General features: G+C 42.1%; 8 protein-coding genes, 3 long non-coding RNA genes, 5 other non-coding genes and 3 pseudogenes across 36 annotated transcripts; 8 read left to right on the forward strand and 11 right to left on the reverse strand.

Annotated features, from left to right (window-relative positions):
- Window positions 1-71,006: 71,006 nt before the first annotated feature.
- Tbx4 (T-box transcription factor 4) lies at window positions 71,007-101,827 on the reverse strand. Of its 3 annotated transcripts, XM_070027076.1 has the most exons (10): window positions 101,699-101,827; window positions 97,867-98,067; window positions 97,062-97,156; window positions 89,066-89,185; window positions 86,809-86,956; window positions 75,752-75,904; window positions 74,972-75,060; window positions 74,644-74,879; window positions 72,285-72,709; window positions 71,007-71,292 (listed from the first exon to the last, which is right to left on the reverse strand). In XM_070027076.1, exons 2-10 carry the CDS (start codon window positions 98,062-98,064, stop codon window positions 71,248-71,250), a joined length of 1,509 nt encoding a protein of 502 aa, XP_069883177.1. In that variant the 5' UTR covers window positions 98,065-98,067; window positions 101,699-101,827; the 3' UTR covers window positions 71,007-71,247. The 3 variants fall into 3 exon arrangements, with proteins under 3 accessions (XP_069883177.1, XP_069883176.1, XP_069883175.1); XM_070027075.1 differs by having other exon boundaries at window positions 71,007-72,706; XM_070027074.1 differs by having other exon boundaries at window positions 71,007-72,709.
- A 32,947-nt stretch (window positions 101,828-134,774) lies between these two features.
- Window positions 134,775-144,783, reverse strand: Tbx2 (T-box transcription factor 2). The gene is made up of 7 exons (XM_070027078.1): window positions 143,913-144,783; window positions 142,541-142,808; window positions 141,409-141,555; window positions 140,003-140,079; window positions 139,752-139,915; window positions 138,633-139,270; window positions 134,775-136,206 (listed from the first exon to the last, which is right to left on the reverse strand). The coding sequence occupies exons 1-7, from the start codon at window positions 144,305-144,307 to the stop codon at window positions 135,754-135,756; spliced, it is 2,142 nt and encodes a 713-aa protein (XP_069883179.1). The 5' UTR covers window positions 144,308-144,783; the 3' UTR covers window positions 134,775-135,753.
- Window positions 144,784-145,285: 502 nt separating this feature from the next.
- On the forward strand, window positions 145,286-183,252 carry LOC138830619 (uncharacterized). The gene is made up of 6 exons (XR_011373042.1): window positions 145,286-146,002; window positions 168,260-168,421; window positions 176,245-176,410; window positions 178,064-178,218; window positions 180,785-181,006; window positions 181,816-183,252. It is a non-coding gene; the product is annotated as an uncharacterized lncRNA (long non-coding RNA).
- Bcas3 (BCAS3 microtubule associated cell migration factor) lies at window positions 151,536-677,010 on the reverse strand. 13 transcript variants are annotated; one of them, XM_070027080.1, is made up of 27 exons: window positions 676,943-677,010; window positions 675,321-675,408; window positions 670,977-671,031; window positions 660,389-660,464; window positions 658,089-658,195; window positions 619,110-619,191; window positions 607,096-607,168; window positions 577,783-577,890; window positions 574,345-574,421; window positions 568,187-568,263; window positions 564,368-564,451; window positions 555,145-555,315; window positions 548,866-548,959; window positions 530,621-530,754; window positions 514,288-514,552; window positions 493,418-493,568; window positions 492,715-492,822; window positions 474,626-474,750; window positions 470,649-470,814; window positions 468,675-468,775; window positions 448,129-448,229; window positions 444,754-444,950; window positions 440,731-440,828; window positions 178,055-178,222; window positions 164,654-164,719; window positions 156,422-156,512; window positions 152,224-152,359 (listed from the first exon to the last, which is right to left on the reverse strand). In XM_070027080.1, exons 2-27 carry the CDS (start codon window positions 675,401-675,403, stop codon window positions 152,323-152,325), a joined length of 2,895 nt encoding a protein of 964 aa, XP_069883181.1. In that variant the 5' UTR covers window positions 675,404-675,408; window positions 676,943-677,010; the 3' UTR covers window positions 152,224-152,322. The 13 variants fall into 13 exon arrangements, with proteins under 13 accessions (XP_069883182.1, XP_069883180.1, XP_069883185.1 ...); XM_070027081.1 differs by lacking the exons at window positions 156,422-156,512; window positions 492,715-492,822 and adding an exon at window positions 483,190-483,234 and having other exon boundaries at window positions 151,536-152,359; XM_070027079.1 differs by lacking the exon at window positions 156,422-156,512 and having other exon boundaries at window positions 151,536-152,359.
- On the forward strand, window positions 259,896-260,215 carry LOC138830333 (peptidyl-prolyl cis-trans isomerase A pseudogene; annotated as a pseudogene).
- On the forward strand, window positions 470,783-483,984 carry LOC138830620 (uncharacterized). The gene is made up of 3 exons (XR_011373043.1): window positions 470,783-470,842; window positions 482,457-482,522; window positions 483,776-483,984. It is a non-coding gene; the product is annotated as an uncharacterized lncRNA (long non-coding RNA).
- A 7,395-nt stretch (window positions 677,011-684,405) lies between the features above and the next one.
- On the reverse strand, window positions 684,406-729,296 carry Ppm1d (protein phosphatase, Mg2+/Mn2+ dependent 1D). Its single transcript, XM_070027093.1, has 6 exons — window positions 728,583-729,296; window positions 718,405-718,633; window positions 711,965-712,089; window positions 701,218-701,408; window positions 694,533-694,775; window positions 684,406-685,072 (listed from the first exon to the last, which is right to left on the reverse strand). The coding sequence occupies exons 1-6, from the start codon at window positions 729,055-729,057 to the stop codon at window positions 684,515-684,517; spliced, it is 1,821 nt and encodes a 606-aa protein (XP_069883194.1). The 5' UTR covers window positions 729,058-729,296; the 3' UTR covers window positions 684,406-684,514.
- Window positions 696,401-697,025, reverse strand: LOC138830622 (high mobility group protein B1 pseudogene; annotated as a pseudogene).
- Window positions 729,297-746,824: 17,528 nt separating the features above from the next.
- On the reverse strand, window positions 746,825-746,952 carry LOC138831179 (small nucleolar RNA SNORA70; annotated as a pseudogene).
- Window positions 746,953-779,619: 32,667 nt separating this feature from the next.
- Window positions 779,620-835,069, forward strand: Appbp2 (amyloid beta precursor protein binding protein 2). Its single transcript, XM_070027095.1, has 13 exons — window positions 779,620-780,105; window positions 791,857-791,945; window positions 796,377-796,528; window positions 803,023-803,146; window positions 808,007-808,175; window positions 812,979-813,068; window positions 814,488-814,555; window positions 814,636-814,741; window positions 819,346-819,470; window positions 823,582-823,667; window positions 827,391-827,581; window positions 829,103-829,268; window positions 834,465-835,069. Exons 1-13 carry the CDS (start codon window positions 779,968-779,970, stop codon window positions 834,716-834,718), a joined length of 1,758 nt encoding a protein of 585 aa, XP_069883196.1. The 5' UTR covers window positions 779,620-779,967; the 3' UTR covers window positions 834,719-835,069.
- On the forward strand, window positions 803,445-803,551 carry LOC138831229 (U6 spliceosomal RNA). Its single transcript, XR_011373175.1, has one exon. It is a non-coding gene; the product is annotated as a U6 spliceosomal RNA (small nuclear RNA).
- A 13,705-nt stretch (window positions 835,070-848,774) lies between the features above and the next one.
- Window positions 848,775-862,238, reverse strand: Chct1 (CHD1 helical C-terminal domain containing 1). The gene is made up of 6 exons (XM_070026730.1): window positions 862,084-862,238; window positions 858,959-859,060; window positions 858,523-858,698; window positions 858,063-858,162; window positions 855,111-855,306; window positions 848,775-849,048 (listed from the first exon to the last, which is right to left on the reverse strand). The coding sequence occupies exons 1-6, from the start codon at window positions 862,156-862,158 to the stop codon at window positions 848,963-848,965; spliced, it is 735 nt and encodes a 244-aa protein (XP_069882831.1). The 5' UTR covers window positions 862,159-862,238; the 3' UTR covers window positions 848,775-848,962.
- A 92-nt stretch (window positions 862,239-862,330) lies between these two features.
- Window positions 862,331-885,074, forward strand: LOC138830355 (uncharacterized). The gene is made up of 4 exons (XR_011373008.1): window positions 862,331-862,481; window positions 882,044-882,218; window positions 883,376-883,594; window positions 884,811-885,074. It is a non-coding gene; the product is annotated as an uncharacterized lncRNA (long non-coding RNA).
- Window positions 879,759-879,879, reverse strand: LOC138831193 (small nucleolar RNA SNORA26). The gene has a single exon (XR_011373144.1). It is a non-coding gene; the product is annotated as a small nucleolar RNA SNORA26 (small nucleolar RNA).
- A 567-nt stretch (window positions 885,075-885,641) lies between the features above and the next one.
- On the forward strand, window positions 885,642-1,051,344 carry Usp32 (ubiquitin specific peptidase 32). 6 transcript variants are annotated; one of them, XM_070027096.1, is made up of 36 exons: window positions 885,696-885,882; window positions 928,683-928,723; window positions 929,985-930,114; window positions 931,059-931,186; window positions 942,060-942,165; window positions 948,024-948,142; window positions 951,555-951,714; window positions 963,111-963,242; window positions 966,041-966,148; window positions 970,688-970,803; window positions 971,419-971,481; window positions 978,995-979,078; window positions 982,976-983,037; window positions 988,074-988,176; window positions 990,681-990,873; window positions 992,776-992,951; window positions 993,692-993,832; window positions 996,647-996,806; window positions 1,003,143-1,003,297; window positions 1,005,617-1,005,698; window positions 1,007,936-1,008,010; window positions 1,009,279-1,009,417; window positions 1,009,671-1,009,776; window positions 1,010,662-1,010,835; window positions 1,012,779-1,012,953; window positions 1,013,549-1,013,700; window positions 1,015,429-1,015,540; window positions 1,019,694-1,019,905; window positions 1,020,691-1,020,875; window positions 1,027,496-1,027,582; window positions 1,029,985-1,030,105; window positions 1,039,731-1,039,922; window positions 1,041,989-1,042,274; window positions 1,045,597-1,046,021; window positions 1,047,524-1,047,616; window positions 1,049,086-1,051,344. In XM_070027096.1, exons 1-36 carry the CDS (start codon window positions 885,825-885,827, stop codon window positions 1,049,257-1,049,259), a joined length of 5,025 nt encoding a protein of 1,674 aa, XP_069883197.1. In that variant the 5' UTR covers window positions 885,696-885,824; the 3' UTR covers window positions 1,049,260-1,051,344. The 6 variants fall into 6 exon arrangements, with proteins under 6 accessions (XP_069883201.1, XP_069883197.1, XP_069883198.1 ...); XM_070027097.1 differs by having other exon boundaries at window positions 992,800-992,951; XM_070027098.1 differs by having other exon boundaries at window positions 885,697-885,882; window positions 996,647-996,764.
- On the reverse strand, window positions 906,862-906,992 carry LOC138831189 (small nucleolar RNA SNORA51). The gene has a single exon (XR_011373140.1). It is a non-coding gene; the product is annotated as a small nucleolar RNA SNORA51 (small nucleolar RNA).
- On the reverse strand, window positions 980,665-980,791 carry LOC138831191 (small nucleolar RNA SNORA40). The gene has a single exon (XR_011373142.1). It is a non-coding gene; the product is annotated as a small nucleolar RNA SNORA40 (small nucleolar RNA).
- Window positions 987,016-987,122, forward strand: LOC138831225 (U6 spliceosomal RNA). The gene has a single exon (XR_011373172.1). It is a non-coding gene; the product is annotated as a U6 spliceosomal RNA (small nuclear RNA).
- A 17,930-nt stretch (window positions 1,051,345-1,069,274) lies between the features above and the next one.
- Window positions 1,069,275-1,078,295, reverse strand: Ca4 (carbonic anhydrase 4). Of its 2 annotated transcripts, XM_070027104.1 has the most exons (9): window positions 1,078,161-1,078,295; window positions 1,072,576-1,072,638; window positions 1,071,563-1,071,718; window positions 1,070,900-1,071,045; window positions 1,070,676-1,070,765; window positions 1,070,407-1,070,473; window positions 1,070,171-1,070,334; window positions 1,069,665-1,069,707; window positions 1,069,493-1,069,580 (listed from the first exon to the last, which is right to left on the reverse strand). In XM_070027104.1, exons 1-8 carry the CDS (start codon window positions 1,078,216-1,078,218, stop codon window positions 1,069,699-1,069,701), a joined length of 753 nt encoding a protein of 250 aa, XP_069883205.1. In that variant the 5' UTR covers window positions 1,078,219-1,078,295; the 3' UTR covers window positions 1,069,493-1,069,580; window positions 1,069,665-1,069,698. The 2 variants fall into 2 exon arrangements, with proteins under 2 accessions (XP_069883203.1, XP_069883205.1); XM_070027102.1 differs by lacking the exon at window positions 1,069,665-1,069,707 and having other exon boundaries at window positions 1,069,275-1,069,580; window positions 1,078,161-1,078,294.
- Between the last annotated feature and the right edge of the window lie 37,383 nt (window positions 1,078,296-1,115,678).

Genomic DNA, 1,115,678 nt, shown 5'->3' on the forward strand with positions numbered 1-1,115,678 from the left:
ATGATAACCTCCTTTGCTCAGTGAAGCAATTTGAAAAATTAAACTGTGTCCATGGATGAGACTGAACTTTTCATTATTAATATGTCATTATTTTATCAAGGCTGTAGATGGCAGTATCATACCTAGGCATCCTTTGTAAACCTCCCATGGCCAACTGGTGAGAAAGATATTAAAGGCTTCTTTGGGGCCTGGCATATTCTGTCCATTGCTAGAAAAACAATCATACCTTTTTTTCTCCTCCTCCTCCTCCTCTTCTTTTTCCTCCTCTTTCTCCTCTTCCTCCCTCTTCCCTCCTCCCTCCTCCACCTCCTGCTTATATTGGAGCTTGAACTCAGGGCTTTGTGTTCTTTGCTTAGCATTTTCTGTTCAGGAAATGGCACTCTACCACTTTAGCTATGCTCCATGTCTGGCTTTTTGCTGGCTAATTAGAGATGTGAGTCTCTCAGATTTGTCTGCTTGGACTGGCTTCAAACTGTGAACCTCAGATCTCAGCCTCCTGAGTAGCTAGGGTTACAAGTGTGAGCTCCCAGCTGCCCCACCACCATGCTCTTGTTTGCTGAGTGAAAGATTCAGCTGACTCCATCTTTAGAGTCATGGTGACAGCTTGCCGTGGTCCCCCAGCTGAGGTTTGGGGGACACCAGGAATGTGTGCTGACTGAGGGCTTTGGAAAATACCAACAGCAGGCCTGGAGAACGGATTTGTCAGCATTTCACATTAATGGGTCTTTTATTTGTTTGTTTTTCTTCCTGATTTATAGACAGTGCCCCATTATAGAGGTAATATATTTTCATTTAAATAACTCTCAGGTTATTTATGACTGGTAGTGACTTTGAGGCTGGAGTGTTTTACTTTGTTTTATTTTGGTTAACAGGTTCATTCTGGTGCTAGCGATAGCAGTGTAGCCTAAAATAAAAGGCAGTTTAACCAAGTTCTCTGGATGAATGAAAGCATCTGAGTTAATTGCATGACAGATCTAAGGTTTTCGTGAACAGTCCTCTTTCATTTCCAGCTAATTTTGAGCTTAAATTTATAACAAAAAGAAATAATGACCAACACATGAGGAAAACTCACGACAGAGAACATATAAGGCGCTTTTATGACTGTCTTCATTTTCCCCATGCTAAGGGCTCGTTATTCTTAGTTTGCCTATGAAGAAGCCAAGGCCAAGGGATTCACTGACTTGCCAGAATATCAAAGTTTACTGTGGTAGATTCAGGCTGAAATGCAGTCTTCCCGCCTACCCAGTAAAGTACCGGGACTTGAACTTGAGCCTCTTGCTCTTGCTTGCCTTTTTTGCTCAAGATTGGTGCTCTACTGTTTTCACCTTTGTGCTGATTAATTAGAGATAAGAGTCTCACAGGCATTCCTGCCTAGGCTAGCTTCCAGCCTCAATCCCAAAACAGATCGCTGCCTCCTGAGTAGCTAGGATTATAGGCATGAGCCACCCGCCCCTGGCTGAAATGAAGGTTTTCAAATTGTAAGATGAATTCCCTCATGGCCACTTTATTACAGCTGCTTCTGTGAGGAAAACGGCAGCTCGTAAGTGAAACATGGGAAACATGAAAGACCAGAATATCTATCTGCAAACACTTGGGATGTGTGTGGTTACTTTAAAAAAAAAAAAAAAAAAAAAAAAAAAGCAGACACCGGTGGCTCACACCTGTAATCCTAGCAACTCAGGAAGCTGAGATCTGAGGATCATGGTTCAAAGCCAGCCAGGGCAAGAAAGTTTGTGAGACTGTGATCTCCAGTTAATCATAGAAAACCCCAGAAGTGGCTCTGTGGCTCAAGTGGTAGAGCACTAGCCTTGAGCAAAAAGGAGCTCAGGGATAGTGCTCAGGCCCAGAGCTCAATCCTTGGGACTGGGAAGAAAAAGAAAAGAAAAAAAGAAAAGTATTTCTTCATTTATTCAGCAACTAAAGTGTTTCTTAAATACACTATGTTCTTTTCCCCCAAACTCTACTTTCCAGCCTACTCTATCTGACCAAACCCAATTTATCATTTTCTTTTTCTTTTCTTCTTTCTTTCCTTTTTTTTTTCTTTGTACTAGGCCTGAGCACTGTCCCTGAATTGTTGGGTTTTTTTTCCTCTCAAGACTGATCCTTTATTACTTGACCCACAGCTCCATTTCCAGCTTTTTTGATAGTTAATTGGAGATTGGAGTTTCTCTCAGATTTTCCTACCCAGGCTGACTTCAAACTGTGATCCTCAGATCTCAGCCTCCTGAACAGCTAGGATTACAAGCATGAGCCACTGGCATTCAGCTTCATCTTTTTCTTCTTCATGAGTGAACGCAAACTCTCCAACAATGGGTTTCTCGAGGCCTAGTTTAAGTATCTTCCACCTCAGTGAGATCTTCTCCTATCTCTTTGGATTAGATCCATACACCCTTCTTTATGCACCTACAAAATTATTTTTACCTTTATTCATGCACTTGTCATACAAACTTCCTTTAACAAAATAGCACAAAAATAGTGGAGTCAGAGAGGCATTTCCTATTAAGAGGTACACCGTGAGAAGTACTTTTATGTTGTACCTTGTCATAAGCACACACAGGTGTGCTGAACAGAGTTCCAGCTCTGAAGAATGCAGTTCTTGCATGGTGAAGATGTGAACGCTCCCCACGCATTCACTGAACACTTCTACATACATACATGAAGTTCAGAGATGATTTCATCAGTTCCCAGATACATTCCTTATTGCTGATGTTTTGAACATGGTTGTCTAAGTAGAAGGAAGTACACATCTCACTCCTGTGTCAACAACCTACACTGTTGGATACCAATGACCTCCACAGCTCTGCAGATGTTAGATGAGTTTGCAGTTAGATGAGTCTGGAAGTTTCTCTGGGCATCATGACATTGTGGATATGACTACTACTTAGAAAAGTATTTGTCCAAGTAGTGGATTCGTTTGTGGCTGTCCTGCCACAAGCAGCATGGCTTAAATGACAAGAGCACAGAGAACAGGGAGAGCAGTCAGCACGCGGGCTTCCAAACAGGGCACTGACGCCACAGAGACCATCATCTAGTTTTATACATAGATAGCTGTCTGGAAGTTGTGACTGCTTGAGAGTGGGGCACACCTCTAACCCTAGCTACTTGGGAGGCTGAGAATGGGAGGTTCCTGGTTGGAGGCCAGCCTGGGTGGAAAAGTTGATGAGCTACCTTGTACATTCATAGCTGGGGACAGTGCTTATGTGACTGCCATGCTGGAGAGAACTGTGGTTCCAGGTTGGCATGGGCAGGAAAGACTGTGAGACTCCATGTCAATGGAAGGAAGTTGGACATGATGGCATGTGCCTGTGATCCCAGCAATATTGAGGAAGACCAAAATAGGCAGAATGTGGACCAGGCACATGTCCGGGCAGGAAGTGGGACCTATCTCAAAAATAGCCATTGCAAAATGGGGTGGGGGTTGGGAGAGTGCCTGCCTAGCAATCACAAGGCGGTGAGTTTAAACCCCAGTAATACACATGCACACACATGCGCACACACACACGTACGCACACATACACATACATACACACACACACACACAGATCTCACAAATGTCTTCTAACTTTCTCTCTCTTTAGTGCCCTCTGCTTTACAAGCAGCCTCATTTAACAATGTCAGCACTCAATTATAATAATACCACATTGATTATTATAATGACACAAAAGGTATATGACATAAAAGGTAATTCAAGCTGGGCATCAGTGGCTCACACCTAGCTACTCAGCAGGCTGAGATCTGAGCATTGCAGTTCAAAGCCAGACCGGGCAGGAGACTTAGCTCCAATTAACCACCAGAAAGCTGGAAATACAGATATGGCTCAAGTGGTAGAGCACTAGCCTTGAGCAATAAGGCTCAGGGATGGTGCTCAGGCCCTGAGTTTAAGTCCCAGGACTGGCACAAAATAAAAAGTCATCAATAGTACAAAAACATAGTCTCACTGTCTTCTAGGTATTTCCTGTTAAAACTAGAATTGCAGAGTTTAAGCTGTATCATGTAACAAGTTTACATGTTAATGTGCAAAACACTTAGAGGAAATCAAATCATGATTACAAGATAACAGTCAGTACTGAGGAATCTTTGTTTAATTATATGCAAAATCCTGGCAAATAGTTAGCAAAATACACACATAATATATACATAATATATTAATATTTCATTGATTTATTAATATTGTGTTAACATTAATATGCTGATATTAATGTTAACACAATATTAATAATATATTGTTGTATAATAATATTTTGTTTTACATATTGTATATTATATATTTTTATATATTATACATAATCCAACTATATATAATACAAGTACATTCCAGCTATTTAAATAGGGGAATAAAACTGTATAGATAACCAATAAAGTTAAAAGTATAGGCTGCATCATGGTCATATTTAGTATCTACACATAGCTTTCAGAACTGGCAATGTTTGTATTCTCAGACCAATTCTTACCCTTCAACTCTATTTGAAATGTTCATTTTATCAGCTTCCATGTTCCATGGCTTTGTACATTCTTTAGGTCCTCGGGACCCTAACCTGCCCCACCAGTGTCTTTCCTTTTCATAACCTATATACATAACAAAAGCAACCTCTCCTATGACTCAAGCTAAGTATATGCTCTGACCTGGCATGTGATACTTATCCCTGATCCTCTCCTGCCCTCTGCTAACTCTCCCTCTGGCTCCAATTGTCAGCCATCAGTGCTCAGAGGTAACGAGTGGTTTGGCAGGAATTAATTAATATCCCCTGGCACATCCTACCAATAGGTTGGCGATTCATGTATAACTCTTTCTGGCCCAGTGCTCCTCCTGAGCTCACTCAGGAACAGTATCTTCCTGGGTGGTACAGTATTTTTGGTTGTTGATCTCCACGCTTAAAATGTGGCTTCTTCTTTCTCTCTCTGAATCATTACTTCAACATAGGTGTGGTTGAGTAGGTAAACACAGGGGTGAATGAGCTGAATCTGAACCTGTAGAAACATTCTATCTCCAGTGTTTACAGTAAATGACTTGCATGTTTCTAGTATTTCTTTCTAGCTTCTTTCCATAGTGGGTATTGAGTCTAAAGAGACGTATTTACATATATATGAATATATAGGGAGGGAGGAGCATGAATGTATATTCACATATATGTTTATGTAAATATGTAAATATGTATATATGTTTATGTTTATGTGAATATATGTGTGTGCCTATCTATACATAACCTCAGAGTTACGTGGAGAGTGCTTCCTACAAAATCTCAAGACCTCTAAAACAAAGATTGGCTTTTGAGTAACTAAAAAACACCTAAAAGAAAGTTAATGCCTATTACCTATATTTCTAGCTACTTGGGAGGCTGCGATCTGAGGATTGATGTTCAAAGACAGCCCTCGTAGGCATATTGTAGAGACTCATCTCCAACTAACAAGCAAAATCAGAAGTGGAGGCATGGCTCAAGTGGTAAAGTGCTATCTTTGAGAGGAAAAAAAAGCTAAGAGCACAAGGTCCTGAGTTCAGGCCCTATTACCAGCACAATTTAAAAAAGAAGAAAAAGAAAAGGAAGGAAGCTACCTAATAGATCTCAGGTATAATTAACCACCAAAAAAGAGCTTTGTTTGTAGTACTTTGCAAAGTGGTTCTCCTCTTTGAACCTTTCTCTGAAATCTAATCTAATTCACAGGTAGATCTAATTCACACTAGATCCATCCACACAAAGGGGTGGAGAAGTCAATTTCAATGTTAATTGTCTGAAAACAGCTTTTACTTTACAAAATATTTTTTATTATATAAGTGATGTACAGAAGGGTTACAGCTACTTAAGTCAGGTAATGAATACATGTCTCTTTGGACAATGTCACCCCTTCCCTTGCTCCTTCTCAGTTTTTCCCTCCCATCCTCACACACAGTAGTATAGTTCATTTTCAACATAGTGTCTAGTGAGTCCCACAGCTGCCAGTATTCACCCTTTGTCCCGTTTAGCATTTACCTTTAAAGTTCTTTTAAGTACCCAACCTCCTCAGCTCTGTAGAAAAAAAGGTGTTTGTTAAGGAACTTCTGGGCCTGTTTCTTTTCTTTTCAGTGTGTGTTTACAGAAACAATAGTTTCTAGCCAGAATTGTTGTTTCCAGAGAGCAGAAGCTTAAGGCGTTTGAAATTTGGGGTTTTTTTTGTTTGTTTTTGAATGAGCTCAAACAATGCCTGCATGTGTAGGATGTGGTCCATTCATTCTGTGCTGTCTGTAATCCAGGCCAGGAGCACTATGACTGGATCATTGTTCCCACGTCAGGTACAGGATTAATGCTGCTGCTAGATAATACCTTGCACTTTAAAGTGTCTTCAGTGTTTACTTATCATCTGCTTTTCATGCAGTAGAAACATAAAAGAATGTTCACCAGGCCCATCTTTTGAGTTACACCCATTAACACAAAAGTTGTAATGTTTTCTCAGATGCCTGCCTTTAATTACCAGTTACTCTGAACTTTTCACAAGTTACATCAGGAGTGAGTCATTTACTTACCCAACCGTGTGTTCCATAGAACAAAGGAATGCGGAGAAAGAGGTTTCAGCCTCTAGGACAAATGTAAGAATTTTCAAAAGGTACAAAGAAATCACTTTTAATCAACTTCCCACCCAATGGAAGAACTGCAAATAAAAATAATGAAGACAGAAGTCAGCGCCATGTAAGCATCAATAGAAAACAAATAATTCAGCAGGTGTGTATATGGCTTTGTACATTGAACACAGGAATCCTTTGATCATGTCTCCAAAAGGTTTTCTTTTTCAGATGTGTGTCAGTAACATTTCTTAAAGGTGTATCTCCTTCTCTGGAAATTGCATTTTCTGGGTTTTTATTTATTATTGGTGCCAGTACTATGGCTTGAACTCAGGGTGCTGTCCCTTTGCTTTTTCTACTACCACTTGAGCCACACCTCCACTCTTGGCTTTTTTGCGGTTAATTGGAGATGAGTCTCTCAGACTTTCCTGCTGAGGCTGGCTATGAACTGAGATCCTATGATCTCAGCCTCCACAGTAGCTAGGATTATGGATATGAACCATCAGCTACTGACTTGGGAATTGCTTTATGTACTTATTAGGTTGTTGATGATGATGATTTTGGTGCTGGTTCTGGGGCTTGAACTTAGAGCCTGCCTGCTCTCTCTGGGATTCTTTTTCTCAAGGCTAGCGCTCTACCACTTGAGCCACAATGCCACTTGCAGCCTTTTCTGCTTATGTGGTGCTGAGGAATCGAACCTAGGGCCTCATGCATGCAAGGCAAACACTCTACCACTGAACCACCTTCCCAACTCAGAATATTTCTTTCACCTATAGAAGTTCTCCAGTCTAAGGGACAAAGGGTGAACAAAAGCAGCAGTGGTACTCATTGGACACTATGATGAAAATGAACTGTACAACTAATGGGGACAGGAGGGAGCAAGGGAAGGGATGACATTATGCAAAAAGAAATGTATTTTTGTCAGGCGGTGGCTCACGCCTGTAATCTAGCTATTCAGGAGACTGAGATCTGAGGATCATGGTTCAAAGCCAGCCCGGGCAGAAAAGTCTGTGAGACTTTTATCTCTAATTAACCACCAGAAAACCGGAAGTGGGGCTGTGGCTCAAGCGGTAGTGTTCACCTTGAGCTGAAGAGCGCAGGGATAGCACTCAAGCCCAGAGTTCAAGCCCCACGACCGACAAAAAAAAAGAAAAAGAAAAAGAAATGTATTCTTTACCTGAATTATGTAATTGTAATCCCTTAGTACCTCATTTTTATAATAACCATAACAAATTCTCCAGTTTAGATTTTAAAATTTTGTGCCAATATTGGGGCTTGAACATGGGGCCTCATGTTCTCACTTGACTTTTTTGCTCAAGGCTGACACTCTACTATTTGAGCCACTCCTCCATTTTTCTAGATAAATTTAGTAATCACTTCTTATCATGTCATAAACTTACATTAAGATTCATTATAATGAGAATTATACTTTTGCTGGAGAGATTATATTGTATTAGGTATAAAAATTAAAAATCGATCATTAACAAGTATTTATTATAGACCTATTCCACATCCAAGTTGGGGTTATACACTGTGTTACCTAAACAGACGAAAGGTACGGCCAACAAGGAGCTTATAGTCTAGCTTACTGAATGATACTGAAATGTGTTGATAGAAGTTTATAAGATTAAAGATCTACATGATGCCAAGCGCTGTGGCACATGCCTGTAATCCTAGTTACTGAGGAGGCTGAGATCTAAAAACCAGTGGCTCATACCTATAATCTGAGCTCAGCCAGAGGCTGAGATCTGAGGATTGAGATTTGAGGTTTGGTGCCAGCCTGGGCAGACAAATCCTTGAGACTCTTATCTCCAATTAACTAGCAAAAAGCTGGAAGTAGAGGCATGACTCCGTGATGGAGTGCCAGCTGATGGTGTGCCTGCATGCACACACATGCGTACACACACACACACACACACACACACTCAACTCACTCACACTGGGTAACTTGCAATAAAACATGAGGAAGTCTTCCATAGGCCCTGATAAAATTGTTCTCCCATTTCCAACTTACCAATTAGAAACATAATTTTTTTCTCTTAAAGAAACTGATTCTCACACCACGATTCTCGAGCACTTTGTGCGATTTGATGTTGAATTGTAAGTGCTTTCATTCCTGTTCTTGTACATTACAGGGAAATAATGGATAAAGCCTCTGCTGAGACCAGCTGGGCTTAAACAGCCCATGTGACTCCTTTGTAATTTATTAACAAGATCCCAGCCTATAGCTTGGAGTTGTGTAGAATTTGGTTCTGTGGGGTGGAGAGTCCTTTGCATTGATTTAGGATACTTAGATTCAGACTGAAACTTTCCAGACTCTAGGGTGTTCACATTTTCATAGCTTAATTGTAAATCAGTTTTCATTTAGAAGATTTAAAGACAGCCTTAAAAGCTAAATCTTTTCAGGGGCCTTCCTCACGGGAAAAGGGCTTTTGATGACTTTGGGCATGTTTTGTTGTTGTTGTTGTTGTTTTCCTAATGGATGAGACCAGTTTGACAACATTCAGGGAGAGCAAATCTTTGCACAAAGGAAACACCATTTTCCTGCAAGAGTTAAATGTAAAATGAGACGTCATTACTGGACACTTGAAAGGTTTGGGAGCATGTAGCCCTGGCAGGCCAAAACCGCCGGGCTGTAATGGGCAGTAAATGAAAACCAGAGTGGCCCGCTTGTTGTGTCCATGTTTGTTTTGCTTCGTTCCGCTCGATGATTTTGGCAAAGCCGAGCTGCAATGGCAGTGCTCTCTAAAGTTCTATAAATTTAAGCTTTTAATTGAGTCAAAGGCTCTTGCAGCTCTTGTGACGGGCTCAGTTTGTGCATGGAATGCTTTCTTCCTTCCCGTGGAATGTGTGGCAGAGAGTGGTGGTCCTCTCAGCTGAGCACTCCTGCAGTCACATACAGCCCCGGTGGGACTGCGGTCTGTCCACGCCCATGCTTCTGGAGGTGCCAGGACGCATGCTCCAGCATCTCTGGGCTTTGCTGTTTGTCCTCGGCCATTGTGACGGATGAAAATGGCTTATAAAGGTTTTAAAGTTGTTTAGTTTAGTACTACCTATAAATGGTAAGTTGTCCTCAGAAGCTAGTGTTTGCTACTTTTTCACTCATATTTTCTCAAACATCTAACTGATTTGCCCATGATTTTTTTATCTGTGGGATTTTGGTGGTGGTGGTGACTGTGGGGGGGGGGGGGGCGCATGCGCACGCAAATGCGCACATGAGAGCATGCCCATACTGGGGCTTGAACTCAGGGAGATTTTTTTCAAAAGGTTTTCTCCACCAGGCACTGGTGGCTAATGGAACTTGAGGTTGAGATCTGAGGGCTGCAGTTCAAAGTCAGCCTGGGAAGGAAAGTCTGTGAGACTGTTATTTCTAATTAACCACCAAAGAAGTTGGAAGTAGAGCAATACCAGCCTTGAGCAGAAAAGTTAAGGGACAGCATCCAAGCCCAGTACCCTCCCCTTCTCCTCAAAAAAAGACTTGTCTTGGGCTGGGGATGTGGCATAGTGGTAGAGTACTTGCCTACCATGCATAAGGCCCTGGGATCAATTCCTCAGTACCACAAAAAAATTATAATAAAATTATTTTAAAAATATTTTTCTCAAATAACCACTCATTTGAGATTGTGTGTGTGCACGTGCATGTGCACGTGGGTGTGTGCATTGGTCCTAGGACTTGAATTCAGGACCTACATGCCATCCCTTAGCTTTATCACTCAAGGCTGGCAGTCTAACACTGGTGCAACGTCTCCACTTCTTATTGCTCTGGTTTTAACTAAAAAAGAAACAAGAGGGGCTGGGAAGGTGGCTCAGTGGTAGAGCGCTTGCCTTGCATGCCTGAGGCCCTGGGTTCGATTCCTCAGCACCACATAAGCAAAAAGAAAAAAGCCGGCAGTGGCACTGTGGCTCAAGTGGTAGAGTGCTAGCCTTGAGCTGAAGAGCTGAGGGACAGCACCCAGGCCCAGAGTTCAGGCCCCACGACCGGACCCAAAAAAAAAAAAAAAAAAAAAAAAAAGAAACAAGACCAAAAACAGTTATCAAAGATGCTACAAAGTCTTGAGCAGTGTATGTGTGTTTAAGAAAAAGTTTTATAGTCCTGAATTGATTCTTTTATTTGGGTAAAATTATTTCTTTTTTTAAATTTATTTTTCTGTATGTATCCCTACTAGGGCTTGAACTCAGGGCTTGGTCCTTTGTTTTAGCTTTTTCTTTCAAAGCTGGTATTGTACCACTTGAGACATAGCTCCACTTTCCTGCCCAGGCTGACTTCAAGCCATGATCCTCAGATCTCAGTAGTTAGGACTAGTTAGGTGTGAGCCACAGAACCTGGTAGATAAAACAATGTTGAAATAATATCCTCACATGCTAGCGCTTTCAGAGGTTAGAGGTTCCTTATAAGAAATGTGTCTGAAGAATGTAAGATTGAAGAAGGAAACCTGGTTTAGAATCAAATATGCTGTCTTATGTGTAAAAAAGTCAGTCACTCAGGACCTGGGCACTGTCCCTGAGCTCTTTTTTTTGCTCAAATCTAATACTCTGCCACTGTGAGCCACAATTCCACTTCTGGTTTTCTGGTGGTTAATTGGAGACAAAGTCTTACAGACTTTCTTATCCAGGTTGGCTTTCAACCTGTGGTCCTCAGATCTCAACCTCCTGAGTAGCTAGGATTACAGGTGTGAGCCACCAGTGCCCAGCCACTCATAAGTTTTTATTTTAGTTAGGGGAAGTCTCTGAATTAGTTTCCTTTAGAAATGTATTGTTTATTAATTACTATCCAGAGTTAGAGGCTATTTGTTTTCAGTTAGGCGCTGATCTACTTTTTACCTGGAATGTAATATTTATGGACATTACATTTTTTTAAAGCTACTCTTATAGAAAGGAACCATTAAGAATGTCTCTAGAAATGACTTGCCACCCACTTTTTCTTGTGCAGCTGGTGTATGAGTAGGTTTGTGATCTCTGGTGTTATTTTTGTCAATGTTTAGTTTCCTGCCATGAAGTGACACTTCATGTTTTGACATCTCTATCATTGAACCCGCGGATGACAATCACGGTTGTCTGTTCTTTCCTCCTTACACAGGCTGGATTTGGGATGGTATTTGTCAGGAAGGGGAGGACTTGAACTCAGGGCCTGGGTGCTGTCCCTGAGCTGTTTTATTCATGGCTAGCACGCCACCACTTGAGCCATAGCTGCACTTCCCACTTTTTGCTGATTAATTGGACATAACGGTATCATGGATTTTTCCTGCCCAGCCTGGCTTTGATCCAAGATCCTCAGATCTCAGCCTCCTGAGTAGCTAAGATTACAGGCATGAGCCACAGGTTTAAGATGGGTTTTTACAGCCCAAGTTTGCAAGTCGGTTCTTTAGTCAGGTAAGCATCTTTCCTTGCAAACATGTTGGCTGCCCCTAATCAGCAGTGTTGCCAGGACTGTAGCTGATGCATCTCTTCCTTATCTGACAAGCTGGAGGGGTTTGAGATGATGAATAGCTGGCTGTCTTAAAGGGGCTGCCTCCCACCTTCCCGCCTCCCTGCTGCCTGCAGTACTGCCCTGCCCGTGTGCTCATGGCCGTACGACTTGGTTTAGGTGACACTGATTTAAGGAAGAGTGTAAACTTTTTGTTGTTGTCATCATTTTTTTGCCTGTCCTGGGACTTGAATTCAGGGCCTATGCCACTGTCCCTGAGCCTCTTTGTGCTCAAGGCTAGGGGGCTCTACCACTTGAACAACAGCATCACTTTGATTTTTTTCTGAGTGGTTTATTGACCATAAGTCTCACTGCTTTCCTGCCCAGACAGGTTTCCAACTACGATCCTCAGATCTCAGCCTCCTGAGTAGCTAGGATTGCAAGCATATGCCAATGGTTCCCAGTGAATAGAAAGTTTTATGTGTGTTTTTTCCTCCCTTTGGAGAACAAGGCATATTTGTTAAGAGCATCATATGCAGAACTAGCAGCACTGTGTTTAGAGAACTTGTCCTAGGCACCACAATAGCCACTGGCATAATATAAGCAAATGATGGTCCCTGAGCTATCCTTCTTCCCTTCCCCCTTCTCTTCCTCTCACTTTCTCTCCTCTTCCTTCCTCCCTTCACTCCCCTTCCCCCTCCCCCCCTCCCTCCCTCTTTCTTTCACATTTCTTTTCTTTCATCTTTTGTGTCAGTATTAAGGCTTGAACTCTGGCTTTGGCTGATGTTCTACCACTTAAGACAGACCTCCAGTTACAGCTTTTTGTTAATTGGAGATTAAAGTCTCAAAAACTTTCCCGCCCAGGTTGGCTTTGAACCAGGATCCTCAGATCTCAGCCTCCTAAGTAGCTGGGATTACAGATGTGAGCCACCAGCACACCCAGCTCCTGATCTGATTTCTGTTCCTTCGCCCACTATTCCATCCATCAGACGCAGCTCTGTCTTCATTGTTCAAAGGGAATAAGAACTCTCACTTCTTTTTTCTTGGAAAGTACTCAGTACATGTGCCAGGGAGGTGCTCTACCATCTGAGCTACGCCCTAGCCATCTTTTGCTGTGGTTGTTTTTCAGATAGCGCCTTCCATGATCCTTCTATCTTTGTCTCCCGTTTAACTGGGATTACCAGAGCACTCCATTTTTATATTTTACCCCAAGTATTATAATAACACAATCTCCTGGCAATGAGAAAATATATCTATATATTTAACAATATAGCACAATAACAAAAGTATAATAGGAAGACCTCTCCTTTATTTTTTATTATACTTTTATTATTTTTAAGTAGTTGTACAAAGGAGTTGCTGATTAACAAGCCTGTTTAAGAGTACCATGCATCTTGATTGATGTCACCCCTTTTTATCATCCTGTGACCTAATTTTTGAGTCCTCAAAGATAAGGCATGAGAGCTGTTTGACTTTGTCCAAATGTGCATTGTTTGCTGCGACTGGCTGAGAGGTTGGGGCCTTCTTCATACACTAGCATCAGTTTCTCTTTCTTTACAACTTCCATAGGATCTTTTTATCAGCCCTCTGTAGCAAATCTCACAGTTCACATAAGTATGATCATGGAGTTGACTTAACTCATTTGTTATTCTATAAAATTCTTTATACAAAACAGGTTATGTCGTTGATATTTGGTACCCAGCCAAGCCCTTAACACCTCTGGTCAGCATCTACCTTAAGATCAGTATCTTTTCTTTGTTAAAAACGCAGTCTAATAAAGACAAGCATTTAGTTTGACTCACATTTGGCTTGAACATATATTCTTATTACTATATTTTTTTGTCGGTTGTGGGGCTTGAACTCTGGGCCTAAGTGCTGTCCCTAAGCTCTTCAGCTCAAGGCGAGCACTCTACCACTTGAGCCACAGCGCCACTTCTGGTTTTCTGGTAGTTAATTGGAGATAAAGATCTCATGGACTTTCTTGCCCGGTCTGGCTTGGAACCGAGATTCCCCAGATCTCAGCCTCTTGTGTAGCTAGGATTACAGGTGGGAGCTGGCTTGAACATATATGATTGACAAAGGACCCCATACAAACCTATATTTTAAGCAAGATATTTCTCATTTTGATAATTTAATGCATTCTTTGTAAAGGGAAGGGAAAGTGAAGAAAGAGAACCTAGCTGCTTTGAGCATTTGTGTTGTGCTGTCTCGATACTATATGCTTTCACAGATCTTAGTTAAACCTCAAAACCATGAAAAGAGACATTATTTCCTCTATGCGAAAAGAAGCAAACAGAGCTGAAGTAACAAACTAATAAAGAGCAGGGTCCAAATTCAAGCCCTAGAGTGTCTGACAGTTATTGGCCAAGCTACACTTGGAGAGACCCTGGATCAATGTAACTGCTATTAATGAGGGTCATGGAAACTAGCCTTTAGTCTCCCTTATGAGGCATTACTTACTATTAAATAAAAGCACAAAGTAAGATTTCCCCAGCCCTAGATCTCATGGCATTTAAGAAATTTCTCCCAAAGACCTCACTGTAAGGGTATCTGTAAGCTGGTGCTAGTGGTTCACATCAATCCTAGCTACTCAGGAATCTTAAATCTGAGGATCATGGTTTCAAGCCAGTCTAGGGAATGAAAGTCCATGAGACTCTTATCTCCAATTGACCACCAAAAAACTGGAGTGGAGGGGCTGGGAAGGTGGCTCAGTGGTAGAACGTCTTGCCTTGCATGCCTGAGGCCCTGGGTTCGATTCCTCAGCACCACATAAGCAAAAAGAAAAAAAGCCAGAAGTGGCGCTGTGGCTCAAGTGGTAGAGCGCTAGCCTTGAGCTGAAGAGCTGAGGGACAGTGCCCAGGCCCAGAGTTCAGGCTCCACGACCGGACCAAAAAAAACAAAAACAAAAAACAAAAAACTGGAGTGGAGTTATGGCTTAAGTGGTGAGCACCAGCCTATAGTGAAAAAGCTAAGGGAGGACAGTTCCTAGTCCCTGAGTTTAAGCCCTAGTACTGGCAAGCACATGCATGCACACGCGCACATGCACACACACACACAATAACTACTGCTTAAACATCTTCTGAGATAACTGTAAAACTCAAGGAGAACTTGTATCCTTCCCCTAAAGATGTGACCGATCAAACCTCCTTTGCATACAGATTTTATAAGAGAGTAAAGTATAAGAAAAGGCGCTGGTGGCTCATGCCTATAATTCTAGCTACTCAGGAGGCTGAAAATCTGAAGATCACAGTTCAAAGCCAGCCCAGGCAGGAAGTCCATGAGACTCTGATCTCCAATTAACCAATAGAAAAATGGAAGTGGCGCTGTGGCTCAAGTGAAGGACTCAGGGACAGTTCAAGCCCCATGACAGACAGACAGACAGACAGACAGAAAGAAAGAAAGAAAGAAGAAAGAAAGAAGCTGAGTAGACTAGAAAACCAAAGTAAGCCCAGTTCAAACTTAAGCAAGGAGACAGCCATACTGAACATCTGTTGTAAGCATAGACCAGAGGCATAAGGGGTCCAAGGCCTACCTTATAAGCCCTTCTGCCTAGAATCCAGCGACTCAGCCATTTGTGCCCCTGAAAATCACTTCCCAACTTTGGGCAGGTCAAGATTGCTATGACTGCTTCACGTTGGTCAGAATATTTAATCTTCACAGTGAAGCTATTCATATTCTCACCACTAGGCGTCCTCAGTACCACAGTACTTAGGATGCTGACCAATTCTCCCAGGCCAATTATTAGCATTTATAGCTAGATCTTGTCATTTATGGGTATAAATTGTCTATTTTATACCATTAGTAAGTGAAAAATTAGTTCTCATTGTCTGAACTTGGCTGAAAATCTCACAATCTCTTATAACAGCTGAAATAATGTGTCAAAAATGAGTTGATTTGACAGTGAAGTATTTGGGGAGGAAAGAAACAACAGCATATTCTCTTAAAGTTTTTGAATAAAGCCGGGTGCCAGTGGCTCACACTTGTAATCCTAGCTACTCAGGAGGCTGAGATCTGAGGATCGCAGTTCAAAGCCAGCCCAGGCAGGAAAGTCCGTGAGACTCTTATCTCCAATAAACATCTCAGAAAACCGAAAATGGAACTGTGGTTCAAGTGGTAGAGTGTTAACTTTGAGCTGAAGAGCTGAGGGACAGCTCCCAGGCCCAGAGTTCAAACCTCATGACTGACCAAAAAAAAAAAAGTTTTTGAATAAAAAGACCATGAGAAAATGTTTAGAGAAGATTTCAAAGTTTTTCATAATGGAGAAAAACAATGATTCTTGGTAGGGAGAATAGACATTCTGGTTTTCTGAAAACTTGTCAATTTACTCATTGTTTATTGTGTTTACAACTATGATGCTACAAGATACTTGTGGTTTTTGTTTTGTTTTGATTTTTTTGTCCCAAGAATTTGTATTTGAATTCCTGCCTGAAAGTACTAAGAAAACTCCTCTCTCTCTCTCTCTCTCTCTCTCTCTCTCTTTCTCTCTCCCCCCCACCTCTTTTTCTCTCTCTCATCAGAATTCGAGGATGTCCTTCGATCCTCCCAAGTCTTTCCATATAAGTCATCACTGAACTGTATCAGCTCTGCCTTCTGTGACCATACTCCACATCTAGTCTCTGCTGTCCTTATCTGGTAAGTCCTTGACTTACCTGTTTTAACTATCTTCCAACCAATCCTTCCATTTCAGTCTCATTTCTCTCATAACGATTCACAGGATATTTATAAAGCCACCTTTCTAAAATACTTCCAGTGGCTTGCCATTACTACTGAAGGACGCGCACATTTCTTAGCATATCCTGCACGTTCCCTTCCTCCCTTGTCCATAACCACCCTTCAGTTTATTGCTCCCTCCTTCCTTTCCCACAGCCCTCAGCTCTACGTTCCAGCCACACACTGCACTCAACTACTGAGTGTTCCCTAAGTGCATCGAAGACTTTCAGCCTTTCCGTCTCTGTACACTGTTTGTGTGTGGTTTTTTTAATATTGCAGTTCTTTCTTCTCTTTTTTTTTTTGTTTCTCTACTCAATGCCTAACTGCTCCTGTAAGATACAGACCCGGCTAGGCGCAGATGGCTCAAGTTTGTAATCCTAGCTTCTCAAGAGGCTGAGATCTGAGGGTCTGGGTTTGAAGCAAGTCCATGAGTCTCTTAGCTCCAATTTAACCACCCCAGTGTTGGAAGTGGAGTTATGCAAGGGGAGAAGTGGTAAAGCACCACCTCGTGTGAAAAAAAACTAAGGGACAGTGCTCAGGCATAGAAAACTCTCTCTCTCTCTCTCTCTCTCTCTCTCTCTCTCTCTCTCTCTCTCTCCCTCTCCCTCTCCCTCTCCCTCTCTCTCTCTCTCTCCCTCTCTCCCTCCCCTCATCTGCTTGATGAAACCTTTAACCTCAGGTTAAAGGCTAGCACAGCCTTTGTGTGTCAGTATTGTACTATGTAGATCCTCTTGCCCACTGTCATTTACCCCATGTTGTTCTAGTTCTTTCTCCTGCCAGGCCAGTGATTCTAAGTGGCAGAGGGGGAGGGAGGGAAGGAAGGAGAGTCAGGCCTGCCCATGTGGGTACATTGGCCAGTGCTGTGCACACATTTGATTGTTCCTGTGGGTGTGGGGATGTCACTAGCACCCACTGGGAGAGGCTAGAGATGTGGCTACACAGCCCATCACACCTGGACAGCCTCCCATAGCAAAGACATTTCCAGGCAAAATCGCAGTACTGAAGTTGAGAAAGTCTGTACCAAACTGTAAGCTGGTGTTTGTTGGTTTTTCAGCTTTGGATCTTTAGTCCCAAAATATGATGTTAAGCAAAAGTTAGATGCTAATTAAATATTGGTTAAATAAGTTTTTAAAATATGCATAGTAGGGCTTGGGAATGTGGCTTAGCGGTAGAGTGCTTGCCTAGCATGCATGAAGCCCTGGGTTCAGTTCCTCAGTACCATATACCAGAAAAAGCTAGAAGTGGTGCTGGGGCTCAAGTGGTAGAGTGCTAGCCTTGAGCACAGAGAGGCTCAAGGACAGGGCTCAAGGACAGAGTTCAAGCTCTAGGACCAGCAAAAAATAAAATAAAATAAAATAAAAAATAAAAAGTACAGGATTCTCTGAAGGAAATCCAGCTAAGGAGAATGCTACAGAGCCAAAATATTCAAAGATGCAGTTTGAAATTTGTTTTTAAACCTCCTTAATATTGAATAGATTAGATTAACATTGGGATCTAATTATATGCATATTTTCCCCGAAAGTTGTAAGATGTCAAAAAATGTGACATTAGGGAAAAAAAGTGAGATTATATTGTTTGAAGAACTGAAGGAGAGCCCAGAAAATGGGAAGAAATAATTGATAAAATAATAAAAGATAATTTCCCAAATCCAAAACAAGGCAGGAGCCTTCAGAGAGCAAAGGCTCACCTTATGAGAGTACCAAGGACAAAGAGGGACAACAAATTTATATTGAGATGAAATAGTATCTCAATATTATAAGGAAATATTATATTAAAGCTAAAATCTTATTCCAGGCAAATTAATATTTAAGACAAATGTAAATGTTATTTAAAAATTAAGATATTTTTTCGCCGGGCACCTGTGGCTCACGCCTGTAATCCTAGCTACTCAGGAGGCTGAGATCTGAGAATCGAGGTTCAAAGCCAGCCCGGGCAGGAAAGACTGTGAGACTCCTATCTCCAATAAACCACTAGAAAACCGGAAGTGGTGCTGTAACTCAAGTGGTAGAGCGCTCGCCTTGAGCTGAAGAGCTGAGGGACAGCGCCCAGGCCCAGAGTTCAAGCCTCATGACCGACAAAAAAAATAAAATAAAATAAATAAAAAATTAAGATATTTTCAAGCACAGCAAGACTTGGAAACTTGTTGCCCACAAACTTTGTCTCTACCTCCCTCCCCCCCCCAAAAAATTCGGAGGAATATGAGTAAGAAAACAAGTGACTCCAGGCACCAGTGGCTCACATCTGTAATCCTAGCTATTCAGGAGGCTGAGATTTGAGGATTGAGGTTCAAAGCCCAGGACAAATCCAAGAACTTCTTCCCTCCAATTAACCAGAAAAAAAGCTAGAAGTTGATGTGTAGAGTACTAGCCTTGACTGAAAAAGCTTAGCTAGTGCAAGAGGCCCTGAGTTCAATCTCCAGTACCAGCATTAGAAAGAAAAAGATGAGAAAAGAAACAAGACCTAAAATAAGTCTAATGACTCTGCATATGAGAAATAATCAACAATAACCTGGAACCGAAATACCAGATGATTTCACTATGGCAGGAAAAAAAAAAAAGAAAGATGAAAATAGAAGTGGGAGAATACTTGCTAAAACTCTGTTGGGAGGAAAAGTTGTAAGGATATATGCATGAATGATAGAGAACTAAATCAATCCAGCAAATGACAGTGAAGACAGAAGAACAACAGAAAACATAAAAGTGGCTAACTATAATATACTAGTAGTTACAAAGAATATATAGGTTAAACTCTCCAATTAAGGATTTTTCAAAGTTTTTTCAATATGCTGTTTATATGACATTTAAAATTTAAATATATGACATATATGTATATGTCATATAATTAAAATAGATATAATTCAAATATATGACATGTAAAAGGATAAAAGAGGGTTTTTTTTTTTTAGGGTTTGAATTCAAGACCTCAAACTTCCTGAGCGAGTGCTATGCCACTTGAGTCATGCCTCCAGCCTGGATTTTTGCTGGTTGTTTTTGGATATGGAGTCTCATAGGCTTTTCTGCCTACATTTGGCTCTGAGTCTCAGCCTCCTGAATAGATAGGATTACAGGTGGGAGCCACTGGCGCTCAGCAAGAAAAATTTATAGAAATATGCCATTTAAATGCTAAGAAAACCAAGGCAGTACTAACTTCAGACAACATAATCATTGTAGTCTTGAAATGTAAAAAAACAACAGAAAAGGCCCTAAAAGAATTTCTTCCTTTTGCTAAAAGGCACAATACATCAAGAAGAAATAAGATTTTGGAATTTTTATGGACTAAAACCTTTGAAATGTACAGTATTGAGTAAAAAAAACCCAGAATTACAAGAAACTGACAAATCCACAATTGGAGCAGAAGATTTTGACAACCCTTTCTCAGACATCAGATCATCAAACACACACCCACACCCACATGCACAGAATAAAGATATAGAGGATTTACATGAGCTACTAAGCAAATCTGATCAAATAAAATACACACAAAACATTATACCTAACAAAGATAAAATATGTCTGAATATAAATAACCATAGGAGATCTTGAAAATTCAACCATATATTAAATTTCAAGGGAAATTTTAATATCAGAAAAACATGACATGAAATGTGATCATAAAAAAGAAACAGAACCCAGGGGCTAGGAAGGTGGTTCAGTGGTAGAGTGCTTGCCTTGCATGCATGAGGCCCTGGGTTCGATTCCTCAGTACCACATAAGCAGAAAAAGCCAGAAGTGGCGCTGTGGCTCAAGTGGTAGAGCACTAGCCTTGAGCTGAAGAGCTGAGGGACAGTGCCTGGGCCCAGAGTTCAGGCCCCATGACTGGCAAAAGAAAAAAGAAAAAAAGAAAACCCACAAAGGAAGAGATTTAAAGTTGGATGCACCTACTAATAAATTTGAAAATCTAATTGAAAAGACTTTCTAGCAATGTATAACTTAAAGCCTACAAGATAAACAATTTAATATAGAAAAGTAATTTAAAATTTTTAAGAATTGGAAGAAGGCATCAAGCCTTCTTATTTATTTATTTCTTCTTATTTATTATCGTTTTTACTTATTTTTTTCTAGTCCTGGGCTTGAACTCTCGGCCTGGGCGCTGTCCCTGAGCTTCTTTTGCTCAAGGCTAGCACTACCACTTGAGCCATAGCACCACTTCCAGATTTTTTTTTTTAGTAGTTTATTGCAGATCAGAGTCTCGTGGGCTTTCCTGCCTGAGCTGGCTTTGAAAATTGCAACCCTCAGATCTCAGCCTCCTGAGTAGCGAGGCTTACAGATGTGAGCCACCAGCACCTGGCAAGTCTGGTTTTTTACATATGAACTCTACAAAACTTTGAAGAATAACTACTTCTATTGCTAGATAAAGTGTTCCAGAATAAGCAGGGCACTAGTGGCTCACACCTGTACCCTAGCTACTAAGGAGGCTGAGATCTGAGAATCATGGATCAAAGCCAGCCGGCCCAGGAAAGTCCGTGAGACTCTTATCCAATTAACCACCAGAAAACTGGAAGTGGCACCGTGGCTTAAGTGGTTAGAGCGTTTTCCTTGAGCTGAAGAGCTCAAGGACATTGTCTAGGCCCAGAGATCAAGCCCCACAACTGACAAAAATAAAATAAAATAAAATTCCAGAATATAGCCAAGGTTTTAAAGTTTTCAAACTCAGCTTTATAGGCTGGCAACAAAGTTAGACGAGGGCAGCCTAACTCATATGTAAATGCCATTTATGGAAGCTCCAGACACTTAAGAAATTCACAAATTTGTACTATCAAATAAACATGTCTGTATACATATGTATATATGTGTTATATATACACACATATAAATGCACACACATCAGAAAGGCAGAGATGATTCGTTATTCTACAGATTATCAGCTTATGAAAGTCTGATTTGAAAAAACCAACATCTCTAAGAAATAGGAGAATTTTGCAAAGTAGCTGCTATAATTGGTTTTTCCTAAAGTTGGTGGGGGTGGAAAATGAATCTCCTGTTGAGCAACCATGAGGGATGAGACCTTGCGGAGGTGTTGGGTCATGAGGTCTCTTCCCTCTGGATGGACTGATGGCAGTATTATAGGAGCAGGTTCCTGATGAAGGAATGGGCTCCCCCCCATCACCTCTCACCGAGGAGAAAGGCCCTCACCAGGAGTGGCGCCTTGGTCTTGGACTTGCCAAGAAACCCGAATTAAGTAAGTTGCTGTTCATTCTAAGTTAACCCAATCTGTGGTGTTCCTTGATGCCACATAGTATGGGCTACATCAGTAGTACGCTGAAACTTAATGCAGAAAAAAGAAAGAAAGAAAACCAATGAATTTTTGTGTGGCTCAGTAAGAACATGAAATATATTAATTCCTAAGGATAAAACTTAACAACAAATGTGTATTACCTTTATAGAAAGTAAACTGTTGAACTTCAGTGAAAGTTTTAAAAGATGAATCAATAGAGATAAATATGTTTTTGGATTACAAGACCCAACATTGTGCATTCTCAGATTACTCATAAATTTAGTGCAGTCTGAAATAAAAATCCCAGTATTTCTCAGCTGATTCTCAATTATTTGCCGAAAAGAAACTGAATGAGACCATAAAAGAACTACTTGATAAAGGAGACTGGGGGAAAATTGCCTTACCAAATCTGAAAACTCACCATAAAGTAGGACAATAAAAACATCATTTAAGCCGGGCACTGATGGCTCATGCCTGTAATCCTCGCTACTCAGGAGGCTAAGATCGGAGGATCCTGGTTTTAATGCCAACCCAGGCAAGAAAGTCCATAAGACTCTTATTTCCAGTTAACCAGCAAAAAGCCAGAAGTGAAGTTATGGCAAAGCTAAGGGACAGTGCCTGGGTCCTGAGTTCAAGCCCCAGAACCAGTGCAAAACTAAAATGCAATACCATTTATTGGTGCCACCCAAACAGAATGTTTTAAGTATGTATATATCTAACAAAATATGTGCCAGGTCTACAAAATTCTAACGAAGGAAACCAAATAATTTAGTACATGGAGAGATATCCCATGTTCATGGATAGGAAGATCAATATTATCATGACATCACCTCTTCTCAACATGATCTGTAGGTTCTTTGCAATCTCAGTTAGTATTCCAGCAAGTTACTTTGTGGCTATCTGTCTACAAGCTGGTCCTAAAATGTGTATGGAAAGGCAAAAGCACAGAAGGAAAGTGAAGTTGGAGAACTGACAAGACATACTATAAAGCTATCATAATAAAAATGATGTGGTATTGGCAAAGAAGAGACAAATCTCGCAGTGGAACCAGATGTATAGAAGAAATAGATCCACAATAAATATCACCAACTGATTTTCTTTCCACCAGTCCTGGGCTTGAGCTCAAGATCAGAGCACTGTCCCTGAGCTGCTTTTGCTCAAAGCTAGTACTGTACCACTTGAGCCATAGCGCCACTTCTGGCTTTTTCTCTTTATGTGCTACTGAGAAATTGAACCCATGTCTTCATACATTTCATTCATGCTAGGCAAGCACCCTAACACTAAGCTACATTCCTGGCCCCAATTGATTTTTTTTTTTTTTTTTTTTTTTTTTGCCAGTCCTAGGGCTTGAACTCAGTCCCTGAGCTGCTTTTGTTCAAGGTTAGCACTCTACCACTTGAGCCACAGCGCCACTTCTGGCTTTTTCTGTTTATGTGGTACTGAGGAATTAAACCCAGGGCTTTATGCATGCTAGGCAAGCACTGTACCACTAAGCCACATTCCCAGCCTAGCCCAACTGATTTTTGATGAGGAACAAAAGCAAAACAACAGGGAAGAGTCATCAGAGTAAGTAGTGCTGGAACAACTGGCTATATACAGAGAAAATCTAGAACAGACTTTACACTGCTCACAAGAAATTAGCTCAAGCCAGGTGCTGGTGGCTCAAGTCTGTAATCCTAGCTACTCAGATTGTGGTTTGAAGCCAGCCTGAACAAGAAAGCCCTTAAAACTCTTAAAACTGGAAGTACAACTATGGCTAAAGTGGTAGAGCACTAGCCTCCAGCAAAATGCTAAAAGATAGTGCCCAGGCCTTGAGTTCAAGCTCTAGCACTGACACAAAGTAACAAATACAAGTATATGCAGCACTGGGGACATAGCTCAGGGGTAGAGCGTTTGCCTAGCGCGGGGATGACTCTGGCTTCAATCTTCACAAACAAACATACATGAATAATTACATAAGAAGTAAACAGCATCTATTCTGTATTCTTTCATGTGTTCAGTAAATGCTGGGGATACAATCTCAAGTAAAAGTATAATGTTTTTAACCAGCCTTCTATTTGCTACTTTTAGATTTTCCCTAATGTCTTAATATTAAACTTAGTACTAAATATTGGTGTAAATAAAATCTTGTAGATATTTCCTGAGACAGGTTTATCATAATCCTAGGATTGTTATTGCTGAGCCAGAGATAAGGTGCATTTTCTAGGCCTTTCAGATTTGTTTCCAAAAGCTCTTCACAAAACAACTACTAATTATTCCAGGTTCCCAGAGCCCTGACCAACATTGGAGATGATGCGCTAATAACACTTAATACGTAAAATCTGGCATTTCACTTTTATTTATATTTATATCCTTTAATTATGAATGAAACTTAAAATGCGGAGATTAACCCTTTGGTGTATGTTGCAAACACACATACGCTTTCTACCCTCCAACCATAAACTGAGATTATATTTGATTAGCTTTGAGGAGCTCAAGAATATTAGTTGCTTAAGCATGCTAAACATGTATCATACATTTTGGATATATATGAAATTCATAATTCTACATACAAAAAGTATAATTTTTGGCTTGTGACACATGTATTTCCCTAGAGAAAATTAATCTATTTTTCAATGAGTTCATGGTTTTAGAAATAAAAATGAAAATTGTTTTCTTGAAAAGTCCATTCTTTCAGAGAGCTTTCTGAGTGATTAAAATCTGCTTTTGAGTTTTGCGTGGATTAAGTTTTAAATTAACATAGAAGAATAACAATATGAATCAATTTGATCAAAGAAAAAGTGTCACTAATTATTTAAACGAGACACTTACAACAGGGATTTAAAGGCAAAGCAGCCGTTTCCCTTGCATGTGGATCAAATCAGAAGTATCCCATAATTGACTCTTTACAAGACCCCGCTTTAGTATAATGGACTAGATATTAAAGCTTTAAGTATTTAAAGCTAGTTTCCGTCTTTCTCTAAATGGAGGCCTGCCACTAAGAGCTCTTTTACAAGTCTGACACATTAGCTGCATCGTGGGGAAATACACTGGCTCTGCTTCTATCGTCCGGAATTTCAAGTGCTTTCAATAGTTCCATGGTGTGAAAATGGGTAACATTGAACCTGTAAGGAGCAGTGAGCGTCTTCCGAAATAAATTCCAGATGAGAAAATGGATGGGAACGGATATAGATACTGTAATGGTTCTTTTTCAATAAATTAATTCAAAAGAAAAAGAGCTCATACTTTTATTTATTTATTTTTTAGCCAACTTATCTGTGCATGATTTGGGGGGGGGGGGAGTACTTTTTCCTCCTATTATTTAACATGGTTTGGGAACAAAGAAGGTTTTGTAAACCCTTACTGTCAGATCAAACACAGGAGTAGAATGAGAGGAGTCATGCAAGGGGTGTTTTATAACTTTCTTACAGCAGTGAAGTCAAAAGGGTCAGGCCTAGACCGCAGCGCTCCCTTACAGTGCTGGGTTAAACCAAATAACCTCCTCTTTCTCTAGCATTCTCACTGCAGAATGGAATTGCTGGTTATCCAGCATAATAATAATAATTGTTCAGGGAAACCTAAGGCTGCATCTTGAAGCACCTGGATGTTTTTTTTTTTAATCTCATCTTTAGAAGTTCAAAACAAAATAAGGATTTTAAGACTTGATTTGATGTGAATTCAGATCCCAAGTCCTAGACCTGGACACCACATCTCTCAGAGACTCATTTCTCTGTTATAAAAGAAGGATAAGAGTCTTATCTTTAGGAATATTAAGAAGAAATTGTCATTCGATGTCTGAAAAGCCACAGTGGCTAACTGTAAGCCCTGGAGAATCAGAGCTATTATTTTTCATCATAAGTACTTGTGGAATTCAGTTTCTTCTCCTTTTCTTTTTCTCCAATAGTCATATTAGCCTAAGTGGTACCAAAAGGTTGCCCTATACTCTTTTCTTTCTGTTTTCTTTTTTTGTGCCATTCTTGGGGCTTGATTTCAAGGCCCAGTCACTGTCCCTTAGCTTTTGCACTCAAGCCTGGTGCTCTATCACTTGAGCCACAGCCCCCTTTTTGGCTTTCTGGTGGTTAACTGGAAGTAAGAGTCTCATGGACTTTCCCACCTTGGCTGGCTTGAAACTGCCATCATCAGATCTCAGCCCTGAGTAGCAAGGATTACAGGCATGAACCACAGGTACATAGCCAAGATGCCCTATTCTGACACTCAAAGTCTGGTTGCTTTTTTTTTTTTTTTTTTTTTTTTTTGAGCCAATTCTGGGGCTTGAACTCTGGACCTGCGCACTGTCCCTTATCTTTTTCACTCAAGCCTGGTACTCTACCACTTGAGCCACAGCTCCATTAATTGGAGATAAGCATCTTACAGACTTTTCAGCCTGTGCTGGCTTCAAACCACAATCCTTGGATCTCAGTCTCCTGATTAGCTAGGGTTACAGGCGTGACTCACTGGTGCGCATCTCTTTTTCTTACACAGAACACAGAATGTGGAGAAATAGGTATCTGCTTCTACCACTGATTAAAACAAGTGGAATTGGGTCTTTGAAATCCCACCGGTCCAACTGTCACACCTGACATCCCCAAGACCCAGCATTCCTGTTAGCAGGAGGGTCACAGGGCCTCTCTGGAGGGTCAGGAGAGCCAGCTGGCCCTGACTCTAAACTTCTCTTCATTTTCATTACCAACTCCCTTTTTATGGTTTAGGTCTTGGCTTTAGTAAACTCCAGATTGAAACGACGCCTCAAATACACATCTGAGACCAGCGTTTAGCCTTAAGTAGCCATCAAGTTGCCTACAGATGCATTTTTTTTTGAAATGGGGCATAGAAGGTTTAAAAAAAAATGTCAGGCGTCAAATAGGCTCACAAATCATTTTTACGTGGCTTCCTGGACCTTTGTCTTTAGCAAATCCCTTAACGGGGGATTGACTCATTTGGGTATTTCTTCAAAGAAAGGGGTTTGCCGGTAGCTCTTCATGTGGCCTGCTGCCTTCCCAGGATTTGAGAAAAAGAGGTTTAAAAGAGTAGATATGTTTATTCTGGGGAAGACATTGTTTGGTACCTGTGGCCATTAGCTCGGCAATGTGGCAATCTCTAGAGCAAGAGGGCCTGTCTGTGATGTCCAGTAAAGCCAGCACTGCAGGTCTGCTGTCCCAGTTGTGGCCTGCAGGCCAGCCTATTAGCCCTCTAAATAAACAGCCATACTTCCATGCTAACCTGGGCCCATGGAGCCTTCATTTACAAACAGGAACTCCATCACACAACCGTCCACTGTGAAAGCCTTTTGAAAAAGCAAAGCTTTCCAAAATGTCCTGAAATGATTTTTGTCCCTCTGTGTGATGCTTTTGAAATTAAAAATATACATGTGGGTAATTTAGGTGGCGTGTGCCTCTTAACTAAGTTAAAACATAAGCAAATCTACTTAGCCCCCAAACCAAATTTATTCTCCTTTTATTAGGCAGGTGGTGTACATATTAGATGATTTCCCTCTCGGGTTTTACATTTATTTCATGTGTTTTTCTCCAAAGAACAGGAGTTATTCTGTCAAACATAGGGAGGTGAAACCTGGGTTAAGGGAATACTGCAAATTCTACCCTTTCAGCAGAAGTAATTTATAGTTTCATAATATGCCAGGGTTTCTCTTTGTCTTTTACATGGCAATTTATGGCCCAAGTATTTTCGTGTTTCCCTTGCTCCTTGCAACAACCCTGAACAAATAAACTGTGCATACACGCATGCCACTTAACTAAGAGCGGCCTTGCTTTTCCCTCGCTGTCCCTCACGTGACATAAGCTGAATTCTGTATCGCATTCATTTGTATCCACTGGCACAGAATGTGAACCTTAACTGGCAAGAATGAGCTTTTGGGTTATTTTGTCTGAAAAATGTGCCTGACAGTAATCCAACTGTTTAAGAAAAAATTCTAAATGGAGAAAAAAATATTCTTGGCTGCCCAGAAGGGGAAAATATATATGTATACTTTGGTGTACTTAAAGGGGTGACTTTTATTATAAGATATTTTTCCTTGAGTTAAAAAAATTCATTTATTGTGGCATGCCCCAAATTGTGTAAAAAAAAAATAGTGCAGCCAACATCTCTCTGCCCAACTTCAGAAATTAAACATTAATAATAAATTCAAAGCCTCTCTTTCTGCAACCTTCCCCCCTCCCCCACCCCACCCCCGTATTCTAACCTGGTGTTAGTCATTTCCAGATATTTCTATCTGTTAGACATTATGGGTGCAGTCCTAAGCAATGCAAAGATTTAATGCCTATTTGTGAAACCTTCATCAAAGTGATGTTATGTTCTATGATGCCTTATGAAATTTGCTTCCCCTCCCCACCCCCCCCCACAACATTTTGCATCTGAGATTTGACCACATTGATGTGTGTGGATCTGACTCAGTAGTTTTCCCCATGGTGTGATATTACATTGTGTAGTTAGATGACAATCTATGCATGAATTCCCTCTTGATGAACCTTTGGCCTGTTGTTTATTTTATTTTTGCTACTAGGAATGTTGCTCCTATGAGTTTGTGTACATGTTTAGAAGTGTCTCTGGGGCAATCCCAAAAGTAGAATGAGTGGGTCATGCCACATCTGCATATCTACTTCTGTTAACTACATTTCTTTCTCAAAGAGGGGTGAACCAATGATGCTCTCGTCCTCAGATTCTGTGTATTCATCAACACCTACTTTCACCAGAACACTGACTGTCAATTGGATAAACATGCAATGTCTCATCTCCCCATTTGCTGAGTGAGGATTTCTTTCCTTTTGCTCACCACCCATGTTTCCTCTTCTGTGAAGAACAAGTTTATATCGTTTGTGCCTGCTGGGACATTGCCGGCTGCATACACATCTGTAAAGATTCTGTGTATGTCCTGAGCACTGTCTTTTGTTGGTTCTACATATTTCAGATGAGATGAGCGTGTGCAGGCTGCTCGTGGCATAGACTGGCTCTGTAGATTTCAAGTAGCAATACGTATCTTTTTGCCTTCTCTATTTGTGTGTTGTTGGATAAATACAAATCTTAATGTTTGGAATCAAGTTACCTTTTCTTCATAGTTTTTGTGTCTTAATTACCATTGCTTTAAAAATAAATCTTAATTTTTGGTGGGACAAATTCTCCCACTTTGTGGGAACTGGATTTTGAAAATTACTCCTTATACTTATTCCTGGCTTTCCTTGTAATATGACTTCACTTTGTACATCGGCTTCTAGCCATCTGATGATTTCCACAGATGGGCTGAAGTATCTTTCCAGAGTTCCTTCTAGAATAGTCTCCTCCCCTACTCCATCTCCATTACAGCTTCTCCAATTACCAGAGATGTATAAAAAAATATTTATCTCTACATAAATTATTTAATAAATGAGTCAAGAATTATAAACTTAATTTTTTAAATTGTAGTACTAGGACCCAAACCCAATGAATACTAGGCAAGTGCTCTACCACTGAGCCACACTGCTACCCCATAAACTCTTAAAATTTAATGCTAAGAGGGATAAAAGAGATCATTGACTAAACCCATGCATACATGATATAAATATGAGATAATTTTTTACTAAATCAAAATTCCAGAGTAATAGAAAACTAGCCCATACTCAAAAGAGCATATTCTAAAAAAAATAAAATATTTAGGATTAACCAAAGATGTAAACAAACTATTTAATGAAAACTATAAAAACTTAAAGAGATTACAGAGGACACCAAGAAATGGAAAGACCTTCCATGTTCTTGGATAGGCAGACTTAATATAGTGAAAAGGCCATACTGCCAAAATTAATATACAAATTCAGCACAATTCCTATTAAAATCTCAATGACAGACATTACTGAAATACAGAAAACAGTCCAAAAATTCATATGGAACAACAAAAGACCTAGAATAGCCAAAACAATTCTAGGCAAAAAAGATAACATGGGAGGATCTTAATGCCAGACTTCAAACTCTACTAAAGAGCCATAATAACAAAGACAGCCTGGTACTGGCACAAAAACAGACCCAACGACCAATGGAATAGAATGGAAGATCCAGAAATAAAACCACAGGCCTACAGCCAGCTGATATTTGACAAAGGAGCCAAAGACATCAGTGGAAGAAGCACAGCCTCTTCAACCACTGGTGCTGGGAAAACTGGGCGGCCACATACAGAAAACTAAAAGTGGACCTAAAGTAAGCCAATGACAAATGCTGGCAGGGATGCGGAGAAAGAGGAACCCTGCTGGTGGGAAGGTACACTGATACAGCCACTTTGGAAAGCAGTCTGGAGGGTCCTCAGAAAGCTAAATATTGACCTCCTCTGTGACCCAGCCATACCACTCCTAGGCATCTACCCTGAACAACAGGAACCAGGATACAAGGACATATGCACTTCCATGTTCATTGCAGCACTGTTCACAATAGCCAAGATATGGAATCAACCCAGATGCCCCAACTACAGCTGAATGGATCCAAAAATCGTGGTATCTATACACAATGGAATATTATGCAGCCATTTTAGAAAGGGCAAAATAATGGCATTCGCAAGGAAATGGATGGAACTAGGAGAAATCATGTTGAGTGAGGTAAGCCAAGAGCAAAGAGAAAATGGCACATGATTCCCTGATAAGTAGATGTTAAATCCAAAATGTAATAAGGTGATTCGACAAAGTAAACAAGACTTGAGAAACAAAGGATCTCCACTCATCTGGTCGAATCATTACTAAATGATCCCATGCTACTGATCACATATATGATATATATGGCACATCGGAGGGAAACTAGGAGGAGGACACAGAACTAGAGGGAAACGGGAAAACATACAACAGCGGGACCCATCAGCTGCACTGGACATAGATCAAAACAAACTAAGCAACTCAATGGCAGCGATGGGAGGGAGGGAATGAGCGGTAAAGAGGAAACAGTTGACACTAAGCTAAAGGAAAGAAATGTATGTATCACCCAATTTGGAAGAAATAACTGTATTGTCAAAGCTCATAGAACTCATAAATTTTATAGACCACGATAGACAATTTGCCCCAGGAAGGTTAAAATGTGTTTGTGACTTTAAGCATCACTATCCCACAATACTATGAAATTTGTGAAATTATGTAATCACTTAATCACAATAAAAAATTTGCAAAAGAGCATATGCTTTTGAACCAATCAAGCAAGCAATTCTTATTAAATTTTCTGTTCAAACTCTCCAAACTCTAATTTCCTCATCTTTAAAGTTGTCTCACAAAGTTTTTGTGAGTACTAAATAGTATGTGTAATCTGTTTTCTTATCAAAGTCATTGAATCATACATTGAATATCTTATAAGATACTGAAGTAGCCACGCACTGTTGGTTCATACCTGTAATCCTAGTTACTCAGGAGGCTGAGATCTGAGAATTGCAATTCAAAACCAGCCTGGAAAAGAAACTCTGTGGGAGTCTTATCACCAATTAACCACACAGTCACACTCACACACAAAGCCTGAAGTAGAGCTGTGGCTCAAGTGATAGAGTACAAGCCTTGAGTATAATAGCTCAAGGATAGCGCCCAGGCCTTGAGTTCAAGCACCAGTACCACCCTGCCCATCCCTCCAGAACAAACCACCCCTGAAATATAGTATGCCCTAAATATTGCTTCCCACTTCCCCTTGGCCCTGGTCCACAATGGGAAGGCCAGCACTGTGGTAATTTGAGGATTTCTATATTTGAGAAACTTGAAGGCTTCAGAGCAACTGTAGGTAGGGAGTGTCAACGAACATCGTAGGTGCAAGGAACAAGGTGCATTTGGGAATTCAGAGTCCAAGTAACCCACTGGAGGGTGGGGGAAGAAGGCAGCCCTGAGGTTCTGTGAAGTGGGTGATGAGGTAGAGGAAGAGACTGCCCTTCTCAGAGTGTTCGGGACCTGAATTTCTTGGACAGCATTTTGGTTGGTTGGGAGCGAGGTGGCACAAAGTAATGGATCTTAAGGGGTCGTCCATTGGGGTTCCCACATGCTTCAGGGGCCCTCCAAGAGGGTTTTCTTAATAATACTAAGAAGAGGCTGGGAATGTGGCTTAGTGGTAGGGTGCTTCTCTATCATGCATTAAGCCCTGGGTTCCATTCCTCAATACCATATACACAGAAAAGGCTAGAAGTGGTGCTGAGGCTCAAGTGGTAGAGTGCTAGCAAAAGAAGCTCAGGGACAGTGCCCAGGCCCCAAGACTGGCAGACAATATAATAATAACAATAATAATAATACACTATTTGCTGCTTTTTTTCTATTTTGCCATTTGTACTGAGGGTTGGACATGGGAGGAAAGTCTGGTCAAAGTCATTGTATTCTTCATCACCATGACTCACGTTCAGCAAACCCAAAATGATACATAAGCACAGCCAGATTTGTTCTTCAACAATTATTACTAAATTTGAACTCTTGTTGCAGGGCTTCTTTGTGTGTTGTACTGATATTCGAACTCAGGGCCTTCTGTGCCCCAGTAGAGCGCTGTATGACTGGCCACATCCCAGCAAGATCAGGATTATTTAGTCCCGTGTCACAAAATGGGAAGTGCACATATGAAGCACCTGCTGCGTACCAAAATACAATGCCACCTCAAGGAAAATTGTTGTGCAGTTGCTTGAGTTCAACAAGCTATCCCTGGCTAACTTTCTTCCCCAAACTTAAGTTTCCCTTAAAATATGATTGGCAAAGATAAGTTTCCTTAGATTGGGAAATTTCCTCAATAATAAAAGTAATGAATGCTAACTACTACTTCAACTAATGGAGTATTTGTGGCCAAGGATAAAAGTCCAGTTCTAGCCCTAGTACCTGCACAAAAACATAAAGAAGAAGCATATTAACAGATAATAGGCTGGTCAACGTTCTTTTCAAATGAACTAATAAGTGTGGCTTTACTTCTTTTCTCTCCTCAATGTTAGTTTCTAGTACAGTAGCAAATACTGACAGATACAATACTCATATAGAAGAACAAATGCCTAGCAGGGTCCTGGGTTTGATTCCTAGTACTAGGGAGGAAGAAACTATTTGGAAGTTATTAATAATTTTTAAGAGTGAAAATCTGAGGTCAAAAAGTTTGATGATGTTAATATAAAGGAGGAAGAAACTCTGAGAGTAATAAAATTAAGAGTAATGACTAGATGCTGATGTTTCATGCCTGTAATCCTAGGTACTCAAGAAGATGAGATCTGAGGATCATGGTTCAAAACCATCCTGGAAAGTCTGTGAGACTCTTACATCCAGTTAAGCATTAAAAAGGATGGGGGTAGATCTATGGCTCAAGTGGTAGAGTGCTAGCCTTGACAGCTCAGGGACAGCACCCAGGCCCTGAGTTCAAGCCCAAGGACAGGAACAAAGGAAGAAAGGGGGGGGGGAAGGGAAGGGAGGAAAGGAAGGAGAAGGAGGAGGAGGAGGAGGAGGAAAGGAATGAAGGGAAGGAAGGAAGGAAGGAAGGATGGATGGATGGATGGATAATGGATCCAGAGTTAGAGATGGGGTGAATTATTCTGGAGGATGGGTTGTGTTGGATCAGGACAATGGTGCAGGGAAGGAAACTTCATGGAATAAAACTCACTGGAGTCAGAACTAACTTCTAATTCTGCCATAAAGCCACAGTTACTTGAAGTCCACAAACTAGAAGTCACTTCCTTTCAGGGTTGCCAGCTTTAGCAAATAAAAATGGAGAACGCCCATTAAATTTGAATTTCAGATAAAAACAAATTATTACTTATATAAGTATGTCTCCAATATTTCGTGAGCTTCAAATTTAACTGGGTGTCCTGTATTTTATCTGGCAGCCCTGCTTCCTTTTCCAGGTCTTAATTTTCTCCTGAGTAAAATAGAGGTGGAGGCAAATTCCTATATGTTTATCCTTGTTCTAAGGCTGTGGTCTGTGATGATAGGAAGAGAAAAATCAGGAAAATACAGTGTGTCTCTGTGTGTGCATGTTGACAGAAAGTTAAAAAATGGTCCTTTTGAGAAGGAGTATCATTTATTTTGAGGTTTGTCCTGCCTCTTTGAAATTATAATATCCTTCTGTCATGAGAGAAGAGTCTTTTCCTAATGCCCTTTTTTCTTCTTTTAATGCTGGTATTAAAACTTAAACTTGGGCCCTCTCTTGCTTAGCTTTTTCACTCAAGGCTGGTGCTCTACCACTTGAGCCACAACTCCACTTCTAGCTTTTTTTGTGGTTAATTGAAGTCTCACAGACTTTCCTGTCCAGACTAGCTTCAAATTGTGATCGTCAGATCTCAGCCTCCTGAGTAGCCAAGATTACAGATGTGAGCCACTATAGCCCAGTTCTAATGTCTGTGTGTGTGCATATGTGTGTACGTGTGTGGGTAGGGATGTATGTGTGCTGGGCTTGAACTCAAGGCCTGGTATGTCCCTGAGATTTTTTTTGTCCAAGCCAGCACTCTACCACTTGAGCCACAGCTCCATTTCTAACTTTTTCTTTTGGTGGTTAATTGGAGCTAAGAGTCTTAAGGGCTTTCCTGCCCAGGCTGGCTTCAAACTGTGATTCTCAGATCTCAGCCTCCTGAGTAGCTAGGATTACAGACTTGAGACATCCGTGCCCAGCCTGTTTTGAAATTTTGTTCGAATATAAAAATCTAGATGACTGGAAACCACCACAGTAGATGGTATCTAAGTATGCTCCTAACTCAAGTTCTGTGGTCGTTATCTTGAAAACTAGGGGACACAAGAGGTATGGGACTGTTTTCACCTCCCTGGCAACTGTAACATAATTTCTTTCTAGTTCAATCTGGTCCAGAGAGAACAGCTTTTGCCCACTGTCGCTCTTGTACTGCTTGTTACTGGGAAAGTGAATGAAGTCATGTCTGGAAAGAATTTGAGCTCTTCAGAGAAGGATCTAGAAGGGGAGGAATTTATTTATTTATGTTTTAGGAATAGCTGGGTTTTTAGGACAAACTGAAAAGCTGAGAGAATGGTGAAAGTCTTGTTTTTTTTTTTTTATTTGCACATCTTCAGTTTGATCTTTAACAACATACTTGCTGTGTTCCAGGAATTTTGTGATCTTAGTTCAGTGTTGACATTTTACATCCTTCTCAGGACTCTAAGTACTCTTTAAGGAATGTGTGGTTAATGTAGTAGAGAGAAAAAATCCAAAATCACACAGAGTCTGCAAGCCAAAAAAATCCAGCTTTTTTTTATTGGCTTCCAATATTGGCCTTAAATAAACATGACTCTTTTTTTCTGGAAACACCTGTCCACTTGTAACACACAACAAGGGCAAAGCCAGGATCTTTCGAGGTTCCTTGACTCAGACAGACATCACTTCTAGTCTTCTGAAGATTGTAATAGTTTGGTGTCTTTCCCCACACCATTTCTTAGAGTAGCCTTTCAAGAAAAAAAAAAAAAAAAAAGTACAATTCATCATGGGCAGAGAATTCTTGGTTTGAAGCTACGCAGATTACCTGATTTGATTATTCCACACACTCTGTATTCTCAACCAAAATAGAATTCTTTTTCAAGAGAATCCAATTTCCAATGGGTTTAACCTAGAAAAACAGGGGGGAAACAGGCAGCTAATAAAAACTTGGAGGCTGGTCCAAAGAAAGCAGTGGGGCTGCCTCTTGTTTGGAGTTCTGATCCAGCAGTGAGGTTTGGAATAACTGCCAGTTTCTCTAGTAAATTTGCTGTTCTTTGGGATACGAATGGGGCATCTGGTAGACTTCTAGTAGAATTTTAACCAGGAAGAAATTACCCATGACTGTTTTTCTGGGTTGCCCAAACATGGACTCATTGAGATCGTGTAGTTTTTGCACAGCCTTCATCTTTGGAAAGGCAGAGTGAATAAATGAAGGATGACTTTCATACCCTCTTTGTCACCCCATTCGAGATTGTACCCATATTTCTGTGGTATAGTGGAGAGCCCAATTCCTTTAGAGAAACAGTTTAAATGCTTGGAGCATTGCCTGCCTCTCCTCTCCCTGTCCATTCCCACACCCAGGATGTTCAGGTATTTTTCCCCAGGAGATAGAACCTACCATCATCATTCATTCTTCTGGAATCAGTAGCTGGTGGGCTTGGCAAACAGCAGATATTCCCTGCCCCAACATTCATAGGATCTCTGAATCTGGTGCTTGGCTAAAGTGCTTATGTATTTTTGCGGTGCTGGGGGGCAAATCCAGGGTTTCTTGCCTACTAACCATGTGCTGTTCCATTAAACTCCATTTCCCACCCTGTGCTAAGTTCTGCTGGGTGGTAGATCTTATACCTACATTTATTTGCATATTATATGCTCTGATGCGTAATTTCTCTCTTCTGTCCTTTTTTGGGGGGGAGAGGTATTGCCAGTATTGGGGCTTGAACTCAGGGACTTGTGCTCTTACTTAGCTGAAAGCTTTGAACCATACCCCTTCTTTCAACCTTTTGCTGGTTAATTGTAGATAAAAGTTCCGTGGACTTTCCTATTTGAACTGACTTTGAAATGTGATCCTCGGATCTCAGCTTCCTGTGTAACTAGGATTATAGGCGTGAGCCACTAGCGCCCAGATCGCTTTCTTTCTTTCTGGGTTTCAATTCCTTTTGTTTTCCCTTAGCTCAAACATGCTCTAAAGACAAGGCGGTTATACAAAAATGATTCCTGGTGCAGCGCAGCTAAAATGAGAAGTGTTTGGGGGTGGCTGTAGGGTCCAGTGGGTGCCGAGGCCTCCTGAAACACCACATTTCATTGGCTCCTCTTCCACAGTGTAGAATTGGTGGCTTAGAGCTAGATGAGAGGTTTTTACCTAGTGAGGAATCATAAAAGAAACAATTACAAAACATCGCGGAAGAAAGTAGCACAAAACAGTAAATAGTACTCTTGATTTTTATTTATTTATTCATTTATTTTTGGTGTAGATCCTGGGACTTGAACTTGGGGGCTGGGTACCATCCCTGAGCATTTTCACTCAAGGCTAGCACTCTACCACTGGAGCCACAGCTCCACTTCTGGCTTTTTTTTTTTTTTAACTTGGACATTGAGGTTCACATTGTTGCTACCATGCGCTGTCTCACGTCTAGTATATTGTGTAGCTGGTGGCTTTGGAGAGCAAATCCAAGTAGAGAAATTTTTATACTGGATGAACTCAGCCTATTCGTTTTTCTAACTGATTCATAATCACAGCGTCCAGCACATCACCATTTCCAAAATCACCAGCAAAAAGCAGGACTGGAGGCATGGTTCACCTGGTAGAATATTAACCAAGTGAACAACCAGAACAAGTGTGAGGTCTGTCCTGAGTTTAAGTCCTAGTACTGGTTAAAAAAAAAAAAAGAAAGAAAGAAAAAGAAAAAAGGTCTTCTAAACTGATCATCTTTATAGTTTGAACTTTTGTCTTCCCTGTAGTGTATCTATGCCATATATTTTCTTAATCTGTGGTATTTCTCTTCTAATGAACTTTTCTATATTAAAGAAAGCATAAAATAAACTGCTCCTCTCTATATACATAGAGGATCATATTTCCTTCTTAGAGAAGGAAAGTAGACCTTCTAAGACTGGTAAGTAAAAAGCTAGAGTTAGAACCCAGTTGAATGGTGATTTTTCTATCATGTTCAGTTTCTTAGCAGGGCACTGGTAGCTCATGTCCGTAATTCTAGCTACGTGGGAGGCTGAGATCTGAGGATTTCAGTTCAAAGCGAGGCAGGAAAGTCCATGTCTTTTTTTTTTTTGGTCCATTATGGGGCTTGAACTCTGGGCCTGAGCACTGTCCCTCAGCTCTTCAGCTCAAGACTAGCGCTCTACCACTTGAACCACAGCGCCCACTTCCGGCTTTTTCTGTTTATGTGGTGCTGAGGAATTGAATCCAGGGCCTCATGCAAGCACTTAGGGCCTGGGCACTGTCCCTGAGCTTCTTTTGCTCAAGGCTAGCACTCTACCACTTGAGCCAAAGCTTCTTTTGTTCAAGGCAAGCACTCTACCACTGAGCCACCTTCCCAGCTCCCATATCTTTTAGCTGCAGTTAACCACCAAAAAGTCAAAAGTGGAGGTGTGTCTTGAGAGGTAGCCATGAGCATAAAACAAGCCCTGAGGGCTGGGAATGTGGCTTAGTAGTAGAGTGCTTGCCATGCATGGTGCCCTGGGTTCAATTCCCCAGTACCACATAAACAGGAAAAAAAAAAAAAGCTGGAGGTGGCACTGTGGCTCAAGTGGTAGAATGCTAGCCTTGAGCAAAAGAAGCTTTGACTCAAGTGTTAAGAGTGCTAGCCTTGAGCAAAAGAAGCTCAGGGACAGTGCCCAGGCCCTGAGTTCAAGCCCCAAACCCCTAGTATAGGAACACACACACACACACACACACACACACACACGCACGCACGCACGCACGCACGCACACACACCAGAGAAATAATAAATAAGTTTAGCAAGGTTTCAGAATACACAAGTAGAAAAAATTTATCTCTATATGCTTGCAGTGAAAATTTGCATAGAAAAAATTGAAAAAAAATTTTTAATAATTTAAGGGACCTAGCACAGTGATTCCCAGCTGCTTGTGAGGCAGACATCAGGAGGACCGTGGTTTGAGGCAAAAAGTTAACAAGACTCCTCATGTCAACTAATGAGTCAAGTGTGGTGGTGCATACCTATTATTCTAGGAGGCAGTAGATGGGAGGATCATGTTTCATGGTCAGCTGGAGTAAAAATGTGAGACCATATTTGAAAAATAAGTACAAAAAGAGGACTGGAGATGTGGCTTTAGTGGCAGATCACCTACCAAGTGAACAGGAGACTGAGTTCAAATCTAATACTGCCAAAAAATTATTTTATTGAAAATAGCAATTCAGAAAGACTGAATATAGGCGGATAGCTCACTTGCAGAGTATTTGCCTCAAATTCAAGTTTGAGAGTCTCGATAACAAAATAACAAAAGAGCTGGAGGCCCCTAGCTCAGGGAGTTCAGCATTTACTAGCAAGCATAAGACCCTGAGTTCCTTCTCCAGTATCACACAAAAAAAACAGCAACTAAAACATTAAGTAAAGCAATTAGAAATAGACATCTGGTAGAGCACTTGCCTGACATGCACAACTTCTCCCCTTTGCCCTCCCCCCCCCCCCCGCCTCTCCCCACACACACACAAGGAATCTAGGACAACTGAACAGCCACATGGAAAAGAAGGAAGTAAGCCTTTATCCCACTATGTATTCACAAATACAAAGACCTAAAAACTGGAACACACTGGGCTGGGAAATGTGGCTCAGTGGTAGAGTGCTTGCCTAGCATGCATAAAGCCCTGGGTTCAATTCCTCAGTACCACATAAAAAGGAAACGCCAGAAGTGGTGCTATGGCTCAAGTGGTAGAGTGCTACCTGAGCAAAAGAAGCTCAGGGGCAATGCCCAGGCCCTGAGTTCAGCCCCAGGACTGGAAAGAAAGAAAGAGGGGAGGGGGCGGAGGAAGGGAGGGAGGGAAAAGAAAAGAGGAAAAAACTGGAACATGCTTACAAGAAAGCATAGGGATAAACTTTCCTGACCTCAGACCTGACAACCTGTTCTTAGATTCAATACCAAAAGTATATATGCTACCAAAGAAAAAGGAGATTAATTGGAATTCATCACCATGAACAGTGTTGTGCTTTGGGAAATGGTCCCAGAAGTAAAGAGGTAACCACAGGTTTGAGATCCTATGCAGTCACATTTCTTAGAAGGACTTTGTAGCTAGAATATATAATGAATTCTAATAACTCAATAAGAAAAAGGTAAATAACCCAGTGTGTTTGTTGGGCAAAGTATCTCAGTAGAGATGGCTACAAAGAAGATAAACTAGCAGCCAAGAAACACAAGAGAAGATGGTGGTATCAGGAAGTCCTTGGGGAAATGCAAGTCAGACCAGGGGAACACCCTTTCTAGGAGTAAGACAGAAGAGCAACAGAGGGTGAGATTTGGGTTACTGACATTGGGGAGAAACAGGAGCCCCTGCACACTGCTGGTGGAAATGGTGTGGCCACTTTGGCAAACTATTGGGCAGTTCCTTAGATGCTTGCCAAAGCTAACACATGGCCCAGAATTCCTCTGTCTCTGCCCAACACAAATGGAAACCTATGTCCGCAGGAAGATGCGTACTTACCAAAGATGGAGCTCAGTGGTGAAGAACTTGTCCAGCACCTACAAGGTCCCAAGTTCCATCCCCAGCGTGCTTACATATGCACACATTTGCACACTTACACACACACACATTTTAACTTAAGTTTTGAAATTGTGCTTGAATGTTTATATCAGTATTATTCATGATAGCTAAAAAGTAGAAATGAGGGGGCTGGGAAGGTGGCTCAGTGGTAGAGTGCTTGCCTTGCAGACATGAGGCCCTGGGATCGATTCCTCAGCACAACATAAGCAGAAAAGGCCAGAAGTGGTGCTGTGGCTCACTCAAGTGGTAGAGCCACTAGCCTTGAGCTTAAGAGCTGAGGGACAGTGCCCAGACCCAGAGTTCAGGCCTTACAACTGACAAAAAAAAAAAAAAAGAAATTATTCAAATGTGTGTTAACTGATAAGTGTACAAATGTAGTACCTGCTTACAATGGAATATTATTTGATCACACACACACACAAAAAAGATAAAGTAGCTGGGTGCCAGTGGCTGACGCCTATAAGCCTATTACTCAGTAGGCTGAGGTCTGTAGATCACAGTTTTTGAAGCCAGTCTGAGCAGAAAAGTCCAAAAAGTTCATGAAACTCTTATCTCCAATAAATTACATAGAAAAAGTTGAAAGTGGCACTGTGGCTCAAGTGGTAGAGCACTAGCCTTGAGCTGAAGAGCTGAGGGACTGCGCCCAGGCCCAGAGTTCAGGCCCCACGACTGGACCAAAAAAAAAAAAAGAAGGAGGCAGATGTGGTTAGGATGTGTGGTGAATGACAGGGGCTTGGGGGTGGGGGGGCAATATAGCCAAAGGGTATGGGATTTCTTTGAAGGTAATGAAAATTTCTAAATTGATCGTGATGGTGGTTATGCAATTCTGTGAAGAAACTAAGAGTCATTTACAATGCTGAACTGTGTGGTATATGAATTGTATCAGTAAAGCTGTTATAAAATGCACATGATGGACAATATTAGTGCAAAACCAGACTGGAAGCACCAAATCAAATTTATCCAAAGGTGGGGGGGTGGGCAGGGACGAGGAGAGAAAGAAAGGGAAGGGAGAAGGTAGGAAGGAAAGGGTGAGGGAGGGAAAGGAGGGAGGGAGGGAAGAAAAAAGGGAGGAAGGGAGAAAGGAAAAGAGGGAAGGAAGAAAGGAAGGAAGGAGTTTAGGAGGGAAAAAAGGAAGCTGCAAATCTGAGAGCTCACTGAGTGAGCACAGCATGGCTGTAGTCACATCACCCATCCATTGGCTTCCTTTCAAGCCTTGCTTTCTTCACTTCCCTTTTTTTTGTTTGTCAGTTGTGGGACCTGAACTCCGGGCGCTGTCCCTGAGCTCTTCAGCTCAAGGCTAGCGCTCTACACTTGAGCCACAGTGCCACTTCCAATTTTTACTGCTTATGGTGCTGAGGAATCGAACCCAGTGTCTCATGCATGCTAGGCAAGCACTCTACCACTGAGCCACCTTCCCAGCCCCTTCCCTTATATTTTTAGGTTTAAGCTATATATCGTGGTTCAAATTTTGTCATCACAGCACTCAGGGCTAAGGCAGGAAGATTGTGAGTTTGAGGCCAGCCTGGGCTATGTAGCAAGATCCTGACTCAAGAAAATAGGGAAAGGAGGATTAGTTCATGATAATGAGAGAAGAGAACGAATTCTTTTTCTGTAGTAGTAGTGATATGGTGTTAAAACACAGATTAGCTAGGAAGGTGGCTCAGTGGTAGAGTGTTTACCTTGCATGCATGAGGCTCTGGGTTCAATTCCTCAGCACCACATAAGCAGAAAAAGCCAGAAGTGTTGCTGTGGCTCAAGTGATAGGGCGCTAACCTTGAGTTGAAGAGCTGAAGGACAGCACCCAGGCTCAGAGTTTAGGCCCCATGACTGGCAAAAAAATAATAATAATAATAAAATTCAGAACTTTCTACCTGTTTTTGTGTGAGTTTTCATGCTAGACATTATAAGGAAAACAAAAATAAATAAAAGGTTTATTTTTCTCCTGAGGGATTTATAGACTTCAGGGAGAAATTTGACAAGTGGGTGAAGATGCATTTGGGCCTTCAAAGGGATAGGGTAGAGGGGAATATATTTACCCTGAAATTCCATGGTAAATTTTTCATGTTTTACAAGGTTAAAAGAACTGAAAACATCTGGCTAGGTGCAGATGGCTGTATTTCTATAATCCTGGCTACTCAGGAGATAAGATTGGGAAAATTGTAGTTTGAGACCAGCCTAAGCAAAAAAGAAGGAGAAGGAGAAGAGGAGGAGGAGGAGTTCACAAGAACCCCCATCTCAACATTAAAAAGCTGGGTTCAGTGGTGTACACCTTTCATTCCAGCTATTATGGAAAACATTAGGAGGATCACAATTCATCTAGACTAGGAATGAGTATTGACAAATATTTTTGAGAACTTATCTCAGAAATAATCCACAACAAAGCTCTACACCAATAATCCAAAGTACTCAGGAGGCTGAGATTAAAGGATTGTGTTCTGAAGCCAGCTTGGTCAACAAAGCCCTCAAGATTCTGTCTCGAGGGCTGGGAATGTGGCTTAGTGGTAGAGTGTTTGCCTAGCATGCATGAAGCCCTGGGTTTGATTCCTCAGTACTACATAAACAGAATAAAGCTGGAAGTGGCACTGTGGCTCCAGTGGTAGAGTACTAGCCTTAAGCAAAAAGAAACTCAAGAACAGTGCTCAGGCTCTGAGTTCAAGTCCCAGGACTGGCCAAAAAGAAAAAAAAAAGATTTTGTCTCTAGCCAGCAAAATACTGGCCAGGAGGCAAGTGATAGAACTCCTGTTGTGAGCTAAATAAATAAATAAAAATAAAAAACAGCCGTGCCAGAGTTTAAAGCCCTGAGTTCAAGCCCTGGTACCTTCGAACCACCCTGGTACATGGTTCAGGAGTAGAGTTCTGGCTTGTGTAAAACCCTGAGTTGAAACCCCAGTACTAAAAAACAACAACAACTAAAAGTGTTTTTGAAGAACTGAAAACTTCTAATCCAGTTGGTTAGGTTCATGGCAGTATAGCAGATGGCTTGTCACTGCTCTGATCAGGACAAGCTAAAGCTTTCAGAGTTCGGAGTTGCCACCAAATGGGAAAAATCCTCCTTCCTTTTCTTCATCATGTGTTGATTTTCCCACATCTACGTGGAAGGCGCAGAGCAGAGCACTTCCTGTCCTGATCCTATCTAGTCCTCATCTAGCCAGCACAACAATCTTCCCCTTGGAGCCTCCAATTGGCCACTTGTTAACACACAGGCTGTTGCCTTTTTTTTTTTTTTAATAGAGCCAGTAATGTTCTGGATGAGTCTGCGGTTAATTCTGGCCTGACCCTGAATCTCAGTAGTTTTATTAGCTGTGTGTTTGGTTCTGGGATCTTCCCCCTTAGTTATTGTCATTATTAAGACTATTTGTGTCTCCAGCGAAGCTCCCCTAAATCCCTGGCTGTTATCTGGCCACATGCATGTCTAGGAAGCGAGTGCATTCTTGTCTGAAGTATGTCCTGGCTGTCTGTGATAGGAGCCACCGCTGACCTCACTTCCCTAGGAGCTCAGATTGATACGATGGAGATTAATGAGGTCTGCTTGCAGTCATGAACCTACTGGATAAACGTATATACGCCCATTGAGTTCTGAAAATGCCGAGTAACCACTTACCTTTCAACCTTTAAGGGGATTTCAAGACTGATTTACAATGATTTTCCTCCTCCCCTGCTATCATTAGGAATATTTCTGAGAGTTTCTCTCTCTCTCTCTCTCTTTTTTTTTTTTTTTGCTTCAGCAACCCACAAATTATGGTTTATAAAAGTACATATGCTCTAAGGAATAATCCATAAATTTATGTGTCTGAGTGGATTCTACTAATGTGTCATGGTTCAATAAAGTCATTGGCACAGAGGCAGACGGCATTTACCCAAACTGGAAAATTCTACCACTCTTAGGATTCCTTGTGAGAAAAATCTTTCCTGAATTGGATTTTTTTTCTAACCGCCCACTTAGATGACCGCAGAATGTCATCTCCAAGAAAGAGACAAGACAATTACAAACTTACAGGAATGGAAGGAAAGCGGGGAAAGATGTCAGGATTTCGTTCAGCAGCTCCTCTATTGTTTTCTTTTGTTGTTGTTAGTTCTAGTTTTTGTTGTTGTGGTTGTGCCAGTCCCAGGGCTTGAACTCAGGGCCTTGGTGCTGTCCCTGAGCTTTTTTGCTCAAGGCTGGTACTCTACCAGTTGAGCCACAGCTCCATTTCTGACTCTTTTTTTGGTAGTTAATAGGAGAGAAGAGTCTTACAGACTTCCCTGCCCAGGCTGGCTTTGAATTATGATCCTCAGATTTCAGCCTCCTTGAGTATCTAGGATTACAGGCATGAGCCACCAGGTCCCAGCCTTCTGTCGCCTCTCAAATAATGATGAATTAACTTTCTCTTAATGACCTGGTGGGGAAAATGCGCTCTGAAGTCAGCAGATATGCCTCAGTGCCAGCCCCCCTGCCCATCACTCTGTGAGCTTATATCAACTTCTTGTTTTTGATTTCCAACTTCTCGTCTATGAAATGGGAATGATAGAGTCACACTTTACTGTGTTGATATCTGTCATTTTTAATAAACTCTTCACAAAATTCCTCTTATAAATAAAATCCTGTGTAGTGTCTCATTGTGGACAAATGGAAATCGGAATCTCTGAGATTTTTGTATCATGTCATCTAGTCCAGAGCTGGGAAGTTAATAGGTGAAACTTGAATGATCACAGTTATTAATTTTAGCATCACTGAATATGAAGCTTTTATTCATTTTTGTGCTTTTAGTCTTTAGTCTGCTTTTGATGTGGTTTTCTGTTTTACTATCAAACTGTCATCTGTCTCTCTTCACTGGAATCAGTGTGTTTGCCCACAAAAAGGCCTCTCCAGTCTTTGAACTTGTTACTTCTTTCTAAATCATCCCTGGGCCTGAAAAATGACAACCACGAATTAGAATTAGAGGTAAAACAAGAGCAACCAACTTCCATCTGCTTTCTACTCACCCTGTAAGAAAAACTCCTCCAGTGGTGCTGGAATTATATTTCTTTCACTTTACAATGTGGTATGGAAGCAGTACGCATTAGAAATGGTACATCAGGCTGGGTGCTAGTGCTCATGCCTGAAATCCTAGCTACTTAAGAGGCTGAGATCTAAGGATCATGGTTTGAAGCCCATCTGCACAGAAAAGTCCATGAGAAAAGCCCATGGAGCTATGGCTCAAGTGGTAGAGTGCCAGCCATGAGTGGAAAATCTAAGGGACAACATCCAGGCCTCAAATTCAAGCTCTAGTATCTGCAGAGGAAACAAAAGAAGGGCTGGGAAGGTGGCTCAGTGGTAGAATGCTTGCCTTGCATGCATGAGGCCCTGGATTCGATTCCTCAGCACCACATAAGCAGAAAAAGCCAGAAGCAGCCCTGTGGCTCAAGTGGTAGAGCACTAGCTTTGAGCTGAAGAGCTGAGGAACAGTGCCCAGGCCCAGAGTTCTGGCCCCATGACCGACACACACACACAAAAAGGAAAACGAAAGAAGGGGGAGGGAGGAAAGAAGGAAGGGAAGGAGGGAAGGAAAGAGAAGAAAAGAAAGGGGAGGAAGGAAAGAAGGAAGGAAAGAGAAAGAAAAGAGGAGAGAGAGAAGAGAGAAAAAGAAAGGGAATTGCAGAGCTAGCTACCGCTTCTCCTGACCAGTGGCCTTTTGACCTTGGGAGGAGGATCCAATACTCTCTAGTGGCTTGGGTTTTTTTTAATACAAGTATTGAATAAAGTACATATATAAAGTAATGTCATTGGCTTTGCCCAACTAAAAGCTCATGTGAGTGTTCTGAGGCCCTCTGAGGTTGGCTAGTAGAAGCTCTGATAACTGATAGGTTGGGTGCATTAAATGCATTCTCTCTCTCTCTCTCTCTCTCTCTCTCTCTCTCTCTCTCTCTCTCTCTCTCTCTCTCTCTCTCTCTCTCTCTCTCTCTCTCATTCTCTTTCTCTTTCTCTTTCTTTCTTTGTTGTTGTTGGTTGTAGGGAGTGAACTCTGGGCCTGGGCCTTGTCTCTCAGCTCTTCAGCTCAAGGCTAGTACTCTATCACTTGAGCCACAGCGCCACTTCCAGTTTTCTAGCGGTTTATTAGAGATGAGTCTCACAGATGTTCCAGCCAGGTCTGTCTTTGAACCATGATCCTCTGGTCTCAGCCTCCTGAGCAGCTAGGATTACAGGCGTGTGCCACTGATGCCTGGCTATTGAATGCATTTTCAACTTGTAGAATTTTCAACTTAAAATAACTACGCTTTTTTGAGAGTAGTCCCATTGTAAGTCAAGGACATTTTATACATCACTATAATATATACATCACTATAATATATACAGTTTCCCTGCCCAACCACTTCTCTGAGCCATTTATCTTGTCTGCCAGCTTCTGACATCAAAATCTCAACTCTCATTGTGAGCTGGAATTCATTTGGTTCAAGTATCATCAATAAAAGAGTTTATCTGTTTGAACTCAGAACTTCATAAAGACTTTTAAAAGGATCTCCCTAATCCTTTTAATGGATACACTGGATGTTAATGACTGAATGAATATGATAGAATAAACTATACTTTATCAAAGAGTTCGTTTAACCAGATCTGTAAACAGAAGTACAATAATAAAGACTGCACTTCTGATATCTCCTGCCAGTCATCTTTGCCTGTAGTCCTGCAGGGATGTCTCCTTCCTGGTGCCCTGACCTTCTTTCTCTGTGTGGCAGGACACTGGGTCCTGACCTTCTGTGTCCCCTCCATCTTCTGGTCCTCTCTGGTCAACTTTCTCCAATTGCTTTCACCAGCAGGAAAAGGCTGTCAGCTCTTCCATCTACAATGGCTCCATGTTTAGTATTTAATTCTGGACTATTTCCAGAGCTTGAGCAACATCCATTGGCCACTTAACCTATACTGCTAACAGATGTGATGTGGGGAGCTCTCTCCATGGCACCTCCCCTCCCTTTCCCTCTCCTCCCTCTTCCCCTTCTTGAGAAATGAATGGTTACAGCTGGGCATAGTGGAGCATGCCTTTAATCCCAGCTATTCATGAGGCAAAGGGATCAAGAGTTCAAGAATAGCCTAGGATTACAATGCAAGATCCCTGTCCCCCAAACCAAAAATAGCAACAGTTCAAATCTCATGACCAAAAACCAAACAAAACATCCCCTCTCCCCCCCCCAAAAAAAACCCAAAACAAAAAAAAAAAACCAAAACAAAAAAAGTGAAGAAAGGTAAAGAGAAAGGAAATTTTTCAGGTAGGCAGAATGAAAAACAGTAGTTCTGTGTCATGCTCTACTTCGTTTGGGACTGAAGAAAACTAGAATTTCATGATTTAACTTTTTATAGCTTAGTAATTTCTACTGGATTGTGGAAAAAAGGTTTCCTTCTTTTGTTTCACTGTATTGTGTTCCAAGGCCTTGGACTGAAAGGGTTTATAAGATAATCTGAAGCAAAGGAAATTACAGAAGCTAACATTGGAGACAGTATAAAAGAAAGACAAATTAAGTGGGAAAATGTCATTCAATCTTAAAACTAATATGCTTTCCTTAAGCATATTAGGGCACTTGTCTAGAACGGACAAGGCCCTGGGTTTGATCTCACACACACACACACACCCCTACCTTCCTTGGACAAGGCCCTGGGTTTGAAAACACACACACACACACACACACACACACACACCACACACACACACACACACACACACACACACACACACACACACACACACACGATACTTTCTGGTGTTGTCAGTGATCGAGGTCTGGAATACTTTCTTTAGACACTGAGCCTTTTTTGTTGTTTTGTCAGCTGTGGAGCTTAAACTAAGGACCTGGTACTGTCCTTAAGCTTTTTTGCTCAAGGTTATCACTCTACCACTTTGAGCCACAGCTCCACTTCTGGTTTTCTGGTGGTTAATTGGAGATAAGAACTCATGGACCTTCCTGCCTGGGATAGCTTTGAACTGCGATCCTCAGATCTCAGCCTCCTGAGTAGGCAGGGTTACAGGTGTGAGCCACTGCCCTGAGTTTAAAATTTTAGTTTAGTTTTGTTTTAGGGGCCAGTACTAAGGCTTGAACTCCGGATTTCATACTCTCGCTTGGCTCTTTTGCTCAAGGCTTGTGTTCTACCACTAGAGCCATACTTCCACGTCTGGCTTTTGGGTAGCTAAGTGGAGATAAGAGTCTCACAGTCTTTTATTGCCTAGCTTGGCTTCAAACTTGGATCCTCAGTTCTCAGCCTCCTGAGTAGCTAGGACTATAAAAGATAGCCAATAGTATCTAACGGAAATGTTGCTTTGGTTATCAGCTTCTGTTCCTCTCTCCCTTTTCCTCCTGCATAAGCCTCCCAGAGGCGGTCCCCTCGGCTCCACCTCTCGTTTCAAAGCAGAGGATCCTCCAAGCCCCCTTACTCCCTTGCGTTGATCAACTCATCCGTGCCATGGTTTCGCTCATTGCTAATAATTAGTATACGTCTAGGACAATTTTATCAGATAAGCAGAAAAGCTCAAAAGCTATGTAGATGACCATCTAAGATGATGCTAAGCGAAATGAACCCCAAGATATGGACATAAGAGATTTCATCTTCGTTGTTGTTGTTGTTGTTTTTAATGTACTATGTGATTCTTTTTTTGTTTGTTTGTTTCCTTTGTTCTTCCCCCTGTGGTATATCCCCTCCTATTACTGTACTTGATTTTTTTTTTTGGGGTCCAGTTGTGGGGCTTGAACTCTGGGCCTGGGCGCTGTCCCTCAGCTCTTCAGCTCAAGGCTAGCACTCTACCACTTGAGCTACAGTGCCACTTCCGGCTTTTTTTCTTTTTGCTTATGTGGTGCTGAGGAATCGAACCCAGGGCCTCAAGCATGCAAGGCAAGCGCTCTACCACTGAGCCACCTTCCCAGCCCCTGTACTTGATTTTGGTATCCTGCATCTTGTATATACATTTCTCCTAATTTGGGGAGGGGAAAGGGGAATAACAAACATCTGAAACAAGGACACAGGATGACCCCTTGCAACAATGAGACTCACAAGACACTATGTTAGAAATGAACTTTACAACTTGGGGGCGGGGGGAGTGAGGGAGGTTGGGGAGGAAAGGGATAATGGAAGAACAACAAAGGAGGGGGTAACAATGCTCGACAAGAAATTGCTCATTACTCATGGAACTGTAACCCTCTGTACAGCATCTGTACAATAAAATAACAGTTTTTTAAAAAGTCCAGTGGCAGAGGCACTGTAAAAAATTGAGTCCAAGCCATCTGACTCAAAGTCTCCATGCTTGAAGCTCTACCAATTCAGAGGGAGTCCCAAGCTTCAGTAGATACTGCCACTTCACTGTGGTAAAGGAAAAAGTTTCGAATGGAGGCTTTCCTTCCAGAAGGATGCAAATGCAGCACCAGCCAAGAGCCAACAGCAAGTCCACCCTGGATGCCTCTGGAATGGCTGAGGGGGAGGGGCTTCTAGGACGGGGATGGCTGGTCCAGAAGGAAGATGGCCACGGTGTGGTGTCTGTCCTGCACTGGGAAGGGTTTGAGGCAGGAGGGCCGAGGCCACAGCACCAGAGAGCTTTGAAGCCAGTGAGGGCTCTGCAGGCTGAGCTTCGCAGCCAGCCCAGGCCTCACACTGAATGTCTCCACACGCGCCTGGGTCAGAGCTGCCTTTTCGTTCTTTCTCTTTTTCTTTTTCCTTTTTCTCTCTCCTGTCTCTGTCTCCATCTCTGTCTCCCCTCCCTCCCTCTTTCTCTTTCTCTCTCTTCCTGGTTCTAGGGCTTAAACTCAGGGTCTGGGCACTGTCATGAGCTTTTTCACTCCAGGCTGGCACTCTACCACTTGAGCCACAGCTCCACTTCTAGCTTTTTGGTGGCTAATTGGAGATACTAGTCTCATAGACTTCCCTGCCCAGGCTGACTTCAAATCATAATCCTCAGATCTCAGCCTCATGAGTAGCTAGGATTACAGGTGTGAGTACCCAGCACCCAGCCTGAGCTGCTTTTTCTAGCCAGGTCGGAGTCAGGCCTGAAGAGATCTGAGAGAAGAAACAGAGCCACCTACCCCCACCCCCATCCCCCACCCCCCTACCCCAAGAACGCTGGACAGGAAGCTTCTCTGCACAGCAGGCACGTCCCTCACCAGCGCTGACATTCTACCAAGTGCAAAGATTGTGTCAGCATTTCCACTTTAAACCCCTAATTTCATAGGTTATACAGCTCAAGTCATAAAAATTCACTCTGAACTGAAGCTCTGCCTCCAGTCTCTTAGCTGATTTTAAGCTATGATTTAAAAGGACAGTCATTTCCAGCTTCAGATATTTGGGCGATTCTAGAAACACTTTTGAAGTTTTGTAGCTTTGGTTTTGGAAGGAAGGAAGGGAAGGAAGGAAGGAAGGGAAGGAAGGAAGGAAGGAAGGAAGGGAGGAAGGAAGGGAGGGAGGGAAGGAAAGAAGGATGGAAGGAAGGGAGGGAGGGAAGGAAGGAAAGAAGGAAGGGAAGGAAGGAAGGAAAGAAGGAAGGGAAGGAAGGAAGGGGGCTGGGAAGGGGGCTTAGTGGTAGAATACTTGCCTTGCATGCATGAGGCCCTGGGTTCGATTCCTCAGCACCACATAAGCAGAAAAAAAAAAAAAAAAGGAAAGAAGGAAGAAAGAAAAAGTTTCTAAACTGTTGGTCTGTAATCCAGAAAGTCCTACCTCAAAAAAAATGTCTTTTGACTTTTTTTTAGTTTTTTTATGCCAGTACTATGGCTTGAATTCTGAGCCTGGGCAATGTCCCCAAGATTTTTCACTCTAAGCTGGTGCTGTACCACTTGAACCACAGTTCCACTTCCCAATTGTTCCTGGTTAATTAGAGATAAGAGTCTCTTGGACTTTTTTTGCCCAGACTGGCTTTGAACCATGATCCTCAGCCTCCTGAGTGGCTAGGATTACAGGCATGAGCTACCAGCACCCAGCAGAAATGTGTTTTGAAAAAGTAACATTGTCCTGCCATAAGTACAGATTTCTCCACACAGCACTGGGGAGGTGCAGCAGTCATGTGACAGTCATGTGATATTCTGTGCACTGGCCATCTGAGTCCTCAGCCCAGGGCAGCCTTGCAAGAGAGCTGCAGTCTACAACTGATTCTGTCCTATAGCTTGTATGACCTTGTGCAATAGGGGTTTGCACATCTGTTTCTTTTGTTCACTGGGTTGTTATAAATAGAAAAGATCCTATATGTCAACATGGCCTTACTTGCTGCAGGTAACTCAGAGACCTAGCCAGTGAGGCCCTTGCTACCTTCATTGCGGACGTCTGCCCCTTCAATGCTTCTTTTGTAGCTCCCCAGCCAGTGAGGCTAGTAATGACATTCAAAATATTCCTTAGCTTCATGGTCAGAGGCAAATGGCTCACGCCTGTAATCCAAGCTACTCAGGAGACTGAGATCCAAAGCCAGCCTGGGCAGGAAAGTCTGTGACACTCTAATTTACCAGTAAAACCAAAAAGTGAAGCTATGATGCAAGTGGCAGAGTGCCAGCCTTGAAAGAAAAAGCTAAGGGACAGTGTCAAGGCCCTGTGTTCAAGTCCTACTGCACACACACATGACAAAGAACTCTGTGTGTGTGTGTGTGTGTGTATGTGCGCACACGCGCCTTGGCACTGTCCCTGAGCTTTTGCTCAAGGCTAGCACTCTACCACTTGAGCCACAGCACCACTTCTTGCCTTTTCTGTTTATGTGGTACTAAGGAATTGAACCAGGGCTTTATGCATGGTAGGCAAGCACTCTACCACTAAGCCACATTCCCAACCCTCTTTGTCTTTTTCTTATGAGTTTGTGGAAGTTCTTTATATGTGGTATGTTGTCAGTTCATGGGTTGCACAAATGTTACTGATTTATTTATGCCAGTTTTTCATATGCAGAAGTTTTAATACAATTTATTACTATCTTCGTTCTTTTCCTTGAATAATTGTTTCTTATAGAAGGAAAAATAAGCTGAGTTTTAGTTCACTCTCAGCAGCTCCCCTGGTCCCTTTTGAATGTCATTGGTTATATGGAATCTGAAGTTGATTCTGTTTCTTTTACCCATGAATATAATTCTTTTTCAAAGCAGGAGTCTGTCTCTAGAGGCCTCCAAAAAAAAAAAACGTACAGGCTTTTTTTGATAACTTTCAATTGTTCTAGAGTATGCTGATTAGTGTTTAAATATCCATCAGCGACTCAAAAAGACTTTTGTTCTTGAGAATGGATTAAAAAACCAAAATTGTAAAAAAAAGAAAAAAGAAAAAGGAATCCTTGACTTTACTCGAGGCTTGTGGTGGTGTGGAAACACAGACAAAACAGGGTTCTAAATCCTCTCTCATGGAGGTTCTCAACCCGCCGTCTCCTCCAGGTGTTAAGGGGAAATAATTGTGCTTGTCTCAGTCCTTTGAGATGAATAGAGCTGAACTACCACTACTCAAATATTCTTCACCTTAGGGACGGGTGCTTCCATAGCCCTTAGGGTCTGTGACCTCACAAAGCACCCTGGGCCACGCCCCCTAGACTCCCATCTGCACTTTCCACCCCTGTGAAGAACATTGTAGAGAAATAATTGCTTGCTCTGTAAGTGCTCAGGAATTTTAGCATCACGTGCATAACCATCCTAACTTCTTGTGCCACATTCTATATCTTTGTCATAGGAAGTCTTCTTTTTTTTTTTTTTTAACAGTGCTGGGACTGGAACCCAGAGCCTTGTTCATGCTCAGTGTATACATCACCCCTAAGCTACAACCCCAGCCCAAGTTCATATTAGTTGTATGTGACTGTGTGTGTCTGTATATGCATGCTTGAACACATGGCCTGGATGCCCTCTCTCAGCTTTCAACACTAGAAATCTACCACTTTGGTCACAACTCCGCTTCTGGCTTTTTACTGTTTAATCAGAACTAAATATCTCACGGACTTTTCTGCCCAGGCTATAGCTTTGAACCACAATCCTCACATCTCAGCTTCCTAAGTAGGATTACTGGCATGAGCCACCAGTTCCAGGCTCCATATACTTTAAAAAAATTTTATTGTTACTATAGTGGTGGGTTACAGTTACATAAGTCAGGTAAAGAGTACATTTCTTTTTGGACAGTGTCATTCATATGCTTTTTACAAGTACAAAATCTTACAATCACTTAGAACAAAGTACAATTGACCATTCAATCATTTAGTTTCACTCACAAATGCCACCTAGACACTCTCTCCTTCCTCCTGTCTCCCTCCTTCTCCATCTCTCTCTCCTCTATCTCTCTCCTTAACCCCCCCCACACACAAATTTTTGCACAGATACTTCTGAGTTACCCTGATCTCCTCAGTGTAGATTGGAGTGAGCCAGGAGGTGTTTGCAGTGGTGTGGTTCAGAGTCTCTAATTCAATTCACTGCTGTTACTGCAGAACGCGAGAAATGTGTGCAGGCTTCCCCTGTAGTCAGTCTGTCACAGTTGATGGCCTGAACTACACCAGGATTCCTAATGGTTATAAAGAACTTAGCTTTCCTAACATCTTCCTGCTCATTCAATGTTATGTTTTAGTAAATCTGTCCATTAGAGATCTCAAATATTCCTTTTTCTGCTGGTAGTGGGGCTTGAACTTAGGTCCTGGGTACTGTCCCTTAGCTTGTTTACTCATGTATGTGCATGCATGCACACACACACACATGCTTTTCCATTTCATTGTAATTCATTCACCTCATTGCTGCACCATAATCCAATGTGAAAACGTATACCACTATTTCTTATCCTTTCTATTAACAGTGGCATTTGGATCATTCCTACTTGAGGAATTAATACTAATTAATAATATACTAATTAATGCTCTGTTAGCTTTGCATTGAAGCTATTTTGTTACTATACCTATGCCTTTCTTTTTTATTTTTTATTGTAAAAATACTATACAGAGGGGTTACAATTACATGAGCAAGGTAATGAGTAAATTTCTTATCAAGCATTGTTGCCTCCTCCTTTGTTTCCCCTTCCCATCCCTTCCCATCTTCCTCCCCCCCACACCCCCACCCCCTAACTATGCCTTTCTTGAGGGGCATTTACTTACAGAGGATATTGCCTAGGCATGGGGCATGTTCCTATGTTTCTACAAAAGACAGATATAAAGCCAGACACCAGTAGCTCATACCTGTAATCCTAGCTACTCAAGAGGTTAAGATCTGAGGATTACAGTCTGAAGCCACCCTGAGCAAGAAAATGTGTGAAACTCCAATTAACCACCCAAAAGCCAAGCACTCAAGTTAGAGTGCTAATCTTGAGCAAAAAAGCTTAGAGCTAGTGCATAGGCTCTGAGTTCAAGCCTCAGGACCAGCACAAAGAGAAAAAAAAAGACAGTTGTAGACGCTGCCAGCTTAGGAGACATTGCCATTTAAATTCCCAGCAGCTGTGTAAGGAAGTGCTACCAAAGCTCACCACTGCCTTCCTCACTTTAGTTTTTCTGGTAGGGTTTTATGTACTGCACTAGAGTTTGAATTTGCATATTCCTAATAAGTATTCAAGTTGATTATCTTTTCATATGTTTCTGTTTTTTATAATTTTTTATTGTGATTAAATGATTACATAAATTTCACAGTATTGGATATAGTGATACTTAAAGTCACAAACACATTCTAACCTTCATGAGGCAAATTGTCATTATCATGGTCTATAAAGTTTGTGAATTCTATGAGCTTTGACAAATTTCTTAACAATTTGGGTGTCCTCTGTTGCAAACCGCCTGTACAAGTATTTTACCCATTTTTCTTTTTTTCTCACCCTAATTGATTAAGTCATTCTAACTTCAAGTCTATATATAGATATGGATATATCCATTTATATATGCATATGTATATATAAATTTTTCAATATCTTATATACTTGGGTTTATCATCTTAGTGGTATATTTGGAGAGAGAGAGAGAAAGAGAGAGAGAGAGAGAGAGAGAGAGTAATAGATACCAACCGATCATTTTCTTTAGTGCTTGTTGGATTTAGGGTAGATTTGTGTCTCTACTGAGTCTAAGGTCATAAAACTTTCTCTCTCTCTCTCTTTCTCTCTCTCTCTTTCTCTCCCTCCCTCCCTCATACCAGTACTGGGACTTGAACTAAAGGCCTGCGTGCTGTTCCTTAGCATTTTCCCCACAAAGCTGGTACTCTACCATTTTAGTCACCTCTCTACTTCTGGGCTTTTTTGTGATTAATTAGAGATAAGAGTTGTGGACTTGGGGCTGGGAAGGTGGCTCAGTGGTAGAGCACTTGCCTTGCAGCATGAGGCCCTGGGTTCAATTCCTCAGTACCACATAAGAAAAAAGAAAAAAAAAGCCAGAAGTGGCGCTATGGCTCAAGTGATAGAGCCCTAGCCTTGAGCTGAAGAGCTGAGGGACAGCGCCCAGGCCCAGAGTTCAGGCCCCATGACGGGACCCAAAAAAAAAAAAAGTTGTGGACTTTCCTGCCTGGGCTGGCTGTGAACTGCAGTTCTTAGGCCTCAGCCTTCTGAGTGGCTAGGATTATAGGCATGAGTCACTGGTGCCCAGTTCCTTTTGGTCCATGTGGATAACAGCAGGCCCAGAATCACCCTTTTTCTACCACAGTGCCATCTTTATCATCTTTATCATCACTTCGGTTTCATACATGTGTGTCTGTTTCTAGATTTTGTTTTATTCGATGGCCAATGTACTTACTTTGCCCTCATAGCAAACTGTCCTAATTGCTAGAGTTTTGCACTAGATCTCCTTTTCCAGTTTTACTTTTCTTCAAGATTGTCAGGTTGATATATTTTTAAATGACATATAAAGATGGGGAAATAGAGGAGTTGATATCAAGACTCATAAAACCAAAGGAAAAATATTCCTACCCAACACAATCTAAAGAAATTTGTCCTTTGCTGAGTTTGAGGTTGATTTTTATACTTCGTAAACAGTCTTATAATTTCCAAGCTGAAAAAAAATCAACATAAGATTTATTTTCTAAAGCAAACAAAACTGTTTTAAAAGGCTCTAACAAGAAGTAAAGCCTGGCTTAGGATGAGTTCTAAAGAGTTATAAAATACTAGAAGAAAAAATATACTGTGAAATATTAGTAGAAACAATATATGGCAGGCATAGTTCATCTACCTATTAAAAACCTCAGATAGTAGAATCATCTAGATTTAATTAGTTAATTTGTTTTGCAGTACTAGAGATTGAACCCAAGGCCTCACACGTATTAGTCAATCATTCTAACACTGAAGCCTCACCTTTAGCCCTACATATTATTTTTTTATTGTGTGTGTGTGTGTGTGTGTGTGTGTGTGTGCTAGTACAGGGACTAGAACTGAGGGCCTCACACTCTCACTTGGCTTTTTTTGGCTCAAAGCTGGCACTCTATCACTTGAGCCACAGCTCAGCTTCTGGCACACACACACACACACACACACACACACACACATACACACACACACACACATTACCTTATGCTAAAGGTAATTGTGTGTGTGTGTGTGTGTGTGAGAGTGTGAGAGTGTGAGTATGCTGCTACTGGAGCTTGAACTCTGAGCCTGGGTGCTGTCCTTCAGCTCTTTTTTCTCAAGGCTAGCACTCTATAACAGCTCTACTTCTGGCTTTTTGTGGTTAATTGGAGATAAGAGTCTCAGGGATTTTTCCTGCTCAGACTGGCTTGTGAACCACAATCCTCAGATCTCAGCCTCCTGAGTAGCTAAGATTATAGGCGTGAGCCACCAGCACCCTGCTAACTGTGCCATTTTTATTGAGACAGCACCAGTGCTCCAAGACAACCCAGCAAAGTAGAAGTGTGCTGAGCTTCCTAGTGGCTAAGCAATCTGCATCGGAGAACTTTTTTTTTTTTTTCAATTGTCAGCTAAACAGAGTGAGCCCCATCTGGCCTGGCTCAGGATTAGGTTGCATTGTGGCAGCTGCCATAATTCTCCATATTTAATTTTCAACACTTTCCCTTCCCCCCCCACCCCACCCCCGGTCTGGACAGTGAAGCCAGTACAGGGTTTGTGAGAGGGATCTGGATCCACATTCCAGTTCTATATCACTTATTGCAGCATCTGACTGGGAGTTGGCACTAGGTACTAAGGCCTCTGGCCTCCTCCCACCTCCATCTACCCCCTTCATACCTCTTCCTGTTCTGTGCCTCTGCCCATCTGTGTCCTAAGGACCCTCATAAAATAGCAAAGGAGCTACCAGTGCCAGCTAGGGCACTGTATGTTCAGCACACCCCCTGGTCTCTATAGCAACCCTGAGATGTATGCATATATACACACATACACAGCTCCCCATATTGTGCGTGTGCATGTGTGTGTGTGTGTGTGTGTGTGCGTGCGCGCACGCGCGCGCCAGTTCTGGAGATTAAACTGAGGTTCTGGGTGCTGTGCCTGAGCCTTTTTTCTTTTTGGCCCAAGGCTAGCACTCTACCACTTGAGCCACAGCTTCACTTTGAACTTTTTGGTGATTAATTGGAGATAAGAATCTCATGGACTTCCCTGCCTGGGTTAGCTTTGAACCACAATCCTCAGCTCTCAGCCTCACCAGTACCTAGGATTATAGATGTGAGCTAGTGGCTCTAATTTTTTTTTTTTAATTCAAGGTTGGTGGTCTGCCACTCGAGCCACAGCTGCACTTCTGGCTTTTGCTGGTTAATTGGAGAAAATAAGAATCTTGGGCATTTTTCTGCCCAGGTTAGCTTTTAACCTTGATCTTCAAGTCTCAGCCTCCTGAATAGCAAGGATTACAGGCGTGAGCCATCAGTACCAGGCTATCGTTCTCCATGTTTAACTGAACAGACTAAGACTATTTGTTTCTAGGCGGCTGGTTTGTTTTTGCCCAAGATCACACACTCAATTGTGTCTGAAATGACATTTGAACCTGTGTCCCCTGACCTTCATATGCAGTCCACATTTTCAGCTTCCTTCTGAAGTGACCATTTATTTTTCATAAAAGTGTACACACTGGCAAGTAAACAGCGGAGCTCAGCTGATTTCCTTCCCAAGGGCCCTGTGGCCCACGTGACCACCTTGGTGCTGCCCTGGCCCAGCTGCTTCCCTCCCGAGGTGAGTCCCTGCCTGCTCTTCCGTAACTCCCAAGGCTCAGCACAGCCTTTAGTTGGTGCCGCCTTCAAAGCCAAGGCAGCCATCTGAGAGGATGGAAGAAATCTGTAAAAGATGGGCTTCTTAGGAGCCATCCCAGGTAGAGCTGTTATTTTTCTGCAGCAGCACATTTGTGGAGCACACTGAAATTTGCTCCGAAGGGCAGTTCTTGAATACAAGAGGAGCTCAGTTCTTTTGAGTAAACAAGAAGAGCCCGGGTCTGAATGTAATTCCAACGGCATCAAGGTCATTTTAGAGCTCGTGGAGTTCTATTTGTCTTAGGAAATCTCGAAAACTTTTATAGGGAATTCGGAAAATATTTTCGGCCAGCAGGAAAGATAAAATCCCTGCACACAAAGTCCAGGCATGGACCCAGAGACGAAACAGACAGACCGCTGTAAAACCCCTGTTTAATAAGGCATTAAAATGCCATCGACCTGGACACATTAAAAAAAAGAGAGAGAGCTATGAAAACAAATACCATTCAAATAATTAGGATCTTATGCCTGAGGCCAGCCTTGATGCCAGGCAGGGACTTCCCTGCAAGAGAGAGCTGAGTCTGATCTGGAGAAGAGAAGGGAGAGAAGAGCAGGAGGGGAAGGGAAAGAGGAGAAGGGGGGGAGGGGAAGGAGAGAGGGAGGGAAATAGGAGGGAGAAGCAGGGAAGAGGGGAAGAAGGGAAGGGAGAGGGAAAGGGAAGGGAAGGAGAAGGGGAGAGAAAGAAAGGAAGGGAAAGGAAAGGAGAATGGGCCAAGACAAAGGCCGCTCCCTTGAACTGGGCCTTCCTTCCCCAGCCGCCCTCCTGCCTGCCTCTTCCGTGCTGAGGCCATGCATTGGGAGTTTTTTGTCTTCTTCAACATTGTTGGAGTCCAGGAGCTCAAGTGGGCCCAGAGGGTACCAGCCTCCATGGTGGGTGCTTGTCCCTTTCTGCTCCATCAAGGACAAGGAGGCATTTGAAAGCCAACTCCAGCAAGTAAATAAGTGCCAAACTGGAGTACGGGTTGGAAAGGGAACATTTGTTTGTGCACATAGCTATAAGGGGGGGAAAAAGATGTCTTTTCACTAGCTGTGGAAGCTGCTGCAGAGCCATTTCCTGCTGCTTTAGCTTCTGAATGATTGGAGGCCAGGTGTGCAGGGTATTTCTTCCCCCTCCCCACCCCCAACACACACATAGGGCACTTTCCAACAAGGGCTCAGTCCTAGAAGTTTAAAAAATAATTAATCCTTTCATTATTTCAGGAGTGGTCACTTGTTTGCAGACATCAGTAAGATGCAGGTAGTATCCATGTTCAACAGGCCTAAGGGAAAATTAAATTTTATTTATTATTTTATTTAGTTTTGTGCCAGTACTGGGTGCTATCCCTTACTTAGTTTTTCTTTTTTCTTTTCTTTTCTTTTTTTTGCTCAAGGCTAGTGCTCTACCACTTGAGCCACAGCTCCATTTTCAGATTTCTGGTGGTGAACTAGAGCTAATAGTCTCACAGACTTTCTTGCCCTGGCTGGCTTTGAACCACAATCCTCAGATCTCAGCCTCCAGAAGTAGCTAGGATTACACGTGTAAGCCAGCAATGCTTGGCTGTAACATTGAATTTTAAATTGGACTATGTCTCAGGTGCATCTTGAAGAGTCTTGTATTTTTGCCTTCTCATTTTTCTCGCAGTATCCTCATAACAATGATTCCATAAGGAACCCTGGAGAGGAATGTGTGACTATCTGAATATTTGTCTCGTGTTTTACTTCTTCCTGTTGTTCTCTCAATTCCATTCCAGCCAGATTTGAACATGAGAGCATGGAGAAAGGAGGTCAGAAATTAAAAAAAAAAAAAAAAGTGACGGAAACATCATTAAAATCTCTGCATTTTTCTGAGGTTAATTTGAATTGGGCCAGTTGGTTTCATTTTGCAATACAAAAGAAAATTTCAGGCCTTAGGGCCTAAAGACTTTCATTAAATTCAGCTTTGGTGAGTTCTAATAATACAGCGGTTTATTAAAAGCGTGAAAAATGTCATTGCCGGGCCTTCCCTCCCAGCCGCTCACCTCCCGCTATGACTCACACTTCCTCCATGGCCGCCTGGGCCGTAAAGTTGTGGGCAGTATATTTAAGGTCCAGTGAACAGACTCCTTGAATCTTTCTCACCATTTGGCTGGGCTCGCGGCCCAATTAGCGATCTTGCCATACAGAGCAGTAGCTGGACTGGCAAAAGTAAGAGAGGGGCCGGGTGCTTTGGGCTGTTGTAAATGATTAGACCAAAAAAGAGTAGCACACAGCTTAGAACCTAGTCTTGGGCAGGAGTGTGCTGGAGGAAATGAAAGGGATCAGCAGCAGGAGAGCACTGAGGCCGATTGTTCCCAACCACAGCCACAGGCTGTGCTGTGTGCACCGGAAATTGACCTCCAGAGAGCTGAGGATGCAGGCGGCCTGAGGATAATGATAAGGCAGGTAATGATGCTAAATCATCCACTTCTCAGAGCTGAGGAGATCGCTCCCTGCCTTGACAACCACTTCCCCCTGCTTAGGCTCTAAAAAAAGTGGTGGTGTTTTGTTTGTTTGTTTTCCAGGAAGATGCAGAAGCGATCAAAGGACTGGCACTAATTAATTAGACCCAGAAGCTTCGTAGTTAGAACCCTTTTCATTTCTTCCTAAGTGTTTTTATTCAGAAGCATCTCATTTGGTCCATGAACCAAGCCTCAGAGTTTGGCAACACAGAGATTACTCATCCCTTTTTTTTTTATAACTAAGGAAATTGAGACCAAGGAAGACTGAGAGACTTGCCCATGGCCTCCATGGCAGCAAAGCTGGGATTTTTCCTTCAACAATAGATTTCTTTCCCAGTTCCCTGACTTTGGCAGGGTAGCAAAGCCCCCAAGCAGTCCTTCCTAGACGGCTGGGGACAGTGCTGGTGGCAAGCAAACTCTTCCTTTCCCTTCCTTTCCCTTCCCTCTCTCTTTTTCTTTTTCTCTTTCTTTCTTTCTTTCTTTTTCTTCTTTGTGTGTGTATGTATCTGTGTGTATGTCAGTCCTAGGGCTTGGAGTCAGGTGCTGTCCCTGAGCTTCTTTTGCTCAGTGTTGTCACTCTGCCACTTGAGCCATAGCTCCACTTCCAGTCTTTTGGTGGTTGATTGAAGATGAGAGTCTCATGGACTTTCCTGCCAGTACTGACTTCATATGACAGTCCTCAGATCTCAGCCTCCTGAGTTGCTAGGATTATAGGCATGAGCCATCAGCACCAGCCCCTCAATGTTGTTAACATTGTTCCACATCCGGGATGTATTCTGGATGCACCCCAAACCCTGAAGGGTGAGGTGCTCAGAAGATTGGAAAGACTAAGCAGGATCCTATCCAGCATTGCCCTCCTGTTGCCTGCAGTTGGCACTGTGCACCTAACTGCACATAGATCCAGGCTTTGGCATCTGGTGAAGAGACTTAACTGTGAGACAGGAGAACCCATAAAGTCCTAAAAAGCAATAATAGAATTTTTCCAGAAAAAGCCTCACATTTTTTTAAAGCATTGAAAATGAAACCTATGACTGGTGCCGGTGGCTCATGCCTGTAAGCTTAGCTACTCAAGAGACTGAGATCTGAGGATTGTGGTTCAAAGCCAGCCCTGGCAGGAAAGTCCATGAGACTGTTACGTCTAATGAATCACCAAAAAGCTGAAAGTGGAGATGTAGCTTAAGTGGTAGAGTTCCAGCCTCAAGGGGAAAAAAAGCTTAGAGACAGTGCTTATGTCCTGACTTCAAGCCCCAGTATTGGAGAAAAGAAGAAAAAGAGAAAGAAAGAGAGGGAGGAAGGAAGGGAGGGAGGAAAGGAGGGACGGAAGGAGAGAAGGAAGGAAAGGAAAAGAAAAGGAAAATCCAAAATTGCAGATACATATGGAATCGAGGTCCTGTAGTGCTCCCAGGGATGTGAGGAGCTGTGTGTGTGTGTGTGTGTGTGTGTAGGAAAGGAAAGGAGGCTCAGAAAGGGGACAAGTCACACAGCCAACACATGACAGTCCTGAGACCCAGCTGCGTCGCCTCACATCCCTCCCCAAGCGCCTCGCTGCCCTCCATGTTTACAACAAGAAGCCAGATGTGCTGTTTTGGAATTTGTGTTTTATTGTGCTGGTACTGGGGCTTGAACTTAGGGCCTTGAGCTCTTCATTTGCTTTCTCTACACAAGACTGGTGCTCTACCACTTGAGCCACACCTCCAGTTCCAAGTTTATCTTCTTAGGTCACAAAATGACCTTCATCCCAATGTGACAGGCCTGTGTTTAATGGCCCAGCCTGCCATGCAGGGTCTGGAGTACATTGAGGTCCAGCCAGTGCCCTGAGGAGACACTGTGGCTTTCCAGTCCCCCTGCAAGCCTGTGGACCAGGCCACCAGCACGTGGGGCAGAGGAAGAAGGAAGACTGCTATGCTGCATTTCGTGCTATTAAAAGCAGCCTGCATAGTTTCCATCATCTCTAACAGAGCTATGCCATTTACAGTCCCCGTCCTGGCTTCAGGCGTGCAGCTAGGAATTGTGGGAGTCAAAGAAAAATGATTCCCAATCAAGTCCCTTCCAGATCCTTCCAAGGAAGCATTTTGTGACCAGGAAAGGAAAGAACGCCCTTGTGGCCTTCTCCGAATACTATTGCTTTCCCAGTTGTTTAGGAAGTACTGGAATGATTTTCTGAGCCTGCTAGCTTGCACCAAGCTGGCATCATGTGGACACAGTGAGAGCTAGGGAGCCACAGGTAACCCAAGTTCAAGGCCCAGGGGTGGTGGGCAGTTGGGAATGGTGGCAGTTGACAGTGAAATGGTCACCCAGAAGGTGACACTGCCATTGTGGAGCCTTTAAGTCATAAAAGGATTTTCAGCAGCATGCTTGTTTTCTTTTTGTTAATGAACTCAGAATCTTTTTTTTAATCCCCATCTATTGGATGTGGTGGAAGGTGACAGAATGAAGGCATTGTTGTAGGAAAGGGAACATTTTAGAAGAAGAAAAATGACTTTGACTTAGAAAGACCTGGGATTGAAATCATTCCTACTCAGTAGCCATTCACCTAGAGTAAGTTTCTCCAACTTCCTCAGCTTCCTCCTCTGTGAGTGAAGGTGATCAGGACCCCACTGAGTTGTTAGAGCTGGAGGACACGCCTCTCAGTGGTAAGCCCAGTGCCTGATAACAGATTGTTCACCAGCTCAGTGGAAAATATTACTTTTCTGTCTAAAACTAAACTCCAGAGTGTTCAGATCCAGCCCTCCTTTTCTAAAATTGAAAGCAGTGCCCCTTCAATTAAGAGAGCAGGGGATTGGCATCTGTTGAGCACCTATTAATGAATGTCAAAATATCAAAGGCAGAGACTGCAGCAGGCCCTTTCACATAGGGGAAATCTTTACAATCAGACTAGAGTGGTGACATCTGCCTTCAATCCCAGCACTCAGGAGGCTCAGGCAGAAATTCAAGGCCAGCCTAAGCTATCGTGCATATATCTATGTCTCAAAAAAGGAAAAGGAAGAAGTCTCCTTAATTGTTTTAGAATAGATTTCTACAAATTTATCCTTCGAAGAAAAGGGTATTTGTTAGGCATTAGCATCTCTGATGTGTTGACATACACAGAAATGCATTGTTTCAAAGGCACAAATCAGAGGTTGACAGGGCCAAGTGCTAAATTCAGGTTTTCTGGCTGATGGTTAAATTTACCTTACTACCCAAAGACACTTTACTTACTCTAGGGTAGAAAAGAAGCAACAATAAAACAGGGCTTAAATTCCTAAGTCAGAAAACAGATCTAGAGAATACCCAGGCAGGTAGGCGCTGGTGGCTCACATCTGTAATCCAGGTACTCAGGAGGCTGAGATCTGAGGATCGAGGTTCAAAGCCAGCCTGGACAGGAAAGTCCATGAGACTCTGGTCTCTTAATAACCTACTCAGAAAAGGCGGGAAGTGGCACTGTGGCTCAAACGGTAGAACTCTAGCCTTGAGTCAAAGAAGCTCAGTGACAGTGTCCAGGCCCTGAGTTCAAGCCCCAGGACTGGCACCAAAAAGAAAAGAAAAGAATACCCAGCCCATAGCTAGGGGCTTGGCTCAAGTGGTCAAGTGTTAGAGCACCTGTCTAGCAGGAACTGAGTTCAAACCTCATAATACTCCCCCCACAAAAAAAGAGACTATCTGGCCTCATCTTCTCCAAGGTGCTAGGGTGCCTCCCATAGCCTCACCAACTGAGCCTGCAAAGACCAGCGTTGATTCCTTACTCCTGATCAGAGTCAGATTCCCAAGAGCCCCACATGGAATTCAGTCTGGTCTGGAAAATAGAAACACCCACTGTATGTGTATCCCTCAAACCAGAAGGTCTCAGCTCTCCCTGGGAGAGCCTTCCTCCAGCTGGATGTTTTTCTGCAATAAAGTATTTGTCCAGTCAGACACAGGAGTAGAACTTTCCACCTGCCAAATGAAAGGAACGCAGGCTGGGAGGTAGCTCAAGGCAAAGCGCTTACCTAGCAAGGGAAACGTCTGGGTTTGATCCACAGTACCAAAAGAGAAGAATAAAAAATATATATATACAGTTAAAAAATCCAAACAGGCTGGGAATGTGGCTTAGTGGTAGAGTGCTTGCCTAGCATGCATGAAGCCCTGGGTTTGATTCCTCAGTACAGAAAAAAGCTGGAAGTGGCACTGTGGCTCAAGTGGTAGAGCACTAGCCTTGAGCAAAAGAAGCTTGGGGACAGTACCCAGGCCCTGAGTTCAAGCCTCAGGACTGGCCAAAAAAAAAAAATTTTTTTTTTAATCCAACAGCCCTCCATACTGCAAAGTACTCTCTGGATTTGCCTGAAATCTCCCAGTTCTTTAGACCCAAAGCCATGGATTCAGAGAGAGCCTGCAGAGGAACAAATTAGCCCAGTCTGCTGCATCCCTAGCCCATTCAGGTGCCTGCTAGGATGGGAGGAGAGCTGGGGTGTACAGGGAGCAAAGAGCACTTGTCATTTCCTGGGGCTGTCCCCTCTGCCAGGCCCTGTTATAGGTTCTTCAGCTAGGGAGCTATATCCCTGAGGCTTCTCATTTTTGCACAGAGAAAGAGACGTGGTTAATGGCACTTTGGCATAGACTGAGGGTGATTTCCCCCGGGGAGGGTTTAACAGAGGAGACAGTTTGGGATCCCTGAAGGAGAGATGTGGATAGGAGAATACTGGAAACAGCCCCGATCTAGTACTCTCGGGCCCCACTTCCTCCTAGGGGAGCAACAGAATAAAAGGACAGCTGGAGGTGAGAGTGGTACTCTGGGTGCAGGCCTCTGGGGACAGAAAGGTGTTTGAGAGCCTGTGACCCTGAAGATGAGCTACAGAGATATCTCACTTCCCTACCCCATGCCCATGGTGGGTTCCAGGCAGAAAGCAGGGACACCTTTGAAGGCAACATTCCTATTAAAGCAGCCCCATGATGAGACAGATCCCTGCTCCCACATATCTGAGCCCAAAGCTCAAACTGTGGGCAGAGGACAGCCTACACTCTAGGTCCTGCCAGCAGTGCAGACACTGCCAGACACAGTGGGAAGAGATGCGCACAGACTAGATAGTGAGAGCTCAGGAGGTAGAATCTAGAGTTTGGGAGTGAACTGGTAGGGAGTGAGGGAGTCAGCACCAAGCCCTGGTCTCTGACTTAAGCAGGTGTTGGTGCAGTTTATGAAAACGTAGGCAGCATGGATGGAGACTCTGGTCCAGGTCCAGACATGCAAAGAGTAAGTGGGAGGTCCTGACATCTCCTAAGCAGAATTATGTGCAGGTGGCAGTGGCAGGAGTGAGAAGGGAAAGGAGACTTGGGGTTCATGGGCACATATGGGTGTAAGAGGCCATGGGAATAGATAGCATTTCACAGGGGGAGAAACAAAGGGAGAGCCCCAGATCATAAGCAGTCTTAAAGTCTGGGCAGGAGAGAGCCAGCCAGTCAGGAGGAAAACAAGGCAGCAGCCACGACTTCTTGCTGTTGCTGCTGTAAAGCATGCAGCCAGTTTCTTTCAGATTTCCTGCTTTGTCATCAGGGACTTTTTCTTTTGTGTGTGCTGGTGCTGGGCCTTGAACTCGGCCTCACTCTCTCTCTCTCTCACATGGCTTTTTTGCTCAAGGCTGGTGCTCTGCCACTTGAGCCACAGCTCCACTTCAAGCTCTTTGCTGGTTAATTGGAAATTAGAATCTCATAGGCTTTCTTACCCAAGCTGGCTTTGAATCAAGAACCTTAGATATCAGCCTCCTTAGTAACTACTAGGATTACTAGGTATGAGCCACCAACCTGGATTTCTATAATCACAACTATTTTTCTTTGTTCTTTAATTGCAGTTTTTAATTATAGAAGAGATGCATGCTCAGCGTCAGAGGGAACCTTTGTCACTACATAATGATATTGGAGAAGAAACCATAAACAGTTCCTTCTGAATCATGGGATCCTCATATGCTACATGCTTGCCCATGCTCATTTTCCACATATACACGTGTGCCCATACACCAGGCATATACACCATATACACACATGTACACACACTGAGGCTTGATTTTTGTTTTATACACAAATTGGAGACCATATTAGTCACAAGTTTTTCTTTCATGGATACGTGTGTTTTATTCTCTTTTAATTGCTATTTAATTATATTTTGTCTACACCAGTCCCTTTTTTCCAGTTCAAATGTTCTTAGATCATATTCTATGTTATGATTCACTTTTTTACTTAGTTTTAAGTCAATTACTATGTCATTAAAGGCTTTGTCATAATTACATTAATTAAATCAAATTCCAGAATATATCATAATTTGCCTTTTTACTTTCTACCATTTCAAGGCTTAAAAATAATACCACAAATAAACCCTATAGAGCGTTAAACTAAATCCATATTTCTGGTTGTTCTTTAGGATATGACTACTTTTAGAAACTTTGTCCAGGCTACTAAATTGCTTCTTTTTTCTCCAGAAAAACTAACCTTCTGCTACCAACCATGAGGAAAGGCTCCCACATCTTTTCTTCAGTTTTCACTGATCTGCGAGACAAACGTGGCCTGTTAACACTTAGTTTGTGCTTTATGAGTGAGGCTCGTTTTGTCTAGGTTAATCATCTAGCAAAGCACGTATACCCCTTGCTCTGGTTTTCTAGTCATCCCTGAACCCGCACCTCCAGGCCAGCTCTGAGACCCGCCCCAGGTGTTTATACCCTACCCTTGGCTCCAAAATGGCCTTTTTAGCCCTGTGAGCACCAGTGGCTCACACCTGTAATCCTAGCTATTCAGGAGACTAAGGACGGCAATTCAAAGCCAGCCTGCGCAGGAAAGTCTGTAGGACTCTTATCTCCAGTGAACCACAGCACACGGCTGGAACTGGATGGCTCAAGTGGTAGAATGCTAGCCTCGAGTGGAAAAGCTTGAACCCAGGCCCTGAGTTCGAACCCCAGTGTGCCAGCACAAAAACAAAACGACCTCTCCCTCATGCTTCTGCATTCCTTGCCTTGGCTCCCAGGCTTCTCCGTCCCTCCACCATCCCACTGGTTTTCCACACTTTCTTTTTTTTTTTTTTGTCTTTTTTTTGGTACTGGGGATCGAACCCAGGACGTTGCACTTGCTAGGCAAGCGCTTTGCCACTGAGCTACATCCCAGCCCATCCACACTTTCTTGTCTGCAAGCATCTAGCGGCCGCAACCCTGTGGCCTCCATACCCAGGAGCATAACACAACGAGCCTGAGCCCACAATTTCCCAGCGGGCTGCCTGGGGTTGACAGGCCACAGACACAGCAAGGGTCCTGGCTGTTCAGCAAAGACCAGAGGAGCCCAGGCATTACCTGCTGGGACTTTGCACCATCTTCTCCTCTTTGCCATTCCCATTTTTCTCCTCTCTCCGTCATCCTGACTTAGCTTTAATTTTCACAAATGATACAGCTTATTGGTCTAGGGTTTCTGCAGGGAAATGTCTATGATCCTCTGAGCTCCAGGGCCTGTTTGCCCTTGTTGGAGTAGAGGGGCTCTGGAGGCTGTGCAGACCGGAGGCTGTGGTCGCTGGCAGGGGCTGTTAGAGCTGCAGGCCCTGAGCCTGGTCCTCCTTCCTGAGACTTTGCAGAAATCCCACTGGAGATTTTTTTTCTGCCCCTGCCCTGTCTACTTTCTTTCATAATGATAAATGGCTTAAAAGAAAACTATCTAATCTCTAAACTGCGGGCTCCCCCCCCCCCAACCCTTAGTCTTTCTTCAAGGAGAGAAGGACAAACACAGTCACATAAAACAGAGTCGTTCATCGCCCGCTTCTCAGGAGACAGTTCTTTCCCTTTTCATCCCAGGGCCTGTTTCTGATCTGCGATGGGCTTACATTGAAAGTTCCAGCCCAGGCTTCTCTAATCAGCTGCGACAGATGCTGCCATTTCTTGGGCTGCCCATGGACATTGAATTGATTACCCGGCCCCTCTGCCATTTTGTTCTGCGCACAATTGCTTAATAGCTGTCACCTTGGCTTTCAGTCGCAGCCGGCTTGGGGCTGACTGGTTCCCATTACTCAGGATGGCCAGTGCAAGTTCATCACCTTTACAGGATATCACTGATTGATTCCGTATGCCTTGGAGACCTGTAATCTATTTGCATAGGGGTTGGTGGGGAGGGTGTGGGGTGTGGAATAGAAACCTCGGGACTGTGGGGCTTGCCATATTAGAATCATTACTGGCACTTCTTGTCAGTAGTCTGGCCTCTACTGACATGGCTGCTAATGAATTTGTAAATTAAAAAAAAAAAAAAAAAAAAAAAAAAACCCAGCCTGTTCTAACCTTGGCTGTCGCCACCTGCCACCTGAGCGAAAACGGTGAGCAGAAACTGGGCTTTTTTTTTTTCTTCTTCTTCTTCTTCTTCCCTTAGCCTGAGCTTATGCAGGTCTTTGAAATGACAACCTCTCTCCCTCCTCACCCCCTTCCCCAGGCCCCATGAGTGAGCCCAGAGAGCCCCCAGCTCGGAGGGAGACATCTTTCAAGTGAAATCCTTTGCACTGGGAACTACTTCAATTAGACAGCAGGGAGAATGTTAACATGCCCTCCGGCCTTTTAAGTGGGTTTTAATTTTATGTTGTAAGATAAGACACTGCAAGGCCAGGCTGCTACTCCTCCAGCAGGCTCCATTAGTCGGGGGGAGCCGAGGCCTCTTGACCCTTTGAGGCCCAGCTCTAGACTGGGAAGTTGGGTTGGTTTTTTTTAACAATTTGTCAGTCTGACCCAATTTCTCTTCTTCTTTCTCTGGTGTGATTGCAGGCTCTTCTGCCGTTCAGGGACGTTGGGTGGCTGAGCCGTGGCTAAGCGGCCCAGGCTCAGCCCTGGGCTGAAGCAGAGCCCTGGAGGCCACCTGCCCACGGCCTGGAGGCTGCATGGTAATCGAGGTTTTCCCAGGCAGGGCACAGCAGAAGCAGACACTTGTCATGTGGCAGGCTTCTGGGCCGATGATGTATGACCTGCTGGCGCTACTGAATAGTGCCCTTTGTTCCAGGAGATCCCATGTGCCCCCTTTTTATTGAGTTGTTGATTCAGAGGGGCAGGAAAGTTCCACAAATCCCACTGCGGGGCCCCATTCTCACCATACCCAGGTGGGGTAGGCCGAGGACCTCATACTTCCCAGAAAGTTTGGTAGGAAGCAGTGGGCTGCTTCAAAGCAAAATACTCCTTAAGGAGCAGCTTTCTTCAACTCTGCCAGCTCTTGAGAGGAGAGGCGGAAGGGAGCGGAGGGGGGAGATCCTGGGACCTTACCTATATAGCCCAGTGCCTGCGTTCTAGAAGGTGTGGAGTAACTTGTCTATAGAAAGGGAAGAGCCTCCTATCCTGAGCCAAGCTCATTTAAGTTTTTCTCTGTGACTAAAAAGCCCAAGGAGAGGAAATCAACAGATAAAGGAGGAAGCTTGGGGCTGGGAAGGTGGCTCAGTGGTAGAGTGCTTGCCTAGCATGCATGAAGCCCTGGGTTCGAAACCTCAGTACTACATAAATAGAAAACTCCAGAAATGGTACTGTGGCTCAAGAGGTAGGGTGCTAGCCTTGAGCAAAAGAAGCTCAGGGACAGTGCCCAGGCCCTGAGCTCAAGCCCACGACTGGCTTAAAAAAAAAAAAAAAAAAAAAAAAAAAAGGAATCTTGCCATCCTCAACAGGTAAGCTCAGCTCCTTCTCAGTCTGTAGGAGAAAGCCCAGCCAGTACCCTCTGAGGGCCCTGGAAATGGGAGAAGGTTGACCACTTACCCAGCAGGGAACTTCAGTGTTTAATGGAGATGGTGAGTAGAGGTGAGGTGGAGGTGACGGGCAACAGGAAGGGGGTGTCAACAAGGGAGGCATCTGCTAGGGGTGAACCTAGACTGGGTTTTATCTCTTCCCCCCCCTTTACATCTTGTAGTCAATCCACCTTTGGGGATCTGGCAAAGGAGTGAGCAGGAGGAGGGCTTTGCCAAGCTTTGCTTCATCCATTGCTCAAGTGAATGTGGCTGATGAACTCATATCCGGCAACTCCAAGAAGCTAGCTTGCTCTTCAGTTCCTTCTCTGAAGCAGCTGAATGAATCCCACCAAAAATTCTCTCCTTCTGAGACTACTTCCCCCAGATTACTGAGCTTTACTGCTAAAAGGTAACAGATCTTTTTACTGCCCCCACCCCGCCCTTGCCCTTCTGGGGTCTTTGTGGGTCCTGGAATCTTGGCCCATAGTCTGGGAAATAGCATGGTATGAGAGGTACTCTTGAATCTACTTCACTTGGAGCTGAGAGGCACTGAGGGCCCTACAGGGGGAGGAGGGAGGCTAAAGGGGAGGCAGACACCACAGCTGGGCCACAAAACAACAAGCCAGTAAAAAAGAACATCCACACGCTTCACAGTTGTAAGATGGCTTTATGTTCCGATATGTAAAGTAAAATGTCCATGCTATATAACAAGACACTTCACATTCCACATCACCTGTTAGCTAATGTGTTTTCTAATAGAGCTTTATTTGTAGTGTGTGTTTATATAATATAATATATATATACGTTTTATCTAAACCATTCTTAGTTTTTAACATCAAACAGGTAATAAAAATTTAAATAGATGTCTTTCCAAATACTCCCTCCAGCGTTCATTTTTATTAAGTTTATTCATTTGTTTAAAAAAAAAAAAGCAAAGCTGAATTTGACATGTGGCTCGCATTTGTGAGATATATATATTTATATATTTATATATTTATTTATATAATATATAAATAGCTAGTCGGCATGCAAAGAAGTCTTGTGATTTCCCAAATCTGATTTAGTTTCACACCAACCACTCCAATGGTCTGATGACATTCAATGCTAGCGAACGGGGCTGAGGACTGAACTCACCCCACTTGAGAAGAATTGTCTGTGCTCACTGGCTGAACTTTCTGGAAGAAATGAAAATTTTCTCAATTATCTATTTCCTATCACCTCTCTTTCTCTCCCAAGGTTTATATTTTCTGGGAACAGAATAGGCCCCGGAGATCCCTGCCATCAGCTCTGGTCTCCAGGGGACACTGCCAGGTGAGGTGCATTTAATCTCAGCCTGACAGGCTGAGTTTTATACATAAGAGAGAATGGTATGCTGGGGACCCAGAGGGAAGGGCTTTTTACTATATGACAAAACCTGAATGATGACATGGCACCAGACCCTTTCTGAAAGTCGACCCTCTGCCCTCCAGGCCTCTAACCGAGGCCCCCTCTACTCTCACAGAATCTCCAGATGCCAAAGGAGGGGGCTCCTGCTCCCCATAAGACATGCAGCTCCTCTTACAAGGGGAAAGCTAAGGAATACTTAAGATGTGCACAGAGACCCTGGACCCCAATTTAAGATAATCTTTCCCTGTGGCAGAGACCTTACCTGGCCCCTGAGGAACTCACATGAACCCTGACTCCTCTCCCATCCACCAGGATGGCAAGAAGTATCAGGTAACAATGGACCCAACTGGTACAGCCAAAATCACTTCTTAAGACAGTTGGGGGTGTTTGTTTTTTTGTGGGGTTTTTTGTTCCTTGTCTCAGTGGTGTGTCAGAAGACACTCTCCAAATAAATGCACGCATGCAGAAGCACACAGGCGTACACACACCCTCTGAAATACCTTCCTGTGTTCCTTGGTAGTGCTGGCCATTACAGGGGTCAATACTGAATTGACAAGGTCCTGGGGCTGTCCAGGAGACTGGCCAGTCATCCGTCAGTCCAGTTCTCCACGGTCCCCATTCCCGAGTGGTACGGTAAGGTAGATTCCCGGGTCAAGGAGAAGCTTTGGGAGTAGAGGAACTCATTGGGGGCGTTCAGGTGTGGGGAGGGGGGCTTCCTCTCACACACTGCCGGGAGGCCCCGCTCCCTTGGGAAGGAGGCCGTGGGCCCCCGCTCACGGACCTGAGATTGTGAGAGCTGATTGTAGACACTGAAGTGAGCGTTTCCTGGAGGCTGGGAGCTCTGGGCAGAGATGGTGGGCAGCCGAGGCATCATGGTGGTGGCGGTGAAGTGTGCGGGGAAGGGCTGGTAAGGCACAGTGTCCATGGCCTGCACGCTGTAGCTGGTGTACGGTGACACCGAGGTCCACATGTTACAGCTCAGCGGGGGTGGGGGCAAGTCGTCCACCCCAGACACCCCTGCGATCTCAGGCCCTGATCCTGAGTACATACAGGCTTCTCTAGGGGTCACCTCGCTGCAATAGGAGGGGCTCAGCATCTGTTGATCGTAGGGAGGGGGGGAACGGAAGTAGTGATCGTCCCCCACCGACGAGGAAGCTTCCAGATATGGCCGCTTGCAAGGTAAGTCCAGGTGGCGGGCGCTGTCTGCTGGGAAACAAAGAAATAGGCAGCCGGCTTCAGAAGGCATCATTTCCACCACCTGCCCAGGGCAGCCCGCCCCCCCCCCCCCACACACACACTGGATGCCAGGATAGCCCAGCCTGTGGCTCAGCCCCTGCTTTTGCCAGGGATTGCTATGGCACTACCAGACCCATTTTAATTAGCTACAGCTAAGTAAAAGTAGATTATTATCCCCCTGTGGGGGGACACCACAGCACTGGGCCTGGAGAGATGCACTAAGCCAGGAAGCACACAGCTTTCATCCCGGGCCAGCCTGACTCTTAGGATGCTTAGAGGCCCTGATGCACTCCCAGGCTGGGTCAGCCCTGGCTCAGGAGAGAGGTGGTAAATGCCAGTCCTAACCAGTCCCAGGGACCACATCTGTCTGAAGTGCTTCTACCCAGATTCTCAGCTCCCAAGGAGGAGTAAGCCAAAGCTACTCAAAGGTAAGTGGCTGGTGTGTCCGCACACACACCAGTACTGAGGCTTGAAGTCAAAGCTTGCTCTCTACCACTTGAGCCACAGTTCCACTTCTACCCTTTTTTTTTTTTTTAATGGTTAATTGGAGGTAAGAGTCTCATGGACTTTCTTGCTGGGGCTGGCTTTGAACCACGAACCACAGATCTCAACTTCCTGAGTAGCTTGGATTACAGGCGTGAGGCACCTGGCTTGCTGTTGTTTTTAGAAGAGAACATGGAGCCCTGCTGTGCTCCTAGAAGTGGCAGCTATGCTGACCTGAAGGAGTGGTAAGATGCTCTGTGGAAAGGTGACATTCACAAACTAAGCCTGTAGCTTCCAACATCTTCAACTGAGAGGCTTTAACCATGCGGAGTGACATGTCCTCCCCTGGGTCCCAGGAATGGGCCAAGTCTGAGGGCTGGGGGAGCGGTCCACTCGAGGAGTTTATGAACACTTCTCTGTGGCTGATCTTGGCTTCTTCCCTTGTGTTTTCTCCAGGGATTCGCTTGCAGGGCTGTGGGCCCTCAGAAGACAGGGCCTACTTTGAAGCCTCCACTCTCCTCACCCTTTGGGCCCCCTCAGCAGGCAGCTTCCCTGCCCCGGAGGAACACGCTCCTCCCCCCGCCACCCCTCCTCTCCAGAGTCCTTTTTCCCTGCACTAACCACGTGGATTTGGCAGGTGGCCCACTCGCTCCAGTCAGGAAGGAACAAGGGCCAGATAGTAAATAGTTTAGGCTTTGTGGGCTGTCCAGTGTACGTCACAATTACTCTACTCTACCACTGCCCCGTGAAGGGGCCCTGGATGTAAACATGTGAGTGTGGATGTGCTCTCTAAGCTGTAAGTGATACTAAAATTTGAATTTTATGTAGTGTTTAAATATCAGGAAATAATCTCTTGACTCTTTTCAACTATTTAAAAATGAAAAAAAAAAAAAAAATACTGGCAGCAAGCTGGATTTGGCCTGAGGGCCACAGTTGGCTTGTTCCTGCGTTCTAAATGGGACTTGTACTTGGGGATACTTAGAACTCTGCCAGCCTGGTCCCCAGAACAGGGCCGAGAGGACAGTCTGGATACTGAAAGTCTCCAAACTTACTCGCAAGAGAATCCCAGTGGCCTGCTAAGTCCACTTGTGCGGGGGTGAAAGGGGGAAAACACTAATCACCATGACTCTGACCATGGAGAAACGGAGGCCCGGCTCTCCTTTGCAAGTGACAGCACTGCGCCTGTCTTCCTGGCCCCCATTCTGCCTTGGCCCCTGTGCAGATCCTGCTGGGCTGAGAGCCATACCCAGGACTTTTAAGTCCTCCCTGCTCCGGTAAGTGACAGCCCCAGTCTAAAACTGTAAAAGCAAGAACCAGAATTCTTGCACGGAAGAGGCCTGCCTGTGTGCCCGAGCCCTCAGGCTGTGCCCATGCGTAGTGAGGAGACGCCCCCCACCCCACCCCACCCCCACCAGTAGTACCTCGTCTCTTCAGGCAGTGGTAGAAGAGGCTGGAGTCCCGCTGTGAGGGGAAGGTGTTGAGGGGCAGGTCCTGAGGCTCGGTGGGGGCAAATTGCATGTGGGCCCCATTTTCGTACTGGTAATGCTGCAGGGCCTGGTGGGCGCCGTGCAGGGGGCTGACATCAGGCTTGGCTGCGAGCTGGCTGGACACCAGCCTCTGCCTCATGATGCTTTTGGAAATCACAGGATACTCTTTGCTGAAGGGGTGGGAAAGGAAGGGACGGGAGAGAGTGAAGATGCTTTGAGGGCCCCTCAACTGCCCGCCTCACCCGCGCCGGGGCAACCCCACCTCTGCAGCCGGGCCACGCGGAGGTCACTGTCGTCGCTGCCTCGGAATCCCTTGGCAAAAGGGTTGTTCTCAATTTTCAGCTGTGTGATCTGTCAGGAAAGGACACACCGTAGAGAGGGCCGGGAGGAGAGAGGATGGACTCCCGGCCCTCCCTCCTCCAGCCCAGGCCTGTTGAGAACTCAGGTCTGGGGAAGCCGTGCCCCAGTTCTAAGCCAGCTGAGAGCCCTGGTGAGTCAGTCCCTCTCCGCTTCGCCATTCACCTCTGGCTTGTTCCTGGCTCTGCTCCCCCCGACCCTTCCTCCTGCACCTCCTGTCTGCTGCCTCCATCGCTTTTCCCCGTCACAGACTCCTGCATGGGTCACCCCTGTCCCAGGCAGCTGCAACCTCAGATGTGAGAAACTATTCTAAATTCTAAACTACTGCCCCCTGGGTCTTGTCTAACGGCCCCTGGCCAGTCCTAGTGCCAAGAAGGACCCTGGAAAGGCCTTTCTCTCCCCCTCTAGCAGCAGGCCCAGAATCCTACCTTTGGATGCACCAGGAGGAGCAAGATTAGAGAAGAAAAGTTGCCTAACAGCCCAACCCCAAGGCAGACTCCATGCTCCTCAGTTTTCGCGTGCGTGCGTGCGTGCGTGCGTGCGTGCGTGTGTGTGTGTGTGTGTCTGCTCCCACCCACTCTGCATGCAGGTTTCTGAGGTCCACACCGGCCTGCCTCAGACCTGCAGCTCACACTCACAAGGGCAGGAGTGTCGTTGCTTGGCGGGGTGGGGGTGGGGGGCGTACCTTGTGATTCTGGTAGGAGGTCACAGAGATGAAGGAGGTCTCTGGGAACACGTGCGTGCAGAAAGCTGTGTTTTTGGAGCCAAAAGCATTGTTCTCATCAGCCTTAACGATGTGCAGCCTTGGCTGGTACTTGTGCATGGAGTTGAGAATGATCTGGAAGAGAACAGGCCCACACTGAGCCCTGCGTGTCCACACTGCTGCTCCTGAGCTTGGCGAGCTGAGCCAGAACTGGCTGTCATCCTCCGAAAAGCCCAGGGCCTGCCTCGCCAGCCTGAACCCTGGGGAGGAGGCTGAAGCTTCCAGAACCCAGACTCCTGGGTCCTCTGTTCCCCCAGACCTATTTGGGCCCCAGCACAAGGGCCTGCGTGGGACTGCCCTGGTGTGACAGGCTATTTTTCCTCAGGAAAAATCCTTTACAGTTTAAAAAGCTCCCGTGAGCTCAGCGCTCTTCAGTCAGGGTAGTGGGGGATTCTGATGGCCTCAAGGAAGTCACTCAACTTCTCTGAGCCTCACTGATAAATGTACACAATAGATCATAGTATCCCCTGGGTGTCCCACGCTAGATTCCCACACACATACCCCAGGCCCCTTGCCTGAGACCTGCCTTTTCTAGAAATGCTGCCAGTGCTCAGCCCTCTCCTCTCCCAGTGATCAGCACCCAAGGCGGTTCCAGAGGCCCAGGGCTGGCAGGGCGGGAGCTGGGGAAATGTCAGCATTCACAGCCGAGGATGGAGTCAGGCTGCCTGCTGCCCTGAAGCTCCCACCCACAGCTCCATGTACCAAGGTAGAAGACAGCCACAGGTCAACATCAGGGAAGGCCAAGACCCTAACCCTCAAGGACCAAGAGCTGGAGGTGCCCGAGTCACGCCAGCAGGACAAAGCATAGAGCCTGAAAGGTGCAGCACAGGGCCCCGGTGGCCACACAGTAGTCCCGCCCCAAACCTGCTTCACGTAGCCGTGCCCCACGGTAGCTGTACATCATGTGCCATTAAGATGTATTTTTTATGGTTGACATTTGCCAGATGCCCTCCCCACTGCAGGCAGAACCAGGAATTTGGGGCGTTTTATCAGCACGGCTGCATCTGTTAACCCTTTGGTTTCTGGCCCAGTGAGACCAGCCTTCAGGTCGTGTTCCTCTTCGAGCCCTTTCTTTGAATTGGCCCGGCTGACTCCCACCCCTCAGGGTTCCCAGGGGCCTGGAGGAGCAGAGTGAACAATTTTTAACTCTTGGATGACCAGGATGGTAAGAGAAAAGAGCCAGGCTCTTCTGTGAGGAGCCTCGTGGAAGTATGGGGGAACCAGCCAGCTGAGGAACCGGTGGGCCATGGGCTGTGGCCGTCCCTAAGCCCCTCAGTTTGGCCAGGTCACTGTAGCCAGCGGAAGCCAGCCTTTCTATTTTCTGCAGTCCACCCTCCCTCTCCTCCCTTCCCCCCCACCCCGCCCCAAATTACAAACCTCTGCATCCTTTTGGGGGCAAGTACAGGGTTTCCCAAACCAAGTCCTATACCTGGGGACCCAGAGTAAAACAGGGACACAGTGCTAACCAGTGAGCCTTGACACTCCTTTCCCTAGAATGTCCCCTTAAAAAGAGGGGCTGTGTCTTGTCAGCCTCCTTCTAGTCCCTGTGAGTTACTCTGTCACCTGCTCCATGCACTAAGCCGCTGGAGCCCCAGAAGGAGCTAAGTTCCCAGAAGTCCTGCCAACTGAGCTCCTCTCCTCGGAGTTGGCCTTAATGTCTCCCTGAATGCCCAGATCCTAGCCTCCTGCTCTGAATTTTCCCTCCCTGAGTTCTTTCCCTATCTAAGTCCATCTTCAGAAGACCCTTCAGGAAAGCCTTTCCAGGCCCTCCGCGGCTCTGAACTCCCAGCTCTGAAGCCTCCTCCCAATGTATGTGCCTAGCTGGCCCCTTAGCGAAATGATAAATCTCTCCAGCACTGGGGTGGCGGGTACCCCAGCACTGCAAAAAGTCAAACTCCCCCAGCAAAAGGACTGCTCTCCAAATGTAGGACCAGCCTCTGGTCACTAATGGCTCCCCTAGGATTTGGCAGCAGAAGGAAAGATGACATTGTGCTGACAGATCCCCACACGGGGGCCAGAGGCCCAGTGCCAGATCCTTAGGACAGATGATAACAGCACCCCTGCTCCTATGACAGCTAGCCAGTCGCACGCTGTCACAGTCCAGTCACAGCCGTAGGCACCGTCATCAACCCCCTTTCTCCTCAATGTCACCACCTCCAGATCTATTCAGTGGCCAAGTCCTAGTGATTCTGTCTGCAAAGCAGAAGCTATACCTTGGTCCTGTCTCGGGCTGGGCTGCTACTACAACCTCCTCCCCATCTCCACCTACTTCCTGTTCATAACCACCCGCTGTGCCTCCAGTCAAGAAACTCTCCTGTTTAGAATCTTATGCGGGCACCCAGGAAAATGACACCCTGCCTGGAAGCAAGCACCCTCCACATCCTCTCGTCCTATTCCCGTAACCACAGCCCTCCTTGAGCCACACGTGGCTCACTCAGGGCCTCTTATTCAGAAGGGCCTCGGATGGCTCCCTTTTGTCCTTGAAATAAAAGCCTAACACTTCAGCCTCTGAGACACTGGCCCTAGTGACTAAGGGTGGAGAGACTGCCAAAGACATCTTCTAGGGAAGGAGCCAGACCGGCTGGCAGAGACATCAGAAACTGCTGGACCTGTAGCATCAGGTAGGAGCCACTAGGGGGTGCAGTGTCAGCTACAAAGCACTCCAGAAGCTGCTGTATCTCTACTCATCACCAAGTCCTGAGCAAACTCTTCCCCTCCAAGCCAATGAGGTTCTCATCTGTAAAATGGGAGCCTTTGACCACGTGGGTCCAAACACCCCTTCCACCTTTGATTGTCTGGAATCTGCATGGGGTCTAGAAGAAAGCCCCTACCCACTGAACCCAGGCAGATACAAACTTGAACCTCAGTCTCTTGAGTCTCAGAGAATGCGGAACCAACGAGGTGACTCACATACCTGGCTTTGCTCGGAAGTTCCTCAGGCACCACATCCAACTACTTTGCCAGAGTATCTAATTTATATTGGTTGCAAAGGAGATTGGGCCAAATGGGCCAGCCACGTCAGCAACCCCGCTACATGACAGGTCCCGTCATCATTGTTCTACAGAAATGGGATTCATTATATTCTGGCTACAGTTCAGAAGCCTGTTCTGTTTTAACAACTGCATCAGCGTCAAATATCCCTCTCCTCCAGAGTGCGCCACAGCGTGCTCAGCCACGGGGGGACCACGGTCCTCTCCTCAGGCGCCCACGACGTCAGGGCATGGAGAGGTAGAATGTCGAGATCACTCGAATCCAACCCCCACATTTTACATATGAGAAATAGGAAGCCTAGAGTGGAAACGTGACTTGCCCAAGGACACACAGCTGGTTGGAGACAGTCCTCAGCAGATTCCAGATGGTGTCTGAGAGAGCACATGCTGCTTTCCACAGCTTCATGACTGAGGATAGAGTGTCGAGCCAGTCCCGTGAGGGACATGGGGCCCCCAAGGCCCTATGCCCACCCTAGAACACAACGTGTCCGGCTGCCAGCCTTATGACAGTATGGCTAACTGGTCCATTTGCCATATATTAAAACCAGATTCCATTTTTAGTGGTATTGGGGTTTGAATTTGGGTCCTTGAGCTTGCTCGGCAGGCACTCTTCCTGCTGGGTCCCTGGTGCAGTATAAGCCTGTACATGCCACAACTTCCTGCTCCTCATTTAGAAGGGATCTCATGAAGTTTCCTACCTAGGCTGCTAGGATCACAGACAGGGTGCCATCAGCACCCAGTCATAACTTTATTTTCTAAGACTACTTCTCTGTCATCCTTTTTTTTTTGGGGGGGGGTCTGGTCGTGGGGCCTGAACTCTGGGCCTGGGCGCTGTCCCTCAGCTCTTCAGCTCAAGGCTAGCGCTCTACCACTGGAGCCACAGCGCCACTTCCGGCTTTTTTCTTTTTGCTTATGTGGTGCTGAGGAATGGAATCCAGGGCCTCATGCATGCAAGGCAAGCGCTCTACCACTGAGCCACCTTCCCAGCCCTTCTCTGTCATCCTTTAACCTCCTTCCCTAGCTTTGTGAAGAGGCTAGGACATACAAGACTGTAGCTTGCAAAGAAAAAGAAAGGGAAAGGAAGACACCAGAGGGAAGGAGGAAGGGAAGGCGTAACTGAGACCAAGAGATGTGACTGACTGGTCCATGAAATATCCACATTAGAGCAGAGCCAGGTTACTCAGGAGGCCTTGGCCAGATAGGCCTTAGACTTTACTCCCAGGGCAGAAACCCTGAGGTCCTCCATGAGGCTCAAAACATTGTTTTCCTCTCACAGAAGCAGCAATGACAGTCATGGCTCACAGGCTAGATGTATTATTCGTTACCATAATTAATCCTTACAAAGTAGCCATCATTTTATTCTCGTGAGCACCAGGGAGAAGAAGGCATTCGCCAAACATCAGACAGTGGGTCTGAGGCAGAGCGAGAATGGGCACTAAGCTGGGTGCCAACAGCTCACGCTTATAATCCTAGCTACTCAGGAGGCTGAAATCTGAGGATCATGGTTCAAAGCCAGCCCAGGCAGGAAAGTCCAAGAAACTCTTATCTCCAGTTAGCAACAAAAAGCCAGAAGTGGAGCTTTAGCTCGAGTTGTAGAGTGCTAGCTTTGAGCACAAAAGCTTCAAGACAGAGCCTAGGCCCTGAGTTCAAGCCACAGGATTGGCACAGAAAATAAAAATGGAGAATGGGTATTAAATTGCAAGCCTGCTCTCTTTACCTGGCTAATGAGGTGAAGGTAGGAAAGGGGGGGGGAGAGGTGTGAGGTGCTATAGCTTCCAAAGCACCAGCAAGGGCTCGGCACACTATCGGGGCTCAGAAAATATGGGTGAGAAAGGAAGATGCAAAGCTATGGGTCCCCACTGGCAAGTTAATAGCACAAACTTTGGGGGGAGGTAGACATCAACCTCTAGCAGAAGAAATACATCCTCTGTCTGAAGCACCCTTCCCTGGGCTCATTATTCACATGCTGTCACCAGCACCCACTGTGTTGCTATCCTCGTGCTCAGCATGGAGCAAGGGGAATAAACACTTTGAACTTTATGATCTAATCAGGAACCACACAGTCATCCAAAAAATAATAAGTGGGGAGAAGGTATAGAGGGAGAAAGTCGGAACCTCTCCTGAGAACACCCAGGATGGCACACTGATGAATTCAAAGAGGACTTCCTCAAAGAGACGCAAAGTAAATTCATAGTTTAAAAGAATTCCAATAAAAAGGCAACTATGTTTCTTTTGTGGCATTACAAGCTGTTTCATACAGTTTATATGAAAAAATACATATGACTAGCCAAGAAAACGCTGAAAAAAAAAGTAGAGTTGGGGGGACAAGCTTCACCAAACACTAAACCATCACAATGTCTCAACAGTTACAGTGCTGGCATATGAACAGACACAGATTCACCCAGGCATTAAGCATGCAGGAAAAACCCTTGGGGAGGTCCCCATCCAGAGAGCAAAGAAGACTCTTCAGTTACTTGTGTTGGGACAATTGCTAGTTCTCTAAGGGACAGACAGACAAAATTATGTAGGCACTTCATATCAAATGCTAGGATAGTTTCCTTAAGGATCAATATTTAAAGGTAAAAATTCACAAACTACTAGATGTTAAGCATGGTAGTGCACACTTGTAATCCTAACAGAAGACTGAGGCAGAGGACCATTTCAAGGGAAGCTTGAACTACATGATGCATAGTGACACTCTTGCTCATATACATACATATATATATATATATTACATATTGAAGATATATATTTTTTTTGTTGGTGGTGGAGCTTAAACTCTGGGCCTAGATGCTGTCCCTCAGCTCTTCAGCTCAAGGCTAGCACTCTACCACTTGAGCCACAGTGCCACTTCCAGTTTTCTGGTGTTTAACTGGAGATAAGAGTCTCATGGGGGCTGGGAAGGTGGCTCAGTGGTAGAGCGCTTGCCTTGCATGCATGAGGCTCTGGGTTCCATTCCTCAGCACCACATAAGCAAAAAGGAAAAAGTCCGAAGTGGTGCTGTGGCTCAAGTGGTAGAGCGCTAGCCTTGAACTGAAGAGTTGTGGGACAGCGCCCAAGCCCCGAGTTCAAGCCCCACGACCAACCAAAAAAAAAAAAAAAGAGTCTCATGGACTTTACTGCCCAGACTGGCTTTGAACCATGATCCTGAGATCCCAGCCTCCTGAGTAGCTAGGATTACAGGCATGAGCCACCAATGCCCAGCTTGAAAATATATTTTTGAGGGATGGGAAGGTGGCTCAGTGGTAGAGCGCTTGCCTTGCATGCATGAGGCCCTGGGTTTGATTCCTCAGCACCACATAAGCAAAAAGAAAAAAGCTTGAAGTGGCACTGTGGCTCAAGTGGTAGAGTGCTAGCCTTGAGCTGAAGAGCTGAGGGACAGCGCCCAGGCCCAGAGTTCAGGCCCCACTACTGGACCCCCCCCAAAAAAAAAGAAAATTTATTTTTGAGACATAAAATTTCTCCTAGTATATGTATATACACACACATAGCTATTAGAAGAAAGTTCTCATGTATGTGTGTATATAAACCACACAACAAAGCTGTATGCAGCTATAGCAAAGGAAGGAAGGAATACTGAGAATGGGATGATCTCAACGATATATCGTTTACAAAAGGCATGTCTAGGGCTGGGAAGGTGGCTCAGTGGTAGAGTGCTTGCCTTGCATGCATGAGGCCCTGGGTTCAATTCCTCAGCACCACATAAACAGAAAAAGCCGGAAGTGGCGCTGTGGCTCAAGTGGTAGAGCACTAGCCTTGAGCTGAAGAGCTGAGGGACAGTGCCCAGGCCCAGAGAGCTCAGGCCAGGCCCCTCGACCAACCAAAAAAAAAAAAAAAGCATTTCTACAGTATGGGGCCTTTTGTATATAAAAGAGGGACTTGAGATTGTATTTTTAGTTTATATGTGCTAATGCTGAGAGAACTATATGTGCTAATGCTGGTTTCTGGGGGTGGGGAGGGGTGCAAGAAACTGGATGGATGGGGAGTGAGAAGCTGGAGGTGTGACGCTGAGGACATTTTGATGTATGGGGCTGTGTGTGAAACCCTGTGGAAGTAGTACATTCAGGAGACGGGGGAGTTGTACCAGCAAGGGTTAAGTCAGCCTCGCGGCACAGCCAGCCCTGCCTCCCCAGCTTGGCTCACATGCAGGCATGGATCTCCCTCCCTCCAGATGAACAGAAAAATAAGACCCACATGCCAGCCGCCTCTATGCCTTACTGAGAACACGGCCCTACCTAGCCACACTGCAGCCTCCCTGGGCTCCCTGGTTAGAATGTTAGGGGGGGAGGAGGGGGCGGGGCGGGGAAGATCAGCTTCTCTCTCCACCACTTGGTCATCGTGCTCAGGACCTTGCAGGGTGGGAGGAGGTAGGAGGGGGTGGTAAGTAAGGACACAGCTTTTTTTTTTTTTTTTTTTTTTTCCTGATCGTGGGGCCTGGACTCTGGGCCTGGGCGCTGTCCCTCAGCTCTTCAGCTCAAGGCTAGCGCTCTACCCCTTGAGCCACAGCGCCACTTCCGGTTTTTTCTGCTTATGTGGTGCTGAGGAATCGAACCCAGGGCCTCATGCATGCAAGGCAAGCGCTCTACCACTAAGCCACCTTCCCAGCCCAGGACACAGCTTTTGTAGACATCAGAGGTGGGGCTGAAGGCATGCCATGGGAGGCTGTGCCATCTTGCCCTTGCTCATGGGAGCAAGGATCCTTTCTGCCTCTCCTGCCTGCCCCACCTCTGGCTGTAAGCTTACTTCCAACACCCAGTGGTCACACCCTGACCCTGTCTTTCATGATTCTGACTAGAAATATCCCTGTGGGTCTTGGCTGCAAAAGCCATGTTTTTCCAGTCAGAACTCAGCCTTGTCCTTTGGGAACATGGCTAAATGGTCTGAGAGGTCCCCATTCCAGAGAGCCACCTACTACCTACCACTAAAGCCCTCACCTGGACCCTGGGTCATCAAAAGAAAAACAGCAGGCTGAGGGTAGAGCACTTGCTTACTGAGCATGCATAACAAGCTGGGTTTGATTCTGAGCCTGAGAGAGGAAGGAGGCAGGGAGGGAGACATTTGTGGAGGGAGGAAGTCTTGAGAGACAAGGAAACTAGTAAAACTCGGACCATCCCAAAATGGTTGCACTTCCCCCCACCCTCCATAACCACAACTCTGTAAGCTTTTATGTACTGGTAAATACAGGGCCTGTCAGCCATCCCCGAAATGAGGAAACGGGGTGAGCTGAACTTGAACCTTTCTAACCTAAGACACTGAGTCCACTTGGTAGACCCCAAGATGACACTACAACCACTCAAACTGCTTCCCAATTTCACCACGCTGGTGACAGACCCAGCTCACACTGAGCCCAGCCCCCTTCCCAAGACAGGTCCCAGCCGCACAGGTGAGCATTGTAGGAGAAGATCGCATGGGTGGTAACTGTTAAAGCCCCTGGGACAGTGTGAGGATCCCAGGGTGGGGAATGGCTGGAGGAAGCCCCTTGAAGCCTAGAAGCTTTTGGGGGGAAATATGGAGGTGAGTGGTGCAGAAGGAAGGGCATGTTTGGGGCAAGTTCATGGTACAAGATGATTTTCCCATGCTCCTGGATCTAGAAGCCAAGAAAGATGACTTCTTTGCCATCCTATGGGAGTTCACCGTCCCTCTGGCAACCCTGATTTGGCTAGGAAGCTGGCATTCTCTCCGTCACCTTTGTCTGCGTGGCCAGAGATTCTCCCACTTCAAATAGCTGAAAACAAGACAGCCACGGCCCTGGGTCCAGAAAGACAGATGACAGGGCTGAAAGGGAGTGGGCCTGGGAAGCGGGAGGGGACCCAAGGGCCTGCTTCCTCCCAGCTCCTGAGACAACCCCTCCGGCCCCCAAGATCTACCACACAGCTGTGTGCTAGCCATGCTGTGACAGCGTGACAAATATGCTCTGCTCCCCATCCCTCAAGGGGAACCCCCCCCCTGCCCAATACCAAGGCACACAGGACCAAACACAGCCAGGGTGCCTCACAGCCTAACAAGCCCCACTGGTTCAGACTTAAGGCTGTAAGCTGAGTTGTCAATGAACACCTTGGAGAACTAGGTTCAGCGATCCAAAATATAAGGCAGGTTGGGAAAACCTTCTGGGTTGTGAAGGCCAGAGCACTTGCATGCTTGTACGCGTTCTGTCTCTGCCTGCCTCTCTCTCCTAGAGAATGTCTAACTTTTCAACCCTAGACTCCCTCCCCTTCCATTTTCTGCATCAGCTGGAGAAGTGAAAGCATGCTCAGAAGCACCCCTGCAGCTAGTCTACCTGAAATCCAATCTAGAGCCTTATTGCTTGGGTACTTCTCACACCCACAGGCAACTCCTGACAAGTTCTAGACTCACTGTATGGTCTGCCTCCTGGAGTCTGCACAGAGATTACCTGTGTCCAGGTTCCTTACTCCATCACGGGGGTCCACTCTATCTTTTGAGACTGATAACATACTCCAGCCAAGCACAAGAGTCAAAGTGGGACCAAGACCAAGGTGTTGGCCAGAAAGACCAGGTGGCTTCTCTCCTCTCAGCGGAGAGGCTTTGGGAGACTGGGGCTTGGCTTTGGGTTGCCATCTACCTGCTGGGCATAGAAACACTATATGGAGGGGCTGGGAATGTGGCTTAGTGGTAGAGTGCTTGCCTAGCATGCATGAAGCCCTGGGTTCGATTCCTCAGCATGACATGCACAGAAAAATCCAAAAGTGGCACTGTGGCACTAGAGTGCTGGCCTTGAGTAAAAGAAGCTTAGGGACAGGGCCCAGGCCCTTAGTTCAAGCCCCACGTCTGGCAAAAAGAGAGGGGAAAGGGGAAGGGAAGGAGGGAGGAAAGGAAAGGAGGAAGGAAAACAAATCCCATATAGTGACTTGAAAAGCAGGTAAGTCAAGAGTTAATTAGTAAGCATTTCCCTAGCTGTTCATTTATACATCATTGATGGAGAACTGAATAGATCCTAAGAAACAAACTAGGAACTGCATACCAGCTAACGAGAAATGAAGCACTGTGAGCATTTTTCCACGAAGAACCATTGTTGACAGGATCCTCATTTGCACGCAGCTCCCTAGAAGCTGAAGGAAGGCAGTAGAGGGACATACCTGTCCCACCGCATTCCGCCATCCACACCCTGCGCGTTATGTGTGGAGCACCACGAAGGCATCCAGAACCTCTACCGCCCTGCACCCTGCAGTGCCTCTGCCCCCTGCTTCCACAGTAACCATGGCAGTCCTCAGAGGCAGGGCCTGAGCCCTGGCAGATGGTACCAGCTGCCAGGCTTCTGTTCGCTCCACACTTGAGCTAAATATTTCCACATAAAATGCTCCTTGTTGTGGGCCTGCCAGCACCAGACGGGGAAAGAATGAGCATCCACCAGGCTGGATGGGCGGCGGCAGCAATGACATCCCTGGGGCCTCAGAATCCCATGATCGCCAGATCCCAGCCAGAAGCACACCCAGGAGCCAAATGGAGGTCTTCTCTTCCAGAGACCAGGAAGATAGAACATACCAAAAAGGGGCTTCAGAGTCCATCCTCAGGTCTTGGGTGATGCTCCAGCAAGATCAGAGTTTGGAAAAGTGAAGCTGAGAGATTTGGCCCATCATCAACAACAACATCAACATCATCATCATCATCATCATCATCATCATCATCATCATCATCATCATCATCACTCTCTGCAAGATGCTTTCTGTGTATCATTCCAGTTAAACCTCACTACCATGAACAACATACTTAGGGTCATTTCCACTGTCTCCACAGGAAACCAAGGCTCTAAAAGTCTCACTGAGACACTTGCTCACAGTCATTAGCCAGAAAGTGGGATGTGAGGTATACAGCTGTCTATGAGAGCAGAGGCCTGTGCTCCCTCTGTAAAGACCCCCCCACACACACACACAAGTGCCAAGGCCCAGGTCACACTCTGAGGGGATTCTCCCTGCCCCGCCCCTGCCAGTCCCCAGGACTTGCCTCCCAAGGCCCGGAAGACCCCATTCTTACATGGCCAAAGGGATCCAGGTGGTTGTTTGTCAGCTTCAGCTTCTGGAAAGAGACCAACTGCCGCATCCAGTGGGCCCCTGTGGCAGGAGAATCAGGGTGGACGTAGAGCCTTCCTGGCATGGCCGGCTCAGCCTTTCCTGCCACCATCCTACCAATAGAGCAAATGGAGGGAGGAGTTGAGTGCACCGGGGTCCTGCTCCCCTCTGAGAGCCAACCCCAGTGCCAAGAGGAAAACACTCTGCTGTTCCCATCACACCGCTGGATGGGTCAGGAAAGGAGGCAGGGCAGAGCAGGGGGCTGGGGAGCAGACAGCAGTTCTAAACCGCTTCACTCCAGGAGGAAGTGGCAGATGATGCTAAGTGTGACTTAGATCTGAAGGACTGAGGCTCATCACATAGATTGCATGGCACTTCTGTATATGTAGTATATTTAGAATTCTTACTTTTTCTTGGCAGTACTGGGGATCAAACCCAGAGCCTCATATATGCTAAATACTATTAAGCTATACTCCAGACACTATACATTTATACATATATTTTATTTATTTTTACTTCTTTTGGATTGGTCCTGAGGCTTGATCTCTGGACCTGGATGTTGTCCCTAAGCTCTTATGCTCAATGCTAGCACTCTACCACTTGAGACACAGCTCTACTCCTGGCTTTTTTTGGATTGAAGAGTTTCACAAACTTTCCTGGGCTGGCTTTGAACCCCGATCCTCAGATCTCAAGTTTCCTTAGTAGCTGGGATTATAGGCATGAGCCACTGGTGATGGGCTCTATACTTACAATTTTAAAATGTTATAAAATTGTACTATTGGAGGGAACTTATCAAAGAACCTAAACAACTTTTAAATTGTTTGCCCCCCCAATAAAAAGGTATGAAATTAATTGGCAGCTGGACCCTTTGCTAGAGTCAGCTCTGAGTTCTAATCTAATGTGCAGAGAGAATAGAAACATAGCCAGTACCTTGCCACCAAATCTGTCCCCATTTCTGTCCCCATGGAGCCCAGGACCTTAGCTTGCTTGCTTATTTAAGATTATTTGTTTTTGTCAGTCATGGGGCTTGAACTCTGGGCCTGGGCACTGTCCCTCAGCTCTTCAGCTCAAAGCTTGCACTCTACCACTTTGAGCCACAGCACCACTTCTGGTTTTCTGGTGGTTAATTGGAGATAAGAGTCTGTCAGACTTACCTGCCCGGGCTGGCTTTAAACTGTGATCCTCAGATCTCAGCCTCCTGAGTAGCTAGGATTACAGGCATGAGCCACGGGCACCCAGCTAGCCTGCTTTCAAGCAGACATAGCTTTGAACTCCAGGGGTGGACAAGATCCTATAGAGTTGGCCTCCTGAAAAGCAGCCCATCCCTCACTTACCTGGACCCCAGGTTGGTTTGGCCAATTTGCCAACCTCCCTGGGCCCTTGCCAAAAAGTCTACCACCCACCCCCAGACAGCAGCCTCACTCCATGTGAATGTGGAAGTTGAACCTGAGAGGGGAACACTGCAGGCAGCGGACATGAGGGGAAAACCAGAAGGCAGCCACCACAGGCTAGACAACAAACCATTAAAGTCCCAAGAGAGGGGCTGGGAAGGTGGCTCAGTGGTAGAGCGCTTGCCTTGCATGCCTGAAGCCCTGGGTTTGATTCCTCAGCACCACATAAGCAAAAAGAAAAAAGCCGGGGGCTGGAACAGTGGCTCAGTGGTAGAGCACTTGCCTTGCATGCCTGAGGCCCTGGTTTTGATTCCTCAGCACCACATAAGCAAAAAGAAAAAAGCTGGAAGTGGCGCTGTGGCTCCAGTAGTAGAGTGCTAGCCTTGAGCTGAAGAGCTGAGGGACAGCGCCTAAGCCCAGAGTTCAGGCCCCATGACTGGACGCCCCCCCCCAAAAAAAAGTCCCCAGAGAAAACAGCCCACACCCTTCTTCCTAGTGAGCCACCAACAGAGTCTAAATCCACCAGGTGTTCCTGTTTACAACCCTCTAACACACAGTCATCAAGGCCTGATTGTCCACCACTTGGGGAGAGTGAAGACCTATGAAATCCAACAAACACTGAGCGCCAGAGCTTGTTTTCAGTCCCAACCCACCTGCTTCAGGTGGACAGACTATGGTCAATTCTCAGCCCCTATAGTCTTAGGTGAAGGCAGCAGACCTTAGTGAAGAGCTGGCAATCACTTAGGCTGATTAGGAACTCCCCTTATGGCCTTATGGAGCACCAGGTGTTTTCTTTGGGGGGTAGGGAGGGAATTGAGGGAAGGCTCTTACCATTTGTTGTCACAAAACTTATAGCGATGGTCATCTGCAGGGACGATGTCAATAAGCAGGATATACTTGGTCTTGGGGTTCATGCCTGTGACTTTAACCTTGTAACTGGGGAACATCCTCCTGAAGGAGCCCAGGGGTTGGGGGTGGGCAGAGCACCAGGAGAAATAGCACAGAGTTAGTGAGGCGGCAGACCAGAGCCCTTTAAGCAAGAGGTAGCTGTGGTTTGCACAGCCTACTTCTCCCTCTGCCCTCGCTGTCATTCTGAGCCCCTATCACCCAGCAGTCTTGTCCAGAAAAGCAGTTTACACCTTGTCCCAAATTCCTGTCCCCTAAGATTGGCTGTGAGCCACTGGAACAGAAGAGACCCTGGTCAGGATTGTGAGAGAGTTTTCAATTCTTGCCTCAATTCCTCTTCTGTCCTTGGCTACCATACACAGCATATAATGTGCCAGCCCCTGCCAGCTGCCCCCAGATGCCACAAGATGCCACCTTGGGGTCATGTTCAGATGGAAACCGTTAGACTTTTAACCAACTCACAGACAACCAGAAGAATGCTGCTGAAAACCTTGCTAGGTTTGGATTCTTCAAGCAAGCTTCCTATGGGGGAATGCCTCCCTTGGGCTGAGCACCCTAATTGGAAATCCAAGTCAGTCCAGGAGCCCCACAGACAACAATGTAAAGGATTCTGAAACCACCCTGCTGTGGTCCACAGTCTAGCCCCACCTCTGACCAGCTTGAGGCCTTGGGCAACTTGCTCAGGTCTCTGCCTTGGTTTCCCTTGCTCCAAAGTGAAGAAAATACCATTAGCTCTCAGAGATTGCTAGAAGGGTTAAATAAGATTTATGACCATTGCCACAGTCCCTGCTGAGTTCCACTCCCACAAGTCAGAGCTATAGCCTACTTTGATGCAAATGATTCACCACCACCAAGGACAATAACAACAAAAAACACCTTTTTGGAATCCCACCCTGAAACTATCCAAGACTTCAAGGCTTGAAAACCTTCTAGAAAAAGGCATCCCCCCCTCAGCAGATAGGGACAACCATGCAGCCATGTGTTTAAGCTTGCCTAGCTCCCTTCCCTGCTCACCAAGTCCCAACACTGGACTTGACCAGTGGAGGAGAGACAGAATTTACAGACCTCCTCAGCCTCCAACCACCTCTGACTCAAACCTGACTGAAGCCACCAGAAAAACCATAACCAACCCTCTGAGCTGGTCTATGATCAGCCAGTCCACTCCAAGAAAGCTATCTGCTCTCAGCCAAGACACCACCTCAGACAGATCTGAGTTCCTCCTTTTGTGGATAGGGAACACCAGCTTACCTGGATATAGGAAGGGCTTCTAGAAAGAATCAAGGCCTCCAGAAGCTGGCAGACCCTACAGCAAACCCCCTCCAGGACCCTGAGGCGGAAGGTGAGCTCACTGCAGAGTGGAAGTAGGGTGGTGTGTAGGCCTGGGCTCCCAGGCGCATGTGCGTATGCGTGCACACGTGGTGCCAGTGCGCATGTGTGCATGTGTGCGTGCCTGGAGGGCGGGGGAGTTCTAACTGCAAGTCTAGGGACTTATAAACCGTGTGGAAGAATTTGTCTCAGATGTCAATTGAAAGCATTTTCAAATATCTCCCCACCCCCTCTCTATGGGGGAAGTGAGAAGGCTCGGAACTGAGTCCTGCCTGCCTCCTCCAGCTCACCAGCCCCTGCCTGGCTGAGGGCACAGCTGGAGCCTGCACCACCCTCTTTCCTGGCCCTGCTGTTCTCCTGGGGGGCCTAAAGCTGAAGCAGGGAGAGCAACAGCTGCCTTCCCCCTCCCTGGGGGAAGGCCAGGAATCCTGTCCCCTCCAGGCCACCATTTTGTAGCTACTACAGAAACAGCCACAAAATGGGGAGGCCCTGGCTGAGCTGGAGCTGGCACGGGGGGGGGGGGGGGGGGGCGCTGCACTTTGTCTGTCCTATAGTCCATCATTCCAGGTAGAGCAGCAGAGGGCAGGCTGGAGTCCACAAAGGCAGGGTGGGGGGTCAGGATGAAATGCTGGCCACCACTTCACCTATCTGCCCAAGTGAGGTGCTGAGGGATTTTTGTCCTTGCGCTCCTCTTCCATTCACTTCAGAAGCCCCAAAGGCCGGGCAGAAGTTAAGTGCTTCCTAGAAGCCTTCTCAGGGGCCTGTGCTCTGCAAACATAGCTGGTGTCTTGTCATTTGGCCCCTCCTTGAACCCCAAGCTGGACCAGATCCCTCCCAAGAACAGGTGTGCAAGAAAAAGAGAGCGCGTGCAAGCTCTGCCCCGTCTGCCCACTGCGTCCTAGGCAGGGCACCCAGGGAATCCGGTCTGGGTGAGAAGTTCAGGGGTTCTCTACTAAAGGTTGAACTGGCTGAGGGAGGGGGGCAGCGCTCCCCTCCCCCTCCCCCGTGATCATGGAGACAAATGGCCCGATGGGACTGCGGCAGTCCAGTTGGGGGAATTCCAGCCTGGGCGGCTGCAGGAGGTTCACACGGAGGAAAGACAGGCCTCCCCCTACCCTCTGAGAACCCCGAGCGCTCAGGTTGGAGCCCCAAGAGTTACTCATCAGGTCAGGCGGCCACAGAGGCCTGGGGAGGTGAAAGGGGCGACTTCCTGGGGGGCTCTGCTGGCAAACCACAGGTCCTCACTAACGCAGCAGAGGAAACCCGGCGTGAGCGGTGGGTTCCGTCTCTAACTGAAGTCGGGAAACGTACCTGAGACCCCACCACCCTATGGGGGAAAGCAACGCCTCCGCGGGCTGGGGAGGGAGGGAGGAGCAAGAAGGGAGGAGGCCCCGACGGCGCCGTCCGTGCGTGCAGGCTGAGCGGACTCCGGCAGCGGAACCCCCGGCTCCCAGCGGGCTCGGCGGGCGCCCCAGGCCCCTGCTCCCCTCCAGTCCCCGGGCCTCCGCCCTTGCGCAGCGCCCCCACACCCTTGGCGCCGTCCCACGCGCCGGCTGGCCGCGCCACGCGCCCCCCGCGCGCGGTCCGGGCTCCCCCGCGCCGCCGCAGACGCAGGGAGCGCGGAAACGGCTCCGCCGCCCGCCGGGCACCCGCGGCAAGCCCCGCGGCCCCTCGGATCCGGGGGAGCCATTTGGGAAGATTGCGGGCCCCGGGAGCCCCGTGTCGCCTTCTGAGTACTCAGAAGTGGGTTTAGCAGGAACTGCGGAGCCTCTTCCAGTGGCCGTCTGTGTCCGAGGCTGGCTCGGCCCAAGCAAGGAATCGGGGCGTTTTGATTTGGGCCACAAATCTGTAAATGCGAGCTCGGTGCTAAGAGGAGACGCGCGGTGATGGCTGGGCGCCCCAGAATTGTCCAATTCAGGGCGCTGACTTTTACACCACCTCCAGCCCTGGAGGACTAGAATAGCGACCCCAGGGGTCTGCTTAGATTTCTTTTTGTTGTTGTTGTTTCTGCGTGGAGAAGCCCCAAATCCCAATCCCACTGTAGCCCCAATCGGGAGAGGACGCTCCAGAAACGACTACACACGTGCATTCCCTTACAAGCAGGTGGTAGAAAAAGCACTCTCCGGATGTCCCACCAACCCTAAGGGGTGGGAAGTCTGGAGACTTTGGGGGCGCAGTGGTGAGTGGAGGGCGCACCGGAGGAAAACAAGGAGACTGATGCTATTCTCTTCCTTTAGAAGTGGACCCGTGCTTACACCATGAACACCATGTGTTCATTTTGCGAAAGTCTATGGAGTTGTAAAACTAAGATTTGTGTGCTCTTCTGCAGAAATATTCAACTTCAATAAAACCTACATGGAAAAGTATACATGCTCTCTCTCTCTCTCTCTCTCTCTCTCTCTCTCTCTCTCTCTCTCTCTCTCTCACACACACACACACACACACACACACACACACACACACACACACACACACACACACACGGGGGCATGCTTTGGAGCGCAGAGTCTGAAGAGAAACAAAATGAGATACAGGAAAAAGTCTGGGGTCCACCGGAAACCCCACCCATCTTTCCAACTCTAATGTCTCTGAGCCCAATAAGGTTAGGTTAGCGTAGGGCTGCGGGTGCTGCTCATACTAAGCCCAAACCCATTGTAGCCAAATGATTTCTGAGAGCAGTAGTTCTCAATAGATTCCCACTTCACACACACACACACACACACACACACACACACACACACACACACACACACACACACTGGGGGGAGGGGGTAGTTCTAATCCACCCAAAGCATTTTAAGAAATATTTTCCCTAAGGGGAGGGGCAGGGGAGGGTGTGTGGAATGGATGTTGTTTGGGAAGGTCAATTGCTTCCCTCTTTCTTTTTTTAAAGGCACTTCCTTCTGATAGACTTTTGCTTTCAGAAAATACTTTGAGAAGAGATCAAAGCACTCTCTCCCCAACCCACTTTCCCAGTGTCTTCAACCCTTACTTCTCTTATCATCCACGCCACTGGGCTCTGACGCTCTGTATACAGAGCAAGGGCAATTGGCTTTGAAGCCCCGGATTAAGCCGGGCCAAATCCTTGCCTCAGAATAACAAACAATACAGGTTCAACAGGAGTTCTCATCGGTAGTTCATTTTTCAAACGCAAATTCACTGTCACTAACACAAGCAACATTGAACTCAACAGGCTCTGAAGGCTGATAGCGGAGATTTATCTGGTGTAAAAACCATGACCTAGGAGTAGGGCAGTCAGACAGTTAGGAAATTTTCCTTTGGGGAGGTTTATATTTAAATTTTTGTGGAGCTCACTTTTATCTGTGTTTGGGAGAAAATGCAGTTTCTCACACAGATCAGGCTTGGCAGGGATCTGAGGAGAGAGTTCTGCTCGCTGCAGTCACCAGTATGAGGGCCCTGGGTGCAGAGGACTTAGAAGACAAGAGGCTGGCTGGGGAGGATTTGACCCTCATTTTATACCTAACATCCGGGGCTCCAGTGCATTCAGGAATGGATTAACCAGATGGAATCAGTCATTCAAAGACTACCTAAGGAGAGAGACTCTTCTCTCTTTTACCTCCAGATTTTCAATGACCCAGTGGTCTAAGACAGGAGGCTTGTGACCAAAGAACTCAAATTGGCCTGAGACTATTTATTATGACTGGCTCCTCTTCTCCAGAGTCCCCTCTTCCCTCAACCAGACAGCAGTTTTCATGTTCCTAACTAGTCAGCATCCTTAGGGCCAGATAGCAAACCCATTCTAAAGAGAGCCCTGAAATATTTTTTTAAAAAAAATCAAAGGGGTCTCTCCAAGTTAGGGTCTTGTTCTGGGAGTAGGGTACACTGGCTACTTGGTTATGTAGACCTGGTAATCGCTTCACATGCCTTCTCTGGGGTTTGGTTTCTGTTCTTTCAGACTCCTAGCTCTTTTATAGTCTATGAATCAATGATCAAAACTCAGAAGAAAGGTCCAAGCCATTAGCTGAGAAAGGAGACCATACCAGGAAGGTTCTGGTAGAGACACAGAGCTTTTAGGGGAACTAGGAGAGGCACTGGACAGTGTTGAAGAGCCGCAGGCTTGTACAAAGCAAAGGCCAAAGGGGGGCTGCGTCCAGTAGCTGCCCTGGCTTAATGAGCAAGGCAAAGAAAGTGGCATCTAAGTTGGGAAGAGGTAGTTTAGTGATAGCAGCTGGAGGAGGACCTGGATCCCCAGCAATAAGGAAAAAGGGAAGAGGGAAGGAGGGAAGGGGTGGGGGGGGGAAAGGGGGAGGAAGACAGGAAAGAAAGAGAAGGCAGTAGACAGGTTTGCAGTGGAAGCAGTGTCTATAAGAACTATGAAGCAAGCCAGGCAACTCATGTCTGTAATCCCAGCTACTCAAGAGGCTGAGATCTGAAGGTCTGATTCAAAGTCAGCCTGCTCAAGGAAGTCTGTGAGATTCTTATCTCCAATGAACAGTCAAAAAGCTGGAAGTCTGGTGGTAGAATGCCAGCCTTGAGCAGAAAAAAAAAAAAAAGAAGGTACAGCACCCAAGTCTCGAGTTTAAGATTCAATGATGTTGTCATGAACAAACAAAACTAGGGCATGAGGATGGGTAGTGACTCTCGGAAGGACTGGACTAGATGTCCTCCTTCCAAAGAAATGAAAGGCTATTCACCACTGCCATTTAAAAAGAATTATCATTCCCAGAGACTCATCTCTAAGACTCCATTAAGAGCCGACACAAACATCAGCTTAAAACGGATTGCCTCTCCTGTGGGGTACTGAGCGCCAATAAGGAAGATAACCATGCAGGTGCAGGGAACCCACCAAGGAAAGCCACAAATGCCTTTTGTTTAAAATAGCAGAAGGCAGGTATGCCCAGAGAACACACGCTGGCCATCGATTTTCAAGAGACAAGGTGGTTTCTACTGCCTACACATGGAATTTCTGGATTGCTCTTTCTTTCCTTTCCTCTGTCCCAGCAGGCACAAGAAATAAATCCGCCTCTTCACACCTGTGGACCACCTGCCATTTTACCCAGCACCACTCATCTGTTCCCCTGGTTTGAGTCTCAAAGTAACTGGGAAGGGAAAGGGCATCAGGTAAATCTGCAGTTAGCATTCAGCTGACAGCATAGCTACAGGGGGTTAGTGACTTGGCCAACTGCACCCCGCTTGGGAGAGGCAGAGCTGGTGTCATCTGTCCCCCTCTGTCCCCAATGGTGGTTGCATAGGACACTTTCCCACCAGTCTCGGTCCCCTGAATACAGAAACTCTGGCCCTGAAACCAGTCTTGCTCCTTCCTTGATAGAGGATCCTGGAGGGCCATGCCATCTCCCAAGTCAATGAGGGTGGCCAAGTGTCCAGGCCGCCACCCTCAACAAAATAAGGGAAACTTTGCAAGGCAGGCCAGCGAGCAGCCGGGAAGGAGCACAGCACCCCTACACGACACACAGCAGACCACCAGCTTTGGTTTCTTTTGAAGCACATGGTGCTAAGTGCTTTATGGACAACTGTACAAAGCAGCGCCTTTTCTTTTACAGATGGAATGGGAAGGGAGTGGGAAGGGGGCAGAGACCCTTAAGTCCCCAGTCTGAGGGTTGCACAGATGGAAATAGCCTCGTTGGAACTGGAACAGTCCTCTCTCCCTAGCTTTTGATGGTTCACCACTTATTTCTCCAAAAACCTCAGTTATGGGCGTATAGCCAGACAAAGGGACATTTTCTCAACCTGTCCCTAAGGACCAAAATCAAATGTGGGCATGTGGGGCGGGAGGGGGGGGAGTTATACATGTGCACATGTCCTGAACATGAACTTTACCATGTCCCCAGCAATCCCCCAGGTGAGAACTGTGCTGGAGCTGTTCAGGCTGCACCCCCAGACACCCTCCTTAGGGTGCCTCTGTCATCCACCCTGTCCTGCGTGCAGTCTGCATCTTCCTCCTCTCGCCTTCTCCTCCCTGGTCTCTCCCACAGACACCAGTGCATTTTAAAGATGTTTCCACTTTATAAATCACCCCTCTCTGGCAGCAGCTGGGGAGAGCTGCCCCTTCCCCACCCCAGACAACAACAACAACACACACACACACACACACACACACACACACACACACACACACAGCCTTCAACACACACAGCACGCCTTCCCATTGGCAGAGGTGGAGTCTGCTCTTAAGAGGGGAGACCTGGGTTTCTTGCTGTTACCCAAATTGAAAAATGTAGTCATACCTACTATCATCTGAGGGGCAACTCTGGGTCCCCAATCCCACCAATCCGGAAAACCGACCCCCTAGTCCTCAAAGAGAGGCGGGCCAAGCAGCTCTGCCAAAAGAGCTGGTGCTGCGCTGTGGGGCGTGGCCACTCTGGTTTGCATGTCATTTACATAGCATTGCCCCTCCCCTCCAGCCTCCAGACCACTTTCCCTTCAGCCTCAGCGGCTGGGAGATGTGGTGGTGAGATTTGAAGCGGCTGATCCTGACTCTCCTTAGGCCCCTCAGGCCAGGAACCCACAGGACTGTTCGGCGCCCCTTGGAGATGACCCTCAGGTCCTACCTGGTCATCTTCAGCACCCCCAGCCACACACCCACACCCACACACGTAAATCTCCCAGCGCTGACCTGCCCGCCTTGGTGATGATCATCTCGGTGCCCGCCTCGTGGAATTTCTTCCAGAGCTCCTTCTCATGCAACCCCACCTTGATGTTCTCGATGGTCTGGGGACAGGAGGAAGGAGGAACACATGTCTGTCCGGCCCACGGCTCCAAGGAAAGGAGAACACAGGCCGGAAGAAGATGGAGAAAAGGGTGCCATTCCAGGAGCCCACGTTTGGAGATCTCGTTTCACAAGATTCTCTTGAACCATTAGTGAATGTTTTTAAAAAAAAAAAAATGCCATCGGCGGCTCAACGCTCCCTGCTTTGGGTCTGCGCCCACAGACGAGCCCGCAGAGGAAACTCCAGTATCGCGGTGGGGGGGGGAGGAGAAGAGGGGGACACACTCTTGCACGAACATGAATGCTTCACGTGGCTAGCACAAGCCTGTGGACAGACCCTCGGCCACCGGGAGAGGCGCGCACGCGCGCGGGCGGGAGCGCACCCGCAGCAGCCCGGGCTGACGCAGACGCACACAGGCTCCATTTGGGGATTGTGGATGACCCCGCAGCCCCACAGCAACTCCACCAGCTTGCACCCCCCCCCCAGCCTTCGCCCTGCCCCCAGGAGTCTCCCTTCGCTCCCCTGCCCTTGACTTTCTCCCCAAGGCTCGAAGCTGAGAACACGAAACACGCCCAGTGATAACAAACTCGGCTGATCATTCCAGACCCAGCCGGGCCGCCCTACCCGGGAGTTCTATCTCGATCAGACCAAATGACCCGCCACACACAAACCCGCACCCGCTGTCTTCCCCGACGGCTGGGCCAGCCCTACCTGCTCGGCGGTGGTAGCGGTGGCGACGGCATCGGCGCCGGGGCCCGGGGGGCTGCCCAGCGCGGCTCCGCTGAGGCCAGGCGCGGCCAGCGCGGGCTCGGGGGCGTTGGCGTTGGTGGCCGCACTGGCCTCGCCGAGCGCTGGGCCCGGGGCCCGAAAGGCCTCCTCGCTCTCCGACAGACCCTTATCCTGAAGCATCTCCTGCGGACACAGCGAGCGCCCAGTCACTCCTCAGATCCACACTCGCCAGAGGCCCGGGTGGCCCGGCCTGGTGGAGCTGGGGGCTTGGAGGTGGGCGCAGGGGCCTCCCCGCCGCACGTGGACCCCGCCCCCTCCGGAGCTGGGGGAGGGCGCGTGTGGGGAGCTCGAGGTGCTCACCTCCTCCCTCCAGGCTTTGAACCCGAGAGGGTCTGCGCGCTCTGGGCAAGGTCTGCGTGTCCCGGGGTGTGGGGCTGCGTGGTGAGTAGGTCTGGGGAAAAGAACCGCCTTCTCGGCATAGCCCCAGCTGCACCCCCAGACCCCCCTCCTGCTGGGCTCCCAGGCCTGGGTCTTGTGGGTCCCGTCCTCATTTTATTTTGGGGTGTGTGTGGGAGGGGGGGTCTGGGGCAGCCAGGACAACTCCCTGGACTGGTGGGAGGGGAGACCTAGGCCTAGAGGCTGCTCCTGAAGCTCCATTCCTACAGAGGGCCTGAGCTGGGTGGCCCTCGGGACCCGGACAGGTCTCCTTCCTCCCCTCCACCCTCAGGCAAGAGTCGGGTGGAGACTTCCTGGCCACTGGGGTATTTGCTCCTATTCATTCCCTGGGGTCCTAGCACTCTCCCACACCATCCTGCTCCTCCCCTCCCCAAAAGCTGCCCCCTCCTAGCCGCCCTCCAACCCAGGCCTCCTCCACACGAGCTGCTCACCCACTCACACTTTCCTTCCAAAGGGCTCTGCTTTGGGCCAAAGGACCCAGACCCTTCTTGGCCGAAAGAAAAAAAAATCAGGCCAGTGGAGAGTCTCCACTGCACCTACACAGCCTCGTCCAGCCTCAGGCCCAGAGTCTGGGCCTGTTTACCCTCCTTCCCCTGTGCCCACTACCTGCCTGCAGCTGGCCCTGAGACTCCAGAGGACAGCTCAGCTTGCCCAGTGTCCCGACCAGGCGCATCATACACCCATCGGAGGTGCGACCATTCCCATTCCCTCCGTGTGTGTGTGTGTGTGTGTGTGTGTGTGTGTGTGTGTGTGTGTGTGTTCTGCTGGGGTGTGAGTCTAAGGTTTTATGCAGGAATCTCTCCTTTCTCTCCTAGTCTTTCTGTTCTATCCTTGGTCTCCCAGACGCAGGCCTCTAACTCACCCTCTTCACGAGTCTCCCTATCCCAGGCTTAGACTTCGGGCTCCCAGGGCCTCGGAAAAAATAAACAAGCCAAGTGCAACCGAGGAGATAAAAAGGGGCCCGGAGCAGCCGGGGCTGGGAAAAGCCCATAAAGATAAAGCTGACAGTCCCGTGGATCCTAGGCCACAGCCGGGGGGGGGTGAACAAGTCTGGCTGGACGTGGCTGGGGCACCCAGCACCCGCCTTGCTTGACGTCCGTGTCCTCAGTTGAGCTTCGAAACCCCAAGGGTCTCCAAAGAGGGCAGTTGTGCGCCCGAGTCTAGGTACTGGTTCTTCCTGTATGTTGGGGTCCAGCCAGGACTGGCCCCGAGCACCGGCATCGGGCGGCTCCAGGAGAGGAGGGGCTGCCTAGGGCGTCGCCGAGATCTCCTGGGGGCGTCGGCACACCGGTGCTGGCGGTGTTGGGCTTCCCAGCCCCGCACTCTCAACCCGCCCGGCGCCTTGTGCTGCCCGAGCGCGCGACGCAGGTCGGCGGCGCTGACTGCGCGGCGCTCCATTCCCTTCTTGGACTTCGAAGCCTCCTTTTCTCCATCGCGGGGCTGAATTCTGACCGCAGCTCGGCTGCCCAATCTGAGACACCCCTCAATTTTTGGGGGTGGTGGTGGTGTTGTTCCTGTGGGGCTGGCCCCCAGCCCCGACCCCGCAGGCCGCTCGGCTTACTGGCGTGGCGGGTCTCACGGCGGATCCCGCGCCCCCACTGGGTCCTCGGCCCGCGTCACCCCTCCACAGGCGCAGACCGCGACCTATGGGCTTGGGCTCGTCGGGTTTGGCAGCCTCAGTTTCCAAAGAAGGCAGCACTTTTCTTTCCACATCCAGATGATTAGTGATTTTTTTTTTCTTCCCGCTGCACTGGAGAAATCTTTACCATTTTGTACTATTTTAATATTTTATATTAAATACAGACTTGTATTTTGATCAGTTCAGTAACATTTTTTTTACCCTTCCACGTGAATCATTTGCACCTTCATCTCTACCACTGCATGGTTAAAGCACTAGTTTAATCATGAGTTAGATTATTATTAAATACGTTGTTGCTTTTCTGTCATGGCGTCAGAATTCCAGGGCCTTCCAGCGCATTTGTAATAGGGTTGTCAATATCTTAGTCATTAGATACAATGTTCCAAGAGGTCCTATTAATGTGCCATTATTTGACTTTATCCTGTGTCCCTAAAATGTTTCCATTTCTAGCTCTTCACTCCAGGTCTAGACTTTGAGAGTTTCAGCAGATTTTTATTCAACATAACTTGAAATACTGTTCTCAATATTAATATTCGTTTACTCTGCATCTTTACTTTCCTTATGATCTTGCCATCATTTGTTTTGCTGAGAATGTTCACTTTACTCCAGGTGTTACTGTCCGTCATATCATTATAATATCTTACTTTGTCATTTTTTTGTAATGGTAAAGATCAAATTGGCTAGTTATTTTTCCTCACATCATTATTTCTCCTTACTTTGGCGTAATATGGAATATTGCTTCAGCCCTCCATACTCTTGATTATGTTTCATCACATTCGTACAGTTATTCTTATTACTCAACCATTATTTGTAATGTTATTGTGACTATTAATACCTTGGCTATAAATTATCATATTACTTCTGTAATCCTCCTTACTATGTCCTTATGTTAATATTGCTCTTAAGATTTTGGTTTAATAGTTCACTACAGGACATTAGACGATCATATTCTGTCAGTGTTAACAATAGTATTTTCCTTAAAAGTGTTTTTCATCATTCATTTTTTGCTTCGTTGTCCGCGAGTTTAGGCATTTGTTACATCATTACTATTTGTTATCAACGATCGCCTATTGATTTTAATATACTTATCATTTCTATATTTGCAGTAACTTTATCTTTGATCCTTTCAAAGCTCTAGTTATTATTTTCATTTGATTGCGAAAGAATTTTTACTGTAAAATCCAAGTGTTTTTAATCAGTTCTGCCGCTCAGCCTTGTTTTTTTGATAACTGCTCACATTGATAATTTTGACCACCTATCGTTACTTGTGTATAACATTTATTTAGTCTTGACGAGTCTGTTGCATGAAAGATCCTGAAGTCCAGTGTGATCATTCACATTTCTGCATGGATTTCCGATTTTCGCTCCAGGACTCGAGTCCCCTTTGGCCTTTCTTATTTGGGGAACACCAATTTCAAGGCCACGGATCCCCCAGTCCACCTTAACTTCAGTCCTGTGGTTGCTATGGCGCTGGCTCGGTGGTGCACACGCTCTGGGGTCCCTAGACCCAATTCGCTCCGTTACTTGGAAAGCGGGGCTGGCGCCCCAGTTGCCTGCTTTTGGGCCGAGCCACCCGGCTGGAACCAGGCGCTCGCGCCGGGAGTTTCTTCTCGCCCCGTTCCAATTTATCCTCCTCCACCTCGCAGCCTAACCGGGGCTCCGGCTGCCCCCAGCCCCCGAACTCCCACCCGTCAGCATCCCACTGACACCCACACTCACCCTAACTGCGCTGCCGCATGCGGAGGCGCCTGCAGCCCGGGATCCACGGCCGGCTCGGACGCGGGGAGCAGCCGGGGCTCCCACTCCCGCCGCTGGGTCAGGGTCCCACTGCCCGCCGCGCCCTCGGGGCTGGACACATCCCGGCTGTGGAGCGGGCCCTTGATCTCCGAGGCTGCACTTTGGGGCCTCAACTCCCTCCTCCTCCTCCCCCTCCCTCCCTCCCTTCCTCCCTCCCTCCCTCCAGGGCCACCCCCCCCCTTGCTCTGACGTCGCCGCTGTCAATCAGTCTGCACCCGCCGCCCCCCGGGGAGGGAGGTTCTAGGGTCCTGGGACTCCATGGTCCGCAGGTCCCCAAACTCTGCTCGGGCTGCAAGGTCCTCCGCCGGCGCGGCCTGGTGCTCTCGCTGCGGCCCTAGGGCGGGGGTGAGGGGGGTGAGGGGGTGAGGAGGGGGGGTGGCTCGGGCCGAGTGGGAGCCAGGAACCCCGCATGGTTTAGATTAAAGAGGCTGGAGGGGAAGAGAAGACCCGCAGCCGGGGCAGACCAAGGCCGAGGTCCGGCTCCCACCCGAGACTTGAGGACGAGGACGCGTGCCCAGGGGCGCACGGCATCCACGGCTGGGCCTGACCTCCGCCGGGTCATCGCTGCCAGCCACCTCCACCCGCTTCCCCGCCGGTGGAGCCCATCTCTCCGTGGCTGGGGGAGGGGGCCCACGCGCCTTTCAACCCTCCCCTCCCTGCGTGTCGTTTCCCAACCGTGCCCACCCCGTCCTCACACCTGCGGGGCCCCTTGCTTCCTTGCTTTGGGCACCGCCCGGCTGCTTTCCAGCTCTTCTTAGTCCCGGCCGGGGAGGTCACCGGTGAAGGCTGGCCCTGCGGGAGCAGCAGCGGGCTCTGGGACACTGCGGAGAGGCTAGGCCGGCCTTCGTGACAGCTCAGGCCCAGGTGAGATCCAAGCCCTTTTGGGGAAGCGTAATGAATGGAAGGCCAGCAGGTCCCCAAGATCCTGAAGAACACAATTCCTGCTCCAGTCTAGGAAGCCCAGATGGAGGAGCAGCCTGCTACAAAGGAGCTTGCTTGAGGCCTGCGGGGGCCCGCCCAGACCTCCCCAGCCCGCCTGCCACCTTCTAGGTCCTTGATTTCTCTCCAGCCGTGTCCCCGGAAGCCCTCCTCACAGCCTGCCACATGCCCAGGATTCAGAGACAAGCATAAGCGCGCCCATCCATTCTCAAAGATTCTAGAATCCTCTGCCAATCCAAGTCCTACATTAGACCCTCAGTTCTCAGCATGAGCTGCATCCCCCCCCCCCGTATTTGCTGGGGTTTCCAACCACCCCCAATTGGCCACTTTCCTGATTCGGATTCTCTAAAGGAAAATTCCTGGGTGAGTGCGAGTCTTTCCTAACTAACGCTGGGAAAATGGAAAGCCAGTAGCTCTACCCCTTCACCTCCTGCATTCATGAAGACGCAAAACACCAACTCACAAAAGCCATCTGCTGCAGCCAGAAGCCAGAGATCCCGCTCCACAATGGGTGTGCTGCTTAACAACCCCTGTCACCCCCCACCTGTACCACAGAGCTCAACCCCAAATTACCTTCAGGAATCCTCTCAGGGGGCCCCAAAGCAGAGAGAACAAGTAAGATCTAAGAGGGGGTGCAGGAGCTTAATCTTCCCCAGATCCTGCCTTCTCCTGGAATGGACAAAGAGAAGGTTCTGGTGTTTCAGAAGATGCCTTGGGGGAGTCATGTTTCCTGTGTTGGGGAGAACTGGATGACATATCTCAACTTTGCTACCAAGCCCCCTCCCATGCCCTCTCCTGCGGCCTGCAGGGAAATCCTTGCAGATAAATAATGGCCAGGCGAACCAACCAACTACTGTGTGGGATGGTGACAGGGCGGTCAGAGAATAGGCAGGTACTGTACAAAGACTGAGTTAGGCAGACTCTGGAAAGAATTTGTTGACAGTCATTGGAAGAAGTTCATCATGAGACTTTGGAGCGTAGCACTTTAAATTAAAAAAAAAAAAACTGGACTGGAGACTTCCTATAAGTGCAAGTCTTTCCAGAGACTCACAGGAGACAGTCAAAATCGTTATCAACTGGTTCATGATGATGTGGAGAAGTGAGATGTGGAAGACACAGGCACAGTCTTGGCATTGAAAATGAAGCAGCAAACCTGGAAGCAAGTCGGAGAGAAAGACAGGGGACTTGCACACGTTCTCCATTACAAGAACGGAATACCTCATTTCCTTAGTTCTAAAACACCCCTCTCACATCTTAACACCTCTGAAACTGAGATGTACCTTATAATCAATGGCGTGTTGAAGTTTGATTAGCAGGTTTTTTTTTTCTTCTTAATGATAAAGTCATAAGTAGCTTAAAACTGATGAAATCTAATACTTGCTTAAGAATGGCATGTAGAGAAGAGGAAAAGACTTTTCTTTTCTCCTCTAAAAGTACTTTGATGAGGTCAAAGTATAACAATCCCCTCAACTCGCTAAACAAATAAAACTCTAACCAAGTTTGCACCATACTAATTTGAGTTGGCTTAGGGGAAAGTCTTCAGGTTTGGTTTTCGTCTGATCTTGTCTGAAACTGGGCTCTGATCACACCATTTAGCATTGATGTAATCTTAGGCAAGTCCATGAACATGTGCATCAAATGGGGATAATCACACACACACTGTTAGTTTATTGGAAGGGTCGGCTGAGTTAATGCATATAAATGCCTGGCACATGCTAAGGTGGTCAGTGAAGGTATTTATTCTGCTCCTCCCAAAAAGAGGCTGGAGGTGCTTTGTAACCAAAATAAGCTAATAAAATACAAATAGGAAGACAAATTAGGTCCAAGGCAAAGAAGAAAGCAGATATGCTATGGCTGAGTGCTGACAACGGCGCTATAATTGAAAGCAAATCTAACTTGCCGGCAGCAGGACAAAACACTGTTTCTCCATTTCAACAATGTGAAAGCAGTAATTCTTTGGTGAAGGATGGGGGAACAAACTTTCCTTGGCTTGAAAATTGGAAATCAATTTCTCATGTAAATTTTCATTCTTTTATTTGTTCAGGGGTTAGTAAAAAAAATGTTTTACAAAGTAGTTTTTGCAGCTTCTCTTATTTGATGCTGCATTAATGCCAGTGTGTCTGTGTTGCATGGATTTATTCATCCAAATACATACTTATTTACTAAGTGCCAGACACATAAATAAGAGGAAAGATGAACTAAATGTTCGTTCTATTAGTTAGCCAACTGATTGACTAATCAGTACTACCTGAAGATCCACTAATAAATGGATGATAGGTTAAACTAGGGAAGTCAGGTCAGCACAGTAAGGTGGCTTGCATTGAGCCTTGGGTGGATTTTTCTTAAGTTGGCACCATAGTATAGTGAGAAGCAATTACAATGAAAAAAAACCCACCTAGGTTTTGGGAGCATTTATAAACACCAATGCCAAGACCAGCCCAGACCAGACCAACTGAGTCAGAATCTCTGAGAATAGGGCCAAGGTTGACAGCCACCACTCTGATGCCAGCCATGGAAATCCTGGTCCCTGGTCTCCCTGGTCTCCTTGCAGCCAGAAATCATCACATGATCCAGTGTTGGCCAATAACACCTAAGCAAAAGACTGGAGGGGAGGCAGGTTGTGGGAAGTGTTTTGCTTGTTTCTTGATAGAGGGAAAGACACAGTCTTTCTTTCCCCCATGGAAGTGATCCTAGGAATTCTCACCCTTTAGAAACCTAAGACAGGAAGAATGAAAGCCAAAGATGCTCAGCATATCATAGCTCGAGAGAGAGAGAGAGAGAGAGAGAGAGAGAGAGAGAGAGAGAGAGAGAGAGAGAGAGAGAGAGAGAGAGAGAGAGAGAGAGAGAGAGAGAGAGAGAGAGAGAGAGAGAGAGAGAGAGAGAGAGAGAGAGAGAGAGAGAGAGAGAGAGAGAGAGAGAGAGAGAGAGAGAGCCTAGTGGAATCACTGAGCAGGTAAGCCAGTCCCAGCTATTGCTTATACTGTGGTCTTAGTCTGGATCTGTGTCTTACAGCCAAAAAACGTTCTGAAACATCCACACAGGTCCCAGCACAGAGCTGGGTAGGTTTATTAGGCATTCATAGGGAAAGACGCACGGCATAGGGTCTATGTGTGTGTCTAATAGCCTCCTCACCCACAGCCATGAAAACAAAGCCCTCTGCTTCCTTCCCAGCTATTTTTATTCTGTGTGTTGTGGTCTAAAGCCTATGATCTTTCATTAGTGTCCAAAGGGAGAAGATGGGCCAGAACGTAGAGAATATACCTGTCCCCTGTGGCTTTATTGTCTCCCAGTAGCCCCAAATCTTAGCTCCAGATTCCCCAGTCCACCTCCCTCTGGGATTAGTGAGCTCAGGCACCTGGGGTGGGGGCCGCCTACTCTAGGAGGCTGGCTGGGGGTGGGGGGGCGGTTGGGAAGGAGGTGGAAGCAGCTGCTGCTGCAGGTGCTTCCCCTTATACCCAGATGAGGGCTGCTCACCTGACCTTCCCTTCCCCTCCCTTGCTAACCTCCCCAGCCTCTTTCCACCATGGACAAGTAGGAAAATTCCAGTTAGAAGGAACTGGAAGCCAGGCACCGGTGGCTCATGCCTATAATCCTAGCTACTCAGGAGGCTGATATCTGAGGATCACGGTTCAAAGCTGGTTCAAAGCCAGCCGGGCAGGAAAGTCTGTGAGACTCTTGTCTCCAAAAAACCACTAGAAAACCTGAAGTAGCGCTTTGGCTCAAGCGGTAGAGCGCTTGCCTTGAGCTGAAAAGCACAGGGGACAGCACCCAGGCCCAGAGTTCAAGCCCCAACAACAACAAAAAAAAAGGAACTGGGTACTGAGCTGTCCTGATCTCTGGTCTGGATAACTCAGGCAGGGCGAGGGCCCTTCCCATCCAAGGACAGACAGTAATTCTCCATCCGCACAGATAAGATCGCTTCTGCCACTCAAACTGAGACTCCTAGGCATGCAACAATTCTGCAATCGGGATGTAAGTAACCTGGGTCGCAATGTAGACCTCCTGTTCCAGAACCTTCGTCTGTAGACAGAGGAGCTGCCCCTACCCCAATAAAACCACCATTCCTGAACTGTCACTTCTTTTCTGATTCCCCCAGAAAAGCATTCTCTGAAATATACACTGATTTTACTCTCTGAGAAATGTATACCTGCTAAGGGTTGTGTTAAGTGAAAACAGAGTCAGAGAAATTATTTATCTTCTCCCCCTTTTGCTTTCTCCTATTTTTTCCAAAGCCAATCTGAAATCAGCTTTAATTTGTCTCCTTTCTGAATGAAGTTATGGAAACAAAATTCAAGAGTGAGAGAGTGTGTGGGTTATCAGAAAGCCCTTGGAGTTGGAATTTTAAAATCTGAATTCAGAGCTGACACCAAATAAGTGCCAAAGCAGGTAGCTTGAATGTAGTTAGGAATCTGAGACCAGCATGAGCAATAGGTGAAAACTCTAGACTCACAAAACAAAAGCAAAACAAAACACACACACACACACACACAAACCTCAGGAGTGGGGCCAGTTTCTTAACCATCAAATAAATTTAACTATAACAGCCACCTCATAGAACAGAAGAAGAAGGAACCAAGTGATACAGATAAAAGACTTTTGAGGCAGGCACCAGTGGTTCACACCTGTAATCCTAGCTACTCAGGAGGCTGAGGTCTGAGGCTCATGGTTCGAAGCCAGACTGGGCAGGAAAGTCCACAAGACTCTTATCTCCAATTAATCACAGAAAAAATCAGAAGTGGCATTGTGGTTCAAGTGGCATAGTGTTAGCCTTGGCAAAAGGAGCTCAGGGATAGTTCCCAGACTCAGGACTGGTGAGAGAGAGAGAGAGAGAGAGTGTTAGAGTTCTCACAAAAATAGCTACAATTTTGTTGTGCACATACAATATGGCAGAATTCTAAGAACCTGTGTGCATCATCTCAGTTCAACCTCACTACCCTATCAGGCTGGCTGTTATCAATTCAATCTTACAGATAAAGAAAATTGAGATCAAATAATTTTCTTAGGATCAGACCATCAGGAAGTGAATTCAGGATCTGAAACCGATTAGTCTGGATCCTCAGCACCTTGCTTTAAAATGTACTCACTGTGGTCACTGTTATGATTTGAATATAGAAGTATAGTCCCCAAAAGGGTGATGCATTGATAGCTTGGAGATCGGATCATGAGGGCTCTGAGCTGATCAATGGATTATCCCTTGATGGAGTCATAATATGATGGAATTTTTAGGAAGTGGCTGAAATTCTTAGAGGTGGGACCTAGTTGGAAGAAATATGTTCTTTGGAGCTATATCAGGTCTCAGGTTCTCTGTCTCTCTTTTCTGCTTCCTGGCTTCCATGAGGCAAACAACTTTGCTCTACTACATGTTCTCCACCATGATGCTCTGCCTCACCACAGACCCTGAAACAATGGCACCAGGGTCCCCTGAAACCATGAGCCAGAATGAATCTCTTTTTCCTCTTAAGTTGTTTATCTCAGGTATTCTATCAAAGCAATGAAAAACCATCACCACTTAACCTAAGTGGGTTTTAGTTATTAAACAGCGATTAACAGTGCCTCCCTTGCAGTGTTGTATGAGTAACACGTCTGTAGTCCCAATTACTTAAGAGGTTGATGTAGAAAGATCACTTGAGCCCAGGAGTTCAAGGTCAGTCTGGGCAGCATCAGGAGGCCTCATCTTTTTTCTTTTCTTTTTGTCAGTAGTGGGGCTTAAACTCAGGGTCTGGGCACTGTCCCGAACTCTTCAGCTGAAGGCAAGCCCTCTGCCACTTGAGCCACAGTGTCACTTCTGGTTTTCTGGTGGTTTATTAAAGATAAGAGTCTCACAGAGCCGGGCGCTGGTGGCTCACGCCTGTAATCCTAGCTACTCAGGAGGCTGAGATCTGAGGATTGCGGTTCAAAGCCAGCCCGGGCAGGAGAGACCATGAGACTCCTATCTCCAATAAACCACCAGAAAACCGGAAGTGGCGCTGTAGCTCAAGTGGTAGAGCGCTCGCCTTGAGCTGAAGAGCTGAGGGACAGTGCCCAGGCCCAGAGTTCAAGCCCCACGGCCGACCAAAAAAAAAAAAAAAGTCTCACAGACTTTCCTGCCTGGACTGGCTTTGAACTGTGATCCTCAGATCTCAGCCTCCTGAGTAGCTAGGATTACAGGTGTGAGCCACCAACCCTTGGATAACCTCATCCCTTAAAAAGAAAAAAGAAAAGCCAGGCACTAGTTGCTCATGCCTGTAATCCTCTCTACTCAGAAGGCTGAGATCTGAGAATTGTGATTCTAAACCAGCCCAGGAAGAAAAGTCCACGAGACTCTATTCTTCTTCCTCTTCCTCCTCTTCCTCTTCTTCTTCCTCCTCTTCCTCTTCTTCTTCTTCTTCTTCTTCTTCTTCTTCTTCTTCTTCTTCTTCTTCTTCTTCTTCTTCTTCTTCTTCTTCTTCTTCTTCTTCTTCTTCTTCTTCTTCTCCTTCTTCTCCTTCTTCTCCTTCTTCTCCTTCTTCTCCTTCTCCTTCTTCTCCTCCTCCTTCTCCTCCTCCTCCTCCTCCTCCTCCTCCTCCTCCTCCTCCTCCTCCTCCTTCCCTTCCTTCTCCTTCTTTTTCTGGTCCTGGGGCTTGAACTCTCAGCTTATGCACAGTCCCTGAGATTCTTTTGCTCAAGGCTAGTGCTCTACCACTTTGAGCCACAGCACCACTCCTGGCTTGAGTACTTTATTGCAGAATATCATGGATTTTCCTGCCTGGGCTTTGAGCCTCAATCCTCAGATCTCAACCTCCCGAGTAGCTAGGATTACAGGTGTGAGCCACTGGCATCCAGCTTCCATGAGACTCTTATCTGCAATAAAGTACTCAAAAAAGCCAGAAGTGGTGCTGTGGCTCAAGTGGTAGAGTGCCACTCTTGAACAAAAATGCTAAGAGACAGCACCCAGATCCTTAGTTCAAGCCTAGGTATGAGTACACACACATGCATGCATACACACATGGAAGGAAGGAAGGAAGGAAGGAAGGAAGGAAGGAAGGAAGGAAGGAAGGAAGGAAACATAGTAACACTCAAATATTAGTATCACTATTCTAAATAGGACTTGCTCAAGTTCTGACAATAAGAGAGGTCATTAGATTTACCATAGTCTACAACTCAAGATCCTAATCTATTAAGCTGCAATTATTGTGTGGCTTTTGTGGTGGTTTTATTTGCAGTGCTAGGGACCAGACCTTCTATATGCTAAATTTTCTTTACAAAAATCACCAGAGATCTAATCATCATGCACATCAGACTCCCAAAAGAGAGCCACTTCCAGCTTTGGAACTTCATGGTTTCAAGAATACCATTCTCTGACTCTCATGGCCCTCGCTGAGCTAGTGACCCCATGAGCATGCCCACTGCTCCTTGGCTAGGACATGTTTTGAAGGAAGGAGTGCACTTGTACACACACAGTCTACTCTAAACTTTCCATGGGCAAGTATGGCCCCTTTCAAGCTGGAAACACAGCCGTGGCCAAAAAAGGCAAATTCTTGACTGTACCAAACACAAACAAAGATGGGGAAAAAAAATGTGCTTTCATGTGGAATAAAATCTTTTGTAACAAGGCACTGGCAAGTGAACTTCTACTCGATCCCAATGTACATCTCATATTCTTGGGCACAAACCCACACCCAGAGGTAACCCAGCCCTGGAAGTGGAAGGACACAGTAAGGTTTGTACAGTGGGCTCAGAACACCAGCCTGTCTCTCCATCCTCCAGTCTCGTTTATTATTACCAATGTGCCCTACAAACATGAGGCCTAGGCTATCAGAGGCTGAATGTTTGCCAAATGCAACTCCTCAAGACACATCCTTGGATGTCTTTCCATCTCTCCATATTATCCCAGAGCCCTCTTGTTATTTTATGCCAAGCTTAAGCCTCTTTTCTATTCAGTCTCAAAAAGCCTGTGGCCTGGAGTTTTCTGAGTGCCCCCCTTACCACAACCCTCTCCTTCAGATATTAGTGCTCTCCCCAGAAGCCTTGGACCCCATTCACCTCAGCTGCTTTCTCTGCTTCATTCAAGTACTTTGTAATCCCCACTTCTAAGGGGACGGTTCAAAGGAGGCTTGATGTGAGAGAAAGTGGAAAAGACCTTTCCATTCAGTGCTTTCCATAGCGCATTTCATGGTGAGAAGATGATGCACTGGAGACATAGGGGAAATATTCCTACTTCCAAAGTCCATAAGCTTCCACCATCCATCTCATGTTTGGGAAGTGCTTGCTGACATCGAGCTTCAACCCCTCTTGCTGCAGTTTATCCTTTCTCTAAGGAATCAGAGGCATGCTGGGGCTCTGCTAACTGTTGGACGTCCAGAGTAAGAGTTTCCATTCCCTCATTCCATCTCCAAAGCTGGGTGGATGGAGCTGTCCAAGGAGCGTTGGGCCCTGGAGTTAGGCCGACTCTGGCACCGCATGCCCAGGATACATACAGGAGTCTGCGCGTTCCTGGGGAACCAAGCCCGGGGTAGGGGGCTCGTCCAGGAGTCAACAGGCCCTAGAAATTCCCTAACCCCACCTGGGGCATTTTCTGAAATTTCTTCTTTGAACCCGTTCCTGTATTTATTGCACCTCATTTAACCTCAGCCACGTCCTCCTGGGACCATTTATTTGGTGACTGTCACTCAGCCTGCTCTGGCCTGAACCTCGTAATCCTATGGTTTCCTATAAGCCAGTTGGGGGGTTCCTCTATCTTCTTCCTGGTGGGGTAAAGACTGATTCACAGTCATACCAAAGAGGACACCCCTAGATGGGGAACAGACCTGCCCAGAGATCGGTCCAGGGGTTCCTCGCTCTCACTCTTCCCCATCCCAGCCCTTAAGGGCGTAGATTTTTTGAGGCTGCCTCCGCTGCTTAAGTCCAAGGTAAAGGTGAGTGAGCGCAGCCACCACCCCCACCGTGAGGAACTCCCTGAGTGGCTACTGAGGCTGTCCTTCAGGTCAGAGAGTCTGAACTCCACCAATCAGAGCTCTGACTGGCCCAGAGCCCCGCCTAGCACCTCCATCTTGGATTCTGAGGGCCTGGGGGCCCAATCACAGAAGGGAAACTGGAAAAGGGTGGGGCTAAGGCCCAGACTTGTGACCACGTGGTCGCCGGGCCAGTGCCTTCCCGCCACCTGCGGCTGGTAGCCTGGCCCCTGTCGGGCTGCAGCTGCAGCCCCCAGACACCACCCCAGCCCGTCGCCAGGGGATTAGTGGCCGTCTGTTGGTTGGGACAGCCTCAGTGGGGGTTGTCCTGGTCCAGACAAGGGCCTCCATTTCGCCCTTCTCCAGGATTTCCTGGCCCTTCCTGTCCCCAATCCCCCCTCCCCCATCCCTCTGGACCAGCAATGGGCAGGGGGATTTGTTTCAGGGTTCCTGACTGCTTAGGGGTGCTGATCTCTCCCAGGGCTAAAGTGTGGGGTGATCGGAGTCCCCCTCCCTGCCAAGCCTGAGCCACATGTGCTGGGAAGTTCATTTCCCCTGTTTTGCAGACCCGGCTCTGGGATTGACCCCGGGAGTGACCCCAGTGTCAGGAGGCATTAATGATCTCCATACGGGCAATAAACAGGCAGACCGGCTGGCTTGGTGGAGAGGGATCCTGAAATGGGGCCGCCTTATTAGCCCCACATTCACTCTTGGGTAGAGGCTTAATTAGCAAGGGCTCCCTTATTGAGCTCCTCCCCCCCCGCCCCCCCCCCCAAGAATCTTTCATGGGAACATGGTTTGAGACACTGGAGTCTTCTAGCTAGTTCCTCTGCTTCTCATGGACTTCCTCAAGAGATGGCCTATTTGAAGTCATTTGCCCACCTTTACCAGGACTTACCAGGACTTCTGCCTGGTCCTGATAAAGTCTATCTTGTTTTTGTTTTTGTTTTTGTTTTTTTAAGCCTCCAGTAGCCAGGTTCACCAGGCCAGACCCAGAGACCAGAAGATCTTCTTCTCAGTTAACTTCTTTCCTAACCACTTCAGTTCTAGCCTGTTGAGTCTCATTTTCCTTCAAAAGCAAAGGAAGATTGCTGGTTACTACCCTTTATTCCAAATAGGCAGTGCCCAGATGAGTGCAAATCATAACATGACCTATCACAGTTCACTCTAAATCCATGTCCATCTGGAAACTTACTTGTCCCTAAGTGTGTAGCTTAGCTTCTCTGGGCTTCAGTTTCCTTGTCTGTACCCATTCATTTAAAGATCACCAAACACTACAGTGCTCTATAAAGAATAAGCACTAGTGGAGTGAAGACTGACTTGGGTATTTCTACTCTAGTGGAAGAGACAGATCTGTAAACAAGTGACAGTGGAGAAACATGCATACAGAGTACAAAACTTAGATAAGAGTAGGAAAAAAGGCAATAAGAATACAAAAGTTGGATTGATTCATTCGTCCTGCCTGTGGAGGAAGGTTCCATGAGAGTTGACATCTAAGTCTATGTCGTCAAGGTGGCATCCATGGGATCCTGTGAGATAGAAAATCGGGAAAAGAGAAAGAAGGTGTACCAAGGCATAGAGAGAGGAACTGTTTATGGAGCTCGAGGGGTAGAAAATGAAGGCATGTAGAAGGGTAAGGTTTGGGAAAGGCCTTGTTATCCAGGGTAAGAACTTTAAGGCAATCGGGATGCAAATCTGATCAGATTTGTACTTAAGGGTAATGATGGGACGGCAGGTGTATGCACACAGGGACAGACAGCAAGACGTTATGAGGGCAGGCAAATTATGGGAAAGATATTTGTGAGAAATGGAGTATGACAAGGCAGAAGTGAAGGATGTCTCTGGACGGGCATATGATACGATCTGTGGCTTTGGAGTCCATTGTAGATTTGGAATCCGAGTTCAGTTTTAGAAAAAGAAATTGGGCAACGCCTTGGTAGCTCACAGCTGTCATCTCAGGAGCTACTCAGGAGGCTGAGATCTGAGGATCAATGTTGTTCAAAGCCAGCCCAGACCGAAAAGTTTGTGAGACTCTCATCTCCAATTGACCAACAAAAAGCAGGCAATCGAGGTATGGCTCAAGTGGTAAAGTGCCAGCCTCGAGTAGAGAAAAGCCAAGTGAGTATCAGGCCCTAAATTCAATTTTCAATGCTGCCAAGCATACACACATGTGTGCACACGCATCCACACACAGACACACAGACACACACAAATCACGTACTGATACTGAGTTTGAGCCCTGGTCTCAGACTGGGTGGGGAAAAAAAAAACCTAGAAAAGAAATAATCAACCTTTTAAGGGCTTGGGGGCATGGCTCAGTTGTAGAATGCTAGCCAATGAGCAAAAGCATTAGGTACCAAATTCCTGTCCCAGTCTTGGTCCAAAAAAAAAAAAGGTACAGTCAAGATCAAGATTGTAATCTTGTGTACTGTGGCAGATAGAAGAGATAAAAGTGGTGTCTCAGGGCTGGGAAGGTGGCTCAGTGGTAGAGCGCTTGCCTTGCATGCATGAGGCCCTGGGTTTGATTCCTCAGCACCACATAGGCAGAAAAAGCCAGAAGTGGCGCTGTGGCTCAAGTGGAAGAGCTCTAGCCTTGAGCTGAAGAGCTGAGGGACAGTGCCCAGGCCCAGAGTTCAGGCCCCACGATCGGCAAAAAAAAAAAAAAAAAAGTGGTGTCATTCTCTCTAGGGTTCCCCTTCCTTATCTTTATAGTTCAGGTCAGGAAGTTCAACACATACTACATGGTAGGTAACATTCTTCTATTATATTCTTCGATCTTTATGTCCTAAAGAAATCATTTGCCTGCAGGGCACTGGTGGCCCATGCCTGTAATCCTAGCTACTCAGGAGGCTGAGATCTGAGAATCAGGGTTCAAAGCCAGCCCAGACAGGAAAGTCCATGAAAGCTGGAAGTGGCGCTAAGACTTAAGTGGTAGAGCTGAAGAGGCTGAGGGTCAGCATCCAGGCTCAGAGTTCAAAGCCCCACTACTAACAAAAGAAAGAAAGAAAAAAGAAAAGAAAAGAAAGAGGAAGATAGAAAGACAGAGAGACAGAGAGACAGAGAAAGAAAAGGAAGGAAGGAAGGAAGGAAGGAAGGAAGGAAGGAAGGAAGGAAGGACACCTAGCTACTTAGGAGGCTGAGATCTGAAGATCGAGGTTCAAAGCCAGCCGGGGTAGGAAAGTCTGTAAGACTCTTATCTCCAATAAAAACCACTAGAAAACCTGAAGTGGCGCTGTGGTTCAAGCGGTAGAGCACTCGCTTTGAGCTGAAGAGCTGAGGGACAGCACCTAGGCCCAGAGTTCAAGCCCCACCACCGACAGAAAGAAAAAGAAAGAAAGAAAGAAAGAGAGAGAGAAAGAAAGAAAGAAAAAAAGAAAGAAAGAAAGAAAGAAAGAAAGAAAGAAAGAAAGAAAGAAAGAAAGAAAGAAAGAAAAATCATTCACCTGTATGCACTGGTCAACTCCCCTCAGCTGCTCTGGCCTCCATTATTTCTGAGTCTGGATCTTCACCTTCCTTCAAGTCAATGAGTTGCCCCATATTTCCAATCTCTCTACTAAGGCCAATCAGGGACATTTCTACAGCGTCAACAGCACGACCCTACCTAGGCGTGATGACATTAAGTGAGAGGAGCGGCAGTGGTTGTGGGCAGAGATAAATTTAGTTTTAGTCATGATGAGACTAAAATTAGAAGTACAGGGGCTAGAGATCCCAATTTGAGACACATAAGTACACGGTAAGGCTTCCTACTGGTAGTTGATGAGGCCACTAGGGGAGAATTCGTAGAAAGAGAAAAAGGATACCAAGAATAGACCTTGGAGGATGTGGGGAAGAAGAAAGGAAGCAACCAAGTGACTCAAAAAAAAAAACAGTTGAAAGATTGGCTGAGTACTAGTAGAAAAAGATAACTCTGTGTGTGTGTGTGTGTGTGTGTGTGTGTGTGTGTGTGTACACGTGTGTGCACTAATAGGAACAATCTGAATGGCAATGTTTTATGCATTGCTTAAATCAATTATGGCCACTGACCAAATTGTGTAGATGGTATGGCCCAAATTTTATTTAAAAAATTAATTTGACCTCTGTAGGGATCCACAGCAAGGTGTGATGAGCAGGACTTGGTTAGATACATCTAGAGCTTCCAGAATCCCTTTCACAAGAAATTAAAAACAGTACTAATTTAGCAGGATACGGGTGGCTCACGCCTGTTATCCTAATTATTCATGAGGCTGAGATCTGAGGATCATGGTTCAAAGCCAGCCCAAGCAGAAAAGTCCATGAGAGTTTTATCTCCAGTTACACCACCAAAAAAACAGGGAGCTGTGGTTCAAGTGGTCCAGTGCCAGCCTTGAGCTAAAAAGCTCAGGGACAACACCCCAGCCCTGAGTTCAAGCCTTAGTACTAGCTCACATGCATGCACACATGTGCATGCGCGCACACACACATGCACACACACACATACACATACACACACAAAAACTAATCGTTCTTTTTGTTTGTTTGGTCAGTTGTGGAGTTTGAGCTCATGGGCTGGGCATGATCCCTGAGGTTTTTTCTGCTAAAGGTGAGCTCTACCACTTTGAGCCACAATGCCACTCCCAGTTTTCGGGTAATTAAGAGGAATTAAGAGTTTCATGGACTTTCCTGCCCGAGCTGGCTTCAAACCACAATCCTCAGATCTCAGTCTCCTGAGTAACTAGGATTACAGGTGCAAGCCACCAGTGCCCAACAAAGCTAATACTTTTATTTATTTGGTTGTTTTTTTGCCAGTCCTGGTGCTTGAACTCAGGGCATGTGCACTGTTCCTGAGCCTCTGTGCTCAAGGCTAGCACTCTACCACTTGAGCCACAGAACCACATCTGGCTTTTTCTGTGTATGTGGTACTGAGGAATCAAACCCAGGGCTTCGTGCATGATAGGTGAACACTCTACCACTAAGCCACATTCCCAACCAAAGCTAATCTTTTAAAACCAGCTGAGCCGGATGCTGGTAGCTCATGCCTGTAATCCTACCTACTCAGGAGGCTGACATCTGAGGATTGCAGTTCAAAGCCAGCCCGGGAAGGGAAGGAAAGTCCATGAGACTCTTATCTCCAATTAGCATTGTGGGTCAAGTGGTAGAATGCTCACTTTGAGCTGAAAAGCTAAGGGAGAGTGCCTAGGCCTAGAGTTCAAGCCCCACAACTGATAAAAAATAAATAAATAATTAAAAAATAAAATATATAAAAAATAAAAATGAAATAGCAGCTGAAAGCATTATTCTTTTTTTTGGGGGGGGAGGGGTTCCGGTCGTGGGGCCTGAACTCTGGGTCTGGGTGCTGTCCCTCAGCTCTTCAGCTCAAGGCTAGTGCTCTACCACTTGAGCCGCAGCACTACTTCGGCTTTTTCTGCTTATGTGGTGCTGAGGATTCGAACCCAGGGCCTCATGCATGCAAGGCAAGCACTCTACCACTGAGCCACCTTCCCAGCCCGAAAGCATTATTCTCTAGCATTCACAATTCCAGGTTGTTCAGCAACCTGTTTGGCTCATGCCCAGGCATCTGCACCCGTCCCTCTCCTCACCAGCACCTCCTGCCCCCTCTGTCTGGAAGCCACAAGAGGAAGCAGCATCCCCAAGTGTGGGGCTCCAGCAGCTACTCAGCCTCCTCTGTGCTCAGGTCACACTCGGTTGTTTGAAGGTCTCTGTCACTACATAGCCATGGGTTAACCTGTGCTCTCTCCATCCAGAACTGCCCTCTCCCACCTGCCAGGCCGCCTAGGAAACTCCTGAGTCAACACACTGCGAGGATGTCATTGCTACTGGACCTTTGTGCTTTTTGCCCTCACCACGGTCATCATCTGACCCTGTGAGGTAGGTAAAGACCCCCTGCCCATTGTACACAAGTGGAGCTGAGGCCCACAGATGAAATGACCAGGCTGGCAGCAGAACCAACCTCTCTCTCTCAGTCCTCCTCCCAGGCTAAGTGTGGTTGCTGCTCTGGTCTCTTGGGTAAGACATACACTCTCAGGACCTCACCAGGCCGGACTGGCCACCTCTCCAGCCGCAGCTTTCTAATTGCAGATGCCAACAAAAGAAACAAAGCAACAGATAGCTAAGCGGGGTGGAGGGAGTCAGGCTCCCCAGGGCAACATCAAAAACAGAAGCCAAGCAAGTCTGAAGAAAAAGCAATGCCAAGACTCATGCCCGGGGCCTGCGCGCAGCGGCTGACAGCCAAAGGCAGGTGTCTCATTGCTGAGAGTTGGGGGGTGGGGGGTAACACAGTGAGATCGGGGACCTCCAACCACATCCTGAACATTGTGGAGGGTTCAACACCATCCCTGGCCTCTGCCCAGAAGCAGCCTCTGTCCCGGCCTGTGAGAATCTAAAGGCTCTCTAAACATGACCCAATGTCCATTAGGAACCCAATCCCCTTCATTCAGAACACTGGCCTAGATTTTTCAGAGTAGTCTCTGCCTAAAATTCGTTCTTTCCCAGGAATACAATTGTGTTCAATATCGACTATGATTTGACTGGATACAGTTGTTCCATGGTGTCTGGGGGTGGGTGGCTGGGCACTGAGCGGCTCACACCTGCAATCCTAGCTAGTCTGGAGGTTGAGATCTGAGGATTTTGGCCTGAAGACAGGCCAGGGAGGAAAGTTTGTGACATGCTTATTTCCAATGAACTACTAAAAAGTCAGAAATGGAACTATGTAGAGCACTAGCCTTGAGCACAAAAGCTCAGAGGCAGCACCCAAGCCCAGCCCTGAGTTCAAACTCCAGGACAGGCACCCCCCCCCATACTCACACCTGTAGGGACAGGTGCTCAGGTTCCTTATATAAAATGAAATAGGAGCCAAGCACTGGTGACTCATGCCTGTAATCCTAGCTACCCAGGAGGCTGAGATCTGAGGATGGCAGTTCAAAGCCAGCCTGGGCAGGAAAGTCATGAGACTCTTATTCCAATAAACCACTCACAAAACTGGAAGTGGCGCTGTGGTTCAAGTGGTAGAGCGCTCTCCTTGACCTGAATAGCTGAGGGATAGTACCCAGGCCCAGAGTTCAAGCCCCACAACTGACCAAAAATTTAAAAAATAGCCCCAATACTAGCTTTTTTGTATGACAACAACAACAACAAAAACCACCAAAAGCCAACTCTGGCTGAGTGCCAATAGTACACACCTGTAATCCTAGCTAATCAGAAGGCTGAGATCTGAGGATTATGGTTTGAAGCCAGCCTGGACAGGAAAGCCCATGAGACTCTTACCTCCAACAAACTACTAAAAAGCTGAAAGCGAACTGTGACGGATGCAAAGTAGTAAAATGTTAACTTTGCATAAAAGAAGCTCAGGAACAATGCTCAGGACTTGAGTTCAAGCCCCAGGCCTGGTACAGAACAAACCCAAAAACCTATAGGACAGAGATTTAAAAAAAATACTATGTAGTAGCAATTCACCTTTTGCAGTGGGTTGAATCATATCTCCTCAGAAAGACCTATGGAAGTCCTCACTGCTGGTACTTGTGAATGTATCTGGAGCTAGAGACTGCAGATATAGTTAAAGACCTCAAGAGAACAAAGTCCTCGATTCAAGTGGGACCCAAGCCAAATAGCTGTTGTCCTTGAAAGAGAAGGGCACAGATAGGCCCTGTGGGGAGACTGAGGCAGAGATGGGCTATGTTGCCACAGCCAAAGAACTGAACCCACTGGGAACAGGATGGGAGAAAGAAGGGAAGATTTTCCCCAAAAGTTTTCAGAGGAGTAGGACTCTACTGGCATTTTACTTCCAAATCTGCACAGCTGTGAGAATAAATTGCTGTTGTTTTAAGTCACCAAATTTGTGTATGTCTGTGTGTGTGTGTGTGCGCGCGCGCACACACGTGTGTTTCGGTGCCAGTATTGAGACTTGAACAACTCAGAACGTGGTGCTGTCCCTTAGCTTTCTCACTCAAGGCTGGTGCTCTACCACTTGAGCCACAGCCCTATTTCCAGCTTTTTTGGTGGTTAACTGGAGATAAGAGTCTCATGGGCTGCTCTGCCCAGGCTGGCTTTGAGCTGCAATCCTCCAGTTCTCAGCCTCTTAAGTAGCCAGGATTACAGGCATGAAGCACCGGTACTCAGCTGAAGTCACCAAGTTTTGATCATTCTTTATGGCAGCCCTGGGAGACGAACCCACCTCTGTGAGCAGGCGCCCTGTCCTGGCAGGGCGGTCCTGAGGTTTGCTCTCCCTGCTGGTGGACAGACACTCCCATTCTCAGAGAAATCGACTGTGGGGCTAGGAAGTTGGCTCAGTGGTAGAGCGCTTGCCTTGCATGCCTGAGGCCCTGGGTTCCATTCCTCAGCACCACATAAGCAAAAAGAAAAAAGCCAGAAGTGGCGCTGTGGCTCACGTGGTAGAGCGCTAGCCTTGAGCTGAAGAGCTGAGGGACAGCGCCCAGGCCCAGAGTTCAGGCCCCATGTCTGGACCCCCCCAAAAAAATCGACTGTGGTGTTAAAGGGGGGGGGATAATTTAGTTAAAAAGTCTTTCCCTCTGAGCCAGTAAATACTTGTAAACACATTCAAGATGGAGCTGTCTGATACTCTCCTAACCCCGCCTCCCCCGCTGCCAGCTCTTGTGCCCTGGTTCTGACCATCCTGCGGTGGGCAGAGATCCTCTGTTCCAGTGTTCTCTGCCCACACAGCAAGCCTCACAGGTTGTAGTCCTAATACATAGTTACTGACTTCATGAATGAAGATTTTTGTTTTGTTTTGATGTCCTCAGTGCAGGCTACCTCTACCCCCGTGCTAGAAAATACTGTGAGAAATAAAAACATTGGCCCTCACAAAGACTTGTAAACAACTGTTTATAGATTTTATTCACAACCGCCAAAAATCTACTGCCTAGCGACAGGTGAATGAATAAACACATTCTGGCAAAGTGTAGCCATGGAACAGAATATTACTCAGGAATAAGACAGGCTGATATACCCAGTAGTATGAATGAATGAATCTTTATGCTGGCCGGGTGTGGTGGTACACACCTGGAATCCCAGCATTCTGGAGACAGAGGCAGGAAAATTAAGAGTCCAATGCCAGCTTAGATTACAAAGCAAGACCCTATCTTAAAACCACCACAACAAATCATTATGTGGAATGAAAAGAGCCAGACATAAAATAATATATAATGTATACGTGCTTATATAATTCTAGAACATTTGAATTCGTGAATAGAAGGAGGTCAGAGATTGGGGCAAAAAAGACAGGAGGTCATTTTCTTTGGAGGTGATGGAACTATTCTGAATCTCGATTGTGGCTATGCTCTGCCATGACCTTGATGTACTTTGCCAGAGCTTCTCCTGTTGATATTTTAAATGGAGGCAGTTCATTATACACATAGTTGATCCAAAAGAAGAAAACTATATAAAATCTTGGACCCTAAATACTCTATCCTCTATTTCAGTTAAAATAGGATGGCAGTGTAACACGTGTACACAGCATAAGCAGTGTTGGTGTGCCTGGTGGTGGTATGCTGTGAAGTAGAGGAGGGGCATATTGAAAATCTCTGCTGCTTTCTCTCAGTTTTACTATCAAACTAAAAGTGCTCTAAAACAAATCCTTGAATTATGTTTCTTATTTTAAAAAAGAAGATATGCATTTGTGTGTGTGTGTGTGTGTGTGTGTGTGTGTGTGTGTGTGTGTGTGTGTGTGTGTGTGTGTGTGTGTACATGGGCCTGGGTGCTGTTCCTTAGCATTTTCACTCAAGGCTAATACTCTACCAGTTGAACCACCACAACTCCACTTCTGGGTTTTTGGAAGTTGATTGGTGATAAGCGTCTCACCAACTTTCTTGCCAGGGTTGGCTTAGAACCTAGACCCTCAGATCTCAGCCTCCTGAATAGTAGGATTACAGGTGTGAGTCACCAGTACAGATAGATAGATAGATAGATAGATAGATAGATAGATAGATAGATAGATAGATAGATAGATAGATAGATAGATAGATAGATAGCATGCTTTGAGGTCTATCTGACAACTTATTTGTTCATGAATTTGTAATGAACACCAGTGCAGGGAAGGCTCTGGTTGGCATTGGCAGGGGTATGGATAATGCAAGGTGGCTGATTGGCAGGGTTGCAGCAGAGCTTAAATTCTCATAAAGAGAGGGAGCTGTGGGGACAAAGATATGCCAAAGGCAAAGAGTATGAATTTGCCATCTCAGCCTTCCTAAACTTACCCAAGGTACTTGTTGACAAAGTATGAAAAAGGCCAGGCACAGTAGCCCTGCAGCCCTAGATACTTTTTTTTTTGTTGTTTTGTTTTGTTTTTTTGGTCCGGTTGTGGGGCCTGAACTCTGGGCCTGGGCGCTGTCCCTCAGCTCTTCAGCTCAAGGCTAGCGCTCTACCACTTGAGCCACAGCGCCACTTCCGGCTTTTTTCTTTTTCTTATGTGGTGCTGAGGAATCGAACCCAGGGCCTCAGGCATGCAAGGCAAGTGCTCTACCACTGAGCCACCTTCCCAGCCCAGCCCTAGATACTTTGGAGGCAGAGATAGGGAATCATGGTTGGAGGCCAACCCCAGGCAAAGAATGTCTGCATCTCAACCAACGACTGGGACAGTGGCACACACCTGTTATCCCCTAATAAAACTGGGAAGCACAAGTAGGAGGATGGCCCCTAAGCTGGCCTGAGCATACAGTGATGCTCTACTTGGAAAATAATGCCAAAAGGGACTGGAGGAGCGGCTCAAATAGTAGCACCTACCTACCAAGTGTTAGAACCTGAGACAAACCCTCATATAGCACCCCCCAAAAAAAGAAGAAAGAAAAAAAGTGAAAAATATCTACTATGACTCATGACTTATGAAGCCCAAAAGGTTTTCCTGGGTCTCCACTGAAGAGGCCTGAATGAGAATTGCTGTCCAAAGCCAAATCAAGGACTTCGAATTAGAAGGGAGTGGGAAGGGTCAGCTGTCCGTCCACCTGCCTCTGGCCAATGAGAATCCGTCAACTCCCACCCTCCCTTCTCCCATGCAAGGCTCTGCCCTTGTTCTCAGCAGAGCTGCCTAGTCTAGTTAAATTTCTTTCCTTTTTGGGGGGCCAGGGAGTGTCCAGGGGGAGCTCCTCCTGACTTCCAGTCCATAGTGAGAGAAATAGAAAATAGCTCTTCCCTCATTTGAAATTGTGAGATGATTTTAAGTATACAAGGGAAAATATATGGGCTATATGAAATACTATTTCTTTTTTGCTTTTCTTCTTCCTCCTCCTCCTCCTCCTCCTCCTCCTCCTCCTCCTCCTCCTCCTCCTCCTCCTCCTCCTCCTCCTCCTCCTTCTTCTTCTTTTTTGTCGGTCGTGGGGCTTGAACTCTGGGCCTGGGCGCTGTCCCTCAGCTCTTCAGCTAAAGGCGAGCGCTCTACCACTTGAAAGACAGCGCTACTTTCGGTTTTCTGGTGGTTTATTGGAAATAAAAGTCTCAGACTTTCCTGCCTGGGCTGGCTTTGAACCGCCATCCTCAGATCTCAGCCTTCTGAGTAGCTAGGATTACAGGCGTGAGCCACTGGCGCCGGCTACTATTGGGACTTTTTATCAAGCAGTGGTTCAGCACCTAGCATGTGTGAAAGTTTGATTCCTAGTTTTAAAAATAGTGCCAATATTATTTTTTCATATTTTTATTTTTGGCCATACTGGGGTTTGAACTTCGTCTTTTCATTGTTAGGCTGGGACTCTAGCCCTTGAGCAACTCCTCCACTGTTTGAGCTTTTTGCTGGTTATCTTGGAGACAGATTCTCGTAGACTTTTCTGTCCCAGGCTGGCTTTGAACTGTGATCCTCCTGTCCTCAATCTCCTGAGTACTAGGATTACAGGCATGAGCCACCTGGATTGTTTCTTATTCCAGGGATACAACCAGGGTAAATGGAAGGAGAACAGTCCTACCTTCAAAGTGTCAGCTAACAGCCAGTGCAAATCTGGCATGATGCCTCCATCCAGAGGCCCCAGGGCTCTGCCTGGTTTGACCTCAGTCACATGGAAGGTGGCATGGAGAAGGGATGACCACATAGAGCAACGGAAGGAGAACCCAAGATGCTCCCATAGACCATAAACAGACATAACAGCTGCTGCAAAGGCTGCTGGGAATAGTGTGGCTGCCATCAGGAGTCTACTTCTTCAATTGATGTTTTAACTCAGCATTGTAAAGGGAGGCAGGTAATGTTCTAGAAACACCTGACAGACCTGGATTCAGATCCCAACGTCGCCTTTAGCTCGATGGTCCCCGTGAGTTGCCTTCTCCATGCTTCACTCATCTGTATAAAGGGAAAGTCAGACCAGATTGTTTTAGGCAACCTGTCTGCCCCTTGCTGTCCAGGCGGGCTTACTCACACAGCTCTGCCCCATCCGGAGGACACGTGACCCAGCCTGGACAATGCTACCCACCACGGGAACCATTCAGTGTCCCCAGGGAGTATGTTCTCTGCGTGGAGACCAGGCATTCCCTGGGGACTGGGGCCTCCAGAAGATCATCTAGGAACTCAGGTGATATAAACACCTGTGGCCCAGTATTCAGGAGGCTAAGACAGTAAGACTAAGCACAGGAGGCCAGCCTGGGCTACATAGTGAGACCTCATCTCAAACCAAAAGACAAACATGCCAGCCTAGGCTGGCTTGGATACTCCTCCACCCCACCCCCACCCCACCCACCTGAGAGTCCAGGTAAGAAGCAGAGTTATGAGAGATAGTCTAGACTTCTTTGGTCCCCTAGATCTAGCCATGCCTAAAGTCTACTTCTGCTGTGTGTGTGTGTGTGTTGGGCCTGGGGCTTGAACTCAGGTCCTGGGCACTGTCCTTGAGCTTTTTTTTTGTTCAAGGCTAGCGTTCTACCACTTGACCCACCGTGCCACTTTCAGGTTTCTGGTGGTCCATTGGAGATTTAGAGTCTCACAGACTTTCCTGCCTGGTCTGGCTTCCGATTATGATCCTCAGATCTCAACCTTCCAAGTAGCTAGGATTACAGGTGTGAGCCACCAGTGTCCAACATACTCCTGCTTTTTTATCAATTATGTAGAAAAATTAATTCCTTTTGGGGGCTTAAGCTCATTGCATTGTGCTGGCTGCTGTGTTTCTCTGCAGGGCATCCTTGTGCATTCAAAGACATCATCACAGGAAGTACCCTGCACTCAGCCTGCTTTTGTGATGGCCCCATCACCCAGGCAGTGGAGGACAGGAGGGTGGGCTGAGTGGCCCTGTGGGCCCATCAGGGTACTTGTCTGGGATTGCTCCAAGGGCAGCCTTAGACCTTTTTCCTTGGGCCACTCAGCTGGATTTCAGTGGCCCACAGCTGCTGCAGGCCAGCTCCTTGTCATGTGAAGAAGCTGTCTGTAATACAAGAGAATGATGTCAACCCAGAAGGAAAGGAAATGGAGAATCAGGGCACCAGTGATCATGCCTATCATCTGAGCTACTCAGGAGGCTGAGATCTAAGGATCAGGGTTCCAAGCCAGCCAGGGCAGAAAAGTCTAGGAGACAATTATTTTTTCAGTCTTGGGGCTTGAACTCTGGGCCTGGGCACTGTCCCCAAGCTCTTTTGCTTAGAGCTAGTGTGTTACCACATTGAACCACAGCACTACTTCTGGTTTTCTGGTAGTTAATTGGAGATAAGAGTCTCGGGGACTTTCCTGCTCAGGCTTGCTTTGAACCGCAATCCTCAGATCTCAGTCTCCTGGAGTAGCTAGGATTACAGGCATGAGCCACCAGTGCCAGCTATGGGAGACTCTTGCAGCTAATGAAGTAGAGCTGTGGCTCAAGCAGTAGAGTGCTAGCCTTGAGGAGAGAAAATGCTCAGAGACAGCATCTAGGCAGAAGATACATTCCTGGTGGTCCAGGATCAGCAACCGGCAGCAGGTCAAGGTTGCTTTGTGGGGGTGAAAAAAATGTTCTGGAATTGGACAGTGGTAAAAGCATGGAAGTAGCCCCTCATGGGCATCCCTGTAGTCCAAGCTACTAGGGACACTGAGGCAGGATGATGAGCCCAAGAGTTTGAGGCCAGGCTGGACAGCACGGTGAGCCCCTGTGCCTGTAGTAGCGGGAGCGCTACACTCACTGACGTATACAAAAAGTGTGGCTTGTGGATAATATCGCATGTCATATTTTGGAAAAAGAAAGAACCAGCACGTGGAGCAGAGCGTCCAAGGAATAAGAATGCATGCCACCTGGCACACCTGCCCTCCTGCCCAGGCCCAGGGCTTGGCGCTCCCAGCTACCCGCACCCCACTGGTTCTGCTCCTGCTGCCCCTTCCTGGCAGGACTGCTCATCCTAAACAGCTCATGCGTTTCCTAGAGCTGGGATGGCCCCTCCTCCTCCGCGACCCCCAATATCTTGCCCTTGGGTGCTGGGAATGTTCCCCCATCTTTTCCTGTCTCCTCTCCCACCACGTCTTGCTCATCTGATGGCCAGGAGACACGTGCCAAGGCCTGCCCCAGGAGCTGGGGCCAGCAGAGAGGAACATTCCAGCGCCTTGGGGGCCTGGGGGTTGGAGGGAGGGGTCCCCAGGCCGCTGGGGACCCTGTGGAGGGTCCGTTGGTTTCTACCCTGCTGTCACCCAGCGAGAGGAGTAGGGGGCTGTGGGCAAGGGGTGGGGAGGAAGGCGGGAGGGAGCAGATGGAAACTCCTGGGAAGAGCAGCCCCCAGATGGGCGGAGATCAGACACCTCCTGCCCTCTGCAAGGCTGTTTTATACCCACGTGGTCAAAGCCAGGGACCTAAATTAGTGCAGCTGGGATCTGAACCCAGGTCTCTTCGGTTGTCATTCACTTCCCTCCGCGTATTGGCTGAAGCACCGACAGCTGACCGGATCCCAGGATCCCCTGGATGCCCCGATCCCCGGGTCCCCCTCCTCCCCACATCCCCAGGTGGCCAACACTAGCCTGAACCAGCTTGCGGCCCGGCCCGGGGGACCGGGACTGCAGGACTGGACGACCCCAGACCCCCACCTAGTGGTAGAAGGGCGTCACTGCACCGCCCGTGCAGTCAGGAGAGGGGGGAAGGGGGGCTGGGGAAGGGGGGGGGGTCGCTCTCGGCGCATGCACAGGACGTTCCTCGGCCTCCGTTTCCCCGGCAGCTGCTCAGGGGGTGTGAGTTCGGGCTCAGCAGGACACACAGATGTTTGCCGACACCCCAAGTCTAGGCCAGATTCCTGGGACTCGGGTGTGGCAGCCTGGGCTCCGCCCAGAAGGTAGCGCGCCCCCTCGTGGCCCGAGCCGCGCCTCGCACCTTCCTCTGATGGAATCCACCGAGTGGCTGCAGTGGGCCTGGGGGAATGGATCCATCCTAGATGGAGACTCTGGCGTCCTGAATCTCAGGGAAGGGACAGGGCCCCCTCCCGAGGCGGAAAGCAGCGTTTGCAAGCGACAGCGTCACCTAGCAATGTACTCCACCAAGGTCTCAGTCACTAACGCTTAAGTACAGAGCAAGTGGCTGGGCCCCCAAACCGCAGGGGACAGAAGGCCTGGAGCCAGAGTCACCCAGAGCTGGGCAGCAGGGGTGGAGCGACAGTCTGAACAGCCTGGAATCCACCCCAGCGCCTCGGGGAGCCTTTGAAGGGCTGGAAGCAGGGCAACCATTTATGGCATCCCAGCTGCTTTCAACGCAGTCCTCTGCCCTGAAGAGAAGACTGGAGGGCAGCCATGCTGGGAAGCTCCCCAAAAGCCCCAGACAGAGGGGCTTGGCCTGGCCTGGGGAGGAGGGGAAGCAAGGTTGTCATTCCCACGCCCAAATGTGCCAGACCTCCTACAGAGCAGAGAATGCCCAGCCCTGCTGGAGGAAGGGGAGGGGGTGCTACAAGTGCCAGCTGGTGAATAACCAGATGGAGCCCTGGCAGAGACCCACGCATTCTTGGCCTTTGGGTTTTTTGTTTTGGTATCTTTTTTTTTCATACTGGGTTTTGAATGCTGGGCTCTCTAACACTCTCTTCCTCCCTCCCTCCCTCCCCCCTCTTTCTCACCCCACCACCCCCCTCTAGTTATTTTTCATATAGGTTCATGAGTTTCTTGCCCAGGCCAGCATCAGTTGGGATCCTCTTACCTACATCACCTCCTACTTGGCTGGCATTACAAGCATGTACCACACCACACCCAGTTTCTTTGTTGAGATGGATCTCAATAATTGTTTCTTAGGCTGGCTTCAAATCTCATCCCTCACGTTTCCCACCCCTCAAGTAACTGGAATTACAAGTATGAATCACCTTGTCTGAACTCTGCCTCAGTTTCTCAGGAGAGGGAGGAGGCTAGGACTGAGATCTGACGCCCTTTGGAGTTCTCTCTGTAACCCATTTCAAATGAACTTGGAACCAAAAATTCTGAACCAGGGATTGCTTAAGGATATCCTGGAGGAAATCAGTGTACTGTATTCTGCTTCTGGAGGGTACCATTCATTCATTCATTTGTTCGTTCTGTAAATGTTTTATGTGCTCCTCCCTCCTCCCTCTCTCTCTTTCTCAATCTCTCTCTTTCTTTCTTCCTTCCTTCCTTTCTGCAGTCATGGGGCTTGAACTTAGGGCCTGAGCACTGTCCCTCAACTCTTCAGCTCAAAGTTAGCGCTTTACCACTTGAACCACAGTGCCACTTCTGGCTTTTTCTGAGTAGTTTATTGGAGATAAGAGTTCTACAGACTTTCCTGCCTGGGCTGGCTTCAAACCACAATCCTCAGATCTCAGCCTCTTTAGTAGCTAGGATTACACAGGTGTGAGCCACCTGCATGTGGCTGCCTTTATTTCTCTATAGCAACCACCTCCACAAGCCATCTTCACTTGTTTGCATAAAGACCATGTTTCCATGTGTGGGCATGCTGCGTCTGTGTGTTCAAAGCCCACACATGTATCTGTGTGCAAGTATCTGGGTGTCTTTTATTTATTTTTTTACTTTGAGACAGGGTCTCAACTATGTTACCCAGGCTGAACTGGACTATTCCATCCTGGCACCTCAGTTTCCCCAGGGGCAGAGATTACACCCAGACATCTGTTTCTGAGTATGTTTCTCTGTAGATGCACATGCAGGGCATACATCTCTGCGTTCCTGCCTGCACGCATGTATGTCTGTGGGGATCTCTCAAGGAAAGTGGGATGGTGACCTACTGGATGACTTGCTCAGAACTTAGAATATTCCAGAGCACAGGACAGCAGGACTGAGACCAGAAATGTGGGCAAACTAGGACAGTTATGGAGGGAGGGGGCAAAGCCCCTGTGAGAAGAGTCAGAGCTGGAATTTCCCGGCTAAAGGAAATCCAGTCCTGAGGGCTGGGACCAGTGGGCAGTGGAGGGGAGGGGAGACTTGGAGGCCCCAGAACTGCAGAGCTGGAATTTGGGGGACTTTGGGATCAGCCAGGGCTTGGTTGACCCCATAACCTGCCTCCTGACCCTTCTGGTTTTGCTAAGGTCCAAGCTTGGGGCTCTCCTTGTGTGAAATGAGTGGAAATGGCCATCCCAAGAGTTTGCAGTTGGGAATCATGAAGGAAATGGCAGCAGGCTCACGCCTGTAATCCTAGCTACTCAGGCCGCTGAGATCTGAGGATTGCGGTTCAAAGCCAGCCCGGGCAGGAAAGTCGGTGAAACTCATCTCCAATAGGCGCTGTGGCTCAGTGGTAGAGCGCTTGCCTTGCATGCCTGAGGCCCTGGGTTCGATTCCTCAGCACCACATAAGCAAAAAGAAAAAAGCCGGAAGTGGCGCTGTGGCTCAAGTGGTAGAGCACTAGCCTTGAGCTGAAGAGCTGAGGGACAGCGCCCAGGCCCAGAATTCAAGCTCCATGATCAACCAAAACAAGAAGAAGGAGGAGGAGGAGGAGGGGGAGGGGGATGGGGAGGAGGAGGAGGAGGATGTGGCATTGCTCATGCGTGTTGTGCCCTAGCTCTTCCTGTGGGGCTGGGGAGCAATGTCTTGGGGCCATAAGACAAACAGCCTGTTCTCTTTGGGAAAGAAATCATCTTGAAGAGGGCATGGGCTGGCACGAGCAGTACAACTAACTATCCCAGTGGCCTGATCCTCACTTTCACCAGGCATCCCTGGCCAGTCTCGCCTCCAGGCTGCCCTTCCCTCCACCCCTGACCTGGCTCTGTGCCTGGCCTCTTCTCCCAGGACCCAGCATCCGGCCAGAGAGGGCACTGGCCGGCTGAGCTCCTGCAGCAGGCTGCCTCTTACCCTGTCACCTCATCAGCTCCGTCCCTAAGAGCCTGGCCCCAGGGGTTGTGAAAGAGCCCTGTTCTTGCACCTCACTTCCCTGCTCTGAACCCCATGTCTGTGTGTGGGACAGAGACTCATAGTCTCTGTCCTGCCTGCCATGGCTCACTGAAGGTCATGAAAAAAAGCACTTTGAGTGCCACAAGCTTTTCACCAGGTAAGTGGGTGAGCCAGTGGCTCACACCTGTAATCCCACCTACTCAAGAGATTGAGTCTGAGGACTGCTGTAGTTCAAAATCAGCCTGTGCAGGAAAGTCCATGATGAGACTATCTCCAATTGACAAAATAAAATAAAAGCCAAGAGCGGAGCTGTGGCTCAAGTGCGAGAGCATCAGCTTTGAGTAAAACAGCTCAAGGACAGTATTCAGGCCTGGAGTTCAAGCCCTGGGACTTGCATACAGGAAGGAAGGAAGGAAGGAAGGAGGGAGGGAAAGAAAGAGAAAGAAAGGAGAGAGAGATAGAGAGAGAGAGAGAGAGAGAGAGAGAGAGAGAGAGAGAGAGAGAGAGAGAGAGAGAGAGAGAGATTGGCCTGTGGAGTATTCCAGCTCTTGGAGACACCCATACACAGTTACCTGCTGTCTTCCATTGCTATCCCTTCCTGTCTTGTTTTGTTTTGTTGTTTTTGTCAGTTGTGGGGCCTGAATTCTGGTGCTGTCCCTCAGCTCTTCAGTTCCAGGCTAGCACTCTACCACTTAAGCCAAAGCATCACTTCTGGCTTTTTCTGCTTATGTGGTACTGAGGAATCGAACCCAGGGCCTCATGCATGCAAGGCAAGCGCTCTACCACGGAGCCACTTTCCCAGCCCTCCCTTCCTGTCTTTGAAGAGAAGTCACATGCTAGTGCCACACCAAGAGTCAGCTCCCTGCAGCCCCACCAGTACTTGCCTGTGGGCCTGCAGCTTGCTGTGGGGTGGAAGGCATGGGGGGGGGGGGGAAACTGCCACATTCCCCAGGGAGGAGAGGCAGCTGGAGCCAGCCGGTTCTCCTGGGGCTTTCAGGACCTGGAATGTGATTTCCTAATTGGGAATTCATCTGGGCCACCAGCCCTGCTGCCACCCCCCAAGAATCTTAGCCTTAGCTAAGCCCCCCCCCCAAGGTCTAGGATTGGCCCTGTCTACCCACTGGTCAAGCTCAGGCTCCCCAAGTGCTCTGTGGAAAAGTGAAAGCCTTGTGTCTTTCTGAAACAGATGGGGGGGGGGGAGCCTGGAAAGTGGGCTATGTGTGGCCAACAGGTCATTTATGGATCAATTTAATGCGACTTATTTTGCAGGTGAAGATTCTGAAGCCCTGAGAAGAAATTCATGTTAACCAGCTTTTCCCAGCTGGAGGCAGAGTTTGACCTTGTGCTTCGGTGCCATGCAGTTGTGCTTCCCAACAAGCCACTAGCACCCACATGGGCATGTAGACAATGAGTCAATCACCTAACATAAGATGCAGGAAAGGGGTGGGAAAAGATGGGCTGGGAACGTAGCTTAGTGGTAAAATGCTTGCTTAGCATGCACAAAGCCCTGGGTTCAATTCCTCAGTACACATAAACAGAAAAAGTGGGAAATGGTGCTGTGGTTCAAGTGGTAGAGCTCTAGCCTTGAGCAAAAGAATCTTAGGAACAGTGCCCAAGCGGTGAGTTCAAGTCTCCCCCCTGCGCCCCCAAAAAAGAGATGCGAAATGTGTGTAATCTCTTCCGGGTGCCAGCACCAATCTCCAGGTGGGCATGGAGGGCCCACTGGAACCAAACTTCCAAGTCCTGGCAGTCACTCCAAACCTAGTCTTGAGTCCACCCAGCTATTCCTGCCCCATTCAAAGCTAACCCAGAAGCATGGTGGCTTTCAATCCAAGGAGAGATTCTCCTGTGCTCAACGGGATCCTCCCCTCCTCCTCCTGCTGGAATCACACAGCCTCTGCTGGGCCTCCTGCACTGGGCGCCTGCTGGAAGGGCAGGCAGGTGAGCAGCTCCACAGGGCCTCTCTTTCCAGCCTGGCTCCACCCTGGGAACCGGGGTGGGGCTGGTGGAGAGGAGGAGGCGGGATCACTGGACTGGATCCCTGCCCCCCATTAAAAGCAGCCTCAACCTCCCACGCCACCTCCAAGCTGGTACTGTAGAGCTGGCAGCTCAGCAATAGGCCAAAGAGGTACCTTCTCCCTTGCGTCCCCAACCATAACTCCCCTTCCGAGAGGCCATGAAGGGCGTCAGGACGCAGGCGGTTTCTGGGCACCAGCCCACGGGTCCTGGTTGGCAGCCTGGCATGTGTGGGGAGCCTGCACTGCAGGGTGGCCCCAAGGAGAAGATCCCATCCCGAGATTGCATGTCCGCAGCAGCCGTGCTTGGGAGCCAAGACCAGTGTGAATTTGGGAGCGGGGATCTGCACCAGTGCACGGCTGGCTGCGTCTCCGTGTGGGAGTCAAGATCGCCTCCTCCAGCTCCAGCCCCCCCCCCCCCCCACCTCCTAGCCGGCCGCCTGGACCCCGGGCCGGCCCCTGGCCTGGAGCGCCATCTTGTGGGCAGATGGGGCGTTACCACAGCCCGTGGACTGTGCGGGCGCCGCGGTGGCACCCCGCCGGGGGCGCACCCCGCCGGGAGCTGTGCCCGGCACAGCTCGGAAAACAAACCAGCTTCGGGGCCCGAAGCTCTAAGAGCCAAGTGCCTTCGAAAGTGGGCCCAGAGCTCTGGACCTCAATGGCAGACATGCATCTCCTGAGAGCCCCCAGAGAGCTCAGGGCAGAGCAATCCCAGGGTGCTCCAGCCCGCAGCCCCGAGGGGCTCCCCTGAGTGTGCCCGTGAACCTGGGGTTCACGCTCCCTCGGGCCCCCCATCCCGGCACACACAAGACAGGAGAGGATCGGGCGAGGCGAGGATCGGGGCCTCTAGCCGGGGTGTTCGAGAGCCGATGTCCCCCGGGGGCGAAGCAGGACGCGCTCCTGCGGCCCCAGGGAGGTCCCTGCTCGAGGGGCAGGGGGAGGGGAACTGCACCCCACTTCTACGCGCTTCCGGGGGGCGGGGCCGGGCCCCAGGATCTTCTTGGCCACATCAGAAAGGCAGCGATGGATGAGTCAAGGGCTCGGAAGACCGCTCACCCCCCAGAGGGAGATTCCCCCAGAGCCTGCGATCCCGCGGCTGGCCGCTAGGGGTCCCACGCCCGCTCCCCACGCGCGCCACCCTCACCCCGTCCCCGCGCTGCCAGCGGGGGCCCCGAGGCTAGGTCAGCACCGGGCCTGGGCGACCCCTCAAGCCGCAGCAATCCTGCCCAGGCCCGCCCGCAGCCCTGCGGCCCGAGCCCGCGGTGGCGGCAGCCAGGCAGGCCCGGAAGGGTTAAAAGGAGGCCCCGGGGCCTGGGCGCGGCGGGCACGCGGGGCGCCGGGGCTAATTGGCGACACCGGGGACAATGAGGCTGGGAGGCCGGGAAGGCGGGAGGCTTAATTGGGCCTGGGAGTGGCCTGGCCTTTGTCTGGGCGCGGGGCTCGCCGCCGGCCGCAGGTTCGCGTGGCTCCCAGCTGGGGCAGCGCTGGGTGGGCAACTCCAGCAGGGGACGGGTGTGGCCGAAGGCGGGGTGTCCCCAGACTGCACCCCCCCCCCCATCCCGAAGTACCGTCACCCCCCCCCCCGTCGCCGGGGCCACCGCCCCGCCCGGCCCGGCGCCTCCGGGGGGTGCTGCCCCCTGCTGACCGCAGCCCGCGCCGCGAACCCGCAGCCGCGCCCGGCGAGCCTTCCAAGAAGCGCTCGGAGCCGACGTGTCCTCCTCCCTCGCTCTAGGAACTTTCGAGGCGATCTTCGGGCAACACACTGTCCCCAGCGGAACAGGGGCCTCGGGGTCCCGCCCGCCGGGCCCTCCGACCCTGCCCGAGCTGAGCCCCCTCACCCCGACGCCCCCCCCCGTTACCGCACAGCCTGGGAGCCGCTCCCCCCAACGCCTTCCTCGGAAGTGGGTGGACCCACGAAGGTGTCCTGGGCGCTGGGAGACCCCGAAACTGCCCATCCCACCTCTTGCCCTCACCATCCCACACTGGGCCATTCAAGGAAACCCGGGGCTTAAAGTGCCTGTGAGACACGTGCCAAGGAGGTTGGGGTGCTCGGGGACCCACAAACCCCGGGGCAGGTTGATGGCCCGGTCTCCCAGCCTCTCCCCACCCCCACGCCAGACCCCCGCCGGCGGGGCGGCGTTGGGGACCAGAGACAGCGGTCCTGGACCGAGAGGGTGTGGGGAAGGGCGTCCACCACAGCCAAACCCCCCGAGGCCCAGACCACTGTGGGAGGAAAGGGAGGATGCCCCCCCCCTCCACCCCCAGAAGGGATGGAGAAGAGTTCGTTACGAGGAGAACTTTCTAGGCCAGCCTTTGCCACTCCCGAGCAGTCCGGCCGCAGTGCTTCTCTCTGGGGTTCCAAAGGCTCCAGCGTCGCCCCCCCTGTAATCCTCGCGACTTTCAGAGGCTGAGATCCAGAGGTTCCATGTTCGGAGGCAGCCCAGGGCAGAAAAGTCCAAAGGCCTCCATCTCCAATCAACCAGCAAAAAAAAAGCTGGACTGGAGGCATGACGCAAGTGATCCAAGTTCCAACCCAGCGAGCAAGCCAGCCAAGCAAGCGAGAGGTCCTGAGTTCAAATCCCGATACATCAACCAGGGCGGACTCTAGATGGGATTTTTCTCCCTCGGGGGTCCAAGCCAGACCCTTCCCCAAAGGGAGAGCCCCATTTTCCAGTCTCCCTCCCCTTCTCCCCCCACTACCGCCATGGAGAAGCGAGGCAGAGAATGCGCCTTCTCCCACGGAGCAATGGGAAGGGAGTCCGGGTCCGAGCGGGGGTGGGGGGCACTGGAGGCGAGTGGCCAGCAGAGGGCGCCCCGCTCTGGGTGGGGCACACTGTGCGCTGCAGGGAAGTGGGGGGCGCTGAGGGGGGTGGGGGTGGGATGTGGGGGGGGCCTTGGTCCCCCTCGCGAGTCCTTCCAGCGCCCCAGCCCCGCGCGGCCCACAGAGCGCACAGCCGCCTTCACGTGGCATGGTCGCGTTTTATTGTTTGCTCGTGGGTTTGGATGTTGGGGGGGTGTTTTTTGGGGGGAGGGGGGTTGGTTTTTAGGGTCCTCGTTTCATTCTCGCTCGGGAGCGAGAAACAAGCGGCCGGTGGGGCCTTCTCCCCCACGCCCTGCACGCTACAGCTGCGCCTCCCTCTCCCTCTGCGTGTGCATGCGCGTGTGCACAGCCGTGCACACCTTTCAATAATACCGATGTGCATCTCTGGGACCCTTCAAGCTTATGTACACAATTACCATTTATTTCATAAATATCCCCCCCACCGCCACCCTGGGGACTGAAGGCAGAAAGGAGTGCAACTCTCTCCACCAACCCAGGAGTGGGTGGGGCGCCTGTCTTTGGAGGGGGGAAGGGCTAAAATGACAGGTTCCCCTGCCCCCCCATACACACACGCACCCCAGCTCGGCTACGCTTCCTTCAGCCTTCCTGGGCCCCAGCATCCCCCCACCCCTACCCAGGGGCCGCGCGGGAGCTGTGTGCGCATAGCTCCCACCCGTGCGCGCGCGCACCTCCTGCTTCCCAAGGGCCCTACGGGGCCAGGCAGGGGTGGGGAGGGGGGGAGCGAGAAACCCCTCGCCTCTTTCCCCCCTCCTTCCCCCCCACCCCAGTCCCCCAGCGCTGGGAGGCCGGAGGCCCTCTCCACAGATGTAACTTTGCCTTTGGAGCGGGTCTGGACGGAAGCCCGTGGCTTCCAGCGTGTTCTCTGGCCGCTCCGGCTTGAGGCCCAGGGAAGTGTGGTAGACCCCGGCTTAGCAGAAGAGGCTCTATATTCTGGCTGCTGCAGCCCGCGGTTTGTTGTTTGTTTTGTTTTTGTTTTTGTTTTTTTTTTTTTGCTCCTTTATTTAAATAAATACCCATTCTGTGCTGTTTGTGTCCCAAGCAGCAGGAGGGGGGCGGGCAGGCAACCCGGAGGCCTGCGTGGCGGAGGCGGCCCGGGAGCCCCTCGCTCACTTGGGCGACTCCCGGCCGGGAGAGAGGGCGCGCTGGCTCTCCAGCCCACTCACCAGTCTCTGGATACTCTGCAGTTCACTGGCCGCCTCTTTGGCTGAGCCGCTGGGCGACAGGGCCCCGCGGGAGGAGCCCCCCACTTTGCGGAGAGCCAACTCGGGCAGGGGGCTGGGCTCACGACTGTTGCCACCGGCGGCCTTGGCGCCCTCGGCCGGCAGCCCGGTGGTGAGGAGGCTGGCGCTGGGCGGGATGGTCACGGGGATCTGGTAGGGGCTGAAGCGCAGGCGGGGCCGGGCACTGCCCAGGAAGGGGCTCCGGGACAGGGAGCCGGCGGCGGCGGCGGCGGCGGCGGCGCTGGTGGCCGGCAGCGCGGAGGCGGCGGCGGCGGCCGCGGCCGCCATGTAGGTGTACGGGTAGGGGAAGAGGCCTCCGAACGTGGGCATCGGGATTCCCTGGAAGAGAAGGGGAGGAGACAGGGTTAGGCAGCCCGCCTGTGGTGTCTGTGGGACGGCCTGGATGCTGCGCTGGAGCATCGGAGCCCTCCCCTGTCCGGACATATAAATCCAGAGGTCGTAGGGTGCCCATGGCCAAACCCAGTGGAGAAGCGCACCCATACTCGGGGTAGGGTGCAAGCTCTGCGCTCAGCGTTCTGGTAGGGGTAAGGGAAAGGACGCCCAGGTGGCCGAACTGGCACAGCAAAGGCCTAGAGGGAAGGAAGGCAGCGCGGTAGGCACGGGGCCAGGTGGTAGGCAGGCAGCTGTGGCTGTCAGGGGGTTCTGCCCATTTCCAACAGCCCTCCTACCCCCACATCCCTCCCCCCACCCCGTGTGTGCCCAAGGCCGGGGAGCACAGGCTGGGGGAGGAGCTTGCTAAGGTCTCCCGCCTGCTCACCTGCCCGCCCCTCCCGCCTTGGCCAAGAGCAGGGCACAAATGACAACCAGTTCATAAACTGGTCCGAATATTCCGTAGAGAACTGGCAGCCCCTCCTCAGCAGCTGAGAGGGAATGCAAATGCTGCCCGCAGAGCGCAGGGCAGCCAGGAACCCCTTGGCAAACCTGAACTCACCAGGCCGGGGCTGGAGATTATGTGACCTTTGAGATAATGGCTCACTCCCCCAGGGCAGGAGGGCAGAGGGGTGACCTAGCTAAGTACCTGAGGAGCCTGGTGCAGGCTCCAGCAAGAAGCAGAGGCAGCTCAGTCAGGAGGGGGGGAATGCCCTTTCCGAGTGGGTCAAGACACACAGAACATTTCAGATCTGGCCTCTCAGGTCAGGAGAGAGGAAGGCTCTGGATCTCTCAAGATGCTGTTCTGTCACTCAAGACCTGATGCACTGGCCAGCAGCTATACCAAAGGACCCCTGCCGAATGCTGTGCACCCCCCCCCCCATTCTGGTTTTGCACCTGTTGACCAGGATGTGACTAGAAGTCTTGACTTCCCTATGACCTCTATAATGCCCAAGGTCATCATCAGAGCTTAGGGGAGAGTCATCAGTGCAGATTAACTCTCCAAGCCCTGGACTCTGTTCTCTAGAAACTTGTCTCCAGCCCAGACAACCATGTGATATTGGTGCCTCAAATCCTGCACATACTCTGATGCTGAGCTCTGCTTAAAACCTGAGGGTGGAGATGGGGGAGGGGAGAATAGGTGAGAACGAAAGAAAGGGTGATGTTGACCAAGAAGCCTTGTAACTGACTTGTGGAACTGTAACCCTATTTGTATAACTAGTAATAAAAACTCATTTCATACCCCCTCCACACACACTCACACCCAAGACTTTAAACATATTAGCTCCCGAACCCAAAGGAACTTTCTTAGACCTGAACTCCTATTTTCCTTCTCTTGCGATAAGATCTCAAGGGCTTAATTTGCCAGAAACCTCAGAGGGAAGAAAATGAATGAAGGGATTCCAAACCTTTCCACGGGGAATATTCCACCCAAGTAACCAAAGAGGCCACCCTCCCCATGGGATCTCCTGGCCACATTTTCATAAACTCTCTCCTGGGAGCTCAGAGTTTCAACAAGGATCTGGGGAATTCAGTCATCTTTCCTGGGAGAATTGAGGGGATTCAGTGTGTGTGTGTGTGTGTGTGTGTGTGTGTGTGTGTGTGTGTGACAGAAAGAGAGAAAGAGAGAGAGAGAGAGAGAGAGAGAGAGAGAGAGAGAGAGAGAGAGAGGATTTCCTAGAGGTCCTAAAAGAGGCAAGGGATGTGTGGGAGATGGATCGTTTTGGAGGTCAATTGTCCTGACAATAATGTGAATATTCCTTCTCCATTTGTCCAGTCACCCTAGCCTTTCAGCTCTGATGGCAAGACAAGTGTCTGAGCCAGAAGGGTGAATGACATAAAAGAAACCCACTAATGGGAATCTGTGTAAGTTTTGTTTTTTTTGTTTTTGTCATTTTTGGTTTTTTTGCTGGTCTGTAGAGGGGTCTGAACTCTGGGCCTGGGCACTGTCCCTCAGCTCTTCAGCTCTAGAGCTCTACCATTTGAGCCACAGCACCACTTCTAGCTTTTTCTGCTTATGTGGTGCTGAGGAATGGAACCCAGGGCCTCATGCATGCAAGGCAAGCACTCTACCACTGAGCCACCTTCCCAGCCCAAGTCCAGAGTTACTTTGACTGCTGCGCTCACTCCTGACTGGGGGATATGGGGAAGGAAAGAGGCCCAGGGAGAGTAGATCAAGCACTTGGCCAAGGCCACACGGGAGTGAGAAGCAACTCCTCCCGGCCAGATCATAGACGTGAGTCTCCCTGAACCTAGGTATCCCGGAGAGCGACCTTCCGCTCTTCCCCACGAGGAAGCTCTGGCCTCCTGGAGGGTCTGGCGCCCCTCACACCCTCTGCCCACCTCCACCCAGCCCAGCAGCTCACCGGCCTTACCTGAGATGCCAGCATGTGCTGGGAGAGGTGGAACGGGAAGGGCGCGGCGGAGCTTGCTGCACTGGCCCCGGGCCCCAGCCCGCCTGCGTCCAGCCCCGCGGCCGTCCCGGGCCCCGCGCCTCCGCCACCGCCGCCACCGCCTGCCACCGAGGCCAGCAGATGACCCATGCCCATGGCCGAGAAGGCGCCCGGGCCCATGGCGAACTGTCCTGGGTGCAGGAAGAGCGGCTGGCCGGCTCCCAGAGGCCCAAAGAACTGCTGGCCGTGCAGGTGGCTGGAGAAGGCCAGGCCGGGCAGGTGTCCCGCGCCCAGCGGGGACGCACTGTCCGTCTGAACTACCAGTGGCGCCAAGCCCGGCTCCTTGGCCTCGGCCGCCTCCTTGCGCCCCTCGTCCTTCCTCCTGCTTTCGGCGCGCTCCTTCTCCAGGCTCCGCAGCCCAAACGGGCCGTCCCCGCCGCTCTCCGCCGCTTCTTTGCCCCTCTCAGGACTGCGCCGCTCCCGGGAGCGTTCGGGTTCGGCCAATCGAGGGGGGCTGGTGCTGTCCCCCGTCGGGCTGCGGCCTAGAGCCGCGCTGGCGCGCTCGTCGCTCAGCCGCTCGGGCTCGGGGTCGCTGTCTGCGGCGCAGGGCTTGTCCTCGGCTGCGGGGACAGAGGCGCGCGGTTACCGGGGCTTGGGCCCAGGTGCGAGGGAGGCCCGCTCTCGGTGCCTGGGCCCCGCAGGCGTTAGGGAGCCGGCTCTGGGGAGATCCGATCGCAGAAACTTCTGGAGGCAGCGAGGGGCAGCTGCAGGACATCTAATCCAAGATCTCAACGCTGACAGTGGAGGAAACTGAGTCCCGCAGAGGCAACCTCGTAGCCAGAGTCTCAGCCCACAAGGGGCCAAGCTCACCATCCAGCCGGCCGCCTGGCTACCGAGAGCCGCCCTCCATGGGCGTCCATCCAGGTTGACGGCCCCTTCCAGGCACACCCCGGCCGCCTCGCCCCAGGCCATTCAACGAAGCAGATCGCCAGCAAAAGGCCAGCTGGGCGCGCCAAGGCCCCTCCACCCCCTGCCCCGACTCTGCACTTCCTCCCCCGCCGCCCCCCCCCCCCCCGATTCTGGACCAACCGCACAACTCACCTCGGGCCCGGTGCAGGCGCAGGGGACTGGGCGCCGCGCCCGGCGAGGGCGGCGGTTCCCGCGCAGGTGGAGGGTCGCAGGACGACGCGTCCGACTCGGCGCCGTCGCGCTCCGGCTTGCAGTGCTCCTCGTATAGGCGCAGGGTGGGCAGCGTGAGCTGCTTCCTGGGATGGACACCGGGCATCAGCGCGCCAATCCTCCGCCCGCTCCCCCCGGCATGCGCCACCCGCCCTTTGGGGCTCAGCCCTCACCTTTTTTCCCGACGGCCATTCCCCGTGTCCCGGAACCCCTTGGCAAACGGGTTGTTGTCGATCTTCAGCTGTGTAATCTGTGGGGACCAAGGAGGCGGCGCTAGGTCAGGACCTGGCTCTTGCAGCCTGACCCGAGGGCACCCCAGGTCAGCCGCTGCGGGGAGGTCGAGAGGGGGACCTAGAATGGAGACCTGAGGGTTTGTGCGAGCCAGCCTGACCGGGGGACAGCACCCAGGCGAGGCCAGCAGGTGGGCATTGGAGGGAATTGACCAGTATCTCTGCTCCTCCAAAAACGTTTAAGAAATGAATTCTTCAACCACGCACACAGGCCCCAAGCTGTGCGCGCAGCGGCCAAACCCGCCCAGGCAAGCAAACAGGCCAGTGCAGTCACGCAGGTTAAGCGGCTCCGCACCCTGGGCAGGCTCTGTGCGCAGCCCCAGCGGCGGCCACGCAAGCCCGCAGGTCCGGGCAAGGGCAATCAATCCCTTACAACCCCAGGGCTGCACACAGTCAAGTACACACAGAATAAACAAGTGCTCACGGGGAATCAAACAACTTCACACGCTTCCACCCAAATCTAAGGCACTCCAAATGGTGTGTGTGCATAGCTGGATGTGATGTGTATGCGGGCTCACAAAGACACAGCGGCTGCTGTGGACATTGGGAGCTTCTCCTTCACTGGACACTAATACATATGCTACAGGCCTGCTATTATCTCTCTCTCTCTCTCTCTCTCTCTCTCTCTCTCTCTCTCTCTCTCTCTCTCTCTCTCTCTCTCTCTCTCTCTCTCTCTCTGTCTGTCTGTGTGTGTGTGTGTGTGTGCACTTCACTAGAGAAAAGGGATAGAGGGCAGCTAGTAGGAAAAAGACAACCCTTTTACTTGATGCTGAGTTTTCTCAGTATCTCTCAAGAGGTCTGGGGCCTGGAGTGACCCAGACAAGTCGCTGGGGAGGAGGTGGCGGTGGTCGTAGTGGATTTTCAGGCTCTGTGTCACCTGTCCCCGTCTCTGGCTTCCCTGAGGACGCTAAGCTGGGCCCAGAGTTCCTAGCTTGGGAAGATTGCCTCAGGCGCCCTCTTTCCATTTAAATTTCCATCTCTGAGCCAAGAAATAAACGAATAAAATGTAAAAATGTCAGCACGGGCTGGAGTCTCTACTAATTGCTAAGTAAACATCTCCGCCCCAAAGACTGCCAGCTGTTAGGGCACCCCGGGGGAGCATGTGTGTACGTGTAGGGCTTTGGAAAAGGGAGCCTTGGTGTGGGGGTGGGTCTGTGGGTGCTGGGAAACTTGGTGATCCTGAGTAGGTGGTGAGCGAAGGGAGAGAGGCTGCGTTAGGGTGGGTAGGCTTGCGATAGGGAGTTGGAAAGTGTGGGTGCTGGACTGAGCCCCCTTCCCACCCCGCACACCTTGTCGTTCTGGTAGGCAGTGACAGCGATGAAGTCGGTCTCAGGGAACACATAGGTGCGGAAGGTGCTGTACGGCAGCTTCAAGATGTCGTTAGCTCGAACGATGTGAAAGCGTGGCTGGTACTTGTGCATGGAGTTCAGGATCGTCTGTGGGAATGGCACCAGTGAGCTGGCACACCCCAGCCCTTGTCTCCAGTGGTTTTTAATTTTCACTCCCTGGGGACCTGACCCCCATCTCCTTCTATCTATATTTTGTTGCTGCTTCCCCCCCCCCGCTTTTCTCTCACCTATATTTTCTCTTCTTCTTGTTCCTCATCAATTACTTTCTTTTAACTTCTCCTTTCTCTGTGAACTCTCCACCCCTCCCCCCAACCATACACACAGATTGGAAACAAAACTAGAGCAGAAAAGAAAAGAAAAGAAAAAACAAGCCAACTTCACTTTGAACTTTCCTTCCTTTGGCGTTACTCAGGCCCAGAAATGACACATCGAGAATTTTGACCTGGGAGTGACCTGCCTAGTCTGTAGCCCCCTTTTTTTGCCTCATAGAATCTCCTCTTCCCAACAGTTGCTGAGACCTTGGCTCAAGAAGAAATAGAGAGTCACTATACCCCCTCTAGATTGGGCACAACTGCCTGTAAGAGGAAGGAGGGTACCCCAGGATATTTGGGGTGGGGGCTGATTGAACATTCAAATCCTCTAGTCTTGGGGAAGGGCGAGGGCAGGTCAGGAGTAGATCTTCCAAGCTCAGCACCTAGAGGTGCCAACTAGGATGCCCTTCCAAGGACCTGGGTTGCTGTACTCAGTCCGGGTGTCATCTACCTTTGGCTTGACTGGGGGCAGGGGTTCCCTCCAAGGCCTAACCAAACTGAAATTGTGGGCAATCTGGAGCTCATCCAACCCACCTATCCTTCCCTAGATCGGTAGGCAGGATCTAGCCTTCTGCAAGCTTGGAGAGCAGAGCTGTGGAGGCCGGGGGGCCCAGATGGCCTCAGCCACAAGACTGGGACATGGGGGGGGGGGCGGGGAGAAGCAGGAGCGGTTGGCTAGTGCTTCCCTGACCGAATCCCAGGGCCCAGCTGCTGAGGGAGCGCTGGCTTTCTCAATCCCATTCTGTTCTGCCCTCACTCACAAAGCCATGCTTGTCGGAGATGTTGTTGGTCAGCTTCAGCTTATGGAAAGCCACCGGCTTGGCCATCCACTGCTCCCCCGTGGCGGGACTGTCCGGGTGAATGTACATGCGTTTGGGCATCTCTGGGTCGGCCTTGCCAGCCACCATCCAGCGCGAGTTGTGGAACTTGTAGCGGCAATCATCAGCAGCCACAATGTCCATCAGCAAAATGTACTTGGCCTTCTTGTCCAGGCCGCTGACTCTCACCTTGAAAGGGGGGAACATCCGCCTTGGAAGGGAGGGAAGGGGGAAGACGCCATTGGGACCCAGCTCTCCCATATCAGAGGGTTCCTGTGTCCCTTTCCTTCTCCCCTCAAGTACCCCATTGCCTATGGGTTCCCTGATTGCCTTCTTCCTTGCCCCTGGCTGCCTGGGCCCCTCACTCGCTCTGCCCAATCTGCAGTTGTTACTTCTATTTCTGCCAATATGAATCTCTCTTATGAGGCCTTTCACTTAAATCTTCACGCTCTCCCTCCCCCCCCCATCTAAGATGAAAGCTGATGCACAGGAAAGAGGTCTAGGCCCTCTAGAAAGACAGTTTCTTCTAAATCTTCCTTTATTTCAGGGAAAATACATGTATGGGGATATGTATGCATGCGTGCATGCATGTATGTGTTTCAGGAAAAGAATACATACTTGTCACAAAATTTTCTAGAAATAAATTTGGAAGGTGTTTGTTTGGGGGACTGGTTATAGTCCCTACCAGATCCTGGCTAACGCTGCCTTTCGGGGGAACAGGGTGAGCCTGAGGCCTGGATTCCAGTGGCTAAATCAAGAGTGGAAGTGTTCAAGACTGGGGCTTTTTTTTTTTTTTTTTTTTTTTTTTGGCTTTAAGGCCTGGGGAAACCGGTGTGTCCCGAGCTCTGAGCCCCACAGACTCCCAGGCCCCCCGGGATCCAGTACTGGAACCGGCAGTCGGCCTGAGGATAGCAAGATTCGAGTCCCACTGTGGATTTCAAGGCCGGAGCAGAAAAGCAGGGAAACGCTGCATCTCCCTGGAACTTGGAGGCCGACAAGGGGGGAGGGGGGGCAGAAAGGCGAGATCGCAGGGCTATGGAGACCCGCCAGGGCCGAGCTGCGGGGCCTCCTCGGCTTCGAAACTGAGAACGGTTGGGATTATTCTTTAGGACCGTTTTTTCGTTTTATTTCATTTTGCGGATTTGTTAAAAAAAATTTTTTTTTTTGCTCCGGTGCCAAACAAGAAAAGTCAACTTAGAGCGAAGCAGTGGCTCCGGGGGCGCAGGGGGGAGCCGAGCGCACGGGCTCGGCGCTGGTGGGTGCTGTCCTGTTCCCCAGCCCGCCCGCCTGCCGGCCTGCCTGCCGGCCGCCCTACCTCCCCGACTTGGTGATGACCATCTCCGTGCCCAGCTTGTGGAACTGGTCCCACAGCTCCTTGGCCTCCAGCGTCACCTTGGGGTCGTCCTCCACCTCGTCCTCGGGCTCCAGGCTCTTGAGTGAGCGCAGATGCGCGGCGGGCGGGTGCGGGCCGAGGGCCGAGACGTGCAGCCCCGCCTCGGCCGCTGCTGCTGCCGCTGCGGCCGCGGCCGCCGCCCCCGCCAGGCCCGGGTCAGGCAGAGGCTTGGCCAGCGCGCTGGGCGGCAGCGCGAGCGCCGGGAAGAAGGAAGGTTGCGCTGCCGCCAGGAAGGCGGACATGGGGAAGTCGGCGGGCCGTGGCGCGTGGAACGGGTGGTAAGCCATGGCGCTGGCTGCCAGCGCCGGCTCTCTCATCGGGACATCCGGCCCAGGCGCTCGGGGGCCAGGGCCGGGGGCGCGCGGCTCGGACCCCCGGCCCGGGCGGCGGCGCGCGCGGAGGACGGACGGCCGGGGCGGCCGGCGCGGCAGCGGCTCCTCCCGGCTCCCAATCCCGCGCGCACCTCAAGGGGCGCGGGGGGCTTGGGGCGCGGGGGCGGAGGGGGCTCTGTACGAGGCTGGGCTGGGCTGGCCGGCTCCGGCGCCGGGGACCACGCGCGACTGGTTAGATCTTGTCGTGATCTCTGGAAAACTGTGACTATCTCACATGTCCTGCCCTGCTCGGATCCCCTGCGCTAACGAGCCAGGCCCCCCTTGATTGCTGATTTTACGCTTTTTGGACCAATTGTGGGTCTCCGGGGGCGGGGTTTTGACAGCTCAGGCCAAGCTCTGGCCGGGAGGGGGGGCCGGGGAGAAGGTGTCGGAAGCCTCAGCAGTAAGAAAACATGTCAACAGAATAAAATATTAACCAATGACGGGCCGGCGGGCCCCGAGACCCCTCCCCCTGGCCTGGCCCCCACCCCGCCGCCCGCGCCCGCGGCAGCTTGCGCGAGGACTGGAAAGCGTGGAGGGACGACCTGACCCGCCGAAAGGGCCTGAGGCGGGGGGCGCCCGGATCCCCAGGCCTTTGGGAAGGCCCCCCTGGCCGCATGCTGGCCCCAAGTGCAAAGCATTGACACGTTCCCGAGAGGAGAGGGGGCGCCCTCCTTTTCCTGGCCCGGAGGCCCGGCCGCTCTGGCCTGCGCCCCAGCCTGGCCTCCGACCCGGCTCCAGGTCGCCGCCCCGGGTCTCTGCGTTCCGGAGGGAGGCTGCGGGCGCTGGAAAGCCCGGCCGGTGGGCGGGCAAGTCGGGAGGCTCGGGAGGCTGAGGTCCCGGAGCCGAACCCAGGTAGCGGGAGCCGGTGAGTGGAGCCAAGGCAGAGCCCTGCTGGGGACCGGACCGGGCGGGAGCGGGGACGCGGCCTGGCGTTGGGGGAAATGTGGGGACCCCTCCGGCCTGTGCCATCTCTCACAGGAAGGCTCAAGCGGGACCTGCAGTTCCTAGCAGGCCTTGGACGCAGCCCAGAGCCCGTGGGTCTGTGTCCACCACCCAGCCCGGGATCCTCCGGCGGCCGGGAGAGCGGGTCCTCGGGGGCCGGGGAGGTGAGCGCACCTTCCGCGGGGCACTGGGGGGGCACCGCCCCGGCGCATCCCGGAGGAAGGATTTTTTTCCCACCCGCGACCGAACGAATTTTCGCTGCATCCGGTACTTCCTAAACACCGGCATGCCCTTTGCTGCCAGACACTTCTCGAGTTGGTGTCCGTCTTGGGGACACGCAGGTGTCCCAAATGCAGGAATGCTGAGTAACGAGTGCGGGATTCGGGGTGTCTGCCAGAGCACCTGTGGTTGACGCCCCCCACCTCCGCAATCAGCCTGCGTTTTCTGCCCAGCCTGCCCGTCTGTGTGTGTGTGTGTGTGTGTGTGTGTGTGTGTGTGTGTGTTTCGCCCAGTGTGGTGCCGTGTACATCGAAGGCCATAACTCCAGGTGTGCCGGGGAAAGCTAAGCGATCGCACACCTGCCACGAACTGGGCTCGGGCGCGGACCCTTGGCCGTTCCTGGAGGTCGCGTTTCGAAGGATAATACGGAGTACGCTCCAGCCACGATGGATGCTTCCACCTGCACAACCAATACAAGTGAGTTCCGTCCGCCCCGGCCCTACGGACGCGTGCTGAGCCGCACACACCCCACCTCCAACGGGGACCCACCCGATCTCGCGGGGCGCCGCTCACTGAGCCATCCATAGATTGGCGCGTAAAGACCGGTCGCCCCCAACGGTGCGGGGGTCGAGAGCAGCAGGGGCAGTTTGGCCTCGGAGACCTTTTCCTACATTTTTTTTTTTTTGAGCCAGTACCTTGGCTCCCGTAATTGTTCCTAGCGGTGCATTAGTGGGCGCCAGCCCCGAGGGGTTTTGATCTTGGTTAGTTCACTCTCGGTACCTTCTCTGCCCAGAGTCAACTCTTCAGTTCCGCGCTGCGCTGTCGGTCCGTGCAGTGGGATCAATGGCAGCTTTGCATAATTCCAGCTTCGGCTCTTAGGGGAGGGCTGTGCATGGACACACCTGCACACAGTCGGCGAGGCGATTTGTTGAAGTGAACAAATAGCCAGGGAAGTTTTTCTTAGCCAGTTAATCCAAGTACGGAACCAGGAGACCCAGAGAATACATTGCAAAATCGTGTGTTTGCGCGCGTGTGTGGACAGGTACTTTCCTACTTGTAAGAATGTGAGTACATTGAAGTGTGCATTTTGGACGTCTTCCTGGGCCGAGAACATAGCTGGTGTAGCGGTCCGGGCCTGGGTGATTTGCCCAGGGAATCCTGCAGCGTTGGCGCAGAGGCTATATTTTGGAGACCTCAATCCCACCTACAAAGCCGAGGACCATCCGCCCCGCCCCACCATCTTGTAATCATCCCCAGGGTCTGCTGCAAACGCTCTGTGCATTGATTTCCTCCCCTTCCCTGCCGCCCCCTCTTCCCTCCCTCATCCCCGTCAAACTCCAGCTAGGAATATTCTCGGATCATCGAAGACTGGCGCTGGGGCGGCCCCAGCAGCCTCTCGAGCGGCGCCTAGCAGCTCGCAGCTCTTGCTCCTCCCATCCCCCCCTCAACCCCCCCACCAGCTTGGATCTTCCCCCCCCTCTCTTCCTAGGAACGGGCACCCCCGGGGGACTCCCCAGGGCTGAGTGTGCGTGTCTCTTTAAGAGGCCCCGGGGGGCGCCTCGCGGGCCGCCCGGGGCTGTAGGGGGAGGGCGCGGGCGGGGGCGGCTGGCGCCAGGCGGCCGAGGCTCCACAACAAAGCTCCGGCCCCTGTCACTTCGCATCGGGCCGGCCCCGCAGACGGGCGGGGGACGCGCGCGCTCGGCCGCCCCTCCCTCTCCGAGGCGGTGCTGGGCGGGGGCGTCGGGCGGGCGTCGGGGCCCCTGGCGCTCCGTCCGGACTTTCTGCGTTTCCCGCAACAATGAAATGGGGCGCGGCTGCCCAGGCCCCGGTGGGACCGCAGTCCCGAGCCTGGCTGGGCCGCGCGCGCGCGTCTTTTAGCCCGGTAGCCTTTTGCAGAGTTCAGAGACACGGCTGGAGCCTGGTCCTCCGGGAGGGGGAGGGGCGTCCCCGCGGGAGTCGCGCTCGCGGTGACCGGACGAGCCCTGAGCCCGCGTGGAGGGCATGGCGGGAACGCTCGGGGATGGTCGTGTGGCACAGGGGGACGGACGCGTACAAATCACTGGGCATCTATGGCGCTGGTGGCATCCCCTGGCGCCCGGGCAAAGCTGGCGTGCCTTGTGTGTGGCCCTATGAAGATGACTGGTTAAGTGAGGGGTGCCTCGGGAGGCGTCCATCCCGTCTGGACAGGGTGCGTGCGCGCGCGCGCGTGGACGCTGCGGACGCAGTCGCTTCCCATCCCCGGCTTCTCCGCCGGACCCTCGCCTCCCGGAGCCTTGGCGCCAGCCAGCCCGGTTTAGCGGTCCGGCTGGGCTCCCCCGCGGTCCCTGGGCTGGCCGGGCTGGGGGCCGCGGCCTCGGTGACCCCAGCCCACAGCGGCCCGGCCTGTCCCGTCCACTTAAACAAATTGCGGCTGACAGGCGCGCAGTCTCTCTGGAGCCACCGCCCGCCCCAATTACCCCGCTCAGGGTCGAGCCAACTGGCTGGGCTGGGGCGGGGGATGCGGCCGACCCCCTCCGTGTCTGCGGTCTGGTGCCTGGGCCCGGCTGCGGGACAACGTCCTTCCGTTAGGCCTGGAGAAGCGCTGGGGCAGGCGCGGCCTGTGTGGCCCGCGGTCTCCTGGCCCAAGCGAAGGCGGGGTGGGGGTAGGGGCAGCCTGGCCACTTGGAGCCCAGGATGGACGTAGTCCTCGAGGGGAGCCTCTGTATCTGAGATCACGAGTCTGGGGAGCGGAGCCCATGGTCCTGGTGGACTTTTGGACGAGTTTCCCCAGGGTTTGGGGTGAGTGGGTGAGATGATCTCATAACCATGAGTCGCAAACTACTCAGGGCTTTGGGGCTGCAGGTTCTAGGGGCGCAGCCGTCCTCAGGGGGTCCACAAAGTGGTGTGTCCTCGACCTGCGTGTACGTGGATGTGTGGGGACCTCACATAGGTGTCTGATAACAGAGCATGACGTAAACACTCGGCTGAGAGGCTTATGGGAGGCAGAACACATGGAGGATCCCTAGGAGGGGCCCTTCGGCAGGGCTGGCCCACACGCTCAGGTCTGGGATTCTCTGGAGGAGCTGCCAGGAATCCTGCCACAATATAGGCTCCAGCTGCGCCTACTTGGCATCCCCCAAGTGCCAAGCAGCTACCTGGCCCACCGAGTCAGCCTCGAGATTTTTGCCTTAAGATCTGCAACTTCTCCTTGGCCCTCTTTAGCCAGATTATTAGTGCTTCCCTCTTCCTATATCCTGAAGCTCTGGCCCAGCAGTAATTCATCCAAGGCTATTGGTGGCACAGCTGGAATGGGACCTTAGAAGAGTCTAGATGTCAATGGTGATGCCATTGCTGTCCTCAGAAATGGCACAGACACTTCATGCCTTCACTTTTCAATGAGTTCTTGATTTGAATACAAGGTATCTGGGATCTCCCCTCTACCTCTTTACTCTCTTCCATCCACCCTCCCTCCCTCCCTCTCCCACACCTCTCTTTTTGTGTCTCAGGGTTAGTGGGATGAGTCCTGGATTGTGTGGGACAGAGAGGGCAACTCAGCTTCAGGCCCTTGTAAGTGAACTGGCTGGAGCACAGGAAGTAGCAAGGTGCAGACAGGGGTCAGTTGACTAGCTATGTGACTCCATGACCTTGGACAAAGCCCTGCCCTTCTGTGAGGCTCAGGCTTGTCATCTGCAAAAGGAGGATGGACGTGTGTAAGACACCATCTACTCTGCAAAAAACAAAACAAAAAAACCCATTAAGACAGTATTCTCAGCCTCAGCCTTGCCTTGGTGGCTTGGCCTGGCCTCTGGATGTCTCTGGAGGAGTTGCTCGGGTGTCTGTACTTATGTGCTTGAATCTGTCTTGGGACCCCTGACAGAGCTGTTCCATTTGAGTTGCCATCGCAGCTCCCATTCACCTCTCTCCAAATTATAAAGGTTATTTTTTTCCCATCAGATTGAGAGGCAGCCCACAGTATTTTACCCATTGAACAGGTAGTACTGTGAGAATTGGGGACATCGCATGTCTTGCCTAGCTTGGTCACAACTAGATCATGTTCTGATGACCTTTCAGGTGATGCTATCAGTTGTGCTGGGAAAGCTGGTAGCTGTGGAGGTTGCCCAGGATGTTATCAGCAGAGGGCAGGAGGCTGGCTGTTCTAGGGAGGGTGGACAATAAGGTCCTCTGCCGTAGGGCCCGCCTCTCACCTCCAGCTGATTACAGGCTGTGGCAGGGTCCCTAACCTCTCCAATTAGCCAGAGGCCAGGCCCAGAGCCTTTCTGATAACCTGAGCAGCGGTGGCAGCCGCCCTGGGGCCAGCTTATCTGGGCTCTCTGATCCTTCCCCTTCCCCCACATGCTCAGAGTTGCCCTGTGAGCAGATGAATAACCAGATTGTCCTGCAAGCTCAGCCAGCAAGTCCAGCCCTCCACCCACCACTTTCCCTGACTGGAGGAGGCCACAGCTGTTTGCCCCCACTAGAGGGGAAGGGCCTGGCTAGGGAGAAAGCCTGACTCCAGGCCACCAGCCAAGTCTGTGTATGGCTGAGAGTGTACCTGAGAGCAAAAATTTTGCCTCATTCCATGTTGTGTCCTAGAGGGGTACAGAGAGGCTCATGGCTCCTGGAGTTTCTGGGGCCCTCCCCAGACGGCCAGGCTCTGGGCAGTATGCACAGGCCGCAGGCTAGTACCCTCCTCCCTGTCCCCTTCTGCCTGGAATGCTGCTGTAGTTGAGAGCGGAGGATGCAGCAGGCACTCCAATGTCCAATGCTGCTAAAATGAGGAAAAGCAGTTGCTTCAGGATCCTGCCTTCCCCTCCCCTCCATGTCTAGTACTTGATGTGTTCCCATCATGCCTCACTCTGCCAGAGGTTTTCTCATTCCACAGGAGCTCAGGCAAGAGGGACCCATCTCCTGAGCCTATAGGGCCTAGTGTGATTCAGACCTCTTCTCCCCACATGCCCACCTGATCTGGTGGAGGGGACTGAAGATTAAATCTCTTCTTGAACACCAAGGATGGTATGAGAGTCCAGCATCTGCTTCAGTTCTAGTTGGATACTTGGGTGGGAAGACGGTGAATTCAATGTTTCTGTGACTGTTGCATTAAACTTTACCTCAAAACATACCTGGCTCAGTGGGTTTCCTTCAAAGCCTCCCTGGGATTGCAGAGAAGTGTGGCCAGCAAGGAGGGTAGGGGCTAGGACTAGCATTAATATCCTTCCTGTTCAACATTCCTTCTTGTTGCCCAGCTCCTATCTCCTTGTCAACGGGAGGAGGGAAAGATCAAAATCAGGAACTTGTCACCTGATGTTCTGCCCAGCCAGAAAAGGGGGCAAATTCCGAGGTATTCTGAAGACCAGGCCAGGGGTGTGCCAAACTCTTCTTTTAGTCACCACCCATGCCAGGCTAAGTCTGGCCTTGATGGTCAGCAGTAAGAAAGATCCAGGGCTGGAGACATGGCTCCAGGAGAGTACAAGCTGAGCAAGCAAGCGGAGTGCAATGCCCTGAGTTCAAACCCTAGTACCACAAAAGGAAAAACAAAACCAAAACAAACAACAACAAAAACCCAGAGGGTCCAAGCCCGAAGTCACTAGCTCTGTTAGACAGGCAATAAACTTGGAGAATTATGCCACGCTGCTGCTGACTCATGCCTGTAATCTTACTCAGGAGACTGAGATCTGAGGATGGAAGTTCAAAGCTAGCTTGGACACAAAGTCCATGAGACTCTTAGCTCCAATTAACCACCAGAAAACCGGAAGTGGTGCTGTGGCTCAAAGGGGTAGAGTGCTAGCCTTGAAATAAAAAGAGCTCAGCCCCATGGCTGACCAAAAAAAAGAAAAAAAGAAAAAAAGTTGGAGAATTGATTTAAACCAGGCCCTACCTAAGTTTGAGAACAGATTTTCCTTCCTTTTCTTCTGTCACAAGCTCCCCACTTATGTGCACAAAGGTAGGTGGGTGTCAGAAGCTGAGGCACAAGTCAGGCTCATAGGACTCTGCTCAGCGTTTGCACAGAACTCTGACCCCAGCAACTCAGGGATAGACACCAATTGCAGCGTGATTTATTGAACAAGACGTGCACTTTTCGACAGGACCTCAGGAACCAAGGTTTCCTTCACTAAACAGCACAGGACCAGGGTACAAGGGCTTGAAGATAAGAAAAAGTCTTTCCATGAGCCAGCAGGGAAGCAAGAGGGAAGGGGAGGGCTCTCCTTCCGTTTTCCTTCCCTAGTACACTGGGCCTCATTTTACCCCACGCTGGGGAGGCTGTGCAAGGGAAGCTGGCGGGGAGGCAGTGTGGCCCACAGCCACAGTGGGGTTGAGACTGTCTGTCCACAAAGGGCTACCTTCCCCCCACCCAGGCTCCAAGATCTGGTCACTGTTCCAGGCTCCCTGGGTGGGGAGGGGTATAGTTAGGAAATACAAAAGCGGATCCAATACAGGACATCATGTGCAAATGGAGGAGGGGACTGAGCTTCTGCAGTCTTTCTGGCCGCAGCCCTCACGGACAGGAGCAGCAGAGGCAGGGTGCGCGAGGTGCTTTGAAGGGTCTCTTCTCATCCAGGATGGGTGGCTGTTGTCACTAAGCTTAGGGAAGGTAGTGGATGAAAGAGGAGCAGAGGCTGAAGGGGGAGACTTGGGGGGGGGAGTGGGGGGTCTCCCCCTCCCTCTAGTGAGTGAGTAGGCCAGCCAGTCAGAAGCAGGTTGCTGGTACCTAAGGGAAGCCGGTGGGGAAGAGGCTGAGGGGCTGGCTCTCATTGATGGGGAGTGGAGACCGGTAGCCGTCAAAGTTTCTTGGGATGCTGCCGCTGGTGGAGCCTGAACTGTTACTCAGAGTCTCGATGCTTCCCTCTCGCTGAAGTTCTGCAAGACAGAGGACAGGGCCAGGCCTGGTCAGATGGGCATGGGAATGGAGGTATGACCTGGGCCACGCAGCTCATCATGAAGTGCACTTCTACGTCTGCTTACATCCGTTCACAGGGGCTTCTCACTTGCTCCCAGAGGAGCCAGGTGGCAACTCAGGTCACAGGAAGGCTCAGCCAGGGGAGGAAGAGGCCCCCTTGGATAGCATACTTTCCATCCCATGGGAATCCCTAGAAACCAGGGTTATGGCCACTGCTGATCCGTTTGTTCATGGGACTCACCCTTGCATGCATGCATGTATACACACACACACACACACACACACACACACACACACACACACACACACACACACACACACACACACACACACACACACACACACACACACACACACACACACACACACACACACACACACACACACACACACACACACACCCCTCCAGTGTGTGCTGTCCTGGATCTGCTGATGAGGCAGCTGGGGAGAGCCAGGGCCGGAGGACACAGCTTGTTGGCCTGATGTGCTCTACCTTTCCTCTCCTGCCCCACCCGTCCCTGGATTTCTGCCCCCAGCTCAGCCACCGACTTGTCACTTGTGTCACTTACACGGCCCGCCTGCTGGCCAGGCACTCAGCCTTGGTACATTCTGGAAACGTTTTGTTTCCTTGTAATAGGGAATGCTTTTTGGGTGGTGGGAGAGAGGGGAGTATTCGGAGAGGGGGTTCCTATTTGCCTGAATGCTTTCTTTCTCCCTTCTCTTAGCTCCAAATCTTCTGGAGCCCACAGAATGAACACATTGAGAGCTGACCCATAAAGTAGGCTGCAAGACCTACTGGGCATGCTGGCTGCTGCCCATTCATGCCGCCATCTTGGATATGGCAGCCTGACCGGTCTTCTTTAGCAATGGATACCTTAACTGCCCCACTATCTCTCCATCCCACATAGAAACTGGGGCAAGGGATTTGGAACAGGATCCCTGGCTTGTGGAATATAAGGATGAAGGGAACACTTCTCAGCTTTCTGAAGGTGTCTAGTTCCTGTCCCTGTCAGCCCTTCCCTCTGACTCTGGGAACATACATTCTTAAGTAGTCTCTGGAGTTTTTTCTAAGCCAAGATGTAGGAGCCTGAAGCTTAGCATTGGCCCAAGGTGAGCCTGCTTGGAACTGTGGCCTTTTGCCTTTCCAGCTCAGGAGTGCAGAACCTTAAAGCAGTTACCTGAAACAGCAAAGTGTGTACACCATTCCATGCTAGCCCCTGCCACCACACACACAGTACCGGTGACCCCTGGGCTGGCCACCCAACAGCTGGCTAGGAACTGACTATTGACCCCCACACCATGCAGGCCACCCCCAAGGCACTCAGTCCGCTCCATAGCAGTCACAGAACAGAGCAGGGGAAAGGAAGGCACCTAGACTGGGGAAGGGGCTGAGGCTGCAGTGGCCATGGCTGGGTCTGGACCCAGGCTGGATGCGTACACCGGGACACCAGAGCCTCCCAGCAGATTGCACACAATGGAAGGAGGGGGACTGCGGACATCAGCGGAGGGTCTGGTTGTGGTACCTGATCTCCCAAAGACACTGGTCACTGATGGGGCCTTGATTCTGGAAAAAGTCCAAAGATATTTGGGTATGGATAGAAAACAAGGCAGGAGGGTGCTGGGTAGGATCTCTTCCTCTTGCTCATTATTCAGTATCACCCTAATTTGGGGGCAGGGGTTGTACAGGTCATTGTGCCAGGAGAGGGAAAGTCTAGGAAAGCAAAGACTAGGCTCTGGGCACTCTATGTGGAAGTGGAAGTCTCCAAGAGAGCACGCTCCCTCCCCTTCTTTTCCCATAAGCAAGCCAAAGGGTTGGGTTGGGGGAGGGGAAGACCTGTGAGGCCCCCACTTTGTTTCAGAAGCTTTTGCCCACCAGCACAGCCAACCTGGCACTAGGGGGCGCTGACAGCAGGGCCAGGAGGGCAGGAGAGGAGCAGGCAGTAGCAAGAAACGCAGGGGCCTCCTCAGGATCCGGATGGGAAGCCCCAGATGAAGCAGTGGGAAAGGCCACCAGAACAGAGACAACCCCAACCATCTTGATGCAAAATGCGACACATCCACACTGCCAAGGAAGCCAAGGAAACCAGAGCCTGGGCCCAAGCGGGGTATCCCACCATCCCTTGGTGCAGGGCCCAGCAACACCCCAGCCGCCTTAGCAACCCCATCACACAAGTCTGACTGGATACGCCCCATCCATCATGTGACAGTGTAGGACAGTTAGTGTTGCTCTTGGGGCCAGGCATCACCTGGGATGCTTGTTCACGTTTTCTTTTGCCTTTTCTTTTTGTGTGGCAATACTGGAGTTTCAACTCAGAATCTCATGCTTGCTAGGCAGGTGCTCTACTATGGAGCCATGCCCTAGCCTTTTTTGGCCCTGGTTATTTTTGAGATAGGGTCCTGCTTCCTTCCCATTGTAGCTAGCATGACAGACATGTGACCATCATGCTCAGCTTCTTTCTGTGAAGATGGAATCTTGTGAACTTTTCGGCCTGGGCTAGCCTGGAACCATCATCTTCCTAATCTTATCTTTTCATGTAGCTTGGAATGTCAGACGTAGTCCAACTCCTCTTGCTACAGGTTGAGAGAAGGGATTGTTCGCATTTCTCTCTTTACTGTGTAGACCTGAGTAAGATGGGTGGGCAGGATTCTTTTTGCCCTCATGTCCCAGGGTACTCAAGGCTCTTCTGACTCTGTCTCCTGGATGTTTCTTGCCCTGACTACCTTGCCCTGCCACCTGGGCCCCCTCACTTCCAGATTCTTCCACCTCATCTTGCTTTTCCTCTCCTTAGCTCACTCAGGATCAAAATCTTAATTGCCCAGCACTACCAAAAAAGCCTTCTTTTCAGGCCTGGCTCGCTCATGTGCTCCTCAGCTAAGGAATCTGTGCAGATAGCTTTAGGCTCTAGGTTCATGGATCTGGGCTCATGCAACTTTCTATGCCTGAAGGTCTGCCAGACTTCCTGCGCTCCAGAACACAGTCCATCTTCCCAAGCTTTGCAAAGCTCCATGCTGACTTCTAGCCAGGCTCTTGAATTCCCAAGTGTGCCTCCCCAGGAAGAGCGGTCCCTGCAGAGAGGGGATGCCTTATCTATATTCCCAGTGGTAATTAATCCCTGGCCTGAAAATAAGTGTTCAACAATCATGTCCTGAATGAATGAATGAATGAATGATGTGGCAAGAGGAAGGCTTTCTCCAGCATGGAGAAACCGTAAAAGAACCAGGAGTCTTGCTGGCTCTGGGACAGCCTCTTGGGTACTTCTCTTTTTCATTTTCTTTATTTTGGCAGTACTGGGACCATATACTTACTAAGCGGAAATCTATCATTTGAGCCATGCTCCAGCCCTTCTGGGTACTTAATTTTAATTAATTGATATTTTGTGCCAGTCTTAGGGCTTGAACTCAGGGCTGGGATGCTGTCCTTAAGCTTCTTTTGCTCAAGGTTAGCACTCTACCACTGGAGCCACAGCTCCACTTCCAGCTTTTTTTTTTTTTTTTTTTTTTTTTGTCAGTCATGGGGCCTGAACTCTGGGCCTAAGTGCTGTCCCGCAGCTCTTCAGCTCAAGGCTAGCGCTCTACCACTTGAGCCACAGCGACACTTCTGGTTTTCTAGAGATAAGAGTTTCAAGGCTTTTCCTCCCGAGGCTGGCTTATAACTGTGATCCTCAGATCTTAGCCTCCTGAGGAGCTAGGATTACAGGCATGAGCCACTGGCACCTGGCCCAGCTTTTTTTTTCTTTTTTTTTTAAAATTTATTGGAGATAAGAGTCTCATGGACTTTCTTGCCCTGACTGGTTTCGAACCTGAGTAGCTAGGATTACAGGCATGAGCCATCAGTGCCTTGCTTCTTGGGGGCTTTTCTATGTGCCTGCTCTCTAGGTTGTACCCCCTCTCCCAACATGGAAAAAAGTAAGAGTGGGTGGGACCTGATTGTGGAGGAGGGGAGCACACAGGAATCCCTACTTCAAGTCATCCCAGCTGCCCAGCCCTAGGAGCAAGCAGCAAATGGAAATGTGTGGCCTTACCTTCCTCCATCCCGAATGCATGCTTTGTTACTGTTGGGTTGTTCACGGACGCTGGGCTGTTGGCATTGTTTTTTTTTTCCTTTTTTTTTTCCTTTTGGAAAGAAAAGCATTGAGGAATCTTTTTGGAAAAGATATGGACAATGATTGAGAAGTACACTGATCTCTGCAAGCAGTGGAAAGGGTGAAGGAGGTGCGGGGTGTCACACCAGGAGGAGGGTAAGCTTGCTGTGGAATCCTGAAGTCACGGACACGGACATGCATGTGGAGGTGGTTGCAGACTGACCAGTCTCGGGAGTCCCAGAGATGCAAATGTTGTGACTCGTTCCGCATTGGGGCAGGGGAAAAGGAATCACACAGTAAGCATGAGGACAGCTTTAGGAGGGGTAGCGGCAGGGACCTATGGCCCATGCAGTGCCAGATGAGTCCCCATGCAGGTAGTTTGCTGGGGGGTGGGGAGAGAGGGGGGGAAGGGAAAGGAGACAGGTGCACAGTTGTTGGGGAGACTCGGATGTTGTAGTTTAGTACCCCCACTCTTGGTTGTGGCCCTCCTCCCCACTCCCAGTGGCCCCCCCCCCCAACTCTACAGTTCTGCTGTAGAGACACACTTATATGCAAAACCCACTAGAAACAAGCCAGGGCCCTGGACAATGCCAGGGACTGTGTGACCTGGGAAAAGTCCCCAACCAGTTCCTCTACCTCCTAGAGGCCTGGGAATTTGGGCTCGTGGTAAAATTCGCTCTAAGAGAGCTTGTGGTCTAGATCCTCGCATAGGACAGAAGATGAAAACTAGCCCCTAGGAAAATGGCTAGTGGTTCCACATTCTCTAAGGACATCCAGCCCCATGGGAGTGTATATCCTGTGTCTCCAACTGGCTCTGAGTTTCTCACCTCCGGAGGGAAAAGTGGAGTGAGTGAAGGCCATCATGCCCGCCACTGGCTGTGTTCCTCTATTCCCTGCTGGAAACACGCCTGACACCCACAGCCTGTTTTTTGTGGCACAGTCTGGGGTATAAGGCCATACGAGGTAGGGAGTAATGGAAGGGGCAGTAAGTAATCTTATAAAATACAATAAGGGAGGAACACCCTCCATCTCAACACCACATATGCCCATCAAAGTCCAAAGGTGTTGGAGATGCTGAGAGACGAGGAAGGGATTTGGATTGGATGCTCGGGGAGACACAGGGAAGAGTCTATGCGAGGAGATAGGGTATGGCTGCCACTAAAAGGTGCCCCTGTCCCTTAGTGGGTACCCCAGCCCTTTGGCCAAGGGGGAGCAGAAAGTCTGGCTCCTCAGAGCTGTGGGCTGGACTGGATGAGGTGTTTGTTTTTCACACTCCAACACCATGATGTCTAGTTCCTCCATTCCTTGGGAAGGAGATGAACTGCCCAGGGTCGCAGGCCTGGGAGAACGCTGGAGACTAGCCAGGGAAGCCTAAGTGCATGGGGACCTCAGCAGAGGGCCAGGAGTGAACCTTACTTTGGGCTGAGTGCTGTCTGAGTCTGGCCAGTCCAGGACTGTGGGGGCATCTTTGATTTTGGTAGGTGATTTATGCAGAGCACAAGTCTTAACGACCCCGAGGGAGCCTAAGGTGGACCCAACATGGGTCAGGGAGGGCACTGCTGTGCATGTTTGAGGGCAGGGAGCCCATGTCCCAGCCTTCAAGGGTAGCCCTGGCACTTCCGCCCACTACAAAAAGGAGTGCAGCCCCCCTGGCTTCCTCTCAGGCTCCAGCCAGCCTTGCTCTGCGTGAGCATCAAGGGGCTGCTCATTAAAGGGATTAGCAGAGCACTTTTATTGGGCCCTGGCTGCAGCCACAACTCTAGTTCTAAGTTAACCACCCAAGCTGCCTGGTGGGAGTGGGATTAGACCTGATGGGAGGAGTCTGCCTCCGCATGGGCCCCACCCACTTCTGGAGCTACCCAGAGGTAGCTCCCCTCAACCCTGCCCAGCCTCAGCCTGAGAAGGCCGGTGGGGCTGGCTGGCATGGCTAGATGGCTGGAAGTAGTCTAGGGCAGGGATCATAAGCACAGCCGGATTACTCAAACCTGTATGCCTCAGGTTCCTGAGCATGAGGATAACAATGTCTGTTTCATAGCCTGGTTGTAAGAATGAAATTAAATAATGCATGGGGAGCGCATCACAAAGTGCTTAAAGCTTCCAGTCAGCAAATGTGAGTTACTATTATTGTGGCAATTGAATTAGTCATTGTGATTATCCCCAGGACTTCAGCATCCTCCTCCAGTCTCTTTCTCCAGCAGGTGCCTCTGCCCGCCCCCCCCAGCTCCCTCCCCACTGGAGCCTGGGAAAGAGTCTTTTTAATCAAGAAATGGCTTAGGGAAGAAGATGGCAGGTATTGTGTTTACAGCTTTTCACTTTCCTCTCATTTCAAAGAGGTGCTTGCCTCTCTGCAAACACCTTCCGAGACAGAAAATAAATCTCCAGCCCTGTTGACAAGCACCCACTCACTCCTCCCACTACCATATCCGCCTCCCAGGTCTCCCACGTTAGCAAGGGCCGGAGAGGACACCTTGCCTGGGGTGGACTTGGTGGCAGCCCAGGCCGGTGGATGGAAACAGTGCAAAGCAACTGAACAAACTGCCCTGTCTTGCCCCGTGCTTGGCTCAGGGGAACATTGTGACAAATATTCACACACTTCAGCTCCCTTCTGCTTGAGGGTGGGGAGGCAGAGATGTGTGTGTGTGTTTTTGTGTGTGTGTGTGGGTGGGTGTCCCTCTCATTAAAAGATTGGAAATGTCAGCATTTTTCCTTGGTGGAGAATACCTACATATACACACCCCTATGTAGTGAGGAGACCAGGAAACCCCAGGACTGTTACAAATGGTGTCTCTGTGTGGTGTCTACACTGGGAGACCAGCTTTGCAAAATGGCCCGGCAGTGAGAGGCTCGGGGGCTGGGAGGCTTCACTATCTCCGGGTGCTAATAAGCAGGGTTGGCAGCTTCCTGAGGCCAGAACCTAGAGAGCTGACCCAAATGCCAAGTAGGAGGTGGCCCTGGCAGACATGACTTGTCTTATACCAGCCCAGGGCCTGTTCGGTGAGGTGGAGCTGGAGCCGGAGTGCTAAACCTTAATAGCACTGTTAAGACCACTCTCAGCACCAGAGCCAGCGACCAGGGCGCTTTTTTTTTTTTTTTAAATACTCAACTTGTGCCTTGAACTTTGGGCCTGGGCACTGTCCCTAAGCAACTTTTGCTCAAGTCCAGCACTCTACCACTTAGCCATAGTGCCACTTCCAGCTTTTTCTGTGATTAACTGGAGAGAAGAGTCACATGGACTTTCCTGCCTAGGCTGGCTTTGAACCACGATCCTCAGATCTCAGCTTCCTGGGTAGCAAGGATTACAGGTGTGAGCCACCAGCACTGGCAAGCCAGGGCACTTTTTAGGAGGATAAAGGTACAGCTGTTCAGGGAGGACTTGCTTTCCCCTCATTCTGCCCGCCTTCCCTCTGCCCACCCCTCTAGGCTTCTCCCTAGGTCCTGCTGTGAGGTTCCAGAGTTTGCAGAGGTCCCAACAGACAGGGAATGTCTTTGCTCACTCTGGGGGTGGCTTTGGAAGGCGGGGGCCAAGATGAGTGTGTCTGAGGGAGGAGCCCCCTTTCTCTTCCTTCCTCTCTCAGTAGGGCGCTCTGATTCCTGGGCCAGGCTGAGGACCAAGTTGTTCCTCCTCCTATTCCCATCAGGGAGCCCTGGTTTAGAGTGCTGGCGCTGTGAGGCTGTGGAGCAGGTCGGCTCCAGCCTGCCCTTCTCTCTGAGGTTAGCACGGATGAGTGAGTCCACTCCCCTGGCTGGCCAGTGCCACAGACTTGTGTTCCCACACAGGGGTCCCTGCCACCAGCCTAAGTGGCTGCAGCTCGGGCCACCTCCAGGGCAGGGGTCTCCTTCAGCCCATAGGCTGCCATGATACCCACGTCCTTCCCCCTGCCCAGCTTTTTTTCCTGACTCCTTCAGGCACTGACACCCAGATCATCATGGCAACAGGTTGCGGCCCAGGCTCTGTGGCCTCTCCTGCCCCCACCCGTACTCTCTGCCGCCAAGGGTGAAGGTAAATCTTAGGCGCTCTTGACTCAGGATGCCTGTGCCACAGGGGCCATGAATGGGCTCCTCGGAGCCTCAGTGGGGCCTGCTGGGAGGCCGCTGATGCTCCTGGCTGTCCACGGCCCCCACAATGTGAGAGTGTGGCTAGAGCCTCTCTGCGGAGGTTTCCACCCAGGGAACTGGGCAAAGGGCACAATGCATTCCTCTGCCCCCCACCCTCCCTCTGGCAGACCCTCAGGTGCCTGGGACACCTGCTGCTGCTGCTGGAAGTCCAGTATGGCCTTGAGATAGGGGGTTCCAAACCTCCTGTGGTCCCAGTAAAGACAGGGCCTTTATGAGCATGATGGAATATTGGAAAGGGAGAAAAAAGCAGGAAAGAAAAGGAGAGAGGAAAGAGTAAGGAATGGATTTGAGAGCCTTGACCCATTTCAACAGGTCTGATCCTTTGTCTCCACCCCGGGATTCTCCTTCATGGCCTTTGGTATACTGAGGAGCAGTAGGTACTGAGCTTGAGGGGTGCTGGCTGGAGGCTGAAACCTTGTCCTAGGTGCCTGCCTACAGCCATGCTGTACCAACTCCAGGCTGGGTAAGACTTGAACCAGCCCCAAGAAACCCACACCACCCAGGCACTTCCAAGGGGAAGCTAGAAGGATCAGCTGGGACCCCAAGCCCCGCATCTACCATACTCATAGAACTTGAAACCCTCAGCAAGGGAGACTCCCCCTTGTCACAGCACACTAAACACAGGGACAGAAAAGGCTGAGCCAACTTGACATTTGAGGACTGAACAAAGTTGGGCTTCATGTTGGCCAGAGGGCAGAGCCCTGACTGGACTCTTTGTTCATGTCTAGGAGAAAGAAAGCTGCACCAACGCCAGGCAGAGAAAGACTTGACCAGGGTTGCTACACTAATTGGGCCCTTGTGCTGCCATGGACATGCTGAGTGACTTGGGCCAAGTACTTGCTTCTCAGTTGCTTTAGCATCTGTCAACCAGGAGGGGTGGGTGTGCTTCAGGGACCTTACTGCATGTGTAAGGCTCTAATGAGAAAGGGGTACACAGGAGTCCCAAGAGGCAGAACAGTGTAAGAGACATTGGTTAGGAGACACTGGCCTCATTATCAGGCTGACCTCGGGGCAAGCTGAAGTATCTTCATTTAGCTCTGGTTGTGGGTACAGTGCTGGGGGCAGAGCCTCAGCAGATGTATAAGGTGGACCCAGAACTCAGCTGGGGGCCATGGCACGACTTCTGTGCATGTATGGGTGCTCCTGAGGCATGCAGGCCTACTTCCCATGGCAGGAGGAGACAGGACTTGAAACTCTTGCTGGGAACCAGGTACCCGGCAGCTGGCCTTGACCTACTTGTCTCCTGAAGTTTAGCCACAAAGCTTGGAAACCCCCCACCCCAGCTTGAAAGCAAGGGGACTTCCCGAGCTAGCCTGCAGCCTGATGAGCTAGCACAGGGCCTGCCGATCACAGGAGAGACACTACACTTTGAACACGCCTGGCCAGCGGGGCCAGAGCCACATCTGGTTCTCATTCAAATGTCCAAGTGTAATTAAATTCTCTACGACTCAGCCGAAGGGTTTGGTAAGATGTGGCTTTTCCCCCTTTCCATCAAGGTTAAAAAATCACAGCCCCTCATTCCACTGCAGACGCACTCACTCTTCCCTGTCATGGTCTCCTAGACTGCGAAGGCCTCTGTGCTTATCTGCTTTTCTTTTCTTTTTTCTTTTGTTGGTTGTGGGCCTGAACTCTGGGCCTGCGCACTGTCCCTCAGCTCTTCAGCTTAAGGTTAGCCCTCTATCACTTGAGCCACAGTACCACTTACGGCTTTTTCTGCTTATGTGGTGCTTAAGAATCGAACCCAGGGCCTCATGTATGCAAGGCAAGCACTCTACCACTGAGCCACCTTCCCAGCCCTCTGTTTCTTTTTCTTTTCTTTTTTTGTTTCCTTCCCTCCCTCCCTCCCTTCCTCCCTTCCTTCCCTTCTTCCTTCCAAGACAGGGCCTTATCATGTCTTGGAGTCCTGCCGTGGGCACTGTAGAAAGGCCAGTGCCACTGCTGCTCTGATTCTCCCACAGCCCTGAGAAGACATTCAGGTGCCTAGGCTCACTTCAGTGCCACTTGTTTGCATTCACTGCTGAGATATGGGGTATCCTGTAATATCTACCAAGAAAATCCCTTCTTCCAAGCTCCTCACAAGAAGAACATTTGGGAGTTAAGTTTCTGGCCTGGCCCTGTAGCCAACTACAAGAGACTACAGTTTGTGGTTCCCACACTTCCTACCTCCACCCTGTGGCTGCAAACCTGCTGCATGGAGGCACCCCTACCCCTTCTCTCCCCACCCCATGCAGGAAGAGGATATCATCGAACAGCAAAGGCAAGAATGGCATCTGAGCCCAAAGAATCCTGGGATTGCATCTCAGGATTGCTGGTCATTTTTGGCTAGAAGGACTCAGAAGAATAGGGTCAGTGGGGTCCGAGGTTCAGTCCTTTGTGAGAAGGGGCATGTCCCGCTCAGTAGGAAGGACACATGATCTCAGGCTCTAGGGCCTCTCCTCCATGGCCTCTTGTTCAGGACTTTTCCACTTCAGGCAGAACATTCCTGAGGCAGCTGCCTTCCCAGTTTCCCTGCCCACCGAGCATCTTCAGCGTATAGTTTCTTTTCACATAGCGGTTTATATGACTTTCATGCTAATGGGTTCCATTCTGTTTCCTCCATGCCTATATTTCTCATAGGCTCTTATGAGATTTTCTTAATAAGCGGTGGGATGTTTCTTTTTGGAACACACTTCCTTGTGAGTTAGTGACTTATTGTGGGTGTGGATGCTACCCAGAGACAGCTGGGAGCTGGGGAGAGGCTTGACCAGGACAGGGGTAGAGCATGCTGCAATCTCTTTAAGACTCCTGTGTAAGAATCACACTTACTGCTTGTAAGGGAGAGCTAGCAAGATGCACAGGCACATGTGGCATCTGGGTGGCAAAGAATATTGACGTGGGAGGCAGGCACATATCCACACAGGCTGGTGTGAATCAATCATTCCAATATCACTGACCTAGTTCACACTAGGTAGAGTGTTTTGTAAACTTGAATTTAGTAAAGGAACTAATCTTTTGGTATTTAGCATGAGGCCCACATATCTGGTGGTCTTTACAGTGAATTAGATCTTAAGGAAATAAACCCAATTCTTAGTCCATTGTCCTACATCAAGCCTGGCACAAGGCATAGTGTTAGGTCAAGGTCAAGGTCTCTGTGGCCCCCTTTGGATCTCAACCTGCGTTCTGGTTGGCGTTCTTGTGCTACAACAGGAGAGAACTGTAGTCTCCTGAACTGCAGTGAGCCTACCTGTCCATTTGCCTGTCTGTCTGCAGGAAGCAGGCTGGGCTGATGCAGCTCAGCCTTTGTGTTCACAGACTGGCTGCTGGTGCCGGGGCCCTATTCATTATTCAATTCAGCCAGCTCAGACGAGCCTTTCCATTTGTTCCTCCAGGAGGAATAACAAATCTAGAAATGCAATTCCACTTTGGTGTATTAAGATATTGATTTGCCTGTCGAGCAGAAGTGCATTTGCTCTGCCAGCCCTCCCGTGGGGAGGAAGGGGTTAACCAAATGTTTATCACAAGGCTGGCTTCAGAGTTGAAAGTAATGTGATCAGTAATGAATTTTGTGTTACATTAGGTTGTATAAATGGACAGACAAGCGCAGACAACAAGTGGCCAGGAGTCGGGGCTAATCTAATGATGTAAAAATAGAGACAGCACCAATTATACTAGGGGCCAGCTCCAGGCTCCTGCAGGGACTGCAAATGAATAGGTACAAATCAAATTACTCACTAATAGACGCACTACAAGAGGGGCAGTCAATGGTAAATGCATTAGAGCCTAGTGACCTCTCTCCTCTGCACAGCAGAATCCGAAAATTTGACTTCCATCTTCAGAGTGGGGGGCTGGGAGTGGTGTTCTCAAAGAAACTCTTGTTGGGTGCAAGATAGCAAAGTGCCCCCCCCCTCACCCCAAACCAGCCCCTTGTAGAAGTGACCTCCTGTCCAAGCTGACCTCTTGCCTTCACTCCAGGCCTCCTGAAGTCTGAGCATCAGGGGTAGGAGGCACCCACTTGAGGGACAAAGGGAAGAGTGAGACGAAGCCTTCTGTGTAAGGCAAAGACAGGAGGTTACATACCAAAACACTTCACAGCCATGTGTCTCTCAGGGGTGATGTTTGTTACTGCTACGTCAAGGGCTGTGTCTGCATTGGAAATAAAATATTTCTTTAAAGAAGATCACACAATGGACCTTTAAGAGCACAGCAAGAACTGAGATCAGCTTGAGTGGATATCCAGATCGGGTTTGACCACTGAGGGCTCTGCAAGGCTGCTCCTAGATTTCTCACCAGCCCGGCTAGCCCTCCTCCCTGCCCTCGCCCCTCCTCGCCAGCCCACCCGCTGCGGCAAGAGGATGGGATGGGGAGGGATCTTTTGGGTTACCCCTCAAGTTTTTTTTTCTGCCTCTTTAGGTTCCATGGCCTGAAGTTCAGAGCCACTTGGCCATGAGGCTGGGCTGCCCAGGGAACCACTGCAGGGACATGCTCGGATGCGTCCGCCGTGTGCTCATATGAATAAAATATGACACCAAAGAAGCTCCAAGCCTTCCAAGGAGCAGCCTGTGTTCAGTGGAGGCAGGGTCCCGGGAGGCTTGGCTCACACTCTCCCCCAACCCACCCTAAGGCCAGCACCACACAGTCACACACACATCAAAGTGGAGAAGGCCCGCCGGCACTGGCCAGCCGAGGCCTGGAGACCATGGGCCCGTGCCAGCTCCCATGAGCACGGCGGGGGGCGGGAGGGGATGCACAGAATGGAAAAAGTCATCCTGAACAAATGAAGCAAGTGGATGGTGAGGTCCCCCAAAGTCACTGAAGCATACAGAGGGGTGACACTGCAAGCTACTGAGCTACACATAGGGGAAACTGCAGAGGGCTGGGCAGCCACTCTGCCAGCAGACTTAAACATATATTAGGCAGGGGGTTTGCAGGTACCTGGGAGCAGTGGTTGGGGAGGAAGAGAAATCTCCCCAAACGTATGTCCACTGTTCCATGTGACCAGAATGGCACGATTTGGCCTTCTTGTTCTCTCTCTCTTTTTCTTTTTGGGTCTAGTCGAGGGCCTGAACTCTGGGCCTGGGCGCTGTCCCTCAGCTCTTCAGCTCAAGGCTAGCGCTCTACCACTTGAGCCACACAATGCCACTTCTGGCTTTTTTTTTTTTTTTCGGCCTATGCGGTGCTGAGGAATCGAACCCAGGGCCTCATGAATGCAAGGCAAGCGCTCTACCACTGAGCCACCTTCCCAGCCCTCTCTTTTTTTTTTTTTTTTTTTTTGTCGGTCGTGGGGCTTGAACTCTGGGCCTGGGCGCTGTCCCTCAGCTCTTCAGCTCAAGGCAAGCGCTCTACCACTTGAGCTACAGCGCCACTTCCGGTTTTCGGGTGGTTTATTGGAGATAGGAGTCTCATGGTCTCTCCTGCCCGGGCTGGCTTTGAACCGCGATCCTCAGATCTCAGCCTCCTGAGTAGCTAGGATTACAGGCGTGAGCCACCAGTGCCCGGCTCTTTTTTTTTTTTTTTAAATCTAAATAGTCAGAGGGTTATTTCCAACATTCCTGTGTGTGTGTGTGTGTGTGTGTGTGTGTGTGTGTGTGTGTGTGTGTGTGTGTGTATGTGTGGTGTGTCTTTCCCTCCTCCCAGCCAGCATTCCCAGCAGCTGGTCTGCATGCCTCCCACCACCTTTTGAGAAGGCAGAGGCAGAAGAACAGGGTGGGCAGTAACCCACCCATGACTTAGCTCTACTTGGCTCAGATCTCACATCTCACATAAGGGCCAACAACTAAAGGTGACTTCTCTGGCAGAGGAGGCACTGAGAAAAATCCTCCCTTTAGTTAACCATTTACCTAAGCTAAGGCTTCCAGAGCAGAACCCTGCTCTGGGGTCCACAGCCCTCCTCCACCCTCTGTCCAGCTACCATGTTTTCTTTCATCTTTCTTTGTGTGTGTGCGTGCCAGTACTTGGGGCATTTTCTCTCAGTGCTATCTGTTGGCATTTTCACACAAGCCTAGCACTCTACCACCTGAGCCACAGCTTCATTTCTGGCTTTTTTCCTGGATAATTGGAATTAAGAGTCTCACACTTTATTGCCTGGGCTGGTTTAGAACCACGATCCCCAGATCTCAGCCCCCTGAGCAGATATGGGCCACCAGTACCCAGCTCTACCATCACTTTTCTATGTTGGGACAACACCTGGGAACAGGGCTTTCAAGGTCACTCAGGGGTCACACTGACACTTCCTCTTTGTTGGCAACTATCAGTGTGCCTCTGTTACTGTTGAAAATAGACTTTAGGCAACTTGGAAAAGTACAGAGGAATTTTACAGCCCTGAACTCCTACTGTAGCCCTGCCCTTTGGCTGGAGCTTCCAGAAGGAGAAGAGAGGGTGTGGAAGGGAGAAAATGACCTACCTGGAATCTGATCTGAGACCTATCCCAGAACTAACAAGTGTCCTTTCTAAGTATAATCACTATTCCCATTGCATTGGCTGGCTTTCATTTACCTCCTAGAGGCCACAAAAACCCAGCCAGTCATTCAACAAACATTAACTGAAGCTTAACTTGGCTCTGATCCCAGTGCTGGATCCTGAGCAGAGAGAATGCTGATGGCTAGATGAATGGGACTGGTCCAAGGAATTAGAATGGGGTCATGGCACTATGTATGTATGTATGTATGTGTGTGTGGGTGGTAAATGAAGGGACTACAGAGCTGGTCCTTCCCCCAATGGTACAAGAATGGAGTCCACTATAGGTAGTTATTGGGAAAGGCAGCAAGCATTATTTGCCAAGGGCCAAGAATCCTGTGAGTAGGTGGTGTAGACATTTAGAGAGACTCATGTAGCTGTGAGCTGGGGGTATCTTAGGGGAGGGAAAGTGAGCTTGATAGGAAAGGAGATGACTGGACAGAGGACAGGGAAGTGGTCATTTTAAGGCAGATCACTGAGTCAACCCAGATTAGGGAGCGGCACCAGTGCTGGAGGGGTGTGTGTGTCCTATGTTTGTATGAGGGGGTAGTCAGGATGGGGGAAAGGAATTAGGTTGGAGAGAAGGGTGGGGAAGGCCAGTAAAAGACAGAATATCCCAGCAAGGAGGCCGGGTGGGCATGTGGTGGTACTGGACACTTTTTCGAGTCAAGGGATTAAAAGTGAGGCCACGTATCAGTGGCTCACACCTGTAATCTTTGGGTAATCCTACCCAAGAGCCTGAGATCTAAGGATTGTGGTTCTAAGTCAGCTGAGACAGGAAAGTCTGTGAGACTTTTTATCTCCAATCAACTACGAAAAAAGCAGGAAGTGGTAGAGCACTAGCTTTGAGCAAAAAAATCTCAGGGACAGTACCTAGACACTGAGTTCAAGCCCCAGGACCAACACACACACACACACACACGCACGCACGCACGCGCGCACGCGCGCGCCTAAAAGTGGGCCTTCTCTTCCTTTTCTGGGGACTTCACGTCTTCTTTTTGAAAGTATTGGGCTTGAACTGAGGGATTTGTGATTAGTAGACAGGTATGCTACCACTTGAGCTATGCCTTCGACCCTACTCCTTTACTTTTGACTAAAGGGCAGGTCACCTTCTGACCAGGTAAGATTAGCAGGATGTTTAGAACTGGACATTCTTCTGAGGTTTTATCTAATCTCATATTTATTTTCTATTTTTAATCTCATGTTGAGTCTTTGATTTCATCTTTGAAGCTGAAGAGAGGAATATCTAACTACCTGGCAGTCGTATGATGATTCGAGACCATCACGTGGTGTGTAGTCTCAAGTACAGAAGCCCCTTGGGTGGCCACTGCTACCATTTCAAGAAATAATCCAGAAGCAGCAGGCCAGAGGCCAGCACTTCGCAGGGAGAAGGTAAACATTGGCCCCATTTACTGTTCTTTCCCACTGTCTAAGAGAGAGGGAAACTGAACCCCTGGAGGGAAAGGCCTAGGTCACAAGCTTCCTTCATATCTTGATGACAACTTCCAAATCACACCAGAAAGGAAACACAAACATTCTTCCCAGTGGCAGCGGCTGGTGTTGGGAACTGAGAGGGCTCTCAGATTTGCCCTTTCCTCCCAATGGAAAATAGCTAGGAATAGGCAATCTGACAACTGACCTGAGACACAAATAGCAACACCCACAATGCCAGGCCCTGCTGCAGCCTTCCTATCCCACAGTCTCATGGCAGCTGTCCCTCCCCCACTGGGAAGGACCTTCCACCTGCTGCTGGGTCTGGGCTCCCTCCCTGCCTTTAGGGGTGTATGCCCTCCTCCCAGCCTCAGCAATTAGGCATCGATTGTTGAAAGTTCACAGTTTTGTCTTTGCAATCTCTTATGGCTTCAATATGAAATGCTCCCTCCCCACCCCCCCACCCTGAACTCATAAGCTGAGAACTCATGTACAGGATGCATGTACTGAAAGCTTGGTTCCAGCTGACAGTGCTATTTTGGAAGCTAGTGGAAATTTTGGGAAGTGGGGCTTAGTTGCAGGAAATGGGTCACTGGGGGTGTCTCTCTGAAGGGCATATGTTGTTCTGGCCTCCCTCTTCTCTTCTTCCAACCTCTCCCTTTCTTTCTTCTCTTCTCCTTTCCCTTTTGTTTCCCCTGCCCTCTCCTTCTCTCTCTTCCCTTGCTTTCTCTCTGCTTCCTGTCTCCCATGAGGTAAAGAAGCTCCTGCTACCAGATGTCTAGGCATCCATGGGATGAATCAGCTGTGGACTAAAACCTCTGAAAGAAAATCCTTCCTCTCTTAAGTTATTCTCTCTAGGGCCCATTTAGGTAGAGCAGAGGAAAGGTCCCAGCTGCCTGACCAAATTTCCCTGAAAGAACAGTGTTGGCCAAGGAGCTTGGTACAAAGGAGTGAGGAGCCATTTAAGAGCAGGAGTCCATCAGGGACATTAGCTGGAAAATCCTAGAGTCCTGGATAAGAGAGCCAGACTGAGATATGGCTTAGGAAAGTGAGAACAGCTGGTCAAATGGATCAGCCTCTCCTATTTCAAGAAGATGGGAAGGTAAGACCAGGAAAAATAAAGATACTCATATATCGTGAAGAGGAGAGATATTCTTACTCTCAAGAGGCCTTTTCCAGGAAATCTGGGGTAAACACCACTTCAACTAAGAGGAGAGCGAGGATTCCATTAGAAAGATCAGAGCAGCTTCATGGCAGTGGGGTAAAAAGTAGGACCCCAAGGTTGTGACCCACACTAGCCCATGAAAGCAGCATTTCAACCCACAGGAAGCCTGATTAACTTAGTGTAGGAACGGGATAGCTGTCACAGGATCAGTGAGGGGCCTGTCCTTTAGTTAGAAAATTTCATCCCTAGGAAAGAGACTTGAGGGGCCCACACAAGCTACACTACTGCTCCTACAGCTAAGGTCTTGTAAAACAACAAAACAAAAAACCTGAATGCCAGGGTCATCTGTGACTTGCATGTTTTTCATCTGAAGTATGGAGAAAATTCTTTCTTTCTTTTTTTGAAGTCAGGCTCTGGGCACTGTCCCTAAGCTGCTTTTGCTCAAGGCTAGGGCTCTACCACTTAAAGCCATAGTACCACCACTTCAGTTTTCTGGTGGTTAATTGGAGGTAAGAGTCTCATGGACTTTCCTGCCAGGGCTGGCTTTAAACCACAATCCTCACATCTCAGCCTCCTGAGTAGCTAGGATTACAGTGCCTGGTGTGGGGAAAATTCTAACACGGACACATCTTCTGAAATGTCTGCCAAGTCCAATGTGGTCAACTAGCTTCTACAGAGAACACTGACAATTCAATTGCCTGTTTGAATAGGGGCTAGCCAACAAGTAGGAGTATCTAAAAGATCAGAGAATGAGTTCACTGCTCTTGTGGTTGTAATTATTGTCACCTGATGAGGTGGTACCTTGCAATGGGAAAGGGTTAATAGAAATGCAAGAAAAGGTTCCCAGCCCTCAGCAGTAGGAAAGAAAGGAGTTCCAAGATCTATCAGCATTGCTAATCTTAGAGGTCGAACAACAGGTCCAATACACTCAGTTATCTGGATCGGGGTACACATTTGATCAAGTTATCCCCAGAGTTCCCATTAGTTGTTGAGATTTTACTCTCTGGAGCCATGAAATAAAGGGTATTAGTAGTGCACACATGCATGAACACACATACACACACACACAAACATTTTTACATTATCTTTTATAAAGCATAGCCAATCAACGGCTTGGTTATTTTTAATTAACTTACTGTAATGATTTAAAAACTGTGATGTTTAGAATGTGATTTTCATGTTAAGAAGGAAAAAAACCCCATAGTCTTTTTAATAAATAAAAGTTACTTGAAATTAATCTTTTTTGCGGAATAAATAATATATACTGACAGGGAAATTCAGAGGATTTATCAGAACAAGCTAGAGCATGGTTTTCAAACTGCAGATCACAATTCAACAAATATTATAAAATCAAATTACTGTGTTATGACAAGAGCATACTAAAAAATGAAATGAACTAGAAAGTACTGATATATGTTGTCTGTAAGATTGTGTTGTGAAGGTTTGAGTGTCTGTTAAACTGAGCCAGAAAGCAAAATGTATTCATGACAGAAAAGTAAGAGGCAGAGATTGAACCAACCACAGGGTTAATTCTTGCTAAGAATAGCATCACTGGATTAGGAGAGAGACTGTTCTAGAGATAGAGCCTCTTGGGCTGGAGGCAAGATTCATTGGTAGAGTGTCTACTGAGCAAGTGTGAGGCCCTGAGTTCAAATCTCAGTACTAAAAAAAAGAAAAAGAAAAAAAGCATGCTCCTACCTTGAATAGTTAAAAGATTTAAACAAAGTAACAGTGCACTCAGGACTATAGGAAGCAACAGTCACCAGAAAGCAACAATCACTTTTTTTGGTGGCAGTTGTAGAGCTTGAACTCAGGGCCTGGGAACAGTCCCTGAGCTCTTTTGCTCAAGGCTAGTACTCTACCACTTTGAGCCATGCCTCCACTTCCAGCTTTTGAGTGGGTAACTGGAGCTAAGAGTGTCCTGGACATTCCTCTCTGGGCTAGCTTTGAACCGTAATCCTCAGATCTCAGCCTCCTGAGTAGCTAGGTTTACAGGAGTGAGCCACCACCACCAGCTGTCAATTGTTCTTGACCTCAAGACCTGACTTTGTGAGCTCTTAGGAATCGACAGCAGCAAAAAGAGGCTTCTTACAGCTTCCTACTCACAGCACATTAGCCCGGAGATCAGGACTGTGCATGAGGCCTCGGCCTGGGCTTTTGATTTGATTTGATTTGATATATGGGAAAAGGCAAAAAGAAAGACAAGGTTCAACTGGTGACTGAAAGAACGAACGTTTATAGGGAAAAACATATTTTATAGAGAAAATGTATTTTTCCAGGTGTTTCTTTAGAAACCTTTTATTTTGGTATTGTTATATCTTTACCTAGACATAAAACAATTGGAAGAAGTCAAGGTTTTATTTGAGAAATGCTATTTTTCTTGCAAAGGCAATATTGAAAAGAATGTCTGCTAAGCAGGAATTAGTTGAGTTATTCTGAGGGGGATGACAGGGAGGGCAGGGGGCTTTGGGAAACAGACTTCTAGGCAAAAGGAAAGTATGTGCAGAGAGAGGCCTATGTGCACACTATGTGGCCGTGTGCTTAGGACCGGGAGTTTCAGCTTAGCTGGAGGTGGCTGGCACAAGGCAGCAAGGGCGGACTCTGGACAGAGGGTCATGGCTGGTCCTGAATGCGGTTGTTCACACCGGATGGGAGAACCCATAACAAAAAAAGGGTTAGGGGAGTGCAGTTTAGTTTTTGGAAATATGTATGTGTCAGTAGGTAACTGGATAGGTGTTTCTAGAGATAAGAAGAGATGCCAGGGCTGGGAAGGTGGCTCAGTGGTAGAGCGCTTGCCTTGCATGCTCGGGGCCCTGGGTTCGATTCCTCATCACCATATAAGCAAAAAGAAAAAAGCCGGAAGTGGCGATGTGGCTCCAGTGGTAGAGCGCTAGCCTTGAGCTGAAGAGCTGAGGGACAGTGCCCAGACCCAGAGTTCAGGCCCCACGACCGGACCCCCCCCCAAAAAAAGAAGAGATGCCAGCCTGAAAGTTATTTGGAAGTCATCAGGTGATGGTGGCAGTTAAAGTGTGAAAGCAGAGGGGCCTTGTACAAGGGAGAAGAGAAGGGTCTTGAGAAATACACTTATGACAACAGAGTAAGAAAACCCTGAGAAGAGAATGAGAGAGCCAGAGGCAGAGGAAAACACAAGAGAATGGGAAGTAGGCCCTAGGGAGAGAGCTTCAGGAAGTATGGGGCCCATGTGGAGGGACCCAAATGTCCAGGAGGTAACTCTGGGAAGTCAGTTGTGATGGGGTGAGCCAGGGCAGGGGCTGCTCCTTTTCTATGACAGTTGGCACAGGGAGGGACACTGAGGATCTGGATGGCGGGCAAGTGGAGATGCTTCTCAAAGGCCACGCACCCTTTCTTTCACTTTGAGGAATGAGAGACAAGACAGTTTGGTAAGAGATTTGGTAAGAAGATTGAAGCAGCATCTCTGCAGAAGGAAAGAGACTAACTTCAAGGTGAGGGACAGGGCACCTACATCATATTAAATAGCAAATAGGGAAATTAAAAGAAAAACATCAAGAATAAAATACATTGCTGGGCTCCAGTAGCTCATGTCTATAGTCCTAGATATTCAGGAGGCTGAGATCTGAGGATCATGGCTCAAAGTCAGTCCAGGCAGGAAAGTCCATCATACTCTTACCTCCAGTAAACTACTCAGAAATAGCTGGAAGTGGTACTATGGCTCAAGTGGTAGAGTCTAGTCTTGAGCAAAAAAAAGCTCAGGGACAGAGCCCAGGTCCAGAGTTCAAGCCCCAGGACTGGCAATCAATCAATCAATAATAAAATGCATACTGTTGGTGGACCAGAGATCTGGGGATCTGGGGGTTCTCTGAGAGTATGAAAATAGGTCAGAAGCCTCAGCAGCCCCAACAGGTGGGGCTATGCAAAACTTTGGCACCCAGGTGGCATACAGACCTTGGTCAGTAAATAGTTGGCACCCAAGTAGAGAGCAGAGGATATCACTAACCAGTTGGTACCCAGTAAGAGATCAGATGACCTCAGTCAATAAACAGCTGCTGTGCATTTTCTGCCTGCTGGACTCTGTTCTAGGCACTGGCTACTGCTGCAAAGATGGTTGCAAACTAAGAGCAAGAGAGGTTGCCAGTAAATAACCAGAATGGCTGAAAGCCACCACATATTTGTAGATGTGGCAATCAGAACAGTTGGTGAATTTTCTTCAGCAACCCAGCTCTAAGCAGAGTGAGGGGTGAGGCGTGGCAGGACCATTAGCGAAAAAAGCAATTCAGCCAGTTATGTTAGAGCTGGACTTGCAAATCACAGATTTAAACTAATTAGACCAATTAGTTAGTGCTCACCACAGAAGACTGAACTAATAAATACCTTGGTGACAGGTGAATCATGTTTTAAAATAGATCTTCTTAAACTTTAATATGCATGGGGTGTCTTATTAAAATGTAGATGCTGGGGGTAGAACTCAGAGGTAGCATGTTTGCCTAGCAAGAGTTCTATCCTCTGCACTGGAAGAAAGAGAAATCAAATGCAGATGTGGAAAGATGATGGTGGGGTCCAAGACCGTACTTTTTTCCCTTTGTTTTATGCTGGAGATGGAACACAAGATTCATTGAACAACAATTCCAACCAACTCTACATTTCTTCTTTCTTTCTTTTCTTTTCTTTTCCTTTCCTTTTCCTTCCTTCCTTCCTTCCTTCTTTCCTTCCTTCCTTCCTTCTTTCCTTCCTTCCTTCCTTCCTTCCTTCCTTCCTTCCTTCCTTCCTTCCTTCCTTCCTTCCTTCCTTCCTTCTTTCCTTCCTTCCTTCCTTCCTTCTTTCCTTCCTTCTTTCCTTCCTGTTGTTGGGTTTGACCTTGGAGCCTGGGCACTGTCCCTGAGCTCTTTTGCTCTAGACTAGCACTCTATCTCTTTAACCCACAGTTTCACTTCTGGTTTTCTGGTGGTTAACTGGAGAGAAGAGTCTCAGAGACTTTCTTTCCTAGCTGGCTTTGAACTGCGATTCTCAGATCTCAGCCTCCTGAGTAGCTAGGATTACAGGAGTGAGCCACCAGTTCCTGTCTGTAACTTTACATTTCTAATCAGTTCCTGGATAGTTTTACTGGCCTGCAAACTATTAAAAAAAAAAAAAAATGAAACAAAGGAGGAGGCTGCAATGCTTGGTAAGAAATGTACGCATTATCCTGCCCATGTAATTGTAACTCCTCTGTACAGTATGTTCACAAATAAAATAAAATTAAATTAAAAAAAAACAATTTTCAGTTAGCAAATAAAAATTCTCTATATTTATTGTGTATAACATGTTCTGAAACATTTATTGCGGAGTGGCTAAATTGAGTTAATGTACACAATATTTTACATACCTTATTTTTTTTGGTAGGGAGAACACTTAAATGTGTTTGCTCAGCCATTTTCAAGTACATTGTTACTAATTACAGTCACCAATTTGTACAAAAGATCCGAAACGTACTCTTCTAATCAAAGTTGTCTATCTTTTGACCAGCAGCTCCTCATCTCCCTTGCTTCATATAAATGGGTTTTGCTGGGGAGAGCTTATTTGTTCAGTGAGGGGCTGGAGGCAGCCAACTATCAGTCTTTAGGAATTTGGGGAGCTGTCTGTTGTGTTGATAGCTTGAAATTGGCAATGACAGGAGTTTTTACACTACTGAAATCCACAAGCCAGGGCTTTCTTGCTTCTCTCTGGAGAGCTGGTTGCAGCACTATCTACAACTCCTTCGTAGTGAGCCAGGCTGTACAGAGTATCCTGGGAGCAAGGTCTGACTGGGCCTCTGAGCTTCAGCCGTATTTTGATAGGGAAACCCCAGCCCTGGCTGCTCTGTCACATGACACATCTGCTAGGAAGACATTAGGAACTGACTTATCTCAGGAACATCAGAGTATCCACCTGAGACAATTACTTGGTGCCACCCCATCTGTTTGTCTTATGAGCCCCCAAGAGAAGTAGGGCTGTGGGAAGAGATGGACAGAAGTGCTATCTGCAGATTGGCTTACTGGAAGTTTTCCCTATAATACTCAGCTATCTTTGAACAGGGATGTCCTTGGCACTGTCGTGCTATGCTGTGCTACTGGGCTAATACTTTACCTCTAGTTGAAAAATATGACAAATGAATCACAAGCCGGGCTCTGGTGATTCACATCTACAATCCTAGCTGTACAGCAGGATGGGGCTTGAGGATCTTGGTTCAAAGCCAGCTGAGGCAGAAAAGTCCATGAGACTCTTATCACCAATTAACCACCAGCTGGAAGTGAAGCTGTGGCTCAGGTGGTAGAGTATTAGCCCCGAGTGAAAAAGTTAGGGGACAGCATGAGGGCCCTGAGTTCAAGCCCTAGTACTGGCATTAAAAAGAAGAAGAATCACACAATGGAGAAGAAAACTGATTAACTTCCACCAGCTTTATTTACTGGTTTTTCAAATAGAAGTAGACATCTAAATAAAGTACACCTCTAATATGGTCAAATAAAGAATTTCTTTTGGTGACAGTTTGAGGAAGAAAATGAAAACCCTCTGCTGAAAAAGGGAGTCTCCCATTTTCTGACCTGTGGGTCATGCCATTTTAATTTCCTCTTTCATTCTTTTTTTGTTGTTGTTCTCTTTTTTAATTTCACAAACCTGCTTGAAGGTCTCAAAGCCTCTCGAGTCCCTCAGCTGTCTGGCAGATGACTTGCTGCCAGCTTTGCTCAGGTTCCTGTCTCTGCCACACTGACGCTCGCTGCCTGTGACGACGTGCACCTGCAATCTGCCTGCCGGATGATGCCAGGGCATCTGACAAGGCAACTACAGATGAGGTAAAGCAGCAGCAGCAGGAGGAGGAGAAGGTTCCTGGGGGTGGGGGTGGGGGCGAGCCCAGAGACTCCAGGCTATGGCTGGACAAAAGAGAAGGCTGGCCCACAGGCAAGCTCAGAATAAGAAAAGCCCCCGTGCTGTACTCCAGCCCAGGGAGGGGTAGAGGCGCTCCTCTCTATGCAAGTGACAGAGCAGTGGCCTGATGATGGAGCATCCCCAAGGCTGAGGTGTGACGATGGGGCTCACAATGGCTGTGACAATGATGGTGTGTCTGTGGCTTTTATGGCCCCTGGTGTGTGGGGAATGTGACGAGGTCGCTGCAGCTTGCTGAGGCCCACACCTTTATTCTTTCCAGAGAAGATGAAGGTAGATGGGGGTTCTAGAGATAGGTCTCCCCATGGGCCCAGCAGGAGCTTCTCTCTCTTTAGCCAAGCTCCTGTCCCTTTGCAACCGCCTCCCCCAGTCTGTTCACTTGCTGATGATTACATGGGCATCAGGGACTGGTCACTATGTGGGTACTGTAGACGTGAGACATCTCTTCCTCCTAGGGAGGGACTGGCCTGGGGAAGGAGAAGAGAGGGAAAGCCCAATTGTGGACCCCAATATCTAAAGACCTAGAGGACCTGTGGGACAGTGAGATGGAGTGATGAACTCAGGCACGCCAGGCTGAGCCAAAACTGCTCTGACTTCATCTTGCTGATTAGACCCCCATGCCAAGGGCTCTCATTTCTCCTTCCTGGGATCGTCTTCCCAGGTAGCATGTGGAGCTGGGTGGAATGATTAAGCAAAAAAGTCACAGCCTAGTATAGATTCAGGCAAGCAAGAGAGAGAAGGCATCTAGCAGGGATCTGCTCCACTCAATCAAAAATCCCCAGTAGTCTCAGCAAGCCAGGAAAAGGCTGTCAGGCAGGTACAAAGGCAGGGCAGAGCACGAACAGTAGAATTAGAGAGAGGCAGAGGCAGCCTGTATTATATTGCTTGGATGGAAGAACTCTGTATGTGTGTGTGTGTCTATGTGTGTGTGTCTGTGTGTGTGTATGTGTGTGTGTGTGTGTGTGTGTGTGTGTGTGTGTGTGTGTGTGCATGTACCTGTACATGTTAGCCTAGAGTCCAGATCTCTCCTCATCTACCCTAAAGGTACAAGAAGCTACGGGGATCCAGCTGCTAGATTCTCTTAGTAGCAAGAACAGAGAGTGAGAGGAAGCATAAGGAAGGAACTGCCTGGGGGCTGGAGCCAGCCCTGCTTGCTTCTTGCTCGCTCCTTCTGACTGGCAGGTCTCTGCCACCTGCCAGTCTACAAAGCCTTGAGCATGACTGTGAACGGGCTGCCTTAGGCCTGGATGCCCAAGTGCTGCTGGGAGATTTGTAGCCTCCCCTTCCCTTGGAGGTGTCCATCTGGAGCAACTTCTACAGCACCACTGTGTTTCTCATTGTAGTTCCATGAAGGAGGGGGAGGGTACACCGGAAACTCCCTTGACACAGGATTTCCTAACACCAGAGGCTTCTACAAATGACAGTCCCTAGAGCACTGCCTGCAGAACCAGATGGCAAAAATGAATACACGCCTTCTCCCTTGCCAAAGCAGCTTACCATCCATGGGTGCCAATCACAACCAAGTCAGGCAAGAAGTCTGATGACACCTTTACCTGTTCCAGATCCTACGACATCCCGGCTGGGGGACTCTGCCATGGCGTCTGCAAGCCGCTCCCGGAGGCCCTCCTCCGTGTGCTCCAGGGAGGACATGTGCCGCAGCCCGAAGCCCTCCGGCCAGCTCCCGCACACCTCCAGCAGCGTCACGCTCCGGTCAAAGGTACCTGTGGCACACAGGGACATGTGACTTTCAGAGGCAGGCCTTTCTGCCCACCTACCCACCCTCAAACCCACAGTGTTTGGGGCCTCTCTAGACCTTACACAGGATGGAAGAAGAGTGGATGCTGTGGAGCCAGGACGCACAGCACAGAATAACACAGCACAGGCCAATATATGTGTGAAGACCTCTGAGAATGATCTCCATGTCACAGAGACAGTTTCAAACCTGAGTCTCAGGAGTGCCTGGTGCTGGTGGCTTAGGTCCTATCTACTCAGGAGGCTGAGATGGAAGGATGATGGTTCAAAGTTCGCACAGGCAGAACATTTCAAAAGACTTTCTTTTCTTTTCTTTCTTTTTCTCTCTCTTTTTGTGCCAGTCCTAGGGCTTGAGCTCAGGGACTGAGCACTGTCCCTGAGCTTTTTTTGTTTTTGCTTAAGGCTGTGCTCTACCACTTAAGCCACTGGTCCACTGATGGCCTTTTGAGTAGTTTACTGGAGATAAGAGTCTCACAGACTTTCCTGCTTGGGCTGGCTTCCAACTGTGATCCACACATCTCAGCCTCCTGAGTAGGTAGGATTAGAAGCGTGAGCCTGGTTACCCGGTGCTCTATTTCTAATTAACCAGCAAAAGAGCCAGGCTGAAGACATGGATCAAGTGGCAGAATTCCAACAGTGAGTGAAAAAGGCAAGGAAGAGTGGCAGGCAGTGAGCGCGAGCCCTGGTACTGGCCTAAGACAAACAAAACAACACAACAAAAACCCAGAGTCTCAGGAGTGACAGAGCTTCTCTAGTCTCCAGGGACCATTTCAAGAATGGAACAGAGCCCTCTGGGTACTGGTGGCTTACATCTGAACTTCTAGCTAACTCAGGAGGCTGAGAACAGAGGATCATGGTTCAAAGCCAGCCATGACAGGAACGTCTGTGAGTCTCTTGTTTCTAATTAATCACCAGAGAAACGGAAGTGGAGCTGTGGCTCAAAGCAGTACAGTGCTAGCCTTGATTGAAAAAGCTCAAGGACAGAGTCCAAGCCCCAAGCTCAAGCCCCACAACTGACAAAAAAAAGAATGGGACAAGACAAGGGAATAAGTTCAACCCTAATATCTCTGCTCTTCCCTCTTTATTACAATGGGGCTCCACCTAAAGCTTAATGTAAAGAAGGGGATACATAGTCTAAATTAAAAATCAAAACCACAAAGCTTTTCTAAACCATTGTGTCTTTTAATTTTTACATCATCTCTTTTACAGTTGAGGTTGGGACACATTATGGTTTAGGAATAAATAGCAGATGTAGTATAGGAACTCAGCTGAGGGAACTCGTTCTGTCCCATAGTTCCTGGTCCCCCCAACCTCCTAGAGACATGACCATGACTGGGGTACAATTTCAGGAACTCTAGCGATACATCTGAGTGATAGCATCTCCAGTAAGGATTCTTCCTTAATCTAAAGCTGCTCCCCGATTCAAAAAAGTACACCATGTCCTGCTAAGTGCCAAGATTAGATTTTACATGCAAGATCACTTCAAAGTCCACATTTAAATGATTCGACTTTATTCTATGGCAAGTCTACTGTGAAAGCTTATTTTATCCCCTCTCTCTTGGAAGGAGATTATAGTCATGCCCTGTTGCTTTAAGCACATACCATGTCCCCAGCGATTAGGTAACTGAATCCACTACATTTATTGGGTTGGTTCCTGCCAGCACCAGGAAGATGAGGAAAAAATGCAAATGCCAATGTTTCCCAAAGTTAAAAGTACATGCAACACACACTCTTTATCAGGCCCTGCTTCTCCTCTTTGATCAGCCGTCAGAAACTATCTTCTCCCAGCGGGCAGGACTGGGCAGTGTCAGCACACACTCTCTGCCAATGACAGGTGGTAATAGAGAGGGTGCGAGCCCCAGCCCCCGGCAGGCGGCCTTGCCTCTGATAATGGCCCAAGCACGGAGGTGATAACCGCTGGTAAACACTCCGAGAGCTGGTGCCTCCATCCATCAGCAAAGTGGGCCAGATAATCCTGAACTCTCCTGACCAGACAAAGGCCCTTGGCCAGCCTGCTGGGATTTATATGTGTGGCAAGGGTCACTGTTGGCTCCTGAATTTCATCAGGCAACTTTGGCTTTGATTTATTTTTTACCTAATTGTAGAGTCAATTCCTGGCACTGCAAGGCCAGCGTATACCAATGTGCCTCCCTCCCCCTGCCCCAAGAAGAGGCCACCTTGGGAGTGGGCCGCCTTTGGGACCAGCTTGTCTAGTGGGCCTCTAAAAGGGGAATCTGTCCTGCCTCCTCTCCTCTTCTCTCCTATCAGGTAGGGTCACGATATAGGTCTGGGGCGCTAGGTGCTAGGAAGTCGGGGTGGGGTGCTGAGTGTCAGTCAGGGACCCTCCAGGGCTTGCACTAAGCCAGAGACAACACAGTCCACATTAGCAATGACTCCCAGGAGCTCAGCTCCCCCAAAGACATCCAGATCGAGGACAGGAACTAAGCTTTGGGTTTAGTGCCTATTCACTAAGTGATGTTAGACAAGTCCGTCTATCTCTTTCTTCCCTCCTCTCTGTACACACAATCCAGGCGGTTTCCATACAATCCTAGGAGGGTGAGAGTCTGCGCCTGCGGAGTGAGTGAACACTCTCACATCCCCCACGCAGAGTACCTGCCTCTAAAAGGAGCTCGGTCAGTCTTGCTGCATGCTGGGCCTGGAGGTCAGGCCCCGGGAAGCTAGCAGGAGAGGAGGAACAAGAAACAAGAGGAGGATCGGCAGGACAAAAGCAAAAACATCAGGAAAAAGTTGTGGTAAGAAGAGTTTGGGTGAGAAAGGCCAGTCCATGACAGATGGTCAAAGGCCAGGGGAGTCCCACTCTGTTTTGATTTTTGAGACTGGTCTCACTGTATAGCCAGGCTGGCCTGAAACTATCCTCCTACGTTTACCTCCCAGGGTATGGGATTGTAGGTGTGCGCCACCACATCCAGCTACTGTGGAATATTTTAAGAGACAAAACCATGGTACGTAGCAGAAAAGAACTGGAATTAGGGTAATGGTGGAGAATGGCACTAGACCTGGTTTATTATATAAAGGTTACCTCATATTAGCTGCATAACTCTAGGCCTGAGGGTCTGATTTCTGAAAACTGAAAAAACAATGCAACTGTGACTGCACTGGTTTAGTGTTCTGTTCATAACGGGAATGCTCAAGTATAATGTCACAGTATGGTAGGCTGGGGTGTGGTTTGGTGATAGAGTTCTTATCTATCAAATGTGAATCCGGGGTTTGATCCCTAGTACCATAAAACAATAAGTACGTATGCTTTCTCCTACTTGAGGCAGCACTATAAATTTGACAATTAAGGTACAGCTTCAATGCGCAGAGGAGGAACTAGAAACTCAGAACAATTAAGTGACATGTTCAAAGTGTGTAAGTGACAGATCTGGACCATGGCTCCTCATCCTTGGCTTGAGGCTCATTTGTCAGTTCCTGCACTATCCCCGTTGGCAGTACTGCTGTGGAAAGCTGTTTTGCACAGAAACTGTCTCTTTCCTGATGTACTTTTGAACTCCTGTCACTTTCAATAATGCCTTAAAAAAACTTTCCTACTCTTACCCAGCCCAGTCCCTGGCAGCATCATGGCATCCCATTTCAGAAGCTGGGCACCTCGGCAAAGGGTCACGTGATCATCTCTACTGTCCTGAGAAGCTGCAGAGGTCCCACTCAGGAGTCCTAGCCTGCTGCCTGTCCCCCTGCCCATGGCAATCCCTTGACTAATGCACTGACTACAGGAGCCTGCCCGTCATGGAGCTGGAACAAGGCTGTATGTGCATGTGGATTGGCAGGCGCCAGGTGAAGAGGCCAAGCCTTTGCAAGGCAAGGTCACTTCTGGCACTTAGGAAACAGCACATCTTGTCAGTGATGACGCCACAGCTATCATACATCTGGTCAACCCAGAGACATTCCCTCAGATAGGGGCCCTGTGTGCTCCTCAACAAGGAAGGCTTGTTTCAGGAGGCAGAAGGTGCTCATCCAATACAGGCTGTTGGCAAAGCACGGGACACAAAGATTTTTCTGGAAGCAATAAATACTCTGCTACGTACAAACTCCTCTCATGCTGAGTATTTCAGTTAACTTACACATTCAGCAAATACTGATCAGTGTCCACTTTGATACAAGTCAAGCACCAAGCATTGTACTAAAGTACGGAGAAACTCTGTGTGTGTGTGTGTGTGTGTGTGTGTGTGTGTGAGAGAGAGAGAGAGAGAGAGAGAGAGAGAGAGAGAGAGAGGAAATGCGATGTGCTAGGTGGGGGTTAGAGGTGAGGGCAGAGACAGGAAGTAGCTCATGGTCTTTTTTTGTTGTTGTTGTTGGTCATAGGTTTTGAACTCTGGGCCTGGGCACTGTCCCTGAGCTCTTTAGTTCAAGGTAAGTACTCTACCACTTGAGCCACAATGCCACTTCCAGTTTTCTGGTGGCTAATTAGAGATAAGAGTCTCACGGAGTTTCCTGCCTGGGCTAGCCTTGAACCATGATCCTCAGATCTCAGCCTCCTAAGTAGCTAGGATTATAGGCATGAACCACCAGTGCCCTGTGAGCTCATGGTCTTTTACAGAACACTGGGAAGTAGAGATCGCCACTGTCTCACAGAAATTTTCCTGTCCAAATTTGAGAGAAGAAAGTCCATCAGTTCTAAATACAATGATCTTCCCACAATTCCTCTTGGGAATTCCCTTAAGGCCTGCCTCCCACCCAGCTACTCGCTGAACTCCATTTTCCAAGACTGAGTTTAAGTCTGACCTGCTCAGTGAAATTCTGAGCAACAACCGAAGATTTATAACAAATCTTCTGTCAAAACTCTGACAGTTACAAACATTTATTTACCTGTTGGAGTAAATTTGGTGAAAACTATGAATATATTCATGAAAATGTGTGCTTGTAAGGGACAGGGGGTATGGCTCAGTGGTACAGCTCTTGGCTAGCATGTGTGAGGTGCTGGGTTCAATCCCTAGTGCTACAAAAAGATTTTTTAAAAAGTGTGTTTTTAATGTTCAAGAGGAAGTGGAAGTGTACTCATTACCTCACTCATGTAACTGTAACCCTCTGTATAGTATCTTTACAATTAAAAAAAAATAAAAAAAAATAAATAAAAAGTGTGTTTTTACATGAACAAAATTATGCAGCAATTTCAGGGTGTTTAGGGATGCTTCTGAAGCCCCTCTGTAAATCCAAGCTAATCCCATAGATCATTCCTCTGATGATATTCTCTAGTTCCTTGTGTGTGTGTATGTGTATATGTGTGTGTATGCATGTACATGTGCATGCACATGTGTGCCACTCCTGAGGTTTGAACTCAAGGCCTTGTGTTCTTGCCTGGCTTTTTGCTCAAGGCTCTACCACTGGGCCCTTAGCTCTGCTTCCCTCTGGTTGCCTTATACAGCACACACCATCTGGTTTTGTCTCAAGAACATAACTTCCGCCAAGAGGGAAATCAGGATGGGACTCTGTCCATCATCACTGATTGATTCTGATCACCTGAGAAATGTGACAGTCACTGTGGACTCCACAGTGTCTGGATAAAGAGCCAGTGCCGGAACATCTAGGGCTAGGATTGGCAGAAAATGGAATTAAAATCAAATAAGAGAAAGGAAGAAGATGGTAAACAAGAAGAAAACAATGTCACAATCTCACTTTACCGCCTTTTGTGCACTTGTTTTAGATTTGGAAATTTCTGGGAATTGGACAGAACAAAATAGTCTTCTTGGGATGGCACAGAGAGTTGGTACACAAGTGACTTCCTGAGTCACTTGTATATCTAGCTAGCTGATACTCTCCCCAGAGAAGAAATGGGTCGGATTTCACAAACCCATCACAGGCATGCTGTGATAGCGAGTAGGCTGGCAGCTCCCTAGGAGGTGTGCGGGCATGCATGTGCTCTGCCTTTGTGTGCCATTGTCAGAGGGGCCCCGAAGAGCAGGGGTATAGGAAGAGCAAGTAAGCAGGATGCTCCCTTTCACTGATAGTGTCTAATCACATACCCTGGCTATTCAGGAAGCTGTGGTTCAGCCTCCACGTGGTGTCAATTAGATTCAGCCAGGGTTTGGACTTGGTGCAAGCCTGTTGATCAGATTTCTAGCCACCAGGGACGACAGATACTAAAAACAAACTCTGTATTAAGCAATGCCTTTTTGCAAAGCCCTTCTAGGTGAGGGATCATTGTAATAATCATGTCTATGACAACTAAGTCATGATCCTAGGCATAGCCTAGGCAAACATTGCGAGACTCTCTACCTGGATCAACAAAGTACTGGCCCGACAGCACTGAAGACTGGAGCTGGGATGAATACTGCTGTCCCCACCCTGCAAACTGGTCCATGTGACACAGGCTGAGACTATTAACTTCATCTGGAACAACAGTCAATTTTATGTGGGCTGAATATAACAAAATCGGGGTGGAAGGGAAATTTTATTCTGTCTGAGCTGGGCCATTATCTTTTCCTGCCCTTGGAAATGGGTGCTCCTTGTCTTCAGGTCTCTAGACTCAGCCTGGTTCTCAGGCTGAGACCTATGTGTGAAGTGACACATAATAGACTTTGGACTTGGACCAGGACTTACTCAACCAGAGATTCTGGTCAACAGGTCTCTACCTGAACCACATCACTGCTGTTCCTGGTTTTCCAGCTTGCAGACACTGGGTAAGAGTGAGACTTCTCAGCTTCAATTATCATGTGAATCAATTCCCACAATAAGTCTCTGTCTGTCTGTCTGTCTACTTATCTGGTCTCCTATTGACTCTGTTTCTCTGGAGAAACTTGATTAATATATTTGGTCTTCAGGTGTGACCACAGCATATTTCATTATGTCAATGTACACAATGTCAGAACCAAAAGATTGTCTCACTAGCTGGGCACCAGTGACCATCTGTAATCCTGGCTACTCAGGAGGCTGAGATCTGAGGATTGTGGTTTGAAGGCAGCCTGGGCAGGGAAAGTCTCATCTCCAAATAACCACCACAGAGCTGGAAGTGGAGCTGTGGCTCAAGCGGTAGAACCCTAGATTTGAGCACAAAAGCTCAGGGACAGTGCCCAGGCTCTGAGTTCAAGCATAAAAAACAAACAGATTGTAGGAGGGGATATAAGGGGAGAGACTATGAGGATGCCATCTTTTCCTCTCAATTTTTCAAAGAATAATTACAATCCTATAATCTTATGGTCTACCATCTTACGTGTTAGTCCTCCGAATAACTGCATGATGCAATATGTGGGATGTGGTCCCTAGATTATAAGAGCTGGAAATTCCTACCGCCTAGTGCTGTGATGCCACAGTCATCATAATATCACAGTGCTGTATGTTGTGTGCATGTGTGGTGATGTGTAAGCACACCTACTGTGCTGCCAGTCAGACAAAAGCATAGCACACACACATTAGGTACAGCCTAGGTTAACAACATCTAGGCAATAACTGGGGTTCTCGTAATTTTTCTGGCTCCTAATCCCCTCTCAGTCTTGCTGTGTGGAATATAAATGAATGATTCCCTTTATGGGGTTCACATCGGCACTAATGGTTTCAATGTAATTGACAATAATACACTAACAGAGTAACGGTGAAATGATGGTCGAGGTATCCTAGGGTAAAAGCTACCAAATTTCATTTTCTACAAACCAGATAATATAATCAAGCAGTAATATTATAAAAGTCTTGTTCTTACCTAATTAAAGGCATATGATAAGCAGGAGACCTGGGTTCAAATGCCAATTCCTGTTACTTTCTCACTGTATGATCTAGGGGAAGTCACTTCCCTTCTTTGGATGCTCCTTTCCTTGCTCACTATGGTGGCTGAGTGGTGTCCCCTTAACGGATATGTCCTGCTGCCAACTCCAGATGTGTCTTTATTTGGGAATAGAGTCTTTCTTGGCAGAGGTAATCAAGGATCATAAAATGATATCACTCTGGATTTAGGGTATGACTGCTATCCTTCTAAGAGAAAGGGAATAAACATGAGGGAATTGGCCATGTGGAGATGAAGATCGATATTTGAGTTATGTCTCACAAGCTCAGAGATGCCAGTAGCCAAGGAAGTTAGAAGTGGAAAGAGAATGTTCTCCCTAGAGGTTTTGGAGGGAATGTGATCCTATTGACATCTTGATTTTGAACATCTGACCCCTAGAAATATAAGAGAATACATTTGTTTCAAGTCACCAGCTTTATAGTAATCTGTTAGAAAGCCCTTGGAGAATCATACACCTGTGAAAGAGGAAAATGAATATTTGTCTCTTAGAGTTGATGATATGAGAGTATATGAGGGCTGGTAATGTAGCTTAGTGGTAGAGCGCTTGCCTAGCATGCATGAAGCCCTGGGTTCGATTCCTCAGCACCACATAAACAGAAAAAAGTGGAAGTGGTGCTGTGGCACAAGTGGAAGAGTGCTAACTTTGAGCAAAAGAAGCTCAGGGATAGTGCCCAGGACTGATGAAAAAAAAAAGAGTATATTAAGTATATTAGACAAAATCTATGGGAGGCTATTGTTTTGGACTATGTCTGGACTAGGCCCCCAAAGTCCAGCCCAAATAAAAAATGGAGCCACTCATGCTAAAGGCCATGTAATCAAACTAAAATTGTGTGTGTGTGTGTGTGTGTGTGTGTGTGTGTGTGTGCGCATGTGTATGCGCGTGTGTGTGCGTGTGTGTGTGTGTGTGTGTGTGTGCCAGTACTGGGGCTTGAACTCAGGGTATGGGCATTTTCCTTGAGCTCTTTTGCTCAAGGCTAGTGGTCTACCACTTTGAACCACAGCTCTACTTCTGGCTTTCTAGTTAACTGGAGATAAGAGTCTCTCAGACTTTGCTGCCGGGGTGGGCTTTGAATGGTGATCTTTAGATTGTAGCCTCATGACTAGTTAGGATTACAGATGTGAGCCACCAGTGCCCAGTTTTGAACTGAAGTTGTACAGAAGCAGATAGATCTCTAAACAGACCAGTTTTTTCCTTCTAAAATAGAAGATTTGTCCATCTAAGTCAGCCATAGGAAGCAAGAGAAGGAGGGCCTGGCCTTGCGGAGCTGCCTCCCTGTCAATTGCTACACCTGGCTTTGACTGAGCTGGGGACAAATGAGTCTGCAGCAAATGGCCCAGGTTTGACTCTTCTCCTAGTAGCCGTGGCTGGCTGCACGCAATATTGACTCATCCCTGTGTATATATGACATATTTCTTTTTAAAAGTGTATCAGGAATGTGCACCAACTTGCGTGTGAAAAATGGCAGAAACAATTCTACCTCTGTACAAATTCCATACATCAGATCAGAAAGGATTAGAACAACAACTCTGGGTCTGAGGGTGTGTCACAAGTGGTAGAGTACCTGCTTAGCAAGTGAGAGGCCTTGAGTTCAAACCCAGTGCCACTAAAATAATAATAATTTAAACAGTCATTTTACTTGGCTCCTTTGTTCCCTTTGTATCTAACTCCCTCCCCCATCCTTTGGATAAGCAGGACACAGCTTCCAAGGAGACACCAGTTCAAGATTGTCAAGGAATGTCTAAGCCCTTCACATATCACAGGGGCACTAAGCAGGCCCCTGCTGTCTGCTGTGAGCCTAAGAGATCCATCATCACTGTAAGTCCCAGTACAGTGGATTTCAACTATTCAACTGGCTGGCTGTATATTCAAAACAGCTTCACAACTGCTGCACAGAACAAGAGAGCTTTATAGGCTGGCCAGACACTGGTATTCCCCAGACTGGATCCCTCAGGCTCTTTCTTTCTTTCTTTCTTTCTTTCTTTCTTTCTTTCTTTCTTTCTTTCTTTCTCTTTCTTTCTTTCTTTCTTTCTTTCTTTCTTTCTTTCTTTCTTTCTTTCTTTCTTTCTTTCTTTCTTTCTTTCTTTCCTTCCTTCCTTCCTTTCCTTCCTTCCTTCCTTCCTTCCTTTCTTTTCTTTCTCTTTCCCTCCTCCTCTTCCTCCTCTTCCTCCTCTTATTCCTCTTCCTCTTCTTCCTCCTCCTCCTCTTCTTCCTCCTCTTTCTCCTTCTCCTTCTCCTCCACCTCTTCCTTTTCTTCCTTTGTATTAGTTCTTGGGCTTAAATACAGGGCCTGGACTCTGTCTCTGAACTTAAATTTTTTTTTTCTCAAGGCTAGTAGTCTATCACTTTAGACACAGTTCCACTTTTGGCTTTTTGGTTGAGAGAATAGGCTCATGGAGCTGAGTGCCAGTGGCTCACACCTGTAATCTCAGCTACTCAGGAGGCTGGGATCCCAGGATCAGGGTTTAAAGCCAGCTGAGGCAGGAAAGTCCGTGAGACTCTTATTTCCAATAAACCACCAGAAAACCGGAAGTGGCGCTGTGGCTCAAGTGGTAGAGTGCTTGCCTTGAGCTGAAGAGCACAGGGACAGCGCCCAGGCCCAGAGTTCAAGCCCCATGACCAACAACAAAAGGAAGGAAGGAAGGCAAAAGGAAGGAAGGAAGGAAGGAAGGAAGAAAGGAAGGAAGGAAGGAAGAAAGGAAGGAAGGAAGGAAGGAAGAAAGAAAGAAAGCGTCTCATGGACTTTTCCTGCCCAGGATGGTGGCCTCAAACTGTGATCCTCAGATTTCAGCTTCCTGAGTTGCTGGGATTACAGGTATGAGCCACAGGTACCCAGCAAGGTGTTTATTTCTCTGCTTGAGCCCAGCCCAATCCTGATTTCTACTCCTCCAAGTGGGAAGCAAGAATCAAAAAATCTTTCTGCAGCAGATATTTCTTTCAGGACACTCAGTTGTAGAGATAGTCAGCAGAGCACCATGGTGTAGGGTCCTATAGCCACTCAGAAACACTGCAGGACATACTGTAGCCTTAGCAGCCTATCTACTGTTTGAAAGGAAAGCCTTTGAGCAATGATATCCCTCTCAGCATCAAGCATGACAAAGGCTGGTGTTTCTAGGACAGTTGATTTCAAGTAATCAGGTCTGGGGTCCAATGAGGCATCAGGAAAGGAAGATAACTAACATTTGCTGAGTGTCTTTTGTGCTCCAGGGATATTAGCCACTTGTTAAATAATGCTGTGTGGGTATTGTTATGATCCCCAGTTTATACAAGAAAAAAAATGAAATTTTCCACTCACGATGACAATATCAAGGGTATAGTCAGGATTCAGATTCCAAGTTCATCTGGCTCTACACGAAATGTGTGCTTTTTTTTTTTTTTTTTTGGTCATTGGTTGTGGGGCTTGAACTCTGGGCCTGGGCGCTGTCCCTCAGTTCTTCAGCTCAAGGCTAGCGCTCTACCACTTGAGCCATAGTGCCACTTCTGGTTTTCTGGTGGTTAATTGGAGATGTAAGTCCCATGGACTTTCCTGCCCAGGCTGGCTTTGAACTGCAATCCTCAGATCTCAGCCTCCTAAGATGGTGTGAACCACCTCCATCCAGCCTAAAATTTGATTTTTATTATATATACTGGTGATATAAAGTGGTGCTGCTGGAGGTCTAGGCAAGGTGCTCTACCACCAAGCTACACACACTTAGTCTTTAGCTCCAGAATGTTTTTTTTTTTTTTGTCGGTCGCGGGGCCTGAACTCTAGGCCTGGGCACTGTCCCTCAGCTCTTCAGCTGTAGATCAGCGCTCTATCACTTGAGCCACAATGCCACTTCTGGCCTTTTCTGCTTATGTGGTGCTGAGGAATCGAACCGAGGGCCTCATGCATGCAAGGCAAGCGCTCTACTACTGAGCCACCTTCCCAGCCCCAAGCTCCAGAATTTTAAGGTGGTTCTTACAGTAGGCAGGGGATGGAGGTGCAATGCAATCATAGCCCTATGATTTCTGTGTTCCATAGAGAAGCCAAATGGCAGTTTTTCACTGAAGAGAACATTGAAGTCTGAGACCTGGGCTCAGAAGTCTTTTTATTAATCAAAGAAGAGTTCAGTGGTTTATATTAGATTTCTGATGTGAAACCCCATACATACATAGACATGAGTAGCTTGTCCTTTTGGATTATTTTTAACCCTTGCCTCTCTAAGGACCTGTGCTTCCAGTATGAGACCTTTCTGTTTCCCCAGCTAAGCTAGGTGTCAGCTCAGGTTGCTGCCTGACTTGGTGATTTGAAAGGCCCAAGGAAGGAAAGGGAGGGTCCTGAATGTTCTAGATGTGACTGGTTTGAGGCCCAGTTATTTTTTGTTATGTTGAGTAGTTGCTTAATTATTTCATTCATTCATTCTTCTTCCTCCTTCCCCTTTTTAATGAGATTTTTGTTACATTGCCTAGACCTTGAACTTCTGGGCCTAAGCAGTCTTCCTGCCTCAGCCTCCCCTAAAGAGCTGGGAAGCAGAGCGACATTATTTTACTTGCAGTATGCTTGGCCTTCTACCTCCCTCTGCCATCTAAACCCATCAGTTGTCCCCTCCAGTGAGCCAGATTTTCAGCAGCAGAATGGGTTCAGGATGAAGATCTGGGGCTGGCCTGCTCTGTAGACATGGGCGACCAGCATACCGCAGTTTCCTCATTTCCAGGCCTTTACACCCAGCGCTGGGGCACTGCCTGGACAGTGGAGGGGGCACTTCCTGGAGCTAAGTCCAGATAGAGGACTGTGCCCCATGTGGGCCAGTGTGAGCACAAAGGCAGGAGGCTCCGCAGGCTGTGAGAAGAGGCCCCACGGAGCAGAGGCTGCTCAGAACACACACCACTACTAGGTTTGCATGTCGTGATTTCATTTTGACTATGGGGATCCCAGCAACTGGCAACACAGGCAGAACACGCTGCCAGCTCCACTGCCTGGGCCAGGAGACTGAAGCTTTCCCTCTGTCAGCTTGCAGACCGTGGCTAGGTAGCCATCTGTGATGGTGTCAGTGAACACATGAACCTACTACTATGCAAACGACATCAGGGCCCAGGAAGTAAGGGTGCAAGTGGGCTCACTGTGTGGACAGTGTCTGGCTGAAAACTTGATAGGTACTTGAGCAAAAACCTCTGTTCTGGCAAAGACGCCTTGACTTTCAGCCTCCTTTCCTGGGCTTGCGGCCTGGAGGGTTCAGTCTGGTATCACTTGAATTTATCACACAAGGTGTGTTTGGGGTGCACTCCGTACCTCAAACAGCAGGGGCCTGGGAACTGTCATTCCCTGCCCCAACATGTCCCCTGTATTTTGGCTGGTCACACTGACTCAGCTCTCCAGGCATGGCAACAGACGCCAGGGAGGATGTAGAGAAAAGTTGAGAAGCTGAGAAACACACAAGGTGAGCAACCAGGCGTGGAAATGTGAACAATGACCATAATCCCTCACGCAGCTCGCTCCCTGCACGGCCTTCCCAGACAGCATGTGTGCACAGCCCTTGGCTCTTTAGTTCTCACAACACCCCCAGGAAGGGACAGAAGGTGACTCCCACCTGACCCAACCTCACAGCTGAGGGAGGTGCAGAGGAGTGAAGCCATGTCTCATGGCAGAGCGGAGGTGGAGCAGCTGATCTGTGCTCTCGCCTTTGCTAGTCAAAGCATGGTCCACCCCGGGCAGCAGCGGGCAACACCCAGGAGGCTTGGGAGAAGCCACCTGGAGGCCCCACCCACACCAAACGCAGCTGTATAGCATCTAGAAAGATCCCGGGGGTACCTGGAGCACCCTACAGCTGGCTATAACTCCTAGAGTCCCAGAGTCCGCCTCTGGCCCCTGGAGCATTTGTTAGCTGGTGGTCTAGCTCCTCCTTACACAAACAAGGAAATTGAGGCCCAGGGAGGAGACAAGACAGGTTCATGACAGAAGCTGGACCAGACAGAACCTTGGTCTTACAAATCAGCAACTTTCCTCTCCTCTTCCTCTCTCCTCAGCCCAGTTCAAGCATCAAGTCCCTCACCGCTGGTCCCTGGGCCTCTCTGCTCTGTACCAGCCCCATGTTAACACATGGTCTGGGGATGAGGTTAACATGTAGTTAAGCAAACTAGAGAAATTCAGACCTCCCCCACACAGGGGCTAGGAGTCTGTGGATGCATGGAGAGCCAGGTGTCTTCTCTGCATGGCTAGGTCGGGCAGGCCCAGGCCTGGGTTGTCTCTGCTCTTTCCCTCCCAGGTCATAGTAGTGGGCAGGGGAAAACCTTGCTAGCCTGTACATAGCCCTGCTTAGGCCTTGTTAAAAGCCCACTTCATTAATACATGTGAAAATGCCCAAATAACTGCGTTAATCTGGTTATGATTTTCCCTCAACCTACGGGCCTCATCGTGTGCCAAGTTTGGCGCCCGCACATCAGGATTTCTAGGCCACGGTTGGAACTGAAGGCCAGGCTCCCGGCCCCGCCTCCCCCTTTTCCTCCCACTTCTCCTCCGCTGAGGCCAATCAGGATGTTATTCATTTCCCCAGCTAAGAAGCAAGTTCAAAAAGGCCAGAGGAGCCTCCTCTCACCCCTTCCTTGTTAAAGAAATGCCAAGCCCTCCCATGAGGAGGAAGCCACAGATTTTGTTTCTGCTACACTCAGGCAAAGAGCAGATTTATAGCCAGCACAGAATGACTGGGTTGGAGTGTACACAGAAACTTGTCTTTTTATCTTTAGACCTAAGATCTATCATGGATTAAAGGAAAGACAGAATTCATCCAGAAGGAGAGTGGGAAAAGTAAAAACCAAACAACTTCCAGCCCTTCAAACTCCAGACACCAAGAAAGGGCCTGGAGACCCCATGTTCTTACGTCACACAGACGTGACTTGCCATGTAAACTTTGAATTAAGGGTAACAGCTGAATGAAGAAACTTCTTATTGTTTGAGTTTTAGACATGCTTTTAGGGTTGAAAAGCTACTAAAATAGCTTTCTTTCCATATCGCTCAGACTACTTAAACAAAACACATAGGGGCTGGGAATATAGCTTAGTAGAGTGCTCGGTAGATTGCTTGCCTAGCGTGCATGAAGCCCTGGGTTTGATTCCTCAGTACTACATGAACAGAAAAAGCTGGAAGTGGCCCTGTGGTTCAAGTGGTAGAGTGCTAGCCTTGAGCAAAAGCAGCTCAGGGCAGTGCCCAGGCCCTGAGTGCCAGCCCCAGGACTGGCAAACAAAACAAAACAAAACCCCATAGAAATAAGTAACAGCAGTGTCTGTTGTAGAAATAGCTACAGACAGCTCAATGAACTTGTCTTCCCAGGAAAGTCATTAATCCAATGGAGGCCCCTCTTTAATGAAGGGACTTGGACATGTGCTCTGTAACCCTGTGACGCAGGAGGCAGCTTTCAAGATGGGTGACAAACCATCCTGCTTCCTTCCCTCCCACCTTGGGGTCAACCTCCAGCCCAGCAGCAGCAGCTGGATCCCTTGAATCCAGCTACAACCTCATCTCTTCATCTTTACCTTCTTTGGTCTTACTTTTTTATTATTTTGCCAGTCCTGGGGCTTGAACTCTGGGCCTGGGCGCTGTCCCTCAGCTCTTCAGCTCAAGGCTAGCGCCCTACCACTTGAGCCACAGCGCCACTTCCGGCTTTTTTCTTTTTGCTTATGTGGTGCTGAGGAATCGAACCCAGGGCCTCATGCATGCTAGGCAAGCGCTCTACCATTGAGCCACACCCCCAGCCCTATTGGTTTTTACTCACAGATGTGAGATGGCCTCAGGTGGTTCCTGTAAGAGATACTCAACTGAAGTTATTCTGATGTCCCAGAGAAATCCAAGCACCAAGGAAGATCCCAACACAGAAACTGCCCCAAATTACGTGACTAATAAACGTTTATTGCATGAATTGATGAAAATACAATTTTTTTCTGTCGTTTTACCTAAAGCAGGTAGCATAGACCTAAAAAGGGTCTCATTAGCGTATCTCTCAGCCACTCTCTTATTGCTAGGCAGTAAGTTCCTCAAGTATCTCATTCTAAATTAACTCCAAGCTGTGGCAAATGCAGGCTCTCTTTTTCTAAGGTTGAATAATATTCCAATATTTGGTGTGTGCATATATATATATATATTTATATATGTATGTATGTATGCATCCCCATAGCTGCACATACCAGATTCTATATCCTTTTATCCATCAACCCAAATTTTGTCTCTATACCTGGCTACTATGAGCAACATTGCAATGTAGATGGGTGTGCAAATATCATGGGAGGTGCTAATTTCATGTTCTTTGGGCATAATGTATACAATAAAATTATTTTTTAAAACACAATAATTTCCACAAAGGAGAAGTCCCTAGGCTCTTTAGAGGCACAGCCCTGACTTTTCTGCTCAGTAGGTCCCTTTCTTTCTACAATATCAAATGTAATTTATGTTTCCATTTATCTTGGAAAGACCTTGTCCCAAAGCCAATTGTCTAGGGGGGATTATTTATCTTCAATATTCATTATTAAATGACAATGTTTGAATTTCACAAATTTGTAATTTCTCACCAGGGGCACAGGCCCTCTGAACCACTTTTATGCCTAATAAATACCTTTCATAGAGACAAAGGTTTTATTTGCAAAATTACTCCTTAGAGTCACTGTATTAGGCATACTTCATGAAGTTCACTGCTGGAGACGTTAAGTGGTGTTAGGCCTTAAACATATAAACAAGCCGAGCCGGTTTTTTCCATGGCAATAACCCAAAAATGTCCTTTGTCTACATATGGTACCTCTTCCACACTTCTTAGTCAGCTTTTAAACACATGGTCTTTTTATTCTTTTAAATGTTGGATTACATTCAGGGCCATTATTATACAGAACGGGGTGGGCAACGGGGCTGTCTACAGCAGAGGGCAGCGAGGGGCTCTAGTCTAAACATTGTCAGAGAAAAGAGCTGGACCAGTTATCTGCCAACCATCAGATTCCTGACCATTCGGTTGCTCAGAAACTCACTTTAGGTCACTGGGTTGGCATTTCCACCTCCCCTCCCCCAGTGCCCAAAAGACTCAAGACAGTCCAGCCAGTTAACACTGACTCAAACCATGGGGGTTCTCACAAACCTCTGGTCAGGAGGGGTCTGTGTGCAGGATGGATAGTAGGGGTCTGGTTGGCAAGAGCCCCTAGGTTATTAGGAAATGAATCTGGTCTGGAATATCATTCGCAGACCTCTCAAATGAGGAATCAGAAGGATGCTTACTTGAACATATTAGGCCTTCCTAAATAGCCCAAGGCCCAAGGTCATGGTTCTGAGTCAGGAGTCAGGTTTTTTTGTTTTTTGTTTTTTTGTTTTTTTTTGGTCGGTCATGGGGGCTGAACTGTGGGCCTGGGCGCTGTCCCTCAGCTCTTCAGCTCAAGTCTAGTGCCCTACCACTTGAACCAAAGTGCCACTTCCTGCTTTTTTCTACTTATGTGGTGCTGAGGAATTGAACCCAGGGTCTCATGCATGCGAGGCAAGCACTCTACCACTGAGCCAACTTCCTAGCCCCAGGGTCAGATTCTTAAGATTTTTTTTTTTTTTTTTTGATACTGGGGATTGAACCCAGGACGTTGCGCTTGCTAGCCAAGCGCTTTGCCACTGAGCTACATCCCAGCCCCAGATTCTTAAGATTTTAAGAACCATTTCTCTAGAGCAGCAGGTCCTCAAATCTAATTATAAAAATCTCTTCTTGCCAGAGTTGGTGGCTCATGCCTGTAATCCTAGCTACTCTAGAGGCTGAGATCTGAGGATCACAGTTCAAAGCCAGCCTGGGCAGGAAATTCCATGAGACGCTTACCTCCAATAAACCACTCAGAAAACTGGTAGTGCTGCTGTGGCTCAAGTGGTAGAGCACTCACCTTGAGCTAAAGGGCTGAGGGACAGAGCCCAGGCCCAGAGTTCAAGCCCCGTGACTGACAAACAAAACAAAAAACAACAGCAAAAAAAAAAAAAAAAAGTCTTCCTAAAGGGAGGGAGGAAGGGCGAACAAATGTAATCATAGTATTCAGTAGACACTATGTAGAAAATGAACTATGCAACTTGTGGGCAGGGACAGGAGGAGGAAACTGGGTGGAGGAGGAGGAAGGGGTGACATTGTCCAAAAAAAGAAATGTGCTTATCACTTCACTTATAAGATCGTAACCCTTTGTACAATACTTTAACAATAACAATAAAATGATATTTTAAAAATATAAAAGAAAAGTGAACAACAGCAACAAAAATCTTTGGTGTGGCTCATGAGTGTAATCCTAGCTACTCAGTAGGCTGAGATCTGAGGATTGCGGTTCACAGACAGCCCACGAAGACAAATCCAAGAGATGAATCTCCAGTTAGCCAGCAAAAAATCCAGCAATGGTAGAGCACCAGCCTTAAGTAAAAAAGCTAAGCAAGAGTAGGAAGCCCTGAGTTCAAGCTCCAGTTCTGGGGGAGGGGGAATCTCTGCCTAAGATTTGAAACTGTCTTCTTGTGGTCATGGCAGCTAGGGTAGAAAAACATGGTCCCTGTGGGCAACACAACTGGCAAGGAAATGCTGACTTCACTGGAAAATTGGTGCCCACTCCATCCTTCCTTTCCTTTGGTTTTCTTCTACCACTCTGTCTGCCTCCAGGTCTCTCCCAGGCCCTCACTTTACTTTGCCTGCAATTCAAATTTTAGTAGTTCTCAGGGATCCAACCTCATTTCTTTCTCTGCACACATTCCCTGTGTGATTTCATCCACTGGAATAGTTAAGAATACCACCGCACATGACCGACTTCCACATTCATATTGCTAACTCAGTTCTTGCTTAGGCTTCAACTGCATCTGTGTTAGACCAAATGCCTTCATGTGGATGTCCCACAGCCACCAACAGCTCAACCCAAAAGCAATTCATTACCTCCTCAAAAAACTAAACATAGACCTTCCCTACAACCCAGCCATACCACTCCTAGGCATCTACCCTGAGCATCATGAGCCAGGATATGGTAAGGACACCTGCACAGCCATCTTCTTCACTGCTGTACTATTCATAATAGCCAAGATACAGAAATAGCCCAGATGCCCCACAATAGGTGAGTGGATCCAAAAAATGTGGTACTTACATACAATGGAATTTTACACAGCCATTAGAAAGAATAAAATAATGTCATTTGCAGGGAAATGGATGGAACTAGAACAAATCATGTTAAGTGAGGTAAGCCAAGATCAGAGAGACAAATGGCCTATGTTCTCCCTTGTATGTAGAAGTTACATGTAAAACACAATGGGACATGACAAAATAGACAAAATTACAGAAAGACCAAAAGAGGATAGTCTTAGGAGAAAATAAAAAAGATGCTATACCCAAGTGTCCCCCCGATCCACATGTACAATTAAGACACATACTGAAATGAACTCCAAAGATATGGAAACAAAGGATTAAATTGTTTTTTTCTTTTCTGCCAGTCTTGGGGCTTGAACTATGGATCTGGGTGAGCTTCTTTTGCTCAAAGCAAGCACTCTACCACTTGAGCCACAGCACCACTTCCAGTTTTATTTTTTGGGGGGGGGGTGTCTGGTTGTGGGGCCTGAACTCTGGGCCTGGGCGCTGTCCCTCAGCTCTTCAGCTCAAGGCTAGCGCTCTACCACTTGAGCTACAGCGCCACTTCTGGCTTTTTTCTTTTTGCTTATGTGGTGCTGAGGAATCGAACCCAGGGCCTCATGCATGCAAGGCAAGTGCTCTACCACTGAGCCACCTTCCCAGCCCAACTTCCAGCTTTTTTGAGTAGCTTTATTGGAGATAATAAGAGCCTTGGAAAACTGGGTGTGGTGGCTCAGGTCTGTAATACTAGCTACTCAGGAGGCTGAGATCTGAGGATCACGGTTCAAAGCCAGCCAGGGCAGGAAAGTCCGTGAGACTTTTTTTTTTTTCTCGTGAGACTCTTATCTCCAATAAACCACTCAGAAAACCAGAAGTGGTGCTGTGGCTCAAATTGTAGAATGCTTGTCTTGAGCTGAAGAACTAAGGAACAGTGTCTAGCCTCAGAGTTCAAGCCCCATGACCAACCAAAAAAAAAAAAAAGAGCCTCAGAGTTTCATGTCCTAGCTGACTTCAAACTTCAGTCCTCAGATCTCAACCTCCTGAGTCTCTAGGATTACAGGTGTGAGCCACCAATGCCCAGCTTAAATTGTTTTTTTTTTTCCCTTTTTTTTTTCCATCAGACTCTGTATTCTTTACCTTATATATGGTACATTCATGTGTACATCTGTGGGAAGGTGGGGAAAGGGCACAGGATCAGAGGAAAAAGGGTGGAAAAGTGCAGCAGTAGAGCGCATGGGACACTGATGAATGTGAACTATGCAAATTGTAGGTAAAGATGGGAGGGAGGGAATGGGAGAGAATGAGGGAACAGATGACAGTATGCAGAAGGGAATGTACTTATTACCTGGCATATGTAGAGGTAACCCCGCTGTATATCACCTCAAAAACAACAATAAAATAAATTAGGAAAAGAAACAAGCAAGAAAAGAAAAAAAAGAAGAGGAAATTCATTCCGTTCCTTCCCTGTTTCCTGTTTCCTACCTAGGTCAAGGGCTGCACTCTCCAGATGTTCCTGCCAGGCCCAGCTTTTCCCTTCCCTGGCCACCTGGCTGGTCACTGAGCACTGTGATTTCACTTCCTAGGCCCTCTTGAGTTGGTCTCCTGCTCTTCGGAGATTTTTCACTGGGATCATTCCACCAGTCAACAGCTTTCCTGCTGCCTAATAGGATGTCCCCTCTCTTCATTCTACGTGTGACTAGAGTAACCTTTTCTACAATGCAAATCTCAATGTTTGACTCCTGTTCATCATGAACTTGGGCCCTACCAGCCCTCCAGATTCTGTCCCACATCGACACTTGTCCCCTTGCCTGTGCGTTGTAGGCCAAGTCCTATTCATCCTTGATGGGGTGGATCAGCTGAAGCTTACCACTGTCAACAGCCTTCTATATCTTACTGCAGTTTAATCACAAAATCACAGGGGGTAAAGTGCTCCAGCCACTAGGATGGCTGCTGGGGATTTGGGTAAAGGGACAAGAACAATAAAATACTGCTCTATCCTTCCTATGAGACTGTGAGTTCTGGAAGGCAGCATCCATTTAAAAAAATATCTTTTTAAAGCTGGGTGCTGGTGGCTTATTCCTGTAATCCTAGCTATCAGGAGGCTGAAAGATGAGGATCATGGTACGAAGCCAGCCTAGGCAGGAAAGTCCACAAGACTGTTATCTCCAATTAATCACCAGAAAACTAAAGTGGCTCTGTGACTCAAAGTGGTAGAGAGCTAGCTTTGAACAAAAGAGGTGAGGGACAGTGCCCAGGTCTTGAGTTCAAGCCCTGTGATCGGAGATTATATATATATATATATATATAAATCTGTGTTCCCGGTGCATAGCACATGACTTGGTTCCTTGCAGGAAGAAGAGAAGGAAGACATTGAGGCTGTTTAATATGGAGAAGAGAGAGGTCTGGATACTACTATTCAAATATTTGAAGAGCAGCTTTAGGAAAAGGGAATTGATTCTTTTTTTGCATCCCCAAGGATGAAAAGGACATGGAGGGAGAAGACAATGACCTGGTACATTTCAGGCCAGCATAAGAAGTGGTACAGCGTCACCCCACAAATGTCTCCTGCAGGCTCAAGACTCATCCCAAGTGGGAGCTCCTCTGTGAAACATCCCAGAAGTCTCCTGGGTGGGAAATGGTCCCTCTGTGCCATCCACACTGGCTGCCCTTGACAAGGAAGAATTGTACACGCAGAATGATAGGGAAGTCGCTTGTACTCATATGTCTTCAACCTAGCGTTGTATTTAAGAAATCTAACCAAGACACTATAAGAAATGGTGGAAGGCTCATGCCTTGGGCAAAGCATTTACCTTTACTGGCTCACTTTACACATCTGTAAAATGGGAAAACCAAAATACTCAAGTTTAACTGCATATGCTCAGCACCGTGCCTGGCGAACAGTAACTGCTTCATTGTGCTATTTCCCCACAAACCTGTGTGTGCAATACTCCTCTGTTTCAGAAACAAGTTGAGATATGAAGAAATCTTGTGTTTGGCCACAGTGCTGGGCCCAGGACGTTAGACATCTCATAAAGTATTCCTTTCAGCCTCCCTGATTTTTCAATCATGCTAAAATGACCTTACAATAAAAGAAAGTATTTCCTTTCTCCATGGGAATACAAATGATTTCTGCTAATGACATCACCGCGCAGAGCTCACAAGCCCCACAGAGAACAGCCCCTCATCATCACGACTGGGCTCTGCTCCTCCTAAGTTCAGCCCTTGACTTTAGTGAGGATTACAGCACCTATACCGTTGGCATCTTAAATGATGGGCCAGTGTGGCACTAGGGCACATGACCCACCAAAACCCTTGGCCTAGAAATGCACTGCCATCCACACACCAAAGACTTTTGCCTTCAATCCAGCTAGCTGCTTGCCAAGTCTTGACATGGTACAACTGGTACATTTAGTATTTTAAACTTAGAGATGTTACATTTCACCACAAAACTTTCATTTGTCTATCTCTCCCCATATATGTATATATATATACCTTCTGTGTAACTGGAATGACAGGCACACACCATCATGTCAGGCTTCTCATGAAGATGTGGTTTTGCTAACCTTTTGCCCAGACTTGGTTTAAACCATGCTCCTCCTGATCGTTGCCTCCCAAGTATCTGGGACGACAGGCAGGAGCTTCTCTGCCTGGCCCTGCCCATCCTTAATCTTACTAATAATGCTCCTTGACCTCCTTGAGCCTGGAGTCCTCCCCTCCATTATCCCAATCAACTGGTTCTCTCCCGATGAAACCCTTTTACTGCCCACCCAGATATTCAGGACTCCTCTCAGACCCCCACCCCCACCCCCTGTCACTGCTTCCCCTGGTCTGTCTGCCATTCTTGCCTAGCTAGGCCCAGCCAGAATGCTCCAGCCAAACATTGAATTCCTCTGTCCCTGTTCCTGGAGCACTGGGCTGCGCTAGAGAAAACTGCACACTTATGTCAGCTGGCACCATCACAAATTTATCATCCAGCCCCTCCTTGCTTCTCAACCTTTATCTTTCCATTTGCTCCTGCTCCGTTCCCTCTTGTATTCCCCCTCTTCTCAAGCTCCCCAAATCTGTCACTACTCTCCTCTCATTCTTGGCAGCTGACCTGCCAACTAACTGCCTTTGGGATTTTCTTTCTAGTTCTTTCTTTTAAAGATTCAGAAGTCCATGCATCTTAAAAGCGACCCAGTGTTGGAGTGACAAGTACAGAACACAGCCCCCGAAGAATCACCTGGCAGCCAGTCAGGCAGAGGGAAGTGGAGCTACTGCTGCTCTGCTGAGAGTACACGTGTGTGTGTGTGTGTGTGTGTGTGTGTGTGTGTGTGTGTGTGTGTGTGTGTGTGTGTGTGTGTGTGTGTGTGTGTGTGTGTGTGTGTGTGTGTGTGTGTGTGTGTGTGTGTGTGTGTGTGTGTGTGTGTGTGTGTGAGAGAGAGAGAGAGAGAGAGAGACTGGGACCAAGAGGATGACTCCTCCTGTCTTTCATTTTCCACTGCACACATTCTACAGGGTTTCTGACTTTGTCCTTGTCACTTCTATTCTTCATCAGAGAGCTGGTGCTGTGTGAGGCTCAATGGTGTCAGCCTATGAGCCCTTGCCCTAGGTGAAGATTCAGAAGGTAGATTTCTCCTTTAAGTGAGAAGGGGCAATGCAGCTATGGTTCCTGTGAGGTATGTGTACATACATATGCACACACACACACACGTGTGCATACATGTGCAATATACCCTTGTATTTTAAAAGTTTCAAAAGTATCCAGTGATTAGAACACACTCATCCATGATGGCAGATGAGGGGCTAGAGTGGCATCTCAACTCTGCCATGGTGGCCAGGTCCCCTTGATGGCCTGGAACCTGCCACTCCTCCAGGCTTATTTCTCTCCCATCCTTCCCTTTGGGAAGCCTCAGTGAACCTCCTTTAGTTCCTCCAAGATACTAGGCTTCCTTTCACCTCTGGGCCTTTATAGCTTTGCCTGACTTCCTTTGATCATGCTTTGAGCAGATTTGTTTTATTTTCCGAGACGCATTCTCTGACCCTCCTTAGGTTAAATCAGGTGTCCTATAAACCCCTTGTGGGCAGAAATACACTTTGTTCTGTGTGGCATCCTTAAAACTTAGGACCCACCTTCTTTATATCTGTCCATTCATCCCAGTGAATTAAAGATGCCAGATGCAACAAAACACTAATATCAGTGCACAGAGGGAGCAAAGTGCAAATGCAGTTGGACCCAGGGGATCCAGAATCAACCACTGCTGCTTTCACTGGGTGGCAGCTGCCGTCCTCAGTACAGGGTCTTATATGAAGAGGCCCTGGTCTTTGACAAAGGAGAAGCATCTAGTTAGAAATAGCCCTTTAGTTGGCTGCCAGTGGTTCACACCTGGAATCCTAGCTACTCAGGAGGCTAAACTCTGAGGATCAAGGTTCAGAGCCAACCTCAGCAGGAAAGTCCATGAGACTCTTTTCTCCAATTAACCACCAAAAAGCTGGAAGTAGAGCTGTGGCTCAAGTGGTAGAGCACCAGTTGCAGAGTCTTGGACGTCTCCTTCACAGGAGGAGAAGGATGCGGTGGAGAGGTCGAGCAGACAGGGTGGCCCATGGAGGCTAAATTGAGCATGGAACACTGACACAGATTTGCTTTTCTCTTTCTAGGCAAAATGCCCAACTGGCTCTGTTTTTAGAGGCATTAAGCTGCTTTTGCCTCAGACAGAGGATAATCACAAGTTCCTGGAGGATAATACTGAGAAAGGAATTTGTCAGGAGAGACAGCTGATCATGCATAGATCTGGGAGAGGAACGGCAGTGGGATGTTAGTTATCTCGCCAGCCAGTTGCACTTGTACAATCAGAACTTCTTGTATGTCATGTTATTTTTGTTTCATTTTGAAGTATTTTGAATTGAACTCAGGGTCCTATGCTTGGTAAGCTACACCTCAAGCCCCTTCAACTAGTACTTCTCAAATGGAGCTATGCATAACTAGTAAACTTTTCAAAAATATGGAGCACAAGATTGGTTCCTGAGCCCCTATGTCTATAAAGAGCTCACCATATCCAACAGGGTGCTCAGTGGAAAGCTATGGCCAGATCCGCTCCTAGTATGGCACCAGACTTGGTCAGTAAACTCAGGAAAGATCATGGTGGAAAGGGCTGACTTGATAGATTCTGTGCCAACTCTTGGAGGATGGACTCACTTTGGGGTGGCAAAGAAGGCCACCTCGCCTAGAATGAGGTGGCAAATAAAACTATTCCCTGAAGTATACAGAAATACTCTTACTTAAAAAAAAAATCTCTTGGCCAGGTGCTGGTAGCTCACAACTGTAATCCTAGCTACTCAAGAGGCTGAGATCATGCTGGGAATGTGTGCTTGCTTAGCATGTATGAAGCTCTGGGTTCGATTTTGCAGTACCACATAAACAGAAAGAGCCAGAAGTGGTGCTGTCAGGGACAGTGCCCAGGCCCTGAGTTCAAGTCCCAGGATTGGCAATAAAAAAGATTGAAGTTCGAAGACAGCCTGGGCAGGAAAGTCCAAGAGACTCTTATCTCCCAATGAACCACCAGAAACCTGGAAGTGGCCCTGTGGCTCAAAGTGGTTGAAATACTAGCCCTGGGGAAAAAAGTTCAGGGACAACCTTCAGGCCTTGAGTTCAAACCCTACAACCACCACCACCACCAACAAATAACTTAAAAAAAATCTCACACTGGGAGAAGCAACGCCTAGCATGGGAGAGGCCTTAGATTCAATTCTCAGTACAAAAGACAGAAAGAGGAGGGAAGGAAGGAAGAGGGATCAAAAGGGAGGGAGGGAGAGAGAAAGGGAGGGAGGGAGGGAGATAGACAGATGCCCATATTCTCTTCATCTGTGTTCATTTGTTGTTGTTGTTTTTTTTTTTTTTTGGTCTGGTCGTGGGGCCTGAACTCTGGGCCTGGGCGCTGTCCCTCAGCTCTTCAGCTCAAGGCTAGCGCTCTACCACTGAGCCACCTTCCCAGCCCAACTGTGTTCATTTGTGTACTAGGTACTGCTGACATGAACAATGGAGGCCTCTTCATGCTTGGGCTCTCTCTACAGATAGAAATAGCTATCCCAGGGAGAGGGGTGGGGTGAGTACAGCAGTTAAAAGAGTCCTAAATTGCCATACTGCTCTCCCTGCTATGCCTGAGACCAAGAGGGAAACCAAATTCCAAGATTCTTAAAATCTGAGCCCTGGATCCCCAACCTAAATTTCATGACTTCAGGCATAGATAGCCAACTGCCGGTCCACATCTAAGATTTCCATTTCTGTCAAGTGTAGCTACAAGTCTATGGCTTAAGCATGCACCCACACCCAAGTTCCTCAAAATTGAAATGCTGCATTATTTCTACTTAAGAATGGTTATCCAATTATCCCTGAAAGAGAAAGGCTATTCACATCCTACTACTTGGCTATTCAGTTTAAGATATCTAGGTGAGCTGGGTACCAGTAGCTTAAGCCTATAATCCTAGCTACTCAGAAGGCTGAGATCTGAGGATCATGGTTCAAAGCAAGCCTGGGCAAGAAAGTCCATGAGACTCTTTGTCTCCAATTAAGCACTAGAAAACTGGAAGTGGTACTGTGGTTCAAGTGGTAGAGCACCTGCCTTGAACTGAAGAGCTCAGGGACAGTGTCCAGGTCCAGAGTTCAAGCTCCACAACCCCCCCCCCCAAAAAAAAAAAAGGTATTTGAGAGATTACAGGAATGACCACTAATATCTAGGTAGTTCAGAGACTACATCAAATGACTGCCAGTTCTCTGAACCTGTCCCCCTCAAACTCATGCTATCAAGTAAGTGATGCTCCAGCAAGAATGATTTTAAGCTAGACACTGGTGGCTCATGCTTATAATTCTACCTACTCAGGAGGCTGGGAGATCTGAGGATCATGGTTGGAAGAATCTGTGAGACTCTTATCTCCCATTAACCACCAAAAAGCTACAAGTGGATCTATGACTCTAGTGGTAGAGGACTAGCCTTGAGCACAAAAGTTTAGGGACAGTGCTCAGGCCCTGAGATCAAAGCCCGGGGACCAGCACATATATACACATTAAAAACAGATTTTAAACTGCAACTTTGAACTGGTGTGTTCTGAGTACGATGGAAGGAGTGCTGGCCCCATTAGGAAGGCAGGAGGATGCTGTGAGAAAATATTGGACTTGGGAGTCAAAAGACCTGAATCCATCGCCAACTAGCTGGTATCACTGCATCTCTAGTTCATCTGCAAGCCTCAGGATCCTGCAAAGAACAGCACTAACACTGGCACCTGCCCGCCCTACATGAAAGGCGGGAAGCATCAAGTAAAACAGCAAGTACATGTTTTCTCTAGCTGTGTGAATTGTATAGTGATGCACTTTGAAAATCATCAACTGGCAGCAGTTCCCTTCCTGTGGTGGATCATTTCATCCCCCGCTTTGTCAGGCCCCCGCAAGTGTCTTCTTGTTCCTTACTCAAGCAGACTTTTCTACTTTACTTCATAAAACCCAACTTGGACTCTACCCCTTCTGGTCACAATCTAGTTCTTGTACCAGTCTCCAGGCCCCTGGCCCAATCACACTCCATATCCCTTAAGATCTGAGCCCTGGGTGGTTCCCTGGCACTCTGTCATAGTACCACTACACCAATCCTGTCCCAAGTAACATAGACAATCTTCCCATTAGCCTGGCTTCTCAGTTCCAGGGCCCTTCTCTTTTTATCTCTCCATTCACTGCGTCAGCTGTTCCTTTGATGTAGTGGACAATAACTGCCCCCCAAAATACTTTAGTCTCAATCTCTAATAGTTCACAAGGGCCTCCACCTCTTGCCTTTCTGGTTCTCTGCCTTTAGGTACACTGTATATAGTCCATCCATTCTGCCTGCTTTTCACTGTCTCTCCAGGTATTCTCTTGAATTGCTCTGATCTGTCCCTTGCATATGCTCTTGGCTTCTGCATCCCTTTTTCCCCTTGTTATCTCTGCCTGGTGAAACCACCACCTTGTTAAATCCAACACACTACTTCTTCCTTGGCTCCCATATGGCTACTCAAGCTGGGAGAAAAAGCACACCATGCTAAGGGTTCTTACCTTCAACTGATAATCCCTAGCTTCAACAGACCCCAAATGCTGACTCTAACTAACATTTCCTCAGTCCACTCACTAGTCTACTCTCTGAGATGATTACTTAACATTTTCTCTTCTACAAAAACTCCTAGTTTCTCTCCATCATTCTTACTTCCGAAGAGGAGCTTAGATTATGACCTCATGATGAAGAAGAAGCAATTAGGGATTTAAAATCCCCCATAGCTGGGTACCAGAGGCTCACACTTGTAATCCTAGCTACTCAGGAGGCTGAGATCTGAGGATTGTGGTCCAAAGCTGGGCCAGGTAGGAAAGAATAATGGAGACCATTCATGAGACTATCTCCAGTTAACCACTGGAAGTGGAGCTGTGGCTCAAAGTGGTAGAAGGCTAGCCTTGAGCAAAAGAGCTCAGGGACAGTGCCCAGGCCTTGAGTTCAAGCCCCATGACTGAAAAGAAAAATAGGATCTGAGACCATACAGGCTCCTTCCCTCCCCCAAGACATATCCTCCATCTCTGAAGTGCCTTTCCTCCATGCCATCAACATGTTAGTATTTTTCCCAAGGGGGAATATGGTCTGAGTGCGTGACTCAAGTGGGTGATTTCCTATATAGCAAATTTAATGGTCAAATTCCAGTACCACCTAAATGAATGAATGAATGAACAAATAAATACCTGAGATCCTGCGTTAGGGCCCATTTTCTATTCAAGAACTAGGTTCCCAAGAGAGGGAGGGAAGAAGGGAGGAAGGGAAGAAGTAGGAGGAGGAGGAAGAAAAAAAAAAGAAAAGGAAGCCTTTCTTGATTTGTTTGTTTGAGTCTCACTGTGTACCTTACATTGGCCTCAAACTAGTGATCCTCCTGCCTCAATCTTCTGAGTGCTGGAACTCCAGGCTTTTGTTGTCATGCCTGACAGAAGGACCCTGTCGATCCTATTTCTTCCTCCTCTAGCTTCATCCTCATTTCTTTTTTTTTTGGGGGGGGGAGGGGGGGTCCGGTCGTGGGGCCTGAACTCTGGGCCTGGGCACTGTCTCTCAGCTCTTCAGCTCAAGGCTAGCGCTCTACCACTTGAGCCACAGCGCCACTTCTGGCTTTTTTCTTTTTGCTTATGTGGTGCTGAGGAATCGAACCCAGGGCCTCAGGCATACAAGGCAAGCGCTCTACCACTGAGCCACCTTCCCAGCCCCATCCTCATTTCTTCTCTTTCCCTAATCAACACTCCTCGAGGGAGAGGTCTGGAATTGCTTTCCCCCTTTTCTCTCTTTGAGTCCACTCCAATCAGAGATCTCTGTTCTGAAACTGCTCTCCCAAAGTTGATGACACTCCATTATTAAATTCCACCTCCACATTTCCTTAGTCACCATCTGGCCTGACTGGTCAATAGGTCAGTGTATATTTGAGAGCTCACTCAACAGCACATAAACTTGTTTTCTCTCCTATCTTTCTGGTTACTACTTCTCTGTTTTTTTTTTTTAATGTGGTGCTGAGGAATCAAACCCAGGGCCTCATGCATGCTAGGCAAGCGCCCTATCACTGAGCCAGTGGCCCATTGTGGGCTTGGGTGCTGTCCCTTAGCTCTTCAGCTCAAGGCTAGCACTCTATCACTTGAGCTACAGCATTACTTCCGGCTTAAATTGAACCCAGGGCCTCGTGCATGCAAGTCAAGCACTCTGCTTGAACTATCTTCCCAGACCCTACTTCTCAGTTTTTTTAAACCCTTTTTTGTGTGTGCTGATCCTGGAGCTTGAACTCAGGGCCTGATAGCTGTCCCTGAGCATTTTTGTTCAGGATGGCACTCTTCTACTTGTGCTACAGCATCATTTCCAGCTTTTTTGGTAGTTAGTTAACTGGAGATAAGAGTCTCATGTAATTTCATGCCAGAGCTTGCTTTAAACTGTGATCCTCAGATCTCAGCCTCCTGAGTAACTAGGATTACAGACATGAGCCATCAGCACCTGACCTCTTTCTTAGTCTTTTAACACTCAACTCCTTTATCTATCTATCTATCTATCTATCTATCTATCTATCTATCTATCTATCTATCTATCTATCTGTCTGTCTGTCTGTCTGTCTGTCTGTCTGTCTGTCTGTCTGTCTCTGTCTGTCTATCCGTCTATCTATCTATCTATCTATCTATCTATCTATCTATCTATCTATCTATCTATCTATCTATCTAATCTATCTATCTATCTATCTATCTATCTATCTATCTATCTATCTATCTATCTATCTGTCTATCTATCTATCTATCTATCTATCTATCTATCTATCTATCTATCTATCTATCTATCTATCTATCCACCCATTTATTCATATCTACCAGATACCATATTCTGAGGTTGTCTCCATCCAGCCAATAACAGGACCAACTTTGCTTTTCAATATTACACAATTTTAGGCACATTCAGAGGGTAAGAGCTAGCAAATTCTTTTTTTTTTTTTTTGCTAGTCCTAGGGCTTGAACTCTGGGCCTGGGCACTGTCCCTGAGCTTTGTGCTCAAGGGCAGTACTCTACAACTTGAGCCACAGCTCCATTTCAGCAATTTTTGTAGTTTATTGGAGATAAGAGTTCTGCAGACTTTCCTGTCTGGTCTGGCTTCAAACCATGATCCTCAGATCTCAGCCTCCTGAGTAACTAGGATTACAAGCATGAGCCATCAGTGCCTGGCTAAGAAGTCAATCTTTAAATGCTATGGTTTCCAAGTTCATATGCCAAATCATCTGGTGGAGAAAGGATTGGAATGCTAAGGGAAGTCCTTGTCAGATATGCCCTTGGGATGGAGGAAAGGTAGACACCAGGAGCGAGGTAGTAAAACAGACAAAGGGCCAGGGATAACTGTCAGTGTCAGAGCCTGTGCAGAGCTGTGGAAGATGATTTGCCTTTTGTAACCTCCATAGGGAAAGCTTCCCGGGGGACCTCAAGTCTAAGAATTCCAAAGAACACAGGAAAATGGGAGAATCAGATGGTGTTTTTGCAACTAATTTTTTTTGAAATAGATATGTGAAGCAATGTCTTCCTGAGAAATGAGGTATGAAGAGGGATGTGATCACCATGAAGAGGAGAACTAAAGGCCTCATTTTATTTGCGGCTTTTGGTTTCTAACTACCTTTTCTATTTATTTATTGTTTCTTATTATTTTTGGTAAGGGCATCAGACTGGCATCTCATTTTGAGAATTTGCCTTGCAACACACACACACACACACACACACACACACACACACACACACACACACACACACACACACACACACACACACACACACACACACACACACAGAGGAGCTTCTCAGCCTGGGGTGGGGGGATGTATTCTTCCTGAGAAGTGGAAAAGGTATTAGGGTGAGGGGAGGAGAGCAGGGGCATGCTCCCATACAGCCCAGGTTTACCAGGTCCACGGTCAGGGGTGGGCTCCTACCTTGCCCCTGGGAAGAATTGGTTGAGCCTGACTCACAACAGCTCCCAAAGCCCCTACTCAGCAAACAATGTCAGAAAAACATCTGCTACCCCTAACCCTCCAACTTCCCCCAAAGAAATGATTAAAAAGTTAAAGAAACACTTCCATATGGAAGAATCCAATCCCAACAGGTCACCACAAAGATACTTCAAACATAATAAAACAGGAAGAGCTAAAAAAAGCAGAGAAGTTCACAGAACCCACACGATCTTTTACATAAGAAAAAAAAAATCACAAAAAGCCACCTTGGGTAACTTCACACGGTTCACAACACCCTTTGGCAGTGAAGTATATCCTTAATCTGCCCAATTTGCTTATTATAGTAAAGGCTTAGAAAAATTTGAGAGTGGTAGCCCAAAATACTAGATAATCTCTATTTCTAAAGTAAACTTACAAACTGAGTTAACATCTTCAACTGAAATATTTCAAAGTTGAAAGTACCCCCTGCACAGAGATCGGCCACAGGAAAGACAGGCTCACAATGACTGGAGTATATTTGCGGTTTTTGTTTTTGTTTTTTTTAATCCCACAACCATTCCTAGACACCTGTGGTAAGAAGGTCTACAACCAGTCACCAGAATGCAACATTACTGGGTACCAATCTATCTTTGGAGTTCTTACAAGATAGATCAGAGCTAACAAGGCAAGGAGGGACTGAATGCCGGCTCAGGGGTTAAGGGTAGGGGAAGAATACCCACAAAGAGCCCAGGCTTGGGAGTCAAAGACAGACTGGCAGGGCTGGGAAGTTGGCTCAGTGGTAGAGCACTTGCCTTGAATGCATGAGGCCCTGGGTTCGATTCCTCAGCACCACATAAGCAAAAAGAAAAAAGCCGGAAGTGGCGCTGTGGCTCAAGTGGTAGAGCGCTAGCCTTGAGCTAAAGAGCTGAGGGACAGTGCTCAGGCCCAGAGTTCAGGCCCCACGACCGGACCCCCCCCCCAAAAAAATGACAGACTGGCTACTGCTTAAGTCTTAGTTCTACTATTGTACCTCACAGAGCCTCAGTTTCTGCAACTTATAAAATGGAAACAGAACTATCTTCCTTGCTGGGCTGCAGTAAGAAGTCACAGAAGTATTCATGGGCATGCCAACTGTTGGTACCCAGAACTCATCCTCTCCCCCCCCCACAAAGGCCCTTTCAGCACTGTGAAAGGCTATAAAATTTTACCTATGAACCTTGTGGACATTTGAAAGCCAGAGGAAAAGCGAGAGAGAGAGAGAGTGGGCCAAAGAACAACCTTTAAGGAGTAAGAGCAAAAAGAAAAAAAAATACCAACCATATCAACAAAAAAAAAAATCCACCAGTCTTGAGGTGAACTAGAAATATTCATTCTCTTTGGAGAGTAACATAAACAGAGCCAGTTCACACAGAGTTTGGCAAATCAAAGGCCAGGGGAAGCCTGTCACGAGCTGGCAGATAGATGACTGGGAGCACTTTGTTGCTCCAGGGGGAAGACCTGGGGCCATGGGCTGCAGGCGAAGCTGAGCTTCCCATCCAGGAGGCTGTGAGCTGCCTTCTCTGGCTGCCTCCCTGGGGCCTTAAATTGCTTCCTGAGGCGAGGACCCTAGCTAATGGTTTATTTACAACAGGAAGAAGCAATTACCTCAGAGAACACTGAGTCATATGCCCCACCATTAGCCAGGACACCAGTACTCTCCACCAATAACCCCAAGATATATGAACCCACACAGGCTCTTTAAAGACGCTGCCAGCTTTGCTTTCCTATTCTGCTCAGGTGAGGGATTTAAAATAAAGCCTAAGAAAGCAGATGTCAGCCTTGAGTCCAATGGGTATAAAGTGATCTTTGGTTTAGCTGTGATGCTGTGTACACAGGCGTGTGCACGTGTGTGCAAGCACGCATGTGCACCCCCACCTTCCACCCAGTACTGGGATTTAACTAGGGCCTTGTACTCTTACCTGTCTTTTCGGCTCATAGCTAGTTCTCTACCAATTGAACCATACCTCCCCTTCTATCCTTTGTTGTTGTTTGCTAGTTAACCAGAAAAAAAAAAAAGTCTCTTGGACTTGTCAGCTTGGGCTGGCTGTAAACCACAATCCTCAGATCTCAGCCTCCTGGGTAGTTAGGATTACAGGTGTGAACCACCAGCGCCCAGCTTCCAATGCCATTCTTGTGTAACACTGGGCAAGTTTATTGCCCTCTCTGGAAAAATGACATATTGATGCCCTCAAATCTAGCTTCCATAGAGAATGTTGTCAGTGATTTAAGTAAATAAAACAATAGACGCAGAAAACCTTTATGGATGAATGAAAGTGAGCACCAATTCCAAGTACCACATACTGTACCTTCCCAGCTGGAAAGTCAGACACCTGTTGGACGAAAGCCACCAACGCTGATGCCAGGGTAGCTGGGCTGAGGGTTAGACACAGGAGAGTAAGGTTTCTAGAAAGATCCATAGAGAAGAGTAGAAAACCCCAAGGCTCTTGATGGAGGAGGATGACAAAGACACCGAGAAAGAAGCCTAAGAGAATTCAGGCTGTCTATTCTGATACTTAATGTCTAGGAACTAACAGCAGAAGAAGTGCAAAAAGCTTAATAGTATTTGTAGTTCAAATTAAAGTGTTCAAAGCCCCGTTATAGAGCAGGGTAATGTATGCAATGACATCTGGGACTGTAATCAGCAAAGCACTTTCAAGAGCTGCCAAAGCAAACAGCCAAATAACAAATCCACTTTACAGATCATCAATCCGGTCCTGGACTTGCCAAGGTAAATAGTAAAAGCTGAAGTTTGCTTTTCGAAACAGGGAACTGGGAGTTCAATAAGGCCTTGATCCAGAGTAGCACCACTGGGGCAGGGCCTCTGGAGCTTCAGGCGTGAAAGAAAGGCCAGTCCTCAATCGGCATGGAAGCACCCAAGAGCGACTGGCTGGACTGGTCCCCAAGATAGACTGGTGGCCCTGGGGAAGATCTGAAGACAGCCATGGATCCAGCAGGCAGTGAGGGCTGCCAGGCTGGACAGGGCCCTCATGGGTCCCCAGCCTCCAAGCTAGACACTGTGCTTTGTTTTCTTGGCCAGACTGGAGTTTGTGGATTTCCGAGAAGAAAATACAGTCCAAAGTTCCTTTCTCTTCATTGTTTCCAGTCTTTGTGAAAGGTAATTAATTCTCCAGGCAGGAAAGGCATTTTTTTTTTTTCTCAGAGGTCGGTCAGCATCCAGAGAAGGTGCAGGCTGGATGCTAGACACACTCCAGCCAAACCAGACACACAGAGGCCAATGTCCTGCCAGTCTGAGTCTGGGGCAGCCCAGCGATGAGTGTGAGGTCATTGCTGAGAGCCTTGCCATAAGAAGGAAGGAGCCAGATCTATTGGTCAGCCCCAGCAGCCAGAACATCACTGTTGGGAGTGAGAGAAGAGGAGATAACTTTGGGAAATAAGGTGCCTTGGCTAATCACACACAGAAACACTCCTGTGGAGAAGGGTGTGTGTGTGTGTGTGTGTGTGTGTGTGTGTGTGTGTGTGTGTGTGTGTGTGTGTGTGTGTGTGTGTGTGTGTGTGTGTGTGTGTGTGTGTGTGTGTGTGTGTGTGTGTGTGTGTGTGTGTGTGTGTGTGTGTGTGTGTGTGTGTGTGTGTGTGTGTGTGTGTGTGTGTGTGTGTGTGTGTGTGTGTGTGTGTGTGAAGGTCCCCTATATATCCCTGGAAGAAACTGAAGCATTGAGCTTGCAGAGCCCACCAATGGAGACAGATGTGAGTAAAAGGGCCTTAACTTGGTTAGAAAGAGGAATGAAATGAAAATGACTATGACTCAAAGTGGGGCCATGATGTACGTACGAAGTAAGGAACACTTTGGCCGCTGTAGGTGCCCTAGGATAACATCAGCACAGAGTCAGCAGAGCAGCTCTGCTGGCGGCTGAGGTCCTGAGCTGGCTCCAGGGTTCAGGTTCTCCGGCTTCTCATCAGAAAGCCCACAACGGAGGAGGCCCAGCCTCAAGGCATTGGGCCAAGACACACAAAAAGGCTAGGGATTTAGTGGGTACTAATAAATGCTAGTTGCTATTATACAAAGCTGCGACTTAATTTTCCAAACTGAAACAAAATTCATTTTTCTTTTGAGGCTCAATGGCTAAATTTAATATTATCTTTACAAGTTAACTGTGTAATAGAGGTGTTTACCATCCCATTTTGTAGATAAACTGAGGCTTAAAGGGGTCATGAGACTTACCCAAGGTTGTCTAGCTCATACCTGTCTTCTACAAGCTTCTCTGTGAGTGTAAAGGAATGAAATATTGATCTCTACATCCTCTTTTTCTCAACAGCCCTCCAGGGAGCTAGTGTTGACATGAGCTGGGAAAACTCTTTGTTGATGTTCCTACTGTAGCATGATCCTCTGCTTACACATCTGTCTCCCTTGCTAGACTGCAAACATCTGGAGGGCCAAGGTTATGTCTGATGACCTTTCTGCATCTCCAGAGCTTCTATTGGGAACTCATCAAATTCAATGTTAGATGCATATGACTTGATGAATGCATACTGCAGGCTGACTCATCTCTCAACCGGCAAAACAAAGAACCAGAAAAGCCAAGAACTTGATGAAGCTACATAGCTAGTATGGTGGCCAAAAAAGTGGATCTTAGGTTAGGGAGCAGCCAGGCCTGGCATGTATAGAATGGGCAAGGATGGGGTGGTGCCAGAGTGGGTCTGAGAGGAAGGTATCTATTGTGTTGATGATTAAGAGCCTGACTACTTCACCATGTCCCCATTCTGTCCTAGGCCTAGCTTGAGGTCATAGATGGATGGGCACTGGTGCCCTCTAAGATTATGAGTGGTACCTGAGTGCCAGTGGCTCACACCTATAATCCTAGCAAGTCAGGAGGCTGAGATCTGAGGACTGAGGTTTGCAAGCCAACCTGGGAAGACAAAAGCGTGAGACTCTTCTCCAAATAATTAGCAAAAGGCGCTGGGAAGGTGGATCAGTGGTAGAGTGCTTGCCTTGCATGACCCTTGGTTCGATTCCTTAGCACCACATAAGCAGAAAAAGCCGGAAGTAGGGCTGAGGCTCAAGTAGTAGAGCATGGGTCTACAGCTGAAGAGCTGGGGGACAGCACCCAGGCCCAGAGTTCAGGCCACATAACCAACAAAAACATAATAATAATTAGCAAAAAAGCAGCAAGTAGAGGTGTAGTTCAACTGGTAAAGCATCAGCCATGGGTAAACTAGCAAAGGGACAGCATGAGACCTAGGCACAGATGCCTCTGAAGGTAGAGGTATTTTAAGACCCACAGCCCTGGCAATGGTGACTATGAAGTCTGAGGACTAGCTTTCCTTCAGTGGCGACTGCCCTTGTTCCTCCCCCAGGTGTCCCCTCTGACCTATATGTCATGAGGACCAGAGAGCAGCTACTGGAGATAGGAAGGGCCTCCATGGAGACTTCAGGACAGAGCCATGGACCCGCGAGGCTGTAGCAGGATCAGTTTGGGGAGGGATGGAATTTAGGAAAACCAGGACATATTCCTGCTTTCCCCCCTTACTTGCAATACAATTTCTCTCTTCCTTTCTCACCTCCCCTTTAAGAAGTGGATCATTTTCACTTCACAGGGTAGTGTGGAACTTAACAGACATTTGAAAGAACTTTGTCAAATTGTAAGTCTCTTCAGATGAGATTTCGATTTCATACTCTCAATATGGAGCCATAAAACCTGCCAATGAACTATTTACCCCTTGTAAACACAGTGTGCAGGGATCTCATGAGTAAAGAAGCTGATCTCTCGATGGTGAGGAAGGGGAGGGGGATAGTAGAAGTTCATGGCTTTGTAGACCTCTCAGCTAGACCTGGACGCCTCAGAGCCCTACTGCCCTAGAAAGACAAGATGGGGTCACCCCAGTGTGTATGTTCAAAGAATGCTTTCCTCTGCCCACAAAGCTCCAAAGAGAACTCATCCGGGCACTTCTCCACAGAGCCTTTGTAGAAACAGAGGCCTGGAGAGGCAGCTTTCTCCTTCAGAGAGCGGCCAGTGGCTCAGCTCCAGAATCGGGCAGGCTGGGCGGCAACTCCGCACTTGTCTGAGGAGCCTCGCCCTGCTCATGGGAGGTCAGGACCCGCATGCCAAACCAGACACACATATGGAAGCGATTAGCCCAAACATGCAAAAGAGACCAGCACAGGATGATACATGGAAAAGGCTGCTTTGGTACAAACAAAAAAAAAATGCCACCCAAAGTATAGCACCAAGGGCTCAATTATAGGCATAGACTCCCTCAGCCCTAGTAATGGGGTGAGGATTTGGAGGGCTAGGCCCACCAGGTCTGCCATATGGCTATGTATCCACAATGACAAACCCACACTGGACTCAGATGACACCAAAACGTGTTGCTTATGGACTTTGCAAGAATTCTGTCTCCTGCCATCACCTCTAGGAGTGAGAAGAGGGGTATTATTATTCAATCATGGCTCACTCCACAAGATCCTTTCCTCTGCCCAGGCCAGCAGCCAGCATTCTCTAGAATAACAAGATGGAGCCTCAGGCTGCTTCCTAACCCTTTCCCTCCTTCTAAGGAAAATGCCAGAAGCATCAGTGTTCATACCATTGTCTAAAGCTGGTTCAGAGAACAGAATATTCTGGAAGAAGCAAGGCAACAGGGCTGGTCACACACACCTCATGAAAGGGTAAGCTATATGAAGGGATCAGCAGGGATTTTGAAAACTCAGTCAAAAAAAAAAAAAAACCTACCTCTAATCCTAGCCAACCACTCCCACCCCAGCAGCCCCCTAATAACTTCCACCCTCTCCACCCTTTGCTCTAGGATTGCTACCATTGCAGAAGTTTACTCCTGTCTTTTCAAGAAAAGAGGCTTCTGGGAGACAGGACACGGCCTCTACACCATCTAGCACCGGCAGCAGGGCTTTAATAGGGGTTGTATTTTGGTTACAAACCAACACGTGTAGAGTACCTGCTGTGCCAGGCCTTCCTGCCAGCCCTCAGAGATCATTTCTAACCCAGAGAGGTGTTTGGGAGGGTTGGGTGGGAAGGGAAGGGGTTAGGCTCCACTGGATCCTCCAGGGAGCTGGCAAAAAAAATGTCTTTCCATCACCATAAGAGGCCAAAGCTGGCAGAGACCATCTCTTGATTTGGAAAATGAAGAAACCAAGTAAGTTGTTCTAGGTGAGGGATGAGCAGAGTGGTAAGCAGTAGAATTGGGTCTCCTCCCTCCCAGGCAGTGCTGCATGAGTCCTGTGGGTACTTCCTGGGTCTCATGTGCGCTCCACAGCCTTGGTTGGTGATGTCTTGATGAGTGTGTGACGAGAGGACAGGATTCTGGATTATCCTCAGCTTATTCAACTAGCTACAGATCACTGCTGGCTTCCTCCATGAAAACTGCTCCAGGGAAGGGCAGCCTGCTGGTGAGTGGAGGAAGGCCCGCACTTGCCGGCTCTGGGTAATGAAGGAGTGAAGACTGTGGAGAATAAGAAACTACTCAGAGAGCCCTCCTTCCACCCTATGAGGAAGAGGACCTTCTTCATTAGACTTAACTCTGTACTACAATCATTTGTTTACTTGACATTTTCTGTCACAGAGTCTCACTATGTAGCCCAGGCTGGCTTTGAACTCCTAATCCTCTTGCTTCAGTCCTCTAAGTGTTTCTTTCTTACTTTCCTATTTGCCTGTGTTTGATGAAAGGAAATTCTTTGCAAGTGCTCAGGAAACAAATACACAGACCTGGAAAACCTGAACTAGCATGCTAGAAGGGTGGCCTGTAAGCTGGCTAGTCCAGTGGGTAAGCATGGAGGAGAAGATGGAGTAGGGGCAGGTGTCTTTCTATTTCTCTCCTCTTCAGTGTTACCACAGTGTCTCCACAGCCAGAGAAATTTCTGCTCATTTGCTTTTTTTTTTTTTTTTTTTGCCAGTCCTGGGGCTTGAACTCAGGGCTCAGGGCTTGAGCACTGTCTCTGAGTAGCTTCTTTGGCTCAAGGCTAGAACTCTACCACTAAGCCACATTCCCAGCAGTTCCTTTGATTTTGTTCTACTTGAAAGTGTTACTTCTGGCCAGGCACAGATGCTCATACCTGCAACCCCAGCTACTTGGAAGGTAGAAAGATAGTAATGCCAGGCTAGACCAGGCAGAATGTTAGTGAGACACCCCTCCTCCCCCAATTCAGTCAATAAGCTAGGTGTCGTGACAATGCATTCTGATACAAGACCAGCCCAGGCAAAAATTCAAAAGCCTCTGAAACATAAGAAAAGAAAAGAGGGGTGAGCCAGGCGCCGGTGGCTCACACCTGTAATCCTAGCTACCTAGGAGGCTGAAATCTAAGGATCGAGGTTCAAAGCCAGCCCAGGCAGGAAAGTCTGTGAGACTCTTATCTCCAATAAACCACCAGAAAACTAGAAGTGGTACTGTGGCTCAAGTGGTAGAGCACTAGCCTTGAGCTGAAGAGCTGAGGGACAGCGCCCAGGCCCAGAGTTCAAGCCCCACCATTGACCAAAAAAAAAAAAAAAAAGAAAGAAAGAAAGAAAAGAAGAAGAAAGAAAAAAGGGGTGGGGACACGGTTCAAGTGGTTAGAATGCCTGCCTAGCAAGCACAAAGCCTTGAGTTCAGATCTCAGTGCCATCAAATAATAACTGTTATTTCTGATTAGAAAAGTGATGTTTTGGTGTGTAAAGGTGAGACTTCTGGCGGTGATTAGTGATGGGGCTGGAGTCCTCTCCTCCTGAAGGGCATGCCCACAGACAGCTTGCTTCTTCACTTTGCTCTCTGCTATAGGATGACACGCACACACACACAAGACAGTCAGCTGTAGCTTGGACTATGCTCCTCCTATTTATACTTCCCACATAGCTTGGATGACAGGTTTTATTTGCTAGCTTTTTTATTAGTTAAGATGGAGTCTAACTGTTTTTTCTAGCCTGTCCTAAACTACAATCTTCCCAAGTTCCACCCTCAGAGTAGCTGGGATTGCATTTTTTTTTTTTTGGGTCCGGTCGTGGGGCCTGAACTCTAGGCCTGGGCACTGTCCCTCAGCTCTTCAGCTCAAGGCTAGTGCTCTACCACTTGAGCCATAGCGCCACTTCCGGCTTTTTTCTTTTTGCTTATGTGGTGCTGAGGAATTGAACCCAGGGCCTCATGCATGCAAGGCAAGCACTCTACCACTGAGCCACCTTCCCAGCCCCTGCATTTTTTTTTAATTTGGAATATTTACATTCACTTTAACAAGTTGAGTATTCTTAATTCAAAAATCTGAAATCCAAATCTTTTCTAGGCTTCAGATTTTTGGATTCAGGATGCTCAATCTGTATAACAGTGATTTCACCAACTTTAATACTTTTACATACATTTGTATAGGACAAATTCCTAGAAGATAAATCACCAGGACAAAGTCTGAAATGCTTGGTGTAGTGGTGCATAGTTGTAGTTCCAGCACTCTGGAGGCTAAGGCAGGGAGACTATGAGTTAGAGACCAGTCTGAGCTACAGAAAGTTTGACACCAGCCTAGGATACATAGTGAGACTCTATCTCAAATGAAACAAAATGAAACAAAATACCCTTAAAAAAACAAACAATAAAAATTAACTATTACTACATAATGGTTACTATGAAATTGCTGCATTCTAAAAAGTGTGCCAATTTACAACCCTCCAACAAGAACCCTTCTCCTCCAACCCCTCAAAACACTACAAACTTAAAAGTGAAGTCACACCTTCTGCTAACTTGCTGTTGACTGAACGTCACCTTTGTACAGGCTCACTGTTCAGATCTGCCTGATTTTCTTTTTTTCTTTTGTTTGCTGGTCCTTGGGCTTGAACTCAGGGACTGGGCTCTGTCCCTGAGCCTCTCTGTGCTCAAGGCTAGCACCCTACCACTTGAGCCACAACACCACTTCCATATTTTTCTTAGTGGTTTATTGGAGATAAGAGTCTCATGGACTTTCCTGCCTGGGCTGGCTTTGAACATGATCCTCAGATCTCAGCCTCCTGAATAGCTAGGATTACAGATGTGAGCCACAGGTGCCTGGCCTGGCTTATCTTCTATTTGTTCCAGTTCCTCATCTTATACACTTTGTTGTCATCTAATTTGCAAAACAAACTCATAACACGTCTATAAAATCCTAGATAGTTGCAATTACTACATTAGTTGTAAATAATGTAAATGTGTCCCTACTCCGTAGTTCTGCTGCCTTTACAAATAGATTTTGAGCTGTCTAAAAAAAAAGATTGTCTATCTATTTATGTATCAATGTATCTATGTATCAATGTCTGTCTGTATGTGTGTATCTATCTATCTATCTATCTATCTATCTATCTATCTATCTATCTATCTATCTTTGGGTTAGGGTCTTAATATATTATAGTTCAGGCTGGTTTTAAACTCTTCTGCCTCAGCCTCCTGACTTCTAGGAATAATCATTCTTTTTTATCATCTCCCATTCTTATTTTCTCCTAGGAGAGACTGTAGATCCAGTGGTTGGTTCGTCATCTTGGCATCTCCACTGGAAAATCAGTATGTCCAAGCCTCCTTCTTTATATGACTGGTAACTCTCAGTGAAGAAAGAGAAATCAATTAAGTAGGCAAGGAAACTGAAGACTATGCTCCAGTGATCATATGTTCCTCCTTTACAAACCATCTCCCTTCTACCACAGAGTCCTACTGAATTTACCTCTTGATGTCACTCCTCTCTACCTACTTCGGTTTGCTACTGATGACAGTCCAAACCCTACTATCATCTTCTGCTGGACTTCTAAAATAATCCGTCTTCCATACTGTTGCCCGAGAGATCTTCTCAAAGCTCATGATTATATCATTCTCTACCTAAAACATGTTTTTCTACTGCTGTGAGTTTAAGACTAAGATTCAAATGGGCAGCAAAACCACATGGTCTCAGCCTCTATTGTTTTATCTTCCCCCTTCTGTCCCCTTGGCTGACTTAATTTACCTATTAGAGCTTAACCCACATGTGACCTCCTTAAGGGAAATTCTTGAATAACCACCTTTCCAGATGCTATAGACCACACAGTTTTTCCTTCACAATACTTCACACAATTTGTAATGATGTTTATTTGTAAGGTTATTTGAATAATTCCTTCTCCCCTCCTTTGGCCCCAGTCTCTACAAGTTCCACTGTTTCTGAGCCCAGTGTAATGGCAGTACACAGAGTGGCACTTGATAGATGTTGAACTTATGAATGGTGGGTGTTCAAAATGCATGACATGATTTTTCCCTTCTTTTTCTGCCAAGGCTTCCTTGCTGGGGATTTTAGACAGATTTAGTGTGGATCTGGATACCACGAACTTTTGGTCGGAGAGGCATTCAGCATGGCTGGGGTGCTGATGACAGCTCCTATGGTTCACCCTATCCTGTTTATCCTTTAGAGAAGAAATGGAGACACTCTTTTCACAAACACCTCCTTAAGAGAGCCCCTGCCTGTGGAGCTGGCCCATCTCACTCTTGCGAGTCATCATGAGGCCTGTTAACTTCTGGAAGCCAGCCAATCATTCTTTGTAAAGCAACCTCTGTCACTTTAAGATTTGAGTCCCTTGCTTGGGCCATATATCAATGCTCCCTGCAGCAATGGCTATGCTGCCTGCTGCTCAAATTTGTCCAATTAGACACAGCCCCATGGGGTGGAATTCAGTGTGAAATATGCCTGCCACTGACCAAGAATGAATTGGTGTGGAAAGCCCTCAGGGAGGGCCAACACAGGTCTATTGGGAAAGGCTCATCACCCTCTGGCCAGTGCCCAGGTCCCTGAGGCACAGGGTCACCAGGCAACCCTGATGAGAACTGATAACTGCCCATGACAGGCCCCAAAAGGCTGCCTCAACTGTGTGTGGGACAATGTGAGGTGTGAGAGTCAGCGCCCATGGATATGGAAAAGTCAAGGGCTTGAGCGTACGCTGGGCAGTGACTTGGACTTGAAGTGATCTCTACCAGCCACACAAATACTCTGGAAGCAAAATGTGATAGAGGCTATGGATTGAGAAGTTTAGAGACAGCCAAACACTCAGAAGTTGTCAACCAATAACTCAGCTGGCACAGTGGAGGAAGAAAGATGCTTTAAAAGCACAGGGAAACACAGAACATTTTTTTTTTTTTGAGGGGGTGATTTCTGTTTTCTTTCTTTCTCTCTTTGTTTCTTTCTTCCTTCCTTCCTTCCTATCTTTCTTTCTTTCTTCCTTTTTGCCAGTCCTGGGACTTGAACTTAGGGTCTGGGCACTGTCCCTGAGCTTTTTTTGCTCAAGGCTAGCACTCTACCACTTGAGCCACAGCACCACTTCTGGCTTTTTCTGTTTATATGGTACAGAGGAATCGAACCCAGGGCTTCATGCATGCTAGGCAAGCACTCCTACCACTAAGCCATATTCCCAGCCCCTCTGTTTTGTTTTTAATTTTCGATAGTATGTGTTTGTTTTTGTTTTTTGTGGGGTTTTTTTTTGTGCCAGTACTGGAGCTTGAATTAAGTTCTCATGCTCGTCTCTTTTGCTTATGGTTGGCACTCTATCACTTGAGTCATGCCTCTAGTTCCAGCTTTTTGCTAGTTAAATGGAGCTAAGAATCTCACAGATCTGTCTGCCTGGCCTAGTTTCAAATCACGATCCTTAGATCTCAGCCTCCAGAGTAGCTAGGTTTATAGGCCTGAGTCACCAGGGTCACACTGCAATAACTCTCTTATTCATCGAGTGTGTTTTATTCTTCCTCAAGCAGCTCAATCACATTTTATTGTTGAGTACACAGAACCAAGATACCATGTGATCTATAATCCTTATTTTACAAATGAAGCAAATGAGATGAGGGCAGGCGGGGAGGGGGAAGGGAGAGATCTAACCCAAACCAAACAGCCTGTTACTGGCAGAGTTGGACTCCATGTCTGACTCTTGTTTTATTGTTCAGGGTTGCCTTCCTTCCTTGTCATGAACTTTTTTCTTCTCCTCCCCCCACCCCAGTACTGGCATTTGAACTCAGGACTTCCTACTTGCTAGGCAGGGGTTCTACTGTCAGCATTTTTTGTTGTTGTTGGTGGTGGTGGTCCTGGGGCCTGAACTCTGGGCCTGGGCACTGTCCTTCAACACTTCAGCTCAAGGCTAGCGTTCTGCCACTTGAGTCACAGCACCACTTCTAACTTTTTCCATTTATGTGGTGCTAAGAAATCGAACCTAGGGTCTCATACATGTGAAGCAAGCACTCTACCACTGAGCCACCTTCCCAGCCCAGCATTTTTTTTTTTTTAAGCTCATAGCCAACTGAAAGCAGGATAAATGATAGGCAAATAGACTAAAGTCAGATTCCAGAGCTAGGAGATAAATGGCTTTTCTAGTTTTCTCTATGTGATCAATGCACACTTCAGCTGTGGACTTCAGTTTTGCCGCTGTGTACAAATGTAGAAAGCCGGATTCCTTTCATCTTTATTCACTCATTGATTATCAGCTACTTAGCCTGCATCCCATTGGGATTACAAAGAAAATGACCTGCAGAGTCTCAGCTCCAGGAGGAGTTCTCAGCCTGCTGGGAGGGTGCTCATAATGCTGTTTGCTAAGCTTTCATGGTGAGGCTTGGAGAGAGAGCTCTGGGAACCAAACAGGGAGACAATGCCACCTGAGTGGAGGATTCTGCCTGGGAGCTTGGTGAGTGCTCTGAACACTGACAATTCTCTCTTGCCTTCTCTCCCCAATAACCTCTGAAAATGAGCCCTGCCTTTCCCCCAAGAAGAATAGGCAAAAGAGAAGAAAGAATGTGTCTGGGAAAAAGAAGAAAGGAAAAACCAAGAGACCCATGCAGGACCAATGGACTCTGTGGCTTTTTTTGTTGTTGGTGGTTGTGGGGGCTGAACTCTGGGCCTGGGCACTGTCCCTCAGCAATTCAGCTCAAGGCTAGTGCCCTACCACTTGAGCCATAGCGCCACTTCCGGCTTTTTTCTACTTATGTGGTGCTGAAGAATAGAACCCAGGGCCTTATGCATTATGAGGCAAGCACTCTACCACTGAGCCAACTTCCCAGCCCTCTGTGGCTTCTTGTGTCTGTTGGATAGCTTATGAGCACTTGCTCATAAGTCAGGCCACTTGCTTCCTGGGGACCAGTGATGAATAGTCTCTGAGTCCTTAGAGGAAGTAGGGCCTACTAGGGAAACAGACACCCACCCACCTTTTGACTGAGATGCCACATGGAGAAAAGAGTTGGGTGAGTTAGTCACTAATTCCAGACCCAAATTTTCTCCCTCACTGAATCTCCAACATTGTAATTTTGAGAACACCTAAGATACTTCTCAAGGCAATTTTACATTGTCAAGCAACTTTCTCTTCCAAACCAATCCTTCTAGGAAACAAAGATTAGAGCTACTACTGCCTTTTATTTTGTTTTATCTTATTTTTGTGCCTGTCCTGGGGCTTGAACTCAGGGTCTGGGCTCTGTTGTTGAGCCTCTCTGTGCTCAAGGCTAGCGCTCTACCACTTAAGCCGCAGCACCGCTTCCTGCTTTTTCTGAGTAGTTTATTGGAGATCAGAGACTCATGGACTTTCCTGCTCAGGCTGGTTTTGAACAGTGATCCTCAGATCTAAGCCGCCTAAGTAGATGGATTACAGGCATGAGTCACTGTGCCTGGCTACTACTGCCTCATTTTACAGGGCAGAAAGTTAAACCCTAGGGTTTTCAGGGCCATCCTAGCTTACTAGGGAGTGTCACAACCAAGACTGGAACTAAGACCTTTCACATCCCTTTTGCACAGCACCATTTATTTCCATGGTGTAGCTGAGTGCTTCATGTAAATGCAAATTCAACTAGTGAGTTTTAAGAGGAAAATAATCATCGGAATGGGTTATAAATGAATCCTTCCCTTGGGGGAAAGTTTGGGCTCTAGACAAAAGTCTTCTCTTCTTTAAAAGACTCCCCTTTGTAAAGTGAACAATCTGGCCCGTGGTCATCAGCTGTCTAAAAAGACTGCTGAGTTACAGCGAGTTTCCCCATGTGATGCTAAATCCATGTGACCGTTATCCTTTCTCTTTCTTTCATTTTTTTTAAACAGCTAAATGCTTAGCAGTTCAATCAAATTAATTGTAGTGCTTCCAAAAGGCATCAAAATAGCCACAACACTCCCTCCAAAAAAAAAAAAGGGCCAGGCGCCTTTTTTTTTTTTTTTTTTAAGGAAAAGATATAAAGTCCTTACCCAAGGGGCCCTAAGCAGATATTCATTCCATGACAAACCCTTCCTTTCTCCCAGACTTTTTTTTTTTTTTTGAGGCTTAAAAATATCAACCCCAATGCTTACTTCTGGCCAAATTTTATTTTCAGCTTTGAGTAACTGGGTGTTCTTTATGGTCAAGGACAAAAAAACCAAGAGGCTGGAAAAAAGCTCATTAAAAAAACCAACTAACACAACTCAGTTGTTTGAAATGAAGTAGAGGGTGGAAAAGGGTGGAAAAAGGAGGAGGAAGCTAGAGGCAGGGTTCTTGGCTAGCCTCAGGCCTGAAGAAATGTCACAGCTAAATAGTGGCCACGTGACAATCTTGCTCCTAAGAAGATGGTGGAAGGTTTGGCCTTTCAGGACAGATGTGAATCATGGGCAACACTGCTCCTCACCAAGACTGAAGAGAGAAAAGAACTCTTCCTGTTCTTAAAAACTGCTCAGTTTATAGCGAGGCACCAGTGGCTCATGCCTGTAATACTAGCTACTCAGGAGGCTGATCTGAGGAGATGGTTCAAAGCCAGCCCAAGCAGGAAACTCTGTGAGACACTTATCTCCAGTTAACCATCTAAAACTGAAAGTGGCGCCGTGGCTTAAGTGGTAGAGCTTGCTTGAGCTGAAGAGCTCAGGTATAGGGCCCAATTCCTGAGTTCAAGCCCCACAACCTATAAAAACAAACAAAAATCTGCTCAGTTTAGCAGTTCATCTAAAACAGTCTTAAGCTGGGGGTGGAGCTCAGAGGTAAAGCAAGCTTGCGTAGAGTGCTCGAAGCCCTGGGCTCAATTTCCAGCACTATACAGACACACACTGAAACAGTCTCTCAGAACATCTTCCTCACAGTGAGACCCTTGCACTGGAGCAATGAACAAAGTGCCTATGTCCATAGACTCATTCTAGCCTCAAAATACCAAGCTGAGGAAGTGGTGAAAGGTGCTGATACCCAATTTTACTAAGAAAGAAACAAAGCTGAAAGTCAGAGAGGTCAAAGAACTTGCTCAAGGTCATGCAGACTGAAGGACTAAACTCCTGCTTTTCTCTTTTTTGGGGGGGTCCGGTCGTGGGGCCTGAACTCTGGGCCTGGGCGCTGTCCCTCAGCTCTTCAGCTCAAGGCTAGCACTCTACCACTTGAGCCACATCGCCACTTCTGGCTTTTTTCTTTTTGCTTATGTGGTGCTGAGGAATCGCACCCAGGGCCTCATGCATGCAAGGCAAGCGCTCTACCACTGAGCCATCCTCCGAGTCCCCCCTGCTTTTCTCGTGTCATGCCAACAGAGCATTGCCATCCTGCCAGCCACTGTGTCAGTCTGATTATGAGTCTAGAGCAGCCACAGAACCATGTGGTAGTCCTTCTCCTACATTTGCTCTAGTGTGAAGAATTCCTGATGCTAAGGATCAAAGGTCAATCTCAGTGACAGTCAACAGCACAAGGCTCCCTAAAAGTAAAGGAATAAGGGCCTAAGGAATCTAGTGGCCTGCAAGGCAATACAGACAACTTTTGACCACCTCTGCTCTGAGGCCATAGGCCACTCATTAGCCCTAATTTTGCTCATGTGTTTCCTCCTGGCCCAGGATGACAGCCACGCTCTGTGAAAACAAGTCAGGAGCTTCCCCTAGAAGCCAGGGGATGGATGCTTAAAGAAGAGACGGGTAGCTGGGCGCTGGTGACTCACGCCTGTAATCTTAGCTACTCAGGAGACTGAGATCTGAGGATCACAGTTCAAAGCCAGCCAGTGCAGGAAAATCCGTGAGACTCTTATCTCCAATAAACCACTAGAAAACTGAAAGTGGCGCTGTAGAGCGCTCGCCTTGAGCCCAAGAGCTGAGGGACAGCGCCCAGGCCGAGTTCAAGCCCCATGACCAACAAAAAAAAAAAAAAAAAGAAGAGAGAGGTTAGGGTAGGAGGCTAGAGGCTGTGTGCATTTCAGTCAGACCTAACAGGGAGATTTCCCCTTTTACTCCTGCTCTGTCCTTCCTTGGGCTAATAAGATGCTAGTATTTTGTTTCACATCATATCTAGCTGGAAGATTGGGTGCTAGAGAGAAAATGAGCACCTTCCCTAAACATGTGAAGGTGAACATAAATCTTTAATTATAAAAATATTAAATATAAAAAATATTAAAAGAAGACAGGAGAACAAAAGAGAGTAGATGAAGGATGAAGAAGATATGGTTCTATTCTCAGCTTTATTACTTACTTATAGGATATTTAAAAATTCTTAAATTCTCTGGACCTCTTTTTTTAAAAAAAATCTGCAAAATGAACTAATAGTCATAATCCCTGCCTTAATCACAGCACACTTTGAGGATCATCTGAGATAATGTGTTTGAAAACCCTTTGTAAATATTAAAGCATTACACACACATGATACATTATGATGACAGTGAAGAGATGATTATACATGTTTCAGGCAGCCTGAAGAAACCCTCTTATGCCAATTAAGAAAATATAAGAAACACTTGAAGAAAATATTAGAAAGTCTCATTGTACCCTTTGAGGCCTGTCATTAAATAATTTGTTGCTTATGATATGCAGACAAGAAATGAGCTAGAAGAAAAAAGAAGTTCAGCTGAGTATGGTGGCTCATGCCTGTAATCTTAGCTACTCAGGAGGCTGAGATTTGAGGATCACAGTTCAAAGCCAGCTCAGGCAGGAAAGTTTATGAGACTCTTATATCCAATAAACCATCAGAAAACTGGAAGTGGTGCTGTGGCTCAAGTGGTAGAGCACTAGCCTTGATCTGAAGAGCTGAGGGACAGTGCTCAGGCCCAGAGTTCAAGTCCTACGACCAACGACAACAACAACAACAAAAAACAACAAAAAAATGAAGTTCAATATATTCTCTCACCAGTACTCGCAGAGTCCAGGAGATAAACGAGAAACCCAAGGCCTTTGGTTCATGGTGAAGCTATCTTGGAATGTACTACCTGGTACAGAAGGAAAATCAGGCTTCTGAGGAAAGAAGACCAAGTTCTAATTCCATTGCAACATTTGCTAATATATGCACATAAAAATGTACATCTTTTTAAGTGTGTGTGTGTGTGTGTGTGTGTGTGTGTGTGTGTGTGTGTGTGTGTGTGTGTGTGTGTGTGTGTGTGTGTGTGTGTGTGTGTGTGTGTGTGTGTGTGTGTGTGTTCCCTGGTCCTCGGGCTTTTACTCAGGGCCTGGGCACTATCCCTAAGCTTTTGTGCTCAAGGCTGGCACTCTACCACTTGAGCCACACCTCCACTTCCAGCTTTTTGGTGGTCAATTGGAGATAAGAGTCTCATGGACTTTCCTTCCCAGGCTGGCTTAGAAGTGCTATCCTCAGATCTTAGCCTTCTGAGCAGCAAGGATTATAGGTGTGAAGAATCAGTGCCCAGTAAAACTGGGAGTTTTATGCAGAAAAAAGAACTTGAAACTCTACCTTCAAAGATATATACCACTTTTCCTTTCAGTGTCATTATAGCTATTTAGTCTGACCAAAGGCTAAGAGAGATCGTGTACTACACTGGAGAGAAGGCATTGATTTTAGTCAATGTCAAAATGACAAGCCATCAAAAAATTGTGGTTTATTCAGAAAAAAAAAATCTCTTAGACCTAGATGGCCTGGCAAACTTTTGAATTTAATCTTGTGATATACTGTAACAACAAAGGACTCTACAGCATATCAAGCAAATTTATAAGGATATGATCAATACATTTTGACATATTATTTAATTATAATCTTCAGTGACAGAGAAAATATGAAAGCCTAGCATCCACATTCTGACAATAGAATAAATAAATAGATATAATTATTCATCATACTAATCCTAGCAGAATTGCACAGTATAAAGACAGACAGTAGACTGTGAATTCTAGGGTTTCCTTAATATGATAGAGGTTGAGGTCAAGGAGTATCATATTGGCAATTCTAATGCCCTTTATTAGAATGAAAAGGCCTCTGAGGATTTCAATTTCAAATGTTCAGAATAACTCCATGTTCTCTGCATATATCTAGTGCAGATCCTCCAGACCCAGGCTAGCTACTGGGACAAGCACCTGGAGAAGCTCTGCAGGAAGAGGCGTGGAACCCAGGCAGAGGAGGAAATGGGAGCTGAGAAGAACTGTGTGCTCTGAATCTTGAGATGACAGACTTAGATCTGGAAAGGCTTTAGAGATCTTTCCCTCTTTACCCAGCATTTTACAGAGCAGGAAACTGAGGATCAGAGAAGAGAAAGGACATGGGCGAGGTCACATGGCTTCATAGCAGAACTGGGTCAAGACCCAAGTTTCATGATGCACAGCACAAAGCTCTTTCTATATCACTACGGGAGCAAAAGCAATCGCTGAGGTGGTCAGCCAGAACACAGCCAATGTAACTTTGGCTATTATCATACCAAGAGGAAGGAATGCACTCTCCAGCAAGGGCCAAGAGAAATTATAGTTAACATTTAACATTATGGAACCAACTTCAAAGACACTCCAGCTGGACTCTAATAATGGGAGGTGAAACTGCTAGCACCAGCAGAAAGCTGCAGGTGGATGGCTCCGGCTAGAAATAGGACACGTCCTCAGAGGAGGGGCGCTCTTCAAATGCAGGCTGCTCTCACCGCAGGGCGGAGGAGTATGGGAATGAGCTTCAGTCTGCTTGTGGCTCAACATGCTATTAAGCTGTACATCCCTTGGTACTTCTATAATACACTTGCCAATGGCCACATATGCCATTTGGGGGACAGTGTGGCTGCAATGGTAAGGCAAGGGAGATGGTGCTGTTTGGGTGGGCTTCAGGAAGGACTGAGAAAGGCAGGATGTGGAGCAGAGCCCTTTCTCTTAAAAGACTGGTGAGGAAATGTAGAAATTAATAAAATACCTGGGGGAGGGAGCAAAATATAATGGATGTGATATATAATTGCTCTTCGACATAGACAGGGCCTTGATTCCAGTTCCTGATACAGATGCTTTAAGACCCTTGCATGTAACCTTGCATGTATCTTCCCATTTACGCCAAACCAGCTCTAGAAGACTTCTAACATGGATACAATGCAAAGTCCATGTGAACTGTTGCTTAAGGAGTAATGATTTAAAAAAAGAAAGGAAAAAAAGTCTCTAGATGTTTTATACAGATGAATAACCGCCCTCCCCTGGAATATCTATAGTTGGCTGAATCCACAGTTGGGAAACGACAAGAATAGAGGTCCAACTGTATACCATGAATCAAATTGGGGGGGGGGGAGGTGCTGTTTTTTAGAAACCTAGGATTTTTAAGATGACAAAGCAGTGAAGACAAATTGTATATGTGCCACACCCATGTCATAACTGTGCAGAGGGGTCTCCCAAACTGTAATGGTACTGCTCGAGTGTGATGTGGAAAAAGAAGTTTGGATCCTATAAGAGCGGTTTCACAAAAGGACTGGCAAGGGCTGGGAATGTGGCCTAGTGGTAGAGTGCTTGCCTAGCATGCATGAAGTCCTAGTACCACGTGCAGAAAAAGCTGGAAGTGGCACTGTGGCTGGAGGGTAGAGTGCTAGCCTTGAGCTGAAGAGCTCAGGGACAGAGCCCAGGCCCAGAGTTCAAGCCCTATGACAAAAAAAAAAAAAAAAAAAAAAAAAAAAAGACTGGCAAGTACTAGAGTTAGTTTCTTGCACAAATCGATTGAACACATAAGGAATTCCTTAGGGGAAAAATAGGCTAAACATAATTTAAGTTGAAACTGTTAATTTAATAAACCTAAATGGCAGAACTGTTGTACATTACCGGGAGGAACCTAACACATAGCCTCACACATCAATCTGAGCAGATGTATGCCTAAAGGGCCATGCTATTCAAGGGGCACGGCTCTCCTGTTGGAAAATACACCTCTCTTTTCCATGCGTTTTCCCTCCTTCTCTCTATCAAATATTAATGACACATGGCCCAATAGACACCCTATGATTAGAATTTCTACTGCTTACACCTCTTCTCAATCATCATCTATTTACAGAGCACTGACTCGTTGTAAGACATTCTTTTTCTTTTCTTTTCTTTTCAGTGCCAGTAATGTGGCTGGAATTCTGAGCTTCATGCTCTTCGTTAGCTCTTTTTGCTCAAGGCTTTTTGCTGGGTCATTGGAGATATAAGTTTCTTGGATTTGTCTGCCTAGGATGGTTTTGAACTGTCATCTTCAGAGTGCAGATTCCTGAGTAGCTAGGATCACAAGCAAGAGCCACTGGTCTGGGCTATCCAACACTATTCTAGGCACTGAAGAATGGCAAATGAATAGGTAAAGTCCTGACCCTGAAGAAGTGGAACAGATATATAGAGGTGGACAATGGAAGAGGGTGGAATACTAGCCATGGGATCCTGTGCACCTGCCGTAGGGCAAAGGAAGAGCTGCTGCTACTTGAGGTGACACTTGAAGGAGGGGTAGGCAGCATCTGGCAGATGGGAGGGAACATATGAGATGAGGGGTATTGCAGGAGACATTTCAGAGACTAGTATGAGCAAAGACGTGGGGCCCAAAACAAGGCTAGGTAAGATGTAGGGAGCTGAGGGCTTAGCCTGGAAAATTGTCAAGTCAGGCAGAAGGCCACGCAGGGTCACAGGCGCGCCCCCCTGGCCTATCATCCTGCTCTGCCACTAGCCAGCAACACTATGCTGCCTCTTCCACAGGCTGCTTGTTCTCTGGGAAGTTCGCAGCTTGGAGGTGAGAGCCAAGGCCCCACAGCCGAGGGTCAGAGGCACCCCAGCGAGGGCGTGCTGTGCTGAGCTGGGCAGGCGTGCAGAAGGGCTGGCCACTGGAATGTTTGGGAGAGGATTAAAGGCATTTCTCGAGCAAACGGTTCCTCAGATGCGGGAAGAAGAGTTCCAACAACAGGCAGATGCAGTTATTACTAATAGCATTCAAATTTGGAATTCCCTCCGAGGTGCAAATCAGCATTTCTTGCAAAGGAAACGTGGACAAGTATGATCTGGGAAGAATACCCCCTACTCCCTGTGTACAATTTATTGGCCCCGAATATCAGGTTAGCGAGCTGAAATAATTAAACATCAGGCCAGCTGTTTCAAGCAATTAGGTAACATTTTTCATTTCGGAGACCACACAACAGAGAGGAGAGAAGGAGATAAGACCTATGTTTTGATTTACTAAGTCTCCGTTGCAGATAAAGCCCAGCTTTTTGGAAGCCTTCAGGCAATTACTATTTCAGGCTTGGCAAGAACTAGAGTCCAAAAGTAACTATTGGGCCTGTCTTGGCAAGACTCAAAGTCCCTGTAGTTGTTAGGCCATCCTAGGCAGCGGTAGAGGGGAGGCAGTGGTCAGAGGAAGCCAGGGACCGTAGAGCCATTAGGAGGGCTGCTGCAGGCTTGGAGCTCACAAGAGGCCAAATTCCATCCTCCCCCACGTTCTTAGAGAGGAGTGTGGTCAGAGGGTGAAGGCCCAGCCTGCTTGCTGGGATTCTGTGGTTCTCTTCCTGGCATCTGCCCTTGAGAGTTCTGTGGGTACCCTCCATCCCTTCCCTGCCTTAGTATCTTTTCCTGTAAAAGAGGAAGAATCAAGAGCCTGGGGGAGCAGAGAAAAGAGGGGTGGGTGACTGGCAGAGTGCCAATGGCACTGGCTTTAGCTTAGCACACAAGCAGAGCTGAGGATCCAGAGGAGGTAAACCTCAGACGATGGGAGCGTTAATCCTCCTCCTGCCCCTAACGGACAAGGCCACACTTGGCTCGAGTCTCTTCCCCTGAAATGGGCCTCCATTTCCGTGGCATTAAACTGGGCTAGCCTATGTGATCTCTAAGGAATCTTTTAGTTCTGATGCTCTCCTATCCTGAGATGTCCAACAAGATGACTCGGTGGCCTGAAGACAAGCAGGGTTCTCTTTGACTGGAAAAGAGAAAAAGGTCCGCATGTAGCTGGCTGACTTGCCCCATGCAATTCAGGAGCCAGCACTAAGTATGGGGCCAGGGGAGCAGGCGAGCGAGGAGACAGCAGGCCGCGTGTGGTCATGGGCTCTCCCGTCTTGATACTTCTCTTTGCCTGAGCTCTTCCACTTAATTGGGAGCTTGCCTTTCCAGTTGTGTATTTTTATCCTGTGCCCTGGAACCCAAACCTTGAGGTTTGTAGCCAGAGGCTGCTTTGCTTCTTGTTTTGTCGTTAACTGCCTCAGCAGTGGGGTGCTCTACCCCAGCAGGAAGTCCTCACCCAGATGCTGGAGCTGCTCAGCAAGCAGGACTCAAGGGAGGATGCGGAGCTGCCTTGGAATCCAAGGTCGGTCCTCCAACGTTGGAAATAAATCCCCCACATTGTCTGGCCCACACAAATCCCAGTTCAGCCAGGCCTCTCCTATGGGATTATTCTGGTAACAAAATGCTTGAGATCAGCAATTCTTTTCTACTCTTACCCACTCTCACAGAGGAGCCAACGGGGCTATTCCTTAGGCTCCACTTTCCATGTCTGAAATGTGGTTGAAAACTAATATTCCAGATGTTTCCTCAGATTTTAAGTGGAACCACAGATTCAGCTTCCTATAGGAAGACAGTATGGCACGATGAAGGGAGGACAAGTCTTTGGAGTCAGACAGGCGTTTAAATTGTGGCTCCACCCTTGATTAGCCACATAGCCTCAAGGAAGCACTGATTTCTCAAGAAAGTACAGTTCCTTCTTCTGTCAAAATAAGAGCATTCACATTTTCTACCTGGCAGTGACCTCCAAGAATCCGATGGCTGTTTTGCTCATCACTGTGTGATCTAAGCCTAACACAGTTGGTTTCTCGATTAGTGCCACTGAGTCAAAGATTACAAACCTCACAGGATGTGGGTGAGGTCGACAGGACTAAAGATGGGAGGGTCTAACCTTGAATTTGGCACTTTGCAAAGTGCTTCTTCACTGGCTCGTAGGTCAGAGACATTCTTCTTCTGAGTGAGGCGGAGATTCTAAGAGGAATACAAGTCCTTGAGTTTGCCCACTTAAGTTACAAAGAGGCCACCCAGTGGGAGAGCAGACAGATATTTCGAGAGCTCTTTGATTTGGGGGGTATTTTCCAACACTATCAGTGTTGACCCTGAAGTTATTACAGAAGCTCACTGTAGGGCAGTGGAAAAAGAAGCCAATCAAGATACAAAGTCACTGATGTCACTGTTGATGGTAGGAGGTCCTTCAATAAGACCAGTGGCTTCCTGGCCTTAGGGTCTTAGAAAGAGCATCTAAAACTAGACTTGGGCAGCTTCTTGAGCTTCTTGAGGGCCCTTGGCACACTAGGCTATTGTTCCAAGACAGAAGCAACTCAGATCAAAACGATGAGTGGGATTTTCCTTGCATTGGCCACAATACATATGTTTGTTCAAGAAAAAAATGTTGGAGCAAGAAGGCATTAATGTCTGCTGCTAAAGAAAAGCCTGTTTGTGCCAGCCACAGTGGTGAGATTGTTCAGGGAGTTCATCCTGAAAAGCCCAATGACCCAACAGCATGGGCCAAGGTCAGTGTCAATGTGCGGTGTGCCAGCCCCGCCAGCAGCAGATGTGCATCTATGTGCTCTTTAGGAGAATTGGTGTCTATGGGTCTTGCTGACATCCCCCTTCTCCTTGCTCCCTTCCACTTCCTTGGACAGACCTGTATAATGGGCACCTCTGAAGTTACCAGTTAACTATAACCTGCAGCTCTGGGACTTCTTGATTGAGAGTTGGGAACTGCTATTATCAAGGTGGTGAGCCAAGAGTACAGCATGACCTGGCAAGGGCCACCACCTTTCAGCAATGACCCAGGGACCACACTTTAGGAGCAAGAGATCAAAAGATTCTCGCCCCCTGTCTCCTTTCTAACAGTACACCCAGAAACCACAAGAATTGGCAGAATAGTCTTATAAGGCAGGGATGTGAAGTGACCTATTTACCTTACAATTGACTTAAAAATATGCCTGCCAGACAGACACAGGATGCCGATTTCCCTTCCCTTGGTGTATATTTTAGAGAGAATGAGGAGCAACACTTTGACCCATGAGTTCAAGAAGCCTAAAAAGCAGTACACACACAAGCTGGGTGCCGGTGGCTCACGCCTGTAATCCTAGCTACTCAGGAAACTGAGATCTGAGGATCAAGGTTCTAAGCCAGCCTGGGCAGGAAAGTCTGTGAGACTCTTATCTCCAATTAACCACCAGAAAACCAGAAGTGGTGCTGTGGCTCAAGTGGTAGAATGCTTGCCTTGAGCTGAAGAACTGAGGGACAGCGCCCAGGACCAGAGTTCAAGCCCCAGGATGGACAAAAAAAACCAACAAAAAAAGCATATTATTCCCTCTATAATATGTCCTAAATGAGATTTAAAAAACAAATATGAAACATTTTCACAAACCTATCAGCTTGCTGGGCTTCAGTGGCTCACACTTAGGAGGTTAAGATAAGAGGATGGCAGTTCAAAGCCAGGAGGAAAGTCTGTGAGACGCTCATCATTCACCAACAGAAAGCCGGAAGTGGAGCTACTGCTCAAGTTGCAAATTGCCAATCTTGAGAGAAGAAGCTCAGGGACAGTGCCCAGGCCCTGAGTTCAAGCCCTAAGCATACAAACAAACTAGCTTGCAGAGAGGTCCTAAATCTGGACTGTGAAAGATGCACCCCATCAACCACAGCAAGCGCCAACTTTGGAGAGGTATCATCATACAGAATTTGTAATCTCTGCTGTGGTGGGTTGTTAATTGCTTCAAAATGAAGTGGATTTAAAAACCAATGTCTTAAGGTAAATCTCTACTTGTTGATAAGGAAAACTCTTTGTATAGTATGAAATCAAACAAAGGAGAAAGGAGATGCATATCACATTATTATACACTCACAAAATATATGTAAAAATATATCTGATAGTAAGATAGCACTTACTGCCAATTACTGTTCCACGTGGTAAGTAGGCAGTACTTTGTAAGCATTTTGCACACATCAACGCATTGAATTCTCAACCACCACCTTAGGTATATAAGTATACTATTTTACAGAGGAAGAAACTGAGGTACAGAGAGGTTAAGTAACTTCCTAAGGTAACACAGCTATGAAGAGGCAGACTCAGTCATCTCCAGAATACATAAAGAACTCAAGCAATCAAAACCAAAGCCAAATAAACCAATTAAAATAAAATGGGCAAATCATTGGACTAGATGTTTCTCAAAAGAAAACACACAAATGGCTAACAAGGACATGATAAAAAAAAAAAAGCTAGACATCTCTAATCAGCAGGGGGAAATGCAAGGCAAAACCACAATGATAATATCATCTTCCGCCAGTTTGAATGGCTATTATCAAAAAATAAACGTTGATAGGGATTTTGGGGGGGGGAAGGAATTCACATATACTGTGGAGATGTAAATTAGTACAACTATTATGGAAAGTAATAGGAAGGTTCCTCAAAAGCCTAAGAATAGAATTTCCATATGGCCCTCTGATCCCACGACTGGGTATACACTCAAAGGATATAAAGCCACTATATTCAGAGGACAGCTGCACTCTCATGCTGAATGAAGCACTATTCATAATGGCCAAGATATGGAATCCACCAAGGTGTCTGTTGATGGATAAATGGACAAAGAAAATGTGACATGTGCACACACACAATGGAATATTAATTCAGCTATAAAAAGAATAAACTTGTGTCAATTGTAGTAACATGGCTGGTTAGTGAAATAAGCAGTAACAGAAAGGCAAGTACCATGTAGAAGGCAAAAAAGCTGATCTTAAAGAAGAGTAAAGGTCACTAGAACCCACAAAGAGGAGGAGTCAGAGAAGATAGTGTGGTGCTAATGGGGACCAAAAGATAGTTAGATAGGAGGAACTAGTTTTGGAATTCTGTAACATTATAGCCTAACTACAGTCTTCAAAAATATTAGAAAGAAGCCCAAAGGCCACTGACACTAAGAAATGATCAATGTGTGGGGGCAAATGGGGCGCTGGTGGCTCATGCCTGTAATCCTACCTAGTAAGGCAGCTGAGATCTGAGGATCACAGTTTGAAGCCAGCCTTGACAAGAACAACGTTCCTGAAATTCTTATCTCCAAGAAACTATTTAGAGAAAGCCAGAAGTGGTGCTGTGGCTCAAGTGGTAGAGTGCTAGCCTTGAGCACAAAGAGGCTCAGGGAAAGTACCAACGCCCTGAGTTCAAGCCCTAGGACTGGCAAAATAAAATAAAGAAAAAATTTTAAAAATGTAACTGTCCTAAGTTGATCACAATGCAGTAAATGTACGGACGAAATTAATTACCATTTTTATTTTTATTTTATTTTTGGGGTCTGGTTGTGGGGCCTGAACTCTGGCCTGGGCGCTGTCCCTCAGCTCTTCAGCTCAAGGCTAGCGCTCTACCACTTGAGCCACAGCGCCACTTCCGGCTTTTTTCTTTTTGCTTATGTGGTGCTGAGGAATCGAACCCAGGGCCTCAGGCATGCAAGGCAAGCACTCTACCACTGAGCCACCTTCCCAGCCCATTAATTACCATTTTTTACCCCATATGTTGTACAAATATCACATGTCAATTAAGAAAAGGCAGAGCTGGGATTTGAAGTGAAAGTGAATTGCTCTAGGGTTCAGTTCCTATCTACTGAGCTAGGCTGTAGCTCATGACCTAGAAGATCCTTCTAGGCTACTTGGAACATAGCCTAGGGATCCCTGTGATATCCCTCCCACCACCCAGTGGCCTACCACACACACAGGCCAACAGCCTCAGGAGTCCTTTCTCTGTCATAGTTGATCACTGCTAGGCTTCCTTCTAGACCTAGACTGTGAGCTCCTGGTGGGCCGGGCACTGAGGCCTATTCTGTGAGTTGCTCCCCTCTCTCATTTTTGATTCATAGCTTGGCTAAATACCTGAGCTCAAGGGGAAATACTCATTCCTGAGAGATGATTCACATGCAGTCGAGAGAGAGGCTTGAGAGTTCTTCATGGTTTTGTTCCAGATTTTTCAAAGGATCTCTCAAAATGGGGTTAGTGGGCCAAAGGGCTAAAAGCTCACTACATGACAGCATCGCAGCGAGGGAGGGCTGGAAAGATGGATGCTAAGAGAGAGCTTCCGGCCCTCCCCTTCTTGATCCATCCACCTGGCAATTCCCGCCAATTCATTAAGCTCTAAATTTTCTTACATTTATTATTAACCATACGAAGAGCAATGACTAACTCCTGCCACATGGCTGGGGTATGGCTTCTTTATTAAGCATTTAGGCTGTCATTTTTAAAGAGAAAACTGCATTAAACGTACGCTTTCCTGTAACCGTACAAGCGTATCTTCAGCCTTGTTGGCTGGCAGACCTCACTTCCTTACACATTTTCTTCTCACAAAGGTGTCTATATTGTCCTGTAACCAGACCAACGGCTTTTCCACTGTGGCCCCTTCACAGTCGCTAAGCACCTGGGGTCACCTCTTTAGCTCTGAGCTCACTCACCTGTTTGGGAGGGAGGCAACACCTACATGCTTCTTGCGGCCAAAGGCATGGAAATGTCCTTTCATGCTCTGGTACATAAGGAAAGGTAGGAGAGGCAGGGAAGGGAACGGGCCACACGCCAAGCCACAGCCCCCCTCAGAGTGGGTCCCTGCTGCCTCTTGAACAGAAGGGCAGTTTGGTACTCCAGCGCTCTCATCAGCCCACACTTCCTCCAAAACATCACCACTACCCTTTTTTATCCAAGAGAGAGAATGGGGAGGAGAAAAGGGGGACTGGAGATCTTTTCCATCTTGAAACTTCTGGGCGATGTTTCCAAACCAGTAGAGAGTTAGCCAGCTCCCTTCTCCTCACGCAGGCGAAGGTTGTTTAAATGCTAGACTGAGAAAAGCTTTACTTCTGGTGCTGTGGGAAGGAGGGGGTGGGGGGGAGAGAATCCTGGAATCCAAAGGAAATGCGATCCCAGGCTGAGAACACTCTGAGGATGGGACAGACAGGTCCTAGGAGTCGGCGAGAGGCCACATGGCGGGACGGAGGAGACACACATAATACTTCCCCAACCTACTTGGGTACATAAACTTTATAAGTATAATGTTGGCAGATTTTAGTGCATTAAAAAAAAAGTAGCTGAAAAAACTCAAGCCATAAATAATGCCAAGTAATAAAGGAGGTGAATGTTTCTGTTATTAGATTCTTTCATTGTATAAATCTGTTTAATAAGCTGGTTCGGAATCACTGATAGAAAACAGACTTAGTATGGTGTTACAGACCAATCCGCTCTAAAAGGCTAGCATGGGAACTCATGCCAAGTTATACTTTTCTGTTCTTAACCAATGCAACTTAAAATGTAATTGTTGTTTCCTTGTTCAGAGATGGAAAATGTCTTAGGAGGCTGTGTGAAGGGAGAAAGCACGTCTGGTGTCACAGAGCTGGCTCCCGCCACTCCCCCCTCCCTTCCCTCCCTCCTTCCGCAACTGCTTCCCCCCCCCCCACTCCCACACACCGCAGTCGCATCCTTCCAAGGCGCTTTACTGTATTTATAGATCATGCTGCCTTTTGTCTTACTCACCAAGAGGGGCTGGGGGCTCTGTATGCCTCCTGCTTTTTTAGAGTGCTATTTCTCAACATTTCTTGTGCATGTGTTTAGAAAAGTCCCTCCAAATATCCTCCTTTGACCCAAGGCTCATAACAACCACTTGGGCTAGAGAAATGCACTGAGCAGGGGAAGAGGTGGGGAGAGGGGAGCGGGATGGGATGGGGGGGATGGAATGGAGGTCCCTGGGGTCACATTCATCTTCCAACACTATGGTTTCTAACGGCTTGTTGATGTTTTGCTGGGGTCGGTTACTATCATCATAATGGGCTGTAAAATGAAATGCTATAAACTAGCCGAAGGCTTCAGTAGAAATATTTGCCAAATGGCATAAACAACAACACCAGGAGTCCCCACATCCTCAGCCACACTTACAGGCTTTGGCCATTTGTACCCACACTGTTGTTTACAGGACTGAGACACATGAACTCCATTGCCTGGCCATTCCAGTCCCTAACCCCAATCCCTTTTTAAAGAGGCCCACACAGCTTTCTTCTTGGCTTTGCTAAATAGATGAAACAAAAGGTAATTGGATAAAACAGCTTATTTATCTGCTCCATTTAATTAGTACTTGGAAAATCCAAGTTTCAACCGTATAAAGATACATTATTTGAAGTTACTCCTAACATGATTTCGGTACCTATCAGCTAATTTGCTTTGCATTTTACACAGGTCATAGGAAAGTATCCAACAGAAGGTACTTTAAAAAATTGGTCCAAAGTTTGGATTAAATACTTTTAATTTGGTATTTCCTGAATTGGTCATTAAGTCCTCATTCAGAATCACTTGGGAAAAAGTAACTCAGTGTTGCACACTTGGCTGTGGGATTAGTTAGAGGCCCCTCCCCAGCTTCTCAGAATTACACAGTTTCTTGTATTTCTGAATACAGTACTAATTTATTTTGGCACAATCCCATTGAGGAAGACCAGGATTATTTCTATTTTACACAAGTAGACAGATACCAAACACAAGAAGGCGAAGTTCAAAAGGGTCTGCTTACATCTTAGCTAGAGGCTAAAGAAAGGCAATTCAGCTTTTATTAGGCTCACAGCTGTGTGTGGTAAGGGCAGTGGGAGAAGGAAGGGCAGGGGAGACGGTTCACAAGAAAATCAAGAGAAATCTTAGTGCACCCAGGGAAATGTCAGGAGAAAGCGGAAGAGCATTAGGTATAATCCTTGGTTCCCCAAAGGAAATGTTTCCCTTTGGGGAGCCATCCCAGAGAAAATCTCACAGCTAAGTGCATTTTGTGGCTGGACAGATGGAAACAGTCAGCTAGTGGTAGCTCATGGCAGCACTGGGCTAGACTCTGGCTTTGTCCCTGTTTTTCCAATTCAGTGGCACGTGAGAAGAGAAGTGGAAGAACGTCGAAGAAGGACTCAGGTCAACCTCATAGGTCTTTGAGAGAATTGCTAAAGCTGGGCTCCCAGGCCACAATGACCCAGGAGAACTCGCGCTGCCCATAGAAAGATCTGATGCCAGAAGAATCAGAGTTAGAAATAACCATTTTACTTAAGCCTGGGGAAAATCCCAAAGTTCTATTAAGGAAGTATTAATAATAATGAAGATTAAAAGGTACCTATGAGCTCATTTGCACATAAATTTTTTCCAAGAAAAGTTCTGAAATTATATATACATACATATATATATATATATATATATATATATATATATATATATTTTTTTTTTTTTTTTTTTTTTGGTCCGGTTGTGGGGCCTGAACTCTGGGCCTGGGCGCTGTCCCTCAGCTCTTCAGCTCAAGGTTAGCGCTCTACCACTTCAGCCACAACGCCACTTCCAGCTTTTTTTTTCTTTTTGCTTATGTGGTGCTGAGGAATCGAACCCAGGGCCTCAGGCATGCAAGGCAAGCGCTCTATCACTGAGCCACCTTCCCAGCCCCTGAAATTGTATTTTAAGATTCCTATTTGGTACTAGTATGTTCTATGTCTTAAGGTAAATTTTGTTTTCATTTAAAAACCAAACCTGGTATTCTCTTTTTAACAATTATATATTTCACCCTGTAGTCTAATGGTTACAACCAAATCACAACTCTATTGCCAGAGTACTTCAACTGTAAGCTAAGTCCACAGAATCAACTCAGGCCAAATTCAATGGAATGAGGTAGAGGCCCATAGGCCCCAAGGAATACACCTGGTTTCACTGGACAATGGCTTCCTGCAGAAGGATCCAGACAGGGAAAATAGTAAATGCAACCACCATTACTGATCACTGTCTACACACTAGAACTCTCTGAAGCATACACTATTACATAATCTCACCAAACCCTTCCCATGATTCAGTGTGTTAGGGACTGTGCACATTTAACAGATGAGGACTAGAATTCAAGACCTTTCCCAGGGAAGTGGCAAAACCAATGGCTTTGAACCCAGGCTTGTGAATCCTTGAAGGTCAATATCACAAGTCAGATAAATGAAAGCCAAAGGACAAGTAGGAAGGCCAGATCCTTGTGGCAATGAGGCAATGCACTAGGTAACAGTAAAGAGGGATGCCAAGGAGAAAGGTCACATTTAAGAACTAATCAGGAGAAAAAGCATCAGGGTCTGGTGACTGGTTGAGGTAGAGCATTAAGGAAAAGGAGGTTGTGGTGAGGATGACTCACGTTTCTAGTTTTGTTGACAAGGGCAGACAGTTGTGCATCAGCCCAGATTGGGATCCAGGCAAAAATAGATTGAGAAATGATGCCTACCCTTCATTCTCCATTGAAGACCTACTAAGTGCCGGTTGCAGAACTTTGTCTGGCATCACAGGAGACCTTTTGGCTTTATTTCTAGGAGCTTAGGGTCCAGGAGGAGATCAGAGACGTAAGCAGAAAACATCAGTGCAAGATGATCAAGGACAACTCAGAGGGAACGAGAGGGAGGGGAAACCTGGATGGTTCGAGCTGCGCGGAGCCAGAAATAAAAGGCTATGGAGAGAGTGTGAGCTGACTGGTACCTGTACCTTCTTCCTGCAGGATGACCACGCCTCATGGTACCCACTCCCCTAAAAAGAAGTCAGGGGTAGTAATGAGAAATGACAGCAGGAGGAGAAAGCACCAAAGTCCAATTAACAACAGGTGGTAAGGCTGTCAGTTCAAATCACCATCCCGAGACTGAGCAGAGACGGGGCCAAATGTAGAGCAGCACTCAAACACCATTAGACCCACAGCACTAATTGCTCAGAGAGGCCCATGTGTTCCTTCTCACCCACTGGATGTTTCTCTGGCAGTTCAGAAGTTCCAGTTCATAGGCTCTTGTTTACATTCTTTCCCTTCGGTTGTAGATGAGGGACTATTTTCTCTTATTTAAGGCAGCTCAGAAGATGCGCACAAGCCAGGCCGGCAGCAATGAAGTGCAACTCTGGCTCTCCATCCATCTACCTTATTTTATCTCAGTCAAAGGACATTCTAATACTATCTGAATGATCAATACCCCTACCCACCCATTCTCAAAGGTTCCATTGTCCAGCAAGCCTTTGCTTTTATCTACTAGCCAGAAAGGCCAGCTGGTTGCAGGTTAGGTTGTTTCAAATATCCTAGAACTACAGATGGTCACATGGCCCTGAGGTGGCCTCATAGTGGATCTTTAATCCATAATAGAGAAACTTAGAAGGGGATCTAGACACTGGAACCCCTTGCATGTAATGACCAGAACCCTTCCATCTTACTGACTTACTCTACAAATCTTAAACTATTGCAAGATTCTCTTAGAAGCCAGGCACCGGTGGTTTACGCCTCTAATCCTAGCTACACAGGAGGCAGAGATCTGAGGATCATGGTTCAAAGCCAGTCTGGGCAGGAAAGTCCGTGAGACCCTTATCTCCAATTAACCACCAGAAAACTGGAAGTGGTGCTGTGGCTCAATAGGTAGAGCACTAGCCTTGAGGTGAACAGCTCAGGGAGAGCATCCAGGCCAAGAGTTCAAGCCACATGACCAGAAAAAAAAAAAGAAAAAAATATAAAGATTCTCTTAGAAAAAAAATAAAAATAAAAATAAAAAACAATCAAGCTCTGGTGGCTCACACCTGTAATCCTAGCTACTCGGGAGGCTGAGATCCGAGAATCATGGTTCAAAGCCAGCTCAGGCAGGAAAGTCTGAAAGACTCTTATCTCCAATAAACCACCAGAAAACTGGAAGTGGCGCTGTGGCTCAAGTGGTAGGGTGTTCACCTTGAGCTGAAGAGTGCAGGGACAGTGCCCAGGCCCAGAGTTCAAGCCCCACGACCAACCAAAAAGAAAAAAAAAAAAACAAAATCAAACTGAAAACACACCCAGCGGTCTACAGATGATCTTTTTTTTTTGGGGGGGGGGGGTCCAGTTGTGGGACCTGAACTCTGGGCCTGGGCGCTGTCCCTCAGCTCTTCAGCTCAAGGCTAGCGCTCTACCACTTGAGTCACAGCGCCACTTCTGGCTTATTTCTTTTTGCTTATGTGGTGCTGAGGAATCGAACCTAGGGCCTCATGCATGCAAGGCAAGCACTCTACCACTGAGCCACCTTCCCAGCCCCTACAGATGATCTTGTAAATAAATAATCAGATGAAGTAAGGTTACCTTTACCCCTGTAACTAGGAGCAGGTGAGGATATACGAATTCTAGAATCCTGTCACTCATCCATGTAATCGAAACTCTTTACATCTTAATTTTCTTTGGCAGTCTAAAATGGGAATTAATGATATGGACCTTGCTTATTAAGTAAGATAGGCTCTAGGTACAGATTCTGTACTGTAGTTTGGATGATGAATACGGGCTCAAAGCGGGGCTTCACTGTAGCAGGTGGCACTATTGGGAGATGGTAGAACCTTCAGAGTGCTCTATATAGTTGTTTTTTTTTTTTTTTTTTTTTTTTTTGTCGGTCGTGGGGCTTGAACTCTGGGCCTGGGCGTTGTCCCTCAGCTCTTCAACTCAAGGCGAGCACTCTACCACTTGAGCTACAGCGCCACTATGGTAGAACCTTCAGGAAGAGGAACCTTGCTGGAGGAGTTTCCTAGGTCATTATAGGAAAGCCCTTAAAGGGGATTTTACGATTCTAAACCCTTTTAAACTCTTTGCTGCCTGCATCCCGAGGTAAGTAGTTTTGCTCCTCGACACTATCCTTTCCCTGTGGCCTAACCACAGGCTCAAAGCAATGGCACCAACTCAACATGGACTAGAACCTCAAAAACTGTGACCCAGAAGAGATTTTTTTTTCTCTCTATAAATTATTTACCTCAGGCATTTCCCTGCAGTGATGGAAAAGGCTCACTAACACATGGTCTAAAACTAGTGGAAGGACACTCTGCCACTTAACTTTCGGTTTTCAATTCATAATGAGGAGAACATTCCATTACTCAAGAGTCTAAAAAAGAACAGAAAAATTTGCATTTCATTATGGAATGGTGTGGTTAGCATGCTGAAGATTCTATTAAATGGTACCAATTTTCACATTAAGTGGACATGAGTTATTGCTGAAGACTAGAAGCTTTCTCAGGGGAGTAAGACATCTTAGCCACATAAATAGCAAAGGCAGGTCCTGTGGTATGTCTGGATGTGACATTAAGAGACAAGATGAGAAAAGTCAAGTTATATGCCAGAGAGAACAGGAGAGGCTTGAGAATGGGGGAGGAGAAATTCTGACTCTTTCCTCCTGACAGGCCAAGAATGATGGGCAGCAATAATAAGCATATTGTCTGTGCAGAGAATCTCAAGTTCTTCTGGGCACTAGCAGACAGAACTAGATGATCTCCAGCAAGACCCTGGGTCTTTGCAGCATGGAAATAAGAGTACAAGGTAGCTCGGATTCACCTAATTGTAGGGATAGTCTGACTTTTCATTATTACCCAAAGATTCCTTAATACATTTGTGAGACAGATAGAAAGGACACAGAGTTTTCACACTGGAGGATTTTCCTTTAAATTGCAATCCTATTCAGAAGTTACTAATTCAGGGATCTTGCCATTTCATGAATAGAATTCAGGGACTCTGTGGATCTGGATGGAAAACAAATTTCACCTTTATTTTCACTAACTTCTAACTGAAATTTAGCACTTCCATCAATGATGAATGCAGGCTACAACAGCAGGAATTACTGTCAGGAATAGAAATTAGTATGCTTAATACATACTACTATTGTTTCAGTTTAAACAAGGGACTGGGAAATTTTTCCTGTAAGGGGCCAGATGGCAAATGTTTTAGAGTTGGAGGGTGTTGTGATCTTAAGCCAGTTCTCTAACTCTGCTCTTATAAGATGGAAGCTGGCATAGACAATAGGTATATGAATAAGCATGGCTGTGTTTCACTAAAACTTTATTTATAAAAACAACTGATGATCCCTTGTGTATACATGTTATGACTTTTCAACTACAGTTACAATCCATTCTGGTATATTTAATGTATTCACAATAAGCAATTAGCTTACTATATCACAAATGTGTGGTTATTACAGTATTTAATAATTCTATTTCCATACATTTTATGTTAGTCATTAAAATATTCAGAGAAGGGGTCCATTGGTTTTCTTGAGATTGCCAGTAGTACAAACACAGAGATTAACATGCTCTGTCCTAGCTTGTTTACAAATGACTCCTGGTGAAAGCAATGAGGAAGAGGAGAGCTGGTGAAACAAAACTAGAATGGAATGGTAGTAGACACTGTCAATGGAAGCTAATCATACATGGGCTTTCTATGGCAGTAGATAGACAAGTGAAAAGCATTCTTCCCTTTTCCCCTCTCAGAATTCCAAGTTCTCTACATCTCTCATTGTTTAGACAGTGGTTCACCTACGCCATCTTCCCCTCTCATGCCATTACTTCTTACTGCTGGTTCACAGCGCTCACAGTGACCATTCCTTAGTAGAGTGTGCTGCCAGAGTTTAAATTCAAACTTGCCCTGCTGATGATTTCCTTCCCTGAGTGTCGCCAGCACTCTCCCATTTTTCTCTTTGAGAGTAGGAGTTGCAGCAGAGCAAAGCAGATATGGGGACCAGACTCAGTCACCCCAAAGCCCTATAAAAATATCCTTAGGGATTGAGGACAGCAAACCCAACTAGGGTCATAACTACCACGTTCCACCTAGAAGACCTGCTGTTTTGTCCTTCAAGTGTAGCTGTATTTACTTGTAAAAGTGGAATGGCAAAATATATTGTGAGGAGAAAGCACCTTCTGCCTCCAACTATACTAAACGGCTCTGGGTTACATTTACCATTTTAATAAACTGATTTGTCAAAACTGTCAGAATCAAGGGAGGTCATCTGGATACCAGATGAACAAAAATATCTGTAATTATAAGTTGTCCATTTTTCTCTTTCATCTTCTGTACATGTATCTGTGAGCAGCCACATATTTTCATGCACATATATACACATAAATTTTCGAGCGTTTTTTTTTAAACCTGCCATAATAGAATTCAGGAAAGTAGAAAATACAGTTCTCTAGGGACAGAAATGGGGCTGAAGGCTAAGCTGCACTCTCCATCTCAGGACCAACATCCTTTTCCTGAACTATGTTGTCAGAGCCAAAACATTTCAGTTTTGTTACCACTTGGATTGTTCTTAATCCTTTGCTGATTACTAGTTGTGTGACCACAGGCCAGTAACTCAACTTCTCTGGATTTCTGATATGTGTGTATGAAATGAACATTTTGATACATCTTAATGATTCCATATGAGTGGCAATTAGTAAGACTTTTTTGTGAAGAATCCTGAGCCCTCTAAAGACTGATCATGTGTTGTCATGAACAAATTCAAATACGCTATCTCAATCCTACTCAGAATTCTATCTTTTGCAATATAAGCGTATATTATGCTGAAGGTAGCCTACATTTGGGGGCACTGAACTCTGTTACCGTAGCAGCAGTGTGTGGGAAACTGCTGGAACATAGGTACCAGCTCACAGATTATTCTGTTTCTTTGTTGTTGTTGTTGTTCTGTTGTGTTGTGTTGTGATTTTGCTGGTCCTGGAGGTTGAACTCAGGGCTTGGGGGCTGTCTCTGAGCCTCTTTGTGCTCAAGGCTAGCACACTTGAGCCAAAGTGCCACTTGCAGCTCTTTCTAAGTTGTTTATTCCAGGTAAAGTTTCAGCTGGTTGCTGCTTGCCCACTTCTGTAATCCTAGCTACTCAGGAGACTGAGATCTGAGGATTGCGGTTCAAAAGCCAGGAAAAGTCTGTGAGACTCTTATCTCCAATTAACCAGCAGAAAAAGCCAGAAGTGGTGCTGTGGCTCAAGTGGTAGAGTACCAAGAGCTTAGGGACAATGCCCAGGCCCAAAGTTCAAGCCCCATGACACCCTCCACCCTGCCCCCTACAAATTTCATGGACTTTCCTGCCTGGGCTAGCTTCAAATGATGAGAACAATGATCTTCAGATCTCAGCTTCCTGAGTAGCTAGGATTACAGGTGTGAGCCACCAGCGCCCAGCTACAGGTCATTTTTTTTTTTCTTTTTGTGAGTCTTGGGGCTTGAACTCTGGGCTTGGGTGCTGTCCCTGTGCTCTTCAGCTCAAGGCAAGCGCTCTACCTCTTGAACCACAGTGCCACTTCCAGTTTTCTAGTGGTTTTTATTGGAGATAAGAGTCTCACAGACTTTCCTGCCCAAGCTGGCTTTGAACTGTGATTCTCAGATCTCAGCCTCCTGAGGAGCTAGGATTACAGGCATGAGCCACTGCCGCTTGGCAAGGTCACTTTTTATATTCAGTGGTCAAGCCAGAACCTAATATCCTATTCCTACCTACTATAGAGTGGATCCCATATGCCACAAACCCTCGTGCAATCCCTGAACATTTTTTCACGTTAGCAACTCTTCTCCATTCCTAACAGCACCTCCTTACTTCAGGCATTCATCACCGTCCACATATATCAATACAATTTGTACCTGATAGCTTCCCTGGATTTAGTCTCACCTTATTCAATCCATTTTCCACACTGTAGCTAAAGCAGTTTTTCCGAAACACATATCTGATCATATTACCCTGCTTCAACTTCCATGTGGGTTTCCATAATCAGCCTTTCTACCCTGATGCGTATCCTCCTCATGAAAGCCTTTTATTTTTCCTTCCTTCCTTCCCTCCCTCCCGCCCTCTCATCCTCCCTCCCTCCCTTTCTTCCTTGCTTTCATGAAACCTTTGAGGAAGGTTTGAACCTAGGGTTTCATGAGTGCCAGGTAGGCACTCTGCATCTTATGTCATGTCTCATGCCCTTTTTGCTCTGCTTATTTTTGTCTTTGTCTTCCCTTTGTGGCTGGGATGACAGACGTACATCACCACACCCAGTTTTTTCTGCTAAGTTCTCATGAATCTGAGGTGAAGCATGGTCCCCAGCCAGGTGTCATCACTAAGAAAGGGCTATTTAGAAGGCTCTTCTCCTTCATAGAGAGCCAAATTCTCCCTTCAGCCATAGTCTTAAACAGTGATGGCATGACTTTGGTCATGTGAATAGAGGCAATTTTTTTTATTACTAAGGAGACTGAATTCATAACTGACCTACCATATTGAAAGCACAGGAGGAGCAGAGAATATTGATTTAGGAGCAAAGGCCTCCAAAGTAAGAAGGAAGCAGAAGATTCCAGGGGAACTGCCTTATGTTTGGAAGCAAGTGATCTCATCCCACAAACCAGCTGCATCAAAAGCATGCTAAATCCTATAGACTGGGTTTGGATAGCTCCTGCTTTATTGTGTTTCAACAGTGTTTAAAGAATCTTTGGCAGATCCAGAGATAGGAGAGACAGACAGAAGAGTACCCAATGGGACCAGCCATTGTTGCCATCCAGACTAGGCCTGAGTACCATCTGTTTTACTCAAGGCCTTTCAAGGCCAGTTTGCCCACCAACACCTGAAGCAGTTCATTAAAACAGCACTAGACAAAAGCTCTATTTCTTATCCCTGCTCAGGCTTCCTGAACCCAAACGACCAGTGTGGAATTTTTTAATAACAAAAGGAATTCCAAATACCATGCTGTAGCTAGCATAACTCGGCTTGTTCCTTGTATGGCTTAATCAAATGTTTAAAGATACTTGGGATGGGTGAGTCGTCTAAGGAGGATGCAAAGTTCCCTGTCCTTCAAGAGGCGAAGCACCTGTGGGGACATCTGAGTACCCCTACATACCTGTGGGCCTAGAACAAACACATAAACCATTACATTTCAGATCTCTTTTCAAATATAATGAGCAACTCCATTAAGTTTATAGTAGTTAGCCCAGGCTGGTCTCCAGCTCAGGATCCTTCTGTGTCTGCCTCCAGAGTAGTGGGATTTCAGGTACAAACCATTATGCCTGACTCATTTGTTGTCTTTTTCTTTTTTTTCTTTTTGCCAGTCCTGGGGTTTGAGCTCTGGGCCTGGGTGCTGTCTCTGAGTGTCTTTTGCTCAAAGTGAGTGCTCTACCACTTGAACCACAGTGCCACTTCTGGATATTTCTGAGTAGTTGACTGGAGAAAAAGTCTCACAGACTTTCCTGCTAGGACTGGCTTTGAACAGTGATCCTCAGATCTCAGCCTCCTGAGTAGCTAGGATTACAGGTGTGAGCCACCACACTGGCTCATTTGTTGTCTTTTAAAATAAGAATTTAATTTTGGTAATGGGGGACACAAGAATGGAATGCTGTACTGAATTCCATAAGTACTTTCAGCAAAGAGATAATCACCAACTTTGCAGCAAAAATGAGATGCTATTTCCAGGCAATCTGTGAATCCTGTTGCACACGATGGAATTAAAGCACTTGGCCACGTGTGGCTCTTCATTGGATGGCACCATAGTCTTCTCTTTTTTGCACTTGATTGTCAGTGCCTCATCATGTGACAGCTACATGAATGCTATGATTTAATATCTTGCACATGCCTGATTCCATATAGCTGTCACTTCAAGTGACAGAATAGAAATAAGACTTTTTTCCCCTTCATTTTAACATTACCTGAGCTATACAAAAACTTCCTATGAGTAAGAGTGTGTATGCTTTTTTGATTTTTTCAGTTGTGGAGCTTGAATTCTGGGCCTGCGCGCTGTCCCTCAGCTCTTCAGCTTAAGGCTAGTGCTCTACCACTTGAGTCACAGTGTTACATCCAGTTTTCTGGTGGTTTATTGGAGATCTTACAGACTTTCCTGCCCAGGCTGGCTTTGAACTGTGATCCTCAGATCTCAGCCTCCTGAGTAGCTAGGATTACAGGTGTGAGCCACCAGCACCCAAGCTGTGAGTATGCTTGTTAAATTGGAGTAAGGAGAGAGAGGGAGAAAGAAAGAGAAGAGAGAAAGAGAAAGTAAAGGGAGAAAAGAAGGAAGGGAGGGAGGGAAGAAGGGAAGGACAGAAGGAAGGAAAAAAAATTAGCAGACTCTCGGGTCTGGAGGGACAGCAGAGTTTTCTCAAGGTATACATGAGATTTCCACATGGAAGCATTCCTTCTTTTGTTGTTGTTGTTTTTGCTGCTGTTTTTGTGGTACTGAGAATTAGATTAAGAAACGTATGCTTGCTAGGCAGATGCTCTGCCACTTGAGCCACACCCCAAAGCCCAAACTAAAGGATTTCTACTATTCCTTCTAACTGTGAGACCATGACTATCACTGTTCCCATTGCCAGTCCCCCCCTCCCCAGTTTGTCCCCCAGTGAGGTTGGAGCCACATCTCTTTTACGATTATGTCAGTAATCATTTTTACTGACACACTTCTGGTTTCTGAGCCTGCTCACAGAATCTGAGTGCACAGAAACTCTCCCAGTTGCCAATTTTCAGCAGCAATTGGCATTTAAACGTGGAAAAAAATTCTTATCAAATTTTTATACACATATCAAATAATATATTTGTCAAGACAAACCTCTCATAAATGACTTCTTTTCTGGCTTATATGAATACTGGTTGTTGCTCAAGTTCGTATGATTTAATTGGAGATATTTAAAGTTGAAGGGTTCAACTTTGCAAATATTCTCTATGTATTGATGAAAACCAGACATCCCAGGTAGATATTTAAAAATGAAATTCATGTACTTTTGCTTGAAGACAATAGGCAATAGGCAGTAGTCTGTGAACTATGCTTACAGTTGATTAAGTGCAAGCACTGGGGGTAAGATTGGGGCCCCCTTATATTCTCCCACCCTGGCCTCCCCTGCTCAATCCCCAAGCATACATGATCCCTCATTTCTCTTCAATTCAAACTAGCAGACTGTCTTCTCTTAGTTTTCTGCAAACCTATGTGAAAAAGGAAGGAAAACACAAGGCTTGCTGCCATGAAGGTTCAGGGGCGAGCAAGGAGGGGTGGGGGAGGGACTGGAACTTATCTAAAGAAAACACTGGGGTGATCCTAGAATCCTATCAGGCTAGGCTGGGTGGGTGGATGGCAAATTCTGCATTTCTCCTAAATGATCTCAGCAGCTGCAGTGCGTTACATGTGGCAACTCTTCTAGGATCTCAAAGGGTTTCAAAGTCATGCTGGCAGCTGCCTCCTGTCGCCCCACTCCGTAATGATTGAACCTCTTGTTCCTTTTATAGAGTTGTTCTCTCCTAATAAAACACTAAATGCTGGTCTGAGCAACTGTTCCAGGATCACTAGATGTAACTAACCCTCCCACCCTCCCTCTTCCTCCTCACCCTACACGCCTCGTATTTGCTATCACAATGGGCCCCTGTGTAAATGCTTGTCACCGACACAGTCGCCAAAGCATGCACACAGGCTTGAAAGTGTGTGTGTGTGTGTGTGTGTGTGTGTGTGAGCGCTCTCACACACACACACACACACACACATCACCAAGTCCCTTTTAACCAAACCTGAACTCTGTGTCCATTTCCAGCTATTTTAAGAGCTGCTACTTTAAAACTGGGCAGCCATCCTAAACACATGAAAGCATACACGAAGCACAAACTGCCATAAACGAAGAACCGCAATTCAGTGTCAGGAATCTGCAGAGGTGATACCTTCAAGCTGTTTGTCAGAAGAAAAGGCTGCGACTTGTCAGCTTTTGGATGGGAAGCTCTGCAAAACAAGTTATTTTTTTCCCCTGGCAAATATGAACCACATTTGTAAGGTGTGAACTCTTTCCAAAACTTCAAAATGCAGATGGAAACAACACCATACCAATGCAAGAATCAGCTCACCAACCGTTCCTTCCTCATCTCAAATCTCAGTCTTTCTCTGAGTCACAATCTGGGAGCTACAGAAAGAAAGTTCCGTACCCTTCCTGGTACATCAAGTATAACAAGATTTAAATGTGTGACCCTTACTTTGAAGGTTTCATGCTTATTTAATATTTAATTTACATTCTTATATTTCCATTAAAGAATATGAGGCGGGGTGATTTGCTTTCTTATTGCTACAGTAAGCAACTTGCTTGATGGAACAGTAGGTGTAGGTCACATATTGGCCAAATAAACAAACAAAATTTTTTAAAAAGTGGACTTGGCTTATGAGTACTTGGCCCAAAGAGGCAAACTGAAAAAGTCCCTTGAACACATTTCTCTGATTTTGAAGGTCTTTTTGCTGGGCTTTTAATGAGGAATTCCACCCTCTTGAAATAATTCTGCTAAAGTAATTGCCATTTGACTATTAAGGAAAAACACAAAGAAGCTTTAGGCACTAATGAGTAGTAGAAAATTAGAGGGGACCACATTCTCTGTGCAGTTCTTCTTTATCTTGAGATCTCTTGGAAAGTATAACATAAAATGCTATAGTTAGTCATCTAATATTGTTAGCTTACATTATTTTTGAAACTAAGTGCAAGGCACATTAATTAAACTGATTTATTTTTCATTAAAATATGTAAGCGAATTTTATAATGAACTCCATATATCCATCATTAGCTTTAATAATTATCAGGTTATGGCCACTCTTCATCTATAATATACAAATTTTAACTCAAGTTTTGTGACCATCAGATGTGCTTCCCAATTAGTTTATAATTACTACCAACTTCTTCATTTTGAGAAACCTCCCACTCAGAAGGTGGAAGTTTTGAGCCAAAATATGACATTTGACATGGGCGCAGCTGCCTAAAATATGTCTTCATTAAAGTCAGATGAAGGCGATAAGCTTTTGTCTTGCCCTTGAATGGAACACAAAGTTTACATTTTTTCTTTTAAGTATAAAAGTGCAACTCTTTCCATCACTACATTCCCTCTTGACTCCTTTTCTTGTTCTTCCTCCCTCTCTCCTTTTTTCACTCTTACACACACACACACACACACACACACACACACACACACACGCACACAGAAACAGACATACAGATGCACACATGTAAATATCTTAATTTTGGAAAATCTTAGACCAGAGCACATTTTCCAGACTTGTTCTTTTGGTCATTAGCTCCTACACTACTTTTCTAGTGTCTCTGTTCACACTTTGAAGGAAACTGTAAGGCAAGGACACAGGGCAAAATAAACTCCCAAACAAATAGATTCTTAAGAACAGGTCTTTATACTTCTTTTTCTTTTTTTTTTAATGGCTTAAGATGGTGCAAAAATGTTACTTACTCCCCAAACAGTTATTAGTCTCTGTAATGTAACATAGCAGATACTTTCTAAATCCTTTTAGCCTTCTCCCCCTTACTGGAAAGATCATCATTTTTTTTTTTATTTCAAAGTGGATTTAATAAAGAAAAGGAGTGCTGTTAAAGTAATACGTGAGGCTTTGACATTAAGCAGTGCAAGCCTGCGGAGTCGGCAAGAACAGGGTCTCTAATCTCCAGTGATTTATAGAGGCTCTTCCTTCATCTCTGTACTTGGGGAGGGCCAAAAAGTTTAGAGACAGCCTGGCGTCCCTCTTACTCCACACCACTAACTCCTGCTGGCCAGTCTGCCTGCTAAAACTTTAACCCTGTAGCTGCCACTTGACAGCATGCCCATTAAAGCCAGTTTATTTGCTTTCAGAGGATAGAGTGGTTTCATATTGCAGTAATGCACATGTAAGTAAATGTCTATGTCTGATGTTGAGGAATTGTAAGCACAGAGCACAAAGGGAGCTGAAAAACCCAATGGAGCTCATTTGAAGATGTTTGGAGATGGTGAGCAGCGATGTCCCTTTGCAGGAGTGAGAATCAACAGGGTCAGCAACCGCATGCCCAACGCATGCCACTCACTCAGTCATGGTGGCACACTTTGTCCTGTAAAACATTTAGTACTTGGAAATAAAACTCAAGGTCAAAGTCCAAAGTTTCAGAATAAGATGTGGAAGGACCAGAGACATAAGAAGTCTGAAAAAATCATTCTGACAAGTGGAATGTTGGGAAAGAAGGTACGCTTGCACTCAGCTCTACCCAAGAGGAAATAAATGTGCCATGGCTGGGGCCTGTGTGGTCCTTCCAGAATGGAGGGGCTAATGGATAATTTTATATGTTTCACTTATTGATGGATGAATATTATGCACATTTTTCTTACTCTCCACCACCACCCTCCAAAACCCAAATCTCTGGGTACAGGTTCTCTTTAATACCAAGATCCCTGCAAAATGCCAGCAATCATTTGGGCCTAACCAGGATTTGATGTTTGGCAATACAGCACCCCCCCCCCGCAGCCCCCCCCCCCCCCCCCGCCCCGAGGTTGAGTACAGTGCTTGCTGTGGGGATTGGGACTTGGGAGTCATAATTTCAAACTGTCAGAGAAACTTCTAGGTCTTCTGGCTGGCCACACTATGTGGTTGCTGCACACCTGGGCTCCTGATCTTTTCTGAGACAGGGTCTTGCTATGTAGCCCAGTCTAATTTGGAACTCATGGTCCTCCTGCCTCAGCCTCCCAAGCACTGGGATTACAGATATACGCCACCATGCCTGGAAAGGAGTGATTCACGACTAATTATGACAGACATGTGTGGCTCTTTGTCTATTGGGCAGATTAGGGATCACTCTTCCTAAGCCATGAAGAATGAAAGATTTTCCTGAGTGAAGGTCATAGGTGGAACTGCATCTCTGAAAAGCTCAGAGCACCACATTTGCCCACAAACTCAGGATCTGAAGTAGGAGGTGTGTGCTGATCTGAGACTAGGCCACTCTGTAGCAGAAATGGCCCCAGGACAAAGCCCTTGTACTTGATAACCTTGGGCCCTGGCTGCCCAGTCTACTCCTGACAAGGAAAGATACAAAGCCCTATTTTAAGAGGCTTTCTGGAATCAAGTACACAGGTCAAGAAGGCTAGCAAAGATCAATACTGCATACTTTAGGCCTGGCAGGTGGCAAGTCAAGGTCAAAAAATTTACAGCTGACAGTACCAACAGCAGACAGTCAAATACCGTAATTTTTGCAATGCACAGATCATACCTCATTTGCTGATGGAGCTAGAAGAGGGAACTGAGGTAGAAGCAGAAAGTGGATTGCTCAATAGCATACAGCTAGCTCATGAGAAAGTACCAGAGCCCAAGGATGTCCATTACTCTTTGATGCTGAGTGCCAGGAGTTATGAAGTAGAGCTGTGTAGATATCAGACCTGAGTTCAAGTCTGGGTTCTTCCACATCTGTAAGATCTTTGGAAAGTTACTCAATATTTCCAAGTATCATCTTACTCCTCTTCAAAGAGAATAATGTTATTCTCTAATGCATCCAGGATGATGCGGAAGAATAAACAAAAGCATGAAGATTGGTACCGGATATCTGGTGCTTACTGAGGAAATACTAATCTTTTCCTAGTTTTATGACTTTCTCTTCAGAAATTCATGTGCTGGCGCTACTCATGGACTTAGCAGCATGTGGCCCTGGAGCTGAGTGGACTGCAGGCTGCAGCATGGCAGACATTCTTTCCCATGGCCACTCACTACCATCTGCTTCCATTCCTGCCTCAGCAGAGACCACACCCAGGTGTCACTGATCTCTACAGAGATCTGTGCCCCGGGAGCAGGAGCTCTGCAGGGTGCTGCTCTCTGAATGGCTCCATCTCATGGGGGACAAACTCCAAGCTGTAGGGCTCACATCTGACTTATTTAGTGGCCTCCAAATGGCTACTGAGTGAAGAAATGAGAGAATGTAGTTTGGCCTAGAAAGTATTCTTTGTCTTTCCCCTCGTCCTAGCTAGAGATCTACAATGGAACCTGTCTATATATACTGCCTATTCAGTCTGTTAAGTCAAGGGCAGAATTTAGAGGCCGAGCCTATTTACAGTTCAACAGGGGAAGGTGATAAGCTCCAGGAGCCCCTCTGGCTGCTCGGGGAGCTACTTTCACAGAGAGTGTGAAGTTGAGTAGTGGATACACCCCTCCCAGCAGCATTCCCACACATCCGGGCACACTGTTAGCACTGTCTGGTGGTATGAAAATCCCTATTACCTCATGTTATTTTTTGGCCCTATATCAAGCAGCAGCATGCTAATGTGAGAAAATGTGGAGTAACCTCATCTAGGTCTTATTATCTACTGGCCTTTAGGGTCATAAACACCATGTTGCTTTCTGATGTCACTGCCCATTTTCCAGTTCTACCACTCAGAGGCCTCTCTGGGTGCCAGTCATTCTCAGCACCAATACACAACCAGCTGCTGCTGCTGCTTCTGGGTGCAGTGACTTTCAAATGCAAGTTCGGAGAAGGTGGGAAAGAGAACTTATGTCCGATTCCCTCCAACACAGGCACCCCAAGGAACAATTACAAAGACCTACCCTTAGATAAGCACAAAGCCATCCAGGAGGATGGAGGATGTGTGTGCAGAATGAAGCTGCTTTGTAGCCATCTGTTGGTTCACAGCACACACTGGGAACTCTTCTGGAGCAAACTTCCCACCAGTTGTTGTTTTTATGAAATGTTTCTGGATCCTCACTAACAAAGATATCGCGATATTCTGACAGCCAAAGCTGGTTTTAGGTCTGAAGTTTCCTAAGGCAGACTCTAATGTTACATGAATTTATTTTTAAAGACAAGATTCCCAAGTCTAGAAAGATCAAAGAACAGTTGGTAGAGTAAAATGTAAAGGCGAAAGTTGACTCACACAAAAGAGAGGCCAGATCTGGAAAGGAGGATGTTAGAAGCGGGGAATCTCTGCAGCAGGCAGCTTTACCTTTGGGAAACTACAGATCTCAGTTCCCAGCTCTTAGCCAAGGCGTCCTGGATAAACAAGCCTTATCGGCCACCCACAGCACTTCAGTTAGTAAAAGGGCTTAGGAATGTAAATCTCACTGGAGTGAAGTGTGATCCTAATTTGCACTTAATCAAAGCCAATTAGAGGTACATTATTTACACAAAGCCCATGCATCTCAATTATGCCAAGCACAACCCAAGACAGTTTTCAGTTCAGCCCTTAATTCTGCTTAATGATAGAAGTAAACATTTTCACTGAGTCAATCCCCTAAGTCCCGTCCAGAGCCTATGGGGAAAGCAAACGCTGCAGGCCGCGCTTTTCACTTAGAGCCAAGAAAAGTGTAATTGACACCTGTTGAAAATGTGTAGAAAACAAAGATAAGTATTTAGACTTGGGGCTACCTTGGCTGGCAAAGCAGACTCTCTCTCTCTCTCTCTCTCTCTCTCTCTCTCTCTCTCTCTCTCTCTCTCTCTCTCTCTCTCTCTCGCAAATACACACATCAGCACCTATTCTGCAATGAAGAAAACATTAACATTTGGTTATTTTTCTCCATTACAGGGAATGCAATAGACCTCTTTAACTGTGATACACTTTTCACTTCCCTGGTTCAAGCAGTCCCAGGTCTCCTAGGAGACACAAAGGGTAGCTGGTTTGAATCACTAGGGGGCAGAAGAAGCTCCAAGGTCAGCATCAGTCTGTAGGCTACAGGATAGCAGGTCAGTTTGTGTAGAGATTGAGGACAGGAATGGAGGACAGAAAAGCTTTAGGAAAGCCAGGCGCTGGTGGCTCATGCCTGTAATCCTAGCTACTCAGGAGGCTGAGATCTGAGGATGGCGGTTCAAAGCCAGCCCGGGTAGGAAAGTCCATGAGACTCTTATCTCCAATAAACCACTAGAAAAACTGGAAGTGGCTCAGCGGTAGAGTGCTCGCCTTGAGCTGAAGAGCGCAGGGACAGTGCCCAGGCCCAGAATTTAAGCCCCACGACCGACAAAAAGAAAAGAAAAGAAGAGCTTTAGGAAGCCAACAGACCAGCAGCCAGGAAGGGACCTGGCTAACAACTTGCTTGAGAACTTGACCAACCCACCTACTTGACAAATAAATGCTGGCTGTTAGCTAGTGTTGTGCAAGCTACAACTGCCCCTTCTAAAGAACAGTCTATGGAAATTACTGCAGGACATCCAGCCACATTTGGGCCAGTTTTGTCCTGACTGGTAAGTGGGCACACGTCCAGCAGAGACCCTAGCAGCTCTCCTGAGGCTTCTTCTTCTCCATCTTTGAAGCAATCAGCCTCAAACAAGCTGGTTGATAAGTCATTGACCTGAGTATAACATGCAGAGGAAAGAAGCAAAGCAAATAGCAAGGAGTCCAGCAGCAGCAGGACTCAACAAGTCTTCAAATCCTAACCCCAGAGATATAATGTAAGCCGTCCATGGAGTTAGTTCCTATTCTCACTGCTTTAAAAATCAGTTTGTTTCCCACCACATTTTGATACAAATATCTTCTAAATTCATTTAGTCATCTCTTTGTAACCTCTGTCTCCTCCCAAGTAGGGAAACAGGGAAGAATGAAAATAATATAAAGTACCTGGCAAGGATGGGGTGCTTAGTCAGTGTCGGGTGGATCAACTGTAGGAAACCAAGACTAATTGGAACCAATGTACTTTTCTAGCACCCCTGAAAGTCCTGGCTCTTTAACTGCCTCTAATACACAAAAAAGAAAGAGTTGAGTGAAAAACCCCCATCATGACACTTCTAGCATTACAACAGCACACTGTTACTTAGAAGGAAGAAGGCTTGGGTTATAATTTTTAAAGGGGAACATCAGATAGACTTCCAATTGTAGCAGAAAAAAACTCCAACATCCCTTATTTAATTACACATTTAAGAGATGTGTATATTTCACTGTGAAAAATTTATCAACAAAAATGTACTAGATACATATTTTAGGTATGAATACATATTTTAGGGATGAATAATTTGCCCAACTCATTAAAATAGGATAGAAATGAAAGCAATTGTGTCTGATTCTTCCAAAGTGAGGTACAAAGACTTTTCTGTAAGTTTGGCCTATAATGTCCTGTATTGATATCCTTTTTTCTTCATTCAACCCAGCTCCTCTACTTTATTGACAAAGACGAGTCCAAGCATAACTTTCTTGGGAGTTCAACATGTCCTTGGAGCCGCAGTAGGTCAAGTTAGGGAATTTTCCCTGGCTGACACAGGAAGTCACATCTGCCTAAGAGTAAACCAACTTCTCAAATGATTTTGCCTTTGAACTTTTTCAGCACAACAACAGTGAATGGAGCTCTTAGTTCTGGAATGGTCTTCTAATATCCCACACACTTTTTCCAGTCATCCAATTCTTAGAATGTACTCACTTGGACATGTGGAGAACGTCTTACTAGAGATTCATTTTTCCTCTTATTATTTAGCTCCTAAGACTCAAGAAAGTCTTTGCACCAGTTAACTATTATTCCCAAAGAGGCAATAAAGGAAATTTCACATTTACGAGGTTTCCTTTTCTCTAGAGAAACTTCGTTTTAAACCTGATACCAATTATAGAGAAAAATAGCAAAAGTATATATGTATGTGTACACTGAAAAAAAATACACTAAAATAAATACTTGAAAAACTCTCCCTACTCAAGAGACTCAGATCTGAGGATCACAGTTCAAAGCCAGTTCAAGCCAAAAAGTCCATGAGACTCTTACCTGTATTTAACCAGCAAAAAACCTGGAAGTAAAGAGCGCTGTAGATTATCAGTCTACAGTGAAAAAGCAAAGGGAGAACACAAGGGCTTGAGTTCAAGCCTCAGTACTGGTACAAACCAACCTCTCCCTCTCTTCTAAAATGATTTGGTTATAAGGGTTCTTGCTTTCACAGAAATTTTCAGGGTTCATGTGCCAGGGTAGTAACTTCATACCATCATGGCACTGGTGGCCAAGACCATCTATGAAGAGAAGTTTGACAAGGAGAACTTCACCCTGAAGCATACAGGTCCTGGAATCTTACCCATGGCAAACTGTACCAAACATAAACAAATCTGAGTTTCTCGTCTGCACTAGCAAGGATGAGTAGCTGTATGGCAAGCACGTGGCCTCTGGGAAGGTGAAAGAGATCATGAACATCATGGAAGCCATGGAGAACTTTGGGTCCAGGAACAGAAAACCAGCAAGAAGATCACCTTGCCTACTGTGGATAGCACTAATTTGACGTGACTGCATCATAACCACCGGACCATTCCTTCTGTAGTTCAGGAGAGCACCCCTCTACTCTTCTGCGCACCATATCTTCTACCTCTATGCTCTTGCTGCAGTTCAGGTTCCATGTTTTCCTTACTTCCTTCCAAGTCTAGCTCAGTTGCAGAATGAAGTTTAGGATTATGATGAAAAACTGAATAGCCAAACAATACTCTCTCCTGTAGTAATCCATTTGATCCATTTATTACACAGGCACAGAAATCTAAGAGGCAAGTTTCCCAGTTGCTGTTTGTGTTTGTTTCACAACAAAAACAGCCTAAATTGAAATTGTTATTAAGGAAAAAAAAAACCTCTTGAACATTTACCATGTGTATAATATTCTTGTAAAGAAGAAGTGACAGAGAAGGAAATAAAGGCTGGGCACAGAAACACATTATTTTTTTCAGAAACAAATTTTTAAACCATCAAAAAATGAATAAAATTATTTGAAGTATGATATGAACCTAAGAAATCATTTATAACACTGATAGACTTAAACACATTTTAAACATTTTAAAATGTTTAAAATACTGAATGGGAAAATATTGTATTGTGCAAATACCACAAATATGTTAGATGGTAATGGCAAATTTGAGAGAATATTTGTGTATATATATATATATATATGTATATATATACACACACACATAGAGAGAGAGATAGACTGATCAAATAAAGACATAATTTGTCTAGTTAATAGAAAACTCCTCCAAATAAATATGAGTAAGACTAATAACCCACTAAAAATGGGCAAAGAAACATAAAGAGAGAATGTAATGATGATGGCATTCAAATATGTGAAAGGATGTGGAATAAGTCTAAAACCGCAATGAAATAACAGACTGAATCAATCAGCAACGACCAAATATCTGATAACACTGCATTGGCCAAGTTACAGCAATAAACACTGTGGTATATTCTTCATGAGAGAATAGGTTAGTCTACCTGCCATGATGGGAAATTTGACATCATATGATAAAATTGCAAAAAAAAAAAAAAAATCTGAGATCACCTATCTTTTTATCTGGGAATTCTACTGGTAGGAACTAATTGTACAATTGTTTAACTGTGTAACATTTGGTTGTTGTAAACATTACACTAATGTCTAGAGATGTAAAATTTAACTTTAGTACTGTTTATAATGATTAAAGGTTAAAAACTGTTTTAGTTGGGTGCTAGTAGCTCATATCTGTAATCCTAGCTATTCAGGAGTCTGAGATGTGAGGATCGTAGTTTAAAGCCAGCCCAGGCAAGTAAGCATGTGAGTCTCTTATTATAAATTAACCTCCAAAAAGCCAAAAGTGGAGCTGTGGCTCAAGTGGCAGAATACCAGTCTTGAGTGAAAAAGCTAAGGGACAGTGTCTAAGCCCTGAGTTCAAGCCCCAGTACATGAATAAAAATGAAAACAAAACAAAACAAAATAATATTTATCAAAATGAACTCTAGGAAATGAAAACAAGAGGTTTCTTTCTTCATTAGCTGTTTTTCTTTTCTTTCTTTATTTATTTTTGGTTTGTTATAGGGCTTGAACTTTGGGCCTGGGCTGTCCCTCAGCTTTTCAGCTCAAGGCTAATGCTCTACCACTTGAGCCATAGCACCACTTTTGGTTTATTGGAGGTAAGAGTCTCAGGAACTTTCCTGCCCAGGCTGACTTTGAACCACAATCCTCAGATCTCAGTTTCTTGAGTAGCTAGGATTATAGGTGTGAATCACTGGTGCCTGGCACTGTTTTTCTTTTGTCTTGTTTTTTCATTATCTATCTATGGGAGGGAAGGGAAAAACAGAAATGGGGGGGACAAAGGGTGAACAAATGCAGCAGTGGTATTCACTACAACACTATGTTGAAAATGAACTATATAACTTGTGGGTGGGGACAAGAGGGAAAAAATTGGGAGAGAGTGAAAGAAGGGGTGACAATGTACCAATTACCTGACTTATGTAACTGTAACTCCTCTGCATATAACCTATATAATAACAATAAAAACAAACTTTAAAAACGTGTTTATCTAACTATAGGAGTTGCTAAGTAAATTTGGAAAGGGTCAGAGTCTAAAAATGAGATTGAACTATTTTATCTACAAGATATATTGACAAAGAAACAGAGGGTGCAGAGCAGGTCTCCTTTGGTGGGAAAAGGATTCACAGAAGACTGGTAACCATGCTTACCTCCAGGGAGGTCCTGGGAAATAGGAGAGGTGTTTGCTTGTTCATTGTATACCACTTTGTACCTATTTCTCTCTCTCTCTCTCTCTCTCTCTCTCTCTCTCTCTCTCTCTCTCTCTCTCTCATTTGTTCACTGTATACCACTTTGTACCTATTTCTCTCTCTCTTCCTCTTATACACTCTCTCTCCTCTCTCTCTCTCTCTCTCTCTCTCTCTCTCTCTCTCTCTCTCTCTCTCTCTCTCTCTCTCTCTCTCTCTCTTTCAGTTGTGAGGTTGAACTCAGGGCCTGGACACTGTCCCTGAGCTCTTCTGCTCAGCTCAATACCAGTGCTTTACCATTTTGAGCCACAGCTCCCCTTCTGGTTTAAGGGGATTAATTGGAGATAAAAGAGTTTCATGAACTTTCTTGCCCAAGGTTGGCTTCCACTAGAGATCCTTAGATCTCAGCCTCCTGAGTAGGTAGGATTACAGGCAGGAGTCACTAGCACCTGACTTACTTTCCCCCTTTTTAGCCATATGATATGGAATACTTATTCAGAAAGCTGTGGAACTATGGGAATAAAGTAAGCTTATAAGAAGGGGAGTTGCTAAAGAAAGCCCTCAACCTACAGAGCCAAATATGTCCAGATAACTCCATCTTTGCTCTCCAAAATGAACAAGCATATATGAGAAGTGGCCCAACTCTCTGGCACACTCACTTATGAACTAATCTGTCATAAGATTACCCTTGGAGGGGCCACCTCTTGCTGAGCATATGAACACACACAACAGTACCCAATTTTTCATGCCTCGGTTCAACTAACAAGAAGCTTTTATGCTAATACATTCAAAATCTATATAACCACATCCAATAGTCTACTACCATTCCTTTTGTTACTCAGTGTACCTGGAGGCACAGAAAAGTTTTAGGAAAACTTAGGAAATCTTTTAGTGTAGAGTAGATCCTGACTCCAAATTTTCCTTATTCTTTGTATCAGGTTAGCTACCTCACATTCTTTCCCAAAGACAAGTCTGTTCAGTCCTCTGTAAGATGGAACCAGGGGCATCCAACAGCCCCTTAGGCTTAAACAGACTATATCAGCCTTTGAGATGTGCTTTTGCTTATCCTTTGTCCCTATTACATGGTGAACTGAATACGCTCATGTTCCTGCTTCTTTTTTTTTTGTTTTTGGTCAGTCATGGGGCTTGAACTCTGGGCCTGGGGACTGTCCACCTCAGCTGTTCAGTTCAAGGTTAGTGCTCTACCACTTGAGCCACAGTGCCACTTCTGGTTTTCTGGTGGTTAATTGGAGATCAAGAGTCTCACAGACATTCCTGCCCAGGCTGGCTTTGAACAGTGCTCCTCAGATCTCAGTCTCCTGTGTAGCTAGAATTACAGGCTTGAACCAATGGCACCCTGCTTCTTAATGCAATGTATATAATTTCTTCACTCAGAAATGTAAAATTGGAGGGGGTATAGCTTAGTGGCAGAGCACATGCCTGGACTGGCTTCCAAGACCCCCCCCCATTAAAGAATATTAAGAGCTGGGCACTAGTGGCTCATACCTGTAATCCTAGCTGCTCAAGAAGTAAGATCTGAGGATCCCAATTTGAAGCCAGTCCAGGCAGGAAAGTTTATGAGACTTATCTCCAATTAAACAGCAAAAAAACCCAGCTGTGACTCATAGTGGTAGAGTGCTAGCTTTGAGCGTGTGCACTCATACACACACACACACACACACACACACACACACACACACACACATACACACACACACACACACACACACACACACACACACACACACACAGAAAGAAAAACTTAGGAACAGCACCCAAGCCTTGAGTTCAAGCCCCAGTACTGGCACAAAAAAATATTGAGAAGTAAGAGCTGGAAAGAAAAGGAGAAACAAAAGTAAAATGAGTAGAAAATACGCCCTTATACAATAGGGAGAAAAGAAGTCACAACACTGACCAAGAAGTAGGGAGAAAACAGAGCCGGCACCAGCCCCCTACCCTAACTTGCCACCGTATTTCTGTCTAGGCATCAGGGTCTCCAGGTGCAAAGCAGGGGGTTTCTGAGTCCCTTAGAGTTCTGTGACAGTGGACAGAGAATTAGTGGAGAGATGAACATATAACTGAAGGAAGTTCTCAGCTCTGGAGCCAAGCTAAATACAGAGTTAATGGAGAGAGAGACACAGAGGGAGAGAGTTAGCCAAAGGAGGCTTAGCAAAGCTTGCTTGCATTGCCATAGTTATCCAGGAAGTCCAAAGCAGCCAAACCCAACTTGGCTTGTGGTTACCTGCCTGGCTCTTTTTATTTTTTTTAATCTTTATTTATTTATTTATTTTTTTACTTAAGCAGAGGGACCAGTGCCACCTCACCATGGAGGCCCACTATTTTAAACATGGTTTGTGGTTTATACTAGAATGGAGTGAACAACTCTGTGTTCTCTGAGAGATTAAGACTGAATGTAACATATGTTTGGCCAATAGTAAGTGATGGGGGCTAATGAACACTGGGCCACATAAAAATGAGACCCATAGTTTTTCCAAAAATATCCTCTGCTAAGGCACCAGGGAAAAGTTTGCAAAATATGAAGTGGCTCATGAATCTCTTAGCCATTAAAGGCCAGGCTGAAACAGTGACTCAAGAAAAACCCAAATGGTAGGGAATGGGATGGAACTCCTTGCCTGCCCACAAAAGGGAATTACTTGAAAAGCAAAGAAAGAAGCGAAGCTTCTAGTCTGTTATGTGAGTCAATCCTAAATTGCCTTACAGAAACATAGGCATAGATTTATTGAGATATAATTCGCCTACAATACACTTTGCCCATTTAAAGGTACAACTCAATGGCTTTTAATGTATACTGTCACTGTATTATTGAGCTATAGTTCTTTATATATTCGTCTCTTTCCAACTGTATGACTTGCTATATATATATATATACATATATATATATATATATATATATATATATATATATATATATAGAGAGAGAGAGAGAGAGAGAGAGAGAGAGAGAGCGAGAGAGAGAGAGTCAGTTGTGGGCTGGCCTGGGCACTGCTCCTGAATTCTTTCACTTAAGGCTAGCACTCTACCAGTTTGAACCACAGTTCCACTTCTGGTTTTCTAGCGGTTAACTGAAGATAAGAGTCTCATGGACTTTTCTGCCCCTGTCCAGGCTGGCTTTAAAGAGTGATCCTTAGATCTCAGCCTCCCTGAATAGCTAGGATTACAATCATGAGCCATTAGTGCATGGTTAGTTTTTCAGTTTTGACAATATCCAGTTTAGATAAAGTCTAACTTTTGACTTGATGTCAGAATCAATGCAAGCCAGAATAGCTTTTGCATAGATGGACATTTTCAAACTAACAAAAGCCAAGAGAGTCTAGCCAGCCTACTGAAGTTTTAAGAAAATATGAAAGAAAATCTTCAGGTTGAAGGAAAATAATAAAAACAGAAAATGAGATTTATAGAAAGGAATAAAAATGATGAGGAATGGATGTTCCAGGAGGGTGCAGACTACCACAAGGAGGAAGAAAGCCATGAAAGAATATATGGAATTCAGGAAAACATAGGAGATTTAATAGAAGAGTGAGCCAAAAGGAGTTTCTACCATAATAATAAAGGGGGATCTTAAATAATACTCTGTCTCAGGCACATAGAGCCACAAATAGAGACTTACAGCAGATATCTAGACATAAAGCAAAACTGATAAGAAATTTAATGTGTCTGAAGTGTGTATGTGTGGGAGGGTAGGTCTAGTTTTAGGTAGCCTGAAACTTAGCCCACATGAGGGGTTCCCATTGAGAATAACAAAACTAAAAGACAAAATTAAGACACAAATTTAGTATGAATGTAATTTTTACTTAAAATGAGGAAAGATCATTATAATTATATATTTTTAAAAGCCAACAAAGCAATAAATATCTTTTTTTTTTTTTTGCCAGTCCTGGGGCTTGAACTCAACACTGTCCCTAAGCTTCTTTTGCTCAAGGCTAGCACTCTACCACAGGAGCCATAGCACCACTTCTGGCCTTTTCTGTTTCTGAGGAATCGAACCCAGGGCCTCATGAATGCTAGATAATCACTCTATCACTAAGCCACATTCCAAGCCCAGCAATAAATATCTGAAATGTTGAAAAATAACCTAATGTTTTTATTAATTATGCAACAAAACTCCATAACTCACTTTTCCTATAATTTTGGTTGCATATTCATTTATTGTTTGTATATAATAATATTATAACAATTTTCTGCAAAAGAGAAAAGAATCTGAGGAAAATTTCTTCAACCAACGGTGCTGGGAAAACTGGACAGCTATATGCAAAAGAAATTTGCTTCTTACTATGTATAATTATCAGCTGAAAACATTACATGTCTTTATATTACTGTAGAACTTTTCGAAAAACACAGGAGAGAAGCTTCACATGACTGGATTCAGAAAATGACATCAAAGCAGAGTGAACAAAAACAAAAACAAACTGGGCACTGGTGGCTCACACTTGTATCCAAGTTCAAAGCTAGTCCAGACAAGAATGTCCAAGAGACATTTATCTCCAATCAACCATCAAAAAGCTCAAGTAGTAGAGCACTAGCCTTGAGCAAAAAAAAGCTCACAGGCAGCTTCTAGACAGCTTCTAGGCCCTGAGTTCAAGCACCAGGACCAGAATACACACACACACACACACACACACACACACACACACACATATACACACACACACACACATACACACACACACACACACACACACACGCAAGAATATAGTTAGGACTTCATGTGAACAGGGCAGCAAAGGAAATAATGATGAAAAGGCAACTTAAGCAATGGGAGAAAATATTTGTAACTCATATACCTGATGCTATCCAGAATATGTAAAGAACCCTTACCATTCAACAAGAACACCCAAATAATTCTATTAAAGAATGAACAAAATATTCAAATAGATATTCATCGAAAGAGTAGTAATAAATGGCCAACAAACTTATGTAAAGGTGTTCAACACCACTAATTATTGAGAAATATAAAGCAAAACCACATAGACCAATCAATTCATACTCATTAGGGGTATCAACAAGCAAACAAAAAACAGTAAGCAAAAAGTGCTGGTAAGGAAGTGAAGAAACTGGAACCCTTGTGCATTAATGTTGGGAACGTAAAATGGTCCAGCCACTATGAAAAACAGTATGGAGGTTTCTCAAAAAAATTAAAAATAGAAACATCATATGGCCCAGCAAACCCATGACTAAATTTTTCTTAGCTATCCAGGAGAATTGAAATAGAATTTTCATGTTCATGGAATTTGCCATGTTCATGGCAGAATTACTCATAATAGCCAAGGTATGAAACAACTGAAATACCTATCCATGGATAAATATAAAGAAAATGTGGCAAGCCTGGTAAGTAGCTCAGAGCTATTCAAGAAGCTGAGATCAGGAGGCTGAGATCTGGAGGATCAAAGTCAGCCTGAACAAAAAGTTCGTGAGAACCCCATCTCAACTAACAAAATCCTGGTGGGGAGCGGGGGGGTGCCTGACTTCCCAGATCTGCAAGAAATATAAATAGGAGGATTGTGGTGTAGTCTGGCCCAGGCAAAAAAGTGAGACTTCAGATATAGTCTTGCTGGGCACTGATGGCTCATACCTATAATCCTAGCTACTCATGAGGCTGAGATCTGAGGATCATGGTTCAAAGCAAGCCTGGGCAGGAAAGTCCTAAAAACTCTTATCTCCAATTAACCACCAGAAAACTGGAAGTGATGCTGTGGCTCAAGTGGTAGAGTGCTTGCCTTGAGCTAAAGTGCCCAGGCTCAGAGTTCAAGCCTCACGACTGAACAACAACAACTATATATACATATATATATATATGCATATATATACATATCCATATATATGTATATATACACATACACACATATATGTATATATACATAGTAAGACTATATATATATACTATATATATAGTCTTACTCATTTTCAATCTGAGTGGGTAGCCAAGTGAATCTTTATCTTAGAGAAAATAGTGGATGACTACAGGAGTGAGTAACAAATACAAAGCAGACAAGGGTGGAAGATTCAGAGGTAGAAAGAGTCTTCAAAAATAAGCTACACCTATTACACTGCTGGTGGGAATGTACACTCATACAACCACTTTGGAAAGCAGTCTGGAGGGTCCTTAGAAAGCTAAAGATTGACCTCCCTTACGACCCAGTCATACCACTTCTAGGCATCTACCCTGAACAACAGGAACCAATATACAAGGACACGTGCACCTCCATGTTTATTGCAGCACTGTTCGCAATAGCTAGGATATGGAAACAACCTAGATGCCCCACCACAGATGAATGGATCCAAAAATTGTGGTATCTATACACAATGGAATATTATGCAGCCATTAGAAATGACAAAGTAATGGCATTTGCAGGGAAATGGATGGAGCTAGAAGGAATCATGTTGAGCGAGGTAAGCCAAGAACGAAGAGACAAACAGTACATGGTCTCCCTGATAAGTGGATGCTGAATCCAAAATGTTAGGCGATATGACAAAACTAACAGGACTTAAGAAACAAAGAACTCCCACTCATCTGGTTGAACCACTACCAAATATCCCCATGCTGCTGATCACATATATGGTATATAACATGTGAGCACCGTTATATATTACAGACTGTGATAGACAATTTGCTCCAGGAAAGTTAGAATGAACTTGTGACTTTAAATGAGCATCATTATTCCACAATACTGTGAATTTCCGGAAATTAAGTAATCACTTAATCACAATCAAAAAAAAAAAAAAAAGAACCTTGGGGAAGGGAGGGAGGGAGGGGATGGTAGGGGGAAAACAATGGAGGGGGTAACAATGTTCAAGAGGAAGTGTACTCATTACCTCATTCATGTAACTGTAACCCTCTGTATAGTATCTTTACAATAAAAAAATTAAAAAAAAATAAGCTACACCTAAAATCTTAGCACTTGGGAAGCAGAGGCAGGAGAGTCTGAGGCCAGCCTGGGCTACCTAAGAAGTTCCTGGCCAGCTTGGGCTGCACAGCAAGAACCATTCTCAAAACAAAACACAAGATCTGATATGATGAAGGATACTGTCATTCAGCCAATGACAGCATTCCTGTGTCCTAAGTGACATCTACAAGGAAGTAACAGTTTCTTTCCAGAGATAAAGGATGGGTTTTTGTAGGGTACAGTGTGGATTTTCAGTTAGCACATACAGATCTATATAGGGAGAATAAAACAAGTGAGCAGTCTTTTACCCTCTGGTCATGTTTCAGGTCAAATGTTCCTCTCCTATGTAGTCCCTGCTCTGGAAAATTCCATGTTTCGCCTCCTTACTACTTCCCCTTGGGCTCTGCTTCAGTAGGTGAGCTAAGAATCCTCTCATGTTCCAGGATCACAATTTCTTGCCCCCCAGCATTCATTAATTGATTTATTCACTTTTTCGCCCACCAATTTGTAGCTACCTGTTGGAAATTCAAAGATGAGGAAGACATAGTCCCGTTCAATCATTTGGTTTTTTTTCCCCAAAGAAGTAAAGACTCTGATGTTAACTACCAACCACTCTCCTAATCCTAATGGAAAGAGGATAACAAGCAAAGGACCTTGCTTTTGGAATTCTGGCTCTAGAAAGAAAACATGGAGGGTCCCCTTTTGAATGCATCTCTGGCTGGAGACAGTTCGTCTTTGGCAAAGGAGAAGTGTGCGTGTGTGAGGACACTGTTTATTCTGGCCCTTCTGCAATTTACAAACTGAAACAAATAACAGTGGAGACATTTGCAACTATGGAAAAAGGGTGTTTACAGAAGGGGAGAAAATAGACTAAATAGGCTTAGATTACAGAAAATTTCTAACATGGCATGGGATGGACTGTCCAGCAGCAGAGGTGCAAAGGGTGATGAGTCAGCCTTACTGTAGCAATTAGGCCTTCAAAAACATTTCCTAAATATGTCAGCTTCGGAAGAGAGCATCTACATGTAAGGTCATCTTGGTAAGGCCTGAGGACACTAGGCGGAAGAATTTTCCAAGGCCTCTGGTTTCATCTCTCCAGTCTTAGATATAGCTTCTCAGATACCACCTCTGAGCTGAATGTTAAATCATTCAGGCCCAGGGTGCTTCTCACACTTACCTTTGGAAACTATTTCTCCTTTCCCAAACCCTTCCTCAAATGAAATTGCTTGGCTTAGCTTCTTTTGCATGAGCAAAGACAATCTTGCTTTTAATATCCACACACCAGCAATTTTTTTTGTCCACGAATGTGTGCGTGCATGTGTGTGTGTGTGTGTGTGTGTGTGTGTGTGTGTGTGTGTGTGTGTGTGTGTGTTCCTCTTTTAAATGTCTATCTCTTCCACACATTACATGGCATCTCTTTTCTTTTTTTTTTTTTTTTTTTTTTTTTTTTGGTCCGGTCGTGGGGCCTGAACTCTGGGCCTGGGCGCTGTCCCTCAGCTCTTCAGCTCAAGGCTAGCGCTCTACCACTTGAGCCACAGCGCCACTTCCGGCTTTTTGCTTATGTGGTGCTGAGGAATCGAACCCAGGGCCTCATGCATGCAAGGCAAGCACTCTACAACTGGGCCACCTTCCCAGCCCATGGCATCTCTTTTCAGCACTGAATGGCATATCTAACTCTCCAAGTACTGAAGTAAAATGAGGTCAAATGCTAAAAACACAATCCTTTATTTGCTAACTTGGTGGTTGCAGAAGTACTCATGTGAAAAGTATCAAATTGCTTGTTAATGATCAAAGAAGTGTGCCTACAATAGATATTATTTAAACAACAATGAGGACATGATTCCCTCACCTAGAGAGGGACCCAAACTACAAAGGCCTTCAGTTTTCATAGTTTTACAAAACCTATAATCAAATAGCAACTCTTGTTCCAGCTGAGGAAAGGAAATATTCTGTATCCATGAAAGGTAGCACTGGATTTTAGTGAAGAGTTTGTCTTTTAAAGGGGAGGGAGTAGGAGAATTATTAGAAAAGTAAGTATAAATTCTTAACAAATGGTAGAGTCAAACATTTTCAAGCTAACGCTAAAGCATGGTTACTGGATCTGTCTTATACAGAAGCCAAGACAACACGGTACACCGAAACACTGGAGAGTAATGCTACCTTGTGGAAAAAGAAAGATGGTTTTATAGAGTGAGATCCTGAAGTTCACGTCTTTGTCAAGCAAGCTTGTTTCTCTAAATTCAGGCGTGCATCAGCAGGAAGGGAAGATGAGATACGATTGTAGACAACAGGTTCACAGAAACAGATATTTGCTCTGGAAAAGGGAAATTCTGATTACCTTTTCTTCTTTGTACCAGAAGGAAAAAGAATGTTATAGGTGGGGCACCCTGTACTGGAGATCCTCTCTGCTTCTTCAAAGTTAACTTCTACCCTTTGCCACTCTGATCTTGGAGGCTGGGAGACTCATCTCCTGGGTCTTTCTTCCTAGATTCAGCTAGTGGGAGTCTATGGTAGGGGAATTAAGGGCAAAGGGAGAAACAGGCCAAGGTATTTTTCCCTAGGCTCCCTCACCACTGCGGCCAGGTCAGAGGAGCTGTGCCTCTTGAGAGGCAGCTGGGAGCTGCTCCAGCAGCTAGTCACCACACGGTCAGACCCACTTTCCCCACCTCAGTCCAGGCCCAGGGCTGAAGCTGAAGGCTTCTTGTATTTGCTCACTTAGGCTAAGTGAGCTTTGTTTACTTCTGTTCTAAGTGTCTTGGTTTCCCTAAGGCTTCTCCATACCTTTACATTGTCCGTAAGGAAAACACTTCAGTGTGTGTCACTAGTTTCCTGCCAGGACTCTACTAAAGTCCAAACCTTATTACAGTACTTGTCAAGCATGCTGCAGGCCCTGGGTTCAATACCCAGCACCACAACAAACAAACAAAAAACATAACAAAACCCAGCACTACTAAAAACTTACTATAGTTTTCATAAGATTTAATAATTAATCATTTTGGGACTGGGAAGGTGGTGGAGTGTTTGCCTTGCATGCACGAGGCACTGGGTTTGATTCCTCAGCACCACATAAGCAGAAAAAGCTGGAAGTGGTGCTCTGGTTCAAGTGGTAGAGCGCTAGCCTTGAGCTGAAGAGCTGAGGGACAGCGCCCAGGCCCAGAGTTCAGGCTCCATGACTGACAAAAAAAAAAATTAATAATTTTAAAATATTGTCATTTATTCTTTGTTATTCTCATTTATTTAGGAATTCTTTCATTTCTTCAACTCTGTCTTACAGACTTCTTATAAAGGTTTTGCATGTTTTATAAAGATTATTCTTAGTCTTGTTGATATTATTACAAGTGAAACATTTTCTTTTTCTTTTTTTACTTTAGTCTTTTGTTCCTAACGGGTTATTGTTGCCGTGTAGAACCAATACCTAACAATCTTACCTTGCTGAATTATTTTATTAATATTAATAACTTCTTGATCCTCCTGGATTTTTTCTTCAGGACAGGGAATTGAACTCAGGTCCTTCCTGCGAAAGGCCAGTGCTCTGCCACTGAGTGTACTCCCAGCTCTAATTCTCTTGGATTTCTAAGTGGCAAATCAGATCAGCCATGAAAGGGCCCAGAATCCCAGCATTCAGGGATCTGAGGCAGGAAAGTCAAGTTCAAAGATAGTTTGAGCAAGACCCTGACTGTCTCACCACAAGATCTCCTGAAGAAAAAAGGTCATGTGTGTGTCTTTGTTTCTAATTCTTATCTCTCGTTCTGAAGCCATTGCACTGGCTGGTACTTCCAGCACAGTGCTGAGTGGATGTGGTGGTACTGGTGCGCAGCCTTGACTCATTTGTTTTCTTTTTTTCTTTTTTTTTCTTTTTTTGGGTCCGGTCGTGGGGCCTGAACTCTGGGCCTGGGCGCTGTCCCTCAGCTCTTCAGCTCAAGGCTAGCGCTCTACCACTTGAGCCACAGTGCCACTTCCGGCTTTTTTTCTTTTTGTTCATGTGGTGCTGAGGAATCGAACCCAGGGCCTCATGCATGCAAGGCAAGCACTCTACCACTGAGCCACCTTCCCAGCCCCTTTTCTTTTTTTCTTTAGCTTCTTTTGTACAACATAAGCTGTACAAAATAATGAATTTCATTATGTCCTTATCTCATTTTTCTTAGCTTCATATTTATTAAAAAAAACACTCTAAATCCAAAGCCTCTGCTTTAAATAATTATTTTCAAATAAATGTGTTCAAGAATCATAATACCCACACATTTGCCATATTACTATTATGTGCCCCAAAATAATGACACAAGAGAAATAAGTCTTAACAATCTTAACCTACAGAGAAACATGTTATGAGCCCTGACTTGGGAATAGCAGATTTAAACAATGAGGTTCAGCAAATTTCTACATACAGGGGTCAATTAAAAAAATCAATTCATGGGGAGGTGGGGAGGGAAGGGATGGTAGGGGAAAAAACAAAGGAGGAAGCAACAATGCTTGATAGGAAATGTACTCATTACCCTACTCATGTAACTGTAACCCCTTTGTACAGTATTTTTACAATAAAAATATATATGGAAAAGAAAAAAATCAATTCATATACTCCAAATCATGAAGATGGTCACATCAAACAGCCTATGATTTACCATTTTAGCTTTGAAACTGGGGGGAAAATATGCAGAAGAGAAACAGCTTTTTTTTTTTTTTAATGAATGTAATAACAGAAGAGTAATGAGGTTGGAAAACAGATGTGAACAAAAGGAAGCTCATGCTACAGTGTGGCCCACACAATCTGGAGAGGAATGATAAAAAAAAAACACACACACAACACACAACTTTACAAGCTGTTTTGAGTCTTGAATTAAAAGGAGTAATCAAGCAAGGCTGACTTATAAAGGGTCAGGGGGTAGCATCCTGCAGCAGAGACTAAACAGAACTCTTTTTCCTTAACTGTCCCCTGCTCAGCTAGGTCTGGGAAGAAACATTTTCTTGGATAGCAGCCTCTCTGAACATATTTTTGATTCAGTGTTTAATAACTGCCATCTAACCTCCTTTCCTTGCCCGCTTGCTCCCCAGGGAGGTACTTCCCTAATGGGTTGGTTCTTTTTAGTCTGGTTTGAAGTCTCTGGCTCTTTATATTCTTATGGGGGCACCTCAGTCTATTTCTATGACTTCCAGGCAAAATGTGTCAAATTAGATAAATGTGTTCAGGACTGGTTTGGGAGCACACTCACGCTTTAAATGACTTCTTCCCACAGCCCTTTCACCATGTCTGCCTCCTACAGTCAATCCAATGTAGAAAAAAAAAAAAATTCCAACCTAAATCCTCACCCAGAGTTGTTTTTGAACTGTAACAGCACAGGCACAAGCAACACCGAGATGTCAATGTACAGTATTGGTAAACAGAAGATAAAACCTGATCCCGTTTCTAAGATTACCCACACTAAGATGGCTTTCTTCTGCTCTCACAGGTATGGGTGTGAGTGGTAGAATCGTCAGACCTTCTATCAGTTTACCAAACTATGTTAGTCTGTACAAAGTGTCTCCCGAAGTGTGGCTGTGAGAAAGAAGCCTGCTGCAGTTTGACTGGGCCCCTGAAAGCTTTCAAACTCAACTACTGAAGGCCAGCCAGCGTCTAATTTTACCCGTGAGTTCCAGGAGAGAGAAAAGCTGGTGGGAAGATTACAGAGTTCCTTGAAGCTCTGACCTACAACAGGAAGAGGGTTGTCAGCCTTCATGTCTCTCACCCTAAATCCCAAGGAAAACAACAGTGGCAAGGCGTTTTATAACACGTTCCCATTGTAAAATTGCATATTTCAGAAACATGATGCTGGCTCCCTCATTTTCCATAGACCTCATGTCAGTGTAAACAGATGATCTTAAACTGAATATTTTTACTTAAGCTTCTCGATTCCAATTTGTCTAATGTACTTGGGGTTTGTTTTTGTGTGTGTGTGTGTTTTTCCCCCCCCTGGGTTTCCTTGTAAAACTGTGGCAACCTACTATTTTTCAGATTGGCTAATACTTCCACAAATTTGGCTCAGATCACTGAATTAATGTCCTGGGAATCTCTTGTCACATTAGTGTGAAATACCACAGTGATTTCAGGGCTTCCAGAGTAGAGAAAATAGGGTTTTAAAGTCTTGATTTGGGGTAAGTTACTTAATTTCTCCCACACTTATTTTGTGAAATGGGTGTAGTAAGATGGGGAAGGGCTGCTGTGGGGATTAATGACAATCTATGATAGGCAACCTATCCAGTGTTTAATTCACACAGCCGTTCAATAAATAGTGCTATTGTTACTAACAAGTCAAGTTCAAAGCATAATCCCTTACTTCTATTTGGTAAGATGCCATAAAGTGACATTCCTAGGGTAAAAGATGACCTCAGGTACCCCTGCAAACCTCTCAGAGGATCAGCCAACAGAAGGGCATAAATAATAGCCAGTGTGTAGTGTTCAGGGAGATCTCCAACATGATTGTCCTAAGCCAGGAATGGACAAGTGCCCATTCTAAGGTGCCCTCGATGCAGAACATTAGCCTCTTCTTGGAAGTAAGCTGATGGAAGAGAATCAAAACCAAGAGAAGCAGCTCCCATGGCTGGAAAACTTAAATGGCTTCATTAACATTCTTCGGCTGACCAGCTTGCTTTGCTGCCAGTAACCTAAGGAAAGGACCATGACTTAGACCACCTCAGCCTCTCCAGTCTTCAGAGGATCAACTGGTGATGTCCTCAAGGCTGGTGGACAGGAACTGGCAACTACCGTGCTCTGAAACTCAGAGGTAGATTTTAATAAGAAAGAACAAAGCACAAACCACAGCGGAACATTCACCATAACTCTGGGTCGTTATCTGGCTCAATTTTAGTCTTCTCAAATTGTGTGTGCCTTGAAAAGAGAGATCAACACAGATTAGTTCTCTGAGCTCCGCTTCTTCTCCCCAGGCTCTTTCAAAATTAAGACTAAGTAAATGAAAGTAAGGCATAGACTAACTACTACCTAAGCACCTATTATGTTTCCAGTACTAGTGCTAAACTATCCCCAGACTCCTCTGCTGTGTACAAGAATATTTTTGAAAGGGCTCAGATTCTGCAAAGCGCCTTTAGTATCCAATAGAGAATAACAAGTTTACTTCTGACATTCAGACAAGATGTTTAGGAGAGAAAGACAGCCATAGACTTTACTTAGGCCATCAGGTTTAAGACGGAAACTCATCTTTTAATCAGAAATGAAACAAGAATCCCCAAGAGCTCAAGGCTCACTGCAACATCTGTCAGTTTAGAATGGATTAATAAAATTAAGAGGGACAGTAAAACCTTATCTTGAGAGAATTACAAATACAAATCCATATGCTACCATAGGATGGGATAGTTGTGTTTGTGGTTCTTCTATAAAGTAACACCTGGCTTCCTAAATCAATTACAGCAGTATGTACTAGTCCCTGACCCATCACATGAAGCCACTGAAATTTATTAGTAACAATTCCCCTCTTAAGAAACTCATGGCATCAGCAGGGATCATCCTTCTATATTGTATTCTGATCAAGGGAGGGAGTGGATTTAGGAAAAGTATACATGAACACAAAGGTGGGAAGGAAAAAGTGAAAAGACAAAAATATAGTGACATGGTCAAAATGTGCTATTTTTTATTTTTATTTTAAGTTTTGTGGATGTGGGGCTTGAACTCCCGGCCTGGGAGCTATCCTTGAGCTCTTCAGCTCAAGGCTAGTGCTCTACCACTTGAGCCTCAGCCCCACTTTTGGCTTTTTCTGCTTATGTGGTGCTGAGGAATGGAACCCAGGGCCTCATGCAATCAAGGCAAGCACTCTACCACTGAGCCACCTTCCCAGCCCCACCCTTGTCACTTTTTAATTATTTTTCTTACCTTTGCTAACTGTGAGCTTCCTACTCTCTGCTTCCCACATAGCTGGGCTTACAAGCACATACTACCACACCCAAGCTTGTTCTTTGAAGTAACTTTTTGCTTCACTGGCCTCAAACCACAATCTTCCTACCTTGATTTCCCCAACAGTTGGGATTACATGCATGATTAGGCACCGTACCGGGCTCTTCCATAGGTTTAGATTTGTATTGTTTCTTTTACTTTTTATTTTTTAATTCTTTTCCAGAGGGCAAGTAGTAGTTGGATTTGCACTCAAAACCTTGTGCTCTCTAGGCAGGTGGTTTACCACTTGAGTCATGTCTTTAGCCCTTTTCAAGCTTAGATTTAAAAGGAAATGGTACGGATGGAAATGTTCTGTAAGTATAAAAACAATGTAAAATGTTTTGCAAATTCCCCAAATCTTGATTTCAGTAAAGAAACTATCTCAAAGCGAACCAAGTTCTCCCCTTCATGGCCATGCCTGCAGGTGGGACTAAGGCCCACCCTTAACATGTAGGTTGCTCCAATAAAATCTGTAGGAGCAGAATTTGAGTCCTCAGGTAACTTTGGGTTCTTGTACCATGTACTACAAACAGACCCCAAACTTTCTGGTCCCTTTTGAAATGGTTATTTTTGGCTGGCCTCCATCTCCAGTTCACCCCATGATGACCACCCTCTCTGGCCCTATAATTCAATGGCTTCAAAGACAAGAAGTAGGCATCAACCTTCAACATAAAGTATTCCATGGCTGAGGACAACTGAACCAAACCAAGCAAGCTGAAAAGTGGCTAGTTCTTGGCCTGAAGCGTGATGGCCTTTGTAATCTGCTCCAAGTCAGGATAACTTTAAAGATAAACAGTATTTTTTTTTTGGTTGTTAAAAAGGAAGCCTCAGCTCCATAAAGATATTCGACCATTTATCCTATGACTACCAGTAGAGATTAACAGAGGTAGGCAACATATATATACTATGAGGAAGTGGCACTGTGGCTCAAGTGGTAGAGCGCTAGCCTTGAGCTGAAGAGCTGAGGGACAGCGCCCAGGCCCAGAGGTCAAGCCCCACGATCGACCAAAAAAACCAAAATAAAACAAAACATATATATCCTATGAAAGGTAAAAATAACATAAAAAAATAGGGCTGGGAGTGTGGCTCAGTGGTAGTGTGCTTGACTAGCATACATGAAGCCCTAGGTTAGATTCCTCAATACTACATAAATAGAAAAAGCTGGAAGTGGTGCTGTGGCTCAAGTGGTAGAGGGCTAGCCTTGAACAAAAGAAGCATAAGGACAGTGTCAGGCCCTGAGTTCAAGCCCCAGGACTGGCAAAAAATATATACACAAATAAATTTTAAAAAAATGTAACAACAAAGTCAGAGTATAGAAAAGACATTGGAGTTTCCAAAAAACCTAAGTTTGACCAGATTCAATTTTCAAAGAAAAAGAGAAGCATGGCCTCTTTCATCCCTCAAGTCTAGGAGCAGACTTGTGTACAGCAGCATGCCAGGAAAACCATCAAGAACCCAAGGCGCCTGAGACTCAAACCCCATTCACTTAATCCAATAATAAGGTATCACTCACTGTGCATCTAAACAAATTGCTAGGATGTCACCACAAACAGCTCAGGGAAAAGAACGCTGTGGTAAGGTTATCCGCAGGGACAGCTACGCCAGAAATCGCTTCAGTTTCCAAGCCCTCCACACAGTATGGCCGAAAAGAGAATAAGAAGACCTCCAAAGAACAAATCCCCTGGTGGAAAGACTTACAGCCCTAAAGATGTCTGGAAGTCTGCCCAATTGGTAGTCAACCCAGTTCCCTGTGATGCTTTTGAGCACTATCACAGGAAGAAATGCGGGAGAATGGAATGTGGAAACCCAAAATGATACATTCTGTGGATTTTGTGGAAGGTATATGTGAAAAGAAGCCTTGACACATTGTTCTAGTCTGTCTCTCCGCCTGCCCCCCCCCCATTCTGTCTCATATTCTTGGTTACTGCTGAGACAGAGTCTTGCTACAAAGCTTAGGTTGGCCTCCTGTCTCAGCCTCTTAAGTATAGGGATTAGACCTTGTGCTACCACATTTAGTCTCAGTTTCTCTTCTCACCTGGCTAGTGACTCTGAGGTGAGTAGTTATCTCTTGAAGTAACCTATTGCTCTGTTCTCCAGCAATTCATCACTGAGAACAGTAACTTTTCTTTACAAGCAAAAGAGAAGAAAAACGGTAATATTTTCATCTGACTGAGGTGGAAGAATCTGTTCCAATCTCTGGTAGCTCTGAAAAGAGCAACATATGAAACTTCAATAAGTCATTGTGCTCTTTCTACGACAATTACAGTCCTTTGAAAATCTGCCTGGGTGCCTTCAGAACAAGTAGAGATTAATGAAACTAAAGGCTCACAGAGGAAGGTACCAGAAAAAAAGAAAGTGAGATGACACAAGGGCCAGTTCAATGTAACCAGACAATTCCAGAACTGAGCAGTTGAAAAGGAAAAGGTAACATTGACTGACGTTCAGATAAATTTATGGTAGACTTTTCTAGGTCAATAATGATTTAGTTGTAGCTTTGCTCTTAGTACATATAAAAGATCTTCCCAGCAACTGAATACAACTTACCAGCTATTTAAAACTGTATACATTTTCTAGTCTTAAATCTGATCAAACATTTTAGAAAAACAGGAAAACTGGACTCCACCGTAAAGCAAAGAGAGGCCAGAGCCCAAGGGATGACTACGCACCAGCGGAGACAGAGCTTGTACTTTTTCTAAGCCACTGAGGCTCAGAGTCGTGTGCTTGGCCCGGCTATCTGTACAGCCTGGAATTAAGTCCAAGCCTCACCAGCTTTCTGAGGGCAAGGCAGCAGCGGCCCAGCAGGGTTAAATCTCTCCAAGGTTTCAAATAAAAAACATCTACTTAACTTTTATAGGGGATTGTTCTCAAATAACACCCAAGGAAAGGGGCTGGCTCTCTTGATTTTTCTCCTTAGGGTTGTCTCTCTGATGATGGAGGAACAAGGTCACTATTGGGGTTTGAACAGTGTCCCAGTGGGCCAGAAGAAGAAAGCCTAAAGGAGTTAGGTCTTCTTTAAGCTTTCTTCTCCAGTGTTCCTTTGATATGCAAATTAGACAAACTCTCCATTCAATTACTGAGTTGGCAAGCACTATCTTTCCCAGCCTCAGTTTTCTCACAAGGAAATTGAGGAGACAGAACTTAACTAAAAGCTGGGTATAAAATGAAGTTAAAAGCAAAACAAAACAAAAACAAAGGGCAAGCAGAAAGCCACTTCAGCTGGAATGTGATGACAGGATTTGGTGACTCACCATCCCCAGGACCCGTTTCTATGCTGGGTCTGACAGTCTACTAGTGATAGACTCACCCCAAATTCCTGAGGGTGACTCCTTTCATGTAGCCACTGCAGACAGAACAGGGGCAGTAATAATAAAAACACAAATGATAGGCCGGGCGCCAGTGGCTCACACTTATAATCCGCTGCTCAAGAGACTGAGACCAGGAGGATAGAAGAGAGTCTGGGCAGAAAAGTCAGAAACACTCCATCTCCAACTAGCAAGCAAAAATTCCCCAAAACCTAAAAACAAAACCCAAAAACAAAAAAACAAGCTGGAATGGAGGTATGGCTCAAATGGTAAATTGGTAGAACACCAGCCATGAGCAAGAAAATTGAGACTCTGAGTTGAAATCCCAACAGCAATAGAAAGAATACACACACACATACACACACACACACAAACACACACACATATACACATCAAATAATAGTATAATCAGAGAACATTATTGAGTTCTTGTACAACCCAACCTTGTAATTGTTAGAGAATCAGTACTTATAACAGCTCTTGGAGGTGGATACTGATAGTATCTCTGTTTTGCAGATGAAGAATCTAAGGCTGAAACACAGCAGTTAGAGTAGTACAAATGGTTCAGCAAGACATCATTGGAGTCTCCTAGAGTCAAACCCTAAGCTTTGGAGACCCTCAAACACTGGAGCAGCCCCTAAGGAGGACAGGATGGAAGTCCTTAGATACGAGGCTGAACCCAGTGAGGTAGAAGGCAGTAGGTGTGGTGGGCGGGACTGAGAGAGGACAAGTGGGCCCTCTGTCACACCACACTCCAGGAACGGATGGAGACCAGGTGACCAGGGCAGAGGATGAGAGAGAAGCTTTAAGACAACTAACTTTCACCTCCAACATGCTACTTGAGGGACCAGTTCCATAAGTATTCAGCAACTGTTTAATTCCCAGGCTTTTGTTGTTGTTGTTGTTGAAGTTCTTTATTTCTATTTAAGAAAAAAAAAATGCATGTTCCCGTGGCCCTGGAATGCCTGCCTCTGGCCCCTCTGGAGCCCTGGGTTATGTGAAAGCAGCCGTGCCAAGCTGGGCCATGGGCGGGGTTGAGTCTTCCTGGCTGGCTTGTGACATGTTCCTGACGTACTGTGTGGTCAAGGAGCTGGAACTGGGGGGGCTGAATAAGGGCCAAGCCTTGCACTTCAGCTTCCTGACCTGGCAGCCATTCAGAGAGACCCTGCTAAGTGCTATTTCCTAAATACACTCTCTTTTCATAACAATCTTACCACATTGCTTTCCTTTACAAGCGCTCTTAAAAAAGGGAACTGGACTCCTTCTGGTTAATCTACACAGACTACATTTGGAAACCATCAGAAACTGAACTCTAAACAAAACGTTATTAATGTGTTGTAATCTGCCCTCTATGTTGCAGATGAAAAGAAAATGTTTTATAGTTTCAGAGCATACGTTTTAATTGCCTTTTAAGAGTGCATATACTTTTAGTACTTCATGTTATAAAACTGTAGTATCTGTTTCTTGATAACTGTTGAGTGATCTCAGCTATTTTTATTACTTTTTCCCCCTCCTTATCCTTTTCTCCCTTTCTCTCCTAAACTGCCACCCATGTAAAGTTCTGTTAGATCAAGCTATTGATATGAAGTTCACATATTTGGGGGTCTTCATTATAAATAGCTCCTTTACAACCTCCACCTCACTATAAAACACGTGTGCCTGAAAATGAGTTCTATAAACAAAGATGGAGTGGGTGGCTTTGTCTAATAATCCAGTATAGCTGGAAACCTAGAAGTCTAGCCTTTTCCCAGTTGCTATTGCTTTTTTTATGGGGGCCAGATGACCTGCAGAGATCTGATGCTCTCGCTACTTTTCTCAACTGTACAGCCCTGTCCCAAGAGACTAACATATCAGTCATCAACCCGGAGGTTTCCAGGGCAGAGACTTGGATGCGCCCGGGTCCAGTCTTCTTCCAGCAATGAAGCCCAACTTCATTAGAATCAGGCCTACAGTTAAGAGACTCTCCATTAGCTTCTCACTAGGCCAACACATCATTGGAAAGCCAGGTCACTTGACAGGCTGAGCAGTTGCTGAGGGCTCCATTGTTTGAACTTCCAAGTTGGGCCAACAGTGCCCAGCTCCCATAGCAATGATCTAAGACTGGCTCACAGGAAATCAAATGTCCTTTCTGGGCTAAGTGTTTCCTGGGACTGGGCCAGAGGAATGAGGGTAATTGGTCATCTGAATGCGTGGTAGGAGGTAGGAGTGGGATTGCATGTTGGTTTCCAGAGTGGCTCATGATAGTAGGAGCTCCCATTCTTTTGAAGCAAACCAAAAGCAGCCAGAGTAATGAAAACATTTCTGAGTTCATCCAATATAGGTCCAAATCAGATTCACAGTCTTCTTGGACCAGAGGGGCCTCCTAGAGATTCTACTATTATGACTCACTTCTGGGTAAGGAAGCATCAGAGGTTGGCTTCCACACCAACCTCTACTGCTTTTCACCAAAGCTACCATATGTAGATCAGTGGAATGCTTTTTCACCTGTCTGAAAAAATGGAAACCTGTCCCTTTAATTTCACTTTCTTTATAGAGATAATCATCTTGCTTATCTCAAACATGAACCCAAGTATTTGTAGTGATGTCTCCAGTGCTTCCCTAATGCTTTCATGACTCACCGGCTAGCTATTATGGCTTGATCCCATACAGAGAGGTTCTCCTTTAGAATCTTGGTCTCTAAAGCAGTGTTTAGGGAAAAAATGAGCATTTCTCTCCGCCCCCTTTCCAGCTCACACACCCACTCACCACCATTCTTCCAATGGCTCAGCAGGCCCTATACTCACCAGACAGCAGGATCCACTCTGTGTGCAGAAGGTGCTTATAAACCTCAAGCTACAAATCATATTTTCAGTTTTCTTTTCTTTTCTTTTCTTTTTTTTGGCGGGGGGGTCCAGTTGTGGGGCCTGAACTCTGGGCCTGGGCGCTGTCCCTCAGCTCTTCAGCTCAAGGCTAGCACTCTACCACTTGAGCTACAGCACCACTTTCGGCTTTTTTTGATTTTTCTGCTAAGGAATTGAACCCAGGGCCTCATGCATGCAAGGCAAGCGCTCTACCACTGAGCTACCTTCCCAGTCCCTTTCAGTTTTATTTTCTTCACTATCCTTTTACTAACCTTTTCCTTCCTACGTAGGCTGAACTGGAAGCATCATATGATCATTAGGGTCATCACTGGGTCCAAGGTATTAACTTCTCCTAAACGTGCCCCTATTGGCACCAAGGAATTGACCCTCCCTAGAGAAAAAAAGTAAGACCCTGTCATAATCTTCTCTGGCTCCACAATGGCTATTGCTGTCTTATGCTAGTTTTGTTTTCCTTTTTGTTTGGATCCTTTCCAAGCTTGCCTCAGTAATTTCTGAGTATCTTTGGGGTAGGAAACATTTTTCTACCTAGGAAATCATCCCAGAGAAAGCTTTTAGAAACTTCAAATGTAGTTGGAATACTACTTTTTCTTTTTTCTTTTTCTTTTTTTTTTCTGATCCTGGGCTTTGAACTCTGGGCTTGGGGGCTGTCCCTAAGCTCCTTGTGCTTAAAGCTAATGCTTTAAAGCCACTTGATGTACCACACCATATCTGGCTTTTTCTGTGATTAATTGGACATTAAGAGTCTCACGGACTTTCCTGCCCAGGCTGGCTTCAAACCAAGATCCTCAGATCTCAGCCTCCTGAGTAGCTAGGATTACAGGCATGAACCACCAGTGCCCAGCTTAGAACACTACATTTTTGTTTTCTATTTGTCTATCAGCTACATACAATATTTCACTCTTTTGGTGGATAACAGATTATAAGAAAATCTTGGGGGCTGGGAAGGTGGCTCAGTGGTAGAGCGCTTGCCTTGCATGCTCGAGGCCCTGGGTTCGATTTCTCAGCACCACATAAGCAAAAAGGAAAAAGCCAGAAGTGGCGCTGTGGCTCAAGTGGTAGAGCACTAGCCTTGAGCTGAAGAGCTGAGGGACAGCGCCCAGGCCCGAGTTCAGGCCCCATGACCGGACCCAAAAAAACAAAACAAAACAAAAAAAAAAAAAAAAGAAAATCTTGGGGAGGGAACAGTTAGCTAAACATCATTGAAAATGACTCTTGCTATCATCACTCTACAAACTTAAAGAATTTTCAAGAATTCTCTTGTGTCTGAGCTCTAGTGGCTCATGCTTTGTCCTTCTAGCTACTCAGGAGGCTGAGATCTGGAGGATTGTGGTTAAGTCAGCCGAGGTAGAAAAATCCACTAGAGGGTCTGGGAAGGTGGCTCAGTGGTAGAGCGCTTGCCTTGCATGCATGAGGCCCTGGGTTCGATTCCTCAGCACCACATAAGCAAAAAAAGAAAAAAGCCGGAAGTGGCGCTGTGGCTCAAGTGATAGAACGCTAGCCTTGAGCTGAAGAGCTGAGGGACAGCACCCAGGCCCAGAGTTCAGGCCCCACGACTGGAACCAAACAAAAAGAAAAATCCACTAGACTCTATCTCCAATTAAACAGCAAAGAGGAGGGCTGGAGGCATGGCTCCAGTGGTAAAGCTCCTGCTGAGCAATCGTGAGACTCTGAATTCCATTCTCAGTACTGGAATTACCTACTGAGATTCCTGACATCACATTACAAGAACAAAAAGCTTTACCCTAGACCAATAATGAGAAAAACCCTTCTATCCCATAACTTTTGTATTATTTTGGTGCTTTAAAGCAAACTGAGTCACATAATTCTATGCTAAGAAACTAAAATATATTTCTGATGCTAAGAGCTCTCTGCTTAAGATTTCAGTAATACTTTTTTGTTGTTGGGTGTGTGTCATGACCTTTTGTGCTAGTAAATAAGCCTTTGGAGGGTTAAAATTAACTTTTCTCATCCTAGTTTAAGGAGTGCTCTGCTCTGGGAACATAACAAAAAGACTGAGCCAAATACCAGCCTCTTCATGTTGCTTTCAAGGCTCTTATTTTAAAAAACAAATTTTTGCAGAATAGTGGAAGAAGTAGGGATATATATATATATATATATATATATATATATATATATATATACATATACATGTATATATATATGTATGTATATATGTATGTATATATATATATATATATATATTCATCTAAATGAGGTCCTATGTAGAATCAAAGAAGAATGAAGCTTCACACTCCTAATATTTGTAAGTGTATTTCTTCCTCAGAGTGAGTACACAGCTTCAAACTTTATTTTATTTTATTTTTTTTGCTGGTCGTGGGGCCTGAACTCTGGGCCTGGGCGCTGTCCCTCAGCTCTTCAGCTCAAGGCTAGCGCTCTACCACTTGAGCCATAGTGCCACTTCCAGCTTTTTCTGCTTATGTGGTGCTGAGGAATCGAACCCAGAGCCTCATGCATGCAAGGCAAGCACTCTACCACTGAGCCACTTTCCCAGCCCCAGCTTCAAACTTTATGATCTAGAGAAGTCACCCACCTTACCCTATGTCCCTAATATGGACCCCATAGAATGTTCAATTAGGTCTTGGTACCATATGTACTAGGAGTCTGGCTATCAGGATTGGATATCTGCCTGCCACAGAGCTGGCAGGATCATTTCCCACAGTGACAAACTCCTGAACTACCATTCAGACTGAAGCCACTGCTATTTCTTCCTGCTGAGACAAGGCAAATTCTCACCACACCGCCGTTGCCTTCTGATCTTACGTCTTACTCTTCCTCCCAAGGCCTGAGGCTCTGTAAGAATTCATGCCAGGCTGGCACTTAGACCCTCGACTGTTAATATCTTTATAAGTCATTTTCTTTTAAAGGTCCTGGGAAATAGGCTGTGACCATTACAGGAATGAGCCTTTAGACATATATATGTGTGTGTGTGTGTGTATGTGTGTGTGTATGTATATATGTATATATATATATATATACACACACATGTATATGCATACACACATATGTATACACACACACACACACACACACACAAGCATCAACTATAACTCATACAACTGTTCCTTCATCTAAGAATAAGGAACGTAGAGCCATGATGTAAAATCATCCAATTCAACTCAGAAGCAAAATCAGACCTTTAAGAACTTTAGTCTTTAAAAGGACTCAGAAATGGTCCTATCCAAAGAGAGGCCTTGATGGGGAAAAGATTCTAGAGGTGCCCAGAAAGGAAGAAAGAACTCCAAGAGAAGCTAATTCAAAAGAGGTTTCCAAATCAACATCCAAACCAAAGAGATGTGGAAAAATTCAGAAAAGCATCCTAACAAAACATCCCAACAAAGCACCCTAACTCCTTTTAGTAAACCCACAACTGGGAGGCGCAAAGTTCCAACATGACAGCCTTTTAAAGCAGCAAGTTTGCAACCACAAGTCTGGTTGTTCCTCCAGCATTATTTTCTTGGGGAAAATCAATGGGTGGGTAGGACGCACACCCAAGAGGCCTACAGTTTACAAGCTCCAGGGTCTACACAGTAAGTGTAGGGAACCCATAGGTGGGCAGGACTAGAGAAATGCAACTCTATTGTACAAAGTGAAGAAGGACTCTAGACATTCCTCAGGTAGGATAGGCCAGCTCTACATTTGCAAAACTGCTCAATAAAATTTTACTGCCAAGGCAAAAGGAGAAACATCTGCTCTGCTCAAGAGCAGCTGTGGTCAGCAGTAAGGCAGTTGGCACTTGGTCAAGGCTGCTCTTGCTGGTAGGTGGTATTGTGGTCACCAGTAATTACTTTGGAGAATTTCATGGAGTCAAGGATAACTAAATAGACAAAGAACATTTTATTTTACTTTCTATCTTTAGGCCAGAAGTAAAAAAAAAAAAAAATCACAAAATGTTGTACAAAAATCAGAAGCTCAATGCAGTCCATATTTTTCATGGCAGAACTTTTTATGTCAAAGACAAAAAATTCCTAAATATCGGTTTTTCAAGTAATATGTACTTGGCAAGTTACCTCTTTGCTCATCATTTCTGATTGGACAGTTCCTGTAGAATGCATTATTTTTTTAAAATGTTTTCCTTCTGAGAACTGTTATAGACTACTAGGAAGAAACCATGAGAGTCATATTTAGCAAACCAATAAATGGTTCAAATTTTTTAAAAAACTTCACTTTCGAATTTATGTAACATATTCAATGTTAAAATATTCTGTACTGAGTGGGAACTGGAGTGTAAAAAATCCTGCTTAGGCAGGGTGCCAGTGGCTCATGCCTGTAATCCTAGCTACTCAGGAGGCTGAGATCTGAGGATCATGCAGGAAATTACATGAGACTCTTATCTATCTCTAATAAACCACTAGAAAACCGAAGTGGCACTGTAGCTCAAGTGGTAGAGCGCTAGCCTTGAGCTGAAGAGCTGAGGGATATCCTCCAAGCCCAGACTTCAAGTCCCACAAAAAAAAAAAGTCCTGCTTAATGTATTGAGTTGTAGTATTTCATGGAATGATGAATGTCAAAAAGTAGCAGCAGTTTGATTAATGTATATTGTGCTTAAAAAATTGAACACTTGGGAAGTAACCTTTTCAGCCACTGGAACATGACAAAGTCTAAGACATTTCAATCAAGTTAATTTTGGTTTCAAAGCAATGCATTTCTTCCCATCAGAAACTATACGAAGTAAAAAAAAAAAATGAATTAAACAAAATGGCTCTCAGAATGACGGCATTAACATCAGGCTCAGGAAAAATCTCACGAATGTTCGTCAGGTTATTTCACACACAGTCTTAGAGTAGACATTTTAAATTATGTCAAAGTAGAATGGTTATAGTTGCATTAAAATAAAAGCATGACTTTCAATTTATTTATTTACTTTTTTGTCAGTTGTGGGGCTTGAACTCTGGGACTAAGTGCTGTCCCTGAGATCTTCAGCTCAAGGCTAACACTCTACCACTTAAGGCACTTCTGGTTTTCTGGTGATTAATTGGAGATAAGAGTCACAGGGACTTTTCTGCTTGGGCTGGCTTTGAACCATGATCCTCAGATTTCAGCCTCCTGATTAGCTAGGATTACAGGTGTGAGCCACCAGCACCGGCATGACTTTCAATTTTAAAAAAGAAAAAGTAGATAGAGCACAATGGTAGATGCTATAATCTCAGCACTTTGGAGACTGATGTAGGGGAGGCTCATACGTTTGAAGCTAGCCTGCCTGGCGTATAGAGTGATCTTGTGGGGTTGTGCCAGCTTTGAATTCTACCACTTGAGCCATAGCTTTACTTCTGCTGTTTTGGTGGTTAACGAGAAATAACAGTTGCACAGCTTTCCTGCTTTCAAGGATGGCACTCTACAACTTGAGCCACACCTCTACTTCTAGCCTTTCTGGTATCTAACTGGAGAAAAGAGTCTCACTGATATTCCAGAGCAGGCTGGCTTGGAACCTTCAGATCTCAGCTGAGTAGCTAGGATTACAGGCATGAGTCACCCGGGAACCTGGCTAAGACAGTGTCTCACTATACTAGGCTGGTCTTAAACATCTGGGCTTACATGTGACTCCTTGAGTATCTGGGACTACCGGCCTGTACTACTGCATGTGGCTCAGAAATCCTCAAGAGGGCTAACTGGCAGCAATCAGTCTAATTTGGGCATACAGGTGTCGAGAGGCCAGAGCAGGCCACGTCCAGAATGGGTTGGACTCTGCTCTTCCTTGCCTGTCTTGGAACCAAGGAGTTCCTAGAACATTCTAGGGGTAGTTTTGAAAGTCAAAAGAGAAACCCAGGAGAATAATGGAAATCTATTTTAAACCTATTCCTGACTTGGCCACCTGTAGAACGTCACCTTAGGCAGATCAGTTCTGGAGTCAAGTAGCTACAGGGCTCTCCCAGAACAGAAAAGAATCATGGCAGTGGGGCAGGCCACATCTGGGTGTTAGGAAGCCCGAACTCCTTGCCCCAGCCCTCACATCACTGTAGACCCTTGGGTCATGGGAACTCTCAGGGTTTCTCACATATCAGGAGGAGGAAGCCTTCTAGGTTTAACCTTACAGAGAGCCCACAAAGACTGTTCTCTAGACCCCAGAGAGCAACAAACCCCAGACACTAGCCATATCAGCTCCCAGCCCTTACGACTTCACCCCCAGGCACTTAAGCATGTAATGGTGTCCTATTGTTTCACTTTCAATAGGACCTTCCCTTCTCTGAAACAGAAATCTGACATTAGGTGTTCCCTTAGGAACTGCTTTTATATGAGAGCCCTGCATCTCACCATTGTTAGGCTGACATCTACCATCTGAAACCACTGAATGCTGAGCAGAAAGGTACTCTATAATTTTGACTTATACACAGAAATTTTTTTACCAGACAGAAAAACTGATTGACACCAGATTGTTTGGGGACAACCTTTTTTTTTTTTTTTTAACTTTTTAAAGTAAGAAATTTTATAGGGATCAATAATATTTTATTAAATACTTCCTCAAATTATGGTCCATTGCATCACATACAGAGAGACAAGAAGTTACAAACTATGCAATTTCAGTGAAGCCTAAAAACCAACTATACCATTAAAAAGAATATAGAAGAAATGAAGAATAAATGTGGAATAAAGGAAGAGTAGGAGAATCAGGCAGTTTTAAGAGTAAAGTAAAACAATCTTCTGAGCTTTCTAATTGCTTTACTTTTGTGACATATACTTTTATTAACTTTAGTCATTCTGTTTTCAAACTCATTTCTTTCCTCATCTTATTTCCTTAAGAGACTTTCTTAATTATTACTTTTAATCTATGAAAACTTTACTTCTTTGTCTTTTTTTTTTTTTTAAAGCAGTACTGGTGTTTGAACACAGGCCCAATTTCTTTGTCTTTTCAAGACACTACCTTGTAAAAGATTGGCAGAATGAATTAGATGGGAGAGTATGTTAATGAGCTTGTAAAGCGGTGGTTAACTAGGGGTAATGAAATTATAAGTAATTTTAATTTCCTCTCCTTTTTGCCCCTACATTTTTTCTTAGTTTTCCTGTAATAAATAAATGTTGAGTTAAAAAAAGAGATTTAAAAATGCTTTAAATTGACATTATTTTTTTTTAAAAAGACTTCAAGTAATGAGCATGTTAAAACTCACCCCTTGGCTACATAAAATAGTTTCAGGTTATTATTTTCCCTAAAGTTTTTGGTAGATGGATGTCTCAGCATGGCATAGTGCTAGAGCAAGTAATACAGGCAATTGAACCTGAAGGTACTTTACACTAGATTTACCAACTGGCACTCAGAACTAAGTCTTCCTAAATTGTCTTTAGATGTTCTTGAGAGAAAATTGTGGGAAAAGTCCCAGTTATTATGACAAACTGCATTGAAACTAGAATTCATGTCTCTAAATCTAGAACGCGGTTTCCATTCCTGGTTGTTTTTTCATTGTGTAGAATTCCATATCTACTAAGCAGTTTATGCTGAGCATGGTGGTATACATCCATAATCCCAGCTAAGAGGGAGAGAGAGGTAGAAAGATTTCAGAGGCTTCCCCAGACAAAGAGGCTACCTGAAAAATAAACTAAAGCAAAAAGAAAAGGCTCAAGTGTTAGAGCTCTTACCTAGCAAATGTGGGGTTCTGAATTCAAACCCAAATAGCACCAAAAAAAAAAAAAAAGACTTCATCAATGAATATTTATTTTTACTAATACAAAAAAATAATGGCAGGAGATTTGAGATCAAAGTGAAGCTTGCAATAAGAATAAAGTTGAATCTTTATTTTGTGCCATATGCAAAAATCAATTCCAAGTATAAAACATAAACCTGAAACATAAAATTCTTAGAAGGAAACACAAGGAAAAAGCTTCCTGGGGCTCAGAATGTAGCTTAGTGGTAGAGTGCTTGTCTCGCATGCATAAACCCCTGGGTTTGATTCCTCAGTACCACATACACAGAAAAAGCCAGAAATGGTGCTGTGGCTCAAGTGGTAGAGTGCTAGCCTTGAGCAAAAGAAACCCAGGGACAATGCCAGGCCCTGGAGTTCAAGCCCCAGGACTGGCAAAAAAGGAAAGCAAGAAAGCAAGAAAGAAAGAAGGAAAGAAGTAAAGAAGATAAGAAGGAAAGAAGAAAAGAAGATAAGAAGGAAAGAAAGAAAGAAGGCAAGGAAGAAAGAGAAAAGGCTTCCTGACAGTCACCTTGGTAAGTATTTCTTGGCTATGACACCAAAAGCACAGGCAGCAGAAGCACAAATAGACAATTTGAAAATCATTGTAATAAGTGTTATGGTTTCATTAAAAAGAAAAAAACAAAACAAAAAAGCAAAACCCCCCAAAAAACAGTGTCACTATGTGGCCCAGGTGGGGCTCACATTCTTCTTCCTACCTCTTCCTCTAGAGAGCTAGCATTCCAGGCATGGGCTGCCATGCACAGCCCTCAGTGATGTCCTTCTAACTAAAGAAAAGTCTAGGAATCACAGCGAGGAAGCTCTTGTCTTTAAGCATCCCAATATGATAAGACGAGGGCTAGCGTTCTAGCAATGTTGACCAAATATGGATCTAGTATGAAATAGACTTTCACGTTTCTGAAACATCACAAAGCACATTTTAAGGTAAAATGATTTGGCAAAAGCAACCAGGACTCATGTAAAGGTCTCCTGTGGGTCAGTTCCTGATTCTTACTGTCTGCTTCATGGTGTTTCTTTCTCTTCGATCACAAGAACCATTTCTGTTCCTAGATTTACTTAGCACTGGAAAATGATTCCCCTTTCGTAAACAAACAAACAAAAATGGACTCTTACTTCATTATTATGAGAGGTTTTAGGTTTCTCAGAAAAATGAAGCATTTAGTTAATAAGCTTTTTTTTCTGTGCATTAGTGAGGGGGAAAGTATAATTTTCAAACTGGTTTTATGTCTGAGCTATTGCTTTATTAGGCTTATTTACTCTTACTTGTCTTCTATCACTAGTACAAACAGTTGGCTAAGCTGTTGTTGTGAGCGTGTTTTCAATTGTGGCACGAAACAAATAAAGAGCTGCAGGGCCAAAGCAAGACACGAAGCTGCCGAAGCTGCTGGGTGGCCAAAGAGGCTCACTCACTGGCTCCAACACTCACTAAGCTGCATGCCAACCTACCAATCAGTAGTAGTAACAAATCCCTCATTGACTTTTAAAATCACATTCAATAGTCAAACCTCCAATATTAAATCTACCAGTTCACCATGCTGTGGGTCCCAGGAAAAGCAAAGCTTAATTTGAGCTGTAACTTGGTTGAATTCTTCTGAAGGGCAAAAGATGGGGAGTGAGAACTGAGGGGGAGGGAAACAGATTTCTCATGCAAGAATCCTTTCATGCCCAAAGCAAAGTTCCCAAGCGAAGAGTGACATCTTGAAATCTAATCAAATTCCTTAACTACTTTTGCCTTTAACTTCACAAAAATCATTTTAAGAAAAACAACCCTTGGTACCATTTAAGAATGCTTCTTTTCTTGGGGGAAAGGTTTTAGTTAAGATAGACTTCATTGTGTTTGAAATCAATTTAAAAGAAATGGACCTTTAGTTACGGAGCTCAATAACTTAGGTAAATAAATGCTTTGTAGTGAATAAGATAAAATCTGTTTTGATGTTCTCAAAGTATTTACACTAGTCATTTTTTTGTTTATTTGTTCTTTTGTTTGTTTAAAACAGGGTTTCCCTGTGTTGTACAAGCTGCCTCCCCAAAACTATTGGGCTCAAATAATCCTCCTATCTGAGCCTATTGAGTAGTTGGAGCTGCAGGCTTATTCCACCATGCTCACCAAAGTCAGTAAGTTTTAAGTGAGTATAAACTTCAATTTGGTACAGTGAAAAGAACATGGATTTAAGTTGGAGGAACCTGGCTTCAAAGCCTGTCCCTACCAATTATCTTCACATAGGCCCAACTTTTTCATCTGAGAAATAAAAGGACTGCTCTACCTAGTGGAACTATTGTAAGGGTAAAAAAAAACCCTACAATTTGTAAGCATTTACAAGAATGCCCATTGTATAGCAAGCACTCAATAAGTGGTGACCCCTCCTGTATTCACTGTATACACAGATCTTAAAGCCCCAGAGGGTATTCATGTCTACCCCAGAATGCCTGCTACTAGGAGACTGTGTATACCAGGAAAAAGCCATTATACCACAGTTCCTCAAAACAAAACATATTTTAGGGCTGGGAAGGTGGCTCAGTGGTAGAGCGCTTGCCTTGCATGCTCAAGGCCCTGGGTTCGATTCCTCAGCACCACATAAGCAAAAAGAAAAAAAAAGCCGGAAGTGGCGCTGTGGCTCAAGTGGTAGAGCACTAGCCCTGAGCTGAAGAGCTGAGGGACAGCGCTCAGGCCCAGAGTTCAGGCCCCACGACCGGACCCCCAAAAAAAAAACAAAACATATTTTATACACATTGCTGTTTTTTTTTTTTTTTGCCTGTCCTGGGGCTTGAACTCAAGGCCTGGTCACCGTCCCTGGGCTTCTTTTGCTCAAGGCTAGTGCTCTACCACTTGAGCCACAGCACCACTTCTAGCTTTTTCTGTGTATGTGGTACTGAGGAATTGAACCCAGGGCTTCATGCATGCTAGGCAAGCATTCTATCACTAGGCCACATTCCCAGCCCCTACACACACATTTGAAATTTAAGTACAAGTTTTCAGGGCTGTGAGCTTCCAACACAACAGTTATGACTTCACATGCCTGAGTGTTCTTTTTAAAATATATATTCACTTTTAAAAGGTCAAGTTGTAAAGCCATTTGATTAAAATAGTAATAAAAGAGTAAACATTAACTCACAATTTCTCCCTTGGTCTTTACTAGTCTCACAAGTATCAGTCCTAGAATAAGTTGCACCTTAAGACATTTTAGGATTATCTTGATTAAAATCTTTGAGTTCTTAATTTTAAGTAGGGAAAAGCTAATCTCTGAAAGCCAAGTTTAATACTTTTAGCATGATCAAGATCTTAACAGTTACTTTATCCTCTGCTACACCCAAAACAGTGACACACAGGAACAGGATCGCCCAGAGTAAACCAAGTCTTCTTTTTATATTACTCTTAAAGCCACTGATAAAATGCAAATGACTAATACTAGAAAGGGAGAACTTACTCATCATTAGACCAGCAAATTTCCAAAGCATCAGGAGACATAGAAAGTCTATGTCTAGAATTTCAAGTTTCTTCACAGATTTGGCTATCTGCTCAAAGTTCAAAGCTGTGCAAATGGAATATAACAAAAACAAAACCCCTAAACCAGAACCTGGAAGTCTTCAGAGCTACCGTCAGTATTTCAAATGCAGGCTTTCCTCTGGTAGAACATTATATCTTTGATGAAACTATCACTGAAACATATCTGTTCTCCAAATTCAAGATGCAGAAAATTGTCTTAGTCTACCTAAGTTAAATAAAGACGCTGGTGCCAATTAACTCCCACTGTCTATCCCACTATAACCTTCTATTTTATGTGATTGTGCTTTTGAGATTCAAAAAGTAAGAGGACTCAATCAGCTTCAATGGACTATACACATCAGACTATCTACTATACAGACAAGAAGCTGGCAGAGCTAGGCTAGGTTGCTTCTATTGCTAAAATTATCCACAAATAAATTTGAAAACCTTAAGTTTCCAAGCATTTGGACTTATTTGCTTGTCTGGACTATCTGCAATATTCATTTCGATTTTTGCTATTTCTAGCGTGAAGCCATCACAGGAGCTTGGCCTCTGGGCCCTGGAAGGAAATCTGGCTTCCAGCTCTGGGACACACGTTTCAGTGCTTATGTCTGCCTGACCCTGCCAATTCACCCCTCCCAGAAGCCACAAGCCAGGCTTACAATAACAGAGTATATCAAAGAGGACAGGAAAGAAAACAAGACAGTGGCAAGGTCAGCAGAGGATAAGAATATGGTAAGATACCCTGTGGAAATCAGGAAATGGAGAATCCTATATGAGTGCCATCAAACAGGCTTCTCACAAGATGCAATGCCACAAAGGTGTCAGATCTGCCAAAGGTAGATCTGTCCTATTATAATAATCACTGTTTTAAGTAAACAGGAGAGCAGGTTGTATTTTTATGATGGTATTGGTCAAAAAGAAGTGCCTTTGTCCCTGGAGCTTACTGTAACCCAGATGTTTAGACCAACTCAGGGTAGCAATTAACAGTGTTTTCTCCAGCATAATGATCCAACTAAGGAACAGTGATGAGCCACCAGAGTGGAACTTCTGCCTCCATACATGCCAACCTAATCCACTCTGCATTTTCAACATCAGCTCACAAATTTCAAAGAAACAGAGAGTAGTATTAAAAAGCAGGGGACAATATTCAGTCTGGGATTGAAATACCACTTATAGGATATGTGGACTGGTAAAGTTACTTTGTTTCTCAGAGTCTCTGTTTTGTTATAAAATGATTGTGAGGATTTAATGTTCTGATACATGGTAAACCTTCAATAGTTAATAATTTATGAAGACAGTTGTGTAAAAAAGAAAAGTAACTTTTAATGACTTCTTGTTTTGAAAAATACCATTCTCTTATGTCTGGCATTCTTAGGCCTCGACACATAGTGGCAATCTACCTTTATATCTCTTCCTACTGTTATCCACCTGTCTTGTCTGGGTTCCTTTGCTATTGCTGAGACCTTGCACAAAATCACTTTTAGAGCCACCTGTAAATATTTAACCCTACCTTCCATTCCAGTTAGCTTGAATGATACCTTCTCCAAATGTGTTCATGTTCTCTATCACCCCACTGTAAGATTTTTATAATTTGTTATTATATATTATCTATTGTAAACATTTCTAGAATACAGAATATCTCATATAAGACTCTCCATAGGAGCACTTACCAAATGTAGTTAAAAAAGAATAAATGAATACAAAGGTGCAATGCCTATGTGCATCTGATCATATTATCAAAATGAACTAAAGGAACTGGAAACAAGAAGTTTTTTCCTTGTTGCTGTTTTTCTTCTCTTTTCTTTTTGTCTTGCTTGTTCTTTATCTGTCTTTAAGAGGGTAAGAGTGATACAGAAATAGAGGGCCAAAAGATGAACAAATGCAGCAGCGGTACTCACTAGACACTGTCAAAAATAATGTTTTCAAAAAGGAATAAATACGTAACAGTGATTCTCTCTCCAATGTAAGATCTAAGGAAAAGAGTAACTTGCCTTTGCCCTCCCACTTTCCTGCTCCATTCCCATTGGCAGGACAGGATGCACAAGCTGCCAGCCATCTGAGCGAAGAGAGTTGGCACTTTTCTCTTTGCACCCAAGGAGTTAAATGGAGTTGTGGGGAGATAAAAATCTCTGGTTTTATTGTTTAGCAAGGCTGCCTGACAAACGAAGATCCAGCTGCAATTGGAACATTCCAAGTTCATAAGGCGCCAAGTTTTACTAACTATAATTTAACTGGTCCAACTGCTGCAGTCCAAATTCTTGTTTGGATAATCAGTCTTTGTTTGAATATGTTCACAAACAGTACAGGCTAGCATTAGCCTCTGGGTATGTCATGTGAGCTGATTACCCTGTGGCTCCCAGTAGCAGAAACTCATACACAGAGGAGGATTATTTTCTTGGTATTACTGTTATGCTAACATATAATCAGTCCAGTCCTTCTCCCCCTGGTCTGCATAGCATCTCTCTTCCACAGCTCCCCCAACCTTATTTTGGTCCCCCCCCCACACTTTTTTTTTCTTTAACAATTCAAAACTCTTTCAAGTTCAAAGAAAGTTTAAAGGTGAAAAGGTCAAGAAAGTTTCATGACTGCGACTGTTTAAAAAGAGGTAGGACTAGTTGGGGTCTCTCACTCAGCCTCCACGAAAGACTCAAGACTCATATTTCACTGTACTTCGGCAGTGCAGTTGCCTTGACACAATCTGTTTGGAATGAAATTAAGCCCTTGTTAATAAATTTTAACATAATAGAATAATAACTCCACCTGCCAAATAGTCATAGGCATCCACAAGCAGCTCAAGAGGTTCATTCGTCAATAATAATAATAATAAAACCCAAAGCACAATCCTCCAAATTCTCAAAACTGTATACTTTAAATAAAAGAGACTCCTTTGGGATATTCTCAAATGGTGTGCAAATCTTGTCTGCAAGTCACTGGCTATAACTAGACAGGAAGGATTTGGGAAACTTTGCACCTATCCTGTCCTTCCTTCCGCCTTTGCTTGGACATTCAAAGAGCTAAAAGGAGTTAACTTATTTAAAATGGCCAAGACTAAAGGCTAAAAGTATTTGCTATTGTTACTTTTAGAGGTGGGAAGGGGGAGGAGAGAGAAATACTGAGCCACAGGTGTGGTCCTTACAATCAGAGAAAGGACTGAAACATGAGGCCCAGGTACACTGTAGAGAAAACTGCAGGGAGAGCACTAAGCTGGTCTGGAATTATAGGTGTTAATCTGCTCTTGGCACCTTCTGCATGGCTACTGGGCGCCCAGGAGAGGAGAAAGAAACTCCTCTCCTAGGGAGGGAGAGTTGTTGATTCTGCAAGGGACAGCAGCAAAGGAAGATGTTCTGAATTTTTTTCCTGAAAGGCTCAGAAATTAATCTCATACTGTAAGTAGTTCCATATTGAATCAGGACGTGTGGAAATCAGCTCTTTGGACCTAGTGCCACTAGAGAGAGGGACATGGGGAACCAAGAAAAGACCATCTAAGTTAAAATCCCAAACTTCTCTGTAGTTGTGCAGTAATCTAGGATTTCAGAGAACCAGGAAGAAAGGAAGAAGACTAGAAACTTCCTGGCAAGTGTTCAAGAAGGTTTATCATTTACTTCCATTCTCATTCCATCCATTTTGGAACAAGAACAGGTGTGTGTGTGTGTGTGTGTGTGTGTGTGTGTGTGTGTGTGTGTGTATGTGTGTGCGCGCGCACATGCATGTGTGTGTGTAAGTTCTCCTGTGAATTGCCATAACTTCCAAGAGTCATATGCCAAAATCAACAATAGTTCTGTGTATGTCTGTGTATGGTGTGTGTGTATGTACGTATACATACATGCATGTACCAGTACTGAGGCTTGAACTCAGGATCTGGAGTGCTATCCTTTTGCTTTATCATTCAAACTGGTGCTCTACTGCTCAAATGGTAGAGCTTTTTGGTTTTTTTCCCAACTTCAATTTATTTATTTTATTTTTTACTTATTTTTGTAAAGGTGATATACAGAGGGGTTGCAGTTATGTAAGTCAGGTAATGAGTACATTTCCTTTTGAACAGTGTCACCTCTTCCCCCGTTTTATCCCAGTTTTTTCCCTTCCGACTCCCTTCCTCCACAAGTTGTATAGTTCATTTGCAATGTAGTGTCTAGTGTATGTGATTGCTGCATTTGTTCATCCTTTGTCCCACCATTTCCTTTCTTTCTTTTCATTTCGTTCTTTCTTTTTTTTTTGGTCGGTCATGGGGCTTGAACTCTGGACCTGGGTGCTGTCCCTGAGCTGTTCAGCTCAAGGCTAGCACTCTACCACTTTGAGCCACAGCACCACTTCTGGTTTTCTGAGTTTCATGGACTTTACTTCCTGGGCTGGCTTTGAACCTCAATCCTCAGATCTCAGCCTCCTAAGTAGCTAGGATTACAGGCGTGAGCCACTGGTGCCTGGCTGTCCCACCATTTCTGTGCTCCTCTTACCCTCCCCAAAACACATAAACTCAAAAGGTACAGAAATCAAAAACAGCCAGGAAAGAAGAAAAAAAAACCACCAAAACAAAAACACCTCTTCCTTCCATTTCTTGGAGTTCATTTTGATAAACATCATTTTATTTTATTTATTTTTTTGGTCAGTCGTGGGCTTGAACTCTGGGCTTGGGCGCTGTCCCTCAGCTCTCAGCGCAAGGTGAGCGCTCTACCACTTAAGCCACAGTACCACTTCCAGTTTTCTAGTGGTTTATTGGAGATAAAAGTCTCACAGACTTTCCTTGCCCAGGCTGGCTTTGAACTGTGATCCTCAGATCTCAGCCTCCGGAGTAGCTAGGATTACAGGCGTGAGCCACCGGCACCCGGCAAAACATCATTTTATATGATCACATGCACATAGCTATTGAGCCTTTGTAATCCTCTCCTAAGAATATCTTCCTTTGGTTTCATAATGTGAATGCTTATAGCTTGTTTAATTTATCACGTCCAAGTGCAATTTTTTGTATTTTACCATCCATTGTATTTACTTGTCCATTTCTGGCTTTTTAGGGGTCAATTGGAGATAAATGTCTCACAGACTTTCCTGCTTAGGTTGGCTTTGAACTGCAATCCTCATATCTCAGCCTCCAGAATTAATAAGTAGGATTATATGAGCTGCTACTGGCTCCCAGTTTAATACACACACACACACACACACACACACACACACACACACACACACACACACACACACTTATGCCACAATTCAAGACCATTTTTTTCTTTCTGATGGGGGTAACAGATTAAAAAAAAACAACCAAATCTGCTATTTATAGCAGTCAATCTACACTAATTAGTATTATGGAATGCCACAGATGTAAGAGCTTTTAAAAAATATGCAAATAAACCAGACCAGAAGCAAAACCAAGAAGGATTCTCCCCATACCTTCCATTATCCAAAGCATCATCACTTGTATCAATTTTAGATATTGGAGTCCTAGATAAAGATTTATTAGGGAGCTGGGAAGGTGGCTCAGTGGTAGAGCGCTTGCCTTGCATGCCTGAGGCCCTGGGTTCGATTCCCCAGCACCACATAAGCAAAAAGAAAAAAGCCAGAAGTGGCGCTGTGGCTCAAGTGGTAGAGTGCTAGCCTTGAGCTGAAGAGCTGACGGACAGCGCTCAGGCTCAGAGTACAGGCCCCACGACCGGACACCCCCCCAAAAAAAAAAATTACTTGAAAGATTTATTAGAAAATGGATCTACAATTGGGAGGGTCAGGATTAAAATGCAGTTTTCAAAAACCAACGAGCTATTCCCATCCTTATGTTTTAAAATGAATGTGGGAGAGAAAGGCTGTGACTTGTCCAAGGCCTTCACTGAATTGGGAGGGGTTAAGAGTCATTCTCTGGCTTTCTAGTTGGGTATATGCTTCAGGTCCACACTGAGTGGGCTTACTCCACACTTTAGGAAAGCCTCCAGCGACTGTGTTTGTAAATAGAAACATTACTAATATTTAACTAGCACAGTAAGTCACAGCAATAACCATTTTTAGATCTAGACATGAACTAAGACAAGCCTAGTTGATGGTCATCTTTAGCTGTAAAATCACTTCTGCAAAAGCCATTAGCCACACAGTATTCTGGGAAGTGCAGTTTGTTTGGTTTTTTTTTTTTAACTAGGAAACCGGTAAAAGCCTGGGGTCAAAACTCTTCCCTGGGGCTCAAAGGTGTGAAGCTTCCGAAATGAAATTTAGGTACTTAGAACCTTCCCTATCAGCTCTAATCTTCACCACCTTTTCATCATTCCTGGAAGACTGTAGCTAGATAATAGCTAGAGGGAGGAAAAGAAGTATTTTTAGAACCTTCTTAAGTGGAAACAAAGTTTATCACACTTCTACTCAAATTATTCACACAGGTTAGTACCAAGGGACTGCAGTCTGGCTACAGATCATTGCAAAGGAATGACTTCTTGGAGGCCTAAAACTAACACTTAGGCACAGGGTTCCATCTGGAAATACAGTCAAATAGAAGCAAATTCCATGAAATTCCCAACTGAGGCAGGCAACATCATTTTGTATCTTACAATACTAGCAGAGTATAGCTGCAGTGATCTGAAAAATAGATACAGGATTCTCAAATAGTGGTGAAGAGAACAGTTATTTTAACAATGATAGTGCACAATCATAAGGACCCAAGATGTGAATAAAAAGCAGCAACAGAGAAGAGAGCTCCACTGAGATAAAGACATAAAGACGGGACTTGCAAATAGTTTCCATTTTGATACTTTTTCTTCTTAAAAAACAAAACATTAATTCTAACTTTTAGAAGGAAACTGAAATTTGAAGGCTGTTTTTGTTTTTTAATGTAGAAGGCACAGGGTAAAAGGTTATATCCCCAAAACTCTCTTAGACTCTAGTTGTATGTACCCAAAAGGAAAACAACCCAGATAATGGTTTTGAGGAAAACCACCCTCTACAGTCCCTTCTGTCAAAGTGTATCTAACGATGAAACATTACTGGTACCCACAGTTACATATAACACGCTTCTAGCCAAAATTAATTGCTTCTAGACTCAAGAGGAACAGCACACTGCATGAATATCACACAGCCACTAATTTTGTGCAATGTTTTTAGCCTGCCTTCTCATTTCTCTGAAGGTAGGATTCCTCCATGCTCAGCTTGGTTTGACATTATTAATTTGGAACTCAAGAAAGGAATGGGTTAGAAACAGCTTTGCCATGTAAACCAGCCTGACCTGAAACTTACCAAACCTGTTTCTTTTCTGTGAAATAGAGATAAAAGAAAGAAAGAAAAACAAAATAAGGACCTCTACCAATGTTTTCTGAGGTGATGATGGGCCAGGAAGAGTAGTTTTGATGAAAAGATTTAGGGAGGAAATAGAGCTGTGGTTCAAGTGGTAGAGCACTAGCCTTAAGAGGAAAATGCTAAGCAAGAGAGTGAGGCCCTGAGTTCAAGCATACACACACAGACACACAGACACACAGACAGATACACAGATACAGACACAGCACACACACACACACACACACACACACACACACACACACACACACACACACACACACACACACACACACACACACACACACACACACACACACGGTCAAGGGTCAAGACCTCAAAGTAAAATAATAAAGGGCTGCCCAATTGTAAAAAGCCAGGCCATACTAGCTAAGGAAGCACAGCAGTCCTACTGTCTATACCTGCAGGACGCAAACCTTGCAGGGTTGGAAATCAGAAAGGACTGTTTCCCAGTGGGAAGGGACTGAACCATGAAATTCATGGCTAAGCTTTTTGCTGTCCTGGGGCTTTTTCACTCCTTCAAACTAGGAAAAGTACTGTAACCCAGTCTCCTCAGGCTCACAGACTTGCAAACTCCCTTTCTACACAAGACATTTTTGCCAACTTGAAATAAACAAGAAAAGAGGGGTAGAAAGTCATTAGAGAAAAACAAACAGTACAAAATGTTGATGCCCAAGCACAAGTTTCTGACTTGTCATCATCAGAGTACCAAGAACTTTGCTAAATTCAGGGCAGTGTGCTCTGACCTAAGTACTGACATGATACACAAGACCTGCGCCTGACTTCTGGCTTCTTGGCTTCTGATCCTTCTCTCAGCCATGGGCTCTAGGGTACAGAAGGTCTCCCCGGCATCTAGCACAGCTCTGCCTTCTACTTGCTTGCCTCACCTCATTCAAGAGCAAACATGAGCTTTTCCCAATGCCAGAGCCATTTTTGGTTTCGAGTCTCTCCATTCCTCAGGGTTTCTGGTCCTTAATTATTAACGTGTCTGGTCTTAGAAACACATTTAGATTTCAATAGTATTATTGATAAACATTTTACAGAGGTCAAATGAAGTATTTTATTCTGGGTCAAGGATGGATTTCAGAGGCATCCAAATCCCCGCCACTGCCCCCAAAGTATATGCAACACTGTCTGTACATTTTTATTCTGGAGAGGATTCTTAAATTTTTCAAAGCAGTGTGTGAGATTGTTTTCTAGAACAGTCTGAGAGAATTCTCAATCGAAATCATCCTCATTACCAGTATAAGATCAGCTTAACTAAGTAAGGGGTAACCATCATCTCTCTGGACGGAGCATCAACCCAAATAAAACATACCTCTTATACCTTCAAACAGGATCTCTTCCTCCAGTCCTAACGATCATTTCCCCTAGGGTCTTAATCAGGAAGATATACCTCATTGCTTTATTTGCCACCTAGAATTCTGGTCCTCAAGATGACATACAAATAGTAGTAAGAACAAACTATGTCTCTAAGCCTCAGTTTCCATCATTCCATCACATGTAATCTGATGTAGTAACAATTATCTCATAGGATCATTTGAAGAATTATAAATAAAGAGGAAGTTATTAGCCCCGATGGCAAAAATGAAATAAGAATGACAGGAAAAATATATGCTACTAACTAGAGATAATCTGCATCTGAGCCAAGAATATGATGTAGTTTAAAAAAAAAAAAAACCCAGACTCAACCTATCAGACCTTTCATACTGAATATTCATTTTTTATTTTTATTTTTTTTGGTCCGGTCGTGGGGCCTGAACTCTGGGCCTGGGCGCTGTCCCTCAGCTCTTCAGCTCAAGGCTAGCGCTCTACCACTTGAGCCACAGCGCCACTTCCGGCTTTTTTCTTTTTGCTTATGGTGCTGAGGAATGGAACCCAGGGCCTCAGGCACGCAAGGCAAGCCTCTACCACTGGGCCACCTTCCCAGCCCTCATACTGAATATTCATAATGAACTATTCAAGACATTCTAACCAATAAGAACTGAATGTCTGTTATGGGATAGGACCTGTCCTAGATGGAAGTGTTTGTGATACATTCTGTTTTAAGAACTAATCTAGTCTGGGTGGGGGGGCATGCCTGCCTCAAAAACCCAAAACAAAACAAAAGCTTGCCATTTCTCTTAAAGGTGTACCCTGTTTCTTTCTCCCTAATAAATGCCTTGCTTTGCCACACAAATAAAAAGAGTAACCAAAACATGAAATTCACTTACATGCTATGAACATGGGGTTAAAACATTTAAAAATTATAGCTTCTTCTCCAATTATGCAAGAAAAGATGAACTGTTAACATAATTTAATTTCTTCAAATATTACATGTCTTTCTCTCCCTCCAAACTGGAGTTTCCTGAAAAATGGCTACCACAGGACAAATATTTCCATAACATTTTAGACATGACAAGAATGTGAAAATGTGTCCTACAGGCACCCTGTGGCAGGAACACCCTGTGTTCTTGAACGCAGAGCATTATCAAATTAGAAGTAGCATGTCAGACAGAAAACAAAGTTTAACTTTAAAGTGCAATCACACATTCTATAGCCAAGAATATGGATTATCTCCATAATATCACGTGTAATGCTAGTTATTCAAGAATCTGAGACCTGAGAATAATGGTGGAAAGCCAGGCTGGCCAGGTTAAGTCTGAGAAGTCCACTAAAAAAGTGAAAGTGGTGCTGTGGCTCAAGTGGTAGAGCACAAAAGCTAAAGTAAAGTGTATAGGCCTTGGGTCAACACCAGAACCAGCACCAAAAAGCAAGCAAGCAAGCAAACAAAACCAGACCCCCAAACAATGGATCCTTTGAACAATCACCAACAAGCTCTGCTCTCCAGACCTTGTTTATATCCAACAGAATCACAACACTAGGTCAAGCTAAGCTTTTAGATAGAAAAAAAAACACACACACAAAAAACCACCTAAGCATTTCTGAATTAAAGGGATAAGATGCTCTGGGCTTACTACTGCTTCTTGATCCAAAGAGATTTAAGGATCTGTTTTCAATTAGGCGCTTTAAGCTGGTAAAACTACAGCCTGAAAGACACACTTACAGAAGAACTTAAAACTAAGATAATTAAGGAACTGCAGAAACTGATGAATTGGTCCTTTCCCTTCTTTTTCTTTGTCTCTCACCTGCTATTTATTTGTAAGAAGATAAGGCCTTATGATCTTATAATTTTATACCAATGGAAGCAAATTAAGTAAGCTAAAATAGAAAGACTATTATGCATCTTTGGGGTGGCAGTGTTCAAGTTCATGACCTCTGACTTAGTTGCCACTGGCTAAAACCAACACAAGTGTAAAAGATAAACTTTAGAAACAATTGGAATTAGATCAGTGCTGGGAATTCAGGTCACTTAGTAAACTGGGGTGTGGGGGGGGGGGAGAATGTATTAGATTTAGCACATAGTTGTCAGAAACAAGTACAAAGGCAGACATGGTCAGAAAAGGAAAAAGGAGAGATGAGTCTTATTATTTAGAAAGAATGCTTCAGTAAAACATGCATATTCACAAGAACGGGCTTGCTACTGGTAATTGGTTTCTTTGTATATAATTTTTGACAAAAACCCTTATAGCTAACTGAGACCAAAATTTGTTGGGCATAAATTACCTTCTGGTATTTCAGAAACACCTGCAAGTGGTAACTATAGATGTGAGTGTGGACTTATTTTGGGAGGTCCATGTTTCTATAAGTTCATAAAAGCAACAGCTGGAGAACAGAGAGTTAAGTTCAAGTGTTCTTTCTGGTTCTGTACTACTCAGTATAGCAGCTAATACTATGCTGAGTGGCCACTGAGCATCTGAAGAGCACTGTGCTATAAGTACAAAATATACGGTAGAGGGTGAAAAAATATAAATTATTCTATTAATTCCTTTTATATTGATTAAATCTTGACATGGTAACATTTTAGACATACCATGTTAAATGAAATACATTGTGTGTGTGTGTGTGTGTGTACATGCGTGTGCGTACATGCGTGTGCACATGCACGCCAGTCCTGGGGCTGAACTTGGAGCCTGCTTGCTATCTCTGGGCTTTTTCACTAAGGCTAGGACTCTACTACTTAAGCTACAACTCCTAAGTCAAGATTTTTGGTGATTAATTGGAGATAAGAGTCTCCTGGACTTTCCTGTCTGGGCTGGCTCTGAACTTGGATCATCAGATCTCATGAGCCATCAGTGCCCAGCTGAAATGCATTCTTATCACTGATGTATAAAGATGATTAGAAATAAGCTCAAGGTCACTCTGGGAAGAAGTGACATAAGTGAGATCCAAATCCCCACTCAGCAACAGACTGCAGATGTAAGGAAAATGCTGTAAAGTCTTCAAAACTCAACAACGCCTTAGTTCAACTTGCTTTTCAAACCTCATCTCCTTCGCTTGTCCTTGTCACCTGCTTTTCCTGCCTACCACAGTTTTTAGGTTAAGCTGCCATTCCAGTTAGTTCAGCTGACTCCAACTTCAAATCTCCAGAGGAAAAGTCTAAATGTTCCTACACAGTCTTTTATAGTAACCATGGTTAGAGTCACCATTTTCCTTGAACACTGAACAAATGATGGCTATCATAGGGAAATGCATGAGAATGGTGAGAGACAGAACTCAGGGCAGGCAGCAGAGTGATGAGGTTGACAGATGGCAAGCCCTCTAGGACCTAAGATAGCTCTCTTTACTTACTTTTTAAATATTCTGAGTATTTACTTTAAAAAAACACCCACAACCTAGATCTGCATCCTGTTACATATTGAAAGTGAAATTAATATTAGCAGGAAATGAACTTCACAACTGTCGATTCTAGTTGTAAAAAAGAAAGGGAGACTGTAAATTTTAACCTTGGAGAATTAGTTTGAGAACAAAGAAACTGAGCAAGAAGGGAAAAGTCTGTTGTAGTAGGATATTACCACTGAGAGAAAATGAGAGGATCAGATCCTATTTGGGCAATAATGATAATCCTCCTCTTTTGGAAAGGGAACACGTATGAAAGCAAAAAAGAAACCACACAAAGCTTATTGAGGCAAAGGTGAAAGATTGTAACCCTAACTCTGAAGCAAAATACACACACACACACACACACACACACACACACACACACACACACACACAACCTACACACACACACACACACACACACACACACACACACACACACACACACACACACACACACACACACACACACACACACACACACACACACACACACACACAACCTAAGATCCAGAAGACAAATTAATCTGTGGCCAGAGGGGCCTTACCCTAAAACTCCTACTCACCACATGATAGGTGTTACCCAATCAATAAACAGAATAAATTAATCATGTTAAGTTGCTGCTAAGCTACAAAGACATGGATGGAGCAGGAGTCAAACTTCACAGAAAGAAGTATCAGGGGACATGAGCAGAACATCTGTACCTAAGGCAAAATACAGCGGAGCTATTGTGAAAAGAGGAATGCTAGACCTCTTTTCCTCCTTAAATAGGTTCTGTAGGATTTTATACCAGAAGACAGCCCTGGAAACCTGCTATCTAACTCTCATTTTAAAGAGAAAACTGAGGCCTAGAGTTTTCTGTGCAACTTCCTGCAGTTTTCTTTATACAAAGCCTTGCAAAAGGCCCCAAGTATGAGGGTAGTTGGGGGTAAAGGTCACCAGCAACAGGAGCTTGAGGAATGGCACCTAGCTGAATGAGAAGGGAAAGGCAGATGAGCCTGAGCCTTCCCACCAAGCACTTTCAGAATGAAGGCATCCCAGAGGTGTACAGGCTCCATTTTTCTTCCAACCTTGATAATCAGATTTATCTCTTAATAGCTAAAGTCCTGCCACTTTGGTGACAAGAAGTTAAGAATCTTAAATCTCTGAAGGACAGATGATAACCCAGCACTATCAGTTGGGCCTGGGAGGAGAAGGCTGTGAAATGGCCCTAAGTGTCTGATAGGAGATTTTTTTTTTCCTTGTCAGACAGCTTGAAAACACTGTGGAGAGTGATAATGATTAAAAAAAAAAGTCTAAGTAGGTAGAAGTTGAAGTGAGTTGAAGTGAAGGAAATCTCTTCTGTGACGTTAGAAGAGAGTATTCTTGGATCTCGTTTAAAAAGAGCCAGGCAAACTACTGTTTTCGGTAACTGAGAAGGCACAACGGTGCAAGAAAACAGTGACAACTGCCCGGGCCTGTGGAGGCACTTCCAAACAAGGGAATTCTACCGTGAATTACACTTTCTAGATGGAAAACAGACAGCTTTGCTTTCAGAGGCTCCTCTTGATTAGATTAAGGCCTTTCTTCCCTCCCTCTTTCCCTGCAGGAGAGCATTAAATCCAGGGCCTCACCCACACTAAGCAAGTCCTCTACCACTTGAGTCACTTCCCCCTAACCCTGTCCTAAATTTTGGTATTTTTACTGCTATCCCTTCCTTCCATTCTTACCACCAGTTCCTTTTTGGATACCCTGTTGTTCCTGGGTAAAAAAGAACTTGTCTTTGGGATGGAGAATCAACATAGTATCAGACTTACATCTTACTTTACTATTCACTGTTTTAGTAAAGACAATTCCAGAAGGAGTGGCAATCCATCTTCCTCAATTGTTAGGAAGTCAGTTTACTTTATTGATATGGATGATAATGGAATCAATGCACACAAAGTAGCATTAATTCACTGTGCTCTCTCTCTCTCTCTCTCTCTTTTTTTTTTTTTTTGGTCGGTCATGGGGCTTGAACTCTGGGCCTGGGCACTGTCCCTGAGCTCTTCAGCTCAAGGTGAATGTTCTACAACTTGAGCCACAGCACTACTTCTAGTTTTCTAGTGGTTAATTGGAGATAAGAGTCTCACAGTCTTTCCTTATCTGGGCTGGCTTTGAACCATGATTCTCAGATCGCAGCCTCTTGAGTAGCTGGGATTACAGGTGTGAGCCACCAGTGCCCGGACTCTTACTTTTTTGTTGTTGTTTGGTCCCTGCCAACTATTAATAGAACTCTAAACGTATAAACTAGAAAAAAGGGGCTTTGGCTATGACCTTTTGCAAACAGATGTCTGTGAGTCCATCAAAGAAGGGAATGTTAGTTTTAATGACATACAGGATTTGTCTCTGTAAGGTTCTGGGAATGGCAAACTTATTTCTAGTCAGACCCTCTTTCTTGCCCTACACCCCTCCCTCCCCATAACCCGCCTTGTTTTTCCTGCCCCCAACAGGATGGGAAGAAAACGTCCTTACAAGACCTTTCCTTTTTTATATTACACAATCTCATCTCTGGAATTCAAGTCCTAGTCCTGCTCAGCCCAAATAAGAAGTGCTTGTCACCAGGAAGGCGGCCATCTAAACAAGCAGCAGCTGGATGAGAAAGGAGGGCACGTCAGCCCAGAGAAGCAGAGAGGGTTTCTCACGGCAGCTATTTGCAACCCTCCAAGGAGCTACGGAGGCTGCCCATTAAAACCCTGTTAAAACACTTCTGATGTTGTCAGCAGCAGAAAGCTGAAATAGCACAGCGATCTCTGAGATGCTATCTGCCTCCAGCAATCCAGTGGTACTGTCAATACTATGAGCAAGAAGGTACAAGATAAGCAACAACCTAATTTCTGCATCAAAATTTCATAAACTCCCTGAGCTGGCAGCTTTAATAATGTGGGCACACAGAGACCAAATCAATGAGCCACCTTGGGGAGAGAAAGGCCCTAAAGTCCTGAACCTGTATACAGAGTGATGCCCTCAAACTCCCTAGAAAACATGCCCACAAAAGAATTACTGGAATGTTCCTCTCCAGGGCATGGCTAGGTACTACTTAAGGTCCAGTATTTGTGAATAGGGTTCTTTCCCAGAAATAGCATGTCCAGAAGACAATGTGCTTGAGTATCTTCTACTCATCACCCCTACAGAAAGTCAAATATTATTGAAAAGTTTATAGAACCTACTTGGTTTTGTACTTCATTGCTCTGTTTTAGATTTTCTATAAAAGTTTTAGTTACAGGGCTCAGAATGCTCTTTCTCAATAATCTTTCAGCTGGGTGCTGGTGGATCACGCCTATAATCCTAGCTACTCAGGAGGCTGAAATCTGAGGATCACGGTTCAAAGCCAACCGAGGCAGGGAAGTCCGTGAGCCTCTTATCTCCAATAAACCACTAGAAAGCCAGAAGTGGCACTGTGGCTCAAACAGTGAGCGCTCACCTTGAGCTGAAGCACGGAGGGACAATATCCAAGCCCAGAGTTCAAGCCCCACGACTGACAAAAAAAAAAAAAAGAAGAAAGAAAAAGAAAAAGAAAAAAAGAATCTTCCTTCGCTAGTAAACAAAGAATGAATGACAAGGCATTGGTGACCCAACACCCCCCCCCCCTTGCCATAATCCTAGCTCCTCAGGAGGCTGAGATTTGAGGACTAAGTTCCAAGCCAGCCTGGGTAGACAGATCTGTGAGACTCATATCCAATTAGCCAGCAAAAATTCTTGAAGTGGGAGTGTGGCTCAAGTGCTAGATTTGACTGAAAAAGCCAACAAGGAATGTGAGGCCCTGAGTTCCAGCACAGTACTGCCACCAAAAACAGAAAAAAAGAATGAAGATGTGTTATAGTGTTTTGGCTTTTGTTATTGTTGTCCATGACACCCTATTTATACTGAAAACAAAAAGACAAGCAAGTTAATTCTAATATTTTAGAAGCATAGATACTGGTGTTATTCCATTTATAATAGGAGTTATTTCTTTTGGCTCCCTATGTCTATGTAAGGGTGACAAGCAAGATGACTATCTTCCAAATTGGTATACTTTTGAGGATAAAATGAGTATTAGGGCTGGGAAGATGGCTCAGTGGTAGAATGCTTGCCTTGCCTTGTATCCATGAGGACCTGGGTTCAATTCCTTAGCACCACATAAGCAGAAAAATCCAGAAGTGGTGCTGTGGCTCAAGTGGTAGAACACTAGCCTTGAGCTGAAGAGCTGAGGGACAGCATCCAGGCCCAGAGTTCAGGCCCCATGACCGATTTAAAAAAAAAAAAAAAAGAGTATTAATGAATGAAATCAAGACTTAGGCAAATTGGGACCTAAGGTAATCCTAGCCAAGTACCTGTACTCACAGAAAATGGAGACTTCAAATAAGTGGCTAACTAAACAGGAAGATGAAGATGTTCATCAGATAGATGTCTTGTTTGATTAACAACCAATAGAAAGCTATTTGAACCACATTGTTCATCTAGCATACTCACCTGACTCTTTCTAATGAGAGGAAATAATTACAATGCAGTTGTAATTACTCACTGTAGTGTTATATGGTATCACAGACAGGATCCTGTATTCATGGAATTATAACTGACACCAAGAATAAACAGGCTAAAACATTTTTCTCTTCAGGCTGGGGATGTAACTCAGTGGTACAGCAACAGGCCCGTACCTGTGAGGCCCTAGGCTTGATCCTAGCATTGTAAAACCTTTTTATTTTTCTGGTTCAAGACTAGACTTTAGCACAGATTAGAGTTTGGGTGTTTTCCACTTGGATAGAATAATTTAAGGCAATCCCAACAATCTATGGAGAATCCCCCCCCCCACCCCCGACCTTTCATTTTAACTAGGACATGACCTAATCTTCTAGAGTCTCCTAATCACTGGGTACATAGCAATGGAGCAAGAAGGAAAGAATTTGACTGAGAAAGTCAGTACAACTAGTTCCATGAGGAGAGACTAATAACAAAGTGCTAAATTTTAATTTCTCAGTATTCAACAATTAGAATTTGTTCCTTTAGCTGTCCCAGGTCACTTTGTTCTAGATGAATCAACAGTGTGATATCATGTCAGACTAGAAACACAACAATATAAAATGAAGAGCTACTTAGAGGCCAGATAGTCTAAAGAATACTGGTGGTAACCAGTCCACCTAAATTCTCAGACACCACTTACTGGAGCACTCATCCAAAGGTGTGAAAGGCTCTCAGAGGATCTATAAGTCTTCCACCCAGACACTTTTAGAGAAGCTGATGCTTTTACTTTGTGCTTGGCATCAGAATTTTTTTTAAAAAAAAATCACTTTGAGGAAGGAGGAAATACAGGCTAAGCAGTATGAGAAAAATACTCGCACAAATGCATAAAACAGAGCAATCTGTTAACGATACCAGATCTTTAAAACCGAGCAAAATAAAAAAGGCAGAATTCTGGAGTGTGCCTGGGTCCTGGGAATATGCCCTCCATTTATTTGCCCATTCCTTTAATAGCTCAAAGTAACCATGAGAGGGCGGGGGTGGGAAAGATTTTTGCTCTTAGATCCATCTTTTTCAAAAAAAGTATTTCCTATAATTTAAATTACTGAGGCAACAAGCCAAACTAAGCCACAATGATTGGGGGGGGGGGGGAGGGCACAATATTCCTATTACATGGTTCCAAACTATTGTAAGGACTGGAAGTAATCCAGGTAGAAAAAATATCTATTCTTTTCAGGAATCAAAATTTTCTCTCTCACAAAAGTAGAAGCTATTGTTACCGAAAAACTAGTGCCAACTAGGCTACACATAGTGACATGCCTGTAATCTCATCTACTCAGGAAGAGGAGATCAGGATTATAGTTCTAGGCCAGTTTGGGCAAAAAGCAAAATCTTAACAAAAATGCTAGACCTGGTAGTACTTGTCTATAATTACAGCTACAAAGGAAGCATAGGTAGGAGGACTGTGGTCCAGCCAGCCCAGGCAAAAGTCATGAAACCCTATCTGAAAAATTAACTGAAGTGGGGCTTGAGGCATGGCTCAGATGGTAGCGCCAATGAGTGAAAATGTCAGATCGAGTTCAAATTCCAGGGGGGTGGGAGATGGGAAGGGATGGGAAGGGGAAACAAAGGAGGAGGCAACAATGATTGATAAGAAATGTACTCATGGGGCTGGGAAGGTGGCTCAGTGGTAGAGCGCTTGCCTTGCATGCCTGAGGCCCTGGGTTCGATTCCTCAGCACCACGTAAGCAAAAAGAAAAAAGCCAGAAGTGGTACTGTGGCTCAAGTGGTAGAGCGCTAGCCTTGAGCTGATCTGCTGAGGGACAGCGCCCAGGCCCAGAGTTCAGGCCCCACGACCGGACCCAAAAAAAAAAAAAAAAAAAAGAAAGAAAGAAAGAAAGAAAGAAATGTACTCATTACCTTGCCCATGTAATTGTAACCCCTCTGTACAGTATTTTCACAATAAAAAAAAAAAAGAGTTCAAATTCCAATCTTGAACAAATAGCAATTAAACTAAAAAAGGGCTGGGGCCATGGTTCAAGTGAGACAGTACTTGTCTTGCAAGTACACAACCCTAGTCCCACCACAGAACAAACAAACAGAAAACAATCGGTGTTAACTTTAAACTATACATGGTAGGCAAATCAATATATAGACTGATGACTTAAAATTTATATACCTATAAGAAAGTATTGTTTTTTATTTAAATTCTGTATCATGATGGAAATAGTATAATTTTAAGATTATCTCTCTTGGGGCTGGGAAGGTGGCTCAGTGGTAGAGTGCTTGCCTTGCATGCATGAGGCCCTGGGTTCGATTCCTCAGCACCACATAAACAAAAAGAAAAAAGCCGGAAGTGGTGCTGTGGCTCAAGTGGTAGAGCGCTAGCCTTGAGCTGAAGAGCTGAGGGACAGTGCCCAGGCTCAGAGTTCAGGCACCATGACTGGCAAAAAAAAAAAAAAAAAAGAAAGATTATCTCTCTTATGAAATGAACAAATGGGAGCTCTTTATTTGGGAGCATGTAATATATGGAACTTCTCTATTAATTATATATAAATTCATATCAACACCACCCTAAAACCACTGTGTCTGGTTCAACTTCTTTTTTTTTTTTTTTGGTCCAGTCGTGGGGCCTGAACTCTGGGCCTGGTGTGCTGTCCCTCAGCTCTTCAGCTCAAGGCTAGCACTCTACCACTTGATCTCATGGTACACTAAAGAATTTCTGGGTGACAGATGCCCCTCAGTAGATGAATGGATCAAGAAAATGTGATATATAGATATAGATATGAGAGAGACAGAGAGAGAGAGAGGAATTCTATGCCTCCATCAGAAAGAATGACATCACCCCATTTCTTAGGAAATGGAAAGACTTGGAAAAAAATTGTATTAAGTGAAGTAAGCCAGGCCCAAATAAACATAGGTCCCATGGCTTCCCTTATTTGCAATAACTAGTATATGTCTGGGACAAGTAGAAAAGGTCAAAAGCTATATACATATGACCAGATAAGATGAAGTTAAGTGAAGTGAATCCCAAGATAGGGACACAAGTGGTTTTTTTCTTTCTTGCTATTGTTTCTAATGTACTTATAAGGTACCATATGATTTTTTTTGTTGCTTTGTATGTCCCTCCCCCACGGTATAACCGCTGTTTTCACTGTATTTGATGTTGGTATAATTTGGGGAGGGGAAGGGAAAACATGTTTAAATAGGGATACAGGCTGACCCATTGCAACAATGAGATGCGGTAGACACTATGTTGAAAAATGAACTTTACAATTTAGGTGGTAGGGGGAGTGCAGTTGTGGAGGTGGGAGGGAAGGATGGTAGGGGAAAAATAAAGGAGGAGGCAACAATGCTTGATAAGAAATGTACTCATTACCTTGCTCATATGTACAGTATTTTCACAGTAAAAAACTTTTTGAGGATTTTTTTTTTTTTGTCGGTCATGGGGCTTGAACTCTGGGCCTGGGCACTGTCCCTCAGCTCTTCAGCTCAAGGCGAGCACTCTATCACATGAGCTACAGCACCACTTCCGGTTTTCTGGTGGTTTATTGGAGATAGGAGTCTCACGGTCTCTCCTGCCCGGGCTGGCTTTGAACAGCGATCCTCAGATCTCAGCCTCCTGAGTAGCTAGGATTACAGGCGTGAGCCACCAGCGCCCGGCTTGAGGATTTATTTTTTAAAAGTTTGGTCTTATATCTCATATTAAGAGGTGAAATTAATATTTCACAAAATGAATTCACTACTGCCAATTGCAATTATAAGAAGGGATGCCTATGGCTATGAAGGAAATTATTTGAAACAAGTATCCAGTCATTAAAATGTTTATTAAAGCACTCTGAAATATGAGAGATCGATGACCAGGGGAAGCAGTCTATGGAGGTGTTTGGAGGCAGGTGTTGAAGATCTCCATTTAGATGTTGCCTGCATTTCTTAAGCGATACATCGAAAGAATTACTACAGCTCTAGAGACACGTTAGGAATCACCTAGTTTGAATGTTTCACAAAACATGAAACTTAAGCACAAAGAGGAAGTGTAAGGCACAGTGACTGATGGCTGTAGTTTCAGCTACACAGGAGGCTGAGGCAGGAGTGGTTGCTTCAGCCCAGGAAGTCAAAGACAGCTGGGCAACATAGCAAAACCCTTGCTATAAACACACATGCACGTGTGCACGCGCGCGTGCGTGCACACACACACACAACTAATTATGTACAGCCATAAAAATATAAGAACTAAAGAACAACATACAAGCTAAGAGTAAAAAGAAAAAAGCTATTTAATTACAGAGAGAAGTAAAAACTAAGATTTCCAGGTTTCCTATCCATCCAGAGTAAGATACAATGAAGCAAGTTATTGTATTTGGCCCTATTCTGCTAGTTACTCCAGAATTATCTTCTCAAACCTTTGGGTTTCAAAAGAGATCTATCTGTTCTTATCTCAAAAGAGGTAAAGTATTAGTTATAGGAGAATTGTATACTTGAAGCTGGCTCACTAATCTGTAAAGAATTAGATCAACCCAAGGAGTAGACTGGGAAAAACTGTAATATCCAGTATGTGAAATTAATCCTGGTTAGTTATATTTTCTGTTTATCTGCTCCATTTATCAAAAGATCCTGGTTAATTCCTTAAGTTATAGCTGTCTAGTGGGTATAAGAGACACCACTGAGGCAGTCTATGTCTTAACTACATGTATGTAGAAAGTTTTCTTTTCTTTTTTTTTTTTTTTGGGGTCCGGTCATGGGGCCTGAACTCTGGGCCTGGGCGCTGTCCCTCAGCTCTTCAGCTGTAGGCTAGCGCTCTACCACTTGAGCCACAGCGCCACTTCTGGCTTTTTTGTTTTTGCTTATGTGGTGCTGAGGAATCGAACCCAGGGCCTCAGGCATGCAAGGCAAGCGCTCTACCACTGAGCCACCTTCCCAGCCCCTGTATGTAGAAAGTTTTCTAAGATGAAACCAACAAGCTCATTATCCTACATATTATATTCCTAGACAAAACATACATTTCTTTTTTCTTTTTGCAGAACTGAGGATTGAACACAGGGGTTCCTGCTTGACAAGTGAGGCCTCTAACCTTGATTCTCTTAACCTCCACCTCTGAAGTAGCTAGGATTACAGGAGTGGGCCACCAGCACTTGGCTCAGACATACACTTTTGAATAGCTGTCTCTGAGGATTGTCACAAAATGTCACTGATTTGTGGATCAATGTATTCCTAAAGTTGGAATGAGCTTTGGTGCCAGCTATACAAGCAGTCTTGAGAGGCTAGGCAGGTTGTTAGCTTACTAAGAAATCAAGCAATCATCCACAGCACCACCCTCTTGCCTTTCCCTCTCAAAGGTCTTACTGTAATTCCTTACTACTCTTCCCTTTGCATTTGTAATTCCTTACTACTCTTCCCTTTGCATATACTACATAACCCTTTCTCTACCCTGGGAAAATGTATACGTATTTTATTTCTACTATACTATATAATATTATGTACCTATCTAAATATATACATAAAAACTATCCCAAATCTTTTAATATAGATGGGCTCTCTGAAGACATACTTTCTTTTCCCTCCCTCCCTCCCTTCCTCCTTTCCTTCCCTGTTCTTTTCTTTGTTGTGTGTGTGTGTGTGTGTGTGTGTGTGTGTGTGTGTGTGTGTGTGTGTGTGTGTGTGTGTGTGTGTGTGTGTGTGTGTGTGTGTGTGTGTGTGTGTGTGTGTGTGTGTGTGTGTGTGTGTGTGTGTGTGTGTGTATGTGCCAGTACTAGGAACTGAACTCAGGTCCTCACAACCTCATTAGGCTTCTTTTGTTCTACTGCTTGAACCAACCAACCCTTCATGTCCAGCTTTATGCTGGTTAACTGGAGCTAAAAATCTCATGGACTTTCCTGCCCCAGCTGGCTTCGATCCTCAGATCTCAGCATCCAAAATAGCTAGGATTACAGGTATGAACCACCAGATCACAGTCTTTCTTTTGTACAAAGAATTTATGGCTTACTAATATCTTATTTTAAAACTACTTGAGCCTCAAAAGAGAAGATCCTTCCAATAGAACAGATCTTTTCACAGACAAGCATTTGTATAATCTCAAGGAGCAAGCTGAGGATATAAATCTGTCACGTCTACATAGAATATTTCTACTGAATTTTCTAAGTGATAGAAAACAACAGTGTAGCAGTTCTTTCTAACATTAGTCGCTTTGTTCCTCCACACAGCCTTAGAGAAAAGATTATTTGCAAGTCTTTACATCCTTACCAAAAGTATTCAGACTCTTGAATGAAATGAGTTTCCCACATTGTGGAAACACCCACACAGCAAACTGCAGTAGTGAATGAAATGGATTATAGTCAGATCTTTGGCCACGTTAACTCTATACGAAGGTCCTGCTCTGGGTGGGTAGATTTGTCTCCAAATTTATGCCTGAATACTTTTTCCCCCAGTAAACATACTCAGAACCTTCAGATGAGCTGTTGAGTAGTGGCTTGAGTCATAGCATTTCATGTGTGGGAACAGACTGGTACAAGTACAATGGTGACTAAAATGTCACAGGCATTTGTTGTTTTTGTTGTTGTTTTTTACATAGACCAATGCCCAGATGCAGAGATCTATAGTCTAATACTGCCACATTCCCACCTGACCAATGCACATCTGCAACACCCACCTCTGGAGAGCCTGCCACTCTTTCTCAGCTGCTCCTGCTGTTCAAAGCAGTCTTTCCAGCCAACAGTTCTAATGTGGAGAAACACTCACTTCAAATCAGCTTTAGAGAACTACTCATGCAAGGGAGGCCAACTCAAAAGGACTCAAACTGGACTCCAAGAAACCTGCAGCTAAAGGCATGATGAGAGAGGGCCAAGGAAGCACAGCCCCTTGGTGGCCAACCGGATCATTCCTGAACGAGGGGGACACTAGTTACTGTCTGCCAAAGTGACAGTTGCTGCTTTGGGTTAAGCTTCACTTCAAAGAATCCTTTTGGTAGTGCTGACTGAGGAGTACACATTCCTGTATTTCCCTGTAATAATCTCTACCTACCAGCAAAGAAAATGCCTTGGATTTCCAAAAACATGGATTCTCTTTCCCCATAGCACCACAGAAGGGTAATAGCAATAGAAAAGGTCCTTCTTTTGCTCTCTCATTCAATGTGTTATTACTCAAGGGTTAGGAAGCACCTCAGAGCTACTCCATTATGTCTGCCAGGAGGTCCACTAGTATTGTTACTACAATTGTTCTGGTCACAGAGCAATGTCAGTTATGGGTCCTAGACAGATTTAGTGAACCTTGCTGATACAATCATACTTAGTCACTAGGCATAAACTAAAGAAGAAATTCAGAACCCTCCTTTTTAATTTCCTTGAGACAAGGTCTGGCTATGTAGCTGAGGCTAGCCTTGAGCCTGTGATCTTCCTATTTCAACTCCTAAGTAGCTGGGACTACAGGCATGTTCCACTACTTTCAGCTAGAACCTTTAGTGTGTGTGTGTGTGTGTGTGTGTGTGTGTGTGTGTGTGTGTGTGTGTGTGTGTGTGTGTGTGTGAGAACCTTTAGTGTGTGTGTGTGTGTGTGTGTGTGTGTGTGTGTGTGTGTGTGTGTGTGTGTCCTGGGGCTTGAACTTAGAGCCCGGATGTTGTCCCTAAGCTTTCTGGCTCAAAGGCTGGTGATTTAGAGCTTGAGCCATACCTCCATTAATGGCTTTTTGGTGGTTATTTGGAGATAAGAGTCTCACATAGGCCTCTTGGCTCATGCCTGTAATCCTAAGTACACAGGAGGTTGAAATAGGAGGTTGAGATCCAAGGATCGTGGTTCGAGCTAGCCCAAGCAGGAAAGTCCATGAGAATTATCTCCAATTAAATACCAGAAAACCAGAAGTGGCGGTAGTGTGCTAGCCTTGAGCAAAAGAACCGAAAGATGGTGCCCATGCCTTGAGTTCAAGCCCATGACCCACAATTAAAAAAAAAAAAAGTTTGCACAGATACCAAGTGCGGGTGGGTTATGCTGGTCATCCTAGCTATTCAGAAGGCTGAGATCTGAGGATTGCCATTGAAAGTCAGTCTGAGATTCTTACCTTCAATGAATGCCAGAAGTAAAGCTGTAGCTCAAGTGGTAGAGTGCTAGCTTTGACTAGTACAAAAAATAAAAATAACTATAAAAGTGTCTCTCACAGGCTTTCCTGCTCAGGCTGGCTTCAAATTGTGATCCTCAGATTTCAACCTCTTGAATAGCTAGGTTTACAGTCCTGAGCCACTGCTGCCTGCAAGTGGCTTTACTTGTTCTATCTTTCAAAAATTGACTCTAATATTAACTCCTTTAGGAATTCTGGATATGATTTAGTGAACTCTATGGGTAAATTATTTTTTGGGGGGTTGGTCATAAGGCTTGAACTCTGGGCCTGGGCGCTGTCCCTCAGCTCTTCAGCTCAAGGCTAGCGCTCTACCACTTGAGCCACAGCGCCACTTTGAGCCTTTTCTGTTTATGTGGTGCTGAGGAATCAAACCCAGGGCCTCATGCATGCAAGGCAAGCACTCTACCACTGAGCCCCTTCCCAGCCCCATATGGGTAAAGTTTTAAATGGTTCCAAAAGGTGCCCTCAGAGTTAACAAACCTCTTTACCAGAGAATCTACAAATGTCATTGTAGAACAGGACAAAAACCCTTGGGTTCTTTTACCTTCTTTTACCTTCCAGAAGGTAAACCAGTCATCTATATGATAAGGTGACTCTAACGCCCACCATAGTGCTGATGTAAGCATACCGCATGCCAGTAGGTGCCAATAATTCTGATGAAAAAGAGATGAATTGTAACCTTCTTTAGAGCCTAGACTTGTTGTAAAAGCAGACACATTCCCTCTGAAGCTGATGGAATCAATTCCAGCCCTGGTGAGACTCAAGTGTAATGAAAGCACTCTCCAGACCTGTTCTGCATCAGCCGAAGGCTGGACCAGTCAGCAGGGTCTCTGCTCAGCCTCTTTAAGAAGGAGAGGCAGGAGCTGTCCTACAAAATGGTTCAGAGACGCCACCTAAAAGGGTGGGTGATCTTCATAAATGGACAGGAAACAGAAAAGATGAATATTGGGCGGATGACAGATCCCTTCACTGGCCTTCCAGATACAAGCTGTTCTATTAAACATAGGGCCATTATGCTGGCTGGCCATCCACTTTAAACCCCGGAGTGATTAAAATGCTGGCAGGAAATGAAAGCTCTCTATTGAAGGTCCTTCCCCGAGGTCCTAATTTCAAACCAAATTTTACAGCACCGCACAGGAACAAAGGAAGCCCAGTCTTCCAAGTCTTCTTTTTGTCACTTTGGACAAAGACGCCCCCTCATACTTCTCAAAGAACAATGGCTTCTGTAGAGACATAGCCACGCCAAGAATGGGCACAAGCCATACAGAAACACATTTTAAAAATACATTTTACACTGCCCTTGACATTTCAGATAAATAGAAACCACTGCACTGAAATTCCAAATATTCCATCCTTCCCCTCCACCCCTTGCCTTTATAATGAGAATTTTCCTATTTTCCCAATCGACTTGATCTTTGACATTTTGGCCTCTGTGAATGGAGGACACAGTAGAGTAGCCAAATAAATTAATTATTCAAATAATCACATTTTATTAAATGATCACTGTGACTGAGACAATTGAACGGTTTTCACCAGCAGAGGACAAGGTTGCCCACAAATCTGTTAAAACTGGAACAATGTTAGGGCTATTAAGTCCCCCCCCCCCCCAGCACATGAAACAATAATCCCGACAGGGAAACCTGGTATCAGCATCTCTAACTATGGTGTCAGGGTGGCCTTTTCCCCTTCTTCTTCAGCAACAACAGCTTTTATGTTTTTACTGAACCACTTTAGATGCACTCTTCCGCACAGTGGATGTTTACTTGGATTTGGCAGGCTGAAAACAGCTGGTTGTTTCCTAACGAATGCAACATGAGACCATATGTTTCAACATTTTAGCAATTGTGGACCAGAGGTATTACTCAGAGTATCCTTTCTTGAAACTATATATTAAATACTCAATACTCCTATATCTGTATATAGGAGAAGCATAGGTTTCTCTGTTACCTTTTTTTTTTTTTTTTTTTTTTTTTATAGCACTTTTCCCTTACCAGCAAAACCACTCCTACATCTTTTCTAACGCAGAGGTGTGCCACAAGTTATAGAGAACCCTGGTGAGCTGGTGGATACTCATCTTTAGGGACAGCAGTATTTTAAACAGGATAGCTAAGCCAACCTTTTCCTTATAAAATGTATCTGAAGCCATCACAAAGGTCCTCTTGGTGGACCATCAAGAATGTAGATTCTTCCTTGCTCCACAGAAGCAGGGACCTCAGAGATTTATAAAAGGGAGTCTCTGGTTTTAGCATTTAGGGTAACCATGCATTTCTGTTTCCTTCTCTAGATTTCAGAACAACTGAAAATGAAGCTGGGCTAATGAGATTGAAGTTGAAGTAGAAGAAGTGTCTGGAATAGATGGGCATGGTGGAGCCTCTGTAATCCCAGCATTGGGGAAGTAGAAGAATATCTTGAGTTTCAGGCTACCTGGGACTATCAGCCTTTGTCTCAGAAAGTAAAAGTACCCAGAATAAAGGAAAAATCCTGGGTTCTTTTTGGGAATTTACTACTCCATTTCTTTTTTTTTTTTTTTTTTTTTTGGGTCCGGTCGTGGGGCCTGAACTCTGGGCCTGGGCTCTGTCCCTCAGCTCTTTCAGCTCAAGGCTAGCGCTCTACCACTTGAGCCACAGCGCCATGTCTGGCTTTTTTCTTTTTGCTTATGTGGTGCTGAGGAATCGAACCCAGGGCCTCATGCATGCAAGGCAAGCGCTCTACCACTGAGCCACCTTCCCAGCCCCTACTCTGTTTCTTTTATTTGATGCTTTAGTATTAATAATTAATAATGTTAGAAAATGAAACCAGAGATTCAAAGTCAGGCTGAGTCAGAGTGTTTCAAAGTGCTGCAGAACATCAAGAGGAAAGGAAGAAGAGCCCAGCTGTGGAAGAAATGAAGTGCAGTGCAGGCAATCCTACCTAAGCTGGCAATTCAAACCCTGAAGCACCACGCACAGGAAAACAGAACTAAAAGTCACCAGGCTCTCGAGATTTCAATAAACTCCTATCCTTAAGTTAGATTACAAAGTAAGTTAAAGCCAGTATTACCTAGATCATTTTCTAGATGATTAAACAAGAGTCATTTATGAAGATGTAATAAGTAAGAAACAGGTTAATGTAGTTTATTTCCACCTAAGACTGAGTGAGGGCTTTTTCTTTGGAATGTTTTTGAATTGTTAACTGTCCCTGACTTAATAAGGTTCTGAATTTAGAGGATTTAAAAACAAGATGGGTGCTGGTGGCTTTCACCTCTAATACTAACTACTCAGGAAGCTGAGATCCGAGGATCATGGTCCAAAGCCAACCCAGGCAGGAAAGTAAGTCTGTGAGCCTCTTATCACTATTAGAAGTGAAAAGTAGAGCTGTGGTTCAAGTGGTAGAGGGCTAGCTCTAAGCAAAAAATGCCCAGAGACTGTGCCTAGGTTCTGAGTTCAAGCCCTAAAACACACACACACACACACACACACACACACACACACACACACACACACACACACACACACACACACACACACACACACACACACACACACCCTCTACAATGGCTGCATTTATTATTATACACATTACAGATAACTGAAAATAGTGATCAATAAGCCTTTCTATTTTCTCTTAGGTTTTTTTTTTGGGTCTGGTTGTGGGGCCTGAACTCTGGGCCTGGGCGCTGTCCCTCAGCTCTTCAGCTCAAGGCTGGCGCTCTACCACTTGAGCCACAGCGCCACTAACGGCTTTTTTCTTATGTGGTGCTGAGGAATCGAACCCAGGGCCTCAGGCATGCAAGGCAAGCACTCTACCACTGAGCCACCTTCCCAGCCTAGTCTCTTAGGTTCATATATGAAAGCAGGAGTAACAGGACTATTTTTCCCTGTGGCTCCATGTAGGTACAAGGATCTCACTGTGCATTTTACAAAGCTGACACTTCTAGCTATGATATTAAAACTTATTTCTTCCCACCACTTCTCACTAAGCAAAACGTATCTACATTATTTCAGCCTTAGTTTAAGTCAATCAAATCTAAGAAAACTGAAAAGGGACCCCTTGGCCTGCTTAATTTCCTGGGGCCGTATGTGAGGGCAAATGTTCCCCTCCTCTGGGTTCTCAGCCACACAGGGCCTGCTCAAAGTGGGGGGAAAGGAGCAGTTAAAAGCAAGGCTTTTTAACATGTTATAAGTATATAAGAGTTGATATACAAGAAAATACAAGGATGCTCACTACAGCTTTGATTAACTTTGCTGCCCAGGCTGACTTTAACTATGATCTTTAGATCTCAGCTTCCCAAGTAGCTAGGATTACAGGCATGAGCCACCAGCGCTGGGATTAACCATACATTAATGGGCAGACAGCAAGGGCAAGATGGATGTTATCCAAAGTATTTCTGGGAAAACGATGGCTACCATGTGCACTTTGGGAGAGAGGAACACAGGCCGGAGATCAGCTAATATAGTAGAAAAAGGACAGAGGAGGAAAACTGGACTTGTGTACTTTTTGCAAATTGCTGATAAAACCTTAAAACCTATAAAAGTTAAAGGAACATTTCAGTGGTGCATAAAAGACACTATAAGAGTTTATATGAAGGTACTAAAAACAATACTGGATATTCAAATAATGATGTCCTTAAAATTTGCTTCTTTCTATAGTTACTTGTTCTCCCTACCACCACCCCCACCCCCACCCCCACCCCCACCCCTACCACCACCCCCACCCCTACCCCCACCCCCACCCCACCCCCACCTCCTCCACCTTCTCCTCCTCCTCCTCCTCCCCCACTTCCTCTGCCTCCTCCTCCTTCTTCTTATTCTAGTCCTGAAGCTTGAACTCAGGGCCTGGACACTGTCCTTGAGCCTGTCTGTGCTCAAGGTTAGTGCTGTACCACTTGAGCCACAGTACCACTTCCAGCTTTATCGTTTATGTGGTACTGAAGAATTGAACCCAGGGCTTCAAGCAGGCTAGGCAAGCACTCTACCACTAAGCTGCATTCCTAGCCCCCACCTCTTCTTTCAACTGGAAATTATTTTGGATTTATATAGATTTTCACATAAAAAATACCACAACACTTTAATTAGGCTCAGATAGTTCAGTTTTGTAATTCTAGCTACACAGGAGACTGAGATCTGAGGATCATGGTTTGAGGTAAGTCTGAGTAGTACAGTTCATGAGATTCTTCAATTAACCTCCAAAAAGCCACAAATAGAGCTATGGCTTAAGTGGTGATGCACTATCCATGAGTGAAAATGCTCAGGGACAGGGTCCAGATCATGAATTCAAACCTCAGTACCAGTGTGCATATATGTGCATGCGTGTGCACATGCACACACATGCACAAAAACACAAAACTACCTTGGCAGAACCAAATTAAAACCCAAAACATTCTCATGGGAAAAAAATTCCTCACAATATAAAAATACAGTCTTAGGTGGCTGGGAAGGTGGCTCAGTGGTATAGTACTTGCCTTGCATGCATGAGGCCCTGGGTCTGATTCCTCAGCACCACATAAGCAGAAAAAGGTGGAAGTGGCACTGTGTCTCAAGTGGTGGAGAGCTAGCCTTGAGCTGAAGAGCTGAGGGACAGTGCTCAGGCCCAGAGTTCAGGCCCCACAACCAACAAAATAAATAAATAAATAAATAAATAAATAAATAAAAACACAGTTTAGTTCACTTAGAAAATATACAAACTAAGAAAAAAGTATGGTCTGACTTATGTAAAACAATAGTCGCTTACTTCACAATGAAGAATGTGGGCAGCTGTGATTCTGAAGGGGGGAATCGCCACAGACATGATGAACAGAAAGGGCCCCGGAGGTCCTGTTTTCCAATGATTGGTTTGTCTAGTCATATGCCACTTTATGGGTCATATCATGTGCATGTGCATATATCACTGCCAGAGATAAGGTATCAATTTTGGGCTGAAAATCATTTTAAGGCCCTGTTTCAGAAGCAACAATTTGTGTTTAGTCGGGGTTTGGCTAAAATGATGTCTTATCCTACCCACCTTGAACTGTATAGAATTCAGTCTTTCAATTATTCAACAAACATTGAGAAATTACTCCAAACTAGGGTGCTATAAAAAAGGACCTGGTGGGTGCGGGTGACTCACACCTGTAATCCTAGCTCAGGAGGCTGAGAGCTAAGGATTGCAGTTCAAAGCCAGCTTGGGTAGGAAAGTTCATGAGACTCATCTCCACTAAACTGGAAGCTGGAAGTGGAGCTGTGGCTCAAGTGGTAGAGTGCTACCACTGAGCAGAAGCAGCTCAGGGACAGCACTCAAGCCCTGAGTTCAAGTCTCAGGACTGACAAACAAAAGGGGTGGGGGGAGAGGGGAACCTATACCAACACTGGTTAAGCTTTCTGTTCCCCACATACAGGTAAAATGCCACGACATGTAAAAAAGACCTAGCAATTGGGATTACATTAACTGTTTATCTCAGATGACTCTAGATAGGGAAAAAACTTTAAATTCTACTCATCTGATGCACAGAGACATCTACAATAGCTTTGGGGAAAGCAGAAGGGCTGTCTCTATGGTTGAGTCTGCCCCATCCTCTGCTCCCGAACTTTTAAAAAGATTATTCATATTCAGTACTTAGGTAAAATCAGGTATGTTCCACAGCTCCTACAAGATCTAGGACACTTTAAATCATTTTAATCCTAAACAGAGTGGGATAAGGATAAAGTGGACAGGGCCCAAAGAACATGAACAAAAAGATATTCTCTGATGAGGAGCCCTTTCTCCTGCCCTTCACTCAGGACCGGTGGCAGGGTTAGAAGGTACTACCGCATGTGTTAGTAATCACAAAGACCAATTTGTTGCTAGGATGTCAAGGTCAATGACATTATGGCTAAGGAGACTGTCTTGAGCGCTGGAAGTCTGTAACAGTTCCTGAATGTCACACAGGATCACCTATGGTGTTTGTTTGCCATTTCCTCCACACTTCCCCTCTCAGCAGCTCCCTTCCTTGCAGAATTATTGAGATGCAGGCCTCACTCGGAGACCTTCTGTTGGTCAACAAATGTGTATTGATGTTGACAATGTGGGAGGCCCACCAGGAAGTCCAGCTGGGATTTGTTGAAATAAAACAATTTTTTTTCTTCCTAAAACACATTTTATCAGCAAACCAGCCTCTGCTGTATCCAATTTAGGATAGCTCTAAAGACAGAAAAGGAGGAAGAAAATGATTCTTGGTTTTCTTTCTCCTTTCAGTGTAATTCCTACAAGTAAAAAAGAGGAAGCATAAACTTTAAAAAATTTCCCAGATATATAAATGCCACAGAAAGCTACTTTATAATAATAATAATAACTATAATAATAACTTTATAATAATAAGTTATTATTATTATTATTTTAATCAACCCTAACACTGCTTTGCTTTTAACTGTGGCCAGGAAAGATAACCAGAATTGGGTTAATCCACAGCAGAATTAATAGTACTTATTATTTAATTTCTTCTATGTGGACCACATGTTAACCTCTGATTATAGATGAAGTCAGCATTCCTAATGTTCTATTTATCATTCTCATTTTTATCCAGACTTTTCTAAGTGTTTAATATGTTTCAAGGCATTGTTTTCTCAGCCAGTGGAAAGGCTAAGCAATATAATTGGAATTATATTGCGTTAAATATTTTTAAAAAGTCCACTATATTTTCAAGTGCAATTACATTCTAGAAATATTTAACGCAAGGCTATAAATTCTGTTTTAAAGAAAGTCACAGGGATGAAAGCGACAACAAATTTTGTTATTTTTAACATGGGTATTTTCGGTTAAAAAGATTCCACTCCATGTTTCCCAAATTCAATTTTTCACATAATGCTCCATCTCATGAATGTGGGAAAAAGAGACAAATCCAAACATGGAATATTATTTTGCAAAAATATTGGACTAAACGTAAAGGTCCTGTAAAAATGTGATATCTAGATGTTTCTGAATTTGTTCACATGACCTCCATTCTATTTATAGAGATGCAGCAATTCCCATTTGAATATAGAGCGATACCTTGTAGGAGAATTTGGTTTAGCACAAATAAACTAAAGGAGAGTGTTGACTTAAAAATAAAACAGTGGAAGAGGAGGGAGGGTTTTTCTCCCTCTGTGAAAATTTCCGGCAAAGCTGTAAACAAAGGCAGGTTTGGCTGAGAGACCGAGGGGCTCTGGTGAGTAGGGGACGGAGAGTATATCAAACCTCCCAGAGTGAGGAAATGTTTGTAAAACAGTTAGTAAATCACAGGCGGCCAGGGTCGCCATGCTGTACAGCCAGAGGGAAAGGCTGCCAAAACCCCAGCTGCGAAAGAAGGGGCCAGTTGTGGCTTCACAGCTTGAACCCCATTTTGCATGATCTCTTGTTTCTAATCTCTGTCCTTTCCCCGTGTCAGAGTCCTGATGGCTGCTGGATTAATTAGCTCTGAGCCACAAGGCAGCACACTGGCCTTCCCCAATGCCAGTATGAGGACCCCAGGACACTGACACAGCTCTATGCAGAGTGATGCTGACTGTGCCTTTGGTCCTAGGGGCAAAGTTCCAGCTGTAAAGATAAAGAGAGGAAAAATGTGCAGCTGGAAGTTTCCATGAATTTTAAGCTAGCATTGAAAATGCTATTTAATCCCTCTTTTCCTTACCTTTCTATGATACTTTGGCTAATGATTCACTTTTGATCACTGCCAGAGATGGCAACGTGTAATCTGTGAAGCTCTTCAGAGGCTTGCCTGTCCCCCAGAAGTCAAGAAAGCAAAAACAAAATAAAATAAAGATAGTAATGGAAAACTGCTGAAGGAGAGATGAGGCAAGAAGGATACATCTCGAAAAGATTCAATTATTCCAGACAACGTTCTTCCCGATGGGAGTAATTTTAGTTCTCTTAAACTTTTTTTATGTTTTAAAAGGTGATTGCTTTTTGGGGTGTCAATACTGGGGTTGGAACTTCAGGGCCTTGTGTTCTCACTTGGCTATTTCACTCAAGGCTGGCTCTTAACCACTTGAGCTATACGTCCAGTTCCTAAAATGATTTTTTTTTTCATTTTCTTTTTTGCCAGTCTTGGGGCTTGAACTCAGGGCCTGGGCACTGGCCCTGAGCTTCTTTTGTTCAAGGCTAGCACTCTACCACTTGAGCCACAGTGCCATTTCTGGCCTTTTCTATTTATGTGGTACTGAGGAAACGAACCCAGGGCTTCATACATGTTAGGCATGCACTCTACCACTAAGCCACATTCCAAGCCCTAAAATGTTTTTTTTTTGAAAACCACATTCTTACTCTGTAACAAACTCAGTCTGCTCCAATAGCGAATGTTAATTGAGGGCATGAATGAATGATGTTTAACATGCTGAAAATGAGAAGTTTAGTGATGGATGAAAATGTGTAGTTTAAAATATGAAATAAAGCTGGGGGCCGGTGGCTCACGCCTGTCATCCTAGCTACTCAGGAGGCTAGGATCTGAGGATCATGGTTCAAAGCCAGCCTGAGCAGGAAAAGTCTGTGAGACTCTTATCTCCAATGAACCACTCAGAAAACTGGAAGTGGGGCTGTGGCTCAAGTGGTAGAGCACTAGCCTTGAGCTGAACAGCTGAGGGACAGTGCCCAGGCCAGAGTTCAAGTCCAGCAACCACCACCACCGTGTGTGTGTGTGTGTGTGTGTGTGTGTGTGTATGTGTGTGTGTATGTGTGTGTTTAATAAAAACAAGGTAAAAGAGATAAAAGCACATATCCCCTGACTATCACAAAGGAAAGAATAAAGGAAAGGAAGAAGAAGGGAAGGACAAAGGGAAGGAAGAAAACAAGGAATCTCCTTGCAATTGTGGGGAAAAATCATTATTCTTCAAGTTTTAGGAGAGAGCTTCCCCTTAAAAGCTGCCATGGTAGTTCATGTTTGTAATCCAAGCTATTCCAGAGGTAGGTGAAAGCAGAAGGAGTATGAGTTCAAGACCAGCCCAGGAACCATGAGAGAAATCTTAATTCCACAACAAATGATTGAAAAGAACTGAGGACATGGGTCAAGTTGTAGAGCACTTCACTAGAAAGCACAAGGTCAAAAGTTGTCTCCACTATATATACATATGCATATATATAAATATATTCATATAAAGTGAAGGTCACTTTAATCAAAATACTGATACTATAAACATAAACCCACTCAGTACCTTAGTTATCCACATTGAAACAAAATAAACACATAAGGTAATATTCATTGTTGGAAAGCTCTTAACTTAGTAGATGAGTTATTTTTATTATTGATGGATTGCTTTTTTTTTCATTGAATGTTTACATCATATAGAGCAAGAAGGTGTATGCTTCTGGGTCAGTTTGATGATTAGCCTTGGATCAGACACTCTTAGGCTTTTATACTCTGAGGACAATGGCAGGCTAATGATGATGCCTTATAATTTTCAGTTTATCTTTGCAAAAGCTTACTTGATCTACCCAGAATAAAGACAAGATTCAGGGTCCAATGGCAACATGGTTTAACCAATGGGGTATTAGTTCAGGTAACAATGATGGGAGATAAACAGGAAATTAAGAAGGAAAGTTAACTTGTCAATTAAAAGATTAAACAGAAACCAGGTGCTGGTGGTTACAGGTAATCCTAGCTACTCAGGAGGCTGAGATCTGAGGATTGTGGTTTGAAGCCAGCCCAGGCAGGAAGGGTCATGAGACTCTTATCTCCAATTAACCACCCAATAAACCTAAAGTGGAGCTGTGGGTCACAGTGGTAGACTGATCAAACATAAAGGCCTGAGTTCAAACACTTGTACTAGTAATAATAACAATAAATAAATGAAATTCGTATTTTTTTCAATAGCGGGTAGAGAGAGAAACAGTATTCTAATAAAGGCTTTGAGTAATGTTTCAATGTAGTTGAGAATAGCATGTGTTTTTTGGGGGGACAGATCAAATCCTTAACTCAACCATATTAGTTGCAAATCATTTTAGCAATCCTTAGTCTCTTCATCTACAAAACGAGGATAAAAACCACTACCTATTAAAATAGTTAACTGAATGAAAGAGTACAAGAGAGTACAAGGGGTGGCATGTAGTAAATAAGAGTCTCAAAAATGTCAGCTTCTTGGAAGTGGAGATGTGGATCAAGTGGTAGAGAGCCAGCCTTGAGCAAAAAACCAGGCAAGAACATGAGGCCCTGAGTTCAAGCCCCTATAGCAGCACCATAAAGAGAAAGTCATTCTTTATACATTCATAGATTTTTTTCAGTTGAACATGGAATATACTTCATGAAAGAAACAACACTCCCCTCTCTCACCATTAACCACAGCCTACACAAACTCTCTCACCTCCTCCAGCACCACATTTGTAACAAAGTCAAAAGGACTCTTTAAATCCTTAAAGAGGAGGGTGAACACTCTCAAACATAGGCACATGATTCAAACTTTGGACATTGCACTATTTAAACATGTTGCTCACAGCTCATGTTCCCAGCTTCAGGAATTCCCTCTTGGATCCTTCCTACAGTGACAATGGATGATTTCCACATTACATTCTTTGTCCCCTTCTTCAGCTGGCAAACCAGATAAAATACGAAGTCAGCACCCTTTTGTGCACTTGTGAGTCAGAAAGTGGATGTCAATGTAGGATGAAGGATGATCACACACAGGTTTACCTCATTCTGACTTGGCTACTAGCAGATGACTTATAGATGCCAGGAAGTTTGCATTTGAGAAGAAATACCAAGAGGTTGCAAAGGATGGGGAAGCAGGGGACAAGCCTTCCACATTGGTTTGGCCATGGATTTACTGAATGGCCTTGTACAAACAGAGAATCTTTTCTGAACCTCAGGTTTCTCTGTTATGAATGGAAGATAATAATCTTCCTCTCGCTGGGCGCTGGTGGCTCACGCCTGTAATCCAAGCTACTCAGAAGACTGAGATCTGAGGATCACGGTTCAAAGCCAGCCCAGGCAGGAGAGACTGTGAGACTCCTATCTCCAATAAACCACCAGAAAACCGGAAGTGGCACTGTAGCTCTAGTGGTAGAGCGCTCGCCTTGAGCTGAAGAGCTGAGGGACAGCGCCCAGGCCCAGAGTTCAAGCCCCATGACCGACAAAAAAAAAAAAAAATCTTCCTCTCACTAAGATGCTATGGCTATAAAGCAATACATGTGATTATACTTGTCAAAATCAAGTACAAGAATCACAGGCTAGGCATCTCATGGCTTAATCCACTTCTCATTCATTTAGGTGACTCTGACTCCCTCGAATGTCTCAAGCAAGTTACCTTTTTTTTTTCATTTTTCATTACTAAGTCAGAAGTAGGAAGTAGCTTTTAATTCGTTTGCTTGTTTTGTAAAGAGAGGGTCAAAAAATGAAGGGTCTCAACTTCAAACTGGTTCAGACAGGAAGCTGAAGTTAATTTTGTTCAATTTTTGCCAAGCATGTTTCTATTTAAAATCATCTTTCTGCATTATTCTGGAAGAGAAGTTAAACTTATCACATTCAAATTGGTGTTTCCAATTTCCTTATATAACAAGACTTGAATGTGGAGGAGGAAGTAGACAAAAAACGAAGGAACCAAGAAAGATCAAAAGGCATAGACCTATAACCTGTTAGGTTAAGAGGTTATGACCCCAGGGCCCAAAGTAAGGTGGATGGCTAGAAAGATGTTTTCAGGTAGTATTAGGCAAGCTAACTTTATCGGGCTTAGATAGAGATAGGATCTAATCCTGAGGAGGCCATTATTGGCATGAATAGATTTACGGAGATCATAGGGATTCTATCAAAATTAAGCTGTCACTGTTGTGTGAGAGGGGGACTATGGCATTAGTAATTCACTGCCCTTTGAGTTCACTGTTTAAAATTAACTTTTGCCTGCACTGAAATTTCTTTTGATTTGTTGTATTTCTTTTGACTTGTTCATCGTAGCTATTCTAGTCCTAAACTTTTGACAAAGTGAAGTCAGGCTATAATTTAGGGGAAAAAAACTCCTGTGATTAGATAATTACAATGAATAGAAGAACCCACCTAAAGAATGATGTCAATCACTTCCTAAATTTGGTTGTGATAGATACCACTGGCCTTTAAAATAAGGGAGGGAAGTTGCAGTCAGTATAATGTTCAATTGTTACTCATGTAAAACCACATGCTAGGTTCCTACTTCTGTTTTCCCAATGTCTGACATGGTAGCAGCCAGAGGGGCGGCAGTGGGGAACAGGAAAGATGAATGAGGCTGGTATCATATATATTCTATACATTCTACAGTCTATAGAACTGTTAGAAACACACATATTTTGTGGTTGTAAATGGTACGCAGGAAGCTAAGAAGAGGGTGAGGAAATGCGCAGGGAAAAACATCCTGGTATAAACCAGCAAGACCATAAATGTATTTTGGACTGAGAAAGATTAAGAAACATAAAAATAAGATGTTAGAGATGCTTTATCTAAGCTCAGCAAGGTTGAATTCTACCGGATAGTTTTTTTTTTCACTATGGATCCCAAGATATGGAAAATGTTTGATTCAGTTAAATATTTCTGGTAATCAGAGTATGGAAAGGCATATTAAAAGTTTTGTAGATTGTAAATATTAAAGGCATTAGTTTTCAGGGAAGTATCAGTGATTTCTAAGCATCATTATCTTAAAAGCTTTAGAAACATGCACCTTTCAAGCATCCAATTATGCTAAACTAATCTACATCAATCTAAGGAAACATTTGGACTCTGTGTCAGGAAATTAAGCAGCTAGTTCTTAAAATTCTGAACACACTTCAAAGCCTCTATTTTTGCACTTGAAGTTTGTAGATAAATGCCAAGAAAGTGTTTTGAGACAAACACTGACCACTAGTCAGAAACATCTTTGCCGACTCTTACTCTCCTGAAAATTTACTGACTGATGATATAAACTGAGGTAATGGAAAGTGCCCACCGTGGGCACGGTTGGCTCATGCATGCAATCTTAGCTACTCAGAAGGCTGAGATCTGAGGACTGTGATTTAAAGCCAACCTGGGCAGGAAAGCCTGAGATTTAAGTTGCAAAAAGCCAGAGTTAGAGCTGTGGTTTAAATGGTAGGCTACCTGTCTTGAGGAAAAAGCTATAGGAGAGTGCCCAGGCCTTGAGTTCAAACTCCAGTACCGGCATGAAAATAAATGTACCGATGCCCAACTACAGATGAATGGATCAAAAAATTGTGGTATCTATATACAATGGAATATTATGCAGCCATTTTAGAAAGGACAGATTAATGGCATTTGCAGGGAAATGGATGGAACTAGAAGAAACCATGTTGAGTGAGGTAAGCCAAGAGCAAAGAGACAAAACCACACATGGTCTCCCAGATAAGTGGATGTTAAATCCAAAATGTAAGGTGATACAACTCAAAGAACCTCCACTCATCTGGTTGAATCATTACTAAATGACCCCATGCTGCTGACCGCATATATGGTATATATGTGCACATTGGAGGGAAACTAGGAGGAGGACACAGAAACAGGGAAACAAGGGAAAACATACAACAGTGGGACCCATCAGCTGCACTGGACATTGATCAAAACAAACTAAGCAACTCAATGGCAGCAAAGGGAGGGAGGGAATGAGCCGGAAAGAGGGAACAGCTGATACTAAACAAAAGGAAAGAAATGTAATATCACCCAATGTGGAAGAAATAACTGTATTGTCAAAGCTCCACAACTATGTTTATTGCAGCATTTATTTACCATAGCTAAGATATGGAACCAACCCAGATGTCCCTCAGTAGATGAATGGATCAAGAAAATGTGGTATATATACACAATGAAATTCTTTTTTTTTTTTTTTTTTTTTTTTGGGTCTGGTCGTGGGGTCTGAACTCTGGGCCTGGGCACTGTCCCTCAGCTCTTCAGCTCAAGGCTAGGGCTCTCCCACTTGAGCTGCAGCGCCACTTCCGGCTTTTTTTCTTTTTGCTTATGTGGTGCTGAGAAATCAAACCCAGGGCCTCATGCATGCAAGGCAAGCCCTCTACAACTGAGCCACCTTCCCAGCCCTACACAATGAAATACTATGTCTCCATCAGAAAGAATGACATTGCCCCATTTGTTAGGAAGTGGAAAGACTTGGAAAAAATTATATTAAGTGAAGTAAGCCAGGCCCAAAGAAACATAGGTCCCAAGGTTTCCCTTATTTGCAATAACTAGTATATGTCTGAGTCAAGCAGAAAAGGTCAGATAAGTTGATGTTAGGGGAATTAACCCCAAGATAAGTATTCAAATGTTTTTTGTTTCCTTTCATGCAATTGTTTCTAACATATTTATAAGATGATTTCTATGTTGCTTTGTATGTCCCTCCCCCATGATATAACCCATGCTTTCACTGTATTTGATGTTTATATAATCTGTGGAGGGGAAGGGAAAAAACAAATTGTTTAACTAGGGATACAGGTGGACCCATTGCAACAATGAGATGTACAAGTCGTTATGTCGAAAAATGAACTTTACAACTTTGGTGGGAGGTGGGGAAGGACCGGGTGGGGAGGGGGGAGTATGGGAAGGGATGGGAAGGGGAAACAAAGGAGGAGGCTGCAATGCTTGGTAAGAAATGTATGCATTATCCTGCCCATGTAATTGTAACCCCTCTGTACAGTATGTTCACAAATAAAAGAAAAAAAAGAAAAAAAAAAGAAATGTACTCATTATCTTGCCCATGTAATTGTAACTCCTCTGTACGATATTCTCACAATAATAAAAAAAAAAAGCTCATAGAACTCTTTATAGACCACGATAGACAATTTAGCCCATGAAGTTTAGAATGTGTTTGTGACTTTAAGTATCACTATTCCGCAATACTGTGAAAGTTGTGAAATTTATGTAATCAGTCACAATAAAAAAAATTGTAAGAAAAGAGAAATGTACTCATTGTCAAATTTGTGTAACTCTAACCTCTCTGTATATCACCTTTTTTTTTTTTTTTTTGTCGGTCGTGGGGCTTGAACTCTGGGCCTGGGCACTGTCCCTCAGCTCTTCAGCTCAAGGCGAGCGCTCTACCACTTGAGCTACAGCGCCACTTCCGGTTTTCTGGTGGTTTATTGGAGATAGGAGTCTCACGGTCTTTTCCTGCCCGGGCTGGCTTTGAACCTCGATCCTCAGATCTCAGCCTCCTGAGTAGCTAGGATTACAGGCGTGAGCCACCAGCGCCCGGCCTGTATATCACCTTTACAATAAAATTTAAATAAAAAATAAAAGTTGATATCCACAAAAAGAAAAGAAAAGCAATGTACCCACAGCCTGGCTTATGCCTATAATTTTAGCTATGCAAGAGGCTGAGTAGCTGAGACTGAGGGCAATAGTTCAAAGCCAGCCAGAAAAGTCTGAGAGGTTTTTTCTCCAGTTTACTAGCAAAAAAGCTCCTAAAGATGTGGCTTTAAGTGGTAGAGCATTATCCATGAGTGAGAGTATGAGGCTCTGAATATAAACCCTGGTACTGATATAAATAGTATCTACACTCGGAAGAAATTTTTGACAATCATTATAGCAGTTAAAGAAGATGCTACTTACATGAGTAAATGAAAATCAGCATTTCCTGCATGTTAATTGTACACTAGCAAACATCCTCTATCTCACTACTCAGTGGATACAAATATCAAGAGCTAATGTTCTTGCTTCCTTCTTTGAATCTCAGAAAAGAATAAAATCCCGAACTACACAGAGGAGATAGACTCTCAGAGCTAACACTTTCTTTTTTTCTTTTTTTTTTTGGGTCCGGTCGTGGGGCCTGAACTCTGGGCCTGGGCACTGTTCCTCAGCTCTTCAGCTCAAGGCTAGCGCTATACCACTTGAGCCACAGAGCCACTTGCGGCTTTTTTTTTCTTTTTGCTTATGTGGTGCTGGGGAATCGAACCTAGGGCCTCAGGCATGCAAGGCAAGTGCTCTAGAGCCAACACTTTCATCTTAAGACTTTTTCATGGGAATGAATATCTATCTGACCAAAGCATAATTCAGATACCATCAGAATTTCTATCAAAATGTTGACCTTGAGCAACTCTTGCTATGATACTAAGAGTCACAGAACAAAGTAAGGTTAAAAGCAAATACATTTGAATGATAAACCTGAATGTGCCAGGGATCGGTAGGTCCAAGAAGAGCTTGGCATGGTGCTGTTTGGTCTCCTGTACTCTGTTGGAAGATGAATACCTGACTTAGGAGTCCACATCATCATTCAGATGCTTATTTTATCTTTCTAACCGTGCTACTATGGAGTAAGATGAGTGTAAAGTACTCTGAGATGATCACTACTATTCCTTCTTGTCTTGACATTCTGTGAGGAAAGCCAAATTATTTGTTTCAGGCAGATCATTTCAGGAGGAAAAAGTTCATTATCTAACTTCTCTGTCAGACTAGCACAGTTTCTATAACGATGTCTCAGTTTTGGCATGAGACCCTATTTTGTGTCTCTTTATGGATTCCAGTATCATGAGCTCATCCTACACCTATAAGTGTATTCATTATGTAAGCTTTCCTTTAAGCAAATACATGGTTGGAGAGGAGCAAAGTGCTGTTTGCCATTCAATTTGGCTGCAGCAAGAAATTTGTTCTGGGGAAGAGGCTTCTCATTTCTAGATAATGAGAACAAATTTTCCAACATCACTGTGGTGACTTACATTTCACTATGTCAACTCTGCAAGAGTTTGAAAGTCACCAGCTCTCCACCTTTGCCTCTTGCAACATCAACAGGTTACACAAATAATACTTTGCCTTGTGGTATGCAACCTTACTTTGAACCTAGGAAAATGATATTCGTAATTCTCTTGGATATATTAGATGTGCAATAACGACGTATTATAAAGTAAATCAAATTGCAAAAATGATCCCCTATCCCTCGGATAAAATTTTGGGAGGGAGCCAACACCACAATTATTATCTTCTCTAGGATTGAATGTTCTACGTAAGTGTTTGGAAGATGTAAACAGGACATAAATCTAAGATTGGTTCTTCAATCTGTCTACAAATAACCATGACATTATATATAAACTATACTTTGGAGCATATATGCTTTCTGTTTAAGCAGCTAAGAAGTATATTAGACACTATGATAAACAGAAGGAAAAAAAAAACCCGGAGCGTGAATACCGATAAATGCAAGCCTTCCGTCTCGGAAAGTCTTCACTTATTTGATTAAGTTAGGTGAAAAACAGAGCAGTCATGCTTGTAGCCTTTCTTCCTTTTCCCTTTCCTCTCCTCTTTTCATTTCTAATGCGAATCGGAAGTCTATGTGGAGCAGTCTGGCTAGCCCCAGTCTAACCTCCCCATCTGGAAGGGGACTAACCAGCCTTGGGGCTACTTCCAACCCTTCCCAGCTGTTGGGTTGGGGTTTTTTGTTTTTGTGGGCTTGAGAAAGCATATTTATATAAATGATTGCCATATCCTTTGCCAGCTGTTGACCCTGCTCTTGTCCCAGTTGGGGCATGGTTTTCATTTTTAGCGGCCACAGACTGGAACTGACCCTGATAGAGTTAGCACGCTATGCAAACAGCTTTCCGCGCGATTCCTGGGACAGTGCAGACAATGGGCGCACAGTACAATCCATGGGACCGGTGTTTCCCTTTGGGCAAATGTCACCGAATCCAAAGCTGGAAGTATCAGTTGAAAAAATAAATTCTGAGATCTTCTGTGTTATGGAATAGATTCTCTTCAGTAGTTCAGACTACACTGATTGTAGCTAGGTTCAGGGCAAGAATTTGTCAGCAGGAACAAATAAGACTTCCAAGGGAAGGAACCTGAAAAGTGCTCAGGATGCGTTTGGAGAGGCAGCTGCTTCTCCTGTTAGAAGAGAGGTTATAAAAAAAAGTTGTATTTTCAGTTTTAAAGCTATGTGTATATGCTTCTGATGTCAGTGTCCTTGAAGAAAAAAAATAGGTCTTTTTATCTTAATTGGGACAAAAAGATAAAAATCAGTCTGAGCTTTTGATCATTCCTTTAGCCTACAAACAATCGATTGTATGGATAGCCAGTTAGGTCATTGCTTACGCTTATTACCGACCAGAGTAAAGCTATGTTTAACCTGAGGATAGCTGGAGTCACAGTGAATTAGAAAATTTAGAAATGGCTTTTAGAGAGTACAGTTGAAGGGAGGGAGGATTCACAGAGATGGAGAGGAAGAATGTAATAAACATTCCATTAGAATGATTTAACCTAGACAAGCTTTGTTTTATCTGCAGTTAAATAGACATAAAAGAGTAAAGAGGAAATTTTCACAAGTTTCCTTTATTGCATCAAGTACTTTTGGTCACAAGTAGCATATGTGAAGAATGAAGAAATTTAATTGAAATAAATGGACCATTAATGCTTAAAGTGAAATACCTACCCTCACACAAAGACTTATGATATTTGATAACCTGCAGGACTGTTTAGTTACTAAAAGTCAACTGTAAAATGGAAGCAGTAGGATGACATGTCAAACGAAGGCTCTTTCCTTCTGTCTCCAAGCCTACAGGCTGACAAGCTCTGGCAGACGGCAACTACCATATACAAAAGTAATTAAAAGGTGAGCCCTGTTTTAGAGGTCAGGACAGAAACAGCTGACAAACAGGGGAGCTGGAAGGTGGAAAGAAAAGGTATTTCCTGACATAGGCATTTTCAGTCTTTGAAAAACAGTCCAAAAGGAAATTCAGCCTATGAGTTTAAGAGTTGAATGCTTAGTATATCGTTAAAACCTCTTGGAAGTTTGAGGTCTGGAATTGCTTTAAAGGCAGCTCAGAATATCAGTTAGTTTTCACTTGGAATGAAAATCTCATCTGCTGGAGGAAGTAACTGATGGAATCTTTGAGGCCTCTAAGAACTCCGATTAACTAATGAAAAGAAACTGGTGAAATTACAAGGCCCTATTTTCATCCTTTAATTCCATATGTCTGCTTCTAGTAGAACCTAATTTAAAAACTCCCTATCATTGACACAAGCTGAGGACATAATTTACAGATTATTTTTGATCATATTCAGGATATTTAAATATTCTAAAATATATCCCCTTTAGTTTGATTATTGATCTATTTGGAATTATTTTAGTCATTTTATATATGATCTTTCCTTTTATTGCATCCATAGTTTTCTCTAAATCTTGCCTATGTTTGCAAGCCATAGTTTATACTCTCCTTAACTGTTTGTTATAACATACTTTATAAATTTCCCCAGGTTACTTCAGTGTGTAAATATCTGTCCTGAATATGCTTAATTCACAAATGAGCATCCCCACATCCTCCTTGCCATTATTGTCTGGGGTTTAGTAAACTATAGTGTACAAAGGGCTGTGGTTCTAGTGTTATAACATATAAAGTTAATTACCAACATAACTCTGTATCTTTCATAACACTCTTTTCCTTTACATTTCTTTCTTTCTTTCTTTCTTTCTTTTTGCCAGTCATGGGGCCTGAAACTCTGGGCCTGGGCACTGTCCCTCAGCTCTTCAGCTCAAGGCAAGCACTCTACCACTTGAGCCACAATGCCACTTGTGGCTTTTTCTGCTTATATAGTGTTGAGGAATTGAACCCAGGGCCTCATGCATGCAAGGCAAGCACTCTACCACTGAGCCACCTTCCCAGCCCTTCCTTTACATTTCTATTTTTTTTTTTTTGGGGGGGGTGTCCAGTCGTGGGGCCTGAACTCTGGGCCTGGGCACTGTCCCTCAGCTCTTCAGCTCAAGGCTAGCACTCTACCACTTGAGCCACAGCGCCACTTCTGGCTTTTTTCTTTTTGCTTATGTGGTGCTGAGGAATTGAACCCAGGGCCTCATGCATGCAAGGCAAGCGCTCTGAGCCACCTTCCCAGCCCCTACATTTCTATTTTTGTGGAGAAATACATCTTGAAAAAATTTTTAGCCTAGTACAGGGGACATGCCTATAGTTAGTCCCACCTACTCAGGAGGCCAAGGTGGGAGGATCACTTGAGCCCAGGAGTTGAAAATGGCCTGGGCATTTTTTTTTTTTTAACATTTTTCAACACAAGTAGAAAAAGTAGCAAATTATTCCTCTCTATGTGAAAGTACTAAACAATTATGGCTGAGAAATAATTATAAGAATTATTTAGGCCCATATACTTCAGTATGTTATTCCATTGCCTTCTGACATCCATAAGCCTGATGGCACACGCTTATAATACCAGCACTGAGGAGGCTGAAATGGGAGGAGCACTTGAGATCACAAGTTCAAGACCAGTCTAAGAAACACAGCCAGGCCCAAGCATGCACACAAAGGTGTATTATCAACCTTTTTTATTCTGGTGCCACTACTAAGGCTTGAACACAGGGCCTGGGTATTGTCCCTTAGTTTGTTTATTTACCATTAATACTCTACATCTGAGTCCTAGCTCCACGTGTAGCTTTGTGCTGGTTAATGGAGATTAAGACTCTCAAGACTAGCTGGGTGCTGGTGTCTTATGCCTGTAATTCTAGCTACTCAGGAGGCTGAGATCTGAGGATCACAGTTCAAAGCCAGCCCAGGCAGGAAAGTTCATGAGACTCTTATCTTCAGTAAACCAGCAGAAAACCAGAAGTGGCGCTATGGCTCAAGTGGTAGAGTGCTAGCCTTGAGCTGAATTGCTGAGGGACAGAGCCCAGGCCCAGATTTTAAGCCCCACAACTGGAAGAAAAAAAAAAGTCTCAGGACTTTCTTGCATGGCCTTGCTTTGAATCATAATCCCCAGATCTCAGCCTCCTGAGTAGTTAGGATTACAGATGTGAGCTACCAGGGCCCAGCTAACTCACATTTTAGTGCATTAGTTTATTTTTCTTAGCAAAATATAGTGTAGTCTAAAGTCATTTAAAAAATGTAATGTGCTCATTATTTTATTGCTAATATATTGGATGTTTTGGTCTTGTTTCATTTTGGCTGATTTTCATTCTGTAACTTCTTTTATAAAATTATTCCCCTGCCCCTTTGAGGATTTTAAATATAAACTCTTTCATAAGATCATGTTATTTTCCTTTCATCTGCATGATTCCATCTTTCACTTGCTTACTTTGTCATCTGCTTTTCTTGGTATTAAAGTATTACTTTATATTAAAGATCATGACATTGCATTTGCAAGCTCCTCTTAACAGGGAGTTATACTGAACTTTTTGCTTTCTTCACAAGCAGACCACTCCCTATCTTACAGTCAACAATGACCTAAATAGTAGCCCTGGAACTCCAGGCCATAATATGGTCTTTTCTGGCAATAAGGGGATGTAATACAAGAAAAGGACACCTTACCCTAAGCTTTTCAGGCTGCCTTTCCCTTTTTTTTTCTTCTTTAAGCACCAAGTTTCACAGAGACCAGAGAACTTGGCAGTAGCTAGCTAAACTTCTGAAGACATTACTTGGCTCCAAAGGGGAGACTCTTAGTCCTGTAAATCCTGAAAAGCCTAACTCCCAGCCACTTGAGCTAGCTTTCAGATGTTAAGTCCCATAATCTCTATCTCACAACTCTGTATTTTGGTTCCAGTTTGAATCCATAGAGACATTTAGGCTATACAGTTAGCTTATATTTGTCTTCTAAAATTTCTTTTTTTTATCCTTTTATGCTTATTCTGACATACTTTAGATCAATTTACCTTTTGATTTTCTGCTACTTCTCAAACACGTACACGTAGATAAAAAGGCTAAGCATTTTTTATATTCAAATGAGCTTTTCTGTGTGTGCCAACACTAGAGCGCTTCAACTCTGGGACCAGAGCTTGGCTTTTTTGTCCATGACTGGTGCTCTACCTACTACTTAAGGAACACCTCCAGGTAAACATTTTTGTTGGTTAAGTGGAGATACTGTCTTGAGGACTTTTCTCCCTGAGCTAGCATCCTACTATGATATCCTCAGATCTAATCCTCTTGAGTAGCTAGGATTATAGCTACTCAAAGCCAGCAAGGGCAGGAAAGTCCCTGAGACCCTCATCTCCAATTAACCACTAGAAAGCCAGAAGTGGCACAGTGGCTCAAGTAGTAGAGTTCTTGCCTTGAGCTGAAGAGCTCAGGGACAGCGCCCAGGCCCAGTGTTCAAGCCCTATGACACTCCCCCCGCCCCCCCCCCCCAAAGCCAGAAATAATAGTACATGGTGTAATCTCAGCTACCCAGGAGGCAGAAAGAGGGTAACATTCCAAGGCCAACCCAGGGAAAATCCCGGGATGCTGATAAACTACAGCTAAAAGGGCTGAAGGTGTGGCTCAAGTGGTAGAATGCTGTAAGTGCCAGTCCCTGAGTTCAAACTCCAGTACAAAAAAAACCCCAAAATTAAAACAAAACCAAATAAATAAATGGGTATACCTGTATATTGGGTTAATAAAAGATGGTATTCATGTCCAGAGAGGACAAGAAAATCATTCACATATACTGAATATGGGAGTATAAGCACTTTTGGAAAGTAATTTTGCAATTCACATCAAAAGCCCTCATATCAATTGGTTTAATTCTACTTCCACAAATTTATCCTAAGGAAGTAATAACATAAATATACCAATAATGTACAAGGAAGGGCTTGTGACAGCAAAACACAAAAACACTAAGCCAGCAAGAGAAAAATAAAAGTGAAGGAACTAACAAAATGTTAATTACTAAGAATTTGTTAAAATAATTTACAGAATAATATATAGTCACTTAAAAATATACATACATATATCTGAAAAGTGAAAGGTTATATGAAAATATTATCCCTAGAAAAATGTCACATACAGCCGGGTACCGGTGGCTCATGCCTAAAATCCTAGCTACTCAGGAGGCTGAGATCTGAAGACTGGGGTTCAAAGCCAGCCCAGGCAGCAAAGTCCTTGAGACTCATATCTCCAATTAACCACTGGAAAAAAAAATGGAAGAGTTGTGGCTCAAAGAGATTCAGTGCTAGCCTTGAGCAAAAAAACTCAGGGATAGCACCTAAGCTCTGAGTTCAAACACCACAACATACACATACATACATACATACACACACACACGTCACATGCACATGTTTAAAATTATAGTATTAAATTTTTTATTGCTACAGAGGTCAGCAGATATATACTTGCAAGCAGGGTAGGAGGAATAATTCTCGATAACATGACCTTGAGGCTAATCAACTTAATGCCTCAAGAGATTACTGGTAAATGTAAAATATACCCCAACTACCTTTAGTTTCTTCCTATTATGAAAATCAGAGATTCTGTTCTTTCTTCTTCTGTTTTTCCTTTGACAGTTGTGGGGCTTTACCTCAGGACTTACGTGTTGTCCCTGAGCTCTTTTGCTCTAGGCCTGTGCTCTACCATTGCGCCACAGTTCCACTTCCAGTTTGAACTGTGATCTTCAGAGCTGAGCCTCCTCAGTAGCTAGGATTACAGGTGTGAGCCACCAATGCTAGCTTCCATTCAACTTAAGGTCTCACTATCCCACTCTCTTCCTCATACCCAGAGTCATCTGCCCTTAAGCACTTAATCTGTCTTCATTTCCAGTTTATCTCTCCTTTTCACATTCACCCTTTAGACAATAAGTATATTCAGTTTAAATCTTTTTAAAAAAATCTCTTTTGAAAACAACAAAGGTCTATCCTATGCCTCTATTTTTACACATAAGTCATTTCTATTCACTCTAACTTGTATTGATGTGGTTTTCCTTTATACTAGTGCACCCCAATTGTTCTTGTTATATACCTCTAATGACTTGCTAGTTACTGAATACCAATGGCTACTTCTGTCCTCGTAATACATACATACATACATACATACATACTAGGGACTCCATCTCTTAAATTTAAAAATATTTAGATTAATAAATATTAACAAATATGCATTAAAATAAATGAGATAAATCTTGCTGTGGTGCCCAGTCTGACCTCAAGTTGCCAGGTTCCATCAATTCTCCTGTATCAGTCTTTTGAACAGCTAAACTATGGGTGTGTGCCACCATACCCAACATATTATTCAATAATCATGACATTCCTGGTTGAAACTCACTCCCTTATGATTCTGGTGATCCAGGACATTTCAGTTCTGGTTCTTGCTTCTTTGATAGCTCCTTCTGAACAACTTCTGAACAACTAGGTCTGTAAATTTTGTTATCGTGACTAACTTTTCTTATTTTTCACTTCTACAGTTAAATTTTAAGTCCCAACACTTGTACTCAGGACGGCACAATCTTCCCTCAGTGAACCTATAGGAACATCAAAATCAATGTTACAAAAACCAAGTCGTGGGCTAGGAAGGTGGCTCAAGGGCAGAGTGCCTACCTTGCATGCATTTTAGGCCCCGGGTTCGATTCCTCAGCACCACATAAGCAGAAAGGTGGCGCTGTGGCTCAAGTGGTAGAGCACTAGCCTTGAGCTGAAGAGCTGAGGGACAGCGCCCAGGCCCAGAGTTAGGCCCCATGGCCAACAACAAACAAACAAACAAAAAACCCAAGTAGCTTAGCAAACTGTTTTATAGACTTTCTCCTAATTAGTAAAGACATAATCCTGGGATTCATAGTAAACCCTACTGTCTGATACCCCCCAATCACCAGCTATCCATGATGATTTTTGCTTGGAGACACTTGTCACCTTTTTACTCCTTTCCATTCTTCCCCTTCCATTAACCCTTGCCCTAAGTTAGGTCAATACATTAAGTGGTCTCTGACTCCAGTCAACCTTCCTTCAAATGTGCTCTCTTTACAGCTACCAAACTGCACTTAAAAAGCAACTCTATGTCATGACTCTGCTAAAAAAAAAAAAAAAAAAAAAAAAAAAAAAAAAAAAACCTTTCTCTTTTGCTTACAGGAAGAAGTCTGAGTTCCTTAACTGACACACACCACTCTAGATTCCTCCTTATGACTTCCTGCTATAACTTTCTATCATCCCATACATGACCCCGCTATGAGACATGTGAATAGATCTTGTCTTTTCTTGCTCCTGTGCCCTCACTTAAGCTTATCTGCTTAGCTGGATTATTGCCAATCTTCTCTAGAAAAGCTTTCTGTAAAGATTTTCAACCTTCTAAAACTCCCCCCACAGCAATGAAGCTTAGCAATGGGACTACCCCCTTTGAAATCTGTTATTATGTACAATATAATATGATTTGAAATTCAAGTAGTTCTTAAGCTATAGCTTACATAGGTTAAACAAACTAAATTTTTTTATGGGGGATGTGGGTATAGTTCAATGCTAAGGGGGCTTGCCTTATATGCATAAGACCTTAGGTTTGCTCTCAGCACCAGAAACAACAACAACATATTCTTTATCGTTCATGCTGCAAAGTGCATTAGGAACATTTTCTTGTTTTTTGCACCCATACTATACTCTTTATATGATTGTTCACAAGCTAAGACCTACTGTTAAGTTTAGAGACAAAAAACTACCAATAACAATATTTAAAGCACAAAAATCTCCGTTTAGTAATGAGAGAAGATTTAGGAGGAAGAATGTTGGGCCGGGTGTAGGTGGCTCATCTCTGTAATTCTAGCGACTCAGAAGGCTGAGATTTGAGGATAATTGTTTAAAGTCAGACCTGGCAGAAAAGCCCTCAAGATTCTCATCTCTAATGGTTTAACCACCAAAAAACTGGAAGTGGAGGATGTAGCTCAAGTGGTAAAGCTCCAGCTCCAAAAGGGAATGTCCAGGCCCTGAGTTCATATAACCAGTACTAAATAAACAAATGAATGAACAAATAAATACATAAATGAAAAATGGCATAAAAAACCTAAAATTTTCTTAAAATCCAATTTGTTAGGAGAATGCTTATTCTCCTACTTTAGAAATAAATACAAAGTAGTCATTGTGTAGAAATTCTCTTGTGAGGAAAGTACTCAGCAATCAGTAGTTGCAAAGTCCCTTTTTATTTACAGTTTCTAAGGATGACGGATGAAACTGTATCTCCATAGGTGAGACTTTTTTTGCTGCAGAGCAGAAAGAGGTTTCAGATATCAAGGAACAAACTAAATACATTCTGGAAGTGAAACAATAACAGCAAAACTTGCTAGTTCAAGAATTGGAAATGGTTTACTAACAAGAGCAAGGAGATATACAGTCTCGGGGAAGATATACAATCAAAACCCCCAAGGGGGCTGGGAAGGTGGCTCAGTGGTAGAGCGCTTGCCTCGCATGCATGAGGCCCTGGGTTCAATTCCTCAGCACCACATAAGCAGATAAAAGCTGGAAATGGCGCTGTGGCTTAAGTGGTAGAGAGTTAGCCGAGAGCTGAGGGACAGAGCCCAGGCCCAGAGTTCAGACCCCACGACCAGATCAAAACAAACAAACAAACAAACAAAAAAACAAAACCCAAATCTGCTCTGCATTGGCTATTTAGAAGTATATCTACATGCAAAATCCTCAAAAGTGCAAAGAGTATGGAAATTATTAACTATATTGTACATTAGGAGACAGATGTTACAAAAATGACATTTTGTAATTTTTTAAAAAAAGTTAACATTGCTTCTAGGTCAAGGGATGGGCTAGAAAAAGATCTAGAGAGGAAAAAATGACCTAAACATTGAATTAAATAAATGCAGATGATAGAAAAGAAGTCTGTTAAAACTAAGCAAGATTATGTTGGCATTTTACATGAATAAGAAAATCTGTTAAAAAAGAAAAAACAATAGTAATAACAGAACCCCACAATTCTTAGCTGCTAATCTTAGGTTAATAGCAAATGACCCCATCTACTCTTAACCTCAAAGTCTGACCTCTTGACCCACAGCCAGTGGCCCTGTTCAGAAACATGTTGCCAACAGAGTAAATAAAGAGAACATAATGTGCTGAAATTGTTACTACTGACAAGTGACAGTGACTTTATACAGCCAAGGAGCAAAATCGCCAATAAATTATAGCCCTAAACATGTTTGCCAATATTATAGCCCTAAACATGTTTGCCAATATTATAACCCTAAACATGTTTGCCAATATTATAGCTTCCTGTCCTATATTTTAAAATTATATTAATTAATTTATTTATTACAGGGGCAAAAGGGAAAATATTCTTTTGAACTCCAAGTTTTCAAAGAGGAAAAATTTAAAATATAGACTATAAAAGTAAGGGGAGAGGGTGAGGAAACATGAGGAGCTGTGTTGGTAATCAGTGCTACTCAATAATTCATATCCACGCTCCCTTTTATCAGCTTGGGCCATACAAATGACAAAAGAGTTGTACAGATGTACCAGAAAAATACCAGAGAACACGTGTCACAGAGACTGAGAGTCCAGAGAATGGAAACAGAAAGGCTGAGAAAGTATTCTGACTGGGTTAGGATCTCTTACTGAAGATCCATTTTGATGCTCTGATAATTCTTAAAAATCTTAAGAATTGGTTTGTGTTGGCAAGTTGATGGTACAAGAATCAATGTAGAGGAAGTTTGAATAAGTAAAGCTTGCTTCATTTTCTCCTTTATAAATATATATTGCATAAAATATTTCTGGGTAAAAATCACAAAGATAACAAACTGTCAGCCTATCTATGACCAAATTTAGAAGGCAGGATAACTCTTATTTGAATAAGTATGAAAGATGGTATGAATGGCAAATGGAAAGCAAGCTCTACGTGAAGCATTATAAATCTGCATAGGTATTTAGTGAAAATAGAGGTAAGATGTAGATACAAATAACTGATTTCAGTAATAAACCTTACAATACAAATTAAGTTATTTTATAGTATACTCATAAATTCATCATATAGCAAATAACACTTCTGTGCACTGGAAAGAGAAAGGATGATGTATTTTTCCAAAGGAGTAACTATTAGGTGAAAAAGAACTACATTTCCTCTTCCCTCTTATTCCCTCCCACTACTCATAAGGAATACTATTTAGTAGATGATATAAGGAAACCAAATGTGTAAATGCAATTGAGAACCATGTGTTCTCTTTTGGCATTTCCATTTAAAGACAAAATAAAAATTAGAGACTTATTTTTAACACAAAGCAAAAATCTGTAGCCAAACAAGAGCATATAAAACAAAAATGTCACAATTCTCACAATTATCAGAGATAACATTTACTTACATTTAACTGTAAAAGATAACCATATTTTTCCCTCAAAATTTTGCCTCTACAAAACATTTTCTATGCTAAAGTTGCTCAAGAGTAAAGATGCTTTGACATGCTTTTAATTGATTCGTTTTACACTCAGAAGGAGGATAACAGTGATTTGTGAAAGAACTTTTTTCCATCCTGCACACATCTCTCATTTGTCCATCTTAATTCAATTAAAGGAAATAAGGACAGTTTGACCGATGAATGAACCATATTTTAACGGAGGACACTTCTATTTAAACTGGAGTGTATCAACCACTGCAATTGTCAGTTAGTTACTTCCGATCTCTAACTTTTGTTTTGAGAGGTCACAGCATGGTCATGGACAGAGGAACATAGCAGAAAATGGATAAGTATAAACCATTAGCCCATTAGCAATTCAAAGACAGAAAAAATTTTAATTATTACTGTCTTACATGTTAATATCCCAACCCTGATAATAGCTTTTGCTGAGCAAAAGGCCCATAAACTCAAATAAAAATAAAACTTTCCTTATTTTCAAGATGAAAGAGTAGGCATTGAGGTTGAGGAGGTTTTTTAGTGAATATGGCATAAAACCATCATCACAAGAAAGATGCATGATACTCCTAGGCGCTCCCCTCCCCCATAAAGGCTTGAACTCAGGGCATTGTGTTCCCTTTGTTTTTTACTGCTCATGGATGGCATCCCATCAAATTTCTAGTCTAGCTTGTGTGTGTGTGTGTGTGTGTGTGTGTGTGTGTGAGAGAGAGAGAGAGAGAGAGAGAGAGAGAGAGAGAGTGTCGGTTGTGGGACTTGAACTCTAGGCCTGGGCTCTGTCCCCAAGCTCTTCAGCTCAAGGCTAGCACTCTACCACTTGAGCCATAGCACCACTTCTGGTTTTCTGGTGGTTTATTGGAGATAAGAGTCTCATGACTTTCCTGTATGGGCTGGCTTTGAACCTTGATCCTCAGATCTCAGCTTCCTAAGTAGCTAGGATTACAGGCGTGAGCCACTGGCACCGGGCTTAGTCTAGCTTTTTGCTGGTTAATTGGAGAACAGATTTTTCTGCTCAGGCTGGGTTTGAACTGGGTTTGATATCCTTGGATATCAGACTCCTGAGTACTTAAGAGTGCACAAGTTGGTAAGATCTTCCCAGCAAGCAAAAGCATATTTCCATCACTGCAAAAAGCCCTCTGTGCCCCACTGAAATCATCCCTTTTCTCCCAATGTATATCCCTGGCAGTCACCAATTTATATTACACCAGTATAGTTTTGCTTTGTCTAAAATTCTTTATAGGGGCTGGGAAGTTGGCTCAGTGGTAGAGTGCTTGCCTTCCATGCTTGAGGCCCTGGGTTCGATTCCTCAGAACCAAATAAGTAGAAAAAAGCCAGAAGTGGCGATGTGGCTAAAGTGGTAGAGCGCTAGCCTTGAGCTGAAGAGCTGAGGGACAGTTCCCCGACCCAGAGTTCAGGTCCCACAACCGACCAAAAAAAAAAAAGGAACCTATATTTTTTTTGCCAGTGGTGCTGTGGCTCAAGTGGTAGAGCACTGGCTTTGAGCTAGCTGAAGAGCTCAGGAAGAGTGCCCAGGCCCAGAGTTCAAGCCCCACGAATGACAAACAAAAAAATCCTAACTACCTAGTAAAATTCTTTATAAATTAAATCATACATTTTATGTTCTTTTATGGCTGTCTTTTTTCAGTTAGTGTAATGCTTCTGAAATTCATTTATGCTTCTGTGTATATCAATAATTTCTTCTCTTTTATTGATAAGTAGGGATGTAATACAGTTTGTTTATCCCTTTACCAACTGATAAACATTTGGTTTATATTCAGGTTTGGGTATTATAAATGAAGCTACAATGGACATTCATCTAAATGTTTGTGTAAAATTTTATCATTAAAAAAATATATAAGAAGTATAAAAATGCTTTTTAAAAATGAATATACCCTTTTGCATTCCCAACACCTAACTTAAAAGAATTCTGTACTTTCTCTATTTTAATACCAAGTATTGGTATTACCACTTTTTAATTTTAGCCATGCTAGTGGTATAGAGTATCATTTTCTTCTTCTTCTTTTTTTTTCTTTTCTTTTTTTACGGTCCGGTCGTGGGGCCTAGGCACTGTCCCTCAGCTCTTCAGCTCAAGGCTAGCACTCTACCATTTGACCCAGCGCCACTTCTGGCTTTTTTTTCTTTTTGCTTATGTGGTGCTGAGGAATCGAACCCAGGGCCTCAGGCATGCAAGGCAAGCGCTCTACCACTGAGCCACCTTCCCAGCCCCTGGAGTATCATTTTCTAAATGACTAATAATAACAGTATATCCAAATATAACTTGTTCAACATTTTAGAATATTCTGTGATGTCTGCTCAATTGCCTCCCCCCCTTTTTTTTTGGTCAGTCCTTTTTTTTTTTTTTTTTTTTGGTGGTTGTGGGGTCTGAACTCTGTGCCTGGGTGCTGTCCCTCAGCTCTTCAGTGGAAGGCTAATGCTCTACCACTTGAGCCACAGAACAACTTCCAGCTTTTTTTGCTTTTGTGGTGCTGAGAAATAGAACTCAGGGTTTCATGAATGCAAGGCAAGCACTCTACCACTGAGCCAACTTCTCAGCCCCCCATTTTTTATGAGTTGTTTTCTGATTAAGTTATAAGTTCTTTCTTATTTTGCACATATTTTCCATATTAGATACAGTCAATTACTATTACTTGAAGTATTGTGTTTTATAAAATCACCATGAAAAATGAATTAGTAAATACTGAAATTTTCTATGAAAAAAACCTACATTGGTTCCTGTAAGACTGGTAACAACACTCTAATAAACTAACATGCTATTGACATTATACAAATTCATTTGCTGAGATCTGATCAGTATTAGGCACAATATAGTCTCAACAAATTTAAAAACGTGCTCTTGCAAATAGCCTAAGCCTATGCAACACTGAGATGAAACTTTAAAAATCTTTCCACATTTGGAGAACCTGCCTGGCCTGTAAAGCTTAGCATTTTTTCACACCATATTTCCTTTGGAGATGTTTGTGCCTACCAGAACTAGCTGAGAATGGTATAGTATTTTCCAGACCCTGAGTTATATAACTATAAATAACTTTAAAATGCTATTCATTATGCTTTTTTTTTTGCAAAAAGTTGTCACATCATGAATCTATATATTTAATTGCTTTTTTACTTTCACCTACAGCTTCATCAAGTCTTATGTTTGTTACCCTAACATTTTCCCAGTCTTAAGTATGCTACCCTAACATTTTCCCAGTCTCATGTATGTTACCCTAACATTTTCCCAAACAGCCTCTTATACAGATTGGCAAATTTGTGGATTCTATAACATAGAATTATTGGCCAACAGCACTTAATTCCTAACTAAAGTTCATATTAGCACATATAATACCTCAGCACCTCACGGTCTTCTTGAATGAAGAAACAGTAGACAGGAGTCACCATAATCTAAATGTGGGGCTATTAAAACACGTCAGTAGAAAACATGCAGAAAAATACAGTAGCAGACATTTATGAGTTCATGGTATAATATTTACCTTGAAGCATTAAGAATTGAAATAATGTATTGATTAGGTTTAGAGCCTTTTCTAATGAAACCCCCTGCCCCCCCAAAAAAGACAAGATCTTGCTATGTAGCCCAAACTCACAATCTTCCTGCCTCTGACCTCTGTGAGTTAGGATTTCAGCTATTACACGTGGCTGGATAATGAATTTTCTGTTGGTTGACAACAGCAGTATCGATGGAATAATGAATTTTATTTATTTATTTATTTATGTCAGTCGTGGGAGCTGAACTCTGGGCCTGGGCGCTGTCCCTCAGCTCTTCAGCTCTAGTCAAGCATCCTACCATTTGAGCCACAACGCCATTTCTGGCTTTTTTCTGCTTATGTGGTGCTGAGGAATTGAACCCAGGGTCTCATGCATGCGAGGCAAGCACTCTACCACTGAGCCAACTTTCCAGCCCAATAATGAATTTGTTTTTTGGTTGGTTGTGGGGCCTGAACTCTGGGCTTGGACGCTGTCCCTCAGCTCTTCAGCTTCAAGGCTAGCACTCTACTACTTGAGTCACAGCACCACTTCTAGCTTTTTTTGCTTATGTGGTGCTGAGGAATTGAACCTAGGGCCTCTTGCATGCGAGGCAAGCACTCTACAACTGAGCCACCTTCCCAGCCCCAATAATGAATTTTAAAGTAATGTTTTCTAGACAGGTGCTGACAGCTCATGTCTATAACCCTAGCTACTCGAGAAGCTGAGTTCTGAAGATCACAGTTTGAAGCTGGCTAGGGCAGAAAAAGTCTTCAAGACACTACCAACACAAAATAAAGTTTTCTATTAGGTGTAGTATCACACACCTATAATCTCTGCCTTCAGAAAGCTAAGGCAGGAGAACTGAGAGTTTGAGGCCATCCTGGACTATTCAGTGAAACCTTGTAAATAAAAGTAAGCTGGAAGCTCATACCTCTAACCCAACTAGTTAAGAGTCTGAGATGTGAGGATTTTGGTTCAAAGCCAGCCAGCATTGGAAAGTCTGTGAGACTTTTATGTCCAATTAATCAGAAAACTGGGAGTGGAGCTGTGGCTCAAAATGGCAGAGTGCTAGCCTGGAGCAAAAAACAGCTCAGGGACAGTGCCTAGGATCTAAGTTCAAGCCTTACAACTGATCAAAAAAAAAAAAAAAGTGGTAGCTACTCAGGAGGCTGAGATATGAGGATTGCGGTTCAAATCCAGCAGGCAGGAAAGTCCATGAGCCTCTTATCTCCAAATAACCACCAGAAAACTGGAAGTGGCACAGTGGCTCAAGTGGTAGAGCACTCACCTTGAGCTGAAGAGTGCAGGGACAGCACCCAAGCCCAGAGTTCAAGCCCTATAACTGACAAAAAACAAAACAAACAAACAAAAAAAAACAAAAACAAGTGGTAGTGGTAGTAGTAGTAATGGTTTATTTTCTAAAAGCAAGAAACTAAAAAAATTACATGAAAGGAATGTCTTTTTGGAAAAGTTTAAAAGTTTATTAAAGAGATATTTTCAGCCAGGTTCCTTGGCTTATGCCTGCAATCCTAGCTACTTGTGAGGCTGAAACTATGTGGAACATGATTCCAGGAAAAAAAAAAAGTTTTGTCCATGAACCTCTATTTCAGACAATGAAAAGGTAGATATAATTGCATACACCTGTGACATCAGCTACTTATAAAGAATGAATAGTCAGGCTGGCCTGGGCATAAATGCAAAACCCAATTCAGAAAATAAACAAACAGGGCTGGGATTGTGGCTCAAGTGGGGAAGCAAGGCCTTGAGCTCAAACTCCAGTAATGCTAAAAAAAGAGGGGGGCATTTCCTCGAACAACTTAACAACCAGCATGAATACATAGCACATATTAGTTCATCGAAATAAGAGACAACTATAGTAACTTCTCTCTTTTTTTTCTTTTCTTTTTTTTTTTTTGTCGTGAGTGAGGCCTGCATTCTGAGCTTGGGCTCTGTCCCTCAGCTCTTCAGCTCAATGCTAGCACTCTACCACTTGAGCCACAGCACCACTTCTGGCTTTTTCTGCTTATGTGGTGCTGAGGAATTGAACCCAGGGCCTCACGTATGCAAGGCAAGCATTCTACCACTGAGCCACCTTCCCCGCGCAGTAACTACTTTTCCTTATAAAATGACACTGAAATAAACAGACAAATTACTAGTAGAGAGGCCACGATTTGATACATGATAAAGACTACTTTTTCTTATAGTCAGAAGCCTATCTATTGTATGATACCATTTGTATAATATGTCTGGAAAATATCCAGAATGACAAATACATAGACACAAATCAACTCAGTGACTGCTCAGGGCTGGGGTGTATATGTTAAAGAACATATGGGAATGTGGGATAACAAGAATGTCCTACAACACTGCTACAGTGTTGGTTGCATAACTCTAGAAATGTACTAAAAAAGCAATAAATTGTACACTTATAATGGATATAATTTAGGATCATTTTAAGCAAAGGAATTAAAACTCATAGTGAGTCCTCAGATATATAACCATCTATCATTTCTGAAGTTATCATTAATAAGGTTTACCAATGGCTGTGAAAGAGGCCGGGGAACTTCACGGAAGTACAGTTAAGGCTGGGGAACTTTATGGAAGAAGAAACAAATAATGCTAAGGAAAAAAAAGTTTGGAAAATATAACAAAGGACACTGGGTCCTTCATGAAGGACCAATCTGAGAAAATACTTCCAAGTATATGAAACAATGTGCTTATACTCTCAGTATATATAAATCAAACAAATTCAAGAAAGGGCAAACTGTTCAATAAAAAGAATGGGGAGCTGGGTACTAATGGCTCATGCCTGTAATCCTAGCTACTCAGGAGGCTGACATCTAAGAACTGGGTTTCAAAGCCAGTGAAATAAGAAAGTCCATGAGACTAATTTACATTTAAGCACACATACAAAAAAGCCAGAGGTAAAGGTGTGGTTCAAGTATTAGAGCAATAGTCATGCAGAAAAAAGCTAAGGAACAGTACCCCAGCTCTGAGTTCAAGGCTCACTAAAACAATGTACAGCTACAGGCAGCTCACAAAGAGATACAGAGCCACATGCAGTGGTGTGAACCTGTAGTGTGAGCTTGCTCAGAGGCTGGTACAAGAGTGAGAGGCACTTAAGTTAAAGACTAGTTTAGGTTACAAAGAGACTTGTCTCAACAACAAACAAAGCAAACAAAACAGAACAAGAAGTTAGACAAATTATTGCCGAAGTTTGACAAGAAACAGACACCACCAGATTTTAGGGAGCATACATGAAAAAAAAATCTTAGTTCCCAGGAATATAGTTAGGTTTGTTTCTGAGTGTCAGTTTGGTAAGCTGCAGACATATGAAATCATCGAGTCAACAAGAATATCTCTAAGAATGTATCTTATAGATATAAGCATATTATGTACAAATGTAGCAGAAAAGACTTCCCAGCTGAGCAATGGCGGCACATGCCTTGTAATCCTAGCTATTCAGGAGGTTGAGATCTGAGGATCATGTTTCAAAGCCAACCTGGGCAGGAAAGTCTGTGAGTCTCTTATCTCCAAATAACCACCAGAAAACTGGAAGTAGTGCTGTGGCACCAAGTTGTAGAATGCTAGCCTCAAGCAAAAGAACTCAGGGACAATGCCCAGGCCCTGAGTTCAAGCTCTACTATTGATAATAAATAAATGAATAAATAGATAGATATAGATTTCCAAATTTCCAAATTTCTAGGGAATGGGTTGGGAATTATAACATTCTTTATACTGAGTTTTCAATGATTAATATATTGTATTCATATAAATAGGAAACAGTTGACGCTATTCATATTGGGGAGAGTAAAAAAGGAAGAAACAAATTCATCGAACACCAATTCTTTCCCTCCTTTCTAGCCCTCCACTGTCTCCATTTTTCTTTTGTTCTTTTCCCAACTACAACCTGAAATTTGTATCTCTCAGACTGGCAGACTGTCTACTGATTGATCTTGTAGTTTGTTACCTGCTTTAGCACTATTTGGCAACTTAGAAAGAATAAACAATTTGCAGATATTTTTTCAAATCAAAAGACATGACTTCAACTAGTACAACCACTCTGGAAGATGGTTTTGAGATCCCTCAAAAAACTAAATATAGAACTTCCCTATGACCCAGCCATACCATTCTTGGGCATCTACACAGATCATTACAAGTCAGGATATGATAAAGACACTTGCACATACATGTTCACTGCTGCATTATTCACAATAGCCAAGTTGTGGAAACAGACCAGGTACCCTGCAACAGATGAGTAGATCAATGAAATGTGGTATATATTCATAATGAAATGTTACTCATTTATTGGAAGGAATAAGACTATGTCATTTACAGGAAAATGGATGGACCTAGAACAAATCATGCTAAGTAAGATAAGCAAAGCTCAGAGAGACAAATGGCACATGCTTTCTCTCATCTGTAGAAGCTTGATATAAAATATAATTGGACATGATAACTTAAACAGGACTCTAGGCATTTACACACACAAACATACTAAAGGAGAATCTTTATTGGAAGAACCCAAAGGTTGAACTTCTCCGAACATTTAAAATACTATTTATCAAAACAAACTCTAGAAAATGGAAACAGGGTTTTAAAAAATATTGTTACTGTTGGAGGTGGTGTTTGTTTTTGTTTTGGGCTTTTTTCTTGGGGGGGAGCAAAGATGGGTCACAAAAAGAGAGGGAGGAAGGGTAAACAAATGCAATCATGGTATTCAGTATACACTATGTGTAAAATGATCACTGTAACTTGTAGACAAGAATGGGAAGGGGAAAACTGGGGCAAAGTGAAGGAAGAGGAAACATTGTCCAAAAAAAGAAATGTGTTCATTACCTGACTTATGAAATGGTAACCCCTCTGTAAAACACCTTAATAATAACAATAAAATTATATTTTAAAAAAGAAGTGACTTTAAACCATTGAAGATATTACTAGAATATTCAAAGGCTTTTGTTGTGTATGTACATAAATGATTGTTTCTGGCTGTATTCATCCACATTTGTGAGCTAAGGTTCAAATATAATAGGACACAAACAATGAGTAACTTTTCAGTTCTCTGAGTGGCTATCTCACCCTGACTTTGTTCAGATCTGCTTAGAATGTTACACGTGATGACCACAACTACCTGTAGTCTGGTGAAGTTAAGCATGGATTCAGGCAAGGATTGAATCATCCATCTCTTGTCATATGAACTGTTCTGTGAATTAATATACTAAAAAATTTAGTCAGGTTGCATCATCTGCCAGAAATGACTGCACTGCTAGTGATGTATAACAGAAGACAAGATCCTATTCTCATGCAGTTAACCTTCCATTTTTGTACTACCAGGTCACCTGATTCCCCCATCATTCCAAGCACTGCATTGTTAAGGTAAGTTTACACTGTGCCTGAAGCAGGAAGCCTACTACAGGCAATGCCGTAAGCCATCTGTGAGATCTGCCTGTGGCTTTTAGTTTCACTTCAGACAAACAGGATGGGTCTGAGTAAGGTAGCACACTTAAGCCTCAGTTGCCATCAGGTTTGACATCAGGTTCTGAGTTATCTCCCCACGGTTGGTGGTCACCTCTTCTTCAGCTGACTTGACTATTAACTTTGAAATGCCCTGGGGGCAAGTGAGAATTCTTTTGTTTCTCTCACATCCTTTGATAAGTCAAATGTAAGCCACATTATTTCTACCTATTGGCTCCAGTTTAACATTTATTGGCTCAGTGTTTATTTATTGCAGCGTGTTGGCTGAATAGTTTAATCTTTATCCATAGTCATAACCATTTTGTCTTTGTGTTCCAAGATTTTTAAAAAATGAAAGACTACATCATCTTCCCAGACTCCTCATTAGAAAGAGAAAAGAGAATATTGGAAAGCTCTTGGGATTAATATAAAAATGTACAAGGGCTTCTCTGAGCTTTTAATCGGCCCTTCACAACAAGTCCTCTACACTAATGACTTAATGATGTTTGGCAAAACAGAGAGCACTCAATCTGGTCTGAATCTAGAATATCTCAGGACTGAGAATTAATTACATGGCAAATCTGTGTATGTGCCTCCAAAAAGGAAAAGGGAAAAGGGAAGAGAAAATCCCAGATAGCTACAGTTTGTGCACGTGTTTTTATGAAATATTAGAGAAAAAAAATAAGTCTCCATAATCCACAACTTAAGTGTCTAGTGAGCTGTTACTCAGAATGATGCCACCACAAAGACACGTCACCTGCTGTTTTCTAGGAAGCACAGATATTGCTTCCTGCCTTATGGAGGAACTAAGGTTATTCTCCTGTTAATGACCACACATAGCAGACAGATCCAATCTTGCTGCTTTTCTCTCTTGGAGAATGATTTCCCTAAAGCCAATGATGGGCAAAATGCCACTAATACAGTCACAAAGCCCCGCAGTGCTTGAAGGGAGAAACAAGAGATAGAGGGTTAGGAGGTAATCAAGCTTACAGATTAAGCCTCACTAAAGCTACAAGATGAGGACAGCTCTTGGTGTTTATTAACTCTTCTCGCACTGACCATTCCTCCCCCAAACTTAAGGCAGATAGCACAGAGGTCCTTTCATCAATGGAGCTCAAAGGCTGGCCTACTTAAACTTTAAGCTTCCAAGAACACTGGGCTTCATTTTGGGTGTCTAGCACAATTAGATGACAGCTTTTGTTTTCCACATGACATTAAATTTATCCACATATACAGACAATGAAATTTTTCTACTCATGCACTAACATATGTGAGGGTGAAATACTAGTATATTTTAGAGTTAGAAAAAAAAAGAAAAGTTAGTCTTTTTCTGTGACAACAGGGGTGTGAAGTAGGAATAAAATGAATTTTGAGGGCAAAGAAAACAAGTTTTCCTTCTTACAGAGTCAATATCATTCTACCAGGACCTTTTATACTAATCTACATTGATGATGCTTTTAAAGAACTGACTTTTTTCATTTATTAAAATATGCCAGTGTTCCCCAAGCCCAGAAAAACAACCATACCATTTTGAACAGTGTAAAACTGTGGAAAATCTATACTAATCTGAAGCTTATTACTATTTTTATGTAGGTGACTGGAAGCTTTGTTCATTATTTTTACATTTAATGACAATTTAAAGAGCTAATAATCTGGTGGTTAAATTTGGGAATACAAATTCCTGAGAGATAGATAGGGGAGAGGGAGGGAGAAAAAGAGGGAGAGAGGGAGGGAGGAAGAAAGGGAAAAAGAGAGAGAAAGAGAGAGAACTATATACTATCTATATACTATTATCTATAGAGAGATATATCTATTTGAAGAATTATATTCCTGTACCCCACAACAAACTTAAAAATTATGCAAATTACCCAGATGAACAATTCTGTATCACAAACTTGTAACAAATTTATATTGTAACATTGCTAAATGAATTAGAAAACAATGAATTAGATAACAATGACAACAGCTCTCCAATCATAGCTTGAGACAGATAAATCTGTACTCTATTGATAGCAGGAACAGATAGCACTAATCACTAAACGCCAGCACAGTCTGGTTTCTGTTGGGTAATGACCCATCTCTACATTCATAATAACAATCTCATTCATCATAATTCACATTAGAAAAAAGAAGAAGAACTCTAGTCAAGCTAATGGAGGAAACGTGTGAAAAGTGATTGGATGGGTAAAACTCTGTATGCAGCTGGCTGGTCCTAATTGATTATATTGTGCTGCAGCTCAGCCTTCTGCCTTGTACATCAGATCTTTATCTAACTACATTTCAATTGATTTTCACTGATAGTCTTTCTTTTTTATGTCTAAGGCATAAAGTACTAAACCAATAAAGGGATAAAAGACTTGGCAATACAGATTTTGAAATACAATGTCCAAGCAAAATTTCCATAGAATATAATAGCAGGTTGGGTATGCATCAAGCCAGACTCCATGAATTTTGGAAGGTTATTTTTTGAAAAAGATTAGGATTTGAATTTGTATTTGAACAGTGCAAAGACAAATACAAACATAAACAATCACCGTTGCATCTACTGTTCATTTTATGATAGTATGTAGAAATATAGGACAAATGAATGACCATTTAGTAAATGATACCTGTGGACTTTTTCAGTGTATATATGTGTATGTATGTATATGTGTATGTATTTTCTTAATTATCTATCTACCTATCTTCCTGGTACTAGGGCTTGAACTTCTGTCCTCATGCTCTTGTTTTTTTTTTTTTTTTTTTCTTGTTCTGATTTTACAGCTCACTGTAGGAGCTCTACTACTTGAGCCATAGCTCTACTTCTGGCTTTTTGCTGGTAAATTAGACTCAAGAGTGTCTGGCTTCCCAGGCTGGCTTTAAACTACAATTCTCAGATCTCAGCTTCCTAAGTATCTCGGATTATAGGTGAGAGCCAACAGTGTCTGACTTCTTTGTTTTTTAACTATGGCGTTTCATTCACCATGTACCACAATCTGGCCTGAAAATTACTACATAGCCCACGCTGACCTCAAACTTCCTGTCTCAGCCTGTCAAATGCTGAATGCTGGATTAACAGGTATGTAACAACTTTTTTTTTTGGGTCTGGTCGTGGGGCCTGAACTCTGGGACTGGGCGCTGTCCTTCAGCTCTTCAGCTCAAGGCTAGTGCTCTACCACTTGAGCCACAGCGCCACTTCCAGCTTTTTTCTTTTTGCTTATGTGGTGCTGAGGAATCAAACCCAGGGCCTCATGCATGCAAGGCAAGTGCTCTACCACTGAGCCACCTTCCCAGCCCTGTAACAACTTTTATATAGTGTGCCTATATAAATGATTTTGTCCAAGATTAAAATTGTCAGTTCTCTAACTAGTGATGGTTTTGGAAAAAAGTCAAGTACAATGACTAGATACTACCAGTTCAAAAACATAATGGTTTAGTACATTATACCTGAAAATCTCAAAATAGCAGTATTAAATAGTTTAAAGTTAAAGTACAAATCACTATCCTTGAAAATTTAACAGTTTGACACATAAGCTCTACAATTAAATTAAGCCATACAATGGACAAGTTTTGACATATGTTTATAACTCATGGAACCATCACCCCAATCAAAATAATGAGTCAGGCCCTTGGTTATCCCTCACACATCTACCTAACCTCTCATCCAGAAAAGTGTTCATTCATTCTTATTATCACAGACTAGTTAGCATCTTCTAGCATTTTACAAACATGTGATCATATAGTAGGTATGATATGACTCTGAGATCCACCTACATTATCTTATTTATAAAGCACCCACTTTTTATTGCTGTGTACTATTCCATTTTATTGAGATATCAATTTGTTTACCTGCTAATGGACATTTATTTGGTTGCTTATAGTTATGGTTATACAAATGTAATATAGTGAACTTTATGTATAACTCTTTGTATGTACAAAATTGCTTTAATTTCTCATGGTTATAAACTTAGGAGAGGAATGTCTAGATCGTATGAAATGGACAGGTTTAATGTTTTAGAGAACTATGCAGGTGCTCGGATGATGCTTTATGTTTGCACAAGGCCCTGGGTTCAGTCCCCATCCATCCATCTATCCATCCACCCATCTATCCATCCAGTTATCAGTGCATTCATGAATAAGCAAGTAAATAAAAGACTGGAGGTATATTACATCATTTTTAACCATTCAGAAATATAAACAAATTACTAACAATAGGAGAGATATATCTTGGATTAACTAGGATTATTTTGTATGTTTTTTTAACTTTTGATGTCAGGAGATTAAAAAGTAAAAATTGGTCAGTAAGTGAAAACAGAAACAAGAATAAAATGACCTGAATTAATACCTTTTCTTGCATTTAATATCTTTTTCCTTTTACTGTCAACTTTTTTTGGTGGGATTATTCTTTTTAAATTTGTCTTCATGGATATTATAAAGGTTACATACAGAGGGATTATAATTACGAGTCAGGTCATGAATACATTTCCTTTCATACAGTGTCTTCCTTCCCCTCCCGGCCTCCACTCATGAAGTGTACAGTTCACTTTCATCAGTGTCCAGTGAGCTCCACTGCTGTACTCCTGTCCCCTCTGGATCTGTACCATCCTCCCTACCTTCTGGAAGATATACACGTGAATACACTATCTAGAAAGAAATGGGCCAACATTTTAACTTTGTTTTTTTCAAATGTTCAATTCTGTATTATTATAAACATAGAGTTACCTGCTTCTTCATTTCTGATTTTGAGCATTTATTTATTTATTTATTTATTTATTTTGGGGGGGGGGTGTCTGGCCGTGAGGCCTGAACTCTGGGCCTGGGCGCTGTCCCTCAGCTCTTCAGCTCAAGGCTAGCACTCTACCACTTGAGCCACAGCGCCACTTCCGGCTTTTTTCTTTTTTGCTTATGTGGTGCTGAGGAATCGAACCCAGGGCCTCAGGCATGCAAGGCAAGCGCTCTACCACTGAGCCACCTTCCCAGCCCCTGATTTTGAGCATTTATATATTCATATATTCTGGAAATACAGGTTTAGCAGATATATTATTTGAAAAGATTTTCAAGGATGTTTTCCCAGGAAATTATGGCAGTCTTTCCGTAGGAATGTAAATTAGTACACTCATGGAAAAGAGTTTTGAAACACCTCAAAAACTGTTATGTACTTCTGAAATGATTCCAAACACATTTGCTACTTGAGTGACATACTAGTTTGCTATGATAGGTACATGGACTGAAGTGTGCCACCCTGTGAGTGTTCCATCACAAACTCTTGGACTATTAGGTGAGTTGCTGACTATAATCACTGGCTTCAAAAACATATAAACCCAAGATTTTGATAGAAAGGTCAGGTTGCAGAGAGGCTACTCCATAACCCTTTCATCTATTCTCCAAACTATCCAGGAACCTTCTATTTGGGAAATCATTCTATACATCAAATTGTCTGCTTTAGAACCTACAGTAGAAAGGTAGACCTCAAACTTGTAATTAGTCCTTACAGCTACATCCATTTGTTTCCACCTTGATTCTAAATTAAATTACTAAGTGAAACTGGAACTCACTCTATGTACCTAATTATGGAGATCGTCTTCAAGCGTAGTCCCTGTAAGATATGTTCCTGTCTTTCTCCCTCTCTTTGAACACTGTGAAGAAAAAGAAAACTCTTCTTATGACAATAAGCTGTACTTTGATCATATTTTAAATGCACAAAACATGGGCAATACCATTACTGAACAAATATTCAAAGGAAATAAAATTAGCATGTCAAAGACGTATCTGTACTACCAAGTTTACTGAAGCACTATGTCCAACAGCTAAGTCATAGAATCAACTTAAGTGTCCATTAATGGAGGAGCAATAAAGATAAAGTTGTGTGTGTTTGTGTATCTGTCAGTCCATCTGTCTGAATACTACTGAGTCTTAAAAAGAAGAAAATCCTTCTATTTTCACCAACATCAAAGACAGGAAACACATCATCTTAAGTTAAATAAGTCAGACAGAGAAGGACAAGTCCTACATAGTCTCATTTACATATAGAATTGATCTATAGCTATCGTGCTCATAGAAGCAGAGTATACTAGTGTTTACCAGTGCCTGAGGAGTGGAGGTAATAAAGAGATTCCTCAGAGAGTACAAAGTTTCAGTTATGAGGAATACACTTTCAAAGACTAACTGGAGATTACTGTATAGTGTATAATGTATAGTGAAATTTCTAGTATAATTCAAATGTCTCACAAAACACATGAAAAAATCAAATTATATATAATAAGTACATGCAATATCTATTCCTCCATTGAAAAATAACTTTTTTGGCCAGGGACTGGTGGCTCATACCAGTAATTTGAGCTACTCAGAAAGCTGAGCTCTAAGGATTGAAACTCATGAGAAAAATTAACATTTTTTATTTCAATGAAGTTCAATTTCTCTTTCTTTTCTGGAGGCCTGGAGTTTGAGCTCAGGGTTTTGTGCACGCTACATAAACGCTCTACCAAACTTGGCTCTACCAACCTCAATTTTACAAGTGGATCACACAATTGATATTAAGAAACTGCTTTATTAATTTTCTGTTTTTGTTTTTATTTAAATGGTTTCTATTTTGATCTTTATTCTAGCTTTTTTGGTTTAGAGATTGAACCCAGGGCCTCACATGTACTAAGAACACTCTACAATTGAGCTACACCCTCTGGCCATTATTCTAGTTTTGAGGTCAGAGAGTTAGACTTTCTTTTTCTTTTCCTAATATAGGTATTCAATGCTATAAATTTTCCTCTTAGTCCTGTTTTAGTGTATCCTCCAAATTTTGATATATTTTGTCTTAACTTGCATTCAGGTTTTTAAAATTTTCTAACTTCTCAGATGTCTTCAGTTCATGATTTGTTTAGTTTTAGGATGCAAATATTTAGAGATTTCCTATTTTAATTCCATTGTGGTCAAAGAATACATCATATGATTCAAATCCTTTCGATATACTGGGGCTTGCTTTATGGCTCAGAATATGGAACACTGCAGATAACAGTTTGTATGTCCTGGAAAAGAAGGTGGTTCTGTTGGTAGTAGTCAAGTTTGTTGTTTCCAAATGTATGTCAATTATATTGGGTTGTTATTAGAATTATCTAAATATTCTCCCTCGTTAATACTTTGCGTCTATCCATTGACTGAGAAAGGGATGCTGAAATCATTAACTATGACTGTGCAGGTCTATCAGTTTTGTTTAATGTATTTTGAAACTCTATAATCAGGGAATAAATGGTTTCATTTTTAGAAAACTTATAGAAATTAGAATGAACAAAATGTATTTTAAGCAAGATAAACTGGTATAATATACATTAAAATTACTAGCTTAAAAAAACTCAAATACGAGTACTTTTACAATAAAAATCTTGTTAAAGAAAAACTCAGGCTGGGAACTTGGCTTAGTGGTAGAGCGCTTTCCTTACATGCATGAGGCCCTGGGTTCAATTCCTCAGCACCACATAAGCAGAAAAAAAAAAAAGCTGAAGAGGCACTATGGCTCAAGTGGTAGAGTACTAGCTTTGAGTTGAAGAGCTGAAGGACAGTGCCCAGGCTCAGAATTCAGGCCTCACGACCGGACCAAAAAACAAAAACAAAAACAAAAAAACTCAAATGCAACCATAGTCTGGTTCACCAGCCTTGGGTGAAAAAGCTAAGCAAGAATATGAGGCGCTGAGTTCAAGCCCCACCACCAGAAAAATAAAACAAACTAATCTTAAATACATTTTCTTATCACCAACAGCAATATCTGCTACTCAAATGATCCTCGATATATGTATATAATTTAACAAATAAAAATGTATATTCTTCTTTTTCAGATTTTTTTAATTTATGAAGGTATAAGGAAAACTTCTAATGTACATTGAGATGAACATAGTACAATTAGGTGATTCATGTACAAAGTGTCAAAACAAGTTATTATAATTCTGTGTAAAGGACTGATAATATATAGATTTTTCTTCATTGTACATTTAAAACACTGTTAAGTTTAAAACAATTTGTCAACTTCCAAATGAAATACTTTAAAAGTCATTCAAAAATAGGCTTATTAGCAAATACAATCAAAATAATTTATGGTACTATTTGAGCATAGGATCAAAATGAAGTATTACAATTGTCGAGAAGACATATGTCTTGATGGCATGCTGTTAATTTTTTTTAAAATGCATTTCAATTTAAAATAATATGTTAGCTGCAAACACAGTGGGAATTGCTCTACATTGTACTTCATGACAGATGGTAATTTTGGATGACAAGGTGAGAAACAAAACCTGACTAACCTTAGCAAGGAGGAGTGCATTTTTTTCCACACTTACACCTTTGGAGTGAGATTGTTCCAGTTGTGGGCCACAGGAAAGGAGGTAAAATGGATAGACATCAGGTTATGCTACTCTAGAATGCTCAGTATCCTACATTATACTCTTGGACATGACTGGAGGCAACATAAGTCATTCCATAACTGCTATATTGTAATGGCAATGAGGTTTGAGCAGTTATATTCACAATGACTCTAAGTCTTCAGAAGTTAATGAACTGAGACTCGCCTTGATCACTGACTCCAATCCTCCAGCACAGGGCAGTACCTGCTCCCTCTCCCACATTTGCCAACCTTTGCTACAGAAGTAATCAATTTGCTGTCTTGATCTCTCAAGCATATCATACATTTTTTGATCTACCATGAAGCCTCAACCTTGTGGCCTAATTAAATTAGTGAGAAAAAAACACCCTGGAATTCTAGAGTGGAGAGAGGGTAAATGAGATATAAATACTTGAAAAAGGGAGAAAATTAAGACCTAATCTCCATATGTTCAAAGTCACTCCTAAAAAGGAATTAACTTTCACTTTATTGCATTTCTTAAAGCAGAAAAGGATATGAGCCCATCTTATGGCTTGGCAATTAAATACCAAATACAAAATGTAAGAGAAGGGAGAAATGGGAGAGGTACTAGGAACAGGATAGGCTCACACAATATAGAGTTAGTGTCAAAGGGTCATCAAAAACTCCTTCCAGAGTGTGAGAGTTATGGAGGAGAAACTGGAAGGGTAGAAAAGTTTTGAGTTAGATAAATGAAAAACAGAAGGACAGAGAGAGACAGGGGGGTAGAAGGGGTAAGAGGATCAAGCCTGACCTAGCAAATGAATAAGTGAAATGTTTTGTCAGGGGGCATAAAAATCATTTGTTTCCAAACAGTGATAAAAGCCAATAAAATGAATTCTACATAAAGAGGCAAGCAGTGCTATATTATACCAAATGAGGAGGGGGAGTAAGTCTATAGTCACAAATATAAAAACACAAGCTTTGGAACCAGGCATGGTGGTACATGCCTATAATCCCAGAGGACAGAGAGGCCAACATGAAAGGATCATGGTCCAAGATTGACCTGGGTAAAATCCCCAAACCCTATCTCACAACACTGATGACTATCTAAAACAAAAGAACTAATTGTATGGTTCAAGTAGGAGGACCTGAAATCAAATTTCAGTACTGAGGATAAAAAAGGTAAATTTTAGCAGCAAGTATGCAAGCATTTAAGTTGTTAAACACACACACACACACACAAAACACATGTGGGACAGAGAGCAGATTAGTAAAGGAAAGTAAATCATTGAACTTCCTTTTGTATAGAATGCACTTCCCAAGTTGCCTTGCTCATATCTATTTCCTCAGAAGCTCTAGTCCCAATGTTTCTCCTCCATTTCTGTGCTTCTATCTAAATTTATGTGTCCTCTGTGGCAAATGCACAGAGGCATGTGCACGCACGCACTCTCTCTCTCTCTCTCTCTCTCTCTCTCTCTCTCACACACACACACACACACACACACACACATATATTATTGGACTTTAAGTTGAAATGGGGTGTTGTCTCTTACAGTACTGGCTGGGCATGGCGAGAGGTTCTACAAATACACATTAGGTCATGTTAAGAGCTTAAAAAATATTACTAGTGAGATTTCATTAAATGCTTACAAATCTAAGTGCCTACAGGTCAGGAAGAAAGTGTAGTTCTTAGAAAGACAGCATTTCAATTCTAGACCCAACAATGTCTTCTTGCTCTATAACTTTAAGTTTCTATGTTGTTCTGAGTTTTTGCCTTCTCTTTAGAAAGTAGGGGTACCAGTAATTAACCAGGGACCCTACCTGCATTACAATTCCAAGAGTATAATTCTCTCTTCCTTGAATGCAAAGCATTTACTATTGGACCATTAATTTAGCAATAAATCATATAGTGTCTTGGGACACTTCTTCATCATTTAAGTAATTTAAATGCCTTTATGCCTCATCTTTTCCAATGAAAACTCTTTGAATTGAGAAAAGAAAGTAGGGGGAAAACAAAGTAGGAGGCAACAATGCTGGATAGGAAATGTACTCATTACTATGCTCATGTATTTTTTTTTTTTTTTTTTGGTTTGGTCGTGGAGTCTGAACTCTGGGCCTGGGCGCTGTCCCTCAGCTCTTCAGCTCAAGGCTAGCATTCTACCACTTGAGCCACAGTGCCACTTCCGGCTTTTTTTTTCTTTTTTCTTTATGTGGTGCTGAGGAATCGAACCCAGGGCCTCATGCATGCAAGGCAAGTGCTCTACCGCTGAGCCACCTTCCCAGCCCTGCTCATGTATTTTTACAATAAAAAAACATAGAAAAAGAAGAAAAGAACCAAGTTTTCTCATCTCCCATAATGCTGAACGCACATTAAGCATTCAATAAATATTTACCTATTCTACAAAATGAATGTATTCTTTAAGAAAATACTTATAGGGCTATAAGCTAGCAATAGTATGTCTTGCTATGAACTTCCTTTTTACTAGTAGTTGGGAGGGCAGACTGACAAAGATATCAGTTACTGAAGCTACTTTATAGGGCAAAAATATGACAGGAGGGAATTCAAGGGCTGGTTGTTGATATTCTGCCAAAAGGAGCTTGAGGAAAGGTATTTTGTTTTGCAAAGAATAAACTAGCCATAATGGGGAGAAATTTATCATGAGGTTTAGTTTTCTTAGCTCATTTAGAAGCTGAAAATACAATTAACTACTCTAGCTGTGATCATGACCATCCTAAGAATGATACTGTCACGTGGTAGAAAAATATAGTTAGGTTTCACAAAACCTAAGCTTGACTCTCAGTTCTGTCAGTCATTCTGTTGAAATTACTTAGTGTCTCTAAGCTTCTCTTTCCTTAGCCTCGAGGTACAAAATAGTATCTCCTGCCTACTCAAGTTAATTTAAGTATTATTTGAGGTAATGTTACAAAAGTCTTTAACATGTTAGAATAATTTTTTAAATAATATATTTTTTGCTGAAATAAGGACACAGGATGACCCATTGTAACATGAGACTCACAAGACACTATGTTGGAAATGAATTTTACAATTTGGTGGGTTGGGGGGAAGAGTAGGGAAGGTGGGGGAGAAAAGGGATAATAGGAGAAAAACAAAGGAGGGGGTAACAATGCTTGACAAGAATGTATATATTACCTTGCTCATGTAACTATAACCCCTCTGTAAAGCATCTTTGCAATAACATATTGCAAAAAATATATTTTTATATTTAACATTTTACTTTTAAATGCCCTCAGAATGCATGACAATACTGAAATGTATGTGGTCAGGTGCAATAGGGCATGAAGTCATTTTCTGGAGAGAAAATAGCTTCTTAGGTGAGTTTGTTCTAATTCTTTTGGCCCCAAGGCTCCCTTTTTTAGGAGGAAGAAGAGAAGACTGTAATTTAGGTATGATTGTTCTTTTTTTTTAATTTAATTTAATTTTATTTGTGAACATACTGTACAGAGGAGTTACAATTACATGGGCAGGATAATGCGTACATTTCTTACCAAGCATTGCAGCCTCCTCCTGTGTTTACCCTTCACATCCCATGATTGTTCTTAATAGAGCTTACTTTCAAACATACCACATACGTGTAGGAGCTACTGAGCATGGACAGGACCCACAAAGGAGAAGGAATCTCAAGGTAGAACGTTGTGACTGCACACACTCTCCAGGCAGGCCTTCCAGACACTCTCCGTCCCTGACAAACACTGTTATGGAGATGCAACTAGATCATCACCTTTTCCACCTCAATGCTCTGGCCAGGACGTTTGGTAAAAGACCATCAGAGTACTCTAACCAGGATGTAACAGGTTCAAGTTAAAAGAACTTTCTTATTCATGAAGAGGTATCTTATCTATTTGGTATGGATGCCAACTTATAAAGAAAAAAGGATATTATGAACTGTATTCAATAAAATTAACATTGAACATAGTTTAATAGTTTGTAAATGATTCAGAACTGTTCAACATCATGCCACTGATTAAAAATCTGCCAACATGAGTCCACAGTCCCTCTATTAAAGCTTTTATGAATATTCCATTATTGATGTGTCCTCTCAAGTCATATCATTATCTACTTTTTAAAAAAAATTTTCTTCCTGCCTAGCCTAATAATATGGTGGCTTCAATTAAATCTTTGATGTGTTTTTTATTTGGTAAATTTCTTTCCTTTGAGACAGTGTCTGGCTATGTGGTCCATGCTGGCCATAAAATCATTCCATAGCCAAGGGGGTTCAAACTAGTGATCCTCCTGCCTTGGCTTCCTGAGTATTAGGATTACAGATAAGTAACACCTTGCTTATCTTTTCTGACTCTTGGATAAATGGATACTACTACTTCATCCATATTTCAGAAAGGACTCTGAAATACAACTTTTAATCTTAACTAAATATTGACTCTACAGAGCATTGCACTGGCAAGGCATACTGTAATTATACTTTCAATCATAACATATCACAATCATTCAAGTGTTAAGAGAATAGAAGCTACCCAATCTCCTAATAGTTGAGAAGAACTGATCTGCTAAGTTTTAGTGTAAAAGGAAATGTTTTATTGAATATTATTTATCATGTGTAGCACACATTCATATAATGTAAATAATATCTACTCTGGTAAATCCATCCTACCTAGTTACTCTTCCTGTGCATAATAGTTGCTCAACAAAAATTGGTTGAATGATGTCTTGATCTTTTCAAAAGTATCACTAAACTTACAGAAATACCTTGAAGAGGGCTGGGAAGATGGCTCAGTGGTAGAATGCTTGCCTCACATGCGTGAAGCCCTGGGTTTGATTCCTCAGCATCACATAAACAGAAAAAGGTGGAAGTGTTGTTGTGGCTTAAGTGGTAGAGCATTAGCCTTGAGCTGAAGAGCTGAGGGACAGTGCCCAGGCTCAGAGTTTAAGCCCCATGACCGCCCCCCTTCCCCCCACCCCCCGCAAAGAAATACCTTGAAGAAGATGCTTGTATGTATTATTTTTAAGAAAAAAATTCTAACACCTTGTTGGTTCACTTGAAAATCCCAAATAAACAAGACAGAAACATGTAAATTACAGATTCTTTCTCAGGTCCTGGGCCTGCCTATAAATATTGTTCCTCCCCAAGAAGGACACTAAGACATGGAATTAGTTTCAGAAAGAAATATATCCCTGAACTGGTTTACTTATTATTGGTGTTTCCAACACAAAAAGCTGAAAACTGCAAAATGCTATCAGAGAAGTCTGCTAAAATAAATGCAGAGTCCAAAAAACTCAGTGAACCATAACAACAAGGTTTATTCCTGGGATCACCTTGCTCTTACTGCTGGACAACAGACTGTAGCATGGGAAAAGGTCATGAGAAATTCTGTCAGGACATCTCCAAATAAAATATGGCATGTGAACCTGCCCCTTCTCTCTATATATGATAGGAGAAATATATTCCTTCAATGGAGACAAACACATCTGAAAATTTCATTTATTCAAAATAAAAAAAAATATGGCTAGCAGAACATTTCTTTAATAGCATTTGTGAATGTTTCCTCGCCTAAGAAAGGATCCTTTCCCTTGCCATGTCCTCCAGTGGGTCAAGAATGGTGATGGGTTTCCTCTTCCCACAAGAAACACACTTCAGTGAAGAGTTGTAGCTCAATTCCCATCTCAACCTCTGTGTTTAACTCACTCATGGCATTTTCCAATAGAGGATATTCACTTTCTATCTAAATGGTGTAGGACCAGGATATGCGCATTATAGTTAATATGGAAATATGCTCCACATACAAATCAAACTTTCTAGTCTAACAACCAAATCCACAGCCAGTTTATTAATATGAATCAACTCTACATTGCCTTGGCTAATGAATACAAATTTAGGATTTCTTAGTGAAGGAATATATTTACTTATAGCATTAAATGCAGCCATATATATATATATATATATATATATATATATATATATATAAATTCTCTTCATCACAGCAGATCACTGATGCTCATCTTTGTGTAGCAATCATGTTATAAAGGCCAAAGAAGGCAATACAGATAGTTTTCAAGCACATGCTACTAGTTAAATATCAGCTGAGGAGGATGAGTTCAACCAACCAGACAGCAACTCAGGCACCATGAAACTGGATTTGTGGAGGCTGATGTGTGTGCTGGAGAGGAGGGGTGGGGGTGGCTGATGACCCTGTGCCAGACACTACCCTTGCCCCTCACTGACGTCACTTTTCCAGATGGCCTCAACCATTACCAGATTGTCTAAACTGAGGCTGTCGTCTAACTTTTCATTCAGAAATGTATACACTAAGGTTTCATGAAAGAAGAAAAAGAGACTCTGATAGAATTTACCCATGATCAATGGAATATTGCACAGACACATTGGCACATTTTGTGATACTGTCTTTTAAAGAATAAGCTGAAAAAATACTCTGTCTTAATGAAATAAGGACACTGCTTTAAGTTAAATGCAACCATTGTACAACGATCAAAATCTACCCCAGGTCATTTTAAACTCCACATGCAAGTATAACTCCTCTTGAGCTATATTTGCTAAGAAATGTGTAACACTTTTCATAAATTTCCTGTAATTATACATTTCTAACAAAATGTGAATTGACTTGACAGCTGAACCAAACTGTTTCTTTCTGCCCTTAGATTACAATCCTTTCTGCTGAAATACAGCACACTAAAAATGAAATAAAGTATTTATTTTAATGTGGTTATTATAAGCTTCCTGCTAGGCAGCAATCAAATTGAGACTTTCTGATGTGAGTTTTCAAAAAGACTTGCTATCCGTTATCATCTGTACAATATTTTAGCTACAGATTTCTGACACTCTTCTCAAAGTTGACAGAGGGAGAGAAGTGGAGAAGGAAGAGGAAAGCCACTTTATCAAAGTCAATGGAAATACAAGGAATTAATTATGTTAAATGAAGAAATATGGGCATTTGGTTACTTTTGTGGGTCAGAAATACTTTAATCTACCGCTGCCAGGCAGCTTGCCTCTCCCAGACACCTTCCCCTCCATTTATATCAGCTGCAGGAGCACATCAAAGCTCCAGAAAGTGAGGAAAGAGCCACCCGCACCAGAAACCTCCTTCAAGTTCACAGTTTAACTAAAGAGATCCCACTGTTACCTACTACAATCAGTAATAAGGCCACTTTAGTTTTTGGACACACTAATGTTAAAACCATTGAAAAATCCTCAGCCTATGGCAATTAAAAAAAAGCCCTAATGAATGGAAAATAAGATGTTTGTGATATTTAGAAAACAAATGGTATACTCAATTGTTCCCAGTCAGAGCAGAATTGGATCACACAGATGTCGCTGACTTAAAAAAATGTTTTTATTAGCTTACATTAGATACACAGGGGCAAAGGAATTTCACTGTTAGATTTCCACGCATGTTTACAATGTATTCTAACCAATCTCACCCCCTCTATCGCTCTCCCTGATGCAGCTGACTTTTGAGCTTTGCTAAGTCTGCCAAGTATGCTACGCAGGAACATGGTAACAGGGCAGGACACAGGCTTGCTCCGCCATGATACCTGAGCAAGTTTTATTAAAGTAATGATCAGAAACTCAGTAGGGTAACCACCATCAAGCAAGCCATGCTAAGGGCTTAAGTGGAACAGTAACTATATTAGAAGGACTTTTACAAAGTCGCCTAGACTAAAAACACTGTAGTCACAGTATTTTTAATATAGGTTTTCTGATCAAAGAAGAGATACTATGTTAAGAGGTTAAGTCACTATAACCTGCAGCAATTCTGCAAAAAAAGGTGTGTGTGTGTGTGTGTGTGTGTGTGTGTGTGTGTGTGTTTAAAAGCAATGTTAACAAATTTTCTGGAAATCAATTTAAAAATTTTGAGTCTACTTGCATATAAAGATTTTGGACAACTATATTTATAGGCGACATTGCTATTTACATAAGGTAACTATCACATACTTCCTTTTATTCAAGTTCAGAAAATCCTCATTGGGATTAGAGCACAAAGTGATAAAAAAAAAAAAAAGAATCTAACACACAGGTAAACAGTATCCATTCTAGGATTGAATTTCATGAGTTCTTAGGGTAGTTTTTGACAGACAGTATTCACAACAAATAAATCACATCTGTCTGGAACAGTACATTACATCTCAGATAAAGAAGAATAACCAACAGAACATAAAGCAAAACACACATGGATCAAGGGAAAAGACAAAGAGCCCCCCTCTCCAGGGCTCTGTTAAGAAAGGGGTGAAGTCAGAGCTTCTGCAGTACTGAGGAGGTCTGGCACCTAATGAACTAACTATGCTGTAGTGCAGCCCTCACCATCTACCTCCTCAAGGATGTTAACACTACAGGATTTCTGTATATATTATAGAGCTGCACATAGTTTTTGTAATCCTAACAATTTAATAAAAATACATATATAATGGCCCGGGTTTACCAATGGGTTTAAAATCAGAATGAAACAATTTAGAAACATGTTCTCTTGAAATCACATCACAATTGACTCCTCACTGCATGTACTATTTATCAGGGAGAAAAAAAAAAGGAAATGTTATTTTTTGTTGGTAACCAATTTTTGTTGGGGTAATATCTACCTGCACAAGGAATTGAAAATAAACCCAAGAGAAACTTTCAAAGCGGATACTATTATCAAACCATAGAAAAATTTAATTCTGAAAATAAGCAGAAGTAAACATATTGATTTTGTTTCTCTGTGTAATTCTTATTGAGTAATCAAAGGCTAAAAGAATTTCTAGATGAGAAGGAAGTCTATAACTATTCTTAGCCTTTAAGGAGTCAAAATTTATGAATATATATGAACTCATAAGCTTGTGTTTAAAAATGGCAAGAATTATGGTTATTTTCATTTTACTTATTGATGTTAAATTGTGTCAGAAAATATGCAGGCTGATTTTTCTTTATATATACATGAGACACTTCTTACAATAAAATGTGAACCTTATTAAATACCTGAGCATGTTTAGTTATATTTTATTCTTTTTTTTAAAGTATAAGATTGTTATTCTAAACAAGTATAGTCAGACGAGGCTAGTTTTTCTTCTGGAATCTAATAGGATTCCTTTATAGGAGAAACCTCAATGCTTGGGTGGATGAGTCCTCTACTTCTTTAAACAAATAGCAGTATCAGTTAACTGGCTCTTTGTGTGACTTGTGTTTTATTGTTAAGACATAAGTGTTAAAATTTTTGAAAAGTCTGGATGAGAATAACCTGACATTTGATATAATATAATCTGTTTAATGTCAAAGATTCACTAGCTAAATTGCCACAATTTTAATAGCAACATGAATTCAGTAAAAACACTTTTGAAAAAAGGTACTAGGTCTAATTTGATTTTTAAAAATGAGTCAGAGATTTAATGTAACTACATTAAAGTGGTCGATATTGGGTTAAAGAAAAAAAAAACACCAAAAGTCATGCATAAATTCTATCATTCTTCCTGAAATGTGATTGAACACTTGAGAAAAATGTGGTATATAAAGGTACAATTAATAATATCACAAGACCTTGGGTGGTAGGTCAGGGAAAGAATAAGATACCATCTCATATCAGGGGAAAAAAAAAAACACCCAAATTGTCCCATGAATTTTTAAAGAAAAAAATCAGAGTAGAAACAAAATACCCATGATTAAATAAAAGTTTAGGTGATCAAAACTGAATAGCATTTGATGCTAATGGTTCATCACAGTCTTATTTGCATGTTTAACAGATCCTATTAAAAAGAAAAAACAAGAGCTATAGGCAGGAAGGAGAGCAAATGGACAACTAAAGTCATACATGGTAAGGAATAGAAATAGAGAGATATCAAATCAGTCAGAAATGTACAACCACAGTTTCCAACACTGGGTCAGGAAATAAGGTAGTTAAGAGAAAAGTTTGCAATCTAAAGAGAAAACACTTTTAGGAAATGGCAAAATTAAAACAGAAGTAGATATGTAAAATAGATGAATGGAGACAAGGTCTTCCTGCACCAAGGGAGTTGTTTAGGAGAAACAGTGTCCGTTTGTGGCCAGCGATAATACTTTCCATTCAATAGAGTTTGCAGCTTGCTGATTCATATGATTGCAGGCTGGCGCCCTGCTGGCGAGCCTCTCCACTGAAATTAAATCCACTCTCTTCAGTTATAAATTATAATGCTCTATAAACAACACTCCCATTGGGAATGGGGGAGAGAGAGAGAGAGGAAGAGAAGGAGAGGGAAGAGTGAACAAAAGAGGGAGGGAGGGAAGGAAAGAAAGAAAGAGACGAAAGGGAGAGCATTTCTGCATAGTCCACTCACTGTTTAATGTTCTGCTCTTCTGCAACAAACAAGGGGAGGAAGTCTCCTCAGACAGCACTCCTGCTGTAATTCATACACTGTTTGATGTAGAGCCCAGAAAGGAAAGTGGGGTAGTAATGCGAGTCTAAGAGGAAAAGCACTTAGAAATCAATGAGTATGCAAGAAGAAGACAGAGAATAGATTTCATACATGGTTTTTCCAAATATATTATTGAATAAATCTTTGGAGTCTCCAGGGAGAACCAAAATGAAATAAAATTCTTGAATTCTATTTAGATAAATTAGATCTAGACATTGCGCATCCTTTGATATCCAAATCAACCAGAGACATTCCCCCCAAGATGCACTGGGAAAGCAAAGGAACAGAAAAGCTAAGTTAAAAATAATCAGTCCCAAACGGCTGTGAATAGGGCGTCCAGAGTAGAGAAAATTCAGTGATTTGACTCTGTAACACCCAGAGAAGAACATGCTTGTTTTGTTGTGAATTCCTATTTCAGAATTTAGTGCATAGTTTACAAGAATGAAGTCTCAGTCACTAAATGCTGGAGAATCTGATTTTAATGAGGTGGTTTCAAAAAGGAAAAAAAAAACTACAAATATTCAGTTTTGTCAACCAGTTCATTTTTTTGTGAGTCTATCATTGAACATTGTATATATCAATTTCAAGTCATAAATTTATACCCATATTCCAGGCTTCTTTTGTGCATGGATCTTTTTTACAAGGTTATCATGGCCCAACCTACAACACTTACTGTTATATGCCAATTAGTATTGCAAAGACTCACATGAATAGGTTACTGGTCAACTACAGACATGATTCCATTAAAAGCGAAAAGCAAACAAAAAAAACATATTTCCTGACATAGACTTGTACATGAAAGAGGAGGCAGGAGAAGGAGACAGAGAGGCCTAACCCATTCAAACCCAGGTGTGAAAATGATTTTTAGGAAAGGCAACAAACTACAAACCCAATGGGGATCCAGGGTGAGCAGGGAAGCCCAGAAAAATAATCACCCACAAATCCCACACTTCCATTTCTCTGTCTCATGTTGGCACACCAAATATTGCTTTTAAGTTTTCCCACAAAGAAACAAGAGGAAAGAAAAGCCACACTTCTCCTGAAGCCATGGGATGAATGGGGAAAGGAAGGGTGACCGAGGTTCTAGGTTCAGACTGGAAATAATTTTACCAAGCTAAGTTTGAAACCCTGAAAAGAAGACTCTAAATTTAATTCATTGACCCCAACTTTAATCAGAGAATTAGGCTTAATAACAACCTGGATTTTACTCCCCATCTTCCTAATGTGTCTGGCTGACTGTCTGTCTCTCTGCCTTGGGTTGTGGTGCATACCAAATAAATTATTTGCTGATAGGTGAATCTCAGCAAATGCTTTTCTTCCTTTGAATGCCTGGTGAGCTTGTTGGGAAAAGTCATTTAAGTCACTTAAAACAATCCCATGAAAAGTAAAACTCAATTCTGAAATAAGAGTATAACTTAGAGCTTAAAAATAAATTAAATAAAGGAAACATTAAAAGATAAATGGAGCAGGATGCTCTGTGGCTGAGGTAATCTGAGTGGAGAGGGAAGAAGGAGGGTTACGTTAATAAATGATTAAAAGGCCTTAACAAGGGCCTATCAGGTTGACCAGGAAAGCATTCCTCTTCTCTGCTCCTCCTTGAGACCACCTTTTTTACATTTGTTCTCAATGCAGATCAATATGGTTTTCATTTGCTGATTTCCATAATGCCATATGTGATCTGCCAGCCTGACATAATGAAGCTAGAAAGAGCTGAAGTCATTTGAACATTCTCGCTTGCAAGACTGTCGCCAGTTCACCAAATGCCTGTTATCTGAGAGCCAATATCTTTTTTTTGCTTATTGACAAATACCAGAGAAGTTTGCTTCTAGACAGACCTAAAAATTCAGGCTTGGTGGCAAGTTTAAGTTAAAACTTGCTCTAAAGCTACATTCTCCACCCTACCCCATCACTCCAACCTGCAATTTAAGCTTCATCGAATAAGTCAAAACAAGACTTAGGTGTGAATTATTTGTGAACACCAATGTTCCCTTTTGTTAATAAAACAATAAGTCAAAAACTAAAGTACAAATAACATTTATAGCACAAAGACTTGGGACATGTTTACTGTACCCCGTTCAGATTTCCCCACAAACATATCACTTGACTTGGCCCACTACTATTTGCTTTTCATAACTTTCATCATTTTTTTTTGTCAGTTATGGGGCTTGAACTCTGGGCACTGTCCCTCAGCTCTAGAGCTCAAGGTAAGCGCTCTACCACTTGAGCCACAGCACCACTTCTGGTTTTCTGAGTGGTTTATTGGAGATAACAGTGTTACAGAGTTTCCTGTCAGGCTGGCTTTGAACCTTGATCCTTAGATCTCAGCGTGCCTGGCTCACCAAAATTATCATGAGGTATACTTATTGGAATGGAGAGATGGCTGAGTGGTAGACTGCCTGCCTTTCAAGCAGGAGACCCAAAAAACATACATGCACATGCATATGCATATGCACACACACACACACACACACGCACACACACACACACACACACAAAATACATTCATTAACCTTTCACTATATGCTAAGTTTATTTAACACATGTTCTAGCAAGGAGAAATACTGCATATAATTATATATAACAATCATATTACAAGCAAGCTCCTGCAGTTCTTTTCACTATACAATAAAATGGGTTTGTTGATACTAGCTCATGAGTCAGGATGCCTGATATCTTATTAAAAATTCTCTGTATTGAGCTGGGTGCTGGTGGCTCATTCCTATAATCCCAAGTAACTAGGAGGCTGAGATCAGAGGGTCAAAGTTCAAAGCAAGTCTGAGCAGGAAGACTGGGAGACTCAACTCCAATTAACCACCAAAAAACTGGAAGTGGAACTTAGGTACACAGAGACAGCATACAGTCCCCAAGTTCAAGCCCAAGGAGCAGCACCACTGCACTATATGGAGATAATTTTCTAGAATTTCAAGAAAATGTGCAGAGATGACAACATTTCTGAAATGCTGTCTTTTGTCCTTGGCAAGCTAAAACCCAAACTTAAATAATACTAGGTCCATTGGATCAAAATGATGCATCAATGTTGTACTTTATTTTTATTTTTGTTGGTTGTGGGGCTTGAACACTGGGCCTAGGTGCTGTCCCTGAGCTCTCTACCCCTTGAGCCACAGCTCCATTTGCAATTTTCTGGTGGTTAATTGGAGATAACAGTCTCAAGGACTTTCCTTGTCCAGGCTGTCTTTGATCTGAGGTCCTCAGATCTCAGCCTCCTGAGTAGCTGGGATTATAGGTGTGAGCCACTGGTGCCTGGCTATTCTTGTACTTAAAAAAAGAAAGATTCAAGCCAGGCTCCGGTGGCTCATGCCTGTAATCCTAGCTACTCAGGAGGCAGAGATCTGAGGATCTCAGATCAAAGCCAGCCGGGGCAAGAAAGTCTGTTAGACTCTTATCTCCAATAAACCACCAGAAAACCAGAAGTGGTGCTGTGTGGTAGAGCACTAGCCTTGAGCTGAAGAGCTGAGGGACAGTGTCCATAAATAAATAAAAGAAAGAAAAAGAAAGATCCAGGAATTGGAGGCACGGTTCAAGTGATTCAAGCTCCAACATAGAAATAATATATTTACTGCTAATATGTTTACTATATAATGTTTTCTTTCTTTTTACAGTAAATACATTAAATACTAAGTATTCTGATGATTAAATAAAGTCATGTTTTAGTTCTCAAGAATCTTAAAGCCAGCTAGGTGTCAGTGGCTCACATCTGTAATCCTAGTTACTCAGGAGGCTGAGATCTGAGGATTACAGTTAAAAGCCAGCCCAGGCAGTAAAGGCCATAAGATTATCTCCAATAAACCACTCAGAAAACCGGAAGTCGCTCTCTGGCTCAAGTAGTAGAGCGTTAGCCTTGAGCTGAAGAGCTGAAAGACAGTATCCAGGCCCAGAGTTTAAGCCCCACAACCGAAAAAGAAAAAATCTGAAAGCCTGTAGTGACAGTTTCATTCTAAAACTATTATAACTAAGTCACAGAAATATGTTAAAAAAAATTCCAGAAAAGAGGAATGTGTCATATCTGGGTAAGCACACAAAGTTTTTAAACAGTTATATCTTGAAATACTGTATTTGCACAAACTCTCAACTCATAATTTCCTTCCATACTTCTTTTTTTTCTTCCTCCTCTCATCTTTTCTCCCTTCCCCTCCCAGTAAAGCAAAGCAGGTTGAAAACAAACCAAAGGGAACAGAAAAAAAAGAGAAGGCAGCAGTATGACAGGTGTCTAATGGGAAGGTCCTTCAAGAGAACTAGGTGGTATTGAAGAAGTAAACAACTCTAAAAGAATAGATTGAAGGATTTAATTTTTTGACTTATAAGTATATTTTAGATAGGAGACCCTTGTCCGTTGTACAGCTAGTGAAGATCTTCTCCTATCTGAGGGCTTTCTATTGATCTTGCTATGTCCTTTGCCATGCAGAAGCTCTGCAGTTTTATACAATCCCATTTGTCCAACCTTTCTTTTATTTGTTGTGTTTCTGGTTCTTTATTAAGAAAATATCAGCCTGTCCCAAGGAACCCTAGAGTTTCTCCTATTGCTTCCTGTAATGTTTTCAGGGTGTCTGCTTTGACTTTGAGGTCTTTGATCCATTTGGAGTTGATTCTGGTACAGGGTGATATATAAGGATCTAGCTTTAGTTTTCAACAGGTGTTTAATTAATTTTGCCAGAACCATTTATTGAAGAGGCTGTCTTTCTTCCATTCTATTTTTAGCTCTCTTATTGAAGAATAGGTGGCTCTAGGTCTGTGGGTTCATTTCTGGCTCTTCAGTTCTATTTCATTGGTCCTCAGGTCTGTTCTTAACGCCAGTACCAAGCTGTTTTTATCACTATGGCTTTGTAGTAGAGTTTGAAGTTTGGTATTGGTATTCCTCCAGCACTGTTCTTTCTGTTAAGGATTGTTTTTGCTAATCGGGGCCATTTATTGTTCCATATAAATTTTTGGTTGCTTCTTCTAATTCATTGGGGAAAAACAAAGCCTCAAAGAAATAACTGCCCAATTAATAAGTGGACTAAAGACTTAAAGAAAGACTTCTCTGAAGAGGAAATAAAAATGGCCAATTGACACATGGAGAAATGTTCAACTTCTCTAGCCATAAAAGAAATGCAAATCAAAACAACATTGAGATTCCACCTCACCCCAGTTAGAATGGCTATAATCACGAACTCTAATAACAACAGATGCTGGAGGAGATGTGGCCAGAAGGGAACCCTACTGCATTGCTGGTGGGAGGTAAACTTATTTAATCACTTTGGAAAGCAGTATGGAAGTTCCTCAAAAGACACCACATAGAGCTCCCCTATGATCCAGCAATCCCACTTTTGGGCATTTACCCAAACGATCACAAACAAGGCCATACTAAAGCTACCAGCACAACTTTGTTTACTGCAGTGTTATTCACCATAGCTAAGATATGGAACCAACCCAGATGCCCCTCAGTAGATGAATGGATCAAGAAAATATGGTTTATATATGCAATGGAATTCTATGCCTCCATCAGAAAGAATGGCACTGCCCCATTTGTTAGGAAATGGAAAGATTTGGAGAAAATTATATTAAGGGGAAAAAAAGCCAGGCCCAAAGAAACATAGGTCCCATGGTTTTCCTTATCTGCAGTAACTAGTATATATTTAGGACAAGCAGAAAAGGTCAAAAGCTATGTATACATGACCATGTAAGATGATGCTAAGTGAAATGTACCCCAAGATAGGGACAGGAAAGGTTTTATCTTTCTTGCTGTTGTTATTAATGTACTTACAATGTACTATGTGATGTTTTTGTTTCTTTTGTATGTTCTTCCCCCATGGGATTATTCCCCCACCCCCATTTTCACTGTATTTAATTCTGGTGCCCTACATCTTGTATATACATTTTTCTAATTTGGGGAGAGGAAGGGAAATAAGAAAATGCTGAAATAAGGATACAGGTTGACCCATTGTAACAATGAGATGTACAAGACACTATGTTAAAATGAACTTTACAATATGGGGTGGGGAGGGAGGAGTTGGGGAGGTAGAGTGGGAAGGGATGGTAGGGGAAAAACAAATGAGGGGGGGTAACAATGCTCAACAGGAAATGTACTCATTACCTTACTCATGTAACCTCTCTGTACAGCATCTTTACAAAAAATATATATTAAAAAATTAAAAAAGAATAGATTGAGGTCTTATGAACAGACAAAGGAGAGTAAAATCAAGAGACATTCTAGAATTTTCTTTTTTGGGGGGGAAGGGGGTCCGGTCGTGGGGCCTGAACTCTGGGCCTGGGCGCTGTCCCTCAGCTGTTCAGCTCAAGGCTAGCGCTCTACCACTTGAGCCACAGCACCACTTCTGGCTTTTTCCTTTTTGCTTCTGTGTTGCTGAGGAATCGAACCCAGGGCCTCATGCATGCAAGGCAAGCACTCTACCACTGAACCACCTTCCCAGCCCCATTCTAGAATTTTCTAAAATCTAGGAGACATGGCCAGTTTCAGAACACGGATTGTCCATTGTTGGTGGTGGTGGCGGGGTGGAGGTAGTGGTGATGCTGCTTGTTAGGTCCTTTGGAAAACAGTAACACATTCTACAACCTCCAGCCAAAAAAATAAACATTTACATATTATCACATCATGAAAAAACAATCTTACTATGACCTCTGATATGAAAGTTGGTAATGAATAGTGAAGTTCAGGAAAATAAACTATATCTATCTATCTACCTAACTATCTACCTATCTATCTATCTACCTACCTATCTATCTATCTATCTATCTATCTATCTATCTATCTATCTATCTATCTATCTATCTATCTATCTATCTATCTATATCAATGCAAAGATTCTAAAGGCACTCACTAGGCTGAGGGAGGACAATGAAGAGTTCAAGGATAGCCTAAGCCACACAAGATCTGGTCTCAAAGGGAAAAAAAATTATACAAATGGTGGAGAGTGCATTTCTAAGGCCTCTCTGGAATCCAGATTATTGGATTATGACAAATCAGAGAATGGTTTGTTTAAAAGTAATGATACCATCTCTAATTTAGTAAATAGGAAATGTTACATTACATTGGGATTTGTAATACTGGAGAGATTATGAGCAAAACATTTTTAAAGCACATATCAGGGTAGTAAGAAAAAGGCTTCAAGCATAAACAACACATATTCTCTGTCCAGCAGGCAATGGGTCCTTGCTAAAATGTCCCTCCGGACTCCCAATGGTGGTGCCCAGTGTGTTTTCATGCAATATATGGAAAACTTGCCAATCCATTTCAATGTGTCCTATAATTAAACACTCAGGAAATTCTTTTTTAAAGAAAGGTAAGAGAACAACAGAGAAAAAAGGTAATCTGGCAGTGGATGACCTGTAGACTTAGTGTCTAACATTTAGCTTTATAAACTTGACCTATAATTACCACACTGAAAGACAAGTCAGACTAGCACACCCCACCTCACCACATTATGGTAACAAATGGTTAGCTGGAATAATTGAAAAGAATTGCAAAAGGTGATATTATAGTCAGAAAAGGCTTCCAAAGTGAGGTGATGGGGTAGCTTAGAAAAGGTCATTTCTCTTAAGTGGAAAAAACTACAGGGAGAGAAAGGCAGACCCTTCCATCTATAGTCATCAGATGGAAGAAAATGACCAAGGTTATTTTGCACTTTAGTGAGGTCAGAAGGACAAGAAAAGTAGAGAGTTCATATAGTATAATAGTAAATGTTGAGTTTTATTTTTGATTGTTTTTATTTCACTCTGCAGCCCAGACAGACCTCCAAACTCACAATCCTCATGCTCCAGCCTCCTGACTGCTGGAATTACAAATGTGCCTTAACATGCTTGGATAGTAATTTTTTTCGCTGGTCGTGTGGGGGATAGAATGCAGGGCCTCACATAGGCAAATACTCTACCAGTGAACAATATCACTGGTCAGCCATTTAGAAAGTGTTTTTTGGTTTTTTTTTTAATATTTTTTTGGAGGTGGGATGGTAGTCATGGAGCTTGAACTCACTTCAAGGGTTTTGGTGATTAACTGGAAAGAAGAGTCTCATGGACTTGCCTGGGTAGGCTGGCACTGAACCTTGATCCTCAGATTTCCTGGGTGAGGTCATTGGCCTGAGCCATCAGTACTTGGCTTAGAAAGTATTTTATAAATGAAGAAATGTATGATCTCCTACATAGTCCAGACAGTAGTAAAAATAATAAGAGTCAAACCATAATTAGCTCCCTTAAAGAAAGAAAATCTTTGGGAAGCTTCAAGTCTTACCCCAGTTGAGGAAAGAGTATCTTTCACTACTTGGGAGAGAGATAAGGAAGGAAGGAACTTGTGATCTCAGGGAAGCCATGGGATTGTTCTTTTCTTTCTTTTGGAAAAACAGTCTCAAGATTGTATTCACAATTAGAAAAAGGAAACAACTCAAGTATGGGGTCCTGAGGAGTGTGGCTCAGTGGTAGAGCACTTGGCCTGGGTTCAATCCTTGGCACAATCTAATCAAATCAAAACCAATGAAGCTTGGAACTAGATTGTTGGCCATTTCTCTGCTTAGCCACTCCCCGTGCTAATGCTTGCATCACTCCATGCCCAGCATGCTCTTAGATCTGTGGCTGAGCTCAATGCAGTCAACCTGCAGCAACTTTTATCTTCTGCACAGTGGACCCCTGTACTTCCTGTCCTAACACTTTTTTGCCCCCCTCAGCGTACAGGGACCCTTGTCCTTTTATTGTGGCACTTTGTGGGGTTGTGCTGAGTCCATTTCTTCCAGAAAAAAATGGTATGTTTGGAGAACATTTCCCAAGCTTGCAGGAACATATGGAAGGCAAATGGCCCACCCCATTGGAACTGCTCCTATAGCTCTAGTGAGAAGTCCCACATACAACAGCCACTCAAAACACAAATGCTGAATGATGGGGATCTTCAGATGCCATGAGAGCATCCACTCAAGTACTTAACAATAATATAAGCAAAAAAAAAAAAAAAAAAAAGGAGGAAGTAGTATTAGCAGCAGTAATGGTTGTAGTAGCTGTCACTGTGATTTTAACTAGTTGGAAGTGTGAGATCCAGTTGTGTAAATGTGGCTTTCTAAGCTCTCGAGATTTACTTCCCTCCTACTCAGCTCCCAGGGAACTCTGAACTACAAAAGAAGGTTTGAACAGAGGGGAAAATCAGGATCAAGAGTAACGGAAGGATTTATAGTCGTGTTCAGCAAGTGAGAAATGAACTGATGAGGTAAGGACCTTATTAGTAATGCTTAGGTCAGGATGGGTTAAGATAATAAGAGTCTTGTCACAGTCCAGAGGCAGCCTGGTTGGTTGAAGGCATTTTAGACCTGGCCTAAGGTCCTTAACTGTAAGCATATCAGCAACCTAATGTAATTATTAGAAGATACACAAAAGCAAATTGAAATGTAATCAATTAGTGGGACTTACTGAAGGGTTGAAATACATGTCAGGTAAAGAGAGCCACAAGACAGACCATATTATTTCTTGATCTTTTGTAAGATCACACCGGTGACTAGAATGTCCATTTCTAGAACAGATAAGGTTCTGTCACTTCTTGTATGGATGGACCCCCACCTTTCAGTCCACGTGGGTGGTAGTTATTATTTTTAATGTATCTCTACTTCAGTAAGTCATAAATAAGCTTACCTACTCAAATGACCACAATAAATGATGAGAAATAGCACACTGACCCATAAGCAGCAAAGACCCAGAAGGCAACACTTAAAACATAAACTGCCAACAGTAACCTGATTCAGGTTTCATAAATCAGGGTACCAATGGCCTAAAGAGTGGGAATGAGAGCTCCAGTAATTGCAGCCTTCTGTCTGGGAGCATACTGTAAAAACAGCCACAGTAAGCAATACGCCTGACCAATCAATAGACTCCTATTAACCTCTTGGCCAATTACAGGATGATTGGCTAAGCAAACAAAGAATTATTGGCTGTTTAGTTGGGACTTTATTCAGGCCCCTTCTCTCCCCTGTTTTTCATTCTGTTCTGCCTCTCTTCCCTACCCCCTTTCCTGTTAGGAAAAAAAACATCTGCAAACACCTGATATTCATCTAAGTCAAGGCAGTTGTACAGTCTTGTTAAATTGTTACCACCTTTTCCACAAGCAGTTTTGGCAATTAACCTCATGGCCAGACACTTCAAAGAAAACAACTGTTGAGTTTAACCTCTCTGAGCTACCATAGATTCTTTTATGATTTTTCCTGAAACACTTTCATCCATGGAGGGAAAATGCAGACTGATAAAATTAATGTTTATTTTAATATTTGCTTAATTTATTAAGAAGACAAACACCTTACACATTTGCCTCAACCGGGCATTCCTCATTTCTCAAAGTCTCCACAGAGTGGGGTTTTATTTTAATTTACATTCCCAACACGTGTGTGCACCTCACCACTCTTCCACAAATCCTACATTTGCTGGAATCCAAGGATTTGATACATTTGACCCTCTCTTGCCCTTGTTCACAAATCTCTCATATGTTTCTCAAAACTGCTTAAAAGTTCAGAATGAAAAATGCATGTAAAATTAATGCTAAGAACCAAAGCTGCCATTAAAAATCTATTTTCATTTTATATTTTTACCCTCACAGATATGCTTTTTTACATTAAAAGCAAGGCTAATCTCCGACTCTCGTGAGAATAAACTACTAGCAATAAAGACCAAAATATATGACCAAGCAAGCAATACAATTCTTCTGGAGTAATCTTGTGGCCTAAGCATTGCAGTGCAATTTATGCTATGTAACCAGCTCTTTACAGCTGTATATAATAATGATCATGAGCCCGATCCTACCAGCCAAGGCAGGTTTGTGGAGGTGTTTTAACTCCTTCAGGCCACACAGTTCACTTAGGATTTTAATAAAAGCGATTAAATATTTAGTAGATCCTGAAAACTACCGAATTCTCCTTTCTCGCTTACCAGGTTAGGCCTTGTAAAATTGCCACTAATACATGGACCACTCTTTGTGAAACTTGAAGAACTCTGCAAACAATTTAGAGTATTTGTGTAGCTTTTTGAGAATTACCAAAGAGTTGAAGTGATAAATTGGCAGCCAAGTTAACAGACTTTTGGTTTGATATTTACGGTCTTCAGTACCTTCATGTTATAATGAATTCCATAAAACTTATGAATAATTGCTATCCCAAGGATGACACTCTGCACTATAGTACCATATGGTTTGATAATTTTGTGAAGGGCCAAACAGCACATTTCTATCAACAGTGAAGGAGAGAAGAGAGAAGAGAGCGAAGCCCAGCTACACCATATTTGGAGGGAGACATATGGAGAGTATATTCCCACTGTTGCTCCCCTTCAGCTGTGTAAAGAATGAGCAAGTACAAATAATTAAACCTAACCTGCCGGGAGAGGGGAAAAGGCATAGAGTATCTATGTTCTGAACTATTGGAGCTAACCTTCACTTTAAAAAACTGGGGTGGGGAGGGGGGATCTATAAACATGAGGATTTCCTGTCTCTCGACTAAATGGAAGAAGGTCTGGCAAAGCTGAGCCCAACTTTCTGTAGGGTTGACATGGAATAGAGGAGCAGGTAACCCACTAGAATCCCTGCTTCTCCTGACAAAAATGGCACTGGGGTGTGTGACCCCCACCATGAAACAGTTCAATGAAGTATTTAGAAGTATCTTATACATAGAGGTTGGAATATAGTAAGCCCTCAATAAAAAAGTCCTGTAAGAACTACTATAGCACCAAATAAAACCAGGAGGTTGCATAGATATGGCAGCTAAACATTTTATCAGGCAGAGAATAAGCAAAGTGTTAAAATCTTCTGGGTGTCTCTTTTCTAAAAATCTCTCTAGCGTTTTTCTCTGATGGCATATTTTTTATTTTGAATTTTTGAAATTATCTTTATGTTGTTGTACAAAGGGGTTTCAATTCATCGTGATCCATGTCACTCCTCCCATCATTCTCCCCCATCTCTCCAATCACTACCCATTCCCTCAGGCTACCTCGTTCCATTTGTCTTTCTTTTTTTAAATAGTGTGGCAGATGAATCCAAGGCTTGGTGCATACAAGGCAAGTGCTCTACCGTTCAGCCACACTTCCAGCCCTTTATAAATATCTTGTATTGATATTTGGTAATATCTAACCAATTTATAAAATCAAGTGTGTTGCAATGGAATTCTATGCTTCCATAAGAAAGAATGACATCACCCCATTTGTAAGGAAATGGAAAGACTTGGAAAAAATCATATTAAGTGAAGTAAGCCAGACCCAAAAAGACATAGGCTCCATGGCTTCCCTCATTTGTACTAATTAGTATATGTCTAGGATGATGCTAAGTGAAATGAACTCCAATATAGGGAAGCAAGAAGTTTTGCTTTGTTGTGGCTGTTTTTAATATACTGTGTGAAGTTATTTTTTTTTCTTTCATTTTTTCCCTTTGGTTTATCTCCTGTTGTCACTGTATTTGATTTTGGTGTCCTGTATCTTGTGTGTGTGTGTGTGTGTGTGTGTGTGTGTGTGTGTGTGTGAGAGAGAGAGAGAGAGAGAGAGAGAGAGAGAGAGAGAGAGAGAGAGAGAGAGAGAGAGAGAGTGTAATCTGAATTGGGGAAGGGAAGGGAAAAAACAAAATGGTGAGACAAAGGACAAAGGACAAACCAATGTAACAGTGACACTCAAAAGACAATATGTTGGAAATGAACTTTACAACTGGAAGGGAAGATGGAAGGGGGAGAGAAAGTGGGAAAAAAATGAGGGAGTACCTTTGTTCAACAAGAAATGTACTCATTACCTCATGTATGTAATTGTAACCCCTCTGTACATCACCTTGACAATAAAATTAAATTTAAAAAAATCAAGTGTGTTGAGACTATAAAAATGCCTATATGCAGACAGTTAGGAAAACTGTCAGCTGAAACAAGGAAACAGGCAAGTTATACTAAAGATACCTGGGAAGTAGAAATCCACTAGCTGGATGGTTCAAAGCCAGTGCAGGAAGAAAAGTCCATGAGACTTAACCAGAGCTGGAACTGTGGCTCAAAGTGGTAGAGTACTGGCCTTGAGCAAAAAAGCTCAGGAACAGTGCCTAGACCCAGAGTTCAAGACTTACCATTGAAAAAAAAAAGTTTCTTAAGCATACATTCTGAATGTGTGGGATCCAAAGTAGTGCTTGATTATAAATGATCACTACAGCAATACCTAGAATTCACCTTACCTTCAGGATACTTTTTTTGTTGTTGTTGGTTGTGGGGCTTGAACTATGGGCCTAGGTGCTGTCCCTCAGTTCTTTAACTCAAGAAAAGCACTCTACCACCTGAGCCACAGTGCCACTTCCAGTTTTCTGGTGGTTTATTGGAGATAAAGAGTCTCATGGACTTTCCTGCCCAAGCTGGCTTTGAACTGTGATCCTCAGATCTCAGCCTCCTGATTAGCTAGGATTACAGCATGAGCAACCAGTGCTGGCATTACCTCAGGATTCTTTTACCTTAATTTTGTTTCCATTTTGAAAACCATGAAATTATTTACCAAGTTGATTAGGTTGTTTTAGACAAATGATAGGTAGCATATAGAAGCACATCTAAGAGTGCTAAGCACTACTAAGCACTACTACATCACTTTTTATTATTCCTACTACATTGGGGTAGAACTTGGGTTTGAACTCAGGGCCATGTGCTTGCTAAGTAGTTGCTCTACCAATTGAACCATGCTTTCAGCCTGTCTTGCTTTAGTTATTTATCAGGTAGAATCGTACACTTTTGCCCATGGCTGTCCTCAGATGGTGCTTCATCTACCTATACCTCCTGGGTAACTGGGACCATTCACGTACTCAACTTTGTCCAGCTTATTAGTTGAAATGGTGGCCCTATTAATAGCCCCCAGCTTCTAACAGCTATCTCCTCAATGTATGCTTCAGGAGTAGCTGGGATCCCAGGCTTGTGCCACCACACCTGGCCAGGCCTAGTCATTTTAAACAGTATGTATTTGAAAGCTTTCAAAGGGCCCAAGTGGCACATGAGTGAGGGATGCTGTGCTGGGATTGTGCCAGCTATCTGGGGTAGATCATGCCATGGGGGTTAGGGGAATGTGAGTCCTCAAGGAGGAGAGAAGGGCTGTGGGGGAAAGGACAAAAACATCGCTAACAGAAGGTAAAAGGTAATCTCAGCTTCCAGGAGATTCTAGGAAACAGACAAGGATGATTTTTTAGTTTCTGCAAACAGACGGCCTGGGTTGAAATATGTGAGAGGACAAAAAGTGAAATATGTCATATAGACTACGTTCACAACCAACCTAAAACTTCCTCTGTCCACTCCTGGTAAGCTTTCATAATCAACAGAACTCTCCAGAGAGCAAAAGGATTTCTGGTCATTCTTGTTCCAAGGTTAAGGTATTCCACTATAATTCTTATTTTCTTGATCAATTTTGGTAAAGGGGGAGGGCTCTTTGTGCTGAACATTTAAGCCCGATTTTCAAAAGTAACATTAAATAATACAAGGGCCTGGTGCTATGCTGCATAGTTCGGTGCTGAACTCCTGCACAGATCAGCAAGATGGTTGGAAATGCCTCTTTCTGTCTGTTTTCCATCTCTACAATCTGTGTACTCAGTAGAGTGTGAAGAGAGCTTCTCTTCTCCTCCCAACATTCTCCCCATGGTCCTCACAGATCCACCCCCCACCCCACCCCCGCCTTCTCTCCATAGCCCTGCAGCAGAGCACAGGAACTAGAGCAAATGCTTTTGTGAATTAAGAGATCTTGTGAGCGTAAATTTGGTCAGGCTGCTCCTTTCTGCAGGCCAGACCCTGCTGCTGCCTCAGGATGTGAACTGTCAGTTTGCATAGCTGGTGATGAGTTGCAGAACCATCAGCAAAGGTGAAGACGGCAGAAACAAGAAAGATTCAAGACTGGTGGAAATCATTTCACAAGGAAAATTTCAGCCATCAGTGGGAGGAAGCTTTGAAAAATGCTGCCATTTCCGAGTCAGAATGAAGGAAAAATTAAATTACTGCCGGTGAGGCGAGCCAAAGTTGCATCTCCCTCCAGGGAGAGTTTTGATAATGGTAAACATTTGACAGCTGGCCTGGAGTTGTTATCTTGTTCTAACAGTTGTTATGGTCTAAATGAATATTTCTGATAAGGAAACAGAAAGAAAAATTTAAACACTTTTATATTTTTACATTTTAAAATTTACAGTGGTAAGCCAAGCAGGTTTAGAGCAATTTGTCACTGAGGGCCTACCCAAATGTTAGAATAATCCCAATCTGGGAATTTTACCAGTATCATCATTTCTATATGGAGTAATTTTTGATGTAAATCAACTTACTAAGAAAATACCTTTAACCTTTGGCTCTTTCAACAGCCAGTAAAAACAGTCCCAACAGCTGAAGTCAAGAAAATAAAGTTAAAGACATATATGATGAGCTAGGGAACCTGCAGAAAAATACTGTGCTTTTAGATGACTATGTTTTAAAGTTATTGTCGGTCAACAATTATAAAATTTCAGACTTTCACATATTCAATTTTTTAATATATTAATCCAAACCTTCCAAAAAGGTAATGAGATAGAGAACACAGCATTTAGTCTACAAATAAGCACGTTATGGGTGTCTGAGAATCTTGCAATACCAAAAGATGTAGAATGCCTGAAGGGATATTTCATTATGAAAACACTTGTTCCGGCTGGGAAGGTGGCTCAGTGGTAGAGTGCTTGTCTAGCATGCTTGAGGCCCAGGGTTCAATTCCTCAGCACCACATAACCAAAAAAGGCCGGAAGTAGTGCTGTGGCTCAAGTGGTAGAGTGCTAGCATTGAGCTGAAGAGCTGACGGACAGCGCCCAGGCCCAGAGTTCAAGCCCCACAACTACCACCGACAACAAAAAAAGTCTAACAAAAACAATTGTTCAATTCCTAGATACAGCCTAAGAAAATAAGTCTGGGTGATTGTCTGAAGTGTTCCAGATCTTTACATAGGATCTGGACATACATGTAGAAGCTCCAGAAGAGATAAGCAAGAGTCCCTTGCCTTACATGGATTTGCTGATTCTTATGTCTTCAGAGAGAGGGGCAAATTTCTGAGACTCCTATATCATGCACAACCCACCTACAAAAGACTATCAGTACTCCTAAATTTACTTCCTCTTACAGCTCACTAAAGAGTATATAACCAGTGACACAAAAAGGAAACAGACAAAAGCAAAGAGAAGGAAAAAGTCAGGAAACTATACTGTGGAATGGACAAAAACTCAGAGCTAATATTTTCCAAGAAAAATTTTACAAATTTTGGGCACCACTGGTCTAAAATGTAATTGGTGTAAAGTTGTGGGAATTTATTGTATAGTATACAGAAAACAAACAAACAAACAAAAAAAAACACTGCTCAAAAACCACCTACTATTGAATGCTATGAAGCATTCAATCTCTATCCTCAAGAAGTAGTGGGTGCATCCTTCTCCCCCACAGCAAATCTCAAACCAAATTGGTAGACAGCTCACCTTTCTGTAATTTTCATTACAGAATGTATATGCAAGAATGCTGCCCTAACCAAAGGAAAAGTATACAAAATATTTCCCAGATATTCCTTACACACACACACACACACACACACACACACACACACACACACACACACACACACACACACACACACACACACACACACACACACACACACACACACACACACACACACACACACACACACACACACACACACACACACACACACACACCCCAAAATCAGAAGATCTACCTTTATCCTTTATTTGTGGGAAGTAAGAATTTCATTATTTTCCCCCCCTAGAGACTTGGCCCTGCCTTAATATGAAAGTATATAAATTGATATTAAAGTATGGTATTTTGAGAATGTTTCAAAGTAAGGTCAAACTGGTGTTAAAAACCCTACTAGTGAAGGCTAAAATAACAGTCTGGCTGAGCAGTCTTAACTGCAGCTGACTCCAATTACTAAGTACATCCTAGTGATGATTTTTACTAAAAGAAACAATACAAGCAAGTATTTGAGTTAAAAAGTAAAGTCAAAGACAACTTACTCCTAAGCAAAAAGGAATAAATCCTATATTGGCAGCTGGCAATCAACTTCACTTTTTACCACTGAAAAAGTAATCAGAAAAAAAAATGAGAGGAATTTTAAGAGAATAAATGCTATGAAGATAATGTTTCTTTTGACAAAAAACATCCATAATAAATTGTAAGAAATTGGGACTGACAGAATGGCTCCATTGGTAGGTATCTGCTAGGCAAGCACAGGACACTGAGTTCAAACTCCAGTACAAACACACACACAAAACATGAAAGAAATACACGGGGAAAATAAGTATGGAAACGGTGCTTTTAAATACATAAACTTACAATTGAAATTTTCAGAGTGTTACACAAAAAATGAAAGATATTGTAAAATTTACAACCACAAGAACCATCACACCAGGCCAAACTTGCTCCATTCACACACACACATTCCCTATTCCAAATCCCAGATGCCATCTATGATATTTTGATCAGACACATATAGGACACGGAGAAGAATAGATCTTCCAAGTGAATTATTCCATACCGACTGCCTCCTTCTGCTTTACCTGTTTCCCGGAATCTTCTTTCTTTCTCTTTCTCTCTCTCTCTCTCTCTCTCTCTCTCTCTCTCTCTCTCTCTCTCTCTCTCTCTCTCTCTCTCTTTCTTTTTGTCGGTTGTGTGGCCTGAACTCTGGGCCTGGGCACTGTCCCTCAGCTCTTTAGCTCAAGGCTAGTGCTCTACCACTTGAGCCACAGCACCACTTCTGGCTTTTTCTGCTTATATGGTGCTGAGGAATGGACCCCAGGGCCTCATGCATGCAAGGCAGGCACTCTACCACTGAGCCACCTTCCCAGCCCCCAAATCCACTTTCTGATGACAAATCTCTGCACTGTTATCACTAGTAGTTGTATTCCCTAGGAACTCTAGAAATCTAGTAAAACAGAGGGCATTAATTAGTTACACAGAATTGTTATTCTAAATGAGGACTGATGACCTCCATATAGCCTATCATTTTTAACATTCTCTGATTCCTCTATGCAAATGTCTTCTGAGAAATGTTCAAAACTGCAGTTGTAACATCATTCAGTGTCCAGGAGAGCCACACCTAACAGTGGTTAAGACATCTGCTTTGGTCATAGGAATCTGAAGTTAAATATAGCCCTGGCAATGAATCTTTGTCATTGGTTAATGAATTACTCTTTCTAAGTCCCTGTCTCCCTGCCTCTAAAACTTAGCTAAACTCTACCTTATGGAATTGTCAACAAGATTAAATGAGATAATGTACAAAAATCACATAGCCAATATTCTAACTCATAGTTAGACCTAATTTTTTTCCAAGCAACTACAATCTTTTGTGTAATGAATATTAAGAAAAAAAAAAGCAGAGGTGTCTGAAGGAGGAAGAAAGAGAGAAAATGTTATGGCATTTTTCTTTCAGGATGTTGAGTATCATCTCTGTGATTGTTAATGAAACTTCCATAATAAACTCAATCTGGAAAAATGAATGATTCATGAATGTCCAAAACATTTAAGCAACCCATTTCCCCCACCCCAAATGTCAAGGACCTTGCTTGTACAATGTAATGCTTATATATTGGTTTAAGTATTAAAGGTCAATAAACCAGTCATGTCAGTTGTACAGGTGAATCAGGTAAAGACAAGAGGTAGTATTGATAATAAAAAGGAGCTCTGGCAATGGATCCACCTCACCTCTTCATGCATGCACCATTTCATTTGATACTGAAAAAAACAAACACTCAAAGAAACAATGGGCCCTGGGTAACATGCCTCTTACTTGCCTAACATTTGTCAACGCACTTGCAGAGTAAGACTAAATCATGCAAAAATCAAATCACTGTCCTACAGCCTGGAATGTGCCCAATGTTACACAGCCATTCTATAAGGAAAAGAATGGACATGAAAGCTTTCTCTAAGAACTGTCTACCTATTTAGTAATTTGTCTCAAGCTAGAAGCTTTCTGCTGACTTTACAGTGAAAGTATTTTTTTTCCTTTTTCTTTTACATTCCCAAGTTATGGAGAGAGACTATTCAAGGATGTCAAAAGATCAGAAAATGAAATATTTCTCCAGAAAGCAAAATATTAAAAAGATTACCAATTTTATTTTAATGTGGCTTCACAAAGTATGCTTTGGTGGCTGTGATTGCTTGGTAAATGTTTAACTATGCTAACCTCTTAATGGAGTTACTTTGCTTAGTCTTTCCCACATCTATGCAATCTGCTGCTAGAATAATCTTCCCCAGCTAAAAACTCTCCAATAGTATGCAGTTCCAACTCTTCCTCCAGCACTTTTTTTTCAGTCTGGTCCTAACCTCCCTTGACAGTTGGATCCTCCACAACTTCCCCTCATGTATCTTTGCTATATATTCAAAGCAGATTCCTGTTCTCCCAAATTAGTCCAGCATGTGTGTGCCTTTGTGCCTTTGTGTCTTGCCAATAGGATACCTTTTCCTCAATCTTCACCTGTCAACATTTCACCTATTCCTAAAAGTGAAGCTCAAATGACATTTTCCCCCCAGGAGACTCTCTGATCATCTGTTATAACTAACCTTTCCCTCCTCTGTGCCCTGAGAGAACTCCATTTGCCCTGTTCTACGGTCACCAGGGTTTTATTGTTATCAGCCGAATTCCAAGTCTGTAAGGGTGAGAAGACAGGCCTTCTTCACTTTTTGTTACCCTCTTTAGTAAGAAACACAGTTCTTTAAATCAACCTGAACCAGGCTACATATAGCAGAGCTAGGAAACCATCAAATAACAGCATCTGCACCTCTTCTCTTAGGTAGGAGATTGTATAAAGGAATTCTTTAAAGGAATTTTCTAAATTAGCTTTACTAATATGTGGCCATTATGGTTTCTACTATAGACAAAGCTTGCATTGAGCTCACATGATATGTGCCCAGAATACAAAGGGAGTGGCTGTTCCTGTTCCCTGCTCAAGTCTTGACAGAAAGAAAAACCAAAGACACATGTATAAGGGCAAACAACCAAATAATAAATTTATAAACAGTATTTTTATACCTTATAAAAAGAGCAAATCATAAGTGAGAAGGGGAAAATATTTTTGTACTTTTTTCCTCAAGATCTTTAAAACTGTAGATTAGATCATTTAAAACTTTAAGGAAAAAGGGCTGGGAAGGTGGCTCAGTGGTAGAGCGCTTGCCTTGCATATATGAGGCCCTGGGTTTGATTCCTCAGCACACATAAGCAGAAAAAAAAGCCGGAAGTGGTGCTGTGGCTCAAGTGGTAGAGTGCTAGCCTTGAGCTGAAGAGCTGAGGGACAGCGACTGGACCAAAAAAAAAAAAAACAACTTTAAGGAAAAATGTACAAAGGAGGAGTCCTCAATGCTTGATAAGAAATGTACTCATTATCTTGCCCATGTAATTGTAACCCCTCTGTATAGTATTTTCACAATAAAAAATAAATAAAAATTAAAAAAATGAAAAATGCAAAATCCTTGATCATACATACACACACATACATATCTTTAATTCAGAACTTGAACCACTAGTGATTCAGGGCAAGTACAATTGGAAATAAATAACCTCTTTGTAAAACTACTTAATAATAATTTTAAAGTTAATTTATTCCTGAAAAACAAAAAGTTGGAAATATACTTCTATTTCCATTATACATGAGTTGCTTTTTTTCTTTTTATTTATTTATTTATTTATTTATTTATTTATTTATTTATTTATTTATTTGGGTCAGGTCGTGGGGCCTGAACTCTGGGCCTGGGCACTGTCCCTCAGCTCTTCAGCTCAAGGCTAGCGCTCTACCACTTGAGCCACAGCGTCACTTCCGGCTTTTTGCTTATGTGGTGCTGAGGAATCGAACTCAGGGCCTCAGGCATGCAAGGCAAGCGCTCTACCACTGAGGCACCTTCCCAGCCCTGAGTTGCTTTTTTTCTAGATCTAATAGATGTAAAGAAATAAAAATATAAAGTAAGTTTAAACATAACTCATCAAATAAATTAAGATGCCATTTCATATAGAATATTTCTTTTGTAAAGAATGTATCCCAAATGAAAGCATATCAACTTATTGTGAGTTTTCTACTTTATCTTGATAAATTATTAGGGGATGGAAAGAATAATAAAAAAATATGGAATCTTTTAAGAATACTAAAAAAAATGCCCAAATCTAAAAAAAAAAAAGTTAATATACCTAAATGTAGCTGTCATATGGTCCAAGAGCCTCCAAAAATGTTCTCATTAAATAGTAGGATTTCAGTAAGGCAAAATTTTCTATGCCAACAATATTTCTTAAAGACTTAAAGCATTCAGATCTAGCACATTATTAATGTTTTTCCTCAATGTCTCAACACTGACTTGTAAGCAGGTCAATTATTTTGTCAGGTCAACAACAACAACAACAAGCAAAATTGCTTAATGTAAGAGTTTCAGAAACATTGAAGAAACTCTAGAATACTTTGCCACCACCAGAGTAACCATGTCCAAGAACATAACCATACACATAAGCAAGGTGTAACGGTGATTTTTAAATGTGTAAACAGTCCTTACTTTCTATATATGAAAGTGATTGAATCTGAAACTGAGGTCTTTGGCTCTGACAGGGTTTGCCGGGTTTGTGGTTTGGTCAAAGCTAAGATTTGTAAAGCTGTGCTGTCTAATATGAGAGCCTTCAGTCCACATGGCTACTTAAATTTAAGTTAATTCAGTTCCTTCCTCACAATAACCACATTTCCACTGCTCAGTACACACATACTGTAAATCACAGATAGAACTCCTTTCCATCATTACAGGAAGTTCTATTCTATAGTGCCATTCTAAAGACAACTGTCTTATCTAAGAGGTTGTATTTGTATAGGGCCACTGTTCCTTGATTCTGTGTAAAAGACAGAAATGATAAGGCAATGGATATACTTTTGGATATGGTAAGCTGAAGATTAACTGTTCACAATAATTCAATAATGCCTACCACCTCAGGTTACAGAAAACTAACTACCATAAAACAACAACAAATCTTTACTGTAATAGTATGCATGTTGTATGCCCCCCCCCCAAACCCATTAGTTCAAGGCTTGGTCCCCAGGATAGTATCAATGGGAAGCAGGGGAACCTTTAAGAGGTTAAGTCTTGTGGGAGGTCCTTAGGGAGGTACCTTGCAAGGGGATGTGCCTCTTTAGCACTGCTACATGTTCTGGCCATGTGTTCTGCCTTACCCAAAGCAAAAAGGCAAATCAATTGTGAAATGGAACCTCCCAAACTGTGAGTCAAAATAAACCTTTTCTCTTTGTAAGTTATCTGGTTGAGTATTTTGTTCCAATCATGGAAAACTGACTAATACATTGTCCAGAAACTATGTGGGCTGTTTTATGGATAAACAGTATTTCACATTTTGGGGAGAAAAATACTTCCCATTCTTTCTTTTTTTTTTTTTTTGGTCGCTCATAGGGCCTGAACTCTGGGCCTGGGCACTGTCCCTCAGCTCTTCACCTCAAGGCTAGCACTCTACCACTTGAGCCACAGCGCCACTTCAGGGCCTCATGCATGTAAGGCAAGCACTCTACCACTAAGCCCCCTTCCCAGTTCCCCTCCTCCCATTATTTCAAAATTGCCTTTACCTACTATATACACATATATCTTTGTAACATACAGATATTTTTACCTAGCAAGAAAGTTGGGTGGCATATAACTGCTTATAGAAGCACTGTGGTCAGGTGTTTTGGACACAGACTTGAGAACACACAACAGTTGAGTTTTAGCTCACTAGACACTTGCTCGTGATATGATGATTGAACAATCTAATGAATTGTCTACATTTCCCCTAAAGTAAGAACTAATAATCAGTCAGGTCACTTTCCTAGTCTTGAAGTGAGTATTGAGTAACAATGTTTATTTGACATCAACCAGGATAGTAACAGTAGCAACAACTAGGAAAACAAACAAAAGCAATAATCATTCCACTAACAATAACTAATAGCAAACCAAGTTTAAAAAATTGTTGGTGAGAAATGAGACATAACACATACATTTGAAGTATATAATTCAATGTGATTCAGGTGTCTTAATTCTCAACTCAACCTTTTCTCAGTAACTGGTGGTTTCCAGGGGAATGGTTCTCAAATGGAAACCACTTTACCTACCAAGGGATATTTGGCAATGTACAAGCCAAAGGATGTAAGACATCTATAATGTATGTGTCAGCCTCAAATAAAGAATAATTCAGTCAAAAATAGAAATCAGGCTTAGGTTGATTAGTCCTGTTCCAGTGGTATAAAGATGAACAAAAGACTAGCTGTCTTGAAAAACTTAAGTGCCTGGTGAAGCAGGGCAATATAGAAACACAACTGTTGGGCTGGGAGGGTGGCTCAGTGGTAGAGTGCTTGCCTAGCATGCATGAGACCCTGGGTTCAATTCCTCAGCACCACATAAACAGAAAAAGCTGGAAGTGGTGCTGTGGCTCAAGTGGTAGAGCGCTAGTCTTGAGCTGAAGAACTGAGGAACAGCGCCCAGGCCCAGAGTCAAGCCCCAGGACCAACAAAATAAATAAATAAATAGAATGAAACACATCTGTGTCCAGGAGGCTAAGAAGGGCAGCAGAGTAGAAGAGGGAAGCTTCAGTCAAATTATTAAAGTCAAACGCACATTTTCCAGGGATACTTGGGATAGGACGTTGTCTTTTTATTTAGGTAGCTAGAGCATCATGATATATACAAAATACTCTGGAGTCTACAAAGTCCACTAGATGGCATAGGTAGCAATGAAGGAAGGAGGGGTCGGAAGAAAGATGAGATAATAGAGAAGAGTGAGGCTGACAGGAGGGATTCATAGACTTTGTTTGCCATGCTACAAGTATTTTCTGTAAAGAGCCAGACAGTAAGAATCTTTTGGGCATATGGTCTCTGCTACAATTGTGCAATTTTGCTATCAGAGTTGGGACAATCAACACATAAATGAAGGACCATGACTATATTCCTTTAAGACTTAATTAGTGCCCATGTAATTGTAACCCTTCTGGTACGGTATTTTTCACAATAAAAAAATTAGTACTAAAACTGAATGTCATAGAAATTTCAGGCTTTGGAAAATATCACTCTTGATTTTCTTCCCCTACCACTTAATGTAAAAACTGATATTAGCCCACGGACTATATATGAACAGGTGGTGGCAGCAGTCTGCCAGCCGTGTTGTGATACATACACAGGGCCTCAAGGTGACAACTTAGCTGATGAAATTGAGGCAGAACATTTCCTTTTTCAGATCTCTAGAAGTACTGACCATCTTTCTAGCTATTTCCTGCTAAGGAGCTAATGTACTTGGATTTAAAGGTTTGTTCTTCATTTCTTCATATACTAGTTTCAATAAGATGGTATGTTAACTCAAAGAAATAAAAAGCTTAGTTCAGGCCACTGTGGTGAAATGACATTTACCTAATGCAGATACAAATTTCGTATTAATTAGTGGGCACTTGACATTGATGCAATCTGATTAGTGTAGCAGCTTCAGCCTTAAACTAACTTCCCAGAACAGAACATGTCCTTGAATTAAGAGAATTAGGGTAAGTGACAGAAAGTGCCACCAAGTAAGAAACCATTTATATTCACCTATTAAAACTGAAGACAAGCCAGGTGCTGGTGGCTCACACCTGTAATCCTAGCTACTCAGGAGGCTGAGATCTGAGGATCATGGTTCAAAGCCAGACAGGGCAGGAAAGTCAGTGAGACTCTTATCTTCAATAAACCACCAGAAAACCAGAAGTGGCGCTATAGCTCAAGTGGTAGAGCACTAGCCTTGAGCTGAAGAGCTGAGGGACAGCACTCAGGCCCAGAATTCAAGCCCCACAACCAACAACAACAAAAAAAATTGAAGACAATACTAAACACTGCACAGAATTTTCAGAGACAAGAAACAGGGCACCTGACTTCAGGCTCTCACTGTACCCTACGGTCCTGATTTGATCTCAAGTCAGATTCTGGAGACTTCAAGCTACTTGTGTGTTTAATTTGCTACTATTTTCGACAGAGGAGTATGGGCCAGGTGCTAGCTTTAATCCTAGCTACTTGAGAGACAGAGATAGGAAGGACTGCATTCCAAGGCTAGCCCAAGTAATAGTTGACCACATGCTGGGAAGCATAGGCTGGGGGCAGAGGTCCATATCTCCAGGTAACAAGCACAAGAACCTAATTTTAAAAATCCCCTAAAATGAAAAGGTCTGGCTGGAGGTGTGGCCCCAGTGATGGATCACTTGCCTACACGTGGTACTCCCTGAACTCCAACTAATATTGCAAAGAAAATAGACAGAGGGAGACAAGAAAGAAAGAGACAGAGAGAGAAGTAGAGAGAGAGACTGAGACTGATCATATAAACTAGAATTCTGAAGAAAAAATATTGCTTTTACTAAACAAACAACAACAACAAAAAAAAAAGTTTTTGAGACTGGATCTACATTGCAGAGGCTGGCCTAGAAAGTGCTATGTGATCCAGGCTGGCCTCAAATTTATGATCCTCCCTCTTCTGCCTTTTGGCTTGCTTTTTACTGAGTTTTTAAAACTATCTTTTATTAAAGAAACTATGAGAAAAGCAAAGCACTAATCTGGGAAACAGTTCTTTCAAAACTTGCTACATTATGATTCTTTTTTTTTTTTTTTTACCTTTGGAAGAGCCATGTATGGGACCCCATTATTACTAATGCCATTTGAAATCTTAAAAAAAATTAGGGATACTTAATATTCTTTTTATGAACAGATTGAGATGTATTAATCTTTCTTAGGGGAAATATGATGTCAAAATGAGGATTAAATATACTTGTAAGTGATACCTGTGTAGTATACGCTCAATATTAGCCATCATTAACTTGAAATATCACTATAATCACCATTTTTAATTGTTTCTATAATGTTTTACCATGACAGAGTCCTCCCAATCTTTAAATACTTCCCTATAATTCTGCCAACTTATCACGTTGTCAAAAACTTCAACTTCCTCATCTATAAAATGGGAATGAAATATGACAATATTCATAAAGTACTGAGTGTAATACCTAACAGATTTTTTTTAAGCCAATACATGTTATTAATGGTCTATACTTTTTTTGAGGGGGGGGGGTCGGTTGTGGGACTTGAACTCTGGGCCTGGGCCCTGTTCCTCAGCTCTTCAGCTCCAGGCTAGTGCTCTACCACTTGAGCTACAGCACCTCTTCCAACACAGCAAACTTTACCTCCCCTTTACAGAAAACACCCTTCCAATTTATCTGTTTAAAGGGGCCAAGGAAATAATCCATTTCCTTTTCCCTCTTTTCTATCTAGTTTTTCTTACATGTTCCCAAATCCTCAAAGAAAGATTAGTATGTTCATGAAATCTCAATATGCCTTTTGGACACCAACAAAAACAAAGACCAGTATTGTTAGTATTTCAAATTGGGAAATACTTAAGAGTGAAACAGACTCTGAAAAATTACTGTCTTTCTCCCTCTGTTAACAGAAAAGTAATATTAACAGCTTAAATTTGCATGGAATTCTATTGCCCTAGAGTATATTCCTGAAGGAATCCCAGAAACTTGGTCATTAGTCCAGCAGTCTCACCCTTCACCTTTTGGCAGATGAGCTGTAGCAGATTTTGGCTTTTTCTACAGAACTTGTACTTGACATCATTTAGACTCCGAACCTAAGGGACCCATCCTCAGTAGAAACAACATAATTGTGAAAGGCCTTGCCCAGCTTTTTTCTCAAAGCATGCTCTTAAATCTTTAATCTTGGATTTGTTTTTGTTTTGTGCTGGTACTGGGACATGAACTCAGGGCCTGGTCACTGTTCTTTATAGCTTTTTTACTTTAGGCTAGCATGTTACCACATGAACCACAACTTCACTTCTGACTTTTTGCTGGTTAAGTGGAGGTTAAGAGTCTCAAGGACTTTCCTGCCTAGGCTAGGTTTGAACCTTAATTCTCAATCTAGCTTCCTGAGTACACAGTACTACAGGTGTGAACCACCAGCACCCAGCTTGATCTTATTAGCTAGCACTTTACCAACTGAGCCCTGCTTCTTCCCCCATAATTTCGTATGTTTTTCAGAACAAGGTAATTTCCAATACTTCTTTATATCTGAGAAATGTTAAATTCATCATCATCAGTTCCTTGTATTCTTTTGTTTTATGAATGGTTTTGTTTTAAAGCTTTTGCTTTGTTTTGGTAGAGACAGAGGTAAAAATTCACAGACCTAACTTTGTCTTTGGAATTCAAATCTTTCAGTAAGTCCATCATGACACTTTATGATCTTTGCTTGGTTTCTTTTATATCTTCCTATTAATCCACATGCACATCTGGTTAGGAGCTTCTCATTCATGACAAATGGGTGATAGCCTCATCTTGTCCTTCTTTGTCTTCATGTTGTGTCCTCAGCATTTAGTAAAGCATGAAGGATACAAAACAACAGAACATGTAGGGTATGGACAGTGACTTAATCTTACTTAACCACCTCATGGCTTTCAAGGTATCTTTTTTCCCCAAGTGTTCTCAATTTGGTATTTAGAACAATGTATTTCAGAGATTCATTGTGTAAATCTATCATAACTAATCTACAACTTGAGTATTTATTCCAATCTTACAGAACCATCTGAAGGAAAATAGAATTTGGGTTAAGTTGGTGAATAAATAGGGGCATCTCAGCCTACTGATATTGAAACCACTGATTTGAGAGATGACCAAAGCCCATGTTCAAACACTGCTACTTCTCTGTAAAGTTCCCACTTCCATTTAAGCAGTTTGGGAATGGTATCTTCAGTTATGGACAAACATTAGCTGTGAAACTTAGACCTAGTTGTGAATTGGTTTTTCCTAATGACATTCTGTCTTGTAAAAATACGAAGGGAAGGTGATTATAGGTACCTAACATCCAATTTAGTCAAAATCACTGAAAAAAAAACAAACAACAAAACAGAAGTGTGATTTAATGATCTGAGAAATTAGGCAAAAGTGTCAAGTCTGAAGAATTTAAAAATGGTTATAGGTCAAAGCATTAAAAACTTCTTTGGAGATGGAGTAGCTATAAGGGGAGCATGGTGAGGTATCTGCCTGGGGTTAATTGCAACGCTGCATGAAAAGCAGTTAACAAGTGAGAATTAGAACACCCAGGAGGAAAAGAAAAATGTTTCCAGTGCCATGAGAAATAAACAACAAAGAAGAAATATTTCCTTTGGCTACCACTACCTCCTTTTCAAAAGCTCAGAGGAGCTGCAGGGAATGCCAAGGACTGGTTTTCTCTCAACTCCCTCTGAAACATTTGTCTTCATTACCACTCTTTTTAATCAGGGTTCCTTCATGAGTGTTTCTGCTCAGCCCCTTAGGGGCAGCTCTGGTCTGCGATAAATCAGAATCCACACCGCAAGTCACTAATCAGCACTCTCAAGGAAAGAAAAACAGAGAAGTGCAGACCACTACAGGCTGAAAAGGCCTGGGGGCATACAGGCCTCAAGGAAGAAAGGCCTTTATGCAGACATAAGTTGGCAAAGGTGGAATGACACTCAAATGTTAAGCATAAATTGTTCATACTTGATGGGTGAGTTTGGAATATAACTTTTTTCTTGATGGTGGTACTGACATATGAAATTTAACATGTTAGATGAAGATCAACATAGCTGATTAGTATCACAGTTTACTCTGGAACCTACGATTCTTCTACACATTTTCTACACCCATGTTCTGCATGGGTCAAATATTAAATAATACCAAAGAAGGTAGCTAGGCCTCCACAATTAATTGACTTACCTCAACTGAAGTCAGAAGTGTAATTTTAAAAAAATTGTTATTATAAAAGTGATATACAAAGGGGTTACAGTTACATAATGCAATTTCTTTATCTGTAAAATATGATTCACATTAAGAAATACATAGGAGCTGGGCAGCTCATGCACCTAATCCTAACTATTCAAGAGGCTGAGATCTGAGGATCATGGTTCAAAGCCAGCCAAGGCAGGAAAGTCCATGAAACTCTTATCTCCAATTAACCACCAGAAAACCGGAAGTGGTGCTGTGGCTCAAATGGTAGAGTATCTGCCTTAAGCTGAAGAGCTGAGGGACAGGAGTTCAAGCCCCATGACCAACAACAACAAAAAAGAAATATATAGGACTTATACATAGGATTGAGTTACTAAAATTTCCCCCCAAAATCCAAGAAAATATTACAAATTGTGCTCGCTTCGGCAGCACATATACTAAAATTGGAATGAAAATATTACAAATTATTTTTCTGAGTATATTAATGTGTTAAAGAGCTAATAGAATTTATGGAAATGAGAAAAATTAATTTTTCAAAGGAAGAGAGATCTCGATTATGGCAAGTCCTTCCACAACTCATGAACATAGGCTCCATGTAGAATCTATCCAGAGAGAGAAAAACAGTTCCTAGCCAATTATGCAAAGGAGCAAGTCCATGAGTTCAAAACTTGATGTTAACTTTCCTAATGAAAAATTCTAAAACCCTCTTTATTCAGCCTTTGAAAAATATGTGCATGGCACAGAATCAAGAAAGAGAGCACAAATAGCACTTAGCCCAACACATACCGCTCTGAGGCAGTAACATCATCATACTCTGCTCAGCAGCCAAGAGCTACTGATGTTCCAACTTCATTGGCATTAGACTGTGCTGTCTGCCGAAGCTGGTGGCTTGAACAATGTATCTCACCATAGCCTGGACCTTGTTATCTACAGTGAGAAGCTGAATCTAAGACAGACTTACAGTAGTCAAGAAACACCAGTGTTCCCTTTACTACAGTTTGATTAATAAAACTTCGAAGTATCAACTGGCCACTTTCTGAATCTAGATAAAACCATTTTCCTTTGCTTTGTCTGTATTTTGGTTTTTGTTTGTTTGTTTGCCAGTCCTGGGGTTGAACTCAGGGCCTGGTCACTATCCCTGATTCTTTTGCTCAAGGCTAGCATTCTACCACTGGAGCCACAGTGACACTTCAGGCCTTTTCTGTTTATATGGTACTGGAGAATCGAACTTGGGACTTTATACATGCTAGGTAAGCACTCTACCACTAAGCCACATTCCCAGCCCCATGATTTCCCTGTTTTTATAGAACCTGTGTTTCTTAGGACCCTGACATGAAACACTCTCAGAAGAAGGTAGGAGAGAAGTATTTCTTGCAGCTGTTTTTAGAAGGTGAGATCAGAACTACATAGAGCCCAACTAAAATACAAGAAAATCCATTTTACTAGAGTAAGGCTGCTTAATGCTGTAAAATGGGATATAATTAAATATTCTGGAGAATAGGAGCATCATAACAGGAGTATTTTAGGAAGGATATCAGTAAGGACTCAGTAGCTTAGTATGACAAAGTTCTGGGTTCTATCTCAGAAGTGAAAAAAAAAAGTAACAAAGTTTCTATAGTTATTATACATAGGTAAAATGGTTTCTGTAGACCTTTGAGAGAGGCCCAACTAAAGATATAAATTATAGTTTGCAAAATATGGACAACCAAAGACATTAAGTCCCTGGAAAAGTAATGAATAAAAGGAGTAAACAAGCTCATGCCTGTAGTCCTAGCTATGCAGGTGGATAAAATCTGAGGATCATCTTTCAAAGCCAATCCCAGGCAGAAAAGTCTGTGAGACTCATCTCCAATGAACCAGCAAAAAGCCAAAAGTGGAGATGCAGCTCAAATGGTAGAACACTTGAGCAAAAACGTTCAGAAAATGGTGCCAGGTCCTCCAAAACTGGAGGGGAAAAAAAAAGTAAAACAGGCTCTAAAACCAGGTTCTGTATTTCCTTTAAAAGGAAATGCATTTCATATAAGAGTAACATAGACCCTCTTCTATGTTTCCAAAGTGCTTTAGGGATGCTGAAGGCACTAGAAGTTGAAAATCCAATCTGGCTGCTATAAAGCAGCCCAACACAGACATATTCTCATTCCTGACAAATACCCACCCACCAGCAGAACTGGGAAACACATGGCAACCAGAGGAAATTGTCAAAACTGATCATCATAAAATGTCCATCTTCCAAAAGTATAACCTTTGCTCTATGCGATGTTTGCCTTGGATGAGCACTCTTTTGAAAGCTATAAAAGAAAAAAAAATGGTTAGTAGTCTATACTAACCATCACATTAAAAATGGAAAGGTGAATACTGATGGTGGAATGTTTCATGAAAGAACAAACAACAACAAAGGAATGCATCAATTAGGTTCCTCCACTTCAAAGAAATTCATAAGTTTTAGCACTGCTCTTCAAAAAGTTCTCTGACTCTCCTTTAATTTCCTTTCTCATATTCTATACCCTGAGGTCCCCAGCCGGGTGCTACATGGCCTAGGCTACATAGAAAGTTCACAGCTATTTGCCTGATCTCATGATCCTCTATCAAAACAGCACTTTCAAAAGTGTTTCCTGTCTAGCTCTGCACTTGCGTGAGTGTTTCCTTGGCTGGATCAGCTGCCAAATTAAATCCCTTTGGTAGAAAACTGGAGTGAACTCAGTATAGGGCCCTGTCCCCCTCTCTACCTTAGGACTGACATCCGGAAGTGACTTAGGAAGTACTCTAATGGTTACCAAACTTTTGGTAACTGATTTAACTTTTCTGGGCTAACCATGTGTTTAGGAGAGACTGAATCACTAATCATCACTTGACCTTGTGACAGACCAAAAGTTGCTGATTTTTTTTTCCTGAAAGAAAAAAAAATCTACCATCTAGCACAATGATGTAAATGCAAAATCATGTTCTGAGAGGTCTGCAAACATGCTGGTTTCCAGATGTTTGACAAGACAGTGTAGAAACACAACAAAGGAGAACTAACAGTTTCTGGCACAAACTCTGCTGGTTACTTGCTTTCACCCTGTCTCTACATCTCTTTTATAAATGCTGTGGATTTTATATGGAAGAAAAACTGAAAATCTGTGCATCACCCCTCAAACTGTCTTTGAAAAAAACAAACAGAAAAGTTTCCAAATATATCACTGTGTTCAGCAGTGACTGACTTTGTGACTGACTGGGATAAATATCCATTAGTGCCTTCATGTCATCCTTCATTTAATTAAGTCTGTACCTCCACTAAATAAAGATAGAACCTGAATGGAACTCTGCACATTGCACTAAGTAGACCCTCTGCCCATCAGCCACAGATAAAATCTGATTTAAGTCAAAACCCAGCATTGCTCAGGCTGCTCTTACTGCATAGGCTTTATTTTTATGTACTCATCCTTGACTTACACGATCACTGGTGGAAGGTTTCCAAAAGAAAACCAGATTTAGTTGTCAGATTTACAGTGTATCAAGGAATCTCTAAAGCGAATGAGTTCTTTAAAAGAAAAGCCAAACTTTGGGTAATTACATTCAAATTCCTTAATCACATTTTCTGAGCTCAGTGGGAATTGTGGTATTTCTTTGTTGAATATCTTCTCCAAAGACACACAAATGCTGCACAGATTCTACTTTCAAAAGGATATTTAACAAAAAGACATCCCTTTTGGCAGAATGTGATTTCCAAGTGTACACTCCTTAAGTTACACTTTTCAAGCAGGTAGAAGCAGTTTAGTCTATGTGTAGACATGTGCATATTTCCTTCCAATTTTGTGGGACCCTTCCTCTTACAATATAAAAGGAAAGAAAGAAGGGAAGGAAGGAAGAAGTGTGACAGGGAAGGAAGGAACATCTTAGAAGCAACTGGGACCAGAGGTATTTCTGATTTTGGAATATTTACATAGATTTGATTGAATATTCCTGATCCAAATTACTTACAAATCCAAAATGTTCTGAGCATCATGTTGGCACATCAATTTTTCAGATTATGGATGCTCCAGCTATTTTGTAGTTTGCTGTTTTTTTTGCCTTTCACATCTCTGAGAAGGTAACTATATTTCCAAATCTGCATACAATTCTGTTCTAGTAAATCTCCAAAAGAGCTTTTGACAATGTTCAATGTCATGTGCTGCCCAAGATGATCATGTAGGATTAATGCAACTGAGGAAATGAATTACAAGTGGAAACAGAAAAAATGTAGTCAATGGTTACTATGTCGGACAGCACACTTCTAGCCCAGGAGGTGTGAATAGAAAAGGCCACTGAGACAACATCCAGTGATAAAGACATCATTAACTTAGGTAGTGTTGAGTAGAAATATCTGAGAGCAGATATCCCTACAACCCACAATGTACAATATATAGCAATAAGCCAGAGAAGTCAGTAAATGTGTAAGAAAGAAAATAAAACAAATACTAATTGTTGTGAAGACCATGCAGATAGACCAAATATGTATTAGCCATTAAAATGTCAAGAAGCTCTTTCTTATTCAGGTTGCAGAGGAATAAGAGAGGGAGACAAAGCAGTGCAGATTGAACTATTTTCAAATTTGTATTACATATAATATAATATCTAAGTGACTGTGATATGGAGGATATCTTTGGTGGCTTAACTATCTGCTTAGAAAAATAACCACCCCCCAAAGTCTTAACACATATTATATTTTTGTTACCATGTAAGTAACACAATCCCCTATCCAAAAGAGTAATGACATGTTTATATGTAACAGTTCCCACAAAAAAATCCTCTAGTCATGAAAGAGTTAAAAGAACCCCAAATTAGACACAGTTCATGTTAAAGGTTAGAAGAATAATCAGTCACTTGAAAAACACTACATAAACATTTTTCCGGATGCAATTTTCAGTCCAAGGATACATTTCCCAGTAGAAATCAGCAGCTAAAAAGGAAATCATTTCGTCTCCATAAGTGCCAAATTGTATCCTGATTTTTCCTGGTCTGGCTCAACTTTCAAAACTAGTGGTTCAACTTCTGCAATCTTTCACCCAATGACTATATAAACACATCTTTACAAGACAGACATAATCCTTGGGTGGGCCAATTTATGTTGGATTATGAAAATACTTAAAACACAAAATCGTATAATGACTGTTGTCCTTTGGTTTTCACTAAAAGGAAAGAAAAAAGCCATTTAACATAGGCCGTGGTTCGTGTGAAGATAACATAACCTATGTTCATTGCTTTCTCCCCTACCAACATGTTAGAAAATAAATATTGCTGATAATTCAGGGGAAAAGATTCCTTCATATTTTGAAAGGTGAGATTTAAGTTAAAAATTTGCAAATATACTTCTGATGTAGCCACATGCCACACAACAGACCATGCAATTGGGGTGAAGTAAACTTCTCACAACAGGCAAAGAAAAATCCTCACCCTTGGAAGTATTTGGATCTTCTGTATTTGGTCAGAGGTTATAGAAACATTAGTTTTAAAGACAAAGTAATCTTAAATAAGAAGCAAAAGATTCATTCAGAATTTATTACTCCTCCAATTCATATACATCTCACATTCTACAGAATCTCCCCTAACACAATTCAAGCAAAATCTCAACCCCATACCTAGAACAAATCGTAAATTTTAAGTCTTCACGGCAAAGTAAACTCTGTTTTTTCACTTCTTCCTTGAAATTCTAGAGCTTTTATAGTCAATGACAAAAGGCATCATGAAAAGCCTATCTGCAGCCTTTACTATGTGGAAGGAAGAATTTTAACTTTTCCTCCAATGGATAAAGTTATGTGAAAGAAGACATCTTAGGAGTCTGTGGAGAATGCAGCATAAATCACAGCTGTAAGATCTGTGAGTTTGGTTGCACATTAAGAGATTTGCACATCTGTGCCTATACATTCCTGCCTTGGGAATAATCTATCTCCAAAATGATTCACGGAAAATACTGATAAGTTCTCCATCCTTCAGTAAGCAAAACTCAGAGCTGCATTTGCAGATAGTGCATTTCCATATGCTTTTGAGAATTACATCAAAGATCCATAAACTGATACTGATAAAAACTATTGTTGCCAAAACTGATGAGCGACCAAAAGCAAAGCAATAATGATCTAGTTTTAAAGAAAATTTATAGCTTGGTGAATATTTTTCTGATACCTACATTAGTTTCATCTTCGTTTCCGAGAAAACAAATTATTATCATGGAAGTAATACGACATGTCTAAAGAAATTCACCCAGAAAACTAACACATTTCCTTTGTTTTATTTCTCTAATTCACAAAATTTTAACTTGAGTACAGGGCATATTAGAAATGCATTTTTCTGCTCAAGTGAATAACTCTGACCAAAGCAGCATGAAATATTTAATTAAATATTTTTATTTAAATGTAATGGATTCAAGGCCAGCCTAGGCAGCATAGTGAGATACTCTCCCAAAGGGAAAAGGAAAAACAGTAATGGAAACATAAAACTTTTAAGTTGTTTGCCAAAATCAGAAAACCTTTAGCTCTGTTAACAAGAACAAACATCTATATACATTGACATTCAAAATGAAAATTAAAGGCTGATTATTTAAAACTACTCTTTTTTAGTTCAAATATTTTAGATTCCTTTCTGATTTAAAACACTCTCCTATGAAAGCCACCATTATTTATAAGTGAAGAAAGAAGAGGGAATTTGTCTTACTTCTTCCCACTCCTCACTGCCATTGTCACCTGTATCTGTTTCCAGGAAGCCAATATTCATTAGGGTTAATCTGCCTACTAAATGAATAAACAAAGGATTTCTCTGTCACTAAGAGGCCAGGTGAGCCGATAGCATCTTCTAACACAGAAAATTATCTGTACCATACTGTTCAGGAAATTACCTGCTGCAACCCCACACCTGGGATCATTTGGCAGGCAGATCCCTAATGTTGAGTAATAGACAGAAAATAGACTTAAACCACTTTTCAAAACACAGAACAACGTCCATAACTTTTGAACTGATGCGTATTTCTGTGTAAGTAACTAGTAACTCACCAAAGTAACCTAGAGAATATACAGAAAAAATATACCAACACCTTTTCACACTCTTTAGACCCTTAAAAAAATACCGTGACTTACAAGAACTGGTGCAAAAATACCAACATTTTATATAATATAGAAAACTGATACACAAATATTAGTATTGCTGTAACTTTTCAAGATCTGGAACAGCCTGCAGTTAAAAATAAAAAAGAAGGATGTGCTATTATATTACAAGCATTGCTGTTATAAGGAGATAAATTCAGACCAAATAAACTATAGGATGCTAGTGGCTAAAAATGTCAGTAAAAAGTGTCCAAGTATCAAATATTTGGAGTGTTTGTTAGTTTGTGCCAGTCCTGGGATTTGAATTGAAGTCCTGGATGATGCCAGATTTTTTACTCAACGCTGGTGCTTAATCACTTGAGCCACAGCTTCACTTCCAACTTTTTGCTGGTTAATTGGAGATAAGAGTCTCACAGACTTAAAAAAAAAAAAAAAAGAGTCTCACAGACTTCCCTGTCCTTGCTGGCTTTGAACCATGATTCTCCAATCTCAGCATCTTGAGTAGCAAGGGTTACAGATGTGAGCAACTGGTGCCCAGGTCAACTATTTGTTAATATACTAAAGAGATAATAAGACTACCCCATGTTTCATCTTCCGCAGCAGAATCCTAGAAATAATTTTTTTCTAGCTAAATAACTCAGTAAGAAACTACTGGTGCTAAATAAGCAAATATATAAAAAAGAAACAAGCCTTTTCACATGTAAAAAGGCAAGAAAAGAAATATATCCTACACTAGTTTTAATTAATATTTGATAGATTGTGTAAACACAGAAATTAATTGGAAAACTGACGATCACATGTGACAAAATTTAGTCAATATGAAAACAAATAAGATTAGGGTAATTATCTTCTGAAAATTATGTTCAGTTATCTAGGAGGGCCTGGATACGATAGAACAAGAAATAAAATGAGATGTATTAGCATATATGTCAATCAAACAGAATTCTATTTCTTTCTTGTTTTGGAGCCAGTACTGAGGCTTGAACTCAGGGCCTGGGCACAGTTCCTTCTTTGCTATGGTTAGTGCTCTACCCCTTGAGCCACAATTCCACTCCTGCCTTTTGTTGAAGAGTCTCACAGACTTTTCTGCCCAGACTGGTTTCAAGCCCCCTGTGTAGCCAGAACTTTTCAACTAAAGTATTAGCCAGTAGCACAGCACAGACCATCCATGCCAAGGACAGCTCTGGCCAGAGATAGGCAAAGAAATATTGTATTGTAAGAGAGAACTTCCAGTAAGCTACTCTGCATAGAGTATCTCTACCCCTTTTCTTCTCACAGCCCTACTCACCAGCACCAGACATCAAAATGCTATTTTTCCTTTTTTAAAAAAATGCCATTTTCTTATTCAACTTTTAATAAAAGTGGCAGAGAAAATAAGCCAAACTACTGGGCAGATGATGAATTCTCCAGAGGGGTGGGAACTGGGGAATCAAAAGAAACAGGGTCAGTCGGCATTTAATGAGCGATTACTGTATGTTAGCCCCATATGGAATGGACTGGCTGCTCAGGAGTGACAGAAAACAGATACAGTGTTCCTACAGAGCATACACCATCATTATTATTGAAGGCATAAGTTTTTGCTTGACAAGGGCACCCTGGTTGTTTTTTTGTTTTGTTTTGTGTTGCTGGGCCTGGGGCACAAACTCTGGGTGTGGGTGTTGTCCTTGGGCTCCTTCTGCTCAAGGCTAGCATTCTACCACTTGAGCCACAGCACCACTTTGGGATTTTCTGTGATTAATTGGAAGTAAGAGTCTCATGGACTTGCCTGCCCAGGTTGGCTTCCAACTGCAATCCTCAGATTTCAGCCTCCTGAATAGCTAGGATTACAAATTTGAACCACCAGCGCCCAGGCCCCCTGGTTGTTTTTATAACTCAATATATACTGAATATGCCAGACCTGTTTAAGATACTACAAAACTGTTGAGATGTGAATGCAGCTGGAGGAGGAGTGCTAGCAACTGTGAAGATGTGGAGAGGAGAGAAACCAAGTCATGTGTACACTGTATACAGCAAATGCAGAGTAGAGAAATAAAAGGACTCACCTAAAATATGAGATCTTTCATAGCCTCTATCTGTTGGGCCAGGTTCTCTGAGATAATCTATTTAAACATAAATCAAAGTAAATAAAAACTGTATGTGAATTCCAACAGCCATCAGCTGACTTTGTTGGATTGACAACAGATGCTAAGTATATGATGAGGGTCATAGATGCTTAAATTTATTTTTGAGAGTCTGTGTGTGTGTGTGCGCATACACATGCACTCTTGTGTGTATGTGGGAAAATTCAGCATGTCAGTTTAAGGAATTGCTATGATTTCCCTTTTAAGACCCTAAAAAAACATATGGGAGCACGATAATGTCTGTCCTGACCTGCCAAAATCCTGTGGAGATCATCTCCAATCCACATCACATTCCTGAGCCCTAATGCTCACCGCTGGGGCTTTTGCATTAGCAGATGTGTGAAAACGCATGTACTCAGAGAAGTCCCTGGTGGCTTCACATCTGAAGATACTCCGCTGCAATAGCTATTTCAGCCAAAAGCGAAATGACATTGCCAAGTGAAGAATACCTTCATCTAAGCTAGTGTCTGGACAGAAAAATTCAACCAAAAGGTTTGTTACCTGGCTCACAACCAACAGGAGTCTGAGTGAATACTGGGCTTCAGCAGTTCTATGGTTTAGATCTAATTCTCAGGTCACATTAGAGATATTAGAGACATTTTCTTCACTCTATCCCCAAAATTTTCCATTTTAAAAGAATCAATAGTAGATTTATATGCATGAGGTGAGTGGTGATTAAAATCAAGGAAGAATATATTCAGTGATGTCCTTTATTTTAGTTGTGTAAAAGAATATGCTAGCCAGCTGTGGTGGCCTAACTTAGTCAAAAAAAAAAAAAATTAACAAAACCCAGTTGGGCACTAGTGGTTCCTGTTTATAATCCTATCTACTCAGGAGGCTGAGATCTAAGGATCACAGTTGGAAGTCAGCAAGAGCAGAAAAGTCCAACTAACCACCAAAAATCTGGAAGTGAAGCTGTGGCTCAAGTAGTAGAGCAATAGCCTTGCACACAAAAGCTCAGGGACAGTCCCCAGGTCCTAAGTACAAGCCTCAGAACCGGCACAAACAAAGTCCATAAACTCCAATCTGAACCTATGAACTGGTAAATGGAATGGAAATAGAAGGACTGAAGAATAAAATTGAAATACTACAGGTCCAGAATAAAATTGAATCCTACTGAAAAATAGCGAAAAGCTAGGTGCTGGGGGCTCACGCCTGTAATCCTAGCTACTCAGGAAGCTGAGATCTGAGGATCACAGTTCCAAGCCAGCCCAGGCAGAAAAATCTGTGAGACTTTTCAATTAACTGCCAGAAAACCAGAAGTGGCAATGTGGATCAAATTGGTAGAGCACTAGCTTTGAATAAAAAAGCTAGGAGACAGCACCTAGACACTGAGTTTAAGCTCAATGGCCAACAAGAGAAAAAAAGCAAAAGCAAAATAGGCTGGAGGAGTGGCCCACATGGTAGAGCACTTTTATATACAATGGAATTTACATAGCCATTAGAAAGAATATTATGTCATTTGCAGGGAAACGGATAGACTTAGAACAATTCATATTAAGTGAGGTAAGCAGAGCTCAGAGAGAGAAATGGAGTATGTTTCTCTCATATTCAGACGTTAGATCTAAAATACACAGAAGTTAGATCTAAAATACACTGGGACATAATAAGTTATACAGGTCTTAGGCTGGAAATGTAATTTAGGGAAAGAGTGCTTGCGTAGAATGCATGAAGCCCTGGTTCAATTCCTCAGTACCACATAAACAAAAAAAGCCGGAACTGGTGCTGAGGTTCAAGTGGTAGAGTGCTAGCCTTGAATAAAAGAAGCTCAGGGACAGTGCCCAGGCACTGAATTCAAGCCGCAGGACTGGCAAAAATATTAATAATAATAAATTATACAGGTTCCTAGGCATTAACACATAATGAGACCAAAACATGACATTCTTAGGAAAGGAACAGAAAGGCACAATGCCTATGTCCATCTGACCATAGAAAATAATATAAACTGAAATGAACTCAAGGAAATGGAAACAAGAGGTTTTTTCTTCTTTTCCTGATTTTGTTTTCTTTTCATCTTGTTTGTCAATATGTCTTTTGGAGTATAAAGGAAGACACAGAAATGGAGGGACAAAGGGCAAACAAATGAAGCAGTTGTACTAACTAGAGAATATGTTGAAAATGTACTAAACTTGTGGGTGGAATGAGTGGGGAAAAACATTTCCAAAAGGAAATGTACACTGCCTGTTTTTAGCATTTGTAAATTATAATAAAAAATAAACCCTGTAACTGCCAGATAAATAAAATTCTTAAAATATTGTCATGGAAACGTCTTGCATAATTTACAAAGTTCAAACCCAAGTACCACTAAATGAATGAATGAGTGAATATACCACAATCCTCATATCTCAGCCTGATGAATGGCTAGCATTACAGGTGTGAGCCACAAATGCCTGGATAAACCTATCAATATTGATGTGTTACTTTTTAGTTTTTCATGAATATCTATACATAAACATGATAAATTTTAATATGTCCATGACTGTATCATTTTAAAACAAAACTTGGTAGTTTTGTGCCATTCTAACTTTACTATAATGCAAGGCAGTGAACACAATTTTAAATAGACAAGAAGCATTAAACAAGGGTGAACACAGGCTAAAAATGTAAAAAAGGAATATTTTATTGTAAATAATACCATGATAGCTCTGAATGTCCACATATCAAATAAAGTAATGCTGATAGGCCCCATGACTGGCCCCCCCCCCCAAAAAAGAAAAGTAGAGATATGTAAGGAAAGAAGGAAAATATTAGTAACATGGCAGCATAATATTTTGCTGTTTTTAGACATACGGTAGCACTATATAGGGCTAGTGCCATATACTGGAATGGCCACAGGTGCCACGGTATCCAGCTTACTTCACAAATGGACCACATGACATAGTATGTGGGTGTGTGTTAATGTATGTACACACATGTAGGCATACAACAAAGAAACTGGTATGGTAATAACTAAAATTTTTTTAGAGGACTTATTTAAGAGGAAGAATTTATATAGGTCAGCAGCTACTATTAATAGTAAAGATAGGTCTTAAGATTGATTTATTATCTTTAAATTTCTATTCCACATAGGGTGTCACAAAATGTTAGCATATTGAAAATCTATTAAGGTATTTTCTGTACTATAATTTTGGAGGATGGTCTCAGAATATGGGATTTGGGAACAGTCACAAATTTTAACATACTCGGTCTCCTTTTTTAAAACATATTACATAGACACAACATATTTACATGTCTGGACTCTTTTTTTGGTCGTGGGGCTTGAACTCTGGGCCTGGGTGTTGTCCCTGAGCTCTTCAGCTGAAGTCAAGCTCTTCCACTTGCCACAGTGCCAATTCTGGTTTTTTGGTGGTTAATTGGAGATACGAGTCTCACAGACTTTCCTGCCTAGGCTGGCTTTGAACCATAATCCTCAGATCTCAAGGTTCCTGAATAGCTAGGATTACAGGTGAGAGCCATTTTTTAATCTTACTTTTCGTTGTTTTGTTGTGGGTTTTGTTTTTTTTTTTGAGACAAGTTCTTACTATAATGCCCCATTTAGCCTCCAACTCACTTTGTAGCCCATGCTGGCCCTGAACTAATGATCCTCCTTCCTCAACCTTCTGAGTTAACTAAGATTACACACATGTATTACTCTGCCTTTCTCTTCTTTGCAATACTGAGGAATGAACTCAGGTACTCATGGTTGCAAAGCAGGTATGTTGTTTTGTTTTGTTTTTGCTTTAGTTATTTTTCCAAATAGGATGTTGCACTTTGAACTCGGGAGAGTTCTGATCTCGCCTCAGAGTGGGTACAATTATAGGGAAATTATCTATCTCAACATAACCTTTCTCAACACCTTAATAACAATAACATTTTAAAAATTATGTTTTCTGCTACTATCATGATAGTATTATCCTAAAGATTAGATCATTTCATTTTTATTTTCATATAGGAAAACTGTGGATGTTTTGCATATTTGCCTAATATAATACTCAACAATTTCTTTAAATGCTGAATTCTTTCCATGCCTTTGATTTTTTTTGTTCTGTTTCCTCTGCTTTATCCTCAACTCCTGATATTGTTTTCAATTTCATTTCTTCAACTGCTTCATGTCAATTTTCATGTTCTTTATTGACATTTTCATGGTGTCTCCTTGTTAATTTTGTCTTTTGTTTCCTTCATTGAGATGTGTAGTTTCTGTCATCTTATTGATGTTGTCTTAAATGCCCTGCATTTTCTTCATTTCCTCCCTGTATTCTTCCACTTTATGGATCTGCCCTTTTATTTAATTTACCAATTCTCATTATTTCTTGAATGATTCTTTAGCTCTTCCTCTGTGCCTTGCTCTTAATAGAGCTAACCCCTGAGTTGTTGGTTTTTAAGAGTAGCATGTTGTCTTGGTTTGTTCATGCATTTTGTAATCTTTCACTGTGGTGAGAACATCTGGGTTCAGGATTTGCAGGGGCCATTAAGACTAGGTTATTAGATTCGGTGGTAATGGACTGTGGTTTACTATATTTCTTATGGGAGCTGTATCAATACTGTCACACACAGTGAGGTGTGGAGAGGCTTTTGGGTCCAGCTGGGTGTTATCCTGGTCACTCTGTCCAATGGTGTCCCAGGTGAGAATGCACAGGTAGGATTTGGGGGCTCAGTACGCTACAGACCCTGGTGCTGCAGGGAGATAGTGATGTCCTACATACAAATACATGGACAGGCATTTGGACCTGGCTGGGTGCAAACATCATCCTCACCCCAACCCCCCCCCAACATTGTGGGCAACAATTGATATCCCAAGAAGGGACGCACAGGCGGGCTCTTGGGGCTGGCTAGGTGGAAGGCCCTGGAACTGTGGGCAGTGGTGTCCTAAGCAGGGGTGCATGGGCAGGTTTTTGGGCCCAGTCAGATGAGGTTAAAAAAATGTTTATATATCTATATAGATATATATATGTATACACACACACACACACACACATATATATATATATACACTCATTGCCTGACTTTTGAAATGGTGACACCCCTTACAGAGCCTTAATAATAACAATAAAATTATTTTTAAAGCTAATTGTTTGAACTCTCTAGAACTGCCTATAAATGAAGATTTTATAGTTATATCTTTGTTGTTTTATGTATTATCACATTTTCTAGACCATCCAGAGTAAATATGATCTTTAGGTTTTGGTTTAAGATAAAGATTATTTATTATATAAAGAATATATCTGTGGCAGGAAATTCTATGAGACTGTTATCTCCAATTAACCATAAAAATGCTGGAAGTGGAGCTATGGCTCAACTGGTAGAGTTCTAGTCTTAAATGTAAAAGTTTAGGGACAGTACTCAGGCCCAGAGGAAGTCAAGCCCTAGGAACCAAAAAAAGGAGGGAAAGGAACACATTTTTAAAAACCGTTTTTCATAGCCTCAGAATAAACTTTCCCATTCACAGTTGTCTTCAAATAACTTCCTTTTACTATTAAGCAAGATTGTTGTTTTCTTACTGGACCAACTACTACAAAATGTTACAATGACAAATTTCATAGTATGAGAGAAATCATATTTCATCACAATTGATGATTTTTTTTATTATAATATTCAACTTGGTATGTGAGCCTTGTGCTTGCTTGGGACTTCTGGATGTGAATTCATATGAAAGATTGATGCAGGGCTCTCCTTTTTGTATGCCATGCTTGTTAGTATTAAGCCATTCATTTTTAAAAGCCTTGCTTAGGGGGACTTGAAAAACCCTGTTCTCAATAGGTGTTAAAAAGTTCCTTAATGCTAATTCTGTTTATTATGAAATAGACAAAGGAGACAGTCTATGAGCAAAAAGGTGCGATAATGGCTTCTGCCTCACTGAGCTGTCAGCCTCAGTTAGCAGGATGCACTGTGTCTAGAGAATCCAAGCAAGTCTCATTTAAGAATAGATGGAAGACCAAAGAAGCTGACAGAAAGGGGAATGGTTAACATTTGGGATACAATTTCGAAGCCAAAGGGATTTTTTTTGTAGTATTCATATAGAAGAAATAAAAAGATAAACAGATTAGAAAACTATATACATCAAACAGTAGTAGCACTATGATTCAAGTGGTAGACCGTTAGCCTTGAGCTGAAGAGCTGAGGGATAGAGCCCAAGCCTAGGACCGACACAGAAAAAAAAAAAAAGAAAAAAGAAAAGAAATTAAAAGAATATATTTTTGAAAATCAAACTGAGGCCAGGAGTCATGGCTTCAACTATAATGTGTGGTAAAAATTCAGAAGACTGAAGTTTGAGGCTAGTTTATCAAGAAGTTAGAAAGACACCATATCTCACTAAGCCAGGGTTGGTAAAATACCCTTGTAAGTTAAATGTGTGAGAAGGACAGGTAGGACTGTGGGCTGATGCTGATCTTGGATAAAAAGTATGAGACCCTATCCGAACATCACTAAAGCATAAAGGGCTGGAGGTATGGCTCAATGGAAAGAGTGTTTGTCCAGCAAGAACCCAGGACTCAAAAATAATGGAATTTTAGACCTGAAAAAATACAATAACCAAAACAAAAAGCTAACTGAGTTGATCATAATGGTGGTATACACCAATACTCAAAACTATTTGGAAGGCTGAAGTAGGAGGATCACTTGAGGACAGCCTGGGTAACATAAGGAGAGGGCCTTAAACAACAAAAACCTAACATGGGGTATTTAAATAGCAGTATAGAATAACAGTGGAAAAATTAGTAAACTGAAACACAGGACAGTAGAAATTTCCCAATCTGAGATTAAGGCAGAAAGATGAATAATTTGAGGTCAGCCTGGGCTATATAATGAGACACTGTCTCAAAAAAACAAAACAAAACAAAACAAAAAACAAAAGCAAAACCATCTTAACACAGAGAGAAAACTGGCACTCAAAAAAAATTCAGAATCTAAGAAATAGATGTGATTGTAATGTAATACACCTAACACATCTGCAGGTTTAGGTCTAAAATGGAGAAAATAAATGCTGTAACTTGAAAAGGTAGCAGTAACTGACCACTACCCAAATTTTGCAACAGATAAGAATCTATACATTAAAGAATCTGAGTGGACACTAACCAGGAACCCCCAAGAAAGAAACCTAGTAGAAGCCACAACAGAATTAAACTTTCCCCCAGTCCAGGAGATGATGAACATTTTATCACTGAACTACATCCTCAATCCAGGACCAAATTTCGGAAAATGAAAGACTTTAAAAAAGTTTTGAAGGCAGTGAAAGACAAATGACTCTTTACCAATAAGGTCAAACACAGCACAACACTAGTGTCCTCAAAATAAATATAATACAGAAGATTAAATACAACGTATATTTTATTTTTAAAAATTTATTGTTATTACAACGGTAATATACAGATGGGTTAAAATTTTATAGGTCAGATAAAGAGTACATTTCTTTTTGGACAATATCCCAAGCCATTTTTGTTTTTTGTTTTTTGTTTTTTTGCGAGTCCTAGGGCTTGAAATCAGGGCCTGGGCACTGTCCCTGAGCTCTACCATTTGAGACAAAGTACCACTTCAGGCTTTTTCTATCTATGTGCTACTAAGGAATTGAGCCTAGGGCTTCATGTATGCCAGGCAAGCACTCTACCACTAAAGCACATTCCCAGCACCACAATATATGTTAATGTTTTTATTTTTTTTTTATTTTTTTTATTTTTTATTTTTTGTCAGTCGTGGGGCTTGAACTCTGGGCCTGGGCACTGTCCCTCAGCTCTTCAGCTCAAGGCGAGCGCTCTACCACTTGAGCTACAGCGCCACTTCCGGTTTTCTGGTGGTTTATTGGAGATAGGAGTCTCACGGTCTCTCCTGCCCGGGCTGGCTTTGAACCGCGATCCTCAGATCTCAGCCTCCTGAGTAGCTAGGATTACAGGCGTGAGCCACCAGCGCCCAGCTCAATGTTTTTATTTTTAATGGACATATCATTAAAATATTTATGTGATACTGTGTGATATTTCACTACAAAACACAATTATCTATGAATGATGAAAGAGCATGTTATTCTATGATTCCAAATGTAGAAAGAAATGAAGAAAGGACTAAAACAGAAGAAAGATTTACTCAGTTGGGAGAATGGAAAACTATGAGAAACTATAAATATTATATATATATACATATATAACATATATACTGTGTAGCATATATTAAGATATATTATAAATCCTATATATAACATTACATATATCTCATAGGCTTTATTATGAATAAGCTATGTACAGTATATTATAAGATATAATATAGGGCTGGGAAGGTGGCTCAGTGGTAGAATGCTTGCCTTGCATGCCTGAGGCCCTGGGTTCAATTCCTCAGCACCACAAAAGAAAAAAAAAAGCCGGAAGTGGCGCTGTGGCTCAAGTGGTAGAGCACTAGCCTTGAGCTGATCTGCTGAGGGACAGCGCCCAGGCCCAGAGTTCAGAACAGCACGACTGGACCCCCCCAAAAAAAGATATAATATATACTATATATAAGATATATATTATATAAGATATATATAAGACATATTTTTAAAACACTGGAAAGATATATCTTTCAAACATACATAAAAGAATAGATGTGTAAATATCAGATAAACTTAACATTAGAGGAAAGGAAAACTTTCAGAGAGCAGGGAGACATTACAAAATGATAATGAAGCAAAATTGGACAATTGAAAGAACAAGTGTGTACTCCATTACTGCCAGAGTTTGCAATAAGCTTCTCAAGAAGTGGATGTCTCACATACTGCTGCTGGGAATAGAAAGTGATATAGCAATTATGTAAAAATGTTTGACAGTTTCTTGAAAATTTAAACATGTATTTACAATGTGACCTCAGGCAAATGAAAACTCATCCAAAAAGAAAAAACCTGGACAATTTCATTTGAAATTGCTATAAACTAGAAACAAATATGTTCAACAACTTTAAATTTGAACATTTAAATTAACTGTGGTACATCCATATAATAAGGAGGGGGGTTACAAAGTGGACCTAATGCTTCACACATGCTAAACAGGTGCTTAACCACTAAGCTGTACCCCAGGGACACTATTAATACATCCAAAGGGAAACAATACTTCCAACAACTTGGATGCACCTCAAGGGCATTATGATCAATTTCAAAAGGTGATATCAAAAGGCCACATATGGTATAATTTCATTTATTTAACACTGGCAATATGACAAATTTATAAAGATGGAGTGGAGACTAGTAGCTACACCCGGGTTAGAGAGGGCAGTAAGAAGGGAAGAGCATGTAGCTATTATGGAGCTGGTACAAACAAGGGGTTTGTAGCAATGTAATAGTTCCTACTTTGATTGTATTAGTGACTATATGAATTTATACAGGTGCTAACTGATGAAGAAGTGTACATTTTAGCCAAATGCCAGTTTCCTGTCACTTCTGTAAAATGTAGCAGATTAAAGTAAGCACTAATGCTGCTGGTGGGCAGTCTTAGAAACCTAACCCAATTACTTTCTGCCCGCTTCATTTAGATGACACAGTTCAATAAAGAGCACAAAGATTTCTGCAGCCATATTGAAGTATAAATAGCCGCTTCTTAAGAAGCAGTGGGGTTTGACTGAAGAAGCTGAAGCTGGTGTTGAAGGAGGTGGGAACCCGACTGCCCACTTTCCAGACGCTAAATGTGAGATCCTGGAGGGTGGGAGGTGGTGAAGGGAAGTGAAACACAATCTCCTTGAGTCTCAGCTTTGCATGCCTGGGAGGATCTCTGAGTGGGGAAACCCTTCACCAAATGTAGTCCTTCCAAGCCAGATATCATGTCTTCTGGGAAGGCTATGATGGTGAGGTGCTTGGAGTGTATGTGTGCGTGCGCGCGCGTGTGTGTGTGTGTGCGTGTGTGTGTGTGTGTGTGTGTGTGTGTGTGTGTGTGTGTGTGTGTGTGTGTGTGTGTGTGTGTGTGTGTGTGTGTGTGTGTGTGTGTGTATAAAACAGGTTGTTTTTCTTTTGGTTTCTGATTTACCTAATTTAGAATAATTGGTCTAAAGCTCTTCTAAAACATGTATTTAAATATTCATCTTAATGTTTCTTTCCTTCCTTCTCCTTTTTTTTCCCTGTCCCTTCCCTTCTTTCATCCTTCAACTCAGGGCCAGAGGCTGGTGCTCTATCACTTGACCCTCATCTTCACTTACATTGTTTCTAGTTAATTGGAGATAAGAGTCTCACAGACTTTCCTGCACTCTACACCATCCTCAATTATCAGCCTCTGAGTAGCTAGGTAATTCCTCATGATATAGGTAGATAAATTATTCATCTATTGACTAATAATGGAATATTTTCCATTTTGGCCACTGTAGATTATATTCCAACTATGTTGTAAAAGCAATTTTTTCAATCATGTCGATTATTTGTTAGTTGAACTGTTGCGTTGTATGAAATTGTTTAGTTTTAGAGGAACTGCTAAACTGTATACAGCACCCATAACATTTTATGTTCCCAAACAGTTTGTAAGAAGATAGTCACTTTTTTTTGTCTACAAAATTGAAGTCTATGAGAACAAAAATAAGCCTCGCTTTAATAAAAGAAAGAGGAAGGCAGAAAATGGGCAAAAGTGCACAAATTGGAACAGTGTGACTAAGGGTAATGGGACAGTATGTAAAGATAAAATAACTTAAATATACACATTTGGTCCTAGTATTTCCCCTTTCAGAATTTATCCTAAATAAATAGTTAAAGATGACCACAAATATTTGTATGGTAACAAAAACTAAAAATACAAACAACTTAAGGGATAATGATAGAAAACTAGAAAAATAAATGATTGAGCCCAATGAAAATATCTATTTTCAAAATTCTCTAAAGCCATGAAGGGAATCTGCTGATAATGTGAGGAAGTTTCCAAATATTATATTGTCAAGTTAAGAAAACATAAGTTGTATATCATTAGGTTGGTTATATTATAGAATGAAACATGAATAATTAGATCTGTGAGGTTAAACTTTTTGTGTGCCCATTTTGGGACTTGAACTCAGGGCTTGGCACTGTTCCTGAGCTTTTGTGCTCAAGGCTAGAACCCTACCACTTGAACCATGGTTCCACTTCCAGGTTTTTGGAGTTACCTGGGGATAAGATTCTCACAGACTTTCCTGCAGGCTGGCTTTCAACTGTGATTCTCAAATCTCAGCTCCTGAGTAGCTAGGGACGACAGGATTGAACCACCAATGTCGGAATAAACTCGTTATTAAGTTTTATTCTTTATGCTCTTTTGTATTTTCCAAAGCTTCCAGATTTACTTTGAGACATTTTATAAATAAAACACTGATGTGTGACAAATGAATTGAACAAAATCAGTCTGGCTCTTTTCTTTCTCTAAGTTCAGCATTACAGCTCTACAGTTTTTCCACCTTGTTCCTTCACCCCAGGCCACCTTGCCCCATACTGAACAAATAATCCTGAAAAAATAATTGAGGTGTAAAGATTAGATTTTAAATTATTTTCTCACTGTCAGCTACTCACAGCTTTCCACAGAGCTAGTTTCTTTGCCACATTCCCGTTAAGTTCTACTGAAAACCTCACAAAACTAGGCCTGTCCCAAGTTTTCTGTGATCATTTGGTTTAAAGAAAAGCAAAGGAAAGTCTGGCTTTTGGGGTAAACCACCTGGGTAAAAAAAGGGCTGGCACTAGGTTACTACTGAAAGAGCTATAGCTGCGGTAGGTTCTTTTCAATAAACGTAAGTACAGAATATTTAAATAGCACCCTATTTACCTTTAATTCTCATAAAAAGAAAAGGATTGAAAAGAGATGGAGGTGGAGATTTGGGCTCCATTAAAAGCCACAACTGAGCCCAGCCACAGAGGTTACCTGAAGTACATATTACAGACTGTGGGAAGAAAACTCTCACAACTTTAGTATTTTTCAGCTATTCTTGGCTTTCTAAAACAACCTAGTAGAAATCTTTATATATTTATGGACTCATCTGAAGATTTGGGTGATAGGGATTACTTTAAGCATGTTCTTCTCTAGGGCTGGCCAAATTATCCTAGTAACTAAAGCAGAACAGAAGTTTTAAGTGACTTTCTTTTCATTAAGGGAGGGGGGCAGTATCTGTTTTAAATTCTAGGCTTCACACTTGCTAGATAGGCACTCAACAACTGGAACAATGTCTCAATAACTTTTTGTTTGAATTACCTTGAGCTGCCCTGGACCACAATCCTCCTGTTTACATTTCCCATCATGACTGGGATGACAGGAATACACCTATGAACCTAGTCTTCTCTGGTGAGATGGAGGTAGCACAAAATTTTGGCTTGGGCTGGCCTCAAACTTAACTCTACAGATACTAGTTTATTTTTTGTTTTGGGACAATTGTGAGGTACCCAGATTTGAATCAGGGTCTTATGCATGTTAGGTAGGTACACTACTACTTGAAATAATTTGCCAATCCCTCTTTTGTATTGGCTATTTTCAAGATATGGTCTTGCTTTAACGTCAACACTGACATGGACTGTGATATTCCTATTTGTGCTTCCATTTTTTGCACTCAGCTAGCAGTTGAAAGGAGTCTCATGAAGCTTTACACCTGATAAGGCCTTGAATTGTGATGACTTTATCTTCATCTCCCAGGTAGCTAGAATTACAAGGCTTGAGCCACCGTACCTGGCTAGTATATTTTTTGTTAATAGAGATAAAGTATAACTTTCACTTTCTTTTACTATTTTTAGTTATTATTAAGGTGTTGTAAAGGAGTTATTGTTTCTAAGTCAGACAATGAGTACATTTCTTTTTGGACAATGCTATCCATTTTCCCCCTCCTGTCCCTGCCTGCCACTTGCATAGGGATGCAGACGGAACAAATGCAGCTATAGTACTCAGTAGAAACTATGTTGAAAATGAACAATAATGTCTTTTAAAGGAGAGTAGAGGGGCTGGGAAGGTGGCTCAGTGGTAGAGCGCTTGCCTTGCATGACTGAGGCCCTGGATTTGATTCCCAAGCAACACATAAGCAAAAAGAAAAAAAGCCAGAAGTGGCGCTGTGGCTCAAGTGGTAGAGCGCTAGCCTTGAGCTGTAGAGCTGAGGGACAGCACCCAGGCCCAAAGTTCAGGCCCCACGACCAGACCCAAAAACAAAACAAAACAAAAAACAAAAAAAAAGGAGAGTCAACAGAAGCAATGCAGAGAATCTCTTACAAGTAACCCTTATTCAAGCTGAAGGTACTAACATGGATCCTAAATAATGACTGCAAGTTGACCCAATAAATGATGAAGAATATAACTAAGTGCAGCTCTCAAGGTAGTCTCAAATAGATGCTACTGATGATAAAGCATTCACATTATGTTCTACCAAGAAACAAATACTGGAAGACAATCTAATGATATCTCACTATTTCTTTTCTTATTTACTGTTGGTATCATTTTGAACTCAGGGCCATGGGATTGCTAGGCAAACACTCTACCCCTTCATTTATGCACTCAGCCCCTTTCATTTTATTTTTCAGACAGAGTGTCACTTGCCCTGTTTAGCTTAAGACAGCAATCTTTCTATATACAGCTATTGTATAACTGGAATTACAGGTGTACCACCAGTATATCGCTTGATCTTGTGAGACAGTGCCTTACTCTACTTTTGCTGGGGCTAGTTTTGAACCTCAATCCTTCTAACCTTTGCCTGCCAAGCAGCTTGGAATATAGGTGTATGCCACTACATTTGGTTCTTTTCATTTGAATAGAAGAAGTTTCATTATGCAAGAAGAACTTCTATAGAACTTTATTATGTTTCTTTATATATATAAAAGCAGAAATGTGTGACTTCATCACTAACTGGTTAGTGTCTTGTGTCCATTAAGCATAGAGTAAAGCTCACAGCATATTTGCTGACCTGTGTGTGGGTGAGGAGGTGAAGTGGGAGAGAGACATCAAGCCCACCCAACTCCTGGAATTTCTACAGGAAAGACAGAACTTTCCAAGTGAAATAGTTATTTGGGTAAATGAAACCATTTGTAACTTTACAGAAGTTTTTTCTTTCATTCCAAGGTATCATAAGAAAAATCCACACTGTGCTGTAAAAAGCTATACAGCTTGGGTTTAGAGAAGGATCAACAAGAGCTAAAACCATTAATACCATACTTGAAGGAGCAAACACAGAGCCCAGTGATGCCTTAACACTTCCAGGCTCCCAGTGAAAAGTTTCATACAGTCTAAAAGACCATGTGCCAAGTTTTATAACCAAGTGAGAAAAAACTGTGTACAGAGGACCATAAGAAAAATATGACACATTCAGCATCCTTGAACATAATCTTTCCTTGACAGAGATGGGGATCAAAATAGGAAAGAGACAGTAAGAGACAGAATCCAAATTGAAAGAAAGTTAGAAGACATAGATTCAGATAGTGAAAACCAATGCAATCAGCCAGTCTGCTACCGTCAGGAGAGTTGCTTGGGCAAACATAAGGGCTAAATTTTAGACCAACAACAATAAAAAAGCATTCACCTGTAAAAAAAAAAAAAAAAAAAACACGTATGATTTAACTCAAATCCATTTAGGCCAATATAGTTTGAGATTTTTTTTTTCAAGTGAAGAGACTTGAGAGTTAATTCCTTCCTTGGTCCAGATTCAACACTTATTAACTGGTCAGTTTAAAATCCAACATATTCCCTTAAAATGATTTCCTATTTCTTTTTTTTCTTTGGTCTGGTCGAGGGGCCTGAACTCTGGGCCTGGGTGCTGGCCCACAGCTCTTCAGCTCAAGGCTAGCGCTCTACCACTTGAGCCACAGCGCCACTTCCGGTTTTTTTCATATGTGGTGCTGAGGAATTGAACCCAGTGCCTCAAGCATGCAAGGCAAGTGCTCTACCACTGAGCCACCTTCCCAGCCCGATTTCCTATTTCTTTAAAAAGTTCTTAGGTGGGCTGGGAAGGTGGCTCAGTGGTAGAGCACTTGCCTCACATGCATGAGGCCCTGGGTTTGATTCCTCAGCACCACATAAGCAAAAAGAAAACAGTCGGAAGTGGGGCTGTGGCTCAAGTGGTAGAGCGCTAGCCTTGAGCTGAAAAGCTGAGGGACAGCACCCAGGCCCAGAGTTCAGGCCTCATGACCGGACACACACACACACACACACACACACACACACACACACACACACACAAAGTTCTTAGTTGCTATGAGTACTGAAAATGTATCCAAATGACATAGGAGCAAAGATTTTTACTGTGAATATCTATTATAATAAACTTATTCCAGGTGTCAACTGAATCAGGGGAAATTGTCTTCTTGCTATCATCTAATATAGATGTTTCAGGGACAGAAAGAGGAAGATAATTCCTGGGATTTTGATTCAAGACAGAAGTATCAGAATCTAGTTTGTCATTACTGAAATATTATCTTATTAATTCATACAATAATGCAAGGTTTGTAATACTATGGACTAGGATTCATCCTAAAATCTGCTTTCTAAACTCTAAGATGGAACAATAGTATAACCTATTATGTAAGGTGATCATGAGGAAAAAGCAACACATGTAACATAATATATAAACAAAATTTGGGGACATAGAAACAATTATTATTGTGGAAAGAAGGTAAGGAGAAAGTAACATTTAATGTGTCCTTTTATATACTTGAACTGTGATGAGGATCGTTACATATGCTATTTCTACTCAAAATATGAGGTGGGTGGTTTTATATTCTTGTGGTAGACAAAAAAGTTCAATGTTGGTTATAGATAATTAAAATAACTGACCTCAAAGGTCTCCTCTACATTTAAAAAAAAGGATTTATTAAAAATATAAGATAGTTAGGCTCATGCTGATAATTCTAGCTACTCAGGAGACTAGGATCTGAGGATTGTAGTTAAAAGTCAATCCAGGAAGGAAAATCCATGAGACTCACTTATCTCCAACTAACTGAAAGTAGAACTGTGGCTAAAGGGGTAGAATGCTAGCTTGAGAGAAAAGCTAAGGGCCAGCACACAGTCCCCAAGTTCAAGTCCCAGGACACACACACAGACACACACACACAGACACACACACAGACACACACACACACACATACATACACACACACACACACACACACACGAGAGACAAATAACTATATAAAACCTGTTAATGACAAGAAATTCAAGCATCTTTACATTTCGCTGCCATAGTAGGAGTTAGTATACTATACTTAATTTCAGTGTATCTGAAAAAAATAACTATAGCAATACTTTTATCTCCCAGATTTTGTGAAAAATAAAGGACACAATATATGTAAAATGCCTAACATAGTGTATTTAGGCTATTAAATGTTACCTTCTTAATCAGTTCAATATGCAAAGCATAAAACAGCATAGATACTGTATGTTTACATATGGTTTAAAAGTAAACATATGCTAAATATCCTATTTATTTCCTTCTAAACTTATAAACTCCTAAGAATAAGCCAGCTCAGGATTTTGGTAAGTATACACATAATAAAATTGTCCATTCTTTTGGGGCTGGGAAGGTGGCCCAGTGGTAGAGCACTTGCCTTGCATGCATGAGGCCCTGGGTTCCATTCCTCAGCACTACATAAGCAAAAAGAAAAAAAACCGGAAGTGGCGCTGTGGTTCAAGTGGTAGAGCGCTAGCCTTGAGCTGAAGAGCTGAGGGACAGTGCCCAGGCCCAGAGTTCAGGCCCCACAACCGGACCCCCCAAAAAAATTGTCCAATCATATAAATTTTCATGATAATCTCAAAATAATTTTGTTTCAACTATATAGCTATTTTTGTAAATGAATGTACTGTTTTCAGATTCTTAAGTAATTTATTTTTATTATTAGAATATTACATGATCAGAAGTAAGAGCTGATAACATTATCAATTCAGGCTTTTCTGACTTACTAGCAATTTGATCTTATCAACCAAATAGTTATCATATTGCAAATAAAATCTAGAGGCTAAAATTGGCCAGAAGTAGGCATGTAGGGCCACACATTTAATGGTCATGAAAAGGAAATACATTATCTTCCAGGTATGCTTTCATATCTGAGTTCTTAAATTTTACTGAAAAGTCAAATATCACTTTAGATTCTGAAAGTAAGGTAGAGCGGTATTCCTGAATATATTATATAACAAAATAAAAAAGAATTATTTTTCAATAGAAATTCACCAGTCCAGGGACAGAAGCCAAAGAGCTCTTACAAGTTTCCAACTGGCTAAGAGCTCTTAGATCTTTATAGTAATAAATATTGTAGTGTGTGGAGGTCCACTGGGAATCCTTGCTCATATGTTATTTGATGGCTGGAGAGCAAGGTGTCAGCTCCATTTAAAATCAGTAGTGAGTTTTTGTCTTTTTTAAGCGTTAGCAAGTATTCTGAAAAAAGTAATTAATATTTCTAAGGGAAATATAACCACTTCCCTCAGGTAAAATGAGTTGTGAATTACAAATAGGAGTACTTGTTTAGTTTGCAATATCCCACAAAGTAGATAGAAAAGAAATATGACTTGTGCAATCACAGTTCTTTAGTGGAAAGCCTTTTGCAGCTGAAGAAACCATTACCTGATTAACAGTAGCTTTCCTAGCAAAAATAACTGTTTACCTTAAAGGGTAAAAGTCTCTCTGTGACCTGCATGGAAACCTAAAGGAGCCATGAATACAAGAGCTTCACTCATTAAAATTGCATCCCTCAGGTATATTAAAGATAATAAAAATATAATTAAAAAAAACTTCATCACAGGCTAGGAATGTGTGTTAGAGTGCTTGCCTAGCATACATGAGGCCTGGGTTCAATTCCTCAGTATCACATAAACAGAAAAGGCTGGAAGTGGTGCTGTGGTAGAGTACTAGCCTTGACCAAAAGAAGCTCAGGACAGTGCCCAGGCCCTGAGTACAAGCCCCAGGACTGGCAAAACAAAACAAAAAACTTAATCAAAGGGAGGAGGCATAGCTAAGTAGAAGACCACTTTCCTATCAAGTGTGAGGCCCTGAGTCCAGACCACACACCACCTCCACACACATAAAGACAGAGAGACAAAGAGAGAAACACAATCATTAAAGATTACTAGGCTGTAATCCCAGCTTCTTGAAAGATGGAGATCAAGAGGTTTATGGTTGGTGGCCCGCACAAGACAAGAATTAGAATGATCCCCTTCAAAAAAGCTGGGTATGGTGATATACACCTGTCATCTTATCTCTGTTGCAAGCACAGGTAGAAGACCAGCCATGGGCAAAAAAGTCTGAAAAGAACCTAAATTTAAAAAGGTATAGCTAAAGGGGCTGGGAAGGTGGCTCAGTGGTAGAGTGCTTGCCTTGCATGCATGAGGCCCTGGGTTCGATTCCTCAGCACCACATAAGCAGAAAAAAAAAAGCCAGAAGTGGTGCTGTGGCTCAAGTGGTAGAGCGCTAGCCTTGAGCTGAAGAGCTGAGGAACAGTGCCCAGGCCCAGAGTTCAGGCCTCATGACTGGACCAAAAAAAAAAAAAAAGTATAGCTAAAGAGGTAGAGCACTTGCTTAGCAAGGCTTTGAATTCAAACCCCAACCTAATACTTCCAAGTTGGGGGAAAGATATTCTAGGTTTAATTGTGACAATGGAGGCACAAACTCAGTATCACCAACTTTTAATCACTTGATAACATAAAGCCTTGTGCCTCTTCAGGAATCAACAATGTAAATAATAATGATTACCTGATCTGTGGCAGGTAGATAACTGTTCTCAAGGAGCTCTTTATTACAAAGTAATCCTTTATCCACATTTCCAAAGCTATTCTAGTAAAGACAACAACCAGACATGTCAAAAGCAAAATTATGACAGGAATCTGGATACATGCCTACTATTAAAATATTTTATGCCTCTAATTTTACAATTTTCATCAGGTAATATAACCTCAATCATAATAAACCTGAACATATTGGTAGGGAATGGAACAAGCAACAGCAATGCCATCTCCCTGCACATGCTGCTACCCATGGGTCATGCCACAGAATCTACTTACCCAATTCATTTTTCTCAGCCTACCACTTAGCTACCAAGAAAAACAAAAACCTCAAATGTGTTATTATTTAAAACCTCACTTCAAATCTAGGCATTTAGGTCAATAAAATTCTACCTTGATATTAAAAAAAAATCACATTCACAAGCAGCAGATTGAACATTCAAGTCACAGACTTAACTGTTTAAATACTGTGAAAAATGGAAACCAAGACAAAGCCCCTATTTTCTCATTTCGATGCACTACTTTGTCCTATTGTTCTGAATATAAGCACTTACTGTACCAAAAAAACTACCTTTCTAATGTCCAAATAATTATAGGCTTGGGTCAAGAACTGAAGACCATATTGATTACATCTCCATGGAAGAAGGAGCCTCCAGCACTGTTGCACCCACTATAACAGAAAGAGCTTTTAAGTATCTGTGACACTAAGAATTTTCAGTCCTATCAATGCCAGAAATGGGAAGCCAATGACCAGTCAGGCCTGTCAGTTGTTGCCTGAAGCCACAAGGACAAGACAGAAATTCATCACACTGGAACATCATCGGCCAGCTGCACTCACACATTTTCACCACTTGAATAGTTGATTCTCGTGAGTTCCCACATGGCTCATTTCTGCACACACTGTTTGGAAATGAATATTTGATCAGGCAGGGTAGACAGAGACTTGGGCTTATCTGAGGTGTCACCATAATGCACTTTAAGTAATTCTAAGTATCAGGAACTAGGTGTCCTAGGTCTTATTCTTTGAATATTTCTGAAATGGACCTGTGATCCTAATTAAGTAAGATTCAATGAGATAAGACAAGTAAAACCACCTGACACAGTTTTGAGTTGAGTTCCTTGCCATTTATATAACTTTCTTTATGTTTGGACTTTTCACATTGTGTAAAACGCCTCTGTATGGTTGTCTGTTTTGGAACCTTAAATTGATGTCTCTCATTAATGTTGGAGAATTCTCAACATTTCCTACTTTTTTTTTAACCCATTCCTATTCTTTTCTTCCATATCTATAACACTTGGAAAGTTGCTATTTATCCTGCTACTCCCTCAGAATCTGTGTATTTTTTTTCCCCCATTACCTTGACTCTGGTAAATCTTTCTTTTTTTTCTTCTTCTTTTTTTTTTTTACCAATGACACTAAGATTTGAACTTCTGCTTGTCAGGCCGGTACTCTATTATTTGAGCAATCCCTCCAGGCCATTTTGCTTCTAATATTGCTGCTTTTTGTCAGAGAAACCTTTACCTCTTATTTGAGTGGCTGGAATGACAAGCACTCATCACCATTCCCAGATTTTTTAAGGTTTGATTAGTTTCCCCCACTTGGAATCATAAGTTGAATCTAAACTCCTGGGCTGAAATAATCTTCCTGCCTCAGCATCCAGTGTAGCTAAAGCTACAGGTACGAGATAGTATGAGTATTTTAAAGCTGAAATAACATCTGAGAGAAGAAATGATTAAGCTGATTATTCAGTATGGATGTATGGATGGATGTACATAAACATATATATATATATATATAAATATATATTTACATATGTGGAGAGAGAGACAGAGACAAAGAGAGAGCTTAAAGAATCCTCAAAGAGCTTTGGTTTATATGAACTGTATCTGTCAATGTTCATAAGAATTACCTATTAAATAAAAAGATCTCCAAACCAGAAAGAAAACTTTTAACTCTATATTACACAATACCTGTTTAGGGACTATGACTCAAATGGTAGAGGCCTGCTTACCAAGTGTAAGGCCTTGAGTTCAAATGTTAGTACCACAAATTCCTAGAATCAAATTAGCCTCCTGCTTCAGATTCTCAAATAGCTGGGAAGTCAGGCATCTACTGCACCTAGGAAAGGCATTAAGTTTTGAAACAATGTACAACCAGGAATTCAGTTACAAGCAGAGCTGAGACTAGAACCAAAGATTTGTGCTAATGGTCCCACTCTATCCATTACATCAAGCTTCAAGAACAAGACATTTCTTTGGGAAAAAAAAATATTTTCACTTTGATTATTTACCTAAGTTTTTTCTGTGACAGTTCTCAACAATAACCAGGGAAATATCAGAATCTCTGGTTCCAAGTAGTTGGGCAAATGAGGTCTCCATCTGTTCACAATTGCCCATTGAATGTGCTATCCAAGGGAGAGGGATTTTCTGTTTGTTTCTAAGTTTACAGATGGCACCTATATGTATAAGCTTCTCAGGCTCTGGGACACAATTTAAAATAGTGTGGCACTAACAGTTTGAAACTCATGTCATAAAGACAAATGGAATTCCCGGTTTAGACTTAAACAGTTCCTAATACAGCCCCCAACATTGTCACCATTCCACCACTTTCTCTGGCAACTCACTGCACAAACAGCTTAGCCTTATATTGAGCATATAGCAATAAATACATGAAAGCAAAAACATGCTTCTTTTAGTCAAAAATGTCCCTTGTAAATATGTGATACTCTGCTATATTAATGGGGGTAGGGAGAGTATCAATTACTTTTCATATTTACTAGCACAAACTTAAAGAGTCATGTCAAAGACTTGTAATAGAGAAAGCAATGCATCATCAGTAGAAACTTTCCAACAGTTTCTTTTGTTTATTGTAATACATCTTAAATTGGGAAAGCCTTCATTCTTAATTGTTCTGAGCTAAGATTTTCTATACTAACAAGTTGACTTTAATTTGCAAATAGCCTTTAAGTATACCAAAGAAGATTGAAAGGAATATTAAATTCATAAGATGAGAGTTGTAGCTTTAACACTTTCCTTATAGGGAAATCAGGGTTTTTTTTCCCTCTCTCTATGTGCTTAATCTCTAAAACTTACTTTTGATTTAATAGGTGTTCAAAAGATTAGAGCTGGTTTAATGCATATACTTTGTCATTTCTAGTTTTTAAAAAGTCAATCTTAATAGCTGAGTTTGAATATTTTTCTCCTCTGAGGGATTGTTCACAGGTCATTACAGAGCCTTCTTTTAATTTTACCCTTATCCTTAATCCTCTTACTGATCCACACAAGGCTTCAAATTTGCAAAATAAAAGTCTGGAGTTTTCATCACTTATAATCACAAATAATATCTCAAACTGTATTGATTAAATACATATCACTTACTCAAAGAAATACCTGAATATTACTAAAAAAAATTGTGCCACTTATACGTGGGGATTATTTTAGTAAAATATTTGAAAACATCTGTTCCAACAAAGGTTAAATAAAATTCTGCATAATAAATCTTAACTTCTAGATAGAGAAAACAATGATTAAGTGAGAAAAATGACTTAATGAAGTTTAGCAAAAAAGTTCAAGACCATGATTTTAAGAGTCAGTTACTATCCCAGTTCTAGTTTTCTGATCACAAAGGCGTCACCATGGAAGACTACATCCTACAACCAGCATCTCTGTGTCTTTGGTGGTTTAAAATATAATGGCTAAGGCTATCTGCTGTAGACTGAAACACCAATTGCAGATACAGTAATAAATACCTAATTCTTAGGAATACTCTTCCACATCTGCATCAGAAAAATCTCTGTAATATAAAAGCAAGTTCCTAAGAATATCCCTGAAGCATATATCTGATGGTAAAATAGAAAAAAAATAATCAAATAATCTCCTTGTCACATGGTCATACTTCTCTAAGCTTTACTGTTGTTTGGATGAAAAGTTTTGGACACTGTGACTGACCGGTGGCCTTATGCATACTAATCACAGGATCAAAAACTGATAGTAACTTTCCCTCCTTCTTTCCTTCCTTCCTTCCTTCTCTTTTCTTCTCTTCTCTTCTCTTTTCTTTCTTTTCAGGATGGAGAGCAAATCTAGGGTATTTCACTTACTAGTCTCTACACTAAACAGCATTCTCATTCCCCAATTTGTTTTTCTTCCTTGAATTCAGGGCTTGGGCACTCTCCTTTAGCTTTTTGGAATATTAAGAAAACTGGAGCTTAAAAATAATTTCCTAATGTAATTTTTAATTTCTTAGCAAATTAAGGTTCCATAATTTGTACAACAAAAGTATATTTTTCTAATGTAAAGAAAAACAAACGAAAAAATCCACACCTGCCACATTGTCTCCATGTATATTTTCTCCAATCCTGTTCTGAAGGGTAAGAATTCATTTTACTTACCTATCATAGCAATCCTCCTCCTGTATGTATATTCTTTATAAGAATATACATAAATTCTGATCTTTGTACTTTCTATAACTTTTCTTTTTGGTGATACTGAGTCTTGAACCTCAGGGCCTTGTTCTTTTTAGACAGGCATCGTATCATTTAAGTTATGCCCCCAGTCCTAACTTTTCTTTATAAAAGTTTTACATTATTAGAGTTTGAAAAGCTGATACTACTTCATGCAAGTTAGGCACATTTGTCCTTGTTGGTAAAATCAATCTTCATAGTCAAAGACAAACCAGACAAACCAATGAACCAACCAACCAGGCAAACAAACAAAACAAAGGGATCTATATTCTTACCTCCTTCCTTCTGTGCTAGGGATTGAACACAGGACTGTGTATATATGCAAGTTTTCTACCACTGAAATATCTCTCCAGCGCCTTTATACGGTTTTTGATTTGGTGACTCCCCACCAAAGTTTCTCAGTATAGCTACAGCAGTAAAGAATATGAGAAGCAAAGCTCAAAACCTTCGCAGCTACCTATCTTTACTTTCTCCTTAGAAATCTTAGACTTTTACTAAAATAAGAGAATATATTATATGGGATAAGCACTGAAATTCTTAGATATGTAAAAAAGAATTTTTAGTAAAAATAATTATGAAATTATTCCAAGTCTTTGTCTTAAATAATGTTTTAGTTGAATGTGGGATAGATTGAACTTCTGTCTCATGACCTTATGTAGTGTCTATTTTCAGAATAATCCTTTTCTTATCTAAGAATGGTCTATATCACAAATATCTACCCCCAGGTTTTACAAAGTACAGTATTTTAGCATCACCAAAGCGATGTGAGAATAAAAGCCAAGTGTCAAGCACTTGTAGAGCAACTAAGCAACTACAAGATACTTATTCATAGAAAGATAGCAAGAAATTAGTACCAATATTTAAAGTCAATGAATGTATTTATTCCCAAATAACTGAAGTTATTAAGCAAAAATAAGTATTTTTGGGGGGGTTCAGTTGTGGGGCCTGAACTCTGGGCCTGAGTGCTGTCCCCTAGCTCTTCAGCTCAAGGCTAGCGCTCTACCACTTGAGCTACAGCACAACTTCCGGGTTTTTTCTTTTTGCTTATGTGGTACTGAGGAACTGAACCAAGGGCCTAATGCATGCAAGGCAAGCGCTCTACCACTGAGCCACCTTCCCAGCCCCCAAAATAAGTATTTTAGAGAATGAGTTTCTACTTGAAGGAAAGAAACTGATTACTACAGAAAAAATAAATTGCAGTAAAAAGATATTAGCAGAAGTAGAAGAAACATTTCTCTGAAATAGAATATCCTGCTTATTTCTTTTGGTTGTAAGAGCATATTGGTGCTATATTAAACATTGACATCTAAATATAAACTGTAAATCCAAGACTGAAATATTTTCAAAAAGAAAACTGCTACAATTTTCAAGGAATTTTGGCATTTCACATTAAATTCTGTTTCTATTCCTCTAAAAAAGTGGTTATACAAAAAGAGAGTACACCACATCTAGGAGAGACAGAGGAAGTGCTGTCACTAAAAATGATGAATAATTATAAAATATAGTAACCATGAAAAAGTCAGTAAGGCTGGACACCAGTGGCTTATGCCTATAATCCTAGCTACTCACACAGTTGAGATCAGACGATTGTGATTCAAGGCCAGCCCTAGCAGAAAAGTATGTGAGACCCTTATCTCCAATAAACTACTAAGAAAAAGACAGAAGCAGCACTGTGGTTCAAGTGGTAGAGCTCTAGCCTTGAGCACAGAAAGGCTCCGGGAAAATGCCCAGGTCCTAAGTTCAAGCCCAATGACAGGCAAAAAAAAAAAAAAAAAAAAGAAAAAGAAAAAGAAAGAAAAAAGAAAAGAGAAGAGAAGAGAAAAAAGGCAATAATCATTCCCATAAAATACTGAAGAAAATATAAAACAATGAAACCCAATGGAGACACCACACTGCAATAGGTAGTCAACCAGTCTCCATGGAAAGTACCTTCCTAAAATGTACTGAATTCTAATGCATGGGTCATAATGAGAGAAGTACTTACTGGTTCAGGAGCAATTATAAAAATTTATTATACTCTTTTTAATAGAAAAAAATAAATTAGAATTTCTTTTCACAAAGAAGTTCAATCATTTAGCCTAATTTTGTTAAACATCAGTAAAACAATTAATTATGTTAACTACAGTGATCCAATTAGATAAAGTAGATGGAGGTTTCAAAACAAAACATTATTTGCTAAAAAATGTGCTAGACAACACACACTCCTTATTCAAAAGGGATCCAGACCATTGGAGAGTTATTCATAAAAGTCCAATTCCTCATCTACAGGGCATCTTTAGTTCAAATCTAAGGAAAGCAGTGCACACGAGTCATCATCCTGGCTGCGTCAGAAATGAACCATGGGTTTCTGGAGGGAAAATAAGCCTAGAAAAAATAATAATAGAGCTTAGCCACTAATAAATCTTTTCCCTATCAAAAAAAAAGTTGGCAGTTTCCGGAAGAGGCAATAGAGAAATATCCTACAAACTCCTCAGATGTATAATTGATGACACTGAAAATAAACTAAGAGCAAAGATTAAAATTGTATTTAAAAGTCAACATGAATGTTTTTTGTCCAGAGGTAAATAAAACTATACATACAACTATTCTGTGCCATTTCTCCTAATTCATGAGACAATTTCACATAGAGCTAAAATTATATAATATCTAAGGAATACTGCTTCAGACTATAGATTACAACCACATGGTAACCGCTTAGGCAACTTAAGTTCCAGGTAGCTAATCACTTTGGTAATAAAGCATTAATAAGATGATAGCTTAAGAAAATTTTAAAAGTCCAAGTAATGTCTACTTTTATAATCTTAAAAAATACTTCAGGTTAAAATATATAGTATTCCCAGGATTGTAAATATAATTCCAGACCAGCATGACTTTTTTTTATAGCACAGTCAGATTGAGACTATCAAAAAGACCTTTTTCCCACCAACAAAACCATTTCAGCGGGGCTGGGAAGGTGGCTCAGTGGTAGAGCACTTGCTCTAGGCTCTGGGTTCGATTCCTCAGCACCACATAAGAAAAAAACCGGAAGTGGCACTGTGGCGCAAGTAGTAGAGTGCTAGCCTTAAGCTGAAGAGCTGAGGGACAGCACCCAGGCCCAGAGTTCAGGCCCCACTACCGGACCCCAAAAAAAAAAAAAAAAAAAAAAAAAAGACGTCACTTATCTCAACTTCTTTTTAATACAGGGAAGCAAGGACATACGTTACCTATTTCTGTATTTGTTTCTGCCAAGAAGCATCATCTAAACAAATAGTCTACATTAATAACTAAGGTGTAGCCTTGAATGTAGACAGCTCAACAAGACAAAGTATAATCTACTGAACAAAAAGACAGAAAGCTAAGAAAACCATTAGCTTTAAATTTAAAAATACAGAGAGACAGAATCACAAATCAGTTTTGTGATGGTTTCCATTTTCTTTCACAGTTTAAGCCTCAATCAAATCAGCAGTCTCCAGGGATTTTGAAATCACACAGATTAAAATCCTCCCTGACTCAACTGTTCGACTAATGCCGAGTATTTAATAATTCTACTTGTGAGGGACTTTTTTGGACAAAATCCTGCTGTGTGCTATCTTCAGATGTTCCCCAGCTAGATATCACTGTTCCTGCTTCCTTTTTCACCCATCTTAGAGATGAGACATTATTACAAATAGTACAATTAGAAAGAAGAAAACATTTTATAACATTAATGTGGCAGCTGTCATCTACAGAGGCAAAAGTCTCCCTCAAAGTATTAATGATAGAGTCATAGATTAATTCCAAAGATTGGACATTAGTAACTGACAGACCAGAGTTAAGTTAATGAATTTCTAAACTTTACACTTTCAATAATAAAACTATTCAAACTATATCATTCAGACTCTTTCTGCTTCCACAGATCAGGCACTTTGATACTCCACAGGTTGAGTAAATTGAATCCATATATTGTATTTACATGCTCTGTCAAGGTTGCTGCTCTACATTTCGGTGATCAAAGGCAAAACAGTCATCAACCCTGTAGCCCTCAATACTATGTTCATTACATTTAATCAAGTGCCAACTCTACCACATCATTCACCAACTTTAAGAATGTTCAAATGCATGGCATTGTTTAGAAACAAACAGAGGCATGGTGCTGTATTAAAACAGACAACCCCAAAAAGAAAAGACAAAAGGGAAAACAAATACATACTATCCTCTACACTGTGCCAGAAAATAAATGCAAGATGCACAGAATGGTCCAGCAAACATTTGGGAAGAAGATTTTTACCTGAGGCAGCATCAATCACTGTGGAAACTCCCCTTCGATCAGAGACTGGACGGGATGACCCTGGCATGCTGACTGGGTCAGAGCGAACTGGCTGGATCCTGCAATGCAATTTAATTTAATTCACATATGTTACTGGCATGAAAACTGTCACTTACTACAACAGACCTTAAATCAATAAGGTTAGAATAGCTCAATCCATTAAAGAACAATTCATTCTAACCAGACAAAAAAGGGAGCTGCACAAAGGTAAAGCAGGCTATTGTTTCCACTCTAAGGCCCTCCTATCTTACTTTTGTATGTTGTTCAACAGATTTTTAAAGAAATTGACAGAATAGCTGACATTAAATAAAGCGACAAAATGGGTAGAGTGGGAAAGGAAACAAAATATTTTATATGACCACTGATATTTGCAAGGGACACATGGGAAACTCCAAGACATTGCAAATTCCTGAATGAAAGCAGAGTTAGTAATCAGTTGGTAAAAGACAGTAAAGCATGATTTCAAATTTTAGGAAAACTCCCATATAATCATCAATGAACTTTATATAGGATTAAAAGAATAAGATCACAAAGTCTTGAGTTGGCTGTCAAGGTTGACTAGGATCACCATTAATTAACCTCCCCCAAATTAGCAATAAGCATATAAAAATCAACTAGAACCTCAGCAAAACTGCAATTGACTAAAAACAAGTGGTTTAAGAATAACCATCGTATAAATAAATTCCAAGGGTCTCTATTCACTTGCAATAGTATAAATGTTATCACCATAAACATATCTCTACTAATAAAAGTTCAGATGTTTCAGGCAACTTAAAGGAAGACTTTGTTAAAGTAATAGATACATGCATTTATAGCATCTGATAGAGTGAGTGTATACTGCATATCAGCGTTATTTTAAGGATAAGAAGAAACAAAACACTGTACAGGGGCTAGGAAGGTGTCTCAGTGGTAGATTGCTTTCCTTGAATACATGAGGCCCTGGGTTCAATTCCTCAACCCCACATAAGCAGAAAAGGCCAGAAGTGGTAGGGCACTAGCCTGGTGCTAAAGAGCTGAGGGACAGTGCCTGGGCCCAGAGTTCAGACCCCAAAACCAACCAAAAAAAAAAAAAAAACACTGTACACAAGGTTTAAATACAGTTATATAACATTACATACAAGCATTCATGAATTGATGGTAGAGAAAACTAACATTCAAAATGAGAAGATGACGTAATAAAAGCTCAGCGTGGGCTGGGAAGGTGGCTCAGTGGTAGAGCGCTTGCATTGCATGCATGAGGCCCTGGGTTCGATTCCTCAGCACCACATAAGCAAAAAGAAAAATGCCGGAAGTGGCGCTGTGGCTCAAGTGGTAGAGCCTTGAGTCTTCAGCCTTGAGCTGAAGAGTTGAGGGACAGCGCCTAGGCCCAGAGGTCAGGCCCCACAATCGGACCCCCCCAAAAAATAAATAAATAAAAAATAAAAGCTCAGGATGAGAAAATGGAAAAACACAGAAATGCAATCATGATGGTTAGATAAGATTATATTTCCCAGTAACATTGTAGCTTGAACTGGGACTTGAACTCAGGGCCTGGGTGATACTCCTGAGCTTCTTTTGCTCAGGGGTAGCGCTATACTACTTGAACTAGAGTTCTCCTCTAACTTTTGGTAGATGATTGGAGATAATGGTCTTGCAGACTTTCCTACCCAGGCTGGCTTCAAATCATGACCTTAAGATCTCAGCCTCCTGAGCGAGGACAGCAGGTGGGAGGCAATGGCACCCAGATAAATAAAAAAAAGTCTTTTGATATAGCCAATTAAACTACTAAGCAAATATTAGACAGTGATTAATATTAAAATATATTTCATTTTAAAATGAGTAATAACAGATATGGTGGCACATACATATAATGTCAGCACTCAGGAAGGTTGGATACAAGAGGATGAGTAGTGCAAAGCTGGCCTAAGCTACACAGACCCTTTATACATGCACCTATGCCAGGATTCTGTTACAGACTGAAAAAATATAACTATAAAAACATAAATGACCAATCACAGATTCATTTATACTAACATTCCAATTGAAAACCTTTCTACAATCTAAAAGGAGGAGATAAAGGGTTAGATGAAAATCACACATTAAATTTAATTGGAATGTGACTACTTCAGAAGGCAGAGGTATTCAGACTTTAACTCTAGATGCTTAAAACATTTAGAAATCTGAGCAGATCATAAAGTGGATGGGTTATAAGCATATTGAGTGCTACATTTAAAGAATACATTCTGAAACACTAATTTATTTGCTACTTCATTTTATTTATTTGAGAGATGCCAGTCCTGAGGCTTGAACACAGGGCCTGGTTACTGTCCCTGAGCTTTTTTGCTTATAGCTAGGGCTCTACCACTTGAGGCACAACTCTTTTATTTTTGGTCAGTCGTGGGGATTGAACTCTGTACCTGGGCGCTGTCCTTGAGCTCTTCAACTCAAAGTGAGCACTCTACCACTTGAGCCACAGCGCCACTTCTGGTTTACTGGTGGTTAATTGGAGATAGAGTCTCACAGACTTTCCTGCCTAGGCTGGCCTTCAAACCACGAGTTTCAGGTCTCGGCTTCCTGAGTATCTAGGATTACAGGTGTGAGCCACCAGGATCTGTCTTATTTTTATTTAAAAAATATTTATTTTTGGTTAGGTTCACACTAAAGCTATCAGCACGACTATGTTTATTGCAGCATTATTTACCGTAGCTAAGATATGGAACCAACCCAGATGCCCCTCAGTAGATGAATGGAACAAGAAAATGTGGTATATATACACAATGGAATTCTATGTCTCCATCAGAAAGAATGACATTGCCCCATTTGTTAAGAAATGGAAAGACTTGGAAAAAATTATATTAAGTGAAGTAAGCCAGGCCCAAAGAAACATAGGTCCCATGGTTTCCCTTATTTGCAATAACTAGTATATGTCTGAGTCAAGCAGAAAAGGTCAGATAAGTTGATGTTAGGGAAATGAACCCTAAGATATGTATTCAAATGTTTTTTTTTCTTTAATTCAATTGTTTCTAACACATTTATAAGATTATTTCTTTGTTGCTTTGTATGTCCCTCCCGCACCGTATAACCCCTGTTTTCACTGTATTTGATGTCAGCATAATTTGTGGAAGGGAAGGGAAAAAACAAATCATTTAAATAGGGATATAGGTGGACCCTTGCAACAATGAGACCTATAAGTCGTTACAACTTTACAACTTTGGGGGGGGGGGTGGAGGATTGGGTGGGGGGAGGCAGGGAGAGGACGGGAAAGGATGGGAAGGGGAAACAAAGGAGGAGGCTACAATGCTTGATAAGAAATGTACTCATTATCTTGCCCATGTAATTGTAACCCCTCTGTACAGTATTTTCATAATTAAAAAAAAATAAATTCAAAAATTGGTAGCTAATGTAGAGTTGAAAAAAAAATCAGTCTTTCCATGTCAAACCCTGAACATTGGAAGATGTTTAATGTAGTTTTCAAATAAACACTGTTATCAAATCCAAAAAAATATTTACTTTTGGTATCAATGGGGAACTCAGGGTGTTAGGTTTGCTAGGCAGATGCACTACCACCTGAGCCATGCCTCAAGTTCTTTTGCTCTGGATATTTTGTGATAAGGTCTTGGTTTTTACCTAGGATAACCTAGAGCACAATCCTTCTATGTAATATTATGATAAGTATATACTACTATGCCCAGCTATGGGCTAAGACTGGGTCTTGCAAACTTTTGCTTGGGCTAGACTTTAACAGCAATCCTCCTGACCACCACCTGCAAGTAGCTAGATTCTGTAGTTGAAACACTTATAGCTGAAACACATGAACAGCTAAAACACTAATATTTATTGCATGCAACCAGACCCTAAGTGACCACAGTGGATCATACATAAAAACACATGTAGTTAGCTACATATACTGTGCCAGGAGGAGAAAGCTGCATATTGCAAAGAACGTTCAGATCAAATGAAAATATAAATTCTGTGATTCAAATAACTCTAGTTTTTATTTCATACCTGAGACTGTTGAGATCAAGATCATCCGTATCAAAATCCAAAAGTGGCTGTGGAGTGTCACTGGGACCATGAGATTGCAACACAGATGAACTAGATGATATTACGGTGGTTTGTCCTGAGGGATGGATGGTTTTGAACTGGAACTGTGGGCCCATCCACAGGCGTCTGTGGGGTCCAGTGTGTGTTACAATTTCAACCTGGAAAAGAAATGGACTCATGTTAAATGTATTCTGACCCTCTTATTTGCAAGCCATTCCCCAGCTCTGAATCCTTTAATACCCAATCATTGGTAGTACTGGAGGTCAATCTCAGGGCCTTCCTTGCCTATGCTAGTCAGATGCTTTATGACTTGAGTCATACAACTGGTTCTTTAATTTTAGTTAATTTGGGGACAGGGTCTTGTGTTTAAGCCCAGATTAGCCTGAATGTCCGATGTATATTTCCTACATAGCTGGGATTACAGGCAAACACCATCACACCTAAGTAGGTACTGGTTGTGATGGAGTCTTACTACTCTCCCGGACAGGCCTCAAACCATGTGATTCTCCCGATCTCTACCTCCTAAGTAACTAGGATTATAAGCATGAGCCACATCATCCTGACAGAGAAGCATGTTAATGGGAGAGGGTTAGAATATATACCCTCAAAATGTGATCACAATCATAGCCTACACAGATATTCACTGTAATCCTCTCCCGATTATTATGAACATTAAAATGAAAATTGTGTATACATATATTCAGAGTATACACAATGTAGAAATCATATATATAACACAAAAATTATATTAAAGTAAAAGATTTGGTTGTCTGCCTCATGCTGCTACCAGAGGTTCCCTAGACTACCATTTTCATTAGTTCTAGAGAGTACTTGTCATGTTGTGGACACATACTGAATACTACAGCTATTAATCTAAAGAATGAAAGTAATTCCTTCACTGAGAATCAGACTCATAAAAATCCTCTAGTTGGGCTGGGAAGTTGGCATAGTGGTACAGTGCCTACCTAGCATGAATGAAGCCCTGGATTCAATTCCTTAGTACCACATAAGCAGGAAAAGCCAGAAGTGGCACTGTGGCTCAAGAGCAAAAGAAGCTCAGGGATAGTACCCAGGCACTGAATTCACACCCCAGAACCGGGAAAAATAAATAAATAAATAAATAAATAAATAAATAAATAAATAAATAAATAAATAAATAAATAAATAAATCCTGAAATTGTTCTTTGACTATCTAAGGAAAAAAAGGGTCTTAAGTAATTTTAACACTCAGTTTCCTTACATTTAATTTGATTTCAAAATCCCCTCAAATTGACCTTACTTTCTCTTCATAAATTTTTTTTTGGTCAGTTCTGGGGCACAAGGGGCTCACTCATGTAATCCTAACTACTCAGGAGGCTAAGATCTGAGGATAAAGCTTTGAAGCCAGCACAGGCAGAAAAGTCTGTGAGGCTCCTGTCTCCACTATACTACATTTAAAAGGCAGCAAGTAGATCTATGGCTCAAGGGGTAGAGCCCTACCCTTGAGCACAAAGGGGTAGCACCCAGGCCCAAAGTTCAAGCCCCAGGAGCTGCAAAACAAACACTTTTACTTAATCTGACTGCTTTCTAAAATGCTAAAAACACAATATAGGGTTATATGTACAAAACAAACATAATACAAAAACTCTATAAATTTCCTGTCCTGTGGAAGGGGAAGGAGATATCATCGCTATATTAAATGCTGTGAAGGAAAAGCAAATGTAGAAAACATTTGGGGAATAGCCCCAATTGTCCATTATTTCAGGATTTTACAAATGACATGCAAATCTTCAGTGAAAAGCAACTCTTTCTTAAAATCTTCTCATTGCTATTTCAATACATGTCCACTTTAAAGACATAGGTTGGCCTTCATTCCTTTCTAATTAATCACATTTCTGATTTGGCTGATTAGCTCATAAAAATAGCAACAACAACAAATAAATTAATAAACTGCAAAGTTTCACAGACTGTAGCTCTGTTGAGTCTGGGAGGACAAAGCCATCATGGTCTTGGAGCAATAATTGCATTCCCACTAATCACAGAGAAAGAAGCACTCAGATTGAGGACAGTGATTTCTGATTCAAGTCGTATTCAGCAATGTAAATTAGGCCACAGATAAAGCATTCTGTGTATTTTAAGCTCAAAACCATCAGTGTCACAGAGCCGAGAGGTAAACAGATGCCTGTGCAATTTCACTGAGGCGATGGCCAGATGTTCCTATATTCACTCTCCTGTTGTGTGCAGGACAAACATATTGTAAATATTTTCACACTGAGAGCACACATTACCCCTTGTTCTAATCAAAAGGCTGAAGTGGAAGGCAGTGGTTTCTTTGCCAGAATTCTTGGACATCTTTTTTGGAAAAAGGATACACATGTTCGGTTTTCTTTATCTAAGTGTCATCAAGGCAGGATGAACCTCCACATGTCAGAGGCTCATTCAAGGAGCTTCCCATGAGTATTTTTGATGTAATAAAACAAATACATGTCATGTAGAAACTGACTCTCTAATTTCCAGATTCACTGTAGTTTCTCAGATTATACTCCCTGAGAGGGTGATGAAACTACAAAGGATCTCACATTTTCAGAGGCACCTGTTGGATGAAAAGCTGCCAGATCGGTAATCTAAGACAAGTCATTAACTTCACCAAATGATGTCAGACTAGAGGGAGATATAACAGCATTTGTAATGAAGTCATTTGTAATCTGTCCATTGTGAAATCTGCCTGAGTATCTTTTATTTCAAAGCTTAGAAGATGAAGACAGCTTCATCTGGCAAAGTAAAGAGGGGTCATTTAAAGCTGTTACAGGTCTGGTGTGGAAACATTAGAACCAGCACTGCCCAACCTCAGTCAGGAAAGAAAATGTAGTTTTGAACCATCAGAACTGTGTCCAGAGCACTGATAAACTTTCATAATAAAAGTATGAGCCCATCATCAGAAAATGTGAGCTCTACAAAACAAATCACAAACACTACTAAGTGGATTTGCTGTTTAAGAAAACACCCTCTCATTTTAAACCTAATGAAACTGGGTCTCACAATCTGCCCACAAATCAAGGCTTTATGAGTGCTGTTTGAAAAATAAGCACATAACATCCTCCATATTAAAGCAAATATTGTACATATGTGCACATATGTATTTTCAATGAAACTTACATATATTAATGTAAAATACCTATATAAAATGTGTATACCTGCAACAATAATTGTGAGAAATTCTCAAAATAGAAATATCAGTGAATAATAATTTGTAATTCAACAAAGAATGACCAATATTCCACGTTTTCTTCTAATAGAGAAAGATAAAAATGAAAGGAGATTTCTGTTTTCTTTAATAATATTATATCATAGTTCTACCTGGGAAAGCCACTCTTCATCTTCCTGTCCACTATGGTCTGAAGCTAAACTGTCATAGGACCCATGTCGAGTAATGGGGCCCGGACTTCCAGGGGGAGCCACTGTAAGACAAGAAAACACATTAAACTACTTTAAATGGAACTGAACACAATCAGCACAAATACTGTGGTACTTTATAAGGCAAAATGTGACATTTACAACATAAACACAAAATATACACAATTACTGAAGAAAGCAAGACTAAAATTCCTAGAAATAGGAAAGATCTCCAATTATGAGTACTTAATTTTAAGCCGGGTCCTGGAGCTCACATCTGTAATTGTAGAGACTTCGGACACTGAGATCTGAGGATCACGGTTCCAAGTGAGGAAAGGCTGTAAGACTATATCTATAGTAAATTACTAAAAAAAAAAAGTGACAGAATTCCAGGGACAGCACCCAGGTCCTGAGTTCATATATTCATTAAATTAAATTACAGGCCTGTAATTCAAATCTGCAGAAGGCAGAGAAAGGAGGATCAAAAGTTCAAGGCCAGCACAAAAGAAAATGAGATTTTCTTCCCAACAACAAAAAGCACAAATTTAATAATAATATCATCACATTATAAAAAAATAAACAAATAACTGCTTTGTTAACACCAAAGAAGATTGAGAAGCAGTACAAATCCATTCACTGGGGGGTTACAATGAGTACTAGGGTTTGAATTCAGAGTAGGATTTGGTAGGCAGCATCTCTGAATTCTATTTAGAATTTATTTCACCGTATGAAAATTGTTTAGAGAAAAGACTTGGATTTGAAAACAAACTAGATGCTTAAAAGAGATTGTGGTCATCAATAAAAGTGTCCTCATATTTGCATCTTAAATTATGTAATTATTATTTTTTAATTCTATGTTTTTGTTATATTTATTATATTTATTTATGTTGCTGTCATTGTTGCTTTCATTTATTTTTTTCAGATACTTTCATGCTTTTGCTGGGAACAGAAATCATATTATAAGACTTTTTCTACCTAGCTGAGATTACAAGTATAAGTCATCATGCCCAGCTTATTTTATGAGTTAGTATCACTAATTTTTTCCATGCAGGCCGCAAACCAGGATCTTCCTGTTTCCACCTCTTACAAAGTTGGTATTATAGGACTATGCCACCAAGCCCCAGCCTATAATGAGATTCTATAGAAGAGCTTACACAATAAATTTCATGTAAACTCCACATACAAAAAATACTGATTGACTGAATGGAAAAAGTTTTACTTGAGGAAAAAAAAAACCATTCATCCAAAAAATAAGTCATTTACTTGGATAATTCAACAGTTTCCCTTGATTCTTAAGTACCATAACATAATCAAAATATACTTTTCTCACACAAAGAATCTTTTGCTAGGTGAAGACAATAAAATCATTTAAGAAATATTTATCTTTTATAATAAATCAAACACTATAATACCAAAATTTTAGCTTCTATTTGGGGAGAACACTATCTAATTATCTATCTATACAAGCTGGCCCCCAGCTTGTATTAGTTTTTATACTGAGATAAATCAAGGACTGAAATAATGGGGAACCAGAAAAAGAAAAAGGCTTTGGGGCAGAAAAGAGAAATAGGAGGGAAAGGAGGAGGTGAGTATTAGAGAAATGTGGCTAAACAGAAAAGAATAAGAAAACAATACTATCATTTCAACATTTGTATACATATCTACACCCTATTTCTGGAGGCTATGTTCCTAAAATGAAATCAGAGGACATGAGCATTTTAAAATTTCTTAATGCATATTCTCAGAAAGAACTATACACTTCCATGAATAGTAAAGGAGAAAATGCCACCAATCTAATCCCCTCTTGCCGTAACAAGGTACTTAGAATTAAATCTTTGTGAAACAGATACAAATGAAGCTGACCAAGTATAACCCAGAGCAAGATTTTAAGACACAAGCTCACAAAAAGATTACTTTAACTTGCTGCAAGAAAGGAAATGGGGCCTAATTCAGTCAATTACTGAACAGACACAAATACACTACTGACTTACATATAAGATTTGTAGCAGGGCTAGGAAGGTGGTTCAGTGGTAGAGTGCTTGCCTTGCATACCTGAGGCCCTGGGTTCGATTCCTCAGCACCACATAATCAAAAAAGAAAAAAGCCAGAAGTGGCGCTATAGCTCAAGTGGTAGAGTGCTAGCCTTGAGCTGATATGTACGTCAATAGTGTATTTGTGGTTATTCAAAAACATAGCTCATTAATAGAAAATCATGTTGGTATTTGGCATACACAAAAAGGCCAAAAAAGCTTATATATAACTTTTTTTTTGTGATAATGCATATTATTAAAAATAGAATATAGAATATCATAATAATTACCAATTATTACTTAAGCATTCATTTGGAAACAATTCTGATATATCAAATCATTTATTACCCTTATAACATGTTTGATATTACACTCATTATTTTTAGGTCGGTTGTGAGGTTTGAACTCAGGGCCTGGAAGCTGTCCATGAATTTCTTTGTGCTCCAGCCTGGCTCTCTACCACTTGAGCCACAGTACTACTATCAGTTTTTTGAGTAGTTAATTGGAGATAAGACTCTCAAGGGTATTTTTCTTGTAGGGCTGCCTTCAAAACAAGATCCTCATATCTCAGCCTCCTGAGTAGCTAGATTACAAGAGAAAGTCACCAGTACTCATTGATATTATATTCTTTTTTTTTTGGGTCCGGTCGTGGGGCCTGAACTCTGGGCCTGTGTGCTGTCCCTCAGTTCTTCAGCTCAAGGCTAGCGCTCTACCACTTGAGCCACAGCGCCACTTCCGGCTTTTTTCTGTTTGCTTATGTGGTGCTAAGGAATCGAACCCAGGGCCTCGAGCATGCAAGGTAAGCGCTCTACCACTGAGCCACCTTCCCAGCCCCTGATATTATATTCTTAATATAGGTAATGACCTACCAACATACCCCTATCAAATCCATATTACCTAAATAACTAGGCAAAAAGCTGAATATGCAAAATAACTAGAAGATACAATATATTTTAGAAATCGATGAAGGTCTTCAAGAAGTGAGTATTTTATTAAGTGCTGGCAGGCAGCTGTGGCTGGGTACAGTGAGATACAGTATTGAATGGAAGGTGACAAGCAGAGAAGGAACAGGGTGAAAGAGATTTTTGGTATATGTATAAAAGGGGGGTAAAATGAAGCTAAGATAGTACAACATTGTACATTGAAAAGCTTTAAGTGAAAAACCACCTTTCTGCAAGTACATACAACCAAATTAGGACATTTCCAAATCTATGTTATGTCCTATGCCTACTGAATCTGGATGAATCATCTGTTACAGAATAAACATACAGTAAGTATTAAGTGAAAGTTTCACATTCTAGACAAAGTAATGGAGACAAAATAGTAGGACACATTATTTATCTGCCATCAGAACTGAAGTAATATGATGTCTGGCTAGGCAGAGATGGAGGTGGAGAGTAGCATTATAGGTGGACAAGACTAGCCAAGGGTCAATCACTGTTGAAAGGAACTGATAGGTGCCAGCAGGTTTACTGCACTATTATTATCTAGGTTTGTATACGTTAGGAATTTCCCACAGTGAAAAGTGGGCAGGAAATGAAACAGTATGAAGAAGGATCTTGTCTATCCTCATCTGCTTTTCAAAGGTAGTAGTAAATATTCCAAATATACATCTAGGAACTTCTAAATAGAGATTAAATGAAAGGCTTTCCTGACTTCTATTCACTTGTTTCTAATTAAGGATGCTTCTAAAACCATTAGAAGATGGACAGTGTAAGAACATAAATTTGTGGGAAAAAGGACAATATGAAATAAAAACACTTCCTTCTCTCCTTTTTTGACTTAATTCTAACATCACTTCAATGGAAATAGGAAAAACATTCTGTTTACTGCCTCAGGAAAAACACCACAAGGTCACAAGGAGATTGAAAATTTGAAACCTAGAATAAGAAAAAACTTCAAAACAAAAGTATGGTGAAAGCAGATTTTGCATGCTCTCTGCTACTCAATTATTAGAAATGATACTCTGAAACTGGAGCAAAAGTATCATGAGTAAGTATTGAGGGACCATCAGCTATAGAATGGTGCATAATTCTTTGACAGAGTTCAGAAAAGTATTAAGAGAAACACATAGTAAAAAGTACCTACAAGTTCATGTGCATAGCCACATCTATGACAACTTAGCAATGGTCACCATGGACTGAGGTTGTGAACACATAGGTCTTCTCTATGACAAAGACATACTCCAGACAACTGTCAAGATATGACATAGAAGTTGAGACCTTTATGAACCAATCATCTATAATTTAATTGCAATGTTGATAATGAAGATAAAATATCCACAAACAGGGAATCACTAAAGAATTTAGATGCAATGTAGGAGGAAGGGTATAAATAACTGAAATTAACTTTATATTTCTTATATAGTAGGTAATAAAAAAGGATGTTCTGAAGATTGCTGTGTGTGTGTGTGTGTGTGTGTGTGTGTGTGTGTGTGTGTGTGTGTGTGTACACTAGCATTTATCTTAAGCGTAGGGTCTTTTGCTTGGCTTTCTTGCTCACAACTGGAAAATTACCACTTGAACCATGCCTCCGGCCAATGTAACTTTCTCAAGTGTCTACATGACAAAAGATAAAAGTAATATATCTTGCAGACCAAACCTCAATGGGTCAAGATACATACCAGCTATGTAAAAAAGTCTTCAACTATTGTTAGTTAATAAAATCAGTACAAGAAAAGGATAAGGAATTTTAAGACACAAACCTTGCCATTTCCTCCTTTACTTTTAAAGTACAGTTATAATACACCCTATCCAATTAAGCACAAAGGATGTTCTATCAATTCAGTTTAATACACAACTTCAAAAATACTGTCTCTACAAACAGACATTTGATAAATAAGCAAGGACAGGATGACTAGATCATTATGAGGTAACTATGAGCCAGACTGTTTATACTATGTTCTCAGGAAAACAAAGCATGCCTGCAGTGAGTAAATAAGAGCTAAAAAAAATCATTATGTGTATTTTGCTGTCATATAGTGATCTATGTTTATGTATGTTGCTAAATATAAAATATATTTCTATATTTTACATGTGTTTATGTGAAAGTAAAACAAAATAATTTACCTCAAGTCTATTCTTTGATTTAAAAAAAGTCCTATAAAACTTAGATAAATATTTCAAACATATTAGAAGAACATAAGCAATATTATAAAGAAAAAATTAAATTCAATGATTTCTATAAGATTCTCACGTAACAAAATCTTCTATATTCCAAAAATCCAATTCATAATGTAACTTGAAATCTAGATAAAAAACTTGAACAAATTCTACTTTTATGTTTAAGATATATTCTGTAACACAAGTATAAATATATACAGAACTTTTTTTAAAATGCTCACAGGAAACAAGGTACTTAAGAGTATGAAAAAGTTAAAAGTACTGTTTAACATGCTGTTAAACTACAGGTACAAAGAATTAGCCTATGCAAATAATTATTAAACAGTCTCACAAATATATTACCAGGAAACTAAATTCCTGGTAAAAAGTTTCTTTAAATGTCACTTAAGTTTCTTTAAATATTTTCCTATTAAACACTAAGATAGGTTAGGAGATGTGAATCTGAATCAGAATTTGAAGAATGAGGATTACTACTGCTGAAGAAATTTAAACATCTTGATATATCAAGGTTCATTATTTTTTTCCTCCAAAAGAACAAGAATAAAACCTGAATTTTAAGGAATCAAATGCTTTCTAAAATATCACCCTTGAATAAAACCCCACCAAAACAGACAGACCTCCACAAATCTATTCCTCAATAAAGAAAAAATTCAAAGTGATTTATAAATGAAGCATCAATGATTTGGAGGAGAATGAACAAAGATATACTGGCAGATGAATTTTACAGAGAATAACATATCCTTCTAACTTCGGACCAAGGAGTATTTGTTTCCACCTACTATCACTACCATTCTTCTCCAGAAATAATAAAATCCCACATCAGGCTAGTATTAGTGGGAACTTGAGAGGTAAATAATGTGCATTTTTCAGCCTTTTGGGTTATTTTAGGGAACAACATCCCTTTTTCGAGCAACACAGAAAATTGTGAGCTAAATGACATCACGCAGCCTTGAATGAAACAGCTCAAGCTCAAAGTTCACCCAAAGGCCAGTGTGATAAACTCACACTCAAGGACAAACTTCAATGTATTTTTGGACTTTATTAAAGGCAGCATCTGTATAGCAGTTGTGCAACAACAGAGGGCTCTTTCCCCAAACTCTGTTTCTGATCAAAAAACACTCAGGAGTTAAGGAAGAAACTGCTAGGGAAAGTAATTTCTTAGCATACAAATGAAAAGTAGTTATACAAAAAGAAATGCTCTGAAAACAAAATTGACAAAGCAGCTCCCAATGATCAAGCAATTCACAGAAGAAACACAACCACCAAGAAATGTATGTAAATACAGACTTGCTTTCTATAAGAACATATATATGCAGAACATCACTAAACATATAAAACATACTCAAGTGACATCTGTGGAGGGAATCAACTGAATAAGCACTGGTACTAGCTAGAAATGGAATGTTTCTCAGCATAATATACATTTGTCTACTAACAAAAAAAATTAAGCTTAGGGGCAAAGTACTAGAGATTTAAAACCTAAATAAGGGCTGGGAAAGGGGCTCAATGGTAGAGTGCTTGGCTTGCATGCATGAGGCCCTGGGTTTGATTCCTCAGCAGCACGTAAGCAGAAAAAGCCTGAAGTGGCACTGAGGCTCAAGTGGTAGAGCACTAGCCTTGAGCTGAAGAGCTGAGGGACAGCGCCCAGGCCCAGTATTCAAGCCCCATAACCGACAAAAAAAAAAAAACAAACCAACTTAAATAAAACCAGAAACTCACTGTCAAAAAACATGCAGATCTATAAATTTAAATGTTATCATTCCACAATTATCAAAGTGGCTAAAATTAGTCCTTATGGCTAAAAATTGTAGGCAGTTTCTCAGGGTAAAACAGCATAGCTACAATAACTTAAGAAAGGGATAGCATTAAAAATCATTTATTTATATGATATTGAAATTTAAGTATAAAGTCATTCACTAAATTTCATACACAAAGTAGTTATATGTTGCTGGCTATTTATTAGCAACCATTCCTTCACCAGCATAAAAACTGGTTATAATGCATAACATGGAACACGCTTTACCTGTTATATATTAAACAAATCAATGATCTTTCTAGCACCCTGACCCTTTGGTACCATAGATGTTCTCTAATTAATAATTAAAGTTTCTAACAGTCATTGTACATCTAGGGTTTCACTTTCCTTTTATTCTACACTCCCAGAAGAACAGACCCAGGCAATAAATAATTAGAAAAGTGGCATGTCCTGTTAGTCTTGAGATGACAAACGTCTGCCTGTGAATAGTAGATAATGGTGGGTGCACCTATTTTTTGTCTCTCTAGTCTAGTCGTCCATTTCCAATATCCCAACACATCAAATAACTAAAGGATCTTTAAATGTTCATTCTATTTACTTAAAGGTCATATGACATTTAGTATTTGGACAAATTATACCAAGAGGTAGCCTGGCAGATTGCCCAACTTAGTTTAGCTATTCAGCATGATGGTAAATATCACATCAAATGACAGAAGAAAAAAAAAAAAGAATGCATGGAGTGATGCTATCAACCAATTCAGCAACTCCACTGAGGAAAATTGTCAAAGAATCCTAATATGCTTGTAAGAACTGAATATACTATAACAATATCTTTAAAACAACCACAATTAAGAAAGTGGAAGTTGGTCATCATTAGCTCACACCCGTAATCTTAACTACTCAGAAGGCTCAGATCTGAGGATCAAGGTTGGAAGCCAACTTTGGGAGGAAAGTTCTCAACTCTTTATCCAATTAAATATCAAAAAGCTCTAAATGGAAGTGTGGCCCAAGAGGTAGTGTGGTAGGCTTGAGCTAAAAAGCTCAGGGACAGCACCCAGACCTTGAGTTCAAGCCCCAGGAGAGGCAAAAAACAAAACAAAACAAAAAACACTACATTAGTGTTCATTTTCACAAGTAGAAGACAAGACATTAACATCGTTACTTAGGAAATGCAGATAGCTAGGGGACAGAGGGGACTTATTTTCTACTAAATAGTCTTTGGTACATATTAACTTGTATATACCATATAGCTATTTGAAAATTATAATGAATATAAATTTCTGGAATAAGAACTGTACAACAGATATTGTTAGTAAAGTAAGTGTCAGAAATGAAAATAAACAAATCAAATATGTATCAAGGAATGATTGACACTGATATGCCAAGCAAAAGATGACTCTCTTGCATATTTGGCTATATGTACCACTCCCATTTTATCAGGTCAGTGATATTTACTTGCAAGAGACAGGGAGTTACTTCAATCTGTAACACTCTTCATACATATTACTTATCATTATTTCAATATTCATATAAATAAGTACAAAATATAAGACCAATTTCATCAAATAATTCAATACTTGATAGTGATTTTATTTAGAGGAATGACTTCTTGCTGTAAGTTAGAATCACCCAAGTCAAAATTCTATGTAGAATCATTAGCCATTCTGATAGCCAAGACTAGATGCATTTCTCTCAGAAAGAATCAAATCTCTACCTAAAATTCAAAGAAAACTGTAAAATATAGTATTCTTTATAAGATACTAAGATGACTAAAAGATTTGCGGAATCTACTGTAAATTGAGGTAATAAGGTTAAAGAAACATTGGGTTTTGGTAGTAAACAATGCTGGGTCTTCAAAGTACCAACACACACACACACACACACACACACACACACACACACACACACACACACACACACACACACACACACACACACACACACACACACACACACACACACACACACACACACACACACACACACACACACACACACACACACACACACACACACACACACACACACACACACTTCTTGTGAAAAGAATTAAAGCAGCTTCTCCCATGCTTCTCTTAATACTATATTCTAGGAAAGTATAGAATTAAATGCTGGGCAGGGAAGGTGACTCAATGGTAGAATGCTTGCCTCGCAGGCATGAGCCCTGGGTTTGATTCTTCAGCACTACATAAACTGAAAAAGCTGGAAATGGCACTGAGGCTCAAGAGGTAGAGCATTAGGCTTGAGCTGAAGAGCTGAGGGACAGCACCAAGGCCCAGACTTCAAATCCCCACAATCGACCAAAAAAAAAAAAAAAAGGAATTAAATGCTGATTTTTTTTTCTTGACAAAGCAAAAGAAGCATGGAATGATATAAAATATTTTAGGCCTGGAAGACATTAACATTTCAACCAAAACATAAGAACAATTTTAAAAAATTTCCAAAGAATTAATAAGGATCCATGATATGTTCCTTATTTTAACTCCAACTAAATCAGAAAATTCACAGTGTCAAGAAGACTTAGGTAGAAATGGGACAGGAAAAATGAGCATATAACTACTATAAGGATTTTACCCCTACCTTTCCAAAAGCAAGAGGGCATTTTCTAAGGCTTTATCTTCCTTCACTATTCTACAATGTGAAACTCCCTGAAAGGATCATGTCCCAAAAAGCTACTATATCTCTGTGCATATGTATGTGATATGTACATGTGTGAGTATATGTGTGTATATGTAGTTTAACTTAACAATAGATGTACATTAAAGTTTTTAATAGGAAAAACGATAACATAGTAGGTAGCTTTCTTGTAATAATTTGCCCTTCTACAGGTAAATAGTATTTAAGGGAATGAAAAAAGAAAGAAGTAGGAAGATTCTTAAATAATTTATTGTAATAAAAAAAACACAGTATTTCTCCCTCTTCCTTCTTTATTCCTGCCCTCCCTTGCTTCCATCTATCCATACATCCTTAAGCTAGACAAACGCTCTTTCACTAAACTACATCTCTGCCCTAAAATATTTCTAAAATTGTCTTACAAAGACTTGAAAAATGCTGAACCACCATTTCTAGGCCTGCAGACTGAGTAAATCTGGGATGTGGGATGTGTGAATTATTCAGAAGTATTCAGTGAAACATAATTGAAGTAAGTCACTAATGTTTTGCTAAAGACTACTTTTGCTGGACATTCATTGCTGTGCAGCATTTCATTTTAATCCTCTAAAACAAATTGAAGCAATTCTTAATTCCTCTTTTCTCGCTTTTCCTTCCTTCCTTGCCCACTCTTCCCCTTTCACTTTCACATTCTTTATCTCCTCTACACATTTATTCTTTACTTCATGCCTTTCTAAAAATTTTCTTTGGAAAACTAAACTATCAATTTGAACATGTTAATTGCTAATTTTAAAGAATGCAGAATAATAGAAGACTTTTTCATTCCCCTCACACAATAATGATAACATCAATAATCTAATCTAATCAAATATACATCTTGAATTTCAGAATTTTAATATTAAGAATCTTAATGAAAGCCCGACACTGGTGGCCACCCTTGTGTGAGTAGCCTATTAAGATTAAAAAAAAAATACGATCTACTAAAAATACATTCTCCTCAAAACTTTTGGTTCACAACAAAGTACCTTTGGCTGTGATGCTAGTCATCTGTCACAAAGTACCTAGAACTCTGAGTGGAAAGAAGACTTCATAGTAGAACAAGAAAACTAATTCTGCAATCATGACTGAAAAGCAAAAGCTGTATTTAGCAAGTTTGGCATTTTTTTTCTTCCTCCCAATCCAAGGTACTGAATGAAGCTTTTTGGAAGAGAAATCTTATCTAATCTAGCAATGATCTATCTATAAGGTAGGATTCATTAATTCCAGAAAAGAGAAGGGCCCAGTTAGAAAGTAATTAAAATAGATTTCAAATTCTATGCTATACACTCCAAAGACCATATTATTTTTCAAAAAAGTATTTTTAAATTAATCCTCCTTCAGATTCTTTGAGAAAGCATTCTTCTAGAGGGAAATTTCTCAAATTTTAACCCAACATTTGACCTTCCACATATTTGGGGTTGTTTCTGTCTATAACAACTCTCAATTTTTAAAAATTAATTTCAGAGACCATTTTTTTAGTTTAAGTTGTTGTATAAAAGGGATTCAATTAAACAAGTCAGATTATGAAATCATATTCATTTTTTTTTCTTTTCTTTTTGCCAGTCCTGGAGCTTGAACTCAGGGGCCCGGCACATTCCCTGAGCTTCTTTTGCTCAAGGCTAGCTAGCACTCTACCGCTTGAAATATAATGCTACTTTTGGCTTTTTCTGTTTATGTGGTACTGAGGAATTGAACCCAAGGCTTCATGCATGCTAGGCAAGCACTCTATCACTAAGCCACTTTCGCAACTCCCATGAGATCATATTCTTAAGTAAAATTGGCTCAATTCATCATTTCTTTACTTGCCAAGAATAATCATTTATCATTTTAGTACATAAATATGTATAATTCAGAACAGAGATATGCTATATTGTGATCAAATGACAGAAAAAAATTTTTCTTGATCAGAAGTCACAACATAAAGAAATAATTACCCTCAAGTTTCTTTCTATTTTAACCTGGCTGAGATCTGAGTTTTTCATCAATTTCAGGACAAGTTATAAGACTGTAAAGCAATCTATGATATCATCCACGGACTTGGATCACCCAGACTCTTAAAGCAGCAAAGGATTTTTAATGGTTTAATTATAGAAAAGAGGAAACTGAGGAATAGAAAGCAATGACTAATTTAACGTAACAATGTTTTAAAAAAGGCAGAAACAGTTATTTCTACCTGTTTGCTAAGTAAAGTCATCATCATATATAAAAAATTATATAAGGGCAGTCAAAAATTTGTAAGGGAATTTGTGAAATAATACAAATAGTTAAATACAAGATCGATAAACCAACGTATAATTAAGTATTGACAAAAAATTGAATTATAAGGTTTCCGTTGTATTTTTTGGATTACTTAAAAACAACTATGCTATCAAAAGAGCTTGGACTACAGCTTTTACATAGAAGCAAAATTTTAAGTTATGTAAACAATAATAAGCTAGAGCAGTTGTCCTATTAACAGCAATAGGTGTACCTATATGCATAAGAAACACTACTATGAAGAAAAAAGTTACACTTCCTGTAGTTGAGAGTAGTTATAATAGTTTTCTCTCCTTTTCTTAATGCAGCCATTTGTCAATTAAAATACAGAATGGCCAATCAATTTTGATGTACTTAGTAAGCAATTTGTCAAGTGGTGCTATAATCCAGCTAATATATTATTTCTTGTCATGGAGAGGACTAAAAACTATTAGGTTTTCTGTAACTAATTGGAGAGAAAATTTGTGGTTTGACTCAATTGTTATTCTTATGGTGATAACACCTCTGTGTCCCAAGATCTGACTGCATGAAGTAGCACAATATGTGAAGAAAGTACTACTTTGTTGAAATAAAATCCCTAGGTCTTATACACAAGGGGGTTGCTAATTTATTGTAACAATCTGGTTTTGTTTCATGTGTTTTTATAAACATATCAATATATGTGACAATGAATACACAATGAATTTCTATGTGACAGCTTTATTAACATAAATTATGCATTAAAAACAATTTTTTTTTTTGGTTGGTGGTAGGGCCTGAATTCTGGGCATGGGTGCTGTCCCTCAGCTCTTCAGCTCAAGGCTAGCGCTCTACCACTTCAGCCACAGTCCCATTTCTGGCTTTTTCTGCTTATGTGGTGCTGAGGAATCGAACCCAGGGCCTCATGCATGCAAGGCAAGCACTCTACCACTGAGCCACCTTGCCAGCCCAAAAACAATATAGAATTTTTATACATTACCAAAGAAATTTAAATGGTTTAGTTAAAATAACCTATAAGTTAAAACTTATACTCTTAAAATTTTCTTCAAATGATCTGTTTTAAAAAGTGGTTCTCAATCTTTTATTTTTCCTATTGGAACATACTTCAGGTAAATGACTGATTTCTACTGTATATACATACACAGACACTATATGTCCAACAGACACACAATTAGATAGAACTCCAACTCTTGGAAGGCTGTCCTTCAGCTTCTATCATTCAAAGTTCTAGATATAAGATATTTCAGTCATTAATCACCATTCTCCACTTTTTCTGTGTCTATCTTACTAACGGGAAAGTACACACTAGGTCAGTAGACATGGAGAGCTTTCTGTCAAATGTCCAAACTTTTACTGTAGTAACAAAGGCAGAGCCAAATGGTTTCCCCAGCTCTTCAGGGGAGACTTAGTAATAGCAGTTGGGGCAAACCAAAAAGCTTAAGACAGAATCTTAACCTATCACAAATAACCCTGAAACCTCTCCTGAAAAAAATTGACAAACACTTTCCAAAGATGATAACTCTGTCCATCTATATTCAAGATTTCCCATAGTTATCTATTTTGAAAGGCAAAAATTAGAGTTAGAGAAAAAACATTTCTAGGAAACAAAAAAGTAAAGTACAGCAAAAAACTTAAATTACAACAAGCAGAAATGGAACACTAAATTCATTTCTCAGATATTAAGCTCCCATTGGCCTAATTGAGAACCATGTATGAGCAAGGAAAAAACAATTTGCCAGATTGATCTGGCACAAGGCTGTGTATGTATACTATCCTGCAGACTACCAGACATCCCATTGTTTTATATCTGCTAAGAAAGGTGCCCTGTGTGTCAGAAAAGCGCACTGAATATTTTCAATGACCCAAGGGGCAGAGGTCACTTATTATAAATGGATAATGAGACCTAATGCAGTGCTCTGAGTATGGACAAAGAAAGTATCTATCCATAGCCCCTGGTGGATTGGTCATTCAGGCTTTTATTTCCTCTGTACACTTAATGGAGTCAAACAATTGACAGAAATTCTATAGAGAAGGTTGAAACTCAGAGAAATGACTATATTCTAACTCTGATAGACACATACAAATAGTGACCCTGAAATGGCGCCATAATTCCTGTTACCATTAACATAGCCGACAGCTGTAGCATTCCTCCAAAATCGCACTTAGTCATTCATTACCAATTAACCTTACTGATGTAAGTGATGGCACATCAAACTATGATATCCTGCCAATACCAAACCTTGTATTAATGAAGGTAAGCAGAGTCAGACACTTCTATTATAGCCCCTCATTTCGGGAGAAAAGGACAAACATATTACCTATATCCTGGGTCCTCTTATCCCCACTATCCAATTGCCAGAGTTGATAATAGTATCTATGTGTAAAAAACTTAAATGCAAGTTCAATACAGTAAATGCCATGAGATGCACAGGTACTGAGGATCTGTAGACTTTTGACCAATAGATTATTTTTCTCTAGTCTCAATCAATGTCCAGTTTTCTTGGACACTGATGCTAGTAATGATATCAATTTAAAAAAACAAAAAAAAAGGCCTACTCTCAACAATACCAAATAAAAAGCAGGCTATAAATAAGGAAATGTCCACCTTGCAGACCTAATCTGCGACCTAGATGGCAGTACCTGCCCAGGTGAGGCACCCCCACTTCTGGCCCCCAAGGACATAAAAGGGGTCTCCAAGGAGCTAGACAGCACCATTTTCTCCCTTTCCTCATGAGAACTTGGCCTTGTCAGCTCTGCTGGCAATAAATCTTTTCTCCTACTTGACTTCTGTCCACGTGGTCTTTGGGTTACTTTCTGCAGGTTACATTTTCTTTTCACTATAAAAAATGTGAATGAATAATATGATACAAAAAGTTTCTAAAAATAAGGAAGGCAAAAGTCCTTTCTACAATTTTCCTTTTGTTTCATTTTGGTGTCAAGAACTATAATAAGAAGAAGGTGGTTTCATGCACAAAATGTCAAGACATAGAAATATGGAAGTATAAGCCGGGCACCAGTGGCTCACGCCTGTAATCCTAGCTACTCAGGAGGCTGAGATCTGAGGATCACAGTTCAAAGCCACCCTGGGCAGGAAACTCCTTGAGACTCTTATCTCCAATAAACCACTAGAAAACCAGAAGTGGCCCTGTGGCTCAAGCAGTAGAGCACTCGCCTTGAGCTGAAGAGCACAGGGACAGAATTCAGGCCCAGAGTTCAAGCCACACCAGTGACAAAAAAAGAAAAGAAAAGAAAAGAAAAAGAAATATGAAAGTGTATGTACTACAACTGTAAAGCCTGATCTAACCCTAACTTTCAAGTACATAATTAATCAAGTGTACAGATGATTGATGATACTTTCACTGACTTCACATTATTTTATTTAAAAAATCTTAAATTTGATAATCTTCCCCCAAGTATGTAACATATATACTACATATAATAGACTAATACTATGAGCCTCGTAGTTTCTTTCAGAAAATCATAACTATAAGATATAGCATATGCCAATTAATAAGTTTATGAAAGCAGATAAGTAAGATCATCAAATATATTTCAATATTAATATTAATATAGTTTCCTAACTAGGTCAGATAGTCAAACTAGATCCAGCAGTATGCCACACCCCATGACCAACAATAGACTAAAAATAATCTAAATAAGTCCTACCTTACAAGTTTCCTCTACTAGAGAAAAACATTTCTTTATTCTTCTCCCTCTCTATCCACACTTGGGCAAATATTTATTATGGACAATGCAAGGAAATAATATTGTTGAGTACCTCTATCATACTTGGTACATACCACAATAGCAATGCAATCCAGGATGTTAGGTTAAATTTACTGAGACATTTGAGAAGAAGCAGCTCATAAGAAAATTTTTGCCTATTTAATTGCTTTTTGGTAGCATGGACAATATCAATGAAAGAGATATTTTTTTATTTGTGTATCATTTTCCTTTGTGCAAGCAGAAGGAACTGGAAGGTAGTACTTCTAATATGAATGAAGTACATTACCATTGGAATACAAAACCAGTGAAACAATGAATAATAGGATGATAAAATTTTCTAAATGAGTTCAACCTAGGACCAAACATATGACTTAATATTAGAATGAAAAATATAGATGCCTCTTAATCTCTTGATTTTAAGTGGCAAGCCAGCAGTACAAAAACTTAGAATCCCAGGATTCTAAGTTTAATATCAGTGCTGACTCCTAATTTTAGCTTATTTTAGTTTATAAAGACCAAGATGATAAATGTTGATATCTAAAAGATAAAAACTGCAAAACCAATAGAAGCCTATCTATTAAAAAAAAAAAAAGCAAAAGATTTGTCATTTTAACATAATAAAACTAAGGTTTTGTCAAACTTAACAGGGTCAGGTGACCTCCTTGATAACATTCTAGCTAATCATTCTGTGTAATCACTTCCTTTTATTTCTCATCTGCTACCTTCTAACATGCCTTGTTGTATAGGGTTCCATAATTTTCCAGATGGTCAAACAAGTATATAATGAAAAAGGAAATGGAAGTTATTCTAAATGACCCAAAGAGAAATTAGGCACAGGTGGCTCATGCCTGTAATATTAGCTTCCCAGTAGGCTGAGATTTGAAGACCTTGGTTCAAAGCCAGATCAGAGAACTTTTATCTCAAACTAGCAAAATGCTGGAACTGAATGTTGTAGAACATCAGCCTGGGGCTGAGAAAATCTTAAGTTCAAGCCCCTGAAACAGCACATATACATACAAAAAGACCCAAAGATAATTATCTAGAGATAAAATGAATCTGATATGAAAAGTGTACTGAATGAAAATATCAGCCAAAAACCCAGAAGAATTAAGATACTTAATTATTAATTGAAATCTTAAGACACAGAAGTAAAATCTATTTTTAACAAATCAAACAAAAATAAGACAGAAATGGAAAAATTGAGTGAGCTATAAAAGTATCAAATAGTCAACATAAATAAAACTGTTCAAAGAGAGAGACAGAAAAAATATGGGATAGAATTGATGAGCTATCAAATTTGAAAAGGACTATAAACCCATGTATTCCACAAATCTCAATCAGAAGAAAATATTAAAATGAATTTATTTATTGTCTATTTTATTTTATTTTATTTTTTGCCAGTCATGGGGCTGAACTCTGGGCCCGGACACTGTCTCTCAGCTCTTCGGCTCAAAGATAGCGCTCTACCACTTCAGCCACAGTGCCACTTCCAGCTTTTTCTGCTTATGTAGTGCTGAGGAATCGAACTCAGGGCCTCATGCATGCAAAGCAAGCACTATCACTGAGCCACCTTCCCAGCCCCTCATTGTCTCTATTTTTATGTATTCAGTTTCACTGGTTTATATACATTCTTATTTACTAGTTTCCTTCTTTTCTGAGACATTCTATCATTTAATATAAGAAGGAGATACCATAACATAGGGACATGGATTAAGTGGTATAGTATCTGCCAGTCAAGTTCAAAAGAAAAAAAAACTAAAATGGAATTTGGAGCTTCTATTTATGTCACCTTGCAGGAAGGAAGATAGGAAGTCTTCATTGTTTGGGGCAGGTTTCCCCATGTTCCCAACAGCAATCCTTGTGCCCACATCTCCATAGTATATTTATTATAATTAAAGGACTGAATGAAGAGAAGATTCCTCCAACTCTCATCTCCCTGAAATGAAGTATTATTTCCTATTTCTATTGAAATCATTCTTTGTATTTTATTATTGTAATTTACTAAGTCTGTACAAGTCAGCCTTACTTGATCCACAAAGACTCAAATGCAAAAAAAGAAAATGTTTCTATTAGACTTTTGGAGTTCTCCATGGAGTAATAAAGATTTTTTTCCATGGTGTTCAAGGTGGGAATAGAAGGATGATTTTTTTGTTCATCCGTGTGGGTTTCTTGATATAGAGTCTAACTATGTAGCTGGCTTCCCAGATGTTGGGATTAGACGTTTTTATCAAGTGCTCTGCTTTTTCCTCCTATCCTCCAACCCATAGTTCTGGAGATTGCATCTAGGGTCTCATATACTAGACAAGTGCTCTACCATTGATCTATGTCTCAAGACAAAACAAAAACCCTTCAGCAACTATGCTATATTTTAAGTAGAATCTTGTCAAATAGCCCCAGTGAGGGACTATGCTAGGCTTACAAAATCATCTTCGTGAAGCTCTGACTTGCAGGAGAGGCACTCTGTTTAAACTGGCACCAGTGCCTCTTACCAATTAGATTTCAGGCTCTTATTTCTCAAATGCCTACATTTTGCATAGTTAATAGCCTCATTCATCTAATAACATTGGCATTCTCAAAACTCTCAATCACATACCCTATTTTCAATAGGAAAGCTTCACTTTAAAAATACAATCTAGTTCTGTACCTATGCTTTCAATGTAAGGAAACAATTTAATACTTTATGCAGAATTAATACTTTGATGCAGAATTACCTTCCTCTTAATTTACATATTTAATTTTACATATTAAATTATGTATATTGTATATGATACGTGAATATATATTAATTACAAGTACTATTTACATAGATCATATATAGTACAAAATAATTTTCATAGCTATTTTGGCATTAAAACTATACATTAAACATTACTGAAGTCCCACAAATCTATTATATATATACTCCTATAATAAACACAAAAGCTTATAAGAATACTTTAATGAACAAACAATATTACATTATTACCTGGGCCAACATTATACCTTTACAATACAAGTAAATTATAGCTATCAAATTACTACAATGTAGTCTACAATGGAACCAAGCCCTTCTTTCTTTTACCAATGTTACTCCATATTCCAAACTTAAACAACATTTTTCATCCCAAGTATTCAATATCCACAGTTTTGTACAGTCTTAACTATGACAGTCTCAATCAAACTCTCATCTTACTTCTTTATCATAAGCATCCATTCTCTTCCCCTGCACTTCTGTTGTAAGGCTACTTATGGAGGAACTTTTTAGAATGCAGTTCTGGGGGGTCTATGGATAGAAGTCAGTGGTACAATGCTTGCCTCATTAGTATGTGCAAGAACCTGAGCTCAGTCCCCAATCAGCAGCTACTTGAATGCTGTCACTCCTACACTTGAAAATATTTGACAGCTTGCCATCACCAATACTGTTTCTGGGGACTTGTTTAATTGTAAAAAGGCATTCAGGATAACTAAAATCAAGTTTTAACCATATTTAATCATCAGAATGAAACTATATTGAAAATTTTTATTCTCTCTACCACTCAAATATTCTGGACTTGAAACTGCTTTGTCTACTAAACAGACCAAAAACAGTATTAACTCTGATAAAGCTAATGGTGCGTAACTTGATAATTAGGCCACATCAAAAGGTGCCACATGATATGATGTACATATCATGTTTTACCTAATTCACATGATAAATACAAGCCTTTAAAACTTTAAACTTAACATGTATCTACTCCACTTCTTGAAGAAATCTGAAAAAAACATTTTACCTAATTGATACCTTTGGCAAATGATGTCACCAATCTCATATTTAAATGTGTAACTCACCTCGCTACTAACTCATCTCATTATAATTTACATATTTTTAAACAACTGTGTCTGGATTAGGCAGTGAATGAATTATGGAGAGAACAATATACAGCACACTTTTAAGCCACAAGAGCCTGACACAGAAGAGACCTTGATTATGTGCTAGAAGAAGCAATGAGTTCAACTCCAGCAGAAAACAAGATTGCCAACTATTTGATGGAGTTGTGGTGTTTCATAAATGCAGTGTAAAGCCTATAAAATTTTTCTGATTCCAGAATAATACATAACACATTACAAAAATGAAATAAAATAGCTCTAGAAGGATTTTACCTCATACTATAATTACTAGGCAAGATAATAAGTTCAGTGTAACAAATCTCCAATGAATATATTCCAGTGTCAATTTAAGGAAGGTATATAAAAACATGCAGTATTCAGAGTCATCAGGATTCAGTTCACACTACAAAACTGAATCATAATTATAAAGAAGTTTGAATTCTATAAACACAAACAACAATACGTATTGTTTTTTCATGCTTCTCATATAAAAAAGTCTTTCTATCTAGTTAGATGAATTCTGTTCAGTCTCTACAAACTAATTAGGGTTTAGACATGAAAGTAAATACAAAACGAACTAGTGATAAAACACTTGCCCAATAAGTATAAGGCCTTACATTCGCCCAACAAAGAAAACCTAATGAGAGTTAAAAATCCCTTCTTAGAACTGGCAGCTTCCTGGTGGAAAATATTAACTTGTTTTGACTTGAGAAACTGATTCCAAACTTTTCCAAATTATTTACTGGATACTCACATTATGAGATTTTTAAAATTAAATTTTGAGCCCACTAGATACTTGTACAGGGATAATTCTTCAGAAAGTACCACAGTCAAGGGACATATTTCATGTGTGCTGAGGTTCATGGATTACCTTTGTAGGAAATATTGTATCCACCTTAGTGTGATTGTTTAAGGGCCTATGTTAATACCCACGTATGTTTTAAATGTCAGCATTTAAACTGGGACACAAAGAGGGAAGGGGTGACATTGTCCAAAAAGAAATGTACTCTTTACCTGACTTATGTAACTGTAACCCCTCTGTACATCATCTTTATAATAACAATAATTTCTTTTCTAAAGTCAGCATTTAAGACAGAATCTGAAAGGACCACATTAAAAAAAAAAACAACAATCATAACTACTTACAGCCAGCAAGCAGGAACTGGTAATACTGTACTGCATCTGCAGCAAGGAGCAGGGGATGGTTTGCATTGAATGGTGGTTGTAATTCATTCCACTGAGGCGTTCTAAGGAAACAACAGAATATTAATATTTAAGCTTAATATGTTTGATGTAAATCACTAAGACTGTCATAGACGATGATATAAACTCACAATATTTTTAATCATTGAAATGAACATACAATCATTATAATGAATGTGCTAAAATCTGAAACTCAAGGCCATATATTTAAGAATAAAAAGGTAGCAACATGTCAAATAAGTAATAGGAGCCAATATTCACTTATCTGCAATATGCTATGCAATAGGATAATTAAGACATTCCGAAGACAAAATAGATAAAAAGCAGAGAACTTAAATACCACAGCTATAGGTCTAATTTTATGTAATTTTGGAATGTCATTAGAGATCTCTGGTCTTAGAATATGTGTACATTTTAACATGAAATGAAACAAGCATAAGTGGTTTAAAAAAAAAGCTGTGTAAATAGATTACTTGTTATAGATCTAATTAGAATTTGATTTTCAAAATAAACCACTATTTCAATGATGATACTGCAGTAACTTTAATTAGATCTGTCCAATTTTATAAACAAGTTTGATAAATCAGATATTGATCAGATCAATCCAGCATACTAAAGGAGGAGTAAAGAATGCTGGAGCCTCCAAAAATCAATATAAGAATATTTTAAAATGTCAAAGAGTAGTCATTTTCATATCTATTTTGGTCTGTTTCCTTCCATACATATCAGTACAGAATTTTTTTCCTTCTCATGGATAATCCACTACATTAAGAAGGTTTTATTCTGCATTCCAGTTTTTGTTCTTTGTGCTATCTTACTTTCTTATCCTTATGTACTTCTTGAGGTTAGTTCTAATTCTTAATAAACATTTATATAGCGCCAAACTATTGAATCAATTTAAAGGAAACCATAAAATCTGAAATAGTTCCTATTTCCCTAAACAGCTATCTCAGTACTACTCCTTGTTTTCAATAAGCATGAAACTACAAACAGGAGAAGTACAAGTCTAAGAAAAGGTAACACAAAGAAGCAAGGAGCAGGAGCTCAAATGGAGGTATCTCAAATATATATCTAAGACAATTAAACATGTATGTTGGCACAAAAATTCATACTTGAATGTTCACAGCAATATTTCAGTGATAGTTAAAATGTGCAAATGTCTACTTGCTAGCAAATGCAAAACAAAATGTGGCATATCCAGATAATAGAAAATAATATAGGTGAAAATAGGAATGAGGTTCTCGTATATTGCCACAACATAATGGTCCTTGACAATGTACTAAATGGAAGAAGCCAGATACAAAAGATAGCATGTTATATGATTCCACTATTGCTAAAAGAACAGAGTAGGAAATTCCATACACACATAAAATGAATGAATACTTGACTTGGGCCAAAGGGTTAGGGGAGAAATGGAAATTTCAGAGTTTGTTTATCTGGAAGTGAAAGCTGTAGTGTTGGGAACACAGCCTACTATCAATGTCTGAAAGTGTATGGTAGGTAAATAAGTTAAACAAAAATGTAATGGACTATAGATTTGCTAGATAAGAAGCCAGACCAAAAAAAATTTAAGTGAATATAATAAAATTCCATTTCCATGGAATTCTAGTGACAAAAAGAGGAAAAAATTTTAGATGAGATGGGGGAGAGGAGAAATTGGAAGGTGGGGAAGAAAGGGATGGTAGTGGAAAAACAAAGGAAGGGGTAACAATGCTCAATAGGAAATGTACTCATTATTCATGTAACTAACTTCTTTGTAAAGTATCTTTACAATAAAAAAATTAAAATTTTAGATGAGAATAAACTTACATTTGTGATGGAATACATTTACTCTATTAACTGTGATTATTTCACAGTATAGCACATTTGTAATCTTTCATACCTCAAAAAGGAAGAAAGACAAAAAGAAGGAACTACCTAACCAGCGTCCAGCTGGCTCGAGGTGATGTCATCATCTCCAGTGGGGTGTCATCACTTATCTTAGGAGCAGTACTGAGGGGCCGGGGCTCCATCATGTGTTCCACTAAGGTGCCATAGCAACTGATAATGTACAGAGATTCAACTACAACTTGCTTTGACTGATCTGCAAATGGAGAAACAGAAACTAAATTGTGAGTAAGGAAAAGAATGACTGTTACACATTATTGACCTTGTCGATCTGCTCCAGAGCTTACTAAGAAAAAGTGAAAAAGTTTCTAAAGTTTACCTGAACACCATACAGAAATTTCTTTTGGCAAATTTGATAGTTATTGATATATACCTGTTAAACTGACGACAGACATAACTCATAATTCCCCAGAAACCGTACTTGTTTACAGTATCTAAGGTTTTGCCTCCTCTGTTTTGGCTTTGCTGGTTATAAAGGTTTGGATTGGATAGGGCTCACTGGATCTGGATCACTGGATTCAAATCATGAGATGAATTATAAGGATTCATGGAGCAGGATCATAGTACCAGGAACATAGGAGTGGATTTCTGCCCCCAATCAAATCACATTCATGTGGATTTTTTTTTGTTTAATGTAATTGGCTATTCCAAAGAGTTTTTTTTCCTATTTTTGATGATTAGAGCCCCAAAAATATATGATGGACTTGTGTTTTGCATTTTTTGGTAAAAGGAGCAAAGCGAGGACCTGGAGATAATTTGCTGGAGAAAACTCCTTAGAAGAATTCAGTACAAGTAGATGGTAAATATTTAAAGGAAAGGAGGGTTTGTTTAAAATAGCAAATCAGTAACTCATTTTAAATTTAAAGAAAACAAATTGGGGTTGAAGAATGAATAGGTTTCCAATTGGCTATTACCCTTTTTCTTTGTAAATATTTTTTTAAAAAGAAAAAAACTTTGTCTATAGTACATGCTCTTTTTGAAGGCTGCCAATGAATGTAAAAAAATCTCCATGATAGCAAATATTCTAAAATTCTATAATTGAAGACTAATATAACTATGATAAACAGTCCAATATGCTAAATACCTATTTTGTCTACTACATAAATAATCCCACATTTTGAAAAATGACAGATCTCAAGTAAGAAAGGGAAGTATTCACTGAAAAGCTATACTCTATACACTAAGATTTAGTTATAATGGATGTGTCATTTTTCACAAAAGGTTAATTATATGTCCAAATAAGTATACTGAACCTTGCACTTTTGCTGAAAAAACTCAAATTTCTAGATCAAAACAAAACAACAAGGACAAAAAAAAAGAAATACCATGATGTCAATATATGTCCATCAATTGAAGTAAATGCCCCATTCTGGTGGGGGATCCTGATATTGGAGGAAAATATCCAAGAAAAAAAATATAATGTAGTTCTCTATACAGTTTTCTCAATTTTCCTATGAACAGAAACTCTTAGAAAAAATAATGTCTATCCCCACCAAATCCCTACTTCATTTTTCTCAGTGGGATCCTGGGTTCCATAAGCTAAATGAATGTCAACCACACTTTGAGAAGTCAGGGTCTGAATATGGATCTAATCAAATGACTTTATAAGAAATACACATGTACTCATGCCAAAACAGGTTTAGGGCTCAATTTCAAGTTTTACAGTAAGCCAAGGAGCATTTAAAAAAAAAAAAATCACTCATGAATGCTGAGTAGGTCATCTTATCTCTGTGTCAGACGAATCAATTACAGATGATTTGAGAAAATGACTAATGATCAGCCAGTGGGTCACAAAGGAGGAGCAAGTGAAAAGGGTAATTAGGACAGAAGAGAGAAGCATTTGAAATCGAGCTTCACAGGAGGTTTTAACTAGTCACAAAAAGTTGGGTTGATAGCATCACTAAACCAAAGGAGGTAACAAAAAAATAAAGATGGGATAAGGAAATAGAAGGCTTGCATACTTTACAGTATCCTCTCCACTTAGGTAAGGAACCCCCTGTGCTGAGATCCTATTACTAAGGAAAGGGTCACTGAAAGGCAGTAACAAGGCACAGAACAATGTCTGACTGCCAGGATTAGCATAAAGGAGAGCCATATTGCCAAGAATAATACAGACTGTGGGACTCACTAAAAGGAGCACCATTGTTTGTGACCTAATTTAGCAACAAAAAATAATAAAGAAAGCTGGGTGCCAGTGGCTCACACCTGTAATCCTAGCTACTCAGGAGACTGAGATCTGAGGATCAAGGATCAAAGCCAGCCTGAGGCAGGAAAATCCTTGAGACTCCTATCTCCAATAAACCACTCAGAAAACTGAAAGTTGTGCTGTGGCTCAAGTGCACTGAAGAGCTGAGGGACAGCACCCAAAGCCTAGGTGCTGTGCCTGAGCCTTTTTGGTAGCCACACCTTCACTTCTGGGATATGTTTTGTTTTTGTTTTTGTTTGGGGGGAGGGAGAGTGAGGAGCTGGTGGTTAACTGAAGATAAGAATTTCAGACTGGGCTGGGAAGGTAGCTCAGTGGTAGAGTACTTGCCTTGCATGTATGAGGCCCTAGGTTCAATTCCTCAGCACCATATAAGCAGAAAAGCTCAGAAGTGGTGCTGTGCTGTGGCACAAGTGGTAGAGTGCTAGCCTTAAGCTGAAGAGCTGAGAAATAGCACCCAGGCCCAGAGTTCAGGCCCCACGAGAGAGAGAGAGAGAGAGAGAGAGAGAGAGAGAGAGAGAGAGAGAGAGAGAGAATTAGAGAGAGAGAGAGAGAGAATTAGAGAGAGAGAATTAGAGAGAGAGAGAGAGAGAGAGAGAGAGAGAGAGAGAGAGAGAGAGAGAGAGAGAGAGAGAGAGAGAGAGAGAGAGAGAGAGAGAGAATTTCAGACTGTTCTGCTCAGGAAAGTTTTTGCACCCCAGTCCACAGGTCTCAGCCTCCTGAGTGGCATGAGCCACTAGCAACTGTTCAGGTTGAGTTTTTTGGGTTATTTTTTAAAATATTCTGCAATCCTCATGTTCTAAAAAAAATGGCATGGGTTCAAGTGGTTGAGAACCTATCTAGCAAGTATAAAGATCTGAGTAAAACAGCAGTTATTCCAAAAGGAAAAAAAAAATTTAAGGTAGAATAGTTGCAGATAATCAAGATTCAGCATTAGAAAAAGGATTTCAAACTCTGTCATCATCACATACTAAAATAGGGATGTGTGACTGGGAATGTGGCTTAGTGGTAGAGTACTTGAGTTCAATTCCTCAGTACCACATAAACAGAAAAAGCTGGAAGTAATGCTGTGGCTCAAGTGGTAGAGTGCTAGCATCTCAAATGGTAAGAAAGGGGATCAGGGACAGAGACCAGGCCCTGAGTTCAAGCCCTAGGACTGGGAAAGTAAATAAATATAATAGGGATTTTATGCTAAACTTGTTTAAAGAGGGAAAATTTCCATGGCCATGCATTTCCATGAGTCATTGGCAAAAAGCAAATTAGCTTATAAAAACATAAAAGTTATGGAATGGATACAGAATTGAAATAACCTGTAGACTGTCAACAAGAAAATAATACAAGCCAGGTGCTACAAAGGAGGAGGCTGAGATCTGAGGATTGTGGTTCAAATCCAGCCCAGGCAGGAACGTCTGTGAGACTCTTATCTCCAATTAACCACCAGAGAACTGGAAGTGGTGCTGTGGCTCAAGTGGTAGAGAGCTAGCCTTGAGCTAAAGAGCTGAGAGACAGCACCCAGGCCCAGATTTCAAGCCACAGGAACCGCCCCCCTCCCCTCCCCACACACAAATGTAACTCATTGGGGAGTCATTTCACACTTATAAGAAAGAACTGTTTTATTTCTTGACTATTCTTCAGAAGTTGAGAACCATGCTAATGGAATGGGAAAAGTTGAAATACCTTTCTTATAATAAATGTTAAAACATTTTGCCACACAATTATTCTAGAAAAATTCCTATAAATTTTCTTTAACAAGCAAAGTTAAAGTTATAGTTGGAAAGTTTCAGCTTCAGGAAAGAATACATACCTTTTTCTCTTTTCAGACCAGCATTATTTGCAAACCATGACCTGGATGTCCCAAAGATAGCAGCCACACAAAATTCTCCGCCCATCGATTTGCTGGGTGAAATTTGTGGAGGTGGTTTAACTTTGCTTAAAAAAAAAAAAGTAAATTAAAAAATGACCATGACAAAGTGGCAGGTCTAGAGCATAAAAGATTTTCCTTCAGATCCCACCCTAAGGGTTCAAATGCTACAAAAATAACATGCATTTCTCCTGAAGTAGTAACTTGTGATGTGACAACTATGATCTGGAGCAAAATTTAAGCTACTTCAAGGTTAGAGAGCCTTGTCAAGAGAACAATCAACATAGACAAATTTTTTAGCCAGGGAGCAGTGGTACATGTCTTGTAGTCCCAGCTAGTTGGGAGGCTGAGGCAGGAGGACCATTTATGCCAGGATCTGCCTGGGCAACGTATTAAGAACAAAATACAAAATACTTTCAAGTATGAGCAAGGAAAATCCAAGTTATTTCTTTTCAGATAGATAATATTCTATGGAGATTTTAGAACAACATAAAGCATAAAAACCTCTCCATAATAAAAATGATTAGCATTTCATTGTTACATGTAAGATCTAAGATTAACAATAATATAGATAATGGAGACAATATGTATGAAAATGAGATGACGAAGAATGGAAACTTGAAATCTCTGACCTAGAATGTGATCCATTGCAGCTTTACTCACTGACCTTCCCTTCAAATCTGTTCTTTTTCTTTATAGATTTATGAGAGTAACCTATGATTGCTCAGCTTCTCAGATTTGTTCTTTTTTTCCCCAATGTCTGAAGAAACATTTAGAAAAACACTTAACATCCTAAAAATTTCATACCCTCACTTTCTAATATCCATGCCTCATTTTGTTTCAGATCCTGTGTTCTTACTCTTTTTGACTTGTCAAATATTCCCCAAAGTTCATTGACAACTTAGCCAACTGCCTTAGAAAAATTATCTTCTCTAATTTATAGGCTAGAAAACAATCTCAAAGCCTTTAAAGGATAAGATGAACAATGGAACTTTGGTCTTCCAACACCTTAAGTTAGCTCCTATTGGAAAATGTATTGCTATGTTCCTTTGCTCATTTTCCTTTATCCTATAATCTTTTTATATCCTGTACTGAGATTTTAAACTGAGGGTTTCATACCTGGTACGCAAGTGCTGGATCATTTGGACTAACCCCTCAGCCATATTTACTGTTTGTTTGGGTTTTTTTTTTTCTGATATAGATCAAAGGTTTTGGTTAAGGCCAACCTTAGATTATAATTCCGCTCTCTATGCCTCTTTTTTTTTTTTTTTTTTGTCTTTTCTTTTTTGGTACTGGGGATCAAACCCAGAACGTTACACTTGCTAGGCAAGCACTTTGCCACTGAGCTACATCCCAGCCCTCTCTATGCCTCTTGCATAGTTGACAAGTGTACATCGCCACAATGGACTTGTTTGTTCAGCAGGGATCTTGCCAACTTTTATAGCCCCAGCTGGCTTTGAACTGTGATCCTCCAGATTTCTACTCAAGCAGCCTGGATTGTGGAAGTATAACACAACTGCCCCTATCCGATTATCCTTTAAAACAGAAACTGAATATCAATCCTAAATCTGTGTCACTTTTGGCCAACTTATCTTACCACTCAGAGTTCAAATTACTAATATGTAAAATACAACTATTAATGCCTACCATACACAGTAAAAGGCTTTATTTATTCCCAAAGTCTGGTCCTTGGCTGATAGTACCACCTGGGAAATCCTGAGACTTAAAGGGAAATACTCATCAGACCCAAGATTTTATAAATCAATATTTCTAGGGGTTGGGAAAAAGTAATTGTAAATTTTTAAACAAAGCACACTAGTAAACTCTTCAGTATGCTCAAGTTTGAAGAACAGTGCACTAGAAAAAGCAAGTAACACTCCCATACTGTTTTCCCATATCACAGCTCTGCACAAATGCTCTGTCCTTAATTTCAAATAAAAAAGAAAAATCAAATTGCTTTAGCAATCTCTATTCCTCAGTTCTTACAACACTTGAATTATGGTTTCAGATATCTTACATCCCTGAGCTTCTGTAATGACATCTTTCCTCTAAGAAATGTAAAATGTCTGGACCCCATATTACTATCATTGTTCTCATTATTCTGCTTTGAACCAGGGCATGTATGAGAATGATCACTGCTACGGGAAAAAACAATTTCAATTACTGTTTGCTGACCATTTCACATCTCCAAACCAATCACATACACGTCTAAAATAATAACAAACTACACTTCATTTGAGAAGGAAAAAAAGATTATGAAACTAACCCTACAGTTCCTTTCTTCACATTTTCATCTGCCACAACCACAATACTCCAGAAAAGAAGCTTCCCTATTTACCTTGCACCTAAACAAACCCATCTCCCCTGTAACTTGAATCACAGACATCAGAAGAGTTCTTTCTGCTTATGACATACATTTTCCTCAGAATAATTCCTTCTATCACTGAGCAAATAAACTCCAGTAACTATCATTTGTAAAGTGTCATTGTTTACTACACTACAATGAACCAATAAGCTTCACAAGGAGAAACCCAAATTTTCAAAGTATTGAGGGAGATTGTTGTATTTTAAATTCTGCAATAAAAATTGAGAATGCCATTTCTTTTTTTTTTAATAATGTCATCTTTATTTTGTATATTTTTAAATTTTTTTTCTTTTGGCTTATGTGGTGCTAAGGAATTGAACCCAGGGCCTCAGGCATGCAAGGCAAGCGCAAGACCACTGAGCCACCTTCCCAGCCTCGAGAATGCCATTTCTTAAGAGCAAATACAGCAAATAGGGTTCCTCAAATGTATACACTAAAACAGACTTGATCCTGGATCAGATAGCTATTTTTCTAACATAATCATAAAAAGTAAAAAAAAAAAAAAAGTCATGGAACATTAATTTAGTCTTTGGATCTACAAAATCATATTCTATATAAGTTTAATAGCTTAATCTAATAAGCCTTGTCAAAACAAAAAATTCTTATAATTGTATATCTTTTTTTACTTAAAAACACAGAAGTAAAAATTATCAACATGGTGTCATAGTTAACAAATTCATCTACTATGAAAAATAAGTATTTATGGGTATACTTTATATTTTATATATATGTATGTGTATATGTGTTATATACGTATATATTTATATGTATGTATATATGCAAATACACACATATGTAATGATTTTATATTTTATCATTTCTTCTTTATCCTTGGATAGAGCCTTAATAAACATTATTACTAAAAATTCAAGTCTAATAAAGAACCAAAGCCAGGCGCCAGTGGCTCACGCCCTGTAATCCTAGCTACTCAGGAGGCTGAGATCTGAGGTTCAAAGCCAGCCCAGGCAGGAAAGTTCGTGAGACTCTTCCAGAAGTGGTGCTGTGGCTCAAGCGGTAGAGCACTCGCCTTGAGCTGAAGAGCACAAGGACAGCGCCCAAGCCCAGACCAAAAAAAAAAAAAAAAAAAAGAACCAAGAGTTTTCATTCCTAAAAATAACTTGCTATAAAACAGTGATATAAATTGGGGATACTGGGTAAATATATTCCATCCCCAATAGCAGCACTTACATTAAGTTATTTCTATCAGTAGTCTATATCTAGAGTAATTTTAGTATTTAAGAAAAATAGGAATATAAAAACATGTACATTATATGGAAAAATCATGCAGAGGAATAAGAGGAAAAATAATGAGTGAAAATAACATCATTAATAAAATATTTTCTAAATGATATACCCAAAGTGAGAATTGTGATGAACACATTTTCCTAAGTTTTATAAAGACTGTCCAGAAACTCTTCAAGCATCCTAGAAACACAATAATTTTTCCTCTAACTTGTGTCAGGCAAGAGACTAATTAACTTTTCCACAATGAATATTCCCAGAATATTTCTATCAAAAATAACATTTTGTTGACAGACCTTTTTTCTTGTTATTCTCTCAAGACCTCTCCTCTCAAAGGGTCTTAACAAATCCCATTCCAGAACATGTTTAAGGTTAGAAAGAATTTCTGTGGGTGTTTACAGGGCTTCTCTTTATTCATTTATGTAATTGATAAATCAGTGATATATAAAAATAGCATTTCTTTCTTTCTTTCTTTTTTGGTCAGTTGTGGGCCTGAACTCTAGGCCTGGGTGCTGTCCCTCAGCTCTTCAGTTCAAGGCTAATGTTCTTCCACTTGAACCACAGCGCCACTTCTGGCTTTTTCTGCTTATATGGTACTGAGAAATCGAACCCAGGGCCTCATGCGTGCAAGGCAAGCACTCTACCACTGAGCCACCTTCCCAGCCCCCCTGCCCCTGCAAAAAAAATAACATTTCAATGCACATTGGTGAGCAGGAGTTTTAACTAGAGTATGTGAATTCATGCATTGCTGAAAATGGTCACACAGGAGAACAACATGTACTAGAGTCCTGATGGACTATCTTTTACTTAATACTACCTTTAGTGTTTCATGAATAAAACCATGTTTTAAAACATTTTTCTTAGCTGGGTGCCAGTGACTCAAATGTGAAATCCTAGCTATGCAGAAGGCTGAGATCTGAGGCTCACAGTTCTAAGGAAGCCTAGGCAAGAAAGTCCATAAGACTTAATCTCCAATTAATTAATCTCCAGTTAATCATTTTAAAAAGCAGTGGTAGAACACTAGCCTTGAGCAAGGAAGCTCATGGATAAGCACCTAGGTCCTGAGTTCAAGCTCCAGAACTCCTAGCAAAACTAAACCAAAAAGAGCGAGCAAAACAACAGTGAAATAAATCCAAGATTCATCCTATAAATAAAAATGACTATCAATTATAACACAAATGAAGACACTCAAGAGAAAGACAAACATTCAAACAAAAACAAAGTATTAATTAGATTGAAAAAAAAAACTGTTTAACTCAGTCAATTCTTCTGAGAATAGGCTTAACTGGAACTACAGAACATGCATCACATTACTACCAACACAAGTGTAGGGAAATTAACATGGATAGGATATCAAATATATTAGAGGCGACTGAAGTCACCCATCTTTTTCCCATTGGGTTACTGTGTTAATTCATCCAGTCAGATTAGCATACTGAATTTCTCTAAGCTGCTTTTTATCCACACTCAACAAGACAAAAGAAGAAGAGGAGGAGGAGGAGGAGGAGGAGGAAGAAAACAACAACACTGTCCAGGTATCAGCCTAAAAATGTATAGGTAAATTTACTATGCACTGCGAATGGGATGCGTGGTGAGACAGGAGTGGCGTGATGTGCAGCAAGGTGTTCCAGTACTCAGAACACAGAGGAGACAGCAGCACCAGGTCATTCCTTTATGAAGACATTAAGTGAGGACTAAATATTTGAGTTTAAATTAAAACAAAACACTAAAAAATTTAAGTTGTATAATGACTTTCTTAAAGGCCCAGTAGTTTTATGTCAACTACCTCAAACAAAATCTAAGTTTTATTTGACCATTACATATGTCCTCTATATACACAGTAGCTTTTAAAACTGAAATTATAATGTCTTTAAAAATTCTAAGATCAATTTATAGAAACCACTTATATCAAGGTTCTTTGGGGAGTGCTAATTAAAACAATAAATATAACTTGATATGTATAAATTTAGAATGTTTTAAATTATCCTTAAACAATACAAAGATAATTTATGAGTAAGAAATATATTATCATATGCACTGCCTTTGTCCATTTGCCATAAATATTAGAGATTTTTAAAGATATTTCTTGAATATTTAAAAATATTTCTTGAATATTAAAAAATACAGTAGCTTAAACAATATTACAAGTTTAATACTCATGTTAATATATACCCTAAATAAAATGGAGGGTAAAAAATGGTAGGAAAATATAAACTAACTAAAATGATTGGCAGGATGGTTGAAGTTTATGTCCCAACAAGCCTATTTCAAAGGGAAAAGCACTAAAGGACTCATCTGGAACTTAGGAATGTAAAGACCTAAACCCCTTGAGTGAAGAATAAAGAATAACTCGGAATTGTGACATATAAGAGCAAAATCTTAACTAAGCACAAATGCTGCAAGTTGAATATAATAAAATCTGCAAATCTACACTGTAAAAGAACCTGCAGAACTTCATTTTCATCCAAAATGTGTACATTAAAACTGGAGGAACTGAAACATATTTATCATCATGTTTAATCTTAGAATAGTAAATTAAAAATTCTCAAACTGAATGTTAAACATCATTGAAAAATATAAAAACTATTTAAACAAAGAAGCTCTTATAAACAACATTGAAGAAGTTGTCAAATATATATTCATTTTGCTGCCTTAATTTGAAGTTTCATTAAGATCTTAATGGAAAAAACATGCAACCCCTGGTAAAATAATGTATTTTAAAGGAGAACCTTTTAGTCTAGTGTAAGTGACTAAAAACGAGTTTCTTGTGAGCTAACGATGGGCATCAAACAAACCACAAAGCCGTCTTCTAAAAGACAGGCAATGATTTAAAAGTCTACTATATTTCATAGATCCCTTTCTTTAATCTGGCTCTTTTAATCTTGTTTCAACCTCAAATCATTTCTGGTTGACAAGTGCTTTTGCTTAAATGTGAGGAGCACATAAGCTGTGGGAATGGACTTTCTTACTTAACATACAACATTTGTTACTGCATCTTTAGTTCTATGTGAAAACTTCAATCTTTATTAACATACTAAAACTCTTTTCTTTGTACTTAGAATACGGAATTTATCATGAGATGAGATTTATTTCTAAGTTTAGCATGCAAAGGAATTTCATCGTGTTGAAATGTGACACTTAAAATTCTCTGTTAACTACAAGCTCATGAATTAAAATCTGTGTATATTGTTTATTTACAAAAGATATCTGAAATGGAGAGAACACGGGAAGGGGTGAGATTGTCCAAGAGAAATGAAATCTTCACTTGACTTACTCTAAATATAACCCCTCTGAACAACACCTTTAAAATAACAATAAATACATTTTTAAAAATTAAAAAAATATGGATAAAAAAATAAAGGTTGAAGGGCTGGGACTTGGATCAGTGGTAGAGAGCTTATAAAATATGCTCAAAGACATGCGTTCAATCTCAGCACTACAAACAAAGAATAAAAATCAACCTTAAGAGGATTTATATTTATGTGTACCCATAATTTGTTAAAAACAGTTTGGGGAATTCTGTCCCAATTATGATGCTAAATGCTGCAAGCATGTTCATCATAGTGATGCCTATACATGGATTACCAACTTGTGATATATGAATACTGACTGTAGTCTATGTCAAATTATACCCAACTTTAAACTAGCTAAGCTTGATTCTGGGGAAAATCTTGTTTCTAATATACTAGGAAACAATGTAGTAATTGTGAAAATTGTGAAAATTACAAAGCCTAATTTAAGTATGCTAATTTAATAAATATACCTTATTCTTCTCAAAACATCCTTGTGGCTCGCATGTTCTTAAAAGCTAAGAAGTATCTTTTCAAACTGAAGAGGCAAGGGAAGAGACAACAGTAGTGGCTAACATTTAATGAGTGGGTGGGTAATATCTTAGGCACTGTTATTATATTCTGATATGTGTATGCCATCAGCATATGCTAGGCAATTTAATTATTTAACAATGAATCAATAAGGAAGGTGTTACAACAACTTTCATTTCATAGATAAGGAAAATAAGAAATCGATTTTCACATACTTTCCAGTTAATTACTGTACAAGTGGAGTAGTTTCTGATGCTAGATATTTTATATCAATTTTTTCTTTTTCCCTTTCTTCCTCCTTCTCCTCATCTCAATTCACTTCTTTTCTTCTAATTTTAAAATATAGGCTTTTACTGGCCTCTGTAGCCCATGCTGACTTTGAACTTGCCTCAGCTTCCCAAGTGCTGCGATTGTAAGTATGTACAGCCTTGCCTATTTATTATAGATCAGTATTTACATCTAATTCTAATTTACAGCTTCAGTATACTATATTTCATTTCTATATTCATCATGCCTAAAACTGATAAAGCTATCATCTATGCAATGTTATAAAAGAATTTACTAAATACATTAAGATGAATAGGTATTAATAATTCAAAATAGTAAATAGCTAGCAATTTAATGGGAAATACATTCTGCTATTACATACCTTCTCTTCTTTAATATGTAATCTATTTAAAATAGAACTTGAAAGTATAATAAAAGTGTATTGGGCATTTTTAGTGTATCTTAAAGATATTGATATTTCAAAATAATTCATATTGTAAGCATGATATATAAGAAACATATACTGTAAAATCCAAAGCTCTAAATTTGGGGATTAGACATATAATAAAGATACCTTCTACTTTATATATATAAACATATATATACATATTTTTAAAAATTCTTCAAATAAGGTAAAAGCAAGAAAACTACATCTTCATGTTTATATCAACATTCATGTCTTATCTACAAATTAGCCAACAATTTGGTGCATCTGTGATCAGGTCATGCAACTGAAAACAAAAGTATGAACAGAGTCACTTGTTGAGAGGACAGCAAATAAATTAGGCATGCGGGATTGAACTGGAACTCACCATGGAGCTTTTATGGAAAAACAGCCCGCTCCAAAGAGATAAGGCCTTTGTGGAAAAGGGGGGAAAATGCACAAAAAAATTAGAGGAAAACTCACTTAACATTGACAAATACATGTATAACACACTGTTATAGATGTTGGATTAGAATAACTAAAAATCATAAATCATTTGCAATTTTTCTTTGCATACTGTGTGATATAACCTATAAACAGGATGCTGTAGAGTAACAAGGTCCTTAATTTTTATAGTTAGGGATTTGAAATGGTTATATTTTCCCCCTTTTCTGGAGCACCCCTGTAGCATTTCTGAAAACAAAATATCTGCTGCTGAAGCCAAGTACAAATTAAATAGAATAATCTGATGGAAAAGGGCAACCAATGTATGGTTGTGTGAAACAAAATATTCAAAATTAGCCAAAGATGACTGGGTACAAAATTTGACATGACAATGTTTGCTGTTCACTGATTGCAGTCTCACAGCCATGCAAATGAAAGCACATATTTTGCAAGCTGTTTATTTGAACTGCATATTGTTGGCAGTTCAAAAGAACAAATATTAAGTGCAATAATTTTGTGCTTCTTTATAGTGAAAACAGAGGATAACCTGCTCTACCTAGCCTGTACTGGCCTGGCTGGAATACAACAAGCTAAAGTCACAACTGTATGTCTAACAGAACTGGGGATGCAAAATCAGACTTCAATAGAACACATATTTCAACATCAAATTCCATTCCTGGTATTTAAGACATCCTACATAAAAAGAAGACTCAGTGATTTAATTATATATAAAATGAAATTTTACTGTGGTGACATTGAGAAGACAATGAATGCAGCAAAATATGCATCAGTTAAAATTAGTTATTTCTTTCTTCAAATTTGTTACTTGTAACTTTAAGGCGAAAGATCCCTGCTAATTAGAAGTCATTTCCCAGTAAATTCAGTACCTCTGACTTGAAAAATAGTTGAACTGGGAAAAATGTTTCTAGAACACTTGGTGTAAATCTGAGGCTTGAAGCACACTAGATACAAAGAAGGAATAGAGTCACACAAGAATAATTAGAGGAGAGCAAGATAAAAGAAACAGATACAGGGGAAAAATAATTTTTTAACTTTTATTATCAAGGCAAAGAAAGGAAAGCTCTCTCACAATGTTAAAAAACACAACCAGGAATATGTCATCCCTCACATCAAAGCTGTGAGTAATTGTCTTTAAACAAAAAAATGCCCATCATCAAGAGAAAAAAGATTTTAAGAGCCAGGCTACCTGGTATTTCCTGAGTGTTTGATTAAAATAATTTGAAAAATAATGGTCTTTTTTTATAATGTAGGTCTGTTTTCTCACAGTGGGTCAGGCTGTGGTCTGAGATTGTTCATTTCCAAAAGCTCAGAAATAAAATCAACACTGCTGACCTACCCAAGGTAGTAGCAAATTTGCATTTCATTCTTATCTTGGTCATTAAAGAAAAAAATATTGGTCATACATCTTTACCTGATTTCAAAACTTACAAAGTAAACATTGAAACATTTTGTACTTAGTGAGTTGTTCAAAACACAGATTTAAATAAGAGGACACCAGGTGTCCAATCTGTCTAGAGCATAGTCATCCACAGAAATGATCAGAAAACGAAAGGATCAAGCTATGTCTATATACCCAGAAATTTCTCCAAAATGAAGTGTTTTTTTACTTGTTGGCATATAATGTTCAACTGCTTTTGTTCTATTTCAATTGATAAGATACTTGAAACAATCAAGTAGCCCAAATAATTCTGGTAGAAATGCGTAAAATCTAAAAGAACCATGCTGCTATTTTAATGCATATGATAGCACCTCTGAATGGCATCCTATTTGATTTTAAATATCAAGGTGGATAATTTTAAAGATTTAACTTCAAGATTCCCCACTAACACCAAAACCAAACAAACAAAAACTATGTTTGTTTCTACAAAGCCAGAAAATCCTCTAAGTTTACTGATTTATAAAATGAAAACATGTCAGCAAAAGATTTTTTTAAAAAATCAAGAAAGTTTATCAGATTTTCTTTCCAATCAGTTATCGGCAAGATTTCTGCAGTATTTCCTTGCCTCATAATAACAGTATGTACTGTGACTACCCAACACTGCCATCTTCAACAACACTGCCATCTTCAATAAAAACAAAGCGTCACTATTCCCATAACTTATGGTATTAGTTATGCTATTCTACTTCAATCAACTAAGGATCCACTAGCTAAAAGGTGAGAAACTAGTTTAGAATTATACATCCAACCTCCATTTACCCATTGTGTGCTTAGTCCTACCAATTGGACTCCTGCCACATACATGTGAAAGATCTACAGATTTCAAAGAATTACAGTGACTGATGTAATTACTGACTTTGTAAGGGTAGTGTCAGCTGTTCTTTTGAAATGAGTCTGTTTAATCTTTCCTCAGTAGCAAAAGAATGAAAATATGAAGTCACAAAGTACATGTCCATGATCCAGCTGTCTTCACTATGACTCCCTTTCCCCCTTCAAAAGTCCACAGCTGTACATTTGCATAGAGTGGGTGGTAGGTAGGAAGAAAAGAAGAGTATGTGGGTGAGAGCAGAGGCTGCATTAAAGATTGTTCATATTAACAAATAGAAGTATGTATTTTCCAATTATAAACAAGCCTCCTCAGGCGTAACAACCCTGACATATAAAACTTCTTAACTATATCATAATTATGTTACTTTGAGTTGAATTTCAACATAAAACCTTAAGTAAAACTAGTCAAGACAAAAAAAAAACAGCAATATTTATGAGAGAATTATTTATAGACCACTGTGAAAAGATCTAGCCATTAGTTCTCAGAGAAAATCTACTGGGACTCTCAGAAGGTAGCAAAGAATTATGTTAGAATTACATGATATATGCAGTGATACATAAATTAATTCTATGTAAGTCACTAAACTTTCCATCATTTTGTTAAAGAATAAAAAACACCACAAAGCCTTTGGTTTTGCAAGTGGCGAAAAAAAATAAAGATTTCCTTAAGCATAAAGAAAGATATGAAACCACAATAGATTTGAAGATACTTAACACCTCAATAATGTTTTTCTACAGCTAAAAGATTCTTAATAGCTATCTATTCAAAAATTTTCTTAGCTGAAGAATATTTGTGGTCCAAAAGACAAACTCTATAAACATACTCTATGAATTCTATTTTCTATTATGCACATAAGCAAGTAATCCTTACAATGCAGATATAATAATGAGCACATATAGCATCATTAACAGGATTCTATTGCCAACATGCATGCTATTTCTTAAAGCATATGGTGCAGGGAGTATGTTACAGCAGATGACATTGATTGGAATACCATATAATTGATATAAATAGATACTGAAATAAACAGAAAAAAAGAATGAGCTCATGTAAGTTAAAAAGTACAATAAAGAGACAAAAAGGTACTCAATATTATAGGTAAAACACTCAAGTGAAGCTCTATTTTCTTAAAAGTAAAACCTATAGACTATACTGCCTTTTACATTGCATGTGCTTTCTCTTACATAACAACTGAAGTAAACTCTAATTCCCCTCCCAAATTATTCCTGTCATTTTCAACTTCTATTTTTAAATTTTTCATTAATCTAATTTTAATTGCTCCCTATTAAAGAGACCTATGGCATCCTTAGTTTTAAATCTACTGATTTGTAGGGCAAACTGAAGCTGAAACAGTTGTCTAATTGGAGACATATTCGACATGCCAATTTAAGTTACAAACTCAAGATGTAAAAGATTTTCATTAGAAAAACACAGATAATGCTCAGATTCTGCCATATGCGACAGAAAAGAGAATAGCATAAATAATGTTAAACTTCTGTAGAAAGTTTTATGCCTGTTGACTTTTAATATGGTATATAGTAGATTTCATCAAAAACAAAAAAAACTCTCAGGTTTACAGTGAAATATTATAAACTATGGTATGGTTTAAGTACTCTACTTATTTAGCACAAAAACTACAGTAAATATATTACACATGTAGAGCTAAGTCTACATCCAAATGAAACTACAACGTTGATTATCTTATTTCTGGTACCAAACATTCACAACCTAGATGGAAGTTGGAGAATGACCATCTGCTACCATGTCTGATGGGTTTTTCTCCCAATATTTCCCATTTAATTCTCAGAATTCTGTATATAAGGTTTACGGACAGGTCACCCTCAGACCTCAAACTTTTTTTTAAGGATACTTTATGCCAAGATCATTTACTCAGGAAGCAAGATCTAATGATAGACTGATTTTACAAAATCAAGAGGGGACTTTCAAATAACTGCTGTTAATTGGTTCTACTTCTAGAAAACCAAGCATCTATGTTTTTTTTCTTAAAGGAGATTAATGTTTAGTGCTATTCTAGTGCAGTTTTGAGACAAGGGAATCAAGCAACAGTTGGGTACTCACACTTGGTAAGAAAAAGATTATAACACCAATTGGTAAATAAATTGGTATATAAAAATGGTTAATTTTGCTGGATGCTGATGGCTCACGCCTGTAATCCCAGCTACATAGGAAGCTGAGATCTGAGGATTGCAGCTCAATGCCAGCCTGGGTAGGAAAGTCCCTGAGATTCTCATCTCCAATTAACCACCAGAAAAGGGGAAGTGGCGCTGTGGCTCAATTGGTAGAACACTAGCCTTGAGCTGAAGAGCACAAGGACAGCACCCAAGCCCATAGTTCAAGCCCCATGACTGACCCCTCCCCCAAAAAGTTAATTTTTAGATGAGGAAAATTACCTAGGACACATTGGTAAAATGTGGCAGAACAACAGGAGAAGCAAGGCCTTCCTACTCCTGAGAAGTCCTTTCATTCTACTTTATGCCTTCTGTTTTTATATACTAGCTACCCCTAAGTACTCATGAAGACATAAATATAGTCTGCTGGAGTTAAGGCTCAGAGTTATAGAGTTGTACATCGCAAACTCAAGGCCCTGAGTTCGAGTCCTAGCACCACAGAAGAAGAAAGGAAGGAATCTGAAAGAAGAAAGAAGAGAGAAGAAAGAAGAGGAAGAAGGGAAGGAATAGGGGAGAGGAAAGAGGAGGGGAGGGTAAAATAATGAATTTTTTAAAGGTAAGAAAAATAGGAAGAAGCTACTTCACTTTAAAGAAAAGTGTGCCTATGAAGAAATATATCACACTATGTTTACTCCTAAAAATGTTTTACTAGGTAAGAACAAGGAAGTAACTTTATTCTTGACCTCTGCATTTTTTTATTCCCATGAAACCTGTATGACAGTAAGTGTTCTTTGATTGTGCGTGTATACTTACATTTCAAACACATAAAATTAAGAACACTAATGAAAAAATCTCAGGGAGCATTTAAAAATAAATCCCAACATGTTTGCAATACTAATTAATAGCACAACAATAAAGGCCCAACACCTGGGACAAATCCTTAGTAACAAGGACAGATTTTCCTTATAGATAAGAACACAGTGAGGTGATAAGCTTGGCTTTCCACTCCTGTAGCCTTAGATGATCAGAAAATGGATTCTATTTGAATGGGTGACTGCTGAAGTCAAATAATTCCTAGTGCTTTCTTGGCCTTCCTTTGTGTATGCCATCTGAGAAATCAGCAGCTGTTGTCAACAGAGGCCTTCTCTCCTTCAAGAGATGCTTCAAGGTACAGAATAAGAAGGTGCAAAAACATCTGTCTTCTGCCATTTGTAGTTTTACTGGATTCATTTATCTGGGAGGGAAACAGATGGTCTCTGACACTGCCCAAGGTTGCAAAGACATACATTGGTAAAAATGAGAGGACAGATGTTAAATATGGTAAGCATACATTTTGTCCCCTGAAGGGGTAAGCTGAGGCTTCCATTTAAATTTGGATGTTTAAATATTAGACCATAGGCAATTTTTAGAAATCTCTATACAAATGTAAAATTTTGTGGTTCTTTTATGTATGTACACAAAATTACTAGGACATGAATAGAAGAAAAATGACTTAAGTAAATTATTATTGAGTATCTTAAAGATAGTAATAAAATTTGTATGTTTGAAATGGGTGAGCTCTATGTCTTCTTTCTACATATCACTTGTCAAATACTCAGTTAATTATATTTTAAAAGCACTGGGACAGGGCTGGGAAGTTGGCTCAGTGGTAGAGCGCTTGCCTTGCATGCCTGAGGCCCTGGGTTTGATTCCTCAGCACCACATAAAGAAAAAGAAAAAAGCCGGAAGTGACGCTGTGGCTCAAGTGGTAGAGTGCTAGCCTTGAGCTGAAGAGCTGAGGGACAGCACCCAGGGCCAGAGTTCAGGCCCCACAACCGGACCCCCCCAAAAAAAAATAATAAAATAAAAAATAAATAAAAGCACTGGGACAGAGTTTCACAAAATTAGAATACAAGTTAAAAATTTTCCAAAATGACCTGGGAAATAAAAACTTTATTTCAATTTCACATTGGTATCTGAAGAAGAATATCAAGTTTCTCAGTAATTAGCTGCAGTGTTAAGAATTGGTCAAAGTTTTTAAATGTTTCAGTAAAATATACATAGTCCTTAAATTCTAACAAGATGAGATCTAAAGCGATGAAATATTGGAACTTGCTTTTGTAACTTAGCATATAGCAAAATTGGAAACTCAGAAAATATTTTCTTCTTACAAGTCAAATATAAGACTTGACAAAGAAAAACATATGAAGTTTAATGAAAAGTGTTCATTAAGATTACAAAATTTGGAGCCACTGTATGAGAAAGAATAGTAACAATAGGAATTTCTGAGTATAATCAACAAAAACTTCAGAAAATAGCTGTTAAGCCAGGTTTGGTGGTATAAAACCATATGGCCAGCACTCAGGAGACTGAAGCAGGAGGACTACAACATTGAGGCCAGTCTGGGTTATTAGCAAGTTCAATCCAAGATGGACTGGGAAACACTGTCTCCAAAAAAGAAAGAAAAAGCTGGCCCTGATCATCCTTGAAATCCCAGATACTCAGGCGACTAAGATATGAGGATTGGAAGTTCAAATCCAGTCCAGGCAGGAAAGTACATGAAATTCTTATCTCCAATTACATACCAAAAAGCTGAAGTGGAGCTGTGATTCAAGTAGTAGAGCACTAACATTGAGCAAAAAAGCTCAGGAATAGCACCCAGGCCCTGAGTTCCAATGCCATACTGGCACAGGAAAGAAGGAAGGAAAGAAGGAGGGAGGGAGGACAGCTGAGGAAGAAAGGGAGGGGAGGGAAGGGAGAGAGGGAGGGAGGGCAGCTGAGAAAGGGAGGGGAGGAAGTGAAGGAAGGGAGGGAAGCCAAGGAGGGCAGGAAAGTTCCTTAAATGCTTAAGTACATTAAATCTTGTAATCCAGAAGTGTAATGATCAAATTTAAGTTAGAATCAGGTTTATCAGTCACTTTAAAATGTGTTAAGTGGAAGGGGTAAGAAGAACAGTGGTTGGGAAGGACAGACAAGCAGTTAGGATAATTTTTTGTTGAACTCATGCTCCATCACAAATATTCATTACAGACAATAACTATACAAAGCAAAAAGGAAAACTGAATGAAAAAAAACTTGTTTTAAATTCTGACTTTGGACAATTATAGTGTGCAAAAATCACTCTCTTTAGATCTGTGCTAAGAAGATTAAGTAATACAAGGATATTAAGTCTGCAAGTTACTCTGCAACAATGGGGCAAACAATGGTTTACTGGTGTGCTTACAGGAAGAGTAAGACAAGGCAAATATTGACTGAGCAAATAGTTCAAGCTCAACATAGTGGAAATGTAGACATACAGGAATTCTTATTTCTAGTCTTACAATGCTTTGTCAATCTGAAATTTTCTCAAAAATCTAAAACCAAATACTACTTTTAAGACTGTATGAATTATTCTCTCCAAACACTTGAACAGAAGACCTTGAAAACAAATTTTTAAACTTAGCAGAAATAAAATAACTTGAAAACTGATGAGGAAAAAAATCCGCTCAGCAAGTATCATACATTATGCATTTCAAAAGAGATAGTAAAACTAAAATCCACTTTTATCATTAATATATATGAAAGTGTATATAATAAGAAAGGAGCAGAGTATAAAAGCTCCAAAATAAACAAAAGCAATTACAGTCCAGACCTGAACATACATATTTTAATTAAATTCTAACATGATATCATTTTATGCATAACTTCAGTAATAATCTCTCAGAATCATTGTGGAAAACAACTACAGAGTACTAATTCTGTGTATTATAAGACATAGGGCTTATAAATCTTATGCTGAAAACAACAAAAAGAAACATATATCAGAAACACAACACAAGAAAATGCTCGTCTCCAAGAAACTTCAGAAACAAAATTCTTATATTACCCTTGATCTCAATGTAAAATTAAGTTATAGACAATTAAATTACAACCACTTTGAAGATGCTTAAACTTAGATTCAGGAATGACAAAAAACTGGTAGAACTGTACAATCCTGGGATGAATAAAAGAATACAACTTACTAACTACAGCAAGTAACAGAACTTGACAGTTCAGTATGGGGATTTAGAACCTCTGATTCTACAACTAGGGAATACATCATTATACAAAATGAAAAGATAAGCTTATAATCACAATGAAAGCTAATCCTTTCCTAATCCATAACTATCATAATCAACACAATTTAAAATATACCAGAAGAAAAGAAGGTAAACATTCTATTTAAAATTAAATTTCTAATAAACCCAATGATATAAAAGATGTACAAGCAACTAGACTGATATACAATATGATTTGGGATATACCATGTCAGTATATGCAAAATCATTTTTCATACAGCCATGGGACTATATTATATACAAATTCCTAGGCTTAGGCTTAATTTCTATTATACCTGGATTTCAAAAAACTTGTTGAGAAGGCTGAGCATTTTTCTCATACAAGAGACTTCTATGAACACTTTTAACATTAGCACTAGATTTAAAAAGTATCAACAAATAGTTGAATCTATTTATATCATTGGGAAGATCTCACAGGTTATATGAAGCCCAAACAGGGCTTTCTCCTGACTATTTTAATAAAGGATTTTAATGTTCAATTTGTTAAATTTCTAATCTCATTGAATATCAAAATTGTTTACTAAGGAAAACAAGTAATCTAGCTATTGACATATAGGTATAACATACTAAAATGCTGATTTTTCAGAGTTATTCATAAATAGCTACCCGGTGACTTATAATTATATCAGAAAATAATAACTTTATAATCCTAACAGGTAGAAATTTTCCTTCTGATGGTCCTGGGGTTTGAATACAGGGCCTCACACCTGGCAAGACAGGCACTGCTCGTAAGCTATGACATATATATATAAATATATATACACCACACATACATATACATACACACATATATATATATTGCTTTAGTTAATTTCCACATAGACTTTCACAGTTTTTTAAATTATATTTGTTTGTGTTTATTTGTGGCCTAGGCAGAGCTGGACCTTGATTCTCCTACCTATGGCCTCCAAATAGCTGGGATTACAGACATAAATTACCATGCCTGGCTTCTGAGTTGAGATGGGGTCACACTAACTTTTTGCCTGGGCTGGCCTCGAACTGTGATCCTCCTGATCTCCGCCTCAAGGTAGTTGGGTTTATAGGCATGAGCCAACATGCCTGGCCGAGAAAATTTTTTAAATAGCTAAAATAAGCACAAAAAAATCAAGTGAGTTATTAAGTCTTTAAGGATCTTAAGGAGCCATCATGAAAAAAGCCCAAATCTTAGAAACCAAGTTTTGAATATCATTGTCTTCACACTGACAAAAGATATAGTAATATAAGTATGTAGAGGTAAATATACACATTGAATTTCAACATGAGTTTTATAAAGTACTTGAAACATGGTTGTCATTTAGAGTTCTTTCCTATTACTTGTGTCTGTCAAAATTTGTAAGTCATATTAAATCCCAATCATGTTGGTAAGAGCCAAGAAAATCAAACTACTATCAGGCATAGAATGAGCAAGCAAAAGACTGAGTCAATGGATCTGGTTTTTATTAGCAATACTAGTTTTCACAACTTGTCACTGCTTTGTTTTTTTTTCTGTGGGTGGGTGTACATGGCTGTGTTTGAGTATGTTTGTGCTCGTTCTATACTTTGTACTTAATCTGCTGCCATTAAGGCTCATATGGGCTAGAAACGAAAAACATAATCAAAACCATACAAAGAAAAAGTAGGTTTCATTTTTATTCAACCCTCCAAAACAGCTGTGAAAAAAAAGCACCAAGAGACCTTACCCTGTTCGCTTGGTGATGGTCCCCAATGTCATTGGCTGCTTGATTTGTGCAAGAGGCATCACTACCATCAAGCTGGGAAGAGGAGAAAGCCGAGGATTGCCGGGATTGTTGTTGGTAAAATTATTGTAAGAGTCTTGGCTGTTCAATTTCCCTACCAAGAGAAAGACAAAGACAAGTATCATGAATAGAAACTTCCCTACCTCTGGTCAGGATTTCACTAACTCCATTAGGTAAAGGTCATCAGTTAAAAGTAGCAAATACAGCACTGATACCAAGAGAAAGTTACATGGATTGGAAGAAACAAAGTATTCTGGTAACAAATGTGACTTGCTTACAGATTTCAGTCTCAGCAAGCAAAGGATGAATTCCTTATGTTTCTAAAACCAGTCATGGTTAGTCTTCATCTCAGATGGATCACCACATCAACAAAACTGACTGCTTTCATCTACACTCTGTCAATTTCTGAAAAAGAACCTAATTGGCCTTTTGATGGGTATTTTGTGGCATCTATAAATAAATTTAGGGAAGTACAGGCAACCATCCTTACCCAGGACTAGGAACTGAGAAATAAAGAAGGGAAAGTGAGTACACAGTGGCTCACATCTGTGATCTTAGCTACTCAGGAGTTAGAGATTCCAAAGATGGCAGTTCAAGGCTAAACCAGGTAAAATATTAGTGAGACTCTATGTCAACTAATAGAGAGCTGTATGTGGAGATGTAGATGTGTCATTGAAGCTATGAAGAAGTATACATAGGATTACAGTTAGGCTAGGCAAAAAATAAAAGACTTTCTCCAAAAAATAAACTAAAAGAAAGATCTGGGGTGTGTAGCTTAAGTGGTATACTATCTTCCTAGAAAAAGCAACAACCCCAGTGGTTCTGGGATATAGAAACACACACACACACACACACACACACACACAAACACACACACACAAACACACACACACAGAGTGGGAACTAAAAATAAAGTTATCTGTTGAGAAATTCTAAATACGGTGGTTTACAATAATCACTCCTCACTCTAATCTCAAAATAGGATATGGGGTAGCATACACAGTAGTTGAGACCGTTCAATCTAGCCAGATAGTATATTCTCAATCAATACTTGAGAGTTTGTCCTCTATACTCTTATGGTCTGTGTTTATGTGTTAGTTTCTGTCTAGAACACAGTACACATCAGAGAAAGTAAAGTATGTTTGTGCAGATTTTATGCTCATGGTTATATTTACAGGGGCATTATCCGACATATATTATAATTTTGGCAAGCAGTTTATAAACATCACTTCAAAAAAATTCAGCATTATGGATCAACCTAGGAAACTAAACATGCTATATAAGCACTCTGCCAGTGAGTTATATAGCCAAGCCTAACCATAACCTCAATGAAAAAAGTATAAATGTGATCTAAAAAATCACTATCATTTTTATTCATTCATAGAAAATTGTCTAACAGAGAGCAAAAAAATGCCTATAAAAATACTAAGGAATAAATATAACCGAAGAAGTGAAAAAAATCTATGAGAGGCCTTGAGTTCAAAACTCAGTACCACTGAAAAGAAGAAAGGAAGGGCGAACACAAGAGAAGAATGATAGGGAAAAAAAATCAAAAGACACAGAAAAGTGGAAAGACATTATATGCTCATAGATTGGAAGATTCAATATTATTAAAATATTTTACCCTATTAAAATACCAATGCTATTATTATGAAAATAGAATACTACAAATGTTTTATGGATGGATGGACACACACACAGACAAAACCCACCAATGAACCATCTTGAGTAGAAAGAATGAAGTAGAAGGCCTTACACTGGCAAGGATGTGAAGAAGAGAAATCTTTGATCTGTTTGTGGAGTCAGAAATTACTACAGCCATTATAGAAAATGGCATAGGAAAAAAATCAAAACTGAGCTATAAAAATGTTGGTGTACACCTGTAATCTGAATGCTGACATTACTTAGGCGGTTAGTTTGAGGCCAGCCTGTACTACATAGCAAGGTTCAGTCACATAACTTTATAATAACAACAAACAGAACTTTTAATTGGTCCAGAAATCTCATTTGTAGTTATAGATATTAAAGGAAATAATGTGAGAGAGACATTTCCACTCCCATGTTTACTACAGCTGTTTTTGCAATGGCCAGAAATAAAAATAATCTAGAATGTCTATCAACTGACGAATGTGACAGTTTATGAAATGGAATACTATTCAGACATATAAAATAATGAAATCCTTTCATTTGGTCTAACATGAATGAAAACAGATGATTACGTTAACTTAAATAAGACAAAAACAAGTAGTACATGATCTTACTCGATAAACGTTGCTGTCATAGTTGACCATATGAGGCTGAGAGAGATGGGGGAAATTTACTCAGCAAGGAATTAAGTTCTCTTTAAAAGAATAAGAATAATTTTTTTTAAAATAATGGAAGTGGGATTGGGAAGGATGAATGAGAATATTAAAAGGAGTGACACTGAACAAGATATACTATACTCATAAACCTCTTCTTTATAACTCCTTTATAAAAACCCATGATAATAAAACTATTTTAAAAAACAAAAAAGGATAAGAATCTCATGATATACTGTATATTTCAAAATTCTAGAAGAGTTCGTTTCAATATTTTCACCACAATGAAAGCAGGAATGAACAGACAGTCACATGAAACCTCCAGTATATACATGTGAAAATATTACATGATACCTAATGTGTATTTGTAATGTTATACACATTTAAAATTTTTAAGTATGCTAATTAAATGGTCAATGGAAAATTTAGTAAGCAAATAGCTACTAAATTTGGTAGTCCTTAATAAAAAATAATTATGGGGAAGGGGCCTGGAATTGGGGCTGAGTGCTTGCCTAGCATGCATGAACCCTTGGGTTTGATTCCTCAGTACCACATAAACAGAAAAAGCAAGAAGCAGTGCTTAGGCTCAAGTGGTAGAATGCTAGCCATGAGCAAAAGAAGCTCAGGAACAGTGCCTAGGCCTTGAGTTTAAGACCCAGGACTGGCCCAAAAAAGACGAAGAGGAAGACAAAGACAAAGACGAAGAAGAGGATGAGGAGCAGCAGCAGCAGCAACAGCAGCAGCAGGAAGAGGAAGAAGAGGAAAAAGAAGAAGGAGGAAGAGAAGGAGGAGGAGGAGAAGAAGAAATAATAATAATATGGGGAATGATGGAGGTGATTGCTCTAGTACAGAGATGTAAAGCATAGGACTGAGGGAAGATATAAGAAATGAGAGATTATACCAATCAAAGGTTTCGATCAACAGGGGTTGGTAAGGACAAAGCTCTATTATGAATTTGGAATGAGTAAGTCCATGGACCTACAAAGATTTTATAATATAAGAGGGAATAACAGATTAACAAAAATAAAAATCATAAAATAGTCTATAATGACAGGTACATACCAGACTACACAGCCACAGGCAAACAATAGTATTGTGAACATTTTTTTAAAATGTTTTTTGAGGGACTGGGGGATTTAGCTCAAGTACTTGCCTGGCAAGTGCAAGGCCCTGAGTTTGGACCTCAGCTCATATATATATATATATAAGCTTGGTGCCAGTGGCTCATACCTGTAATCCTAGCTACTCAGAAGGCTGAGATCTGAGGATCATGGTTCAAAGCCAGCCTAGGAAAGGAAGTCTATGAGACTCATCTCCAAGAAAAGGGTGGAAGTAGTGCTGTGGCTCAAGTGGGAGCATTAGCCTTGAGCACAAAGAGGCTCAGGAAGAGTGCCCAGACAAGTTCAAGCCTCAAAAAAAAAAAATTTTTTTTAAAGAAAGAAAAAAATTGGCCTGAGCTAATAAGAATATCATAAAAATGTTTCAGAGAAAAAGACAAAGCATTTGTCTTTATTATTGTTTTAAAGGAAACCTTGAAAAGAAAAAACACATAAATATGAGCATGCAGTAACAAACTCGTATCTTCCGGTTTTTGCTACAAATAAATAAAGAACAAATAGAAAAATTTATGAAGCCTGGCACAAGTGACTCTTAACTATAATCCAAGCTATACAGGAGGCTGATATCTGAGGATCACAGTCTGAAGCCAGCCCAAGCAGGAAAGTCCATGAAACTTTCCAGCAAAAGCTGGAAGTAGAGGAGTGGCTCAAATGGTAGAACACCAACCTTAAGTGAAAAAGCTAATGGACAACACCCAGGCCCAGAGTTCAAGCCCTAGTATGGGCACAGATAAAAAAGAAAGAGAAAAAGAAAAAGAGAGAGAACCAAAGAGAGAAAAAGGAACAGAGGAGAGAGAGAATAAGAGAAAGGATGAGTAAGAAAGAGACAAAGAAAAAAGAGAAAGAACGAAAGAAAGAAAAGAAGGAAGGAACAATTATATCCAGAGTTAGTAAAATGAGGGGCCTAGTATACACAAGAAATATCACTTGTAGACATATAATAATTAATAATTCAATAAATGTTTGCTAAATGAATTGAATACGTAACCATGAAATCTCCTATGTAGAACTAATATAAACCAGTAAGAGAAAAATATAGCTGTAGGATCTATAAAAAAAATTTTCAGGACACTCAAAGTATTTCAAAAGGGTCCATGTTGGTAGTACATACTTGTAATCCCAGTACACTGGAGGTTGAGGCAGTAATGGCTACCCAGTAATACTTTGTCTTTAAAAAAAAAAAAAGATTCATAATTGTAATCCCACATACTCAGGAAATAGGAAGGACTGCTGTCTGAGGCCAGCCAAGGAAAGTTATCAAGACCCAATCTCAACAAAATGAGTAGGGGAGCCAGGCGCAAGTGGCTCACACCTGAAATCCTAGCTACTCAGGAGGCTGAGATACGGGGATCACGGTTCAAAGCCAGCCAAGGTAGGAAAAGTCTGTAATACTCTTATCTCCCATAAACCACCCAGAAAACCGGAAGTGATGCTGTGGCTCAAGTGGTAGAGCACTAGCCTTGAGCTGAAGAGCTGAGAGACAGCTCCCAGGCCCTGAGTTCAAGCCCCATGACTGCCCCCCCAAAAAAAAAAAATGAGTGGGGGATGTTAGCACACACAGGTAAGGATTATGGTCCGATGCCTGCTCAGGCAAAAAGTAAAGGAAAATATATGTAAAATAACTAAGACAAGAAGTGTTGAAAGCCTAGCTCAAGTGGTAGTGAAGGGTCCCGAGTTCAGACTCTTAAAGCACAGGAGTGGGTGCAGTAAATAAATAGAAAACCAAATGACTAGAGTCTTTTTCTTTTATTGCCCAGCTTAGTCTTGTATTGATTAGGCGAACGAGCCTCAAACTTGACAGCTTCCCTGGGGTTAAAATCTAGCCAAAATTTTCTATTGCAGGACATTTCATTAAACCACAAGCTCCAAGCTTCAGCAGGAAGAAACCTGTAGTGACCGTCTTACATTTGAAGTAAAGTCTTTCCCTATTTTCCATCTTCATTGTGCTTTCTCTCAGGACTATATGATAGTAATGATGAAGTAAACAGAATCAGGAAAAAAATAGATCACCTCCTCTAATCCTCTTATCTTTACTATTGTCACTAGAATGGACATAGCAGAGGATGTTAAATTGCCATTTTAGGAGTAGACTTCATGAAGCCTTAAGATACATAAAATATTTCACACACCATTATACTTTCCAACTCCAGCTGGGACAAGGACCTATAAGTGACAAATGCCATGAGAATGGATATTCTCACAGTATTTCTGGCACAACCAGACAGAGGAAGTCCCAAAACTCTCATGAGAAAATAAGCTCTTCTAAGACTCTCATCCCAGTTTTTAGGGGGTTGAGTCCACATAGATAAACTTGCATTAGCCTTCAAGCTTTGAGTCTTTATCCAAATCCATTGGATCTTTGATCCTTCAGAGGGCAACCAATCCTTATGATAGATGGGCTCTTCTTAAGGGGGGGAAAAATCCCAAATTCAAAATTACTTCTCATTAAACTAAAGATTCTATTTGAAAACTGAGTATCATTTAAAAATCAGGATTTCATAAAACACTCCTTGATCACGAATGCAATGATATTTTGGGTTTGTTCTATTTTCAGGTTGTGGTGGCTGTTATTATTTTTCATGTTATATATGGAATACTAAGCCAGAATAGTTCAGATGGAGCTCAAACACTGGTTTTCTGTGTTGATTGTGAACAAATTTGCATCCTGGAATAAGCAATTAAGACAACATCTGTTCTCTCCCACTACTCTCACTACCTTTAGGAAAAGGAATACCTGTAGGTATTCTAGTATTCTACATATCTCCACACTAACATACAATCCTGCCATTCACAAAGGTGAGACGGACATGGTGTAAACTGTTCACTAAAAGTTTTGTTAATTTCTAAATGCCACTTTTATTTATGCACTGTCACAGATTACATTTTCTCAGACCATTTATGCTATAAAAGCAGAGGAAAATGAATTGAGGATAAAAGTGAACAGAGAAAATAACAATGGGCTTTGTTGCTGCACTGGGAGAACAGCCTGTCAGGTCAGCTTTGCAGAAAAGCATATTCCCAAACCAGTCATCATTAACAGACTCACTTCCACAGGAGAAAAAAAAAAGACAGAGTCTGAAAACTCCGGACAAAAGAAATCCCTGCAGACAAAGTAAAAACAAATTAAAAGACCCATTATAAAACACAGATGCTACAAGGAAAATAAACTTTCCAAGATTTACTGGGCTTTGACAAACTTGGACATTTGTGGAAAAGACATCAGCAGCAGCTCCCAGGTAATGTGGCTGGAAAGCTAGATTCCTTCTGTTTTATCTTTACCCTCTGTGCAGAAGCTGCCAGGTTGGTATTCTTAGCTTCTGAATGCAGTGATGTGAGAACATGCAAACGTGGCAAACTGCCAACTGCAAGAAACTTCTAAAGCAAGCAAGACCCTGATATGGACCAACATTTCACATTATGCTAAATACTTAAGGTACCTTAAGTACATATTTTGAGTACATATGTATGAATTTATATGTTCTTCAATACAAACAAGAGGAAAAAGAAAATTAAATTATATGTCCCTTCTCAAATTTGTAAAAAAAAAAAAATTTCACTATTCTATCATACTATGAAACAAGAATACTCCAATAAAAATAACATTAAGAAATCAAAGGATGATAGTTTTAGATCAGAAATTACCTTAAAAGAGAGCATATCAATGAGATTAGATAAAATGTTGTTATATGTCTTTGGAGGAATAAGCTAAAGGTTGCTGCCAATGGGTTCAAGGAAGACTCTTAAAGAATGAAGAAGAAAGTAATAAACACAGTAATGGAATAACATGGGCCAAACAGAGCATACTATCATTCATTGAGTATTTCAGGAAAAATAGCTTCAGAAATGCTAAAGATCCATTTGCAAAGGCGCAAAAGGAAAGAAAGAGGCAGTATTATTGGCGCCCTCTGAGTGAACACTATTACAAGAGTCCTTCCCATCAGGGACACAGATTTGATTCCCTCCAAGAACTCCACTTTTCAGAAGGCTTAGGATAGACAGACAGTCCTATCACTCAGTGTACTAGACTGCCTTCAACTGTATCAAATTCTAGTCTTATCACCTCTCTACACACTTATCAAAAAGATCCACTGTTGTTCTATGATATAAGATTCCTAGTCAGTGGCCTACAATTGGATTAATGAGGCCCATGAAATCCAATATCAATGAGGATCCCTGGCACCCCAGAGGAGAAAAACCTACAGAAACAACCCCATTCACAAGTATTTCTATTATCTTTGTCCTTTCAAACATTCCCTAATCTAGCATGTATAAAAACTTCATTCCCTATAATCTATTATTCCAACACAAAAACTGAGTAACAAGATCTATATAAGGGCTGTGTGTGAACATTATACATTCCACCAAAAACCAAAACTTTCAGTCTGCTCTTAATATCCTCTATGGAATCATAGAGATGCAAAACTTACCAAGAAGTTAAAGCTAGTTCTGTAGTTGAAAAGCTTTTACTTCTTTACTCAGTCAAAGAAGTATAATGGTAGCATGTTCTGAAACAATCACTGTATATTTAGGCTCCATAAAGTTAAAAACACTGCTGAGTTCTTGCTCTCCATCTAATTTAACATGAAAGCTTCTTCAATATAACTCTGAATACTTATTTAATCAAAACCAAATAAAGCCTTTGAGAACTCATACAAAGTACCCAGTGCAAGTAGGAATTTCCTGCATGTAGGTTGTTTTTGGTTGGATGGGAGCCTCTATCTCCCACTTCCCCTTTCCTAGATGAGAACGACAAGCTTCCCAGCTGCAGTTCCAGGACTTTCACCCTCCTTTTTGACCTTTTCTCAGGCATGTTCCAGTATAATCTGTAATCTGCTAGAGTAGGAAAAGGAAACAGCAGCGCCCTGGTGAGAAACAGTGCCTTCTGACCTACATAGCAAGCTGGGCGGAAGCAATGCTTGTTCACAGGAGCCAAGGAGAAGAGAACACACAATTAAAAGAGAAGGAATGTTATATACATGTAGGCACACACCCATATTTTAGAACACTAGTAAGAAAACAAATAGGAGACATAATTAAAGACAAAATGTTCAAGGGCAATTTTGATTTGATTTGTTCTTGCTAATAATTATTTTGGAGGCACAAAGTAAAAACATGGCAATTTATATGTATCACAAAAACACTTGTTGTTCTTTCCAAGTAACTTTTCATTTCACCACAGACATTATTCTTGAGTACTTCAGGAAAAAAGAGAACTGTTGGAAGATAAATTGCCAACAAAACAGGCTTTTTAAAAAAAATTGAATTTCTTTACAAGATGGGGAATTGGGTTATTAATAACACTGTCATTACTTCATTCTACTAAATACAAAGTAGCCTGAGTAATAGACAGGAGAGGGACTTAATAACTGCGACAAGAATTAAAACAAATGATTTTGTAGTAATTATTTTTAAATTACTGAGAAAATTCTAAGTAAGAAGTAATTATTTGTGAGGGTGTCCTTTCCTATGGAAAAGGAATTTATTCTTACCTGATCGTTATTCCTCCCTAATACAACATGTAAGCTTAAGTATTTTTCTGTTCTTAAAGCTAACACAAATTCAACCAGTTAAAGACTTGAGACATAGAAGCAAAAGCACTAAAGAAATAAGCATTACTTCCAACTGCATATGTAGACCAAGTATAGTTTCCACTCTACCAAAAGGGCAGTGAGTCTCAAAAACCAAGGTGGAAAGAGGTAAGATTAGCATACAAGATGAGTTAAGAACTGGAATAATTATAAAAAGCAACCACACAAAATGGGATAACGTTTACAAAACAAAGAAAATGGGTGAAAATATAGAAAGTATCACATAACTGAACCTTAATCGGCTTTATTTATAAGCCTGAATAGAACCAAATCTTAATGAATAAAATATTCTACCTAAAAACAGGAAGTTCATCAACCTTGTTTTAGAAGAATCTGGGATTAAAAAAAATATTTAAGAGCTGATGTTCTTAATATTTTGGAAACATTAATAATGTTTAACTCATTTTAGATATTAAGTATAGTTTTAAATAGAAAAAAGTAAAAACACCAGAAAATATAACATATATATATATATATCTCAACATAACCCTATTTGAGGTCAGGGGACCTCAATCTATGTACAAATAAATGTAATGAGTGGAAAGATCATTGTAATATCCAAACTACTACCAAACCATGCATACTGAAACACTCTCAAATTCCTCACTCCTCTAAACTAAGCTCACGTACAGTACTGAAACTTGAGAGAAGATAGTCAGGGGTGAGGGAAGTTGGGGGGAGCTTTGAGCAAAATTCAAACACCATATAGCCAATTTAGGACACAATTAGCTCCCTAGCATAACACCTCACTAAACTTATTTCTCAACAATACTTTCCACTCCCATCTTTATCTCACAATTAACATTATATCATAACAGAACACACAATGTACACACACACACACACACACACACACACACACACACACACACGGGGGAGATTATATAATTTATGCATTATATACATCAAAAGATTTATATAAACTATCAATGTACAAATAATTTATTCAGAAATTAAAGTAATTTTACTATCATAAGATAAACCGAACTAATTGCAATATATTAAGCATATTTCCTTATGCATGGATAATACAAAAATAATCTAACAGTAATAGAACTATAAGGATTACATTAATCACCATATACTTGTGAAACAATTAAATGTTAAAACCAAAGTACTGACTGTACTAAATAACAAATAAAGCAATGAAATGTCAGCAACTCTCCTAATAATCAAGGAGATAAAAACTAAAATAGCAAGAACTCTCTTCTCCCCTCAACCTCCAGTTTGTCAAGTCCACCCTCCCCCCAACTCACTAACGGAAGCTTTCCTTCTTATTACCCATGACTGTTAAGAATATTTTCTGGCTCTATTTCAGCATCATGACTCAGGTCATGAGAAGTGTCAAAGATGCATTTCCTTCAGATGGGAAAGTGCAACAGATTTTAACAACCATACAAAGATGGGAGTATAGTGTGAAAAGGCCAAATCAGCATTTTTGATTTAAAAAAAGGGTCTAAGATAAATCCCTTTATATTAACATTTTATTTCCAGTTTCCAAATATTGAAGTACTTTCTACCAAAATATGTTTACAACTTCCTCTCATCAGGAAACAATACTTAATTTTGCTGCCCCAAATTATCAACAATTTATTTTAAAAGTTGCTCAAAAAAAAAAGAATTCAAAGTTGGTATATCTAATAAAATAATGTGAACTTGCAATTTTACTTCTGCAAAACCACAGCCATGAATTTACTTATATCCGTAAGCACTCCTTGTTGGGAAAGTTCTCGAGCACTAGCACCAGACAATGTGATACCCCACAATTTGGAACAAATAACTCCTGAGATACAGTGACTCTTCACTCCCTGTAATTCTCTACTCTAAGCAGAGGATTATTAATTATGGTTTATCATTATCACTTATCAGTACTATCATCTTGGATTTTTCTTCATTTAATTTTATGAAATATGAACTCATTTCAAACCATATCAAATCTAGACAGAAGTAAATTATTATTAAACAGTATTTAGTACTCTTAGCAGGGTAAGTTCTCTACTCTGAAAATGAAATAGCCTATCCCTTCTGAAGCCACCATTAGGAACAATGCCTACATTAATCCCTCTGTCCATCTGAAGTACTTTCTCTCTGGTGTGTCTCATTGTAGCTCCAATATTCTCACCTGCAAAAACACATCAACCAATGTGAATAACTCTTTCAATGAACCTTAAATCCTTTTCCAGTCCTTGTCCAAATTCAAAATGTCATTCGCCCTCTTAAGGCAAAAACCATCATAGCTTCTATGTCTCAATTTACACACACTGTCATAGCACCGACCCAAGTATTTTTTAAAATCATTTTGTAGATTACAACTATCAACAACAGACTTCTAACTCCAACTGAGATTTTAAACCACTAAACTATACCTGTCAGCTACCCTCAAGAACAATAATCTGAAATTTCTTTGTTTGGATTTATCATTAAGGCACTATTACAGATTCTAAGAAAGCTGACACATACTCTTCAATCAAACATTGAAAAAAATGTTTCAGATCTCCCTTTTGATAGGCACATAAATATTCAGACCCTTCTCCAAAATTATTGATAATTGATTTTTATGTTTTTTTCCACTTCAACAATTAAAAATCGTGTCTCTATGTTTCCATACAAAAATCCTACAGCAAAAAAACCAGGAGAATTCTTAGTTAACTATTCCCTTGCTGAAAAGGAGCAAACAATATGCAAAAAAATTATCCAAATCTTGATTTTGTTTTTAAAATCACCAAGCTAAAACAATGTAACTCCTTCAACTCCTTGAAAACCAACTTCAAAGTTTCTTGCCAGACAGTCTTAGTTCCCCCTAGCACAAACACCCTGAACAAAAGATAGAATTCCTTTATGAGCAAGCTGACCAACCTGAGACAAAGTACCTACAAGTAGTAACTATTGAAAGTACCTTTATAAAATCACCAGCTCTGCTAGGTCATTAGGACCTATAAATTAATATGCCATTCCTTAATTCAAGGAGTTTCAATTACTTTCTTAGTGCTAAATTTGTTGAGTAGAATAAAATTACACAAACAAGATGAATAATAAATAATAATGATCAAACAAAAGTTGAAGTCACTATTTTGGTCTAATCAAGCTGACGAAACTAAGACATCAATATTTTATTTAATGTATCCAATTAAGCTATAATGTAGTCAAGAAAAGAAATATGTTCCAATATGAAAATAAAAGATCAGTTACAAAATAAAACAAAAACTGGGAGATAAATACCTTGAGAAAATGGAGATAATAAAGGAGTAAAAGCAGATGTAAAAAAAATTTAAGTGTCTCTTAGAGATTAAATGACATCTAAGAAAAAGATGTGATAATTAAGGAAAAGCTTATTAAAAATATATAGCATAAAATAGAAACATAATAAGAAGAAATTAAAACTAACGATATTCTCATGATTTAAAAAGGCAAAAGAAAAAGAAGTTAAGGCTTCAGTATAGGATATCTATTAACAAGATCTGCAGAAGCAGGTAAAAACAAACCAGAAAGGTTAGAATGAGATGAAAGAGGTACAGGGTAAAAGTCTTTTTCATCATAAAATTATGGCATAACTACTTGTATAATCAATTTATCTCTTACATAAGAATAAAATTAGTATTATAAAAGGAAACAATAATAAATGTCCATGTTGACAGCGATTAGCTACTAGATTAGCCAATAGTGGAATCTTATCACTTTGGTACATTAAATTGTACCGATAAAAAGGTCCTTAAGTCACAGGATATATTCAATAAAAGAAATAAAATTTTAGAACACACTAAGAATACTGAAATTATACAACTCATTTTTGAATATAAAGTATCAAGATACAGTACTAAAAAAAGGGATATAAACTGATAGCACTGTATTTCCAAAGTCCAATTCTCTACAAAGACTATAAGGAATAAATCATAGATCACATAATGAAAAGAAAGAAGGATTATATAAGAACTAACAAGACATTAGCACCCACAGAACCCCAAGTTCATACCAGGGTTACCTTGACTTAATTATTGAAAACTTGAGAAAATATTGCCCTCTAGAGGCATTTCTCATTAATCATTTAAAAATAAAACTTTCAAAACATAAGAGTTTATGATTTGCCAATGTTAAAAAGAAAAAAAAACACAAAACTGTGAAAAAAGAAAAGATTTCATCAGTCGTAAAAAATAAAAACAAAAAATCTGTTTTCCTAAAAGTCTGATGACTTTAACTGGTATCCATTTTAAAGGGTTTTTTTTAAATAAAAAAAAAACATAAATAGCATTTGATTATACATTTAAAAATGATTCCTTTTTATAGAATTATATTTCAAAAGTATACTTTAGAAGGACTAAGCTGTCTGGAATGTTCTTAAGATTCATCCCCGGTTTTTATTAATTTTCCTAAACAATAATAGTAGCCATACTAATTGCTCAATGTGTATTGAATGCAAAACTGCTCTAACAAAATCCATTACAGAATAGGTACTGTTCTTTAATAGCACCTTCAACTAATGGTTCTCAAATGACATTTGACTCCTAGAATAGTGACACTGCTTGTCTCCATGCACTTCCATAAAGAACTCATGTGCTATCTCTGATAAACTACAGAAAATGGTTTGGGATATTTAAATGAGTTAGGTGTATAGTAAATTTCAGAACTGCCATACTTCAATAGTAACATTTTAGAAAAATGATTAAAAACTGACAAGGGGAGAAACTTTGTAAGAAAAAGACATATTTAAAAACAAGAAACCATCTCAGGTAAGGAAAGAACGAAAGCACAAGGGATAGGCAAAACCCAAGTAGTAAAGTCTCCCAAAAGAAGACATTTTCCCCCATGTCCCATGTATTCACTATTTATATTCTCTTGTGATATGAGGCATAAAATTTAAAACAGAGCTACAGTACACATGATTGATTGTTTTGGCAAAAATGAAAACAAATTATGGGAATCTTTATTCTACAAGTAAACAGGGATATGGAAGCATCACATTATTACTGATTTTCTTAAGTAGGTGAAACTATAAAAGGCTGAATGAAATGTGTCGTTAGTCTCTATTTACAATTGTGATGTTGTCTATATCAAGAAAACTCCTGATCACCAAAAGTAAATAATTACAATAAGCCATCAAATGAAGTCTATAAACAGACTCTTGGTGGTAAAAATGAATACTTCATACAGATGCTGAAAAGAAAATTGATACTGCCAGTTTTGGGTAGAGGTGGTAGTGGTGGTAGTGGTGATGGTGGTGGTAGTGGTGGTTTGATACAAGGAAAGTAAAAGTCCAAGAAAAAGAGGCTACTCCAAAAGCCTCATCTTATGAACAACTTCCATTTGGAAAAAGCATAATTTGGAATTTAGATGCCAAATGTAGTAACTTGAATACAAGTCTTGTTATGTCAACAAATGAGTTAAGAAGAAAATAGGAACTTCCAAGAACAAGAAAATGAAAGAAGTCAGCACGAACCCCTTCTTCAAATTCATATCCTCTATGTCATGGTAAACTCTATATTCTTGAACCAAACAGGGAAATTTTCTAAAATGAAGAACTGACAAAACAAAACAAAAAGTATATTCATTTAAGGGACTATAATGTGATGCTTCAAGTTGAAATGAGAAAAAATAGATTATTACTTTCAGTTTTATATTGGTGTCTTTTCAATTCAGAAACATTACCACAAATTAAGGTAAATTTTGAGCCCAATTTTACTACAAACATTAGTAAAGAATTCTGGCTCAGAATTCTAATGCATCCATTCATTACTTGAATTACTTATTTAATAGTTACTAAACTAAAAACATGAAAAATGAATCAGTCCTTACACTGTCAAATTAACATCAATATTCCTAAAGATACTCACAGTATAGGTAGTTTTTACTAAATATTTGATACGTGCAAAGCGTTATTCCTAGTGCTTTATCTACTTGTCATCCATGTGATGCTGTTGATATTACATTTACTTTACAGATAGGAATATGAAAATGAGGTTGATGAAACAATTTGTCTAATATTACAGTTCAAAAGTCAGAGAATGGACTCTAGATTCTCCAATTGTCTTAGAGTTAGTTACTTACAGCTTAGTAATGAGAGACGTTCACAAATCATGAATAGAGAGTGGCAAGAAAGGAGTTACAGATAAAAGTTAAATAAAAACAGAAAAATCAATAGTATTTTAACAGAAAAAAGACTATTATTAATTGGGATGGAAAGATGAGGTTAAATGGACATATGAAAAATAAAACAGGAAAGCAGTACAGACCTAGAAACCTGATGTTAGCACTTGAATATGCTTCAGGAATTAATTTACTCAGGGGCATAAACAACACCTTACAAATCATGAATGGAATGCCATCTCTCCTAGAGGACTCTGCCTCTTTCTTGGCTTCCTATTTTTGGAGGAATAGATTCAGTCCCCAATTTTCCACTCCTTCTTACACTGGTGCTCGTTAATACATACAGATGCCAATTTCTTACTAAAAATTTCTTGCTATTTTTTACTACTGTTACCAAAGCTTAAATTTTTTATCTTGTGTCAATCATTTCTCGAGTTTTTGTCTTCATAAAGCAATAACAATAATTTAACAATACTTATTGCTTTCTCCCTGAAAAAGTTTCTCATAGGGCCTCTCCACGTTTGGTTTTCCTTTTTAGGTTATTTATTGAAGAACATTTCTTACTTATGGTTCTCAAACAACCTAGAGTTCTTTTCTTGTATTTGACTTGAAATATTGTTCATGCCTTACAGACCATACAAATAAGTTAGCCCTTTCTGGTCAGCTCCAGAACCATATAACCAACAGTCAGTCATAGGAGAGCAATGACCCACACTCGGACCTGTCTTATGCAGAGCATTCTTCACTTAAATGACAACAACCTATTCCTCTAGTTGTTCAAGCCAAAATTCTAATTACCAGACTTGTCTGTTCTAACGTATCTGCCATAAAATACATTGTTCACACAGATTTTCGCTTGAATCAGGCTGAAACATAGTCAACCTAACTCTTAAAATCCTCCATATCCTTGCCGTGGAACTATGACCAGTCAAAGGCTGAGTGATCTGGCCTCCCTAACCCATCACCTATTTTACATCTGGCCTCTAGGTTTCACATACCCTCACCACCTTATCATTCTTGGACCAGGCTCCTTCTCATTTTAAGGTTTTACTCTGGCCATTCCATTCTGTGACTATCCCCTGATTCCCATCAAGTCAAGTCTCAAATATCACCTTCTCAATAAGGTATAGAGACAAGACAATAGCTTAACATTGTAATCATCTCTAGGCATTTCCTATTCTCCTGGCATTCTCTAATTTTTCCCATAGTTGCAAGAGAACAAGGATGTTCCTGCTTTGTTCAGTGCTGGGACCATAGAGCCCAGAGCAGTGCTAGACAAGTGAAAAACTAACTCATAGTCGTTGAATGAAGTAAAGCAACTGACATATATTATTCAGAAATGCAGTGTCACCAGGAATAACAATCTCTTCATTCCAGCAAATAATGACTTAAATATAAATTTATTTTCTTGAACAAATTCTAAAGATGTTAAAAATCTTATAATATAAATTTTACCAACTAATATACAAAATGACCAGAAATACAAGCAATTTTTCTTTTTGGAGGCCAGTGTAATAAGGATAAAATCATTTCTACACAAGAGATTATTTGGACCATCTGGGGAGGTTGTGCTTGTTAGAAAAATAATTACAAATACACTGAGTAAAGTGATTTGAGTAGAGTAACAAATATATTTAAAAGAATCTGGTTTTTCAGTGAAATGAAATAGTAATGCTACTATATAATCATGCATAATTTAAAAGCCATGATGAAAAAACAATATCTGAAGATGTACATAATATTTCAAGATATTTCAACTGTATTTTATATCAGTTTTCATATGCATGATGAAAGTTAAGATTGACTTTAGGTTAAAGGGTAGTGAATATTCTGGGTCATGGATCTCAACCTAAGAACTCCTCCCATACTAAGGTTTAGACAAGACAGGAAGTGAAAGAAATATTTAGAAAGAATATATTTCAAAAACTAAACATCTAAAAAGGAAAGGGGAAGGGAAGAAGAGTGGCGGGCAAGGAGGGAAGGGATGGAGGAGAAGTGGGGAGAGGAAAAGAGGGGCAGAAACAGAGAGGAAGAGAGGGGGAAAGGAGGGTTGGGAAAGATGAGAGAGAAGTAGAGGAGGAGAGGGGAACAAAAGGGAGGGGGAGAGAAAACCTCCTATCCTAAACTGGATTGGCTCCAAGAAGTAAAAAGGAAATAACTCCTATATCAACTGTTATTTAACAGTTTCCTATACTTAGCTAAAAAGAGCAAAGACAAACAAGGGTAATACCGCCAAAACATGATTCATTTTCAAGATGAATCCCTCCCTGTTCAAAGGTTTACATTGTTTTAACCAGCATGAGACTGTTTACCCACATGAACTGTAAATACATCATTTTTAGAACTAACCAACACAATGCCGATTTGTTTTGTCTTGGAAGATACAAAAAGAAAATGAAAAATGATCATCACTCTAATGTCTATGTTCCAAAATGAGGAAGCAACATGGAATGATGGTGAAATTCTAAGATAATCACATTTTACCACATGTATATAAGAGGAAAATACCTCTAAAATTCATTGCTTTTGAAAAGGGATCCAGTGTAATCGAAAAGTGTGGAATCTCGTTGAGATTTCCAGAAAAGCAGGAGAGCTATGAAAGCATTAAAGGTATAGTATTAATCTTCAACTACAATCCTTTCATAAATAATAAAATCCTTGTCTGATACTTTCCATCTTAACCAAAAACACACTGACATGAAGTCCTTTCAGTTATTTAATCACTCCCTACACTTTGATGTAGAAGATATATGAGAGCAGGGATGACCTGAATATTACCAGGTTATGTCCAAAGTTTGACAAAGAAGGCTATAAAGGTGGCTCCGTAGTAGAGTGCTTGCCTTGCATGCATGAGGCCCTGGGTTCAATTCCTCAGCACTACATAAGCCAGAAGTGGCGTTGTGGTTCAAGTGGTAGAGCGCTAGCCTTGAGACGAAGAGCTGAGGGACAGCTCCCAGGCACAGAGTTCGGGCCCCACAGCCAACAACAACAACAAAAAAAAGTATGTGCAGTTTTATTAGTAAAGAAGGAAGAACAGAAAGATGAACCCTAAATTTATCAACAAATGTGCTTTTTCCTTGTCCACCTAGCACACTGTATATGTGAACTAACTCTTCCAGAGTCTTTGGTGGTATTTTGTTCAAGTTGAAAACAAAGAGAAAAGCCCTGAAATCATATATATTATACCCTTCTATCTATATCATATACCAAAATATACTCCAAAAGTAAGTTAATGGTCACATGGCAGTGGCTCACATCCTAGCTATTCAGGAGACTGAGATCTTAGGATCTTGGTTCAAAGACAGCCAGGGTAGGAAAATCTAAAGGTTCTTATCTCCAATAGACTACTCAGAAAAAGCTAAAAGTGGCAATGTGGCTCAAGTGGGAGAGCACTAGCCTTGTGCCCAGGGATAATACACAGAGACTGAGTTTAAGCCCCAGAGCCAGCAAAAAAAAAAAAAAAAAAAAAAAAGTAAGTAATAACTTAGGTCTAAAATAAAATGCTTTGCAAATGGCAGACAAGATTGACATCTTATACCAGACTGGCCTCAAACTATCAACCATCCTTCCTCTGTATAGGTATAGACTACCATATTCAGCAAAAGTTCCCATATTTTGCTGGTTGTTTAAAGATTCTCATGGATTTGTTGGTTAGGCTAATGCTAAACCATGACCCTCAGACCTCACACTCCTGAGTAACTAGAATTATAAACATGAGCCACTAGAAGTTGGCAAACCATACGTATACACATACATATATAAGCATATACATATATATACAAATATACATGTATACATATATAAAAGTTCTGATTACATTTTAAATTAGTTTTCATCTAGAACTGATTCTCAAAAACATTTAATCCTAAAAACCTGTCAACCTTGAAGTACACAAGTCATCAGTAAAGCACATAAGAACAATACCTGCTCTTATAAAAATAATAGCAAAATAATATTAATAAAACTAAAATAAGCAAGAGAAAAAAGATTATTTTTCTTCTTTATAGAGGCTCTTCCCAGAACACATATTGTTTTCCGTCTATCCTAAAACTTGTATAGAAAATACATACATACATCTGCCATAGGTTACATTGTCAGTACAGAAGCTAAGACATAGACAAATATGCAATAGAGTTGTAAGGAAGTACTCAAACAAAAATACAATCACAGACAATTCCTAACAGCCAAAAGTTAGAAGCAAACAAAGTGCCTTCCAGGTTTGAAGGTATGCAAGAGAATGTGTTCATACAAAGAAGTACAATATAACCATAAAAATAAAAAGAATGAAGTACTGATATACACTACAATGTGGAAGAACACCAGTGGCTCATGCCTCTAATCCTAGCTACTCAGGAGTCTGAGATCTGAGGACCACGGTTCAAAGCCAGCCCAGGCAGGAAAGTCCGTGAGACTCTCATCTCCAATAAACCACCAGAAAACCAAAAGTGGTGCTGTAGCTCAAGTGGTAGGGTGCTAGCCTTGAGCTGAAGAGCTGAGGGACAGCGCCTAAGACCTGAGTTCAAGCCCCACAACTGATCAAAAAAAAAAAGGGGGGGGGGGAATCATTCTTATCAGAATTAGTTTAGGGTTATCTAACAAATTAAAATACACATTATGACCCAAAATTTCCACTGAAAAAAGAGAAGGCCAGGCAGAGTGGCTCAAGGGTCATGTACCAGTTTCTCATGCCAGTAATCAGGAGGCATAGACTAGATTGGAAGTATTTACAGTTCGAAGCCAGACCAGGCTTACATTTAAGATGCCCTCTCAGCCAAGAGCTACACTGTGGGGTTTTACAGCCTAGCTACATGAGAGGCAGATATTGGGAAGCTCACAGTTCCAGGCCAGAACAGGCAGAAAAGTCCATGAAGCTCCAACTAAACAGAAAAAGCCAAAACATAATGTATACATCTCAACCATGGTGGCAAGCTATGTTCCAATTATTTACCTAGGCTAGAAGTAAGACACGATCTTAAAAATAATCAGTTAAGAAGTGCTTGGGCAACATAGCATTGCCAGCAAGAGTAAGGCCCCAAGATCAAATCCCAAAACCACCAAAAGAAAAAATAGTAAAAACTGAAGATACATAAAGAATACACCACTCATGATTATTAACTCTGAAATAAGGAATATTTCTTAATAAACTTAGCCCTAGTCCATTGGACACAAAATGTTTTGGAAGAAATAAGTGGAAATGGGACTCATTCCTAAAGTTATATAAACAGTGTTAAACTTTATATGCTTAAATGATACCAAATATCCTTATATAATAAAAAAAAAAAAGTATTGCACAATATTGCCAGGTGCAGGTGGGTCACACCTGTAATCCTAGATACTCAGGAGGCTGAGATCTGAGGATTGCCATTTGAAGCTAGCTTAGGCAAGAAAGTCCCTGAGACTCTATCTCCAATTAAATACTAAGAAGCTAGCAGATGGGCTGTAACTAAAAGTGGTAGAGCACTAGCCTTGAGCAAATAAGTTCAGGGACAGTACCCAAGACAGACAAAAAAAAATACTATTTTTATAATTGTATATTGTCTCAAATGTACTACATTTCTATATTGTCTCAAATTTGTTACAAGGTTTAATAAATGAAAGTGTGTTAAATGAGCTGATAATCTTATTATACGCACATTAAAAGCAGTTTGTTAACTGTTTTATCCCTAGAATTAAGGACAGTAGGAACCAAGACTGCAGGAGGCAGTGAGGAGAGACAAAATAAGGTTTACCATGCAGAGGTGAGCCAGACGGACTGCTTGATAGACCTGGAACAGGGCTACAGCGTCCTCCTTGCTTTGACGTCAGCTCTTGTTCAATCTCTTCCAGCCCAGCACTTTTCTGGAAACGGCTCATGCGATTCACTACTCGTGGTGACATGTGTGTGCGAACACATGGCTGGCCACCATAAGGGTTGATGGGGAACACGTGAGAAGTACCTCGGAGCGTACTGACTACAACCCAGCGACAGTCATGGCTGAAGCAGATGTCCTGCACCTAGAAACAGGACAAGGAAAGTTGGTTATTAATACATGAAATCATTCATTGAGTTCCATACAGCAACAAAAAGAAATGGAATTAATTGCTTCATTAAATTTGCTTTAAATATTAATATTTTTACTTTATAGATGAGAGCTTCTCAATGAATTTTGTTCAATAAATGTCAGAAATCTGTCACAATTTAGGGAATTCTGTTCATTGTCACAGAGTACCAAGTCATAAAACATGACCTAAATAAACAGTGTTATCCTATTGAAATGCAACACAAAATAAATAAGTCAGGCTTATTTTCCTATAGCATTTTCTAAAGGAAGCCCTATTTATTTTTTATTTTCTTTTATTTTTATTTTTATTTTTTGGTCCGGTTGTGGGGCCTGAACTCTGGGCCTGGCCACTGTCCCTCAGCTCTTCAGCTCAAGCCTAGTGCCCTACCACTTGAGCCACAGCGCCACTTCCGGCTTTTTTCTTTTTGCTTATGTGGTGCTGAGGAATCAAACCCAGGGCCTCAGGCATGCAAGGCAAGCGCTCTACCACTAAGCCAACTTCCCAGCCCATCCTATAGCATTTTCTAATAAGCATGTAATAGACAAAATGTAAAAGTACCCTACATAATTAAGTCAAAAATTAATTAAAGCTGTCATTTAAATATTCTGATGTACCACTGCAATATGCTAGGAATAAAGAGATAAATAATAAACCCTTTGAAGTCTTGGACTACTGGGAGGAAAGTACATAGGAAATTTACTAAAATAGAATGGGAGAAGTAAAATGGCTGTCTATACACAAGCAAAGTGGTTAAAATATTAAAAAGGAAAGACATCATAGAGACTGCCTCTCTGAGCAGATATCCAATCTCCTCCTTTCAGAGATGATGGAGGGAAAGAAAGCATGAGTAGTAAATAAGAAAGAGTACTGTCAGACATAAGAATGTGTACAAAATAAAACAGAAAAAGAATACGATTTAGATTATTTGGATATTCCATTTTAAATATAAATGAGAAAGAAATGGAGGGCAAGTTGTACTAGATGTCAGAATCTCATTAAGAGACAAAGAAGGCCAAAGTGTTGGATATTATTGAAAAAATAGTGGAGAGATTTCAATTTTGAAAAGATTGTTCTGCAAGTAAACTTTTAGTAGACTGATGAGTAGCAATAAAAAAATTTAGATAGGAATTTATTCCAATATTCAGGGATATATATAATCTAAACAGAAGTGCAATGTAAAAGAAAGGTCTTACACACATACACACACACACACACACACACACACAATTTATATAGCTGCAGATGCCTGATTTCTTTAAATTAAGGAGCCACTCAAAATTGCATAGCATAGTCTCAATTTTACTGGCAATGCAAACACAGAAAATATGTAAAGGAATGAGCCATGTTTTTAAAATAAACACCATTTACAAAAGTAAGTGGTAGTCACAGATTTAATCCAGACAAACTAGTCACAACACTGCTCTTTCAACATCAATTTGAAATAGTTTGAATTCACTAGTTTTATCATGAGACCAATCTGATGAGGACAAAAACATCTCCAATTTACTTTTTTCATAAAAAGAAAGTCAAGTAAAATTTAATTGTGATCTAAGCTTTATATTTTTCCTCTTGGGGGCCATGAATTCACACCAGAGCCTCACACATATGAAGCATGCATTGTTAACTGAGCCACAGCCCCATCTCAACTCTATTTAGACATAGCTTCTAACAATAAACCAGATAACACATATTTTATTTACTTTTTAGCTTGTATCAGTTTTATTGGGAAGGGGAAAATGCAAAGTTATATCTCCACGTGTTTATATTGTATGAAGTGTGTGGCAACACATACTTTAAGAATCTTACTACAATAACTAAATTAATTTTTCATCACACAGAAAATATTGCTTAAAAAATTCAGGCATTACAAAAATAAAAGCACAATAAAATGAGGAGGTCTTTGTGAAGAATAAGGTTTAACTTTTAAAATGCACATGTCGGTGTATGAGTTTGAAGTGTGTTAGCTTTTATTATATATAACAACATGAATTGCGTTAAATGCCTCGGATAAAGAAGAACTTTCTAATGTACGAGAGCTTCAAATAAATCTAAATTCAACTGGATGCAGGTGACTCATTGTAACTGTAGCTATTCCAGAGGCTAAGATCAGAGAATACAGCTCTGGCTGCCTTGACACCAATTTTGGATTTGTTAAATTGTAAGTTTTCAAGATCGCCTGAAATTAAGTTGTAATACCAGCACAGGAGGCTGAGACCAGAGGATAATGAATTTGAGACCTGGATGGCCTACATTGTGATACTCTGTATATGCTGGGAGGCAAGGGACCAGTACTTCACTGCTACCTTACTGCTTGACAAACATTAATGCCTGGGCAGACACAAAGTACAAACATGTCTACCCATCTTTATTCTTCTGAAATACCCAAATGATATTTGAGTGTTAAAATTTAAGACCACCCTGAAAGCTGACAAATATAAACTGTTTTCCATAAATATTTAACTCTGTAAGTTGCCTAGATTACTTTTGGCTTCACTGTCTTTTCTGAATGTAGTGAAGATTTTAGTGGAAGAGTGTTTGTGGGAGGAGAGAGAAAAACTTACAAGAAACAGAAAACCTGCAATAGCCAAGGCCACAGAAGAGAAACATAGGGCCATCAGAATCTCCTGTCATAATATCACGCTTATTTCCTCCTGCCACAACCAAAGCAAGGAAAAATATCCTTAAGCTTATTATTGAGCTTATTATAGATGGGCTCTCCTCAGTAGAACTGAAGCTTGTTATCAGAATTCTTTTCCCAAAACACATACAATCAGGATCACTTTCCACTCTGTCAATGAAAAAAAGAGATTCCTTCTTTCACTTGAAGAATGCTTGTGATATGAAGTGGCTTTCACAATCACTATCAAGACAGGAAGACAGAATTCTATCCAATGCTTACTTAGAAATCTGCTATTAGAAAAAGATTCTTCTCTATGACCTTGAAGACACATCAACACATATAAATGAGCAGAGAACAATTGGAAAAGATATTAGCTGTCAAACAAATAAGAGAAATTTCAATCTTTTAAACATAGCAAAATCAGCAATCTATAAAATACAAAATGATGTGTCTGTTAGTATTAAAGATCTAGTTGGGCTGCTATTCACACATAAAAAACAACATACTAAAGCAGGGCCCTGGTAGTTCATACCTGTAATCCTAGCTACTCAGGAGGCTGAGATCTTAGGATCAAAGCCAGGCCAGGCAGGAAAGTCCATGAGACTCTTATCTCCAATTAACTATCAAAAAATCAGAAGTGGAGCTGTGGTTCAAGTGGTAGAGCACTAGCATTGACCTGAAGGGCTCAAGGACAGGGCCCAGGCCCAGAGCTCAAGCCCCACAACCAACGAAAAAAAAAAAAGAGAAAATACTAAAGTATGCTGAAAATCTAGTAAGTACAATCATCTCATATAAATGTATTATTGTATTAAATAGTATATTAAACTATACTATTTAATGCTTATATATTATATTTAATGTATTTATCATAATACATCTAATATATAATATTAGAATACAAGTTTTTCATACATATTTATATATTATATATTTTTAAGCTATGTTTGTACACTATAATAAATTTACCTATTATAATATATAATAGTAGATATATGTATTACCTATATTTATGTAAAGACAATCTAATAAAAAATGATGACATCATCACATGACTTTGACCTCAATTTGGAACACTCTCTCCTCTTAACTCAGAAGACCTGATGGGAGTTGGTCGTGATCATCAGTTTCACGGCAAGCACAGATTAACACAATTTACAGTTAAAGGCACTCTCAAACTTCTTTGAAAGAAGAAAAAAAACCTGAACATTCACAAACCACTACTCTGAACTCAGGAACTAAGCACTTGTGTTTCAAGAGATAAATTGTATGTGCTTCTATGCTCCCCATTTCAAAATGCGGACTCAAGGGAATATTTTTTTCCCCAGTCCTGGGACTTAAAACCCTGGGCTTCTTTTGCTCAAGGGTAAAACTCTACTATAAGCCACAGCACCACTTCCAGATTTTTCTGTTTATGTGGTACTGAGGAATCGAACACAGGGCTTCATGCATACTAGGCAAACACTACCTGTATACCACATTCCCAGTTCTAGGAACATTTCTTTTTTTAACAACATTTTTTTTTTGGTGGGGGTCTCCAAAAACAACATAATTTAGTTTAAAAATTCTCACCAGCATACTCATTCTCAGTGTAGGCTTTTAAAATAAGACTCAAATTAATCATTATTCATTCAATTTACTATTCTTTCAGAGTTTCCTGTATCTCTCCACTTATTTCTTATTGTGGTGCTATGAAACTGGATTATCACAAACCAACGAGGTTCCAGAAAGCTAATATATTCTTTCCTTACTAGATACTATAATCATATTGCAGTAATTTTGACAAAGGCAAATGACTTATGGCAATATGACTGGCTCATTTTATGTATCTCATTAAGAATCAAATAGTAGGCCATCAAAATCTAATGTAGCAGACATAGTTACGTGGAACATGACATTTTTAAGTGACTTCAGTTATGTCTGATATTTTATCTGAACTTTAAAGATCTATATATTTAATTGAAAAAGCAGGTTAAATTCAAAGTGCATATAAAACAAAAGAATTCAGGTACTAAAATGAAGTGTTGCAACATTTTAGCATCCAAGATACAGAAATGGCCATCTCATACACCTCCAAAATTATGCTCAAATTAATTCCTCAAACCTTATTAACAACCTCTGTTTATAGGAACAATAAAATTTTCAGTTATTTTGATATTCTAAAATCTGAACTTGAGGTTTGCAAACTTTAGATAGAAGAAATCTGAGAGCTAGTAGTAGCTCTGGTCAAGTGTTTTCATAAGTAAGACCTTGTGATCAATCCCCAACATGGGACTGGGGAGGGTAGTATTTCAGGGGTGGAAGGAAGGATAAACGACCAAATAATTTGTAAGAAATGCAGGTCCTGAGGTGAAACTTTACTGATTATGATTCAGTAGATATTAGCATAGGGACAGAAACAATAAAGAAATCTACATTTTAGATCACTTGATAATGACCTTAATATTAACCTAAAGTCTGTCATACTGAGTTACCAAATAAAGAATTTAAGGGGGCGAATACCAGAAATCACCCAATTTTTTCTCTTCTTACACTCTAACTTAGATGAATAGTTAGTAACTGGGTGTTTGAGAAAATATGGCAGGAGGGTTCACTAGGGCTCTACAGGCCGAATTACCTCAGGATGACTTACCTTCTACTATCCTACTATCTAAAATAAGCTTCTTTTGTTTAGGTTTATTGTATTTTGCATTTGTGAATTTCAAGATGTTCATAAAGGAATAGTTCAAGATTTGTGCAAAATGTATGCAGGTCTTTCAGTAAGTTTAAGTAATTTTTTAAAATCCCCCCCCTTTAAAGAGAGAGGGGAGGAAGGAAGGAAGGAACGCATGCAGGCAGGCAGGCAAACAAATGAAACAGAATTATTTTCAAGTCTATATTGAACTCTTACAAATTATGAGATTATTTTCTTTTGGTGGAACTTGGGTTTGAACTCTTGAGGTTTAAACTACCTTTGCTTGCATGCTTGTTTGTTTCTTTAGTTGGGAATGTACCACTCAAGTCACACCCCCAGCACTGCTTTTTGTTTCTTTCTATTTTTGCTGATCCTGGGGCCTGAACTCTGGGCCTGAGGGCTGTCCTTCAGTTCTTCAGCTCAAGGCTAGCACTCTATAACTTGAACCACAGAACCATTTCCCGCTTTTTCTACTTATATGGTGCTGAGGAATCGAACCCCAGGGCCTCATTCATGTAAGGCAAGCACTCTACCACTGAGCCACCTTACCAGCCTGTGACTATTTTTTAAGACAGAGTCTCACAGACTTCTCTGTCTAAGCTAATTTCAAACTGTGATACGGTGGATGTCAGACTCTAGAGAAGCCTGAATTACACTCATGAGCCACTGGAGTCTACAGGAGGAACTATTGCTAAGGATAACATTCTGAGTCCTTTAAAGTACAGATAGGTAGGTAGGTAGATAGATAGATAGATAGATAGATAGATAGATAGATAGATAGATAGATAGATAGATAGATAGATAGATAGAAACATAGATAGAAACATAGATAGAAACATAGAAACATAGATAGAAACAGACTATATACTTTATATAATGTATACAAAACTATGATTATATAATTAACAATTCAATGATATAATGTATATATAAATACATTATTTAGTACTTTAGTACTAGAATTTAGTATTGTAGTATGTAGTTTTATACAAATCAACACACAAAAAAAGTACTACATTTATCCCCAATGCAGAATCTCTCAACAAAAGCAAATGGAGAATGAAGGAATCTGGGTATAGATGTGGTATCTTGATAAAAAGAAATTAGCATCTTTGTTGCTCACATTACTTCTCATATTATTGCCTTGAACTTTGAAATGATATCTACAAATTGCACTAATAAAAATTATCATGTGGAAAGAGGCAAAAAAAAAACCCACCAAGGCATTGTTGCCCACTTGTAAAACAGACATCTTGAATCATGATAAAAAATTAAGTGTGTTTTCACCTCTAGCTATGATATGCCGATTAACTGAAATAACTACAATCTCCATTCAGTTAAGAAAAAAGTGAGGGCTGGGAAGGTGGCTCAGTGGTAGAACGCTTGCCTTGCAAGCCTGAGGCCCTGGGTTCGATTCCTCAGCACCATATAAGCAAAAAGAAAAAAGCCGGAAGTGGCACTGTGGCTCAAGTGGTAGAGCGCTTGCCTTGAGCTGAAGAGCTGAGGGACAGTGCCCAGGCCCAGAGTTCAGGCCACACGACCGGACCAAAATAAAAAAAAAAAGTGAAAGGAGAAACAGATAGGGACTAAGGAGGGAATAACAGAAAGGGGAAGGGAGTTAGGGAAGACAGGAGAAGAGGGAAAGAGGGAAAGAAAATAATTGGATAAAATATCTGAAAAGAGTACTAAATTTCCAGAGTACTAAAAAGATAATAGATAATGGTCAATAGCAATAACTAACAAGCCATTATAAGAAATTATGTTGAATAAAGATATTTGGAAATTTCAAAAGGGAAATATTTGCCCACGAATTAAAAAATAGTCTGGAGTTATGTCTCAAGCAGTAGAGCAGACCATCTACCTAACAAGACCAATGGCCTGGCTTAAGAACCTAAATAAATAAATAAAATAGTGATAATAAATATAAATTTTTTAAAGAATTAAAATGCAAGCTCTAGATATTTTCAGAGACACACATTCACAATTCTAATCCTTCAAAGTCAATAAAACAATTTTCATGGAAAATGATTTATCTTAAGACTAGCAGAATGGCACAAAAGCTAGAATGCCTGCTATGCAAGCTCTATGCCCTGAATTCAAATCCTACTACTACAAAGGAAAAAAGGAAAAGTAATAAAGTTAACTGAGAAATATTTGTCAACAATTATAATTAGGTTAATATTAGCAAAACTTTGCTTAGAATAAATGTCATATTAATTTATATGCTCCATAAATAATGGTGGAAAGCCTACTAAATGATTTGTAAACTTTTAAGTTTCAAAGTTTAAAAATCACCTAAAATTATCAACCTAGAAATGGAGAGAGGGGAAAATGGTAGTATGATTAAGACCAAGGAAACCTGCTCCTCTTTTATGCTTTTTTTCAAAGGATCAAGAACCAAAATTTCTGTCCCAGTGCCAGCCACTCATACCTGTAAACCTAGCTATTAAGGAGACTGAGCTCTGAGTTACCAATCTATGAGAGTCTCATCTCCAATTAACTGATTTTAAAAAAAAAGTCAGAAGTAGAAATTTTGCTCACATAATAAAGTGTAGTCTTGAGCAAAAAAAAGCTCAGAGACAGCACTTGAACCTGAGTTCAAGTACCAGGACTGGCATTAAAAAAAAAAAAAAAAAGAACAAAAATTCACCAGGCCCTGAGTTCAAGTACCAGGACTGGCATTGAAAAAAAAAAAAAAAGAACAAAATTTTGAATGAATAACCTATCTAAACTTTCATATCACATAAAGAATTTGGTAAAGACTAAATGACTAAATATGTACAAAGCAAACAGAATTGGCATGTAGCATATCATAAATGGTTTAGCTATGAGCTAGTGTTGTAATGGTAAAAAAACATGTAAGACATGAAGTTCAAGCTATTCTTCACAACTAACAACAGTATTATAAACTGTTCCTTGCAAATAGAATAGTTCAATTTTTAACAGCATAAAGAAATCAGAATGTCTGGAGATCTTAATTCTCATTTGTTGTTCTGAATAAGCATTAATTAATGCTAAAAAGAAGAATTTATTTTTGTAAGTAGCTATTTTGTCTTAATGAAATATGTATGTAAAAATCAAGGAAGGACTTAAGATAGTATTCAAAAGGCAATAGAAAAACATGAGAAAACAAGTAGGAATGCCTAAGGAAAAACAATTTTAATATGCTAAAGATGAAGCTTTAAATTTTAGCTATTCTATTTCTAAAGTTGGCGATATAAACACTTTAAGCACTCAAGGATGTTTTCAGCTTTCAATAGTTCCCCATTATAGTAAATAGTAAGACTCTATATAGCAAGACTCAAAAAGGTTAAGTCTCCATCAAGATTAGTAAAAAATAAAAAATCAAGACAAAAATATACAAATGGGCAGGGAATGTGGCTTAGTGGTAGAGAGCTTGCATTGCATGCACGAAGCCCTGGGTTCAATTTTTCGGTATTACATAAACAGAAAAAGCTGGAAGTGGAGCTGTGGCTCAAAGTGGTAGAGTGCTAGCCTTGAGCAAAAGAAGCTCAGGGACAGTAGAAAGAAAGAAAGAAAGAAAGAAAGAAAGAAAGAAAGAAAGAAAGAAAGAAAGAAAGAAAGAAAGAAAGAAAGAAAGAAAGAAAGAAAGAAAGAAAGGAAGGAAGGAAGGAAGGAAGGAAGGAAGGAAGGAAGGAAGGAAGGAAGGAAGGAAGGAAGGAAGGAAGGGAAGGAAAGAAAGAAAGAAAAGGAAGGAAAGAAAAAAGAAAAGGAAGGAAAGAAAAAAGAAAAGGAAGGAAAGAAAAAAGAAAAGGAAGGAAGGAAGGCAGGCAGGCAGAGAAAGAAGAAAAGAAAGAAAGAGAAAGAGAAAAGAAAGAAAGGAAGGAAGGAAAGAAAGAGAACTCATTTATTAAAACCCAAAACTCAAGACGAACAATAAAGGGCAACATAAAGCTCTGCTACCATTAATTGCACAGGGCCAGTAGTCCTTGTAGAAGTGAGCTTTGCTGTAACTTGTCACAGCTTTACAAGAGATGAACACACTTCTGTCCAGACATGCCCAGAACTAGCGGGTGAAATGTGCTAAAGATGGAGGAAGTAGGTTTCAGTAGGCAAAGAATATCTGGACATACACTAGATGCTGAAAAGTAGCACTACTGTACATGGGGGAGTCAATCAGTATGGATCTAAGGATACAGTGAGAAAGGGTGCCTCTGACCATATCCACAAGTTTAACCTCTTCTCACCCAGTTGGGGGAAAACCTTATGGCACAACAGTTGTCATTGGAACAAAAAACAATGCTCACACTAAATATATTATTGAATGTTTTAATTGGGGAAATGTGATGAAAATCTTGTAAAAATGTGGTATCCTTCCATTCACTTCAGTGTACTATCACTGCAGCTTATATACACTAAAAAAAACTAATGTCATGTGAATGTACTTAAGTTTAAATGCTTGTAAGATTACCTGAGTACCTCAGTCACATATACTAGTGACAGTGAGACCAATTTGCAATGGACCAACTTCCAGGTGTCTAGTTCCATTCTGTATATGTAGCATAAACACCACCAAATCCCAGGAGGAAACTAGGTGAGGAATTAATGGCTGATGAAGTACTAGGTGTTAACTCAGTACAACATCGCCACCTGCCTGATACAGCAACCAAGTACACTTCCTTTTGTAGAAGTTTGCCAGTAACCTATTACTATTTTAATCAACAACTTACAAATGGAATCCTTTGACATCACAGATAAACCATGGGAAGGGTAAACCTGAAGATTAACAAGTTGCAAGGGTCCAAATGGGAACCTTACCTCTCATTCCACTGAACAGCTTACAGGCTCTTTTAAATATCTAGGCCTGGATCACTGAGGGCTCAGCAAAGAAAATAAGATGGTGTCACTGGGCCACCCAGGTGTAAAACCCACAACTCTGAAGGCAATCTAAGTAAGAAGCATTCAGTCCAGGAATATAATGGAAAAACATTGACCCTACATTTACCCTACATTAGGCAAACTATGGCATTGGCCTAATATGCCTATTTATGTATGTTTTGATGAATTGTTTAGGGATGATTTTGTCAATAAAATAAATGAGTTCAAGAGCCGAGATGTGAGCAGCTAGGCAAAGAGAAAAGAGCCAAGACTCTTCCCACAAAAAATGGATCTACAGTATAAGAAGGCTAAGCTTCAAGCCACAAAGGAAATAATTCTTGACTAGTACTCAAGACTAGTACTCTACCAATTGAGCCACAGTGCCACTTGTGGTTTTGTGAGTGGTTTATTGAAGATAAGAATTTCATGGACTTTCCTGCCCAGGTTAGCTTTGAAACACAATCCTCAGATCTCAGAGTCCTGAGAAGCTAGGATTACAGGCATGAGCCACTGGATTGCGACCTAATGGTTTCTTTCAACAAGAAAATTATGTTTCATTTTGATAAACTATAATCTATAAATTTTGTTTTAATGAATTTTCTATTAGTATCACATTTTTTTAAATCTGTGCCTAACCCAAGACACATTACATTTCTAAAAAAATCTGTGCCTAACCCAAGACAAGTTACATTTCTTCATTAAAGCTATATAATTGTGGTTTGTAAATTTATCTCTATCATCAAATTTGGGTAAAAATGTTGACATGACTAACCTTTCCTTACTCTATATCTAAACACTCTTGTCAAAAGTTAACTGTCTTTGTGCAGAACTCCCTACTAATAATGTGGATTTAACTGATAATCAGGTAGAAGCATCTTTCAACTTTATTCGTATTTTTTTTATTTTGAAAATACTGTACAGAGGAGTTACAATTACATGAGCAAGATGTTCATATTTTTTTAAAGTCCAATGTATTTTCAAGTGAATTTTAAACACATCTTGTTAATTTCTATTTTAGTTTCTCCTGGGAATTTGATAGAAATTATACTAAATCCAAAAATAAATTTAAACAGAAGTTATATAACATTATTCACAACAGTTCAACTCTTCATTTTTTTGGATCTTTATTTACTAACTAGAATGCTTTCTAGTCTTTCAATTGCATATCTTACCTATGATGCTGTAGTGTTCTTATTTCCTAACATTTAAAATTCTAACTTGAAAATTATATGTGTTAGTATATAGAAAACTTCAATTGATACTTCTCTACTGATCTATGTCCTATGTTACTGTTACACTCATTTCCTTTTTTTTTTAAAGAAAAAGCTTGTCATTATATGACTTCTTTTTTTCTGGTCCAAGGACTCTAGGCCTGGGAACTGTCCCTGAAGTCCATTTGCTCAAGCATATCACTCCACCACCAGAGCTACAACACAGCTTCAGGCTTTTTCCATGATTAATTGGAGATAAAAGTTTCACTAACTTTCTTATCTGGGCTACCTTCCAAGAATGATCCTCAGATTTCAACCTCCTGAGTAGCTATGGTTACAGTCCTAAGACACCAGTGCCTGGCAATCATATGACATTTTGGATCCTGTTTTAATCACTTGCCAGTATATGATAACCATTTAATTAATTAATTCATTTTCATTCATTCATTTTATTTACCTTTATCATTTGTTTATTTATTGCAGTTCAATGGCTTGAACTCAGGGCCCGTGCGTGCGTGCGTGCGTGCGTGCGTGCGTGCGTGCGTGCGTGCCTGCGTGCCTGCGTGCCTGCGTGCGTGCGTGCGTGTGTGTGGTGGAACTTGAACTCTGGGCTCTTCAGCTCAAGTCAAATGCTCTACTGCTTGAGCGACAGCACCATTCTGGTTTTCTAGTGGTTTATTGGAGATAAAAGTCTCACAGACTTTCTTGCCCAGGCTGGCTTTGAACCATGAACCTCAGATCTCAGCCTCCTAAATAGCTGGGATTACAGGCCTGAGCCACTGGCACCGGGCTGGGCCTTGTGTTCTTGCTTGGCTTTTTCCACTCACTGCAAGAGCTCTACAATCAAGCTTCCAGCTTTCACTTCTTTTTTATAGAGTCAGATTTTTTACACAGCCAATCATATCTACCATGAATACCTTTCCAACTAAAGGTGGTTCTTTCCACATTCTACAATGTTCCCTATTAATCTCTAGGATTCTCTCTAACTGCAGCTTTCATCTGTTTTGTACTATGTTTTCACAATCTATGTCCTTAGACTCCCATACTTTTTGCAGTGTCTCAGCAACTTAGTGATAATACCAGTACCACCCTTGTTTCCCTCTTCCTATACTGTGAAAAGGAAATGCAATGAAAGCATTAAGCTGGGAAAATAATAGGCCTCTTCTCATTTGTTTTCCATCTGTCAGGATCACCATACTTGAACATATAACATGAGTGCTAGAAAAGCCACTATATAAAGCATTTAGTTGTTTCAAAACTAGTCCTAGTGAAGGAACCTGATATTGACAGTTTAGCACTCACTGTCACAGTTTTGTATTTGGAGAGAGGGGATAGATGGAAGACACTGAAATGACCACAGTGTCATAGAGTTGTCAAGTTTAGAAAAATGAAAACAAGCTGAAAACTGGAAGCTCACCCTTGTAATCTAGCTACTCAGGAGGCTAAGAACAGAGAATCACAGTTTCTCTGTAGGACAGTTTATGAGATTCTTATCTCCAACCAACCTCAAAAAAAACAAAACAAAACAAAAAAAACATTTGGAGCTGTGGCTCCTTTATCAAAAAAGCTAAGAGAGTACCTAGGCCCTGAGTTCAAGTTTCAGTACTGAAACGTACATACATGCATGCATGCATGTGCATGTAACCCCCACATACACATCCACACATCCACAGAAAGAGTTCAATTTGAATATCAGTATAATCATGACTGGGTAGATGAGATATTCTCATAATAAAAATTATCTAAAATGATTTCCTAATAGTATCAATTAATACTATGAAATTGACTATTTGCTCCTTGACAAAGATACTAATTTGTAGGACTTTTTTTTTTTTTGGGGGGGGGGATCCGGTCATGGGGCCTGAACTCTGGGCCTAGGCACTGTTCCTCAGCTCCTCAGCTCAAGGCTAGCGCTCTATCACTTGAGCCACAGCGCCACTTCTGGCTTTTTTCTTTTTGCTTATGTGGTGCTGAGGAATCGAACACAGGGCCTCATGAATGCAAGGCAAGCATTCTACCACTGAGCCACCTTCCCAGCCCCTTATAGCACTATTTTAAGATGATAAAATTTACACTTATCTGACACACAGATGTTTCTAAAGCAAATGTGCTATTTGCCAAAATTAGCATATTGTGTAAAAAAGTGACTTGACTCTGCTTGAATAAGACATTATAGAAGTATACTAACAAAATCCTTGTGAAGTTTATACTTACTGTGGCAACAAGGACTGTTTTGTAATGCATGTGTGCTTTGTGAGGAAAATTATTGTCAGATGCAGAGGATATCCCAAGTCAAATACCACAAAACAACTTAATTCAACATAATTAGATCCACATACTTTTTCCCCTTGCCTGATTAAAGTACACTCAGAATTCTTGGAAGAATTCAAAATAATATGATTCTGAAGTACTCAAAGATGACTAGATAGATCATGTGCCATATGGAATTCATGACTGGTATTAAATTTTATCAGTTCAAAACATTTTCAGTAGAAACTTACAAAGACTAATTTTATGATCAACTGAGGTCCTCACATCTAAAATATTAATGGTTAGACATTAAAAGATGCACCTAGAGCAAAATCATTCCTTTTTACTTGCCTACCTGTTAAAAACAGGAATATCATTAGCAGATCCAAATATATCTAAAAAGAATATATGCGGTAATATTCTAGCAATGATTACTGTAGACCAAAAGTTCTATTTCTAGGGAATAAGCATGCTAGTATATGGTGGTACATGGTGCTACTCAGGAGGAAGAGGTAGGAAGATCTTTATCCAAGGCCAGCCTAGACAAAGGTAGTGCAAAAGTCCTTATCTAAAATACAAACTAAAAAACAAAAGGACCAGAGATGTGACTAAAGTTGTAGACCTATATTAATTTTATCTAGAGCTCTCATTACACAATCATTACACAAATGATTCTGTAACACACTAATATCTAGCTAATCCACTTTAGTAATGTTAATACTCAACAGATAAAACCAAAAGGGTATAATTATGTTGGAATTTGTATATTTATTTTATGTTGGAAAGCATGCCTTCATCAATTATTTGATTATCTTATTAAATGGATGAGAGGTGATATAACACTGGATGCTTTATCAATTTTCACAACTAAATTAATGTCCAATGTATTTTAATTATAATTATGAACTTTTTATTTTTATTATAGTCATTTGTTTCAGTAAAAATATAAGAGAAACCACCCTTTAAAATGGGTTGGACTGTTCAAAGAATAGCATAGAATTATCTCCAAAGAAACAGTTGGCACACTGGTAAAGCCATAACCATAAGTTCTGTGAAATAAAAGCTATTTGTAAGTTTAGGCTCCTGAGATAATGCATGTTATCTAGCATTTGATGTTCAGAATATTAAAAACATATAAAACATCATGCCATACCATGATAACTAAAGCAATATTTAATAATATATGTGTATATGTTGGGGCTGGGAGGTTGGCTCAGTGGTAGAGTGCTTGCCTTGCATGCATGAAGATCTGGGTTCAATTCCTCAGCACCACATAAGCAGAAAAAAGCCGGAAATGGCACTGTAGTGCAAGTGGAAGAGTGCTACCCTTAAGCTGAAGAACTGCGGTACAGGGCCCAAGCCAGAGTTCAGCCACCACAACCAACAACAACAAAAAAAATGTGTGTGTATATTTGTGTTATCTGATAACAAGAACATTAACAAAGTTGTTTATATAAATGTTTAAAAACTAACTATGTTGAAGGGTAAACAAAGGAGGAGGCTGCAATGCTTGGTAAGAAATGTATGCATTATCCTGCCCATGTAATTGTAGCCCCTCTGTACAGTATGTTCTCAAATAAAATAAAATAATATTAAAAAAAAAAAACTAACTATGTGAACAAAAAAAATGCCCACCCCTGTAAATTTCTATTTACTACTTTCTATCATCAGGGAGGATAATTTCATATTACCAAGGTGAAATCAGTAAATGTAGTAATGGTGGGAGAGGTGCATAATTAATTCTCACTAGCAATTGAAAACTGCCTCCAAGTTATAATATACCCAATTCTATTTTGAGAACTGTGTTTATATATATATGTAAATGTGTGTCTATAGGACCAAGTGTGAGCAGGTAAGTGTGTACATAGAGACATAAGTAGACTCATTGTTCCTAGTAAAAGATAAGGAGGTCAGATATCTATCCACTGAGTGATCAAGGTTTTTTTCTGGAGCTAAAAATGGGGTAGGACTAAAGAGTGAAATGACCAACTAACATAAAAATTACCGAATTTTTAACAGTAAAGTTTCAACTTATTGTTTTTATCTTTATTTGCTCAAATGAGTATGATATGCTATCATACTCAAAGAATAAAGTTTTCTCAAAAACAAAGTTTCAGCTGGCCCTCAGTAGCTCACCTCTATAATCCTAGCTACACAGGAGGATGAGATCTGAGAATTGTGGTTCCAAGCCAGCCTAGGCAAAAAAAAGTCTAGGAAACAATTATCTCCAATTAAATCACAGAAAAAGCTGAAAGTAAGGCTGTGGCTCAAGTGGTAGAGTGCTAGCCTTGAGCAAAAGGAGCACTGGGACAGCACAGAGTTCAGGCCTCAGGACCAGTTTTAAAAAAAAAAAGTTTCAATTAGGTATAAATGACCCATTAGATTAGATATCACAGCACACAAAGAAATAAATTCTAAATACTACTTACTTTGGCTTCTGTTTCACCCCTGTGTAGAGTATACAGATGATGGACAGCACTTTGGGATGAGGACCAAGGATGAGTCAAAATTTGGAAAACATGGAAGTCATGCCCAAGGGTGTCCGTTGTGACTAAAAGCATCCCTAGAAGAAAAAGCAAGGTATAAAAATTCAAATGATTATGTGCACAGATGAAATAATTAAAAATTGATTGGAATATTTTAAAATAATACTAAATAAAAAATTCCCCTAACTTATAAAAACTAGTTTTCAAAATAAGAAAGCTAAGATAAAATATCTACTTCCAGATTCACTCATATCTAGCTACTCAGAAGGTTGAGATCAAGGGGCTGGGAAGGTAGCTCAGTGGTACAGCGCTTGCCTTGCATGCCTGAGGTCCTGGGTTCAATTCCTCAGTACCACATAAGCAAAAAGCTGGAAGTGGTGCTGTGGCTCAAGTGGTAGAGTGCTAGCCTTGAGCTGAATTGAGGGACAGCGCCCAGGCCCAGAGTTCAGGCCCCACGACCAGATCCAAAAAAAAAAAAAAAAAAAAAAAAAAAGAAGGTTGAGATCAATATCAAAGCCAGACCAGGCAAGAAAGTCAAAGAAAATCTAATCTCCAATAAACTAATCAGAAAGGCCAGAAATTGCCACCTAAAATCCAGAAATGGAGCTGTGGCTCAAATGGTAGATATCTCTAGCAAAAAAAGAAAGAAAGAAAGAAAGAAAGAAAGAAAGAAAGAAAGAAAGAAAGAAAGAAAGGAAGGAAGGAAGCAAGGAAGGAAGGAAGGAAGGAAGGAACGAAGAAAGAAAGAAAGAAAGAAAGACAGCAAGCTCAGAGACAGCAGCACCATATCCTCAGTTCCAGTCCCAGGACAGGAATCAAAAGAAAAAAAAATTTCATATAAAATACAAACATAACATAACACCACTAGTAAACTAGCAAAAAGCAACTACTAGATGTGAAGATATTATGATGCACTGTATGACTAAGAGAAAAATCTTATACTCGTCAAGTAAAGTTCACAGACATGTTCAAATTCAAGGGTATAAAAATGTCTGATCAGAGCTGAGGGCAGTGGCTCATGCCTGTAATCCTAGCTACTCAGGAGGCTGAGATCTGAGGATCACAGTTCAAAGCCAACCTGAGCAGGAAAGTCCATAAGACTCTGATCTCTAATAAACTAATCAGAAAAAAAAAAGGGGGGAAATAAAGCTGTTGCTCAAGTACTAGACTGCTAGCCTTGAGCTCAAAGAGGCTCAGGGTTAAAACCCCAGGACTGGGGAAGGGGGAGGAAAGACTGGCCAGAGTTAAAACGTGATTGCTAAATTTATAAAACCTGAATGCTAAGTTCAAAAAATGTATTCAGCAATACTGAACCAATATTGATTCCTCCACTTAGTAATTCTACAGCTTAAAATTTGTCTACATTCATCTGGACAACATGTCTATATTCCCAACTAACTATGGAGGTGAATGCAGGGGGACTTTGTGAGCCATAAATTGGGTAACACAGGGACAAGAGGCACCAAAAAGTGATGCATTACACACATACACACACACACACACACACAATTTTTTGTTGTTGTTGTTCAGTCGTGGGACTTGAATTCTGGGCTTGGGCACTGTCCCTGCACTCTTCAGCTCAAGATGAGCCCTCTACCACTTGAGCCATAGCACACTTCCGGTTTTCTAGTGGTTTATTGGAGATAAGAGTCTCACGGACTTTCCTGCCCAGGCTGGCTTTGAACCATGATCCTCAGATCTCAAGCCTCCTGAGCAACTAGGATTATAGGCGTGAGCCACTGGCACCCGGTGATGATATTTTTTCTACTCTAGGACAATATTAATTGAAACTGTCAACAATGCATTCAATGAAGATCTTCATTTAGTTAAGACAATATGACTATGAGTGTCAACTAAAAAGATAATATACCTACGTTTCCAGAATTCTGGAGACTGCTTGTTAACTCACAGCAGAAATCTGTCATAGCACTCTGTAATCTCACCTTGTATATGGGATTTTGTTTTTGCTTTGTTATTTTTCATTTTATTTTCCAGGAATGTCATTAGACTATACATCTGCAGCCTCTTGGAAATAAAATAGACCCTTCCCAACAAGTAGTTTGAAAACCTCTGATCCGGACTTCCATAAGCATAAAGAAGGCTAAGAGCCACTCACTTTGTATGCAAATTCAGGCTGTGGTTGGTCTGGCTCCCAAGACAACAGGGATGCTACAGAGCTGCCTTTTCTCCTGTGGGGGCATAGTCTGACCATCAGGAGGAGGGCGGAGCCTGTGTATTATGAGGCAGGGTGTCTGCAGAAGACAGGATTAGGGAGAGGGAGTGGGATGTGGAAGAGGGGTATGACAGGGGCATCACTGTGATCTTGCATTTTAAGATGCCTACCAGAGGGAAACATGCTTTTCACATTTTTTAAAAATTATAGGGAGAGCCAGGCACTGGTGGCTCAGGACTGTAATCCTAGCTACTCAAGATGCTGAGATCTGAGGATCACGATTCAAAGCCAGCCTAGGCAATAAAGTCTCTACCACTTGAGCCAGAATGCCACTTCTGGCTTTTTCTGCTTATGTGGTGCTTATGTCTCTCTCCGAGAGACAGGCTGACAGAGACAGAGAGACAGTGAGTCAGAAAGACAGAGAAATCACCTAATTTCCAGAAATGTCCAGAACATTATTGTCATCTAAAGATGTTTGTTATTGTTATTTTCTATTAAAAAAGACATGAGATTGCTATTGTTTTACTTTAAATATGTCGTAGAATTTTAAACTCAAAAAAAAACTTCATAGGCCTGAATTTAAGGATTTTAACTACAGTTTAATATCCCTTATCCAAAATGATTGAGATAAGAAGGGTTTCACATATTGGATTCTACAGGAATAGCCATATACATGAAATGAAGCACCCTTTGTACAGTTTCAGGAAATTTATAAAATGTTCTTCATGTGTCTATATTTTGCCTACAAGACTCAGGAGGTGAGAATGTCATGTCTGTGATTTTTTTTAATTAGATTTTTTTTTGGGGGGGGGTCGGTCGTAGGACTTGAACTCTGGACTTGAGCTCTTCAGCTTATGGTGAGCCCTCTACTGCTTGAGCCACAGTTCCACTTCTGGCTTTCTAGCGGTTTATTGGAGATAAGAGTCTCACAGACTTTTCTGCCTGGGCTGGCTTTGAACCGTGATCCTCAGATCTCAGCCTCCTGAGTAGCTAGGATTACAAGTATGAACCACCGGCACCCAGCAATTAGATTTTTTTTTTTAAAGAGAGAAAATGCCATTTTACTAATGGAAGTTCCCATTAGTCTATAAAAGTATACGTTAAATAGCATTCTATTCTAATTTGGCTTAACAGTATGATACAACAGTCTTTCTATTTTAGTCACATGATTTTTCTATATTTCTAATGCTGTAGTAGCATTATATTATTATTCAAGGATCAATAGGAAAACAGGAACAAGCAAAAAGCAAGGACAACCTGACAGTTTTCAATAAACAGCGAGTACACAAAAAAATATTCTGCTCCCATAGAAATATCTGGAGCATACTGAGAATATAACAAGCCACCATTTCTCATTAAACAAGATTTATCAAATATCAAAACTATTTATAATGCGGTTTGGAGCAGGGTTTGGAGAAGAGTGAATACTCAAGTGGTTGGTTGAAAAGTAAAATGAAACAAGCTTTATGTCACAAATTTTATTATCTTTAGAGTTGTACAAAAATTTTGAAAAGTGTTAACTGTCAATTTTCTATAGGAATTAAAATTAGATTTTAAAGCATTTCAACTTTCACATTTTCACATTTTTAGTAATGTTTATGATTTTAAATTTTGTCTGGTATTAGTGGCTCACGTCTATTCCTGGGGAGGCTGAGATCTGAGGATCATGGTCTGAAGCTAGCCAGGGCAGGAAAATCTGAGAGACTCTTACCTCCACTGAACTACCAAAAAAAGCCAGAGTGGAGCTGTGGCTCAATTGGTAGAGTGTTAGACTTGAACAAAAAGAAGCTCAGGGACAGCACTTGAACCCTGAATTCAAGCCCCTGGAACAGCAAAACAAAAAACAAAACAAAAAACCCATCATTTAAATTTCTTTCTCTAAATGAAGGAATTAATCCTTTTTCACATATAAGGTATTTAGTGATATAGATATTATCTGCCAGAATAACGATAGTTTCTGTTTTCTTTTTTCCTTCATCAATACATCTAAGATTTTTATTTTCCAGGTAACTTGTTTAATGATTTTAATTTTCTTTTTAATTTTATTAATTTCTAGCCTATCTTGTTCTCTGCTTTATTTTTCTAGTTTTAAGTTCATTTGTTCATCTTTCGTATTTCTTAAGTTCCAGAGTAAGAATGTATCAGTCAACGTTCTCCTCTAAGTCTTCCTTCAATTCTACAGATACTAAAATGTAGTACTTTCAATTACACTCAACTGTAAATGTTTTCTAGAGACTTCCATTGTGACAACTGGTTATTTAAAGTGTTTCTTTAGTTTCAAATATTTTAGTATTTTTCAGATTTTTTTTAGCATACTATCATAATGACAAAGGATTATTAGTTCGCTTTATGGCTCCAAATACTATATACCTGGATAAATGTTACATGTATATTTTTTAAACCTGCAGTATTCTATTAAAACTAATTAATTTAAGCCTATCATTAGGTTTAACTAAATGTTCGCTCCTTACTGATTCACCTGCTTATCAGTCCCCTATCTTATCATTGTTTTCTACAATGAGTTTGCTATTATAATCTGTTTTAAAACTTTCCTTTGTTGAGAGAAATCATGAAAACATATTAAGTATCACTGAAGAAACAAGACAGTGATTGAAGTGGAAAAATGGCTTTGCTATTGCCTTGGCAAAGGTATAGCTCAAGCTACTACATTATTATCAGCTGCCACTGACCTATGTTAAAGAGAATACATTTTAGGTGATAAATTTTTATAAATAGCTTAATACTACACCATTTAATACTATATTACTTTCCTTCAAATTATGTGCCATGAGGCATTGATACTTTACTAACTTTCCTAATTGTTACACAAACAAGAAAATTACAAGCTTAATAACAAATTGGGAAAATAATTTGCAACTCTTCCTACTTTTTTTCTGAATTTTAATACATTTTAGTAATCAAAATACCACTCCTATCTTCTGATAACAACTCTTCAAAAGAAAGTAAGATAGTCTTGGTTATAATAAATGTATGTTCCCCATGTACCACAAATAAATTCACTCCATTTCTTTAAAAGTCACTTCAACATTCTATTGTTGGGAGTCTGTACTTCACACCTATGAGCCTACTATTCAAGAGGCTGAGATGTGAGTGAGACTACAGGTTCAAACCCTCTATCTCAAAACCCAGGAGGGAGAAAACACAACTGAACAGGAAATGTGGCACAAGTGACAGAGCCTAACCTCAGACTGTGTATGAAAGCCTTATGTTTAAACACCAGTACCGAAAACTAAATTCATTTTTTATTTTACTTTTGTAATTACGAAGTAGTAGAAAGGAGTTATAATTCTGTGAGTCAGCTAACAAGTACAGATAATTAATAAATTTCAGCATGTTCTAGGTTTACAAATTGGCATCCAAATTTTCAGAGGAAAATAAAATTTTAACCTTGTTATTATCTATGTGTCTTATATCACACATTTTTTTCCCACTACTTCATGCACACTTAGCTTCTTCGATTCATGAATGAGGTTTTTGGTTTTTTTTTACAAAACTTAAAATAATATAAAAGTTAAAGGAACAGGGAGAAAAGGGAGAAATTGCTAGAGTAGGTCTGCATAATCATGTGTTTTCTTTTAATTTACAATATCCTCTTATTGAACACGTTCTGCTGAGGAAATACTAAGGCCTTTTTTTCTAGAAAACAAGTTTAAAAGCACATATACATAAAAGGAAAAACTCATACAGAGTAGACTGTGGCTTGAGAACTATTTATGCAGCATCAGAAGACTAAACCAGACTCTGGCTTGGCCATAAACTAAACCCACGCCCCAAATGAGGTGCCAAGCCACAAAAAGCATTTGCGTCATCTGGGAATACAAGGAAAAGGAGGACTTCTAATTATAGGGCCTGGAAGCGGAAGCCTAGAGTGATTAGCTGTTTAGGCACTGCTGTATGTTTATCTGGAAGCTTCCTCTCCCTCACTCTCAGCCTCAAGTTTGATAGATGAACATTAGTGTTGGAAGGTGGGGACTGGAGCTGCTGATGGTACACAGAGTTCTCCAAAATCCAAGGAAGGTAGAGAATGAACATTAAGGCTTTTGTGGCCTCATAAGAACATAAGTCTTTTCAACTGGGCGTCAGCTGGTTAGACCAAAAAGCAAAATTAAAGAGTAGCGAAGCTGCAGTGGGCATACACTATAAAATCTTGGAAACATGAGGAGGTTAGTCTTTTTTCCCATATCCTATTTATAACACCTATCTAATTGTGCGGTTCTTTATCATGTGCACACATGTGAACTGGAAGACTCAAATTATCAACTATTCACACTCTCCTAAAATGAGGTGGAACCACTGATAATGCCAGGTCAAACAGAAGACTACAGAAAATCAGACTGTATCATTAATAAAAGAATTTCAAAAAAAAAAAAAAGAATTTCAGGGACAGCGCCCAAGCCCAGAGTTCAAGCCCCACGAATGACAAAAAAAAAAAAAAAAAAAAAAAATAGAATTGTATATTTTAGTGTCCAACCTTGTAATGTCATCGTTGCAAACAATACTGGCAATGTTTGTAAACACGAAAGCAAAAAAAAAAAAAAAAAAGATTCTCAGTACTGACAGAAATCTTTGTCCTGAGGTTCCACAAAACATTAGTGTTATTGCAGTCAATTAAACCCTTTAACTAAATTTTCAAAATGAATGTGGATATTTAAAAACAATAGTCTCAGAGTTCACAGAAGCATATCCGTTTCTAAATACTTCAGCACATTTCTCAAGGGGCTTAAATACACTTATAGTTGAACTCATCAATGGAGAAGTACACATCAGGAGGCCAGAAATCAGTAAATTTTTATTAAAAATGATATATAAAATCCAGCTAAGACAATGATTTAAATTCAACAAAGTAAAATAAGGGACATGTATCCACAACCAACATAAAAAAAAGTGGCTTTATATGTTGCATTTGGAAAAAACAATAATTGGTAACTATTTTCTAGTTCATATATATTATTCTAATTCACCTTCAATTTTATAATTTTTAGGCCACATTAAATAACTTTTGACTATATTATTCCAAGGCTTTCAACATTAATTACTGTAATGTTTATTACAGTAAATAGTTTTATATGTATATATTATTTAATAAAGTGGCATTTGCTTATGTACTATTGTTTTTCTACATGTTTGAATATATATATAATCCTTGCCATGTCAGGACACTGTACATTTTTTAACCATTGTTATGAATTCACTTATTTGAAGTGCTAATATTAAATGATTCTAACAAGTAAATATGCCTATGTGTATACTAAACAAGATAGAGCAACATCATGAAAAGTTCCCAAGCATTCCTTGAATTCATTTTCTGCCTATTTATCTGCTTCCAATCACTGATCATAATGAATTACTACTTCTTGTTTTTGATTTACAGTAAATGCCATCACACAAGATTTTTCTGAGCCTATTTACTAGAAATAACAGTAGCTTATTCATTTATTTATATTAATGAAAAGAATATGCTACATTTCTGCATCCATTCTCAACAAGAGTGAGAAATGAAATTCACAGTGTGAAATCTAACTAGAAGTATAGGGATGAAACAACCATTATGTTTTAATATGTACCAACACAATATTTGTTACTCATGATCTATACCTACCTACATGCTAATATGTGATATGCCTGATGCCAAGGAACTCTTACAGTTATACGCATAATAATGCTGAATTTATTTCACAAATAATAATTGGCAAGCATACATGGTAAAGCAGAATTTAAATGGAGCTTAGCAGGAAATTTGGTAGAGAGAAAAAACAATAAATGAAAACATTACTAACAACAATCATAAGAAGAAGAAATAAGGGGCTTGAAAGGTGGCTCAGTGGTAGAGCGCTTGCCTTGCATCCCTGAGGCCCTGGGTTCGATTCCTCAGCACCACATAAGCAAAAAGAAAAAAGCCGGAAGTGGTGCTGTGGCTCAAGTGGTAGAGTGCTAGCCTTGAGCAGAAGAGCTGAGGGACAGCACCCAGGCCCAGAGATCAGGACCCACGACTGGACCCAAAAAATAAAAATAAAAATTAAAAGAAGCAGAAATAAGCAAAGAGAAATGATACACAACATTTTATTTCAAGAAAATATTGTATGTAATAAAACTAAAAAATATCATTTAAGAAATAAATTTATAAATTTGGGAATTTCTAAAAGAATAGAACTGGTGTATTTCATATACATGAAATGAATCATTTAGGTTTTTTTGCACATTGCTTATAGACACAGGGTTGTTTGTGATGGTGGCAGTGGTGGTAATAGTACATGTCTGTCTAAATGCAAGCTAAACACTTTAAATTTTTCCTGATTTTATATTATATAAGGTATACCTAAATAAAACTCAAGGTTGACAAAAAAAATACTAAAGACAAAGGATGAGATAAGCTAGATGGTTTTCTATAAAATAAATGCAGAAAGGAAAAAAATATGTAGCAGTGGTATTACTTGACACTTGTGTGGGAATGGGAAGGGAAAACTGGGAGAGAGTGAGAGAAGGGGTGACATTGTCCAAAAGGAAATGTACTCATTACCTGACTTATATAACCCTCTCTGTATCAACTTTATGATAACCATTTTTTAATAAAGAAAAAAAGAGACCAGTTATAAAGTCACTTCAAGAGCTAGCACACCTCATGAAAAAAAAAAGTTTGAAAACTCAGAATACAGTAGGCAGAGCTATATAAAAGATACAGATAAATGATGAGGGGAGTCCCACCTGTAATCCTAGCTACTCAGGAAGCTGAGATCTGAAAATCACAGTTCAAAAGCCAGCCCAGGCAGACAAGTCCCTGAGACTCTTATCTTGGATTAACCAGCAGAAAACTGGAAGTAGTGCTGTGGCTCAAGTAGTAGAGCACTTGTCCTAAGCTGAAGATCACAGGGACAGTGCCCAAGCCCAGAGTTCAAGCCCCCAAACCAAACCAAAAAAAAAAAAAAAAAAGATGAGGGGGTCAAAAGGAAAATAATGAATCTTAAATGTATAACCTGGCCAAAAGGAGGGAAAGCATCATGAATCCTGAATGCCACAGAACACACAGAAAAACACAAAAGACATATGTCACAGTTGTAGCATAGGAAAACAAACACTATATACTTGATAATGCTTACATGTAAGTTAAAATATCTACCAATTACTCTATTCCAACTGTATCATCAGCTAACACATACACTTTTGGTTTGTGAACAAATGCACAGAGATTTGTAATTACAACATGAAATTAGAATTACATTTGAAAACCTACATGAAAATAAAAATTAGAAGTGTATTTGAAAGTTTAAAAAAAAAACAGAACTCAAGCAGTAAAGCAAGTCTTAAGTTGGCTAGGGAGGCCCTGAGTTCAAACTACAGTACCAAAACACACACACACACACACACACACACACACACACACACACACACACACACACACACACACACACACACACACACACACACACACACACACACACACATACACATATGTATAAAAAGAATGGCATATGGATGGAAGGCATTCTTTGTTTAACTGACATGTTTGCTTACTTTTTACAAATTAAGAAAGCTTAAAAAACCCATTATACATACACAAATACATACATACATACATACATGCACATACTTACATTCGTACACATTAGTTTCTGATCATTTTGATCATACTTATAAACTACAATGATTAATTCACCAAATGAATTAGTATATATGGATTTCTCTTTTTTAGCTCTATAGATGTAAAGCTTGTTGGACTTCAGGTATATGCAAGAATTCATCCTACTCTTCATGTCATCAACACTAGGGAATGAAAAGACTAGCTTTTTCTTTTGACTTTTAAAAAAATGCTTTATGGAGATTAAGTGATTACATAGATTTCACAATATTGTGGGATAGTGATAATTAGTTAAAGTCACAAACACATTTTAACCTTCACAAGGTGAATTGTCATTATCATGGCCTATAAAAGCTCGTGAACTGTACAAACTTTAACAACACAACTATTTCTTCCAAATCAGGTGATATGTACATTTGTTTCCTTTGGCTTAGTGTAAGCTGTTCCCTCTCTCCCTCTCATTCCCTCCTTCACATCGCTATCTTTGAGTTGCTTATTTCACTTTCATTAATGTCCAGTGAAGCTAATGGACTTTCTGTATATTTTATCATGTTTCCTTCTCATTCTGTTCCCTCCTCCTAGCTTCCCTCATATGTGTGCATATGTATATACCATATGTGGGGTAAAGAAGAATCATCTAAAAACAACTGACAAATTAAGAAGAGGTCTTTTGTTTCTCCTATGACTTTTTTTTGTCGGTCATGGGCTTGAACTCTGGGCCTGGGCTCTGTTCCTCAGCTCTTCAGCTCAAGGCAAGTGTTCTACCACTTGAGCCACAGCACCACTTCTGGTTTTCTGAGTTAAGAGTCTCATGGACTTTCCTGCCCAGGCTGCCTGTGAACCATGATCCTCAGATCTCAGCCTCCTGAGTAACTAGGATTATAGGCGTGAGCCACTAGCACCTGGCTCTCTCCTATGACTTTTACCTTTTCCTCTGCTCTTCCATTTCTGCCTCAGCTCCTCTACTGATACCAAGCTAGGTTCCCCCCTACTTGTACCAAATAGGTTCCAATCTATATGATAAATTTCCGTTGAAACATATGTTTTTTGGGCTATTTTGAGAGTAATGTTCAAAATACTTACTGTATGGTAAAGAAAACAAGCCCCAACGTAGAGGTAAGCCAGATATTACATATCCAAGGCAAAGGGACAAGTATTCAAGTATATGTTAATTAATAGGGCTCAACTGCTAGCAAAAAGTTTAAATAAAACTTGTTTTCTGCATGGGTATGCTTAACTACATATATCTTTCTTCATTACAGCTCGTGCCTGTAATCCTAGCTACTCAGGAGGCTGAGATCTGAGAAATGTGGCTCAAAGCCAGATCAGGCTGGTAAATTCTGGCTATCTCCAATTAAGCACCAAAATAAGCAAGATGTGGAGCTGTGGCTCCATTGGTGAAGTGTTAGTCTTGAGCAAAAGTAAAAGCTTAGGGACAGTGTGTAGGCCCTGATTTCAAGCCCCAGGATTGGACCCACATAGAAGAAAAAAATCAAAAATGAATTCATACAAATTTATGTATTTTGTTATCTCTATTCTAGATAGCTATAGTTACAGATACAGATATTGGCTTCACATTTCTATACAATATTACAATGTATGTTTGTATGTTTTCATATCTTTCATTGATTCATTCTATACTCATTGGTACATTTGTTCCATTAAATGGGAATGACAGGGGGGAAGGGAGACAGAGGCAGGATTGCTGACTTATTGGTGGAAATCTAGGACCCAGAGTTGAATTAGGACTTACACAGCTCCTACATAGTTTTGCCCTTTGGATGCTCTCTCTCAAGAAAAATTATTTCACAAATGCATTATAGTTTATTACTTCATTCCATTAAAGTGAAACATACTTCTTTTGCTTTAAAATAAATTAAGACAGCCCCAGCACCAGTGGTTAACACCAACTCAGAAAGCTGAGATCTCAGGAACAGTGACGAGGTACAGAGGTCAAGCCCCACAACCAACCAGGAAAAAAAAAAAGGAAATAAAGAAACTAGCACATTATTGTATGTGAACCATAGACACTATACTTACTATATCTAGCTCAAGTTTTCACACAGTTACAGTGCAACAGTGAACAAGAACAAAGAGAGGAATCCATGAAATGAGTAAAATACACACAGGTGAGACTACAAAGTATACAAACCTATAATGGAATCAATTCTTTATAAGAAAAATAAAAAGCAGGGGTTGGGAAAGTGGCTCAGTGGTAGAGCGCTTGCCTTGCATGCATGAGGCCCTGGGTTCGATTCCTCTGCACCACATAAGCAAAAAAAAAAAAAAACGCCAGAAGTGGCATTGTGGCTCAAGTGGTAGAGCGCTAGCCTTGAGCTGAAGAGCTGAGGGACAGCGCCCAGGCCCAGAGTTCAGGCCCAAGACCAGACCCATTAAAAAAAAAAAAAAAAAGCAATAAGTTTTTCAACCATTTTGCTTTACAGTATTGGTGATTAGCAGTGACAGACCAGAAGCTGTCAAACAAATGAATCTCAAATCAATTATTGTGTAAATTTGAGAGGCATTTCAGATGTTACAAAGAAATCAAGGCAAAGTATTTTTCTGATGTCTTGCTATGATCAATGAGATCTGCATTTATTTTTTTAATTCCAATTTAAATATCTTTATAATTCCAATTTAAATATCTTTACATATTAAGCTCAAATTACTATCACCTTTCAAAATAAAGCATTTAAGTAACTAGAAAAATGTCAATTCTGCTAAAGATGCAGTCAGGCATCACAAGGTACATGTTTAAACTGCTTTACTAGAGACTCAACATTCATTTTCCTCTTATTAAAGGATGGAAATTTCCCTCCCAAGGAGAAGGTAACAATTTAAAATGTAGATAGGTCACACTTCACAGCTCTCAGCCCTTAAGCAGGCATAAGTAACACCTCTGGGAAGCAGACCAATTATTTACTGAATTAAAGACATCAAGTCAGCCAAGCCCTGGTGGTTTACATCTGCAATCCTAGCTACTCAGGAGGCTTAGATGTAAGGATCATGGTATGAATCCAGCCCAGGTGGGAAAGTCCATGAGACTCTTCATTCCAGTTAACAACCAAAAGGCCAGAAACAGAGCTATGTCTCAAGCTGAAGAGCACTAAATTTGTGCAAAAATGCTCAGGGACAGCAACTAGGTCCTAAGTTCAAGCCCCAGGAATGGCGAAAAAGAAAAGGAAGGAGGGTTGGGAAGACTACATGCCACAATGTATGTATGTATTATGCATGTATGTATGAATGTGTATATGTACAAATAATCTGACTAAAGTATGTAATAGAAACACCAAAATGAAATCCTTTTAAAAAACAGACACTTTGAAGCCAGGCGATGGCTCACGCCTGTAATCCTAGCTAATCAGGAGGCTGAGATCTGAGGATCTCGGTTCAAAGCCAGCAGGGGCAGGAGAGACCGTGAGACTCCTATCTCCAATAAACAACCAGAAAACCGGAAGTGGCACTGTGGCTCAAGTGGTAGAGCGCTCGCCTTGAACTGAAGAACTGAGGGACAGTGCCCAAGCCCAGAGTTCAAGCCCCACGACCGAACAAAAAAAAACAAAAAACAAAAAAACACACTTTGAAAAACTAGAAAAGAGAATTAAGAAGTAGAAATATTTTTGTCTAATAGGGGAAAAACAAAGGAGGAGGTAGCAATGCTCGATAAAAAATTTATTAAAAGTGAAATATTCTTGTCTAGAATGAAAGCATTTGTGGAAAGGGGGCAGGGAAATAGGAAGGCAGGGAAATACAAACAAAATACTGATTTCTATATGTGAAAATTAAACCAGACTAATTTGAGAAAGAGAGAAGGAAAGAAAATGTTAGAGTAGTAATTATGCTGAAGTAGTACTGCATACATAATTAACTTGTTAAAAATTTTTTAAAGAAGGGCTTTAAAGTTTCAAATTTGACGAAAATTATTTAGGACTATGACTATAAAGTAATATATTACAATAGCAAATATGTACTGCATTTTGTGAAAACAATGTACAGTGTTCAACACCGTGAGTGGACCAAATTGAAACTGTGGGCAATGAGTGGTAATGATATGTGGAACATGTTCATCCACTGTTTAATGGCAGTGGTAAGGAAAATTGTGCATTCCTAGGGGAATTGTGCAATGGGAACTCTGTACTTGTTACTCCATTTTGTTGTAAAACAAAAACTGCTCCAAAAAATAGTCTCAATACAAAAGTTCTCAAAATTATTGTTCATTTTGTACCTAAATAATTGAAAACAACTGATATATACCACCCATAATGAATTTACCAAGACGTAGCAAGGAGACCAATCTGGCGCTTGTAAACAAATCATAAATACTACCATTAAAATATTTGTTTTCATTCTGGACTCAGAATCACAGCTAATAAACAAGTGTGGGAATGAGAAATTAAAAAACAAACAGAATGCAGCTGCTGACCTAGAAATTTCACAACTCTATTTAATGAGACACTTGATTTCCTTTCTGAATAGGTCTCACAGAAGACAGAAATGCACAATACAAAGTAAACCAATCTACAATTTCTCCTTAATTAAGGTTGCAATATTATTCCATCAAGTTTATTTTGCATGATTTTTAAAATATTTCCCAGCAGGTTACAATGGGTCTACCTTTTTCCTTGACTTTTGTTGTCCAGGATATTTTTTTAACCCTGTTCTTTAAAAATATGCCTCTCCATTAGATAAAATTATTTTAGTATATAAGTGCAATGACTTGAGGCAGATGAGCTTGAAAAAGAGAAACACAATTATCTGCTTAAAAGTATGTTTTTTTTTATTCTAAATGAACAAGTTTGCAAACTAGTAAAAACTAGTCTAATACTACTTAACCCTAACACTGTTTAATCTCTGTAAGAGAGGACTTGGAAAATGACATGAGATAAAGGTGTGGTTCAAGTGGTTTGGGCCTTCACAGCAAGCTTGGAGATCTGACAAACCACAGTACCACTCCACAAAATGGGGGAGGAGCGGTAGATTTGTTGCTAAATAACAGGTATGAATACATGTCCCAATACAGTAAAGTAACTAAATTCTAAAATAACTCTAGGAAACATCAATGAGAAATGGACAGAAAAATGAGGACAGAATAAGGAAACATATGAATTGAATTGACCTAACACTTTTATTTTCGCTGTGGGAAAAACCATACCTTACCACGGTGCCACGGATGGCTGGGAACAGATTTAAAACAATCCATTCAGTAAGTTTTGATAAGTTTCTTACTACAGTGAGGCACCATGCAGAATATTGGTAAATGACATCTAATAAATGACATCTAATCCCTAAGGAAACTAAAGACTCACAAAGGAAAGAAATACTTCATTATCAGGAAACAAATTATACCATACTTTTATAAACCTAGTGCTTTCTGGACATAGAAATATTATGTATAAATGTTGCTATTTTTGCCTTATCATGTAAGTTCAAACAAAAAAGATCAAACAAATTATAAAATGACCATTAAAAATGAAGTCATTTTTATAAAAACTGATAGTTGGCAATGACAGAGGAAACCATGATCTTTACATTATATGTTTTCTATATAAAATGAAGTCCTACCAGGAAAAATTGTAACTTGGAATACTAGAGGTATTCCAATGGGGGTTAAATGAAATATACACTAACGTAGAGGAAGTCTGACATGATGAATGGAATTTAATTGGGTCACATTGCTTACCCTAAATGGGAGACTGCAAAGATGATACTTTCAGAGTGTTTCTTCAATTCTCTTCATAACAACAAAATTCAGAAAATACGTATTTGTCTTTACTAATTAAATCAATCCCCATGGTCACCAATCACTACAAAAATATCTCCATAAAAAAATTACAAAGACCAAAATGGAGATTATTCTGAATGTTCTCATTATCATTACTGATTTACAAGGATGAAAGGAAAGTAAAATAGATGAAACTTTTTATAATCAATTCTAAAAAGATGGTCATTTCTAAAAAATAATATAATAACAGCATACTCCTTAGTACATAAATCAAATGGATAAAATCTGAAAAGACTATAAATTTATAAAGGCTAGATAGCTCTGAAAAAAAAGAACAGTTCTATTCTTCATTTAAAGACATGTAATTTTTAAAATTGTACAAACTGAAAGTTTTACTAAGAAAATTGATAACTAATGAAAAATAAAGAATTAATTATTTATCCTTTCCACAAGAATATACAAAAGGAGGCCAGAAGGTGGCTCAGTGGTAGAGTGCTTGCCCTGCATGCATGAGGCCCTGGGTTCTATTCCTCATAAACAGAAAAGGCCAGAAGTGGTGCTATGGCTCAAGTGGTAGAAAGAATGCTAGCCTTGAGCTGAAGAGCAGAGGGACAGCTCCCAGGCCCAGAGTTCAAGATCCAGACAGACAGACCAAAAAAAAAAAAAAAAAAAAAAAAAAAAAAAAAAAAAAAAATATATATATATATATATATATATATATATATATATATATATATATATACACACACACACACAAATACACACAGAAGAATTACTATCTCTTGATTAAGGACATTTTAACAGAATATTAGTAGTTAAAAAGCAAAGCTGGTACCAGTGGTTCACCCCTGTAATCCTAGTCACTCAGGAGGAGTGATTGGAGATTTTTATCTCCAATCAACTACAAAAAAAAAGCTATATAAAGAGCTGTAGCGCCGGGCGCTGGTGGCTCACGCCTGTAATCCTAGCTACTCAGGAGGCTGAGATCTGAGGATCGCGGTTCAAAGCCAGCCCGGGCAGGAGAGACCGTGAGACTCCTATCTCCAATAAACCACCAGAAAACCGGAAGTGGCGCTGTAGCTCAAGTGGTAGAGCGCTCGCCTTGAGCTGAAGAGCGGAGGGACAGCGCCCAAGCCCAGAGTTCAAGCCCCACGACCGACAAAAAAAAAAAAAAAAAAAAAAGAGCTGTAGCTCTCGTAGTAGAATGTTAGTTTTGAGCACAGAAGCTCGGAGACAATGCCCTGGCCCTGAGTTCAATCCCCAGGACTGGCACAAAACAAAAACAAACAAACAAAAAAAAAACAGGAATCATGACAAATTTTTAAAAGCCATCAGCCTACAATCTTCTGCAACATAAGTTTATATTTGTACATTTCAAACCTGCTGTCAAAATAACACTCCCTAGGACATTCACCCATCTTCACAAGAAAACACTAACATATATACAATTGCTGATCACTATATTAACCATGTGATCACAGATCATTTCACAAACAAGGACATAACTTCATATGATGTCTCATATTATTTGTCTCTTAGTAAGATAATATGGTAAACACAGATATATTAGTGCAGCTTAAAAGCAAAAAATAAACAAAAAACAACCCAAAACACTAGTAAGTCTGTGAGGTGTTATGCTACACACCCCTAATTGCAGAACTTGGGAAATGGAAGCAGAAAGAAGAAAGAGAAAGAATTTTAAAAGAAATACACAGGGTAAAGGGTAAGCCTGAAATAAACCTCCGGTTACTGTTGTTGCTTTGATTGGGTTTCTTAGGTGGCTTAGGGGTCTCAGCTCAGGAGTTCTCTCTTATTAGGCAGACTCTAGACCTTGGTTAGACACAGTTATAGAACACTTCTCAAAACTGATTTTGGAAAATATTAAGTTATGAATGATATTGAAATTTATATAAAGTGGGACTTTTCTAATTGAAAATATAAATTATTTATGTAAAAAAGGTTCCCTATTTTAAGGAAATATTTGGTTAATTGGACTGGAATAAAGGTTAGACATGTATATCTAGTAGGATTCAAATGTTTCAGGAAAACATGCTTTTCCACCCACGTGTGCACACACACACACACACCTGGTAAATTAAAATTATGCATTCACCGCTTTTTTTTTAGTTACTTTTTATGTTTGAATCATTTTGTATTGCCATAATAGGTCTCATCAAAGGCCTTAAATACAAGCAGAACAACAGCGCATCACCAAAGTAAGTAAATAAGCTAATAAAATGTTAGGTTGCAAACAAAATCACAAGTATTAATAATTCTAGGTTGGAATATGAATAGTGTGGCATAATTATAATACAAAAATTAATGCACCTAAACTGCACAGTTTACCTGTTGCTTCTGTTCAATAATCATTTTACTGACAGTAAAACTGTTTTAGATAAATCAAAATTGATTTGTAAATTGATTCATTAATCAATGAGCATCATTAGCATTACTTTTTGGGAGCAGGGGTTGTTTTTGTTAGCAGAGTCCTAATATGTAGTCCTGCTGGCCTTCAACCCAAGATCCTTCTGCCTCAGCAAGCCCAAATGCTGAGATTACAGGTCTGGCCCATTAGAACTAGCTTAACATTTCTTATAAACATACTAATAATGAAGATGAGTCACATTCCACATTAGATGTTCTCAATTTCCAAAATACTTGATTGGAAAATGCATGAGATAAATGTCAAAAGAACTTACCACTTGTATTAAAAGCCATACAGCACACTGGCTTCTCATGGGCAGGGAAGTGGGCCACAATGCCATTGCTGTCAGAGTCTTCGCTCACAAGCACCTTAAGTAAAGGAAAAAAGGAGGATATTATTTTCTCACCAATAGCATGAAAACTATACCAGCTACTGCTCAATTCTTCTCAACCTATAACATGTTTTGACCATATTGGAAGGTTATTATAACTGTAAATATAAAGTAATAACTGGAAGTGGGGTTGTGCTCAAAGTGATAAAGCCACTAGCCATGAGCAAAAGAGCTCAGGGACACCTAGGTCTTGAGTTCAAGCCCCACAATCACCCTATCCCACCCCACCCCCCAAAATTCACATTTCTACACAGGCATCTGTTGCTGACTTACACCTATAATATTAGCTACTCAAGAGATCTGAGATCAGAAGATTATGATTTGTAGCCAGCCCAGGCAGGAAAGTCTATGAGACTCTTATCTCTAACCACAAAAAGCTAGATGTGGTTCAAGTGGTAGAGTACCAACTTAAGTGAAAAAGCTAAGGAAGAGTACCCTGGCCTGAGTTGAAGGCCACTACCAGCACCAAAAACAAAACACAAAAAAGTCCTATTTCTTTCATATATAGTAACCCTACACCCTATTTATATTAATTAGCATTGAGTACTTCAATTTGATGACAGGAATAAAGTCAGAAGGCACCAGATAAAAAGAATGTTTTAGTTTATAGCAAAACCTCAAAATATTACATAAGTTTCTTTGTTTCTTCTATTTATAAAACCCATAAATTCAAATATCCAGATACTTAGAGAAGGCCTCTATTGCATCATCATATTGGTTAAAACATGCTCAACACTTATCTAAGCAGAATGAGCCTCTTTTATTAACAACTTGACAATATTAAACAACAGAAAGTATTTAATTGGTACAAGGTAGATGAGCCTTCATCATAAGAACAAAACACTTCAGGAATCATTAAAATAACATTTGTTCACATGTCAAGATAAAGCTCTGGATTTTGGTATCATTCTGGGGTATTTTATTTCTGTTACAGATTTTGCCACATTGCTACCTTCAATTGCATAAATGTGTAAAAGGCAAATCAAAGCACTTAACTTAGTCAAGAAATGCTCTTAAATAAAACATGAAAGTAACAGATGAAAATGGACACAAAGTCAATTAAATCCATTCCTCTTTAATGCAGTTACCACACAATGATCCCATCACCGTAAAATCAAAGCAACCAATACAGCAACTCAAAGATTGGGCAAACCAGATGTAACATAGAAGCACAATCCACAATTAACATGAAAATACCTTTATAGCAGTCTAGTGGATTTAAATAGCAAAGATAATATAATGTTATCTGTAGCTTCTGAGATACATATGAAAAATGAAAATATTTCAGCTATGATTAAACACAAATGGAATAGGGTAAACCTGATAAATTTACTATGACTACTATAGCCTTTAATATAATCTTTGCCTGCAGTCCAATTGAATGATTTACTGCAGAAAAGATGCCCAAACAAAAAAACAAAAAATAACAACAAAAACAGATTCAGAAAAAAAGACAAAAAGTATTTGCAATGCTTAAATTTTTTGGCTTTGATAGGACAATTCTTTTAGATATACTGAAAGAAATCCACTTCAAATCATGGCATAGGTGCGATATTATGGGTCCCAGAAAAAAACAAAACTTCAATTACTTTTTGTCACTTATTTTTGCAGGGGAAATACTGGAATTCAAAACTCATGACCACCACTTGTTAGGCAAGAGCCTAACCTAGCTGTTTTTGCTTCATTTTTCAGATATGGTCTTTCTCTCTAGGCCAGCTTCAGACTATGATCTTAGAACCCATATTTCCCACATAGCTAAGATAACAGGCGTCAAGAAAAGATTCTTCATGTTGAGCAGTTGTAAAATTTGCCTCTTAACGTAGAATTTCAAATGTTACCTTTCTATATATCACGAATATACAAATGTGTCGCAACTTCACATCTATAATCTGTGTCTATAAAAGAGAGCAAACATTCCTTTGTTTCCACAGATTCTTGGTCATATTATGCTTCCTTGAGCTCAAGGAATCCTCATGTGTCAGCCTCCTGAGTAGCAATTGGGAATTACAAACTCAACAAACTGGCTTCTTTCTTTTCTCCTTTTCTTCCTCCTTCCCTAACTTCCCTTTCCCATTATTTCTTTTTTTGGGGAGGCGGTGGGGGTTCCACTCGTGGGGCCTGAACTCTGGGCCTGGGCCCTGTCCCTCAGCTCTTCAGCTCAAGGCTAGCGCTCTACAACTTGAGCCACAGTGCCACTTCCGGCTTTTTTTCTTTTTGCTTATGTGGTGCTGAGGAATTGAACCCAGAGCCTCAGGCATGCAAGGCAAGCGCTCTACCACTAAGCAACCTTCCCAGCCCCTTTCCCATTATTTCCTGATGTTGGGTATCAAACCTAGGCTATCTGTACTATCACCACTGAGCCACATCTCAGACCAAGATTTCGTTATTTTTCTGCCATTATTTTAGGAATTTTATTTTTTGTTTGGGCTTTTTTTTTTTTTTTTTGGGGGGGGGGTCCAGTCGTTGGGCCTGAACTCTGGGCCTAGGCACTGTCCCTCAGCTCTTCAGCTCAAGGCTAGCGCTCTACCACTTGAGCCACAGTGCCACTTCCCACTTTTTTGTTTTTGCTTATGTGGTCCTGAGGAATCGAACCCAGGGCCCCCTGCATGCAAGGCAAGCGCTCTACCACTGAGCCACCTTCCCAACCCTGGGCTTTTTTTTTTTTTTTTATGCAAGGGTTTTCACTTGGAATCTTGAGTTTGCTAGGTGGGTACTATACCACTTAAAGTATTTTAGCCCAAAAATTGAATTCCTTTAGGTTTTTATTGGGGGGGGGGGTTGTTTTGTTTTGTTTTTTGCTGGTCTTGGGGCCTGAACTCTGGGCCTGGGACAGCCCTCAGCTCTTCAGCTCAAGGCTAGCACTCTACCACTTGAGCCACAGCACCACTTCTGGCTTTTTCTGCTTATGTGTTGCTGAGGAATGGAACCCAGGGCCTCATGCATGCAAGGCAAGCACTCTACCACTGATTCACCTTCCCAGCCCTCCTTCAGTTTTTAATTCATAAAAAGGAAATGAAAATTGTGAAGAGAAAAATTAAGGCATAATGTAACATAATATAACATAATCCCAAATGTTGAATTTTCAGGTCCCTATATTTACTATAATAAGTATACAAGTTACACCTCAATTTAATTAAAAAAATATTCAGATGACATTTTCTACTTTCATTTGACCACAAATCTGTCAACAAATGTTAGATCTTCAACACATTTATGATCCTAGACAATGTTGAGGAGAGCTGTTATTACCTAATAAATGTGGGTGGCCTTGTAGATGAATTAACATTCGTAAAGCAAAATGGAAAAATTTTATAACACTAAAAATAACAAAGGTTTATATATTTAATTGCACTTTTAAAAGAGAACATCTGTATGTGTGTATCTGCATCAGGTAACATACACACACGCACATATACAGAGAGAAAAAGGCATTATAGTCCACTGAAAATTTGCTAGCACTTCATTAAACAAAAACAATTCAAGCCTATAATGTATTTGGTTAACCACAAAGTTATGATGGAAGAGGAAGAAAATTGTATTGTTACTTACATTTTAAATAAAATATATCATCCATATTTAATAACCCAGAATTTCAAAGATTTTTTGTTTTAATTGTGGCAAACTCCACTTTTGCTTTAAGTGCCATTTGATCTTACTACAGGAAACAACATATGAGTAGCTGCCAAATGTAATATTTCATCAAGATGTTGGCCCATATATAGTGGGAACAGCCTCTCTTAAAAGAACATGCAATATTAAAGGTTAATACTTTAAAGACTCACATACTTTTTAGGCATTTTGTCTGAAAACAGATATGAATTTTACGTGAAAAATACATTTCATAAACCTTCTACTATCCTATTCTAGAAATTGATTTGAGATGAAGTCAGTTATAAAAATGATTATAAACTATTAAGACAAAAACACACATTTCAGAAATATGTTTGGAAAGGGAAAACTATGATACAAAACAAAATAAAGTTTGAGTGCACAGGGAAGGGAAAAATGGGGACTTCTTGCCAGAACTATCTTATCAGTAAGATGAAGAAGGACAAAATACTTCCTATGTTTATAATTACCCCTTCAAAGTGTTTCTGGACCTACATTTAAAAACTAACTGCTGCCCAGCACCAATGGCTGATGCCTATAATCCTAACTATTCAGTAGGCTGAGATCTGAAGATCTCAGTTCAAAGCCAGCCTGGTCAGAAAAGTCCCTGTGAGGAACCAATATACAAGGACACGTGCACCTCCATGTTTATTGCAGCACTGTTCACAATAGCTAGAATATGGAAACAACCCAGATGCCCCACCACAGATATATGGATCCAAAAATTGTGGTACCTATTCACAATGGAATATTATAATGGCATTTGCAGGGAAATGAATGGAGCTAGAAGGAATCATGTTGAGCGAGGTAAGCCAAGAGCAAAGAGACAAACGGTACATGGTCTCCCTGATAAGTGGATGCTAAATCCAAAATGTTAGGTGATCGACAAAATTAACAGGACTTCAGAAACAAAGAACTCCCACTCATCTGGTCGAACCACTACTAAATATTCCCATGCTGCTGATCATATGTATGTTGCATATGTTATAGACTGTGATAGACAATTTGCTCCAGGAAAGTAAGAATGAACTTGTGACTTTAAATGAGCATCATTATTCCACAATATTGTGAAATTTGGGAAATTATGTAATCACTTAATCACAATTAAAAAAAAAAAAAAAAGAACCTGGGGAAAGTAGGGAAGGAAGGGTTGGTAGGGGGAAAACAATGGAGAAGGTAACAATGCTCAACAGGAAGTGTACTCATTACCTTGCTCGTGTAACTATAACCCTCTGTATAGTATCTTTACAATAAAAAATTTAAAAAAAAAACATTAAAAAAATTTAAAAAAGCCTTTATTTTCTGAGAAGGAAACTACTGAATGTAAAAAAAAACTATACTTATAAAGTTAATTATGGATCATATAAAAAACCTGTACTCATTGCCTTACTCATGTAACTGTAACCCCTTTGTACAGCATCTTCTGCGAGACGCTTACCTCCAATGAACTACCTGAAAACCAGTGGTAGAGTGCTTGCCTTGCATGCATGAGGCCCTGGGTTCGATTCCCCAGCACCACATAAGCAAAAAGAAAAAAGCCGGAAGTGGCGCTGTGGCTCAAGTGGTAGAGCGCTAGCCTTGAGCTGAAGAGCTGAGGGACAGTGCTGAGGCCCATAGTTCAGGCCCCAGGACCGAACCCCCCCCCCCCCAAATAAAAAAGAACACTAGAGAGGAGCACAAAGAGGCTCAGGGACCCAGGACCTGAGATCAAGCCCCACAACTGAATAAATACAGACAGACATACTACTGCTGAGAACCAGTGGCTAAAGTCTATAATACTAGCTACTCAGGAGGCTAAAATGTGAGGATTCAAGTTTGAAGGGAGACCAGACAGAAAAGTCTGTGAGACTAACTACCAATGGAGCCAGAAGTGAGGCTGTGGCTCTAGTGGTAGAGGGAGTCTGGAGCACAAAGTTCAGGAACAACACCCAGGCCCTAAGTTCAAGCCCCATGGCTGGCACACTGGCGTTCACGCACACACATGTGTACGTACACACACACACACACACACACACACACACACACACACACATATGCACACACACAATAGCTGAAGAAACAGGATTTTAAAACAAGCTATTTCTATTTTCATGTTATTTTAAATGTTCATGTATTATTTTTTATATTTTAAAAGAAATATGCTGGACACCAGTGGCTCATGCCCTATAATCCTATCTCTTCAGGAGACTGAGATCAAGATTTGAAGCAGTCCAGGTAGACAAATTTTTGAATCTCCAATTAACCAGAAAAAGATGACTAGAGATAGTGACAGAAACTAGTTGTGAGCAAAAAAGGGGTGCCACTATGTAAAGCCTGAGTTCAAACACCAGTATCAGAAGGAAAAAAACAAAAACAGGCTTCTCCTAATATCACCATAAGTTAAAATTAAAAACAAAACAATAAAATAATAACAGGCTTGTTACTTTCATTTTCAAAATAAGACCTTAAATACAGTTTCTAAAATTCTAAACTATTAATCTCCTTAAATCTCATCTATTCTTGATCCTAGCACAATCTACAAGTAGTACAATCTTCATGCACCAAAGTTCTTACCTGGCCTTCTCTAACGGTTTCAGTGTCAATAACTGTAATGATGCCCGGAACCAAAGGACTCCGTCTTGAGTTACTGTGGATGGTAACATCATCTTCTGTCACACCTGAGGGCAGTGTGCCTGTCAGCTGAGTCACCACTTTCCCAACCATTGTCAGGCCACTTTTCAATGTCTATACAATGGAAGATAAAAAGAACAATTTTAAATAAACACATGTATTTTCAAATATTTCATAATATATAGAAACATGCATGTTAATTCATTTTTAAATTGCTTATTTTCTTTCAATACTATATAACAACAAATTGTCCTGAATAACAGGTCTAACTTTCAAAATGATCTTGAAGTTTTGTTAATAAATCAGTACTTGTTCAGAGGAACATAATTTAAAAACACCAAAGTCAGCATTGTATAAACACACCCATAATTAAGTTATCACGATTATAGTTAAAAAGTTCTGTATCATATAAGTGTAAAATTATACTTTTATTAAAGTATGTAACATATTCACTCACATTAATTTGTATACCTTCAAAATATATAATTTGAATGAAAATTATTTAGTAATATGGGGTTGTTTTTTAAAAATATATGGAATATGGTGTCTATCTTCTAAAGTATAATATAGAGGCATTGTTAAAATATCTATGAGGCAAATGACAACAAATCTAAAATAAATCCATTGTTTTCTGTTATAAAATGCTTTTCACAGTCTTCAGTCGTTCAAATTGCTAGAGGAAATATCACATAACTAGCTAAAAGGATTCTCTTCAATCTAGTGAAAGAAATGACTTCATGCGGCTGGGAAGGTAGCTCAGTAGAAGAGTGCTTGCCTTGCATGCATGAGGCCATGGGTTCCATTCCTCAGCACCACATAAGCAGAAAAGGCCAGAAGTGGTGCTGCGGCTCAAGTGTTAGAGCCCTAGCCTTGGGCTGAAGAGCTGCTGAGGGACAGTGCCCAGGCCCAGAGTTCAGGCCCATGACCGACCAAAAAAAAAAAAAAAAAAACGAAGAAAGAAATGATGCAGTATGCTTCTAATATATTATTTCAATTAGAGATGAGGATGTTTCATGGTTACATTTAATTCTAGTCATTCAAAGCATATAAAGGTAATTCATATCTACTTTTTTCATTCACTATATTTACCTGACAGTAGAGATATGTGTAAATGAAAATGTTTTTAAAGTAATAGCACATTTTCCCAATTCTCATGTTGTAAGGAATATTTGAATTAAAATATTTCAAATTAATATTCAACAAGGTGACTTCTAAAATAGTTATGAGGAAAATACTCTCACCTATATTCTGCATATAATATAGCTTACTTGTTCAGTTATTTCAAATTGTTATATCAAACCAGTATGTTTAGAAATAAATATGATATTTTCAACAACTGCATTAAAATTATAAAAGGGAAAAACGTTTATAATGATATTTTTCATTATAAACTAACAATGTCAATCATGCTATTCAGTATACATTATGTAGAAAATGACCTTTATTTGGAATGGGAGAGAGAAACATGGGGAAAGCAAAAGAAGGGGGTGCCAATGTCCAAATTACAGAAATGTATTCATTACATGACTTATGAAATGGTAACCCTTCTGTATAATGACCTCTATAAAATTGCTCATTGATACAGAAAAATGAAGCTTGAAAAGTTAAGTAAAATGACAGCTTAAACAGCTAACCAATGACTAACCAAAATTCAAATATAGGACTGTCTCCACAACTTGGTTCTTAACCACTACCCAATCATATCTAGCCTCATAATCTATCACTGGTACTATCTGTGATCTCACAGTTCATGAGTACAAAGCTACTGGCTGAATTCAAGCAAAATGATATAATTCACAGCAGGCTGAAACCAAGACAAAAACCACAAATCAATTGTAAATGTTTTGTTTAGTGCTAAGAACTCAAATTGCAGTGATTATAAAACACATTAGTGTTCCTCAATTAGCAGCCAAACATTTGTTTCAATAATTCACAAGAAATGACTTACACAAAGTCTGTAAGAGTATTGTCACGTAAACCTCTGAAGGACCAGGAGAATCAGGCGCCAGTGTATTGATGTCAAGAGCTGGCCAGGAAGCCTGATTAACCTCTGAGATACCTCAGCTGACATACTAACTTCACTCCATTAATGTTAATGGAATTACTCCCACTTAGAAGTAGAAGTAGATATGCCTTTATCAAAGGAATGCCTTTTAGTTTTAAAGTCTTCACTTGTATATATACTCTACAATTGCCCTGAGCCTTTTGGTTAATCAATTATACCACTAAATAAGAATAAAACTAAAAACTGAAACACATACAAAGAGGAAAATATTGTAGTAGAGCAAACTACAAGGTAACAGTAAAGGTCCATATAAGGAGAGAAAAACAGTTTATTTCATAGAGGATATTTTTTTTTTGGGGGGGGGGGTCCAGTCATGGGGCCTGAACTCTGGGCTTGGGCACTGTCCCTCAGCTCTTCAGCTCAAGGCTAGTGCTCTGCCACTTGAGCCACAGCGCCACTTCCGGCTTTTTTTCTTTTTTGCTTGTGTGGTGCTGGGGAATGGAACCCAGGGCCTCATGCATGCAAGGCAAGCGCTCTACCACTGAGCCACCTTCCCAGCCCCTAGAGGATTATTTTGAATGGTGATTTCTTAACATTTCTTAGGAAAAACTATGACTATTGATAGATTCATACTGGTGAACAAGAATCTGAGCTTCAATCTTAATATTCACCAAATCTGCAATTATTATATTAAAAAGATAGAATAGGGGCTGGGAAGGTGGCTCAGTGGTAGAGTGCTTGACTTGCATGCATGAGGCCCCGGGTTCAATTCCTCAGCATCACATACACAGAAAAAGCCGGAAGTGGCTCTGTAGCTCAAGTGGTAGAGCCTTGAGCTGGAGAGCTGAGGGACAGTACCCAGGCCCAGAGTTCACACCCCACGACCACCACCACCAAAAAAAAAAAGATAGCATAATTTGCCTTGGCAAATTAACTACTAGCTATGAGAGAAGGGGAGGCAAGGGTATGGAAAGTTTTCCTGCATTACTAGAGACCTTTGCTTTCTGAATAAATTTATTTCCTATTGGAATCAAGCACAACTATGAGCACCTTTATGTCATAATTTAACCTTTCTCACATAATTGTTTTTGGATATCTTAATTGCATCACCATAATTTGTATTTGATTTTGGTACCTACCACAGTATGTCCATACCTGCCAACTTCCTCAAATCTATACTAAAAAATGAAGGAGGATAAGCACAGATTGGAGAATATTTCATCAAATAGAGATGAAAAGTACAGTAAGCATCCTCACAATCTAAATCTATACTTAAAAATTCAATACATCCCTGATTAATCTTTACAAAAGTATTTAAAGAACAAAACTATAGCTCCAGGTTATTATAACAAGTGTTTAAAAATCTATTATGAGCCATAATTCAAATGAACTTGCTGTATGTTCTGTTACTACTCATCTTTAACCTTTCTGGTGCAGTATCAGTTAGTTGTACTCCCTAATGATTAGCCCTAATGGTGTTGCTCTCTCAAAACTGTTAGCTATCATTAAGAAATTATCAAGTAAGTGGTGCTGTGGCTCAAGTGGTACAGTGCTAGTCTTGAGTTGAAGAGCTGAAGGACAGCATTCAAACCCAAAGTTCAAGCCCCATGACCGACAAAAACAAAAAACAAGAAATTATCAAGTAGCAAGAAATACCAAAGGCATTTTGATTAGAACTGACTACACTACAGCTAAAACACATTAAAATAAACTTAAAAATATAAAACATGATTTAACAAATATACCAAATATACAAATATACAAATATTATATTTTTCCATTCACTTCATACATTCTTTCCAAGGACAGTCATAATGAGAAAATTCTAAAAGTATGCAGATTAAGTATTCTTTGGAAATATAAAAAAATCCAAAAAAGATGGTAACTTTGAAGTTTCCAGTGTACATGCATTAAATATATTTATATTCACAATTGCATAAGATAAAAAAATCAAAAATAGTGCTGGCATATAGGTCTATAATCATAGATACTAGATGATCATATTTCAAGGCTAGACTGAAGACCACCCCATTTTCCCTCTAAACAGAAAGCTGGGCATGAACCCAACCCCATAACTCCAGGTATGCTAAAAGCCTAAGTACAGGAATCAAAGTCCCAGATGGCCCCAGGCAAGAAAATTATGAGGAACCCATCCAAATATAACTAAAGCATAAAGAAATGGAGATGTGGCTCAAGTGGTAAAGCACCTGTTTAACAAGGCCAAGGTCAAATCTTAGCACCTCTAAATAAATTAACAATTAAAACTTTAATTCTTTCACGAAAGAAAGTAGGTTTAAAAAAAAAAGAAACTCTACAAAGCCTCAGAGGAAGATATAAGAAAAATAGCAACTTTTCTCTCAAGAAAACGACTTAACAATGAAATAAATGTTAATTTATTTTAACATAGGTGTTTATTGTTGTTGTTGTTTTTTTTTGTCAGTCATGGGGCTTGAACTCTGAGCCTGGGCGCTGTCCCTCAGCTCTTCAGCTCAAGGCTAGTGCTCTAGCCCTTGAGCCACAGCACTACTTCCGGCTTTTTCTGCTTATGTGGTGCTGAGGAATCAAACCCATGGCCTCATGCATGCAAGGCAAGCACTCTACCACTGTGCCACCTTTCCCAGCTGATACATATATACTTTATTATTTTTATTAAGGTTTTGTAAGGGGGAGGAGTTACTGTTTCATAAGGTAGTTTTAATAGTCCTATGTTGTAGAATCATTCCTTACTGAATTTCCTATCTATTAATTTTTATGCTAATAAAATTTTATACAGTAAGCCTATACTCACAAATAAGAACTAATTCATGCTTGATTTTTCATAATTTTTTTTTTACACTTTTTGCCAGTTGTGAGGCTTAAACTCTGTGCCTGAATGCTGTTCCTGAACATCTCTTGCTCAGGGCTAGCACTACCACTTGATCCATAATGCTACTTGCCGCTTTTTCTGTGATTAATTGGAGATAAAGAGTCCCACAGACTTTCCTGCCCAAGCTGGCTTCCAACAATTATCCTAAGATCTCAGCCTCCTGAGTAGCTAGGATGACAGCCATGAGCCACTGGTCTTGGCTTATTTTTCATAATTTCTTATTAAGTTTTATAACATAGTAATTTGCCATCAAAAAACAACATTAGATATTTTAGGCTCTTCTTGCTCTCTGAAGGATTATTCCATTGTCATTGTATCTGGGACTACAATTGTGAACCACCACCATGCTTGGCTCATCACTGTTCATTCTTAAATCCTGAATACAATTCTCTAGAAAGATTGCCATGGCTAAAAATACCTTTGCAAGATTTATTTTAAAGTAAACTTTACATCCCTTGAAACAGAAAAAAATATACTGGCTATACATAGTGAATTTTCACACTAACTGGAGTATAACATATTATAGTAGAGAAATTATTCTAAAAGAAATTAAAAGTTATTTATTCCCCCAAAGGTCAATCTAGTATAATATCCAACACCTTGCCAAAGAAATTACCATTTGGAGGGAAAAAAATCATTTAAACTTTCTAATCTTTTCTATATTAAAATAAAACACTATGTCAATAGAAAGCCCACGGATTGGGAGAAGATCTTTACTAGCCATACAACGGACAAGGGTCTCATATCTAAAATATACTTGGAACTCAAAAAATTAAACCCCCCAACAACAAATCCTCAAAGAAACAACTGCCCAATAAATAAGTGGGCGAAAGACTTAAAGAGAAACTTCTCTGAAGAAGAAAGAAGGATGGCCAATAGACACATGAAGAAATGTTCAACATCCCTAGCCATAAAAGAAATGCAAATCAAAACAACATTGAGATATCACCTCACTCCAGTTAGAACGGCAAAAATCAAGAACTCTAACAACAACAGATGCTGGAGGGGATGTGGACAGAAAGGAATCTTACTTCATTGTTGGTGGGAATGTAAACTTGTTCAACCACTTTGGAAAGCAGTATGGAGGTTCCTCAAAAGACTTCACATAGAACTCCCCTATGGCCCAGCAATCCCACTTTTGGGCATTTACCCAAATGTTTACAAACAAGACCACACTAAAGCTACCAGCACAACTATGTTTATTGCAGCATTATTTACCATAGCTAAGATATGGAACCAACCCAGATGCCCCTCAGTAGATGAATGGATCAAGAAAATGTGGTATATATACACAATGGAATTCTATGCCTCCATCAGAAAGAATGACATTGCCCCATTTGTTAGGAAATGGAAAAACTTGGAAAAAATTATATTAAGTGAAGTAAGCCAGGCCCAAAGAAACATAGGTCCCATGGTTTCCCTTATTTGTAGTATCTAATAGATGTATGAGTCAAGTGGAAAAGGTCAGATAATGTGATGTCAGGAAAATTAACCCTTAGATATGTATTTTAATGTTTTTTTCTTTTATGCATGTGTTTCTAACGCATTTATAAGATTATCTCTTTGTTGCTTTTTATGGTCCTCCCCCACAGTATAACCCCTGCTTTCACTATATTTGATGTCAGTATAACTTGTGGAGGAGATGGGGAAAAACCGGTTGTTTAAGGATACAGGTGGACCTGTTGCAACAATGAGAAGTACAAGTTGTCATGTCCAAAAACGAGCTTTACAACGTCGGTGCCGGGGGGGGGGGGGGGGGGGGGGGGGGAGGAGGGGAAGGGGGTGAAGGAGAAGGATTGGGATTGGGGGGGAGGGGGGAGGCTGGGAAGGGATGTGAAGGGTAAACAAAGGAGGAGGCTGCAATGCTTAGTAAGAAATGTACGCATTATCCTGCCCATGTAATTGTAACTCCTCTGTACAGTATGTTCACAAATAAAATTAAATTTAAAAAAAATAAAACACTATGGAAGTAAAATGAAGTGATACTCTATGTCTAATAGCAATCTGAACAAAATAATTTACCAATAATTCCAAGGAAATTTCAAAGTATTCATATTCTTAGACTTGATTCCAATATAAAGAGGTATTATGTGGACATTTAAAAAAAATCTTTTTGTCTGCCAGACACCAATGGCTCACACCTGTAATCCTAGGTACCCAGGAGGCTGAGATCTGAGGATCATGGTTCAAAGCCAGGTTGGGCAGGAAAGTCAGTAAGATTCTAATCTCCAATAAACCACCAGAAAACCAGAAATGGCACTGTGGCTCTAATAGTAGAGCGCTCCGAGGACCTGAGTTCAAGCCCCAGGATTGACAAATAAAAATAAAAATAAAACTCTAAAGGAGTCCTAACTTTCTCTTTAGGGTGATGTAAATATTCTAAAAACAATTTTGATGAGCTATACAACTCTGTAAATATGCTCTAAGTCACATATAACTATAAAAGCAGAAGAACAAAATTTTGGCAACAGAAATTCAGTCAAGCTGAGGAGCTCAGGGGCAGAGCCCAGGCCCTGAGTTCAAGACCCGCAACCCCCCCCCCAAAAAAAATCTTTTTGTATTTAATGACATTTCAGTGAGCTATAATTACAACATAGAGGACAGATCCAACATAAAATTGGATTGAAAGTGTTCATTAAAAAATTAAGACAGCTGAGCGCTGGTGGCTCACACCTGTAATCCTAGCTACTCAGGAGGCTGAGATCTGAGGATCGCGGTTCAAAGCCAGCCCAGGCAGGAGAGACCCAGAGACTCCTATCTCCAATAAACCACCAGAAAACCAGAAGTGGCGCTGTAGCTCAAGTGGTAGAGCACTTGCCTTGAGCTGAAGAGCTGAGGGACAGCGCCCAGGCCCAGAGTTCAAGCCCCCACAGCCGACCAAAAAAAAAAAAAAAAATTAAGACATACAAGGCATTTTACATACTGGGAAGTGTAATATCATTATTCCAATGGTAACCAGGTCTACTGAAAAATTGGCTTAAGATGTTACTACAAAATAATTTCTCAAAGTATAAATAAGAAGGATTCAAGATATGCCTTAAAATTACCATCCTGAGGTGTGCCAAAGTGAGTTCAGATTTGTTGTTTTCAAATTATACTAAACTTAGCCTTGTCCCAGAAAGCCCATAGAAGAACAGTTATAAAAAGGAGATCTCTTTTCTTTTACATAAGAATGAGATAGATAACAACAACAACAAAAAAGCTGAATAAGTTATCTTCCACTCAATAAGTGAACTTTCTTCAAAATTACAACAAGGAGCTATCCTGATACAAGTATGTGAGATAAGTGTAAAAGGAGTCTAACACAGGAGACATGGGTCTCGTTACATCATACAAAAAACCAGAATAACACTGAGGATTCTTCCTAATTACTGTCTTAGACAATTCTTTTTGAAATAACCATCATTACTTCTGCATAAACAATGGAGAAAATCTGGCATTCTTTATAAAGATGTCTGAATTATAAATATATACTGCTACAGGCAAAAAACTTATTCATTATTTCCCTTTTTAGCAAAATATAGTAATGTTTCTCTCATCAGACCAAGGGACACATTCTAAAGCACATCATGTAAGCATTTGTGATCAGTCTGGAAGTATTTTTGTATTTGTTTAACATAAAACAGTGTGACCTTTGATTCCCTCCCTGTGGTTTACTTTAAACTGTTGTTCTCTTCTGAATAGTTGTGCTTTTTATTACATGCTGTCATGTAGATTCACTCTGTCATCCCTATTATTAGAATTGTTTTGTTGTATACTTCACAATTCAAAAGGATAGTGGTTATAAGAATACCTTATAATCAGCATAAAGTTTACCAGGCATCATCAAAATTAACCCTCACACACACAAAAAAAAGAAACACGTGACAAACATGAAGGACTAGTCCTTGATATGAAAGAATCTATGAATGTGCCAGGGGATTAACTTAAGTCTCCGTGAGGAATTTTTGATGTCACAAAGACTCAGTAATGTTCAAAGATGCTCAGGGATCCCAGTGTAGGTAAAATTATGGAAATAACAGAAAAGAAAATACTTACCAGGCTTTAAACCACTTAACATACTTTTTTATTTTACATGGGTAAGTAGGAATCCTACAATCATTAAAGTAGAAAATTGTTAACCTTCAACTATTAAATTACAATTCACTAACTCACAGCACAATATTCTACTTTAAATCTTATGTTTATTTCACAATTATGAATGAAAATGTAAGAAAACATGTAACACAATTCAGGGGAGATCCTGGTAGTGACTTTGCCTAATCACATCTCCCCAGCAGCACTGCGGTACTCACTTTGGCAGCACTAATGACTGTGGCCGTGTAAGACTGAATGTTGTCTCCACAGGCTCCACCGCGAGACTGATGACACCGAATCAACTGAGGTTGAAGAGAAAACCAGAGTCATTTTCTATTAAACTGTTTTAACTCTAGTATTACACAGCACTTACTCATGATACATAATAATGATGGTGAGTGGGAATGCCTGTATGAGACTATTTCAGACAAAACAACTAAAAGCCAAACTGAGACATTTTTACTCCTTTTTATAATCTACTGGTGCCACTCAGGCAGTTTCATGCTAAACCAGAGTTTTAATTAGTAGATGAATGGTCTTTAAGAATTGATAAACTCTGAAACAAGAGGATTTGGGGTCTGGCAGCCTTTATACAAATAAATTTTAAAAACATAATTAACACATAACTTCTTAAAATTAAGTATTTGACATGCTGTAAAATTGGATGTTTTCTTCTCTTAATTCCTCTACAAAGATTATAAAAGAAAACAAAAACCAGACAAAAGGTTTTGCAATATTTGCATTTTTCAACTGTATCACAATAAAAATGGCACAAATTATGCATAAAGCAATACATGCACTAGAGAGCTTACTACTATTACCATCAGAAAGTAAAAGAAATACCCTTATTTATGCCTGACAATAACAACTAAACTTGCCAACTGTTAATTTGAGTAATTATTTTGATATGCACAATTTTCACATTCCAAGCAATAAATCAGGATTGAGTTCTTCAATGAACCTTCACTCGCCATACTTAGCAACAAGGAAGAATTATTACCAATATTCGTATGTTTAAACTGCTTTAAAATTCTGAATAAGAAATAATAGAGATTGGGTAAGTTTGAGCAAACTACATCATGTGCAAGCTCTAAATGTTATAATAAATTTATGCTAATAAAAATTTAAAAAAAATAAAATGACTATAATATAGTGTTAGAACAGACTATGTTATAGCATGAGTTTTTTAAAAGCAGTGCAAATGCCATAAAAATCTACACCTAAAAGTACTTCATATAACCTAAAACTACGTCCTTTTTGTGAAGACATATAATGATGACAAGTTATCTTTTCATGCTTTTTCCTGAGGTGCTAGTAATTGTAGCATTCTACCACAGAACTACATTCCCAGCTGTAATCTTTTTATTAATTCAAATTTCATTACTCACATTGTTCCTCAAAGCAATATTAAAATGATAAAAAGAAACACATTTAAAAATCTGCAATGAAGCTTCATCTACATAATTTCTGCCATGAACACTGAACAGACGTCATTTTTAGGTGACTGTTCAGTATCTGTAGCTGCACATGCAGTAAAATGTAGATTTAGAAAGTGATTATCTTTGCTAATAAAAGAATCTGTCAAGACTGGTGCTGGTGGCTCCCACCTATAATCCTAGCTACTCAGGAACCTGAGATCTGAGGATCTCAGTTCAAAGCTAGCCTGGGCAGGAAAGTCATGAGACTCTTATCTCCAATAAACCACTGGTAAAACAGGATGTGGCACTGTGGCTTAAGTGGTACAGCACTCCCCTTGAGCTGAAGAACTCAGGGACAGGGCCCAGGCCCAGAGTTCAAGCCCCCAACTTCCAAAAATAAAAAATAAAAATAAAATAAAGAATCTTGTCACTCCTTCATTCATCCCCAAAACACAATTAAGAGATTATAAAGATTATCCCTCTGCTGCCTCCTGCTGCACAAACAAAGGAAAGAACACTCTGCAAAGGCTATCACCTATTCCCCCCACAGGCACAAAGAACATTCAAGGACAAACAAGTAAGCAACACTCTTACCTTTTCAATTTTGACTACAAATGAGCCAGAATTTGTACATGAAAATTTGGTCTGACACAGAGACACACCCCAAAATTACATCTGTTATCTTTGCTCCACAAAATTAAAGGTGAGAAGAAATTCTCCAATGCAATACTCTACATCAAATGGACTAATTTCCAGGGAATATTGTTAAGCAAAGAAAGCAATGTAATCTATTATGGAAGGGAAACACATAACATGTAATATATGTACATAAAAATAAAACAAAATCATAAAGAAATATAACCAACTATATATCAAATAAAAACTTGAAGGAAGAAAGGGAGGGATTTTTTTTATGAAGTTATCTTATCAAACTAAAAATAAAACTCATTCAAAGCCAGCATCAAAAGCTCATGTCTGCAACATTAACTACTCCATACACTGAGATCAAGAAGATTCTTCTAGGAATAGCATAGGCACAAAGTTTATGAAACTGGAGGATGAGATAGGAAGGAGGCAGAGAGAGGGAAGGAGCAAGCGAATTTGGGAGGGAGAAAAGGAGAAAGAAAAGAGAGAAGGTGAGGAATAAAAGAGGGAGGGAGAGAGGCACAGAGGGAATAAAAAAAACACTTGACCTGAGGAATGGCAGATTAAAGATGAATGGTAAAGTGTTTTATCAAAAGTAAAGTGACAAAATTGACGTATCTAGGGATGTGTGCAAGTCACTGTGAAATAGTTCAGAAGAAGCAGCTTTGTGCTATTTCTATCAAAATTATTCTTCCAAGTTTTCCAAGTTAAAAGTATACTTTAAAATACGAGAAACTGGTATAGAAAGGTAACAATCAAATTAAAAAACCCCAGCCGGGCGCTGGTGGCTCACGCCTGTAATCCTAGCTACTCAGGAGGCTGAGATCTGAGGATCGCGGTTCAAAGCCAGCCCGGGCAGGAGAGACCGTGAGACTCCTATCTCCAATAAACCACCAGAAAACCGGAAGTGGTGCTGTAGCTCAAGTGGTAGAGTGCTCGCCTTGAGCTGAAGAGCTGAGGGACAGCTCCCAGGCCCAGAGTTCAAGCCCCACGACCGACAAAAAAAAAAAAAAAAAAACCCACTGTACAACTAATGTAAGCTAATGAGAGAGAAACTGAAAAGTATATCAAGTGGAAATGTAGTTCAGTGGTAGTGCTTATCAAACATGTGCAAGTCACCTAGAACCACCAAAAAAAAAAAAGAGAGCACTATTAAGAAACTCATTCTAAAATATAACTCACAATTGTAATTCTATGCTTCTCCCAAAAAATCTAAAAGGATAAGAAACTGCCAATATAGACTAGCTCATTTAGAAATTTTTCTAAGTGCCAATTAATATAGCTACTGTCCTGTTTGAAAAGAGTACTTTGAAAAAAGCAATTTTATTATATATATGGTAAAATTAAGAGTAGAAACTAAATGAAACATAGAGTATTCAGCTGAACGCAAAATATCTTAATATTCACCAACAGACTTTTGGATAAGGAATTAAAGAACTCACCTAAAAAATTATTTTCATTAGAAGTTGTTTGATTTTTGCACATTCCACAGGCTACTGACTTACTAGTTCTTTGGCTTTGCTAAATACTTCCTTTACTTACCACATCCAGATTTTGTCAAAAACTATTTAATACTCTTCAACAATACTCTCAAGATACATTCATTATGCTAACAACAAAAATACTAATCTTTATAAAGTCTGCAATATTTTTTTGTATTTCATTCTACCTTCATACACCGAGTGCTAAAAGACATAAATACAACTCAAATTGATGGTTAACACTATAAAATACATAAAAGGTCTAAGTGCATAAACGTCTTCCTTTACTATGAAGACTTCAGTAAATCAACTTAATAGCTAAAAAAAAGACCACATCTGAACTTATGTGATTTAATTATTCACATAAATGACAGTACAAGAAGCAGCAGTAAGACGATCATTCAATATGGGTTACTGCCAACAGAACATATGCTATGGAGGAACCTAAAATCTTGCTTCATTCCACATAACACAATCATGCATCATGGCTTACCTTGTTTTCAGCATAAGCAAGCCAGCGGCTCCCAAGAGCAATAGGATTCATGTTTGGACCAGGACAAGGATAACAACCTAAAAATTTTAAACAAAAATATTCAGAAATTTCCTAATAACTTATAGTTGATGCTACGTAGCTTGATGCCACAAAAATAGAATAATTAAATGCTAGTATTTTTCCAAGTCTCATAAAATTCCCTGAACTGCAGTTTCAATAGTTGAATGAGGTACATTTTTGTTCATTCTGATTTTAAATCTGCTCTAGGAATCACTTATTCCAGTAATTGGGCATATCTCAACAAGAAAATGAAGATAGGTGAAATGACTTTAAATTCCTAAGTCTGAACATCATAAATAAAAGGAGAGAGGAGAAAGAAAGCCTATGGTATGTTCAGGAAGTGAAGGGCAAAAGACATACCTATACAAGGGCAAAAGATTACACCTTTACATTAACAAATAGACATAAAAGAATGGACGCTGCAATGATGTGGGTAGGAAAAGAGCACACACTAAGGTGTAAGCCAGTGAGGAAAAGAAACTGGCCAAGGACTCCTCAACAGACAGCTTTTGGGACTATTGATATATTTATAGTAACTACTGGCTTCATTCTTCTAGCTTCCAGTGTCAACCAATAACAACAGGAGAGGGTCATATGATATTTGGCTTTTGTTTACCCGTTTTATATTAGTCCTTTGATCAGAAGTATATGTGGGCAAGGATTTGTTCCTCTTGACTCTACTAAATCTTCACTGCATAAAAGAGTATCTTACTCATAGCACACTCATAGCTACTATTCATGTAAGCATTATCCATAATAATCCAAGTGTCTATCTAAACCAAATGGCTGTCAACTGACAGAGAATATGCGGAGAATCCACACATTAATATTATTCAACAAGGAAGACCTGATGAAAAGAAACCAGACAAAAAGAACCACACTACAAATACTATGAATACACCAGAAAAACAACAAACACACAAAATAATATATAGCACTCCATAGATTCATTTACCTAGAACATAAATGATTACTGACCATTTTAAGATTTAAAAAACTTGGAGATAAATTGTTTTGTTGTTGTTTTTCATAAAAATGAAACATATCATGAGGTTCAGAGTATGGCCAGGCTGAGGGGTCAATACTGTTATTGAATCTTATGTGCAGATAACAGAAAATTTATGATAATATTCACTGCACCTCTATTCACTATTTATTGTATACAGGAAGCTTGTCCCAGCCATGAAAACATCATGGCAGCCTCTCTACCTTATGTAGAACCTAAAAGCAAAGGGTTAAGTTTAACTTTTAATTTAAACTTGACTTGGATCTCACATGAACTTACCAATCACTCTGTATGTTACAAACATATTACTTAACATAAAAAAGCTTTTAACCCAAAAAATTTTAACTCTGCATTTTAAAACTACTTTAAATCCATTTACATTTGTTTCATGTGTTACTCATTATTAACATAAATGAAGAACACACATACCAATGCTAATAACTAAGTCTGTGAGAAAAAAAATTTTCCTCTTCAAAGTAAAAACAAGACAATGCAGACAGGTTGCCTACTGGACACTCCTAGTCTCCCTGGAGACTTCCTATCTGCTTTCAATTTAAAAGGACATTTAAAATGACTACTAATGACATCTATCAATCTTTGTCTTTTGTTTTCCTAATCACACCTGGGTTTTGGATTTCCACATTAGACAGCTGCTTAAGGCCAACTTTTCTATGCTTTCAAATACAAAGGTGTCTCCTTTCTCATCACACTGGATTTGTTCTGTGAAGAATTCTCTAGTGGTTCTCTTTACCTGTGCCATCCACCCTTTGGTACAAATTGCCCTGATGCTTGCTCAGATGGATACAACTGTCTCTACTTATCTTACAATACTTTCATTGTATTCATATATAACTAAGTCACCCAACTAAGAATGCACTGTATGAGTTTTTCAGATTACTTTAGAAGTTAACTGTTTCCATGATCAAAACAACATTCTCATTAAACAGAGATTTTTGTCATTCTACATGGGTTTTGATCCTACTTCTTTAACAAGCAAGGAGTACCAATCAATAGAGAAAAGCTATGCCTTACTGTCAAATGAGCTACCACAAAAGTACACAGGTATAACCTGTCCTACCTGCTCCCCAGTACCCAGTCAAAAGGCAAAACTGCCTTATATTCATAGGATAGCATAAACCCAAACAGAAAAATGCAAATAATTTATACCAAGTTTCAGTATGTATAAAGAAAATGGGAGGTAAATGAAAGACAGCAAAGCAGAGAGAATGAAGAAATTGGAGAAAATTTAGCTTCTTTCAAGTTATAAAGGGGTATGCTTTGTGCCTTGATTTAATATTTTGACATATCTTTGTTCCAAATATTTTTTTTTGTCAGTTGTGGGGATTGAACTCTGGGCTTGGGCACTTCTGCCACTTGTGGTTTTCTGGTGATTAGTTGGAGATAAGAGTCTCACAGACTTTCCTGCCCAGGCTGACTGTGAACTACGATCTGCAGATCTCAAGCTCCTGAGAAGCTAGGATTACAGGCTTGAGCCACTGGCAACCAGGTTGTTCAAAATTTTTATATAAAATCACTCTAGAGTGGCAAAGGTGAAATTCCTTAATTCAAATACTTACTAAATATCACCAATCTTACCAAGCTAAAATCATATTCCTAAACTTGATCCCTGGAATTTTCAAGTTAAGAATTTGTAACTACAAACAAAACATTTCATAATATAAATGTGAATGAGCTATATTAGCATTCTTGGCAAGGTTATTTGCAAATGAAGGTTAGATAGAACTGTAGTGAAATGCTACTGTAAATAGAGTGGTATCCGTCTAAACTCTGTTTTTGATATAAAATATTAGTGAAGCAAATCATTAATTAATACCAATTATTTGATTAAATGTAATGTATACTAACAAATATTTTAAGGCAATGTATCAATGGTACTTTGAGAGTGACTTAAATCCTCATAGGTCAGAAGACAAGCCACTTGACTAGAGCTTAGTTATATAGTGAATACTACCTTAAAATTAAATGACTACACTATCAGAAATACTGTTAAGACTTCCAGATCTCTACTTTTTATTATGAGTAATTCACATAATAAGAGATTAATACATCCAGAGTACCTTTAAGACACTTAGGAATACATAAAATATATGACTAAGAAGAAAGACTGGGCTACATTAAGAAAAAGAGCTAGCCAAGTGAAGTGCATGCCTACATTCTTAGCTCCAAGGAGGCTGAGGCAAGAGGATAGAAAATTCAAAGACAATCTGGGCAATCTTTCAAGACCTAGTCTAAAAGAGAGGCTGATAAACACAAAGGGAGGGAGGAAAGAAAACAAATACTAAGAAATGCTAATAGCAACACAAAATATACTCATATGCAGAGTAAATCATCAAATATTTCTATAGTATCTTATCCAAAGTGATATTGAATCAACCAAAGCATTAAAACCATTCTATTCTGCTAAGTGAACACTCTACCACTAAGACATCCCTGGTCTACAGTTATTTTAAGTTATTATAATGAAGCTACTTTTTCCTTTTAAATTTCTAAGATGGATATTAAATGAATTATGAGAAATACATGTTGACTTTCCAACTAAAAAATGAGAAAATGTTCAATAAGATAACTTACAATCATTGTTCCAATATTATATTTTACTACTTTTTTGTGTACATGCCAGTCCTGAGGCTTGAATTCAGGGCCTGGGAGCTTATGCTATCCTTGAGCTTTTATGCTCAAGGCTAGTGTTCCACCACTTGTGTCATAGCTCCAAATCTGGCTGTTTTTTGGAGGGGAGTGGTTAAATGGAGATAAGAGAGAATATCACTGAGTATGCACAGGCTGGCTTTGAACCACAAATCTCAGATGGTGAGCTGTCTCCAAATCACAATCCTCAACTCTCAAGACTCTTCAATAGATAAGGATTACAGGTATGACCCACCTGTATCTGGCCTTTACTACTTAACATAAAGAAACTGACAACTCTTTCATGCATGTGTTTCTAACGCATTTATAAGATTATTTCTTTGTTGCTTTGTATGTCCCTCCCCCACAGTGTAACCCCCGCTGTCACTATATTTGATGTCAGTATAACATGTGGAGGAGATGGGGACAAACAAGTCGTTTAAGGATTCAGGTGGACCTGTTGCAACAATGAGAAGTACAAAATGTCATGTCAAAACCAGCTTTACAATGTCGGTGTGTGGGGGGGAGGGGGGTATGATTGGGTGGGGGGGGGGGCTGGGAAGGGAGGTGAAGGGTAAACAAAGGAGGAGGCTGCAATGCTTGGTAAGAAATGTATGCATTATCCTGCCCATGTAATTGTAACCCCTCTGTACAGTATGTTCTCAAATAAAATAAAATTAAATTAAAAAAAAAAAAAAAGAAACTGACAACTATTGAAAATTACTATTTCCAATATACACCAGAAGATAATTTTTAAAATAGGGATAATATTTCAACAAAACATAGTTTATCATTTAAATAATTACCTTAGCAATTTTGGGTTATTTTCTCTAATTTTATTCTATACTTTCAACTTGATAGAAAAGTTACAACCAAAAAATATAGCATAAATTTAAAAAGCAATCACAGAAGAGGCTCCTAACATTGAAATGGCCTTTACACAGGTATTTCTGATTAGCAAAAACAGAAAAAAGCTATTGATGAAATGAACCATTAAGTGCTCAAGAAAATAAGGCATCTGACACTGATAAGTTTTATTCTATTTTGACTCCCTCTTCTGTACCCTGACCTAAAAAGATGAATGAATAAAACCATATGTGATTCCAATTCTCTAATTATTTTATTACAAATACATTAATTATTATGCATGGTATAATAAAATACTATAAACTACTAATGCATAACAGCTACACAATGCAGCAAAAAAAGATTGTAAGCCTGAATGGGTGAGCTACTCTATTGTATCTTGATGGTCTAGAAAATTGTATTAGTGTTATATTGAAATTTTATATTATGTACACATAACAATAATTTTATCTGGGGCTGGGAAGATGGCTCAGTGGTAGAGTGCTTGCCTTGCATGCATGAGGCCCTGGGTTCGATTCCTCAGCACCACATAAGCAAAAAGAAAAAAAGCCAGAAGTGGTGCTGTGGCTCAAGTGGTAGAGTGCTAGCCTTGAGCTGAAGAGCTGAGGGACAGTGCCCAGGCCCAGAGTTCAGGCCCCACGACCAGATCAAAAAATAAAAAATAAAAAAACAAAAATTTTATCAAAGAAAATGCTCTTGGGTGATGTAACAAAGTCTACTAACCAATCATTGCTACATAGAAAATATTCAGTGAGCATTTGTATAAATAGATGTTGTATTTTAACATCTACAAGTATAATTGGGATTCCCAGTCTTTTCAAAATTGAGCTCCATTAAACTATTTCTGCAGAGTACACAGTGTCTCTGGGAAAATTCAGCTATGCTTTCCCTGTCAGTTGTGAAAGGTGAAATACAGAAGACAAAGACAACTATTTACCAGAATCCAGAGAAGACAGATTAAAAAAAATTCTTTCCTCAGACTTACATAGGACTCAAAACTCCCATACTGACTCCTGCTAGAATTTCTAGCTTACCATCCTGTCCAGAAAATGTCAGTCTTGACAGGCCAACTATTCCATGGGGCAATTTCCTCAAAACTAACCATGCTTCCTATTTTCCTTTCCTCTTCCTATCTCCTGCCACTCCCTTCCTTTACAAAATTTGCATATGTAATTTCATAAGTGTATAAATTTAGTTAATAGTTATGTGTATTGAAGTATACAATTAACAACCAGATTGTAGGCCTATTTCTGAACTTCTGAACATTGATATAAGTGGTAAGAGTAAAGAAAAGATAGAGAAAGGAATAATAGAAAGACTGAGCTGTTTCTCTGATTTTCAAATCTCACATATAGGATAATCTTGGTAACTGCACTGGAAAAGTTGGAGCAATATAAAACAAATGTGATGAGAATAATATGTTGGCAAAGTTAAGGTTTCATAAAATTATACCATTGAGTAAGGACACCTACTAAATTACAGGAAGATCATCACTACTGAAACCCTACTGCAGACTTTATCAAACACATAGTATAAACATAAATACCTATCACAGGATATAAAATTATCTGGTACATACTTGTGACAAAAAATTTTTTTGTGAAAGTACAGCTATCAAATGCAGCAATTTTCTCTTGCAAGACTACAACGAGGATCCTGAAATTAGAGGTGGAAAAAAAACAGGACAAAAGTGAATGTAAAATTCTATGATTCAATCACAAGTAAGTTGTCATGTTAATTTAAAAACAAAACATCTCATAATTGTATCAATATATAAAAATACAAGCAATGAAACTTTTCCACCAGCAACAGAGATAACTAGAATACACAGAAAAAAGAAACTTACCAACTATTACCACAAAAAGTATCTATTAACATAATTTCACTTTAATTCAAATTAAACAGAACAAATTGAGAATGGATCGCATCAATAAACTGGTTACTATTTACTAAAAGGACTTTTGCAAAGATATTTCAAAGTAATATAGTTAGATGTATTTATATAGGCTACCACTTAAATTATTGCTGAACTTTCTCATATGTATATACCAAAAAATCCTAAGATAATTACTTCAGTGTAAATTTACTAAGAATCTGCATAAATATTATTACTAATTTACAAAGAGAAAGATTTATAAGAATCAGAAAATTAATTTGAAAATTATAGTGATAATTATAATTTAGTTAACATATTTAAAGTAATATTCCAAAAATATCAAGAATATTACTTTGTAATTTCAAAAATCTCTAACATACGATTGTAAATGTTGTTAATTAACAATGTAATTTTTTCCAAATTGTAGAAATGTAAATCTAACCAAAGATATTAAAAATTGATAAAGAAAATAATGGAACTATTTAAAATGCAAGATTTTGTTGATTTGCTAAAACAATTTAATTTTCAGATAAAGAATAAATTCTAATGAGTACTATTACATCATTAGAATTTTTTCTCCTGGTTATGCTAAAATATCTCTATTTTTTCACTGGATTGCTATGCAATTGCTAATAAATAATTTGCAATGTGTAATACAAAAGTATACTTTTTAATATATGATAATCAACCAAACAGAAAGATAAATTGATACATAAGAAATACCCAATAAAAAAAAAACTCCAAGCCGGGCGCTGGTGGCTCACCCCTGTAATCCTAGCTACTCAGGAAGCTGAGATCTGAGGATCACGGTTCAAAGCCAGCCCGGGCAGGAAAGACCGTGAGACTCCTATCTCCAATAAACCACCAGAAAACCGGAAGTGGCGCTGTAGCTCAAGTGGTAGAGCGCTCGCCTTGAGCTGAAGAGCTAAGGGAAAGCACTCAGGCCCAGAGTTCAAGCCCCATGACTGACAAAAAAACAAAAACAAAAACTCCACTTCTCTAAGACTGCCTCCCCCCAAACACACACACACACACACACACACACACACACACACACACACACACACACACACGAGTACCCAAAGAACACTTTACACTTTATACACCTCATCAATTCAAGGCATTCTTAACAATTTGATCTAAGAAGTAGCATTTCTATATGCAAATTAAATATCTGTATTTTACTTTAACATAGACAATAGAATAAAGAAACACATAAAAGAAAATATGTCTCATGGGCTGGGAAGGTGGCTCAGTGGTAGAGTGCTTGCCTTGCATGCATGAGGCCCTGGTTTTGTTTCCTCAGCACCACATAAGCAAAAGGAAAAAAACCTGGAAGTGGCGCTGTGGCTCAAGTGATAGAGCGCTAGCCTTGAGCTGAAGAGCTGAGAGACAGTGCCCAGGTCCAGAGTTCAGGCCCCACAACCGGACCCCCCCCCAAAAAAAAAAATATATATATACATATATATATGTCTCACTATTAATAATCAATAGAAACTTGCTAAATGAGGTGAGGCACACATAAAATACTAGCACGGGGGAAGCTGAAAGAAAGAGATGGAGGAAGATCATGAGTTTGTGGCTAGCTTGAGCTACAAGATAAGATCCCGTCTCAAAAGTAAAAACAAAAAAAAATCAACAATACAAAATAAAGATATGACATATATGGTATGTGTTTATATAAAAACACAAGCAAACTATTCTCATTACTTGTCATAATTTCTTTTTAAGGAGAACTTGTTTTGTGCTGGGGATCAAACCCACCATGTAGCAAGCCAAGAACATGTTCCACCACTGATCTCATAATTTGCTTTTAAAAACTTAGAATGGAAGCCTTTAACCTCAGTTGCTGTGTGAGAGAAGCAGAGAATGTTTTTCTCTTTTTCTATTTCTTTGTACTTCAATCCAGTTATACTGAAATAAATCTTTGATAAAAATTACTAAGAAACTATCATACTACATTTGATCAATTTAAATTATGTCTTTACCAACATTAAAAAACACAAGAAGCTTAAAATTAAAAAGAAGAAAAACATATATACCATGTATATAACAATGATAAGAGTTCACATGGATATATTATTAAAAGATAAAAGACAGCTGGGCACAAGTGCCTCATGCCTGTAAACCTGCCTACTGAGGAGGCTAAGATCTGAGGATTGCAGTTAGCTCAGGCAGGAAAAACTGTGAAACTCTTATCTCTAGGAAATCACAGAAAAAGCCAGAGATGGGCCTGTGGCTCAAGTGGTAGAATGAAAGCCTTGAGCAAAAGAATCTCAGGGAGAGTGCCCAGGCCCTGAGTTCAAACCCCAGGACTGGCACCAAAAAAAAAAAAAAAGATAAATATTAAGACTGAACTCCTCATTCATTATACTATATGCCATTATTGACAAAAGCAGTTCAAACAGATTAAAGAGTCACATTGCAAGAAAATATAATGATCAATGAGCACTAAGGACTCAATATAAAATTTGAGCTAATCAGTAACCTTAGATTATTAGAATCTAGACTTGAGGAACACAGAAAAAGACCCTTTCCCAAAAATGAGATGGACAAGGAGATGTGTGCTGGTTATCCTAGCTACAAGGAAGCTTAACATGAAAGGACTATATCCACATGTGGACCCACTCTGGAAGGAAGACAGACTACATTTCAAAAATAGGCACAATTGCTGAGTGCTGATGGTTCATGCCTGTAATCCTACCTACATAGGAGGCTGAGATCTGAGGATTGTGCTTCAAAGCCAGCCTGGAAGGAAATTCCGTAAGAAACTTATCTCCAATGTACCACAAAAAGCCAGTATTAGAAATGTGGCTCAAGTCATAGAGTCTAGCCCTTGAGCAAACAAAGATGAGTCATGTCACCCCAGTGCTGAGTTCAAGACAAAGTCAGAACAAGCACAAAACAGTAATAACAATAACCACCAATAATCCAAACTAGAGGTGAAAGAATACACCCATACATATTTACAAAACAACTATTAAGGGTAGGTATACCCAATAAAGCAAATCTTAAAGCAAATTCACTAAACAGAATTTTTCTTGATGTAATAAAGAAATAAATCGAAGTCATCAAATTGGCTGAGCTCCTCTCTACATGGCCAGGAGTTATATTACACTCTAAGAGAAGAAACATGCTTACCTCTTGTTGCAGTGGAGATCATAAATAGATGTTTTGAACTGAATAGACTTGACAACCTCTCCAGTACGAAGTGAATGTAGATCCACAAAACAGTAAGGTGTGGCTGGGCTAAGAAATAAAAGAAATTATGTTTTTAAGGAAAATTCTAGCTGCCATTATGTTTTCTGAAATACATTAACACATTTCCCATATGTTTTTATTTGTTCTGTTTTCTCTTTGGAAAAGCCTTAGCCATTTCCATGTGACAGAAAGACAACACTGATTTTTCTTTTGCGTAGGCCGATGACAACAGGAATATGTAACACAGAAATACAGTCTTGAAGCTTCTACATGCCACACTATCCACCACAGACATGGCATATAAAATAGTGCCACAAATCTCAATGTGATTTATACACAGCTCAAACAATTAACATTTCAAAAGTTTTTGCTTGATATCTTAAAATAAGAGTCATGACTTCACATTTAAGATTAAGGCAAGCAATGATGGCTCACACCTATACTTCTAGTCATTCAGAAGTCTGAGCTCTGAGGATCATTGTTCAAAGCCACCTTAGCAGAAAAGTCAGTGAGATCCTCACCTCCAATTAATCACCAAAAAAAACAAAAGTGGAGCTGTGGCTCAAAGTGGTAGAGGCCTAACCTTGAGCAAAACTCAGCTCAGAGACAATGCCAAAGCCCGGAGTTCAAGTCTAACAACAAACAAAAAAGATAAAGCACCAGAAGTTCTCATAAAAAATTCAGAGTCAAGGAGCTCAGAAGGTGGCTCAGTGGTAGAGCGCTTGCCTTGCATACATGAGGCCCTGGGTTCAATTCCTCAGCACCACATCAGCAGAAAAAGAAAAAAAAAGCTGGAGGTGGCACTGTGGCTCAAGTGGTAGAGTGCTAGCCTTTAGCTGAAGAGCTGAGGGACAGCGCTCAGGCCCAGAGTTCAGGCAACCATGACCGGACCCAAAACAAAACAAAACAAAAAAATGCCATTTTTACCTTTCCTCTGAATTGTACAGAAGTAGCTGTTTCTTTTAACACATGCTCATGATGAATACAGAAATGAAGACAAACTTCCCTTAATTAACCTTTCATCTAAGTAACTATTGTGAACACAGAGCATGTGTCTTGAAATTTTTATCTGAACATTGGGTTACCTGAAGTACTTCTAAGGCAAACCAATAAACAAAGTTTTAGAGAAGTCATTATTTTAACAATTATAAAACCCCAAGGGATAAATTTTATTAATTCCCTTCAGTCAAGAGATTTATGCCAAGTATTTAAAGAACAAGTGTTTTTAATATTTTATTTTTTGAAAATGTAATTGTAAATAAGGAACTATGAACCATAAAACAAAAAAATTAATCTAGACTTACTAAAGAAAAAAACAGAAAATATCACAAATAAAGCAGGCAAGAATCAGTAAGAAATCACTGAACATTTTCATCAAATCTTTAGTAATAAAAAATACTGGTGAAACTTATTATACTTATCTAAATCCTAAATAATACTATACATCATAAATTCAGGGTTGATTCAGAACTGCACATTAAATTCTGAAAATCTATCACCCAATGCCCAGAAAATTTCCAAGTCCACCCTATAGATAGGAAGCTGAGCTCCCAATACAACCTATATAACCAAATATTGAAGCATGGGCATTTATTATGTAAAGGAATGAGAAACATCACAGATCACTACAATCAGGACCATTAAGTAATTAGTCCAGAAGAATCAAAAATACTATTTTATTGGTGAAGGACGAGTATTAAGATTTTAACTTTTGGGCTTATGCTTGCCAAGAAATACTTTTAACTAACCTCAGATGTGACTTCAAATGGATCAGCACAAATATTACATTATACAGATTATCCAAATGCATAATTAGACCTGGAGAAATTAAATAAGCACTAAAAGATACCACCACAAACATATCAAACTCAATGAAAATAAATGATAAGATTGAGGAGAAAAATCATTGACCCTTTGTTGGTGAAATAAAATACAGTCATAGGGACAACAGTTTAAGAGTTTCTTATAAGGTAAATTAGGAAATACATACAGTAAAGCAAATGAAATCTAAACCACCTCAAACCAACAGTTACAAGACATGGTGAGAGCTGCAGTGCTCTCCATGTTACCACGGAATTTATAGCTACAAATGCCTATACTAACAAAGTTCTCAAGTCACTAATATAACTTTATTACTTAAGACCCAAGTAAGTTCTATGCAGGTTAAAAAAAAACCTAACTAGCTTAACATAAAGAAGATACAAATAATTAACATCAGATGTGGAAATAAGAACATTAGCATTGAAAGATGCTATGAGCATCAATAGATGAATGGATCAAGAAAATGTGGTATATATACACAATGGGATTCTATGCCTCCATCAGAAAGAAAGACATTGCCCCATTTGTTAGGAAATGGAAAGCCTTGGAAAAAATTATATTAAGTGAAGTAAGCCAGGCCCAAAGAAAAATAGGTCCCATGGTTCACCTTATTTGCAATAACTAGTGTATGTCTGAGTCAAGCAGAAAAGGTCAGATAAGCTGATGTTAGGGGAATGAACCCCAAGATAAGTATTCAAATGTTTTTGGGTTTTTTTCCTTTCATGCAATATTGTTTCTAACATATTTATAAGATGATTTCTATGTTGCTTTGTACCTCCCCCACGGTATAACCCATGCTTTCACTGTATTTGATATTGGTATAATTTGTGGAGGGGAAGGGAAAAAACAAATCATTTAACTATGGATACAGGTGGACCCATTGCAACAATGAGATGTACAAGTCCTTGTGTCGAAAAATGAACTTTACAACTGTGTTGGGGAATGGGGGGTGGGAGGAGGATGGGAAGGGATGGGAAAGGGAAACAAAGAGGAGGCAACAATGCTTGAAAAGAAATGTACTCATTATCTTGCCCATGTAATTGTAACTCCTCTGTACGGTACTCTCACAATAAAAAAAAGAAAGAAAAAAAAAAGAAAGATGCTATGAGTGATTTATGTCAATAACCTATTGAAAATTAACATTAAATAAACCTATTTCATTAAATGAAATGGAAAAGCTTCTAGAAAAATAACTCATTCAGTAACAAGAAAATAATTAGTACTCAAAAACCTCAAAAAAAATGAGTCTAGGACCAGTTGCTTAACTAATGAAGATACCAAGCTAAAAAAGAATTAATATCAATCTTTTTCCAACTCTTCCAAACAAAAACTTCCAAATTCAGTGAGAAAAGCAATACTCTGATATCAAAGCTAGAATATACAAGAAAAAAAAAAGCTGAAGACCAATGTCCCTGAGAAATACAGATTTTAAAAATTAACAACACAGAAGCAAACTAAATGTCAATGTATAGCATAACTCAATCCCATGAAAGGATGAGTCAAAATAATATCAATCAATACACATACCACTCACATGATCACCTAAACTGATAGAATAAGCACTTGTTCAACATTCTGTCATGATAAAATCTACAAAAACTGAAAATGGAAAGGAATTTCTGAACATAATAAGGAGGGGTTCCAGAAAAAGCTCATATATACCATCACACTCCATGGAAAAAATGTCAATCTCAAGATAAATCATATTCATAAACTGCTTTGTTAAATGGCAGCTCCTTTGTACAACTACTTAAAGGTAAATTAAAAACTGGAAGAAGAAAAAAACAAAGGAAGATGACCAAGACAAGAACATCTGAATCCAAGGTTGCCTGACCACTCATCATTACAGTGAAGTATATACCAACAGCAATCAAGCACCAAAAATAAAAGGCATCCATACTGGGAAAGAGTACAGGTGATAAGATCCTGTAACAGAAAATCCCAAAGAATCCACAGAAAACTAGTAAGTTCAACAAGGCTACAAGGTACAAGATTAACATAAGAAACCTAAAAATGAATGATGCAATTTAAAAGGATCATTCCACTCACTTACAAGAGCAATACAATGGCTACTAAAATTTCAGTGCCCCTTTCTTTAAAAGCAAATTGAGAAAAGCAAAGTCCTAAAAGCAAATTGAGAACTGGCCATATAGTTCAATGGTAGAGCACTTGTCTAGCATTTATAAGGCCTTAGGTTTGATTCCAAGTACTCTTTAAAAATGAAATTGTGCTGGGTGCCGGTGGCTAATGCCTATAATCCTAGCTACACAGAATGAGATCTGAGGATCATGGTTCAGAGCCAGCCCATGCAGGAAAGTCCGTGAGACTCTTATCTCCAATAAACCCCTCAGAAAACCAGAAGTGGTGCTGTGGCTCAAGTGGTAGAGTGCTAGCCTTGAGCTGAAGAGCTGAGGGACAGTGTTCAGGCCCAGAGTTCAAGCCCCATGGCTGACCAAAAATAAAAAATAAAATTACAAGAAGCCAAAATAATATAGGGGAAAAAGAACAGTTAGAGATAAATATATGTCAAATGCTAGTGGGTCACACCTGCAATCCAAGCTGTTCAGGAGGATGACATTTAAGGAACAAGATTCAAAGCCAGACTGTGTAGGAAAGAGTCCATGAGACTCTTATCTCCAAATAATCACAAGGAAAGGGAAAGGGAAAGGGAAAGAGAAAGGGAAAGGAAAGAAAAAATGAAAGGAAATAGAAAAAGAAAGAATAAGATCCATATACATTTTATAACTTTCAAGTTTTGGAAAACTTCATTGATGAAAATATTGTGACAATTGAAATAACATCAGATGTACAGATGAGCAAAACAGAATTTATAACTTTTTTAAAATGTGCCATAAAGTGAGGGAAGGAAATAAAAAATTTTGCTGCAACAATTAAATATTAACAAGCAAGAGCAAATGTGAAGTGAAAGAAACAGACACAAACATCTCACATGGTAGGATTTTACTTCTATAAAATATCCACAAAGAGCTAGGAATATGGCTTAGTAGTATAGTGCTTTCCTACCATGCATGAAGCCCTGGATTCGATTCCTCATACCACATAAATAGATAAAAAGGGAAGTGGCACTGTGGCTCAAGTGTAGCAAAAGCAGCTCAGGGACAGTGCCCAGACCCTTAGAGTTCAAGCCCCAGGACTGGGGGGAAAAAAATCCTCAGAACAGGCAATCAACAGAAACAGGAAGTGCAATGCTGATTGCCAGTGGCTACAGAGAAGAGGAAATAGGAGGTGACTGGGTAATGAGCCTGAGGTTTCCTCTGGGTAAGAGGAAAATGTTGGGAACTAGATGCAGGTAGCAGTTACACATTTTCATTCACTAATGCTACTGAATTGCACTCTTTAAACACTTACATTTTATATTGTGTAAATTCACCTCATTTCCAAAATGAATGATAGCAGGAATGCAAAAAATTATAGCTAAGAAAACTGTTAGAGAAAGAAAATAGACTGAAAAAAAAGCTCAATAAACCAGGAATACTATTTGTCATGATAGGCACAGTTGTATAAAAGATAATAGGGTGCCTGTGGCTCACACCTATAATCCTAGCTACTCAAAAGGCCAAGATGCAAGGATTATGTCTCCAAGCCAGCTGAGCCAGGAAAGTCTGTGACTTTCATCTTCAATTAATCAAAAAGACCAGTAGAGCTGTGGCAAAGGTGTGGAACACAAGCCTTAAGCGCAAATACTTAGGAAAAGTGCCTAGGCCCTGAGTTCAATCCTCAGGATAACACAAAAAATACTAATAAAGTAGGGGGAAAAAAAGGGTGCCACTTTTTCAAGGGAATGGGGATGTGACATCATCTTAACTAGAAAAAGGCAAAAACGTATTTTTTAAAAACATAAAAATACCAGGCTATGGGTGATATCTTAGTGGGAGAGTATTTGTGTAGAATGCACAGGACCTGGGTTCAATCACAAGCAACATGGAGGGGGAGGGATAAGGGTTGGAGAAGAAGTTATACTGATATTATATAAAGCAATAGTACTCAGAAGAAACACAAATAGTTAATAGTAACATGAGCAATCCATATTCTTAGGTGTAAAGGAAATGCAAATCAAAATCACCAACACTCCATCTTAGAAAGAATGGTCATTATCACAAAAACAAACAATAACAAGTACAGGCAATTATATGAGGAAAATAGGACCTGTCCTACACTATTTCTAGTAAAGTAACCACTACGGAAATCAGTATGGAAGTTTCTCAAAATGCTAACATTTTATTTTCAAGTGATATAACCCTACCACAATTGGGTTCTTTGAAAGAGTATAAATCAACATATAAGAAATAAGTTGAGCATTAGCGACTCATATTTGTAATCATAGCTACTGAGGAGCTACTGAGATCTGAGGATGGTTTTAGCTAGCCCGGCCAGGCAGAAAAGTCTTATCTCCAATTAACTACCAAAAAGCAAGAAGTGGAGCTGTGGCTGAGGGAAAAGCAAAAGAACAACCACAAGCAAAGGAAAAAGGAGAAGGGAAAGGGGCAAGGGGAAAAGGAAAAGAGGAAAGGAGAAAGGAGAAAGGGGAAAGGGGGGAAAGGAAAAGGAGGAAAAGGGCTGTGAAGGTGGCTCAGGGGTAGAGCCTTGCATGCATGAGGCCCTGGGTTCGATTCCTCAGCACCACATAAAAAAAAGAAAAAAGCCCAAAGTGGCACTGTGGCTCAAGTGGTAGAGCGCTAGCCTTGAGCTGAAGAGCTAAGGGACAGCGCCCAGGCCCAGAGTTCAGGCCCCACCACTGGACCCAAAAAAAAAGAAACAAGGAAATGGAGGAAAAGAAAAAGGGAAAGGGGGGAAGAAGAAAGGAGAAAGGAAAGGGGGAGGGGAAGGGGAAGAGGAAAAAGAGGAAGGGAAAGGAAAGGAAAAACAGGAGGAGGGAAGGGAGGAGACTGGGGAGAAGGGGAGCAAGAAAGGAAGAAAAAATAGCCAAACTCAGGCATTTTTTCCTTGCAAGTTACTAACAACTAATAAACTAATTTAAAAAAAAAAAAAATAAGCTGGGTGTCACATGCTGTACTCCTAGCTACTCAGGAAGCTGAGGTCTGAAGATCACAGTTCAAAGTCAGCCCAAGCAGGAAGGTCTGTGAAACTCTTATCTCCAATTTACCGCCAAAATTGCCAAAAGTAGGGCTAAGAATCAAGTGGTAAAGCATTAGCCTTGATCACAAAAATTCAGGGACAGCACTCAGGTCCTAAATTCAAACCCAACGAACAGCACAAAAAAGAAGTTAATTTAATTTTAAAAATAGAAAATAAATTTACTATTTAACAAAAAAAAAGAATGCATTAAATGCCTAGGCAACTGAATCACCCAAAGGATGAATAGTAACAAAAAAAGAGAGTAAGATTTTTTAGTTACGTGCATTCATGTATTGCTACATGCATGTGTAGATGTGAACATGTATTTATATATAAATAATCCTATACCATTAAAACCACACATCAAGTTCTTTTGCTTTAGTTTGTTTTTCAGATATGGTAGTGTTTAATTTGCTGGGCTGGCCTATCTCTGACTCTAGAGGAGCTAAGATTACAAATGTGGTCTACCACACCCAGTGTAACGATACTTTTCTATGGAAAAACTAATAATCCACTTTCTATGTCATAACTAGGCTTTTATTATCAATAAAACAAGGAATGATTTACATGCCTTGGACTTTTTTGGGAATACAAAGTACTATGATGGATACTTTTGCATTTATTATTATAATACATGGGGGTAGGACATAGCAATCTCATACTATATCTTTGAAGATTATTTTAAAAGGGGCAGTTAGATGCAAAAGGATCTATTATGCTTGCTGGAAATTAAGAATTGCAACTAATTTGATAAAAAATTTAATTTCTAAACACAATATAATATTTAATTCTGACTCTTGGTTGTACTTTTAATTTTTTAGAAGTATGTTTCCCTACATTCAAATATTTTATCAGACTAATAGCCATTTTCTAATATGGACAGTGTTTTTAGAAAAGATTTTTTTTAGTGGAACACAATGACCATCACTTTAAAGCAATCGGAAATACAGCTCTTATAATTTCACATTCTAAACATTAATATATTTCCCTTTACAAAGACTTTTATTGTTTTCACCCATGATATTTAACAGATTGAACAAAATTATGAAAAGTGAAACAAAGTGTTTGAGAAAGTGACATTTTCCAAAAATGTGCATGTATAAGTGGAACATGAAATAACAAAGACATTTAAAATCTACCACAAATTGAAAGAAGCATGGAAACACTTATTTTTTAAATGAAAAAAGGCTGCACAACCTTCAACATGTGTTGCTAAGTCTAATCCTTTAAATATAAGAGGAAAATTTTGATAGTATTAAATTATTTGTATTCTTATTCAGTGCCTAAAGAACAAAAGCAAATTGGTCTCACTTTTTATTACATAGTTAAAAGGAAAAAGCAAAAAAAAAAAAAAAATGGAAACAACTGTATTAAAGTTTTAATTTGTGATTAGCCTAGTTAAGTTTTTATTCAGTATTTTTTCTGTTGCAGAATTCTCAATAAACACTGGGTAACTATACCTTTTAATATTCCAATTTGAATAACTGAATGGAGCAGGCAAAAATGAGAAATCTCACAAAATTAAGAAATTATATTAGAATTGTGGCTAGAATCAGATATTCTTCTTAAATCATAACACATACTACATAAAATGTAGCCAGAGGCACAATACATTCTATAGAACAAAATAAGCTTATTTATTTGTAATCAACATAATTATAAAATAGAAATACTCTCTGCTTTCAAAGAGCTTTTGAAATAATTATAAGCTGAGCATCTAATTCTACAACGTGGAATCCAAATTGCTCTTTGGATACTGATACTTGTCCTACACTGAGTTCATACCACAAATGGAAATTTTCACACTCTGCCACATATGACATACTGTCATAAAAAAATGACATATATTTTAGCAAGGCACAGGTAGTTCACACCTGTTATCCTAGCTACTCAGGTGGCTGAGATCTGAGGATTGTGGTTCAAAGCCAGGCAAGGTAGGAAAGTCTGTGAGACTCTTATCTCCAATAAATGACCAGAAAACCGGAAGTGGTGCTTTGGTTCAAGAGGTAGAGGGCTAGCCTTGAACTAAAGAGCTGAGGGACAGCTACTAGGACCAGATTCAAACCCCACGACCAAAAAAAAAAAAAAAAAAAAGTCAAATATTTTTAAAGTAATGTAGAAATATAGCTGCAAGCTATGTGTCTGACATGTATATGAAACTTAAATCAATATCCTTTTTTAGATTTGAGTCCCATACTAGAGATATTATATAGATATGAATATTCAAATACATTTTTAAAATTTTAAATAAAAAATATACCAAATCCATGCATTTTTGGATAAGACGAATTCTTGTGATTTTCTTATAGAAAAATAAGAGAATCCATGACTCTCTGATATTCTTCAATGAAAAGCAAATGTGACTGAAATTCAAATTATGGAAAAGATACCATAGGGAATAAAAATATCCAGTTAACATATATGATTCTGTTTTATACATATAGTTTTCCCCTACTAGAAATGAAAGTAAGTGTAGAACTGATTAAGACACTGCTTTAAATTTTATTTAGTAAAAACTTTCAAAAAGGCCAGTTTTATAAAAATAAGTCACAATGCATAGAATCCAGCCCTTAACTCTATTTTTGTAATTAAAGTTTAGAGTTGACTGACTTTCATTTTTTGAGATAGAAAAATCACTATGTAGTAGACTGGCCTCAAATTCAAGATCCTCTTTCTTCACCTCCCCAGTTACTAGGATTACAGAAACGTATGCAGTGTAAATAGATTTACTCAAACACAAACACAACCATTTACTTCTTTATTTTCAGAAACTACATGGTCTAAGGTTATTTCCTATACCAGGAAAACATTTGCTGACTTGCAGGGAATCTTTCCACTTTTTTTTTTTTCCCAGTCTTGGGGTATAAACTCTGTCCCTGAGCAACTTTACCTTTACCACTTGAGCCCCACTTCTGGCTTTTTCTCTCATTGGAGGTAAGAGTCTCATGAACCTTCCTTTCCAGACTGGCTTTGAACCAAGATCCTCAGATCACAGCTTCCTGATTATAGATAGGATTACAGGTGTGAGCCACTAGAGCCCAGTCTCTTGTCATTCTTTATCAAGAGTCTTACAGTATTTAATCCAGTAGTGGAAATCCTTGGCTTAACTGTGACTCAACCTTATTAAAATTCCTATGATGCATCTTGACCATATTGACCATATTGAGCTAGAGCTTCATTGTGCTCTTTTATTATACCAACCATGTCACTACACCATCTTACAATTGAAAATTATTTCCCTGGCATTACTTTCATTTTCTTATACTTAGGAGCTACATATATGTAATATTCTCCCCCATTTCTTTCAATGCCTTATTTAGATCTATTCTCAATGTATGCCATCAAATTTCATTGTCATTTCATTATGAGGGAGGGTCCTTTTTCCCTGGTCATATGTAAGCTTCTCTCTTAACATGTCAAGTTGGAGTTCTTATATTACTACTTTGCAATCTTCTTCCATAAGAAAATAAAAGTGAAAAATATTTGCTTACAATTCTAAACTGTTCCATACAAATGTGACTCCACCAATTTTTGTACACTTGTCAGTTATTTTTCACTGACTTAGGTTTTCTATTTGTGTATTTCATGTAAGTCATCCAATTTGTAAAACTAATTACCTTTAACCAACTATAAAATCTTACCCAGGTGGTGGTGGCTCATGCCTGTGATGCTAGCTACTCAAGAGGCTGAAATCTGAGGATCATGGTTGGAAACCAGCCCGGGAAAGGAAGTCTGTGAGACCCAAGTGGTGCAAGTGGTGTGTACCTCAAGTGGTATAGAATGCTAGCCTTGAATAAAAGGAGCTTAAGGGGGGCTAGGAAGGTGGCTCAGTGGTAGAGCACTTGCCTTGCATGCTCAAGGCCCTGGGTTCAATGACTCAGCACCACATAAGCAGAAAAAAAAAAAGCCGGAAGTGGCGCTGTGGCTCAAGTGGTAGAGCGCTAGCCTTGAGCTGAAGAGCTGAGGGACAGTGCCCAGGCCCAGAGTTCAAGCCCCATGACCGGACCCCCCCCCAAAAAAAAAAAAGAAGCTTAGGGACAGCAGCCATTGTTCAAGACCAAGGATGGCAAATAATTAAATAAATAAAATCTAAACTTCTTTTGTTTTTTAATTTTTTTTTCTTTTGGTGCCAGTATAGAGCTTGAACTCAGAGGGCTGTGGCTCTTATGTGGCTTTTTCACTCAAGGGTCTTTTTTTTTTGGGGGGGGGGGTCCAAATTTGTTTGTGGTACCTTCTTCCTAGGCAGGGGTCTCTCATTTGAGTCAAATCTAGTTAATGCCATTTGTACATTTCCAAGATCTATAGATCTTGGAAAAGAATTATAAACTACCATGGGGCACTTTGCTGAACATAGTTTTACTTGTTAAAATGAAGACTTGGGATTGGAGGCATTGTGCAGTTGATAAAGCTCTAGCCAATGAATGGAAGTGTTAGGAAACAAGTTCAAATTCTGGTCTTAACAGATAAAATAAGAGAAAAAGGAAGGCACTGGTGGCTATGCGTACAATCCTAGCTACTCAAAAGCTGAGATGTGAGGACAGAGATACAAAGCCAGCCACAGCAGGAAACTCTGTGAGCCTCTTATCTAATTAATCATCAATTGGAAGTAAAGGCTACAGTGGGGAAAAAAAAAAAAAAAAAAACTAGCCTTGAGCCAAGAAGCCCAGGGACCAAGCCCTGGCTCTGAGTTCAAACCCAAGGCTGATAATGAATGAGAGGAGAGGGGAGGGGGGGAGGGGAGGGGAGGGGAGAGGGGAGGGGAGAGGGGAGGGGAGGGGAAGGGAAGAAAGAATTAGAAACCAGAGACATAGTTGAAGTGGTACAGCACCAGCAGGAGACAAAAAAGGTGAGTGAGGGGTCAAGTTCAAGCCCCAGAACAAGTGCATGCAAACAGCACACACACAGTTGTCATTAAGTTTCCCTAAAAATTATTGTATAACAACCTTAAAATTTACCACTGCTTAATTTGCAGGCAGTATGACTGAACATAAGAAATCAACCTATGATTTATTCAAAATGTCAAAGAAGGGCTGGGATTGTGGATTAGTGGTAGAGTGCTTGCCTAGCATGCATGAAGCCCTGGGTTCAATTCCCCAGTACCACATAAACAGAAAAGGCTAGGAATGGCCTTGTGGCCTCAAGTAGTAGAGAATTAGCCTTGAGCAAAAAAAGCCTCAGGGATAGTGCCAGGTGCTGAGTTCAAGCCCCAGGACTGGGGGGAAAAAGAGAAACGAAAAAGAAAAATGTCAAAGAAACCAAATATATATCATATATTTGGATTATCAAGAAAATAAAGCTAAAATTAATAAATTACACTTAAAATTACTTCTCAATAATTATATAATATCTTGTTATAAAAGATTTGTGTCCCAGGCACTGGTGGCTCATGCCTTTAATTCTAGCTACTCAGGAGGCTGAGATCTGAGGATCGCAGTTCAAAACCAGCCCAGGCAAGAAAGTCCATGAGACTCATCTGCAATAAACCATTCAGAAAACTGGAAATGGCACTGTGGCTCCAGTGGCAGAGCACTAGGCTTTGAGCTGAAGAGCTGAGGGACAGCGCCCAGGCCCAGTATTCAAGTCCCAGGACTGGCCAAAAAAAAAAAAAAAAAAAGTGTTAAGCCAGGTGCTGGTGGCTCACCCCTGTAATCCTAGCAACTCAGGAGGCTGAGATCTGAGCATAGGCAGGAAAGTCCATAAGACTCTTATCTCCAATAAACCACTCAGAAAACAGAAAATGGCCCTATGGCTCTAGTGGTAGAGAGCTGGACTGGAGCTGAAGAGCTGAGGGACAGTGTTCAGGCCAAGAGTTCAAGCTCCACAACTGACAAAAAATAAACAAAAAAAATAAAAGATATGTGTAATAATTAGTTGTAAGTTATCTCTTCAAAAAACATTTTGAGGGCTAGGAAGTTGGCTCAGTGGTAGCACCACATAAGCAGAAAAAAAAGCAAGAAGTGGCACTGTGGCTCAAGTGGTAGAGTGCTAGCCTTAAGCTAAAGAACTGAGGGACAGTGCCCAGGCCCAGAGTTCAGGCCCCACAACCGGACCCAAAAAAGAAAACAACAAAACAAAACAAAAAAACATTTTTAAGATTTATGATACAGCATGTGGACTACAGTTAGAAAAATTGCACTGCATATTTAAAGTTAGTTTAAAGGTTACATTTTAAATGTCCTTACCACAAAGAAATAATAATATTTGGGATGGATGTTAGCTTGATTTGATTATTCTATTATATATATATACATATATATACATATATATACATATATATATATAAACATTAGCTTTGTACTTGAGAATACATCCATAGATACGCCAAATTAAAAAAAAAAAAAATTGTCCTGGTCCTGGGGGCTTTTTAAACCCAGAGCCTGAGTGAGCAATGGCCCTGAGGTTTTTATGTGTTCAAGAATATCTCTCTACCACTTGAGCTACTCTTATCCACACCTGATACACACTTATCTCCAATTAACCACCAAAAAGTCAAAAGTGGAACTGTGGCTCAAATGGTAAAATGCTGGTCTTGAGCACAAAGAGGCTCAGAGACAGCAACCAAGCCCTGAGTTCAATCCCAAGGACCCAGGCAAAAAAGTAGGTTTTTTTCTTTTTATCTTTATCTTGTTTTATAAAAGCAGGTAGAATAGAGAAGAAACTCAAAGGGAGTCAAAGCAAAATACAGTGATATATATTCATTAAATCTATTGAAAAAGAAAACAATAGTAATAATTTAGTAATGAATTAGTCTATGTATTACAGAAAATTAATTATTTACAAATAACTTCCAAATTGTAACTTGAAAAGATAACCCCAGTTTACAAATAAAATTATTGTGGCATGCACGGTCATAGACAATGGAAATGTATAAGTACAAAATACAAAATAGTAAAATTGTATTGGAGCAATTTATAACCACAACTTAATTATAACATGATGTGAACTTCCAACAATCTTGAAAAAAAATTTATTTATTTCATTAAGTGAAATAAGTTTTCTTTACTGTATAGCAAAAAAAAAAAAAAACAACTCATGATCCACCTTCAAAAATTAATGCTATTCCTATAAGACACCAGACTCCAAATTGTGGTTTTATCTGCCCTTCACACTTTCAGAGTTTTTTAAGAATTACCTAAAAAGTCCTTCTCAAACATTAGGAATGGGATGGAAGTAGATGCACAGCTTAGCACAGACACACAGACACCAGGGCAGACCATCGAAAATGTGCGTTCTTGGATGTATAAAATTAGTTATCAGCTGGGCACTGATAGCTCATGCCTGTAATCCTAGCTACTCAGGAGGCTGAGATCTGAGGATCATGGTTCAAAGCCAGCCTGGGCAGGAAAGTTGGTGAGACAATTATCACCAATAAATCACTCGAAAAACGAAGTGGCACTGTGCCTCAAGCGGTAGAGTGCTTGCCTTGAGCTGAAGAGCTGAGGGACAGGGCCCAGGCTCAGAGATCAAGGCCCACAACCAACAGAAAAAAAAAATTAGTGATCAGTGTATATAGACTATGCACAATATAGAAATGCCCTTTTTAAGAATAGAGAATGAAAAAAATAGAGCATGAAAAGCCAATGGGATACAAAGAACCTTTATTTTCAAAATTGAATACAATGGGCTGGGAATGTGGCTTAGTGGTAGAGTGCTTGCCTAGCATGCATGAAGCCCTGGGTTCAATTCCTGTGGCTCAAATGATAGAGTGCTATCCTTGAGCAAAAAAAAAAAAAAAGGGGAAGGGACAGTGCCCAGGCCCTGAGTTCAAGTACCAAGATACACACACACACACACACACACACACACACACACACACACACACACACACACACACAAACACAAACGCACACATATACACACACAAGGCATACAAAAAGCCAGAAATTTCTGAATCTATAAAAGAATGCTTAGTATTTTCAAAGAGCTCAAAGGGAGAAGTGTGTTAGGTTGTAGTCCCAATTAGAGGCCTAAGAAAATGGAATCTGCAGACTCCCACTTCTTCTTATAAGGTTAAGCAATTGGATAGTTACCATTAGATTTTGAAAAGTATACTTTTCAGTAAAATTGGTAAAAATGTTTCTTCTCAATTATCAAAAATAACATCTTTACATTTTGAACTTAAAATTTAAAGGACAAACCTTAAAAGGGGTGGGCGCCCTACCTCAGGAAAGCTTCAGTTCACTGGATCTATGTCACATTGATTTATAACAGTTATTTCTTAGGGGGGAAAAAAGAACACACAGATGCAAACAATTACTCTATTTTTGTAGGCAACAAGTGAGGTGGGTGGTAACTGAGAAATTTTTTTTTAATCCTGTCACAATATTCTGCTTTTTCTTAAGAAACCCTCCTCACACAACAAACGTTTGCCACATCAGAGAATTTCCAGGGCCTGAAGCATCACTTTGATTCCAGACCGCTGCAGGCATTAGCAGGAGGTAATTAGGGTAAAAAGTTCAGCCACAGTTCTATGTCTAGAGTCCTGCCAGAAATAAATTTCCTCTCTATTCACTGGTTTCTACTGTACCCTCCCTACAAATCATATTGAAAACACATTTATCTTTGTAGAGTTTGTTCCTCTTCTAATTAAGTTTATGGAGTTTACAGCATTTAATAATTTAAAATGGTCCAATCACAGAAGTTTTTTCTTTAATAGTGGAGAGGTGTGTTATCATTTTCCTTACATTGATGATCTGTTTGACAAGTGACTCAGAGTATGTACCACAGCAGTTTGCATGCTACTCTCTAGTCATTATAAATGCTCCGCTTATTTCCTTCTCTAAAGCATATAAAATTTACAATGTGTTCTTGTAAATTTTTCCAAAAAATAAAAAAGCAAAGAAGATGAACCAGAAAATAAAGTTTAGAATAATAAGAGTCAAAATAACATTTTGGGCTTCATTTTATCCAGAGAGAAAAAAAATATGAACTGCTACATCTAAATAGGTGGTAAAAATCTAAATACATTACACACTGTAGTGTTAATAAGTTAAAAAAAAACACACAGACACTCAAAAAAATATCATGTCTTGCGGTGCATCACCACCTCTACAAGCATGTTCACCCACACCCAGACAGGACATAAAAATATCATACTACTTAAGCCTTTGTATACAGTGTTTCAAAAACAAGATGTTAATAAAATTATGTGACTACAAACAAAAAACACTTGTTCGCATAATTGGTTTTTAACAAAGGATAAGAATCAGTTGCAATAAAAATGTAAGTAATCCATCAACCTTTTTTTATCTTTTTTTTACAAAAAAACAAATCTTGCCTCAAGATACAATAGCAGCTATGACAAGCATGCTTTTGAATTCATAAATCTCATTTTCAATACTATTAATATTACTATTTCCATGATCATAGAACAATACTTCAAATGGCTCCTAATTTTTAATCTTTGTAAGCAAAGAGCAACAGCAAAAGAAGTTTTTGCTTTATTTTCAATTTGTAGGAATCCTAAGCTTTATGCATAAAAATAAAGGGGGAGGTGATTACTTTGCCCTATACCATTTTGCCCAGAATACAAAACTTAGAGCTTTTTTTTTTTTTTTTTTTTGCCAGTCCCAGAACTTGAACCCCGTGCCTGGGCACTGTCCCTGAGCACTAGAAGCTTTTGTTCGGGGCTAGCACTCTATCACTTGAGCCAAAGGGCAGCTTTTTCTGTTTATATGGTACTGAGGAATCAAACCCAGGATTTCATGCATGCTATGCAAGCACTCTATCACTAAGCCACATTCCCAGCCCTTCTTAGAACCTTTTTACAGAAAAAGAATTTCTTCTACTATTTCACACAAATGACCTTTTCTACAAAGTAACTACTGAAGGCTTTACTATTTGACCTTTTTTTCTCTCAGGGTCTGACTGACATCAAGGATTTTTGCTGCGTTCCAGAGAGTATTCTAACTAGGCTTGTGGAACAGTTTCTTGTTTTGCATTATTACATCTCTCAGTCAGAAAGAAACACGCTTTTATAATGCTTACTAACTAGAATACTCAGAGCCGAATATGGTGGTACCTGGCTATTATCAAAGCACACAGGAGACTGAGGCAAAAGGATTAAAAATTCAAAGCCAATCTGGGGTACATAACAAGAGCTTCTCATACACATACACACAGACATAATCACACAGAAATACATACTAAGAAAAAAATAGAAAACAAAGATGTGCAATAAAAGACCACAAATAGAGAAAATGTATACCGACAATTTCAAATTCTGATTTTTTTTACGTAGTTTAAAAGAACCCAAAATACTTATCAACAGAAAATAACACTGTTCTAGTTATACTATAATTCCCTATCTTGATAATAAGCAAAGGTTCATGCAATAATGAAATCTACTTGGAAATATCTAAAAAATGCACTTTTGACGCAGCAAATTCACTCCTAGTTACATTTATCAAACCGAAGTGAACCACCAGAAAAATGTACAAAAATATTCACATCAGAATCAAACAACAAGTTACACAAATGTCCTAAAACAAATATCACTGTTCTGTCTAGAATTATAAAGTCACCACTACTATTTTTAACATAAAGCTTATCATATAGTATATATTTTCTTTGTTTATTGATATTGTCTTCAAGGTAGAATGTTAGCTATAGTAGTGCATAGATTTTTGTCTTTCTTTTTTTTTTTTTTTTTTTGGCCAGTCCTAGGGCTTGAACTCAGGGCCTGGGCACTGTCCCTGAGCTTCTTTTGCTCAAGGTTAGCACTCTACCACCTGAGCCAGCACCACTCCCAACTTTTTTCTGTTTATATGACACTGAGGAATTGAGCCCAGGGCTTCATGCATGCTAGGCAAGTACTCTACTACTAAGCCACCTTCCCAGCCCAACTTTGATCCTATCAACTTTATGGGCTAGGTAAGTCCTTACTGTCAAGGACTGATCTGTACATTATATAATATTTATCAGCATCACTGACTTGATATAGTAATTCTTCCCTGCTTTATAATAACAACTAAAACTGTCTAGAGATTAGCAAACAACCACTGAGGACACCCTTCTATTCTTCCCCTATCAGTGCCTGTATCTGACACAAATCAAGCACCCCTAAATATTCATTGCAAGAATACAAGGCCTTCCTTCAAATAAAGAGATGGAAGAATTCCAATCAGGCAGTTGAGATTTCTATCTAAATGGTAAGCTAGCTGATCTGTAGAAACATTTTAAAATCATACATACAATGTATGTTCAACCCAGTAGCAGACAAGAATTCCTTAGACTTTATGGAGTCTGTGTTATAATTTACTCAGTAATTTACCTCCATAAAGTCTTTGATTATAACAGATTTAAATGTTAAAACAAATTACATTTCTCAAGTCCCAATACTTTGATACAAGAAAGTAGAAGTAACACAACTACTGGTTGTGTTACCAAGGACCTGGTATTCAATAAAATATCTTGCCAGCATAGCAATCCCATGTTTGCAGTTTCAACTACTCAGGAAGCTGAGCAGGAAGATCACTTGAATCCATGAGTTTGAGACAATCCTGGACAACATAAAGAGGCTCTGTCTCAACAACACCAAAAAAAAAAAAACCTTCCAAATTATGCCTCAAAAACAAGTCATTTGGAAACCGTCATGGTTCTCCATAATGAATTGCCTGTCTACCTCAATTGCATCTTTAAGATAATCACAACACAACAGTGATCCTTTTCAGGGTTATTCATTGTGCACATGCCCTGTTCCACAAGGAGAATAAGCGTGCCTGTATGGAATTCCACAAAGTCAGAACCTATGCAGATGTTCTTTCCCCTTTGGTTTTCCTTTAATTTGCAAATCTTGTAATCTAAGCCTGAAGTTGACTGAACCAACATTTAAACCAGTATAGCAATATCAGCCAAAAACTCAATCTGTTTTCTATTTATATGTCAAGACTGCATCCTTTTTGGTGGCTTAAAAAACTGTTGTTTTGAAATGATTACACAGTGAAATGGCAAGCTCTTTAGTACTTTTATGAACTGGTTCTAGACGGAAAAGGTTTGCTTTTTAAAAGGTTGTCAAGTTGCACAGCAGAAGAAAAACCTAAAATTCTTATTTTTGTATTCTAATTCTATAACGAAGTTACTTGAAGCTAGAAGATAAAGAATCTCAAAGTTTATTACAAGTTGATAATTTCAGTTACTCAGACTTATTATATTCAAACACATTTCTCTTATTGAGAGAGAGACAAGGACACATTACAACAAGGCCTGAGAAAACTATTGTGGGTGATGGATATGCTCATTATCTTGATTGGAGTGATGGCTTCATGGCTATATACAGATATCAAAATTTATCAAACTGTACTCTTTAAGTATGTACAGTTAATCATGTTTCAATTATGCCTCAATAAAGATATGGGCACATCTTTGTCTGCAGAAACTGGAAATATATATATATATATATATATATATATATATATATATATATATATATATATACACACACACACACAAATATACATATATATATATGTTAACTGTACACACACATACATATGAGGTTCTAGGAAATATAAACTACCATTCCCCAATAAAATAACAATACTTAGGTACAGTACTATATTAAGATATTAGATTAAAAATAGTAACTAGTGAAAATATACCTTTATAACAGTGCTACATGAAACATATACAATAGAAAATGGCTAGAGATATTCCCATTTAAATAAATGTATAGCCAATTTGTTCTTAACAAATTTAGACTAAATAATATAAAAGAAAACTGTCACAAATACTTTCTTATTTTTTTACTAGCTGCTATGGTTTAAAAACATTCTTAAAATTTCTATTTTGAAATCTAATCACGAGTGCTAGTATTAAAAGAAGTGTTACTTGTTCTTTTTTGACAATACCGAGGTTACAAACTCAGGAACCATGTCCCCAATCCTCTTTGCTTTAAGTTATTTATCACAAGGAGTCTCTTGTGTTGTTTTTGTTTTGGACCTGGGAAGGCCTCAGATCATTATACTCCTAACCTTCATTTCATATCCCACTCCTAGTTGGTAAAGGCTGGAATTACAGGTAAGCACCACCACATTCCACATTCTTTGGAAGGGTATGAAGTCCTGATGACAGAGCCCTCAAAATAGGATTAAGTCTTGTGACTCAGTAGTAGAACATTTGGTAGAGTAGCAGAGACTCTCTAAAGTCAGAGAGGACAACTCTGGGCCTTGCTGGAAATAAGAGGCAATGATACCAGGCTCCCAGCAGACACAGAACATACCACCACCTTGACTTTGGAATTTGCTACCTGTGGACTGTAAAAATTGTCTCATTTGTGATATTTTGTGATAGTAACAAGCTATGACATGACCATTCTCTGATATAAAACCTAAGGCTGAAACTAAGATTTTGACATCTGTTAACAGCAGATGATAACTGACCTAAGCTTTCAGCTCTCTCTATGATTGTATAAAAATGTGGGCCAGGTATGGAGCCATGATCCTGTATCCTAGCGACTCAGAAGGTTGAAGCAAAATAAAAGCCCAGGTTGACACCTAATGAAAGTTCAAGGCCGGTCTAGGAAACATGATCTCTCTGTCTGTCTGTCTGTCTGTCTGTCTCTCTCTCTCTCTCTCTCTCTATATATATATATATATGCATATACACACACATATATATAAATAATGTGCATAAGGTGGCCATCAATATTCAGCTAAATAAAACCATACATAATGCATTCTGTAATTGTAGCTACTCAGAAGGCTGAGACTTGAGGATCAGGATTTGAAGCCAGCCCTAGCAGAAAATTCCTCTGAGATTCTCATCTCAAATTAACCATTCAAAAACTGGAAGTACAGGGAGGGTTGGAAAAAAAAAACAAACTGGAAGTGGAGTTGTGACTCAAAGTTCATTAGCCTTGAGCAAAAGAGGTCAGGGACAGTGCCCAGGCTCTGAGTTCAATCCTGACAACCACCAAAAGATTAACTAATTAAAACTAGAAGAAAACAAGCAGAGTCCACATAATTACAACAAGCCTACCTGTATTAACAAATTTTTGTGCATGTAAATAGCACATATCAAGGGAAGAAACTGGAATCGCGCCTATGTAACGCCATAGTAAAATTGGAAGAGATAAAGGCCACTAACTTTAAATGATATTTATTTAGGGTATGAGAGGTACTGATTGTAAAATGAAAAAGTGATTTAAATTTGGATAAACAGAAAAAGTGTTTAAATTTGTGTAGTAGGAATCACATTGGCTTAAAATAATAACAACACTTTACTTTTCACATTTTATGGACTGGATGGATGGTGGTGCTGATATTCTGAGTTTATTCATAAAGCTATATAGTTGTTCTGGACTGGCCAGGGAGTGGCTTCCATGTACAAAGTAAAGTTGCTTGGCTCCATTTCTGTGTTACCTTTACCCTCAAATTACAATGACAACAGTAATATAACTAACAGAGACAGCTCCAACACAAAAATATTTATCAGACATATATTTCCCAGTCCTTCAGAGCACCTTCACCTTATAGGCTAAGATCAATCTTTGATGCACTAGTACATTTATGAGTATTAACATTTCATTTTTAATGTACTAATTTTGTATTTGAATTACTGGTCTAATTATAACATGCATAAATTTTTAACAAAACTATGTGTCAGTTTTAGTATAAAATTTGGTAGAACAATGTACTCAGCATTTTCTACAATCATTCATTTCCTTGGGAGATGACCATGTGGACAAAATCACTGGCTTTTTTCAACCTGCAGAATGCAGTCCTTTGGCCAGCTCTGGAAGCTCACGCTTGTAATCCTAGCTACTCAGGCAGCTGAGATCTGAGGATGATACTTCAGAGCCAGCCCTGGCAGGAAATTCCATGACACTCTTATCTCCAATAAACCACCAGAAAAACCCAAAGTTGTGCTGTGGCTCAAGTGGTAGAGTGCTCACCTTGAGGTGAAGAGCATAGGGACACACTCAGGCCCAGAGTTCAAGACCCACGACCAACTAAAAAAAAAAAAAATGCAGCCCTTGGCTTCTGGCTATGTTTAACCCTTGGAAGGCATGCAGAAAAATGAGAACATGTTTGCAAAACCCTTACTAACTTCAAGTACACCGAATCTACCAGAAGTCATAGTGACATCTTTTTTTGGGGGGTTGGGGGAGTGGGGGATTTGGTTGTGGGGCCTGAACTCTGGGCCTGGGCACTGTCCCTCAGCTCTTCAGCTCAAGGCTAGCGCTCTACCACTTGAGCCACAGCACCACTTCTGGCTTTTTTCTTTTTGCTTATGTGGTGCTGAGGAATCAAACCCAGGGCCTCATGCATGCAAGGCACGCGCTCTACCACTGAGCCACCTTCTCAACCCCCATAGTGACATCTTTTATGTGAGTCATAGTTCTGTTGACATTTCTTGCTCCCAAATAACATTCCAGCTCCTACACATTTTATTATGTATAGACTCTTATCAAATTACTCAGTTTGATAACATTATATGATTCCATCCAGGACATTAACAGCATAGATTTTCAGGAATTCTTGTATCCTATTATAGTAAATAATGCATTCCTTAAAATATAAAACTAACATTCTTTCTGTTTGGTGACCAACATGTAATTGGTAGGCCATTTGTGCATACCACATAAATATGTCCACAATTCAAAATTTATATTTTAAACAAACATGTAAACAAGATTCCCATGTCTTAATTTTATAATAACAGTATAGATATTAGTTTCTGTTAGCACATCAATTTTGCCTCCTATTAAGACTTGTCTCCTGCATGTTTTAAAATTACACTAAATGTAAGACAAGTATGTAATGTGCTGGCTTTCTACCATAGTCCCACATTAAAAATAAAAAATTGTCATAAGTGACTAACTAAGTAAGATTGGTTAAAAACAAAAGTGCTACATACACATCCTAGTGGCACTTGGTGACTAAAATCAGTGTTGATCTTGAGATAAGTCAAGACTATCTCTGCCAGGCGCCAATGGCTCTCACCTGTAATCCTAGCTACTCAGGAGACTGAGATCTGAGGATCACAGTTCAAAGCCAGCCTGGGCAGGAAAAGTCCATGAGAATCTTATCTCCAATAAGAGAAGTGGCACTATGGCTCAAGTGGTAGAGCCCTAGCCTTGAGCTGAAAAGCTGAGGAACAGTGCTGAAGCCCAGAGATCAAGCCCCATTAACAAACAAACAAGCAAACAAAAAAAGACTATCACTAAGCCACATAAGAAAAAAAAATAGTAAGGAATTAATAGTAATGTCATCTTATTTCATTAAGATTTCCCTAGAGTATCCCTTATCCAAAATGCTTGGACCTGGGGCTGGGAAGGTGGCTCAGTGATAGAGTGCTTGCCTTGCATGCCTGAGGCCCTGGGTTCGATTCCTCAGCACCACATAAGCAAAAAGAAAAAAGCCGAAAGTGGCACTGTGGCTCAAGTGGTAGAGCGCTAGCCTTGAGCTGAAGAGCTGAGGGACAGCGCCCAGGCCCAGAGTTCAGGCCCCATGACCAGACCCAAAAAAAAAAAAAAAAAATTCTTGGATCTAGAAATATTTCAGATTCACATTGGATCACCTAATATGTTGCCCTAACTCATTAAAAACCTTTATACGAATTTGGCCTCCCTCAGAATAAATTCTATACCCAAGATATATAAACCCATCCTTTAAAAAGCCAAGGACCATGCTTTAAGAAGATCCAGAATACCAACAAAATGCCTGGAACATAACAGAGGGAAGGTCAAGCACAAGATTTGATACTTGAATTGCATGGCAAGAAACTACTGGAAAAGCTCTTATCTGAGAGCAGAAAAACTTGGTAGAATGGCATGGCTCATTTTGGCTGATGACTGCAGAAGTAGTACTAGTCTAGTCTGTGATTCCATAAGACTACACAAATACAACATAATAAAAATCAGCCAAAATTGAACATGCAAGGAAATCCATGTTAGGACTACAGTATATTTCATGACAAAGAAAAGCCATATAACCTATTATCTAATTAATGAACATAATTAAACTTTAGACAAAAGTTTAAAGCTTGTTCACTCCCTCTACAGAACCAAAACACTGTGTTTATCCACCACCTGAAAAACTACAGCTTTGGCTGGGATATACCTCAGTGGCAGAGCATGTACACAGCCCTGGGCTCATCCCTGTTATCCCAAATATCAGTCTACACATAGTCTGTGTCCCATACTATAGGTGGTTTATATCAATAAGAGAAAATAACTGTGTTCAATTGAATGAATAGCCTTTAATTTTGATATTAAATACTTACTCATATTTAGCTATTAAAATTGGTTTGTTCCCACCAGGAGCATTTAAGCTTATTGTTTAATGGTCACTTATTATTTTAGTATTTACCAATGAAAGACCCCCGACAGGGTGGGGTGCCTTTCGATCTAGAGAGACCCTCTCCCAAGGAACAACGAGACCACTTGTGCGGATGCAATCAGCAAGAGGTTTATTCGGGCATGCCCAGGCTCCCAGGTGCACAGGACCTCGAGATCCACAAGGTTCGGGTCGGTGGCTGAGAACCTGTCCGGACACACGGGTACCCGGGGCGACAAGTCTATCGGGAGACTTGCGCGCTGGGGCACATGAAAGCACCCTCTTTTATGGGCAGCAGAAGCAAGGTTACAGAAGCGAGATGCCTGGTTACAGGGTGTTGATTGGTTAATTTTGAATCATGCTTAAGGAGGGGATTGGTCAGGTTGAGTCAGGCCAGCGGGTTAGCTGACATGCCTGGACTTGCCCCTTTTGATGGGGGCTTAGTTTTACGGGAAGGGAGGGGTTGGCCAGCAGGTTGGGTGGCCTAGGGACGACACAATGCCTGCCCCACAGGCAATGACTCAGAGGCCTGTCGTTTTATTTAGCGGCCTGACCACTGACCGTCGTAACCTGCCTCACCCTTCTTGGCATAGTTTCGCGGGGGATGGGTGGCAGCTGTCCTAGTGGGCAAGCATGAACTGGGGTCTTTCACCAATTTGACAAAAATAACTTTTCTGATTCTTAAAATTCAAAAGCTAAACTGGGCGCCACTGATTCACACATGCATTCCCACATAGAAGGCTGACATTTGAGGATCAAAATTTGAAGCTAGGGCTGGGAAGGTGGCTCAGTGGTAGAGCGCTTGCCTCTCATGCATGAAGCCCTGGGTTCGATTCCTCAGCACCACATAAGCAAAACAATACAAAACAAAAAAAAAAAAGCTGGAAGTGGCACTCTGAGAGCGCTAGCCTTGAGTTGAAGAGCTGAGGGACAGCGCCCAGGCCCAGAGTTCAGGCCCCCGGACCGTCAAAATTTGAAGCTAGACTGGGAAGGAAAAATCCTCAAAACTAAATCTTCAATTAACTAGTGAAGGGAAAAAAAAGTGTGGTTCAAGTGGTAGAGCACAAGCTATGAGCAAAAAGCCAAGTGAGAGCTCAAGGCACTGAGCTCAAGTACCAGTACGAACCCTATGCCAAAATAAACGTCAAATTAATTACTTTTATCAATGCCTAGGTTTTATATTTCAGGTTAAGTAAAACTTGTTAACTTCTAAGGATAAAATAGGAGGCACTGGGGCTGGGAAGATGGCTCAGTGGTAGAGTGCTTGCCTTGAATGCCTGAGGCCCTGGGTTCAATTTCTCAGCACCAATAAGCAGAAAAAGGCAGAAGTAGTACAACGCTAGACTTGAGCTGAAGAGCTGAGGGATAGCACCCAAGCCTAGAGTTCAGGCCCTGAAGGACTAAGCTAACTCCATTCTAAAAGCAAGTCATCATCTCCTGTAAAACTGACTGCAGGTTAAACTTAAGGGACAAAAACACTTATTGGAAAAAACAGTTTCTAGAAAAGTTCTCGAAAAACCCACAATCGAAACTCCAATTATAACCCCTCGCAACCCAGTTAGATAAGGGTTGAGAAACATGACCCCAATTACTGGAAAATGGACAGGTTGGTCAAATTCCTGGAAAAAACAGCTGTAGGGTCATAAACAGCTAAAAAATATATTGTTGCCTGCATTCCTATGGTTAGTCTTATGTATCCTAACCAATGATCTGCTTGCTATGTATGATTTAACCAATCCTCTAACTACTAAGTAGGAAAGCCCCTACCCTTATTGGAAATGATTATGCCCCTAACCAATGAGCTTACCCTGAAATTTGCCCGCGAAATGCTGACCAATTGCTGACCAATTATGTAGAAGTCCGCAAACCTTCAATCTCCTCCTATTTGCTGGAAACCCTAAAAGAACCCTACTGAACATGTGGTCGGGGCTACAACTCTGACACGCTGTGTCACCAGTGAGGATTGTGGGTCCAGGCTCAAGCTTGCAAATAAACAACTCTTTTGGTGTTTGCATTGGTCGTAGTCTCTGGGGGTCGCTCGGGGGGCCTCAAATTCGAGCCTAACAGCCCCACAACCCATTAAAAAAAAAAAAGGAAGAACTGGAATTCTTTTCAAACCAATTTATCCCTCCTTTCATAAGGCAGTATTGGGTTTATTAAAGTAAAACTTTACATATTACAATAAAATCTTAAGTTCTCAAAATACTTTGACTTTTTTTTCCCCCAGGCCTAAGGCTTGAGCTCTGGGCCTGGGCGCTGTCCCTGGGCATTTGTGCTCAAGGCAAGCACTCTACCACTTGAGCCTCAGCTCAATTTCTGACTCTTAGTGCTTAATGAGAGACAAGAGACTCACCAACTTTCCTACCCAGGCCTGGTTTCAATCCATGATCCTCAGATCTCAGCCTCCTGAGTAGCTAGGATTACAAGCATGAGCCACCAGTGCATGGCTCATGTTTATTTTTTACATTACATACTTTTGGTTTCAGTAACATTCTTATTCCTTGGGAGAAAGGAATCTGATTTTCATGCTTTTAAATCCTTAGCCCAAAGCTGGCATGGTCCTCTATACATAGCAAATTCTCTTAACAAATACCTACCTCCAAGCAAAAACTTACACCTGGGAGAAATGTATTTCAAACAAGAATTCATGATCTAAACATACCATATCATTAACACATTTTCCCCCTTTCCAAAGTCCCATGATCTCAATGAAATAGAAACAATGAAAGCATTTGGCAGAGTATTAGATACCAGCCCAATACACATTTTGTTCACCTGCCTTACTAATAAAACCGTATCATTTGTAAAATGTTCCTTGGAGCTAAGATTTCAAGAAAAGGAGATGAACTAACTATAACCATTTGAGATCTCAAATTCTTGTCCTAAAGAAAATGGAGTTACATTGAAAGGATGCCATAAACAGGAACCTTGGACTGCTGTTCCACCAACTGCAAATTACATGACTTATATAGACCATTGTGATGTTACTAGAAGGTAAACATAACAAAGAAAAGAGCGGTGGGGGGCGGGGGAAGGGAACACTAACAAAGAAAAGAGCGGTGGGGGGCGGGGGAAGGGAACACTAACAACTTGATTGACTAATTCAATATAAGCCATTCAGAATAATTTTAATCTGGTTTTATATAAGGAGAAAGTAAAGAAAACATCTGACATCATGGCAAATTATAATGCCTCCTCTTAGTCTACGGCCAACTCAAAAGTACAAAAGTAAAGCCGGGCGCTGGTGGCTCACGCCTGTAATCCTAGCTACTCAGGAAGGTGAGATCTGAGGATCGAGGTTCAAAGCCAGCCCAGGCAGGAGAGACCATGAGACTCCCATCTCCAATAAAACCACCAGAAAACCGGAAGTGGCACAGTAGCTCAAGTGGTAGAGTGCTCGCCTTGAGCTGAAGAGCTGAGGGACAGCGCCCAGGCCCAGAGTTCAAGCCCCATGGCCGACAAAAAAAAAAAGTACAAAAGTAGCCAGAATGGAATTAAGAATATGGCTGCTTGGGTTTGAATCCACAACTACACTCTTTCTACTTAGATTTTCTAATATGAGAAGAGTACTTCTTCATACTATTATAATAAGGGATAAAAGATATCCATGTAATATTTTGTACAAGTCTCAAATACATACATGCTATAGTATCAATACTTGCATACTACTAACAAAAATTTTTGTTAAATGATGAAATAACATCACTGTCACAAACAGTAATAACTTCCAATCTAAAGTTTAAAAAAATCATAAGTTACTATAGAAACACATAAACTAAAAAAGACTTCTCACAATGAAAATAGTCATTTTTACATTTTTTTTTTTTTTTGGTTGGTTGTGGGGCTTGAACTCTGGGCTTGGATGCTGTCCCTGGGCTCTTCAGCTCAAGGTGAGCTCTCTACCACTTAAGCCACAGCACCACTTCTGGTTTCAATTGGAGAAAAGAGTCTCACGAACTTTCCTGCCTGTGCTGGCTTTAAATGGCGATCCTCAGATCTCAGCCTCCTGAGTAGCTAGGATTACAGTTTTGAGCCACTAGGGCCTGGGTGCCTTTTCTTTAAAATGTGTGTGTGTGCATGTGTGTGTGCATGCATGTGCACATGGGTATATGTGAATGCCAGTGCTAGGAACTAAACTCCAGACCTTGCATTCTTGCTCAGCTTTTTTGCTCATAACTGGTGCCAATCTGAGCCCACCTCCAATTCTGGCAATTTTTTTGGTTAAGTGGATATAAAGGTCTTGAGGATTTGGTTCTCCTTGATCCTCTGATCTCAGCTTCCTGAGTAGCTATGGGAACCCAGCACAATAATAGTAATTCAAGGAAACATTGTTATCTACTCCTAGATTTTTTTTTTTGTAGGTAGTGGTGTTTGAACTCATGGCCTAGAAGCTGTCCCTAAGCCTCTGTGCTCAAGAGTAACATGCTAGTAACACTTGAGCCACAACACCACTTCCATTTTTTATGTGGTTAACTGGAGGAGAGTCTCAAGAGAACTTTTCTGCCAGGGCCTGCTTCAAATCAAGATTTTCAAACCTCAGCCTCTTAACGAGTTAGGATTACAGGTGTGAGCCACCTGAGCTGGCTTCCAAGATCTATTTGCCTTCTGCTATCATTCTGAATATGAAAAGACAGTGGCAGAAATTAAAATTTAGGAACATGATACAGAAAACGCTTAATTCCTTTTTTCTCTATGAAAGTACAATATTACATCTACATAGATTTTTTTTTTTTTTTTTTTTTTGTCGGTCGTGGGGCTTGAACTCTGGGCCTAGGCGCTGTCCCTCAGCTCTTCAGCTCAAGGCAAGTGCTCTACCACTTGAGCTACAGCGCCACTTCCGGTTTTCTGGTGGTTTATTGGAGATAGGAGTCTCATGGTCTTTCCTGCCCGGGCTGGCTTTTGAACCTCGATCCTCAGATCTCAGCCTCCTGAGTAGCTAGGATTACAGGCGTGAGCCACCAGCGCCCGGCTTACATCTACATAGATTTGAAGATACCAATTTTCTCCATCTGGAATGTTACAAATCTGTAATAGATGATTCAGTGAATTTCCTTACCCTGAAGATCCAGCACTCTTACAAACACCAAGAAGAGGTCTTTTTTCTGCAAAACTATCACACTTTTGAGCACCTGTTAGAGAACATAAAACAAAATGTAAATTTTGAGAAGTTTTTTTGTATATCTCACATTATTTTCAATTTTCAAATTACTTACAACAGGGCTGGTGGTGCTAAGTGGTATAGCATACGCAATGCCCTGGGAGCAAGCATCAGTGTTGTGTGTGTGTGTGTGTGTGTGTGTGTGTGTGTGTGTGTGTGTGTGTGTGTGTGTGTGTGTGTGTGTGTGTGTGTGTGTGTGTGTGTGTGTGTGTGTGTGTGTGTGTGTGTGTGTGTGTGTGTGTGTGTGTGTGTGTGTGTGTGTGTGTGTATCTATATATACACACACATATATATATACTTTCTATATATACAAAAATATGTGTATACAGGAGAAATTCATTCACTATTTTTAACAGTTAAGTGAATAAGAAAGTTAAAAATTAAAATAACTATTATAAACATTAAGCACACTAAACTAACATTAGAAAAAATTTTCAGTCTCTATGTGATCAACAACAAAAGCAACATGCTCTCTTGCAAACTAATTAGGTAAAGTAAATGTAGCTTAAGATACATAGATACTGATAGCTCACATCTTTAATCCTAGCTACTCAGGAGCTGAGAGGTGAAGAATTGTGGCTCAAGGTAACACCTAGGAAGAAAAGTCCATGAGACCCTGTCTTTAATAAGAGAGACTTTTATCTTTAATTAATCACCAAAAACTAAATTAAAAAAAAATAGGTGGAGCTATGGTTCAAGTGACAGAGTGCCAGACTTTATCAGAAAAAAGCTAAGGGATAGAGCCCAAACCTTGAGTTCAAGCCACAGTACAGGTGCACATGCACACACACACACACACACACACACACACACACACACACACACACACACACACACACACACACAAAGAATGTTCAAGATCAAAAGGAAAGCAACTCAGTAAAGTAAAAAGAACATGTTTGTTCAAACATACTTTAATACTGTTTGCATGTTGCTACCCCAGCTATAAATCCAATTTCACAATTAACAATATGACTTTTGATCCAAGCACAAGTTAAAAATTAACTTGCCTAACGCTGATAATATTTATGTTCCAAATTAATTATAATTGAACTTCATCTATGCAAGTCCAATTCTTCATTCTACATATTTCACCTTCACCTTTAACAATACCAGTTTCCTTCTACTTCCTGGTCTTTACAAGGTCTCTATGGTTTGTGCCTGTATATGACATATCAATCTGATATTTTAATGAATGAAACTTCAAGTTTTTAAAATGCAATTAATACTAACAATAATGGCTTGATTGTTTGGCTCTTCTCAAAGCTAAATGAAGAACTCCATTACTTTCTACTAACTGTTCCTGCAGATTTTACTGGTAGGTCGGCCACAGGAACTTCCTAAAAACTTAAACTAGATATTCATAAAAGCAAATTTTGAAAACAAAAGACAGAAACCCCACCTAGACAAAAATATACCTTGGAAGTGCTGCTGTGGCTCAAGCGGTAGAGCGCGCTCACCTTGAGCTGAAGAGTGCAGGGACTGCGCCCAAGCCCAGAGTTCAAGCTGCACGACCGACCAAAATAAATAAATAAATAAAAATACCTACTACAAAAATTCATGTAAGCCTGAAAGACAGAGTTTATAATGAAGAAATATTACCAAACCCTACATTTTATTTGAGGCATGCTCCCTCACAATACAGAATATTGTAATTTCAGAGTAGGAAAACAGTGTTCAAATTTAACCTCCTTTAAATAATTTTATTGGGGATGGTCTGCCTAAATACAATTCTTCAAGTATGATTATAAAAAACTGTACAATCTCATAAATAGTGTAGCTATTAACTTGCTCTTTAATGCAGTATAAATAGTAGCACATACTCTTCATGATGCCTAATGGAGTCATCACCCTCCTATAATGTAATCCTCCAAATTGTAGAGGATTAACTTTTTATATATAAAATTGTGTGTTTATTTGCATGTACAATAGAGAGAATGACGTTATACACACCTGTTCTACAGCATTTAACAGAATGTACCATGATGATTGAAATGAAAAGCGGCTAGCCAAATCCATCAAATATAAAAACTATTTCAATCCTGTTGCAAAGTCCTTTTGTTAAACTCCTTTTATTCTAAATCCTTTTAATTCTGTCCTATAACACTAAAACATTTATAAAAAGCTTAAAATCCTAATAAATCACACAATTAAAGTAATGAAAATGGGCTTGTCCACCAAGTCACCAACTCCTCTACCACTCAACAAAATTCAAAACAGTTTGGTTGTCAGAAAATGTTAAATAATATCCCTCACTATACACAACATTGTAAAGTCATTTAAACCAAACCGCTTAAGCTCATAAATCTGCCTCAACAATTTTAAGATGTCAAATAGAAACAGCTTCAACATAGGTCCAAGAGCAGATCCAGAAGCAAATACAAATCCATCTGATTATGAAATTTTCTCCTTCTACTCTTTTGAAGTTGAGAATAGCGCCTTGGATATGAACACTTCACACAAGCATACTCTTCTTATTAATAAATTTTTACTGAGAAAATTCTTTCCAGAAGGATTCCACTGAAAAACTAAATTTAAACTATTGTTTCATCTTTTTACTAATATTCTTTATAATAGGTTTGGACAGTTTCTCCATTTTGCTAATAAATTTCCTCAAGGTATAGTCAAAATTATGTGTCTAAATCTTACCCAGAAAGTTTGGTTTATAATATCAATAAATTTTGTATGTAGAATTTTATATTCTCAATTCTTTACATGCTATAAAATTCTGTTTTTCTCACTGAATTACCTATAAAATAATCTTCATTATGAATTGAATAGTCCACTCATTTGTTCTTACCCAAACAGGAAAATATAGGCTGATCTTTGAAACAGAAAAGACAGGAATGTAGTAGACAAGGAGATGAGAAAGAAGAAATAAGAAAATACACAGGCTGCAGAAAGTACCAAAAAACCACAAGAAAAAAGGTCAAGATCTTACTACTCTGAACAACTGGACCTAAAAATGATCAAAGAGCGGACTAAAGCATGGGATAAATATATCCTTTTGAAAAATTCAAACAAAGACTTCAAGGAAAAAAAAGGAAAAAGCATTAGACAGAAACTTGAAGAAACAGGATTTTGCATATGATGGAGAAATACTTTCAAGAGGAAGACAGTCTGGGAAGGTGGAACAGTGGTACAGCGCTTGCCTTGCATGCATGAGGCCCTGGGTTCGATTCCTCAGCACCACATAAGCAGAAAAAAAGCCGGAAGTAGAGCTGTGGCACAAGTGGTAGAGCGCCAGCCTTGAGCTGAAGAGCTGAGGGACAGTGCCCAGGCCCAGAGTTCAGGCCCCATGACCAGACCTCCCCCCCCCCCACCAAAAAAAGAGGACGACAGTCAAAGGTTTCAGGAGTCAGCATAAACAATGGATTAGGCTGAGGCAAACTTTTGAAAAGTGAATGACATATGAATAGAGTATAAGGATGAGAAATGACCTGTTTGTTTTGGGCTTCTCATGGTGATTCAGTTAAACAAGGATATGGAACTTAAGGAACTTAGTAGGCCTGTTCTTGGTGGCAATGTTTACTGGGCTTGTTTTTTATTTTTGTTTTTGTCTTTTGGTCAGTCAGGCAGACAGAACTCAAAACATGGGGGCTGTCCCTGATCTGTTTTGCTCAAGGCTTGAACTCAGGACCAGCGCCCTGTCCCTGAGCAATTTTGCACAGGGTAGCTCTCTACCACTTTGAGTCACAGCTCCCCTTCTGGTTTTTGAGTAGTTAACTGGAGATAATAGTCTCAAGGTGGGGCTGGGAAGGTGGCTCAGTGGTAGAGTACTTGCCTTGCATGCCTGAGGCCCAGGGTTCGATTCCTCAGCACCACATAAACAGAAAAAGCCGGAAGTGGCGCTGTGGCTCAAGCGGTAGAGCGTTCGCCTTGAGCTGAAAAGCTTAGGGACAGCAGCGCCTAGGCCCAGAGTTCGGGTCCACGACCGGCATAAAAAAAAAAATAGTCTCAAGGTGGACTGGAAGGTAGCTCAGTGGTACAGTGCTTGCCTTGCATGCATGAGGCCATGGGCTCGAGTGCTGAGGAGCACCACATAAACAGAAAAAGCCGGAAGTGGTTCTGTGGCTCTGTGGCTCAAGTGGAAGAACACTAGCGGTGAGCTTAAGAGGTGAGGGACAGAGACCAGGTCCAGAGTTCAGGTCCTATGAATGACCAAAAAAAAAAAAAAGTCTCAAGGACTTTCCTGACTGGGCTGACCTTAAACCACAGTCCTCAGATCTCAGTCTTTTGAGTATCTAGTATTATAGACATTAGCTACCAGTACTTGGCTAGCAATGTTTTTGTTTTCTAGCAGAGTGAGGGAAGGGGATAGAACTAAAGTTGGTAAAACACCATGAATTCTTGAGACATTTCCTTTCTCTGCCAAGAGGTAGAGTTCCCCTTATTGACATTTGCTGATTTTAGCTTCTTTATGAATGAAAATTACAAACTATGAAGTACTTTGGTCCTAAAAATAATTCTACAAGGTAAATGGAAAAGACCCCTTAAATTTGACAACATGTGTAAATGTGTAAACTTTAGATGACTAACATGAAATCATGTCAGATGACTAAAGACAATGCTTTCTCAAAACAAAGAGTAAAAATACTCACAAGTAGATAGTAGCTCTATATACAAAGTGATTCTTGTTAGAAAAAACATACACACACAAGCACCCATACATGCGCACACAAAGGATTGTCTTAATAATACTGAAATGGGCTGGGAATATAGGTCAGTGAGAGAGCACTTTCAATGTGGCCTGAGGCTGGATCCTCGACATTGTGAAATTCAAAATAAAAACAATAAATATAGCATGTTGGACTCAAGTCTACAATCCTAGCCACTCAGGAGCCTGAGATCTTAAGATAATGGTTCAAAGCCAGCCAGAGCAGAAAAGTCCCTTTGAGACTCTTATCTCCAATTAACCACTCAAAAACAGAAATGGAGCTATGGTTCAAAGTGGTAGGGTTCTAGCCTTGAGCAAAAGAGCTCAGGGACAGAGCCCAGGCCCTCACAACCAAACTAAATAAATAAATAAAAACTGAATAAATATTACTGAATTTAAAATATTAGCATGGATAGGGATGTACCCGGAGACCTTGCATTCAAACACAAGCACTAAAATAATAAAATAACAACAAACACTGTACATTAAACAAAGTTACACAGGGCACAAAGAAACAAAGAAAATGACTCCTTCTAAACTTGACTCAATACTTTATTTCTAATTTATAATCCACTCCTTTTTTTTTCTTTTTGTCAGTAATTAGTTTTGAACTCAGGGCCTTGTGTGCTTGCTAAGCAGATCCTCTCACCTTGAGCTATACTCCTCAGCCTATGTAAGTCACATATGAATCTCAAATCCTACAAAGGCTTAAATCTTCCTCTTCTATACCTTTAGCACTGAATATACAACTTTACACCATTAATAACCTTAAGAGTAGTTTCTCTTCAATAGTAAGTGCATGGAACTCATATTCATATTGTAGTAAGATAATAGGCACTTATAAACCCATGATCCCTAGCAATATATACTCCAAATAATTTCCACTTATTTACATAGACTGATCACACATCCTAAATCCTGTTATCTTTTATATCAGGTAGTAACCAAGCTACATCTAGTACTTACACATACACACACACAGAGTTTTTGTTTCCTCTTTTCAAATTAGGTTTATAAGATAATGTATCCTGTTGCTACTAACTATATTGCTTGGTAAAGTTACATGACTGAAATTAAATTGGAATTCCAATAGATTCCCCAAATAAGCATATCTGTATAAAGTGAAAAATAAAAGAAGCAAGAGGAAAAGAAATTCAATGAAGCTAGTATTAATTATAAAAATGAAGGCCTGCAGCTCTTGTTTTTGAGACTAAAAGCATAGGGGGATGGGGGGATGCCATCCTCTGAAACACAAGAATCATAGAGGTCCCCTGATAATAGTTAAGAGAGGAGAGAAAGTTAAAGATTCCATTACCTATTCATTAGATCAAAGGAAAAAAAGGAATCCCTTGGTATTTCTATCATTTTCTTTTGCTAACATCTACCAGCAAAGACAGAGAGCCACAATGAATGCAAAATTTTCAAAAAAAATAAAAAACTAACATCTCCCAAAAGGTCCAAAGCCATAAAACTGTACCATAAATAAAGTCTAATTCCAATTGTATTTACATTATTTATATACAAAACTTTGGTTTTATACTGTATGTCAGGCGCTTTCCTAAGAAACAAAAGGAAAATTAACCAAAACATGAAAGTAAACCAAATACTGAACTCCTGCATCCAGCCATATGGGTTAACATAGAACAAACTTTCCTTTCTGCCAAAAAACTTGTCAGACAGACAAAATTAATAAAAATAGAGTTGACTGACATCTGAAAAACAAGCATCCAAGACAACGATTCTTAAGTCAAGGGAGAATAATATTGAGTTCTATGAATGCCATAACTTGCTGTCCATTCACTGAAATATTGTCAATAACTGTTTTTGGTTTTTTGTAGTTGTTTTGGGTTTTTGCCATTCTTGGGACTTGAACTCAAGGCCTGGGAACTATCCCTGAGTATTTGTGCTCAAGGCTAACACTCTACCACTTGAGCCACAGCTCCTCTTCTGGAGCTCCACTCTTGCCTGGGCAGGCTTCGAACCTCTGATCTAGCCTCTTGAGTAGCTAGGATTACAGGTATGAGCTACTGGCTATCATACCCTATCATATTTAATGATCTAGGCAGAAGTATCTGAAGATACTTATTATAGACTACCAACCATTCAACATATATGGAACAAAGAATCAAAGTAAGTGCTTCAATAATCAAAGTTCTGTCAAGCAATTTAAAGGTGTCAAAGGAAAACACTTAAAGGACTGGAAAAAAACACTTAAAGGAATGCAAACAGCACAAAGCAATATAAAATACAAAATGTATGGCATTCACAGAAAACTTTCAAGGCATACAAAGCAGAAAAATAGGACTTAAATTAAGAATAAAGATTTAGGGTACGGTAGGAACAGATGGGAAAGAGTGATAAAAAAAAGGGTGACAATGACCAAGATGAACTGCACCAATTGGTGGTTCATGCCTATAATCCAAGTTACTCTGGAAGCAGAGACCTGAGAATCTCAGTACAAAGGCAACCTGGGCAGAAAAGTCCCCAACATTTTATCTCCAAAAAACTGAAAGTGATCTGCAGTTCAAATGGTAGAGTGTCAATCTTGAGCAAAAATGCTATGAAACACTACCCTGACCCTGAGTTTTAGCCCCCAGTATTAGCAAAAAAGATCCATGAGTAGCTAGGATTATGTTGTGAGCTACCAGCAAACAGCTTGTTGTTTTTTAATAAACCAGTGCAAAAAAGCATAAAACTCAATATGAATTATAGAGAGAACAAAGACAACATAGAAAAAATCATGAGGGCTGGGAAGGTGGCTCATTGGTAGAGTGCTTGCCTTGCATGCATGAGGCCCTGGGTTCGATTCCTCAGCACCACATAAGCAAAAAGGAAAAAAAGCTGAAAGTAGCGCTGTGCCTCAAGTGTTGGAGTGCTAGCCTTGAGCTGAAGAGCTGAGGGACAGCGCCCAGGCCCAGAGTTCAGGCCCACGACCAGACCCAAAAGAAAAAGAAAGAAAGGAAGAAAGAATCATGAATATGAATTGAGCACATTTTCCAACTGTACCATGACTTGTACATCCACAATGAATGGACAAAGGACAAGGTATAAACAAATAAGGCAAATAAAGAAAGAAAAAAACATAAAGGGGTTCCAAAAAGAGAAAGAAGTAGTAAAACTACCCATCTTTGCAGATGACCTGACAATACATTTAAAGAACCCCATAGATTCTTTACCAAATTTACTTGAGTTGATCCAAAACTTTGGTAAAGTAGCAAGGTATAAAATTAACCCACAAAAATCAGTAGCTTGCCGGACACAGGTAGCTCACGCCTATAATCCTAGCTACTCAGGAGGCTGAGATCTGAGGATCCAAGTTCTAAGTCAGCCTGGGCAAGAAAGTCCAAGTCCGAGACACTCTTTTATCTCCAATTAACCATCAGAAAACCACTGGGCACTGTGGCTCAAGTGGTAGCACACTAGCATTGACCTGAAGAGCTCAGGGACATCACCCAGGTCCCTCAACTGACAAAAACAAAAAACAAAGTCAGTAGCTTTTCTGTATGTCAACAATGAGAAGATTAAGACTGAAAGCAACTTCTGTCAGAAAAAAAAATTACACCACTCCTAAGTAAATGGAAAGACATAGAAAAAATTATATTAAGCGAAATAAGCCAGACCCAAAGAAAGATGGGCGGCATGGTTTCCCTCATTTCGGGCAATTACAATGCACCTATAAATCTACAAGTAAACACAATGGACGATAAAAGACAAAAACTTGGACATGATAAATTATACAGGACTCTAGACATTCACACAGTGACACCAGAGGATATTCTTTTTTTTGGTCCGGTTGTGGGGCCTGAACTCTGGGCCTGAGCACTGTCCCTCAGCTCTTCAGCTCAAGGCTAGTGCCCTACCACTTGAGCCAAACCGCCACTTCCGGCTTTTTGCTTATGTGGTGCTGAGGAATCAAACCCAGGGCCTCAGGCATGCAAGGCAAGCGCTATTACCATTGAGCCAACTTCCCAGCCCTACCAGAGGATATTCTTAAGAGAGGATCACAAAGTCTCAATAGCTTTGTGCATACGATCATATGAAATGAAATTTATTGAAACGAACTCCAAACAAAGGAAACAAGAGGCTCTTTTTGTTATGTTGCTTTTGGTTTTGCTTTTGGTTTTTTTGTTTTTTTCTCCTTTGTTGCTATTTTTTATTTCTATACTTTCTATGTTGTGTGAAAGTTTATCTGTTTTGGGGAGAGTAAGGGGGAGCATAGAAATGGTAAGACAAGGGCTGGGAAGGTGGATCAGGGATAGAGTGCTTGCATTGCATGCATGAGGCCCTGGGTTCATTCAATTCCTCAGCATCATATAAACTGGAAAAAGCTGAAAGTGGTGCTTTGGCTCAAGTGGTAGAGTGCTTACCTTGAGCCGAAGAGCTCAGAGACAGTGCCCAGTCCCAGAGTTCAAGCCCCATGACTGACAAAAAAGGAGGAGGAGGAGGAGGAGGAGGAAGGAGAGGAGGAAGAGGAGGAGGAAGAGGAGGAGGAGGAGGAATGGTGAGACAAAGGGTGAACAAATGCAATACAGGTGAACTATGTTGAAAATTAATTGCACAACTTGTGGGGGTGAGGGTCCAGGAGGAAAAACAGAGAGAATATGAGGGAAGACATGACACTGTTCATAAAGAAATGTACCCGTGGGGCTGGGAAGGTGGGTCAGTGGTAGAGCACTTGCCTTGCATACCTGAGGCCCTGGGTTCGATTCCTCAGCACCACATAAGCAAAAAGAAAAAAGCCGGAAGTGGCGTTGTGGCTCAAGTGGTAGAGCGCTAGCCTTGACCTGAAGAGCTGAGGGACAGCGCCCAGGCCCAGAGTTCAGGCCCCATGACCGGACCCAAAAAAACAAACAAACAAAAAAAAAATGTACCCGTTCCTGACTTATGTAATTGTAACCCTTCTGTACCATAAAAATAAATGTTTTTAAACTAAAATTTAAAAAGACAACATTGCAAAGTTCCTAAACCTGAGTAACAAAGCCAATATTCTATGGGCAACCAGAAAGAATAACAAGATACATATGAAGAAAAAGATGTCAAAGTGCTGTAGACTCTTACACATAAGACTAGGCCAATACCTTCAAAATTATGAAGCAACTTGATTGGAAACAAATAGCTATTACTCAGCCAAATTATCAAAGATTAGGGGAGAATAATGCTATCTTCAGAAAGACAAGATCTCTCTTAGGTAGGTCTTATTCAAGACTTCTTTAAGGACTTCTACAAAAATGAAGAAATACAACACAATGGATAAAAGAGCCATAGACTATCATTATTTCTATTTTCTATTACAAATTTTCACAGCATCGTTACAGCATGTATATTTAATAAATACAAATCTTAAAAATTAACCAAATGGAATTAAATTTCTAATATTTTTAAAAACTCAGATCATTGAGCCATATGAAATTATGCTTCAAATCTATAGTATTCATAGAAGATGAGTATTATAGTGGAAGAAATATATTTTACATAGGAAAGTAAAGTGACTTTTAAATGAAATCACATAACTTGATAATTTATTGAATATTTCTTTTTTTTTTTTTTTTTGGGTCCGGTTGTGGGGCCTGAACTCTGGGCCTGGGCGCTGTCCCTCAGCTCTTCAGCTCAAGTCTAACACTCTACTAGTTGAGCCACAGCGCCACTTCCAGGTTTTTTTCTTTTTGCTTATATGGTGTTGAGGAATCAAACCCAGGGCCTCATGCATGCAAGGCAAGCGCTCTACCACTGAGCCACCTTCCCAGCCCAAGAAGATCTGAACAGCTCAGGGACAGCACCCAGGCCCAGTGAAGTTCAAGTCTCATTACCAAAAAAAAAACAAAAACTGTGTGGCATGTAACAATGACACCCTCCACCTGTATGACATACCAAAATAAAGTTGAACATAATATTTTACACACAAAAGAACTTTATGAAGAAAATAAAAGGAATAATCCGCCTCTGAGAGTTAGATACAAAAGAAACAAACACAGATTAGAGTCCTTCAGTACTAAAATTCTTGATGCCAGTCAACCAAAAGTAAGGCTAATTATTCAAAAAAACAAAAATCTGAAGATATCTAGAATCTTCTTTATCAAATTATTTCACGAAAATGCAAATGCAACACAGAGAGGACAAGGAAGAGAACATGACTGTAAGGTTGGGGAAGACAGGCTAAGAAAGACTGAATAAGAAAGACAGGTACAGAACCTAAGTCTACATATATCAAAGACACTACAAGGGAGAAAATCCCATGACTGCGGGACTTTGTTGATGTATTATGCCTCTTCCCTTTCCATTTCATTTTAAGCTGATTTAATTATTAAATTAATCCCTAAAATTACATTTGCACAACCACATTTTCCTTAAGATTTAGCAAACATCATTTTTACCAGTTTAAATTTTAGAGAATTAATTGTTATAACCAAGTCTTAGGAGGTTTTTCACTTCAGGATAATCTGTTAAAATAATACAATTAAATTATTTTAATATCCTCTTTGTAAAAAGACCTTGTGCTGTCCAAACATGATTGACATGATTATGTTTTTGAGCATGCAAGACATTTCTGAGTAAACACAGGATATATGTTAATAAGAAAATACAGCCTTTCATAGCTGCTATTTAGTCATTCAAATAGCAGATTTGACATAACCATACATTTTAACTTTCTATGTAAGTATAAAATCATACATATTATGTAAACACAACACTGTTTTCACATTAAATCCAAGTTGTTAAGAGCCCAGAAGACCAATTCTGACACAGTAGAAAGAGACATAGCTAGATAAAGTCATCTGTAACCTAGATAATGGTGAAAACCAAGCTCTCCAAAGCAGTGAGTATAACTGAGAAGAAGGGCAAAGGCATGTGAACAGAGACTTGGGGAATACCCAGGGAAGAAAATTAAGCCAGAAGCATAACAAAGACAGTACAGTGAGCAAAGAAGTGATCTGGGAAGAACGATGCCATGAAAACCAAGAGAGAAGAGGACTTCAAGAAAGAGCTAGCAAAGGTAGAGGCTAACCTGAGATCAAAGAGGATGAAGATAAATCAAAACCACAGCAGAAAGTGAATAGCCATATTGAATTGGTTAAGATTACCTATTTCCATCTCAACTGACAAAAATAAAAGTTTATCTTGGAGGGAGGAGCATAAAGAGAATGGACACTTGGAGAAAAACAGACTTTAGTTATCATTCTTGCTGTCTATAGTCCTAGATCAACAAAAATGCATGCTTTGGTTTGTTCGTTGTTTTTTTTTTAAGGGGTACACTCACCAAACTGTGGAGCAGGCAAAATTCTAGCTGCTCGAACTGGGCCACGGCGAACAGAGTATAGTTCCTGTGCTTCACCACTAATCTGTATAAAAGAAGATAAAAAAAAAAAACAATTAAATATAGAATAAAAAAACAAGACTCCTGAATTTTATCATAATATGTCTACAATATTCATGCATAATATGCCTCACATATATACATATAGCCGTACTCATTTTAGGCTGATTATATCTTTTGAACTTATTGATATCCTAAATTATCCTACATGTTTAGAAAAATTTTAGAGCCCAAACTTGGTATACACTTGGAAAAATATTCTGGGGCTGGGAAGTTGGCTCAGTGGTAGAGTGCTTGCCTTGTATGCATGAGGCCCTGGGTTCGATTCCTCAGTACCATATAAGAGAAAAAACTGAGCCGGGCGCTGGTGGCTCACGCCTGTAATCCTAGCTACTCAGGAAGCTGAGATCTGAGGATCGCGGTTCAAAGCCAGCCCGGGCAGGAGAGACCGTGAGACTCCTATCTCCAATAAACCACCAGAAAACCGGAAGTGGCGCTGTAGCTCAAGTGGTAGAGCGCTCGCCTTGAGCTGAAGAGCTGAGGGACAGCGCCCAAGCCCAGAGTTCAAGCCCCACGACCGACAAAAAAAAAAAAAAGAGAAAAAACTGGAAGTGGTAGGGCACTAGCCTTGAGCTGAAGTGCTGAGGGACAGCACCCAGGCCCAGAGTTCAGGTCCCACAAATGGAAGGAAGGAAGGAAGGAAGGAAGGAAGGAAGGAAGGAAGAAAGAAAGAAAGAAAGAAAGAAAGAAAGAAAGAAAGAAAGAAAGAAAGAAAGAAAGAAAGAAAGAAAGAAAGAAAGAAAGAAAGGAGGGAGGGAGGGAGGGAGGGAGGGAGGGAGGGAGGGAGGGAGGGAGGGAGGGAGGGAGGAAGGAAGGAAGGAAGGAGAGAAGAAAAGAAAAATAGTCTGTTCTGTAAATCTATAAGTTTTGCCTTACTAACCTATAGAAATATGCCCAGTTCCTGCACAACAGCTTTCTATTTCAGAGCACCTATGGTGAATTTATTAGAAATACTTGTTTTAAGAACTATCTGGCCAGGCACTAGTGGCTCACGCCTGTAATCCTAGCTATTCAGATGGCTGAGATCTGAGGATCATGGTTCAAAGCTAACCCAGGCACTATAGTCTGTGAGACTCTAATCTCCAATAAACCACTAGAAAACCAGAAGTGGTGCTGTGGCTCAAGTGCTAGAGCGCTGGCCTTGAGCTGAATTTCTCAGGGACAGCCCCTAAGCCCAGAGTTCAAGCCCCATGACCAACAACAACAACAAAAAAAAATAGCTACGCAGCCAGCCACTGCCTATAATCCTAGTTATTCAGGAGACTGAGATCTGAGGATCACAGTTGGAACCCAGTCTGGGCAGGAAAGTCTATGAAACTATCTACAGTTAACCACCAAAAAAGCCAGAAATAGAACTGTGGCTCAAGTGGTAAAGTTCCAGCCTAAAGCAAAAAAGCACAAAGATAGCACCAAGACTGAGTTCATGCCAGGGCTGGCACCAAAAAAAAAAAAACTTGAGTGGAGGGGTAGGTGGAGAGAGATGGGGAAGAATGATGAAAGGGTAACAACCAATTAACACACATTACATTCATAAAGTGATTTGTTGAATGGTAACACCTCTGTACAACTACTTAGGGATTATATTTAAAAAGTAAAAATTAAAAAAAAATCAGAGAAGGGCTGGGAAGGTGGCTCAGTGGTAGAGCACTTGCTCTGCATGCATAAGGCCCTGGGTTCGATTCCTCAGCACCACATTAAAAAAAAAAAAGCTGGAAGTGGCGCAGTGGCTCAAGTGGTGGAGCGCTAGTCTTGAGCTGAAGAGCTGAGGGACAGCGCCCAGGCCCAGAGTTCAGGCCCCACGACTGGACCCAAAAAAAAAAAAAAAAAAAAAATCAGAGAAGCAAGGTACTGGTGGCTCACACTTGTAATCCTAGCTCTCAGGAGGCTCCAATCTCAGGACCACAATCCAAAGCCAATCAAGGCAGGAAAGGCCATGAGACTCTTATGTTCAATTAACCACCAGACTACCAGAAAACTGGAAGTAGCTGTGGGCTCAAAGTGGTAGGGCACCAGCCTTGAGCAAAGAAGCTTGGGAATAGTGCATAGGTCTTGAGTTCAAGCCCCATGACCAAACGGAAAAAAAAAAAAAAGTAGAGAAAACAATGTTATAAAACTAATTTTTAAAAAATCTAAGAACTTAGATGCAATAAAGGTTGAAAAAAAAATTCAATAGTGAGGGAAGCTAGGAAGATGGCACAGGATCAGAGGGAAACAGAGAAAAATATACAACAGAGGGGTGCCTATCAGCTGCACTGGACATTGATGAAAACAAACTAAGCAACTCAAGGGCAGCAATAGGGGGGAGGAATGAGAGGAAAAGAGGGAACACTAAGCAAAAGGAAAGAAATGTACATATCACTCAATGTGGAAGAAATTAGTTGTATTGTCAAAACTCATAGAATTCACAAACATTATAGATCATGTAAATGACAACTTGCCTTGTGAAGGTTAAAATGTGTTTGTGACTGTATCACTATCTCACAATATTTTGAAATTTATGTAATCACTTAATCCCAATAAAAAATTATTTTTAAAAAAGTTCAATAGAGGGCTGGGAAGGTGGCTCAGTGGTAGAGTGCTCGCCTTGCATGCCTGAGGCCCTGGGTTCGATTCCTCAGCACCACATAAGCAGGAAAAAAAAAGCCAGAAGTGGTGCTGTGGCTCAAGTGGTAGAGCGCTAGCCTTGAGCTGAAGAGCTGAGGGACAGCGCCCAGGCCCAGAGTTCAAGCCCCACGACTGGACCCCCCCCAAAAAAAAAAAGTTCAATAGAAGATACTGAGATATTTTAAGTCTTGCTCAACGAGTGGTATACAACAACAAAAATACACATTAATCTTTCAGCTTCTTTTCTATATGAATTTAATAGGTGAAAACAATGTTTTCTTCTCTATAAATACTCATTTTGCTTGTGACAATTATTACAAGTGCTTTATTGGTTACAACAACAAATCCTCCTGTACACTTAGGATGAAGAACATGTGAGGAATGCCAGGACCAACTGTGTTACAATAGCACCACCTATCATCAATGAAACATAAAAGCTGTAAACTAAACAGCAGCTAGGAACTTACCTGCAATCATTTATGGCCATTGTATTCTACCACTCTTAAGTATACATTCGTTCATTTTAACATAGTTTAAATTTTAGAAAAGTCATAAATGATTAATTATGTTGTTCAATCTTCTGCCAAATGCATTAACTGTACTTTTTTTTTTTTGGGGGGGGGGGGATTCCGGTCGTGGGGCCTGAACTCTGGGCCTGGGCACTGTCCCTCAGCTCTTCAGCTCAAGGCTAGCACTCTACCACTTGAGCCACAGTGCCACTTCTGGCTTTTTTCTTTCTGTTTATGTGGTGCTGAGGAATCGAGCCCAGGGCCTCATGCATGCAAGGCAAGCACTCTACCACTGAGCCACCTTCCCAGCCCCTAACTGTACATTGTCTAAAATCTAAAAATAACTATCTCTTTCATTACTGAACTCACATATACAAAAGGGCAAAATCTAATGTAATCTATTGAATAGCATTAATTTGCTATTTCCATATACCTACTGTTTGGAATTTTACTGGACTAAAAATAAAAATTTTGGAAAAAATAAACATTTTAAAACATCATATTTTTTTTAATAAAGTATTTACTAGGCAAAAGGTAAGTATAGTCTTTTCTAACATTTTTATTAAGAAAATGAAAAATAAAAAGACAGTATACAAACTTCAACATTGAAATTTTACCTAAGAATAATGGAAAATATTGCTGAGATTTGTACTTGAAATGCTTTAGAGTATTTGAATATAAAATCTATGGCCCTGTACTGTTTTTTTCATGTGACATGTCTGCCATTTTGCTTTTATGTCAAAGACTCAATGTTAAAAAAAAAAAAAAAGTGAAACTATTTAACTGAGCCTCTATACTCAATTTGCCTTCACATACAACAAAAAGTTTATTACTATACAAATACACAAAAGCTTGATTTCACATAGAAAAACATTTAGAAATCTTAACACACTAAAATCCAGGGAAACAGCTTTTGAAACAAACCGAAAAACTCTTATTTTTACTTTCTATTCTAATCCTTTTCTTTATGTACAGCAACAGATAAGAAAAAATGGAAATAATTAAAAATGAGAATTCACATTCCTTGTGTATTCTTTACTGCTTCTAAGTTACTTCCCTAGAATCCTAACATATAGACTAGGAAGGGAGAAAGGGGAAAGAGACATTATATATGCTTACAGATATTTGTAAATATATTAAAATCACAATTATACAACATATTGAATCCAGAAGCATGTAAACTATTTTATGTGAGGCACAAATAATCTTCCCAGAAGAAAAAATCTCTAAATCGGATATGAAAATTCTACATTAGAATATCATGTTAGAACACAATAGTACTATCTGTGTACATACAGAGAGCTTTTGTACATTTCAGAAAAGACACAGAGAAGATAGATAGCCTTACAGGATCAGCTTCAGCTACCATTCTAAAATGCCTCTAATACTTTTATCCAGTATGTTCACTGATAATTTGGCTTTCAAGTAGATATCAAACATTTTTGAAAGCTGTCAGAGTAGCTCAAGTGGTAAAACCCTGATTTCAGTATCTCTGATACTGAGATAAATTAAAATTTTTTAAACTTAAGTTTTCAAAATGACTTTCAAAATTCCTAAATAAAGCTCTTCAAAAACAGCAAGGAAACTTAGGGGAGGACTTTATAGGTCCTGAAAAGAAATATAAGGAGCTATGTGAACATTTTCAAGCCATCAATAACAACAAAAACTAGAACTAAAAAGCAGGAATATACCAAGCAATATTCCAACTTCCTGGCAATTGTGGTCACTTGGGGAGAAGAGCAAACAGAGAGGAAACCTCTCCAAGAGCTCTGCATGGTCTCTGCCTTTGTTCTTGCTGGCATTTTAATTTCTGATGACAGACTTTTGTTGTTTGGGGCATAAACCGGACGTACCAGTTTGGAAGCACAATAAGGAGAACAAAGAATGATTTGTTCACACTGTAGAAAAAAATCTTCTCCAACCATAGAAAATAGCTTTCGCATGGTGAAAATATGCAAATTACATACCAAACCCAAAAGGAGGCGGGGAATACAAGTTTAGAAGCTCACAACTCAATCTATGGCAAAAGGAAATTGCAACAGCCGAGACAATAATACACATACAGAAAAGTTCTGGGAGAACTATAAGTGCTTTCAGAGAATTCCAAAAGCAAATGAAGGTCAGCAAGCCCTAAGAAACAAACTTGTTTCTAAATTGCTGATGCATGACTGACTTAAAAAATAAAATCTCAACCTGATACCAATAGTAATAAAGATAAAGCTCAATCACACCATGAACTATATACAGCATTAAAATTCAAGGATTGTAGTTTGCAAAATATTTTTGGCAAATCTTATTGAAAAATCTGTAACTAAGCATTAAAACTGCACAAATTAAGCAGTAGCAGTTGCTCACACCAGTAATCCTAGCTACAAGAGACTGAGATCTGAAGATGGCACTTCTAGGTCAGTTCAGAAAGGAGTCTGTGAGACTCTTATCTATATTTAGCTACCAAAAAGCCAGGAGTAGAGTGAGGCTCAAGCATTAGTGTTGAGCAGAAACACTCAGAGAAAGTACATAAGCCCTAAGTTTAAGCCTCAATACTAGAAAGACGAAAAAAAGTACAAATTGCCAGACCTGTAATCTTAGGAGGCTGAGATCTCAGGATTTCAGTTCAAACCCAACCTGGACAACAAAGTCCAGAAGATTAATGACTTAACTAAATAACCAGCAAAAAGCCAAAAGTAGACTTGTAGCTGCTGATATGGTACAACACTAGCCTGTACTTCGCAAAAGTTCAGGGACAGCATCCAGGCCTTGATTCAAGCCAACACCAAATTGGGGAGGGGGGGCATTAAAATAATATTTCTCAATCATTTTACTATTAGAGGACTGAGTTGTTTCCACTTTGGGGTTCCTAAGATGTCAAGAAGATTCAAATGTGGGTGCATGCCTCCAATTCACTGACTATGACAAGTTCAAAGACAGATGGGACTGCACAGAGAGATCCTGTCTCCAAAAAAAAGTCATAAAAACTGGGGGAAAATTTTGAAATGGAAAAATTACTGTGTTCTTTCAATGTACTACCAAGAGTTCTTTAGAGGGTCATATGGTGATATCTGATTCCACAGGAACCTTCACTTCTTTTCTTTCTTTATTGTACTTACTAGTTAAATTACCACAATATCAGTTGTAGAAAACTGCATATAATGAAAATTGATTTGTATGTGAATGCAAAGGTGAGTAAAGAGCTGGAGAAAAAAACCTAGGGCATTGAATATACTAAGCAACTGCTCTACCACTTAGTTATATCCTCAGCCCTGAAATTTAAACACTGAAATCCAAGAGAATTTTGCTTGGGATAAAAAAATATATATAGTTGAGGGGCTGGGAAGGTGGCTCAGTGGTAGAGCGCTTGCCTTGCATGCATGAGGCCCTGGGTTCGATTCCTCAGCACCACATAACCAGAAAAAAAAGAGCCGGAAGTGGCATTATGGCTCAAGTAGTAGAGTGCTAGCTTTGAGCTGAAGAGCTGAGGGACAGCGCCCAGGCCCAGAGTTCAGGCCCTTGACCATACCCCCAAAAAAAAAAAAAAAAAAAAAAAAAATACAGTTGAGGCTGAGAAGGTGGCTCATTGGTAGAGTGCTTGCCTTGCATGTATGAGGCCCTGGGTTTGATTCCTCAGCACCACATAAGCAGAAAAGGTCAGAAGTGGCACTGTGGCTCAAATGGTAGAGCACTGGCCTTGAGCTAAAGAGCTGAGAGACAGTGCCCAGGCCCAGAGTTCAAGCCCCATGACCGACATACATACATACATACATACATATATACATACATACATAAAGTTGACTGGGAGAGAGCAAGGGAAGGGGCAACATTGTACAAAAAGAAATGTCCTCTTTACCTGACTTATGTAACTGTTATCCCTCAATTTCTCAAAAAATAGATACAGTTGAAAACCGGGTACAAGTGGCTACTAGTACTACTACTACTAGCTACTCTGGAGGAAGAGATCTGAAGATCACAATTGAAAGCCAGTCTGGGCAAGAAAGTCCACGAGACTCCAATTAACTACCAAAAAGCCAGAAACAAAGCTATGACTCAAGTGATAAGAGACTAGCACTGAGTAGAAAAAAATTCAGAGACAGTGCCCAAGCTCTGAGTTCAAGCACCAATACCAGTGCGTGCATGCAAACACACACGCATGTGCGCGCGCACACACACACGCACACACACACACACACACACATGCATGCGCACATGCACACACAAATACAGTTGAATTATACATTGCAGAAACATGATTCTAAGCTAGGCACTATAATACACATCTGAAGTCCCAGTACTCAGGAGGCTGACACAAGTTTAAGCAACATAGTAAACTCCTACATCAAAACAAACAAAAAGGGCTGGGAAGGTGGCTCAGTGGTAGAGCACTTGCCTTACATGCCTGAGGCCCTGGGTTCGATTCCTCAGGACCACATAAGCAAAAAGAAAAAAGCTGGAAGTGGTGCTGTGGCTCAAGTGGTAGAGCACTAGCCTTGAGCTGAAGAGCTAAGGGACAGCACCCAGGCCCAGAGTTCAGGCCCCATGACTGGACCCCCCCCCAAAAAAAAATTAACTTTACAACTTTGGTAGCAAGGGTTGAGAGGGGATAGGAGTGTGGGAAGTGGGGGAGATAAATTTAAAAAAAAAATGTGTGCAGTTGCTTATGCCTGTCATCCCAACTACTCAGGAGATGGAGAAAGGGGAGCATTGTGGTAGGAGGTAGAGAGTGCAAAAAACAAGTTAAAAGTCTATCTAAAATTCCATCTTACAAAATTAAGCAGAAACAAACAAACATACAGTACAGTAGAATGGAATAAAATAAGACATTAATAGAAAAAAAAATCACTGAGCCCAAAAGCTGGTTTTTCCACAGGACTATTAAAAATTATTAAGACTGAGGCTGGGAAGGTGGTTCAGTTTGCTTGCCTTGCATGCAGGAGGGCCTGTGTTCTATTCCTCAGCACGACATAAGCAGAAAAAGCCAGAAGCGGCTCTGTGGCTCAAATCGGACAAAAAAGCAAAAAATTATTAAAACTCTATACAGGTTGACAAAGAGAGAGAAGATACAATTTAATAAATAAAACAGAAAAAAATCATTAAAGACTACATAGACATGAAAGAAATAATGAAGAAAGGTACACTCATTTGATAACCTGCATGAAATAGATTAATTCTGTGAAAGGTATGATCTGCTAAAATTCACACGAGAATCTGAGAACCATTTCCCTCTCCCATTTTTTTTTTTTTTTTTTTTTTGCTGGTCGTGGGGCTTGAACTCTGGGCCTGGGCAATGTCCCTCCGCTCTTCAGCTCAAGATGAGTGCGCTACCCCTTGAGCCACAACACCACTCCCTGTTTTCTACTGGTTTATTGGACATAAGAGTCTCAGGGATGTTCCTGCCCATGCTGGCTTTGAACTGAGATCCTCAGATCTCAGCCTCCTGAATTGATAAGATTACAGGCCTGAGCCTTTTATTATGTAACCTAGGCTAGTTTCCAACTCTCTGTTCACCCTCCTCTGCCTCCAGGTTTATAGGGGTGCCACAATGCACAGGTCTGACAATAATCTAAATAGGCATCCATCCATAAAATTGAATCAGATATGATTCTATGATGCTTACACTGCCTTAATATAAAATCACAAACAAAGCCTTACTAAAAAACTATGGACTACTATGAACATAGATATAAAAATGCTCAGCAAGGGCTGGGAAGGTGACTCAGTGGTAGAGTGCTTGCCTTGCATGCGTGAGGCCCTGGGTTCGATTCCTCAGCACCACATAAGCAAAAAAAAAAAGCCAGAAGTGGCGCTGTGGCTCAAGTGGTAGAGCGCTAGCCTTGAGCTGAAGAGCTGAGGGACAGCACCCAGGCCCAGAGTTCAGGCCCCATGACCGGATCCAAAAAAAAAAAGAAAAAATGCTCAGCAAGCATTAGCAAGCCAGCCAGGGTTGGTGGCTCACACCTGTAATCCTAGTTACTAAGGAAGCTGGAAGTGGAGGTGTGGCTCAAGTGGCACTAGCCTCTAGCACAAAAGCTCATGAGACAGCACCCATGCTCTGAGTTCAAACTCCTGGATTTAAGCCCAGGACCAGCATTATATATATATGTATATATACACACACACACATACACATACACATACACATATACATACACATACATATACAGAGAGAGAAAAAAAAGAGGGGGAGGAGACCAAGTAAGATTTATACCAGATATGTAAATACGGTTCAACAGTCAAAAAATAAAAAAGTCATAATACAAGACAATCACATCAACAAAATAAAAAGAAAAATAACATGCAAGATTTATACCAGGTATGTAAATACGGTTCAACATTCAAAAAATGAAAAAGACATACTACAAGACAATTACATCAACAAAATAAAAAGAAAAATAACATGGTAATAACAATGTGTACAGAAATAATGTACAACAAAACTCAATACTTGGTTCACGAAAAAAAAATACCCTCTCGATTAGGTAACAAGATATACAAAAACAAGACTTTCCTCAACCTCAAACATTGATCTACAGAACTTGTACTGTTAACATTTTCTTAAAGATAAACATGAAACCTTCCCCACAGCATCAGAAATAATACAAGGATGTTAGTCTCACAACTTCCTTTTTTTGTGTTTTGTTTTGTCTTGTTTTGTTTTGAGATAGTTTCATTACCTAGCTCAAATGGGCCTCAAAGTGGCAATCCTCCTGTCTGCCTCCCAAATTCTGAGATTACATACTTGCACTACCATATCTTTTTAACATTTTCCTACCTAATACAAAAAGACAAAAAAAAAAAAAATAGATTGAGCATCCTTAAACCAAAAACCCAAAGAGCTCAAAAATCTGTACATGAAATAAATGGGTATTTTCCTTAAAATTAGGCTCCATTCCCAAGTTATTATCTCATTTGGCATGTATAAATATCTGAAAATCCAAACACTTCTAGAACCAAACATTATGGATAAGTAATTCTCAACCTATAAACTGTATATTGATTGGAAAGTAGGAAATAAAACTATGTTCACAAGAACATGATTATTTACATATAAAAAAGACAAAGAACCAACTATAAAAAAGCTAGAGAAACTAATATGCAATTATAGAAAATTTTCAGGATGAAATTTCCTACATACCAGAAATAAACAAGTAACTTTAAAGTGTACAATAGACTATATTAGCAAACTCTAAAATGAAATATTTAAGTATTAATATAATAAATTATATGTAACATCTACATGAGTAAAACAAAAAAACTCGTGAACAATAAATATCAAGAAAAACTAAAGCTGGGAGGGTTGGTTCACGTTCATCCCAGCTATTCAGGAGGCAAAGATCAGGAGAATCATATTTTTCAAGCCTTAGCTGGGTCCTCATCTCAACCAATAAGCCAGACACTGTAGACTGCAGCTGTGATTCCAGGTAGGCAACAGGATTAAATTTAAGAATCACTGTCCAAGTTGTAGCAGGCATAAATGTAATACCATATTCAAAAAAAAAAATGGTGGGGACATGATCAAGTGCTGGAGTACCTGCTTATCAAGAACTGGGCCCTGAGGGGCTGGGAAGGTGGCTCAGTGGTAGAGCACTTGCCTTGCATGCCTGAGGCCCTGGGTTCGATTCCTCAGCACCACATAAGCACAAAAAAGAAAAAAGCCGGAAGTGGCACTGTGGCTCAAGTGGTAGAATGCTAGCCTTGAGCTGAAGAGTTGAGGGACAGCGCCCAGGCCCAGAGTTCAGGCACCACGACTGGACCCAAAAAAAAAAAAAAGAATTGGGCCCTGAGATTAAAGCCCTATAACATAAAGCACAAAGGCAAGCCACAGACTCAAAGAATTTGCAAAAGGCATATCTGATAAGGTACTAGTAAACAAAATATACAAAGATTTAAAATAGAACACAAACTTGTTACAACTCATTTAAAGAAGGCTAAGAAAGAGTAATGTAGGGGTACATTTAATCAAAATAGCATACATGTATGGAAATAACAATATGTGCTAACAAAAAAAGCATTTATTTTTATTTATATATATATATTTTTTTGGGGGGGGGTCCGGTCGTGGGACCCGAACTCTGGGCCTGGGTGCTGCCCCTCAGCTCTTCAGCTCAAGGCTAGCGCTCTACCACTTGAGCCACAGCGCCACTTCCGGCTTTTTTCTTTTTTGCTTATGTGGTGCTGAGGAATTGAACCCAGGGCCTCAGGCATGCAAGGCAAACGCTCTACCACTGAGCTACCTTCCCAGCCCCCAAAAAAGCATTTTTAAAAAGAAGAAACAAACCAGCTTCTTAATGAGCCACCAGACATAGAAGACAATAGGAAAAAGTATTTCTGGGTTTTGTCTTAAAATGCCATTCATGTCAATACCAGTCAAAAATATGATTCTTAGGCTGAGAATGTGGCTTAATGGTAGAGTGCTTGCCTAGCATGCATGAAGCCCTGGGTTCAATTCCTCAGTACCACATAAAAAGAAAAAGCCAGACGTGGCACTGTGGCACAAATGGTAGATTCCTAGCCTGGAGCAAAAGCAGCTCAGGGAAGTGCCCAGGCCCTGGGTTCAATCACCAAGACTGGCAAAAAAAAAGCTTCGGGGACAGTGCCCAGGCCTTGAATTCAAGTCCCAGGACCAGACACACATATACAAAAATTTCATATCAATCTCCTGGATAAGTACAGCTCTACATGTACCATGAAAAATTAACAGCAATAGCAGTTACTGGGGCTTGAATAGGCTTTTTTTTCTGCTCCCAACTGGTACTCTACCACTTAACCTACACTTGTATTTCCAGCTTTTTGCCTAGTTAATTGGAAATACCAGTCTTAAGAATCTGCCTTCCTTGGCTGGCTCTGAACCTCTGTTCTCACACTTCAGCCTTCTAAGTAGCTAGGATTATAGGTGTGAGCCACTACCATCTTGCCTGATCTTGGAATTTCTTACTCCTCCTCCTCCTCCTCCTCCTCCTCCTCCTCCTCCTCCTCCTCCTCCTCCTCCTCCTCCTCCTCCTCTTCTTCTTTTTTTTTTTGGCCGGTCATGGGGTCTGAACTCTAGGCCTGGGCACTGTCCCTCAGCTATTCAGCTAAAGGCTAGCGCTCTACCACTACAGCCATAGCACCACTTCTGGCTTTTTCTGCTTATGTGGTGCTGAGGAATCAAACCCATGGCCTCATGCATCTTCCCAGCCCTTCTTAATCTTCTTTTGTTTGTTTGGTCAGTCATGGGGCTTGAACTCCGGGCTTGGGCGCTGTTTCTGTGCTCTTCAGCTCAAGGCTAGCACTCTACCACTTGAGCCACAGCACCACTTCCAGTTTTCTAATGGTTTATTAGAGATAAGAGTTTCATGGACTTTCCTGCCCCAGCTGGCTTTGAACCGCAATCCTCAGATCTCAGCCTTGTGAGTAGCTAGGATTACAATTATGAGCCATGAACACAGAATAGACCTTGCTTCTAGGTGATTGTTCAGTATCTGTAGCTGCACATGCAGTAAAATGTAGATTTGGAAAGTGATTATCTTTGCCAATAAAAGAATCTGTCAAGAAGGATGTTGGTGGCTCATGCCTATAATCTTAGTTACCCAGGTGTAAGGTCAGCTCCAGGATGGCGAGCAGACTCCACCCTCCTCGCAGCAAAGTCTCCGCCCAGTTACCTGCATTACCTAGGCAACTGGCACACCTGGAAGAGGTCACATCTGCATCCACTGAGGTCACATCTGAATTTGATGTGGCCACACCTTTCTCCGCCAATACCCTAGATAAGGCCTAGCCCAGGCCCAGATGCTCTTTTTTCTAGCTCTTTTCTCTTTTTCCCAGCTCTCTCTTTTCCACCTCTCTTTCCCAGCTCTTTCCCACCTCTCTCTTTCCCACATCTTTCCCAGCTCTTTCCTCTCTTTTCTAGCTTTTTTCTCTCTCTTTCCCAGCTCTCTCTCTTTCCCAGTTCTCCCAGTTCTCTTTCCCAGGCCTTTCCCCACCACATGGAGGACCAAGATGGCCTGGTGCCCCTTACCTGAATACCACGTGTATGGTGCTGTTCTTACTCAGCTACCTCTTTTTAAAAACCTAACACCAGGAAGCTGAGATCTGAGGATCTAACCACCAGAAAACCAAAGTGGTGCTGTGGCTCAAATGGTAGAGTGCTCGCCGGGAGATGCAGAGCTCAGGGACAGTGCCCAGGCTAGAGTTCAAGCCCTATAACTGACCAAAAAAAAAAAAAAAAAAAAAAGAACACATATCTATATCCATCCAATTTATACAGAATTGTAGTTATTCTTTTCTAATTGTTTCAGCTGTATTAACCATACCGACATAACCTAAGTTCCTTACAGCACAGACTATTACATTCATTTTATTTATTTTTTATTTTTTTTATTTGGGGGGAAGGGTGGAAAGGGGGAGAAGAGAAAGGAAAGAGAGAGAAGGAAGGAGGAAAGACAGGAAAGAGGAGAGAGAGGGGGAAGGAGGAAGGAGGGGAGAGGGCGGAGGGAGGAGAGGGAAGGAGGAAGGAAGGAAGAGCACATTCATTTTAAACTTGAAAACTGACAACAACAAAAACTTACTACTGAAAAAATAGGTAATAATGAAACCTTATTTCAAAGAGACTACATTTATGCAAGATAATAATGGGATTGGTGTAAGGGTTGATATATAAGGTTGGTATAAGAAAATAAATGGGGCTGGAGAGGTGGCTCAGTGGTAGAGCACTTGCCTTGCATGCATGAGGCCCTGGGTTCCATTCCTCAGCACGACATAAGAAAAAAGAAAAAAGCCCGAAGTGGCTCTGTGGCTCAAGTGGTAGAGTGCTAGCCTTGAGCTGAAGAGCTGAGGGACAGCACCCAGGCCCAGAGTTCAAGCCCCACAACCGGACCCCCAAAAAAAAAAAAAAAAAGAAAGAAAGAAAGAAAAAGAAAAGAAATGATCACTTAACTTACAGTTTTTGTGTAAATCTAAAACTTCACAAAAAAGATTAAAAATGTAAATATTTACACAACACATAAAAAATACTGTAAGTAAATGTTTAAAACCTTATAAATAAATGTTAATTTCCCTATATCAAAAAGAAGAGATAAAAAGTAAAAAGGGAACAGCTGATGCTATGCAAAAGGAAAGAAATGTACGTATCACCCGATGTGGAAGAAATAACTTTATTGTCAAAGCTCATAGAACTCATAAATTTTATAAACCACGATAGACAATTTGCCCAATGAAAATTAGAATGTGTTTGTGACTTTAACTAAGCATTCACTATTCCACAATACTATGAAATTTGCAATCACTTAATTACAATAAAGAATTTACAAAAAAAATTAAAAATATAGAGATGAACGGAAGAATGGACTTAGGTACCCATTAAGCAAGGAAAAAATGACATAATGTAACCTATGTAAACATATAAGGCTCTTTAAGCTTACAAGTAAATAATTATCAAATTTGAGAAGTTTCACAACTACTAATTATACCAAAACAACAAACTGACTGACACTGCATATAGAGTTTCATTACAGTTTTTAACTTAAAAAGTAACAATTCTTGTGTCTATGTGGGGGGTGGGGAGGGTGTGTGTGTGTGTGTGTGTGTGTGTGTGTGTGTGTGCGTGCGCGTGTGTGTGTGTGTGTGCGCGTGCGCGTGTGTGCGTGTGTGCGTGTGTGTGCGCGCGCGCGCACTGGTTGAGGGATTTGAATTCAGTTCCTAGGGCTGTCTCTGAGCTTTTGTGCTGAAAGCTAGTGCTCTTCCACTTGAGCCACAAGTCCACTTTCAGCTTTTTTGTTGGTTAGAAATAAAAATCTCGGGTCTGGGAAGGTGGCTCAGTGGTAGAGCGCATGCCTTGCATGCCTGAGACCCTGGGTTTGATTCCTTAGCACCACATAAGCAAAAAGAAAAAAGCCGGAAGTGGCGCTGTGGCTCAAATGGTAGAGTGCTAGCCTTGAGCTGAAGAGCTGAGGGACAGCGCCCAGGCCCAGAGTTCAGGCCCCATGACCGGACCCAAAAAAAAAAAAAAAAAAGAAAAGAAATAAAAATCTCAGACCTTCCAATCAGGGGTAGCTTTGAACCAGATCTCAGCCTCTTGAGCCTCTAGGACTACAGACTTGAGCCACCCCTACCGAGTGATAATTCATTTTTAATTGGAGCGAAAAGATGATAATATGAAAAGAATAGGGTAAAGAATCACAGATATCATCTTATACAAAGGAATTCAGATAAGAAACAACAAAGAATCAAGGTATTGTGGTATATACTGTAATACCAGCCCTTGCCAGGTGGAGGAGCATTATGAAAGGAGAATAAGAATGCAGCTAGAGATGGGGGGGGGGGAGGGGAGGGGCAGGGGAAGGGAGAAGGAGGAGCAGAAGGAGGAGGAGGAGGAGGAAGAATAGCAGTAGCAAAGAGACCTTAACTAGCTATGTAAGTGGCCATTACTGCCACAAAGCAAACTCTACTACAAGCTAAGGGCCTTAAATCACCCTGGCAGCTAATTTGGTGATAATCAATGTCCATGGATTCTACCAACTGTGGATTCAACAGAAGATCAAGCATACTGAACAGCAAGGGAGAGCAGAAAGGGGACTTGTACTCAATGAACATATAGACTGTTTATTCTTGTCATGATTATGTAAACACTACATATGATAACCACAGCATTTATTGTCTTGTATTAACAACAGTAACCTAGAGATAATTTAAGGTAGATATGATGTGGAAAGTGTGGTGGTGAACACCTGTAATTCCAGCATACCAGAGGCTGAGGCACAAAGACTGAAGGTTTGAGGCCAGCCTAGAATACACAGTGAGTTCCAGATAAAAGTGAACTATACATTGAGATTCTGTCTCAAAATAAAGAGGGAAAGAGGAAGGAGGGAGGGAGGAAGGGAAATCTAGGAGGATATCTGCTGCAAATAATACATGACTTAATAAAGGGACTAAGCATTTAGGGATCTGAATATATTTGGGTAAAGTATTTTGTGTCTTGGAACCAATCCCCTATGAATAGAGTAATTTCATTTCATAAAAAAGTAATCGAAGACTATCCAGCCTTACAAGGCATCAGAATCTCCTATACTTCTTAGTTGAGCATGGAGGGATACACCATTTGTAATCCTAGCTAAGGTGGATCACTTGAACTCAAAAGCAGAAAATCAGCATGAACAACATAAAGGCAGCCTACCTTGAAAGGAAGGAAGGAAGGAAGGAAAAAAGGAAGGAAGGAAGGAAGGCGGCAGGGAGGGAAGGAAGGAAGGAAGCTCTCAAACTCAGGTATTTTTTTTTTCTCTAGTAAGTTACTGATGGGATTTTATTCTATGATACAATTCTGTCTCAACAATCTTTTTTTTTTTTTTTTTTTTGTGGGTGGAAGGGCTTGAACTCTGTGTCTGGGTGCTGTCCCTCAGTTCTTCAGCTCAAGGCTAGCGCTCTATTACTTGAGCCACAGTGCCACAATCAAACCTAGGGCTTCATGCATACCAGGCAAGTACTCTACCACTGAGCCACCTTCCCAGCCCCAAAAGTCTGGAATTGACAGTTTTTACTTTTTATTCATTTCATGTTTAAGTTTTATTTTAATTTTTCTTCTTCTGCTTTTTTTTTTTTTTTTTGTCAGTTGTGGGGCTTGAACTCTGGGCCTGAGTGCTGTCCCTCAACTCATCAGCTCAAGGCTAGGGCTCTACCACTTTAGCCACAGTGCCACTTCCTGTCTCAACAATCTTAAAAAAAAAGTTTAGCACTGTTTAGAGGAGTGTATTCCTAATAGTTAAGAACAATTTTTTGAAAGCTCCTAAAATTAGGAGGAACAAGGGAACAAGTTTTTGTTTTATTTTTGCCTTCCTAACCACAAATGATTCAGTTAATGTCAGTATGTCAGTGTCTCTGTAACCTACACTGTATACCATCAAGGAAAAAAAATGCAAACCACAAAACCCACCTAAAATGCATATTTGAGAGGACTAACAACTTATAGAACAGATATTTGCTAACCACATAAAGGAGACTGAAGCTCAGTTTTTATTTTTGCATTGACATTAAATATAAAATACAAAACTTGAAGCAAGAAGGAAGTGAGTTTCAAGAACAATATGAAAAACCACAGAACATAAATAATGAATGGAACTTGTAATCATATTTTCATACTTCCAAATTTTAAACACACACTCACTAAGTATTTTAAGGCAACTTTAACCTCTTCCCTTCAGCCTGATTTTCTGAAGGAAGATCAAAGAAGAGCGGTTTGAACTCACACGTTCCTTCAGTTATCCAACACGGATTTAGACATTACACTTCAAAACTCCAGCCATTACTTCAGCACCCACCAATTCAAATATCGTAACAGTCCTTTGAAGCTGCTCTAATGGTATCTCCCATTTGCAACTAACACTTCTGTAGTCAAAAGATCTTACTTGGGGTGGATGTTAATGTAAAACCACTCAGACTAGGCTGACACACACGCCTGGACGCAGACTGGAAGGTGTTCAGAAGTCAATGTAACACCATTAGAGAAAGTGTTGGCCTAGCAGCTGTCATAAACACGTCACAATCACTCAGGCATATAAGCTGAATTGTCTTTTAATTCATTACTTTATTACATGAATAGGGTAATACCTTATCACATGCTGAATAGGATAAATCTAAAATATTCACTGAGCAAAAGATAGACACAAAGGACTATATATTGTGTGTACCGATTTATATGTTTATTTAACATATGCAAAACTAATCTGTCATCAGAACAGTGGCTATCTTGCCCTGGTGAAAATGAATGCTAATTGCAGAACCTTAATGGTAAGAAATAGTACTTATACTTTCTCCCAAGGAGGTTACATTTCCTGTATATGGACTCAGATATACGCATACACACTTAAACTGAACTTCTTCCACACACTCACATGTACACATACAATGACAAAACATTAGACTTAGGATGTGTGCATTTTATAGTATGTATGTTATAATTACTACTCCATATAACAATTATTTAGCATTAAAATCTATAAGCTATTATTCCATGAAAAGACATGGGTCCTTAAATGCGTATTACTAAGAAAATTTGAAATGACTATCTCTAAATATATGACATTTTGGAAAAGCCAAAACAATGGAAAGGAGGAGGAGGAGGAAGAGGAGGAGGAGGAGGAGGAGGAGGAGGTGGTGGTGGTGGTAGTGGGCCAGGCACTGATGTCTCACAACTAATGATTCTATGACTCTAGATGAAATAGGGATGATCTCAGTTCCAAGTCAGCACAGGCATATACCCAATTCTTCTCCACCAATAAAAGGATGAAGAAGCATAAACCTGTGGGAAGCATAAATAGGCAAATAAAGATTTAGGAAGATCACACCTGGAAAGAATGCAAGACCTCGCCTCAAAAATAACAGGAGGCCAGGTGCCAGTGGCTCATGCCTGTAATCCTAACTACTCAGGAGGCTGAGATCTGAGGATCATGGTTCAAAGCCAGCCCAAGCAGGCAAAGCTGTGAAACTCTTATCTCCAATAAACTGCTCAGAAGTAGTTCTGTGGGTCAAGAGGTAGAGCACCAGCCTTGACCTGAAGACCTGAGGGACAGCACAGAGGCTCAGAGTTCAAGCCTCACCACTGACTAATAATAACAACAAAAGGTACAAGCACTGGTAGCTCACACCTGTAACCCTAGCTACTCAGGAGGCTGAGATCTGAGGATCATGGTTCAAAGCCAGCTCAGGCAGGAAAGTCCTTGAGACTCTTATCTCTAATTAACCACCAGAAAACTGGAAATGGCACTGTGGTTCAAGTGGTAGAGCAGCCACCTTGAGCTGAAGAGTTCAGGGACAGCCCCCAGGCCCAGAGTTCAAGCCTCACTACTTAAAAATAAAACAGGTGCAAACTGGGAGTGTGGCTTAGTGGTAGAGTGCTTGCATAGCATGCATGAGGCCCTAGGTTAGATTCCTTAGTACCACATAAACAGAAAAAGCCAGAAGTGGAACTGTGGCTCAAGTGGTAGAGTACTAGCCTTGAGCAAAAAGCAGTTCAAGGACAGTGCCTAGGCACTGAATTCAAGCCCAAGGACTGGAAAAAAAAAGTAACAGGAACAATGGAAACTGGTGGCTCACGCCTAATAATCCTAGCTACTCAGGAAGCTGAGATCCAAGGATCACAGTTCAAAGTCAGCCTCAGCAGTAAAGTTTGTGAGATTCTTATACCCAATTAAACACCAAAAAGCAGGAAGTAGAGCTGTAGCTCAAGTGATAGAGCACCAGCCTGGAAAATAAGCTCAGGAACAGAACCTAGGCCCTGATTTCAAGCCCCAGGAAATGCACACACACACACACACACACACACACACACACACACACACACACACACACACACACACACACACACACACACACTTTATTATTATTATTATTATTATTAATAAAATATTGGATGCAAAAGGTTTGGAGGTATGCTCAATGACAGAGCACCTAGCAAGTACACTGTAGCACAAGGGAGGCTTGAATAAGCAAAGCAAGAGTGTTTTTAGCACTCTGTATGACAAAATGATGGTGATACATGTCTTTAATACTTTGTCAAAACCCAAAAATGAACCCTAAACTATGGACTTGTGTATCCAAGATATATAAGAACTCTCTGTACTTTTTACTTGATTTTGTTTTGTTGTAAATCTAAAACTTCTCTAGTTTCAAAAAGATATCTATTAAAGAACCTGATCTGGTTAAATGATTCTTATTTTTCCATTTATAAAATAAGACTATCACTAACCAGTAAAATTGACATGAAATAATGATATACAATGCATCTAAAATAATGAGTTCTGCTCTAAATATTGAAATTATAGCAATAGTTATTTATATTAATCCTGTTTTATGAGGCATTATAAGACTAAAACTGCCTAGGTACACCAACTCTATTTGTACCTCTATGGTAACACTGATCAGCACTACTGGTGATTTGGACTGTACGTTTCTCATTGTGGGAGGCTGTTCTGTACATCCTTTGATGGGTAGCAACACCCCTAGCCTAAAATTCCCAATGGTGGCAATAAAAAATAGTCCAATGTCCCTTAGGTATAAAATTACTTCCACTGAAGGCAGAAAGTATTGAGTGATAGCTCTGCCAATTAGAATATGATCTCCTAAAGGCAAGTGCACTGAGGACTTAGGTAAATTTTTATCTCCTACCATTTCATAGACACAGCAAGTGTGGTGCAAGTAACTAAAAAAAGTAAGCATGTAAGGAAGAAAGAATAGACTACAAATAAAAGGTTCTCAGGGAGCAAAGATCAAAAGCTTACTAAACTTTGAGTTACTCAACCTGCCTTCTAGCACACATCTATGAAAAGATAAGTTTCAGAATACTAATTACTCATCAGAAGAGTAAGACAAATGAACACTGACAAAAGGCTATGCTTAAACCAGGTGCTGATGACTCATATCTGTAATCCTACTCAGGAAACTAAGGCCTGGGATATCTCCATTCAAAGCTAGCCACAATGGAAAAGTCTGTGCAACTTCCCAATGAAACAACACAATACTATATTGGAAGGGTGATTCAAATTGTAGGACACCAGCCAGTTGAACAAGACCATGAGGCTGAGATCAAGCTTTGGTACAAATGTACACAAACATACACATGCGCACACATACAAAGACCTACATACACAAAAAAAGGTTATGTTTAGAAATAACCTATTTAAAGTATTACTCTCCCCAGAGCACAGGATGATTTTAGTACTAAAATGTTCAAATACAGTTTTGGATTTTTATACTAAAAAAACTAGAAACAAAGTCAATCATGGGACAGATTTTATAGAAAAATAATTGTGTTCATAATAGAATGACAAACAGCAAAAAAAGAACAAGTGAATGTTATACATACTAACATGAAAGAAGTACTTCACTATCATAATGTTAAAAGAGAAGACAGATCTAGCCCCCATCCAAAAAAAAAGAGACTTGGTTTTCTAGTGGTTTTATTGGAGATAAGAATCTCACGGACTTTTCTGCCTGGCCTGGCTTTGAACCATGATCCTTAGATCTCAGCCTCCTGAGTAACTAGGATTACAGGTGTGAACCACCAGCACCCAGCTTGTCTCCTTTTTTTTGGGTCCGGTCATGGGGCCTGAACTCTGGGCCTGGGCGCTGTCCCTCAGCTCTTCAGCTCACGGCTAGCACTCTACCACTTGAGCCACAGCGCCACTTCCGGCTTTTTTCTTTTTGCTTATGTGGTGCTGAGGAATCGAACCCAGGGCCTCATGCATGCAAGGCAAGCGCTCTACCACTGAGCCACCTTCCCAGCCCCGCTGAAATGGTTTTGTTGGTGGGAAAAAGGTCTAAGACAGGGTCTAAGCCAGGCTGGTCTGCTCTTGAACTCATACTACCTGCAATGCTTCCAGAGTGACGGGATTGCAAGTGTACACTACCACACCCAGCAATTCTATACCTTATACTAGGTGACAATGAGAAGGCTATTACATATACATACATACATACATATATATGTATATATATACACACACACACATATGGCATGTATATAAAATTCATTTTATATGATTGTACTTTACTACATTTGATGGAATTTAACAACAAATAAAATTCCCTCCACAGATTTGTAATTCAGGCTACATTCAAGTAATATTCTCTTCGCCTAATGTAATGGAGTACATCTGTAGCTGTTGTTGTTATATAGAGTTAAAAAAAAAAAACCTCTAAAATAATTCAAACAAAGCCAGGTGCTCAGACCTAGAATTCTAGCTAGCCAGGAGGCTGAAACTTGATAAAAGTGGTTTGAAGCCAGACCAAGTAGACAAATGTGTGAGACTCTTACTTCCAATTAACTAGCAAGAAGCCAAAACTGCAGCTATGACTCAAATGGTAGAGAGGCAGCTATGAGTGAAAAAGTCAAACACTGTACCAGAAAAAAGTTTTTTTTTCAAACAAAAAAGATTTCAAATTCATGAAATGGCTAATCAAAAATTTTCATAAGGGGCTGGGAAGGTGGCTCAGTGGTAGAGCGCTTGCCTTGCATGCATGAGGCTCTGGGTTTGATTCCTCAGCACCACATACGCAAAAAGAAAAAAGCCGGAAGTGGTGCTGTGGCTCATGTGGTAGAGCTCTAGCCTTGAGCTGAAGAGCTGAGGGACAGCACCCAGGCCCAGAGTTCAGGCCCCATGACCGGACCCAAAAAAAAAAATTTTTCATAATACCACAATTAGAACATAGAAAAAATTGTTTTACATCTAAGATTTCATTTCTCTTAAATGATACCATTAAGAAATACACTATAGGATTGGGAATGTGGCTTAGTGTAGAGTGCTTGTCTAGCATGCATGAAGCCCTAGTTCAATTCCTCAGTACCACATAAACAGAAAAAGCCAGAAGTGCTGGGCGCTAGTGGCTCACACCTGCAATCCTACCTACCTAGAAAGCTGAGATCTGAGAATAGCAGTTCAAAGACAGCCCAGGCAGGAAAGTCCGTGAGACTCTTATCTCCAATTAACCACCTGAAAACTGCGAATGGTGCTGTGGCTCAAGTGGTAGACTCATCTCCAATTAACCACCTGAAAACCAGAAGTGGTGCTGTGGTTCAAATGGTAGATCACTCACCTTGAGCTGAAGAGCTTGGGGACAGTGACCAGGCCCAGAGCTCAAGCCCCACAACCATCAAAAAAAGAGAGAGAGAGCCGCGCACTGGTGTCTCACGCCAGTAATCCTAGCTACTCAGGAGGCTGAGATCTGAGGATCACAGTTCAAAGCCAAGCCGGGCAGGAAAGTCCGAGAGACTCTTATCTTCAATAAACCACTAGAAAACCGGAAGTAGCATTGAGGCTCAAATTGAGGAGCACTCACCTTGAACTGAAGAGCTGAGGGATAGCACCCAAGTCCAGAGTTCAAGCCCCAAAACCGACCAAAAAAAAAAAAAAAAAAGAGAGAGAGAAAGAGAAAGAGAGGAAGGAAGGAAGGAAGGAAGGAAGGAAGGAAGGAAGGAAGGAAGGAAGGAAGGAAGGAAGGAAAAGAAAGAAAGAAAGACAGACGAACAAGCCAGAAGTGGCACTGTGCTCAAGGGGTAGAAGCCTTGTGCAAAAGAAGCTCAGCCATATGGTGCCCCATCCCTGAGCTCAAGTTCCAGGACAGACAATAAAAAGGCGGCGGGGGGCGGGGGGGGAGAAATACACTATAGGAAAAATATTTTTGCCACTGTTAATGAGCCTCTCAGTTCTATTTGTGGGGGGGAGGGGGGGGGCGGAGTAGGTATATTGGTCCTAGGGACATGAACTCCAGGCCTGGGCAGTTTCTGAGCATTTCTGTTCATGGCTAGAGCTCTACCACTTCAGCCACAACTCCACTTCCTCAGTTCTGGTGTTTAATCACTCCATGACACCAAGTGCTTCCACAGCAGATGAGTAAACAACTACCCATTACTTCTCTTACCAGTAAGAAGAGAATGGAACAAACAAAATAAGGCTGAATTCTTAACAAAGGCAATATTTAGATTGAGCACCAACTCTTCTCTGCTTCCCAGTATACTCAAATCATTGTATACTATTCCCAAAATTAAACTATAAATTATTGTTACCTGGCTAACAATTTTAACATGGCAAGGTCTGATGGTAACCAACTTCTAATAAATGATAGGCTAATTGGTATTTATCTCAAATATGCCATCGCATGTTTGTTCTAAAGCTTATAGTGTGTAAAACCTATTCTAAAAGCTTTAGGGTAAATATTTCCTTTCCAAGAATTGTTTCTCCTTTCTTATATCAGTGTGCTAGCGACACCTAGTGTCACATCTTTGAAAACATGATAAATGTTCAGTTTTGAAGCTAAAACACACTATTTCATACAACTACCATCTTTCAAATGCTACGATGATTATATTCTCATCTAAAAATTAAGTATTTCAAAGTAGATATGAAGCCTGAAGAGATATCTAAATAAAATGCACAGGAAAATATACAAAGACTTACAAAAGTAAAATACTGGATTTTTTTTCTTTTTTGAGACAGGCTATTGTTATGTAGTAAAATCATCCTGCCTTAGACTCCCCAAGGATCTAGATTACAGGGCTGCATCATCACAACAACAACTAGAGCCCTTCTTAGGCTTTTATCCACTGGCAAAAAAAAACAAAAACAAAACTGGATCTTTCTGTTTCACCTTCCCTTCCCAAATAAATGGGACTGCAGGCTTGTGCCACCATTCCTGGCTCTTTACTGAAAAAAGATTTTTTTTTGGTCATGGGGCTTGAACTCTGGGCCTGGGTGCTGTCCCTAAGCTCTTCAGCTCAAAGCAAGCTCTGTACCATTTGAGCCACAGCACCACTTCCCGTTTTCTGGTAGGTAATTGGAAATAAGAGTCTCATCCACTGGCTTGGAACAGTGATCCTCAGATCTCAGCTTCCTGAGTAGCTAGGATCACAAGCATGAGCCAACCATGGCTGGCTTCACTGAAATTTTTAAGTGAGATCCCTTTATTACTCATAAGATAATACACTGCAGTGCATTCTTCTTTTATGTAAGTTTTATCATATAAACTAAATGATCAAATTCTACTTGTTAAAAATTATGTCATGCAAGCCGGGCACTGGTGGCTCACGCCTGTAATCCTAGCTACTCAGGAGGCTGAGATCTGAGGATCGCGGTTCAAAGCCATCCCGGGCAGGAGAGACCGTGAGACTCCTATCTCCAATAAACCACCAGAAAACCGGAAGTGGCGCTGTAGCTCAAGTGGTAGAGCGCTAGCCTTGAGCTGAAGAGCTGAGGGACAGCGCCCAGGCCCAGAGTTCAAGCCCCACGGCCGACAAAAAAAAAAAAAAAAAAATTATGTCATGCACATACCAGCAAAAGACATTTTTCACTCTCTTCTAAATCTCTTTCATTTTGTCATCCTTTTATAACAAATTTACTTTATGCACTTAGCATTTAACATTCAGACAATAGGGAAATTTTAAGTAGTCTCTAAAGCCTTTAATTTCTCCTTATTTTCTAACCATAACACTGCCAGATGAATCTTTATTCATTTTTAATGAGTTCTATGAGTTCACTCATTCACATTCATATTCTATTTGAACCTCCTCTGATAAATTATTTATTCTGTTTTCATAAGCATATAACTTCAATTTTTTTAATAAACATAAGGATGATTATGATTCCAGTCCCCAAAAAAAGGAACAGAAAGAAACCCAAGACTTTGAATGTTTCCTCATACATTTTTCTGTTTGGATATCTACACAGGTTTTTACATTATCAAAACTAACAAACTAAGGCAAAGGGTTGTATATATTTGGCATGCACAAGGTTGGATCAAACCCCAGTACTCAGAATCATAATACATGATTGCACAAATATTTGGAACATACTCATTGACACCAAGACTCCCTCATCTGTTAAAATTGTTTTCAAACTATTTTTATTGGACCAATTAATTTAAAATTGTGTTATTTGCAATCTAACTCAGATTCTGTGTATAGTACAAGCACTGGTGATGTAAACTGCAATGGTATCTTAGCCACAATTCTGAAAGCCTACATTCAACTTTCTGTACTTACCCTATTTTAACTAACAGTTCATTTACCACTTAATACATGGTCAACACATTATCACTCAAATTGCTCCTCCCATAATTTTTTTATTTTTAGAATCAATATTTCTTTTTTTTTTTTTTTTGTCGGTTGTGGGCTTGAACTCTGGGCCTGAGCGCTGTCCCTCAGCTCTTCAGCTCAAGGCGAGCGCTCTACCACTTGAGCTACAGCGCCACTTCTGGTTTTCTGGTGGTTTATTGGAGATAGGAGTCTCTGGGTCTCTCCTGCCTGCGCTGGCTTTGAACCGCGATCCTCAGATCTCAGCCTCCTGAGTAGCTAGGATTACAGGCGTGAGCCACCAGCGCACGGCTCAATATTTCTTTTTTTTTGGTTGTGGGGCCTGTAGTCTGGGCCTGGGCGCTGTCCCTCAGCTCTTCAGCTCAAGGCTAGCACTCTACCACTTGAGGCACAGCACCACTTTTGGCTTTTTTCTTTTTGCTTATGTTGTGCTGAGGATTCGAACCCAGGACCTCATGCATGCAAGGCAAGCGCTCTACCACTGAGCCACCTTCCCAGCCCCTAGAAGCAATATTTCTGTCCATGTCTGTTCGAAATTCATTTTCTTCTAAAATTCAAGTTGGAAAGGGATGTAGATTACTGGTAGAAAAAAAAATTTAATGTGCAAAAAGTTGTACAGCCAGATGATAGTGGTTCATGCCTGTAATCCTCGCTACTCGGGAGGCTGAGATCTGAGTGTAGTGGTTCAATGTCAGCCTAGATAGGTAAGTCTGAGAAACTCTCATCTCCAATTAACCACCAAAAACAAAAAACTCACAACAACAACAAAAGTTGAGCTAGGACTCAAGTGGTAGAATGGTAGCCTTGAGTGCAAAAGCAGACTGCACCTAGACCCAGAGTTCAAGCTAACCACATTCCAACTCTCTGAATAAGCAATTCCACTTGTAGGTGTTTATGGGACAGAAATGAATGCATGTTTACAAAAGCTGCATTGATAACAAAAGCTGAAAAATCAATGAGGGAAATGAACGGACATATTTACATACGGGAAAACCAATAATAAAAAAACACAATTGAACCTCATAAACATACTGAGAGAGTGAAGTCCCACACGAAAAACACTATATTCTGGGGCTGGGAAGGTGGCTCAGTGGTAGAGCACTTGCCTTGCAAGCCTGAGGCCCTGGGTTCAATTCCTCAGCACCACATAAGCAAAAAGAAAAAAGCCGGAAGTGGCTCTGTGGCTCAAGTGGTAGAGCACTAGCCTTGAGCTGAAGAGCTGAGGGACAGCGCCCAGGCCCAGAGTTCAGGCCCCACGACCAGACCCAAAAACAAAACAAAACAAAACAAAAAAGACTATATTCTGTAAAATGATACGGGAATGTCTAGAACAAGTGAAGCATATTCTACAATATGGTGGAGACATGAGATCATTAGTTGGTTATAGACAGCATAAAGACAAAATTAACTGGGAATAAACAGAAATTTCTTGAGTGGTAATAATGCTCTATATTATAAGGATTTGTTTTCTGATCTTATAAAGGTTCAGAAAATTTATAATAAAGATTTATGGCCTGACACAGTGGGTCATTCTGTAATATGATATACTCAGGAGGCTGATATTGGGAAGATCATGCTTTGAGGGCAACCCAGGGCCAAAAAAAAAAAAAAAAAAATCATAAAACTTCATCCCAATTAAAAAAAAAAACTGGGCATATTTGGCATATACCAGACATCCTAGTTACATCAGGAAACATAAATAGAAAAATGGCAGTTCAGGCCAATCTGGGGACAAAGAAAAACTCTATCACAAAAATGACTAAAGCAAGCCAGGCACCATTGGCTCACACCTGTAATCCTAGCTACTCAGGAGGCTGAGATCTGAGGATCACAGTTCAAAGCCAGCCTGGGAAGAAAAGTCCATGAGACTCTTATCTCCAATAAACCACTAGAAAACCAGAAGTGGCGCTGTGACTCCAGCAGTAGAGCGCTCTTGAAAAGCACAGGGACAGCGCCCATGCCCAGAGTTTAAGCCCCACAACCGACCAAAAAAAAAAAAAAAAAAAAAAAATGACTAAAGCATAAAGAGCTGGAGTTGCAAGTTTAGCAGTAGTAGCCCTAAGTTGAAACACCCGTACCGCTATTAAAAAAAAAAATGTGGCTTAGCAGTAAAGTGCTTGTCTAGCATGTATGAAGCCCTGTGTTCAATTCCTCAGTACAACATAAACAGAAAAAGCCAGAAATGGCACTATGGCTCATGTGGTTGAGCAAAAGAAGCTCAGGGACACCAGCGAGGTTCTAAATTCAAGCCCCAGGACCAGCACGCACACACACACACAAAAAAATGTAGTCATTTGTGTAGTTGTACATGCCTATCATCCCAACAGGTAAAATAGGAGTATTTCTGGATTTTCTGGCCAATCTAATGTACACAACAAGACCCTGTGTCAAAAGCATAACAGCCAGGGATATAGATCAATTGCGGAGCACTTTGATTAGAAGGGGCAATTTTCAATCTTTGTAACTCTGCATCACAAAAAGACATGTAACAGTGCATCACACTGCATACCATATAATCCCCATTACATGGAAACTAAGACAAGAGAGCTGGGAGCTCCAAAGTATCTACTTATTAAAACTTCATCTCAAAGGAGATTTATGACAGGCTTGGTTAGTTCAATCCTATAATCCTAGCTACTCAGGAAGCTGACCTCTGAGGATTGTGGTTCAAAGCTAGCCAAGCAGGAAATTCATGAGACTCTAATTTCCAATTAACACCAAAAAGCTGGAAGTGGAGCTGTGGTTTAAGTAGTAGAGTGCTAGCCTTGAGCACCAAGCTCAGTGACAGCACCCAGGCCCTGAGTTCAGGCCCCAATATCAGCATACCAAAAAAAAAAAAAAGAGGAGGAGACACTGGGAGACAGTGAGGGAAGGGGAGAGGTTGTCCAAAAAGAACTGTACTCATGGGGCTGGGAAGGTGGCTCAGTGGTAGAGTGTTTGCCTTGCATGCACAGGCCCTTGGTTCCATTCCTTAGCATCACATCAGCAGAAAAGGCTGGAAGTGGTGTCATGGCTCAAGTGGTATAGCGCTGGCCTTGAGCTGAAGAACTGAGGGACAGAACCCAGACCCAGAGTTCAGACCCCACAATGGACAGCGGGGAATTTACTCATTACCTGACTTATTTAACTGTAACCCCTCTGTTCATCACCTTTATAATAATAATTTAAAATATTTTTAACTAAAAAGAGAGAGTCGTGTAAGGTGTAAGAGATTTGTGTAAGGCTGGAAAGTCCATGGGACTCTCATCTCCAATAAACCACCAGAAAACTGGAAATGGCACTGTGATTCAAGTGGTAGAGCACTTGCCTTGAGCTGAAGAGCTAAGGGACAGAGCCCAGGCCCAAAATTCCAGTCCCAAGACTGACTCCAAAAAAAAAAAAGGAATTAGATGAAAGCAAGCTGATGGCAACATCAACTTTGAAGTGTTCTGTCTGAATAAGACTGATAAATCAGATAGTGTATGCATAGTAAATTTTAATCACACAACCTCAGTGGTATGTATACAATTTCACCGTAAAACTGTTTCATTACGCCTTTATATTCAAATTTAGTCTTAACTAGTGATCACTGCTTGAACACAATCACTTCTTTTTTTTCTTTTTTGGAGGGGAGGAATTAATAGAGGATTGAGACAAGGTGTTATTACTATGTAGCCCAGGCTTGTCTGACTTCACAAATCCTTCTCCTTCAGTTGTAAGTCAGCATTACAGATGTAGTCTACCATATCCAGCCCATAATCTATTATTTGTTATCTTGTCTACACAGCTCTAGTTCAACTGCATCTTTGCTGTTCTTTAATATGGAAACACATTCCCACAAGAGGGTTTGTACTATCTTTGAATACTCCTCCTTCATAACCACATGGGGAAGTAAATGTGTGTCTCAAGTCGTAGAGTGCCAGCCTTAAGCCAAAAAGCTAAATGAGAGGACAAGCTCAGAATTCAAACACCAGTACTGGAACAAAACAAATTTAAAGACTAATACCCATATGAATCACTCGTTTGCACGTCTTCTATGTTGGGTCTCATTCTTCTTTTAACAATATGGAGGGTTTGAATTCCCAGCCTTGTTCTTATTAACAAGGTGATCTACCACTTGAGCCATGCTTCCAGCCTACAATTTGGTTTTTAATATACACATGTATATGGTTTTTAATATAGGCACAATTTCTATTTTAATTAAAAATTTTAATAAAACCGGTCTCTATTTGCTTTGTCCCCATCCCCCCAAAAAAGGCACAAAAATATGAGGAATAAAGGGAAAAAGCCTGTTTATCTAGAACATCAACGTAAGAAATACACATTCTAGCCGGGCGCTGGTGGCTCACGCCTGTAATCCTAGCTACTCAGGAGGCTGAGATCTGAGGATCGCGGTTCAAAGCCAGCCCGGGCAGGAAAGACCGTGAGACTCCTATCTCCAATAAACCACCAGGAAACCGGAAGTGGCGCTGTAGCTCAAGTGGTAGAGCGCTCGCCTTGAGCTGAAGAGCTGAGGGACAGCGCCCAGGCCCAGAGTTCAAGCCCCACAACCGACAAAAAAAAAAAAAAAAGAAATACACATTCTATCATGGTGGTACCCACCCACCTTTTTTGAATTGGCTATTTTGCAATAGGGTCTTACTTGAAGCCCAGGCCTGATTAAACTGCAATGTTCCCCTATTTGTGCTTCCCCATGTGGCTGGGGATGACAGGTAGGCATCACTGTATTTAGTTACTATAGATCCCTCATAGCTGGGATAATCAGTGTACACCACATTTTGCCATTGGTTGAGCCTGAATCACATAAACTTTTTGCTGGAGCTGGCCTCCAACCCTGGTCCTCCAATTTCCACCTCTCAAGTAGCTAGGGTTACAGGCTTGAACCATAACACCTGGCTTCATTCTTATTGAAAGAGGTCTGACAGCCTGAGAAAGCTAGAAAAGCTGGGATTTTCCTGCAGTTCTCATATACAAAATACTAGGGACTGGACAACAACAACTGAATAGCTCTGTTCCATTGATACTTCTAATTGACAATATTCTTCAACAGCATCTAAGTTTTATTCATGGGTGCTTCATAAATAACTATTTTGGGGCTGGGAATGTGGCTTAGTGGTAGAGTGCTTGCCTAGCATGCATGAAGACTTGGGTTCAATTTCTCAGTACCACATTAACAGAAAACTCCAGAAGTAGCACTATGGCGCAAATGGTAGAGCACTAGCCTTGAGCAAAAGCAGCTTGTGGACAGTGTCTTAGCCCTGAGTTCAAGCCCCATGACTGGCAATAAATAAATAAATAAAATTTAAAATGATGTTCAAATGGAATGCTTTTATACAAGTTCACAGACTCAAGCATACCAAGCATGCTCTACCACAGAGCTACATCTCTAGCTTCTATTTATTCTCTTTAATCTGAGACTAAGATGGGATAATTATATAAAATCAATAAACTGGGTCAATGTTGTAGCTCAGTGGTTTAGGGCTTGCCTAGCATGCATGTATGAAGCTCTGAGTTCGTCCCTAGCACTACAAAATAGTAACAATTTAATTAAAATAAACCTGTAGGGCTAGGAAGGTGGCTGGGTGGTACTTGCCTTGCATGCAAGAGGCCCTGGGTTCGATTCCTCAGCACCACATAAGCAGAAAAGGCCAGAAGTAGCACTGTGGCTCAAGTGGTAGAGCACTAGCCTTGAGATGAAGTGCTCAGGGACAGCGCCCAGGCCCAGAGTTCAGGCCCCACAATGGACAAAAAAAAAAAAAAAAAGTCATAGAAGCAAAAATTGACTTACTGAAAAGCATTATGATTTAAATCCGCAGATTTATTAGAAACATTTTTTTTTTCAAAGTTAACTAACACAAGGTTCCTACCACTGTCTACAAAATGGACTGCTGGACAAATGTTTAGGGGCCAAATTCAGAAAGGTTTAGTGCAATAGCTTGACAGTCACAGTAGCCTATGAGCTATTGAAGTAATGTCCTGACATTTTACAGACAAACAAAAACTAAACTATCAAACATATAATGAATCCCAACACACATGGCAAGAAATGAAGGAAAGCCAGGCCCTGGTGGCTCAATCCTTAGCTAATCTAAACGCTGCAATCTGAGGATCTCAGTTCAGAGTCAGCTTGTGGAGGAAAGCTGGAAGACTCTATCTAATCTCCAATCAAACAACAACAAGAAAAAAGCCAGATGTGAAGCTGTAGTTCAAGTGGTAGAGCTCTAGCCTTAAGCAAAGAAAGCTCAGGAATTGTGCCCATCCTAAGTTCAAGTGAAGTAAGGAAGTCAGGTCTGGCCGGCCCCATATTGGCCACATGTGGATTGTAGAGTCTGGCATCTTGTCTTCATGCTGGGGGAAGGAAAAGCCCCTGCCTATCTCCTGCCTCCCAGGTGATAGGCTTGGCCTTATCACTGGACACAGGGGTGGGCACTTGGCTGATAGGTCCTGTGCCTAGGACTGGGAATTTCCTGTGGATCTGCCCCCTTATGCAGACCCTAGTTAGGCCTGAACCAGCCCTACTCCCAGGATACTCTGCCATGTGTATGTTTGTGATCAAGTCTCCTGGCTGTCTCTAGTCATCAGTGTCCCAATTCAGCTCTCCACTGGAGCTGAATTGGCTTGTTGGGATTGTTCCTGTTATTTCTTTCCAGTTTAGCATGTTTTTTTTTTTTGGGGGGGGGGAGGGGGTCCGGTCGTGGGGCCTGAACTCTGGGCCTGGGTGCTGTCCCTCAGCTCTTCAGCTCAAGGCTAGCACTCTACCACTTGAGTCACAGCGCCACTTCCGGCTTTTTTGTTTTTGTGTATGTGGTGCTGAGGAATCGAACCCAGGGCCTCTGGCATGCAAGGCAAGCGCTCTACCACTGAGCCACCTTCCCAGCCCCTTTAGCATGTTTCTTAACTGTGTTGTGTATTTGCATGCTGCAGGCCTTTGTAACAACTGGTACAGCCTGTTAACTGTATAATAAAGACTCCAATATTCTATTTTTAAAATGTGGCTTCTGGGATGATTTACCTTACAACACAAGCAGGAGGGAGAGGGGTGAGCCAGGTGGTAGTGGCTCAAGCCTCTAATCCTAGCTACTGAGGCTGAGATCTGAGGATCACACTTCAAGGCTAGTCAGGGCAGGAAAGTCCCTGGAAGTCTTATCTCCAATTAATTACCAGAAAACAGGAAGTGGAGCAGAGGCTTCAAGCTGGGAAGTGCTAGCCTGGAGCAAAGGAGCTCAGGAACAATACACAGGCCTGGAGTTCCAGTCCCAAGACTAATAGGGGGGAAAAAAAGGGGAAATGAAATATAGCTTTGAGGGGGGGAAAGGGGTGAGGGATATGGGAAGGGATAGGAAAGGAAAACAAAGGAGGAGGCTGTAAGGTCCGCTCCTGGATGGCTAGCAGACTCCACCCTCCTCGCAGCAAAGTCTCCACCCAGTACCTGAGTTACCTAGGCAACTGGGACACCTGGAAGAGGTCACATCTGCATCCGCTGAGGTCACATCTGAATTTGATGTGGCCACACCTTTCTCCGCCCATACCCTAGATAAGGCCTAGCCCAGGCCCAGACACTCTTTTTTTTTTTTTTTTGGTCAGTCGTGGGGCTTGAACTCTGGGCCTGGGCGCTGTCCCTCAGCTCCTCAGCTCTTCAGCTCAAGGCGAGCGCTCTACCACTTGAGCTACAGCGCCACTTCCGGTTTTCTGGTGGTTTATTGGAGATAGGAGTCTCACGGTCTTTCCTGCCCGGGCTGGCTTTGAACCACGATTCTCAGATCTCAGCCTCCTGAGTAGCTAGGATTACAGGCGTGAGCCACCGGCGCCCGGCTTGACCCAGACATTCTTGCTGCTCTTTTCTTGCTCTCTCTGCCTTTTTCTAGCTCTCTCTCGCTCTCGTTCTCAGTTCTTTTCTGCTCTCTCTCTCTGCTCTCTTGCTCTTTTCTAGCTCTTTCTGCTAACTAGCTCTCTCTGTTCTAGTCTAGCTCTCTCTCTCTGTTCTTACCTCTCTCTGCTCTTTTCTAGCTCTTTCCTCTCTCTTTCCTCTCTTTCCCAGCTCTCTCTCATTCCCAGGCCTTTCCCAGCCACGTGGAGTGCCAACCTTGCCTGGTCCCAGCAGGTCTACTGAATAAACCTACCCCTTACCTGAATACCACGTGCGTGCTGGTGCTGTTCTTACTCGGCTACCTCTTTTTAAAAACCTAACAGAGGCAACAATGCTTGATAAGAAATTTACCGGTAGCCGGGTGCCTGTGGCTGACAACTGTAATCCTAGCTACTCAGGAGGCTGAGATCTGAGGATGGAGGTGCAAAGCCAGCCCAGGCAGGAAAGTCTGTGAAACTCTAATCTCCAATAAGCCACCAGAAAACCGGAAGTAGCAGCGCTGTAGCTCCAGTTGTAGAGTACTAGCCTTAAGCTAAGGAGCTGAGGGACAGTGCTCAGGCCCAGAGTTCAAGGCCCACGGCAGACAAAAAAAAAATCTACACAGTGAAGTGGGACCTGAGAGTTGAGCTGGTACAGCTTCTTTCCAGGCTTTGCCTCTGTTTTAGGGATTTTAGGGAAAAAACCAAAACAAAAAAACCTCTAAACAAGGTTAACTCCAATCAGCCCAGTTCTTGGAATGGAAAGAATGCCTCTAGGTCCCCCACCCCTTAACAACCTAACCCACCTTGATTGACTGACCCATAAAACAGATGGGTTGTAATCTGGCTCCAACTGGTGACTCTACTTATTGGCTACCTGTGTGTGGTGTGGTATGACCATACAATCCTTTGTGACCTGCTTGTGACCAGGCTCGACCTTGTGAATTTTGCCTTTAAAAACCTAAGTATGTGGGCTGCTTGGGGTCGCAGTATCAGCTCCCGAGCCTGTGCTGCGGCCCTGGCCGGTAAGTGTAGGAACCTTCTCAATAAAGTTGCTTCTTTATTAACAACTTTGTTGCGGTAGGCTCTGTCACTCCGAACGACTAGGTGGGCTTGCCTGCCTGGGTAGGGGTCTTCCTACTACACTCATTATCTTGCCCATGTAATTGTAACTCTTTTGTATAGTATTTTCATAATAAAAAAATTTTTTAAGCAATATAGCTTTGAATTGGACTATTTGAATTCAACCCCACCTAGGTTTAAATTTGAGTTCTGCCTCTCTAAGTAGTGCAATCTGCCACCTGTACAACAGAGTAATTTCAATCTCACAGAATATATTAGGCAAGAATATATATGCAGCCGGGTGCTGGTGGCTCATGCCTGTAATCCTAGCTACTCAGGAGGCTGAGATCTGAGGGTCTGGGTTCAAAGCCACCCTGCCAGGAAAGTCTCTGAAACTCTTATCTCCAATAAACCAGAAAACCGGAAGTGGCACTGCAGAGCTCAAGAGGTAGAGCGCTAGCCTTGAGCTGAAGAGCTGAGGGAAAGCGCTCAGGCCCAGAGTTCAAGCCCCACAACCAACAAAAATAAAAAAATTTTGATGTTAGGTGAAATGAACCCCAAGATAAGGATTCAAATTTTTTTTTCTTCCTTGCGATTGTTTCCAACATATTTATACGATGATTTCTTGGTTGCTTTGTATGTATCTCCCCCAGGGTATAATCCCTGCTTTCAATGTATTTGATGTTGATATATTTGTGGAGGGGAAGGGAAAAAAACAAACTATTTAAATAGGGTTACAGGTGGACCCATTACAACAAGGAGATGTACAAGACATTTTGTCAAAAAACAAACTTTACAACTTTGGCAGGATGGGGGGTGGGAGGGGGTAAGAGGGTGGGGGAATGGGAGGGGATGGTATGGGGAAACAAAGGAGGAGGCAACAACGATTGATAAGAAATATACTCACTATCTTGCCCATGTAACTGTAACCCCTCTGTATGGTATTTTCACGATAATAAAAAAATAAAAATTAAAAAAGAATATATATGCATATGTATTTATTTGACTATATTCAGAGTTCAAAAAACAGAACAGAATAAGCCAACTTTCCTACACCGCCTCAATTCTTGAAAGAGGACTCAGAAAAATCACTACAAGGGGCTAGGAAGGTGGCTCAGTGGTAGAGTGCTTGCCTCGCATGCATGAGCATTGAGGCTCTGGGTTCAATTTCTCAGCACCACATAAACAGAAAAGGCAGGAAATGGTGCTGTGGCTCAAATGGTAGAGGGCTAGCCTTGAGCTAAAGAGGGAAGCACCCAGGCCCAGAGTTCAAGCCCAACGACAGGCAAAAAAAAAAGAAAAAGAAAGAAAGAAAAGAGAAGAAAAATCACCACAAAAGTATACAACTAATCAAAAAGAGAGAAAAACAAAAACTCCATCAAGATGACTCAAGCATCTCAAAATACAATCTGGCAAAAGGAAGAATACCTTTAAGTTATTCAGATACAAATATAAGTTAGCTTTGAAACTATTAAAAGCAATGCCTCTAATTATAAGAAAAGCATGTGGGCAGTTAAAGCAACCGTCCTCCCATCAAAGGAATGTGCACAATCCAGTCCACACAATCACACCCCCTCAACTGTCTAGCTTAAGATATAACTTCCTCAGTCTTCAATTGTGTCAACAAAGAGCATGTGGAACAAGATATAGTTTCTGTTAATAAGCAAAAGCTACATTCTCAAAATAATTTCTTCTAATCACAAGCAAGATATTGATTCTTTTCATGGGGAGGGAAGAAGAGAGAAGTGGAAGCGGAACAGAAAGAAAAAGAAAGGAGGGGAGGGGAGTGGCTTACCTAAATTGCTGGGCCTTGGGAAAATCAACTAAAGGCAACAGGGTGGCCCACCACACAGAAAGAAAACAGCCCAAAGATTAAGAACATTTCAAACTCCTTGATAAACCAGCAGAAGTCGCTTATCTTGGCAAAATAAGGCTGGGGTAGGGAGAAGGGGGAGAGGGGGGAGAGGGGGAAGAGGGGGGAGGGAAGATGAAAGGAAAGAAGGGAGGGAGGGAGGGAAGTAAGGAAGGGAGGGAGGAAAGAGTGGAGCAGGGGAGGAAGCAAGCAAGGGAGAGAGGGAAGAGAGCATTGTCTTTTTGTTCAGCTCAGTCTCATTGGGACTGGGAAGGTGGCTCAGTGGTAGAGTACTTGTTTCACATGCATGAGGCCCTGGTTTTGATTCCTCAGTACCACATAAGCAGAAAAAGCCAGAACTGCTACTATGGCTCAAGTGGTAGAGCACTAGCCTTGAGCTGATCTGCTGAGGGACAGCGCCCAGGCCCAGAGTTCAGACCCCACAACCAACAACAACAACAAAAAAAAGACACATTGTAAGAGATGGCATACAAAACTGTAACCAATATTAAGCAGTATAAAATGGTCATACAAATGCAGCCAGGCGCCTGTGGTTCACACCTGAAATGCCAGCTACTCAGAAGGCTGAGATCTAAGGATCTCAGTTTGAGGCCAGTCTGGGCAGGAAAAATCTCTGAGACTCTAATCTCCAATTAATCACCAGAAAACCAGACAACCAGAAGTGGTACTGTGGTTCAAAGTGGTAAAGCACTAGCCTTGAGCGGAAAAATCTTAGGGACAGTGCCCACAACCTGTTCAAGCCCCACGACTGACCAAAAAAAAAAAGTCCAAATGCATTTAGTCTTTATTCTGTAATTCCACTGAAAGGAATATATCCTATACAGATATACAGATATAGAAAATAACCTTTGTTCAGATTCTTCACTGCATCATTTTTTAATATCAAAATATAAACACTTAAAGTGCTTTCATTATTAGGGAGTTGACCAGAGAAAATCAATAGAATTATTATGCAGCTATAAAACTCAATGAAGTTTCTGAATACTGACCTTATGATATATAAACAGAAAGTTCAGAACAAGGATAAGAGAAATATATTTAAAAACCTTGTTAGAGGGGATGGTAGGGAGAAAACAATGGAGGGGGTAACAATGTTCAAGAGGAAGTGTACTCATTACCCCACTCATGTAACTGTAACCCTCTGTATAGAATCTTTACAATAAAAAAATTAAAAAAAAAAAAAAAAAAAAAAAAAAAAAAACCTTGTTAGGAGAGCTGGGAAGGTGGCTCAGTGGTAGAGCCATTGACTTGCATGCATGAGGCCCTGGGTTCGATTCCTCAGCACCACATAAGCAAAAAGAAAAAAGCCGGAAGTAGCGCTGTGGCTCAAGTGGTAGAGCACTTGCCTTGAGCTGAAGAGCTGAGGGATAGCTCCCAGGCCCAGAGTTCAGGCCCCACAACCAAACCCAAAAACAAAACAAAACAAAACCTTGTTAGGGCTGAGAATGTGGCTTAGTAATAGCGTGCTTTCCTGGCATGCATCAAGCCCTGGGTTTGATTCCTCAGTACCACATCCACAGAAAAGGACAGAAGTGGCCCTGTGGCTCAGTGCCCCCAATCCCAGAATTCAAGCCCCAGACTACAAAAAAAAAAAAAAAAAACACCCACAACACTTGTTACTCTTATAACATATAACTGTAACAAGGGTAGAAAGGAACATTTTAACCCTTTTGTGTCTCTAGAATTTTGAACCATATTCAAGATTCAAAATATCAATGTATTGTTGATCACTACTTTTTTATGATTAATTTTCATTTTTTTATTTTTTTAGTCATGGGGCTTGAACTCTGGGCCTTGGCACTGTCCCTCAGCTCTTCAACTCAAGGCTAGCACTCTACCACTTGAGCCTCAGCCCCACTTCCAGCTTTTTCTACCATGAGCCACCTTTCCAGCCCTGTGATAATTAATTTTTTTTTTTTTTTTGTCGGCCGTGGGGCTTGAACTCTGGGTCTGGGAGCTGTCCCTCAGCTCTTCAGCTCAAGGCGAGCGCTCTACCACTTGAGCTACAGCACCACTTCCGGTTTTCTGGTGGTTTATTGGAGATAGGAGTCTCTGGGTCTCTCCTGCCTGGGCTGGCTTTGAACCGCGATCCTCAGATCTCAGCCTCCTGAGTAGCTAGGATTATAGGCGTGAGCCACCAGCGCCCGGCTACTCTTCTTTAAAATAGTAACAATCCTTCTTTACTTCTGCTGCCAGAAGAAAAAGCAATCCCAAAATGCATTGGAATTTGCCTAGCTGCTAATCTACTTCCCAGTCATTTAGAGTTTCAGGTTTGTACTTGCCCTTCATTCCTAGTGCCATGTGTTAAATTACACAAATAGCAGTATCTTCCAAACTGTGAGTAAAACAGATGAGAACTTAGCAAAAGTAGAAAAGCAGCTACACTTTCACATGAGCTAGCCTACTAGGAACTGCTGATATAGGGATTCAACCACCTTTATACTTACAGGGATGCTCCAGACCTGCATTCCATCACTGTAGCCAATCATAATCAGCAGTGGGGGTTCATTTCCAGTGCTATGTAGTTCTTGAAATTCCAGATTTCTTGATGTATCTACATTAGAATTAAGTATCAAAAATTTTTTTTCAAGACAAGTACCAATCAAGAAACAAGTGTATTTCTTTAATGCTATTAATGTAGTAATTATTTAAATAGATTATCTTACAATGTAAAAAGCAAGTAAGAAGAGGCTATGGAAGTGGCGCTGTGGCTCAAGTGGTAGAACACTAGCCTTGAGCACAAAGAGGCTCAGGGATAGTGCCCAGGCCCTGAGTTCTAGCCCCGCAAATGACAAAAAAAAAAAAAAAGAGGAGGCTAGTGCAGGAGTATCAATTAAGTCAGCCTGACCAATAACAATGAAAACCTATCTACAAAAAGAAAGGTACTAGTGGCACACATCTATACTCCTAACTATCTTGTTGAAGTGGCTGAGATACAAAGAATCAGCCCATGAAAGAAAGTTCAACAGACTCCACTTCCAAATAACCACCAGTGTGGCTCAAGTGGTAGACCACCAGCTTAGCAAATATGATACTCTGGATACAAATCTCAGCACTACCAAAAAAAAAGTAGTGTGTACATACAACTGAATCAATATCATTCAGCCACCTTAATAACTAAGGAAATTGTGACACATGCTACAAATATGGCCCTTAAGAACATAATGCTATGTGAAACAAGCCAGGACCGAGAGTAATCAAAATGATATGTAAAAGTAGATAATGGTTACCAGGAGCTAGGGGGAGAAGATAATGTGGAACTATTGTTTAAGAAATATAGTTTAGGGCTGGGAAGGTGGCTCAGTGGTAGAGCGCTTGCCTTGCATGCAAGAGGCCCTGGGTTCGATTCCTCAGCACCACATACACAAAAAGAAAAAAGCCGGAAGTGGCGCTGTGGCTCAAGTGGTAGAGTGCTAGCCTTGAGCTGAAGAGCTGAGGGACAGCTCTCAGGCCCAGAGTTCAGGCCCCACGACCGGACCCAAAAAAAAAAAGAAAAGAAATATAGTTTATCCAAAAAAAGTAATATAGTTTATTTTATAAGAGGAAAGAGGAGAAGTTATGAAAATTAATAATAGTGGTACTCATATAACATTGTGGTTTGGTGTTTGGAGGAACATTTTGTTGTATTTTTGTTTTTCAGTTTTTGGGTTTTTTGAGACGAAGTCTGTCAATCAGTCTCCAGACAATCCTGCCTCAACCTCCTGAATAGATGAACTTATGTCATCTAGCCCAGCCTTTTGATGTTTTCAATATCACGGAATTATACAATTAGCCAGACATAGGTGTCTCACACCTATAATCCTACTTAGAAGGCTGAGATTTGAGGACCCAGTGTAGGCAGGAAAGTCTATGAGACTCTTATCTCTAATGAACCAGCAAAAAAAGTTGAAAGTGGAGCTGTAGCCCAAGTGGAAGAGTACTAGCCTTGAGCAAAAACACTTAGGGAAAGCACCCAGGCTCTGAGTTCAAGCCCCAGGACCAATACAAAGAAAAAAAAAAAGCTTTCAGTTATAATATACAACCTATCAACCTCTAATAACACTTTCCTAAGAAAAATAAAATCGTGTATGTGCCAATCTTTTATATCTTAGATCTTTTTGCTGGAGGCTCGCCTTCTATCACTTGAGTCACAGATCCATTTTCAGTTTTTAGTCATTAATTAGAAGAGTCTCCCAGACTTTCCTAATGAGGTTGGCTTGAAACTATAATCCTCAGATCTCTGCCTCCTGAGCAGCTAGGATTACAGGTGTTAAGTCACAGGTACCCCGCCTGAAGAATTTTTTAACTTATTCAATTTGAAGTTTAAAGCTATATACTGTTACATTTAAGAATTGTCATACAGGGCTGGGAAGGTGGCTCAGTGGTAGAGTGCTTGCCTTGCATGCATAAGGCCCTGGGTTCGATTCCTCAGCACCACATAAGCAAAAAAGAAAAATACTGAAGTGGCGCTGTCGCTCAAGTGGTAGAGCGCTAGCCTTGGCCTGAAGAGCTGAGGGACAGCACCCAGGCCCCACGACCAGACCCCCCCACCAAAAAAAAGAATTGTCATACAACACAATATTTATTGGCTTTGAAGAAATGTCTATAGTGAGATTATACTACCTTTTAAATAAAACTATTTTGAAAACTATAAAGTTACTATAAGAGAAAATAATCAGACTAACAATGTAAAGATTTTCTTTCAAAAATCAGATCAACTTCCAACAAATATTTAATTTACATATTCCAAAAAAAGTTAAAATCATACCATTCAAATCTGCATTTTCAAATCTGACCCAGACTATTTTCTCCTTTTCTTCTGTTACAGGTGTTCCACTGTAAGCCTGTATGGTAAACAAAATGTCTGAATAAAAACATTTTATAGCTCTAATATTACAACGCTCAAAACAAAGGATGAATCAAATAAAGCCAGTTCTACCCATCTCTGCCATGTCTCCATGTTGGTAACTGGCACATTTGGGAACATTACTATTCTCAAACAATGTAAGCCCAGGAGTCTAGTAAGTCAGCAAAAAATATGGGTTTACACCAGAAAACTGGAAATGGCACTGTGGCTCAAGTGGTAGCATGCTCCCCTTGACCTGAAGAACTCAAGAGACAGCGCTCAGACCCAGAGTTCAAGCCTCACAACCAACCAAAACAAAAGGGGGTGGGGGGGAATGGGTTGGGGAGGTTAATATATTCAAGACTGGCAAAGCCAGCCCAAGGGACTCAAACCTGTAATCCTACGTATGCAGGAGGCTGAAATCTGAAGATTACAGTTCAAAGCCAGACTGAGGAAGGAAAGTCCTGAGACTCTCATCTCCAATAAACTACCCAAAAACTGGAAGTTGCACTGTGGCTCAAGTGGTACAGCGCTAGCTAGCTTTGAGCTGAAGAGCTGAGGGACAGCGCCCAGGCCCAGAGTTCAGGCCCCATGACCAACAAAAAGAAAGACAGATAGAAAGAAAGAAAGACTGAAAGAAAGACTGAAAGAGAGAAAGAAAGAAAGAAAGAAAGAAAGAAAGAAAGAAAGAAAGAAAGAAAGAAAGAAAGAAAGAAAGAAAGAAAGAAAGAGAGAGAAGTGACACTGTGGCTCAAGATGTACAGCACTAGACCTTGAGCAAAAGAAGCTCAGAGACAAGGCCCAGGCCCTAAGTTCAAGCCCCAAGGTCAGCAAAAACAAAAAGAAAAAGTACCACCTAATTCCAGAAAGCCGTCCATGATCACAAAGATTAGCATCCACTGCTAACTAGTGTCAAAAGCAACCAGTGGGCTGGGAAGATGGCTCAGTGGTAGAGTGCTTGCCTTGCATGCCTGAGTACCTGGGTTCAATTCCTTAGCACCACATAAGCAAAAAGAAAAAAGCCGGAGGTGGCACTGTGGCTCAAGTGGTAGAGCGCTAGTCTTGAGCTGAAGAGCTGAGGGACAGTGCCACGACCGGACCCAAAAAAAAAAAAAAAAGCAACCGGTATTCAAAAGAGTTTTCACTTAAATTTAAATGACTATAACAACAAGTATCAGGAATCTGCAGTGGTGACTATGCCAGAGGAAGAGACATTAGAATCACTTGAGCAAAGGAGTTCAAGGTCAGCCTAGGTAAAACAGTAAAACTCCACACAAAAATACAAATGGGGGTAAGGATTTAGATCTATGGAGAAAGGCTTGCCTATCAAGTGCAAGGCCCTGAGTTCAGCCATTGGCACTGGAAAATTAAAAAAAAAAAAAAAAAAAAAAACTAACAAATATCTCTCCCCATCCCCGAAAAATAAAGGCACCTAAAAACATACATAAAAATTATCTCAAACATCCATATGATTTCAACATTTTTGTTTTGGTTTGATTTTTTTTTTTTTTTTGGTTGGTCGTGGGGCTTGAACTCTGGGCCTGGACGCTGTCCCTGCGCTCTTCAGCTCAAGGCTAGGGCTCTACCGCTCGAGCCACAGCGCCACTTCCACTTCCAGTTTTCGAGTGGTTTATTGGAGATGAGTCTCAGGGACTTTCCTGCCCGGGCCGGCATTGAACCGTGATCCTCAGATCTCAGCCTCCTGAGTAGCTAGGATTACAGACGTGAGCCACCAGTGCCCAGCTTGGTTTGATTTTTTGAGATTGGGTCTTACTACGTACCCCAGGCTAGCCTCAACCTTGAGATCCTTTGCTTCAGCTTCACCAATGCTGAAATTCCAGGAGCACACCACCTTAGAGCTTTGATCTTTTTTTTTTCCTTTTTTTTTTTTTTTTACTCAGGAGGGTGACACCTGAAGAACAGGTGTTTGAAGCAAGCCTAAGCAGAGAAGTCTGTAAGACTCCACCTCCAATTAATCATCAAAATGCTAGAATGAAGGCATGGCTCAAGTAATGACTGCCATACAAACAAGCCAGGCAAAAGAAAAAAAAATGAAAAAGTGAAGGGGCAGGGATGTGAACTAGCTCAATAAAAAGCATTTTTGCTATGGGCATAATCCCTAGCACCAAAAATATAAATAAATGACTATGGAACAGTTAATTCTTTCATAAAATATATTTACTGGAACCAACTGATTATCTTTGTTTTTGTTTTTGTTTTGTCAGTCCTAGGGCTTGAACTTAGGACCCAGCACTGTCCCTTAGCTTCTTTTGCTCCAACACTAGCACTCTACCACTTGAGCCACAACACAACTTCTGGCTTTTTCTGTTTATGTGGTACTGAGCAATCAAAACCAGGGCTTCATGCATGCTAGGCAAGCATTCTACCACTAGGCCACATTCCCAGCCCCCAACTGATTATCATTGATCATGTCATCCTCATCTTCTTCAGTCTTATTCTCTTAATAACCTGAAACTTTCACTGTTAGGTAAACCCATGTTGGAGTAATTTTAGATTACTGAACATACACACCTTACCTATTTCCCCTAGTTACCTGATCTAATCATAGCCTATCCTGGTGTATTATTATCAATTAAACTCCAGTTTTAGAGTTCAGATTTTCCACTGTATCATTCTGTTTCATGATCCAATCAAGGACAGTACATTGCATTTAGAAGTTCCTTTCTTCATATGTCATTGTCCCGCACGCACACATGTGTGTGTGTGTGTGCTACTGCTATTGGTGTGTGTGTGTGTGTGTGTGTGTGTGTGTGTGTATGTGTGTGTGTTGTGGGACTTGAATTCTGGGGTTGGGCACTACCCCTGAGCTCTTCAGCGCAAGATGAGCACTCTACCACTTGAGGCATAATGCCACTTTCTGTTTTCTAGTGGTTAATAAACCACTAGAAAGTCCCTGGGACTTTCCTGCCTGGGCTGGCTTTCAATCATGATCCTCAGATCTCAGCCTCCTGAGTAGCTAGGATAACAAGCGTGAGCCACCAGTGCCCACCAGTAAGGGGATTTTTGTTGTTGTTTTTTGGTTTTTTTTGGGTCCAGTCATGGGGCCTGAACTCTGGGCCTGGGCGCTGTCCCTCAGCTCTTCAGCTCAAGGCTAGCACTGTACCACCTGAGCCACAGCGCCACTTCTGGCTTTTTTCTTTTTGCTTATGTGGTGCTGAGGAATCGAACCCAGGGCCTCACGCTTGCAAGGCAAACGCTAACACTGAGCCACCTTCCAGCCCAGGAAGGGGTTTTGAACTCAGGGTTTTGCTTTCTATTGCTGAGCCCCATTCTCTAGCCATTGTTTTGCACTGGCCATTTTTGAAGTAAGGTCTCACTTTCTGCCTGAGTGTGAACTTCGACCATAATCCACATATTTTAGGCTTCTTATGGTAGCTACGATGAGAAGCATATGCTAACAAATCCAGCTACTGGTTGAGAAGAGGTCTTGTACGTATGCCCAAGCCGGCATACTCCCTATCTTATCTTTTCAAGTAAGTAGGTATGAGTACCAGTGGCTCCAGTGGTAGTGCGCTAGCCCTGAGCTGAAGAGCTGAGGGTCAGCACCCAGACCCAGTGTTCAGGCCCATGACCGGCAAAAAAAAAAGAGAGAGAGAGAAAGAAATGTTTATTAGCAAAGTAATATTTTCAAAAATTTTCTTCTCATCTGCATCAATCAACATTCTAATAATTCCTTTGTAACATCTTTAAAATTTTTCCTTTAATTTCTTGATAAAGGACTTGGAACTCTTGAATGTCTTTTTGCTTTGCCTCTGAGAGAAAAGTAATGTTTTTCTGTTTTTTGATTTTTTTTTTTTTTGGCCGGGGCTTGAACTCTGGGTCTGGGTGCTGTCCCTGAGCTCTTCAGCTCTACCACTTGAGCCATAGCACCGCTCAGATCTCAGCCTCCTTAGTAGTTAGGATTACAGGCATGAGCCACTGGTGTCCAGCGAAAGTAATATTTTTGCAACAAGTGTTTTTATGTCTTACTACATGTTCAAGTTTTCTTCTGGCAGACAGTGTTCTTTTTGATTAACCATTTTTGAGAAAGTTGAATGAAGTCTGATAGCTGCTTCTTGCCTGCTGTCCTGCAGGATTACACAAAGGCAAGTTTTAACATCATTTTGCCTCTCAGCTCCTCATGATTTCCTTTGTTCATGTTTAGTTTATTCTCAGTGAGGCAAGATTCACCCAGGGCCTACCCACTAGATGTCTTAGAGAAAACAATGTTTCTATATCAACTTATGTTTCTTCACCTAATAATGACTATAAACCCCCTTCAATCATGATGTAATTTATCTACCCATTGGGGCAGGGAGGGTCAGTGTACTTTTATACATGTGCTCTACACCACTAACTGACCAATAGCCTTCTTTTTTTTTTTTATTTTTTGACTCCGGTCATGGGACCTGAACTCTGGGCGTGGGCGCTGTCCCTCAGCTCTTCAGCTCAAGGCTAGCACTCTACCACTTGAGCCACAGCGCCACTTTCGGCTTTTTTCTTTTTGCTTATATGGTGCTGAGGAATCAAACCCAGGGCCTCTGGCATGCAAGGCATGCGCTCTACCACTGAGCCACCTTCCCAGCCCCACCAATAGCCTTCTTAAATGCAAAACTTCCTAAGGATGTAGCTCAATTGTACAGCTTTTATGTAGCATGTGTAATGCCCTTGGTTTGATACCCTGCATAAAAAAATTTAAAAACCTTTCATATCATTACTGACAAGATTTACTTATTCGTCCTTTATGCCTACTGGTTTCCAACATATATTTGTTCAAGTACAAATTTATTTTTTGTGCTACTCTCATGGTTTAAGCTCAGAGCCTGGATGCTGTCCCTTAGTTTTTTTTGCTGAAGGCTAGCCACAGCTCCACTTGCAGCTTTTTTTTTTTTTTTTTTGGTCAGTCATGGGACTTTAACTCTGTCTGGGCTTGGGCGCTATCCCTCAGCTCTTCAGCTCAAGGCCAGTGCTCTACTACTTGAGTCACAGCGCCACTTCTGGTTTTCTAGCGGTTTACTGGAGATAAAGAGTCTCATGGACTTTCCTGCCCGGGCTGGCTTTCAACCACGATCCTCAGATCTCAGCCTCCTGAGTAGCTAGGATTACAAGCATGAGCCAGGCCCCTGGCTCAACTTGCAGGTTTTTGCTAGTTAATTGGAGATGGACTTTCCTGTACAGCCTGGCTTTACTTCAAACTGCAATCCTCAGATTTGAGCCTCCTGAGTAGCTAAGATTACAGGTATGATCCACCAGTAAGTAGCTCAGTTTGTTTGTTTGTTTTAATTTACAAAACACTTTTTTTTTTGGGGGCCAGTCATGGGGCTTGAACTCTGTGCCTGGGCGCTGTTCTTCGCTCTTCAGCTCAAGGTGAGAGCTCTACCACTACCACCAGAGCTCTACAGCATTACTTCTGGTTTTCTAGTGGTTTATTGGAGATAAGAGTCTCAAGGAGGGCTGGGAAGGTGGCTCAGTGGTGGAGCGCTTGCCTTGCATGCCTGAGACCCTGGGTTCAATTCCTCAGCACCACATAAGCAAAAAAGAAAAAAGCCGGAAGTGGCGCTGTGGCTCAACTGGTAGAGTGCTAGCCTTGAGCTGAAGAGCTGAGGGACAGTGCCCAGGCCCAGAGTTCAGGCCCCACAACCGGACACCCCCCCCCAAAAAAAAGAGTCTCAAGGACTTTCCTGCCAGGGCTGGCTTTGAACCGCAATCCTTAGATCTCAGCCTCCTGAGTAGCTAGGATTACAGGTGTGAGCCACCTGTGCCTGGCTAGGTAGTACTTTTTTTTTTTTTTTTTTTTTTTTTTTGTCGGTCGTGGGGCTTGAACTCTGGGCCTGGGCGCTGTCCCTCAGCTCTTCAGCTCAAGGCGAGCGCTCTACCACTTGAGCTACAGCGCCACTTCCGGTTTTCTGGTGGTTTATTGGAGATAGGAGTCTCATGGTCTTTCTTGCCCGGGCTGGCTTTGAACCGCGATCCTCAGATCTCAGCCTCCTGAGTAGCTAGGATTACAGGCGTGAGCCACCAGCGCCCGGCTTAGGTAGTACTTTTTAAAAGTGTTTTGTAGCCGGGTGCCGTGGTACTGTGGCTCAAGTGGTAGAGCGCTCGCCTTGAGCTGAAGAGTGCAGGGACAGTGCCCAGGGCCACAGTTCAAGCCCCATGACCAACCAAAAAAAAAAAAAAAAAAGTACTACTTACATGAGATGTCATTTACTTAGCTGTTATTAACATTTGGATTTTTTTACACTGCAAATGTGAAAATTTTATACACATGAAAATAAGTTCTAGGGCTGGGAAGGTAGCTCAGTAGTAGAGTGCTTGCCTAGCATGCATGAGGCCCTGAGTTCAATTCCTCAACACCACATAAGCAGAAAAAGCTGGAAGTAGCACTGTGGCTCAAGTGATAGAGCACTAGCCTTGAGCTGAAGAGCTCAGGGACAGCATTCAGGCCCCATGACTGGCAAAAAAAAAAAAAAGAAAAAGAAAAAAGTTCTAGGCTTTCATAGTTTTTCTTTGTTGAATTAAAGTAAATTTTTATAAGTCAAATTAGACCAAAGGACATGGCTAAAGGTTTTTCTACCCATCACAGCTATCAGTTAAACACAACTAGAATTAATTCAATGGTGATAACTACAGTAGCTGCTATCTAGTTCAACAATGCATCTCTTTTTAAGAGGGTAGACACAGAATTACTTCTAGGTACTATAAATGTGAATTCCAAGAATAGAGCAATATTTGGATTATAACAACAGAAAATACCATTTTCTTTTTCTGGTCAGTCATGGGGCTTGAACTCTGGGCCTAGGCAATGTCCCTGAGTTCTTTAGCTCCTGGCAAGCAGTCTACCACTTGAACACCACTTCCAGTTTTCTGGCTGTTTATTGATAAGTCTCATGAACTTTCTGCCCAGTCTGGCTTTGAACCGCAATCCTCAGACCTCATACATGTGAGGCAAGCACTCTACCACTACACCACCTTCCCAGCCCCATCTTTCCACTATCCTTATCCCACCAATTTTAGTAGTCTCTATTTTTCGTGTTCTTTTTCCACTAACAAACTCTCCAACTAGTCACAAAACTTCTGATCATGTTTTCCTTTGAATCAATAAAAACTGCTCCCTATACAGGATTCCTCGTCATACAAAAGATGCCTTTAAAAAAAAACCTGATTAAGGCTCACCCCTGTAGTCCTAGCTACTCAGGAGGCTGAGATCTGAGGATCACAGTTTGAAGCCACCCTCAGTAGGAAAGTCAGTGAGATTCTCATCTATAATTAATCACAGAAAAGCCAGAAGTGGTATGGTGATATGGTGGCTCAAGTGGTAGCACACTAGCCTTGAGCAAAAGGAGTCCCAGGGAGAGGGCCCAGGCCCACAGTTCAAGTCCTAGGACCAGGAAAAAAAAAAGGCATCAATGGCTCACGCCTGTAATCCTAGCTACTCAGGAGGCTGAGATCTGAAGGTAACAGTTCAAAGCCAGCCCGGGCAGGAAAGTCCCTGAGACTCTTGTCTCCAATTAACCAGCAGAAAACTAGAAGTAGTGCTATGGCTCAAGTGGTAGAGCACTGGCCTTGAGCCCTGAAGAACTCAGGGACAGTGCCCAGACCCAGAGTTCAAGCTCCATGACCCACAAAAAGAAAAAAAAAGTTCTCTGAATAGGGCAAAAATAAATTATAAAAATTTCTTTCTTGTTTTGTTGTTAAAGTTGTTACTGTTGATATTGTTTGTTTTTGTTTTGGCTTTTTGTCAACTGAGGAGGGCAAAAGGAGATGATGGAGGAAGTATGAACAAATACTGTCATTGTATTCAATATGTAAAAAACGAACTATGCAACTTGTAGTTAGGCAAAGGAGGAGAAAACTGGCAAAAAGCAAAGGAAGGGGTGACATTGCCCAAAGAGATATGTACTCATTACCTGACTTAGGGAATTTTAATCCATCTGTATACCATCATATTAATAACAAAATTGTTCTAATAATTTTTTTAAAAGAATGACTTTCCATTGGAGCTCTAGCTTGGTGGCAGGGCTGAGGGCTTAGGAGAAGAAAAGCCAGGGATTTGGGCTGGGAAGGTGGCTCAGTGGTAGAGCACTTGCCTACCATGCCTGAGGCCCTGGGTTCAATTCCTCAGCACCACATAAGCAGGAAAAAAAAAGCTGGAAGTGGCGCTGTGGCTCAAGTGGTAGAATGCTAGCCTTGAGCTGAAGATCTCAGGGACAGCGCTCAGGCCCAGAGTTCAGGCCCCACAACTGGACCCAAAAAAAAAAAAGAAAAGAAAAACCAGGGACTCATGCCTGCAATCCTAGCTACTCAGGAGCCTGAGATCTGAGGATTGCAGCTCCAAGCCAGCCTGAGCAGGAAAGTCCATGAGACCCTTATCTCCAATTAACCACCAAAAAACCGTGGGGTTGTGGCTCAAGTGGTAGAGCACTAGCTTTCAGCTGAAGAGCTGAGGGACAGTACCCAGGCCCAGAGTTCATGCCCCACGAATGACAAAAAAAAAAAAAGAGAGAGAGAGAGAGAGAGAGAAGAAGAAGAAGAATGTAGATTTTAGTCCCTAATCACTCTCTAAGCTTGACATTTTGTTCAGATACATTTTCTTCTGCTGTAGCAGTCCTGACACCTATCACATAGAACTGGTTTCCTTCAAGATCAAGATTCAACCATTCCTTTAACTAATGTGACTTCTGACATTCTCTGTACCTCTTTCACTCCTTTACTCTGTATCCCTTTAAAGCTATGCAGTCTGTACTCTATGTGTTACATATTTATTTGTACTCACTAATAATCTCTGGTTGTTCCAAGCAATTTGACCTTAGTCAAGTAACTCAAAACACTTCTTTTTTCCTTACATACACCACAGACCTTGCTGCCATGCCTAGTTTCATTAATACTGACTGAGCAGAATAAAACAATACCAACAACTTGTGTACTTTCCCTTATGTGATGAGTATATTATGATGGATACAACTAAAATTTAGACTTTAGACTTTTCTAGCATCCTTTCACAACAGAGCAGTCATAGTGCAACTGTGGATTCCTTGGCAGTTGAGCAGATGGACATCATCACAGAAAAGAATGCACAGACAACTTTCCCCTCAATAGTTCAACCAGCACAGTGCTTCGCTAGCCCAAACCTACTGTTTCAGTTACCCGAGACCCTTACCAGCGACACAGACACTGGATACCAGCCTCTCTGGGAGAGGACCCTGAAAGTATTTTTACTTTTAAGTGGCCTGATGAGTTATGTTAAAATTGGGCAGCAGTAGAGAATGCCATTGAGCCTCTTCTCATTATTTTTATTTTTATTTCTTATGTAGTATATAATTATGACTTATGCACTCAGGTATATCTATTTGACAAAAAAAATTACTGCTCAATGTTCAAAAGAGGAAGACTTGTACTCAAATAAAATTCTTAGTTATTATCTAGTTTTAAGTACATAGGAGAGTACACAGCCTTTCTCACTTCAGACAAGCTTGTATGTTTGTCTGTGTTGCTAGTAATAAAACCAAGGACTTCACACATGCTTGGAAAGTGTTCCATGTCTAAAGTACATATCCAATGAAGATAGACACTGCTTAATTTGAAAATAAAACCATTTTGGAAATAGAATCCAACTAGAAAGTCTAAAGTCCTAATGCCCACCTAGCATCTCATCTTGATTTCTCTTAGGAAAACAAGTCCTAAAGAATAATACTAAGCCGGGTGCTGGTGGCTCACGCCTGTAATCCTAGCAACTCAGGATGCTGAGATCTGAGGATCGAAGTTCAAAACCAGCAGGAAAGTCCCTGAAACTCTTATCTCCAATAAACCACCAGAAAACTGGAAGTGGCACTGTAGCTCAAGTGGTAGAGCACTAGCCTTGAGCTGAAGAGCGGATGGACAGCACTCAGGTCCACAGTTCAAGCCCCACGACGGACCAAAAAAAAAAAAAAAAAGAAGAATACTTAGGGAAGTGACACTGTGGTTCAAGTAGTAGAGCACTAGCCTTGAGCTGAAGAGCTAAGGGACAGCTCCCAGGCCCAGAGTTCAAGCCCTACAACCAATTAAAAAAAGAAAAAAGAAGAATACTTAGGTTACTATCATCACAAAACTGAGGCATGCTAGGAACCCATGGCTTTCACCTGTAATTCTAGCTTCTCAGGAAGTTGAAATCTGAGGACATAGAAACAAGAAACTCTTATATCTAATTTACTACCAAAAAAAAAAAAGTTGAAAGTGAAGCTATGGCTCAAGTGATAAGAGTTCTAGCCTTGACAGAAAGCTAAGAGAGTGTCTAGGTCCTGAGTTCAAGCCTAGTACTGGCACAAAAAAAAAAAAAAAAAAAAAAAAACAACCAAAAACAAAAAACTGACATACATATCTTTCCAATTAACAAGTGTTGTTTCACCCTACCAAGGCTTAGGATGCTAATGCATCAAGAGTTTCAGAAGTATTCCATCTAGTGTCAAATTTTAAAACATTTCAGAGCTTCTTTACTCAAAACTACTATTTCTTCAATCACATAGCCACTTACCTGTGGTACAACATCTTGTAGAAAAGTAACAACACTTTCCATGTAGGACTGCTCTCTGGAAAAGAATGAAATGGAGAAGACTTGACATGAAAGCGTAAGACATACCATGGAAAAGCTCTACTTATTAGCGTAATAAAGTCATTTATAGGGACTGGGAAGGTGACTGGGCAGTAGAGGCCCTGGGTTCAATTCCTTGGCACCATATAAACTGAAAAGGCCAGAAGTGGCACTGTGGCTCAAGTGGTAAAATGCTGGCCTTGAGCTGAAGAGCTCAGGGACAGCGCCCAGGCCTAGAGTTCAAGCCCCATGACTGACAAAATAAATAAAGTCATTTATAATAACAAAATAAGAAAAAGGTCAACTTTTACCCCTTGATAATTCTTCTCCATCCTCTGGTTTCTTTGTAAATGTTGTTAGTTGCAAATAGATTTTAACATTTCAAAATGTCTCTTTTTATTATTTTTTTTTGTTGGTCGTGGGGCTTGAACTCTGGGCCTGGGCACTGTCCCTCAGCTCGTCAGCTCAAGGCGAGCGCTCTACCACTTGAGCTACAGTGCCACTTCCGGTTTTCTGGTGGTTTATTGGAGATAGGAGTCTCACAGTCTCTCCTGGCTTTGAACCGCGATCCTCAGATCTCAGCCTCCTGAGTAGCTAGGATTACAGGCGTGAGCCACCAGCGCCCGGCTTCAAAATGTCTCTTTTTAAAAGGAATGCTACATGAGATGACAAGAAGACATGGATAAGACAGGACCTTCCTTTTGACTCAGAGCAGAATAATATCCTGGTTACACCAAGACTAACACTTGCTGATAATTCATTTTAGTGACCTTCTCTTTACATTGGTTATGAATCTAGTCCCTTAACCTGTATATAGCAATATGGTGTACATGTTGCTAAAAATTCATGCATTAGAGGGCTGGGAAGTTGGCTCAGTGGTGGAGTGCTTGCCTTACATGCATGAGGCCCTGGGTTCAATTCCTCAGCACCACATAAACAGAAAAAAAAAAAAAAGCCAAAAGTGGCGCTGTGGCTCAAGTGGTAGAGGGCTAGCCTTGAGCTGAAGAGCTGAGGGACAGCGCCCAGGCCCAGAGTTCAGGCCCCACAACCAGACCCAAAACAAAAAAAAAAAAAAAAAAAATTCATGCATTAGAAAAAGTTTCTTAAAAAGTCCTCACAGAGCTGGACATAATGGCATACATTTGTAATCCTAGCACTCAGGAGGTACAAGAGACAGACAGACAGACAGAGACAAGAGACACACAGACAGAGACAGAGAGACAGAGGGAGAAAAGGAGAAAGGAAGGAAGGAGCTTTTGACAAAATAAGACATGGGTCTTTTTAATGCATAAAAAAAAAAGGGAAGACAGCCCTGTCAAGTACACTAAATTGTTTTAGCTATAAGCTTATTTGGGGCCTGGGGGATGTGCTAGGACAAAACCCAGGCTTCATACAATTCTGTGCTAGGTATTCTACCACTGAGCTACAAAGTACTCTTTCACTGAGCTACATCCCCAGCAGTAAAGGTATTTTAAACAAGTATATGATTGTAAACAAGTAGAGAAAAACAATTTCTTCAAACTACAAAAACAAGAAAAGATGCAAAATGATACCTCAAGAAAACGAATTATCCTAAATCCTGTAAAAATCCTCTAAAAAAATTGGGATATGGCGCAATGGTAGAATGCTTGAGTAACATGCTTGAAGGCCCTGGGTCTGATGACCAGCATGGGTAGAAAAGAAAAAAACAATATAAGTAACTTTCAATACACCATGCTCTTCTACACTTCTTTCCTTCTGGTATCTTCTAATAATACTTCTTTGAACTCAGGGCCTCAACTCAGGTCATCAAGCTCTTGTTTAGCTTTTTCCCAGAAGTCTAGTATTCCACCAGTTGAGCCACACCTTCACTGGTGTGGCTCCACCTTTGCTGGTTATTGTTGGTGATAAGTCTCTTGGACTATTCTTCCTCAGCTAGCTTTGAGCAGTAAATTTTCTTCCTTCCTAGCTTTGATCCTAGATTTTCATATCTCAGTCTTCGGAGTAGCTAGTTCACAGACGAGATCCACAAAGCCTGGCTTACTTTAGTTTTTGTTATTATTATTTTGAGCAGGGTACATATATATTTTTTCATCTGAAAAAGCAATCTTATTGCAACAAGCTAAACTAAGGAAATAAACTACAATTCGCCGGTGGCTCATGCCTGTAATCCTAGCTACTCAGGAGGCTGAGATCTGAGGGTCACAGTTCAAAGCCAGCTGGACAGTAAAGTCCATTAGACTTTTATCTCCAATTAACCACCAGAAAACCTGAAGTGGAGCTTTGGCTCAATTGTACAGTGCTAGCTTTGAGCTGAAGAGCTCAGGGATAGCACCCAGGCCCAGAGTTCAAGCCCCACAACCGACCAAAAAAAAAAATAGGCTGGGAAGGTGGCTTAGTGGTAGAGTGTTTGCCTCCCATGCATGAGGCCCTGGGTTGGATTACTCAGCACCACATGAACAGAAAAAAGCCAGAAGTGGCACTGTGGCTCAAGCCGTAGAGAACTAGCCTTGAGCTGAAGAGCTGAGAGACAGCCCCCAGGCCCAGATTTCAAGCCCCACAACCAACAACAAAGAAAAAAACCTACAATTCTTTGTAAGAACATTTTAAAAGGTATTAAAAAGCCAGAGGTAGTACTGCATGTTTGTAATCCCAGTATCCTATAATCCTAACACCCTAGAAAGGTGAGGCAGGAGGATCAAGAGTTAGAGAATAGCCTAGGCATAGCAGACTCCCTCAAAAAAAAAAAAAAAGACATAGAAAGTTTCATTTCTTTAGTTTGGAACTGGAGGGTCACGCCTGTAATCCTAGTTACGGTGAAGGCTGAGATGGCTGAAATTTGAAAATCTAGGCTCCAAGTTAGTCTGAGGAAGAAAAGTCCTAGAGTCTCTAATCACCGACAAAGTAGCCACACCTTTACAAGGTGTAGAATACTAGCCTTGAGGGAAAAAGCTAAGCAAGAGGTCAAAGGCACTGAGTTCAAACCTTCACACACACACAAGCACCGAGTTCAAGCCTTCACACACTCACATTCACACACACACACACCGAGTTCAAGCCTTCACACACACACACACACACACACAAGCACCGAATTCAAGCCTTCACACACTCACACACACACACACTCACACACACACCCTACATTTAAACTTTTCCCACATCTGCTCATTCTAGTCTCTTAGCCTAAAATATACCCTGACTCAAAGAGCTAAGATTTTATTCTTCCTCTCAATAATAACTCTAAATGTTATCTTCTGAATTAAAATTTGTCTGACCCCACTAAGATAATTCCTCTAAATCCTCTGGCTTTTTTTTTGGGGGGGGGATCCGGTCGTGGGGCCTGAACTCTGGGCCTGGCCACTGTCCCTCAGCTCTTCAGCTCAAGGCTAGCACTCTACCACTTGAGCCACAGTGCCACTTCCGGGTTTTTTCTTTTTGCTTATGTGGTGCTGAGGAATCAAACCCAGGGCCTCAGGCATGCAAGGCAAGTGCTCTACCACTGAGCCACCTTCCCAGCCCCATCCTCTGGCTTTTTTGCTGGCATCTTTTTTTACATGAATTTAATGCATGCATTTCTTTATACCACATTGGATTATAAACAGAAGATATGGATTTCCTTGTCAAAGAATGTCTAAAATATAGATGTTTGCAAACATTCATATTGAGATTTACAGTAAGTGGTTTCTTTACAAGACACAGTAATCATACATAGGTATGAGTACTTCTCTGTGCATGTCACAAAACAACACTAACAAATACATTCCCTGTTTTATTTCATTCATATATATTTCATGTGTGTATTTTTGGTCCTGGAGATGAAACTCGGGGCCTCACATATGCCAGGTAAGTGCTCTACCACTGAACTATGTCCTCATTTCATTTTTTCAAAACTGACCCTGACCAACTACAGTGATTTAATGATCCACTGATTTGGGAACCTGGAGTTTTATAAAACAGTGCTATATAGTACTGGTCACAGCACCACTTACCCCCCCACTCTATAGATATGCTGAATAGATCAATGTCACTCTCTGACAGTTCCTTTTGTTTGGCTCCAGCAATGAGTAGCACTTACCTTGTAAAGCCAAAATTTGTAAGATTTTTATAAAAGTAGGCAACTATTCGTTTTTTGTAGCTTTTTTTCCCCCAGGGCTGAGGACCGAACCCAGGGCCTTGCGGGCGCCCTTCCACTGGGCTAAACCCCCAGCCCCTAAGCAACTTTCAAAGGAAAAGACAAACATTTCAAAAAGAAAAGACAAGGAATGTTGTTACAAGTAATTGTCCACTAATCTAAAATATGCTTACGTGACAGCCTGAGGGCGAACCACAACTCCACCAGTACTCCGACTGGGTCTTCTAGGGGAATCCGTGGCCATACTTTCATTCATTAAGCCTATTCCCAAAGCAAAAAGAGGGAAAAAAATCATTTTTGATGCAGGAATTTGTTTCAAGATTACTCCATAGAGATTCTTTGTCAGAACTGTCTAAAAAGTAGGAAATATTCCCAGAAATTTTATTCAATCAGAAAGGCAAAAGGCAGAAGTAGATTTGAATTTTAAATTAAAAGTTTTACATAGAAACAGACTTCAGTGCTAGCCTTGCATGCATGAGGCCTTGGGCTCAATTCCTCAGTACCACATAAGCAGAAAAACTGCAAGTGGTGCTGTGACTCAAAGTGGTAGAGTGCTAGCCTTGAGCTGAAGAGCTGAGGGACAGTGCCCAGGCCCAGAGTTCAGGCCCCAAGACCAACAAAGTAAAAGAAAAAGAAAGAAACAGACCTCAGAACCAAAAAAAAAAAAAAAAAAAACAGATTAAGACTCTCCCAGGGCTTTTCATTCAGTTAACACAAAACTGGGAAGGTAAATCAAGATAGTGAGACCAAAAAACCAGAAAAACAGAAGTGCTTAAGGGCACAGTGGGAACACCCTTAGTCTCAGCACTGGAAGGATCCACGTGCAGGCTAGCATTGGCTGCAAAGCCAGACCTCTGACTCAAAAAAGAATAAAAGTGCTATGCTAGTGAAGCGAAATTCTGTCAATGTAAATTTCATATTGAAATAATGAAAATATGTAAGATATATTCCAAGACAATTATACCTGTTGAGAATCTAGGAATAATAAGACTGTATGGATGTATTTTAACCACTGGCTATAGTAACACAAGTGTGTAAACAAATCTGTAATATACACTCATGTGAGAAGCCTCTTGTTCCAATAGAATAACTAACCCGATTCTTGAGTGTGTAACAAGCCTCTGAATCACAGGGGCGGTTTTAAGAGCATGGAGTCTATTTGGTTAAGGTTAAAAGAGGACTGAGTGACAGCAGTATTAGAACTATCTTACAGGGCTTAGGAAAGCCCAAAGCTTGGGACTAATTTTAAAAGAACCTAAAAAAGCATCACTCCCAAAGTAAGGTGCATTCTATCACCTTATATGAAAACTCTCAAACTGTGGAGCCCCAGCTTCTACAACCCAAACATCCTCTGCCAATTATCCCGCCTACCTCTTTCCTTTGGGGGGTGAGGGGACCCTGCACCTCCAACCCCCCACCAAGCCCTCTTATTTCCATTCCACCTTTCTTTTCTTTTTTCCTTTCTTTTTTTTTTCTTTTTTTACACGAACCAGTCTCCCAGTCCCTATCCCTTCAGAGCCCTTCAGTCTCCTGAGGACGAGAGTCGCCAGCCCCTCAGGCCCCGCTCTCCTGGAAGTCTCTCCCAGCGCTACCCATTTAACCTCCAGAGCACAGCCACCGCTGCCCCCGGCCGCCCCCGGCCGCCCTCTGGCCCCTTGCCCTTCTCCCCTCCCCCTCCATTCTCGACACTGCTCCCCCGTCGAATTCCTGACAGCCAGACCTAGTCCCCTCACGCCTTCGGTCCCTCTTTCCCTCCTGACCTCCCCCCAACCCAAAGACACGCCAGTCCTCTCACCGGCCGCTCCGCCGGTAAACGCTGTTCTCCAGCTCTAGGGCTCACTGTTTGGAGTCTTCCCCCCCCCCTCAACCCTCGTGATTGACGGCTACTACTTCCTACCACGCCTCAGCGGAACTACCCCGCCAACCAATCCCAGGAGCAAACTCGCCACGGCCGGGCACCGCCCTGGGAGGTCAGCTGCGCCAACCAGCAAGTAGAAAAGAGAGGGACCCGCCTCCTGAATTTGCCCAATCGGAGGGTGCTGAAGGGAAACACAACAGTCTGTAGGTTCGGGTGAAGCCGCTGTGTCAGGTTCGGTTGCGAACACAAACAGGTGAGGAGGAATTATGAGTATGTCTACTTTAGTGACAGAAGCATTTTGTGGCTTTAAAAAATAACAGAACATGAAGCAATATGCTTCAAATTCGGACTGACCTTACCCAGGTGTCTCAGACTAGGAGCCCGAAGCTAGAGCGCCTGGTCTGTTTACATCGAATTCTCGCGACAGCCGGTTCGAAGCTCAGAGCACGTGGACGTGGCAGCTGTCAATCACTTTTAACTGGCCATTCACCGGTCTCGAACCCGCCTTCTGCCCCGCCCGTTGCAATGTGTTTACCTTCCGGGAGTCTACGCTTGCTGGCCTCGGAGATCGTCTTTACAGCCAAGAAGGCGTAGATCTGATTAATCCGGCTGGTAATCCTGACTCTTTCCTTACCTCAGTTTCCATCTTCCTTATATGTTTATATTTTTTCTTTTCTGTATCCCAGGCTGGCGTAGAAATTGTGTTCCTCTCTAGCTGGTTGATAACCGGCTGTGCCACAAAACCGGCCAACTCCCTTAAGGGAGATCCCCTTTGTCCTTTCCTCAGGTAGGAGTCTTTGATAAGACTATTTACTGATTTATTGAACACCGCAGGTTTTATTTCATATTCACTAGGTCGTATATATAATTTGATTTTATATTATACATATATAATCACATTTCATGATAACTACAGCTCCATGTAGATAAGCAGTGTTTATAAAGGAATTTTAGCTGATAAAGCGGCAAACTAAAAAGCCTTAGCACAACAGAGTATAGGGAAAAATTTAATAAAACTGCCCTCTCATGGAAAATATACAATTGGCTGGAGGTAAATTAGATATCGAGATAGTATGTACAAATAGCTGTAGCTTAAAACATCATGCACTTGCTTTAGATGCTGAATCTATATGCCAGTTATGTTTCGGGTGGGGATACAGGGGTTGAACTGAGAGACTAGGGTGTGGTCTTTTAGCTGTTTTGCTCAAGGCTAGGTAGTACTCTTATCACTGGAGCCCCAACTCTACTTCTAGGTTTTTGGTAATTGGAGATTAGAATCTCAAGGACTTTCTTTACTGAGCTGGCTTCAAACTGTGATCCTTAAATCTGAGTCTCACGAGAAGCTAGGATCCCGGTGTGAGCCCAACCAGTTTGAACTACTCCATTTTCTTTTCCACAAAAATGGTGTAAGATTCTCCCATGACCCTTAAAAGAGGGACAAAACTGGTAGTTCTGTTTTTAAATAGAAGTAACTTGTGGGCACGTAGCACATAAATCACTAAGTATTGAAGCACAGGGAAACTCTTCAACTAATTTTTCTTGATTTCAAGCTATCTCACTAGCAAACTCATTTTCACTGGGAAAAAAAAAACTAACTTTAAGTTACAAATTCTCTGCCTTTCTTACTGTTACCATGAACCATTAAACTACCAGTGAGTCAACTAGCCTCTATCCTGACCCTTGTAATTCCAGGATTTAGACTGAGGAAGGAAGTTGGAGGCCGCATGGATGAGATGGGCAACATAGTAAGTAAGATACTGTCAGGGAGAAAAAAAAAAATATCCAGAGAAAAATCTGAATATGGGCTGGGAATGTGGCTTAGTGGCAGAATGCTTGCCTAGCATGCATGAAGCCATGGGTTCGATTTTTCAGTACTAGTATTGGCACACAAACCAAATTTCAGGGTTTGTGTTTACTTTATATTTTGTAATGATTCGTTTTATTTGGGGCTTTGTGTCTTCAAGCAATACCTTGCCTCACTACACCCAATAGCAAAAAGTGTAGCCTCAATAGCATCAAAATAATCTACTAGCATACACAATTCTGATAAATATTAATATTTTTATTTTCAGTGAAGTAAAAAGAAAAAGTCTGGTATACATCTGTTGTCCTAGTGTCTTGAGTAACTAAGGCTGGAGAGTAGTTAACAGTCCAAATATTCAAGACCAACCTGGACAACATAAGAAAGACAACTGTTTGTAGGAGAAAGCCAGCACCAGAGAGCATGAACAGAAAAAGCCAGTACTCAAGGGCCTGAGTTGAAACCCCAGTACCGAGGGCGGGGGAGGGGGGAAACAACTAAAAATATTTCTTATGAAAAACCAGCATTCCGTAACTTAAGATTGTCAAATTCTTTAAAAAAAAAAAAACACTCTTTAGCCAGGCGCTGGTGGCTCACGCCTGTAATCCTAGCTACTCAGGAGGCTGAGATCTGAGGATTGCGGTTGGAAGCCAGCCCGGGCAGGAGAGACCGTGAGACTCCTATCTCCAATAAACCACCAGAAAACCGGAAGTGGCGCTGTAGCTCAAGTGGTAGAGCTCTTGCCTTGAGCTGAAGAGCTGAGGGACAGCACCCAGGCCCAGAGTTCAAGCCCCACGACCGACAAAAAAAAAAAAACAAAACACTCTTTAAGCTAGACATAGGTGGCTCAAGCCTGTAATTCTAGCTACTCAGGAGGCTGAGATCTAACAATAAAGCATGGGCAGGAAAGTCCATGAGAGTCTTATCTCCAATATGCCACCAAAAACCCAGAAGTAGGGCTGGGAAGGTGGCTCAGTGGTAGAGCGCTTGCCTTGCATGCCTGAGGCCCTGGGTTTGATTCCTCAGCACCACATAAGCAAAAAGAAAAAAGCTGGAAGTGGTGCTGTGGCTCAAGTGGTAGAGTGCTAGCCTTGAGCTGAAGAGCTGAGGGACAGTGCCCAGGCCCAGAGTTCAGGCCCCACAACTGGACCAAAAAAAAAAAAAAAAAAAACAGAAGTAAAGCAGTGACAATCAGTAGGGTTTAAGCTTGACCACAAAAGCTCAGGACAGCACCCAGGCCCTGAGTTAAAAGCCCCAGGACCAGCACAAAAATCCGTATTTCTGAAAAAAACAAAATAAAAATCAATGAAACCAGAACCAAGGTACATTTTGAACATGGAGCACTGGTGGCTCATGCCTGAATTCATATCTACTCACAAGTCTGAGCCCTGAGGATCACAGTTCAAAGCCATCCCAAGCAGGAAAGTCCATGAGACTCTTCTCAACAGTTAATTACAAACAAAAAACAAATGGAGCAGTGGCTCAAGTGGTACACTGCTAGCCTTGGGCAAAAAATCTCAGGGATAGTGCCCAGGCCAAGTTCAAGCCCAAAGACTAGCAAAAAAAAAAAAGCTAGGGGTAGAGCTCAATAGTAGAACACTTGCCAACCACGTGCAAGGCTCTGAATTCTATACTCAGCACATGCATGTACAAATATTCAGACTCATAACCAAATTGCTAAATGATAAAAATCTGGAAAGCAGTGACAGAAAAATGTGACCTGTGTAAGAATAATTTAAATGACTACATTTCTCTTCAGAAGCCAAGAAGGATGTTGCATATTTTAGTGTTAAGGAAAAAAATAAATGGAAGGGGCACCAGTGCCTCACCCCTGTAATCAAAGCCAGCTTAGGCAGGAAAGTCCATGAGACTCTTATCTCCAATAAACCATTCAGAAAACCGGAAGTGGTGCTGTGGCTCAAGTGGTAGAGTGCTTGCTTTGAGCTGAAGAGCTGAAGGACAGTGTCCAGGCACAGAGTTCAAGCCCCATGACTTAAAAAAAAAAAGGGAATAAATTGGAAATAAAGAAGAACAATGGTATACACCTTAATAGAATAGATTCATCAAGTTCCTTAAATGTTTCATTATTGATACCAAGCTGTGTAACTGCTTGATTGGTTTTGAACGTACAGTATATAGATGTAAAACTGGCCAACTATAACATAAAGACAGTACAGTGGTAAAGTTTCTACAACTCACTTTAAGTGATAAAATGTTAATTCCAAGTAGACTATAAGAGAATGTGTATTATAATCCCTTAGGTGAACAGCTACTTCAATATTGATTTTGCTTCAGTTTAAAATAAAGGCTAGGCCTAGCCTTACAGGGGTACACACTTGTAGTCCCAAGCACTTGGGAGGCTGAGGCAGGAGAATTGAGTTCCAGGCTAACCTGTGTGACACATGGAGTTCCAGGCCAACCTGGGCTATAGAATGAGACCCTGTTTCAAAAGACAAAAACAAACAAAAAGAAAGTTTTTAACTTTTGTTAGTGACATAGTATATTTAGGAATAAAATACACTAAAATGTTTTCATTACAGCTACTTCCCAGGTATATTTCATGATGAAAATAACATTGCTCATTAATACTGCTACAAAAACACAGCTAGGTAACACACATTTGAAAGCTTTGCATAAGGGCTTGCTAGAGACATAGCTTAGTGGTAGAGCACTTGCCTACCTCAGGTTAAGGCTCTGGGTTTGGTACCCCAGCACCTCACACGTACACACACAAAAAAAAATCTGAAAAATAAAGATTACATAATCCATTGTACTAATCAAATGGAAATTTAAACTTCATGTTTAGCAATATTTTATTTACAACCACGAGGATAAAAAGTGAAAAGTAGCTATGTGGATTTTAATATACATTCAGACTTGCTTGCTTGATACTTAATGCAGCTATGATGGTATCATAGTTCTGCAATATGAAAAAGCCCTTCATAAGGAATTCACTACAGAAGTATCTGTACTTCCTTTGTGTTTATCCTGGAAAGATATGAAACACAAACTCTTCAATATCCAAAAATCCTCAAAAGACAATCATGAAGTTGGAGATGTAGCTCAGCAACACAGCATTTGCCCTGCATGCATGAGGTCCTGGGTTCAATCTCTAGCACTATAAAAAGTAAAATCAGGGCTGGAGGTGTGGCTCAAACTACAAGAGTGCCTGCCTAGCAAGCACAACTAGGCCCTGAGTTCAAACCCTAGTACTGTCAAAAAGACAAAAAAATAAATAGCCATCCCAGACTGGGGGTATGTGGATCAGTGGTGCAACATGTAATTTACAAGCCTGATGCCCTGGGTTCAATCCTCAGCATCAATGAACTAGCCACAAGTAACATTTCACTTTGATCACTAACCCTTAATCCTCTTGTAGAAGATTCTCCCACCATACAGCGTCTAAGCTTATGCTACACAATCAATGTTGCATTATAAATTAACATTTGTTTTGGTGTTGAACCCAAGGAACTCTGGCATGATAAGCAGGTACAATACCACTGAGTTACACTCCCAAGGCCATGAATTAACTCTTTAATCTAGTGATAAAACTTTGTTCAAATTAATTTAACTTTTTTTCTCATTATATAGAACATAACTCATCACGTCAAAATTATATACTCACAGTGTTTTAATATTCCTTTTAGGTTTTTTCCCTTATGGCCAAAGTATAAACAATGTTTTAACAAATACTTATAATCAGACTTAATCATGTTCTTGTTGGCTATTCAGTTTGTTTCTATGTATCCTACACCAAAATAAAAACTTTGCATGCAAAAATAGGTATTACATGTATTTTAAGTCATTACTCAAAAGCATGATCACAGCACAATAGACTATTAACATATACCAGTCACTGAGTATCAGCAACATAAAGAATGCTTCACTTATTTATTATATGAACAAGCACATCTTCATGATCATGAAACCTGTATGATATAAAATAACTTAAGAAATGTTGGAAATTAGCAGCACCATCTGTTATTGAAATAGCAAGAAAACATCACACTAGAAAAGAGTACTTTACAAACTCATGATGCCAGGGGTCTAGGGTGACTGAGGAAGACAAGTGGTTCTAGGAAAACAAATCTCTTTCTATGCCAAAGAGTCAGTGATCAGATGATTAATGTTTAGAAAATCCTATTGAAACCTGGGTGCCAGTGGCTCAGCTTGCAAGCCTAGCTACTCTGGAGGCTGAGATCTGAGGATCGCATTTCAAAGGCAGCCCAGGCAGGAAAAGTCCTTGAAACTCTATCTCCAATAAACCACTAGAAAATCATAAGTGGTGCTGTGGCTCAAGTGGTAGAGTGCTACTCTTGAGCTGAAGAGCTGAGGGACAGTGCTCAGGTCCAGAGTTCAAGCCCCACGACCAACCAAAAAAGAAAAATCCTATTGAAGAGCCAGGTTCACAGGCTCACATCTGTAATCCTACTCAGGCGGCTGAGATCTGAAGATCATGGTTTGAAGCCAGCCTGGGCAGAAAAGTTGGTAAGACTTATCTGCAATAAACTATTCAGAAGAAGCAAGAAGTGACGCTGTGGTTCAAGTGGTAAAGCACTAGCCTTGAGCAAAAAGAGGCTCAGGGACAGTGCCCAGGCACTGAGTTCAAGCCCCAGGACTGGCAAAAAAAAAAAAAAAAAGCCTACTAAAGTAAGAGCACATATTTTAACTAGGAAACAGGGAGACTAGGGTTGGGAATGTGGCTTAGTGGTAGAGTGCTTGCCTAGCATGCATGAAGCCCTGGGTTTGATTCCTCAGTAACACGTGTACAGAAAAAGCCAGAAGTGGCACCTTGGAGAGTGCTAGCCTTGACCAAAAAAAGCTCAGGGATAGTGCCCAGGCCCTGAGTTCAAGCCCCAGGACTGGCAATTAAAAGAGAGAAAGACAGGGAGAGAAGGAGAGAGAGAGACTAAAAATCCAGCTACTTTAGAATGACTCAACACTTCTCCTACGAAAAAATCCAATTCTGACCGGGTGCTGGTGGCTCACACCTATAATCCTAGCTACTCAGAAGGCTGAGATGTGAGGATCATAGTTTGAAACCAGCACAGGCAGAAAAGTCCATGTGACAAACTACTAAGAAAAAGCTGGAAATGGTGCTGTGGCTCAAGTGGCAGAGCACCAGTCTTGAGCACAAAGAGGCTCAGGGAACAGTGCCCAAACCCTGAGTTCAAGCCCCGTGACTAACCAAAAAAATAAAAAAGAAAAGAAAGAAAAAAAGAAAAAAACCTTCAATCCTGAATTATGAAATGAGAAATAAAAATAATTTTTAAAAGACATTAATAGTCCCTAGGAAACATTTAGTGGAGCACAATTCACTAGGAAAATACATCACTTTTCCAGTTTACTTAATAATTCACTTTAAAAAGCTGTGTTGTTTTCATCACAAGTGGCTTATACAAATTTTAATAAGCATTTTAAAAAGTTTAAATGTATTTCTAAAATCTAATAATTCTTTGATTTTTAACATTTAGCCCTGTTGATGTAAGTACTGTGTGTCAGAATAAGAGACTGAGTTTGTGTGAAGGATACAAATTTACACACATTTTACAGCAACTTATACCCTACATCTACAAAATTCACATTTATAATACAAGCAAAAAGTCAAACTGTATACTCTTTATTTTGTCCCCTTATAAAAAGTTTCGGCACCAGATTTAAAAAGCCCTCATAACCTAAGTATGGAAAATCCCTTTCCCAGTTACATTTCAGCAAACACAAACAGTTTTCCTATGTTGATGTAGTAAGGGATTTCCAATTTTCTTCTGGCCTCTAAGTCTTCGTCGCATGGTAAGTTTAACAGAATTCTTTCGCTGTGAGGTGGTGGGGAGGCTTGCAGACTGAGTACCACTACTTCGACTTAAGCCATTTCGTCTATGCTTCTTCATAAGCGGGCCAGAGTTGGACTCTTCTAATGTCCTTTTGAAGTTTGCTGGAGGGGTTCTTTCAACTTCTTGGGCTTTCATTTGAGCAGGTGACATCTTTGAATTTTTTTGGTTTTGGTCCACAGTGGTATTTGTTGAATTGGTAGGCACCAGGCCAACTGACAGGGTATTCAAAGAATCATGTATCCTTAAAGTCAGGGCTTTAGTGCAATTTTCCTCAAGTGCCTCTGGATCTTTTGAGGGTAAGACTACAGCCTGGATATTCCCTCGAGCTATCTCAGCTGAGACCTCTAAAAAATTCTCTGAGAAGGCATTACTACGAACAAGGGCAGGAATATGGTCCCTGGCATTCAGCTTTGTCCATGGATCCTCTTCTAGTGACTGAAAAACAAGAAGATAAAACAAATACTTTATCCTAGAACTCAATAAACCCATAACATATGACATTAGGTTCTTTATGAAGTAATAAAGATGATAAAAAAAAAACACTATGTATTCATTAGTTCAGCTTATATTTACTGAACTATGGGCAAGGATTTATGGGTTAACCTGAGTAAAAAAAGAGACAATAAAAGTTAAACAATCTAAACCAAGTGTGCAGCTTTATGTGGTCGCAGTATTTCTTGATTACTGCTGGCTAATCAAAATAAAGTTGTTTCAGAAACATGAATCTTCACAAAAGAACCTAACTAATCTTCACAAAAGAGCCTAACTATAGCTATAAGCACACATTTACTAACCCAATCATTCTGAATTTAAACATGAAGATCAAAAGTATCCTATTCTATTGACATCTGAATGTTATGTGTATCAATAACATAATGCTGATGTAATAACTGATCTTTTTCCTATATTTTCCTATGACATTTTTCCTCTTGGACTGCAAAAAATGATTATGAGAAACATCCCAATTTTCTTGTAATTCAAACAAACTCCTACCTACTAGATACGATTTTTCAATTAAACATAGGATTGCATAATTGAGATGAAAATGTATCTATTCAAAGATAGTAAGATTAAATGACTTATATATACTTTAGACACATAACTCAAATACCATAACTCAATTTCAGAGGTAAATTAAGACTAGTTAGCTTAGTCATCTTCAGGGTAGAGGAACTAACTAGCATAAGTGACTCGAATTCTAATTTATAAATATTAGTGTAGAAATGTGAAATACAGGGGCTGGGAAGGTGGCTCAGTGGTAGAAAAGCCGGAAGTGGGCGCTGTGGCTCAAGTGGTAGAGTGCTTGCCTTAAGCTGAAGAGCTCAGGGCCAGTGCCCAGGCCCAGAGTTCAAGCTCCCCGACTGACAAAAAAAAGAGTGAAATACAAAATTAAAACAACTATACATGATGGAAACTAAGGTAGATATTACTTTGCAAACGTCCCACAAACACTAGACACTGTGTACCAACTAAGAGTAGGACATGTGATGGGGGCTTTCTGAAAATGGAAGGTAAACAGTTAACTGAACAAGTAAAAGTTACCCCCAGGGAAAGTCAAGTATTCTTTTTTAAAATGCTTCACAGTTGATTCACATGCACACTCCATTTTGGGTACAGTATTCTAGATCCAAATATACTTAAATATCCTTCCGTGTCTAGACAAGTAGGAATATTCTTCATAACAAACACAAACTTCCTAAATAACCATTGAATAGTATTCTATACAACCACTGAATAGTTTCTCAAAGAGAAAGCTAAAATACAAATACTAATCTCTCCTAGTGTGTAAAATTTCCTTCAGATGAACTCAACCAAATTCACAAAATAACATTTTGGAGAGCCACTCAGCTGTCCCACCTTTTTCGGGGGGCGGGGGTGACAGTTCTCAGGGTCTGAGTGCTAGTCTTAAGCTTAAACCACAGCTCCACTTCTGGCTTTTTTGGAGTTAATTTGAGATAAGAGTTTCACCAACTTTCTTGCCCAGGCTGGCTTCAAACTGTGATCCTCAGATCTCAGCATCATAAGTAGTTAAGGATAAGAGGTATGAGTCATCAACACCCAGCCTTCAAACCCTTTTGTAGGGTAGTAAATGATGACATATTGTCTGGTCCTCCTCCGATATAAAATCCCTCACAACTAATCAACTTTCTAAACACAGCCATTTAAAAGTATACTCCTCCTAAGTCAGACTGTTTCCTTTGATGTATCTTGAAAAGATAAGCTCAGAGGATACACAAAGTATTTCAATATAAACAGACATGAACATGCTTACTGAATGAAAAGAAAAAAAAAAAAAAAACTACTGTAGGTCCAGTGGAAACTAGAGATGAGGAAATGACACAGAAATCTAGTTCCTAATTTTATAGTGTCCCAAACACACTGCTTTTCCCTTCTAAAAGTATCTCTCTCTTTCTGGCTTGTTTATTATATGCTACAGATTCATTGAAAGCTTGCTTATTCCTGACTGTTTTAACACTGAATGTTGGAAAAATAATCTCAATTCAAGGTAGTAGTGCTGTGATAAATGTAAAGGAACAATATCTGCTTTTAAGTACTTACATATGACTTTCAATATCAACAACAATGAGAGCTTATGTGAGTTTAACCTTCCACCTAGGTTAATTTGAAAGTTTAGCCTGGTCACTTAGCATGCTCCATGTGATCACAGAAAACTAAGTAATTAAAAAAAAAATTCACAGACCAAGAGTTCATAATAGAGAAACAGGATGTACAGCAAATAAGTTCTGAAGCAGAAGGCTCCCTGCTGCCAAATTAACAGCATGCCTCTACTGAGCCAAAAGAAAAAAGGAACTAATCAAATCTTTCATTTGAACAACACAACATAGTGCTCCAGTATGGAAAACAACTTAGACATTGGATGGAAGTTTTTTATAAAAGAAAAACAAGGGAACAATTTCAGAGATAACACAATTTATTATAATTTCTTTTTTATTCTCTCTTTAAATTCACGTATTATTCTGACACTGTAAGTGCACTAGCTGAGCTTGGCCCACTTCCTCCTTGAACTTTTCCTGTTCCTTCTCATTTTATTGGCATTCTGTGGGAACACATTGCATCTGTTAGAACAGGTAACTGCTTAGACTTCTTAAGACTCGTCTCAAAATAACTTGTATTTTTAACGCTTCCTGAATCTCAGAAAACATTTATTAATATTAAGAGATTGCTTACTTAAAACACATACTTTAAAATTTTCACTGCCTTGGGGATATCTTTCAGTCTTTTATAATCTAATATTAGTTAACTATTACAAATTATGCCTATAACACAACTGAAACAAACTTTTAATTTTTCTGGAACTCTCCTATCCTTGCTTATCCCTCCTTCCCATAGTTCCCGGCTTGTAAAACACAGTTTGTTTACCCTAAAGAAAGGATAAAGTTGGGCTGGGTGGATGGTGGCTCAGGCCTGTAATCCTAGCTACTCAGGAGGCTGAGATCTGAATATTGCAGTTCCAAGCCAGCCAGGGCAGGAGCTGGCTCTTATCTCCAATAACCCACTAGAAAACCGGAAGTGGCACTGTAGCTCAAGTGGTAGAGCACTCGCCTTGAGCTGAAGAGCGCAGGGACAGTGCCCATGCCCAGAGTTCAAGCCCCACAACCGACCAAAAAAAAAAGAAAAAAAAAGTATAGGTTGGGCTTAGGAGACTAACACCTATAATAGCTACACAGAAGGCAAAAACAGGGAGGATCACAGCTTGACGCTAGCCCAGGCAAAAACTTTATAAGACCTTTATACTTCAACCACTACCTGGTACAGAGGTGTATGCAGGTCCACCGGGCTACTCAGGAAGCTGAGACTGGAGTTCATGAGATTCCATCTCAGCAGAAAAAAGGTAGGCATGGTGATACATGCTTGTCATACCAGTTACAGGAGGGACCATAAATAAGATTGCAGTCCAAGCAATACTGGACAAAAAGCAAGACCCTATCTCAAAAATAATCAGAGTAGGGGGGGGGGCTGGAAATGTAGCTAGCATGTGCAAGACCCCAAATTCAATGCCCAGTATCACACCACACATACATACATATATACATACATACATATACACACACACACAATCTTTACATTTTATCTGCATGTTTTTTTTTTTTGGGGGGGGGGGGTCCAGTCGTGGGGCCTGAACTCTGGGCTTGGGCACTGTCCCTCAGCTCTTAAGCTCAAGGCTAGCGATCTACACTTGAGCCACAGCACCACTTCCGGCTTTTTTCTTTTTGCTTATGTGGTGCTGAGGAATCAAACCCAGGGCCTCAGGCATGCAAGGCAAGCACTCTACCACTGAGCCACCTTCCCAGCCCTGCATGTTCTTTTTTTTTCTGCATGTTCTTAAGATTAGTATAACTAACAATTGAATAAATCACAGATACTTATAAGTACCCACCTTCAAGTAAATTAAAACAAAAATAATTTACTGAACACAGATTTGTGTTATTGGTTACACCAGAACAAATAGTCCTAATTATTCTGAATTGATATAGACATTTCCTAATATCTCAAACTTGAGAAATATGTATAGATTTTTCTTTTTGAGATAAGGATAGTGTCAAACTCCTAGAGCTCAAATGAGCCTCCTGCCTCAGCCTGAGAAACATTTTTTTCTTTTTGTGCCAGTCCAGGGGCTTGAACTCAAGGCCTGGGCACTGCCCCTGAGCTTTTTAATTCAAGGCTACAACTTTACCACATCTGGCTTTTTTGCTCCTTAACTGGGGAAAAGAGTCTCACAAACTTTCCTGCCCAGGCTGGCTTTGAACTGTGATCCTCAGACCTCAGACTCCTGAGCAGCTAGGATTACAAGCGTGAGGCACCCAGTGTACCACTAAGAGAGCAATCTTTTTTTTTTTTCTTATCAGTTATGGAGCTTGAACCCAGGCTGGGGCACTGTCCCTGAGCCTCTTTGTGCTCAAGACTAGCACTCTAGCACTTGAGCCACAGTACCACCTGCAATTTTTGAGTGGGTAATTGGAGATAAGAGTCTCACAGGGACTTTTTTCTGCCCAGGCTGGCTTTGAACCACAATCCTCAGATCTCAGCCTCCTGAGTAGCTAGGATTACAGACATGAGCCATCAGCACCCAGAGCAAGAGAAACTTCTTTTTTTTTTTTTTTTTGGTCTGTTGTGGGGTTTGAACTCTGGGCCTGGGCCCTGTCTCTTGAATTCTTCAAAGCTCAAGCCTAGCACCCTACCACTTGAGCCACAGTGCCACTTGCAGTTTTCTGGTCGTTAATTGGAGGTTAAAGTCTCCACAGAGACTTTCCTGCCCAGGCTGGCTTTGAACCACGATCCTCAGATCTCAGCCTCCTGAGTAGCTAGAATTACAGGCATAAGCCACCATCACCCGGCTAAGAGAAACAAGTTTTAAAATGTATTTTTATATAATTTTACTTATGTCAATTATCAGCTGCAATAATATGTATTAGAATACATATATATTTTAAATTTTTATTCATGTCACCATACCACTGTCCTCTTCCCTGACCCTTAACCCCTAAATCCTTCCCCCTTCTCTAATCTATCTAAACATTACCTATTCAAGCACACCATCGAATAAGAAATCAATATATTAAGTATCCAAAAATAGGCAAAAATTTGGGCATCTACCCAGATCATTACAAGTCAAGTGAAGACACTTGCATATTCGTTCATTGTTGTACTATCCACATATAGCCAAGGTATGGAAACAGCCCAGATGCCTTACAACAGATAAGTGGGGATCAATAAAATGTGGCATATATACACAGTAGAATTTTAATATCCATTAGAAAAAGATGTCATTTTCAGGAAATAGATGGACCCAAAACACATCATGCTAAGTGATGTTAACCAAACTGAGACACCGAGAGAATATGTTTTCTCTTATGTAGAAGCTAGATCTAAAATACAACTGGTCGTGTTAACCTAAACAAGACTCTAAGGCATTCACACACAGACTTAAAGGAGGATACTCTTAGGGGAGGAACGAATTTATTTATCAAAGCCAATTCCAGGAAATGGAAACATTGGGTTGGGGGGGGGGTGTTGCTGTTATTGTTGGTGGTGGTAGTTATTGCTTTGGGTATTTTTTTTTTCTTTTAGGGGAGAAGGAGTAAAGGGAGGGATAAAGGAGGGAGGGAGGAAGGATGAACAATGCAATTATGCTCTTCAGCATACACTATGTAGAAAATGACCTATGTAGTATGTGGGCAAGAATGTGAGGGGGGGAAATGGGGAAAGCAAATGAAGGGTGACACTGTCTAAAAAAAAGAAATATGGGGGGCTGGGAAGGTGGCTCAGTGGTAGAGCACTTGCCTTGCATGCTCGAGGCCCTGGGTTCGATTCCTCAGCATGACATAAGAAAAAAGCCGGAAGTGGCACTGTGGCTCAAGTGGTAGAGTGCTAGCCTTGAGCTGAAGAGCTGAGGGACAGCGCCCAGGCCCAGAGTTCAGGCCCTAAAACCGGACCCCAAAAAAAAAAAAAAAAAAAAAAGAAATATGGGCTGGGAAGGTGGCTCAGTGGTAGAGTGCTTGCTTGCATGCGTGAGGCCCTGGGTTCAATTCCTCAGCACCACATAAACAAAAAGAAAAAAGCTGGAAGTGGCGCTGTGGCTCAGGTGGTAGAGCGCTAGCCTTGAGCTGAAGAGCTGAGGGTCAGCGCCCAGGCTCAGAGTTCAAGCCCCATGACCAGACCCCCCCAAAAAAAAGAAAAAAAGAAGAAATGTATTCATTACCTGTAACTCCTCTGTACAATACCTTAATAACAAGAATAAAATTGTTTTTAAAAAAATAGGCAAATATAAGCTTTGAAAAGATAATGAACAGACTTAAAAGATTCCAGTCTGCATTATTATTGAACTTTTAAAGAAAAAGCTTTTTTTGTTATTTTGTTTTGCTTTTGTCAGTCATGGGGCTTAGACTCTGAGGGGCTTGGGCACTGTCCCTGAGAAATTCAGCTCAAGGCTACCACTCTACCACTTGAGCCACAGTGCCACTTCTGGTTTTCTGGTGGTCAATTGGAGATAAGAGTCTCATGGATTTTCCTACTAGACTGGCTTTGAACTGTGATCCTCAGATCTCAGCCTCCTGAGTAGCTAGGATTACAGGCGTGAGCCACTGGCACCCAGCAGAAAAAGCTTTTTTGTCTCATTTTTTTTGTTTGCTGAGAGTCACAGTATGTATCTTAAGTCTGATCTTGATCTTTCTGAGTCAGCTTCCTGATTACAGATTACATACACTCCCATGCCTAGCTTAAAAAGAAAGAAGCAGGGCTGGGAAGGTGGCTCAGTGGTAGAGTGCTTGCCTCGTATGCATGAGGCCCTAGGTTCGATTCCTGAGCACCACATGAGCAGGAAAAACAAAAACAAGTGGTTCTATGGCTCAAGTGGCAGAGCGCTAGCCTTGAGCTGAAGAGCTGAGGGACAGCGCCCAGGCCCAGAGTTCAAGCCCCACGACCAACAAAAAAAAAAGAAAGAAGCATCCCTAAGAAAAGGTATAAAATAGTGATCTGTTAATATTTAAACAGAAAGATTCCACTTCATAATTTTTTTTCCATAAATATATGTGTAAAGAGAAAGTAAGTATTGGGTATATAAGGTGACAATATCCAAATTATTTTACTATACATATGTATAAAATAATATGTATATGTATAAATATATATATAAACGTGTGTGTGTGTGTGTATTTTTTTAATTTTTTTTTTTTTAGTTCTGGGGCTTGAACTCAGAGCCTAGGCACTGTCTCTGAGCTTCTTTTGCTCAAGGCTATCACTCTAACACTTGAGCCATAGCTCCATTTATGGCTTTTTCTGTTTATGTGGTACTAAGGAATTGAACCCAGAGCTTTAGCTAAGCAAGCACTCAACTAAGCCATATTCCTAGCCCAAAGTTATTTAGCTATTTTAAAAACTGCCTGATATAAATACTTCTTTTTTATTTCGCATCTCAATAGTCAATCTACATTTTCAGAAGGCCAGGTTAGCCATGGCTTTATTGTAAAGCTGTTACCAATTTTAGGTAGGAGGATAATAGAATGAACACACAAGCAAGTTCTAAATAAATCAGAAAAAATATGGTAACCATTTAAATTTGCCTCTCAACATGGCCTCAACTTATATACTATTAATTTGCTTAAGAAATAGGAACCGGGGCTGGGAAGGTGGCTCAGTGGTAGAGCGCTTGCCTTGCATGCATGAGGCCCTGGGTTCGATTCCTCAGCACCACATAAGAAAAAAAGCTAGGAGTGGCACTGTGGCTCAAGTGGTAGAATGCTAGCCTTGAGCTGAAGAGCTGAGGGACAGCGCCCAGGCCCAGAGTTCAGACCCCACGACTGGACAAAAAAAAAAAAAAGAAATAGGAACCGAACTAATGAGGAAGATGAGCAGAGATTAGAGGTTCCAGGCTAGGCTAGGATATATAGTAAGATCCTGTCTCAGAAAAGAAGAAAAAGAAGAAAGAAATTGGCATGATGTTTCTTTATCTAAAAATATTAATACAGTGCAAGGCCTGAAATCTGATATTCTGAAGTCCACCCGAATCTTGCTTCCATATAACCTTGTTAAGACTACTTAATCTCTCGTCTTATTATTGATAAAATGAAATTATAATGTTAATACTATTTCTGCAATATGAGACTCCAATAAAGCATTAGATATAAGAGCTTCACAAACTTCTAAATGCTTTCTTTATAAATGTTCATATATCAAGAGAAAATAAGTAAATTCCAAACATTGTTTTTCAATAAGCACAATTACGTTTCTATTAGATTCTATACACACAGCTTCTTTCAGATTAGATCCAGATCTAACCAAAGCACCACAAAGTATGTGTGTGGTGTGTGTGGTGATGGGGGTTCTCTGATAGTAAATTACTTAACAAATATCCATCATTTTCCTGAACTTAGTAATCCTATTTTATCAAGAATATAAAAATCAGGGCTGGGAAGGTGGCTCAGTGGTAGAGCGCTTGCCTTGCATGCATAAGGCCCTGGGTTCGATTCCTCAGCACCACATAAGCAAAAAGAAAAAAGCCAGAAGTGGCGCTGTGGCTCAAGTGGTAGAGCGTTAGCCTTGAGCTTAAGAGCTGAGGGACAGCACCCAGGCCCAGAGTTCAGGCCCCCGACCAGACCCCCCCCGCCAAAAAAAGAAAAACAAAGAATCTAAAAATTAGCTCGGCACCAATGGCTCAATGATGTAATCAAGATGCCCAAGATTTGAAGCCAGCCTAGGAAGAAAACTCTGAGGGACTCCATCTCAATTAACCAGCAAAATGTGTGGCTCAAGAGGTAGAGTGCCAGGGGCTGGGAAGGTGGCTCAGTGGTAGAGTGCTGGCCTTGCATGCCTGAGGCTCTGGGTTTGATTCCTCAGCACCACATAAGCAAAAAGAAAAAAGCCAGAAGTGGCACTGTGGCTCAAGTGGTAGAGCGCTAGCCTTGAGCTAAGAGCTGAGGGACAGCACCCAGGCCCAGAGTTCAGGTCCCACGACCGGACCCAAAGAAAAAAAAAAAAAAAAAAAGAGGTAGAGTGCCAGCCATGAACAAGAAAATCAATCAAGAACACAAGGCCCTGAATTCATGCCTTGGTACTGGCACCATAAAAAATAAAAATCTAGCCAGGCGCTGGCGGCTCATGCCTGTAAGCCTAGCTATTCAGGAGGCTGAGATCTGAGGATCATGGTTCAAAGCCAGCCCAAGCAGGAAAGTCTGTGAGATTCTTATTTCCATTAAACCACTAGAAAACCGGAAGTGGCGCTGTGGCTCAAGCAGTAGAGCGCTCATCTTGAGCTGAAGAGTACAAGGAGTTCAAGCCCCATGGCCAAAAAATAAAATAAAATAAAAATCTAAAAATTGTTTTAGGCAACTTAATCAAAGACATTCTATTAAAATACAATGTAAAAACTATAGAATACCTTGACAGGTGGTGTAGAACATGGAGAAGGAGTCATCACACAGGTTTCTTGACTATTGTAAGAAGGGCTGTTAGTCAGGTTCAGATAGAGCTCATCTTCATTGGTGAAGTTTTCCTGATTGTCCACTTCTGGAGAGATGCAGATTACTATGGCACTAGTGTTATCTGCTCGGAGCATGCGCTGTCTCCAGCGGCCTAGCGCGCGATTCACAAGCATTTTGGCACAAGACTGTCCATGCTCACCCTGTATTTAAAAGAACAGGAAAAAGAACTGTAACTTGGTTGTCACTACATCTTTATCAAATTAAAAATGAGATGTTAATACAAGCAGGGGTGGCTCATGCCTCTAATCCTATCTACTCAGGAGGCTGAGATCTAAGGATTTTGGTTCAAAGCCAGCCTGGGCAGGAAAATCCATGAGACTCTTATCTCCAATAAACCACCAGAAAACCAGAAGTGGCACTGTGGCTTAAGTGGTAGAGTGCTAGTCTTGAGCTGAAGAGCTCAAGGACAGCACCCAGGCCCAGAGTTCAAGCCCCATGACAGACCAAAAAAAAAAAAAAAAGGAGAGAGAGAGATGTTACATTTGGCCTAAATAATTAAGTAAAGCTTCTAAACACTCAAACATTATCCAAAAATCCCAGTGAATATGTTAAAACAGGACATTTCTACATTTCATAAAAGTAAGTCTTATCCTATGGTTATAATTTCACCAATTATGCTGGGCATGATATTACATACTGTAATTCCAGCATTTGAGAAGCTGACAGAGAAAAGATTGCAAGTTCAAAGTTAACTAAAGACATGCAGTAAGACCACGTTCCAAAACCAAGAAAAAATTCACTTGTGGGCCTAGGATATGGCTCAAGTGGTAGAGCCTCTGCTTAGCAAGCACATGCTCTAGTCAAACCAAGTACCACAAAAAATAATTTTAGGGCTGGGAAGGTGGCTCAGTGGTAGAGCGCTTGCCTTGCATGCCTGAGGCCCTGGGTTCGATTCCTCAGCACCACATAAGCAAAAAGAAAAAACCCGGAAGTGGCGCTGTGGCTCAAGTGGTAGAGTGCTAGCCTTGAGCTGAAGAGCTGAAGGACAGCACCCAGGCCCAGAGTTCAGGCACCACCACCGGAAAAAAAAAACAAAAAAAAAAAAAAAAAAAAAATAATTTTACTCAAAATATTTTTATATATTTTAAATATTTTTAGTAAAAAAATTGTATTTACTTAGAAGCATTCAGAATGACAAAACAGCTGCAACTTTTTTATTTTGCAATTACAGAGTGGTATTAACAGAACAATTATTTCATATAAGCTGCGTCAGACAACTGAAAATGAAATAACTACTGTCTTGTTGCTGTGCACCAACAAGAACCTGCTTTAAATTTCCATGCCAGTTTACAATCCCTATCTTGTACAAGGCAAAGTTAGTGGCTACTGAAAATACCACCAGAACAGGCTATCTAATAACACATTCTGTAGTGTGTTAACTATCCAAAAAAAAGACACTGTACAGTTTAAAACAAATCTTACACAGCCTTACATTTCAATTTTTTTCTTTAAAAAGAGTGAGTTGTGGGGGCTGGGAAAGTGGCTCAGTGGTAGAGCGCTTGCCTTGCATGCATGAGGCCCTGGGTTCGACTCCTCAGCACCACATAAGCAAAAAAAGAAAAAAGCCGGGAGTGGTGCTGTGGCTCAAGTGATAGAGCCCTAGCCTTGAGCTGAACAGCTGAGTGACAGCGCCCAGGCCCAGAGTTCAGGCCCCACGACCGGAACCAAAAAAAAAAAAATTTAAAAAAAAAAAAAAAGAGTGAGTTGTGTACAGGGAAGTTAAATGCTTTACAGACAAAAAAAAAAAAGCTACACTAGAACCAACTTATTCATCATTATTCTCTTCATCTTCATCCTCATCCTTTTCATCTTCCTTTTTCCCTGTCCTCTTTATCATCTTCATCTTTCTCCTCTTCCTTCTTCTTCTTGTTCTTTTCAGCCTTCACAACTTCCTATTTTTGCTGCATCAAGTTTTCCTTTAGCGCAGTACACAGCAATATCCTTTTTGTATTTTTCCTTCGTCTTAGCAGTTTTCTTTTCATAAGGATGATTGTCATCTGCAGCAGTGTTGTTCCACATCTCTCCCAGTTTTTTGGCAACATCACCAATAGACAGGCCAGGATGTTCCCTTTGATTTTAGGGCAATAACTCAGAACAGAACAAAAAGAAGGCTGAAGGAGGCCTCTTGGGTGCACTGGGATCCTTGAACTTCTCCCCTTTGGGAGGGATGTAGGTTTTCATTTCTTTTTCATAACGAGCCTTGTCTGCCTTGGCCATCTTGGCCATGTCTTCAAATTTCCCTTTCTCTTTAGCAGACATAGTCTTCTACCTCTCTGAAAAGTTGACTGAAGCATCTGGGTGTTTCTTCTTGTGCTTGTCCCAGAGAGTATACACAAAGAATGTATATGATGACATTTGCATCTCAGCTTCTTAGGATCTCCTTTGCCCATGTTTAGTTTTTCCTCCATAAGGAACAGAGCTGCTTGATGCTGATCTGGCTCTCACTTGCCCCTGTGCTGTATCTATGGAGTTCAATGTACTGCAATGACTATCCATATGTCAAATCTTTTAAAGTATTTTTGTTGTTGTTTTGTTTTTTTGCCAGTCCTAGAACTTAAGTGCAGGGCCTGGGCACTGTCCCTGAGCTTCTTTTGCTCAAGGCAAACATACTACCACTTGAGCCACAGTGCTACTTCCCACTTTTTCTGTTTATGTGGTACTGAGGAATCAAATCCAGGGCTTCATGCATGCTAGACAAGCGCTCTACCACTAAGCCACATTCCTAGCCCTTAAAATATTTTTATATTTTTAATGAAGAAACATGGTTTTCATTCTAATGTTGACTATAAAAAGTAATATAGAAGTTACTTTGAAAGGGCATAAACGAATTATTACAAACATAGTTCACAAATTAGACATTTGGGCATAGAGGAAAACTTACTCCAAAGGGCCAATTTCCTCCTAAAATCTAAGCTCTCAGCTTGGTGTTGTATATACACCAGTAATTCCAGACACTCAGAAGGCTAAAACAAGAGGATCACATGAGCCTACCAGCTTAAGAATAACCTGGGAAACAGAGAAAGCGATCTCATCTCTCAGAGTGGGGTTTAAAGGGAAGGGAAAGAAAAGGAGTGAGGAAAAGGATAGGGAGGAATTGCAAGAAGACAAACACTAGTTTCTACAAATCAAATCAATGGGGCTGGGAAGGTGGCTCAGTGGTAGAGTGTTTGCCTCACATGCCTAAGGCCCTGGGTTCAATACCTCAGCACCACATAAACAGAAGAAGCCAGAAGTGGCACTGTGGCTCAAGTGGTAGAGCACTTGCCTTGAGCTGAAAAGCTGAGGGACAGCGCCCAGGCCCAGAGTTCAGGCCCCCAGGACCGGACCCAAAAAAAAAAAAATGTATCAAGGGAGTAGTCCTCTGAATACTAGCCAGAGTAAATCCACATTGTAGCAAGCCACCATTTACCTGTTCTGTATGTAGACTACAGCAAAATAAAGCCAGTGTTGCCAAGTCTACCAGAATCCCTGACAGCAAGGACTGAACTCACACAAGCATAACTGGGTAACCAGTCCGATTGTCCAGTCTGGTTTTGTCTGTGCCTTAACTTGTATTCAGTTCTGTTCTGACTCTAGGTGGCAGTCTAAATACAGTTTTGCATTAATTCTGCTATAACCCTTAAATGCCATAAAAAATAGAAGCTTAGCGTGTTAATTATACAAAGGGACTAAAAAAAGGGTGATTGCAGTGTTTCACAATGCTTATTTCATAATGTAATCAGATTGGCCTCCTCTACTGTTTGTTCAACAGCATTCAGAGAGATTCCTTAAGCCACATATATATAGAGACAGGAAGTAACAGGCTGTTGGGAAATGGTGAGAGAAGAGGGCCAACAAGAAGTTATAGTCAGGCTGAAAAGGTGGCTCAGTGGTAGAGTGCTTGCCTTGCATGTGTGAGGCCCTGGGTTCGATTCCTCAGCACCACATAAGCAAAAAGAAAAAAGCCGGAAGTGGCGCTGTGACTCAAGTGGTAGAGTGCTAGCCTTGAGCTGAAGAGCTGAGGGACAGCGCCCAGGCCCAGAGTTCAGCCCCCACGACTGGACCCGTTCCCCCCTCCCCCCAAAAAAAGAAGTTATAGTCAAAGTATTGTATATAGATATATCTAAGCAGAACAATGAAACTTGTCAAAATTGTCTTAAGAAAAGTACAGAGGGATGAGGGAGAATGATGAAGGGATGAAATTAATGAAATACTTAGTTATGAATGTGTATTTGAAAACATCACAATGAAACTCCCCCCATACAACTAACAGATACTAATAGAAATCTTTTTTTTTTTTTTTTTTGTCGGTCATGGGGCTTGAACTCTAGGCCTGGGTAATATCCCTGTGCTCCTCAGCTCAAGGCTAGCACTCTACCACTTGAGCCACAGAGCCACTTCGGGTTTTCTGGTGGTTTATTGGAGATAAAGAGTCTCATAGTCTTTCCTGTCCAGGCTGGCTTTGAACCCTGATCCTTAGATTTCAGCCTCCTGAGTAGCTAGAATTACAGGCGTGATCCACCAGCACCCAGTAGTAATAGAAATCTTAAAATTACAAAATACAGAAAATTGGAATGCCAGATTGGCAAATTAGGGTAAATGCAACCCACCGATCTGTAAGTACCCCCTTAAAAATCCAAATACTCACACCAGGAGCCAGTGGCTCACCCCTATCTAGCTACTTCAAGGCTGAAATCTGAGGATCAGGGTTTAAAGCCAGCCTGGGTAAGACAGTCCACGAGACTCTTTTTCTTTTTTGTTTTTGTTTTTGTTTTTGGGTCCTGCCGTGGGCCTGAACTCTGGGCCTGGGCGCTGTCCCTCAGCTCTTCAGCTCAAGGCTAGCACTCTACCATTTGAGCCACAGCGCCACTTTCGGCTTTTTTCTTTTTGCTTATGTGGTGCTGAGGAATTGAACCCAGGGCCTCATGCATGCAAGACAAGCCCTCTACCACTGAGCCACCTTCCCAGCCCTCCACGAGACTCTTATCTCCAATTTACCACCAAAAATCCAGAAGTGTAGCTGGGTCTCAAGTGGTAAACCACTAACCTTGAACAACAACAACAACAAAAAAGCTCAGGTCAGTGCTGGTGGCTCATACCTATAATCCCAGCTACTCAAAGAGAATTGCAGTTCAAAGCCAGCCTTATCTCTAGTTAAGAACCAGAAAAACAAAAGTGACACTGTGACTCAAAGTAGTAGAATGAGCTTTGAGCAAAAAAAACTCAAGGACAGGGCCCAAGCCCTTAGTTCAAGCCCCACAACTGTCAAAATAAAAAACTCAGGAGAATGCAGATCCTGAGTTTAAGGCTCCAGAACTGGTGTGCGCACATGTGCACGCGTGTGCATGCGTACACACACACATACTCACACACACAAAATTGAAGAAATCAATTCTACCATTCACATATTTAGGAATTCTTTGCTCAGTGTGATTATAAAGACAGAATTCTCAAGACCAACCAGAACCTTTGTGTATGTATGAACTACTTTCATTTCCAATGTATACTAAACTACTAATGAAATATGAAACCTGTGTCATATTATCTGGACTGACTTACCATTATCTGACTTTATACATTCTATTTCTTTGTGTGGAAGGTTTCAACTTATCTGGCAAGGTCAATCCATTTTTGCTGGGTTGCAATTGATTTTAAAAATATAGGAGAGCCAGGCTCTGGTGGCTCATCCCTATAATACTAGTTACTCAGAAGACAGATCTGAGGATTGAGTATCAAAGCTAACATGGGCAGCGAAATCAAGATTCTTATCTCCAATTAACCATCAAAATGCCAGAAGTGAAGCTGTGGCTCAAGTGGTAGTACGCCAGCCTTGAGCACGAAAGCTCAGGGACAGTGCCCAAGCCTTGAGTGCAAGCCCCAGGACAAGCACACATACAAATAATAATAGTAATAATTATAATAATAATAAATAAGCAAGCAAGCAAGAATATAGATATAGAAATTCTACTCCTAGGTGTATACCTAAGAGAACTGAAGATATGTCCACACAAAAATCTATATGTGCATACTCATAGCAGTGATCTCTCAACCAAATATTGGCATATAAATGAACAAAATATACCCATGGAAAACAAATGAAGTAGTGATATAAGCAACAACATGAATAAACTTTAAAAACCTTATACTTCCTGGGGCTGGGAAGATGGCTCAGTGGTAGAGCGCTTGCCTTGCATGCATGAGGCCCTGGGTTCAATTCCTCAGCACCACATAAGCAAAAAAGAAAAAAGCCGGAAGTGACGCTGTGGCTCAAGTGGTAGAGTGCTAGCCTTGAGCTGAAGAGCTGAGGGACAGCACCCAGGCCCAGAGTTCAGGCCCCACGACCGGACCCAAAAAAAAAAAAACAAAAAAAACAAAAACCTTATACTTCCTGAAAGAAGTCAGTCACAGAAGGCTATGATCCCAATGAAAAGACATATCCTAAATAAATATACAGACAGAAAAGACAGTTGAGTATCATGGGTATGGTTATGAGGGTTTGGGGACAATGATGATGTAAAAGGGGGAACATCCTTAGACCACATTCCAGACATTTGACCAGAACATTATTTAACCAACAAATCAAATTATTGAGTCAGTTCTTACCATCAAGTATTTCTTTTCCTCTTGGTCTTGGCACATTGAGATGGCATCCTGAGGTGGAATCATATTCCATAGCCCATCACTCCCCAAAATAATGTACTTGTGCTTCTGGGGGTCAAGAGTATGAACACTTGTGTCTGGTTCAGGGGATACCACAAACTCACCACTGAAGAAATCATAGCTCCACAAATCACCTGGGGGAATGGAAGAAAAGATATAAGAAGTATTTCCAAGCTGGTAGTGTCACAACAATACACTAAAGGAGGAATATACATGTTCATTTTCACAGATGTAGACAAGCATTTGACAGTATTCAGAAGTCCATTCATAATTAAAAATATTTAGCAAATAAATAACAAAAGGGAGGGGTTGGCAATGTGGCTTAAGTGGTACAGTGCTTGCCTAGCATGCATGAAGCCCTGGGTTTGATTTCTCAGTACCACATAAACAGAAAAAGCTGGAAGTAGAGCTGTGACTCAAGTGGTTGAGTTCTAGCCTTTAGCAAAAGCAGCTCAGGGACAGTGCCCAGACCCTGAGCTCAAGCCCCAGGACTGGCAAATAAATAAATAAATAAATAAATAAATAAATAAATAAATAAATAAATAAATAAATAAATAAATAAATAAACAAATAAATGGAACTCTCTTGAACCAATAAGAATATACATCAAAAATGTGTAGCAAGGGCTGGGAAGGTGGCTCAGTGTAGAGCACTTGCCTTGCATGCTCAAGGCCCTGGGTTTGATTCCTCAGCACCACATAAGCAGGGGAAAAAAAGCCGGAAGTGGCGCTGTGGCTCAAGTGGTAGAGTGCTAGCCTTGAGCTGAAGAGCTGAGGGACAGTGCCCAGGCCCAGAGTTAGGCCCCACAACCGGACCCCAAAAAAAAAAAAAAAAAAAATGTGGAGCAAGCCAGGTGCTGGTGGCTCACACCTTTAATCCTAGCTACGCAAGAGGCTGAGATCTGAGGATCGCAGTTCAAAGCCAGTCCAGGTAGGAAAAGTCCCTGAGACTCTTATCTCCAATAAACTACCAGAAAATTGGAAGTAGCATTGTAGCTCAAGTGGTAAGAGCACTCACCATGAGCTGAAGAGCTCAGGGACAGCACTCCAGGCCCAGAGTTTAAGCTCCACAACCAAAATAATAATAATAATAATAATAATATAGTAGTAGTAATAATGTATAGCAATCATTTATTTAAGTTTTTAAAATATTCCATTTAGGGCTGGATGTGTTAACTCACTCCCATAATTCCAACTGCTTGGGAAAAAGATAGGAGGATGGAGAAGCAAGATCCCCATCTTAATAACAGCTGGGAATGACATTGAAAGCCTGTCACTCCACCTACATGGGAAGCTTAAATAGGAGAATCATGGTCAAGGCCAGCCCAGGCAAAAATCTAAGATCCTTTTGGGTGGTGGTGGCTCACACCTGAAATCCTAGCTACTCAGGAGGCTGAGATCTGAGAATCACAGTTCAAAGCCAGCCCGGGCAAGAATGTCCAAGAGACTCTTACCTCCAATAAACCACTAGAAGACCGGAAGTGGCATTGTGGCTCAAGTGGTAGAGCGCTAGCCTTGAGCTGAAGAGCTCAAAGACAGCACCCAGGCCCAGAGTTCAAGCCCCATGACCAACTAAAAAAAAAAACAACCTAAGATCCTATTTCAAAAATACCTAGAGGAAAAAGGCCTTGGGAATATAGCTCAACTGGTAAAATGCCTGTTTTTAAGTCCAAATCTCTAAGTTCAAGCCCCAGTGCCATTACCAAAATATATATATTATTACTTTAATAAATATAAAATATTAAAATTAGTATAATAAAATTAATGTACATATATTTACATATAAACTCTAAAAAAGCAATAAAAAACTATGACTATTATTGATAATTCTCTTCTGTTATGCCTTATAGTACCTTTCTAGAACAAAACATAGAAATAAATAAGATAGATGGGAGGGCAGGGATTGTAGGAGAAAAACAAAAGAGGAGGCAACAATGCTTAATAAGAAATGTACTCATTACCTTGCTCGTGTAACTGTAACCCCTCTGTACGGTATTTTCACAATAAAAAACTTATTAAAACAATTTTAAATTTTTTTTAAAGAAGCCGGGCGCTGGTGGCTCACGCCTGTAATCCTAGCTACTCAGGAGGCTGAGATCTGAGGATCGCGGTTCAAAGCCAGCCCGGGCAGGAAAGACCATGAGACTCCTATCTCCAATAAACCACCAGAAAACCGGAAGTGGCGCTGTAGCTCAAGTGGTAGAGCGCTCGCTTTGAGCTGAAGAGCTAAGGGACAGCACTCAGGCCCAGAGTTCAAGCCCCACGACTGACAAAAAAAAAAAAAAAATTTTAAAGAAATAAATAAGATAGCAAGGCACCAGTGGCTCACACCTACAAGTCTAGCTACACAGGAGGCTGAGACCTAGAAAGAAAAGGGTTTGAAAGCTTGAGCAGAAAAGTACATAGATAAGTTGATGTTAGGTGAAATGAAGCCCAAGGTAAGTAATCAAATGTTTTTTCTTTCATGCAATTGTTTCTAACATATTTTTAAAATGATTTCTTTGTTGCTTTGTATGTCCTTCCCCCACAGTATAACCCCTGCTTTCACTGTATTTGATGTTGGTAAAATTTGTGGAAGGGAAGGGAAAAAACAAATCGTTTAAATAGGGATACAGGTAGAACCATTGCAACAATGAGATGTACAAGTCGTTATGTTGAAAAACAAGCTTTAGGGCTGGGAAGGTGGCTCAGTGGTAGAGCGCTTGCCTTGCATGCGTGAGGCCCTGGGTTTGATTCCTCAGCACCACATAAGCAAAAAAGAAAAAACCGGAAGTGGGGCTGTGGCTCAAGTGGTAGAGTGCTAGCCTTGAGCTGAAGAGCTGAGGGACAGTGCCCAGGCCCAGAGTTCAGGCCCCACAACCTGACCGGAAAAAAAAAAAAAAGAAAACGAGCTTTACAACTTTGGTGGAGGGGGTGGGGGGGAAATGGGAAGGGATAGGAAGGGGAAACAAAGGTGGAGGCAACAATGTTTGATAAGAAATGTACTCATTATCTTGCCCATGTAATTGTAACCCCTTTGTACAGTATTTTTACAATAAAAAAAAAAAAAAAGTACATAGGACCATATCTCCAAAACAACCAGCAAAAAGTTAGTATGGAGGGCTGGGAAGGTGGCTTAGTAGTAGAGTGCATTGCATGCATAGGCCTTGGGTTCGATTCCTCAGTACCACATAAACAGAAAAAGCCAGAAGTGGCGCTGTCGCTCAAGTGGTAGTGTTAGCCTTGAGCAAAAGAAGCTTAGGAACAGCGCCTAAGCCCTGAGTTCAAGCCCCAGGATCAGCAAAAAATTTTAGCAGAGAGAGCCAGTGGAGCAAGGTAGCTCAAGGCTCTGAGTTCAAACCACATTATGTCTACAAAATGAAAGAATTTTATTCACTCATTCATCCATTTATTCATTAAGTGAACTGGGAAGAAGAAAAGTTACCATTATTTTCCTATAATTTTATTTCTACATGGAAAAAAAAGTACATGCCTGTGAATCCCAGCACTGAGGGGACTGAGATAGAAGATTGTGAATTTAAGGCCAGCCTGAACCTATACAGGGAAGGGGAAGGGAAGGGAAAGGGGGGAAAGGGGGGAAAGGGGAGAAGGGGAGAAGGGGAGAAGCGGGGAAGGAGAAAGGAGGAAGGAAGTGAGTCTCAAACTTCCAAAAACAATTGTTCTTTGTATTGGGGGGGGGCGCGGTTGTGAGTCTTGAACTCAGGGCTTCAGCACTGTCTCTGAGCTTTTTTTTTTTTTTTTTCTTCTCTCTGCAGTTTATTCAGGATCTCTGAGCTTTTTCACTCAAGACTCCTGCTCTAACACTGTGAGCCACAGCACCACTTCCGGTTTCCTGGTAGTTAATTGGAGATAAGAGTCTCAGGGACTTTCCCTGCCCAGGATGGCTTCAAACAGTGATCCTTAGATCTCAGCCTCCTGAGTAGTTAGGATTATAGTCATGAGCCACTGGTACCTGGCTTTATTTATTTTTGCCAATCCTGTGTCTGGGAGCTGTCCCTGAGCCTCTCTGTGCTCAGGCTAATACTCTACCACTTGAACCACAGCTCTACTTCCCGCTTTTTTGGTTTATGTGGTAGAGGAATCGAATCCAGGGCTTCATGCATGTTAGACAAGCACTCTACCACTAAGCTACATTCCCAGTCCAGAACTATTATTCTTATCCTCTACAAATATGTATAATATGTGTATAATAATGTGTATAATATATATACATATACACACACTGCTTTACTAAAACCATCCTTTCAAGTTTACAGTGACTGCTCTTATACTATACTTATCTATAGTTAAAAAAAATATTTTAGCTGGGCGCTGGTGGCTCACTCCTGTAATCCTAGCTACTCAGGAGGCTGAGATCTGAGGATCGCGGTTCAAAGCCAGCCTGGGCAGGAGAGACCGTGAGACTCCTATCTCCAATAAACCACCAGAAAACCAGACATGGCGCTGTAGCTCAAGTGGTAGAGAGCTCACCTTGAGCTGAAGAGCTGAGGGACAGCGCCCAGGCCTGGAGTTCAAGCCCCATGACTGACCAAAAAAAAAAAAATTTTTAATTAAAGGTGAGGTTGGGCCAGAAGCCAATGGCTCATGTCTGTAATTCTAGCTACTCAAGAGGCTGAAATCTGAGAATCACAGTTCAAAGCCAGCCTAGGCAGGAAGTCTATGAGATTAGTGATTAATCTCCAATTAACCAGCAAAAAGCCAAAGATATAGGCAGGATCAAGTGGTAGAGTGTTAGCCATGTGCAAAAAAACTCAGGGACAGCACCAGACAGTTTTTGTGCCAGGACTGGCACAAAAAAAAAATTAAAAGTAACAATTTATTAGTGAATATTCAGGTTCTTACAGGGATTCCAAGAGGTGTAACAGTTCAATAGCTAGAACCACATGTTTTTAAAGGATAGAGTATGCTTGTAATTATGAACTTCTAATTCTGGGTTCTACGTAGCCACAACCTCTTTGTATCTTGCCTAAGGGACTAGAATATGTATTCAACTTTACTTACTTGCTTTTTCTTTTTCTTTTTTTTTTTTGGTCGGTCATGGGGCTTGAACTCTGGGCCTGAACACTGTCCCTCAGCTCTTCAGCTCAAGGCTAGCGTTCTACCACTTGAGCCACTGTGCCACTTCCACTTTTTCTTATAGTCTTTTATGCTGGCATCAAGCTTGTCAAGTACATGTTGGCAGACTTCCTAACCTCTTTCAGGCCTGTCTGGAATGGCTCAACAGCTTGAAGAATACCTTAAGACTGAATGCATACATTAATTTTGCTCTCTGAAGGATGGATTGTAGAATACAACAAAACTCTACTTGTGAGTTCTTCATGAGCACGTAGACAATTTCTTAGGGTATGCTCTTCCTCATGCAATATAAATGTCAGACATCTGTTCTAGCTTCCAGGACCATTTCCAGGACTCTTGCCATCAGTCTGAAGATACTTTTCTCTCTAGCTCTTGGTTCTCTTCTATCTTGGGGGTGGTTTCTGGGATCATGAACTAGTACTTGTGAAAAGGAGGCTCTGCCTCATATCCCAAAACATGCAGGAGAAGCCTACAGCCAAATCTTGTGCATACTTTGTTATATTTTACGTTTGTTGTATTTTACGTTTCTTACAAATGACGCATATTTAAATTTCATTTTGAATTGTTCATCTCTAATACATAAAAATTAGATTGTGTATGTTGATTTATATGATATGGTCTTAACTGAATTCACTTATTAATTCCAGTAGCTGCTTTAAATATTTTTTGGTCACAGTTTTAAGACAGCATCTTGCTATATATAGCCCAGGTTAGGAGTTCAAGCACCTGCCACCATGATCAGCTCTTTCAGATTTTTCTAACCTCACCTCTAAATACTATCTTGTAAACATTTGGATATTCTTTTTTTTTTTTTTGTCAGTTATGGGGCCTGAACTCTGGGCCTGGGCGCTGTCCCTTAGCTCTTCAGCTCAAGGCTAGCACTCTACCACTTGAGCCACAGCACCACTTCCAGCTTTTTTTTTCTGGTTATGTGGTGCTGAGGAATCAAACTCAGGGCCTCATGCATGCAAGGCAAGCGCTCTACCACTGAGCCACCTTCCCAGCCCCGTCAGGCAGTACTTCTATCATTAAACTGCACTCTCAGTCCCTGACTTTTAATTTGGATTTATCTAATGGTTTCCTCATGTTCTCATGAGGAAGGGTTCGTGCTCAGGTTAAATTTTTTGTTGTTGTTGTTTTTAGAGTATTACATTGTTAAAATCATATCCCTCTCAGTTTATGACTTAAGAAAGGGCTGTGTGCTATTAATAGCAATGCCAAGTTTGGTCATTTGGTTAAAGCGCTGTCTAATGGCACTATAAAGATGCCTTTGTCCTAGTTATGTTTGTTTCAATGCTAGGAATCAAATAAAGGGCCTCACACTTGTTGGGCAAGTGCTCCACCACTGACCTATAGCCCCAGACCATGTTTTTTTCCTTTTTGTAACTGATTATTTATGAAGCTGTGGAGTGACAACTCAGGAATGTAAACATACTATATTTTAGTATTCATTGAAAATCCTTGATTATCCTGTCTTCTATTTCTTTACAGTGTTTCTTTAAACAGTATGGACATACAGATTATTTTTTATATATTTTATGGAAGCAGTATGAAGGTTCCTCAAAAGACTACACATAGAGCTGCCCTATGACCCAACAATCCCACTTTGGGGTATTTACTCAAATGATCACAAACAAGGCCATACTAAAGCTACCAGCACCCTGCATTCACCATAGCTAAGACATGAAACCAACACAGATGCCCCTCAGCAGATGAATGGATCAAGAAAATGTGGTATATATACACAATGGAATTCTATGCCTCCATCAGAGAGAATGACACCACCCCACCCCATTTGGAAAGACTTGGAAAAAATTATATTAAGTGAAGTAAGCCAAAGAAACATAGGTCCCATGGTTTCCCTTATTTGCAATAGCTAGTATATGTCTAGGACAAGCAGAAAGGTCAAAAGCTATGAACATATGACCAGATAAGATGATGGTAAGCCAAATGAACCCCAAGATAGAGACACAGAGATTTTATCTTTCTTGCTGTTGTTATTAGTATACTTAAAATATACTATGTGATTTTTTTTGTTTCTTTTATATGTTCTTCGCCCCCCCCCCCCCATGGTATAACCCTATTTTCACTGTATTTGATTCCAGTGCCCTGCATCTTGTATATACATTTTTCTAATTTGGGGAGGGGAAGGAAAATAACAAAATGCTAAAATAAGGATACAGGTCGACCCATTGTGGCAATGAGATGTGCAAGACACTATGTTGAAAATGAACTTTACAATTTGTGGGGGGAAGGGAGGAGTTGGGGAGGGTGAGGCAGGAAGAAATAGTAGGGGAAAAACAAAGGAGGGGTAACAATGCTCAGTAGGAAATGTACTCATTACCTTACTCATGTAACTGTAACCCCTCTGTACAGTATCATTACAATAAAAAATATGTATTTAGTAAAAATGTATTTTTAACTTGCTCCTATTATAACTTGTCCTGATAGTCAAGCTGTTTTAAATATATTTGTAAAAGTCCCAAGGAGGGCTGGGAAGGTGGCTCAGTGGTAGAGCGCTTGCCTTGCATGCCTGAGGCCCTGGGTTCGATCCCTCAGCACCACATAAGCAAAAAGGCCCAGAGTTCAGGCCCCATGACTGGACCCCCCCCAAAAAAAAAAAAATTAAAAAAAAAAGTTCCAAGGATCTGAACTTTTAACAAATTCACCAGATAATTTTTATTCATAGCTAATTCCCTTGTCTTACATATTCAAGAAATCTACATAGCTTTATCAAATACCTAGTAAGGATCAGAACTGAGCACTGGCGTAGGGTTTGTTCACCAAAATAAAATCAGTCAGTTCTGTAGGTCCTGAAAGAAGGAAAGTCCCTGACATTAGCAGAGCTGGTTGGTTGCTAGCTGGATAATTTCCTGTTTGATCTGCAGAGGGAGCTGAAGGGACACCAAAGGAAAATAAGCCTTTCCCCAGGTTCAAGTGCATTCTTCTCAACCTGCTCCTGTGGCAGTTTATGGGATACTCAGCAAACTTCAGCACCATCCTCATACCCCTACACTCTGACTGGCCTCCCATGGAGAGCCTCCTTAGAAATTTGCCTTCTAATCAGAAATTACAGTGGTGGCTTAAGTGATAAAGCATCTTACACTTTAACCTTTTCCTTTGGAACAGAAAAGCCAAGTGAGAGGCCCTGAATTAAAGCCTCACAGCATAAGCACATGCTCACATGCACACACGCGCACACACACAATTAAAACTGCAATCAAAATCATTGTGTGTATGTGTACACATGCTCACATGTAGGTGCTGGTACTAAGGGTTAAACTCAGGGCCTGGATGCTATCCCTTAGCTTTTTCACTCAAGATAGATGGATGCTCTACCACTTGATCCACAGCTCCATTTCCAGCTTTTTGATGGTTTATATATAAACTTGTTTGGAGCTGGGAGCATGACTCAGTGGTAATGCACTTATCTGGAATGTGTGACACCTTGGGTTCAATCTCTAGCACTGCAAAAAGAAAAGAAAGGAACTGTGCTCAATGGCTAAATGGTTTCTTTTTTAGTATATGTGTAGTGGCTAGGCAAGTGATCTACCATTGAGCCATATCCCTACCTAGACTATATCATTTGGGGGTTGTTGTTGTTGTTGTTGTTGTTTCTATTGAGACAGGGTCTCACTAAACAACTCAAGCTATTCTGGAAATAGAAATCCTATCTCAGCCTATGGAGTACTGGAATTACAAGTGTACACCACCATACTTAATTCTCCCAACCAATTTCTCATTTCCCATTTGCTTATCATCTATTCAAACACACATGCACAGTTATAAAATCTTAATAAAGAACTGCATGTATTTGATTAAAAATCAGTAAGACAATGCATGGTAGAAAGAACAATTATTTATATATCTATTGCTGAGGAACAAACCCAAGGCCTCATGCACTCATGCACACTAGGCAAGGCACTGTATCACTGAATTAAACCTCTAGCTCAAGAATAATTTTTTTTTTTCCGGTCGTGGGGCTTGAACTCTGGGCCTGGGTGCTTGTCCCTGCGTTCTTCAGCTCAAGGCGAGCACTCTACCGCTTGAGCCACAGTGCCACTTCCAGTTTTCTAGTGGTTTATTGGAGATAAGAGTCTCTTGGACTTTCCTGCCCGGGCTGGCTTTGAACCATGATCTCAGATCTCAGCCTCCTGAGTAGCTACGATTACAGGCATGAGTCACCAGTGCCCAGCTCAAGAATAATTTTTGTTGTTGTTTGTGTTGTATTGGTCCGGGGCTTGAACTCAGACCTTGGATGCTGTTCTTGAGATTTTTATGCTTAAGGCTAGCACTCCACTACTTGAACTACAACTCTACTTTTGGGGGGTTTTTTTGTTTTTGGTTTTTGGGGTTTTTTGGGGTGCTTAATTGGAGATGAAAGTCTCAAAGGCTTTCCTGTCCAGGCTGGCTTTCAAACCACAATCTTCAGAGCTCAGCCCCCTGAGTAGCTAGGATTACAAGCATGAGCCCAGCAGATATTCCTCTTTATCTTAAAATACCCTATAGTGACGCCAGGAACCAGTGGCTCAAGCCACTGAGATAACCTATGTCTACCTCATCAACTCCAGCCTGTTAACAATTCCTAGCACATGTCAATCTCTTTCCAACATCAGAATCCATGCCTTGAATATTCATACACAGGCTCTTCAGAAAATTACCCCTTCTCAGCCTTCACACCTCAGATAAAGCTGGGCACTGATGGCTCAAGCCTGTAATCCTAGCTACACAGGAGGCTGAGATCTAAGGATCCCTAGCCCAGGCAGGAAAATCCCGGTGAGACACTTATCTCCAATTAACTACCAAAAGACCACAAGTGGCGCTGGGGGTCAAGTGGTAGAGCACTAGTCTTGAGCTGAAGAGCTGAGGGACAGCGCCCAGGCCCAGAGTTCAAGCCGCACGACTGATGAAGAAAAAAAAAAAAAAAGACCAGGTAAAATAACATTTTCTAGGGGCTAGGAAGGTGGCTTAGTGGTAGAGTGCTTGCCTTGCATGCATGAGGCACTGAGTTCAATTCATCAGCACCACATAAGCAGAAAAAGCTGGAAGTGGCGCTGTGGCTCAAGTGGAAGAGCAATAGCCTTGAGCTGAAGAGGTAGCTGAGGGACAGCACCCAGGCCCAGAGTTCAGGCCCATGACTGACCAAAAAAAAAAAAAAAATTGTATTTTCTAGCTGGGCACTGGTGGTTCACACCTGTAATCCTAGCTACAATGGAGGCTGAGATCTGAGAATCACAGTTCAAAGCCAGCCTGGGTAGGAAAGGCTGTGAAATTCATCTCCAATAAACCGCCAGAAAACCAGAAGTGGTGTTGGGGCTCAAGTGGTAGAGCTCTCGCCTTGAGCTGAAGAGCAGCGCTCAGGCTTAGAGTTCAAGCCACATGACCAACAAGAAAGACAGGAAGGAAGGAAGGAAGGAAGGAAGGAGGGAAGGAAGGAAGGAAGGAAAGAGGGAGGGAGGGAGGGAGGGAGGGAGGGAGGGAGGGAGGGAGGGAAATTTTCTGAAAGTAGTATTTGTATCACCCTATCTAAATTTTCTCTCATAAATTATTTCTTATCATAGAACCTTGTTTGTTCTTATAGTCTGCATTTCACCAAATGTTTAAGTCCTACTTACCAAGAGCTCTTGCTACTGCCAGAAAAGGAATCTGGTCAATAACTGTGCTCCTTCTAACAGGTCCGTTGTGAGTAAGCCGAGGTCTTTTCCAAACTACACGATTCACCCCAGACTTGTTCATTACACTAAAAAATAAAAAAATTTTCATGAATGATTTAAATGGTTAAAATATAACAATTAGAATTTACATAAATAGTCTAAATGATTAAAATTTAACAATTAAGATAACTTGATGTATTAAGTAAGATTATATTATCATAAAATACCTGTTTCAGATACAAAGAAGTGTAAGTTTTTTTTACAGAAAAGAAAAAATAAGATATTACATGAGGAGAATGTGGAAATGATTGAAGGCTGAACTTAACTAAATAAAAATAGTATGCAGAAAAAGAACAGATACCATGCTATAGAAAAAAGCTAGATGACCATGGTAATTAGAAACAACAAAAAGGAGCTTCTGTAGATGCAAAGAGCTGAGAAAGTGGCTCAGAGGGGCTGGGAAAGTGGCTCAATGGTAGAGTGCTTGCCTTTCATGCATGAGGCCCTGGGTTTGATTCCTCAAAACCACATAAGCAGAAAAAGCTGGAAGTGGCACTGTGGCTCAAGTGGTAGAGCACTAGCCTTGAGCTGAAGAGCTGAGGGACAGTGCCCAGGCCCAAAGTTCAGGCCCCACGACTGGCAAAAAATAATAATAATAATAAAGAATCGAACCCAGGGCCTCATGCATGTAAGGCAAGCACTCTACCACTGAGCCACCTTCCCAGCCCCCTCCAAATTTCTTTTGATATCCTTTGATGAATTAAAGCTGTACTGATGCTTTAATTGGAGATTGTGCAATGTCCAGGTACATCAAAATCCTATTATTAACATGATGGTAATTGTTCTTACAACTTGGTAGTGAAAGTCAATGAAGACAAAACAAATGATATACTGTCAATATGACTGAACTCAAAAACACTATTTATGCAATTATCACTTAAAAATATTATATCAGCCAGGCACCAGTGGCTCACGCCTGTAATCCTAACTACTCAGGAGGCTGAGATCTGAGGATCACGGTTCAGAGCCAGCCCAGGTAGGAAAGACCGTGAGATTCTTATCTCCAATGAACCACCAGAAAACCAGAAGTGGCACTGTGGCTCAAGTGGTAGAGTGCTCGCCTTGAACTGAAGAGCTCAGGGACAGCACCCAGGCCCAGAGTTCAAGCCCCATGACTGACCAAAAAAAAAAAAAAAAAGGTATCAGCACAACTTATACATTTGTTTGGTATTATTTTTATGATTTGGAATAAAAGACATTTTATGTCTAAAAAAGAGAGGTGAGACTAGACTTTGGAAAACAAATCAGCTATACAGTCATAAGTAAGAAAACCCACCTGGAAATTTACCATAGGAACAACCAAAACCTGTAATTAGTAAAACATTCAAAATACACTTTCAAGATATAATAGTTTCTGAATTGTGCCTTGCATAACTGAAATGGGATTTAAAAAAAAAAGACATTTCAATCTAAAGAAAATCTCTGTCCATAGAAATTTAAAATGTTCTTCTGAAGGCTGGAAAAAGATGGGACATAAAGCATTTCTAAGAAATAATACTGGGGCTGGGAATGTGGCTTAGTGGTAGAGTGCTTGCTTTGCATGCATGAAGTCCTAGGTTTGATTCCTAAGTACCACATAAGCAGAAAAAGCCAGAAGTGGTGCTGTAGCTCAAGTAGTAGAGGCTAGCTTTGATCAAAAGCTCAGGAGCCGGGCGCTGGTGGCTCACACCTACTCAGGAGGCTGAGGTCTGAAGATCAGGTTTCAAAGCCAGCCCGGGCAGGAAAGACCATGAGACTCCTCAATAAACCACCAGAAAACCAAGTGGTGCAGTGGCTCAAGTGACAGAGCGCTCGCCTTGAGCTGAAGACCTGAGGGACAGCGCCCAGGCCCAGAGTTCAAGCCCCATGACTGACAAAAAAAAAAAAAGCAGCAACAGCTCAGGGCTAGTGCCCAAGCCTGAATTCAAGCCCCAGGAGTAGCAAAAAAGAAGGTAGGGAAGGGGAGGGGAGGAGAAGAAAAAGGGAAAAGGGAAAAGGGAAAAGGAAAAGGGGGAATGGGGAAGGGGGAAGGGAAGGGGAAAAAGCTGGATGCTGGATGCCTGTAATACAAGCTACTTGGTTTGAAGACAGCCCAGGGACCAAAAAGCCACAAGTAGAGACATAGCTGGAGTGCCACCCTTGAGCAAAAAAGCTGAATGAGAACTGGAGGCACAGAATGCAAGTCCCAGTATGCTCGTATATTTTTTCTCTCTTCTCTCTCTCTGCCTCAGTATACTCATATTGATGAAGGATTGTTTTGATTTGTTTTGTAGTGCTGTGGTTTGAATTAAAGACTTCATGCATACTAGGCAGGAACTATACACACCCCTAGTCATTTTAGTTATTTTTCAGAATAGGATCTCACATTTTTGTCCCAGTTGGCCTAGAACTTCAATTCTAACCAAGCCCTCTCTCATAGTTAGACCCATAGGCATAAAACATCACATCCAGCTTACTGGTTGAGGTGAGATTTCACTGACTTTTTTCCTTGGCTGGCCTCAAACCATAATGCTCCTGATCTCTGCCTCCCAAGCAGGTAAGATTGCAGAAGTGAATCACCTTCTTGTCAGTTAATTTTCTAATCACTAGTAAGTAATAAGACACCTTGGCATATATTTATATCACTTTCTTAACAGCTTATTGACTTTGAGTGGCTTGGCTCTATCTCTCTAAACCTGATGAACACTAAATATTTCTGCACTGAAAGTCACAAGGCTTCAAGATAAAGAAAACTGAAGACAGGGGCTGGGAAGGTGGCTCAGTGGTAGAGCGCTCGCCTTGCATGCATGAGGCCCTGGGTTCGATTCCTCAGCACCACATAAGCAAAAAGAAAAAAGCCAGAAGTGGTGCTGTGGCTCAAGTGGTAGAGCACTAGCTTTGAGCTGAAGAGCTAAGGGACAGTGCCCAGGCCCAGAGTTCAGGCCCCACAACCAGATCTAAAAAAATAAAAATAGAAAAAAAAAAAAAAGAAAAGAAAACTGAAGATAGCAGGTAACTATGACTGGCTGATACAGCCTACACTTAAGGAGCACCTACAGAGTTTACCTCTATGACTTTTCCACCTCAGTTCAGAGTTTGAAGGAATGAAGATGCTAGGAGAAAAACAAAATAAAAGTCCTAAAGAAGGATTTGGCTTATAAATAAGAAAAGACCAATCGTCCTCTGAGCCAAGAAAAACATGAACTGAACAAGTAAAAAGCTTCAATATTCTTTCTAAAATAGAAGACAAGTTTATCTAAAGAGGACAGGCCAAGAACAGTTGCCTAGCATATATATAGCAAGGCACTAGGTTTGAGAAATACCACCACAAAGTCAATACAAATAAACAATCAAATAAAAAAATAAAAATAAAAAATAAACAATCAAATAAATGCCAGGTGATTTGCAATGACAGAAATGCTTGTTTTGCACTATCCACAGTAGCCACTAGCCAGTTTAGCCAGTAAGTATTTAAATGTGACAAGGATAATGAGGGACAGATTGTAAATTCAATTTTTATCTATTTAAATTTAAGTAGTCATATGTGCCTAGTAGTACTTAGAATATTGAAGTATGCAATAAAGGACTGAAACAAGTACATAACTAGAAATTGTAGCTGTTAACACAGAGCAGAAAATCACTCGTTTACCCTACTAGTTTAATTCTAAGTTCTTGAAAGCCAATATCTAAGTCATAACAAGAGTTACAGTGTCAAAGGCATTTTATTATATACTGTGCTTTCTTCAATGCAGATTGTAAAAAAAAGAGAAAAGTGACTTTCCCATTCATGAAAATCCATGAAACATAAGAATTATGATGAGGGCTGGGAAGGTGGCTCAGTGGTAGAGCGCTTGTCTTGCATGCCTCAGGCCCTGGGTTCGATTCCTCAGCACCACATAAGCAAAAAGAAAAAAGCCGGAAGTGATGCTGTGGCTCAAGTGGTAGAGCGCTAGCCTTGAGCTGAAGAGCTGAGGGATAGCGCCCAGGCCCAGAGTTCAAGCCCCACAACCGACAAAAAAAAAAAAAAAAAAAAAAAAGAATTATGATGAGAAGGTCTGCCAACATCCTGCCTTCAAACTACCTTAAAATCCTATTGTTTTTTCTTAACACTTCACTCTAAAAGACTTAATATTGGGGCTGGGAAGGTGGCTCAATGGTAGAGCGCTTGCCTTGCATGCCTGAGGCCCTAGGTTCGATTCCTCAGCACCACATAAGCAAAAAGAAAAAAGCCGGAAGTGGTGCGTGTTGTGGCTCAAGTGGTAGAGCACTAGCCTTGAGCTGAAGAGTTGAGGGACAGCACCCAGGCCCAGAGTTCAGGCCCCACGACCAGACCAAAATTAATTAATTAATTAATTAATTAAATGACTTAATATTAACTAATTAAAGTAGCTGCTTCCAATAAAACTATACTAGGAACTCTCTTTTGTTATTTAATATTCAAAGACATTATAGTCTCTATGTTTCTAAGGAGCAAAAAGACAATGGTGCTGGTTAAACATGTAAGTTTTAAGTCCAGTGTCAAAAAAACAAAGCACTGTTACAAAAGATGCTGCTTTCACTGCACTCCCTTCTGTTGTCCTATATGATTAAAAGGCATATAAAAAGCAACAGCCTGACATGCAGGGAGCTGACTGAGCAGCAACAGAAGGCTGGAAAAACAGAATGCTGGCCAATTGCCTAGGTTGGGGACAGAGGGAATAGAGGAAATACATCATAAAATGGCTCAATTTTTACAAAAAGACACCTGCTCCCAAATGGCAAAGAACATCAGTCCAACTGTCCAGATGGTATTTTAAGTGATAAGGGACAAAATATAAACTCTTTACAAATGTTATTGAAGTCAAAGAAAATATAACATTAAAATTCATGTTGAGGGGCTGGGAATGTGGCTTAGTGGTAGGATGCTTGCCTAGCCTGCATGAAGCCCTGGGTTCGATTCTTCAATACTACATACATAGAAAAAGCCTGGGGCTGGGAAGGTGGCTCAGTGGTAGAGCGCTTGCCTTGCATACCTGAGGCCCTGGGTTCGATTCCTCAGCACCACATAAGCAAAAAGAAAAAAAGCTGGAAGTGGCGCTGTGACTCAGGTGGTAGAGCTCTAGCCTTGAGCTGAAGAGCTGAGGGACAGCGCCCAGGCCCAGAGTTCAGGCCCCACGACCGGACCCAAAAAAAAAAAAAAAAAAAAAGAAAAGAAAAGAAAAGAAAAAGCCAGAAGTGGCTCTGTGTGTGGCTCAAATGGTTGAGTGCTAGCCTTGAGCAAAAGAAGCTCAGAGACAGTGCTCAGGCCTTGAGTTCAAGCCCCAGGACTGGCAAGCAAGAAATCAATTTAAGATATTCCTGCCTTTTCCTACTATGTATACCAGCTTTATTTCAGCTAAGATCAAATTAAAATATCCTGACAGACTGAATAGAGAAATTTTGAGACTCTATCACCTATACATGAGACATTAAAGATACTTGTAAAAACATAAAACAATACCATTTCTCTTGTTAAATTTTTTTTTTGGTCTCACTATAGATATGGAACAAACCCAAAAGACCTAACAAATAAGATTGATCAAAAACATTCTTCAGTGGTAGAGTGCTTGCCTTGCATGCATGAGGCCCTGGGTTCAATTCCTCAGTACCACATAAGCAGAAAAAGCTGGAAGTGGCGCTGTGGCTCAAGTGGAAGAGCGTTAGCCTTGAGCTGAAGAGCTGAGGGACGGTGCCCAGGCCCAGAGTTCAGGCCTCACAACCAACAAAAAAAAAAAAAAATCTTCAGCCAAGTACTAATGGCTCTATGATCTAGCTACTACTCAGAAGGCTGAGATGTGATGTCAGGGGCAAACAAATCCTTGTTTCCAATTAACCAGCAAAAGACCATAAATGGAGGTATGGTTCAAGAAGCAGAGTGACAGTTGTGATAGAAATAGACCCCTGAGCCGGGCGCTGGTGGCTCACGCCTGTAATCCTAGCTACTCAGGAGGCTGAGATCTGAGGATCGCGGTTCAAAGCCAGCCCGGGCAGGAGAGACCATGAGACTCCTATCTCCAATAAACCACCAGAAAACCGGAAGTGGCGCTGTAGCTCAAGTGGTAGAGCGCTCTCTTTGAGCTGAAGAGCTGAGGGACAGCGCCCAGGCCCAGAGTTCAAGCCCCACGGCTGACAAAAAAAAAAAGAAATAGACCCCTGAATTCAAGCTCCAGTACTGGCACACACACACACAAAAAAAGGGAGGGAGACAGATCAGGAATTCCAGACAAGCATGGACTACAGGGATAGGCAGAGAATGAGAGAAGAGGAGGAGGAAGGGAAATGGAGATAAATACAGAGAAAGAGATAGAGAAAGAGAATGAACACTAAACAGAACCAAGAGGAGAAAGACAAAATAGAATGATTACCTCCCGCCAAGTCCTTCGATTCGTTCTCTTTCTTTGGGAAGTTCTGGCTTATGGTCTTGTGTTACCTCCACAGCTCTGACAAAATCATCCTTTGGGTCATCCTGAATTCCAAGGACTACCCCTGAGTCACCTACATGAGCCACATACATTTTCATGCCTCGGATGATGACCACACTGGCAGTTGTCCCTGATGTGCTGGGAAGACCTGTCATAGTTTTTGGCCATTCTGCTGTAAAAAGAAATAAAATATTTTACTCTTTCAGTAAACACAGTATCAGAATACAAACAGAAACAAATTCTGAATTAATTTGTTCACATGTGAATATACAAAGAAAAAAATCTAAAGAAAAATATTTTGGGGGCTGCGAAGGTGGCTCAGTGGTAGAGTGCATGCCTTGTACACATGAGGCTCTGTGTTCCATTCCTCAGCACCACATAAACAGAAAAAGCCAGAAGTGGCTCTGTGGCTCAAATGGTAGAGTGCTAGCCTTGAGCCTTGAGCAGAAGGACAGCACCCAGGTCCAAAGTTCAAGCCTCACAACCGACAAAAAAAAAAAATTGTAAATGCTTATGCTAATCCATTATTTAATACATTAATAAATTTTATAAATCATTTTAACTATAATAAAACTGTCAAACCAATCTTGCAAGAAATAAATCACTGGCAGGCTTATAATCTCAGCACTCTAGAGAGTGGGGCAGCTGGATCATGAGTTTGAGGCCAGCCTGGGTCACTTAGTGAGATCCTGTCTCAAAAAAACATGAATGGATGAATGAATGCAACACAGAGGTTATCAACTTTGCATAAATCAAACATAGAGGCAGCTGCTTAGCTCTTCTGCTGTTGGGTAGTAGAAAAATTCCTAAAAATTCTGCCTATAATATTTCTCCAGCCCCTTTGTGCCTTAACTACCTCTTGATGAGGCTATAAATAACTAGAGTAGATTCTATATTCTACAGTTAAGAATGCTTTAAAAAAAAAGAACAGAAGCTATTATAATAAATGTGAAGAGAGGTGATAGCCTAAGCCTAAGTAACACGCAAGACATACAGGAAACATTAAGTTATCTTTAGCATACAAATAATTCAGCCATTCACAAAAAGTATCTAAATAACAAAATGGTAATGAGGAGGCAGAAATAAGTAAAAATTCAGACATAATATTATTTAAATCACAATTTGTCAATGGCACATGTAACACGTACAAATATTTTGTAATGACCTGAAATTCATTTGACATTTCACCATAATCCTATTAGAATATGTCTCAAAAGGAGTCCTGCACCCAGCCTACTAACCTATTTATATTATCTTCTAGTAATTGGAGTTTATGTGTTCCCCATTTATTCTTTTTAAAAATTTTCAGCTGGAATGTGGCTTAATGAAAAAGTGTTTGCCTAGCATGCATGAAGCCCTGGGTTTGATTCCTCAATACCACACAAGCAGAAAAAGCCAGAAATGGTGCTGTGGCTCAAGTGGTAGAGTGCTAGCCTTGAGCAAAAGAAGTTCAGGGACAGTGCCCAGTCTGGGTTCAAGCCCCAGGACTGGCAAAAAAAAATTAAAAAAAAAAAAAAAAAGCCACGCACTGGGGTTCATGCTGGTAATCCTAGCTACTTAGGAGGCTGAGATCTGAGGATCTCAGTTCAAAGCCAGCGGGGCAGGAAAGTTCCCTAAAACCCTTATCTCCAATTAACCACTCAGAAAACCGGAAGTGGCATTGTGGCTCAAGTGGTAGAGTGCTGGCCTTGAGTTGAAGAGCTGTGGGAACAGTGTCAGACCCAGAGTTCAAGCCCCATGACCAACAAAAAATAAAAATAAAAAGTAAATAATTCATGTATTTTTCTTCAATGAACTTTATAAACTTGCAAAATTAAAAAACAAACACCTTTTGAGATTTTGATTCAAAGTGCACTGGTTTTTTTTTTTGTTTGTTTGGTTTTTTTTGGTCAGTCGTGGGGCCTGAACTCTGGGGCCTGGATGCTGTCCCTCAGCTCTTCAGCTCAAGGCTAGTGCTCTACCATTAGCGCCACAGTGCCACTTGTGGATTTTTCTGCTTATGTGGTGCTGAGGAATAGAACCCAGGGCCACATGAATGCAAGGCAAGCATGCTACCACTGAGCCACCTTCCCAGCCCTAAATTTTCTTTCTTAAGTAGCCCTAATTGCTTACATTTTTATCCTTTTTTTGCAGGTTTCCCATTGGGGGCTTGAACTCTGGGCCTAGGTGCTGTCCTGCGCTCTTCAGCTCAAGGTGAGGGCCCTACCACTTGAGCCACAGCACCACTTTCAGTTTTCTGGTGGTTGAGATGAGTCTAATGAACTTTCCTGCCCAGACTGGCTTTGAACTATGATCCTCAGATCTCAGCCTCCTGAGTAGCTAGGATTACACCCATGAGCCACCTGCACCCAGCTTCCTTTTTTTAATGACTTAAAACTAAGAACATAAAGGACATGGCAGTAAATGAGCTCTGACTTAAGTACTCTTTGTGTGTGTGTATGGTACTGGGGACTGAATCTAGGCCCTTCCATAGGCTAGAACATCACTCTACCTACCACTTTAGCCATGGCCCCAGCCCTTTTGTACAATATTTTTGAGTCTCCAGGCTGGGCTCAAATTCCTAATCCTCCTAATCCTCTGCCTCCACAGTCAATGGGATTACAGGTGTATGCCATCATACCAGCCGTAAATATTAGCAGGTGGAAAAGACATATACAAAACCTGTGAATGTGACCTTATTTGGAAAAGGGGTCTCTATAGATGTAAATAGGTTAAGAATCTTAAAATGAGATCATCCTGGATTAGAGTGGGCACTAATACCAAAGACAAGTGTCCTTAGAAGACAGAAATGGGGAAGGCAGAAAAGGAAATAAAGATGCAGACTAACCTTGAAGAATGCTCAAGAACCACCATCAGAGGCTGGAAGACACACACGAACAGATTTATCTCACTAATTTCAGACTTCTGATTTCAGATTTGCCTCACTTCATTTCAAAACCATGAAAAAATAAACTCCTATTGTTTCAAGGTACTCAGGTTTTCGGAATATGGCACAGCACTCCTAGGAACTAATGTGTCTGTTTCTCAAATTTTCATCCTCTAGTTTTAGTTATATGATGTTTCTCAGCTGAACTTATTATTATAATGCTAATTGTGATTTTTATCTTGCCTTCTACATCATTGGCTATTCTACTGTTGAGAAAAGCTTTACAAAGGGGTGCTATTGATCAAGAAACATTGTACTTATAATTTTTTTTGTTAAATGGATATCCCAATGTACAACTAAAGGTAATAAAAATATAACTTCATAAAGAAAAACTTTATAGCTAGCTGTGTGTTTGTACATGCCTGCAAACCCAGCTACTCTAGAGGTGGAGGCAGGAAAATCACAGTTCAAAGTCAGCCTGGGCACAGGTAGTACCAGACACTGTACTCAAAACAAAAGGGCTTAGGGATACAACACACATGGTAGGATGCTTGTATATCACGTATGAAGCCCTGGGTTCAATTCTCAGTACCAGTGGATGGGGGAGGGGAGCGCACGCGCACGGAGACTTTATAATCACAGGATATGGCTCACACTTAAAGCAGTGGCCTCACATGGTCAATGCCCTAGGTTTGAGCCCCAGCACAGCAAAATCAAAAACTAAACAGCAGGGCTGGGAAAGTGGCTTAGTGGTAGATGGCTTAGTTAGCATGCATGAAGCCCTGGGGGTTTGATTCCTCAGTAACACATAAACAGAAAAAGCCAGAAGTAGTGCTGTAGCTCAAGTGGTAGAGTGCTAGCCTTGAGCAAAAGGAGCTCAGGGACAGTGCCCAGGCCCTGAGTTCAAGCGCCAGGACTGGCAAATTAATTAGTTAATTACTTGATAGATTAAAATTAACAACTGCAGACAAACCAGAGCTTCGGAGCTATTGATATGTGCAATAACCTGAATGTATTTCAAAATAACCATAGTGAGTATCAAAAAATACATACTGTAAGAGTTCATTCATACAAAATTCTAAATAGCACAATAATCTACAGGACAGAAAGAGGGTCAGGGGTTGTCTGGGAATAGAGACAGAAAAGATGAGGAAAAAGATAGTCATCCTTCACTGATGAAGATTGTTTCCTGGACTCTGACAGTTATCAATACTGAATGCTGGCCGGGCGTCAGTGGCTCACACCTGTAATCCTAGCTACACAAGAGGCTGAGATCTGAGGATCATGATTTAAAGCCAGCCCAGGCAGGAAACTCCATGAGACTCATATCTCCAATTAACCACTCAGAAAACTAGAAGTGGCGCTGTGGCTCAAGTGATAAAACGCTAACCTTCAGCTGAAGAGCTGAGAGGCAGCGCCCAGGCGCAGAGTTTAAGCCCCACAACCGACCAAAAACAAAAAAAAAAGCCTGTAACTTATTCCTTGCAACATCACGGGGTGATCACTATCACTCCTTTTTAAAACTTTTCTTTTCTTTGCTTTTTTGCCAGTTACGGGGCTTGAACTCTGGGCCTGGGCACTGTCCCTCAGCTCTTCAGCTCAAGGCTAATGCCCTACCACTTGAGCCACAGTGCCACTTCCGGCCTTTTTTTTTCTGCTTATGTGGTGCTGAGGAATCGAACCCAGGGCCTAATGCATGCAAGGCAAGCACTCTACTACTGAGCCACCTTCCCAGCCCTAAAGCTTTTCTTGACAGTCTTGTCAGTCTCCATCTCCAACCTTCCATTGTAAATTAACAAAATTGATCAGCCAAAATTATAAACAATTTAACTAATTTTCCTTCTTCCTAATTCCTTTGGTTATCTGCTTTATTTTAATTTTTATTGTCAAGGTGATGTACAGAGGAGCTATAGTTACATAAGGTAGTGAGTACATTTCTTGTCGAACTTGTTACCCCCTCCCTCATTTTTCTCCCTCTTTGCCTCCCTACTACCCCCATTCCCACCTTAAACTCTTTTAAAATGACTGCTCTACACTCAGTCCATGTTAAATGTGTAAATAAACTTTCACATTACATCTACCTTTATAAACACTGTGACTACTAAGTGAAAAAGCGAAGCAACAATGCCAGGAGTTTCAACCTCCAGAACCAGCACAAAACAAAGCAAATAAAAAAAGCCTGTGCTTGCCGGGCGCTGGTGGCTCACGCCTGTAATCCTAGCTACTCAGGAGGCTGAGATCTGAGGATCGCGGTTCAAAGCCAGCCTGGGCAGGAGAGACCGTGAGACTCCTATCTCCAATAAACCACCAGAAAACCGGAAGTGGCGCTGTAGCTCAAGTGGTAGAGCGCTCGCCTTGAGCTGAAGAGCTGAGGGACAGCGCCCAGGCCCAGAGTTCAAGCCCCACGGCCGACAAAAAAAAAAAAAAAAAAAAGCCTGTGCTGGTGGCTCATGCCTGTAATCCTAGCTACTCAGGAGGCTGATATCTGAGGATCATGGTTCAAAGCCAGCCCAGCCAGAAAACTAGAAGTGGCAACTGTGGCTCAATTGGTAGAGTACTAGCCTTGAGCTGAAGAGCTCAGGGACAGCAGCCAGGCCCAGAGTTCAAGGCCCACAATCAAATAACAACAACAACAAAAAGTCTGTCCCTTATTCCTTGTAACATCAATGCTGTTATCTGTTGGTTCTCATGATATTATACACAGCTAAAAGTTGTGCTTTTTTTCACCATCCTCTTTAAGATTACCAGAGAAAGGGCTAAGAGCATTATTACAGGGGACAGAGATATAATTCTGTTTTTGTAGAGCTCTTGCCTAGTGTGCATGAGGCTCTGAATTCAAACCCCAGCCTTCAAGAAAAGGAAGGCTTCCTGAAATGAGTAAACTTGAAAAAGCTCAAATAAATCTTATAACATTATTTCTTTTTCTTTTTTGCAGGTCCCGGAGCTTGAACTCAGGGCCTGGACACTGTCCTTGAGCCTCTCTGTGCTCAAGGCTAGTGCTCTACCACTTGAGACACAGCACCACTTCCAGCTTTTTCTGTGGATGTGGCACTGAAGAATCGAACCTAGGGCATCTGGCATGCTAGGCAAGCACTCTACCACTAAGCCACATTCCCAGTTATATATAACATTATTATTTTTTGGAGGGGGTCCAGTCGTGGGGCCTGAACTCTGGGCCTGGGCACTGTCCCTCAGCTCTTCAGCTCAAGGCTAGCGCTCTACCACTTGAGCCACAGCACCACTTCCGGCTTTCTTTTTGCTTATGTGGTGATGAAGAATCGAACCCAGGGCCTCATGCATGCAAGACAAGCGCTCTATCACTAAGCCATCTTCCCAGCCCTCATAACATTATTTCTTAAACGTCAAGTATGACAAAAGAATATTAAACTGCTGGGCACAGTTCAAAGAAAACATGGCAGAAAAGTCCACTAGACTCCAAAAGAATCAGCAAAAAGCAAAGCTGGAGGTGTAACTCAAATAACACAGAGCCAGTAGAGCAAGCTATGCAAGTGTGAGGCTCTGAGTTCAAGTGCTAGTATTCCCCATGAAAAAATAAACCAAGCCAGGCACTGGTGGATCAAACCTGTAATCATAGCTACTCAGGGGGCTGAGAGCTGAGGATCGCAGCTCAAAGCCAGCCTGGTTAGTAAAGTCCATGAGACTCTTATCTCCAATAAACCACCAGAAAATCAAAAGTGGTGCTGTGGCTCAAATGGTAGAGCACTAGCCTTGAGCTGAAGAGCTGAGGGAGAGGGCCCAGGCCCACAGTTCAAGCCCCACGCATGACAAAAAAAAAAAAAAAAAAAAAGCGGGGGTGGTGTTAAATCCCTATAATCCCAGCATTCAAAAGACAGAGGCAGGTGGATTCTGGGCACCAGGCCAGCCTGGACTTCACTGGTCATTTGGTATACATTTTCTTCAAGACAATAGTAAATTTCTAATTGTTGCTCAAAAAACCTAATTCTGAATTTGGGACGAGTGTCTGTAGCTATTCAGAATGCTGAGATCTAAGGCTCAAGGTTCAGAGCCATCCCATCACACAAATTAACCAGCAAAAGGCTGGAAGTACAGGTATGACTCGAATCTTCAGCAAAAAAGCTAATCTAGAACTCCTGGCCCTAACTTCAATTCCAGCCCCAGTAACACACAAAAAAACCACAATTATGGAATCCTCATAAGAAGATATTCCAGTAGAGGCAAGGAATTTAATTCTAAAAGAAACTTTAGTTTCCACAAGGGGAAAATAAACAATAACTTAGATTCTGTATGATAAATATATTTATGGTTCATGGAGGGTGCAAATGTAAGAAAATGGACCATTTTAATGTGCCCTGAAAATATAAAGAGAGTAATCTGATAAAAACAAGACTAGCATAAAGCTGAATACAGAGAATGAATGTAAACAGGAAAGGACTTTGGCCTATAGATTTACAAACTGCAGAATTTATTTTAGAAAAATGGCTGAAGCCAGATGCCTATGGCTCACCCTTGTAATACTAGCTACTGAGGAAGCCAAGATCTGAGGATCGAGGTTTGAAGCCAGTCCCAGAAGGAAAGGTTCATGAGAGTCATCTACAACTAAACACCAAAAAGTCAGAAGTGGAATTGTGGCTCAAGTGGTTAAGTGCTAGTCTTGAGCAAAAAAGCTCAGAGACAGCACCCAGGCCCATAGTTTAAGCCCCCAGGACTGGCAGAGAGAGAGAGGTGGGGGGAGGGGAAGAGAGAAAGCTGTAAACAAAGTGGAAGACTTTTAATTTACACTTCCTAATTCTAAGTTTTAAAGATGAAGTCAGATTTAGCTGTGGTACAAATTAAATAAAGTTTAGCATGTATATAAGTAAAAGGATCTAGCTTAAATAAACCATGCATCATACAAATAAAAGCTTGATTCCTGTGCGTGTAAAAAACCTATACATTGAAATTTAACATCAAGTCTCCTTTATTAAAACATGCTCAAGAAGGGCTGGGAAGGTGGCTCAGTGGAAGAGCGCTTGCCTTGCATGCCTGAGGCCCTGGGTTCCATTCCTCAGCACCACATAAGCAAAAAGAAAAAAGCCGGAAGTGGTGCGTGCTGTGGCTCAAGTGGTAGAGTGCTAGCCTTGAGCTGAAGAGCTGAGGGACAGCGCCCAGGCCCAGAGTTCAGGGCCTACGACCAGACCCCCCCCAAAAAAAAATGCTCAAGAAACAGCTTGTGCTTAGCATGTGAGAGGCCCTCAGTTCAATCCCCAGCACCAATTTTTTTTTTAAAGCAAAAGTTCAATTCTTAAAAGCTTTTTGCTGGGCACGGTGGCTCATGCCTATAATCCTAGCTATTCAGGAAGCTGAGATCTGAGGATCCAGCTTCAAAGCCAGCCTGGGCAGGAAAGTCCGTGAAACTCTTATCTCCAATAAACCACCAGAAAACTGAAAATGGTGCTGTGGCTCAAGTGGTAGAGCGCTAGCTTTAAGCTGAAGAGCTGCAGGACAGCGCTCAGGCCCAGAGTTCAAGCCCCACGACCAACCAAAAAAAAAAAGCTTTTTTTTATCTTTCAGATGCAAACATTTGGCAAATTCACACTGCCCAAGTGTACTGCAAATAAACAGGATTCTACAGAGTTCTTTGTGTCTCATCTTCCTCTATCTCGTTGCTTTGCTATCTACTTTTAGTTCCTTTACAGTCAGGGATGACACACTTCTAGAATATACTGCAGTGCTTTCAGCTCTACTCTGCCCACACAAACAAAATAAATCCATAATATGAGCCCCTGGGATTACATAGGATCCGCCTCCAAAAGGCCTAGTGGTTGAGCCTTGAATCAATCAAATACTTCTTGGCCAAAAGCCAAGCAAATGGAAAACAGACTTGGAAACTAGCTTTTTCACAACTCTAGAACAATACCTTTCTAAATATGTCCTGTATTTTACAAGTTTGTGAGTTTCCTCTATCTATGTTCTACTGGTGGAAAAATTATTATGGAATTTTTTAATAAAAGGGCTTTTTTTTTTTTTTTGCCGGTCATAAGGCTTGAACTCAGGGACTGGGCTGTCTCTGCTCAAGACTAGCATTCTACCACTTCAGCCACAGAGCCACTTCTGGCTTTTTCTGTTTATGTGTTACTGAGGAATCAAGCTCAGGGGTTCATGCATGCTAGGCAAGCACTCTACCATTAAGCCACATTTGCAGCACTAACAGGGCTTTTTTTTAACCACAGAAGAGCATCGCTTCTTTTCACTAACAGAGATGTGTGTACCATTTACTCACAGCAGCAGACAAAAAACTATAGTCCTAAAAAAAAAAAAAAAGAAACTATAGTACTGTATAATATATGCTAAGGGCAAAAATATCTTACAAAACATTCAAATTTAAGATCAAACTACAACTCCATCCAATTTTTACAAATTCCTTTTGCTACCTCAATGAGCATTTAAAATTTATAAGCCCTTTTCTACCAGCAACTCTTGAGAACTACTTAAAAGCAACTGGCAACCCAACTCCCACCAAAAAAAAAAAAAAAAAAACACGAAACAAAAACCTTGCAGAACTTAACAGGCTAAACGTGTGGCCAATTTAAGAGGTCTTCCTTTCTCATCGGCAGTACAAGCTGACGATCTGAAAACATGACCGACACAACAAGAATTCCTTCCGAGACTTCTAAATTGCTGGATGATTACATGGCAGCCCTTTTAAATGAGCTTACGCTTTACTCCAATGAGCCATCCAGGTCAATTTGGAGAAATGACACCACCAGTAGGAGGCAACCGAGAGGAACAACAACAAAAAAAAAACCCAACCAACAAGAGCAAAATTATGACAGATGCTAATTTTTTGCCTTCTCCCGCTTCCTCTGGCCCGACTCTCGAAGGAAGAGTGCCTCTTCAACTGATCTTTCGGTCAAAATCTGGCGCCGGGTTTCAAACATCTTTTCGCTGACGGTCACCAAAGTGAATCAGAGAAAAGGGAAGAACGATCGCTTCCACCCCCGCCCCCCCCCCCATCCTTGCAGGGGAGATAGAAAGCGAGGAGTGGTTGCTGGGATACAGAAACCCCTTATCTTTCGCCAGGCCACTCGGGAGTGCCCGGACGTGGACCCTGACCGGCGTCGTGGGCCCCGGGCTTAGTCTTCGCTGACATCACTTTGCCGACAGCGCTCTGGGTGCCAGGGGTTGGGGCTGGGGCGACTCTGGACGTTATTATTATTTTTTTTTCAGAACCCTGAAATTTTTTTAAAAAAAAATAATAAAATAAAAGCGGCGCCAAACCAGCCTGGGAACTTACCCAGTTTCTTCCACATGGCGAGGTGACAAGCCAGGAAGCCCTTGCGGATGGCGGCGCAAACCTTGGCGGGCTCAGAGGAGGTGAAGCCCTTCTGCTTCTTGATGAAACCCCATAAGTGCTCCCGGGCGAACTGTGCCGCCTCCCGCCCGCCGTGCCCGTCGCACACGGCGAAGAAAGCGACCGAGGAGCGCTGGCGACAGCAGCGGCCGATGCCCGAAGAGGCTCCGGCGGCGTCCGGAGAAGGGTCACGGGAGCCTCGGGCTGCGGCCGCCGGGCCTCTCCCCGAGACTCCGGCTCCAGGAAGAGCGGGAGGAGCCGGCTGCGAAAGCGACGGCGGAACCGGCGCCCGCCTCGGCGACGGCGTCTCCTCAGCAGTCGGCTCGGGTTCCACCACGATCTGAGTAACGTCCTCCATGTACTTCCTCCCGCCCTGGTCGGAGAAGACGCTCACTCCCAGCGAGTACAGCCCCGCCATGGCCGGCTGGCCGGGATCCCGCCGGTCCCCCCCCTCCCGCCCCCTACTCAGCCCGCCGAACCCGGCGGCGGGAGACGCACTCGCTGCCCGCCGGCCAACTATTGTTTATCTTCGACGCCGAGAGGGAGGAGGGGGCGGTCCCGGAGGGGGGGGGGCGCGCGATGTCGGGACTTGTCCGCGAGAGCTGGGCCGGAGAGCCAAGGCGAGCGGAGCGGAGCAGCTGCGCCTGCGCAGCTCTTCCCCCCCGCCTGCCAGCGCCCACCACACAAATCAGGCGTTTCCCCCCCTTGCTGACGTCACGAGGCTCCCCCGGGACGGACCAATCAGGAGTCGAGTTGAGCGAGCCCGCCCTCCACCCCCAGCCTTCACTCTCTGGTGCCCACGGCCGGGCTCCCGCCTCCCTTGGCGGGCTCAGGGTCACGATACAAACGCTTTTTTGGGGCTTCATCTTGCTGCCGGTTATTGGAAGCTCCGGGGTTTTGTGCCGTTGCCGTGCACTTGCCGAGAACCTTGGTTGGTGGCCTACTTGCTTCATCCCCGGAATCCTAGGGATAGTTTCCTGGTCGCTGCGGGAAAAGCTTGGCTAGCTCGGGCCTCCCACGAGTGTAGGAAATGGGGGAGTTGAGCGGGTGGTAGGATCTGGCCTTCCTTCCCTCGTAAGGGAAATGGCGGGAAGCTTCCCTTCGATGGCCGTTAGTGAGCCAAAGGCGTTTGGGTGGGATGTGCCAGGCCAATCTAGGTAAGAAAACCTGGCAACTTTGCACCTTTTACGGCGCGGTTTCACACGACGAGACATCAACCGACACCGGGGGTGGAGGGGGAACGGAGTTTAATTCTGCATCGAGGTTTTCGGCTTTTGGTAAACGACTTTGTGTCTGACTTACCCTGGATACAGCTTTGTATCTGGGGTGTCATTCCAATGTACCAATGGCGAATAGCAGCAAAACGGCCAAGAGCTCGAGTGCTCTGATTCGACGGTGGTGAACCTCGCTCTTAACCCGGTGGTAGGTCACAATCCCAACGCTAAAACGTTTGTACTAGTTTCCGCGTACAACTTTTCCATTTTACTGGGTTCAGCCACAGCTCTTTCCTGGACAGCTTTGGGCGTTTGCTCTTGTAATTACATTAAAATGAGTATGGAGGGGGTTGTACACAAAATTTGGCATAACTAAGACAAACAGAAGAATGCTTTATAAGTAAGGGAATTGATTCCAGTCTCTTCGCCCCCTGCAAGATACTTCTACAGTAATCCTTATGCCTATTACCACAGCCCTTCCTAAATAAATTTGCCTTACTTTAATCATTAAGGATTTGGGATTTTTTTTTAAGGTTTTTCTTGAAGTGATTCCTACGTCGCTTGTCCTACTCGTCAGAATTATTTTTTTGTACTTATTCTAGAAACCATTTTTAAACCCCATTCACATTTTGAAGGGAAAATCAGAGAACGGTACGTTAGAACTTAATTTTTCTTTTGTTTTCTGAGAGCTTTAGTTTTCTGAAAACTAAAGTTTCCTTTTGTTTTCTAAGTTTACCCAGGCTAGTATCTAAGACTTGGGCTCAAGTGTTCACTGTCTCATTTCAGCGTCACAAGTAGCTGAGACTATAGGTGTGTGGCTACCACGCCAGCATTGCTTTTAAAGTGGTAACAAGACAATTTTAGTTTCTGAACTAGTGTTGACACAGATTCTCTTAGAATCCTCACTGCTTTATCCATGTGGAGCTGTAAGTCCAGACATTTGATTTCTAGTAAACTTAGAAAGATCCACAGGACTGACACTTAAAAGTGAATTATTAAGCCACCTGTTTAAAAAGGAGAACCTTGTATTTTTAAATGAATATTGGCTACATATTAAGAACACTTAATGATATTAATGTATAGTTTGCTTTTCAGATTTCTTATATCATTTTCCTAGTATATTCTCTCATCAGGAAAATCGCAATTTCTCCCACTGATCAGAAAATCTATTTCACTTTCTAGCTCTTTAACATGGCAGAAGTATTCAGGTCCTAAAATTATAAAGAAAAAAAATTAAAAGATAATTCAGGGAAAAATAGGATAGTGCCTGCATGCAATATGAATTCAGTTAAATGTTAGCTTTTAGTGTTAGTAATGATTTATTTCTATTAAACTTCTTGATTAAAATTTCCCAGGAGGTTTATTACATTTTTTTTATTAGTTTCCTTTGAGGCCTCTATCCTCTTTATGTTCTTAAGCTAAATCTCCCTAATTTACCAAATTTAGTTCCAATTGCTCATTAAAGCTCTGCTTCATTTATCAGTTTTCACCACAAGTAAACATAGTGATCTTAAATATTATTTTAAATAATAGAACCAATATATGATAGGAGTTGGAAGTGTAGCTCTGGTGGTAAAGCATCAGCCAATGAGCCAATGAATGAGTGAAAGCATCAGATACCAAGTTCAAGTCCCAGTCTCAGACAAAAAAAAAAAAAGCCAGTCTTCTGATATAGGGACCAGAACTCTCCTGTGAGTAAGTTTACTGTTTGGAATTCTGCATACCTTTCTGCCATAAACCACATCAGTGGTACCTTGCCTGTGATGTTGTTTTATTAAAGTGGAACAAGAACTTAAAAACATGTACAAAGTGCCTTCAGTACAAAATACTAACCCAATTTACTGGAGGGTGGGAGAATTTACACTCCGGGGCTAGGCACTGTCCCTAAGTATGTATGTATTTGTCAGTCGTAGGGATTTGAACTCTGGGCCTGAGCTCTTCAGCTCAAGGTGAGCACTCTACCATGTGATCCACAGTGCCACTTCCACTTTTCTGGTGGTTAACTGGAGATAGGAGTCTCATGGATGCTCCTGCCGACTGGCTTTGAACCATCAGATCTCAGCCTTCTGAGTAGCTAGGATTACGGGTATGAGCCACTGGCTCCCGGCTCCCTGAGTATTTTTGCTCAAAGGTAGCACACTATCACTTGTGCCACAGCTCCACTTACAAATTTTTGTGGTTAATTGGAGTGTCAAGGACTTTCCTGCCCTGGCTAACTTTGAACCACAATGATCAGTTCTCTGCCTCCTGAGTAGCTAGGAGTAAGGTGTGAGCCACCAGCAGGCACCTGGCACTGATCAGCTGTTGTTCACCATTGGGATCAGTGTGCTCAGTTGGGTTTCTTACCATGTCTTCTCTCAGAGATTTTCAGAATCAAGTGCTTCCTGGCCACAAAACAAAAGCAAAATCGCCCCATTCCCCAGCAGATTCAGATGAAAACTGGTAACAAAACCAAGTAAAACTCCAGAGTTCAGGCCCATGACCTACAAAAGAAAAAAAAGAGAAAAAGCTATGTAGCATTTTTTCCCCTCTAGTACCACTTTCCTCAGGCTTAAACACTACTGTCTTTGAGGGAAAGGCCATAAATGAACAAATTCTGAGTGTGGGATGACAGTAAACACATGAAAATAACTGCCTTTTACAAAGAAATCAAAATCAGTATAGGGCTGAGAATGTGGCTTACAGTAGAGTGCTTGACTAACATGCATAAACTCCTGAACTCTGGGCCTGGGCACTGTCCCTCAGCGCTTCAGCTCAAGATTTACACTCTACCACTTGAGCCACAGTGCCACTTCCAGCTTTTTCTGTTTATGTGGTGCTGAGGAATCGAACCCAGGGCCTCATGCATTTAAGGCAAGCACTCTATCACTGAGCCACCTTCCCAGCCTGATTTTTTTTGTTTTGTTTCAGAAACTTGGTCTTCCAAATATCAATGGCTCGCTCATGCCTATAATCCCCTCTACTCAGGAGGCTGAGATGTGTGGACCATGGTTCAGTGCCAGCCCAGGCAGGAAAGTCTGTAAGAGTCTTTTCTCAAGTTAACCACCAAAAAGCTGGCAATGGAACTATAGCTCAAAAGGTAGAATTCTAGCCTTGAGCAAAAAAGCTGAGAGACAGTGCCCAGGCTCTAAGTTCAAGCCCCAGTATAGGCACAAAAGGAAAAAGGCTGGCACCAGTGGCTCATACCTGTAATCCTAGCTACTCAGGAGGATGAGATCTGAGGATCACAGTTCAAAGCCAGCTCAGGTAAGAAAGTGAGATTCTTATCTCCAATTAACCAACAGAAATACAGAAGTGGTTCTGTGGCTCAAGTGGTAGAGCACTCTCCTTGAGCTGAAGAGCTTGAGGACATCACCCAGGTCCAGAGTTCAAGCCCCACATCCAACCAAAAAAAATTAAAAAGTCTCTCTCTCTCTCTCTCTCTCTCTCTCTCTCTCTCTCTCTCTCTCTCTCTCTCTCTCTCTCTCTCTCTCTCTCTTTCTCTCTCTTTCTCTCCTCTTTCTCTCTCCAGTCCTGGAGCTTGAACTCAGGGCCTGTGCACTGTCCCTTAGCTGCTTTTGCTCAAGGCTGGTCCTTTATGTGATATTGAAGAATGGAACCCAGGGCATCATGCATGGTAGGGAAGCATTCTACCACTAAGCCACCTTCTCAGCCCCTTAGTCTCATCTTTAGTCAAAAAGAAATGTACTCTGGAAGTGGCGCTGTAGCTCAAGTGGTAGAGCGCTTGCCTTGAGCTGAAGAGCTGAGGGACAGCGCCCAGGCCCAGAGTTCGAGCCCCATGACCTACAAAAAAAAAAAAAAAAAAGAAATGTACTCTTTACCTGACTTATGTAACTATAACCTCTTTGTACATCAACTTTATAATAAAAAATAAAATTTTAAAAAAATTAAAAAGAAGTTGGCTCAGTGGTGGAGTGCTTGCCTTGCATGCATGAGGCCCTGGGTTTGATTCCTCAGCACCACATAAACAGAAAAAGCCGGAAGGAGCACTGTGGCTCAAGTGGTAGAGCGCTAGTCTTGAGCTGAAGAGTTGAGGGACAGCGCCCAGGCCCAGAGTTCAGGCCCCACTACTGACAAAAAAAAAAGTAACAAAATTAAGAGTAAGACTGATGCTAGTAGCTCACAGCTACTTAGGAGGCTGAGATCTGAGGATGGTTGTTTGAAGCCAGTCCAAACAGGAAAGTCCATGAGACTCTTATCTCCAATTAACCATCAAAAGGCTGGAGGTAGAGCTGTGACCGAAGTGGTAGAAAACTAGCCTTAAGCATAAAGGCTCAAGAGATAGTACCCAGGCCCTGAGTTCAAGCCAGGACTTGTGTGTGTGAGGGTGTGTGCATGCACGTGTGTGTATACACACACACACACAGAGAAAGAAAAAGGAAAGGAAGAAAAGAAATCATCCATACTCTCCTAGTGTTTGCCAGAACTAAGTCAAATGCTAGGAATAGAATCTAGGGCCTAGTACACACTTGGCTGGTGCTTTACCACTAAGCTTTACTTCCAACCCACATCAAGATTACTTTTAGACAAGTGGTTCTCAACTATGGGCAATGTTTTCCCCTAAGGGACGTTTTACAATATCTGTAGACATTTTTGGTTGTCCAACTGGGAAAGAGGGAATGCTACTGGCCTCTAGTGGGTAAATGTCAGTTATGCTGCTTAACATTCTAGAATGTACTAGAAAGCTCCCAACAAAAAGTGGAATGTCGGGACTAAGAACTGTTCTAAATAAGCAGACCCACTCCCTTATGATGAATATGGGTGGTCAGAGAGGTTTACAAAGTAAAAGAGCTGGATGTCAGTGGTTCATGCCTATAATCTTAGCTGCTCTGGAGGCAGAGATCTAAGGATGATGGTTTAAAGTCAACCCAGGCAATTAACCTACAATTAACCACCAAAAAGCCAGAACTGGAGCTGTAGTAGTGCACTGGTGGTAGTGGTAGAGCACTGGCCTTGGCCAAAAAAGCTCAGGGACTGGGGCTGAGTTCAAGCCCTAGGACCAGCACACACAAAAGAGGATGTTATATTCAAAAATCACAGAATTTTAAAAAGCTCATATGGTCAATGGTCAGTAGTATTCAAGTAATGTTACTATCAATAATCCATGGATATATCTACAGAGGTATTACTTACATAGTCCATAAAGTATAGGAGTTTGGAAGAAGCAGGTTAGGGTGATAGGAATTGAAAATTGATGAAGATTGAGGTGATGACAAAGATACTTTGATGATACTTTTATTATAAGACATTCAGGGGCTGGGAAAGTGGCTTGGGCTGGGAAGGTAGCTCAGTGGTAGAGTGCTTGCCTTGCATGCATGAGGCCCTGGGTTTCATTCTTCAGCACCACATAAGCAGAAAAAGCCAGAAGTGGCACTGTGGCTCGAGTGGTAGAGCACTAGCCTTGAGCTGAAGAGCTGAGGGATAGTGCCCAGGCCCAGAGTTCAGGCCCCATGACTGGCCAAAAAAAACAAAACAAAACAAAACAAAAAGACATTGAGGATGTTTGTCTGTGAATAAGTGGAGTAGCTAAAGGTAAATGGAATAATGATTTTTTTTTAACATTTTTTCCTTTTTTTTTTTTTTTTTTGCTTCTCCTGGGGCTTGAACCAGGGGCCTAAGCACTGTCCCTGAGCTCTTTTTTTTTTTCCTCCAAGGATAGTGCTCTACCACTTTGAGCCACAGCTCTACTTCCTTGTTTTGCTTTTTTTTTTTTGCTGGTCATAGAGCTTGAACTCTGGACCTGGGCACTGTCCCTCAGCTCTTCAGTTCAAGGCTAGCACTGTACCACTTGAGCCACAGCACCCACTTCCAGCTTTTTTCTTTTTGCTTATGTGGTGCTGAGGAATCGAACCCAGGGCCTCAGGCATGCAAGGCAAGCGCTCTACTACTGAGCCACCTTCCCAGCCCAGCCTTGATTATTTTTGAGGTAGAGTCTCTCTCACTTTATTCCCTCTTTGGCCTGGACTTCCTTCTTCCTACTTGTGCTTCCCTGGGTCACTGGCAATGACGGGCACTGGCTACTTTGTTCAGACCCAATTAGCTCTTTTTTATTTATTTTTTATTTTTTTTGGGTCCGGTCGTGGGGCCTGAACTCTGGGCCTGGGCGCTATCCCTCAGCTCTTCAGCTCAAGGCTAGCGCTCTACCACTTGAGCCACAGCACCACTTCCAGGTTTTTTCTTTTTGCTTATGTGGTGCTGAGGAATGGAACCCAGGGCCTCAGGCATGCAAGGCAAGCACTCTACCACTGAGCCACCTTCCCAGCCCCCCAATTAGCTCTTCTTATAGCAACACACAGAAAGCCAACTTATTTTATTATTAAAGGAATTCATCCAGAAAAGTTGACCAGCAAGTTATGTATTATAGAGGAAAAATGATTAACATTTTCATTTCAGTGACAACTTGTTACATCTGCTTGGGAATTTCCCAGCCAGTGCCTTGTTGGCTATGTGCTTTGGTGTAAACATTTGGAAAATCAATTGTCTTTTTTGTTTGTTTGTTTGTTTTTGCAGTGCTGGCCATGGACCCCAGCTTCACCAAATCCAAGCAAGCACTCTAATTCTGAGCCACACTACCTAGTTGATTTTAAAAGGTGGACTGATGTAGAACTAATCCCATAGATGAACTCTGGAGCAGGAACCTCTGGGGTCTAATTTACCTCACCCTAAGCAAGTATAAGTATGTTAATATCTCTAAGCTTCAATATCTTATCTGTAAAATAGAGATAATAGTATCTAACTCACAGAAATATTATAAGGATGGGCTGGGAAGGTGTCTCAGTGGTAGAGTGCTTGCCTCACATGCATAAGGCCCTGGGTTAGATTCCTCAGCACCACATAAACAGAAAAACCTGGAAGTGGCGTTGTGGCTCAAGTGGTAGAGTGCTAGCCTTAAGCTGAAGAGCTGAGGGAAAGTGCCCAGGCCCAGAGTTCAAAAACAAACAAACAAAAAGAAATATTAGGAGGATTAACTGTGATGGTGTATATGTGGTCAGTACAATGCCTATCACAGTATTTCACTAAGAAGTCAATTTTTATTCTGAGTCAAAATTTCACAAGTCTTGTGAAATAATTGGATTAAATTAATCCTACTGTCACATCCTCATCTATAATTTAGGGTGATCATTTATGTAAAGCTGCAAAAGGAGTAATAATATTGTTACTATCATGATTTTATGATCATGATTTATGGTGCCATTCCTATGTATATGGTTTATTTAAAGCAATTTACATGTATGAACTTAGTGCTTTCTTCCTGTGACATGCCATTTGATAAACCTCCTTTCTCTGCCGTTCACCATTTCTCCTGTCTTTATTTGGCAGTTGGGCTCCCTTCTCTTTCTGTTCTGAGCTGGTTTCCTTTCTAAGTTTGTTTGTCTTGTTTTCTAGCCTACAAGCTAAGAATGTTTTTTTTTAATATTTTTAAATGACTACATTTTAAATAGTTATATAAGAACCTATATAATAGCCTTGATTATGTCTATTGGTCTGCTAAACTTACTTTATCATTTAAGAAAAACATATGTGGGCTGGGAAGGTGGCTCAGTGGTAGAGCGCTTGCCTTGCATGCTTGAGGCCCTGGGTTCCATTCCTCAGTACCACATAAGCAAAAAGGAAAAAGCCGGAAGTGGCGCTGTGGCTCAAGTGGTAGAGCACTAGCCTTGAGCTGAAGAGCTGAGTGACTGCGCCCAGGCCCAGAGTTCAGGCCCATGACTGGACCCCCCCCCAGAAAAAAAAGAAAAAAGAAAAAAGACAAACATATATGCATATACATAAATGCCTAAAATATTCTGCATTTATTTTCTATAGGTCTCTCACTACTTATATGAATACTATTAGAATCTTCCACCATATGAGTTTTATTAATCAGTTAACAGTTTAGCATCCTACACATAGCTGAAAGACAGCCAATGCCAGGAGTCATCCAAATGTTTGTCTTAGTGAACTTTTCCCCATTGTTTTTTCAAACTAAAGTTCCAGGTGATTTTTTTTGATGCCAGTGCTGGGACTTGAACTCAGGGCCTTGTGCTTTCTTCAGCTTTTCCTGTCACAACTGTAGTTCTATCACTTGAGCCATGTCTCCAGGGTGAGGTTTTTGCTAGTTAATTGGATATAAGAGTCTTGCCAATTTCTCTGCCCCAGGCTGGCTTCGAACCTTCATGCTCTCAGCCTCGTGAGTTGCTAAAATTACAGCAGTGAGCCACCTCAGGTGATTTAGATTTGTGTGTGTGTGTGTGTGTGTGTGTGTGTGTGTGTGTGTATGTGTGTGTGTTGGTACTGGGCTTGAAATCACAATCTCACACTCTTCCTTAGCTACTAAGAAACCAGTGCTAGCCTTGAGAGGAAAAAGCTAAGTAACAATACCTTGACACTGAGTTTTGATGACCTAATTTTCCATTTGCCACTGTTTCAGGTACAAGATGTAGTGATCTTCCTTCCTGGCTGTTTTGTAGGGTGAGTTGAAGGAAATTGCCCTAGAAATAAGGAATTTCTCCAACTGCTAAGATGAATAAACTAATGAGACGTCAGGTTAAGGAAGGACCTTACAAGTTTTTTTCTTTTATTCTGTTTTCATAGCCTCCTTTTCTATCCTATAGTATGCCGTTTCCTTCAGGTACTATTCACCTATAGCATAAAAATAATCCAAATAAAATTAACTCTTATCCCTCCAAATGACAGCCTTTTCTAATAGATCTCATTTCTCTGACTGGTAGTTATTAGTAGATATTTGCAAGATTTTCTGTTCTTAGTTTCAAGATAATGAACTCTTAAAAGAGTATAGACTCATGCATTGCTTCATGACAGAAGTATTTTTGAAGAACTGCTTTGTTAGTCACTTTCATCATGTGATCCACCATGGAGTATGTTGAAATAATTATAGATGGTATGGATCAATCAATCATTTAATGATGTGCCTCTTTATTCAATCAATAAATATAATATTCAAAGGTATGAGGCTGCTATTGGCTTAACATGACATAGTGTTTTACAACAAACTTTTTATATATAAATAAGACTACACTCTATAATAACCTTAAAAGTATTTAGTCATGGGGCTGGGAAGTTGGCTCAGTGGTAGAGCGCTTGCCTTGCATGCCTGAGGCCCTGGGTTCTATTCCTCAGCACCACATAAGCAAAAAGAAAAAAGCTGGAAGCGGTGCTGTGGCTCAAGTGGTAGAGCGCTAGCCTTGAGCTGAAGAGCTGAGGGACAGCGCCCAGGCCCAGAGTTCAGGCCCCACGACCGGACCCAAAAAAAAAATAAAGTATTTAGTCATGTGTAATATGCATTACTTATGTGTTTATGGTGATATTGGTATAAACAAACCTACCAGGCTGCAGGTTATATACAAGTACACACAGTAATGCACAGTAGATAACATTCAATAATGATGATAAATGACTGTTATGGGTTTATGTACCTACTATACTTTCATTTTATTTTGAACTCAGGGTTTCAAGATTGCTCTAAGCCTCTAACACAATGGTACAGGTTTATCTAACCCAAGCTACTCAGGAGACTGAGATCTGAGGATCATGTTCAAAGCCAGCCCAAGCAGGAAAGCCTGTGAGACACATATCTCTAGTTAACCACCAGAAAACTAGAAGTGGAGCTGTGGCTTACAGTTAACCTTCAACGAAAAGAGCAATGAAAAGTAAAGAAAAAGAACCAGAAGGATCTGCTACAATTTGATTAGGCCAACACTGGAGCTGCTGACATTACTCAAGATATAGATAGCATAATAAGTATTTTTTTATTGAACAGCAGGGCAGTGGGATACTCTTTATGAAACACTCCATTCATCTCTTGGAATTCCAGTTAAGGAAACTGTGCACCTGAAGGATAACTAAAGTATTTTACATCTGAAAAAGTACAAATCACACTGTGATGAAGATTCATAGTCTCATCTTGAATTTGATGGAAGTAGGACCAACCTGAAACAGTTTTCATGTAGAATTGTAAGAGACCTGACAAAACTTTATTTATTTATTTATGTCAGTCATGGGACCTGTACTCTGGGACTAGGAGCGTCCCTCAGCTCTTCAGCTCAAGGCTAGCGCTCGACCACTTGAGCCACAGCGCCACCTCCAGCTTTTTCTGCTTATGTAGTGCTGAGGAATCAAACCCAGGGCCTCATGCATGCAAGGCAAGAACTGTACCACTGAGCCACCTTCCCAGCCCTGACAAAACTATATTTAGAAGCTGGATGCCAGTGGCTCATGATTGCAATCCTAGCTCCTCAGGAGGCTGAGATCTGAGGATCACAGTTCAAAGTCAGCCAGGCAGGCAAGTCCATGAGCTCTTATCTCCAAATAATAACCAGAAAACTGGAAGTGGCACTGTGGCTCAAGTGTAGAGTGTAGCCTTGAGCTGAAGAGCTCAGGGACAACACTCAGGCCCATGGTTCAAGCCCCACAACTGACAAAAAAACCAAAAACGAATATATATTTAGGAACAAACTTGCTAGGATATTAACTTTGAGAATAGCAGAGTGTGGACCTAATTGAACTTAGTCTTTCACAAAAACAATAAAAATTCCAGCAAAGCTCTCAAATCCATTTAAAAAGTGTAGGAAGGAGGTAGCACTGTGGCTCAAAGAAGTAGAGTACTAGCCTTGAGTGAAAAAGCTCTGGGACAATGCCCAGGCCCTGAGTTCAAGCCCTGTGATTGACCCCCTTCCCCACCAAAAAATATATGAAAATGATTTGAGCTGGGACTGTGGCTTAGTGGTAGAGTGCTTGCCTAGAATGCATGAAGCCTTGGGTTCCATTCCTCAGCACCACATAAACAGAAAAAGCTGGAAGTGGCGCTGTGGCTCAAGTGGTAGAATGCTAGCTTTGAGTAAAAGAAGTTCATGAACAGTGCCTAGGCCCTGAGTTCAAGCCCAAGACTGGCAAAAAAAAAAAAGTTCAGAATTAACAAAAGCCAAAGAATGAACTGGAATTTGTGTATCTAAGAGGAATTACTGAACTAAGGTAAGACAGATGTCTGTAATATTTTTCCTTAGGGATGGGATGCTATTCCCAGCAAACTTCTCTCCCCAATTCAACAGAAACAAAATGCTACAAAAACTCATCAGTCTCATAGCCAATAGTGAGAAGAGACCTCTTGTGGTACTCAGTTAAAAGAAACATCACCCAAACACAATCAATAGTTTGCTCAAATACATTACTCTAGACAAAGTTATAATAGCAAAAAGTTATAATAGCAAGCATCCAAAATGAAAGGTACAGAGAAGGAAGCCAGGGAAGGGGGAAGGGCTGAATCAAGGGACACTTTATTAAGTGTACATACCTACTCACTTCAGCAGAACATATACTAAAATTGGAACAACACAGAGGAGATTAGCATCCCTGAATAAAGCACACAAATTTGTGCAGTGTTCCATGTTAAAAAGAAATAAAAAACCTGGAACCAGTGGCTCATACCTGTCCTCCTACCTACTCAGGAGGCTGAGATCTGAGGATAACAAGGATCGAAGCCAGCCCAGGCAGGAAAGTCTCTGAAACTCTTACCTCCAATTAACCAAAAACAAGCAAGCAAGCAAGCAAGCAAGCAAGAAAAGAAAGAAAGGAAAAGAAAAAGCCGGAAGTGGCACTGTGGCTCAAGTGGTAAAGCACTCATCTTGAGCATAAAAGCTCAGGGACAGAACCCAGGCCCAGAGTTCAAGCTTCAGGACCAACAAAAAAGCAAAATTAAAAAAATAAAATAAATAGGCTGGGGAGTTGGCTCAGTGGTAGAGTGCTTACCTTGCTTGCATGAGGTCCTGAGTTCAATTCCTCAACACCACATAGGCAGAAAAAAGCCACAAGTGGCCCTGTGGCTCAAGTGGTAGAGCACTAGCCATGAGCTGAAGAGCTTAAGGACAGCACCCAGGCCCAGAGTTCAGCCCCCACAACCGACAAAAAATAAATAAATAAATAAAATAAGAACGGTAAATACTGGCATTCAGATGGGGATTGTGAGTTTGAGACTAACCTGGGCTATATAGCAACAACCTGGCAAGCCAGGCTTATGCCTGTAATTCTAGCTACTCAGAAGGCTGAGATCTGATGATCACAGTTTAAAGTTAGCCTGGGAAGGAAAGTTCGTGAGACTCTTAATTACCAAAAAGCAGGAAGTGGAACTGTGGCTCAAGTGACAAAGCACTAGCCTTGAGAAAAAAAAAAAACTCAGGACAGCACCCAGGCCCTGAGTTCAAGTCCCAGGACACACACACACACACACACACACACACACACACACACACACACACATACACACAGAGATCCTGCCTAAACAAATGGTAAACACCTCAGCAATGGAACAAATGTTCTTAGCATGTGCAAAGCCCTAGGTTCAATCTCCAGTATTGAGGAAGAGATAGATACAGAGAGAGAGAAGAAAGAAGCAGGAAAGGAGGGAAAAGAGGAGGGAAGGAAGGAAGGAAAAAAGAGAGGTACAGAAGAGGGAAGGAAGCAAGGGAGGGAGGAAAGGAAGAAGGAAGGAAGGAAAGATGTAAACTGGGCACATACTTGTAATCCCAGCTACTTGCGAAGTGGAAGCAGAAGAATCACCAATTTATGTCCATCCTGAGCAAAGAAATTTGTTGTTGTTGTTGTTTGTGGGGCTTGAACTCTGGGCCTGGGCGCTCCCTCAGCTCTTTAGCTCAAGGCGAGTGCTCTATCACTTGAGCTACAGCACCACTTCCAGTTTTCTGAGTGGTTAAGTGGAGATAAGGGTCTCAGGAACTTTCCTGTCTGGACTGGCTTTGAACCATGATCCTCATATCTCAGCCTCTGGAGTAGCTAGGATTATAGGCATGAGCCACTAGCACCCGGTTTTTGTGAGACTCTTATCTCCAATAAACCACTAGAAAACCGGAAGTGGCGCTGTGGCTCAAGTGGTATAGCACTAGCCTCGAGCTGAAGAGCTGAGGGACAGCGCCCAGGCCCAGAGTTCAAGCCCCACAACCAAAAAAAAAAAGCCTCATCGACTTTCCTGTCCAGGCTGGCTTTGAATTGCAATCCTTAATCTCAGCCTCCTGAGTAGCTAGGATTACAGGCATGAGCCATTGGCGCCTGGCAGAATTTTCTTATTTTCTTTAAAATACACGCACACACACACACACACACACACACACACACACACACACACACACACACACGAGTTAGGATGTGGTTCAACTAATAGGACATTCAACTGGTATGTGCAAAAAAAGAAAGAACGAAAAACAATTCTGGTTTTCCAATATTTTGTCTGTTCTGTTTCAATATCTAAATGTTAGCATCCCACATAAATGATTTTTTTAATGTATCTGAGGATAAAACCCCAAGCTGTTTCCCTCAAATCCCTCCTAAGGTTCAAGGGTAAGAATCCAGTACTGTCTTAGCTCCTCAATGCTGGGATGACAGATGGTAGAGCACCAGGCCGGGCCAGATGCCATTTTCATGAAGGAAAGCATAGTAGGGAATCTGTTCTTCAGGATTCTCTTGGTCTTTTGCCAGGGACCCTACCAAGTGTATGTTTGCATGTCCATGTGTAAAAAGAAGAGGCAAGAGAAGGTATGTTTAGGTATTGATACCTACAAAAGAACACTTGTCATTCATCTTTTGCCATTGGAACTGTCTTGATTCAATCAATGGATCTTGCATTGCATGTCTAGGAGTGTCTGTACCTCACCTTTCTATTGGCTATAGTCCTTATTGGTATTTGTGCTTTTTTTTTTTGTGGGTGGGGGGCCCAGTCTTGGGTTCTGAACTCTGGGCCTGGGCGCTGTTCCTCAGCTCTTCAGCTCAAGGCTAGCACTCTACCACTTGAGCCACAGCACCACTTCCATCTTTTTCTCTTTATGTGGTGCTGAGGAATTGAACCCAGGGCTCAGACATATGAGGCAAGCACTCTACCACTAGCCACCTTCCCAGCCCTAGAGAAAGTTCTTAAACCTTCTCCAAATGACTGTTTTCATATTAAGTATCCCAACACTAGAGGAGCAATACAAGGCACAGGAGTATTTACTTGGTTCCCACCAATGAACTAGGCCTCGCATTAGCACGTCATCGAAAGGACAGCTATATCCATAGGATTTTGGAGTTCTTAATGAATTCTCATACCCAGACCTTCTTTCCTCTAAGAGATGCAGGGTAGAATATTGGAGACTTTGTTCTAACTACCACTCTGTATTCAGTGGGGGCCAAAGACTGTTTCATGTGCTATACCAGTCTGGACTGAGAATGAGATATGGCCTAATGCAATAATTTTCAGAGGAAAGGACAAGTTTTCCTCTCTACTCATCCCATCATCCACCCTTTTCCTGATGCTGGGTTGTCTAGGTAATTCTGTAGAAAGGGGAGCTTGTACAATTTAAATTTCAGTGGTGCTGGGCACCAGTGGCTCACACTTGTAATCCTGTCTACTCAGGAGCTCAGATCTGAGAATCATGGTTCCAAGACAGCCTGGGCAGAAAAAAAAAAAAAAAGTGAGACTCTTATCTCCAATTAATCACAAAAAGTTGTGCTGTGGCTCAAGTGGTAGAATGCTAGCATTGAGCAAAAAGAGCTCAAGGACAGCCCCCAGGCCTAGAGTTCAAGCCCCAGGACCAGCCAAAAAAGAAAAAGAAAAAACATTCACTGGTATCTTTTACATAGTAGGAGCACATGTTCTTTACTGCTATGTGGCTTCAAATAAGAATAAACATTGTCTCTTTAGTTTCTGGGCCAAGTATTCAGTCAACTCTAGTTTGAAGTCTTTTTATATGGTCACTGTCAAGGTATTCATTAAGGTTCCAATCATCTGAGGCCTTCAATAGTTGAAGGATCTACTTTTTTTTTCTTTCTTTTTTTTTTTTTTGCCAGTCTTGGGGCTTGCACTCTAGGCCTGGGCACTGTCCCTGTGTGTTTGTGTTCAAGGCTAGCACTCGACCACTTGAGCCACAGCTCTGCTATCAGCATTTTTTGTAGTTTAGGTAAGAGTCTCATGGCCTTTTCTATTCTGGCTGGCTTTGAATCACAATCCTCAGATCTCAGCTTCCTGGGTAGCTAGGATTACAGGCGTGAGGCACCAGTGCCCAGCTCTGAGGATGTACTTCTAAAGTATCTCAATCACTTGGCTGGTGAGATAGTGCTGGTTTTTATTTATTTTTATTTATTTAGTCAGTCATAAGGCTTTAACTAGGAGGTTGGACACTGTCCCTGATCTCTTTTCTCAAGACTAGCATGCTACCACTTTGAGCCACAGCACCATTTCTGGTTTCCTGGTGGTTAATTGGAGATAAGAGTCCCTTGGACTTTCCTGCCTGGGCTGGCTTTGAAGTATGATCCTCAGATCTCAGCCTTCTGAGTAGCTAGGACTATAGGCATGAGCCGCTGGCACCTGTCAGTTGCTTATTTTTGAAGAGGCTTTAGCTTTTCCTACCTGGGCCTCTTCTGTAGTGCATGTGAGTGTGCTCATGCACGCACGCACACGTGCACACGTGCTCCTCTCCTGGCACTTGAACTCAGGGCCTTGGTATTGTCCCTAAGCTTTTTCTCTCAAGGCTAATGTGATATTACTTTGAGCCACAGCACCACTTCTGGTTTTCTGGTGGCTAACAGGAGATAAGAATCTCACAGACAGCCAGGCGCTGGTGGCTCACGCCTGTAATCCTAGCTACTCAGGAGGCTGAGATCTGAGGATCGCGGTTCAAAGCCAGCCCGGGCAGCAGAGACCATGAGACTCCTATCTCCAATAAACCACCAGAAAACCGGAAGTGGTGCTGTAGCTCAAGTGGTAGAGCCTCCCCTTGAGCTGAAGAGCTGAGGGACAGCGCCCAGGCCCAGAGTTCAAGCCCCATGACCGACAAAAAAAAAAAAAAAAAGAATCTCACAGACTTTCCTGCCCCTGCTGGCTTTGAACCACAATCCTCAGATCTCAGCCTCCTGAGTAGCTAGGATTACAGGCATGAGCCACTGGTGCCTGGCCAGGTAACTGTTTTCTTTCCTTTCCCTTCCTTCCTTCTCCTTCCTTCCTTCCTTCCCTCCTTCCTCCTTCTCTTCCCTCCCTCCATCCTTCTTTCTCTCTCTCTCTCTCTCTCTCTCTCTCTCTCTCTCTCTCTCTCTCTCTCTCTTTCTTTCTTTCTTTCCTTCTTTCTTTTTCTTTCTTTCTTTCCAGTCATGGAGCTTGAACTCAGGGCCTAAGCACTGTTTGATGGTAGAGGCAAGCACTCTACCATATTCCCATATTCCCAGCCCCCAGGAAACTGTTTTCTGACTAGACTCAGAAACAGATTTCAGTTTTACATTTACATTTAAAGATTTCAAGACCCTGACTTCTTAGCTTTCTTGAAAAGGTTTCCAGAGTTTCTAATTGCTACTGTCTTTTTCTTTTTTAAGAGAAGGTAGGATTTATTGATGGGCATGATTAGAAAAAGAGGACAACATAAAAAAAAACCTCACAATAGGGGCTGGGAAGGTGGTTCAGTGGTAGAGTGCTTGCCTTGCATGCCTGAGGCCGTGGGTTCGATTCCCCAGCACCACATAAGCAATAAGAAAAAAGCCGGAAGTGGTGCTATGGCTCAAGTGGTAGAGCGCTTGCCTTGAGCTGAAGAGCTGAGGGACAGCACCCAGGCCCAGAGTTCAGGCCCCATGACCGGACCCCAAAAAACAAAAAAACAAAAAAACACCTCACAATAGAAGAGCCTAATACTTGTCCAAGAGATCATAATTGGACAAGTATTTACCCCATAGCCATCTAGGATAAGCTGCTTCTTTAACCATCATGGCTTCAAATTAACCCACATTAAACTTGGTAAAATCCCACTTGTTTGTCCTGTGGATCTTTAAGCAGCCAGGGAACTTGAACTTGGGCCTAAATAGAGCCTCAACAACATGCTACTTGTTATTCAGCTAAGAGCAGATGGACAAGATGACTCAGACAATGTGATCTTTGGTCACTATACCCTGGGGTTTTTCGAAGGTATTTGTCATATCTGTCTAAAGTTATGAATGTCCACTGGACAGGGTTGTCACCAAGGTCCCTTAGGGCAATCCATGAAGCGGCAGGGTACATATGCTAGGAGTCTGCTGTTTACAGGCTTTGCAGACATGGGCCTCACCAGTGCAGGGACCCATCAGCCTAACTGCCACAGAAACAGTCAATGTGTGTGTGTGTGTGTGTGTGTGTGTGTGTGTGTATACATACATATATATATGTAAATTTGGAAAATAAGATACCTGTTAAAATCTATAGGATTTTAGCTTAATAATTTTCCTGTTGGGGATGACATATTCTATGCTGATAGAGAATGGATGGAGGGCTGGGAAGGTGGCTCAGTGGTAAAGCGCTTGCCTTGCATGCCTGAGGCCCTGGGTTCCATTCCTCAGCACCACATAAGCAAAAAAAAAAAAAAGCCGGAAGTGGCACTGTGGCTCAGGTGGTAGAGCGCTAGCCTTGAGCTGAAGAGCTGAGGGACAGTGCCCAGGCCCAGAGTTCAGGCCCCAAGACCAGATCCCCCTCAAAAAAAAGACTCTCTCTAGAGAATGGATGGACTAATTACTAATTCTCACAATGTTTTAGTATCTTTACTTGCTTCATATATTTTTCCATTGTATTAGCTAACAACTTGGATAGTATAAAAACAAAAATAGGAACTTCTTTCTTTCTTTCTCTCTTTCTTTCTGTTTCTTTCTTTTTCTCTCTCTTTCTTTCTTTCTTTCTTTTCTTTCTTTCTTTCTTCTTAGGTTGGTCCTGGGACTTGAACTCTGGACCTGGATGCTGTCCCTCAGCATTTCAGCTCAAGGCTGGTGCTCTACCACTTGAGTCACAGTGCCAGTAAGAGTGTCACAGACTTACTGCCTGGGCTGGCTTTGAACTGTGATCCTCAGATCTCAGCCTCCTGAGTAGCTAGGATTACAGGTGTGAGCCACTAGCACCTGTCATTTTATTTATTTATTTATTTATTTATTTATTTATTTATTTATTTATTTATTTATTTATTTATTACCAGTCCTGGGGCTTGAACTAAGGGCTTGGGCACTATCCCTGAGCTTCTTTTGCTCAAGGCTAGCACTCTATCACTTGAACCACAGTGCCAGTTCCAATTTTTCTGTTTATGTGGTACTGAAGGCTTATGTGGAACCCAGGGCTTCATGCAGGCTAGGCAAACACTGTACTACTAAGCCACATTCCCAGCTGAATAGGAACATTTTTGTCTTAATGATTGTGGTATGATTATCTTATAAGTAGGGAAGTTTAATAAAGAGAAAGGATGGGCTGTTATCACAGGCTATTATGGCTGGTTTTCATAATGGAGTGGCCCCTCAACCAGAGAGTATGTTAACGGCTGGGTTCACTACAGGGGTAACCCTATGACTGTATGACTGCTTTTCACAATGAAAATGATTCCTGTTATGTCCACCAGGGGGCGTTTCCAAAATAGAAGCTATAAAATTATGTTACAAAGTGTGCTCTTAGGGAGATGATTCAAAGTTACAAAGTTGATACTCAGTTTCAGAAAGGGTGTGTCCTTGGAGAAAATTTATCCCCTTTAAAAACACTTGTTAGTAGAGAAGAAAGGTATGGCGTAATGTTGGGTTGTCAGAAATTTCTGTTGTGGGGCTGGGAACGTGGCTCAGTGTGAGTGCTTGCCTCACATGCATGAGGCCCTGGGTTCGATTCCTCAGCACCACATAAACAGCAAAAGCCGGAAGTGTCACTGTGGCTCAAGCGCTAGAGCACTTGCCTTGAGCTGAAGAGCTGAGGGATAGTGTCCAGGTCCAGAGTTCAAGACCCAAGACTGACAAAAAAAGAAAGAAAGAAAGAAAGAAAGAAAGAAAGAAAGAAAGAAAGAAAGAAAGAAAGAAAGAAAGAAAGAAAGAAAGAAAGAAAGAAAGAAAGAAAGAAAGAAAGAAAGAAATTTCTGTCTCTAGCCCTTGGTGAGAAAAGACTGAGATGTCATCTGAGTTTATGAAGGGTTAGCAGGGGATAGACTAGGACTTCTCAGAGTGTGAGCCTGTCAGGAAAAAAGACCACAAAATGGACATATGAAGAAATTTTTACTCAGTTCTAATAGACTGGAAAATAGTCTTAATGAAAAATTTAAAAAAAAAAAAAAGATGTCTGAGACCCAGGTAAGAACTGGCAAAGTAGGAATTAAATACTTGGAATTCTGTCTAAAGGAGCTGGATCTCCCCAGGGAAGGCCAAAGTTCATGAGAAGTACCTAGCAAATAAGGAGCAGGGCTAGGACTAGAGGGAAGGGCAGTAGTTACCTAGTGTGGGCAATGTAAAGAGGAAGCACTCACTCTCGGTGTCCTGTGGCCAGTAGAAATAGAACTTTTCTTCAAGGTAATCTTTATTTCTGACCTTCAGTCCACATCCTGCCAGAGACAGAAAACAATCTTGCTCATTTATGACAAACTTAACCAAATCTCTCCACTCATTTATATTTGATATTTCTTCTTTTGAAGTTTATTTGGGGTGGGGAAAGAAAGAGACAAACTTGTCAGTAATCAGAGCTAGTCAAATTCTAACAATTTACTTCTTCCGTACTTTTTTCTTTATAATACACAAACAGCTTTTGAACTTAAGAACCAAAATGCTCATTCCTGACATTTCCTAAGCAAAACTCATTCCTGACATTCCATCATTATCTCCCCACCTCTACCCATTTTCCCAAAATGAAAACGCTACTGGTTATTGGAAATTTAAAACGCATTTTAGGTTGTAAGGTAACTTCTAGGAGAAAAATGAATGGATGATCTGAAGGGTAAAAAAAATAACATGTTGACATTTGAGATTTGATATCCCATCCCACACACAAGAAAGACATGATACAAGCATCATGCTTAAGATGTTTATGGAATTGGGTATATGAGCAAAACCACAGGTATTGAGAGCCACTAACTGGAGACCACACAGCACTGTACAGGACAGCACCACAAAAAATCATGTGTGAGACTAGGTTGACTGGCAGAGGCTTGTTCATTCAGAATTCTGCCAAGGACAGATCAGTTGTGAGGAAATTTTTCAGTCCTCAAGCTCATTGATTTCATATCTCGCTACAGAAAGCCTCATAAGGCAAGAATAGGAAGAATGTATTTTGAAAATAATTCCAAGTGCTTGTATTAGTATTCTAAATTTGGTAGTAAAGTACTGTAAACTGAATATCTTTGTAGAAAAATTTATCTTCTCACAGTTTGAGAGGCTACAAGTCAGCAGAGTCATGCTCTCTGAAGGTTCTAGAGAAACATTCTCAATTTTCTTCTTCTCCTTCTCCTCCTCCTTCTCCTTCTCCTCCCTCCTCCTCCTTCTCCTCCTTTCTCCTCCTTCTCCTCCCTCCTCCTCTATCATCTTCTTCTTCATCTTCTTCTTCTGCTTCTGCTTCTGCTTCTGCTTCTGCTTCTGCTTCTGCTTCTGCTTCTGCTTCTTCTGCTTCTTCTGCTTCTTCTGCTGCTTCTGCTTCTGCTTCTGCTTCTGCTTCTGCTTCTGCTTCTGCTGCTGCTTCTTCTTCTTCTTCTTCTTCTTCTTCTTCTTCTTCTTCTTCTTCTTCTTCTTCTTCTTCTTCTTCTTCTTCTTCTTCTTCTGCTGCTGCTGCTGCTGCTGCTGCTGCTGCTGCTGCTGCTGCTTCTGCTTCTGCTTCTGCTTCTTCTTCTTCTTCTGCTGCTGCTGCTTCTTCTTCTTTTCTTCTGCTTCTGCTGCTGCTTCTTCTTCTTTTCTTCTGCTTCTGCTTCTGCTGCTTCTGCTTCTGCTTCTGCTTCTGCTTCTTCTTCTTCTTCTTCTTCTTCTTCTTCTTCTTCTTCTTCTTCTTCTTCTTCTTCTTCTTCTTCCCTCTTCTTCTTCCTTCTTCCCTTCTTCTTCTTCTTCTTCTTCTTCTTCTTCTTCTTCTTCTTCTTCTTCTTCTTCTTCTTCTTCTTCTTCTTCTTCTTCTTCTTCTTCTTCTTCTTCTTCTTCTTCTTCTTCTTCTTCTTCTTCTTCTTCTTCTTCTTCTTCTTCTTCTTCTTCTTCTTCTTCTTCTTCTTCTTCTTCTTCTTCTTCTTCTTCTTCTTCTTTCTTCTTCTTCTTCTTCTGTCCTGGAGCTTGAACTCAGGCCCTGGGCACTAGCTTTGAGGTTTTATACTCAAATCTAGAGCTCTACTACTTGAGCTACATCTTTACCCACTTCTGGTATTTTTTGCTGGTTAACCAGAGATAAGAAACTCAGAGAAGCTGGGCGCTGGTGGCTCACGCCTGTAATCCTAGCTACTCAGGAGGCTGAGATCTGAGGATCGCGGTTCAAAGCCAGCCCGGGCAGGAAAGACCGTGAGACTCCTATCTCCAATAAACCACTAGAAAACCAGAAGTGGCACTGTAGCTCAAGTGGTAGAGCGCTCGCCTTGAGCTGAAGAGCTGAGGGACAGCGCCTACGACAAGCCCCACGACTGACCAAAAAAAAAAAAAAAAGAAAGAAACTCAGAGAGCCTTGAGCCAGTGGCTCACCAGTATAATCCTGGTTACTCAGAAGGCTGGAATCTGAGGATCACAGTTCAAAGAGAGCAGGGGCACGAGAGTCTGGGAGACTCATCTCCAATAAGCTACTCAGAAAAAGCACAAGGTGACACTGTGGCTCAAGTGGTAGAGCACTAGGCCTGAGCACAGAGTGGCTCAGGGATAGAGCCCAGGCTCAGAGTTCAAGCCCCAGGACTGTCAAAAAATAAAAGAAAATAAAAAAGAAAAATCTCAGGGATTTTTCATGCCCAGGATGGCTTTGAACCATGATCCTCAGATCTCAGCCTCCTGAGAAGTTACCTTACAGGCACAAGCCACCTGTGTATGGCTTATTTTTCTCTTTTCTTACAGGGTAGAGGAGGATTGAGATGCCCCAAATCCACGTGTCCACAGATCCAGTGTCTGGCAAGGGCACTCTTCCTGGTTTGCAGATAGTGCTTTTTTCTTTGTGTCCTCATTCTGCATAAAGCCAAGAGAAGACAAAGATCCTCTGACTCTTCATAGTTTCTAGTATTTTCTGAAAGTCCTCTAACACTTTTTTTTTTTTTTTGCCAGTCCTGGGGCTTGAACTCAGGGTCTGGGCACTGCCCTGAGCTTCTTTTGCTCAAGGTTAGCACTCTACCACTTCAGCCATAGCACCACTTCCAGCTTTTTCTGTGTATGTGGTACTGAGGAATTGAACCCAGGGTTTCATGCATGCTAGGCAAGCACTCTACCACTAAACCACATTCCCAGCCTCTTCACCATTTCTTGCTTTGTAGACACAGCTTCAATCTTTGACCTTACATGGTATTCTCCCTGTAAAGCCGTGACTCTATGACCAAATTTCCTTGCTTTCCCAACCCTTTCCCCTCTCCCCCTCCTTTTTTTGTACTGGTCCTGGAGCATAAACTCAGGGACTGGGTGCTATCCCTTATCTTTTTTGCTCAAAGCTAGTGCTTTACCACTTGAGTCACAGCTCTACTTCTGGCTCTTCTGGATGACTAATTGGAGATAAGAGTCTCATAGACTTTCCTGGCTAAACTGGCTTTAACTGTAAGCCTCAGATCTCAGCCTCCAGAGTAGTGAGGATTATAGGCATAAGCCTCCAGTCTTATTAATACAGTCACTGAACTAGGGCCTACTTTAGATCAGTATTACTTTATTTTTAATTTAATTTAATTTTTTATCTTTATTTTTACCTTTTGGCAGTTGTGGGGCTTGAACTCAGGGCCTAGGCACTATCCCTGAGATCTTCTCTTCAAGGCTAGTGCTCTACCATTTGAGCCATAGCTCCATTTCCTTATTTAATTTTTTACATTATTTAGTTTTTACTTTATTACATGTAAAGTCACATTCAGAAATATGGAGGGATAAGATTTCTACATTTTTGTGTGTGCATGTGCTGGCCCTAGGGCTTGAACTCAGGGCCTGGGCTCTGCCCCTTAGCCCTTTCTACTCAAGGCTAATGGTCTACCACTGAGCCACAGCTCTACTTCTGACTTTCTAGTGGTTAATTGAACATAAGGGTCTCCCAGCTAGGACTGGTAAGTCTAAAACTGGTGGGTCACAATCCAGGTTCATGCTAGGCCAAAAGCAGTCTAACCTAGGCAGACAAATCCAAGAGACACTTATCTCCAATTAACCACTAAAAAGCTAGGAGTCAGTCTGTAGCTCAAGTGGGAAAGTGCTAGTTTTGAGTGAAAAAGCTGAGGACAGTGCATACAGTGCTGAGCTCTAGTACTAACACAATAAATAAGTACATACATTAATATAATAATAATAATAATAACCAATACAAAAGAGGTTTCAAGATGTGACTCAGTGGTAGAGTACTGCCTGGGAAGCTTAAAGCCCTAGGACTGACAAAAATAAATTAAAAAGTAGCTCACAAGTAAAAGTCCTAGGAATAACTGCTGCCCATTTCCTTTCTTTTTCAAAAAAGCAGAAGGAGATGGGGATAGTAGAGTACTTACCCACCACACACACACACACACACACACACACACACGCGTACACGCACTCACACACACACACACACACACACACACAAGACTTTGAGTTCAATCCCTGAAAAAGAAAAACAAAAAAGTAATCCAGAGTTGGAAGCTAGGAGGAGGAAATGGAGGAAGTGGGAAATGGAACAACATACAACAACAAAGGGGCCCATCAGCTGCACTGGCCATAGAAGAAAAAGAACTAAGCAACCCAAAGACAGCGATGGGAAGGGAGGAATGAGAGGGAAAGAGGGAACAGCCTACACTAAGCAAAAGGAAAGAATTGGGGCTGGGAAGGTGGCTCAGTGGTAGAGCGCTTGCCTTGCATGCCTGAGGCCCTGGTTTGAGACCTCAGCACCATATAACCAAAAAAAGCCAGAAGTGGCGCTGTGGCTCAAGTGGTAGAGCGCTAGCCTTGAGCTGAAGAGCTGAGGGACAGCGCCCAGGCCCAGAGTTCAGACCTCACAACAGGACCAAAAAAAAAAAAAAAAAAAAGCAAAAGCAAAGAATTGTAAATATCACCTAATGTGGAAAAAATAATTGTATTATCAAAGCTCATAGAATTCACAAACTATAGACCACGATAATGACAATTTGCCTTGTGAAGGTTAAAATGTGGTTGTGACTTTAAATAAGTATCACTATTCCACAATACTGTGAAATATGTGAAATTTATGTAATCACTTAATCTCAATTAAAAAAAAAGAAAAGTGAGAGAAGAGATGGGTTAGGAACAATGGGTGACAATGGGTGACAATATTGTGAGACACCTTGTATTCATATACTGTTCTGTAGAATGGGAACTTCTTTGTACAACTACTTAAAGATAATTAAAAACAAGAAATATTTATTTTTAAAAAAAGGAATCCAGAGTGCTATTGCCTGGGTGAGATAGAAGTTCAAATGCAAGGCACATTTCTCTTCTCAGACCACGTGAAGCAGACCACTTGTGGACTGTCTCCCAATGCAATTATATTTATTTGCTTATTTATTCTTCTTTTATTTTTGTGGTGGTAGGGATTGAACTGGGCCTTTGTTCATACCAGGCTAGTACTCTACCACAGAGCCATACCATCATCTTCTTCTATTTGTGTTTTTTTTAATTAGCATAGTTAATTGCACAAGAGGTTCCATTGTAGCATTTCCACACATGCAGACAATGTATCCAATGGCCCATACTGCTTGTATCCCTCTTCTCTATGCCTCATCCTGCTTCCCAAAACATTTTCAATAGGTTTCATTGTTCTAGTTTTACAAATGCAAACAAGCTACTTCAACCATATCCATCCTCATTGCCCTCCTTGTCAGCCTTTCCCCCTCCCGCTAACACTTACCCTTCTCAACAAAATCTGCCCCATTTTCCTGCCATTCATTCATTTTCCCCCCCACAAGGTCCTGGGGCTCGAACTCTAGTTCAGGGTACTATCCTTGAGGTTTTGTGCTTAAGGCTAACACTCTCCACTTGAGCCATAGTTCCACTTCCATTTTTTTGGTTTTTTGGGGGGTTTTTTTTGTTTGTTTTTGGTCAATCCTGGGGCTTGAACTCTGGGCCTGGGCACTGTCCCTGCGCTCTTCAGCTCAAGGCAAGTGCTTTACCACTTGAGCCTCAGTGCCACTTTTGGTTTTCTGGTGGTTAATTGGAGATAAGAGTCTCCCAGACAGGCTGGGAAGGTGGCTCAGGGGTAGAGTGCTTGCCTTGCATGCCTGAGGCCCTGAGTTCGATTCCTCAGCACCACATAAGCAAAAAGAAAAAAGCCGGAAGTGGCACTGTGGCTCAGGTGGTAGAGCGCTAGACTTGAGCTGAAGAGCTGAGGGACAGCACCCAGGCCCAGAGTTCAGGTCCCATGACTGGACCCAAAAAAAAAAAAAAAAAAGAGTCTCCCAGACTTTCCTGCCTGGGCTGGCTTTGAATCATGATCCTCAGATCTCAGCCTCCTGTAGCGAGGATTACAGGCGTGAGCCACCTGTGCCTAGCCCTACTTCCATCTTTGGGCGCACGTGTGTGTGTGTGTGTGTGTGTGTGTGTGTGTAGTTAATTGAAGATAAGAGTCTCCAGGACTTTACTGTCCTTTACTGTCAAATTATGATCTTGAAATCTCAGCCTCTTGAGTAGCTAGATTTTATAGGCATGAGCCATCTGTGCCGAGATTTTTTTTTTTTTTTTTTTTTTTTGTCAGTCGTGGGGCTTGAACTCTGGGCCTGGGCACTATCCCTGAGCTCTTCAGCTCTTCAGCTCCACTTGAGCCACAGCGCCATTTCAGGTTTTCTGGTGGTTAATTGAAGATAAGAGTCTCTCAGACCTTCCTGCCTGGGCTGGCTTTGAACTTTGATCCTCAGATCTCAGCCTCCTGAGTAGCTAGGATTAGAGTTGCTAGGATTACAGGCATGAGCCACCTGCACCCGGCTCCAGATTCATTTTTTTTTAAATATTGTGCTGAATTTTAACTGTACATGTGGGCATGCTCTGAGTATCTGGAATAGATAATAATAAGACTCGTGGCAACTCTAAAAATCATAGAAATTTCTCTTCCGTCTCCACTGCAACTTCTGCTAACAAACAATGATTGGCACTCGGGCTATGGATTTTTTTTTTTTTTTTTTTTTTTTTTTTTTGGTCGGGGGCTATGGATTTAAATTGCAATACAATATAGGACACCATGGCTTGGGAAATGAAGCCTTGTGGATAAGGAGATTTTGCTGGAACTTTTGTTGGTGTCCCTTTAGAAGTCAGGAAAAGTACAGAATTGGGTTGGAACATCCTGCAAAGAGCTGGAGAAACTAACATGGATATAGCAGATGATGGAAAGGGCTACTGTTGTCTAAGAAAGAAAGAATGATCACTTTTTAGCTACATTCCTGTAAATGAAGAGTTGGGCATGGGGAAATTTGGGGATTTTAATGCTTTTGGGGGATAATAGATTAATTTGGGAAATAACAATTTCTCTTTCAAATGTAAGGGGAAAAGGGTTATACTGTGGAAATCCAAACATTTTGACTTTAGAAACAACTGGCACAGGATTAATTAGGTGGTGTGATCTAATAAACTGTTTGCAGAGTAAATAAGGCGTGACTTTCCATTTTGTGCCTAATGTGGCCGATGAATAAAAAGTGAATGTTCTGCTTTGACCCACTGCAAAAGCTTCAGAAACGAGCATCAAAGAGGCATTCATAAAAACGTTGGGGAGCTGGACTGCTTGTCTCCTTTGCCCAGACCAGTGTCTGCAGTGTCTGTATGGCCTGACATGCAGTATGGGAGGGACTTGACCAATATTACCTTGATCTCCTCCCCTAGAACACCCACAGGGTACACTGTGTTCCTGGAAGAAAGTGATAGAAAATAGCCTAAGACCAACTCTGAAAAACTTGCCAAGGAGGTTGCAAGTCTCAAAAGATACAAGAAAACATCAAAACCATAAAACAGCACACATATTAAAACTACTTGTAAAAATCACCATAAAAGGAGACAAATTTTGGGGCTGGGAAGATGGCTCAGTGGTGGAGTGCCTGCCTTGCATGCATGAGGCCCTGGGTTAGATTCCTCAGCACCACATAAGCAAAAAGAAAAAAGCCAGAAGTGGTGCTGTGGCTCAAGTGGTAGAGTGCTAGCTTTGAGCTGAAGAGCTGAGGGACAGCGGCCAGGCCCAGAGTTCAGGCCCCATGACCAGACCCCCCCCCAAAAAAAAAAAAAAAACCAAGGAGACAAATTTTAAATAATAATTCGTGGGAAAATATTTTGGACCATTTGATAAAAGGTTTATATCTTTTTCTTTCTTTCTTTTTTCTTTCTTTCGTTCTCTTTTCCTTTTTCTTCCTTTCTTTCTTTCTTTCTTTCTTTTTTTTTTTTTTTTTTTTTTGGTCCGGTCATGGGGCCTGAACTCTGGGCCTGGGCGCTGTTCCTCAGCTCTTCAGCTCAAAGCTAGCGCTCTACCACTTGAGCCACAGCGCCACTTCCGGGTTTTTTCTTTTTGCTTATGTGGTGCTGAGGAATCCAACCCAGGGCCTCGAGCATGCAAGGCAAGCGCTCTACCACTGAGCCACCTTCCCAGTCCTCTTTTTTTTTTTTTTTTTTTTGGTGGTACTAGAGTTTGAAGTTGGCCTTAAACATTCTTCATTTACTTCCCAGCTTTGTCACTTGAGTCACGCCTCCAATCTGGCTTTGTATTGGTTATTTTAGATATGAATCTCACAGACCTTTCTGCCTGAGCTGGCTTTGAACCTCAGTCCTCTAGCTGTCAAGTCTTCTAAGTAGCTAAGATTATAAGTGTGAGCCACTGATGCTTGGCAAGGATTTGTATTCTTTCTTTGTCAGTCCTGGGGCTTGAACTCAGGGCCTGGGTGCTGTCCCTGAGCCTCTCTGTGCTCAAGGCTCGTACTCTACCACTTGAGGCATAGAAACATTTCCAGCTTTTTCTGAGTAGTTTATTGGAGATAATAGTCTCATAGACCTTCTTGCCCAGGCTGGCTTTGAACTTCTATCCTCAGATCTCAGCCTCCTGAGATTACATGAGTGAGACCTAAGGATCCTGTAATACTAGGATTACAGAAGTGAGCCACCAGTGCCCAGAAGGATTAGTGTTCTTAATATATATTGGAAGAAAATTATTTGAGGGAAGAAGGAGAAAAATATAAAGAAGAAACTTACAAAACCAATGACCGGGCTGGGATGTAGCTCAGTGGCAAAGCACTTGCCTAGCAAGTGCAATGTCCGGGTTCGATCCCCAGTACCAAAAAAGAAAAGACAAAAAAAAAAAAAAAACACAGTTAAAAAACAAAACCAATGATGTTAGTAGCATGACAAGTTTTTCAAATTAACAAATAATTTTATTTATTTTTATTTTTATTTTTTGGGTCCAGTCGTGGGGCCTGAACTCTGGGCCTGGGCGCTGTCCCTCAGCTCTCCAGCTCAAGGCTAGCGCTCTACCACTTGAGCCACAGCGCCACTTCTGGCTTTTTTCTTTTTGCTTATGTGGTGCTGAGGAATTGAACCCAGGGCCTCATGCATGCAAGGCAAGCACTTACCACTGAGCCAACTTCCCAGCCCCAATAATTTTAAAATGTTAATGAATTCAGCAGTAAGAAATTTTGTTTGGTCTGTGACCAGGACTTAAATTTAGTACTTGATGCTTTCTCTTACTGGCTGGTAGTCCACCAACTGAGCCATGCCTCCAAATCTGAGAATTTTAACCTACTAGTACTCTTCAGTGAATTTCTAGTTTATAGTTAGAGTACCAGCTATGAATAGAAAAAACTAATAGTGCTTTGTCCCTGAGTTCAAGCCCTGATGCTCACACACACACACACACACACACATACACAAACACAATTTTTTTAATTTTTTGCATCCGGTCTTGGGGTCTGAACTCTGAGCCTGGGCGCTGTCCCTCAGCTCTTCAGTTCAAGGCTAGTGCTCTACCACTTGAGCCATAGCGCTACTTCCGGCTTTTTTCTTTTTGCTTATGTGGTGCTGAGGAATCGAACCCAGGGCCTCATGCATACAAGGCAAGCGCTCTACCACTGAGCCACCTTCCCAGCCCCACAAACACAAAAGTATACTGCCCAATAACACTGTAGTGTGTTAGTTATGTAAGTATAGTCTATGATGTTCACATAAATTAAAACATTTCTTAGCCAGGAGCTGGTGGTTCATGCCTGTAATCCTAGTGACTTAGGAGGCTGAAATCTGAGGATCACAGTTCAGAGCCAGCCCAGGCAGGAAAGTTCATGAGACTCTTATCTCTAATTAACGACCAGAAAACCAGAAGTGGAGCTGTAGCTCAAAGTGGTAGAGGCTAGTTTTGAGCAAAACAGCTCAGAGACAGTGCCCAGGCCCTGATTTCAAGCCATACAACTGACAAAAATAAATAAATAAATAAATAAATCCCACAATGCACTTATCAGAATGTATCTCCACCAAATCTTTCCTTATGGCTCTATTCATGAAAATGTAATGTGTGTGTGTGTGTGTGTGTGTGTGTGTGTGTGTGTGTGTGTGTGTGTGCAAGATTGTTCCCTATACCACTGTAATTGGAATAAAACTGTAAGCACAATGTAAACATCCAATTGATTGGAAAATGCTTAAATAAGTTAGTAAATACCCATCTAATGCAAGACTCTGGAACCATTAAAAATAGTGAGATCAATATCTTTTACTGCATCTGTGTTCAGTTCAATGAATTACCACAAAGCAATTACACCCATTAACAGCCCAGATGCCCTTTCATGCACTTATCTAGTCAAACCATCTCCTCAGGGTAACCACATCCTGATTTCTATCATTGCAAATTAGTTTTGCCTGTCTGAACTTTACATGAATGTAATCATACTGCATTATTGTCTGTCTTCTATGGTCATTTTGTCAGAGTTGACTACAGCATGACTTATTTATCTGTTCTACAACTGTGTTCTTTCTGCTTTGGTTCAATTATAAATAATGTTTCTATGACTTTTTTTCCCCCAATCATGGGGCTTGAACACAGGGCCTAAGTGTTGTCCCTGAGCTCTTTGCTCAAAGCTAGTGATCTTCCACTTTGAGCCACAGCTCCATTCTCAGTTTCCTGGTGCTTAATTGTAGGTAAGAGTCTCACAGACTTCACTGCCTGGGCTTTGAGCCATGATCCTTAGATCTCAGCCTCCTGAGTATGTAGGATTACAGGCGTGAGCCACCGGCACTTGGCTTGTAAAACTATTTTTTTCAGCCAAGTGCTAGTGACTCCTGCCTGTAATCCTAGCTACTCAGGAGGCTGAGATCAGAGGATCTCGGTTAAAAGCCAGCCTGGGCAGCAAAATCAGTGAAATTCTTATCTCCAATTAACCACCAGAAAACCGAAGTAGCACAGTGGCTCTTTAGCTGAGGGACAGTGCCCAGGCCCAGAATTCAAACCCCACAACTAAACAAAAAAAAAATTATTTTTTTTGTTTTGTTTTGGTTTTTTTGGGTTCAGTCATGGGGCCTGAACTCTGGGCCTGGGCGCTGTCCCTCAGCTCTTCAGCTCAAGGCTAATGCTCTATCACTTGAGCCACAGTGCCACTTCCGGCTTTTTCTTTTTGCTTATGTAGTGCTGAGGAATCGAACCCAGGGCCTCATGCATGGAAGGCAAGGACTCTACCACTGAGCCACCTTCCCAGCCCCATTATATATTGCTTAGTTCATATAGATCTACATTTTTGCAGGGTATATATACAGGAATAAAACTATTATGCTCCTATGTCTTCATTGTTTTAGCCATGCCACCAGTTTTCCTAGAAGCAATATATGAAAGTTTTGGTTGTTCATATAAAAATTCTGGAAATAAGCTGGGCATTGATAACTCACACCTCAGATACTCAGGAAGCAGAGATTGGAAGGATTGAAATTCAAGGCCAGCCCAGGAAAAGAGTTCATGAGATACTCTAACAACCAATACCTGAGCATAGTGATGCATACCTGTCGTCCCAGCCATGAAGAAACATATATTGGAGGATCAAGAAGAAAACAGCCAGATCCTATCCTAAAAATACCCAAAGCAAAAAAAAAAAAAAAAAAAAAAAAAAAAAGAGTTTCTTTCCCCATCTTTTTTTTTTTTTTTTTTTTTTTTTTTTGTCATGGGGCTTGAACTCTGGGCCTGGGCGCTGTCCCTGAGCTCTTCAGCTCAAGGCGAGCACTCTACCACTTGAGCCACAGAGCCACTCCAGTTTTCCAGTGGTTTATTGGAGATAAGAGTCTCCTGGACTTTCCTGCCCAGGCTGGCTTTGAACCACAATCCTCAGATCTCAGCCTCCCAAATAGCTAGGATTACAGGTGTGAGCCACCAGCACCCGGCTTCCCATCTTTTAATTTTTACTTTCTCTCCTGGCAGATTGCTTTATTTTTTTTTTTTTTTTTTTTTTGGATCCGGTCGTGGGGCCTGAACTCTGGGCCTGGGCACTGTCCCTCAGCTCTTCAGCTCAAGGCTAGCACTCTACCACTTGAGCCACAGCGCCACTTCCGGCTTTTTTCTTTTTTGCTTATGTGGTGCTGAGGAATGGAACCCAGGGCCTCGGGCATGCAAGGCAAGCGCTCTACCACTGAGCCACCTTCCCAGCCCCTGGCAGATTGCTTTAAATATGCCAACAAACACTGTTGAAATTTTAGTTTCTATAATATTTTTAAATCCTCAAGAGCACTTTTGCTCTCTAAATTTTAGAGTTTAAATGTCTCCTTTTAAAATTGCATCTTAGGGCTGGGAAGGTGGCTCAGTGGTAGAGTGCTTGCCTTGCATGTATGAGGCCTGGGTTCGATTCCTCAGCACCACATAAGCAGAAAAAGCTGGAAGTGGTGCTGTGGCTCAAGTGGTAGAGCACTAGCCTTGAGCTGAAGAGCTGAGGGACAGTGCCCAGGCCCAGAGTTCAGACCCCATAATCAACAAAATGAATAAATAAATAAAATGAAATAAAATTGCATCTTATTTTACTGGTGAACTATCTCTAAGTATCGTAACAGGATATTACAGGATATTATTATTATAATAACAGGATTATAACAGGATATTATTATTCTCTCTTATCATACAGACTTCTAAGAGCTGCCTTTTAATTCTTCTGTTTTATTCACTCTATCTTACAATCTTTAGTGTGAAGTGGTACTAGGCTGAATGCTTATATTTAAAACTGAGCTGGCTCAAGGTCTATCTGAAGATGTAGGTTGTTGACTCTGGCCTATACTCTACTATATGATAACCTGTCTTGAGCTGTTTTGTTGAGAAAGGTTGATGTCACTTTCCTTATCTCTTACAGGCTTGTTCTGACTTCTTAGAGAAGCCTTTTCTACCTGCAGGGCACCGACTTGTCTGGCAGCATTTAGGAGCTGCAGCAAAAAGAAGGCTGAGGGTAGGAGAAATATCTTGACTTGGTGTAACTTTTTTTTTCTATAGAACCCCTATCACAGGACTGGGACTCTAGTTTAGTGGTAGAGTGCTTGCCTAGCATGCATGAAGACCTAGGTTCGATTCCTTTTTTTTTTCTTTTTTTTTTTGGGTCCGGTCATGGGGCCTGAACTCTGGGCCTAGGCACTGCCCCTCAGCTCTTCAGCTCAAGGCTAGCACTCTACCACTTGAGCCACAGCGCCACTTCCGGCTTTTTTCCTTTTGCTTATATGGTGCTGAGGAATTGACCCAGGGCCTCAGGCATGCAAGGCAAGCGCTCTACCACTGAGCCACCTTCCCAGCCCTAGGTTTGATTCCTTAGTACCATATAAACAGAAAAAGCAGAAAGTGGCCTTATGGCTCAAGTGGTAGAGTACTAGCCTTGAGCAAAAAAAGCTCAAGGACAGTGCCCAGGCCCTGAGTTCAAGCCCCAGGACTGGCAAAAATAACCAGGTGCTGGTGGCTCACATCTGTAATCCTAGCTACCCAGGAGGCCAAGATCTGAAGATCATAGTTCAAAGTCAGCCTGGGCAGGAAAGTCTGCGAGACTCTTATTTTTCAATTAACAACCAGAAAACTGGAAATGGTGCTGTGGCTCAAGTGGTGGAGCACTTGCCTTGAGCTGAAGAGCTCAGGGACAGAGTTCAAGCCCCACAACCAACTAAGAAAACAAAACAAAACAAAACCCCTATCACATAAACCTATTGTCTAGATCAGGGACATTACACTTTACAGCTTAGCTTTACAGCTAAGAATACATATCTATTCTTTTGCCAGGATGAGGGAGAAATGTTGCCTGACAGGATGTGGAAAGGTGGGTACCAGATAGCCTAATACTTCCTAATCTGACCTGGGAAGGTGGCTCAGTGGTAGACTGCTTTCCTTGCATGCATGAGGCCATGGGTTCGATTCCTCAGTACTACATAAGCAGAAAATGCTGCAAGTGGCACTGTGGTTCAAGTGGTAGAGCACTAGCCTTGAGTCAAAGAAAAGTTCAGGGACAGCACCCAGACCCAGCATTTACATCCCATGACTGACAAAAACAAACAAACAAACTTCCTAATCATATTTTTTTAAAATGTGCTGGACCTGGGCTTGAACACAGGGCCTGGGCACTGTCTCTGATCTTCTTTTTGCTCAAGGCTAGCACTCTACCACTTGAGCCACAGCTCTACTTCCAACTTTTTTTTTTGGTAATTTATTGGAGATGAGAGCCCCACTGACTTTCTTGCCTGGGTTGGCTATGAACCATGATTCTCAGATATTAGCCTCTTGATTAGCTAGAATTACAGATGTGAGCCACCAGTGCCTAGCCCTAATCACATTTTTAGTTCACTCTACTGTTTTTAGCTTCTCTTTTCCTCTTATTTCAGAAGTACCTAATACCATCCATTCCTGAGTCTTTTATGAATTTAGTGGATGTCATATTGATTCTCTTACTGTTTCCTTGGCTTTCTGTGTGTGTGTGTGTGTGTGTGTGTGTGTGTGTGTGTGTGTGTGTGCGTGTGCCAGTCTTGGGACTTGAACTCAGAGCCTGGACACTGTCCCTGGGGTTTTGTTTTCTTTTTTTTGGGGGGGGGGGGGGTCCGGTCGTGGGGCCTGAACTCTGGGCCTGGGCACTGTCCCTCAGCACTTCAGCTCAAGGCTAGCGCTCTACCACTTGAGCCACAGCACCACTTCCGGCTTTTTTTTTTTTTTTTTGCTTATGTGGTGCTGAGGAATCGAACCCAGGGCCTCATGCATGCAAGGCAAGCGCTCTACCACTGAACCACCTTCCCAGCCCCATCCCTGGGCTTTTGTGCTTAAGGCTAGTGCTCTACCACTTGAACCACAGTCCCATGTCTGACTCTTTGGTGCTTAATTGGAAATAAGAGTCTCAGGGACTTCTCTGCCCAGGCTGCTTCAAACCATGATCCTCAGATCTCAGTCTCATGAATAGCTACAATTATAGGCACGAGTCACTGACACCTGGCTTACCTTGGCTTTTTTTTGTTGTTGTTGTTACCCAACACCCCTCTCCTCTCCCCCCGCCCCCCACCTCCCCCTGCTGGTCCTGGTGCTTGAACTCAGGGGTCTGAGTACTGTCCCTGGGCTTCTTTGTGCTCAAGGCTAGTGCTCTACCACTTGAGCCACAGCACCACTTCCTGCTTTTATGAGTAGTTTATTGGAGATAAGAGTCTCACAGGGACTTTTCTGCCTGGGCTGACTTGGAACTGAGATCCTCAGATCTGTGTCCTGAGAAATTAGGATTATAGGCATGAGCCACCAGTGCCCAACTTCTTTGGCTTTCTAAAGTTTTGCTTTCCTAGGACTATGAAGACAGTACTCAGGACCAAAATTTTGCTGCTGCTGTCTCCATGCTTATTTTCTTTATTCACACTGGCTTATGCTAAAATGAAAAATGAAAAAAATACACCTTTACTGTTATTGTAATGGAGTTTTGGCAAAGAGGGAAATTTTTGGCAGAAAAACATAGCTGTTGAAGCTACCACTTTTAACTAACAGTCAGGAATAGTTTAAGTACTGTTTTGTAAAAAAAAAAAAAAAAAACTAACAGAAAACAGATGTTGAATTGGCCAAGTTAATGAACAAATCACACCCATTCCACTTCCTATCTCTTCAACTTCCCTATGAAATGATTCAAGATTTCTAAAAAGAGCAGTTTTTGTCTTGCTACAGGAAACTTCTTGCTACAGAAACCTCTTTACATTTTAGTTTTCAAGTAATTTCCATAAAGTTGAATCCATAAAGTTAAAGTCTGGAAGAGAGAGCCAATTGTGTAAATAGTTTTTTTGAGAAGATGATCTCATTTTGGGATAAAAAGGGGAGTTTAAAAATTAAGGACTTTCCATGAAATTACTTCTATTGGAGAAAAACAAGAAAAACTGATACTGTCCACACTGAGGTTACCTAAATGAGCATGTAATCTAAATGCTATCAATAAACCTGATATTTAGACATTGTGGTATCTTTTTTGTTTTCTTGTTTTTTTGTTCGGTCATGGGGCTTGAACTATGGGCCTGAGCATTGTCCCTGGGCTCTTCAGCTCAAGGCAAGAGCTCTACACTTGAGCCACTGTGCCACTTTCAGTTTTCTGGTGGTTAATTGGAGATAAGAGTCTCACAGGGGCCTGGGAAGGTGGCTCAGTGGTAGAGCGCTTGCCTTGCATGCATGAGGCCCTGGGTTTGATTCCTCAGCACCACATAAGCAAAAACAAAAAAGCCAGAAGTGGTGCTGTGGCTCAAGTGGTAGAGCGCTAGCCTTGAGCTGAAGAGCTGAGGGGCAGCGCCCAGGCCCGAGTTCAGGCCCCACGACCAGACCCCCCCCCCAAAAAAAAAGAGTCTCACAGGTGGCTTAGTGGTAGACTGCTTGCTTAGCATGCATGAAGCCCTGGGTTCGATTCCTCAGTACCACATAAGCAGAAAATACCAGAAGTGGCGCAGTGGCTCAAGTGGTATAGCACTAGCTTTAAGTTGAAGAACTGAGGGACAGAGTGCAGGCCCAGAGTTCAAGCCCCACAACTGACCAAAAAAAAAAAAAAGAGTCTCAGGGACTTTCCTGTCTGGGCTGGCTTTGAACCACACCATGACCCTCAGATCTCAGCCTCCCGAGTAGCTAGGATTACAGGCGTGAGCCACTGGTGCCCAGCTTGACATTGGCATATTTTTTATAAAGCCTATTCATTCAATTCCACAACTATTTGTGAAGCATCTACTATATGCTGGGTATTGTCTTAGACAATGGAAACAGAAGAGTGGACAAAACAGGAAATATCTATATCACAGCAGGAGGAGAGGCAATAACAATAAACAACAACTAGTTTATTTAGTATGTTAGAAAGGGTTAAATGCTATGGGGAAAAATAAAACAGAGGAAGGGAAAGTATCCAGAATAAATGGTTTAGAGGACTAGTTACAATGCTATTTAGGGTCATCTGGGAAGGGCTCATTGAAAAGGCATCATTTGCGCAAGACTTGAGGGGAAGAAAGTTAATAGTTATAGTTAAGGCATGTAAATGAAAATCACTCCAAGCTGGGCACTGGTGGCTCATGCCTGTAATCCTAGCTACTCAGGAGGTTGAGATTTGAGGAAGCCAAACCAGATAGGAAACTGTGAGACTTTTTTTTTTTTTTTTTTGGTCAGTTGTGGGGCTTGAAATCAAGGCCTGGGTGCTGTCCCTGAGGTTTTCTGCTCAAGGCTAGTGCTCTACCACTTGAGCCATAGCACCACTTCTGGCATTTTCTATTTATGTGGCACTGAGGAATAGAACCCAGGGCTTCATGCATGCTAAGGAAGCAAGTGATCCACCCTTAAGCCACATTCAGCCCTCTGTGAGACTCTTATCTTCAATAAACTACCCCCCAAAAAAAGATGGAAGAGGCACTGTGGCTCAAGTGGTAGAGTGCTAGCCTTCACCAAAAGAAGCTCAGGGAGGGCTGGGAAGGTGGCTCAGTGGTAGAGTGCTTGCCTTGCATGCATGAGGCCCTGGGTTCGATTCCTCAGCACCACATAAGCAAAAAGAAAAAAACCGGAAGTGGCGCTGTGGCTCAGGTGGTAGAGTGCTAGCCTTGAGCTGAAGAGCTGAGGGACAGCATCCAGGCCCAGAGTTCAGACCCCATGACCGGACCCCCCCAAAAAAAAAAAAAAAAGAAGAAGCTCAGGGACAGTCTTCAGGCCCAGAGTTCAAGCCCTAGATCAAAGAATAAATAAATAAAAGTTTAAAATTTTTTAAAAAGAAAGAAAATCCCTCCAGGTAGAGTGAACAGAAGAGAAGGTGACCAGTGTGGCTAGAACAGACAAGAGGAACACAGTAGGAAATCATGTCTCAAGAGAGGTGAGGTAGGAAACTTCAAATTGTGTGCACTCCTGTTAGCCATTAGAAGGACCTTTGTTATTACTTTGAGAAAATGGCTATGCCACTGAAGAGTTTGAGCAGTAGAAAGTAATAGACCATTGTAGGAAAGTACCTCAGTCATCCAATGACAGATAATTGGGACCAATTGGTAATATGTGATGTGAGAAGTGATCAAATTTTATAGATGGTTTTATTTTATTTTATTCCTGGTGCCAGTCCTGGGACTTGAACTCAGGTCCTGGATACTGTCCCTGAGCTTTCTGGCTAGTGCATTACCACTTGAGCCACAGTTACACTTCTGTTTTTTTTTTTTTTGTTTGTTTGTTTTCTTTCCTTTGGTTGTATAGTGAAGGTAAGCCTCAGGGACTTTTCCTGTCTGGGCTGCTTTGAACCACAATCCTCAGATCTCAGCCTCCTGAATAGCGAGGAGTACAATCATGAACCACCAACAGCCAGATTGACAGGTATTTTGAAAGCAGAACCACAAAGGCTTCTGGGTAAATAGGATGTAGAAGGTGAGAAAGAGGAATTGAAGATGATTCCAAGTGAATCCTAGTGACTTATCCCATATTCCAAAGATAAAAAGGAACTCAGCAAAACAACAAAACTTTACTGATTGGCAATGTGGTTTAGTGGTAGAACATTTGCCGTGCATGAATAAGCCTCTGGGATCAATTACAAACATCACCACCACCACCTTATGTGTTAACACATAAGATCATAATCCTACAGTTTTATTTGTTTGTTGTTTTTGTGCTGGTCCTGGGTCTTAAACTCAGGGCCTGGCTGCTGTCCCTGAGCTTTTGTGCTTAAAGCTAGCACGCTATACTTGAGGCAAAATTCCATTTTCAGGTTTTTGTTAGTTAATTGGAGATTTTGGTAGTTAATGGAGAGTTTCAGGGATCTTCCTATCAGGGCTTGCTTTGAACCAGATCTCAGATCTCAGATCCTCAGGTCTCAAGTCCTCAGATCTCAGCTTTCTGAGTAGTAGGATTACAGGTATGAGCCACCAGTGCCTGGCCCCATACAGTGTTATACTTACTTCTTTGAGATGATTAATCAAAAAAGCCAATAACGGGCTGGGAAGGTGGCTCAGTAGTAGAGCGCTCGCCTTGCATGCCTGAGGCCCTGAGTTTGATTCCTCAGCACCACATAAGCAAAAAGAAAAAAGCCAGAAGTCGTGCTGTGGCTCCAGTGGTAGAGTGCTAGCCTTGAGCTGAAGAGCTGAGGGACAGCGCCCACGCCCAGAGTTCATGCCCCGTGACCGGACACCCCGCCTCCCTCCCCGCCCCCCGCCAAAAAAAGCCAATAACATCATCTGGCTGACTAAATGGTCGAGCTTTTTTTTTTTTTTTTTTTTTTTTTGTCAGTCTTGGGGCTTTAACTCAGGACCTGGGCACTCTCTCTGAGCTTCTTTTACTCAAAACTAGCACTACCACTTGAGCCACAGCTCTACTTACAGCTTTTTCTGCTTATGTGGTATTGAGGAATTGAACCCAGGTCTTCCTATATACTAGGCAAGCACTCTGCTACTAAGCCACATTCCAGCCCTCGTGGAGCCTCTTGGTATAATTAATACATACTTTAAAAAAGAACTAAAAAGAGAAGAAGAAGAAGAAGAAGAAGAAGAGGAAGAAGAAGAAGAAGAAGAAGAAGAAGAAGAAGAAGAAGAAGAAGAAGAAGAAGCAGCAGCAGCAGCAGCAGCAGCAGCAGCAGCAGCAGCAGCAGCAGCAGCAGCAGAAGAAGAAGAAGAAGAAGAAGAAGAAGAAGAAGAAGAAGAAGAAGAAGAAGAAGAAGAAGAAGAAGAAGAAGAAGAAGAAAGAAGAAGAAGAAGAAGAAGAGGTGAAGCTGTGGCTCAAGTGATAGAGTGCTAGTAGAAAGTTCAGGGAGAATGCCCAGGCCCTAAGCCTCAGGACTTTACTGAGGGTGGTGGATGCTACTGGGAGAGAGGAGGTCCTACAAAAGGAGTAAAAGCGGGGTGAATATGGTTGAAGCCATTTGTTTGCAGATATGAAAACCAACAAAATCTGTCGAAAACCCTTTGGGAAGAGGTGAATGAAATAGGCTAGTTTAGCTCAGAGGAGAGGTATGTGTGAGTGGAAACATTACAATGGAAACGTTGTATAATTAATAGATGCTAATTTTTTTTTTTCTTTTTTTGGGTCCAGTCGTGGGGCCTGAACTCTGGGCCTGGGCACTGTCCCTCAGCTCTTCAGCTCAAGGCTAGCGCTCTACCACTTGAGCCACAGCGCCACTTCCGGCTTTTTTCTTTTTGCTTACGTGGTGCTGAGGAATCGAACCCAGGGCCTCGAGCATGCAAGGCAAGCACTCTACCACTGAACCACTTTCCCAGCCCAATGCTAAATTTTTTTGCTTATTCTTTTTTGTTGTTTTTGTTTTTTGTTTTTGTCCCTTGTGGGGCTTGAACTCTGGGCCTGAGCTCTGTCCCTCAGCTCTTCAGCTCAAGGTGAGTGCTCTACCATTTGAGCTACAACGCCACTTCTGCTAATATATTTTTTTTTTTTTAAAGATCAGATGGCTGAGATCCAACAAATTTTAGGCAAACACAACCCATAAGGAGGAAGCAAGAATAAACAGTAACAACAACCTCAAAAGGCTAGGCACAGCAGTCAAGTAACATCCATGAAATCCCTTAACCTCCCTTGCTTTCTTCCTCTGGGAGGGTCTTAGTTTGCCTGTCTGCTCCACACCCACTCACCACACTGAGGGTAAAGTCTGCCAGCAGAATGCAGCGGCCTTGGGGTTGGGAGGCCTTACTCTGGGAAAACAGCTCAGCTCAGACTGACATAGTTTTTGTTTGGTTGGTTTCCCTTTGGTTTGTGGGATGTAGGGAGGTGTGGAGCGGCGGAGGGTGGGGGGGCTAGTAACCACATGTGCCTAAAGCTTGAACTCAGGGTGTGGGCACCATCCTTCTCTGAGCTTTTTTGCTCAGGGACAACACTTGAACCAGAGCTCCACTTCTGGTTTTTTTGGGGTGCTTAATTGGAGAAGAGTTTCACAGACTTTCCTGTCCTGGCTGGCTGGCAGGCTTTGAACCATGATCCTCAGATCTCAGCCTCCTGAATAGCTTAGGACTACAGGCATGAACCACTATTTGCCAGTCCTGGGGCTTGAACTCAGGGCCTGAGCACTGTCCCTGAGCTTCTTTTGCTCAAGGCTAGCAATCTACCATTGAGCCATAGTGCCCCTTCCAGATTTTTCTTTTTTCTTCTCTTTTCTTTCTTTCTTTCTTTCTTTCTTTCTTTCTTTCTTTCTTTCTTTCTTTCTTTCTTTCTTTCTTTCTTTCTGTCTCTTTCTTTCTGCCTCTCTCTTTCTTTCTGTCTCTCTCTTTCTTTCTTTCTTTCTTTCTTCCTCTCTCTCTCTCTCTCTTTCTTTTTTTTGTCAGTCATGGGGCTTGAACTCTGGACCTGGGCTCTGTCCCTAATGTCCCTAAGATCTTCAGCTCAAGGCAAGCACTCTACCACTAGAGCCACAGTGCCACTTCTGGTTTTCTGGTGTTTAATTGGAGATAAGAGTCTGGGCTGGCTTTGAACCGTGATCCTCAGATCTCAGCCTCCTGAGTAGCTAGGATTACAGACATGAGCCACAGATGCTCAGCTACTATAAAGTTTCTTGACAGAGAAATTTCTTTCTCTCCTTTCAAAAGCCCACTTTGGTATATGAGAACTGTCAGCCCCTGTACTGGGATGCCAGTGGCCTGTTCTAGAAGGCTATCTAAAGTCCTTGGACACACAGAAATTTCATTCTGTTGTCAGAACAACATTTCATAGTTGCCGGTTACTCTCAGTATTGAAGACAGTCACTCTACCACTCCTATGCCATCTGTGGGGTTCCTAGATGTTTAAGGCTCCTTTCTGGGTAAATCAGGCAGTTAACTGTTTCAGATTCCTATTGTCTCTCTAGATACCTCCTATGAAAGTAAACCCTATATACTCAAACTCAATTAAAAAACATTCTTTCTCTAGGATCTTCCTCTGGAGTGAAGGTGGTTGTAATGGTTGAAGGCTACTGAGCAGCACACTTCCTCCATAATCAGATGTCTATACTTTCTACTCTGGGCTTTTCCTTCCTTTCCTTCCTCCTTGCCTAGGAAACTGGCTTGTCTAAGAAATGGAGGAGCTCTATACATGGAGTTAGTCTCAAATCTTTTGTGCTGTTTATGCATATGAGCTTTCTTTTTCCTTTCAGAGCATAGACTTTTGAAATGTAAAACAAAGAAAAGGCTCTTTGTTTCTCTTTTCTGTACCCTCTCACATGAAACAAATGAACACAGAACCCACTAGCTGCTGCCTGCAGAGGTGGGGGCAGGGCTGCAGATATTACTCCATGGTATTAAAACTGGTATTTTACCATATAAACAATCTGAATAAATATCCTTAGACATATATTTAAACATGGGAGAAAATATGTGTAAATCAAATTGGGATTTGCATTTAAGACCTTAAAATATTTGCCTAAATATTTTCCAACATAATTTTTAGTGTCTTTTGACTCTGTATTTAGAATGCTTTTCATTTTGGGCTAGATCCTCACTCTAGCATGAATTTTTGTGAGGTGCAAAAATATTGTCCTATCACTTTACACCCATTAGGATGGCTATTATTATTTTTAAATGGAAAATAACAGGCACTGGCAAAGATACAGAAAAACTGGAACTCTTATGCATTGCTTATGGGAATGTTAAGTGATGCAGATGCTGTGGAAATAGTTTGGCAGTTCCTCCAAAAGTTAAACATAGAATTACCATATGGTCCTGCAATCCTACTCCTGGGTATCTTCCCAAAAGAACTGAAAATAGGATGCAAATAGATAATTGTACACGTGTATTCATAGCAGTGTTGCTCACATTTGCCAAAAGGTAAAAGCAATCTAAAGGTCGGTCAACGGATGAATAGATAAACAAAATGTGGTATGTACATACACCGTATATTACTAAGCCTTAAAAAGGTATGTAAGTGGGGCTGGGAATGTGGCTCAGTGGTAGAGCGCTTGCCTTGCATGCATGAGGCCCTGGGTTCGATTCCTCAGCACTACATAAGCAAAAAGAAAAAAGCCGGAAGTGGCGCTGTGGCTCAAGTGGTAGAGTGCTAGCCTTGAGCTGAAGAGTTGAAGGACAGCGCCCAGGCCCAGAGTTCAGGACCCATGACCGGACCCCCACCAAAAAAAAAAAGGTATGTAAGTCTAATATGTGCTACAATGGGCACCCTGCAAATATGCTAATAAAAATAAGCCATGAATCAGACAGGGGTGGCTCACGCCTGTAATCCAAGTGCACAGGCCCTGAGTTCAAGAAAAAAAAAAAAAGGCCAGGTCCAAAAGGACAAATAGTATATAATTCTACCATATTAGGCAAACTCAGAGAAAGTACAGAAGTAATTGCCATAGCCTGATGTGGGACAGGAGAATGGGAAATAAATACCTAATATTAATTTAATATTTATTTATTTGTTTAATTTATTTACTATTTAGTATGTCAAGAATTTTCTTTTGGTGGTACTAGGGGGTTTGAACTTAAAGCCTTGGGAGAAACACATATAACAGAGCCAGCCCCCAAAAGAAAGGATATACCCATCTAGACAGCCACATCATCAAAATCAATCCTGGTGATCCATGAGGTGACAGATATTGTAGGCAGATATCCCTTCACATCCCTGACTTCAGGGATGTAATAAAATTCAACCTGTCTGCTATTTAAATATATTGTACAAGTTGAAGTTAATAGTATATAAGTTGAATACTTTTTTACAGATAATATACAGGTTGAAGTTTAATATATACTAAATATAACTTCCAATAAAGTATTTAACTATTGTGTTTAGGAGAAGAGATGGTTCAAACAAATGTTAGCCCTTGTTTTAGTTCAATTAGAAGAATGAAATTATTGGGGCATAGTGTTGTAGGTATTGGAGACCACAATCAGCTATGTTCAGATGCTGTATTTCACCGGGTGCTAATGGCTCACTACCTATAATCCTACCTACTCAGTAGGCTGAGATCTGATAATCATGGCTTAAAGCCAGCCAGAGAGGAAAGTCTGTGAAACTCTTCTCTCTGATTAACCACCAGAAAACTGGAAGTGGATTTGTGGCTCAAAGTGGTGGAGAGTAGCCTTGATCTATGACCATGTCCAGGCCCTGATTTCAAGCCCACAACAAACCAAACCAAACAAACAAAAAACCCAAAAACCAAAGGTACTGTATTTGAACATGCACCACCGAGACAGGGTTTTATAGAAGCTGCTACATGCAGGTTACAAAAATCAGCAGGGGGGCTGGGAAGGTAGCTCAGTGGTAGAGTGCATGCCTTGCAAGCATGAGGCCCTGGGTTCCATTCCTCAGCACCACATAAACAGAAAAAGCCAGAAGTGGCGCTGTGGCTCCAGTGGTAGAGTGCTAGCCTTGAGCTGAAGAGCTGAGGGACAGCACCCAGGCCCAGAGTTCAGGCCCTATGACTGGCAAAAAAAATCAGCAGGGGTTAGGAAGGTGGCTCAGTGGTAGAGCACTTGCCTTGCATGCCTGAAGCCCTGGGTTCAATTCCTCAGCACCACATAAGCAAAAAGAAAAAAGCCGGAAGTGGCGCTGTGGCTCAAGTGGTAGAGTGCTAGCCTTGAGCTGAAGAGCTGAAGGACAGCGCCCAGGCCAAGAGTTCAGGCCCCACGACCGGACCCCCGCCCCTAAAAAAAATCAGCATACCAGTGTAGGCACTGACACAGTGAAACCAAAGAATTATATTCCTAAGATAGGAACAAAGAGGTGCAATACCTGTGTGTAACTGATCATATAAGATAGTATTTTCTTTTTTTTGGTCGGTCGTGGGGTTTGAACTCTGGGCTTGGGCACTGTCCCTCAGCTCTTCAGCTCAAGGCGAGCGCTCTACCACTTGAGCTACAGTGCCACTTCCAGTTTTCTGGTGGTTTATTGGAGATAGGAGTCTCACGGTCTCTCCTGCCTGGGCTGGCTTTGAACCGCGATCCTCAGATCTCAGCCTCCTGAGTAGCTAGGATTACAGGCATGAGCCACCAGCTCCCGGCAAGATAGTATTTGTTGAATCTGGGTGCTGGAGGCTCAGGCTTCTAATTCAAGCTACTCAGGAGACTGAGATCTGAGGATTGTGGTTCAAAGCCAACCTGGGCAGAAAAGTCCAAGAGACTCTTATCTCCAATAAACCACTAGAAAACCAAAATGGTGCTGTGGCACAAGAGATAGAGCTCTAGCCTTGAGCTAAAGAGCTGAGTGAGGGACAGCGCCCAGGCCCAGAGTTCAAGCCCTGTGACCGACAAAAAAGAAGAAGAAGAACAAGGAGGAGTCGGAGAAGGAAGAGGAGGAGAAGGAGGAGAAGAAGAAGGAGCAGGAGAAGAAGAAGACGACGACTGACAACTGATGAACATGATTCAGAGCCAGCCCAGGCAGTAATGTTCATGTCATCCTTATATTAACCACCAGAAACCTGAAAACCAGCAGTGGCACTGTGACTCAAAGTAGTAGAACATTAGTTTTCAACTGAAAAAGCTCAGGACCAATCCCAATGCCCCACAATCTACCAAAAGTTCAACCCCCACAACTGACATAAAGAAAAGGTAACATTTATCGAAATGAAGTCCAGGAGATGGAAACAAGAGGATTTTTTTTTTTTTTTTTTTTGTCGGTCGTGGGGCTTGAACTCTGGGCCTGGGCGCTGTCCCTCAGCTCTTCAAGCTCAAGGCGAGCGCTCTACCACTTGAGCTACAGCGCCACTTCCGGTTTTCTGGTGGTTTATTGGAGATAGGAGACTCACGGTTTCTCCTGCCCGGGCTGGCTTTGAACCGCGATCCTCAGATCTCAGCCTCCTGAGCAGCTAGGATTACAGGCGTGAGCCACCAGCGCCCGGCTAACAAGAGGATTTTTTAAAAATGTTTTTGTTGGTCAGGGGGCCTGAACTCTGGGCCTGGATGCTGTCCCTCAGCTCTTCAGCTCAAGGCTAGCATTCTACCCCTTGAGCTACAGTACTGCTTCTGACATTTTCTGAGGCAGGGCCTTATGAATGCAAGGCAAGCACTCTACCACTGAGCCACCTTCCCAGTCATAAGAGGACTTTTTTTGTTGTTGCTGTTTTCCTTTTCATTTTGTCTTTTTTGTTCATTTATCTGTCTTTGGAAGGGGCACAGAAAAGGAGGGACAAGGGTGAACAAATGCAGCAGTGGTACTTAACAACACTATGTTGAAAATGAACTTTACAACTTGTGGGTGGGGATGGGAAGGAAAAACTGGAGAGAGTAAAGGAAAAGGTGACATTGTCCAAAAATGAATGTATTTATTACCTGACTTATGTAACTGCAACCTCTCGGTATGTCACCTTGATATGAACAATTTAAAAGAAGCATATTGGGGACTGGCAAGGTGGCTCAGTGGTAGAGCGCTTGCCTTGCATGCATGAGGCCCTGGGTTCAATTCCTCAGCACCACATAAGCAAAAAGAAAAACACAACAACCTGGAAGTGGCGCTGTGGCTCAAGTGGTAGAGTGCTAGCCTTGAGCTGAAGAGCTGAAGGACAGTGCCCAGGCCCAGAGTTCAGGCCCTACAACCGGATTCCCCCCCCCACAAAAAAAATAGAAATAAATAAATAAAAGAAGCATATTAAGCCGGGCACTGATGGCTCATGCCTGTAATCCTAGCTACTCAGGAGGCTGAGATCTGAAGATCACAGTTCAAAGCAAGCCTGGGCAGGAGCATCCATGAAACTTTTATCTTCAATTAAGCACCAGAAAACCAGAAGTGGCGCTGTGGCTCAAGTGGTAGAGCACTTGCCTTGAGCTGAAGAGCTGAGAGACAGAGCCCAGGCCCAGAGTTCAAGCCCTTTGACCAGAAAAAAAAAAAAAATCAGCATATTGCCAAGTGCTGGTGGCTTATGCACGTAATCTTAGTGAGTCAGAAGTCTGAGATCTGAGGACCATGGTTCAAAGCCAGCATGGGAAGGAAAGTCCATGACACTCTTATCTCCAGTCAACCACCAGAAAACTAGAAGTGGTGCTGTGACTCAAAGTGGTAAAGTGCTAGCCTTGAACAAAAATAAGAGCTCAGGAAAGCGCCCAAGTCCCGAGTTCAAGCTCCATGACAGACAAAACAAACAAACAAAATGTCAACATATCCAAGCAGGCTATCACGGGGGAAGTACCTGGGTGAGGAACAGAAAAAGCAATGTGTATACACTTGAATGATGTTTTCCAGAGCCACTGACTTCTCCAAGTTTTCTGTTTCCACACCAGCACTTTAGCCTAGCTGGGTATCCTGAAAAGATTCCATGCTGCCTTGCTTTGAGGCATTGCCCATACCCATTAAAAAAAATATATATATATATATAATTCTGCCTATCAGTATTTAGATCTTACAGTAATTAATAGGTATCTGATACACTTCATCTAAGTTCTGTCCAGAACATCTGCAGTGTTTCAGGGGATTCATGGAGCCCTTGAAATATGGCTGCTGGATAAAACACAGCTTGTTTTAGATAAACAACAAATACAGGTTTTGGTGTGGGTGTCTCCCATGTAATAGTTGCACAAATAATGGGAGTGTAGGTCAAGTTTTAGAACACTTGCCTAGGAAGCGTGGGATCCTAGGTTCAAGTGTAAGTGCCACATACACACACAATGGGTAAAACTATTGCATGAAACATATATTTAAAAGACATTTGAGGGGCTGGAAATGTGGCTCAGTGATAGAATGCTTGCCTGGCATTCATGAATTCTGGGTTTGATTCCTCAGTACCATATAAACAGAAAAAAGTGGAAATGGTGCTGTGTCTCAAGTGGTGGAGTGTTAGCCTTGAGCAAAAGAAGCTCAGGGACAGTGCCCAGGCCTTGAGTTCAAGCCCATGACTGGCAAAATAAATAAATAAGTAAATAACCATTTGAGGGTGAAATTGATTGGACTATTTTATAAATGTGTGGATATGTAACTTTGAAATCCCTTCTATGTGATCAGTGTAAGCTGATGAAAATTTAAGAAAAGAAGAAAAATTAAAACCAGTTGGCTAGTTCAACTGTGGTTGTGCATACTCTGTAATTTCAGTGCTCAGAAGATTGAGAAGAGAATCCTTAATTTCAAGGGCAATCAAATACGTAATGAGACCTTGTCTCCAAAAAACCAACTAAACAAAAAAGCACATAAACAATTAAAGGGTAATTAGGTGTTTGTATATTTTTCTGTATGAATTCGAATTCAAGGTTTCTACCTTGCTAGAGTTGCTTTCTCTGCTGATAACTAACACTTGAACCATGCCACCAACCTGTTTTTTGCCTGTAATTTTGACTTTTCTGTCCCATCTGGCTCTGAATCTTTTTTATTTTTGTCAGTCATGGGGCTTGGAGCTCTGGGTCTGGGCACTGTCCCTCAGCTCTTCAGCTCAAGGCTAGTGCTCTACCACTTGAGCCACAGTGCCATTTCTGGATTTTTCTGTTTATGTGGTACTGAGGAATTGAACCCAGGGCCTCAGGCATGCAAGGCAAGCACTCTACCACTGAGCCACCTTCCCAGCCCCTCAAATCTCAGCCTTTTGAGCAGTTAGTAGCACAGGCTTGAGCATCCCATACCATGCACTGTATGTTTTGTTTTTTTGTTTTTGTTTTTTTCAAGCCCCAGTCCTGGGGCTTGAACTCAAGGCCTAAGCACTGTCCCTGTGCTTCTTTTGCTCAAGGCTAGCACTTTACCACTTGAGTCACAGCACTACTTCCAGCTTTTTTTTTTTTTTTTTTTTTGAGGGGGGCGGTTTGGTCATGGGGCTTGAACTCTGGGCCTGGATACTGTCTCTGAGCAATTCAGCTCAAGACTAGCACTCTACCACTTGAGCCACAGTGCCACTACTGGTTTTCGGAGTGGTTTATTGGAAATAAGAGTCTCATGGATTTTCTTGCCTGGGCTGGCTTTGAACTGCAATCCTCAGATCTCAGCCTCCTGAGTAGCTAGGATTACAGGTGTGAGCCACTGGCACCTGACTCCAGCTTTTTCTTTTATGTGGTACTCAGGAATCAATTCTAGGGCTTCATGCATGCTAGGCAAGCACTTTACCACTAAGCCACATTTCCAGTCCTGTATTTTTTTTGTGGGGGAGGGTGGTCCAGTTGTGGGGCCTGAACTCTGAACTTTGGGCCTGGGCGCTGTCCCTCAGCTGTTCAGCTCAAGGCTAGCACTCTACCACTTGAGCCACAGCGCCACTTCTGGCTTTTTTCTTTTTGCTTAAGTGGTGCTGAGGAATTGAACCCAGGGCCTCAGGCATGCAAGGCAAGTGCTCTACCACTGAGCCACCTTCCCAGCCCCCTGTATATTTTTTTGACTTGATAAATCTAGCAACTCTTCTTTGAGAGGAACCATGGCTTTCTTAGGCTCATGGACTGTAGATGAATAAATTAATATACATTGAAGAAGATTATGTTTTTCTTTTTACTGAGTTACCGATCCATTAACACTGAAATACCAATTGAAGGAAACCCCTTCCAATTCCTTTAGAGCAAGGGGTGGGAAAATTCTTTTTTTTTTTTTTTTTTGGTCAACCATCATTTGAATACTTATGACATTATTTACAAACCATACAAAATTATCAATACAGGTAAATAAGCCTGACCCAGCTGCTAAACATACATGTCTGGCCTGTCAACTACCAAATGATTTCAAGAGTTGAATAACAGGACGTTATTATTGTTGTTTCAGGATTTATATTGTTATAGGTGACTAAGAGACCAACAATGTCATTGACAATTACAGCAATAATTTCCCAGTTAATGTCGAGAACATAGATATTGCATCAAGTTCTTTAAAGCCCAGATTTAGAAAATTAAATTACATAAACAGCAGATGTTCAGGCTAAGGAAGGAAAAGAGTTGAAACAAACCTAATTATTCAATAGTCCTTCCTTGAATACAGGACTGAAAACTGGAATCTTCACTTCTGTCTATCAAGAACTATCACAGTCACGATATAGTCTGTTAAACTTAATCCCTACACGATTTGTGTTTCAAGCCAATACTCAAGCTGAATTTCCTTCCAAATTGGAGCTGGAATTCTTTATTCTTTTATGTTTTTTGAAAATTTTATTTGGATAAGGAAATATGGGGGGGGAGGGAGGTAGGGAAAGAGAGAGGCAATGGAAAGGTTATTTAGAATAAAAGGAAAGGAAGATGTGTAAAGTTGATCGAAGGAGTAATTTAATAATTGTGAATGCCTAATTTTTACTGTATGGCTAAATTATGCACTCTGCGGGGAGAGGGGCCCCCAGTTTTATTTTTTTACCTGAAAGCTCCCGATGCAGACACACACACACACACACACACACACACACACACACACACACACACACACACACACACACACACACACACACACACACACACACACACACACACACACACACACACACGTACGTACGTACGTACGTACGTAAGAACTTCTCCCTGTGCAAAGTCTCCCTCGCCCTGCATAGAACAGGCTGCGGGTGGGAGGGATCCCGCTCGCTCCCTCCACCCACGTTTTCCACCCCCACCCCTCCCATCCCGCATTCCTTCCCTCCAGCAGCGCGTCGGCGTGGCTGACGTCATGACGCCGCACACGCAGCCCCGCCCCTGCAGTGCTCAGCGCTGGGACGGAGCCCGGGTTCTTCTCAAACCCGGAATGTGAGGCTTGGCTCGGCCCCCCGCTCGCCTCGGCCTTAGCTCGTCTCGACTCCGCTCTGCCCGGCTCGGCTCGGCGGTCTGCCCGGTCCCGTCCCGCTCTTTTACACCAGGCCCTTGGTCCGCTTCCTCGGTCGTCTTCTTTCTCGCTCCGAGAGCAGCAGGGGCGGCCCTGCCCTTCAGCCGGGTGTCCGCGTGGCCGCCGCCGCCCCTCCGAATCCTCCGGGGCCGCAGAGGGGTTCGCTACGGAGGGAGGCGGGGGCCTTCGAGAGGCGGAGGCGGAGGAGGCGGAGGAGGAGGAGGGAAGGAAGATGGCGGCCGTAGAACTAGAGTGGATCCCAGAGACTCTCTACAACACCGCCATCTCCGCGGTCGTGGACAACTACATCCGCTCCCGCCGAGACATCCGCTCCTTGCCGGAGAACATCCAGTTCGATGTTTACTACAAGGTACGGGCCGTGGGCCTGCTCGCTGCGCCCCGGCCGCAGCCCCGCGGGCCGCACCCCCTTCCACGTCGGCGAACCCCCCCCCCCCGCAGTTAACCCCTCACCCCCGTAGCAAGAGCAGCCCGCCTCGGACGCGTCTGCTGCCCTGGCCAGTATCACTCAACTCTCCAGATCCCCCCGGCTCCTAAGCTTTGAGGCCTGGACATTTCTTCCTGATGAGCCTTGCCTCCTTTTGGCGTCCCCCTGCTACTCGGTGCCTTCCGTCCTCCCCCCCCCCCCCCCCGCCTTGGGTAGGCCTTTTGCGGGGAAACTCCTCCATGGCGCCCCTGTCCCACCCAGTCCTTCTCTGCTGTTATCTTAGGGCTGTTGTCCGTCTTCTCTTCCCAATTATCAGCTGGACTTTTTTTTTTTTTTTTGCTTGTAGTCTCCCTCCCTCCCCTTTCCCATCTCGCTGATTCCACCCCCACCCCCAACCCCCTTTCCCCTGCTTCGTGTCCTTTCATTTCTTATTCTCTTCCCAAATCTCAGGAGAGTTAGAGATTTTCTTTTTCTTTTTTGGGAAATAGTCCGTGTGGTTTATTTGCATATTCTTGAAAGCTTTGATTTTTGTTGTTGTTGTTATTTATACTTGGTGTTAAATTGTTTTTTTTTTAAATTAATGAGTGTTACTCGACTGAAAAGAGGTGGTATTTTCTTTTAAAAAAAGGAATAAACAGAAAATTTAAATTGTATACATGTGTTTGAAAGTTGCAATCTTGCCGCATTCCTGAATCGCTTCCCTCCATCCCCCCTCCCTCAAAAAAAAAAAAATGTGAACAGAAAGTCTCCATACCACTCTCCAAGGAGTTTCAAGGGTAAGTGTCCTTAGAGGTGGACAATTTTGCAGTGTTTTGAGAGGGAGGAGAATTTTATGGACTTGGAAACCTCCCTTTTCCTCTCCTCCACATTTGAATTTGAACACTGGATTTATTATTCTGTTCTTGACTTGAATCAGCATGGATCACTCCAGTTTGCAGTAGCCACCCTTGCAAAATGTGACCTGAAGTAGAAGAGGATTTTTTTTTTTTTTTTTTGGTCTTAAACACTTCCTCTTGGTTTGTAAGTTGGCTGGAACAGTGTAAGCCGATATTTAACAGATGTGTATGTCCTTCTGTATGTCCAGTGTTTTAAGGCAGTTGTTTTACTGGGAAGATTGCCTGCTTTCTCCAACCTCAGAATATTTTTTTCAGGATTTGCAACTGACGTGGTGCATTCTAAACCGAGCTGCTTTGCACCAATCCTGTTATTGCAATTATTTTTCCCCTAAATATTTGGAGATTTATTTTGGTTATGCATAGTATTATTTGTGGATTTAGAGGAAATTTTCCATTCTTTCCAGATCTCTTTGATACATTGTGTGTAGCTAAGGAAATTTTTTGCAGTAAGATGCTTTCCTCCCCAAGGGCAAATTAAATTTTCCTTTCTCAACCTGGAAAATTGCAACTTTGTATGTGCTATTTCTGTAAATTTCATTAAATCATGTGTGAACTTGTACAGTTTTTAGAGGAAAGCACTGGTAATTTAATAGTACCTTTACTACTTGAATTCCCTCAAAATACTTGAGTATCTTTTAGTAATTTCCACATCTAATTGAAGGTCTTCCTTCGAAGGTTATTATTAGGGAGTCTGAACAGATAGTGCTTTTGTCACATTTTCTGTCTCACATATTCAGAATTTTAATATTGCTTCTTTTTGGTGCTTTTTACTCCTTAATAGCTTTACACCTATTGTAAGTATGGCACTGTGCTAAGATGAAGGAAGGTATTTGATCTGTGCCCTGAACAGTGTTGTTATCTTGATCAAGCCTTACAGTTAAAATATGAATTCATCTATTTTTATAGACAAGGATGTTAAGGAATTTAGTTCAAGTTTCAAACCTCATATTTCGAAGTGCCTTTTGCTAAGACAGATTTTGTATTTTGCAGTAGCAAATTATTGTATTGAAAAATATAAAACTTTTTTTGGTGCTGGGACTTGAACTCAGAGTCTGGGTGCTGTCTCTGAGCTTTTTTTTGTTCAAGGCTAAAGCTCTACCGACCACATTGGGGGGGGGGTGTAATTGGAGGTAAGAGTCTCATATTCTTTACCACCTGATTGGCTTTGAATTGTGATCTCAGATCTCAACTTCTTGAATAGCTAGGATTATATGTATGAGCCAAGGCATCAGACCTAGAACTGTTCTTTTAGCTTCTGTAGAAATAGGGTAAAAATCAGTGCATCTTTTGTTTTTTTTTTTGGGTCCATAGTGGGGCTTGAACTCTGGGCTTGGGCACAGTCCCTCAGCTCAAGGCAAGAGCTCTACCACTTGAGGCACAGCGCCACCTCCGGTTTTTTGGTGGTTTATTGGACATGAGAGTCTCAGGGAGGGGGCTGAGAAGGTGGCTCAGTGGTAGAGCGCTTGCCTTGCATGCCTGAGGCCCTGGGTTCGATTCCTCAGCACCACATAAGCAGGGAAAAAAAGCCGGAAGTGGTGCTATGGCTCAAGTGGTAGAGTGCTAGCCTTGAGCTGAAGAGCTGAGGGACAGTGCCCAGGCCCAGAGTTCAGGCCCCACGACCGGACCACCCCCCCAAAAAAAAAAAAAAAAGAAAGAAAAAAAAAGAGTCTCAGGGAGTTTCCTGGCTGGTCTGGCTTTGAACCGTGATCCTCAGATGGCAGTCTCCTGAGTAGCTAGATTACAGGCATGAGCCACCAGCACCCGGCTAAATCAATGAATTTTTTTTTTGGGTCCGGTCGTGGGGCCTGAACTCTGGGCCTGGGCGCTGTCCCTCAGCTCTTTAGCTCAAGGCTAGCGCTCTACCACTTGAGCCACAGCGCCACTTCCTACTTTTTTCTTTTTGCTTATGTGATGCTGAGGAATGGAACCCAGGGCCTCAGGCATGCAAGACAAGCGCTCTACCACTGAGCCACCTTCCCAGTCCATGTCAATGAATCTTGATACTTCTCTGTCTCTGTCTCTATCTTTCTCTCTCTCTCTCTCTTTCTCTCTCTCTTTGTGTTACTGGGGTTTAGAACTCATGGCCTTGCTTCTTGCTTAGCTTCCTTGCTCTGCCACTGCTCTTTACCTCTAGACTCACCTCCAGCTCTGCTTTTGGCTGGCTATTTTGGAGATAGGGTATAGTGGATTTTTCTGCCCCACTATCCTGGAACATAGATCCTCCAACTTCAGCCTCCTGAACAGCAGCATTGCAGGCATAAGCCATAGTGCTAGACAGGACTCCTGTTTACAGAAATACAAGAAGGAAAAATTTTAAGTACTGTACCAGTTCATACTAATAGGTACTTTTTAAGGTACTTTAAATTTACATATATAGGTACTCATCCTATCCCCAACATGTAAAATTTTAGGATATGTACTGTTGCTTTTTTTTTTTTTCTTGTCAGTCGTGGACCTTGAACTCTGGGCCTGAGCGCTGTCCTTCAGCTCTACAGCTCAAGGCGATTGCTCTACCACTTGAGCTACAATGCCACTTCAAGTTTTCTGGTGGTTTATTGGAGATAAGAGTTTCACGGACTTTCCTACCTGGGCTGCCTTTGAACCGCAATCCTCAGATCTCAGCCTCCTGAGTAGCTAGGATTACAGGCGTGAGCCTACCGGTGCCCAGGATGTACTTCTTGTTTCCAATTTTCTCCACTTTAGAGTTAAAGAGAAACTATCAGATCTCTCTGCTAGTACTTTCCGTACATGGTTATGGACAAAATTGTAGTTATTTTTGTAATCAAGGTTTCCCAAATTTCTCGGTTGGTATAATCTAGTATTACTGTATTAGTTTTGATCAGTACCTCTAGGAGAGAGCTGTGGGATGAATGAGGTAAAATGGGAATGTTGACTGCTCCTTAAGGAGGGATAGGAGAGATAAGTTGTTGAGTAGAATGTAAAATGAATATGAAGTGGCCGAGTGCAGGCAGCTCATGCCTGTAATCCTAGCTACTCAGGAGGCTGAAGTCTGAGGATCATGGTTTGAAGCCAGCCCAGGCAGGAAAATTGGTGAGACTCTCATCTCCACTTAACCACCAGAAAACCCGGAAGTGGCGCAGTGACTCAGAGTTACCAAAAGAGCTCAGGGACAGCACCTGCATCCTGAGTTCAAGCCCCACGACCGGCACCCCCTCGTCCTCCCCCAGCATATATATTCCAATGGCTTTCTTTTTTTTTAGGGGGGGTTCGGTCGCAGGGCTTGAACTCTGGGCCTGGGCGCTGTCCCTCATCTCTTCAGCTCAAGGTGAGAGCTCTACCACTTGAGCCACAGCGCCACTTCTGGTTTTTCTGGTGGTTTATTGGAGATGAGAGTCTCAAAGACTTTCCTGGCCAGGCTGGCTTTGAACCGAGACCCTCAGATCTCAGCCTCCTGAGTAGCTAGTATTACAAGCATAAGCTACCGGTGCCCAGCTGGAATATATTTTTTAGCCAAATGTCAGAAACAGAGTGAGAAGTTAAATATACCAATTATGGTAGAAATTAATTATGGAGTAGAGACTGAGCAGAAGCAATTAACAAGTCTTTGCCCCTTTTGTCTTCTTTACTGTACATAAAGTATTTGTTCTAAATTAGAGTTGGGAAAAGAGTGCTTCTTTCTCTTGAGGCTTGTAAGGAATAGTTACCATAAATGAGGAGGTGATCTGCTGAGGGTAAGGAAGTTCGAATGGTATATTTTTGTAGGAAAGTTGTAAATGGCTACTGAGGTATATGAGAAGGGTATCTGACTAAAACTATGTTAAAGAATAGACAGGGGGCTGGGAATGTGGCTTATTGGTAGAGTGCTTGCCTAGCATGCATGAAGCCTGGGTTCCATTCCTCAGTACCAGATTCACAGAAAAAGCTGGAAGTGGTGCTGTGACTCAAGTGAGTGCTAGCCTTGAGCAAAAAGAGAAGCTCAGGCATAGTGCCCAGGCCCTGAGTTCAAGCCCCATGACTGGCAAAAAAAAAAAAAAAAAAAAAGTCTGGGAAGGTGGCTCAGTGGTAGAGCGCTTGCCTTCCATGCCTGAGGCCCTGGATTCGATTCCTCAGCACCACATAAGCAAAAAGAAAAAAGCCGAAGTGGTGCTGTGTCTCAAGTGGTAGAGCACTGGCCTTGAGCTGAAGGACAGTGCCCAGGCCCAGAGATCAAGCCCCACGACCAGACCCCAAAAAAACCCCCCAAAAACAAAAAACAAGCAAACAAAAAACCCCCACCAAAACACCAGAAGTTAGTCTAGGAAGAAACCAAAGCATATTTAGCATTTTATTACAAAGTTATGGGACAATGTTAAATTTCAAATCAGTGGGGAAATTTGTCTGTCTGACTGTCTATTTATCTATCTATCTATCTATCTATCTATCTATCTATCTATATCTATCTATCTATCTAGCTATCTATATTGGTGGATCATGGTTTATATCCCTCACCTCTTCAACTCAAGACTAGCACTCTACCAGTTCCACTTCAGGTTTTCTGGTGATTTATTGGAGATAAGAGTCTACTGTGGCACTGGGTGCTTTGGCTCACATGTAATCCTAGCTACTCAGGAGGCTGAGATCTTTGGATTTCAGTTCGAAGCTAGACCAGAGACAGGAAAGTCCTTGAGACTCTTTTTTTTTTTTTTTTTTTGGTCGGTCGTGGGGTTTGAACTCTGGGCTTGGGCGCTGTCCCTCAGCTCTTCAGCTCAAGGCGAGCGCTCTACCACTTGAGCTACAGCGCCACTTCCGGTTTTCTGGTGGTTTATTGGAGATAGGAGTCTCACGGTCTCTCCTGCCCGGGCTGGCTTTGAACCGCGATCCTCAGATCTCAGCCTCCTGAGTAGCTAGGATTACAGGCGTGAGCCACCAGCGCCCGGCTTCCTTGAGACTCTTATCTCCAGTTAACCACCAGAAAACCAGAAGTGTACTGTGGCTCAAATGGTGTTGTGGCTCAATTGGTAGAGCACTTAACCTTGAGCTGAAGAGCTCAGGGACAGTGCCCAGGCCCAGTGTTCAAGTCCCATGACAAAAAAAAAAAAAAGTCATGGTTTTTCCTGCCCGGGCTGGCTTTGAACTGTGATCCTCAGATCTCAGCCTCCTGAGTAGCTAGGCTTACAGGTGTGAGCCTCTGGTGCCTGGCAGGAAATATTTTTAAATGCCTTGAATAACTGTTTTGTTTTGTTTTTTGTGAAACATACCATATAACAAAATAAAATGAATAAATTTAATATGTAAATATGATTATTGAGATCCTAAAACTTGTAGAATAAGTTATTAGTGATGAGTCTGTAATTCCCATTTCCTGCATGGGGAGCAGGAAATGTTTCTATTTTTTTTTTTCTATTTCTCTCTACTTTAACACTGTTATACCAAAATAAATCCTTACTAAACTTTCAAAAAATATTAATAGGTCAGTGTGCTGGGAATGTGGCTTAGTGGTAGAGTGCTTGCCTAGCATGCATGAGGCCCTGGAATTGATTCCTCAGTACCACATAATAAAAGCCAAAAGTGCGTTGTGGCTCAAGGGGTAGAGTGTTAGCCTTGAGCAAAAGAAGTGCAGGGGCAGTGCTGAGGCCCAGAGTTCAAGTCCCAGGACTGGCAAAAAAAAAAAAAAAAAAAGGAGGAAAACCACATTTTATGAGGACAGTGCAAATGACTTTAGCAGATAAAAGACAAGCTTTATAATAAAGAAAGATCTAATATAAATCATCAGATAAGGCAACCAACTTGTATCCAGAAGGCCTTAATAGGCAGCCCATTTATAAAACAGGCAATAAGAGAAAATAGGAATGGTTGGATAAATCTAGAATTTCTATTGCTGAATACCTAGCAATATTAAGATAATACAGTATTGGCACACTGAAAAGGCAAATAGATTAATGGAACAAAGCATCCCAGAAAAAGACTGATAGGTAAACTGTCAAGTGTTACAACAGAACAGTGGAGCAAGGAAAGTTAAATAAATGGTGTTGGTCAATTAGGTGTCTATATGAGGGAAAAAATATATTGGTCTTACCTCATATTGTATACTAAAGTCACTTCAGATGTATTGCTGATCTAAATGTGAAAAATAAATGCAAGAAAAAAAAGCCATGCTGAATAATTTTTTTTTTTTTTTGGTTGTGGGGCTTGAACTCTGGGCTTGGGTGCTGTCTTTGTGCTCTTCAGCTCAAGATGAGTGCAATACTGCTTGAGCTAGCGGTTTATTGTTGGAGATAAGAGTCTCACGAACTTTCCTGCCCAGGCTGGCTTTGAACTGCGATCCTCAGATCTCAGCCTCCTGAATAGCTAGGATTACAGGCGTGAGCCACCGGCGCCCGGCTCATGCTGAATAATTTTTAAAAATTGTAGCACTGGGGCATTTTATTATAAAAAAAAGTTGGGAAACAAGCTAATGTGAACTTAAAATTCAAGCTCATGACCAACAGAAAAAGAAATTTTTTTCTAGGTCCATCCATTTCCTCACAAATGACACGTTATTCTTTTTTCTTTTTTTCTTTTTGTCTGTGCAGAAACTTCATCATTTGATGTAATCTCATTTGTTGATTCTCTTTCTGATTTGCTGAGCTCCTGGAACTTTACTCAGAAAGTTCTTGTACATGCCAATACTTTCTAATGTTTCTCTCAATACATTTCTAATGTTTCATGGTTTTGAGTCTGATGATGAGGTCTTTGATTCATTTTGAGATATTATCAGTGCAGGGTAACAGGGATCTGATTTTACATATGTAAGTCGGGTTTTCCTAACACCATTTGTCGAAGAAGCTGTTTTTTCAAACATACGTATTTAAATTCCTGGGTTTCTGTCTTCCAGTTTATTCCATTGGTCTTCAAGGCCTGTTTTTGTGCTAGTACCAATTATTGTTATTGTAGTTCTGTAGTAATGTTTGAAGTCTGGAATTGTGATGCCTCCAGCTTTGCTGTTTTCCTCCAGATTTGCTTTGGCTGTTTGGTTCAGTATGAATTTTTGGATTGTTTTCTCTAGCTAAGTAAAATTGACATTGGGATTTTGATGGGTATTGCATTGGATTTGTATAGCTTTTGGCAACATGACCATTTTCATAATTCTTCTGCTGATCCATGAACATATGTCTTCTACTTCCTAGTGTCTTAATTTTTTTTTCCAGGCTTTTAAGGTTTATGTTGTGGAAGTGTTTCACTTTGTTAGAGCTTGCTTGCTTTTTCTCTCTCTTTCTTTCTTCCTTCCTTCCTTCCTTCCTTTCTTTCTTTCTTTCTTTCTTTCTTTCTTTCTTTCTTTCTTTCTTTCTTTCTTTCTTTCTTTCTTTCTTTCTTTCATACTGGGGATCGAATTTAGGGGATCACATTTGCTACACAGGTAGGTACTCTACCACTTGAGCCACACCTCTAATCCATTTGATTAGGTTTTTTTTTTTTTTTTTGTCGGTCGTGGGGCTTGAACTCTGGGCCTGGGCGCTGTCCCTCAGCTCTTCAGCTCAAGGCGAGCGCTCTACCACTTGAGCTACAGCGCCACTTCCGGTTTTCTGGTGGTTTTTATTGGAGATAGGAGTCTCACGGTCTTTCCTGCCCGGGCTGGCTTTGAACCGCGATCCTCAGATCTCAGCCTCCTGAGTAGCAAGGATTACAGGCGTGAGGCACCAGCGCCCGGCTTGATTAGGTTTATTCCTAGATTTTTGTTGTTTTTGTATTGAGGTTATTGCAAATGGTAGTGGTTTCCTGATTTCTTTTTGTCTATTCATTGTTAGTATACAGAAAAGCTACTGATTTTTGTGGATTAATTTTGAATCCTGCTACTTTGCCAAAGTTACCAATCAGCTCTAGGAGATTGGGGATGGGGTCTTTAGGATCTTGTAGATATATCATACCATCTTTGAATAGAGATGTTTGACTTCTTTCCCTATTTAGATCCCTTTTATGTCTTTTTTCTTGCTTTATTGCCCTGGCTAGGAATTCTAGCATTATATTGAAAAGAATGGAGAAAGTGGACATCTTTGTCTTGTTCCTCATTTTAGAGGAAATTTTTTTTTTAACCATTAAATATGATATTGGTGGTAGAAGCATTCTTCTGCCTTCCTACCTTTTCTGCTCGCTGCTGGAACTCTACCACTTGAGCCACGCCTCCACTGTTGGCTTTTTGTTGGTTATTTCAAAGAGTTATATGTCTTGGCTGCCTCCAAATCACTACATTTCCATCAACATTGTATGAGGGACACTCCCCCTCCCCCCCAATATTTGTCAGCATTTGTTGTTTTCTTGATGGTTGCCTTTCTAACTGGAGTGAGATGGAATCTTAGTGTGGTTTGATTTACATTTCCTTTATGGCTAAACCTGTTGAACACATTTCTTCATGTATTTTTATCCAGTACTGGAGCTTGAATTCAGTGCCTCGTGCTCTCAGCTTTTTTTTCCCCTCAAGGCTGGTGTTCTGCTACTTGAACCATACCTCCACTTCTGGCATTTTACTGCTTATTCTGGAGATAGTTTCTTCAATTTGTCTGCCCATGCTGGCTTCAAACCAAGATCCTTAGATCTTAGCCTCCTGAGTAACTAAGATGACAAGAATGAACCACCAATGAATGCCAGCTCTTCATGGATCTGTTAGCCATTTGTATATTTCTTTTATATCTTTTTTTTTAGGTTCTTTGAATGTTCTTGCTATTAATTATTTATCTGTTGAATAGCTAGCAAAAATTTTTTCCTATTCTGTCGGTTGTCTCTTGGTGCTTGTAATTGTCTTTTGCTATGCAGAAACCTTCAAATTTGGTACAATACCAGTTGTTAATTCTTTTTTGGGGGGTCAGTCATGGGGCTTGAACTCTGGGCCTGGGCACTATCCCTGAGCTCTTCAGCTCAGGGAAAACACTCTACCACTTTGAGCCTGGCACCACTTCTGGTTTTCTAGTGGTTAATTAGAGATAAGAGTTCATGGACTTTCCTGCCCGGGCTGGCTTTGAACCTCGATTCTCAGATCTCAGCCTTGTGAGTAGCTAGGATTACAGTCATGAGCCACTGGTGCATGGCTGCATTTGTCAATTCTTCTTTTTTTTTTTCTTTTTCTTTTTTTGCCAGCCCTGGAGCTTGAATTCAGGGTGTGTGTGTGTGTGTGTGTGTGTGTGTGTGTGTGTGTGTGTGTGTGTGTGTGTGTGTGTGTGTGTGTGTGTGTGTGTGTGTGTGTGTGTGTGTGTGTGTGTGTGTGTGTGTGTGTGTGTGTGTGTGTGTGTGTTCGAAGCAAGGGCTTCCCCACTAAGCCACATTCCCAGCCCTCCATTTGTCAATTTTTGATCACATTCTCTGAGCATCTGGTATTCAGAAAAAAATCCACCTGTGCCTATATATCTTCCAGACTTTTTCTACATTTTCCTGTAATAGATCAGAAATTTCAGGTTTTACTTTGAGTTCCTTGATCTAATTGGAGTTGATTTTTGTATGAGGTGAGAGGTAGAGGGCTAGTTTAAAAGATTATTCTGGGAGGGCTGGGAAGGTGGCTCAGTGGTAGAGCGCTTGCCTTGCATGCATGAGGCCCTGGGTTCGATTCCTCAGCACCACATAAGCAAAAAGAAAAAAGCCGGAAATGGCACTGTGGCTCAAGTGGTAGAGTGCTAGCCTTGAGCTGAAGAGCTGAGGGACAGTGGCCAGGCCCAGAGTTCAGGCCCCACAACCGGACCCAAAAAAAAAAAAAAAAATTATTCTGGGGCTGGAAATGTGGCTTAGTGGTAGAGTGCTTGCCTAGCATGCATGAAGAAGCTCAGGTTCAATTCCTCAGTACCACATAAACAGAAAAGGCTGGGAGTGGTGCTGTGGCTCAAGTGATAGAGTGCTAGCCTTGAGCAAAAGTTCAGGGACTGTACCTAGACCCTGAGTTCAAGCCTCAGGACTAGCCAAAAAAAAAATCTGGCCAGGTACCTGTGGCTCACAACCACAATCCAAACTACTTAGGAGGCTTCAAGGTTTGAAGCCAGCCCAGGCAAAAGTATTCAAGACCTCATCTCCAATTAATGAGCAAAACGCTGACCTGGACGTACGACAAGAGCTCAAGGCTAAATTTAAGCCCTGGTACCACTCCCCCCAAAACAAAAAATGTTTACTCTGACAGTAAAGTGTGACAAGCAAGGGTGGTAATTGGAGAAACCAGTTCTGCCAAACTTTTGTAGTAATGGAGGTGAAAGATGATGATGACAGGTGAAAAACTTAAGATAATCATTTCCATAGATTTTATTATTGAGGTCATTTCAGATTTTTATGTGTATACATATGTAACATAGGTATACAACATAAAAACAAATTATATATTACTACAACGTTTTGAGAGTGTGTTCACTTTTCATGTGTTGTATTATTTCCATTTGTGAACTTTTTTACTACTTACTGACTCACAAAGATTTCTGAACAAAATGAGATGCATAAGTTTCCTTGTGTGTATGTAGTTTGTGTATATGTGCTTGTTTGTGTGATGACTTTTTTATAGATTTAAAGTGTGTATATATATATGTATGTATATATATGTATGTATGTATGTGTGTGTGTGTATATATATATGTATGTATGTATGTATGTATGTATGTATGTATGTATGTATGTATATATATAGTGGCCTGAACCTCACCATATATTTCAGGCTGACTTTGAGGACAGCTTAGGCTGCAGAGTGAGAATATGTCTCAAATTTTAAAAAAAGAAAGAAAAAAGATTGGAATTAAGTTCTTCCTTTGTTCTTTCCTAGTTTTATGATTTTTAAGCATATTATTTTCTAAAGTGGAAGTTAAATTTAAACATTTAAAATCATGTTTCTTTTTTATTTCAGCTTTACCAACAGGGGCGCTTATGTCAACTGGGCAGTGAATTTTGTGAATTAGAAGTTTTTGCTAAAGTACTGAGAGCTTTGGATAAAAGGTAAGAGAGAGAGAGAGAAAAAAAAGAAAAAGTCTGTGTGTCTGTGTGTCTGTGTGTCTGTTGCCCAGAACTGTTTGCTTCAGTCCTGCTGCTTTAGCCTCTTGAGTAGATGCTACTACAGTTATGCATCATGGTACTTGGTAATAGATTTGTTTTTAAAAAACTTGTGGTAAAAGACTGGAAATGTGGCTTAGTGGTAGAGTGCTTGCCTAGCATGCATGAAGCCCTGGGTTTCATTCCGCAGTACCACATAAACATAAAAAGCCGGAAGTTTGCTGGGCACTTGTGGTTCCTAGCTACTCAGGAGGCTGAGATCTGAGGATTGCCAGCCCAGGCAAGAAAGTCCCTGAGAATCTTACCTCTTACCTCTAAAACCAGAAGTGGTGCTGTAGCTCAAGTGGTAGAGTGCTAACCTTGAGCTGAAGAGCTGAGGGACAGTGCCCAGGCCCAGAGTTCAGGCCCCACAACCAACCAAAAAAAAAACAAAACCAGAGGTGACATCATGGCTCAAGTGATTGAAATGCTAACCTTGGGCAAAAGAAGCTCAGGGACAGTACCTAGGCCCTGACTTCAAGCCCAAGGACTGGCATAAAAAAACCCCAGGGGCTGGGAAGGTGGCTCAGTGGTAGAGCGCTTGCCTTGCATGCCCAAGGCCCTGGGTTCGATTCCTCAGCACCACATAAGCAAAAAGAAAAAAGCCAGAAGTGGCGCTGTGGCTCAAGAGGTAGAGCACTAGCCTTGAGCTGAAGAGCTGAGGGACAGCGCCCAGGCCCAGAGTTTAGGTCCCACAACTGGACACAAAACAAAACAAAACAAAAAAACCCCAAAACAATTTGTGGTAAAATGGGCTGGCAGCGACACAAGTGGTAAAGCACCTGCATTGCAAGTGGGATGGGTGTGTGTGTGTGTGTGTGTGTGTGTGTGTGTGTGTGTGTGTGTGTGTGTGTGTGTGTGTGTGTGTGTGTGTGCGTGTGTGTGTGTGTGCGTGTGTGTGTGTGTGTGCGCGTGTGTGTGTGTGTGCGCGTGCGTGTGCGCGTGTGCGCGCGTGCGTGTGCGCGTGTGCGCGCGCGCGCGCTTGAACTCTGGGCCTGGGCAGGCTGGCAGCGATACAAGTGGTAAAGCACCTGCATTGCAAGTGGGATGCCGTGTGTATGTGTGTGTGGGGGAGGGGGGGTTGGGGCTTGAACTCTGGGCCTGGGCACTGTTCCTCAGTTCTTCAGCTCAAGGCTAGCGCTCTACCACTTGAGCCACAGTGCCACTTTCGGTTTTTTGAGTGGTTTATTGGAGATAATGGCTTTGAACCACAATCCTCAGATCTCAGACTCCTGAGTAATTAGGATTGCAGGCGTGAGCCACAGGTGCCCGGGCCTAAGGATGTCAGTTATGGAGCCCAAACTGTGGGCCTGGGTGCTGTCCCTTAGCTCTTCAGTTCAAGACTAGCTCTCTTTACCATTTGAGCCACAGCGCCACTTCTGGCTTTTTCTGCTTATGTGGTGCTGAGGAATGGAACCCAGGGCCTCATGCATGCAAGGCAAGCACTCTACCACTGAGCCACCTTCCCAGTCCGCTTCTAAGTACTTTTTTATTTTTTTAAAGTGGCAAAATACAGATACATAGATCATACTAAATTTACCCCTCTCCTCCCCTGCTTTATTTTTATACTGGTCCTGATCAGGGCTGAGCTGATGTGCTCAAGACTCTTACTGTGGCTGTGCAATTGAGTCACATGCCACTTCCAGCTTTTGGTGGTTAATTGGAGATAAGCGTGTCACAGAAGCCAGATACCATTGGCTCACACTTATAATCCTAGCTATTCTGGAGACTGAGATCTGAGGATCAGGGTTGGAAGCTAGCCTGGGCAGAAAGTCTGCATGAGTCTTTTTTTTTTTTTTTGGTCAGTTGTAGGGCTTGAACTTTGAGCCTGGGCGCTCTCCCTCAGCTCTTCAGCTCAAGGCAAGTGCTCTACCAGTTGAACTGCAGTGCCACTTTTGTGACTTTTTCTGCATATATTGTGTTGAGGAATTGACTCCAAAGCCTCATGCATGCAAGGCAGGCACTCTACCACTGAGCCACCTTCCCAGCCCATGCATGAGAGTCTTATCTCCAATTAACCACTCAAAACTGGAAGTTGAGCTGTGGCTCTAAGTGGTGGAGTGCTAGCTTTGAGCAAAAGAGCTCAGGGACAGCTCCCTGAGTTCAAGCCCCATTACAAACAACAACAAAAAGAGTCTTATGGACTTTCCTACTCTGGGTGGCTTTGAACCAGGTTTCTCAGATCTTAACCTCCAGAGGAACTAGGATTGTAGGCATGAATCACTAGCACCCAACCTAAATTTACCACACTTAAGGATATATGTCAGTGACATTCAATTTATTTACCTTTTATCAACACTATCCATTTCCAGAGTGTTTTTACCATCTCAGACAAAAACCATTGTAGTCATTAATAATAACTCATAATTAATAATAACTCATCCCCTGCAACCACTGTTTTGCTTTTTTGTATGGACATCTTCTCAATTCTCTTAATTACATATCTAGGGTATATGCACAGGATGACCTCATGCTACCTTTTTTTTGAGCAGCTGTTACATTTTTTTCACATCAGGTATACCATTTTACATTCCTGTCATCATTAGTAAGGGTTCAGCTTTTTACATCTTGTCTATACATTTTTTAATTTTTTTATTGTATTTGTTTTATTGTCTGTACTTAAAAAAATTCCATTGGACATGAAGTGATAACTCACTGTAATTGTAATTTAAACTTATAATTCTCTACTCACTAATATTAAATATCTTGTGTTTACTGACTGTATTTTTTTTTTTTTTTTTTGGTACCCAGTATTAGGGCTTGAACTCAGGGTTTGGGTGCTGTCCCTGAGCTATTTTACTCAAGACTAATACTCTACCACTTGGGCCACAGCTCCACTTCCAGCTTTTTTGGTAGTTAATTAGAGATAAAAATCTCACAGAAGCTGGATGCTGGTGGCTCACCTCTGTAATCCTAACTACTCAGGAGGCTGAGATCTGAGGATCACAGTTCAAAGCCAGTCCGGAAAGCCAGAATGTCTATATCTTAAAGTAACCACTAGAAAACTGGAATGACATTTTGGTTCAAGTGGTAAAGCTCTAGCCTTGAGCAAAAGAGCTCAGGGACAATAATCAAGTGCAGAGCTAAAGCCACACAATCTACAAAAAAAAGTTGCTTGGAACTATGATCTTTAGAGCTCACCGTCCTAAGTAGCTAGGATTACAAGTGTGATCCACTGGTGCCCAGCAATATATCTTCTTTGGAAAATGGTCTACTCAAATTATTGCCTAGTTGTAATTGGGTTCTTTTTTATTATTGAATTATTATTTTTTGGTGTTGGTTCTAGGATTTGAATTCAAGACCTTAAGTTATCACTAGGCTTTTTGGTTCAAGGCTGTCTCTTCCATTTGAAGCATGTCTCAACTTCTGGTCTTTTACTGGTTAGTTTGAGAAAAAGTCTCACAAATTTATCTGCCTGAGCTGGCTTTGAACTGGGGTCCTCAGATCTCAGCCTCCTGAGTAACTAGGATTACGGATGGGAGCTATTAGTGTTATAATTGATCTTATTTTTTTTTCTTTTGCCAGTTCTGGGGCTTGAACTCAGGGCCTGGTCACTGTCCCTGACCTTCTTTTGCTCAAGGCTAACACTCCACCACTTGAGCCACAGCACCACTTCGGGCTTTTTCTGTTTATGTGGTACTGAAGAATTGAACCCAGGGCTTCATGCATGCTAGGCAAGCACTCTACCACTAAGCCATAATTGATTCTTAAAGCTTTTTTCTTTTTCTTATTAGTAAAAAGGTGTTTCTTTGTCTGGGAATGTGGCTTAGTGGTAGAGTGCTTGCCTGACATGCATGGAAGCCTTGTGTTCATTCTTCAATACCACATAACAGAAAAAGCCAGAAGTGGCGCTGTGGCTCAAGTGGTAGAGTCCTAGTCTTGAGCAAAAGAATCCCAGTGCCTAGGTCCTGAGTTCAAGCCCCAGGACTTGCAAAAAAGAAAAAAAGCTATTTCTTGATCATATACAAAGTAAATAAAATCTTATATAACACATATACTATGTGTAGCAATAAATAACTGTGGGACCAGGCCCAGCACTACCCCTACTGTATGGGACAAGGATAAGTATCTGTTCCCAGCACCTGCTAAAGTCAGGCCTCTGACTTTAAGTGTGAGGGTGTAGGACTCACCTTGCTGTAAGTTTCTAAGCCCCTTTCCACTTAGATCTTGAAGAACTTCGCTTTACCTTAGAATAACCTAGCATATCCACTGTAACACCCTTCTTGCCCACCCCCACCCCTACTCTCCACCTCCCCCCCCCCCCCACCCAGGGGCAACTAGCTCTCTAAAAGGACAAAAATAACTTACCTCTATAAAATAACTTTCCTTCTCTTTCAGACATTTGCTTCATCATTGTTTTCAGGCTTTGATGGATCATGGTGTCAAAGTGGCTTCAGTTTTGGCCTACTCATTCAGTAGACGGTGCTCTTACATAGCAGAATCAGATGCTGCAGTCAAGGAGAAAGCCATTCAAGTTGGCTTTGTTTTAGGTAAGAAATGGTAAAATAGAATTTTATTCTGTGATGGGCCCATAGTTAACTTGCTAACAATAAAGGTTTCCTCCAAGTTTCTCAAAGTCTACATAGAAAAGTTAAGAAGAAACCATCAGAATAAGTAGATGTGATTTATTGAACATTAACTCTGTGTCAAACACCATACTAGGTAAATAGTATCTTCTTAAATCCTTACAGCATTCCAGTGAACTGATAGTATTAATAGCATTTTACATATGAGGAAATAAGACTCTGAAAACTTGAGTAACTGGATCAAGTCACATATCAAGTAGTGAGCTAAGTTTAGAATCTTGTGTCTATGATTCTGAAGCACATATCTTTCTACCATGTCATGCTGCCAACAAATTCTTTGACTTGCTTACTATATGCTGTGGTATGGGACTTAACCTTCTTGAGGCCTTGGTTTACCCATCTCTAAAATGAAGATTGTTTTATATTTTTTCGTGGAGATGTTGTAAGGATAGTGAAAACATAACTAAAAACATTTTGGAGCCAAGCGCTGATGGTTCACACTTGTCATTCTAGCTACTTAGGAGGCCGAGATCTGAGAATGGTGGTTCAAAGCCAGCTCAGGCCGGAAAGTCCATGAGACTCTTACCTTCAACTAACCACCAGAGAACCAAAGTGGTACTTTGGCTCCAAGTGGTAGAGCACTAACTTTTAGCAAAAAGAGCTCAGAACAGCACCTATTCCTGAGTTCAAGCCCTGTGGCCAACATCAACAAAAAAGTTGGGAAGTTTTGTATGCTACACATACAGAAAAATGTTGTTAAATATTTGTATAACATTTTGTATTGTTTTCATAGTACATATAAATAAGTATACTTTAGGCAGTTGTTTTATGAAAGTCATGACTTCCTTACATTTTTAATTTATTTTGAAATAATGGTAGTCAGAGAAAATTGCTAAAGAATACCCAGAATTCTTTGAACTATTATTATTATTCTTTCAGCTTCCACCAATGATGACATCTCGTGTAATTGTAGGACAATATCAAAACAAGGAAATTGTCATTGGTATTTTTAACTAGACTACAGACCTTATGAATTGTCATCAGTTTTTACATGCACTCATTTGTGTGGGTGTTTCTATGCAATTGATTCAATGTAGACTCATAAGTGCTATTATTACCAGGATACTGAACTGTTTCATCACTACAAACCATGTTTGTTTTTAGTTTTTTGAATTAATATGTGCATGTATATGCATATGCACTTTTTCTTTTTCTTTTTTGGTCAGTTGTGGGGCTTGAACTCTGGGCTTAGGCGCTGTCCTTGAGTTCTTCAGCTCTGCCACTTGAGCCACAGCACCAATTCTGGTTTTCTGGTGGTTAATTGGAAGGAAGAGTCTCATAGACTTTCCTGCCTGGGTTGCCTTTGAACCCTGGTCCTCAGATCTCAGCCTCCTGATGAGTAGCTAGGATTTACAGGCGTGAGCCACCATTTCCTGGCAGAACATATTTCTTTTCTAAAAAAGAATTTTGAATTTATCCTTACTACTTTCATGAAATATAAATTGAAGCAGAGTTGTCCAAAGACAGTATTGTTTTGTGATCTTGATTGGTATTGATGACATCGCTTTAACTCTAAATTGTCATGTAAAAATTTGTATTGGAGAAATTTACTATCCAAGGATATGAAAGACAGAAAAGCTAGTAGTGTTTAGACTTTTCCACATACATCATATCATTCTCTCTCATAATGAGCCAAATACATATCTTGGACAGAAACAAGTCCTTACCCATTCACATTATTAGTTTTAATCCTAAAATTATCCAGAGAATGAAGAAACTTCATACCAGAAAGAAACAGTGGTAGAAATAATTCTTTAAAAATAATAGCCTTGGGGATGGGAAGGTGGCTCAGTGGTAGAGCGCTTGCCTTGCATGCATGAGGCCCTGGGTTCGATTCCTCAGCACCACATAAGCAAAAAGAAAGAAGCCAGAAGAGGCGCTGTGGCTCAAGTGGTAGAGCACTAGCCTTGAGCTGAAGACCTGAGGGACAGCACCCAGGCCCAGAGTTCAGGCCCCACGACCGGACCCAAAAAAAAAAAAAAAAAATAGCCTTGGATTAGGAAAGTGGCTCAGTGGTAGAGTGCTTGCCTGGCATGCATGAGACCCTCGATTCTTCAGTACCACATAAGCAGAAAAAACCGGAAGTGGCACTGTGGCCCAAGTGGTAGAGTGGTAGCCTTGAGCTGAAGAGCTGAGGGACAGTGCCCAGGCCGAGTTCAGGACCCCCCTACCCCCCCCCAAAAAAAAAAAAAAAAGTAATAGCCTTAAGGCCAGCCTTACGACCTGTGGCTTACCCCTATAACCCTAGCTACCCAACAGGCTGAGATCTGAGGATCACAGTTCAAGCCAGCCCAGGCAAGAAAGTCAATGGGATTCTTTTTTTTTTTTGGGGGGGGGGGTCCGGTTGTGGGGCCTGAACTCTGGGCCTGGGCGCTGTCCCTCAGCTCTTCAGCTCAAGGCTAGTGCTCTACTACTTGAGCCACAGCACCACTTCCGGCTTTTTTCTTTTTGCTTATGTGGTGCTGAGGAATCGAACCCAGGGCCTCAGGCTTGCAAGGCAAGTGCTCTACCACTGAGCCACCTTCCCATCCAGTCAATGAGATTCTTATCTCCAATTAACCACTAAAAAACTGGAAGTGGAGCTGTGGCTCAAAGCAGTAAAGTGCTAGCCTTGAGCAAAAGAGCTCATGGAAAGTGTCTCAGCCCTGAGTTCAAGCCCCATGACCGACAAAAAACAGCTTTGCTTGATGTCTAGTTCATGCCTGTAATCCTAGCTACTTAGGAGACTGAGATTTTAGGATCACAGTTTGAAGCCAGTCCAAGCAGGAAAGTTTGCAAGACTCTTATTTTTTTTTTTTTTTTTTTTTTAGTCCATCGTGGGGCTTGAACTCTGGGCCTGGGGCCCTGTCCCTCAGCTCTTCAGCTCAAGGTGAGGGCTCTACTACTTGAGCTACAGCGCCACTTCCGGTTTTCTGGTGGCTTATTGGAGATAGGAGTCTCATGGTCTCTCCTGCCTGGGCTGGCTTTGAACCGTGATCCTCAGATCTCAGCCTCCTGAGTAGCTAGGATTACAGGCGTGAGCCACCAGCACCCGGCCAATGCAAGACTCTTATCTTAAATTAGCCACTAAAACACCAGAAGTCAAGCTGTAGCTCAAGTGGTAGAATGTCAGCCTCAAACAAAAATCTAACATACAGGGCTGGAAAGATGGCTCAGTGGTAGAGTGCTTGCCTTGCATGCCTGAGGCCCTGGGTTCGATTCCTCAGTACCACATAAGAAAAAAGCCAGAAGTGGCACTGTGGCTCAAGTGGTAGAGTGCTAGCCTTGAGCTGAAGAGCTGAGGGATAGTGCCCAGGCCCAGAGTTCAGGCCCCACGACCGGACACCCCCCCAAAAAAAAGAAAAAAAAATCTAACAAACAGTCCCCAGGCCCTGATTAAAGGCTTCATACTGGAACACACATTTTTTTTTTTTTTTTTTGGTTGTCTGAACTCTGGGCCTGGGTGCTGTCCCTCAGCTCTTCAGTTTAAGGCTAGCGCTCTACCACTTGAGCCACAGCACCACTTCTGGCTTTTTTTTTCTGCTTATGTGGTGCTGAGGAATTGAACCCAGGGCCTCATACATGCAAGGCAAGCACTCTACCACTGAGCCGTCTTCCCAGCCCCAGACACACACATTTTTAAAAATAAGTGTAATATAGGTATAACTCATATGCAGTACAGCTTGATTTATCATTGTCTTCAAATCGATACCACTTCATCTCTAGGTAACCATTAGTCTATTTTATGTTTTTATAGATTAATCCATTCTAGACTTTTTTTGGGGGGGTCCAGTCGTGGGCCTGAACTCTGGGCCTGGGCACTGTCCCTCAGCTGTTCAGCTAAAGGCAAGTGCTCTACCACTGAGCCACCTTCTCAGCCCCTCTAGACATTTTATATGTAATAGTGTAGTAGACCCAGAAGAGATTTTTGTGACTAGTTTCATTAAGTGTGATGTCATTAAGGTCTATTCATGTTGTAGAGATGGAAGTATTTAATATAACAATCTTTTGTTTTGGTCAGTCATGGGGCTTGAACTATGGGCCTGGGCGCTGTCCCTGAGCGCTTTAGCTCAAGGCAAGCGCTATACCACTTGAGCCACAGGGCCACTTCGGTTTTTCTGGTGGTTAATTGGAGATAAAGAGTCTCACGGACTTTCCTGCCTGGGCTGGCTTTGAACCGAAATCCTCAGATCTCAGCCTCCAGAGTAGCTAGGATTACAGACATGACCCACTGGTGCCCGACTTATAACAAGCTTTTTTTCAAGTATTAGAATACTAGAAAGCTGAAAGGTGACACAATATCAACTCTCAAGACACTCTGAAGCACTTGAAGAAGGGAAGAGATTAGAATTATTAAAATTTAGAAGTTTTGCATCTGGTACTTAATGGCTCACACCTGTATCTTTGAAGCTAGCTCTAGGCAGAAAAGAGACTCCATCTCCAATTAGCCAGTAAAAATCCGATTGAAAGCATGGCTCAAATGGTAGAGCACCAGGTATGAATAAGAAAGCTTAATGAGAGCATGAGTTCTTGAGCTTAAACCCTGGTACAAGCACACTTTTACAAAATGAATAATATTAATAATAATTGAGAAAATTGAGGAGAGCCCTTGAAAAGGGGGTCTGAGAGCTAGCAGCTGGCTAGTTTTGCTGATGTTGCTAACAGGGTTATGTCAAACTGTTTTTTTTTTTTTTGGGGGGGGTCCGGTCATGGGGCCTGAACTCTGGGCCTGGGCGCTTTCCCTCAGCTCTTCAGCTCAAGGCTAGCGCTCTACCACTTGAGCCACAGCGCCACTTCCGGCTTTTTTCTTTTTGCTTATGTGGTGCTGAGGAATCGAACCCAGGGCCTCATGCATGCAAGGCATGCGCTCTACCACTGAGCCACCTTCCCAGCCCTCAAACTGTTTTTGCAAGTGTTAGAAAACTGCAACTGGAATTGACTGTTACTGGAATGAACTGCCACTGCTCCAGTAGAGAAACATACCTTCTGGGTTTTCCTGTCAACAATAGGAAGTATCCTTTGTTCCTCAGTTGCTCTACTGATTGACAGAGGCTAACAACATAACTAGCAAAGGAGAAATATGGTTTGCAGTCATTGCATCTGCATCATAAAACTATAGTCTAGGGGCTGGGAAGGTGGCTTAGTGGTAGAGCACTTGCCTTGCATGCATGAGGCCCTGGGTTCCATTCCTCAGCACCATATAAGCAAAAAGAAAAAAGCTGGAAGTGGTGCTGTGGCTCAAGTGGTGAGCTTCTGAAGAGCTGAGGGACAGCGCCTGGGCCCAGAGTTCAGGCCCCACAACCAGACCCCAAAAAACAACAACAACAAAAAGACCTATAGTCTAGAGGGGTAGCTTTGTAGCTAAGAGGTGTCTAATACCCAGCCCATCATTTGAGTTGGAATGGTAAGTAGAAAGTTGCTTAATATAATAGCTTCAGTATTTAGTCTCTTGGTTAGGATCCTAGAACAGTCCCTGGGCAGGAAGTTATACTCTTATCTCCAAATAAGTAGTACAGACAAAGTACTGGAGGTTACCCTGGGTGCTACTTGCTACTCAGGAGGCTAAGGTCTGAAGAACGAAGTTCCAGGCCAGGGAAAGTAAGTTCGTAAGGCTCTTTCTTTATTTCTAATTAACTACCAAAAACCGGAAGCAGAGGTGTGGCTCAAGTGGAATAGTGCCCGGGCCCTGAATTCAAGCCCAGGCCCCAAGTGAGTAAGTATCAGTTTCCCTTTATATCCTTTGATGTGCTGTTATACTAAGAATAAGTTTTATTCAAATTTCATTCTCTTCTTTGCAATGAGACTTGGGGAGATTGAAGTTATATATACTCTATAAAGTGAAAATATTAAGAGTAATTAGAATTTATTAGCTAGAAAATGTCAGTTGTTCGGCCAACAAGTACACTTAGAGGGTTAGAACTCTTTATTTATGATCTCATCTTTGATCCTAATTTCCCTAGTTCAAAACTTTTTTTAAATCACAAGTAATATCTCTATTTTTGATGGTGTGCAGTCATCCCTGGGACCTGGCACCTGCCACACACATGTTTTGCCATGGAACTGCACCCCCAGTCACGGGATATTTTTGGCTAAGCACAAGAAATTACTATTATGGAAGGGTTTTTCGTTTTTAGATTTTCAGACAATTTGTTTAATTTTTTTTTTTTTTTTTTGGGTCCGGTCGTGGGGCCTGAACTCCGGGCCTGGGCGCTGTCCCTCAGCTCTTCAGCTCAAGGCTAGCACTCTACCACTTGAGCCACAGCACCACTTCCGGCTTTTTTCTTTTTACTTATGTGGTGCTGAGGAATTGAACCCAGGGCCTCAGGCATGCAAGGCAAGCGCTCTACCACTGAGCCACCTTCCCAGCCCCCACAATTTGTGTAAATTATCTAATGTTACTGTTTTTTCTTGTTCTTCAGGTGGCTTTCTTTCAGATGCAGGTTGGTACAGTGATGCTGAGAAAGTATTTCTGTCTTGCCTTCAATTATGTACCCTTCATGATGAGATGCTCCACTGGTTTCGTGCAGTGGAATGTTGTGTGAGGTAAGTTGAATAAGAGTCTATAGGTGGTTACTGTAATGATGCTCAATGGTTTATTGGTTTGGCTCTTCTGTGTCTGCTTCAACACTTCACAGATTTCTGAGGTGATATTTGTATATTATAATTTCTAGCCTAATGTATCCCAGCTCCAAAATACTTTTAATGTGCTATAGTCAACTTAGCTTAGATCAGAATGCATGTCTTAGATATCTTTTTTTTTTTTTTTTTGCTTTTTCACAAAGTTTGTGAATATTATGGACAAAAATACATGTATTATTTTGGCTTTAAAAAATAATTTTTTGTGCTTACTTCAGCAGTACATATACTAAAATTGGAATCATACAGAGAAGATTAACATGGCCCCTACATAAGGATGACACAAAAATTTGTGAAGCATTCCATATTAAAAAAAATAATTTTTTGAGGCAAAAAAATTTTTTTTGTTTATTTATCTTTGTCGGTTGTGGGGCCTGAATGCTGGGCCTGGGCTCTGTCCTTCAGCTCTATCTCAAGGCTAGCACTCTACCACTTGAGCCACAGCGCCACTTGCAACTTTTTCTGCTTATGTGGTACTGAGAAATTGAACCCAGGGCCTCATGCATGCAAGGCAAGCACTCTACCACTGAGCCACCTTCCCAGCCCTGAAAAATTTCTTTTAACTATATATAAAGCTTAGGCTAGTGTTGAGCTCACAATCCTGATTCCTCTTACTTGTAAGTGCTAGGATTACAGGTATATACCACCTGGATACTTTTTTGTTGGTATTGGATCTTTTGTTTTTTGGTCATGGGGCTTGAACTCTGGGCCAGGGTGCTGTCCCTGACCTCTTCAGCTCAAGGTTAGTGCTCTACCACTTGAGCCACAGCACCTCTATGGTTTCCTGGTAATTTATTGGTAGTAAGAGTCTTACAGACTTTCCTCCCTGGCTGGCTTTGAACCATGATTCTCAGATCTCAGCCTCCTGAGTAGCTAGGATTACAGGCATGAGCCACCGGTGACCAGCTAGTATTTTTTTTTTTTTAATGGGGTCCGGTTGTGGGGCCTGAACTCTTGGCCTGGGCGCTGTCCCTCAGCTCTTCAGCTCAAGGTTAGTGCTCTACTCCTTGAGCCACAGCGCCACTTCCAGCTTTTTTCTTTTTGCTTATGTGGTGCTGAGGAATTGAACCAAGGACCTCAGGCATGCAAGGCAAATGCTCTACCTCTGAGCCACCTTCCCAGCCCACTAGTATTTTTCTTATAGATAGTTTCATTGAAGATTTATTTATTTAATTCATGAAATAGATGCACCTAAAAGAAAGGAAAATAAATCTAGAAGTAGTTGCTTTTATTGTCCTTATTTTTTCTGTACATCTAACTTAAGCTATTTGATTTTTTTTCTCTTTACCTTCATTTAGTTGGGTTGTTTGTCTATTTTCTATTGCTCAAGCTGGCCTTGAAATGGTGATTCTCCTGCCTCAGATTCCCAAGTAGCTAGGTCTCTAGGCATGTATCACCATACCAGCTGTTTTTGCATTTCTTTTTTTTTTTTTGGTTGGTTGTGGGGGTTGAACTCTGGGCCTGGGTGCTGACCCTCAGCTCTTCAGCTCAAGGATAGCGCCCTACCACTTGAGCCACAGTGCCACTTCTGGCTTTTTTTCTGTTTATGTGGTACTGAAGAATTGAACCCAGGGCCTCATGCCTGCCAGGCAAGCACTCTACCACTGAGCCAACTTCCCAGCCCTTCATAAGAATTTTCTATATGGGTGCAGGCACAGGAATGGAAGGAAGAATGGTGAGCAAATACATTCATTGTATTGGATATATACTGTGTTTTAAAATGAACTGTGTGGACTGGGAAGATGGCTTAGTGGTAGAGCGCTTGCCTTGCATGCCTGAAGCCCTGGGTTCGATTCCTCAGCACCACATAAGCAAAAAGAAAAAAGCTGTAAGTGGCTCTGTGGCTCAAGTAGTAGAGCGCTAGCTTTGAGTTGAAGAGCTTAGGGACAGCACCCAGGCCCAGAGTTCAGGTACTGTGTGCCAGGCACTGGTGGCTTATTCCTGTAATCGTAGCTGCTCAGGAGGCTGAAATCTGAGGAACAGGTTTCAAAGCCAGCTCTGACAAGAAAGTCTACAAGATTGTTTTTCTTTTTTTTTTCGGTCATGAGACCTGAACTCTGGGCCTGGGCACTCTCCCTCAGCTGTTCAGCTCAAGGCTAGCGTTCTACCAATTGAGCCACAGCGCCACTTCTGGCTTTTTTCTTTTTGCTTATGTGGTGCTGAGGAATGGAACCCAGGGCCTCAGGCATGCAAGGCAAGCGCTCTACCACTGAGCCACCTTCCCAGCCCAGTGATAACATTTTCTTTTCATCTGTGTTTGGTTTTTATTTGTAGAATCAGAAGATTTATTTTTTTTTAGGTTTGTTGTTTGTTGTTGTTGTTGTTGTTTTTTGGGTCCGGTTGTGGGGCCTGAACTCTGGGCCTGGGTGCTGTCCCTCAGCTCTTTAGCTCAAGGCTAGCGCTCTACCACTTGAGCCACAGCGCCACTTCCGGCTTTTTTCTTTTTGCTTATGTGGTGCTGAGGAATCGAACCCAGGGCCTCTGGCTTGCAAGGCAAGCGCTCTACCACTGAGCCACCTTCCCAGCCCCTAGGTTTGTTTAAACCAGATACTTAATGCGTCTTTTTTTTTTTTTTTTTTTTTTGCGGTGGGGCTTGAATTTGGGTTTGGGTGCTATCCCTCAGCTCTTCAGTGCTCTATCGCTTGAGCCACAGTGCCACTTCCAGTTTTCTAGTGGTTTATTGGAGATAAGAGTGTCACAGACTTTCCTGCCCGGGCTGGCTTTGAATCGTGATCCTGAGATCTCAGCCTCCTGAGTAGCTAGGATTACAGGTGTGAGCCACTGGCACCCGACTTTAATAACTTTTTATAACTTTTTTTTTGGGGGGGGTCCAGTTGTGGGGCTTGAACTCTGGGCCTGGGCGCTGTCCCTCAGCTCTTCAGCTCAGGGCTAGCGCTCTACCGCTTGAGCCACAGCACCACTTCTGGCTTTTTTCTTTTTGCTTATGTGGTGCTGAGGAATCGAACCCAGGGCCTCATGCATGCAAGGCAAGCGCTCTACCACTGAGCCACCTTCCCAGCCCCAACTTTTTATAACTTTTTATAACTTTGAGATTCCTATATAACTTTTGCTTTAGCAAACCCAAAGGCTTGTTTTCTCATAGGACTAGTGCTCTTTATCTCCTTCCTTGTCACATTTAGCAAGTATTTCACATCCTTAGGTTGGCAAAGTGCTATATGCAGAGAGAAAGAGGAAAGGCAAAAGGCTCATACCAGCTGAGTCTGCTTTTTCTTTTCCTTTTTTTTTCTTTTAAAAATTAGCATTAATTAGTTGCATAGGGGTTTCATTTTTGCATATATGCATACAAAGTACCTTGATCATACTCCTCACATTCCTTTTTTTCTTTTAATCAGAAAAAAAAAGTAGCTTTCTTCTAAACCTAACCCTATCCCTTTGCTCACCTTTACTTACATACAGTCTCTGCACTTGCTGGGTACGTGCTGTACCACTTGAGCCTTGCCTTCCATCCTTTCCTTTCAGTGTTTGCTTTTGTTTGTCAGGTTGAGTTTTTTTTTGTTTGCCTGGGTTAGCTATGGATCACAATTCTGCCTTCGCTTTTTGAGTGACTAGAAATCTAGGAATTGCACCACAATGCTCAGCAATGGGATGGGGTGAGGGAGGGGAGTTGTGTATGTATCCCTGTGCAATCTAGCTAGTTAATTGGAGATGAAGTGTTGTAGATATTTCTTTTCAGCTACCCTTGAATTGCAGTTCTCTAATTCTCTGCCTCCTGATAGCTGTTGCTGTGGAATACCGTTTGGCAGTGTCAAAACACTAGAGTTTGCATATACTCCAACAATTTAATTCTAAGATGTATGCAAAGGTAATTGAAAGCACACTCAAGAGATTTGTGTGCTGGTGTTCATAAGCGCCAAAGGCAGAAACAATTCAAATATCCATCTACACATGTGAATAGATTGAGGTTTTCAGCCAAGTGTAATAAATGCTAGACCATGGGTGAACCTTGAAATTTTTGTCCTGTGAAATAATGTCCCATAAAGAATACTGCATGATTCTACTATATGAAATATCTAGCATAGAAAAATTCATAGGCATTAAAGATTTTCATGGTCTAGTGGGTAAAGGAGAATGGAAAATTATTGCTTAAGGGTTACAGGTTTCTGTTTGGGGTGATATAAAAATTTTGGAAGTGGATAATGATGATTGTTGCATAACATGGTGGATATAATTACACTGAATTGTACACATAACAATGAGCATCCCTCAAAAATTATGTTAAGCCTGCAATGCTTTCTGGAAAGCACATATATATTGTCCTTTCTTTCTTTCTTTCTTTCTTCTTTTCTTTCTTTCTTTCTTTCTTTCTCTTTCTTTCTTTCTTTCCCTCCCTCCCTCCCTCCCTCCCTCCCTCCCACCCTCCCTCCCTTACTTCCTTTTGTCAGTTGTGGGGCTTGAACTCCATGCCTAGGTGCTGTCCCTGAGCTCTTCAGCTCAAGGCTAGTGCTCTACCACTTGATCCACAGTGCCACTTTCAGTTTTTTGGTGGTTAATTGGAGATAAGAGTCTCATGGACTTTCCTGCCCCGGCTAGCTTTGAACTATGATCCTCAGATCTCAGCCTCCTCAGTAGTTAGGATTACAGGCATGCCCCACCATCACCCAGCTTATTGTACTTATTTAGCTCCAGTTTGGACCAGTCTTTTGGCAGTGCATCTTGCACTTACGTGCTACATAGTGATGGTAGAACATTATCAGGTCCACCATGCTATACATGGCAGAAATAAAGGACTATTATTTGTTTTTGCAGATTGCTTCATGTACGAAATGGAAACTGCAAATACCATTTGGGTGAAGAAACATTTAAATTAGCTCAGACATATATGGATAAGTTGTCAAAACATGGCCAGCAAGCAAACAAAGCAGCACTCTATGGAGAACTATGTGCACTACTATTTGCAAAAAGTCACTATGATGAGGTAAGTACTTTAAAGTGTGTTTCATTGTGACCAGTTAAGTGCCTATGAATATGCAGCTTTTCTGGAAGTGTTTGAATTTGTGTCTTATAAGACTTGAATTTGTCTTATTGATGGATTGTGGTTCCTTGTTTGCAATGACTGAATATAGTTTATCAACTTAAATACAGAGTTTGGCCCTTTCTGTAATATTTGCACACCAAAATCAACCCAATTAAAAGAAGGCCTTTGTACAGATAGTCAACTCCATCAAAAGTGAGAATGAGATAAACAGGTTGAGTGTTGAGTGTTGCCTGTCCTAAAAGTTCCTCAGCTGCTCCACCATCTTCTTACATCTCACATAGGAACTCAGCCTCTTTAGTTCTTTCCTGGTTCCCTTTCAGCCCGCCTTCCTTCCTTTCATTTCCCTTCCTTCCTTTTGAGTTTTTGAGTTTTGGTTTATTTTTATTTTTATTTATTTTTTTGGTTGATCATGGGGCTTGAAATCTGGGCCTGGGCACTGTCCCTGTGCTCTTCAGCTCAATGCTAGCGCTGTACCTCTTAAGCCATAGTGCCATTTCTGGTTTTCTAAGTGGTTTATTGGAGATAAGAGTCTCACGGATTTTCCTGCCTGGTCTGGCTTTGAACCGAGATCTTCAGATTTCAGCCTTCTAAGTAGCTAGGATTACAGGTGTGAGCCACTGGTGCCTGGCTCTTTCCCTTTTTTTTTTTTTTTGCGGTTATGGAGCTTGAACTCTCTCTCTGGGTACTATCTCTGAGCTAAGAGTCTCAGGGAGACTTTTTTGCTTGGGCAGACTTCAAACCTCAGTTCTCAGATCTTAACCTCTTGAATAGCTAGGATTACAGGCATTGGTGCCCACCTTTTGTTTTTGTTTTTAGCATATGCTAGGTTTTTTGTTTTTGTTTCTTGTTGGTCGTGGGGCTTGAACTCTGGGCCTGAACACTCCCTGAGCTCTTCAACTCAAGGCTAGTGCTCTAACACTTGAGCTACTGTACCACTTCTGGTTTTCTGAGTAGTTTATTGGAGATAAGAGTCTCATGGACTTTCCTGCCCAGCTGCCTTTGAACCATGATCCTCAGATCTCAGTCTCCTGAGTAGCTAGGATTACAGTCAGGAGCCACCAGCGCTTGTCAGCCCTTATTTCTTTTTTTTTTTTTTTTGTCGGTCGTGGGGCTTGAACTCTGGGCTTGGGTGCTGTCCCTCAGCTCTTCAGCTCAAGGCGAGCACTCTACCACTTGAGCCACAGCGCCACTTCCGGTTTTCTGGTGGTTTATTGGAGATAGGAGTTTCACGGTCTCTCCTGCCCGGGCTGGCTTTGAACCGCGATCCTCAGATCTCAGCCTCCTGAGTAGCTAGGATTACAGGCGTGAGCCACCAGCACCCGGCTAGCCCTTATTTCTTATACTGCTTTCTAGAACGCTATACTCTTCTTTTTATTGCATAGAACCATTCATATCCTGCCATTTTTTTGTTTATTTCGTGGTGTTCTGGGGTTTAAACTCAGGTTTCTCTGTTTATTAGGTAGTGCTCTGCCACATGAGACATGGCCTTTTGCTTTTTTTTTTTTTGTCAGTTGTGGGGCCTGGAAGCTGTCCCTCAGCTCTTCAGCTCAAGGCTAGTGTTCTACCACTTGAACCCAGCACCACTTCCGGCTTTTTCTGCTTATGTGGTGCTGAGGAATCAAACCCAGGGCCTCATACATGCAAGGCAAACACTCTACCACTGAGCCACCTTCCCACCCCTATTTATTAATTCTTGATGCTGGTCTTAGATTTGAACTCAGGGTCTTAGTGCTATCCTGAGCAGTTTTTGATGTTATTTATTTACTTTTTTCCTTCAAGGCTATTGCTCTGTCACTTGAGCTACAGTTCCACTTCTGGCTTTTTGGTGGTTGGAGAGAAGAGTCTCACAGACTTTCCTGACTGGGCTTGCTTTGAACCACAAACCTCAGATCTCAGCCTCCTAAGTAGCTAGGATTACAGATATGAGGCACTGGCACCCAGCTTTAGTTTATTTTTTAGATAGGTTTTACTTTCTGCCCAGGCCAGCCTGGGATTGCTGTCCTCCTGCCTATTCCTTCCATGTAGCTGGGATTACAGGCATGTACTGTAATAACCAGCAGTGCTAAAGCCCACCCCACTGTAATGTCATTATTGTGGTCGTGCTTCCCCCCCTCCCCACACATGCTGGAGGGAGTGGGGCATCAAGGAGTCGTTGGGCAGTGGGAAGCTTGGGAGAGGGGCGTGAGTGGGGGTTGAAACCATGGGACCTTTGGAGCCATTGGATTGGGCGAGGAGGGCACAGCCTATATATATGCCGAGTATTCCAAGGAGGGGGGAGTGGCGACAGAGGAGGGTGGAGAGAAAGACGGCAAGGGGTACCTCCTGGAGCAGAGTAGGTCAGGCCTATGGAGAGGCCTGCGGAGAGGTAATAGGCCTCTAGAGAGGCCTGAGGGGAGGTGTGAGGCCTGCGGTTTGCAGAGAGGCCTATGAAGAGTAGAGAGGCCTACAGAGGAGGAGGAAGGAAGGAAAAGGAAAAGCCTTCCCCTTTGGAGCTTTGGAGCTTTGGAAGTTTGCAGACTGACTAATTGGAGGTTTGCAGACTTGATTAATAGGAGGTTTGCAGGGTTGTCCTTTGGTGGTTTAGGTTTTGTGGTCAAGGCTACTCTTAGGTCTGGGTAGCTAGCCCAGGACAAGGTAGTCACAGGCCCCCTTTCTGGTACAAATAGTGTAAATAAAACGCCTTTGTCACCTTTAACCATGCCTCCCAGGTCATAATATTATCACCACATACAGCTGATTTTGTGGAGATGAGAGAGTCCCCTGTTTGCCTGGGCTGGACTTAGTCCTCTTTTCTCCTAATCATCCTTAATATCTGGTATTGCAGGCATGAGGCACACCAATAATAGTAATATTACATTCTTAATTATAGTTTGCTTAAGTGCCTTTTACTTAACAGGGTTTTTTTTTTTTTTGTTGTTCTTTGTTTTGTCAGTCATGGGGCTTGAACTCTGGGGCTTGGGTGCTGTCCCTGCACTCTTCAGCTCTAGGCGAGTACTCTACTGCTTGAGCCACAGTGACACTTCCGGGTTTTCTAGTGGTTTATTGGAGATAAGAGTCTCTTGGACTTACCTGCCCGGGCTGGCTTTGAACTGTGATCCTCAGATCTCAGCCTTCTGAGTAGCTAGGATTACAGGTGTGAGCCACCGGCGCCCGGCTTACTTAACAGTTTTATTTCCTTTTTTTTCTGATATGGAATGCTTGATGAATTTCTATGTCATCCTTGCATAAGGGTCATTCTAATCTCTGGATCATTCTAATTTTTTACTTTGTGTGCTTCTAATGTGAGCATTTTTCTTTCTTTGCTAGGTTGTTGCTATTAATTCATAGTTATTTTTTTTCTGTATTTAGAATTAAGTGTTTATACTATGCTTGTGTATTTATAGTCTTTGCACCGTAGCACATTCCTGAGGGTCTTTCTTGTATAATTATTGCCACTTATTCTTTTAATTACAAATAAACTTTTCACTGATAGCTACAGGAAACACAAATGTTGTGAATATAATGTAGCTTTGTCATCAGCAAATTTTTCCCCTTTAAAAAATTTTTAAAATTGTCTTTAAGTAGTTGTACAAAGTGGTTTCAATTCAACATACCAGTTTATAAGTACAATTTATTTTAAAAATTTATTATTATTATTTTTTGGGTCCGGTCGTGGGGCCTGAACTCTGGGCCTGGGCGCTGTCCCTCAGCTCTTCAGCTCAAGGCTAGCGCTCTACCACTCCAGCCACAGTGCCACTTCCGGCTTTTTTCTTTTTGGCTTATGTGGTGCTGAGGAATCGAACCCAGGGCCTCAGGCATGCAAGGCAAGTGCTCAACCACTGAGCCACCTTCGTAGCCCCAAGAATGACATTTTTTTTTTTTTTTGTTTTGTGTCCAGTATGTAGCTGGATGCTCTACCTAGAGAGTGGCTAGTTGCCCACCAAGTAACTTCAGTTTCCCTTAAAAATAGGTTAATATTGCTGGGCACCTGTGATTCACACCTGTAATCCTAGCTACTCAAGAGGCTGAGATCTGAGGATCACAGTTCAAAGCCAGCCCGGGCAGGCATGCCCATGAGACTCTAGTTAACCACCAGAAAACCGGAAGTGGCGCTGTGGCTCAAGTGGCAGAACACTTGGCCTTGAGCTGAAGAGCTGAGAGACAGTGCCCAAGTCCAGAGTTCAAGCCCTATGACCCACAAAAAAAAATTCATTGACTTTCACCCTATTTCTATAGGAGCTAGCCTTGAGCTTAAGAGCTGAGGGACAGTGCCCAGGCCCAGAGTTCAGGCCCCACGATGGACCAAAAAAAAGGGGGTGTGGGGAATATCAAGTCAGAAATAATAGCTGGCACAAAGTAAGTACTCAGTTAAATGGCAGTTGAGATATGGATTAAATAATTGTTGTAGAAGGGGAAGGAAAATATGAGAGACCTAATTGGAGCTAAAACCTGGAAAATGAAGTATACTAAAGTTTGGTGTGTTACAAGGTAGAAGGAATGGTGTATGAAAAGGTTTCTAGGCAAGAGAACATGTTTTCTGATTTTCTGAATGTGTCAGATTTGCAAAGTATTAATTCACAAAAGCTATAAGATACTAAGTAAAGTATATAACAAACTAATCTTGCTAGAAATTTAGCTTGAGAAAATTGTAAGTGTGGATATTTTGTGTGTGTTCTTATTTAAGTTTAAGCTTGTAGAAAAATTTGTGATCATCTATTAAATGCCACCAATTTGATTTCTTAACAGTTCTTTGTTTCATTTTAGGCATACAAATGGTGCATTGAAGCAATGAAAGAAATTACAGCAGGCTTACCAGTTAAAGTTGTGGTAGATGTTCTAAGACAAGCTTCTAAGGTAAATTTAATGTTAAAATTATTAAATGAATCCTAGATTCTCATCTTTTCTCATCTTCAATAAACTACTTAGAAAAGGCCAGAAGTAGTCCTGTGATTCAAGTGGTTAGAGCACTAGCCTTGAGCAGAAGCAGAAGCAACTCAGGGACAATGTCTAAACCCTGAGTTCAATCTCCAGGACCCGCAAAAAAAGAAAAAAAAAAAACAGTTACTACTTTGGTGTACCAAAGTCTTTAAAGTATTAATATACTTATGACATTACTCTTCACATTTACAAGTTTCTAAAATATTTCACTTGATTTCTTTTATTTGTGGGATTTCTTTTATTTGTGGGAATTCAGTTAAGAAAAATACTACAAATATGTGGATTTAGAAGATACCAGGGCTGGGAATGTGGCTTAGTGGTAGAGTGCTTGCCTAGCATGCTACCACATAAGCAAAAAAGCCCGAAGTGGTGCTGTGACTGAAGAGATAGTGCTAGTCTTGAGCAAAAGAAGCCCAGGGACAGTGCCCAGGCCCTGAGTTCAGCCCCAGGATTGGGAAAAAAAAGAAGACGACATCAGTGTTTCTGTGAAGTTTTAAATCAGTCATGTTAAAGCAAGTAAACAGCATAAATATTCAAATTGTTAGTGCTACAAAGGAGAAAATTAGTATTTTTTAATTCAAAACATTGAATATATAATGTCCAGGCAACGTAATATATAAAATAATATGTTTACTTATGCAATGGTATATAGAGTTTAAAAGTCTTAAAAAAATGTCTATGGCTGGGAATGTGGCTTAGTGATAGAGTGTTTGCCTAATTTGCATGAAGTCCTGGGTTTGATTCCTCAGTACCACCTAAACAGAAAAAGCTGGAAGTGGTGCTGTGGCTCAAGTGGTAGAGTGCTAGCCTTGATCTGAAGAGCTAAAGGACAGCGCTCAGGCCCACAGTTCAAGCCCTACGGCCAAAAAAAAAAAAGATTATTGGATGAATCAAGTCATACCACCTGGAGTATGCCAAATCTCCTGATTTCATAAGCTAAACAAGAGTTAGCCTTGATTAGCACCTGGATAGGAGAATTCCTAGAAATACCAGGTGTTGTAAGCTTCAAAAACAATATTTTAAGAAAACTATAAAAGGTCACTATAAGCTACTTCAGAATTAGATAAGTACTTTAGAAAATACTGTATTGGGCCCTCCCCCTCATTCTATTGTGGAAAGATAGGAAGATGAGGTAACTTGTTATAACAGGTGTGAACTGGAAATGGTGATCAAAATTTTAAATTCAACTTTTTCCAGATTATATGCACATCTTTTTATAAGAGAATTTTAAGTACTTGGAAGGAAAGAAATTGCAATAGAAACTTTCTATTTACTGTTATAGCAGTGATATAAACTAAATTTACTTTATTTAACAAGTTTTCACTTTGTCTTTAGGCTTGTGTAGTAAAACGTGAATTTAAGAAGGCAGAACAGTTAATTAAACATGCAGTGTATTTGGCACGGTAAGTGATTGGTATTAAAAATGCCATTTTAAATTGCCTCTTTATACTTCATATCCTAATAGTTTTGTATCTTTTCATAGGGATCATTTTGGATCCAAACACCCAAAATACTCTGATACACTGCTAGATTATGGGTTCTACTTACTCAATGTAGATAATATCTGTCAGTCTGTTGCAATTTATCAGGTATGTTAATGGTTACCCTTTTTTTCTTTCAACCTTGCTAACCTGTGTTTATTTGTGGCTATAAACCATATTTATAAATGCCATTTTGAGCCATTTTGCCCCCTCCTATAGGACTCATTATTTTAGTAGAAGGCGTAAAAGTCAATGTTTTCAAAGACAAAATTCTTTTCTCTCAAAAATAAAATGTTATAAAAATAAACTTTGCCAGTGCTAGTGGCTCATGCATATAATCCTAGCTACTTATGTGACTGAAGTCTAAGAATTGCAGTTTGAAGCAGCCTGGGCAGGAAAGTCTATGAAACTCTTATCTACAGTTAGCCAACAAAAAATTGGGAGTGAAACTGGTTCAAAAGCTCAGAGACAGCCGGACGCTGGTGGCTTACACCTGTAATCCTAGCTACTCAGGAGGCTGAGATCTGAGGATCTCGGTTCAAAGCCAGCCTGGGCAGGAGAGACCGTGAGACTCCTATCTCCAATAAACCACCAGAAAACCGGAAGTGGCGCTGTGGCTCAAGTGGTAGAGTGCTCGCCTTGAGCTGAAGAGCTGAGGGACAGCACCCAAGCCCAGAGTTCAAGCCCCACGACCGACCAAAAAAAAAAAAAAAAAAAAAAGCTCAGAGACAGCAGCCAGGCCCTGAGTTCAAAACCCAGGATAGGCACAAGAAAAAGAGAACAAATTTAATAAACATCTAACAAACTTTTTGGAACATTAATCCATTCAAAAATATAGCTCAAAACTGTAATCCTAAAAACAAACAAACCTGCAATCCTACTTCCTTATTGGTAGGTGGATATTGGGGGAATCAGTTTGAGTCCCACCTTGGGTATAAAAGTTCACAGGACTCCCTCTCATTCAGACATCAGATGGGCACAATGGCACTTGTTATTCCAGCTACAGGGAAAGCACTGTGACTGGGCCCAGTGGTGGGTACCTCTGTCATCCTCAGTGACCAGTGGAAGCACAGGTCCTACCTAGGTGTAAAGCAAGATCCTACTTTAAAAATAACCAGGACCAAATCAGGCTGGAGGCATAATTTAAATACTAAGAATGCCTGCTTAGCAAGCCTTTGGTTCTATCCTCAATATTACCCCAAAACAAAGGCAAGTATTTTTAATTCCTGGGCTGGGAAGATGGCTCAGTGGTGGAATGCTTGCCTTCTATGCACAAGGCCCTGGGTTCGATTCCTCGGCACCACATAAGAAGAAAAAGCTAAAAAAAAAAAAAAAAAAAAAAAAAGAAGAAAAAGCTGTAAGTGGCGCTGTGGTTCAAGTAGTAGAGCGCTAGCCTTGAGCTGAAGAGCTGAGGGACAGCACCCAGGCCCAGAGTTCAGGCCCCAGGACCGACAAAAAAAAAAAGTTTTTTTAATTGCTAGATATTTATTTAAAAAATATTAATATTTGTTAAATTAACTAAACAAATGTAGTGTTAATCACACTGAATTAAATAATTTTTGACTTAATGAAAAGTATATATTTTTTTATTTTATTTTATTTTTTTTGGGTCCGGTCGTGGGGCCTGAACTCTGGGCCTGGGTGCTGTCCCTCAGCTCTTCAGCTCAAGGCTAGCACTTTACCACTTGAGCCACAGCACCACTTCCGGTTTTTTTTCATTTTGCTTATGTGGTGCTGAGGAATTGAACCCAGGGCATGCAAGGCAAGCGCTCTACCACTGAGCCATCTTCCCAGCCCCCAAGTATATTTTTTTAATGTTAGATATAGTGTATCTCAATAAAAAAAAATTAAAAAAAAAAAAAGTAAGAAAAGAAATTGGTTTGTGGAGAAAGTTATCATAACACCAGTAATGGCAGATCCTGAGTGAGTACTTACTGCTTCCAGTGTAATAGGCACTCTTCTTACTACTTAACATAAACAACCTCATTTCATAATTAAGACATTTATACTGATGGCACTGTTATTGTCCCTGTTCTTGCATAAGCATTGCCTGGAACTTGGAGAAGTAACTTACTCAATGTCAACATATTCAGGGGCCGGGCGCTGATGGCTCACGCCTGTAATCCTAGCTACTCAGGAGGCTGAATAAAAAAAAAAAAAAAAAAGATATAGTGTATCTGAGCTCAGCCTGGAAGCTGTCCCTCAGCTCTTCAGCTCAAGACTAGCGCTCTATCACTTGAGCCACTTACAGATTTTTTTGCTTATGTGTGTTGAGGAATCAAACCCAAGGCCTCATACATATAAGGCAAGCACTCTACCACTGAGCCACCTTCCCAGTCCCATACATGTACTTTTAAAAATAGAATTGAGTCAGGCACCTATGGCTCATGCCTATAATTCTAGCTACATAGGAAGCTGAGATTTGAGGATGACAGTTTGAAGCCAGACCAGGCAATACAATCTGTGAGTCTCTTTTCTCCACTAAACTACAAAAAAGGTTGGAAATATAGCTGTGGCTTAAGTGATAGAGCACTAGTCTTTTTTTTTTTTTTTTTTTGGTCAGTCATGGGGCTTGAACTCTGGGCTTGGGCGCTGTTCTTGTATTCTTCAGCTCAAAGCGAGAGCTCTACCACTTGAGCCACAGTGCCACTTCCGGTTTCCTAGTGGTTTATTGGAAATGAAAGTCTCAGGGACTTTCCTGCCTAGGCTGGCTTTGAACCATGATCCTCAGATCTCAGCCTCCTGAGTAGCGGGGATTACAGGCATGAGCTACCTGTGCCCAGCAGATTTGGGTTGTTTTTTGTTTTTGTTTATTTTTGGCCAATCCTGGGATTTGAACTCAGGCTCTGGACACTGTCTCTGAGCTTCTTTTGCTCAAGGCTAGCACTCTACCACTTGAGCCACAGTGCCACTTCCGGCTTTTTCTGTTTATGTGGTACTGAGGAATCAAACCCAGTGCTTCATGCGAGCACTCTACCAAAAAGACACATTGCCAGCCCAGGATTAGGTTTTATACTCATTATTCTCAGGTAAATTGTATGTTGTGGCATGGCTAAAGGACAGGAAAACCACTGATGTGATTCCTAAGACATAAGAATAATTATGACCAGGCACTGGTGGTACATGCTTATAATCTTAGCTACTCAGGAGGCTGAGACCTAAGGATTGTGGTTTGAAGCCAGCCCAGGCAGGAAAGTCTGTGAGACTCTTACCTCCAGTTAACCACTAGAAAACCCCAAGTGGCACTGTGGCTCAAAGTTGTAGAGTGCTAGCCTTGAGCGGAAAAGCTCAGGACAGCACTGAGGCACTGAGTTCAAGCCCCACGACCAAAAAAATAAAATAAAAGAGTAAATAGTAAGCCATTGTTCCCCTTCTGTCCGTCCTCCCTCCCCCCCCCCATTTTTTTTTTTTTTTTGGTTCTGATCCTGGTACTTGACTCTGCATGGGCTGTGTACCTGAGCTGCTTTTACTCAAGTCTAATGTTCCATCACTTGAGCCACAGCTCCACTTGCTCTTTGTTTTGGTAGTTTAGGGGGAGATAAGAGTCTCATGAACTTTCCTGCTTAGGCTGGCTTTGAACTGTGATTCTTAGATTTCAGCCTTCTGAGCATCTAGGATTACAGGTGTGAGCCACTGGCACCTGGCTCATTGTCCCTTTGTTTTTCCCTCATATTATTATAAAAGTGATGTACAAAAATAGAAAAAAAAAAGTCAGATAAAGAGTACATTTCTTTTTTGACAATGTCACAGCTTCCCTTGCTCTCATACCATTTTTCCCTCTTGTACTAACCTATGTATAGTTTAGTTCATTTTCAACATAATGTCTAGTGAATACCACTACTGCATTTGTTCACCCTTTGCTCCTCCATTTTTATGGGCCCCCTCAGACTTTGAAAACATATAAATGAACAAACAAGATAAAAAAAAAAATATCAAGGGGCTGGGAAGGTGGCTCAGTTGGTAGAGTGCTTGCCTTGCACGCATGAGGCCCTGGGTTTGATTCCTCAGCACCACATAAGCAGAAAAAGCCAGAAGTGGTGCTGTGGCTCAAGTGGTAGAGCACTAGCCTTGAGCCGAAGAGCTGAGGGACAGTGCCCAGGCCCAGAGTTCAGGCACGATGACTGGCAAAAAAATATATATATATATCAAAAAAGAAAAAAACCTCTGGTTTCCATTTCCTGGAGTTCATTTGATAAATATTATTTTGAATGATCAGATGTATATAGGCATTGTGCCTTTGTGTTCCTCTCCTAAGAGTATCTTCCTTTTGTCTTACCAAGTATGAATGCCTAGAGACTTGTATAAGTGACCATGTCCTGGTATATTTTATATCTAGTGTCCCCATATGAGAGAAGACACATGCCATTTGACTCTGAGCTTGGCTTATCTCACCATGATTTCTGTCCCCCTTTTCTGGGAGGGAAAAGGGACAAGATCTTTCTATGTAGTTCTGGCTGGCCTCAAATTCAAAATTACAGGTGTTTACTACCTGTCTAAGTTTTCACATGCCTGTCTAAGCTTTTGCCTTTTAAAGCAGTCTCCACAAAAGCATGCCTTCTTGGTGGCTTTCATCTTTAACTATAATTAAAATACAACAGGACTTTCTTGCTTAAAAATTTAAGGGACTAACTATATAAACTGTAAGGATGTTTAACTAGATGGTATTTCCTAAAAGGTTACAATGTTATTGAATACTTTTTTGATTCTTCTAGGCAGCCCTCGACATTCGACAGTCAGTGTTTGGTGGCAAAAATATTCATGTAGCAACAGCTCATGAAGACTTGGCTTATTCATCTTATGTCCACCAGTATAGTTCTGGGAAATTTGATAATGCACTGTAAGTTCCATATTTCTTTTCAATGAAAGATTAAATATTGTTGTTCTTAATAGGCTTTACGGATTAAATTTGTCTTCCTGGGGTTTTAAGATTTCTGTTTCTGTAATCACTTAAATCGTACCAGTTTATAAACTCTCCAATTAGACTTTATGTGATTTAATATTGAAACTGTAGTTCTTCCAATAATTTCTTTAATATGTTAGCCTCTGACTAAATGGCACATTTAATACCCTCGAAACTGCTTATTCAAGCTGGGCGCTGGTGGCTCACACCTGTAATCCTAGCTACTCAGGAGGCTTAGATCTGAGGATCGCAGTTCAAAGCCAGCCCGGGCACGAAAGTCCGTGAGACTCTTAACCGAAAGTGGTGCTGTGGCTCAAGTGGTAGACCACTCTCCTTGAGCTGAAAAGTGCACGGACAGCACCCAAAACCCAGAGTTCAAGCCTCACAACCAACCAAAAAAAAAAAACAAAAAAACCCTGCTTACTCAGAATACACAGAAATACCTAATGAGCTAGGTCCTGATGTAATCCTAGGATCTCAGCAAGCTGAGTAGCTGAGGCTGAAGATTATGATTCAGGGCCAGTCCAGGGAGACAAATCTTCAAGATTCTTAGCTCCAACTAACCAGCAAAACGCTGGAAATGGGGGCATAGCTCAGGTGGTAGAGTATCAGCCAGGAGCAAAAAAGCTAAGTGAGGGGCTGGGAAGGTGACTCAGTGGTAGAGTGTTTGCCTTGCATGCCTGAGGCCCTGGGTTCGATTCCTTAGCACCACATGAGCAGAAAGAAAAAAGCCGAAAGTGGCACTGTGGCTCAAATGGTAGAGCACTAGCCTTGAACTGAAGAGCTGAGGGACACCGCCCAAGCCCAGAGTTCAGGCCCTATGACTGACAAACAAACAAATAAAAGCTGAGTGAGAATACAGAGGCCCAGGGGCTGGGAAGGTGGCTCAGTGGTAGAGCGCTTGCCTTGCATGCCTGAGGCCCTGGGTTCGATTCCTCAGCACCACATAAAGAAAAAAGCCGGAAGTGGCACTGTGGCTCAAGTGGGAGAGCGTTAGCCTTGAGCTGAAGAGCTGAGGGACAGCGCCCAGGCCCAGAGTTCAGGCCCCATGACCGGATCCAAAAAAAAAGAATACAGAGGCCCATAGTTCAAGCTTCAATACCAGCAAAAAAGGAAAAAAGAAAGAAAAAAATATACCTAATAAAATACAGCTGGGGGCTGGGAAGGTGGCTCAGTGGTAGAACGCTTGCCTTGCATGCATAAGGCCCTGGGTTCGATTCCTCAGCACCACATAAGCAAAAAGAAAAAAGCCGGAAGTGGCGCTGTGGCTCAAGTGGTAGAGCGCTAGCCTTGAGCTGAAGAGCTGAGGGACAGCGCCCAGGCCCAGAGTTCAGGCCCCACGACCGGACCAAAAAAAATAAAATAAAATACAGCTGGTCACCAGTGACTCATCCCTATAATCCTAGCTACTCAGACTGAGATCTGAGGATCATGATGCAAAGCCAGCCCGGGTAGGAAAGTCCACAAGACTCTTCAGTAAACCACCAGAAAACTTAAGTGGTGCTGTGGCTCAAGTGGTAGAGTGCTAGCCTTGAGCTGAAGAGCTCAGGGACAGGGCCCAGGCCCAGACCCACAACCTACCACAATTTTAAAAAAGAAAAGAAAAATACAGCTGTCAGCTCAGCTCTTATGTTTTTGTGAACTTGCAGCAGTGAAGGTAAAATCCCCAACAACCAATAATAGACACTAGAATCTATAAGCATAGACTTAGAGTATAACTTCTCTGAGATGGTAGGCAATTTTAGAGGTTTCTGTAACCTTGGTTGCACAATAATCCTCATATAATGACTGTTTTGCAAAACATTTATCCATTAGAAGGTAATGAGTTAGAACTGAAACTGGCACTTGTAAAGCCAGGATTAAGGATATACCCTCAGGAAATAGACGTGTGAGATTTGTCCATTGAAAGAGAGATGTGGAGGAAATTGACATCTTTTTTTTGTTGTTTTTTGGGTTTTTCTTTTTGGTCGGTCGTGGGGCTTGAACTCTAGGCTTGGGTGCTGTCCCATGGACTTTCCCGAAAGCCCGGGCTGGCTTTGAACCGAGATCCTCAGATCTCAGCCTCCTGAGTAGCTAGAATTACAGGCATGAGCCACTGGCACCCAGCTAAAGTATATATTCATTAATGACTAAAAATATAAAATGGGCTGGGTGCTGGTCATACCTATAAACCTAGCTTCTGAGAATTTCAGTTCAAAGCCAACCCGATCAGGAAAGTTCAGGATGCTCTTAATCTCTGCTTAACCAAAAAGTCAGAGGTAGTGATGTGACTGAAGTGATAGAGTACATCCTTGAGAAAAAAAGCTCAAGGTGGGGGTGGGGAGGAGTGTAGTCATGGAGATGGGAGGGCAGGGATGGTAGGGGAAAAACAAAGGAGGAGGGGCTGGGAAGGTGGTTCAGTGGTAGAGAGCTTACCTTGCATGCCTGAGGCCCTGGGTTCGATTCCTCAGCACCACATAAGCAAAAAGAAAAAAGCCGGAAGTGGCGCTGTGGCTCAAGTGGTAGAGTGCTAGCCTTGAGCTGAAGAGCTGAGGAACAGCGCCCCAGAGTTCAGGCCCCACGACCGGACCCCCCCCCCAAAAAAAAAAAAAAACAAAGGAGGAGGCAACTATGAAATGTACTTATTATCTTTCTCATGTAATTGTAACCACTCTGTACGGTATTTTCACAATAAAAAAAAATGATTTAAAAAAAATGTAAAAGCTCAGGGTAAACTCTTAGAACGGAGTTCAAGCCCACCCAAAACCAGTGCAAAAAACAAAAACACCCTAAAAATGAAAAATAGCCAATTTACTTTGACTTGATTGAATAGACAAATAACACATCAGTTACACCTAAAGAGAGAATTAGTAAATTTGAGGATAGTTTTGAGAAAATTTAGGATTACCTAGAAAATAGGGACTTTAGAATTGCTTGAAATTAACTGGTAAATCAAGTGTACAAATAGCTTACCCTCTGTTAGGTAAGATACACCATAAGCAAATAACCATACTGTTAGTCAAGAATGCTGCTGTAGGAATAAAGTTAGACTAAGAATTTAGAGTGATGATAGAGTGTTTTGAGAGACTTCTATATGGTTAGTCTCTTTTGGGAAGGCCTATTTAGTGAGAGTGAGTGAGCTATGTCGGTATTCAAGAAAGGAATATTGCAAGGGGTGGGGAGCAAGTGCAAGGTTAAGGACATGCTCTTCATGTCAGGAGAGTGGTAAGCCTGTGTGGCTGCAGGCCTAAGAGAAGGTAGGTCTAAAAATTGTAGATGAGGCAGGGTTGGAGGGTGTGTTGAGCCTAGTTACCATTTATTTTTTTCCTCAGATGAAAATCTGTTGGATATTAAAAGTTAAGCCCAGGGGCTGGGAAGGTGGCTCAGTGGTAGAGCGCTTGCCGTGCATGCATGAGGCCCTGGGTTCGATTCCTCAGCACCACATAAGAAAAAAAGCTAGGAGTGGCACTGTGGCTCAAGTGGTAGAGTGCTAGCCTTGAGCTGAAGAGCTGAGGGACAGCGCTCAGGCCCAGAGTTCAGGCCCCACAACCAGACCCCCCCCCCAAAAAAAAAAAAAAAAAAGCCCAGTGCTGATGGCTCACGGCCATAATCCTAGCTACTCAGAAGGCTGAGATCTAAGGATTGTGGGAAACCAACCTGGGCAGAAAAGTCCCTATGAGACTATCTCCAATTAACCACTCAAAAACTGGAAGTAGAGCTGTGGTTCAAAATGATAGAGCCTTAACCTTGAGCAGAAGAGCTCAGAGACAGCTCCCAAGCCCTGAGTTCAAGCCCCATGACCAACAACCAAAAACAAAGTTTAGTCTACTTCAGATGGAAATTTAAAACAACAGTAAACTGACACTTAAGAGATACAGGATGTAGCTCAGAGTACTTGCCTAGCAGGTGAGAGGCTCTAGTCTGCAGAAAACAACAACAAAAACTTGATTATTTACATTTCAGTTGTACTTTATATCAGCATTATTTTATAAATTGTTACTTTGGAGGGGGGACATTTTAAGGGATTTGTAACTAAAAGGAAATGCCACACTCTGTTTATCTGTTGCAGATTTCATGCAGAAAGAGCTATTGGTATCATTACCCACATCCTACCTGAAGATCATCTTCTTTTGGCTTCTTCAAAGAGGGTGAAAGGTACCCATTGTAATCTAATCTCAGAAACCTTTAAATTGATAATGATATATGGCATAAAGTTGGGGTATTTGTTTGTTTTCTCAGATTATATATACAAATTATGAAAATAGCCAGTTCTTTCAGCTGCATTTAATGGTTTCCAATGGTTTATTTCAGTCTTAAAACATTTTTGGTGATTCACCCTAGTTCCTTTCTGGTTTTTTTTTTTTTTTCCTTCATTCATGTATATCTGAGTTTATTTTGAGGAAAACTTGTAGGAACAATACAGTGGTGCCACACTAATGTGGAAGGGACATTGAACACTGAAGGTGGGTTTCATAGGGTTCATTTCACAAGCTAAACTTTTTTTTTGGTACCATGGAGAGTCAAAGCTAGGGCCTTACGTATGCTAATCAAGTATTCTGCCACTGACCTACGTCCCCAGCCCTTCCTATGCTTTTTTGTTTTTTGGAGATAGGGTCTCACTAAGTTGCTCAGGCTGGTCTTGAGCTTGGCGTGTAACTAAGCAGGCTTCAAACTTCAGATCTTCCTGTCTTCACCTCCCAAATACTAGGCCTATGTCTAGCTACAGTGCACAATTTTAGGCAGACACTCTCAGTTGAGTCACATCTACAGCTCTATTTACTCTGGTGGTTTTTGAGATAGAATCTGGCTTTTTTCTTCTTCTTTTTGTTGGTTGTGGGGTGCTGTCCCTGAGCTTTTCAGTTCAAGGCTAGCACTCTACCACTTGAGCCACAATGCCAGCCACTTCTGGTTTTCTGTTGGTTGATTGGAGATAAGAGTCTCACAGATTTTCCTGCCTGACCTGGCTTTGAACCATGATTCTCAGGTCTGTCTCAGCCTCCTGAGTAGCTAGGAGTACAGGGGTGAGCTACCAGTGCCTGGCTAGAATCTAGCTTTTTACCCAAGCTGTCCAGACTGCTATCTTCTAATTCACTTTTTTTTTTTTTTTTTTTTTTGGTTGGTCGTGGGGCTTGAACTCTGGGCCTGAGTGCTGCCCCTCAGCTCTTCAGCTCCAGCACTCTACCACTTGAGCCACAGCGCCACTTCCTAATTCACTTTTTAAAAAAATCATAACTAGAATATCAAACACCTTCAGACCTAGCTTTTTAATCATGTTGAGATCAGTTATCACACACTTTTTACTCAGACTGGCCTCTAATCACAGTCCTTCCAGTTTTTGCTTTCTAAATAGCATTATAAGCATGAGCCACTGGCACACCAAACTTTACCTTTTCTTATTTTCACTTGTCTTTTAGGTTGTCTTTGTTATTGTTACACTGAAATTCAAACTCAGGGCCTCACACTTGCTAGATACTCTACCATTGGAGTCACACCCCCCAACCCTTACCTTTAACCAGTATTCTTTTGTTTAATGCATTTATTTTGCTAAGATGATTGATTGGGTCATCTTTATTGTACTTGCATGCATATTGAATAAGTTCTACCATTAATTCTGGAAGTAGGATTTTTTTTTCTCCTTCCAGATTGGCAATTAAGTTAAAAAATAATATGTCATTAAATTACCTGGAATTCCACTAATCCTGATCAACATTATATGATTTTTTAAAATTTTCCTTTCCTTAATAAGATAATTAAATGAATGAACAGTTTTTTAGTTTTATAACTTGATTCACTTACTATATAATGAACATTTTCCATTTCAATACATTAGGTATCTAACCTTTTAATATATTTAATCCCATCTTTTATTGGACTTTTATATATTTTTTAATAATTATAATTGCCGGGGGGGGGGGGGCGGTGGCTCACACTTGTAATCCTAGCTACTCAGGCTGCAATCTGAGCATTGCAGTTCAAAGCCAGCCTGGGCAGGAAAGTCTCTGAGACTCTCATCTCCAATAACTATCAGAAAACTGGAAATGGTTCTGTGGCTCAAGTGGTAGAGCATTAGCCTTGAGCTGAAGAGCTCAGGGACAGCGCCCAGGCCCAGAGTTCAAGCTCCATTAATGACCAAAAATAAATAAATAATTACAATTGTAATTTTTTTTTTTTGGGGTCCAGTTGTGGGGCCTGAACTCTGGGCCTGGGCACTGTCCCTCAGCTCTTCAGCTCAAGGCTAGAGCTACTTGAGTCACAGCGCCACTTCTGGCTTTTTTCATTTTGCTTATATGGTGCTGAGGAATCGAACTCAGGGCCTCAGGCTTGCAAGGCAAGCGCTCTACCACTGAGCCATCTTCCCAGCCCTACAATTGTAATTTTTAAATGCTGCAGTGAGATAAATCTTTTTTAAAATTAATTTTATTGTCAAGGTGATGTACAGAGGGGTTACAGTTTACATTCGTGAGGTAGTAAGTACAGTTCTTGTAAAAATTGTTACCCTCCCCCATTTTTCTCTCTCCCATTTTCCCTCTCCCATTTTCTCCCTCCCCCATTTTTCTCTCTCCCATTTTCTCTCTCCCATTTTCCCTCTCCCACAAGATGTCTCTTTTTTTTTGCCAGTCCTGGGGCTTGAACTCAAGGCCTGAGCACTGTCCCTTAGCTTCTTTTTTGCTCAAGGCTAGCACTCTACCACTTGAACCACAGCGCCACTTGCAGCTTTTTATGTGGTATTGAGGAATCAAACCCAGGGCTTCTTGTATGTTAGACAAGGATTTGCCACTAAGCCACATTCCCAGGTGATAAGTCTCTTTTAACTACCTTTATAAATATAGATAATTTTCCGAAAAATTATATTACTCAGTAAAATAACTTGTATATTCTTAGTACTTTGAATGGAATTTGAAAGTTTCAAATGAAACTTTATAGTTAAAATGTTTTCTGCCTTGATTTCATTGGTCAAGTGAGTAGGAGGAAACCAATTCTAAGTTGTGTGTGGTTATTGGTTTTACAAAGGGTGGTTTCAAAACTAAAAAGTGCTTAGTTACTCCTTGACACAGTTTCATAACTTAAAAACAATTGCTTCTGGGCTGGGAAGGTGGCTCAGTGGTAGAGCGCTTGCATTGCATGCATGAGGCCCTGGGTTCGATTCCTCAGTACCACATAAGCAGAAAAAAAAGAAAAAGAAAAAGAAAAAGCCGGAAGTGGTGCTGTGGCTCAAGTGGTAGAGTGATAGCCTTGAGCTGAAGAGCTGAGGGACAGCGCCCAGGCCCAGAGTTCAGGCCCCATAACTGGACCCCTCCCCCCCCCCCCCGAAAAAAAAAATTTGCTTCTTCCTGCCATTTGCTTTAAAAACAAATCCTGACCAGCAAAGTAAAAGTATAGTAGTCTGTTAAAATAGAAGTTAATTCTGCAGCTGGGCACCAGTGCTCACGCCTGTAATCCTAGCTACTCAGGAGGCTGAGATCTGAGGATCGAGGTTCAAAGCCAGCCCGGGCAGGAAGGTTCCTGAGACTCTTATCTCCAATAAACCACTAGAAAACCGGAAGTGGTGCTGTGGCTCAAGCGGTAGAGCACTCGCCTTGAGCTGAAGAGCGCAAGGACAGTGCCCAAGCCCAGAATTCAAAAAAAAAAAAAAAGTTAATTCTGCAGAATAATTTGATGCATACTCTATAGTTTTTCTTAAATTTAAATTCATCATGCTGTAGAGAATGACTGTTCTAAAAGTACACTGTCAAAATGAAATTCTTTTGTTCTTGACCAGTTCTAAGCCATAATTACATATATTCAGTAAATATTTACATTATTTAATTTTTTATTGGATATTCTGATGGTTTGAAAAATGGTTTTGAAGTTCATTATTGTATTGCTTTCTTTACTCAGCACTTATATTAGAGGAGATTGCTATCGACTGTCATAATAAGGAAACTGAACAGAGGCTGCTTCAAGAAGCTCATGATTTGCACCTGTCTTCACTCCAACTAGCTAAAAAAGCTTTTGGAGAATTTAATGTACAGACTGCAAAACACTATGGTAATCTTGGAAGACTTTATCAATCAATGAGAAAATTTAAGGTAGAAACATGTTTTATACCTATACTAAATAATTGTCAGTACCTTAAATATAAAGCATATTCATTATAATTCTATTTTATCCCATAAAGGCAATATTAATACCAATATTAGAATTGTATAATAATAGATTTTAATTATAGCAGTATAAATACTGTCTTAATTCTATTTTATTTATTCTATTTAATTCTATTTTAGAAGTCTGAGTTGGGGCTGAGAAGGTGGCTAAGTGATAGAATGCTTGCCTCACACATGCATGAGGCCCTGGGTTTGATTCCTCAGCACCACATAAACAGAAAAAGCTGGAAGTGGCACTGTGTCTCAAGTGGTAGAGATCTAGCCTTAAGCTGAAGAGCTGAGGGACAGCGCCAAGGCCCAGAGTTCAAGCCCATAGCAGAAAAAAAAAGTCTGAGTTATTTGTCCATTTTGAGGTCTAGTAAAGAAAGATGAGGCAATCCAATATGTTTATTTAGCCAGATAATCAATTGTATAATCTCTCAGCCTGGGTTTAGTTTGTTACAATAAAAATGATCAAAGCAGGCTGGGAAGGTGGCTCAGTGGTAGAGTGTTTGCCTTGCATGCATGAGGCCCTGCGTTTGATTTCCTCAGCACCACATAAGCAGAAAAAGCCAGAAGCGGCACTGGCTCAAGTGGTAAAGCACTAGCCCTGAGCTGAAGAGCTGAGGGACAGAGCCCAGACCCAGAGTTCAGGCTCCACGACCAACCAAAAAAAAGGATAGCATACCCAGTCCTAGCACCTGTATGTGCACACATGCACATACATGTATGTTCATATAATTCACTCCTATATTAGAGCAGTTAGTTTTCATTTAAAAGTGTTTTAAAATTCTTCTAACAGTTTTTTATTACTTGAATAAGATTCTCTGATCACTGTTAATATAGGGCACTAGTACTACTACTACTACTACTACTGTTATAGCCATCAGCTTATGTGCACAATTTCTTTTTTTTGGGGGGGGACCCCTGGGCCTGGACACTGTCCCTCAGCTCTTCAGCTCAAGCTAGCGCTCTACCACTTGAGCCACAGCGCCACTTCCGGCTTTTTTTCTTTTTGCTTATGTGGTGCTGAGGAATCCAACGCAGAGCCTTATGCTTGCAAGGCAAGTGCTTTACCACTGAGCCACCTTCCCAGCCCCTATGTGCACAATTTCTAAAAGCAGAAATGTTTTCCACAACTTTTGGAATAATGAAATAGGCTCTTTATTATAGTTATGTAGGTACTGGGGCTTGAACCTTAGGGTCTAGCATGTTCCATTTCTGGCTTTTTGGTGGTTAGTTGGAGATGAGAATCTTAGAATCCGTGGCTTCAACAGAGATACTCAGATCTCTGTCTCCTAAATAGCCAGGATTATAGGCATGAGCCACTGACATCTGGTGAAATACACTCTTTCAGTCTTATTACCTATTGCATCTATAAGCTGTCCTTAACATTTAAAACAGTACTATTTATTGGGTAAAAATTGTTGACCTCAGAAAAATAATTCTTAATGATTGCTTTTTTAGGAAGCTGAAGAAATGCACATCAAAGCAATTCAGATTAAAGAGCAACTTCTTGGTCAAGAAGATTATGAAGTAGCCCTTTCAGTGGGACACCTGGCTTCTTTATATAATTATGACATGAATCAGTATGAAAATGCTGAGAAACTTTACTTGCGATCTATAGCAATTGGTACGTTACTTTTAAATTTTCTTTAGTCTGTTGCCTAAAGATCAGCATATCAACATGTCTTATATGTTTGATAAGGGAAATGCTATTACTGGCACATAGAGGTTCAAGCTTCAAAGGTATCTGGAAGCTACCAAAAAAACCCATCTGAAATACTTCAATAAATGTGCTTTTTTGATGTTGAACTCAATCAGAGGAGATATGTTTCTAAAATGTCGATTGTAGGGCTGGGAATGTGGCTTAGTGGTAGAGTGCCTACCATGCATGAAGCCCTGGGTTCAATTCCTCACTACCACATAAATGAAAAAGCCAAAGTGGCACTGTGGCTGAAGTGATAGAGTGCTAGCCTTGAGCAAAAAAAGCTCAGGAGCAGTACCCAGGCCCTGAGTTCAATCCCCAGGACTGGTAAAAAAAAATAAAGGCGCTGGGAAGGTGGCTCAGTGGTATAGTGCTTGCCTTGCATGCATAAGGCCCTGGGTTTAATTCCTCAGCACCACATAAGCAGAAAAAAAACAAAATCCAGAAGTGGGGCTGAGGCTCAAGTGGTAGAGGGCTGATCTACAGCTGAAGAGCTGGGGTACAGTGCCCAGGCCCAGAGTTCAGGCCCCACAACTGACAAAAAAAATAAATAAAATGTCAGTTGTAGATAAATTTTTAATCATTTTGCAGTAACTACTGCATTTCTTCCCTCTTCCTTCTTATGTCTTTAACATAGATTAAATTTACCTCAGACTTTTTTTTTTTTTTTTTTTTTTTTGCCAGTCATGGGGCCTTGAACTCTGGGCCTGGGCACTGTCCCTCAGCTTTTCAACTCAAGGCTAGCACTCTACCACTTGAGCCACGACACCACTTCTGGCTTTTTTTTTTTCTGCTTATGTGGTGCTGTGGAATCGAACCCAGGGCCTCATGCATGTAAGTCAAGCACTCTACCACTGAGCCATCTTCCCAGCCCCTCTCAGGCTTTTTTGATACTAGTTTTTTGGGGTTTTTTTGGGTCCGGTCGTGGGGCCTGAACTCTGGACCTGGACACTGTCCCTCAGCTCTTCAGCTCAAGGCTAACGCTCTACCACTTGAGCCACATCGCCACTTCCAGCTTTTTTTTTTTTTTCTGGGTATGTGGTGCTGAGGAATCGAACCCAGGGCCTTAGGCATGCAAGGAAGCGCTCTACCACTGAGCCACCTTCCCAGCTCTGATATTAGTTTGGAGTATTGGTTTGGCTTGATTTGGGATGTTTTGTTTTGTTTTGCCAGAGTACCTCTCTAAGCCTCTTTGTGCCCAAGTCTAGCACTCTACCACTTGAGCTACAGTGCCATTCTGGCTTTTTGGGGTAGTTTATTGGAGATAAAGGTCTGATGGAGACTTTTCTGCCTGGGCAGGCTTCGAACCTCAGTTCTCAGATCTTAGCCTCCTGATTACCAGCATTGGTGCCCAGCTTTTTTTTTTTTTTTTTTAGCATATACTAGTTTTTTTTGGGGGGGGTTGTTTTTATTTTTTTGTTTTTGTTTTGTTGGACATGGGGCTTGAACTGTAGGCCTGAACGCTGTCCCTCAGCTCTTCAGCTCAAGGCTAGCACTCTACCTCTTGAGCCACTGTGCCACTTCTGGTTTTTTTCTGAGTGGTTTATTGGAGATAAGAGTCTCATGGACTTTCCTGCCCACGGCTGGCTTTGAATCATAGTTCTCAGATCTCAGCCTCCTGAGTAGCTAGGATTACAGGCGTGAGCCACCAGTGAGGCTAATATGTTAGGGTTTGAACTCATGCTGTCTACACAGGCCCACATCATTCGCCTGTTTGTGCTGTAGTTATTTTTTTAATACATCTCACATTTTTGCTCAAGGCCAACCTCTGTTCACAGTCCTCCTCCTGCTTATGCCTCTAGTTGAACTGGAATTACCAGTTTATATGCCATACTCAGTTTTTTTTAAATCTGTTTGCTGGTAATGGATCTTGAAGTCACTCACCATTTTTGCTCATGGCTGATGCTCTTACCACTTGAGCCATGCCTTCACTTCCTGCTTTTTGTGAATTAAAAATAAAATCTGAAGCTGGGCGCCGGTGGCTCACACCTGTAATCCTAGCTACTCAGGAGGCTGAGATCTGAGGGTTGTGGTTCAAAGCCAGCCCGGGCAGGAAAGTGCATGAGACTTTTTTTTGGGGGGGGGGGCAGTAGTGGGGCCTGAACTCTGGGCCTGGGTGCTGTCCCTCAGCTCAAGGCTAGCGCTCTACCACTTGAGCCACAGCACCACTTCCAGCTTTTTTTCCTTTTTGCTAATGTGGTACTGAGGAATCAAACTTAGGGCCTCAGGCATGCAAAGCAACCACTTTACCACTGAGCCACCTTCCCAGCCCCCATGAGACTCATCTCCAATAAACTACTAGAAAACCAGAAGTGGCGCTGTGGCTCAAGTGTTAGAGCGCTTCCTTGAGCTGAAGAACCCAGGGACAGCGCCCAAGCCCAAAGTTCAAGTCCCACGACCGACCAAAATAAATAAATAAAATAAAATCTGGCAGATTTGTCTGACTGGCAGGCTTCAAAATTCAATCCTCTGATCTCTGCCTCCTGAGGATTATAGGTCAGAGCCTGCCTCTTAACTGCTTCTAGTGAACAATAATTCTAAAATATACCTGACTTGACAGCACTGTCACTTTTAATTTCAAGTGCCATATATATTAGTGTGTCTTCCATTTTAGTATTAACAAAATAAGATTCTGTTTGCCTGTTAGCTAGGCATGCTGGCAGATGCCTGTGATCCTAGCATTGTTTGGAAGGCTGAGACATATCAAGTGTAAGGCTTGCTTGAGCTACATACGAGTTCAGGCCAGTCTGGGTTATAATACCCTATGCCAAAAGTAACTAAATGCCTGTTAAGTCTCTAGTGCATTTTCATATTAAATTTTTACTTACTTACTGACTTGAGATATGATGACCCCTCATTCTAGGAGACCCTTTAAAGTATAGAATTTCTTAAATTCTTAATTTCTTAAATTCATCTTTTGTGGTTAACACTTTTTATTTTATTCAGTTTTTAAAAATCACAGTTTTTGGACACTTTACCATTCACATTTGCATCTACAGTCTAAAAACTGGCATGTGATTTTGGTATGAGGTAGGGATCAGATTCCATTTTTTTTTCCTATATGTATAGTCAGTTAATTTGGACCATTTCTTCAAAAGACTATCCTTTCCCTCAGTCTTAAGTCATGTGTCCATATATACATACATGAGTGTCTCTCGCTTAGCCATAGTATATTAACTTACATGTTCATTCCTAAAATGCATATTCTTAAGAATTACTAGCCCAGCAGGGTGCTGCTCACACCTATAATCCTAGCTACTCAGGAGGCTGAGATCTGAGGATTGTGGTTCAAAGCCAGACCGAGCAGGAAAGTCTGTGAAACTCTTATCTCCAGTAACCCACCAGGAAACCGGAAGTGGCACTGGAACTCAAGTGGTAGAGCATTTGCCTTGAGCTGAAGAGCTGAGGAGCAGCGCTAAGGCCCAGAGTTCTAGCCCATACCTTTGTGGAAAGCAAGTTTATTTAGTTTGCTCTTTATGCAGCTTTTTTTTTTTTTCACTGTTTAAGGAATTTTATTAAAGCAAGAATTTTATAATCCAAATTACGTTTCCTCGCACAGTTATCAATTCTGTTACTTAGACCTGACATCCTGAGCTATTCCACAGTAAAGAATTACAAAATTAAAGAAAGGAATGCTTTAAATTTTTGTACTTTGCTGAAAATTCTTTTTCCCAGGGTCTATAAAACATTAATTTGTTTTTATATTTTACTATTTTTTTGTAGTTTTTTTGTAGTTTTTTTGTTGTTTTTAAATCAAGTAATCTAGGACTAGCACTGTTTGCTAGACCTATGCAGGTTTTTTTTGTGTGTGAATATGTCAGCCCTGGAACCTGAACTCAGGGCCCCACATTCTCACTCAGCTTCCCTGTTCATGTTTGGTGCTCTTACACTTGAGCCATACTTCCAGTTTGGCTTTTTGCTAATTCATTTGATATACCCTTCTTAATTTGAGTTATATACCCTTCTTAAGTGTAGATGATAGTCATTTGAAAAATAATTAAGCTGCCGGGCGCTGGTGGCTCACGCCTGTAATCCTAGCTACTCAGGAGGCTGAGATCTGAGGATCGCGGTTCAAAGCCAGCCCGGGCAGGAGAGACCGTGAGACTCCTATCTCCAATAAAAACCACCAGAAACCGGAAGTGGTGCTGTAGCTCAAGTGATAGAGCGCTCGCCTTGAGCTGAAGAGCTGAGGGACAGTGCCTAGGCCCAGAGTTCAAGTCCCACGACCGACAAAAAAAGAAAAGAAAAGAAAAGAAAAATAATTAAGCTTATTTATGTTTATATTATATACCCTATACCCTATCTTTAATTGGTTAAGTATTTCAGTGTTCTTAAAATCTCAGCTGTATAGAAAGGTTTGCTCCCACATGTGTAGTTTGCCCTGCTTTCTTCTGCCTAATTCCTACCTACCTGATACTAGTTTCTTTCTTTCATTTCCCTCCCTCCTTCTTTCCCTTTCTCCTTCCTTCCTTCCTTCCTTTTTCTTCCTCCCTCTCTCCCTCTTTCCCTCTCTCCCTCTTTCCTTCTTTCCTTCCCTCCCTCCTTCCCTCCCTCCCTCCCTCCTTCCTTTCTGTGTGTGTTGATCATGGGGCTTGCACTCATAGCATAGACAGTCTTTGAGCAATATTTTAATCAAGGCTAGCACTCTACCACTTTGAGCCTACATTGCCACTTACTCCAACTCTAGTAAAGCAAACTTTTCTATAGGCAAGAAAAAGTGTTGGGGGGCTGGGAAGGTGGCTCAGTGGTAGAGTGCTTGCCTTGCATGCATGAGGCCCTGGGTTCGATTCCCCAGTACCACATAAACAAAAAGAAAAAAAAGCCAGAAGTGGCACTGTGGCTCAAGTGGTAGAGCGCTAGACTTGAGCTGAAGAGCTGAGGGACAGTGCTCAGGCCCAGAGTTCAGGCCCACAACTGGACCAAAAAAAAAAAAGAAAAAGAAAAAGTGTTGGAACTTACTCAAGAGAGTAGGTTAAGAGCAACTAATACAAGAATTGCTTATCTTTTCAGCAAGATAAAGATAGACTTTTTAGTTAAATTTTAGTTAAAGAATTAACCTTGTATAGAAAACACATTTGTTCTGGAAGTATTTGAACTGACTTTCTTTTTTGTTACTTTCAGGGAAGAAACTTTTTGGTGAAGGCTATAGTGGACTGGAATATGATTACCGAGGCCTCATTAAACTTTACAACTCCATTGGAAATTATGAGAAAGTGTTTGAATATCACAATGTTCTGTCTAACTGGAACCGGTTGCGAGATCGGCAGTATTCAGTGACCGATGCTCTTGAGGACGTCAACACCAGCCCCCAGTCCACTGAAGAAGTGGTGCAGTCCTTCCTGATTTCTCAGAATGTTGAGGGACCAAGCTGCTGAGGGAGGACCTCAGTTAACCATTTATCTTTTCCCAGATTCCAGGGAATTCATACTGTGAAATCAAAACCAAGTCGTTTTGGGGGGCTGGAATTTGCATTGAAACACTGGTCCAGTCCATTGAAGACCCTATTTTGGGTAATCCCTATCTTGCAGAGTGTCTGTAGAATAAGTATATATTCAGTTATATTCAGCATGTAACGCATGTATAAGTAGTCTGGCCCACATTTTCAACCTAGTAGAACAAACAGGAATTTTTTTTTTCTTTTTAAAAAAGAATTCATTTTGCAGAAAGCCCGAAAGAAAAAAAAAAAAAAAAGAACCCCTAAATAAAACTATTTAAGAGTTTAAAAAGAGTTGCATTCTTATTATGTAAGGATGATTTTAACAACTTTTTAACATATAATTCTTCCATGTGGAGGTATTCAATACTGTATTGTAAAGAAATTTTATGAAGAAACATCTTTATATGCAGTATAGAAAAGTAAACACAAGTACTAATAAAAGAGGGACATCCTGATTTAGGTTTGGCCACCTTACCAAAAAAAAGATACAACCACTTCAAAGCTATATTATAAGGGAAGGACTTGTCAGATTCATCTGAACTGGACCAGTGTTGATCTGTAAGTAAAGGATATTAGTAGACCAGCAATTTTAATTCTTTTTTTGTTTTTGGTACAACAATGCAAGATACTTTAAAAGCATTTGCTGACCGGACCAGAAGGATCTAAAATTGGACCAGCCTAATGGAGAAGGTGGTTATTTGGACCAGAGGCTTTAGATTGTTTGAGCCCCTGAATATACTTTTATCAATAGAATGATTTCACTTATATAATGAACGGTGATAATGCAAAACTTATATTCATATACTAGATGCCAAACTAGGAAAATTTGGCAATTTCACTGGCATATCTTTAGTCCAGGTACACAGACGGCCATGCCATAAACAAGTCTATAATATTTGCTGCGGCCACCCCACCCTCATTTTAATTATCACTCTAATAATCAGCGCTGTTAATAAGTATATTGACTTAAAAGGTATGAAACAGCTCATGTCCAGATGGGAATTTTGGATTACTATATGGTTTGTGGGGAATAAGGAAAATGAATGCATAAAAGTAAGTTGTCTACGAAAAATCTTCATTTTAATGGTACATAATAGTACAACTGAGTCATTTTGATTGAAATCCAGAATTCATATAGAAAGAGCCCTTTATGATAAGTCTATTTCACTAATTTTGTTTAATGAGTTATTTTTTTTTGAGTTAGTTGGGTTGTTTAATGTTGAGGTAATGTTCAAATTTAAGAAGTTGTGATATGTAACAAACCAAGAAATAAAAAGTTCTTTTGCTTTTACCTCAATTCTTACTATAGTGGCCCATCCGGTGCCTCTAGTTAAGAATCTGGGTTTCTCCCCTATTTTCAGGGGTTCATGACTTGGCTGTAAGAGATGATGCTCCTAGCTAATGCGTAGGAGTAGTCTCTGGGTGAGTGGGTGTGTGCTGAATTTTGTTTTCTTTTAATATGCATGTTGAGTAGGGGGGGGGATGTAAACTCTCAAACAGAGTACAGAGAAAAATGAATTGGAGATTTTTAAATTCTTGCTAAACACTTGTTTGCACTTCCCAACTTTAACCTTGTTTGAAACTGCTCTTTGAAGTCTTAGGAGGCAGTGGATTTAGGTCCTTCGGAGATTTGTCAAGGGTGTGCCTAACAGTAGACACGCCCACACCCTGGGTTGATAACAGGCTTTGGAAACCTGGACTTACTCCTCTAATTGGACTGCTTTCCTTTTAAGTTTTGCAAAGAAAAATAATTGGCATACTTGCAGTTTATGAAACTGATCTCTCTCCCCGTTAATCACAGTCAGCTGCCATGAGGCACCCTTTATTAATTACCAAATAGTCTTTGTGACCAAGGACTAACATTTTAAGTTCCTTAGATCTATCCTCATGGGCCTATATATGTGATTCCTCCAAAGATACTTTCAGGTTAGGCTTTGTGTACTTTATTGGTTATTTAGAGCCCTGTGGTATGTTTGTGGTATAGGAATGTCATGGTAAATTGTTTTTTAATAAATAATTTGAAATTATGTTTCCACCTGAAGTTTTTTTTAATCTGATTTTTGTTTTGTGCACATACAGCATTTTATAGGATAAAACCAAGCAAGTTACTTAAGGCCTCTTCCTCCCTACTCAGTTTAAACCCAACTCACACTCAGTGATAAATGATCACAGGTTCATATCAAATGGCAACCAGTTCCTTTTTTTCCCCAAATATCACTATTGTCAGTTTTCTGTTTATCACCACTGCTTTACTAGAGTTTTCTATAAGTCGATAAAAATTGATATAATGCCTGCACTCTGACTTAAGAAAACATTGCTGTTAATGATAAGAATTAAGAAGTTATTTCTGATTCTAGTAAAAAAAAATCCCTAATAATTTTAAGTGTAGGATTTATTCCTTTAGTAAAAATATTTAGAGTACAAGATAAATACAACCATAACTTATGACATTAAAAAAAAAAACTCAAAGGAAAGGAGTAAAATGTACCTCATAATAACCAATAGTTTGCACAAACTTCTTACACGTGGTAGAGTCTGTATAAGGATGCCCATGAATTAAAGGTTGTTTTTTGGAGGCTCGATGAAGTTATGTTAAATAATGGCCATTCATTTCATCCTTTCATGACTTATAAAGTTTGGTGCTACTCAAGTTGGCATCAAGGAGCTCTTGGATGGTGCCAGCCAGCTGGTCAGTCACTCTACATTCAGTTCAGTAGAGCCAATGGAATTTTTTTTTTAAGCCACAAAGTCGCCTTTGTCCAAAGGATTAGAGCCCTTTTTACAATTTCTCTTTGTTTAGTTAAAACTGAAACTCCCAGCCAGGTGCTGGTAGCTCATTCCTGTAATCCTAGCCACTCAGGAAGCTGAGCCCCAAAAACCAGAAGTAGAGCTGTGGCCCAAGTGGTAAAGCACCAGTCTTAAGCAAAAAAGGTAAAGGATAATGCCATGGCTCTGAGTTCAAGCACCAAAAAACAAAACAAAAAACCCTCCTTGTTTCTCTGTAGTAACTTCTGCCCAGATATTTTTGCATTATGAAATAAAGGATTTAATGGTCTTTGTTTCTAGCCCATAGAATATGTTTCATAGAATATGAAAATAGAAGAAACCTTTCATGATAGTACATGCTTATGGTCCCAGCTACTAAGATAACAGGATCTCTTGAGCCTACAATTTCAAGGTCGGCCTACGTACTGTTGCAAGATCCTATCTTTTAAAAATAGGCATAAGGGCACCAGGCACCAGTGGCTCAATGCCGCTAATCCTAGCTACTCAGGAGGTTGAGTTCAAAGCCAGCCTGAACAAGAAAGTCCCTGAAACTCTTATCTCCAATAAACCACCAGAAAACCAGAAGTGACTGTGGCTCAAGTAGTAGAGTGCTAGCCTTGAGCTGAATAGCTGAGGGACAGCACCCAGGCCCAGAGTTCAGGCCCCATGACTGACCAACAACAAAAGCAGCTACAATTTTAGAAATACAATGAGTATTATGTGGCAGGTTGTTTTTTCTTTTATTTTTACCACAAATGGAAAGCTGAATAATAAACACATTCCTAAAGTATGAAACTTTTGGCCAAAACTTTGTAAATTTTAAGGATGATTTGCTAAATGGCAGTTAATATTAACTGCCATTTTTTATGTTTTCCCCAGGATATATAGCCTTGTTGCTTCTAAATTTATATAGCTGGATAGTAAAGTTACTACTGGAAAGATTCAATAAGTGCTTCTTTTAGTTGTATTTTTGCTTTAAAAGTTAATGCCTATTTCACCTCTTGGGTTTGGAAGACCTCAAGTTACCAGAAAAAGAATTCCCTAAAATAGGATATTTGGATTACTTTCCAGCTTGAACACTAGTAGTTTTTTGTCCATGAATCTCAGGAATGTTTTGGACAGAAAACTGGTTTTACCCTGTTGATCTGAAGGAGTGTGCTTTAGGAGTACTAAATAATACTATTCTTAATTGCAGCCCTAGGTATTTATAGCATGAGTGGCCTTAGTGAGTTCATTGAAGTGCACATGTTTTTCAAAAGTAAAATTTAAGATTAAATATATACGCTATATATAGATATCTAGAAAACTTGGTTTGTAGTGCACAGTTAAGTGTTGGATCACTAAATAACCATTGCAGGTACCATTTATGTAACATCTGTATATTTCTTTTATGGAAAGATATGTTGCCATGGTAACCAAAACATTTCAATTTATCTACTTTTATGATGTGAATGAATGCTACATTTTATTAAATATTACCAGGTCAGTACTATTTTTATACTTTAAGCAACAGGGGATTTTAGTTTTAATGGCTCAAGATACAAAGGACTTAATGGAACAATGAAAAACACATTACTAACATTCTTTATAGGAAAATCCCCACTTCTAGTGCCACAGTAATTTCTATAGAAATATCTAAGGTCATTAATAGATTTTTGAAGACAGTTCATTGTGTCAGAGTGACCTTTCATATCATTCTCACTGACTTGTAGCGCCCACCATTATTTGTAACTTAAACCATACTAAGTATGTTTGTAACCAGCATTGTGATATATTCTGTACTTGTATTGCTAAAAAATGAATTATTGACCCAATAAATATAGTGTTCCTGCATTCATAGTCTGTCTGTTTCCAATTGAGTTGTGATTGCTTTTGGTTGGGAGTCAGGATGTTTAAATTTTGTGCTGTTTTTATTATGTGAGAGAAATAGTTGGAACCAAAACAAACGTGTTGATATTCGGGGAAATTGAGATGGATAGTAGAGGAGGTCATGGCAACAGCATCTGGAGATGGTGCTATTGAAAATACTTAGGAAATGACAGAACACTAAAATGCATGGGGATTTTTTTTTACTGTGCTTATGAAAGTGACAACCACTCTTTTCCCTAGCCTTCCTACGTAAAGGATAAAATTGTTTGATAAGAGGCCTGGTAAAGTTCGGAATGACAGAGAAAGTCCAACATTCAGATTTGAGTTTCAGTTCCAGCTCTGCCTCTGAACTCTAGGAATTTGTGTCATTACAACCCTGTGTTTCATTTCCTCATTTTGAGGGTCACACTAGGTCTTTAAAGAAGTCTAAGCTGGGCACAAGTGGCTCACACCTGTAATCCTAGCTACTCAGGAGGTGGAGATCTGAGAATCATGGTTTGAAGCAAGGCCAGGCAGGAAAGTCCGTGAGACTCTTATCTCCAATAAACTACTTAGAAAAAGCCAGAAGTGATTCTGTGGCTCAAAGTGGTAGAGCGCTAGCCTTGAGCAGAAAAGTTCGAGGATAGCACCCAAGCCCTGATTTCACATCCCACGACTGGAGGGGGAAAAAAAACTACCATGAAACAGCACAAATCTTAATAAGCACTCAAAACACTGTTACAGGGTGGCACTAAACTTTTTTACATCTACATGACTGAAACTTTGAACATATTTTTTCCTCCTACATGGCATGCTATTTCCTGGGTAATGTCTTAGTTCGTCTGTTAAGGAAAGTTTAAGTGTGCGTGTTGCCATTTCTTGTTAATGCAGCTTTGTTAATTGCCATTGGGCTGGGAAGGTGGCTCAGTGGTAGAGTGCTTGCCTTACATGCATGAGGCCCCGGGTTCAATTCCTCAACACTACATAAAACAGAAAAGGCCAGAAGTGGCACTGTGGCTCAAGCAGTAGAGTGCTAGCCTTGAGCTGAAGAGCGCCCAGGCCCAAAGTTCAAGCCCCATGACTAACAACAACAACAAATTGCCATTAATATTTGGGAGTGCTAACATTACTTCCAGTTTATAAACTGCTGTTTTGTACATTTATTTAACAAACTTCACAGTTTGCCATTCTAGATATGTTAGCAAACCATACTCATATTTTAGACATACTTTTTCTAGTTAACATTCAAAAATAGGGATGTAGTTCAATGGTAGAATATATGCTTAGGATGCATAAGGCTCTGGGTCAGCACAAAAACCAAACACAAATCTCCCGACACCTATTAGGATAGCTATTCTAAAACAAGACCAACTATTGGTTAGGATGCATTGTAAACTGGTAAGTCTGCTATGTAAAGTGTGTAAGACTCCTTGAAGTTTTTAGGTAGATCTCAACTATAATTTCTTTTTTCTTTTTTTATTTTTGGGGGGGACAGGGGTTCCAGTCGTGGGGCCTGAACTCTGCTGTCCCTCAGCTCTTCAGCTCAAGGCTAGCGCTCTACCACTTGAGCCACAGCGCCACTTCCAGCTTTTTTTTTTTTTTTTTGCTTATGTGGTGCTGAGGAATCGAACCCAGGGCCTCATGCATGCAAGGCAAGCGTTCTACCATTGAGCCACCTTCCCAGCCCCTCAACTATAATTTCTATACCCAGATCTATAGCCAGAAGACCTGAAAAGAGCCAGGTGCCAATGGCTTACATTTATAATCCTAGCTACTCAGTCTGAGATCTGAGGATAAATGTTCTAAGTCAGCCCAGGTAAACAAATCTGCAAGACTACCCCCAATTAACTACCAAAAAACCCCAGAAAAACAAAAACCCATAACTGGAGGTGTGGCTCAAGTGATAGGTGTGAACAAAAATGTTTGAGAGGGCTGGGAAGGTGGCTCAGCGGTAGAGCGCTTGCCTTGCATGCTCGAGGCCCTGGGTTCGATTCCTCAGCACCACATAAGCAAACAGAAAAAAGCCGGAAGTGGCGCTGTGGCTCATAGTGGTAGAGCGCTAGCCTTGAGCTGAAGAGCTGAGGGACAGCACCCAGGCCCAGAGTTCAGGCCCCACGACCGGACCCAAAAAAAAAAAAAAAAAAAAAATGTTTGAGAGCTCAAGGCCCTGAATTCAAGCTCCAATACCAGAACACACAAGTTGAAAGGATTTCAAACCAGTAATTCTGGCCACAGTTTCATAGCAACATTATCTGCAATAGCTAAAGTGGATAAAACAAACCCAAATATTTATCAATAGAGGAAGAGTTAGTTGCCTATACTGGAAATGAAATATTTAGCCTTGAAAGGAAAATTTACAGGGCACCAGTGGCTCATGCCTGTAATCCTCACAACTCAGGAGGCCAAAATCTGAGCATCACAGTTCAAAGCCAGCCCAGGCAGGAAAGTCTACATACTTATCTCCAGTTAATCTCCAGAAAACCAGAAGTGGCGCTGTGGCTCAAATGGTAGAATACTAGCCTTGTGCATAAAGAGCCCAGGGACAGTGCCCAGGCCCTGAGTTCAAGCCCTACAACCAACAACAACAACAAATAAAGGAAATTTTGATGATGTATGCTACAACATGAATAAACCATGAAGACCTGCAAAGTGAAATTAGTCAAACAGTTACTGTGTGGTTTCAATTATGTGAGGTATATAAGGTGGTCAGATTCACAAAAGCAGAAGGGGCTGGGAAGGTGGCTCAGTGGTAGAGTGCTTGCCTTGCATGTATGAGGTCCTGGATTCGATTTCTCAGCACCACATAAACAGAAAAAGCCGGAAGTGATGCTGTGGTAGAGTGCTAGCCTTGAGCTGAAGAGCTGAGGGACAGTGCCCAGGCCCAGAGTTCAGGCCCCACGACCGAACCAAAACAAAACAAAAAAAAACAAGAAGAAAACTGTTGCTTAGTATAAGGTATAGTTTCTGTTTGGAAGGTGAGAAAGTTCTGAAGATTGGATGTATAATATGAGCATAAGTAACACCAGTAAACTGTACACTTAAAAATATTTAAGATTAAGCCGGGCGCCGGTGGCTCACGCCTGTAATCCTAGCTACTCAGGAGGCTGAGATCTGAGGATCGCGGTTCAAAGCCAGCCCGGGCAAGAAAGACCGTGAGACTCCTATCTCCAATAAACCACCAGAAAACCGGAAGTGGTGCTGTAGCTCAAGTGGTAGAGCGCTCGCCTTCAGCTGAAGAGCTGAGGGACAACGCCCAGGCCCAGAGTTCAAGCCCCACGACCGACAAAAAAAAAAAAAAAAAATATATATATATATATATATATATATTTAAGATTAGGCGCTGGTTGTTCACGCCTGTAATCCTAGCTCTTCAGGAAGCTGAGATCTGAGGATCACTGTTCAAACCCAGCCTGGGCAGGAAAGTCCATGAGATTGTGGCTCAAAGTGATAGAGCAATAGCATTGAGCAAATAAAGTCAGGGGCAGGGCTGGGAATGTGGCTTAGTGGTAGAGTGCTTGCCTAGCATGCAGGAAGCCCTGGGTTCGACTCCTCAGTATCACATAAACAGAAAAAGCAAGAAGTGGTCCTTTGGCTCACGTGGTAGAGTGCTAGCCTTGAGTAAAAGAAGCTCAGGGACAGTGCCCAGGACTGGCAAAAAAGAAAAAGACAAAACAAGTTTATTTTGTGTATATTTTATTACGATTTTTAAAAATGACAAACATATCCAATTTGTGTAGACTGTTAGGTCAGATTAAGTCAAATAGAGTTTGAAAAAAGAAAAAACATGAAAACCTGAATGATCACTTCACAACTGTGATTTCTCAATTAGAACTTTGATACAACCTGTCAAAAGTTGGTTTGCATTCACGGACTGGGATGTAGCTCAGCGGCAAAGCACTTGCCTAGCAAGTGCAACGTCCTGGGTTCAATCCCCAGTACCAAAAAAGAAAAGACAGGGGCTGGGAAGGTGGCTCAGTGGTAGAGCACTTGCCTTGCACGCATAAGGCCCTGGGTTCAATTCCTCAGCACCACATAAGCAAAAAGCCAGAAGTGGCGCTGTGGCTCAAGTGGTAGAGCGCTAGCCTTGAGCTGAAGAGCTGAGGGACAGGGCCCAGGCCCCAGAGTTCAGGCCCCACGACTGGACCCGCCCCCCCCCAAAAAAAAAAAAAAAGACAAAAATAAAGTTGGTTTGCATTCAAATTCCTGCTCAGCCCCACACTAGGCCTCTCCCACTCCCCGCCCCCCCCCCCCCCCCGCCATTGTTCCTTAGTTTTCTTTTCTTCATGTTAAATTGTTTTGTCTTGTTTTGTTTTTGGATCCAGTCATGGGGCCTGAACTCTTGGCCTGAATGCTGTCCCTCAGCTCTTCAGCTCAAGGCTAGCACTCTACTACTTGAGCCACAGTGCCATTTCCAGCTTTTTTTCTTTTTGCTTATGTGGTGCTGAGGAATTGAACCCAGGGCCTCAGGCATGCAAGGCAAGCGCTCTACCACTAAGCCACCTTCCCAGCCCCATGTTAAATTGTTTTTGACTCATCTCTGGGCCCATGCTCTGTATGTACTACATTGGTGTCAGATTAATCAAATTTCTTTACACAATAGAGAGAGGAAAGGATCATTTGAAAATTACCTTTCAGGGGCTGGGAAGGTGGCTCAGTGGTAGTGCATGCATGAGGCCCTGGGTTCGATTCCTCAGCACCACATAAGCAAAAAGAAAAAAGCCGGAAGTGGCGCTGTGGCTCAAGTGGTAGAGCGCTAACCTTGAGCTGAAGAGCTGAGGGACAGCGCCCAGGCCCAGAGTTCAGGCCCCACGACCGGACCCCCCCCCAAAAAAAAAGAAAAAAGAAAATTACCTTTCAATGAAATGATAAAGCAGTTACTTAGTATGTACAAGGTCCTGGGTTCAAACCCTAGCATTGGGGAAAAGAAGAGAGAGAGAGAGAGTGAGAGAGAGAGAGAGAGAGAGAGAGAGAGAGAGAGAGAGAGAGAGTTAACAGAGGTAATAGAGCAGTCTGTAGTCTCAGCTCTTAAAAGGCTGAGGCAGGCGATACAGGCCAACTTGGACTAAGTAGTGAAACCAATGTCAAAAAAAACAAAAACAGGCTCTATTTGGGGGAGGAAGGTGAGTGGAAAGGATGAATATAGTCAAAGTAACATTAAATGATTAGTGATAGGGGTGGGTGAGGTAGATGGGTACATTGCATGCATGTATTTAAAGGTCATAATAAAATCTCCCTTGTACAACTAAAGTTTGCTAATAAAAATATTAAGGGCTGGGAATGTGGCCTAGCAGGAGAGTGCTTGCCTAGCCCTGAGCTGGATTCCTTGGCACCACATAAACACAAAAAGTGGTGCTGTGGCTCAAGTGGTAGAGTGCTAGCCTTGAACAAAAGAAGCTCAGGGACAGTGCCCAGGACCTGAATTCAAGCCCCAGGACTGGCAAAAAATAATAATAATAATTAATTAATTAAAAAGTAATCCACCTAAAGTCCTTCCTCCCCTACCCACACACACACACTGGAATGAAGTTTACCTAGTATAGATTTGGTCATTCAAATTAAGCCTTTTAGTTTTTTAGAAATATGATCTCCCTAAATGCAGCTTTTATGAGAAGAGGGTGAGAGTTCAGGGAGGCAGGAGGCAGGTGTTTACAGGAGAAGAAAGACTTCAGAGTCCAGAGACGCTGCCTTTTACTAGCTGTGGGGCCTGAGGCAAATCCTCCTTTTTTGAGTGTGGCTGCTCATCTGTAAGGTAGACACTACCTGTCTCTTGAGTTATGAATATCAAATGCCTCGGTCAGTACTGGCTCATTACAGACACTCTGGAAATGTTTGTTCCTTTCTTGCAAGAGGGAAGCAGAAACTCAAGCTCTTCAAACTAAAATATATATGCTTGTATAGATAGAAGAATCAATCCCTCCACAAAAGATGGTGCCCATATGAATCAGCTGGTACCAAGAACCATGCTGTTATTCAAAGTTCAGGTAATGTAACATATGAGGGATATAACTTTTTTTTTTTTTGGGGGGGGGTCCAGTCGTGGGGCCTGAACTCTGGGCCTGGGCATTGTCCCTCAGCTCTTCAGCTCAAGGCTAGCAGTCTACCACTTGAGCCACAGCGCTACTTCTGGCTTTTTCTGCTTATGTGGTGCTGAGGAATCGAACCCAGGGCCTCATGCATGCAAGGCAAGCGCTCTACCACTGAGCCACCTTCCCAGCCCCAAGGGATATAACTATTTTATAAAAACAAAAAGCACTACCTGGACACTGGTGGCTCCTACCTGTAATCCTAGCTACTCAGGAGGCTGAGATCTGAGGATCATGGTTCAAAGCCAGCCCGGGCAGGAAAGACTGTGAGACTCCTATCTCCAATAAACCACAAGAAAACCGGAAGTGGCGCTGTAGCTCAAGTGGTAGAGCGCTTGCTTTTAGCTGAAGAGCTGAGGGACAGCACCCAGGCCCAGAGTTCAAGCCCCAAGACTGACCAAAAAAAAAAAAAAAAGCAAGGTATTCAGAGTATGGGAAGTTTAAAATAGCGTGTGGATATAAGCTAGGCCATATTGAGCAGGTTACGTTTGCATACAAATTTGAATGCATGAAAGAGTCATATGTCCAAAAAGAAATGTACTCTTTATCTGACTTATGTAACTGTAACTCCTCTGTATATCACATTTATAACAACAATTTTTTTTAATTTGAGGGCAATGAAGAAGTTAGCCAAGTGAGAATCTTGTGGAAGAGGATTCCAGAGTGCAGAAACAGCCCGTGAAAAAGTCTGAAGTCCTAAACAAGGAGCTATGGCCTGTATCTAGAATGTCCTCCAAAGGTCCAGGTATTCAAGGTTTAGCTCTATTATGAGGTAATGGAAACTCCTAAAAGGTGGAGCCTAGCTGGACGCCAGTGGCTCACGCCTGTAATCCTAGCTACTCAGGAGACTGAGATCTGAGGATCAGGGTTCAAAGCCAGCCCGGGCAGGAAAGTCCATGAGACTCTTATCTCCAAATTAGCCACCAGAAAACGAGAGGTGGTGCTGTGGCTCAAGTGGTAGAGTGCTCACCTTGAGCTGAAGAGCTCAGGGACAGCACCCAGGCCCAGAGTATAGACCCCATGACCGATAAGTAAATAAAAATTAAAAAAAAAAAAACAGATACTTGGGTGAAATGAGCGGTTGGTTTTAAGCAGATGATGTGCCTTTTTTTTTTTTTTGTCAGTTGTGGGGCTTGAACTCTGGGCCTAGGCCCTGTCTCTCAGCTCTTCAGCTCAAGGCTAGCACTCTACCACTTGAGCCATGGCACCACTTCCGGGTTTTTCTGCTTATGTGGTGCTGAGGAATCAAACCCAGGCCTCATGCATGCAAGGCAAGCACTCTACCACTGAGCCTGATGTGCCTTTTTGAAATCATAGATCCTTCTCAATAAAAAGAGGGTTCCAAAGCCAGCCTTCACCGCTCTCCTGTATCTATCTTTCTTTCTCTTTTTCTTTTTTGTCAGTTGTGAGGCTTGAATTCTGAGCTTGAGTGCCCCTGAGCTCTTCAGCTCAAGGGGAGTGTTCTACCAGTTCAGCCACAGTGCCACTTCCGTTTTTCTGGTGGTTACTTGGAGCCAGCCCGGGCTGGCTTTGAACTGTGATCCTCAGATCTCAGCTTCCTGAGTAGCTAGGATTACAGGTGTGAGCCTCTGGCCCCTGACTCTCTCCTGTATTTTTAGGCTTTGTGACTTTTCTCTGGGCTTATAGGACACTCCAAGTGACTTCTTTTGCACATACCATCAGCCCTGGCTGGAAGAAGGCAGATGTATTATCCCACAATTACTCTAGGTGGCGGTGTTGCCTGCAACATAGGGATCTCTCTTTTTGGTTCTTTGCCTAGGATGGATTAAATCTCTCAGGAATAGGAAAAGTTCCCTCCAATCAGCCTGTCCTTCTCTCCCAATGTTCACTGCTGGGGCTGGGAAGGTGGCTCAGTGGTAGAGTGCTTGCCTTGCATGCATGAGGCCCTGGGTTCGATACCTCAGCACCACATAAGCAAAAAGAAAAAAGCCGGAAGTGGTGCTGTGGCTCAAGTAGTAGAATGCTAGCCTTGAGCTGAAGAGCTGAGGGACAGCGCCCAGGCCCCACGACCAGAACCCCCCCCCCAAAAAAACAAAAAAAAACCAATGTTCACTGCTTTGTCAAAACTGCCATTTTCTCTTCTTTTCCCTTTCCTTCCTTCCTTCCTTCCTTCCTTCCTTCCTTCCTTCTTTCCCTCCTTCTTACCTTTCTTTCTTTCTTTCTTTCTTTCTTTCTTTCTTTCTTTCTTTCTTTCTTTCTTTCTTTCTTCTTTCTTTCTTCCTTCTTTCTTTCTTTCTTTCTTTCTTTCTTTCTTTCTTTCTTTCTTTCTTTCTTTCTTTCTTTCTTTCTTTCTTTCTTTCTTTCTGGGTCATGGGGTTTGAATTTGGGGCCCAGGCACGGTCCCTGAGCTTTTTTGCTCAAAGCTAGCACTCTTCCACTTTGAGTAACAGTGCAGCTTCGGGTTTTGTGGTCTTCAGTTGGAGATAAGAGTGTCATAAACTTTTCTGCCCACCCTGGCTTTGAATTGTGATCCTCAGATCTGAGCTGCTTGAGTAGCTAGGATTACAGGTGTGGCCACCAGAAAATGCCTGATAGATATTATATGATCAGATACACATAGGTATTGCACTTTTTGTTCCTTTCCTAAGAATATCCTCCTTTGGTCTCACTGTGTGTGAATGCTTAGAGACCTATATATAATTTATCATGTCCCAGTGTACTTTACTTATTTATTTACTTATTTGTTTGTTTGTTTGTTTATTGTTGGTTGTGGAGCTTGAACCCTGGACATGGGCGCTGTCCCTTAGCTCTTCAGCTCAAGGTGAGCACGCTACGACTTGAGCCACAGCACCACCTTCAGTTTTCTGGTGGTTCATTGGAGATAAAAGTCTCCCAGGCTTTCCTGCCCAGGCTGGCTTTGAATCATGATCCTCAGATCTCTGCCTTCTGGGTAGCTAGGGTTACAGGTGTGAGCCATCACCTAGCTATACTTTTATTTTTTGTTTTTAACCATCTAATGTGTTTACTTGTAGATTTAGAGATTCGTTCTGGCTACCACAAGTGAGGGAGACCATGCAGCCTATGTTTCTCTGGGTCTGGCTAGATATATCTATATATAGATAGATAGATATAGATATATCTATCTATCTATCTATCTATCTATATATATATATCGTACTATAATTTTTTTCCAAGATTTTCCATTTTGTTATAATTCTTTCTGATGGATGAGTAGAATTCCTTTGTCCATAGGTGAAGTGTCTGCCTTCTTAGAAAGTGACTGGCATGTACATTATAAACAAATAAAAATGAACAAAATAATGACTATTATCCAAGTAAAGCAGAACTGTCTTAACCATGTTTATTTCCCACCCAATGAATTAAGAGCTGAGCATCCTTCTGGTAAGGACGATTTCTTCTTTCCCCTCTTTAGTCCCACCTAGAGCTCTCCAGGAGCTGACATATTAAAGCCGCAGCGTGCTCAGTTGCAGGGGGAGCTGGCCCTTTTGTCCCGGCGGGTCCTCTTAGGGGCAGCTCTCTGGAGTTTCGGGAGCCCCCTTAATCCTTTGCCTCTTGAGTTTTGTCTTTTGAGGAAGTTTCTTTAAATGATCTGAAAGAGGGTTTAGAGGACGTCTTGAGGACATCATGAATAGCGAGGGCTCTCGGATAACAGGGTAGACATAGGGTGGACAAGGGAGCAGAGAGGAAGGTGACATCTTACCTCATCTTCAGCTATGTCCCTTACTATCTTTCCCCCGAAACCCTCCTGCCTGCGAGGCAGGAGGCTGGCCTCACTCACCCTGGTTTAAACCTAAAGGTTCCCACACAAGCACCGTGCAAAGCCTTACAGTAGGTTAGGGACACAGCACAGACCCAAGTATTCTGGCCTCTGGCTTCATGTTCTTATTCCTCCCTGATTCTTTCTTGGGTCTTCTGACCCAATTATCAGTATTTGGCAAACACCCGTGACTTTTGCATGTACCATCAGCAAGTTTCATGGTCCTCCTTCCCTCCAGGTCTGGGGCTTGAACTCAGGGCCTGGGTACTGTCGTTGAGCTTTGTGTTGAAGACTAGAGTGCGACCACTTGCGACACAGCTCTACTTCTACTTAATTGGAAATATTGTGGAACTTCCTACCTGGGCTGGCTTTGAACCATGATCTTCAGATCTCAGCTTCTTGAGTAGCTAGGATTACAGTCATGAGGCACTGGCACCTGGCTCCATCACTGAGTTCGTTTTGTTTTGTCAGTTGTGGGGCTTCTTGAACTCTGGGCCTGGGCTCTGTGCCTCAGCTCTTCAGCTCAAGGCTAGCGCTCTACCACTTGAGCCACAGCACTGCTTCTGGTTTTTCTGAGTTGTTTAATGGAGATAAGAGTCTCACAGGGGCTGGGAAGGTGGCTCAGTGGTAGAGCGCTTGCCTTGCATGCAAGAGGCCCTGGGTTCGATTCCTCAGCACCACATAAGCAAAAAGAAAAAAGCCGGAAGTGGTGTTGTGGCTCAAGTGGTACAGCGCAAACCTTGAGCTGAAGAGCTGAGGGATAGCGCCTAGGCCCAGAGTTCAGGCCCCACGACCAGACCACCCCCCCCCCCCAAAAAAAAGAGTCTCACAGCCTTTCCTGCCTGGGCTAGTTTTGAACCATGCTCCTCAAATCTCAGCCTCCCGAGTAGCTAAGATTACAGGCGTGAGCCACTGGCACCCAGCTTTCCATCATCAAGTTTTAATCAAGATAGGAACATAGTGTTCAAGACACACCACTCATGATACTATTATTTATGTATGCTGGTCTTGAGGCTTAAACTCAGGGCCTTGGCACTGTTTCTTATCTTCTATCACTCAAGGCTGGCACTCTATCTATAACTATAGTTATAGTTCCACTTCTGGCTTTTTGGTAGTTCATTGGAGTTAAGACTCTCACAGACTGTCCTGCCTGGGCTGGCTTGGGACCGTGATCCTCAGATCTCAACCCCTTGAGTAGCTATGATTATAGGCATGAGCCACTGGTGTCTGGCCTGCCATGTTACTTTTAATTACAGGGTATATAGTCAGCCTACAAATGGTATTCACCATGTCCTATGTACTTTTTCATGCAACGATGATATGAACACAACCTCCCCACTATTGTATTCTAGCCCAGAAATGAGCTGGGGATGTAGCTCAGCATTACACTGATTGCTTAGCATATGTGAGGCACTAGGTTCAATCCCCAATACTGAAATAAAAGATCATCAGGACTTTGAATCGGAAGTTGTGTTTATAGGTAGAGAAGCAAGCTGTAAAACAACAAGAAAAAAGAAAAAAAAAGTGGACCAATTCCTAGTGCAATAGCCTGATCTCTCTGAAAGTTTAAGAATACAAAAAAGCTGGGCTCCAGCGGCTCACACCTGTAATCCTAGCTACTCAAGAGGCTGAAATCTGAGGATCATGATTCAAAGCCAGTCCCGGCAGGGAAGTCCATGAGACTCTTATCTCCAATTAAACATTAGAAAACCAGAAGAGAAGCTGTGGCTCAACTGTAGAGTGCTTGCCTTAAGCTGAAGAGCTCAGGGACAGCGCCCAGGCCCACACCACCACCACCATCAACAGCAACAGCAAAGAACACAAAAAAGAGATTTTGTTGGATAAAAGATTAAGGAGATAGCCCGGTGAAATCTGTTTTGAAAAGCCAACGTGGGCTGGGAAGGTGGCTCAGTGGTAGAGTGCTTGACTTGCATGCCTGAGGCCCTGGGTTCGATTCCTCAGCACCACATAAGAAAAAAAAAAGGCGGAAGTGGCGCTGTGGCTCAAGTGGTAGAGCGCTAGCCTTGAGCTGAAGAGCTGAGGGACAGCGCCCAGGCCCAGAGTTCAGGCCCCACGACCGGACCTAAAAAAAAAAAAAAAATGAAAAGCCAACGTGACAGTTATCTCTGAAATTTGAATATGGTGTATTTAACTTATTATTTGAAATAAAATGTTGACCTGGAAAAGTTGATACCATTTATTTTAAAAAAGAAAGTTGAAATAAAAATTACATATAAGGGGTCTGGGAAGTTGGCTCAGTGGTAGAGTGCTTGCCTTGCATGCATGAGGCCCTGGGTTCAATACCTCAGCACCACATAAACAGAAAAAAGCTGGAAGTGGAGCTGTGGCTTAAATGGTAGGGTGCTAGCCTTGAGCTGAGATGCTGAGGAACACTGCCTAGGCTCACAGTTCAGCCCCAATGACCGACACAAAACAAAACAAAACAAAACAACAAAAACAAAAATTACACATAAGGGGCTGGGAAGATGGTTCAGTGGTAGAGTGCTTGCCTTGCATGCATGAGACCCTGGGTTAGATTCCTCAGCACCACATAAGCAGAAAAAACTGGAAGTGACATTGTGGCTGCAGTGGTAGAGCGCTAGCCTTGAGCTGAAGAGCTGAGGGACAGCAACCAGGCCCAGAGCTCAGGCCCCACAACTAACAAAAAAAAACCAAAACATATAAAGTCAGCCCAGGCAGGAAAGTCCGTGAGACTCTTATCTCCAATTAACCACCAGAAGTGGCACTGTGGCTCAAGAGGTAGAACAGTTTACCTTGAGCTGCAGAACTCAGAAACAGCACCCAGGCCTAGAGTTCAAGCCCCATGACTGAACTCAGCCTGGGTAGGCTGAGGCAGAGGATAAAAACTTCTAGATAAGGCTGGGAATGTGGCTTCGTTGTAGAGTGCTTGCCTAGCATGCAGGAAGCCCAGGGTTTGATTCCTCAGTACCACATAAACAGAAAAAGCCAGAGTGGAGCTGTGACTCTCAAGTGGTAGAGTGCTAGCTTTGAGCAAAAGAAGCTTAAGGACAGTACCCATGATCTGGAAAAAAAGAAAAAGAAAAAGAAAGAAAGAAAGAAAGAAAGAAAAAGAAAGAAAGAAAGAAAGAAAGAAGAGGGGGGAAGAGGGGTTAAGAGGGATGGAGGGAGAGAGAGAGGGATAGAGAGAGAAAGAGGGAGGGATGGAGGGAGAGAGAGAGAGAGAGAAAGAGAGAGAGAGAGAGGAGAGGAGAGCTCTGGTAAGTGAGTGGTAGGACAACAGCTTTGAGTGAAGAGCTAAGATACAGTGCCCAGGCCCCAGTACCAGCACACACACACACACACACACACACACACACACACACACACTCACACACACACACACACTCTTTTAATAATTGCTTGAAGGGTTGGAGATACAGTTGAGCAGTGGAAGGCTTGCTTAGCAAGCATGACAGTAAGGTCCTTGGGTTCTATCCTTAGCATCATATTTTTTTTTTCTAAAAACCAAACATCTTAGCCCGTCATCTAAGTCTTTCTCTCATTCCACCCCTTCTTTATACCCCTCAATTCCTCCATTCCTTCCATTCACTGCCAGGCCCAGACTGCCCATTTTTGTGTACTGTCCCGTTTCCCCCCCCCCCTTTTTTTTTTGCCAGGACTGGGGCTTGAACTCAGGGCCTGGGCACTGTCCCTGAGCCTCTCTGCTAGCCTGTCTCAAAGCAAGTGAGCCACAGTGCCACTTCCACCTTTTTCTGTTTATGTGGTATTGACTGAAAAATCGAACTCATGTAATCTAGGCTAGCACTCTACTGCTCAGCCACATTTCCAGCCCCCATTCCCTTTCTTTTTTCTTTTCCCTTTTTTTTTTTTTTTTCTGTTGGTCATGGGGCTTGAACTCTGGGCTTGGGTGCTGTCCCTCAGCTCTTCAGCTCAATGTGAGAGCTCTACCGCTTGAGCCACAGCGCCACTTCTGGTTTTCAAGTGGTTTATTGGAGATAAGAGACTCACGGACTTTCCTGCCTGGGCTGGCTTTGAACTGTGATCCTCAGATCTCAGCCTCCTGAGTAGCTAGGATTACAGGCGAGAGCCACTGGTGCCCGGCTCCCCCTACTCCCTTTCTATAAAGCCTGTCCAGACCTGTGTCTAGTGGACACCTTGTCCTGATCAACACACACCCTTTGCCCTGTGGCCTGGGAGAATTCATCTATAGAAGGAGGTCAAAACCTGGCACCTCACTAGAAGGCTGTAGGGGGGGGCCACATGAGGCAAAAATTCAAAGCACCTGCCATAGAGACAGGCTGACCCAGAACACCAGAACTTGCTTGCCTATCTGATTCAGGGGCTCCTTGGCTGAGCATTGTCTGAGAGCAGCTTTTTATTCCCATTTGTTAATGTACGTAGGTCTTCGTGCTTGCTAGGCAAGTTTCTACCACTTGAGGCACACCCTAGTTTTTTTTTTGTTTTTGCTTATGTGGTGCTGGGGAATCGAACCCAGGGCCTCATGCATGCAAGGCAAGTGCTCTACCACTGAGCCACCTTCCCAACCCCACCCTAGTCTTTTGCCTTTTCTTCCCCCCCCCCCCCCCAAGGCCTTGCACTTTTGCTCAGGCTGGTTTCTCTGATCTCAATTCTCCTACCTCCACCTCTTCAAACAGCTGGATTACAGATGTGAACCACCATGTCCGACCCTGTCCATCATTCTTGGAAGTATTGCCGTTTACTTCTTTTTTTTTTTGTCGGTCGTGGGGCTTGAACTCTGGGCCTGGGCGCTGTCCTTCAGCTCTTCAGCTCAAGGCGAGCGCTCTACCACTTGAGCTACAGCGCCACTTCCGGTTTTCTGGTGGTTTATTGGAGATAGGAGTCTCTCGGTCTTTCCTGCCCGGGCTGGCTTGGAACCGTGATCCTCAGATCTCAGCCTCCTGAGTAGCTAGGATTACAGGCGTGAGCCACCAGCGCGCCCGGCTAACCGTATACTTCTTGATTCATGCTGTAGACACCCTGACCCTGCACTGGGTTCTGGGCCTCCCTGGCTGCACAGTCCACGCCAGCTGCCATGAACCAGTAATTGCTCCTGCTGGGTCCTGGGCCCAGCAGCCCAGGTGGTGCCAGGTGCCCCTGAGGTCACCTGAGGCCTACTGTCCCTCAATAGCCCCTCCAGCTGGGCCTTCTGAGCACCTGAGTGCATCTTGGGCTCACCTGCTGAGATCTTCGGGCCACCTTGTTTGCCTTTACCTTCCGTGGCAGTAGCAGAGCATGGGCGGCATATGTGGCCCAGGAGCCAGTTCCAGAGATGGATAGGGCAACCATCTTCGTGTTCAGTGCATGGGAGGAGCCTTCATGGGTGCCAACTTGGCCTGAGTCCTCACTAAAGAGGCTCTATTCTCTCTGACTCCCCCAACCTCTGTGCAGACAAGCAATTACGGCAGTCATGGCCAAAGTGGTAGAGAAAGACATGGCCATGCTACGCTCCCTTTAAGAATGAGTCCCTTTCTTTTCCTTCTGCCCCACTGTATACAATAGTGTGAATTCTTATCTATGAATTCTTCATAGATACTGCATGGAGTCGGCCTGCTTGACCACTAAGAAACTGGCCACATCTTGCTTTTAGTCATAGGGGGAAATGGCTTTATTTGAATGTTAACTGAAAACTTCAGGATTCAAAACCATATATAAACTAGCCAGGCACTGATGGCTCACACTTATATCCTAGCAACCGAGGAGGCTGAGATCCAAGGATCATGGTTTGAAGCCAGCCCAGGCAAGAAAGCCTGTGAGACTCTTATCTCACAGAAGGATGAAGAGAAGGTGGGAAGGAGGAAAAAGACCTTATCAGTGTGGAGCAGAGGCTTCTGGCTGCTCCACCCACAAACCCCTGGTCCAGGCCCAACTTTGAACACCAAGTGGGGAATTACCTTTCCCCATGGAGTCCTGCTCCATCGGCTCCTCCAGCATGGCAGCACAGTGGCCTGGGGCCTGCATCTTGGACAGCCGCTCCTTCATGCCGCTGAGGTTACAGCGCAGCCCCCAGGCATCACACAGTTTGGGCAGGCTGTCCTCCTGGTCCACCAACAAGGATCTCTCTCGGGCGTCCACGGGCCAGAATGCCACCTGCAATGGAGCCACAGTCTTAAAGGAGGGGCAGTATGATTGCTATAGTACCTTTCCTGTGCTTGTGGAGAAACTGCTGCATCTGACTGTATGTCCCAGTTGACTAGGCCAGAAAGAAGATGAGCGTGTGTGTGTGTGTGTGTGTGCGCGCGTGCGCACGCACGTGTGCCAGTCCTGGGGCTTGAACTCAGGGCTTGGACACTGTCCCTGAGCCTTTCATGCTCAAGGCTAGCACTCTATCACTTGAGCCACAGTAAACTTCCTGCCTTTTCTGTTCATGTGGTACTGAGGAATCAAACCCAGGGCTTCCTGCATGCTACACAAGCACTCCACTAAGCCACATTCCCAGCTCCACTCCCCCAGCCTCCCCCCCCATTTTTTTTGGGGGGGGGGGTCCGGTCGTGGGGCCTGAACTCTGGGCCTGGGCGCTGTCCCTCAGCTCTTCAGCTCAAGGCTAGTGCTCTACCACTTGAGCCACAGTGCCATTTCCAGCTTTTTTTCTTTTTGTTTATATGGTGCTGAGGAATCGAACCCAGGGCCTCAGGCATGCAAGGCAAGCGCTCTACCACTGAGCCACCTTCCCAGCATTCTCCGCCCCCCCACACTTTTTTTTTTTTGGGTCCAGTTGTGGGGCCTGAACTCTGGGCCTGGGCGCTGTCCCTCAGCTCTTCAGCTCAAGGCTAGTGCTCTACCACTTGAGCCACAGCGCCACTTCCGGCTTTTTTCTTTTTTGCTTATGTGGTGCCGAGGAATCAAATCCAGGGTCTCAGGCATGCAAGGCAAGCGCTCTACCACTGAGCCACCTTCCCAGCATTCCCTCCCACCCCCCTGCTTTTTTTTTTAAACCTGTCCTAGAGTTTGAATGCAGGGCCTGGGCACTGTCCCTGAGCTTATTTTGCTCAAGGCTAGCACTCTACCACTTGAGCCACAGCACCACTTCTGGATTTTTCTGTTTATGTGGTACTGAGGAATTGAACTCAGGGCTTCATTCATGCTAGGCAAGCACTCTGCCTCTAAGCTACATTCCTAGCCCATTCCTGTATTAGTTTTAAATTGTACGTGTGTGTGTGTGTGTGTGTGTGTGTGTGTGTGTGTGTGTGTGTGTGTGTGTGTGTGTGTGTGTGTGTGTGTGTGTGTGTTCCTCCAGGCCTTGGCTTTGTCCTTGAGCTTTTTTGCTCAAAACTATTGCTCTGCCACTTGAGCCACAGCTCTACTTCAGCTCTTTTGGTGATTGTTTGGAGATAAAAAGTTTCACAGACTTTCTTGCCTAGGTTGGCTTCAAACTGCAGTCCTCAGGTTTCAGCCTCCTGAATGGTTAGGATTACTGGTGTTAGCTACCAGCACTCAGCTTAGCATGAGTTCTCCATCTTAATTTTCAAGCAAATTAGTAAATGCATACATTTTTTCTTTGGCTAGAATATTCTTTTTTTTTTTTTGGGTCCGGTCGTGGGGCCTGAACTCTGGGCCTGGGCGCTTTCCCTCAGCTCTTCAGCTCAAGGCTAGCGCTCTATCACTTGAGCCACAGCACCACTTCCAGCTTTTTTCTTTTTGCTTATGTGGTGCTGAGGAATTGAACCCAGGGCCTCAGGCATGCAAGGCCAGCACTCTACCACTGAGCTACCTTCCCAGCCCTGGCTAGAATTTTCTAATATGGTACTTTGTTTTCTTTTTCTTTTACTTTTTTTGAGACAAAGTTTCTTTATATAGCCCAGATTATTCTGTTGTTGTTGTTGTTGTTGTTATTGGTCTTGGGGCTTGAACTCTGGGTCTGGGTGCTGTCCCTGAGCTCTTCAGCTCAAGGCTAGTGCTCTACCACTTGAGCTACAGTGCCACTTCTGGTTTTCTGGGTGGTTTATTGGAGATAAGAGTCTTACAGCCTTTTCTGCCCAGGCTGGCTTTGAACCACGATCCTCAGGTCTCAGCCTCCTGAGCAGCTAGGATTACAGGCGTGAGCCACCACGCCCGGCTTCCAGATTGTTCTTGAACTCTCAATCAATCTTCTTACCCCAGTCTCTTAATCCTTTTGCCTCAACCTCCTGAGCACTGAAATTACAGGTGTGTGTCCCACATTTGGCTACTAGGGTCAATATTGACAGATATAAACCATACAAGCAAATGCCTTCTAGGATTCTCTGTGATTTTCATGTCTTGAGTCAAAAGTGGGTGAAGAACTATTCTAGGATGAAGCAGGGCATTAACAGCTACTGTCTTCAGCCATCTCCCCCACCCCACCCACGGCTCCTGACCATGGCTCTATGTCCTGGCCCCTGCCAACCTCAGAGTGAATAAATATCAAGAACTTGCTGCTTAAGCCAGGCGCTGGTGGCTCACGCCTGTAATCCTGGCTACACAGAAGGCTGAGACCTGAGGATCGCAGTTCAAAGCCAGCCTGCGCAGGAAAGTCCATGAGACTCTTATCTTCAATTAACCACAAGAAAACCGGAAGAGACGCTGTGACTCAAGTGGTAGAGCACTGGCCTTGAGCTGAAGAGCTGAGGGACAGCGCCCAGGCCCAGAGTTCAGGCCCCATGACCAAAAAAAAAAAAAAAAAAAAAAGAACTTGCTGCTGAGCCTCTTCCTTGGTCCTCAGGGCAGGGAAAGGGGACACAGTGGACTCAGGCAGAGCCATGGGTGGAGGCCAGAGGGTCCAGTCTGTATCAGAGAGCTATGCAATCCTAGCCTTCCCCACTGATGACATAAGAGGCAAGTGCACCAGGCCTCAGCTAGTCCCTGGAGGAACTTTCTCTAAAGCTCACCAGGAACTTGGCTGCCTGATTGGTTTTGGTGTACTTGTAGAGTCGGCGAAGCTGCTTTGCTTCCAGTTCTGAGAAGAGAGAGATGAATCGCCAGAGCATCCTGCAGGGAGACACCTCAGGATGAGTGAGGCCCAGTACCACCCTTTCTGCCTGTGGTCCAGGACCCATTCGGGGAGGAACAGGCAGGGAGGGGAGGGAGGTTGGGATCTGCAGAGCTGGAGTAGCATGTGCTGGTGCATTATTCTTAGGTGGCAGGGTGGGGTGTTTGTCCATGTGCACAGGTGAAGTGCAGTCAGTGCTACCCTATTGAATAGAGGGGCCCCGTTCCTTTCGCTCTGTCTCCTCCAACATCCCACCTCATCCGCATAAAGAGGGACTGAAGATCTTGACAAGGATGTGAACTTGAGCAAAGATGAATGGTATACACAGGGGATGAGGGGAAGGGCAGGAGGCTCCTTACTTCTTCCAGTGCTTAATTTCCCAGGCTCGGCAGTAATGCTGCAGAAAGGTGTTGATGTGGTCCCCCAGGACCTCGAGGCTCTTCTTCATGTACTTTAGCCTCTTCTTCTGAGGAAGGTCCTTGGGCAGGTTCAACTTGCGCAGGTACCTCTTCAATGGCCTTAGGTATTCTTTACACTGAGGAGACAGCAGGAAAGGTGAAGAGCTAAGGGGTGGGGAGTGGGGGGTAAAAGACAAAAGATGTATGGGCAGACTAGCCCAGCTGATTAGCCCTGCTGCAGCCCTTCCCAGCTCAGAAAGGGCTATGTGGGTTCAGCAAGGAGCCTCCCCAACAGTTGTGACAAGTAGGGAGATGAGTTGTGGGACTGAGGCCTGTCAGTTCCTCACAAAGGAATAGGAGACAGAGGCTTGTACTCAGAGTCTGACTCCTTACTCACAATTTTGAAGGTGTCCTGGTCCAGGCCCTTGGCATGGCGGACGAGTGAGTCTCCAGCGGGGATGGTGCTAGAGCTCCTCTCTAAGCAGGGCACACTGGTCACCTGGGAGGAAGCAGGTACAGTCAGCTGAGGACCTTGGGCCACTGCTCTGGAGGGGGCAGTGTTGGGAAAACCTTGGTTCAAATGGCAGCCAAAACCTCTCTCCATTGCCCTCTTCTTGACCCAGCACTGTTTGCAAAGAAACTTAGAGAATCTAGCCCAGGGGGTGAAAGGATCTAGATCCAAAATGGGCCCTAGGCAAAAGTGTGAGACCCTATCTGAAAAACTAAAGCAAAAAGGAATAGGGATATAGTTCTACCTCAAGTGGCAAAGTGCTTGTCTAGCAAGTATAGGTCCCGAGTTTAAACCCCACTACCACCAAAAACAAAAATAATCTTGAAATATTCTGATTCTTTTATAATACTAGTAGCATGTTATGCTAGGTATCTTTTTTTTTTGGGGGGGGGGTCCGGTCATGGGGCCTGAACTCTGGGCCTGGGCGCTGTCCCTCAGCTCTTCAGATCAAGGCTAGAGCTCTACCACTTGAGCCACAGCACCACTTCCGGCTTTTTTCTTTTTTTTGCTTATGTGGTGCTGAGGAATCGAACCCAGGGCCTCATGCATGCAAGGCAAGCGCTCTACCACTGAGCCACCTTCCCAGCCCCTATGCTAGGTATCTTTATAGAGCTCTTGATAAACATTAACTCCTTTTATTCTGTTACACATTCCTGGAGGTTACATATGATTACCTTTGGTTACAAATGAGAACACTAAGACATAAAAAGATTTCCAAGATTCCTTCAAGGAAAGATCAGGGGGGCTCATTTATTTATTTAGTTTGTTATTTGTACTAGTCCTTGAGGTTGAACTCTGGGTCTGGGCACTGTCTCTGAGGCTTAGTACTCAAGGGTAGTGTTTTACTACTTCAGCCATGTATCTTCTTTTTCTTGGTGGGGGAAGAGGGGCTAGTTAATTGGAGATATAACTCTCATGGACTTCCTTAGATCTCAGCCTCCTGAGTAGTTAGGATTATAAGCTTGAGCTACTGGTGTCTGACCTGTGAGTGTGTGTGTGTGTGTGTGTGTGTGTGTGTGTGTGTGTGTGTGTGTGTATGTGTGTGTGTGCATGTATGTATGTGTGTATGTGCCAGTATTGGGGTTTGAACTCAGGCCCTGGGCACTGTCTCTTAGCTTTTTGCTCAAGGCTGGTGCTATATCACAGCTCCACTTCTGGCTCTTTGGTGTTTAATTGGAGATGAGAGTCTCAGTGGACTTTCCTGTCTGGACTGGCTTTGAATCTCAATCCTCAGATCTCAGAATCCTGAGTAGCTTGATGATTACAGGTGTGAGCCATCAGTGCTTTATGTATTTTTCATTCAGTAAACATTTATTGACTACAGGCATATGTCTTTACATCTATACATTTAATGCCATGGCATGGATCTGAAGGACATAGTGTGACAGTGGCCACCAGAATCTTTTTTTTTTTTGGGTCCGGTCGTGGGGCCTGAACTCTGGGCCTGAGCGCTGTCCCTCAGCTCTTCAGCTCAAGGCGAGCGCTCTACCACTTGAGCCACAGCACCACTTCAGGCTTTTTTTCGTTTTGCTTATGTGGTGCTGAGGAATCGAACCCAGGGCCTCATGCATGCAAGGCAAGCTCTCTTCCACTGAGCCACCTCCCCAGCCCCCACCAGAATCTTTTGACAGCAAAAAAAAAAAAAAAAAAAAGTGGGGCAGGGCTGTGGGAATGTAGCTTAGTGGTAGAGTGCTTGCCTAGCATGCATGAGGCCCTAGGTTCAATTCCTCAGTACCACATAAACAGAAAAGGCTGGAAGTGGTGCTGTGGCTCAAGTGGTAGACCGCTAGCCTTGAGCAAAAGAAGCTCAGTTCGAGTCTCAAACTGGCAAAAAAAAAAAAAAAAAAGTAGGGCAAAGAGAATAGGCAATGTCTGGATTTGCATCCAACCTTCCACAAGCTGCTGTGTGTGTGTGTGTGTGTGTGTGTGTGTGTGTGTGTGTGTGTGTGTGTGTGTGTGTGTTGTGGGCCTGAACTCTGGGCCTGGGCCCTGTTCCTCAGCTCTTCAGCTCAAGGCTAGGGTTCTACTGCTTAAGCCACAGGGCCACTTCTGGCTCTTTCTGCTTGTGGTGCTGAGGAATCAAACTCAGGGCCCCATGCATGCAAGGCAAGCCCTCTACCACTGAGCCACCTTCCCAGCTCCAACAAGTTTCTTTTTTTTTTTTTTTTTTGGTTGGTCATGGGGCTTGAACTCTGGGCGTGGGCACTGTCCCTCAGCTCTTCAGCTCAAGGCAAGTGCTCTACCGCTTGAGCCACAGTGCCACTTCTGGTTTTCTAGTAGTTTATTGGAGATAAGAGTCTCACAGACTTTCCTGCCCGGGCTGGCTTTGAACCACGATCCTTAGATCTCACCCTCCTGAGTGGGTAGAATTACAGGCATGAGCCACTGGCGACCGGCCCCAACAAGTTTCTTAGCAACACCAGTGTTCTTTCCTATCTACTAGGGGGAAGAAAGATGTCCCATCCATCCAGACTCTGAAGGGAAAGGGCAGGGGAAGGTGTAGAAGTAGTGGGATCAGGGACAGACAGGTTCCTCCAGGCCCCTAAAGAGAGGGGACTTTGGATAACTTCAGAAAGGTAGGTGTCTAGGACACTGCCCAACTGCATCAGCACACACACACCACACATGTATGCACACATACTTAAACTGGACCCGCTAGCTAGCTTCTTGGCAGGATCACAGGTCTCTGATAAGCATATTTATCACCTTTTCCCCCTCTCTCCAGGTGCTGAGAATGAAAGCCAGATCCTCCAGGCAGGTCAGGCAAATGTCCTGCTCCTGGCCTACACCCTAGGTCATCTGTTTGAATGACTTATATTCTCTCCCTCTCTGGGCCTCTTGCTCACTCATGGAACCCCATTATTTCCCCCTTGTTCTCATTTTTGTTTTGTTTTGTTTTTCCTTCTACATCTCTACTTTTCCAAAACCCACCCACCTCTGGGAGGGACCTTCCTTTCCTTGTGTGTGTGTGTGGGGGGGGGTGTCCCTCATCGTCCCATCTTTCTGTTCACCTTCTCTAGTGGCTTGCCTCCACCCCCCTGCCCATCAGAACCCTCCATCTCCAGAGGGGTGCTGGAGGGCTCCATCCAGGCTGGCACTCCTCGGGTCCCCTCGGGCTTCTGACCCTCACAGCTTCTGTGACCTTGAGTGTCTCAGGGAGTGGACTGGTTGGCTCCAGAACTCCGAGCAAAACCATGGCAACTGCCAACACAGAGCCCAGGTCCCCTCCCCCTCCCGCCCCCAGGCCAGCGCCTCCAAACCCCAGCAGGGACCGGACCAGGACCGGGGGTGAGCCGAGCAACACGGGGCGGGGCAGACTGGAGAGTTTGTCAGGGGACCCCCCAACTGAGCCGGAGGGGCTGGTACCCCCTTTCTCCCAGGAATCAGATGCCGTTGATTTTGAACCCCGGTAAGGCTTTGGAAGCAACTGTCCCGCGTGGGAACCATTCCCGCCCTGCCCTCTTTGGTCACACGGGGACGGAGGGGGGTCCCCCCCCCCCCCAGGGCTTGTAACATTCCTTTCCGGATTGGGGACAAAGGACTAGAGAGAAGGTGGGCGCTTTTCCCCTCGGGCAGTCTCCAGGAAGGTCCTAGGCCAGTGGCGTCGGGTGTCGGGGCTGTTTGGGGGAGCGTCCTTTGGGCCCATCTTTCCGGGGATGGGGCCCGGTGGGGACCCCGTGGCGCACCCCGGAGCGGGGTGTGTAGAGGCGGCTCACTTGCCTTGGGTCCGCGGCCACGAAGTGGATGCGGGGGTTTGGCTCGGGCTTTTCCCACCAGCGTGCCCTCGGGGGGACGGAGGCAGCGGGGTGCGCGGCGTCCGGGGGTCTCCGGGGTCCGGCGGGCCGGGGGACGTTGGCGGGCGCTGCGTGCAGCCGCGGGGTGCAGCCCGGGTGTCTTCGCCCCCAGCGCGGCACTGGCGCCCCGCGTCCTCTGGGGCCGAGACCGTTGCAGCCGCCGTTCGCTCACTCGGGCCTCATCTTCTCCCCCGGAGCGCTGGGTTCCACCGCAGGAACCTTCTTCCCGGTCCTCGGAGGGTCTGCGGGGCAGTTTCCTTAGCCGGTTTGATCCAGGTCTCTCCCTGCTCTGGTCCTGGGTGATCTCTTTTCGGCCCCGCTAGCAGAGACACCTGTTAGGGACCTGGTGCAGGCGGGGTGGGGGGTGGGGGGTCGTCCTCCTCCTCCTCCGTGTGTGTGTGTGTGTGTGTGTGTGTGTGTGTGTGTGTGTGTGTGTGTGTGTGTGTGTGTGTGTGTGTGTGCCAGTTCTGGGATTTGAACTCAGGGCCTGGATGCTGTCCCTGCACTAATTTTTGCTCAAGGCTAGCCCTCTTCATCTCCACTTGGCACTTTCCAGCTGACTTGGAACTGTGGTCCTCAGATCTCAGTCTTCTGAGTAGCTAGGGTTACAGGTATGAGCCAATGGCGTTCACCTTCCTTGTTGCTGCTGCTGATGAATTTCTCCTTCTCCTTCTTTTTCTTTTTTTGTTTTTGGGTCTGGTCGTGGGGCCTGAACTCTGGGCCTTGGCGCTGTCCCTCAGCTCTTCAGCTCAAGGCGAGCGCTCTACTACTTGAGCCACAGTGCCACTTCCGGCTTTTTTCTTTTTGTTTATGTGGTGCTGAGGAATCGAACCCAGGGCCTAAGGCATGGAAGGCAAGCGCTCTACCACTGAGCCAACTTCCCAGCCCCTCCTTCTTTTTCTTGTGCCAGTCCTTAGGCTTGAACTCAGGGCCTGGACTCTGTTCCTAAGCCTCTTTGTGCCACAGCACCACTTCTGGCCTTTTCTGTGTATGTGGTACTGAGGAATTGAACCCAGGTCTTCATGCATACTAGGCAAGCACTCTACCACTGAGCCACATTGCCAGCCCTTTCCCTGATTTTTTGTTCAAGATTAACACTTCCAGAATCACTTCCAGTTCTATTGGTAGTCCTGCCTGGTCTGGGTTTGAACTGTCATCTTCAGAAGTCAGCCTTCTGAGTAGCTTGAGTGAGTAACTAGCACTGGGTTTGGAAATTCTTTTTAAGTTCCATCAAGCTTAGCAAATGTCTTTGATTTATTTTTAAGGGGAGAGAGAAAGGGGGGGTGCACCATTATAGGCCCCACTTCTCTGCCTGCAAACTGGAAGGTTTGTTCTCTGAGTATTCACTCAGAATTATTTTACTGCAAAGGATAATCACATTAGACAGAGCAAGGGGAAAGGAGCCCTTCTATGTACTTTTATTCAGAGTGGCAATTGGTAAATGACGTGTTCCAAAACATTTAATGAGACCTCTTGAGCCCATCATGGTACTTTGCAGGGTTAGTCCTAAATTGGAAAGTTGTTGAAGACCCTTGCAGTAGTGACATTTTGGAAATAATTGAAATGTCAGCAATAACAAATGAAACATGACATGTCTATACAAAGGTTAGAAATCAAGTATTAAAATGCTGCACTTGGTGTTTATCAACATGGAAATGGAACCAAATCAGTCATGAAGTACAAGCTTCAAATATCAAGGGTGACTTCTCACTGTCTTTGTTTTAAGAAAATAATAAATGTGCTCTACTTTTAGAGAAGAGTCTGGTTTTGGCTTTTTGAGACAGGGTCTGACCTTGAACCGCCGATTCTTCTGCATCTACCTCACAAGTGCCGAGATTAATATAGGTGGGTCCTATCAGACCTAAGAGTCTGGTTTGTTGAGTTGTGCTTTTTTTTGGGGGGGTGGGGTGTTTTGTTTGTTTGGATTGGTACTGGGGCTTGAATTTAGGACCTAGGCACTGTTCTTTAGCTTTTTCACTCAAGGATGGCACTCTACCATTTCAGTCACAGCTTTACTTCTCTCTTTTTGGTGGTTAGTTGGAGATGAGTCTCATAAACTTTTCTGTCTTTGAACATTGATTCTCAGATCTCAGTCCCTGAGTGGATAGGATTATAGGTGTGAGCCACCAGCACCCAGCTAAGAGTCTGTGTCTAAAAGCTACTCATCAGGACTAAGTAGCATCATTAAAACCTTAAAGCAGAACACAAAAGAGTATTACACATTAAAACTCAGAAGTACATAAAAGAACCATCATTTTTTTTTGGGGGGGGGTGTCCGGTCATGGGGCCTGAACTCTGGGCCTGGGCACTGTCCCTCAGCTCTTCAGCTCAAGGCTAGCACTCTACCACTTGAGCCACAGCTCCACTTCCGGCTTTTTTTTCCTGCTTATGTGGTGCTGAGGAATCGAACCCAGGGCCTCATGCAGGCAAGGCAAGCGCTCTACCACTGAGCCACCTTCCCAGACCCTTGTTTTGTTTTTTTAAAGGGAGGGGGCTGGGAAAGTGGCTCAGTGGTAGAGTGCTTTCATAATGAGGTCCTGGGTTCGATTCCTCAGTTCCACATAAGCAGAAAAAGCCAGAGTAGCAATGTAACTCAAGTGCTAGAGCGCTAGCGTTGAGTTGAAGAGCTAGGGACAGCGCCCAGGCTCAGAATTCAGGCCCCATGACCAACAACAACAACAAAAGAAGCAGCAAAGATTTAAACATACACTCACCTAGCAAGGTGCCAGGTGGCTGAGATCTGAGGATCACAATTCAAAGACAGCCTGGGCAGGAAAGTCCATAAGACTCTTATCTCTAATAAACCACTCAGAAAACCAGAAGTGGCACTGTGGCTCCAGTGGTAGAGAGTTAGCCTTAAGCTGAAGAGCTGATAGTACCCAGGCCCAGAGTTCAAACCTCATGATCGCCAAAGAAACAATAACAACAAAAAAAACAAATAACAACAAAAATACACTCTCCTAGAAACACACATCTACAATTCAGAAGGAAATAAGTGTTAGAACTTCAAAGCTTAGCCATCTGTGCCTCTTGGCCTACTGTACCCTCCTTTTCACTCCTGGAACTTCCAGCCAAGCTTGGGCTCTGGACAGTTGCCCTATTTCCCTAGTAGGTTTTGTTTTTGTTGGTCATAGGGCTTGAATTCAGGGCCTGGGCACTGTCCCTCAGCTCTTGCTCAAGCCACAGTGCCACTTCCAGTTTTCTGGCAGTTAACTGGAGATAAGAGTCTCATGGATTTTCCTGCCTGGGCTGGCTTTGAACCATGATCCTCAGATCTCAGCCTTCTGAGTATTACAGGTGTGAGCCCCCAGCCCCCAGCCCTCAGCACCATAGTAGTTCTGTTGTTAACACAGGGTGTAGTTTGAAGGTACAACTGATCTCAACAGCAGTCAGGAGTAATGGCTCAAATGCATTAATTAAGGCCCAATATAAGTCCATGGCATTTGGGAGCTATTTTTCAAAATTCCATTGGTCAACAGAAATGACTCTAAGGAGAGTTGACTCATTCAAACAAGGTATTGCTTGCAACATTTCTTAAAAATAAAATAAGGGGGGGCTGGGAAGGTGGCTCAGTGGTAGTGTTTGCCTTGCATGAATGAGGCTCTGGGTTCAATTCCTCAGCACCACATAAGCAATAAAAGCCAGAAGTGGCGTTGTGGCTCAAGTGGTAGAGCACTAGCCTTGAGCTGAAGAGCTGAGGGATAGCGCCTAGGCCCAGAGCTCAGGTCCATGACTGACAAAAAATAAAAAATAAAATGAGTTGGGTGCCAGTGGCTCACACCTGTAATCCTGGCTACTTAGGAGGCTGAGATCTGAAGATTGTGGTTTAAATCCAGCCAGTATAGGAAAGTTCGAGAGACCAAAAAATCTGGAAGTAGACCTGTGGCTCAAGTGATAGAGTGTTAGCCTTGAGCAAAAAAAATTCAGGAACAACACCCAGGCCCTGTGTTCAAGCCCCAGCACTAACACAAAAATATGTTCAAGCTCCAGGACTAACACAAAAATAAACAAAGAGCTATATGTCATATATGAGAGGGGTAAAGGTGGGGGTGAAGGCTATCCATTTGTCCACTCTACTTCATGCAACAATTAGTCCCATAATGATCATACTCCATCCTTCTCCAGGCCTACAGCACGGAGATCCTGAAGTTCTTGTAGGTTCTGAAAAAAAAAAAAAAAAAGAACATGGAAGATGGATCTTAGCACCTGAGTATGTTTCCCTTATAGAGCTGGAGAGCTGGTCATCTTTTGCTCTCTCTAGGTTAAACAGTGCTACGGAAATTTCTCTTCCCCCTAGAATTCTCCTCTATTCCTTTCCTTGACAAGAAACCCGAGAGGTTCTCTTGATTTTGTGGACAACTTATTTGATTATTCAATTAAAATTGTACTAAGAGTTAGGCAAGCACACCTGTAATCTCATCACTTGGGAAGCTGAGGATTGCAAGTTGTTTCGAAAACAAAAAGAAACAACAACAAATTGCAACAAGATCCCCAGAAAAGAAAGGCTATTCTGATTCTTGTTCTAGCTAGAGTACTGGTTTCTCCAGAGAATATTGACTCCCCCATCCCCCCTCCCCCCCCCCTCCAGCTGAGGGACAAGGCATCTGTACTCCAAAACCACCACAGTCTCAGTCATTACCTAAGCCTAAGTCAGAGTGTTGGGAGAATTTATTGAAGGGTTTGGATCAACAAATTCTATCCAGCACCTTGTATGTGGGGACTCATCAGAGAGGTCTGTAACCTCAAAGATGGTAGGAGCCTAGAAACTAACAGGTCTGATCTAATGATATCCATCATCTTAGGAGTGTTTCTTGGAGTTAGGAGAATCTTTAAATCTGAATCAGGTCCCCCCTCAAACAGAAACTCTGAGCAACACCAGAGTTTGGAGGGAAAGGAGTCAGGGGAAGAAGGCCAGGAAGCCACACCCAACCAACCTTATTTCAGGCCCAAGTGAGAAACTAGGGGTTTATGCAGAATACGCTCCTTGACCACGCCCACTGAGGCTGCAGTAGCCTACCCTCAGCCTTGAGCGATGGACAGGAAGTACCTTCTGTCCAATCACAGCACCGGGTCCTTTCCAGCCCTTTTTCTCCCTTCCCCCAGCAGGACAGACACACCTGGTACACAGGCCAAGGACATCCTATCCCTTTATTTCTGCTACTCTCAAAACACTTCTCAGAAAATATTTGGTGCTTTTCCTTGTTCTCTTGTATCTGATATTTACTGTACTTTTCCATTTAATGAAGTCCTGATTTGATTTCACTTTTTATTTTGTCACAATGTTTTAATTTGGGCTTCATATGCTCCAAAAATATCTTGTCAGGGTATCAAAATAACACTGCAGAATGGCAACCTCAGAGCTTTGGGGCCTGTTTCTAAATCGTGAAATGATATGCAAGAGTCTGGGATCCTGTCAACGATTGGGCTTAATGATTTCCATGTGGCTCTTTCTGGAAGGTTTTCTTTCCTAAGAGAGGGCTTAGGAAGATGAGCAAAGAAAACTGCGGGCAGCAAACATTGGAGCTGGGAATGATTTTTGAGAGAAGAAAAAAATCGCTCCAAATTTCGTAGCAATTTCTCCCAGAAGGACTCACACTTGCTCTCCTATTTCAGGGCACTTTGTATTAACCCACCTCCCTCCGGGCCGGGGTTTGGTGGAACTTGGGGACAGGTGTGTTAATATTAGAGTTTTCAAGACAGTGAAAAACCTGTCGCACGCAGACTCTTAGAATCCCCAAAGAGGGCATAGGTATCAGAATTTTAATAGCTGTCCCAGGAAATTCTTCTTATTTTGGTGACACTGGGTTTGAACCCACGGTTGTCCCACTTGCAAGGCAGGTGTTCTACCAATTAAGCCATGCCCCGAGCTCAAAGGCAATTTTTTTTTTTTTTGGTCCGGTCGTGGGGCTTGAACTCTGGGCCTGGGCGCTGTCCCTCAGCTCTTCAGCTCAAGGCTAGTGCTCTACCACTTGAGCCACAGCGCCACTTCTGGCTTTTTTCTTTTTTTGCTTATGTGGTACTGAGGAATCGAACCCAGGGCCTCGAGCATGCAAGGCAAGCGCTCTACCACTGAGCCACCTTCCCAGCCCCTCAAAGGCAATTTTTAATTTCAGTTAAATGTGTGTGTGTGGGTGTGTGTGTGTGTGTTGGTGACTAATTGGAGGTAAGAGTCTCCTAGACTTTCCTGCCCAGGTTGATTTCAAACTAATTCCTTGAATCTCACTCAGCCTCCTGAGTAGCTAGAGTTACAAGTTTGAGTCACGGTGCTCGCTTGTCTTTTCACTCAAGGCTGACCTTCTACCACTTGACTCCTACCTCTATGATAGTCTCATGGACTTCCTGCTTGGCTAACTTTGAACTGCCTTCCTTAGCTCTCAGCCTCCTGAGTAGCTAGGATTACAAATGTGAGCCACTGGCCCCCAGCTAGGCAATTCTTATTAACAGGAAAATTTTGACCACACTGGCATGGTAAACTTGAATACACAATAGTCAGTTTCTTGTTTGAATTAAATGATATTGAAAAACATGGAATGTTATTCAGCCATAAAAAGGAATGAGTTTGACCTCCAGCAGTGCAAAAATAATTTTAAAAACAGGATTGATATTTTGATCTATGCTAAATCATAGATGAATCTTAAGAACATGAGTGAAATAAACCACACACAAAAGAGCAAATATCTTATGATTCCAGTCATAGGAAATATCAAGAGTAAACAAATTTATAAGAGAAAGTAGGAGAGTTATCAGGGTTTAGGAGGAGAAGGATGGATACCAAATAATTTGTTTGAGGTAATGAAAAGTTCTGGAACCAGGTAATAATGATGATTCTACCACATTGTGAATATACTCAATACTATTTTTTTTTTTGTCGTGGGGCCTGAACTCTGGGCCTGGGTACTGTCCCTCAGCTCTTCAGCTCAAGAACCACAGCACCACTTCCGGCTTTTTCTGCTTATGTGGTGGTGAGGAATCAAACCCACGGCCTCATGCATGCAAGGCAAGCACCCTACCACTGAGCCACCTTCCCAGACCTGTTCAATACTATTGAATTGCATACTTAAAAGAGGTCACAATGGAAACTGGGCATCAGTGGCTTACTCCTGTAATGTTAACTACTTGGGAGGCTGAGAATGGGTGGATCTCTGTTTGAGGCTAGCTCAGAAAAGTTCTAGATAACACTTTTCAGCCAATAACTGAGCCAATGACATGTGCCTAGCATTCTAACTAGAGCAGAAAGCCAATAATAAGTGGAGTGTGGCCTAGGTCCTTGCTTGAATAGGAAGTGAGACTTTATCTTGAAAACCAGCACCCAAAAAACGATGGGAAACATTGTTCAAATTTTTCTTTAGACCTGAGGCCCTGAGTTCAAACTTCAGTACTGTAAATTTATTAACTAATTAAAAGGATGTTTATTTGATATGTTTTACAATTAATGGTTGAATTATATTTAAAAGTGAAACATGAATTTATGATTATATTGAAATCAAAATAATAAGTACTCAAGCTCAACAATACCAAAATGTTTTTCTGTATTTTCCAATTATCTTTGTTCTTGAAGCTCTGTCTATTGAGTCTATGTGGTGGAAATATTCTCTAGTGTTGTGTGTACCTCCACATGTCTTCCCAGCTCTGTACTCAGCCATGTCACCTTGGTGCCTGGACACTGGCTGTTATGCTAGTATTTACACAACAGAAACCCAAACACTACAAATCAAGGTCCCTTCTTCCACAGCAAGTTGACTGTTAAGCACTTACCAACACACCTCCTCTGCCTCTGTAGCTCATGCCTATAATCCTAGCTACTCAGGAGGCCGAGATCTCATGATTGCAGTTTGAAACCAGCCCAGGCACGGGAGTCCAGGAGACTTATTTCCAAATAACCACCAAAAAGCCAGCAATGGAGATGTGGCTCAATTGGTAGAGCCACCAGGCTTGAGTGATAAAACTCAGATACAGTATCCAGGCCCTGAGTTCAAGCCCCAGAACAGGTACAAATAAGAAAACAAATTAAGCTGGGCGGCAGTGGCTTGCGTCTGTAATCCTAGCTACTTAGGAGGCTGAAGATCATGGTTCAAAGCCAGCCCAGGCAGGAAAGTCCATAAGACTCTTATCTCCAATAAACCACCAGAAAACCCAAAGTGGTGCTGTGGCTCAAGTGGTAGAGCTCTCGCCTTGAGCTGAAGAGCTGAGGAACAACGCCCAGGCCCAGGCTCCAAGACCAACCAAAAAAACAAAAACAAACAAAAAACACCTGAGGATTAAAGAAAGATAATTTATGTAAAGGGGCTTGTTCATGAGTCTCCTACATTACCAGCATTTGTTCCCTTACACTAGCAGAAAGAAAAAGGAAATTAGGAATCTGGACTCAAAAGTATCTTTTATAGCTCTCAATAAATATTTGTTGAACTGAACAAGTGATTGAATGGATAGATGTTCTTGGTACCAATGTAGAAAATATTATCTTAACAGCTGCCACCAGAATTGCTTTTACCAAAGGAAATGACTCCAAAGCTGCTGGAGCAGAAGGTGAGAGCAGAGGACATGTCAGAAACCTTGTTGCCAAGGAGAGATAGCTGAGCTGCTCTCTGGAAGGCCAAATGAGAATTTGGCCTGTGTTTTAGATCTAGAAAAGGATGCCAGAAGGAAGACTGCTGCAGAGATAGAGGCCAACAAAGCAAACATGTGATGCTGGGGGTAAGCTGGGTGTAGAGTAGGATGGAGACTATAGATTCCATAAAACATTTCTGGAGATGGGGTGGTTGGAAGCATTCGTCTAGTCTGTATTTGTTTACTGTAGGGTACAAGACACAGCCATTCATTGGAACACACAAACCTTGGGTAAAATTTTACTCTGTTAGAAAGCCTTGAATATGTGTTTATTTGGAATAGGATGAGTTGAAAGAATCTGGTTCTATCTTGGACCAAAGCTGCTAGTTAATAGCTAAAGAACAACTATTACACAAGTAAAAACTATAGCAGAGGCAGAAAATGCAACCGGAAGGACCTCCGGGATGAGGAAAATTCCTAGGATTATTCAGGTGCCTAAGGCTCACACCTGTAATCCCAGCTACTCTGGCAGCTGAGATTGGAGGATAACAGTTTGAAGACAGAGGGAGAAGAGAAATCTGTGAGATTCTTATCTTCAGTGAACCACCAAAAAGTCCAAAGTAGAACTATTACCTAAGTGCTGGAGCATAATAAGCCTCATTGAGCACAAAGGCTCAGAAACAATGCCAACATCCTGAGTTCAAGCCATAGCATATGCACACACATGACCACGTGTGTGCACACATGGAAAAAAAAAAACCTGTCACTGAAGAGAAACCTGGAGACACAAATAAACTACTTGGTGGTTTCTTGCATTCTGGAGCAGAAAGTGAACACCAATTAAAAAAAAAAACTGTCAAAATCCAATCCAGATGTGTGTGATTTAGTTAAGTATACTTAGGTGTCAATTTCTAGCAAACACTGTGGTAGTTTGTTAACAATGGGGAAGTTAAATAAGAAATATACAGAATTTTTTTTTTTTTTGGTTGGTTGTGGGCCCTGAACTCTGGGTCTGGGCACTGTCCCTCAGCTCTTCAGCTCAAGGCTAGCACTCTACCATTTGAGCCACAGAGCCACTTCCAGCTTTTTTGTTTCTTCTTCTGCTTATGTGGTGCTGAGGAATCAAACCCAGAGCCTCATGCATGGGAGGCAAGTGCTCTACCACTGAAACACCTTCCCAGCCTCTATACAGAAACTTTTTACAAAATTGATCTGGGTGTGGGCTCATATGGTAGAATGCCTGCCTAGCAAGCCTAAGGGCCTAAGTCTAACTTCCTAATAATGCCAAAGAAAAAATCTTTATGACATTCCTATAAATTATTTCAAGCCGGATGTTGTGGTATACATCTGTAATCTCAGAACTAGGGAAGCTCTGGCAGAGCTCTCAGAGATCCTTATGGCAGAAAGATCAGAAATTTGAGGCCCTTTGGTGACCAGAAAGAGAGAATGGGTTTGTGGCCCATTATGAAAAAACAAAACAAAACAAAAGAATACTTTAAAAACAAAACAAAAAGTCAGGTCCCAGTGGCTCACACCTGTAGTCTTAGCTACTCAGGAGTCTGAGATCTGAGGATGGATGTTGGAAACTAGTCCAGGCAGGAAAGTCTGAGTGTCTCTCTTTTTTTTTTTTGGGTCCGGTCCTGGGGCCTGAACTCTGGGCCTGGGTGCTGTCCCTCAGCTCTTCAGTTCAAGGCTAGCGCTCTACCACTTGAGCCACAGCGCCACTTCCAGCTTTTTTTTTTTTTTTTGCTTATGGGTGCTGAGGAATCGAACCCAGGGCTTCAAGCATACAAGTCATGCGCTCTACCACTGAGTCACCTTCCCAGCCCCTGTGAGCCTCTTATCTCCAATTAACTACCTAAAAACCAGAAGTGCATAGGTGGGTGCTGGTGGCTCACACCTGTAATCCTAGCTACTCAGGAGGCTGAGATCTGAGGATCATGGTTCAAAGACAGCCCGGTCAGGAAAGTCTGTGAAACTTTTTTTTTTTTTTGTCAGTCATAGGGTTTGATTTCTAGGCCTGGGCCCTGTCCCTGAGCTCTTCAGCTCAAAGCTAACTCTCAACCACTTGAGCCACAGTACCACTTCCGGCCTTTTCTGCTTATGTGGTGCTAAGGAATTGAATCCAGGGCCTTATGCATGCGAGGCAAGCACTCTACCACTGAGCCACCTTCCCAGCCCGTCTGTGAAACTCTTATGTCCAATAGAACACCAGAAAAATGAAAGTGGCTCAAGTGGTAGAGCACATGCCTTGAGCTTCAGGGCTCAGGGACAGCACCCAGGCCCAGAGTGCAAGATCCATGATCTACAAAACAAAACAAAAAAGCAAAACACCCAAAAAACTAGAAGTGCAGCTGTGCCTCAAAAATGGCAGAGGGCTAGCCTTGAGCAAATGAGCTTAGGGACAGCACCCAGGCACTGGGTTCAAGCCCCAGGAGAGAAGAAAATAAGTAAATAAAAGAAATAAAATTGAAGAGAAAGATAAAAGGGAAGACGAAGGGGAAGGAAAAGGGGAAGGGGAAGGGGAAGAAGGGGAAGGGAAAGGGAGGGAAGTGGAGGGGAGGGAACAGGAGGGGTAGGGAGGGGAGGGAAAGAATTGGTCTTTTTATTTCTTTTTTTTTTTTTTTTTGGTCGGTAGTGGGACTTGAACTCTGGGCCTGGGCGCTGTCCCTCAGCTCTTCAGCTCAAGGTGAGCGCTCTACCACTTGAGCTACAGCGCCACTTCCGGTTTTCTTGTGGTTTATTGGAGATAGGAGTCTCACAGTCTCTCCTGCCCGGGCTGGCTTTGAACCGCGATCCTCAGATCTCAGCCTCCTGAGTAGCTAGGATTACAGGCGTGAGCCACCAGCGCCCGGCTGGTCTTTTTATTTCAAACATAGTATTTTTCACCTTTAGAATTTAAGCCTGGGGAGGCTGGGAAGGTGGCTCAGTGGTAGAGTGCTTGCCTTGCATGCCTGAGGCCCTGGGTTCCATTCCTCAGCACCACATAAGCAAAAAGAAAAAAGCCGGAAGTGGCGCTGTGGCTCAAGTGGTAGAGCGCTAGCCTTGAGCTGAAGAGCTGAGGGACAGCGCCCAGGCCCAGAGTTCAGGCCCCACGACCGGACCCCCCCCCCCCCAAAAAAAAAAAAAGAATTTAAGCCTGGGGTCTGGGAATGTGGCTTAGTGGTAGAGTGCTTGCCTAGCATACAGGAAGCCCTGGGTTTGATTCCTTAGTACCACATAAACAGAAAAAGCAGGAAGTGGCGCTATTGCTCAAGTGGTAGAATGCTATCATTGAGCAAAAGCAGCTCAGGGACAGTGTTCAGGCCCTGAGTTCAACCCACCTTCCTCCCCCAGGACTGGCCAAAAAAAAAAAAAAAAAAAAAAAGAAAAAGAATTTAAACGTGGCCTGGCTTTGTGGCCAGTTTGCAGAAAGGTTCCGTAATCCCAGTTACTTGGGAGACTGATATGAAGAGGATTATGGTTCCAGGTCACCTCAGGAAATGAAGTTCATGTAACCCTATCTCAACAGAAATGACTGGATGTGGTAGCACGTATCTGTTGCCCTGGCTACCGTGGGAAGCATAAATAGGAGGATCTTGGGTACAGAAAATAAGACCCTATTTCAAAAATAACCTAAGCAAAAAGGCCTGCAGGCATAGCTCAAGAGGTAGCAAAGTGCAAGTGCAAATCCCTGAGTTCAAACCTCAGTATTGCAGCAAAAAAATAAAAAGCTTAATTTGGCTATTTTTCTTTCCTTCTCACATTCATTATTACAAAAGAGGCTTCACTTAAGGTGACCAGGAGGTCAGAGAATATCACGGTCCAGGTGGAATGAGGAAGCCAGTCAAGGACAGGAAATGAGCCAGATAGAACACAGATATGAAAACCAAGAGTTCAAGCTGTTGTCAGGACAGCAAACTTAGTTGCTTATCTGTTTATCCAGTTCTAGTCATAGGGCTCGAACTCAGGACTTGGGTGCTGTCATAGAGTTGTTTGTTGTTGTTGTTATTGTTTTGCTTGAGGCTAGTTCTCTAACGCTAGAGTTACAGCTCCATTTCTGGCTTTTGGTGGTTAATTAGAGATAAGAGTCTCCCATGCTTTCCTGCTTGGGCTGGCTTCCAACATTGATCTTTAGATCTTAACCTCCTGATTAGCAAGGATTACAGGTGTGAGCCACCCAAGCCTGACTGAGAGCAAAATGTAAATCATGGTGTGAGAGACAGCCAATAAACAAGCTCCATAAAGCCTATCCCTCCTGCCTAGCTGTGTATCCTAGCTGTGTATCCCATCACAGGGGGATACATAGATGTCTCCTTAGCTTGCACACTTATTAGCAGCTTTTAAGGTCTGCATACCTGATTCCTTGGTTTTCTGCTTAGTGGCAATGACATTAAGTAGGAGGAGCCAGCCAGGGACAGTCCCTGGAGTGGCCTTCCTCCTTGGTTGTAAGCAGGCCAGAACTTGCTTTGGAGTTGAGGTGTCTTCTCCCCTCCCCTTTTAGTTTCTGTATTCTAAATATTAGTAAAAAAAGTATTTTTACACATAGGCGTACACTCTCCACAAAACAGGAAATAGCCAATCAAAACTAGCCTAAAGCATAAAATCCTTCGACCTTGTCTGCTCACTGCTTATGGACAGTAGTTTGTTTGACTGGCTACTTGCTGGCTGTGTCTCTAATTGCCTGAAGTCCTCATAAACTTATGCTTTCCCTATTGTCTTTTTTTCCTTTTTTTGGTCGATTGTGGGGATTGAACTCAGGGCCTGAGCTTTTTCACTTAAGGCTAGCACTACCACTTTGAGCCTCTGGGGGCACTTCCAATGTTCTCTTGGTTAATTGTTTCAAACTGCAATCCTCCGATCTCAGCCTTCTGAATAGCTAGGATTAGAGGTGTGAGACACTGGGCCTGGTGAGCGTGTGTGTGTGTGTGTGTGTGTGTGTGTGTGTGTGTGTGTGTGTGTGTGTGTGTGTGTGTGTGTGTGTGTGTGTGTGTGTGTGTGTGTGTGTGTGTGTGTGTGTGTGTGTGTGTGTGTGTGTGTGTGCGCGCGTGTGTGCGTGTGTGCGTGCGTGCGTGCGTGCGTGCGAGCGCGCGCGCATGCTCGCGCCAGGTTTGGAGCTTGAACACAAGGTCTTGGCACCCTCTCTGAGCATTTTTTGCCTAAGGCTACCATTCCACCACTTGAACCAAAGCTCCACTTCTGACTTCTTGGTAGTTAATTTTAGATAAGAGTCTCATAGACTTTCCTGCCTCAGTTGCCTTCCAAATGAAATCTTCAGACTCCTAGTAGCTAGGATTACAGGTGGGAGCCACTAATGCCTGGCTTCTATTGTCTTGTTTTTACCAGCCTTCAAGCTTGGCTCTAAATACTGATATGGTGGAGGAAGTAAGGGTGGAATATAATATTTGGCTTGAATTGTATAAAATGGATTATGATTTTTTTTTTTTGGTCGGTTGTGGGGCCTGAACTTTGAGCCTGGGAGCTGTCCCTCAGTTCTTCAGCTCAAGGCTAGAGTTCTACCATTTGAACTACAGCACCACTTCTGGCTTTTTCTACTTATGTGGTGCTGAGAAATCAAACCCAGGGCCTCATGCATACGAGGTAAACACACTACCACTGAGCCACCTTCCCAGCCCAATAATCAATGATTTTAAGATATAAATGTAACTGTGCTTTTTTTTTTTTTTCGTTTGTTTTTGAGGGGGTCTGGTCATGGGGCCTGAACTCTAGGCCTGGACGCTGTCCCTCAGCTCTTCAGCTCAAGGCTAGTGCTCTTCCACTTGAGCCACAGTGCCACTTCTGGCTTTTTTCTTTTTGCTTATGTGGTGCTGAGGAATCGAACCCAGGGCCTCATGCATGCAAGGCAAGCACTCTACCACTGAGCCACCTTCCCAGCCTCTGTAACTGTGCTTTCTGTGGATAAGACTTCCCTGGTAACTAACTAGCTATTTTAGCTTCTGTAACTCTGCTTCTGCTGTTTTACTGAACAATGCGTGCCCTAAACCCAGCTGAACTATCACCATACTTTGTTCTATTCCCCAGCCTCCTGCCAGCAAAACCTTGGCAGGAAATTTGAACTTAAGGTGTGAGATGGGGCTGGGAAGGTGGCTCAGTGGTAGAGTGCTTGCCTCACATGCATGAGGCCCTGGGCTTGATTCCTCAGCACCACATAAGAGAGAAAGCTGGAAGTGGTGCTGTGGCTCAAGTGGTAGAGAACTCCACTTGAGCTGAAGAGCTGAGGGACAGTGCCCAGGCCCAGAGTTCAAGCTCCACAACCAACAACAATGATAACAATAAAATGGTGTGAATTTCTTGTAACAATCATTAGCTAAAACCAACACCCAACTCCCCCCTTTCCCTGCCCTAGCCAAAAATGCTTCAGAGCCAATGTGGCCTGGCACTCAGGACCATTTCCTGAGATTCCTGACTCCATGTGTGGCCCTGGTGCATCAGTTCTTTTCACAGACTTTCCTGCCTGGGCTTGTTTTGAACCACAGGCCTCAGATCTCAGCCTCCTGAGTAGCTAGGATTACAGGTGTGAGGCACTGGCACCCAGCAATATGCCTATAATTCTAGCTACTGAGATCTGAGCATCTATGTTGGGAGCCAGTCCAAGCAGGAGATTCATGAGACTCTTATCTCCAATTAACCACCAAAAAGCTGGAAGTGGAGCTGTACATCAAGTGGTAAAGTGCTGCCATGAGTGAGAAAGCTCAGGGACAGTAACTAGGTCCTGAGTTCAAGCCCCAATACTGACACACATATTCAAAACAAAACAAAACCAAAACCAAAAATGACAACAAACCCAAAACAAAAATCTGGGAAAACTGAAGTTTAAATCTCTCTGGATGATGAAGAAATTAATATCAAAGATAGGCTAATGTTTCTTGAATGTCTTAGCATATCAGAAAGACTTGATAGTTATCACCCAAAAACCAAAGTAAAATATAGCCCATGTATTGAATGTATCTATTTTTTTTGTTTTTTTTTCCCCCTTGGTCGTGGGGCTTGAACTCTGGGTCTGGGCGCTGTCCCTGCACTCTTCAGCTCAAGGCCAGCGCTCTACCGCTTGAGCCACAGTGCCACTTCTGGTTTTCTAGTGGTTTATTGGAGATAAAAGTCTCATGGGCTGGCTTTGAACCGTGATCCTCAGATCTCAGCCTCCTGAATAGCTAGGATTACTAGTATGAGCCACCACTGCTCGGTGGTATCTGTTTCTTTTCTTTTCACCGGTCCTGGGGCTATGTTTCTAAGCCCTCTGTGCTCTAGGCTAGAGCTCTATTACTTGAGCCACAATGCCACTTCCAACTTTCTCTGTTTATGTGGTACTGTGGAATCAAACTCAGGGCTTCATGCATGCTAGGCAAGCACTCTACCACTAAGCCACATTCCCAGCCCCCTAATATATTTATTCTTAAGCTTGTTGCTTTCATTTTGCTGGAAAAGACCAGTCTATGAGTACAATCTGGCTGCCACATGACAAGGAATGAGATCAGAGAGGAGGGCTAAAAGAAAGCTATTTGATTTATCCAGGCCTAACTAAAAAGCAGCCATTGGTGCTAACCTCCGTAAACTATTAATTTGAAAGAGAGACACATATAATTCCAGTTGGGGCAGAGAAGGGTAAAATAGGACTGTAAAGGACAAATATTTATTCATAGGTTCAGTGGGCAACATGATTGTGGATTGTATTAAAACAGAATAAGATAAGCCTTTAGAGTGGATATAAATGTTCTTTTTTTTTTTTTTTTTTTTTTTGTCAGTCGTGGGCCTGAACTGTGGGCCTGGGCGCTGTCCCTCAGCTCTTCAGCTCAAGGCTAGTGCTCTACCACTTGAGCCACAGCACCACTCCTGGCTTTTTCTGCTTATGTGATGCTGAGGAATTGAAGCCAGGGCCTCATGCATGCAAGGCAAGCAAGCACTCTACCACTGAGCTACCTTCCCAGCCCAATATAAATGTTCTTACACTGAGTGTTTACTTCTCTTCAAATCTTTTAGTTTTGTCATTTTATGGTTCATAAGCTCTTAGGGGATGGAGTCTATTGAAATTTTGCTAATTTTAGGCATGTTTTAAAGAATAAACAGAAAGGAGGAATGTCTTAAATTTCAAATTAGAGGAGAATGACTTGTAGAAATGTCACAATGAAATCGGCCTTTGTATAGTCACAAAAATTGTGAAAAATAAAAAAGGATGATTTATATTTTATATTATTCTAGCATTTAGTCCAGATTTAAACTGAGAACAAGGGTTGGGGTGTGGCTTAAGTGGTAGAGCTTCCAGCCTTAAGAGAAAAAGCCAAGCAAGTAAGATAGGCCTTGAGCTCAAGCTCTAGTACTGGCGCACACACACTATTTTTGTTTTTGTCAATTGTAACTCCAGACAGGATCCAAAGAGGAGTTTTACTGCCTCATCTCTGGGTTTTATGGAGATTTCATTTACCCTTTTGTGTTAGCCTCTTAAGATGTGGGTCAACCTTAAAAGGGCACAGGAAAGGGCAACACACACACTATTATAAAGGTGAAATTCTACCTTTAGGAATTTTATCTACTGATAGACTTACTTATGTTAAAAAAAAAAAAAAAAAAAAAGGAGCTGGGCGCCGGTGGCTCACACCTGTAATCCTAGCTACTCAGGAGGCTGAGATCTGAGGATCGCGGTTCAAAGCCAGTCCGGGCAAGAAAGACCGTGAGACTCCTATCTCCAATAAACCACTAGAAAACCGGAAGTGGCGCTGTAGCTCAAGTGGTAGAGCGCTCGCCTTGAGCTGAAGAGCTGAGGGACAGGGCCCAGGCCCAGAGTTCAAGCCCCACAACCGCCAAAAAAAAAAAAAAAAAAAAAGATATTTAGACTTGCACATGTAAAAAAAAAAAAAAGCATATTTAGCCGGGCGCCTGTGGCTCAGGCCTGTAATCCTAACTACTCAGGAGGCTGAGATCTGAGGAAAGTCCACGTGTGACTCTTTTTTTTTGGGGGGGGGGTGGGTCTGGTCCTGGGGCCTGAACTCTGGGCCTGGGTGCTGTCCTTCAGCTCTTCAGCTCAAGGCTAGCACTCTACCACAGCGCCACTTCCGGCTTTTTTCTTATGTGGTGCTGAGGAATCGAACCCAGGGCCTCAGGCATGCAAGGAAAGCGCTCTACCACTGAGCCACTTTCCCAGCCCCATGTGTGACTCTTTTTTTGTTGTTGTTTGTTTTTTTGGGTCCAGTCGTGGGGCCTGAACTCTGGGCCTGAGCGCTGTCCCTCAGCTCTTCAGCTCAAGGCTAGTGCTCTACCACTTGAGCCACAGCGCCACTTCTGGCTTTTTTCTTTTTTGCTTATGTGGTGCTGAGGAATCAAACCCAGGGCCTCAGGCATGCAACGCAAGCGCTCTACCACTGAGCCACCTTCCCAGCCCCGTGTGACTCTTATCTAGAATAAACCACTAGAAAACGAGAAGTGGCGCTGTGGCTCAAGAGGTAGAGCACGCACCTTGAGCTGAAGAGCTGAGGGACAGCACCCAGGCCCAGAGTTCAATCACCATGATGGACCAAAAAAAAAAAAAAAAAGATATTTAGCCAGGCACCATGGCTCAAATCTGTAATCCTAGCTACTCAGGAGGCCAAGATCTGAAAATCAGTTCAAAGCTAGCCAGGGCAGGAAAAGTCTGTGTGACTCTTATGCCCAATTAACTACCAGAAAACCAGAAGTGGCACTGTGGTTCAAATGGTAGTGTGGTTGCCTTGAGCTGAAGAGCTGGAGGGACACTGCCCAGGCCCAGAGTTCAAGCCCCATGACTGACAAAAAAAAAAAAAAAAAAAAAGGATATTTATTTTTTGAGATTTTAATTTTTGCTGTATAGTTGAAGCTTGCCTTGAACTCATGCAACTGGCCTCAACCTTGATCTTCCTGTTTCAACCTCCAGAGTGCTGGGATTACAAGCATTTTACAAGCCTGACTTTTGCAAGATACTTATTTTTATTTTTTTTTAGATTTTATTGCCAAGGTGATATACAGAGGGGTTACAGTTACCGAGGTAAAACAGTGATTACATTTCTTGTCTAACTTGTTACCCTTTCCTTCATTCTTCTCCCTTTCCCTCCCCCCCTCACAAGGTACTTATTAAAGATACTCTTTGTTTAACATATTGTAATCATGTAATATGTAAATACTTAAAACAATCTAATGTTCTCCAATAAGATGAATTATGCCTCAAATATATGCAATTGACATGTGTAAAAATAATTATCTTCATGAAACAGTCTTACATACACAAATGAATGAAGTAATACTAGGAAGAGTGTAACAGGAAAGGAAATACAGCATGCATTTTATATGAGTGGCAAATCTGGTGGATATAATGGAAAACTAGAAGGTTACACACTTAACCTCTAGGGAGTCATACTGGAATAAGGCAGGAAGTGATTTTTATATCATAGACATTTATGTATCAATAGAAAAAATTAAATGAACATGTATCATTTATTTTAAAATAGCTTAAAGAGTAAGTGAAATATAATGCAAGTGACTGCATCTTTATATTGTGTCACTGTAAGGTAACAAGTTCATAATATTGGGGAAATCAATTCTCATATTGGATAGCCACTTCATGAAGCATTGGCCCCCTGTTGCAACCATCAATCAGGTGCTGTTTACACCCTTCTTTATTTTACAGGTCTCCCTGTCTGTGGCTTAGCTAAGCTTCGTTGGCAAATACTAAAATGACTCTGTTCTAGTCTTATGTCATTTCTCTGGGAGTACAAACTGTCATTTAGGTTGCCCAACTGGAAATAGAAATTACATACCAATCTGCCTTGCTCTAAATCTTTGTATGAACAATCATTTCACAGGTATGTGATTATAGTTAAAGTGACAGTTCTATAAGTACAACCTAATGCTTCAAGTAAGATGGCTGGCCAACTCTTCAACAGATTAAGTGAAACTGAACAAACTAAATGATTAATAGAATTCCTTTCAGCATGACAAGTAGACTTTAGATTTTTCTACATCATCAAACTTAAGTACTGTTATCAAATTTAACTGATAGAGAGATGATCAACATATGATTGCCTGATGACATTTAGTACAAACCAAAAGGCCAGTTTTGGTTCCAGCTTAACACTTAACATTTTCCCTCACTGCCATCAATAATATGCTTAATTCAACTCAGACAAAGCAAAAATAGTAATTCTTAGTTTGCTATCTCATCTCTCAGTTGTTACAAGTGTTGAATCTATGATAAACTCCGAGATGGAATAAAAAATTTATAGCTCTAGGGGAAGCCAAGCCACTGTTGCGTTAAAATTTAAAACTAATTCCTGTTAGTACTGCTTTACATCTTTTTTTTTTTTCCTTTTTCTTCTTAAACTGAGGTTTGAACTCAAGGCCTTGGGCTTGCTAAGCTGGCACTATCATTTGAGTTATGCTTCCAGCCCTACTCTAAATCTTACATTATAATGTTTTTTATTCTTTCCTGAGTATTTTGTAGTAGTTATTATTTTACCAGATAAATGTTAGCACTAGTCCCATCCTTCAAGTAGGGCAAGGGCCACAAAGAGAGAAACTAGTTTGCTTCTAATTGGGTTGCTACACATTCAGGCATATTATTTGTACAGGGCAATCATCTGTAGATGTTGTTGAAGACATTAATAATGATTGCTCTAAGTTACAGGTGAACTTTTTTCTTTTGTCTTTTGTGGAGCTTGAACTCAGGGCCTGGGTGCTGTCCCTGAGCTGTTTTGCTCAAGGCTAACCCTCTACCACTTTGAGCCACAGCTCCACTTCTGGTTTTTGACTGGTTAACTGGAATCTCATGAAGACTTTTCTGCCCAGGCTGGCTTTGAACTGTGATCCTCAGATCTCAGCCTCCTACGTAACTAGGATTATAGGCTTGAGTCCCCAGTGCCCAGCTACAATTGAATTCTTGAGGGTCTTTTTCCCTTAGAGCTGAGCTCTTTCTTCAGATCTACTTTCCCATTATGATAATTTTAGAACTCATACTGTGCAGGCTGAAGATGACTGAGCTGTTTGTCTGAAGACAGCTGGCTGTCTACATCAAACTAATGACTTGGAAATTAAAGGCTTTGGAATACATTCTCAACCTCCTGATTCATGGCCTATTGGTAATGCAAGTAATCTGAAGTCTAAAAATTAACTGCCTCACAGTGAACTGGAAAGGGCAGCACTATGACTAATGCCACGCCGCTGATCTGGTCTGCCAGGAAAGGTGAGTAGAGAAACAATATTATCTTCTTTCTCTGTTAGCTTTAGGCACTAAAATCTTTTTGCTGGCCCTATATGACCTATTTGGCACCGTGAATCTAATCTAATCCAGGCGGCTATTTTTCAATGTTGTTTCCTTATGAGAAACTTTATGTTGTGACTTCCAGTGTGAAAAATAAGTGAATGAAAGAAAATACAAATGAAAAAATATTCCATTGTACTTAATATTTTATTTACTCGTTCATGACATTATTTTGCAATAATTCTGCTATAAACATGGGTGTACATGTTTGCATCATTTTCCCTTTTTTAAAAAAAATTGGCCGGGTGCTGGTGGCTCACGCCTGTAATCTGAGCTACTCAGGAGACTTGAGATCTGAGGATGGCGTTTCAAAGCCAGCCAAGGCGGGGAAAGTCCCTGAGACTCCTCTCCAATTAACCACCGGAAAACCGGAAGTGGTACTGTGGCTCAAGTTGCTGAGCGCTAGCCTTGAGCTGAAGAGCTGAGGGGAATGGGCTGAGAAGGTGGCTCAGTGGTAGAGCGCTTGGCTTGCATGCATGAGGCCCTGGATTCGATTCCTCAGCACCACATAAGCAGAGGGCGGAAAAAAGCCGGAAGTGGTGCTATGGCTCAAGTGGTAGAGTGCTAGCCTTGAGCTGAAGAGCTGAGGGACAGCGCCCAGGCCCAGAGTTCAGGCCCCATGATCAACCCCTTCCCCTCCCCCCCCAAAAAAAATTGGAGGGAGATCCTGGAACTGCTGGATCATAGGGTAGATCTGGAATGGTGTTCTACAGTACAACACGCTGAGCCAGTCACAAAAGGACAGACACAGTTCCATTCAGAGGTTGCCAAGAGGGGTGTGAGGGGGAAACCAACGCAGGGATACCGGTCGGTGAAGTTTCAGTTTTGCAAGCGGACCTACGTAATCTGGACCTCAGGGTAAAGTCAGCCCAACCAAGTAAGTACCTAATGCCACCAAATTCACACTTAATCATGCTTAGCGCGGTAAATTCTGGTATGTTTTATTACTTTCAATGTGTGTGTGTGTGTGTGTATGTACCGGTTCCGGGGCTTGGAGTCAGGGCCTGGGCGCGGTCCATGGGCTTTTTCTGTTCAGACTAGTGCTCTACCACTTAAGCCACAGCCTCCACTTCCGGGTAGTGTGTGTGTGTGTGTGACAGTTTACTGGAGATGAGTCTCACGGACTTTCCTTGCCCAGGTTGGCTTCGAACTTACGATTCCAGGCGTGCCAGCAGCCAGGTTTGGCCTCGGAACCAACACATTTATGGAGGGCCACGACCTGGAGTGGCGGGGCCCGGGGCGGCTCCGCAGGCCAGGCAAGCCCGCCTCGCTCCCCAGCTCACCTGCCTAGGGGGTCTCCGGGCTCGGAGCACAGTTCTCCCGTCACAGGAAAGCCACGAAATTCTCCTTTCACAACTTCCTCCCGGTCAAAAAAATAAAAATAAAAAAGTCTACCACGTGATTCCCGCCTGCCCGGCCCGCTCCTCCCCTACCAACCACACTGTTCAGATCCCCGTTTCCTAACATTCCACCGGCCCCGAAAGGTGAGCCCCAGCCACCGCCCCTCCAACGGCCGGGGGTCGGGAACCTCCCGTCTGACACCCGAAGATGAAGGTGGGCGGGACCGTCCTCGAACGCCCCGGAAGTCACTGCCTGCCTCGCTGGAGGAGGCTCAGGGGAGCGTTTTCGCAGCTACGGATTGGCGGGCAGGTGAATGACGTATTACGTGGGACGACGTGGCTCCGCCCCTGCGATCATCCCAAGCGCGGTTAGCGTGGGGCGGGGCGGCGTGTGTGGCCCCCGGGTGGCCATTCCCCGGAACCATCCCCGGCCAGGGGTCAGGTGACCCTCGGCTGAGCTCGTGGGAGGAGGGTGTGTGTGTGTGGAGGGGAGGGAAGAGGGCGTGAGGAAGGAAGAGAAAGGGCGGAGGGGAGGGGGGGGTGGGTGGGAAGAGAGAAGGGCGGAGTAGAAGGGAGAGGGAGGGGAAGAGGGAGGGGAAGGGGGCGGGGCGGGAGCGTGTCACGTGATTCGGCATGGAGGCGGTGGCCGGGAGGAGCCGCCGGGGCAGAAGCCGCACTTGTTAGTGTTGGGGGAGGAGGGGGCCGGGGACGCCGACACCGTCAGTCAGGGACGCGGCGGCGAAGGCAGCCAAGGGGGGTGGGGGTGGGGGCGAGACCAGGCTCCGACCCCCGGCCGAGGGGATGAGGGGAGCATGGGCGCCAAGGAGTCACGGATCGGATTCCTCAGCTACGAGGAGGCGCTGAGGAGAGGTGAGGGGGAGGGGTCCGGGCGAGCCGCCGGGGAGGCCGGCGGCGGGCCGCCGGGTGGGGAGGGGGGGAGGGTGGGTGACCGTGCCGGAGGGGAGGTGGAGGGCGTGGGGCGTCCACGGCGGAAGGGAAAGCAGGCCGCGGAGCTGGGGAGCATTCTGGTCGGGGGGCGAGCGGTGTTTGGGAATCGGGGACCGGATGGAAGGAGGCGAAGCTCTCGCAGACAGGAGGGTGTCAGGCGCTGGCCGGGCAGCGCTCGTGCTCTCCGGCGGCGGCGTTGTGCTGGCCGTGTCCAGGGGGAGTCCTTTCTCGGGGGGGGGTAGTGCCTTCAAGTCTTTCCAGCCCCCCTCATCATCCTTCACTGCCATTTTCTATCACTCCTTCGGAAAAACCCCAGCAACATCCTTAAGCTCGTCCATAACAGCCTTGGCTGGAAGGGATTGGGGAGGCGGCTGCAAAGCTGGCTGTCCCCCCGCCCCCCCAACCATTAATCCCTTCCTATTAGAGAGCCTTTGCTTTTTCAGAGGGCCTTGTCCAGTCTCTTGAGGGCTAGACCATCCATCTCTTCCTCTCGCCCCTCACCCTGTTTGTGCTGACTTTGACAAGAACGACCTGAAATGAAGTTGTGTTCGAGGTGAGATGAGACTGGACAGCTGGTCTGGCCATAAGACCTTGTCTTGGGTTTCTTCTCGACATTGATCAGAGGCGTTTTACTGCACTTGATTCCCAGTTCTCACCCCCTCTCTTCCATAAAATGGCATTCAGACATCCAGCATTGTGTTACTGTGTTACAGCTCCCTTTTGAGACTGGCCTTGCTGCCAGTTATGGCCTGCTGCTGCTATTGGCTCTAATGCACAGAGTGTTACCAACCCCCTACCACTTAACCGATACCGATGTCCATGCTTACCAGAGCACACACTAACTGGAAGTGTCTTTTTTGCACAGTTCATGGCTGGAATGTGACTTAATTTTTTTTCGTGACTGGGATTTAAGTATGTGTGAATCTATTTCTTTTAGACATTTAATGGATTTTCTTGGTTAGAAGTGAAAAGCATTAAGCAGATTAGGTGCTAGGCGTTATTATTAACAGGTTTCAAAGTCCCCAAACCAGCCATGCTCCAGGTGGTTTTAGTAGCTAAGGATATAAAATGAAAATTAGATCAAAGGACAGACATTTAACATGAGAATTTAAGAGTGAATTCATGCTCATATAGATAAAGAAGAGGAATAAGTTCAGCAGAGCATTACCTGAATAAAATACAGAATTTAGATGTTTTGGTTATGGGTCTACAAGAATAACAAAAATATGCCTTTTGTCGGGTTCCCTCCCACTCCCTGCAGAACAGTATAATGATTGTCCTTAAGCACAATCTCACTTGAACTTTTTTTCCCCTTGCTTCAATATGAAAAATATTACAAATTCTTGATGTGTTTCCAGCCCTTCTTAGGCTAGTCATTTCCGGGATGCTGTTGAGCCTGACAGGTCTGGCCTCAATTAGGCAATGGCTTACATGACATGAAAGAGGGCATCATTCAAACTGATTTACAGCTTCAAGGTTCATAAGTGTTTCTTAAGTGTGAGGGTGTGAATACCAGTGATGTACATGGCATTAAGAATTTCTAAAATTAGACTTTTATTCCAATTCTAGCTTGCTTAATTTATATTAAACTGTGAATGTACTTTTAAAATATAAATGGAGTCAATGATGCGTTTTAAACTGATCAGATGATTTTCATTTCATTTGCATCTTCCTGTTGCATTTTGAGACATATTTGAAAAGGTAGCAAAATATTTGTTAATTCCTGAGTAAAGTTTGTTGCATTTATTAGTTTTGCTGCAGAGGAAAAGTAAAACAAGAGGAGCAAGCTGATTAAAGAAGTATTTTTTAAATGCAAACCAAGAGCCTTTTTAAATAAAATGGTTAAGTCAAACATGATACTGTATACTTTTGTAAATGTCAAACTTCAATTTAGAATTTCTTTTTTTTTGCCAGTTCTGGAGCTTGAGCTCAGTGACTGGGCATTGTCCCTGAGCTTCTTTTGCTCAAGGCTAATACTCTACCACTTGAGCCAAAGCACCACTTCTGGCTTTTTCTGTTTATGTGCTACTGAGGAATTGAATCCAGGGCTTCATGCATGCTAGGCAAACACCACTAAGCCACATTCCCAGCCTTAAGAGTTTCTTTTTTTTTTTTTTTTTGGGTCGGTCGTGGAGCTTAAACTCTGGGCTTGGGTGCTGTCCCTGGGCTCTTTAGCTCAAGGCCAGGGCTCTACCACTTGAGCCACAGTGCCACTTCCTGTTTTCTAGTGGTTTATTGGAGATAAGAGACTCACGGACTTTCCTTTCCCGGGCTGGCTTTGAACCGAGATCCTCAGATCTCAGCCTTCTGAGTAGCTAGGATTTTACAGGCATGAGCCACCGGTGTCCGGCTTTAGAGTTTCTTTAAGGCTACAGAAAGTTCATAAAGCTTTTGATGGAATTAAACTATTGCTCTGAGAACCTTTTGAATGTTTTAAATAAGTACGAATACCTGCATCAGTTCCATATATTTGTTTTGTAGGAGGTGAATGGGGAGGATGAGATCTGATAAACATACATTACTCTAATGTGTGTTATATGAGTCATTGTACAAGTAAAAACAAGTTTGATAAAATTACTGAACTATTTGCCTCCTTGGCTTTAAAATTATTAACCAATGTCCACTACAATACCCATAATTAGGTAACATGAAAAAAAAGTAACATATGCTCTACAAACAAACATGAAATTTCAGGCAATTTATCATACAGAGTTGGACCTTAGAAATGAAATGTTAATGACAGATAACACTGGGTTTGAGTGAAAGGGCATTTTAGTGACTCTTGAGAAGTTCTAGGAATTAGGATGACTGGGTTTTCATTTTATTTTGGCTAGACCCCATGTCAGTTGTATGAACCTTAATGGTTTTCTGAAAGTGTATCTTTTTTTTTTTTTTTTAAATTGTCAGTCATGGGTATTGAACTCTAGACCTGGGCTCTGTCCCTGAGCTCTTCAGCTCAAGTTGAGTGCTATACCACTTGAGCCACAATGCCACTTCTGGTTTTCTGATGGTTAATTGGAAGTTAAGAGTTTCACAGATTTTTCTGCCCTCGTTGACTTTGAACCATGATCCTCAGATCTCAGCTTTCTGAGTAACTAGGATTACAGGCCTGAGCCACCAGGGCCTGGCAAGTGTGTATCTTTAGACATTTTTTTTTCCTGATCCTGAGGCTTGAACTCAGGGCCTGAGCTCTGTCCCTGAGCCTTTATGTGCACAAGGCTAGTGCTCTACCACTTCAGCCACAGCACCACTTCCGGCTTTTTTCTTTTTGCTTATGTGGTGCTGAGGAATCGAACCCAGGGCCTCATGCATGCGAGGCAAGCAGTCTACTTCTGAGCCAACTTCCCAGCCCTCAGTGAGACTCTTATCTCCAATTAACTACCAGAAAACCAGAAGTGGCGCTGTGGCTCAAGTGGTAGAGTGCTAGCCTTGAACAAAAGAACTCAGGGACAGTACTTGGGCATTGTTTAAGCCTCAGGACTGGCTCAAAAAACAAAACAAAACATGTGTTTTATTTGTTTATATTGTAGAAGGGAATTATGCTTACTGCACTTGCTAGGTACTGGAAATTTAGCAGCTGTGTTCTATTTTTTTTTTTTATCCTATTGCATTAGTAGTTTGTTTTTTCTTTAAAATTGTGTTCTGTTGGGTGCCAGTAGCTCATTCCTGTAATCTTAGCTACTCAGGAGACTGGGATCTGAAGATCAAGGTTTGAAGCCAGCCTGTGGAGGACAGTCTATAAGATGCTTACCTCCAATTAACCACCAAAAAGATGAAAGTGAAGCTGTGGCTTGAGTAGTAAAGCACTAGTTTTGAGAAGAAAAGCTCAGACAGTGCCCAGTCCTTGAGTTCAAGCACCAGGACCAACACACACGTGTCATAAGTCCTTAGATCAGAATTCAGAAGTATTGAAAGAGTTATTGCAAGTTAACATTCATTTCAGCACTTAAGCCTTAAAAATTGCCTCTAGTTATTTATTCTTCTTTGTCTTTTCTTCTTCCTTATTCTGGACACTGAAGATTATAAGCCTTCTCTTTTTCTTTTGTTATGGAAGAATTGGCTAAATTAAAATGTTCTTGACTTTTTACACCTGTGTTTCCAGCACTCTGGAGGCTGAGGCAAGGGAGATCATTGTTTCAAGGCCAGTGAGACTACACAGATGATATTAAAAAAGAAAAAGAAAGAACAAAAAAGCCAGGGGCCAGTGGCTTACACCTGCAATTCTAGCTACCCAAGAGGCTGAGAATTTGAGGACTGAGATTCATAGGTAACCTGGACAAAAAAATTATGAGACTCCCATCTCCAAAAATACCAACAAAAAGCTAAGATAGGTATCAGAGGCATAAGTGGTAGAGCACTAGCCAAACAAGCATGAGTCCCTGAGTTCAAGATCTGGTACAGGATCAAAAAAAGACAACTGACTTTTTCTTTCTTCTTGGCAGTATTGGTGTTTGTACTCAGGCCTTACACTTGCTAAGCAGGTACTCTACCACTTATGCCATTTTGCCACTCTCTTTTGGTTTTGGTTATTTTCAAGATACAGTCTTGAAAATATGCCTGTGCCAGCCAGGACTGCAGTCCTCCTATTTTTTTTTATAGTGGTACTGAAAAGACAGTGGTTTTTTTTTTTCTTTCTTTTCATAATATATGTAGAAAGCATGGTTTCTCTTTTTAGGGCTTATTTATGCTTCTGCTAGTCTTGGAAACTTTCCTACTGTGGCTGGCCTTGAACTAGTCCCCTCATCTCTGTCACTCAAGTATCTAGAGTTATAAGTATCACAATCTTGACATTTAAATTATGGTATAGAATATCCTGGGTGGATTTCTTCTAGTCCCCTCTCTTTTTCAGTTTTGGGGATCTAGCCTGGGGCCTTGTTACGTTAGGTGAGCATGCTACCACTGAGCTCCTTGGTGTTTTGGACTGCTCTTGAACGTAACCCAGTCTGGACTTGGACATTTACTTCTCCTGCTCACCCTTTCAAGTTCTGGGATTAAAGATGTTTGCCACCATGCTTGGGTTCATAATTTGCCATGTTTCTTTGCTCATTCATGGAGCAATTTTTAAAGATTAAACTCTGGTTATGAATTTGATGCAGAGGAAACATAATCAAGACCCTCTAGGATCCTATGGCCTAGGTTATTGATTTCCTTTGAAATTAAATGCCTCAAGGTGTATAAGCCTATTCCTAAAAACAGAAATAAAATATTAGAACTTTGATTTATAGTTCTGACTTGTGTATTTAATAACATAATGAAAATGAACATAATGAAAAGGAGCATTCCATCACAAATTAACATGGTTTATTAAATAAGTGTTTTTTGAAGAAAGTCCCATAGAAAGGACAGAGTATATGTGGGTGTCTCTGATGGCCTGGAAGTGCTCTAGCACTGTATTCATTCCATAGTATATGCTCAGTAATTAATTGTGTCTGAAGGAGCTTAGTCTTAGTCCTAGTCTCTCATAGGTGATTTTGTTCGCTGGCAGAATAATTAAGCATGTAGTAGTTGAAGCTTCCAGTATTATATTCATGTTGCATTTCACCTATCCTAAGATGATCTAAAACATTGAATCTCCAGCAATTGGTCATGGGGCTTGAACTCTGGGTCTGGGTACTGTCTCTAAGCTCTTCAGCTTAAGGTGAGTGCTATACCACAGTGCTAATTGACCCACAGTGCTATTTCTGGTTTTCTGGTGGTTAATTGGAGATAAGAGTCTCACGAACTTTCCTGTCCAGGCTGGCTTTGAACCGCCAGGGTCAGTTCTCAACCTCCTGAGTAGCTAGGATTATAGGTGTGAGTCACTGGCACCTGGCTCTCATCAAGACTTTGTTTACCAAGTTTCTCAGTATTAACATTAATTAGTTTTAATTATCATTCTATAAATGAAAATGAATTTCAGCTAGTTCCTCTTGTACTATTCTCACTAAATCACTTATTTTTAATTCGAATTTGTTAAACCAGTAAATTGTCTGGTATTAGTGGAATACTTAACCAGATCTTATTACTTGTAAATATAAAAAATAGTGCAGTTTTAAATTAGTTTGGTTATATGTAGCTACTTAAGTAGTTGCAATGGTGCTGTTGATTCATATATTTGGAGTGTCAGTGACAAACAGGAGATAAAAGCCCCAAGGAATCCTGGATTTTGAGGGATGAGTAGAATATGAGGTGACATCACTTGCTGGTCAGTGACTTCCCCTTACCAAACTGGACAGCTGCTGTTTGTTTATTGTTGTTCATTGTCTGTCTTTGTGCTTGCATAGTGAAACTTTTTTTGACAGTGATTAGCATTCAGTGTTGTTCTCCAAAAAATGTTCAATTTAGAGTTGAGATTGTGATACCTAAACAATAGCCAGATACTTTTTCAGGAGGAGAAAGTAAAGACTTTTGGCAATTTGTTATACTCCAGGTCACAGGGAAGTTAGAGAATTATTCTTGCTAGAACGTAGAAAAAAAAATTTTTTTTAAACAATGGAGATTAAGGCTGTTAGTTTGGTTTAGAAGAATTAAACAGCTGCAGTAATGGAGGAATTTTATTTATGAATTAAAAGGTAGTGGTTAGTAGTATTGAAAAGAGCTGGGAAGGTGGCTCAGTGGTAGAGTGCTTGCCTTGCATGCATGAGGCCCTGGGTTTGATACTGCAGCACCACATACGCAGAAAAATCCAGAAGCGGCACTGTGACTCAAGTGGTAGAGTGCTAGCCTTGAGTCTAAGAGCTGAGGGACAGCGCCTAAGCCCAGAGTTAAGGCCCTAGGACTGACCAAAAAAAAAAAAAAAAAGGAAGCATATTTTAGCCAGGTACTGGTGGCTCACGCCTATAATCCTAGCTACTCAGGAGCCTGAGATCTGAGAATCACGGTTCAAAGCCAGCTTGGGCAGGAAAGTCCATGAGACTCCTCTCTCCAGTAAACCACTGAAAAAACGGAAATGGTGCTGTAGCTCAAGTGGTAGAGTGCTCGCCTTGAGCCCTACAACGGAACAACAACAACAACAACAAAAAAGAACAAGATTAGATTTCTTTTTTTTTTTTTGGTCGGCCGTGGGGCTTGAACTCTGGTCCCTCAGCTCTTCAGTTCAAGGTGAGCACTCTACCACTTGAGCTACAGCGCCACTTCCGGTTTTCTGGTGGTTTATTGGAGATAGGAGTCTCACGGTCTCTCCTGCCCGGGTTGGCTTTGAACTGGGATCCTCAGATCTCAGCCTCCTGAGTAGCTAGGATTACAGGCCTGAGCCACCAGTACCCGGCTAAGATTAGATTTTTTTCATACTATATCCAGAAAATATAGCTTCTGTTTTTAGGGTTTATTTGTACTTTTTGGCTTTTGGATATGTGAGCTATTCTCTGTTCTGCATGCCAATAAGTTACCTTGTTCTTATTAATAATAAACATTTGGATTCGGGTGTTGGTGGCTCACACCTATAATCCTAGCTACTCTGGAGGCTGAGATCTGAGGTTTGAGGTTCAAAGTCAGCCCCGGCAGGAAAGTCCATGAGACTCTTATCTCCAAGTAACCACCAGAAAACCAGAAGTGGCGCTGTGGCTCAAATGGTCGAGTGCTCACCTTGAGCTGAAATGCTGAGGGACAGTGCTCAGGCCCAGAGTTCAAGCCCCACAACCGCTGACAAAAATTTTTAAAAACAATTTAAAGTTATGGTAGATGTTAATTATTGACACACAAGCCTGATGAAAGTAGGTTTTTGAATATTTCCTATTGTAGTTAGAAACCTATATTTTCTTTTTTTTTGGGCGGGGGAGGGGGGGAGAGGGCAATCCTGGGACTTGAACTCAGGGCCTACTCATTGTCCCTGAGGTTTTTTTGCTCAAGGCTAGCACTCTTTCCCTTGAGCCATGGTACCACTTCTGGCTTTTTTTATTTACGTGGTACTGAGGAATTGAACCCAGGGCCACATTCCCAGCCCTGATATGGTGTTTTTGTTTTGATTTTTGTTTTGTTTTTGTTGGTTGTGGGACTTGAACTCTGGGTTTGGATGCTGTCCCTCAGCTCTTCACCTCAAGGCTAATGCGCTGCCACTTGAGCTACAGCACCACTTCAGGTTTTCTGGTGGTTAATTGGAGATAAGAGTCTCACAGATTTCCCTGCTTGGCCTGCCTTTGAATCATGATCTTCAGATCTCAGCCTCCTGAGTAGCTAGGATTACAGGCATGAGCTACTAGAGCCCAGCTGGTGTTTTCTTATTTAAAGATAATTTTTTTTTTTTTTTTTTTTTTTTTTTTTTTTGGGGTCCGGTCGTGGGGCCTGAACTCTGGGCCTGGGCACTGTCCCTCAGCTCTTCAGCTCAAGGCTAGTGCTCTACCACTTGAGCCACAGCGCCACTTCCGGCTTTTTTCTTTTTGCTTATGTGGTGCTGAGGAATCGAACCCAGGGCCTTGAGCATGCAAGGCAAGCGCTCTACCACTGAGCCACCTTCCCAGCCCTAAAGATAATTTTTATATCTGGGCTTTTCTTTAGTTTGCAGGACTTCAAGCTCATAGATAGCCCTGGGATAGTTATCAAGACCCTAACTCAAGAACAAATTGGAAGGCCAGGTGCTTGTTAACCAGCTACTTGAGAGGAAGAGATGAAGAGGATTCTGAGGCCAGGTGGAGGGGAGGTTCTGAGTGAGGGAGGCAGATTTGGCTTAACAAAAAAAAGCTAGATGTTGTGGGGTGTTCATGTCATCCCAGCTGGTGGGAGGAAGCGTAGGAGGATCCCTGTCTAGGCTGGCCAGTCCCAAAACTCCCCAAGACCCTGGTGGCTCAAATGGTCTAGCTCTTGAGGCCTGAGATTAAGACAAACAAAGAAACCTTAGTTGTAATCCCAGTGTGGTGGTTTAGGTCTATAATCCCAGTACTTGGAAGGTTGAGGCAGAAGGTTGGGTTTTTCAGTCTGGGCTACATCGTGAGATGCTGTCTTGAAACAAAACAGCTGTATTCAACATATCGTTTTGGGCTCTGCTTTAAACATGGTTTTGGAATCATTGGTGAGCAGCTGTGGTAGAAAGACTGATGGCTTTGTAACAGTTGCTTAATAAATTTGGTTTTTAATTTTTGGTTCCGGTCGTGGGGCCTGAACTCTGGGCCTGGGCACTGTCCCTCAGCCCTTCAGCTCAAGGCTAGCACTCTACCACTTGAGCCACAGTGCCACTTCTGGCTTTTTTCTTTTTGCTTATGTGGTGCTGAGGAATCGAACCCAGTGCCTCATGCATGCAAGGCAAGCGCTCTACCACTAAGCCACCTTCCCAGCCCTTGAATTTTTTTTGATTATGCAAGCATCCATAACTGAACTTTTCACTGAGAGGAGGTTTATAGACTAGAAGTTATTCTTTGCCATAGAGATACTGACTTTTTATAATTGATTATAGGAAGGACAAAAACATGCTTTGTGTGTGTGTGTGTGTGGGGGGGCTTGAATTCTGGGCCTGGGTGTTGTCCCTGAGCTCTTCAGCTCTACCACTTGAATCACAGGGCCACTTCCGGTTTTCTGGTGATTAATTGGAGATAATAATTTCATAGACTTTCCTTGCCTGGGCTGACTTTGAACTGTGTTGCTCAGATGGCTTAGAGATATAATAAGAAACAATTACTTAATGGTGGAAGCATGTTATATTGTGGGATCACTGGTATCATAGATATTCAATAATAGTTAACACATTGTAAATCCCTTCCTTCCTTCCTTCCTTCCTTCCTTCCTTCCTTCCTTCCTTCCTTCCTTCCTTCCTTCCTTTCCTTCCTTTCCTTCCTTTCCTTTCTTTCTTTCCTTCCTTCCTTCCTTCCTTCCTTCCTTCCTTCCTTCCTTCCTTCCTTCCTTCCTTCCTTTCTTTCTTTCTTTCTTTCTTTCTTTCTTTCTTTCTTTCTTTCTTTCTTTCTTTCTTTCTTTCTTTCTTTCTTTCTATCCCGGTCGTGGGGCCTGAACTCTGGGCCTGGGCACTGTCCCTCAGCTCTTCAGCTCAAGGCTAGCGCTCTACCACTTGGGCCACAGTGCCACTTCCAGCTTTTTCTGCTTATGTGGTGCTGAGGAATTGAACCCAGGGCCTCAGGCATGCAAGGCAAGCACTCTACACTGAGCCACCTTCCCAGCCCCAAAGCAAATATTTTAAATAATGAAAGAAAACTTACTTAAATAGGAGATCACCTGAATGAACACTCAGCAGTTGAACTTTTTTTTTTTCCAGTATTGAGGTTTGAACTTGGGGCCTCATAATTGCTAGGCTGCTACTCTACCACTTAAACCATAGCTCCAGCCCTGTTTAGTGTCTGTCTTGTTCTTTATCCAGGCATATACATGGACTACAATCTATATATTTAGGCTTGACATCATTGTTGGGATGAAAAGCAGACACAGCATGCTCAGCTGCTTCTGCTAAAACAGTATCAAAGAGGGCTGGGAAGGTGGCTCAGTGGTAGAGTGCTTGCCTTGCATGCCTGAGGCCCTGGGTTCAATTCCTCAGCACCACATACGCAAAAAGAAAAAAGCTGGAAGTGGCGCTGTGGCTCAAGTGGTAGAGCGCTAGCCTTGAGCTGAAGAGCTGAGGGACAGCACCCAGGCCCAGAGTTCAGGCCCCACGATTGGACCCCCCCCCAAAATAAAAAAAACAGTATCAAAGATGACTATGCCCTTGGTTGGCCTCAAACTGCAATCCTCAGGCTGAGAATGTTGGCTTAGAGTGCTTGCCTAGCATGCACGAAGCCCTGGTTCTATTCCTCAGTACCATATGAACAGAAAAAGCTGGAAGTGGTGCTGTGGTTTAAAGGGTAGAATGCTAGCCTTGAGCAAAAGAAGCTCAGGGACAGTGCCCAGGTCCTGAGTCCAAGCCTCAGAACTAGCAAAACAACAACCAAAAACACCCCTCAACATAATCTGTTATTTACAGCCTTCCCCCAAACTAGAATGACAGGTGAATGTCACCACACCCAATTGTGAGTATAAAGGGGGTCTCCCTGAGCTTTTCTGCTGTGCTGGCCTTAAACTTTGATTTACCCATCATCAATGCTCAAATAACTAGGGTTACATGTTTGAGCCACAGGCACTGAGATGACCTTGGACTTTTTTCTTTAAAGTCATTGGTTTAGAAAAGACATACAGATTATCATTAGTTTCCTATCTTGGCAATGCTTCTTTATATTTCCACCAGATTACTCTCTTAAGCCTTTAACCTATGCTAGAAGTTTATGAAATTTGATTCCTAGATCTTGAAATGGTGTATATCACAGTTCTCCTTTCTTCCTTTATTACTTACCTACAGTAAAATGCACATTGTTTATTGTATAGCTTACTGATTTTTTTTTTTTTTTTTTGGTTGGTCGTGGGCTTGAACTCTGGGCTTGGGCGCTATTCCTCAGCTCTTCAGCTCAAGGCGAGCGCTCTACTGCTTGAGCCACAGCACCACTTCTGGTTTTCTAGTGGTTTATTGGAGATAAGAGTCTCACAGACTTTCCTTGCCCGGGCTGGCTTTGAACCGTGAGCCTCAGATCTCAGCCTCCTAGTAGCTAGGATTACAGGTGTGAGCCACCAGTGCCTGGCTAGCTTATTGAATTTTTAGTTATGCACCAACTTACCACCACACAAAATCAATTTCCAGTACTCTAGTAAGCTCTTTTCTGCTGTCTCCTTGTCCATACTGCCCCTAAGAAGTGTTCTGACTTCCATCAACATAGGTTTTGAACATTATGTTATTATAATCATTCTACTTTTTGCCTGTGTGCATAAATTACTTATAAGTCCAAAGTTTAATTGTCTTCTCTGTTAAATTAATTTTTTTCCTTCTGGTCCTGGAGCTTGAACTCAGGGCCTGGGTGCTGACCCTGAACTTTTGTTCAGGGCTAGTACTCTACCACTTGAGCCGCAGCTTCACTTTTTGGTAGTTTATTGGAAGTAAGAGTCTTGTGGAATTTCCTGCTCAGGCTGGCTTTGAGCTGCAGTCCTCAGCTCTGTGTCCTGAGTATCTAGGATTATAGGCATGAGATACCATCACCTGGCTCTTTGAAGTAAATTCTTAACAAAATTACCAGTGTTTTTTTTTGGGTCTGGTCGTGGGGCCTGAACTCTGGGCCTTGGTGCTGTCCCTCAGCTCTTCAGCTCAAGGCTAGCACGCTACCACTTGAGCCATAGCACCACTTCCGGCTTTTTTTTTTTCTGCTTATGTGGTGCTGAGGAATTGAACCCAGGGTCTCATGCACTCAAGGCATGCTCTACCACTGAGCCACCTTCTCAGCCCCAAAATTACCAGTGTTTTAAGCCAGTTTAATAACTGTTACAATGGCCAGCATGACGTTTTTGCACATCAAGGAATTGACGTGTATTTCCCCCCAGAATTACCTGCCTTGCCAGATCTCTGCCAAAACTAAACTCAGACATCAATGCTATTGAAAGCCTTCCTCCCCCAATGAAACTTGCATTGTAGTAATATTACTTTACAGCTTCTACTTCAGTTGACTGTGTCTTCTACTTAGGGGAGATGCAATTCAGAATAAAGATTCTAGGTGCCTGACAGGGGCTTATTAAAATGTTGGTAGAGGGGTTGAATGTTGTAGAGTAAACCTTGTGGCACCTGAGGCAGCAGGATCTTGAGTTTGAGACTCACCTGGGTAAGACCTAGGTGTAGCTCATCAGTAGAGTGTGACTAGCAGCACAAATTCAAGCCTCACTACCAAATAATTACAATTATTAATAATAATTATGATGATAACAGTATGTGCATGTTGGTGTACATACTGGGGGGAATGAGTTCAAGGCCAGCAGGCCTACATAATGAAACCCTTAACAACAACAATAACAAAAGGCCTGTAATGATATAAATGACAGGTTTCCTTTTTAATGAAAAATCTGCTGTGCTTCTTCACTCTTTTTGTGTTTTGCGTTTTTTTTTTTTTTTTTTCTTTCTTAGTCCGGAGGCTTGAACTCAGGGCCTGGGCACTGTCCCTGAGCTTCTTTTGCTCCAGGCTAGCACTCTACCAATTGAGCCACAGCACTACTTCTGGATTTTTCTGTTTATGTGGTCCTGAGGAATTGAACCCAGGGCTTTATGCATGCTAGGCTAGCACTCTACCACTAAGCCACGTTCCAGCCCTTCTTCTCTCTCTTTGAAAGCAAGTTTTCCAAAGATGTCCTTTCTTAATGAGCATCTGTGTAGGTTAATTGGTGATTTTTAAGTTGGGTGGTAAATACTGTTAGAGGTTTATTTTATGTAGGTAACCTCTCATATGTACCCCTTTGCATGTTGAAATTTTGTCATAGTGATGTTCTTATCTTCCACATACTTAGTTTATTTTTATTAGTATCTAACTTCCTTCCTTCCTTCCTTCCTTTCCCTCCCTCTCTCTCCCTCCCTCTCTCCTTCCTTCCTTCCTTCCTTCCTTCTCTTTCTTCCTTCTTTCTTCCTTCCTTCCTTCCTTCCTTCCTTCCTTCCTTCCTTCCTTCCTTTCTCTTTCCTCCCCCCTCTCTCCTTTTTCTCTCTCTTCCTTTCTTCCTTTTTCCCTCCCTCCCTCCTTCCCTCCCTCCCTTTCTTCCTTCCCTCCTTCCTTCCTTCCTTCCTTCTTTCTTTTTCTTTCTTTTCTCTCTCTCTCTCTCTCTCTTTCTCTCTTTCTCTTTGGACTTGAACTCAGGGCCTAGGTACTGTCTCTGAGCATTTTTGCTCAAGGGTAACACTCTACCACTTTGAGGCAACAGTGCTATTTCCAGTTTTCTGGTGACTAATTGGAGATAGAAGTGACTAATTGGAGATAGAAGTCTCATGGACTTTCCTGCTGGGGCTTTCTCAGATCTCATCCTCTTGAGTAGTGTAGCTAGGATTATAGGCTTGAACCACCAGTGCTTGGCTCAAAGGAATTTCATTTTGACATGTCCATATTATGTGTGCTTTTTTTTTTTCTTCCTGCTGTTCCTGGGGCTTGAACTCAGGGCCTAGAGCTGTCCCTGAGCTTTTTTTTGCTTGAGGTTGGTGCACTGCCCCTTGAATCACAGCTCTACTTTCTTCTTTTTCTGTTAACTGGAAATAAGAATCTCTTGAACTTTCCAGCCATGTCTGCCTTAAAACTGCAATCCTGGGCTGGGAAGGTGGCTCAGTGGTAGAGCACTTGCCTTGTATGCCTGAGGCTCTGGGTTCGATTCCTCAGCACCACATAAGCAAAAAGAAAAAAAGCTGGAAGTGGCGCTGTGGCTCAAGTGGTAGAGCGCTAGCTTTGAGCTGAAGAGCTGAGGGACAGTGCCCAGGTCCAGGGTTCAGGCCCATGACCGGACCCAAAAAAAACCCCACTGCAATCCTAGATTTCATCCTCCTGAGTAGCTAGGATTACAGACATGAACCACCAGTGCCCAGGTATATGTCTTTTTGTTTGTTTGTTTGCCAGTCCTGGGGCTTGGCTTAGGGTCTGGGATCTGTCCCTGAGCTGCTTTTCCTCAAAGCTAGCCCTCTACCACTTGAGCCATAGCACCACTTCCTACTTTTTATGTTTATGTGATGCTGAGGAATTGAACCCAGGGCTTCATTCACTCTAGGCAAGCACTGTACCGCTAAGCCACATTCCCAACCTATGTGTCTATTTTTATTAGAGATTATAAGTCATTCTATATTGAAGGCTGATATGCCAGTGGGTTGGTAAGAATTTTTCCCTCCAAATTTTATACATTGTTTGAGTGGCTTTATTTAATGATTGACTTTTTTTTTTTCCCCCTAGTCCTGGGACTTAACTCAAGGCCTGGGCACTGTCCCAGGCTCAATGTTAGCACTCTACCACTTGAGGCACAGTGCCACTTCTGGCTTTTTCTGTGGTATTGAGGAATTGAACATTGGGCTTCATGCATGTTGGGCAAGCACTCTACCACTAAGCCCCAATGATTGACTTTTTTTTTTTTTTTTTTTGGGTTGGTCGTGGGGCTTGAACTCTGGGTTTGGGTGCTGTCCCTTGGCTCTTCAGCTCAAGGCGAGCGCTCTACCACTTGAGCTATAGCGCCACTTCCCAATGATTGACTTTTAAACACTGTATTAAACATTAGTGTTTAATGTCTCACTATTGAAGTTTAGGATAATTATAGTAAAGGTTTTTTTTTTTTTGTCGATTATGGGGTTTGAACTCTGGGCCTGGATACTGTCCCTCAACTCTTCAGCTCAAGGTGAGGGCTGAGATACTACTCTTCATAAAATAAAAAACGATAAGTGAAATGAAATGATAAAACTATAAGTGAAAATGAAGTTAGATATCATGATTTACTTTCTTTCATTACATACATCCAAATTAGTTTAGAATTTAAAACAATATTGGAAAAACTAAAATAGGCCAAAATTAGTATTTACTTTTTCGTTTTTCCATTGTTAGCATTTTGTGTTTTCATTTCACATACAATTCTTGTTAATACATTTAATTCTGACTGCTGGCAGATTACCTTTACCACAGTTGATAGGATAAGGATAATCATAACTGATTTTATTTGTAAACTCTGCTTAGCTCTTCTACATTTAAAATAGGAAAAAGATAAAAGTATTGTTTTTCTTTTTTTTTTGGGTCCAGTTGTGGGGCCTGAACTCTGGGCCTGGGCGCTGTCCCTCAGCTCTTCAGCTCAAGGCTAGCACTCTACCTACCACTTGAGCCACAGCGTCACTTCCAGCTTTTTTCTTTTTGCTTATGTGGTGCTGAGGAAAAGTATTGTTTTTCTAATAGGATCTCACTTTTTTCCTAGGCCATCCTGGGATCATACAACTGTTTTTATCTTTTTACTGGTTGAGGTGAAGGTTACATGAACTCTTTGGTGGGTCTGATCTTGAACTGTGATCCAGCTATGAATACATCTGAATACATATCCAGCTATGCCTATGTGGGAGAGTGTGAGGCCTAGAGTTCAAGTTCTGGTACCTTCATAAAAAATGTGGGGCAACCAACTCTAAATCTAGCACTCAGAAGGCAGAAAACAAGAGGATCATAAGTTCAAGCCAGCCTGAGCTACATAATGAGACCTTGTCTTAAGAAAAAAAAAAATGAGGGGCTGGGAAGGTGGCTCAGTGGTGGAGTGCTTGCCTTACATGCATGAGGCCCTGGGTTCGATTCCTCAGCACCCCATAAGCAGAAAAAGCCAGAAGTTGGGTTGACGCTCAAATGGTAGAGTGCTAGCCTTCAGCTGAAGAGCTGAGGGACAGCGCCCAGGCCCAGCTTTCAGGCCCCACGACTTACCAAAAAAAAAAAGGAAAATCGTATGTAAAATGTATAAAATTAAGTACTTTGTTTAGTAAGAAAAATTGTAAAGTTCTGTAATTTATTAACCATTCTCAATTACTCCAAGCAAATATTGTGGTATTTTGCTTGTTTTTGTAATGGCACTGTATTTTTTCCCTCATCTTCTTTTCTTTTTGATGCCAGCACTGGGGTTTGATCTTAGGGCCTGGGTGTTTTTGCTCTATCACTTGAGCCCCACCCAGCTCTACCTTCAGCTTTTTGGTGGTTAGTTGTCAATAAAGTCTCACAGACTTTCTGCCCTGACTGGGTCTGCTGAGTAGCTGGGATTACAGGCATAAGGCATAGGTGCCTGGATGTTTTATATTCTATTTAATATTTGGTGTTCAGTATTGATTTTTCAGCTTTAAGTGTTATCTATTGACTTCCTACTTCAGAGCATGAGAATGTAGGTTTTGTTTCTCGCTTCCTTAGCCACTTCCCCTTTTTCCTCTGTATTACTTCATTTTCATTATAACAATAGTTGTATAATAATTTCAGCTAGATAAATATTGTGTTTACATTATCATGACCTTGTGTTTGTCTACAGGATTGACAGTTTATGTAGCAATCTATCATTACCTTCCTAGTTACATAGTAAAAAAGTTAAATAGTAAGTTCTACCTTAACTTTTGTTTTTCCTGAAGCTAATAATTGTGGTTTTGTTTTTGCTCTGTATTCTAAGACTTTCTCACTAATTCAGCCTTATACTTGGTTACTTCTACTATTCATGTGACTTCAAACTGATTGAGTCTGGCCTATATGATCCTGGGATGTCCTTTCACAATAGTTTTGCTGTGTTGACAAATTATTTTAAATTTTATCTCTACTTACAGAGTCTTAACACCAGAACTTGTACGTTATCTCAAAGAAACTTACATTGCGTCACGTGAAATTTAGACTTCCTTATTTTAGTTAACTTTGTTCTGCTTTGGTATGTGAAGTATTTGTATACTTTTGTTTTTGTTTGTTTGTTTGTTTGTTTGTCATGAGGTTTGAACTCTGGGCCTGGGCACTGTCCCTGAACTCTTTAGCTTAAGGTGAGCCACCTGAGCCACAGAGCCACAGACTTTCCTGCCTGGGCTAGCTTTGGATTGCGATCCTTAGATCTCAGGTGTGAGCCACTGGTGCCCAGCTTACACTTTTGCTTTTATGTTATAAAAGTTCAGAATGTTGCCTTCTTGAAAAAAATGTATGGATATAAGGAAATTGCTAACAATTATGAAGTATATATACAGTAAAGAAAACAAACTCCTTGTTGGTATTGGGCTGCTTTTTTTTTTATTGGACCTGCTTTAGTAATAGCAGTTTATTTATTTATTTTTGGTGCTGGTACTGAGATTGAACTCAGGACCTGGTGCTCTTGCTGGGCTTCTTTGCTCAAGGCTGGTACTATACCACTTCAGTTACATCTTCTAGCTTTTTGCCAGGAGTGAGTCTTACTGACTTTTTTGCCTGGGCTGGCTTCAACCAGGATCCTCAGATCTTAGCCTCTCAAGTAGTAGCATGAGTTATCAGCATCCAGAAAATTTAAATTTCTAATAACAAACTTCAAGGAAAATTTTTGAAGAATTAAAAAATATATTAAAAATTTTTAATTATATTTTAAATATATTGTAGAAACCAGGGATCTTTGGAGATTCTTACCAAAATTATGTTTCTTTTTTTCTAAAAGTACAGAGAAAAATTCATTTTAGTTTTACAATTTAGACTTCTTTAGTCAGTATTAAAAATGGATTCATGGCTGGGAAGGTGGCTCAGTGGTAGAGTGCTTACCTTGTATGCGTGAGGCCCTGGGTTTAATTCCTTAGCACCACATAAACAGAAAAAGCTGGAAGTGGTGCTGTGACTCAAGTAGTAGAGTGCTAGCCTTGAGCTGAGCGCCAGCACCCAGGCTGAGTTCAAGCCCATGACAAAAAAAAAAAAGTATTCATTTCTCAAGTTATTTTGAAGCTGACACTTTCTCAGTAAGCTAGGTTCAAAGCCAGACTTTGTTAGGTAGCTTTGTTCTTTTTTTTGCATTAATTTAATAAAGTTGTGTATAAACTTTTATTCATATAAATACTTTCTCTGAATGAACCCTTTCATCCTAAGGACTTCCTTCCTATCCATTACTGTGAAGTTACTGTGTAGGGAAAAAAGTAATATATTTTTACTCAATTAGGACAAAAATTCCTTGAGGAAATAATGAGTGAATGATTACAAAGAAGTAATTCTTTAGTTAAAGATTAAATTGCTTTGAAATTTAAAACTCAACCATAAAACACCATCATATTTAAAGAAATAACTAATTCATGGAATTAGAAATTTTAAATTTTTTTCTTTTTGTTTTTGTGACAGTATTTTGCTTACGTTGCCCAGGCTTGACCTTCCTGCTTCAGCTTCCTGAGTGCTGGGAGTATAGAGCCTGCAGCCTAGGTTTAGCTTTTGATAAGACTGGAAAACCGTGAGTGTTTTTTTCATTTAAGTATAGGTTTTTTATTTTAATTTTTTAAAAATTAATTTAATTAATTAATTTCCAGTCCTGGGGCCTGAATTCTGGGCCTGGGTGCTGTCCCTCAGCTCTTTAGCTCAAGGCAAGCACTCTACTTCAAGGCAAGCACTTCTACTACAGCACCACTTCGGCTTTTTCTGCTTAAGTGGTGCTGAGGAATCGAACCCAGGGCCTCATGCATGCAAGGCAGGCTCTCTACCACTAAGCCACTTCCGCAGCCCTCAAGTATAGTTTTTTTTGTTTTTTTTTTTTTTCTCCAGTGGTGAGATGTGAACTCAGGGCCTGGGCACTGTCCTTGAGCTTTTTTTGTTTTTTTGTCCTGGGCTTGAATTCAAGGCCTGGGCATTGTTCCTGCACTTTTTTTGCTCAGGCTAATGCTCTGCTACTTTGAGCCACAGCTCTACTTCGGGTTTTCTGGTGGTTAATTGGAGATGAGTCTCATGGACTTTTCTGCTGGGCTGCCTTTGAACTGTTATCCTTAGATCTCAGCCTCCAGTGTAGCTAGGATTAACAGGCAAGAGCCACGGTGTCTGGATTTTCCCTGAGCTTTTATGCTCAAGGCTAGCACTCTTACACTGGAGCCACAACCCCACTTCTGGCTTTTTAGGTGGTTAATTGGAGATAAGATTCTCACAGACTTTACTGCAAGGGCTGGCTTTGAGCCTCAATCCTCAGATCTCAGCCTCCTAAGTAATTACAGGCATGTGAGCCATCAGTGCTTGGGGGGCATAGACTTTTTAATCATAAACTATTGGCATAACTCTTAAGAAAATATAAAGCAAGAACTCAAGTTTGTCAGTGCAAATATGTTAATTTCCTTAAAGCACTCAAATTTGTTCCCACCTGACTTCTATCATTTAAGTAATTTCTTCAAAAGGAATAATGTATATTACTAGATGCTTTGTTAGATATTTTATGTTGGTTATATTAAAAATAGCGAAGAAAATATTTTCTGTCATTTCTTAGATGTAATGGTTGCCATCAGTTTTCGGTACTATTTCTTCCCAGATGATAGCAGTGTTGAGAAGTGTGACACCATGTGTGTTCTGTTTAACCAGTTCACCAAGGAGAATTGAGAAATTCCAACTATTTTCATTTGTATAGGAAGACAAATTCCAAATTATATTCTTTTTTTCTTTTTTCTTTTGCCAGTCCTGGGGCTTGGGCACTGTCTTTGAGACGCTTTTTTGCTCAAGGCTAACACACTACCACTTGAGTCACAGTGCTACTTCCAGCTTTTTCTGAGTAGTTTATTGGAGATAAGAGTCTCATGGACTGGCTAGGCTGGCTTCAGATCACGATCCTCATTTTTAGCCTCTTGAGTAGCTAGGAATATAGGTTTGAGCCACTGATGCCTGGGTAATATGACTTCCTTTAATAGATTGCTCCTTGTTTCTAAATTTTATGAATTTGTTTTCATTTAAGTTTTTAAAAATCTTTGAACAAGGATTTTGGATGTATTCTTTTTTTTTTTTTTTTTTTTGTCGGTCATGGGGCTTGAACTCTGGGCCTGGGCGCTGTCCCTCAGCTCTTCAGCTCAAGGCGAGCGCTCTACCACTTGAGCTACAACACCACTTCCGGTTTTCTGGTGGTTTATTGGAGATAGGAGTCTCACGGTCTCATCTGCCCGGGCTGGCTTTGAACCATGATCCTCAGATCTCAGCCTCCTGAGTAGCTAGGATTACAGGCGTGAACCACCATCGCCAGGCTTGGATGTATTCTTATAGACTTATAGGAACAGTTTCATGATTTCTTAGCTAAAAGGCAAAAAAGTTAACTTTAAACTTGAAAATTATGACTATTGCTAGTAGTAGAATGTAGAAAATTTGAATTTTCTATAATCATGTGATTAAAGTATAAATCTATATTTGTGGCTTTCTGTGCAAATGTAATGTAAATAGAAAATTTAGGTTGTGTATGGAAAATGGGTCTCATTACAGGATAGGGGTTTCTTGGCAAATATATTAATGAACGATGGAATTATTCAAAAGGTATGTTTAGGATAATTTATATTGCTTTTATTTGTTGTAAAAGACTGACTCTTAAGAGTAAAATAGAAAGCCAGACACTGGTGTCTCACGCCTGTACTCCTAGCTACTCAGGAGGCTGAGATCTGAGTATCACCGTTCAAAGCCAGCCTGAGCAGGAAAATCCATGAAACTTTTTTTTTTTTTTCTTTTTCTTTTCTTTTTCTTTTTCTTTTTCCCTTGTCTCCCCATTCACAATACAGACTAGGCACAGGCCTGGGCTGAGGTGTATATGGGGTAGGTTTATTCTGCCTCCTCTTTCTATACAGTCAGTGTAAGAACACAGCCTGTGGTAAGCACCCGGAGGCCTCCATGAAACTTTTTTTTTTTTTTTTTTATTTTGGGTCCGGTTGTGGGCCTGAACTCTGAGCCTGGGCACTGCCCCTCAGCTCTTCAGCTCAAGGCTAGCCCTCTACCACTTAGAGCCACAGTACCACTTCCAGCTTTTTTTTGCTTATGGGTGCTGAGGAATCGAACCCAGGGCCTCAAGCATGCAAGGCAAGTGCTTTACCACTGAGCCACCTTCCCAGCCCCTCCATGAAACTTTTATCTCCAATTAGCTATCAGAAAATTGGAAGTGGTGCTGAGGCTCAAAGTGGTAGAGCACTGGCCTTGAGCAAAAAGAGCTCAGGGACAGTGCTTAGGCCCCAAGTTAAAGCCTCATGACCACCACCACCACCACCACCACCACCAACAACAACAAAAAGAACGTAAAATATAGTAGAAGTACTAAATGATTATAAATTTATGAATATTAAATGTGATTTGCTTAGTAGATGCAGTGGTCCTGATATTTGTATCTGCCATAAAATTCTTGTGTTAAAATGTAATTCCTTGTGTGATAGCATTAAGAGATGTGGCCACACCTCTGTGTGACTAGGTTGTGGATGTATAACCTAGGTTATGAATCACATTAAAGGAGGTTTGAGGGAGATTATTTTGCCCTTTTTGTTAACTGAGGACACACAGAAGGTACATTCTAGGAGGCAGCAAATATACTGGCACCTATCTCTTTCCCACCCTCCAAAACTATCTCAGCCTCCAGAATTATGAGTCATTGAAATTTCTTTTTTTTTTTTTTTTTTGGGGGGTCTGGTTGTGGGGCCTGAACTCTGGACCTGGGTGCTGTTCCTCAGCTCTTCAGCTCAAGGCTAGCGCTCTACCACTTGAGCCACAGTGCCACTTCGGCTTTTTTTTTTTTTTCTCTGCTTATGTGGTACTGAGGAATTGAACCCAGGGCCTCATGCATGCAAGACAAGTGCTCTACCACTGAGCCACCTTCCCAGCCCCTGAGTCATTAATTTCTTTTTTTTTTTTTTTGTCGGTTGTGGGGCTTGAACTCTGGGCCTGGGCCCTGTCCCTCAGCTCTTCAGCTCAAGGCGAGCGCTCTACCACTTGAGCTACAGCGCCATTTCCGGTTTTCTGGTGGTTTATTGGAGATAGGATCTCACGGTCTTTCCTGCCCGGGCTGGCTTTGAACCGCGATCCTCAGATCTCAGCCTCCTGAGTAGCTAGGATTACAGGCGTGAGCCACCAGCGCCCTGCTTGAGTCATTAATTTCTATGGTTTATAAATTAACCTTGTTAGGGCTGGGAATGTGGTTAGTGTTAGAGTGCTTGCCTACCCTGCATGAAGCTCTGGGTTCAGTTGCTTGGTACCACATAAACAAAGAGCCAGAAGTGGCACTGTGGCTCGAGTGGTAGAGTGCTAGTCTTGAGCAAAAGAAGCTCAGGGACAGTGCCCAGGCTGAGTTCAAGCCCAGGACTGGCCAAAAAAAAATTAACCTGTCAATAAGGTATTTTGTCTTAAGCAGTTCATATGGACAGCAGGTTTTGTGGGAATGTTAGCAAAAGAGGAAACATCACTGATTTCTTTAGGGTACCTGAAAATTTACAAACTTGTTTGTGAGGTGGCTGCCTTCTCTTCCTTCCTCTTTGCTTTCCTTTCTAAAACAAAAACTACACACATGTGCGCACACACTCACACCCTTTATAGAACTTAGGTAAGAGTCTTTTTTTTTTTTTTGGTCCGTTGTGAGGGTTAATTGGAGATAGTCTCACAGACTTTCTTGCCCAGGCTGGCTTTGAACTGTGATCCTCGGATCTCAGCCTCCTGAGTAGCTCCGTTTATAGGCATGAGCGACCAGCATCTGGCTAAAGGCAAAATTTTTAATTGTATTAATAACACAGCCAACATTATAACAACCCTCCCTCCCTCCCTCCCTCCCTTTTTTCCTTCCTTCCTTCCTTCCTTCCTTCCTCCCTCTCTCCCTCCTCTATTCTCTCCCTCTCTCCCTCTCTCTCTTTCTCTCTCTCTCTCTTTCTTTCTTTCTTGCTCTCTCTCTTTCTCTCTTTCTTTCTTTCTTTCTTTCTTTCTTTCTTTCTTTCTTTCTTTCTTTCTTTCTTTCTTTCTTTCTTTCTTTCTCTCTCTCTCTCTCTCTCTCTCTCTCTCTCTCTCTCTCTCTCTTTCTTTCTTTCTTTCTTTTTCTTTTTTTCCAAATCATGGGCACTGGGGCTGGGAAGGTGGCTCAGTGGTAGAGCGCTTGCCTTGCATGCCTGAGGCCCTGGGTTCAATTCCTCAGCACCACATAAGCAAAAAGAAAAAGGCCAGAAGCATCCCTGTGGCTCAAGTGGTAGAGTGCTAGCCTTGAGCTGAAGAGCTGAGGGACAGGGCCCAGGCCCAGAGTTCAGGCCCCACAACCGGACCCAAAAAAAAAAAACAACCAAAAAACCAAATCATGGGCACTGTCCCTGAGCTTCTTTTGCTCAAAGCCAGCACTCTACTACTTGAGCCACAGCACCACTTCCGGCTCTTTCTGCTTATGTGGTGCTGAGAAATCAAACCCAGGGCCTCATGTATGCAAGGCAAGCACTCTACCATTGAGCTATCTTCCCAGCCCCTCAACCAATAATTTTAGTTAGATTTATTATAGCGTGTGGACTCCAATATATATCTTTTTTTTTTTTTTGGGTCTGGTCATGGGGGGCCTGAACTCTGGGCCTGGGCACTGTCCCTCAGCTCTTCAGCTGAAGGCTAGCCCTCTACCATTTGAGCCACAGCGCCACTTCCAGCTTTTTTCTTTTTGCTTATGTGGTGCTGAGGAATCGAACCCAGGGCCTCATGCATGCAAGGCAAGCACTCTACCACTGAGCCACCTTCCCAGCCCGACTCCAATATATCTTTTTTTTTTTTTTTTTTTTTTTAATTTTTTTTTTGGTCCGGTTGTGGGGCCTGAACTCTGGGCCTGAGCACTGTCCCTCAGCCCTTCAGCTCAAGGCTAGTGCTCTACCACTTGAGCCACAGCTCCACTTCCGGCTTTTTTTTTTTCTTTTTGCTTATGTGGTGCTGAGGAATTGAACCCAGGGCCTCAGGCATGCAAGGCAAGCGCTCTACCACTGAGCCAACTTCCCAGCCCTCCAATATATCCTAACTGAAGGTCCTATCCACCTTTTCTTGGAAGAGAGGAGGGTACTTGGCAATATATTTTATTTTATATTATTTTAGTTAGTTATTTTTGTTGGTCGTGAGGCTTGAACTCTGGGCCTGGGTGCTGTCCTTCAGCTCAATGCTAGAGCTCTACCACTTGAGCCACACTGCTACTTCTATCTTTTTCTGCTTATGTGGTGCTGAGAAATTGAATCCAGGGCATCACGCATGTGAAGCAAGCACTCTACCACTGAGCCACCTTCCTAGCCCAGGCAATGTATTTTTTTTTTTTTTGTCGGTCGTGGGGCTTGAACTCTGGGCCTGGGCGTTGTCCCTCAGCTCTTCAGCTCAAGGCGAGCGCTCTACCACTTGAGCTACAGCGCCACTTCCGGTTTTCTGGTGGTTTATTGGAGATAGGAGTCTCACGGTCTTTCTTGCCCGGACTGGCTTTGAACCGCGATCCTCAGATCTCAGCCTCCTGAGTAGCTAGGATTACAGGCGTGAGCCACCAGCGCCCGGCTAGGCAATGTATTTTAATGTAGTTGAACTGATGAATGCCATGTTGTTAGTAGCTTCAGAAGTTTATGAACCAGGAGAAAGATAAATTGTGTGTTTGATTTGAGAAACTGTTGGAAGCAAATGAATAATCTAGAAAGGTTGTCATCAACATGTTAGTCATTTTGCTATATTACAGAAAATAAAAAGGCATTCTCTCCATGATATTTCTTAGTCTTCTAATGTAGTGTGTATTATACAGATTTCTTGTAACTATAAACTTAAATTTTTTATATATGTTCTGTTCTTAAAGGCAGTTTCCAAATACACATTTTCTCCCACAAGTTATTTGTAGTTAATATTATAGTGGCATATTTGGCTCTTTTTTCAGAATGGAAGCTGTCATTTTTTGTAGAAGACAATTCAAACAACTTGCATGTTTTTCCATTTGTACTTTAAAGTTTATAAATTATTACTAGTTAATTTATGGGCAGAATAGCTTCATTGTCCAACACAAATATTTGATTCTATATTTTTTTTACATTTTAATGTATGCTAATAAGAATTTTCTAATGGGAAGGAGGATACATAATTTTTTTCTTAGAAACTAGTTCACTTTTTATGTACTTTAGCCAAGTTCAAGGATGTTGGGGGATAGAAATAGTGGCAGATGGGGCATACTGATGCTCTACAACGGTGGCGTGGTTCATTTTGATTACAGACACTGACAGTCTGTAAAGTAAAGATATGGAGCCACAATCCATTCTACAGGCTGCATTAACCATGTATGGTGTAGTAAAGCCATAAACAACTTTGTGTGGACATTATAATAGAGATGACTGAACCTGCTTTTAGTTTTCCGACATAGACCCACACATAGCAATGATGTCAAAACTGTCTTTTGAGCATTGAGGCCAAATGATATAAATATTATTTCTACTTTGAATTATAGAAGGTTTACTGAGGCATGTAAAAGTAGGACATAATATCAAAGAACCAGACTTACATTTTCTCAAGAACAAAAGTGAAGATTAATTTTTTTCTGTTATTTAAATGACTACATCCAATGGGCTATAAGAGGTGATTCTTTTAGGATTTGATTTTTGGAAATTATAATCAATAGTGAATGAAAGATAGGATATGTACTATTATAGGAATGTAAATTAGTAGAACCACTTAAAAGGAGGTTTTGGCAGTATTAGAAGCTTAAAGTACAAAAACATTTTATAAATAGATCTAAAAACATGTGTGTTTTAGTTTTCATGGTAAGTAAGTGAAAGAAAGAAAGTGAGAAATAGTCTGACTATCCCAGCATAAGTAAATAATTTCCATCATATAACAAAATGTAATCCTTTGTAGCACATAGAGAGCTAGACTCCGTAAACCAGGTGCAAGTGGTTCACATCTGTAATTCTAACTACCTGGGAAGCTGAAAGTAGAAGAGCTATGGTTGAAGGCCAGCCTGGCAGAAAAATGTTCTTCAGACACTATTTCAAAAAATACCAAGCTACTGGGTGCTGGTGGCTCATGCCTATAATCCTAGCTACTCAGGAGGCTGAGAGCTGAAGATTGCAATTTGAAGCCAGCCCCAGGCAGGAAAGTCTGTGAAGACTCTTATCTCCAGTTAACTAACAGAAAAAGCTGGAAGTGGGGCTATGGCTCAAGTGGTAGAATGCTAACCTTGAGCAAAAAGGAGCTTAGAGACAGTACTCAGGCCTAGAGTTCAAGCCCGAGGACTGGCAAAAAATAAAAAAAGATCCATCCTTACTATCACCCAATGTAACCACATTTTTTAAAAATCATGATCATCCACTGTGTATATATTTTGTAGAGTCTTAATAATCTTTGGCTATTATATTATAAATGTGTTTTCATGTTTCTGTGGGTTTTATTTATTTATTTTGGTCGGTCATGGGGTTTGAACTCTGGGCTTGGGTGCTGGTCCTCAGCTCTTCAGCTCAAGGCTGGCGCTCTGTGACTTGAGCCACAGTGCCACTTCTGGTTTTCTGAGTGGTTTATTGTAGATAAGAGTCTCTTGGACTATACTGCCTTAGCTGGCTTTGAACTGTGATCCTAGATCTCAGCCTCCTGAGAAGCTAGGATTACAGGTGTGAGCTATTGACGCTCAGCTTCTGTGGGTTTTTATTACCATCATTAACACTTAAATTTCCAGGATTGAACCACAAGATCTAGAAATATTAATATTTTTGGCTCTTGTTATATATTGCCATATTATTCTACAAAGGATGATACCAGTGCATAGTGTTATCAGCAGTGATGAAGTACACTAATGCCATCATGTCATCAAAATCAATTAGGATTTCTTTTTTTTTTTCCAAAAAAAATTTTTTTTTATTGTAAAGATACTATACAGAGGGTTACAGTTACATGAGTGAGGTAATGAGTACACTTCCTCTTGAACATTGTTACCCCCTCCATTGTTTTCCCTCTACTAGGATTTCTTTTTAAAGGGACAACATAGAGATTAAGAGTGAATACTAGTGGCTCTGCCACTGATTGGGCAAATTATGTTGGTGCTTTAGTTTCCTCATCTGTAAGATGGCAATAATATTAAAACTACTGTGTAGAATTGCTATAATTATTAACTGAGTTGATATTTGAGAATACAAAAAATAGGCTGGCATAAAATAACTGGTGCTTTTTTATTTATAATTTGTTGGAACTTTGGTGAATGACTTACTTGCCTCATTTAATTGATATTTGATTTTTTCCTTTAGCTTTTGAGGTAAAATTATAAATGAGTAAATACATAATTTTGAGGCCCTGCTATTCTGCTTTTAGTGATGAGGAAAAATGTATTAAAGACAGACTTTTTTTGGGAAAAATAATTGCTTTTCTGTTTTTGTGTAGGTAAATGTCTAAATTTGTATCTATTCAGCTTTTAGGGTTTTTTTTTTTCCCCTCCTGATAGTGGGGATTTGAACTCAGGGTTTGGTTCTCTAACCCTGCTTTTTTCTTTTTTTTTTTCCCCCTGCTTTTTTCTTACAGTTGGCTCTCTACCACTTGAGCAACAGCACCACTTCCACCTTTTTTTGCTTATGTGGTGCTGAGGAATCGAACCCAGGGCCTCAGGCATGCAAGGCCAGCGCTCTACCACCGAGCCACCTGCCCAGCCCCTTAGTCTAACTTTTAGACGTAACAACTCTCACCTGGCCTCCTAGCTTTATGTATGTGTGTGTCTGTGTGATTATGCTGAAGACTGACCTTCCATATGTTTGGTGAATGCCCTAACAGTAACCCCAGCCCTTGACCTCCTGTTTTTAGAGTGGTCTTTGATATTTGATGGACAGAGGAACATTACTAAATTTTGTATTTCCTTATTAGAATTCTGCTTCTTTGAATGTTTCTGTATATACTTTTTTTTGGTTGGGGGCTTGAACTCTGGACCTGGGTGCTGTCCCTGAGCTTGGCTCAAGGCCTGCACTCTGTCACTTGAGCCACAGTGCCACTTCCGGTTTTCTGGTAGTTAATTGGAGATAAGAGTCTCACAAACTTTACGCCCAAGCTGGCTTTGAACCGGGATCCTCAGATCTCAGCCTCCTGAGTAGCTAGAATCACAGGTTTGACCCACCAGTGCCCCTTGAAAAATGTTTTTGGTTGGTTGTAGGGCTTGAACTTCACAGACTGACCACTGTCCCTGAGCTCTTTTTTTTTTTTTTTTTTTTTTTTTTTTGGGTCCGGTTGTGGGGCCTGAACTCTGGGCCTGGGCACTGTCCCTCAGCTCTTCAGCTCAAGGCTAGCGCTCTACCACTTGAGCCACAGCGCCACTTCCGGCTTTTTTCTTTTTGCTTATATGGTGCTGAGGAATCGAACCCAGGGCCTCAGGCTTGCAAGGCAAGCGCTCTACCACTGAGCCACCTTCCCAGCCCTCCCTGAGCTCTTTTATTCAAGGCTAGCACTCTACCACTTTGAGTGGTTAATTGGATATAAGAGTCTCACGGAGACTTTTCTGCCTAGGCTGGCTTTGAACCACAATTCTCTGAGATATATATATATATATATATATATACACACACACATAGATGTAGATGTATATATACATGTATATATATATATATATATACACACACATATGTGTGGGTATATGTATCATATATATAGTTGTAGTAGGATTTGAACTCAAGGATTTAGGCTTACTATACCAATTGAACCACCCTGCCAGCTCCTCCTATAATTTTTTTTTTTTTTGCCAGTCCTGGGGCTTGAACTCAGGGCCTGGGCACTGTCCCTGAGTGGCTTTTGCTCAAGGCTAGCACTCTACCACTTGAGCCATAGCACCACTTCTGGCTTTTTCTTTTTATGTGGTACTGAGGATTTAACCAAGGACTACATAAATGCTAGGCAAGCACTCTACCAGTAAGCCACATTTCCAGACTTCATGTAATCTTAAATTGACTTTCTAGCACTAAATTAATTTTTGGATGCTTTGAGAGGAAAATATATACTTCTGTTGTTAAATAATTCATATTCAATTTCTAACAAAATAAGAATTGTAAATTTAATTTAGTCATAACCCATAGTTTTGTAATTATTGTTTTATGCGATTCTTTTCTTTTTTTCTTTTTGGTTGGTCATGGGGCCTGAACTCTGGGCCTAGGTGCTATCCCTCAGCTATTCAGCATAAGGCTAGCACTCTACCACTTGAGAGACAATGCCACTTGCAGCTTTTTCTGCTTATGTGGTACTGAGGAATCGAACCCAGGGCCTCATGCATGCAAGGCAAGCACTCTACCACTGAGCCACCTTCCCACCCCTTATGCGATTCTTTATTTATTTATTTTTTTTGTCGGTCGTGGGACTTGAACTCTGGGCCTGGGCGCTGTCCCTCAGCTCTTCAGCTCAAGGCGAACGCTCTACCACTTGAGCTACAGCGCCACTTCCTTATGCGATTCTTTAAAAATAAATGAGAGCTGGTTGCCTGTGGCTACTTGGAGCTAGTTTGTACAGAAAAATTTGAGAGATTATCCCTTAACTAACCAGCAAAAAACCTGAAAGTAGAGATGTGGCAAATGGTGGAGTGCCAGCCATGAACAAAAAAGCCTAGGGACCCAGATGCGAATAACTTATACCTGTATTCCTAGCTACTCAGGAGGCTAAGATCTGAGGATCAAGGTTCAAAGCCAGCCCAGGCAGGAAAGTCCATGAGACTCTTTATCTCTAATAAACCACTAGAAAACAGGAAGTGGCGCAAGTGGTAGAGTGCTTGCCTTGAGCTGAAGAATTCAGGGACAGCACCCAGGCCCAGAGTTCCAGCCCCTCTACCGACAAAATAAAAATAAAAAAAAATAAAAAAAAAAGAAGCAAAACAAAAAACTAGCAGGAGAGCCAGGCATAATGACTCAAGCCTATAATCATAGCAACTTGAAAGGTACAGGAGATGGAAGTATCCTGATTTGAGGCCTGCCCAGACATAACAGTTTATGAGACTTTATCTCAACTAGTGGCTTGGTGTGGTGTTGGGCATCTGTCTTCCTAAGCTATTAGAGAATCACAGGCAGGTGCCTTTCATCCATCTCAGTAACAAGGGAAAGTACAAGTAGGAAGTTTGTAGTACAGGCTATCCCGAGCATAAAGGGATACCTTATCTGAAAAATAACCAATACAAAAATTGCTGGTAGGGCTGGGAAGGTGGCTCAGTGGTAGAGCGCTTGCCTTGCATGCATGAGGCCCTGGGTTCGATTCCTCAGCACCACATAAGCAAAAAGAAAAAAGCCAGAAGTGGCGCTGTGGCTCAAGTGGTAGAGCGCTAGCCTTGAGCTGAAGAGCTGAGGGACAGCGCCCAGGCCCAGAGTTCAGGCCCACGACTGGACCCCCCCAAAAAACAAAAACAAAAACAAAAACAAAAACAAAACCCACAAAAATTGCTGGTACAGAGACTGAAGTGACAGTTCCTGCTTAGCAACTATAAGTCCTGAGGTCAAACCCCAGGATCAATGATGATGATGATGATGATGTTGATGATGTTAGAATCTAGGCTTACAAAGAAAGTTACATTGTCTTTTATAGTGCTTTTACCAATGCTGTTCATTTGTTTGTGTACTTATTGCCTACTGTCTTTTAATATCTGGAGTCCCTTTTCAGTCTTTAGTTTGTCTCTCTGACTGTGCCTGCCTGCCCCCTTCCCTTCCCTTCCCTTCCCTTCCGTTCCCTTCCCTTCCCTTCCGTTCCCTTCCCTTCCCTTCCCTTCCCTTCCCTTCCCCTCTCCCCTCCCCTTCCCTCCTCCTTCCTTCTTTCCTTCCTTCTTTCCTTTCCTTTCCTTTCCTTTCCTTTCCCTCCCTCCCTCCCTCCCTCCCTCCCTCCCTCCCTCCCTCCCTCCCTCCTTCCTTCCTTCTTTCCTTCCTTCCTTCCTTCCTTCTTTCCTTCCTTCCTTCCTTCCTTCCTTCCTTCCTTCCTTCCTTCCTTCCTGTGTGTGCATATGTGCTGGTACTGCGGCTTGAACTTGGTGTCCTATGCAAGGCCAATGCTCTTAGCATTTGAGCTACAGCTCCACTTCCAACTTTTTTGCTGGTTAATTGGATATAGGGTTCTCATGGATTTTCCTGACTTGGCTGGCTTTGAGCTGAGATCCTCATATTTCAGCCTCCTGAGTAGCTAGGATTATAGGTGTGGGCCACTGGTGTCAATAAATTTTAATTTTTTTTTGAGTGTGTGTATGGGGGGGGTGTACTGGGGCTTGAACTTAGGGGTTTGTGTTTTTTCTTGGCTTTCTTGCTTATAGCTCCCACTGTATCTCAGTCTTAAGGCTGTCTTAGTAAGATGCATTTATCTTGAATTTTAGTTCAATTATGATTAATTTGTCCTTTATAGATAAACACAGTAAACATAAGAGGCGAATATACTTATGCTTTGAGTAAATACCAGCTCCAGATTAAATTGTAGTCAGTGAGTGCTGCAGAATTACTAGAGTGAACCTTTGATCTTTTCATTCCTCCTGCTGCAGGAGATTGAACTGGGGCTTGGTGGCACAGGAAGTACATGCTCTACTGCTGAGATATACACACAGCCAGAACTTTGATCTTTGCTCCCTAGCTTGCTTCTTTTTTTCTTTTTTCTTTTTTTCATTGTCAAGGTGATGAACAGAGGGGTTATATTACATAAGTAAGGTACTAAGTATGTTTCTTGTCAGACTTGTTACCGCTCTGTAAGCATTATGTCCACTTTTGGTCCTCAGCTTCACCCAGACCTGAGCTTTTTCTTGCCCTGGAGTTCCCTCCATACAGCTGGCCCCTCCCTCTCTCCACCCAGACACACCCAACTCCCATCTACCTTACCCCTACCCCCAGACCCTGCTGCTAGCTAGCTAGTGGAGGCCACCATGTGCTCTCTCCCCAGGGCAAATATGGCTCCTCTAATAAACCTTGTAATAATTTTTCTTCTGTGCCTGACTGCCTCCGCATGGTCCCCTGGGGTGGATGTGACGGATCCTTTCACCCTCCCTCATTTTTCTCCTACTTTTATCCCTCCTCCCTCAAACCCTACCCCCCCCCACTTTTTTTTTTTTTTTGCCAGTCCTGGAACTTGGACTCAGGGCCTGGGCATCATCCCTGAGCCTCTTGGTGCTCTGGGCTAGCACTCTACCACTGTGAGCCACAGCTCCACTTCCAGTTTTTTGGTTGTTAATTGGATATAAGAATCTCATGGACTTTACTGCCAGGGCTGGCTTTGTCTGAGATCCTGAGATCTCAGCCTCCTGAGTAATTAAGTTATGGGCATGAGCCACTGGCACCTCGCTTTCTCCCCTTCTCCCCACCCCCCTTCCCATTTTTTTCCTTTTTCTTTTTTTGCCAGACCTGGGGCTTGAACTCAGGGCCTAGGCACTGTCCCTGAGCTTCAAGGCTAGCACTCTACCACTTGAACCACAATGCCACTTCTAGCTTTTTCTGTTTATGCAGTACTGAGGGATTGGACCCAGGGCTTCATGCATGCTAGGTAGGCACTCTACCACTAAGCCACATGCCATATTCCCAGTCCCCCTCCTGTTTTTCTTTCAGTGTTAAGTGACAGCTTAACTGGGTTGGCTGAGTTGGAAATATTAGTCTATAAGAAAGGAAAAAACAAGGGCAGAAAAATCTGTTAGGGTTGTTTGGTTTGGGCCTTTTCTTTGTATTTTCTTCCCTTTTCTCTTCTCTTTTCTTCCCTTCATCTTTTCTTCTCCTTTTCCTTCCTTCCTTCCCTCCCTCCCTCCCTCCTCTCTCTCTCTCTCTCTCTCTCTCTCTCTCTCTCTCTCTCTCTCTCTCTCTCTCTCTCTCTCTCGTTCTTTCATTCTTTCTTTTTTTTTTTTTTGGTCCGGTTGTGGGGCCTGAACTCTGGGCCTGAGCACTGTCCCTCAGCTCTTCAGCTCAAGGCTAGTGCTCTACCACTTGAGTCACAGCGCCACTTCCGGCTTTTTTCTTTTTGCTTATGTGGTGCTGAGGAATCGAACCCAGGGCCTCAGGCATGCAAGGCAAGCGCTCTACCACTGAGCCAACTTCCCAGCCCCTCATTCTTTCTTTTTTCAGTCCTGGGGCTTGAACTCAGGGTCTGGGCACTGTCCCTGAACTTCTTTTGCTCAAGATTAGCACTCTACCACTTGAAGCACAGTGACACTTCCCAGCTTTTTCAGTTCATGTGGTACTAAGGAATGGAACCCAGGGCTTCATGCATGCTAGGCAATCACTCTACCACTAAGCCACATTCCCAGCCCTTATCTTAATTTTCATAGTTTTCCTCCTGAATTAGGAGTAAAAAGGCAAACTTTTATTACTGCTAGAAATCCTCTTCTCCAGTCTTTTAAAAATCTTTTAATATATAGTATCTCATTAAATCCTTACAATAAAGGGCTAGCTAGAGGTATGACTCAAGTGAGTATGTATGACTACAGGTAGAATGAATAACAAGCTCAAGGACCTGAGTTCAATCCCCAGTATCACAGACACTCACCCACCAAAAAAATCCTTCTAATGGTGTCAGGAAATACATTGTATATTCTCCATTTTAGGGATAACTAATGCAAAATACAGAGATAGTATTTGCCCATGTTCTCACAGCCTGTAAGAGATATCTGTGTTCTTATATCTAGTAAGTAGCAGTGTCTGGATTTGCGTATATGTATGTTTTACTTGTGCCCTTAAACATTTGCCCACAGCTTGCTGTCTGCAGCTGGTATGCCATATTGAGACTACGTATTTAAAATAAAAAAATAAATTAGTTGCCAACACTTCCAAAAATAAGGGAGATTTAAAAAAATAATTCCTGTTTTCCTCATTTCTAGATTGCAGCAAATGCCTAAAACTTAGTAGCAGCGAAACCATGCATAAGACACTTGCAAAAGTTACTTTGGAGGAACAAAAGTTTAATTTTGATGAAATCCACTTTGCACATTTTTCTTCCATTTTTTGTTGTTGTTGTTTTGCTAGTCCTGGAGCTTGAACTCAGGGCCTAGGCACTGTCCCTGAGCTTCTTTTGGTCAAGGCTAGCATACTACCACTTGAGCCACAGTGCCATTTCCAGCTTTTCTGTTTATACAGTACTGAGGAATTGAGCCCAAGGCTTCATGCATACTAGGCAAGCACTTTACCACTAAGCCACATTCCCAGCCCTTCCATGGTTGTGCTTTTTATGATTTAACAAAATGCAGCCTAGTGCCAATTCCTAAAGATTTTTTTGCTCCCCCCCTTTTTTTTCTAGAAGTTGTATGGTTTGGGCTCACATACAGATCTCTGAATCATTTTTAGGTAATTTTTATACATGATGTGACATTATGGTAGGGATATTTCTTATTGGCACATGGATATGCATTTTTCTGTATCACTTATTGAAAAGACTATCCTTTCCCTATAGAATTATATTGACATATTTGATTAAATCAATGCGAATATAACTTTTTATATTTCTAACCATATAGAGAGCTACATTTACATTTCTGTCTTTAATTTCTTTTCCCCTGGAGGTAATAGTTATCTTACTTCTTTTTCTTTTATGTTCTTGGTTTTCATATTTGTTCCAAGTAGTACTTCTTAAACTCAACAGAATTGTTAAATGCTCTTTAACATACATGTATAGAAATTATATGCTGGGGATGGGAAGGTGGCTCAGTGGTAGAGTACTTGCCTTGCATGCATGAGGCCTTGGGTTCAATTCCTCAGCACCACATAAGCAGAAAAAACTGGAAGTGGTGCTGTGGCTCAAGTGGTAGAGTGCTAGTCTTGAGCTGAAGAGCTGAGGGACAGTGCCCAGGCCCTGAGTTCAGGTACCACGACTGACCCCCAAAATATTATATGTTGAAATTATTTAGGGTTATAATTTGCTTGTTTTCTTTTTGAGATAGCGTCTCAGTACAAGGCACAGACTGGCCTTGTGTTGGCTATGTAGCTCAGTTGGCTTGCCTCTGAGTGCTGGAATTACTTAAATGTTCTATCATGCCTATCTGGGATATCTTTTCTTTTCTTTTTTTTTTTTTTTTGGTCGGCCGTGGGGCTTGAACTCTGGGCCTGGGCGCTATCCCTCAGCTCTTCAGCTCAAGGTGAGCGCTCTACCACTTGAGCTACAGCGCCACTTCCGGTTTTCTGGTGGTTTATTGGAGATAGGAGTCTCATGGTCTCTCCTGCCCGGGCTGGCTTTGAACCGCGATCCTCAGATCTCAGCCTCCTGAGTAGCTAGGATTACAGGCGTGAGCCACCAGCGCCCGGCTTTGGGATATCTTTTCTTAAACTGATTGTTATGAAAACCTGGTAGAGTGCTAACTTTGAGTGAAAAAGCCAAGGGAAAGCTTGAGTTCATGCCTAAAAGATAATATAAAATTGCTTATTATGGAAAATTTCAAACTTACATATGGAGAAGAGTCTAATAACTCTTTATGTATTTGTCCTCCAGCTTCAGCAGCTACTGACTCATAGTGAGCCTTGTTTCTTTATATTTTATTCCCAAATGTGATATGTCATTCCATCAGTAGTATTTTAGAGAGAGAGAGAGAGAGAGAGAGAGAGAGAGAGAGAGAGAGAGAGAGAGAGAGAGAGAGTGTGCGTGCGTGCTTGCGTGCGTGCGTGCGTGCATGTGTGTGTGTGTGTGTTGGTACAGGAGCTTTTACCCAGGACCTGGTACTGTCTTTTAATTCTTTTACTCAAGGCTAGTGTTCTACCACTTGAGCCATAGCCCCACTGCTGGCTTTTTGGTGGACAGTTGGAGATAAGAGTCTCATGGACTTTCCTGCTTGGGCTGGCCTCAGTCCTCAGATCTCAGCCTTCTGAGTAGCATCACTGGTGCTTGGTATTGTTGTTGTTAATTCAGGGCTGACCTTGAATTTGTAATCCTCCAGTGCTAGGAGATTATAGGCAAGTACTACCATGTACATATTTTGTGTACATCTACCATGTAGATATTTTGAGTGTTTTTCTTCTGTTGATGGATATTGTTTTATGGATACTTTAAAAAGCTTCTGCCCGGCAGCAGTGGTGTATACCTATAATCCTAGCTACTTGACAAACTGGTATCAGGCATGAGTTTGAGGCCATCTTGGATATTTGAGACTTTTTCCTCAACCAATAGCTGGATATGATGGCCCATACTTGTCATCTCAGCTAGGTGGGAGGCTAATATTATGAAAATCAAGATTTTAGGGCTAGGTTAATGAAAGTTTACTGGGTACTGAAGGCTCATGACTATAATCCTAGTTACTCAAGAGGCTAAGATCTGAAGATTGAGGCTTAAATCTAGCCTAGAAAGACAAATATGAGAGACTTATTTCTAATTAACTAGCAAAAAGCTAGAAGTAGTAGATCATGAGCCTTGGGTGAAAAAGCTTTGCAAGAGCATGAGGCCTTGAATTAAAGTCCTGTTACCAGTGCCTCTCCCCCACTGCTGCAGAAAAAATAACTTGTTGTGTTTCAGTGGAAGAAGAAGTTGGGAAAGGTGTCCTGAGCCTGTCATCCTAGCTATGAAAGGAAACAATAGATTGGATTATAGTCCAGAAATGTGCCAAGGCAAAAAGTGGGACCCTATTTGTGGCAATGCATAATAATATTCTTTAGAAAGCTTTATTCTGGATTCTGTCATCTTTATGATCCTGGGCACAATGGCCCACTGTAGAGGGTCTCTCTCTTCTCTCTCTCTCTCTCTCTCCCCCTTCCCTTTCCCCTCCTTCCCTCTTTCCCTCTTCTCTCTCCTCTCCTGTCTCTCCTCTTTTCCTCCTCCCTTTGTCTCCCCCCCCTCCCCATTATTTAGTCTCTTAGTGGGATCCATGCATCTGACACAGTGGAGAATGAGAACAAAACAAAAGACTGTAAGACTGGGTTTAGAGGTTTAGAAAAAGCCATTGCAGACTCAGAGCAGAGGCTCAGAGTGAGATGGAGGTGGCAGTCATTTCCTAAGGGTGCCAAAGAATCAGAAAACAAAGGAATTGCTGTGCTGCTCCACACCAAAGAACAGACCTTACACTTGAGAAACCTAGGGAAGATGCTGTGTCAACATCCATGGAGGGTTATTAGAGCTGAGATACACTCCTACACTAATGATGTAATTGAGCTCACCAGCCTACCTAATACCTAGTCCAGTGAGAATACAGAGAATAACCCCTCAGGAAGACTTCAGGTATCTAAAAGCCCATATCACAAAGGGTCCTCCTCAAGTAAGTAAAGCCCAACACAGAAATACAAGGAATGTAAGAAAGCCTGAGAAACATAATACTCTCAGAAAACAATCGTACATCAAGGGAAGAGAATGACAGTAAAGTATGTATGCTGAGCTGAAAAGACTGTTAATAAAAATGACCAATGAAAAATGAAAGATCTGGGTACAGATGGCTCATGCCTGTAATCCTAGCTACTCAGGAAGCTGATTGTGGTTCAGAGCCAGCTTGGGCGGAAAGTCCGTGAGACTTGTATCTCCACTGAAACACCAAATAAAACCAGAAAAAGAACTGTGGCTCAAGTGTGTTAGAGTGTTAGCCTTGAACAAAAGAATCTCAGACACAGTGCCCAGACCCTGAGTTCAAACCCTAGGACCGGCACCATCCCCCCAAAAAAGAGTACTAACACAATATGCAAAAATATAAAGGAATTCAATGAAAACACAAAAAGTTAAATGAAATCCAAGTGAATGCGAATGAAGGCTAAATGAGTTAAAAGAGAATAGAGCTAGATAGGCTAAAAAAGAAAATCAAAGAATGCTGTTAATCAGATTAATGAAGCAAGGAAGTTAATGTAAGACATGAAAAAGAATCTCAAACTAATAATACTGAAAAATGATCAAATTGAAGTCCAAGAAATAAAAAAATAGAAAGCCACCATACCAGAAGAGATGATATGGAAGACAGAATTTTAAGGCTTAAAGACAGAGTAGTTATAAGAGGGAAGAAGCAAATGTGCAAAAAGATCTAAGAATTAAAGGATTTTGCAAGAATTTCAGGACTTAATAGATTCAATTTATGTTGTTTGGATATTGAGGAAGAAGAATGGATAGCTAAAGACATAGAAAATACGGGGCTGGGAAGGTGGCTAGTGATAAGAGTGCTTGCCTTGCATGCATGAGGCCCTGGGTTCAATTCCTTAGCACCACATAAACAGAAAAAGCCAGAAGTGGTGCTGTGGCTCAAGTGGTAGAGTGTTAGCTAGCCTTCAGCTGAAGAGCTGAGGGACAGTGCCCAGGCCCAGAGTTCAAGCCCCATGACTGGCAAAAAAAGAAAAAAAAAAAAGAAAATGCATTTTACAGAATAATAGCATCAAACTTCCCAAATGTTAAAAAAGACAAGCTCATCTAGGTACAAGAGGCTCTAAGGACATCCAACAGATGGGACCAGAAAGTATGTTAAAACTTCAAGCCAGGCACTGGTGGCTCATACCTGTAATCCACTCAGGTGGCTAAGATCTGAGGATCAAAGTTCAGATCTAGCTTGGGCAGGAAAGTCCATGAGACTCTTACAATTAACCACCAGAAAACTGGAAGTGGTGCTTTGGCTCTAAGTGTTGAGCACTACCCTTAACAAAAGAGCTCAAGGATAGCACCTAGGCCCTGAGTTTAAGCCCCAGGACTGACCAAAAAAAATGAAAAAACAACAAAACTTTAAGCACACAACACAAAGAACACTAGCTTCTGTAAGATAGAAGATAGATCATATACATTTGAAAACCTATCAAAATAGCAAATGTCTCAGCAGAAACCGTAAGAGTAAGGAAGGCTTGGAATGATGTATCTCAAGCAGTGGAAGTTAGCAACCCTGAATACTCCAATCTAGTCAAACTTTCATTCATAACTGAGGGTCAACTAAAAACAAAATTTATTTACCACTACACCCGTACTTTGTAAGTTACTCAGAGACATTGCACACAGAAATCAATATGAATATGAAAAAAGTAGAGAAGACACCTTATCAGAAGAGTAGGTAAACAGGAGGACCAGGAAGTTACAAAATCAAAGGTGAGGGGAAGATGGCAGGAACTACTGTATACTTCGTAATTTTAGCACTCAGTGAACTCAAATCTTCAGTTGAAAGACAAAGAATGACAAAAGATAAGATCCTACCATCAATTTACGAGATACAGGTAACTGACCAAAACACTTTCTTTAGGTGAAAGGTTGGGAAAGTGTTCCAAAGGTTGGGAAAGTGTTCCAAGCAAATAGGCCTCATAAACAAACTCGACTAACAATACTCTTATCTGATAAAGTAGATTTCAAATCAAAATTAGAAGAGACAAAGAAGGTCACTTCATAAAGAGAACTCTCTATAAGGCAAGAGAAAGATATGAGAAGGATCTAGATAGAGAAGGAAGAAGCCAAACTAATAGGACTGCACATGATATGATCCTATATTTAAAGGACCCTAGAGATTCTATCCAAAAGCTCCTAGAGCTGATAATACTTTTAGCAAAGTGGCAGAATATAAAATCAACCCACTTTTTTTGGGTGTGGGGGTGGGCTTAAACTCTGGGCCTGGGTGCTGTCCCTGAGCTCTTCAGGGTGAGTGCTCTACCACTTGAGCCACAGCACCACTTCTGGTTTGGTTTTTTCTGGTGGTTAATTGGAGATAGGAGTCTCACGGACTTTCCTGCCTGGTCTGGCTTTGAACCTTGATCCTCAGATCACGGTTATAATCCTCCTGAGTAGGGAGGATTATAGGCATGAGCCACTGGTGCCCAGCTCAGCCTACTCAGTTGTATACCAGCAAGGGAACAGAAAGAAGGGAATCAGGAAAAGAACTTTGTTTTCAATAGCCTCAATGAAAATACAAATCAACCTAACCAAGGAAGTGAAGGGCCTGTACAATTAAAACTATAAAACTTTGGTTGGGCACTGGTGGCCAGTCCCAGAGTTCAAGCCCCACCACCAACAAAAACAGAAAAACCCATAAAACTTTGAATAAAGAAATTGAAGGGTGGGGCTGAGAAGGTGGCTCAGTGGTAGAGTGCTTGCCTTGCAAGCATGAGGCCCTGGGTTCAATTCCTCAGCACCACATAAGCAAAAAGAAAAAAGCCGGAAGTGGTGCTGTGGCTCAAGTGGTAGAGCGCTAGCCTTGAGCTGAAGAGCTGAGGGCCAGTGCTCAGGCCCAGAGTTCAGGCCCCATGACTGGACCCAAAAAAAAAAAAAAGAATTGAAGGGCTGAAGGTATAGTTCAAATGGTAAAGGGCCTGCCTAATAAATGTGAGTCCTTGAGTTCAGTCCCTAGTATTAGAATAAAGAAAAAAAGAAATTGAAGACATTGGGAAGACGTTTATGGATGGCACTGGCGAAGTCAGTCTACAGATTCAGTGCACTAATACCACAGTTCCAATGTCGTTCTTCCCAGAGACAGAACAATCTAAAAATTCAGATAGAATTACAAAAGCTCCTAATAGCCAAAGCAATCCTCAGATGAGGGGCTAGAGCACAAAAACAGACCTGAACATCAATGGAACACACTAGAAAACCCTGAAATAAATTCATATCTACAATCATCTGATATTTGACAAGGGAACCAAAAATATATATTTGAAAAAAATAGCTTCTTCAAAAAAAAATGGTGTAGTGGAAACTGGACATCCATATGCAGAAGATTGACATGATGCCTGTTTGTTGCCTCGTTTTAATATCAACTCAAAATGGGTCAGAGACCTCAAGATAAGACCTGAAACTTTGAAACTGGTACAGGAAACTAAATGGGAAACAGAACTAATTGGTATTGGCAGAACTTCTTAAGTAGATTCCAGGGGCTCAGCAAATAAAATTGACAAATAGGATTTAATTAAGCTAAAAAAGTTTCTGCACATTGAAGAATATAGTTATGGAGCTAAAAATGTAGTCTATAGCATGAGAGATCTTTGCCAGCTATATGCTTGACATGGGCCTAATAATTCAAATACATATAAGGAGCTAAAAAAAGTTAAGCCCTCAAAAGATTAATAATCTAATTAATAAATGGTCAAAGGAGGGCTGGGAAGGTGTCTCAGTGGTAGAGCGCTTGCCTTGCATGCTCGAGGCCCTGGGTTCGATTCCTCAGCACCACATAAGCAAAAAGAAAAAAGCTGGAAGTGGCGCTGTGGCTCAAGTGGTAGAGTGCTAGCCTTGAGCTGAAGAGCTGAGGGACAGCACCCAGGCCCAGAGTTCAGACCCCACGACTGGACCCCCCCCCCCAAAAAAAAAAAAAAAGGAATAAATGGTCAAAGGAACCAAATAGACACTTCTCTGAAGAAGTCTCTTATTCCAGTAAGATTGGCCATCAAGAATATGAACAAGAAGTGCTGGCCAGGATATGTGTGTGTAAGTAAGGAACCCTATTACACTGTTAGTGGAAATATAAATTAGTATGACTACTATGTAAGGTAGTTTGAAGATACCTCAAAAAACTAAAAATAGCTGCGTGTAGTGGCTCATATCTATAATCCTAACCTGGGCAAGATAGTCCATGAGACTTATGTCCAGTTAATTACAATAAAAACCAAAAAACCAGAAGTAGAGCTGTGGCTCAAGTGCTAGAATGCTAGTCCTGAGCAAAGGAAGCTTAGGGACAGCACCCAGTCCCTGAGTTCAAACCTCAGGACCTGCACACAAAACTAAAACTAAAAATAGAATACCCTATGATCCAGTGATACCATTCTTGGGCATTTATCCAAAAGATTACAAGTTAAGATATAACAAAGACACTTAGACACTCATGTTCATTGCTGTACAACGCATCATAACTAGGTTATGGAAACAGCTGAGATTGCTTTAGAACAGATGAATGGGTCAAGAAAATGTGATGTGATTATGAATGTGTATGTGTATGTCATTTCTAGGAAAAATGGTGGACCTGGATAAATTATGTTAAATAAGTCAAGCTCAAAGAGAAAGCTCATGTGGAAATAAAATCTAAAATATAATCATATAAAAACATTCAGGGCCACATACATACAAACTGACTAAAAATGATGTATGTACAGGTGTAAATTATTCAAAAAAGTATAGCTTAACTCACAATTTTAACAAAATGAAAAGCAGGGAGTTGAAACGTGTTATTAGGGAAGTGAGAATTAAGGGCAGAGCAAGTAGATGAATTGAGAAAGGAATTGTGAGTGAATGCAGTCATAATACTCAATGTACACGAGAAAATGGAAATGGGCAATGGGGATGGAGAAGAGGATGGAAGGAGTGGCACTGATCAATATACATTGTACTCATAACTTGACATGTTGAAACAAAACCCCTTTGTGAAACTACCTAAAGATACAAAACAAAACAACACAACAACTTCTGCCAAAATTCGATCTCAATTTGTGCAAAAATGGGTTGGAAACATGGTTTAACAGGAGAGCACCTGACAAGTAAGCCTTGGGGTCCTGAGTTTAAACACCAGGACTGCCAAAAAAACCTCAAAACTTTTGTATGTGTATATTTACCTCTATTACAAATGAGTAAAATGAATAATTGTATTGGTCATCAATGTATTGTCGCCCTCATCCTCATACTAAGAATTGAAACCGGGGCTCTGAGCATACTAGGCCAGCCTATCACAAAGTTATATTCCAAGCCCTAGTGTACTACTTAAAAAATTTTTTTTCAGATGATGTTTAACCAACAGTGGAGAGGATTGCTATATTAAATTCTAATGACTGATTTTCTGTTCTCCTGTAGATCAGAAGCAACCTAATGTGTTATTAAAGCCATCAATACAGGTTAGCTATCTTGAAGAACTAGATATTCTAGTAGCTAAAGTTATCTTTCTTTATTGCAGTTTATGAGATGAACTTTGTCTTGTTTTTCATTTTCACATTCTAAAAAGAGTATGTATAAAATTACTATATTGAAGATGTTAATATTATAAGTGCAGCTTTAATAAGATTTAGCCACTAATAATCATACTTTTAACTATTAGGTTTTAAAAATCCTTGCCCCACATATTGTTTATATGCACTAGGCATTTCAGTCCTTTTTTCTTTCTGGTCCTTTCTGTGTTCTGTGTTACTTGAGACTGTTAATCAATGTTTTTATTTTACTCGGCTTTTCTGTCTCTCCTATATCCTACTGACTAGTCTTAACAATTTTCCTTGTTTCTATTTTTCTTTCTTTTCTCTCTTTTTTATTCATGATTTTATTTTAATTCTATATAAATTACTTGTACAAAATGCTTTTTTTTTTTTTTTTTTTTTTTTGGGTCTGGTTGTGGGGCCTGAACTCTGGGTCTGAGCACTATCCCTCAGCTCTTCAGCTCAAGGCTAGTGCTCTAACACTTGAGCCACAGCGCCACTTCCGGCTTTTTGCTTATGTGGTGCTGAGGAATCGAACCCAGGGCCTCAGGCATGCAAGGCAAGCGCTCTACCACTGAGCCAACTTCCCAGCCCGTACAAAATGCTTTCTTTGTGGCATTTTCATACATGCAAATAATGTACTTTAGTCTTTTTTTATTGTGAAAATACTGTACAGAGGAGTTACAATTACATGGGCAAGATAAATACTTTAATCTTTCTATTACTCTTTTTAAACTATCTGTTACTTCTATTATTCTTTTCTTAACTATCCTTTCTTCCTCTCCACCCCCCCTTTTAAAATGGTCTTTAGTAGGTTTCATTATATTTATTCAGTTTTAATTAACACCTTTGTAATGATAACTCTCATCAAACCTCTCCTAAGCTTTATACAAACATTAAAAACCCAAAGTATCTCCCTAAAATTTCCATATTGAATAGGTCCTTAATAGGGTTGTCTTTTTCTTTCTCCTTTTTCTTTTTCCTTTCATTCTTTCCTTCTCTTTTCCTTCCTTCCATTTTTACTTTCATTCTTTCATTTCCTTCCTTCTCTCATTCCTTTCCTTCTCTTTTCCCTCCCTCCCTCCTTCCCTCCCTACCCTTCCTCCTTCCCTCCTTCCCTTTTTCCCTTTCTCTCCCCCCCTCCTCATGTTTCTGTGTGGATGATAACACCATCCTTTGACTTTTCTAGGATAGAAGTATGGATATTGTTCTGTACTGCTCTATCTCAGTCAAGCATCAAGTTCTGCTGCCTTTTCCTTTTGGCTGGCCTCCAGATTTAGCTCCTTTTCTTATAGTAGCAGTCTACATTTTGCTTCCAGGTTTGTTCTCTCTTCTACATCGTTTTAGAGTGAACTGATTTACTTTTATCTGGTGTGTTTCCAATCTGCTTAGGGTTTATGTCTCAGTTATTTATAATTAATTTATTCTTTCCTTATAGAACAGAGTCATTGTGACTTGGTCTTCTACCTTTTATTTTGCTAGCATAACTTACAGTGTATGGCCATATTGTACTTGAAGCAAAGTATTATCTCCACCTGGTATGCTCGCTCTCCTCACTTTTACTTGGTTTAGTCTTTAAAATTTAATGTAATCTTTCTCTAGATCCAAACAGAAGTCTTCTCTGTTTCCTCCAGCATGGTCAAGGAAACCATTTCTGTTTCTCCATTCTGATAGTTTTATTAAATATTGAAGGGTATTCACTTCTCTCTCTTTGTAGACATGATATAAAGTGGAAAAAGTCTCACATGACTAAATTAAATGGTCTTTTTTTGTTTGGTTTAGATATTGGGTGTCTAAAAATGATATACATTTATATACATATATACATATATATATATATACATATATATGCTTGAATCAAATGCTATTTAGCATTTTGAAATGTTTTGTTACTTCTTTCTTTCTCTTGCCTAAAATTTGTATGCATCTTTTAAAGTTTTTTCTTTTGAAAAAGACTGATTTTCTAGAGTAGATTTGAGAATGTTAGGATTATGACTACCCTTGGGGTATGTTTTACTTAGCTGTAGTTGTTTTTTTTTTTTCTTTCTTTTTTTTGAGAGACAGCGTTACTATATTTGTAGTCCAGACTGACTTACAATTAGCTGTGTAGCTTAGGCTGACCTACTAACCTCCAGCTTCCATTGCTGGGATTACACTCATGTACCACCATGTCTTATTCCTACCATGCCCTGCTCCTTTAGGAACTGAATTTTGTGAGACATCTTTTCTGATTTCTTATCCATCTTCTGTTTTTGAATTGTAGTTACAGATGTAGAGCTGAAGCGACTTAAAGATGCCTTCAAGAGGACCTGTGGACTCTCATATTACATGGGCCAGACCTGCTTCATCAGGGAAGTACTTGGGGATGGAGTACCTCCAAAGGTTGCTGAGGTAATCTTGATGTTCTAGGTTTTTCCTCCAGATAGCTATTTAGCCACCTGGATTCTCTTTTTAAAGTTAAATTTTTTTTTACTGTACTTTTTTTAATGTTTTTGTGTTAATTTTTACATTTTAGTTAAAATTTTTTACTTCTGAAAAGAAGAGGGAATCTCCTGTTCTTATCAATTTTAATCTTCTTTGCAATTATTTTTCTTGCTGACTTGTTAACAACAGTACACACACACACACATTTATTTATATTTGTGCTGGTCCTAGGGCTTGCATTTAGGGCCTGAGCTCTTTTGCTCAAGGCTAGTTCTCTACCACATGAGCCACAGTTGTACTTTCAGCTTTTTTGGTGGTTACATTTCAAGACGGTATAGTGAGAAAGAGGTGTGCAAATACTATAAAATTGGCTACATAGGTGTAATATTAAATTGTTAAATCACTTTTCAGAGGGAAGAATTTAGTCAATGATTTTTATTCTAAATACCATGGAAAATCTACATTTTCTTAGTTTTCAAATACAAAAGTAGAAGGCACTAGAACATTTTTCTATTCCCTTGAAGGTCAGTGGGACCAAGCAAACAAAGTGAATCACTTGAGGTCTGACCTATACAAAGCTCATTCATCCTGTCCTACCTATGACCTCATATAACTAGATAAGCCAGACTGATTATACAGCAAAAACCAAATCTTAACCCAAAAGCAGCCTTTTAAATAACCTACAGGTCCTTGTAGTTATTAAGAAACAACGATATGATACCTGACTCACAAATACATGAATGATTTTGATATTTTTTAATCTGTCTTTTCATTTTATTATTTATTGTTTGTTTTTCAAATCTTTAAGCAGCTCATGAGAAGGCAACATAGTTATTTGCACAATATGTTAGTCTCAGAAATTTCAGTACATAAGTGGAATGAGTTTTGTTCAGGCTTTTGTATATGCTGTACTTCTAGTGTGCCAGAAGGTCTCTATCTTGTATCTTCTCTCTTCTCCCTTCCCTTCCCTTCCCTTCCCTTCCCTTCCCTTCTCCCTTCCCTTCCCTTTTCCCTTCCCTTCCCTTCCCTTCCCTTCCCTTCCCTTCCCTTCCCTTCCCTTCCCTTCCCTTCCCTTCCCTTCCCTTCCCTTCCCTTCCCTTCCCTTCCCTTCCCTTCCCTTCCCTTCCCTTCCCTTCCCTTCCCTTCCCTTCCCTTCCCTTCCCTTCCCTTCCCTTCCCTTCCCTTCCCTTCCCTTCCCTTCCCTTCCCTTCCCTTCCCTTCCCTTCCCTTCCCTTCCCTTCCCTTCCCTTCCCTTCCCTTCCCTTCCCTTCCCTTCCCTTCCCTTCCCTTCCCTTCCCTTCCCTTCCCTTCCCTTCCCTTCCCTTCCCTTCCCTTCCCTTCCCTTCCCTTCCCTTCCCTTCCCTTCCCTTCCCTTCCCTTCCCTTCCCTTCCCTTCCCTTCCCTTCCCTTCCCTTCCCTTCCCTTCCCTTCCCTTCCCTTCCCTTCCCTTCCCTTCCCTTCCCTTCCCTTCCCTTCCCTTCCCTTCCCTTCCCTTCCCTTCCCTTCCCTTCCCTTCCCTTCCCTTCCCTTCCCTTCCCTTCCCTTCCCTTCCCTTCCCTTCCCTTCCCTTCCCTTCCCTTCCCTTCCCTTCCCTTCCCTTCCCTTCCCTTCCCTTCCCTTCCCTTCCCTTCCCTTCCCTTCCCTTCCCTTCCCTTCCCTTCCCTTCCCTTCCCTTCCCTTCCCTTCCCTTCCCTTCCCTTCCCTTCCCTTCCCTTCCCTTCCCTTCCCTTCCCTTCCCTTCCCTTCCCTTCCCTTCCCTTCCCTTCCCTTCCCTTCCCTTCCCTTCCCTTCCCTTCCCTTCCCTTCCCTTCCCTTCCCTTCCCTTCCCTTCCCTTCCCTTCCCTTCCCTTCCCTTCCCTTCCCTTCCCTTCCCTTCCCTTCCCTTCCCTTCCCTTCCCTTCCCTTCCCTTCCCTTCCCTTCCCTTCCCTTCCCTTCCCTTCCCTTCCCTTCCCTTCCCTTCCCTTCCCTTCCCTTCCCTTCCCTTCCCTTCCCTTCCCTTCCCTTCCCTTCCCTTCCCTTCCCTTCCCTTCCCTTCCCTTCCCTTCCCTTCCCTTCCCTTCCCTTCCCTTCCCTTCCCTTCCCTTCCCTTCCCTTCCCTTCCCTTCCCTTCCCTTCCCTTCCCTTCCCTTCCCTTCCCTTCCCTTCCCTTCCCTTCCCTTCCCTTCCCTTCCCTTCCCTTCCCTTCCCTTCCCTTCCCTTCCCTTCCCTTCCCTTCCCTTCCCTTCCCTTCCCTTCCCTTCCCTTCCCTTCCCTTCCCTTCCCTTCCCTTCCCTTCCCTTCCCTTCCCTTCCCTTCCCTTCCCTTCCCTTCCCTTCCCTTCCCTTCCCTTCCCTTCCCTTCCCTTCCCTTCCCTTCCCTTCCCTTCCCTTCCCTTCCCTTCCCTTCCCTTCCCTTCCCTTCCCTTCCCTTCCCTTCCCTTCCCTTCCCTTCCCTTCCCTTCCCTTCCCTTCCCTTCCCTTCCCTTCCCTTCCCTTCCCTTCCCTTCCCTTCCCTTCCCTTCCCTTCCCTTCCCTTCCCTTCCCTTCCCTTCCCTTCCCTTCCCTTCCCTTCCCTTCCCTTCCCTTCCCTTCCCTTCCCTTCCCTTCCCTTCCCTTCCCTTCCCTTCCCTTCCCTTCCCTTCCCTTCCCTTCCCTTCCCTTCCCTTCCCTTCCCTTCCCTTCCCTTCCCTTCCCTTCCCTTCCCTTCCCTTCCCTTCCCTTCCCTTCCCTTCCCTTCCCTTCCCTTCCCTTCCCTTCCCTTCCCTTCCCTTCCCTTCCCTTCCCTTCCCTTCCCTTCCCTTCCCTTCCCTTCCCTTCCCTTCCCTTCCCTTCCCTTCCCTTCCCTTCCCTTCCCTTCCCTTCCCTTCCCTTCCCTTCCCTTCCCTTCCCTTCCCTTCCCTTCCCTTCCCTTCCCTTCCCTTCCCTTCCCTTCCCTTCCCTTCCCTTCCCTTCCCTCTCCCCCACTTTCCTCTCTCTCTCTCTTCTCTCCTCTCTCTCACCTCTCTCTTTCTTTCTCTTTTGCTAGTCCTGGGGCTTGACCTTAGGGCCTGGAAATTGTCTTTGAGCTTCTTTTGCTCAAGGCTAGCACTCTACCACTTGAGCCACAGAGCAACTTCTGGCTTTTTCTGTTTATGTGGTATAAGGAATTGAACCCAGGGCTTTATGCATGCTAGGAAAGCACTCTACCACTAAGCCACATTCCCAGATCTCTTCTCTCATATTAATTATTTTATTTTATTTTATTTTTTCCCCAGTCTGGGCCATGAATTCAGGGCCTAGGCCCTGTCTCTGAATTTCTTTTGCTCGAGGCTAGTGCTCTGTCACTTGAGCCAAAGTGCCACATCTGGCCTTTTTTTTTTTTGAATAGTTTATTGGAAATAAGAGTCTCACAGACTTTCTTTTTTTTTTTTTTTTTTTTTTTTTGTCGGTCATGGGGCTTGAACTCTGGGCCTGGGCGCCGTCCCTCAGCTCTTCAGCTTAAGGCGAGCGCTCTACCACTTGAGCTACAGCGCCACTTCCGGTTTTCTGGTGGTTTATTGGAGATAGGAGTCTCACGGTCTTTCCTGCCCGGGCTGGCTTTGAACCGCGATTCTCAGATCTCAGCCTCCTGAGTAGCTAGGATTACAGGCGTGAGCCACCGGTGCCCGGCTTCACAGACTTTCTTGCCTGGTTCTTTGAACCATGATCCTCAGTTCCCAGCCTCCTGAGTAGCTAAGATTATAGGCTTGATAAATTTACTTTATTCAAAGACTTTAAAATATAGAATGCATTTTTAATAATCAGATTTTCCCTAACTAACCTCCAGAATTATGCAATGAAAACACTAAGTACGGGGCTCGGAAGGTGGCTCAGTGGTAGAGCGCTTGCTTTGCATGCATGAGGCCCTGGGTTCGATTCCTCAGTACCACGTAAGCAAAAAGAAAAAAGCTGGAAGTGGTGCTGTGGCTTAAGTGGTAGAGCGCTAGCCTTGAGCTGAAGAGCTGAGGGACAGCGCCCAGGCCCAGAGTTCAGGCCTCATGACCGACCCAAAAAAAAAAAAAAAAGGGGCAATGAAAATACTAAGCAATTAACAATAACAATTATAAGATAATTAATTTAAAAGCATACTAATGTGACTATATACATTTATTTTCCTTTTTTATTAGGCAGTTGTACAAAGAAGTTATTGCATTTCTTTTCATTTGTATTATGAGCTAAGTAAATATGGGGGCAAGTGTGGAAATGAAGCAATCACTTATAAAACATGGTTTCAGTACAGAACATTCCTACATGAAATGAAAAGATAAAAAGATATAAAGATGTATATAAAAAAAAAACAAAGGCCAAGGATGGTGGCTCTTGCCTATAATCCCAGCTACTCAGGATGTGTTAGGTAGGATTTTAGACTGAGGCCAGTCTAAAATGTGAGATTCTCCCTGAAAAACTACTGAAAGCATGGGCTAGGAAGGTGGCTCAGTGGTAGAGCGCTTGCCTTGCATGCCTAAGGCCCTGGGTTCGATTCTTCAGTACCACATAAGCAAAAAGAAAAAAGCCGGAAGTGGTGCTGTGGCTCAAGTGGTAGAGCACTAGCATTGAGCTGAAGAACTGAGGGACAGCGCCCAGGTCCAGAGTTCAGACCCCACAACTGGACCCCAAAAAAAAACAAAACCTACTGAAAGCAGAAAAGGATTAGAGGCATGGCTCAAGTGGTATAGCACCTATCTAGGAAGTGTGAAGCCCTGAATTCAAGCCATAGTACCACCAAAAGAAAAAGACAAGAATTAGATTAAGCTCTGAGTCCTCAATGCTCCTTAGTATTGGGACTACAGGCAGATGCCATCATCTCTAGGTTTCTGTGAAGTATTGTTTTTGTTTGTTTATTATTTCTTTTGCCATGCTAGAATGGAACCCAGAACCTTTGAGAATCATCTCTATTTATGCAAGATAACTCTAAAAGGCTGTAGATTTATATGTTAATTTGAAAAATTATGAATTGGATGTTATCAGACTATTAAGCTTTAATGACTTACGGAGATGGATATATGAATCTACTGAGTTTCTAGAACTGTACAAAAGTTAATGAATATATACACATACAAACTCAAAGAAAGTTTAATGAGATTTTATCAAAGATAACATCCTGGTTGTCCTTTGCATCAGCAAAATGTTACATTGTGAAGAAATTGGGCAAAGTAGGAGATGTCTCTATAGTCTTTCTTTTCTTTTTTCTTTTTTTTTTTTTTTAGTCAGTGGTGGGGCTTTAACTCAGGGCCTTGGGTGCTGTCCCTGCGCTCTTTTGCTCAAGGCTTGCACTCTACCACTTTGAGCCAAGACACCAATTCTGGGTTTTTTGTGGTTAAATTTGAGGTAAGAGTCTCACAGACTTCCCTGCCTAGGATGGCTTGGAGCCACAATCCTCAGATCTCAGCCTCCTGGCTAAGATTACAGGCATGAGCCACTGGTACCTGGCTTTTATTTTTTTTAATGCCCTTACTAGAACTTGAACTTAGGTCCTTTTGTTCTTGCTTAGCTTTTTCCTCTTAAGGCTGGTGCTTTACCACTTGAGCCTCATTTCCACTTCTGACTTTTTGCTGTACTCAGAGATGAGCCTTTTGGATTTGTCTGCCCAGGCTGGCTTTGAACCAAGATCTTAAAATCTTGAGATCTCAGCCTCCTGAGTAACTGGAATTACAGGTGTGAGATATCAGTGCATAGCCTTCCTATATTTTTTTATAACTATATTTTGATAAAAAATAAATGTAAAGCAAATAATCAGTACTTGAGTAAATATACCACAAAAAGAATCTTAGGATTTTATTTTATTTATTTATTTTTTTGGGGGTCTTGTCTTGGGCCTGAACTCTGGGCCTGGGTGCTCTCCCTCAGCTCTTCAGTTCAAGGCTAGCGCTCTACCACTTGAGCCAAGCGCCACTTCCGGCTTTTTATTTAATGCTTATGAGGTGCTGAGGAATTGAACCCAGGGCCTCGAGCATGCAAGGCAAGCGCTCTACCACTGAGCCACCTTCCCAGCCCGAGAATCTTAGGATTTTTTTGTTGTTGTTGGTGGTCATGGGGCTTGCACTCTGGGCCTGGGTACTGTTGCTCAGCTCTTCAGCTCAAGGTTAGCTCTCTACCACTTGAGCCACAGCATCATTTTTGGTTTTCTGGTCTCAGGACTTTGCTGCTTGGGCTGGCTTTGAATAATGATCCTCAGATCTTAGCCTCCTGAGTAGCTAGGATTACAGTAGTGAGCCATTGGCGCCCGGCTAGGACTTTTTTATATTTATATAAAATATATTTTTAATATTTTTGCCTTACTACTAGTTTCAATACCTAGGTTTTCTAAAGACACAAATACCAAATAACTGGAGGCAGGAGGAGAATACATAAGGATCCATACTCTTTGAATTTATTTCAAAAGAAATAGCAGAGCTGGGCATGGTGACACATGGCTATAATCCCAGCTATTTTGAAAGTAGCAATCAGAGGTTGGCTTGAACAAAAGATAGAGACCCTATCTGGAAAAAAAAAAAAAAGCAAACTAAAAGTGTCTTGTGGATGAGATCAGAAGCTAAGTATAAAATTCATTGATATAGATGTTATATGCATAGTTTGAAGGCAATTTTATACAGTATTTTTTGTGCACTGTGTTTTGACTGTTACCTGACAAGTGTGGAATTTTCTCTTTGAGGTATCATGTCAACCATCAAAATGTTCAGAATTTTTAATTAGGGCTGCTCGACCAGTACTGCACTAGAATTGATGTACCATTTAATGGCATATTAAACATGTATGTCTAGAATACAAAATTGTACTCCATTTCTTCTCTTCCATACTGTATTTATTGCTATCATATGTTTTACATATTCTATAAACACATGCTACATTTCTGTTGTCACTCTAAAGTAACAATGTGGCCAGTTACATTTTAGGGCAATTAAATATAAGAAAAATAAGCTGGTTGCCATGGCTCATTCCTATAATACTGCCTACTTAGAAGGCTGATATCAGTAGGATTGTGGTTTGAGGCCAGCTCAAACAAAAAGTTTCTGCCACTTTGAGCCACAGTGCCACGTCTGGTTTTCTGGTGGATAATAGGAAATAAGAATATCACGGCCAACGGGCGCCAGTGGCTCATGCCTGTAATCCTAGCTACTCAGGAGGCTGAGATCTGAGGATGGAGGTTCAAAGCCAGCCTGGGCAGGAAAGTCTATGAGAGTCTTGTCTCCAGTAACTGGAAGTGGCACTGTGGCTCAAGTGGTGGAGCGCTTGCCTTGAGCTGAAGAGCTCAGGGACAGCGCCCAGGCCTAGAGTTCAAGCCCACGACCAACAACAAACAACAACAACAACAACAAAAACCCCAAAAAACATGTCTGAGGATCACAACTTCAAACTATGATCCTTAGATCTCAGCCTCCTGAGTAGCTAGGATTACAGGCGTGAGCCACCAATGCCTGGCAATATCCCCATCTTAACTAATAAAAAGCTGGCTATAGTGGCAAGTGCTTGTCATCCCAGCTGCATGGGAAGTCTAAATAGGATGATTGCAGCCTACTAGCCTAAGCAAAAAGTGAGATCTTCTGGAAAAATAATGAAAGCAAAAGGGGCTGCTGGAGGTGTGGCTAACTAATAGAACTCCTTAGCAAGCACAGACCCTGAGTTCAAATCCCAGTACTTAAAAAAAAAAGAATAATTGTATACTTTGCTATCTTCATGCCTTTTCCAATTCTCTTATTTATGGAGGCACTTCTACCTCTGTGTCATTATATTTCTTTCATCCTGTAATGATATCTTTGTTCCCTTAAAAAGTTCACTTTTTTTTCTTTTTGAAAGTTACTTTTACCAAATGGAGAGACCTCAGTTAAGTTTTTATTGTTTAGTACTTTAAGTGTATCCTTTTATTGACTTGGGGCTTAATGTAGCTTTTGTGAGAAATTTGCTGCAAATCTATTTCTTTCTTGCTGCCGTAAAGATTTTCTTCTCACCTTTGGTTTTTGAGTAGTTCCAGTATGATTTGTCTAGTTGTATTTGTCCAGGTGTCAAGGAAGCTCCCGTTCTCTAAGCTTCTTCATAACTTGTTTTCATAAAAGTTTTGGAAAAATTCCTAATACTTTTTCTTCTACCCTATTTTCTCATGTTCTTACAAGATTTCAATTGCAGGAAGTGGCGCTGTAGCTCAAGTGGTAGAGCGCTCGCCTTGAGCTGAAAGAGCTGAGGGACAGCGCCCAGGCCCAGAGTTCAAGCCCCACGACCGACAAAAAAAAAAAAAAAAAGATTTCAATTGCATGTATGTCACTTTTTCTTTTTAAGCACTAGGGATTTAACCTAGCTCCTCACACATGGTAACCAGGGGCTCTACTGCTTGAGTGATGCCTGCAGCCCACATGTATGTTGAATTATTAGTATGTTCCACAGTTCTTGGGTGTTTTTTTCCTTTTTTTGTCCTGTACATCCTTTGTTCCCTGCATATTTTTTACATTTTTTTTTTTTTTTTTTACATTTTGGATGTCTTAGTTAGACTCCATTCTGTTTGCTATGGAGCCATTTTAAAACTCTATTGCGCCGGGTGCTGGTGGCTCACGCCTGTAATCCTAGCTACTCAGGAGGCTGAGATCTAAGGATCACGGTTCAAAGCCAGCCCGGGCAGGAGAGACTGTGAGACTCCTATCTCCAATAACCCACCAGAAAACCGGAAGTGGCGCTGTAGCTCAAGTGGTAGAGCGCTTGCCTTGAGCTGAAGAGCTGAGGGACAGCGCCCAGGCCCAGAGTTCAAGCCCCACGACCGACCAAAAAAAAACAAAAACTCTATTGCTATGTTTTTCTTTTGTCTCTGACAATATTGTGAGATATTTTCCCCTTGCTGCTTTCTGTAATCTAGATTTGTTGTTGAAGGATAAGTGTTTTGCATAGCACAGAAGAGATTGAGCTGAAGTATTTTTCGAATGGGGAGTCGAGTCAATCTGGTCTGCATTTGAACTGTGTTGTGGTCTTGCTGCTATGGTTACCCTCTTTGTAACAACCTCAGGCTTCAAATTCCAATTTACAGTTCCTTTTTTTTTTTTTTTTTTTGGAGAGTTATAGAATGGAAGCTCTTTGCTAAATAAAAGTTCTAAAATCTGTCTGCTCTTAACTTTCTTTTTTTTTGGGGGGGGGGGTTCCAGTCATGGGGCCTGAACTCTGGGCCTGGGTGCTGTCCCTCAGCTCTTCAGCTCAAGGCTAGCATTCTACTACTTGAGCCACAGCGCCACTCCCAGCTTTTTTCTTTTTGCTTATGTGGTGCTGAGGAATCGAACCCAGGGCCTCATGCATGCAAGGCAAGCGTTCTACCACTGAACCACCTTCCCAACCCCTGCTCTTGACTTTGCAACATCTGACTGGTACTAATCTCAGAGAGGGCCTCTGACCACACACATACTCACATACTTCTCCACCAACTATATTCAATTACACTGACTTTTCTTTTTTTTGGGGGGGGGCGGGGTCCGGTTGTGGGGCCTGAACTTGGTCGGCCTGGGCGCTATCCCTCAGCTCTTCAGCTCAAGGCTAGTGGCTCTACCACTTGAGCCACAGCGCCACTTCCGGCTTTTTTCTTTTTGCTTATGTGGTGCTAAGGAATTGAACCCAGGGCCACTGGCATGCAAGGCAAGTGCTCTACCACTGAGCCACCTTCCCAACCCCCTACACTGACTTTTCTTGAATTCTTTTTTTTTTTGGTCCGGTCGTGGGGTTTGAACTCTGGGCCTGGGCGCTATCCCTCAACTCTTCAGCTCAAGGTTAGCGCTCTACCACTTGAGCCACAGCGCCACTTCTGGTTTTCTAGTGGTTTATTGGAGATAAGAGTCTCATGGACTTTCTTCCTGCCCAGGCTGGCTTTGAACCATGATCCTCAGATCTCAGCCTCCTGAGTAGCTAGGATTACAGGCATGAGCCACTGGCGCCAGGCTTTGAATTCTTGATCATCCTATATTTATAAGTTGAGTGCCATGGAAAGTACACCTGTCATTCTGGTATTTGAGAAGAAGGGACAGAAAGATCACCACTTAGAGTCCAGTCTTGACTATAATGCTAGACCCTGTCACAAACAAACAAAAACTGCAAAGAAGATATTTGCAACTCAAAGAATTCAACAAAGAATTGTTGAATGAGTAAATGAAATTATAATGATTGCTGATATTGTTTTTATGTATAGTGATATTATGTGCAGTTATTGTTTTTCTAATTATTTTAATACCCTGAGAGTATAAAAGAAATGTCTTATGGCTTCTTTATATCTCTGAACATTCAATTAGAGAATTTCTTTACAGCCAAAATAAGATATGTAAGTTTTTACTGAGGTTCAGTTCCATAATTGCATAGAATTCTTATCACATTATAATAGCTATTGAGTAAAGACCTTTATACTTTTGGACTTTGGTAAGTACTCTAAAGAAAAGGACTAAACAGGGCTGGGAAGGTGGCTTAGTGGTAGATTGCTTGCCTAGCATGCATGAAGCCCTGGGTTTGATTTCTTAGTATCACATAAACAGGAAAAGCCAGAAGTGGTGCTGTGGCTCAAGTGGTAGAGTGCTAGCCTGGAGCAAAAGAAGCTCAGGGACAGCGCCCAGGCCCTTAGTTCAAGCCCCAGGACTGGCAAAAAAAAAAAAACAAAAAAACACTCAGATGTGTCAACCTGTAATATATTAATGTTAAAACCGATGAATATTCTATTCATGGCTGAGTGTACCAGCAAGATGCAAAAGAGCCATAAGAGGGAGAAACTTAAACATTATTTCATAAAACTTACCAGAGCTGTGTCTGGAGATAGAAATAAGATTTGTTAACGGTAATATGTATTTCAGATTTCTTAGCATTTTCTAAAGTTGGTTTCATCATTTTTTTCTAGGTGATTTATTGTTCTTTTGGTGGAACACCCAAAGGGCTACATTTCAATAACTTAATAGTTGGACTAGTCCTCCTTACAAGAGGCAGAGATGAAGAAAAAGCAAAATGTAAGTATTTTTATTATCTCAAGATGACAGTAGTATTATTTGTTTGCAAAATAATTTGATTTCAAAAATCTGTTGATAGACAAAATATTTGAATTAGTATTTTTCCAAAGAAAATATTTGATAGAAAGGCTGGGGTATGGTGGCATCTGCCTGTAATTCAAGCCACTTCACAGGTGATATTTGGGAAAATTAAGGTTTGAGGGAAGCCTAGGTTAAAAAGTTAGCCTAAAGACCCAATCTCAACAATCAAACTGGGCATGGTGGAGCAGATATGTAATTCCTATTTATGTGGGTGGTATAGGTAGAAACTACCTCTAAAAAAACAACGAAAATAAAAAAGGGTTGGAGGTATGGCTTAAGTAGTAGAGTGCCTTCCAAGAATGTACAGGCCCTGAGTTCAAACCACAGTACCATCAAGGGGGAAAAAAAAAGAAGAAAAAGAAGACATTCAAGTGAATGTCTTAAAAAGCGAATACTTAAAAAAAAAAAAAAAAAAGATCAACATGCTTGAATAAGCTGATCCCACATGGATTCTCTTTAGAAACATTTGTTGAATGATTGATATGAGTCATATTAGACCACATATTACTATTTTGCTATAGGAAGACTTAGTTTTCAGAAACACATTATGGAGAAATGTAAACTGAAATTATTATGGCTTGCTATATCATAACCACTAAATTAAAAAGTTAATAACAAGTGTTGACAAAGCATGTATAAAAATGACAGCCCTTGCTCGGTGCCAGTGGCTCATACCTGTAATCCTAGCTATTCAGGAGGTTGAGATCTGAGGATTGTGGTTTGAAGCCGGCTCAAGCAAAAAAGTCCCCGTGAAACTCTTATCTTCAATTAACCACTCAAAACCCAGAAGTGGCACTGTGGCTCAAGTGGTAAAGTGCTAGCCTTGAGCACAAAGAGGCTCAGGCACAGCACCCAGCAACTGACAGACAAAAAAATAAAATGTAAAAAGTAAATGACAGCCCTCATATATTGCTGATGGGTATGTAAAACAATGCAGCTACTATTTCACACTTCAGCAATATGGCATTTACTCAAACTATTAAATATGTAGTTACCATATTTAACTCATATATACTCTTAAGTATATACCCAAGATAAAGTGATACATAGAGAATTTTTTTAAATGGCAGAATAGAAATAGAAATATCCCTCATTCCATTAATGGACAAATAAAATTTTTATTTTATTTTATTTTTTTGCCAGTCTTGGGTTTTGAACTTAGGTCCTAGGCTCTGTCTCTGAGCCTCTGTCTGCTCAAGACTAGTGTTCTATCACTAGAGCTACAGTACCACTTCTGGCCTTTTCTGATTATGTGATACTAAGGAATCGCACCCAGGGCTTCATTCATGCTTGACAAGTACTCTACCACTAAGCTACCTTCCCAGTCCAATAAATAAAATATACAATGGACTATTGCTCTACAAAAAAAGGAATAAAGTGTTGATTCATACTGCCACATGGTAGTACCACATGGTGATACCACATGCTACCACCTTCAAAACATTTTGCTGGGCAATTGCTACTAGTCAGAGTAGGTCTATCCAAATTATATGAAAATTTTGGATTAGACAGTTAATGCCATAATATAACAGATTACTGACTGCCAGAGACTGGGGGACAGAAAAATTCCATTAATGACATTAGTGACTGCTAATGTAAATATAAAGATTTGTTTCTGGATTGATGAAAATGTGCAAGAACTGATAATGGTTATTACATACTCTTAAGAACACTAAACATCACTAAGTTGTACACTTAGTGTGTGTGTGTCTGCACGCATGCATGCACCTATCTATGTGTCTATCTGTGTGTGCTGGTCCTCAGGTTTGAATTCAGGGTCTGGGTGCTGTCCCTAAGCTTTTTGCTCAAGGCTAGGTATGCTCTATCACATGTGGTACAGCTCCATTTCTGGCCTTTTGGTGTTTAGACTTTCCTGCCTGGACTGGCTTTGAACCATGATTCTCAGATCTCAGTCTCCTGAGTAGGATTACTGGTGTGAGCCACTGGTGCTCAAGCTAAGTTGCACACTTTTAAAATACTAATTTTTTGGAATACAAATTATATTTCAGCAAAGCTTTTATTCTTTTAAGGTCTGATGGCATACATACTCTATATATAGTCTATTCTTTCCATATGTCACAAAAAAACCCCAAAGTTCACGTAATGTTCGTAGAGCAAAAGGTTGTTATTTTTTTTGGGGGGGGGGGGTTTGGTCAGTCGTGGGGCTTGAACTCTAGGCTTGGGCGCTGTCCCTGTGCTCTTCAGCTCTTCAGCTCAAGGCGAGCGCTCTACCTCTTGAGCCACAGTGCCACTCCGGTTTTCTAGTGGTTTATTGGAGGTAAGAGTCTCACAGACTTTCCTGCCCGGGCTGGCTTTGAACCACAATCCTCAGCTCTCAGCCTCCTGCATAGCTAGGATTATAGGCATGAGCCACCAGCGCCCGGCAAGGTTGTTATTTTTAATGGTTTTACTTTTAACTTCAGAAATTAATTTTGTTAGGTGAATTATCTATACTCAGAAGAAGTTGAGACTTTGTGTTCATTTAAATTGCATCATTCCATTCCATATTTATTTTATTTTAGTTTAGTTTGTTGTTGGGACACTGTCCCTGAGTTTATTTGCTGAAGACTGGCATTTGTCACTTGAGCCATAGCTCCACTTTGGGATTTTTGGTGGTTAATTGGAGATGAGTCTCATGGACTTTCTTGCTCAGGCTGGCTTCAAACTGTGATCTTCAGATCTCAGCTTCCTATATATCTAGGATTACTGGCTTGAGCCACTGGCGCTGAACTCCCTACTCATTTTTGAGACCAGATTTTAGTATGTAGTCCAGTCCAGCCTGAATCTGGAGATTTTTCACCTTCAGCCTCTCATGTGCTGAAGTTACAGGTGTGAGTACTGGCTTTATCTGTTATCTTTAAATCCTACTAAACAGAGAAATGTTATCAATTATTCCCTAAATATTTGGGGGAAGATAATTTTATCTGCATTTATTAGGGTATGGATTTATTTTAAAAATTAACTCCATTTAATTATAATAACTTCTGTGCTCTCATTCTTTTCTTTGAGTACTCCAAAGACACATCTGTTCCTACTTAAGGTACTAAAAATATGACAAATTTCACTGAAGAATTCTCTGGGGAAGTCTAGGAAACTGTTTATATTACACAAAACATATTATCTTGCTCCAAAATTTCTTAGATTTTATTGTTGGCCACCGGATGATGAATTATACTCTTTCCTACTTCCTTTTCTAACTTGCCTGCTATGGTCTGAATGTTTGTGTCTTCCCCAAATTCAGTGTTGAAATCTAAAATCCAAGGTAATGATTAAGATATTAAGCCTTTGAGAAGTGATTAGGTCACTGGGGGCTAATCATAAGTGCCTCTTGAATGAGATTAAGTGTCCTTATAAAGAAAAAACCTTAGACTTTTTACAGACTCTGCTCTGCAAGGATAGATGATTCTATAAATTAGGAAGTTGTTCCTCACCAGACTTGAAATTTGCTGGTTCTTGATTATCCCACCCTCTACAACTATAAGGGAGAACTTTGTGCTGTTTATAAGCCATCTAGTTTGTGATATTTTGTTATGAAAACCTAGCTTGACATGCCTTTGGATTGCTTGTTCTAAATCATGTAGAATTTTCTCCTTCATCCCTAATTCTAGACAGTTTTCCTTAATTTTGTTTTTAAAAAGTCTTATTGAGGAATAATTGACATATAATAAAATATACTTATATAAAATGTACATTTGTTATTATTATTTTGTTTGGGTTTCCCTGAGATAGGGTCTTGTTATGTAGCCTAGGCTGGCCTTGATCCCTCTGCCTCTGGAGTACTCAAATTTCGGGCATGCACCAGCCACCTTGCCTGGGCTTAATTTTATTTTGACACCTACACTATTTACCATAATTAAGATGGTGAACATAAGTATCCCTACTCCTATACATATTTAAACTGTCAACAAGCTACACCCCCACTTATCTCTGTGTGTGTGTTTTCTGGTATTGGGGCTCCAACTCAGGGCCTCAAGCTTGCTCTGCTTGCTTATTAACATGGTTGTCACTCTACCAATTTGAACCACACAACCAGCCAGCCTGGCTTTTGCTAGTTAATTGAAGATAAGAATCTCATACATTGGTCTGCCCCAGATGGCTTCAAACCACAATCTTCAGATCTCAGCCTTCTGAATAACTAGTATCACAGGCATGAGCCACTAGTACCCAGTTTAACAATAACAAGATTTCAATTGCACATACATTATGTACTTCCACACAGCTTATTATTTTTCTTCTGTTTTATTCTTTCATCCCCTTCCCTCCCCTCTCCTCTCATTTACTTTCCTTTTCCTTCCTCTTCTCCTTCCTTTTCCTTCTTTCCTTTATTCCGCCAATCCTGGAGCTTGAACACAGGGCCTGGGCCCTGTCCCTGAACTTTTTTGCTCAAGGTTATCACTTGAGCCACAGCCTTACTTCCGGCTGTGTTTTGGTAGTTAATTGGAGATAAGAGTCTTGAGGGGTTTCCTTTTTGAACCTTGATCCTCAGATCTCAGCCTCCTAAGTAGCTACTATGAGTCACTGGCATCTGGGCATTATTTCTTAATATTGTGTCATCTTTGTCTCAGCTCTGAGTCCCCCCTCCCCCACCCCCCCCCCTGGTTCTGGGGCTTGAATTCAGGGCCTGGGCACTATCCCTGAGCTTTTCTTTGCTCAAGGCTAGTAGTACTCTGCCACTTGAGCCACAGTGCCACTTCTGGCTTTTTCTATTTATGTGGTAATGAGGAATCAAATCCAGGGCTTCATGAATTGTAAGCAAGCACTCCACCACTAAGCCACATTCCCAGCCTCTTGGGTCTGAAATTTTAAAACTTTCTGTTGTTATTGTTGTTGTTGTTGTTACTGGCTATGGGTCTTGAATTCAGGACCTGGGCTCTGTCCTTAAACTTTTTTGCTCAAGGGTAATGTTCTACAACTTGAGCTACAATGCTATTTCCTCAATTTTTTTATTACACACTAAGATATTTATTTCAAATAACTAATTAATGTAAAAGGAGGTTCATGTATGTTCTTTGTGCCACTATTACTAATTTTTTTCTTTGCAATACAAGATCTGGGTATTTTAAAAAGAAAATACTGTGACTAATGTGAAGCTCTTTTGGTATCCCTTCATAGTGCCATTTCTGCCCTTCTCTTATTTTTACCATCTTGAATTTGGAGGTCTTCCATTCCTTTTGAATGTTCTTCTGAATTTATAATATGTTTGTGTATCTTTCAATTTATCTTTCATTGCTATGACAGTTTTAAACTTTTTTTGGAGATAAAGTCTGTAGCTTAGGCTGGAGTTCTTACTGCCTCAACTTCCCAAGTTCTGGGGTTGCAGCCATGCCCCTGCAGTTTTTGTCTCATAAATAGTATTTAAGTGAACATATGGTACTGTGTGTACAGGAGTCACAGATTTTCCCAGATTGGAAGTGGAATTGTCTGGAAGTAGTTTCTGGCATCCCGCTTTATCTTTTCTAGATTTTGCCAAATGATTCTCCAGAGTGCTGTCATTTATTTATACTTTAGTTACCATTGTTTATGAGATTCTGCTGCTTAGTCTTTGATAACACATGTAATATCATATGTAAAAATTTTTTTTTTACAAATTTGATTGGAAAAAAATCACATTGTTTTTAAAATTTGTGTCGTTGGGTTATTTTAAAGATGAAGTTATGTTTATAAACTATTTTGCTCTTAAAATTATTTAGTTATTAGTACTCTTTCTGTTTCCCTGCTTTACTAGGGCATATTTGATCCATGTTAAGAGTAATTTATTTAATTTTTCTTTCTTGTAGACATTTTTAGTCTTTTTTCAAGTGAATCCGGGAGCTATGTTGTACGGGAAGAAATGGAAAGAATGCTTCATGTGGTGGATGGTAAAGTCCCAGATACACTCAAAAAGTGTTTCTCAGAGGTATATTTAAAGATTCACATTTCATCCGCTTTATATTGACTAAGTTTTAACTGTTTGTTTGTTTGAGAGACAGTCACTAAATGTGGTATGAGCAAACCAATTAGTCTGTTTCATGACAGAATTTTTTAAAGATAATCAGAGTATCCTAATTCTGCTATGTGATAGGTATGCTGGTAAAGTTAGGCAAAATGAATTTTTTTTTAAGAAATAGAAACAAAGTATAAAGAATTGGCTAGTTATTCCAAAGTTACTTTCCTTGTAAGACCAAGGCTTAGTGACAGAAGAGTAGAAAACTAACTCACTGGTCAGGTCCTTTCAGGTTATCTTTTTGTAAGGATTAAAGCAGAAAGAGTTTCATTACCAATTCAAACTGACCACTTTAGGATATTTGGTTAGTTCTTTCCCATGATTTCTCTGAAGGTCAAATTTTGGTTCAATACTGGGATTTATTTTTTGTCTAGTCTTAGTTTTAGGAACAAAGACTTTGAAAGAGTAGACTAAAGAATTGTGAGGCCAGGGATTGGGAGGTGCCTGTAAATGGTTATTTGAATTATTATGTATCTGTGTTTGGATTAGAAAAAAGCCAAATAGTATTGTGAAGACTTGGTGTGTAGCTCACTGGTCAGAGCACTTTTAGCTATAGATTTCTAGGCTCTTGATTTAATTACTAGTACCACTAAGAGAAAAAGAATCCAATGAAATGAATGGACAAATTTAAAAAATAAAGCTAGGAACGTGGCTTAGTGGTAGAGTGTTTGCCTCACATGCATGAAGCCCTGGATTCAATTCCTCAGTACCATATAATCAGAAAAGGCCAGGAGAGGCACTAGTTCAAGTGGAAGAGTGCTAGCCTTGAGCAAAAGAAGCTCAGGAACAGTGCCAGTCCCTGAATTCAAGCCCCAGGACTGGCAAAAAAAAAAAAATTATGTTTACTATCTCCAATTTTTGAGTATTGTGTCTGATAATTACATCTAGACCCTTGATATCCAAATCTTTATAATCATTCACTTGCCCTAAAATAATTTTATTCATGTCTTTCACAACAATGCATTCTGTTATTTAAAAACATTTTTTTTGGCTAGTTCTGGGCCTCAAACTCAGGGCCTTAGCACTGTCCCTGAGCTGCTTTTTTGCTCAAGGCTAGCACTCTACCACCTGAGCCACAGAGCATCTGGCTTACTCTGTTTATGAGGTACTGAGGAATAAAACCTAGGACTTCATGCATGCTATGCAAGTACTCTACCACTAAGCGACATTCCTAGCCCCTATTTTTCATTTAAAAAAAAAAAAAAAAAACTATAGCTGGGCTCTGGTAGCTCAGGCCTATAATCTTAGCAGCTCACGTGGCTGATATCTGAGGATCATAGTTCAAAGCCAGCCTGGGTAGGAAAGTCTGTGAGACTCTTTATCTTCACTTAACCACCAGAAAACCAGAAGTGGAACTATGGTTCAAAGTGGTAGAGTGGGAACTTTGAGCAAAAGAGCTCAGGGACAGTGCCCAGGCGCAAGTTCATGTCCCACAACTGACCAAGAAAAAAAAAAAAAGCACTTTAGTCAAAAGGTAGATACCTAGAACACAGACTTGTGTCATGAGTCAGCTTTTTCTATTTTTTTTTATTACTAGTCTTTTTCTTTCTTTCTTTCTTTTTTTTTTTTTTTTTGAGGGGGGGTCCGGTCATGGGGCCTGAACTCTGGGCCTGGGCGCTGTCTCTCAGCTCTTCAGCTCAAGGCTAGCACTCTACCACTTGAGCCACAGCGCCACTTCCGGCTTTTTTCTTATGTGGTGCTGAGGAATCGAACCCAGGGCCTCAATCATTCAAGGCAAATGCTCTACCACTGAGCCACCTTCCCAGCCTTATTACTAGTCTTAACAGATGGAATTTGTTTAAATAATTGGTATAAGACATATATATTACACTTTTTTCTTACTGAGGTGTTTTATTATTGTTATTGATTTTTAAAATGTGAATTTCTAGATTGGTGCCAGAAGCTCACGCCTGTAATCCTAGCTACTGAGGAGACTGAGATCTGAGGATCACAGTTCTAAGCCAGCTTGGGCAAGAAAGTCTGAAAGACTCTTTTTTTTTTTTTTTTTTTTTGGGTCCAGTCGTGGGGCCTGAACTCTGGGCCTGAGTGCTGTCCCTCAGCTCTTCAGCTCAAGGCTAGCACTCTACTACTTGAGCCACAGTGCCACTTCTGGCGTTTTGCTTTTTGCTTATGTGGTGCTGAGGAATCGAACCCAGGGCCTCAGGCATGCAAGGCAAGCACTCTACCACTGAGCCAACTTCCCAGCCCTGAAAGACTCTTATTTCCAGTTAACTGCCAAAAAAGCTGGCTATAGAATGATGGTTCAAGTGGTAGAACGCTAACCTTGGGCAAAGAAATTTTTGTCATATTTCTGTCTGCTGTTTATTTTATTTTATTTTATTTTATTTTTTTGTCAGTTGTGGGGCTTGAACTTTGGGCCTGGGCACAGCCCCTTAACTCTTCAGCTCAAGGTGAGTGCTCTACCACTTGAACCACAGCGCCACTTCTGGTTTTCTGGTAGTTTATGGGAAATAAGAGTCTCATGGACTTTCCTGCCAGATCTCAGCCTCCTGAGTAGCTAGGATTATAGGCATGAGCCATTGCCACCCAGTTTGTCTTCTGTTCTTTAAAGATTTATCACTTTCTTTTTGTACTGTTTCATTCGTTTACATGCTTTCTGGGATACTATAGGAAGGTTGTTTTGTTTTGCTGGTTCTGAGACTTGAACTCAGGGTCTGTGCACTGTCCCTGAGTCTCTTTGTGCTCAAGGCTAGAGCTCTATCACTTGAGCCACAGCACCCATTTCTCTAGGAAGGTTTTTTTTTCTTTTTTCTTTTCTTTTCTTTTTTTTTATTGTAAAGATACTATACAGTGGTTACAGTTACATGAGTAAGGTAATGAGTACACTTCTTATTGAGCATTGTTACCCCCTCCATTGTTTTCCCCCTACCTTCTCTAGGAAGGTTTTTGAATAGTTATTTTTAACAGTGTTTTAATTCCTAATAGATTTGATGAAAATATAATAATGTAGATAGATTATGAAGTACTAAAGAAGAAGGATAGGGTAAATGAAAAATTAGATTTATTGAATTTGTAAAAATAGAACTTATTGATTATAGAATATATCTTAGCAAATAAACTATAGCTAATTATTAGCCTCGGACTGCTTTAATCAGTTGATAAAATAGTTTATATGTAGCACATAGATTTTATGCAGAGTTCTGAAATATAATTAGATTTGAAGTTTTATTTCTAAATACACGTTATTTAGATTATCCTTCCTTTTTGGATAGTAGAAAGATAAATGCCAACTAATTGCAAATTTTAATTTGTACAAGTTCTAAATACCCTAAAGTTTGACTGATTTTTAAAATTTTTATTTTAGGGTGAAAAGGTAAACTATGAAAAATTTAGAAATTGGCTTCTTATAAACAAAGATGCTTTTACCTTCTCTCGTTGGCTACTGTCTGGAGGTGTGTATGTTACCCTAACTGATGATAGTGATACTCCTACTTTCTACCAAACTCTGGCTGGTGTCACACATTGTAAGTAATGGAATTTCATTATTTTCTGTTTACCTTTTAATATAATTAGCAATAATCTGATAAAATCAGGATAATACAAAGACATTTAAAAAAAAAACAAAGACAAAATTTTTGATCAATGCTTTTTCTCTTCCATGGTATAATCAAATGAAATGCTGGAACATGGAAAATAGCTCTCTGTAATTGGTCTTTTTTTTTTTTTTTCCCAGTTGTGGGGCTAGCATTCTACCCCTTGAGCCACAGCCCTACTTCCAGCTTTTTTGAGTAGTTTCTTGGAGAAAAGAGTTTCACCAAGACTTTTCTGCCTGGGCTGGCTTTGAACTGTGATCCTCAGATCTCAATAGCTAGGATTATAGGCATGAGCCTCTGTGCCCGGCTTCTGCAAATATTCTTTGAGCTGTATTTGTTTCCAGTGATGCTTCAACAATCTACCCCAATTCATAAGATAAAATTAAGAGAAATGTACTCTCTCTCTCTCTCTCACGGTTTCAACAGCTGAAATAAGATATTAACTAGACTTTGTTTGTTCTTCCAAAAGAAGAATCCATCCATACCTCTTATAGTTTTTGTGACCTCAAGCATTCCTCAGCTTGTGGCAGTATAATTCCATTTTCTTCTTCTGTCTTTGTATGTCCTCTGTGTATATTTGTGTGCCCTTCCTTCTTATGAAGATATCAATCATTGAATTTAGGGCCCAGCCTAAATCCAGGATTTGACTTCCAGTTTCTAAACTCATTATGTCTACAAATACCCAATTTCCAAGTAAGGTCTCATTCTAAGGATCCAGGTAATCATGAGTTTTTGGGAGTCACTGTTAAATCCACTATGAAATACTAAACCATTATTGTTCTTTCCTGTGGTTACATTCCTTATCTAGTCAATCCTCTTTAGGTATTCTTCATATACATCTTTTTTTTTTTTGGGGGGGGGTTCGGTCGTGGGGCCTGAACTCTGGGCCTGTGCGCTGTCCCTCAGCTCTTCAGCTCAAGGCTAGCGCTCTACCACTTGAGCCATAGCGCCACTTCTGGCTTTTTTCTTTTTTGCTTATGTGGTGCTGAGGAATCAAACCCAGGGCCTCGAGCATGCAAGGCAAGTGCTCTACCACTGAGCCACCTTCCCAGCCCTTCATGTACATCTTTGAATAACAAGACTTCCAGGACTTTTCATGTGTGTGTTTCCAGAAAACCCTGTGTCTATTCCTTCATAGTACATTTTATACCAAGTTAAAATAACGAATTTTCTTTGCTTTCTTTTTCTTTTGCCAGTCCTGAGGCTTAAACTCAGGGCCTGGGCACTGTCTCTGAGCTTCTTTTTGCTCAAGGCTAGCACTTTACCACTTGAGCCACAGTGCCACTTCTGGCCTTTTCTGTTTATGTGGTACTGAGGAATTGAACCCAGGGCTTCATGCATGCTAGGCAAGCACTCTACCACTAAGCCACATTCTCAGCCCTTTCTTTTTCTTTTTATGCTTATGTTAGTTAATAAAGAGAAGGTAAAGTCCACTAAGAAGAGCATGCAGTGGGACCTGGAAACCAGTTTTTACTATAATTCTTTATTTTTATTTTTTTGCCTGTTGGGGGCTTGACCTCTGGGCCTGGGTGCTGTCCCTGAGTCATTTTGTTCAAGGCTGGCACTCTACTACTTGAGCCACAGAGCCACTTCTTTTTCTTCTCCACCTCCCATTTTGTTTCCCCCGCCCCCTATGATTAATTGGTGATAAGAGTCTCACGGACTCTCCTGCCCTGGCTGGCTTCAAACCACAATCCTCAGATCTCAGCCTTTTGAGTAGCTAGGATTACAAGTGTGAGCCTTGGGCATCTGGCCACTCTGATTTATTTTTGACAATAGCTTTTTTACTTTTAACTGCCCCCCCCAAAAAAAAAAAGCAACCCACCATGCATAGTGGAAGGTTTCAGTTTCTTACATAGCGATTAAGTACTATACTGGTACTATACTCTGTATCTCATCTAATCTCAGTGCTTTTTTTTTTTTTTTTTGGTCAGTCGTGGGTTTTGAACTCTGGGTTTGGGCGCTGTCCCTCAGCTCTTCAGCTTAAGGCAAATGCTTTACCGCTTGAGCTACAGCGCCACTTCCTTGCTATCCTTTTTATACAAATGAGGAAACCAAAGCTGAAAGAAGTTAAAGAAACTTTGTCAAGATCAAATGGCTAAAAGGTGGAAAAATTGGGATGTTTAAACCACAAAATGTATATTTATAACTTTAGGATTCAGAGACCGTTTAATCATAGTGCCTTTATTCTTTAATCTTTTTTTTCTTTAATCTTTTATGAGTAGTTTCTCGTTCCAAGTAATGGTGAAGATATGGTATATGTGATTACAGTGAACTGTCAACTTCACAGTGACTTAGACTTCCTTGAAGATTCCCTTTTTCCTCCTTGGGGGACTTAGAAATGAGTTTTTTCCTGTTTCTCTTTAACATTGAATTTTATTTGATCTAAACATGATAGTTGAATTTTACCTGTTTGCCAACAATGAAATTGCCATTCTATGAATTATTTAGCTTAATAGTAATCATATTCGTCTATGAATTCAGATACATTTGGAAGAAAATATGTGTGCCTCTGACACTTCTACTAAATACCTTTTCAAGTATACTAAAAGGAGATTTTGGAGTTTTTACAAAATATATTTTAAGAATGAAGTTCTTTAAACTCAATGATTTCTTGAGTGGTAAAATGTAAATTCTGGAGTAGTTATGTTTTGTTTTTGATGACTTTTAGGGCACTATAACTCATGAATATTTTCTTTTTTTTTTTTTTTTGTTGGTGGTGGGGCTTGAACTCTGGGCCTGGGCGCTGTCCCTCAGCTCTTCAGCTCAAGGCAAGCGCTCTACCACTTGAGCCACAATGCCACTTCTATTTTCTGAGATGTTTATTGGAGATAAGAGTCTCATGTTCTTTCCTGCCCTGGCTGGCTTTGAACCATGATCCTCAGATCTCAGCCTCCTGAATACCTAGGATTACAGGCATGAGCCACTGGCGCCTGGCATGAATATTTTCTTTTTCATATTTAACTTAAGAAATTTGTATTACCCTGCTTTATCATTTATCTTAATAAAAAATAAATATATTATGCTTCCTTTCCACAGTTTACAATGTTAAAGCCTTCTGTCATTAGGGAGAAAAAGCATTTCAGAGATTCTTAGACCATAAACCTCCTAGTGAATCTGTGTCTCCTCCTTCATTATCCTCTTATCTGTTAGTAGTAATGTAAGGCTTATAGCCATTTTAAGTAGATCTCCGAAGGTCATTGTGTCTGAGAACAGATTGTTTCCTCAAAAATGTTAAAAGAACTGTGCTACCATATGAAAATACTTGAATATTATTCCTGGATTTTTTTTGTGAGGACCTATTTCTGGCATTAAAGATCTATTTCTGCAACTGGATCCTTCTGTGAGGTGAGACTTGATTAGAATGGCCTGTAAGGGAGGCCAGATAATTATTTAGAATGTTAGGAATGTGGCATGCTGGTTTATGGCCCAGAAAAAGTCGTATCTATGAGTGTGGTGATAATTTAGTCTTATTTAGCAAATAGAGTATGAGTTTTTTTTTTTTATTCATTTTCCAACTGCAAACTAGAGCTTCCTCTAATTTCAAAGTGAAGATAATATTAGGTAAATTTCTTCTTTCTGGCAATTGAGCTGCCAAGTCTTATAAAATGTTTGGTAATAATAAAATAGTATATGTAAATTTGCTTTAACTTACTTTTCACAAATGATTGATTATATTTAGAAAATGAACAGACCACATAAAATAGCAGTAGCTTTAACTGGCCATGAACAATCTGATCATTTTTTCCCTAAATATGTTCTATTTCTCTTTTCCCATTTATATTTCAACAAAGAAGTTATGTTTTTAAGGAGATTAGTAAATATAGTTTTTAAAGTAAAAAACAAAACAGTTAATGTAATGTTTGCATGTTCTAATTTAATGTTATTATGTAAATATTATTGAACATCTTTTATATGCACAATACTTGGTAGTATAGAAATGTTAAGTATGAGTCTGGTGCTAGTGGCTCACACTTTCAATCCTAGCTATCCTGGAGGTTAAGATCTGAAGATTGTCGAAGTCAGCCCCAGCAGAAAAGTCTATGAGACTTCAGTTAATCAGCAAGAAGCTGTTCCTCAAGTAGAAAAGCATTACCCTTGAGCTAAAAAGCTCAGAGATGACATCCAGGCCCTGAGTTCGAGCCCTAAGACTGCTGTGAAAGAAAAAGAAAAAAAAAAAAAAAGAAAGAAATACTAAGTATGAAAGAAACATTTTTTTCATCATAGTTTCTTTTTTTTTGGGGGGGGGGTCTGGTCTTGGGGCCTGAACTCTGGGCCTGGGTGCTGTCCCTCAGCTCTTCAGCTCAAGGTCAACACTCTACCACTTGAGCCACAGTGCCACTTCCGGCTTTTTTCTTTATGTGGTGCTGAGGAATCGAACCCAGGGCCTCAGGCATGCAAGGCAAGTGCTCTACTTCTGAGCCACCTTCCCAGCCCCAATAATAGTTTCTTTCATCAAGATTGCTTGCTTTCCTTCTGTTTCAGGTCAGGTTTTTTTTTTTTTTTTATATGCTAATTCATTACTTGGAAGGAAGTTTAAAGCTTTGTGTGTGTGTGTGTGTTTTTGTACACAGTAGTGGGGCTTGAACTCATGGTCTCCCACTCTTGCTTAGCCTTTGCTAAGTTTGAGAAAGCTAATGTTTCTAGAAAAAGAAAAGGTGTTTTTTTTCTATATTCTATTTTTCCTTCTATTTTTCTTAGAGTAAGCAGATTTCTTACGTGGGAATAAGGGAAAGTAATCTTATTTCAGTTTATATATGGAACTTCTACAGTAGTTTGACAGTTGCTAATTTTTTGGCTTGTACTCAGGGGCTGGGTGCTGTCCCTGAGCCTTTTTGCTCAAGGCTACTACTATAACACTTTGAGCCACAGTTCCACTTCCAGATTTCAGGAGGTTTATTGAAGATAAAAGTCTAATGGACTTTCTACCCATGCTGGCTTTGAACCACAATCCTCAGATTTCAGGCTTCTGAGTAGCTAGGATTATAGGTGTGAGTCATCTGGTCTGTTGCTAAAATTTAAAAATACTCCAGAGCTGGGAAGGTGGCTCAGTGGTAAAGTGCTTGCCTTGCATGCCTGAGGCCCTGGGTTCGATTCCTCAGTACCACATAAGCAGAAAAAGCCAGAAGTGGTGCTGTGGCCCAAGTGGTAGAGTGCTAGCCTTGAGCTGAAGAGCTGAAGGACAGCACCCAGGCCCAGAGTTCAAGCCCCATGACCAACAAAAAAGAAAAAGAAAAAAGTTAAAAATACTCTAAAATAATTACAGATCTATGTGGGTTTTTTTTCTGTCATGGAGCTTGAACTCTAGGCCTTGGTGCTGTAGCTAAGATTATAGTGTGTAAGCCACCAGTGCCTGGCTTATATCGATATTTAAAGTAGACATTTCTAATTTTTCAAAAATGAAAGCAAGATTTTTAGTTAGAAATTTTGTATACTTAGAAAATTAGTTTTCATTCTGAAGTTATCGGACATTTGTAAATGTCTTATTAGGAGATTAGTTATTTGGTTAACAAAGCTATATGCACAGTATATATTTCTGTTTTTTGTTTGTTTGTTTTTGTTTTTTGCCTTGAACTCAAGGCTGGGCACTGTCCCTGAGCTTCTTTTGCTCAAGGCTAGCACTCTATCACTTGAGCCACAGTGCCACTTCTGGTTTTCTGGTGGTTAATTGGAGATAAGGGTCTTGTGAACTTTCCTGCCCAGGCTGGCTTTGAACCATGATCCTCAGATCTCAGCCTCCTGAATAGCTAGGATTACAGGTGTGAGCCACCGATGCCCAGCCCCAGGTCTTTTTGTATGAAAGTTTTTCTGTCATGGATTAGTAGTTCACTCTATAATCCTAGCTACTCAGGAGCCTGAGATCTAAGGATTTCATTGAGAATCACCTGGGGTATAGACAAATCCTATTAACTCGCAAATCCAATTAACTAGCAAAATGTGGGAGCTGGAGGCATAATTCAAGTGGTAGACTGTGGGCCTTGATCAACAAAGCCCAGCAAGATTAAAAAGCCTTAAGTTCAAACCACAGCAGGAGCAAAAAAAAAAAAAAAAAGGTTAAAAAATTTGTATTATAATATTTCTTTCTTTCTTTTTTCTTTTTCTTTTCTTTTCTTTCTTTCTTTCTTTCTTTTTTTTTGGGGTCCGGTCGTGGGGCCTGAACTCTGGGCCTGGGCGCTGTCCCTCAGCTCTTCAGCTCAAGGCTAGCGCTCTACCACTTGAGCCACAGCGCCACTTCTGGCTTTTTTCTTTTTGCTTATGTGGTGCTGAGGAATCGAACCCAGGGCCTCAGGCATGCAAGGCAAGCGCTCTACCACTGAGCCACCTTCCCAGCCCTCTTTTTTTCTTTTTTTAAAATTTTTGCTAGTCCTGGGGCTTGAACTCCAAGCCTGACCACTGTCCCTGAGCTTCTTTTGCTCAAGGCTAGCACTCTGCCACTTGAGCCACAGCACAACTTCTAGCTTTTTTTTTTTTTTTTTTTTGGTCAGTCTTGGGCCTTGAACTCTGGACCTGGGCACTGTCCCTACACTCTTCAGCTCAAGTTGAGCGCTCCACCACTTGAGCCACAGCACTACTTCCAGTTTTCTGGTGGTTAACTGGAGATAAGAGTCTCATGAACTTTCCTGCCCAGGCTAGCTTTGAACCATGATCCTCAGATCTCAACCTCCTGAGTAGCTACCAGCGCCTGGCATCTAGCATTTTTTTTTGTTTATGTGGTACTGACCAATCAAAACCAGAGCTAGGCAAGCACTTTACCACTAAGCCACATTCCCAGCCTCTTGGAAAAAATTTTTTTAAAGGAGCTTATTCTGTTGATTACTTAAATACATGAACCTGAATTTGTGCAATTTGAAAAATCATACATACTGTAGATTGCATAGTGAACACATTGGAAATCCTAGTCAGGTGACATATTAAATGGAAATACTGTGATTAATTATATACAACTATGCAGTAACGTTTTATTTTTCATTTTTCCTCTTGATTTACATTTTCAATGTTTTTCATGCAGCAAAATGTGTTACTACTTTAATTACTCATGTAAAGCAACAAGTAATACAAATGAAAAATTAAGCTACTATTAGTAGTAGTAACAGATTTTATTATTGGTTATTTTAGGATGATAGCATTAAATGTGATAACAGTTTTTTTTTTGTATATTTTCTAGATACTTAGTTTTAGATGTTTTTGTGTGTGTGCCAGTAGTAGGGCTTGAACTCATGGCCTTCCACTCTTGCTTAGCTTTTGCTAAGCCATACCTCTATTTCTGACTTTTGCTGGCTAATTGGAGATAAGAGTCTTGAGGATTTGTCTGACGGGCTGACTTCAAACCTTGATCCTCAGAGCTCAATCTACAAGTAGCTAGATTTACAGGCATGAACCACTGGTGCCCAGGTCAGTTTTAAATTTAATAATGACAAAATTTACTTATGAAATTAAAGCAAATTCACAAAGTAATTACAAGAAAATCAAAAGCTTTGGAACTTGCTGAATAATTTCCATTGCTTGTGTTTTGTTTTGTCTCTTTTTGTAATAATAAAGTGGCATTTCAAAAGATAGACTTTATTTATTTATTTATTTATTTTGTCAGTCATGGGGCTTGAACTCTGGGCTTGGGTGCTGTCCCTGTGCTCTTCAGCTCAAGGCTAGCACTCTACCACTTGAGCCACAGTGCCACTTCCCAGTTTTCTAGTTATTTATTGGAGATAAGAGTCTCATGGACTTTTCCTGCCCAGGCTGGCTTTGAACCATGATCCTCAGATCTCAGCCTCCTGAGTAGCTAGGATTACAGGAGTGAGCCACTGATGCCCGGCTTAGGTTTTATATTTTTTATATTCTTTTTTTTTTTTTGCCAGTCCTGGGGCTTGAACTCAGGGCCTGAGTGCTGTCCCTGAGCTGCTTTTGCTCAAGGCTAGCACTCTACCACTTGAGCACCACACTCCATTTCTAGCTTTTTCTGTTTATGTGGTACTGAGGAATCAAACACTAGGCTTCATACATGCTAGGCAAGCACTCTACCACTAAGCCATGTTCGTAGCCCTATATTCTTCTTTTGTATGTGTCAGTTCTGGGACTTGAACACAGGGCCTGCGTGCTGTCCCAGCGCTTCTTTTGCTCAAGACTAGTAGTATTCTACCACTTGAGCCCCAGCTCCACTTCCAGGTTTTTTGGTAGTTATTTTTAGTGGAGATGAGAGTCTCACAGACCTTTTTGACTGGACTGACTTCTAACCGCAGTCCTCAGATGTCAGCCTCCTGAGTAGCTAGGATCACAGGCATGAGCCACTGGCACCCAGCTTTTATTTTATAGTCTTAATTGGATAGCATTAATATAAGCACAAAGCAACATGACATAAAAGTTACAGTATGATTACAATTATAAGATCTCTTATGATAGAGAGATTGTATACTTATGAATGAAAATAGTATAACCTTAAAATCTTGTTTGTCATTTAAATCTTAAGGTTTTTACTCTCTTGATTAAATTTTTTTGTTTTTGTTTTTGTTTTGCCAGTCCTGGGGTTTGAACTCAGGGCCTGAGCAGTGTCCCTGAGTTTTTGTGCTCAAGACTAGCACTTTACCACTTTGAACCACAGCTGCATTTCTGTTTTTTTCTTTTAATGAAGTTTTTTATACTGTACAGAGGGGTTACAAGGTAATGAGTACATTTCTAATCCAGCATTGTTGCCTCCTTCTGGTTTTGTTTTTTGCGGTTATAGATCCAATCATAAGTAGCACTAGTCTTCGATGTTATATCTACATTGTTCCCAATATTGATTTAGTTTAAAATTAATGAAAATGGTGTAGAATTCAATCTATTCAAATTTTTTGTCATAAAGGATTTATTTTCTAATAATTTACTTAACTCTTCTCCAATAAAAATGAGTATGTTGGGCTGGGAAGGTGGCTCAGTGGTAGAGTGCTTGCCTTGCATGCAAGAGGCCCTGGGTTCAATTCCTCAGCACCACATAAGCAGAAAAAGCCAGAAGTGGCACTGTGGCTCAAGTGGTAGAGTGCTAGCCTTGAGCTGAAGAGCTGAGGGACAGCACCCAGGCCCAGAGCTCAGGCCCCATGACTGGCAAAAAAAAAAAAAAAAATGAGTATGTTTATGAAAATAAGTTGTTTTATATATCACTTGTCTGGCCTTGGTGTATATGTAAATGTATCTATGGCAGTGCTTCTAGTCTGGTGGCCATTTTGTATCCTATAGTACATAATGGCAATGTCTGCACAGCTTATGGGATGGACAACTTGGGATCCTGCTAATACAGATACAGGCCAGATGCTGCTTAAAATCTTACAGTGAATGTAGTGGACAGCTTCCTGCCAAATGCAGTTATCTGAACCTAAAAGTCAATAGTGTCAAGGTCCCTGTGGAATCACATCTGTAATTCTAGCTACTCTGGAAGCTGAGAGTAGAACTATCAAGAAGCTACTAGCACAGAAAAGTTCTCCAGATACCGTCTCAAAAGGAACCAGCAAAAAGCAGGACTGTAGGTTGGCTCAAGTAGTAGAGAGCCAGTCTAGTGAGAACAGGCTCTGAGTTCAAATCCCAATACCTCATCCCCAGAAAAAGATTTTTTTTTATTAGCATGTATTAGTTGTATAAGAAGAGTTTCACTGTGACATTTCCATACAACCATAAAATGTATATGTCAAACTCTGTTGGCTAATTTTTATCTTTGGTGTCATATTTTCTTACTTCTTCCATGTTTTCTTCCAGTGTTAGACATTGTGACTGTTATGTGGCTTATAGTTATAGGCTTAGAGTTCCTCAGCATTTGTTCCTAGTCTGGCTTCAGTGAGTTTTGCTTTGTGCATATACAGCTTAGTATTCTGCTAAAGTTCAACAAGACAAGACTCCTATGTAGGATCTAGAGCCTTTGTTTGCATAACCCTTTCCTCTATATTACTTTGTTCTCTAAATTTTAGCTGCCTCAACTTTCCGGTACTAACCTCTGTTCTTAATTCAGTGAAATCTCTATTCTGAGGGTCCTCATTCTTTGTGAAAGTCTGCAAAGTAACTTCAGGCAGAAGGCCAGGGGATGGAAGTCCTCACCTCAGAGATCACAATCCTGTACCCTCTTCTCTGAGTTTTAAGAACATTTGTTTTATAGTTTTCTAGTCATTTATGATATGAGAACAAATCCGTTGCTAGTTACTCATTATGGCCAGAAGTGGACATTCTGAGATTTACATTTGAATAGAATAATTGTTATGTTTAATTCAGAATAATACCTTGTATATGCTTTCTCTGTTTTATTTTAATTCCTTTCTTTCTTTTTCTTTTCTTTTCTTTTTTCTTTTTGTCAGTGGTAGGGCTTGAACTCTGGGCCTGGGCACTGTCCCCGAGCTCTTCAGTTCAAGGTGAGAGTTCTACCACTTGAGCCACAGAGCCACTGTCAGTTTTCTGGTGGTTAATTGGAGATAAGAGTCTCATGGACTTTCCTGCCCAGGCTTGCTTTGAACCATGATCCTCAGATCTCAGCCTCCTGGGTGAGCCACCAGCGCCCAGCTTAATTTCTTAGAAGGGAAAAAAAGCACATACAAATATAACCATGGTTGGAGTTTCTTGGTGCTGGTCCTAGAGCTTGAACTCAGGGCCTGGGCTCTGTCCCTGAGCTTTTTTGCTCAAGGCTAGCGCTCTACCATTTGAGCCACAACTCCACTTCTGACTCTTTTGCTGGTTAATTGGAGATAAGAATTTCATGGATTACAGGTAGGAACTACCAGCTCTAAGATTAATTGGAGATAAAAATTTCATGGACTTTCTCCTGTTTGAGCTGGCTTTGAACTGTGATCCTCAGATCTCTGACTCCTGTTTTGCTAGTATTACAGGCGTGAGCCACTGGCACCTAGCTTTTTACTAACTATATATTTTTATTTGTTCAAAAAGTTTTGAACATGCAATGAGTCACTATGTTGACAGTTGGAATCAGACCTGTACCCTGCTATTTATGATATTTATAGTCTACCCAGGAGAGAAGATGTACACAAAATGGAAATGAACAAAAATGGAAGTAATGAAAAGTAGTGTGAGAAGACCAAAAGACATGGCTCAATTGTGTATTACTTTATATGCTGGATTTAGAAGCCTACTTAATAAGAAATTGAAGAGGTTTTTTTTTTTCTGGCTTTTAAGTTCTCTGTTATTTGGTTCTAATTTCCCTACCATTTTAATTGTAATAAATTTATCTTTCAGTGTGTGGTTATAATTATTTTTAGGAATTGAATTGAGAAATTAAATTCTTCCAAGATACATTATCAGGATTAACTAACAACCAGAAGGATATTGTAAATTTTTATAATCTTGTTTGATTTGCTTCTTAGTGGAAGAATCAGACATCATTGATCTCGAAAAGCGTTATTGGTTGCTAAAGGCTCAATCCCGAACTGGACGATTTGATTTAGAGACCTTTGGCCCATTGGTTTCACCACCTATTCGTCCTTCTCTAAGTGAAGGTAGGAAGCATTCCATTATTTTACAGATTATCATTGGTAAACAAATACATGTAAGCCCAGCCCTTATTTTTAATCCATTTTAATTCTGAAAAGCCATATTCTTACAGGTTTTTAAGTTCTTTGCTAATTATTGTTTAGTATATTGAGGAAAAAACCAAGATGGAAATTAAGATTGCAGTTTTAAGCTTCATATTCTACTTATATAGCCTTGCAAAAATCAATTTTGTTTTCTGCACCTAAATAAACTTCCTATATAAAATGAGTTTTACCAAGTCAGTGGTTATGAAATTATGCTCCAGTAAAGAATGTCAAGTAAAATATTAATTGGGAGGGTGGCCACTAAATGGGCAGAGCTCCAGGTTTGCTCATGACCCCACCTCTTCCTCAGCTACTTTTTTTGTTCATACAGAATATATTCCTGGGGCTGGGAAGGTGGCTCAGTGGTAGAGTGCTTGCCTTGCATGCATGAGGCCCTGGGTTCAATTCCTCAGCACCACATAAGCAGAAAAAGCTGGAAGTGGTGCTGTGGCTCAAGTGGTAGAGCACTAGCCCTGAGCTGAAGAGCTGAGGGATAGTGCCCAGGCCCAGAGTTCAGGCACCATGACTGGCAAAAAAAAAAAAAAAAGAATATATTCCTGCTACGCTTAAAGAAAAAGAGAATAGATATATCTGAGGTCCAATATAGCTCCTTATTACTATGACTTTATTTATTTATTTATTTATTTATTTATTTATTTATTTATTTTTGGGTCTGGTTGTGGGGCCTGAACTCTGGGCCTGGGCGCTGTCCCTCAGCTCTTCAGCTAAAGGTTAGCTACTTGAGCCACAGCGCCACTTCCGGCTTTTTTCTTTTTGCTTATGTGATGCTGAGGAATTGAACCCAGAGCCTCATGCATGCAAGGCAAGTGCTCTACCACTGAGCCACCTTCCCAACCCCTACTATGCCTTTAAAACTAAATAATTTAAATGGAATCTTAAATTACTGATAACATAATAGGTATATCTGGAATATATATAAAATGTATATATTTTTGTATATATATGTATATGTGTATAAATACACACTTGTACATATATGTATATATACACAGATATTCATGCATATGAGTACATACATATGTACGTATATGTATGTAGAGAGAGAGAGAGAGAGGAGAGTGTGTGTGTGTGTGTGTGTGTGTGTGTGTGTGTGTGTGTGTGTGTGTGTGTGTGTGTGTGTGTGTGTGTGTGTGTGTGTGTGTGTGTGTGTGTGTGTGTGTGTGTGTGTGCCTGGGCTTGAACTCAGGGCCTGAGTGTTGTCCAGTGTTGGTTTTTTTTGTTTTGTTTTTTTTTTGTTTTTTGCTTAAGGCTGTCTTAGCCACAGCTCTATTTCCAGTTGTTTGCTGTTTAATTGGAAGAGTGTCACAGACTTTTCTGCCTGGACTGGCTTTGAACAGAGATCTTCAGATCTCACCTCCTGAGTATCTATGATTTATTAATGTGAGCTACTGTACTGGTACCTAGCTCATATCTAGAATCTTAAAACTTATTTTCTGCTTCTGATTACAGATTTTTTGTTTTTAGTGCTGGGGATCAATCCCAGGGCCTTTTACATGTTTGGCATGTAAATCATCTACCTCCTACTGAGCTTTAGTTTTCTAAACAGTTTTCTAAATTAGATTCTTGGAAGATATATTTTATATTTTTGTGTGTGTGTGCCAGTCCTGGGGCTTGAACTCAGGGCCTGGGCACTGTCCTTGAGCTTTTTTTCCTCAAGGCTAGCATTCTACCACTTGAGTCACAATGCCAATTCTGGCCTTTTCTGTGTATGTGGTACTGAGGAATTGAATTCAGGGCTTCATGCATGCAAGGCAAGCAGTCTACCTCTAAACCAGCTTCCCAGCCCTCTTGAAATACATAATCTGTGCTTTTTTCAGATGCCTAAGATACTTCCAAAGTACTCCTTGGGAGACTTAGTGTAGGTATTGATGGGTTCCTATCAATTCAACAATGAAGTTGTATTTTTGCCTTTTTAGAATTGGGCATACTTCATTTCAAAACAAAATTATTCCATATTTTCTGGAAAAAAAGATTGAGGGCTGGGAAGGTGGCTCAGTGGTAGAGTTGCTTGCCTTGCATAATGAGGCCTTGGATTCGACCTCAGCACCATATAATCAGAAGAAGCCAGAAGTGGTGCTTTGGCTCAAGTGGTAGAGCTAGCCCTGAGCTGAAGAGCTGAGGGACAGTGCCCAGGCCCAGAGTTCAAGCCCCATGACCAACAAAAAAAGAAAAAGATTGAAAAATACATGACTAGACTTGAAATCCCTTTCCTTTCATGAAATTTTAAATAATAATCTGTAAGCAATAAGATAAAGACTTTTTAAAATAGCATACTATATTTCCTTTGTTTTGTGGTAGAGCTTTGGTGGATCTTTATTAATGATATCATGCATATTTTTAATATTCATTTTAATAAGCAGTACAATTTTTTGCTCTACTTTTTTTGTTTTCTTCTTAATCTGATAGTAAGGACTTTTCTGGGTCCTTTGTCACTTAGGTATATTATGGGCATATTTAAGGTAATAGAATTTATATAAGGAAGTTACAAATATAATCACACCAAAGTGTTATAATTCTGGTATTATGTTTCAAATGTGCTAAGAGAAATAAGGCATTAGGAGTTACTGATATACTTTTTCTTTTTAATTCAACAAAGTTACAAGAAAGAAACTAGTCATTCCTTCTTTCATAAACATGTCAGTACTAACACTAGCAGGCAATTGGCTGTGATTTATGGTATTTTTTTTTCTATTTTGTAGGTTTGTTTAATGCCTTTGATGAAAATCGTGACAATCACATAGACTTTAAGGAGATATCCTGTGGGTTATCAGCTTGCTGCAGGGGACCCCTGGCTGAAAGACAGAAATGTAAGTGAGTTAAGACAGTGTCCCAGATTTGCAAACTATTGAAAGAAAATCAACTGTATTCAGGTAGATTATCTGTGGACTGAAGTTCAAGTTTTTTTATTTTAATGAGAAAATAACTGTATACTTGCATTGAATGTTTCACAATCACTATAAAACCAAAGCAGGATAATAATAACATTTAAGTGGTTAACATACACAGGAAAGCCAGACACAGATTATAATTTTTAAACACAGTATTGCTGCTTCCCCCTCCCCCCACACCCTCCTCTAATTAATAATAATACTAATAAAAAAGAAACAAAGAAAAAAACTCATGTGGGTAAAGAGCAACACAAGATCAAAATTGGCAGCTTACTATATACTTAGAATTCAGGAAATTGGTTTTGAAACTAAAACTGGATATATTTATTCACCATCTCTAACACTTAGGCTATTTTTTTTTCAATATATACTTAATGAAGTTCAAGTTGTTTTTTTTTTTTGCAAGTTCGATTTTTTTTATTGTGAAAATACTGTACAGAGGGGTTACAATTATGAGCAAGGTAATGAGTACATTTCTTTTTTTTTTTTTTTTTTTGGTCCAGTCGTGGGGCTTGAACTCTGGGCCTGGGCACTGTCCCTCAACTCTTCAGCTCAAGGCTAGCACTCTACCACTTGAGCCACAGCGCCACTTCCGCCTTTTTTCTTTTTGCTTATGTGGTGCTGAGGAATCGAACCCAGGGCCTCGAGCATGCAAGGCAAGCGCTGTACCACTGAGCCACCTTCCCAGCCCATGAGTACATTTCTTATCAAGCATTGTTGCCTCCTCCTTTCTTTCCCCTTCCCATCCCTTCCCATCCGCCCCCTCCAAAGTTGTAAAGTTCATTTTTCGACATAACAACTTGTACATCTCATTGTTGCAATGGGTCCACCTGTATCCCTATTTAAACAGTTTGTTTTTGCCCTTCCCTTCCACAAATTATACCCCATCAAATACAGTGAAAGCAGGGGTTATACCATGGGGGAGGATATACAAAGCAAAAAGAAATATCTTTTAAATATGTTAGAAACAATAGCAAGCAAGAAAAAACATTTGAATCCTTATCTTGGGGTTCATTTCACCTAACATCAACTTATCTGACATTTCTGCTTGTCTCAGATATATACTAGTTATTGCAAATAAGGGAAACCATGGGACCTATGTTTCTTTGGGCCTGGCTTACTTCACTTAATTATAATTTTTCCCACGTCTTCCCATTTTCCTAACAAATGGGGCACTTAGGCTATTTTTTTTCAATATATATTTAATGAAGTTCAAGTTTTTATAATTGTCAAGTTGGCACATGTTAATCTCAGGTTGGTCTTTTACTTAGATAAGTCTATAAAGAAGAAAAATCATTTCTTGTTTTTTACTGAGCAGTAATTTAGATCTTTGCTGTTAATAATGGAGTTGAGACCTGGGTGCCACCAGCTCATGCCCATAATCCTAGCTACTCAGGAGGCTAAAATCTGAGGATTACAGTTTGAAGCCAGCCCAGACAGGAAAGGCTGTGAGATTCTTACTCCAATTACCCAGCAAAAACCCAGAAGTATAGCTGTGGCTCAAATGATAGAGCATCAGCCTTGAAGCAAAAAAGCTCAGAAACAGTGCCCAGGCCCTGAGTTCAAGCCCTAGTACCAGCATAAAACAAAGACTTTTTTTCCTGAAAAATCAATTCTTGATAAATGAAAGTTTTTTAAACATTTAAGAAATATTTTCTGTTAGTCTGTATTGAGAGTTTTGTGTCATATATAATTTGAAATAGAACTCATTTTTTATATTTGACTACATATTTTATAAAAGTTTATATTTTATAAGAGTTATGTTTTTATAAATTTACTTATGTTTTACATAAGTAAATTTTTTTTGGGGGGGGGGTCCAGTCATAAGGGCCTGAACTCTGGGCCTGGGTCCTGTAACTCAGCTGTTCAGCTCAAGGCTAGCACTCTACCACTTGAGCCATAGCACCACTTTCGGCTTTTTTTTTTCCTGCTTATGTGGTGCTGAGGAATGGAACCCAGGGCCTCATGCATGCAAGGCAAATGCTCTACCACTGAGCCACCTTCCCAGCCCCTGAAATGGTCTTTTCAACCTGACTAAAATGTTACAGCATGATGTACCGGTATAAGTATATATTGCATTATTAAATCGTGATCATACTTGAGAAAATGCAACCATTTACATTTAATTGGAATCTAATTCAAATGTATTTACTAGAGTAATTATTTCTGACTTCCTAAAATAGAGCTTCCCAAATATTGCCTGTTTGGGGTATTAATATTTTTATCTGACTGAGTAATATTATGCAATGATCCATTTTGATTTAATATCATAATTATTCTATATAAATAGAAGTTTTAATCCTAAAAATCCAGACTTTTTACTCCTTGTTAATATATTATTGCTCTAAACTGGCTTTAGGAAAATTATAAAAATTTAATGTTAAGAATAGCAACTGAAATCTCTGCTTTTTGTTGAGATTACTTACTGCCTTTAACAATTTTAAGATTTTTTTTTTTTGCCAGATGCTGTTGGCTCACACCTGTAATCCTAGCTGCTCAGGGGGCAGGGTCTCAGGGTTGCAGTTCAAAGCCAGCTTAAGCCGGAAAGTCTGTGAGACTCTTATTTCCATCTAACCACCTAAAAACTGAAAGTGGAATATGGCTTAAAGTGGTGGAGCACTATCCTTGAGCACAAAAAAAGAAAGAAGGCAGGCAGGTAGGCTGGCTGGCTTAGGTACAGTGCCTATGTTCAAGCCTCATGACTGACCCACCACCCCAACTATAAAAAAACAATTTTGTTGATGATGAATATGTCTGTTAACAAATTAAAGTGATTCTATTGGAGTTAATTAGTGAAGTATTAATTTTCTGATCCTTAGCATATTGTATATAAGCCTTATTGAAGAGCTGAACTTGTTCTTGGCAAAAAAATTAATGTACATTGTTACATTAGAAAGCTAAAGTGGATACAAGGTATATTTCCATCATCATGTTGTGATTCTCAGTGTAGATAGGATATTAAATGTATATAAGAAACAACTGTACATGCAGTAGATGTAATCAAGTGGTAGTGCATCTGCCTACCAAATTCAGTACCCTGAGTTCTAACTCTAGTGCTGCCTAAACAAACAAGAAAATAAATAGAAATAGATTTCCTTCATCTGTTTTGAGCATTAGACAATAACTTAAATGAGCTAGATATGGTGGTACATATCTATAATGCCAGCGCTACTAAGGCCTCAAGCAAGGTCAGCCTATATATCTCTATAGTGAGATGTATTTCAAAAGCAAATACTGAGCACTGGTGGCTCAGGCCTGTAATCCTAGCTACTCAGGAGGCTGAGATGTGAGGTTCGAGGTTCAAAGCCAGCCCAGGCAGGAAAGCCTGTGAGCCTCTTATTGCCGATAAACTACTCAGAAAAAGCTGGAAGTAGTGCTGTGGCTCAAGTGATAGAGCTCTAGCCTTGAGCATAAAGAGGCTCAGGGACAGCACCCAGGTCCTGAGTTCAAGTCCCAGGACCAGTAAAGAAGGAAGGAAAGAAAGAAATTTTAATGGACTGGAGATCAGGTTCAGTGGTAGAACAAATTGGCTAGGTTCCAGGCCCTAGTTTTGATATGTGGCATCACAAAAAATTAAAAAGGAAAGGGGGAAGATACAGAGAGAGGGTGGAAAACTACAGGAAAAAGGAAATTAACTTAAGGACTTATATTACCTGTTCATAACCTGTAAGATAATATTTGTGTAGTCCCTTTTCTTTTCTTTTTTTTTTTTTGGTCAGTCATGGGGCTTGAATTCTGGGCCTAGGCACTGTCCCTCAGCTCTTCAGCTCAAGGCAAGCACTCTACAACTTGAGCCACAGCACCACTTCTGGTTTTATGGTAGTTAATTGGTGATAAGAGCCTCATGGACTTTCCTGCCTGGGCTGGCTTTGAACCATGATCCTTAGATCTTAGCTTCTTGAGTAGCTAGGATTATAGGCGTGATCCACTAGTACAGGGCTCTCTAGTTTTGTTTCGTTTTTTGTTTATGGGTTTTTGTCAGTCCTGGGGCTTGAACTCAGGGCCTGGGCCCTGTCCCTGAGCTTCTTTTGAGCTACAGCATCATTTCTGGCTTTTTTGAGTACTATATTGGAGATAAGAGTCTCATGGGCTTTCCTGCCCAGACTGGCTTCAAACTGTGGTCCTCAGATCTCAGCCCCCTGAGTAGCTAGGTAAATTACAGGTGTGAGCTGCTGGCACCTGGCTCCTTATTTCTACCTTATAAACAAGTTAGATCTATGTGATAGATAGGTCATCCCAACCTGGGTAATTATTTAGAGACAGATTTGTGAAGTCTATTGAGGAAATTCAATAAGTTCCAAAAATATATTGATAGACTATAATCTACTCCTGATGATAACTGATCCAGAATATGCTTGCTTGAAAAATTAAGTGAATATGCAGTGCAATTTCTAATAAAGTGTATTATACTTCAGAATCTAAAAGTCATTTGTCTCCATAAGAGTTTCTTTTTATTAGTTTGTTTCAAGGTGTTTGATGTTGACCGTGATGGAGTTCTCTCCAGGGTTGAACTGAGAGACATGGTGGTTGCACTTTTAGAGGTCTGGAAGGACAACCGCACTGATGATATCCCCGTAAGTTCTGATTATTGCATCTTCTTGAATATAAACCTCCAACAGGAAAATTGAATGATGATTTGTAAGAGAAAAGAAAAAAGAATTTGTTCTGTGAACTGGTGCCTCATACCTGAAATCCTAGCTACTCAGGAGGCTGAGATCTAAGGATTACAGTTCAAAGCCAGCCAGGGCAGGAAATTCTTTGAGACTCTTATTTCCATTTAACCATGAGAAAACCAGAGGTGGACTTGTGGCTCGAAGTGATAGAGCACTAGTGTTGAGCAAAAGAGCTCAGGGACAGGACCCAAGGCCCTGAGTTCAAGCCCCATGACTGACCAAAAAAAAAAAAAAAAAAACAAAGAAGGATTTGTTACTGCATTTAGTTGGTATATTGTGCTACTCCAAGTATTCATAGCTAAATATGTAAAATTAAGAAATTTGCCTTAGGAAAATTTAATAAACTGAGCTTATTGTGTAGACTAAGAATAAAACAGCAGAGTATCTTACTTTGTGAAACAATGTGAGAATCTATAGTAATTTTTAAATATTTGGCCAGCATAATTTAGCTACTAAATAATAAAAATTATATTTACATAGCCTTTTCTTATTACTCTTTTGGGTTATTTTTTAAAGGAATTACATAAGGATCTCTCTGACATTGTGGAAGGCATATTGGATGCACATGACACTACAAAAGTAAGTCAGGCTATGACTAATTTATCTTTTTCTCAAAATAACCATATACTCATAAATCACATTGTGTAGCTTTAGTCAGGCACCAGTGGCTCACACCTGTAACCCTCGCTACACAAGAGGCTGGATCTGAAGATCTTGGTTCAATGTCAGCCCAGGTGGGAAAGTTTGTAGAGTCTTATCTCTGGTTAACCACCAAAAGGTTGGAAATGGAGCTGTGGCTCAAGTGATAGAGTATTAGCTTTGAGTGAAAAACTAAGGAATAACACCTAGGCCCTATCTTCAAGCCCCAGTAGTGTCATACACATGCCAAAAAAAAAAAAAAAAAAAAGTGTAGCTTATATACATGGTCAAGTACCTTTGCTAAATATTTACCTGGACCTGTGGTTACAGTAGCTCAAAATTATCTGTGAAGAGAGTTTGTTCCATCTTTTAACAAGTCTATGAAGTCTAATGTAAGAACTAAAGAAACTTCTTGACCTCTGTAGTTTATAACCATTATTTCTTCCTTTCTAATAAAGCTTACTATGTTGTAGAAGAAATCAAACATAGTTGGATGTTGTTGGCTCACATGTGTAATCCTAGCTATTCAGGAGACTAACATCTGAGGATCATGGTTCAGAGTTAGCCTGGGCAGAAAAGTTCCCGTGAGACTCTTATCCCCAATTTCTAGTCAAAAACTAGAAATGATGCTGTGGTTGAAACTGGTAGAGCATGAGCCTTGAGCGAAAGAGCTCAGGGACAGCACCCAGGACTTGAGTTCAAGACCCAACTGACAAAACAAAAGGAAAGAAAGAAAGAAAATTAAACCAAAATAAAATAATGCACAGTATGACTCCATTTATATTAACTTTAAGAGCAGAAGTAAACTTGGGTGTTAGTCACTTGAGGTCTCTCCACTGAGTTAATTTCTGTATTCTCACAGGAATGAGTATTAGCTTGGTTGATGGTCTGTTTCTTGTCCTTGATGTGAAGTTAAAAAGTTCACCAATTCGGGGCTGGGAAGGTGGCTCAGTGGTAGAGCACTTGCATTGCATGCTTGAGGCCCTGGGTTCGATTCCTCAGCACCACATAAGCAGGAAAAAAAAGCCGGAAGTGGCACTGTGTCTCAAGTAGTAGAGTGCTAGCCTTGAGCTGAAGAGCTGAGGGACAGAACCCAGGCCCAGAGTTCAGGCCCCATGACCAGACCCCCCCCCCCCCAAAAAAAAAAAGTTCACCAATTCAAAACCCAACCAAATACCTACAAACAAAAGGCCTTAGTTTACAAGATTTATACACCAAACACATTATATATACAACGTCCTAGGGATTTTGATTCTTTTCAAAGGATATCAGAATGATAAAGTTGTTTTGTGTAGAAAATAGTACTTGGCTATTAAGAGTGTGGGGGGGGGCAGAAAGGATAAAAGATGTGGAAGGGGCTGGGAAGGTGGCTCAGTGGTAGAGTGCTTGCCTTGCATGCATGAGGCCCTGGGTTCAATTCCTCAGCACCACATAAGCAAAAAGAAAAAAAAGCCGCAAGTGGCGCTATGGCTCAAGTGGTAGAGCGCTAGCCTTGAGCTGAAGAGCTGAGGGACAGTGCCAGGCCCAGAGTTCAGGCCCTACGACCGGACCTTCCCCCCACCCCACCCCCAAAAAAAAGATGTGAAAAATGGAATGGAATGCATAATTGAAGATTTCTCATATATACAGAAAAGGAAAATAAAGATAGAGGTAATAAAGAGAGTGGGAGTTGGAATGGACTACCAGTGAGAAAAAGAGGGAAAAAAATTAAAAAGTTGGTTGGACGCAGGTGGCTCATGACCAATCTTAGCTACTCAGAAGGCTGAGATCTGAGAATCATGGTTCAAAGCAGGAATGTCCATGAGACTCTTTATCTCCAGTTAACCATTAGAAAACTGGAAGTGATGCTATGGCTCAAGTGGTAGAACACTAGACTTGAACACAGAGGCTCTGGGACAGCACCCAGGTCCTGGGTTCAAGCCCCACAAATGACTAAATAAATAAATAGGAAAAAAATCAGTTTTTCTTTTGCTTGCTGGGCTCTATAATATGAATTGGCCTGGGAGTTTCCTTTCTAGTTATTAAGCCAGTGTATTCCAACTGGCACTCAACTCTATGCTCTATACTTATCCGATTGGCTATGTGAGTTGGTTACCTTGACAAAGGAAGTTTCTAGCTATCAATGCTTCTTTGTGGGCAGGAGGAGGGTGGGACACGAAGAAAGTGGTATACAAATTTGTCAGTGCAGCCAAGTTCCAGAACGGTGTCCAAGGTAGCACTCATCACCAGGGAATCATGCAGTAACCAGCGTGACTCCTGCTTTGTTCACTCACAAGCAAGTTCATCAACATAAAAACAATCCACTAACACTACCACTGTAGCACATTCACTAGCTAAAGAATCTGTAGTTCTTGCTTCTTGGACACATTTAGGGTTCATCCTGAGGAGCTGAGTACCTGTTTTCCTTCCATCAGTAGCAGTTGGCACATGATTTACTCCCAAAAGAGTTTGCCTTTGATTGCTGTTGTATAGGCTGAATTGTTCTAAGGTCCATATAGTAGATCCCCATGAAATTGATCTGTTCTGTTGGTGTTTCACCTATGTAGGTCTTATCAGTTAGAGAGTGAAGTGAGGGGCTGGGAAGGTGGCTCAGTGGTAGAGCGCTTGCCTTGCATGCATAAGGCCCTGGGTTCGATTCCTCAGCACCACATAAGCAAAAAGAAAAAAGCTGGAAGTGGCACTGTGGCTCAAGTGGTAGAGCGCTAGCCTTGAGCTGAAGAGCTGAGGGACACCGCCCAGGTCCAGAGTTCAGGCCCCACAACTGGACCAAAAAAAAAAAAAAAAAGAGAGTCAAGTGAGTCAGGAAGGGGTCATAGGGAGAATAAACAAATCTAAAAATTGAAGCCTTCATAAGAGCAGAAGAAAAAAAGGAGGGAGGAAAGGGGAGAAGCAACATTCAGGGCCCTCTCTGGCAGCAGGGAAATTTCCTGGGTTCCATAATCATAAGGTTTATTAGTTGCTTTTTTTTCTTTAGAGGTTTTTGGTTTTGTGCCAACACTGGAATTTGAACTCAGGTCTCAGGCTCTCACTTGTTTTTTTCTAATCAAGGCTGGAACTCTACTTGAGCCAACCCCTGAGATCTCTTTTAGCCTGGGAAGAGTTATTAATTTGATTTCCACTAGTCTTTGTTTCTTTATGCCTATATTTTTCTATTTCGTTTATTTGTTTTGTGTGTTTTTTTGCATCCTCATCTAAGCTTATCTTTCCCTTAAATTCTGTATCTACCTTTGATCTTCATTACAAAGAAAAATGGCTGTCGGCAGCCCTCACTTTTTCCCTTAACTTACTACTCTAGTTTTTAAGCAAAATTGTGTATGTTTTATTTAGTTTTTAATTGTTGGTATAGCAAATGGGCTTGTGTGTGTGTGTGTGTGTGTGTGTGTGTGAGAGAGAGAGAGAGAGAGAGAGAGAGAGAGAGTAGTGGGTCTTGAACTCTGCCTGGGTGCTGTCTCTGAGCTCTTCAGCTAAAGGTGAGAGCTCTAGTACTTGAGCCACAGAGCCACTTCCAGTTTTCTCATAGATGGTCCTGCTAGGCTGGCTTTGAACCACAATCCTCAAATCTCAGCCTCCTGAGTAGCTAAGATTACAGGCATGAGCCACCAGTGCCTGGCTTTTTTTTTTTTTTTTTTTTTTAAGACAGTGTCTTGCTATATAACTTGGACTAACCTGAAACCATGTAGCCCAAACTGGCCTTGAACTTATTATCCTTCTACCTCTTCTCCTGAGTTCTGGGATTACAGACCTAAGCTCTGCCATGCCTGGCTTCCAAATGGGCTTTTGACTGTCATTGTACATATGATTAATCTATATGATAATATACAGTATTTTCTATGATATTTCTTTTTTGGGGAGGGGGGACAATATTAACATTTCTTTTATGTAGTATAACTTCACTATGGAAATTGTTCCTTAGCCATGTAGAGTGGTTGTACCTGTAATCCTAGCCACTTAGGAGATAGAGTCTGGGAGGATCATAGTTTGAAGCAGTTTAGGCAAAGAATTCTTAGTATCTCATATTAATGAACACACCAAGTGTGGTAATACACATTTGTGATTCTAGCCGTATAGGAGGTTATAGGTAAGAATATTGTGATCTGAGGCCGGTACCATGCAAAAACCAAGATCCTACCTGAAAAATAACTAAAAACAAAAAAAGGATGGAAGATGTAGATCCAGTGATATTACCTTCCTAGCTAACATGAGACCTTGACTTCAAACCCTTGTACCAGCACACAAAAAAGAACATTGTTCCTTAATATATTTGAGACTAGGTGCCTTAATTATCTGTATAGTTTGACTACATAAAAGAATCAGATTAGTTCAACTCTGGTGGCTGAAACCTGTAATCTCAGCTACTCTGCAGGCAAACTCAGACACAAAGATTCAAAGACACATGCCAAATAGCTAGATGAGGTGGCATGCTTGTCTATCCTAGCTATGTGTGGTGGCTCAGATCAAGAACATCTCAGCAAGACTCTGTCTCAACAGAAAAAGCTCATGCATTGCATGCCTGTCATCTCTGCTATGGTAAGAAGCATTAATCAAGCAACCTGGGCAAAAAAGCAAGACCTTGTTTCAAAAATTGCGAGTAGTTGGGCTCAAGCCTGTAGTCCTACCTGCTTGGAGGCTGAGATATGAAAAGTTACAGATTGAAGCCAACCAGGGCAGGGTAGCTAACGAGACCCCTTTATAAGTGATAACTGGGTTTGGTGGAGCATGCCTGTTAGGCCAGATAACAGGAAGCTAAAATAGATGGATTCTGGTCCATGTAAACACATAAGCAGGAAGCACCTTGTTTCAAAAATAAAAAGTGCAGAAGACTAGGGAGTGTAGATGAAAGATCTAAGTTAGAAATCCTTTGGGGGAATTCTGTAATATAGATCTAGATGTTTTCAATTCCTTGTACTAGATTTGAGAAAAACATACAAACCCCTTCAGAGCACTTCCTCTTTGTGATAAGCGAACAAGCAATTTAAGTAAGTAGTCATGATAAGAAAGATTCTGTGATACTAGGCATAATGTAGTGATTTGCTTATACTTCCTCAACTTTTTTTTTTTTTTTTTTTTTGGTCCTGGAGCTTGAACTCTGGGCCTGGGCACTGTCTCTGAGCTCTTTAGCTCAAGGCAAGCTCTATCACTTGAGCCACAATGCCACTTCTGGTTTTCTGGTGGTTAATTGAAGACAAGAGTCTCATGGATTTTCCTGCACAGGCTGGCTTTGAACTGTGATCCTCAGATTTCAGCCTCCTGAGTAGCTAGGATTACAGGCATGAGCCACCAGCACCATCCTTCCTCAACTTTTGAATAGAAACATGCTTAGAAAAATAGAAGTGAGATTTTTCATTTTTTCATTTTTCTTTCCCTTTAATTTCTCTACATGGATTTGGAAGATATTCTTTTTTTTTTTTTGGTTGGTTGTGGGGCTTGAACTCTGGGCCTGGGCGCTGTCCTTCTCTTCAACTCAAGGCGAGCGCTCTACCACTTGAGCTACAGCGCCACTTCCGGTTTTCTGGTGGTTTATTGGAGATAGGAGTCTCACGGTCTCTCCTGCCCGGGCTGGCTTTGAACCGTGATCCTCAGATCTCAGCCTCCTGAGTAGCTAGGATTACAGGTGTGAGCCACCAGCGCCCGGCTTGGAAGATATTCTTTTACTTCTTTTAAATTTTATTGTCAAGTTGATATACAAGGAGGGGTTACAATTAAGATTTTCTTACTATTAAATCTTTACATGTTTGTTGTTTGGGTATAGCAGTTGAAATACACACTTCAGTGATTCCAGAAGTCAGCTGTGTTTTGTTTTCTTAAAAGTGATGTATGAGTCAGGCCACAATACCGTCAAAAAAAAGAAAATGTCTTTATCTTGTTAATTGACTGCCACCATTTAGATTGCTATTAGTAAATCTAAATAGTAGTTGTCTCATAGAAAACAATTACAATAATTAATCATAATAATTAATAATAATTAATTGAAAACCTTATATAACATGTTTTTATATGATGAACAGAGAACACAGTATCATTAAATGGCAAAAACTTAAAAATAGCCTATAATCATGTCTATAATCCTAACTACTCAGGAGATGAACTGTGAAGGTCACTGTTTGGTACGAGCCCAGTCATGAAAGTCTGTAAGACTCTTATCTCCAATTAACCAGTAGAAAACTGGAAGTAATGCTGTGGCTCAAAGTGGTAGAGGGCTAGCCTTGAGCAAAAAAGCCCAGAGTCAGTGCCCAGGCCACACAATTGACCCCCCCCCCAAAAAAAAAAAGTTAAAAACATTCAGTGAGGATTGGGAATGTGGCTTAGTGGTAGAGTGCTTGCCTAGCATGCATGAAGTCCTTGATTCAATTTCTCAGTACCACATAAGAAAAAGCCAAAATTGGTGTTTTGGCTCAAGTGTTAGAGAACTAACCTTGAGCAAAAGAAGCTCAGGGACATGCCCAGGCCCTGAGTTCAAGCCCCAGCACTGGCAAGAACAAAACAAAACAAAAAAAATTAATTGAATGTGTGAAATAAACATTTGATATATATTTACATATATTTTTGTACACATTGACATAACAAAAATGTTGCTTTTTTATAGAAAAGTAATATTTGGAGAAAGGTAAATACTCATAAGAAAGTCATAAAATTATTAGGATTAAGCTGGGTTCTGGTAGTTCACCTGTTTTCCTAGCTACTCAGAATACTGAAATCTGAGGATTGAGGTTCAAAGCCAACCCCAGCAGACAAATCTTGAGAGATTCCTACAGTTAACCAGAAAAATGCCAGGCTAGAGGCACATAGCTTAAGTAGTAGAGTGCCAGCTATGAGCAAACAAGCAGAGAAAGTCCAACATCCTGACTTCAAGCCCTGGTACTAGCAAATGAAAGTCAACTACTTAGTTTGAAAATTTGTAAATGTTCACTTTGTCCACTCCGTGTTCCTTTATGGTTTTTCATTGGTAACCTTTGAAGCAGAAATAATTTTGTTGTACCCAGAGTTTTTTTTTTTTCTTTGCATGTGCTGGAACTCAGGGCCTGGGTGCTGTCCCTGAGCTTTTTGCTTAAGGATAGTGCTCTACCACTTGAGCCACACCTCCATGTCTAGGTTTTGGGGGTTACTTGGGGACAAGAATCTCAAGGACTCACGGACTTTATTGTCTGGGCTGGCTTCAAACAGGAATCCTCAGATCTCAGCTTCCTGAGTAGCTAGGATTACAAGCATAAGCCACTAGCACCTGGCTATAGCCCAAGTTTAGTGAGGAAAATTTATTATTAATAACATTTTGCTTTTATTGCTTGCTTGAATAAAATCACAAATGAAATTTGCCTAAGTTTTATGACCTGTAAACTTACACTACTGGCTTGTTTTTAGATGAACACATAGTACCTAATATGAATTATGGGCTTGCTTTCAGGGACATGACTGTATTCTAACTTAACGTGAGATCTTTTCAATGTCTCATTTTCAGATAGGCCATCTTACTCTAGAAGACTATCAGATCTGGAGTGTGAAAAATGTTCTTGCCAATGAATTTTTGAATCTTCTCTTCCAGGTATGTTTAAGGTAAACGACAGGTATTAAGTTGTAGCAGAGGTAATACTATTTTCCACTATATAATGCTACAGTTATCACAGCTAAGCTGCTAAATCATGTTATGGAAAGATAGAATTACATTATCTTGTACATCTCCAAAAGGATAGTAAGATAGATACAAGTAACCACTGAATCTTCTCAAAATCGTGATGTGGGAAATGGGAAAGCAGAATGGAAATATGGTTGCTTATTTTATTATAACTCAAAGCAGCATTTAGACATATAGAAAATAATTCTAATTGTAGAAGACATAATTTTTTACTACTACTCTTCTTCTTCCTCTTCCTCTTCTACCTCTCCTCCTCCTGTTTCTCCTCCTCCTCCTCTTCTTATTGCCAATGCTTAAACTCAGGACCTGGGCACTGTCCATGAGCTTCTTTTTGCTCAAGGCTGACACTCTACCACTTGAGCCACAACACCACTTCCGGCTTTTTCTGTTTATGTGGTACTGAGGAATCGAACCACGACTTCATGCATGCTAGGCAAGCACTCTACCACTAAGCCACATTCCCAGCCCCACTTTTTTTTCATTTTTATATCCCTACTCCCCTACTTACATCCCTAGGGCTGAGGGTCAACTCCAGACTCATGAATGCTAGGCAAGTGCCCTACCAATGAACTACATCCTCCAGCCCTTGTTGTCTTTTTTTTTGGGGGGGGGGTCAGTTGTGGGGCCTGAACTCTGGGTCTGGGCACTGTCCCTCAGCTCTTCAGCTCAAGGCTAGTTCTCTACCACCTGAGCCAAGCTCCACTTCTGGCTTTTTCTGCTTATGTAGTGCTGAGGAATTGAACCCAGGGCCTCATGCATGCAAGGCAAGCACTCTACCACTGAGCCACCTTCCCAGCCACTTGTTGTCTTTTTTTTTTTTTTTTTGTCAGTTGTGGGGCTTGAACTCTGGGCCTGATCACTGGCCCTCAGCTCTTCAGGTCAAGGCAAACACTATTGTTTGAGCCACAGTGCCGCTTTAGGTTTTTTAGTGGTTTATTGGAGATGAGTTTCATGGACTTTCCTTCCTGGGCTGGCTTTGAACCTGATCCTCAGATCTCAGCCTCCTGAGTAGCTAGGATTACAGGCGTGAGCCACTAGCGCCTGGCCTCTTGTCTTTTAAAAGGGCCTTTCCTAATAGTAAGACAGTATGAACAGAAAATAGTAACTGTGAAATTTTCAAAGTATACATTCTCTTTAGTTGAGAGATCCTTGTTACAAGGCTATTTTATTTTTATTTTTATTTTTTTGCTTTTACATCAATATTATTGTCAGAGCAACCTGTGTGAATTAACAAACCCTCACAATGCCAACTTGTAGGAATCATACTCCTTTTTTTTGGTGGGAGGGGCCAGGAGCATCCGGTCATGGGGCCTGAACTCTGGGCCTGGGCGCTGTCCCTCAACTCTTCAGCTCAAGGCTAGCACTTTACCACTTGAGCCACAGCACCACTTCTGGCTTTTTTCTTTTTGCTTATATGGTGCTGGGGAATCGAACCCAGGGCCTCATGTCTGCAAGGAAGGCAAGCGTTCCACCACTGAGCCACCTTCCCAGCCCTTCATATTCCTTCTTACATGTACCCAAATCTCCTATCAACAATGAGTTCTGGGTTGCAAAAGAGGATTTACTGTTTGTACCAGTCTGTAAGGCTTTGTTACAAATTAAACAAAGACACACACATACACAAATGCTCCTTTACTTTATTCTTTAGAAGACCCAACTAAAATAGAGAAGGAAGGAAGGAAATACAAGAGTTTTGAACATTAAGCCATTGAGCTTACCTAATTTTATTCAGTTAAACTAGTTCTCTTGCTTTTGATTTTGTTAAGAAATAATTTACACTCCTTTTCCATTTTTTGTATTTCTTCATAAATATTTAAGTTTATTTAATAGTAGGTTATTCTGGGTTGTTTTGTTTTTCTTTCCTTGTGAAAGCACCCTTGTGAAGATTTGAATGATTTGGAATGTTAGGCCTATTACAACCTTTTTTTTTTTTTTTTCCCTATTTGGTCGGTCGTGGGGATTGAACTCTTAGCCTGGGCGCTATCCCTCAGCTCTTCAGCTCAAGGCGAGCACTCTACTGCTTGAGCCACAGCGCCACTTCGCAACCTTTTGTTTTAAGTAGAGGATAACTTACCTGCTACCCAGCTGTGTTAGAATAAATGGAAACTGGTCTCTTCTTGATAGTTCATCATTGTTACATATTTAAAGCATATACAATCTGATAAACTTAAAACAGAACCATGTTGGCTAAGGAAGTGTTTTAAACAGCTATTAACATAATAACCAAAGAGGTTAGCCCCGGGCTGGGAAGGTAGAGTGCAGTGGTAGAGTGCTTGCTTACCTTGCATGCACAAGGCCCTGGGTTCGATTCCTCAGTACCACATAAGCAGAAAAGGCTGGAGGTGGTGCTGTGGCTCAAGTGGTAGAACGCTAGCCTTGACCTGAAGAACTGAGGGACAGCACTCAGGCCCAGAGTTCAGACCCCACAACTGATTTAAAAAAAAAAAACAAACCCAAAAACAAAAACAAAAAAAAGAGGTTAGCCCCTTTCATAAACATATAAGGTTATTAAGTGATATAATGTATTGTTGGTGATAAAAGCAAGTAAATTTTTCACATATTATTGACATTAATGTAAACTGCTATAATCATTGAAATTGGTAATATTTGTGAAACTTGGATGTTTCCATACCCTAAAACCCAGTAAGTATCATGTTCTCCATATTTGTATTCTATAGAAACTTGTTCACTGACCACCTGTGACATGTTTTTACATGTATGTTTTCATGTGTATGTTTTCTGTTTTAGGCTGTAACAAGCTTTTCTTTTCTTTTTTTGTCAGTCATAGGATTTGATTGAACTCAGGGCCTGAGCACTGTCCTGAACTCTTTTGCTCAAGATTAGTAGTACTCTACTACGTTGAGCCTCAACTCCACTTCCAGTTTTCTGGAGTTTAATTGGAGATAAGCGTCTGATAAAGCCAGGTGCCTGATAAAGCCAAGTGCCAGTGGCTCACACCTATAATCCTAGCTACTCAGCTGGCTGATCTGAGGATCATGGTTTAAAGCCATCCTGGGCAGGAAAGTCAGTGAGACTCTTATCTCCAGTACACCACCAGAAAACTGGAAGTGGTGCTGTGGTTCAATTGGTAGAGCCTTGAACTGAAGATCTGAGGGACAGTGCCCAGGCTCAGGGTTCAAGCCCCATGACCAACCAAAAAAATAAATAAATAAAAGTCTCATAAACTTTCCTGCAGAGTCTGGCTTTGAACCATGATCCTCAGATCTCAGCCTCCAGCGTAACTAGGATTACAGGTGTGAGCCACCATACCTGGCCATTTTTTTTGTTTTTGTTTTTTTGCTTCCTCTTCTCTTTCATACTTTTCCATTCTTCTTCTCCTTCCCTTCTACTTTCTCTTTTCCTTTTTTTTTTCTTCTTTTAGAGATTTGGGAATTTGCCCCTATTTTTTAAAGTATTAAATTTAAAAACACAATGAAACTTAAATTTTATTCCACTAGATCATTGATACCTATTGCTAAGATACTCATCTGAAAGACGGATCTTCTGCAGGGCACCAGTGGTGCACACTTGTAATCCTAGCTTCTTAGGAGGGGCTGAGACCTGAGGATCACTGTTCAAAGCCAGCCTGAGCAGCAAAAATCCATAAGACTTTGATCTCCAGTGAACCACCAAGTAGTTGAAAGTGGAGCTATGACTTAAGTGCTAGCATTGAGGGCAACTCCCAAGCCTTGAGTTCAAGCCCCAAATGGGCATTTAAAAAAAAAGGATTTTCTGAATACAGTATGAAATATACAGTTTAGTCAATGGCACCAGTCAATAAAATTTACGTTGTTTTTTTTTCTCTAGGTATGTCACATAGTTCTTGGGTTAAGACCAGCTACTCCAGAAGAAGAAGGACAAATTATTAGGTAAATTAACAGAGAGAGAGAGAGAGAGAGAGAGAGAGAGAGAGTATGTGTGTGTGTGTTTGTATTCTTGTTATATATGTGTATATATTCTTGTTATATTTAATATTTAAAATATCTTGATTACTAAGTAGTAACATGTTCCACTTTAAGTATTGTTGTAAAACCATTCCTTAAAGCATTTTCCAAGTCAAGGGACTAGGTTAATTTAGAAATAAAATTCTTTTAAAATTATACTTGGAAGCTATATACGGTGGCTTGCACATAGCAGCCTAGCTACTTGGGATTCTGAGATCTGAGGATTTTGTTTCAAAGTTAGCCCAGGCAGAAAAGTCCATGAAACTCTTATCTTCAATAAACTACTCAGAAAAAAGCTGGAAGTGGCACTGTGGCTCAAGTGGTAGAGTGCTGCCCTTGAGCAAAAAAAAAAAAGCTCAGAGACATTGCTCAGGCCCTGAGTTCAAGCTCAGGACCAGCATTAAAAAGGGAAAAAATGAACCAGGCACTGGTGACTCACACCTGTAATCCTAGCTACTCAGGAGGCTGAGATCTGAGGATCACGGTTCAAAGCCAGCCTGGGCAGGAAAGCTCATGAGACTCTTATCTCCAATTAACCACCAGAAAACTGTAGGTGGCACTTTGGCTCACTTGGTAGAGCACTCACCTTGAGCTGAAGAACTCAGGAACATCACCCAGGCCCAGAGTTCAAGCCCCACGACCAAAAAAAACCCAAAATAAAACAACAACAAAAAAACCACACTAAGGCTGGGTATGTAGCTCAGTGGTAGACCACTTGATCAAAATTTTAAGTTTCATACATCAAAAAATAATTGCCAAGCTTAGAACTGGTAGCTCATATCTGTAATCCTAGCTATTCAGGAACTGAGATCTGAGAATTATGGTCCAAAGCCAGCCCAAGCAGGAAAGTCTGTGAAACTCTTTTCTTCAGTTAACCACCAGAAAGTCAGATATGGGCCTGTGGCTCCAAGTTGTAGAGCACCCACCAGAAAGTCAGATATGGGCCTGTGGCTCCAAGTTGTAGAGCACTCACTAACCTTGAGCAAAAATAGCTCAGGTATAGGGTCCAGACCCTGAGTTCAAGCCCCATAACTGGCAATAATAACAACAACAACAACAACAGTAATTGTCTTAGCCAGGCATCAGTGGTTCATATCTGTAATCATAGCGACTCAGGAAGCTGAAATTTGAGAATTACAGTTTGAAGCCAGCCTAGGCAGGAAAGTTCATGAGACTCTTATCTCTTATTAACCACCAAAAATCTAGACGTGGAGCCTGGCTCATCTGGGACAACACTAGCCTTGATATTCAGTGCCCAGGCCCTGAGTTCAAGCCCCAAGACTGGCACACACGCACAAAGAATAATAATAGTAATAGTTGACTTATAATTGAAAAAATAACCTACAGAATGAGGGACAATATTTATAAATCATGTATCTGGTAAGAGTCCAGAAGTTGTAATAATATATAAAAAACTCCTATAGCTCAACAATCCATTTATAAAATGGAGAACTGGAAGCTTCCTTAGCTATTGTAGAGAATACTGTCTCAGGTAAACTTGTTCATGATTAGACCTGTTTGCCGCCAGAGTTGTGTTACCATTGCCCAACAGGTAATGGTAAAAGGATCATTTAAGTCTAATTATGATACATAATGGTCCAAATGACACCAGTGATATAGGACAGTACAACTTTCTGAGATGCCATTTGATAGTAGCAAAGAAGAAATATTTTAATTCTTTCAAGTTGAGATCTTTATAAGTAGTAAGAACAACAAAAAATTTTAAAATTTACTAAGAAAATTGTTGGGACAGTGATCCACACCATATTATATAGAGGAAGAGAGGTTTATTAAGGAGTTGAGTGTGGAAGTATGGAGCTTTTGGTAACTGTGGTAGCTATAATAATTATAGCTATAGGAACAATGGCTTTGGTAACAAAATAAGAGCTGGAAAAAGGTGCAGGAGGCTACGGCTGTGGTGAACCTGAAAATACAAGTTCAGAATGTTGTACCTAACAAGAGATGCAACTGAAAATGACATTGCTAATTGCTTCTCATCACTAAATCACAAAATATTGGTATTAGAGCTGATGGCAAATAAGTTATACAGTTTTGTTACACATGAACATTCAGTGGACTCCCATGTTTGACAATAAAAACAACATGCAACAGTGCTAAGTGGAACTCTTGTTGAATTATGTCCATGAAGGCAGCTTTGGAATGGGATGTTCTGGAATGGGAGAATACAACAGAGATGGAATGGATAATCAGAAAGTATATGGCTCTGTTGGAAGAATAGGAATAGAGAACAGTTAGAGTAGAGCAGTGTATAGGATGCCTGATGGCTGGAGTGGTTATGGCCATGGTGGAGGCAGTAGAGGCTACCTTGGATAAGGTGGATAAGTGGAGGTGTATTGTATGGCATGTAGTGAAAGCAAAACCATCGATATACAAGTCCTAACATGGTTACAAATCAGTTCACTTGGGTCCTGTTGCTCTACACATGTAAGTAGGCAAAGATGGGCTAGACTGGCAGACTTAGAGGCCTAAAGCTCCAAACCCTCAGAAATAAGGGCCTGATTGCCTACACTTCAACTACCAGTGACCCACCACTTGGTAGCTCTTGTAATCCTTCCAGCAGCAGTGGGCTGTAACAGTAGACAACAGCAGGCAGCACCTTTTTGTGTTGCAGCTCTTGTACAAGCTTTTGGTGCTGGTAGCATCAGTCCTATAGCACTGAATGATACAGTCTTAGGTCTAGGATGTCAGAATCCCTGGCCTCTGACAGCAAGAATTATTAGAGCTCGGACTGAGATATGCCTTTGATGTAGCTGAAGTTAATAGCTCTTGGGTCTAGCATGTCTGAGACCTTGGCCCTGTGACCTTGGTTCCTCTTTGGAACTCTTCCAGAGATCCAGGCCCACAGCATCTCATCTTCACTTTTATATTGTCTCCATTCTTCTGTTTTCTGTCATTTCTGCCCTCCCTTGCTGCTATCTGGAACCTTTCAACTGCCTTCTTCTTGTTACTGCTGCTCCTGCTCCTACTACTGCCTTTGCTACCACTATAGTTTCCCTTCTGTTCTGCTGTCCTCTCTTCATGCTAACACTTCAGTCTAGTCTATCGATAATACAGACCAAGAGCAGGAAAAGACCCCTCAAGATAAGCCATTTATTCAGCCTAATGTTGCAATCTCAGGGGGTAGCCCAGGAATGCGTTTCCTGGATGGGCCCCAAAGTAAACCCAAAGCCTGCTGCTTAACCAATAAAGGAGATGTTACAAAGGTGTCTGAAACAGTCATGGCACATAGCCTCTCATGTCACTAGTCATGGTGGTAAATGACTGTTTACCAGTCTCAAGCCTTCTGTTGGTCCACCAAGGGTAGTGCACCCCCTTTGACATGGGAGGAAATGGCTACATGGTCTTCCACAGTACACTGAGAGTTCACTGAGGCTTACAGTGTGAGAAAGTCTAGTACAATCTGGGTACCGGTGGCTCATGCCTGTAACCCTGTCTACTCAGAAGGCTGCAATTTGAGGATCACGGTTTGAAGCCACCCGAAGCAGGAAAGTATATGAGACCCTTACCGCCAATAAACTACTCAAAGCTGGACGTGGCACTATGGCTCAACTGGTAGAGCACTAGCCTTGAGAAGAAGAATCTTAGAGACAGTGTCCAGGCTCTGAGTTCAAGCCCCAGGACCAGCACCAAAGAAAAAAAAAGGTTCAGAATAAGCTATTGAAACCATTGTGAGTGGAACATTGCCTTTCAGCCGCTGGAGTTGTACTTCTATAGCAAACGGTTGTGATTGTTATGTAGCATCCTCAAAGTGTTTGTGCTGTGTTCAAAGCAGTCACTGCTGGCATGAAGCCTAAGTGATCTTTTTGGGTTGATTGAAATGTTCTCTATAGTCCAAAACTGGTTTATGGATGTGGTTGTACATATCTATAAACATGTTTACTTGTGCTGGCTTTGGCAGCACATATACTAAAATTGGAATGATACAGAGAAGATCAGCATGTCCCCTGCCCAAGGATGACACACAAATTCATGAAGCATTCTGTATTTTTGAAACATAGATCCTATGGTTTCCTTTATTTGCAATAACTAGTACATATCTAGGACAAGCAGAAAAGGTCAAAAGCTATGTACATATGACCATATAAAATGATGTTAAAAAGAATGAACCCCAAGATAGAGACACAAATATTTTCTTCTTTCTTGCTATTGTTTCTAATGTATTTATAATGTACTATGTGATTTTTTTTCTTTGTATGTTCCTCCCCCATGGCATAACCCCTGTTTTCACTGTATTTCACGTTGGTGCCCTGCATCTTTTATATATGCTTCTCTAATTTGGGGAGGGGGAGGGAAAAAACAAAATGATTAGGGATACAGGTTGACCCATTGTAACAATGAGATGTACAAGGCACTATGTTGAAAATGAACTTTACAACTGCAGGGTGTGAGGGGGGAGGGGGGAGGGGAAGTAGTTGTGGAGGTGGGAAGGAAAGGATGGAAGGGGAAAAACTAAGGAGGAGGCAACAATGCTCCATAGGATATGCACTCATTACTTTGCTCATGTAACTGTAACCCCTTTGTACAGCATTTTTACAATAAAAAATGTACAAAAAACATGTTTACTTAAATACTTGATTGTACACTTATAACAGGCAAACTTGATATTTCATAAATTATCCTAAATAGGATTATTTTTATGTGGATTTTCCTGCCCGGGCTGGCTTTGAACTGTGATCCTCAGATCTCAGCCTCCTGAGTAGCTAGGATTACAGGTGTGAGCCACCAGTGCCTGGCATGTCTGTATTTTTTGGAGACAAATCTCCATGGTCTCTATGACTATGGAAGTTGGCTTTTCAAGGGAAACAATGTTTCACTAATTGAACTTATGACATTGTGTCCCAAATATATCTGTTTGTTAGAACTTCCAATGGTAAGTGTGGGTCTTGTCCTTTGTTTCACACAACTTCATTTGATGTACTGAATTTCTTTTGTATGTACAGAGGATGGTTAGAACGAGAAAGCAGGTATGGTCTGCAGCCAGGACACAATTGGTTTATCATCTCCATGCAGTGGTGGCAACAGTGGAAAGAATATGTCAAATACGTGAGTTAGATTCCTATTATCTTGTGTTTGTCAAAGGAATTCCAACTCCATCAGACCTTGTATAACTAATGACCAGTAATGAAATATTCCAACTTACATAAACATTGAAAAAATTGAAATGTAATATTTATATGATTAGATTCTGTGTATAAACTTCTACATAAATTTATTTACTTTCAACATCCTGCAAGAAAGGTAATATTGGACACAGGGTATTTGTGTATATTAGGCCACTCATATCTCAATTCTCACAGCATCCCTGTGTGGAAAATGATATGGTAACCATATTTTCTATGAGGAACTTAGTGCTAAGTGAAAAAGAAGCCCTAATGTCTTCCTCAGAGTAGAAGATCTGGGATCCAGCCTACACACTATAGAGGATGTATTCTTTCAACTATATCATTTATATTTCCTTCATTAGTTCATCTTTTCCATTGAAATGTTGGAGGCTGTTGGTAAGAAAGGGTAATTACCTATTTAAGAAATTTCATATTCAGGGCTAGGAAGGTGGCTCAGTGGTAGAGCGCTTGCCTTGCATGCCAGAGGCCCTGGGTTCGATTCCTCAGCACCACATAAGCAAAAAAAAAAAAAGCCGGAAGTGGCGCTGTGGCACAAGTGGCAGAGTGCTAGCCTTGAGTTGAAATGCTGAGGGACAGCGCCCAGGCCCAGAGTTCAGGCCCCATGACCGAACTCAAAAAAAAAAAAAGAGGGGCTGGGAAGGTGGCTCAGTGGTAGAGTGCTTGCCTTGCATGCATGAGGCCCTGGGTTCCATTCCTCAGCACCACATAAGCAAAAAGCTAGAAGTGGCGCTGTGGCTCAAGTGGTAGAGCACTAGCCTTGAGCTGAAGAGCTGAGGGACAGTGCCCAGGCCCAGAGTTCAGGCCCCACAACCGGACCCCCCCAAAAAAAAAGAAATTTCATATTCAATATTAGAATTCAATTTTCATAAGGTAATCAATTCTTCTAGTTAAAGAGTTAAGGAAAAAATTCTCACGCTTTAATATTATGGAGTCTAATTTGAAAGTTTATTTTTCCACAATTGGAAAACTGAAATGCCAGAAATCAAATGTCTCCATTTATAGAGAGATAGTTGGTATATAGCATTACTGTATTTGCTATATTGTTCCTAACCAAAATTTTTATAATTTAATTTTCTCTGTTGTGTCATTATTTAGTATTGATCTTGGTAACCAATTTTATTATCTATTTTATTGTTCTTCAGTCCTTTTCCTTTTGCAGCTAAAGTTTTCAAATGTGTGTAGGTTTGTGGGGCATTGTTTTTACTTGTAAAAGATGATTTTATTTTTAAAATTGCTTTTTCTTTTCTTTCTTTCTTTTTTTTTTTGGTCCTGTTACGGGGCCTGAACTCTAGACCTGGGCGCTATCCCTCAGCTCTTCAGCTCAAGGCTAGCACTCTACCACTTGAGCCACAGCGCCACTTCCGGCTTTTCTTTTTCCTTTTTGCTTATGTGGTGCTGAGGAATCGAACCCGGGGCCTCATGCATGCAAGGCAAGCACTCTACCACTGAGCCACTTTCCCAGCTCTGCTTTTTATTTTCATAGTATACTATTTTGGATATTATTTTTCAGAAACATTTGTATTTTTACATAATAAGGTCAAATAACTAGATTTTTCATTCCCTCCATGAATAGTGTAAAATGAAAGCAGGGGTTATTTATATTTGGAAAGGATTGAGGATAATAGTTATTTCTGCTTTTTGTTTTTGTTTTTGGTCGGTTGTGGGGCTTGAACTCTGGGCCTGGGTGCTGTCCCTGAGTTCTTCAGCTCAATGTGAACGCTCTACCACTTGAGCCACAGAGCCACTTCCAGTTTTCTGGTGGTTAATTGGAGATAAGAGTTTAATGGATTTTCCTGCCTGAACTGGCTTTGAACTGTAATCCTCAAAGCTCAGCCTCTGCATAGCTGAGATTACAGGTGTGAGCCACCGGTGCCCAGCATTTCTGTATTTTTTGGAGACAAATCTCATATAGCCTGGGTTGGTCTTGAACTCCCTAAATAACTAGGTCTGTTCTCTCCTCCTCCAATCCCCCATGGGGCTTTTTTTGCAGGGGGTGTGCAGAGGGGAAGAGGGAGGAGAGAGGGTTATTTTTTGTTGTTTTTGTTTGATTTTCTGGTTCTGGGGATTAAACTCGGCATCTCCCATATGTTAGCAATCTACCACTTAGCTACATTCCCAGCACAAGTGTTTCCCAATGTAAAAATGTATTAATTTGACAGTCATGTACTTTGGAATTAAGGTAATAAATGTTGACTATAGATAGAGAATAGGAATATTAGAGTAAAGCACCAGTCTTTATTTTGAAGTACTTTTCTGGCTTTATAATATTCTTAGTGTGGCTTTGAATGTTTTTAAATGACTCTTGCTAGCCCCAGAAAGATGAAATAATAAATAATTGTGAGCTTGATTTTTTGAGGTTCATCTTTTAAAAGTTACAGTTTCAGATCATTCATTTTTGATTATTCTCTGACTTTGTAATCTTAGGATGCCAACCCTGTTGTAATTGAGCCCTCATCTGTTATGAATGGAGGAAAATTTTCGTTTGGTGCAGCAGTACATCCTATAGAGCAGGGTGATGATAGAATTGGAGGTAACCTCAGTTACATGAATACCTCAGAAGAAAAATTTTCAGACAACATTTCTACTGCATCTGAAGCCTCAGAATCTGCAGGCAGTGGTAAATATGACTTGACTTAAAATTAGTCATGGTTAATTTTAAATTGAGCCAGCTTTGGTAGAGTGTCGTGGGTGGGGTACTAGGCTTCAGCCTTCCATTCACAGAAAAAGTTTTGAATGAAATAGTCAACTTTAATATTATTAGATAATTAGCAGCTTTACAGATAAACCTTTTCTACATTGTACTTTATTAGTCTTGTGAAATTTTTTAAATTTTCCATTAATTATAGCTCTACTTACCTATTCAGTCTTTTTTGTCAATAAATTTAGATTTGCAAAGACAAGTGAGAAAGTAAAATATTCTATTTTTAGAACCTTCTTAGATTAAATGAACCCTCTTACCAGATTGTATGGACACTTTGGATCTGAATTTGGAGAATATTTTGTTAAAATAATAAAATAATAAGTAATTTCCTTTAGTCCTTTGTATTTACAAAATATAAAGTAGTAGCTATATACTTCTGAGGAAGATGCTTCGGTATTGTCACCAACTGAATTGAGATGATCCCTGTTTTTCTGCTAAATGAGCAGGACATTTATTGTTACTCTGTTATTTTCTCTTGGACATTTTTCTCCTTCCTATGAAGAAAATAAGAAAGTTGTCAAGGTTACCCTTTTCCTACAAAGTTTATTGTAGAATCTACTATTTTTTTTTCTCTAAGGATCACTTAACAGTGTTAGAAGTACTCTGATCAGCTTTGACAAATTACTTTTTTCTTTTAATTCTGGAAATTGAACCCTAGGATGTGATGCATTCTGAGTAAACATTTTGCCACTGAGCAATACTCCAGCCCCAAACAGATTATATCTAAGGTTGGTTTAGTATGTGCTCACTGTATTTGCTCTGTTACCACAAGTAGAAGGTTACAAAGTAATTTATACTAGGAAGTTTAAACTGGGTGTCAGTGGCTGATACACCTCCTAATCCTGGCTATTGAGGCTAAGACCTGGAAGATCATAGTTTAAAGCCAGTCCTGGCAGAAATATCCGTGAGACTTTATCTCCAGTAAACTAGCAAAAACTTGGGTTGAAGGTGTAGCTCAAGTTGTAGAACACAGCTGAGCAAGAGTGCAAAGCCTTGAGTTCAAGCCTTTATACCAACAAAGAAGAAAAGAAATTTACACAGGAATAACGAGTTGAAATACCTTATAACCACATGAGGTTCACAATTCTAAGCCATGGTGAATCTTTTCTCTGTGCATATTTTCCTATTGTAAAGATCATGCTTTCTAATATGATTTCAGTACTTTATTTGCATATAAATAGAACAGTGAAACCTATAAATTGTTTTGGAAGTGGGAAAGGGATAAGGGAGAATGATAGAGGGGCAAAATTTGATCAGAACACATTGTATTCATGTGTAGAAATGTCATAATGAAACCCGCTCCCTTGTACAACTAATGCATGCTAATAAAAACATCTTTTTATAAAAGACCGTGCCTTCTTTTTAAACAGATACATTAAGGAATAACATTTTTTGTTGGAGTTGTCTTCTTCCCTTTAGATTAGCTACTTCCTGTTGCAATATATTATATCAAGAGTATTTAAAACATTTGGAGGTAGAAGAAAGAATTTAAGAACAACTAGCCCATGTACTTAGCCAAATCTCTTTTCCTTCTTGTCAGGGGATTTGTAATTCTCACCATAAATTATTAGATAGTCTTGAAGAATGACCAAATAACTCACTTGGTAATAATTTTGAAAGCTTTTATTTTACTTAATGTTATCTTACCTACTGCCTCGCCTATCATTACACATTTATTAGAACTTAAAACTGTATTGAAATTTATTATTATCAAAACTAATAATATCAACTTAACATGGACATTTGAGTTTATATATCATCAATCTATGTATGTATAACAACTAAAAATAAGAAATTGCATACTCTTTTCCCTTATAGGCTTTTTGTATTCTGCCACACCAGGGACAGATATATGCTTTGCTCGACAACATAACACTTCTGACAATAACAACCAGTGTTTGCTAGGAGCCAATGGGAATATTCTGTTACACCTTAATCCTCAGAAACCAGGAGCTATTGATAACCAGCCACTAGTAACTCAAGAACCAGTAAAGGTAGGTAATTTGATAAAATTACTCACTTTAAACAGATTTTTTTTCATTATTATTATAAAGGTGATTACAGAGGGGTTACAGTTACTAAGGCTGGTAAAGAGTACATTTCTTTTTGGACAATTGCTACCCCTAAATTATTTTTATGTTGCCAATAAATTATATTTTAGAGAGTTAGTATATAAAAAATGCCGATTTCATTTAGAGTAACACATATAATTCAATAGTAGATGGAAATTTCTTTGCATAGTACATTTCTGTGAGAAAAGTCTGTGACTTCATATTTGAAGTAGGATAGTGAGCCTCAGAAATATTTTCATTCTTGGATAGCTACTGTGAAATATTGAAATGTATATAGGATTTCTTTCCCAAAGTTTCCCCTTGAAAAGCCACATTTCTGGGCTGGGATGTAGGTCAGTGGCAAAGTGCTTGCCTTGCAAGTACAGCGTCTTGGGTTTGATCCCCAGGATTTAAAAAAATAAAAAAGAAAATTAAATAGTTCAACCCTTAGTGCCACAAAATAAGTAAATGAACATCAATTTTCTAGACTGGGGATATATGTCTCAGTGATATGAAGCAGGAGGCTATAGGTCTTCAAAACCACTTAAAAAGGAAGGAAGGGAGGGTTGGTAGGTTGGTTATCAGAAGCAACTACTTGGTAGTGACATATGATATGTCTGTTTTGTTAGTATCCAAGACTTTATAATATTAAGAACCAATACTTACATTTCATTCTTTGTAAGGCCACATCATTAACATTAGAAGGAGGACGATTAAAACGAACTCCCCAGCTGATCCATGGAAGAGATTATGAAATGGTTCCAGAACCTGTATGGAGAGCACTTTATCACTGGTATGGAGCAAATCTGGCCCTACCTAGACCAGTAAGTATAGCTAATAATGTCTTCTATAAGTAGCATAGAAGAGGATCTTTTGTTAAAGATTCTGTAGAATTTTCTGTTTCAAAGAGTTAAGTATTAACCATGATGGTCCTGTTAGGATATAAAACTGGTACTGTGCTAATCTTAAAAGCATGAAATGAGGTGCGGGTAGCTCACACCTGTGATCCTAGCTACTCAAGAAGCTAAGAACTGAGGATCACTGTTTGAAGCCAACCCTGGGCAGGAAAATTTGTAAGACTCTTTATCTTCACTTAGCCACTAAAAAGGCTGAAAGAGGAGCTGTGGCTTAAGCGCTAGTCTTGAACAAAAACGAAACAAAACAAACCCTCGGATAGTGCCCAAGCTCTTAGTTCAAGCCCCAGGACTGGCACAAAAAAAACATGAAATCATATGTTGATATAAATGTTTACCTACATCTGGATTAATAAATAAGTTATTTGAAAAGGTTTACTTTTTTTTTTTTAGTTGATCGTGGGGCTTAAACTCTGGGCTTGGGTGCTGTCCCTCAGTTCTTCAGCTCAAGGTGAGCGCTCTACCGCTTGAGCCACAGCGCCACTTCTGGTTTTCTAGTGGTTTATTGGTGATAAGAGTCTCACGGACTTTCCTGCCCGGGATGGCTTTGAATCATGATTCTCAGATCTCAGCCTCCTGAGTAGCTAGGATTACAGGTATGAGCCACCGGCACCCAGCTTGAAAGGATTTACTTTACAATCATATTTCAACAATTTTTTTTTTTTTTTTTTGTCACTCATGGAGCTTGAACTCAGGGCTTAGGAGCTGTTATTGAGCGTTTGTGGTCAACGCTAGTGCTCTACCCAGGCTGTTTCAAACCAAGATTTTCAGATCTCAGCCTCTTGAGTAGCTAGGATTACAGGCATGAGCCACCAGTGCCTGGCTCTATTTCAACAATTTTAAACGTGAACTTTATGCATCCAATTTTTTAGTCATTTGAACAAAGCCAGATATTGTAGTACACACTTGTAATGCTAAGACTCAAGAGTCTAAGGCTAGCTGGGCCTTTGTAGGATGCTCATAGGCTATATAGCATGCCCCCATATCATGAATCACAAGTATAGCAAATAATTTTTACATAGCACAGTTTTATCATTACTCATAATAAATTAATTATATAAAAATTGTAAATAAAATTTATATTTTAACAAATGTGGGGATGTATACTCATACATTGCTGGGAATAGTATAAACTTCCAGATTTTGAGCAATAGAGTCTATCTAGCTGGGTGCTGGTGGCTCACGCCTGTAATCCTAGCTACTCAGGTGGTTGAGATCGCAGTTCAAAGCCAGGCCAGGCAGGAAAGTCCATGAGACTCTTATCTCCAATTAACTACCAGAAAACCGGAAGTGGCACTGTGGCCCAGGTGGTAGAGTGCTTGCCTTGATCTGAAGAGTTCAGGGACAGCACCCAGGCCCAGAGTTCAAGCCCCATGACAGACCAAAAAAGAGAGAGAGAGAGAGAAACAGAGAAAGAGAGAGAGAGAAAACTTGTATAAATACTGATATGAATACTTTCATGTTTTTTTTTTTTTACTTGTAACTAGTTATATGGATAAGGGCAGAAAATTCTTTGAAGTAATTCTAGTCTTTGAAATGAGTTTAGGATTAGGGAGGAACCTGACATTAAAACCGATGTGACATAAATATGTGAATTTCATTAAATATAGGCAATGAACTTACTCAGCATTTTAGTTTAAATTTGTTGAATTATAACCACTTTGTACAGTAATAAAAATATACTTTAAGCTGGATGCTGGTGGCTCATGCCTGTAATCCTAGCTATTCAGGAGGCTAAGATCTGAGGATCATGGTTCAAAGCCAGCCTGGGCAGAAAAGTCTTCAATAAACTACTCAGAAAAAGCAAAGTGATACTGTGGCCCAAGTAGTAGAGCACTAACCTTGAGTGTAAAGAGGCTCAGGCACAGTGCCTAGGGCCCTGAGTTCAAGCCCCATGACTAGCAAAACAAACACACACAAAAACCCCATCTGTGTGTGTGCGCGCGCGCACACACACACACACACACACACACACACAGACACACACAATTTACAAAATAAAAATAAATTTCACTATTGCAACAATGAGATGTACAAGTCATTAATGTGGAAAAACGAATTTTACAACTTTGGCAGGAGGGAGGCCAAGGGGGGGATGGTAGGAAGGGATGGGAAGGGGAAACAAAGGAGGAGACAACAATAACAATGCTTGATAAGAAATGTACTCATTATCTTTCCCATGTAATTGTAACTCCTCTTTACGGTATTTTCACAATAAAAAATCAATCAATCAATCAATAAATTTCATGCCAGCAATGGTAGTTCATGCCTATAATCCTAGCTACTGAGAATGCTGAAATCTAGAGGATAGAGTTGAGCACAATCCTGGTAAAAGACTCCCATCTCCAGAGTAATCTGCAAAAAGCAGGGCTAGAGACAGCTTAGTAAGCTCGCAATCCCTATACCACCAAAAAGCAATAAACAGGGCTGGGGAGGTAGCTCAGTGGTAGAGTGCTTGCCTTGCATGCCTGAGGCCCTGGATTCAATTCCTCAACACCACATAAGCAAAAAGAAAAAAATCCGGAAGTGGCGCCGTGGCTTAAGTGGTAGAGCGCTAGCCTTGAGCTGAAGAGCTGAGGGACAGTGCCCAGAGCCAGAGTTCAGGCCCCACGACTGGACTTCCCCCCCCCCAAAAAAAAGCAATAAACATTTTTCAGAATTAAGATTAAAATGGCAAGGTTTGATTCTTGTAGCCTTGATCACTTTTTATCTTTCACAACATAGGTGATCAAGAATAGCAAGACAGACATTCCAGAGCTGGAATTGTTTCCTCGACATCTTCTCTTCCTAAGACAGCAGCCTGCAACTCGGACACAACAGTCTAACATCTGGGTGAATATGGGTATGATGAGCCTGAGAATGTTTCCTCAGCATTTACCGAGAGGTAACTTAAGAATGCAGCAAGAATACCATGCATTTCCCTAAAAGTTAAAAAAAAAAAAAGTGAAACCAAGTTGCTCAAAGTATGGTGCCACTGTACTAATTCACATCTGCTTTCATACAGAATCAGTAATTTACTTGTGGGCTCAGATCTATGGTCATGCGCAAGACTAGATGGGGATAGAAGCTAAAATTCTGCAGCTAACCAAGAAAGGTTGTTAACGTATGAAAATAACAAATAAAAACAGATTATATATATATATTTTTTAAATTGTGAAAAGTCATTGTAGGTCTGGGAAGGTAGCTCAGTGGTAGAGTGCTTACCTTGCATGCACCACATAAGCAGAAAAAGCTGTAAGTGGCACTGTGGCTCAAGTGGTAGAGCGCTAGCCTTGAGCTGAAGAGCTAAGGGACAGCCCAGGCCCAAAGGTCAGACCCCAGGACCAACCAAAAAAAAAAATCCATTGTAAATTGTTGCTAGATCTAAACTATAGTTTCCTAGTCATTGATTGGTCTTTTCAACTCCACTTACATTTCTGGGAGTGATTCCCTTCAATGATGTCATTTTTTGTTTCGGCAAAACATGATACATTTGTTACAATCTAAATGCTTTAGAAGAGACAGATAACAGAACAAGTGTATATTTTTCAAAATGAAAGTGCTATATGTGTCATGTCCCCACAAGGAAAGTAATACCAAACCTATTAAAATGGTATATAACACAATTCCCATTCTTAAAAAATGATATGCAAAAGGTTTCCGTTTAATTATTAACTTGCTCTTGATTAACTTCTCTCTTGAGAGAAAAACTTACTCTGTACTGTTCTCTTACAAATATTTGAAATTGTTTGTCAGCAGTAAAATAATGAATTAAAATATGTACAAAGTCTCAGACCTTGTATTAACAATGTCAGATTACTATAATAAATCATTTTTAGTATGTAAGAACTACTTTTGAATTTAGAAAATACTAGTTTTATTTCTTAAAAGTTATAGTCAGCCAGGAGCTGGTGGCTCATGCCTATAATCTTAACTAGTCAGAAGGCTTGAGATCTGAAGATAGCAGTTGGAAGCTAGCTAGGGCCAGAAAGTCTGTGAGACTTTTATCTCCAATAAACTACTGAAAAGACCAGAAATAGAGCTGTGGCTCAAGTGATACAGGGCTAGCCTCAAGCAAAAGAAGCTTAAGGACAGTGTCCAGATCCTGAGTTCAAGCAAAAACCAACAAATTTATAGTCAAATAATATTTGAAGATTATTTAAAGTATTTTTGTAAGAATTATAACAAAATAGTGGTCTCTGCCTAATGAAATTTTTGTCTTAGAGGATTTATCAAAATCAAAAGCAGTGAAATAAAAATCTCTGTGAAACATTCTTAATTTAATTTTCCATTGAATAGAAGTATAGCCTTGCTTCCATGGCACCCATAGCATGTTTTTTTTTTTTTTCTTAATTCTCTTTGAAAGATAACATGAGAGGCAAGATGCGTTGTTGTGCTTTTAGTAAGTATTTGTAACTCTTGTGGTGATCCTAGATTTTTGCTGCTTCTGTAAATTCCTGTAGATTTGCTGGTGCTATTCCAAAGCACGAAATTATGTATATGTGGCTGCCTGCTTAATGAGCTTTGCTGTAAAAACTGTCTGGAATTCAAATAAATTTTCTTATTCAATAGAGGTTGACTTGGACACTTGCATATGCTTTTGAATCCTAGAACTGGTTGTTCTAATACTCCAAATTTGTTGTTAATTTGAAACTTTATTTCTTACTAATTGGTTATGAAATCAATCATTAATCATTTTGAATTTTATAAAAATATGCTTTCTTGCTGTAATCTTATAACTAATCCTCTGATGTATAATTAGAGAAAATTGTTCTTTTGTTTTCTTTTAGAGATTATTCTTTGCTTGCTGATAGTAAAAGATTTGCATTGCTATGGTGTTTAAAAATTCATCATGGTTGAGTTTTTTCCTATCACAGCATAATACTCATCATCTTTCAAATATTTAGCCATTTATTAAAGTGACAAGTATACAAACTTTGTCACAATTGTAATGACTGAAATGTAACTTTCTCTATAGTCGAAATTGCAGATCTTTGGAGGCTGAGATCTGAGGATCACAGTTCTAGGCCAGCAGGAAAATCCTTGAGGCTCTTATCTCCAATTAACTCCAAAATGAGAATGGAGCTGTGGCTCAAAATGATAGGGCACTAGCCTTGAGCAAAAATAGCTCAAGGACCAGCCCAGGTCCTGAGTTCAAGCCCCATAACCAAAAAAAAAAAAGATTACAGAAAGCTTTATCTTTTTTTTTTTTTTTTGCCAGTCCTGGGGTTTGAATAAGGGCATGGGAACTGTCCCGCTTCTTTTGCTCAAGGTTAGCACCCTACTACTTGAGCCATAGCTCCACTTCTGGCTTTTTCTGGTTATGTGGTACCGAGGAATTGAACTCAGGGCTTCATGCATGCAAGGCAAGCACTCTTACCACTAAGCCACATTTCTAGCCCCAAATTATCTTATAAATGACTTTTGAGCCTATCTTTTTTCTTTCTTCCTTTGTTTTTTGCTGGTCGTGGGGCTTGAACTCTGGGCCTGGGTGCTGTCCCTCACCTCTTCAGCTCCAGGCTAGCACTCTACCACCTGAGCCACAGTGCCACATTTCCAGCCCAAAATTCTCTCATAAATAACTTTTCAGCCTATCTTCTTTTCTTTTCTTTTCTTTTAACTGGTTGTGAGGTTTGAACTCTGGGCCTGGGCGCTGTCCCACACCTCTTCAGCTCAAGACTAGGGCTCCACCACAGTGCCACGTCTGGCTTCTTTCTGTTTATGTGGTGCTGAGGAATTGAACCCAGGGCCTCATGCATGGGAGGCAAGCACTCTACCACTGAGCTACCTTCCCAGTCCCTTTTCAGCCTATCTTTGGGGAATGGATTATGCTTAGAAGCTCTAAAACAAATAATGCCAGTATTTTCCTCATCTTTGGTGATTGGTGAGGACTCACTAAAACCATGTTTAATGGAAGGGAAAAAAGTGAAATCATTCCTAGGTGGGTAGAAAACTACCTAGAATGTGTACTTGTACCCTGGAGTGATTATACTGTTCACTACATTCTTATTTGTGGTTGCTCAATAAAACATAACTTTCCATAGATAAAAACCTACAGGTTTTGTCAAGATATTTGATTAGTTAACCAAAATTTAGCAAATTTTCTTTATTTAGAGATGTATCTCAGCTGGGTGCCAGTGGTTCACACATGTAATCCTAGCTACTTAGCAGGCTGAGATCTGAGGATCACAGTTCAAAGCCAGCCCAGGCAAGGAAAGTCCACGAGAGGCTTATCTCCAGTTAACCAACAGCAAACTGGAAGTGATACTGTGGCTCAAATGATAGAGTGCTGGCCTTGAGCTGAAGAGCTCAAGGACAGTGCCCAGGCCCAGAGTTCAGGCCCCACAACTGACAAAAAAAAAAAAAAGAACTGTATCTTTGATTTCCAGTATGCTTGTCATTTCATCCCAATTCTCACAGACTTTCCTGCCCAGGCTGGCTTTGAACTGCAATCCTCAGATCTTAGCCTCCTGAGTAGCTAGGATTATAGGCGTGAGCCCGGCCATGGTTCATTTTTTTTTTTTACATAATGTACATTTAATATAATGCTAGTCTTTTCTTTTGTGATACATTATTTATGATTTCCAGAATTCATTATGTAATTCAATGTAAAAGTAATCCTGGAACTTAATCTTAGCTACTCAGAAGTCTGAAATCTGAGGATCATAGCCAACCCAGGCAGGAAAGTCTGTGAGACTCTTACTTCCAATTAACCACCAAAAACCAGAAGTAGAGTGGTAAAGTGGCTTAAATGGTCAAGTGTCTAGCCTTAAGAAAAAACCTTAGGGACAGGGCCCAGTTCCTGAGTTCAGGTTCCTAGACCAGCACACACAAAGTAAACATGGGATATTAAAATCAAAGTTTATAAAACAGGTGGGATTATTCATTTAAAAATCATTTATGCCAGGTGCTGTTGGCTCACCTTTATAATACTGTCTACTCAGGAGGCTAAGATCTGAGGAACATGGTTCAAAGCCATCCTGTGCAGGAAAGTCTGTGAGACTCTGATCTCTAACTCAGAAAGGGCCAGAAGTGGCTCTGGCTTAAGTAGTAGAATTCTAGCTTTGAGCAGAAGCTCAGGGACAGCACCCAGGCCCTTAGTTTAAGCCTCAGGACTGACAAAAAAAAAAAAAAAAAAAAGATTTCTGGTTGGATTTTTTTTCCCCATTCTCTTTTGAAAGTATATCCTTTGACATGGTATATTCTTTTTTCACTCTTCACTCTTTTCCTTCTGTATATCCTCCCTTGTCCAGGGATTCCTTACCTACAGATTAAGCTAAGTTCAGATCTAACAGAATTCAGAAAAAATGCATTTAAACTCAGTACAAACAGAAAACAATACAATATTATAACTATTTACATAGCATTTACATTGTTACATATTATAAATATTCTCAAAATTAAGTATCTGGGAGGGTATTCATAAATTATTTGCAAGTACTCTGCCAATGTGTGTGAGGGTATTGAGCCATTCATGCATTTTGGTATCATGGAGATGGTGGTCCTCAAACCAATGCCCAAGATTTTCAGGGACACTGTATTGCCAACCGTTTTTGTTTCCACCTTGAGTCCTTAAGCAATTTAAGGACATGTCTGTTGTCATCTTACTGGGCAGGCAGAGTATATATGATTTTTTACCCTTTTTAATGATATTATTTTGACAATGGAAGCTTCTTGACTTCATTTTAAAATTCTCCTTGGCCATATATAGTTTATGCCAATTTGAATCTTAAGTAAAATTTTTTCTTCTATATATCTTCCACTAGGTGATTAGGCCAATTAATGTCTCAGAGTAATGCGATTAATAATTCAGTTAAGAATGTAGATGAAGGGCTGGGAAGATGGCTCAGTGGTAGAGCGCTTGCCTTGCATGCATGAGGCCCTGGGTTCAATTTCCCCAGCACCACATAAGCAAAAAAAAGAAAAAAAGCCAGAAGTGGTGCTGTGGCTCAAGTGATAGAGAGCTAGCCTTGAACTGAAGAGCTGAGGGACAGTGCCCAGGCCCAGAGTTCAGGCCCCACGACTGGGCCCAAAAACAAAAACAAAACAAAAAAAAAGAATGTAGATGAAGCCGGGCCCAGGTGGCTCATGCCTGTAATCCTAGCTACTCAGCAGGCTGAGCTGAGGATTGAAGTTCTAAGCCAGCCCTGGCTGGGAAGTCCGTGAGACTCTCGTGGGGCTTGAACTCTGGGCTTGGGCGCTGTCCTTGCGTTCTTCACCTCAAGGTAAGCACTCTACCATGTGAGCTGGAGCCACAGCACCACTTCCGGTTTTCTAGTGGTTTATTGGAGATAAAGAGTCTCAGGGACTTTCCCCGGGCTGGCTTTGAACTGTGATCCCCAGATCTCAGCCTCCTGAGTAGCTAGGATTACAGGCGTGAGCCACTGGTGCCCAGCTTCCCTGAGACTCTTATCTCCAATTAACCACCAGAAGAAATAACCTAGAAGTAGCGCTGTGGTTCCAGGTCCAGAGTTCAAGCCCCATGACCAGCAACAACAACAAAAAGAATGCAGATTAAGTAACTCAAATTTCCTATCTGTCTAATTCTGTCCCATTTAATCTCTTCATTTGTTTTTGTTTGTTTCTTTGTAGTTCTGGACTTTGAGCCCATTCATGATAGGCAAGGACTCTACCAATAAGCTACATTTCCAGTCATCTTCCCCACTCTGAATTACTAAATGTTACTTCATCTTGCTATTGAGTACAGTCCAACTGAGGATAGCCATATGTGAATGTCAATTTTTTTGTCAGCATGTTTTTTTTTTTTTTTTTTTTGGGTCCGGTCCTGGGGCCTGAACTCTGGGCCTGGGCACTGTCCCTCAGATCTTCAGCTCAGGGCTAGCGCTCTACCACTTGAGCCACAGCGCCACTTCCGGCTTTTTTCTTTTTTGCTTATGTGGTGCTGAGGAATCGAACCCAGGGCCTCATGCATGCAAGGCAAGCGCTTTACCACTGAGCCACCTTCCCAGCCCCTGTCAGCATGTTTTCACTCCTCTTGAGATCCAAATGTACTGATTATTTGAGGTTCCATGCTTTTATTGGTCTTCTTTTCAAAACTAAGGCTCTTAAGACACTTCATCTCTTGTCTTCATTTTATTGCTTTCATAGTACTCTCCATTTATGAAATTATTAAACCTGTAATTCTCATTTCTCATCTTCCTAAAATAGTATGGTCCCTGTTACTGGGTGCTAATTTTTTTAATATTTTTCTTTTTCCTTATTGTAATTCCTATAACCATAGGAAATGTACCTTCTCCAAATGCACCTCTAAAGCGAGTATTAGCCTATACAGGCTGTTTTAGTAGAATGCAGACCATCAAGGAAATTCATGAGTATCTATCTCAAAGGCTTCGCATCAAAGAGGAAGATATGCGCTTGTGGCTATACAATAGCGAGGTAAGAGGCATTTCAGAGTCATGGTGAGTTAAATGTTAAATCATATCTCATGAGTATGAAATTTTTGCCTACAGTATTTACACCAAAAGCTGTATCCATAAATCTTTGACTACATTATTGCATGGATGTAGGTATTTGCCACCTGAGATCTTATCAGTTCATTGTTATGAATAGTGCCATCTTGTAAATATTACAATTACATTATAAAATAATAACTTCTCTGGAAGTGTACTCATTACCTCACTCATGTAACTGTAACCCTCTGTATAGTATCTCTACAATAAAAAAATTAAAAAAAAAAAATAATAACTTCTCTTTTTTTTTTTTTTTTTGTCAGTTGTGGGGCTTGAACTCTGGGCCTGAGCGCTGGCCCTCAGCTCTTCAGCTCAAGGCTAGCGAGCGCTCTACCACTTGAGCCACAGCGCCACTTCCAGTTTTCTGGTGTTTTATTAGAGATAAGAGACTTATAGACTTTCCTGCCTGGGCTGGCTTTGAACCGTGATCCTCAGATCTCAGCCTCCTGAGTAGCTAAGATTACAAGTGTGAGCCACCAGCACCCTGCACAACTACTTTCTTTTAACTAAATGTTATATTGATTTTTTTTTCTTTTCCTTTCTCTCTTTCTGTCTCTCCTTCTCTCTCATTGGTAATTCCACATGTCACTGAGAATAACAAGCAAATACCACTGTATTTAGCCATTGTGCTTCCTTTATAGCTGAGATAACAGGTGCATGCCATGGTGCCCAGCCATTGGTTCAGATGTTGTCTCATGTACTTTTTGCCCAAGCTGGTCTTGAATCATGAACATTAGTCTCTGCCTCCCAACTACCGAGGATTCAAGGCTAGAACCACTACAATTAGTCTTGGATTTGTTTAACAATAACTTATACACATATTACAACAAAATTTTTAAATACAAAGTACATGATGAAAATTTTCCATTCCATCCTTTTGACCACTGTCTTCTACTTCTCTCAGAGGTACCGTTAATTGTGTGTACATTTTTCCCAATACATGTAACATAAATCATACTCTGAAACTGGATCATAAGAATAGTTTCAACTCATTCTCTATCCCCTAGTGCATTCTTACATCCTCCTCTAATTACCATCAAGAGCCAGTATCACATAGTAATAAAAGCTCTGGTAACTCACATCTGTTATCCTAGCTACTCAGGATGCTGAGATGTGAGGATTATGGCTGGAAGCCGTCTAGAGCAGGAAAGTCTGTGAGACTTTTATCTCCAATTAACCACCAAAGGCCAGAAATAGAGCTGTGGTTCAAATAGTAAAGCCTCCAGCCTTGAGCAGAAAAAGCTAAGAAACTGTACTGGCACACACATACTCAATACATACCCCCAAAATAATAATAAAATACAAAGTACTGATTTCATGGGCCCATACTGCCAGGAATTAAATTTCAGCTATGCCATTTTTTTTAGTTAACTAAGGGGAATTCACTGTCAGTTTCAAACTAGTGAAATGAGAAAATAGTGATGGCCTTTTCAGAGGAGTCATTGTGAAAATTAAAGGAATTAATTTTAAAAGTAGCTTAAATAGTATGAGCATAAATAAAATGTATAATTCTACTGCATGAGATTTAATTTTACATTATGAGTTTGTAATAAGTGGCCAAGTGCCATTTGGTACATTTACTGAATTTCATAATAGATTCTAAAGAAAATTTCTTTCCTGCAAACATTTTAGTAAGTCTAAGTCTCAATAACTTTGGTTTGATATGTGATGGTCCATAACTTGGTTTTCCTCCCAGCCCCCCCTCAGATTATAAATATTTTTGTTTGAGACATAGACAATGGTTGTAAAAAGACAATACATTTCCCTCATTGTTCCACCTAAATTATATATATTCCTGAAAAACTATGGTATTCCAAATATCTTTGATATCAATTATGTAACTATAAGTGAATATAATTAAAAAATACTCTGTCTTTTTTTGTCCTGGTACTGGGGCTTGAACTTGGGAACTGAGCTCTGTACCTGTGCTTGTTTGCTCAAGCACTTTACCACTTGAGCCACAGTTCTACTTCCAGCCTTTTGTGGCTAATTGGAGATTAAGGCTGACTTTGAACCTTGATCCTCAGATCACAGCGTTCTGAATATCTAAGATTACAGGTTGGGGAGGTGGGGCACGTGGGGGGGGGGCGGGGAAGTGGGGGGGAGGAGATGGGAAGGGATGGGAAGGGGAAAAAATTTTAAAAAGCTTACAGGTGTGAGACAGCAGTACCTGATCTTAATTTTATTTCTAGATGTGTTTAAATGTGTTCTAACCAAACTAACCAGAGCATTCCTCCTTACACAGAATTACCTTACACTTCTGGATGATGAAGATCATAGATTAGAATATTTGAAAATCCAGGATGAACAGCACCTGGTAATTGAAGGTACAAAATGAAAATATGCCTATGTATTAAAATTTTAGGAGATTTTAAAGAATTACTAATATTTCATCTTACAGTTTTTCCTAAGGCAACTATTACTTACGTTCTTTTTTTTCCTGGTCAATGGGGCTTGAAATCGGCCTGGGCACTGTCCCTGAGCTTTTCTGCTCAAGGCTAGCACTCTTCTATGAGCCAAAGCTCCACTTCTCCTTTTCTTGTGAAAATAAGAATTTCACAGACTTTCCTGCCTGGGTTGGCTTTTTGAACCATGATCCTTTGATCTCAGCATCCTGAGTAGCTAGGATTACAGGTATGAGCCACCAGTGCCAAGCTCTAATTAAGTTTTTTATGATGGAGCCTATCCATTGAATTGTTTTGTAATTCTACCGTACTATTTTTCTTAGTTTAAAAGAAAAGTAACTATGTATAGTCATAGATTGACAGTAATGGCAAGAGTGGATAGAAGCAAGTAGTTCAGTTACAGTTTTACAGAGATTCTTAAACTTTTCAAGGTAACTCTAGTTTAAATGAGAATGCCAACTTTCTCAGTTAAAACCCTAGGTTTTCATTAGTCATCAACATTAGCTCCTTACTGACAGGGATTCTTATATATTCACACGTAAGTTTATACTGGCATATACAAGTCATTGAAAACTTGTCTTTTCCCATGAAGACTCATGAGAACACTGCTAATCGCCTTATAATAAAATTACTCTATCAACTGTCATATTTTTAATGTTGTAAACAGTTCATTGTGTCTGAACTTTATTTCTTAGATAGTTGAGTATAATTTTATTGGAAGTAGTGAATTCTATCAAGTGGCTTCAAAGTCCCCGATAGAGATAGTAGGAATGAGCAGGACACTGCGTTCACATCTGTAATCCTAGCTACTCAGGAGGCTTGAAATCTGAGGATTGCAGTTCAAAGCCAGCAGGGGCAGGAAAGTCCCTCACACTGGTATCTCTAGCTAATCACCAGAAAATTGGAAGTGGTGCTATTGATCTAAGTATTTTGAGCACTAGCCTTGAGCAAAAAAATTGCTCAGGGACAGGCTCCCAGACCTGAGTTCAAACCCCATGACCAAAAAGAAAGGAGTAGGAATGATCTCAGAGCCAATTACTGAAATTTACTTCATTTTTAAGTTTCTAATTTAAAATAATTCTTAGAAGAAAAGAAAGCCAAGCTCAGAGAGACAAATGGCACATTTTTTTCTCAGATATGTGGAAGCTAGATCTAAAATACACTGGGACATGATAAATTATACAAGACTCTAGATATTCACACACAGTGCCACCAGAAGAAGATATTCTTAGGGGAGAAACACAAAGACACAATGCCTATGTGTATCTGATCATATAAAAAAAAAATTATCAGCCAGGCGCTAGTGGCTCACTCCTGTAATTCTAGTTCTTCAGGTGGCTGAGATCTGAGTATCACCCTTCAAAGCCAGCCTGGGCATGAAAGTCCATAAGACTCTTATCTCCAGTAAACCACTAGAAAACTGGAAGTGGTGCTTTAGCTCAAGCGGTAGAGCACTTGCCTAGAGCTGAAGAGCTCAGGGACAGCACCCAAGCCCAGAGTTCAAGCCCCACGACTACCAAAACAAAACAAAATATTGAAATGAACTTGAAAAAAAAAAAGAGGGTTTTTTTTTTTGTTTTTCTTTATCTTATTCATTTATCTATCTTTAGGAGGGTAATGGGGAACACAGAAATGGAGGGACAGGGGCTGGGAAGGTAGCTCAGTGGTAGAGTGCTTGCCTTGCATGCCTGAGGCCCTGGGTTCCATTCCTCAGCACCACATAAGCAAAAAGAAAAAAGCCGGAAGTGGTGCTGTGGCTCAAGTGGTAGAGTGCTAGCCTTGATCTGAAAAGCTGAGGGACAGTGCCCAGGCCCATAGTTCAGGCCCCACGACCGGACACACACACAAAAAAAAAAAACAAAAAGAAATGGAGGGACAAACAGTGAACAAATGCAGCTGTGGTACTCACTAAACCCTGTAGAAAACAAACTCTACAACTTGTAGGTGGGGGCAGGAGGGAAAAACTGGGAGAGAGCAAGGGAAGGGGTGACATTGTCCAAAAAGAAATAAACTCATTACCTGACTTATGTAACTGTAATGCTCTGTACATTACCTTTATAATAACAATTTTGTAATATGTACCAAAAAGAAAAAGAAGCAATTGAGTAGGTGTGAATTGTATGGAGGAGAAATGAATGCCTTCTTATCTGTCTTTCCAGTACGAAACAAAGACATGAGTTGGCCTGAAGAGATGTCCTTTATAGCTAACAGTAGTAAAATAGATAGACACAAAGGTAAGTGAGTTTCTAGCCTATTCTTTTGTGTGTGTGTGTGTGTGTGTGTGTGTGTGTGTGTGTGTGTGTGTGGGCCTGGGTGCTGTCCCTCAGCTCTTCAGCTCAAGGCTAGCGTCCTACTGCTTGAGCCACAGCGCTACTTCCAGCTTTTTCTGCTTTATGTGGTGCTGAGGAATCAAACCTAGGGCCTCATACATACAAGGCAAGCACTCTACCACTGAGCCACCCTCCCAGCTCCTGACCCTGAATTTTTTAGACCAAGGCTAGTGCTCTACTGCTTGAATCACAGGTCCAGTTTCAGTTTTTTTGGTAGTAAATGGAGATAAGTTTCATGGACTTTCCTTCTTGGGCTGGCTTTGAACCGGTATCCTCAGGTCTTAGCTTCCTGAGTAGCTAGGATTACATGTGTGAGCCACCTGCATACACTTGGTTATATTTGTTTTATTCATATTTGTGTGTGTCCTGTGCTTTAACTCAAGGTCTAGATACTGTCCCTGTGTTTTGTGCTCAAGGTTAGTGCCCTGTTACTTGTACCACAGCTATACTAATGGCTTTTTGCTAGTTAATTGGAAATAAGAGTCTCACAGACTTTCCTGCCTAGGCTGTCTTTGTACTGTGGAGATCTCAGCCATCTAAGTAGCTAAGATTATAGGCATGGGCCACTAGTGCCCAGCTAGTTTGTTGTTGTTGAAATAAAATATTATTATGTAGCCCAGACTAGCCTTGGACTTGTTCCTTCTGCCCCAGCCTTGGTGCTGGGATTACAGATTTGCATCATCATACCTGTCAGCTAAATGGTGCTAAAGTAGAGACATTTTTTTCAAAGACTATCTTTGGTAGTCATGATGATCCATTCTCACTTATTTTTGTTGGTGATAGGTGGTGATTGTGGGGCTTGAACTCAGGGCCTGGAGCTGTCTCTAGCTTTTGTGCTCAAGCTAGCACTCTACCACTTTGAGCCATGGTGCCATTCTTGATATGAATCTCAGGGACTTTGCTGCCCAGACTGGCTTTGAACCACCATCCTCAGATCTGTCTCCTGAATAGTTAGGATTATAGGCATGAGCTACTAGCACCTGGCCCATCTCATTTATAATCCAGAATAGTTTTTCGAAGTCATCTTGGGCTAAATATTCAGACCCTCTTTCAAAAAAATTGTGTGTGTACATGAATGTCTGTGAGTGTGTGTGTGAGTATGCAAGTAATTTGGTTCTACAGCATATCGCTACATCTAGGCTTTGGTTCTCATATTACTATTTCTTTTTCAGTTCCCACAGAAAAGGGAGCCACAGGTCTGAGTAATCTGGGAAACACATGCTTCATGAATTCAAGCATCCAGTGTGTTAGTAACACACAGCCACTGACACAATACTTTATCTCAGGGAGACATCTTTATGAACTAAACAGGTAACCTTTTTGGGGCCACTGGTAAATTGATTTATGATTTTTATCTGAGCCCAGTATCACCTTAATTTACTCTTTCTTTATCCTAGGAGAGAAAAATTTTATTACCCTGATTAGTATGAAATAAAGACTAGGTATATTTCTCTTGTTTAAAAAAAGAAGTTATTTTTAAATGTGATACTCTATGCATTTCTGTGTCCACATGATTGTGATTTATGAGATTCTTTGGCAACAAATTTTCCTTTTGAACTTCTAGGACAAATCCCATTGGTATGAAGGGTCACATGGCCAAATGCTATGGTGATTTAGTACAGGAACTTTGGAGTGGAACTCAGAAGAATGTTGCCCCATTAAAGCTTCGGGTAAGCAGGTTAAAATAAAGGTATTCTTATTAAGCAGATTAAAATAAAGGTATTCCTTAAACTGTTGTTTAAATATTCATTTTTTACTACATGTTTTCTATGTGTAGCTTTTAGTTTAATCAATGTGTTAGGATCTTTCATTACGTATAAACCAGATGCCCAGTATTCTTATTTATTTTAGATAAATATGAAATACTTCTTTTGTTGTTGTTGGTGGTGGTCATGGGGCTTGAACTCTGGGCCTGGGTGCTGTCCCTGAGCTCTTCAGCTCAAGGCTAGAGCCACAGCTCCACTTCTGTTTTTCTGGTGTTTAATTGGAAATAAGAGTCTCATGGACTCTCCTAAGCCACATTCCTAGCCCCAAATACAGGTCTTCATGCATGTTAGGCAAGCACTCTACCACTAAGCCACATTCCCAGCCCAACAAACACCTTTTTAATAAGAAAAGGAAAAAAAAAAGCTTTAAGAATCAATTATATGGCTAGGAATGTGGCTTAGTGGTAGAGTGCTTGCCTAGCATGCATGAAGCCCTGGGTTCGATTCTTCAGTACCACATAAACAGAAAAGGCTGGAAGTCATGCTATGGCTCAAATGAGAGTGCTAGCCTTGAGCAAAAGAAGCTCATATATGGTGCCCAGGCCCTGAGTTTAATCCCAGGACTGTCAAACAGCAACAACAACAAAAAGAAAAAAAACTCAGTTTGTTTACATGCTAGTAAACTGCATGTTATACTAGCCAAAATTACTTTGTTTTAGGTCATTTGAGATTAAGAATGTAAAGATTAAATGATTATACAAAATGTATGTCTCTGATAGAATTATGGAGTATGCTTATTCTAAATTTTCTGAGGTAGGAAATAATAACTGTTACTCCTCATATTTATAGTGGACCATAGCAAAATATGCTCCCAGGTTTAATGGATTCCAGCAACAAGACTCCCAGGAACTCCTGGCTTTTCTCTTGGATGGTCTTCATGAAGATCTCAACCGAGTACATGAGAAGCCATATGTGGAACTGAAGGACAGTGATGGCCGACCAGACTGGGAAGTAGCTGCAGAGGTTTGTCAGTTTTGAATTTCTGGTGCAAGCAACAAATAAAGTATTCTGCCTACAAATATATGTGATAAAATGTATGTCAAACTAAGCCATTCTATGATTAGAATTTTACTATGAAAGCAAAAGAATTTACATTTCTATGTCTAATTCTTTTTTTTTTCTTTTCTTTTCTTTTTTTTTTTTGTCAGTCATGGGCCTTGAACTCTGGGCCTGAGCGCTGGCCCTCAGCTCCTCAGCTCAAGGCTAGTGCTCTACCACTTGAGCTACAGTGCCACTTCCAGTTTTCTGGTGGTTTATTGGAGATAAGAGTTTCATGGAGGGCTGGGAAGGTGGCTCAGTGGTAGAGCGCTTGCCTTGCATGCATGAGGCCCTGGGTTCAATTCCTCAGCACCACATAAGCAAACAGAAAAAAGCCGGAAGTGGCACTGTGGCTCAAGTGGTAGAGCGCTAGCCTTGAGATGAAGAGCTGAGGGACAGCACCCAGACCCAGAGTACAAGCCCCACGACTGGACCCAAAAAAATTGTGGAGGGCTGGGAAGATGGCTCAGTGGTAGAGCGCTTGCCTTGCATGCTCAAGGCCCTGGGTTCGATTCCTCAGCACCACATAAGCAAAAAGAAAAAAGCCGGAAGTAGCGCTGTGGATCAAGTGGTAGAGCGCTAGCCTTGAACTGAAGAGCTGAGGGACAGCGCCCAGGCCTAGAGTTCAGGTCCCACGACCAGACCCCCCCCCCCCAAAAAAAAAAAAAAAAAAAAAAAGAGTTTCATGGACTTTCCTGCCCTGCCCGGGCTGGCTTTGAACCGAGATTCTCAGATCTCAGCCTCCTGAGTAGCTAGGATTATAGGCATGAGCCACTGGTGCCTGGCTGTCTAATTCTTATATAGTCATAACAGAACAAAAGTACCTTAAAGAAAATAGAAAAATGTTGCTATTCCACATGATAAAACTATGGGATAGTATATAGGAATAATTTTCTAGGAGAATTTAATAGGCTCCCCCAAATGCTAAAGTAAGGTATACAGTAATCAGTAGGTGCATGATATCTGCTTTTAAATGAACAAAGATCTCTAATACTCATCATTGTTATCATGGTAAGAACAAATTAAAAATTAGGAATTTCCATTTGTATTTATCATCTATTTGTTCTCAGTGCTGTTGGGATGGAACCCAGGACTTCATATGTACTAGGAAAGCACTCTTATTGCTGAGCTGCACCTCCAGATCCTGGGCCTAATACTTTGTAGACTACTCAGAAACACATTCTATTCAATAACTGGTTTTTTCTACTCTTGTAGTAACAATACACTTTGAATTGCATCTATTGGGCTGGCAGAGTAGCATAAGTGGTAGAATACCTGCCTAGCATACACTAAGCCCTGAGAGAGACAGAGACATTTGTAGGCACAAGAATTGGGTGCCAGTGGCTCATTCCTGTAATCCTAGCTACTCAGGAGGCTGAGATCTGAGGATCACAATTCAAAGACAGCCTGGGAAGGAAAGTCTGTGAGACTCTCATTTCCAATAAACCATCAGAAAACTGGAAGTGATGCTGTGTCTTAAGTGGTAGAGCGCTAGCCTTGAGCTGAAGAGCTGAGGGACAGTACCCATGCCCAGAGTTCAAGCCCCATGGCTGACAAAAATAATAAAAATAATAAAAAAAATACAAACTACCAAAAAGCTGGAAGTGGAGTTGTGGCTGAAGTGATAGAGCACTAGCCTTAACAAAAGCTCAGGGACAGCTCCCAAGACCTCAGTTTAAGCCCTAGGACCCACATACACACATACCCACAAAACTTTATAGACACAAATGTTTATATTTTAAATGAAGATTAAGGATTATATTATTGAAATTTAAATATATTTCATGATAATGTTTTGGTGTTTGAATATAAGTGGTTTATCCTTTGAATTTTTGAAATAAAATTTTTGGATCCATTTATCTTGGTAGGCCTGGGACAACCATCTGAGGAGAAATAGATCAATTGTTGTGGATTTGTTCCATGGGCAGCTAAGATCCCAAGTCAGGTGCAAGACATGTGGCCATATAAGTGTCCGATTTGACCCTTTCAATTTTTTGTCTTTGCCACTACCAATGGACAGTTATATGCACTTAGAAATAACAGGTGGGTCTTAAAATTTTGAGAACTTACTCTTATTTTCTCTTTATCTTTTCCAAGCAGCCATAATTTGCAATTATAGTTTTTTACATGAAAATCAGCAGTCAGCCTGTTAAAATGTAGGAATTATATTCAGGCATGATTTAAGATTTGAAAAATTGGATGTTATGTCGAAAACAAACTTTACAACTTTGGTGGGGGGGGGGAGGATGGGAAGGAATGGGAAGGGGAAACAAAGAGGAGACTACAATGCTTGATAAGAAATGTACTCATTATCTTGCCCTTGTAATTGTAACCCCTCTGTACAGTATTTTCACAATTAAAAAAAAAAAGAGTTGAAAAATTGGGAACATGGGCCTATTTTGTGCTCATTGATGACTGTTTAGTTCCAGACATGCCAGAAGTTCTTCTAAATCATTACAACATATACTTCTATTACCAAATAAGTATTCAATATTATTCCTAAGTTGTGTTTTAATATTTACATAGAAAGTACAATTTTATTCTGAAATATTTGCTCTTTGCAAGTTAGATATTACTGTATAAAAGACTTTCACTGTAACATGTATTTTACTAATAAAAGATCTTTTCTTTTTATTAGTAATTAAACTAGATGGTACCACCCCCATACGCTATGGACTAAGACTAAATATGGATGAAAAGTATACAGGTTTGAAAAAACAACTGAGTGATCTCTGTGGGCTTAAATCAGAACAGATCCTTCTTGCAGAAGTACATGGTTCTAACATAAAGGTATTGTTAGCTGTTCTTTCTTAGAAATCTTGGATTCTATTCTCCAAAGATCACACTTTTCTCGTTTTATCATCAGTTGTTAGGCTAAATACCAAGGGTTAAACATTAAACGATAACAACAACAACAACAACAACAACAACAACAAAAATATATATATATATTTATATATCATTTACAAACCCAGAAACTTAAAAGGATTATCTACCAAAATAAAGAAATTATAATGACAGTGGGCTTTTTATTTTTGGCGATAATGGGTTTTGGTGGTATTTTAGCTTTGCATGTGGTTGTAGGCTTTTATCATTCAAGCCATATTTATTTGGGCCTATACTAGAGGCTTGAATTATGGGCCTCAATGCTATCCTCAAGCTTTTTTGCTTACGGCTAATACTCTACCACTTGAGCCACAGCGCTGTATCTGTTTTTTGTTGTTTTGGATTTTTGGCTATTGTCTCATGGACTTTCTTGCATGGGCTGGCTTCATACCTCCATCCTCATATCTCAGCTTCTTGAGTAGCTAGGATTACGGGTGTGAGCCACCAGTGCCCAAATGATAGTGGTATTTTTTTCTTTATTTTTATCTGAAAATTCTGTTTTTAAAAAAGGTACTTTTAAAAAAAGTAAATTGGTAAGACTGGATTAATGTACCTCTTGTTTTCCCCAACAATTACAGTTGGAATTTGTCTAGATTATTCTGTTTTTATGAATATTTACGTATGAATATACAAGTAGACGTGCATCTTAGAGAGTTCTGCATCATCAGAGTTAACACAAATGGAAATACTCAAAAAATAAAATATTTCATCTACACTGAACATGTGTAGACTTTTTTCCCTTGTCATTATTCCTCAAACAATACAACAACTTTTTTCTTTTTTTCTTTTTTTGCCAATTCTAGGCTTGAACTCAGGGCCTGGGCTCTGTCTTTGAGCCTGTTTGTGCTCAAAGCTAGCACTGTACCACTTTGAGCCATGGAACCACTTCTGATTTTCTGGTGGTTAATTAGAGATAAGAATCTTATGAACTTTCTTGCCCAGGCTGGTTTTGAACTGTAATCCTCAAATCTCAGCCTCCTGAGAAATTAGGATTATAGGCATGAGCCACAGGTACCCAGCATATAATTGTTTTCTTTACAGTAGGATGTATTTACCCATTATTTATCTTTTATTTAGATAAGAAAAATTATTCAACCATCCCTATTTATGATCAAAATTCTTGTTATTCTCTTAAAATACATGAGAGGGCTGGGAAGGTGGCTAAGTGGTAGAGTGCTTGCCTTGCATGCGTGAGGACCTGGGTTCGATTCCTCAGTACCACATAAACAAAAAAAAAAAAGCCAGAAGTGGTGCTGTGGCTCAAGTCATAGGGCACTAGCCTTGAGCTGAAGAGCTCAGGGACAGCACCCAGGCCCAGAGTTCAGGCTCCATGACCGGCAAAAAAAAAAAAAAGAAAAAGAAAAAAAAATACATGAGAGAGGGCTGGGAAGGTGGTTCAGTGATAGAGTGCTTGCCTGCATGCATGAGGCCCTGGGTTTGATTCCGAAGCACCACATAAGCAGAAAAAGCTGGAAATGATGCTGTGGCTCAAGTGGTAGAGCACTAGCCTTGAGCTGAAGAGCTGAGGGACAGCACCTAGACCAAAAGTTCAGGCTCCATGACAGACCAAAAAAAAAAAAAAAATCAGAGAGTTAATACTTCACTCCTTTTTCATCTTTCTTTTATTTCTAGAATTTGCCTCAGGACAACCAAAAAGTTCGCCTCTCAGTGAGTGGATTTTTGTGTGCATTTGAAATCCCTCTTCCTCCATCTCCAGTTTCAGAATCTAGTCCAGTACAAACAGGTAAGCTAGAATGAATGCTCTTTCTCATTATCTCAGCTTTAAATATTGATCTAGCATTTATCTTTTTTTTTCTATTTATTGTGCTGAAGATATTAGAGCAAAAGAATCTTTGAGCCCAGAGAAACCTTTAATGCTATTCAAAGAGATTTCTGCGGGAATTCTACTAATTACTTGGCTTACATTCTCCTTTTTTTTGATAGATGAAAAGCCTGAAATTCAGAAAACCTAAGTGTATAAGCTAAGTATATAGATATTAGCTCAAATTCCAATAGCATTCAGGTCTCTTTTAACTCCTTTCTGATACTAACATGGCACCATATAGTATGAGAGCAACATGCTACCAGGGAACATAAACAAAAATAGATGAATAAGAGTGTTATGCAATTACTGCATGTGATACAGGTACCTTATAAGTCTTTTTTGCCATTTATTTGCTTTGCTCATTCCTTTTTCTTTTTTTGTTGTACTGAGGTTTGAACTTGGACTCTATCTTGTTCTTCCTAGGGTAATACTCTACTGCTGAGACACACCTCTGGCCCTTTGTTGTGCTAATTTTTTGCCAGTCCTGGGACTTGAACTCAGGGCCTGAGCACTGTCCTTGAGCTTCTTTTTGCTCAAGGCTAGCACTCTACCACTTGAGCCACAGTGACACATCCAGCTTTTTCTGTTTATGTGGTACTGAGGCATCAAACCCAGGGCTTCATGCATGCTAGACAAGCTCTCTCCAGTAAGCCACATTCCCAACCTGTGTGCCAATTATTTTTCAGGTGGAGTCTCACTTTCTGATTGTGTCCGGGCCTCAGTCATGATCCACCTATTTTAGGCTTCTCTTCATAGCTAGAATGATAGGATGCTCCATTGGACCTGGCCCTCATTTGAAAAGGGGTATCCTGAACTTTTCTTCCTGGGCTGGCCTCAAACCCTGATCTTCCTAATCTTTGATTCTTTGCCTCTCAAGTAGACTTTGTCCCCGATTTTTTTTTCTGGTCCAGAGACTTGAACTTAGGGCCTGGGCCCTGTCCTTGCCATTTTAGCCACAGCTCCACTTCACTTTCTTTGGTAGTTAATTGGAGATAAGAGTCTTTCAATCTTTCTTGCCTAGGCTGGCTTCAGACTACTGTCCTCAGATCTCATTCTTCCAAGTAGCTAGAATTATAATACTCAGCTGACGTGTGTGTGTGTGTGTGTGTGTGTGTGTGTGTGTGTGTGTGTGTGTGTGTGTGTGTGTGTGTGTGTGTGTGTGTGTGTGTGTGTGTGTGTGTGTGTGTGTGTGTGTGTGTGTGTGTGTGTGTGTGTGTGTGTGTGTGTGTGTGTGTGTGTGTGTGTGTGTGTGTCAGCCAGCCAGTTACTGGGTCTTGAACCCAGGGTCTGAATGATATCCTTTAGCTTTTTGGCTCAAGACTAGTGCTCTACTTCTTGATCCATACCTTCACTTCCAGCTTTTTGCACTGGTTAATTGGCAATAAGAATCTCATACTTTTTTTGCCCCAGCTGTCTTGAAACTTCAGTTCCTAGATCTCAGCTTCCTGAATAGCTAGAATTATAGGCATGAGCCACTAATACGAGGTTTTGTTTGTTCTTTTTTACTGCTTATGATTATGCTAATCCTCCAATTATAAAGGGGTTCATAGAGAAGGAAGCTCCTCTCAAATAGCATGTAGTAGATATTACTAATGATGACTTGATGTTGCTTTCTATTTAGAATATCGCCGTTCAATAGAACTTTGCAGGAAAAGAAATATGTCTATGATCTTTGCCCTCCAATACAGTATCCACCAGTCATGTAAACTGTTAAGCATTTGAAATGTGACTAATAAGACTAAAGAAATGTACTTTTAATTTAAATTTTAATTTAAAAAGCATTAACTGTCTAGCAGACAGCATTTTGCATTCTTAGAGGAATAAAGAATTTAGACATTGATCATGATGCTTTGAATTCATAACCTGCTTTATTCAGTCAGTGACAACTCCTTTGTACAATTACTTAAAGATGACTGTGTGTGTATGTGTATGTTTATGTATGTATGCACGCGTATTGGTCATAGGGCTTGAACTCTGGGCCTGGGCACTGTCCCTCAGCTATTCAGCTCAAGGCTAGCGCTCTACCACTTGAGCCATAGCACCACTTCCGGCTTTTTCTGTTTATGTAGTGCTGAGGAATCGAACCCAGGGCCTCATGCATGTGAGGCAGGCACTTTAACTCTGAGCCACCTTCCCAGCCCCTTAAAGATAATTTTTAAAAAACATTTGTGGGGGCTGGGAAGGTGGCTCAGTGGTAGAGTACTTGCTTTGCATGCATGAGGCCCTCGGTTCGATTCCTCAGCACCACATAAGCAGAAAAAACCAGAAGTGGGGCTGAGGCTCAAGTGGTAGAGTGCTAGTCTACAACTAAAGAGCTGAGGGACGGTGCCCAGGCCCAGAGTTCAGGTCCCATGACCGACAAAAAAAAAAAAAATGTTTGTGGGACATGAACTCAAAGCCTGAGCACTTTGAAATTATAGGCATGAGCTACCTGCATCTGGCTTAATAAAAATATTTTTTAAAAAGTAATAATTTTAATCCTAGCTTCTCATGAGGCTAAGATCTGAAGATTGCAGTTGAAAGCCAGCCTGGGCAGAAAAGTCTGTGAGATTCTTACGTCCAGTTGACGACCAGAAAACTGGAAGTAGCACTGTGGCTCAAAGTAATAGCACACTAGCTAGCCTTAAGCAAAAGGAACACAGGGGGACAGTACCCAGGCCGTAAGTATTAAGTCCTTTGACTAATAATAATAATAATGATAGGAAAGAAAACAAATTATAGAAGTGATAAAAGATAAAATTATTTGCCAAGCATCAGTGGCTCATACCTATAATCCTAACTCTCAGGAGACTTGAGATATGAGGATTGCAGTCAAAGGCAGTCCTGGCAAACAAATTCTAGAGATTCTTAGCTCCAGTTAACCAGCCAAAAGCTGAAGGTAGAGTTGGGCCTCGAGGTAGAATGTCAGCCTTAAGCAAAAAGCTATGGGTCAGTGCCCAGGCCCTGAGTTCAAGCCCCAGTAGTAGCACAAAAAGCAAAAACTGAAAAATAATTATTTTCTGTGTACTACCTGATGTTTTGTTTTGTTTTGTTTTTTTGTTGGGTGTGGGGCTTGAACTCTGGGCTTGGGCGTTATCCCTCAGCTCTTCAGCTCAAGGTGAGCGCTCTACTACTTGAGCCACGGCGCCACTTCCAGTTTTCTAGTGGTTTAGTGGAGATAAGAGTCTCATGGACTTTCCTGCCCGGGCTGGCTTTGAACCATGTTCCTCAGATCTCAGCTTCCTGAGTAGCTAAGATTAGAGGCATGAGCCACAGATGCTCGGCTTACATGATATTTATATGAAGTTTTGCAAAAGTCTTAGTTTCTTATAAGCAGCTTCTTACTTTGCTATTTAAAAATAAGTATGAGTAATATAAGTAAAATCTAAATTTAAGTCAGGCGCCAGTGGCTTACGCCTGTAATCCTAGCTACTCAAGAGGTTGAGATCTGAGGATTGGTGTTCAAAGCCAGCCTGGGCAGGAAAGACAGTGAGACTCTTATCTCCAATAAACCACTTAGAAAACTGGAAGTGGTGCTGTGGCTCAAGAGCTAGAGCGCTGGCCTTGAGCTGAAGAGCTGAGGGACAGCGCCCAGGCCCAGAGTTCAAGCCCCATGACCGACCAAAAAAGAAAAAAAACTCCAAATAAGTCTATAATTGTTACTTGAACTGTAATTTCTCTGTGTTCTATTTAAAAGAAACTATACTACCATGAGAAATGCCAGGTGCCAGTGGCTCATACCTATAATCCTAGCTACTCATGAAGCTGAGATCTGAGGATTGTGGTTTGAAGCCAGCCAGGGCAGGAAAATCCATGAGACTCTCATCTCTAATTAATCACAAACAAAAACAAACAAACAAACTCAAAAACCAGAGTTAGAGCTGTGGCTTAAGTGGTAGAGTGCTAAACTTGAGCAAAAGAAGTTCAAGGACAGTGTCTAGGCCCTGAATTCAGACCATAGGAGCAGTGCATGGTGCACGTGCACGCATGTGCATGTGTACACGCGCACACACAGACACAAAACAAACCTTGAGAAAAGAATGAAAATGAAGGTACCAAAGCTTAAGTGCTGTACATATCTTTGAATTTATAGATTTCTCCTCTTCCCCATCTACAAATGGGATGTTCAGCCTAACTACCAACGGGGACCTGTCTCGACCAATATTCATCCCCAATGGAATGCCAAATACTGTTGTGCCATGTGGAACTGAGAAGAGTTTTACAAATGGAATGGTGAATGGTCATTTGCCATATCTTCCTGACATCCCTGTTACAGGATACATTGTTGCAGTCCACCGAAAAATGGTTAGTTATATTTTAGGCAACTTATTGTTTATCCTGCCACTGCCATTTATGAAATACAGCTATTTTCTGTCTGTGTAACATCTTCATTTTAACACATTTTCATAGCATATGTTATAGTCAATATGTGAAATGGCATTCCTCATGTATTAAGAGACAGCAGGATAGCTAATGTATCTGAATACGACTTTCTTTTGAATTTATGTCTATTGTGTGTTCATGTACCTATAGGCATATATATCTTCTTCTCTGCCATATAAATGTGAATGCCTTTGGAGAAGGTTTTGCTCTTGACATTGTATGTATTTTTTGGAGGGATATAAGAATGTTCTTTGACAGATGTTTCAATTACTGAAATTCAGGATTGACAGAAAACCCTGAAGCTGGTATTACCTCAATCTTTTCATGGCTCCATTTAACCAATTCTTTTCAGATTAATGAAGATGAAGTCTATATGTAAAGAGAAAAGTATGATTATAACTAATTTGAATTCTTGATTTTTTTTTTTTTGGTTGGTTCCTGGGCTGAACTCTGGGCCTGGGCGCTGTCCTTCAGGCTCTTCAGCTCAAGGCTAGTGCTCTATAACTTGAGCCACAGCACCACTTCCGGCTTTTTCTGCTTATGTGGTGCTGAGGAATAGAACCCAGGGCCTCATGCATGCAAGGCAAGCACTCTACCAGTGAGCTACCTTCCTAGCCCTAATAACTAATTTGAAAATGAATGGTTAGTACATGTTATTGGCAGAGACCTATCTTTTCAGTTCTCTCTTCTCTTATTTGTACATACAGATGAGGACAGAACTGTATTTCCTGTCATCTCAGAAGAACCGCCCCAGCCTCTTTGGAATGCCACTGATTGTTCCCTGTACTATGAATACCCGGAAGAAAGACCTATATGATTCAGTTTGGATTCAAGTATCTCGATTAGCCAGCCCACTCCCACCTCAGGAAGCTAGTAATCATGCTCAGGATTGGTAAGTTCAAGGGCTTATCTTAGACTAGTGCTTTCCAAACTTTACAAGAATAACATATATGATTTATTTGTAATATATAGGAGGCATCCTATGTCAAATTAATTTACTCTGAACAGAACTGCTCAGATTTATGATTTAACCATTTGATCTGGTATTTTGAGGAGAGACCTTACAATTTCCTTTTGTCATCTACATGATCTTCATTCTCTAATCTTTTGCCTAAACTCTTCCTGCTAATACTTCAGGTAATATCTTTGTCTTCTGTTATTGCAAAAATAGAAACTGTGAATGGAAATTTGTCATCTCTGTCGTGTGTAAATCAGAATAGGAGTGACTTATTAAGAGAGACATTAAGGTCTCATTCAGTGATTCCATTGAATTGTTTCCATAATGTATCTTTCGACATGAAATAATTTTGTAAATCTAGGTTGTTGTTGTTGTATTTTTGTTGGTCTCATTCAGTGATTCCATTGAATTGTTTCCATAATGTATCTTTCGACATGAAATAATTTTGTAAATCTAGGTTGTTGTTGGTTGGGGTGCTTGAACTCTGGCCTAGGCACTGTCCCTCAGCTCTTCAGCTCAAGGCTAGTGCTCTATCACTTGAGCCACAGCACCACTTCTGGTTTTCTGAGTAGTTTATTGGAGATAAAAGTCTCACTGTCGGGGCTGGGAAGGTGGCTCAGTGGTAGAGTGCTTGTCTTGCATGCATGAGGCCCTGGGTTCGATTCCTCAGCACCACATAAAAAGAAAAAAGCCGGAAGTGGCGCTGTGGCTCAAGTGGTAGAGTGCTAGCCTTGAGCTGAAGAGCTGAGGGACAGCGCCCAGGCCCAGAGTTCAGGCCCCATGACCGGACCCAAAAAAAAAAAAAAAAAAAAAAGTCTCACTGTCGGGGCTGGGAAGGTGGCTCAGTGGTAGAGTGCTTGCCTTGCATGCATGAGGCCCTGGGTTTGATTCCTCAGCACCACATAAGCAGAAAAAAAGCCGGAAGTGGTGCTATGGCTCAAGTGGTAGTGCACTAGCCTTGAGCTGAAGAGCTGAGGGACAGCGCCCAGGCCCAGAGCTCAGGCCCCACAACTGGACCCCCCCCCCCAAAAAAAAGTCTCACTGTCTTTCCTGCCTGGGTTGGCTTTGAACTGAGATCCTCAGATCTCAGCCTCCTGAGTAGCTAGGATTACAAGTGTGAGCCACTGGTACCCAGCAAATAGTTGGTTTGTAAAGTGTTGAGATAAAAAATTGTATGACTTAAGAGAGTAAGATTTAGAGAGCATGTCTAAGACCTAATTCCTGTTGAATTTTAATTAAAGGTTAAAAAGAGAAAGGAAAACGAACATCTAGTAATGTAAAGGAAATTAAGGATGAGCAATCAACAAAGGTTAAGTGAAAAAAGTATTTCCAGGAAAAAGTGATCAGTTGTTAGAAATCACATTGAGTAAAAAAAAGATTGAAACTTGGCTACTGCATTTCATAAAATGATGGTCTTTGATGACCTTTGTGAAATCTACTAATGATATAGTACAGATGAACACATGGAATGGAAGCTGACCTAGGCTAAAGAGAGAATTAAAAGGATAATGAGTTTATGTTTTACAAATAGCTACTGATGGGGCTGGGAAGGTGGCTCAGTGGTAGAGCGCTTGCCTTGCATGCATGAGGCTCTGGGTTCAATTCCTCAGCACCACATAAACAGAAAAAAAAAAGCCGGAAGTGGCGCTGTGGCTCAAGTGGTAGAGCACTAGCCTTGAAGTGAAGAGCTGATGGACAAGCGCCCAGGCCCAGAGTTTAGGCCCACGACCGGACCCAAAAAAAAAAAAATACTGATTAATTTTTTTTAGTACTGGAGATTGAACTCAGGGCATAAAGATTGCTAGGCAGGCACTCTATAACTTGAGCCATGCCTCTAGCCACCATGTTTAGCATTGATTATTTTCAAGTTTAAATCTCACTATAGCCTGGCAGGTCCAGATTGCAATCATTCTGTTTGTGCTTCTCTGTGTCACTAGAGATGACAGGTATGTGCCACTGTGCCAGCCATTGTGCTTCCTGTGTAGCTGCAATACCAGGTTGTGTGTGTGTGTGGTGTGTGTGTGTGTGTGTGTGTGTGTGTGTGTGTGTGTGTGCTGTGTGCTGTGTGCTGTGTGTGTATGTACCACTTCACCTAGCCATTGTTTGAGATAGAGTCTTACAAACTTATATTTTGTCCCGACTGACCTCAAATCACAATCCCCCCACCTCCCATGTAGCTAGAATTACAAGTTTGAGCCACTGTACCAGAGCCCTCTGATTTCCATCTAATGAATCTAATGAGTTACAACAAAAAGCAAAAATGATCCAAATGTCTTATAAAGAGATGAATGAAATAGCCTAGACTTATAAAAGAGCTAGGAGTGTGCTAGGCACCAGTGTCTCATGCCTGTAATCCTAGCCATGCAGGAGGCTGAAATTTGAGGCTAAGATCACGGTTCAAAGCCAGCCTAGACAAGGAAAGTCTGAGACTTATCTCCAGTTAACCACCAGAAAACCAGAAGTGGCTCTGTGGCTCAAGTAGTAGAGCACTCGTCTTGAGTTGAAGAGCTGAGGGACAGCATCCAGGCCCAGAGTTCAAGCCCCACAACTGACAAAATCAAGGGCTAGGGATTTAGCTGAAGTGGTAAGAGCACCTACCTATCAAGTTGAAACCCTGGTACCACTGAAAAGAGAGAGAGAGAGAGAAATGGAATCTAGTGCTGATATATGCTACAACAAAATGTAATATATATCAAATAGCATTCAGCCATTAGAAGGAATGAGAGCTGTGTGTGGTGGCATAACTCACACATGTAATCCCAGTTACTCAGTAAACAAAGTTGTCAAGACCACATTTGGGGGGGAGGGGGAGAAGGGAAGGGAAAACAAAGGAGGAGACAACAGAGGCAACAATGCTTGATAAGAAATGTACTCATGGGCTGGGAAGGTGGCTCAGTGGTAGAGCACTTGCCTTGCAAGCATGAGGCCCAGGGTTCCATTCCTCAGCACCACATAAGCAAAAAGAAAAAGCCGGAAGTAGTGCTGTGGCTCAAGTGGTAGAGCACTAGCCTTGAGCTGAAGAGCTGAGGGACAGCGCCCAGGCCCCAGAGTTCAAGCCCCATGACCGGACCAAAAAAAAAAAAAGAAATGTACTCATTATCTTGCCCATGTAATTGTAACCCTTCTGTATGGTATTTTCACAATTAAAAAAAACTGGCTGCTCAGGAGGTTAAGATCTAAGGCTGGAGCTTCAAAGCCTGCCCAGGAAGAAAAAATCCTCCAGACTATTATCTCCAATTAACCAACAAATATTGAGAAATGAGAAACGGGGCATTTGGTGGCTCATGCCTGTAATCCTAGCTACTTGGGAGGCTGAGATCTAAGGATTACTATTCAGAGCCAACCCTAGCAGGAAAATCTGTGAGACTCTTACCTAATTAGCCACCAATAAACCGGAAGTAGAATTGTGGCTACCTGGCCCTAAGTTCAAGCCCCAAAGCTGGCACCATAAAAAGTGTGGTGAGAGAAAGGGTAACATTGTCCAAAAAGAAATTTACTCTTTATCTGACTTATAAAACAGTAACCCCTCTGCATATCAACTTTATAATAACAATTTTAAAAATGAAAAACAAATGTGATGCCAGTGGCTCACACCTATAATCCTAGCAACTCAGGAGACTGAGATCTTAGGATCACAGTTCAAAGCCAGCCCTGCCAGGAAAGTCCCTAGGACTTTTATCTCCAATTAACCACCAAAAATCCTGAAGTGGAGGTGTGGCTCAACTGGTAGACTGCTACTAGCCTTAAGCAAAAAATGCTCAGGGACAGTTCCTGAGCTGAAGCCCCAGGACCAGCACACATACACACAAATCCAAGCATAGTGGTATTGCCCATAATACCAGCTATAAGGGAGTTATAAATAGAAGGATTGCAGACTAGACTTTCCCTGAGCAAAAGGTGTGATGCCCAGTCTGAAAAATAGCCTAGACAAAAGGGTTAGGGGTTTGGCTGAAGTGGTAAGAGCACCTACCTAGCAAGTTGAAATCCTAATACCACTGAGAGAGAGAGAGAGAGAGAGAGAGAGAGAGAGAGAGAGAGAGAGAGAGAGAGAGGAAGGAGGGAGGGAGGGAGGGAGGGAGGGAGAGGGAGAGAGAATCTAATGCTGATATATGCCACAACATGGATGAAGCCTGAGAGCATTATACAACTTGAAATAATAAGCAAGACAGAAAAGGACACATACACACATACTATATGATTTTTTTTTTTGTCAGTCATGGGGCTTGAACTCAGAGCCTGAGCACTATCCCTGAGGTTTTTTCTCAATGCTAGTGCTCTGCCACTTGGAGCCACAGCACCACTTCCAGTTTTCTGGTAGTTAAATTGGAGATAAGAGTCTCACGTGGGCTGGGAATGTAGCTCAGTGGTAGAGTGCTTGCCAAGCATGCATGAAGCCCCGGGTTCTATTCCTTAGTACCAAATAAACAGAAAAAAGCCTGAGTAGCTCTCTGTCTCTAGTAGTAGAGCACTAGGCTTGATCCAAAGAAGCTCATATACAGTGCCCAGGGCCTGAGTTCAAGCCCCTGACAGGTAGAGAGAGAAAGAAGAGAGAGAGAGAGAGAGAGAGAGAGAGAGAGAGAGAGAGAGAGAGAGAGAGAGAGAGAGAGAGAGAGAGAGAGAGAAAGTCTTAGAGTCTTACAGACTTTCCTTCCAAGCTGGCTTTGAATAATGATCCTCAGATCCAACCTCCTGAATAGCTAGGATTATAGGTGTGAGCCACCTGCACTCTATATGATTTTACTTTTAGTAGGTATCCATGGTAAGCAAATGCACAGAGGTTAAAAAAAAAAACACAACAAAAATAGATTTGAGGTAGGTACCACTAGCTTATAACTAGAATCCTAGGTACTCTCAAGGCTGAGATTTGAGATTTTTTTTTTTTCTTTTTTGGTCGGTCATGGGCCCTGAACGCTGGGCCTGAGCCTGGGTGCTGTCCCTCAGCTCTTCAGCTCAAGGCCAGCACTCTCCCATTTTAGCCACAGCGCCACTTCTGGCTTTTTCTGCTTATGTGGTGCTGAGAATTGAACCCAGGGCCTCATGCATGCAAGGCAAGCACTCACTTTACCACTGAGCCACCTTCCCAGCCCCTTAAGATTACTCTTCTAAGGCAGCCCAAACTGAAAAATCTGTGAGACTCTTATCTATAATTAATCATCAACAAAGCTCAATTGGCCAGAAGCTGTTGGTTCACTCCTGTAATCCTAGATGCTCTGGAGCTGAGGTCATATGGATTGAGGTTTAGAGCTAGCTGAGGCAGGAAAATCTAACTCTTATTTCCAATTAACCAGTAAAAAACTAGAAATGGTGCTATAGGTAAACATGGAGAGTGCTAGCCTTGAGCAAAAAAGAAAAAAGAAAAGAGCTCAGGGACAACACTCAGGCCCTGAGTTCAGACCTCACAACTGACAAAAAAAGCTGGGTTGGAGGCATGGCTCAAGTGAGAAAGCACCAGCCATGAGCAAAAAAATCAAGAGAGAGCCCAGAACCAGTTGCTCATGCCTCTAATCCCAGAGACTGAGATCCTTAGATTGTGGTTCAAAACTTATCCAAGGAACATACATTCCTGAGTTTCTTATCTCCATTTAACCAAGAAAATGTCATCCCTTTGTATCTAAGTTATTTTATGTTAAAAAAACAAAAAATGAAGCTGGGTGCTGGTAGCCCATACCTGTAAATCCTGCAAACTCAGGAAGCTGAGATCTGAGGATAGTGGTTCAAAGCCAGCCCAGGCAGAAAAAGTCTATGAGACTATTCCTTCTTTTTCTCCCCTAGCTTCATGAACTATAATTGGTAAATAGAAATTGGAAAGTTGCTTTGTTTTCTGGGGGAGGTGGGTGCTAAGAATTGAAACTAGGGTTTTACACTTGATAAACACTCTTCTAGCCCAGGAATTATATTTAAATACTAGACGTGTTATACAGATATATATATATATATATATATATATGTACTTATTTGTATATTATTAATTCTGTTTCTTATTGAAGCAAGATTAGTAAGTTTTATTAAAATTTGGAGAAACCATGTCTTATCTTTCCATAATTGTTAACAATTTTTAAGAGCTACTCCGAGGCTATACCTTATAGCTTTGAATAGCTATGGTCGGGAAAAGGCGATCGAATCCTAACATACTACAAACGGGGAATTTATTTAAAGAAGCCTTCAAATATACAGCCTCCTATAGTGTGTCAGTGTTCTAATCTTGGAAAGGTCTAATTATTTTACTTTAATGTGAATTACATTCTCTGATAAAATAAGAGCTGGAGAATAATTGTTATTTGATTTCATGACCTCCTTTGTAAAATGTTCATGGACCATGTATACTCTTGAACATCTGGCAGTCTAGAGTATGTACCCCTCTATAGCTTACTGTGACTGCTACAGGGTTGCAGTTAATGGATTAGGATGGGCAGTACCCAGCCGTCTGCATGAGCATACCTGCTAGGCAAATGTTTTTTCCTAGAGTATCACTTTAAGAGGAAATGAATATGATTGGCTTGCAAACCAGAAATGCTTCTAAGACTTTGGTTTGTGTATGTTTTCTTCTATTTCAGTGATGACAGTATGGGATATCAATACCCATTCACGCTACGAGTTGTGCAGAAAGACGGGAACTCCTGTGCTTGGTGCCCATGGTATAGGTAAAGTGATCTTCTGCAAAGGAAACATTTTATTAGAATTGCAGCATCAGATATTTCACCTTTTTTATAGGACTGCCAAGATTGAGGCATAATAGTGAATAATGTAAAGCTTGAAGTAGTAAATGTACGAATTGTTCATTTCTTCTTCATGAGATTAGCTAGTTTTACAAACTATACCCCCAATTCATAATACATAATCATTTTTATTCCAAATTTCTTTTTTTCTTTTTCTTTTGTTTATTTAAATGGAGTCTTGCTATGTTGCCCTAACTTTTTTCAAGTCCCTAAACCCAGTTTATCTTCTAGTCTCAGCCTCCCAAGTATAGAGTGACTTAGACCATGCCTGCTTATTATTAGTCTAAACTTTCTATGATTTTATATATATATATATATAATTTTTTTAAGTTTGGCAATTCTGAGCCAGTAGAACATAGTCTCATAACTAACTAGACTTTCTAGAAATCTGTTTTTGGTTTTTCAAAGAGTTGTAAAGAATGATGGATCATTTCTGGGACAGCAGGGAAAGAAGCTGATAATAGTCAACTTTTAGAGAACTGCTATAGAGTTAACAAACTGAGTCTCAGATAGACATGGGAACCATGGCTCTGTCATCTTTTTTCCCTGCAACTCCATGAACTTTTATATACTTTAACATGCCATTTTACAAATCAGATAGGTTGTTATTTTACCTAAAAGCATTATGTAACTGAATTTAGAATTTCTTTTGAGCTGTATTATTTCAAAGAGTCAGTTCTGGTGTCATTTATTTTGCCATTTCTGTATGTTAACAAATGCTTAGTATAAATCCAAAGACTGAGAAGCACTAAGCATAGTTACCTGAAATAATAATTATTAATAAATACAATTAGCCAGACATGGTTATAGCATGGCACATGTCTGTTATCACACTTAGGAGGCTGAGGCAGGAGGATCTTGAGTTCAAGACCAGCCTGGGCTACATAGGAAGACTCTGCCTTACCAAAAAGGAAACAAACAAACAAAAGCCAAGCACAATGACTCAATCCTGTAACCCTTAGCTACATGGGAAACAAAGATCAGGAATTGAGGCTAGACCTGGCATAAGAAATTCACCAGAATCCAGGTACCAGTTTACTCAGGGACATCAGGGGACACCAGTAGGAAGATCAAAGCCTAGGCCAACCCAGGAATAAAGTGACCCTGCCAAAAACATACCCAAGGCAAAGCCAGGTACGGGTGGCTCATGCCTCCAATCCCAGATACTTGGGAGGCTGAGAGCTCAGGATCGCAGTTCAAAGACAGCCCAAGAAGAAAAGTCCAAGAGACTTTTATCTCCAATTAACCATCAGAAAACCGGAAACGGTGCTGTGGCTCAAAGTGGCTAGCCTTGCGCATAATTGCTTGGGGACAGCACCTTGACCCCAAGTTCAAGACTCTACTACTTGAGTCACAGCTCTCCTTATACAATTTTAGAGGTTAATTGGAGATAAATTCTGCCCAGGCTGGCTTTGAACCATGATCCTCAGACCTCATCCTCATAAGAAACTAGGATTACAAATGTGAGCCACCAGTGGGTGGCACAATACTCTCTATTTGAACAATAATTACACAGAAAAAGTGGAACAAGGGTAAACAAATACAACAATGGCACTCACTAGATACTATGTGGAAAATGAGCTGTACATCTTGTGGGTGGAGATAAAAAGAAAAAACTGGGAGAAAGTAAGGGAAGGGGAGACATGGTTCAGAAAGAATTATACTCATTACCTGACTGATGTAACTGTAACCCCTCTGAATATCAACTCTACAATAACAATAAATAATAAAACATCTGAAACAAAAAAAAAAAGAAAAAGAATTAAAGCAAAAGGACTGGGAGTGTAACTCCAGTGGTAGAGTACCTGCCTAGCTGGCACAAGGCCTTAAATTCAAACTCCTGTACTGGGAGGGGGAAATAAATGGGTTGGTGCCATGACTAATGTGATAGAGCACTGCCTAGCAAGCAGAAGGACCCTAGTTCAAATGTTAGTAGCAAAAAGAAAATACTGCCAGGCGCTGGTGACTCACGACTGCAATCCTAGCTACTCAGGAGGCTGAGATCTAAGGATCAAGGTTCAAAGCCAGCCCAGGCAGAATTTATCTCCAATTAACCTCTAAAAGGAAAGTCCCGTGAGATTCTTATCTTCAATTAATCACCAGAAATGGCGCTGTGGCTCAAGGGGTAGAGTGCTCACCTTGAGCTGAAGAGCTAGGGACAACACCCAGGCCCAGAATTCAAGCCCCACCACTGACCAAAAAAAAGAGAGAGAATTTGAAGTTGGAATCCCAAGGGAGTTTTAAAACCAAGCTTGAGTAAAACAGAAATGTTTTTAATTTGAAATTTTAGATTCCTTATTTCTTTATAAATCTTTTTCCCCTTTTAGATTTTGCAGAGGTTGCAAAATTGCTTGTGATGAAGACAGAGCTTACATTGGAAATGCCTCTATTGCTGTAGATTGGGACCCCACAGCCCTTCATCTCCGTTATCAAACATCACAGGAAAGAGTAAGTGCTCAGGTCCACCATAAATGATGAAAAGAGAGTGGGAAGTAGAGTTTGGGCTTTTTTGTTTATATATTTTATGATATTGAGTGTTGAACTTGGGATCTCTTGTTTGTTAGGCCAGTACTGTATAAGATGGTAATTTTTTATATGAGAGATTGTTTTTCTCCAGTTTAGCTGGGTTGTGATTATTTAAATACAAACAGAAAAATAGTTATTGGTATTCTCTATGGCACTTGATATATTGACATGGTTACTTGGCCTTTTTGTTTGTTTGTTTTACAATGCCTGGAATCAATTGAGTTCAGTTGAATCAATTGGGGCATTAAAATTCAAAACTGCTACCAGGTACCAATGGCTCATGCTCATAATCCTAGGCTAAGATTTGAGGATTGAGATTCAAAGCTAGCCCACATAGGAAAATATGTGAGACTTTTTTTATTTTTTTGGTTGGTTGTAGGGCTTGAACTCTGGGCCTAGATGCTTAAGGTGAGCTCTCTACCACTTGAACCACAGCACCCCTTCCAGTTTTCTGGTGGTCAATTGGAGATAAGAGTCACAGACTTTCCTGCCCAGGCTGGCTTTGGATCTCAGTCCTCAGATCTCAGCCTCCTAAGTAGTTAGGATTACAGGTGTGAGCCAGTAGCACCTGACAGTATGTGAGACTTTTATCTTCAACTAACTACCAAAAAGTTGGAAGTGGAGCTGTAGCTCAAGTAGTAGACCACTAGTCTTGAACACAAATGCTTAGGGACTACACCCAGACCCTGAGTTCAAGCCCAAGGACCAGAAAAGTTTTTTTTAGAAATTTTATAATACTTGTAACATCTAGGCATTCACACACAGTGAGATCAAAGGAGGATACTCTTAGGAGAGGAACACAAAGGTGCAATGCCTATGTGCATCTGATCACATAAAATAATATTTATCAAAATTAACTCCAGGAAATTGAAATGAGATTTTTTTTCTTTGTTGTTATTTTTGTTTTCATCTTGTTTGTTTGTTTATCTGTCTTTGGGAGGGTAAGGAGAGCACAGAAATGGAGGGACAAGGGTGAACAAATGTAGCAGTGGTTCTTACTAGATACTGTGTTGAAAATGAACTATAAAACTTGTAGGTGGGGACTGGAGAGAAACACTGGGAGAGGACGAGGGAAGGGGTGATATTGTCCAAAAAGAAATGTGCTCTTTACCTGACTTATGAAACTGTAATCCCTCTGTATATCACATTTATAATAACAATAAAAAAATAAAATACCTGTAACAAACTAATCTTGTAACAAAACTGTCATTAAGAAATTATTCTCTAACCATAACATATCAAAAATACCTTTCTATTTGTTAAACATCCCTGAAGCTGTAGCATTTTATAACCACAGTAAGTTCACCTGCATTCCAGGGGAATAGCTGTTACCTTTAATGGGTATAATGAATATAAAAAAGAAGGTAACCAGGCACTGTTTGCTACTAACTACTCAGAAGGCCAAGATCTGAGGTTCACGATTCCTGCCAGCATAAGTAGGAAAGTCCACAAGACTCTTATCTCCAATAAATTGCCCCCCAAAAAAGCTGGAAGTAGAGCTCTGGACCAAATAGTAGAGTGCTAGCCTTAAGCAAAAAAAGCCTAGGGACAGTATCCAGGCTCTGAGTTCAAGCCTTACAACCAGGGGGGGAAAAAGAATATAAATGTTTCAAGGTCAACACTTCAATCTCATTGAGGATTTATACTTTGGATTCCTCTAGTTCCACTCTTTAGCCAGAGAAATTGTTTAAAAATTTTAAACAGGTTACTAAAAACATGTTTAAAAAGAAAAAGAAAGGGCTGGGAAGGTGGCTCAATGGTAGAGCGCTTGCCTTGCATTCTCAAGGCCCTGGGTTCGATTCCTCAGCACCACATAAGCAAAAAGAAAAAAGCCGGAAGTGGCGCTGTGGCTCAAGTGGTAGAGCACTAGCCTTGAGCTGAAGAGCTGAAGGACAGCGCCCAGGCCCAGAGTTCAGGCCCCACGACTGGACCCCAAAAAAAAAAAAGAAAAAGAAAGCCAGGTACCTGTGGATCATGCCTGTAATCCTATCTACTTAGAAGGCGAGATCTGATGATTAGGCTCATAGCCAGCCTAGGCAGAAAAGTCCATGAGATGCTTACCTCCAGTTAATCACACAAAAAGCTGGAAGCCAAGCTGTGGCTCAAGTGCCCAAGCCCTAGTTCAAGCTCAAGATCAGCACCAAACAAATAAGAATAATAAAAGTGGGGCTGGGAAGGTGGCTCAGTGGTAGAGTGCTTGCCTTGCATCCATGAGGCCCTGGGTTCCATTCCTCAGCACCACATAAGAAGAAAAAAAAAGCCGGAAGTGGCGCTGTGGCTCAAGTGGTAGAGCGCTAGCCTTGAGCTGAAGAGCTGAGGGACAGCGCCCAGGCCCAGAGTTCAGGCCCACGACCGGACCCAAAAAAAAAAAAAAGTATTACACTTGAGTATCCTGATTTTAACATTTTATAATGAATTTCAAAACAGAGTATAAACAAACAAACAAAAAGCCAGGCTTTTGAGGTATGGCCAAAGCAGTAGAATGTCAACTGAGCAAGTGTGAGGCCTTGAATTCAAACCCCAGCACCAGCAAAAGAAAAAGATACATCAGACATTGCAGTAGGTATTCTGTCTATATGGCCCTTGACAATTGGGAATTTCCTTATTACTAAAATCATTGCCAGGCACCAGAGATTCATGCCTATATTCTTAGACATTCATGAGGCTGAGACCTGAGAATCATGATTCAAAACCATCCTGAGCAGGAAAATCTCCAATTAACCACTGAAAAGCTGAAAGTGGAGATGTGGCTCAAGTGAAGAGCAGCATCAACCTTGAATTAAAAAGCTAAGCAGGAACATGTGGTCCTGAGTTCAGGCTCCAGTACTGACACAAAAAATAATTCAATTAAAATTTAAAATTAATAAACATTCCCTCTAGATAAGTTAATAATATTTATTGACGTTTTCAGGACTAGGGATTCAGGTAGAAGAGTACTTGCTTATTTAAGTACAAGGCACTGAGGTCAAGCCTTAGTACCACCGCCACTCCCAATACAAATAGATAACTTCTTTTTTGCTGTTAAGTAGTTGAGAAAATCCCAATTCTGGATCTAATTCCTTATTTCAATCCCCGAGTATGCCCCACATTCACTGAATGTCCTGGTAGCCCCTTTAGGACAAGAATGAGTATAATTGGTGAATTCTTTTTTAAAAAAATTTTTTGGGGGGGTCTGGTCATGGGGCCTGAACTCTGGGCCTGGGTGCTGTCCCTCAGCTCTTCAGCTCAAGGCTAGCGCTCCACCACTTGAACCACAGTACCACTTCTGGCTTTTTTCCTTTTGCTTATGTGGTGCTGAGGAATCGAACCCAGGGCCTCATGGATGCAAGGCAAGCGCTCTACCACTGAGCCAACTTCCCAGCCCCTTAAAATTTTTTTATTGTTACTATGAAATGGATGAACAGAGGGGTTACAGTTACATAAGTTGGGTAAAGAGTATATTTCTTTGCCAGCCACTGGTGGCTCATGCCTGTAACCCTAGCTACTCTGGAGGCTGAGATCTGAGGATCAAAGCCAGTCCAGACTGGAAAGTCCAATGCTCTTATCTCCAATTAACCACCAAAAACCTGGAAAAGGAGCTGTGGCTCAAAGTGGTAGAGCACTAGCCTTCAGCAAAAACACTCAAGGGCAGCACCTAGGCCGGAGTTGCAGCTCCACAACTGACAAAAACAAAAGGTGTATTTCTTTTTGGACGATGTCACCCTTTCCCTCACTCTCTCCCAATTTTTCTTTCTCATCCCCACACACAAGTTGTATAGTTCATTTTCAACAGTGCCCATTGATTTGTGGATTCTTGCCAAATGAAAAGATCTCTGGACTAAAAAGAAAAAAAAAAAGAAATTGAAGCTCTAGATCATGAAGGTAATTCAGAAACCTCAGTAATGCTTCCTTTGAATTTGAAAAGGGAAAATTTTAGCAATTGATATACTACTAAATCTTGGACAGCACAAAATCTGGCAGGACATTATTCTGATATTTAAAAAAAGATTAAAAAGATTTTAAAAAATTAGATCTGGGCCAGATGCCAGTGGCTTATGCCTGTAATCCTAGCTACTAATGAGGCTGAGATCTGAGGTTCACAGTTCAGAGCCAGCCTGGGCAGGAAAATCTGTGAGACTCCTATCTCCCATAAACTACCAGAAAACTGGAAGTGGCGCTGTGGCACAAGTGGTAGAGTGCTAGCCTTGAGCTGAAGAACTGAGGGACAGGGCCCAGGTCCAGAGTTCAAGTCCCACGACTGATTAAAAAAAAATTAGATTTGTAAATCTCTTTCCCTTTTAAAAAGTCCAGTGTGTAATCTGAAAAGCTTGAGGACATCCCACCAGTAGGAAGTGAACTAAGTGACCTGTAAAGTCGCACCTCACTTCCCTTTCAGTGATAGCTAGACTTAGAATACCAGGAGCTATAGAGATCCCCTATGTTGCTGGGAAAGGGGGGCACATGACTCATCTGGACTCTTCCTACATGTGGTTTTTTCATGTGCTTAGAGAGTCATGTAGACAGAGGAGATTATTGTCAGTATGCTTTCTATGAATATGAAAGGATTGAAGGTTGGTTTGTTTTGTTGGTACTGGGGTTTAAACTCAGGACTTTCAGCTTTCTAAGGCAGGTGCTCTACAACTTGAGCCACACTTTAAACCCTGCTTTATTATATTTTTTATTCTAGTAATATTCCTTCCAGAAACTTATTCTAGGAGCAGGGGGAGAAGAGTACAAAACACAGACGTAGGGCTGGGAAGGTGGCTCAGTGGTAGAGCGCTTGCCTTGCATGCCTGAGGCCCTGGGTTCGATTCCTCAGCACCACATAAGCAAAAAGAAAAAAAAAAAAACGGAAGTGGCGCTGTGGCTCAGGTGGCAGAACGCTAGCCTTGAGCTGAAGAGCTGAGGGATAGTGCCCAGGCCCAGAGTTCAGGCCCCACGACCAGACAAAAAAAAAAAAAAATTAAAAAAACAAAACAAAACACAGACGTACACACACACACAACTATTTACTATTACACCTGTAATCCTGGCTACTCAGGAGGCTGAGATCTGAGGATCACAGTTTGAAACCACTCTTGGCAGGGAAGTACATCAGACTCTCATCTCCAATTAACCACCAGGAAGCTGGAAGTAGAGCTGTGGCTCAAATGGTAGAGCGTTATCCTTGAGAAAAAAAAAAAAGCTCAGGGCCTGAGTTCAAGCCCCAGGACTGGCAAAGAAAAAAAGAATGAAAAGAATATATGGGCTGGGAATGTGCCTTAGTGGTAGAGTGCTTGCCTAGCATGCATGAAACCTTCAGTTCAATTCCTCAGTACCACATAAACAGAAAAAGCTGGAAGTGGTGCTGTGGCTCAAAGTGGTAGAGTGCTAGCCTTGAGCAAAATGAAGCTCAGGGACAGGCCCTAGACCCTGAGTTCAGTCCTGGGACTGGCAAAAAAAAAAAAAAAAAAAAAAAGAAAAAGAATATAAAGGGAACCAGATGCCATTGGCTCTCACCTGTAATCGCAGACACTTGGAAGACAAGATCCAGAGGATCATGCCTCAGAGCTAATCAGGGCCAAAAAATCGATGACATCTACAAAAAAAAAATCTCCAGTGAAAGCCAGGCTGGAGGGAGGTATGGTGCAAGTAGTAGAACATAAGCCAAGCAAGGAAGCCTAGCCAAGTGGGTTCAAGCCTGAGTTCAGCTGGGTACTGGTGGCTTAAGTCTGTAATCCTAGCTACTCAGGAGGCTGAGATCTGAGCATCAAGGTTCAAAGCCAGCCTAGGCAGGAAAGTCTGTGAGACTGTCATCTCCAATTAACAGAAAACCAGAGTGCTAGCCTTAAGCTGAAGAGCTGAGGAACAATGCCCAGCCCAGACAAGAGTTCAAGCCCCACAACTGACAAAAAAGAAAAAAAAAAAGCCTGAGTTCAAACCTCAGTAATTTCAATTTTAAAAAATATAGTAATACAAAGGTAAAACAACCAGAGGCATAGCTCAAGTGGTAGAACATGAATCTGCATAGTAAGTAGGAAGCCCTGAGTTCAGATACCAATACCATCCTAAAAATGTGTGTGCTTTCTCTACCTATCTTCTTATAGTTTTTGAGTCTATTAAATAATTATGCTACTTAAACAATGTAGATTATCTGAGCATGGATCCCAAGAAGGAAACCTTTTTCATTTATGGAACTTTTATTGCTAAACTATTTTCGGTCTACAAATGTTTTTGTCAGTCTTCCTTTTTCCCCAGTACCCACCTCCCTCTATAGCCTGTGTTCCACAGAATATACAGTCAATAAAAAATCAACAACTTTTACTAGCATGCTATAATATGTGGTTGGCCATAAAACATTTTGGACAGAATAGAGGTAATATTTAACTTGCTTTAAGAGACACTGCTATATTTGATACACCTGTTTCTGCTCGTGCCCAAAACCCTGATACACGTTTCCTTTAAAGCACATCCATTTTTCCTTTTAAGTGATGACTCAAAAGACATTGAGAAAAACAGTCATGAGGGCTCATGCCTATAATCTTAGCACTCTGGAAATGGAGGAAGGAGAACCAGGAAATTAAGGCCAGCTTGGGATACATAGTGAGACCTTGTCTCAAAAATACAGATTAAAATAGAATTTATGCACAGAAGTCAGTCACCCAAGATGAAAGCAGATTTCCTTTGTTAAAACAAACAACAACAAAAAAAACAACCCAGATTTTATCTGGGTGCCAGTGGCTTATACTTGTAATCCTAGCTACTCAAGAAACTAAGATCTAAGGATCGTGATTTGAAGCCAGCTGAGGCTAGAGGCCTGTGAGACTTATCTTCAATTAATCACAGGGAAAAAAAGAAAAAAAGCTGGACGTGGTGCAGTGGCTCAAATGATACAGCACTAGTCTTCAACAAAAAGAAGCTCAGATACAGCACCTAGGCCCAGAGTATGAGCCCTTTTGTGCTCAAAGCTAGTGCTCTACCACTTGAACCACAGTTCCATTTTTAGCTTTTTTTTGAGTGGTTAATTCAAGATAAGAGTCTCAGACTAAATGTCCAGGCTAAGTTTGGACCTTGATCTTCATTCAGATCTCAGCATCCTGAGTAGTTAGGATTACAAGTATGAGCCACTGGCATCTGGCCTAAGTTACTATTTTGAAATGAGTTATTTAGTTCACATGATGATGCAATGCTAAAACCTTAATTATATGCTGGACTCCAACCTTGACAGTTTATTGGGGCATTTGACAGCCTTGTGATTCAGCCATCCTCTCCTTTAGGGAAAGTCTCTCCTGAAAATCTGTTCTAGGCTGGTCTCCAATGGTTCATGCCTGTAATCCTAGCTACCCAGGAGGCTGAGATCTGAGGATCACGGTTCAGAGCCATCCCAGGCAGGAAAGTCTATGAGATCTTTTTTTTTTTTTTTTGCCGGTCACGGGGCCTGAACTCTGGGTCTGGGCCCTGTCCCTCAGCTCTTCAGCTCAAGGCTAGTGCCACAGTGCCACTTCCGGCTTTTTCTGTTTATGTGGTGCTGAGGAATCGAACCCAGGGCCTCATGCTTGCAAGGCATGCACTTTACCGCTGAGCTATCTTCCCAGCCCCAATCTATGAGATCTTATTTCCAGTTAACCACCAGAAAACCTGAAGTGGTACTATTGTTCAAAGTGGTAGAGTGTTATCCTTGAGCAACTCAGGGCTCAGGGACAGTGTCCAGGCCCTGAGTTCAAGCCCCACCACTAACCAAAGAAAAGAAAGAAAAAGAAAAAAAACCTATTCTAAATGGAATGAGCTAAATTCTGACAGTTAGTAATCCAAGCAACTCGCTGTTCCCATGAGTTTCAGTGAGGGAAACATGCAAGAAATTGCTTCAGGTAAAGATAAGCAGTCCACCTCTGTGGGGAAAAGGCAATAAGTGGGATGATAGGCAAAAATGTATGACCTTTGTCAGAAAGAGAGGCAGGTCACTGTTGGGCTTGGAGTGAAGACTCTGCCTAAAAATACCTCTGAAGTCTCATTGTGACCTTCATATTCCTGATTTTAGGGCTTTCCCATCTTTTTATCCATAGTAGAGACAATAAGAAGGTTCTCTGTAGTTCTGGATTGTAGCCTGGAATGGGAGAGGGAAAAAAAAATCTTACTGTTGCATTCTAGCCACTTCCCTGTCTTGTTCCTCCTTACCACAATCCGTTTTTGTTGTTGTTGTTGGGGGTGGGGGAGAGCCTTAAACTTGTCCTGGCCTCTGTCTCTCAGCTCTTCAGCTCAAGGCTGATGCTCTACCACTTGAGCCACAGTGCCACTTACAGGTTTCTGAGTGTTTAATTGGAGATAGTCCCCCGGACTTTCCTGCCTGGGCTGGCTTTGAACCTTGATCCTCAGATCTCAGCCTCCTGCCACTTTCCTTTCTTTTGTCCTCCCTACCACTTGCTTTCCTCTCCTTTTTTTGTTTTTGTATTCCCTTCATGTTGGAGATTGAACCCAGACCCTCAAATATACTAGACAAGCATTACTATCACTAAACTATACTCTAGCCCTTGTTCTCACCTCTTTTAAACTTACTGCCCTATTATTCCAAAACCTAGCATGCTGGTTCTCAGAATTTCTGGTGTTTGGGCAGATATTAGGGGCCTTCTTAACAAAAGCATGTAAGCTTGTTCTTCCTTTTATTATTTAAAGGCCCCACAGGACTAGGGCAGCACAGTGGTAGAGTGCTTTCCTAGTATGTATGAGGTCTTTGGTTGGGTCACTGGTATCACTCCCTCCCACAAAAGGCCCCCAAAACAGAGGCAGGAGGCAGCTAGTACACCTGGTACTCTAATAAATCTGTATATTCTAATAAATCTGGTGCTGATATGCAAATAAGCTATATTATTTGATATGTTGTCTTATTGTGTGTTTTTTTTGTATCCTTCATCCAGATTTGGCATCTGTGTTTAGTGACACTATTTCTCCTATCTATAAGGCCTGCATCATACTAATAAGGCTGATTAAAAAAATAAATGACTATTCTTAGTAACCCTAGCTTGAAACCTAGTTTACATGTAAACAGTTTTGAGAATTCTAAAATTGTGAAATAGACAAGCAATGCCTTGTCAGAAATTTTTCAGGAAAATCTGGAACCCAAAGGCTCAATGCCTCTGTGCCTCTAATCAGGTAAAGTAATATTTATCAAAATGGGGGAAAAAAAGACAGGTCATATGTATAGAAAGTTTATTCAGGGGCTGGGAATGTGGCTTAGTGGTAGAGTGTGCTTGCCTAGCATGGATGAAGCCCTGGGTTCACTTTCTTAGTGCCACATAAACAAAAAAGGCCAGAAGTGGTGCTATGGCTCAAGTGATAGAGTGCTAGCCTTGTGCAAAAAGAAGCTCAGGGCCAGTGCCCATGCCCTGAGTTCAAGCCCCAGGACTGGCAAAAAAAAAAAAAAAAAGAAAAAGAAAATTTATTCAGGATATTGTTGATATGATATTTATGAATAAAGGCATGGGCTCTAATTTAGGTTGTAATTTCTCTTTACTCATGCAGATAATGAGTGACTGACAGGCTAATGAAAATCTAGGTGACTATTTTAAGCACCCTCCTGTCCCTCTTCCTGCAGGTTGTAGATGAGCATGAGAGTGTAGAGCAGAGTCGGCGAGCACAAGCTGAGCCCATCAACCTAGACAACTGTCTCCGGGCTTTCACCAGTGAGGAGGAGCTAGGGGAAAATGAGATGTACTACTGTTCCAAGTGTAAAACCCATTGCTTGGCAACCAAGAAGCTGGATCTCTGGAGGCTTCCCCCCATCCTGGTATGTTCCAGCCCTGCCTCTGAACAGCAGGAGTCTGATGTAAAGGAAATAAACCATAAATGAGTTATTGTTGTTTTTGAAAAGCTATGGTAGTCTTTACACCACTCTCTGAGCTAGAGACATGACTAAAGTAGTAAAACACCTAAGATATCACAAAGTCTTGAATTCAAACCTCCCCAGTACCACCAAAAGTAAAAAAATTTCCTAAAACACCTTTTCTGTGCAAGGTTTTTATATTGAGCATGGAGATTAATTGTTCTAAAACTATTTGTGTTTTTTGCTTCTGAAGAGCTTAAGCCTAGGAGGAGGGAAGTAACAGGCCAGTAACTGCAATTCAGCATGACATTGAAGTTCCACAGTTAGAATACTCTAAGTAAATTTGAACTTCCAAAAGTGATGAAAGCTCTTCTGGCTGTATGCAGAAAGGAAACCTTAGGCTATTAGATTATAGTAGAACAACCAAGCCAGGAGCTTCCCAAGCCCACTGAGTGTGGTCTCATGTTCAGCTTACTTCTGAGTCGAGTGTATTTCCACCAATGCACAGGAGTTTGTGTATTGCTTTAGATTTTATTTCCTTCCTATTTCCTTCATGGATTAGGAGACTTTCCTGTTGCCCAATAGAACAGTTTAAAGCAACAAATTTATTTAAGAAAGCATTTTCCCTATGGATACAGTTACCTTTTAGCAGGAAAGAATGTGCTGAGGGAGCTTGCTGGAGATGGAATTTAGAGTCTTGTGCTTATACTTCAGCAGTGCTTGGATATTATAAACAGACATTGTATTTTTTTATTTGTGTCTTCATCCTATCGCTCTGTGAAACTGAATGTCGATTTTTTTTTTTTTCCAAAACAGCTTCCCAAGGCAAAAACTGATGACATTGTTTTAGCTATCTCCAGAAGTGAGAGCTAGGGAAAGGGAGGGAAGGAAAGGACAGGTACACAGTAAAGCTGGGAACACAGTAAATCTGGAGATTTTAAATTAAGGTATAATTAGCATGCAGTTAATGCATAGATTTTAAATGTCCAGTTTGCCAGGCACCAGTGGCTTACTGAGATCTAAAGATCACAGTTCAAAGCCAGCCCAAGCAGGAAAGTTCATGAGCCTTGAGCAAAAAAGGCTCAAGGACAGTGCCCAGGCCCTGCATTCTAACCCACAACCAACAAAAATAAATAAATAAATGTCCAGTTGGATGGATTTTAACAATTTTATATACTCCTATAACCACCCCGTAAACATCATGGAGTAAGGCAGTTATAAGGAACATAGTTTTGAGGTATTTAAAGGCTAATGAGGACTGAGAATGTGGCTTAGTGGTAGAGTGCTTGCATAACATGCATGAAAACCTGGGTTCACTTTCTCAGTACTATAAACAGAAAAAGCCAGAAGTGGCACTATGGCTCATAGTGGTATAGTGCTAGCCTTGTTCAAAAAGAAGCTCAGGGAAGCTCAGTGGCTCATGCCTGTAATCTTAGCTACTCAGGGGGCTGAGATCTGAGGATCATAGTTCAAAGCCAGCCTGGGCAGGAAAGTCTGTAAGACTCTTATCTCCAATAAACCACTCAGAACACCAGAAGCAGCACTGTGGCTCAAGTGGTAGAGCGCAGGCCCAGAATTCAAGCCCTATGACTGACAAAAACAAAAGAAAAAGAAACTCAGGGACAGTGCCCAGGCCCCCCAGGACTAGCCAAAAAAAATTAGCAAGGCACCAGTAGTTCATGCCTATAATCCTAGCTATTCAGGAAACTAAGATCTGAGGATCATGGTGCAAAGCCAGCCTGGGCAGAAAGTCTGAGACTCTTAATTTCTAATTAAGTACCAAAAAGCCATGTGGCTCAAATGGTAGAACACTAGCTCTGAGGGAAAAAAAAAAAAGTTTTTTTCAGAGAAAGCTCCCAGGCCTTGAATTCAAGCTCTAGGACCAGCACAAAAAAAAAAGAAAAGAAAAGAAAGAAAGAAAGAAAAAGAAAAGAAAAAGAAAATTAAATATTATACATTGTTTTTCATAATGGAATTTTTATATCCTCAGAATCCTTTCATGCAGATGTTTCCTGCCTTTTCTTCTCCAGATTATTCACCTGAAAAGATTTCAGTTTGTAAATGGCCGGTGGATAAAATCACAGAAAATTGTTAAATTTCCTCGTGAAAGTTTTGATCCTAGTGCTTTTTTGGTACCAAGAGACCCAGCTATCTGCCAGCATAAAGCACTCACACCCCAGGGGGATGACCTCTCTGAATCAAGGGTTCCAGAAGAAGTAAAGAAAGTGGATGCCCAGAGCTCAGCAGGTGAAGAAGATGTGCTCCTGAGCACAAGTCCTTCTTCACTCAGTGCAAACATCACTAATAGCCCAAAAGGTGAGGACTTGATGGAAGAGTTCTGCTGCTGCTGCTGCTGCTGCTGCTGCTTTTTTTCTTTGAGACAAGTTTTACTATATAGTCCCCGATGGCAATAAACTCGAAGCATATGCCACCATTCCTGGCGGGGGGGGGGGGGGGGGGGGGGGAGGGGGAGAGGGGGCGGTGAGGAGAGGCGGGGTTTCTTAATCCCCGATAGGCTGATATTTCCCTCTGTCTTCTAGGGCTTGGTGAGGTGAAAGGAATCTTTCTAGAATAAGACCTACCCGTATTGGAGCTGTGTAACTTATTGTAAGAGATACAACTTTCCTAAATCTAGTGTCTCATCAAAAAGTAGAGACAATATCAAGTTTGAGGATTTGAAGTATCAGGAATGATACACTTAGCCGGGCCCAGTGGTTCATGCCTATAATCCTCAGCTCAAGAGGCTGAGATCTGAGGATCATGGCTCAAAGCCAGCCTGGGCAGGAAAGTCCATGAGAGTCTTTTTTTTTTTTTTGGGTCCGGTCGAACTCTGAGCCTGGGCGCTGTCCCTCAGCTCTTCAGCTCAAGGCTAGCACTCTACTACTTAAGCCACAGCGCCACTTCCAGCTTTTTTCTTTCTGCTTATGTGGTGCTGAGGAATCGAACCCAGGGCCTCAGGCATGCAAGACAAGTGCTCTTACCACTGAGCCACCTTCCCAGCCCCTCCATGAGAGTCTTACCTCCAATTAACCACCAGAAAACTGGAAGTGGTGCTGTGGTTCAATGGTAGAGTGCTGGCCTTGAGCTGAAGAGCTGAGGGACAGCACCCCGGCCCAGAGTTCAAGACCCACGACCGAACAACAACAACAAAAAAAGTGGTATACTTTACATAATGTCTAATATTTAATAACATGAATGGCAGTTGTCATCTCCTTTCTTTATAGCACAGGTCTTCAAAGTATACTGTTGAAATCCCTATAGGTCCCTGAGACTCTTTCAAGAAGTCTTCAATATCAAAATTATTTCTGGGGCTGGGAAGGTGGCTCAGTGGTAGAGTGCTTGCCTTGTATGCATGAGGCCCTGGGTTCGGTTCCTCAGCACCATATAAACAGAAAAAGCCACAAGTGGCACTGTGGCTCAAGTGGTAGAGCACTCACCTTGAGCTGAAGAGCTGAGGGACAGTGCCCAGGTCCAGAGTTCAAGCCCCACAACTGACAAAAAAAAAATTATTTCTGTAAAAATATGGGTGATTCACACGTATAATCCTAGGTACTTCAGAGGCAGAGATCTGAAGACAGTGGTTTAAAGCCATCCCAAGCAGGAAAATCCATAAGACTCTTATCTCCAATAAATTACCAAAACAAAAAAAGACAAGTGGGGCTATGGCTCAAGTGGTAGAGCACCAACCTTGAGCAAAGAAGAATCTGGGTGCTGGTGGCTATCACGCCTGTAATCCTAGCTACTCAAGAGACTGAAATCTGAGGATCTCGGTTCAAAGCCAGCTGTCAGGAAAGTCCGTGAGACACCACTAATTAACTACCAGAAAACCAAAGGGTGGTTCTGTGGCTCAAAGTGGTAGAGTACTAGCCTTAAAACAGAAAACCTCAGGGAAAACAACCAGGTCCTAAGATCAAGCCCTATGACCACCAAAAAAAATAAAAATAAAAAGGAGGAGGAGGAAGCAGCTCAGGACAGCACCAAGGTCCTGAGTTTAAGCCTTAGGAACAGCACACACACACACAAAAATCAATAAAAAATAAGTGCTGGGGCTGGGAAGGTGGCAGTGGTAGAGCGCTTGCCTTGCATGCATGAGGCCCTGGGTTTGATTCCTCAGCACCACATAAGCAAAAAGAAAAAAGCTGGAAGTGGCGCTATGGCTCAAGTGGTAGAGCCCTAGCCTTGAGCTGAAGAGCTGAGGGACAGCGCCCAGGCCCAGAGTTCAGGCCTCACGACTGGACCCAAAATAATAATAATAGTAAGTGCTGGTAGTATGCCTATAATCCTAGCTACTGAGATCTGAAAATCATATTTCAAAGCCAGGCCAGGCAGGAAATTCTGTATCAAGTTTGAGGATTTGAAGTATCAGGAGTGATATACTTATCCGGTTAACTACAAAAAAGAAAAAAAAAAAACAACTTGGAAATGGAGCTGTTGCTCAAGTAGTAGAATACTAGTCTTGAGCACAAAACCTCAGGGACAGTGCCAGGCCCTGAGTTCAAACCCCAGGGCTAGCACAAAAAGTCCAAAAGACACAATGAAGTCTTAAGAACTACATGTAGTTGTTATTTATTTCTTGGTTCCATCAGACATTCGGCTCCAGGACTTCTCATAGAAACTAAAATCTACAGTGATCTTGTTCCTTACATAAAAGGATGTAAAATTTACATGTAACCTGTACTTGTAACCTCCTTAAATTTTTAATCATCTCTAGGTTTTGTATAATACCAAGTACAATGTAAATGCTAGGCAAGTAGTTGTTAAACTGTTGTTAAGAAAAAATGAAAAGGGGCTGGGAAGGTGGCTCAGTGGTAGAGCGCTTGCCTTGCATGCATGAGGCCCTGGGTTTGATATTCCTCAGCACCACATAAGCAAAAGGAAAAAAAGCTGGAAGTGGCATTGTGGCTCAAGAGTTCAGGCCCCACGACCAGACCCAAAAAAAAAAAAAAAGAAAAGAAAACATATCAACGCAAAAGAAATGCAATCATTTTTCAAGTAATTTTGATCTGTGATTGAATCCATTGATGCAGAATCCACAGATAAGATCAAAGCCACAGCTTTGTTTATGCTAGGCAAATACTCTTTAACACTGAGCTATATCCCCAGCCCTATGACTTTTTATCTTCATTCTCAAAAAGTGCACTGGAAGCCAGTGCCAATGGGTCACTCCTGTATTTTTTTTCTTTTTTAAAAAAAATTTATTTTATTGTGAAAATACTGTATAGAGGGGTTACAATTACATGAGCAAGATGAGTACATTTCTTATCAAGCATTGTTGACTCCTCCTTTGTTTCCCCTTCCCATCTCCCACCCCCCTCCCACCCCTGGTCATATTTTTCTATCTACCTTTATGAAGAAGAATATCTATGTATATAACTCCCTAGTCTAATAATCATATTGTTTAGAATTGAAGATAGTTTAATTTATCTTTGTTATTTTCTAAATCCCTACAAGAACTTTTACATTTTCAGGATATTTCTAGCCTAACTTACTTTTTAGTTCTATTGTAGGAACTAGAGTAGCCAGTCAGGACTCCTCTGGCTTTGACTTTATGTGTGCATTTGTGACACTGGTTTCAAATATAGCCTTTGGTGTCTGACTTGTGGTATTTGGACTTAGAAATATCCCTCTCACTTCACAGGTTCTCCTTCTTCATCAAGGAAAGGTGGAACTAGCTGTCCCTCCAGCAAAAACAGCAGCCCAAACAGTAGCCCACGGACTTTGGGGAGGAGCAAAGGGAGGCTCCGGCTGCCTCAGATAGGTAGCAAAAATAAGTTGTCAAGTAGTAAGGAGAACTTGGATGCCAGCAGAGAGAATGGGGCTGGGCAGATCTGTGAGCTGGCTGATACCTTGAGCAGAGGGCATATGCTGGGAGGCAGCCAGCTGGAGCTGGTCACCCCTCAGGACCATGAAGTCACTTTGGCCAATGGATTTCTTTATGAGCATGAGGCATGTGGCAATGGCTACAGCAATGGTCAACTTGGAAACCACAGTGAAGAGGACAGCACTGATGACCAAAGAGAAGATAGTCATATGAAACCTATTTATAATCTATATGCAATTTCAGTAAGTGATTTGTTGTGTGGTTTTCATAGTCTGTACTTTTTAGTAGTTTGTTCATGTCATCGATAAGAGTTTTTTCAAGACTTGTTTATTTGCTAAGCATAAAGATTGATGATAGACAAAAGTTAATAAAGAAATCTTGGCCTTCTGTGTAGAACCCAAGGATCTTGAAGTATGATATTGAGATGGTCACATAATTTATAAGTGGAGTCAAGCCAGGTGCTGGTGGCTCACACCTGTGATCTTAGCTACTCAGGAAGTTGAGATCTGAGGTTCAAAGCTAGCCCTGGCAGGAAAGTTCATGAGACTCTTATCTCCAGTTACCCACCAAAAAGCTGGAAGTGGAGCTTGGCTCAGATGGTAGCATTTGAACACTAGTCTTTTTTTTTTTTTGGTTGGTCGTGGGGCTTGACCTCTGGACTTGGTTGAACACTAGTCTTACGCAGAGAAAACACTCTGGGACAGCACCAAGGGCCCTAAGTTCAATTGAGCCCTAGGACAGGCATTTAAAAAAAATGAAAGAGAAGGAAGGAACTGCTGATACTAAGCAAAAGGAATGAAATGTATATATCACTTGATATATGTAAAGTTAACCTTGCTGTATATCACCTCTAAAACAATTTTAAAAAAAACACTTAAAGATCATGGAAAAAAAAGTGGAGTCAGGCTGGGCGCTGGTGGCTCACGCCTGTAATCCTAGCTACTCAGGAGGCTGAGATCTGAGGATCGCGGTTCAAAGCCAGCCCGGGCAGGAAAGACCGTGAGACTCCTATCTCCAATAAACCACTAGAAAACCAGAAGTGGCGCTGTAGCTCAAGTGGTAGAGCACTCGCCTTGAGCTGAAGAGCTGAGAGACAGCGCCCAGGCCCAGAGTTCAAGCCCCACGGCCGACAAAAAAAAAAAAAAAAAAAAAAAAGTGGAGTCAGAAGTTCAAATCATTATTGTGTGCTTCTACGGAATTTTTGCTTTTTAAAAAGCCCCATCTAATATGGGGCTGGGAAGGTAGCTCAGTGGTAGAGTCCTTCCTTGAATGCACAAGGCCCTGGGTTCGATTCCTCAGCACCACATAAGCAGAAAAAGCTAGAAGTGGCACTGTGGCTCAAGTGGTACAGTGCTAGCTGAAGAGCTGAGGGACAGCGCCCAGACCCAGAGTTCAGGCCATATGATTAACATAAATATATATATTAGAATCAGGCATAGTAGCTCATGTCTATAATCCCAACATTTGGGAAGATGAGATAGGACCTCAAGTTGACATCCTGAGCTATATAGCAAGACCCTGTTTTTTTTAAATATTGACTAGAAAATGGATGTGTTTATCAACACAACATTTAGACTTACAACGTTTGGGTTTTTCTTTTGTTCTTGGGGGAAAAAATAGATTGTTCCAAATCATTTTTTCTTTTGTACCCACCTAAGTAATCGCTGTTCTCTTGTTCAGATCATCATGTTATTCCCTGACATGGTAGTAACTACTAACATCTGCCACTCTCTTATCTTTTTAGTGCCATTCAGGAATCCTGGGTGGGGGCCATTACGTGACTTACGCCAAAAACCCAAACTGCAAGTGGTACTGTTACAATGACAGCAGCTGTAAGGTAAATATTCACAGTCTTTGTATGAAATATAGAAACCAAATGTCAACAAAGCTGGGAAACATCGTTAAAGCAATAAGCTTTCACTTGGATAGGACGTAGATGTTTCTGTTAGGGTTGATGTATAGATGGTTAGTAAGGGAACAAAAGTGAAATGCTGGAAGAGGAATGAGAACATGAAAAATGAGGAAAAAGGGGCTGGGAATGTGGCTTAGGGGTAGAGTGCTTGCTTTGCATGCATACAGCCCTAAGTTTGATTCCTCAGAACCACATACACAGAAAAAGCCAGAAGTGGTACTATGGCGCAAGTGGTAGAGCACTAGCCTTGAGCAAAAGAAGCTCAAGATCAGTGCCCAGGCCCTGAGTTCAAGCCCCAGGACTGGCAAAAAAAAAAAAAAAAGAAAGAAATGAGGAAAAAGATTCGAATGTTCAGGGTTTTGAGACAGGAATTTTAGGGTGGGGAGAGTGTTTTGGCTTTGTTTTTTGTGGTGCTGAGTATCAAGCCTAAGGATTCATGCATGTTAGGCAAGTACTCTACTGAGGACTGGGCTCTACCCAATCTTTTGAAACATTAAAGTCCGATAGGATTTTGAACATATTTTCCCCTAAAATAATTATTAAAGATAATGGGGCTCAGCTTGGCACCAGTGGCTCATGGCTACAATCTTATTTACTCAGAAGGTTGGGATCTGAGGATCCTGGCTTGAAGCCATGCAGACAGAAACTCTTATCCCCAATTAAATAGCAAAAAGCCAGAAGTTGGGGGTGTGGCTCAAGTGGTAAAGCCACCAGCCTTAAGCAAGAAAGCCAAGCAAGAAAGTGAGGCCCTGAATTCAATCTGCAGTACCAGCATTAAAAAAAAAAAAAAAATAGGGGCTGGGAAGATGGTTCAGTGGTAGAGCGCTTGCCTTGCATGCATGAGGCCCTAGGTTCGATTCCTCAGCACCACATAAGCAAAAAGAAAAAGCCAAAAGTAGTGCTGTGGTTCAAGTGGTAGAGTGCTAGCCTTGAGCTGAAGAGCTGAGGGACAGCGCCCAGGCCCAGAGTTCAGGCTCCACAACCAGACCCCAAAAACAAAAATAAAGAAAGAAGAATGGAGTTTATTTTCAGGGCAGGTGTGAAGCAGCAGACATATTAAGTTGAATGGAAGCAATTAGGTTCACTCATTAGAGAGGGCTGGTCTTCCTTGCCCTGGCTAGGATTAAGAGCCGATGCCATGGTATTGGGAATGTGGCTCAGTGAGATTGCTTGCCTTGCATGCATGAGGTCCTGAGTTCAATTCTTCAGCACCACACAAGTAGAAAAAGCCAGAAGTGGCACTGTGGCTCAAGTGGTAGAACACTAGCCTTAAGCTGAAAAACTGAGGGACAGCACCCAGGCCCAGAGTTCAGGCCCCGGGACTGGCACAAAAACAAAAACAAAGAGCCAATACCATGATAACTTGTATATTAAAAGCTTTTCTTGCCCTTTAGGAACTTCACCCTGATGAAATTGACACTGACTCTGCCTACATTCTTTTCTATGAGCAGCGGGGGATAGACTATGCACAATTTCTGCCAAAGATTGATGGCAAAAAGATGGCAGACACGAGCAGCATGGACGAAGACTTTGAGTCTGATTACAAAAAGTACTGTGTGTTACAGTGAAGGCTACTGCTGTGCTGCTAGATGGGCTGGTGGTGTGGGAGAGATGACTCCTTGTAGCTGACATTTGGCAAAAGCATCACTGAAAGGCAGACTAAATGTAGTTATTTTATTCTGTGACCCTGAAGCACAAAAGAGAAATCCTAATTAAAATAGCAGTGAAGCTTAAGAATAATAACCATTTTGTTTTGAAGTCTCTCTGGTTGAGAACCTTTAGGCAGATTCTACCATTAGCCTGATAAACAAAAGGGTTTGGCACCAACCACCTGGGACCAAATAAGAATTAAATTGTGCTTGTCCAGATATGAACAGACTTGTAGTGAGGATAGAGTTTACCAATAATCATAACAAAATACTAAGGATTTCCTTAGAGTCAAAGTAAAAAAAAAAATTTTTTTTTAAATTGTAGTGTTGTCTAGGACGACATGATATGCTACCTCCTTTTCCCTGAAGTTATATTGACAAGATAAGAAAGCAAGATCTTGAAAGGTATGCAAATGAATCTCATGCCATGAACACAGAGTTTTCATCTTTTAAACCCATTTCCCCACTCTTCCTAAGTCTTTCTTGCTTTCTGTTACTGTGTTTGTGTTTGAGACACAACCAGTCATTGGTGGCAGAGACATATAGTGGTCAATTTGAGAGGGATAATCTCTTTAAAAGCTATGTCCTTTGGGCCAGGGTCTTAGTTGGAAGATCCAGGAGAAAGAAAAAGCATCTGTGAAAGCCAACTAAAATGGCTGCGTTGATAAAGGCATCCCTTCTTGTAGGATACTCCAAGTGTCCTCAAAACTTTCTCCCCCACACACTGTGAGTGTGGCAGGGTGGTTGCCAATGTTTGCACCATCTTCCCATGCACGTGTTGCACAGAGGTTCTAGGCGAGTATGTGGCGTCAGAGTTAGATGGTGTTTCACATTAGTGGTGGTTTTTCTCCCTGTTTTCTTGTTTTGCACTTTAAAAAAGAAAATACATGCAAACAGACTTACATTTTGATGGCTCTAAGGGCTATAAACTAACTTGATTGGGGGTATTTTCCCCATCTTATAAAAATTTAAAAACAAAACACATCCCAAACCTTGGTAGTTAGTGTAGTTTTAATGAAATTGGTGAGTTTAGAAAGTAAACTGTTTGGTTTGCACATCCATTTATTTTTTTATTTAGGTTTTTTGTTTTGTTTGTTCTTGATTTGTTGTTTTTTTTTTTTTTTTTTTGCACTGGTCATCAAAAGTTGTATCTTTGCTTATATCATTTTTCTTCTGATTATTCAAGACTGGAACAAAAATGAATGTTATTTATTTTCAAGCAGCATTTTTTTCCTGTGTTGTGTTTTAATATCTATTCAAAGGAAATGTTTCTCCTTATTTTTTGTTCTTTTTTAAAAAATTTTATTTGGACCCTAGAAGTTAATTCTCACAGTCAGCTCCTTTTAACCTTCCTTCCTCATGGGTAGTAAATGCCAGTGTAATTAAGCATTCGTGTTGTGATATCTGAAGCCAGTAACTACTAGTTCTTCCCAGAGCATTTAGAAAGGTTGCCTTAAGTGGCTTCCTAAGTGGGAACTTTTTTCAGAAGAATATAATTGCAAGTAGGAAGGAATGGCCAAATGATTTAATGTAATGAAGTCAAAATGCATACATTGTAGTCTCAAGATTTTCAGTGTATCCAATCTGTCCATTTCTACCTAGACAAGTCCCATGAAAAAAGTAGATTTTAAATAATTTCCTTACAGATGTTTTATTTAAACAGGTAGCACAATCTACTAATGTTGTTTGATCTGTGTTTGTTATATTGGTTGTAATTAATTTTTTTAAATTCATGAACTAGCAGAAAATTTATTAAATTAACTATTAACTTACATTCACCTTGTAAATTTCTGTATAAAACTTGTTGACAATGCACTGACTTTAGAAAGACGTTAATGTACATAAATAGAATGTAAATAAAATAGTGTTGTACTGAAATATGAACTGTATAAAACGTATTGGTAATTATATATGGAGTGTATCTGTTTATCTGTAACTATTACCCAAACAAATTAAATACTGTGGATGCCCATGTGTTGTTTTCCTCATACAAGTAAACAAAAAATCGACTTCTCATCCTTTCTCTCTGTGATCCTGTTTTAATTCTCTTGTGTGAATAATGACTATCTGACTTTCAGAGTGGTAATATTTCACCTCTGAGGGGATAGAAATGTGTGGACAGTAGAACAGGATACTTGAAGTGACCAGGTCATTTTAATTTTTCAAGCCCAGGTTGGCCTTGAACTGGTGATCTTGCCTCAGCCACCATCCCTCAAGCTACTCATGTTACTTTCAGAAAACTATTCCTTTTAGAAAATTATTCAGAAGGCATTGAAGTGGGGAGGGAGAAGAGAGCTGCCAGTGAACTGGGAACTGATTGGCAAGTGCCCACAATAGTTTCTATGCTGACGAGGAGAGAAAAGGAAAAAGAAGAAAAATTCTCATTTGTGTCTTCAAAATGGCCTAGGTTTCTAGAATACACAGAAAAACTAGGGATGTTCCTGGTTTTCCTTCTGACAGTGACAGGGGTCACTGGCAAGGCGGCTGAGAACGAAGATTTGGAGTTGTCAGTTCTTCACTCTAAAGTGGTTTTATTTCCTCCTAAGTGCTCAATGCATGTGAAATCCTACCCTCAAGAGGTTCAGTCTTGTTTTTCAAAAGAGAAATTTGGGGAGCTTTTAATTTGTTTTAACCTTCTTGCTATGCTGATATTAAAAGAATTTAATAGCTCTCTGCTCACACTTTTTGAAAATGGCTGCATGCTTAAGGAAAGAAACAAACAGAAAATGCATCCAAAAGGTGGTTTAAAAAAAAGAAGAAGAAGCATAGCTCCTGGTATAGCTGTCCCTAGCTTTTTCAAAGAGAACCTCAGAAGAACTAGCTTATGGAAAAGTGCAAGCTCCCCCCCCCCACCCCACCCCCCTACCCCTCAGTACTGAGATTTGAGCTCAGGGCCTTATACTTGTTAGACAGGTGCTCTACCACATGAACCACATCCCTAGTCCTATGCATGCATTATTATTTCTAGTTTCTGAATGGCCCTATAATTTGAGTGAGTTCCCCCCTCTCTCTTTCTTTCTCTCTCTCTCCTCTGTCCCTCCCTCCCTCCCTCTCTTTCCCTCTCTCCTCCCCCCCTCCCCCTCTCTCTCCTGACTACTGGTGGCAATTCTGCATCAAATCACTCCACCACTTGGTGGCATTGCTCGCTGTGGTTTCATTCTTGTCAACACCTTGCATTAGAGCAAGTGGATGATTTGTAATTTTTCCCAGCTAACTTAAAGGCTGAATTTAGAATTTTTCTAGGATAAACAAGAATGTGTAACTTGAGGAACAGGGAATCCCCATATTCTTTTATGAAAACTAGAAGATTACTTAGTATTGAAGTCAGATATGCATATACAACTCTGATCAGAGACATAGGGAACACAGCAACAACAAAATGCTGTCTTTAGGTTTGGCAAACTTCTGACCAGTAGGAAACAAGAGCAGAGAAGGCTGCAGGCATGGCATGCAATCTTGACCTATAAAAATTGGGTTGGGAATAAAGAGTAAGCTTCACTGTGGCCATGGGTAAGAATGAAGAGCAGTAGAGACTGTATTCTGGGCAGGCATGCATCTAAAGCACCAACTGATTGTTGTGGGAAAATGTGAGGCTTGGTGTCAATCAAGTCTTCCATTGTTCCTTCTAAAAAGAAGTCAGAAATCCAAATGGGGGCATACCTCAAGTGGTAGAGCCCTTGCCTAGCAAGTGGGAGGTCCTCAGTTCTATCCCAAAGAAAATCAAAATACTAATACAAAATAGTCAATTTGGAAATGTGGGTAATCATTTGACAGGGAGTACTAGGGATTGAACTCAGCGCCTCTTGCATATTAAGTGCTCACACTGCAACTTCGCTATACATCCTTCCCTAGTACCTAATTGGTAGCAATTGTTTTTTGGGTGTTATCTTTTGTGGGTTTTGTTTGTTTGTTTGTCAGTCATGGGGCTTGAACTCTGGGCCTGGGCTTTGTCCCTGAGCTCTTCAGCTCAAAGCAAGCGCTCTACCACTTGAGCCACAGCACCACTTCTGGCTTTTTCTGTTTATGTGGTGCTAAGGAGTCAAACCCAGGGCCTCATGCATGCAAGGCAAGTACCCTACCACTGAGCCACCTTCCTAGCCATTTTGGGTAGTTTTTGTTTGTTTGTTTGTTGTCAGTTGGGCTTGAATTCAGGGCCTGAGCACTGGTCTCTGAGCTCTTTCACTCAATGCTAGTGCTCTACTGTTTTGAGCTACAGCTCCACCTCCAGTTTTCTAGTGATTAATTGGAGATGAGAGGCTCACAGATTTTCTGACCAGGCTAGCTTGAACCGTGATCCTCAGATCTGAGCCTTCTGAGTAACTAGGATTGCAAATATGAGCCACCAGCACCTGGCTGTTAAGTTTTAAACATACTATCCAAATCAAAACTTACTTGCAAATTGGATATAGTGGTCCATGCCTGAACTGCCAGCACTTGGAAAGTTGAGGTAGAAAGATCACTAGAACCTAAGAGTTCAAGACCAGGACTGGGAATGTGGCTTAATGGTAGAGTGCTTGCCTAGCATGCATGAAGCCCTGGGTTCAATTCCTCAGTACCATATAAACAGAAAAGGCCAGAAGTGGTGCTGTGGCTCAAGTGGTAGAGTGCTAGCCTTGAGCAAAAGAAGCTCAGGGGCAGTGCCCAGGCCCTGAGTTCATTCAACAAAGCCCCAGGACTGGCAAAAAAAAAAAAAAAGTTCAAGACCAACCTGAACAATATAGCAGATCTCCATCTCAATAAATAACCTAATGAATAAAATGTGCAAGCCAGATACAGACTGGCAGCTCATGCCCTCTAGTAATTAGAAAAGTGATAGAGTGGTAGCCAGTTGATTGATCAGATTCCAGCTCTGCTGTTGAAGCAGCCACAAACTAAATTCCTTAGATCCTCAGATTTCTCCTGCCCACCGAGAATACTTTTTTCCCAAAGGTTCTTAAAAACAGAGATCATGTATATATATAGACAGAACTTGGCACCTGTTGGGTATTGAAATAAAAGTATTCTCTGGGGCTGGGAAGGTAGCTCAGTGGTAGAGCGCTTGCCTTGCATGCATGAGGCCCTGGGTTCGATTCCTCAGCACCACATAAGCAGGAAAAAAAGCCGAAGTGGCGCTGTAGCTCAAGTGGTAGAGTGCTAGCCTTGAGCTGAAGAGCTGAGGGACAGCGCCCAGGCCCAGAGTTCCGGCCCACGACTGGACCCAAAAAAATAAAAATAAAATAAATAAATTAGTGAAATAAAAGTATTCTCCACTTACGGAAGCAACACAGGTAAAGTATGAACCATGATCACAATCCTGAGGCATCGCTATTCAGCATGAGCCTCTACTATCCCACAGAGCTTCTGTTAGGTTTACTGGGTAAGAGCAGTTCCCAACCTGGCAATTCATTATCATCATTAAAATCAACCAGGATCCTGTTGGATACATTGATTCCAGAGCCCCACCCATGCTTGTCACATTCCACCTGTCTCTACACCCAGATTTATAAGACCATCCAAACCTGCACAGTCCAAAGATCTGCATTGTAGGAAGCAATTTGGGAGATTCTTCCGCACTAGTCTGTGGATTGTCATTTATAGAAACCACTGCTCCTGGGAATGAATCATTTCTGTACAAGGCACCTATATAAGGAGTGATAGTCATTAACCAAAGGAGTGATAGTCATTAACCAAAAGTTCCCTAGACATAATGGTATCGGATGGAATGCTGACCTTATGAACTACTGACTAAAGACATGACAGTGTTGTCAAGGTCAGGCTGTTGACGAGTGAGCTCTCCTATAAAGCACAGTCTGAATTATGTTGTCAAAAACTTTAGAGAACAGTCTAGCAGCCCAGACAAGACAACAAAGGAATAGAGACAGGACTCTGGTAGCACGTTGCAAAGGCAGTATAGGGCTGTGTGAGCTGTTAAAGGCACATAAGAAGGCATAGAGAATGGCACTGGGAGACAAGCTGGAGGGAGCCCTTGGACATTTAATGATGGAGTTTGCCAGGCCCATGTTCTACGTGATTCATTGACCTATATAGGGGATGCATTATCATTCCTTTTAACAAATGAAACATAAGACTCAATGAGATTACGTTGCTTAGCCAAGATGTCATACAATGGAGCACGCTTGTGTGTGTGTGTGTGTGTGTGTGTGTGTGTGTGTGTGCGTGCGCGCACACACACACAGGTCAATATTAAGCATAAACTCAATGCCTCATGTTCTTGCTTGACTTTTTTTTCTTTTTATTATCAGCTGTAGGGCTTGAACCCAGGGCCTGGACACTGTCCCTGAGCCTCTTTGTGCTCAAGGCTAGCACTCTACCACTCGAGCCACAGCACCACTGCTTGATCTTGAGTGGTTTATTGGAGATAAGAGTCTTATGAGGACTTTTCTCCCCCGGCTGGCTTCAAACTGTGATCCTCAGATCTCAGCCTCCTAAGTAGTTAGGATTACAGGTGTGAGCCACCAGTGCCCAGGTTGCTTGACTTTTTCACACCTGGTACTCTACCACTTGAGTCACAGCTCCACTTCTGGCTTTTTGGTGATTAATTGTAGATAAGAGTTTTCAAGGACTCTTCAGGACAGCCTGCCTGGGCTGTCTTTGAACTGCGATCCTCAGATCTCAGACTCCTGTGTAGCCACCTAGTGCCAGGTTGGAATGTATCTAAGCTAGAAAAAAGATTAGACTTAGGGAGAGGAAAAAAACAAAAACATTGTTTTCAGACCCAATTGCTTTTTTTTTTTTTGTCGGTCGTGGGGCTTGAACTCTGGGCCTGGGCGCTGTCCCTCAGCTCTTCAGCTCAAGGCGAGCGCTCTACCACTTGAGCTACAGCGCCACTTCCAGTTTTCTGGTGGTTTTATTGGAGATAGGAGTCTCACGGTATTTCCTGCCCGGGCTGGCTTTGAACCGCGATTCTCAGATCTCAGCCTCCTGAGTAGCTAGGATTACAGGCGTGAGCCACCAGCGCCCGGCTCCCAATTGCTTCTTTACCACCCCACCTCCTCCTAAATTGGAAGCTGCTGTCACCCAAAGCCCCGATGGCTCATCTTTGACAAAGTTTAAGAGCACTGGTGGTTCACTCCTGTAATCCTAGCTACTGAGGAGGCTGAGGCCTAAGGACTGCGATTCAAAGCCAGCCCAGGCAGGAAAGTCAGTGAGACTCTTATCTCCAATTAACGATCAAACAACCAGAAGTGGCTCTGTGGCTCAAGCTGTAGAGTGCTTGCCTTGAGCTGAAATGCTCAGGGACAGCACCCAAGACCAGAGTTCAAGCCCCATGACCACTACCAACAGCAACAAAAAGAGTCACCATGATTCTGCGTACCTCCTAGTGACAACACTGCAAATGCATGGTGTTATTGCACAAGGAGGGGAAGTGGCACAAAGAGAAAACAGCACAGTAACTTGATGGAGACTGACACCCTCAGTTTGTTCTTTTCACCACAGCTGGTGCAGGGACCTTAGGACCTGGGTCAAGGGAGAAGGTGGGGTAGTAGATGGGGCGGTGGACCCAGGAAAGGAGAAAACTCTGGGTTGGGCAAAGATATTTTGTTCCAAACTGGACTTTCCTGAGAAATTAATATCAGACATTTACAGAGGGGTGATAGTTTCTAAGTTAGGCAGCATGGGGAAGGGAAGGGCTGCATAGCTTTTCTGTTTGTTTGTTTGTTTTTTGGGTCTGGTCATGGGGGCCTGAACTCTGGGCCTGGGCGCTGTCCCTCAGCTCTTCAGCTCAAGGCTAGCACTCTACCACTTGAGCCACAGCGCCACTTCTGGCTTTTTTCTTTTTGCTTACATGGTGCTGAGGAATCAAACCCAGGGCCTCAGACATGCAAGGCAAGCGCTCTACCACTGAGCCACCTTCCCAGCCCCGGGTTGCATAACTTTTCTGAGGAAGCAGCCTCCAGCCTCCGCAGCTGAGAGAACCGTGTGCATCCACCAGCTCCTGCCACACTACGCTACCTGGTGATATTAACCCGCTGAAGACAATGCCTCCTCCTTCCACAGGGCCCTTTCCTTCCTGGCCTTGCCTGGGAAGGGAGAGAGAACAATTGAGCCTGACCATTTATCCCCAGGTCTTACACCCTGGTAGTCTGGGCTCTAAACTACATACCACATGTCCAGCCAGCCAGCATGGTTGATCTTCACACAGCAGGCCAACTCCCCAGCTTCCTGCCCCCACTCAACCCTGACTAGTCTATGTCCCTAAGATACAGGCCATTGTCTGGCCCCAGAGTTAATGAGCCTAGCTTGGGTGTGCTCATCCTTCCTCCAGTGTTCATTTGTGGGAAAATCCAAACTTCATCATCGACTTGGGAAAAAAACAAATGTTGTAGCCGAGCGCCTGCTTCCCTGCCCAGAGAGTACCTGCTCTGAAAGTGGCAACCTGCGTGCCATGTCTACAGATAACACATTGCATGTGCAGTTGCGTGGATAATGGATCGTGTGTGTTCATCGAGAATGTAGGCCAGATTCAGTCTTGCTCCAAGTTAGTGGCATCTCCATGGGTCAGCTTCCATGCTGGTTGTGTTGGCCTGGTCACAGTGCAAGGCCATCACTGAGGTACTCTCCTTCACTGGGTCCTACCCTGACCCACCCTCCTGCAGAGCTCCACTCACCCTCAGAATATTGAGGGCAGAGAGCATCTCTGTTCTTTCCGTTGCCGTGTGGTATTTGCTGATCTGGATACCTGTCCCTAGCCACCACCACTGCCTTTCTCCCAGAGTGGGCACCCCAAGCCTGGACGCCTACAGTTCACTAGAGAGTTCCCACACTTGAAACACTTATTTCTCTTCTCACCTGTTACTGTTTTGCTGAAATCATTTTCCTTTTGTTTTGTCTAGGATTTTTTTCTCTTACTGTTATGAAATACTTTATAAAGAAGAGGTTTATTTTGACTCATGGTTCTGAAGGTACAAGGTTGAAAATGTGTTGATAATGAATTTTTATTTATTTTTCTGGCCATAGGGCTTGAACTCTGGGCTTAGGCAGTGTCCCTGAGCACTTGAGCCACAGTTCCACTTCTGGTTCTCTGGTGATTAATTGGAGATAAGAGTCTCATGGACTCTCCTGCCCAGGATGGCTTCGGGCCATGATCTATAAATCTCAACCTCCTGAGGATCTAAGAATTACAGGCATGAGCCACTAGAACCCATAGGTTTTCTCCTTCTCCTTCTCCTTCTCCTCCTCCTTCTCCTTCTTCTTCTTCTTCTTCTTCATTTTTGGTCAGTCATGGGGCCTGAACTCTGGGCCTGGGCGCTGTCCCTCAGCTCTTCAGCTCAAGGCTAGCACTCTACCACTTGAGCCACAGTACCACTTCCAGTTTTCTGGTGGTTTATTGGAGATAAGAGTCTCACAGACTTTTCCTGTCTAGGCTGGCTTTAAACTGTGATCCTCAGATCTCAGCCTCCTGAGTAGCTAGGATTACAGATGTGAGCCACCAGCTCCCTGCTTTTTTTTTTTAATTATGATTTTCTTGGTGGCAGAGTCATAAGGTGGTGTGGAGACTGGTAAAATGAGTGAGTGTGTGTGTGTGTGTGTGTGTTACAAATGGTGGGTAGGGCAGGGAATGTGGCTTAGTGGTAGAGTGCTTGCCTAGATGCATGAAGCCCTGGGTTTGATTCCTCAGTACCACATAAACAAAAAATGCTGGAAGTGGCACCGTGGCTCAAATAGTAGAGTGCTAGCCTTGAGCAAAAGAAGCTCAGGGACAGTGTCCAGGCCCTGAGTTCAGAACTGGCCAGGACTGGCAAAAAATAAAATAAAATCATGGGTAGGACACTTTTCCTTGCCTAATCCTAATCATTTCCCCAAAGTCCTACTTCCACTTTTTTTTTTTTTTGGTCAGTTGTGGGGCTTGAACTCTGGGCTTGGATTATAGGTGTGAGCCACCAGTACCCGACTTCCAAAGTCCCACTTCTAAACACCACAGTTAACTTTCTACTCTCTTACTGTATCCTTCTGGGAAGGAATTCAATTTAATCTGAGCATGCTCAGACAACATCCAAACCACAGCACCATGCACTACTTCTGGTCTCATTAGGACCTCAGTGAATCCAGAGAATGTCCTACAGGTACCACACAAACTCCATGTCCTCCTCCCCTGCAAGTCTGAAGCTTGACCCTAACCAGCTTGTCAAACGCAACTCAACTCTTTCAAGAGAAGTGTCTCCTGTAGGCCACTCAGGTAAGTCTACTGCCACGATCCAAGCAATAACCCATGGTTACAAAGGAATCTTCAGTTGCAGCTAGAGTAAAACCCCAGTTTGACCTGCAGCCTCAGGCCGAGAGTGGCAGCTGATACGCAAAATTGAGGGCCAATACTTCCTGAGACTCAAGGATTCGAAGCAGATTCCCTTTGGAAGAACAGCAAGCTGGGGGCAGTAAAAGCTGAGAATGAAGAACCCACGGGTGGCAGCAGCTGTTCAAACTCTAACAAGACCAAATCGATTGTGTGAGCCACTGAAGGAAAGCTGATATAAATAGAGCTTAAAAAACCAGGTTTTTCTCTCAGGATTGTCCAATGAGCAAGGTAAATATTTAGTCCCAACCCTATAAAGATACCTGGTAATTCCATTCCATTGTTTGTGAACATTTTCCTTGTATCTATTAATCCTTGCAAACATTTGCTATCTGACCCTGTGTGTGGCCAGCCTTGTTGTGGTCATATTGATACTCAGATGACTAAGAGTGTCCTGTCAGCCCGGCACTGGTGACTCACGCCTGTAATCCTAGCTACTCAGGAGGCCGAGATCTGAGGATAGCAGTTCAAAACCAGACCAGGCAGACAAATCCAAGAGACTCTTATTTCCAAATAATCAGCAAAAACAAACAGGAAATGGAGCTGTGGCTCAAATGATAGAGCACCAGCTTTGAGTGAGAAAGGCAAGTAAGAGTGTAAAGTCTTAAGCTCAAGGCCCAGTTCTAACATAAAAATAATAAATAAATGAATAAATAAACCTGCTTTTTTTTTTTGGAGGGGAGAGGGTTTTATACTGGACCTGGGGCTTGAACTATGGGCCTAGGAATTGTCCCTCACCTTTTTGGATCAAGAGTGGTGCTCTACCACTTGAGCCATAGCTCCACTTCTAGCTTTTTGGTGGTTAATTGGAGATGAGTCTAAAACTTTCCTGCCCCCACTGGCTGTGCACTAAGAACCTCAGGTCTCAGCCTCCTGAGCAGCTAGGATTACAGGTGAGAGCCACCAGCATCAGGCTGTACTGCTTTAGCTATTCATTAGCTGATGGACTTCTATGAGCCTCAGTTTCCTTTGAGAAGTAGCAAAACCTCATGATTCTAAGGCAATTGGGCTGAGTATGAAATTCAGAATTCAAATCTTGTCTTTGCCACTTGACTGTTGTGTGTCTTATGCATTTTATTTCTTTTATCTGAAAATGAGGAAATCAGAAATACTCATCTCAGAAGCATCTAAGGCTACAACAGGCCTTTGGAGTCATCCAAAGTTGGAGTTGAGTCCCTTCCTTTCCTAGTTTTTTTTTTTTTTTGGATTTTTGGTTGTTTGTTTGTTTGTTTGGGTCCGGTCGTGGGGCCTGAACTCTGGGCCTGGGCGCTGTCCCTCAGCTATTCAGCTCAAGGCTAGCGCTCTACCACTTTAGCCACAGCGCCACTTCCAGCTTTTTTTTTTCTTTTTGCTTATGTGGTGCTGAGGAATCGAACCCAGGGCCTCAGGCATACGAGGCAAGCGCTCTACCACTGAGCCACCTTCCCAGCCCCTTGAGTCCCTTCCTTAAGCCTTCACACTGGCCATCCTATAGGGGAGCAAAGAAGCTGACAGCCTGAAGGCATCTGCCCCTGACTCCTTTCATAGCACCTAAGACAAGTCTTCCTTAAAGAAGAAGTAATCCTAGCTACTCAGGAGGCTGAGATCTGAGGATCAGAATTAGAAGCCACACTAGGCAGGCAAGTTTATATGACCCTTATCTCCAATTAACCACCAAAAGGCCAGAAGTGGAGCTGTAGCCCAAGTGGTAGAGTGCTAGCCTTGAGCACCAACACTCAGGGACAGTGCCCTGGCCCTGAGTTCAAGCCCCAATGCCAGCATAGAAAGAGGAGAGGTGGGGTTCTATAGTGCCCACCATAAGCAGTAAACATGACATGGGACAATCCCAACAGTTCCAGGTAGGGTTTGTTCTAAAGGTTGCTGTTAGGATTTTGCAATAACAGGTAATAAAGTACCTTGCTAAGGGCCTGGCATAAGAGACTAGCATACAAATAAGATAGTGAAAGATAGTGATACAGTTTGAGATTACAAAGTGAAAGGAAAGCATAGCAAGATCACATCTGAATTGGGACAGAGCAGAGACTCAGCTTCCTTCTGATGCCTGGATCCCACTCTTCCTGCATTCCAGGCTATGCTGCAAACAGGGTACTCCAACCCCTGAGGTCCTGCTCGACTGCCTCCTCAGCTTATAAATAAAACTCCGGCACAAGATCCCTCCTCACCTGACCCAAGCTGGCAGCCAGGTGCTGCCTAAGGGGTTCCCTTTCACAAGAGGTGGCTGGAATATTGGGGAGCCAGAACCTCCAGGGTGAAGTCAGGTAGAGACCGAGGGAGAAGGAAAGATTTCCCGGCATTGGTGCCTCCCGAGTCATTGGAAAATGATGGAAATCCACAGGTGTCTGAGCCTGCCCCAGTGTCCTCTCTGGAGCAGTCCTGACTGCCTGCCTCGGGGGAGCCCAGTATCAGAATCACTCAGCAGGGAAAGCCCCAAGCCTGACAGCTATCGGTCAGTTCTTGGAAGGTGTGGCCAGATGGAGGAGCAAAAGGAAGCACTAGGGCTGGGAAGGTGGCTCAGTGGTAGAGGGCTTGCCTTGCATGCATGAGGCCCTGGGTTCAATTCCTCAGCACCACGTAAGCAGAAAAAGCCAGAAGTGGCGCTGTGGCTCAAGTGGTAGAGCGCTTGCCTTGATCTGAAGAGCGGAGAGACAGCGCCCAGGCCCAGAATTCAAGCCCCACGACCGACAAAAAAAAAAAAAAAGAAGCACTAGAGAAAGAAGAGGTGATGGCAGCCTCAGCTGATTGGTCCCCTTCCATTCCACTCTTCTCTCTCAGCCTCTGTTTCTTTGAGAGAGGTTGAGGATAGAACCACCAGACTTAGTAACTAAAAATTATTAGAGCAACCAGTTAAATTTCAGATAACAACTATATGCAATCTGAGGTTCTATAAAAAAATTTTTTTTGGTGATTCATCGGAAATGTAAAAGTAACTGGGTATCCTGTATATTGTCTAGCCAGGCACAGGCCTTAAACTGGGAGAAGACTGCTGCTAGAGATAAGGAGGACCATAGTTCCAGGCCAGCCCAGGGGGAAAAGTTCATGACATCTATCTCAAAGGAAAAAAAAAAAAAAAAGCTGGGCTTAGTAGTAGTGTACATCTGTCATTCACCTATAACAGGATGTGTAAATAAGAGTATTGCAGTCCAGGCTGATCTGGGCAAAAAGGTAGACCCTTATCTCTCTCTGTCTCACTCTCTGTCTCTCTGTCTCTCTCCCTCTGTCTCTCTCTGTCTCTGTCTCTCTGTCTCTCTGTCTCTCTGTCTCTCTGTCTCTCTGTCTCTCTGTCTCTCTGTCTCTCTGTCTCTCTCTCTCTCTCTCTCTCTCTCTCTCTCTCTCTCTCTCTCTCTCTCTCTCTCTCTCTCTCTCTCCTTCTCTCTCTCTCTTTTTTTCAGTTGTAGGGCTTGAACTCTGGGCCTGGGCACTGTCCCTGAGCTCTTCAGCTCAAGGTGAGCACTCTACCACTTGAGCCACAGCACTACTTCTGGTTTTCTGGTGGTTAATTGGAGGTAAGAGTCTTATGGAGTTTCCTACCTGGGACTTTGAACCACGATCCTCAGATCTCAGCCTCCTGAGTAGCTAGGATTACAGGTGTGAGCCAGCAGCACCCAGCTAGACCCTATCTCAAAAATAAGCAGAGCAGCCGGGCGCTGGTGGCTCACACCTGTAATCCTAGCTACTCAGGAGGCTGAGATCTGAGGATCGCGGTTCAAAGCCAGCCCGGGCAGGAGAGACCTTGAGACTCCTATCTCCAATAAAAACCACCAGAAAACCAGAAGTGGCGCTGTAGCTCAAGTGGTAGAGCGCTTGCCTTGAGCTGAATTGCTGAGGGACAGCGCCCAGGCCCAGAGTTCAAGCCCCACGACCGACAAAAAATAAATAAATAAATAAATAAAATAAAATAAGCAGAGCAAATGTCTCAGTAGTACAGTATTGCTCTGCCTAGCAAGTGCAAGCCCCCCCCACCAAAAAGGAATCATAATAACTACAAAGTACTGACTATGTCCTCTTGTCCTCTTGAGCATCTTGCTTTATGTTTTTCTTTTATTCTGTCAGTGCTGGGGCTTGAACTCAGGGCCTGTGTGCTGCCCTGAGCTCTTTTGCTCAAGGATAGCACTCTACCACTTGAGCCACAGGGCTACTTCCTGTTTTCTGGTGGTTGATTGGAGGTAAGAGTCTCACAGACTTTCCTGCCTGGGTTGGCTTCCAACCACAATCCTCAGATCACAGCCTTCTGAATAGGTAGGATTACAGATGTGAGCCACCAAAGTCTAGCATCTTGTTTTATCTTTACACTAATCTTTTTTTTTTTTTTTTTGGTTTTTTTTGGGGCCTGAACTCTAGGCCTGGGTACTGTCCCTCAGCTCTTCAGCTCAAGGCTAGCGCTCTACCACTTGAGCCATAGCACCACTTCTGGCTTTTTCTACTTATGTGGTGCTGAGGAATCAAACTCAGGACTTCAGGCATGCAAGGCAAGCACTCTACCACTGAGCCACCTTCCCAGCCCCTTTACACTAATCCTATGAGGTAAATGCTGTCATCATTCCTATTTTACTGATGAAGAAACTGAAGCTCAAGTAAATCAAATCACAAAAGGTAACTTGTCAGCAGTGGTCCAACCCCACATTTGTCTGCATCCCTCTCCCAGCCTCGATTTCAGAGAGCTAGTATTTATTGTGTCCAGTGAATCTGCCTTTATGGTTAGGGGGTCTTTTTTTTTTTTTTTTTTGACAGTCATGGGGCTTGAGCTCTGGGCCTGGGCGCTGTCCCTCAGCTCTTCAGCTCAAAGCTAGCACTCTACCACTGGAGCCACAGCGCCACTTCTGGCTTTTTCTGCTTATGTGGTGCTGAGGAATCAAACCCAGGGCCTCATGCATGCAAGGCAAGCGCTCTACCACTGAGCCTCCTTCCCAGCCCTGGTTAGGGGGTCTTAGAGGAAGGGTCCACACTGGGCTTTTTCTCCCCGAATCCTGATTCTCCAGCACAGAGGAAACAGTAGTGTTTGTTGAGATTTTAAGTCAATCCCCCCCCCCCCGGGGGCCCTGTCCCTGCCTGGTACTGGGGTTTGAACTCAGGGCTTCATGTCAGAATGCTCTACCATTTGAATCATGCCCCTCATCCTCTTGCTTTTAGCTTGCTTTGAGATAGTGTCTCACTGACTGTCCAGGCTGGCTTCAGACTGGCAATCCTTTTTTGCCTCCACCTCCTAAGTCTTGGGGCCCGCTGGCATGTGCCACCACACCCCGACAAAGATTAAATCTTGTTGAAAATAAATCTCCTCTTCCCTGTGTCCTCCCTGTCCTCTCCTGCAGCCCCTGACACTTGGAACAACCTGAAGAGCGTCCTATGTGTCCAATCTCAGCGGAAGGAAGTCGCTTGTGACTTGTCTGTCCTGCGGCTTGTGACCTGCCCTGTCCTTCCAGGGAGGAAGCCCCTCCCTGCGCCGCAGGACAAGTCCTTCATCCGTACAGGAGGTCAGGCCTTTGTCCCTACTCAGATAAATAAACACAGCAGCTGAGACATGGCCGTTGGAGGTGCAGGCACAGAGCCCCACCTACAGAGATAGGCCTGGCCTTCCTCCTGGAGTCATCCACAGACACGGAGGTCAATTAGAAGGACAGGCCAAGCTGTCTCTTTTGCAGGTGGTTATCCCACGGCCCTGAAGCAGGAGCCATGCCAGCAGGGCTTTGGGCTTCCTTACCTCTTCCCACTAGTCGACACAGAAGCTCAGGATTGTCTGAGGATTACCTCAAATTCAGCACAGGTACAGTCTGTGTACAGGTGTCCTCTGGAGTTCTGGGACACATCCCTGTGCGTGCATGTGCATGCAGACATACACGTAACTTACTACCCAGGATTGACTCTAGGACCTTTTCACTCACCTCTTCTCCTCCTCTCCTCCCTTCCCCCATCAGATTAGCGCCGGCAACTGCGCAAACCAAAGAGCCAAGACAGGAAAGTTTATTTTCCAAGAATTATCTAAACACATGGAGAATATTTTTAGCCCCTTGATCCCACCCGAATGCCAAACCTAAACGGAGCCAGAGAGGTAACCCAACAGGGGTACAAAGCAATGTGGGCAAAAGGCTGCAGACTCTGCTGCAGATGCGTCTTCCCCATGACAGGAATGAAGAAGATGGTGCAGAAGCAGAGGTTCGCCCAGATGCAGCCCCTGACCCCTCACCCAGCGTCTTCCTCCTTACAATGGATGAATGACATCTCAACAGGACCACAGGGAAGGCCCGCATCCAGCACAGAGCGGGCATTCGACAAAGGTGCTTCATATTCTGCGCTAGAATCTGCTAGAAAAGGGCCAGTGGCTGTCACAGAAGTGGAGCTATAGCCAAAATAGCCTCCTCCGGCCTGACAACTGCAGTAAAATGTGTGTGCTTGTGAGTGTGTGTGTGTGTGTGTGTGTGTGTGTGTGTGTGTGTGTGTGTGTGTGTGTGTGTGTGTGTGTGTGAGAATGTCCAGTGCACTCAGCCTAAGGATGAATAAAAATGGAAGTAGAACAGGGCACGAATGGGCTCAGGCCTGTAATCATACTAGCTACTCAGGAGAGTGAGGTCTAAGGACTGTGAAGCCAGTCCAGGCAGGGAAGTCCATGAGACTCTTATCTCCAGTGAACCACCAAAATAAGCTGCAGGTGGAGCTGTGGCTCATACAGTAGAGCATTAACTCGGGGGTGGGGGTGGGGGGGTCTGGGAAGGTGGCTCAGTGGTAGAGCGCTTGCCTTGCATGCATGAGGCCCTGGGTTCGATTCCTCAGCACCACATAAGCAGAAAAAGCCGGAAGTGGTGCTGTGGTTCAAGTGGTAGAGCACTAGCCTTGAGCTAAAGGGTTGAGGGACAGTGCCCAGGCCCAGAGTTCAGGCCCCACAACTGACAAAACCAAAAACAAACAAACAAACAAAAACAGCTCAGGGACAGTGCCTAGGGTTTCAGTTCAAGCTCCAGGATTGGGGGAGAAAAAGGAAAAAAGGAAGTAGGGCTAGAGTGGACAGACTGGACCCCCTTTGTAAGCAAGGGGTCTATTGCTCACCACCCTCATCCCTGCTGATAGCTGTCTTGGGAACCAGGTGTGAAGTTAGAGCATCTTCGAACAGGTTGGGAGCCTGGGGGGAAGGATAGATGGGGTGAACACACTCTAAAGAAACTTCTCCAGGGGCTGGGAAGGTGGCTCAGTGGTAGAGTGCTTGCCTTGCATGCATGAGGCCGTGGGTTCGATTCCTCAGCACCACATAAGCAAAAAGAAAAAAGCCGGAAGTGGTACTGTGGCTCAAGTGGTAGAGCGCTAGCCTTGAGCTGAAGAACTGAGGGACAGCGCCCAGGCCCAGAGTTCAGGCCCCACAACCGGACCCAAAAAAAAAAAAAAAAAAAAAGAAGCTTCTCCAGATCAGATGTGTCAGCTGGGCCTCCAGACCTGGGAAACCAGACCAAGGGAGCCAGCTGCCTACTCCTGAAGGCTGCTCCAGTGACTTTGCTAGGACAACTATGCTGTGCTGGCCGTGACTTTGCCAAGCCCTGCTTCTGGGGCCAAAGGAAAAAAAATGGGGGGGGGAGTAATGCTGGGGAGGCTTGGCCCCTGGACAAGTTGTGCTCATTCTGCCTTTGGCTGGCCAAGTTTCTCAGCATAAAGCAGCGGGGCAGGACGGGCTGTGTGCCTCCACGTGGGCTGGGAGAAGCCAGCGCCTCCCCTAGTCTCTTGGAAAGAGCAGTGACTGCTTGGTTGTGTTGGAATCCAGGTGGGCAGGGATGAGGGAGGGGAGAGGTGAGGGGGAACAGGAGGGACAGCTCTGACCTTCGAGACCCACCCCAGGGCCATGCTCCCCTCCACCCTGCCCCCCTCACCCCTGCGGGAAAGCTGACTTCCTGGGAGCCAGAGGAGAGCAGGCTCAGCATCCAAACCTCCTGCTGGCATAGGCTGTCTGCCGTTGCCATGGTGATTGCAATGCCAACCCCCAGGCATGTGGTCACTAGTAAAACAGAAGTGGGGGGGGGGAGGAGGGAGACTTATTTTTGGTCACAAATGAAAAAGGGAGGGTGGAAAGGAAGGGGGAAGCTCTTTTTTCTCCCTCAGGGTAGGTGTCCTGAGCTTAAGGTGAGAGGCTTAGAGGTCATACCCTCCAACTCGCTATTCTCTCTACCCTACCTCCACCCGCAGCAGCCAGGCCTTCTACGATTCATGTGTCTCCCCCCACCTCACCTTCCAGTAGGGACACACCATTCCCCAGCAGTCCTCAGCCCCACCCCTGGGGTTCCGTCTATTCACCCCCTCCCTTGCTTCTCAAAGCAACCTTGTCCTGAATGGTAAGATCGGAACCCAGAGCCCCTCATTCCTTAACATGCCAGAGCCCTGACTTGGCTTTGGACTGCCTGTGGGTTCCTTCTTTCCTCCTTCCTGCTTTTCTGGACTCTCCTATGCCATCTGCTTCCTCTTAGTCTCACTCTTCCTCCTCCTCTTCCTCCTCTCCCTCCTTGGACCCCAGAAGGGAAAAATTCATAGAGACATAAAAGTCCTCCTGCTCTTCCAGCAAATTCTGCCTTAGGAACCTCTCCCCCTGCCCACCCCCTTCTTCCACCCTGCAGCCTGGCCCTCGCCTCCACACCCCCTCCTCCACAGCACGGCTATGTGATGTCACCCTCCATAGGTTCCAGCATCTTTCTGGATGCTGCAAGGCCTGGATGTGCCACCCCTCCCCCACAACAGACCTAGCTGAGGCTCTGCCCCCTCTTCCTCGCCATTTCCTGACAGGCCTCTGCCCTACCTGCAGGAACGCTGCTAGTCCAGATGGCTTCCCTCCAGTCTTCCAGATGCCACTTCCCCTGGCCACCCTTAACACGGTCCTTCCCTGGTTTATTCTTCTCCACAACTCACTGTCTTCTCCCTCTCCCCAAGATCAGGAGCCACAGGAGGGCAGGCATTTCCCCACCAACAGACCACAACACAAATGCTCAACAGATACTGAATGAAGCTGGGCTGGTGGCTCACACAGGGAAGCTGAGCTACTCAGGAGGCTGAGATCCGAGGCTGGCTAGTCAAAGCCAGTCAGGGCAAGAAAGCCCTGTGAGACTTATCTCCACTTAATTATAGAAAAGGCCAGAAGTGGAGCCAGTGAGACAGTGCTAGTTTCGAGCTCAGGAATAGCTCCTAGGCCTTGAGTTTAAGTGCCTGGACTGGCATTAAGAGAGAGGAGAGGGAGAGAGACAGAGAAGGAGAGACACACACAGAAAGAGAGACAGAAACAGGGAAAGAGACAGAGACAGACCCAGAGACAGAGAGTGAGAAACAAAGAAGCTTCCTAGTGTCCTCTCTGCCTGTGCTGTACCCCAAACAAGGGACAGAGACAGCACCAGCTTCAATTGTGGCCTCCATCCAGCCTGTCCTTCCTAAGCCTCAGTTTCCCCTACTAGATAATGAAGAGAGTGGGTCAGATCTCTGGCCTTTGCCGTGATGATGATCCTTGGTGGCATCCCCCTCTTTCTGAGGATGGGATAGAAATAAATGAGGCATAGATAGGAAATTCACAAGGGCAGAGGGTGGCAGGTCCTCATTTGGAGGAAATCTCCAGGCTTTAGGGCCCCTGCCCTAGACCAGGGGGAGGGGGAGGTAGGAGAAGTTGTGAGGAGATACAGACTTGCCAATGATCTGTCCAAAAACATCCATATTTTAATCATTCCCAAAGTTCACCCTAGGAAGCAGTAAGAATAGAAGTCAAGTCCTTTAAACAAGCTGAGGTCAGACAGGTCATGTAGCCAGCCATGCGCCATTACGGAAGGAGGCTGGCCATCAGGAAGGTCAGTGTGGGGACCAACAGGGGCAAAGGTAGCAGCTGTCCTGGGGCCCTCGACCTGAACACCACCCGGTTTCCCAGGCGCTGCAGAGGTCTGACGTTGTCGCTCATATTCAGTTTCTGCCCCTTGTCGTAGAATAGCTTCTGGGAGAAGGCCAGGATCTGCGGAAAGGGACAGGGCTCAGCTAGTGGGAGCAGGTGCAGCCACATTCCCTGCTGGGTGGGGGGGTGGCAGGGAGGACTCACCTCTCCGAAACTCCTCAGGAAAGGGGGCTCCCATTCAAGATCCCTCAAAGTATTGTGAAAAGGCCAAGAATAAGGGATACAAGGATACAAGGGCACCATACCCTAGGGAGCTAAGTGCCCATGAACTTCCCCAACTCAGAGATGGGAGGGAGGGGAACTGAAATGCACTCTAACAATTGTCTTCTCCATTGCTAGGGTGCCTTGCTTCTCAAACCTTAGCATGCCCAGCAGGGTGCTGGTGGCTCACGCCTGTAATCCTAACTACTCAGAAGGCTAAGATCTGAGGATCCTGGTTCAAAGCACCCCTTCCCTAGGTTACCGGCTCCCTGTCCTAACCTGACCCACTTCCACAGCCTGCCCCTCAGCCCTCATCCCACAAACACACCAGGAGTTCCTTGAACCAGTGAGCTTCAGATTGCCTGGGGGCTCCCCACCTCAGGGGACCCTGGGGGACAAATAGACATGGCTTCTAGGGAGCCAGGTGGCTTGGCCTATGTGCTGAGTACCTGCTCCCTGTGCAGCTGAATGGGCTCCTTGAACACTGTCCAGATGACTGTCTCGTCGCAGCTGGGCGTGGTGAGCGAGCCCAGGTACCGGAAGTAGTCCTTTAGCTTCTCCCGGTTAGGGAGCAGGTCCATCAGGCTGCTCTCCCTCATGGTGGTGTTCATATCTGGAGTGGGAGACATGGTCCCTCACACACTTCCCTCTGACAGCAGCCCTCTCCCCTAGCTCCCAGACTCACCAGGTTCGGGGATGCTTTGCAGGGCCTCCACCAGGGGCTCGAAGCCCTCGTTCATCTTGTCTCCCTCCTGAAATGGGTGGGAAGGGGCTTAGAGGAGTCCCCGGGGGAGCTGGTGGAGACCACCTGCTCATTGTGACCTAGAGGGGGGCAGGTGACTTCTAGGATTGAGGCTCTGGGTTCCTAGTTCATTCAAGGGTATATTCATCATCCCAGGCCTCTGCACACTATGCAGTGCTCTCCAGGATCTGAGGAATGGCAGACAGACCTACCTCCACCAGGAAGGCCAACACTGCGATCTTGTCTTCAGAGCTCTCTGCCTGGTTTGATGCCTCTGTCTCTTTCTCATGCACTATGTGCATCTGGTGGAGGGAGGGAGGGAAGAAGGGAGGGAGAGAGGGAGGGAGGGAGAGAGGGAGGGAGGGGAGAGAGAACATGTGATGGGGCTGGACCACTCTTCCCACCCAAGTCCCCCAGCTGGGAAAAGACCCCGTACCTCCATAGCAAAGCGTTCCCCATCCAGGGTGTGCTCCGAGCCCCTGTCCAGCTCCTGGGACCAATGCAGGTGAAACTGTGTGGCCTGGTACTGTGCAGCCAGGCCTCCTCCAGACAGTCTGGCCTCTTTTCCCAGCAACACCATCACTGGGAGACACAGGATGGCCAGAGTCCCCACCTCAGTCTCTCCAGCTCCCATCCCAGCTCTACCCAGACCTTCCCCCGCCCCGCATCCCCCATCTCCCACCCTTATGTGGGCTCCAGTTCTGGTCTCCCTTCTCCTGCACAGTCCTCCACACCTGCTGCCTCCAAAGGCAATGCTGGAATCTGTCTTGGTTCCTCCTCTGCTTGGGATCCCCCTCTGACATCCCCAGGTTCTTCAGCCCTGGGCCTTACTCAGTCCCTTCCAGCTTCGCTCTGACCTCTACCCTGCCATGCAACGCAATAGCGTCCATCCTTCCTGGATTTCCTCTCCCCTCCCCCCCACCAACTGACTGGTCAGAAGAAGCCACTGAAAACACAGTCGGGGAGCCTTCTCTCTGGACACCCGTTCTGATTGCCCTCCTCATCCTCACTAGGTTTTCAGTCCCCATCAAAGTCTCTTGCACTTGTACCTGGAGCCAGGAGCCCGTGCCTGCCCATCCCCCGCCACCTGAGAACGCACCTGAGTGCCCATTGTTTTGGACAGTCCGCTTTTGTTTCTTGTCATAACCAAAGAAGAAGAAGTGTCCCAGGCTGTGGTTTACCTTGGCCTTGGAGCTCACGATATTGATGGGAGACTGGCGGCTCTTATGGCAGTCTCCAGACCACTTGTCCGGCCCTGAGCAGGAAGGAAGAGGCTGAGAGTACGGGGTACCTCTTTTACTGCTTTTACCCACCCTATCCTCCTCCTCCAAATGTGGAGGCAAAGCCAGAGTGTGTATGGTGTGGCTCAGAGTGGGACTGGGCTTACCAGTGGCTGCGAGCTGTGGGGCAGAGACCACCCCAGGAGCTCTCTCCTTTTCAACTATGAAACAGGAAGTGACTGCAGGCAGTTTGTGGAAGTGTAAAGGAGATGCACGGAGAGGGCTTTGGAAGTTGAGGAAAAGAGCCCTTCTAGAAGGGCTGCTTAGGAGAGGAATCTCACTGTGACACAGCATTATCTGAGGCGTGGGAGGCGTCTTCTCCTGTCAGTCTGGATCCCCTTCCCTTAACACAACCCCAACATCCAGCAGGAGTTGGGCAGGCCCTCAACACAGCAGGGCAGGAAGAAAGCGGGCCACAGGGGAATAGGTCAGAATTGAAGCAAAAAGTGCCCAGAAGGGCTGCTGTAACCCAGCAGTGAAGCATGTGTAAGACCCTGAGCTCCAGTCCCAGCACCACAAAAGAGGGGGAAAAAAGGTCAAGGACCATCTCCCAGGCCCACCTGGCAGGGTGCCGCTGGACTACAACCAGCCCTCTATTGTGTTGGGAGAAAAAGCAAAATGTGTTTCTCTCTTCAATGCTGTTGCCGAATTCGTTCCCAGGGAACTTAGTCTCTCATGACAGGAAAGGCCACTCTGTGTTCTCTGTTCTCCAAATACCTGGGGAGCAACTGATGGCTGGCACCCCTCATCTTCTCCATCCTCCCTGAACCTCCATTTCATCCGGAAAGCCCCCACTGCAGAAGGGACCCTCCCCAACACTGGCTCTACTCACCTAGGCAGTTTGAGTTGACCTCCTTGGCTTGAATCTCATAGCACCAGTGTGGTCCTGAAGTAGCTAGAAAGAGAATGTGAGACTTTCATGTGTGCACATGCAAATCTATGTATTTGTGAGCATCTGCATCTTTATCAATGTGTATGAACTGTGTACACACCACTGTGTGCGTGTGCATGCATGCACGTGCACACATGGGTAAATCAGAGGCTGGTGTTAAGACTGTTCTCTTGGGTTGGGATGGAGCGTTCTTGGGTGTGTGATGGCTGAGGGGTGGGGTATAAGAAACAAAGCATAGTAAGCCGGGGCGCTGGTGGCTCACGCCACCAGCTACTCAGGAGGCTGAGATCTGAGGATCGCGGTTCAAAGCCAGCCCGGGCAGGAGAGACCGTGAGACTCTCATCTCCAATAAACCACCAGAAAACTGGAAGTGGCGCTGTAGCTCAAGTGGTAGAGCGCTCGCCTTGAGCTAAGGGACAGTGCCCAGGCCCAGAGTTCAAGCCCCACAACGGACCAAAAAAAAAAAAAAAAGAAACAAAGCATAATGATCATAAACTGACATGTTGAACCAAAAGCCCTTTGTACAACTACTTAAGGATAATTTAAAACATTTTTTTAAAGCGCTAGGTGTCAGTGGCTCATGTCCATAATCCTACCTACTCAGGACACTGAGATCTGAGGATCACAGTTCAAAGCCAGGCTGCGAGACTCTTATTTCCCATTAACCACAAAAAGCTGGAAGTAGAGCTGTAGCTCAAGTGGTAGAGTGATAGCTTTGAGTGAAAAGAGCTCAGGGGCAGCGCCCTGGCCCAAGTATCAGAATGAAGAACAAGAAGGAGGGGGGGAGATGAGGAAGAGGAGGAGGAAGGAAGGAAGAAGGAAGAAGAGAAGCTGGGTGCTGGTGGCTCACACCTGAAATCCTGGCTACTCAGGAGGCTGAGATCTGGGGATCATGATTTGAAGCCAGCCTGGGCAGGAAAGTCCTCAAGACTCTTATGTCCAATTAGCCAATGGAAAACTGGAAGTAGAGCTGTGGCTCAAAGCAGTAGAGCTCTAGCTTTGAGCAGAAGAGCTCAGGGATAGCATCCAGGCCTTGAGTTCAAGCCAGAAGACCACCAAAAGAAAGAAAAAGAAGCAGAAGTAGAAGAAGAGGAAGAAAAGGAAAGAGAGGAGGAGGAGGAGGAGGAAGAGGAGGGGGGAGGGGGAGGAGGAGGAGGAAGAGGAGGGGGAGGGGGAGGAGGAGGAGGAAGAAAGTAGCAGCAGAAGCTTAGGGAGCTGGGAATGGTGGCAGCTCACACCTGGAATCCCAAAACTCTGGGAAATGGAAACAGATGGATTTCAAGTTTAAGGCCAGTCTGGTCTGTCTTCATATACATAGTGAGAACCTGTCTACAGTTAAAAAAAAATTACTGGAAGGGCTAGGGTAGGTAGCTCAGTAGTAAAGACCTTGCTTAGCCTAGATAAGTCTCTGCATTCAATCCCCAGCACTGAAAAAAAAAAAAAAAGTCCTAACCTACCCATGAACCGCTCATCCGGCTCATCTTACCTTTGGGTACCCCTTTCAGTGGTTCCTCTGAAGCCGGTCAGCTCTCCCCCTGGGCTGGCCTGAGCATGCGCCATACCTTGGTCAACAACCCTCCCCACACACATTTTTTTTCTTGCCTAGGCCCTGTCCCTTAGCTTTATACACTCAAGGCTGGCACTCTGACACTTGAGCCATAGCTTCACATCCAGCATTTTGGTGGTTAACTGAAGAGTCTCATGAACTTCGCTGCCTGAACTGGCTTCAAATTGGGCTCCGCAGACCTCAGCCCCCTGAATAGCTAGGATTACAGGCATGGTGCCTGGCTCTCCTTTTTGCTTTTGCATCTCTCCCCTAAACCTGGAAGGAGGAGGCTCTGGTGAGGGGAGAGAACAAGGGAACAGGTTGAGCATGACTGCTTTTTGGGACTGATGGAGGTAGAGGGAAGATAAATCTGTCTCCCCTTATGGCTCTGTCTGAGGTCAGAGTATCTCTCAATATACCAAGCTGTGGTACAGCTGTGGACAATAAAGGAAATGCAGGGGCCTGTGGGTACCCTCGGATACTTCTCTGCAAACCTAAAACTGTTCTAAAAATAATCTATTAATTGATGGGAGGAAAGAAGGCTTGTGCAAACAGTGTGAACAAAGCATTTCACCCAAACCTAGAATTCTGGCTGAGCCATTTAGGGAACTATAGGTTTAGGGGCAAGTCCCTTAATCTCTGTGAGCCTTAGTTTTATCATCTGCAAAATGCGACTGATAAACTACCCATCATGCCATGGAGAAGATTAACAGAGATGGTATAGAGTTTCAGGCAGCCTGGTGCCTAGTACAGTCCCGTCCCCCCCCCCCCCCCCCCCCGCTTCCCTCCCTCTGATGGCCTCCTCTCAGCGAGCAGATGGCCAGAGCTAAGTGGGGGAGGGACGGGAGAGGAAAGACATGGAGTAAGTTGGAAAGAATTCAGAGATGAGGAAATTCCTAAGAAAAGACTACACTCAGCTCGGCAATCTCTCTCTCATCCTGGTTTTTTCCCCCTTTTTTGCAATGCTGGGACCAAACCCAGGGCTTGAGACATACCAAACAAACATTATATATCCTCAGCTCTTGGGTTTTTTTGTTTTTTTTTTGAAGACAAGGTCTTACTGTGGAGCCTACAGTAGCCTCAACCTCTAGATTCTTCTGTGTCCAGTCCCTGAGCACCAGGATTATAGGACTGTACCACTACACCCAATACCATCTCTCCTTGCCTGGGTCCGGGCATAGAAGTGCTCCCTGGAATAGGGACAGGGAGAGAAGGATGCCAAAGAAGGCCAGGCTCTTGGTAATGGCTTTAGGGAAAGTTCTAGGTTAGGAGATCAAGTATCTATAGAAGGTTGATCCCTTCTCTTGGCCCCCCCCAAGAGCTACTTTAGATTTTTGAGTTTTCTAGGCTCTGGACCAGTGTGCCCGCTGCTCCTCTGGCATATCCTTTTTCAGAGATGCAAGGTCTTCCCCGTGAAGTGATGATCTATACCCCCGGAAGCTGCAGTGTAGGGTACCCCTCACATAGAGCAGTGGACCTGCACATGCAGGCTTTTCCCCTAGGAGAGCAGAGCTCAGAAGCTGCACTCTGTTCCCTTGGCTTCCTGCTTGGCTTCTTGCTTCATTTCTTCAGAGAGGGAATTCAGGTTTTTGAGCCCAGGAGCCCTTCTTCCTCATTCCAATAGATGAAGAATTGGTGGTCATTTGTAATGAGCGGCTCCTTTTTATGATCCTCCTATGTGCCCAGCCCTGAGGTCCCAGAGGCAGACGGTGCCTCTTTGGGGAGAGTCAGGCTGCTTCCCTATACTTCCAGGCTCCAAATGCCTATTCTGGGAGAAATCCCCATTTAGCCCAGAGTCATCCAAAGCTAGCTCTGAAGGGTGGAGCTCCTCACAATCCCCTGGAGTCCCATCTGGTCCAGGCCTTAGGAATTTGCTTTTCCCTGGCTCTGGCTACATCTTGGTTTGTAGTGGTGACCTCTGATCCACCGTCTTAATCACTGAGACTTTCGACCTGCTTGGCTGAACACTCGTGTAAACTACCTTCCCCAGGAGCCAGGACACAGAAGCCAGGACAACACATTGGTGATGAGGCCAAGGCCAGGACAATGTCACAGAGTGAGGGTAACTGGCTCTCAGTCAAGGAGAGGATTAGGGGTGCCAGTCTCCCAGAGGGCCACCCTTGCAAACAATTACCAGCCCACTGTCTTAGATCACTTCTAAGAAGGCCTGGGAAAGACATGTCTTGGTTACTTGTTCATGTGCCCTGACCAGAAGTGGAGCTGCCAATCACCTTCACTTCTCAACCCCCCCTGCCCCATCTGTTTAGAGATGACCACAGCAGCTCTGGCTAATGGACCTTGCTCACCCCACCCTCTCACTCAGATGGGGGTGGGGGGGGGGTGATTATCCTGAAAACCAACTCAGCAAAACCCAAGTGTGTCCTGGGCAAAGTCTCAGCACCTCCTGGCCAGGGGTCTGGAGCTCTAAAGGGGCCAAATACTTTCTCTCTCCCCTAGAGAAGATGCTCTAGGGATTTCTTCCCACGTGTAACCTGCACATGCTCAACCCTTATGGTGAGCTCCAATTGGAAAGCTCCAAGTCTTAAAAAAAAAAAAAGGAGGTGTGTGTGTGTGTGTGTGTGTGTGTGTGTGTGTGTGTGTGTGTGATTAGCTGGGATCACTCCGGGCTCACCTGGCTCCAAGCCAGGGTAGAGACTATCATGTACTACAACCTAGCATAGCACTAAACACTTAACCCATTATCTTACTCAAATCTTTAAAACAACACCTGGTGTTGTTAAGGAATTACTTACTCCAGGTTTTGTAAGTGAGAAACAGGGCAAGTGACTTATCCAAGGCCATCTGGCACCCAGATTAACTGCAAAGCATTTGTTTTCAAATATCCAACCCTACAAATGATTGGGGGTTTTGATGATGTATGTACCAACACCAGGGGCTTGAACTGTGCTCCTCTGTGCTTCTGCTCTGTTTTGTTCAGAGGCTAGGGCATTAGTCCTTGAGCCACATCTCCACTTACAGCCCCCCTCCCTCCCTCCGCCCCCCTCCCTCCCTCTGCCCCCCAAGATAAAAGTTTGGCAAATCAGGATTCTTAGATGTCAGCCTCCTGAGTAGCTGGGATTATAGGGGTGTCCAATGACACCGGGCTGGGTTTTTGTTTTGAATTTCTTCTCATCTGGGATGGGATTTACTACAAGGCTCTCCTGAACTCCCATCATAAGAGGCCAGCAACCCCTCGGGGAACGCTTATCGCTCACTCTACCTTTCTGACGGCGAAGCATCTGAGCCTGGAGCAAAAGTTTGGCTGGAAGGGACCCCAAGAGCCACTGTTGGCCTGGCTTGGCTGGGAGCTACGGATGGGGTCTGGGGCAGCAGGGAAGCTGCCAGCGGCTGGAATCGCCTTTAGCTCCTTATCAAATATTAACACGCCTCTCCCGCCACCTCCCACCTCGCAGAATAATTAAGAGCTCGGTCTCGCCATTAATCTTTAAACGAAAATCACCCTGTCCGGAAAGACCGGATCAGCCGGGGACTCGGGTCTCCAGGTGCCCCCCACCAGGCTCCCAATCCGGCACCCCGGGGGCCGGGAGGGCTGAGCCCGCAAACCCGGCGCCAAGAGCCCAAGACGGATGGTGAAGACGGGGAAATGCCAGGACCCCAATAACCCTCTACTTGCAGCCCTCGGCGCGGGGATGGGGCAGCCACGCAGCACGGAGCCTCGGCGGGACCCACCGGGGCCAGAAAAGCAGGCGTGCGTCGAGGCGGATCGCAGAAGCATCTGCATCTCGGACTCACGTAGGCGCTTTGCAGTGTGTGTGTGTGTGGAGGGGGGGACCCTCACACGCACACACCGCCCCCCGCACGCCCGCGCTCCGCCCGGCTCCCGGGGCGCCCCCGCCGCACGCGCCACCCCAGCCCCGATGCGCAACCCTGGCGTCCTGGCTATCCGGCGGCCGAGCCTTCTTCGCGGGGGAGCCTCGGGTTCGGGGCGCACCCCGAGGGCTACCTGGTAGCCCCTCACCTGCGAGAGCCAAGGAGCGCGCCGTGGCAAGGACCAGGACGGCGAGGAGCAGCCGCATGGTGCGCGGGGCGCTGGCGCTGCCACACCGGGGGTCGCGCGCCTGCCCAGGACGCCGCGGGGGGTGTCGCGAGCATGCCTCCCCGGCTTTTATAGCGCTGCCGCGCCGGGCGGGAGGGAGCCCCGACAGCTGCAAGCGGGGACGCGGCTCCTCCCCCTGGCGGGGCGGCCCCTCCCCGCCCCCAGCCCGGGCTCCCCGCCCGCCCCGACGACACCTCCGGCCCCGTGCGCAGGGACCCGCTCGCCTCGGGGTCCCCCCACCCCGCCCCGGGGTCTGGGAAAGCCTCATTCCCGGGTACTCAGCCCACCGGAGTGACGCCCGCATCCCCGACTGGCATCCTTTTGGCGCCAGTGGTCCTGGAGTGGGTCCTTGGGGTGGTTGGGGGGCTTCAGGTTGGGAGTGGGGGTGGAAAACCCTCGGAAAGATGGGGGGTGAAGGCTGTCCAGTGCTTTTAATCGATTGCTCCAGAAACGGGGGTACTGTGGAAGGGGGGACTCAGGCAGAGGTCGCCGATTCTTGGGTCCCCTCACTTCTTCCTCTCTCCCCCCTCTCCTCTCCCCCTCTCCTCTCCTCCTCCCTCCCTCTCTCTTTTCTCCCTCTCCTCTTAATCTTCCTCTCCTTTCTCTCCTCCCCGCTCTCCTCCCCTTCCCTCCTCTCCCCTCCCCTCCTCTCCCCTCCCCTTCTCTCCTCTCCTCTCCTCTCCTCTCCTCACCTCTCCCCTCCCCTGCTCTCCTCTCCTCTCCTTCCTCTCCTCTCCCCTCCTCTCCTCTCCTCACCTCTCCCCTCCCCTCCTCTCCCCTCCCCTCCTCTCCTCTCCTCTCCTCACCTCTCCCCTCCCCTCCACTCCACTCCCCTCCTCTCCCCTCCTCTCCTCTCCTCTCCTCTCCTCTCCTCTCCTCTCTTCTTTCTTTTCCTTTTCCATTTTCCTTTCAGGGTGCTGGCGATCGAACCTACGACCTCACCATTCGGCTCCAATACAATCTGTAAGCAAACCAAAGAGCCTTCCAACTTGGAGCCGAGCAGTCCCTACAGCTCCCTGGCGGGTGTTTGTGTGATGACCCGGTGGGGAGATGGCGGAGGGAGGTAAGGGAGAATTCAGAAATGGTTGGCCCGGGAGAGGGAGATCATGATGGTGTGAGAGGGGATAGCCTGGCTCCCATTACACCCCCACCCCACCCCACCCCCCACCCCGACCCAGCAGATGAGATGGGAAGAGACTTAGGGCTGAATGGAAACGCCCAGCTTTGGGGAAAGGGAGCTCCTCCTCCTCCAGGCTGGGGTCTCTCATGGCCTTTCTGCGTCCACGCAGTCTACGTGCGGGAAGCTCAGGGAGAGGGACAAGGATCCGATGACCTTGAACCCTGACCCCCTTCATCCACAGGAAGCCCCACTTATGTGGTCCAGGCACTTCCTCATCAGTTGCCAACCTCTTATCCCCTCTCTGCCTTTGAACTGGGCTAAGGACCTCCGAAGGGAGGGGGAGCGTTGGCTCCCCCCAAACAATTCAGGCAAAGGGGTTTCCTCCTTGCTCAGATTCATAGCCAGCTCCCCCCTCTGGCCCAGGATCACACACCCAACCCCCCCCCCCCCACACACACATACACAGCCCTCACAAAGCAGCTTTGATCCTACAGAGAAAGGCAGGTGTGTGTGGTGGTGGTGGGGGTTCCTATTGTCTACACTGCTTTAGAATTTAATCACCGGTCCAGGACAGGGACAGTGAGGGGAAGGATTCCACTCTCCTCATTGGAACTTTTGGTGCTTGTGGGACAGAAAAGAAAAAGTTCCTTTCAGGACTGAGCAGGGAGAAAGTTTTTCCCTGGGAGTTAAGACCCTGATATCAAGGAGGTCCTGGGGACCCAAGGCAGCCCCCGCTGATGAGCAGGGAAGAGCCTTGGGGGAAATTAAGGGGCTATAGGTCAACAACTTTTGAGCCACTTCAAAGTCCGGTGCATGGGGGTCCCTAGAGACAGAAGTGTGGGAGGGGCCTTGGGTATGTTTGTGGACCCCCGGGGCAGGGTAATGATGCCCACTTCTCACCCATGTAAACCCAACTGTGGCACTGAAGCAGGTACTCAGGGTGCTCAGGGAGTGTGTCTGTCTTCCATCCAGGACTCCAGAGTTTCCCAGGCCAATAATGTGCTCACTCCTATCTTAGCATTAAGGACCTTATCTCTTAGCCCCAATTCCAGTCCTGTCCTGCCATGAATCAGTCACCTATCACATTGTCTCAGCAGCCCCCTTCCCTAAAAGGGAAGGCCTGACTTAAGGTCATTAGAACAAAGATGAGTGCTTGATACTTCCCATAAAAGGTTCATAAAACTGCCAGCTCAGACAACCTGAGTGGGAAAACCTTGCCAGCGCCCCAACCCTGCAGCAGTCTCCTTCCTCTTCCTCAGCCAAACCTAGAGTGTCCCCCCTCCCTCCCACCCGTGTTCCTCTGAGTTCAAGTCTTGGCTCTTCCTCTGACTCAGGGATGGCCTTGGGCAACTTTTCTTCTCTCCTCTGATTGTAACTTCCTCATCTATAAAACAGAGATGATAATCCCTGCCCTCCTGACCTCTGTCAATAAACAGTTACTGAGAACCAGGGCCACTCTGCCCAGATTTTCACAACCCTCACAGACCTGGGTGTGACCCACACCCCCTGCAAAGTGAATCACCATCCCGGTCCTCAAGATTTCCATGTGTTTGGTCCAGTTCATAAGGAAGGCTGTGGAGTTACACAAGCTTTTGACTCCACCCACTTGTTCTATGATAGCAGTGGAGCCCCTGTTTCCCTTACCTGGAACATGGAAATCTACTCTTGTCTTTCTCTTAGTGGTGAGAATCCCATATAAGGATTTGGTGACCTAAAGGCTGGCAAACAGGCACAGGCCTCTAAGAAGAGGCCCTTTGCCTGGAATAAAACTGTAGTGTTGTGCATGGTGGGAGGAGACACTAGTCTAGACCAACCAAGTAGCCTGGCACATCCACATTCTTCCAGGACTCCCAAGGGCAAGAATCAATACTTGAATCCAAGTGAGATTTGGGCTGGATGCCAGTGGCTCACACCTGTAAATACTCTGTAGGCTGAAATCTGAGGCTCGTGGTTCCAAGCCAGCCCAGGGAGAAAAGTCCTTGAGATTCTTATCTCCAATTAGTCACTGAAAAAGCCGGAAGTGGAGCTGTGGCTGGCTCCAGAGATAGAGTGCTAGCCTTGAACAAAAAAAAAAAAAAGCTCAGGGACAGCACCCAAGCCCAGAGTTCAAGCCCCAGAACTGGCAATGATGATGATGATGATGATGATGATGATGATGATGATGATGATGATGATGATGATGATGATGATGATAATGATGTATCCTCAGCTCAAGCAGGTGGCTCAAACCTATAATCCGAACTACTCGGAAGGCTGAGATTGAGAATCATGGTTCAAAGCCAGCCCAAGAAGGAAAGTCCATGAGATGCTTATCTCTAATTAACCACCAGAAAACCGGAAGTGGCACTATGGCTCAAGTGGTAGAGTGCTCACCTTGAGCTGAAGAGCTGAGGGACAGCGCCCAGTCCCAGAGTACAAGCCCCATGACCAACCCCCCAAAAAGGAAAATATCTTCAAATGCAAGATATGAGAGGTTTGGGAGGAGGGCGGGGGGGTGGGGGGAGGGGGAGGGGGAGGGGGAGGAGAGGGCAATCAGCCCTATAGGGAGATCGCCCAATCCAGACCACACCTCCCAGTTTCAGGACCAGGATGTAAGAAATGAGAGACAAGCAAGAGCAACTTCTATTTGGGACAGGCTAGAGAGGGAGAAGGGAATGTGAACATGAACAATGCCTTCAGAGCCAGCCAGCTCCTGAAAGGGAGAGAGGTGGGCCGGTGCCACAGCAGATGATTGATGGGCAGTGCAGGAACCCGTGTGAGGTAGAGAGAGAGAAGGCAGAGAAGAGGGGAGGGAGTAGAAGAAGAAGGTGGGGATTGATAGGGTGGTAGAGAAGGAGGAGGAGATCAAGATGTGGAGTGGGGTGGGGAATGTGAAAGAAGAAGAGTGGTCAGCAGGGTGGAAGGGCAGGTCTGCATCAGGGAGAGGGACAGAATAAAGCCTGAGCATAAGGAGTTCTCCAGCCTTGCCACTTGGGTGACAGAAGTGATCCAGGTCTGTGAGCATATTAAAGGTGAAGACACCATTTTCAGGCCATCGAGACCCATTGTCCAATTGGAATTGAGGCCATGCCACATTACAACAGAAAATGAGTCTCTTGAGTTTAATAATGTCTGAGAGATCCCGTTCATGGAGATTAGCCAAGAGACAGCCCACAGGGGTGTTCTGAGACAGTTTAGATTGTGGGGTACCCATTTAGGCAGAGGGTGGCAATTGAGATACCGGTAGAGGAATTTTCTGTCAACTCTGGTTGTCCTCGGGAACACAGAAGAATTCCTAGTAGAGTAGGACAAGGCCTCAAAGAATCATCACCAATGAAACAAGTCAACTGGAGCGTTCCCTGGCCAGGGACCTGGTCCTTCAAGAATGAACCGGAAGTAGGCAGGGAGGCTCATAGAAACAGGAGGTCAGCGTTCACCCTTGCAGATCCAGTTGTGAGCATGCAAAAATCTGAAACGGTTGGCAGAGGAGAGGAAAAGTTGCTTGCTCTGAGGAGGTACTGGAGGAGGGCTGGGAGCCAATTAACCCCTATAGGGGGATCCTCCAAACCAAGACCACTCCTTCTGGGTTTTGGCACCAGGATGTAAGAAATGAGAGGGAGCAAGACTGGCCAATACAAGCTCAAGGCTTTACTGGGGGACAAATCTGCCGGGATGCTCCAGGCAGGAATGGAGGCAGCAGCCATGGACAGATGTAGGCTGAATTTAAACAGAATTTTAGGGGGCGGTCACATGGGTCACATTATGTAGACTATGGGAATTTGGGGGTAGGGTCAGTTCTGAGAAGAGATGTTATGAAGGTGTTACATGGACTCCAGGAATTGGGGAGAGAGTCATATTCTGAGAAAGAGAGTAAGGAGACTGTTGCAACTGGAGTGGGAATTTGTATGTCACTCTGGGAAAATAATGCAACATCAGAGAAATAGAAACTTAACAGATTTTTATAAACAGGTAGGGACACAGGGCAAGACCTTAACTGGCAAGCTGACTCTGAGACTTTAGATCAAACATATGCATCAAGTTCAGGTGAGAAGCAGGTGACATAGTATGATAGAAGATGAAAACAGTTTGGGGGGACTCATTGCTTCGTATTACCCATCCTCCACTTCCCTCAGGCTCAGTGATCTCATCAGGAAGATGGATAAAGATAGCAGCTTCCTCATAGGGGTTGATAGAGTTAACTGGATGGCCCTGGGAAAAAGCCTGAGAAAGTTCCTGGCACTAAGTAAATGCTCAATAAATGTCAGCTACAATTCATAACTGTTAATGGCAACAATGACATAATGACTTGAATATTCCAGGAGCCCAGAAGAGCATCTAAAATAGCCAGTGGGTAGGAGATGGAGGAAGGAAGGATTCTTGGAGGAGATGAGACCTGAGCTGAGTCTTTAAAAAAAAAAAATAATAAGACTAGCCAGGCACTGGTGGCTCACGCCTGTAATCCTAGCTACTCAGGAGGCTGAGATCCGAGGATCACAGTTCAAAGCCAGCCTCAGCAGGGAACTCCCTGAGACTCTTATCTCCAATGAACCACCAGAAAACCAGAAGTAGCGCTGTGGCTCAAGTGGTAGAATACTTGCCTTGAGCCTGAAGAGCTGAGGTACAGCACCTAGGCCCAGAGTTCAAGCCCCATGACTGACAAAAAAAGTAAGACTGGAGGTGCACTTCAGTGGTAAAGCATAATAGAGAGAGAGAGAGAGAGAGAGAGAGAAGAGAGAGAGAGAGAGAGAGAGAGAGAGAGAGAATGGCATAGAAAGGCACACCTATTAAATCCCAGCACGTTAGAGACAGAGGCAAGAGGACTGAGAATTCAAGGCTAGCCTGGGCTCTGTAGTGAGATACTGTATAAAAAAATAAACAAAACAATAAACAAGTAGATGCTAATTATAAAAGAGAAGGGAAAACCAGGCAGAGAAAATTGAGGTGGGGGGAATGTGGCTCAGTGGTAGAGTGCTTGCCTAGCATGCATGAAGCCCTGGGTTCGATTCCTCAGCACCATATACACAGAAAAAGCCAGAAGTGGCTCAAGTGCTAGCCTTGAGCACAGAGAATCTCAGAGACAATGCCCAGACCCTGAGTTCAAACCCCAGGACTGGCAAACAGAAGAAGAAAGAAAGAAAGAAAGGAAGAAAGGAAGGAAGGAAGGAAGGAAGGAAGGAAGGAAGGAAGGAAGGAAGGAAGGAAGGAAGGAAGGAAGGAAAAGGAAAACTGAGGTAAGGAGATGAGGATTCTAAGAAGGAGAAATTGGGCTGGACTTTCTTTCTGTGACTGGAACTTTGGACTGCGCTTTGCTGTTGTGTGTGTGTGTATGTAGTGTATACCAAGATCTTGATTTCTTGATCTTCAGAATGAGCCATTCTACCATAGAGAGGGACAGAGATTCGGAGTCACTTCTTTGTGTTACAGACAAGGAAGTTAGGCTCAGAGAGGGTGATGACTTGTCCCAATTGCCCAGCAAGGAGTGAGCAAGAGGTGAGCAAGAGTCCTGCCCTGAACTCTTGGGCTCTCCCCATACCGTGTCACCTCCCCCAGTGCACACTTGTGCACACACACACACATTTCCTGGTCTCCTGTCTTTGTTTCCCATACCATCCAAATCTCTACTGATTAGCAGAACAGTTTACAGAGATTCCAGCTTTTGTAGCCCTGGATGCGGAGATTAAGTCCACATGCACAAAGGTTTAATCAATAGCCTGCCTTCACCGCTCCCCAACCTGGATCTCTGCCATAGTCCAGTCAGAGAGGAGAATACTTCTTCCTGCCAGCGCCTGCGCCCAGCGCCCAGCGCAGTCCTCTTTCCACCAATTTTTCTGGGCTGAGGGAATCCTGGGTGAGGGGTCCTAGAGAGAGCTGGATACCATCTCTGGAGCAGAGAAGGGACTTCGTGAGGAATCGACAGAAACTTCTGCCCCCAAACATGTTGAATAATATCAGCATGACAATTGGAAAAATCTCCAGCAATGGAGATGACATATGTTCTAGCTCAACAGAAAGTTGAGCAATGCATTCCCCTGCTTCTCTCTCCTCTCAGTTTTCAGTCACAGCTAACCAGGGGCTGGGATTGGAGCTGCTTTGTTTTTGTTTGTTTGTTTTGGTCAGTCATGGGGTTTGAACTCGTGGCCTGGGCACTGTCCCTGAGCTTTTTTTGCTCAAAGCTACTGCTCTACCACTTTGATCCACAGCTCCTCTTCTGGTTTTCTAGTGGTTAATTGGAGATAAGAGTCTCACAAACTTTCCTGTCTGGGCTGGCTTTGAACCATGATCCTCAGATCTCAGCCTCCTGGGTAGTTTAGGATGATTATAGGTGTAAGCCACCAGCACCCAGCTGCCTTGGGTTTTTTAATTATGGTTGACTACATTCTGCTTTTTGTAGTGGAGGGACCCCTCAAGGGGGTGATGAAGCAGAGTCGGACAGGAAGGAAAAGGAAGAGCACACTGGCAGCTCAGGTGGGGGATGGGAATGCTCCTTCCCCCAGTCACTTTGTGGCACCATTAACAAAATAGGTCCAGGGCTGGGAAGATGGCTCAGTGGTAGAGCGCTTGCCTTGCATGCATGAGGCCCTGAGTTCGATTCCTCAGCACCACATAAGCAAAAAGAACAAAGCCGGAAGTGGCACTGTGGTTCAAGTGGTAGAGCGCTAGCCTTGAGCTGAAGAGCTGAGGGACAGCGCCCAGGCCCAGAGTTCAGGCCCCATGACCAGACCCCCCCTCACCCCCAAAAAAATAGGGCCAGGAGAGAGGGAAGAGATGGCATTGTCCAAAAAGAAGTATACTCTTTACCTGATTTATGTAACTATAACCCCTATGTACATCACCTTTATAATAGCACTTTTTTAAATAATAAATAAAAAATAAAAACAGGTCCAACTCTGATAGCTCCTACCTATAATCCTAGTTACTTGGGAGGCTGAGATCTGAGGATCCCAGTTTGCAATCAACCTGGGAAGAAAAGTATGAGACTCTTACCACCAATGAACCAGAGAAAAAAAAAAGTTGGAAGTGGAGATGTGGTCTTGAGTGGAAAAAGCCAAGGGAGACGAAAAAGCCCTGAGTTTAAATCCCAGTCAATCCTGGAAGGGAAAAGAAAAAAAAAAAAAAAAGAAGAAGAAGAAGAAGAGAAAAGAAAACGCAAGGGGCTAGGAATGTGACTAACTGATAATAGTGCTTGCCTAGCATGCATGAAGCCCTGGGTTTGATTCCTCAGTACCACATACACAGAAAAAGCTGAAGGGCACTATGACTCAAGTGGTAAAGTGTTAGCTTTGAGCAAAAGAAGCTCAGGGACAGTGCCCAGGCCCTGAGTTCAAGTCCCAGGACTGTCATAAAAGAATAAAGAAAAAAAAGGAAGAAAACACAAAGCCCTTTCCAAAATATGTCTCTGTGTGAAATTCTTTTCCCAAGCTACTCAAGTCATATCTGCTCATTGTAGAACATTTGTTTTTTTTTTTTTTTTTTTGGTCGGTTGTGTGGCCTGAACTCTGGGTCTGGGCGCTGTCCCTCAGCTCTTCAGCTGTAGACTAGTGCTCTACCACTTGAGCCTCAGCCCCACTTTCGGCTTTTTCTGCTTATGTGGTGCTGAGGAATGGAACCGAGGGCCTCATGAATGCAAGGCAAGCACTCTACCACTGAGCCACCTTCCCAGTGCCATCATTGTAGAACATTTGGAAAACAGAAAAAAAAATCTCACCAACTGCTTTATCTCCCAGAGACAACTATTTTACAGCTATATTATATTATTATTACCTTCATTGGTGTTCCCTTTGAGTCTATATATATATATATATATATATATATATATATATATATATATATATATATATATGCACATTATTGACATAGAGAACCATTCACTTCATAATGAACAATGCTTTTTACCCTTCATGATTACAGTGTAATCACGGAGTTCATGTCACTGCACAGCCTGCACAACTGTCACCTGTGGCTGTGTAATATAGCCAGGTGTGTCCTCAGCTCCCTTCCAAGATAAGGAGCACAGCAGAGAACATCTTTCTGCAGGAAGGGTAAGGTGAAACTGGATTTTTAGACCCCAGGTTCAAAGTCCAAGAGTCCCAAGTTAGATCCTGCTACCAGAGCTTATATGTAAAGTCAAGAGACTGTGAGCCAGGTGCAGGAGCTTCATATGCCTATAGGTGTGAGTAGCTTACAGCTACTCAGGAGGCTCAGATCTGAGGTTGCTGGTTCAAAGCCAGCCCAGGGAGGAAAGTCTGTGAAGCACAAAAAGAGAAACAGACAGACACGGTGAAGGGCAGAGAAAGGCAATTTATTACATGGCAGCCATGGGAACACATTGGCTTTAAGTTAAATAGGAAGGAGGTGAGGAAGGTATGAAGAGTTAAAAACAATCCCCAAATCTCAAGTGAAGCCTGGTTGACCATTATCTCAGTGGGTTTTTTTTGTTTTTTGTTTTTGTTTTGGTCAGTTGTGGGGCCTGAACTCTGGGCCTGGGCGCTGTCCCTCAGCTCTTCAGCTCAAGGCTAGCACTCTACCACTTGAGCCACAGTGCCACTTCCGGCTTTTTTCTTTTTGCTTATGTGGTGCTGAGGAATGGAACCGAGGGCCTCATGCATGCAAGGTAAGCACTCTACCACTGAGCCACCTTCCCAGCCCCTTTTTTTTCTTTTTTCTCTTTTCTTTTTTTTGTTGGTCATGGGGCTTGAACTCTGGGCTTGGCGCTGTCCCTGTGCTCTTCAGCTCAAGGCAAGCGCTCTACTGCTTGAGCTACAACTCCACTTCCTCAGTCTTTGTCCTTGGAGGAATTCCAGAGAGGTTGTTTGTACTTTATTACTGAAAACAGGCTGGAAACAAGGTGGTCTCCTGAGTTTGGGCTGTTTGCTTTAAGATAAGAAGAAGATAGCAGGGCTCCAGGGGCTCATGCCTGTAATCCTAGCTACTCCTGAGGCAGAGATCTGAGGATTATGGTTCAGAGCCAACCTGGATAGGAATGTCAGTGAGACTCTATGCCCAATGAATCACCAAAAAGAAAAAAAAGAAAGAAAAAAAAAAGCTGAAAGTGGAGTTGTGGCTCAAGTGGTAGAGTGTTAGACTTGAGTAAAAATCTCAGGAATATTACTTTGGCCCTGAGTTCAAGTACCAGGACTAGCATGAGACAGAGAGAGAGAAAAAATAGACAGAAAAGCAGAAACTGAGACAGAAACAGAGACATTGCTTGTTTGAGGGGCAGTTTGCCTTCTACAAGATGCGGATCTGTGAAGCCTCACTTTTTTCCTAGAGCCTAGGATATTGCAAAGAGACAAAAGCAGAGAATAAATAGATCAGATCAAACAGCACAGATACAAGGTTGGGAGCTAATTTGCAGGATGCAGCAAACATCTTTTCTTTCCTTTTCTTTTTTATATTTATATTTGCCAGTCATAGACTTGAGCTCAGGGCCTGGGCACTGTCCTGAGCTTTTGTACTCAAGGCTAGTGCTCTACCACTTGAGACACAGCACCACTTCCAATCTTCTGGTGATCAATTGGAGATTGAAGTCTCACGGACTTTCCTGCCCAGCCTAGCTTTGATCCCTAATCCTCAGACCTCAGTCTCTTGAATAGGTAGGATTTACAGGCAGGAGCCACTAGTACCCAGCCAACCATGTTTTAAGTTACCTCTTACAAGGGCCACAGAAGTAGGAGTCTGGATTGACTTCCTGATTCCTCACTGAACACAGCTACCATGCTACTCCATGAAACTAGTTTGGAAATGGGGCAAAGTAAATGTGGAAAACCTGTAAGGGTCCCATGGAGGCCAGTTAGAGAAGCTGAGCCTCAAGTCCTAACACTTTGTCCCATGATGTACCTATAAGGTAGGGATTACATGTGGACCATGGTGTCGAGATGGGTGTTTCTGGCTACAAAAAAAGGTAGGGAGGGTATGAGGACTGCACAAGAGTGCCCTCTGCTGTTCCCTGCCTTCTAACAGTTCAGGGCCTTTTTCTGTTTGGAAGTTCTCAGTGTCTTCCTTAATGCTCTGTGTGTGTGTGTGTGTGTGTGTGTGTGTGTGTGTGTGTGTGTGTGTGTGTGTGTGTGTGTGTGTGTGTGTGTGAGTGTGTGTGTGTGTGTGTGTGTGTGTGTGTGTGTGTGTTAAGGATAAACATGGTAGGCAGGTGATAGGCAACTGTTAGGCAAGTGCTGCCTCACCCCTTTTTATTTTGTTTTGAAATAGGCTCACAGGATCTTGTTAACTTGCCCATGGGCTTAGCTGTTGATCCTCCTGCTTCAGTCTCTCACTTAACTAGGATTACAGGTGTTCATAATACCTTACCCGGTCTCTTTAGTATTTCTTTGTCAGCTGAGGGCAGGGCATCATTTAGCAATAATAAATAGCATACAGAGTTGGAAACTTTTTTTGGTGATACTGGTGTTTGAATGTAGAGTGGTGCACTTCTAGGCAGGTGCTCTACCACAGAAGTCACACCTCCAGTTCCTTTTTTTTCTTTTAATTATTTTTCAGGTTGAGTTGACTTCTAATATCGTTCCTCCTACCGATATCCTCCTGAGTAGTGGCTTGGATTACGGGTGCACACTGCCATGCCTTGCCTATTTGTTGAGATAGGGATCTTGCTTCTCAGATCTCAACCTTCTGAGCAGCTAGGATTATAGGCATGAGCCATACACTTACCTCTCTCTCTCTCTCTCTCTCTCTCTCTCTCTCTCTCTCTCTCTCTCTCTCTCTCTCTCTCTCTCACACACACACACACACACACACACACACACACACACACAAATAAAATAGCACAGCAAAGAATTTGAGTGGGAGAGAGAGAGGGGACGTTTAGGGAAATGGCAAGCACCAGCTAGATGTCTCAAAAGCAAACACGTGGTTAAGAGGATTTCAGCATTTTAGGACTTGGATAGTGTAGGAGGAGTTTATTTTAGCATAACAGGGTTAAAGTAGAGAAAAAGAGAAACATTTCCCACCCAAGAAATGGGAGTTAAAGACGAAACTGGCAGGTGTGTTGTGCTGCCTTTATTCTTTTTGAGCTGGGGGAAATACACACAGCCACTATCAGCCCGCTACCCTTTGGCTATGAGTCAGAATAGCTAAGATGGGTGTTATTATTCTAAAATATGGAGATGTCTCCAGGCCTGCTCAACACTAGGGTCAGTAGGTGAGCTGTGGGGCTTCCTTTCCTAGGATACGCCTCTCAGCCTCTCGCTGGAGAGGTGTGAGGTTTCTTACCATTTCAAAGGAGAGGGCAATTTTAAAAAGGACTTTCAACACTTGTAACTTAACAGTTCAATGGAGAGAAGCTTAACTGCTTTTGTTATGACTTTTGGGCTTCAAACTTCTGAATTTGGCTGGTTTTATATATATATATATATATATATATATGTGTGTATATATATATATGTATATATATATATATATACATATATATATGTGTGTTTGTTTGTTTGTTTTGTTTTGTTTTTTGTTTTTGGGTCTGGTCGTGGGGCCTGAACTCTGGGACTGGGCGCTGTCCCTCAGCTCTTCAGCTCAAGGCTAGCACTCTACCTCTTGAGCCACAGCACCACTTCTGGCTTTTTTCTTTTTGCTTATGTGGTGCTGAGGAATCAAACCCAGGGCCTCATGCATGCAAGGCAAGCGCTCTACCACTGAGCCACCTTCCCAGCCCCTGGTTTTATATTTATTAAAAAGAATATAGCCAGGCTTTGGTGGCTCATGCTTGTAATCCTAGCTACGCAGAAGGCTGAGATCTGAGGATCACAGTTCAAAGCCAGCCCAGGCAGGAAACTCCATGAGATTCTTACCTCCAATAAACCACTCAGAAAACCACAAGTGGCGCTGTGGCTCAAGTGGTAGAGCGCTCACCTTGAGCTGAAGAGCTGAGGGACAGAGCCCAAGCCCCATGACCAACACCAACAACAACATGCATATATATAATTGGCCGGGAACTGGTACCTCATATCTATAATTCTAGCCACTCTGGTGACTGAGGTCTGATCATCAAGGTTCAAAGCCAACTTGAGCAGACAAATCTGTGAGACTTATCTCCCATTAAGTAGCAAAAAGTGGAAAGTGGAGTCACTGTGGCAGAGTGCCAGCCTTGATCAAAACCACTAAGGGACAGTACCTAGGCTTGCAGTTCAAGTCCCAGTACCGGTACACAGACACAGACACACAGAAAGAATATACTTTCTCTGTCTCCTCACCTATTTTTCCTGCCACACCCTTCTCAATGACATTGGTTTCTTTCCTCTTAAAAGGGGGATACAGAAAGAGTAGAAAGAACTTCTGGGTGTCTCTTAATGACACCGGGAAGGGGTTGCCTTCAGCATTCTTTCCTTATAGCTAGTCTGCCTCAGTAGAACTACTGCTACCTTGCTCTGAGCTACAACTCCCTCCCCTCCCCCCACATACTGAGGGAAACTGAGGCAAGCAGTTGAGGACGACCAGGTAGTAAGTATCCTGAAGACCCTGGCCTGACCACCTCCTTCTCCAGGTGTGGTCTCCAGGTCGGGGGGGCATCAGGGGAGGGAATGAGGCATTAGGAGCTTCAAGAAGTTGATGCGGCTTCAAGAGTTGGGCAGCCTAGGAGCACCCTGATGTCTGCCAAGGGCTGTACTTGGGAATGCACAGCTGCTTAGAGAGATCTCCTTGCCCCCTTCCTTATTGTGGTAATTGGGGTAGGGCAAGCACTTCCCTGGTAAATAACCCCCCAATCTCCAGAAAGCTAGTTAAAGTTTAATAAGTGGGTCAGGTAGGGGCAGGACTGGCTGGCTTCATAAGTGTAAGATTTAGGTTGTCAAAGAAGCCTGCCTTTAGAAGGGCCTTGGACTTGGTTACTTTATTCTCTGATCTTGCCGTCTTGAAATTTGTGTGTGCGTGCGTGTATGTGTATGTGCGTGTGTGTACATGTGCACATGTACACACATACACACACACACATACACACACATGGATGTCAGTACTGTCACTTGAACTCAGGACTTGGCACTATCCCTTACCTTTTTTTGTGCCGGCTGCCTTTCTACCACTTGAGAGTCACAGCTCCAGTTCTGGCTTTTTGGTGATTAATTGGAGGTAAGAGTCTCATGGTGGTAGGGGAGAGTGTAGTTGTGGAGATGGGAGGGAAGGGATGGTAGGGGAAAAACAAAGGAGGAGGCAATACTGCTTGATAGGAAATGTACTCATTACCTTGCTCATGAAACCCTTCTGTACACTATTTTTACAATAAAAAACATATTAAAAATTTTAAAAAGAGTCTCACGGACTCTTCTGCAGAATTGGCTTCAGATTTCCATCCTCAGATCTCAGCCTCCTGAACAGCTAGGATTACAGGTGTGAGGCACCAGCACCTGGTTTAAAATTCTTAATTTTGATCCACAGGCTCCCATTTTCATTGTGTAACTTGGGCACACTTGTCATCATCACACTTGTGCACACTGAAGCTCCATCTCCCCAGGACGTCTGAAGGAACAACCTGGGGACAGTAACCCCTGGCAAGCTTAAGCTGATGTACCTTTTGCTTTCTCCCAGGCAAGGTTCTGGGCCCACCAAGCCTGGTTGCTTGTAGCCTCTGAAGGTGCATGTGAGCTCTGGGGCCTGCAGGTGCTTGGGTGCCATCCTCAGCCCAGTGCTTGGCTCTTCCCGCCTTCTTGCCTGATTTCTACCACTCCTATCTGGTCTTCTAAGGAGGCTGTGGCTGATTAGGAGGCTCCAGGAGGCTGTGAGCCTGTGGCCCTGGGAGTCAGTGCAGTGGCAAGCCCAGAGGGGCTCCTTTAAGGCGCTGGTGCGGGGTGCGGTTCTGCCTGTTCCTTGTGCCTTCTGGAATATTTTTTCTGAACTGGTTCCTCTTTGAGGAGCTGTGCTGCTGCTTCTCTGAGCTTGTCAGAGCTTGTCAGTGAGCTCCGCTCACTGCGAAACCTCATCATCCGCCCTCCAGGCAACCATCTGGCCCAAGGTGGCTGATATGCACCCACTCCTTGCCTAGACCTGAGCAGGTAAGGAACAACAGGGGCATCTGTGGCCTGAGGGCCACCCAGAATCAAAGGAGGCCATCTTTCCTGCGTGAGAGGAGAGAGCGAGCATCTAGAGGCCTCTATCTCCTGTCTGCACAGCCTGGATGTCTTTGAAGGGATGGATCTGGAATGGGCAGGGCCTGTGCCATAGGTGTGTAAAACTACCAGAATGGGGTTTAGCTTTTGCCCTGGGCTCCCTAGCTGTCAGGCTGTGGACTTCGGCTGAGCCTCCTCAAGCAAGTTGGGCCTTTTCCATGTGAGCTGGGTTCGAATGACTGGGGATCTGAACTGCTGAGGCAGACCATTGATGTGGGTTATTAGGCCAGCCTGGAGGAGGCCTGGGTGGAGGCTGCTGGGCCGTTGGCTGCAGATCTGCGGCAGAGGGGTGAGAGGCAGTTCAGCACCGCGGGGTGGACAGCGCCCTGCAAGCAGCAGGCTGGGAAGCTGTTGAGTGGCCAGCTGTCCCAGCCCAGCTCCCAGCAGCTCCCTCAATCTGGGATCTGGTCCCTGCTAATCCTGGCAGAGGGTTGAGACCCCCGACAGCCAACTGTGGGAGGGGTACAGGAGCCGATCCTGAGTTTGCAGGGTCAGGGATAGAAATAATGTTGTCCCCTTTATTCACTCAATAGGTACAAAGACAGACCCAATGAAAACAGATGGCCCCAAAAGATAGGACAAGGATCAGGAGTAGAGTTTTTGTTGTTAGTGGTTATATATATATATATATATATATATATATATATATATATATATATATATATATATATATATTTGAATTGTTCTCTATGCAAAGGAAACCAGATCTTCAGCTACCTACCAAGCAATCTCACCATCCAGGCTCCTAAAACTTCCACCATTGAGTGCATGATACTCTATTTCTAGGTCTTGTGTGTGTGTGTGTGTGTGTGTGTGTGTGTGTGTGTGTGTGTGTGAGAGAGAGAGAGAGAGAGAGAGAGAGAGAGAGAGAGAGAGAGAGAGCGTACTAGGGCTTGAACTCAGGGCTTGAGCTCTGTCCCTGAGCTTCTTTGCTCAAGATTAGTGCTCTACCACTTGAGCCACAGTTCCACTTTCCGGCTTTTTGATGGTTAATTGGAGATAAGAATCTTATGTGCTGTTCTGCCCCTACTGGCTTTGAACCATGATCCTCAGATCTCAGCCTCCTGAGTAGCTAGGATTATAGATGTGAGCTCTCCTCCCCCCTCCCCCCCCCCCCCCACGCCTCCACTTTTGGGACATAAATACAAAGCAGGACCAATCAATTGGCCTCCCCTGCCCAGACACTGCTGAGTGAGTGCTGATTGGCTCTAGTTTGGACAGGAAGACCTGCCTGCACACCACTCTGAGCTCCCCTAAACCAAGGACAGAGTCAGGAGCTCGGTCCCTTGCAGGGTATCTTGGAGGAAACTTGAATGCTCAGCCTCTGGAGTAGCTAGGAGTACAGACTTGAGCTTTGTTTGTTTGTTTTGTTTTTGCCAGACCTGGGGCTTGCACTCTGGGCCTGGGCAATCTTCTGAGCTTTTGTGCTCAAGGATAATGCTCAACCACATGAGCACAGCTCCATTGATGGCTTTTTTTTTTTTTTTTTTTGCCAATTCTGGGGTTTGAACTCAAGGCCTGGGAAGTGTCCCTGAGCTTCTTTTGCTCAAGGCTAGCACTCTACCACTTGAGCCATAGCACCACTTCCAGCTTTTTCTGTGTATGTGGTACTGAGGAATGGAACCCAGGGCCTCATGCATGCCAGGGAAGCATTCTACCACTGAGCCACCTTCCCAGCCATTTCTCTAAGGTCTCAGAGTCAGCTTGCCAATTATGGCCTTGCCCTGTGTCCCTACCTGTTCACAAAAATCTGTTGTTTCTATTTCCCTGATGCTGTATTGTCTTCCCAGCATGACATATAAATTCCCACCCCAGTTGCAACAGTCTCCTTACACTCTTTCTCAGAATGTGACTCTTCCCCCAATTCCTGGAGTCCATGTAACACCTTCATAACATCTCTTCTTGGAACTGACCCTACCCACAAATTCCCATAGTCTATGTAATGTGAGCCATGTGACTGCTCCTTAAAATTTTTTTGGGGGGGTCTGGTCATGGGCCTGAACTCTATGCCTGGGCTCTGTCCCTCAGCTTTTCAGCTCAAGGCTAGCGCTCTACCACTTGAGCCACAGCGCCACTTCCGGCTTTTTTCTTTTTGCTTATGTGGTGCTGAGGAATCGAACCTAGGGCCTCAGGCATGCAAGGCAAGCGCTCTACCACTGAGCCACCTTCCCAGCCCCTGCCCCCTAAAATTTTGTTTAAATTGTTTACATTTGTCCATGGTTGCTGCCTCCATTCCTGCTTGGAGCGGCCTGGAAGATCTGTCCCCCAATAAACCCTGTGCCCATATTGGCCTCTCATATCTTACATCCTGGTGCCAAAACCCAGAAGGAGTGGTCTTGGTTTGGAGGATCCACCTATAGGGGTTAATTGGCCCCTGGCTCTCCTCCTGAACCTCCTTGGGCAAGCAACTTTTCCTCTCCTCTACCAGCTGTTTCAGATTTCTGCATGCTCACAACTGGATCTGCAAGGGTGAATGCTGACCTCCTGTTTCTATGAGCCTCCCTGCCTACTTCCAGTTCATTCTTGAAGGACCAGGTCCCTGGCCAGGGAATGCTGTAGTTGACTATTTCATTGGTGATGATTCTTTGAGGCCTTGTCCTACTCTACTAGGAATTCTTCTGTGCTCCCAGGGACACCCAGAATGACAGAAAATTCCTCTACCAGTATCTCAATTGCCACCCTCTGCTTAAATGGGTACCCCACAATCTAAACTGTCTCAGAACAGCCCTGTGGGCTGTCTCTCTTGGCTAATCTCCATGAACGGGGTCTCTCAGACATTATTAAACCCAAGAGACTCATTTTCTGTTGTAATGTGGCATGGCCTCAATTCCAATTGGACAATGGGTCTCGATGGCCTGAAAATGGTGTCTTCACCTTTAATATGCTCACAGACCTGGATCACTTCTGTCACCCAAGTGGCAAGGCTGGAGAACTCCTTATGCTCAGGCTTTATTCTGTCCCTCTCCCTGATGCAGACCTGCCCTTCCACCCTGCTGACCACTCTTCTTCTTTCACATTCCCCACCCCACTCCACATCTTGATTTCCTCCTCCTTCTCTACCACCCTATCAATCCCCACCTTCTTCTTCTACTTCCTCCCCCTCTTCTCTGCCTTCTCTCTCTCTACCTCACACGGGTTCCTGCACTGCCCATCAATCATCTGCTGTGGCACTGGCCCACCTCTCTCCCTTTCAGGAGCTGGCTGGCTCTGAAGGCATTGTTCATGTTCACATTCCCTTCTCCCTCTCTAGCCTGTCCCAACTAGAAGTTTAATGAACTTAATCAAAAAGCTGTTGGTCAGGAAGCTGTACCTTGCTCCAACCCAGGGTAATATTACCCACCTAATCATCCCCCACCAGACTCTTAGGGACAACATGAACCTCTACCTTCTCCATAGCCTTGACCAGACTGCGCACAAGTCTGTCAACTATGACAAATTGAGGGAGGTAGTTCAGCATCCCAATGAAACCCCCCAGTAAAATTTTGAGCTGTTCGTCGGACACCCTCACCGCTTCACCCGCACTGACCCATCCACTCCTGTGAGCCTGGCTCTCTTCCATTCCCATTTTATTTTTCAGTCCTCCCCCCAATATGTGGTAAAACTAAAAAGTTGAGGACAGCCAGACACCAGTGGTTCACACCTGTAATCCTAGCCACTCAGGAGGCTGAGATATGAGGTCATGGTTCAAAGCCAGCCTGGGCAGGAAAGTCCATGAGACTTATATCTCCAAGAAACCACTAGAAAACCTTGAGCTGAACAGCGCAAGGACGGCGTCCAAGCCCAGAGTTCAAGTCCCACGACTGACCAACAAAAAAAGTTGAGGATAGCCCCAACACCCCCCAGTGGGGACCATTTCCTCTAAGTCCCCATGGACTTCGTCCCCTCACATCCTCACCAGACTCCCTTTACATAAGTGTCACCACCTTACAATACTCTGGGCAATTCCTACCGACACAATGGAAATGGTCAGAGGTTTCAGACATTCAAGCTCTCTCGCTCTCTCTCTCTCTCTCTCTCTCTCTCTCTCTCTCTCTCTCTCTCTCTCTCTCTCTCTCTCTCTCTCTCTCTCTGTTGAATTTAGGAGACATGCTGCCTCCTCCCCTTAAAAAGTCTGTTTGAGGGGCTGGGAAGGTGGCTCAATGGTAGAGTGCTCAGCACCACATAAGCAAAAGAAGCCGGAAGTGGCGCTGTGGCTTAAGCCGTAAGCTGTAGAGCTGAGGGACAGCACCCAGGCCCAGAGATCCAGCCCCAGGACCAACCCCCCCCCCCCAAAAAAATCTGGTTTGGGTGCCTCTCCCAATTCTTTTTACAGGCCCTGGATAATACCTAAGAAGAATCAAAGGCTACACGGCGGGTTTTCACGTGACCCCTCACTCTTCTACCAAGCTTACTACTCCACTCATCTAGCAAGTATTTAAAGGTCAATGTGTCTCTTTACCAAAATTATTTCAAAGGTTTTCTATTCTGGTTAATTAATGTTTCTTTTAAGTGTGGAGAGTCTGCTAAATTGCGTTTGCTGCTGGCGCCTTGAGTTTTTTTCTTGTGTTGTTTGGTGTTTCCTATTTTCCTAGCATTGAACACGTAGTTCTATCATGCAATGGGCAAAATGTCTTTTTGGCACTGCAATTTCAGAAAACTATGCCCAACTTTCATTTTTAAAACCTAAGTGTGCCTTAAAACTTTTTGTACACAAGTGTCTGCTCATAAAAACTGTTGTAGCAGCAGGGGCCGGTGGCTCATGCCTGTAATTCTAGCTATTCAGGAGGCTAAGATTTGAGGATTGCGGTTCAAAGCCAGCCCAGGCAGGAAAGTCTGTGAGACTCTTATCTCCAATAAACCACTAGAAAACCGGAAGTGGCGCTGTGGCTCAAGTGGTAGAGCGCTCCCCTTGAGCTGAAGAGCTGAGGGACAGTGCCCAGGCCCAGAGTTCAGGCCCCACGACGGGACCAAAAACAAAACAGAATGAAAAAACTGTTGTAGCATAAGAAAAAGTCTTCTGTCAAAGTGTCTTTGTCTTCAACATTTAATATTTCTTTTGTTCTGACATTTCCTGAAATTATTTGCTTCTTGACTTCAATTGTAACTATTATTTGTGCTGCTTGTGACAAAATTAGAGAATAGCCTTCCTGGTAATTATACTTAGAATCTGAGCCTAATACCTTGAAAGGAGGAAGGACAGTTTGGATTGGAATAAAAACCTAACAAACTTCTCTGCCTGGCTCTGGGTAGTATAATGGTAAATTGCCTTGAGCAGAGTCATTATGCAGTTCTGAGAGAACCAAGACATAACTGGCTCCTCAGGACAAAAGAAACAGAGGGAAGTTTTAGATTCAAACCAAAAAGAAGTTCATCAAATTTGGATACAAACAATTGTGTGTAATATGTCTGTTTCCCAAGTATGAAAGCCACCCTGGATACAGAGTTGACAATGGTTTCAATCGAAATTAGCATCCTAAAGTGCTATATTCAGTTTATTAGTTACTGTTTCAAAACTCTCATTATGACCACTATTGAGTTTTGTTATTACAGATTTGATTCTCTGTAGCATTTTCAGTCAGACCCATAGAGGGATAAATAATTCTTACAAATATATATTGGTCAAACTTCAATTCTTAACAAGTTGCAGTAAGTCCGGCTTAGAACTATTTCTATTGATCTCTTTGTTGCTTCAATTGGAAATAAGGGAAAGGGGCTATTGGCAAAAACTCTCATTTAATCTGTCAGTTACACCCCCGTCCCCCAGCAACGTGGGTCATGTCGTCAGTCAACTGGGACATGCCATCCCCACAACAACCAATGTCAGCTGGGACGTGACATCCCAGCAATGAGCAAAAATGCCAACTGCAACATCATTGCAGCAAGAAGAGAGCTCCTAGACCCACCAGGACAGAGCTAGTCCTGCAATGAGGGGCCACCCAGAGGCAGTTGGGAGAAACTGCACCGATAAAGAGGGGATGGTATCCGATCCTAAATGGAGTTACTTTGTGCTTGCCTTTTCAAAATTAACCAGAGCCAGGAGGTCAAGAAAAAATAGTTCCTGAGCATATTCTGGTGCCCCTACCTGCTGTCTTTTAACTGGGCAGGAACTTATATCTATTGCCTGTTATTTTTATTTATAATAAGTTTTCCATCCATACTTTATAGTACAAACATCTGTAGTCCAGGATATGATCAGCCCTCCCATTGGGGCTTTAACCAGTCCAATCCAGCCCCAGTTTATTTGGGGGGAGGGGGGCGGGGGATGTTGGTGGTGGGGCATGTCGGTGGTGGGGCTTGAACTCTGCGCCTGGGCGCTGTCCCTCAGCTCTTCAGCTCTTGGCTACTGCTCTACCACTTGAGCCACCAAGCTACTTCTGGCTTTTTCTGCTTATCTGGTGCTGAGGAATCAAACCCAGGGCCTCAGGCATACAAGGCAAGCACTCTACCACTGAGCCAACTTCCCAGCCCTTAACTGGTTATTCTTTTCCAGGCCATCATGCTCTCTCCTACCCAGTCAGCAAATGTTATTCAGTGAGTAGTTAGGGATATAATCCACCAACTCCAGGATTTCTGGGACCACAGGAGACAGGAACTAGGCAAGTCATCCATTTTTTTTTTCTTTTCTACCTTAAATGGATGACTGCCCTCCCTTCTGCTGTTAGTAGGTCCTCTAATAATGTTTTTTTCCTTTTCTTATTGTTTGGCCCCTGCCTCATACGATTTCTTTCAGACTTCATCCAAACATGTTCATCCCCAAGGAACTCTTACTGGTGCCTTCTCCCAGACAGGATGACATTTTTGCCTTCTACCCCCAAACCCAACATCCCCAGCCAGCAGGAAACAGCTAGGGAATGTGTCCCCGACTCTCTACCCTCTGCATTCCACTTTTAGACTTATACATAAAAAAGACAGGAATCTAATGTCTCAGAGTTAGCTTGCCAATTAAGGCCCAGCCCTGTGTTCCTTCCTGTTTACAAAAATCTGTTAAGTTTCTATTTCTCAGAAGTGGCACTGTGGTTCAAGTGGTAGAGCACTAGCCTTGAGCTGAAGAGCTCAGGGACAGCACCAGGCCCAGAGTTCAAGCCCTACAACCAATTAAAAAAAAAAAGTTTCTATTTCTCTGATGCTGTATTGTTTTCCCCGTGTGATACACAAATTCCGGGCCCCAGTAGCAACAATCTCCTTAAACTCTTTCTCAGAATGTGACTCTCCACCCAATTCCTGGAGTCCACGTAACACTTTCATAACACCTCTTCTTGGAACTGACCCTGCCCCCAAATTCCCATAGTCTATGTAATGTGAGCCATGTGACTGCCCCCTAAAATTTTGTTTAAATTCAGCCTACACCTGTCCATGGCTGCTGCCTGCCTCCATTCCTGCTTGGAACAGCCTGGCAGGTCTGACCCCTCTCCCCCCCCAGTAAAGCCTTGAGCTCCTGCTGGTCACTTTTACTCACCTCTCATTTCTTAAAACTTCTTCTGGCTCTTTTAGTTTATTGGTGATAACAGTCTCATGGACTTCCCTGTCTGGGCTGGCTTCAAACTGTGATCCTTGGATCTCAGCTTCCTGAGTAGCTAGGATTACAGACATGAGCCACAGGAGTCTGGCCAGTAACTGTTTTTAATAAGGGATAAGGGAGCCGGGCACTGGTGGCTCACGCCTGTAATCCTAGCTACTCAGGAGGCTGAGATCTGAGGATCGCGGTTCAAAGCCAGCCCGGGCAGGAGAGACCGTGAGACTCCTATCTCCAATAAACCACCAGAAAAGCGGAAGTGGCGCTGTAGCTCAAGTGGTAGAGCGCTCGCCTTGAGCTGAAGAGCTGAGGGACAGTGCTCAGGCCCAGAGTTCAAGCCCCACGACCGACAAAAAAAAAAAAAATAAGGGATAAGGGAGAGTAATGGAAGGGGTGAGTCTAATGTATATTATAAGTATATATGGAAGTGTTACACGGAAACTCCCCTGTAAGACTAATACATGCTAACAGAAATGTTTCAAAAGAAAATCTATAAGCCCAAGAACTTTACTGCTCTGTCTGTAATTTCAGATAACTGAAATTTATTTCAGATAATTTTAGATAACTAAAAGCATGCAAAACACTTATAACTAAATGTTCATAGCTGCTTTATTCATAATAGCCAAAAAATGCCCAGATGCTAGTGGTTCACTCCTGTAATCATAGTTATTCAGGAGATTGAGATCTGAGGGCTAAAGTTCAAAGCCAGCCTGGGCAGAAAAGTCTTCTTATCTCCAATAACCAGCAAAAGTCCAAAAGTGGGGTATAGTTCAAATGGCAGGGTACCTGTCTTGAATGGATAAAGCTAAATGATAGTGCCCAGGCCCTGAGTTCAAAGGTTCAATATTGGCCTCATGCATGCATGTGCACAAGTGGACACACACACACACACACACACACACACACACAAATAGACAAAAAATGAAACCAATCTGCCTTGGTCACTTTGCATTGCTGTGATAAAATACTTAAGAAAGTCAACTAAGGGAAGGATTTATCTTGGCTCCTGGTTTCAGAGGTGTCAACCTGTGGCCCCTTTTCTCATTGTCTCTGAGGTGAGGCAGAACCGACTGGCCAAGAGCACTGGAGAGGAACAAAGTGGGTCACCTTTTGGCACATAAGAGGCAGACAAAGGCCTAAGGGACATGCCATCCCATCAAAGGCAAGCCCAGTGAGCCACTTCCTCCAATGAGCCCTATCTCCTAGTAGTTCATTCAGCTGTAAATTCAGTAGGCTAATAATGCCTTCATGAAGTTATGGCCTTCATGATCCAAGCACTCTCAATAGCACCACCATCTGGGGACTACACCTTAATACATGAACCTTTTTGAGAGGATATTTCCAAACCAATAAAAAATTAAATTAAAAAAAAAAGAGAGTGGGGGTGAGGGGAAGGAAGGAGTTAAGGAGGTGGGGAGGAAAGGGATAGTAGGGGAAAAACAAAGGAGGGGGTAACAATGCTCGATAGGAAATGGACTCATTACATTGCTCATGTGACTGTAACTCCTCTCTACAGTATCTTTACAATAAAAATATATATTTATAAAAGAGAGAGAGAGAAAAGTATCGGCCCCTCATTTTAGCCATTTATGGAAGCACATTTGGTATTTTATGGATGACAGCAATGACTTTTGTGTGCATCAGTACTGGGGATTTAACTTAGGACTCCCTAGGCAGATGAATAGAGCACTTGAGTCACACCTCCAGTTCTGGCTTTTTACTGGTTAATTGGAGCTAAGAGTCTCTCATATACATCTACACAGCTGGCTCTGAACCATGATCCTCAAATTTCAGCTTTCTAGGGGGGGTAGTTGTGGAGGTGAGAGGGAAGGGATGGTAGGGGAAAAACAAAGGAGAAGGCAACAATGCATGATAGGAAATGTACTCATTACTTTGCTCATGTAACTGTAACCCCTGTGTACAGTATTTTTACAACCAAAAATGTATAAAAAATTTTCAGCTTCCTGAGTAGCAAGGATTATAGACGTGAACCACCAGCAGCACCAAGGTGCATTTGTTATTTTTAAGGTAGAGTCTCTGTTTATGCCTAAGCCAGCCTGGTCTGTGATCCTCCTCCTGGTGCTTTCTCCATGATGTAGATGACAGGTGCATGCCGCTGTACCCAGCCATTGCATTTCCCTTCTGTAGCTAGGATGACAGGTTCATGCCACCATGCCCAGACATTGGTTGAGATTCTATCTGACAAACTTTTATTCCTGGGCTGGCTTCAAACCATATCCACCTCTCAAATAGCTGGAATTCCAGGCTTGAGCTACTGTGCCTACTAAGTGGCTTTGTTTTGTCTCATTTTAGCCTGGCTTCATAGTGACCTTATCTGAGGTTGATATTCTGTGAGACTGTATCCAGCAGGAGAACAAGGTGCTCTGGTTGTGCCCGGCTAGTTAGTGATAACATTGAGGTCTGGCTGGAAATGTCAAATTACTTCTGAATGTCAGGGCTGCTTTTGCTCTTTCTCAGCTGACACTGGCAAGCTCAGCCTGGCCCTAAGGGCCCATAGGAATGTGAGTAAACACACTTGGAAAGTCCATAGAAGCTCTGGTCCCAGCCTCCTGCTGCTGTGAGCCTGGTTCCTGTGGCTGGGACCCCTGGGAGTCATGGGGGTGGGGAGGCATAGGCTGGAAGAGAATATGTGCCTTCTGTTTTGCAGGGATGTGTGTGTGTGTGTGTGTGTGTGTGTGTGTGTGTGTGTGTGTGTGTGTGTTGCTGTTGTTGTTGTTATTGTTGTTTCTTATGTCTGTAGCTATTTCAAAATATTTAAAGGCAAAAATTATTTGCCAGAGAAGTTCAGAGCTTAGTGATCTCCTCATTTCTCTGTATCCATCTCTCTCTGTCTTTCTGACTGTGTGTATCTCTCTCTCTCTCTCTCTCTCTCTCTCTCTCTCTCTCTCTCTCTCTCTCTCTCTCTCTCTCTCTCTCTCTCTCTCTCTCTCTCTGTGAGTGTGAGCATGTGTGTATACTAAGCCTTGAACTTGGAGCCTAAGCACTGTCCCTTAGCTTTTTCACTCAAGACTGGCCTTCTTCCACTTGAACCACAGCTCCACTTCCAGCTTTATGTTTTGGTGGTTATGTTTTGGAGAGGAGTCTCATGAATTTTCCTGCCCAGGCTGGCTGTGAACTGCAATCCTCAGATATCAGACTCCTGAGAATCTAGGGTTACAGGCATGAGGACCAGTGCCTAGCTCCAGGCTAATTTTGTTTGTTTGTTTGTTTGGGTCCGGTCGTGGGGCCTGAACTCTGGGCCTGGGCGCTGTCCCTCAGCTCTTCAGCTCAAGGCTAACGCTCTACCACTTGAGCCACAGCACCACTTCCGGCTTTTTTCTTTTTGCTTATGTGGTGCTGAGGAATCGAACCCAGGGCCTCAGGCATGCAAGGCAAGCGCTCTACCACTGAGCCACCTTCCCAGCCCCTCAACTGTCTTTGATGCAGCTGAGATAACATAGATAAGGCTGGCTGCACAACCCACAGAAGCTGCAGCTACTATGTTAGAACCACTCATTTGAGTTACTAGTGTTTTCTTTTTTCTTTTTTTTTATTGTGAAAATACTGTACAGAGGAGTTACAATTACATGGGCAAGATAATGAGTACATTTCTTATCAAGCATTGTAGCCTCCTCCTTTGTTTCCCCTTCCAATCCCTTCCCGTCCTCCCATCGCCTCCCCATACTAGTGTTTTCTTACTGAAAGGATTTTTTTGCCCTCAAAAACTACAGAAGCTTTTATTCTTTTCTTTTTTATTTTATATACCAACTCTGTTGTTGTACAACGGAGTTACCATTCAACAAACGGGAGAATATAATACCTTTTTTTTTTTACTGTGTCAGTCTTGGAGCCTGGGCACCATCCCTGAGCTGCCTTGCTCGAAGCTAGCACTGAACCACTTGAGCCACAGCTCCACCTCCAGCTTTTTTGGTAACTTAGTGGAGATAAGAGTTGCGCAGCCAGGCGCCAGTGGCTCACACCTGTAATCCTAGCTACTCAGGAGGCTGAGATCTGAGGATCACAGTTCAAAGCCAGCCTGGGCAAGGAAAGTTCGTGAGACTCATATCTCCAATAAACTACTAGAAAACAGAAGTGGCACTGTGGCTCAAGCGGTAGAGCGCTATCCTTAAGCTGAAGAGCTGAGGGATAGTGCCCAAGCCCAGAGTTCAAGCCCCACGACCGACCAAAAAAAAAAAAAAAAAGAGTTGCGCACACTTTCTTGCCCGGGCTGGCTTCAAACTCTGATCCTCAGATCTCAGCCTCCAGAGTAGCTAGGATTACAGACATGAGCTCTAGCTGACCAGCTGACAATCACTGCCTCTTGATTAACTTCACCCCTTTCATCACTGTCCCTCATCCCTCCCAACCCAACCCCTCCCTTCAATTTTCTTAATTTTGTAGGATATACAATGAGTATTATGACTACATTCTCCCTACCCCCAAGCTTTAATTCTTCAATGTACGCCAGTAATAATCACGAACCCCACTGTGACCCAGAACAGCTGCCTTGATGCCCAGCCAGTCGGGAAGTTCAGAACAGAGGTTTCTGAACACAAGACTTCATATTTATCTAGTTTCCAAGAAAAACAACACAGGGAACAGTTCACCATCCAGCTCTTTGCACACACCCCTAGATTGCTTTTGTCTATTAAAAAAAAGACATTTAAATTTGATCTAAACTCTATCCTTCCTCCTAATGCTCTAGTAACTTCCTTTGCTTGGTGCCAGTTTCTGGGCCCTCTATGGGTCAAAGAGCCAATAGGACTTGGTCAAGCTACCGGCCAGCCTATGACGGTGCTCTTTTAGGTTAGGACACTCTTAACCACAACCAGGAAGGAAGTCCTGTCCTTACTATATTTTCTAGATGAGGGCGCTGAGGCCAAAGAAGGCGAAGACACTTGTCACTGTGCTATAGGTAATGTGAGCTCCTAACAGTGCTGTCACACAGGTCACATCAGCCTTCTCCCTGCAGCTCTTCCTAATCCAACTGACCTCAACCCATGCTAGGCTACTCTTTTTAGGCTGAGTGCTAACTCTCTTTGAGATGCCTATAATCAGAGTGTGGGCCTTGTTTCTACCCTGCATCTAGACTGTGTCTTAACAGAACTGAATCCAAATCTTTCATTATCTGGTCACTCTCTTACTGTCCTCCGCTTCTAGGTCTTAATGGTTTGGAAATACTCAGGCACAAACCCAGATCCTGCAGTCATCAGGATGTATGTATGTATGTGTGTATTCCAATACATGAGTATTGGAAATCACATAGACCATGTTATTAGAAAAGATGGTTGGAGCCGGGCGCCAGTGGTTCACGCCTGTATCCTAGCTACTCAGGTGGTTGAGATCTGAGGATCTCGGTTCAAAGCCAGCCCGGGCAGGAAAGTCCGTGAAACTCTTATCTCCAATAAACCACCAGAAAACTGGAAGTGGTGCTGTAGCTCAAGTGGTAGAGTACTAGCCTTAAGATGAAGAGCTGAGGGACAGAGCTCAGGCCCAGATTTCAAGTCCCACAACCAACAACAACAAAAAAAGCAAGAAAGCAAGAAAGCAAGAAAGAGAAAGAAAGAAAGAAAGAAAGAAAGAAAGAAAGAAAGAAAGAAAGAAAGAAAGAAAGAAAGAAAGAAAGAAAGAAAGAAAGAAAGGAAGGAAGGAAGGAAGGAAGGAAGGAAGAAAGGAAGAAAGGAAGGAAGGAAGAAAGGAAGGAAGGAAGGAAGGAAGGAAGGAAGGAAGGAAGGAAGGAAAGAAGGAAAGAAAGAAAGAAAGAAAGAAAAGATGGTTGGAATTGAGTTAGTCTAGTGGCTTGGGAGGCTGAGATCAGGAAGATTATAGTTTGATTTGAGGCTAATCCAGACAGAAAGTTTCCAAAGACCCTGTCTCAACTCATAGCTGTGTGGTGGCACATGTGCATCATTCTAGCTACTTGGGAGGCCAAGATTGAAGGATCGTGATTCTGGGCCAGATTGGGCAGAAAAGTCTGAGAAACTCCATTTCAATAGAAGAAGCTGGGCATAGTGGCGCACCCCACCCCCATCATCCCAGGTACAATGGGAAGCCTAAAATAGGCAAATCACAGTCCAGGTACATGCTTGGGCAAGATAAAAAAAACCAAAAATCCAGCACACCAAAAGGATTGGAAGCTTGGCTCTAGTGGTAGAGTACCTGCCTAGCAATTACAAGGTCCTAAGTTCAAAACTCAGTTCTGTCAAAATAAAATAAATAAATAAATGATTGTTGGACCCCAGTCTCTCTCTGGGGGTCACTCTCCGGCCTTCTGTATTGATATGTAATTTACCCTTGCCATCCACTATGATGTGACCTTGACAGAGAGGACCCTTGTCAGGTAGCATGGCCTTAAACCTCCAGCACTATGAGCTAAACAAACCTCCTTTGTTTATAAAGTTATCTGCCTCAGGTTTTTCATTATGCTAATACAAATCTGAAGGCCCTTCCTGATAATTCTGGTCCCTGGCCAAAGGATAGATCTCTGACTTGAGCTTGTGATTTAACACCTAGGCCTGCCTGCCCCCTCCCCCTACAATGCATAATGCAAAAATTGGGGGAACCTAGCACTTTCCCCACAACCCTGAGCCTCAGAGCCTCCTCTGTGAAAATAACCTCTGATAGGTTTAAAAACAAAACAAAACAAAAACTGTTTTTTATAAAGTACTTGGATCCTAGCCAGAAATTAACTGGGTTACCAGTGGGAAAAAGATTACTGAGGTCCTCAACATCCTGTTTATTGGCATCCCACTTGAATCTGTTCCCATGGAAACAAGAAGAATGCTGAGACTGGGAGGAAGGGAGAAGCAGAGGAGACAGAGGATCCTCCAGAACGGAGTGGGCTCTAGGTGGATATTGCAAGAACATAAACTATGAGCCAAACCAGGGAAGCTCAGCTGGTCAGGAGGAAGCCGTGCTCCGCCCTCATACATGCTCCATGACTTTTCCCTGAACTAAACTAAAGGCCTCCTGCTCTAACTCAACTTTGTCTTTACAGCTGGCATTTTACTACTTGAGCCATGCCTCCGCTTCTGGCTTTTTGCTGTTGGAGACAAAAGTTTGTCTGCCTGGGCTGGTTTCAAACCACAATCCTCAGCTCTTGGCTAGGGTAGCTAGGATTACACTGGCACCTGGCTATGCTCTAGAACTTTTACTTTTATGACACCTTTGTCTGTGAATGCCTCCTGCCCTGTGCTAACCACCCTGAGCGATGAGGCCGCACGGGGAGGATGAACAAAGCGCGCTTGATGACTCTGCTAGGAATTCTGGGGATTCTTAGTCCTCCAAGAAGTGAAAGCTCTGTGAGCACAGCAAGAATATCATGGTGGTGGGGCTACATGAAGAGGAACTAACAAAAAAAATTCTTTTTGTTCTAAGTCGCAGACTATTACTATCTATTCATTGTGTGATGGGAATCTGCTTTGTTCTCATAACTCCATGTTGCTCCCTTGGCCCACAGACCAGCCTCTCCTACGAACCCCTCCTGGTTCTCAGGAAAACTTCACCTCTGACCTTATCTGAAGGTGCAGGACACTGCCAGCATCAGGAGAATACCCCTACCATAATACCCCCCCCCCCAACAGGACTGTTTACATTGTAAATCCCAAACAGGACAGTTCAGACAATAAATCCCCAGCAGGACAGGACAAAGACATTCCAAAGAAGGATCTCAGAATGTATAAAAACGTCACACCCGCACACACTCCCTGCTCTTTGTCTCTACCCACCCTGCCTGGTGTTCCTTGGAGTCCCACTGCAGTCATGATTTAATCCTGTTCTGGTCTGCTGAGATCTCTGTCTCCTTTTTCTTCTTTCATCCACCTGACTCAGTTTCCTAACGTACAAAAAGGAAAAAAATAGTTGGGGTTGGGAATATGGCCTAGTGGTAGAGTGCTTGCCTAGCATGCATGAAGCCCTGGGTTTGATTCTTCAGTACCACATAAACAGAAAAAGCCCGAAGTTGCACTGTAGCCCAAGTGGTAGAGTGCTAGCCTTGAGCAAAAGAAGCTCAGGGACAGTGCCCAGGCCTTGAGTTCAAGCCCCAGGACTGGCAAAAAACAAAAACAAAAAACCCACAAGTTGGTTTGGTTATTTCAATTTAACACATGTCCCAAACTTTGAGCTGATACATTCCCACCTGTTCTTAGCACAGGACAAATTCTGAATTTTACAATGCTTCTCCTGACCCATCCACCCTGCAAGTCTACAGCTCCATTTTGGGCTGGTAACTCGTGCTCTGCTCTGTAAAATCTGCCAGACAATTTCCCTAACTCCCAGCTTGACAATGTGTTTTTGACCAAAATACCTGAGAGAACAATCAAAAGGAATGACTTATTTATTTTGCCTCAGTTTCAGTAGTATCAGTCCATCATGGGTAGGGAGAAATAACAGTGCAGAGCAGTTCACAGCATCTGGGTACCAGAGAAAGAGAATACAGGAAGGACCAGGGCAAAATACTCACCTCTGGACCTTCTAGGCTTTCGCTCTATGTTACTGCCTCTCAATAATACCTGCACAGTATGAATCCATCAAATAATTAACCCATTCATTAAGTCAAAGCCCCTCATGATGTAATCATCTCTAGAAAGGACCTTACAAACACATGTAGGAGTGTGTCTCACACCTTTTGATTGTGTCCCAGGGCATTTAAGGTGGGAGATCTGGGAGCTCAGAAGGTGTGAGATGATCAGGTAATGAAGGTGACTCCTCTTGTCTGTGCTCTCCCAATACGTCTGTGATGGTGGGAATTCAGTTCTCTATCTCCTTCATAATTTAGAAATGATTGTAAGTCATTGTCTAGAATTGGAGGATGGGTACAATTTCTTTTTTCTTTCTTTTCTTTTTGTGCTTGAATTCAGGGCCTGGGTGCTTTTTCTGAGCTTTTTTGCTCATGGTTAGCATTTTACCACTTGAGCCATAGTTCTACTTCTGTGTGCGCACACATGTGTGGACACTCACATGTGTGCTCACACTTAATTGGAGAAAAGAATCTCATGGACTTTTCTGCTTGGCCAGTGTTGATCTCAGCCTCCTAAGTAGCTAAGATTACAGTCCTGAGAGGTTGGGAATGTGTCTTAGTGGTAGAGTGCTTGCCTAGCATGCACAAAGTCCTGGGTTCAATTCTTCAGTACCCATAAACAGAAAAAGCCAGAAGTGGCTCAAATGGTAGAGTGCTAGTCTTGAGCACTAAAAAGTTCAAGGACAGTGCTCAGGCCCTGAGTTCAAGCTCTAGGACTGGCTAAAAAAAAAAAAAAAAGATTACAGGCCTGAGCCCCTGGCACACAGGATACAGTTTCTGGAATGGGATTACTTCACTCTATCCCTTGAGCACCTTGGGGCTTCCAGCAGCAAATTCACTCCTTTGATCACGTGAACTACTCTGTCTGTATACACCAGACTGGAAATGGAAAGCAGCCATTGAGAATATGCAAAGTCCCCCTCCTATTGCCCCTACTGGGCCCATTGTAGCCATTTCTAATGCTGTTCCTGGCTGCTCCATCACTTGGGGGAAAGAAAGATGGGGGTGAGGGAGTTTCAGAAAGGAGCTGAGATTTGGAAGAGTTCACTTCCATCAACCCCAGGTTTCTGCTAAGGGCAATACATGTGGGATGCATGGAGGAGATTAGGTGGATCTGCCCATCCAACAGGGCAGCCAGTGAATGTTCAAGGGCTATTAGTAACTCGTTAGTCCCTGATATGGTTAGATTATTCATTAGGCCAATATGAGTCACCCGCTTCTAGCTGGAACTCCACCCTCCTGAGTGTGAGGTTCGTTTTGAGGAGCACACAGCCATGGGGGTACCACGGAGCCACCTGCCCCTGCATAGCCACAGCATCTGGATGCCTGGTTTGTATGTGCTTCTTTCCCATAGGAGAAACCCTGCCCATACAGTCTTGGCATTGCTCTCAGGCACTCGGTGCTCTTTCTCCACACCTGACAATGTTCAAGGTGCTGGCCAGCCCTCAGATCTGTTCTTTCAGAAGCAGAACCTCCTGATGCAACCTAGGGTTCCAATCCTGGTGTCTCCAATCCTGGAGTCTCAGGGCCAGTGTGGACCCACAGCGCCCTCTGGAGGTGGCCACAGCGGGGGCGTGAGACCTGGCTCCGGGGCTGAAGATGTTCTTGAGGGCCTCGGCTGGTTTCCCAGGCCCTGGACAGCACCCACCACCAACCACACAGCCCTGAAAATATCCTTTGCAACCTCTCAGCTCCAGGTCCTGCATTGAGCCTTGGGGTCAACGCCTTGTATGGAGGTGGCTGCTAGAACAGGTCTGGAGGGGATGCAGAGAGAGCAAGGTGCTTTCAGGGACTGCTGCAAGAGTGGTATTGACGTGTTGGGTCTACAGGAGAGAGTTGCCACGTTAAGCTCTTGGGCATTCCTAAGGGGCTGGGAAGGTGGCTCAGTGGTAGAGCGCTTGCCTTGCATGCATGAGGCTCCTGCCCAGGTGAACTTGCAGGTAGGGAAGTCAGTGTGGTTAAGTCTCTGGTGGGCGAGGGGGAGCCTCTGAATATCGTGGGACTTCCCCCTGGCCTCAGCCTTGTCCCCAGCTCACAGGATACAGACGGAGAGGTTTGTGGTGTACCACACAGGGGGTGGATTTCCACCCATGCCACCAGGATCCTCTGGGGTCCTGGATGAGTCACTGGTCTTCCTTGGCCTTCTCAGGTAAGCTTGGACCTTCTGGGATGCTTGAGGTTCTTGGTGAAACTGTCAAGGAATGTGGGGGAATGTTGTGGACTATTGGGTCAGGGTGGACTTGTCTGGGATTCTGGGTGGGTCCTGGGAGAGAATGAGGGTTGGTAACACCAGGTGGCCAGAGGGGCTGCAGCTTCAGCACTATGGACTGGACAGCATCCTGCTGCTGCCAAAGAGGGAAGAGATGGCCTTCCCTCCTGGATCTCCCACTGAAGCAGAACAAGGCTGAGCTTCTGGAACCCAAAACTCACATGTTTTTCTTCTTCTCCTTCTCCCTCTCCTTTCCTCCTCACCCCTCCCCATTCCCCCTCCTCATCCTCCCTTTTCTTCTCTCTCCTCCTCCATTTTTTTTTTTTTGACCTGTCCTGGGGCTTGCACTCTGTCCCTGAGCTTCTTTTGCTCTACCACTGAGTGCTCTACCATTGCTCTACTCACGTGAGTCACAGCGCCACTTCCAGCTATTTTGAGTAGTTATTGGCGATAAGAGTCTCACAGAGTTTCCTGCCTGGGCTGACTTAGAACCACAGTTCTTAGATCTTAGCTGGCTGGGTAGCTAGGATTATAGACATGAGCCACCACTGCCTAGCTTTTCTTCTTCCTCCTCCTTCTTCATCTTCTTCTTCCTCCCCCTCCTCCTCCTCCTTCCTCTTGCTGTACTTGGAATTGAACCTTGGGTAGGTAAGTGCTCTTCCTCTTGAACTAGCTCCTCCAACCCACAGCACTTTAATTTCTGTGTTTTGTCTTTGAAATAAAGCCAAGCTATGGGCTAGGCTCTGTGGTAGGGTGCTTGCCTTTCATCATGAGGCCCTGGGTTTGATTCCTCAACACCACATAAGCAGAAAGGGCCAGAAGTGGCGCTGTGGCTCAAGTGGTAGAGCACTATACTTGAGCTGAAAAGCTGAGGGACAGTGCCCAGGCCCAGAGTTCAGGCCCCACAACCGACACACGCACAAAAAAAGCCAAGCTAGTTTTTCCTGGGCTGTTCTTCAATTACCAATATTCATCTGCTTTTTATTTTTATTTATTTTTTTATTGTGAAAATACTGTACAGAGGGGTTACAATTACATGGGAAAGATACCTTCTGCTTTTTAGATAGGTGAGATTACAGGTGTGTGTCACTTTTGTAGCAATTCTGATTATAAAATGTGTGTGTGTGTGTGTGTGTGTGCGTGTGCGTGTGCGCGCGAGAGCGTGCACTACTTGAGGCTTAAACTCAAGACTTGGGCTCTGTCCTGAGCTTTTGTACTCAGGCTAGTGCTCTACCACTTTGAACCACTAGTGCCTGGCACAATAAAAATGCTTTCTCCAGTTGCCCCTGGCTCACGCCTGTAATACTTGCTACTCAGGAGGCTGAGATCTGAGGATCATGGTTCAAAGCCAGCTCAGCAGGAAAGGCCATGTGACTCTTATCTCCAATAAACTACCAGAAAACTGGAAGTGGTGCTGTAGCTCAAGTGGTAAAGTGCTTGCCTTGAGCTGAAGAGCTGAGGGACAGCACCCAAGCCCAGAGTTCAAGCCCCACAAATGACAAAAATAAAAATAAAATATGAAAGCGTTTTGAAGGGGAAACAAAGGAGGAGGCAACAATGCTTGATAAGAAATGTACTCATTATCTTGCCCATGTAATTGTTTACTCTGTATGGTATTTTCACAATAAATAAATAAATAAATAAAATTTAAAAAAAGTGTAAACCACAAAAAGTGTTTTATAAATCTTTTATAATAGCACAAAAAAGTAGGCCTAACATCCATTTTAACAGAGGGAGTAACCAACTACCTCTAAGTCACATAGCCAGTGAAGAGGTTGAGGGAGGACTCCAGCCACTGAACATTGTAGCAGATCCATTCCCACACCTGGATATCTTAGTAAAGCACCCTTATTGATGAATCAGAACATATGACACTAAAGGGAAGATTCTTGGGAGTGAGGATGATTTAAGGCCTGGGAGGGCCAAACAAAAGCAGGGCAGGAGCCATGGTTAGGCAGGGGCACTCCCAGGGCTCTTAATGTATAATTATCTACACCTAAAGTTTGTTGGCATTCAAGTCTCATCATAGCCCATCTGTCCGGGTTCATGGGTCCCATCTTTCAGTAGGAGGTCACCCACATATTCTCTGGTCAATCTGCTACATCGAGGTTGGGACTGGGATGAGGCCAATGTCATGCTAGCACAATACCATCCTAAGAATGAACTCACCACTGGACGCTGGTGGCTCATGCCTGTATTCCTAACTACTCAGGAGGCTGAGATCTGGGGATAATGGTTTCAAGCTAGCCTGGGCAGGAAAGTCTGTGAAACTCTTATTTCTAATTAATCACCAGAAAACAGGAGGTGGCACTGTAGCTCAAGGTGGTAGAGTGCTGGCTTTGAGCAGAAGAGCTCAGTGATAGAACCCAGGCCCTGAGTTCAATCCCCTTGACTGACAAAAAAGAAAGAAAAAAGAAAAAATGACTACCCCCTTTTCCTGTACTGGGAAAAAAAAGTGCTTTGCTCTGCTCTTGCTAGACAAGTGCTCGGTCACTTGAGATATGCTTCCCAACCACCTTTTTTAGGTTTAGTTATTTTTCAGGTAAAGTCGATGTTTTAGCCCAAAGCTGTAGACCAGAATCCTCCTATCTATGGCCTCCAAAGTAGCTGAGATGGTTTACAGATTGAGATAGGGTCTTATCGACTTTTTGCTCTGCTGGCCTCAAATCTCCATCCTCTAGTTCTCATCTTCCTTTCTTCCTTCCTTCCTTCCTTTTCTTTTTTCAAATGTAAGGTTTCACATATTTATTACTGTTCCCATTCTTAAAGTAACCAAAGAAAAACCAGTTTAAAAAATGCCTGGGCTGGGAAGGTGGCTTAGTGGTGAGTACTTGCCTACCATGCATAATGCCCTGAGTTTGATTCCTCAGTACTACATAAACAGAAAAAGCCGGAAGTGGTGTTGTGGCTCAGGTGGTAGAGTGCTAGCCTTGAGCACAGAGAGGCTAAGAGACAGTGCCCAGGCCCTGAATTCAAGCCCCAGGATTAGCAAAAAGGCCCAACTGTCAGTCCAGGCAATACGGACGTTTCAGCTTGATTGGTTCATAGTAGAGCATAAATATGTGGACATCTGATGCAATTCTTTACAGAACTAGCTTGGCTCTCCTCCAGTGTCTTCTTTGGAGTTGTACCTGTTTTGTTACTAGTTTTCAATCGAATCCACTGGGGAATGGGGCCATTTTGTTTTTGTTTCTTGGCTAGAAACTATTTGATTCTGAAAGTCTTGTGAGAAGTCATGGTGAGAAGCCCAAGCAGGCATAGTAACCACAGTGGTGAACAAAAGATGAAGAGTTAATTCTCTGCTATTCACATACATGTGGGTGTATATATATGTATATATATAATATATATATAACATATATATATACATATTCACATAATGTATTATATTCTCTGAATAGCTAGGATTACAGTTGTAAATCACTGTACCTGGGCATCCTCCTCCTCCTCCTCCCCCGCCCCTTTTGCTGGTCCTGAGGCTTGAACCTAGTGTCTGGACTCTGCCCATGAGCCTCTTTGTGTTCAAGGCTACTGCTCTACTACTTGAGTCACAGTACCACTTACGCTTTTTCTGTTTATGTGGTACTGAGGAATCAAAGCCAGGGCTTCATGCATGCTAGGCAAATACTCTACCACTAAGCCACCTTCCCAGCTCTGACCATTATCTTCTAATCTCTGGAAGTCTCCAGCACCTGGGCAGTGCAGGAATCAGAGTTGGGAGCTCATTTGCCAGTGGCCATTCCCCAAGACATTTCTTTCCCTGGACATAGTGACGCATACTGGAATCAAGAGGTGGAGACAGGATGATTGTTGGTTCAAAACCAGCTTGAGCTATCCCGAAGAAGGCTAATTTTCTTTGCTCCACCCACCCCTGGAAAAAAGGTCTTTCCTTTTGGAAAAGTGGCTAAAGCAGTTAAGAGCATGTCAGGGTTCTGTGTGCCATATGATCCACCTGATTTGGTGTTGGCTTGTATCTGAACTTTTCATTTGCCAAAGATAAATTGGATGAGTGGGAGAATTCGG

Source organism: Dipodomys merriami, unplaced genomic scaffold, assembly GCF_024711535.1.
Source record: "Dipodomys merriami isolate MVZ:Mamm:240054 unplaced genomic scaffold, mDipMer1.0.p SCAF_19, whole genome shotgun sequence".
In the NCBI taxonomy this organism is placed as follows: domain Eukaryota; kingdom Metazoa; phylum Chordata; class Mammalia; order Rodentia; family Heteromyidae; genus Dipodomys; species Dipodomys merriami.

Coding starts and splice junctions, on each gene's coding strand:
- Tbx4 (XM_070027074.1), bottom strand. CDS start 98,064: ATGCTTCAGGATAAGGGTCTGTCGGAGAGCGAGGAGGCCTTTCGGGCC. Junction 75,061..75,751: donor CCTCCTACCAGAATCACAAG/GTACGCCCCCCA, acceptor CTTTCCTGACAG/ATCACACAGCTGAAAATTGA. Junction 72,710..74,643: donor CCACTGCCTGAAGAGACGAG/GTACTACTGGTG, acceptor TTTGTTTCCCAG/CAGACAGCGCCCGCCACCTG.
- Tbx2 (XM_070027078.1), bottom strand. CDS start 144,307: ATGAGAGAGCCGGCGCTGGCAGCCAGCGCCATGGCTTACCACCCGTTC. Junction 140,080..141,408: donor CTGCCTACCAGAACGACAAG/GTGTGCGGGGTG, acceptor TGGTCCCCACAG/ATTACACAGCTGAAGATCGA. Junction 136,207..138,632: donor AGCACATGCTGGCATCTCAG/GTAAGGCCGGTG, acceptor CTTCTCTTCCAG/GGAATCCCGATGCCCACGTT.
- Bcas3 (XM_070027079.1), bottom strand. CDS start 675,403: ATGAATGAAAGTATGGCCACGGATTCCCCTAGAAGACCCAGTCGGAGT. Junction 468,776..470,648: donor GCCAGCTGGACGCTGGTTAG/GTAGTTCCTTCT, acceptor TTGTTTCCTTAG/AACGCCTCAGTGGAATGAAT. Junction 444,951..448,128: donor ATGAAGAGTGGCTTTCCCAG/GTAGAACTATGA, acceptor TTTCTTTTCCAG/GTTGAAATTGTAACACACAC.
- Ppm1d (XM_070027093.1), bottom strand. CDS start 729,057: ATGGCGGGGCTGTACTCGCTGGGAGTGAGCGTCTTCTCCGACCAGGGC. Junction 701,409..711,964: donor GGCAGTAGCAAGAGCTCTTG/GTAAGTAGGACT, acceptor CCATTCCCCCAG/GTGATTTGTGGAGCTATGAT. Junction 685,073..694,532: donor GTTCTACACCACCTGTCAAG/GTATTCTATAGT, acceptor CTTGTTTTTCAG/TCACTAGAAGAGGATCCATG.
- Appbp2 (XM_070027095.1), top strand. CDS start 779,968: ATGGCGGCCGTAGAACTAGAGTGGATCCCAGAGACTCTCTACAACACC. Junction 803,147..808,006: donor GCAGTGGAATGTTGTGTGAG/GTAAGTTGAATA, acceptor TTGTTTTTGCAG/ATTGCTTCATGTACGAAATG. Junction 823,668..827,390: donor TTCTTCAAAGAGGGTGAAAG/GTACCCATTGTA, acceptor TTCTTTACTCAG/CACTTATATTAGAGGAGATT.
- Chct1 (XM_070026730.1), bottom strand. CDS start 862,158: ATGGAGCCCTCCAGCACCCCTCTGGAGATGGAGGGTTCTGATGGGCAG. Junction 859,061..862,083: donor GAGGCAAGCCACTAGAGAAG/GTGAACAGAAAG, acceptor GCTTCCTCCCAG/GTGACCAGTGTGCCCTGCTT. Junction 858,699..858,958: donor ACCAGGACACCTTCAAAATT/GTGAGTAAGGAG, acceptor CTGTCTCCTCAG/TGTAAAGAATACCTAAGGCC.
- Usp32 (XM_070027096.1), top strand. CDS start 885,825: ATGGGCGCCAAGGAGTCACGGATCGGATTCCTCAGCTACGAGGAGGCG. Junction 988,177..990,680: donor GGAAAGAATATGTCAAATAC/GTGAGTTAGATT, acceptor TTGTAATCTTAG/GATGCCAACCCTGTTGTAAT. Junction 1,042,275..1,045,596: donor CATCACTAATAGCCCAAAAG/GTGAGGACTTGA, acceptor CTCACTTCACAG/GTTCTCCTTCTTCATCAAGG.
- Ca4 (XM_070027102.1), bottom strand. CDS start 1,078,218: ATGCGGCTGCTCCTCGCCGTCCTGGTCCTTGCCACGGCGCGCTCCTTG. Junction 1,072,639..1,078,160: donor GCGCTCCTTGGCTCTCGCAG/GTGAGGGGCTAC, acceptor TTCTCTTTCTAG/CTACTTCAGGACCACACTGG. Junction 1,070,766..1,070,899: donor GGGAACGCTTTGCTATGGAG/GTACGGGGTCTT, acceptor TCCCTCCACCAG/ATGCACATAGTGCATGAGAA.